The sequence below is a fragment of the Stegostoma tigrinum genome, chromosome 13 (genome assembly GCF_030684315.1).
Source record: "Stegostoma tigrinum isolate sSteTig4 chromosome 13, sSteTig4.hap1, whole genome shotgun sequence".
NCBI classification, from domain to species: Eukaryota; Metazoa; Chordata; class Chondrichthyes; order Orectolobiformes; family Stegostomatidae; genus Stegostoma; species Stegostoma tigrinum.
In genome coordinates, this window is record NC_081366.1 from 73,928,449 (window position 1) to 75,081,881 (window position 1,153,433).

The 1,153,433-nt window shown below is 43.7% G+C and overlaps 4 protein-coding genes, 1 long non-coding RNA gene and 1 pseudogene across 5 annotated transcripts; 1 reads left to right on the plus strand and 5 right to left on the minus strand.

Moving 5' to 3' along the window:
* Window positions 1-58,331: 58,331 nt before the first annotated feature.
* On the minus strand, window positions 58,332-58,400 carry LOC125458585 (U6atac minor spliceosomal RNA; annotated as a pseudogene).
* A 4,571-nt stretch (window positions 58,401-62,971) lies between these two features.
* LOC125458111 (alpha-2Db adrenergic receptor-like) lies at window positions 62,972-69,415 on the minus strand. The gene has a single exon (XM_048543009.2). It carries the CDS (start codon window positions 69,229-69,231, stop codon window positions 67,867-67,869), a length of 1,365 nt encoding a protein of 454 aa, XP_048398966.1. The 5' UTR covers window positions 69,232-69,415; the 3' UTR covers window positions 62,972-67,866.
* Window positions 69,416-253,892: 184,477 nt separating this feature from the next.
* On the minus strand, window positions 253,893-274,540 carry hspa9 (heat shock protein 9). Its single transcript, XM_048543506.2, has 17 exons — window positions 274,243-274,540; window positions 272,757-272,815; window positions 268,078-268,165; window positions 265,735-265,916; window positions 265,507-265,631; window positions 265,119-265,192; window positions 264,614-264,720; window positions 261,915-262,077; window positions 259,285-259,377; window positions 257,989-258,198; window positions 257,483-257,710; window positions 257,174-257,278; window positions 256,300-256,417; window positions 255,894-255,988; window positions 255,478-255,570; window positions 255,212-255,352; window positions 253,893-255,011 (listed from the first exon to the last, which is right to left on the minus strand). The coding sequence occupies exons 1-17, from the start codon at window positions 274,297-274,299 to the stop codon at window positions 254,937-254,939; spliced, it is 2,013 nt and encodes a 670-aa protein (XP_048399463.1). The 5' UTR covers window positions 274,300-274,540; the 3' UTR covers window positions 253,893-254,936.
* Window positions 274,541-275,114: 574 nt separating this feature from the next.
* On the plus strand, window positions 275,115-279,673 carry LOC132210480 (uncharacterized). Its single transcript, XR_009446626.1, has 2 exons — window positions 275,115-275,409; window positions 279,408-279,673. It is a non-coding gene; the product is annotated as an uncharacterized LOC132210480 (long non-coding RNA).
* sil1 (SIL1 nucleotide exchange factor) lies at window positions 279,136-291,786 on the minus strand. Its single transcript, XM_048543507.2, has 10 exons — window positions 291,675-291,786; window positions 289,755-289,859; window positions 288,410-288,548; window positions 286,250-286,370; window positions 285,803-285,902; window positions 284,161-284,352; window positions 283,959-284,080; window positions 282,083-282,179; window positions 280,712-280,876; window positions 279,136-280,254 (listed from the first exon to the last, which is right to left on the minus strand). Exons 2-10 carry the CDS (start codon window positions 289,839-289,841, stop codon window positions 279,901-279,903), a joined length of 1,377 nt encoding a protein of 458 aa, XP_048399464.1. The 5' UTR covers window positions 289,842-289,859; window positions 291,675-291,786; the 3' UTR covers window positions 279,136-279,900.
* A 34,622-nt stretch (window positions 291,787-326,408) lies between these two features.
* Window positions 326,409-949,677, minus strand: LOC125458334 (slit homolog 3 protein-like). The gene is made up of 36 exons (XM_048543536.2): window positions 949,419-949,677; window positions 904,334-904,405; window positions 899,144-899,215; window positions 847,478-847,549; window positions 575,288-575,359; window positions 549,212-549,283; window positions 525,460-525,531; window positions 515,188-515,351; window positions 499,958-500,102; window positions 479,451-479,522; window positions 469,928-469,999; window positions 462,696-462,767; window positions 459,185-459,328; window positions 456,848-457,011; window positions 430,806-430,956; window positions 429,200-429,274; window positions 418,254-418,397; window positions 415,784-415,927; window positions 414,115-414,278; window positions 409,183-409,318; window positions 404,302-404,370; window positions 399,450-399,521; window positions 398,651-398,722; window positions 397,554-397,625; window positions 390,725-390,888; window positions 387,882-388,006; window positions 385,226-385,323; window positions 379,301-379,440; window positions 371,711-371,804; window positions 368,035-368,172; window positions 363,533-363,773; window positions 360,091-360,221; window positions 348,787-348,941; window positions 343,289-343,574; window positions 338,970-339,175; window positions 326,409-331,161 (listed from the first exon to the last, which is right to left on the minus strand). The coding sequence occupies exons 1-36, from the start codon at window positions 949,589-949,591 to the stop codon at window positions 330,920-330,922; spliced, it is 4,557 nt and encodes a 1,518-aa protein (XP_048399493.1). The 5' UTR covers window positions 949,592-949,677; the 3' UTR covers window positions 326,409-330,919.
* Window positions 949,678-1,153,433: the final 203,756 nt, after the last annotated feature.

Consider the following 1,153,433-nt stretch of genomic DNA (forward strand, 5'->3'; position numbering starts at 1 on the left):
CCCACGTGGCTGAAATGAGAGTTACCCTCCACTTCTCTGCTGTCAAGCAGGGTAAGGAAACAGCACTTCAGTAGCAACATTGACAACCTGGAGCTTGTGGCTGAAGGCATGGCATGGCAAGGCATGGATGCTGTGAGCATGCAGGTTGGCACTAAAAGTGTCTGACTGCCAAGGCAGTAGCCCTGAGAAACAGCCCGGCACAGTGAGCTGGGCGTCTGCCCCTGTTCACAAAGTTGCAGCCTTTCAAGGCCAGTTGCTGGTTCTGTCTGCAATGCAGGGGATGTGGTTCCTAAATGGGCAGCCTGTGGATTGGAGAGGTGCCATAAATGAGTATCAGAGGTGGGCAGTTGATAGACCTGCTGGCACTGGGTGTGTGCCGCTACAGGGCTTGGCTCGGATTAATGTGGAGGCTCGAATCATCTAGCAGCGAGCTGAAATCACTGGGCACCAGGTGTGATTGCCATGCCAGGTTTTCTCGATGCCTAGCTTGTTCAGGGCATTTCATATTAACCTAAATGAGGTGAGCTGTCAGTTGGTAGGAATTATAGGCTGTTAAATGCCTTACTAACACTGCAACTCACCACTGCTTAGTGAGAACCACACCCCACTGCATGGCAGACATACGCAAATTACACAAGACTCAAGATGGAACTCTCATGCAATTTTGTCAACCAACTCATCAAAACTCACATTGTTCAAACCCTTAATTTTCTTTCCAAGATTTTTCTTGCATGAAAGGAGGAATGATTTTATTATCTGCTAAACACAAAGAAAATGATAAAGATGTGACAAAATGAAAAGGGATAGCATCTCACATGAAAGGATAGTGAAAGTGCAGTTTAAATCCTATGAGCGTCTGTGATGTATAGATTTTTAAGAGGGGCTGTGGTTGTTTAATTATGTATCTTCAGCTATGGTGAATATATTTGATGCCTTTTGATTTCTCAGCATTCTAAATTCTTTTTTTAAACTTTTCTGTCAACAGGCACTTAATCTCTCTTGAGAGGCTGATAGAGCACCTTTTTCTCCAGACTGGTTCCAGTCACAAATCCATCGCTACAGCTCAGCCAAAAAGCAGCTCCTTGAAAGACAAGCAGATGCATGTGTTTCTCCATCTGAGTTCAACTCTTCTAAGTCTTTCATCTCTCCGATGTGAAACTTACAAAAGAAATCGATTAAGCGAGTCAACAGATGGAATATAAAGTGGGAAAATGAGAGCTGGTGCTCTTTTCCAGGAAGACTAAAAGAGCTGAATATTATTTAAATTGAAACAGACTACAGAAAGCTGTAACACAGGGTGATTTGGGTGCCTTCCTGCATGAATCTTAAAAAGCTAGCACCTGAGCTCAGTACGTGATGGGGAAGGCAAATTAACCATTAGCCTTTATTTCAAAGGAAATAAAAATAGAGATGGCTTACTAAAACTATACAAGATACTAGTCAGACCACAGCTGGAATACCGTAAACAGTTTCGACCTCTTATTGACGGAAAGATATATTACCATTGGAGGCAGTCCAGACAAGGTTCATGAAGACCCTGAGCTTCCAGTTGCCTGCCACATCAACACACCACACTGTTCCCTGGTCGTTATCTCTGTCTCAGGCTCGCTCCAGTGCTCCAGTGAAGCTCAGTGCAAGCTGGAAGAACAGTAGCTCATTTTCCGCTTGGGGACTCCACAACCTTCTGGACTCAATATTGAGGTCAACAACTTTAGGACCTGAGCTTCTCCAACATCCTTGCCCCAAACCCCACACCCTAGGCTTTGTGATCACTTGGCCTGCTATTACACACAGCCCATTGTTAGCCACGAATCATCCCCATTAATTGCTTTCACCCTCCTAGCCTGGGCGTTGTCACTTCTTCATCTGTTCTCCTCCCTTTGGGTTCTGTCCCCGTCTATCATTTACTGCTTAACCTCCTTCACCCACCCGATCTGCTGCAGATAAACTGACATTTTCCCAGCTACCATCAGTTCTGAGGAGACGTCTCTCCGCAGATGCTTTCAAACCTGCTGGCTTTTCCAGCAATTTCTGTTTTTGTTTTACAAAGTTGATCCCAGGTTATGGAGGAATTTTCCTCAGAATCCTTAGAACTGGCCATTCAGCCAAATATGTTCATACTGACTTTCTGAAGAGCTTTCTTCAGAGAAATTAAGAATGCTGGGCCTGTACTCGTGAGAGTTCAGGAGATAGAGAGGCAACCTTACAGAAACATGTAAGATTCTTCACAAGCTTAACAGCGTGGACGTAAAGAGATTGTTAGCCCTTGTGGACCAGAGGAATCATTTCAGAGTAAGGAGGCCTCTCTTTTAAGATAGAAATGAGGTTTTGTTTTCCTTTGATGGTAGTGGAATTCTTCCATCTACCTGCAGAGATGGAAGGTAGATCCTTCCATCTACCTTCTGGATGATGGTAGATCATCATCTCCTGTGAGCGAGTACGAAGTGCAGACAGTAGGAAGGATTTGTTGTTTGGGAGGATGAGACGGGCGAGGGCTGGTGAGTTGACATGATGCATGGAACGTGCGAGGTAAGGACAGAGCTCACCTTGGATGAAAGCCCAGGAAAGCAAGTGATCAGCTGCTGCCATCAGTTTGCCACTCTATCATGTCAGGAATTGGTACTGTCTCATTTCTCAGGAAAAGAGAAATTGGAAGCTGCATAGAAGTGAAGCAAGTTTGGCTAATAAGGGCATGCAAATGCAATTATGTTATTCATGTTCATTAGCGAGATTCTGAACTCACCATTCAAGCCTTAAGGGGAAAATTGGCACTTACTTTCTTGGCATCAAGATGTTGATTTTCTTCTCATTTTTGTCACATCTTATCACATTGTTCACCATTGCCCACATTATTCAAGGAAGTGAAAAAATCCATCTTGCAGCTCTTAAACATTTAGTCAAGGCTTCTTTTCCTGAATTCTTTGGAAAAAGCAACATAATCGTGGGGTAATTGCAGACGATAGGGCACAGCATCTCATCTCGATGTGCAGATTGTATGTGTAACATTCTGCAAGCTATTCTTGCACAAAGGTTCACAGATGTGATTAAAAAACTCACACCCCTCAACTGTCATGAAGTATCATTATCCAACAAAAGCCTAATGTTTAAGACAAGTTGAGTCTTTCAAGCAAAAGCATCAAATACAGAAAAGGCAAATCATTGGGAAAGTTTAGTCATATTGTAATGAAATATTTATTTCTTTGAGTATTGGACATTATAAATTTTAATTATTGTGACTTTATTTCAAACAATTTTTGAAAAAAAACGGTTGAGGGATATATTATTCATCCAAGTTATAGCAACTTGTTATTTTTTAAGAGATTCAACTGTGATTTTTTTTGTGCATTGAACTTTTGATTAAGTTTGCAATTTTGGAAAATGTTACTCAGAACAGGAAGTGAAATTTGTGAACAAGAATTGTGGGATTTACATTTTTAACCAGTGACTCCTCAATGTCCCAAGGAGGGTCAAGACTATATTTACAGATGCAGGGTTAGAGAAGCAGGGATTAACTGCACAGTCATAGTTAAATCCTCCTTTTATATTGTTACATGAGATCATACTATTAATGGTGGTTAAGCGGCAACATTTACAGTAATTTGGAAATAAAAATTAGGTGGTTTCTCTGCTGTGCACACTGCAGATCTAATAGATAGAAAGCTGAGGCATGCTAGAGCTACAACTGAAAAACCAGAAAGAACCGCGGATGCTGTAAATCAGGAACAAAAACAGAAGTTGCTGGAAAAGCTCAGCAGGTCTGGCAGCATCTGGGAAGAAAAAGCAGAGTTAACATTTTGGGCCTGGCGACCCTTCCTCAGAACCTCCTCTAAGGGAGGGTCACTGGACCCAAAATGTTAGCTCTGATTACACTTCACAGATGCTGCCAGGCCTGCTGAGCTTTTCCAGCAACTTCTGTTTTTGCCCGGAGTTATCACGGTTGGATGGTGGACAGTTTAGATGGACATTTTCCATTAATAATCGGGAAATTGATGCAGGAGAGTGACAACGTGGAATAGCAAGAGCTATGCTTGGAAGACAGGCATTTTCATTTATATAGACAGATATGCTTTTGACAAACAATTTTCTTTTAATCAGTAATAACCATGTAACAGCTCAGAATGACAGTTCCAGATTGAATAACTGGTTCTTGGCATCATTTTCCATTATCATTATCATTTCTGTCCACCCACTTCACTGAGATAAGCTTTGACAAATTTTGCTGAGAATATTCAATACATGCTCCCCTGACATCTAGAATCCCCACAGTGCGTGAAAGCAAGCCATCCAGCCCATCAAGTCCAAACTGCCCCACCGAAGAGCACCCCACCAGACCCATCCCTCGCCTATCCCTGTAACCCTGCATTTCCCATGGCTTACCCACCTAACCTGCACATCTTTGGATACTATAGGGCAATTTAGCATGGCCAATCCACCCTAATCTGCACACCTTTGGACTGTGGGATGAAACCGGAGCACCTGGAGGAAACCCACGCAGACATGGGGAGAATGTGCAAACACCAGACAGACAGTCACTTGAGGGTGGGATCAAACCCGGGTCCCTGGTGCTGTGAGGCAGCAGTGCTAACCACAGAGCCACCGTGCAGCCCCAGTGTAGATGTTGTGTCGGGAGTCAACTTCCTTTGATGACTATAGGAATTGAGACAGAAGCATAAAATACCAAAAATGTGCAGTCAACGTCTGGGAGAGGGAAGACAGTGCAGATGCTAGACATCTGAAATCAAAGCAGAAAGGGCTGGAGAAACTCAGCAAGTCTGCGAGCATCTGCCATAGGTGAGACCTGTCCGACTTGCAGCTTTAACTCGCTTTCTCTCTTTGCAAATTGTGCCTGAAGTGCTGAGGTTCTCCAACACGTTCTTCTTTAGTTCTGAAGGTGAAGGTTTGACTTGTTGTGGGGAACTTTCATGTGCTAAGTTGCTTATGTCTCACTTTTCCAGCAATTCTATCCCGATGTGAAGAGTCACCAAATAGCCTATCCTTTCCCTTTCGCTCATAGCCTGGCATAGCTTGGTGCTGATAGCTCTTTTATTGCTACTGTTTCTTCAGTGTTGCATCATCGATTAAGTAGAAGTATGGCTGTGGCCGAGTATGAAGTCTTGTGCAGTGAGGGAAGAGCTCGTCATCATACCGAATGCAAGTTCCTTAAAAGAACCACAGCTTAGCCCATACCCCTCCTCCCACCCTCTTAACACTGATTTGATAGTGTCAATATTCCACTCCGTTATGAAGGGCAACATTCCTCCAATGAATAAGTAGAGCCATACCAGTTGCCGAAATAAGCATTAACTGGTCTAAGTCATTCAGTAATCATTGCAGCATATGAAATGATTTTTCAATGAGGTCATTGAGTTAAGTTGCAAATTAACTATGTATCAATCTATACAGAAATACAACTTTCTGCATCCATGATGATTTCACACTGCTGCCTCGGTTCTTTACTTCCTCACCCCGCCACCACCTGTGACATATCAGTAGCAAAAGTTCCATTTGCATGTGAAATGGTGCACAGTCAGACAATTATTTACACCCTGACAGTTAGCAATTGGACTAAATCTGCTTAAAGCCCTAGAAATGTCGTTCAGAAATGTGTGCCTTCTGCATTTAAAGGAATGCTGAAAAGAATCGATGTTTCAGGCTGAACCTGCTTACAAAAGTCCACAAGATATAGGAGCAGAATGAGCTCATTCAGCCCATCAAGTCTGCTCCACCATTCGATCATGGCTGATATGCTCTCAACACTATTCTCTTGCCTTCTCCCCATAACACTTAGTCCCCTTGTAGGTACATACAAATTGCACTAACTCTGCTCCACCAACATCTAACCACCTTAATGCTTTTCTTTAACAAGAGCAGTTTCTAGAAATGAAGAATTGACCGAGTCTGTGCAGATCCTGCTCCTAGTGCCATTGAAGCTCTATTAAGTTATTTTTATTGAAATGTTATTCTTACTTGGGTTGTGGACTCAGAGATTGCTGTTGTCCAAAAAGTTGGAATATCCAGGGACTGCTGTTTTAATATTTACATGTCATGTAGGAAATCTCAATGTTGAACTTTACAACCAGATTCAATTATATTGAATCCTCAGTCGGGCGTACTTACATTGATGCATTTGTAACCTTGGCTTTCTTATGACAGGTCCCACCGGAGCTATCGGCTTCACTTTTGGCAACAAGCACTCGGCAAAAATCATTTTCTCAGGCAGCTTGCAATTAAATGAGAGCTATTGATTTGGGACCACTTTATCTGTGATCTGGAGAAGACTCAGTGCTCATGAGTAATTTAAAATGGTTTGCAGCCATTATTACCACCACAAATGGAATTTGCAATAGATTCATGAATTACAGCATTTTGCTGTTGGCGGAGGAGTTGGGATTTTCTGTAAATTATGGGAAACAGTACTTACAGCAAGAAGCTTTTTTCAATGAGCAAGTCATGGGAGTTTGATTTTTGTACGGCCTCCGCATTAACCCTACTGTTTTAGCAATCTTATGTGAAATTCGTTGGGATGTTGCTTCTACGTTAAGTGATGCATATAAGTGAATTTAGGCAAACACATGAGGGACTTGGTAATGAAAGCATCTGTTGATCTGATAGGTTTGTTCTATGCAGCTCCTAGGCAGCTTTAACCCAATATGACATGGCTCATTATTAAATTATGCACTGAAAAGGAAATGTCATTGTAGCGACCTGCAATCCTTTATGTGATAACCATGTCTGCCTCCTGACTCCCCAAAGACTGTCCATCAGCTACAAGGCACAAGTCGGGAGTGTGACGGATTACTCCACACTTGCCTGGATGATTGGAGCCCCACAACTCTCAACTAGCCATGACAAAGCAGCCCACTTGATTGGCATTACATCCATAAATGTCCACTCCCTCCAGCACCAATACTAAGTAGCAGCAGTGTGTACCACCTACAAGATGCACTGCAGAAATTCACCAAAGATCCTCAGACAGCACCTTCCAAACCCACAACCACTTCCATCCAGAAGGACAAGGGCAGCAGATATATGGGAACACCACCACTATCCCATTCCCCTCCAAGCCACTCATGATCTTGACATGGAAATATATCGCCGCTCCTTCACTGCTGTTGGGTCAAAATCCTGAACTTCCCTCCCTAACAGCACAGTGGGTCAATCCACAGGAGGTGGACTGCAGAGGTTCAAGAAGGCAGTTCACCCACACCTTCTCAAGGAGCAATTATGGACGGGCAAAAAGTGCTGGCCACCCAGTGACATTCACATTCCACAAATGAACTTTAAAAACTTCCAGAGCAAGGGCAGCTCCCCATCATAAAAACAGCAAACCCCCTTCCTCACCTATTCATCTTACTGGCAGCCCCTTGGAAGTAGTGCTAATGAATCATCAATGATCTAAAGCATTAACTTTGATTTTGTCTACAGATGCTGCCTGACTGTTTCCAGTTTCTTTTTGTTTCCATTTTAACAATAAACAATAGAATCTGCACCAGACAGCTCTTGCCAGTGCTTGAAATATTTAATCAGTTTAGACCAGTATTATGTCTCTTTTCCATATTTGTGGAAGTCAAAATCCTGCACGTTAAATTCTTTCAATCTTTAAATATCTAAGACACTTGGCTTCCCAATGCCATGTTCAGGTGGAAACTATTGATCTTTGTATTTAATTTTCTCCGTTGTATGGAAGTGTACACCAGAAAAATGTAAAAGTGAAATCTAACCCTTTGTGAAACCACAAGTGATTCCATATGTATTCCCCAAGTATTATCATTTATTCAAATATAAAAGGGTTAAGTTAAAATCTGTTAGCGAGTGGATATGCAACAAAAAAACAAACAGGAACATGATATGATGGCACTTTGAAACACACTGCTTGAGAATAATCTCAATAAACACAAATAAGAAGGAAAGGTCAGGTCAGTTGTTTGGAAACTGGAAGGGCATTTCCTTCTCTATCATGAGAAAACCAATTTCTCTCACAACAAAGTCAAAGAATTGCAGATGCTGGAGATCAGAAATAAAAATACAGAAAGTGCTGCAGAAATTCAGCAAGTCCGGCAGCATCTGTGGAGAGAGCAGTAGAGGTGACATTTTGAGTCTGCTTCCCCCTTCCTCATAATATCTAGGAATTCATGTCTCCACATTTAGTGTTTCCTGCTTTCTGGGTGGGACGGTGGCTCAGCGGTTACCAATGCTGCCTCACAGCACCAGGGACCTGTGTTTTATTCCAACTTCAGGCTGTGTGGAGTTTGCACATTCTCCCCATGTCTGCGTGGGTTTCCTCCAGGTGCTCTGGTTTCCTCCCACAGTCCAAAGATATGCAGGTTAGGGTGAAATGGCCATGGGAAATTGTCCCATGGTGTCCAGGGAGCGATGTGCAAGCTAGGCAGATTAGCCATGGGGAAATGCAGGGTGACAGGGTTTGTGTGGGATGCTCTATGGAGCCATGGTGTGGCCTCGATGGGCCAAATGGCCTGTTTCCACACCATAACATTCCCATGCTTTACAGAAGAATTTTCAAAGTCAGATGCTGTCAATCATTAAATGTTGCACTATTTTGTTCCCTGGAATCATGCATTTTTTGACAGTAATTTAAAGACATTCATTTGGTATATTTTCCACTTCTGCTTCCCTACTGTTCTTCAGTCATCAGAGTGGGGAAGTGTGCATTTTGCACAACTGGTCCATTCAGTTAGCTGGAGATCTGCTTTATTTGTTTCTAAGTTCTCTTCTTCATTTCTTAATCACTATAAAACGCATGCCTCTCCTTTCACGCCCATACACACCCACATCATTGCCACTAACCGCTGGCCACCTCTGAGTTAGGCACAGCTCCATCATCACTGCAGAGTGCCCCTTCCAAAGTTGGAAGGGTTGACCACAGGCCCATCAAACAACAACATACACTCAGAACAAATTCTTAGGGATAATGTTCAAGACATCATTATTACCATCCCCCGGGTATGTGCTGTCCCACCAACAGGACAGACCCAACAGGGGCGATGGTCAGTTGTATCCTGTCAGGATGGAGCTGCCGTGAGAGCCTTCAATATTGATTCTGAATTCCATGGAATGTCGCAGCATCAGGTCAAACGGGGCAAGGAAACCCCCTACTGTTTGTCATGTACCATCTCACTCAGCTGATACTGCCCCATGCAAAACACTACTTGGAGGAAGTACTGTGGGCGGAAAGCACACAGAATGTGCTCTGGGTAGGGTATATCAAAGTCCATCACCACAACTTGCTCGGCAGTGCCTCTACTGACCACATTGGGTGAGTTCTGAAGGACTTCTCACCTGGGTTTGCAGCAGATGGTGAGGGAACCATCAAGAGGGAAATCCATACTTGGCCTTTTCCCCACCTATCTGCCTACTGCAGATGCATCTGTCTATGATCTTATCAATAAGAGTGCCCACTACACTGTCCTCGTGGAGACAAAGTCTCATCTTTGCATTGCATATATGTTGCATTGCATTGTGTAGCACTATTACCATGCTAAATGGAATAGATTTTGAGTATTTGTAAACCTCGGGCATCCAGGAGATGCAATGAGCTCTAACCATCACTGAGCCCTGAAGGCTGTAAAATGCCCAGGCGGAAATGAATTGTTATTCCTCCGGCTTCCACTCAGCTTTGTTGGAATACCATAGCAGACCCAGGACAGAAATGTTAGCGGGGGAGTCAGGTGGTTTCCTGAAATGACAAGCAACCGGAAGATCAGGATCATTCTTGCAGACAGAGTGAACAGATCTGCAAAGCAATCGCCCAGTCTGCATATCGATCACCCAGTCTGCATATCACCCTGTGTAAAGGAGACAATGAAGTAATCAGCGATTTGTGTAGGGGCATGGGAACAAACAGAGCAATAGAGTGAGCATGAAAGTGTGCTACAATGGGAATATGAGGTCTAAGGACAGGCAGGAATTAATGCAATTGTGAGGCATATTGTTCTGAGGGGTATTGTACAAATCAGAAGCTATTAGTCTTATTTTTATCTTGACCTATCTTTTAAGGCACATGGGAGAACAGAAGGTTAGTGCCTTTAAAGGATGAGTGTTCAAGGTCCTAATTGCTTTCAGAACATGGGATCTGCTGGTGATATGCAACACACTATTTATGTCCCCCTGTAGCCATGGATACTCTTTATACACACTCTCCATGTTGACCCCTGCAGCTGATTTCCTTGGCCAATTCCATCCATGCCTGTTTGTACAAAACAATACAATGCAATTCGATACAGCACAGAAAAAGGCCTTTCAGCCCACCAAGGCTGAACTGATTCTATTCCTGGCTCAGACCCGTTTCTTATTGCCCACATGCAGTTTCTATACCTCTGTTCGCTCCCCGTTCGTGTGTATAACAAGATACACTTTAAATGTTGCAAACATGCCTGCTTCCAATGCCTCAATTGGCAGTGTGTTCCAGGCAAACACTATTCCCAGTGTGAAAAATATTCCTTACACTTCCCTCTGACACTTTCTCCTATCGCACCTTGAAATTGGGCCCTCTTGGAGTTGACCTTTCCTCCCTAGGAAAAAAGCCTCTGACCATCCACCTTACCTAAGCCTCTCTTAATTTTGTAGACTCTACCAGGTTGCCCCTCAGCCTCTTCAGTGGAAACAATCTGAGTTTATCCAACTACTTCTCACACCTCAGATCCTCCTGAGTGGGCAACAGTCTGGTTAACCTTCATTGAATCCCTACAACATGGAAACAGGCCCTTCAGCCCAACAAGTCTACACTAACCCACAGAGCATCCCACCCAGACCCATCCCCCTATAACCCACCTAATCCACACATCCTTGGATACTATGGGCAATTTAGCATGGCCAATCCACCTAACCTGCAGATCTTCAGGCTGTGGGAGGAAACTGGAGCACCTGGAGGAAACCCACGCAGAAGCGGAGAGAATGTGCAAACTCCATGCCGACAGTTGCCCGAGGGTCGAATTGAACTCGGGACGCTGGCACTATGAGACAGCAGTGCTAACTACTGAGCTACCAAGCTGCTCCCCTCTCTGCACCCTCTCCAAAACATCACATCTTTCTGGTATTGTGACAACCAGAACTGCATGCAATATTCCAAATGTGGGCTAAAAAAATGCTTATAACATTGAGACATGACCTTCGCCCACCTTTGGGAAGGATTGCCTTAATGCTGACCCTTTGAATTCTCAGCAGCCAGCTAAGGTAATAGGGCATAGAGTCTCCTCTCCATTTCCCAAAAATCCATGTTCAACTAAGTTTTTAGCCCTTGCTGTATCCCTCTAGTTAGAAGTTCTTCCTTTCACAAATCCTGCATGTTCCCACCTTCACAGGATATTGGGTAGGCCACTTTTGGAACACTGCATTCTTTTCTGGTTTCCCTCCTATAGGAAGGGTGTTGTGAAACTTGAAAGTGTTCAGAAAAGATGTACAAGGATGTTGCCAGGGTTGGAGGATTTGAGCTACAGGAAGATGCTGAATAGGCTGGGACTATTTTCCCTGGAGCATCATAGGCTGAGGGGAGAACTTATAGAGGTTTGTGTAGTCATGAAAGGCATGGAGAAGGGTGAATAGAAAAGTCTTTTCCTCAGGGTAGGGGAGTCCAAAACTAGAGGGCATAGGTTTAAGGTGAGAGAGGTAAGATTTAGAAGAGACCTAAGGGACAACTTTTTTACACAGAGTGGTACATGTGTGGAATGAGCTGCCAGAGGAGGTGGTGGAGGCTGGTACAATTACAACATTTTACAAACATCAGGTGGGTACTTGAATAGGAAGGGTTTAGAGAGATTTGGGCCAAATGCTGGAAAGTGGGACTATATTAATTTAGGGTAACTGGTCAGCATGTATGCCTTAGACTGAAGAGTCTGCTTCTGTTCTGCACAGCTGTATGAGTCTATGACTCTTTGTTTGTTTAAGAAGCCTAAACACGGAATGTGAACATTATGACTGTGTTAATGAACTACAGGGAACAAAATCAATAGATTCTTGACCCATTAATAATCCTTCCATATTGGCAGGGACTAGCTGGCTAAAAGAAAAACACTTCTTGTGAGCAGTTTGAAAAACTTGAGAATGAATCATTAATTCATCCAATTCTCATTTTGGATACTTGCAAAAACAAATCCATGCAAATTTCACATCTTCAGTCCTTTAGGAGCCTTTAGGTTTCATTCTGGATGGTCTCTGTAAATGACCTGAATATTTTGCATTTGAATGAATTGATTTCTTATGATCAAGAAGAGATTTTGTGAATTTTGATGAAGCATTCCTCCAAATTTTCAAAAATTAGCTGAAGCATTTTGAGAGACAAGGTCAGAAGTCAACAATTAAGCTGCCTTATTTCACAGCCAGCAAGTTGAACATGGTGCATACTAATCAAAGTTAAAAACCTTATTAATTTAATCTCTCTTCCTTTGTAAAATGGTAGAATCTTACAACAGCATACCCTGTCCCTTTCCCAGGCTGACCTGTTCGTTTTTGGGATATCTTTCATTCTAAGCGAATTCTAAACCTGAATATCTTTTCCATTTGATTTCTGTACCATTACTGTCTTTCTTCTTCTTTTCCATCGCATTTCTTCCTTCCGCTCAAGTGTTTCACTTTTCTTCTCTGAATGCTTTCCTCCAGGTTCAGGTAGGCCCATCAATAAAAGTGGCTAACTCGCTTATTTTCAGAGAATCCCTCACGTGGCACCGAACCGACCCAGACCCTCAACCTATCCCGTAACCATGGATTTACTGTGGCAAATCCACCTAGACTTCCCTGAACACTATGGGCAATTTAGCATGGCCAATCCACCTAACCTGCACAGTCTTTGGACTGTGGGAGGAAACCAGACCACCCAGAGGAAACCCACGCAGACATGGGGAGCATGTGCAAACTCCACACAGACAGTCTCCCAAGGGTGGAATCAAGCCTAGATTCCTGGTTCTGTGAGACAACAGTGCTAACCGCTGTGCCACCTGTAATTTTAATGCTTAATGGTTTAATATTACGTTATTATACAATGTAACCCAATCAAGAATCTAGTCTTTCAAGAAAAAGGATGACCAAATTGCAAAACAGGATGAGTCTCAATCTCATCTACAGCTGAAACCTCACAAGATGATAATGACCAAAAGTGTTGTCTCTCTCATGTTAGCATTTACAAACAGCTGGTAATGACAGAACACTGCCTGAGGTAGAGAGGAAATTAACATACATCATGCTCATTCTGCATTCTGTCATGCATCATGATCATTTTATATCAAATACAGAAATTTTACGGTAATGTTTTATAAAGGTTTATTGAAGAGAAGGGAATTCTGCCCAGAGGTAAAATCAGCAATGAGTATGGATTGGTAGCTAAAACGAAAGGTTCCATTGATTAATGTGGGAAAGTTCTCCCAGTAATTTCCTTGATTAAATTCTCTTATTTCCGCCTCCAGTTGGGACCATTAGACATTATTTCCTAGCATTTTTTAGACACTTTAGCATTAGGCTGTCTCTGGTGATGTTTGAACTTCCATCTACAATCAATGTACAGCAAATGTTTCAGAATACAATTAAGTTGCAACATTTTTATAGTATTTCTTGGGCCGTACTTGACTGTCTCTAACTTTTAGCACTTACTAAAGTGAGCCTAATGTTTGAGACTAAACAAATCGCAAAATGAGTTTAGCATCTAGGATGAGTTGTACCTTTAGCCCTGCTGGGTATCAAGCATTGAATCTCACATTGCCTCAATCAGAAGAGCTGTCGCTGTCCATTGTGATAACTGTTTCATTTGTTCGTAGGATATGTAGCAATTGTTGGCACGACCAGCATTTATTGCTCATCCCTAATTGCCCTTGAGATGGTGGTCATATTCCCAAGACAGTATATTTGGCATGCTTTATGAACCTTGATCACGTTCTAAAATAGAGATTGACAGGATTTCCACCCAGCAACAGTGAAAGAGCAGCAATACAGCTCCAAAATGTTACACTACTTTGGAAGGATGCTCTTGGCTGGTTTCACGCTCTTGGGTGGGCTGTTCCTCGGCCAGCGAGATGGTAGATTTGAAGGGTGCTATCAAAGGATCCTTGCTAAGTTCCTAAAACAGTCAACCTTGATTAAGATACACACTGGAAATGCTGTGATTTATGGTGAAGAGGGTGAATATTTGTGGTCGTGGATGGTGTACTGATCGAGTTGGCTGTTTTTTCCTGGATGGCAGTGACCTTTTTGAAAGTTGTTAGAAAGGCCCTCATGCAGGCAAATGCCTGCTTCTTCCCCAAACTCCATTCAATTCCTAATGATATCATAGTCACCTCCCTTCTCAGCCATTCCAATATTTTCTTGCCCATCCAACATCAATATCTATTGACCAAAATCTCTGTTGCTGAAAACCCAACACTACCCAGCTGACATTCATTGGTTCCAGTCAACCTGTGCCTCAAATTTAACATTCTCATCTACATGTTTAAATCTCTTCATCAACGGACTCATTCATTCATTTCCCTACCTCCATCATCTCCACTTTCTGTGCAAACCTTCAAGAATTATTCTTATTTCTGTTCTGTTTTGCAACTTTCACTTCCTTTATTAGCGCCTACTGACACATTGGCATCAAGCTCCAGAATTATGTTCCAGGTCTAATGCCTTCTACTCTTCATAGTCTCTTCCAATTTAGGATTCTCCTAGAAATCTGATGAGGAATAAGGAAATATTCAACAGGACTGGCAGCACCAGAGACAGAGAGAGTGAGAGAGAGAGAGAGAAACAGAGTTAGCATTCCGGGTTGAAGACTCCTCAATGAGCTCAAAGTATGTCATGGTTTTACCCAATAAAAATTGTGCTAAATTCATAGAATTGTAGAATAGTACAGTCAAGAAAGAGGCCATTCAACCTATCATGTCAGTGTTAGCTCTCTGATGGAACTAACATTAAAAGCTGCTCTGGTCTCTTCCATAGCCCTGCACATAGTTTCCCTTCAAGTATTTATCTTACACCTTTTTGAATGTTACTCATGAATCTGCTCTCAACAATGTTTAAAGCAGTGCATTCCAGATTACAACTCCATCAGCTTCATAATACCACTGAAGTGCCCATTGACTTGATTGCAAAGTGAGAGATATGAGTTTATTCTTTCTCAGACATCCTCAGAAGTAAAGGTAATCTTATCAAACATCTAGGGCTTTGATAGGGTTCTCGTGATTATCCAACTGAGTGTTAATGTCTTTCTGTGTCCCTAAGGTTCTGCTGTACAGTAGGCAGGAGGCAGATAACTGTATTTTGGGTGAGATGCTGACATTTCACGATAAAGCTGTGTTTCAATTTTTAAGAAGATGAGTTGACTCTGATTAGAACAAGGTGAAATAAATCCTCGAAGGATGGTATCCCATCCGTAAACTCACCCTTTTCTCACATGTGCATAGTACATGGCACTGACCCAGCTAACTCAGAGCTGGATCTTAGAGTGAGCAGAACCCCTGACAGTCCTGTTTATATCTATCAACCAGAGCTCACTGATTGGACCAGGCTAACAGCCCTAATCAGGATCTCGTCTTTTATGATGTCCCTCTGGCCTTGTTCCAATCACCATACAGGGCTCAAAAATGAGTTATAGGATGGGTACAGGTTTGCTGCCTCTCTGAAAGGGAATCCCACCTTTATAAATAACTCTGGTAATTTCCGATCTTCTACCAGGTCAAAAGTACACATGCTATGTTTTGAACACCACATTCATGAAAATCATAATACCTTCATGAGCTAGTAAAGGTGCCTCTGTAAAGCACAAATTTACAAGGTAGAAACTGGCAACATTCCCCCTACCACAAGCAGGAATCCTGGATTTGGGCATTTATCGCAAAAATTGGGAGGCTCACCCTGCGCTCAAACATTTGTGCTCTTGTGGTGTGACATTTTAGTGAACTCCTCCTAACAATTCCACATTTGCTCACATTTGTTTCCCAGATTCAGACATTGCATGGAGATGTCATCTCATTACTTTGTTTGCAATTATGGTTCATTGACCGCTCTTTCACTAAGATTATGTACTTTTAAGGTCCAGATATAATATTTAAAAATAGGCTGACAGTTATCAGTGCAGAAAATGCAGTGTCCTCGATCAGTATGTGAAGTTAGCATTGTAAAAGAAGTAAGGATACAAAAAAATCTATTTACTTCACACTTAATAATTTTCAATTGTTTTCCAAATTTCTATTAATGTCAGCTTTCTGCATTTGTTACCTTCATGTCCATTTTGCTTTGATATGTTTTGCCCATGGCTAAATATGATCCTTGATTCAGTGTGGTAAACTCTGACATCATTGCTAGTGTGTTTTATGAGTCATAGAGTCCCTTAGAGTCCCTTAGAGTCATAGAGTTATACAGCACAGTCCAAAGCATCCATGCCAACTAGATATTCTACATTAACGCAGTCCTATTATGAGCATTTAGCCCAAATCCTTCTAAACCATTCCTATTCGTGTCTCCATCCAGATGCCTTTGAAATGTTGTAATTGCACCAGCCTCCACCACCTCCCCTGGCAGCTCAATCCATAAGTGCACCACAATCTGTATGAAAATGTTACCCTTAGATCCCTTTTAAATCTTTCACCTCTCACCTTCAACCTATGTCCTCTAATTTTGAACTCCCCTACGCTGCGGAAAAGACCTTGACTATTCACCCTACCCATGCCCCTTCAGATTTTATAAACCTTAACAACGTCACCCCCCTCAATCTCCAGTTCAGGGAAAATAGGCCCAGCTTTTTCAGCCCCTCCTTACAGCTCAAACCCTCCAGTCCTGGTAACATCCTTGTCATTTCTTTTCTCAGAACACTTTCAAATTTGTCTTGGCATTGGGAATTCACAAATACACTCCTGGAGATGTTTCCCTTTTTGTTAGCCTGCCACTCCTAGTCTTCAGAATTTTTCATCAGTCCTTATCCCAGCACAGGCCTCTCTCACTCTCTTCGGTATTGTAACACTCTTTACTTGACATTGTTGATCTACAGATTATCAAACACGAGTCTTCACTACAATGTATTAGCCTTGTTCCATCATCCCTCTTTGCCTCTGGCCTGTTTTGCCATAGTACTCTTCTGTTCTCAGAATAACTTCATGAGCTACATAGCCATCAGCATATTCTATCATTCTGCACCTTTGATACATTTTTATTGCACTACCCTGTTCTGCATACAGACTCCATCAATGCGTATCTTGCTCCAGTTATTCAAGAAATCCTATTTGGGCATTCGGCTGTTAGTTCTGTCATTTATCCCTTCTCGCTTCATTGCTCCATTGCGATAATTGATTCATAGAGTTATACAGCATGGAAATAGACCTTTTGGTCCAACTCACCCATGCCCATCAGATATCCAAAATTAACCTAGTCCCATTTGCCAGCACTTGGCCTATATCCCTTTAAATACTTACTATTGATGTACCAAACCATATGCCTTTTAAATGTTGTAATTTTAGCCTCTACCACCTCCTCTGGCAGCCCATTCCATACACAAACTACCCTCTGTGTGAAAACATTGCCCCTCAGATCCCTTTTAAAACATTGCTCTCTCACCTTAAACCAGGGCACTCTGGTTTTTGATTCCCCTGTGCTCAGTAAAAGATATTGGCTGACGCCCTATCCACGCCCCTCATGATTTTATAAACCCCCAAAAGGCCACTGATTCGCCAGGGAAAATATCCGCAGCCTATTCAGCCTTTTCCCAGAGCTCAAACCCTCCAGCCCTGGAACCATTCTTGTAAATCTTTTCTGAACCCTTTCAAGTTGAACATCTTCCCGACATCAGGGAGACCAGAATCAAACGCTGTACTCCAAAAGAGGCCTAGCCAATGTCCTGTACAGCTGCAACATGACCCTCCCAGCTCGTGTACTCAATGCTCTGACCAATTAGCTGGCTTCTTTTTCTTCTTTTCAGTTCTGAAGAAGAAAATATACTAGAAATATTAATTCATGTATTGTTTTTGTTTAAATATATTGCTGCTGAAAGACTTGCTGCGAAATCCCAACATTTTCAATTTTTTGGGCAAAAGAAATTTTAAAAAATCATAATATTGGTTTGGGTATATTGGAAAGAGTTAACAACTGATATAAGGTAATCCTCCAAGCTTTCCTGACAAGCATATGATCAAGGTAGAGTACAAAGTGAACAGGATGACAAGTGTATCCTCTCGCAATGAAATTTGAGACATGTTCCAAAAGGAGAGCAAAAGACAAATCATTCCGTTAGACAAAATCATTGTGACATTTCTGGACAGCTTTGCTTCACGTAATAGTACTGTCATCAGTCTCTGTGCCTCGAGCTTCAATTTATTACTTTCTTTCTGGGCATATGTCAATTTTAGTAGTACATTTAAGCGCTCCAATGAATCTTTAATAATGTAAAACCTTCCTTGGATGAGATGGCGTGACCTAATCCTTTGAAATCGGCAGCATTCATCTTAGAATGATACCCGGTGCAAAACTTTCCAAAGCCTCTTGTTACTGGTGGGGCCTGCATTGGGCAAGGTCATTGATTGACACACCTTGGATTGCGGTCCTACCAACATCATTGGGTAGGAAACTGCAGACAAATACTGTTTATGAATCAATACTTGCAATATGCTACTTCAGAAAGTACTGCCTGTGATTCCTATCAAATTCACACCCACCAAAATTAATAGAATCACAATCTCAATTACAGACCAACTATGCACTATGTGACATTTTGTGAAGTTCATTTTAATGTTCTCCACAGAATTATTCAGGAGATCAGCATGGTACCTTTATGGTTAGCACTGTGACCTCACAGTGCCATAGACCCCAGTTCGATTCCAGACACAGGCAACTGTCTGTGTGGAGTTTACACATTCTCCCCGTGTCTGCGTGAGTTCCCTCTGGTCATGCTGGTTTCCTCCCACAATCCAAAGATATATGGGTTAGGGTGAACTAGCCATGCTATATTGCCCATAGTGTCCAGGGATGTGCAGGCTAAGTGGTTTCGCCATAGGAAATGCAAGGTTACAGGGATAGGATAGGTCTAGGTGGGATGCTCTTCTGAGTGTCAGTGTGGACTTGGTGGGCAAAATGGCCTTCTTCCACACTGCAGAGATTCAATAATCAAACTCTGTAAAGATAGACCAGATGCATAATGTATACATTTGCAGATTCCAAGGATTCAATCATATTTTAGTGGGATTGCTCAAAGTCAGTTTACACTCCCATAGATGTGGCCAAAGGTGTCTGGCGGTACAGTTGTAGCATTCCCGCCTCTGAGCTAGAACCTCCATGTTCAAGACTTATGACAAAACACGATAGACAAGAATGGTTGCTACGGAACGCAGCCAAAAGTGTTGAGTGTCAATTTGGAAATTCTTCCAACAAATGCAGCTGGTAAGAATGGAAGAGGTTTCTGGTCAACTATCACAGGAAAAGAAATTGCAGTCTCCACGATCACTGTGACTCCAGGCTAGAACACGTTATATCGCATGTTGTCACAGCAATTCTAACTCGTCCGGAGGCTTTGCTGACTGATTGACTCAACAGATGATGTGGCTCAGATCGGTGCCACAAGCGCAGGATTCACTCCACCCCCAAGGATTTGTAGCCCGGTTCCTTTTCCTACATGTCAGGGAAATCACTTTGCGGTGGGCAAAAACAGTCTCAGAGCAGAGACCTCAGGAAGAAAATGAAGATTTCAACAAAACAACTAACAAAATATACTCGTGAAAGAACATAACAAACCATCTTAAAACATACAGAAACAAAAGCAGAATTTCACTTGTGGAGAGAAAGCAGAGTTACTGCTTCGAGCCCAGTGACCCTTCCTCAGCATTGGATCATGGACTCCAGATGTTGACTCTGTTTTCTCTCCACTGGCCTGCTTGGTTTCTCCAGCAATTTCTGTTTTTATTTCGGACTTCCAGCATCTGCAGCCCTTTACATCATAAAAATATAGAGCCTGGGGAATGTGCCACAGTTATGCAGTGCTAATACTCACAGCTTTGCTAGGAGATCAGGTGCGCTACGGTATCAGGGGCTGTGTGTAAAATTTCAGGTCGCCATGTATAATAATAATCTAATATATCCATGGCAGCAAGCTCATTTAGAGGTGGTCTAAGGCGTCTTAATGCAATTCCCTGTTTCACTTGGATTGGTAATTCCTTTTTCATATCAGTTTCTAAGTTCTAATCATGCCAGTATGACGCGCATCTGAAACATGGGCAAAGCAAAATTTGCAGAGTTTTTTTTTGCTCAGCGTTCTGAATATTATGTGACTCTACACTTGGAATCAGAAAATAATAAAGTTCAGGGCCCAACACATTCCACACAGAGGCATGTAGAGGAGTGTGTGGGTTTCAATTCGGTTGGAAATAGTATGGTTAAACCAAAAACATGGCAATGTTGGCTCCAGCCTGCCAACTTTACTCAGGTATGTTGATCTGGAAGCACACAGTCCTCCTGGCAGAAGTGTGTTCCCCATGAACATATGCTAGTCAGTCACTTAGACCTATTTTAATGTACTGCTACGACCTCTGTGGAGACCCACAACTCAGAAGAACAGAAATTACTAAGCAAGCCAACCACAGGAGCAAGAATTTACTTTAACTTCAAAATTCAAACCAAAAGCTAGTGTAAATTGCATATGAATTAGCAGATAAAATTGTGGTCAACATAAGCCGTCAATTACAGATTAAAAAGACATGTAAAAAAAAGATGCATCTCATAGATTTACTGAGCAACCCATTTAGCATTTTTGTACTAATTTCAAATACAATGTCTTGAAAGCTGAAATTTGTCTGATAGAACTCTAGCTCCTCTTCTTCCAAAATTTGGTCTTTAATCCCCAACCAGCAACAGCACCCAACCCAACATACATTCCAAGGCCATTGACTCGTCGTGGTGGCTCAGTGGGTTAGCACTGCTGCCTCATAGCACCAGGGGCCCAGGTTCGATTCCATACTCGGGTGACTGTCTGTGTGGAGTTTGCACGTTATCCCCGTGTCTGTGTCGGTTTCCACTGGGTGCTCCGGTTTCCTCCCACAGTCCAAAATGTGCAGGTTAGGTGGATTAACCATGGGAAAGTGCAGAGATAAGGTAAGGGTGGGTGTAGGTGAGAGGTTTTAGGAGGGTCAGTGTGGACCTGATGGGTCAAATGGCCTGTGTCCATACTGTAGGGGCTCCATGACTTCACCGACATAGTTGTATCATCAGATTCCTCTTAGCTTGTCTTAAAGACATGGATCCCCAAGATTTATCTGAACCCTAAATAATTCTCCTGTGAACCATAAGGCTGGTTCTGATCAATCATTTCTTTAGCATAACTAAAGCAGCAACTGTAATTATTTTCCTTTACGCCCAGATCCAGCTTTTATGTTCCTTCGGCCTCTCTGATATGTACCATTGAGTTATCTAAGTTTCAGACATCTCTTTACTTTTTATCTGGTTTCAACCAGTGTCATTTTCTCTAGTCCCCAGGCCGTTCTGGCATAATCACAATCTGCCTAGAAAACTGGACATTCAATTTGCCTTTCAGCTACAGTCTGAGTCCAAAAAAATACATTCTTTCAAAGCGCAGATTCCATCACAACACTTTTATAGTTAAAGTCATAGCTGCAAATTCCTGGTTTTCTGAAACTCAGCATCGAACTCAATTAAAGAAAAACTACAGCTCCAACAAGGCCAACATATCAGCTACGCAAATGTTCTAACATGCACTCAGTAATATAGCAGTTTCCAGCCCGTTCCTAGGAAACAATTTGCTTATTGCTTTTTTTTAACGAAGGGATTACTTTCTAAATGGTGGACATTTTCTGAGGAGTGATCCCTTGGCTACCTTAGACTGGACAACAGAAGTAAAGAAAGATGACCATCAACAACAGTAACAAGTTCCTCTGAAGAAAATTACAACTGAACATCATGGACAGAAAGCTCAAGAGTTGGGAAGCCATGTTGAGGTTGTACAGGACATTGGCAAGGTGTCTTCTGCAATACTGTGTCCAGTTCTTGTCTTACGATTACAGGAAGAATTTTATTAATCTGGAGAGGGTTCAGAAGAGATTTACCAGTCGCTGGTTATGGAGGGTTTGAGTTACAGAGAAAAGCTGGATAAGCTGGGACTTCTGCCATTGGAGCACAGGAGGTTGAGAGGAGACCTGATAGATGTTTTTAAAATAATAAGGTGTATAGATGGAGTTGATGGTAGTTGTCTTTTTCCTAGAATGGGGAATTTCAAGACTAGGGGATACATTTTTAAGGTGAGAGGAGAGAATTTTAAGGAAGACATGAGGGGCAAATTTTTTATGTAGAGGGTGGTTTGCATGTGGGAAAACTTCCAGAGGAAGTGTTGATGTAGGTACAGTTACAACATTTGGATAAGCACATGGATAAGAAAGATTTGGAAGAATATAAGCCAGGAGTAGGCAGGTGGGACTAGTTTAGTTTGGGATTATGGTTGCATGGACTGGTGGTTGAGATTGGTTGGCTCGCTGAGCTGGTTTGTTGTTCCACACACATTTCGTTACCGTGCTTGGTAACATCCTCAGTGCAGCCTCTGATGAAGCCTGGGCATGTTTTCCTGCCTGGTTTTTAAACTCTGGGGTCCGTTGCGATGGATTGCCTCACTTCCAGATCAGGAGGTGCCTACAGGAACAGCATCAGAAAGATTCCACACTCCTCAACACACTCATCACACAACCCTAAATCAGGGACATGACAGAACTCAACACAAGACTCCTACAACCGCTGGGCATCAGAGTGGCACGCAAGCCCAAATCAACCCTACGACAAGTGCTCACCCGAACTAAAGACCCACTCCCCACCATGGACCGGTCCAATGTCATCTACAAGACCCCCTGTAGAGACTGTGAGTAATATTACATCGGACAAAGAGGAAGGAAACTAGCAAGAGTATATGAACACCATCTGGTTACAAAAGACATGACCAATACTCACTCGTCTCAGTCCACATGGACAAGGAGAACCATGACTTTGACTGGGACAACACCAAGATCCTGGGACAAGCTAGGCAGAGACAAGCACAAGAATTCCTGGAAGCATGGCACTCCACGAAGCATGCTATTAATAAACACATTGAACTCGACCCCATATACATTCCACAATGGAGGAAACCCGGAAGTAAGGCAATCCATCGCAACGGACCCCAGATTTTAAAAACCAGGCAGGAAAACACACTGATGCTTCATCGGAGGCTGCACTGAGGATATTACCAAGCACAGTAATGAAACATCTGCGGAACAACAAACCAGCTCAGCGAGGATATCAACCTTAACATCCACAACCCGAGCTACAGATCTACTCCAAAACCTTATGGGCTGGTTGGACTGAAAAGTCTGTTTCCATGCTGTATGACTATGTCTATGCCTCTATGACTATGATCTGTGACCTAAAATATAGGATGCAATAACAGAGAATGAACAACATTAACAATTTGGACCAAGAGGGCTTACAGAGGCTTAGGCTATCACATCAAGTGTTGGCAGAGATCTGCAACGTCTTTAAAAATGTCTGGTCTCCAGTGGAACTGAGAATCAGAAGCTCTGAATTACTGTCACTGCCCCCAGTTCCTTTGCCTTCGAATTCCTCAAGGGTCTGCCAGAGATATAACAATGATCTTTCCATTGACAGGACATAAATGCACAAGGCAGGTGACAGCTGGCATGCTTGCCAGGGTTGGCAATTAGTTAAACCTCCATTGTGCAGGAACAAGTTAGAATTAATTGCACATGCCTGCTATTGCCATATGTATACGCAACGTAGGAAGGAAAACAGTATGTCTTTCTGTGATATTGGACTTCTGTCACTAGGCAACAGCAATTTTCTTCCCTTCTACATTTTTTTTTCCCAATGCACCAAGCTGTTCACCTCAAGCTCTACTCCAAGGTCAGAAACTCTGAATGCAATTAAACCTATCCACAAACTTCAGATATGTTTCACGGAACAAATCTAAACTAAAACTAAAAGCTATAACCTCCCTTCATTAACAATGTTATAGATCAGGCCGAATCCCCTTCAAATATATCAAGAAGATGGTCTGGACCCTAACTTTTTCTTATCTAAAGGCGAGCATAAGGTGCTATTTTCCACATGTACTTCCAAACCACTTGGCTATAAGCAAAACGCACTTTATTCTTATTCTAAAGTTAAAATACAAACGAAAAAAAAGAATTGGTCCAAATTTAACTCTCTTGGAAACCTTAACAGAATAATAGATTGTTTAACTTCTAAACAGCAACGATTACAAAATAGTAACAGCCCATATATGCACCCTTGGCAAAGACAAATTCAATATAATGGATTGTCTCAAATGCAGTGCTTCTCCAGCCCAGGAGGAAAGAACACCAAGAGTCAATTCTGTCAGAGAGAGATGCATGCCAGTTTCAAGTTCCCAACACTTACTGAAAGTTAAACTAAAACCCTGGTTCTATAGGAGCCTGAATCTACCCATTCATGCTGCTTCTGTTGTTCCAACTTTAATTAAAAAACCAAGGCCCCAGAGGCTTTTGATTTCATTGGCTTAGAACAGACCACTTGGTACATCTGTCTCAAGCTCTCCACAAAAAAGGACAAAATATCGCTGTTAAAGCCATAGCATTGTGACAACGCACAATGTAAAAATACATGACAAACCTTTGTTCTTCAACTTTAAAGTCCATATTTTCAGATAATCACAACATTATATCATGAATATTTACCACAAAATGCACAATTCAGCAAAAGTGCCGTGCAAGCCAAGTGGCTTCCTGATTTATGATTTAGAAAAAGCCTTAAGGTACACTTCAGGAGGGTAGGCAGGCCTGAAGATAGCCTTGAGAACTCACTAACGAAGGTATCAACAATGGTTATCATCTACTGCAGCCTATACAATATTGTGTAGCAGCATGTTTTAAAACTATAGAGGAAACAAGCAGCAGGTTAGAAAACACTTGCAAATGAACCCAAGGTGGGGGAATAGGATGAGGATGACAGGAAGTAGGGAGATAATGATAGTATTTAACTGCCTAGAATGTTTTTAAAATGCAAGATTCACATAGATACCATCAGTGGGCCAGTATTGAATAATATGCATTGGTCACCCATCTCACCTCCTCAAACTCCTCCATTACAATGCACAAAGCAATTCTGGAAACAACAAATCACTCATAGCCAAACCCACTTCACATCTTGTCCAGCTACCGTTCCAACTGTAAGGATTTACAATGAAGAGGAATTCACTGATGCATCTTGCTGAGCATTCCTTTCGTGACTGATCTTGTCAGAATCAGAATCACAGCCTCATGTATCCTTCCAGGTCTTTAACCTACATTTCAAATTGAAAGTTTAAATAATTTGTGTTTGTGTTCTGTGCAGGTTGAGTTGAGAAAAAACCTTTATCATGGACCATATGTGTTCCAGCTAATGCTAAAGATGGTTTAGCTGTGGGAATGTGCAGTTGGAATTTAAAGTGATTGACAAACATCCAGAGTAAAACAGCTCTTCAAACACATTAGAACAAGTTTGTTAATGTTTATGGGGACTGAGATAATTTGTGAAGAGGTTATTTAGAGAATGTGTACAGTCTCATGCTGTTCAATTTGTACATTGACACCCAGTGCACCGTTCATGCTAATTAATATCAAGGATCCTTGATGATTCAGTTGCACTTCTAAAAAAAATGATTTAGGATGTTTGTTTTTAAATTAGTAAGGTAGATCAGTGTTTGCTCTACTGCCAGATGTTTGCAGTTATGATTCTCATTATGCTCATTTCTTGCAAGAATATCATAATTAAACAAACGTGACAGCAAGTGAGGCAGTGTAAACTGAAGAAGATAAAGTTGTCATCCTGCATTGTGCAACAATTCCTCCAATAATACAGTGGTCCCTGATCTTGTCAAGAATAACTGAAATTCATTGAGTGTGATGCTAAAAGGTTTGATTGACACTTCATCCTCAGAACTGAACCTGTAACTTCTCTGCAGTAAGTTGCAAACCAGATGGATGACTTGGTTACCAAATTCAGAAATCCAAATAACTTGCAGATTACGTAGGTGTGGTATTGGGTGGAGAAAATTATTTCATACTGTGTGGAAAATTTAACTCTTGAGAACATTTCAAGCTCACAAATGGTTGAATACTCCATCCCCTGAAAGTCTATTCCTTGCAGAAAAAGGACGTCAACTTCCTTTGATTATACTCCCAGTTCGATGACAGAAGTCAGTTGCATTGGGCATATAAGCCAGTCAAAGCTCAATCGGTGCCCAGGTCTAATGAATGAGAGCTGGGAGAAGCAGATCATAGTCATAGAGTCATGGAGTCATACAGCATGGAAGCAGGCCCTTTGGCCCAACTCATCCATGCTGAATATAGTAGCAAACTAAACACCTGCCTACTCCCAGCCAGTATCTCTCCATACATTTCCTACTCATGTACTTGTTCAAATGTCTTTTAAATATTGTAATTGTACCCAATCGGCCACTTCCTCTGGAACTTCTTTCCATACACGAACCACCCTCTGTGCCCCTCATGTCTTTTTCAAATCTCTCTTTTCTCACCGTATAAATGTTCCCCCTAGTCTTGAAATTCCCCATCCATGGGAAAGGACACCTCCCATTAATTGTATCTATTCCCGTCATGATTTTATAAACTTCTCTAAGGTTGCCTCTCAACCTTCTATGCTCCAGTGGAAAAAGTCCAGCCTTTCTTTATAACTCAAACCTTCCATACCCAGAAACATCCTGGTAAATCGCCTCTGAACCATCTCCAGCTTAATAATACCCTTCCAAGAACAGGGTGACCAGAACTGGACACAGTGTTCCAGAAGAGGCCTCACCAATGTTCTGTGCAAACTCAACATGACTTCCCAACTCCTGTACCCAAAGGACTGAGCAATGAAGTCAAGTGTGCTAAATGACTTTTTAATCACCTTCTCTAAATGTGAAGCAAACTTCAAAAAATTCTGAACCTGAAGTCCTATGTTGTACAACACTGACGTTTTAAATCTCTCTTTTCTCACCTTTAAATGTGCCCCCTCGTCTTGAAATCCCCTGTGTTTGGGAAAGGACATCTGCCATGAATAGTATACATTCCATCCCTGTTTGCCGTACTAAAATGCAACACTTCACATTTATCTCGTTCCCACTTTCTCATCATATCTCTTGATCTCTTTAGCTCCCTTTGCAATATATCTAACAAACTGGCTCCAACAGCTTTCTGTGGTAAAGTGTAAAAAACAACAAAAGGCTATGTTCAATTGAGACATAAATTGTTACAGAAAACTATTTGAACACAACAAGAAGGAATAAAGAAAGAAACATTCAAACAACTGAACAAGGAAAACAAATGGATAGGAGAGAAAGGGAACAAAAAAGACATAGAACAAGGGAGAGGCAGATTTATAATTTAAATTTGATTTGATTTATTATTGTCACATGTACCTAAGTGCAATGAAAAGTTTTGTTTCACGTGCATTCCAGGGAGGTCATACCATACAAAGCGTGTGAGGGTAACAGAATAGAGCAAGGACTACAATGTTACAGCTGAGAGAAGATATACAAAGAGTGAGGTCAACATTCAACCTAAAATTTGAGAGGTCCATTCACTAATCTAACAACGGTGGGGAAGAAACTGTTCTTGACTCCATTGATGCCGTGTTTAAGCTTTTGTATCTTCTGCCTACTGGAAGAGGTTGGAAGAGAATAAAACGGCGGTGGGGGGGGGGGGAGGGGGGACAGGTGGTGAGAGGGGTCTTTGTCGATGTTAGCTGTCTTGCCAAAGCAGTGAAAAGTACAAATGGAGTCAATGGATAGAAGGTTGGCTGCATTGTCGAGCTCAACGCTGATTTCATAAAGCTGTAGCAGTGTCGAAAGATAAGTGTTGATCCTCAAGCTTGGCTTGAATTTTACTGCAAACAGGAGCAGAATGGTCCAAGAAAGGGTAAAGTGAGGAATTAAACTTATGAGCACCCAGAAGTGTGAAGTCACATTTACTGACAGAACAGAGGTATTCTACAAAATAGAGACTACGTCTGTGTCTATCTTCACCATTGTGGAGAAGACCTCATCATGAGCAGCAAATACTGTTCTTTAAGTTGGAGGTGAGGCAGTGCTTCAATGGTGTTGGGCTGTTTGACAGTGCCGTGGGGCAAAGTGAAATGTCAGATGTTTAGCGTACAAGGAAAGGTAGTGTAGGGAAGGTATTAGCCTGCCTGAGGATTAGACCAAGATGCCCCAGAGAAAACAATCCCTACAGGGAAGCTGAAAGAAGTGGACAGGGGAAGTTCTGTTTGGTGGTTGTGCCATGGTGGAAATAATGGTTGATGATCCATGGGCTCATGAGGTGGAAGGAGAGGGGCAAGGAAAACCCTATCATGGCTCTGGGAGATAAGTGAAAGGGGGAAGTTAGTGAAGCCCCTTCTTGCTAATGGCAAGCAAGAGTTTCAGTGCTCCCTTCTTGGGATTATCTTTTGCTTGATCAATAAAATAGAACTGCACACATTATTTGCATAGTTGTAATGCAGTAAAGGTATCATTAGCTACCCAGTCTACAAACGTGAGCGTTTGCCTTCCATATCCACTTAAAAGCCTTGATTTTGTTCTAGATACAAAGTGTAGTGTCAGTTCTGTTTATTTCTTTCCTTGGTTTTAACGAAAGAGGAGAAAAATTTAAATGTGACCTGAGGGGCAACTTTTTTCACACAGAGCGTAATTCATATGTCGATGAAGTAGCAGGTACATTTACAAAATTTAAAAGCCATTTGGACAGCTACATGAATAGGAACGGGTTGGAGGGATATGGTCAGAAGTCACATGACACCAGATTTTAGTCCAACAGGTTTATTTGAAACCACAAGCTTTCAAAGTGCTGCTCCTTCGTCAGGTGAAGTCCCTCCCAGACTTCACCTAACGAAGGAAAAGCACTCTAAAAGCTTCTGATTTGAAATAAACCTATTGGACTAAAATCTAGTGTCATGTGATTTCTGACTTTGTCCACCCCAGTCCAACACCAGCACCTCAACATCATACAGGGATATGAGCTAAACACAGGCAAATGGGACTGGTTTAGTTTGGGAAATCTGGTAGACATGGCCAAGTTGGACTGAAGAGTCTGTTTCCATACTGTACGATGCTGTGACTTTATAATTCTCCTACTATATTCTCTCTATTCTGCTCTGTTTCCCTTTATCTTGTTCTGCGACATTACACAACAGAAGTAGGCAAATGACCACTGTTCACTGCAAAGCAACAGATCCTCATAACTAATTCAGCTATATTTCATATAACTTGTTTAACCAGGCCAGTCCAATATATTTTAAAGCGCCTCTGTTTTCATCCTTTGCACTCTGTCCCAGAACAATGATAGGATTTTAATTATCCTTGCCCTTACACCATCACCCTCTGTCATTTCTGCCACGTCCTACATGATGCAACCACAAAGCACCTCTTCCCCTGTTCTCACTTACCAGCATCTCCCAATCACCATGCCCTCTGCAAGACCATGGTCCTATCATCAGTCACACTTAACACACCCCCTGTTTTATTCAACAGCCTTTTGTACAAGCATAAGGGATGGATCACATGCCATTTCGCCTCTTCTTTTTTCATGGCTCAAATGCTCAAACATTCCTTCCAAGTGATACAATGATATACTTCTTCCAAAAAAAAGTACGCAATATTCATTTGTCATGTACAGGCTCCTCTACATTAAGAAGTTTAAAATGTAGACCAGGAAACCACTTTGACCAATAACTCCATCCTAAGCACAAGCCCAACCCTACCTTTTGGTAGTTGTTATTTTAATTGTTCCATTTCATTCTATTTGACTTTTCTGCCCATTGCTTTCTGCAGTGTTCCAGTGCAAGCTCAGCAAACAACACCATATCATTTCGATTGGCACTCTGCAGAATTTTGGATTCAACAATTGAGGACACCAATTTTAGATTGTAACTTCTGCCTCCATCCAACACTCAAAATATATAGGGGCAGTGGGTGAATTCCCACACAAGATAGCCAAAATGGCTGGAAAAAATTTAATAACCAGAGGAATGGTGGCGAGCCAAGCAGAGAAAAGTAGGTAGAAGCGGTAGGATTTCTCAGCTGCTACTCCCCCAGTCATGAGCTGTGGCTCTCTCACCTTGCCAATGATTGACCCCCAGACAGGCTTATCAACAGCAAACATAGGAGGGAACAATTTCATAATTGGAGAAAGGGCAAGCTGTTTGGATCTGGTGGCAGTGAGTGGTTTGCCAAAATATTCCTCTTCATGAAGCTGCTGGCCTTTGGATGGAGCCCTGATCTGTGCTGGTTGCTGAAGCTTGAAAGCTCACCTTTTGTTTGTTCTGTTTTGAAGTTTAAGGGAAGATTGATCATTATTGAGGATAAATTATTCTAATACTGTCTCTGTCCAAATCCCCCAGCCACCTACACAAATACAGACAGTATTGTTATTATACGACAGCTTCACCTAATGAATGAGATAATGAGAATGAGAAAGGAGCATGGAAAAGCCAAAGAGTATACCCCAAAATCAAAAAGTAGTCTTCAACGAAAGCCCTCAAAATATAAAATATTTTGACCCATGCCTCCAAAATATTCTACTGTATTTGTTATTTCTCCCCTTCTTTTCTTCCCTTTTATTTTGCTGAGTTGGTCTTTATATTATTTATTTATGCTTTTATGTTGTGTTCAGATCGTTTTTATATTGCAATTCACATGGCATATGGGCATAACCTTTGTCTGCCTGACCATTCACTTTGTCTCTTGCACCACAGACCCATTTGTTGTTTAACTTTCCTGCATGGCACAGTGGTTAGCAATGCTGTCTCTTGTGCCAGGGACCTGGATTTGGTTCTAGCCTTGGGTGACTATCCACGTGGTATTTGCATGTTCTCCCTGTGTCTTTGTTTGTTTCTGCTGGGTGCTTTGGTTTCTTCCAACAGCCCTAAGGTGTGTAAGCTTCTGGGTTAGCCACACTAAATGTGGGGTTGTGAGGATAAGGTGGGAGGCAGCGTTTGAATGGGATACCCTTCGAAGGCTGATGCAGCCTCGATGGGTTAAATGGCCTCTTTCTGCACTGTATAATTCTACAACACCCTGTCACAGATATTTCTGTTTGTGCTCATCCTCCTTCCACTGGTATTGGAAAGTTGTATGTTTCAGTTCTAACGAAGGATCATTGATCTGAAGCATTACTCTTCTTTATCTCAGGAAATGCTGCATGACCTGTCGTGTCTTTACAACTACTTTTGTTCTCATTTCACAATATCCACAGTGCTTTACTTGAGTAGTCACAATATTACCACACAATCAATGCAATAATGTAGAGTGATTGAAGTAACAGAAAGGTTTAACTATAAATCCAGTAGCGTCTACGGCCTTAGGCAATAAAGGCACAGAGCACAAAGAAGTAATGATGAATATAGGCTTGCCATGGTTACTCTACTGTACAGATCTGACCATCTCTTCATTGGATGGTCACAAAAGTCAGGGAGAAGAGATTCTAGATTCATAAGCAGGAATGTGGAACTACAGCAAAGAGGAGCAACACAGGGCATTAGAAAGCTAAGAGCAGACCTAATCGGTGGTTTTAGAATGATGAAGTGCTATAATACAATATACAGGGAAAGACTAATTTCTCTGATTAGAATATCGAAGGGTTAGTTTAACATTTTCTCCGAAGGTCAAAGAGTCATAGAGATGTACAACACGGAAGTAAATCTTTCAGTCCAACTCAACCATGTTGACCAAGTATCCTCAATAAATCTAGTCCCATTTTCCAGTATCCCTCTAAACCCTTCCTATTCATGTACCCATCCAATGCCTTTTAAATATTGTAATTGTACCAGCCTCCACCACTTCCTCTGGCAGCTCATTCCATACTTGCACTACACTTTGTGTGAAAACGTTGGCCCTTAGACCCCTTTTAAATCTTTCCCCCCTCACCTTAAACCTATGCCCTCTAGTTTTTGACTCTCTCACCCCGAGAAAATTTCTTATCTATTTACCCTATCCATGCCCCTCATGATTTTATAAACCAAAACTACATTTGGACTTTCTAAAGTACATAAACCAGACTTCTCACTCAGACCTATTGAATCCCTACCAGGCACACATTCACACAAATTAGCCAAGGACCTACAACAGAGACTGAAATAACTAGTAGATGGATCACCCCATTCCATCCACTCAACCCAAGATTTCCATGATACCCCGAAGAACATAAAAATCATCAATGATGAGGTTATGGTAGCTTTTAGAGCCACAGTTTTATTCACATCAATCAGTATCCCACTAGTCAAAGAAACAGTAGCCACTTTACTAGAAGAAACAGCAATGCAGACCAGCAACTCAATCAGCAATGATAACATACTCAAACTACTAGACCTCTGCATCACCACACACTTCATCTTAGTGGTCAAATATACATACAGATCAATGGTACACCAATGGGATCATCTGTCTCAAGACTCATTGCAGAAGCATGCAAACACTAGGGCACACCACCCTCCCCCATATTCAACCCAAACTGTTGATCTAGTACATAGACAACACTTCTGTCATTCTTAAATGCAACAAATTAGAGGAGACCCACCATCTTGTCAACAGCATATTTGCAAGGAGTAAATTCACAAGGGAAGAACAAAACAATAATCAACTTCCATTTCTGGATGTTAAAGTTGACCAACGGGCAGTTCTAAACCTCAGTATACAAAAAAGCAAATCCTACTGATCAAATCCTCAACTTCCGCAGCAATCCCCATCCCAATGCCCACAAACAAAGCTGCATTAGGACACTGTTTAAATGGGCCAGGACACACTGCAACATTCCAGAATTATGCAGGAAAGAGGAAGAGCACCTTTACAAAATCCTCGCTATGGACAGATGTCCCCGCAACTTCATTCGCAGATGCCTACTAAACAGACATTGACAAAAGGACCCAGCCAGCCCTAACACACTGGCCACACTGTCCTGCATCAAGAACATATTGGAACTGACAATAAGACCACTAGGAATCGTAGTAGCCCACAAGCCCACTGCCACTCTACGACAAACACTCACAAGGATTAAAGACTCCATTCCCACAATGTGCAGAACAAACATGGTTTACAAAATACCATGCAACAACTGCCACAAACATTACATTGGACAGACAGGAAGGAACATAGCCATCAGAATACATGAGCATCAGCTAGTGGCAAAATGGCACAATGAACTCTGCTTAATATTGGTACATTCAGACAATGAAGGTTATCATTTTAACTGGGATAAGGTAACCATAGTAGCCTAAGCCAACACAGACACGCACAAGGATTCCTAGAGGCACAATTCTCAACCCATACTTCAATCAACAAACATATAGAACTGGACACCATATACAAACCCATACAGACCAGAACCAGAAGTGACAGTACTCATCATAACAGACGAGACAGTATAAGTTCCAAGTGGCGTAGAATAACATCGCTTCATCTGAGGCTCCACTGATGATGTCACCTAGCATGGTAACAAAATATCTGAATGAGAGCAAGCCAGCTCAGCGAGCAAGTCTACAACCTCACCCACAACCCAAGCTACAGCTCTACGCCAAAATTTTGAATTTTATACACCTCTATAAGGTCACCCCTCAGCCTCCAACGCGCCAGGGAAAATAGCCCCAGTCCATTCAGCCTCTTCTTACAGCTCAATAATATCCTTGTAAATCTTTTCTGAATCCTTTCATGTTTCACAACATTCTTTCTATCGCAGGTGTGGACAACATTTGGAAAATAACATGCTTTTCAGACCATTGGGATTGTTGAGGGAGTGATTATTAGAACATATATATGGAAGATGGATAAATATTTGAAACACGAGTCAATAAAAAAGTTTTGGAGTGAAGATGCAACAATAGGATTAGTTTGTGTTTGCTCTGATAAAGAACAGACATAAACAAAATGAGCTCAATGTTTTCTTGAAGAGATAGTAGAAACTGCCGATGCTGGAGAATCTGAGATAACAAGATGTGAAGCTGGATGAATACAGCAGGCCAAGCAGCATCAGAGGAGCAGCACAGCTGACGTTTTGGGTCGAGACCCTTCTTCAGAAATGGGGGAGGGGAAGAGGATTCTGAAATAAATAGGGAGAGACAGATAGAAGATGGATAAAGGAGAAGATAGGTGGAAAGAAGACAGGCAGGTCAAAGAGACGGGGTTGGAGCCAGTAAAGGTGCATGTAGGTGGGGAGTTAGGGAGGGGATAGGTCAATCCAGGGAGGACAGACAGGTCAAGGAGGGGGGAATGAGGTTCGTGTGTAGGAGATGGAGGTCTTGAGGTAGGAGGAATGGTTAGGCAGGCGGGGATGAGTTGGGCTGGTTTTGGGATGCGGTCAGGGGAGGGGAGATTTTGAAGCTTGTGAGTCCACATCAATACCATTGGGCTGCAGGGTTCCCAAGCGAAATATGAGATGCTGTTCTTGCATCTTTGAGGTGGCATCATTGTGGCACTGCAGGTGGCCCAGGATGGATATGTCATCCGAGGAATGGTGGGGGGAGTTGAAATGGCTCACGACTGGGAGGTGTAGTTGTTTGTTGCAGACCAAATGTAGGTGTTCCACAAAGCAGTCCCCAAGTCTCCGCTTGATTTCCCCGATGTAGAAGATAGTGATAATGATGTGGCCTGCTTTATAACAGTTAACAGTAAGAAGCGGATTAGCCTCTCTTGTAATTGATAAATGCACTGGAGCTAATTTGGTAGGTACCAAAAACATGCTTGATTAACCTGCACTCATTCGGTGAATTACAGGCAGAAGAGCAATTTTGTATTCCCTGTTGTTTAATTTAATTGCAACATGCAGTTGGCATTAATGTTGGTGTGCACTGGCTATACCTAACAGCGGAGAGTCAGTAACCATGGGAGGGCAGCACCCATTAGAACTAGTCTGCATCACTTAGTACCAGGCTGCACTTAGTAAAGAAGGGATGTGTTGTGGCTCGGACAGTTTCAGTTTCTAGAATGAGTTCTACAATTAGCTTCAGTCTTGAAAGAAGAAGAAAGACATAACAGGACAGAAAGCATGCTCCAAAATTCTCAGATGCTGTGCTGGCAGGATTACATATTCATAGATGCATACAATGTAGAAATGGCCCCTCACCCATCAAGTCTGTACCACTCTAATCCCACTTTCATGCAGCTGTCCCACTTCCTTAAAGGTTGTAATGTTTCCTGCCTCCACTACCTTCCCAGACAGAGCATTCCTGATCCCCACGACTCTTTGTGGGAAAATCCTTTTTCCCAAATCCCCACTGAATGTCCTGTCTCTTGCCCTAAAACTATGTCTCCTTGTCATTGACCCTTCAACAAAGTAAGTTCCCTCCTTACCTTCATTATTGTATACACCTTAATCACATACCTCTCAGTTATCCCTCATTGAAGGAAAACAATCCAAGCCTACCTAGTCTTTCCTCATAGCCCAATTGCTCCATCCCAGGCAAATTCCTGGAAAACCTCCTCTGTACCTCCTGCAGCGCAATCAGATCCTTCCTGAGGTGAGGTGACCAGAACTATACATTGTACTTCAGCTGTGGCCTGACCAACGTTCTGGACAATGCCAACATTATCTCCTTGCTCTTATTTTCAATGCCACATCTGATGAAAACAAGTGTTCAGTATGCCTTCATAACTACCCTACTCATGTGTCCTGCCGACTTCAGGGATCAATGAATAATTATTCCAAGATCCATCTATTCTTCTAAATTACCCAGAGTCTTGACATTCATTAAATATTCCATCATCCTGTTGTTTTTTCCAAATTGTATTACCTTGCACATATCAGAGTCACAAACCTTCTGTCACTGTTCTGCCCATCTGACCAAGCCATCCTGTAACCTGTAGCCATCTTCTTCACTATTAACAACTCTACCAATCTTGGTGTCATCTGCAAAATTGCTTGACACACTCCTATTTTTTTTCTATATCATTTATGTATCTAGCAAACAATGAGGGTCCCAGTACTGTTCCATGTGGTACACCGCTGAACCCCAGCCTCAAGTCATTTGAACAGTCGTCTACCATTAACCTTTGTGTTGAATTACTAAGCCAGTTTTGGTTCTGAATCACCTGGTTTCCCTCAGTTTGCTGTGTTTTAACCTTCTCAATCAGTCTCCAATGTGGGAGCTTGTCAAAAGCTTTGCTAAAGTCCACATAAACCCCAACAACTGAAATTTCATCACATTTTCAAAAATTTCTAAAAGATTTGTGAGGCATGATCTCCCTCTGACAAAACCATGCTGACTATCTCTCATTAGGCCGTGCCTTTTCAAGTGTGTATTAATTCGCTCCTTCAGAATTTTCTCCAATAGTTTCCTTACCATTGATTTGTTGGAGGAAATCCACACAGGGAGGGAATTTCAATATCTGCAGGTGTTGAAGAGGCCCTTGAGACACTTAGAGGCCAGAGGAGCAGATTGAAATTAATGCCAGAGCAAAGGCCAAGACTATTGATGTAGTCCTCCGAAAGATTTAATGACATCACATGAGTGGTCAAGACCAGCGAATGCATTTTCAAATTTTCTACTAATTGCAACACAACACTCACACACTGCTCAATTCATCATTTCCAGTCAATCACTGACCAACAAGTTCTGTCAACTGAAATGATTGCCTGGCAGTCATATGTCACACAGCATCCTCAAACACTGTTGAAGAATGAAAGCATCATAATTGTCACTGAGAGCCTGAACACTGACCTGTGTAATTGTCTGAGGATGTTCAGACATTGAAAAAGTGAAGCTCTTTGGATAGTAGTTTACAGCAGCAAAATTTGCTGTGCTCTCAAGTCAACATGGGTATTAAGATGATCCCAGTTGATATTAAGATCGGACAAGTCAGATCCTTAAATAAAACTTGGTTTGATCGATCACATATTTAATTTTCGCAATTGGCTAATGTAGTGATTAGTCACTAAAACATGTTCACATAAGGTTACAAATGTTCATTTACAACAAATTATAACGTTATTACAGAAAAGAATTAAAAACATAGCTATATATAGGACACTAAGAAAGATCTAAACACAAACAATAAAATAAATTTTATCAGCGAGAGTATGAACTACAGTTGCTGGAGAATCTGAGATAACATGGTGTGAAGCTGGATGAACACAGCAGGCCAAGCAGCAACATAGGAGCAGGAAAGCTGACATTTCGGGCCTAAACCCTTCTTCAGGAAAAAAGGGTCTTTCTGATGAAGGGTCTAGGCCCGAAACATCAGCCTTCCTGCTCCTATGTTGCTGCTTGGCCTGCTGTGTTCATCCAGCTCCATACCTTGTTAAAACAAATTTTAACCTATTTCACAACACCATCTTTTTGCAGGTATTCAACTTTCAAGAGGTATCAACTCTAAATTCTTCAATCAACTCCAATCCTTTTTTGAAATGCACCAGGCTCTCAGGGTATGGACTCCAGTGAACTGCCACAGGAAGGGGTGGAGGCTGGTATAATTACAACATTTAAAAGGCATCTGGATGGGTACATGAATAGGAAGGGTCTAGAGGAATGTGGGCCAAATGCCAGCAAATGGCTCTGGATTAATTTAGGCTATCTGGTCGGCATGGACAAGTTAGACTGAAGACTCTGTTTCTATGCTGGGTAGCTGTATGACTCTGACTTGTTATATAAACTTGTTCTTTCTTATGTCACAATTGGTTCGTTTCCAACTCCCTTAATTTGGTGATCTCTGATTCTCAACACTTAGGCTAATGGGAACAGTTTATTTCAACGTATGCTTTCTACCTGTCTCATGACTTTGAACATCTCTACTCTTCTCTAAAGAATGCAACCCCAGCTTCTATTAAAAAAAAATTCCTCATCTCCACAACAATTCTTAAGACTTTTTTGCTGCATCCCCTCTAAGGCCTTCAAATCCTTTCTAAAGTATGGTGTCCAGAATTGGAAACAATGTTCCAATTGAAGCCAAATCAGAGTTTAACAAAAACTCATCAAAAACATCTTCTTCTTGTCTTCCATGCCTCTATTTATTCTGTCCACAATCAAATCTGCCTTTCTAACCACTTTGTCTAGTTGACCTGCCACCCTCAACTACTTGTGCATGCATACCATCATTGAATCCCTACAGTGTGGGAGCAGGCCATTCAGCCCATCAAGTCCACACTGACCCTCCAAACTGCATCCCACCCAGACCCACACTCGTCCCATCCCTTAAACCTGCATCTCCCATGGCTAATTCATCTAACCTGCACATCCCTGGACTCTATGGGCAATTTAGCATGGCCGATCCACCTGCCCTGCCCATCTTTACGCTGTGGAAAGAAATGGGAGCACCCAGGGGAAACCCAAGCAGACTTGGAGAGAATGTACAATTCCACACAGGTATTGCAATCAAGACCAGGTCCCTGGCATTGTGAGGCAGCAATGTTAACCACTGAGCCATCGTGCCACCCTCGCTCCAGGTCTTACTGTTCCTGTGCCCCTTTTAGAATTGCGTCTTTACTTTAGATTGACTTTCTTCATTTTTTCTTTAGAATACATCACTTCACTGTGTAATTTCATTTTCCACATGTCTACTGTATTTATTAGCCTATATCCTCTTGATGTCAATCATTTTGCTCCTCTCGGTGCAGAGTACTTCCACTTAGTGTGTCAACTTATATTTGGACTAACTGAATTTCTCTTGCCAGGAACTGGCACAAACCCTAAGGAATTGCATGTTTTCCTTCCAGTCTCTAACCATTCTAAGATTCAATGATCTTCAGGCAGATTCTTCAGCCAGAGGGTGGTGAATCTGTGGGATTTATTGCCACAAAGGGCTGTGGAAGCAAACTTATTGAGTGCATTTAAGGCAAAGACAGTTTGGAACCAACTGGGTCTTGTTGACTACGAAGTCATTGATTGGGGCTATTAACTTGGACCAATTAGGACAGCCCAGGCTGACCAATATAACTGGGGGATTTAGAATCTCCTCTGTTCAAGGACTGACTCTGAGCTGGCTGGGTTACAGTTAATGTACTGTGCAGAAGTAAATAAAGCGTCACTTAATGATGAGGTGCCAGCCTCTGTGCAGTTTTTTCCAGATAAGTTCTTGATTAAGGCATCAAAGTTTATGGGAAGAAGGCAGGAGATTAGGATTGAGAAACAAATCAGCTATAATCAGATGGCAGAGCAGACTTGAGAGGGAGAATGGCCTAATTCTGCCCCTATATCTCATGGTCTTATGAACATCTGATTCCACTGTTACACCATTCTGATATGTGTTTTCATTGCAAGGCATTGAGCAGTTTCCTGAATGTAATGTGTCTAATCTGATATTGAAAGCGCCTAACTTTAAAGGGCATGAGAGAATATGTCTAGCAAAGCCCTATGCAAATAAAGTGGACAATATTGATTTTTTAAAATATTTTCACATCTATGTATTAATCTGTTGGTTAGATTTTGGCATATTTGTATTTACTGCATTTTGTGTATGTGTCTTGCAGTTTCATTCCTAGCGTTATTGCAAGATGCATGTATTTATTTGGTTTTAAATTATTGGTGTACTAAAATGTTGTGTTTATGTATTGATATAACTGTGTAATGTTATTCTGTTTAATATTTGCTGTTTTTACGCTTTGCTAACTTTAATTTTCTAACAACATCCTTGAACCATTGAATTGTTTAATTTTATAAATACTTGCTATTTTCAGTTGAGGAAACTCTTTCATGCTTTGTCAATGTTGCGTTATGCTGAAGAACCTAGGTGTTGTTTTGACACCAGATCTTTGGTATATGTTAACAACATTTAAATTTAATTTAATGCAAAATATTCCAGTATTGTACATGTTTAGGCAACATCAAGTTACTGTCACTTTTATCAGGGGTCTGTGCTCATCTCTTTTGTTACTAGCAATACTTATTTTCAGTAAGTACAAAAATAAGGAAATTGTCACTAATGATGAAAAATTTCAGCCCACCATTCTGGGAGAACTAATGAGTGAAAGGATCTTGATGGTGCCTGCCAAATATTGATGTTTTACAATGAACTGTAACATGTGCTTGCTGCATGAGAAATTTATAATGGAGAATAAATCATCCAGGAACAAAATGCACATAATCACAGCACAAACGACATCCTGGCAGGGAAAAACAAACATTGTGTAAGCAAGGATATTGTAGAATTACACACCGTCTCTATTGTTGGGAGTGAAAGAATTATGAAATCCCTGCAGAGTGGAAGCAGGCCATTCAGCCCTGTCATGTCCATACTGACTCTCCGAAGAGCATCCAATCCAGGCCCACCCAACCCACTCTACACGAAAACTCTGCGTTTTGTATGGCTAACCTACTTGATCTGCACGTTCTTGGACACTATGGGCAATGTAGCATGCAGATCTTTGGACTGTTTGGGAGGAAACCAGAGCACCTGGCAAGATCCGGTGCAGACATGGAGAGAATGTTCAGACTCCAAACAGACATGAGATGTAGGCGCTAGTGTTGGACTGGGGTGGACAAAGGAAGAAGTCACACGACACCAGGTTATAGTCCAAACAGGTTTATTTACAAATCATCGTGCTTACCTGGAATTTTCTCACCATTATCTATAAATTCTGTGTCTGTGCGCTTCTCTCCACTTCACCTGGCGAAGGAGCAGCACTCTGAAAGCTTGTAATTTTAAATAAACCTCTTGGACTATAACTTGGTGTTGTGTGACTTCTGACTTCACACAGGCAGTCGCCCAAGGGTGGAATCAAACTTGGATCCCTGGCAGTGTGAGGTAGCAGTGCTAACCACTGTGCCACCACGCCTCACCAGAGATAGAAGCCTATCATTGAACTTCCATTTGGAATTTAAAGTCTACACACTGATTACCCTTTTTATTTGATGAATTCATCCTGCATGGAATTGAAGAGTTCTGCTTCTATGAAGATCTCTCCACTGGATTTTTCTTTTCCTGACATCTATCACTACATTGCTGTTCAAAATAGTTCTTCATTCATAGTGTACATTCAGCCTTTATGTGAAAGAAGTCATTATCTGTGACAAGTGTTTTCTTTAGTATACAAAATAATTTTAGATTTCTTAGTAATCAAGAAGGATCTACTTTAACTTCTCAGGTTGGAGAATTCCAGCTTTCTCCACCTTTACATATGGTTACAAGTTGTTGGAGAGGCTCAGCAGGTCTGGCTGCTGTGTTTATCTGTGAAGAGAAAATCAGAGTTAACGTTTTGGGTCTGGTGAGCCTTCCTCAGAGCGTACAATGTGGTTACTCTGCTAGGTATGAGCCATGTAAGCTAAGAGCTTTCTCAGACCTGTTCTTCTGTATAAAGCTCAATCATAATCCTTAGTGTAAGTTACCAGACTGTAATTGTCTCACAATAACAAACCCTTCCTCTTGTTCTTTCTCAGGCTCCTGCATTTCCCACAAGGGATCACTGAATAAAGATCGACAATGGGAACATAGTCAAATTTCCCCTTCCCTTCCCCAAGGTCTTCCTTTTAAGAATACTAGGATCAAAGGAGTAATGTGCTTGATGCTTGTTTTCCTTTGTATCAATGTCAGAATGTTAAAATCTAACTTGTTACAATAAATGGAGTTTCCAGATAGTCCACTGGTTAAAAGCAATATTTTTTCAAGCACGCTGTGTCAGCTTCATGTTAAATATTAACTTCAGAAAATGTCAATGTGCAATGTTAGAAATTTAATATAAAAATAAAATATTGAAATTCGTTACAGATGTGTTCCATATCTTCTTATGTCAGTGGCAGTTAAATCTGACAGGAACTCCCTGATAGCTTACCAGATAGGGAGTTGAATGCTGTTGGCCTTCATACACGTGCATGTTTTCTGTCTTTGGTCCTGTTCTGGTCAGTAGCTGTACCTGTCCCACCATCCATGCTGAAAATTGTTTGTATCAGCCCACTCCAATGGGACATTGTCTCCTGCCAAAGCAACACAGGCTCAATGGACCAAATGGTCTCTTTCTGCATTAAAGTAACACCAAACGTACTGCAGATGCTGGAAAACTGAAAAGAAAACAGCACAGGGCACAGTCAAAAGATCGAACAGCTTTTGTGGAGAGAGACAGAAAGAAAAACAAAGTTAACATTTCAAGTTGAACACAACTTCCTCAGAACTGTGTGTGTGTGTGTGGTGTGTGTGCGTGTGTGTCTGTATGTGTATATCAGTATCTGTGTGTGTATATCTGTGTGTGCATGCGTGTGCACACGTGTGTGTGTGTGTGTGCATCTGTGTGTGTGAGATTGTGTGTGTATCAGTATCTGTGTGTGTGTGTTTGTGTGTATGTGTGTGTGTGTGTATATCAGTATCTGTGTGTATCTGTGTGTGCATGCATGTGTGTATGTATCTGTGTGTGTGAGATTGTGTGTGTATCAGTGTGTGTGTGTGTGTGTATGAGTATCTGTGTGTGTGTATCTGTGTGTGCATGCGTGTGCGAGTGTGTGTGTGTATCTGTGTGTGCGAGATTGTGTGTGTATCAGTATCTGTGTGTGTGTGTGTATCAGTATCTGTGTGTGTATGCGTGTGCGCGCGTGTGTGAGTATCTGTGTGTGTATCAGTATCTGTGTGTGTGTGTGTGTGTGTGTGTGTGTATCAGTATCTGTATGTGTGTGTCTGTGTGTGCATGCGTGTGCGCGTGTGTGTGTATCTGTGTGTGTGAGATTGTGTGTGTATCAGTATCTGTGTGTGTGTGTGTGTGTATGAGTATCTGTATGTGTGTAACTGTGTGTGCATGCGTGTGTGCGTGTGTGTGTGTATCTGTGTGTGTATCAGTATCTGTGTGTGTGTGTTTGTGTGTATGTGTGTGTGTATATCAGTATCTGTGTGTGTGTATCTGTGTGTGTGAGATTGTGTGTGTATCAGTATCTGTGTGTGTGTGTGTGTGTGTGTGTATATCAGCATCTGTGTGTGTGTATCTGTATGTGCATGCATGTGCGCGTGTGTGTGTGTATCTGTGTGTGTGAGATTGTGTGTGTATCAGTATCTGTGTGTGTGTGTGTGTGTGTGTATCAGTATCTGTATGTGTGTATCTATGTGTGCATGCGTGTGCACGTGCGTGTGTGTATCTGTGTGTGTGAGATTGTGTGTGTATCAGTATCTGTGTGTGTGTGCGTTTGTGTGTATGTGTGTGTATATCAGTATCTGTGTGTATCTGTGTGTGCATGCATGTGCGCGTGTGTGTATGTATCTGTGTGTGTGAGATTGTGTGTGTATCTGTGTGTGTGTGTGTGTGTGTGTGTGTGTGTGTATATCAGTATCTGAGTGTGTGTATCTGTGTGTGCATGCGTGTGCGCGTGTGTGTGTATCTGTGTGTGTGAGATTGTGTGTGTATCAGTATCTGTGTGTGTGTATGAGTGTGTGTGTGTATCTGTGTGTGCATGCATGTGCGCGCGTGTGTGTGTATCTTTGTGTGTGAGATTGTGTGTGTATCAGTATCTGTGTGTGTGTGTGTGTGTGTGTGTGTGTGTGTATGAGTATCTGTGTGTGTGTATCTGTGTGTGCATGCGTGTGCGCGTGTGTGTATATCTGTGTGTGTGAGATTGTGTGTGTATCAGTATCTGTCTGTGTGTTTGTGAGTGTGTGTGCGTGTGTTTCAGTATCTGTGTGTGTGTATATCAGTATCTGTGTGTATCTGTTTGTGCATGCGTGTGCACGTGTGTGTATGTATCTGTGTGTAAGATTGTGTGTGTATCAGTATCTGTGTGTGTGTGTGTGTGTGTATGAGTATCTGTGTGTGTGTATCTGTGTGTGCATGCGTGTGTGCGTGTGTGTGTGTATCTGTGTGTGTGAGATTGTGTGTGTATCAGTATCAGTGTGTGTGTGTTTGTGTGTGTGTGTGTGTGTGAGTGTGTGTGCATCAGTATCTGTGTGTGTGTGTGTGTGTGTGTGTATATCAGTATCTGTGTGTGCATGCGTGTGCACGTGTGTGTGTATCTGTGTGTGTGAGATTGTGTGTGCATCAGTATCTGTGTGTGTGTGTGTGTGTGTGTGTGCATATGCGTGTGTGTGTGGAAAAAAACCAAAGGGAAGACCTGGGATATAGCAGGGTGAGAAAAATTAAATGATAAAAAAGTCAATAAACAAAAGACAAAGAGATTGGTGATAATGGGAACTGCAGATGCTGGAGAATCCAAGATAATAAAATGTGAGGCTGGATGAACACAGCTGGCCCAGCAGCATCTCAGGAGCACAAAAGCTGACATTTCGGGCCTAGACCCTTCATCAGAGAGCTTGGTGATGGTTGTAGTGAAAAAAGCCAGGAATTTTCCATTTTTAAACCAGAGTAGCATTAATTGTGGTGGAGATCATTATTGTGAAGGGGTATCAGGAACCTGGAGAAACTTTTTTTTAATTTATTCGCAAGGTGTGGGCATCTCTGGCTAGACTAGCATTTAATGCCCATCCCTAATGACCCAGAGTCGGTCACATCGTTGTGGGTCTGGAGGCATGTGTAGTCACATGATGTTCTGGCAAAGGCTCACTGGGCCCAAAACGTTAACTCTGATTTCTTTCCACTGATACTGCCAGACCTGCTGAGCTTTTCCAGCAATCTCTGTTTTTGCTGCACTGTCGTGTCTGGCCTCTCCAACTCAGTGGGCCACTCCCCTGTCTTCTTCCTCTTTTTCACAGTTATCCTGGTCTGTCCCAGAATCCTCACCATCACGGCTTGCTCAAAGCATTCCTCTTGCTTCTGCATTCTTTCTCTGGCAACACTTCCTCACATTTGGATGATGCAGATTATGTGGGGCTCAGCACACACTGCTGTGTTGTAGACATTCTGTCCAGTGCGCACTACAATGTACTGCCTAATGAGTCCAGGCATTCGACCCTCCTTTTGAGGACGCCTGGGTCTGCTTTACATTGCACGTTGTGGAAACATGTGCAAAGTTGTACCTTTCTGCTTCTTATTTCTGAGAAATATCACTAGCCTTATTGGGCATCGACCATCTCTGTATGCACTGAGAGGTATTGAAAGGTGTTGGTGCCTGTGAGTGGTCCAGGACAACAAATCATGGCAGTTCCTTGGCTATCTTGTGCCGAGCTGCATTATCTGATTAATGCGGTCGCAGACAGTCTGTCCATCGAGGGAATCGAACCCTTTACTGTTGATGAATGCTGCCAGTTGATGCCAGGGTGTTCTAACTACCTTGTGGGTGCAATCATTTGCACCCTGCATCTGAAGGAACCCAACAAAGGCAAATGGGCCAATTGCCCTGGACAGTTATTTCTCAGCACCCTGGGAAAAACTAATAAATCAATGCGCACTTATGCAGAGACCATCAGTAACTTCTAATCGAAAAAGTTTGCGCCAACCTCGGTGAATTTATCTCAACCAATTTCATTCCACCAAGTTCTGGCCTGAGCATTTTACTATTATCAATGGTAGATGCACCACCTGTTTCTCATAGGAGACTGGAACTGAAGCCTTGACCTACAATGGTTCCCCGGTAAACATTCTCAATCAGGCCAAGGTTTTGAGCAAGCATAAGGTTGGGAGTCCAAATTGAATCTTGTTAATGACTGCATCTGCAATCACTGATACAGATGCTCAGGTACCGACCTCCATTGGAACCAGGTGACCGTTCAACCAGATATTTATGTTGATTAATTGTGATTTGTATGTTGCTAAGCAATTTAACTGTGCCAACCTGGATGTAGGTGGAGTTTACAAGGTGCCCGCTCTCCTGGATACCGGCCTATGTGTTCTCTTACTCAAATCAGGCCTTGCAGGACTCTTTTGTTGTCTTGAGTCCATTCAACTTGCCAGCCCAGGTCCTGAAAAACATTTTAGCCATGTGGTCAAGTCTCGGTTTTGTTTTGAGGTTTTGCTATGGGCCGACCTAGAATGCCTCTCCTCTCGATATTTCCTGCTTGAGGGTCTGTGATTGCCTACACTCAAATTATGTTCCCCAAGTTCAGTCAGACAGGTGAGGACTCCCACTTCCATTGGGATACCCTGTAGCTCACACGGTCCACTTGCCACAGCTTCTAATGACAGAGGCAGTTGTAGTGTCTGTTTGAAATTCAGTTGGGCTTCAGCTAGTAGGCGCTTGTGCACAATTACATCATTAATCCTAAATATCAAACAGTTTCTCAGCATCTCATCACAGTTAACCCAAAATCACATGCCTGCCAGCCTTCTTAATGTCATCGAAAATCCTGATACAAATTCCCCTGCCGAGCTGCCAAATAAAAGCAATAGCATCTTGGAATTAAAGGGGGCTTGGGGTTGTAAAATTCCTTCATTAAATCCAATAACTCCTTAAAGGTGTTGGTATCTGGTGCCACAGAGAAAGTCAGGTTCCTAATAACCAAAACTGCTGCAGGTCCACAAGGAATCAGAAGAATTACATGATGCTTTCTATCTACCACAAATGTCATTTTCCCAGAGTAAAACAACACACTTCTTCCTAATACTGGGACTAGTCTTCGACAGCAGGAACAAACGCATCAAGATTCCCGAATAAAGGCATGGTACCAGAAATACTTACCAGGACTCAAAAGATGAGTTTTCTGAGTGAAGCGTACTGTTTTCTCTCATCGCTCCTGAAATAACTCCATTGAGGCCAGTATCCAATATCAAGTCACCCTTTATTTACAAGTACACTGTACATGGACTTTGATCAGTTAGCTCAGAGCCAGTCCCCAGAATGAGGAGAATCCTTGAAACTTCTGTTTAGATTCCTGATTGACCCCAGGTTAACATCCCCATACTCACACTGAAAGAGATCCATCTGGTCAACATTGCTCTAAGCACTACAGCTGCCTTGATCATTTTTAACACTGGCTCCTTTAGAGCCTCAGGAGGACCAGAAGAATAGCAGAATGGAGCTGTGCTGTTGTTCTTTTGCTTTCAGGTGATCGATGAAAACATTAAGTGAAAGCACACAATTATATTACTGGTACTTTTCACTTCTACTGGTCTTTCCCATGAAGCCTGATGTCATTCCTCCACAGTCTCACATTTGGCCACATCCCCAACCAGCATGCGCTCCAGAGAAATTGGCATTGCTGTGTGACTTCAGGGGCCAGATCCAGGGCAGCATCAGAAATGTACAGAGGTGCTGAATATTGCTGGGTTTCTTTCATGCATCCCAGTACCACACCCCCACCCTTCCCCCCAAGCCCGGCACAACAACTTGACTTCACCCATGATGCACAAAAGCATAGAAAATAGGAACAGGAGTAGGCCATTCAGCCCTTTGAGCTGATCATTCAACTCAGTACCCCGTTCCTGCTTTCTCCCTTTGATTCCTTGGTGGCTAACTCCTGCTTGAAACAGTCACTTTCCATGGCAGGCTTACCACTGTCTGGGTGAAGAAATTCCTCCTTGCCTCAGTCCCAAATGCCTAATTCCTTAAACTATGACTCCTGATGCTGAACTTCCCAGTCATTGGGAACATCCTTCCTGCATTTACCCTGTCTAGTCCTATTAGAGCTTTAAAGGTTTCTAAGAGATCATCCCTCAGTCCTCTAAGCCCCAGTGAATAGAGTCCTAACCAATCTAGCATCTCTTCATACATAAATCCTGCTGTCTCAGGAACCAGTCTGGTAAATTGTAATTGCACTCCCTCCATAGCCAGAACATCGCTCCTCACACATGAGTGGGATGGTCTTCAGAAAGTCGGTGTGCACTTGTTGGGCCAAATGGCCTGTTTCCACTCTGTAGGGATTCTATGATATGGAGACCTGAGAACTGCATACAACATCCAGGTGTGATCTCATCAAGGGCCTATAAAAATGCTGCCAGACATTCTTCTGCCTATGAAGGCCAACATACCATTTGTCATCTTCCCCACCTGCTGCTCCTAAATACTTACTATCAGCGATTGGTGAACAAGGGAGCATTTTGCACCTCATCTTTCTAAATCACTCACCAGCCAAATAATCAACTGCATTCCTGTTTTGCAACCACATTGGATGACCTCACATTTATCCCCATGATGCTGCTTCTGCCATGCATTTGCCTACTTACTCAAGGTGACCAAATCACACTGAAGCATCTTTGCATCCTTCTCACAATTGACCGTAATGGTTGAAACCATAGGTCTCTTCAGGAAATACTCTTCAATCCATAGTCAGACACATTGACTTTCTCATATTATTGTTCTTAGAGTAAGCCTACAACCAACAGGAAGCCAAAAGATCTAAAACTTAGTTTATTCTTTTCTGTGTTCTTGGAGAAGTGTGAAACATTGGCTATTCTCCAATTCCCTAACACAATCTGCATATCTAAGGATGATTGTAAATTCATGTTTATAAAATCACTGCTTACTCCTCTCTGGCTTTCTTGAGCAGCCGCTTTCCCCTCCTCCTCATGCTACATTTTTCACAATTGTTACTTCAGCTACATTTTCTATTCAAATACCTTTAATTCTTGTAGCAATTGTGTCCCCTGGTCCTCAACTAACATCCCACCAGCATTCATATCCAGAAGATCATTAGCCACCATTTCTGCCACTACCAGACACATATTCCCCTCTCTTCCCTTGTCAGCTTTCCACAAGGATTGTTCCCTCTGGGAAATCCTGGTCCAATCCTCCACCAGTCCCGCACAGACCCGCGGCACATTCCCTTGCAATCGCAGAAGGTGTAACCGCTGCCTATTTGCTTCCTCCCTGCTCACTATTCAAGGGCCCAACTCTCATCTTCAAGGTGAAGCAGTGCTTTATCTGCAATTCCCTCAATCTCGTCTCCTGCATTCGCTGCTCACAATGTGGTCTCCTCTACATCGGGGAAATGAAGCGTAAACTGGGTGACCGCTTCACAGAACATTTATGTTTTGACTGCAAAAATTGCCCTCAGCTTCTGGTTGCCTGCAACTTCAACATCCTACGCATTCTCTGGCCAACATCTCTGATCTCATCTATAGACCCTCAAACATCCCACCCAAACCTATCCCTCTATAACCCACCTAGTCGACACATCCCTGAACACTATGGGCAATTTAACATGGCCAATACACCTAGCTGCACATCTGTGGACTGTGGGAGGATAACGGAGCACCTGGAGGAAACCCACACAGACATGGCGAGAATGTGCAAATTCCACACAGTTGCTCAAAGCCAGATTCCTGGCACTGTGAGGCAACAGTGTTAATCACTGAGCTACTATGCCCCCTAGCAGAATAAGACTTCATTTTTCCAGGTTTGGAACCCTGTAACTTTCTAGATTCAATATCCAGTTCAATAAGTTTGGGGCCTGAGCACCTTCTCCTATGACCTTATCCCAACACCCACACCACAGGCCTTGTTATCACATGGGCTGTTACTACAATCAACCCATTGTCAGCCACTAATGGTCCCTGTTGGCAGCAATATTCCACATATTGTTTGCTCTCCCCCCACCATCTCAGTCTTACCCCCAACACCATCACACTCTTCAGTGTAAATAGTGACCCTTCCCTAGCTAAAAGCAGCTCTGAAGAAGGGTCACTGGACCCACAATGTTCACTTTGATTTCTCGCCATGGATTGCTGAGCTTTACCAACAATCTCTGTTTTTGTTTTAAGTTTTGAGCAACCTTTAGATTTTCCCAATTTCTCTGCCAGCCTGCATTGCAACTAGTTGTTCTAATTTTCCTCATTCCATGGAAGTTAGTGTTACTTTGGTGCCAGCAAGGGCTGTTACGTGGGAATGCCCTTTCCATTTATTAGAGCTCTCCAACTCACCTTAAAATCTGAACCCATCCCTCTTGTATAGCAATGCAGCTGCAAGTTCATTTACTTAATGCTCTCCGTAATCTGTCCAATGTGAGACCAAGAGAACAATCCAGAGGTGACCATGTCTTTGCTGTAATTTCTTAGCTGGGTATCGACAAAGGCATTCCGTTTGTCTTATACAGCCTGGCCTCTGTCTTCCTGCAAATAATGTTGGATTGTGAAAAATGCATAGCTATCGAATCGGTCAGGGGTAAAAACAAAAACTCCACAGCCAAACATTGCAGCCCAGTACTTTGGAATCCCAGATTCAAAAGATGGGGGTAAAATGCAGCTTCTCAAACCCCAAATCGTCATGTAATATATTTTCATGTTGCTGCCTTGAAATACTGGACACCTAATTTCTTCACCATTCCCAGCACGAGGCCGGAACAAATGGAATTTGGAAAACGTTCACACTGAGGTTGCATTGTAATTTGTGCATCCTCACAGGTTGCCTGCTCCTCCGTGGGGTGGGGGGGTGTTGGGGGTGGTGGCGCTCCTGCCTTTGCCATCACAAGTGTGCCTTCACAGACAGAACTGTGTTCCCAAAACACTCTGTGAGTTCAGCACAAATCCGAAAAACTAGGTCGTTGGATCAACGGCATTTTTCAATCATCACTCCAACTCTTGCTGCGCTCGGTAGGTTTGCATGGGGAACACATGCCAATTATTACAGAAAATTGATTTCATGAATTGCTCAGCTATAATTTCACAGGCAATGGCCACATGCACTGAAATACAGCCAGCACTGTATCAGGGCCACATTATCAATGCAGAGCCTTATATGCTAGGTATCCCTCAGCCAGCACTTGTTTCGCCTTCTCAAGAATTCCTGCAGATTCATGAGGCCTGGCTTATTACTTCTGAAGCCACATTTCTTTTCCTTTGCGGTCTCTGGCAATTTCACATTAACATTGATACTCTTGAGGGCATTTTATAGCCACAAATTCAGTTCTGGGTTCACATTTGGATAATTTGTCTGATTTTAGGATCACTTAACTTGACTGTCGCTAACCCCCCCCCCAGTAATTTTCGGGCACTGGAGTTTTATGTGTGGGACTCTTGAAAATGTTAATTGCAATGTGTGTAATATGTTTGTGCTGTTATTCCCACACAATCTGAATAGTTTATGATAGTAATCTGCGCATTAGAGTGTGCCTTGAGGAGGAGTCATGCAATGTTGTAATTAAGACCAGACTTCTATCAATGTGTGTGACCTCCAATTTAAGCAAGTACTCTAAATGTCATAAAATTCAAAATTAAAATAAGGTGACAGACAGTAAGAAAATGTGATGATTTACTGAAGGTGAAGTTGAAACAGTTGTGTTTGACACCTCAAAAAAACAGCCATCTGTTTCTGCATTGTTTATACAAATAAGGAGCAAGGGTAGGCCAATCAGACTTTGTGTCTGCTCCACTGTTTAATAAAATCACAAACGATCTGATTTTCACCTCAAAGATATATTCACACCTACCCTTGCTAGCTGTTTACCCCTTTACACTCCCGCCCTAAACATATTCAAGAACTCTGTTCATCACCTTTTCAGGGAGAGATCCAAAGATGAAACAATCTGTGAGGGAATATGCTTGCCTCATCTTTGTTTTAACTCCGCTTACATTTAAACCATGGCCCCCATTCTAAATCCTCACCCACAAGATGAAGAATCCTCTTGACATCAGTGGAGCAGGGATGGCCAGCATACCAGGAATGGGGACAGTTGTTAGGCTGGGCACTGGCGTAGGTACTCAGCAGCTTACAAGCTCAGTCAAACCACATATGGAAGGCCCCTGCACTGATCTACTGCAGGCCCTTTATAAAATCACTGAATAATTGTAAGATATTGTAACTTTTATCCATTTATTTCTCTATTTTGTATCTAAACTTTGTACCTGGGTGTTTTGTACCTAAGACGGTGCCATGTGGGACAACATTGTAAACTTTTCACTGTACTTCTACATTTGAGTGCACATGACAATAAACCTAATTCTTGGTCTAATTCATATCAAGAGCCCTAAGCATTTTATGTGAATCAATCAAGTCACTTCTTACTAATCTAAAATCCAGCAAATAAAGGCATAGGTTATCTGAGCGTTCCACATTAGATATGCTGCCCTTTCCAGGTATTAGAGAAACCAATACTGTGCAAAGTACTCCCAATGGGGTCTCACCAGTGCCCTATATCAGTGAAGTGTAATTTCGTGCTTTTAATTGTGGTGAATTGTGAAGATGACATGAGAAAGTCACTCTAAGCTAAGGCAAGTGGAGTATCATAAATTTCACTCGACAAAAACGCTTGAACAGAGCATGAAAAAGAAATCCTCCCATTATTTCCTTCTAGCCAATTTTTCACTCTCAGATCTTAAAGCCATTGTAATATTAAATTAACTCAAAAACTAAGCTTGCTTGTCTGTGTGTCTCAAAGCATTATGAATTCAAAAAGTATCAACTTTACTGCACATGGATTATTGGATAAGAACAATTCCTATGTTGTGTTTAACAAACTCACTGCATTTCAGAATTCACATCAAAGATACTTTTGATGTGCAGTCACTGTTGCTTTGAGATGAATTGGTCAGTTTTTCCTGTTTGGAGATGTTCATTCAAGGATGAATGTTGTTCAGCATACTGGAGATATCACTGCTGTTTGAAAAGGGGTAAGAAAATTATACTTCAGTAAGATACTGCTAAAACATGAACTTAATTGCGTATGATGGAAAGTAATTTGGAATGGGGAGTACAGTGAAGGTTCATCCATTCCCAGCAGTCTGGTGGTAGAGAATTCCATAAGTTCACAGCTCTCTGAGTGAAGAAGTTCTTCCTCATCTCAGTCCTGAATAATGGGTAAGCCATCCAGTACTGAGATGAGGAAGAATTTCTTCACTCAGAGAGTTGTGCACTTGTGGAAATTCTTTACCACATAAAGCTGCTGGGGCCATTTCATTAGATATGCTCAAGAGGGAGCTGGATGTGGCTCTTTCAGCTAAAGGGAATAATGGGTATGGAGGCAAAGCAGGAGTAGGCCACAGAAATTGCATGATCTGTCATGGTTGTTCTGAATGGTGGTGTAGACTCTAAGGGCTGAATGGCCTACTCCTGCCCTTATTTTCTATGTTTCTATACTTAGAAGTTAAAGCCTGCACAGAGTCTTAGAGTCATAAAGTCATACAACACAGAAACAGATCCTTCGGTCCAGCCAGTCCATTCCAAACATAATCCCAAACTAAACTAGTCCCACCTTCCTACTCCTGGCCCATATCCCTCCAAACCTTTCCTATTCATGTGATTACCCAAATGTCTTTTAGACATTCTAATTGTACCCACATCCACCACTTCCTCAGGAAGTTCATTCCACAAGTGAACCACCCTCTGTGTAAAAAATTACCCCTCGTATTTTCTTTAATTTCTCTCCTCTTACTTTAAAAATGTGCCCCCTAGTCTTAAAATCCCCCATCCCAGGGAAAAGACAACTACCATTAATTCCATCTATACCCCTCATAATTTTATGAACTTCTATAAAGACACCTCTCAACAGAACTTAGTCACAGTTATGGTCATTTAAGCCCTTGAGTCTGTTTTGCCATTCAGTGAGATCATAGCTGATTTGCAACTTTAAAAAGATGCACATATTATCTATAGCCATTTGCCAGGCCACAACTTTAGTCAACTCTTCAAAAAATTTAATCAGACTCATCAGGCTTGACCTACCATCAGCAAATCCAATGTCAGATGTCTGATTCTATGCTGTATGACAATTGCTCTCTCCAATCAAATGAATTTTTTAAGTTGCTCAGTCAACTTTTCCTTATTGAAGGAGTCCATTCATTTCTTGATGAGTTATTTGACTAACTGTTCTATAATTCTCTCATTTCCATCCATCACCTTTCTTAAATAGCTAACTTTAAAAAAAACGAAAGAACTGCGTATGCTGAAAATCAGAAACAAAAACATAGGTTGCTGGAAAAGCTCAACGGGTCTGGCAGCATCTGTGGAGAGAAATCAGAGTTAACGTTTCAGGTCCAGAACGGTTCTGAGGAAGGGTCACTGAACCCAAAAAGTTAACTCTAAGTTCTCTTCACAGATTCTGCCAGGCCTGCTGAGCTTTTCCAGCAATTTCATATTTTGTTTCTGATATAGTTGGTTGACATAGGCATGAGATCAAGAGAATTTGATTGATTGTGGAACACCTTTCATGTTCTCTCTGATTTCCTTTAAAGTCCTGTGATAGTAACCATCTCAGTTTGAGTGTTTGTTGCTTTTTAGCATCACTACTTTCTTCAGCACTGATAGTTTGCATGTATTAATTTCATGAGTGTCCACGTCCGATTCAATATAGTTGCCTTGGAATGTTAACACTGCCTTCTACTATAAGTACTGATCCAAAGATTCAACATGTTTAATTGCCCATTATTTTGTTATTTTCATTGAAATTTTCAACCTTGTCTATTTTCAAGGGACCCATGTTACTCCCAACTGGTAAACACTTCCAAAAATAATTATAAAAACAAAGAGTTCATTTTGACTTCCTTTTGAAAAGACAATGTTGTTGAGGCGGATACTGAGATACAGGCTATTAGACTAGATAGGATTGAAGTTCACAAGGAGGAGATGTTAGCCATTCTGGAAGGTGTGAAAATAGATAAGTCCCCTGGGCCAGATGGGATGTACCCTAGGATTCTCTGGGAAGCTAGGCAGGAGATTGCAGAGCCTTTGGCTTTGATCTTTATGTTGTCATTGTCTACAGGAATAGTGCTAGAAGACTGGAGGATAGCAAATGTTGTCCCCTTGTTCAAGAAGAAGAGGAGGGACAATCCTGGTAATTACAGACCAGTGAGTCTTAATTCGTTTGTGGGTAAAGTGTTGGAAAGAATTATAAGAGATAGGATTTATAATCATCTAGAAAGGAATAATTTGATTATGGAGAGTCAACACGGTTTTGTGAAGGGTAGGTTGTGCCTCACATCCCTATTGAGTTCTTTGAGAAGGTGAAAAACAGGTGGATGAGGGTAAAGTGGTTGATGTGGTGTATATGAATTTCAGTAAAGCGTCTGATAAGGTTCCCCACAGTAGGCTAGTGCAGAAAATACGGAGGCGTGGAATTGAGGGTGATTTAGCGGTTTGGATCAAAAATTGGCTAATTGGAAGAAGACTGAGGGTGGTGGTTGATGGGAAATGTTCATCCTGGAGTTCAGTTACTAGTGGTGTACCACAAGGATCTGTTTTGGGGCCACTGCTGTTTGTCATTTTTGTAAATGATGAGGGCGTAGAGGAATAGGTTAGTAAATTTGCAGATGACACTAAAGTCAGTGGAGCTGAGGATAGTGCAGAAGGATGTTGCAGGTTACAGGGGGACATAGCTAAGCTGCAGAGCTAGGTTGAGAGGTGGAAAATGGAGTTTAATGCAAAAACGTGTGAGGTGATTCACTTTGGAAGGAGTAACAGGAATACAGAGTACTGGGCTAATAGTGAGATTCTTGGTAGTGTGGATGAGCAGAGAGATCTTGGTGTCCACGTGCATAGATCCCTGGAAGCTGCCAACCAGGTTGATGGGGTTGTTAAGAAGGCATGCAGTGTGTTAGGTTTTATTGGCAGAGGGATTGAGTTTTGGAGCCATGAGATCATGTTGCAACTGTACAAAACTCTGGTGCGGCCGCACTTGGAGTATTGTGTACAGTTCTGGTCGCCGCATTATAGGAAGGATGTGGAAGCATTGGAAAGGGTGCAGAAGAGATTTACTAGGATGTTGCCTGGTATGAAGGGAAGGTCTTGTGAGGAAAGGCTGAGGGACTTGAGGCTGTTTTTGTTAGAGAGAAGAAAGTTAAGAGGTGGCCTAATAGAGACATACAAGATGATCAGAGGATTAGATAGGGTGGACAGTGAGAATCTTTTCCCTCAGATGGAGATGGCTAGCTCAAGGGGACATAGCTTTAAATTGAAGGGTGATAGATAATGGACAGAGTCAGAGGGAGGTTCTTTACTCAGAGAGTAGTAAGGGTGTGGAATGACCTGCCTGCAACAGCAATAGACTCGCCAAGTTTAAGGGCATTTAAATGGTCATTGGATAAACATATGGATAATATTGCAATAGTGTAGTTTAGATGGGCTTCAGATTGGTTCCACAGGTTGGCACAACATCGAAGGCCGAAGGGCCTGTACTGTGCTGTAGTATTCTATGTTCTATATTCTTGAAGTTTCTTTTCCAACTCACTTCTTGCAGCCTTTTTTGAATTCATTCATGGAATGGGGTTGTCATATTTATTGTCCATCCCTAATTGCCCAGAGGGCAGTTCAAAGTCAATCACATTGCTGTGGGCTTGGAGTCACATGTAGGCCCTACCAGGTAAGGATGGCAGTTTTCTTCCCTTAAGGGCTTTAGTGAACCAGATGGGTTTTTCCTAACAATCAACAATGGATTCATGGTCATCATTGGACTCTTAATCCCAGATATTTATTGAGTTCAAACTCTACCATCTGCCATGGCAGGATTCAGGTCCCCAGATCATTGCCTGTGTCTCTGGATTAACAGTCCAGTGATAATTTCACTAGGACATTGCCTCCCACTATCACTCTTTACTGCTCTGTGCATCTCTCTTAATCATCAGGTTCTTTGTGATGACATGCAATTGAGTTACTGACTTCTCAATTTGTGCAACTATTCAAGGATAAAAGCCAACATTTCTGGGAGTAATCAGGTAACCTTTGATTGAATCAGGGGCAGCTTCCATAGTAACTGAGTGAAGTCAAACTGTTTGTTTCTGGAAATAATTTGCAGTCTGGCGGTAACCATATGATGAACTCCAGCGAGCTAGCAGTGAGACATCTCAGTTCTGATGACGAAACAATCTGGACAGTGATAACATTCATACTGCATATCACTTTAAAAAGTGAAAGTTACATGTACACTTAAGAAAAAAGCATGTTTTGTTCTCTGTACAACTTGTTGCTTTGTTAGCTGGGTAGAATGCTAAATTGTCTGCCAATCTACAGAAAGCATGCTTCAAACTCACACAAAGTAAAAACCAATAGAACTACAAAAGTTGTAACTCAGAAACCGCAACAGAAATTGCTGGAAAATCTCATCAGGTCTGGCAGCATGTGTGAAGAGAAATCAGAGGAAATGTTTTGGGTCTGGTGACAATGCTCACAATGTTCGGAGGAAGGGTCACCAGATCAGAAACGTTTACTCTGACTTCTCCTCACAGATTCTGCCAGACCTACTGAGCTTTTCCAACAATATCTGTTTTTGCTTCTAACTCATGCACATGAAAACAGTTAGAAGATAGCAGTACAGTTCTTTTTCATCAGTGATCAGTAAGATTCAGGATTCGGGGCTTTTAACATTCTGAGTGGAAGTATTTTCTTTACAGAGAGAAAAGATTTGCTACATTGTTATTTCTGAAATGGAATCATCGTCATTCCTTTGTAAATTCTACTGACAAAAACTTTGAAGGATTTGCCAAAGAGTTGACACCAAGTTAAAAAAGTTGTATCTCCTAAATGTTTTCAAAAGAATAAGGAAAACAAGTTTGTCTGTCAGGATATTATAGGTTTGAGTCCATTTAAATTAGTAGCAGGAAAGTGCACAGGTTCTACAACAGTAGCCAAACCTCCCTAAGAAATATCCTCAAAGTGCTCTACCTATGCATTGCTTAATGCCTGGGCACTAAAGACGTAAATGTATGCTGATGGCTTGCCGTATTGATGAATAGTCATTCCAGAGCAGCTGGGACAGGTCTCTGGTTACAGTGGGAAACCAGCAAATCCAGACAGGAGTTTGGCACTGTGAGCAATGGGATCACTGTTGCATTGGCTTAAAACCAAGGGATTTCAATATTGGGAAGGGAGGCCAGTTACATGGCAAACTGTCAATCTCAGTGTGGCTGACAGAGTCAAACCTTTTCCATGTTTCTGGCTTTTTTTTCCCATTGTAGATTGTGAATTAATATATAGTATGTTGTCAGATGCCCCGTCAGGTTAATGACAGTTAAAGATGTTCGACATCCTCAACATTTAAACTAAACAAAATCATTTGCTATGTGGTGTGTCTTTAAGAAATACTTTATTCTGTAAAATTTCAAAGCACCCTCCCTTGTCATCTAATCTTTTGAGGTTATGGGTTCATCGTGTAGACAACAAGGCTGACTTGTGACTGGGCATGGAATCTATTTCTGGATAGCTACCAACTCTGCTCCGTTACCCATCACTGTCCATGGAAAAGGGAGTTGTCATTTGTGCTCAGCGCCTCTTCATATGAGGGTAACTGGAACTAGAAATTAATTCTATGAAGAATTGTGGGCACAAACCTTGTTTGTACTGTTAATGTTACATATTTGCAAATTGTGTATATTATATATATTTATCAATTCAACTTCAGTATTTTTCATAGAAAGAATCAGTTTTTATAGAATCCCTACAGTGTCACAGGCTATTCAACCCAACAAGTTCACACTGGTGAGTATCCCACCCAGATCTGCCCCCTAACCTATAACCTTCCATTTTTCCATTGCTAACCCACATAGCCTGTACACTATGGGACAATTTAGCATGGCCAATCCACGTAACCTGCTGGCAAAAACTCAAAGCAAACCCATGTAGACACAGGGAAGAACATACAAACCCTACACAGGCAATTGCCTGAGGCTGGAATTGAACCCAGGTCCCCAGCACTGTGAAGTAACAGTGCTGACCACTGTGTTACCCTGAAAAGGACACTAGGACACCTTCCATCTTTATCAAGAGGGGTGCTAACCTTCTTTCCTTTCATACAACACTTCATGAGTATTACAGGTATCGAATCACTTGTCCAGTTTCATTCTATATTTAGCCACTGAACGTCTGAACATTTTGATTTAAATAAATAGTTGCATTTATTTGGGCTGATCATAACCTCGGGACACCACAGAAATTATACCTGTACCTCCAATGAAGTGACAATGGATGGGATCATCCATTCCTGAAAAGCATCGGGGAAGATAATTAGGTGATAGCAAGAACTGCAGCTGCTGGAGTCAGAGACAACACAGTGTGGAGCTGGAAGTTGACAGCAGGCCAGGCAGCATCAGAGGGGGAGGAAAGTTGATGTTTCGTGTCGGGACCCTTCTTTAGAAAAATTGAGCTGGTTGGCATCAGGACAAAACTTGCCACAAGTTCTAGGCAGGATAAGCAGCTGGCCTTCCTGACCCACTGTCAATCTGAACCCCTTAAGTCTTCAATCAATGACTGCTTAAGGGCATCACTCAGCGTGGGCGACAAAAGCTTCTGTTCAGGGTGGTATTAGAAAGAGGAATCCTTTTCCAACTGAGTCAACCAAGTGTGGGCAAACTGTCAGTCTTAGGAAGAGGGTGGTTGTTGTATAGACACCAAATGGACTACTGCACGCAGTTTTGGGAACCACATTACTGGGAGGATGGAAACACACTGGCCGGGGGAGTCCAGAAACGAGTTATAAGAATGGTGCCAGGGTTGAGGACCTTTGGTTATGAAGGCAGATTGAAGAGGGTGGGACTGCTTTTCTTGCATAGAAGGGGAGGAGGAAATCTGGAAGAGGCTTTCAAAATCATGAGCAGGCTGGGTTGAGCAGGTACAGATGAACTATTCCTGGTTCATGAAAGGAACAAGAGGGAACAGATTTAAGAGACCTAAGGAGCAACTTTTTCCCACAGAGTGTTGTGCATGTATGGAATGAGCTGCCAGAGGGGGTGGTGGAGGCTGGTACAATTGCAACATTTAAAAGGCACCTGGATGGGGACATGAACAGGAAGGATTTAGAGGGATGTGGGACAAAAGCTGGCAAATAGGACCAGAATAATTTGGGGTATCTGGTCAGCATGGACCAAAGATGTGTGTTTCTGTGCTGGACAGCCCGATGGCTCTAAGTTGGCATAGATTTAAAGTGAATAACTAAAGAAGCAAGGGGTTTGTGAGAAAAAAATCATTTTCACACGGAGATTAATGAGTGTACGGCCTGGGAGTGTGGTGAAGGAAGGTTTAATTGATGCATTCAAGAGGATGTTTATTTGAATAAAAAATGTACAAAGGTACGGGGGGAGAAAACCTCTAGGTAATAATACTCACTTGATAAGCCAGTGTAAGTAGGATGGGCTGAATGGGCTCTTTCTGTGCCTTGGGACTTCTGTAATTTTATCCCTCATCTGCACTAATTCCTACAAGACTTGCAAGGTGAATCTAAGGCAAGGGTGTGTCCATTGAGAGCAATTCGCCCAGCAAACAACATCGAGCTTGGGGATTGGAAGCTATGTGTTTCGCAACAGTGAAACAACAAGGAAATGTTGACTGGCTTTGAAATGTCCATTGGCTCCACTTTTACTGTTAGGAGTAAGTGTGAGTTAGTAGCTCAGGGATTGGAGCAGCCAGAAAGGACAGTGCACCTTCCCACAGCAGGAGCACATTAACTCAGTCTTGGTTACTCTAGAACCACATTTCAAACTTTGTATATCTTGCTACCAAACAAAGCTCGGGATGCAATCATCATTCACACGACATAGTGAATGCAGAGCGGGAACCAATAAGTTTCAGGTTAGAGGTCACATTGGCACCACAAGAGAAAGACCACTCCTCACAGACAATGATGCTGGGATGGCATAATGCAGTCGAACTGTGTGGTGAAACAGAATAAACATTTATAGATCTTAACCATCAATTAAATCTATCGAGCTCTCATACCTTTCACTGGGGTGGTAGAAACTGCCAATGCTGTAGAATCTGAGATAACAAGGTGTGAAGCTGGAGGAACACAGCAGGCCAAGCAGCATCAGAGAAACAGGAAAGCTTGATGTTTTGGGTCGGGACCTTTCTTCAGAAATGGGGAGGGGAAGGGGGCTCTGAAATGAATAGAGAGAGAGGGGGAGATGGTTGGAAGATGGATAGTGGAGCAGATAGGTGGGAGAGAAGATGGACAGGTCAAAGAGGCGGGGATGAGGCCAGTAAAGGTGAGTGTAGGTAGGGAGTTGGGACGGGGTTTGGTCAGTGAGGAGGGAGGAGCGGATCGGTGGGAGAGAAGACGGGCAGGTCAAAGAGGCGGGGGTGAGGCCAGTAAAGGTGAGTGTAGGTAGGGAGTTGGGATGGGGGTTGGTCAGTGAGGAGGGAGGAGCAGATTGGTGGGAGAGAAGACGGACAAATCAAAGAGGCGGGGGTGAGGCCAGTAAAGGTGAGTGTAAGCAGGGAGTTGGGATGGGGGTTGGTCAGTGAGGAGGGCGGAGTGGATAGGTGGGAGAGAAGACAGACAGGTCAAGGAGGCCTTTCATTAGGGTATTGTGATCCCTCACATTTTGCACAGCGGTTTACAAAATGCCTTGGGAAATACATGTTGCTTTTCATAAGTGGATACCACCAGCTGGCGAGGGCATACGTGTACTACTCTTACGGAGGTACTAGCTATGGCATTTGGGCCATGAGTAACATGAAAGATTGTCTCCAGGCATTCAAATTTTGATTGCAATCAAATCACAGTTGATTTAATATTTCCAATGGATTTTCTTTCTTCCAAAATAGAGAACACTCAAGCTGGCTGAATTTTCAGGAGTTGGATAAGGCAGTGAAAATAAACATAATTCTCAATGCAGCTACTGAGCTGTGACATCAAACATTCTGAGAGGAAGTCTGCCTTTGACTTCAAGTCAAACAAGGGCACTTAGAGTGAATATTCTAAGTGTTTAATATTGATGCTGGAGTTGGCAGGAAGCTTGCATTTCGGACTGTAATCCTGTGCGCTTGAAGTTAGTGATAACTGAAGACGTCCATAAGAATGCTTACCAATTGTTAGAGATGCACTACAAGAAGCATTCTATCTGGATGTGTCATGGCTTGGCACAGCAACTGCTCTGCCCAGGACCTAAGAAACTACAGAAAGTTTTGAGCACAGCCCAGTCCATCACACAAGTGAACCTGCCATTCATTGACTCCATGTATACTTTTCGCTGCCTTAGAAAAGGAGCCAACATAATCAAAAACCCTTCCCACCTTGGTTACAATCTCTTCCAACCTCTTCCATTAGGCAGAAGATACAAAAACTTGAATACACAGACTAACAGATTCAAGAACAGCCTCTTCCCCACTGTTATCGTTAAGTTTCTGGATGGGCCTCTCAAATTTTAAGTTTAATGTTGATCTTGCTCTCTGTGCACCTTCTCTGCAGCTGCAACGTTGTATTCTTCAGACTGTTCTATTAGTCAAATGCATTTGGTGTGTTCTGATCTATCCGCATTGCATGCAAAACAAGACTTTTCACTGTACCTAGGTACATTTGGCAATAATAAGTTAAGTCAATTCAAAGGTGTTCCTCAAGGAACCACATGAGCAGTGATGATACAACAAATCTGGATTAAAGTACAGGCAGGTTTGTCAATCAGTAAATTTAAGTGAAGCCTTTAATGTGAGGCAATAGCCCAAATATTTTGCTGACTTGTTAGAAGTTCCACATTTTGGATTTGTAAATCTTAATACCCACTATTTTAACCATAGTCCTAAAAGATCTTCCAGTCCTATATTAGAGGACACAATGCTGTGCTATCAAAAGTGAACCATCAAGCAGACTATAAATACTGTGGAAAGCTTAATGCACATAGCGGTGATCTGGAGTTCCATTTGGAATGCAATATAATTCTTCGGTCTTTATCTTTTGTGCATTTGGCATTACTTCTCTCACACAAGCGACAACGTGTTCGATATTCATTGAAAATCTGAGCTCACTTTGATGGAAAGTATATCCTGTTGATGTATTCCATAATACAACAGTTTTATTAAGGGAGCTATCTTTGCACTTCCTGTTGCCTTTAATTTTCCTTTTGATTCTGTGTTGAATTGCTGTTGTAAAGCAGTCAACTTAGAGGGACCTCTCGCCTCATGTGACATTACGACTCTCTATTGCTGTCTCAGCTCACAGTTTACACTCATAAATCACTAAATAGATACATAAATATTTGCTCTCAGTCTGCTTCTAATGTGCCATTCTAAATTATGATAAGGAATAACTAAGGTATACCATTAGCACTACAGATGTCTTTACAATGTGGACAAAGTAGTTCTGCTTGGAAGATTTGAAATATGCAGCAGATATATGAAAGGAATGGTGATGTTACACATCCAACTCAGTGGCAGAGGTGAAAGCGTGAAATTAAGGTAGTCATTTTCACAGCATATTGTCCAATGCACATTGCATGCTGATGACTCACAATTACATAACTAGGAACCATTCTTAGTTAAATGATGTCATTAATTAGGAACAACTTCTTAGAACTACTCTTTCAGTTAGCACAGCTTACCTAAATATCATGATGACTATTTCTGCACAAGGACATAATCAAATCTCAAAATGTTCGATGAAGCTAATGCAAACTTGCTAAGAAAGATGTGGGTCATGATTTAGGCTCACCACGTTTAACACTGAATCATTAATTTGTACAAATATATTGTGGAAACTAATAGTTATATTTTCAAGTTTCTCTCGTGTGATTGAATGCACCAGGTACCAAGGTTTTAAAATTAGAAAGAGTTTTGTACTGGGGTCAGAATTTTGATTCTCGTTACTTGTTCACTTCTGAAATATGCTGAAATCAGATCTACCATTAAACATACAGATAGCAAGGCTACTGATAGATGAAATGAACTGACATCCAGATAAATAGAGACTTGAAAATTTGAGAGACACAGATCTATATGCATTGATCGACAGACAAAGAGGTAAGAAATGAGAAAGCAAAAGACAGTGAGGCAAATGCAGATGGACACATTGACGGACAAAATGATAAATAATTAGACAGATATGAATAGATACACTAAAAATGTGCTCATAACTTTTATAAAATGTTGGCTAACTGTGTACTGAGGTAATTCACCTATTCTATGATAACTGGCAGAAAACTTAATCCTTTTCAATAGGAGGGGAGAGGCGACTGGGAAATGGAAGTCGTTACACATTTCAATCCTGTGCAGTGAGAATTAGATGATGTTTCCACAATGATTTCCTTTTAGAGAATGTTCAACTCCATTACACTGTCAACGATTATTCCTTCACTGTTGATTCATAAGCCCACTTTAAATGTACTGTTGTAATTGTATTTTCACTGCAACGTCAGACTGCTTCAAAAATTCCAAAACTGGTCAACTGTCCAAAACAAATTAAATCTCATTTCGTGGTTCTTTGATCTCTTCCGTTTCAATGATGAATCAAAATTATATCCACTCCCACATTAGCAATATTAGACATACACTTAAACACAAAAATACAGTTTATATAAATTATTCATAACAAATAAGTAGTGAGTTATCACCGATGGTTTTACTTCATTAATTTCCAGAGGATATTCTACTCTAATACAAAACAAAGAACAGTGGATGCTGGAAATCTGAAGGAAAAAACAGAAAATGCTGGAGAAACTCGACAGGTCTGACGGTATCTGCAGACAGAAAGTAGAGTTAACACTTCGGATCCGGTGACCTCTCTTTAGAACTTGTTAACTTTGCTTTCTCTCCAAAGACGCTGCCAGATGTTGCTAGAGACTCTCAAGCAGTTTCTATTTTTTGTACTCTATATTAGTTCCTGATTTCACTTCATTACATTGGTTTTGACGCAAAAATGCTCAGTATTTTACTGTAACTTAATCCAAAGTTAATATTTTTGACCCTCTTTTTTTTCTTGACTCTGGTAATTCAAATATTCAAAAATGGTAAATTTAGGGATTTGAGACTGAGCAGTCAGGTCTTTGTGTAGATAATGTTTTTCGCTGTCAAATTGCTGCTTGATGTCAGTGACATTTGGAGCTAAAACACATTTGTAGATAGCATGACATATTAACAATAATTTGTGCAGAATATCGTTATATGAAAACCTTCACCACTGCGCAGATTTCACTAAATAATTTCACTAATGTTCTCAAAGAAAACAACAAACAAATGAAGTGAAATTAGACCATTGGTTTTCTTATACTTAATCATATCTTTTCTCCCTTTGGTGAGTCACATGGCCAAACATTTGCTGACTCTCAACACTACCAATTATCACTTCCTTTCTTGTTCTCCCTCACACCCCATTGCCACAGCACATTCACCTTCTAACCCCTTGTCCCAACTACCGTACCTCATTTCACATTTCCCCATGCTCCAACACCACACTGATCTCCCTATCCACTACCATTCTGTGACAATGTGACATTTGTGCAGCAAATGTACACAGTCAGCACATGGGCAAAAAATCCTTGCCCACACTTTGAAGTTAATCCTCTTTGAAGTTGATGGCGAAGAGAAAAGTGTTTTATTTCTGCAGGATTAACAGGAGTTTTGGCATATTGTTGATGAGCTCCTCAGAGAAATTCTAGGAGTGGTTTTAAATTCTGTTGGATATTTATGTATGTACATTTACATTATATTTTACAGCACAGCAATATGCCCTTTGGTCAAACAGGTCTACTCTGGTGTTTATACATGAGCCTCCTCCCATTTAACCCCATCAGCATATCCTTCTATTCCTTTCCATATTGTACTTAGCTAGCTTCCCTTTCAATACATTGACACTATTTACCTACACCATTTCCCATAACAGGAAGTTTCACTGTCTAATCACTGACAAAATCATCGCTGGATGTTCCAGCGCATAGTTCTCACACCATCACTGGATGTTCCAGTGCATATGCCTCTAATCATCACTGGATGTTCTAGTGCATAGTTCTCACACCATCACTGGATGTTCCAGTGCATAGTTCTCACACCATCACTGGATGTTCCAGTGCATATGCCTCTAATCATCACTGGATGTTCCAGTGCATTGTTCACACACCATCACTGGATGTTCCAGTGCATATGCCTCTAATCATCACTGGATGTTCCAGTGCATTGTTCACACACCATCACTGGATGTTCCAGTGCATATGGCTCTAATCATCACTGGATGTTCCAGTGCATAGTTCTCACACCATCACTGGATGTTCCAGTGCATAGTTCTCACACCATCACCAAATTATTACATAAACAGGAGGAGACCATCTTGCCCGTCAGGTTCCAAATGAGCAGTGTACCTGATGCCACTCTCTTGCCCTCTCCACATGACCCTGCACATTGTTCTTTTGCAGATAATAATCAAATCTCCTCTTCAATGCCTCAACTGAGCCTGCTTCCGGCACATTCTCTGGGAGAACATTCCATATCTTCAACACTCACTATACAGTAGAGTCCTTTGGCTGCCATTTCTACCTCTGTCAATGATCTACATTCTGCGCCTTCTCAATTGTGATCCACCAATTGGAACACATTATCCATACCTGCTCTCTATAGATCCCTCATGGTTTTAAACACCTTGAAATCGCAGCACAATCTTCTCTCCTCCAGAGAAAAACAGTCTCAACTTCACCAATCCATTTATGTAACAGAAGTTGTTCATTTGTGCAACCATTCTTATAAATATTCTCTGTCTAATGCCTTCAACATCTTCCTATGATAAAGCTACCAGATCCAACTGCAATGCTTCACATGAGGCTGAATACAACATAATCTCCTTACTCTGGTACTCTATGACCCTGTTAATAAGATCTAGTTTGATGGATACACTTTATTAACTGCTAAATCCATCTGACTTACCATCCACTTTCAATGCCTTATGTATACATGAAACTGAACAATAATTTGCTCATCCAAATCAATTCCATGCCAGCCTTGTGCAAGGTATTGTATCTATTTCAAAAGAATTGTGCTGATGGATAGGTGAAGGGGATTGCAAAATGGCAGTTGCTTTATATGGTCAGGCAGCATTCCGGTAACATGAGAAACACAACACTTTTGAAGGTTGAATGTGCTTACACAGTTCAAGCATACTGCACACCAGAAATATGACTGGCCTTGATCAACAAAAGTTTTTTTTTCTCATTACAGTTGCAGACCATTTAAGCTGATGGAGAACAGGTGCTGGAAGAGATATAATAAGTGACCATTGCTGCTCATGTCTGTTAGAGTCAAGCAAATGATTTCACTATGGGAACATTTTGAAAAAGCCTGCAATCCAAGACACTTCTGAATGCCAACACTGTGTGCATTTTAACTGGATAACATTAGGACATATTCACTTTTATAACCCATGGAAAGCTGCTTTGCTCATAGTATCAAGAGATGTGCAGGCTAGGTGGGTTAGCCATGGGAATCATAGGGTTACAAGAATAGGGTAAGGTGGGATGCTCTTCGAAGGGTCAGTGTGGACTCAATGGGCCAAACAGCCTACTTCCAAACTGCAGGGATTCTATGATTCTATTTTCACATTACTTTTATGGGTTAATGGCTGGTGACGAGCTGTTCTTCAGCAAGAAAATATAATTTAAGTCATAGATTGAAAATGATGAATGCTCAGGAAAGAAACAGTCAACTGATCTGTAAGTAAAGTAAGATGTGAATTTATGATCTGGAGGCTAGAAATTATGCAGTGCAGTCGTACTGTATGAGAGCGGTGTATATTTGTATAAATTATCCTAATTGCATTTAAAGAAACAAACCTTGTTCCAAGGGAATATACTCAGCATTTGCATAATATAATACAGCATAATTAGATTTTCAACTTTGATGGCCTCACAGTGAAATTATTTATTATATTTTTCTTTAACTGTCCTGCGGAAACTCACTCTAGTTCATGTACTTTTCCTGACACAAGCATGGAATCAAATGGCTGATACAGATTCAAACCCCTGAGGTTAAATAGGTTGTTGGATCTGTATGACAGACCCGCAAACATCTGCAAATCCACTTCATCACAAATTAATGTTGACATTAACTGCTACTAATCTGAATTATCTACTAAAAGATACCATAGACAGTATGTTGATGAACCAATGTTGAAAGGTACTATTAATTAGCATGGTTGTCAGCCACGTTCAGTATTACACAGGACCTCAACTTGTTTGCTCTTCATACATGTGAAACATGGTACAATCCTTCACCAGCCTGTAACCAGCACTTCAGAAGCAATGCAGAAGAGTGGCTCTCATTCACAACAACCAAACAGTGGGTTAAATCCAGCTGAAATGTACTGCCCCTGTGAGTTTCCACCGGGCTGTCATACAAAACCGTCTTTTCAAAAAAACACAACTTGTTCAGCTGACTGCCTTTGCAGAGAAGAGAAATCCGACTGAAGTATATTTTTGTTCTGTCACCGTCAGCTAATTCATTAACTGTTTACAGACGGATAGAAAACACACCACGATTAATAGACACTCCGGATGAGGCATCCAGTACACTGGGGCCTTGTTACAAAGTACGTTTGTGAGTTCTGAAGATGATCTTTTTGAAGGCCTTTCGAAAGTCCCGGTTAAAGATGGTGTAGATGATGGGGTTGAGAGAGCTGTTGCAGTAACCGATCCAGAAGAAGAAGTTGAAGAGAGGCTCGGGGATGGTGCAGCTCTGCCTACACACCGCCCTCAGGCTGTAGGTGAAGAAGAACGGGAACCAGCAAAGCACGAAGACACCGATGACCACGGCCAGCACAAAGGTGAAGCGCTTCTCTCGCAGCTGGGCGACCCGGCTCTTGCTGAGCTTGGACTTGGGCTTAGTCCCCCTCCTCTTCCTCCTCTGCTCCAGGAAGAGCTGCGAGGCCCTGTGGCTGGCCCAGGACAGGCGGCTGCAACCTGTGCCATGGAGTGGAGGCAAGGTCGAGGACGACGGAGGAGGAAGGGCCAAGGGAAGGGGAAGGGAGACCTCCTGGCTCCTCCTGAGCTCCACTGCCTGGCTCTGAGCCTCTGAAGAGCAACTCTCCTCCAAGTCAATATCTTCCAACTCTTCCTCCTCATCGTCCTCCTGGTGTTGGTTGCTCAGGGAGCTCGGTGGGCTGTTACCTGGGATTCCTGCCTGGTTGGCACGGTGCCGCTGGCGGCGCCGGGAGAAGGCAGTCTCCAAGGGAAGAGGAGGAGCCAGGGCAACTGGCTGCCCGTTTCCGGCCACAGAAACCACCGAGGTCCTCTGCTTGGCCACCTGGTAGATGCGGAAGTAGACCAACATCATGATGAGACAGGGGGCGAAGAAAGAGACGGCACAGGATGATAGGATGTACCAGGTCTCATCATTGAGTTGGCAGCAGCCTTGCCTGGCATGGTCAACGCTGATCAAGGGCGGGAAGGAGATGACTGCCGAGATGAGCCATACCACCGCGATCATGGCCTTGATACGGCGTGGGGTCCGCTTCAAGTTGTACTCAACAGCCCTAGTCACGGCCCAGTAGCGGTCCAAGCTGATGGCGCAGAGGTGGACAATGGAAGAGGTGCAGAAGAGCACGTCCAGTGCCAGGTAGATACCACACCAGACACTGCCGAAGTGCCAGTAGCCCATCAGCTCATTGGCCAGCGAGAAAGGGATGACCAGAGCAGCCACCAGGATGTCTGCCGATGCCAGCGACACAAGGAACAGGTTCTGCGGAGGCCGGAGCGCCCGGCTGGTCAGCACTGCCACCACCACCAGCGCATTGCCCACCATGGTCAGCACGATGACCGCCACCACTGCCAGGCTGACTGCGGCCGCAGCTGCCGTGCTGTAAGGTGCCAAGGTCAGCGGACCACTAGCCGCCGCCGTGCCGTTCACCTCCTGTGAGCGGTTGGGGACAGGCTGCCCACACATCTCCATCTGGTGGGGTGTCCCTCAAACGCTTCCTCCTCACTCCCTCCAGCTCTATCCTCCCTCAACTGCCTCCTCCTCACTTCCTCCACCTCTACCCTCTCTCTACTGCCTCCTCGTCATTCCCTCCAGCTCTACTCTCCCCTACTGCCTTCTCACTCCCTCCTCGCTCCAGCTGTACCTCCCTCTACCACCTACTCCTCACTCCCTCCACCTTTACCCTCCCTCTACTGCCTCCTCCTTACTCCCTCCACCTTTACCCTCCCTCTACTGCCTCCTCCTCAGTCCCTCCACCTTTACCCTCCCTCTACTGCCTCCTCCTCACTCCCTCCACCTTTACCCTCCCTCTACTAGCTCCTCCTCACTCCCTCCACCTCTACCCTCCCTCTACCACCTCCTCCTCACTCCCTCCACCTCTACCACCTCCTCCTCACTCCCTCCACCTCTACCCTCCCTCTACTAGCTCCTCCTCACTTCCTCTACCCTCTCTCTACCACCTCCTCCTCACTCCCTCCACCTCTACCCTCCCTCCAGTGCCTTCCCCTCACTCCCTCCACCTCTACCCTCCCTCCAGTGCCTTCTCCTCACTCCCTCCACCTCTACCCTCCCTTTGATAGCTCCTCCTCACTCCCTCCACCTCTACCCTCCCTCCAGTGCCTTCCCCTCACTCCCTCCAGCTCCACCCTCCTTCCTGTTGCAAACCCTCCGCTGCCTCGCTGTCCTCTCTCAGTCCTACCGTCTGTCCGGGGATAGTCACCGCTTCCTCTCCAGCCTGCATGCCTCTCTCCTCAGGGCTCCTGAAGCATCCTCCGAAACTGGGATGCAGGATAGCAGCTGGCTGTGCTCTCTCTCTCTCTGAATGTCTGTCTCGTTGCCAATCCCTTCTCTTTCTCTCTCTCTCTGTGTGTGGAAGGAGGAAGCTACGAGAGCTTGAGGGATTTTTTCTTCCTCAAATCCTCCAGGATAACTCTCCTGGCAGTTTGGATTTCTACCCGTACCCGCTCAACGTTTACAAAGCTCCCTGAGTCCTGACGTCAGGCCAATCGCAGTGTTTAGGATAGGGTCTCTCTGAATGACTGCAACATATTAATATCCTCCCAGAGACAGAGAGAGGAGGGCGGGGGATGCGACACACAGAGAGAGAGAGAGACGGGGGTAATTACTCCTGGCTCCGTCCAACAGCTGCCCAGTTCATTTGGCTAATGATACCCTCAAGATGTCTTTCATTTTACCTCATTTGCGTCAGGAGCAAATACTTTGTCACAACTTGTGCCCGACACACGAGTTAAATAACTTCACAGTGTCCAGTTGAAAGATGCGCTTCCCCGTCTCACTTTTGAAGTTACTGTCGGTGTTTTTTTTCTCTCTCTCTTACCGAGAATCTGCTTTTCAGTCACTCTCTCTTGTGTGCAATCTGCTTTTCTCTCTTACCGACAATCTGCTTTTTTCTCTCTCTTATGTACAATCTGCATTTCTCTCTCTCATGTACAATCTGCTTTTCTCTCTCTTATCGACAATCTGTAAATTTGTTTGAAGTGCTTTCATCTCTTCCATACTAGCGAGAGGGCAGGCAGGGGGGCTGGGGATCCAGTCACCGGATAATGCAATAATTAGGCTCAGATTTCTTGGAAGACGCTTTTTTGTTGGTTTTTTTGGTTAATTTTTAATGTGAGACTAAAAAACAAAAAAAATGCTGCATCCAGGCTGCCCGTAAGAAAGGGTCTAAGAAGCGCAGGAGGAATAATTCTCGCCAACGTGACTTACTGGAGGCAGTCGCTTATCGCATTGACCTGCTCTTCCAGCGCGACATGGAATGTTTCTGACCCATTTCCGTACATTTTCTAAACTGGACCTTTGAGGATCAGAGAGGTCGCAATTTCCTGATGAGATTTTCAAAAAAAAACACCATTCGACTCTGTCCGGTACAAAAGTCTTTGTCTGAGGCAGGTACGGTGGGGGAAGGGGGGGGATGGTGGGTTTGGGGTTTGGAAACACAAGGGTCCGGATTTCCGCAGTGATGCGTTCTGCTCGGTGACATCTGGGAACGTTGTTTGTAAATAATCAGGAGCAAAGTTTGGTGGTGGTTGGGGAAGATGGTAGGCTGTAGCTTTCATTTGTCTTGAGATGGGCTTCGACGCAGGGAATTAGCCGAATGGTATTCACCTCGATAGACCCAGCGAAGAGAGAAACGGGGGGGCGCTCATCCAAACCTCACACTCCACACACCGAGTTGCAGTTCTCCTGGATATGCCCTGAAGGTGGAAATGGTAAATGGCAAGAAAAATGTTTAGATAAGGATGTGCAGGCTAGGGTGGATTGGCCAGGCTAAACTGCCCATAGTGCCCAGGGATGTGCAGGCTAGAGTGGATTGGCCATGCTAAATTGTCGATAGTGCGCAGGGATGGGCAGGTTAGGGTGGATTAGCCGTGCTAAATTGCCCATAGTGCCCCAGAGATGTGCAGGTTAGGCTGGATCAGCCATGCTAAATTGACCATCGTGCCCAGGGATGTGCTGGTTAAGGTGGATTAGCCATGTAAAATTGCCCATTGTGACCAGGGATGTGCAGGTTAGCGTGGATTGGCCATAGGAAATGGGGAGTTACAGGGATATAGTAGGGTGGTGGGCCTGGGTGGGATGCTTTTGGGTTGGAGGGTTTTAATGTGGACTCAATGGGCCGAATGCTCTGTTTCCCCAATATATGGGATTCTTTGAGTAAGCCTCAGTGATTGAGGGTGAGACTCATTGTTTCCATTTGGGAAATTCGCCAAAACAAAACAGAAGGGAAGGTCTGCATTTATGTGGAGCCCTTCATTTTATCAGAAAACCAGAGCTTTTATTTAGAAGCACAGCTCACTGTTGTAATGAAAATCAATCTCCACTCAGCAAACAACAGCTGTGAGAATGAGTGAAATGTCTAATATTTTAACTGTGTGTGAGGGATCCCGTTGGCCAATGCACTTCCTTGAACCACCACCCCCACGTTCCCTTCTAATTAGTGCCAGCGGCGCGCTTACATCCATCAAGTAGCAGTGATTAAACTTCGACACAGTCTGAAGCTGGAGGGACACAGCAGGTCAGGCAGCATCAGAGAAGCAGCAAAGTCGACATTTCGGGTTCATCTGACTCCAGCATTTGCATTCCTTCTGTCTCCGAGTGATTAAAGTTTCTGAGACACAACCCTCCAAACCTACACCCACTTCCATCTACCAGGAGAAGGCAGGAGATCCAGGACTGAGGGTCATTCAACCAGAAGCGTTAACTGATTTTCTCTTCACAGATGCTGCCAGACCTGCTGAGCTCTCCCAGAAACTCCTGTCCTTTTGTTTCTGATCTCCAGCATCCGCAGTTCTTTCGGTTTTTATTCCTTCACTGTTGTTGGGCTAGGAGTCTGGAAATCCCTTCTGAACAACGCTGTGAGTGCCCCTACACCCGAAAGACTAGCGTGGTTCAAGACGCCAGCTCACTATCCCCTTCTCAACAACATTTAGGGATGTTCAATAAATGCTGCCTCCCGACAGCTCCGCCTCACCCCACCCAGCAGCAACACTCATTCCCCATAAATAAAGATGGGGACACAGTGTAAAACAAAATCAGCAACCCCTCCCCTCCACCAGTAAGACAACTTTGATTATTACAGAACAGTTTAAGGAGTACAAAGAGTGGGGAGGTGGATCTTGGTCATTGGTGAAGACACAAAGTGTTTAGTGGAAGGTGTATTTGAACTCATTACGTTTAGTGAAGAACTCCGCGGACAAAGGGAGGAGAGTTAGGACAAGAATTTTTTTTTCTTCTACAGCAGCATGAGAAGCCCATCAGTCTAACTTGTAATAATACATGTGACACCATCAGAAAACTCTTGAGTGCAGCTCTGAAGAGGTTTTCTACAGCAACCAGACTGAGGCAGAGGTGGCTCGACCATGTTGAGGAGTTAGTGACTCAGATGTAAGGATGGAGCTGAGCTCAAGTCAAGCACTGCCCACCCCAACCCCAGTCCGCACCCACAGACTATGTGGAATTAGAACACAGAGAGGAGGATCCAGCACTTTCTGTGTTAGAATGAAGAGACACTGCCCCTCCAGTTCCATATGCTAATTCCTGTTCACCCACTAAATTACTAAACCTGAGCATGTGGCCGAGCCCAAAACCAAGGGCAGGAAGGTTCCAGAGTGCTCGAGCCAAGCAGTTAAAATGACAGCTCAAGGCTAAGATCAGCAGTAACTCCCATTCACAATCAAAAAGCAGAAATTGCTGGAAAAGCTCAGCAGGTCTGGCATCATCTGTGGAGAGAAATCAGAGTTAACGTTTCAGCCCTTCTTCAGAACTGAGATGAACTGAGTCCTAAGAAAGGGTCACCATACCCGAAATGTTAACTCTGATTTCTCTCACAGATGCTGCCAGATGTAGAACATAGAACAATACAGCACAGTACAGGCCCTTGGGCCCACGATGTTATGCTGACCTATGATCCTACTACAATCAATCTACCCTGCATACCCTACATTTTGCTATCCTCCATGTGCCTATCCAAGAGTCGTTTGAGAGCTTCTCCAGCACCTTCTGTTTTTGTTCCTGATTTCCAGTATCCGCAGGTCTTTCAGTTAATTTTTAGTAACTCCCAATATCACTGTTCAATAAAGGTATCAGTTATTCCGACTAATGCGAAAAAAAATCTGCACTTTTATTATGTTTAAACATTCAGATCCTGAATGGAAGTAGTTGAATGACCTTTGGAATAAATAATAGGGTGAGCCTAATGGACCCTATGAGCGCTGGGCCCTCTTATACACATGATGCGGAGGTGCTAATGTTGGACTGGGGTGGGCAAAGTAAGAATTCACCTGACACCAGGATATAGCTTTCGGAGACTCAGCCTTTGTGTTATCAAATAAACCTGCTGGCCTATAACCTGGTGTCATGTGAATTCTGACCTTTTATACATAAAATGGGGTTCCTGTGCTGCAGTTGCGTCGGTCCGCAGTGCATTTCTCTCTCTTTCTGTCACCATGCAGAGCCGATTCCCCAATTCACCAAAGTCTTCCTTGTCAGAATTCCCCACAACTTTTCTCCCCACCAGGAGGGGGTGGAGGTGAGGAGATCTATCGTTTACAGTGCCCACATTCTACTCCCCTACACGCTTCCTGAGCCCACACTGTCGACTCAATGCAATTATCGAGTGGAAAATTGGCAACCAGCAAGGCCCACCTCATCCGCTGAGATTTTGCGTCATTGCCGCCCATTCAGTTTAGAATCAGAAAGTCAATATCAAAAGTCTAAAATAAGATTTTTTTTCAAGTTTCCATGGTAAACTTTATTTTCAATATCCTCAAAAATCCAGAATATTTATTAACGCGGTCTGACTTTATTCATAATGATTACTGATTATTCAGACCGTATCATCAAGTTAGTAAATTTCAATACAATGCACTCAGTTTTTCTTAATTTTCTCATCCAACCTTGGAGAGGCTTCTCGTTTATCCCAATCTGATTCACCACCTCACTTTTTTTAAAGCAACATGACATTTTGCCAAACAATCCTGGGAACCATCTCTCTTCCTGATCCTGAGTTTGTCCGACTCTTCCTCCTTGATTTCAATACAACAGAGACAGTGAGCGTGCATGTTTCTCCCTGATCAACAAACCTGAACGAAATGGTTAGTAGGGAGAATGGCCAAGGACAATTAGAGTAGTGACTGGAAATCCCATGAAATCCCAGGAAGCATGAAATCCCAACCTCAGTGATGTTGGAGTCCGATACATTATATAAAAGATAAGGCTGAAGTGTTTACATCCAACATCAAATCCAGAAGATGATAGACCTGAGTTCTCCTCCAGTCATGAACAAACAGACTAAGATACTTCTACACACCACCCTGTTCCCTGGCCAACATCTCTGTCTCAGGCTTCCTGCAGTGTTCCAGTGAAGCTCAGCACAAACTGGAAGAACAATTCCTCATTTTCTGGTTGGAACACTGACAATGTAGAAAGCTCCTCACAAATATCATGCCCCACCAAAAAAATACACAAATCCAACGCGGAAAATGACTGCTTGATCTGTCTACTCTCAGTCATCAGCAAAGGGATGGAAAGCAATCGTGAGTTGTGCTACCAAATAGCATTTACTGAACAATAACCCTCTAATCAGTAGTCAGTCTGGGTTCTGTAGAAACCAGTAGCTTCAAACCTCATTTCAGCCTTGGCTGAAACATGGGCAACACAACTGAATCAAAACAAGTGAGACGAGAGTAGCTGATCTTAAAGGCAACTTTTGACCATGAGGGGTATATCGAAATGAATTAACTTGATGACACAGTGTCAGTGATCAGCAGTCCTTATGGATCACTTAAGGTGAAGTTAAGGGTGAACCCATGATTGTGGGTTTGAAGTCAAAGCCAGGTGAGAGCAGGTTAAAAGCAGCAGATTTACTTGGCTACAGGACATTAGGAAACCAGAAAGATTTTTATGACAACTGTTCCATGGTTGCTATAAGACTAGGTGGAGAGAGCAGCGCCAGAGGCCCATGGGTATTTTTGAGTTGGTGCATCTTGTGGGCCTTGATGCCTGAAAGGAAAAGAAAAAGTTTCTTGTTAGCACAATGAATGAGCCGGAGGATGAAGTGGGACTGCAGAGTGGTGCAGCCCTGAGCCAGTGTGTTACGATGTTGTTGGAGAGAGAGGTTGAGAGTGTGCATGTGGCGCTTCTGAGGAAGGGTCACCGGACCCGAAATGTTAACTCTGTTTTCTCCTCCACAGATGCTGCCAGACCTGCTGAGCTTTTCCAGCAACTTTGTTTTTGTGCTATAAGACTAGTTTTGATTCCAGAATTTAATTGAATTTAAGTATTACTTGCCATTCACAGGTAGTTCTGCAATTACACAACGCAAACTGGCCGTAAAGCAATTGATGAATAGTGGAGACAGTAGGAACTGCAAATTCTGGAGAATCTGAGATAACAAGGTATTGAGCTGGATGAACACAGCAGGCCAAGCAGCATCAGAGGAGCAGGAAAACTGACATTTCGGGTCTGGACCCTTCTATAGAAACAAATTCATTTCTGAAGAAGGGTCCAGATTCAAAACATCTGTTTTCCTGCTCCTCTGATACTGCTTGGCCTGTTGTGTTCATCCAGCTCTGTGCCTTGTTATCTGATGAATAGTGGATGCTGTTTGGATAATGCAGAATTTCTGCTGTACAGGCACTGTGATTTTCTACAGCGATTTCCCTATATCGTGATTTTCTACAGCACAAGGCCTCACAAGAACACAACCGTCGCATTGCAGGAGAACCACCTGTAACAGCTAAACAGGATTGCCCAGATCTTGCTGGACAGAGACTGTACCAGAATCAATAGAGCTGACAATGAAACTGTCCATGTCCCATTTTAAGATGAAGGAAGAGATGAATGTAACAATTGAAGATGATAATCTTAACAGACTTGCTTAGTGATGGCTGGGTACTGAGATGACCAGAATCCAACAACTTCTTCCCAGCAGTCCACCTTGTCATCGTTGACATCAATTTTACTGGGGCTTTTTCATGTCACACTTAGAATCATATAATTCCTACAGGCCATTCAGCCCATTGAATCCGCACCTCCAAAAAACATCCCACCTCCTTAAACTGCATTTCCTATGGTTAAACCACCCATCCTTGGACACTATGGGAAAATTAGCATGGCTAATCCATCCAACCTTCACATTTTTGGACTGTGGACAGAACCAGAGCACCCAGAGGAAACACACACAGACAGGGGAAGAAATGCAAATTCCATACAGACAGTCGCCCAGTTAGAGGCTGGCATCTAACCCAGTTCCCTGAAATGGCCGAGAGAGCTAAACAGTTCAATGGCAAGTGGGAGGGGATATAAATTCTGGCCTTACCCATATTCCCTTCAAGAATAAAGGAAAAAAAACTCAATTCATTGTTTTTGAATATTGCTTATGTAGCACACATTTATTGTTCTCTGGTATACACCTATTCTAAAACCCATTCCAGTTAATGGCTTTCAATGAAATTTTTATTCTGTTGGAGTTCATTTTCTTGGAAACCCCTATTTCAGACCAAATTCCTGCAGTAATATGCCATAAATTTATCTCAACTTCTACTGTATTATGATTGACTAATGCCAGATATCATATTGCTTTTGAATTTGGGAGAAAATGGCCTTGTGATATTAATCCAGACGCCCAGATAATATTCTAGCAATCTGATAGATGGTGGAATTTACACTCAATAAAATTTCTTCAATTACAACCCTAATGATGACCATGAATACATTGTCAATTGTTAGAAAAACCCATCTGGTTTGCTGATGTCCTTCAGGGAAGGGAACTGCCATCCTTACCTGATTTGGTCTGGTCTACCTGGGACTCCAGACCCACAGCAAAGTGGTTATCTCTGAACTGCCCTCTGGGCAATTAGGAATGGGCAATAAATGCTGCCTAGCCAGTGACTCCCTCATCCTGTGAATGAATAAAAAACATTGTGGAGTCCAAACCTCCTGTTAGCCCATTGCTGGAGATGTTTGTGGTGAGCTTCTTGAAGATTAGCAAAGATTTCCCAACACAGATACAGCTTACATCTGAAAGGTTAGAAATGAGTTCTGTGCTGAGGCAGTTGAGGCATTATTCCAAGATCCGTTTGTTATCTTTGCTGTGAATTTCTCCAAACCTTTGCTCTTATTTTTAGCTCCAGTGTGATGGCTTCATTTCCCTTGAAATCCTAATCAATTCTATCCAAGCGTATTGAATTCTCTCTCCTGCATTGAACCGTTTTCAGAGTACCTTTGAGACTCCCTCCCACCACCTCACCCTGTCCCTGCTATATTTGCATTCAACTCCAGCACTTCATTTGAAATGCTTCCAGCTTTTAGTTGAAAGCATTTATTCAGCTTGTACCTATTCTACAATCTCCTGTTAACATACTTCCCAACATGCCAGTATTTCCTTAGATTTCTATCTCAATATCTTAACGACACATGCTCATGTACAGCTAAGTATGTGAAGGGGCTGCCATTTATCCACATTTTGGACATGAACCTAGATCACAAATATGAAAAGACATTGCAGTTAATCCACTCCACTCATTTTGTTTTTCCTGATGCATTACTTTTAATAAGAGCTTGCTTCTTATGTAGCATTATGACCACAGGATTTCTCAAAGTGATTTATAAGCAAATGATTACTTTCTGAATTACAGTCACTATTATTATGGACTCAAATGCAGCAGTTAATTTGTTTTTGGCAAAGTGCCACCAACAAAGAAATGATCATACACTCTGTTTGTGATGGTATTATTTGAAGGAGAAATATTGACCAAGGCAGCAAAACATACTGCTTTAAACAGAATTATGGGATTTTTTTTTACAGTCACTTAAGCAGATCCTTTAGTTTAAATCTGAGTCAATGTTAAAACCTGAGTACTGCACACAAGTGATAGCCTGGATAAGGCACTCACGTTTTGATTAGGGTGTGAAACCGTAAACTGAAATTTAACACAGAGAAATGTGAAGGGATGCCTTTTGGAACTAAGAATACAGATTTGCAATTTAAATAATGTAATTCAGCTTTAAGTGGAATGTCATAACAGAGTGATGTCTTCATGCTAGAATCATAAAGCCTTTGGGCTAAAAGGTTCACTAACGAATATAACATGCCCAGTGGTAGAAAGCAGAGGGCTGTGGTGAATGGTAATTTTTCAGACAGAGTATACAGTGAAGTTCCCCAAAGTTCAGCACTGGACAAATGTACCTGTAAAGTTATGCAGTGAACAACAAGCAAACCAGCAGCCTGGAACTTATGTGTAGGTCTTGTTCTGTGTTACATACAGGGTATGCTTGGCAGCACAAGGCAATTTGGAGGCACTGTGGTTTTCTTTTATTAGTTCATGGGATGTGGGTAACATTGACTCAGCAAGAACTTATTGCACATTCCTAATATCCATGGCAGTGAGCTGCTTTCTTGGACTCTAACAGTCCTTAGGTGTAGATGCACCACTGTTACGGCAAGGAAGGGAGTTCCACATTTTTGTCCTGGTGACAGAGAAAGAATAGTTATATATTTCTATTCTAGAACAGTGTGTGACTTGGAGGAGCATTTATAAGTGATCCTATGCATCTGCTGATCGGAGATAATGGGAACTGCAGATTTTCTGATGAAAGGTCTAGGCCCGAAACGTCAGCTTTTGTGCTCCTGAGATGCTGCTTGGCCTGCTGTGCTCATCCAGCTTCACACTTTGTTACCTATGCATCTGCAGTCCTTATTCTCTGAAACACTGTGTCATCGCCACAGATCAGAACTCTGAAGTATGATGGATTTTTTTCACTTGTAATTCCAAAACTTGATTTTTGAAAGAAGACTTATACAGCCAAAAACAGCAGCGGATGTACATTTAGTTGCTGTCTGGGCAGGTGGAGGCAACCTCGTCCACAGGTAGACAGGTTGGTTTCAGCATGCTAGCTGTCATCAGTCAGAGCATTGAGTATAGGAGTTGGGACATCTCGTTGCAGCTGTACAAGACATTGGTGAGACCACACTTGGAGCACTGCATGTACTTCTGGTCACCCTACTGCAGAAAGGATATTAGTAAACTAGAAAGGGAGCAGAAAGGATTTTCTAGGATTCTACCTGAACTGGAAGGTATGAGTTATAAGGAGAGGTTAGATAGGCTGGGACTTTTTTTTTCCTCTGGAGCGTAGGAGACTGAGGGGTGGGCTCGTAGAGGTTTATAAAATTATCAGAGGCTTTTCCCCAGGGCAGAGGAGTGTAAAATTAGAGGCTACAGGCTTAAGTGACACGGTAGAAATCCAAAAGACTTCATGGGGGCAGTTTCTTCACATGGAGGGTGGTGAGTGTCTGGAACAAGCTGCTAGAGGTAGTGGTGAAAACGAGTACACTTTCGTCATTTAAGAAACATTCACACAGGTACATGGATGAAGTAGGTACAGGGGTATATGGACCAAATGCAGGCAAATGGGGCTAGTTTAAATTGTGCATGGGTTAGTACCTGGGACTTCGATGTTGTGGCCATTTCAGAGATATGGATAGAGCAGGGACAGGAATGGTTGTTGCAGGTTCCGGGATTTAGATGTTTCAGTAAGAGCAGAGAAGATGGTAAAAGCGGGGGAGGTGTGGCATTGTTGGTCAAGGATAGTATTACAGTTGCAAAAAGGATGTTTGGGGACTCGTCAACTGAGGTAGTATGGGCTGAGGTTAGAAACAGGAAAGGAGAGGTCACCCTGTTGGGAGTTTTCTATAGGCCTCCAAATAGTTCCAGAGATGTAGAGGAAAGGATAGCAAAGATGATTCTCGATAGGAGTGAGAGAGACAGGGTAGTTGTCATGGGGGATTTCAACTTTCCAAATATTGACTGGGAACACTATAGTTGGAGTACTATAGATGGGTCAGTTTTTGTCCAGTGTGTGCAGGAGGGCTTCCTGACACAGTATGTAGATAGGCCAACAAGGGGCAAAGTCACATTAGATTTGGTACTGGGTAATGAGCCTGGCCAGGCGTTAGATTTGGAAGTAGGTGAGCACTTTGGTGATAGCGATCACAATTCTCTTATGTTTACTTTAATGATGGAAAGGGATAGGTGTATACCACTGGGCAAGAGTTATAGCTGGGGGAAAGGCAATTACGATGAGATTAGGCAAGATTTAGGGAGCATAGGATGGGGAAGGAAACTGCAGGGGATGGGCACATTAGAAATGTGGATCTTATTCAAGGAAAAGCTCCTGTGTGTCCTAGATAAGTATGTACGTGTCAGGCAGGGAGGAAGCTGTAGAGCATGGGAGCTGTGGTTTACGAAGGAGGTGGAATCTGTGGTCAAGAGGAAGAAGAAGGCTTATGTTAGGATGAGATGTGAAGGCTCAGTTAGGGTGCTTGAGGGCTACGAGGTAGCCAGGAAAGACCTAAAGAGAGAGCTCAGAAGAGCCAGGAGGAGACATGAGAAGTTGTTGGCGGATAGGATCAGGGTAAACCCTAAGGCTTTCTATAGGTATTTAAGGAATAAAAGAATGACGAAAGTAAGATTAGGGCCAATCAAGGATAGTAGTGGTAAGTTGTGTGTGGAGTCAGAGGAGATGGGGAAGCACTAAATGAATATTTTTCAACAGTATTCACTCTAGAAAACGACAATGTTGTCGAGGAGAATACTGAGATACAGGCTACTAGACGAGCTGGGATTGAGGTTCACAAGGAAGAGGTATTAGAAATCCTACAGGGGGTGAAGATAGATAAGTCCCCTGGGCCGGATGGGATTTATCCTAGGATCCTCTAGGAAGCCAGGGAGGAGATTGCCAAGCCTTTGGCATTGATCTTTAACTCGTCATTGTCTACAGGAATAGTGCCAGATGACTGGAGGATAGAAAATGTGGTTCCCCTGTTCAAGAAGGGAGTAGAAACAACCCTGGTAATTATAGACCAGTGAGCCTTACCTCAGTTGTTGGTAAAGTGTTGGAAAAGGTTATAAGGGATAGGATTTATAATCAACTCGAAAAGAATAAATTGATTAGGGATAGTCAGCACAGTTTTGTGAAGGGAAGGTCGTGCCTCACAAACCTTATTGAGTTCTTTGACAAGGTGACCAAACAGGTAGATGAGAGTAAACCAGTTGATGTAGTGTATATGGATTTCAGCAAGGCATTCGATAAGGTTCCCCACTGTAGGCTATTGTACAAAATGCGGAGGAATGGAATTGTGGGAGATATAGCAGTTTGGATCGGAAATTGGCTTGCTGAAAGAAGACAGAGGGTGGTAGTTGATGGGAAATGTTCATCCTGGAGACCAGTTACTAGTGGTGTACCACAAGGGTCGGTGTTGGGTCCACTGCTGTTTGTCATTTTTATAAATGACCTGGATGAGGGCGTAAAAGGATGGGTTAGTAAATTTGCAGACGACACTAAGGTCGGTGGAGTTGTGGATAGTGACGAAGGATGCTGTAGGTTGCAGAGAGACATAGACAAGCTGCAGAGCTGGGCTGAGAGGTGGCAAATGGAGTTTAATGCAGACAAGTGTGAGGTGATGCACTTTGGCAGGAGTAACTGGAAGGCAAAGTACTGGGCTCATGGTAAGATTCTTAGTAGTGTAGATGAGCAGAGAGATCTCAGTGTCCATGTACACAGATCATTGAAAGTTCCCACCCAGGTTGACAGGGCTGTTAAGAAGGCATACAGTGTTTTAGCTTTTATTAAAAAAGGGATCGAGTTCCGGAACCAAGAGGTTATGCTGCAGCTGTACAAAACTCTGGTGAGGCCGCACTTGGAGTATTGCGTACAGTTCTGGTCACCGCATTATAAGAAGGATGTGGAAGCTTTGGAAAGGGTGCAGAGGAGATTTACTAGGATGTTGCCTGGTATGGAGGGAAGGTCTTATGAGGAAACGCTGAGGGCCTTGAGGCTGTTTTCATTAGAGAGAAGAAGGTTGAGAGGTGACTTAATTGAAACATATAAAATAATCAGAGGGTTAGATATGGTGGAAAGGGAGAGCCTTTTTCCTGGGATGGTGATGGCAAGCACGAGGGGGCATAGCTTCAAACTGAGGGGTGAAAGATATAGGACAGATGTCAGAGGTAGTTTCTTTACTCAGAGAGTAGTAAGGGAATGGAACGCTTTGCCTGCAAAAGTCGTAGATTCGCCAACTTTAGGTACATTTAAGTCGTCATTGGATAAGCATATGGACGTACATGGAATAGTGTAGGTTAGATGGGCTTCAGATCGGTATGACAGGTCGGCACAACGTCGAGGGCTGAAGGGTCTGTACTGTGTGTAATGTTCTATGTTCTATGTTCTATGTGTAAGCTGGATGGCATGGGTAAGTTGGGCTGAAGGGCCTGTTTCCATGCTGTAGACCTTGGTGACTTTAGTTTCAGAAGACATAGATCTATTCTTTCATTAAAGAGAGACAACTGGTGATGTGATTAACCTGAGAGTCACATCTCAGGCAAGGGGCAACATTGAGATTATATGGTCTTCGCAGTAACCTCAGCTCGTATAGGATTTAAACCTACATTATTGGTGTCACTCTGCATCACAAACTCTGCATCACATGCAGTTAACTGAGCTAAACAACTTCACAAAATATCTGCTTAATTGACACCACGTCCTCAAACATCCACTCTCTCCACCACCACTCTCAATAGCAGCAGTGTGCACTATCTACAAGATGCACTGCACAAAAGATCTTTAGACAGCACCTTCCAAACCCACAACCATTACCATTTAGAAAGACAAGGGCAGCAGATATTAGATTAGATTAGATTCCCTACAGTGTGGAAACAGGCCCTTCGGCCCAATAAGTCCACACTGCCCCTTGGTATACCACACCCAGACCCATCCCCCTATAACCCACACACCCCTGAAAACTGTAGGCAATTTAGCATGGCCAATCCACCCGAACCTGCACACTTTTGGACTGTGGGAGGAAACCGGAGCATCCGGAGGAAACCCACACAGACACAGGGAGAACGTGCAAACTCCGCACAGACAGTCGCCCGAGGCCGGAATCGAACCCGGGTCCTTGGTGCTGTGAGGCTGCAGTGCTAACCACTGAGCCACCGTGCTGATATATGGGAACATCACCAGCTGCAAGTTCCCCTCCAGGTCACTCACCATTCTGACTTGGAAATAGAATTAGAATTAGGTTTATAGTCACATGCACTCAAGTACGGGGAAACATAGGTACAGCAAAAAGTGTACAGAGCCACCATTTGTGGCACCACCATAGGCACAAAGATACCTAGGTACAAAATCTTGGAAATATATTGCCATTTCTTCAATGGCTTTGGATGCAATTGTTGGAATTCCCTCTCTTATGGTGCATGTACTGCAGCGGTTCAAGAAGGCAGCTCATCACCACCTTCTCAAGGGCAAGCGGCCCAAGGCAATAAATAATGACTGAGCCAGTGACGCCCAAGTCCCATGAGAGAATAGAAACAAATCCCACGTTTTAGCGCTGTTGACAACCTCTTCCGTAACTTTGCAGATGATTAAGAATGTATTAATCAGGAGGTCATTGGAAGGGTTGAATTTATCCTGCTTTTTGTGGACTGAAATATCTGGCTGTATTTACAGCCATCTCAGAAAAATGTTGACTTCGGACGTAACTAGATCTGGAGCGCACATCTTCAGTTCTGTTACCAGAATTTTTGTCAGGGCTCCTAGACTTTTTCGTATCCAGTGTCCTCAACAGTTTAATCTCATTATCAGAGATAAGAAGGGTCCCAACTCGAAACATCAACTTTTCTGCTCCTCTGATGCTGCCTGGCCTCCTGTGTTCTTCCAGCCAAATACTGTGCAATCTCATTATCAGTTGCCTCTCTAATAAGAAAGCAGCCCTATGCCCTCAGGGACTGCGATATAAAGTGAAGTGAATTGAATTTGAATGCTTCAGCCTTGTTTTTTATGTTGATGTGCTGGTCCCCCATCGTGGAAGGTGGGGATGTTTGTGGAGCAAGTTGTCTGATACCTCCCCAAGTCTGGAGACCCTCAGCTATATCTCCACCTCTGAGATAGAGCCACTCAACCATTCCAAAATGCACCAACCATGCTTTCACTCACACCTTTCAACCAGCTCAGAGGCTTTCATCTCGAGAGACACTCGGTCCAGATTCAGAAGCACATGTCCTATGCACAGGAAGGAACATTCCAGGGTCTCTGGCTCTCCAAGCACTGCTGGAGGCGAGGTGCCTGTGTGGCTTTAGGCAGGAGACAATCTCAGCCATTTAAAACGTCTTCAAAATATGCAGAGGGACTCGGGAACATCACAGGCAGCTGGCAAACTGGATTGAAGGATGGAGAGCAGCTGCACGGTATGCCTGTGCCTGGCTGCCACCATGGACACCCAGGCCTGGCAAATTCAGTGCCTGGCAGATATGTGCCTTCAGGCAAGCTGCTCAGCATCAATGGCAAGGCAAGACTGGGGTGGTATAGCTTCAACTTCACTCAGTGTTCCCCTTCCTTTTCAGGAGTCAGGATAGTTCCAGCATCCACCCATACATAGGCAGAGCCATTCACCATACACATTTCAGAATTTACTGGGATCCTCAGCTTCTCCACCTCCCACATTTCACCTGCCTGAAGCCAAGAAGGGTGAGGCTGTTCCTGGCCAGCCAAGACCTCCAGACGAACAGGGCTAGGTGCGAGTGGGTTCCCTTCACCCTAACTGTGGATCCCAGGACTACAGGTAGAGGAGAGAAAGGAAGAAAATTACCTCCTGAGTGCTCCTTTATACGTCTATCGTCCCTTACTGTCACTAAATGTCAGCGCTGGTACCTTTGCCGCTGGTGAAGTTACACCAAATTGATATACGAACTGCCTCATCACACGCCCAAAGGGTTAGAAAATTTGCAATGGCTAAGCATTGCTCACCTCTCACAAGCAGCCACCTCCTTGACTCTAGATAGCATCAAACATTAGGGATCCTTGAACCATTGATGCATACACCCGAGGTGTGGTGTTGTGTTTTAGGCAATGATCAGGGATTGTCTTAGGGCCTGATTTTGGCACAACTGATCCAGGCCTGCACCCATCCTGTTAGTGAGAAGATGGGTGATGTGTGCAATTCCCTCTGCAGCTAACTTTTCATTCTGTCTTTTAGTTTCTCAAGGGAAGTCCCAGCCATTAAGGCCGGGAGGTGGACAGTAGGAAGTTCTGATCTCCACTGTCCACCATAGCCCAGTGCCCTTAAGGACATGCTGCACTGAGTACTGCCTCTCTCAGGTTAAACAGTGTCCTAAGGGATGATCAACCGTTCCAGGCCAGTTTAGCAGTCTACATGATGCCTGAAACATCGAGGACAATTGAAATTGCCTTCAGAGCAGAGATAGTTGCAATTATAAAGCATTTTGAAAGACTGGATAAGAGGAAGCTGCTCCCAGTCGCAGAATGGTTGATCACTAAAGAAGGTAGACTTAAGATTGCGAGAAAAGAACCAGAGTGAAATAAAAGACCAAATTGCTGTAGATTCTGGAATCTGCGCTGAAAACAAAACTTGTTGTGGGTCAGGAGCATCCATGGAGAGAAAGCAAGCTAATGTCACATATGGAGTGTTGAATTAAACCTGCTTTGAATGCTGGATTCTAAGTTATTGATGCTCAGTATGAGTGATATTACACATTACTTATGGATATCAATGAAACATATTTTTCAGAGTTCGCTCTCATAATTTCCACATCTTGATTCTAAACCTAGCAAGAGTGGAGTTGAAAATGGTGAAATGATGAAAATGATGAAAAGAAAACAAAGACTGCTGAAATATAAAGGAACAGTTCAATATTTAAGTCTGTAATCCCTACAAAATCAAAGTAAAATTAGAATGACAGTCTTTGTAAAGAAATGGTATTAATCTCTCACTTTCACAATGACTGACCTGAATCGATTCCTGGTTGAACAAGGGCATCAAGCAAACTGCATGCCCTTTCTTGAAGATAGATCATCCATTTGCTATTCTCAAACTGAAACATCAATGGAGTTGAGTTTGAGGCTGAGGTTAAGGTTGAGAAATAACTCAAGCAAAAGCAAGGATGTTGAGATCTGAAATAAAAGCAAGAAATGCTGAAAACACCCAGCAGGCCACAGGGAGCAACAAACAAGAGTAGGAGAAGACCCTTTGGGCACTTGGTCCTACCCCACCACTCAATATGATATAACTGATTTGATTCAATTTGATTTTTTATTGTCACATGTACCTCAGTAGAGTGAAGTGTTGTGTTTTGTGTGCAGTACAGGTAGATCATACGATACAAAGAAAGATTAACATTAGATTTGAAATTTGAGAAGTCCATTCAGAAGTCTAATAACAACAGGGAACACAGTGCCCTTGAACCTGGGTTATAGAGCCATACAGTACGGAAATGGATCCTTCAATCCAAAACATCCCTGCCAATCAGATATCCTAAATTAGTCTAGTCCCATTTGCCAGCATTTGGCCCAGATCCCTCTAAACCCTTCCTATTCATATACCCATCCAGATGCCTTCTAAATGTTATAATTGTACATGCCTCTACCATTTCCTCTGGCAACTCACTCCATACACACACCACCCTCTGCGTGAAAGAGTTGCTGCCTAGATGCCCTTTAAATCTTCCCCCTCTCACCTGAACCTATGCCCCTCTAGTTTTGGACTTCCCTACCAAAACTACCAAAACTGACCTTGGCAGATCTTGGGCTTTAACTCCACTTTCCCAACCACGTGCCATCTCCCTTTGTTGACAGCCCATTAATCTCTCTGGCCCATCTTAATTGATGGAGCATCCGCAACATTTAGGTAGAGAATTCTAAAGACACACAGTCTCATCTCAGCCCTAACATTTAATGTCTGTGACCTCTCACGTTTTGAAATATTTACTCTGTTTCTCTTACAGACCTGCTGAGTGTTTGCAACTTTTTCTATTTTCATTGAGGAAAAATTTACCCTGTGCATGATATTTGTTGAGAACGTTGTTTTACACCAGGAACAAATGAGAAATGTAAAAGAAGAGTAAGATGAAAGAATAATAAAGAGCACAAATTTTGAGCTTTATGTCTGAGGTAATTTGGGGCACTCCCCTTACTGTCTTCCCTTGACTTCTTTCTTTTGTTGGTCATATTTTGATAAATAAATCCATATTAACCTTCAGAATAAATTAGAAATAGACAAGTGTTGATGTTTTTCCATTCTAAACCATTTTGCACTTTTCAGGACATTAAAATTATCAGAATTGATTCAAAGATCACTGATTTGTGAGCATGTGCAGTTTACTTACAATGAAACTTACTTTCTGGATCGAGTCCTAGACGGTAGAATGAGATTTATCTCCCCAAAATTAATCTGTTATTCTTGTGCAACATCTTGCACAGATTGAATTCTGAATGTTTTGTTTCCTACGTTTATCTTCAAATGGTCTCTTAACAATAGGAGCAATTGTAATGTACCTCTATTCTGTTCCAACAATATCCTTCCATACAGTGGGAAGTCTGTCACATTTTGCTTAACTTAACAGCATCATGATTCATCGTAGCCTATAATAACAATAGTGCTCCTAACAAATTAACTGCTAATTCACCCAGTGAGGTTTTGCTTTAAGCGAATATGTCAAACTGAAGAGATGTATCCATTTCTGAGATTGTGAGTAGGCCAATGATGGTACACAGCATCAAATGGAAGCTGTCTAACTTCTGAGTCAAAAGTTTGTGAGTCCATATCACTATGGCTTGGAGAGAGGTGCCTTAGTGGTGGAACAGAGGCTCGGTGTTTAGCCCTCCTACTTGACAGCATCAGGGACCCGGGCGCAATCCCAGCCTTGGGCGACTGTCTGTGTGGAGTTTGTATGTATCATCCTCATGTCTGTGTGGGTTTCCTCCCACAATCAAGGGTGTGCAGGTTAGGTGGGATTGGCTGTGTTAAATTACCGCAGTTGTCCAGGGATATTCAAGTTAGATGGAGGGTTCACGTACAGTACTCTTTGAAGGATCAATGTGTACTTGATGGGCCAAATAGCCTGGCCCCGCACTTTTGGGGTTCTATGACTTGACTTTCCTCTTCGTAACCCTATTCATTTGGCTACAACAAAAAATTTCAATTATTTTCCTCAAATTTCATTTAAAATGTAGTTCTGGTCCAAAATTAAGGAACCCTTTCCAAGGTTTATTCATGTTAAAGAAAAAATTACTTATTAACTCCAAGAGAAATAGCAAAACATTGTATCAAAAACACTCATAATCACATTTAGAAGGTTTAAAAAGGAGAGAGTGTCTTTTTCAAAAAGGAATACCAAGAACGGGGACTTTAGAAAACCCATACACTTCTTCAAGTGTTTGGTTTCAACATGAGACCACAATTGATTAACTGATGTATCCTCAGCTGTGGAAAACTTTGCAAATAACTTTGCATTTCCAGTGAATAGATGTTTCTCAAATTTGCTTTGTCATCAGGAGCTGCTTTTCAACAGGCTAAGAGAAACAGAGGGAAAGAGACAGAGAGAGAGAGAGAAAACTTTCAGTTCTGCTGTGACAAATCCATATTCTTCTCCATCCGCGCTGCTTCAAAAAACTGTTGACTGAAATAGAGTTTGTTTGTGTATTTTTGAGTCTGGCTTAATTATTTTTCCCAAACTAGGAAATCTGTAGTCAATTTTCATCCCAATATGCGAAACTTCCAGAAAGGTTTAAATCAGACAGGGCATACAAATGAGAGTAACTGGTTTCAGTCATTTTAAAAACATGATAACTTCACTTTTTGGATGGTTTTGTGAACTGGCTTAACTTTGTCAGGTGAATCCATGTTTTTCCTTCATTGCAAATCATTTTACACCATCAAAACTGTTTCTGGTATTAAAATCAGATGATGAAAGTCAAAAAATTAATTGCTCTATTTTTACACTAAGTTAACAACTTGCAATTTATGGCCTTGAATATATCATCTAATCTGACGTTCCAGTGCAACACTGAGGCAATGTTGCCCCATTGGAGGTCCATGTTCAAATGAGTCTTTAAACTAAGGCCCTCTCAGGTGAACACAAAAGATTCCATGGCACTATGTTGTAGAAAAGCAGGAAAGTTTTCCCCACTGCCCTAGCTGAAACTTGTTTCTCTACAAACTATGCCAGAATGGATGAGATACACATTGCAGTTTGTCGAAGCTTTCTGTACGCAAATTGGCTGCCATACTTCCTACATTACAGCAATGATGGTATTTTAAAAAGTGTTGCAAAGTACTGTGACCATTCTGACTTGTGAATGGTGCTATATAAGTGCAAGACTTTGTGAATACTGTGAGGAAAAGAAAATTTGCAACTGAAGACTACAGGCAGAAGTGGTGCCACATTTCCTCATGACATGAATGGAGTCATGCAATATAGAGCAGTACTTCCGAAACCTGTCCCACCAAGACCCCATTTAGAGGCTTGAAAATTTCCACAACCCATCCAAACCTGTCTCACCAAGACCCCATTTAGAGGCTTGAAAATTTCCACAACCCATCAGTAAGAACAATGTGGAGTGGGTGCTTGGCTGAGAGAGTGGGGACCTGTTAGTGTTTGAGCACAGTTATTATAAGTTGGTTGGCCCACATCAGCAGGGGTCATGCATTCAAAATTTCAGCTTACTTGGTGTCCTGGTTCCAACTTTGAGAAGCCCTAATATAAAACTAAGAGAGGGTCATTGTGTCTAGCTGATACAGTCATAGAGTAATAGAGCTGAACATCATACAAACAGATCCTTCAGTCCAACTCATCCCTGCCAACCAGATATCCTAAATTAATCTAGTCCCATTTTCCAGTATTTGGCCCATATCCCTCTAATCCCTTCCTATTCAGATGCTCTTTAAATGTTATAATTGCACCAGCCTCTACCACTTCCTCTGGTAGCTCGTTCCATACATGCACCATCCTCTGTGTGAAAAAGTTCCAAATCTTTCCCCTCTTACCTTAAACCCATTCCCTCTAGTTTTTGACTCCCCTACCATGGGGAAAAGACCTTGGCTATTCACTCTATCCATGCCCCTCATGATTTTGTAAACCTCTATAACGTCATCCCTCGGCCTCCAATCCTCCAGGAAAAATAGCTCCTTATATCTCAAACCCGCCAACCCCACGAACATCTTTGCAAATTTTTTCTGAACCCTTTCACGTTTAACATCCATCCAATACCGGGGAGACCAGAATTGAATGGAATATTCCAAAAATGGCCTAACCAACGTCCTGTGCAGCCACAACATGACCCTCCCAACTCCTATACTCAATGCACTTACCAATAAAGTTCATAAATGAGAAGAAGCTGAAAGTGCTTTATGGGGAATTTACTGAGGAGAATCTGGCTGAGGTATTTCAGAACGGGGAAAGGCAAGGAGTGGCAGTATGAATTAAGAGGCCGGACAAGGGGTTCTGTGATTGTTCGAATGTATTAAGTACTCGCACCATCAAAAAGACTATGAGGGGTATTATTACAATTACAACAACAAGACGTTGCCTTCAATCATAAATTATTCAGCAGTTTTAATTCTTTTCTTTAAGTCATTTCCATGAAGCTATTTAATTTCCCTTCCCCTTGGAGCTACAAAGAACCTGGTTTTGTAATAATATGAGGTATCTCAATTCAAAACCTCATTGTACCTAAAACTCAGTAATTGCATGCATCTAATTAGAGAGGGGGCACGTCAGAAACCAAAAACTTCTTACAGATTTGGTCTTAACAACTGTTGTGAGCTTAACAGTGACAAAAATGGAAAAATATCAGTACTGCGAATTTAATCCGAAACAAAAGGTATGCCAATCTCATTTAAGAGACATGAATGTGTTAATGAGCACAGTGGAGACCTGACCACAGTTCAATATAAACAGATACTACTTGTTCACTCAATCCAAATGTTAAATGAACTCAACTCACATTTTCTCCCTAGGCAGAGTCACCCTGGGAGTGGTAGACAAATCGGCCCACATTAGGAATTCAGCTTGTTTCTAGGTTGAAAATCTCACTGACCATCAAATTAATTGCCAGTCTACGAGCACTAAATTTTCCATCACACAGCAACATAAGGCTGAATACAGCCAGAAACTGGCTAAACGGCACTTCTGTCAAGTTTCAGGGAAGGTTTCATGCCTCCAGGTGTTTTTCATACTATTGATCAACAGTTGCCTCATTAATAACCTAGCACACCCCTGTGGGGTCCTGCTTGTCCAATGCTAGCCTGAATATCCAACACACTGTGGGTACTCAGCACTCCCGGGACATCATGATTCCCGGTACCCGTACCATCTTTAAAATGCCTCTGTGCACCTAGTCAAGTGCAGTCAGTCCACAGATGCCCTGCACTGGTTGTGACATTTTTCTCTAGGCATGATAGACAGAGCAAGTTGGCACTCAGCTTTGCAGACAGGATACTGAAGGTGCTACAAAGGCAGTGTGCCCCCTTCCCTCCAGGACTGGTAGCAGAGGCCACATGACCAGACCAAGGGCAGTATTAGCTGAGGTTACCATCCCGGTCAATGTGGGATTAACCTCCAGGAGAATGCCAATCAGAACTGCAAGTATGTCAATGATCTTCTCCACTCCTTTATTTTCTCTCTGTTACCTCACACTCACTCTCTCTCTGATACGGCTCCCACCTCCCTCCAAGCTTCATGCTCTACCACTCGCACTATTGCATGCAACAATTTGCCCCTGACTCTTTTATCAATCACAACATGCCCCTGCACAACACTAATAGCAGTGCATGCCCACTAACCTGCCTACTCACTCCTTCACTGTACCTAAGCATCTTTTTCTCACCCAGACCAGCACTACCATCTGTGCCAGCCACCTTCATCTCATCCAATCCCTCCCTTTCAATGCAGGAGTAAATGGCCCATAACTGTTCAAGACAGAAGTCTGTAAATATTTACATATTAAAAAATCTGAAGAGATAGGGCCTGAATTAGACCATTCAGCTATCAATCCTGGTCCATTATTCGATCATGACTGAGAGTCATCCTTGCCTGTGAGGGACCGACAGTGATTATGTTGTGTTAATGAGCTCTAGTTCTATTCTTACATAAGTGAAAATATGTTCTGTGTATACTGTCTAAACCTTTCATAATTTTGTGCCTTCCGTTAGAAAATCCATTAGCCTTCAATTCTCTGTAGAAAAGAGACCCAGCTTGTTATTCCTACCTGATAGACATAATTTCACAGTTCTGGTATTACTCTTCCCCAATATCTCTGTGTGTATTTTTTGATACAGAGAGCAAAACTATATACAGTGCAGGAGAAATTAAGATTTCTTCCAGGTTCCAATTGTTTGGTTTGCTTCCATTGTGGCTTTATTGGACTATATTATAACCTTTAATCACATTTTGTGTTTCCATTCCCAGATCCCTTTGGCCTGCCATCCCTTTTAAAGTCACATTTTCTCTCACTATTGCATGCCACAATTTGCCCCTGACTCTTTTATCAATCACAACATGCCCCTGCACAACACTAATAGCAGTGCATGCCCACTAACCTGCCTACTCACTCCTTCACTGTACCTTAGAGAAAATCTGTGACTCCCTTATTTTTGAAACAAAATGTAATACAGCACACATCTATGTTGAAACATTGATGTCAATTTTATGCTTATTCTCAAAGTCTCGTCAGTCATGACTCTTCCTTGACCCCATCACACCTCCCCTCAATTGGCTATCGCTTAAAAAGTTAGAATTTTTGCTTTTCATTCCAATGTTTAAATGATTAATATGAATCTTATGGGATGCATCTTCTAAATAATTATCCTCTACAATATTCTCTGCCTTCTGTCTTGAAGCCAGCTAGCTCTCCCTCTTGCTATTTGCCCCTTGGTTACACATGCATTATCCATCAGTTTGTTTTGTGGTTTCTTACCAAATGCCTCATAGAAATGTAGCTTTATTCATAAATGCAACATATCACAACTACGTTAACTTTCGCATCTGCTTGTTCATTTTTACCTTTCCTTCCTCTCTCTTTTCGTCTATGAAGTTAAAGTGTTTTTTTTTAAAGAAAGAAAACTTATCTTGCAGCAGCTGAGGGCTGGAGCAGAGTGGGCTGCGGGGTGGGGGCGCGGTACTGAAGTGGAGTGGAACGGCTAAGAGCCTGGAGAGAGATGGAGATGTTTGTCGAACTGGTGCAGGCAGTCAGCGGGTTGCAAACCTGGTCAAACCTCATGTGGAAGCCCCCTACGTCAACCTCCTGCAATGCAATGTTTATCAGTGACCTGTTTATCCGACTGTCATGTTTATCCATTTAAAAACCGAGAGAACTGCGGATGCTATAAATCAGAAACAAAAACAGAAATTGCTGGAAAAGCTCAGCAGGTCTGGCAGCATCTGTGGAGAAAAATCAGAATTAACATATCAGTCAAATGACCCTTCCTCAGAATTTATCCTTTTAACTTTATTTCTAACTTTCTAACTTACACTATGAATCACTGTAAGGTAATGTAACTTTGTAAAATTCTTTATTTCTGTGTTTTGTAACTAACATTAATACCTAGGTACTTTTTACTTAAGATGCCACTGCGAGGGCAACATTGCCGACTTTTCACTGTACTCCTGTACTTGGATACATGCGACAATAAAACTAATTATAGTTGTATTAACTCTGAAATTTCAACATGTTTACTCAGGTAATTATTTTCCTTTATAAATCCATTTTGATTTTAAGAGTATAATTCACGGTTCTTCGATATCTTTCCACTTTCTCCTGTCATAGAGAAATCAATATTTCCAACTCCCAACATTAAGCCAGTTGGTCTATACTTCTCATAAATATCACATTTTTCTTCATAATTATAGATAACATGAGAGCTATTCACCTTTACCCTCTGGCTCTACACTTTTCAATGAATTATTAAATACATCATTTGGTCATGCAGATCTAAATATTGCTGAAGAAAAGAAACAGGCTGTCATATCTTTTCACTCTTGTACTGAGCAGGATAGACACATGAACGCCAAATTTCTGAGGTACCTGGCTGCACGAATCAAAGGTGCTGATTTGTTGGCAAGTTCATTTTGATTACAATACCATGGAGAATGTACCACATGACTGTTGCGTCCTGGCATTGTAGCTATTTTTAAAGAAATGGGATGTATGGGGTCAGGAATATCCCGGTCCATTTTCCATGGCAACAACATGAACAATCAGAGCCCACTTGCCAACCAACCACCATCTTTTTCTCTTTAATGAGAAGACAATGGCCCAGTGTTATTATCAATGGAATGGGGACTCAGGTTTAAATCCCACCATTGCTGATGGTAGAACTTGAATTCAAACTGCCATCTTTACCTGCTCTGGCCTACATGTGACTCTAGTCCTGCAGCAATGTGGTTTACTCTTAGCCACACTCTGGATAATTGAGGATGGGCAATAAATGCTGGCCTAACCAGCAACACCCTCACCCTTGAATTAATTAAAAAGGATGCAAATTACTTCTCCCTTTGAAATTTGGCATTCTTGCATCTGTCCTGATGAGTATGTGACAAGATGCTACAATAGTGTGCCATTTTTAAGCAATATTAATTTGTAATATTATCTGAGATAATGGGAACTACAGATGCTGGAGAATCTGAGATAACAAAGTGTGGAGCTGGATGAACACAGCAGGCCAAGCAGCATCTTAGGAGCTCCTGCTTGGAGTGCTATGTTCATCCAGCTCCACACTTTGTTATCTTGTAATATTATCTATTCTTTCTCTTCCCTGGATATTATGAAAATGCATAGTTGCAATCTTCTCAGACTGTAAATTTCATGACATTTGAGTTTGATTGGTTTATTTAATATCAGCTCTGTTTTTTGTATTTAATTTTAATTTTATTTTGAAAGCAGTCATAAAATTTATAATCTCATTTTCCAAAGTCATGCCCAGCTGATAAGTCTGAAACAATATAATTATTTAATCTTTCTGCTATTTCATTGTTCCTTCCTGTGATTTTATCCTGAGTGCTTCTTCATGACCTTATTTCAATTTTGACACTGTTTTTTTTAGTTGAATGTTTGCACAATATCTTACTCATGTACAATGTGAAGAAAATCCAGCAGTGGAGAGCTTTGGTTCCAAGAAATCTGATTCTTCGTCAATATATGCTGTGTCTCATATTTCAAATTATTAATCAAGTGAATCCCAAAATACTACTTTCTGAAAGAAATCTATTTAATTTGAATTTGGATTAATCAGTGTTAATTGCTTCCATAATTTCCCTTGAGAACCTGTTTCATAGGCTGACTACTCTTTTTCAGAAATTAGTTTTGAATTTACCTGCATTCCAATGCAGGCAATATCCTTTGAGTTGACTGTTCTGGACAAGGTGAAACAGTTTATTGCGATCTACATTACTTGGCCTGTTAAGAAACCTAAAGTCAACAATTATATTTCCTGTTAACCCTCTCTGCCAGTGAGAACATGTTTAATCTACATTTATTGTCCTGTTGGCCAAAGCAGCTATTGATGAAGAGATCCAGCACCTCCTCTCGTGTGCTAGCACAGCCTTCGGCCGCCTGAAGAAAAGAATGCTCAAGTATGACAACATCAGATCCAACACCAAACTCCTGGTTCACAGAGCTGCGGTGGTTCCTGCCTTCCTATATGGCTCTGAGACATGGACTGTCTACAGCAAACACCTCAAGGCAGTGGAGCAGTACCACCAATGCTGCCTGCAAGATCCTGTGAATCCACTGGGAAGAAAGATGCACCAACACCAGCCAGGCCAACATCCCCAGCACTGAGGCACTGACCACACCTTGATGCTATGAGCTGGGTGTATCATCCACGTGACCGACACGAGACTTCCCGAGCAACTTCGAAATGGCTGGTGAGCCCCAGGTGGACAGAGGAAGTGCTTCAGAGATACCCTCAAGGTGGGGAAGTGCGGCATTCCCATGTGCACCTGGGAATCACTGGCCCAAGCCCGTCCAAAGAACAGGAAGAGCATCCAAGAAGGTGTCAAACACCGTGAGACTTACTGCTGGGAGAAAGCATAAACCAGGTGAAAGCATTGCAAGGAGTGTGCTGTCACACTAATGCCCCATCCACCCCTACACGTGACTACCATCTCCCCATGTGTAACAAAGCCTGTGGTAGCTGTATCTATCTGTCCAGTCACCTGCAGGCTCACCTTAAGAGTGGAATAGAGTGATCCTCATCTGCAAGGGACCGTCGATGATGATGAATCTACAATATCATTCTTCATAATCCAGCCCTTTCAACCTCTCAATCGTTTGCTTGCTCTCCTCTGCGATCTTTCAATGGCTGCTTTGTGACACGCCTGGTTCAAAACACAATTGTCATTTCTCAGGAGATCACTCCTGCTATTGCTGTTCACAATATCACACAAGCAGCAATAATGTTGGCTCCTATTGGAATTGGGGAAATTTATGGTGGCTTAGGAGGATTCGATCTTCAAATCATATTAGTCATACACATTGAAAGATGTCTCAATGTTATTGTCTGCAATGAAACCACAAAAGAAAAAGCTTGTCTTCCACTTGAGTTGAGACAGACTTATCTCCATTGTTTGAATATAAAATACCGCCAGCTTTTGTATTCCACCTGAGAATGCTTGGTGAGAATTCAAGAATGCACAACTCAAAATTTCATTGGTTGTTGTATTCTTAGTAATGTCATCACTCGCTTGCTGGGCACAAAAACTAACAAGATCAAATTATAAAAGGACCTTGCACCATGCTGTAGTTCCTTTCCAATAACAGAACTTCTGAGACTATGGCCCTCTGGAGAACAGCATACTGATAATTCCTCTTGACTCACATTTGTTCCCTCCCTGTCACTTGGATCTTGGCAGAATCAGCAACTTCCCCATTGCATTCATGTACCTCACTCAGTTGGCCATTGCATGTATGTGGGAGCTGGGAGAGATTGCAGAGAAATCTAAGGCTGTTGTTATATAATGCCCACAGATACATTTTTCCAACATATCTTATTGGATTAGGTGGTAATTTCCTCAGCCTCTTTACAAAACAAAATGTTGAAGACATTTAGCCCTTGTCATTGCAGTAGCTGAGATCATCCACAGTCTACAAACTTTTCTGGAAACTTTCAACTTCCTTTATTTTCATACTAAAATTGATTGGGCTATCTGAAAACTAATTTAGAGGTCCTGTTTTAAGTCCAAAAACAAAGTCTTTAATGAGGGATACTGTAGTGATTGTAACGAGGTCAGCCAGGTGACCTCATAAAATATCAGTTCCTTGATTGGGGTTGTTAACCTGGTCCGATCAGGGAGCCCTGTCTCTCAGATATAAACCAGAGTGTTAGATGTTCTGAGATAATGGGAACTGCAGATGCTGGAGAATCCAAGATAATAAAATGTGAGGCTGGATGAACACAGCAGGCCAAGCAGCATCTCAGGAGCACAAAAGCTGACGTTTCGGGCCTAGACCTTTCATCAGAGAGGGGGATGGGGTGAGGGTTCTGGAATAAATAGGGAGAGAGGGGGAGGCGGACCAAAGATGGAGAGAAAAGAAGATAGGTGGAGAGGAGAGTACAGGTGGGGAGATAGGGAGGGGATAGGTTAGTCCAGGGAAGACGGACAGGTCAAGGAGGTGGGATGAGGTTAGTAGGTAGATGGGGGTGCGGCTTGGGGTGGGAGGAAGGGATGGGTGAGAGGAAGAACAGGTTAGGGAGGCAGAGACAGGTTGGACTGGTTTTGGGGTGCAGTGGGTGGAGGGGAAGAGCTGGGCTGGTTGTGTGGTGCAGTGGGGGAGGGGACGAACTGGGCTGGTTTAGGGATGCGGTGGGGGAAGGGGAGACTTTGAAACTGGTGAAGTCCACATTGATACCATTAGGCTGCAGGGTTCCCAGGCGGAATATGAGTTGCTGTTCCCCAAGGTTGCAGGAACAGCAAGTCATATTCCGCCTGGGAACCCTGCAGCCTATTGGTATCAATGTGGACTTCACCAGCTTCAAAATCTCCCCGTCCCCCACCGCATCCCTAAACTAGCCCAGTTCATCCCCTCCCCCCACTGCACCACACAACCAGCCCAGCTCTTCCCCTCCACCCACTGCATCCCAAAACCAGTCCAACCTGTCTCTGCCTCCCTAACCTGTTCTTCCTCTCACCCATCCCTTCCTCCCACCCCAAGCCGCACCCCCATCTACCTCCTAACCTCATCCCACCTCCTTGACCTGTCCGTCTTCCCTGGACTAACCTATCCCCTCCCTACCTCCCCACCTGTACTCTCCTCTCCACCTATCTTCTTTTCTCTCCATCTTTGGTCCGCCTCCCCCTCTCTCCCTATTTATTCCAGAACCCTCACCCCATCCCCCTCTCTGATGAAGGGTCTAGGCCCGAAACGTCAGCTTTTGTGCTCCTGAGATGCTGCTTGGCCTGCTGTGTTCATCCAGCCTCACATTTTATTATCTTGTGTTAGATGTTCTGTTTACCGTGACAGTCTGAGGAAGCTGGAGCAGTGTCATGTGGTTTGTACGTGTAACTAATGGGGGACTTGGTAGTGGGATATCAGCCTATGTGAAGTTATTTCAGACACACTGCCTTTTAAATTGACCAACATCAAACTTGCTTTCTGTCAAAGTGAACTTTCCTGTCAACAGGCAATTTTAGAACAATTGTCTGATCTTTTGTGTGGTTGATTACAGAGCTTTCTGAGGCTTGAATCAGTAATGATCAATAGGTAATAACCAGCAAGTTGCTAATAAAATTGGGCTTAGTTGTAGGTTGGAAATATGTTCAGGCATTATTGGATTTGCTCCATGGAATGAAATAAAACTTACATTCAAATATGCTAGCAAACTTTATCACTGACCCCACGTGAACTGCTTGTATTAATCAAAAAAACTGGGTGGGGGCAAAATATTTATCAACAGCCGCAAGGCTTGATCAGAATATCTAAAACCAGCAAAGAGACTGCCTATTGATAATGGAACAGTGATCAAAACCATTTGAACCTGCAAAATCATTGCTGGATATGTTGCAGTCTGAAATTGTTTACAGTGCAGAGGTGTATTACTGAGGATATAAAGGGCTCTGGTCAGACTGCATTTGGAAAATTGTGAGCAGTTTTGGGCCCTGTATCAAAGGAAGGATGTGCTATGTTGGAGCAGGTCCAAGGTAAGTTTACAAGAATGATCCTGGGGACAAAGGGCTTGCCATACGGGGAGCAATTGAGGACCCTGGGAGTGTACTCGATGGAGTTTAGAAGGACGTGGGAGGGATATCATTGAAACTCACAGTATACCAAGAGGTCTGGAGAGACTGGATGTGGAGAAGAAGTTTCCACTAGTAGGAGAGACTTGGACCCAAGGCCATAACCTCAGAATGAAGGGACAGCCCTTAAGAAATGAGATGAGGAGAAATCTCTTCAGCTAGAGGGTGGTGAATCTATGGAACGCGTTGCCAAAGAAGGCTATGGAGGCCAAGTCATTGAACATATTTAAGACAGAGATAGATAGGTCTTTGGTTAGTAAGGGGATGAAGAGTTACGGGGAGAAGGCAGGAGAATAGGGTTGAAGAGCATATCAGCCATAATTGAATGATGGAGCAGGCTATGTGGGTCTAATGATCTAATTCTGCACCTATTGGGGTGGCATGGTGGCTCAGTGGTTAGCACTGCAGACTCACAACACCAGGGACCCGGGTTCAATTCCAGCCTCGAGTGACTGTCTGTGCAGAGTTTGCACATTCTCCCTGTGGCTGCGTGGGTTTCGTCTGGGTGCTCTGGTTTCCTCCCACAGTCCAAAGATGTGCAGGCTAGTTGGATTGGCCATGCTAAATTGCCCGTAATGTTCAGAGGTATGTGGGTTATATGGGGATGGGTCTAGGTGGGATGCTTCAAAGGGTGGTGTGGGCTTGTTGGGCTGAAAGGCCTGTTTCCACACTGTAGGGGATCTAATCTAATATCTTACGGCCTTGTATTGCCACAAGATAGTTTAACACTGTGCTCCAGCTGCCATCAACATCCTCCTTAGCTGGAAAGGGGCCAACTTAGGGATCAATCACGGTGTCAAGAATTTGAAACCAAATTTCATTCTGAGGAATTCTAATTGAGGTCAGGTGAACGACTCTCCAGCTGTTTCACACATGCTTAGGCAATGCCTCCCCAGGGAAACCTACGGGTCATAGGACCTGTAAAAGTCACTTTCTTTTGACAACAGGTATATTAGGCCTCTGGGTGTTAAAATAAGGATTGTTTAACTCAGAATAGAACATTATTTCCTTTGGTGAAGAGATTGTCTTTAAAACTTTGATCTTTGGCCCCTTATGAATTTTGTGACATCCCCCTTCAAAACAATGCAATGCTCTTCCAAACGTCTGTCGTACCTTTCCAGATTGAGCCTTTGCATCAACTCTGTAAGAATTCAGATGATTCCTTACCTGCTATTCGGAATGTGATCCCTGTCTTTTGAAACAGATGGATTTAAATCTGTACACTATTCCAAACACTAAAATTTCTGGGTCATGGGGACTTTTTTTGCAGAACCCAGACCCTAATTATGAATGATATTTAATATAATTAAAATGATTAGATTGCACATCCAGAAGGGTAGCTACATTGTGTAACCTATTATTAGTTAGTACACCATTTAGAATATTCCCTACGGTTTTGATCACTATTATAAGGCACTGGGCTGGGTGCAGAGAAGATCTGCAAAGATGATGTCAGAAATGTATGAGTACCTTAACAGGAAAGGATTGACAAGCAGAATCTCTTTTTTTTCATGGAAAATGCAGGATAAGATATAGCCTGAAGCTGATATTTAAAATTATGAAAGGTTGTGATACAGTATCCCAGAGGAATTGTTACACGGAAGAACATAACTAGAGCCCAACAATATAAGACAGTCACCAAGAAATTGGATAAGGAATTCAACAGGAACTTAATTACTCAAAGGCTGTGAGAATGTGGAACTCAATACTGAAGGGAGCGGTCGAAATGAATTGTATTGGTGTATTTAAAGGGAAGGATGTATTTAAAGGGAGAAAGCAATACAGAGTAATTTGGTAGGTTATATAAGTAAAGATGGTAGGAAATTTAAGTAGAGCATTAAAGCTGTCTGGACTTTTTGGGGTGAGTGCCTTGCTTCTGTGCTGCATATCCTATGTCTTCTCATTTCTTAAAAAAAACTTTGTTTTGTTACTGAAAAGATCAGGACTTGATTTCTTTAATTGCAACACTATTGCAAACTCTGTGAATTGAAAACATGATTTTTCATTTAGGAATACAGAAGCGACCTTCTTTCTCTCTTCAATGACAGACCAAGAGTGAATAGGTAAAAATTGGTACAAACAGAAAAGTGATGAATTGATGTCCCTCATGACTACCAAAATCTAAGTTGACTTCAGAAAATTAGAGCAAGGTGATGAACAGGTTAATGTTATTTGATACAAATCAATCATACACAGACAGGCAAAGTTATGTAGTTGTGGAAAATGGAAAAGTATTTATATCAAAGGTCTAGTAACTACAGCTCAAACATTAAAAATATTTAATGGCAGGATTGTTTGACAGAGTACCAGATCCCCAAACTCCATTTCACTGTGAAAAAGCCAGTTGTACATGAAAGGATTGACTCCCTCCCCCATTTGGACAAATGGATAGCAGCTCTTTGGTCCCAGCACTGCCATCAGAGCATGGTCTGCATCCAGCTCTCAGTGGCAAGGGCACATGGGACTGAGGGCAAAGGTGGACGGCAAGACAATGCCTTTTGTGCTGTGAGGCTCGGAGACAATGGTGAGGATGGTGTGGAGTTTTGGGGGATTTAGTGGGCAGGCCAGGGCTTAGGGAACTAAGTGAATGAGGGAACTAGAAGCTTGGGGTGGTAGGGTAACAAGGTGCCTCATTGGTTACCACTGCTGCCTCACAGCACCGGGGATCTGGGTTCGATTCCAGCTTCAGGTGACTGTCTTCATGGAATTGGCACATTCTCCCCATGTTTGCATGGATTTCCAAAACAAATGTGCAGTTTGGATGGATTGGCCATGCTAAATTGCCAATAGCATCCAGGGATGTGCAGACGAGGTGGGTTAGCCATGGGAAATGCGGGATTACAGGGATAGGGTAGGTGGGATACTCTTGGGAGTATTGATGTGGCCAAACGGCCAGCTTCCATACTGTGGGGATTCTAGGATTCTAGGTGAAGGAAGACTTAGGAGCTTCCCCAAAATAGCCCATTAAGGACCTTCGCCCTTCCCACCATTAACTTATGCAATAAGCACTCAGTGTCAGCATCTCCAGTGACTAGTTAGATCCCAGGGGTAGCTGGATGAGACCCAAAGCAGACCACCATGCTGAGGAATCATGGGTCTGGATGAGAAAGTCAGTAGTGAGGTTTCCTCTGGGGGCAGATTGGCCGACCCAGTGAGTGGAGTGAGGCAACGGGTTAAGGAGGGCAGGGGGTAACACATAAGGGCATGCTAGAGTACCATAGTGTGTGGGGGCGATTGTTCTTGTAAGGGATGCCTACTCCCAACACTTGGCTCTGACAGGATCTTCTTTGAGGGCTTACGCGTTGGAAGTGGTGACCACGAAAGTCATCTGCAGAAAAGGCATATACTGGAGTAGCAAGAAGCAGTTTGCTGCATAACAATAAGATAACAGTTTACTTTAGATTAAGACTGGTTAACTACGTTAACGTTAAGTAAGAGATTTTAACCCCTCTGAGATAGTAACTAGATTTAAGCTGCATGACTGTAGAACAAACTAACAACAAACCAGTCCTAGATAATAAAATGTGAGGCTGGATGAACACAACAGGCCCAGCAGCATCTCAGGAGCACAAAAGCTGACGTTTCGGGCCTAGACCCTTCATCAGAGAACAAACCAGTCCTGACAAGTTTCTCCCAAAGTAGGCAGAACTAATGCAAAATTTTGGAGTTTAGACGTTCAGGCGAACTGCTTTGCACAAATACAACAGTCTCAATTTTGCACAAGCTGCCCCTGAACAGGAGGGACTCCTTCAGGCTGTAATCGATGGAGCCTGTGCGCTGTGTTATGGACCAGACTGGACCCCCTCAAAATATTTTAAGAAGGTGACATAGACCCTGACATTTTCTTATTTTAAAGGCAAATGTATAAGTCAGTTTCCAATGCAATGTGACTACTCAGACTACTCAATATTTAGCAAAACATAATTTATGTAAACACGGCAGTTAAAATACAGCCAAAGAAGGAAGATTTTAGAATCAGTTAACTCTATTGGAAACTTAACAGAATTGTAATAACTATTACTAATTCATTCTTCCAATGTAGTAACATCCCATAAACACATCATTTGGCAAAAAGGAAAGTTCAGACACTGATTCTCACATGCAGTTTTCCAATCCAGGAGCGGGTAGAGAAAAAAAGGCATCAAGAGAAAAATGCAGAGAGAGTAACAGCCAGCTAACATTCACTGAAGTTTCTAACTCTTTGGAGACCCCAGAAGCTTCTGCTTCCAGCTAAACCTAAAAACTAAAATAACTGGAAAGCTTGGTCTATGAGAACTGGCCGCACATAGGCTCCTTCCATTGTTCACCTGAAGAAGGCCTAAGGCCTCACAAGTTCTTTATTCAAGTGGTCTTCATTGTCGCTGCCTTACAACCTCACTTCAAAAGAACCAGGATGAAATAACACTTAAAGGGACAGCATCATCACAACTGCCAACATGATAAACATCAGCAACAACAAGAGAAGTGACCATTTAAAAGCCCCTCATTTGGGTGGGTAGGAGTGATCCATCTAGCCCTCCATGGCTGGTAACAGAGCAATGGGGCTAAGCCTGGAGCATTTTACACAGCATCTCCCTGACAGACTGTCCAAGGGTGGAATTGGCCTTAAATTTAGCCCATAGCATCGTTATGACACCTCTTGGATGAACAACTCAGTTACTTTCCCATCCTTTATCCATAGCCCTGTAGGCATTCTCTCTTCAGGTAATTTTCCAATTTCTTTTTGAAAGCTATGATTGAACCTATCTTCACCCCCGCCCCCTCGGGGGTGGGGGGAGTGTTTAATCCCTCACCCTAACCACTTACAGCATAAGACAGCTTTTCCTTCAGTCAGTGGTGCTTCTTTTGGCAGACATAGAATCCCTACAGTGTGGAAGCAGGCCATTCAGCCCATCGCATCCACATCAATCCTCAAAAGAGCATCCCACACCCCAACCCCATTTCTGCATTTCCCATGGCTAACCCACCTATCCCTGGACACTATAGGCAATTTAGCATGGTTAATCTACCTAACCTGCACATCTCTGGACTGTAGGAGGAAGCCCACATTGACAGCCATCTGCTGGCGGAATTGAACACAGGCTCCTGGCACTGTGAAGCAGCAGTGGTAACCACTGGGCCACCAGTCATTGGCATCCTCTGATTCTTGACATTTGTATCAATGGAAGCAGTTTTTCGCTCTTGGTCCACTCTGTCTAGACCCCTCATGATTTCAAACAGTTCTGTCAAATCTTCATTGAAATTTCTCTAAAAATAACAACACCAGCTTGCGATCCATGCCCAAATAGGATGTTCCCTATCTTTTCTGTACAGGCTGTAAAGTTTCACATTCTTCCTAAAGTGTGATCTAGATTTGGATGCATTTGACTGATGCTGTCACAGTGTTTCATATAGGTTCATCACAAGTTCCCTCTATGCTGCTATTTATAAAGCCCAAAATCTCACATACCATTATAATCACTCTCTTAACCTGCCCTGCCACCTTCAATGATCTGTGTGTATACACCCCAGGTTCTTCTGGTTCATGCACCCTTCCTTTTTTTTTACTTTGCACTTCCCCTTCTTCATTCTCAGTTCTAAACGTTGCATTTATCTCTGTGTTATGCTTCATTATCCAGTGTCACCCATTCTAACAACCCATTCTAACAACCTGCCCATATTCTTTATAACATATCATTAACCTCCTCACAGTCCACAAATTTTGTCTCACTGTCAAATTTGGAATTATGCCCTGAACACCCAAATCAAATTTATTAATATTGGCAACAGATAACTTCTTCCATTCCTAAAGATAACCAATCAACTTGACACTGCTTCCTGTCACTCCCCAGACTCAGTATCCATGCTTCCACAATTCTTTTAATTACCCCTTTCTAAACTTTGCGACCAAACCTGTCCTGTAACGATTTACCAGATACCAGGTGGAAGATCACGTACACCACACCAACCACATTACTCTCATTAACCTTCTCTGTTACTTCATCAAAAACCTCAATTATGTCAGTTTTACATGGTTCGACTTATACACGTTTTATTTTGTTTTTTCTTAATCAATGAGCAATTATGCAAGTCGCAGTCACCTTTTCCTGGATCAATCTTTCTGAGCATTTTTCTCCTTATACCCATATGGGAACGCAGGTGTGACAATATTGCTGAGAAGCATTACTGCAGAAATTTAATTTGTGTTTGTACGGAGGCTTGGAATTCGGCTGGTGTAAACCATTCAATTCAGATGAAAACCAGCGCAAAGGTTTGTGCAATTTCAACTGCAGACAGAGGTTCTGCTACTGTCACGATTATTTAAAAATAGTTTTGTACTTGAACCGCTATAGAGAGGCAATCTCACGATACTTGCAGTAGCAATACCTTCGACACCTCCAATGCCTGCAGATTGCTGCCTACATCGAATTACAGTAAAATTAACTAACTGTTGTACAGAATTTAAAACATGACAGAAAACATGACCCATTTAAAATTAAATATACCTTTGAGACACAAGTTTTGTTTCTCGAAGTGTTCCGATCCTCTGGGCAGGGACGAGAGAGGCAGCAAGGGTTTGGTGTGCAGAGCAGTGAGGGGAGCTTTGAGTGAAACAGCAAGAGGGGTGCTGAGTGGAGGGATGGTGGTGGGGTCAATTGGCAAGGTCAGCTGTGCTGCATACGGACGGACTGGGTGCCAATTTCCTGTTCCAGGCACACGATAGCAACAAAAGAGGTGCAAATTACTGCAGGTGTTGGAATCTGTACTGAAAACAACAAACGGGTGAGGAAGCATCCATAGAGAGAGACTAAGCTAACATTTCGAGTTTAGATGACACCTCATCAGAACTGCTCCAACGAAGAGTCTTATAGGCTCAGTGATAATAATGATACCGATGACCTGTTCCAATGCACTGGTAGGGCATATCATGTTAAATAGCTACAATATGGAAGCCAGGTATGCACACAGACCTGGCCACACTCACAATTGAACTAATTACCTTGAAGATTTTTCCCCCAGTTGCTAGCCTACAACAAGGGCCTTGAAACCAGAGCTCCTGGAGGAAATCCATACAGATAGAACCTGTAAACTCCAGGAAGCCAATCACCTGATGATGGAATAGAACCCTGGTCCTTGGTGCTGCAAGGCAGCAGTGCTAACCTCTGTGCAACCATGCCACCCAAAATGTTGGCTGCTTTCTCTCCACAGATGCTTCCAGACCTGCTGAGCTTCTCCAAAATTTTCTGTGTTTGTGCTATTTTAATTTAACTTGGTCTGAAATTCCAGGATTCGAAACTGCTGCCTGATTCATTGGAAGTCCTGCAGTCAGTGATATGCAAATAATTTTGGACGCAAACGAGAATGAAAATTCAACTTTGCAAAGCTAATGCAGCTATGAACGCAATATGTACCAGATGGTTGATGACATCCAAAACAGAAACTCTTGGCCATAAATTGCAATTAGCCCCTCCTTAATCTTTCCTTACGTCAGTCCTGTTTTGGAGAAGTATCACTGTGCACAGGCGTTCCATTATATTTGCAGTATCACATTGTCACTATATCGGTCTGCCTTCAAAGTTATCCTGTAAATATACTTAAATTTATACTGAGATAACAAGGTGTAGAGCTGGATGAACACAGCAGGCCAAGCTTCATTTCTGAAGAAGAGTCTAGGCCCAAAACTGTGTTCATCCAGCTCTACACCTTACTATCTCAGGTTCTCCAGCATCTGCATTTCCTGCTATCTCTTAAATTTATACTGTCTGTTTAATGAAATATATTAAAATGACCTATTTGGAAAGGTGTACTTTTGTCCTGACTGATGGTGTGTCGGAAGAGGGTGGTCAGCCTGGTATCTACCACGCGCAGAAATCATCACATGCCTCAGAGTCGCAAACTAATAAAAAATATATCTACCTGCAGTATTTTCCCTCTCCATTGAAGTGTACATCATTCCAACTTAGATTTGAGGCTAATATTGATCTTTTATCTTTGCCAGCAGTAAAGTTGCTTTAAAATAGAAGCTTGGGCAAAGAGCAAACTTTACTATATCATATAAAGGAATAAAAGGCAATAATGCATGTTACATTGATTTTTATTACTTTCTTTGTCTCTTCAGTGTTTTATCTTCGAGATTCTGCCTGTAATGCACTCACAGGATCAGGAGTGAGCCATTCAAGTCTTCTCAGACTGCTCTGCCATTTCATATGATCTTGGATGATTGCAGAGTTCAGTGCCTTTCATCCACACTGTCTGTACAACACTTTATCTCATGAATCATTAAAACTTTATTAACCTAAACCACTAAATGTTCTCTGTGACTACACTTCCACAACCTCCTGGGCTACATAATACCGAAGATTCGCCACCATCTGCAAAAAAAAAATCATCTCAGTCCAAAATGGTATCCCCCTAATTTTTTAAGTTGTTCCCCCTGGCTTTAGATTCACCTACAAGGGGAAATATCTTACCTGTGCCTACCCGGGCTACCCCATTAACAGGTTTCAGTAAGATGACCTCTCATTCTTCGAAATTCTAGAGAAAAGAAGACAAATGTGCTCAGTATCTCTCCAGCAGACAGACTCACCATCCCAGAAACAAGTCTGACCACGAAAGATTTAAAAGGGACCTGAGAGGCAATTTTTTTTCACATAGAGAGTGCTGTGTATATAGAGCAAGCTGCCAGAAGTAGAGGCAGGTACAATTAAAACATTTTAAAAATATTTGGTCAGGTACGTGAATGGGAAAGGTTTAGAGGGACACAGGCCAAATGAAGGGACTTGTTTAGTTAAGGATTTTGACTACAGTTTGGGTTTTGATGCGGCACATTGGCACAGTGGTTAGCACTGCCGCCTCACGGCATCCAGGGGCTTATGTTTGATTCCACCCTCAGGACTGTCTGTGTGAAGTTTGCACATTCTCCCAGTGTCAGCATGGGATTCCTCTGGGTGCTCCGGTTTCTTCCCACAGTCCAAAGGCATGCAGGTTATGTGGATTTGCCACTCTGAGTTGCCCATAGCATCCAGTGATGTGCAGGCTAGTTGGGTTAGCCATGCGAAATGTGGGTTGATGGACATAGGGTGGGATGTTCATTCAGAGGATTGGTGTGGACTCGAAGGGCCAAATGGCCTGCTTCCATGCTGTTAGGATTCAATGATTCTATGAAACGTACTTAGCACAGGCAAGTTGGATCGAACAGCCTGTTTTTGTTCTGTATAACTCTATAATATTATCTTTCCTGAGTTAAGAAGACAAAATTGTGCAAATTTGGAAATATTACATTTGGTCCCCATGACTAAATAAATGTTGCAAACTACTGGGATAGAAGTACTAATGCTTAGGTAACTCAGTAGTCACAGTCTGCAGATTATTTAGCTATTTCAGCACACTCATTAAGTCTTGGCAATACAACTTGAGCCTGGTGGAAGAAATGGATAAATAAGCTAAGAAAAGACTTTGCATGTTTTTATTCATTCACAGGATGAGGGCATCGCTTGCGAGGCAGCATTTATTGCCCATCCCCAATTGCCCAGAGGGCAGTTGAGAGTCAACCACATTGCTGTGGATCTGGAATCTCATGTAGGCCAGACCAGGTAAGGATTTCTTCCCTCAAGGACAATAGTGAACCAGATGGGTTTTTCCAACAATTGACAATGGACTCATGGCCATCATTAGACTCTTAATTCCAGATATTTATTAAATTCAAGTTCCACCATCTACCATGGAAGGAGTTGAACCCAAGTCCCCAGAATATTACTGGGTCTCTGGATAAACAGCCCAGCAATAATACCACTAGCCCATTACCTCCCTGACTTAATTTACATGAAGTTTGTATTCAAGGACATATCATGAGCTTACCTGATACACCAGCTTATAAAATTGTTTTACCACTTATGTTATTTGTTTAATGCTCACTTTTGAACAATTGCTCAGTGTAAGCTGAAATGTAACGTTAGGTTTATTGATCATTTATACAGTTAGAAAGCATCACATCTGAACCACTTGATAGTCACTTGCCTCCAGCATTGAAGTAGCTGATTAGACTTCATGTATTTTAAAATGATGCTGCAGAAGACAGCAACTTGCTAGTTTCTTGTCTGGAATTGATTTAATTCCCTTGTCTTATTCCATCTACCCTTATATTTATTCCCTCTAATTACCTTTATAGATTGCATTGTAGGAGTACAAAATATTTCTTAATTCCCAGCAGTCTTAGAACATAGAACATAGAACAGTACAGCACAGAACAGGCCCTTCAGCCCACAATGTTGTGCCGACCATTGATCCTCATGTATGCACCCTCAAATTTCTGTGACCATATACATGTCCAGCAGTCTCTTAAATGACCCCAATGACCTTGCTTCCACAACTGCTGCTGGCAACGCATTCCATGCTCTCACAACTCTCTGCGTAAAGAACCTGCCTCTGACATCCCCTCTATACTTTCCACCAACCAGCTTAAAACTATGACCCCTCGTGCTAGCCATTTCTGCCCTGGGAAATAGTCTCTGGCTATCAACTCTATCTATGCCTCTCATTATCTTGTATACCTCAATTAGGTCCCCTCTCCTCCTCCTTTTCTCCAATGAAAAGAGACCGAGCTCAGTCAACCTCTCTTCATAAGATAAGCCCTCCAGTCCAGGCAGCATCCTGGTAAACCTCCTCTGAACCCTCTCCAAAGCATCCACATCTTTCCTATAATAGGGCGACCAGAACTGGACGCAGTATTCCAAGTGCGGTCTAACCAAAGTTTTATAGAGCTGCAACAAGATCTCACGACTCTTAAACTCAATCCCCCTGTTAATGAAAGCCAAAACACCATATGCTTTCTTAACAACCCTGTCCACTTGGGTGGCCATTTTAAGGGATCTATGTATCTGCACACCAAGATCCCTCTGTTCCTCCACGCTGCCAAGAATCCTATCCTTAATCCTGTACTCAGCTTTCAAATTCGACCTTCCAAAATGCATCACCTCGCATTTATCCAGGTTGAACTCCATCTGCCACCTCTCAGCCCATCTCTGCATCCTGTCAATGTCCCACTGCAGCCTACAACAGCCCTCTACACTGTCAACGACACCTCCGACCTTTGTGTCGTCTGCAAACTTGCTGACCCATCCTTCAATCCCCTCATCCAAGTCATTAATAAAAGTCTTGTTATCCATTGGCCCAATAGAAGTTCTTACATCTCTGCCAGAGACTGCCAAACTTTCCTTCCGATGATGATATAAGATGAAACTCCAGAAATTTATGTTACAAGCATGTAAATGCTATGACTTTAAGAGGTTATTTTATTCCAGTTTGTTTTTTGATGAGAGGTTTTAAGGCAGAGGTATCAATCGGTCTTCCCAAACCTGTAGAGTAAACAGCTTGGGAGGCCTTGGTTAAAATTTTTTGATTAGATGTTCAACCTTTTCGGAATTACAGTTCTAAATGATGTGCTCCATCCCAATCAGGATTTAATTCCACAATCCTCTCACTCGAGGGAAGAATTCCTACAACGAAGGCTCAAAAAGTTAGATTTTGAGAAGGTTTCAAAAGATGAAAAGGGAGACAATTCCAAGGAATTGGGACAGCACAGTCGCTCAGGGGCTAGCACTGCTGCCTTACAACACCAGGGACCTGGGCTTGATTTGTCCTCGGGTGACTGTGCAGAGTTCGCACATTCTCCCCATGTCTGTGTGGATTTCCTCTGGGTGCTCCAATTTCCTCCCATAGTCCAAAGATGAGCAGGCTAGGTGGATTGGCCATGCTAAATTGCCCAGAGTGTCTAGAAATGTGCCAGCTAAGTGGGTTAGCCATGGAAAATGCAGGGTTACAGGGACAGAGTTGCGGGGCGGGGGTGGTTGATGTGGATGGAAAGCTGTTTGGAGGGTTAGTGTGGACCTGATGGGCTGAATGGCCTGCTTCCACACTGAAGGGATTCTATGAAATTAATAGAGTAAACTTTGAAACTGAAGATGTATGGTCAAAACTATACATTTATACACTATGACCTAGTATTTAACACACAAAGAAGGCATCTATAAATTTAGCTCAACTCTGCAAAATACAGCAAGGCTAGTCGGCAGTGTCAGAAGACTGAGTTAGGAAAAGCAGCTAGAAAATTCAAACTCTTTAGCCTCCGTCCAACTAGGGTGAGGTGAGGCAGCGAGTCTCATGGAGATACAACATGTAAAATGCTCAGCACTGAATGAAGTAGAACATAGAAGAATGCAGCTTAGGAAAGGGCCCTTAGGCCCACAGTTGTGCCGAGCCTCCTGTCAAAGTCAACTAATCATTTCTCCCTGCCCTTGGTCCATATCCCTCCATTCATTGCATTTTCAGGTGCTTTTCTAAAACCTCCTTAACTGCCCCTATTGTATTTGCTTCCACCAACCCTAGCAGCATGTTCCAGGCTCGTCTCATTCACTATCACTTGCCCCTCACTTCATCTTTGAACTCTCTCCCTCTCACCTTAAATTCACGCCCCCTAGTATTTGACATTGTGACTCTAGGAAAGGATTGTCACCGTCAAACCTATCTGTGCATCTCGTAATTTTATAGACTTCTATCAAGTGTTCCCTCAGCTGCTGCCTAGAGAAAACAACCGCCGTTTTTCTAGAGATAATGGGAACTGCAGATGCTGGAGAATTCCAAGATAATAAAATGTGAGGCTGGATGAACACAGCAGGCCAAGCAGCATCTCAGGAGCACAAAAGCTGACGTTTCGGGCCTAGACCCTTCATCAGAGAGGGGGATGGGGAGAGGGAACTGGAATAAATAGGGAGAGAGGGGGAGGCGGACCGAAGATGGAGAGTAAAGAAGCTAGGTGGAGAGAGTGTAGGTGGGGAGGTAGGGAGGGGATAGGTCAGTCCAGGGAAGACGGACAGGTCAAGGAGGTGGGATGAGGTTAGTAGGTAGCTGGGGGTGCGGCTTGGGGTGGGAGGAAGGGATGGGTGAGAGGAAGAACCGGTTAGGGAGGCAGAGACAGGTTGGACTGGTTTTGGGATGCAGTGGGTGGGGGGGAGAAAAGAGCTGGGCTGGTTGTGTGGTGCAGTGGGGGGAGGGGACAAACTGGGCTGGTTTAGGGATGCAGTAGGGGAAGGGGAGATTTTGAAACTGGTGAAGTCCACATTGATACCATATGGCTGCAGGGTTCCCAGGCGGAATATGAGTTGCTGTTCCTGCAACCTTCGGGTGGCATCATTGTGGCACTGCAGGAGGCCCATGATGGACATGTCATCTAGAGAATGGGAGGGGGAGTGGAAATGGTTTGCGACTGGGAGGTGCAGTTGTTTGTTGCGAACTGAGCGGAGGTGTTCTGCAAAGCGGTCCCCAAGCCTCCGCTTGGTTTCCCCAATGTAGAGGAAGCCGCACCGGGTACGGTGGATGCAGTATACCACATTGGCAGATGTGCAGGTGAACCTCTGCTTAATGTGGAATGTCATCTTGGGGCCTGGGATGGGGGTGAGGGAGGAGGTGTGGGGGCAAGTGTAGCATTTCCTGCGGTTGCAGGGGAAGGTGCCGGGTGTGGTGGGGTTGGAGGGCAGTGTGGAGCGAACAAGGGAGTCACGGAGAGAGTGGTCTCTCCGGAAAGCTGACAGGGGAGGGGATGGAAAAATGTCTTGGGTGGTGGGGTCGGATTGTAAATGGCGGAAGTGTCGGAGGATAATGCGTTGTATCCGGAGGTTGGTAGGGTGGTGTGTGAGAACGAGGGGGATCCTCTTGGGGCGGTTGTGGCGGGGGCGGGGTGTGAGGGATGTGTTGCGGGAAATACGGGAGACGCGGTCAAGGGCGTTCTCGATCACCGTGGGGGGAAAGTTGCGGTCCTTAAAGAACTTGGACATCTGGGATGTGCGGGAGTGGAATGTCTTATCGTGGGAGCAGATGCGGCGGAGGCGGAGGAATTGGGAATAGGGGATGGAATTTTTGCAGGAGGGTGGGTGGGAGGAGGTGTATTCTAGGTAGCTGTGGGAGTCGGTGGGCTTGAAATGGACATCAGTTACAAGCTGGTTGCCTGAGATGGAGACTGAGAGGTCCAGGAAGGTGAGGGATGTGCTGGAGATGGCCCAGGTGAACTGAAGGTTGGGGTGGAAGGTGTTGGTGAAGTGGATGAACTGTTCGAGCTCCTCTGGGGAGCAAGAGGCGGCGCCGATACAGTCATCAATGTACCGGAGGAAGAGGTGGGGTTTGGGGCCTGTGTAGGTGCGGAAGAGGGACTGTTCCACGTAACCTACAAAGAGGCAGGCATAGCTGGGGCCCATGCGGGTGCCCATGGCCACTTTTTCTAGTTTCTCTTTATAGCTTATATCCTCTAATCCAGGCAGCATCCTGGTAAACCTCTGCTGCACCCTCTCCAAAACCTCCACATCCTTCCTGTAACATAGTGACGAGAATTAAAAGCAGAGCACTAAGAGTGGCCTAACCAAAGCCTTATAAAGCTGCAATTAGAGAGATTAGTGAAGCGGAATGTTTGGAACTAGATTCAGAAAGGACATTTGCTCGCGGAGAGAGGTTCGCAAGTGCAAGCCCAAACAGGCTAACAAAGACGTAAACTCCAAAATCATTCAATAGAAGGTCGGATGTTGCAATAGTGGCACCACAGGAGTCGATGGAAGGTCACTTGTGTGAGCGACTCCCATCAGTGTGCTTATCTTTCTGATTTTACCCTTTCTGAAGACCTACTGTGATCCACAAGATTCCCACTTAATGTTGTGGCAATGCTCTCTTCAGCCTGCTATTCTGATATTGGTAATTAGTGAAATATGCAGCAACTTTTCAGGATGATTTGCTTACTGTTTGCCTGTATTTATTACTTCGGGGGTCTAGGAATTACATCTGCAAATTAAGCTTAGCAACAGTATGCACCAGCAAGATGGCGGCAGAGTAGGACACCCCACTCGGAGCTCCTCTTCACCTTTTGTCTCTTTGCTTTTATTCTCTCTCTTTTTAGCAGTCCAGGGGCAGCGTGCAAGGAAGTAGTCTCTGAGCAGCACGAGGGGAAACCCAAGTCCCGGATGGAGGCGATGGAGTCTTGGAGCAGCGCAACTTACCACGGTGCAGCAGAGTATCGGTGCGCAGCGGGCTGGAGGCTTGGCATGGAGTGGAACAGATTTTGGACTGGGGCCTAGCGCGGGCAGTTAGACCACACGCTGACCTATTGCTACTTGAAATTCTCTACTGGACTGGAATGTCAATCCTTTAGCTATGTTATCTCCATCTTATTTCGAACTTATTTTTTTGATGTTACGACATTTCCTTTTATTCCTCCTATGCATCCACGATTTGTGCCTAAGGCAACACCATTAAAGGCAGCCATTGTAAGAACCTTTCACTGTGCTCCTGTCCTGGAGTTACACATGACAACAAAGGCTAATCTGTTCTCTTCTATTTTGAAGGATAATATGGTGAGGATTCAAATTCATGCGCATTATGTGTTTTGAGCCCCACCAATCCACTGGGTTAGCTTCATATACATTAAAGATCACAAGGAATTACTCATAACACAGACCAACTTACCCTTTTGAAGAAAAGTCTTAGGTAAGCGTTCTATCTCTGCTTCCCAGTAATGAATGCAACAAATGTTATACAACTGGTGAAATTTCAGGCATGCCAAATTCCAAGTAGAAACTCCTACAAAATACTCACGAGATTACATCAGTTTCAATGTTAGAAACATGGTTTGTGCGTGCATATGCCACACTCTTTTATTTAACATCAGATAATGGTGAAATGATGGCACCATTAGCATTCTGAAAATAACACAAAACAATCTCACTCCACGTTGTGCATGTCACAGCCCAGGTATTACCCCAAGCCATCCACTTGTATTGGCGTTTGGTTTGCTCAGAATGACAATATGGTTTCTTTATAAATAGAGTGATGTTTCTTTGATATAACAATTTGATGCTCTGCTTGTCAGTTGTCTCTCAGATGCAGAGCCATCTGGAACAGTTTGGCAGATATGAGTTTAACACTGTGTCACTTTGTATTCTATTTATCCTTTCCCAATGAGCCCGCAAAAGAGTGTAATAACAACTGCATCAATATAATAAATGGAGACACTAAACTGTGGGGCACATGTCTGCTTGTATTGCAACTCTAACTTCAATATCTCTTGAGTCAGGTTACATCAAGTCTATTTAAGCAGCTTTCTCTTCATAAAGCATGAAGCTCTCCAAATCTTTTATTATTTGAGGTAGAAGAGTCATCAAACACTATCACAATTCCATCGCCAACTGTGAAGTGACAAAATGAGTGATGAACCTTCTAAAATGTGAGCCTGTATGTTCTGTGTTCAGCGAGATATCATTAACGATCTGCTGAGATCATAGTGTTCTTTTAAACAAACTGATTGTGAAGTCAATTCCACGTATCAACACTCGCATTCTTTGATTAAATCAAAGAGCACGTTAAAACGACTGTTTCATTTAGACAACCAATCTCTTAACCTCTCCTTCACAAAGTCAGAGGAGAATGCATTCAAATCCCATGCCACCTTTGTAGGGTGAAGTAGATAATTACAAAGGGCAATAGAAGTCTCACTTCACTGCAGAGGGAGCCAGCTGCTCACTCACCTACTTAAATTTTCTCCATTGTTAATTTTTAGATCAGTTAGGTTTTAACTATATTTAGATATCAACACAGTGTGAAGCTGGAGGAACACAGCAGGCCAGGCAGCATCAGAACAGCAGGAGTGTCGACGTTCCAGGCCAAGACCCGTCACTAGGGCTGGGGAGGGGAAAGGGAGCTGGAAAAGAAATAGGGAGAGGAGGGGTGGAGCTGGGGGAAGTGAGACGGGATGGTGATATGTGGATGCAGGTAGGAGTTAGTGAGGATTGGTCGGCAGGAAGGGTAGGGTGGATAGGTGGGAGAAAGATGGACAGGTTGTGTCAGGTCAAGGAGGTGGGGATGGGAGTGAGGGTTAAACATGAGATGAGGCCGGGCATGGGGAGAATTTGAAACTGGTGAATTCTATGCTCAGGCCATCAGGCTGTAGGGTCCCCAGGAAGAATATGAGGTGCTGCCCCTTCAGTTTCCGGGTGGCGTCGTTGTGATGCTGGAAGAGGCCCAGGATGGACGTGTCACCCAGGGACTGGGGGGGGGGAGTTAAGGTGATTAACAATCCGAAGGTGTTATCAATTAAAGCGTATGGAGTGCAGGGGCCTCATGAATTGACCACTGAATCTACACGTGGGCTCACCAAAATGGGGGGGGGGCCACATTGGGAGCAACAAATACAGTTGACAAGGTTGGAGGGTGTACAGGTGAACCCCTGCTGGATATGGAAAGTCCGTCTTTGGCCTTGGATGGATGTGAAAGGGGGTTGTAGGGGCTGGTGTAGCACCTTCTGCGGTTATAGGGAATGGTTCTGGGTGTGGTGGGGCTCATGGGGAGTGTGGAGTGGATGGGGAGACTAGGAGTGAGCGGTCCCTATGAAAGGCAGGTAGGGGTAGGGAGGGAAATATCTCTTTGGTGGTGGAGTTGGATTGTAGGTGGCAGAAGTGGCAGTGGATGAAACACTGGACAAGGAGGTTGGCAAGGTGGTATGTGAGGACCAAGGGGATTCTGTCTTTATTTTTGCTGGGGTGGCGGGGTGTTTTAAGGGCAAAAGTGAGGAAAATGTAAGAGATGCGGTTGAGGGCATTTTCAGTCAACAGAGGGGGATGTTGTGGCCCTTGAAGTAGGAGAACATCTGGGATATGCAGGAGTGGAACACGTCATCTCAGGAGAGGCAGACAAATTGGGAATAATGGATCGCATTCTAGCAGGAAGGTGGGTGAAAGGAGGCGTAATCCAGGTAACTCTGGGAGTCGGTGCTGAGGCGGTTATCAGATATGGAGACAGAGAGATCCAGCAAGGGAAGGGAGGAATCGGAGATTGTCCAGGTGAATTCAGGTTGGGGTGAAAGGTGTTAGTAAAGTTGATGAACTGTTCAAGCTTCTCGTGGGAGCACGAAGCAGCACCAATACAGTCTTAGATGTAGCAGAGGAAGAGGTGAGGGATGGTGCCGGTGTAACAGCAGAGGAAGGGTTGTACCATGTAACAATAAGAGGCAGGCATAGCTCGGACCCACACGGGTGCCCATGGCCATCCCCTTAGTTTGTAGGAAGTGAGAGGAGTTAAAGGAAAAGTTTTTGGGGGCAAGGACAAGTTCCATTAAGAGAATGAGGGTGTTCATGGAGGGAGCTGGTTGGCACCCTCATGCTCCCCACCAAGCCCACCACAGCCAGCACCTTTCCCTGCAACCCCAGGAAGTGCTACACCTGACCCTATACCTCCCGTATCACCTCTGCCTGAGGCTCAAGACAGACTTTGCATATCTGACAAGGGTTTACCTGTGTGCCCTCCAGCCTGGTCTACTCTATCTGTTGCTCCCGATGTGGCCTTCAAGTGTAGACTCGGAGAGCCATTCGTGGAGCACCTGCACTCCATACACTACAATCGACAACACCTTCTGGTTGCTAATCATTTTAACTCCCCCCTCCTACTCCCTTGATGACATGTCCATCCATGACCTCCTCCAGTGTCACAGTGATGCCACAAGCAAACTCGAGGAAAAACATCTCATATTCCTCCTCAGAAGCCTACAGCCCGATGGCCTGAACAGTGAGTTCACCAGTTTTAAAATCTCCCCATCCCCAGTCTCATCCCATGTCCAACGCCCACTCTCATCCCCACCTCCTTGACTTGACACAACCTGTCCATTTTCTTCACTACCGATCAGCCCTACCCTTCCCACCAACCAATTCCCACTACCCCTACCTGCATCCACATATTGCCTTCCCACCTACCTTTCCCCAACCCCACCCTTCCTCCCTCTATTTATTTCCCAGCTTCCTTCCGCCTCCTCAGTCTAAATCGTTGACTCTGCTGATGCTGCCTGGCCTGCTTTGTTCCTCCAGCTCCACCCTGCATCAACTCTCACTCCAGAGCCTGCTGTCCTTGCTATCTGTTCATTTAGGCATCAATTAGCACTCATTTCTATCAGGGGAAAGTGTGGTTGTTGTTTGGAGATGCACACAACATAATGAATCTCCATAAACAAAAGCTTGCGTGTGTATGAGGAATGGCCCTCAGGCCCATCCTTCACAACCAGCTATCAGAGCTATACCATCCATTAACTCAGACCTTGCTGTTACTCCAAATAATATAGAAGGAGAAAGGGGTTTACAGGTGTTGATGCAATCACTTCCTGACCCCAAAATACTCAAAATAGTTGGTATTGGAAGGTAGCAAGGATACTGGTCCATTCATTTTAACTGGAGGTAAGGCAGGGGAATTGAAATACTCATGCACCAGTCATGTAAATTGATGTGATGCACATGCTCACCAGAGTTTTGAAAACTAAATGAGCCTTTAGAAAATGTCTTATTCCATTAAGATAACATTCATTTTTGGAGCATTGCATGATAGGATGTAACAGGCTCACCAGAGTTTTGAAAACTAAATGAGCCTTTAGAAAATGTCTTATTCCATTAAGATAACATTCATTTTTGGAGCATTGCATGATAGGATGTAACAGGGAGTGAGATGAGAAAGTTTCAGCATATCGTTATATGAATCAATAGTAGGCCATTTGACTAACTCCTTGAGTCTATCCCACTCTTCGGTAGGTTCATAGCTGATTTGATTGCGACTTGAACTCTATTTTCATACCTATTCTTTGACTTCCTTGTTAGTAAAGAATCTATCTAACTCTGCTGTGAATAGATTGAGTGTCCCTGCTTGTACTATTCGCTGGGGAACGGACTTCCACAGATTCATGACCTTTTAAAAAAAATTCTCCTGTATCCAACTTAAATGGGATCTCTTAGTGTTAAAATCCGTCCCATAGTGCCTCTCTCTCAACCTGCATGCTGTTAACTCCCGTCAGGATTATATCTATTTCCCTGTAATCCTCTCATCTGCCAAACTCTAATCACAACCAGCCCTTTTGTTCCCTTTCTGAGTGTCTGATTTGTTTGACAGGCTCATATAGAGTAATAGCGATCTAAGCTTCAGCCCAATTCATCCGTGCCAGTCAAAAACAACCAACTAACTGTTATAAGATAACAAAGTGTGAAGCTGGATGAACACAGCAGGCCAAGCAGCATCTTAGGAGCAAGAAAGCTGACGTTTCGGACCTAGATCCTTCCTGGTCCTCTGATGCAGCTTGGCCTTGTGTGTTCATTCAGCTCTACACCTTGTTATCCCAGATTCTCCAGCATCTGCAGTTCCTGTTATCTCTTACACCTAACTATTATAACCCTATTTTCCGGCACTTGACCTATATCCATGTAAGCCTTGGCAACTGTACATCAAAATACTTCTTAAATGTTATTAAGGTTTCTGCCTTCTCACAACCTTGCAGGCAGTGAGCTCCAGATTCCCACCATCTCTTGGATGAAAAAGTTTTTCCTCACATCGTCTCCAAACCTTCTGCTCCTTACTTTAAATTTATGTCACCTGGCCAATGATCCCTCCGTCAAGGAGAGATATTTCGTTCTGTCTACCCTATCCATGCCCCTCATCACTTTATACAATTCAATCATGTTGCCTCACAACCTCCTCTGCTCCAAGGAAAACAACCAAAGTCTGTCCAATCTTTATTCATAACTATAACTCTCCAGCCCAGGCAACATCCTGGTAAATCTCCTCTGCACCCTCTCCAATGCTATCACATCCCTGCTATAATGTGGACCCCAGAACTGTTCACAACATTCCTGAACGGCACATCTGACTTTTATTGTTCTGAGTTCAGCTTATCCATCTCAGTTGCTAATTTAGATGGCTGTTTAATCCTCTCTAATATTTCCTCGTGTCTCGACTGCTTTATGTTAACAATTATTCCTGAAGCATTGTTGTGCACTCCACTGCAAATATGCCATTTTGTAGTTTGTTTATCCTAGATCACACAGATCTCTGAATGAATTCTGATGTGTTCATTAGAAAGTTTCAGCACAACATCCACAGAACTAAACTTCTTGTTGCGTGTCCTACCGATCCAGTACTTTTGATTACTTCTTGATGTCATATAAAGTAAGACATCAAAAAGGGCTAATGTTGGAGATTATATTAGGCCCCACCAAATCTAATCACGTCACATAGTCATTGAGTTACAGAGCATGAAGCACCGAAACAGGCCCTTCAGTCATATCAGTCCATGCTGAACATAATTCCAAACTAAACCAGTCTCGCCTGCCAGCTCCTGGCCCATATCCCTCCAAACCTTTCCTACTCATGTACTTATCCGAATGTCTTTTAAACATTCTAATTGTACCCACATCCAACACTTCTCTGGAAGTTCATTCCACATGTCAACCACCCTCTGTGTAAAACATTTGCCTCTCGTGTCTTTTTTAAATCTCTCTCCTCTCACTTTAAAATTGTGCCCCCTAGTCTTGAACTCACCCATCCTAAGGAAAAGACAACTACCATTAACCCTATCTATACTCCTCATTATTTTATAAATGTCTATAAGGTCACCTCTCATCCTCCTAAACTCCAGTGAAAAAACGTCCCAGCCTATCTTTATAACTCAAACCTTCCATACTGGGCAACATCCTTGCAAATTAATAAAGCGTGAAGCTGGATGAACACAACAGGCCAAGCAGCATCTCAGGAGCACAAAAGCTGACGTTTCGGGCCTAGACCCTTCATCAGAGAGGGGGATGGGGAGAGGGAACTGGAATAAATAGGGAGAGAGGGGGAGGCGGACCGAAGATGGAGAGAAAAGAAGATAGGTGGAGAGGAGAGTATCGATGGGGAGGTAGGGAGGGGATAGGTCAGTCCAGGGAAGACGGACAGGTCAAGGAGGTGGGATGAGGTTAGTAGGTAGGAAATGGAGGTGCGGCTTGAGGTGGGAGGAAGGGATTGGTGGGAGGAAGAACAGGTTAGGGAGGGACAGGCTGGGCTGGTTGCGTGATGCAGTGGGGGGAGGGGACGAACTAGGCTGGTTTTGGGATGCAGTGGGGGAAGGGGAGATTTTGAAGCTGGTGAAGCCCACATCGATACCATTGGGCTGCAGGGTTCCCAAGCGGAATATGAGTTGCTGTTCCTGCAACCTTCGGGTGGCATCATTGTGGCACTGCAGGAGGCCCATGATGGACATGTCGTCTAAAGAATGGGAGGGGGAGTTAAAATGGTTCGCGACTGGGAGGTGCAGTTGTTTATTGCAAACTGAGCGGAGGTGTTCTGTAAAGCGGTCCTCAAGCCTCTGCTTGGTTTCCCCAATGTCGAGGAAGCCACGCCGGGTACAATGGATACAGTATACCACCCATCCCTTCCTCCCACCTCAAGCTGCACCTCCATTTCCTACCTACTAACCTCATCCCACCTCCTTGACCTGTCCATCTTCCCTGGACTGACCTATCCCCTCCCTACCTCCCCACCTGTACTCTCCTCTCCACCTATCTTCTTTTCTCTCCATGTTCGGTCCGCCTCCCCCTCTCTCCCTATTTATTCCAGAACCCTCACCCCATCCCCCTCTCTGATGAAGGGTCTAGGCCCAAAACATCAGCTTTTGTGCTCCTGAGATGCTGCTTGGCCTGCTGTGCCCATCCAGCTTCACACTTTATTATCTTGGATTCTCCAGCATCTGCAGTTCCCATTATCTCTGAAACATCCTTGCAAATCTCTTCTGAACCCTCCCCTTAACACAATCCTTCCTAACCAGCCAGTTAAAATGACGTCCTCATTTGTGTCATCTCTGGCTCCTGATATTCTTCATAATTTTACCCATTAATGTAACTTGTACCTATTACTCGCATGCTGTAAACTATATCTTGCAAAGTGCCTCTTCTCATTCAACTCAATAGTGGTTTATCCTCTACTGCTGATATCGTATAGGTCCTTAGACCCAGCAGAGAAAGGAGAAAGGTAAAGAGCTGAAAGGAGTCTCGCAGTCTACCGCATCCAAAAGCCACTTGTGTTTGGTACCTCAACATACAACATTCTGCATTGGCCTATCAAGGAAGAATACAAGTCTGTTGTCCTGGAATCACATCCATCTCGACCTCTGCCCAACCTGTCCCCATCATTTAGGATCTATATTAGTCATCCAGTCTATGCTTTATAGTTATCAATATTAAAATCCATTTTGTAGTAGTCTTCTCAATTGTGCAGCAATTATATAACAGGTATAAATCCTACTGAATCTTTGTCTCCTCTGAGGTAACAGTGGTCAGCGATGCTCTCTCTTAGTGTTATTGACCCGGTTCATTTCCAGCCTCAGCTGACTGTCTGTGTGAGATTTGTACATTCTCCCCCTATCTGCATGGGTTTCCTCCCATGGTCCAAAGATGTGCAGGCTAGGTGGTTTGGCCATGCTAAATTGCCCATTGTGCCCAGGGGTGTGTAGATTAGGTAGATTAGCTATTTGGAAAATGCAGCCTGATAGAGTTGGATTGGGTTTGGGTGGTATACTCTTTTAGGAGTTGGTGTGGACTTGTTGGGCTGAATGACCTCTTTCTGCAATGTCGGGATTCTCTGCACTAAACTACTAAATTAATGATGCCAGCTGTAAAGCAATGCCAAGTATATTCTCCTGACTTGCTAATGTGGTGAGATGTATTTCTGCGTTTCACATGTTTCATTGTTGCAAACACAACAAAAACATTGTTTCTGACAACGTGATCTTCTGTGCACTCTTGTTGGCTTTACTCTGAAATGTTGTGGATCTAATGCTTAGAAAATGCTTGCTTTGCCAATATATATATGCAAATTTCAATTAGCTTTGAGATAGGCTATTGTATCACATTCCAAGTACCTTTCTCTTGACAATAGCAACCTGTTCAGAGATGTTACTGCATACCACAGGAGCAGGTAGGATTATGAAATTCTAGCCTAGAGGTAAAGACACTATGACTGAGCCACAGGGGACTTCCACCTATCTTTGATACAAGATGGAAATGTCAGAAAAGAAGATGGACAGCCCTTAATGAGTTACATGCACTGAGGAATAGCAATAATGCTGTTTAGGCAGATGAATTAGCTGTCAAAACACTGAGCTGTTGTCACACAGTCTGCCAATTAACAAGATGTTTGGCCAAGCTCATTATACTGGCTTTTAATTAGTCATTTTGTCTGTCAAAACTGATATTTTACACAGTGAGCTATCTATTGGGGAAACAACAATCTAACTAATAAGATAGCAATTTGCATCAAAGAGAGTTGTGTCTCAGAATCAAATGCAGGATAATTAACAAAATTGCTGGAAAAGCTCAGCAGATCCGGCAGCATCTGTGAAGAAAAAATTGGAGTTAATATTTCGGGTCCGGTGACCCTTCCTCAGAACAGTTGCTGCCAGGCCTGTGGAGCTTTTCCAGCAACTTTGCTTTTGTTCCTGATTTACAGCATCCACAATTCCTTCGGTTTTTATTTATGCAGGATAATTATTGCCACTCCACTTTTAACTTCACCAAAATCTCATCTCACCTTTAAGCTTCCTGTGTGTCGAGTTGCTTCATTGTCGCATTAATGGTCCATTAAACACAATGTAGAAAACTCAGTCTAGTAATTATCCGCATAAGGACCGTATAATGATGTGGTCATTGTTAATGACTGCTGATTAGCATCTCACATGCATGTACATTATGGGCACTGTGATGGTGCCCCTAACCTTTAAGCCAGGATGCTTGGGTTCAGGTCCTGTCTGCTCCAAACGTGTGTAATAACAGCTCTGAGCAGGCTGATTTTACAGAAAAGACATACAAGTCGTGTTTGTGTGGTGTCATGGCTATTGTGTTCGCCTCATGCTCAAAACGTCCCCAGTTCAAAACCGGGCAGGAACAACAGTGATGCTTCTTTGTTAAGGTGGCATGGTAACTCAGTGGTTAACACTGCTGCCTCATAGCGCCAAGGATCTGGGTTCGATTCCACCCTCAGGTGACTGTCTGTGTGGAGTTTGCACATTCTCCCCATGTCTGCGTGGGTTTCCTCATACAGGCCAAAGATGTGCAGGCTATTTGGATTGACCATGCTAAATTGCCTGTAGAGTTCTGGGATGTGTAGATTGGGTGGGACGCTTTGAGGTTTGGTGTGGACTTGTTGGGCCAAAGGGCCAGTTTCCACACTTGTAGAGATTCTTTGAAGCTGGAGGGAGTATCTCTTTTGGCACAATGAGAGTGTCCCTATCTCCCAGGCAACAAGCCTGCGCTCAAAACCACACTGCTCCAGAGACTTGTAATAATACCTCTAACAAGTTGATTAGAAAATATGTACATACTGTTAAGGAGCAGGAGTAGGTAATTTGACCCCTTAAGCTTTTCCCAGGATTTTACAAGATCATGTCTGATCTAATTGCTACCACAGCTCCAAATGGCTGCCTGCTCCTGATAGTGTTTCACCCCATTTCTTAACAGAAACCTATCCATCACTGCCTTGAAAGTATCCAAAAGTTCCACTTCCACTGTTTGTGAAAGAGAATTCCAGAGACTTACAATCTTTTGAGGGAAAAACATTTTGTGCATTTCTCCCTTAAATGGGCAACTTTGTATTTTTAAACAGTGACCCCTTATTACAGATTTTCCAATGGGAAAGTCATGCCCATATCCACTCTGACAAGCCCCCCACCCCCCTTCAACACATTGCACTTCAATCAAGTTGCCTCTTACTCTTCCAAGTTCCAGTGAAACAGCAGACATTTCCCTCTACGTAAACAAAATCTCACTTTTCTCTTTTCACATTTTACCGACTGAGTTGCCATTATCTACATTGGTCAGGAGCTGGGAAAGTTTCACTGAATGTCACCCATTGACTCTCTTTCATCTCTAGATTTGTTTAATTTAAATTCAAATTTCACAATCTTCATGTTGTCCCAAGACCAGTAGCCAAGGATTCTTGCTTATTGGCCTAATAAGATTGCACCTACACTACTACCTCCTTCCCAATGCTTGTAAGCAATTTCACTCACAACAAGCTGTAGCATTTGATTAATTTTCCTGTCTATTAACTTTTTCCAGTAGGATACTCACCTCCTGCTTCATCTTGAAGCTCTGCGATGTATCACTATTTATTAACTCCACTTCTTTTTTATTCTTCTGACCAAAGTGGAAAATGTTTCATTTTCCCACATTAAAATCCATTTTCTAGATCTTTGCCCACTCACATTAGGACACAATTTGTACTCTAGTAACTCACTAAAATTCCTTTGACAGCACCTTTAGAACCTGCGACCGTTATCCCTAAAAGGGCAAAAAGAACAGATACATGGGAACATCACAAGCTCCCCCCAAGTTAATATAATCATATCCTGGAATATCTGAATGAATGGATGAATGATTAAATGATTGAATGAGCTTTATTGTCGCAATGATCAAAAGAAGACAGTGAAAAGTTTATAACTTGCCACTTACAGCACCATCTTATGTATAAAGGTATCTATGTACAGTTTCTTCAATTACAGATTAGTAACAATATCACCAACACTCAGTGCCATCTTAGTTAAAGAGTATCTAGCTACAATCCTTACTTACAGAATAGAGAAGTGAAGAAAACGAAGTTACATTACAGTTACACACAGTAGAGCCATAGGTCAGAAAAACAAGAAGCAAAGTTAAAAAGACAAATGTCACAGGTCCTCTCCAAGGGCTGTCTGCAGCAGACCAGTGCAGGAAGTCTCCATGTGGGCTGATTGCAGTCTGCCGCCATGCTCCACTCTGGGCCACTGCCACCGCTTCGCACTGGGCTACTGCTTGCTGGCACCCCCGCTTCGGGCCTCTGGTCGCCATTGCTTCAGTGTTTAGGGGTCAATATCTTCATCCTTAACAGTCTTGTGAGTGATTCCGTATTCCCAAGGAATGCATTAGTTCAAGAGAGCAGCTCGTTGCCACCTTCGCAAGTATAATAAGGGACAAGCAATTGATGATGGTTCAGACAGTGGCACCCGTATCCTATGAATGAAGTTTCTAGTAGTTAATCCTATTCCAGAACGTGTTTTTTCTAACCTTTTCTTTCTACCTTTTCTGAAAACTTTCCTCCACTCTTTTTATTTCTCTTTTTAACTGATTTCCATTGTCTAACCTTTCCAATCTTGCTCTCCTTATTTTCTTTTGAATCTGAGTATTAGTGTAATCTTCTAAATCACTTATTGTTCGATAGCTATTTTGTACTCACTGCACTATTCTGAGTGTAAAATGCAAGCAACTTGGTCTGCAAATCTTTTAACCATAAATAGACAGAAACAAGACTAGAGTCATACGGCACGGAACCAGCCCATGCCGACCATAAACCAAGCTAAACTTGTCCCACCCACCTGCACTTGGTCCATATCTAACATACAGGGTTTGCCAGAAGATAGTGCATTCCAACAAAACCGGGCTCATTGCGGTAAATTGTAAACTGGGCTTTGGGACACCAGTTTAAAAAGGAGGTCAGCAATGTTGCACTTGCTTACAATGAGGCCATCTCAGAGACTCTGTTACATACCATTCCCGAATTCACACACCCTTCATGCAATTAAAGATCACATGTGGGACCTCATGTACTAGGCCAGTCAAAGGGAAGGCATGTTGGAAACTCCACAGAACAATGATGAGGTATGAAGGAGACCTTCATTCAGACTAAAAACATCTGGGACCGAGGGCCATAGTATAAACCTCTCCTGGGGTCTGAGAGGCAATAATGGCACCCCTTGCTGATTGCTGAGCTCTCTTTGGGCATTGGAGCTTCAGGCTTTGCTGGCCTCTGGGCTTCAACAGAAGGCTACCTCCATAAAGCAGCTGTCTCTCGACATTTCAGGAAGCCAATTCACCACTGACAAAGTGCTAAAAGCTCTTTAAAATGGTGTTTAAAAGGGACTGTTGATTGTGTAAATCCAGTCGCCACTTCCTTGGAAAGTGCAGCCAAGTCTGTCAAATCACAGAGAAGGTTCCTAGCATCAGGGCCGCACTAAACAGATGCCCAAAGTAGCTGTCCACTACTTTACTGCTCTCCTCTCTTCTCCACTACCCATCTCCTTAGAGGTTGGTAAAAATTTGTCAATTCCATCGCAAATTCCTCCAGGAATCTGCTAGCATTGCCAGCAAGTGTCTTATAGGACTGGAGTATATGAATTTTCTCAATATTCAAAGGATTTAGAATTTCAAAGCAAATACGAGTAAGCTTTGTGCCGAGGCCGGACAAAACAATCAAGGTTTGATTTTTGCAAATACAGCATTAACTGGACTTTGTAATCTACAAACAAAAAACTTTCCCTTTCATGCATGGATTCCACGCCTCAACTGTAAACCTGTTCTCACCCTACACTGTCTTTCATCTTGTAACAAAGTTGACTTGTTGACCACAGAGATGGCACTAAGTACTTGCATGGATATGTACATCCAAAATTAAGTCCCACAGCAAGGAGGAGACAAAACGTTGCTTCAGATTGGTCTTACCAGAGGACCTCCTGGCTGGATACATGGTTACTTCAGTAAAAATCCAACGGGCATAATCCCAAATGCAAAAGAATCCAAATTAGGAAACTACTGACATTACCCAGGTAAATGCTGCAGACGTGAATTTCCTCAGGACTGTTTACAACCCAGTTGCTGCAGATTTCAAAGTATCTAATCATCCTTACAGCCTGTCAGATGTTCACCAAGTATGTTCATGAAACAGGGTACAAATACAGACAGCACCTTGCAAATCAAACTTCCATCTGACAGGGGCATTCCAAAGCCTGGATGCAAAATGCAAAGTTCATTCTTAATGCACATAGTGGATTGCATGGCAGCCTCTTGCTTGTCACTTTAAGATGTTCTTGCAGCATCTTGAAATTTACTTGGAGAAGATAAAGGCCTGCAACAAAAGAGATCAACACCAAATTCCAAGAAATTTCAAACACTTTGCTACCTTTGAAGAACTCCTTCGAAGGTTGCTCCTTTGATCACAAATGAAAAGGAGGAATCTGAGACTGTAATAGAGTAGAAAGGTTCTATGGCACTTTTATATCCCTGCTGTATTACCATAGCAAAGCTATTTGGAATGGTATACTCTTAGCCCAGGAATGTTTTCTCTGAAATCAAGTGCCCAACTTGTCTTAAGCTGCTTAGATCGATTGTAGACTGACAGCCGGTGGTTCCCTGCCCTGTAAAGTTCTTATTCCTCCTGACCAACTCTTCTTTGTATTCCTGGAATCCTCAACCTTATATATACAACTTTCTTCCACATTGCTGGATCTCCTGACTTACTTCTCTTCATATTTCCGGGAACATATTGCATTCTGAGTTATCACTTTGCTAAGATCATCAAAAGCCACAGACTCAACAAGGATCAACAAAAAGCACATCACTGTGCAAGTGAAAGCTTGAAAGTATCTTCTAAATGTAAAAATTAATAGGTGAGCAGCATTTGAAATCTGAAATGAAAATCAACAAGCTAGAAGTGAACACACCTCAACACAGGCAACTTGATGCATGTCAATTTCCAACATTCACAGTTGTAACTGCTGTACTCATTTATTAAACTGTGTAATTATTTGCTTGATTCAGCAGCAATAAACTAGTTAGACAGATAATGCAAATCAGTGAAGAATAGTACATGATGTTATGGTAAAGTAGGCTCTTCACTGTTTGACGGCACCTGCAAAATCTAGTGAAATATTTCTATTTGCTTGGAAGAGTGATTTTAGAAACTTACTTCCCATCCTCATTTTGCTCCTGATCATGGTGACTTATCATCATCAGCATAATTAGTAGGGTCTCTTTAAAAAGTACAGTTGTGAAGCACAATGCACTTTGCAAGATCTTATAAGATCTGGTCTCCAACAATGCTCTAATAGATCTGGATAACTCCAGGCAGCAAATGTGCATGCATCTACATGGAGTCTTCTAAATATTCCACCTGTTTCCAGAGAGTGAAAAGGATTTCAACTTTCAGTGCCTATGATAAATATATTGTTACATGTGGTCCTAGTATGGCATAAACATGCCCTCAACAGGGAGTTAGGCTCTCTCCAGTGCACAAAGAAGTAAGACAATGCAGAGCAGGAGGTTTTAGCTTGTCTTATGCTGGAAGCTCATCAGATATCCAGTGTTACACCTTGTACAGGAGAATGCAAAGCTGAATCAACTTTATGCTATCCTGGAATAGCAGTGTGAATGCACAATTAAATTCTCCATTTATTTTGCTTTGTTATCCAAATCTGTTATTGTGCAAACCTATTTTGCAATCTAGTGACATGCCATGTCATGTCTTTTTTATGGCAGCTGAACTTTCTCATGTCCTTCTCTAACTGGAACTGTGAACACAGCCTCTCATGCCTTGTTAAGGCTAGATCGCTCAGGAAATTGGCAATCATCACAAATCACAGCATTAAGAAACTGTGTTTTGGATGGCTGGCTATTTAGTTTGAAAAGGCTGTTGAATAAAATCCTCCAACTCAATCTTTGACTTTGCTCGCTGTCAAAAGTGTTTAGTTATTTAGCACAGTGGCTGGTAGAGAGGCCAGGTATGTGACTGACTCTCCTCAATCCTTATTAGTCTAATGACTGCAACTTACACCATTTGGTTCCTTGGATATTTTTTCCAAGAAAATGTGGTCAGAAGTAAGTGTAAGAAATCAATCTCTTGCTTACTACAGGGAAGAAATCTTATCCAATTAAAGACTGCATTACACATTATACCCTTTTGAAATGTCAATATTGCACAACAAACAACAATTTATCAATGGATTGCTGAAAGGTTTGGGGCACAGTGAGAACCAAGAACTTTGGGTTTAAGAGAGCTGAGCCAATTATGTAGAGATCTGGGCTAATGACTGAGAGAGATAGCGTAAGCATTCTAGCCAGTCTGCCCAGCACCCACTCTGTCCCAGCACTGCCTCAAGCCTGCCTGGAACGAAGGCAAATAAACTTTGCCCATTCATATATCTAGGGGATGAAAAAATGGTAGGATTAGAGTAAGTGACAGGCCTGAATTAGCGAAATCAGATACTTCCCAGACTTGTGCTACCTGAACCTGAAATTAAAACCTGCTCATTAACTCCAGTAGATGCCACTAGATGGCAATAGCAATCAAGAATTCTGGCTGCTTGATAGGTTTCAGTGTTGAGCACAAATGTCAGCTGAGATCAGGTGATTCCTCAGTTCACATTCGAGATCTGGGATCTTTCTACCCGCACACCTCCATTACTCAGTGTCTTTGCCAACTGGTGCTTTGGCAGAGCAGATCCTGTTCACATCTGGAATCGAGGAATGAATTCTTCAATTGGACATCGCCAGTAAGGGGGAGGGGTTTAGTAGCCAATATTGGTTGTTTTTGTCTTTTATTTTAAATTCATTCTTGGCAAGGGGGCAAAAATGGCAAGGTCAATATTCTCTATCCATTTCTCTTTGCCGTGAGGAGCTGATGGTATGACTTTTTTCAGAATCACTGCAATCCCTAACAGTAGTTAAATAAAACTGAGTGATGGTTAGCTTCAGCGACCAGTTAATAGTCAACAACTTTGGTGTGAAACTATGGGCACAATAGTTGGACCACAAAAGGACAGCAGATTTCCCTCCCCTAAAGAGCATTGGGTTTTAACGGTGATCCAACAACTTCAAGTCCACTTTTGCTGCTAACACTGTTTTATTGCCAAAGATTCAAAATTGAACTCTAAGTGTAGGATGTGAACTCAAACTTACAGGATCACCAATGCAGTGACCACAACCGCTATGCCACTCTACTTTAAATAAACAAAGAATAATGCTCTCTCGCCTCTCTGTTAAGTGAGGACATGATTGAGAATTCAGCCTTTTTATGTTAAACACTTTCCTGAACCCTCTGCCAGTTTCGTTATAGACTCTTATACATGAGCGCTTGTTATCAATTTTAATAATGGACTTGGTGAGACTACAGATGCAAAATGAGGAACGCAGAAAAATAGGCAGATTAGGGGCAGAATACACAGTGCTATTTAAACAAGTTATGAAGTTATCACCTCAGCAGTTAAAATTAACATCTTTTTCAAGCCATACTTAGTCTCTGGAGCAATTTCTTGAAGTCAGAATCGCAAGGATTGCCATGGAGGAGCATGTTCTCAGACAGCAGTCAATAGGAACAAGCCTGTATGGTTTGGTGTTTGGTTTGGAGAACCTGTGAATAGTTTGCATACCAATCCTTTTCAGGCCCTGCCAGGGCATCTATGTCATTGGATCTATTCTCAGGGAATGAGAGGTCTGGGAACCAAGATGTAACTGGAACTTATGACTGATGAATTTCCATCCAAATGCACAGTTTCTTGGACAGATCGCATTTAATCCAAACATTAGTGCAAGAGAAAGTTACGGACTCCCTGGACTCAAAGCAATTAGAAATGATTCACGGTGAAATAGAACCAGAGTGAATTAGCTCTGTGCAGTTATCCTGGAATTCCAAAATTCCAAACCACCTTCCAAGCCCAGCCCATCAAGTTCATGCCAACCCTATTTCAAGTGATTTCTATCTCCATCAATCCCACAAAGATTACTTCTTAGTTGAATTAATGAGACCTTTTTTCTACTGAACCTTTTCTTTCCATATGTACTAATACATGTCTTAGTCAAGTGTTAGGGGCTATGCATTTTCCAGCTGCAGTCATTGTTATTCAAAAGTCAACAGAACAGGTAACCTGAAAGGCAAGGTTGAAAGTAAGGTTTGTGAAGAATGAAGCCATTGTTTTGTATCCCAGCTCCAAATTCCTTAAGTTTGAAATGTTGGTTAGGCCTCTTCTGGAATACTGCGTTCTATTCTGGTCTCCCTGCTATTGGAAAGATGTTATGAAACTTGAAAAGACTCAGAAAAGATTTACAAGGATATTGCCAGGGTTGGAGGGTTTGAGCTACAGGGAGAGGCTGAATAGACTAGGGCTATTTTCCCTGGAGCATCGGAGGCTGAGGGGGTGGCCTTATAGAGATTTATAAAATCATGAGGGGCATGGATAGGGTGAATAGTCAAGGTCTTTTCCCCAGAGCAGGGGAGTCCAAAATTAAAGGGACCTACGGGGAAACGTTTTCACACAGAGTCTGTGGAATGAACTGCCAGAGGAAGTGGTAGAGGCTGGTACAATTCCAACATTTAAAAGGCATCTGGATGGGTGTATGAATAGGAAGGGTTCACAGGGATATGGGCCAAATGCTGGCAAATGGGACTAGATTACTTTGGAATATCTGGTCGGCATGGATGAGTTGGAATGAAAGGTCTGTCTCAGTGCCGTAAAGCTCAATAACTTCATCACATTATGAGTCACATCAACCCTCTCCTGTCAAGATTCTGAGGTTAAGGCTGCCTGGCTGCTCAATACCTTGATGAGACCAGCTTTCATTCTCATTTTTGTGTCACCTCTAGTACCACCTTTTGCCACTTCTGTAACACTGTGCAATATCACTCTTGCTTTAGTTTCATGCCTTTATTAACTCTAGAGTTGATTACTCTAATCAATTTCTAGTTGATCTCCAATTCTGTATTGTCGCCCCGTGGCTGCTTCCTCTGGGTGCTCCAGTTTCCTTTCTCAGTCCAAAGATGCGCAGGTTAGGTGGATTGGCCATGCTAAGTTGCCATGTAGTGTCCATGGATTTGCAGGCTGGGTGGGTTAGCCATGGGAAATGCAAAGTTACAGGGATTGGGTGAGAGGTTGGGTTTGGGTGGGATCCTCTTCAGAGGGTTGGTGCAGGCTCAATGGGCCAAATGGCCTCTGTCCACACCATAGGGATTCTATGATTCAAGTCGTTGCAGGTTTAACAGGATAGATGCTGAGAAAGTGCTTCCCTTTGACTGGAGAATCTTTTCAAACAAAGGAGTTGTTCATTTAATGTAGAGATGAGGGAGCATGTCTTCATTCAGAATGTAGTGAACCTTTGGAATTCTCTGTCCTAGATTCATAGGTTCAGATAAATCATACAGTGCAGAAAAGGTACTTTAGCCCACTAAGTCTGCACCTACATAACTACCACTAAAAGCACACTAATCACAATTTCCTGCACTGGTCCCTTGAATGTTATGATATTTGAACTATTCGTCCGAGTATCCTTTAAAAGTTGTAAGATTTCCACCAACCACCGCCTGCTCCATCATGGAGTATATTCATGAACTCTAATTGTACATCAGTGCTGACCAACAAACTCCGCACTGCACTAAATCCCATTTACCTGCTCTTGGTTCATAGCCTTCTATGACCTGGCATTTTAAATTCAGGTGTCTCTTAAATGTTGTGAGAGTACCTGCCTCCACCACCTTCTCAAACAGCACACTCCACGTTATCATCACCCTTCAGGTGGAAAAATCACAGAATCCATACAGTGTCAATGCAGGCTATTCAGCCCATCAAATTCATACCAACCCCCTGAGACCTGCCTGTCCCATACTTGTAACCCTGCATTTCCCCTGGCTAATCGAGTTAGCCTACATATCCCTGGACACAAGCGGCAATTTAGCAAGGCCAATCTACCTAACCTTGTGCATTGTTGGACCGTAGGAGGAAACCAGAGCACCCACGCAAACATAGGGAGAATATGCAAACTCCACGCAGACTACAAGGGTAGAATCACACCTAGGCCCCTGATGCTGGGGGGCAGCAGTGTTAACCACTGAGTCACTGTGCTAACCATTATCTGAGGCTATCCTTTTGTCATATCCTCCCTGAACCAGTTATCCCTCACCTTACAGTTATGCCCTCTGGCCTTAGAAACATCTGCCATGGGGAAAAGACGCTCACAAAACTTCTCATAATATCTACCGAATATATTTGGTTTCCTGAACCAAGACAAGAAAATCATCCTCTCATATTCCATTCTCTGTTACAGTCATAGTTATCTGCTAGAATTGGAAGTCACAGTTTGAACATAAGGTTTAAGAAGGAGACGAGGAAAATTTCTGTCTCTCTGGGAATTGTGAATCTGAGGATGTTGGAGGCAGATCATTGGATATTTATAAAGCAAATAAATAGACTTTTGACTAGCCAGGGAGGCAATTGTCAGTGGGGCTAGGTAGGAATTTGGATTTGATGCCATAATCAGATTAACCATGATTTCATTCGAATGTGCTTTATGCTCAACGGGACAAAATCATGCAGCTAATTCCTATGCTCATGTGTTCACTTGTATAGTCACCGTTCTGGGTTCCCAATAGAATTGACCAATCTGTGAAAATTTCTGACCTAATTCCATTTAAGCTGTTCAAAAGGGCAATGGCAATAAAAAAACGATTCAACAAATATTTTTTTCTCAATTTGTTTACAAGGGTAGTGAAATGATAATTGATTTTCATTCGGAATATAATTTGATCAGGACTGGAAGAAGTCAATGAGGCACGTTCAACTCAGTCAAATTTTGTTATTAATCATTTGTTTGGACAAAAACCACTCAGCCACTTGCCTGTGAATGTTCGTTGACTTTGTTAGTCTTTATGTTAACAGTTTCCCTGTCCCGAGTGACCTTGACTCATTCTGTATAAAGTCATAGAGGTCTACAGCATGGAAAAAAGCCCTTCAGCCCAACTTGTCCATGCTGCCCAGATTTCACAACTAAATTAGTCCCATTTGCCTGCATTTGATCTTTATCCCTCCATCCCTATCCCATCTATGTACCTGCCCAAATGCTTCTTAAATGACAAAATTGCACTCACTTCCACCACTAGCCCAGTCCAGACGATCACCACCCTCTGTGTGAAAACAAAATTCCCCTGGACCCTTTTGTATTTCCCCCCTCTCATCTTAAACCTATGCTGTGTAGAATAACAGTCGTCAGGAAGGATTCACTCCATATGGTATAACCTGGCAGAATGCCTGGTAATTTTCTTGGTCCAGCTATGGTCAAGAATCTGAAAAATTCCCCATCTCTGTGCTCCCCTCATACAGGGGAAATCAGGACTGCATTTCCCTGACCAGTTTTCACTTCTCATCCGTTTATTATATTAGTCCGTTGCCTATTTTTCTCTCCTGTATGTAGCACTTGTTTTTGTTTTATCAACTCCTCTCATTATTTTCAAGTCATTATGTACAATCCAAATTGCTTTATGGATGCCAGGTTACCCTTAGATTAATAACATTCACAAATTTGACAACATCAAATCCAGGTACGTTATGTAAACTGAAATACAAGCCGTTCCAGGCATCAATACTGACGGAGCACATTAATACTACCACCCACTCTGATGAGATTCTCCTTGATGAGACATGAGACACAACCTGTACTCACTCGCCTCCATTCACACTGATAAGGAGAAGCACCAGTTCAATTGGGACAACATTGGGATATCCTCGGGCAGGCCAAACAGAGACAAGTACAGGAATTCTTAGAGGTCTGGTTCTCCTCCAAGAAGGCCATCAATAAACACAGAAAAATTAGACCCTATATATGCACCACTGTGAAGGAAAACTGGACATGAGGTAACCAACTCCAATGGACATCAGGGTTTAAACACCAGGCAGAAAAACACAACAGCGCTTCTTCAGAGGCTGCACTGATGATGTTACCGAGCAGTGGCAGGGGGTAATGAAATGTCTGTGATCTGATGAAGCAGCTCAGTGAGCAAACCAACCACTGCATTCACAGCCCAAGCTACAAATCTGCTCAAGAACCTTAAGCGTTTTGTCAAACACGTTGCTGAGAGTCTGGGCTCAGGTGCAGGCCAAACTTTTTAACAATGGCAGATTTTCTTCTCTAAAAGACATTAGTGAACTAGATGGGTCTTTAAACACTGCTCCTTAGATGAGCATTGTGTAACAGATGTATTATTTAATTGGTTTAATTGAGCGCAATAGAGCAACTTACCTGCACAAATAGTTAATTAGATATAGATAGAGATTAAAAAAAACTGTAAATGCCAGAATCTAAGGTAGACAAACAGGAGGCTGGAAGAACTCAGCAGGCCAAGCAGCATCTGGAGGAAAGGAGCAGTCAATGTTTCAGATATTACCCTTGGGGGGGGGGGGGGGCTGCAGATAAAGGCAGCGGGGGTTCCCACCATGTCCATCAGTATAAAGGTAGCAGAATGGTTGTGATTGGTGGAGTTGAACTGCTTCACAGCAAAAACATCTTGTATAACTTTATACTGCATTTACATATTTCCTGTGACTTATCTGAACTGTCCAAAGTGCTTCACAATAGATTTGTAAGACAGTGACTTGATACTGGTCTGAAGAAGGAGATATTATAATGGATGACAAAATGTTCAATCTGGAAAGTAAATTTTAAGCTACATTTAAAGGAGGGGGAAAGGGTGGGGAGTCAAATGGATAGTTGGATCAAATTCAAGATTTTTCATACAGTTGAAAACATAATCCCTAAAGAGGGAAGGCAGGAACACAAGAGACCAGACTAGATAGATGCATGGTCCCCAGAGATGGTGCATGATGTAATGGTAGAGAGAGGCTAATCTTAGAAGTGAGAATTGCAAAATGGGATTTTGAAGAATTCGCAATGTATTCAGGTCAATGATTACAGGATTGATGGGTAGTGTGAGCTTGCAATCAGTCAGACATGGAAAACATTGTTACGTGTAACTGTTTTCATGGAATATTCAGATTGACAGGATTATTACCAATGTTAAGACTCTTCCTCACTGGAGAGAATCTGCAACAATGGCAATTGAGAAAACATTCTGAACAGCGACGACTATGAAGAAAAGTCCAACAGCGTTACTAGAAAGATTCAAGGAGGTCCTAATGCACTTTCCTCTTCCATTACCTGGGAGCTGCCATTCCTCCCTTTATCCAAGTTTGGCAGCTCATTACAATGTTTCTGAAACTCAAGTTGCAGGAGCTGGAATCTCATACTCAGCTTCCACTGTTTTGAATTACAAAGAGTTCTCACCAACAATGTCAGAAAAAAAAACGTCAGAGTCAAGTTTAACAATTTTCCTGAGATACAAAAGTCACCATCATTTATTACAGTTCCTTCCAGGGCCAGTGAAAGTGCCAGAAGTGAAAGTTTGTTCTCATTATACTGACAGCCTGGGTTCATTATGTGGTATTATTATGAGTGCAGAAAACCGCATAGTTTTCAGCACAGTTTTGGAGTCGTGCATTCAGGTGGAGAGACTGTGCACCTGACAGAAACCTGCCAACAAAGAAACATTTGTCAGAAATTGTCCTTTACCATTCAACCCTTTACTCAGCTTCCTTTGTCAAATACCAGACTCCCTATTTTTATTTGCTACCATCTGTGTATTACTGAGATCCAATCCGAAAATGAGTCACATTAATGAAAGCTAATGATACCTCAGTGGGGGGCTCTGAATATCCTGCCACTGTAATGCTGTATCCCCTTCCATGACGTGGAGAAGTGAACTCATGCTTGGAGAGTCCTTGATTCTGGCTCGTTATTTTGGTTCCTTACAAGTCAAATTGGAAATTCTCGGAGACCCATTACAACCAGGCCTTTGTGGGGAGACGGCTGTTTCTCATTTTAATTGCTGGGCGTCAATGCCACATAATCTCAGCCTTGATATCAGTGACAGGACACTGACAGGAATGAATTACTCTGCCCACATGCATTAATCAGCAGCAGGGACGCCAGCAAAGAGACAATGAGCAGCCCAGTGAAATGATTGAAAAAAGACATGGGAGAGATGGTCTGATAATAAGCACCCAGATACTTGTCGTCATTGCATGGAAGTGACGCAGCAGGAATATATTCCTGACGAATGAAAGAAAGTTTGCAATTTTAAAACAACTGTGTAATTGTTTTCATGTTCATGCTTCATTAACTCCTTCCCTCAATCGTCAAGTGTCATAGGAATAAATTCAATTTATTTCGAGTTAGAATTATGTATTATTGTCACATGTATTCATTAGAGGGCTACATGAGTGCAGTGAAAAGTGTACAATATCACCGTTTCCAGGCCCATCTCAGCTGCAAAGGTGTCTAAGTACAAAATCCTGGGTACAAATTAGAAAAATAAAGGAATAAAGTTACAAATTCAGCATTATAGCCCAAAAGCAGAGAAAGGCAGGGAAGAAAAATATAAGAGCAGACTGTAGTGATCGGAACAAGGTTGACAAGGTGGATCTCATTGTGTATGAGTTTCCTGATTGGGGCTGTTATCCTGGGTCAATCAGGGAGCCCTGACTGACAGATATAAACATGAGCCTCAGGGATTATACTCACTCTAAGCACTGGCTCTGGGTGAGCTGCTCAGGGACCACGTATTGTGCCCATGTAAATAAAGGGTGACTTGGTGATGGGATATCAGCTTTTGTGCAGTTATTTCACAGGTTAGATTAGATTCCCTACAGTGTGGAAACAGGCTCTTTGGCCTAACAGGTCCACACCACCCCTTGGAGCATCCCACCCAGACCCATCCCCCTATAACCCCCACACCCCTGAACACTACAGGCAATTTACCATGGCCAATCCATCTAGCCTGCACATCTTTGTGCTGTAGGAGGAAACCCGAGCGCCCAGAGAAAACCCACACAGACATGGGGAGAATGTCCAAACTCCGCACAGACAGGTACCCGAGGCTAGAATCAAACCTGGGTCCCTGGTCCTGTGAGGCTGCAGTGCTAACCACTGAACCACCACTAAGCAGACAGGTCCAAGCTGGGTTTCACCTCAGGTCTGGGAGTCACTCGAAGTTAGGAGTCTCACAAGTCTGCGTTGGGCTCCAGTTTGAGTCTGCACTGGCTCAACTTGCCACCACTGTTGTAGTGTCCTTACCCCTGAGCCAGGATATTTCGGTTCAAGTCTCATCTCTTCCAGAAGTGTGTAATAACTAATTGGGAAAGTATGAAATAAGCTATCAGCAATGTTCTTACACCCATTGAAAAAAAACTGTATAATTCTGAGCAACAACAGAATGTCATAGACGGAGTATTCCTCACAAACACAAAAGAAGATTATTTAATCTGAACACTGACATTTGCTGGAGTGGTAATAACACTCATTGAAAGTCTGTTTTGTTAAAAGAACTTTCTCCCCTGTTTAAATTGTGGGAACTAGACAGACACACAGAACCATTGACTAAAATGATTTTGTTTTCATCAACTATAGTTATGGTTGGTCTAAAATGACGTCTAATTTTATATCAGGATAAAAATAAGACAAACATTAAATATAATAGGAGATGAAAACTGCAATTGAAATGATTCGGGAAGCTAAACAAATCTGGTCAGGAAGCCAAAGGATTTGGAACAGATGTTGGAAACTGAAACAGCTTAAACCCTCGTTAATCATTCATCTCCAGCCTAGCTTTTCCTCAATAGCTCTCTGATACAGTTGTGTGACATCAAAGAAGAAGCTCTTTTGAAAAACCTTTAAAACAAATTCTGAGAAGATTCAAACAACACAAAAAAGAAATTTAGACAACAAATTTTTGGCTGCGATTGTTGATGCAGAGATTGTAATGAAGTGAGCCAAGTGACCTCACAGAATATGAACTCCCGGATTGGGGGCTGTTAACTTGGCCAATCAGGGAGCCCTGGCCGACAGATATAAACAGAATTGTTAGATGTTCTAAGATAACGAAATGTGAAGCTGGATGAACACAGCAGGCCCAGCAGCATCTCAGGAGCACAAAAGCTGACGTTTCGGGCCTAGACCCTTCATCAGACAGGGGGATGGGTTGAGGGTTCTGGAATAAATAGAGAGAGAGGGGGAGGCGGGCCGAAGATGGAGAGAAAAGAAGATAGGTGGAGAGGAGAGTATAGGTGGGGAGGTAGGGAGGGGATAGGTCAGTCCAGGGAAGATGGACAGGTCAAGGAGGTGGGATGAGGTTAGTAGGCAGGAGATGGAGGTGCGGCTTGAGGTGGGAGGAAGGGATGGGGGAGAGGAAGAACAGGTTAGGGAGGCAGAGACACGTTGGACTGGTTTTGGGGTGCAGTGGGTGGGGGGGAAAGGCTGGGCTGGTTGTGTGGTGCAGTGGGGGGAGGGGACGAACTGGGCTGGTTTTGGGATGCGGTGGGGGAAGGGGAGATTTTGAAGCCGGTGAAGTCCACATTGATACCATTGGGCTGCAGGGTTCCCAAGCGGAATATGAGTTGCTGTTCCTGCAACCTTCGGGTGGCATCATTGTGGCACTGCAGGAGGCCCATGATGGACATGTCACCTACAGAATGGGAGGGGGAGTGGAAATGGTTTGCGACTGTTGGCACCCGAAGGTATAAAAAACACCCCTCAGTGAAACATAGATGGCAAAGTCTTGGACCTAATATTGCCCATCCATTAATTAATTAGAGTTCAAGGGTAGCATTAACAGAAGGTGGCTCAGTGAAACAGACATATACAGCAGTATGTGCCCAGGAGAATCAAATGGGAGTATTGCATTAGATCTCCAGCATTGGGAAAACCATACTCAATGAACTTGGAGGTAGAAAGGGCCTGAGGTAGAAATTCCACTCCTGTCAGAGTGATAGAATTGGGCTTATTCATGACCACTTCTGTGCAATTATTTCTGAACCCGCTAGAACTTAGTAATGGTTCAGCGATTCAACGAAATTCACACGGCTCACCTGCACTTCCCAAAGGGCAAATCCTATTAAGGTTATACAAGCGTGTGTAATGAGTATTAGTTAAGAGCCTAGAGTCTCATAAAAAATATTTACCTTGTTGACACCCACGCGCAAAAAGGTTGTTTAATTGTTTCAGAGATAGTAGGAACTGCAGATGCTGCAGAATCTGAGATAACAAGGTGTAGAGCTGGATGAACGCAGCAGGCCAGGCAGCTTCAGAGTACCAGGAAAGCAGACGTTTCAGGCCGGAACCATTCTTCAGAAACCAGCTCTGAAGAAGGGTTTCGGGCTCAAAATGTCAGTTTTCCTGCTCCTCTGATGCTGCTTGGCCTGCTAATTTCATCCAGCTCTACATCTTGTTACCTTAGATTGTTTAATTGACAGCTTTACAATTTTTATTTTCTCTCTTTGAGATCAGTTTTGTCAATGGTTTCATGTTTCTTACACAGTGATATGGACCAGACCAAACACCCTTAAAATATGTTCAGTAAGTAGTCCAGACCCTAACTCTTTCTTATTTAGAAGATGAGTGTTGAATTCCATATACAATTTGATTGATCAAACTACTCAATGTTAAACAAACAAACACTTTATTCATACAGTACAGTAAAAATGCAACAAAGGAAAGAAGAAACTGGAATAACTTAAGTCTCTTGGAAAACTTAACAGACTACGAGATTAACTACGAAACAGTAACTGTTCCATTATAGAAATGTCCCAGAAGCAGACCCTTGGCAAAAGACAAAATAGGTAAAACAGATTGTCTCAAATACAATTCCAGCAGCAGGAAGAGGACCGCCCAGCTTTTAGCTGTGTGCAAGAGAGGAAAAATACCTTCCACATCCATCTTCAAGCCACCAACAACTGCAACGAACAAACTAAAGCTCAAAATTCTGGTTCTGTGGGAGCTTGTTCCACCTGTTCAGGCTGTTTCTGTTGTTCCAAACATAAAAAATACAAAGTCTCAAAAGCAATTGACTACGTGAGCTTTCCTTAACAGCTCAATACCTCTGTCTTAAAACCTCTTTTCAAAATAAAACCGTAATATAAAAAACACCGCTTAAAACCACAGTCCCATCCATGCATTCATAGATAGTGCTATGCAAGTGGCAGCCGGTGCAAGATTACTGAGTTTGGATGGGGTTTGGGGGAACATAACAGGATTGTCTTGAGCAGCTCCTGGCCTAGAAAGACTAGCTTCCATTTGCACGAACGAGGTAGGGTGGCAGCAGCTCGGCTCAGTAATCCAGAGAAAGGGAAGTTCCAGTGGAGACTTTGCTGTTGCTACAGCCATTCAAAAACACTGAGAGCCCACTGTGCAGTGGGAGGTCTGGAAGCAGCAGTTTCAACATCACTGAACTCCATCAGGTTTGCTTATGCAGGAGCAACTATGCCAGGTCAGCACAATTTTATACACTGCAGGCCCAAAAGCTGATGATGTTCTGGTGAGACAAGGTGTAAAGGAAGGAGTGCAGGATATCCTATATTGATTAAAATGTATGACGCTTACGTTAGCCCCAAGAGAAATTTGTCACTGAAAAGTCGAAATTAAACAATCTCAGAGACAAACAGAATCAATTGACCTCTGAAGAAGGGTCTCAACCCAAAACGTCAGCTTTCCTGCTCCTCTGATGCTGCTTGACCTGCTGTGTTCATCCAGCTTCACACCGTGTTATCTCAGATTCTCCAGCATCAGCAGTTCCTACTATCTCAGAATCAATTGAGTGTTTTTCACGGACTTGTGGGATGTTGCAGGTACTGAGCTTCAAAGCATGAATTAATAAGGGACTGTATTTGTAGTTAATGTGAGGGGTGTGAAAAAGTTGGATTTTATTCAAACCGAGTCAGACCTAACACAGGAACAACATGAGAGATCATGGCTCAAAATTGGTTAGTTTTTGAAGGAAATAGTTGATTGTATAGGCCACAGTGTTGTCATCTTCCCAAAAGCCCACAAAAATGGCCAAGAATTAGAATCAAAGTCATTAAAAATATTGGGCTGCACCTTACTATTTTTTTTGACAAGTTGCATTGTGTTTTTAGAACAGATTCACTCTCAAGGACCCACCGAGATTCCTCACTATGTCTTAACAAATCTCATTATCTTATTAACTGTATGGAGTCACAGAGTTACACAGCACTGAAACAGAGCCTTCGGTACAACTACTCCATGCAGATCAGATATCCTAAATTAAACGAATCCCATTTGCCAGCATTTGGCCCATATCCCTCCAAACCCTTCCCATTCACGTCCCCATCCAGATGCCTTTTAAATGTTGTAATTGTACCAGCCTCCACCACTTCCTCTGACCGATAAAGGCAAGTTTACCAAATGCCTTCTTCACTGCCCCGTTCACCTCTAACCCCACCTACAAGGAAATGTAAACTTACCCCAAGGTTTCTTTGTTCGGCAGCACTCCCCGGGATCCTACCCTGAAGCGTATAAGCCCTGCCCTGATTTGCCTAACCAAAGTGAAACACCGTAAATTTATCTGAATTAAACTCCATCTGCCAGCCCATCTGATCAAGGTCCCGTTGTACTCTGAGATAACCCTTTTCTCCGTCCACAACATGACCAATATTGGTGTCATCAGCAAAGTTATGATGCTTCCTATATTTACATTCAAATCAGTTACATAAATGACAAAAAGCAGTGGCCCCAGCACTGAATCTCATGGCACACCTTTGGTCTCAGGCCTCCAGTCTGAAAGGCAGCCCTCCACCACCACCCTCTGTCTCCTACCTTCAAGCCAATTTTATATCCAAACGGCTAGCTCTCCCTAGATTCCACATGATCGAGCCTTGCTAACCAGTCTATCATGCACTCTCCACCCTCTGCCCCCACGTCATTTGTCACATCTAATTCTAACCCCGTCTTACCACATGCTGTACCCACAAACCACTACTCTGTGGATAGCCACTGAAAGGCCAGGTGCTGAGCACCTGCATTGTCTTTCAAGGGATGCTGTGCGCCCAGACAATCACTGGTACTCCGAAGCTGCCTTGCTTGGTAAAGGACAGAACTTCAGAGAAAGGGCAGGTGGCATCAGGATTCTCCAGGATGCATGTCCAGGTTGAAGGGCTGGTGCTAAGTAGAGGAGTCCTCTTTCCAGAGGACCGGCAACAAAGAACATGCCTGCAGCATCAAGGTGGACCAAGGAAGTGAAAACAAATGAAGGGAATTCCAGCAATGTAGACAATGTACCATAATTCTCTGTGCCAATTAATTCCTAACACAGCCCATGTGCAAGTTTATGTGAAAGTCCAGCAATTGTCTTGGAATAAGGAACAGACTGCAGCTTTTCAGAAAATTAAAGCTTCTTTCCACTGATATTAGAGCACATACAATCATTGAGACATAGAACATGGAAACCAACCTGGTATCCCAAAGATAACTAGTCCCAGTTGCCTGCATTTGGTCCATATCCATCTAAGCCTATCCAATTCATGAACCTGTCCAAATATCTTTTAAATGTTGTACTTGTACCATCTCTACCATTTCCTCTGGCAGCTCATTCCATACATGTACCACCCTCTGCGTGACAAAGTTGCTCCTCGTGTCCTTTTTAAATCTTTCATCTCTCACCCTAAACCAATGCCCCTCTTGTTTAATGTAGTAGTTGTAGATGGATCGTTCATTGGAATAGGAGCAAATCGAATGGAATAAGCAAGTCTGTAAATTTCACGTTGACAGCTTTAACAGAAACTGAACAAATGTACACTATTGTAGGAGAGGAAGCATTGGCTTTTACGTAGGATGTGAAATATTTAAAGACTGTCCAATATTACTGAAATTCCAGGTCAAGATAAATCATCAGCAATGCTCTTAGGATCAAAGGAGATCAGAAAAATGCCATTGTGTACACAAAGATTCAGACTTAGACTGAGGAGGTCCTACTAAGTAATGGTCTATGTTGGGGATCAAAACTAGAAGGCAGAGGTTTAAGGTCAGAGGGGAAGGATCTAAAAGGGATCTAAGGAGCTACTTTGCAGACACAGGATGGTTTGTCCATGAAATGACCTGCCAGAGGAGGTGGTGGAGGCTGGTACAATTACAACATTTCAGAGGCATCTGGATGGATGTATGAATGGGAAGGGTTTAGAGGATTTTGGTCAAATGCTGGGCAAATAGGGTTCGATTAATTTAGGATATCTGGTCAGCACGGGCTAGTTGGAGGAAGGGTCTGTTTCCATGCTGTACATCTCTGTGGCTCCATGTTACCAGGCAATGCACAAATAACAACTGCTAAACTCTCAAAGGCAGCAAGGGATCAAGCAAAAAAAAGTCTTTTTCTCCGGAAATATTCAGTATTATATCAGCAACTGACAGAAATCTCAAAGGAACTTGTGCAGCTTACAAATCTGAGGAAAAGCGCACAGCGGTCAAACAATTCTGGCTGCAAGGCTTTAGGGAAATCTAATTCAGCAGTTCAAATGGTAAGCAGGTATCACAAACAAAAGAAAAGTGAACAATGAAGGAAGAAATATTGTTGTACCACCAGAAAATAACTGTACTAAAGTTGATGAGATGGAATAATTTGAGACTCTCGGGGTGTACGTTTAATGTCACAAAATGCAGACCAAGACTTCACCAAAAATTGTGGTGTCAGAACTTTTAGAAAAATAGAGGATTACATTTCATCATTCATTGCATAAACAGTCAAGTGCCTACAGGAACAAAAACAAAGTTGCTGGAAAAGCTCAGCAGGTCTGGCAGCATCTGTGAAGGAGAAAACAGAGTTAACATTTCGGGTCTGATGACCCTTCCTCAGAACACAGTGCCTACAGGGTTGTTAATTTCCTCAAAATGTTCAAAAGGCCTTGGAAAGACTAGCAACGGATTTATTTGATTACAAAGGGAATCATATTTACTCTAAGTTGACTACGATTCAAGACAGATTGCAGTGACAAGACTTCATTCTTTCTCAAGCTAAGAAGTGAGGCTAAGCAAGATTATCATTGGATATGGGACAGAACAGTACAATGATTCTAAACATGGGACAAACCCTTCGCCCAAGTGCTGAGATCAAGTGAAGCAGATCGCTAAGCTCAGTCTGTCTTCCAGATTGTCTATGGTAGGTGTGGGGAACCTGTGATAATGATGCCAAATGGTACATTGGCTATGCAAAGAAATGAAAGTAAATTGGAATTATGTACACCATGTAATAGAGAAACTTAGAATTTGATGTAGTCCCACGGAATATATAACTGCTGATGGGACCTTGGCATCAAGATTGAGAAAAGGCATCAAACCAGAAGCAACAGTTAAAAAGAGTAGTCATAAGCACCGAACTATAGAATTGTATTTAATAGCCTCTAACGTATAGGTATGAATAGAAGAGTGCTATAATACAGTGGAAGGATATTATTTAAGGATAAGGAGCCAACAGAGTATATGAATAGACACTCACAGCCCAGAAATATTCAGGAGAAATATCTAACTTTGCATGTGTTAACATAGAATGAAGCAGGACGAACTAATTTCAACTGACAGGAGATCAATAATAGGAGGACAGAAGTTTAAGATTATTGGCATAATTACTAAAAAGAGATGGGGAGAGTATTTTTACACATCAAGTAGTTGTGACAGCATTTTATCTGAAGAGGTGATGGAAGCCAATTCAGAGAAAACTTTCAAACAGAATCACATATATACTAGGAGAGGGTATAGTTGCTATGGGCTATGGGGAAAGAACAGTGGGTTAATTGATCATTTAAAAAGCTGGCACTGAAATATGGAGCAGAATGGTCTCCTCCTGTGCCATAAAGATTTCTATATTTATAAACAATGTAGCTTCTCACTTTTCATTTTAAATTGTGGGGAATTTCTTTGATAATCATACTTATTTTTAAACCCTAAGATTGGGCTTTGTTTGCTTTTTTTAGAAAGGAATATTCAAGGCTGTTGTATTTTCTGCTTTAATATACTAGAAGTGAAAGATGCATTGAAAGGCAGGGTGGAAATTGCAAATCGAGAAGAATTCCTAACGCTAAATCAAACACCTCTCCGATCTATTGGCAATTGTTACCCTCATTATTTTCAGTCTCCTTCCTCCTTGTGCTGTGTATTAGCCCAAGACAATTCAAGGCTGTTGTATTTTCTGCTTTAATATACTAGAAGTGAAAGCTGCATTGAAAGGCAGGGTGGAAATTGCAAATCGAGAAGAATTCCTAACGCTAAATCAAACACCTCTCCGATCTATTGGCAATTGTTACCCTCATTATTTTCAGTCTCCTTCCTCCTTGTGCTGTGTATTAGCCCAAGACAATGAGATGCTGCTTGGCCTGCTGTGTTCATCCAGCCTCACATTTTATTATCTTGAATGCTTTGTCTTCTGTGTCTTCTACACCTTGCAAGGACGGCTCAGCAGTTAGCACTGCTGCCTCACAGTGGTAGGAGCACGGGCTCGATTCCACCCTCAGGCCACTGTCTGTGTGGAGTTTGCACATGCTCCCTGTGTCTGCGTGGGTTTCTTCTGGGTGCTCTAGTTTCCTCCCACAGTCCAAGGATGCACAGGTTATGTAGATTAGCTGTGCTAAATTGCCCCATAGTGCCCATGGATGTGCAGGCTAAGTGGGATAGTTGTAAATACAGGGTTACAAGGTAGGGGTTGGGGGTCTGAGTAGGATACTCGTCAGAGGATTCGCATGGACTTGATGGGCCAAATGGCCTGTGTCCACACTGTAGAGATTCTACTTTTAGCACTTGAGAAAGACTTTATATTGCTATTGGTCTGATTTACTCTTCTCAACTTGAGTGCCCCTGTCTTTCAAATCATTTGCCATGCAGTGTGAGACTTGGGAGCAGAAACCATGGAACTTCCTTTGGTGGAGAAGAATTCCAAAGGTTTCCAGGAACAGTGATCAAACCACTGTGCCAGACCTTCCCTAATGTGCTCATCATCGGATTTTCGTAATGCATAAACAAAAAGCCTATCCCGACGTGGCTCACACAATACATTAATACTTACCTCATCCAGCACCAGATTCTACAATTCTGAGGAATCACAGAGGCATGGATGCTGTCTCCAATACAGCCTTCTGCCCGATGAGTCATCTACATGAGTACAAGATCTACGTGACCTGCACCAATAATTGGCAGTACGAAGATGCATCCTTTAATGCCATGCCGCTCACATTACAGACATGAAGGCTAACAAATGGTTGTTGTAGGCTCCTTCTGGGAAAGGCTACTGCAACTGTCCTTGTGAAGTGCACATCGTGGGCAGCACCAGTCCTGCCTTTACCTACAACTCCTTGACACAAGAAGTGTCGTGAAGTGAAAGTAACTCCGTTTGGTCCCAAATGGAATCTATCCGATTAATTCTGGCTTCTACACAAACGAACGTCTCTGAAAGAATGATGCATAATCAGTGGCGGATGTTGAGAAAGCTTAGGGGCAAATACAGGAACAGATTTTCCCAAACATAAAAATGCTTTTGAAGACATGCTTCCTTCCTCACAAATAGCCCAATGTAAATACTCATTTGTTGGAAATTGATTTTAATATAACCTGTAAGTTGAAGAAATAAGCTAATGAAGCCAGCATTCACATTCATCCCTCTCTCTCTCATTGCTTGTTACTTCTCTTTCCCTCGCTATTCTAACTCATGAAACTGAAAGAAGCAAACTGCAGCAAACACCAACAATTTCCAATACTTCAAACTATGAGCAATTAACTCAGACACCTTGCTTTTGAACCCAAATGGAACCATTTCATTCTATTAATGATTTGCCGGTGACGTAAAATATGTCGGATTAAGAGTACTCTTTGTCTTCAATGACAAAAGGAAGAATAATTAGAATTATCTTTTGCCTGTATGAGGGTCTATTTGCAGTGATTAGACATAATGAGATTTAAAGCATTACAGCTGAATGCATGGTTCAAAGATGTGCCAAGGATAGTTATGTATTGATCTAGAGTTCACATAATAAGGTGAAAAGAAAGGTAGTTTAAAAAGCTTCTACTATCTGGTAAAGTGTATATATTGATGGTTGGCTGAGTGGGAGAATTAGGCTACTTCGTTTCTGGGATTTGGACATATTCCAGTCCGGATTGACGACATTTTAGTGACTGCTCTGTAGTGATAAATTGGAGCACAAAGGAAACCTTACCTGACATCACACCTCTATCATTCCTCACTCTGTATTCAGGCATTCTCATGTTTTCAAATTTAAAACTCAATAGTTTTTCTTTACAGCACAGTTTCAAATAAAATTTCAGAATTTACTGGCAGACCAATGTGTTATTTCAAACAGCCAACACATTTAATAAAATAACAAGTACAGGAAAAGCATTAGACCGTAATCTACTGTTAGTGGAAACCATAAACACGAGCTTTAAGTGTATCTTGGCATTGTGTTATAATCGTCGGATAAGGTAATGGTTCTGAAGGCGTTAATGTTCATGTTAGATTGGCTCCACCCATTCTACTGATGCCAGCCAGGGTCAGTGGGTGGAAGCAATGCATTCTACTGTCGATTTCAGAGGGAGCAGGTATAACTGTACCAGCTCGATAAGGCCCGAGTCATTATGCTTGACCAAATTTAGTTGTGGGCTTGTTGGTAACATGTTAAAAACCATACTGTGGTGCATAATAGTTTCCCCACCTGTGGCCTAGAAGGTCTGGGTTCAAGTCCCACCTGCCCTCGATGTCTCACAATGTATCCAATCAAGTTGACTGAAAGTATCTACACTGAACTTTCTTGTTATCTAAGAGCAGTTCTTTTTCTGTAAATATTCTACAGAGAGGCATCCTTCATCATTAATCACTAGATGGACCCAAGACAAAGCAAAGATAGCAGAGGATTGGTGGGATTAAACTAGAATGAACAAGCCTTACCCCAATACTACATACTGGTAGAGGTTGAAAATTCTGTAAGGTACCAGGAGTGGTCATCTGGGGAAATACTGCAATAATTTGTATCAAACAGTGTCCTGATTATGTCATGACTTAGATACACTAAAAACAACACATTAATTTGCTCCATTAATCAGTCTAATGTAAACATGCCATGAGCCATGCTAAAACATTGCCAAGGGGTGGCAAAGTGGTTGACACTGCTGCCTCACTGTGCCAGGGACTTGGGTTTGATACCAGCCTTGGGTGACTGTCTGTGAAGAATTTGAACATTTTGCCTTGGTTTACATGGATTTCCTCTGGAAGTTTCCTCTCACAGTCCAAAGATGGGTAGGTTAAGATGCAGTGGCCATGGGAAATTGTCTGTAGTGTACTGGGATGTGCATGTTATGTGGATTAGTCATGGAAAATGCAAAGTTACAAGGATAGGGACTGGGTCTATGTGACATGATCTTCAGAGGGTCGGCGTGGACATATGGGCTAAAAGGCCTGCTTCCACACTGTAGGGGTTCTTATCATTCTGACATCATGAGCACCACCAAGAAAGATCTGTGACCGTGGTAACCACAGGGGAATTTCCTTGCTGTTTGCATCAGGGAAAGTTATCATGAGAATCATTCTCTGACTGAAGAGCACCTTCCAGAGTTGCCATGAGGATTCGGCCTTCTAAGGAGCACAACCCACATGATTTTCATCGGCAACCACATGGGAAAGACAAGGATCAGTACCAAACCTTGTACATGGTCTTCTTTGACCTTACAAAGGCCTTTGACACTGTCAACCATGACAGATTATGGAGAATCCTCTTCCAGTTTGGCTGCCACCATCCTCCGCCTCTTCATTGACGCACACTCTGAGATTCTAAGCAATGAATCCACCTCAGGTCCAGTTCATGATTCAGACCTAGGTCAAGCAAGGCTCTGTCACCACACCAATGCCTTTCTCAATCTTTCTTGCTGCACTACCTCACCCGCAGCAGTGTCCTACTGAAACGGAGCTAACCTTCAGTACAAACAGAAACATCTTCAGTAGTTAGCATTCCTGCCACACCGCGCCAGCAACCCAGGTTCGATTCCACCTGCGGGAGGCTGTCTGCATGGAGTTTGCACATTCTCCCCGTGTCTGCATGGGTTTCCTCCGGGTGCTCCGGTTTCCTGCCACAGTCCAAAGATGTGCAGGCTAGGTGGATTGACCATGCTAAATTGCCGCTTGGTGTCCAGGGGTGTTTAGGTTAGGTGGGTTAGACATGGGAAGTTAGGGGAATGGGTCTGTGTTGTATGCTGTTCAGAGGAGCAGTGTAGCCTTGTTGGGCCAAGTGGCCTGTTTCCACACTGTAGGTATTCTATGATTGATAGGCCAGCTCCAAAGTTGTCTCAACCTCTTTTATTGAACAACAGAATACAGATTCTGTTCCACACACATATATATACTGGGAGTTCAAGCTCCAAACCATCGGAAACACATTCAGCGAGACAGTCCAGAATATGGGACTTACACTAAACGTTTGTAAGACAGCCTTCTCCACCACATCACATTACTGCCTGATATCAATATCCATGATTCTGTCTTGGAAAATATGCACTATTTCCACAACTTGGGAATCAATTGTCAACGACAGGCATCAATGATGAAGCACAATATTGCCTTCAATGTGCTAGGCAGCACGCAGGCAACTCGAGAAACTGAGTATTTGAAGAGCAGGAGCTCAAACACTGCATAAAATCAACAGCCTACAGAGCAGTAATGACAGACAGCCTCCTACATGGCTCATGGGCATGGACTATGTATAGCAGACACCTCAAAACACTGGAACGTCACCAGAAGCACAGCATGTGAAAGCCTGCCATAAAGCTCCTAAATGAAACATTCTACTCCGACATGGTGAGGAAGCCCAAGGAGGGCAGATAAAACACATTGAGAAGCTGCAATATCCCCATCGATTCCTGAGATATCCTGATCCAAGACCACCCAAGCTAAAGGGAAATCAACTGGCAAGCAGTACACCCCAAGTCTCTTTGCTGATGACAAGGTGCGGGATGAACATTTATTCATTCTCAGGATGAGGCTGCCTCTGGTTGGCTTATTGCCTATCTCTAATCGCCCCAGAGGGGCAGTTAAGGGTCAGCCACATTGCTGTGAGTCTGGAGTCACATGTAAGCCAGACCAGGCAAGGATGGTAGTTTCCTTCCCTAAAGGGCATCAGTGAGCCCAGATGGGGCTTTCCTGAAAATTGACGCTGGATTCATGATCATCATTAGACTCTGAATTCCAGATGTTAAAAAAAAATTGAATTCAAATTCCCCATCTGCCATGGCAGGATTTGAATGTGGGCCTCCAGAAAATTAGCTGGGCTGCTGGATTAACAGTCCCAGAGATAATACCACTAGTCTGCTGCCTCCCCGTTGTACCTACAATCCAGTAAAATAGCATTAATCTGTAACAACCATTCCATTCAGACTTAGTTTCAGGCATAATTCAGAACAGATCTCACCACCTTCTTAATTCATCCTAAATGAAAGAGATAGCCCCAAAGCATACCAATCTTACATAATCTCATAGTTATAACAGTGTGTAAGTTTTGAAATCAAGCCCCCCGTCTTTCTTTTTTGTGGTAGTGGTCTTAACCAGATGGGTTTATTTGCCTGTTACAAATGCTCTACTACAATGTGTACTTGTGGAATATGAACAGTCTGTCAGGCATCGGCCATTATTGTACAATGGCAGCTTTAATTGAATCATCAAATAACCAATTTTCTTTCACAAAGTATGCCTGGCTGACTCAATAAATTTGCACTCCATTAGGAGCTGTAAAATTGACCAGTTGCTGGTTAGTGAGCAAACAAAATGAGTTCCTGCCTTATTTATTGGTGTTATAATGCACCTGCACTCTGAATGTTTGCTGTCAATGAGGTCCATACGGCAGAGAATTGCAGCAAAAAACTACTCCTAACATTTGAGCTCTGAGGTGAAGTCTTCTCTGTTTTCTGTTTATTGCTCAGAATTAATCTGGGGCCACGTTTTCATTTTCAGCACTCCTGTCCCAGCATAGGTGCACTTAACAGCAACTGTGGCAATTCACTTACCCGATCGTGGGCTTGTGATTTTCCATCCATTCACAGTGATAAATGTGGGATGTCAGTCAGGAGCAGTCTGTGAAGTACTGGCCACAATGCTTATCCTTTAACCATCATGCGAATCCAGGTTAATTGCACCATCTCTATATTGCAGTAAGAGGCCAGTTGGCCCATTGAGTGAGAGATAGACCTCCAAATAGCAACCTGCCCAAACACAGTCCCCTATTCCATCTCCAGAACCCCACATTTGCCATGGCTAATCCCTGAAAGCTGCACATCCCTGGACATTACAAGTTAGCGTGGCCAATCCACCTAATCTGCCCATCTTTGGACTGTGGGAGGAAACCCACACAGGCATAGGGAGAACGTGCAAACTCCATGTAGACAGTCACTGGAAGGTAGAATCAAACCCAGGTCCCTGGCACTGTGAGGCAGCAGTGCTAACCACTGAGCCATTGTGCTGCCCTAAAGACTCAGCGTCTCTGAAATCTTCTGACATACTCTCCTCTTTCTAGAGGAGGGAAATGAGGCCTTGCAATCATGTTAGTAGCACTTCTCACCATGTTTGATAGCTTCAGTGGGGTTTACATCTGTCCCTTGTTGTCCTTCAAGTGTCATATGGCCTTTCTATGTCACACTGGATTGTGTTTAGAGCTGATGGTTGACAAGTTGAAGACATTCACATTGAAATAGAGTTGCTGTTAAGGAAACCTTTGAAATGCTCCTTCCATCAGGCGTCACTGCCTCTCAGCCCTTCATGAACATCTCTCCATTTTTGGCCAGTAGTTGAGCCTAAGAGATTGGTGCGCAAGACCTATGGGTGGTCTTAACTGCCCCAAAGAAACCATGGACATTATGGCTATCTGTTAATTGCTGCATCTCCTGCACTTTCTCCACCTACCATCTGTCCCTTAGGCCGTAGTACTTTTTCTTCTTTTCCCTGGTCTTCAGCCTTTGGTCATCAACAGAGCTCCTTTGTAGTTCTCAATTTGGGTTGCTGTTTGTGAGCTCGGAAATGCCTTGCACTTGTAGCTTACCAGCTCCTGGATCTCCTGGTCATTCTCATCGAAACGGTCTGTCAGCTTCTGTCACAGTGTGGGTGATAGGCACATCCTTGCAGGTCCCGTCACTTGGCAATGAAAGACATTCACAATAGGATGGAGAGAAATGAAGGAAAATCTTGCACAAGAACAAAGTTTCTGGAAAAGCTCCTCAGGTCCGGCAGCATCTATGAATGAGAAAACAGAGCTAACGTTTCGGGTCCGGTGACCCTCCCTCAGAACCGAAATGTTAACTCTGTTTTCTGCTCCACTGATGCTGCCCGACCTGCTGAGCTTTTCCAGCAACTTTGTTTTTGCACCTGATTTACAGCATCTGCAGTTCTTTTGTTTTTTATTAAGGAAAACCTTGCATTTATCATATATAAGCTGCTAAATATCTTCCAAAATCTTTTGATTATCTGTTAATCAAATGTATTTTCTTATCACCACACACCACCACGCAGATCCAGAACCTCTGCATATTTTGAATTTGAACCATTTATTGTCACGTGTTTAATGTAAAATACAGAGAAAAGTTTAAACAGGTGCCATGCATCGCCGCCATTTTGAGTAACTTAATTATTTTTTAAATGATTAAAATAAGTCTTTAAAAAGATAATTTAAAGTGTGTCCAACTCTCTACCACCATCGATAGCTGCCTCCTCAACGCTGTCACCATCAGCCCCCTTCCAGCTCACTAGCGGCCAATGGTGCAGCCCCTTTGGCTCCAGGGCTCGGGCCCACAGAGCTGCCACCACTAAAGCTGCCTCTGAAAGATGCCTTCCTACCCTCTGGCCTCTCCTCAGAAGGCAGGAAAATTAAAAAGAAAGACAAAAAAACAGAAGGAAGAAAGCAAAGCAGACGGAGTGGACAAGCCTGAGGTTCAGGAACCTGGACACTGCCTAGTCCACAACCGCCATCTTGAATATTACGCCTTCATGGAGGAATGGCTGTGCACCAGTCAACTACAGCAATACACATCACACCTGTACTCAAGGGAGACCCGTTGGAGATGGACATCTGGTATTTAGCTATGCTGGAGAGGGTGATAACACAGTGTGGAGCTGGAGGAACACAGCAGGCCAGGCAGCATCAGAAGAGCAGGAAAGCTGACCTTTCAGGTCGGGACACTGTGTTATCTCTGACTCCAGCATCGGCAGTTTTTACTGTCTCTGGCTGGAGAGGGAGAGTCTGGGCTTCACTTCTCTTTTGTAACTCTGGACACTGGTAGCAGTAGGGTCAGTGCTGGACTTTGACACAGTGAGATAATGACCCCGAGTTTGAGAATGCTGCTGCAAGCATTTAAGCAGAAGAGGTAAACAGCATTTCCTGCTGAACTAATACTGAGTCTTTTCTGTAAAAGCTTCTTAATGCCAATATTGTGACTTCTATTGCTTTGCTTTTGATTGTGAACCATAATCACACTGAAAAGCAATGGCCAATGTATACAGGGATTACAGAATAAAGGCTTTGCTCGAAATTGCAAATTGTTTTAAGCTGAATTTCTTGGGCAATTTAAATTTGAAGGAAGGACCATTTGGTTGTGTGTGGTTGAGTCACAGGACTGAAGCTCAAAATGTTCAGAAAGCAGAATCTGTGGATTCTGAAATTTTGCAGTAAAAGCAGAAACTGCTGAGAATTTTTAACCAATTTATGACTGTGAAGAGAGAAACAGTGGTAATGTTACAGATCAATGAAATGTAACAACCTTCTTCATTTCTGCTCTTCTCATCATCCAAAATCCCTAGTTACAATTGATTATATTCCTGACTCACATTAATGTGGTTTTCTCTGTATCGGGGCATCAAATGCAGATTGGGTCACCATTTTGTGAGACGCTTCCATTCACTGCGCAAATGTGATCCTGAGCGTCCAGTAATTCTATAGCTCGCTCTCACACTGACATTCTGTCCTTGGTCTGCAAAATGATTCCAAGGAATCAACATAAACTTAAAGACCAGCATATCATCTTTGTATTGGGTACTTTACCACCAGCTAGAATCAACACTGAGTCCAGCAATTTCAGATTGTAACCCATTGTATAAACTTTTCATTGCATGTTTGTTTTCCCTCCGATTCTCCTTTGCAAACATAGTACACCCTTTGGTCCTGAGAAAATGGGGACTGCAGATGCTGGAGAATCCGAGATAACAAAGTGTGGAGCTGGATGAACACAGCAGGCCAAGCAGCTTCTTAGGAGCACAAAAGCTGACGTTTCGGGCTTAGACTCTACGCTCTTTGACCCTGTAGGATTAAGTCATCAGTTATTTAATCTCACCCTGTCACAGACCTTGTTTTCATCCCAGTCCAACTCTTCCCATGCTCAAAACCTCTTAAATCTCCAAGTTTTCTCAGCTCTGATGAAGAGTCAATGACCTTAAATACCACCTCTGTCTCCACAGAGAGAAACAAAACCAACATGCTCAAATGTGCTATGACACCTTCAGAGTTGGTGGGACTTGGACCCAGAGCTTGTGGATTTGAGGTAAAGTACTACCATTACATCATAAGAGCTTTCCTTTTGCTACGGCTACTGCCTCATCACATTCTTAAACCCGCTACCAGGCATCATTCCTCCCTTTAGCGTGCGTCTTATCCAGAAAAGTATTTAACTATGCTTCCCAGAGGCAAATGAAAACAGGCTTGATCTATGTAGTGGTATGTGTGTTATCATAGACCTGCAGCTATTACAGCTCACATTATGCAAGGAAATAACAGCATGCATTCTATATTAAGCTGTGAGGAAGAATTAGTCCGGAAAACCGCAGCTCTGTACTTTCCACACCCTCCCATTCAAGAACTAAGTTACTTACTGAGAAAGCACTTTAACCTCAGGGGATTGTGAGTTGAATCCAGTCCAGGTTAACGTAAAGAAAACTTCTCTCTGATTGATAAACTAAGTTTGTAATCTATTCACTTCTGATTCAAAACCACAAGTGCAAATGACTCGCATCGTGATCACTAAATTATCTCCCTCAACCAACTGGTCTTGATGTAATCCCTGATGTAATATTCCTCCTGCCGGAGAAGATTTCCATTTCAGACACAATGAGAAATGGCGAGAAAGTTAAAAGGGAAGGCACAATTCGAGAGAGACCATTTTTTTCAAAGTTTAAAGTGTGGTGGGAACTGAAATAAGATTTTATAAAAAGAAGTTACAATAGGAGGATAATAATTTCTTACAAGTTAACTCTATAAGGTACATTGTAGAAGTATAGACTTTGAGCATCATAATGGTCAGTACAAGGAGTCATGAGGAACGCTTTACACCCTAGGGCTGGATGGAGCATCCAACAGAATTATTAGCCAGTCTATGACAGGCCATCTCACTGACGTAGGTTAAATAAATACAAAGTTAACCTGTGTACCTGAGTCCTCCTGTATTCTGTGTGAGACATTAACCACAACTTTCTCAAACATAACATTTTTAAAGCTCAGAAGTGCGCTGATTGAAGAACCAGGCTCCAGTGATGGGATAGAATGGAAAACGGATGGTAAGTTGACATCTGGGGAACAAAGGGTAGGAGCCATGTCTCAGATACAGTGAATCAAGGTGGTGGAGATATTCAAAAACAAGGCTAGTAACTGTGGCAAGTATAAGGATGATGGTGGGTGACAAGCCACTCGAGAAATCCAAGTGATAACATGATACTTTTATATACATGTTGTCAACTGTAGCTGTGGGTAGCGATGATAGAGGCTCCAGCTTTCTATCCATCACAAGGCTGACCAGAAATCTGTCCCACTTTTACTGCTGACCATTAGTTGAAAAGGTGTGCAGGTTGGAAGTCAACTTATTTTGGCAGTATTATGAACATACCTTTCTTCATGAATTATTGAACCCCTATAGTGTGGAAACAGGCCATTCAGCCCAACAAGCCCACACCGTCCCTCTGAACAGCATCCCATCCAGAACCATTCCCCTACCCCTGCATTTTCCCATGTCAAACCCACCCAACCTAAACATCCCTGGGAACTATGGGAAATTTAGCATGGCCAATCCACCTGCCCAGCCACAGGATCTCCTACAGCAGTAATAGGTGCACAGTAATCATGCAACAGAAGGCTCGAGCTGATCAATGTTTAAAGGCAGTGGAGTGGGTGAAGGCACGAGCTCTTCAGGCTTACAGAACCTTTGTTTGAGTTTGAGTTTGATTTGTTGTTGTCTCAGGTATCGAGATACAATGAAAAGTGCTGTTTTGCATTCTATGCAGGTAGGTTATTGCCATACAAAGTGCAGCAGGGTAGCAGAACAAAGTGTAGAATACAGGGTTACACACACAGAAAAGGTGCAGAGAGCGAGATCGGAATTAACATTTGAAACGTTCATTCAAAAGTCTGAAAACAGCAGGGAAGATGCTGTTATCGAATCGGTTTGTGCACATATTCAAATTTTAATATCTTTTGCCGTGTTGAGAGTATAGCTGGGGTGGGGGGGATCTTTGATGATGTTGGTTGCTTTCCCAAGTCAGCAGCAAGTATAGATGGAGCCAATGGGTGGAAGGCTGTCTTGTATGATGGACTGAGCTGTGTTCATGACTGTCTGTAGTTTCTTGTCGTCATGGGAAGAGTAGTTGTCAAAACACGCAACGATAGGATGCGTTCGGTGGCGCATGTATAAAAATTGGTAAGAGCTCTTGTGGGCATGCTGAATTGCCTTAACCTCCTGAGGAAGGAGAGACGTTGGTGAGATTTCTTGAACATTGCATCAACATGGGTGGACAGGACAGCTTATTGGTAATTGTCACTCACAGCAACTTAACGCTCTCAACCATCTCCACCTCAGCATCATTGATGCAGACAGAACAGGGAATAGAGTTTTAGCATCATCACAGTGAAGACAGGTACAAGTGGACAATGTGCCAAAGATGGAAAAGGTGCAGGTCAGCACAACATCGAGGGCCAAAGGGCCTGTACTGTGCTGTAATGTTCTGTGTTCTATTTAACACTTTGTTGGTCCCTGCATGTGTGGTAAACACATCAGGGCAGGTTTAAAGAGAACCCTGAGATTGTGTATTATCCTATTCAGCCTGAATGCATGTCCAGGACTCACTTATGGAAGCGGAGCAGGATATAGTAATTGCAGCAACGTTACAAAACTTTGCTGTCAGTTTGCCAAAATGACAGACACTATCAATAGAAAATACAATAATATTCCTCTGAAATACATGACATAAGTTTGAAATGCAGTCTATCAAATATAACAGTGTTTCCATTGCAACTCATGTTACAAAGGCAAAGTATCACAGATTTAAGGCGTGCGCAGGAAAAGGAATATGAGAAAGACATCATTTACACAGTGACTGACAAAGAACCCAAAATGTTTGAATTCTGAATCTACCACTGTGATCTCGGCATTTTGGCTCTCACCTGATTAACTCACCCCACTTGCCATGTTTCACATGGAGTCTTCATCAACTTGCACCTTTGCATCTACTGACTGAACTTTCTTCTTCATTTGGAGGCAGTCTGCGAGGTGAGAGGTTTGAAAATAATGCCAAGGTACGCCTTTGGAGATGGGCTACTATCTGCCCCCATGGGCCTTTTGTCCAAGTTGCCAGGACTCATCGGAACATGGGAAGGCCCTTTGGGTTTCCTTCATGGTCACTATATTGGACTAAAGTCGGCCCTACCGGCTGATAACAGCACCACGAGCCCCGTCCATCCCTTTCATCATTCTCGAGCCACAGAGTCAGGAATTACTACTGCTAGTGGTGGCACTGCTGAGGCTAATAACCGTCTGTTTGAGCTGACTGCACTTAGGAGAGGTAGGCTACCATCTCATTGGGAACCCCTGCCCTTTCTGGGGCTTCTTAATTGGCTGCTCTGGGCAAAATATAACTCCAAAGTCCATGGCCCACAGAAGCCCAGATGCCCAGATGCTTCGTGCTTTTGGTTTATTAATTTCTGGAGTGTGGCCATCACTGATGGGAGCAACACTCATTGCTCAGCTGTAAATGCCCAGAAGGCAGTTAAGAGTCAACCAACTTGCTCTGGAGGTCTGGCAGCATCTGTGAAGGAGAAAACAGAATTAACATTTCGGGTCCAGTGACCCTTCCTCAGAACTGATGGTGGCTGGGAAAACATCGGTTTATATGAAGAAAATAGGGAGTTGGGTGGGAGAGGGAGTAAACGATAGGATAGAGCCCAAAGAGAGAGAAAGACAGCTGGACAGACAAAGGAGTTGCTGACGATTAGGCTGGGAGGATACATAGTTGATAATGGGGACTGTTAGTGACTAACAACAGGGGGTGTGTAGTGGCAGGCTATGTGATAACAAGGCCTGGTGTGTGGGGTGGGGGGCTGGGACATGGGAGAGTTTAGGCCCTAAAATTATTGAACTCAGTATTGAGTCCAGAGGGCTGCAAGGTCCGCAAGCAGAAAATGAAGTGGTGTTCCTCCAGCTTGCGCTGAGGTTCACTGGAACACTGTAGCAAGCCAGAGACAGAGATATTGGCCAGGGAGCAGGGTGGTGCATTGAAGAGGCAGGCAACAGGTAGTTCAGGGTCTTTTTTGCAAGCAGAATGGAGATGTTCTGCGAAGCAATTGCCAAGTCTACACTTTGTTTCCCCAGCGTAGACGAGACCACATTGTGAGCAGCGAATGTAGTAGACTAGATTCTTGGAAGCGCAGGTGAAGTGTTGCTTCACCTGGAAGGTATATTTGTGCCCTTGGATACTGGGGAGGGAGGAGGTAAATGGGAAGGTGTTGCACCTTCACCGGTTGCAACGGAAGGTGCCGTAGGGCTGTGGGAAGGTGTTGGGGTGAAGGAAGTGTGGACCAGGGTGTCCCGGAGGGAACGGTCCCTGCAGAAAGCGGACAAGGGAGCGGAGGGGAATATGTGTCTGGTGGTGGTATCTTGCTGGAGGTGGCAGAAATGATGTCTGATGATCTTCTGGATGTGGATCCTGGTGGGATGCTAGGTGAGGATAAGGGGAACCTTATCGCTGTTGCGACTGGGAAGAGAAGGGGTGAGAGTGGAAGTGCAGGACCCTGTCAACAATGGAGCTGAGGAATCATCGGTTGAGGAAGAATGTGGACATTTTGGAGGCTCCCTTGTCGAAGTTGGGCTCATCTGAATATATGCGACGGAGACGGAGGAACTGAGAGAATGGGATGGAGTCTTTACAGGAAGTGGGGTGTGAGGATGTATAGTCCAGGTAGCTGTGGGAGTCGTTGGGTTTGTAATGGATATTAGTGGCCAGTCTATCCCCAGAAATGGAAACAGAAATGTCAAGGAAGGGACGGGAGGAGTCAGAGATAGACCAGGTGAAAGTGAGGGCAGGGTGGAAACAGGACGCAAAATTGATGAAGTTTTCCGATCCTCAACGAGAGAGGGAAGCAGCACCGATGATATCATCGATGTATTGGAGAAAGAATTGTGGGTGGAGGCCAGAACAGGACAGGAACAAGAAATGTTTAATTTTGGGGAAACGAAGCATAGACTTGGTGTCAGCTTCGCAGAACATCAACGTTCTGCTCGCAAAAAAGACCCTGAACCACCTGTTGCCTGCCTCTTCAATGCACCACCCTGCTCCCTGGCCAACATCTCCGTCTCCGGCTTGCTACAGTGTTTCAGCAAAGCCCAATGCAAGCTGGAGAAGCAACACCTTATTTTCGGCTTGGGGACCCTACAGCCCTCCGGACGCAATATTGAGTTCAATAATTTTAGGGCCTAAACTCTCCCATGTCCCAGCGCCCCACCCCACACACCAGGCCTTGTTACCACAAGCCTGCCACTACATACCCCCTGTTGCTAGTCACTGACAGTCCCGATTAACAACTATTCACCCTCCCAGCCTAATCATTAGCAACTCCTTTGTCTGTCCAACTGTCTTTCTCTCTCTTTGGGCTCTATCCTATTGTTTGCTCTCTACTCCACCCACCTCCCTATTTTCTGCATATAAACTGATGTTTTCCCAGCCACCATCAGTTCTGAGGAAGGGCCACTGGACCCGAAAAGTATAACTCTGTTTTCTCCTTCACAGAAGCTGCCAGACCCAGTGAGCTTTTCCAGCAACTTTGTTTTTGTTCCTGATTTACGGCATCCGCAGTTCTTTTGGTTTTTACCTTGCTGTGGATCTGGAGTCGCTGAGCCCAGATCTACTAACAAGGGTGGATTTCCATCCCGAAAGGATATCAGAGAAGAGGCTTTTCTCTGCGGGAATCAACATTGTCATCATTGAGCTAGCTTTTTACTTCCTATATGTTTTAATAAATTAAGAGTTGATCCCCTGCAATAATGAGATTCAAACTGCCAGCCCCAGAATATTAATCTGTGGTTGCGGGTTACACGTCCAGTGACATTAAAACTGTTCCACTGTTTGCCCTTTCAGAGCCAGAAGCAGATTTTCAATATTAGGAAAGGGCAGCCCTCTGATTCCGCCTCAATATTAGGCATCAAACCTACCTGAGTGTAACATCCTCTGCCTGTACCAGCATGTTATTTTCTATTTCCCATTCGAACTACCTCTGGCCCTTCGAAATGAGATTGTCAATTTAGTGTCAATTAAGAAAATTAGAGGCAGTTTTATGTTGTGAGCCCATACCACAAGGAAATGATTAAGGCTGCATGAGCTCATAAATTTTGCCATTTATATTTAATTTGATTTCTATGTGTCACAGTAACATTTTATTCATTGTGAACTTATGCCTCTTCTGCTGGTCTTTCCTAATATTGTCCCCAAACATCAAATCCCATCAATTGCATGTATGCATCAACTCAACTTTTTCCTTTTGAATATAATTTGTGATGAAAGATAATAAATACTTGAAATTCATTTACAAGGGAGTGATGTAATGGGGAGGTGATGGCCTCGTGGTATTATTGCTGGACTGTTAATCCGGAGACCCAGATGATGTTCTGGGGATCTGGGTTTGAATGCTGCCTCGGCAGATAGTGGAATTTGAAATCGATAACATATCTTGAATTAAGAATCTAGTCCTGATCATGAATCCATTGCTGATTGTTAGGAATAAAAATCCCATTTGCTTCACGAATAGCCTTTAAGGAAGGAAGCTGCCATCCTCACATGGTCTGACCGACATGTGACTCCTGACCCACAGCAATGTGGTTGACCCCTAACTGTCCTCTGGGCAATTAGGGATGGGCAATAAATGCTGGCCCAGGTGGTGATGTCCTCATCCTGTAAATGAATAAAGGAAAAAAAAATCGTCTGTGACAGATTTAGTAAGGTATCTCTCACCGTATATTAGGTAAAGTGATTAAATGTTAGTAGCATATACTACAATGAAAGCTGGTGCTACAGAGGATTTACATTCATTTTTGCAATTTTTTTCCCTACATCTCTAAATTAAATAAAATGTGTCTGCATTTTAAACAAACCCCAAGTGCAAGTAACAATGCAATTCTTTCAAGTACTCTTTGGAGTTCTTATGATTCCTATAAATTAGAATCACAATTTCCCAATTTTTCTATAGTCTGTACGATTGTTCATGCTAACCTGGACTTAATCTTGTGTAAAATCAGAACAATGTAAGTGGGTAGCTTGGTTTGACTTTACAGATGGTGAGTTCTTGATCCAGCAGACTAATTGGGCATTGTCGATGAGGGAGCAAATATTTGTTGGAATTTTCTGTCTATGCAGCACTGCTATTGGACTTTAAGCCAGAATACTAGAGAAACACAATATTTCACGTCAGGAGATCCCTGAGACACATAGTTGAGGGTTCAGAACCTATATATTGATAAGGCTGGGAGCTTCTCATGGAAGCCATTGGGATTCAGGCACCAGCTAGAAAATCAGGAGAGTCAAGGATTTGGTCACAACATTATTACAAGGCAGGGCTTTGCTCCGCAGATCTGTGGATTGCTCTGGAGATCAGAGAAAGCCAGGAAATTGGTCCAGAGATCAGTGAGAGTCAGGGGGGTTGGTCTGGAGATCAGTGGGAGTGAGGGGATTGATCTAGAGATCACTAGAAGTCAAAGATTCAACTGAAGATCAGTGGGAGTCAGGGCGTTGATCTCAAGATCATTGAGAGCCAGACGATTTATCTGGAAATGAGTGGAAGACAAAGGATTGATTTTGAGATCAGTAGGCGTCAGGGGATTGATCAGGAGGTCAACAGGTGTTTGGGGATTTATCTGGAGATCAGTGTGAACACAGTTACTTGTTGGGAGTCCAGTGGGTTCAAAATGGAATGGAAACTGGAATTTTCCCTTCGAATCCCTACAGTGTGGAAACACGCTCCTTGATTCAACCGGTCCAGACCATCATCCGAACAGCATCCCACCCAGACCCATCCCTTGTAAGTCTGCATTCTCCAGGGCCAAGCCACCTAACCTGCTCATCTTTGGGGAAAACCGGAGCACCCGGGGGAACCACACACAGGCAGAGGGAAGAATGCGCAAACTCCACACACCCGAGCATGGAAGTAGAGCCCATGCTCCTGGCGCTGTGAAGCTGCAGGGCTAACAATTGGGCCACCATGCTGCTGAGCTTCGTGAGCCGAATCTACTGAAAATCAGGAATTTGTTCAGGAAACTTAAATTAGGCTGCCAATGGTTAAGAACGGAATGTATCAATATTTTTCAAAAATAGAAAAGACTTAAACTTTATTTGCATACTTTGAAAGCTTGATTAGATGAAATAAATAACTCATTGAGAGCTACAGAAACATTCTATCAGGCCAAGTATGTGGAGATTGTATTATCAATGATCTACCAGAGCACAGCCTAACCTTAAAGGTCTGAATGATCTTTGATCAGAGACCTTCTGTGCTGCTGTGACATTTCTCTATTGTCAAGTCTAAAAATATTGATGGAAATTTTGAGGACAACATTGCATATAAAATGACTTGCCCCTTCCACAGCATCCATTTCAGAGCTCAAATTGAGGGAGGGGGAATTAGAGCTAAATTACATGGTAATTAACAATGGTATTACTATTGATCAGAGGTTGATTTTCATGCAAGTCAGATGAGGCGGTACTCCTGGCATTACAGACTTAGAACTGCCTTAAGATGTGTTCCTTTTCTAACCCGCCAGTGCATTGATCCTGGGATGCCCTGCACCAGAGCAGCAGCATCTCCCAGTTGTCATTTCAGTTGTAAACACTGGGGGCAGTGCTTTGTGCCAAAACAGTTCTTTATTACCCATGCTTTGGAATCCAAGCCCGCTCCTCTTGCAAGGTCAAACTTATATCTATGGCATCCAAGATGAATCCGTAACCATATTGAAGCGCACGGATTGAAAGGTAACAGATTTGCTTTCTCTGTGGATGCTGACTGACCCACCAAGTGTTTGCAACAATTTTACTGGGATGGCATAGTGGCTCAGTAGTTAGGGACCCTGGTTTGATCCTATCGTTGGGTGACTGTGTGAAGTTTTGACATTTCCCTGTACCTGTGTGGGTTTCCTACCACAGTCCAAAGCTTTGTGGGTTTGGTTAATTGACCATGCAAAATTACCTGTAATGCCCAGGGATGTGTAGGTGGATTACCTGTGGTAATTTTGGTGATAGAAAGAGAGTGGGGTGGGACTGGATGGGGTGCTGTTCAGTGCAGACACAAGAGGCCACATGGCCTGTTTCTGCACTACAGGGATTCAATGAAATGCAAGCCTCATGTTACAGATAAATCCAAAGCTGTGCAGGTTAGATGGATTGACCATGTCCAAATGCAAGGTTACAGAGATAGGGTAGGTGGATGGATCTGGGAGGGATGCTTTTGGAGGGTTGGTGTCAATTCAATGAACCAATTGGCTTACCTCTACACTGTAGGGATTCTATGACAATTGCAACACCTGAGAAACTTACATTTGAACTTGCTCTGACTTGAACGTCCCTGTGGTTAATGATTAGAAAGGGGACTTTGTGGAGTTGGAGAGAGAGCTAGTGGTTCTCAGAACACTGACTGTTCAGGGAGTAAAGGAGCCTCACAAGGCTGTCCCTAAGAGCCAGTCAGACAACTATGCAAACATAGAGGAAAGTGGTGATGACACACACATTAAGTGTGTTATTTTGACTAATGAAGCAATGGCTTGGCAGAAGCTTTGCATTTAATTGGATTTGATGTTCACAGTAGTGGAGTTTGTACTATTTTTAAATTAATGAACTTTTATTGTTCATACATCACATGCGAAAATTAAATGCAGAGAAATTACCAAGACTGTTGCTAAGTAACTCATAGATACCTTCTTTGCATTGTTAGCAATAATACTGCTTTGATTTCTGGGTAGCTAGTGAGGATGATTTGTTATTTTTAATTTGGCTTTCAGTCACTGGATGAGAGAAGTACGCACACAAGAAGAGAAATTTGCAATGATTCATGAATGTGCCTCAACATTGACATTCAATTGCCCCAAACTATACAATTTTCCACATTTAATTGAAAAGTTTTGTCCCTCTTTTTGCATTCTTTCACAGCATATGGATAACACTGACAAGGCCAGTATTTGTGTCCCTTGAACTAAGTGTGTTGCTGAGCTATCTCAGATGCAGTTAAGAATTCACCACATTGGTGCTAGTCTGGAGTCACATGTCAGCCAGTCCAGGGAAGCACAGCAGACTTTCTTCCCGAAAATTCATCTTAGAATCCTTACAGGGCAGATAGAGGCCATTAGGCCCATTGAGCCTGCACTGACCCACCTAAGAGCATCCCACCCAGACTTAAACCCAACCTTGTGACCCCACATTCAAACATTTACCTAGCCTGCACAACCCAGGTTCATTTTGCATGGCCAAGCTACCTAACCTGAACTGTGGGAGGAAATTGGAGTAAATCCACACAGGCACATGGAGAAAGTGCAAATTCCACACAAACAGTTGCCCAAGAGGGCAGGTCCCTGGCTGTATGAGGCAGCAGTGTTAAACTCTGAGCCACTGCACTGAGCAGACATTCATTTTAGAAATAATGATTGTTCTTAGGGTCATTGTTACCGAGAACAGCTTTACATTTAGGATGCATTAATTAAATTTAATTTCCCCTGATTGCTGTGGTGGAAGTGTGAACCCATGACTCCAGGATTAACCAGCATAGTGTTATCACCACAATCCCTCCAGCAGTGTGGGAGAGCAAATTTTAATTGACGTGTCTTAAATTGGCAGCCTGCTGTGGGATCCTATAATTTGTGTCATATGTAAAAAAGCCTGGGGAATGTCTCATCGAATATAAAACCAAGCTTTTGATAAAGATCATCAAATTATCTTTTATATTACAGCAAATGGAGATTGACATAATGCCTCTCAACAGAGTATGTGATTGATTTCACTGGTTTGCGAAATACTACATTTTTTCCAACGTTCTTCAAAAAGGAATATTTTATCACGATTGGTTCTTGGGATAGAGGATACAATTTTTTTCTTTCAGTAGCAGGCTGAGAATATAGTCATAGAGATTTTGGAGCACCAGGAAAGGCCCTCGAGCCCATCATGACTGGGCCAGTCTTAAAACATCTATTTGTTCCAGTTCATTTTCCAGCACTTAGCCTGTAACCTTGTACATTAACATTTTAAGTGTTCCTTAAATGACTCGATGGTCCCTGCCCCTACCACCCTTTTACACAGTGAGTTCCAGATGTACACCGCTGTCTGGATGAAAAAAAATTTCCTCAAGTTCCCTCTAAACTTTCTGCACCTTACCTTAAAACTCTGCCTGCCAGTCTTCACTCCTCTGCTAAGATGAAAAGTTACTCCCTATATCTACCCTGTGTACTCCCCTCATGACTTTGTACTTGTCAATCAGATCTACCCCTCAGCTTTTCCTGGTTGAAGGAGGACAATCCCTGCTTATCTAGTCTCTCTTCATCGTTGAATCACTTCAATCACCTAGCCAATATCATGGTGAACCTCCTCTGCACCTTTCCAATGCAATCACATCTTTCCTACAATGTGACGACCAGAACTGCACACCATACACTAGCAGTGGCCTAACTCAACTTACATATACACAGCTCCTGGGTCTTCTACTCAATGCCTTGACTAATGAACGCCAGTATCCCATTTGCCTTCTCAACTACTTTATCTACTTCTCGTGCTACATTGAACAGATCAATGTATACAACAAGCACCAAGGGACCCAGCTCTGAACTCTATGGTGTATCACTGGCACTGGGCACAAGCTGTCAGACACAAAAACACTCTTCATCTTTCACCCTCTGTCCCTTGCCATGAAGCCAACTTTGGATCTAATTTTCCAAATTGCCCTCAAACCCAGGGGATCCTCGCTCTTAGCTTCACAAACAGTTTGCCATGCGGACCTCATCAAAAACCTCACCGACATCCATGTAGACTACAGCATCAGCACTACTCCCATCTCACCCAGTCACCTCCTCAAAAAAAATCAATGAAATTTATTAGAAATGATACCCCTGCCAAAGCCACCCTGATGAGCCTTGATTAATCCTTTCCTGTCTGAGTGGAGACTAATTCTGTCAATTTGCCAATAGTTTCCTGAGTATTGATGTTAAACTCACTGGCCTTTGGTTTCCTGGTTTGTCCCTACCACTCTTCTTGAATAATGGTACTACTTAAGCTGTCCTCCAGTACTCCAACAGCTCTCCTGCAGTCAAAGAGTGTCAGAGCCCCTGGAACGTCCTCCCTCTCATCTCATTTCACCCCATCTGGGTCTGGGGGTGTATTCAGTTTCAAGCCCTCGAAAACCCCTCGTGTCTCATCCCTCTTACTGCCAATTCAATATTCAAGCACAGTATATTACAGCCCCTTTCCCTGATTTCTATAACCTACGTTATCCTTCTCTGTTGTGAATTCGGGTACAAAGTAATCATTTATAACCTCAGACATGTCTCCTACCTCTATTTGTTGAGTGCCACTTTGGTGCCTAATGGGTCCTACTCGTTCCTATATTCTCTTACCATTCATGTATTTATAAAATGCCTTTAGATTTTCCAAAGCGTTACTCACCAGTGTTTTATCGTCTCCCTCCTTCACTCACCCGCTTTCATTTTTAAATATCCCATTGCACTTTCTGTCTTCCTCTAGGGTAACTGCTGTTTTGAGCCTTTAGTATCTATCATAATCTTCCTTTTCTTTCTTTATACGATCCTGTGCAACTCTTAATGTCAAGGGGTCCACGGCCTTGTCAGTCCTACCCTTCATCATTGTGAGAACATTTTGATCCTGCACTGTCACTTTTACTATTTTGAATGTTTCCCACTGATCTGAAGTGGATATTCTCACTAGTAACTGTTTCAAGTCCACTTTGGGCTACATGTCATTGGTCAGATCAAAGTTTGGAGTATTGTGTTCAGTTCTAGGCATCTTATTTCACAAAAGATGTTAAAGCCCTGGAGAGAGTTCAAAGGAGACTCACCAGAATGAAATCAGGAATGAAGTATTTTAGATACAAAGAAAGATTAGAGAGATTAGGATTGTTGTCTTTGGAGCAGAGAGGATTAAGAAGTGACCTTATAGGGGAATTCAAAATTATGAACAATTTTGACAGGATAATGAAGGGTATTCTATTTCCACTAGACAGCATGTCAGTAATTAGAGGTCACAGCTTCACGACTATCAGCATTATAGCTAGGAGAGAGATGAGGAGAATCATCTTTACTTAGAGAGTTGTTAGGATTTGGGATGCACTGCCTGGGAGAGCAGTGGAGGCACATTCCTGAGGAGGTTTCAGAAGTAAGCTGGATATATATTTGAAAGGAATGAAATCAGACGGTGATGGAGATGGGTTTGGAGAGTGTGGCTAGCTAGGTAGCTCTTTCGTAGGCTAGTACAGAAATGATGAGTCAAATGGTCTCCTTCTGTACTGTAAAATTATATGATTCTGTGCTGCAGTGTTTTATTACAATCAGTCTTCCCCCAATTCAGAACACTTATTTATTTACTGAATACTGAAAGGCCTGGATAGAGTGCACATTGGGAAGATGTAACCGTTAGCAGAAATGATGATGATCCAAGGACACAGCCTTAGAATAAAGAAAGGAAATGAGGAGGCACTTTTTCAGCCAAAGAGTGGTAAATCTGTGGAATTCATTGCCACAGAAGGTGATGGAGAGCAGGCCGTTGACGATTTTTAAGGCAGGGACAAATAGATTCTTGATTATTAAGGGGATAAAAAGGTTACAGGGAGAAGGCAGGAGAATGGGTTTGAGAAGCTTATCAGCCATAATTGAATGACGGAGCAGTTTTGATGGTCTAAATGGCCTAATTTCTTCTCATGCGTCTTATGGTCATATCGCTTTATTTCTGGTCCATTATTATCCATCCATAATCAATCTTATATCTTACTAAATTATGGTCACCATCACTAAAATGCTCCCCAACTGCCACATTTACCATTTGCCCAGCTTTGTTCTCTAAAATTAGACTCAGAATCAGCTGCATCTATTGTAGGACTTTCTACGTGTTGGCTTGAAAACCTCTCATTGACACAGTACATCATTATGGGCATGGTAGAAAGGCTAAAAGAGAGTAGACCATCCACAGCCAGCAACCAATAACCCTCATTGCCATTTTGCACATTGAACTACTTGCTGGCCATCTGATCAAAGAGAGGTGTAAGCACGGAGGGCCTCCTTGAGGAAGTGAGGAACTGAGGAGTTTGATTTCCTTCCTAGAGGATGGCAGGAGGAAGCTTCCCTCCCTGAGCCAGCAGGACGTTGCTGATACAATTAATCAGTCAATGGATCGCAGTCCTGAGAAAATGTAATTCTTGTCAGCCCTTCAAAATGAGGACGACAGCTACCCACATTCACAATTTGTGTACCCCCAGATAAGTTAACAGGTAAATCCTGTAATCACTGGTTGTTTGGACATGAAAGAATGATGCAGAGGAAGAATTACTGCTCTCTCTCTCCTTGTACCTCTGTTGCTTCTCCACAGCAGAGCTTTAGTGGTCAGTTTCTGATGACACTCCAGCTTATTGGATGACTGATGTCATTTTGTCCCTTTTCAACAAAGCAGCATGCAGGCTTGGGCTAGGAGTGGTAAAGTCCACTCCCTTTGCATGTGGTGCTACATCTCAGGTGTTTGTTCAGAGGGGATGCCAGTTTGCATCCAACTGTTCCGGCACTCCAGCTCCTTGGAGTGGAGAGCAAGCCAGGGGCTGGGGCATTTACACCAACTAGCTCAAATGTCCTCCCTTTCACAGGGTGTCATTGTCATCTCTTGACCTCTGATAATAAATGCAGAAGGGTCAGTTGACAGAAAGGATCCCTTCATTCTTGCTGGTGCAACAGTGTCTGGAAGTACCCCTCCTGATATCGCCACAGTGAGGATGATCATTTGGGTGACACAGTGGCTCCGTGGTTAGCACAGGTATCTCACAGGCCCAGGGACCCAGGTCCAATTTCACCCTCGAGCGTCTGCCTGTGTGCAGTTTGCATATTCTCCCCGTGTCTGCATGGGTTTTCTCCAGGTGCTCCAGTTTCCTCACACTGTCCAAAGATACGCAGGTTAGGGTGGATTGGCCAGGCTACATTGCCTTGCAGTGCCCAGGGATCTCCAGGCGAGTTACAGAGATAGGGTGGGTCTGGATGGGATGGTCTTCAGAGGATAGGTTGGACTGAATGGCCTGCTTACACACTGTAGAGGGGCTCTGTGATTTCAGTCAAAGAGATAAATGAATAGGCTGCTAATTCCACATCCTCAGCAGTGGGGAACAATACATAGATGGTGTCAACAGTGGAGGTGACTGCATCATACAGAGTGCAGAGTGGGTCACTGGGGTGCCTTCTGCCTCTAACTGTGCACTGTTTGCCTTTCCAAGCACTATTGACATACGGGGTTGGATTTCCAACATGGCTGAGGAACCCTGCACCCAGATGAATTCAAGGTCCTACCCTCACGTATCAACAGGGTGTCATTCTGAAAGTTCTATTTTTAAGTCTGAAAGGCCTTATTGGTCAGGAGGCAAGTTTATCAACAAATTAAAGGTGTCAAGAACTTCCTAGCCACAGCAGCATACAGAGGTGGGAGCCATGTTGAAATCAGGCGGCTCATCAGACAAATGGAGGCCATGAAGGGTCAACAGTTGCGTGGGTATATATCCTCCTGGGAAAAAAAGGGAGGAAGAAAAACTTTAAGAAGTCAAAATAACTTCAACTGACTTCTCGATGAGCCCAACATTCCTGTTGCAGTTCTGTCAAATAATGTTTATTTACTTCTCCACTGGGCTGGTGGCTTAACAATGTACCGGAGGAGCTCAACCGATCATTAATTGGTGATTCGGAGATTTCCCACTCTTGCATGCACCCTCTGGGAAATTCCAAACTGTCCTGGAAGCAATCAAGATTCCCGACATGACACCCAGGACAGTGAGTTTCAAATCCCAGCCAACAAGTTGTGAAAACCCGGTCATATATAGGTTGGTCTGTGAGCATAGTTTTGTTATTGACAGGATGTGGAAAGGCTGATAAAGAGTTGAAGGTAAGCATGGGTCCATGCAGAGTGAGGGTGAAAGATTTACATCCAGGTTGTTTGCCTCTGGAATGAACTGCCTAAGGAAGTGGTGGACATGGTCACATTTACAACATTAAAAGGTATTTGGATAAGCACATGAATAGGATAGGTTTGGTGGGATATAAGCCAGGAGTAGGCATAAGGGACTAGTTTAATTTGAGATAATGTTTGGCATGGGCTGGTTAGACAAAAGGCTCTGGTTCCATGTTGACTGACTCTATCACTTTCACACAAGCAGTTCAGAGTGAGTTCCAGACCAGACTGTTCCTCCAGGTTCTGTCAAAAATATCCTGAATTTGATGTTAATGCCATTCTGACAAGATCCTCGAGCCTGCATCAGATTTTTCTTTTCATTCTATCACAGCATGTGGGAACCACTGGCAATACCATTGTGTTTTTACCCATACCTTAATGCCCTTGAAATGAGTGGCTTGCTGGGCCATTTCAGAGCGTAGTTAAGAGTCAACTAATTTGCTGTGAGCCACATGTAAGCCAGACTAAGTAAGGAGGAAAGATTTCCTTCCCTGATGGATTTTAGTGAACCAGATGAGTTTTCATGACAATCAACAAGTATTATCATGCTGACTATCACTGAAACAAGCTTTTTGCTCTTGCGTTATTAATTGAATACAAGTTCCACCATCTTCCGTGATGAACATTGGCCTGGATCTCTGGATTGCTAGCCCAGAGTTATTACCACTTCTCTACCATTTCTCTATGGCCAGTGCCCTACGCAACTGAGGAACCTCAATCTTCAGTATCCTTCCAGTTCCTATTAGACTATAAGGCCATAAGGTATAAGAGAAGGCGACCATTCAGCCCATAGAGCCTGTTCTATCATTCAATGATATCATGGCTGATCTGATCATCCTCATCTCTGCTGTATCCCCCAAGCTCTTGACTCCTTTACCAATTAAAAATCATGAGCCCCCCCCCCCCCCCCCACCACCCACCCCCCGCCTTCTGTTGATGAGCTGTGTCCTTCTAGAGTCACCCTCTCAAAGAAATCACATCTTTTTGGACAGGCTCACTGAGAAGAGTACAAAAAACTTGCTCTGTATTTAATTAGCTGGAGATGTGAAATATGTACTGGATGTACCTAAAGCAGATCTAAAGCAGAAACATGATATTTATGATATAAAAAACCAGCCCTGATCCCTACTCTGTTTCATTCTTCTGCAAGGTATCAACCTATACAATTCTTCATCTTTGTCAGTTTTTGCAACTATTGAGATCTTGATGCAGCTCTAGTCCCTTTAAGGTTCAGGTCCTCATTGAAGCACTTAAGTTATGACACTCACAAGTACCTCAGCACCCGTAATGCAAGAATGGTGTATTTGTTTGTAATTTTAAATGAATATGGCCCTTCCTTTAGTGTTTCATCTACCACTGCCATGTTACCTGTGAAATACGTTACTTTGGTTACTATATGATCATTACATGTTTTCATGTTCTTAACCTAATTGGTGAGCCTACCCTCAGATTGTGAATTTAATTATGGAATAAAATACCAGTAATATTTGAGCTAAATGCTTCCAAACTAAACTGGATGGATTTGCAATTTTGTGAAAGACTTGCTTTCATTTTTTTCGATCTTGACCTTCCAGATTAGTTTTTGAATGGTAAAGAAACAAAATGCATTTATAATTGAAGCCCAACCTACCATCATATTGATGAGGGGATATTTCATGGTGTTGTGTTCCATTACAAAGGCTTCCCCTTTAAAAATATTGGGTAGGTGCTGATCAAGGCATTAGAGAAGATGCAGTGAGGTTAAGCAGAGAAAGAAAAGCTAATTGGATCTGGATTCTAATACCTGAAAATTGCAGTTATCAAAACACAGTTCCAGCCAACCACATCTGCTGTGACCATAGAGATAATTTTGGTTTATTACGGATCCTACCCTCAATTGAAAAGGAATTTAAGATTGTAGGGTCATTACTAACCTCTATTGTATAGTGTTCAAAGGGTGTAAGTGACTTCAGTTTCTTTTTTATTAGCCTTTTTTTTCTAATCAACCTGTTCTGAGGTGTTATTGTACACCTCTGGAGCAGGTTGGACTTGTACCCAGGCCTCCTCTTCTGGAGATAGGGACACTGCCACTGTGCCAGTAGGGGACTCTTGTAAGTGACTTCAAAATAGGCATTAGGATGCTTGCCAACTGGTGAGCATGGATGAAGATGTCTGCAACATCTTGAATGAGATCTATCATTGGTTCCCGTTTTATACGTCCTGAGATCCTGGGTGCAAATATAGCTCAGAACTGGTGGGAGTGTATGTACATTCTACAAGGCATTCAAAAATAACCAGGGCAAATCACTGGCTTCCTTTCTGCAGATATAGACAAAAGGACAAAGGTTAAAGCTGACCCAAAATATATACTGAACCACCTATCATAAATGTACAAAATTTTCTCTAAGAACTAAGCTTATATATTGTTGAGGTTTGTGGGACTTTCACATCAGTAACAATATTAATGTAACTGAGCAGCACTATTTGAGATGCACAATTGTTTTAGTCATCTTTTCTACATTAGGAATTGCATTCATGGATACAGTTTGTAATTCAGTCCTACATTCCTCTCCATTTAAAGCTTACAAACCAGTGAATGAATTAAATCACCCTTTCATTGTATCTTCTTTCCTTCTGTTTGGAAGCAGTAACTCATTCTGTGATATTATTCCATTGGAAAGGTAGACCTTTAGTATTTCACTCAAGTTCTCCTCCAGTCATCTGCTAATTAATGATTTTGAGTGTCACTGTATTAAAGATACATTTTGATAAAGGTTTTCATCTTGCGCTCATCAGGACAATTCACAAGAATACTGTTGTGAAGGGCAGCTATCTTTTCAAGCTATTTTAGAAATAAATAACTAACTGATTGGCAATTGGACCTTGCTCGTTAGAGGGATTGCCCTATGAAATGAACCAAGGAATGGTCTGTCACCTATTTTGTTGAGTTGAAACAGGCACAACGAGTTTACATGTGATTTTTTTTTCATACTGCAAAGAACAGGATGCTTTGTAACAATGCCTTGGTGACAATACCTGTGCCAGTGCATCACACTAAACGTGACTGACAACTGGTTGTCATTATATTGGGACACTCAGAATTATTTAGTATTGTCCAATTCACAGAACCACTTAACGTTGGAGTTTTCTGGGCATGGGCTGGTTAGATGTGGTCAGTATTTTGTTTGTTGTCAATAGTTGAAGGATATGCTACAATCCACCAATCTTTCAGAAATTTGCGCACCACATTTCTCATTTTTGTGTTTGGCAGAATATATTTTTGGCTTGATGACAGCATCCTGTTAATGGCTATGCATAATGGCAACTTGAAACAGCTAGCATCATTTGTTGTCAGTCAGGCTCACATTGAGCCACACTGAAAGTCCTGAAAGCTACACATTTTTATGCAATGGCCCTGCTTTTTTGCAGACAGAAAGAGCATGTATATATGTTGCACATGTTTCAACACAACAACATAGGCGGCCAACCAGAGTTAACTTGCTTGGTCCATTTTTAAACAAAGTTTTCAGTTAACTGTCAGTCATCACCTAACTGGGACATTCTCCTTGGCAATGCTTCTGTCAATCAGAGGCATTGGGCAAACCAATAAGCTCTCTTCTTCCTCATATTTTATCCACGCAGACAATATACAAATTCTTCACAGGCAGTTGCCCAAGGGTGGAATCGAACCCAGGTCCTTGCGGCAGCAGTGCTAACTGCTAAACCACGATGCCACCAACACATCATGGTGAATAGGACTGAAATTCTTGATGAGTCTTCTGCTATTCAGTCCAAGAATATTGAGTCAAAGAACATCTGCTCAAGAACATTCCTTGAACACAACACTTAATTTGTGGCCCTTTCATATAAGCTCAGTTAATTCCGTAACTCAGTACAATGTTGGGACCTTCTTGTCACCAATGTTCATTATCTTAGCACATGCATATATCCAATTAATGACTAAACGGAGCTACCCCAAGTTGCAAGCATAATTTAAAAGAACATGTGCACTCAGGGTGAAAATTATCTCATTCTGTATCGTTTCCTTTTGACTGGATTGATGTTTTTTACATCACAAGCAATGTTTCTGTCTCTGAGAAATGTTAAGACATGTTCTGTAAATAGAGGACAAGTCTTATGGAGCAATTTGTCGCTAATGGGCCGTTGTCAGGGAATGAGACCTCTGTAGCCTTGTTACAATTTTCATAATGTGTTTTTTTTATCATCATTTTTTGATAATAAGCAATGAATTTATGTCTCAGGAAGATTGACATTAATCACTAAGCATTCAATCCCACGTACTGCTGAATGCTTTTCTTTTGCTGCACATTCACAGAATGGTCACAACTCAGAAGGAAGAAGTTGGGTACATCATGTCTTGTCAGGGAGAAATCCACTGGGAGCCACTCTCCAGTTTTATCCCTCTCCTCCTTGAATGAACCTGCCTCCATCACATTCTCAGGCAGTGCATCACAGACAATAGGCACTGCTGGGGGAAGAAGCTTTTCCACATGGTGCCATTTCTTCTTTTGCCAGATGCTTTCAATCCGTGCCCTCTTACAGCTGATCCTTCCATCAATACAATCCTTCCATCCCAGAAACTCAACATGTAAACACAGTGGCTACAAGAGCAGGTCAGAGATTGGAATACTGTGGCAAATAACATACCTCCTAACTACCTGCACGAGATACAATACTCTTGTTGAATCCAAAGCATTGTTTCAAACAAACTTAACATAACTTCTTTGCTTTTATACTTTATTCACACATTGATAAAGCCTGGAATGTTTTACTAACCACACTCAACCTGCCTTGCCACCTTTGATGATTTAGGTGCATTTAAAACTGATCTCACTATTCCTGCGTTCTTGCTTGGAATTGCAATCTCTATTCGATATTTCATTTTATTTTACTTTTTATGCCACAATGAATCACTTCATAAGTCTTTTCATTAAATTTCATCAATCATTTTGTCCATCTATTTCATTAACCCTTCCATGTCCTTTTACATTTCTACACTAATCTCTGCACAATTCACAATACTTCCACATTTCATACCTTCTGTAAATTTTAAAATTGTCCCCTGTGCACCAATCTCACATTCACTATTATATATCTGGAAAGGCTGGGATCCTGGGGAAGCCTAGCATGAATTTTCTTCCAGTCTGAAAAATATCCATTAATCTGTAGTCTATGTTTCCTGTCAGTCAGTCACTTTTATGTCAATATTGCTACAGTTCCTATCAATCCATGAGCACCAGCCTATCCTGGTGTGTGGTTCTTTGTCAATTGCCTTCTGGAAATCCATATACATGTCACCATAAGTATTACCATTGACATCCTCTTCTGTTGCCTCATCAAATCTCAAGCAAGTCAGGTAGAATCATAGAATTTTACAGTACAGAGGAGACCGTTCATCCTACCATGTTGGTATTGGCTCCCAAAAGAGTTATACAGATAGCCTGGCTCTCCAGCCCCATTTCCAAGCACTCTAAATTAATCTTTTTCAAATATATACCTATCTCTCTTTCGAAACTTCCTATGGAATCCACCTCTCCCACTGTCCCAGACTGCAACTTCCAAATCTTAGCAACTCTCTGATCAAAGAAGGCTTCTCCTCACAATCTTGAAATTGCAACCCCAAGTTACTGACTGGGTGAAATGAAATATTCTTCTTTACCCTGTCAAAATTGTTCATAATTCTGAACACCTCACTGAGGTCACCTCATAATCTTCTCTGCTCCAAGAACGATCCCAGTTTCTTTAATCTTTCCTTGTATCTGAAATCTGTCATTCCTGGTATCATTCCAGTAAATCTCCTTTGCACTCCCTCCAGGGCTTTAAAATCCACCGTTAAGTAAGGAATTAATAGCTCAGAAGGCATTTGAATGATAATATGAATAGGAAGTGTGAAGAGCGATATGGGCCAAATGCTGGGAAATGGGACTAGATTCATTTAGGGTATCTGGTTGGCATGGATGAGTTGGGCCGAAGGGTCTGTTTCTGTGCTGTATATCTCTGTGACTCCATGACTCCAACTGTTTCAGCTAGCTTGGCCACCTTCAGAGAATCATGCACATGAGCCTGGAAATCTTTCTGTTACTGTGCTCCACTCAAAGTTGTACCATTGAGCCTATATTGCTTCTCCGTGTTTCTTTAACTAAAGTGCATTACCTCACATTTCTCTGCATTGAAATTCATCCACCAGGTGCCTGCCCATTTGGCCAACTTGTCAATGTCCCTCTGAAGTCACGCAGCATCACCTTCGCAATTCACTATTCTCCCTAGCTTAGTATCATCTGCAAGTTTAGAGATTTTTCCACCAACGCCCACCTCCAAATCATTTGTATGAATCAGAAAAAAAACACCAATCCCTGGGAAACACCACTTTCAACTCATTTCCAATCTGAGAAATGCCCATCTGTACTAATCCTCAGTTTCCTCTCTTTCTAATCCATGCTGCCGAGGACCCACCCATCCTGAACATTTCAAATTTGCTAACCAACCTGCCTTGTGGCACTGAATCAAATGCTTTCTAAAAGTCCAAGTGTACAACACCCATAGCAGTACCCTCATCCACTGACTGGGTCACCTTGTCAAAAAACTGTTATATTTGTCAGACATGACCTCCCATTGACCAAGCCACATTGACTGTCTAGTATTAATTTGTGGTTCTCTGAGTATTTTTTTTACCTTATCCTGTGTTATGGCTTCCATCAGTGGATGTCAAGCTGACAGATCTGCAGTCTCTTGGATTATCCTTTGCTCTTTCTTAAACAACCGTATTACATTTGCAATCCCCCATTTCCCTGGGACTAATCCCTTATTTAGAGAAAAAGTTCTGACAATGGGTCCATGATTTGCTCCGTGAACTCTCTCAGCAATTTGGGGTGCATCCCATCTGGGCCTGGTGACTTCTCTACCAGTGCTGCCAGCCTTTTTATCAGCTCTTCATTGTACTGCTCAGTTGCTCAACACCCACATTTTCAATGGGTCATTCTCACCACTTTCTAATTTGTTAAATACTGAAGCAAATTATTCATTTCATACCTCAGCTGTACCCTTTGCTTCAGTGAGCAGCTTACCCTGCTTGTTCCTTACATTCCCCACTCTGTCCTTCTCTAATCTTTTATTATATTATATTTTTGTCTCAGCATGGCCTGCGATCCTCTTGGCCTTCCTTATTCCAGCCTTAGCCTCTCTTGTGTATTTGAGACACTCTTCCTGATTTCCATTGCTGTTAATATGTTATTATATTATTTAAACCATATTATTATTCAGTTTATATTATTACAAACCATATTATTCCAGTATTCATCACATGCCTCCTTTGTCTTCCTTATTTTCTCTTCACTACCCTTAGTTATCCAAGGTACTCTTGCTTTGGGTGTCCCATATTTATTTCACACATGTATGCACTTAGCTGAGCCTTCTTTGACACCAGGTCCTCCATGATCCCCTTTTCTGTCATAGCGACTGAGCTGACCTTTCCCAGAATCCTCCTCAGTTGCTTCTCACCAGCACACTCTATTGATCACGACTTACCATTAATGAAATCCAGCTTGGTATTCCTTAATTAACATGTATTTGTTCAGCCCCATTCATTATTTTTTCTTAATTTTGTCCCATGTTGCTATATTTATATGATCACCCCCACACCGTGAAGGTAAAACTCACAGGTTTGTAGCATTGAGTTTGCTTTCTGTGTCTAGTTTTGGACCAAGGTATAACATTTGCAGACCTCCAGTTCTCTGGCATCATCCTAAGTCTAAGGAAGACCGGAAAATTACGGCCAGTGCCTATGGAATTTCGACTATCACTTCCCTCAATACTCTTCGGTGCATCACATCCAGTTCTGGTGCCTTACCAATTTTAATTCCATTCAGCCTGTCCAATGCTATTTCTTTGGCAATCTTAACACCTTCAAGTGCCCTGAACTGCCTTGTTTTTCACCCTGACTGTGGAGAATCTTCTTCCTTGGTAAAGACAGACGCAAATTATCAGGCACGCAGCTTGACTCCATTCTTAAATCTACCTTTCGGATCCTAACCTGCCCCACTACTCCTTTGACCACCTTTGTTCTACTTATATGCCTATATAAGACACTTCAATTCCTTTCCATTGTAGCTGTTAGTCACATGCATATTCTTCCCTTTGCTGCCCATATACCTTCTTTCACTTCTCCATTAAACTGGTCTGACAATGTGCGACAAACACAGACAGCAATGCAGCATTATTGGTTTATTAGAGATAATAATCCACTCGAAGATGGTGCTCTGAATAATCATGCCCACAATGATACAGAAAGAGTTGAGTAGGGTATTATTATAGAAGGTAAATAAGATTAAATTGGATAAAAGGTTTAAGGCAGGCTTGGGCGCATAGAGATTATTTACATAAAAACTGATTTTTCTGGAATTTGTGTTCGTGCCTCACAAGTTCATATACTTCATGACACCGTAGGTGGATTAACAGATTACTTAGCTTTGAACTTTGATTCAATGTCCTCATCATATTCAAAAACTTAAAAGTAGAAGATTTGAAATGAAGAAAAACTACTGCGCAAGGATATACATGGGTACATCCATTGATCCCACACTTGCAGCAAACAGCAGTATCTGAAAGGTGCTTATAACTGGAAAACCTTTGATTCTCCCACTAAATGTGTATGATACGTTGCTTTCGTATACAATGGCCTTGTTTTAAATATGGTGGCAGACTAGTGGGTTCAATGAAGCATGCATATTGTTACAACCAATTTAGGACAGGTAAACTGTGTCCTATCCATCTCGCTCTCCTCCACTGGCCACAAAGGAGCATCAGGGTACAGAGTAGGTGTGGCCCATTCACCCATTCACACAAACAAGGCTGATTATCCATATCAATGCCTTCTTTTCCAATCTGTCCCCATATTCGTTACACCACTGGCAGTGAGAAATCTTTCAACCTACACTTCACGTGTGCTCAATAGCAGAGCTTCTACATTCCTCTGGGACAGTGCATTCTGAAGATTCACCATTCTCTGATTAAAAAGAATTCTCCTTATCTCAAGTCTTAAGTGGAATCCTCATTATTTTAAAATTTTACCCTGGTTCTAGACTCCCTGACCAGGGGATATGTGAAGACGCATCTACTATGACTATCCCTTTGATTATTCATAGAGTCATAAATTCCTTGCAGTGTGGATGCAGGTCATTCAGCCCATCGAGTCCACACCAACCCTCTGAAGAACATCCCAACACCTATTCAATCCTGCAATTTTGCAATTCCCATGGCTAATCCATCTAGCCTGTATATCCAAGGACACCATGAGGGGAAACCGGAGCACCCAGAGGGAACCCTCGCAGACATGAGGAGAATGTGCAAACTCCATTTGCATGCTCACCCAAGACTGAAATCAAACCCGGGTCCCTGGCACAGCAAAGCAGCAGTGCTAACCACTGAGTCACTGTTCTGTAGGTTGCAATGAGAGCTCATCTAATTTCTTGGAACTCTAAAGAATATAGGCTGATGCTGCTCAGTAAGATCATTATTACCCAAGTGTCCATTTATCACATCCTTATTAATGATAAGCAGCCATAGTTCACAAAGACCTTAGACATCTTCTTCCATTAGACAGAGACACTTCATTATCTATAAATTGTGGGAAGGAAAAGATTTCACATAATCTTCTGAATGAAGATAACAAAACAATCATTTAACATCTCTGCTATTCTCGATTCCTCGTTATAGATTCTGCTTGAATCTGCCAACAATGGACCCACATTTAGAATAGCCAGTTTTTTCTATTTTTACCTACCGATAGCTTTTACAATCTGTTTATATTTTCTGCTAGATTTGATTCATATCCTGGTTGTCCTTTCTTTATCAGTCTCTTGTTCTTCTTTTAGTCTTCTATTCTAAAATACTCCCGATCATCAAGTTTATTACTATTTCTGGCAACTTTATTAGTCTTTTCTTACAACTTTGCACAATTTTAACTTCCTCTCAACAAAGTTAGAAGTTGAAAAGGAAGGTAACATCATCAAATATATCACTCAGTATCAGAATAGAATCACCAAGATTCCCAAAGTAATGAGTGAAAAAACACAGCTCATTGCAAACAAAAATTACAGAGCCAAAGATCTGAAAGTTCTTTTAAAAGGTTTTTAAATTTGCTTGGCAAATGTATTCACTACCCATGTGAACGGAATAAAATACATATACACGTCAAGTCTAGGACCTAAAAGTAACTGTTAAAACTCTGTGAAGTATTGTCTTAAATATAAGAAGATAAAAAATTGGAGCAGGAGTAGGCCATTTGGCCCATCGGACCTGCTCCTCCATCCTATGACGTCATGGCTGATCTTTTCGTGGGCTTAACCATAGCCCTTAATTTCTTCACTGTTCAAAATGATCTGACTTTGCCTTAAAAACTTTCAATGAGGAAGCTTCAGCTGCTTTACTGGGCAGGGAATTCCACAGACTCACAACCCTTTGAGTGAAGAAGTTCCTCCTGCAGTCAGTACAAAATTTGTTGCCCCTTATTTTGAGGCCATGCTCCATAGTTCTAGTAAAAGTGCATTGGCCAGGTAACAGTTAAGTTAGGGAATTGTTTAAGGAATATTTACAAACTGTCCCAAATGTTGGTCTGCAGCCAATGCCACTTTGTGTTCAAGCTGTTGGAACTGTAAGCTCTCCAGTTACAGTATAGCTGAGCTCATCTCTGAAAGCAGATAATGCTGAATTCGCCCTATCCACCGGGAGGTCTTTCAGTTAGCTTACAATTCAAAAATTTAAATGACGTGGGTTTTCAAAGAGAAAAAAGAGCAGGAGAGGAACAGGTTGAAACAATGGGTCTGCCCGGTCAGTCCTGTTTGTAGGTTTTTTGAAGGAGGTAGATGTGAGCACTGTGGGGCTGGGGGATTATCAGCTTGGAGGCAGTTGGGGGGAGGTCACTAGATGAGGTGGGATGAGTTACATGATCGATACAATGGCCTGATGTTCCTTGTGGGGTCATGGTTCAGGGGAAGATAGGAGGCGGTATCTGACAGCTGGCGCTCAGCCTCTGCAATGTATAGGTCAGTGTGCCAGGTTACAACAGCACCACCCTTGTTGGCAGGCCTAACAACAATGTCAGGGTTAGATCTAAGCGCATGGAGTGCGTTCAGCTTGGAGGGAGATAGGTTGGATTTGGTGAGGGGAGGTCAGAGAAATTGAGGAAACAAATATCACAATTCTCGATGAACAGATCAAGTGCAGGCAAAAGGCCAGAGGGAGGAGTCTAGGTGGAGGGAGAGTGTTGGAGCTACCCTATCCCCCTCCTTATCTTCTGCACATAAACTGACCTTTTGCTGTCTACCATCAGCTCTGAGGAAAGGTCACCAGACCTGAAACATTGACTGTTTTTTTCCTTCACAGATGCTGCCAGACCTGCTGAGCTTTTCCAGCAGCTTCTGAAAAGTGACGAGTTGTTGGGTAGATGACCACAACTGAGGAAAGTGTAACAGAACGGAATCCAACTGATATTGTTCAGCAGCCATTATTTGGTTTAACTGGTAGTTTCATAGACGGGTCAAGCCAGGTATCACCATATAAAAACAGGGGTAAGCCATCCAGACTTTCCAATCTTTTCTGCCATTCTGTGAGATCATAGCTGATCTGTGGCCTTACTCCATATACATGCCTTTGGTCCATTTCCCTTGATACCTTTGTTCAACAAAAGCGTATGCCTCTCTTTGTTAAAATTAACAACCGACGCAGCATCCAGTTCTAAAGATTTTTCCCTCTGTCCTCTCTAACCAATTAATTTTAATGCTTGCAAAACCTTGCACTAACGAGCACAGAGGTGGAAACTCCTAGCTCAGGTTTGAACAGTTATCTGACGGCAGGGAAAGGCTTGATGAAGTTGAGCTCAGTACCAGATGGATAAATAATTTCAACAGTCTGTCACACTGGTGTCCATTCAAGGAGATCGTTCAAATCTCAGTCAGGACACAGTATAAAGAACATTACTAGACAGTGACTGCACTTCAATAAATCTTACATTTTTTGTACAGCACTTTCAGAGACACTGAGTTTATAAACTACTTAATCATATAAAAATTAAGATGGTTTAATATTTCCTTATTTAGGGTGTTACTTATTGACAATGTTATCCAAAACTGGAAGCATTTTATTTGCTAAAGCTAACAGATATTAGCTGGGTGAGCACAAAATTTCTTTAGAAAGAAAGGTAATTTATTTAGTACATAGCCTCATGAGAGCATAAAAGATAAATAACATCATTGCTAAACCACGGCTGGAGTGAGATTTTTAGAAGCCTTCATTAAGCAAGCACTAACTAATTCGAGGGTTAATGTGAAGCCGTTTTGGATGAAGGATTTTATGATGGCATCTTTCAAATGTTCAAGAATTAATAAGTGCTCCTTTAAATTATTAATCTCATTAGTATTCAACAGACAGCACAGTCAATCTATCCATAAGAATTAAGGGAAGTTCCAAGGTTAATTAGTTTCTTGTGTTCTAAGCATTTATTAAAATGAATGCAAGCACATGACAGTCTCTGCAGAGTTCTTGGGCATTCGTGGGTCTACACAAATAGGTCAGAGGTTCTGCAATATCAGTTAGTACCTCTGCAAAATGAAGGAAGCTTTGCAAAGCTTGATTACTACAAGAGTAGGTAACGCCTTTGTTTTACTATCCTTGAGCCACATAGCACCATCCACAACAGGAGGCACAAGATACCCGACTCTATGCATCTGCCTGTATCTGATTTGACTTGATTTAAGCATTATTGTCATGTTTACTCAAGTACAGGAGTACAGTGAAATGTGTGCAGTGTCATTACTCACAGCACCATCTTAGCTATGAAGATGCCTAGGTACAAAACTTAGATACAAGTAGTAAAACAGAGAAACAAAGTTAAAAGTAAAGCACTAGTGTTGTTCTGAGCATAAGTAGCAAAATAAAGAAATGAACTTAAGGGTTAACATTACAGCCCTTCCTAGGATGAAGTGGAACATAAAGGAATAAAGGTAAAAGTTCAACAGTCCTTCTTAAATGTACTCCCTGTAAGGGCTCGGCCTCCTTCATTTTGGCCCGGTCTCTGGGACACCTCGAGCTTCCTGCTCTTGATGCTACAAATACTGGGGGACCTCCCTCACTGACACTTTGGGTTCGACCTGTCCATGTTGGGCTCAGTCCCACAGTCTGGGTGCTCCGTGCACCCAGACCTCCAGCCAACACCAGACCGGGCCTACAGCAGCTGCCACGCTCCCTGCGATGTCATCACTGCTGCTGCCTTCCTCTCCAGAAGGCCCAAGACTGATCACTATGTGGTAGTCAGTATTAGCCTGGGATGATTTCCACCACTCTCTGTGGGTCCATGGGAATTTAACGTATGTATAAAAGAGGGGATGGAATCTGGTAGCCAAGCTGCGCTCTGGGTCTCAATTTCAGGTACAACATGACGATATCAGCAATGACTGAGAACCCAATATTCAGACATTCTAACAAATGCAAAGCTTTGCTCCATTTAAGTGCAGAGATCAGAGTATTTTTAAGGAAGGATCATAGTCCAATGTATTTCTTGCCTGTCACTGAACTATTAGTGGCTTCAAGATTGATTTTGATCTTCTGGTGTTGCCTGGATTAAAATTTGGACTTGATGAACTAGAGCTGACATTGGCCAAAACCATGAATTCGGCTCTGAACTTCCTCTTCAATCTTCAGCTCACTATCTCAGACATGCAACAGGCACACACGTGGGTGGATATTGAGAGCAGGCGAGCAAAGTTGAGGAAGCCCAAACTTATCTCAATTCTTAGTGGCAGTAAGAGTATGAAAGCAGTGGATAGAGCAACAAGATAGATTTGAGCACATTTCAATTTTAGAGAGGAGATTTTGCTTGTGTCAAATAATCGCAAAAAACTTTGCTTTAAATCCCTTTGCACTAGCCAAATTTTTGAACGTGTGCCTGCACTATTCCTGTTTACATTAGTGCATTTTCCCCAGACACTGCGAATGTGTTGGAATATTGGAAGCAGGAGATGCTGTAAGCCCCAATAAGAGTGGATACTCCACCGAAAGTATGAGATCACTCACACACAAACACAACATCAACGCACATTGCAGTAAATCGGTTTTGTGGAGTATTATTATGATATTTGCATTGCAAGGCAACTTAATTTTTACAAACGTTCGTTGTTGGATTAAGAGTATCATAGGCAAAGTCAGTACACCTGGCCAACCCTAAGTAGTTGATGATGGGCTGGAGACTTTAACATAGTACTGACACAGGAATAGTAATCTAGCACACTCAGGGCAGTGCTCTGGAAGACGTGGGCTCAAATCCAACCACAGCAGCAATCAATTAAATGAATAAAGTCTAGTATCAAAAGCTACTCATAACAATTTTACTTCTGAGCATAGGATGTGGGCTTCACTGCAGCACTGAGTTTCAGTAGAAACCAAATAAGCAACATTTTGGGGACTCACATCATGTGAAATCTTTAAATATGCAAAATAGGAACATAATTGGCAGAAAAATAGAGGAGATCATGAAAAAAAAGACACTTTAAAATTGACATTTTTGTTCTGATGCAACAATCAATACTAATATGGTGACACAATTATTATATAAATGATTATATCCTGCTTAGATATTAAATGCAATTAGAAAACTTTGATTTACCCCCAGCCCTGATTCAAGAAATACAGTATTCAAACACCAAGGCTTTTATGTCTCACACTGATGAATAGCAATGCAACAAAACAACACATTGTCAAGTTTCACTATTTCTTGCCAATCATATGGAACATTATTGAGCAATGTCAGAAGTCACATGACACCAGGTCATAGTCCAACAGGTTTATTCGAGATCACAAGCTTTTGGAGAGCTGCTCCTTCGTCGTGTGAAGACTTAACCCAATGAAGCAGCAGAGCTCCGAGTGCTTGTGTTCTCAAATAAACCTGTTGAACTAGAACCTGGTGTCGTGTAACTACTGACTTCGTCCACCCCAGACCAACACCGGCAGCTCCACATCATTATTGAGCAGTGGATGTGGAAAGCCTTCACACTGAAACAATACATGAGGAATATGTCAGCGCACTGCCTCAATGGTCAGAGGACCGTTTCTGGATGACTTGAGGAACGCTGGAGATTTCAGTTTGTCGGCTGACTCCACTGTTGGTGATCATCAACTAACTCTGATTGTATGCATCAACCAATGATGATTTTTCACCTTGAATGCTGTCTAAATTCTCTTGAGTTAGAAGGGCACAGTGGTGAAAGCATGGCTGATATGATGCGGGATTATCCAGGCAATGACTGAAAAGTTGACTTCAGTAGGGGCAGAGTAGTCATTTGATAATGCAGCTCATTTAACATGGCATGGAGCAGAAATATCGAGAGAAATATAAGTTCGCTAATTGTATTCCTTGTGCCGGATCTTCACTGGATGTTGTGCTGGATTAGCTGCCTGGATGCAATTGTTTTGCTGTTGTGCAACAAATATACACATCCTTTTCTGCCTACATATAGCCCTGGATAGCATTCACATCATTTTTGGGTCCAGACGCCACTGTAGCAGTTCATCTTTCTGATACTAGGTGGGAGACACATGTAAAGTCCACTGTATCCATAGCTGACAATTACAGTTCAATTGTAGATAATTTTTTTTCATCTTGAGAAGGTGTGGGAAGTGTGATAGAAGGAGGGAAATTGGCATTCTGCAGGAGAAAATGTAGGAATTTGAGTTTGCATTCACGTTAGAGCTTTGGAATGATTTCTTGGATGAGTTCCACAAAATCATGAAGGCCCTATCGTATGCATAGTTGGCCCTTCGAACATACACAGATTAATAGGTCAGTTTCACACTGGCAGAGTCATAGAGTCATACAGCACACAAATAGACGCTTCGGTCTAACTAGTCCATGCCGAACATAATCCCAAACTAAGCTAGGCCCACCTGCCTGCCCTTGGCCCATTTCCTTCAAACATTTCTTATTCATGTACTTATCCAAATTCCGTTTAAACATTGTAATTGTACCCACATCCACCACTTCCTCTGGAAGTTTATTCTACATACAAAACACCCTCTGTAAAAAAAAACTGCCCCTCACTTTTTGTTTAAACCTTCCTCCTCTCACCTTAAAAATATGTGCCCTGGTCTTGAAACCTCCCACCCTCGGGAAGAGAGACCTGCCATTCATTCATGTGTACGCCTCATTATTTTGTAAACTTTTATAAGGTCAACTTCTTGACAGAAAACTGTTAAATATTTGATGAAATTGAACTCAAGCCGAAGGAAAATCTGATGTGCACCACAAGGATGCGAATAAATAAAAAGCATGGGAAGAAAGAAGTCAAAGGTGGTGCATTTACTGCTGATGAGGCAGTTTCTGCAAGAGTCAAGTTTCAAATTAAATCCTTTATTCCTACAATGGGTGTGTTTGAAACCAACCTAAAGTAAAAACCAATCAAATGTTGCAAACAATTTACAATTTTCAATTGATTTAGATAGAACATAGAATAATACAGCACAGAACAGGCCCTTTGTCCCTCGATGTTGCGCCGACCTGTGAACTAATCTAAGCCCCTCCCCCTACACTACCCCATCATTATCCACATGCTTATCCAAGGACTGTTTAAATGTCCTTAATGTGGCTGAATTAATTACATTGGCAGGCAGGGTGTTCCACGCCCTTACCACTCCCTGAGTAAAGAACATGCCTCTGGCATCTGTCTTAAATTTATCACCCCTTCAATTTGTAGCTATGGCCCCTTGTACAAGCTGAAGTCATCATCCTCGGAAAAAGACTCTCACTGTCCACCCTATCTAATCCTCTGATCATCTTGTATGTCTCTATTAAATCCTCTCTTAGCCTCCTTCTCTCCAATAAGAACAGACCCAAGTCCCTCAGCCTTTCTTCGTAGAGCCTTCGCTCCAAGAATCTTTCCATTGACCCAGTATTCTGCCTTCCTATTATTCTTCCCAAAGTGAATCACCTCACATTTATCTGCATTGAACTCTATTTGCCACCTTTCAGCCCAATTCCGCAGTTTATCCAAGTCTCCCTGCAGCCTGCAACATTCTTCCACACTGTCCACCACTCTACCGACTTCAGTGTCATCTGCAAACTTACTAACCCATTCACCTATGCCTGCGTCCAAGTCATTTATAAAAATGACAAACAGCAGTGGTCCCAAAACTGATCCTTGAGGCACACCACTAGTAACCAAACTCCAGGCTGAATATTTTCCATCAACCACCACTCGTTGCCTTCTTGCAGAAAGCCAGTTTCTAATCCAAACTGCTAAATCTCCCTCAATCCCGAACTTCTGTATTTTCTCCAATAGCCTACCATGTGGAACTTTATCAAAAGCTTTTCTGAAGTCCATGTACACCACGTCAACTGCCCTAACCTCATCCACGTTCTTGGTCACTTTCTCAAAAAACTCGATGAGGTTTGTGAGACACGATCTGCCCTTGACAAATCCATGCTGACTATCTCCAATCAAATTGTTGCTTGCTAGATGATTATAAATCCTATCTCTTATAACCCTTTCCAAAATTTTTCCTACAACAGACGTAAGGCTCACAGGTCTATAATTACCTAGGTCATCCCTACTGCCCTTCTTGAACAAGGGCACAACAGTTGCAATTCTCCGCTCCTCTGGTGTTAAACCTCTAGACAATGAGGACTCAAAGACCAAGGGCAAAGGCTCCACCACCTCCTCCCTAGCTTCCCAGACAAGCCTCGGAAAAATCCCATCTGGCCCAGGGGATTTATCTACCTTCACACCTTCTGGAATTGATAACACCTCCTCCTTACTAACCTTAATCCTTTCAATTCTAGTAGCCCGTAACTCAGTCATCTCCTCTACAATATTCTCCTGTTCCTGAGTGAAAACAGGTGAAAAATAATCATTTAGCACCTCTCCAACCTCCACAGGGTCCACACACAACTTCCCACTTCTATCTTTGACTGGCCCTATTCCTACCCTAGTCATCCTCTTATTCCTCACAAACCTATAGAAAGCTTTAGGGTTCTCCTTTATTCTACCTGCCAATGTCTGCTCATGACCCCTCCTTGCTCTTCTTAACTCTCTCTATAAATCCTTCCTAGCTAATCTGTAACTCTCCATCGCCTCATCTGAGCCATCTCATCTCATCGTCACATAAGCCTCCCTCTTCCGCTTAACAAGAGATACAATTTCTTTAGTAAACCACGGTTCCCTTACCTTATCGCTTCCTCCCTGCCTGACAGGGACATACCTATCAAGGACACACAATTTCTGTTGCTTAAACCAGCTCCACATTTCGATTGTCCCCATCCCCTGCATTTTGCTAATCCATTCTATGCTTCCTAAGTCTTGCCTAATCGCATTATAATTGCCCTGTGGCATGTTCCTATCCCTTTCCATCGCTAAAGTAAACATAACCGAATTATGGTCACTCTCTCCAAAGTGCTCACCTCCCACTAAATCAAACACCTGGCCTCGTTCATTACCAAGTACCAGATCCAATGTGGCCTCCCCTCTTGTCAGCCCTTCGACATACTGTGTCAGGAAACCCTCCTGCACACATTGGACAAAAACTGATCCATCCGACGTACTAGAGTTATAGCATTTCTAGCCAATGTTAGGGAAGTTAAAGTCTCCCATAATGACCAGCCTGTTCCTTTCACTCCTGCCCGGAATAGTTTTGCCAATCCTCTCCTCCACATCCCTGGAACTTTGTGGGGTCCTATAAAAAACTCCCAGCAATGTTATCTCTCCTCTCCTGTTTCTGACTTCAGCCCATAGAACCTACTCCCAATTAAGATATACCCTGTACATAAGAATTATGAATTGCAAGATTTTTGACATGCACTGATGATATATATCAGATTTTCAGCTTCATGGAACTTGGTCTGCCATCTCTCATGGTAACAGAACATTTAGTAGATGTTTTTTCCCTTTCTTCACAGGATCTGGGGCCTTACTACTAGGCTGGCTATGCATCCCAGGCTTTATTGATTTCAAATGTCACTGCCTGCCAATGTTATCTGACCATGGATAGTGGTGTTTGAGCCCTTGCCCCTGGAACATTAACCTCCTATTAAGGATTGCTCGCACAGTGACATTGCCATTATGCCATCACCTCCCCAGGGTTGCAGCTAGCTCCTAAACTGGGACAGTTATCTCACAAGATCTAAAGTCTTCAATTGGAGATTAAGGTAAATGTTAACCTCATTGTTTGATGAATATCTTATTTAAAATAATGTATTGCAACTATTATTGAATTTAAAAACTGAATTCTCTACCAGAAATTAAACAGAATTTCTTTGTCGTTTCTTTTCAGTGAAATATATCACATTGTGATTTTGCCTTGGGATCCTCCAACCCAATGGTCTCAATGTGGACTTTACTAGTTTCAAAATCTCCCCACCCCCCAGCCTCATCCCATGACCAACCCTTCTTCTCATCCCCACCTCTTTGACCGGGCACAACTTGTCCATCTTCTCTCCCACCTATCCACTCCTCCCACCTGCCTTCCCCGCTGCATACCTGCACTCACTTATCACCTTCCCACCTACCTTCCCCAGTCCCAACCCTCCTCTCTCTGTATATTTCCCAGCTCCCTTCCCCCTTCCCCATTTCTGGAGAATGGTCCCGACCTGAAATGTCAGCTTTCCTGCTCGTCTGATGCTGCCCAGCCTGCTGTGTTCCTCCAGCTCTACACTGTGTTATCTCTGACTCCAGCATCTACAGTTCTTACTATCTCTGAGTGTGTTATCACATTGTGCTTGCCTACTTACACGACACTATTAATTGAATGTTCAGTTTTTTCAATAAACATGTATCTATTTTAGAATTTATATAATTTCACATAGTGTTCTAGATATCAAACTCAAGAACCCAACTCTGGACTGTCTTTGATGGGGGAGTATATCAATGTGGAGTTATTCCACTTACTAACTAACCAAAATATGGGAAGGTGGTGGGAATGGATTAATAACCTAGCGACCCAAGCTAATGTTCTGAGACATGTGATTGAATAGCAGATAGACAAGTTTGAATTCAGTAAAAGTCTGGAATGAAACGGATGCTAAACTAACAGCAATCCTGTAATAACAAAGCGTAGAGCTGGATGAACACATCAGGCCAAGCAGCATCAGGGAAACAGGAAGGCTGACGTTTCAAGCCTAGACCCTTCTTCATCTCCCAAACCATCTATAACTTAATCATCCTAAGTGACCTCCCACCCACAAACTCCTCCCTCATTGTTCCCCAACGCCGCACCGCCCGCTTCTATCTCCTTCCCAAAATCCACAAACCTGACTGCCCTTTCTCCCAGCAATCCTGTAACCAAGGCAGATTAAAGTAATGACCCAAAGGTTCACTGATTACCTGTAAGGAAGGAAATCTATTATCCTTACCTGGTCTGGCTTACCCACACCAATGTGGTTGACTTCTAACTGCCCGCTGGGCAATTAGGGATGGCATTATATGATGTCCATCCAGAGAGACCCAGATTCCATACACAAATATTCTGGCTGAAATATGTTAATGAAAGACTACCCAGTGAATGGTAATACACTTGGCAGAATTCATTCCTTTGAAGAAGAGGTACATCAGACTCAATAGCATCTTTAGGGTCTGTCTTTCTAAAATTGAGAGGAACAGCCCAAGTAATTCTGATCTGAGATTGTCCCAAAAAAGGGGCTAGGAGTATAATTCAACTCAGTGGAGGTCTGTGCTTACCTGAGTTTCCCATTAAAGGGGTGGGAAAGTCCATCACTCTGGCCATGGCGTGATCCAAAATCTACCTTTCTTGGCTAGGGCTTATTTTTGTTGGGCACATGTGCTGCTTCCAGCTTCCACAGAAATAACCTGGGTCACTTTCCACCAGGTTTCTACTGTCAAAACAGGAGACAGATTACAGAGATAGTATGAACTGCAGATGCTGGAGAACCTGAGATAACAAGGTGTGGAGCTGGATGAGCACAGCAGGCCAAGCAGCATCAGAGGAGAATTCTGAAGAAGGGTCTAGGCCCGAGACATCAGCCTTCCTGCTCCTCTGATGCTGCTTGGCCTGCTGTGTTCAGACAGATTCCAGAGCTTACTTTCCACTAAAATAATTGTTTTCCTCTGGACTGATCGCATGAGATCACAGGTTTTCAGTTTTCGAAACTTGTCGTGAGAAACATGCCTGGGATTTTGAAACAAACACAGTTCCAGTTACTCCCTGAGCTAGCGAACACTAGCTCCTGATGTCCATAGGGAGGACATCTACCAGTGGCCAATTGATAGCTGTTTCCATCATGGCCTCCTCTACATCGGGGAAACCAAGCGGAGGCTTGGGGACTGCTTTGCGGAACACCTATGCTTGATTCGCACTAAGCAACTGCACCTCCCAGTTGCGAACCATTTCAACTCCCCCCTCCCATTCCTCAGACGAATGTCCATCCTGGGGCTCCTGCAGTGCCACAATGATGCCACCTGAAGATTGCAGGAACAGCATCTCATATTCTGCTTGGGAACCCTGCAGCCCAATGGCATCAATGTGGACTTCACAAGCTTCAAAATCTCCCCTTCCCCCACCGCATCCCAAAACCAGCCCAGTTCGTCCCCGCCTCCCTAACATGTCCTTCCTCCCACCTATCCCCTCCTCCCACCTCAAGCCCCACCCCCATCTCCAACCTACTAACCTCATCCCACCCACTTGACCTATCCCCTAACTAACTCCCCACCTACACTCACCTTTACTGGCTCCAAACCCGCCTCTTTGACCTGCCTGTCTCCTCTCCACCTCTCTTCTCCTTTATCCATCTTTTATCCACCTCCCCCTCTCTCCCTATTTATTACAGAGTCCCCTTCCCCTCCACCATTTCTGAAGAAGGGTCTAGACCCGAAACATCAGCTTTCCTGCTCCTCTGATGCTTGCCTGGCCTGCTGTGTTCATCCAGCTCGACACCTTGGTACCTCAGATAGCCAAGCACTGCCATTGACAGAGGACCTCAAAATAACACCATTGGTCTGACTGGTACGCACACTGAAACAAACTGACAACTGGCCCATCTCTCTGTAACCAGCTAACCCAGCGAAGAAGTGAAGTCCAGTTTCTAAATGATGGAAACATAGTAACTTGGAGCATGATTAGACCACCTAGCCCTTCTCTACCATTTAATACGATCTTGGCTTTCCCATCACAGAAAATCTTGAGGGCGGCCCAGAGAAAATGCTGCTAGTGGTCCCCCAAGTGGAACATGAGGGATAGCCGTTCTTGGGGCTGCATCCACAGTAAGAGTGAAAGCAAGTTATGCTGCTCCAACCCTACTCCACTAGCACAACTACCAGCCCCTTACCACCCCATACAAAGTACCTTATAGACCAGTGGCCTGCAAAACCAGTAATTTAGCATTGGTTCAGTCCAAGTGCGATACTCTATTAATGTAGTTTAAGATGCTCAGAGAATCAAACAAAAACTTACGATTGACAAAGTGGGAGAATATCAGAGTCTAAAGGATAAAGCAATCATCCAACTAGGTCCAGCCCACAGGGTTGGCCATGCCTTCTGTTAGATCACTGCCAACTGTTTTAACACTCCTGTGACCAAGCAATAATTTAAGCACTTGTTATTCATACATATGATCTTGCATGGTGTTATCCCAAATGTACTGAAAGCAAAAACCAATAGAACTTGCGGATGCTGGAAAGCAGAAACGAAACCAGAAATTGCTGGGAAATCTCAGCAGGTCTGGCAGTTTCTGTGCAGAGAAATCAGAGTTAACATTTCTGTTCCGATGAACTGTGTTGTGAGGAACAGTCACTCGACCCAAAACCTTAACTCAGATTCTTTCCACAGGTGCCGCCAGAACTGCTGAGCTTCTCCAGCAATTCATCCATGTCCTGGAAACAGCTGACTTGCCAATTTGTCTGATTAGTTTCACATCTAATAAAAACAAGATCATTGCTTGTTTTTATTAGCTCAGTATGTTGCTGCTGGAAATAGTTGCCCAGTTTCTATTTTTCACTCTTGGATTATGGGCATCACTGACACAATGTTCCTAAGATGCTGCTTGGCCTGCTGTGTTCATCCAGCTCCACACTTTGTTATCTCGGATTCTCCAGCATCTGCAGTTCCCACTATCACTGATACAATGCTTTTTTTTTTGCTCTTTGAGTTGCTCATCAATTCATCCAATCTTGCAGTATCCATGACAAACTACATTTAATGTAGAAATTCAACAAGAATATTAATGCATTTCGTATCAGTCCTGAAAATATTCATAAATGAATGAACACCAAAGCCTTGGTTCTGATCTCAGTCCTCCCACATTTTGAAAATATTAAGACATTGGTGAGGTTGCAGAAAATGGACACAAGTTTAATTCTCGGTTTAAAACAGCATCGTTACCCAGATGAGCTTAAAGAGCTGCGTCTGCATACCTCAGCAAAATTTCAATACACAAAGACTTTTGAAATGAAATAGAAGTAATAGATAACTTACTATGTCCAAATTATTCAAGCTGAATAAGATAGGGAGACCCAGAGCGTGTATTTATGAGTTACGCGACAGTAGAACTAGGTTGGAGAACCAGATTAGGATCTGGTTTCTTTTCCCAGAGAGTAGTCAATGCATGGTGGAGTTCAGACGGTGAACACTGTTTCACTGCGTGCAGTTCTGGTCTCCCTGCTATAGGAAGGATGATGTGAAACTTGAAAGGGCTCAGAAAAGATTTACAAGAATGTTAGATAACAAGGTGTAGAGCTGGATGAACACAACGGGCCAAGCAGCATCAGGAGCAGGAAGGCTGATGTTTCGGGCCTACACGCTTCTTCAGAAAATGGATCCAGAGGTTGGTGGGGTGGTACATGAGGATGAGGGGGATTCTGTTTTGGTTGTTATTGCGGGGAGGGTATGTGAGGGATGAGTTGTGAGAACTGCAGGAGACACGGTCAAGGGTGTTCTCAACCACTGAGGAGGGAAAGTTGCGGTCCTTGAAAAACGAGGACATCTGAGATGTAGGGAAGTGGAATGCCTCACCCTGGGAGTGGATGCAACAGAGGCGAAAGAATTGGGAACAAAGGATGGCATTTTTTCAGGAAGGTGGCTGGCAGGAGGTGTATTCTAGGTAGCTGTGGAAGTCGGTGAGCTTGAAATGGATATTGGTTTCTAGGTGGTTGCCAGAGATGGAGACAGAGAGGTCCAGGAAGGAGAGAGAGGTATTAGAGATGGTCCAGGTGAAATTAAGTTTGGGGTGGAAGGTGTTGGTGAAGTGGATGAACTGTTCGAGCTCCTCGTGGGTGCACAAGGCAGCTCCGATACAGTCATCAATGTAATGGAGGAAGAGGTGGGGTTTAGGGCCAGTGTCGGTATGGAAGAGGGATTGTTCCACGTAACCTACAAAGAGGCAAGCATAGCTTGGGCCCATGTGGGTACCCATGGCCACCCCCTTGGAATTGAAAGAGAAGTTGTTGAGGGTGAGGACAAGTTCGGCTGGGCAGATGAGGGTGTCAGTGGAGGGGGACCAGTCGGGCCTGCGGGACAGGACGAAGCAGAGGGTCTTTAGTACATCTGCCTGGGGAATGCAGGTGTATAGGGACTGAACGTCCGTGGTGAAAATGAGGTGTTGGGTGCTGGGGAATTTGAAGTTCTGGAGGAGGTGGAGGGCATGGGTGGTGTCACGGACATAGGTAGGAGTTCCTGGAGAAAATGAAGTCAAGGTTATCAGAGGTAAGTTCGGTGGGGCAGGAGCAGGTGGAGACAATGGGTTGACAATTGGTCAGGTTTGTGGATTTTGGGAAGGAGATAGAAGCGGGTCGTGCGGGGTTGGGTAACAATGAGGTTGGAGGCTGTGGCTGGGAGTTCACCTGAAGTGATGAGGTTGTGGATGATTTGGGAGATGATGGTTTGGTGGTCAGGGGTGGGGTCATGATCAATGGGGCGGTAACAGGAGGTGTCGGAGAGTTGGCGTCTGGCCTCGGGGATGTAGATGTCAGTGCGCCATACTACAACTGCACCTCCCTTGTCCGAGGGTTTTATGGTGAGGCTGGGATTGGAGCGGAGGAAGCGGATGGCTGCACGGTCTGCGGGGGAGAGGTTGGAGTGGGTGAGAGGGGTGGAGAAGTTGAGGCGATCGATGTCTCGATGGCAGTTGGAGATGAAGAGGCCGAGGGAGGGTAGGAGGCCATGGGGTGGTGTCCAGGAGGAGGGGGCGTGCTGGAGGCGGGTGAAGGGGTCAGTAGAGAGTGGGTTAGGCTCACGGTTGAAGAAGTGAGCGGAGACAGCGGAAAAACTGCTCAATGTCCAAACATGACTGGTATTCTTTGATGTGTGGGTGGACGGGTCAAAGGTGAGCCCTTTACTGAGGACTAACCGTTCGTCCTCAGTCAGGGGGAGGCCTGGGGGGATGGTGAAGACTCGGCAGGGCTCAGTGTTGCTGTTACCTCTGGAGCTGCTGGCTGTGTTCATCCAGCTCTGCACCTTGTTATCTCAGATTCTCCAGTATCTGCAGTTCCTACTGTCTCTTAAACAATTTTAACCCCACTGCAAAGCCTCTTCTAAGGATGCCTACCCTGAAGGAGTAACCATCTTTAACAAAGACGTTGCCAGGGTTGGAACATTTGAGCTATCAGAAGAGGCTGAATAGGCTGGGGCTATGTTCCCTGGAGGATTGGAGGTTAAGGGGCGACCTTATAGAGATTTGTAAAAACATGAGGGGAATGGATGGGGTGAATGGCCAAGGTCTTTTCCTGAGGGTAGGGGAGTCCCAAACTAGAGAGCACAGGTTTAAGGTGAGAGGGGAAAGATTTAAAAGGGACCTTAGGGGCATCTTTTTAATGCAGAGGCTGGTGTGTGTGTGGAATGTGCTGCCAGAGGAAGTGGTGGATGCTGGTACAATTACAACATTTAAAAGGCATCTGGATGGGTATATGAACAGGACAGGGTTAGTGGGATATGGGCCAAATGATTACAAATGGGACTAGATTTATACAGGATATCTGGTCGGCAAGGACAAGTTGGACCGAAGGGTCTGTTTCTGTGCTGTACAGCTCTATGACTCTAAACTGTATGACTTTTTTCACAAAAGAGGTAGAACGATTGAAGAGGTTGAAAAGCAATTTTATGGATTCCCTTTCCCTAAATGACATGAGTTTCTAAACTTAGCTTTGACTTATCATCATGACTCATCTGGATGGTGCATTTGCCACTGGCAAGATTCTGAGGAGAGCTTCAAAAATGCTTCTTAAATCTGATTACATTTTTCACGCCTGCCCCCACTACAGAATCTATTATTAGCCTTAGATCCATCAAAAAATAGCTTGTATGATTCAAAACATTGGATGAGCCAGGAAAATCCACGCCCTGCCGAAGACCAGACGTGCAACATTCAAGTCAGGTGACCCAGACCCATACAAGAAATCTAGATACGACCTCCACGAAGCCATCAGGGAGGCCAAGAGGCAAGACTGGACCAAGATGGAGACCCAGGCCTACCAAACAGACTCCCACTGTCTGCGGCAAGGCCGAAATGACATTACAGGATTCAAATTAACAGTCCAGCGATAACGCCACTAGCGATACTATCACTGGACTGTTAATCCAGAGATGCAGATAATGTTCTGGGGACCCAGGGTCAAATTCAGCCACGGCAGATGGTGGGGGGAGAGAGTGAAGATTCTGAAGAGGGGTCTAGATCCGAAACGTCAGCTTTCCTGCTCCTCTGATGCTGTTTGGCCTGCTGTGTTTATCCAGCTCTACATCTTGTTATCACTGCAGATGGTGGAATTTGAATTCACAAAATATCTGGAATTAAGAGTCTAATGATGACTGTGAATCCATTGTCAATTGTTGGGAAAACCCATCTGGTTCACTAATGTCCTTTAGGGAAGGAAACCGCCATCCTTACCTGGTCTGGCCTACATGTGACTCCAAACCGGCAGCAATGTGGTTGACTCTGAACTGCCCTCTGGGCAATTTGGGATGGGCAATAAATGCTGCCAGGTCAGTGACGCCCTTATCCGTGAGTGAATAAAAAAAACAAAGCAGAGCAAGATAATGGGCAAAGACACATCCCTCCCTGATGTGTTCAATGCTTGCTATGCTCAGTTTGAGCAGAATGCCAGCAGCATGCTGATGCCTTTCCTGACAGCCCTGGATACACCTGTTCCCTCCGTCACCACTGCAAATGTCAGGGCAGTTTTCCTGGGAGTCAACCCAAGGAAAGTGACGAGTCCCTGGCCAAGCAATCAGATCCTGTGTGGACCAACTGGGGGAGGTATTCACCGACATCTTCAGCCTCTTCCTCCTACAAGCCGAAATTCCTGCCTGCTTCAGGAAGACCACCATCATCCCCACACCTAAGAAAACACATGCAAAGTGCCTTAATGACTTCAGTCCAGTGGCTGACCTGAAGTGCTTTAAGAGGCTAGTCATGGCCCACATCAGCTCCAGTCTCCCATTCTGCCTCGATCCCCTACAGTTTGCCTACTGACATAACAGGCCCACAGAGGGTGCCATCTCCCTAGCCCTGCACTCATTCCTGAAATATCTGGAAAACAAAGACACCTACGTCAGGCTCCTTCTCATTGAGTACAGCTCCACCTTCAACACCACTATGCCCTCCAGACTGATCCCAAAACTCTGAGGCTTAGGTCTTCGTGCTCCCCTCTCCAACTGCATCCAGAGTTTTCTGACCCACAGGCCACAATCAGTGAGGATAGGTAATTGCACTCCCTCCACAGTAACACTCGACACTGGAGCCCCCATGCCCAGGGATGGGTTGTCAGCCCCACTACTGTACTCCCTGTATACCTACAACTGTGTCGCCAAATTCCAAATGAGCGCCATCTACAGGTTCACTGACGACACCACCATAATAGGACAGATATCAAACAATGACAAGTCAAAATACAGAAGGGAGACGGAGGGCTTGGTGGTGTGGTACAATGGAAGCAACCTCTCTCTCAATGTCGGCAAAACTAAAGAACTGATCACCGACTTCAGAAAGAAAAGAGGAGAACACACCTCCATTTATATCATTGAAACTGAGCTTGACAGAGTGGGGAGAGTCAGGTACCTCAGAGCGGTGATTACTGACAACCCGTCCTGGACTTCCCACGTAGATGTGACAGACACCAAGGCATGACAATGCCTCGTCTTCCTCCTCTCACCCATCCCTTCCTCCCACCTCAAGCCGCACCTCCATTTCCTACCTACTACCTCATCCCGCCTCCCTGACCTGTCCGTCTTCCCTGGACCGACCTATCCCCTCCCTACCTCCCCACCTATACTCTCCTCTCCACCTATCTTCTTTTCTCTCCATCTTCGGTCCACCTCTCCCTCTCTCCCTATTTATTCCTGTTCCCTCTCCCCATCCCCCTCTCTGATGAAGGGTCTAGGCCCAAAATGTCAGCTTTTGTGCTCCTGAGATGCTGCTTGGCCTGCTGTGTTCATCCAGCTTCACACTTTGTTATCTTGGATTCTCCAGCATCTGCAGGTCCCATTATCTCTGGCTCAGGAAATTCGTTGTGTTCATAAGGCCCCTCACCAAATTCTATGGATGCACAATTGAAAGCATAATGTCTGGCTACTTAATAGCCTGGGATGGCAACTGCTATTCCCAGGATCATGAGAAACTACAGAAGGTGGTGTGCGCAGCCCACACCATCACAGAAACAAACCTTCCACCCATGGATTCCATTTACACTGCTGCAAGAAGGCTGCCAACATCATCAAAGGCCCTTCGCACCCAGTAATGATCTCCTACAACCTCTTCCGGCAGGCAGAAGATACAGAAGCCTGAACACACACACCAACAAGTTCAGGAAGAGCTTCTTCCTGGCCATTATTAGGCTGTGGAATGTACTTTCTCACCTCAAATAACACTGATCCTGCTAACGTTGATCTCATCTAGCGGACTCCCTGTGCAATGTAACCTGTATGCCTGTATCATGTCTATTTAATCCGTACTTCCTTGCTTATTATGACCTGCCTGCACTGCTCGTAAACAAAGCTTTTCACCATACTTCAGTACACTAGACTATAAATCAATCAATGAATCAAATCAATCATTCAATCAATTCTGAATTAGACTGCAATGAAATAAATTACATTAAATGCAAGCCCCATATTTTATAAAGGGTTTCTTCGGCAACTGGACGAAACAAGTCAGAATGCATTATTAATAGCAAATTTCCATATTCCCCAGTGAACTCAAATACATAATGAGAGGGTTATAGCAACTTTCAGTCATTTTCAATCTGAACTATTAAAACAGAATCAGAGATAATAGGAACTGCAGATGCTGGAGAATCCAAAATAACAAAGTGTGTAGCTGGATGAACATAGAGGGCCAAGCAGCATCTTAGGAGCAGGAAAGCTGACATTTCAGGCCAGACCCTTCATATGGAATAATGATAAATTGTAGTTTGCAGAGATATCTTTTTCTATCAACTTCCAGCTATCAGCTGTACCTTTGCTTTATTTTACATCAGATATTTGTGCCGACATCTTACATATGCTCTTTCTCTGATTAAGCTTAGATTTTCTCTACGGTGACTTTCTGTCCTGGAAAATGCAGACTTTGGGAGAAATGTTCAAAGAAGCCATTTAGACATCCCAAAGTAAAACCAGTAACTGATGAAGAAACTCACTGGGACAATGCAGCAGACCTTGGGTAGATATGTGCTCATGAGAGTAAGATGGTATGTTGAAATGACAAGCAATTGGAAGGTCTTTACTGTAGTTTAAATGGGGTGTTCCGCAAAATGGTCACCAGTCTGTGATGCTCCTGCCAGCATTGAGGAGAAAACGTTGCGACGAGCAACCAAACTAGATTGTAAGTACAAGTGAATCACTGCTTTAGCTGGAAGCAGTGTTTGAGGTCATGGAGAGTATGGAGACAGGAGGTAAAAGCGTAAATGGCTCCCTCCTGTAATCTCATGGGAAGGTGCCACGCCAGAGAATGATGAGGTGTTGAGGGTGACAGTGGACCAGGATATCACGTAGGAAACAGTTCCTTTGCAATTCCCACATGTCAGGTGGAGCTGGGAGGAAGTTCTGGAACTGGCAGCAATAGCAAAGGATGAATCTTTGAATACAGACTCTGGTGGAAAGTGAGGACAAGGGAGGTACCTAATCATGGTTCTGGGAGGGTGAGGAAGAGGGCAGGGAAGAGCTGAAGAAAGTGGCTTAGATGTGGATGGAGGGCCCTGCTCACGAACACGAGGGGAGTCCTTCATAGCGGGAGTAGGAATTGACGTCAGAAGTGCCATCGTAGAAGGTAACATCTTTGGAACAGATGTCCGGGAGGTGAAGAAATGGAACATGGAATGGAATCCTTACAGGAAGCAGGGTTTGAGGAAGTGCTGTTGAGGCAGTTATGTGCATCGGAAGTTTTGCACAGAATACAGTCGATAGGGCATTATTGGAAATGGAGGCAGAGAATAGGGAAAAGGCAGGAAATTGGAGTTGAGGATTATCTGATCAGACATTGTCTTATTCAAAGTGGGGTAAACTTGATGGGCTAAACATTTTACATCTGCTCTTCTGGTCTTAATCAAAGGATGAAAAGGGAAGAGTCAGAGCTGAAGCAGGTCAAGGTGAGGGAAGGGAGGAAACTTCCTATTCCAGGCCAAAGCAGGAAATGATGCCAACACAATCATCAAAGTACCAGAGCAAGGGTTGTCGGATATTGGTGAGTCTTCTTTTGGAATTGGAGACACCAGGGACTGCAAATGCTGGAAGCGGGAATCAGTAAATGTGATGTTGGAAAAGCACAGCAGGTCAGACAGCATCCGAAGAGCAGGAGAGTCAATGTTTTGGGCCTAAAGCTTTCGTCAGGACTGACCATGTCCAGTTCTGGTCCCCATATTATAGAAAGGATATCATTAAGCTGGAGAGGATTCAGAAAAGGATTACCAGGATGTTGCCAGGAATTGTAGATATGGTTTATAAGGAGAGGCTGGGACATTTTCACTGGAGCTTTGGAGGTTGAGGGGTGACATCATAGAGGTTTATAAAATAATGAGGCACATGGATAAGGGTATTTTCCCTAGAGTGGGGGAGTTCAAAACTAGGAGGCATATTTTTAAGGTGAGGGGGGGAAAGTGTAATATGGACGTGCTAGTCAACTTTTTTACACTTTTTTTCTGTGTAGAATGAATTTCCAGAGGGAATGGTGGATGTGGGTACAGATATAATACTTAAAAGACATTTGGATAAGTACATGAATAAGAAATGTTTGGAGGATATGAGCCAAGTACATGCTGGTGGGACTGGTTTAGTTTGGGATTATGGTCAGCATGACTGATTGGATGGAAGGATCTGTTTCTGTACTCTATGACTCGATAACTGGGATGAATAGCAAACTGTCTACAGAACTAAGAACCAAGGTAAGGGCTCAAGGTACTTAACTGGACTGACAAAAGAATTGATGACCAGACCATTGTTCTTTTTGACTTGAAAACACAATTTCAGAATTTACTCCATAACACCAGCACGGTAGTGTGCTTATGACAGATAAGGAATGTGGAAAAATTCAGGAAAGCATTAATAAACTTACAGAATGGCTGTGCAATTCTGAAATTAATTTCCAGTTGGATAAGTCTCTCCCATTTGTTGGAAAATATGCCATTAAATGGTATGGAGGAGCAGATGGCTGTGGAAGTACAGAGAGACAGATCAATCACAGCAGCAATGCAGGCTTGTAAGGCCATAAAAAATAAACAAGCACCTTGATATACTTACAGAGGAATAGAGTTGAGAAAAACATATTGTTTAACTTGTGAAGAAGCTTTGATTTAAGGATAGTTCTGGTCACAATATTATGACGACAATATAAAGACCTTAGGAAATTGCAGAAACATGGAAAAAACTTCACAGAGGCTAGTATCCCATAACCAAATCAACATTTATTTACAAATAAACCGTCTTTAATTGTGGTATTGCCTCATACAGAGTCAGGTATTAAAATATCGATGTCCTTGACACTCGCCCTTTTCATCTGTCAGCCAGGGCTCCCTGATCGGCCCAGATTAACAGCCCGAATCAGGGAATTCATACTTTATGAGGTCAATCTCATCTGGCTAATCTCATTACAATCACTACATCAAAACTGATGGCCTTATCTATCAGGAAACATTGAGAATGTAATACAATAAACACCTATTAAATTATGGAAAGGCCTGGTATTTTGAATGTGGACAGACCAAAACTACAGTCACATATGTGTGTGTGATAGTTATTCAGAAATCCAATAACAAAGTTGGGAAAACTTTTGCTTTTAACTGAGAGAGTCCTTAACCTGTTACCATTCGAAGCAATTGAGGCAAATAATACAGAGATATATTTCAAGGCAAGTTAGACAAAAAATACATGAGGGAGAAATGTAGAGAAGACTATATTAATGGAATTTGAAGAACAGAGGAGGGTTGTTTGAATCATACATAAAAACATAATCTTGTTGAGCTGAATGGCCTCTGCCTATCCTTGATATAATTCGCTGTCATAATACTTCACAGTGCCTACTATGATCTCGGGAAGCCCCAAAATGTTTTGCAACAACAGAAGGCTTTGAAATGTAAACATTGTTGTCATGTAAACCAATTTTTTTCCACAGCATTTAAGAGGTATTAATTAATCCCATCTGTTTAAACTTAATAGCAATGTACCAGATCACCAACATGAAAGTTTTCATAGAATCGCTGCAGTGCAGAAACAGGTTCTTCAGCCCACCAAGTACACACTGCTCCTCGAAACAGCATCCCACCCAAACACACACCCTATAGCCCTCTATTTCCCATAGCTAATTACCTACCTCTGGACACTATAGACACTTTCTCATGGCCAGTCCACTTAACCCACTCATCTTTGGACCGTAGCAGGGAGCCCACACAGACAAGTGCCTGAGGATGGAATTGAACCCAGGTCCCTATCACTGGGAGGTGCTGCCCTGTCTTGAGTGTTTGTAAATATTTACCTTTATGCAGAACATTCAGATAATTCTTGCAACATCTCAGAAAAATTGCTGCAACAGAGCAGCAGTTACGACCTTTCTTATTTCTCATCATGGGGCTGCAATACAGTTTTAAGTAAGATATTAGATCGCCACTTAAGGAGGACAAGGGGATGTGTTTAGCTCAGTTAACTGGTCGCAGGCTTGCAAAGGAGAGTGATGCTAACGGCATGGGTTCAATTCCCATCACAAGCTGAGGTTTCTATGGAGGACTCTCCTTTTCAAACTCCCCCTTTTGCTGAGGTATGGGGGCTGTTAGGTTGAACCACCACCAGTTGCCTCTCTCTAATGACAACAGCCCTATGGTCTGGTAAGACAAGAGCAGTACAATGTATTCTCAATAACAGACAGTAGGAACTGCCAATGCTGGAGAATCTGAGATAACAAGGTGTAGAACTGGATGAACACAGCAGGCCAAGCGGCATCAGAGGAGCAGGAAAGCTGGCGTTTCGGGTCCTGCTCCTCTGATGCTGCTTGGCCTGCTGTGTTCATCCAGCTCTACACTTTGTTATCTCGTACTCTCAATAAGATGTGCTTTGTCTCCCTCTGCTGAATGTCCCTGAGTCCTGCACTGTGAAAAGGTGCTTGGGAACTTCTCAGTGAGATATCTTAACAGTCGTATTTCCATATTTAATGGCCACATCTAATAATCCCTGTTCAGGGTGTAGTGCAGGTGAACGATGGCACAACCTCCCGAAAATATCTGCCACTGCAGTTTTTCCAGCTGGATTAAAGAGTTACAAACTGCTCCTACGCAATGCTCAAATGTAACATAGGATCTGAAGTCAATACAACATCATCATGCCAGTTTCAGAAATCATAGAGTGTGAGTGGGCACATGAATCAGCTGCTCACCTACCAACAACTCTCAAGAAGCTTGATACCATCCAGGACAAAGCAGCCCGCTGCATTCACACCACATCCACAAGCATTCACTCCCTCCACCACCGATGCTCAGCAGTAGCAGTGTGCACTATCTACAAGATGCACTGCAGAAATTCACCAAAAATCCTCAGACAGCACCTTCCAAACCCACGACTGCCTCCATCCAGAAGGCCAAAGGCAGCAGATACATGGGAACCTCCAAGTTCCCCTCCAAGCCACTCACCATCCTGCCTTGGAAATATATCGCAGTTCCTTCACTGTGGCTGAGTCCAAATCCTGGAATTTCCTCCCTAAGGGAATTGTAGGCCAACCCACAGCAGAAGGGCTGCAGCAGTTCAAGAAGGCAGCTTTTGAATTCATTTATTCCCATTTTTTGTGCCTTCTGTAAGAAATGAAGGCAGATTCAGTGAGCGAGAAGCTTTTAAATTGATAGTCAAGGCCGATTTCCTGCTTGCAGTATGACTCCGCTCTGACCTGAGTTCTGGCTGAGATTCTGATTGGGCACAAACCATGACCACACCATTAATTGCCCAATTTTCCACATGGCAGCTGCTAATCGTCCATTTATTTGGTGATCCCCGATGGTGAAGCTGAACCATGAGCAAGTGGAAGGTTCATTTTCTCATCCGCCTCCCTCACTCTGCCTCAAATCACAAACCCTACCCATTGTGTGAGCTCCCACTTCCCGAGTCTCAAACACATTTTACTAATGATACCACTTCCTTCACTTCTATGGCCTCAGGAAAATGGAAATGAAAGGGCAAAAAAAAACAGCAGGCAGCAGTGGAATTTCCCATGTTGCATAATATAAATGGGAATTTTCCTTTTCATGTCATTGTGAAGTCAGTTTGATAATCAGAACTTCATGCACTCCAGGATATAAAGTGAAACACGGTCACGTTGAGTTCACAAAAGATTTATAGTAAACAACAAAATGAGGCCATTCCCCCCCATCGCCAGGATTTGGACCTAGAGCCTCGTAGATTCTAATAGGACCAATGCCCAAAAACTTGAGCACTGCTTTACCATCTCAAATCCAACAATGTCGAACAGATTTATGAGAATGTAGTCGAATGGTGCAGAAATTATCTACCACAATCTTAGCTGCAATCTGAGTAAAGAAACATAAAGGTGTAGTGTGTAATGTCTATGAGTCTGAGAAGCATTCATTGTCACCACTTTCAGCTCAGTGTATAACAGGGGTGTGATAGATTCACAGTGTCATATAGTAATACAGCATGGAAACAGGCTGTTCAACCCAATTGCTGACAACCAATGCTGACCATGGTGCCCACACAGCTGGTTCTACTTGCTCACATTTGGTCCATATCGCTCCAAACCCTTCCCATCCATCTACCCAAGTGTTCCTGAATGTTGCTGTTGTGCCTGCCCTAACCACTTTCTCTGCCAGCCCAGTCCATACACATCACTGTCCGTGTGAAGAAGTTGCTCCTCAAAGGTCCTACTTATATCTTTCCCCTCTCACATTAAACCGAAGCCTTCTAGTTTTCAGTTCCTGATCTCTGGGGAAGACTGTATACATTCATACTATCCATGCCCCTCTTGATTTTATACACTTCAATAAGGTTACCCCTCAGTCTCCTACATTCCAAGGAATAAAGTCCTATCCTGGCCAACGAGAACTGCTTGACCAATGTTATTGTTTCAAAACCCCAAAAACCCCTTCTCCACTGTTCCTCAATGCCACAGAATTGCCTCAAATCTGCTGCATGAAAGTTACCAACTTACTGGGCTTCAAAAAGGCTTGAAAATGTACAGATAAAGAAACATGTAATGTTAATTAATTTCCTGCTGTCACTGAGAACTAGACATTTGCAGATTCTGATACCCAGATTTTCTAACTATAGAAATATATGAACATTGTTAATTGGTGAACCCAATAATGTATCTTATGCTATAGTTACCATGGGTCTGCATCCCCTGTCATCCTTCATAATACCAAGGTAGATATCTGTCAGTCACAGCCCTGGCCTTAAATAGGTGAATTCTGTATTAAACTTATTAGAGAGAACAAGTGAGACAAAGAGTAATCTCCCCTGGATTATTCTGTTCATATGATGAAAGTCTATGAAAAAGAAGGTTTATTTAGCAACTCTGGGGAGAAAAAGGTTCATTAGCAAGCTAAAAACAGTTGGTGCATAACTGGTCTGCCCGTACATGTTCTTTCTTGAATGGCACAGTTATGCAAAGCACAACTAGATATAACTATCAGGATTACATTGTCAAGATTTCCTTTCATAGCAAAAGAAACCTTTTAAAATATCTTTGGTTCCCTTTGCCACACCAATGTGAAGGCACCCATCACAGCTGTGATCTTGCCCATTCATTGAGGGGAAAGAGGAACTTAGTAATAGTGAACATACTTTGTCGTGCCCAAGCATTCTAGCCACATGACTTTGTCTCCTTCATTGATACATCTGCTCTGCCTGAGCCATTCAAGGAGTAAACTGCAGCATTTCTAGAGTGAACATGGCACATTCTTTATATCTGCTCAGACATAGCCTTGACAGTCAATGAATGGTCAAGCTTTGCATTCAGGAAGTTAAACCGATTAACAGTCAGCACTTGCAATGCTAACCACCATACAATGTACTTTCGATACCCAGTCACATGATTAATCTGGACGGCCCTTTTATGCTATTGTCTTTCTGTCCTGTCAAATTGAATCAATTTCCAAGCTCTATTAAAAGCTATATCAATTAACTTATAAACACGAAATAAGACAGCACTTGGTGTGCAAGTGGACTCAGATCAAAATGCTTGGCTTAAGCTGTTGCCATAAAACTTGACTGTTGTCAACACTTTTACTAGCCGGAGATAGAAATTACATAATTCTTTGAACTTTGCATCACGAGTAGACAGGGTGGTTAAGAGGGTGTTTAGCACACTTGCCTCCATTGCTCTGACCTTTGAGTGTAGGTGTTGAGACATCATGTTGAGGTTATACAGGACATTGGTGAGGCCTCTTCTGGAGTATTGTGTCCCATTCTAGTCAAACCAATATAGAGAGGATATCATTAAACTGGAGTGGGTTCGGACAAGATTTATTAGGTTGTTGCTGGGAACAAAAGGTTTGAGGTATAAAAATAGTTTGGATAGGCTGGGATATTTTTCATTTGTACATAAGAGGTTGAGAGGGGGCATTCATGAGATTTACACAATCATGAGGCACATAGATAAGTTGAATGACAAAAGTCTTTTCCCCAGGGTGGGGATGTTCAAAACTAGTGGGCTTATTTTTAAGGTGAAAGGAAAAGATTTACAAAGGACATGAGTAGCATTGTTTTTTTACACAGAGAGTGGTTCATGTGTGGAATGAACTGCCAGAGGAAGTGATGGATGTGGGTACCATGGCAATGCTTAAAAGGCATTTGCCTAAATTCATGAATAGGAAAGGTTTGGAGGGATATGGGCCAGGAGCAGGCAGGTGGGACTAGTTTAGTTTGGGATTACGGTCGGAATGGGCTGGTTTGATTGAAGGGTCTACTTCCATGCTGTGTAACTCTTTCAATCTGTGTAAATTAACTTGGCTGCCAGTTTCCTTGCAGTAGGGGTCCTGGTCTCATACAACCACTTTGATGAATCACATTCTCCATATCCAGCGCTCTTCACATAGAGCTTGATGAGATCTACATGACTTGGGATTTAGGGTCTAATCTTGGATGGCACATTTGCCTTAACAATGAACTGAAAATGATGTGTAAATGTATAGTCACAACACCTCTCTACTAGTCTCCACATAAGACAACGATAGCACCTGGCTTCAGATACCGTAGTCTTTTAATGTGGTATGTAAATAGCTTTGGTTCTCTTTGTTGAAAACTAACAATAGTGCAACATTGGTATATTAAATACTGAGCATCCCCATACTACAAGAGACATCAAATTTTACAATTATCATGTTAACTGCAACTATAAATATGAAAACAAAATAATGCAGTCAGTCCGTCAAAGAAAAATTAGGCGAACATCCTGTGTGAACATTCTGCACAATAATGATTACAGGATAAATGTGCAATACTCAACTATCACATTTGGTTTATCACATTGTTATTTGGAACTATTATTGTAACATTGACCTGAAAAGAGCGAGTAATTATAATCGCTCCTTTCAAAACCTCCTGACATCTCAGAGCATTTGACAGCAATTAAGTGCTTTTGAGGTGTAGTCATGGTTGTGATTTGGGGAATCTTATGCAATCAATCAGCAAGGTTCCACATATAGCAAGGAGCTAAGTGATGTTAGTTGAAGGATAAATCTTGGTCAGAATATCTGTCTTTCCTCCCATGGGATCATTGGCCACTCACATAAGAAGCTGATGGGTTATCAGTTTAACCTTTCATTTGAAACACAGAGCTCTGGCAGAACTATACTGAAATGTCAGCCTAAGGTACTCAGGCCTCTGGAGTGGAGCCTAAAGTCCAAACATCAAATTCTTGATTTCCTTCTATACTATATATGTGACAAACCCATCCTGTCAAGCTACACAGTCATCAAAACCAGCAAGTTTTCTAAACGTTGCAGCAAGGAGAGACAAATTGTAATTTCAATGGAATGACAGTGATTGAAGGAGGTGTTTGAATTCTCCTCGAGCAGAACTATCTGAGCAAGATGATGAGGCAAATGGAAACAGGAACTATTCAATCCTAGACTTAAAAATCTTTTCTCTGCACCTGAAAAATAACAGCAAAATGCTCCTTTTATAAGCAATGAAAGCATTTCCTGAACAAATATTGCCTGCCACAGCATTGGAAAATTCTGATGACACTTCATTATTTAAGTAGGATGTGACAGAGACACTGGGAACTGTAGGGTAACATTTTGCAATTCTGATAAAGGATGACTGACATTACACATTGACCCAAGTCATTTTTTTTTGCCATAATGGAGGGCATCTTTGAATAGTCAAAATGACATTGGTGAACCGAAATCAGCTGATCCTTCCCTGAGTTAAACACCATTCATTGCCAAAGGGCTGGGAATGGAATCAGCTGTCCATTTCTGGGGGCTACTCTTTGAGAAAGATGTGGATTTTGTCAAGAGGGTGCTGAAAAGATTTCTAAGAATAATTCCAGGAATGAGGGTCTTCAGTTTCTTGGATAGACTGTCTCCTTGGATACAGGAATTGACCTCTCAGCGTCTCCCCCACTGATTGGCTTCAGAATCTTGCAATTTTCAACGTGATGAAGTGTCGTTTCTCTAAGGAGCAGAGACTGGGTTTCATCTTTCTGCATGGTCAAGAAGCCACTTACGTAGTCAGTTAAGGGTCTTCCCGTCTCATTGGCTCTCTCACTACATTGGAAAGGTCTATAACCATGTGAGGGAAACATATCAGGAATGTCAATGAGTGCTTCCCAGCAGTCCTGGGGTAGTGGGGAAGGGGGTGGGGACAGAATCTTGATGCACACGATACAAAATAGCCCATGATGTAAGCCAGCAATTTCAGTCACCTTGCACTTTTCCATTGCCTACAGCACAAAGTGATGGAGGAAGTCACTATAAGTTGAGTGTTTCAAATGATTATTATAATTATCAATGTTTTGAATAATTACTGTTGTCAAGAGAGGGCGGAGAACTGCTATTGATGGTTTTCTATTTGCAGTCTGTGCCACAAGCATGTTTAGGTAGAATATGACATTCTGTGAAAGCTAGCAACATTTCCAATAAGCTCCACAGGTAGGAAACAACGTGGAGTAGTAGATGCCAGGTATATATGTAACGCAGAGACAATGCAATGGACATATTTAGCCTGATCTTGGTAAAGCATAGCTCCCACTGTTGGAGTTTTCTCCTTCAGATTCAAGGTTTTTTTTAAAAATCGCTTAACTTTCTGTCATTGATAATGGTGCAGTGTGGACAGCAACATATCTGGAATTTTAATGAACAGCAGCATCATCAGCGTGTCTCCTGAACAAAGAAGACATCACATTTTGGGCAAAAACGAAACTAGAAGTGACAGTACAGCAGGATGAATTAAAGGCAGATCAGGTGCGGAAAAATAAATAAAGGAGAAAAAAAGGATTGACTGACAAGATTGAGAAAATACAGAAAAGAAAATGAAAAAATCATGTCTTTTTTTTAAAATATTTGTAAGGTCACCTTAACATATGGATGAAATTTAAGCAAAATTATTTCACATTGCAGATGAGAGAGTATGATGGCATTGTACTAACAATAATGAAAAAGGAATTATCTGATTTAATTTTTTGGCGAGTTATGCAGAATTGAGTTTTAAATCAGGCGTTCATTCAGCCCATCATGTCTGTGCAGGTCTTTGCAAGAACTAGTCAGCTTAAACTGTACGCTGACAAGTATTTTCTCCTCAGCTACAATCCAACTAGGTTTTGAGGCTGTGATTGAATTTGCTTTAGCCGTAATGCCTAGCCTTAGTATTGTGAACACCTCCACTAAATCTTTAAGTCTCCACTTCTCCAAAAAGAACAGAATGGGGTGGCACAGTGGTTAGCACTGGTGCTCACAGCGCCTTGGACCTGGGTTTGATTCCACCCTCGGGCAACAGTCCGTGTGGAATTTGTAAGTTCTCTCCTTGTTTGCGTGGGTTTGGTCCTGGTGCTCTGGTTTCCTCCCACAATCCAAACCTGCGTAGGTTAGGTGGATTGGCCACGCTAAATTGCCCTGCGATGTGCAGGCTTGGTGGGTTAGCCATGGAAAATGCAGATTAATGCGGTGGGTCTGAGTGGGATGCACTTTGGAGGGTCAGTGCAGACTTGAGATGCCAAATGGCCTGCTTCTGCGCTGTAGGGATTCTATGATTCCAGGTTCACCAATCTATCCACGTTACCAAAGTTACTTACTCATGCAACTATGCTTCTAAATTTTGCCTGCACACCCTTTACTGTTTACAATCCTTCCTCATCAGTAGGCTTCTGAATCTGCACTGTCACTTTTAGCAATTTATACACATGCATTGCTATAATCCCCTCTGCCTGCATGCCTTTTAGAATGGTATCCTATCTTACATATTGCCTCTCCTTATTCAAATGTTCATCATAAACCTTTCAAACCTGATGTAAAATTCAATTATCTTGGTCACTGCTGATTGAGTTTGCCTTTACTCTGAAGTCATTCATTAATCCTGTCACATTATGCACCATCAAGTCTTCTGTTACACCCTCTCTTGGTTGGTTCTAGAATGTGCTACTCTTTAAAGAACTATCTTTAATTTTTTTAAGGACTTTTATGAACAGACTACCTTTGCCAGTCTGATTTTTCCAGTTTATCTATTAATTAAAATCCTCCTTTAACACATGTACCTATGCCTCATCTCCATTTTAATCACTTCTACATCCTGATCTCCTTAACCAAGGCTATCTCTATTGCGACAATATTATCCTTTTTTAATAGAGCTAACCTTCAATCTTTACCTAGCTTTTTGTCCTTCCCAAGTGTCATATAGATCTCGAGACCCTTCAGTCACGACCCAATGTTTGTACTTCAGCAGCCACATCTCCTTAAATTACAATGGTACTGTGCCTTTAAGAGGGATTTGTTCTGTGGTGTTGCCAATGATGTTGGAATGTCTACTTCAGAAGCAGTGGGTGAACAGCCATGAGCTCCCTGGAGTAATCATAACCCCTTCAAGCTTTTGAAAAAAAAGGATAAAAATATCAGACTGTTTAGATAGAGTTTATTGTTACAGCCATTCAATTAGAAAATTGTACACCTAGCAGAACGAGAGAACGTAATTGCCAATGCATTGCCAGGACTTTGATGAAGGAAGACAAAGGTGTTCGATGGCAGAAGAACAGACTGAGAAGGACTGTTGCATTGAATGTTTGCATGCTTAGGTTCAATGTAATATGGTTTAATAAGGTTTAATAATGATGCTGAAAATTTTGGAACTTAAGCCATTTTGATATATTGATGGTTCATTTCTTTTTAAGGAGGGAAATATGATGTTGCTATGCCTTTAAGAGGTGTTCTGTTCTGCTTCTCCTGAAGAAGGGCGTTCACCAGCTTTGATGCTGACATGTCGGCTTTGACTGTCCGAAGTATGTTTTTTTTAATTAGACAAAAGAAGCATGAGTGGGTGGAGCCAGGTTTATACAGACCTGGGTTTTAGTTTTGCTTTTGGTTGGGGTTTAGAGCTGGCTGTTGAAGCTGTTAGATAAAGCTCTCTCTCTCTGCTGTAGCAAAAAGCTGGAGATCTCTCTGTGCAGCTGGATTGTTTCTTTCAGTGTTCCTTTCTCCTGGATGGAGAAAGCCCATGAGAAAATCTGTTTTGCTGAATTTGCCTTTGTCTAGGGTGCATTAATGGGATGTTGCTATATTGTTGGCGATACGTCGTTAAATGACATATTATTTTATTAAGTATTTCAATGCTATTAAAGTTATGCGAATATTTTTGTTTGTATTTTAACTGTGTTGTAAGAATAAAGTGTGCTTTGATTAATGCCTAGTAATCAAATCACATCTGGAACACACAGCACCTTACACTTGCCTTTAAATATGATAAAAGTTAGGGTTTAGGCTATACCCTTGATATATTTTGAGGGGAGCTGTGAAATGATATTTATTTATTTCAATGTTTGCTTTCAATTGACTAAATTTGATATGAATGCTATTTGTAGTGAGATACAGAGCCTTCAGTTTGTCATTAGTTAACTCTGCAGTATTTAGTCTTATCTGATGATGTATTAGGCTTATTCTCTATGTCTCATTCTGCCATTGCATTGGCACGAGACAGGCAACACAGGACTAGCAGCAGAGGGTCATGATATTCCCCTTTGTTACACTGTCCACGATGACCACTATATTCCTCCTTACTACCTCTCTTGGTGGCACCTCGTGTCATAGCCAGTTAGTGCATACACCTTTGTAAACCCATTCTCATTCACACAAGCATGCAGAACGTCAAATCCCGTTGGATGACAGTAAAGGCTGAAGCTTTGAAATCCACCAGCTCTGTTCCCTTACCTACCTCACTCGCAGTCACAGTCTCCAGTCTCCGAATACTAAGCAAATCAGAAGACCCAACACCAAAAGGTGCGACTACCTTCTGGTACAAGCAATCCAGGTAACTTTCTCCATCCCTGATGCATTGTAGTGGCTGCAGCTCTGAACCAAAGCTGCATAAACTTCAAACATTTGCCTCTGAAATGTTTCGACTCTGGTGTGACAATACTCTAGTATTAAGGGATGTGTTTTATCCTGGTTTCTTTTAGAGACAGGGTTGGGGAACAGGTGATGAACAGTCTATGAGAATATAAGCAACTTGTGAGGCCTTGGGTTTTCTTTTAAAGCTGGAACAGTAGAAGCAGCCTGAGTGAGTGGGGGTCAAGCTCCCAACAATCCAAGAGTTTTTTAGTTCACTTTCAGCAGTTGTTACTGGGCCCTCAGCAGATTGGAAGGCAGCGAATCTCTCCCAGCTGCTCCACTCACTCTCTAAATTGTCTTTTGATGCTCTTTTCTTCTGGATTGGAAAACTACATGTGAGATAATCTGTTTTCTGAATTTTCCTTTTACCAGGGGTGCATTAATAGAAATATTGGAACTGCTGATTAGTAATAGTTTCTGTATCTATTATTCTGTTAAGTTTTTCAATGAATTAAGTTATTCCAATTCCTTCTTTATTTTGTTGTATTTGCACTAAAGTGGATGAATAAAGCATGTTTTCCTTTAAATCCGATAGTTTGACCAATCAAATTGTATCTGCGACACAATATCTACATTTACCTTGAAAACAAGAAAACATTAGGGTCCAGACTATCTTCTGAATAGTTTGAAGGGGTTTGCTTTGGTCCATAATACCAGGAACTCCCACATGCTTCAACTTGATCCAACACCTCTCTTGCCATCCTTAAATCATTCCAATAATTAATTTAGTCAAATTTACACCTTGTTACATTTTGATACACTCTACCAACTAGGTTCAACACTACGTTGACTCTTAGGAATAGAATGGATCTTAAATCCTTACCAGGTACTCAGCAAAATAACTGACTTCTTTTTAGTCAATAACCAAAAGTCCAATTGTGATAAAATGAGTGTCATGTGCGAGTCTTGGTATAGTCACATCTCATGAGATTGAAGCTACCTTCATCGACAGATCAGATCACACATGATGCAATCATTTCAGTCAGCAATCTGCAAAGATAGGACACTCAACTGAAGTTATGGCAGATTCCAGGGTGATCAAGCCTGAAACATTGAACAGATTAAACAACCCAAGCAAAGACTTAAGATATTCCTCTTATATTCTGTCCAGTGATCCTCTAGACTGTGGAGTTAAAGTCATTCTGAAGGTGGATTTGTCACGCTTTAGCTTGTGTGGCTAGTTGAAATCAGCAACTGCTGAAAATGAGTGAGGACCAGAGTTTGCAAAAGGACTTTATCCAGGGATGGACAGAGAGAATTAAAGAAGGTTTGTCTGTAGACACAAACGTGGTATTTCTTGACAAGTTATGTTCAAGCAAGTCCTGATACCAGAAGTCTTACACCTTGAATGTAAGTTTAATGTAAGTTGGCCTTTAACTTAAGTAATTGTCAGGTGATGCACCTTTGTCGGAAGATTGTAAAGGTGCACTGTTGTTCAAATAGGGAAACACTTAAAAAAAATTCAGCACAGTGGCATTTGGATGTTCTTGTGCATGAAACACAAAAGGTTAGCAAGCAGGTGCAGCAAGTAATTGAGAAGGCAAATGGAATTTTGGTCTTCATTGCCAGGGGGCTAAAGTTTAAATCTAGCACAGCCTTGTTATGACTGGACTCTGTTGTTAGTGAAGCCATACCTAGGGAATTGATTACAGTTTTGGTCTCTGTATTTAATAAAGATATATTACAGACAGTACAAAACAGTTTCGTCAGACTGATTCTTAGGATGTAGTGACTGACTTAACAAGCGCAGCTGAACAGGTTAGTCCTTTATGCATTAAACGTTAGAAGATTGAGAGGGCGATCCTATTGCAACATAGAAAATCATGAAGGGACTTGGCAGAGTAGATTTGAGCAACAGATATAGTTACGGGGCATGGGAGTATTGAATTAAAAGTGGGATATGAAGGAAATTCTTCTCTTAGAGGATATTGAATGTCTGATAATCTCTATCACAGGGATTTGTAGTTTCTTGATCATTAAAAATATCCTGCCAGGTGTTGTTATAGCTAGACTATTAATCCAGAGACCCAGGTAATATTTTGAGGATCTGGATTCAAATAATCCCAAACCAGGTGGTAGAATTTGGTTTCAATAAAAATTGGAATTAAGAGCCTAATGATGACAACAAAACCATTGTCAATTGTCAGAAAAAGCCATCTAGCTCACTAATGTCCTTTAAGGAAGAAAACTGCGATCCTTACCCGGTCTAGCCTACATGTGACTCCAGACCTAGAGCAATGAGGTTTACTCTTAAGTGCCCTTTGATCAATTAGGGATGGCCTGGTCAGTGGCACCCACATTCTATCAATGAAGAAAAAGAAAGTGATCCTATTGTTTCAATGATCTTGAGGGGACCTGGCAGGATGGATGAAATTCATGGGGGAATCCAGAATTACAGTACAGAGCACTGTTTCAGATTAAAAGGTTAACCATTTGAACTAGAGATGAACAAGATGATTTTGCTCTCAGAAGGTTGTGCATCTTTGAGATTCCCTACCTCAGAGGCCTGAGGAGGCTAAGTCATTGAATACATACAAAATTAAAATTGTCATGTTCATGAATGAAACTGGATGCAAGGGTTTTGAGGAATAGGCTGGAAAGTTGAGTTGAAGCCAACATCAGACCAATAATAGTGTCATCAGTTGCCTGAGGATGCTTGATTCCGCTTGTAATTTATCTGTTCACATGCTCACACCCAAGCTCTGTGTGTTACTGGGAACCCACTGGAAGGGATGCATTCAAAAGCAAAGATTGCAGTGTGGTCCCAATATGGCAAAGAACTTTGAGCAGAGTTTGGAGCCCAGCCTTTGTCCAAGCTGAAAAGGATGTTATCTTGGGCACTGCTTTAGATTCAAGATGGTGGCAAAGTGCTGTGTGTGGGCTCTTGCCCAGGGCTCATCCACTCAGTCATGCTTTCTTTCTTTTTATTTTCTTCCTTTTCACTTCTGCACTTTCTCATTTTTTTTTTCCTTTGGAGCCTTTTGCAGCAGGTTAGTCAACAAAATCATTGTGGGTGTTCGAGCAGGCCACGTGCGGATTGGCGATTCCTTGCCATGATCGGAGGCAGTGGGTTTTTCAAGATGGCGTCACCGAGAAGGCAACCTCTCAGAGGAGGTCAGCCGGAGCAGGGCTCCTGACGAGACAGTGGCGGAGGCCTGGTCTGGCAGCAGAGATAGGGATTCCGGGTGTCGGTGAAGTGGTGGCTGTGGCGTGGTAGGCCCGGAGCGGGGAGAGCTCATATTGTCGAAGTGACAGAAGAGCTGGAATTCCTGGATGATGGCGAGTGTGGACTGAGCTCAGGGCCCAGCTGCGGCGAGGTGGGCCCAAAGGCAGAGATGGTGCTGAAAAAGTGGCAACTACATTGATGTATCTGGCTCAAATGGCAGCAACGCAGTGGAGAACAGTTGGCCCCACAGGTGTCGTCGAGCAGTTCAGGGCTCTCGTGTCCATTTTAACTCTTAAGCTATTCAAAATGGCGCTGGAATGCAGCAACTATTGAAGCTTTTCACTACATTTTCCTGCATTGTTCACCATAAAGAGGAGGCCTAGTGGTATTATCGCTGTGCTGTTAATCCAAAGGTCCTGGTAATGTTCTGGGGTCCAGGGTTCGAATCCTGCTGTGGCAGATGGTGGAATTTGAATTCAATAAAACATCTGGAATTAAGAATCTAATGATGACTGTGAATCCATTGTCGATTGCCAGGAAAAAAAATTGCTTCACTAGGGAAGGAAAATGCCATCCTTACCTGGTCTGGCCTCCATGTGACTCCAGATCCACAGCAATGTGGTTGAGTCTTAACTGCCCTCTGGGCAATTAGGGATCGGAGACACCCTCATCCTGTGAATGAATGAAGGAAAAAAAAGCAAGTAACAATAAATAAGTAAATCGTGATTTTATGGAACCAAATCTGTGGCAGCCAATGTCACATTTTAGCAATCGCAAGTAGAGAAAGTGATGTGTGCTCAGGACTTTAAATCCCTAGATGAAATATCTGCTACATAATCCCATGCATACTATTAAAACCAAACACGTAAGACTACCAAAATCTCTGAGAATTGCAGCAGTGACCAGAATACAGAAACCAGCCATTAAAGGTTTGCTGATTCTGTGCATGGATTAACATTGTATTGAGCAGTGTGAAATTAGGGAAGATTATAGGATAAAAGGTGCAGCTCAAAAGTGACAGTATTGGTGACAGTTCAGTGTAGCTGACTGATTGTCATCATAATCCACTTCTCTGCATGTTGCTGGCAGATAGCTGGTGCTGGGCTGTCAATGATTCCCGCCGTCAACATGTCAACTGGCCCCACGTCACATCAGAATTGCGAATGGGTGTCACAGGGGTGGCTGAAGAGAAAGGGTTTAATTTCCACCTCCCAACCTGTGGCCTTTTGTCATGATGCAGACTTTTGCATCTTGGGAAAATTTGGAAACTGAGTTACTTCTAGTGTCATGCTCCAAAAGCATGACACACAACTGCATGTTGAGGTGAAAGACCATTTGAAACTCTGATTACATATTCACCAACAATTGGTGAAAAACATATTCCAAGTGAAAAAAAAAGCTGCATTTCTTGACTCAGAAACTCATTGGGACCTGGAATACACCATCTGAGTGGGTGGTGACAGTAGATGAATAGGCCCGAAGAAATTTTATTTGATTTTGATTTTATTGTCATGTGCATTTTACACTAATACAATGCAGTGAAAAGCTGTCACTTGTTGCCACGATGCAGTGCATTTTTTTTATAACTTAAGAATTAAGGCACGCAAAAAAGATATAGCTTGAAGGGAGTCCATTAGTCCTGAGCCAGCTCATCACCATCAATAATTCCTGTTTTGCCACCAGTTTGCTGCCATCTACTCTGGACCCAAACCATTATTGAAGTCGCCGACCCTCAGGTGCAATCTTTGCCACTGGGTCGATTCTCCTCCGCCACTGCCTCACTGCCTTCTGTGCCATTCAGAATCAGGCCTTTTGCTGCTGGGCCCACCTCATCGATGCTGCCACAATGCCCATCTGCCACTGTCTCAGTGCCACCGGTGCCGGACCCGACCAATAATGCAGCTCAGGCGCAATCTTTTGCTGCCGGGCCTTCCCCGCCGGCTTCACCTCTGCCGATTCCTGGTCCTGCGCTTGTTCCGGAAAAGTAAATAGGGGCCCACTCTCCTCTGCGCCGGGCCTACTCTCCCCCGCACCGGGCCCACTGTACTCCACGCTGGATCCACTCTTCTCCATGCCTGGCCCACTCCCCCCCGCCCTGGGCCCACTGCCCTCGTTCCGGGCCCACTCTCATCCGCTCCGGGCCCACTCTCGACCGTGCCCGGCCCACTCAAGATCCACACATAGTGCCAGCTCAAAGTCCACGTCTTTTCACTGCTGCCACTGCCAACCAAGTTTAGGACAAGGTAAGTAATCGAAACAAAAAGAAAACAGACGTAATAAGAAGAAAAAGAAAGAGGAAAGTGGTTGGAGTGGATGAGCTCTGGCACAGGAGCCCTACAGCACTGCCATCTTGAACTAGACGATGTTTATTTTTCTCCCCTTTGAAGGTATTGAAGGTACAGCCACGGAAAACGCAAGCAGAGCAACCGGGTAGACTGAGTATGAAGATGATCGTTGTCCATTATGGAGAAAAACCCTTTCTGGTTCACTCATGTCCTTTAGGGAAGGAAACTGCCATCCTTACCTGGTCTGGGCCTACATTGGAATCCGAGACCCACAGCAATGTGGTTGACTCCTAACTGCCCTCTGGGTAATTAGGGATGGGCGATAATTGCTGACCTGGCCAGAGATGCCACACCCTGTGAATGAATAAACAAATATCTAGACCCTGAGCTTCTACACTTTGTACGTGGTTGATAGCATGAACGTTATGGCTGTGGAGAAGTGAGGGACCATCTGCTAGAGGGACAGACTGACGACCAGAATTGTGGATTGGGGGATACTGCAAAGGCAAGTCTTGCGGGTTAATCAGTTTGTTTATGGAGGCTGGTGAACGTTGGAAATGGCAGGGGCAGATATAAGCCTTGGAAGCATTTCTTCTCCCTGGCTTACAAATAGTGCTAGGTGGGTAATAACCATTTGTTTCCGACTGCACTCTTCAAGCCCCGGAAGACTTGACCTGCAAACTCCGAAATGCAGCCAAAATCTGTGAAGCACCACCTCATTTAAACATTTAAGTTAGGGTCCAAGATCAAAGGGGGGAAAGTGTCCCACCAGCCCACTCCCACCAAACCACAGCCCCAACCCAAGCACATCCATCAGAAACACAAGTCATTTTTGCAATACCAACCCCACAATCCCCCTAACCACCATTCCACAATCTATCCCAGATTAGGGTGGGCTGGGAAGGGATTAGATTAGATTCCCTGCAGTGTGGAAACAGGCCCTTCAGCCCAACAAGTCCACACTGCCCCTTGGAGCATCCCACCCAGACCCATTCCCCTACAACCCACACACCCCTGAACACTACGGGCAATTTAGCATGGCCAATCCACCTAGCCTGCACATCTTTGGACTGTGGGAGGAAACCAGAGCACCTGGAGGAAACCCACACAGACACGGGGAGAATGTGCAAACTCCACACAGACAGTCACCCAAGGGTGGAATCGAAGCCGGGTCCGTGGTGTTGTGAGGCTGCAGTGCTAACCACTGAGCCACCGTGCCGCCCTACAAATACTCCCATTTTTCAGTGAGAGAGTGGCCAATCTATGGCACATGTCCCCTTGGTTTATGCTGAAAGCAAATGTTTCATTCAAATTGCAGGTTTCTTTCAGACGAGAACATTTTGAGATGTCACATATGAATAATTGGAGACATGACAACTCTAGCCATGGCCTAAAAATATGAACAATTGTCCCAGGTATGTCCCGTTCATAAAAAGCAGGAGAAACCCAACCTGGCCAAATACCGCCCCTTCAGTCTCCTCTCGATCATCAGTAAACTGATGGAAGGTGTCAGTAACAGTGCTATCAAGCAGCACCTACTCAGCATGGGGACCGCTTTGCAGAACACCTCCGCTCAGTTCGCAACAAACAACTGCACCTCCCAGTCGCAAACCATTTCCACTCCCCCTCCCATTCTCTTGATGACATGTCCATCATGGGCCTCCTGCACTGCCACAATGATGCCACCCGAAGGTTGCAGGAACAGCAACTCATATTCCGCCTGGGAACCCTGCAGCCATATGGTATCAATGTGGACTTCACCAGTTTCAAAATCTCCCCTTCCCCCACTGCATCCCTCAACCAGCCCAGTTCATCCCCTCCCCCCACTGCACCACACAACCAGCCCAGCTCTTCCCCTCTACCCACTGCATCCCAAAACCAGTCCAACCTGTCTCTGCCTCCCTAACCGGTTCTTCCTCTCACCCATCCCTTCCTCCCACCCCAAGCCGCACCCCCAGCTACCTACTAACCTCATCCCACCTCCTTGACCTGTCCGTCTTCCCTGGACTGACCTATCCCCTCCCTACCTCCCCACCTACACCCTCTCCACCTATCTTCTTTACTCTCCATCTTCGGTCCGCCTCCCCCTCTCTCCCTATTTATTCCAGTTCCCTCCCCCCATCCCCCTCTCTGATGAAGGGTCTAGGCCCGAAACGTCAGCTTTTGTGCTCCTGAGATGCTGCTTGGCCTGCTGTGTTCATCCAGCCTCACATTTTATTATCTTGGAATCTCCAGCATCTGCAGTTCCCATTATCTCTCTCCCCCTACTCAGCAATAGCCTGCTCAGTGACGCCCAGTTTGGGTTCCACCAGGGCCACTCAGCTCCTGGCCTCATTACAGCCTTGGTTCAAACATGCGCAAAAGAGTTTAATTCCAGAGGTGAGCTGAGAGTGACAGCCCTCAACATCAAGGCTGCTTTCAACTGAGTGTGGCATTAGGGAGACTTTGCAAAACTGGAATCAATGGGCATCAGGAGGCAAACTCTCCCCTGGTTGGTATCAGACCTGGCACATTGGAAGGTGGTTGTTGGAGATCAGTCATCTCAGCTCCAGGGCATCTCTGCAGGAGTTCCTCAGGGTAGTGTCCTAGGCCCAACCATCTTCAGCTGCTTCATCAATGACCTTCCCTCCACAACATTTTGAGTGCGAGCAGCAGTGGAGGTAAGACAAACTCGGAAGACTGCAGCTAAGGTATGGCAGTTTTTTTTAAAAATTACTTACCGGTAACGGGCAGCGGTGTTTTCTCTTTCACAGAAGGAGCGGGAGCAGCGGAGGAAGTGACAAGGACCAGAGGGGCAGCCGGGAAGGAAAGCAGTGACCATGTATATCAGCAAGGCGGCTAAACCCGAGACTCTACAACTGCAGTGTCTCCCACCCGCCCTCCTCCTCTAACCTAGTTAATAAGGTAAGGTTCATTCTAAACTTTCTCTATTGAATATAAGTGTGTTATTAATTTTATAGCAACTTGAACTAAGCTTTTTACTTTAGTACTGAGTGGGTGTTCAGATAAGTGGGGTATGGATGCTAGGGCAGTTGCTTGCTCCTCCTGCAGAATGTGGCAGGTGGGAGACCTGGCACACGTCTCCGCTGGCTACATCTGCGGGAAGTGCACCCAACTCCAGCTCCTTGAAAACCGTGTTAGGGAAATGGAGCTGGAGCTGGATGAACTACGGATCATTCGGGAGGCAGAGGGGGTAATTGAGAGGAGTTACCGGGAGTTGGTCACTCCCAAGGCTCAGGACAAGGATAGATGGGTTACAGTTAGGGGAAGGAAAGGGGACAGCCAGACAGTGCAGAGAGCCCCTGTGGGCATTCCCCTCAGCAATAAGTATACCGTTTTGAATACTGCTGGGGGGGGATGACCTACCAGAGGAAAGCCATAGTAGTCAGTTCTCTGGCACTGAGCCTGACACTGTGGCAAAGAAGGGAAGGGGGCTGAATAGAAAAGTACTCGTGGTAGGAGACTCGATAGTTAGGGGATTCGACAGGAGATTTTGTGGTCAGGATTGGGATTCCTGGAAGGTATGTTGCCTCGCTGGTGCCAGGGTCCGGGACATCTCCGATCGGGTGTATAAGGTTCTAAAAGGGGAGGGCAAACAGCCAGAAATCGTGTTACATATTGGCACTAATGATATAGCCAGAAAAAGGATTGAGGATATAAAAAGTGATTTCAGGGAGTTAGGATGGAAGCTGCAAAGCAGGACGAACAGAGTAGTGTTCTCTGGTTTACTACCAGTGCCACGAGATAGCGAGGCGAGGAACAGGGAGCGGGCGCAGCTGAACACATGGCTGCACAGCTGGTGTAGGAGGGAGGGCTTCAGATATGTCGATAATTGGGATGCCTTCTGGGGAAGGTGGGACCTGTATAAGAAGGACGGGTTGCATCTGAACTAAAGGGGACCAATGTCCTGGGTGGAAGGTTTGCTCGAGTAGTTCGAGAGGGTTTAAACTAGTATGGCAGGGGGGTGGGAACCTGAGCTGTATACCAGAGGTGAGAGTTGATGCAGGTGAGGCAGTAGCAAGAGGTAGGCCAGCTAGTGGGAAGGAACCAAGGGATCAGTTAAAGTGTGTTTGCTTTAATGCAAGGAGTATCAGGAATAAAAGTGATGAACTTAGAGCATGAATCAGTACCTGGTGCTATGATGTTGTGGCCATAACAGAGACATGGGTTTCTCAGGGGCAGGAACGGTTGCTGGATGTTCCAGGGTTTAGAGCATTTAAAAAGAATAGGGAGGGGGGAAAAAGAGGAGGGGGTGTAGCACTATTAATCAGAGGGTATCACGGCTACAGAAGCTTCCATTGTCGAGGAAGATCTGCCTACTGAGTCAGTATGGGTGGAAATTAGGAACAGCAAGGGAGCAGTCACCTCGTTAGAGGTTTACTACAGGCCCCCCAATAGCAGCAGGGAGATTGAAGAAAGCATAGGTCGACAGATTTTGGAAAAGTGCGGACGTAGTAGGGTTGTTGTAATGGGTGACTTTAACTTTCCTAATATTGATTGGAACCTCCTTCGAGCAGAAGATTTGAATGGAGCTGTTTTTGTAAGGTGTGTTCAGGAGGGTTTCCTAACTCAGTACGCTGACAGGCCAACGAGGGGGGAGGCCATTCTAGACTTGGTGCTCGGAAACGAGCCGGGGCAGTTATCAGATCTTGTGGTGGGAGAGCATTTTGGTGATAGTGACCATAACTGCCTCACATTCTACATAGCTATGGAGAAGGAGAGGATTAGGCAAAATGGGAGGATATTTAATTGGGGAAGAGGAAACTATGATGCAATTAGACATGAGTTAGGAAGCATGGACTGGGAGCAATTGTTCCATGGTAAAGGCACTATAGACATGTGGAGACTGTTTAAGGAACTGTTGTTGCGAGTGATGAATAAATATGTCCCTCTGAGACAGGCAAGAAGGGGTAAGATAAAGGAACCTTGGATGACGAGAGCTGTGGAGCTTCTCGTCAAAAGGAAGAAAGTAGCTTACATAAGGTGGAGGAAGCTAGGGTCATGCTCAGCTCTAGAGGGTTACAGGCAGGCGAGGAAGGAGCTCAAAAATGGTCTGAGGAGAGCCAGGAGGGGGCACAAGAAAGGCTTGGCAGAACGGATCAGGGAGAACACAAAGGCATTTTACACTTATGTGAGGAATAAGAGAATGGTCAAAGAAACAGTAGGGCCGATCAGGGATAGCACAGGGAACTTGTGTGTGGAGTCTGAGGAGGTAGGGAAAGCCCTAAATGAGTTTTTTGCTTCTGTCTTTACAAAAGAAACAAACTTTGTAGTGAATGAAACCTTTGAACAGCAGGTGTGCATGCTGGAATGGATAGAGATAGAGGAAGCTGATGTGTTGAAAATTTTGTCAAACATTAAGATTGACAAGTCGCCAGGCCCGGACCAGATTTGTCCTCGGCTGCTTTGGGAAGCGAGAAATGCAATTGCTTCGCCACTTGCGAAGATCTTTGCATCCTCGCTCTCCACTGGAGTCGTACCTGAGGACTGGAGAGAGGCAAATGTAATTCCTCTCTTCAAGAAAGGAAATAGGGAAATCCCCAGCAATTACAGACCAGTAAGTCTCACTTCTGTCGTCTGCAAGGTGTTAGGAAGGATTCTGAGGGATAGGATTTATGACCATCTGGACGAGCATGGCTTGATCAAATACAGTCAACACGGCTTTGTGAGGGGCAGGTCATGCCTCACAAACCTTATCGAGTTCTTTGAGGATGTGACTAGAAAAGTTGATGAGGGTCGAGCTGTGGATAAGTGTATATGGACTTCAGCAAGGCATTTGATAAGGCTCCCCATGGTAGGTTCATTCAGAAGGTCAGGAGGAATGGGATACAGGGGAACTTAACCCAGTCCCGAAACACCTGCATTCCGCATGCAGATGGCCTCAAGGCCCTCCGCTTCTTCCTGTCCCGCAGGCCCGACCAGTCCCCCTCCACCGACACCCTCATCCGCCTAGCCGAACTCGTCCTCACCCTCAAAACTTCTCTTTCGACTCCTCCCACTTCCGACAGACTAAGGGGGTGGCCATGGGCACCCGCATGGGCCCCAGCTATGCCTGCCTCTTTATAGGTTACGTGGAACAGTCCCTCTTCCGCACCTACACAGGCCCCAAACCCCACCTCTTCCTCCATTACATTGATGACTGTATTGGCGCCGCCTCTTGCTCCCCAGAGGAGCTCGAACAGTTCATCCACTTCACCAACACCTTCCACCCCAACCTTCAGTTCACCTGGGCCATCTCCAGCACATCCCTCACCTTCCTGGATGTCTCAGTCTCCATCTCAGGCAACCAGCTTGTAACTGATGTCCATTTCAAGCCCACCGACTCCCACAGCTACCTAGAACACACCTCCTCCCACCCACCCTCCTGCAAAAATTCCAACCCCTATTCACAATTCCTCCGCCTCCGCCGCATCTGCTCCCACGATGAGGCATTCCACTCCCGCACATCCCAGATGTCCAAGATCTTCAAGGACCGCAACTTTCCCCCCACAGTGGTCGAGAACGCCCTTGACCGCATCTCCCGCATTTCCCACAACACATCCCTCACACCCCGCCCCCGCCACAACCGCCCAAAGAGGATCCCCCTCATTCTCACACACCACCCCACCAACGTCCGGATACAACGCATCATCCTCCGACACTTCCGCCGTCTACAATCCGACCCCACCATCCAAGACATTTTTCCATCCCCACCCCTGTCTGCCTTCCGGAGAGACCACTCTCTCCGTGACTCCCTTGTTCGCTCCACACTGCCCTCCAACCCCACCACACCCGGCACCTTCCCCTGCAACCGCAGGAAATGCTACACTTGCCCCCACACCTCCTCCCTCACCCCTATCCCAGGCCCCAAGATGACTTTCCACATTAAGCAGAGGTTCACCTGCACATCTGCCAATGTGGTATACTGCATCCACTGTGGCCGGTGTGGCTTCCTCTACATTGGGGAAACCAAGCGGAGGTTTGGGAACCACTTTGCAGAACACCTCCGCTCGGTTCGCAATAAACAACTGCACCTCCCAGTTGCAAAACATTTCCACTCCCCTTCTCATTCCTCAGACGACATGTCCATCATGGGCCTTCTGCAGTGCCACAATGATGCCACCTGAAGGTTGCAGGAACAGCAACTCATATTCCGCTTGGGAGCCTGCAGCCCAATGGTATCAATGTGGACTTCACCAGTTTCAAAATCTCCCCTTCCCCCACCGCATCCCAAAACCAGCCCAGTTCGTCCCCTCCCCCCACTGCACCACACAACCAGCCCAGCTCTTCCCCTCCACCCACTGCATCGCAAAACCAGTCCAACCTGTCTCTGCCTCCCTAACCTGTTCTTCCTCTCACCCATCCCTTCCTCCCACCCCAAGCCGCACCTCCATCTCCTACCTACTAACCTCATCCCACCTCCTTGACCTGCCCGTCTTCCCTGGACTGACCTATCCCCTCTCTACCTCCCCACCTATACTCTCTCCACCTCTCTTCCTTTCTCTCCATCTTCGGTCCGCCTCCCCCTCTCTCCCTATTTATTCCAGTTCCCTCTCTCCATCCCCCTCTCTGATGAAGGGTCTAGGCCCGAAACGTCAGCTTTTGTGCTCCTGAGATGCTGCTGGGCCTGTTGTGTTCATCCAGCCTCACATTTTATTATCTTGGATTCTCCAGCATTATCACTGTCTGGATACAGAATTGGCTGGCCAACAGAAGACAGCGAGTGGTAGTAGAAGGAAAATATTCTGCCTGGAAGTCAGTGGTGAGTGGGGTTCCACAGGGCTCTGTCCTTGGGCCTCTACTGTTTGTAATTTTTATTAATGACTTGGATGAGGGGATTGAAGGATGGGTCAGCAAGTTTGCAGACGACACGAAGGTTGGAGGTGTCCTTGACAGTATAGAGGGCTGTTGTAGGCTGCAGCGGGACATTGACAGGATGCAGAGATGGGCTGAGAGGTGGCAGATGGAGCTCAACCTGGATAAATGCGAGGTGATGCATTTTGGAAGGTCGAATTTGAAAGCTGAGTACAGGATTAAGGATAGGATTCTTGGCAGCGTGGAGGAACAGAGGGATCTTGGTGTGCAGATGCATAGATCCCTTAAAATGGCCACCCAAGTGGACAGGGTTGTTAAGAAAGCATATGGTGTTTTGGCTTTCATTAACAGGGGGATTGAGTTTAAGAGTCGTGAGATCTTGTTGCAGCTCTATAAAACTTTGGTTAGACCGCACTTGGAATACTGCGTCCAGTTCTGGTCGCCCTTTTATAGGAAAGATGTGGATGCTTTGGAGAGGGTTCAGAGGAGGTTTACCAGGATGCTGCCTGGACTGGAGGGCTTATCTTATGAAGAGAGGTTGACTGAGCACGGACTTTTTTCATTGGCGAAAAGGAGGAGGAGAGGGGACCTAATTGAGGTATACAAGATAATGAGAGGCATAGATAGAGTTGATAGCCAGAGACTATTTCCCAGGGCAGAAATGGCTAACACAAGGGGCCATGGTTTTAAGCTGGAAAGTATAGAGGGGATGTCAGAGGCGGGTTCTTTACGCAGAGAGTTGTGAGAGCATGGAATGCGTTGCCAGCAGCAGTTGTGGAAGCAAGGTCATTGGGGTCATTTAAGAGACTGCTGGACATGCATATGGTCACAGAGATTTGAGGGTGCATACATGAGGATCAATGGTCGGCACAACATCGTGGGCTGAAGGGCCTGTTCGGTGCTGTACTGTTCTATGTCCTATGTTCTATATTCTAACAAGGTCAGAACTGGGGACATTTGCTGATCACTGCACAACATTTAGCACCATTTGTGCCTCCTCAGATATTAAAGTCCATGGCAATTTACAGCAAAATTTGGCCAACATCTAATGCTGATAGATGGCAAGTAACATTGATGCCCCATAAGTGCCAGGCAATGACTATCTCCAATAATGACACAAACAAACCACCACCCTTGACATTCAATCGCATTACCATGAATATCCAGAGGTAGCCAGAAACTGAATTGGATCTTCCACGTAAAGGCTACAGGAGCAGGTCAGAGGCTAGGAATCTTGCAGCGAGTAGCTCTACTCCTGTTAACTCCTAAATTCTTGTCCACTATCCAAAAGACACAAGTCAGGAATGTGACAGAATACCCCCCACTCACCTGGATGGTGCAGCTCCAACAATACTCAAAAAAATTGACAGCATCAAGGTCAAAGCAGCCCACTTGACTGGCATCCCTTCCAACACCTTTAGCGTTCATTCCTTCAAATACCAATGCACAGTGGCAGCAATGTGCACTGTCCCCAAGATGCACTGGAGTAACTGACCCAAGCTCCTTGCTAAACCCTCAACCACTTCCATCTACAAGGACAAGGGCAGAACATACATGGGAACACCGCCATCTGCAAGTTCCCTGCCAAGCCGCTCACCATCCTGACTTTGAGATATAGCATTAGTCCTTCACTGTATCAAAATCCTAGACCTCCCTTCTTAATAACATTGTGGACGTCCCTATAGCCGAAGGATTGCAGCAGTTCAAGAAGGCAACTGACCATCACCTTTTTAAGGGCTTTTACAGATGGACAATAATTCAGGCCTGAGCACAACGTGTTTTTTTTAAGAAAGGGCATGTAGCAAGTGTAGAATTTTGTGACGAACGGCTGACTTTAGACCTGCCTTTCCCAAAATTCTCTAAAAATAGAACTTCTCTCATGTCATGTGGGCTATCAATTTGAAAAAAAGTGATTTCCAAAATTTATCTAAAACTCCTTGTCTTGTATCATGCAGCCAACAGGTTAGAACAAGGTGAACTCAATGGACCTTGGACATTTGACAATGAACAACTCCAATTTTGCTAAATGCGGGTCACTGGATCTGAATGGTTAACTCTGTTTATTTATTCACAGATGCTGCCAGACCTGCTGAACTTTTCCAGCCACTTCTGTTTTTGTTCCTGATTTACAGCATCGACAGTTCTTCCAGTTTTTATTTGCTAAATGCAAGTTGTCATTGAAATGGACAAAATCCCATGTTTCTTAACTCCATGCTTTAAGAGTAATATTCATATAATTCATGAGGACTGGGGCAGCCTCGAATATACCAGAAATGTGGGGTTTACATCAGTATAACTTGCCAAATCGTACCTTTGGCAGATATGTTTTAATGAAATGTAACTCACCTTGAACTTTGAACTTCTTGCCATTGCTATTGGATTAATGCAGGGTTTTTTTTAGAACCATAGAAACAGTTACTTCCTACATATGACTTAATATATTGAGAATAGAGAGAAAGATTAATACTTGTCCTGACCTGAAAAGTCAACTTTCCTACTCCTCTGATGTTGCCTGGCCTGCTGTGTTCATCCAGCTCTACACTGTGTTGCCAAGGACTCGAGCATCGGCAGTTCTTACTATCTCTTAATATTAGTTTTGTTTTTTTTTAATTTCTGTTCCTTCTTCTCTCCCAGCTATTAAAGATCCAAATCAGTCCATTGGGACCAGAGTCAGAGTGAAGCAAAGGAGGCAACAAGAGATGTGGAACAGCACCCTCAAGTGGGCAATGATGAAACTACTGCTTGTACTGAGCAGAGAGTCACCAGGATTTTTAGCACATGGTGTACTGTGGTTAGTTTAGCATTTCCAAGCCGGTTAATTGTGGTAATATTCGATCCAGACACACTCTGGAGTGATCAGAAGCAGACTGTATTGAGGATAGCTATAAAAAGAGATGGAGAGGGATGCCACGTCCTGCAGCGACAATGGATCGAGTGGGGGCTGGAGTGACGATGGCAGATCAAGAGTGGGTGACTTCAGCAGCGAAGGGTGCCAGTCAGCTGGCAGCAGTCGGCAACAAGAATGGGCCTTTTGCATGGCAACAGGGATAGTGGCAGGCTTCTGGTTGCCTAGCAATTGGAGTGATGCCTGAGATCTGGATTTTTCTTTTTCTCTTATTTACCTTTTGACTCTGTTAAAATCTTTTAATTCTGGTTTTTGTGACAGAGTGGGCATCAGCGAATGGTGATTTTGTGCGTTATACGCTGTGCTTATGTATTCCTCTATTTAGTACATGTGGCAAATAAATAAATCTAATCTAAATCTAAATCCTTGGTTCTTAGAGATCCACACATCAAATCTGAAAGATCTAGTGTTATTGCCATGACATCTTTTTCATATCTTCAGTTGCTACACTTGGAAGAAATGTCCAATTCCTACCCCACTCTGCTGTAATCAGGTTTACGCTATCGCTTACTTTAAATTTCAGCAAACTTGTTCACAAGCAACTGCTTCAAATGGGCCTTATTTGTAAATGTGAGCAGCAGCTGCAGAAAGAAACATCTTTTTAGTATATTTATCCATGTAAACCTTCTGAGATCTACATTGGGATGATGTTATTTTCAGGATGTATTTTATCATCTAAGTTTGAAGTGCATGATCCTGGGTGTAATATGTATTTTCAAAAATATGTTCACAGAGTTTCAGTCTACTAAGCCAACCACTTGACTCTGCTAGCACATTGGTAAGCACTGCTGCTTCGCAGTGCCAGGGACCTGGGTTTGATTCCACTGTTGAGTGACTGTGTAGAGTCTGCATGTTCTCCCTGTGGAAACTCCCACAGCCGAAAAATGTGCAGGCTAGGTGAATTGGCCATGCTAACTTTCCCTGTAGTGTCCAGGAATGTGCAGGCTTATGTAGATTAGCCAGTGTAAACCCTATGCAAGCTTAGGAGGACAGGTTGGGGAAAGTTCTTCAGAGAATCAGTGTGGACTGAATGGCCTCTTTCTGCACTATAGGGATTATATGATTTAATTTTTTTTGCATCCACAGCTGACTTTACCTTACATAGAAGTTTTTCAATTTCTGATATTGATTTAAAAATCTAGGAGTTAATTTATAGTTTTATCATATTCCTTGACAAGCCCCTAGGCTGTATCGGATTGAACAACAGTGGTCAGATGCAGTAGAGTAGATGCTCAACTTGATTTCATTTGCAATCATAGTGAGATTTTGGGGTTTACTTTGTCTTTAATTGTAGACCTCATGATTAAAACCTAATTACTATTGCCTCCTCAATTTCCGACATCACCCCTGTGACAATGCTATGGCTTTAAGAGGTATATTTATTCCTGGGTCTTTTCTTTGAAGAGAGGTTTTGAGCCAGAGGTGCCAAGCTGTCTGATGCAATCCAATAAAGTAAACAGCTTCTGAGGTCCTTTTTTTTAAGTTAGAACAATAGAAGCAGCCTGAATGGGTGGAGTCAGGCCCTCACTGAACCAAGGTTTTAGTTTAGCCTTCAATAGTTGTTGGAGTTTTGAAGTTGGTTCGGAAGCTGCTATAATTCTCTCACTGCAAGAATTTTCTCCTAGTGTTCTTTCCTCCTGGACTGGAGAAACATAGCATGCAAGGCAATCCGTTCTACCGTGCCTTTACCAAGGGTGTGTTTATGGGATGTTACTATATTGGAACAGCTGTTGTTTAGTAGTTAAATAATCTAGTATTCTGTTAGGTTCCAATAGAGTTAAAGTTATATCAATTCTTCATTCTTTTGTTTGTATTTTAACTGGGGGCAAGAATAAAATGTGTTTTGCTTAAAGCCAACTGATCAAATTATATGTGGAGCACAGCACCTTACAATTGTCTTTAAGTAAGATTAATGTCAGGGCCTAGGCTGTGTCCTCGATATATTTGAAGGGAGTTTGGTCTGATCTATAATACTTCCTACAAGATGTTTGGATCCATCTCATCCAGACTCAGTACCTGGTTGATGAGTACCAACAATTCATCCAACACCTCCTCTTTATCAGTTGTAATCCCTTCTATTAACTGAGTTTCCACCTCTATTATTGAGGCCCAGACATCATCTACCTGGAAGGTAAAGACAGGTGCAAAATATTCATTTCAAGCCTCAGCCATGTCTCTTGCTTCTACTTAAATCCATTTCTTATCCCAAATCCGTCCGAGACTTCCTTGAACAATACTTTTACTGTTGATGTGCTCTTAGGAGACTTTGGAATTTCTGCTAATTTTAGCCGTTAGTCTTTTTGCATAATCTCTTGTTGCTTCATATATTTGCTTCTTCTTTTCCCCTCTGAATCTTCTGTTTTCAGTTTGCTTATCAATTGTATTTATAACCGAACACCCATCGTAACAACCATTTTTTTGTCTTTAACTTAAAATCAATTGGCTTTGCCATCCAGTGAATTCTGAATTGGTTTGTCCCACCTTTCTCATTTGAGAAACCATATCTGGACTGTACCTAAACCATCTCCTCTTGGAAAAGAACCCATTGTTCAGGTTTTCCTGCAAATGTTTGATTCTAGTCTATCCAGCCCAGATATTCCTGACCCACTGAAGTCTAGTCTGTAAAAATTACCTATTCTTATTCTAGATTGACCGATGTCATTTTACACCATCATCCTGAATCTTCTTTTTATTACTTATTCACAGGATGAGGGCATCTCTGTCTAGGCAGCATTTATTGCCCTTCCCAGAGGGCAGTTAAGAGTCAGCCACATTGCTGTGGGTCTGGAGTAATAGGTAGGCCAGGCAAGGATAGCCATTTCCTTCCCTCAAGAACATTTAGTGAACCAGGTGGGTTCATGGTCATCATTACACTCTTAATCGCAGAGCTTCTCATTGAATTCAAATTCCACCATTTTTAAGGTGGGATTCAAACCCGGGCCCACCAAAACATTATCTCGGTCTCTAGATTAACTGTTCAGCAATAAGAGTGGACTTGTTGGGCTGAAGGGTCTGTTTCCATGCTGTAGGGATTCAATGAAATGCTATTAGGCTATCACATCTCCTTATTATACACTGAGCATTGCTCCTTAAGTGTTACCAAACTGACATTTGGTCTGTTTGACCCACCTCATTGCCAAGAACCAGGTGTAGCAGGGCTTCCTTTCAGGTTGGACTGAGTAGATAGTGCTGTAGGAAAAATTCCACCAAACACAGTCCAGGAACACTTGACCATTATTCCTCCTTACATTCTCTTTCCCAGTCAATTTATAAATAATTAAATTCTTCCATTATCACCACTCTATAATGTCTACACTTTTCAATAATTTTGTTGCAGATTTGATCCTTTATATCCTTCCCACCATGTGGTGGCCTACACAGAGGAATGTAACTGTATTTGTCTCATTCTGTAGCTCAAACTAAATCAATTCAGCCTGAGAGCTCACTGTGCCTAGGAATTCTTATTTACCCTGTGCTGGTTTAGAAATTTACACTTTTCAAAATGACTGAAATTGAAACTTGCTACCCTACGTTTGTAACACAGCAACAGAATGTTCTCCCTTGCAAATCTCACTCTTCTCCACATAAAGTGAGTGAAAGGCCTTGACTTCTCTTCATTTGCAGCCCAAGAACATGCACTCCCTCAGATCCTAATCTTCTTCCCCCTCTTTCTTTTGATTGCTTAACTTCAAGTAGTTTGACCGGTCACGTCACGTGTGGAAAATGCACTTCACGACTATCTTTAAAATTAGAAAAGTTAGGGTCTAAGCTACCTTCTCGAAATATTTTGAGGCTGCCTGGTCTGGTCCATAACACTAGTCACCCAGTCATAGGAAGGATGTTACTAAGCTGGAGAGGGCAGTGCAGAGATTTACCAGGATGTTGCCAGGTATGGAAGGTTTGAATTACAAATAAAAACTGGATACGCTGAAATATTTTCACCTAGGATGTTGAGAGGCGACCTTATAGAAGTTTATAAAATAATGAGGAGTCTAGGTTGAGTTAATGGTAGTTGTCTCTTTCCTAGGATGGGGAATTTCAGTACTGGAGGTACATTTTAAGGTGAGAGGAGCTGGGTTTTATAAAAAAAAATGAGGGGCTTTTTTTTTACACAGAAGTTGGTTCATGTGTGGAATGAACTTCATGCAGAAGTGACGGATGTGGGTACAATTACAATGTTTAAAAGATATTCGGATAAGTACATGAGTAGGAAAGCTCTGGAGGCATATGGGCCAGGAACATGGGATTAGTTTAGTTTGGGATTATGTTTGCACATTCTCCCTGCATCTGTGTGGGTTTTCTCCTGCAGCCCAAAGATGTGCAGGCGAGGTGGATTGGCCATGTAAACTGCCTGCAGTGTTCAGGGATTTGTAGATTAGTGGGTTGGGTGTTCTGAGGGTCAGTGTGCACTTGTTGGGCAAATGGGCCTGTTTCAACACTGTAAGGATTCTATAATCCATGAAAGCCCAAGGACACTGCACATGTCAATCATTAGGAGACCTGCACGCTTTCAAGATCACGGATATAATGCATGTGCAAAGACTGACAAAGCAAGGACAGATTGGACCGAAGGGTCTGTTTCCATGCTGTATAGCTCTCTGAATCTATGACTAGACTATAAATACACATCTTATACTGCTGCACCCTTATAAACCATAGTTAGATTCCACTTGGAAAATTATAAGCAGATCTGGGCACCAGAACTTAGGAGGGATATTTTGGTCTTAGAGGGAATAGAACTTAGGTTAACAAGACTGATACCCAGATTTGAGGAGAGGAGAGAGATTATATAAATTAGGCCTGTTTTCTCTAGAATTAAGAAGGTTAAGTGATGATCTGATTGAGGCGTCCAAGATATTAACAGGTAAAGGCAGGGTAGATAAAGATACATGGTTTCCAATGGTTGGAGATTCTAGATCCTGCGGCATAGTCTAAATATTAGGGGAAGACCATTTGGGAGATGTTAGAAAGCACTTTTATGCAAAAGGCGGAAATCTCTTACACAAATGGCAATTGATGCTAGATCAGTTATTAATATTAAGTATGAGGTGGATTTTTTGTTTTGTTAAGCAAAGATAGTAAGGGATATGGGCCAAAGGCAGGTATGTGGAGTTAGGCCACAAATCAGCCATGATCTCATTGAATGTTGAAACAGGCTCAAGGGGCTGAATGGTCTCCTCCTGCTCAAATGTTCTAATGCCTACTTATAACATCCTTCCTGGTAACATGGCACCAGAAGAACAATTTGTACATCTGCTTAGGGTATATAATGTCACATTGTAATGATTAACTATATCCCAAAAGACCCAAGTGATGGATCTACGTATCCTATCCTCTAACTCATGGGAGTATGTGTAGCTCCACAATAACAGATAATGCCTGAAACTCAAAATGACCAGGCAAGACTAATATGCATAGGAATATTACATACTTTCTGTTACATATCTAACCATTACATAATGTAGCTGTGCCTTTCAGACAAAGGCTTTAACTCAAAGCATTTTTACATTTGTTATTCTAAGTTTACATTAGCCTGAGCTGGCAAACTGTAAACCCATAACTTTAACCTTCGTCACAGCCATATGGCTATTCTTTCAGAATAAAAGTATTTTCCATCTGACCCCAGTTAAACAGAATATAAATTAATTCTGCACTTGCTTGATCGGGTCAAAATTAATAGCTCTCAAGAAAGACCTGAGTCCTACATCATCAGTCAGAAGTCACGCAACACCAGGTTATAGTCCAGGTTGATTTGAAATCACAAGCTTTAGCAGCGTTAACCCATCATGAAGTGAAGTGATAAAGGATCAGTCAGTGCTTGAAAGCTTGTGATTTCAGATAAACCTGTTGGACTGTAACCTGATTTCGAGTGACTTCTACCTTTGCTCACCACTGTCCAACACCGGCACCTCCATATCACGGCTACATCATCAGAACAGTTACAGTGCCAACAGCACTCACCATGGGAACTACAGTCATGGAGAAGGAATATCACTCGCAGAAAGAGGAGACACCAAAAGAAACGGGTGGCACAGTGGCTCAGTGGTTAGCACTGCAGCCTCACAGCACCAGGGTTTGATTCCACCCTCGGGCGACTGCCTGCGTGGAGTTTGCACACTCTCCCTGCATCTGTGTGGGTTTTCTCCTGCAGTCCAAAGATGTGCAGGCCAGGTGGCTTGGCCACACTAAGTTGCCTGTCGTGTTCAGAGATCTGTAGATTAGCGGGGTGGGTGTTCTGAGGGCCAGTGTGGACTTGTTGGGCAAATGGGCCTGTTTCAACACTGTAGGGATTCTATAATCCATGAAAGCCCAAGGACGATGCACGTGTCTATCATTAGGAGACCTGCATGATTTCAAGATCACGGATATAATGCATGTGCAAAGACTGGCAAAAATAGAACTGACTGGAGTCGATGCACTATCTTCTTAACAAAAGATTTTGTGATTATTTTAATAATTGTGATCAATTATTTTGTGACCATGTACATTAGATAACTTATCAACTTCAAATAATAGTGCATGCGTTTTCTCAATGTAAAGGGGAATGTTTGAAGAAATGCGAATGTACCCTGACGTGCTAACTGTGTTACCACAGTCACATCTCTTCTACCTGCCGCAAGTGTGTTTGTGTGCAGTGACTGGGAGCCAGTAGCTCCCATCACTTGAGACACTCTGAAAGCAGTTTGCAGTAAATATTTCACAAGGTGAGGAAACTGACCTTCCCTACACCATGGCTGACACCACTGACCTTCCCTATATCGTGTGCAACTGCTCTTATTCGCTAGGAATGTCTCAGAGCACAGTTAGGAACAGCTAGGTGTGAGTTAAAATACACCTATTTACATGACACTTTTTCATTGGGCCAGAGCCAGTCTTTCCTATCAGTGTAACACAGAACATGGAATGCTGTAATGCAGCCTATCCATTTGTTATTCAACCCAGCACTTGGTATTTCTTCTTTGACCATTATGGTCTGCAAATACTACATTTGCTGTGGCAGCACTGACCAAATCAATACTAGCTGAGCAAAAGTCTCATTGTCGGTGTAATCTCATTATCTTTAAATGCCCGACCACCACAAAGTTTAGCTTTGCTCAGTTCTGAATCGAGGTTTCATTTAAAACCACTCGGGGAATGGAGCACAAGACCTCAGCTGCCATTTAGGTACCACGCCGGATAAGTGACAGATTTTTCAAACACCATTGTGGATCATAATTTTTTTTTGAGGGGCATTCCTGAGATGCATAGATAGGTTTGACGGTCAGAATCTTTTTCCCCAGAGTTGAAATGTCTAATCCTATGGAACCTGTATTTAAGGTGAATGGGAGAAAGTTCAAAGGAGATGTGAGGGGCACGTTTTTTACACAGAGTGTAGTAGGAGTCTGGAGCGCGCTGCCAGGGTAGTCATGGTGGAGGCAGATACAAAAGGGGTGTTTAAGGGACTTTCAGGTCAGCACATGAATATACAAGGAATGGAAGAGTAGGAGCCAGGGCAGGTGGAAGGGATCAGTAACATTTGGAGCCATGTTCATCACAATGCCATAGGCCGAATGGCCCATTCCTGAGCTGTACCGTTCTATGAGATTATCTCAGGGACTGCTTTCTCAGCTTCAGGGTCGTGTTTTGAGGTTGCTTTTTCTGACATTGTTGTGAAGCATACCATGCTTTCTCAGTTCTTGGTGACTGCTCTCAAAATTGACAGACTAAATTATACAAGTAATCTAAGATCAGATTAATCTCAAACTACAATAATTTCATCTGGTGAGACAAAAATTGCAGGGCTATAAAGAAAGATAAGTGTTACCGGTACCACCCAATGCAATGTTTGTAATTTCTCACTGTTCATTCTTCATGAAACTCAACAACAAATCCATTCGCCTCTTCAAACATTTTTGTGGCCTCTTCTTATTTCTAATCTGTGTGTATGTGAGTTAAGTTACTGATGCTTCTCAAATTTAGTAACTATTAAACTTAGTATTTTGTTAACTCAAGGAAAGCCTAAATTCCTTTGGTCTGAAAGAATGATATCCACAGGGGAAAGGGTCATTTTTAAATTAACCTTGTTAGAACCAACTGAGGGGGCAGGTGAATCACAGAGGGGAGCCGATTGGAAATTTGCGATATCCTGTTTGAAACCAGGGAACCTCACCTGGGAACCTGGTCAAAACAAGATGCATGGTCTGTGTTTATGTAGGGTGTTGCTGGAGCTTTCCTAAACAAACGGCAATATCTAGTTTATCTGCTTCTCAGTGAGAATATCTTCATTCCTTAGTTCTTAGCATTTTCTGGGAAAAATATATTACAAGTAAACGAAGATCGGATTAATCTGAAATTGCAATAATTACATTCAATGAAATAGAAACTCCAGGGTCACAAAGAAATCTTGTGTGAAACTTCAAAACCTGAGAAAAAAAAAGAAGTTTAGCCTAAATAAAAAGATTTAGCTTTGTAATCCATTGAACTGTAAATCAATCGAAAATAAATGACAACTTCAATGAGTTGTTTCTCCAGTGTAAAATAAATATCATTATCGCAACTCAATTCAGGTTTAAGGGGCATTGTTAGAAATAGCAATTCAAAGTACCAACTTTTTGAACAGAATTTAATATGACGGAATCATTAGGTAATGCTCTGAAACATACTCAGCTATCCAATTGTCAAATTGCAAACCTGTCCCAATTGAACATGTCCAGGCCTTGGTACAAGTTAGGTTGACCTCCACCCAAGGCTGAACAAGTCGGGAGAACTAGTACAGGGTGGAGAATATGGTGCTTGCAGTAACTCTTTCCCAACAAGCAGCAGTGCTAGTGATTGATACTTAATCAGTACCTGTTTAGTTCCATCCACTGACTAGAGTTCTGACCGAACTGAGCACTGCTGAGACACCCTGACGTGGACAGCAATACAACCCAGGATAAGGCGAGGACCTGCATCAACCCCACCACATCCAGCTCACCATCTGCGACAAGAAGCTTAACAAACTTTTGGGAGGACTCACCAGGGCCCAGGGCAAGGTCCTCTTCAATGTCCACACAGTGCTGCTGCCCACGAAAGACAGAAAAAGGTGAAAGGATAGGATTAGGAAGGAGAGAGTGGGGACGAGAAGACCTGCATTTGGAGGAGCTTTACGAGTAACATGACATAGGCAGGACTGGAATAAAAGTATCTCCCCAGATTCTATTTCTTGCATTTGTTGCTCCTCCAAGTAGAATGTGTAGGGACAATCTTCCTTGCGACCATTATACTTATAATTAGTTTTAAGGGGCTATTTTTAACATTTCCAAGGCAACTTCATCCACCATTCTTATGTATTTTGAATCGTTTGAGCCATGTCTTAGGTGGTATCTTACCCTGTAGATATATTCTAAGGATACCAGGGCTGCTTTCGAAGGATAAGGAGCTCTCTGTGGTCTGGAGAAATTTTCTCCTTCAGCAAACTCACTGATTTCCCTATCCTCCTGAGATGTTAATGTGATGACATCCCATTGATTTATATACTTCTATAAATTAAAGTCTTTTATCTGCATTTGATTCCTATACAGAGACTTTAATTTATAGAAGTAAACTCTTATCTACTTACACATCGGTATGCAGACACTGCCCTGAAGCTTCCTGCCCAGCTAGGAATTCAGTGTAAAGCTTTTGTAACTCCTTATCTTCTCACACATCGGTATGCAGACACTGTCTTAAGCTTCCTGACTGAATTAAAATTAGAATCAAACTGTTTCAAATGGGGTTAGGTGGGGAGATTTTGTAAAGGTGTGAAACGTCTAAAGCATGTAACTTCTGTCGCTGACAAAGGGCCAGGGCACTGACTTTGTTCTAGCCAGACAACCTGTCAACTTGAAATCAGAATCTGTCCTGGACAACAACTCGAATTCGCCTCCTACCACTAGCAGCTACTTCACTAGCAATCGATACTATATCCTGGTCTTTTATGTTCTTGATGCAATACTTGTTTGGTATCCTGTCTTTGTCTGCTGTCGTAATTGTTTTATGTGTCATGTCTTTTGTAAATTGTGAAATTGTTTTTTGTATCATGTCTTCTGTAAAGTATAAAAAGCGGGGACAGTCCGCTGCTCGGGGAGAATTACTTGCGAGACTCTGCACTCTGTGCCGGGTTGAGTACAGTGATTCTCCACGGCTTGTACTTGCTTGGTAATAAAAGGGTTTGTGTTTTTCTAAACAGGTCAGCGTCTTGTTATTGCAGCAAGTCTGTGAGGGTCTCCGAAAACAAACCTGACACTCCCAAACATGGAATATTTCCACCATCTCTCACCAAAGCCTGACATTTATGTGGAGATTAAACATTGCATCCAATCTGTGGGCATTCATTTATTTGCATAAGGATGAGAATTTTCAATGTCTGTGACATCTGTACTGATACACCTTGCCTCCCAATTTTTACCTCCGCACTCAGTGATTTGCATGCTGATCTGAGGAAGAGACCTTCAGGCATTCCCAGTATCCATTCTTTACCTTGGCTACTTGCCTTCCTTACACTTTTTCATTTATTGTTCTTTTTGAATTTATGACGGTCATGGAAAAACTGTTTAATCCTATGGATTAACTCATAATCATCAACAATTATGATCCTCAGACCTGACCATGTCTCAGGAAAGAAGTACAGACCCTGGAGCAGGTTCACGGGAATGGTCCCAGGAATGAGAAGCTTAACTTATGAGGAGCGTTTGAGGACTCTGGGACTATGTGCATATGATTGAATGGTGCAGCAGACTCAATGGGCCAAATGGCCTAATTTCCGCCCCCATGTCTTACGGATATCAAGATCCTTGCATATAATGTAGTCCTTCTTCTGAATCTTCTATATGGATCTGAACCTTGGACCACACCACCTCAGGCTCTTGAGGAGAACCATCAATGCTGTTTGAGATGGATTTCCCATGAGGTTGTATTGCTTGCCAAGCCGGTGTGTCCGTCAGGGCACCTCCGGTGAAGCGTTGATGAGACCAAGAGTCACGACTAATTCTCACCGGTCTCAATACACGCGGACAAAGGAGGACACAAATTCGACTGAGACAACACACCCATAATAGCACGAGCCAAACAGAGACATGCCAGGGAATTCGTGGGGGCCGGGCATTCCAACTGGAACTCCATCAACGGGCACATTGAACTGGACCCGATATACAAACCATGGAAAAACAGAACCGGAAGTGATGCTAACCACCCTAGCAAACTGAGGCAGATAAATAACAAACAGGACTTTTAAGATTTTTAAGCGACTCTTGGATAGGCACATGGAGGATAGTAAAATGTAGGGTATGGAGGAAGATTGATCTTTGTAGGATAATAGGTCAGCACAACATCGTGGGCTGAAGGGCCTGTACTGAGCTGTACTGTTTTTTGTTCTATGGGACAGAACACCGACAATTCACCGGCGTTGCACTGACAATGTGACCTAGCCGGGTTACAAAATGTCTGCAATCAACCACACTGGCTCAGTAAGCAAGTCTACAACCTCATCCACAACCTGAACTACAAATCCTCTCAAAAACTTTACATGGATTTTCCACATCAGATGGAAGGGCAGACATATTAACATCAGCATCCTTGAAGCAGCCAATAGCAGCAACATCAAGGCCATGATCATCTGAAACCAACTCCCCTAGGCCAGCCATGTGCAAATCTTTTTGATTCAGTTCAAGGAAGGCACTCAAACCAGAGAGGAATATAGAGGAAACACTTCAAAGACTCCCTGAAGGCTTCACTCAAGAAATGTAACATAGATGTCAACGCATGGGAGACCCTCATTCAGATGGAATTGATTTGGATGAACATCCTGAAAGAAGGGCACAATTTGAGAACACCCACCTGACAAGAGCAAGTGTGGAAAACGGACCAGAGAAAGAAATGCCAATGATCTCAAGGCCAAGGGCCAACTCCACCTCCTGGATGCGCCCGCTAAATGCGTGGTTGGAGATGTGGCTCTAGGATCGAGCTCATCAGCCGCACAAAGACCCTCGGAACCCATGACCAGTGACAAGGAAATTCCTAGGTGGACAATTGTACTCGTTTTTGAGTAACTGCCAATGGCAACAACACCAATATTTTCTTCTGACTTATTTTCATTATTGTCACACGTGCCTAGGTATAGTGAAAAGTTTTGTTTTACTTGCAGTACAGGCAGATCGCAGCATTCAAAGATCGTGATGCATCAGAGCGAGGAATACAAAGTTACAGCTGCAATGAAGGTGCATGAAAAACAAGATCAACATTAGATTTGAAATGTGAGAGGTCCATTTAGAAGCTTAGTTGTAGAGTGGTGGAAGCTGTTCTGGAACTTGTTGGTACATGTGTTTAAGCTTTTGTATCCTCTGCCTGAAAGAAGTTGAAAGAGATTATAACCAGGGTCAGAGGGTCTTTGATGTTGGCTACCTTCCCGAGGAAGCGAGAAACATAGATGGAGTCAATGGATGGAAGATCAGCTTGTGTGATGGGCTGGGCAGTGTTCACAATTCTCTGCAGGTTCTTGTGGCTCTGAGCAGGCCAACTGATGTACCAAGCTATGATGCATCCAGATAGAATGCTTTCGATGTTGCATCTGTAAAGGTTGGTGAGAGTCCTTATGGACGTGCCAAATTCCTTTAGCCTCCTGAGGAAGAAGAGACGTTGTTGTGCCTTCTTGATGATCACATCAACATAGTGGTCAGGACAGATTATTGGTTATCATCACTCAAGTTTTGAGCTGTTTCCATGCCATATAGAATACAGTTCCTTTCATATAGGTTTTCAGAGTTTGCACATGAATAAATAGAAAAGAACAGCTTTTGATCATGCTATAAAATGTCCAAGAGACATAACTTAAAGGAATGGAATGAAATTGTCTCAAGAGATATCTGGCATGTTGTGCTGCCCATCAAGACAACTCCAAGGAAACTCTTGGCAATATATTTTAACTGAATGGAAGTTAGTTAAAAGGGAATAGAGAGACCTAGGATGGTTAACAATCACACGAAAGATTTAAACAGTGTCAGGCCATTGTAAGCAAACTGAAAAAATTTCTGGTTTTATTGTCCAGCTATCAAATATAACCTTGACATGAGGCTTTGGTGAACCTTCATTTGGAAAATGTGCAGAATTCTCAATCCATCCCTCCTGAAGTCCATGTCAGTAAATATTCAGTTCATCCATTTCTGGTTGCAACAGCAGCACGAGCGGGAGCTTGGACCAGGGGCCTGTCGGGAAGCCAGTGAGTCAGTGATTTGAAATCTTTAAAAGCTTACTTCGAGCGTCGGAGCCTTCCGTTTCTGGTTGCAGCAGCAGCGCCTTGGAGCTGAGGTTTCTGGGAAGGGAGGGACCTTTTTTTTCATCCCTCAGCTATATAAGTGATCGTTGTCTCTGGAACAGAGTCTGTCCCTCTTGCACAGAAGGGAAGGTTGGATAGGAAGAGAGTGTTAGTCATTGTGGACTCCATAGTTAGAGGGGCTGATAGAAGGTTTGCCGGGAACGAAAGAGACTTACGGTTGGTGTGTTGCCTCCCAGGTGCCAGGGTCCGTGATGTCTCGGATCGTGTCTTTGGGGTCCTGAAGGGAGATGGTGACCAGCCCCAAGTTGTGTTTCACATAGGCACCAATGACTTAGGTAGAAAGAGGGATAGGGATGTCAGGCAGGATTTCAGGGAGCTAGGGTGGAAGCTGAGAGCTAGAACAAATAGAGTGGTTATCTCTGGTTTGTTACCCGTGCCACGTGTTAGCGAGGCAAAGAACAAGGAGAGATTTCAGCTGAACACGTGGCTGCAGGGATGCTGCAGGTGGCAGGGCTTCAGGTACATGGACAATTGGGGCTCATTCTGGGGAAGGTGGGACCTGTACAAACAGGACGGTCTCCACTTGAACCAGAGGGGCACTAATATCCTGGGTGGGAAATTTGCTAGTGCTGTTCGGGTGGGTTTAAACTAGCTTAGCAAGGGGATGGGAAACTGTGGTGTAGTTCCAGTACACAGGAGGATGAGAGTAGGGAGGACATGGACAGGACATCACTGTCTCAGGAGTGTGCTGGCAGACAGCAAGCAGGAATTAAGTGTGTCTACTTTAACGCTAGGAGTATTCGGAATAAGTTAGGTGAGCTTGCAGCATGGATAGGCACCTGGGACTTCGATGTTGTGGCCATTTCAGAGACATGGATAGAACAGGGTCAGGAATGGATGTTGCAGGTTCCAGGGTTTAGATCTTTCATTAAGGTCAGGTAAGGTGGTAAAAGAGGGGGAGATGTGGCTTTGTTAGTCAAGGACAGTGTAACGGTGGCCGAAAGAAGTTTTGATAAGGACTCGTCAACTGAAGTGGTATGGGCTGAGGTCAGAAACAGGACAGGAGAGGTAACATTGCTGGGAGTTTTTTATAGGCCTCCGCAAAGTTCCAGGGATGTGGAGGAGAGGATCGGCAAAACTATTCTGAGCAGGAGTGAAAGGAACAGGGTGGTGGTCATTATGGGAGACTTCAACTTCCCTGACATTGGCTGGAAATGCTATAACTCTAGTACGTCGTATGGATCAGTTTTTGTCCAATGTGTGCAGGAGGGTTTCCTGACACAGTATGTTGAAGGGCCAACAAGAGGGGAGGCCACACTGGATCTGGAACTTAGTAATGAACGAGGCCAGGTGTTTGATTTAGTGGTAGGTGAGCACTTTGGAGAGAGTGACCCTAATTCGGTTATGTTTACGTTAGCGATGGAAAGGGATAGGAACATGCCACAGGGCAAGAGTTTTAGATGGGGGAAGGGCAATTATAATGTGATTAGGCAAGACTTAGGAAGCATAGAATGGATTAGCAAAATGCAGGGGATGGGGACAATCGAAATGTGGAGCTGGTTTAAGGAACAGATATTGTGTGTCCTTGATAGGTATGTCCCTGTCAGGCAGGGAGGAAGCGATAAGGCAAGGGAACCATGGTTTACTAAAGAAATTGTATCTCTTGTTCAGAGGAAGAGGGAGGCTTATGTGATGATGAGACAAGATGGTTCAGATGAGGCGATGGAGAGTCACAGTTTAGCTAGGAAGGATTTAAAGAGAGAGTTAAGAAGAGCAAGGAGGGGACATGAGCAGACATTGGCAGCTAGAAAAAAGGAGAACCCTAAAGCTTTCTATAGTTACGTGAGGAATAAGAGGATGACTAGGGTAGGAATAGGGCCAGTCAAAGACAGAAGTGGAAAGTTGTGTGTGGACCCTGTGGAGGTTGGAGAGGATCTAAATGATTATTTTTCACCTGTTTTCACTCAGGAACAGGAGAATATTGTAGAGGAGATGACTGAGTTACGGGCTGCTAGAATTGAAAGGATTAAGGTTAGTAAGTAGGAGGTGTTATCAATTCTAGAAGGTGTGAAGGTAAATAAATCCCCTGGGCCGGGTGGGATTTTTCCAAGGATTGTCTGGGAAGCTAGGGAGGAGGTGGTGGAGCCTTTGGCCTTGATCTTTGAGTCCTCATTGCCTACAGTTTTAGTACCAGAGGACTGGAGGACTGCAAATGTTGTGCCCTGTTCAAGAAGGGCAGTAGGGATGACCCAGGTAATTATATACCTGTGAGCCTTATGTCTGTTGTAGGAAAAGTTTTGGAAAGGATTATAAGAGATAGGATTTATAATCATCCAGCAAGCAACAATTTGATTGGAGATAGTCAGCATGGATTTGTCAAGGGCAGGTCATGACTCACAAACCTCATTGAGTTTTTTGAGAAAGTGACCAAGCATGTGGATGAGGGAAGGGCAGTTGACGTGGTGTACATGGACTTCAGTAAAGCCTTTGATGAGGTTCCACATGGTAGGCTATTGGAGAAAATACAGAGGCACGGGATTGAGGGAGATTTAGCAGTTTGGATTAGAAACTGGCTTTCTGCAAGAAGGCAACGATTGGTGGTTGATGGAAAATATTCAGCCTGGAGTCAGGTCACTAGTGGTGTGCCTCAAGGATCTGTTTTGGGACTACTGCTGTTTGTCATTTTTATAAATGACTTGGACGCAGGCATAGGTGGATGGCTTAGCAAGTTTGCAGATGACACTAAAGTCGGTAGAGTGGTGGACAGTGTGGAAGAATGTTGCAGGTTGCAGGGAGACTTGGATAAACTGTAGAATTGGGCCGAAGGGTGGCAAATGGAGTTTAATATGGATAAATGTGAGGTGATTCACTTTGGGAAGAATAATAGGAAGGCAGAATACTGGGTCAATGGAAAGATTCTTGGTAGTGTAGATGTGCAGAGAGATCTTGGTGTCCATGTACATAGATCCCTGAAAGTTGCCACCCAGATTGATAGAGCTGTTAAGAAGGCTTATGGTGTGTTAGGTTTTATTGGTGGAGGGATTGAGTTCCAGAGCCATGATGTCATGCTGCAACTGTATAAAATGTTAGTGCGGTCTCATTTGGAATATTGCGTGCAGTTCTGGTCGCCCTGTTACAGGAAGGATGTGGAAGCATTGGAAAAGGTGCAGAGGAGATTTACCAGGATGTTGCCTGGTCTGAGCGCAGGCCCTATGAAGAACGGCTGAGGGGCTTGGGTCTGTTCTCCTTGGAGAGAAGGAGGCTAAGAGGGGATTTAATAGATGATTACTTCAGCTTGTACGAGGGGGCACAGCTACAAATTGAGGGGTGATAGATTTAAGACAGATGTCAGAGGCAGGTTCTTTACTCAGAGAGTGGTAAGGGTGCAGAATGCCCTGCCTGCCAATGTAGTTAACTCAGCCACATTAAATGTCCCTAATCAGTCCTTGGATAAGCATATGCATGATGATGGGATAGTGTAGGGGGAGGGAACTAGATTAGTTCACAGGTCGGCGCAACATTGAGGGGCGAAGGGCCTGTTTTGCACTGTATTGTTCTATGTTCTATATGGTTTTCCCCTTATATTTTGAGTAAATATACCAGATTTTAAAATTCCATTATTTGTCCTACCACCAGCTGGTTTTGGAATAGCAATATGTTTTTTTCAGTCTTCTTGCATTATGTGCATTTTCAATGATTTTTTTAATAAACACATCCACAATTCTTATGGGGGTTTGTGTGGGTGGTACCTCTAGCTCTGGCTCAGTTTCATGTGCCACTTGTTCCAGAGGTGCGTCTGAACATAATGCATAAAAATATCTACAACTCTTCCTTAGCTTCCTTTACAACAATGCAAGGGAATAAAATTGGAGGAGATAGCCTACAGGTATTATTGCTAGACTATTACTACAGAGACCCTGGGAGGTTCAAATCCTGGCATGGCAGATGCTGAAATTTGAATTGAATAAATATCTGGAATTAGGAATCTAATGATGATCATTAAACCATTGCTGATTTCCAGGAAAAACCCATCTGGTTCACTAATATTCACTGGAGAAGGAAACTGCCATCCTTACCTGGTCCGGCCTGCATGTAACACCAGGCCTACAAAAAAGCAGTTGTCTCTTAACTGCCCTCTGAGCAACTGGGATGGACAATACATGCTGGCCTGGCCAATGACACCCACATCCTGTTAATGATTTTTGTTTTAAAAAATGAGGAGTTGGAATTTTATCCCATCTATTGCAGTATCTCCTTGTGCAACATTTAACAGTCAGAATTACAACCAACACAATCACACTGCAAAGCCAACAGCAAAAAAACTTGTTACAAAATTTATAAAATATAGCCAGCCAATCTTGGTTGATTTCAGAGCAGTTAGTTTGACCAGAGTAGAACCAGTTCTTCAGAAGTATTCTTCAAATAACTTTCCAATAGAGTTATTATTCAAAGCTCTTCCTTGTTTTAAAAAGCAATCATTCATGCAATAAGGGTGTTGCTGGCTAGGTCAGCATGCATGCCCAGAGGGCAGTTAGGAGTCACCCACATTGCTGTAGGTCTGGATCATATATGGGCCAGACCAGATAAAGTCAGCAATTTCCTTCCCTAAAAGGACATTAGTGAACCAGGTGGGTTTTTCTGATGATCAGCATTGGTTTCATGGTTTATCACAGGGCTCACAATTCAAGATTTTTAATTCGTAGAACATAGAACATTACAGCACAGTACAGGCCCTTCGGCCCTTGATGTGCCGACCTGTAATACCGTTCTGAAGCCCATCTAACCTACACTATTCCATGTACGTCCATATGCTCATCCAATGACGACTTAAATGTACCTAAAGTTGGCAAATCTACAACCATTGCAGGCAAAGTGTTCCATACCCTTACTACTCTGAGTAAAGAAACTACCTCTGACATCTGTCCTATATCTTTCACCCCTCAATTTAAAGCTATGCCCCCTCGTGCTCGCCGTCACCACCCTCGGAAAAAGGCTCTCCCTATCCATCCTATCTAACCCTCTGATTATTTTATACGTTTCAATTAAGTCACCTCTCAACCTTCTTCTCTCTACCGAAAACAGCCTCAAGTCCCTCAGCCTTTGCTCGTCACACCTTCCCTCCATACCAGGCAACATTCTAGTAAATCTCCTCTGCACCCTTTCCAAAGCTTCCACATCCTTCTTATAATGCAGTGACCAGAACTGTACGCAATACTCCAAGTGCGGCCGCACCAGAGCTTTTCAGCTTCACCATAATTTATTGGTTCCGGAACCCGATCCCTCTATTAATAAAAGCTAAAACGCTGTATGCCTTCTTAACAGCCCTGTCAATCTGGGTGGCAACTTTCAAGGATCTGTGTACACGGACACCGAGATCTCTCTGCTCATCTACACTACCAAGAATCTTACCATGAGCCCAGTACTTTGCCATCCGGTTACTCCTACCAAAGTGCATCACCTCACACTTGTCTGCATTAAACTCCATTTGCCACCTCTCAGCGCAGCTCTGCTGCTTATTTATGTCTCTCTGCAACCTACAGCATCCTTTGTCGCTATCCACAACTCCACCGACATTAGTGTTGTCTACAAATTTACTAACCCATCCTTCTACGCCCTCATCCAGGTCATTTATAAAAATGACAAACAGCAGTGGACCCAACACCGACCCTTGTGGTACACCACTAGTAACTGGTCTCCAGGATGAACATTTCCCATCAACTACCACCCTCTGTCTTCTTTCAGCAAGCCAATTTCCGATCCAAACTGCTGTATCTCCCACAATTCCATTCCTCCGCAATCCAATTTCCACCAGCTGCCTTGGTGGGATTTGATCCCAGCTCCCTAGATTAGAACTGGATAAAATAATCTGGAGATGAAACATCTAGGCCATTACCTCACCAGTTCTTTTTTTTGCATGTTAAACAAATTGGTCAAACTACTTAATGTTAAGCACAATCACAGTTGCAAAGCCTCTGGAACAAAGCACTTTATTTTTGCTTATTTTTTAGGCAAACGTATGTTCGGGTCTAGGCTACCTCGTTAAAATATTTTGAGGGGAGCTGGCCTGGGCAGGTCCATAACAGTAATGTAATGTAACAAGCATTTCAGGTGCTAATGGTCTATCTTAGCTTGTCTACCTTCTCCTATTGGAGAGAATCATTATGAACGAGTCAAATGTAAAAACATTAGTGCTCATTTGAGCACAATGGGTTTTAAGGCTTTCCTTTGTCCAGTTAAAGTTGACAAAACATAGGGGGAGTTAAGAAGCTTCTAGAAATGCAAGCACAACTTGTCTTAGCCATTTTATGAGACTAGTAAGATTGTGTATTTTTAAGAGAAACAGGATTTAAACCCAAAACTGGAGACAAAAAAAAATACATCTGGGATTTTTTTTAAATACTCACTGGTCCTGACCAGGTTATCTCACTCTTGAACCATGCCCTGCCATTAAGAATTCTTAGGTTTCTGTTTAGCCTTTGGCTGAAAAATAAACACCCTTCTGAACCCTTTGATCAGGCTTTGGGGATGCCCGATCAGTTTTTCATTATTGCATGATTTGAATTTTTGTTCAAAATGCCACACAGTCTTTATATCCGTGTTTTAATTTTCCACCATGTTCAACCGCACAATATCTGGTGAGCTCACCTCTAGTTGCTCTCAAACCTTAAACTGTCTCAGTCTGATGCTTATAACTTGGAAGGTTTCATCTGTGGATGGTCAACGAAAGAGTGAGAGACAAGCCGCACCATTAAACATCGTAAGAATTGTTAGCTTGTTTTTGTGACTGCACAACAATTTTAAACATTTGCAATATTCTTTTAATTCCACTCTCATTATCTCAAAATCCCTCAGAATTCTTCAGAGGAAGGAATCATCCAATATTTTGGGGTTTTGCTGCTTAAACCCTTCAAAGAATTAAACAGTTTCCAGTAATAGTACAAGGAATACAGATGGAAAATTACACATCAGTTACTGACTACAATATCTTGAAACTTAGCTCATGATGCAACATTTCAGCAAGAACAATTTTACAAGTATCTTCACCTGTTTATAAAATTAATGTGTTCTAAATGTTAGAAATATACATTTATTAGTTAAAAACAAACACCAGTAGCATCTTAAATTGGGCAAAAAAAAAATCAGTTCCTACTTATTAGTTCAGGACAACAAGTTAAACAAAAGATAAAATTTGATTACTGAATATTGATTCTTCATTATATACCAATTGGATGGATTCGAGATACAAAATACTGGAAACTTAAGTCTAGTATCCATAAAGAGAAAAACAGAGTTAACGTGAGTCTGATAGGACTTATTCAGAACTTAAAAGGGTCAGAAAATAGTGGATTTGAAACTTTTGACTGAAGTAGATGGTTGGAGTTCCAGTGCAAAACAAAGGAACTCTTAATCGTGGTTAAAGAGAAATACAAATGTAAGAAAAGTGTAAAAAGGTATGAAAATGAATTCTCTCTACTCAGAGAACAATTAACAAATCAAGCAAGACAAAGCCACAGGGGTAAGACAGGGTAGGGGGAAGAGAGAATCTGACATAAATGAAGGACATTGTAGGAGCAGGCTCAGGTTGTGGAATTTATAGTTTCTAGGACTTGATATCAAAGCACCTAAGCTAAAAAAGTATTCATCATAGAATCCCTACAGTGCAGAAGTCAGCCACTCGGCCCATCAGGCTCAGAGAACCTCCAAAGCCCATCCCATCCCAGTCCTGTAACCACTGTTTCCACGGCTAATCCAGCTGGCCTGCATATTTTTGGACTGGGAGGAAATTAAAGCATTCAGAGGAAACCCACATAAACAAAGGGAGAAAGACACAGGCAGACAACAGAGACTGAAATCAAACCCAGGGCCTGACACTGTGGGGCAGCAGTGCTAACCGCTAAGCCACCATGTTGTTCCTCGAACTCACGTTGTACTTTGTTGGAACAGTGCAGCCAGATAGAAACATCAGCATAAGCTTTGATTAGATTACATTCCCTACAGCATGGAAACAGGACCTTCAGCCCAACAAGTCCACACTGCCCCTTGAAGTATCCCACCCAGACCCATTCCCCTATAACCCACACACCCCTGAACACTACGGGCAATTTAGCATGGCTGATCCACCTAAACTGCACATCTTTGGGCTGTGCGAGGAAACCCACACAGACACAGGGAGAATGCGCAAAGTCCAGACAGTTGCCCAAGGCTGGAATCGAACCCGGGTCCCTGGTGCTGTGAGGCTGCAGTGCTAACCACTGAGTCACCATGCTGCCCCTCACAATCTTTTAACTGGATAGATTATATTTGCTCAAATTTAGTCAAACAGCTATTTGGCTACCAGTGCTCATTTCAGTGAGATGCCACCTTCTGTCCCATTGAATTACAATTCACACATTTTTACCACAATATAACATGCACTAAATGCTTCCCATACTTTTCCATCAAAAAAAGCTGTTGGACATTCAATCTGAAAATAATTCGTAGGTTGTATGTCCTCATATGGCACACCTTCAATGATGGCTGATGAAGTAGATTTTACCCCATGCTGCACATGGAGGTGCAAATTCTACAAAAAGTTGCTGCTTTGTTTTGGCATTGGTTGCTAAGCTGCTGTCACCATTTGTCTTCATGGTTACACACCTCAGCACAATAATATGTTGCCCTTTCCCTCATCAGCTAGAGACTCCATGTGGAGTAAGTGACAAAAAATCTCAATGTATGGACTGCAACACAGCTTTGACTTCCTACTGGTCTACTGAAAAATATCAAGGTGATTTGGCTTGGAACATGGAAATATTGACTTTATAGAAATCAGTTAAGTATCTCCATTTCAATCAGAAAGTCACATGACTCAGAATATAAAAAAGGTCACAAAAGACAGGTTGGACATTTCACCTTAAGTTTTATTTAAAAAAGAAAATCACAAGGCTGATAATCGCCAGTGCTATTCACAGTGGGAAATTTGGTTTAAATTTCTCAACTCAATTCACTGGCAGGTGAACTAGCAGGTGCTCCTTTTCCCTCCAATCTTCAACATAATTTACATAAATCAGAATAAAAATCAAGTAAAATCTGAGATTCTTTACTGCCAGAATGCGTCAAGAATTAGGCATTTATGCAGCTTACTATAGGATCCATAAACTCAACTAATTGAATGCATCTGCGCCTTCATCATTTCAGTGCTGCAGCTTGGCAAAGTTTCAGATCAAGATCCTAATCCCATTAAATGACAGTGGTGTCCCACCAACACCCTTCCTTCAATCTGATCACCAGTAACAAACTGAAAAAAGATGTTCAACCATGATGATATTTTCACGTGATTATAGTTGCAGTTTCATTCCATTTATTTTTCCTGTGCCTGCCAAAATCTTTGTCAGTTTAGCATGAAGCGGCAAAATAAGTGCTGGCAGCCATTTTAGAATTGCAACTGCAATCAAAGTATCTCAATCACCACAATGTCAGCTTTACACAGGAAATTACCTAGCGCAGAAAAAGTTCACATCTGCAGGTGCCTTTTGTGAATTCTCTCAAAGCTGAACAGAGAATTTATGGCGAGAACTCAGTGGTAAGTGAGCTTCAATATCCTGTTTAGGATCAAATACTCAATTCAAAACTTATATATTGGAAATTACAATCAAACTTGGCTACAACCAAAAGTTTATTTAATCCACCATAAAGTCTAGCTCTTATTGTATATCAGCAATTACACAAGGTGAATTACATTAGATGAAAGACAACAACATAAGAGACTCAAATGCTGATACTTCTACTTTTTATAAAGAGTAACTATGTATAGAATACTGCAAAAATACAGTATTAGAACGACTATCGTGCAAATCCGCTCAGGAGAAAAACATCTCTTCTTGCTCTGCCACTCCCAAGCTTGTTATGTCCCTCCCAGTTCATTAATCAATTATTGAGGCTTTTTATTGTTTCTCCTCTTTCTTGTCTCCACTTTCTCCACTGTCCGTGCTGCCTGAACTCTCCCGCTCAGATGCCATCTGAAAATCAGCAAAAAGCAGTTCATCAGTGTATGTTTTTCAAGGTTAGGCTCAAAGTTATGAATACAATTAAACTTGACCAGCTATATTAATTCAGTCGGTTTCTTAAGATGAAAGCGTTACTGAACTACTGCTGAATAGTACACTTTCCTAGTTTGTTTGGCTGACGGTCATCTTAATTCTATATACTGATACTTCACCTTCTTATATGCCATCTCAAAAAGTTTCAGTGATGCCTGCTGTAGGTTGGATGCTGCTGCTTTGATGGTTTCACCAGTTTCAGAATCCTTTCGAGCCAACAGTTCCTTCACTTTTGTAACTTCCTCCCTCAATTTGTCACACTGGTGGAACAAAATAAACTCATGTTGACGTAAAAGCATTAGTTGTCAATACTGAAGCTGACTCTTTCAACCCCTAAAAATCAATCATCCATTCATTTATCCAGCAGTTAACATTAAAATCATACCTCCTCTTTTGGAAGCTGATCCTTGAACTCCTCCATTTTGGACTCTGTGTCATGAATAATTCCTTCAGCACTGTTCACTGCTTCAACAGTTTCCTGTGGGGACAGGGAAGAATTCTTAAATCTGGTTTCAGTGAACAAACTTAAAATTTTAAGTAGCGGAAAGTGCTTTAAAAACAGTCATTGCTTTAGTTACCAAAAATATTCACAATATTAAACTATAATTTTAAAAATACAGTAATTAACTTCAACATCATAAGTTTAAGTAGAGCTATTGCCTAGATTCTGAAATTTAAAGTGATCTATAGAATGGAAATTAAACACAAAGAACTCACTTTATAAAAACACAAAAGCCTTGACTTTGTCACATTTTTCAAACCTTTCTTTCCATCCACCCACTAATCCTACAGTTGTCATACCTTCTTCCTCCTGTCTGCTTCAGCATACTTCTCTGCATTTTTAATCATATTCTCAATGTCATCCTTGCTCAGCCCTCCAGAAGACTGGATGACAACTGGAATTGAAAAGAGTTTGACATTTCAAAAAAGAAAAAATTGCAATCAGAAACCACCATTTAGCCAATCAAAATTTGCTTACACAACCTAGCAGGCAATTCAAGTCAACATTCCAATGTATATAGGATCCCCCTTTCTAATATTCTACACTTCACAGAAGTGAGCGAGACAAGATTTAAAATGTTTCACCTCTACATTCCTTGTTAAAGGTTTTTTATAAATTCAAACAACTTAGTAAATGAGTAGAAGCTGAAGTGCTGCTGACTATGTAGTGACTGCATGCACAAATAATGTTTGAGTCAGTACTTACTCTGTTGTTCACGGCCTGTGCCTTTATCCCTTGCAGAAACGTGAACAATGCCATTGGCATCAATATCAAATGTAACTTCAATCTGTGGAACTCCACGTGGAGCTGGGGGCACTCCAACCTAGCAAAAGACATCAATTACCGATCTCACATTCACTGAGTCAAGTTATCTTCTCAATAGCCCTAAAAGCATTTAAAAACTTTTCATATATTTTGGGCAACACAAACAATTCCAATTCCAGGAAGGAAAATTTCAATTGCTCATTTTTTTTTCCTGCAGTTCTGTACAAAACCTCAGTGCAGAAAATTACATCATACATGTCTGACCTTTGTAATTCTAAAACAACACTGGACAATGCTGGAGAAATTTATGTCTGGCAGTATCTTTCAAGATAGGAACTGAGTTAATGTTTCAAGTTAGGTATGACTTCTTCAGAACTGTTCTAAAGAAAAGGCACACTAGACTCAAAACATCAATTTTCTCCCTCCACAAATAGACGATGTCAAACTGCTGAGATTCTCTAGCATTGCTGTGTTTGTTTCAGATTTCCAGCATCCATTGGAATTTCCTTTTATGATTCTAAGATAGGCAGACTTCTGGTAACACTACAATTACAATGAGGGTCACTATACAGTACTTCTTGCAATAAACCCATACCAATTCTTACATGAAAATAAATTTAGAGTCAGCCATAAATCTGCCCCACATTTCAGAGTTTTCAAGAAATATTTTCAAAATACTATGCAAATTGGTGTGAGCCACATGTTCTGACTACAAAGTCGGTACATTTTCATTTAATCATGATATTAAGATATAGATCAACTTCCCAATTAAAAAAGACAATTATGCAGTCTGATGAATTCCAGCAGGACTCACCAGTGTGAACTGTCCTAGAAGCTTGTTGTCAGCTGCCATCTCCCGTTCTCCCTGAAACACTTTGATCTCAACTTGTGTCTGTCCATCTGCAGCCGTAGAAAAGACCTAACATTCATATGAACCAATATATAATTCACCATGTATTTAAACTGGGAGTTTAACATATTAAAGCCGGAGTTTTAAAATATACCTGGCACCAAGTCATGATGTTAGTATAATTATCAAGAATGCCAACTTCAAAAGATATTCAACATTGATGAGTGAACATTCTTCATGTGAAAACCTTGGTAAAATTACTGAACTTTATACCTGGCCTTTCTTTGTTGGAATTGTCGTATTTCTGCTAATAAGTTTGGTGAAAACACCACCCAGGGTCTCGATCCCTAGTGACAGGGGTGTAACATCAAGCAGCAGCACATCTGTGACATCACCAGCAAGCACACCACCTTGAATAGCAGCACCAACAGCTACAGCTTCATCTGGATTCACTGATTTACTCGGGGAACGGCCAAATAGCTCCTGAACAGTTGCCTGGACCTACAGAGGAAGGCAACATCGAACAAGATAAAATCACTGAAAGTAAATTCTTTTACTTAATTCACATGAGACACCAGTTAAAATGTTTGTACAAATTGAGGCAACTATTCCAAGGCCTGCTCCTAAAGTAAAATCTAGAGAAATCATCTAACAGAAGACATTTTAATATTATGGGCTTCACTTGCTTGCAAACCGTTTTTGTTCTGCCAAAACGAAAAGAGACCAAAGCTGCACCGGAACACCCTTAAACCAACCCGAATACCTTAAAAGTCACTTACCTTTGGCATTCTAGTCATTCCACCCACCAGGATGACCTCGCCAATATCACTTTTGCTGACCTCTGCATCCTGCATGGCTTTCTGGCAGGGACTAATGGTCCTCTTAATGAGATCAGCAACTATGTTCTCGAACTGAGAACGAGTGATTTTCATATTCAGATGTTTTGGTCCGGAAGCATCCATTGTTAAGTAAGGAAGGTTGATGTCAGTCTGTTAAAACGTCAAGGAAATAATCAGCATTAGAATAGAGGATACTGCGTTCTCTCAGACTTTCTCCTTGTCGATTACAAGATAGTCAAGTCTATGGGAAGACATGACATACTGGATGCAAGCTTAGCACTGTTACATTTTATTTCAAGGTGTCAAATACAGCAAAGTAGATGTTAGACTACAAGTTACAAATGGAGCCAGTTCAAAGTATTAAGTGATAAAGTAACGGTGAAAAATGGGATACACAAACTGCAAGTATAATCGTTGAAACAGCAATGAACATACTTTCTTAGTTTGCTCTACCCGAGTGGAAAAAAATCCCCCAGCCCCATTTGGGTGGCATTTTACCTTTGCCACAGCAATCAGAGCAAACAATGTTTCTCTAAGACTAATGCACAAGTTTGTGTTATGTAGTTACGTCCACAAGAAACTAACTTGGATACTGTGTAAAACTTAACGTGGGAAAAGCACGCTGAACAGCATCAAATAAATCCAGTTTGAGATTTAAAAATTAATTCAAGCCTTTGGAACTAAACTTCACCCAATTGTTGAGTAAACATTTCCCAAGGGCACAGAAAAAGGATTGAACAAAACCAAAAGAAGCATTTGATGATGCTGCTCTCTGTTAGAAAACTGCATTGATGTAGTTCACTGTTTCCAAGCTAATTCAATCCTTAACACAAGGAAGGTGTGCGCTGTATTCAAATTCTGGTATTGTCCACTCAAAAGTTCTAGCCTCTGCTCTATTTTGCATATAAAGCCCTGTGAATGTGCTCCTAAAATTAGCATTTCACACAATTCACACATGCAAGGGTGAATAATTATCACTCAAATGTATTAAGCCTATAGGTATAAAATTATCCACTTGAGCAACTTCGCATCCTTTAATTTGTCAATTCAAGTCTAACTGTTCAGCAGGCATCTTCAAAGACTTCAACGTGTCATCACACTGAACCACCAACGGCCAACTCATCCTTTATACAGCATATTCTTTGAAAAACAGAATCAAAACAAAAAGAAGAAAAAAGACAACAGCTTTTGTGATGGATGTGTGTGCATAATTATTCCACTAGAAAGTGTTCTGACCTGAAGGGATGAAGACAGCTCACACTTGGCTTTTTCTGCAGCTTCTCTCACTCGCTGGAGCGCCATATTGTCCTTGGTGAGGTCTACTCCAGACTAAAAATTAAACAAAACTTTGAAGAAAGCAGTATTGTGGATAACAAGCCAAATATGAGATTTACCACATCTGAATACTAAACTTTACAAACCTATGAGAAAACTAATCAGCCCAAAAGTACTAACGATAAACAATATTACTAAGCCTTTGTTTACAGGGAGGATGACACACACTTGGGACACCTGCAAAGCAGCAAAAGAGACCAAATGCAAAAGCCTGGCCAGCATTTTTCACACATCGTCAGGCTATGTATCTCGGGCCTGGGGAAGGTGCTGCCAATTTGTTTTGTTTATTCACTCATGGGAAATGGGCACCACAATTTTTTTAACCTATGTGGATATAAGAAAAGAGTGTGATTGAGCCAATGTCATAACAGCTAAATTTGAATCTGCTGCTAATAGAGTTATGGTTAACTGATGGAATGTCGTGTTGTAATTGGCTTATTGTGTTGCTAAGGCTTGAAAACGAAATGTAATTGCATAAAGCTATCAGCAGCTTAATGTTTAAAAATATAAGCCAAACTTAGAATCAATGCAGTTAAACACTTATTCTTGGCAACCAGAATGTAACTGTCATTGCTTCTTAATAAAACTCCTCAAATTTCTTAAATAACCAGTCATCAATAGGTAAAAATAAGACAGTATGCAATACCTAGCTTTAACTGCTTTTGAGGTGGTGAGCTACCTTTTCAAACTGCGGCAGTCCATCTGGCATCAGCACACCCATAAGATTTTAGGGAGTGAGTTCCAGGATTTTGACCCAACCACAGTGAAGTAACAGGAATATATTTTCAAGTCACACTAGCTTGGAGGTCAACTTGTTTGTTGGTAGTGGTCCCACGTATCTGCTGACTTTGTTCCAGGAGATGGTAGTGGTCCGGTGTTTGGAAGCTATAGTCTAAGGAGTCTTATGAATATCTGCAGCACATCTTGTAGATGATATACACTGCTGCTACTGAGGGATGTGAAGGAGAGAATTAATGTTTGTGAATGCGGTACCTATCAAGTGGGCTGCTTTGAGATCATGTTAAGGTGTAAGTGTTTTTGGAACTGCATTCATCCAAACAACTGCAAAGCATTCCATCACAGTGACTTGCGTCTTGTAGACTGTTGTTAGGCTTTGGGGAATCAAGTGGTGCTGCAGGATGCCTAGGCTCAGGCCTGTTTTTGCAGCATCAGTATTTATTTGATTAGTCCAGTTCAGTTATTGGTCAAATGGTAACCCTCAGGACAGTCATAATAAAGTTATTAAAGTAGGCCATTCCCTACTTTGAGACTGCTTTGTCATTCAATACAAACAGGGCTAATCTGACATACCACTTTCCTGCATTTTCCCCATAAACCTCGATTCGCCTAAAATAACTCCAATAAAATAATATCTTTCCTTAAATAAGGGGATTAAAACTGCTCACAGTACTCCAGATGTGGTATTGGGTCCACATATATACCTTGTACAATTGCAATCAGACTTCTCTATTCTTATACTCCAGCCTCCTTGAATTAAGGACCAACAATTCCATTAGCGTTCCTGGTTACCCGCTGCACCTTTGTGCTGGCTTTCTATGTTTCACATGTAAATCCCCCACATCCCTATGTGTTATACACTTAATGGTAAGTGTTGCTGTTGAGTGTTGCTGAACAGAGACCTTGCAGTGCAGGTTCATAGTTCCTTGAAAGTGGTGTCCCAGGTCAACAGTAAAATGAAGGTGGCATTTGGTATGTTTGCCTTTATTGGTCAAGTACTGAGTACAGGAGTTGGGGGGACATGTTGTAGCTGTACAGGACGCTGGTTAGGTCAGTTTTTGGAATACTTCTGGTCTCCCTGCTATAGGAATGATGTTGTGAAACTTGAAATAGCTGAGAAAAGATTTACAAGGATGTTGCCAGGGTTGGAAATTTGAGCTATAGGGACAGGCTGAAGATGCTGGGTTATCTTCCCTGGAGACTGTGGGGTGACCTCATAGATGTTAATAAAATTATGAAGGGCATTGTTAGGGTGAATAGTCAACGTCTTATCCCCAGTGTGGGATAGTCTTAAACTAGAGGGATAGGTTTAAGGCAAGAAGGGAAAGATTTAAATGGGACCTAAGGAACAACTTTATTGCACAGCGGATGGTGCATGTACGGAATAAGTTGCCATTGACAGTGGTGGAGGCTGCTAAATAACATTTAAAAGGAGGGGTAGATGAATAGGAAGGGTTTAAGAGGGATATGGGCCAAATGCTAGCAAATGGGACTAGATTAATTTAGGATATCTGGTTGGCATGGATGGGTCAGACTGAAGAGTCTGTTTCCAGGCTGTACAGCTCCATGACTGTTTAAATACTGTGTATTAGTGTAAAATTCAGCGACATTAATGCTATTGAATGTCAAGAGACAGTAGCTACAGACAATAACATGTACTGCTGTGGTATCAGTAAGATTATTATAACAGCTGTGATACTAATTTTTAGTGAGAAACCAGTCCAAATTATACATCTAAAGACCTAGCTCAATCAATTTATTTTTTTAAATACCAAGGAAATGTCAATACGAACCTCTCTCTTGAATTCCTTAATGATGTACTTGAGTAAGGCCTGGTCAAAGTCCTCTCCTCCCAAGAAGGTATCTCCATTTGTGGATTTTACTTCAAAAACTCCTTTCTGAATTTCCAGTACAGAAATATCAAAGGTACCACCACCCAGATCATAGACAGCAATGCTGTAAGATATCAAACAAGTTCAATGAAACAGAAACTTCAACACTACATTCAGTTCTTATGAGTTTATTATAAGCAAATCAACAGGTAATTTGAGAGCTTCACTTTAGCTATTATATTTTTAAACAAGGACTTACTTTAACTTACAATACTTCAGTCATTGATTATAAAACAGGATCAGCGGTTCTAACACAAATTGTCTGACCTGTATCTGAATGCCAATTACCCAAACATTGTGTGTACCTGGATATTCTTACCTAGCAAAAGAATATCCAGCCAAGTTTAGAAAGTTTAATTGACAGGACATCTACAGCTTTTTGAATGAGTTGCAAATTTCCAATATTCTGTGTAGAAAAAGAAATTTCCTATTTTACTCCTGTAAGTTCTAAAACATCCCTATTTGCATAGAATCAGAAGAGTTAGCGCAATAAATCAATGGACGACCACACAAGCTGGCACCTACTCCAATAAATATATCCTGCTTATCTTTTCTCCTTCATATACATATTTAGTTTCTCTTCAAATGCACTGGTACCATTTACTTTAACAAATATTCCCCCTAGATTGTGTATGGCTGTGCAGTCACACATGTGCATGTGTGCGCACACGCGCATCAATGCATGGCCACACAAAGAAATCCCCAGGTACCAGACACTGACACAGTCTGTTTTGATCATTAGCATATGAAAGTCAGGCCAATAGCAGTGTAAAGAAGTTTCCTGTAACGTTTTATTCCATTAGTAGACAACTGATATTTATGGCCCATTATTTCAGACCAACATAAAGTCAAATTATCTTTTCTTCATTTACAAGTTCATCATTTTTATGAAGACCCATCAGCTGACATGTCAGCTCTTCTCCTTTGACAGTAAAGTATCCTATCCTGACAGTTATACAGGTGAAGTTAAAGCAAATGTCTCATTTGGGATACCCCACCACAGGAAATGATTCTGTATTTAGCTTCATCATTTTGAAGACTTCAGACCATCTCTCAACCTTCAAAATGCAAGGCAACATCACCAAAACTTAATGCTTCAAGCCCTGGTAGCAATCTGGCTAAGCCGCACTGCACCCCTTTCCAAAGCCATTCGCTTTTCCAGAAACTAAATGCCCAATCCGACTGGAGTGCCATGCAACTGAAATAAAGTGCCCCGCTATCAAATCTGAATCTCCCATACTAAAAAGGTAGAGCTGTATTTACTTCAAGTATCATCATTAGTTTTTGAATGGTGTACAAGGACATCTACATCCTGTTCCTCCACAACTCTAGGCACGTAGCATTCAGAAAATATACAGTTCCAACTCTCATTCAGAGAGAGCCTTTATTCACAATGAACTCCAATGGTTATCCACTCAGGCTATATTTCTCTGCAATTTAACGTTACCTTCAATCTTCGGTTTTATGACTTTCTGCAGCTAAACCTTTAATCTGTATTGATAAACAGAAACCCCACAGAAATCAGGGAAGACATCCCATTTGTCATTTCGACCAATTACCATCTTCTATAAAGGTTACCTCCAATTCCACATATTCTCAATTTTGCCAGTTAATCAGAGGATTACTGCAGTATTTTGTACAAATTTTGACAAATAACAGACCTTCCTCTAATGCTTTTAACTTCATGTAACAACAACAGATTAGCCAGAAACTACCTGACCTTCATAAATCTGTAATGACCCATTTGCTGAAATTTATATTATACCAAACCACGTACCATCTACATGGTACATCCACCCCTTAAATTATAGATAACACTAAATTTATCTATCCAAAAACACAAGGAGCTTGAAGGCTCATGTTGTACAAGCAGAGAAGCTACTGGTCCATAAATTAAAATTTAAAACACGTTACGATTTTTCTAAAAATTAGGGTGTAGATTTATTCCTTTTAATTGGTGAGGATCACAAAGACCACATAATCACAAACAGGCTAACATTTTGCCTGCTGTTTAATCCACTGCATCACCACTGGTCACTGGGACTATCCTTCAGACGTGCAAAATCACTACAAAATGGCATTCAGAAATGGCTTAATCACAGGGTTTCAAAGCTCTCTGGTGACCCATGTTCTATCACTCTACACAGGACAGGCAAACATTCTGCATGATATACAGAACATACAAAGCCTCTTCTCCATAAGCTTTCTTATCACAGTACCATGTTGTGGGAAATCAAGGGAGTGGCTATAGCAGTACAACAGTGCAAGCTAATTTCCTACTTTGAAAGTGATAGCAAAGGGAAGAAAAAGTAATGCTTCTGAACAAAGCCTAACTGCGACTTGTTATTGTTTTCTACTGATAGTGAAGTCTGCACTAGTAACCAGCAGTTTGGACATGACGTTGATATGTGCAACTGGATACCATGATGGACTAATAGACAGCAAGAAATGAATGCTGTGCAGTCAACATATAGCTCACCCCGAAAGACTCCAGTACAACTGCAGGAGACAAATGGCAATGAAAAGAAAAATGGCAGTCCTTTTCCCTTCAAAAAGGAGACAAATTTGTTTACAAATTACAAGTTTTACTCTTTACGTACACTTTGTCTTCGGATTTATCTAATCCATAAGCAAGAGCAGCTGCTGTGGGCTCATTGATGACTCGCAGAACGTTTAACCCAGAGATCTGTCCGGCATCTTTCGTAGCCTAGATAAGACACAGTGTCATAATTATCGAAGGCGTAAATAAATGTATCCATTTTTGTCTCAGCAAGTAAAACACTATGGTATAAATTGGAATATTGTGAACATACAGCTACCAGCATTTTCTACCACAATTAAAGCACATGACCTTGAAACTTGGAAATTTCAATCTCCTTTCATCTTTGTATAAGATCTCCATTGTTTAACCGTCAACATTTGGTGTAATACTGAGGACATGTAGAACTAAAATGCATTTACGATGTAATAAAGCAGAGCACAGTCTCAAAAGACAGCTTATTTCACTTATGAAGCCAAAGTGCTATGTGATTTCTTAGCAACGATGAACGTGCAAACAGTAAATTCAAAAACAATTAAACTAACTTAAAAATCTTTTGTTTTTACCTGTCTTTGCGAGTCATTGAAATATGCAGGCACTGTAATAACAGCATTCTTTGCCGTCTGTCCCAAGTAACTCTCTATAAGCAGAAAGTTAACATCAGAATCTTTCAATGTAACTTAATCCATATTTGTTTAAATGATATTGTAAAGCAAAAATGCTACCTCAGGACAGATTTCTACTGTTGTCCAAGAATGCCTGAGGAAACTGATCCAAGATTAGTCGGTATTCAGTAGATAACATCGTTGTTTACACAAACTACTCAAATCTATTGACCATACTGAAATGTGAAAACCTTAACTAAGTTGAAACAGACACAAAACTTCTGACTCTTTACCAAATGCAAGGTTTTAAACTTGAACAGGTTCAAAGCTTGGCCTTTATTGTTCCCACCTGCTGTTTCCTTCATCTTCATCAGGACAAAAGCCCCCACTTGGCTCGGAGAGTACATCTTCCCATGAGCTTCCACCCAAGCATCACCGTTAGAGGCACGCACAATTTTATACGGCACATTTTTTCTACAAATAATTTGTAAATAGAAATTATTTACTGTTGTCACAGAATCAAAATATTAACCTTAAGGTTATAAGAAAGAATTTTGTCAAAAAAAGTTAAACTTACATATCTTTCTGCACTTCACGGTCATCAAAACGTCGCCCAATCAATCGTTTTGTGGCATATAATGTGTTCTTAGGGTTGGTTACAGATTGTCTTTTGGCCGGCATCCCAACCAAACGTTCACCATCAGCTGTAAAAGCAACTACTGAGGGAGTTGTTCTGGCACCTTCTGAATTTTCAAGAACCTGGAACATAGCACAAAATATCTCAGCATTTAAACAACAGGAACACACAGTAATTGGGTCCTATAAGGAAAGCTGTGCACAAAAATAAAACTATTCCTATTCAGACTGGACTCTCAAAATGCCACGACAATACATCAGTGACTTGTGCCAATGAGCATAAGCATTCAGAATTTTCTGTGTGGTGCAGTCTTAACTAACTGATTAAGCTTAGGTCAGGATATTTAACAGAAAAACCATCAAGACAAATTCTAGTCCAATAATGGATACAAAAGTTTATCACACTCCCGAGACATCCACTCAAGAACCAATTACAATTCATTAGCTGACGGAACTTTTCATAGTCGTAGCCTTAATACAAGACTTATTTATCAGCAATACAAAGGATTACTGCTTCTCTGAGCATCAATTTTTCAACCAATGGTTCAATTTCTGGAGTTAAAGAGCTTAAACTATCCCAAAGAGTATAATGGGGTATTCAAAATTAAACATGAAATGCAAGATTCAGAGAAATGAAGTGTAGATCAAAGAGAAGGTATTACATTATCACATTATATTTGATGTCAGTGATGAATGCATTGGTAGCAGAATTTTACAGTTGTGCAGTATTAGAGTTGGGGAATAGCCTGCAAATTGCTCAAACGTTTCAGGATCACGCCAAATGTCAGAACAATCTTCACTAGAGCAGAGAGGACTGAAGTAAGATTTAATAACTTAAAAGTAATGGATATTTTTGAACTGCATAAATAAGGCAAGATGCCCCCGTAGGAAGAATTGATGACAACAGATTATTGATTTATACCATCAGCATGGATATTTCTGCAGTGCTTATGAAGGATGCAATGTTTTGATGTCTGGAATTGCAGAGGCTATTACCACCAACTTCCCTAAATGATGCATTCTGGAAATTAAAGGGCATTTCTACCACATCCTTCACTCCAGATTCCAACCTCTTGCTTCTTATTCAATCTATAGCATTTGACAAGGTATCTCACAAAAGGGTAAGTTATAAGAGCCCGTGGTGTTGGTGTAGATAGAGAATTGGTTTATGAGCAGGAAACAGTGGGGATAAGGCGGTTCTTTCTCAGAACGGAGATCTGTCTTTACCAGTGGAGTTCTATGGGCATCAGTACCAAGACTGCAACTGTTTACAAAATATATTTAATGACTTGGAGGAAGGAGTGAATCTACCATAGCCAAATTGCCAGACAACAAAGACAGGCAGAAAGATAGACTGTGGGAAGGATACAAAAAAATTTAAGGATTTTGATAATTTAAGTGGCAAATGCAGTACAATGTGGTAAAACACAAAACTATCCATTTTGGAAGGGAGAACAAAACAACAGTATTATTTAGAATGGAGAAGAACTCCTAAAATTTGCAAATTAAAGAGATGTGGGGGTATTTGTGCATGAAACACAAAAGTAGTACACAGGCACAACAGTAATCAGGAGTGCTGATGGAATGTTGGCCCTTATGTTATAGATTTGGGGTGTAACAGTAGGATGTCTTACTGCAACTGTACAACATGGTGGTGAGACCACATCTTAAGTACCGTGGACAGTTTGGATCCCCTTTCTTAAGGAAAGATATAATTTGATCGGAGGCAGTTGAGAGAATGCTCAGGAGGATGATCACTAGTTATGGACTCATGAACAAAGGCAAAACTGGTTGAAACTACACTCATATGAAACTATACTTGATGATGGGACAGTGTAGGGGGAGGGGCTTAGATTAGTTCACAGGTCGGCACAACATCGAGGGCTGAAGGGCCTGTTCTGTGCTGTATTATTCTATGTTCTATGTTCATTGAAATCAAGCCTTAAAGGGAAAACACAGGAAACTAGAAGTGAGGAATGTTGAATCAATCATGAGTCTGCTAAATGGCAAAGCAGTCTCAAGTGGCCGTACAACCTACTATTGATCCTATTTCTTTGAGTCTTATAGCTCAATGACACAATTGATTCCGATTTCGTCAACACTCAGTTCCGCTTCACCAACTCATCCTGTCTATGAAACCTCCAACATACTGTATTGGAAAAGATTCAGAAATGCTCAGCTGGTACATCAGAATCTGTACAGACAGAACCTGTCAATATTTTCAGAATGCTGAAGAGTATTTCAGTACTTCACCGCTGAAGACCGATGAGTTGCGATAACCTACCTTTGCTTGTTTGCCCTCCATTACTGCAACACAGGAATTGGTTGTCCCCAGATCAATTCCAATAACAGCACCTTTAATAGCTTCAGACCTGAAAAACATCAAGGTACAAATATGGACCCACACTTTCAGTTCTTTCATGGTTATAACCCTCAAGCAAAATGTAACATTTATTCTAAACAAGAGCTTGAAAGAGTCAGCACACTGATATTTAGTTATGAATGAGAACTGACCCTGCATAATTCCATCCTGACATCATCTGCTGTCACATAACATTGTTATGTGTCTTATTTTGGCAAAGCTCTAGGTCATATAGTCATCATGCTACTGAACAGATGATTCAAAGAATGAAAATTCAAATTCCAGTACTGCTTTTGACTACACCTGCACTTACTGGAATCTATATGCAATAAACAGATCCCTTTTTTTTGTAAAAAGGAAATGAACACACATTACAGATAATGGGAACTGCAGATGCTGGAGAATCTGAGATAACAAAGTGTGCAGCTGGATGAACTCAGCAGGCCTGGGCTCCTAAGATGCTGCTTGGCCTGCTGTGTTCATCCAGCTCCACAAATTGTTATCATGAGCACACATTACACCTGATTCTACACAATAAAACATGCGAAAGCCATTTGGTTCACTGCACTTGCCAAATATTTAGTACATGTTCTAAATATGGTGCTCCTCTAATTGGCATTGTTGCATACTGTCCTGAAAAGCACAAAACAAAATGCTTTGGTAAAATGTATCTTTTTAAAGCAAACCTCAAGCTGTGAAAGTGTTAACTGACTTTTGTTTTTAAAAAAGGTATGAAAATTACAAGTTGGTTATCATTAAAATGACCACGAAGCTATAACGTTGCTGAAAACTCGCACGGGCTCAAATATGCAGCTGGGAAGAACCTAGGATAGATTTCTAGTGAAGGAAAAAAGATTTAAAGTGGACTTGGTGGGCAAATTTTCCCATACAAAAGGTACTGCATGATACGGAATGAGCTGCCAGTGGAAATGGTGGCGTCTCAGAGGCAGATGTTCAACACTGAAACAAATCCTTCGATCCAACTCCTCCATGACAACCAGATGTCCAAATTTAATCTGGTCCCACATCCCACCAAGCTCCTCCAATTCATGTACCCATCCTTTTAATTGTTATAACTGTACCAGTTTCCACCACTTCCTCAGGCAACTCATTCCATTCATGCACCACTGTGTGGAAAAAGTTGTTTCTTAGGTCCCATTTAAATCTTTCCTTTCTCATCTTCAACTTATCTCCTCTAGTTTTGGACTCCTCAAACTGAGGAAAAGACCTGACTATTCACCATAACAATGCCCGTTATGATTTTACAAACTTCTATGAGGCCACCTCACAGCCTCTGACGCTCCAGGGAAAATAGCCCCAGCCTCTTCAGCCTCTCCCTATAGCTCAAATCCTCTAACCCAGCCAACATCCTACCATGCGGAACCTTGTCAAATGCCTTTTTGAAGCTAGTAAACACAATGTTCATACCTCGACCTTCAATCTTCCTTGTCACTTCTTCAAAAAGCTCAATCAAGTTAGTGAGACACGATTTCCCATGCAGTTATGTTGACATCCCTAATCAGTCCATGCCTTTCTAAATACTCGTAAATCCTGTCCTTCAGAATCTGCTTAAACAACTTACCCACCACTGGCATCACGCTAACTGGTCTATTGTTCCTTAGCTTTTCCTTACCACCACCTGAAATAATGGCACCACATTAGTCAACTTCCAGTCTTCTGGACCACACTGGTGGGTTCTGATGCTGAGATATTTGTATCAACAGTCCCAGCAATCACTTCCCTAGCTTCCCACAAAGTTCTAGGGTACATCTGATCACATGCCAGAGTTTTATCCATTTTCATGTGTTTTAAGATGTCCAGCACCACCATCTTCACTGTAATATGGGCATTTTTCAAGATATCATTATTTATTTCCCCAAGTTCTCTGGCTTCCAAAGTACATACTAATATGAAATACTCAAGTGTATCTCAACCTTCCCCTGCAGTTCCACACCTGGTGGCCTTACTGATCTTTAAGGGGCCCTATTCTCTCCCTAGTTACTTTCTTCCCCTTAACGTATTTGCAGAATCTCTTTGGATTCTCCTTAACTACATTTTTCAAAGCTATCTCATGCCCCCTTTTCGCTCTCCAGATTTCCCTCAAGTATACACAAACTGCCCTTATATTCTTGTGGGAATACTCCTCCAGTGACACCCAAGTCACTTGCCCTGCCTCACTTCCCAAGAGATCAAATTTTGCTCCTTCTCCTGTAGGTACATGACCATATTGAATAAAAATATTTTCTTGTGCACACAAATTCCACCATCCAAGTCCTTAACACTGTGGCAGCCCCAGTCTAAAATCCTCTACCATTACAACCTTATTATTCTTAGAGATAATTGAGGTCTCCTTACAAATTTGCTTCTCAACTTCCTGCTGACTATTAGATTGTCTATAATACAATGTCAATAAGGTGATCATCACTTTCTTATTTCTCAGTTCCACCCAAATAAATTCACCGGACATACTCCCTGGAATTGTAAGTGCATCTATAATGTTAGCTCTAACAAAAAACACCACTCCCCTTCCTGTCATGTCCACTCTTTCTTACCTTACTATAGCATCAATACCCTGGAACATTAAGCTGGCAGAACTGCTCATCCCTGCAAAAGCTCTGATATCCAAGTCCCATGTTCCAAACCTGAGCTGATCTGCCTCTTGCATTGAAATAAGTGGTTTAATTTATCAGTCCTGCCTCGTTCTCTACCTTGTTCCTGCCTGCCTTGACTGTTTGTTTGATTTACTCCTGCTTTCATGTGCACTAGCCTCAGACAGGGTACTATCTGAACATTTAAAAAGCATCTGGATGGGTATATGAATATGAAAAGCTTGAAGAGATATGGGCCAAATGGGACTTTTTTTTTTAAAAGTTCATTCATGGGATGAGGACATCACTGGATAGACAGCATTTATTCCCCAGAGGGCGTTAAAAGCCAACCACATTGCTGTAGATGTGGAGTCACATGTAGGCCAGACCAGGTCAGGATGGCAGTTTCCTTCTCTAAAAGGAGAACAGTGAAACAGATGGTTTCCCCCCCCAAACAATCGACAATGGATTCACAGTCATCATTAGATTCTTCATTTCACATATTTACTGAATTCAAATTCCACCAGCTGCCGTGGCGGTATTCTAACCCGGATCCCCAGAACATAATCTGGGTCTCTGGATGAACAGTCCAGCAATAATACCACTAGGCCATCGCCTACCCCAAATAAGGATATCTGGTTGATGTGGACATATTGGACCAAACGTGTTTGCTTCCGTGCTATATGGCTATCTCGAAGAGTGATTAAAACCAGTAAGATTTTTTTAAAAATATAATGCTGCAAAAATTCAATGACGACACACCCATGGTCACACAAAGGCAGATCGCAAAGTCATAAACACAAGGCACTGGCACCAAACACCAGAATGGGAGACACATTACTCTCCTCGCAGTAATCCAAAAATTTGACAGGTTCAGCTCTTCAGAAGCTTTATCAATCTAAAGTGGGCTTTAAGCATCCTTTCCATGTCTTCCACACCTACAAAACATTTAAAATTTCCAACTCACTTAGAACACAAATCAGAGTCATTACAACATGGAAACACATCCATCAGTCCGAGTAGTCCACGTCAACCATATTCCCAAACTAAACTAGTCCCACCGCAGGCAGTTAACCCATATCCCTCCAAACATTTCCTTTTCATGAATTTATCCAAATGTCTTTTAAATGTTGTAACTGTACTTGTATCAAGCACTTCCTCTGGAAAGTCATTCTGCACAAAAACCACTCTGTAACCAAGTTGCCCTTCATGCCCTTTTCAAATCTTTCAACTCTCACCTTAAAAATACTCCCGTGGCCTAGTTTTGAATGCCCCCATCCTAGAGAAAAGACCATCGTCATTCACCTTATATGCTCCACACAATAAGGTCACTCTACAACCTCCTACAGTCCAGTGAAAAAGTCAGTCTTTCTTGTCTATTTCAAACACTCCATTTTCGGCTATATCCTGGTAAACCTTTTCTGAACCCTCTGCAATTTAATAACATCTTCCAAATAGGCATATAGTACTCCTGAAGAGGCCTGCCAACATCCTGTACAGCAACAACCTGACGGCCCAACTCTTAAAGTCAGAGGTCTGAACGATGAAGGCAAGCATGCTAAATACCTTCTTAACCACACTGTCTATCTGACACAAATGTCAAAGAATTATGTACCTGAACCCAGAGGGTCTCTGTTCTGCAAAACTACCCATTAATTGTACAAATTCTGTCCTTGTTTACATTGCAAAACTGCAATCCCTCATATTTACCAAAATAAAACTCCATCTGCTACTCCTCAGTCCTTGAAGGAGACATCAGCATTTTGAAACCAACAAACAGATGACTATGATTCAAGGCTACAAGTCTTTAAGCAAAGAAGCTGAACCATGAGAGGGATACTGTGCATTTATGACTGCTAACCTCAGAATCTTGACGTGACAGATTTGATTCACTGATTATGTACAACATAAAATTATGTGTTATTATAATAATAAGCTCATACTAATATTGATAGTTACTGGCAGGCAGGAACAAGATAAATTACATTACTGAGTACCCAATTAAAAACTCACGCATAATTGCGCCTTGCCAATGATCGAAGTACATCCTGGCTCAATCCGTTCCAATGGCCCTAAAAAAGAAATTTTAGCATTAACACTTCTTAATAATTTGCCCTTTCACTTCTGACTGCAGAGACCAATTAAGCCTTTCCTATAAGGAAGGGCTGTTGAGCAACACCAAACTGCACCATAGTTGCAAAAGAAATGCTAAGGTGAAACTAATAAATTCCCCCACGATATTTGCTAATGACAAAAACTTAAGTCTGCAGTTTATCCCAATTCTAACATCTCCCTCTAAGAATCAAGTCACTCTTCAAAAAACACAAGCGGCAGAAAGGTATGGTGTGGCTCACTATGTCATAGAGAAGAGGTTGAGAGAGTGCAACAGTCACAAGTGATGGCACTTGTCACTTTAAGGCTGTTTAAGGATAACTAACGTTAAATGTATATTCCTGAGATTCTGTATTTGAATAGTTAGTTGAGAGTCATCACTTCAAATCAGATTAAACTTAATCCTAGCTTTCAGAAGTGAATGGACACCATTCTAATGCATCAAGGTCATTGCATCAGATACAAAAACAGATTGCTGGAAAAGCTCAACAGGTCTGACAGCATCCATGGGGAGAAACCAGAGTCAACATTTCAGATCAAATGATCCTTCCTCAAGAGTGCGGCATCAGATTATGGCCGATTCCCACTCTCCTGCTTGGAGTATCTTCATGATTTCAAACACACACGCATTGCCTAAAACTAATACTTTTTGCGTGTTCTGGATCTCCTGTCAAATTACCAATCTTCTACATTCAAGTGAACAAACACCAAATTTGTCCAATCTCTGCTCACAACGTGACCCTCGTGGTTTGAATGATTTTCTTTCGGGTCGGGGTTGGGGGGAGGTGCGGTGGTGAAGGAGGGGGATCGCTCGGACCTAAGCCAGGCGCCAGGACCCATGGAGCCGAGGAAGGGTCACCGGACCCGGAACGTTAACTCTTGACGCTTTCTTCACAGACGCTGCCGAGCTTTTCCAGCAATTTCTGATTTTTTTTCGTCCACGGAGCTGAAATCTCGCTCTTGTTGGGGCTCCGTGTGCGAAAGTGAAACCGTCGGGAAACGAGGAGCTGGACCCAGAAAGGCCGGGGGGGGGGGGGGGGGGGGGGGGGGGGGGGGGGGAGATGGGAAAGAGAGGAGCTGTGTCGCGTCTCCGGGATTCAGAAAACGGCCAGGGCGGGAGGAGCGTGTTGAAGGTCAGGGCCGTATCCGGGAGAAGGGGAGAAAAAAGAGAGAGAGAGACACAGAGAGAAAAGGAGATAGAAAGAGCGGAGTGGGGCTGGGAACGGGGCGCCTGGGAGCGAGAGGCCTAGGCCCGGCTTCAGACCCGAGGCCTCGGCATCCTCCTCCCTGCCCGCCCCACGCCGCGCCCCAACATGCCTCCTCCAGCGAGTCCCACACTCCCCTCCCCCGGCACCTTTCCCTTTCGCCCAATTCCCCTTTCGCTTACCGCGCCAGCGGCGACGGCCGCCAGGCGCCGAGAGGCCGAGCGCACCAGGTACAACATGGCGGTGGTTGCTAGGGTTGTCCGTGCGGAATGAGGGTCCGGGCGGCTCCGGAGTGGGCAAGAGGAGAAGAAGAAGCAGAAGCAGCAGCAGCGACGCGAAGGCGGGTCCGCTCGGGAATCGGCTCCGGGGTGTCCGCGGGCTCGCGCTGCAAGCAAGGCTCTGGGCAGGCGCGACCGCTCGAGCAGCTTCTGGAAGATTCCGGCGGCCCCACGTGCTCACTTGCTGCCGTCAGGGGCGGTGAGAGGAAGGACCGGCCTCCCGTCCCCGCCCCCTCCCATCAGGCTCTCACCGGCACCGTGCCTGAGCAGGGAGCGTGATACCTCAAGGCTTCACCTCGTCCCCTCTCGGGATCGCACACGAAGCGGGCCTCGGGCGGACGCAGCGGTTCGGGACTGGAGGGAAGCGAGCCTCGTGCTCGATGTGTTCGTTTCTTTTAAAAAAATTAACAAACAGGCGTCAGATGGGCGGCTCTGGGTCCTCGCGCCTGAAGGTGACAGGAGGTCAGAGGATTGCAGGGAGTTTCATCAGGCAGCGCCGCAGGCTCATGGGTCAGCCAAGCGTCATGGGTCAGCATCAGGCAGTGCCACAGGGTCAGGGGTTAGCACCAGGCAGCGCTGCAGGGTCAGGGGTCAGCATCAGGAGGTCAGAGGATTGCAGGGCGTTTCATCAGGCAGCATCAAAGGGTCAGGGGTCAGCATCAGGCAGCACCACGGGGTCAGAGGTCAGCAGCCGGCAGCAAGGATCAGGGGTCAGCATTCAGGAGGTCAGAGGATTGCAGAGAGTTTGATCAGCACCACCACAGGTTCGGGGTTAGCATCAGGAGGTCAGAGGATTGCAGGGTGTTTCATCAGGCAGCACCAAAGGGTCAGGGGTCAGCATCAGGCAGCACCACTGGGTCAGAGGTCAGCTTCAGGCAGCATCAAAGGGTCAGGGGTCAGCATCAGGAGGCCCGAGGATTGCAGAGTTTGATCAGGCCCGAAACGTCAGCTTTTGTGCTCCTAAGATGCTGCTTAGCCTGCCGTGTTCATCCAGCTTCACACTTTGTTATCATAGACAGGATGGTCAGATGAGCGGATGTCCAAATGGAATTTAATCCTGAAAAGTATGAGGTAATGCATCTTGAGAAGACTGCCTAGGAGAGAAGCACAAATTGAATGGTAGGAACCTTGGAAATAGAGAATGAGGCAGACTTTGGTGCGCACGTCCTTAGATATCTCAAGGCAGTAGAATAATAAAAATCAATGTGGGATACTTGCTTTTATTAGTCACGGCACTGACTAAAGAACAAGGAGGTTATGATGGGGGAAGATAGTAGAAACTGCAGATGCTGGAGAATCGGAGATAACAAGGTGCAGAGCTCGAACACAGCAGGCCAAGCAGCATCAGAAGAGCAGGAAGGCTGACGTTTCAGGCCTAGACCCCTTAATGTCAGCTTTCCTGCTCCTCTGATGCTGCTTGGCCTGCTGTGTTCACTGAGCTCTACACCTTGTTATGAGGTTATGATGAAGTTGTATATAACATCAAGTTAGTACTGCATGCAATGACCCAATTGTCACACTGTAGAAAAAGGATGTGGTTGCACTTGACAGAAGGTTCACAGGAGATCCACCAGGATGTCACCAGAATTGAAGCTAGACACATTTTCCTTAGAGCAGAGAAGGGGAAACTGATTGAGGTGTATACAGACAGGTAGATGGAGAGAAATCGTCCCCCTTAGAGAGGCCACATTTTTAGGGTAAGTAGGGGGAAAATTGGAGGAAAACATTGTTCACTCAGTGGTAAGTATTTGGAAGTCATTGTCTAAAAAATGGTGGTAGAGGCCAAAACCCTCAAAATCTGTTTAGGTGAACATTTGAAAGACCTCGTCATACAAGAATACAAGCCATGTGTTAGAAAATAGGATTAGAATAGATGGATGTTTGATGACTGGATGGACACAATGGACTGAAGGACCTATTCAACTGCTGTAGGAATTCTGACTGATTCTGCTTCTTGATGAACTGAAATTCTTTGAGGAAAACAGTTTAAATATAGTTGCAAAAATCTTTTACTTAATTGAAATCAAAATGTGTGGTAATCAAGACCATAAATAGATGGACTTTTAAAAGGCCATTCAATAATTTAAAATTAGGAAGCAATATTTCAGCTATCGTTGACAAAAGCAAAATAACATGCTATAAATCAAATAATGGAAAATGCTGGAACTTAACTGCAGGTCTGGCAGCATCTAACTCAACAGACAGATCAACAATTTTACCTTGATTTGCTAAGAATCCCTCTATCTGTTATTTATATTCCACTTCTATCATCACTATCTCACTGCCAGGAATGGAGGGTTTGAGATATTAAAAAAATAGAATGGAAGGGCTGTTGGCACTTTGTTCACTGGAGCTGAGAAGGTTGAGGGGTGACCTTATTGAGGTTTATGAAATCATGAGGGGCATAGAAAAGGTGAATGACAAAAGTCTTTTCCCTAGGGTAGGGGGGTGTTCAAAACTAGGGGGCATGTTTTAAAGGCAAGAGGAGGAAAAACAAAAATTTTAAAGTCAGAAGGGGCAACTTTTTAAAAAAAAAAGTAAAAGGAAAGCAGACAAAAGACATCTGGATAAGTTCACGTGTAGGAAAGGATGAGGGATGGGCCAAGCACAGGCAGCTGGGACAAGTTCAGTTTAGGTCCATGGTCAGCATGGACTGGTTAGACTGAAGTGTCTGTTTCCATGCTGTGACACTACCTGGATACACAGGAATACTTAATTCTAAAAATAAGTATATTACAAAGCACGAATTACTAACCCTGTCTTAAGTGGTTTATGAATTCAGTCACATGTACCCAAGGCCCAAAAATCAGACTAACAATCTCGACTGTTTAAAACCAAACTGATAAGACAGTGCTGCACTGCCCATCCGCAGAAGTGATGGATACAACCTCCAGGTTGTATCATTCCCAATGCACTTTTGAAGCAATTGGATTACTGGGCCAGTTTTTTTTTAAAAAAAGAGAAAGTATAGTATTGAACTACTTCTAAAATATTAACTCAACCAAAAAGTTGTTGGTTTCAATCAGAACAAAAAAAGGTTTATGTACAGTGTATTTGGAGATGCAGACAAAAAGAGAAAAATGTTTAAGATTGGAAATGATATTCAACCTTAATTGAATCAAATGCAATTCTCTTCTTGCCCAATTTTTGCCAAAATAAAAGAATACTTTTCTCCCACATGAAAATCGATTTCTTTCTGTACCTGGAATTTAACAAAAAAAAATGCTCCTGCAAGCTTGAGGAACAGTGGATCAGATTAGATATACCAATTGGAACTAAGAATGGGAAAATGATCTTATTCAAACATACAAGACCTGGAGGGGACTTGAGAGGTTGCATACAAGAGTTTTCCTAGATAATAAAATGTGAGGCTGGATGAACACAGCAGGCCAAGCAGCATCTCAGGAGCACAAAACCTGACGTTTCGGGCCTAGACCCTTCATCAGAGAGAGGGATGGAGAGAGGGAACTGGAATAAATAGGGAGAGAGGGGGAGGTGGACCGAAGATGGAGAGTAAAGTAGATAGGTGGAGAGAGTATAGGTGGGGAGGGGACAGGTCAAGGAGGTGGGATGAGGTTAGTAGGTAGATGGGGGTGCGGCTTGGGGTGGGAGGAAGGGATGGATGAGAGGAAGAACCGGTTAGGGAGGCAGAGACAGGTTGGACTGGTTTTGGGATGCAGTGGGTGGGGGGGGAAAAAAAGAGCTGGGCTGGTTGTGTGGTGCAGTGGGGGGGAAGGGGATGAACTGGGCTGGTTTAGGGATGCAGTTGGGGAAGGGGAGATTTTGAAACTGGTGAAGTCCACATTGATACCATTAGGCTGCAGGGTTCCCAGGCGGAATATGAGTTGCTGTTCCTGCAACCTTCGGGTGGCATCATTGTGGCACTGCAGGAGGCCCATGATGGACATGTCATCTGAAGAATGGGAGGGGGAGTGGAAATGGTTTGCGACTGGGAGGTGCAGTTGTTTGTTGCGAACTGAGCGGAGGTGTTCTGCAAAGCGGTCTCCAAGCCTCCACTTGGTTTCCCCAATGTAGAGGAAGCCACACCGGGTACAGTGGATGCAGTATACCACATTGGCAGATGTGCAGGTGAACCTCTGCTTAATGTGGAATGTCATCTTGGGGCCTGGGATAGGGGTGAGGGAGGAGGTGTGGGGGCAAGTGTAGCATTTCCTGCGGTTGCAGGGGAAGGTGCCGGGTGTGGTGGGGTTGGAGGGCAGTGTGGAGCGAACAAGGGAGTCATGGAGAGAGTGGTCTCTCCGGAAAGCAGACAGGGGTGTGGATGGAAAAATGTCTTGGGTGGTGGGGTCGGATTGTAAATGGCGGAAGTGTCGGAGGATGATGCGTTGTATCCGGAGGTTGGTAGGGTGGTGTGTGAGAACGAGGGGGATCCTCTTTGGGCGGTTGTCCTGTCCTCCCTCAAGAGTTTTCCTGTTGTCTTTTAGTTTTTAGGTATGCCCTTAAGTTTAAAAGATGGAGGAGGGAAAAAAAAATGCTGTGAAGGTCATTAGTTTGTGGAATTCTCTTCTTAATGATGTAGTGTCTGCTGTTTTATGGAATTTGTTCAAGGCAAAAGGTTATATTGATTTTGACAGACAGTAAGTCAAGCATTATGGAGAACAGGGAGGAAAGTAGAGAGATAAGACTTTAACCAGATCATGGATGATCTGCTGAATGGCTAGTGCTGTTCCCAAATTCATACATGCCATTTTTCTGACAGTCAGCACTAAGCAGAAGTTCTATCAAATCTGATCTCAGCAGAAATAAGAAACAATTCATTGAGAACAACTCATTTATTCTGGGTACAGAAAACTTTAAAGATGTACCCTAAACATTTTCACCACCAAAAGGTCATTGTGGAATTTTAGTAGACTGGCATTTTTAACACAAATACTCGTGGAAACAAATTTAAATAAAAACTTCCATATGTTTTTAAAACACATCTATTAAACAATTCATAACAATTTAATATTTTACAGTTGAAATAACTAGACATGAAGTTTTAATTTTAAAGTTGTCAGCCATTAGCATTTAATTAATTATTATCTCTGCTCTTGATCCAAAATCAGGAGCAATATTTACAGAGCAGCAATGGTGAGCAAGATCAACAGGAAGACTCCTGAACAAACAGTGATATCTATGGCATGCCTGGTGCTCGTCATATTTGCTGACCCGACCAAAAAACAACTCAAATCTTCGTGAATTGAAGGTTCAAAACCAAGTGCAGAAGGGAAGCTTCAGAAGTCTATTAATGCCAAACCACTTTGTTAAACACCAAATTTACTCAACATTTCAGAAAAATAAATATATGCATAAAGTGCAGCAACTTCTCAAAGCCAGAAGTGAGCACAGCAACTTGGATAACAAAGGGCTTTACTAAGCCAAACATTATTTTCACACTTTATCAAGGCATTGCAATATATTCCAAAAGGGAACAGGTGAATTTCCCTGTAGTTTGAATTTACAGCAGACTGCAAATTCTTTTGCAGTAATGTACTGTCACAGGTTCAAAGTTTAAAAAAAGTTCACATTGAAACTAGTTCCACATATTTCTTGCACCAATCATTCCAGCTTCTTAATGATGTCTTTAGCAGAGTTTAAGAGTCCCAGGAAGTAACCATCTGTCTCACCCTCTTTCTGCTCTTCAGCAGCCAGCTCCTCATATTCTAATCGGAGCATGTCCAGCAAGGAACTCAGGCCCTGTATAGCCTGGTACTCGCTTCTACAGGAAGAAATCATAAGATTCATGGTCCGTAAAACTTTTTCCCTTGTGTCATGTTCTGTGGATATCAAGAGTTTGGGAACCAGGGTGCACCAGTCCTGTTCCAGCATAGGCGATAGCAAATTAACCTCATCGTATTGACGGCATTTCTCCTTGTGTTGAACACTATTGTCTTCAGTCTCTTGGATAAGTTTCTGCAAAATAATTCAAACTAAATTGAATATTCACTCAGTTGAAGTTAAAGTTAGTAAGCAAACTATAATGAATTGCTTGCCTTGTGCTTCAGCTCAAAGGTTTGACTACCCCATTAGAAAAAAAAGTGGGAGATTACAGTTTGCATTGGAACAAAAAAAATTTGCAATGGCAAACAACTGTCCTCAACTATTTCATTATGCATAACAGCATCAACCTGCATCTATAGTAGCATATTTTAAGACAACAATCTGAAAGATTACATTTAAGAACACTAACAAAATGAAGCAAACTGAATGCAACTTTAATGTAGTTAAACTGGGGAAAAAAGTGACTTAAAACAAAAGTAATAGAAGATGGTAGTTGTGATTGTAGGAATAGTACACTCAACTAAAATGTCAGCATAATGCAAATTCCAGATTTTTAAACTGTTAACAGTCTATTAGTCGGTTTCCTCACCTTCTCCATGACCATGTCATAGAGACAAGTCATGATTCGAATACGCAGGGACTCCATTCCCTTTGCCTGAAACAGCTGCCCAAGTACCTGCAGGCCTCCAAGTTTCAAAAACTGTTGCTGGGCAAATGGAAAGTGGCGCAGCAGTGATGAGAGCGCAAAGAGAGCCTGAAGAAAATAAAAGCACAGATAAGGGAGGCATTTTACCCATGAACACTCTTGGAAAAATCTACAGTTCCTCTCCCTTGTTATTTTTCCAAATTACAACAACATCCCCACTACCTTGGGGTTTTGGCTTCTTGTTAAGGTTTGATGAAGGTTTCTTAATAGTCTAAGAACTTCTTACAAGTTTGTGCCAATCATCCTGGAAATTAGCTCAACTTAGTGTTCCACTAGAAGGGATATTATACACTACTGTAAGATATAATTGAGTGAATATGTAAAACTGGAATCCAATGTGGGAGGCTAACCGGATATCACCTTCTGCCTAAAGCAATAGGAGTAGGAATGAGGAAATGACGCTTCATTCTGTCAGTCTTGAGTAATGTCTTAAGTTTCTGCACAGAAAGGCTTTTCGGATCTAGGAATACAGCACATATTAATGAATTATACCAGAGCTTTACATTAAGTTGGGAGGGTAGACGGTGAATCATTTTAGGTAGATATAGGAAAATTAATCAAATCTTTAAATCCAAAATGTCAGCAGCATTAAAATTTTAGACAGGGCAACCAAGAAACAGCTGTATACAAATAGTGAAAATGTAGAATCCTGCAAGCCAAAATCTTGATGTTGGGAGGATTTAACATTTTAAAATGCTGTGCTCAGTGATTTGGTTGCCAAGAGATGTGGACCAAAGACAACTAAATGCAGTTGGAGGTATAAATTAACCATAATCTAACTGAATGTAAGAACAGGCACAAGGGGTTGAACAGCCCACTTCTCCACCACTCATCTCCAAAGACTGAGTAATGAAAGTTTTTGGGCCCCCCAACTAAGTTGATAACCCAACAGTGGGAATTAGCCTTTCATTCTGAATGCAAGATCAAAAAGCGATATTTAAACGATGCTGTCTGACTAGTGCACATACAACTTCAAAGTAACAGGAATCAAGAGTAATATTTGCTTAGGTAAATGTACCAGATTTTGAGCATTCTTTCTCCCCTTCCCACAACATTAAAAACACTTAAGCTTCTCAGAAACAGGCTTGTGTGCGCATTTTAATATTATGCCATTTCTTAGGATCCAGTTTTTATTGACATTTGTTTTTGAGCAAGTAGTCCAGACACAAGAAACCCTTTATAATAAACAAGACACAACCTTGGTGTTGCTATTAGTGATTCACCTTCATCTGAAAAGGAATTTTTTATCCATACCTTCTTCTTCATAACAACTGGCTGATCAGTTGCCAACAATATCAATAATTTCTGTAAAGCCCCAGCCTCTATCGCCTCAATCTGAACCTTTGGGTTGCTAACAGGAAAATAAAAAACAAAAAGAAAAAAAAAGTTAACAAAAAGATGAATTCTCAAATCTTGTTGCATACCAAAAAGGGGGAAATATTTGCATGATCAGTGTTGAAAAATTGACCAGAGAGATCATTGATACAAATCACATTTAGAAATTCTTGAAAAGCATGGATTTAGTAGCTGGCAAACATGAAATGGTTTCAGAAAACAGGCTTGTAAGAAATCCAGGGTTTCACACTCAGTCTCCATTGGTACACTGGAGGCCTTACATTACCATTGATTACCACAGGAGCTAGAATACAATCACCTCCAGCAACATATTTTAAAAGGAAACACCAATTAGAGTTGATTTATATTACACATTTCCCCTCTTAACTAATAAAGAGCTGCTTTTTCTTTGTTCATTAATTTTTGGTTTAATTCAAAAGGCGTGCACAAATAGTGCACTCTTGGTCTCAGCAGGCTTTGCAGCTCAAAGGTAAATTCAAAAAAGCAGAGAAATGCAGCAAATGTGTGCACTGCAAGATTCCAGAAACTATATTAAGAATAATGATTACATTACTTATTTTAGTGATGTAGGTTCAAGGATAAATAAAGGACCAGAATATCAGGGAGGACCCATCCATCCTTCCCCAAATAGTGCACAAGATATTTTACATTCATCTGATAACAGGCAGGCCTCAAGCTGACTTTACATCCTAAAAAACAGTATTGAAGGAATTATGCAATGCGGAGCTAATCAGGCTGGATTATTTGATCAAGCCTCAAGCGTGAGTCTCAAACCTTCTGATGCAAGTGGCAAGAATGCTACAACTGAACCAAGGCTGACAATTTACTAGCAAAATAACAGCATTTCAGTACATATATCTTATTGGTGAGGATTAAATTTATTTGTGGCAAGGCTAACACAGTGAATTGGGATTCAGTATAATTTGGTAGATGCATAGCACCTTAGAGCTTGTTCTCAGCAAGTTTAAGAAATTGGCATTTATGTTGTTAAAACCAAAAACAAAAAAAAAAACTGCTGTTGGTTAGGCCTGCTACTTAACAGCACAAGGTGTTTTCCAAAAATGAAAAACACCAGAGGAAAAACAAACGAGTTTAGAATTTTGAGGGGAACATTACAGAACTTTTATTAATCCCTCAAATTTGGAAGTTTTGTTTTATTCTTCCTGTTTTTCTCCATTTTTGAAATCATGAGTCAAAGGAGAAACTGCTCGCTATGTCAATGTTCCCAAAAATCCAGCAACACTGGCTCAAAAAAAATTGGAGCAGCATAGTAAAGATTTATTTCTTACACTACAACCAGTCCAACCACATTATTTGCCAATATTGTTAAGCAGGAAATACTCAGGTCAGACAGCATCTGAGGAGAAGAAAACAATTAACGTTCAAGGATTAGCCAAGTTCCTTTCTCTACAGATGCTGCAACACCTGCCAAATATTTCACTTATGCTATTTTTAAGCTGAAGTCTACTTATAGTCAGAGTGCTCCCCAAAAACATTCTGCTCCCTTGTTTCTCCTGGTGACACCACTGCAATGCTCAAAGATTGTCGAGAGTTTTGGGGTTAGGTTATCCATGGAGAGGACAAGGGGAGGGATGCAGAGTTACACGACAGCCGTTGCTACCTGTTGCTTCAGCTTGCAACCCCAGCTAGGATCCTGACCAACTCCCCTTCCCGACTTGAGAAGATGATCAACCCTGGTGCTTGATCAGTTAAATTTTACATGAAGTTGCATTCTGTAAACATCAAATCCCACTAAGACTTCAACAGACATTACCCAGAAAGTGCAGATCCTAGCACAAAGGCAGCGTGCTCCTGAATACGGGGTTCAGTTGCATTTAGTGCCTTGATCACAAGTTGCAACCCCCCGATGGACATCAGATGCTGGGCATTGTCCACCTAGGAATAACCACAAAGTAAAGTGTCAAACTTCACTTCCAATTTCTCAATAGTTATGTAATACAAAGCTTTGCCAGTACCTGATGGACATAGTATTCCAGGTCATATAGAGCAGCAACTTTGTCCTCCAGTGTCACATTGGAGCTGTTGAATTTGCTGATAAGTTTATTGATTATTTCCATATCAGTTTCCATCACCACATGCATTGCTTCAAAATCTTCCATCAGTTCTTTGATTGGGCGGAATGTCTCACGAAGCTTCTCCTGACGATCCTCATAAAAGAAAACACAGCATAAAATGTGGACTTCTGCAGATCTAAGCACAAATTCCTCCTCCAACACTACCGCTAAAAAAAAAGGCCTCTTGTTCAACTAAATTTTCAGTCAGCTGTTTCAAAGGATACTTTGAGACTAAAATTTACAGTGAACCAGACTAACAATATGTTAATGTCAGTGCAATATTCAATGGTCACTATGTTTATGGGATTGGAACACCACACACACAGGTCTCATCCATTTCATGATGACAAAGTGTGGAGCTGGATGAACACAGCAGGCCATCTTAGATGCTGCTTGGCCTGCTGTGTTCATCTAGCTCCACACTTTGTAGCTTTCAACCAAATGACAGTCAGTATGAAATGGACTAGAGATAATAGGAACTGCAGATGCTGGAGAATCTGAGATAACGAAGTGTGGAGCTAGATGATCACAGCAGGCCAAGCAGCATATAAGATGGCCTGCTGTGTTCATCTAGCTCCACACTTCGTTATCTCAGAATCTGCAGTTCCTATTATCTCTAGTCCATTTCATACTGACTGTAGCTTTCAACCAATGACAATGTAAACCTCAAAATATCCATATTTCCTAGCACAGGTCACTGCATTGTGGGGAATCACGTCCTCCTACCATTTGTCAGTGACACAGCCACTACAGTGCCTAATTAAAGGCCACTTCCCATATATTCAAGCATTTTGTCCTAGTTGGGAACACCAAGCATAGCATGGGGTAAACCAGCAGAAACACTGCTGGCCTCTCAACAGGTTCCCAGGCAGACAGGAAAGGATCTTTCTGCATGGTTGATCTAGGGCAGGCACCCAGCTGGAACACAAGCTTCTTTCCATACACCTCCTCAGCAGTGGCACCACTAAGTATCCAGTTCAGATTGGGTTCACGCTCTGGTTGGCTTGTCCTCCTTTGGATGGTGACCCCAGTAACAAATGCCACGCTTGCTTCCTGGTCGGGAGGAGGTTCACACCTGCTTTCAATCCCAGCAACAAGGGCTCTTGACTGGAGTCAAACTTAGCCTATAGCATTTTTCCTTCCACCAATCACGAAAACAATAATAAAACTTATTTCTGGTTCAACTGCAGTAGTAAAATGATTAAGCTTAAACTTCTGCTTACGTTTATATAGTGATCAAGCACACAAAACAAAAAAGTGATGGTTGAATTTCAACTTTGGGATGGTATTTAAATATCAGTTAAGCTGAACGCAAACATTTGGTTTCTGCAGGCAGTTTAAATAAGGACAAAAAATGTATTCATAAGTTTAAAGTTCAATTTTAAAAGAGGTAGAAGTTGTAAGCAGAGCAACTTGTAGAATTACATTTCATAAAACAAAGGTGTATGAAATTTTCCATGATATATTAAAGTAAATTTTTTTTACACATACGTAGATCCTTTGCTGGAATACTGTGGTTCATTCCATTCTAAATGTGCCTTACCTCCTCAGTTGGTGGGTTGCTTTCTGTTTTCATTAACTTTAAAGCCCTTTTCAACTCCTCAGCTGTGAAAGATTTAGAATCCACATTCACCATTCCATGTCTGAAAACAGCAAAACTAGAATGACCAACAGTCTAACGTTCTGTCACACTAGCTGCAAAGTAAAATGAGACCAAGCAATGTTTCCCCACACAACTCCAAGTGATTTGAGAGGGTCCTGCTAAATTCAAGTGAGTTACAGAAATGAGGCTTCATGTTCAACTCACTGTGAAGAGGAATGGGGGAAAATAACAGGATTTCCTGCTGGACTGTCTGTCCCAACTGCAGCCAGAGGAGGAGGAGATAGAGAAATAAAGAAAGTGCGATTTCCCCTCAGATTGCAAGTTAAAGATTCCAATTTTTTTTTGGTTACCATAAAGCAAGACTTTTATCTAAAGTTTCTACAGTACCTATTTCCTTGCTTCCAGTACTTCAATCCAGTCTTCCCAGTCTCACCATCTGGTATCTTTGCCTCATTCTTTCCAGTTTCCAAGTTTAATCGAACATGTAGCCCTGCAGGAATTGCCTGACCTGGAAAGAAGGAAGAATACTGACAACACCAGAGAGAGAGAGAGAGAGAGAGAAGAGCACACAGCTGGAATCATGCACTTTCCCTACACTTATAGTTCAGATAGCACCTTGTTGTGTGGTACTGCATAGTTCTAGTTCCCAGAAGTTCATTACTACAAAAGAAGTGTAACAGTGTGCTGGAAATTAAGCTGCACTATTCTGCAAGTCATCGCTAAAGTTACAGATTTCAAATATGAACGAAATCCCATATTTGACCATCTTTTAAACCAGGTTGACAATAAACATGTTGTGAACAGAAACCCAAATTACTATTGTAAGGGTAGTCTCTAGCTACAATTGAACAATTCTGAATAGTTGAAACTCTAATCCTTTAAACTTGACCACACACACACACACGGTGTGTTATGGACAGAGGGAAAACTGCAAAAGTAGTTCAGCGGTCTGCTCACAGGAGCTGCTGAGATGATTTTTGTTCTGTTCAGAATGCATCTGTCGTCCCTCCTGCAAACCAAGAAAGGCATCTGGAGAAGGGGTGGCTGGATCACATTTACATGGAAAGGTCTCTGACTTGTTGTCAAGTCATTGTTTGCAACAACTGCTAAGAGAAAAAAGAAACTGCTTTTTTTTTTGTTAAGCCTTAAAGTGACTTTTACAGCAGAGAGCAAAAAAAATTTCCTGAGCTGGCAGAGACCTGTTGGATTCTCCCTATCCTGTTCATAGTCAGGAGTTGTTCAGCTGAGAATCACACTTATTGACAGGCAGAACACCTCTGACATCAATAACTGATGAGTAATTCAGAGACCAGTTACTTGTTGCTAGCTGAATCGTCATTTGTCAACAGCCCTTCAGCTCCAGCTCACAGATTACACTTCACCTCGTGCTTAAACCAGCAGCTGTGCAAACAATGTTTACAACGGTGTCACAGATTACTTGCTTTGAAAGATGGCAATAATTGTTCAACCAAACTGGTTTAAGAGGGATTCTTTTCCCCTCTTCAACCCACAATTGGAAACATGTAATTACACTAGTCTATCGTTAATACATCACCTCTTAAAGAGTTAAGAAATTAATCCCACTCACCTCATTTCCCATAGATACTCCAATTTTTCCTTTAAATATACCTAGCCAGTTCCCTTTGCAAGTTATAAATTATTCTACTTTGTTATTTCAGTCCCTTCTGTTATCTAGTATAGCGAAATAAATGTAGACAACCAAACATGACAAAAAATTAGAGCTTGACTGTGACAATCTGGAGTTTTACAAGGCAGTGAATTTTGGAACAAAAGCAAGATCCTGTCAAACACTGAGCAATTTCATGACCCTTCTATATCCTGGAGCAATGTTTCAACTGAAGCAAACACATGGCACTGCTAATGGATGATGGAAAAATCATGGACAGCATTTTGGTTTCTGACATACACAGTCAGCAGGATTCTCCTTGGTAGTCCAGGTAACGTCTCAGAGGGGAGGTATGCCAAAACATTCCCATATATACCTCAGGTGCTTTATTAAACAATCCCAACAAGTATATTTTCTCAACTGGGAAGACTTGGCAGATCCTATTTGGTAACAAAGATGATGCAAGCTTATTTTGGCTTGATTCGATTTCTGTATAAAATTAAAGTTCATGGTGCTTCCTTAGTTTGAGGGGCTCTGTTGCAATTCCTGTTACTGGCAGCAAATAATCCAGCTATAGGTTTATTCAGAGCTCATTTACCAAGGTAATAACACCACCATAAAGGAATAATCCATTTAGCTGTATGATACTGTACAATAATGAGCTGTCCAAAGCAGTTGAATGTTACCCAAATGGCAAAAAAATTGTTCATAATTCTTATGGAGGCAAGCAAAGCAAAAGGAAGTTGTTTTTAATTTTTTTTGTTCCCAAATTGCTGGAAAAGCTCAGCAGGTCTGGCAGCATCTGTGAAGAAATAATCAGAGTTAACATTTCCAGTCTGGTGACTGTTCCTCAGAACACAAAGATTGGACATGAAGGGGAAAGCGACAAAGTGATCAAAACGATTAGTCAGGAGGGTTACCTGGTTTAACTATTTGCCAATCATGAGTTGGGTAAAAGACTTCCATGTCCTCAGGGTCCAGATCATCCTCCACTGTTGCTTCCTCCTTCCTCTCACCAAGATTTTCTTCAGACTGTTCCAGCACAGCAAGAGCAACTTGCTAGGAGATAGACACAGATAGTTTGAAGTATCATACAAGTCAGTCTTTCCTCAATTCTCCAAAGATGCCACAAGAGGATTTGTTGGCAGGTGCCAAGTTAGTATGCATTGAAATTAAGGAAATCAAACTGGCATTCTGCTCTTTCAAAACTGGAAGGCCTCAGTGGCCATCAAGCTTAGCAAGCCTACCTTCCTTAACTGGATACAAACCCACTCTCTAATGAGCCAATTCAAGGGGGTGAAAGAAACAAACGAAGATTTTCCAAATATGCTGGAAATATTCCAAATAGTATATCCACACATCTTTTTACAAACTACCAGAAAAATTTGAACATCTTTCCTGGTATAATTTTTGCTTTAAGTTCCCAAACAAAACTGGGAACTACGAGGTTATAGTGCAGAACTACAGCATCAAAAACAACAAAACTGTCACCACACTAAGTGATGTTCACTTTCAACAAGCTCTACTCCATCTCTGCCAGTGATCATATTTCCAGTAGTCCTTAGTTTGAGAGAAATATGGGTTTACCCCTTTCTGTAGGCTAGCAGTTTACTGCAAACTCACTCAACCCTTAATCAGAAAGCACAGATTGAAATTGCATGCCAGGATGTGAATCTCTATTTAGGCTAATAGGTTGGTGGAATTTTGATCACGTTTTGCATTGTAGATGTCGGCCTTTAGACAAAACTTGAAACTGCCTGTTCCAAAGGATACTAAAAAAAATCCCAAGGGATTATTTGAAGAGGTGGTCTTGTCAAACCATTCACCAGATTAATTTACCATTGTTCTTCTGCATCACCCTCCATTATTGTGGTACTAGTCACTGCACAAGTAGTAATTAGCTGGATATGCAGCACAGATGATGTTTGAAACAAAAGGCACAAGAAATGTATCACACGTATATAAAGCTATTTGGCATCAGTTGACTAGATAGCTAGCATGGGTTCTGAAAAAGACTAACAGTATAGGTTTAATTCCTGTTAAAAATTTTGGATGTGTCTCAGAGTGGAAACTATCAAGACAATGAGCCAAAAAGGCACCTTCAGGCAGAAGATTCATAATTGAATGAATACACTACAATCGATTTGTCTACAACTTTCAAAGGCTTACATTTTTCTACACAGAGGAGAACCTCATTCAGAAAAAGCTCCACTCCAATCTACCCTTATTCTCAGAAACCAGTTAAGTCTTCATGATCTTTCTTACCTGCTGTTGCCCATTCTCACTCCGACAGTAATTCAAACAGTGCCCAGAAATCAGGAGCAAGACCAGGTTGAAACAACCAAGCTTCATTGTGAGAACTTCTGGAATCTACGATGCAATAATGCAGGGTTGTGAAAACATGCAAGCTTAAAGTTATATTAACCCAGTTATCAAACTACGAACTCAATACCACCCCTTTTCACTTAGCTGCTTTTTTCCTCACCACCACACCCCCCCCCCCCCCCACCCCATCCATGTCACTATCACTCTCGCTGGCAATGCCAGCATTTGTTCATCTCTAGTTACCTCAAAACAGGATCTACAAGCATTTGGACACACAAGGACTTATTATTTGGGATAGTCAGCACTGTTTTGTTCATGGGAAATGGTGTCTCACTGATTTGATTGTGGTTTTTGAAGGGGTAGCCAAGAAAGTAGATGAGAGCAGTGTGGTAGACATTGTCTACATGGACTTTAGCAAGGTAATGCATGGTGGGCTGTTGAGCAAGGTTAAATCTCATGGGATCCTGGGAGATCTGGCCAATTGGATAAAAAAATTGGCTTGAAGGTAGAAGGCAGAGGGTAGTTTTTCCAAACCGGAGACCTGTGGCCAGCAGTCTGCCACAGGGATTGGTGTTGGGTCCACTATTGTTTATCATTTATAAGAAATGATTTGACTGAGAATTTAGGAGGCATTGCCAGTAATTTTGCAAAGGACACCAAGATTGGTGGTATCGTGGACAGTGAATGAGTTATCTGGGAATACAGCAAAATCTTGATCATCTGGGATGAGAAATGGCAGATGGAGTTTAATTTAGATAAGTGCAAGGTGTTGTGTTTTGTAGATCAAACCAAGCTAGGACTGGCACAGTCGATGGTAGGGCTCTGGACTGTGCTACAGAACAAAAAGATCTGGGGTAGAGACTCATATCTCCTTGAAAATGCTGTCACAGACAGACAGAGTGATCAAAGTGGCTTTCAACATGCGTCACAGCATCAAGTATAGGAGTTGGGACATCTTGCCGTAACTGTTAAGGCCACATTTGGAGTACTGCATGCAGTCACCCTACCCTAGAAAGGCTATTATTAAACTAGAATGAGTAAATAAGATTTACACAGATACTACCTGGGCTGGCAAATTTGAGTTATAAAGGAGAGGCTGGATAGGCTGAGATGTTTTCCCCCCAGAGCGGTTGACCTTATGGAGGTCTATAATAAAATCATGAGAGGGGTACAGATAAAAGTAGCTGACCAACAGTTTGTCTCCATGGTAGGGGAGATTAAAACTAAGAAAGCTTACATTTACAGAGAGAGGGGACAGATACAAAAAAAAAACAGAAGGTCCAAGAGGGGAAAATGTTTTCATACAGAGCATGGAGAGTGTCTGCAACAGGCTGCCAGAGGTAGTGGTGGAGACAAATACAATTTTATGATTTAAGGAACATTTGGACAGGTACAGGCATATGGATGATGGAGAGGCATGGACCAAATGCAGGGGCTAGAGTCATTGTAAAAACTAACCAGCATGGGCAAGTTGGGCCAAGGGGCCTGTTTCCACACCATAAGCCTGTGAATCTAACCCCACAATTTTATATCATTCCAATAGTTTCATGTTCACAAAAACAACTGGGAACAGCAAATTCCTTCAAAAAATTATATTTATGTTCCATTTATGCATTTGACCAGAAATCTGAATTATCTATCTAGTCATTGTACTCCTGGACACTTTTGTGGCGTGAATGACCAAACGATGAGTTGAGACACCTGAAAAGAGATCGAGTTGTTCATCAGCAGGACAAGATTTCATACAACATTAGAGTGTGGCTCACTCATGCACACGTAATTTCGAGTAGAACTCATTCGCCTTTAGCTAGGGATAAACAAACACTCGTTGAAAACAACAAAAATGAAACTTTCACTTACCAACTGGGGAAAGATGGTCAGAAGTGGGATCAGCGTCTTTACAGAAAGATCGCAGGCTCCGTTCAGCAAGCCTGCCGTATTTATTCACCTCCTTACCCTCCCCCCCCCCCCCCCCCCCAGCTTCTACCGCTATCTCCTCGCTTTCCCAACACTTCACCTTACCCCGTCCCCGTGCACTCAGCTCTTTCTCTCTCTCTCTCTCCCCTTGCTTTCTCTTTCACTTCCGAGCCTGTTTTCCAAGCACCAGCAGGAAGGAGGTGAGTGCAATCTCTTTGGCTGGTTCCCCCGGTTCGCTTTACCCTCTGTCACTCACGCCCCTGCCTGCTTGCTTCCCCTAACCCTATGCATTCACCTTCCTCTCGCTGCTGCTTCTGCCTCTGCCTCCTTATTCACATCCACCTCCACCTCCACCTCTCCCTCTCCCTATCCCTATCCCTATCCCTATCCCTATCCCTATCCCTATGTGCTGACTTCTGTCTCACCTCACCTTGATCCTGTTCTATCAACTCAGCTCTCCTTCAGTTACTTTCTCTCAATTCCTCACCACCACCAGTTCCTCCTGATGACTTGGTTTCCTCTGGAAGGGCCACGTCCTTTGGCATAGTTACCAGGCAGCCAATCACAGCATTTGCATGCTTGCTGATGCAATAATTTAAAGGGACAACGCCTTAAAGGGACCCTGCCCCGTATGCAAAACACATGAGAGCAGATTTCCTCGGTGACCCTTCCAGACAGCACTGAGAGAGCCTCTCTCCTTCAACGTGGATTTTTTTTTCCATCTAAAATTACCTTCTTTTGAATGAACATCATCTGGATTATTTCAGGAGGCATATTAGAAAGAACTGGGAAATGCAATTTCAGAAAAAGTGACATTGTGGGATTAAAATCCTGAAAGAACTGCTAATACTGTAAATCAGGGACGCAACCAAAATTTGCTGGAAGAGATCAGCAGATCTGGCAGCACCAGTGAAGAAAAAATCAGAGTTAACGTTTTCGGGTCAGGCGACCCTTCCTTAGAACTTATTTTGGGATCCAATTCAGAATTTACTTCAGTCACCAGAAAATCTGGCCTCCATTTCAGTAGTTTTGTGCTGGAAAATTCTGCTTAGGGAGGAGAATATAAAACCATGGATGAAAAAATATATCAGTGATAATGGGAACTGCAGATGCTGGAGAATCCGAGATAACAAAGTGTGGGGCTGGATGAACACAGCAGGCCAAGCAGCATCTCAGGAGCACAAAAGCTGACGTTTCGGGCCTAGACCAATATATTCTGGTGATGCTGGAAATCAGAAACAAAAAAAATGTGAGGGAAAAACTCAGCAAGTCTGGCTGCATCTGTGGAGGCAAAGCGGAATTAGCATTTTGGATTCAGTGACACTTCTTTAGAATTTAATAAGTGTCACTGGGCCTGAAATGTTAACTCTGATTTCTCTCAATAGATCGTAGAATCCCTACAGTGTGGGAAGAGGTCTGTCAGCCCAACAAGTCCACACTGACCCTCAGTACCCCATCCCTCTATAACCCACCTAACCCACACATCCCTGGACACTATGGGCAATTTACCATGGCCAATCCACTTATCCTAGACACCTTTGGACTGTGGGAGGAAACTGGAGCACCCAGAGTAAACCCACACAGACACAAGGAGAATGTACAAACTCTACACAGACAGTCACCTGAGGGTGGAATTAAACCGAGGTCCCTGATGCTGCGAGGCAGCTATACTAACCACTGAGCCACCCCCACGTGGCCAGATGAGCTGGGGTCTCCTGGCAATTTCTGTTTTATGTTTCTGATACAACCACAGACTTCAATTTCTCCTGGTGTTGCACTCATTATACGGTTTTCATGGTGTCTTCTGTACTCCTTTAAAATATTAAAGTAAACTGTAACTTCAAAACAATAGACAGTAAACACACACAGACAAGCTCAATTTCTGAAACAATAAGTATGCAAATAGCACCGTGAAAGTAATGAGCTATCCCAAGGTGTTTCAAGGGAGTACTATAAAATGAGGTGATACAATCCAAGCTGGGAGAGATTAATTCAGATGACGGCAATTTTGGTGAAAGAGGGAAGATTTAATCACTAATGGAGAAAAAGCAAAGCAGAGAGCTGGGAAGGTCTAGGGAGGGTATTTTAGAACTCAAGGCCAAGTAATTGTAAGTATGAACATCAGTTGACATCACTGATGGTTGGAGTCAGAATTAGAGAAATGCAGATATCTCAGAGGGTTGTGAATCTGGGAAGTGAGACATGGTCACAAGGATACAATTAGCTGGAACTTAATTAGCAGACATAAAAGACCTTAAGCCTATTTGAACGAGACACTCATGTTGCATGGGTAAGACGGGTGAATTAGTCATTTTCTGATAGCCTTTGGAGTGACATTTTGAGTTCATGTTAATGAAACACGAGGAAGGACTGTAATGCTTACTGGAAGAAATTGAGACTTCTAGTCAGGTAAAAATAATTTCTGATGAATAAATATAACAAATGGTTTTATTAGGATAGGAGCTAGTGGCTTAAGCTGCAGGCAAATTGTGGAATGTGATTTAATGAAGAGGGATGGAATGAGCTTCTGTTAGAGCAGTGGAGGCAAAATTTCTGAACTAGTTTAAGATTATTTTGAAAGAACGTGAATTGAGTGGCATGGTGGCTCAGTGGCAAGCAATACTACCTCTCAGTACCCAGGGAACTAAGTTCAATCCAGCCTTGGGTGACTGCTGGGTTTGCGTTTTCTCCACATGTCTGTGCAAGTTTCATCAGGTACTCTGGTTTCTTCCAACAGCTTAAAGATGTGCAGCTTAGGTGGATAACCATGGGGAAATTTAGGGTTTTCATGGGATGCTTTTCTGAGGATCAGTGTTAACTTAATGGGCTGAGTGGCCTGCTCCCACACTGTAGGGATCCTATGATCAAGGGAAAGTTTATCTAACAATTGCACTCAGGAATCCTTAAAAGCACTGAAGATAATGGGGATGAAAGTGAAGATGATCTAGTGCTTAGAGTCAACAAATGGAATTGTTGTCAATATACAATGCCTCATCAATACCATTTTAAAACACAATATCAGGTTCTACATATGTCCTGACCTCACCCAGCTTTCTGCAACCTCTCTTGCTTCCCCCTGGCTATTATCTCTGTGGTGTCAAGCATGCCGCTGATGTGTAGTACTGGATGAGGCACAATTTTCTCGAATTAAGCTTCAAAAGATCATGCCATTCTCTACTGGTCCTGTCTCAAAGTACACTCCCTGACCACCGATTCCAACCCTTCCCCATAGTCAATGTCCCTTGCTAAACCAAAACATTCACTGTAGAGGCATTTTACTTGACTCAAAGATCAGGTCTGAATTTTTGCTTCTTGTAGCACATTTCCTAGACCCATAAATTCAACCAGTGCTTTGGAATTTCTGCTCTGAAGTGCTGGGATTTGTGGGGAATTAAGCTGGGCAGATACCGAACAAGGGATGAGGATGCTGGGTTCATAGCTAGAGTCAGGGGGATAATCACAGGGAGTGGAGACTGCTGCTGTTTCTCCATGGGAAACTGCCATTGTGAAAGTAAGTCACGCAGAGTCAGGAAGGAGAGATTCAATCCAGAGTGAGACACGGCCTGAGTGAATATAACTTTTGGAGAATTTGGAGACAAAATGGGAGTGGAGCTGATAAAGCTTTCTTTTGTTTCTCAATCTTAGAAGTTTCAAAATTCTGTAGTCTGGATAAAAGGTTACTATGGTAGCTGACTGAGAGACTGAGTCAATCACTGGATGCCTGAATGAGGCCTCAATAGGTGTTGATCACTGAGGAAGCTTTCAGAAGTGAGATAATGAGAATTCAGAAGCAGCATGCTTTCGTTAGAGAAAAAGGTAAGGCCAGTAAGAGTAGGGAACAATGCATAAACATCTTGTCAAGAATAAGAAGGAGGCATATGAAAGGTACAGATAACAGAGTTCAAGTGTATCTCTTGAAAATACAAGGGGTGTAGGGGAAAATTTAAAGGGGGGGTAAGAGGAGGGCAAAAAGAGGATATGAGATAACCTCATCTGCTAAGGCTAAGGATAATTCAAAGAGATTCTATAAGTACATTAGCAGCAAAAGAGCAACTTGTGAGAGAATAAACCTCCTCAGAGATCCACAAGGTAGTCTACATGCGGTGCCCCAGGTGAGATACAAAACAAATATTTCACATCAGTTTTTATTGTGGAGAAATCAGAAACTCGGGGAATAAATATTGATGCTTTGAAAAAATTCCACATTCCAGTAAAGGAGATGCTGGAGGCCTTAAGAAGCATAAGGTAGATAAATCTCTGGGACCTGATCAAATCTATCCCAGAAAATTGTGGGAAGCTAGTGAAGAAATTGGTGGGCCCCTTAACAGAGATGTTTATTATCATCTACAACCACAGGTGAGGTGTGGGAGAAGTGGAGGGTGGCTAATGTTGTGCCTTTATTTAAGAAAAGCTGTAAGGAGAAGGGCCCCGACCCAAAATGTCTGCATTCCGGCTCCTCTGATGCTGCCTGGCCTGCTGTTTTCCTCCAGCTCCACACTGTGTTGCCTCTGAGGAGAAGCCTGGTACCTGTAGGCCAGTGAGCCTGATGTCAGTGGTGCGTTGGTGGGTATCCTGAGAAATAGGATTTACACACATTTGGAGAGGCAAGGACTGAGTGGGGATGGTCAGCATAGCTTTGTGCATGGGAAATTGTGTCTCAGAAACTTGATTGAGTGTTTTCAGACTGTGACCAAGAAGACACATAAGAGCAGAGCAGTAGACATTCTCAATATGGACTTTAGCAAGGCCTTTAACAATATTCCGCACAATAGGCTGGTTAGTAAAGTTAGATCACACGAGATTCAGGGAGACCTTGCCAATTTTAAAGCAAAATTGGCTTGAGGGTAGGAGACAGAGGTTTGGGAGGGTTGTTTTATGCCCTGGAGGCGTGTGACCTGTGGTGTTCCACAAGGATCAGTGTTGGGTCCACTGTTGTTTGCCATTTATATGAACAATTTGGATAAGAATTTAGGAAGCATTGTTGATAAGTGTGCAGATGACTCCAAAATTGGTGGTATTGTCGACAGTGAAGAAGGTTATCCACAATTACAAAGGTATGCTGATCAATTGGGACAATGTGCAAAGGAGTGGCAGACGGAGTTCAGTTTAGATAAATGTGAGGTGTTGATTGCGGTTAGATGAACAGTTAGATTAACTTACACAGTCAATGGAGAGTGCTATCAAAAGAGCGACTTAGGGGTGCAAGTACTTTTTTTTGAAAGCTGCATCACAGGTAGACAGGGCGGTTAAGAAAAACATTTGGCATGCTTGCCTTCATTGGTCAGCATAGGAGTTGGGGAGGGTCATGTTACGGAAGTGCAGGATGTTGGCGAGGCCTAATTTGAAGGACTCTAAACAGTGCTGGTGACCCTGCTACAGGAAGGATATTATTAAATTGGAGAGGGTGCAGAAAAGATTTACAAGAATGTTGCCAGACATGGAGGTTTGAGTTATATTGAGAGTCTAGATAGGCTGGGACTTCTATCCCTGGAGTGTAGGACATTGAGGAGTGGCCTTATTGAGATTTATACCATCATGAAGGACACAGACGAGGACAGTAGCAGAGGTCTTTTCCATAGGGTAGGGGAGTTCAAAACTCGACAGCCTAATTTTAAGGTGAGAGAAGAAAGACTTAAAAGGGACCTGAGGGGTAACATTTTCCACACAGATGGTGGTGTGTATGTAGAATAAACTGCCAGAGGAAGTATTTGATGCAGGTACAGTTGCAACTTTTAGACAGGTACTTGAATAGGAAATGTTCTCAGGGACGTGAGCCAAATGCGGGCAAATAGGACTACTTTAGTTTGGGAAACTTGGTCGGCATGGATGATTTGGAATGAAGGGCCTGTTTCTGTGCTGTATGACTGTATGGTGTGAGCCACCTGAGCCTGGTGAAAGTAAATGACCAGTAAGCTGCACGTGGTCAGGAAGGAGAGATCATATCTGGAGTGAGACTCAGACCGAGAGGGTATATAGTTCATGCAATTTAGATGCAACTTGGGAAGCCAGGGCAGAGGGAGAAGGTGCTTTCTTGGCTGACAGTTTGTAAGGTTTTTTACAACAGGATAATTTAAAGCGCAGGATCGGGGATCCCAGCACAAAAGGAAATCACAAAACAAAACTAAGTTCATTGGTTGGCAATAGCTGGTAATTTGACTATCTATTAGAGATTACATTCACGTTGAAGGTTAAAAGGGGAAATATTTACAGGTTACAAGTTTAGAGACCAGTAAGAAATTTTAAAAAATGAACAATGAAGAACTTTGTAAATAAAACAAATGTCAGGCCAAGTGGTGTTGTACATGGAGGATGTGAGAGCTGGTGGACCTCATTGTGGTTCATTGTGACCGTATCTGCAGGAGGTCAGAGATAGCAAGAACTGCCGATGCTGGAGTCAGAGATAACAGTGTGGCGGAGGAACACAACAGATATTTCAGATCTGAAGAAGGGTCTCAATCCAAAATGTCAACTTTCCTGCTCATCTAATGCTGCCTGGCCTCACCGGTAGGAAGTATTCCAAGATAATAAAATGTGAGGCTGGATGAACACAGCAGGCCAAGCAGCATCTCAGGAGCACAAAAGCTGACGTTTCGGGCCTAGACCCTTCATCAGAGAGGGGGATGGGGAGAGGGAACTGGAATAAATAGGGAGAGAGGGGGAGGCGGACCGAAGATGGAGAGTAAAGAAGATAGGTGGAGAGAGTATGGGTGGGGAGGTAGGGAGGGGATAGGTCAGTCTAGGGAAGACGGACAGGTCAAGGAGGTGGGATGAGGTTGGTAGGTAGCTGGGGGTGCGGCTTGGGGTGGGAGGAAGGGATGGGTGAGAGGAAGAACCGGTTAGGGAGGCCAAGACAGGTTGGACTGGTTTTGGGATGCAGTGGGTGGGGGGGAAGAGCTGGACTGGTTGTGTGGTGCAGTGGGGGGAGGGGACAAACTGGGCTGGTTTAGGGATGCAGTAGGGGAAGGGGAGATTTTGAAACTGGTGAAGTCCACATTGATACCATGTGGCTGCAGGGTTCCCAGGCGGAATATGAGTTGCTGTTCCTGCAACCTTCGGGTGGCATCATTGTGGCAGTGCAGGAGGCCCATGATGGACATGTCATCTAGAGAATGGGAGGGGTAGTGGAAATGGTTTGCGACTGGGAGGTGCAGTTGTTTGTTGCGAACTGAGCGGAGGTGTTCTGCAAAGCGGTCCCCAAGCCTCCACTTGGTTTCCCCAATGTACAGGAAGCCGCACCGGGTACAGTGGATGCAGTATACAACATTGGCAGATGTGCAGGTGAACATCTGCTTAATGTGGAATATCATCTTGGGGCCTGGGATAGGGGTGAGGGAGGAGGTGTGGGGACAAGTGTAGCATTTCCTGCGGTTGCAGGGGAAGGTGCCGGGTGTGGTGGGGTTGGAGGGCAGTGTGGAGCGAACCAGGGAGTCACGGAGAGAGTGGTTTCTCCGGAAAGCAGGCAGGGGAGGGGATGGAAAAATGTCTTGGGTGGTGGGGTCGGATTGTAAATGGCGGAAGTGTCGGAGGATGATGTGTTATATCCGGAGGTTGGTAGGGTGGTGTGTGAGAACGAGGGGGATCCTCTTAGGGCGGTTGTGGCGGGGGCGGGGTGTGAGGGATGTGTTGTGGGAAATGCGGGAGATGCGGTCAAGGGCGTTCTCGACCACTGTGGGGGGAAAGTTGCGGTCCTTGAAGATCTTGGACATCTGGGATGTGCGGGAGTGGAATGCCTCATCGTGGGAGTAGATGCGGCGGAGGCGGAGGAATTGGGAATAGGGGTTGGAATTTTTGCAGGAGGGTGGGTGGGAGGAGGTGTATTCTAGGTAGCTGTGGGAGTCGGTGGGCTTGAAATGGACATCAGTTACAAGCTGGTTGCCTGAGATGGAGACTGAGAGGTCCAGGAAGGTGAGGGATGTGCTGGAGATGGCCCAGGTGAACTGAAGGTTGGGGTGGAAGGTGTTGAAGTGGATGAACTGTTCGAGCTCCTCTGGGGAGCAAGAGGCGGCGCCGATACAGTCATCAATGTACCGGAGGAAGAGGTGGGGTTTGGGGCCTGTGTAGGTGCGGAAGAGGGACTGTTCCACGTAACCTACAAAGAGGCAGGCATAGCTGGGGCCCATGCGGGTGCCCGTGGCCACCCCCTTAGTCTGTAGGAAGTGGGAGGAGTCAAAAGAGAAGTTGTTGAGTGTGAGGACGAGTATCCTGTAGGAAGTATTGTTTGCTTGAGGAACTCTGGCTCAGAATCAGTGAGCTGGAGTCTGAGCTTTGGACACATCAGGAGGGGGAGAGTTACCTGGACGCTGTGTTTCAGGAGGCAGTCACACCCTTTAAATTAACCACCTCAGATTCAGCCAGTGATCGGTGATCAGGAGGGTGTGACTGTGAGAGAGGCAGGTAGAGAGAGAACCTGAAGGTAGTGCTGAAGGAGCCTTAGCCCTTGAGTGTGTCTAACATGTTTGAGGTGCTAGTTCCCTTTGTGGATGACAATGGGGCCTGTAGCAAGGATAGACAAACTGACCAGGGAACATGACACAGGAGTCATGGAAGGGGGATAGAAAGGAGAAATTCAGTTGTAATTGGTTAAAGTGTAGACAGGGGTATAGACACCGTTCTCTGTGGCCAGGATCGAGAGTCTCGAAGGCTGTGTTTTGTGCCTCGTGCCCCAATTCATTATATCTCATCTGGGCTACAGTGGAACTTGGTGCAAGAGAGGGAATGATCCAGATGTCCTGGTCCACGTAGGTGTCAATGATACCATTAGAAAGATGGAAGAAGTTCTGCTGAAGGTATATGAGCAGCTAGGGGCTAAGTAAGAGGCAGAATGATAAAGGTAATACAATATTGATTTGCTTTGTTGCAGTCACATACTGAAATACAGTGAAGAGCTTCACATAATCATGAGGTCAAAAAGAACTGCGGATGTGGGCTGAAGGGCCTGTTCTGTGCTGTACTGTTCTATGTTCTATGTTCTATGATGGAAATCCGAAACTAAAACAGAAATTGCTGGAGAAATTCAGCAGACCTGGCAGCATCTGTGGAGAGAGAAAGCAGGGTTAATGTTACAGGTACAGTGACCCTTCTGCAGAACTGATTGTGGCTATGAAAAGAGTGATGCATTTACTGAAGACGGGGTGGGGGAAGGAGGTGGAAACAGACCCCAGAAAGCAAAGGAACAGAAGTTGAGCAGGCAAAGGGTTGGGTAGCGGTCAGCCTAAGGGACTCAATAGCTGCTAATGGGGACCATTAGTAGCTGACACTGGGCTGGTTGTGGGAGCAGGCTATGTTTAATGCAAAGTCAGAAGCTACAGAACACCAGGTTATAGTGCAACAAGTTTATTTGAAATCTCACAAGCTTTTGGAGCACAGCCCCTTCAGATGCACTGATGAAGGTGCATCACTCCAAAAGTTTGTATGATTTCAAATAAACCCATTGTGCTATAACCTGGCATCATGTGACTTCTGATTTTGCCCTCTGCGGTCCAACACCGGCACCTCCACATTACGTAATGACAAGGCCTGGCATGTGGGATTTTGGAGAAGAACACGGGAGAAAGTGCTTCGGCCCCAAAGTTATTGAACTCGATATTGAGCCCAGAAAATTGCAGAGTTCCCAAGTGGAAAATGAAGTGTTGTTCTTCCAGTTTGCACTGAGCTTCACTGGAGCACTGCAGCAAGTCAGAGACAATGATGTCGGCCAGGGAACACACTGGGTGTGTTGAGGTGGCAGGTAACTGGGAGCTCAGGGTCATTTTGTTATCAGGCCCTAAATGTTCTGCAAAGCGGTCACCCAGTCTGCGATTTGTCTCCCCAGTGTGGAGGAGGCCACATTGTGAACAGCGAATACTGTAGGCCAATTTGATTGAAGTGCAGGAAAAGTGCTGCTTCACCTGGTAGATGTGTCTGGGGGCCTTAGATACTGAGGAGGGAGGAACTATATAGGCACATTCAGAAATTTCCAGGAAAGATGCCATGGGGCTGTAGGAGACTGTTGGGAGTGGAGGAACAGTGGTCCAGGGTGATCAGAGGGAACGGTCACCGTGGAAGGCTGACAAGGGAGGGGAGAATATTGAGTGTCTGATCGTGGTGTCCCACCGAAGATGGTGGAAATGGAGGGTAATGATCCTCTAGATGTGAGGTGGTAGGTAAGGACATGCGGGGCCCTATCAATGTTGTGGAAGGGAAGGCAGGGACTGAAGGCTGAAGTGTAGGAGATGGGTTGGACACAGCTGAGGTCCCTGTCAACTACAGTGCTGGGAATCCTCAGTTGAGGAACAGGGTGGATGTTTTGGAAGTCACCCGCAGAAGCTGGCATCATCAGGACAGATTCGACGGAGACAGAGAAACTGAGAAGGCCTGTTTACGTGGAGTTAAGTGTGAGCATAGTCATGATAACAGTGGGAGTCGCTGGATTTGTAGTGGATTTTGGTGGCCAACCTATTCCCCAGAAATGGAAACAGAGATATTCAGGAAGGTAAGGCAGGATTCAGAGACAGAACAGATGAAGGTGGAAGCAGGGTTGAAATTTCAAGCAAAATAGATAAATTTTTCCAATTTTCTCAGGAGTGGGAAGCGACATTGATGATGTCATCAAAATACCAGAGCAAGAGTTGTGGGTGGGGCCCTGAATAGGACAGGATCAAGGAGTGTTCCATGTACCCTGCAAAGAGACAGAGGTACCTGGGGCCCATGCAGGTACCCATGGCCTCCCCTTGGAAGTAAATGAGAGGAGTTGATGGGGAAGTTGTTCAAAGTGAGGATGAGCTCGGCCAGGTGAAGGAGGATGGTAATAGATGGGGACGGTTCAGGCCCTTTATTCAGCAGGTCCCTGAGACCATCCTGATGGCGGAATGGATGTCCATGTAAAGAGGAGGTGAATGGAGCCCACAAACTGGAAACTCTGAAAACTGACACAAGGCTGCAGAAGAATTGTGGATGTTAAGTGGAAAGGGACTGGACAAACGGAGGGAAAAAAAAAACACGAGTCTAGGCAGGAAGAGGAGCAGGAGCAGGCAACAAATATGGGTCTGCCCAGACAGTCCTGTTTGTGGATTTTAGGAAGGAGGAGGTAGCAGGAATTGCAGGGTTGGGGGACTGTAAGCTGGGAGGCGGTAGCTCTGCTTTGAATAAGAAATAGAAAATGATCACGTCCATGATTTTTAAACAATTCCTGACTGTAGCCATTGTGTAACATTTGCTAACGCTGCAACCATCTTTTTGATAGTATAGGGTCAGAATTAGAAATGCTCTTCGATTGCACAGTGTTGAGTTTGATTCCACAGCAGCAAGGCCCAGACAATATTCCTGCTTTAAGGAAGAAATGGGAATCAATTGCCTCAACTTCTCTACACCTCTCAACCACTCCAAACTCACCCCCGCAGAATGTACAGCCCTCCGCTCCCTCCACTCCAATCGCAACCTCACCATAAAACCCGCGGACGGGGTCGGGGGGGGTGGGGGGGGCGCAGTGGTAGTATGGCACACTGACCTCTACATCACCGAGGCCAAACGCCAACTCTCTGACACCTCCTCCTACCGCACCCTTGATCATGACCCCACCCCCAAGTACCAAAACATCATCTCCCAAACCATCCACAACCTCACCCACTTAGTGAAAACATTCTCTATTTTGTCTCCTGCAGGTTACCAGACAGATGTCTAATGACCGCCGTTAGAAAACCCAGAGTCAAAATCCCTGCCTGAACATCTTCGCTGTATCATTAAAAATAATGATCTGTAGTCGCGAGAACTTTGTCCGGTACTGGGTGGACAGCATGGATGCCTCAGAGAAAGTGTTGGGAAGGCTGTTTCCTGGACCTTTCAACAGCTCAGACACTGGCATTTCAGTGGCTATTTCAGAGTCACGTGCACTCAGTGGTGAGCATTTCGCTGTACGATCTCTGCGGCTGGTTGAGTAAGAAATACCCCAATTCTTTAACACTCAGGGCTTCCGGGGTCCCAGGTGGGAGAGCAGCCCGTGGTGTCAGAAATTGGGGACTTTGTGCACCTACGTTTGCAGACACAGGAGTAGCAGGCAAGTTTGGGAAACTTAATGCAAAGGTTTGCAGCAATAGGATTGACCCTGATGTCTCTGGCATGCAACTGCCTGGCTGCTTCAATGGACAGGTTGGCAGCTCAAGTGAAGGATCAGAGCCAACAGTCAAGAATCCACTGGATATATGCTTAGACTGGAATCTCTCAGGCACTTAATCCTGAAGGTAAGTTAACAGGGAGACAAAGGACCCTGAGCTCTCCCCAGTAAGTACCCAGCCAGAGGAGGAGCCATATACAGGCTTCCCAGCCATCTCATAGAATTCCTGCAGTGTGGATTCAGACCATTCAGCCCATCAGGTCCACATCAATCCTCCAAACAACATCCCACCCAGACCCACCCCATTACCCTATCCCTGCCAGTCCACGAAGCCTCTGGGTGGAAACGCAGGCAGATGCAGGGAGAATGTGCAAATTCCACTCAGACAGTCGCCCGAGGGTGGAATCGAACCGGGTCCCTGGTGTTGTGGGGCAGAGGTGCTAACCGCTGAGCCACCACACTGACTCAGGGCACTCCAGAGGTGACAGTGTCTTTTACGTCGCCCTGTTTTCCCTCAGCCCTCTGGACAGGGCATGTCTGAGCTGTCCAGTCAATCCTCTAAGGCCCACAGGGTCCACTGTGGGGCAGGCTCTCTCCAACCCAGCTGTGGAAACCAGGAATGCACTTGGACGTTGTGGGCGGTGACGGGGAAAGGAATTGGAGCACATAAGGGGCACGGGTGGTGTCTCTGCAAATACGTTATCATATTTGCATTCTTGTTTTCATCAACATCTGTCAGCGTGAGTCTCTGTCCTGCCACAACTGCGAGGTTGGAGGTATCACTGCAGATAACCATGGCAAGCTGCCCAGCTCTGTGTCTGGGTTGAATTGCAGAGCAAGACAGAATTGCTGTCAACCTTTTAAGGCGTGGCTCAGGGTCAAAGTGCAAATGGACGAGGCAGGAGTACTGTGAGTACTGTGAGTACAGGTAGGCACTGAGTAAATGAGTGCTATGAGAGCACATAGTGTTGGATAAAGCTGATGATACAGGGACTGATAAAGAGATTTACAATGTGACTGGAATTAAACTGAGTCCTTCAGGCCCTAAGAGCTAAGATTTCAGGAAATCAGCTGTCTCTGCCAAATAAGGACAAAACATTCGGGATTGCCATGTGTGCAGATAATTTCAAATAAGACACACACTTGGCACAGTGACCTGTGTATAAAGCAGCCCAGGCTTTTGAAGCCTTTCCTGAAGCTTTTGGAAGCCCAGGCCCCTGAAGAATGATCCTGACTCAAAATGTCAACTTTCCTGCTCCTCTGTTGCTGCCTGGCTGACTGTGCTCCTCCAGCTCCACACTGCACTATCCCAGGCGATCCGTGACTTTTTCAGCAGAATTCTGGAGAAAAACTCTGCAGGAGGTACCCTACATCAGGCATAGTAGGAACTGCAGATGCTGGAGAATCTGAGATAACAAGGTGCGGAGCTGAATGAATACAACCCACTCCTCTGACGCTGCTTGGCCTGCTGTGTTCATCCCGTTCTATACCTTGTTACCCTCTATCAGGAGTTGTGCAGAAGACTTCTAGCCTGTCCAGTTGCCAACTATTCTGGGTAATAATGTTTGTGGTTAGTTACAGAACCCAGGGTAGTGAAAGACAATGATTGAAACATCTCTAGTTGCTAAAAGTGTGTGCTGTTCATTTTAAGTACTTAATAAATTAATTGGGTTTTATAGTGCTCTAAGGGTCTCCACTGTATCTTCGTCCATGTGTATTGTTTTCTCACAGAGATGTGCAATAATGGGTAGCTCTGAGATGCAGCCGAGGCTAATCCACGAGATGGATCCCCTGTCACTGAACACAAAATGTCCTTGCAGGAGTCTGATGATAGCTGCCACCAAGCCTCAAAATACAAACCTTGAAGAAGTTACCCTTCTCCCTCTGGAAAGACCTCAGTGGATCTCTCTCCCACGGCAATCCACCTTCCATCTGCCTCCCCCCCCCCCACCTTCTCTATTTATTTCAGAGTCCCCTACACCCCCACCCCCATTTCCGAAGATGGGTCCAGACCCAAAATGTCAGCCTTCCTGCTCCTCTGATGCTACTTGGCCTGTTGTGTTCATCCAGCTCTATACCTTGTTATCTCAGATTCACCAGCGTCAGCAGTTCCTACTATCTCTATATGAGAGTGTAGCAGCCTTCTGGCTGCTAAAACTCAGATTTCCAACTTGGCCAAACAGCTAGGGATGCTGGTTAACAAAGTGTGGAGCTGGATAAACACAGCAGGCCAAGCAGCGTCTTAGGAGCACCAAAGCTGACATTTCGGGCCTAGACCCTTCATCAGAAAATGGGGTTGGGGTCAGAGTTCTGAAATAAATAGGGAGAGAGGGGGAGGTGGATCGAAGATGGATAGAGGAGAAGATAGGTGGAGAGCAGACAGACAAGTTAAAGGGGAAGGCCTCCTGCAGTGCCACCCGAAGGTTGCAGGAACAGCAACTCATATTCCGCTTGGGCACCCTGCAGCCCAATGGTATCAATGTGGATTTCACAAGCTTCAAAATCTCCCCTCCCCCCACTGCATCCCAACACCAGCCCAGCTCGTCCCCACCTCCCTAACCTGTTCTTCCTCTCACGTATCCCCTCCTCCCACCTCAACCCGGACCTCCATTTCCTACCTACTAACCTCATCCCGCCCCCTTGACTTGCACGTCCTCCCTGGACTGGCCTATTCCCTCCCTACCTCCCTACCGACACTCACCTTTACTGGCTCTATCCCCGCCTCTTTAACTTGTCTGTCTCCTCTCCACCTTGGACAGTGAGAGTCTTTTTCCGAGGATGATGATGTCGGCTTGTACGACGGGGCATAGCTGCAAATTGAGGGGTGATAGATTTAAGACAGATGTCAGAGGCATGTTCTTTACTCAGAGAGTGGTAAGGGCGTGGAATGCCCTGCCTGCCAGTGTAGTTAATTCAGCCACATTAGGGGCATTTAAACAGTCCTTGGATAAGCATATGGATGATGATGATGGAATAGTGTGGGGGGATGGGCTTAGATTAGTTCACAGGTCAGCACGACATCAAGGGCTGAAGGGCCTGTTCTGCGCTGTATTGTTCTATGTTCTATGTTCTATGTTCTATCTTCTCCTCTATTCAGTTTCGATCCACCTCCCCCTCTCTCCCTGTTTATTTCAGAACCCTCTCCCCTTCCCCCTTTTCTGATGAAGGGTCCAGGTCCGAAACGTCAGCCTTTGTGTTCCTAAGATGCTGCTTGGCCTGCTGTGTTCATCCAGCCCCACACGTTGTTATCACGGATTCTCCAGCATCTGCAGTTCCAATTATCTCTAGTGATGCTAGTTACATTGGCTAAATGAAACTCTGAAATCACAAAACCCAAGGACATGCAGCAAAGAGGTGCTAATGGTATTAGCATAATGTAAAAGGTCACATTTATTTGGCACAAACACCTCCAACAACATATCCACTACATAAAGAAGGGCCTGGACAGGATGGCAGCAGGTCTTGCTACACAAAGACACTAACATTAGCATGCCATCTAAATGACTGACTCGTGTTTAAACCTATTAAGTGTGTCTCCCCGATTGGCCAGAGTTACAGAAAGTTTCAGAAAACCATCTAAAAGGTATGAAAACAGAGTTTAGCTGCGGACCCCTCTCCTGGAACCGCTCTTGGAATCATCTGAGGCCTTCTGAGGAGACCAGCGACCATCCAGAGAAACAGATAGAGAAGGAAAGCAGATTCGCAGAGCCAGAGAGAGAGAGGGCAAGTGACAGTGTAAATCTACAAGAGACCTTAAAGTGCCAAATTGGATTAGAGACAGTATGTTTACTATTAAAGGTTATTGTAATTTATTAGGGGGAATATTTTACTTTAGTACTGGCTTCTGCTCATATTGATTTCACCACTTCGATATGGGGGGGTACATCTGGGCAAATTCATTCGTACCACTCCGGTCAAAGTCATCGGGAACTCGTTTAAAGGGGAACCAGACAACAGGAAACACATGCAAAAATGAACTATAAGTGGAGATGTACTGTGAAGACAGGGAGAGATATGTCCTAAATGCCAGAGTCCATTGCTTTGGGCGCTGTGGACGGTGCCATGGGAATGTTGTAGCTCCTCAGAGGTTGATATGGTGTGCCTAGGTTGGAGGCTCAGAGGAGAAAGCACTGAGCTGGAGCTACTATGAATCCACTCTGAATTTCATATTTTTTAGATTAGATTAGATTCGATTCCCTAAGGTGTGGAAACAGGCCTTTCAGCCCAACAAGTCCACACCGCCCCTTGCAGCATCCCAGCCAGACCCATCCCCCATATTGTAAAGCCCCAGCATCTAATTTCTATCCAGTGGGTGGTGGAATAAGACGGTGTATATTAATAAAGCAAGATTTAAGTCATAATGAGCATTAACATTGAACAATAATCTCTCTGTTAATCAGCCTCCTGCCACTCACGGTTGAGAATCTGATTTTGATATCTGCACCTTAGTTGGAAAATACAACCTTGTTGCTCCCAGCACTGGGAAAGACCTCCTCAACTTCTGACAGGATTCTAACAAATTTGACAACTGTCCTCATTACTCAGGGCCTGGGAAGATTCAGCATAGGCTTTCTGACCCTGATCCGATTCTGTGCACTATAGTCTCTTAAGTGACTCTGCAATAGCCTCTGTGCATTTTAACAATAACCTTTTACTTATATACAGTCAATGATCTACACAAGTTTACGGTATCTCATCCGCGAGATCCTGCACCAGCTCTCTCTTAATCAAGTGATGTTTCATGTTTGAGACAGCAAGAACTGTAGATGCTGGAGTCAGAGACAACACAGTGTGGAGCTGGAGGAACACAGCAGGCCAGGCAGCATCAGAGAAGCAGGAAAGGAGACATTTTGGGTTGGGACCCTTCTTCAGAAAACATGCCTGGCCTTCTGCGTTCCTCGAGCTCCACACTGTAATGTTTCAGGTTTAGTGCTTTCACATAATTGATCACATCATTGCCTGCAAGTTTCTCCACTGTCGTCCACGTTGGTCCCATCCTTCAGTTCCTACACAGATCCTGATCACCACCTAATTGTTCCTAGTGACACTATACATCTTTAGATTCATCATCAGTGCTGACAACACCTCACCCCCTGCCTTGCTCAAATTCTCCTTTCTGGCTAAATTCTCAGACTGTTGATTTGCTATCCAGTATAAGATGGGTGAAAACTTCCTCTAATTAAGGGAAGACGGAAGCCAATGATCTTGATTCTAGCGACAAACTCTGTTCCTGAAATTTGACTCCATTCCTCTTCTTGGGAACTGTACGGCTCTAATCCAGACTGTTTTTAACCTCAAGAATGTAAGAAATAGGAGCCAGACTCAGCAATTTTTCCCTTGAGGCCAGTCCTGACATTCAATGAGATCGTAGCTGATCTACTTCAACATTATTTTCCAGCACTAGCACTATAACCCAGATGTTTTTGAGATGGGCAAATCTTTTGACTTTAATCTTGATTATATTTGAGCAAACAGCCTCCAGACCCCTTTTGGGCAGGGATTCTGAAGATTTTCCTTCATCAGTGTCATATTTAACCCGGAGATGAGATTCCATCCACAAAACAGCACCATCATGTAGATCCACCCATTTCCACATGAGGCAGCCAGTTAGAAAGCTGTCTCTGGGAGCACTATCCAATCAGGGACAGTGGACCAACAAAGCATGCAATACCCTCACAAGGAATGATGTTTGGTTTCTCAGGTGAGTGCTGAGCTAGAAGGGGGCATAAGATGGGGCCGTGCACCAAGATTTCAACCAGAACTATCAGGTACATCCATCCACAGGGGAAACCTTTACACACCAGGCGGATGGCATCTGCCATGGACCTGTTGCAACGGTAGGCCCTGCACTCCTCCCTGGTGCATCTGGATAACAAGGGCGCCTACATCAGCCTCCTCTTTATAACATTAGCTCTGCAACACCATAATTCCAACTAAACTCATTTCTCAACTCAAAGAACTAGGATTCTGCTTACTCTCTCTGCAAAAGGATACGCAAATTCCCAAACCACAGACCGCAATCAGTAAGGACAAGCGATGACACCTGCTCCATGATAATCTTCAACAGCAGTGCCCCACACGGCAGCTTACTCAGCCCCTTATTATACTCCTTATAGACTCACAACTATGTGGCCAAGTTCAGTTCCAACCCTGTTTACGACTTTGCTGATGACACTGCCATAGTGGGTCGATTCTCGAACAATTACGAGACAAAGCACAGGAAGGAGCTTTGTGGCCTGGTGTAAAGACAACAATCTCCTCCTCAATATCAGCACAATGAAGAAGCTGGTCGGAAGGGGAGTGGAGGACGCGCTCCTGTTTATATCAATGGTGTTGAGGCAGAGATGGTTGAGAGCTCCAAGTTCCCAGGACTAAGTATCATCAACACCCTGTCCCCATCTATCAATGTCAACTCCAGTCAAGAAAGCACACCAAATGCTTCTACGTCCTCAGGAGGCTAGGAAAATATGGCATGTCCACAATGACTCTTATCAATGTTAATAGATACACCATAGAAGCATTCTATCCAGATGCATCAGAGATAATAGGAACTGCAGATGCTGGAGAATCCGATACAACAAGGTGTGGAGCTGGATGAACACAGCAGGCCATGCAGCACCTTAGGAGCAGGAAAGCTGATGTTTTGGGCCGAGACCCTTCATCATCTGCAGTTCCCATTATCTCTGATACAATGTCAACCCCACTGCGAAGCCTCTTCTAAGGATGCCTAACCTGAAGAAGTTACCCTCCTCCCTCTGGACAAATCTCAGGGGATCTCTCTCCCACTGCAACTTTCTTGTAATCTCTTTGGCCTTGAAACTGCTCGACCACGTCCTGAAGCAAACCAGGTACCACAGCCACATCACCTTTCTTAGTACCTGCCCACAGAACGAGATCATCCCCAAAGGGCTACAGTCCACATTCAGGCCTTCCCAATTTGGCCCCAACCGTGACAATGTCTACATTCAGAACATTGAGACTCGTCAGAAGCGCTTCTCCCTGCGACTCCTGAAACACACACTTGCAGCAATGTGCTGGCATCTCCTGGCACTGCAATCCAGCCTACCCCAGCTCACTGCCTTCCTCTCCCAGACCTGCAAAGGACCTCTCCTGTTTTTTATTCTTCGTAGGATCCACAACCTGAACTCACAATTCTACTCAGCTTTATTGGACACCAAAAACAGTAAGTACAGTAAACTTACTGGTGCCTGCCACCCAAAATGGGATTCCTCCACCTACCAAATCCTCAGCTGTACCTAGGACCTTCCCCACAACGTACCCACCGCCATTGGCCATGAGGCTACTGTCGGAGAACCCACAGAAGCATTTCTGATGAAGGTTCTAGGCCTGAAACATCAGCTTTCCTGCTCCTAAGACGCTGCTTGTCCTGCTGTGTTCATCCAGCTCCACACCTTGTTATATCCAGATGCATCACTGCTCTGCCTAAGGCCACAGAGTTGTGAACACAGCCCAGCCCATCGCCAAAAATCAGCCTTCCTTCCATTGACTCCATCTACACTTCCTGCTGCCTCGAGGAAACAGCCAGCATGAACAGAGACCACTCCATCTCTAGTTATACTCTCTTACAACCCCTTCTGTTGCACAGAAGTGACAAGCGTTTGAAAATACACACCAATATACTGCCGTTTCAAGAACATCTTCCTCCCCACTGTCATCACATTTTTGAATGGACCTCTCACATATTAAAGTTGATCCTTCTCTGTGGCTGTGACATTCTGCATTCTGTTCTACTACCCCATGTAAGGTACAATTTACCTGGAAAGCGTGAAAAAAGATACTTTTTGCTGTATCTTGTGACAATAATAAATCAAATCAACTCAAATAAAGGATGTAAGCTGCAGATGCGCTGACTGCAACATACACGCTTAATTCAAGATAACTCATGGTACTCCATGCTCCCTGTGTTCTTGCCTCCTGTGGCAGAATAAGTTGCACACATATAGAACATAGAACATAGAACATTACAGCACAGTACAGGCCCTTCGGCCCTCGATGTTGTGCCGACCTGTCATACCGATCTCAAGCCCATCTAACCTACACTATTCCATGTACGTCCATATGCTTGTCCAATGACGACTTAAATGTACCTAAAGTTGGCGAATCTACTACCGTTACAGGCAAAGTGTTCCATTCCCTTACTACTCTCTGAGTAAAGAAACCACCTCTGACATCTGTCCTATATCTTTCACCCCTCAATTTAAAGCTATGCCCCCCCGTGCTCGCCGTCACCATCCTCGGAAAAAGGCTCTCCCTATCCATCCTATCTAACCCTCTGATTATTTTATATGTTTCAATTAAGTCACCTCTCAACCTTCTTCTCTCTAATGAAAACAGCCTCAAGTCCCTCAGCCTTTCCTCGTAAGACCTTCCCTCCATACCAGGCAACATCCTAGTAAATCTCCTCTGCACCCTTTCCAAAGCTTCCACATCCGTCTTATAATGCGGTGACCAGAACTGTACGCAATACTCCAAGTGCGGCCGCACCAGAGCTTTGCACAGCTTCACCATAATTTATTGGTTCCGGAACCCGATCCCTCTATTAATAAAAACTAAAACACTGTATGCCTTCTTAACAGCCCTGTCAATCTGGGTGGCAACTTTCAAGGATCTGTGTACATGGACACCGAGATCTCTCTGCTCATCTACACTACCAAGAATCTTACCATTAGCCCAGTACTTTGCCTTCCGGTTACTCCTACCAAAGTGCATCACCTCACACTTGTCTGCATTAAACTACATTTGCCACCTCTCAGCGCAGCTCTGCAGCTTATTTATGTCTCTCTGCAACCTACAGCATCCTTCATCACTGTCCACAACTCCACCAACCTTAGTGTCGTCTGCAAATTTACTAACCCATCCTTCTACGCCCTCATCAGGGTCATTTATAAAAATGACAAACAGCAGCGGACCCAACACCGACCCTTGCGGTACACCACTAGTAACTGGTCTCCAGGATGAACATTTCCCATCAACTACCACCCTCTGTCTTCTTTCAGCAAGCTGATTTCCAATCCAAACTGTTATATCTCCCACAATTCCATTCCTCCGCATTTTGTACAATAGCCTACAGTGGGGAACCTTATCGAACGCCTTGCTGAAATCCATATACACCACATCAACCGGTTTACTCTCATCTACCTGTTTGGTCACCTTCTCAAAGAACTTGCACTGTTGTGATCCTGCTTGCCCCTGGCAATTCCTACCATTGCCCCAGGAAAATGCTGATTGGTGCTGGCATTAATTGGCCCTAACTGGCTTACTGCCCAGGAAGAACAAATAGCGGGTAATTAAGATGATAAGATATGGGAGCAAAATGAGACCAATCTGCCCAGTGACTCTACTCCACCCTTCGATCATGGCTGACGTGTTTCTCAATCCTATTCTCTTGCCTTCTTCCCATAACCCTTGATCCCCTGAGCAATCAAGAAACTATCTCTTAGACCACAAGATGTAAGGCCATCAGACACAGGAGCAGAAATGAGGCCATTCGGCCCATTGAGGCTGTTCCGCCAATCAATCATTGCTGATAAGTTTCTCTACCCCATTCTCCTGCTTTCTCCCCATAACCTTTGATCCTCTTGATAATCAAGAACTTATCTATCTCCATCTTAAATCTACTCAATGACCTGGCCTTCACAGCCTTCTGTGACAGTGAATTCCATAGATTCACCACTCTGGCTGAAGAAGTTTCTCCTTTACTCTGTTCTAAAGGAGATTACATCCCTTTACTCTAAGGCTGTGCCCTCATGTCCCAGTCTCTCCTAACAATGGAAGCATCTTCCCAACATCCACTTTGTCCAGGCCATTCAATATTCTGTGAGTTATAGTTAGATCCCCCCTCATCCTTCCAAACTCCATCGAGGATTGACCCAAGGACTTCAGACATTCCTCATATATTAAGTCTTTCATTCCTGGAATCATTCTTGTGAGCTTCCTCTGGACCCGCTGCAGAGTTAGGACATCCTTCCCGAAGTATGGGACCTGAAATTGCCCACAATACTCAAAATGTGTTATGACCAGAGCTTTATAAAGCCTCATTAGCACATCCCTACTTTTGTGTTCTAGTCCTCTCGAAATAAATGCCAACATTGTGTTTGCCTTCCTAACTATTGACTCAATCTGCATGTTTTCCTAAAGAGAATCCTGGACTAGTACTCCCAAGTCCCTTTGCACTTCAGATTTCTGAATTTTGTCCCCATTTAGAAAATAGTCCATGCCTTTATACTTCCTACCAAAGTACATGACCTCACACTTGCCTACGCTGTATTCCATCTGCCAGTTCTTTGCCCACTCTCCTAACCTGTCCAAATCCTTCTGCAGCCTCCCTAACTGCTCAATACTACCTGTCCCTCCACCTAGCTGTCATCTGCAAACTTAGCCAGAATGTGCTCAGTTCCTTTATCTATGCCATTAATGTATGAAGTGCATAGTTGTGGTCCCAACACCATTAGTCACCAGCTGCCCATCGTGGGAAAGTTCCTTTTATCCCCACTCTCTGCTTTCTGCCAGACAGCCAATCTTCTATCAATGCTAGCCACTTGCCTCTAACACCATGGGCCCTTATCTTGCTCAGAAGCCTCCTGTGCAGTACTTTGTCAAAGGCCTTCTGGAAATCCAGGTCGATAACAACCATTGGCTCTCTTTGGCCTGCCCTGCTCATTACCTCCTCAAAGAATTCCAACAGATTTGTCAGGCATGGCCTCCCCTTGATGAAGCCATGCTGACTTCGCCCTATTTTACCACGCACTTCCAAGTATTCAGAAATCTCATTCTTCACAATGGACTCCAAAATCTTACTAACAATCGAGGTCAGGCTAATCGAACTGCAATTTCCCATCTTTTGCCTTGCTCACTTCTTAAACAGGGGGTTACATTAACGATTTTCCAGTCCTCTGTGATTCTCCCTGACTCCAGTGATTCCTGAAAGATCACCACTACCACCTCCACTATCTCTTCTGCTATCTCATTTAGAACTCTGGGGTATATTCCATCTGGTCCCGGTGATTTATCCACCTTCGGACCTTTCAGCTTTTCTCGCACCTTCTCCTTAGTGATGGTCACCAGACTCACCTCTGCCCCCTAACTCTCTTGAATTTTTGGAATGTTACATCGTGTCTTCTACCATGAAAACTGGTACAAAGTATATATTCAATTCCTCTGCCATTTCTTTGCTCCCCATTATTACTTCTCCAGCATCATTTTCCAGCAGCTCAATGTCTACTTCTGCGTCTTTTGCCCTTTATATATCTAAAGAAACGCTTGCAATTTTCTTTTATATTACTGGTTAACTTACCCTCAATTTTAAACAAATTCTCTCCTTATTTCTTTTCTCGTTGCCCTCTGTTGGACTTTGTAGGCGTCACAAACCTCTGGCTTCGCACTGCCATTCGCCACATTATATACTTCCTCTTTTGCTTTTGTGCTCTCTCTGGCTTCCCTTGTCAGCCACGGTTGCTTCATCCTCCCTTTAGTATACTTCTTTTTCCAAGGGACGAACTTTTATTGTGTCTCCCAAATCACTCCCAGAAATTACTGCCATTGCTGTTCCACTGTCTTCCCTGCTTGGCTCCTCGCTCAGTCAATTCTGGTCGGCTCCTCCCTCATGCCGCTATAGTTGCCTTTATTCAATTGAAATGCTGTTACAGCTGATTCTACCTTATTCCCCTCAAACTGCAGAGTAAATTCTATCATGTCATGATCACTACCTCCTAAGGGTTCCTTCACCTTAAGCTCCCTTGTCAAGTCTATCTCATTGCACATCACTAAATCCAGTATTTTCATCTCCCGCACAGGCTGTGCAACAAGCTGCTCCAAAAAGCCATCTCATTGAGATCACACAAATTCCTTGTCCTGTGATTCACAACTAACCTGATGTTCCCAGTCCACCTGCATATTGAAATCCCCATGGTCCCTGTAACCCAGCCTTTCTCACACACCTGTTCTACCTTGTGCCCCATATCCTGACTACCGTTTGGAGGTCTGTACATAACTCCCATTATGGTTTTGTGGTTCCTCAACTCTACCCACACCACTCTACAAGATCTGACCCTATGTCGTTTTTTGCTATTGATTTAATTTCATTTCTTACTAACAAGGCAACTCCACTCCCTCTGACCATCTGCCTGTCTTTTTGATAGGATGCATATCCTTGGATATTTAGCTCCCAGTCCTGCTCCCCTTAAAGCCACGCCTCTGTGATGCCCATCACATCTTACCAACCAATTTTGAACTGTGCCACAGCTCTGTAACCTTATTTCGCACACGACGTACATTCAGATATAGCACCTTCAGTCCTGCATTGACTGTCCCTCTTCTCATTGTCATTTGCATATCCAGTGTGCTTGAAGTTTGATTCCTAACCCTTTCCAAACAGCCTGTCCTGTTTTGTGTTCTGGAGACTTTAATAACCTCTCCTGCATTCTCCTTTCTTTTCATTCTTTTCACTTCCACCCCTCACAGATGTTAACCTGCTGCTTTGTTTCCCATTGGCCATGACACCTTTCGGAGTTTTACTCTTCTTTTTCCCCACAAATTTCTAGTTTAAAGTCCTGATGACCAGCCTATTTACCCTGTTCGCTAGAACATCGGTCCCTGCTCAATTCAGGTGGGGACCGTCTCGATGGGACAGATCCATCTTAAAGACACTCAATGACTTACAGGAAGCTGGGCCAACAGCTTTGTTCTTTCCAGTTCTGAGGAAAGATAACCGGGCCCGAAACGTTAACTCTGTTTTTTCGTCCCTCACTGTTGCTGCCAGACCTGCTGAGCTTTTCCTGTTTCTGTTCCTGATTTGCAGCATCCGCAGTTCTTTCGGTTTTTACTTTTATTCTTCAAATTTTCACGTCCCACTCCATGTCAGACCTCCAAAACTGAAACCTGCCTCCAATGGATGGTGAGATATCCAGCTCGAGCATTATAGCGAATCAGCTTTTTGTTACTTTTCCTTATCCATAGTGAGGTACCAAAAAGTTGTCAGCAAGCAGGATTAAGGAGGATCCAAAGGCTCTTTATACATAAATAAAAGGCAAGTGAGGAGGATTGTCAGAGGATACAGCAGCAGATAGATCCGTTGGAGACATGGGCAGAAAAATGGCAGATGGAGTTGAATCTGCACAAATGTGAGGTGATGTATTTTGGAAGGTCAAGTACAAGTGGAAATTATACAGTGAATGGCAGAACCCTTAGGAATATTGATATGCAGATCTGGGTGCGCAGGTCCACAGCTCATGATGGTGGCAGAGCAGGTAGGTAAGGTAGTAAAATAGGCCTGTGGCATGCTTGTCTTCACCGGAGGGGGCATTGAGGAAAAAGGATTGACAAGCTATGCTGCAGCTTTCTAGAACTTTAGTTAGGCCAGACTTGGATAATTGCGCATAGTTCTGGTCATCGCACCACCAGAAGGATGTTCCGGGCCTTGACCCTTCTTCAGAAATGAAGAAGGCCTCCACATCAGAATGAGAGCCCCATGCCAAGAATAGAACGCCACTCCAGGCCGGGACCACCCCTCCTGGATAAGACCATCTTCAGCACTTCATGAGCTCTGAATCCAAAATAATGCTTCAGCTCCAAATAGAGACAGTCACACAGTGTCAAAACAGGACCTTCAGCCCGCCATTTTGATGCTGTTAACAAACACCAAGCAATACCAATGCTAATGACCTGTACTTGGTCCATAGCACACTATCCCCTGGCATTTTAAGTCGTCAAGCTTCTTAAATGTTGTGAGTTTCTTCAGCATTTCTGAAGAAGGGTCTAGGCCCGAAATGTCAGCCTTCCTGCTCCTCTGATGCTGCTTGGCCTGCTGTGTTCATCCAGCTCCACACCTTGTTAACTCATATTCTCCAGCCACTGCAGTTCTTGCAATCTCTCACCAGAAGGATGTGGATGTTTTGGAGAGGTTGGAGAAAAGGTTTACCAGGATGTTGCCTAGTATTGGGAATTTTAGCGAAGAGGAAATGTTGGATAAACTGGATTTGTTTTCACTGGATCACAGGAGGTTGAGGGGTGACCTGGTAGAAGTTTACAAGATTGTGAATAGCATGGAATAGAAGGAAAAGTGTGTGGCTTATTCCCAGGGTGGAAGGCTCAATTATGAGGGGGCACAGGATCAAGGTTCAAGGGGGAAGATTAAAAGAGATTTCCAAGACAAGTTTTTCACACAAGTGCCTAGAGCGCACTGCCAGAGGAGGTGATGGCAACAGACACATTAGCAGCATTCAAGAAGCACCTGGATGAATACACGAATAGGAACGGAATACAGCGATATAGATCCTGTGAGTGAAGGCAGTTTTAATATGAAAGGGCAAAGTTTGGAAGGTCAAAAGGCCTGCTTCTGTGCTGTATTGTTCTTTGTCTTTTGTTCTACCCAATTTGGAAAGAAAATGCAACTTTATACGCTAATTTTTTTTCTGTCAAGTCCTGAAGATTAGCCATTGATACTTGAAAACTCCAGGCTCCTTACTCATGAGCTTTTATATGCTGGGTTTGTTTTCCCTGGAGCAGAGGAGGCCGGTGGGTGGGTGGGATCTGACTGAGGGGCAAAAATAGAGTAGATCAAGCCAATCTTTTCCCCATGACGGATGAGTCCAAGACCAGAGAGCCTACGGTTTAAGGTGAGGAGACAGTGGTTTCGAGGGAATCTGAGCAAAGATTTTTTTCTTTGCACTCAGAGGGTGGGTAGAAATGTGGAATGTGCTATCTGAGAGAGTGATGGAGGCAGGTACTCTCAAAACGTTTAAGAAGCATCCAGACGATGACTTAAAATGCCAGGGGATAGTGCGCCATGGACCAAGTACAGGTCAATAGCATTCGTGTTGCTTGGTGTTTGTTGACAGCATAGAAATGGTGGGCTGAAGGCCCTGCTTCTACGCTGCGTGACTGTCTCTATTTGGAGCTGAAGCATTATTTTGGATTCAGAGCTCAAGAAGCGCTGAAGATGGTCTTGTCCAGGAGGGGTGGTCCCGGCCTGGAATGGCGCTCCTATCTCGGTGTGGGAGTCTCATCCGGACGTGGACGCCTTCTTCGGTGGCTTCCGGGTTTTCCAAAAGCCCAGCATGAAGGTCTAGTCCTAGTGGGCTAGTCTTGGCCTGGTTTTCCAGTGAACCCCATGCTCAGGAATTCTTAATTGAACTGTGGCGAGTTTTTACTTCTTTTTCTCTCTCTTCTTGCGTATGTGACTCCTGTCATTGATTTAGGAGCCACAGTATGGTAACCTTTAACAGTTTTCACTGTTTTTTTGGTAAAAAAATGCCCATGGCAATAATTTGCCATTCCACTTTATTCTGGGTTATTTCCAGTGCCATCTAGTGGCTATGAATTGAATTGTTGCTCCCCCCACCGAAAATCTGGAATGTCATTTGATTTCACTGAGACCCTGCAGGGGAGCAGCTTTAGTGCTCTTTCTTTTGCTTGAACTTACTTCAGTTGGTCAGAATCAGCCCGAGTATATACACAAAAGGATTGTTTTTGGAGCGGTTGTGTTACCAGCCCTCCAGGATTGCCCTGGGCTCTGTAGGAATTGAAAATTAATCTTCAAGGCACACTGAGAGCACAAGTGCCGAGGAAATAATGATTGTAACAGTGTTATAACGATTTTGCATGTTCTTTTTTAAAAAGAAAATTCCTTTCACTGCATTAGAGCTTTTTTAAGCATTGGTAATGTTGGAGGTGGCAAGAAAAGGCCATGTCACTTGATAGAAAAGCATCTTTGAATCAACCACATTCCCATAGCTGTTGAGAGGACTATGGTGATGGATATCCTGGGGAACAACAGGCAGCAGTATGGGGGAGAAAAGAGCTTGTGATGGAACTTTTAAAGATGGGCCACCGGACCTGAAATGTTAACTCTGCTTTCTCTCTCCATGGATGCTGCCCGACCTGCTGAGTTTCTCCAGCAAATTCTGTTTCTGATTTCCAGCAGTTGTTTGTTTGTTGTTGTTTTGTGTGATGGAAGAGCCAGGGATGCATTTAAGCAGAACTGGAAACTCTCGCGGTAAATCTACATGAAGAATGGCCTCAGCGATGTGGCCTGTAATTTCGAGACCTGGAGCTTGGGGGAGTTTCCCCTTTCACAATGCATCATCTCGCCAACTTAATATTTTAACTTTCAAGGCCTGGTGATTCAACTGTTTTTTTTTAATTCATTCATTCATAGGATGTGGGCATCGCTAGCTGGTCAGGCAGCATTTACTGCCAAGATGGTAGGAACTGCAGATGCTGGAGAATCTGAGATAACAAAGTGTGAAGCTGGATGAACACAGCAGGCCAAGCAGCATCAGAGAAGCAGGAAGGCTGACGTTTTGGGTTGAGACCCTTCTTCAGAAGAAGGGTCTCGACCTGAAACGTCAGCATTTACTGCCCATTTATTCCCCAGAGGGGAGCTAAGAGTCAACCACATTGCTGTGGGTCTGTAGTCACATGTAGGCCAGACCAGGAAAGGATGGCAGATTTCCTTCCCTAAAGTTGCATTAGTGAAACAGATGGGCTTTTCCAGAAACCAGCAATGGTTTCATGGTCATCATTAGACTCTTCATTCCAGATTATTATGGAATTCATATTCCACCATCTGCCATGGCGAGATTTGAGCCCAGGTCCCCAGAACATTATCCGGGTCCCTTGATGAATAGTCTTGTGATTATACCACTAGGTTATCACCTACCCTGTGGTACAACGGTGGTTTTGATCAGTTTAGTCAATCCAGCAGATAAGTGGCGATGTGGCTCAGTGGTTAGCACTGCTGCCTCTCAGAGCCAGAGACCTGGGTTTGATTCCACCCTCAGGTGACTGTCTGTGTGGAGTTTGCACGTTCTCGCTGCATCTGTGTAGGTTTCCCCAGGGTGCTGCGGTTTCCTACCACAGTCCAAAGATGTTCGGATCAGGGCAGATTAGTCATGCTAAATTGCCCATGGCATCCAGGGATAACAAGAGCTGGATGAACACAGCAAGCTAAGCAGCATCAGAGGAGCAGGAAGGCTGATGTTTTGGATCTGGACCCTTCTTCAGGGATGTCCAGGGATGTGTAGGCTAGGTGGGTTAGCCATGGAAGGTACAGGGTTGCACGGATGGTCTGGGTCTGGGTGAGATGCTCTTTCGAGGGTTGGTGTGGACGTGTTGGGTCAAATGGCCTGTTTCCACATTGTGGGGATTCTATACCTTCCATAAATACATCAGAGTAGTTGAACAGAATGTAGAATACAGTATTACAGCTGCAGAGGATGATCAACTCTGATGTATGAGAAGTCCATTCATAAGACTGATAACAGCTTGGAAGAAGGACTTTATGAATCTGTTTTGGACGTGTTTTCAAAATTTTGCATCTTCTGCCTGATGGAAGAGGGTGAAAGAGAATATAACCCAGTGGGAGAGGTCTCGGTGGTTATTTTGGTTGCTTTCCCAAGGCAGCAGGAAGTACAGATGGAAGGCTGGTTTGCATGATGGACTGAGTGAGCTGTGTTCATGTCGCTCTGTAATTTCTTGCCCTCTTGGGAAGGGCAGTTGTTGTACCACGCTGTAATGCATCCAGCGTTCTATGATGCATGGTAACATTTGGTAAGGGTCATTGTGGACACGTTGAATTTCCTTAGCCTCGTTGCCCTTCTCAACTCTCCACTTTGCTCTGTGACAAATGAGCAGCCTACAGAATGTGTGGTCATGACACTCTTTACTTCTCACTGCACAGTCATATAGACTGAAATCTTCAGTGTCCTGTCAAGTAGCAGGAACGAATTCAGAAGGCACTGCATAGACCCTGACCTCTCTGAAGCCTCTCTCCCTCTTACAGCTGATGTTGGGTGAGTGAAGTACACCTCTGCAAGATGGACCCAAGCGGCTCAAATTTTGGGGGATAAGGATCTCATCAGACGCTGGGGTTGTGATGTCAGAAAGCGCCAACTTCCAGCAGTGCCTGTTCAAGCCAGGGTGGTGAACATCACCAGAAACACCCACACTGGCACAGTGCAGACCTTCCAGGCAGATTTCAGGTACAGGCGGTGCTATGGAAATGAAATTTATGCCTATTCGTCTTAACATTTGGAACCTTTTTGGTCATCCCCCCCCACAGCTCTTTGTGTTTTGCAGGTAAAATGGACGCAGCATTTACGGATTTCTAGCTCAGTGCTTACTGTCATGCTGCATTTTTAAGTCCATCAATTGTCGTCGAGTGGAAACACAATGGTATGTTACAGTTAAGACTGAATGCAATCATGGAATAATATTTCAGGCAAAACCGTGGAGACTAAACAATTACATTGCTTCAAATGTTGTTAGATAAAAGAGTGGAGAAGAAAGAGTTCAAGATTGATGAGCTTTGACGTCAATTATCTTTTTCTCATCCTCGACCCTTTTGTTTCTCATTGCTCTAATGCTTTTACAGCAGTATTCTGGTACCCTAGTGCATTCACAAGAATTGTGGTCGATCATTTTTCAACTTGTAATCATTCATTTAGAATAACTGCATTCTGACTTTAGACCTCAGCTATATTGAGTTGTACCAGTTGGAAAAGCACAGATTTAGCTTCAGTTGGACACTGTTAGTCCAAAGCCAAGAATAAACTCCCAACTCAAGTATCCCAAACATGATGCTTCTTTTAAAAACCGAAAGAACTGCGAATGTTGTAAATCAGGAACAAAAACAGAGGTTGCTGGAAAAGCTCAGTAGGTCCGGCAGCATCCGTGAAGAAAAAAACCGGGTTAACATTTCTAGTATCATTAATATTGATCCTGTGCTGACAGTGGTTAGTGTGTGGTCATTAATACAGATCCAGCCCTTTCAGTCAATAACCTGTTGCTACCGATCCTCCTCTGACCTCAGTTAGCCTGCAGTCATTAAGACCGAGCCATTCGTTCCTGCTACTTGACAGGACACTGAAGATTTCAGTCTATATAACTGTGCAGTGAGAAGTAAAGAGTGTCATGACCACACATTCTGTAGGCTGCTCATTTGTCATTCTGGGGAAGGGTCACCTGACCCAAAACATTAACTCTGATTTTTTTCTTCACAGATGCTGCCAGACCTGATGACATTTCTTTTGTCAGACTACATTCTCCTTTATAATTTATCTCCTTCATTGTATTCATTGTCGACATTATACCTTTCTCTTCTTAGACTCAGATATATGTACAGCACGGAAACAGACTCTTTGGTCTAACTTCTCCATGCCGACCAGATATCCTAAATTAATCTAGTCTCATTGCCAGCATTTGGCCCATATTCTTCCAAATCCTTCCTATTCATGTACCCATCCAGATGCCTTTTAAATGTTGTAATTGTACCAGCCTCCACCACTTCCTCTGGCAGCTCATTCCATACACGCACCACCCTCTGTGTGAAAAAAAGTTGCCCCTCAGGTCCCTTTTAAATTTTCCCCTCTCACCTTAAACCTATGCCCCTCTCGTTTTGGACTCCCCCACCCTAGGTAAGAGATTTCGGCTATTTACCATATCCATGCCCATCATGATTTTATAAACCTCTGTAAGGTCAAGGGGGCGTAGATTCACAGTTTGTTGAAGCTGAAGCGGCATGATAGTGTATTTGGTATGCTTGCCTTTATTGGTCAGTGCACTGAGAATGGGAAGTGGAAGGGTCATGTTGCGGCTGCTCAGGACGTTGGTTAGGCCACTTCTGGAATAAATACTGTGTTCAATTCTGGTCTCCCTGCCTCAGAAAGATGTTGTGATTCTTGTTGGTGTTTTCTATTAAACAGGCATCATCTCTTCAACCCCAAGAGTTACTGTTTCAGTATTAATCACTGTCAGTCATTTACTTTGTGCTATAAAGGGGCCCCCTCACCTTTCTTCACCACTTTAACAAATCCAGTTAATACTGCACAATAAAAAATAACAAAGTTCAATCAGTTCTTGAACAAATTATATCAAAAACCAATACTGATTTGGTATGTCATTTAAATGTCTGATGTTGGAAGATATTTTAAACCTTTGCGGTATCTGAAGCTTCAATGATATGGTGGAGAGCTGCTACTTGCACTGACCAGTTCAGCAGGAGCTGAGCTTGTTTCCACACTCTACAGGGTTGTCCCATGTGTATTCGCTGAAACAGTTGGGAGGTTTCAGCTAATCAATGCCAATCACGGCTCAGTCTTAATGACTGCAGGCTAACTGAGGTCAGAGTAGGATCGGTAGCAACAGGTTATTGACTGAAAGGGCTGGATCTGTATTAATGACTACAGGCTAACCACTGTAAGCACAGGATCAATATTAATGATACTAGGCTGATCACTGTTGGTGTAGGACCAGGGGCAGCACAGTGGCACAATGGTTAGCATTGCTGCCTCAGAGTGCCAGGGAGTTGGGTTTGGTTCGAGCCTCAGGTGACTGCCCGTGTGGCATTTGCACGTTCTCCCTAGTTTAGACCCAATATTGAACCAAAGCAGGTTCAAAGCTAAAGCTAAAACAGAACTAGCATGCAAGAAACAGCCTGGTAAAAGAGGAACATCATTTTATATAGCACAGAAGAGGATGCTGATTGGTTGGGCTGTTAGCATGGAGATGCTGCAAAAAAGTTATCTGTCAATATTACTCCTAAGACTGGGGATATAGTTTACGACTGGACAAGGCTTTGCCACAGGGATCCAGCAGAGATTGGTTGTAACCATTACCCCTGAAATAACTGCACAGAGGCCGGTATCCTTTCACCAACTCACCCTATATATACATGTACACACAGTACGTGGGCTCTGACCAGCCAGCTCAAAGCCAGTCCCTAGAGTGAGGAGACTCTCTGAGACTCCCGTTTTTAACTGTCAGCCAGGGCTCCCTGATTGGACCAGATTAACATCCCCAATCAGGGATCTCATACTCAATGGGATCCACCTAGATCTTGTTCCAGTCACTACAACCCCTTTTTTTTGTGAAAAGGGTACAGTAGGAATCTTGTGGCGCTAGTGTCTTCCACTGCTGAACCAGAAGACCTGGATTCAAGTCCCACCTTTCCAAAAGTACACGGTAACATCTCAGAACTGGTTGATTAGGAAAATATCCGAGAAAGACAGCAATATACACAATTTTTTTTTGCTGCGTAAAACGCGGTCCTGTGCGTAGCTTCTTGCACTCGCAACTGCATCACAATGGCACAGTAGTTTATTCTGCAGCATATGGACTGCAGCAGTTCAAGAAAACAACTCACCAACACCACCTTCTGAAGGGCAATTAGGGACGTGCAATAAACACTGGCCATCAGTGATGCCCAGGTTCCACAAATGAATGAAAGATAACTGCAGGCCAGCTGATGATTTTAAATTTAGTTCCAGCATAACTCTTACCCAAATCCAGATAAGTAATACGTGCTTTCCAACAAGAGAATGACAACCATTCCTGGATATATTGTTTCAGAGGTTTGCCAGCACAATTGGCATGCTCTCCAGTGGGAATGGTCAATAGGATGTATTAAATAAAGCATTCATAAAAACACTGGGCCCTGTTTTATGTAGGCAAAATGAGCTTGTCCATACATTACACTCTTGTCCCAGAAGGAGGACATAGAGTCAGCCAATTGCTGTTACCTCTATCTCCACAGCAGCGCCTTGACCAATCAATTGAAATTTATCTACATGGTCTTCAAAGATAACAGCATCTCTAGACCCAGTCAATCATCATGCTCATCTCAAGCTGTATAAAATGATGTTTCCTTTGTTGAAGTTTATTTCCTGTATCCTTGCTCAAAGTTAAAAGCTTTAACTTTGTGTCCCCTTAATGTTTAAACCCCATAACATCAAGCAAGAGGTATAATTTTAAACCAGCATGAATTATCTGCAAACTTCAACTGCTCAGCGAAAGTAAATAAAATGATCATCTGTCCATTTTATTTTGGTGCAAACAGTTTCATTTATTGTTTTGTACAAGACATAGTTTTTCACAAAATATATAACATTAAAATGTACATATTTTTGTAAAACAAAGAATAAAGGGTTAAACACCTCTAAGTTGTAAACTGCTCAAGGGGTTTATTTCCTTGTATACATGATCAGGGAGATCAAGTTGGAGTCAGGCTTGCTGTAGCATTTCCACTGTCACAGGCTTTCTCACTGTTGACAGAATAAATGGGCACACACTTAAGTTGTTTGTATCCATTACAGATGTGCTCTCACGTTTTGCCTCTCTCCTTCTGACCATGCTTCCACACAGAATGGAAGCTGTTCTGTCTGGAGCCTGTTAACACACTGGTGCTAGCTTTCATTGCTAAAGGTGTTAAATCTCACCTTATTTCCCTATAGTGTATAAGCCATAAAGGAACCCTCACTGCTGGCAGAAGCAACATCAAGGTGTGCATTTATCCCGTACCATTGAATGTATTAAATCCAAACATACCAGTTTGGCAATTTCGATGAGCGGTCGCAAATACTGGATTGATATGTAAAGGATTAATTGCTAAAGGAAATGGCAATCAGATGTGCGTAATATTGATTCAGAGATAGTAGGAACTGTCGATGCTGGAGAATCTGAGATAACAAGGTGTAGAGCTGGATGAACACAGCAGGCCAAGCAGCATCAGAGGAGCAGGAAGGCTGATATTTCGGGGCCTAAGAAGGGTCTAGGCCCAAAATGTCATCCTTCCTGTTCCTCTTATGCTGCTTGGCCTGCTGTGTTCATCCAGCTCTACACCTTGTTATCTCTGTCTATAATATTGAGTTCACAGGGAGTAACATATCACAGTCCATTGGCTTCAGTACTGTAGAGTGAGATAGCCGTGAGCATCAGATACCCTTCAGTGTATTTGGGATGTTCTGAAGGAAAATACTCAATATGTAAGGCATCCTCTTGAGTTTACAGCTCTTGGGTTAATGTTTAAGGCACAAGGTTGACTGTAAGTCCTCATTTTAATGCATAAGGCATTGGGTGGATTGTAGGGTCCATATGTTAGGGCATAAGGCATTGTGACACTTTCAGGTTAATGTGTAAGGCATGGGGTTGACTGTAAGATCTCTCAGGTTAATTAGGCATCAGGTTGATGCTAAGACTTTCCCTCAGGTTAAGGTATAAGGCACTTAGATCAATGCAGCAAAAATTGACACACATTGCACTTAGGTAAATACTTAAGCTAATGGGCTAAATGTAAGGCACTAGGTTAAGTGCAGTTGCTACTGATTGGATTTTTATGTCAATACAAGTCATTTGCCTTCTCTCTCAGATTTCTCTACACTTTTTAATGAAGTGGGTACAGAAATCTCTGTAAATCTACTGCCCCACTCATGCAAATCTCTGACAGATTGAGCGCTGCCTGAGCAATATTTGGACATAGAGAGGTTGTGGTGTGTTATGTCAATGGAAATTATCTGATAGACAGCGCTACATCCCAAAAACCCTAATCTCCTTGTTGACTGATCATTGTCTTGTCACTGCAACCAAAGTGGTGCACAGGTATAGTTTGTTCTTCCATCTATTGGAATGCTAAATCGGAAATTTAATAAGAATGGGGCACCAGCAAAGAAATTCCTCGCAGTTTAACTTTTCTTTGGACCAACCAGTGATTTATTTCCACGTCAGACTCTCAAAAGAAAGTTCAATGCCTGCTGTCATCCATCACTTGCATCAAAACCATATTGTGATTCTCAGTGTGTGGCTCTTCCTCTTAGATATTTATGCTCAATGCTCTGTAAATCAGTTGGTGCAAACGGCTGAATTACACTCGACAAATAATAAACCTTCTTCTGCTGGAAGCTTAAATGTCAGATACCCAAATCCTCAAGAGCAGATAATAGGAACAAGGGTTGGCATGTGAGACATCTGAGATAGCAGATATCTTGGGGGCAGCAATATGAGACAGAATATCAATAAGATGCTCAGGCATCACACAACACCGTGCAGTTTTATACAGCTCTGGGGTGTCACAGTAAAGAATCAACCCAACATCTGTTCAGATGTATAATTTTCTTCTGTACTGCATGTACTATGGTTATCAGAGTTAAATTTTATACGCATTTCCTCAACAGTATGATCTAATGTCTGGTAACATTGTCTAATGGATAAAGGAACGTTACTTTCTGCTTGAGGACCATTTAGCAATGACAGGAGCCTTGAGGTCTAGACATTTAATTATGTTTGTTTGAGATGAAAAGCTCTTGATTAAATGTTATTGGGCAATGGGCCAAATGCTGGCAAATGGGATTAGATTAATTTAGGATATCTGGTCGGCACGGATGAGTTGGGCCAAAGGGTCTGTTTCTGTGCTCTGTAACTATAATGAGTAAATGTCTCTCAGGTGATGTTTGTGCAGGGTCAGCTCCCGATGTGGGAATGTGCAGATGGTGACCTATGGGCTACGTGCAGGGCTCATGCAGCCCTATCAGTTTGTATGTTTATTTCCTGATCAATTTTGAATTTCTGGAGATTTTCATTATAAACTCTAGTGTTCTGCAACCAACTGAGATACTGCATGCAGTAGTCTGACCATGAATTTCATCGATCTTCATAGGGTGGCATGGTGCTCGGTGGTGAGTACTGCTACCTCATGGCGCGGTTTGGTACTACCACAGACAGGGGGAGCATGTGCAATGTCTGCACAGACAGGGCGACTGTCTGTATGGAGTTTGCACATGCTCCCCCTGTCTGTGTGGGTTTCCTCCCACAGTCCAAAGATGTGCAGGCTATAGGTGGATAGGCCACGCTAAATTGCCTGCAGTGTTCAGGGATGCGTAGGCCAGGTGGATTAGCCATAAGACATGCAGGGTTATAGGGATGGGGTGGGTCTGGGTGGGATACTCTTCAGACAGTTGGTGTGGACTTGATGGGCCGAATGACCTGCTATCACACTTTAGGAATTCTATAATCTGGTATTGGATATCTGCATGGTACTCATGGCTAGGTAACAAAAGGGTATTCCACATTATATTAATAGAGTATTGGGTATCTTCAATATATTGCTCGGTGTTTAGGCCACTTGTGTAAATTGAGTACATATATTTTTCACTTGGTTATTGGGAATCTGTGATAAACTATATCCTGTTATCTAGGATACTGGGCACGTACTATGGTCTACATGTTGTTTTGTTTCTTTACCAAATGCTCGACACGTTTTCTCATTTTTGGATATCTGCAGTATGGTTCACACCATATGCGTGTTGTTGGGTATCTGTAATGGATTTTGTATTGTATTCATGTTATTGAGTTTCTACTGTATGTTTCACATTGTTATTGTGAACAATGGCCTGTGCTTTCCGATCTGCAAAGAGACACTGCGTAACACTGACCTCAAAGAAAGCTGTCAACAACGATCTAGTTATCCCAACCTCACCGATTCCATTGTCTCCAGCATTAACTTAATTGCAGTGCCCAGTGTCACGATGCTGTGGCTTTAAGGGGTGTATTTTGTCCTTGTTTCCTCTACAGAGAAACAGAGACTTGGGGGGGTGGGGCACAGGTGCCGAGCAGTCCTGGAGAAGATAAACAACTTGTGAAGCCGTGGGTGTTTTTTTCAAAGTTGGAACAATAGAAGCAGCCTGACTAGGTGTGGACAAGCACTCACCCACAGAACCAGGGATTTTTACCGTTTAGTCTTCACCAGCAGTTGTCATTGTGGGCTTGAAGAAATGGAAACTTTTCTTTTCTCTCTCCTCTCTCAATCACAGCCAAAAGCTATGGGTTCTGTTCCTGGGCTGCTGGATTGCGTGTAGCAAAATTCCGTTTTCTGAATTTGCCTTTTGCCAAGGGTGTGTTTATGGGATGTTACTATATTGGAACAGTTAATTAGTAATAGTTACTGTATCTATCATTCTGTTAAGTTTTCAAGCAAAGTTAAGTAATCCCACTTCTTTTTTCTTTTATCAGAGATAGCGAGATGTACAGCTGGATGAACACAGCAGGCCAGGCAGCATCAGAGGAGTAGGAAAGCTGATGTTTCACGCCTTCTTCTTTCTTTTGTTGTGTTTTAACTATAGGGTTTGAATAAATTGTGTTTTGCTTAATGTCATGCAGTTGGCCAGTTGCATTGCATCTGGCATGCAATGCCTGACACTTACCTTTAAAGTAAGAACAAGTTAGGGTCTATACATATTGAGGGGGTCTGGTCTGGCCTACAACATCAAGTTAAGACAATCTCCAAGTGTTCTGCAATTAACCAGGACAAGTGATGAATTGCTTTGGAGAATTCCCACAGACGTTAAGTCAGGAAGGTAAAAGCACCAATTATCTGTGATTGTCAAATGTAGCTTCATGAAGAGTGAAATAAAGTTTGAGACAGACACTTGGGATCAAGTCAAAATGTCACAGTTTTCCAAACATCATAAAATTTTGATATTGACAAATAGGAAATGTGTTTCAGGACCATAGTTGTTCAGTAATAATTTCGAAATGTTAAGAGCAGTTAAAAATGGCAACATTTTCAGCAAGGAAAGTGGTGTAAAAGTGGAGGTCCTGATCAGCCCAATATTTTTCCTGTTGGTCAATAATAAACTTGGTCCATAGCAACTTTGATGGTGCTACCCATAGAGAAGCACAAGAACCACTGATGACAATTTCTGGATTTCTGTTTAACTGTGCAAGTGTGGATGCTAGAAGCTGCTATCAGTTACACAGGAGCACTGGCGGTCTCAGATTCACCTGCATTATGATTGCTAAATCCAAGACTGCAAGTTATTGGGGGTCTGGAGAGTATTGACTACACTGTATTGACGGTCATGCGAAAGGTCTTTTGACACAGAGGTCTGCAAAGATGATGGAGGCTACAGTAAAATGAAGAGCCAGTTGGTGTTCAGCGATGTTCCTTTCTTCAAAAGCTTTGAACTTCTTATTTACCTTTGTCAGTCAGGTGGACAGCAATACAACAGGTCTTTCAAACACTTTCACATCAACCAAACGAGCAAGCTTTTCCCAGAACATCTCTGTCAGGTTAATAAAACAGAAAATAAAAATCTTGCAAAGGTATCAAAGTATGATATACATACCCAGGTGATGTGATATATTTTAGTAATACCTGAAGAAAATAGTCCTTTTCTTAATAATAAAAATAGGTTCTATTTGTTATCTTACAATATATTTCCATTTCTTTTGGTCCACTACGAGAGTTAAAGGGTTCAATACTTGTCACAGGCACATGCTGTTGGTTAAGCCTCCGCTTCCCATTTTGGGACCCCTACGATGAACAACTCCCACAGCCGCAGTCAACAACCCGCTCCACGTCTTCCACAAATGAGGAGCCATCTGTACACTGGAAGACATATTTCCGTCGCTTGCTACGTAGGGGCACACAGCACTCTCCATTGGCACAGCTCCCCTTGCATTCCAGTCGAGGGACTTTGACTGTGGTCTGGCATGAGGCATAGCCTTGCTGCTTGCGATAGACATCCCGGATCATTTCCTTTTGACAAAGGAGCTCTGCGAAATGGAAGAGGAGAGGTAACCATCAGGATTGCGTTTCCCGAGGTAGCTAGCTTCAAACGCCTTTACCTGAGGGGACCAGGGATCATACTTCCAAGACAGCAAGTAGGTTACATGTTAGGATGCTATCCATTTCCCAGGGAATTCTGCTTCTATGGAAAAGACTTGGGCTGACTTCACAAACTTGTTCAAGTGAAGTTCAGACATTGGCTGGCTCAAAGGTACTAGAGTTGGAGTGTTCCAGTGGTCAGCAGAAGAAATGGCTACAAGATTGGTTAACAGCACACTGGGAATTTTGGTCAAGCTAGTTTAAACTCTGTTAAACTGCAGTCATGACTTATTCTGTAAGCTGTGACCTGCAGTTTCCTGTGGTAATAGAATCCCTACAGTGTGGGGGCAGGCCATTCAGCCCATCAAATCCATGCCACACCTCTGAAGGGCATCCCATCCAGGGTCCTACCCCATCCCTGCACTTTTCCCCATGCCTAATGCACTTAGCTTCACCTCCCTGGGCACTATAGCATGGCCAACCCACCTAACCAGCACATCTTTGGACTGAGGGAGGAAACTCACACAGACACGGGGAGAATGTGCAAACTCCATGCAGGCAGTCGCTCGAGGTTGGACTCAAACCAAGATCCCTGGTGCTGTGAGGCTGCAGTGCTAACTGCGTCTGTGTCACCGTGCTGCCTCCTTGACATACTGGCACCATGTCACCTTATATGAGCATGGGTTGCGGATGTTTACAACTTGGCTGAAATGTTTTGGGAGCTGTTAACCAGTGAACTCCATTGGCTGAAACTGAACAATATTACCAGGTTTGGTCAATTCATTGGTTGAGTGCGAGGGAAGTTTCTGGAAAGTGGGCACACTTTGGGATCAAAGTTGCCAGCACAAAGGATTTAACAAGAGGAGCCCTTGAGACCAACACCTGAAAAATGTGTGCCCTTAAGTTATCTTCAGAGCAGACAAAGAACCACGAGGCAGGGCCTCCATTGAGAGCAAATGTTGACCACTTCACTCGAATTGGGGTAATAGTTGTTTCAAACAAAACTAGTCGAGTTAGAGTTAGAGTTAGGGTTACATGTGATTTAGGTTATAGTACAGTGAAGCTAAATGAAGTGTGTTAAAGTTGAATTTAAGATAGACAAATCATAGAATCCCTACAAGTGTGACAGCAGGTCCATCGAGACCACTGCGAACCTCTGAACAGCATCCCACCCCCACACAACGCCCCTGCCCTGTCCCTGAAACCCTGCATTTCCTATGGCTAAATTAAAACTAAACGAACTGCCGATGCTGTAAAAACAGAAGTCGCTGGAGTAGCTCAGCAGGTCTGGCAGCATTGGTGCAGAGAGGTCAAGATTTAACATTTCGGGTCTGGTGACCCTTCCTCAGAACTGTTAATACATTTTCCCCGTGTCTGCGTGGGTTTCCTCCCACAGCCCAAAGATGTGCAGGCTAGGTGGATTGGCCGTGTTAAATTGCCCGCAGTGTTCAGGGATGTGTAGGTTAGGGGGATGGGTCTGGGTGAGATGTTTGGAGAGTCGGTGTGGACTTGTTGGGCCAAAGGGCTTGTTTCCACACTGTAGGGATTCTATGATTCTACTCAGTGCTGAGGACATTCACCATTAAGTGGCTGCCTGCATTCAAAGAGAAAGGATTTCAGAAATTAACTGCCTGGATTTTATCTTCCAGCTCTTTGAACATTCCAGGGCTGAGAGGTGCGAGACAGGAGTTGCAATATTTGTCACTCACTCTCTCTGTATCCCACTCCCCTCAGCCCTATCCTTGCAGTCCATTTAATTCCACTGAACTGAATGAGTAAATGCACAGCAGATTCACTGGAACCTTTCTGGCTGCAATGTATCAAAGTGGTAAATGCTTTATAGAGGCAGCGTTATGAATTTTGCCCAATAGTCTCACCACACGCAACAGACTGGACTCTTTCTAATGGGTATGCACTAGCCCTTTCAACTCTAATGTCATTTTGTTTATAGGCAGTTCACAAAACAATATTTGCTTGCATACCAGGAGAAAAAAGATTTTCTCTCCAACTAAAAAGGTAGATATTGTGCAACACTGCTCGGAATTTAATTAAATATTTTTCAAAAAAATTCATTGTTTTGTGGCAAGGCCAGTATTTGATGCCCTACTCACCCTTAAACTGAATGATGTGTTTGGCCGTTTCAGAGGACAGGGACAGGTCAACCATGTTGCTGCAGGCATGGAGTCAAATGCAGGCTTGACCAGGTAAGGACAACAGATATCTTTCTCTGAACAGCACTGGTGAATCAGACAGCCCTCGTTTCATAAATGCCATGGTCAAGATTCGCTTTCATTTCAAGAATTTATTAGTTGGATTGTACTTGAAAAGGAAATCAGGAGGGCAAAATGGGGACTTGAGATAGCTTTAACATATAGAGTTAAGGAGAATCCAAAGGGATTCTACAAATACATTAAGGAGAAAAGAGTAACTAGGGAGAGAATAGGGCCCTTTAAACGTCAGCGAGGCTGCCTATGTGTGGAACTGCAGGAGATGGGGGGAGATACTAAAGAAGTGTTTTGCATCAGTGTTTACTGTGGGGAAGGATATGGAAATGTAGAACAAGGGGAAATAAATAGCAACTTTTACAAGATAATGCATGGGTTAGAAGGGGTGGACGCTAGGAAGTTGTTTCCATTAGGCGGGGAGACTAGGACCCGTGGGCACAGCCTTAAAATTAGAGGGGGTCAATTTAAAACGGAAATGAGATGACATTTCTTCAGCCAGAGAGTGGTGGGCTTGTGGAATTCATTGCCGCGGAGTGCAGTGGAGGCTGGGACGTTGGATGCCTTCAAGGCAGAGATCGACAAATTCTTGATCTCAGAAGGAATCAAAGGCTACGGGGAGAGTGCAGGGAAGTGGAGTTGAAATGCCCATCAGCCATGATTTAAATGGCAGAGTGGACTTGATGGGCCGAATGGCCTTACTTCCACTCCTATGTCTTATGGTTTAACATCTTGAAAAGTGTCCATATTACAGAGAATGAGGTACTGGATGTCTTAATTTGCATAAAGGTGGATAAATCTCTGGGATCTGATCAGGTGTCCCTAGAAGTTTGTGGGAAGCTAGGGAAGTGTTTGCTGGGCCCCTTGCTGAGATATTTGTATCATCGATAGCCACAGGTGAGATGCCGGAAGACTGGAGGGTGGGAAATTGTGTCTCACTAACTCGCTTCAGTTTTTTGTAGAAGTAACAAAGAAGACTGATGAGGGCAGAGCAGTGAGCATGATATATATGAAAGAGATAACAGGAACTGCAGATGCTGGAGAATCCGAGATAACAAGGTGTGGAGCTGGATGAACACAGCAGGCCAAGCAGCATCATAGGAGCAGGAAGGCTGACGTTTCGGGCCTAGATCCTTCATCTAGGCCCGAAACGTCAGCATTCCTGCTCCTATGATGCTACTTGGCCTGCTGTGATGTATATGAACTTCAGTAAGGTGTTCTACAAGGTTTCACATGGTGGACAGGTTAGCAAGAGTTGATCACACTGAATACAGGGAGAACTAGCCATTTGGATACAGAACTGGCATGAAGGAAGAAGAAAGAGGGCGGTGGTGCTTTTCAGACTGGAGACCTGCAGCTAGCAGTATGCCACAAGGATCAGTGCTGGGTCCACTGCTTTTCATCATTTATATAAACAATTATGATGTGAACATAGGAGCTTTAGTTAGTAAGTTTGCTGATGACACCAAACTTGGAGGCGTAGTAGGCATCAAAGATGGTTGCGTCAGAGTACAATGGGATCTTGCTCAGATGAGCCAATGGGCTGAGGAGTGGCAGATGGAGTTTACTTTACAGAAATGTAAGGTGCCGCATTTTGGAAAGACAAATCTGGGTGGGCCTTATACACTTAATGGCAAGGTCCTGGACAGTGTGACAAAACAAAGAGACCTTGGAATGCAGGTTCATAGTTCCTTGAAAGTACAGTCACAGGTAGACAGGATAGTGAAGATAGATTTTGGTACGCTTGCCTTTATTGGTCAGTGCTTTGCGTATAGGAGTTGGGAGGTCATGTTGTGGCTGGTTAGGCCACTTTTAGAATACTGTGTGCAATTTTGGTCTCCCTGCTACAGGAAGGATGTTGTGAAACTTGAAAGGGTTCAGAAAAGATTTACAAGAACGTTGCCAGGTTTGGAGTGTTTGGGCTATAGGGAAAGGCTGATTAGCATGGGGCTATTTTCCCTGGTGCTTTGGATGTAGAGGGGTGACATTATAGAGGCTTATAAATTATCATGAGGGGCATGGATAGACTGAAGAGCCCAGGTCTTTTCCCTGGGGTTGGGGAGTCCAAAACTAGAGGGCACAGGTTTAGGGTGAGAGGGGAAAGATATAAAAGGGACCCAGGGGTAACTCTTTCATGCAGAGGGTGGTGCGTGGATGGAATGAATGGCCAGAGGAAGTGGTGGAGGCTGGTACAATTACAGCATGTAAAAGGGATCAGGATGAGTATATGAATAGGAAGGATTTAGACAGATATGGGTCACATGGTAGCAAATGGGACTAGAATAATTTAGGATATCTGGTCAGCATGAATGAGTTGGTCTGAAGAGTCTGTTTCCATGCTGTACATCTCTCTGACTGTGAATTTAATTTGTACCAATTACTGTGGCAGGATTTGAACCCATGTCTCTGGGTTAACAGACCAGAGGCATTATCAGCAAGTCACCATCTCCCCTAAATGCTCGGCATTTCCTGACAAAATCCTGAGAAAAGGTCTGTCGGAATTCCCAACCTGTAGCCTAAACCTGCTGCCGATCATTGAGTCTTAAACACACACATGGAAAAAAAAATAAGGTGCTCAACAGAGATGAGACAATGGGAGGTAGACAGGAGTACTGTTGTTTGTCAGTTTTAAAAGCAATGGTCATAGACCTAATGTATTGCATCTGTCAAGTTAAGCTTTCAATCTGTGCGTCGCTCTGTAAGAAAAGGTGAGCTATGTGGGTCATTTTGCTGAAATACTGAGGAAAGAGGAGAAAGCTGTTTATACAGGGTTGCCAACTCTGGTTGGAAGTATTCTCAGAGATGCTATCACATGACTGCCTACTTCATTTGCCCCGCTCTCAGGCCCCTGCCACTCGTCAGTGACATGTCAATCATCCCGTTTTCCCAAAGCTTTTGAAGCGCCAGTTCCAAGATGGCTGCTGCCCATGTGTGTTTAGTTGGCACTGCTGACTTCTCTGACAGAGTACGTATTTGCACATGGACAGAGGATGTCACTGCACTGATCCTCACTCTGTTGCCAGCTGAGATATCCTGGGCTATCTGTCACCCCACACCTCTCCCTCTCGACTTGCATCCTCTACCTTTTTCTTTTCTCCGCACCGAAACCCCACTCCCAGCTCTGCCCAGCAGTGGCAGTGAGCATGCTCTCTGCAGTTGTGCTGGTAATTTCAATGTGACCTTGGAAAATTTGGTCATCCTTGTGGGTGGAGCTGTTGCCCATTAGTGGGAATTCTGCCAGTGCGCAAGATTCCAGCTATTTCTCATCACCGGCTCATAGAGTCATACAACACGGAAACTGGTCCAACCAGTCCATGCCAAACATAATTCCAAGCCCATATCCCTCCAAACCATTCCTATTCATGTACTTATCACAATGTGTTTTAAACGCTATAACTATGCCCACATCCAACACTTCTTCAGGAAGTTCATTCCACACGCGAACCACTCTGTGCGTAAAAAAAATGTGTCCATGTCTTTTTAAAATCTCTTTCCTCTCACCTGAAAAATGTGCCCCCTAGTCTTGAAATTCCCCATCCATGGGAGAAGATACCTACTATTAACCCTATCTAAACCCCTCATGATTTTATAAACCTCTGTAAGGTCACCTTTCAAACCCCTACACTCCAGTGAAAATACACCCAGCGTACCCAGCCTCATTTTTAAGGTTTGAAAAGTTCCTTTAAATGCAGCTTGCAAGGCTTCCTGGGTCTAAACTAAAGGAATGAGTTTACACCTCGATAAGCCTGCAACCATCCAATGCTAACCGAGCACAACAGGAGTCTGGGATGAATAAGCTGATGAGGTAAGGTCAATAGATACATGATAACATCTTTTCCTGAAGTGAAAAGGCGAGGGGCATTCAAACAGAATCAGCTGGGGAGGAAGAATCAGGACAGGAAGATAAAACAATGGGCTTCATGAGTGAGACTGCTCAGATTTAAGGGCAAACATTTAAACACTCCTCATTTCTACTTATAGTATTACCACACAGAATGCACAGCACATACTGTGGTCAGTTTAATGCTGGTGCTAATGCATTACAATTCCTTCCATTCTCATATGCTAATTGAACTTTCTGTTATGTTACTCACCTGCAAAGAATCCATGTGTTAGTGTGCTTCACGTTAAAATATTCTTTGGTGAAGAAATTCTCCTGAATTCCTCATTGGAGTTTTCAGATATCCCTATTTCTGGAAGTATCCTCTCCACATTATCCTAACGGACCCATTCACATAATTTAAAAGCTCTGCATTAAGTCACCCCTCAGCCTTCTCTTTCCTACAGAAAAGATACCCAGATCGTTCAGCCCTTCTGAAAGTTACAATCTCTGCTTTGGTAAATATTTTAGCTGTGTCTACAAGGTCCTGGAGAAATGAAGATGAGTGGCAGGTGAATTTTTATATGGATACAAACAAGATAAAGTTGGTAGAATGACAGCTGTTAGCAAAGCCAGTGAAGTCATAAGCAAGTGGGGAGTGCAGAATGGTGTGAAACCGAGGATTGCTCACTCTTAGTCTTCCCGAGAAACGGGGTGGATTATGGGCTCGCTGTAGGAGTGTGTGAGGTCCTTATAAATACTACACTCTACCTCCCTTAATTACTGATCTGGTTCAAGGTCCAGTCAGTTATGGTTAGTGGCACGAAATATTGGGATAAATGTTGACGGCTTTGCAATTACCAACAGTAAAAATGCGACGTTGACATTGGGTGAAGTGTTGGTCAATTCACCAGAAAAGAGATGGAATTATGTGCCTTGCCCCACCATGACTGTGAGTTAACAATTAATGGGCCAGACAAAACAGGATGGGATCTCTGCCTCTTTCCAGCCTTTACCCCTGAGTCAGTCCATCACAGGAAGGCCCTGCAACCAACACAGGCCATTAAGTGTGAAAATGAAGTCTACTCAGGGGATTCATTGGAACTGAACCCATGAGGACAAACAAACCTTGGTATGTTTGCCCTCTGAACCTAGGAAGGACCTGGGATAGGGGGAAAAGGCTCAGGTCCCTCATTGTCAGGCACTTGGTTGTCCAACCAAGGCATGTACCATTGTAATGTCTCGGGGTGGGGTGACTGCGAGTGACAGCCAGCACCACCCCCCACTTCCTACTCACCAGAATCATCTACCTGCCCAACTCCCTCTCCCACTCCACCACACCCCCCCCCCGACTCCAAAACCCCTTCCCGCTATTTCTCCCAAATGGGCAGAGGCCCCTGAAGCCTTGGGTGGGCGATGTACTGACAGTAACCACTAATCCTCCAGTGGCACCACTGAGTATAGAATAGCTGCCTCTTTTTGATTGGCTGTTTAATTGGCTGGTAGGTCTCAGTGGGCTGGGTCCTTGTCCCTGTCATCCTTGACTCTAGGGAAAGGCCCACTGCTAGCCTGTCATGTGCTCAATTGGCAGGAAACATGGTGGGCCTTCTCAAACCGAGGCAGCAGACGAGCCTCATCGGGTGGTCAAGGCCATCCAGAGATCTCTGAGCATGTTGTGAAGCTTGAAGAGTCAACGCCCTTTCTCTTTCCTTACCTGTTTGGCACGTTTCTCCAGTAAAGTTGGTGTTACACTCACAATATGGCTCCCCTTGCCCGGAGATCTTACAGTGGCCGTGGCCACACTTCAGGTTCTGACAGTTGTCCATCAGTTGACCTTTGTCGCAGAGTCTGCCAACATAGCCTTCCTTGCACAGACAGCGGTATGCAAAGTCAGACACTACACAGGTCCCGTGAACACACCTGGAAGGTGAGATAAGTGAAGTTACCAATGAACTTAACTTGGTCCCCCGCAAATAAATCTGGCAGCATTCAACATCTAAACAAATCTGATATCGCTAGGGAATGATGAGACCCAAAATATTACGGAGCAGTGTATAAGACACAAATAGTGGAGATTTTCAATGACAAACTGTGTTGAATCATTGCAGTGATCACTGGGACACTTAGTTTCATGTGGATCATGTGTCAGAATATTTGCCAGAAGATGCAGAAACTCCATGTTTAGAGTCAGAATTAGGCAAAAAGGTAGGTCACGTGAATCTTGTTGCATGCTTTGGTGGAAAATGGACAAGGTCAGTGCAGTGGATGCAGTATCTGACTTGTTTTAAACTTTATTATCACGTGTACTCAAATACAGACATACAGGAGTGCAGTGAAAAGTGAACAATTTCGCCACACATCGTACCATCTTAGGCACCCAGACACAAAACCTAGGAACAAGCAGTAACATAGACAAAGTTAAAAATAAAGCATTGCCATTGTTCTTAGTTTAAGAAGAAATAAAGTTAAAATTTCAACATTACAGTCCTTCCTCGTTTTGGGTGGAAAGAGTTCAGTCTTTGGCCTGCTCTCTGGGGAATCTCGGGAAGACTATAAAATATATTGATGGGTTAAAAGATGAGGTGCGGTGGTGAAGATTGGAAGCGATCGTGTGGAGGACTGTACTGAAATGTATCTGCGAGAAGTCTTTTGATAATGTGCCAACGAAAGGTCTCAAAGGTCATAGCATAGACAATCAGGGGAAGGGAGCAGAGCGAACTGAAAAGTAGCTACAAAACAGAAAACTGGGACGAAATGTGACAGAATTAGAAATGGGATGTCATGTCTCACAACAATGGATGTGAGTTTGCTCACTGAGCTGAAAGGTTAGTTTTCAGACGTTTCGTCACCATTCTAGGTAACATCCATCAGTGAGCCTCCGACGAAGCGCTGGTGTTAAGTCCCGCTTTCTATTTATCTGTTTAGATGTCCTTGGGTTGGTGATGTCATTTCTTGTTCTTTTTCTCAGGGGACGGTAGATTGATTTGGAGCCAATGTGTTTGTTGATGGAGTTCCGGTTGGCATTCCAACCGGAACTCCATCAACAAACACATTGATTTGGAGCCAATCTACCGTCCCCTGAGAAAAAGAACCGGAAATAACATCACCAACCCAAGGAAACCTAACCAGTTAAATAGAAAGCGGGAGATAACACCAGCGCTTCGTCGGAGGCTCACTGAATGGTGACGAAACGTCTGAAAACTAACCTTCCAGCTCAGCGAGCAAACTCACATCCAGAACCTCAACCTGAGCTACAAATCTTCTCGAAACTCGCTCTCACAACAATCTTTGTTGAGACTGCTGCTGTTCACAATTTACTTAACTCAGAGACTGGAGTATTCGTTGTAAATCATAGTGTCACTAGGTGGTGCCGGTTGGAGGTAATAATGTGGAGGAATGTACTGAAGTACAAGTGAGAAAGATTTCGAAGTCAGTAGACGACTGGAAAATGACGTTCAATGTGTTGCAGCTTGGAGGTAGTTTACCCTGATATCAGAAATAAGGAGGTTATTCATTTTTAGGAAGAAACAAAATGGAAGGGATGACGAAGGTGTTTCAGGAATCCAGACATAAACATCTCTGAAGGTGACTTTAAAAGTCCACACGGCCATGAAAAATTCAAAGTTCTTTATATTCTAAGAGCACAGAACGCAGAACAGTAATGCTAAACTGATGGACTCAGAACACTGTGGGCAGTGTTACTATTTATTTCTGCGTTCCCTCTCCCTATAACCCTCAGTCCTCTGCACACCTCCCAGGTTTGGCCTCTCCTGTATCCTCAATAATCATCACCCCACCAATCACAACATTCACTTCTGGGATTCCAACCACTCGCACACTTTTTGGTATCTCTACTTTAAAGGCACGTCTTAAACCTTTCACCCACGAGCAGGCTCTGAGTTCACAGTCCTTGTGTCATCTTACATGCTCAAATTATTCAAGAATTCTGCTGTATGCGCTTTAATTTGTTGAAGGTGCCACATAAATAAATTATTTATGCCACCACAAACAAACAACGTTGAAGCATTGTAGAAAAGACATTGGTTCGGCCATTTTTAGAATATTGTGTTCACTTTCGGTCTCCCTGCAGTAGGAAAGATGTTGCAAAATTCGAAAGGGTTCAGAAAAGTTTTTCAAGGATGTTGGCAGGGTTGGAGGGTTTGAGCTACAGGGAGAGACTGAATAACCTGGGGCTAATTTCCCTGGAGCATCATAGGCTCAGGGCTGACCTTACAGATGTTTATAAAGTCATGAGGGGTAGGTTGAATAGCCAAGGTCTTTTCCCCAGGGTAGCGGGGTCCAAACTAGAGGGCATAAGTTTAAGGTGAGAGAGGAAAGATATAAAAGGGACCTAAGGAGTAACTTTTTCACACAGAGGGTGGTGTGTGTGTGGAATGAGCTGCCAGAGGAAATGGTGGAGACTGGTACAATTACAACATTGAAAAGGCATCTGGGTGGGTATATGAATAGGAAGGGTTTAGAGGGAAATGGGCCAAATACTGGCAAATGGGACTAGATTAATTTAGGATATTTGGTCAGCATGGACAAGTTGGACCGAAGAGTCTGTTTCTGTGCTGTACAGCACGATTACTCGATGGACTAGATTGTACCAGACCTGGGGCAAAAGGATTCAACTACCATAGAATATAATACTTTTCTCTGGAAAAGACAAGATGCCTGTATGATTTATGAAAGGGGAAACAGGTGGCCAGGGCACTGTGTCATTTTTCTCTTGAATGAGGACAGGCATCATTCAACAGCAGATGGTGCTGTTGGCTGTCGACTTGCTTACGAATGGTGATGTACATCCCAATGTGTTGTACAAAAACAGGACTGCGGCATTTTTAAAAAGATAGCTGAAAGGAAACAAGGGACTCTAAGCTCACTCACATTAAGACAAGGGAAAGCAAGATGCAAGTTCACTTCATTCCTATTTTAGAATCATTGAGTCATACAGCATGGAAATAGACCCCTCGGTCCAATCTGTCCATGCTGACCATAATCCCAAACTAAACTAGTCCCACCTGCCTGCTCCTGGCCCATATTCCTCCAAACCTTTCCCATTCATATACTTACCCAAATGTCTTTTAAACATTCTAATTGTACCCACATCTGCCATTTCCTTTGGAAGTTCCTTCCACACACGAACCACTCCCGATGTGAAAAAGTTTACCCCTCTTGACCTATTAAAGTATTTCTCCTCTCACCTTAAAAACATGCCCCCTAGTCTTGAAATCCCCCACCCTAGGAAAAAGACACCTGCCTTTTACCTTACCTGTACCCTTTCATGGGGCATAAACTTTTACAAGGTCGCCCCTCAACCTCTCATGCTCCAGTGAAAAATGTCCCAGTCTAGCCAACCTCTCCTTATAACTCAAATGCTCTGTTCACAGCAACTTCCTGATAAATCTTTTCTGAACCCTCTCCAGCTTAATAACATCCTTGTAATAACAGGGAGAGCAGAACTGGACACAGCTTTAACCAGAGATAATGGGAACTGCAGATGCTGGAGAATCCGAGATAACAAAGTGTGGAGCTGGATGAATACAGCAGGCCAAGCAGCATCTCAGGAGCACAAAAGCTGAAGTTTCGGGCCTAGACTTTTCATCAGAGAGGAGGATGGGGTGAGGGTTCTGGAATAAATAGGGAGAGAGGGGGAGGCGGACCGAAGATGGATACAGGAGAAGATAGGTGGAGAGGAGAGTACAGGTGGGGAGGTAGGGAGGGGATAGGTCGGTCCGGGGAGGACGGACAGGTCAAGGAGGCGGGATGAGGTTAGAAGGGAGGAAATGGGGGTGTGGCTTGAGGTGGGACGATGGTATAGGTGAGAGGAAGAAGAGGTTAGGGAGGTGGGGACGAGCTAGACTGGTTTGGGATGCAGTGGGGAGAGGGGAGATTTTGAAGCTTATGGAATCCACATTGATACCATTGTTTTTAGCCAACAGTTTAATCAAAACAAAGCAACACGTTAGTATCCCTCGCCACAACGGAGAAGTCACCTTCTGTGGTGGGTCAGTGAGATCCATTACTTACTTGTTGTTAGCACAGAGATCCTGGGCTTCCTGGTCGCACAATGGCCCCATCCAGCCAGGATGGCAATCGCAGGTGATGCTGGACTGATCGAGCGAGCGGCACACACCGTTTTTGCAGATGTTGCAGGACCTGCAACCTGGAGAGACGCCCAGGGGCATCTGGGCCAAGCTCCTGAAATCCTGCAGCTCGTTGTTGATGCGCACATCGTGAATGCAGCCATGGAAACCGTTGAGATTGCGGTCAGGTCCTTGGCGGAGCGCTGCTACCCCTGAGACGGGGGGGATGCCTTTAATGACAAGCAATGGGTGCAATGTTTAAGAGAGGCAGGTGGGGTTTCATTGATTTCTCAAAATGAACCCAAGTCAACGTCACAACCCTGAGTAACATTCTCAACTTTGAAGTGCCAGCCTAAGATTTCAGTTTTAAGATCTGTAGCTCGGGTTGTGAGTGACTTGCTCACTGAGCTGGCTTGTTCTCATTCAGATGTTTCATCACCATGGTAGGTAACATCAGCCAGGCCTCTGATGAAGCGATGTTATTCTACACTGCTTGGAATTTATACTGTCCGGTCCGTTATGGTGAATAGTGTTATTTCCAGCTTTGTTCTGTATGGGTTTGTATGTGGGGTCCAAGTCTTTGTGTTTGTTGACCAGCTTATGATTTCAAATTTCAGTGCCGTACTGAGGCAGTACAGTGCAGCCAGAGGTGCATCTTACAGGTGAAATTATGTAGAGAGACCTAGCCTTATAAGCAGGTTTATCCACAATAAAATGCATAAGACCATAAGACATAGGAGTGGGAGTAAGGCCATTCGGCCCATCAAGTCCACTCCGCCATTTAAATCATGGCTGGTGGGCATTTCAATGCCACTTCCCTGCACTCTCCCCGCAGCCCTTGATTCCTTTTGAGATATAAGACCATAAGACATAGGAGTGGGAGTAAGGCCATTCGGCCCATCAAGTCCACTCCGCCATTTAAATCATGGCTGGTGGGCATTTCAATGCCACTTCCCTGCACTCTCCCCGCAGCCCTTGATTCCTTTTGAGATATAAGACCATAAGACATAGGAGTGGGAGTAAGGCCATTCGGCCCATCAAGTCCACTCCGCCATAAAATACATGCTCTCTCAGATACCTAGCCGATATGCAGCAATAAATGCACGTTCGGGATTGGGCATGTGCCAGCTTGTGAAATATTCCAGTCAATCAAGGGATACACACAACTGCAGTAAACACTCAGAGCTAGTAGAAACTGCCGATGTTGGAGTCTGAGATAACAAAGGTGTAGAGCTGGAGGAACACAACAGGCCAGGCGGCATCAGAGGAGCGGGAAAGCTGACGTTTCGGGTCTGGATTCTTCTTCAGAAATGTGGGAGGAGAAGGGGGCTCTGAAATAAATAGAGACAGGGGGAGGCGATGGTGGAAGGTGGATAGTGGAGCAGATAGGTGGGAGAGAAGACGCACAGGTCAGGACGGTAGAGATGGAGTGTAAAGGTGAGTGTACGTGGGGAGTTGGTCAGTGAGGAGGGAGGGCTGGGTAGGTGGGAGGGAAGACAGACAAGTCAAGGTGGTGGGGATGAGGCTAGTGGGAGGGGGAGTTAAAACGGTTCACGACTGGGAGGTGCAGTCGTTTATCGTGAAGCAAGCGTAGGTGTTCTGCAAAGCAGTCTCCAAGCCTCCACTTGGTTTCCGCGATGTAGAGCAGGGCACATCTGGAACAGCAGACACAACATACCACATTAGCAGATGTGCAAGTTAACATCTGCTTGATGTAGAAGGTTTTCTTGCGGCCTGGGATGAGGGTGAAGGGGGAGGTGTGGGGGCAGGTGTAGCACTTCCTGCAGGTGCAGGGCAAGGTGCCGGGTGAGGTGGGGCTGGAGAGGAGTGTGGAGCAGATGAGACAGTCATGGAGAGAGCGGCCCTCCAGAAAGCACATAGGGGTGGTGAGGGAAATATATTCTTGGTAGTGGGTTCAGATTGCAGCTGGCAGAAGTGGCGGAGAATGATGCGTCAAATCCAGAGGTAGATGGGGTGATAGGCGAGGACAAGGGGAATTCTGTCTTTGTTGTTATTGTGGGGAGGGGGTGTGGGTGCTGAGGTGTTGGAAAAGCATAAGATGTGATCAAAGGAGTTTTTAACTACTGTGGGGGAAGTTGTGGTCCTTGAAAAGTGTTTCCCATGGCTAATCCACCTAACCTGCACATCTTTGGACTGTGGCGGGGTGGGGGAACCCATGCAGACACAGTTAGAATGTGCAAACTCCACACAGACAGTTGCCCGAGGGGGAACTGAACCTGGGTCCCTAGTGCTGTGAAGCTGCAGAGCTAACCACTGAGCCATCATGTCCCCAGTGAGGGTGGGCAGTTTTTATGCTATAGATTGTGTGAAAAGGCTGACAGAAGCAGCTGAATGTCACATTTAGAAACAGCACATTTTACATACAAACATTTAAATCAGGAGGAGAAAGCCAGTCAATCCCTTCGGTCTGTTCCACCATTCAACAGGACCAGGGCTGATCTGATTGTAAACTCAGATCCTGCTTATCCTTGATAACCTCTCAACTCTGCATTTGACAAAGATCCACCACCACTGTCTTAAAAATACTCCATGACTCTACTTTCATCACTTTTCAAAGTGTTCCAAATGTAACTCACCTAATCCAGGCTTTAAATGGGCAATCCCCATATTCTTAATCACTCATCCTTCACTCGAGCCTTTCCCAGATGAAGAAACACCTCTCCAATCTACTTTGTCAAGACCTTTTCAGGATTTTGTGTGCTTCAATCAAATCACCTCTTTTTCCTCTCAATCTCAGCAGATACAAATCTAGCACAAGTCTAACACAATCTACCCATTCCATGTATTAGTCTAGCAAACTTTCGCTATGATGCATCATCCTGAAATAAGGTGACCAACATTGTGCTTGTGCTGCATTTCAGAGACAGTCTCACCTGTGCGCTGTATCATTGAGGCAATCCCTCCACATTCTGTCCCTCGAAAAAGGACCCTGAGCTTCCAGTTGCCTGCCGCTATAACACATCACCTTGTTCCCTGGCCAACATACCTGCTTCAGGCTCACTGCAGTGCTCCAGTGAAGCTCAGCATAAGCTGGAACAACAGCACCTCATTTTCCACTTGGGAACCTTGCTGCACTCCAAACTCAATATCAAGTTCAACAACTTTAGGGTTTGAGGGACCTTACACCAACCACCATGCCCCAGGACCAGTTATCACATGGTCTCATTGTTAGCAACTACCAGTCCCCATTAACAGCTATTCATCCTCCTAGCCTGATTGTTATCCACTCCTTTGTCTGTCCAATTGCTCTTCTCTCTCTTTGGGCTTCAATTCCGCCTATCATTTACTCCGTAACCCCTCCTCCCACACTATCTTCTGCATGAAAACCAATATTTCCTCAGCTGCCGTCAATTCTGAGGAAGGGTCACTAGACCCAACACATTAACTCTGATTTCTCTCCACAGATGCTGCCAGACTTGCTGAACTTTTCTAGCAATATCTATTTCTGTTTCTCTCTACTTTTGTATTCCGTACCCCCAATCCCGCACCCAGCAAAAATGATAACATTTCATTACTTTCCCTGAAATGTTACAGCTTCATACTCCTGGTTTGCAAAGGCTGGCACAAGGGCCCCCCAGGACACACTGCATTCTCAGGGCTCTCCTGTCACACCATCACCTGGACACCTCGGCCAAAACCACCTCAGGACAGAACGGCGCGGGAACTAATGAGCATTGAAGGAGAGCAGCCTGTGTGGTGAATAGAACTCAGGGAGTAGCGAATCAGATTCAAGGAACAGCTGATGGGATCACACTGATAGGCTGATGGGATCTCGCTGAGAGGCTGATGGAATCATCCTGAGTAACTGATGGTATCACACTGAGTGACTGATGGGATCTCACTGAGCAACTGATGGGATCTCACTGAGTGACTGATGGGATCTCACTGAGAGACTGATGGAAAAGCAAGATCCTCATTTTTAGGAAACACATCGCACACTGCACTTCGGCTGTGATGAATGGTCATCTAGACTTGAAACGTTAGCTTGCTCTCTCTCCATGGATGCTGCCTGATCTGCTGTGATCTCTAGTGTTTGTTTTTTTTTCAGTACAGATTCCAGCATCTGCAGTTATTCACTCATAGTTGCCTGTATTGTCCAAAGTGAAACTGGGACTTTTTACCGTCTGGAGTCCAGTGGCTAACTATGGCAAGTGTATGCACCAAAGTTTACCTGAGGCGGCAATGCACTTGCTTGTAGGATGGAGAGAAGAGGGAGATCTACATTCCATTGGATCCAGGAGCATGACGATAAGCCATACAAACACATAGGTGCAGAAGGGAAGGACAGGTCCAAAGATCCAACCACCATTTTGTTTTTAATCCATTCATGGGATGAGTGTTAGGCCAGCATGCATCGCACAGAGAGCGGTTCAGTGTCACCCACATTGCTGCGCGTCTGGAGTCACACGTAGGCCACACCACGTAAGGGTGGCAGCTTGCTTCACCAGAAGACATCACTGAACCAGATTGGTTTTTCCTGACAATCAACAATGGTGTCACGATCATCGTTGGTCTCACAATTCTAGATTTTTGATTGAATCCAAATTCCACCAGCCGCCTTGGTGGGATTTGATTCCAGCTCCCCAGCTTATTACTGGATAAAATAGCCCAATGATAATACCACTAGGCCATGGCCTCTCCACTTCAATGGAGTGTTAAAGCACTCAACGACCTCACAGAAATGGTCAGGCTTGGGAAGTATGTCTTCAAAGATCATCTCCTCCTTTCTTCTACACCAGGCACTGCATCCACCCCCAGCAACAATTTACAAAGAATTTGTAGAATTTTGGACTCAAATTCACATTCTTTATCCCACAATGATGCACCTGGCAAGTTCACCCTCACACAGTTTGCAGACACCAAACATTCCCACATCATAGGTAAATGTGCAAAACTTTACACGTGTCTCAACGCAGTGCGGAGCTGGAGGGACATAGCAGGTCAGTCAGCATCAGAGGACCAGGAGAGTCGACGCTTCGGGTCAGGACCCTTCTTCAAGAAGAGTCCCGACCTGAAACGTTGACTTTCCTACTCCTGTAATGCTGCCTGGCCTGCTGTGTTTCTCCAGCTCCACGCTGTGTTATCTCAGACCCTGGTGTCTGCAGTTCTTGCTATCTCCGAGAAACTCTACGCCTGCTCTGTTTACGCATCTCCAGCAAGATGGAGCAAAATGCAGGGGGAAATGCCGGGGGGAAGCGTGCGGCTTCTCACTTTTTGAACGGTGAGCTTTGGTGAGCCCTGAAATGACTGACCTTCAAGCTGCGCGCAACTTTATCAACGTACGTATGCAAAGCGAAATGGACTGCAGCCCGGCAGCAAGAAGTTATTCACAACCAAAGCTCACTTTGAGAGCAAACAGAATGACTGGCATCTGCTGGCCCTTTCCCTGTGGCTAATGGAGAAAGTGACGAAGAAACCCACCTCCAATATACAGCGGGGAGTTCAGGCTCAGAGTTGGTTGCTTGAGCAGCTTCCCCAGGCTCCTGGGCGTTCCTTTATCAACGACTAGGCTCAGTGACTGATTCATCATCATCAACTCAACAGTGTGAAATTGTCCATCGTTGATCGTCTCCACACTGAAGGGGAATAAGAAAAAAAATTATTTTGGTTTTTATTCAGTATTTAACTCACTCTTTCAGCTTTTACGTAGAATGAAAAAAAGGCATCAGCCACAGGAAGACTGTCAGAGCAATGAATGAGGAATATACAGTGGGGTGGCTGTGCACACACGACAAACACATATTTATTGTGTTGTTGTTCGTGTGAACTGTTGTGCACATGGGCTGCCCCGTTTTTCACAGTGACTGAGACAGTAGGAACTGCAGTTGCTGGAGAATCTCAGATAACAAGGTGTGGAGCTGGATGAACACAGCAGGCCAAGCAGCATCAGAAGAGCAGGAAGGCTGATGTTTTGGGCATAGACCCTTCTCCAGAAAATTTTCTGAAGAAGAGTCAAGGCCCAAAACGCAGCTTTCCTGCTCCTATGATGCTGCTTGGCCTGCTGTGTTCATCCAGCTCTACACCTTGTTTACACAGTGACTGCATGTCTAAAATAATTCCAGTTCTGAGGAAGGGTTACCCGACCTGAAACATTAACTCTGATGTCTCTCCACAGATGCTGCCAGACCAGCAGTTTCTGTTTTTGCTTCTGGCTTATCAATCAGGATGGATCAGTGCGAGAAGAACTGATGACAGCAATATTCTTATTCCCCTTCAGTGTGGAGACGATCAACGATGGACAATTTGATGTCTGATTTCATTCTTCCCCCATGGCAACTACATCACACCAAATTGCTCCATGTGACTGTCAAGGAGCCTCAATGACTGCCTGGTGTGGTCTCAGAGAGAATTAATCCTGCCTGTTGGAGGGAGCAGACAGGTTGAAAGGATTAAATCCCAGAGCTGGGAGAAGTACTGTGAATGATGAGAGGTAGGGGTACAGATGCCTGGTTCAGGATACTTCATTACTGCAAATGGCAGAGATTTCTCTCTTTGAAGTTAAGAGTGAGTTCAACAGCAGAGGTGCGCACAAACTTACGAAAGGTCAGGGAACTCTTATGAACCTTTCCGTAAACAATTTTACATGACAGCAGGACCAGAAAGTACAAATTACAGTTCACATTCCATGGCAACAACAGTGAGAAATGTGAGGCAGAAATAACACTCTCTGAACTGAAAAATTCTGCACCAGGGCACTGTCATTTTTTTTCCTGGCAGGCTTCTCACAATACTCTGTATAATGGTCTGACGCAGATAAAATAGTCACTTCCAAGGATCTTGGCAAGTTATAAAAGCCACTTCATGACCGAGTGTTGGTGGTGATTTGATGGCAATTAATGTGACAACACAAAGGCATGAATGGCAGCCAAGTTTTTGATAACATCTTACATGTGACATTTGGTTGTACGTTTTGGAATACAAACCATTACCCGTTCAGGGTTGGGTTAGTTTGTTGCCACCAAGTCAGGAAAGGTTCCTGCCTGAAGCAAGATGCATGATGGCAATCATGTGTGAGTTCCACGAGTAAGATAGACACTGTTCCTTAAACAGTGAGGAGACCGAAGTCTTTACTCTGTAAATTGGCACAGCGGCTCAGTGGTTAGCTGCTGCCTCACTGCACCAAGGAATCGGGTTCGATTCCACCCTTGGGGCGACTGTCTGTGCGGAGTTTGCACATTCTCCCCGTGTCTGCGTGGGTTTCCTCCGGGAAATTGTGGCAGTTCTCACACACCACCCCACCAACCTCCGGATACAACGCATCATCCTCCGACACTTCCGCCATTTACAATCCGACCCCACCACCCAAGACATTTTTCCATCCCCTCCCCTGTCTCCTTTCCGGAGAGACCACTCTCTCCGTGACTCCCGTGTTCGCTCCACACTGCCCTCCAACCCCACCACACCCGGCACCTTCCCCTGCAACCGCAGGAAATGCTACCCTTGTCCCCACACCTCCTCCCTCACCCCTATCCCAGGCCCCAAGATGACATTCCACATTAAGCAGAGGTTCACCTGCACATCTGCCAATGTGGTATACTGCATCCACTGTACCCGGTGCGGCTTCCTCTACATTGGGGAAACCAAGCGGAGGCTTGGGGACCGCTTTACACAACACCTCCGCTCAGTTCGCAACAAACAACTGCACCTCCCAGTCGCAAACCATTTCCACTCCCCCTCCCATTCTCTAGATGACATGTCCATCATGGGCCTCTTGCACTGCCACAATGATGCCACCCGAAGGTTGCAGGAACAGCAACTCATATTCCGCCTGGGAACCCTGCAGCCATATGGTATCAATGTGGACTTCACCAGTTTCAAAATCTCCCCTTCCCCTACTGCATCCCTAAACCAGCCTAGTTCGTCCCCTCCCCCCACTGCACCACACAACCAGCCCAGCTCTTCCCCCCCCACCCACTGCATCCCAAAACCAGTCCAACCTGTCTCTGCCTCCCTAACCGGTTCTTCCTCTCACCCATCCCTTCCTCCCACCCCAAGCCGCACTCCCCGCTACCTACTAACCTCATCCCACCTCCTTGACCTGTCCGTCTTCCCTGGGCTGACCTATCCCCTCCCTACCTCCCCACCTATACTCTCTCCACCTATCTTCTTTACTCTCCATCTTCGGTCCGCCTCCCCCTCTCTCCCTATTTATTCCAGTTCCCTCTCCCCATCCCCCTCTCTGATGAAGGGTCTAGGCCCGAAACGTCAGCTTTTGTGCTCCTGAGATGCTGCTTGGCCTGCTGTGTTCATCCAGCCTCACATTTTATTTTCCTAGCTACCATCAGTTCTGAGGAAGGGTCACTTGACCTTAAATATTAACCCTGATTTCTCTCCACGTATGCTGCCAGATCTGCTGACCTTTTCCAGCAACTTCTGTTCTTGTTCCTGAGAACATACGGGCTAATCTGTGCTCTATCCTCCCAAGCTATTTCAAAAACATTGACTCTGAGAGAGAACACCAGAGGAGCAAGGTGAAATGGTGAAGTTACAGGACCTGAACTTCGTTCATGGGCTCCAGTTTGATGTTTTATGATTTTAGAAAAACCATTTGAACGCAGAACAGTACAGCACAATACAGGCCCTTTGGCCCAAGAAGTAAGTTTTATCTTACTCTAAGATCAAACTACCCTGCATGCTCTGTATTTTACAATCATCCATGTGCCTATCCAACAGTCACTTTAATATCCCTAATGTATCTGACTCCACCACCACTGCCAGCAGGGTATTCCATACATCCACCACTCTATGTGTGAAGAACCTATCTCTGACATCTCCCCTACAGCTTCCGCCAATCATCTTAAAATTATGCCCCCTCGAAAAAGTCATTTCCACCCCGGGAAAAAGTCTCCGGCTATCCACTCTATCTATGCCTCATCATCTTGTACACAGTACCTTTCCAGTAAAGAATTCAGGGATTAAGGCTGCGTAATAAAAAATGAATTCTTATTGGTTTAAAAGGGGCTATCAATGATACATTTGTGTAACAAAACCAGAGACCAATTTGTTTATTTTACAACTGATACAGTGAGAGGCAATTATCTCAACTCTCAGCCTGGTCCAACAGCCAGGGTAGGGGCGGTTCCTTGAAAACAGCACTGATGTCCTTGATTTATTTATTCGTGGGATGTGGTCGTCGCTGACCCAGCATTTATTGCCCATCCCTAGTTGCCCCTTGAGAAGATAGTGGTGAGCTGCCTTCTTGCACCACTGCACTCCACCTCCTGTGGATTGACGCACAATACCATGAAGGAGGGAAATCCAGGATTTTGACCCCCCGGCAGTCAAGGAACGGTGATATTCTTCCAAGTCAGCATGGTGAGTGGCTTGAAGGGGAACTTGGAGGTGGTGGTGTCCCCATGTATCTGCTGCCCTTGTCCTTCTAGATGGACATGATCATGGGTTTGGAAGGTGCTGTCTGAGGATCTTTGGTGAATTTCTGCAGTGCATCTTGTAGATAGTACACACTGCTACTGCTGAGCATCGGTGATGGAGAGCGTAGATGCTTGTGGATGAAGGGCCAATCAAATGAGCCGCTTTGTCTTGATTAGCTATGTCCTTGTTAGCTGTGAGGACAGACTGGATAAACGTGGCTTGCTTTCAATTGAACGTCGAAGGATGAGGGAGAATCCTGATGAATGGACACAAAATTTTGAGAGGCATGGATAGAATGGATGGTCAGAGTCTTTTTCCCAGGGTAGAAATGTCAATAGGTTTAAGGTAAAAGCGGGTAAGTTGAAAGGAGATGTGAGACAGGTTTATTTACACACAGGGTGGTAAGTGCCTGGAATTCATTGCCAGAGTGGAGGCAGATATAATAGCTAGAGGCATCTTGACTGATATAAATAGGCAGGGAATTGAGGGATGTGGAGAACATTCAGGCAAAAGGTTTTTAATTTAGAAAGGCATGTGTTGGCACAATCCTGGTGGGCCAAAGGGCCTGTTCCTGTGCTGCACTGTTATTTGTTCCTTAAGCACAAGCCTACATGTACGTTCTTCTATCTCACTGAAATGAGGCCATTGGGTAAGCTACATGCGAAGGACACCTGAAACGTCAGCTTTTGTGCTCCTAAGATGCTGCTTGGCCTGCTGTATTCATCCAGCTCCACACTTTGTTATCTCGGATTCTCCAGCATCTGCAGTTCCCATTATCTCTGAGAAAGACATCATCTCCAGTTCAGATTATGGGGTGGGGGCTGGCCCTATTACTGTGCCATTGGGTTAAGCTCTGGGAGGCCAGTAGGTCTGATGCACCCATTAATGCAAGGTGCACGGAGCCCTTTATGGCAGGCACCAGTGCTGGAGATGAGAGACTTCCGAAAGCAGACCCAAAACTTGCGACACCCAATAAAAGCATCTGCTAGAGTTTTCCAGTTTCACTGCAGCTTTGTGCCTCTTGGCTGTGCATTGTAATCTTTGTTTGGAGAGCTTACGCAGATGTGGCAGGAGGAATGACAGGAAAGTTGGCAGCGTTTGCCAAGAAAACACAGACCAACGTCAGTACCTCTGTCGAAACCATCTGGTGAAAAATGTTGATCGTGAATCAAGTCAAACCGACATGACAAGGGCACGGTTGGGTGTAGGGGAGTGAGACATGGTAACCTCACACTGTTTTGTGAATGATTCGTCAACATCACAGTGCACAGAATAAACAATGGGGAGATGCATTTTAAATCAAAGGAGTGAGCGCGTAGGGTTGGTCCTGCAGTTAAAGTAGCAACTGCTGGTGAACTGATTGCAGCTTTTTAGATAAACAAGCGGGTCGCGGAAAATCGCAGAATCCCTGCAGTGCTAAAGCAGACCATTCGGCCCACTGAACTGACACTGAGCCCCCGAACATCACCCACCCTATCCCCACATTTCCCACCAGAACTGAAGCAACCGCAGGCGCTGTAAATCAGAGACAGAAACAGAAATTGCTGGAAAAAGCTCAGCAGGTCCGCCAGCATCTGCGGAGAGGAATCAGAGTTCATGTTTCGGGTCGAGTGACCCTTGCTCAGAGCTGAGCGCAGCACATCAGCTGAGTTTTCCCCAGCAATCTCTATTTTTAAACTGCATTTTCCGTGACTAATTCACCTAACCTGCACATCTGTGGGAGGAAACCAGTGCACCCAGAGGGAACCTGTACAGAACGTGCAAACTCCACAAAGACAGTCATCTGAAGGTGGAATCAAACCAGGTCCCTGGCGCTGTACGGCAGCAGCGTTAGCTACTGAGTGACAGTGTGCTGCTCTGCTGAATGGGTGCTCAATTATTTTTCCACGTCATGGTGAGAAATGAGGCTGGGGTTTGGAAGCACAGTCTTTTCCTGGCTTTTCTCTCTGCATGATCATTGAAGCAAAGTTTATTTCTGGATCTGGGCAACAAATGTTACCATTTACCGCACATTGCTGGATGCTCGAGGAATATTTCTGCAGGCAATGTACAGGGCGATGCTGTGCAAGTGCCAGGAGTGTGTCCCGGCCACAGTGGAAGAATGGTAATCTCTGCTCCGAGTGAGGGTTGCGGGCGTGGCAGCGAGGGAGACTTAGAGGTGCTGGGGTGGAGGTTACTAGTTTGGGGAGTGCTGTCGACAAGTCCTGAGGAGCAGCAACCGCGCAGCTGCATGTGAAACAAAGCAGTTAACCCCACCTCACGACTGGCATCACCTCACCAAATATCTGCTTCAAGATAACGCGAGAACATGCACAAAGCCACCGCATCCCGTTCTGATCACCACAGGGGATTCTTTTGTAATTCCATTGGGTTGTGAACTTTCAGCGACCATGCGGAGCTGCCAGATTCCCAACCACATGAGACAATCCATGTCCATGGACGGCACTGCCGGAGACTAGAGCCTATCGGAAGCAGACCTGAAACTTGTCATGCCCTATGAGATGTGACACCCTGGAGGAGCTGCGGTATTCCGACTTAACTGCAGAGGTCTGCCATTTGACTGCAGTGATATTTATCAGCAGCGCACAGATATGGGAGGCAGATCACGAGGAAAGGCAGCCAAGTTAACTACTATATTAAAAGGAAAACACAGGAGGCCCCAGAGAAGTCGCCATCTCCCTGTCAAAATGATCCGTAAAAAAGCAACGCCTAGGGAAAGGCTGGTGGAGAAATGCAAGGATTGCTTTAAATATAGCCTCTCTTTTCTCAAAAACACATGAGAATTCTGACTGAAGTTCCTCTTAAGGCACTTTAGCACAGACAGCTTAAAGGTTCCACTGCCTTGTTTGGATTGGGTGTATGAGCTGAGGGTAAACCTCTACGTTCTCAGACAGACAGACAGAGACAGTGGCTTGGCACTGGATGAAGGGAGCCGACCAATATTTTGTGTCTCTATTTCATGGCATTCACCTTGACATAATGACAGCTACAGGCGCCAAACTGTGTAGCCTGCGCAGTAGAGCAGCTAGACCTGCTGTTTAAACCTTTTGAGCCACTGACTTTTCACAGAACGCCCAGCTAAATTCAATCCAACAGCCCACAAACCCACCAGGGTTTTGGATTACATGAAAATGATTGTTTCCTTTAAAGCTGTGGGCTTGTGTTTGCATCTTCCTGCTTTTCGGAAGCAACACACTGTCGTAGAGTTAGGTGAGTATTCCAATATTAAATGATAATATCAAAATTAATATTAGGATATCAAATGAAGCCTTGGCCTATGGCAACGGTAATTTACAGATGAGCACCTGACTTCATGGCACAGCAGCTCAGTGGTTAGCACTGCTGCCTCACAGCGCCAGGGAACTGGGTTCGATCCCACCCTCGGGACGACCGTCTGTGTGGAGTTTGCACATTCTCCCCGAGTCTGTGGGGGTTTATTCCAGGTGCTCTGGTTTCCGCCCACAGTCCAAAGATGTGCAGGTTAGGGTAGGTTGGCTGTGCTAAATTGCCCCATAGTGTTCAGGGATGTGTAGATTAGGTAGATAAGCCATGGTGGGTGCAGGGGTGGGAGGGGGGGTGCGGGGTGGGGTGCCCTTTGGAGGGTCAGTGTGGACTTGTTGGTCTGAATGGCCTGTTTCCGCACTGTAGGGATTCGATAAAAAGTATTGGATAACAGAGATGGGCCTTTGAACCAGCTTCGGCACTCACCCACTGAAATGATCATTGAGGATTTGGTTCAAGGATCGAGGGCCCCACCTTCAGCTCACCATGGCAAGAAATGAGTGTCACCAGAGGGTTGGAATATAAAAGCAGTGATGTGCTTCTGAGGCTTTATAAAGCTCTAGTTAGGCCCCATTTAGAATACTGTGTCCAATTTTGAGCCCCACACCTCAGGGAGGACATACTAGCCCTGGGGCGTGTCCAGCGGAGATTCACACGGATGATCCCTGGAGTGGTAGGCCTAACATATGGTGAATGGCTGAGGATCCTGGGATTGTATTCATTAGAGTGTTGAAGGTTGAGGGGAGATCTAATAGAAACTTACAGGATAATGCATGGCTTAGAAAGGGTGGACGCTGGGGAGTTGTTTCTGTTAGGCGGGGAGACTAGAACCCGTGGGCACAGCCTTAGAATTAGAGGGGGTCAATTCAGAACGGAAATGAGGAGACATTTCTTCAGCCAGAGAGTGGTGGGACTGTGGAATTCATTGCCACGGAGCGCATTGGAGGCCGGGATGTTAAATGTCTTCAAGGCAGAGATTGATAAATTCTTGATCTCGGAAGGAGTCAAGGGCTACAGGGAGAAGTGGAGTTGAAATGCCCCATCAGACATGATTAAATGGTGGAGGGGACTCGATGGGCCTAATGGCCTTACTTCCACTCCTACGTCTTATGGTGTTATGGATCCTCAAACCCGAGGTGAGGCTGTTGAGATTGCAAAATTTCGCCACTCAAGCAAACCACCTTGCCAGTATAAGTCTGACCCCAGAGACTCCAAACCCAGGTCACCTCTCAGTCCTTTGTCTTAGCCATTATGATTGAGTTCTGTTGCTCCCCCCTTGAAAGTTCCTCTGGAATTGAACAGTCTTTTATTTCCAACAAAATGTTTGTTTTCTAATATAAGGATAGAACTGGTGCAGCCCATTTTGGATTTGACGGTATAGCTCATTTCCAAAGCCTGCCCACCGTCTACAAGGCACAAGTCAGCAGTGTGGCGGAATATTCCCCTCTTGCCCTGGATGAGTGCAGCTCCCACAACACGTGGCCATCCACAACAAAGCAGCCCACTTGACTGGCACCACATCCACAAGCACCCACTCCCCCCACCACAGCAACGGCAGTGTATTCTGTCCACAAGTGCACGACAGAAATTCATCGAGGCTACTCAGGCAGCCATTTCCATACTAAACACTACAACAGCCCAGAATGGCAAGGGTAGCACACACATGGGAAAGCCACAGACTGATAAGCTCCCCTCCAAACGCACATCCTGACTTGGAAATACATCGCCGTTCCTTCAGTGTCGCTGAACCAAAATCCTGGGGATCTGTCTCCCTAATTTCCCAAGTGGAACAGATCAAATCAAATCAGTCAAATCACTTCTTCCATAGCAACTGCGGATGGGCAATGTGTGCTGGGCCTTTCCAGTGAAGCCCATATCCTCTGAATAAATTAACAGAAAATAACGTTTAATGAGAGCCAGGTTCTGAATGGATAAGAACTGACATGAAGCAAACAAAAATGATGGCAGAGGGAAGGTACTATCCTTTTAAGATGCTACCTGAGAGAAGGGGACATTGGTTTAGAATGCAACATGGGCGACAATGAAACACTGACTACTATCTGAGACTATGGGAAAGCCGAGGTGATGCTAAATAAAGGTAGAGAACACCATCTGATCCTGTGCAAGAAATGATTTACTATCTATCATGCACAGTTCTTCAAGAATGTACGAAACCTTTACTGAATTTCAGAATAACTTTTTTGTTTCTCTTAGGAGACTGGGCACCCTAATTTAATGAGAAGCTTTCCTCGATTAGCTGTCTGGGTGTTGTGTTTTCAAGACTTATTTTCAAGCTTAAGGGGATCCAAAGTCTGATTGCTTTTCTTACTAGCTCTGATTTAATTTGATGCAGATAGTTAAATCTTGCACCATCTCTCTTGCTGAGCTAACAAGATAACAGTGACATTTAATGAAAGGGTAGCGCATTAGCCAATGGAATTAATTTCAGCGGCAAGGGTTCAACACAGGTAGGACAGTATTAATCTTATGTTAATGAGATGTCACTGTGAGTGACGGCCTCCTTCTTTATCAATATAATGTAATTAGAACTCTTGCTACTTTTGTTCTGCGCTGAGCTTTTATAGATGTGGACAATCTTTGAAAGCCATCTGATCAGGGACCAGATTGCTGTCATCATGACATTTACAAATTGACAGATGAGGGCAGGGTTCCGCAAAAACTGTCACCTTTGAGGCAGCTTTTGTATAATGAGATGAAACCTATGGTAATTCCTATTAATGGCATGCCTGCACAGTGTTGCAAATGCCATTTTTACTCAAATAGTTCATTCACTATATGTCTCAATTCTTTCCCCTTAACAGCTAGAAAGTTGAACGTATTTTTGAAAGACAAAGTGTACTTTATGCAATTGGTGCATAATCTCAAAATCCGCACAATTATTTGCTGCAGTTTTAACCTCGTCAGGCCTTTTCTTCTGCCTGTCAGAACCCAGTGATACTTTCAACAGGCTGCTTTCATCTGTGTTCTAAGCTCCACTGTGTAAAATGGAGAGCCCAGAGTACAGGAATCCTGCAGCGAGTAACTCACCTCCTCCCTCCCCAAAGCCTGTCAATCACTGTCAAGGCACAAGTTAGGAGTGTGATGGAATACCCCCCACTTGCCTGGATGGGTGCAACCCCAACAACACTCAAGAAGCTTGATACCATCCAGGACAAAGCAGCCCGCTTAACTGGCACCACATCCACAAGCATCCACCAGCGACACTCAGTGGGAGCAGCATGTGCCAGCAATAATTCACCGAAGATCCTTAGACACCATCTTGCAAAACCACCACTATTATCTAAAAGGACAAGGGCAGCAGATACATGGAACACCTCTACCTGCAAGTTCCCCTCCATGTTGCTCACCAAACTGACTTGGAAATACATCACCGTTCCATCAGTGTTGCTGGGTCAAAATCCTAGAGCCCCCTCACCATTGGCATTGCGGGCCTATGGTCTACAGTGGTTCAAGAAAGCAGTTAACCCCCACCTTCTCTGGGCAATGAGGGATGAGCAATAACTGCTAGTACAGCCAGCGACGCCCACAACACCACTAATTAATTTTAAAAGAAGAGTGAGACCAGCTCCCTGCATTTATCCTCATGGCAGCTCGCCCTCTGTTGTATGAAGAGATCTACATTCTCTATGAGTGAACATCGACAGGATTTATTTAATCTAACTATATGCAAGGCATTGGGAGCGAGAACATCTTTCGTAACCCTACAGACTGAGGCTCCAGTTCCAGGTGAACTGATATCACCATGGCATAGTTACTTATGCACACGCTCAGTAAAGCAATAACCAACATTTCACTCCACACGTTCAATGACACATTCATAGATCCATGACCTAGTCGCTTGAATATGTCTTCAACCCTCAGCGCACTTGGCCATTTGTGCTCAGGGGCTGAGGTGATGGGAGAACAGTGGCATTATTTCACCACTTTCTAAGCCAATTGTTATTTTGCGACCTAACCTTCCCAACCAGAAGCGTCTTGAGAATTATTCTGTCCTCTCTAGACCAACTGAGACTGGTCACTCGGTCACACAACGAGTACAAAGTGACTCACCTGTACACAGTGGTAGGGGGATAGCTTGAAGCATCATATATCAGCCGAACATGTCCTTGGTAGAGTTCTAGAGCCAGAGGGTCATTGTCACCTTTGTACAGCAGTAAACCATTGTCCTTGTCAGTGGCAACCTAGGAGGAAGGTATGTTAGACAACATTTAATTAGATCTCCTGGAATTTACACTTTATTTTGGATCTCTGTCCCATTTGTAGCCTGTATATTGTTCCTATTATTTGTGCTCTGATCCTGTCCTTCCCAGGATAGAATTTCATAGAATCCCTACAGTATAGAAGCAGGCCATTCAGCCTATCTGACCCTCCAAAGAACACCCCACATCGACCCCCCCACACCCTATCCCTCCATTTGCCATGGCTAACCCACCTAGCCTGCACATCCCTGCACACAATGGGCAATTTAGCACGGCCAATCTACCTAACCCACACATCTGTGGAATGTGGAGGAAAGTGGAGCACCTGGGGTAAACACACATAGACACGGGGAGAATGTACAAACACCACACAGACTGTCACTCGAGGCTGGAAACAAACCCAGATCCCTGGCGCTGTGAGGCAGCAGTGCTAACCACTGAGCTACCACGCCATCCACATCACGTCACAGGTAATAACTCTGGTTGTTGGGAATCCCTATAATCCACCTAAACTGGGAAAGTTCGAGGAAGCCTAATTTAATATCAAACTCATATTGCAACTGGCCTAGGGGTGATTGCTGGGATATTATAGTGGGAATTATTCTGCATTTATCCCATGGTGAGGGTCATCATAGAGGGAGTCCTGGCTTACACTGAGACTATAATATAATACCTTGTTCTCATTGTTGCAAATATCTAGTTTGTGATTCATGCATTTTAGTGCATTAATGTTTGCTTTCAGGAATTAAATTTTAACAATAGAAACTGAGATAAATGCATCTGAATATCTTTGAAGTCAAGTGAGTTAAAAAATAGTTTGAATCGTTTACAAAGGTTAAGTGCGAGAAAGGTGGGATCAGAATCAGCCTTGTGAAATGGTATCTACATGGCTTTCAGTAATGTCCAGACAATTAAAACTAAACATCCAGTGAGCTCTGGAAGGCTGTAAGACCCAATTACTTCAATAGATAAAAGAAAAAGTTATAAATGATGATACTTAAACCATGCGTCAGGCTAAGGATAGTTCAGAGCAGGTCATGTCTTTATAGAGATGGATGGAGCTGTATAAGGCTCAGTGGTTTCAATGTGTTTGCTGGGAGAGGAGTTAGTTCTAATTTGGAACTGGGAATTTGCTTACACAGAACAAATAGATGCAGGCAGCATATGTGCTGATATTAATTGATTTCAGCAGGCTAGAGCTCACGAGAAGCCCTGGCATCATTGACATTGCAGTGCAGTTGACAGGAAGCCCATAAACTGTATTTTCTTGATGCAGCGTAGAAAAATTGGAGCTTAGAGAAATTCTGTGGCCCCTTGATAAAGCTGGATACATGATAAATGCTGAAATTGTGCCAGTCTGCTTGGTCCTGGAGAACTTTGTCTCAGAAGAAGTGATTAAATGACCAAGATGTTAGGGGTTCTTGAAGCAATCCATGTTGGGGAAGAATTCTGAGGGATTTTCAAGGTTGTATCTCCTAAAGAGTTGTAATCCCTTATAAAGAAGAGAATGTTTTAATGAAATCAGTGACAGGCAATGTTATTAATATTTGGGGTTTAAAGATCACAGAGGCATCTTGATCATATGTACTATTTGCTGTGTTTTGTGCAGTGTTCTACCATTGGTTTTGTTTTAACTCATTATTATCCCCATGTTAATTCTGGATGTTATTGTAGTTTGGTTCACATTTCTAACTTTGCACAGTAAAGCTCAATTTGTTCCGTCAAATCCTTAGCATTTTGTGGCTTTATATGGTATTCAAACCTTGTCTACTTTAAACAGGAAAAGGTGACTGGTGTCTTCCTGCCTTGTAACATATATTTGGCAGTCACATTTGGGGCGGTAACACAATCTCTTGATGAGCAAAACATGTGAAGAAAATCCCAGAATGAATTCTAAAGTGTTTACAAATGGACACCATTTATTTTTGCATCAATCCTCTTTTGTTATCTTGTTCATTGTCCAAACAGTCTGCAGGTTTTTATTCCCAATGCTAAAGTCATTGTGGCCATTCAGTTGGTGTTTAATATTCCTTGTGCTGAATCTCAAAAAGGTATAGCATCTGTATTGTTGGGTACAGCTAGGCCTGATACATATGTCACAAACTACACCCCAGTACGTGCCTTGTGGCCATTCAGTTTGCAAAACCACGTGAGACTTAATGACCCATAAGTTATTTCAATCAGAGGGCGAGCCGATAATGCAAAGTTAAATAAATTTGGAATGGATGTTTCCAGAGAAGCTTGGGGACAGGGAACAAACCTGGCTAATGTTCTCCTCAGCATAAAATCACTTTTGTGTTGTAGCTGTCCACAGGCTTTGAATGGTCAATGTTTTTAACTTTGAACCACATCAACGGCCAAAATGATAGCACTCATTCAGTAGAATCATTGAGTCATAGAGTGTTACAGCACAGAAAGAACCCCTTTGGTCCAACTTGTCCATGCTGACCAGATATCCTAAAGTGATCTAGTCCCATTTGCCAGCATTTGGCCCATATGCCTCTAAAACCTTCTTATTCTTGTACCTATCGAGATGTCTTTTAAAATGTGATTGTACCAGCCCCCACCACTTACTCTGGCAGCTCATTCCACACACGTACCATCCTCTGCATGAAAAAAATCGCCCATTGAGTCCCTTTTAAATCTTTCCTCTCTCAACTTAAACCTTTGCCCTTTAGTTTTAGACTCTGCTACCCCAGGGGAAAAGTCCTTGGCTGTTCACCCTATTCATGCCCCTCATGATTTTATAAACTTCTATAAGGTCACCCCTCAGTCTCAATGGTCCAGGGAAAATAACCCCACCTATTCAGCCTCTCCCCCGGCTCAAACCTTCCAACCCTGGCAACCTCCTTGAAAATCCTGCAGGGAGCCAAAAGAAAGACATATTGGAGACCTAAAATAAGACCAGAAAGTGCTGGAGAAACTCGGCAGGTCTGGCACCATCTACAGGGAGAAAAACATTCTGAATCCTGTGACCCTTTGGCAGGGGTTCTGAAGAAGGGCTTTCAGACTTGAAACACTGACTGTGTTTCTCCCTCCACACATGTGGACAGACCTGCTGAGTTTCTCCAGCATTTTGTGTTTTTTTGTTGCTTTTTTGCAGGAGCCTAACATTCCCGTCCAATGATTCCACGTGGAATATGACTTGCCAGGAATGCTGTTAAATCCTGCAAGTTATTACGGTGTGTGGTCTGCTCAGAAGAATGCAAACACAGTCATCAAATCTGAATTCAGGTAGAGCATCGGTAATTCTCAGTGACCTGGCTCTTCCATCTCTCCGCTGAAGTTCCTACCTGGAGAGAGATATTTGCCTGCGGCCGAACCTGGGAGGCTGGAAGCACCACATAAGAATCCTTCCCGATAAAGTTGACGGTGACAAGTTTCTCACACTGCTGCCCGGCAAAGCCAGCGAGACACTGGCAGACAGGCTCGTTGTGTACCTCGATGCACTGAGCCCCATTCTGGCAGCTGTAATTGTCGCAGGGGCTGGTACGGGGTAGGACCATGGGTGGGTGGATCTCACAGAACAGTCCACTGGAGAGACAAAAGTTGGGACAGAAATTCTTGAGCTTGAGTCAACGTTTACTTGTGATTATGTCTCTACCTTAATTAGTCTGTACAGTTTTCGATTATTTGTTATTTCGGTTAAACCCTTGTCATGCGACTCCAATACCTATCCTGTTATTCCAGCCATCTGATTTGTCTCTGACACTGTCTTATTTTTGATTATTTGCAATTAATCTTTCTGCCTTAATTAATCAGTTCCTAGGTCATCTCTTCACTTGTTATTCAGCTGTTGACACTTTACTCTCACCATTTGACACTTGATCACCCACAAAGATTTGTTATTCAGCCTGTTGATACTCTTCTTAGACTATTTGTACTGACCTATTGATACTCTTTATTACCTGGAACTATCTTTCCATTATCTCTCCGCCTGTATATTCCATACCTGTGCACCTCCCTCCACTTCACCTGATGAAGGAACAGCACTCTGAAAGCTTGTGATTTTAAATAAACCTGTTGGTCTATAAGCTGGTATGGTGTGACTTCTGAGTGAGTTGAATTAGCAATGTGACAGCAAACAAAAGCAGTAAGTTGGAGAAAGATTTGATCAATAAATGAAGATGAAGTCTTCCATATCCCATTCGAAACAGTGGATAAATGCACATATGTGCTGAGTAATAAATTGCTTATTATTCCGAGAGTCAGGAAGGTAGCCCAGGCAGTGACATGGTCACTGAAGATAACTATTGGGGTTCCTAGGCATCAATGGTGTTCGGAGGAAGGATTACTTGAACCAAAATGTTAACACTGATTTGTCTCCGCAGATGCTGCCAGTCCTGTCGAGTTTTTCCAGCAATTTCTGTTTTAGTTGCAAGTGACAGCTACTGTTGACAATGTCTAGCTGATAGTTCTGGTGGTTCACAAGTTTGTTTCTTACAACTGTTGTGCCAGTATTTATGAAGCTGAACAATGTTTTTGCGTGAGGTGATGAGATGTAAATCACTTGTCATGTGCCTGCTATCTTTCAAGTGCTTAGCACTCATGTAAAACAGTGTCTGTTTGATGAATCTGTTCTTCCCAGCTGTTATAGATCATTGTGAAGGGCATTTTCCAGTAACACGGTCTATGGGTTCAGACTGTGGCCATGTAACTTGGCATTTTGGCTCCTCACCACATACTCATATAGGGCAATATGTCAGCAAATCAATTAATTTTCAAGTAAATCAGAAATCCCATAGCTTGCAAATAGCTCTTGATTCAGCTCTTGATCCGTTCACTCATGTTGAGCTCCTGCACAGACGATAACATCTGGGCTGATTTTCAGGTCCAGCAAGAAGGCAAATGGAATACGTCCATCATTGCGAGGCGGATGGAGCTTAAAAAACAGGGAGGTTATGCTGCAGCTCTATAGGATGCTGGTGAGGCCACACCTGGAGTACTGTGTGCAGTTTTGGTCTCCTTACTTGAGAAAGGATGTCCTGGCATGAGAAGGGAGTGCAGTGGAGTTTCACTAGGTTGATTCCAAAATTGAGAGGGGTGGATGCTGAGGAGAGATGGAGTGGACTGGGCGTATACTCATTGGAATTTAGTAGAATGAGGGGTGGATCTTACAGAATCAGATAAAATTATGAATGGAATAGACAAGATAGAAGCAAGGAGTTTATTCCCTCTGTAGGACAAAACTAGAACTAGGGGGCATTGCCTCAAAATATGGGGGAGCAGATTTGGAGCTGAACTGAGGAGGAACGTCTTCACCCAAAGGGTTGTGAATGTGTGGAATTCCCCGCCCAATGAGGCAGTTGAGGCTATCTGGTTGAATGTGTTTAAGGCAAAGATAGATAGACTTTCGAATTGTAAGGGAATTAAGGGTTATGGTGAGCGGATGGGTAAATGGAGCTGAGTCCACAAAAAGATCAGTCAAGATCTTATTGAATGGTGCAGCAAGATCAAAGGGCCAGATGGCCTCCAGCTCCTGTTTCTTATGTTCCAGTCCTCCCTGGCATTTCGAAATGGGTTTGTTGGGATTGGTGGGGGTGGGGACTGAATGGCACTGTTGGATTATTCTCTATTACATTAATATGAACCAACGTAGGCATTGCCAAATCAGATAAACACCCAGCTGGAGGCAGATTCACCCCAGGCACTGAAAGAGAGCGCCCTGGGAGGTCCCACATATAACTCCAAATACATACTGATCAAATGATGGACCAATTAAAGTGTCCTTGTTCGGTCTGGTTTTGACACCCCCCCTTTAGGATGTGGAAGCATTGGAAAAGGTGCAGAGGAGATTTACCAGGATGTTGCCTGGTCTGGAGCACAGGCCCTATGAAGAAAGGCTGAGGGACTTGGGTCTGTTCGCATTGGAGAGAAGGAGGCTAAGAGGGGATCTAATAGGGACATACAAGATGATCAGAGGATTAGATAGGGTGGACAGTGAGAGTCTTTTTCCGAGGATGATGACTTCAGCTTGTACAAGGGGGCATAGCTACAAATTGAGGGGTGATAGATTTAAGACAGATGTCAGAAGCAGGTTCTTTACTCAGAGATTGGTAAGGACGTGAAACACTCTGCCTGTCAATGTAGTGGACTCAGCCACATTAGGGGCATTTAAACAATCCTTGGATAAGCATATGGATGATGATGGGATAGTGTAGGGGGAGGGGCTTAGATTAGTTCACAGGTCGGTGCAACATCGAGGGCCTGTTCTGTGCTGTAATGTTCTATGTTCTATCTCTTGCCAATGGTTACTGTCCGAGCTCCTGGCCTCATGAAAAACGATCTTCTCATAGGAGGTCCTGAAAGAAGCAACTTTTGGTAAACAATAGAAACATCCATATACACACAAACACGGTGAAACAGATGTATAAATGCATTATATAGATTATATATGCCTACAGAGACAAATAACAAACCTATGCAGAAACGCATGTAAAAATACGCACACATACATCAAAAGCAGACGAATAAAACATCGGATGGTGTGGTTAAGATTGCAAAAGACAGAGATCTGACCAGTATCATTTATCCAACAATGCCCAAAAGCACGTTCCAGGTATTCAGGTAGTCTTCATTGCAGGCTGTAAATATCTCTGCTACTTCTAAGATTTCATCACGGGTGCAAGCCCCTTTTACTCTGCGGATCAGATATAACTGATATTGAATGCATGAGGCTTTGTATGCTTGGTGGCATAGATTGATGGTGGATGGTGATTCAGCTCTTGATCCGTTCACTCATGTTGAGCTCCTGCACAGACGATAACATCTGGGCTGATTTTCAGGTCCAGCAAGAAGGCAAATGGAATACTGTCCATCATTGCGAGGCGGATGGAGTTTAAAAAACAGGGAGGTTATACTGCAGCTCTGTAGGATGCTGGTGAGGCCACACCTGGAGTACTGTGTGCAGTTTTGGTCACCTTACTGAAGAAAGGATGTCCTGGCACTGGAGGGGGTGCAGTGGAGTTTCACTAGGTTGATTCCAAAATTGAGAGGGGTGGATGCTGAGGAGAGATGGAGTGGACTGGGAGTTGTCTCATTGGAATTTAGAAGAATGAGGGGTGGATCTTACAGAATCAGATAAGATTACGAATGGAATAGACAAAATAGAAGCAAGGAGTTTATTCCCTCTGTAGGTCAAAACTAGATTGGTTGATCTTGACTTCAATAGGAATGAGGACATCAGAAAAAGAAAGCAACCCAACAGAGTGGCTCAGTGGTTAGCACTGCAGCCTCACAGCGCCAGGGACCCAGGTTCGATTCCACTGTTGGGTGACTGTCTGTGTGGAGTTTGCACATTCTCCCCGTGTCTGCGTGGGTTTCCTCCGGGTGCTCCGGTTTTCTCCCACAGTCCAAAGATGTGCAGGTTAGGTGGATTGGCCATGCTAAATTGCCTGTAGTGTTCAGGGGTGTGTGGGTTATAGGGGGATGCATCTGGGTGGGATGTTTCAAGGGGTGGTGTGGACTTGTTGGGCCGAAGGGCCTGTTTCCACACTGTAGGGAATCTAATCTAATCTAATCCAAAGATGTGCAGGTTAGATTAGATTGGCCATAGTAAATTGGGTTAGTGTCCAGGGATGCCCAGGCTAGGTGGATTAGCTCGGGGGAATGCAGGGTTACAGGGATTGGACGAGGTGCCTTTCAGAGGGTTGATATGGGCTGAGTGGCCTGTTTTCACGCTGCAGGGATTCTATGAATTTCCACGCTGTAGGGATTCTATGAAAACAGGAGTTAATACAAATCTGACACAGCTTGAAGTCTAGTTTCTCTCTCAATAGAAAACCTCATCACTGACCTGAAGCCAGTGGGACAGACACATGTGTAGCCATTAATGGCATCAACACACCGTGCACCGTGCCGACACTTGTTCTCCACACAGTCGTCATAATCAGTTTGGCAGTTTTCACCAGTGTATCCAGGCAAGCATTCGCACCTGTTGGAAATAGGAAAGATTGGGAAAAATTTCACTGCTGACTAAAGGCAACTCCACAGCACACCGCACTGCGTTGTAATGAAGTGCTCCCCGTATGGAAAATCTCTGTATTAACATCGAGGTCAACGAGAAATCCAGATCTGTTCATCGTAAATGACCTCCTCTTACTCCCCGTTCAGGCACATACAAGAAGAATGGTCTGTTAGATTTGGTGTTGGAAGGTTGGTAGTGTCTGCGGAACTACAGTCCAGGAAGATGTTCTCATGGAGAGAGAAGGTGGATTGGGAGGGAAAGTCAGTCTGAGTTGCTCTGTCATGCTCATAAGAGATTCAAAGCAGCATTGTCTGCGACCTGTAAGGGAGACCTACCGAAGGACAGAAATTGGAGGGCCATACTATTGAGAAGTCGGGAATCAGCTTGTTTACTCACTGTTCTGACTTCCCATTCTCAATCAATCCCAGAGGAATTGTCTTCTCTGTGGTAGAGGAGGGGCAAAACCTGAAAGGAAGTCTGTTTGAACTCCTTGAATGTTCCTCTTGACAAATGGCTATTTTCTGACTACACTGCTTACAATGTGACACCTCAGTTGGGAAAATACATAACATTAGGGAGGTTGGATAGAAGGACATGCAAGATCAAGAGATTGGATAGTTGGGAATTGGTGTGTACCGTTCATTTGAAAAATATTGGAGAGAAATTGGAAAAATCTGGTGGCGGTGTAAATTATATTTTGCCATATTCAATATCAGAGTGAACAGCTGATCACAGATGCAATTGTCGACGTTTTATCCCCTTACACATTCAATTTCGCCTCTACTGATCTGATAACATTCAGTGGTCATGCTGGAGTCTCAGAAAGATGATGTGCTGGAACTCGATAGCTGTGTAACGTCCTGATCTCAGTCATGGCAAAATGCAGAGTAAAAGAAAAATACTTTCTTAGGGACAGAAAAGGACATTGGTGAGGCCTCTTCTGGAATATTGTGTCCAGTTCTGGTCACCGAGTTATAGAAAGGATATTATTAAGCTGGAGAGACTTCAGAAGATAATTACCAGGATATTGTGGGTATGGAGGGTTTGGCTAATAAAGACAGGCTGAATGGGCTGGGACTTTTTTCACTGGAGCATAGGAGGTTCAGAGACGACCTGATATAATAGTATAAAATAATGTGTAGTATTGATATAGTTAATGGTAGTTGTCCTTTCCTGAGAATGGGGGATTACAAGACTAGGGGGCCACGGTTTTAAGTAAGAGGAGAAAGTTTTAACAAAAGACACAAGGGGCAACTTTTTTTTATACAGAGGTTGGTTTGTGTGTGGAATGAACTTCCAGAGAAAGTAGTGGATGTGGGTACAATTAGAATGTTTAAAAGACATTTGGATAAGTATATGAATGGGAAAGGTTTGGAGGGATATGGGCCAGGAGCAGGCAGATGGGGCTAGTTTAGTTTGGGATTATGTTCAGCACAGATTGGTCGGACTGAAGGGTCCGTTTCTGTGCTGCATGACTCCAAGTCAGGGCGAAAGCTATCCTTGGCAACTGTGTACTGTGTATTGAGTGATATATCAGGTAACAAGGTGTGGAGCCGGATGAACACAGCAGGCCAAGCAGCATCAGAGGAGCAGGAAGGCTGACGTTTCGGGCCTAGACCCTTCTTCAAAAAAAAAACAGGGACCTCTTTTGTTGGCAAGATTAATTTGAGGTCTGCTAGTTCCCATGGCATTCCACAGGACAGGGGGTTTTTAAATGGAGCCCTGGCCAACATTATTCTCTCAATCACTGGCAATGTGAAAACAGATTCTTTAGATATACACCTCGTAATGGGCCAGACCAGACCCCCTCAGATAATATTAAGAATGTAGCCTAGACACGAGCCATTTATTCTTTCAAAGGCAAATGCAAGGTGTTATATTCCACATGTAATTTGAGTGGTCAAACTACTCAACATTCAGCAAAACACAATTTATTCAAACACACTAGTTAAATGATAACACAAGAAACTACAGAGGGTTGCGTGCACAACCCTGACCATCACTGAAGTCAACCTTCCATCCATAGACTCCATTTACATTTCTCATTGCCACAGAAAATCTCCCAACATTGTCAACCCGGTAATGTTCTCCGACAACCTCTTCCATCAGGCAGAAGATAAAGAAGCCTGAACACACGCTCAAAAATAGCCTCTTCTCGGGCTTATCAGAGTGATGAACGGACTCTCCAACTTCGAACAATGTTGATCTTGCTTTGTGCATCTCCTGTGCAGTGTAACCTCGCTCTGTCTAAGCAACCTTCGATCTACCTGTCCTTACGTGGTACGATCTGCCTGTACAGCTTCACTGTATTTAGGTACACGTGACTAGGATAAATCAAATCAAAACAAATTAAAGAAAGAGGAACTTGGAATAACTTAACTCAACTAAAAAACTTAATAGAATAATAGATACAGTTACTATTACTGCAATTCTTTAAGTGAGCGATCCAATTTGTCACAATCCCTGATTCTTTCCTTATTTTTTCCCCAAATATTGATCCCCTTCCTTTTGCACAGTTATCATTGAGACTGCTTCCACCATCCTTTGCATTCCATATATAACATCTGAAAATAAAAATCCTCATTTCACCTCTGGCTCTTCGGACAGTCATCTTAAATCTATGTCATTTGTGTAACGGACCAGACCAGAGCCCAAAATATATTAAGGAGGTAGTCTAGATCCCATTTTTTTTCTTATTTTAAGGGTAAATGTCAAATGTTCTGTTCCAGATGCAATTTGATTGGTCAAACTCTCGATGTTAAGCAAAACACAATTTATTCAAACCTACAGTAAAAATACAACATAACAAAGAAGTTGGAAACCTTAACTCAATTGGAAAAAACTTAACAGAATAACAGATACAGTGACTATTTCACTGTTCCAATAGAGTAACATCCCATAAACACACCTCTTGGCAGAAAGGCAACTTCAGAAAACTGATTGTCTTACATGCAGTTCTCCAATCCAGGAGGAAAGAGCATCAAAAGACAATTCAGATGGAGAGTGTGGCAGTGGGAGAGATTCACTGCCTTCCAATCCTGCAACAGCGATTGAAAGAACACCACAAGTCCTGGATCTGAGAGAGCATAACCACACCACTCAGGCTGCTTCTATTGCTCTGACTTACTTAAAAAAAACACAATGCCTCACAAGTTGTTTATTTTCTCCTAGACTGCTCTTCACCACTACTGAATCTCTGTATAATCAAAACCAGGACAAAACACACCCCTTACAGCCACAACATCATCACAACTTCTTATTTGTGCATCTTTTAGTTGATCAATTTTACTGTTGTTTGCTCAAAGCTCAAGAATATTTCACTGACAGAGAAGGACATTGGCATGTCTTGCCAATAAGTGTTATGTAAGTACAAGTTCTTTTTTCTCAGGTTGGAAAATTAGTGGATAGTGAAAAAAATGAGTGAAGTCATTTAACTTTTTGTTAATGTTTAGGAAATTGATAGATTGAGTCATCTGATGGTTGAATGATAACACATTATACTCACTTGTACTTCCTGTCCCTTGAGATACATTTGGAGCCATGCTGGCAAGGATTGTGGCTTGGAACACAGTAGTTCACAACCTCTTCACACAGTTCACCTATAGAGAAGGAGCAGGTCACTTCGATGTTAAACCAGGAAATGCTGGGAAATATACAGCAAAGTTTAAGTATGTAAGCTATTATTAATATATACATTTCTGGTTACGGAGAGATATACCGTGAATTGGGGAAACACCAAAAATTTCTGAAAGATTTGCACCATTCTGCCGTTTTTTTGCATGCACGACTTTTCTTACAACTTTCAAGGAATTGATTTGGGTTGAGTTGAGGTAAATACTTCCTTGAAATTTGCATCACAGGTTTTTCAAGATGATTAAGAAGGCATTTAGCGCACCTGGCTTCAACTTGGCTTCATTGCTAAGGCCATTGAATATAGGCTTTGGGTCATTATGTTGTGGTTGTACAGGATAGTGGTGAGGCCACTTTTGGAGTACTGGGTACAGTTCTGGTTGTCTTGTTACAGGAAGGCTACGATTAAATTGGAAAATGTTCAGAAAAGATTTTCCAGGATGTTGTTGATCCTAGAGGGTTTCAGTTATAAGGATAGGACATAGAACATAGAACATTACAGCACAATACAGGCCCTTTGGCCCTTGATGTTGTGCCGACCTGTCATACCGATCTCAAGCCCATCTAACCTACACTATTCCATGTACGTCCATATGCTTATCCAATGATGACTTAAATGTACCTAAAGTTGACAAATCTACTACCGTTGCAGGCAAAGCATTCCATTCCCTTACTACTCTCTGAGTAAAGAAACTACCTCTGACATCTGTCTTATATCTTTCACCCCTCAATTTAAAGCTATGCCCCCTCGTGCTCGCCGTCACCATCCGAGGAAAAAGGCTCTCCCTATCCACCCTATCTAACCCTCTGATTATTTTATATGTTTCAATTAAGTCACCTCTCAACCTTCTTCTCTCTAATGAAAACAGCCTCAAGTCCCTCAGCCTTTCCTCGTAAGACCTTCCCTCCATACCAGGCAACATCCTAGTAAATCTCCTCTGCACCCTTTCCATAGCTTCCACATCCTTCTTATAATGCGGTGACCAGAACTGTACGCAATACTCCAAGTGCGGCCGCACCAGAGTTTTGTACAGCTGCAGCATAACCTCTTGGCTATGGAACTCGATCCCTCTATGAATAAAAACTAAAACACTGTATGCCTTCTTAACAGCCCTGTCAACCTGGGTGGGAACTTTCAAGGATCTGTGTACATGGACACCAAGATCTCTCTGCTCATCTACACTACTAAGAATCTTACCATTAGCCCAGTACTTTGCCTTCCGGTTACTCCTACCAAAGTACATCACCTCACACTTGTCTGCATTAAACTCCATTTGCTACCTCTCAGCCCAGCTCTGCAGCTTATCTATGTCTCTCTGCAACCTACAGCATCCTTCATCACTATCCACAACTCCACCAACCTTAGTGTCATCTGCAAAATTACTAACCCATCCTTCTGCGCCCTCATCCAGGTCATTCATAAAAATGACAAACAGCAGTGGACCCAACACCGACCCTTGCGGTACACCACTAGTAACTGGTCTCCAGGATGAACATTTCCTATCAACTACCACCCTCTGTCTTCTTTCAGCAAGCCAATTTCCGATCCAAACTGCTATATCTCCCACAATTCCATTCCTCCGCATTTTGTACAATAGCCTATTGTGGGGAACCTTATCGAACGCCTTGCTGAAATCCATATACACTGCATCAACTGGTTTACTCTCATCTACCTGTTTGGTCACCTTCTCAAAGAACTCAATAAGGTTTGTGAGGCACGACCTTCTCTTCACAAAACCGTGCTGATATCCCTAATCAATTTATTCTTTTCTAGATGCTTATAAATCCTATCCCTTATAACCTTTTCCAACACTTTACCAACAACTGGTCGATAATTATCAGGGTTATCTCTACTCCCCTTCTTGAACAGGGGAACCACATTTGCTATCCTCCAGTCATCTGGCACTATTCCTGTAGACAATGACGAGTTAAAGATCAATGCCAAAGGCTTGGCAATCTCCTCCCTGGCTTCCCAGATGATCCAAGGATGAATCCCATCCGGCCCAGGGGACTTATCTAAATTCACCTTCTGAAGGATTTCTAATACCTCTTCCTTGTGAACCTCAATCCCACCTTGTCTAGTAGCCTGTATCTCAGTATTCTCCTCGACAACATTGCCATTTTCTAGAGTCAATACTGTTGAAAAATATTCATTTCGCGCTTCCCCTATCTCATCTGACTCCACACACAACTTACCACTACTATCCTTGATTGGGCCTAATCTTACTTTCGTCATTCTTTTATTCCTTAAATACCTATAGAAAGCCTTAGGGTTTACCCTGATCCTATCCGCCAACAACTTCTCATGTCTCCTCCTGGCTCTTCTGAGCCCTCTCTTTAGGTCTTTCCTGGCTACCTCGTAGCCCTCAAGTGCCCTAACTGAGCCTTCACATCTCATCCTGACATAAGCCTTCTTCTTCCTCTTGACCAGAGATTCCACCTCCTTTGTAAACCATGGCTCCCGCACTCTACAGCCTCCTCCCTGCCTGACAGGTACATATTTATCTCGGACACACAGGAGCTTTTCCTTGAATAAGCTCCACATTTCTAATGTGCCCATCCACTGCAGTTTCCTTCCCCATCCTATGCTCCCTAAATCTTGCCGAATCTCATCGTAATTGCCTTTCCCCCAGCTATAACTCTTGCCCAGTGGTATACACCAATCCCTTTCCATCACTAAAGTAAACATAGCAGAGTTGTGATCGCTATCACCAAAGTGCTCACCTACTTCCAAATCTAACCCCTGGCCAGGCTCATTATGCAGTACCAAATCTAATGTGGCTTCGCCCCTTGTTGGCCTATCTACATACTGTGTCAGGAAGCCCTCCTGCACACTCTGGACAAAAACTGACCCATCTATAGTACTCCAACTATAGTGTTCCCAGTCAATATTTGGAAAGTTGAAGTCCCCCATGACAACTACCCTGTCTCTCTCACTCCTATCGAGAACCATCTTTGCTATCCTTTCCTCTACATCTCTGGAACTATTCGGAGGCCTACAGAAAACTCCCAACAGGGTGACCTCTCCTTTCCTGTTTCTAACCTCAGCCCATACTACCTCAGTTGACGAGTCCCCAAACATCCTTTCTGCAACTGTAATACTGTCCTTTACCAACAACGCCATACCTCCGCCCCTTTTACCATCTTCTCTGTTCTTACTGAAAGGCTGAAACATTTTCCACTGGAGCGTTGGAAGTTGAGGGGTGATCCTATAGAAGTTTGCAAAATCATGAGGGGCATAGATAAGATGAAAAGGTCTTTTCCCTAGACGGCATATTTTTAAGGTGAGTGGAGAAAGATTTAAAAGCAAGCCGACAGACAACCATTTCACACAGAGGGTATTTATATGTAGAATGAACTGCCAGGAGAAGTGGTGAATGCATTTGAAAGACACTGGACCAATGCATGAATAGGAAAGGTTTAGAGGGACATGGGCTAAAAGCAGGCAAGTGGGTCTAGTTTAGTTTGGGAAACTTGGTCAGCACAGGCAAGTTTGACCGAAGGGTCTGTTTCTGTGCTGTAGGACTCTATTCTATTTGATTCTATTTGATTGTGGTTTCAAAATCATGAGCGGGCTGGGCAGAGTAGAATGGGGGATGCTGTTCCTGCTCGCTAAAGGAACAAGAACGCGAGGGTGTAATGTAATTAAAGTAACATACAAAAGAAGCAAGGGTGATGTGAGAACAAATGTGAGTAGGTCAGGGATGGAATGCATTGCCTGGAGATGTGAAGGAGGGAGGTTCTGTTGAGGCATTCAAGAGGGCATCGGCTAATTCTTTGGATAGAAATAGAGTTGATGGGTATGGGGAAATTGTAAGAGCTCAGTACCGGATGAAACTTGTTTGAGCAGTTGGTGCAGACATGATGGGCCAAATGGCCTCCACCCTTATTGCAATAATCTTGTGATTAATATTTTAGAAACTGCCAGAGAAGCTTTGAAAAAAAAACTTGATTGCCTGACAGAAAACAACAGAGACACTGGTCACTCATCCCTTGCAAATCAACTTGATCTTCTCACTCACCCCCTACCTCTAAGTGCATTCTGGAGAGCATCGCTTCATGGTTTGCGACAATAGAGATGCAAATCATTCACGGAATGGAAAGACATCTCAGGCAGCTCCATTAGGGGTGAGCTTCGATCAGTAGGGCTGCACTCTTAGCTAGACCCACTGAGGCTTCAAATACCAATCCAGGACTTGAACCTGTTTTCCACCCTGACACTCCAGTGGTCAACTTGGGGAGGGCTGCACTGTCTGAGCCCCAGAACCAATACCCCTCCAAGCCTTCACACAAAAATAGGTGGTACCTCATCAACCACCCATTAAATGCCCACTCGACATCCAGTTTAGTTGACTTCCAATATTGAGGTGTAGCACATAATCTTTGCATCTGTCCAAGCCAAATTTCTACTTGGCTGTTGAACAGGTGAGATGTTAATCCAAGGCTCCATCTGCACATTAAGGCGATTGCAAATTATTTGATGACTTTATTTGAAGAAGAATGGCTTTCCTCCCACAATCAACACTTCCTAAAAACTAATTAACTGTTCCTTTATCTCATTTTTTGCATGAGACACTTCCCAATGAGCTCATCAACTGCTGCTTGCCTGCATGATAACAGTGCTTGCACTTCAAGAAATAATTCATGCATGTAAAGCGATTTGAGAAGCCCCAACAGATATAAAGTTAAAGCAGTGCATATACGGGATCTTAATGTTCTCAGTCTACATCAGAAATGGCAAGGGTTACAGCAAATGCACATTATAGAATCCAGTGCTCAACTTCAGGTGGTCTGCCTAAAAGATTTGCTCTTTGTACATTGTTGCAGGCTTTACCATAGTATACTTCCATCTTCAGTTATAGCTGGGAGCTTCCGATTTTCAATTCAACCAGCAATTCAACTGAGAAACAGTGCATAAGCTAGTTTCCTGAAAACACAGTGTGGAGCTGGAGGAACACAGCAGGCCAGGCAGCATCAGAGGAGCAGGAAACTTGACATTTCGGGTCAGGACCCTTCTTCAGAAATGGGGAGGGGGAAGGGAGCTGGGAAATAAATAGAGACAGAAGGGTGGGGCTGGGGAAGGTAGGTGGGATGGTGATAGGTATGTGCAAGTAGGGAATGGTGGAGATTGGTCAGTGAGGTGGGAGGAGGGGATTGGTGGGAGAGAAGATGGACAGGTTGTGTCAAGTCAAGGAGGCAGGGATGAGAGGGAGGGCTGGACTTGGGATGAGGCCAGGGGTGGGGAGATTTTGAAACAGGTAAAGTTCACATTGAGACCATTGGACTGTAGGGTCCCAAGGCGGAATATGAGATGTTGCTCCTCTAATTTCCGAGTGGCGTCATTGTGACACTGCAGGAGGCCCAGGACGGACATGTTGTCCAGGGAGTGGGAGGGGGTGTTGAAATGGTTGGCAACTGGAAGCTGTCGATGTTTGTTGCAAACAGAACACAGGTGCTCTATAAAGCGGTCTTCAAGCCACCGCTTGGTCTCACTGATGTAGAGGTGGGCACTTCGGAACAGCGGATACAATGGACCACATTGGCGGATGTGCAGGTGAACCTGCTAGTTTCCTGTTGCCTTCATCTTGTGTGTTCTTCTTCAGGGATCCTTCACTTGCAAGAGGCCATTGCCCATTACTGTTCCAGCTCTTCTACCACCATCAACAACGTTTCCACTGACACTCATGGCTCATAACCCTAAGTATGACACCCCTCCACTTAGCTGTGGGATGCCTCAAAAAGGGGCAAGCCTGAGCACTTGTTGAGATCCCAAATCACCCTGCTCCACCAACTCCCAGCATCCCATTTGAAGTTTACATTATTTACATTGAGATAGGTGCATACATGGAGCACAGTAGTGTGAATCAGGGGCAATATTCAGTCCGAACAACTAATAGCAGTATGGCTTTCCAGCGAGAACAGCAAAGCATTGGGGGAACTGAAGGCATCTCTGGAAGACCATGGCGAGGTTACACAGACAGGATTGCAAAGTAATTAGTTTAATATCCATTTCACCAAGGAAAGAGGTAATATTTGAAGGTTTCGGGCTGTTTATCATGGAGTCTATGTCAGCTTACCGGGAAGGGCTCTTGTGTGTGTTCTTCAGCTGAAGTGAGAGGATTGTTCACGGAGTTGGGTTGCCTCAGATCTGGTTAGAATTAGGAAAATCCTCATTATTTGACCTCTGTTTTTAATCCTCTTTATAGACTCCATCCTTTGTGTTTTAGATGGGAGTTAATCCTTGCCTGGGAACTACACGCCATCTCTCAAGGATGAAAAGCATATGCACATGTGGGACACATTGTGAAAGCTTAGAAATCGCAGAACGCTCTGGAGAGAATTTTTTAATGAGCCACATAGAAACGCCCTGTGTTTTCTTTGAATGTGCATTTTATTACAGATTCTTCTCAATTTTCTCAAAGATTTTTCTCTACAAAGGTCGCGGGATTAATTTCGGGGTGTATTAGAAAGTTTGATTGATTGGCAGCTCTCGAGGGAGGGATTTTTCCCATCCTGGGGACTTAATCAACTGTGTGTACTGATGCCGTCCACAGAAGTGCCTGAGTGGATTGTAATAGTATTGGAGTCTCCCAGAGAAAAGTGATGCTGGGATCCCACTGTAGTTTGTCAAGCAGTGGGCAAGACATCCGCTGTCCACATGAACACCTGTCTCCAGAACCTGTTAGGCTGATGGTCCAGGATGCCATGCCTACTCTAGAACCTTTCCTAAATGGTTGCTTCCCAATGTAAGGTCATGTTCTGGGCTTATTTAAGGAGATTAAAATGGAGACTGTTCAAACTTGGTGGCCACACATGTGCACTTTTTTCATGGTGCTGTTTTAAGCTCGCATCCATGAATTTGGGTTCAAGATGAACTGATTGAGGAGAAGGCAAAGTCAAGAACTTTGTGCAGGCTTGGTCTTCCCTATAACACTGTTTATTGTATTATTAAGGTGAAATCTTTATTCAGAGACCTCGTCTCTCCAGGTTCTAATCATAGAGCATTGCAAAACTATTCCACAAACTGAACCACCCCATGCTGATCAATCTACTCCACAGCCTACTTTGCAAAAGTTTCTAACATTCCCAAGATTCGGCTTTTCCAAGCTCTGTCTAATTCTCTGTGTTGTTCCCCTTCTCTATCTTCTGAGCTTTGCACACACTCTGCTGTTTGTGCCCAGTGAGGGGCAACTCTGTGACCTCTTTGCAAGGCTGCTCCAGGGTCCTAAGCCTTGACACACACTTTCAAACAGGACATTTGATTGGAACACAGAACTCGCAATATGACTCCTACTCCCCTTCCTAAACTCAGGATTGCTGAGGTTAGCCTACATGAATAGTTTCTGTTTTGTGTGGCTTTGCACTGCTGGCTGAGCCCTGAAAGAGAAGTGACTTTAAATGTTTTTAAACAGGTAGTAATTCCATGGCTGGAAATCCTGTTCCTGAGATGCTACACCATCCATACCTGTGTAATTGGGTGGGCAAAGACAGGCGTAGTTATTGATTCCATCTACACACGTAGAATTATTTTCACAGTCATTATCCTCGCAGTCATCAGGATTTATTTCGCACAACTGCCCTTCAAAACCTGCGGGACAAAGGCATCTGGAACAAAATGAGTGAAAGGAACTTAAAAACACACTGGAAATTACTGAATAAGTGCTGAATAGCAATGAGAAATGGGTTGATGAACATAGGACAGGAGTAAGCCATTCAGTTTCCTAAGTCAGCCTTGCCATTCTAGATCAGGGCGCATTGATTATCTCAATGCTATTTCCTTTCCTTTCCCCATACCCCTTCAGTCTATAAGACCAGAAGACATAAGAGCAGAAATTAGGCCATTCAGCCCATTGAATCCCTTCTGCCATTCAATCATGGCTGACAGGTTTCTCAACCCCATTCTCCCGCTTTCTCCCCGTAAGCCTCGATCCCCTTGACAATCAAAAACCTATCTGTCTCCGTCTTAAATATACGCAATGACCTGGCCGCCACAGCCTTCTGTGGCACTGAATTCCATAGATTCACCACTCTCTGGCTGAAAAAGTTTCTCCTTATCTCCAATCTAAAAGGGCTTCCCTCTACTCTAAGGCTGTGCCCTCAGGTCCTAGTCTCTCCCACCAAAGGAAACATCTTCGCAACATCCACTCTGTCCAGGCCATTCAGTATTCTCTAAGTTTCAATTTCAAGTCAGAGAGTCATTGAGTCGTACAGCTCAGAAACAGATCCTTTGATGAGAACATAATCTCAAACTAAACTCGTTTTGGGCTCTTCTTGAATTTAGTTAATGAGTGAGCTTCCACAGCCCAATGGGAGAAAAAATTCAAAAGTTTCACCATTCTCAGTCCAAAAGGGGCTTTCTTTTATTCTGAAACTCTGACCCTTGGCTCTAGAACTGAGAGTAGGGGGAAACATTCCTTTTTGTATCTTCAACATCTATCCCATTAAGAATTTTGTAACTTTCCAAGAGGCCACTTTTCATTCCTTGAGGTTAGAAATGCTGTGATGAGTAACTCATCTCCTGACCACCCCGTCCCCCCAAAAAAAGCTTGTCCAAGACACAAGCCAGGAGTCTGATGGGATACTTCCCACCTGCCTGGATGCGAGTACAACCCCAACAACATTCAAGAAGCTGGACACCGTCCAGGACGAAGCAGCCCGTTTGATTGGCACCACATCCTCAAGCATCCACCCCCTCCATCACCGACGCTCAGTAGCCGCAGTGTGTACTATCTACAAGATGCACCACAGAAATTCACCAAAGATCCGCAGACAGCACCTTCTAAACCCACAACCACTTTCATCTAGAAGAACAAGGGCAGCAGACATATGGGAACACCACCACCTCCAATCTCTCCTCCAAGCCACTCAACATCCTGACCTACAAATATATCTCTGTTCTCTCTCTGTCTCTGGATCAAAATTCTCGAACTCTCTCACCAATGGCACTGTAGGTCAACGCAAGTGTTTTAAGAAGGCTGCTCACCACTACCTTCTCCAGGGCAACTAGCGATGGCAAATAAATGCTGGCCCAGTCAGCAATGCCCACTTTCCACAAATGAGTTAAAAAAAAATTCTTAGGAGCAGTCTGGTCAACTTCTGTTCAATTTCACCTACCTCAAGCATGTCCCTTTACTCACAAGGAAACCCCCCACCGCGTTCTATACAACTGACTCCAGGTTTCATTTCTTCTGTACTCAGTTCCTCTTGCGATAAAGATAATTATACCATCTGCTTTCCAAATTGTTTGCTGCACCTGCAGGGGAGCTTCCAATGGAATCCGAACAAGGACTCTAGGTCCCTTTGGAAACTTTCCAATCTGTCACCATTTGAGGAATGTGGGGATCTGATTACAAATAATTTCCCCTTCGTCTCAGTTTACAAACAGCACATTCCTTCTTTGCCTCAGCCCCATCGGCCAAATGAACTAAATCCTGTTGCCAGATCAAATAATTGTCAGAGTTATTCTCTTCATAAATTTGGATTCGAGTTACTAAACTAGACTACTAAGAGACGGAAGAACAAAAAACTCCCTCCTGAAGATTTCAGGACTAGTCTATGCAGATATTTCAGATACTGCCTCATTGGTGAAGCAACATCAAGATGTCTGTTGCTCAGGGTTGAATCATGACATCAGGCTTTTAATAATTGAACTTCCTCATATTATGAGGTGGTTGACTATAAACCCAGAAGGCCAGCTCTCTCTTCTGAAGATACTCTGCCTCCAAGAACTTGACTGTCCCTCTCAATAGATCTACCTAAATAACCCAGAAACTGTGTCATCCTGCTTCTTGCTGGGTAAGAAGCTGAGGACTTCTCAACCTGCCACTCTCTTTGATCTGTGGAGACATCTCGACCACCCGACTCCTCAGTGTAAGTAGGGTCAGCCCAACTCACTGAGAATGGTTTGACCAAGCTTTCATTCTCTCCATTCTGACATAATGACTGCAATCTTTAAGCAGTGATCTGAACGGCAAAGAAAAATCTCTTCTAACAATCATTTCTCAGCTCCCACGAAATGAAAATTAACTTCAGAGATACACAGAGCAGGATTTTCCTTTTAAAAGAATGTAGGCAGTATCTGAATGTGGGTACTTCTGGCAGATCTCACTTTCTCACATCATCAATCTCCCACTGCATCTGAATTCTGGATCTGTTTCTCCAAATGGTGGGCCTGACTCCATTTTGTACCTACCCAGATAGCTTTGTGGCGCGATCTGAGGTGGTTGGAAAATTGTTCTGTCTTGAGCTACCTGCTTCAGTAATGACAATCCAATAACAACAGTCCAAAGCTACATTTTATGCAAATACTCTTGAGAATTGACTGTAAAATTCTGTACTAATGTCACGAAGACACATCTCAATGCACACAATGCTGCACCTGATACTTCTACAATGAATATTCAAGAACTAAAGTCATGAATTTTTATTGACTTTGACCAAGATAATGGCGATGTCGGCAAATTGTGACTTCATTCCCCACACACTTTTAATTTCAACTTTCGAACTACACCAGAGATTTGTGGGAAGAAAGGCTAAACTAATGCAGACTCACAAAGGTCAAAAATGTGAATTTTATTGGGCATTTACAGATTATATTTATTCCTGCACTCGATTATTGGACCCTATCCAGAGTAAACAAAGCTGTCTTGGGCTTTGGTTATTGATGCAGTAGGCCAGACAAGAGCATGACATTATTATTTCTGAGCCTAGTATACGAGACTGCAGAAAGTTCATGGGAGCTTAGTCATAGTCTCTGCCCAGAAATAACACTTCAAAAGACACAATCATTCAACCATCAACCCCCAATAAAATCAAATTAATTTCCTGGGAGATTTTCAGATACTATCATCTTTCAGAGCATGAGAGTTTCATTTTCCGCTCCAGGCAATGAAGAAAGCATTTTTAAAAGATAATGGATCCGTAAAATCTAACGCGGCAGCCAAAGACATGAATCTGCCACCATCTCTCTGATGAAGGCTCCACACTGGGGTATTTTTGAAGTTGAAATTCTGAGCACTGCGTAACCTTTTTTAGGTTAACACAATACAATTTTAACATCCTCCTAATGAATTATTATGAGTGATCACAAAGGCTTCACTTTGTCATTATATTAGAGCTGACAACCAATTGTTTGGTTTGCAAATAAAAACTCTCCCATTTGCTGAACGTTCCTTTCTGTGAAACAAGAAGGGCAATTTTCAATTTACATTTTCCTTCACACAAAAAATATCGTGGGCTCTCAATCATTCTATAATTCTTGATAGAAATGCAAAACAGGACTGACTGATCAATCAGTGAATTCTCGTGCCATGGACCAGTTGCATTATAAAACCCAGGAAGCTTCCAGGCAGTTTGTGGTCACTTTCTCTAGCAAATACCTCACCACGGAACATAGAACATAGAACATTACAGCACAGTTCAGGCCCTTCGGCCTTCGATGTTGCACCGACCGGTGAAACCAATCTGAAGCCCATCTAACCTACACTATTCCATTATCATCCATACGTTTATCCAATGACCACTTAAATGCCCTTAAAGTCGATGAGTCTACTACTGTTGCAGGCAGGGCACTCCATGCCCTTATTACTCTCTGGGTAAAGAACCTACCTCTGACATCTGTCCTATATCTATCACCCCTCAATTTAAAGCTATGTCCCCTTGTGCTAGCCATCACCATCCAAGGAAAAAGGATCTCACTGTCCACCCTATCTAATCCTCTGATCATCTTATTATGTCTCTATTAAGTCGCTTCTTAACCTCTTCTCTCTAATGAAAACAGCCTCAAGTCCCTCAGCCTTTCCTCATAAGACCTTCCCTCCATTCCAGGCAACATCCTGATAAATCTCCTCTGCACCCTTACCAATGTTTCCACATCCGTCCTTGTACTCCAAGTGTGATGCGGGCGTGCCGGAGTTGAACTGGATGGACAAAGGCAGAAGTCATACAACACTGGGTTATAGTCCGACAGGTTTATTTGAAATCACAAGCTTTTGGAACGCTGCTCTTGCATCAGGTGAAGTCACGAATCCTGACAATGGGGCAGGGCTCCCAAAGCTTGTGATTTCAAATAATCTGTCAGACAAATATCTCACTAGTTACCTCTTGAATGTGCCAACATGTTTACTGCCTAGCTTAGTATCTGGTTCAATAAATCCCACCCCTCTCAAAGTAAATTGAAACATTTCACCTTTGCACTCAAAATGAGTTCAATCATGGTGGAGTTTGTCTTTACCTCAAAGGTATCATTAGAGGTCAAAGTAATCTTGAAAACTTCAACGAGAACCAGTTCAGATTCTTCTCTGTTCTGAGGAAGGGTCACCGGACCCGAAATGTTAACTCTGTTTTCTCCTCCACAGATGCTGCCAGACCTGCTGAGCTTATCCAGCAACATTGTTTTTGTTCCAGATTCTTCTCTTCCCTACTGTACCAGTACTCTCAAATTCTACATCAACACCCAGACCAAACTCAAATAGCTAATGTGCCTTTAAGTTAATCAAGTTAATATTGCACCCTCTGTCCACACTGTATTCACTGTACCATGTCCCCTGGTAACTTCTTCAACACTTTAATCCTTCAGATCCGGACTTGCCCAGCAAATCTGCAATAAGGTACCCAAGCAAATCCCATCACTGGAAGTCATGAACGGAATTATACAGGGTGCCATGCTCTCCATCTCCTTGAGTAAACTTTCAAGGGAGCCAACCCCCTACTTCCACCTCCCCCAACAGCAGGGGATAAAATGGCTGCCCGGCAAGAATGCAATGGCCATTTGCCTGTTCACTGACAGTGTGGAAGTAGGCCACTCAGCCCATCGAGTCCACACCAACTCTCCAAAGAGCATCCCACTCAGACCCACAGATTAACCCGCCTAACCTACTCATCCCTGGACAGTACGGGGAAATTTACCATGGTCTAATCCACCCAAACCTGCACCTGTACTGTGGAAGGAAACCGGAGCACCCATAGGGAACCCATGCAGACACAGAGAGAATGTGCAAACTCCAGACTGACAGTCGTCCGAGGGTGGAATTGAACCCGGGTCCCTGGCGCTGTGAGGCTGCAGTGCTAACCACTGAGCCACCGTGCCACCTGCATGGTGGCTCAATGGTTGGTGTTGATGGGCTGGATATTGGATGCCCAGGGACTGGAAGTCCCACTTCCTCTTGGAGAGTTTCTGCTCTTCATAGGCTGCGAGTATTTGATGTATCAATAACACCAGCAGGGCTCTGGGTACTGGATGTGTCTGCTGGGAATCACAATGGGGTCATGAACTTGTCTTTGCAAGTGAACGGGAAACTAGGTTATCCTTTAAATTCCAAGCTACAAAGCACGACTTGACGGTCAGTAGGCCTAAAATCTGTCTTTGTCATTCGATTATTTAAATGTGCACCTGAATCCACGCTTCTCTCCCTCACTGAGGCGACAGGTCCCTCGGTTTTGGCATGGGCTGTTGATGCAGGCGTTGATGGGAACATTACAATCCTGGCCCTGTGAGAACAGAAGGATCAAGGAAATTACTGTCGTCCCCTGAAAAGGAGCATAATTCCCCAGCCGGCAGATTAATGTATGTGCAGCCTTCCAGAGCTGCACAGTGCCGCACAACCTCTCCAATTTCTTCCAATCCCATGGTGAACGTGGTGATATACATAGGATTTGGTCCGATAAGTAGCTACAAGACTTCGGTACAAAAGCCAAGTGCTCTGTTTCCAGTTCTGAGTGTGGACAGAATTGGTAAGCGACCCAGGTGCACTGGCCATCAAACATAAGTTTAATTTGCATTTACAACAAGGGGTTTGCTAAAAGCAATGTTAAACGGGACACACACACACACACACACACACACACACACACACACACACAGCCACACACACACACACACACACACACAGAGCAGATGGGAGCGAACTGCTTTCTTAGAGTCAACCAGAGTCAGGAGGTTACGCTGCCACAAGGAACTCCAATCATATTCTCAACCAAAGTGCATGTGTATGCGATTTTTTAATATCCTTGCAAATGCAGCACAGCAGTCAGGGCCAACTGGAAAATCAGCAGAGAACATATGGCTGAAGTTTCACATCCACTTCCCTGCAGAGTTCACAGAATCCCTACAATGTAGACAGAGGACATTCAGCCCATAAGTACCACTAACCATCCAAAGAGCATCACGCCCAGACACATGCCCCTATCCTGCATTTTTCATGGCCAATCCACTTAGCCTGGACACTACAGGACAATTTGACACGGCCAATCCACCTAGCCAGCACATCTTTGTGATGTGAGAGGAAACTGAAGCTCCCGAGGGAACCTATGCAGACACAGGGAGAATGAGCGAACCCCACACAGACGGTCACTTGAGGGTGGAATCGAACCCAGGTCCTGAGCGCTGTGAGGCAGCAATGCTAACCACTGTGCCACTGTGCCGCCCTAGTCTGATATCCTACCGAAACTACTGAAGCTCATACAAAAAGGACACTCTCTGGTTGAAATGGCTAGGCCTAGGGACTGAAGTATACCCAGCATGAGCCAACATCTTCTGCAGAGGAAGGACACCTTTAGAAGAACAAAAGGTCTTACTATCACCATTCAGCACCATGTGCTAGCAGAGAAAGCCAATGGAACACAGATCAAAGAGTGGTGGAGAAAGATGTACCATCTCCTCAGAAGGGAAATCCACCTGATAAAGGACAGAGATCTTCTCTCTCAGATGGCCCTTCAGGATTCTGTTAGCTGGGATTAGAATCACCCCCCAGCCCAGTTCCCAGCAGATGGGAAATTGATAATTCAGTTCAAACAATGAGCTGCAGATGCTGAAGATCTGAATCCAAAATAGAAATTGCTCCAGGAACTCAGCAAGTCTGAGTGACCTTGAAGTTCTGAAGAAGGGTCACTGGACTTGAAAAGACCAAGTCTCCTTTCTCTCCACAGATGCTGCCAGCCTTGCTGAATTTCTGCATGACTTTATCAGAGCTCATTTAGACTCGAAACATGAGCTTGCTCTCTCTCCACGGGTGCAGCTGGACCCACTGTGATCTCCAGCAATTTTTTGTTTTCAATAAAGAATCCAGCACCTGCAGTAATTTGCTCCTACAGGAACATTTCAAAATTGGATACAAACTTTAACTGGGAGTGCAGGTAGTATAAATGAACAGGTGTTGGTGCGCCAAGAGCAGAAGAGTTTGGAATGACCTCGGATTTAGAGAGGGCATAAAGCTAAATGCAGGCTCACAGTGAACTGGGATAGTTTAATCTAGAGGTAACAAAACGTGTGGATGAGGGTCTCAGCAGCAGAGGATCTGACGCAAGAATGGAGTCTGACAAGTTTATTGACGTGGAAATAGACTTGTCGAGAACCTGGATAACTCAAGTTAGGGTCAAATATGTTGCTACTTGTGAACTTTCTCCCCTGTTATTAAATGATCTGCTGACAGTCTCTGTTGTGTGTGTTACTGCGATAGCAGACAGTGACTATGTTCATGCGATCACTCTCTCAGGGTAATTCACCGGAGACTCAGCATGCAATTCCCTCAGGAAGGATACAAAACTGACGGAAATAGAAACATCAAGGGGAACTTTGAGGTTATAAACGAGCAAATGAAATCACTCTTGCCCAGCCAAGTGACAAAGCATATAGTAATCCAACAACGTGTAACGTGCCCATACAGAACATAATTTCTTTCAATTACGTTGCATTCCCAAACAAGAAAGTCTCCATTAAACCAGAGAAAACAAAAGCTGTCAGGGCCAAATTGAACCAAATCATAAAAGCTGAGGAAATGGATAGCAGATGTAGAAGGATTGTTTTTAACAAGTGCAGCAGTAGAATTGTGGTATTATTGTTAACTTTGGGTCTGGGAGGTAGGGACGCGGTAAACAATTTTACATTCCACATGGGGCAAATGTCTGAGCCGATAGAAGAGATTTTTTAGGGTGAAAACCCTCCAATCCAGGAATTAAACTCCATTTTGTGCCCAAGGCAATGTTTTTCGTAAAGATAGCTAAGAGGTCAATCTGATCATCTTTATCGATCTTCCCACTTGCATTCTTACCTTAAAACCATAGGGACAGGTACATCTGTAGAACTCAACTGGGTCACTGTTACAGGTCCCATTGTTTTTGCAAGGGCTGGACAAGCAGGGATTGCACTTGGATAAGATAGCAATGTTCAGTGGACCTGAAAGGATAGAAGGAACAGATCTTATTGGAGCCCAAGATCACTTGATTACTCCTGCTATCCAGGAATTCCAAAGTACAATGATTCTGTATTCCCCACGCAGCATGAAGCCTGCACTTGTTGCAGGGGAGTGTTCAAGAGATTTGAGGAGTAAAGAATATAAGCAAAGGATACTGGAGCAGCATAGTGGCTCATGGTTAGAGCTGCTGCCTCACAGCCTCCAGGAACCTGAGTTTGATTCCACCCTCAGGTAACCGTCTGCGTGGAGTTTGCACATTCCCCCTGTGAATGTGTGGGTTTCCTCTGGTGCTCTGGTTTCCTCCCACAGTCCAAAGATGTGCAGGTTAGGTGGGTTGGCCACGCTAAGTTGCCCCATAGTGTCTAGGGATTATGCAGGCTATGTGGGTTAGTTGTGGAAAATGCAGGGTTACGGGGCAGGGATAGGGACAGGGTGCATCTAGATGGTATGCTCTTTGGAGGGCCATTGTGGACTCAATAGGACAAATAGCCTGTTTCCACATTGTAGAGATTCTACGGCACCAAATTAATATTGAGACAGGTGTGTGGTAGAGGGTTGTCGTTCAGACTGGAGGCCTGTGACCAGTGGTGTGCCACAGGGATCAGTGCTGGGTCCACTGTTGTTCCTTATTTTTTCAATTCATCAGGAGGACATCACCAATCATTTATTGCTCATTCCTAATTTCCCAGAGGGCAGTTTAAGAATAAAATGCATTGTTGTGGAGCTGGAGTCACATGTAGACCAGACTTTTCTGCCGTAAAGGACTTTAGTGTTTTTCTGACAATTGAAATTCCCAACAACCGATTCACGGTCATTGTTAGACTCTTTCTTACAGTTTTTTTTTGTTGAATTCAAATTTCAAATCTGCCGTGGTGTAATTTGAACCCGATTTGAATCCCTGGACATTATCTGGGTCTCTGGATTAATTGTCCAGTTATAATACCAATGAGGTGTCACCTCCTCCTTATTTGTCATTTATATAAACGATTTGGATGAGAATATAGGAGGCATGGTTAGTATTTTTGCAGCTGACACCAAAATTGATGGCATAGTAGACAGTGAAGAAGATTATCTAAGAGGACAATGAGATCTGATCAACTGGGCCGGGGGCTGAGGAATGACAGATGATAATTGCAAGTTATTTCATTTTGGAAAGACAACCCGCTGCAGATCTTAGACAGTTAATGGAGAGTATGTTGAACAGAGAGACCTAGGGGTGCAGGTACATAGTTCATTAAAAGTGGCATCATAAGTAGACAGGGTGATGTTGAATGTGTGTGGCATGCTTGCCTTCATTGGTTGGAGCATTGAGTACAGGATGGGCTGGATGGGCGGGGACTTTGTCACCTGGGGAAAAGGAGGCTGATGGGGTGATCTTGCAGAGGTTTATAAAATTATGAGGGGTACAGATAAGGTGAGTTGCCACAATCATTTCACCAGGGTAGCGGAGTCTAAAAACTGGAGAGCAGAGGTTTAAGGTGAGAGATTTAAAAGGGACCTAAGGGGCAAACTTTTCACACAGAGGGTGGTGCATATACAGAATGAGCTGCCAGAGGAAGTGGTAGAGGCGGGTACAGTTACAACATTTAAAAGATATTTGGACAGGTACATGAATAGGAAAGGTTTAGGGTGATATGGGCCAAACATGGGCAAATGGGACTAGTTCAGTTCAGGTCGTCTGGTTGGCATGGACTGGTTGGGCCGAAGGGTCTGTTTCCGTGTGGTATGACTCTCTGACTCTAAGACAGTTTTCAGTACAAGCCAGTCAGTTTGTGGCAACAGATAAGAACATCTTGATTTCTTTAGGGACAGTAGCTATGAAATACCTTTGATCCCCTTCATTGTGGAGGGATGTAGTTCCATTGGATGCAGTTCAGAGAAGGTTCACTGGATTGACTACAGAGATGAGGGGTTTGTCTTATGAAGAGAAACTGCATAGTTTAGGTCTATACTGTCTGGAGTTTAGAAGGCTGAGAGGAGATTTAATGTATGATGCTAAAGGGAAAGGATAAAGTAGGCACAGAGAGGACACTTCCTCATGTGGGGCAATCTACAACAAGAGGTTATAACTTTAAGTTAAGAGGCAGCAGACTTAAAACAGAAATGAGGAGAAATTACTTCTCTCCGATCTGTAAGGTGCACTACCCCAGAGTGTAGTGGATGCTGGGAAATTGAGTAAATGTAAGGGGGAGACAGACAGATTTTTGACAAGTATTGGGTCATGAAAATTGGGCAGCGAAGTGAAGGTGAAGCCAAGATCCGATTAGCCATGATCATATCAAATGGTGCAGCAGGGCCTGAAGGGTTGAGTGGCTGAGTCCTGTTTGTAGTTTTCATATTCATCTCTGTGTCAGTAGGTCCCATACACAATAGCCCTTCCAGCTGACACAGTTCCGAAATCTATTCGATTGGCAAAACACATTGGGTAGACTACTCCAAGTGCAGAGCTTTATTAATTCTGGAGAATTAAGCACAGAGGTGATTGATAATTCACACTTCTGACGTTCTGATCATTAAGTTTCCTGAGTCAGGAATGGTACAAGTCGGACTGACTGATTCTCCAATCGATACTGGAGCCTGAGAAATGGACTCCTGGACGTGGCTTAGGTACTTTCTCTCCGTAATGTTCCTCCTCGATTAGTGATTCCAACATGTTGGTGCACCAGTCTACTTTGAGTCACTTTTCTGACACAACATACCTTTGCAGTGGAACTTGTTTGTGGGTGTCGTGAGGAGGAGTTTCTCGTTCATGTCTTCTGGCCCTGTGCAGCGAGCAATGCCTGGCTCCTTGTAGCCTGTCTTCACCCATTCAGACAGCCAATGCAGGTTACAATCACAGTACAGGGGATTAGCCCCGAGGGCACTGGAAGCAGACAGAAAGAGGGGAATGAAAGCTTTTGGTGGGTGCCCAATGGGTCATTTTAACCTCTCTTGCTAGATCACCCCTTCCCCCAGGAAGAACTGCACCCAACCAGTCCCTTAACTTTAAAGGAGAACTACAGTGGTTGGGGTGGAAGTTTTATCGCACCCGATGCTAACAGTGTCCTCACAGGTGGGTGTTTTAAAACAAGCCCCACGAAATTACAGGTCACGGCCACTCTGGTATTAAAGGTCAGATTTCACTTAAAGTCAGCACAGGCAGCACGTGCTAATGAATAGAAAGTGCAACTCATGTAAGGAATTTAAACATGAATTCTGATGCATTTAAATTTCCTGATGAACTGCAAGGATTTTTAAAATACCTGTGTAAGTGCTGGCAGAGCAAAATTAATACGCTCATTTCCAATAATTATACGCTAAGCATAGATGCATTTCATTTTTAAACAGTCTACTTTCCTGACAGGTTAAACATACCAGTGCCAATAACCAATCCCACCTTCTCACAACTGTATCACTTAGTGAGCTGAAAATGTGCAAGGCCAGAAGGGTTACAGTTAATGATAACTATACTGGTGGCACAGTGGCTGAGTGGTTGGCACTGCTGCCTCACAGTGCCAGGAACCTGGGTTCAATTCTGCCCTTGAGTGACTGTCTGTGCAGAGTTTGCACATTCTCCCTGTGTCTATGTGGTGCTCCAGTTTTCTCCTACAGCCCACAGATGTACAGGTTAGATGGATCAGCCATGCTAACTTGCTCTGTATTGTTCAGGGATGTGCAGGCTGGTTGGGTTAGCCATGGGAAATGCACCGGAGCTAGGGTGGGGCGCTTTTCAGAGGTTTGGTGCGGGCTTGACGGGCCAAATGCCTGCTTCCACACTGTAGGGATTGTGGTTTTGATACTGGGCTAGCAATGTGGAGACCTGGAATATGATCTGGAGGCATGACTTTGCATTCGATCACAACAGCTTGAGAATTTATGTGAACTCTTGAATAAAAAGCTGGTATGAGTAATAATGGCCATGAAACAATGGGACTGCCAGAAAAAAAGAATCCGTCTGATAATTGATATCCTTCAGGGGAGGAAATCCTTATCTGTTTCAGTCCCCCGATGCATAGCCAAGTGAAATGTAACAGCAATTCTTAACAGCTCTTTGAATTGGGTTCATAGTCCCTCAGGTGCTATGGTGGTGACGCACTGCCACTTTTAGGGCAATTAGGAAGGGGCAATAAATGATGGCCTTATCAGCTACATTTACATGCTGAGAGTGAATTTTAACAAATCATTGCAGCCCGTCTGCCAAATGGGCAATAATTCCAAATGTGTGGATTAACACTCAGGGGCAGATTCAGAAATAAGTGCCCTTGGGAGGTATGCTCAGGAATTTGGAAACGGTGATCAAATAGAATTATCCCACAAGAAATGCCATTTGGGCGATCCTACCCAGGCATGGTACTTAGTACAGCCATTCAACCAATCCCACTTCCTTGCTTACTCCTCATTGGCCTGTAATATGCTTTACCCTTATTCCTCCTGATTTTCCATCCGTTAAAAGTCAGAGACACTTTCATTTTGGATTTGAACTCAATTGGATTAGCCTCACCTACCAGAAATTAATATTCCACTCAGCTCTTCACCACAATGCGCAGTTCACCTTCTGTATGCAGCGACCCTGACTTATTCAAGGGTTGCAAGCTACACTTTAAGCCATGACTTCAGTAAAGGGCCACTCGAGAAACGAAACTCCAGCCTGCCTCAGCCAGAACCGGGGCTTAAACCCCGTGCTGTTCTCACAGTTATCAACCACACACTTGTCATGTAGCCAATGAGCCCCCCTGCCCTTACAGTGCATCCTTAACCATGGATACATTTAGACAACTCCCCAGCCACGACAATGTGCGACGAAATTGGAAGCAGGGACAAAAATGAAGGAACTCAGAGTCGAACTGCATTGACAATTATGCTCACTGGGGACCTCACATCGGAACATGGAAGACAGAAGAGAATCATTGTCTAAGTTTGAGCTTGATTTAAAACAAATGGGGGTCAGAGGTGAAACAGCAGTATCCCACTGCACCCATCAGTTTCATAAAATGGTCTCTCAGAAGAATACAGAAAGCAGATAAGGGAAAGTGCAAGTTTAAAAAATGTGCAATTTGGCATCTTCATTACTGACAGTGCTATGAACTATGCATGAAATAACTCAACAGAGACTCTTGTTTAATAAGCAAATGATAATGCAAAGCATGCATTGTAAATCGTCTTAACTATAACTGCTAAACCAGCAAATGGAGAACATTGGTGCAATAATTCCTGACAAATATATTAGTTTCAACCAGTCCCTACATCCCTTAATCCTTTTTATGCCTACATACCTGACCAGCTGCACATAAAAGTTTAGTTTTACTCATAACCAACTTGAAAGTCATGCATGATTGTTTCTGATTCTGTTTATCAAAGCCCATTTGCTTTGGTTTATTACATGGTGGTTAAGTTAATGTCGAAATGGCATTGTCCTTTTAATGGAGCCCAGGTGTCTGCAAAGCGCTTCATCATCACCATGACAGATCGAACAGCAATACTTTACACTGCTGCCACACTTTGTTATTCTTAAGGAAGCAAGAGGTTGAGTGAAATCTCCCAAATGGCTTGGCAGCCAAGAGGTTCAGCTCATTAATAAAAAGCCCCTTTCCAGCTAAGTCGTTCAGTCATCCAGAGGAAATTAATAGCTCAATCACTTAGCAGATTGAGGTCCATTCTGTCTTATGGAAAGTTAAAGAAAATTTACTTTAATTAACTATCATTATACACTTGTGAGAGTTTAGTAAAATAATATTTGTTTAACTGTTAACCGACAGAGAAAACCATGTCCAACTGACTCTCCCAATGTGGGGCTAGGGTTGGCTGCTAGCTCAGGCTAATGAAATGAAAATCTTCCCTCTCTAGTAGTGATCAGGCACTTTAGTCAAGATAGCTGTATTGTCACTAAGCTAGTAATTCAGACACCCGGTAATATTCTTGAGTCTTAGGTTCAAATTCTACCATGACACATGAATGAAATATAACTTCCATAAATATTTGGAATACAAGAGTAGTGCTGACCATGAAACCATTGTCAATTGTTGTACAATCCCATCTGGTTCACATATGTCCTGGAGGGAAGGAAATCTGCTGTCCTAACCTGGTCTGGCCTACATGGGACTTCAGGCTCACTCACTGTAAAATACCCTCTGATATGCCCCTAGCAAGCCTCAAAAAGCACTCAAACTGGACAGTCATCCTGGCATTGACTAAGGGATGGCAAACAATAGCAAACTAGCCTGTCAACCCTGCAAAGTCCTTCTATCAAGATTTAGGGGTGAGTGGCAAAACTGGGGCAACTGGCTCACAGATTAGTCAAGCAACAGCCTGACAGAATAATACTCGAGGGCTCATATATTACTACATCCCAGGCACCATCGTCATCCTCCTTGGGTAGGTCCTGTCCCACCGCCTGGACACAGACTTAAAACGAAGGCCATGATCATGGTTAGTGATGGGTAGGGGGCTGCAATAGACAATAGTACATTATATCAACAAGCTCTTTGACCCACCACATCTGTGACCATGATACTATTCTCAGCTAATTTCATCTGCTTGCAGATGGTCTGTGTCCCTTTATTCCCCACCTGTTCATGTGTCTATTTAAATGCATGTTAAATGTTGATATTGTATCTGCTTCTACCACTTCACCTGGAAGCGCGTTCCAGGCATCTACCACCCTCTCGGTAAAACGGTTTCCTCACAGATCTCCCTTAAACTTTTCTCCTTTCATCTTAAACCTATGGCCTCTAGTATTGGACATTTCCAGCCTGGGAAAAATACTCCAACTGTTCATCCTATCCATGACTCTCATAATTTTATAAACTTCTTTCAGGTTACCCCTCAGCCTCTGATGCTCTCATGAAAACAACCCAAGTTTGTCCAATCTCTCGTTACAGGATACACTCCAATCCACCCAACATCTTCATAAACCTCTTCCGCTCCCTCTCCAAAAGCTGTCACATCTTTCCTTTGTGTAGCAACTGGACCTGCATACAATACTGCAAATGTGGCCTAACTGAAGTTTTATACAGATGCAACAGGGCTTGTCAACTTGTACTCAGTGTCCCAACCAATGAAGGTAAGCATGCTGTATGCCTTCTTTACCACCTTACACACTTGTGTTGCTACTTTCATGGATCTATGGACTTGGAACCCAAGTTCCCTCTGTGAATCGATGCTCCTAAGGATCCTGCCACTGCATTCTTCCATCCTGCATTTGGTCCCCAAAATACATAACCTCACACTTGGCGAGGTTAAACTCCATCTGCCATTTCTCCACCCAACTTTCCAACTGATCTCTGCCCTGCTGTATCCTTTGACAACCTTCCTAACTATCCACCACTCCACCAATTTTTACTGTCGCCTGCAAACTTACGAATCAGACCGCTTACGTTTTCATCCAAGCCAATTTTGTATCCATGTTACCAACTCACTGTGAATTCTGTGTAATTTAATCTTCTGGACCAGCCAACATGATGGACCTTGTCAAATGCTTGAGTAAGGTGAATGTAGACAACATTCACTGGCCTAACCTTATCAATCATTCTTGTCACTTCCTCAGAAAAAAACTCAATAAACTATCTGGCACTTCAATGCACCACCTTGCTCCCTGGCCAACATCTCTGTCTCTGGCTTGTTACAGTGTTCCAGAGAAGCCCAGCACAAGCTGGAGGAACAACACCTCATTTTCCACTTGGGGACCTGCAGCCTTCCGGACTCAACATTGAGTTCAATAATTTTAGGGCCTAAACTCCCCCCTGTCCGAGCTCCCCACCCCACACACCAGGCCTTGCTACCACGTAGTCTACCACTACACACCCCTGTTGTTAGTCACTAACAGCCTCCATTAACAACTATTCACCCTCCCAGCCTGATCGTTAGCAACTCCTTTGTCTATCCAACTGTCTTTCTCCCTCATTGGGCTCTATCCTACAATTTACTCCCTACCCCACCCACCTCCCTATTTTCTGCGTTTTCCCAGGCACCATCAGTTCTGAGGAAGGGTCACTGGGCCTGAAACATTAACTCTGTCTTCTCCTCCATAGATGCTGCCAGGCTTTCTGAGCTTTCCAAGAAACTTTGTTTTTGTACTTGAATAATCTCATTGCCAAAGTACAACAGAAAAGATGAGGAAAATATTCAGGTGTGCAGCACCACAGTATTTCCATGTACCATGGCTGATCCACTTAGCCTGCACATGCCTGGACAATTTTGCACAGCCAATTCGCCTGGCCTGCACATCTTTGACTATGGGAGGAAACCAGAGCAAACTCACACAGGCACAGGAGTACATACAAGCTCCACAAAGACAGTCACCCAAGGCTGGAATCAAACCCAGGTCCCTGGTGCTGTGAGGTAAGAGTGCCAACCACTATATCACCATACCAACCTACTACATAGAGGTGGACTGAAAAAGGGTGTGTACTGAATATAAAAGTTCCAACAATAACAAATTGTGCCTCTGCAACAAATCATAAGAAGAATAAAGCAATAAATGGTGAGAAGGTGAAATCTGCTATCTCCAAAACACCAACAACACTCAAGGAAAACATCAGCACAAGAAATTAATTCAGAAAGAATTTAAATTTACAATGTCACTTTTGCAGCTCATTATTGGAGGAAGTCACTCTTTCTGCAGGATGGACAGTTTCAGCAGCTATAGTAATGGAGTTTAGTAAAGTCTGCTGCTAAAATCTGCCCAGAACGGCTGAGAAGTGAGTCTCAAATTCATCATCTTATTTCAGTTGAGGCTGCAGCAAAACACAAACAACATTATAATGTTTCAGAGATAGCGGGAACTGCAGATGCTGGAGAATCTGAGAAAACAAGGTGTGGAGCTGGATGAACACAGCAGGCAAAGCAGCATCAGAGGACCAGGAAGGCTGACATTTCAGCCTAGACCCTTCTTCAGAAATGATTATAATGTAATGCTCAAGGAAGGCTCCTTTCAAAAACGAAAGCAATGTTAAAATCAACCAGGAACACACACTGCAGACAGATTGTAAAAAATTCTGCTCCTAGTTTACTCATAACAGTGTCACAGACTAATTTTCATATTCTGCCAACTTTAATGCCATTAGTTTGAGAGAAACCAGACCTGCAATGGTAGTCCGGATAATAAAAACTCATAAACGGAAATAACCTAGTGATAAGTCTTGAAGACTACAAGGGATGAGGCTGGGAATATTTCCTTTAGCAGCTTGTTCCACTGTTGGAAGAAAGATTGTTGATATTTTCTCATCAATATAATTTATCTTTGTAGCTTGTGTGGCTATCCACATTGTGTCTTGTTGTTGCTGGACGGCATTAGGTGCTTGTTCTCATCAATTCCAACCAGCCCATTCCATGTTATATTCAACATGGTCAGGCGATCTGTCCTCTCCTCTGCTGTGGTGATTCGTTCTCCATATTATTTATCATTGTAACACAAGTGTATCTCAAATATTGTGCAGCACATCTTTGGAGTGTTTCAATCTTACTTATATTGCTTGCCATTTAGGGATAGTATACTCAGTTTTCTTTATATGGGTTACATCTTTGAAGAAGAAAAGTCCCTTATTTACTTACAGGTGAGATAGTGACGATAAACCACTGAATGCTCCATGAGGAATGGTGGAGATGTCATTACCGTGTAGGGTCCTGTGTTTAAAAAAAATCTTTTAAAATTGCAACAATGGCTTTGTATAAAATCGAACAGAACAATGTTACACGTTGGAAGTATTATTTTTTAAAGTTAAAAATACCTATTACATCATTTGAAAAGATGAAGGAAGAACTTCCTATGTTGTCTTTAACTGCTTTGAAGTGCAAGCGATCTTTGAAAATGGGAAGAGTAACTCTGGCTATGTTTACATGACCAATGTGAATCATACACAGGATCAAATGTAACTTGGGTTGTAGCAGACACAGGATAATGCACACGCCATGTTATGGCACACATCAAACAGCACAGGAGTGTAACGCAGGGAATAGCCGAAGGCACCTGTATGGGAGCTATTGCCTTGGGTCCAGGGTAGTACACAAGGAGTAACACACATCCCTATCGATCCATCAGATGTGGTCACAGTCAGGCTAAAGCCTGCTACGAGGCACAAACACATCATGAAGCTAAAATTACTTTGTACTAAGGAAGCAAACATGCCTTAGACAGAGAGAATGTTAGGCAGTGATATCAAAAGTAAATGCTGCTCCATCACACTTCCCTTCTCCTAGGTTAAAACCTTGTTTATCCTGTGTGAAAAATTGTTTTAATTATTTTTATTGTGCATTTTTCAAGTCTCATCACTTTGTGAACTGAATTCAGTAATATCCCAACCTAATGCTGGTTCACTGATGTTCTTTGGGGATTACATTTCAGACCTACTCCGGAGTAACCTAATCCATGCAGGTCAAGCAGGAATATAAAATAATTTCCAGAAACAATGTGGAACAAAATTAAAATGGTTACTCAGGTTTGTGAGATGGAAATGGCATGTGGAAAGTGAGTGAATTGGAAGGGGTGGGCAGAGGTAGAGAATCGGAGTAAGGGAAGCAAGGTCTGAGGGCCTTCCAGAGTTTGGGACTTTCAGCAATGGCGCTCCACATTGTGAAGCCAGGGTAAAGTCCACACTGGCCATTCCTCACACACAACGTTTGTTTCAAGTAACACTTTGCTAAATACTTACAACAACCTCAGAGATTTCAGACCGTCGAAAGCATGAACGGGAATGCACCTCAATCGGTTGTAGCTCAGAATTCTGACAAAATATACATTAAAAATGAGTTAAGTTATGACCTGGGGGGGGGGGGGGGCACAGCTTCTAAAAATTTTAAGTAGAACCAGACACTTCTATGATCTGACGTAATATTCTCCATTTTTCACTAATAATTAATAAGATTCTTATTTGCTGTCTGAAATACCTTTGTTTTCGTCTAGTGGGCTGGTTCAAGAAAAAGGCACTGCAATTGCATTCTGGTAATGTTAACCCCTGGATAACATGTGCCTTCCTCCTAATCTCACAGAGGTTCAAGCTCACGTTGCATACAGCCAACGCCACCCTCACCCTGAACCAGACTCTGAGGGTGCGGCTCACAAACAGAAAGCTGGTGTATCAATCCAGTGTACCAGGTGCGATCTTGAGAAACAATTTGAGAGGCAAACTATTTACCTCGCACAGCTCTAAAGTTCCAGTAATTCCATGTATTCATCGCCACCGATGAGCAGTACCTCCGATGTGTATAAATTTGTGGTAACGATAGTAAAATATCATAGCATTAATATCAATGTAGCCCCCACGCACATTAATGCTGTCAGTAATGGTGCAACTAGCAAAATCAGGAGACACATTAATTATAACAAAAACATACACAGTAGCAACAATGAATCACACCACTGGGAACAACTGGGTCGCATGCACACACCAACAAACAAAGTCAGAATATTCAGATATTTGAAGTAACAAAGTGGCTGGATCATATACTCACAGCGTTGAGAGCTGGGACATGTTGCTGAAGCTAGAATTGCTCAGCACGCTGATACTGTTATTGCTTAAATCTCTGCAAAAACACAACAAAAAACAGCATCATCTATTGTATCCAATTAAATCAAATCTGGGACAGTAAGGCAATGATTCACTCTCAAACAATAGCACTGTGGATTTATCAGAAACAAGGTACAAGTAGCTGTAGTGAACATCATTTGGGCATTATCGGCTGGGGGAAAATAGAAAGTGATTGTACAGACAAGGCAACGTTAATGTGCAGATGAGCGACGATCAAGCAAGGAAGTAATACGCTATCAGTTACCAATTGCCACAATTTCCCAGTGGTGACACCACCTTTCTGCACCACACGTTTGTAAGGTATTAGGAACTAATTGTTACATTAATATAGATCTTAGGATGCCACATTCATCACTTTGCAACGGCTGCGAGTAACTATTCATCTGTCAGCCAGCCACATGGAGAAAGACAAGAAATACGCTTGATCAAGGTCATGATCTGAAATGCAATTGTTTCAAACTTTGAACCGGAAACTATAAAAACACATAAAACGGCAGCATGACCTCAACATGCCCATTATGTCCAAAACCTCATGGGATGATTACAAACATTCTGCAGAAGGTTAGAGTTTGGATGTGACAAAGCAGATATTTCTAAACAATATGATAATTAACAGTGCAAAATCCACTTATCCAACCTATAAAGGGTGCATTCTAAGCTGCCATGTCTCTCTCTTGCGCTTGTAAACTTCCTCAAGATTTTAATTTAATTTCTATTTTTCCTTCTGTCTTTCTTCTTTCTCACTCTCACGCTTAATCTAGTTTTTCCATTCCTTGTGTAATTTGATGAATTCAACTGGAGAGGGTTCAGAAAAGATTTACCAGGATGTTGCCAGGAATGGAAGGTTTGAGGTATAAGGAATGTTTGATAGGCTGGGACCTTTCTTTCGCTGGAGTATAGGGGGTTGGGGGTTGGCCTTATAGACGTTTATAAAATCATAAAGGGTATAGATAAGGTGAATGACAAGGGTCTTTTCCCTCAAGACAAGGGTGTACACTTTTCAGATGAGAGGAAAAAGATTTATAAAAGACAAAAGGGGCAAGGGGATGGTTCATGTGGGAATGAACTGCCAGAGGAAGTGGTGGATGTAGGTACAGTTACAAAGTTTAAAAGACATTTAGATAAGTTCACGGAAAAAAGCAAGATTTGGAGGGATGTGGGTAAATTGCACGCAGGTGGGACTAGTTTAGTTTGGGATTATGGTCAGCATGGACTGGTTGGGCCGAAGGGTCTGTTTTCATGCTGTATGACTTCAATCTACTTCAGTTACTTGCCCCTTGGTGCTCAACAGTGTTATCATCACTGAATCCCCCACTATTCATATCCTGGGAGTTATCATTGATCAGAAACTCAACGTGGACTCACCACATAAACGCAGTGGCTACAAGAGCAGGTCAGAGACTAGGAATCCTGCACCACCTGACTCCCCAAAGCCTGTCCACCATCTACAAGGCACGACTCAGGAGTGTGATGGAATACTCCCCACTTGCCTGGATGAGTGCAGCCCCCATAACACTTAAGAAGCTTGACACTGTCCAGAACAAAGCAACTCACTGATTGGCACTACATCCACAAATATCCACTCTCTCCACCACCGACGCTCAGCTACCGCAGTGTGTACTACCTACAAGAGGCACTGCAGACATTCACCAAAGATCCTCAGACAGCACCTTCCAAATCCATGACCACTGCCATCCAGAAGGACAAGGGCAGCAGATACATGGGGAACACCACTACCTTCAAATTCCCCTCCAAGTCACTCACCATCCTGACTTGGAAACATATTGCCATTCTTTCACTGTTGCTAGGTCAAAATTCTGGAATTCCCTCCCTCAGGGCATTGTGGGTTAACCGACAGCACATGGACTGCAGCGGTTCAAGAAGGCAGCTCACCACCACCTTCTCAAGGGGCACCTGGGGACGGGCATTAAATGCTGGGCCCAGCCAGCGACGCCTACATCCCACAGAATGAATAAAAGGAATTACTTCTTTGCTCATCCTGTCTCTTTCTCAAACGTTAATCTCTTTGCTGTTGAAGAGATCGACTGTTGGTCTTACCATTCACTAAAGGTCCCAGATGAGATCTTCTTAGCCCATTTATTACAGAAATGTTACAGTGTAAAAAAAAGGCTTTGAAGCTGGAAACATGCAGAAAAATGTTTGACTAATGGCGCACGATTCAGGATACACTGCTCCAGCAAGATTTGGGCCATTTCTTTTCCAGCTACTGATTCTGAAACCAAAGTTTCTTTCAAATTATGAAGCAGTTATTGGGTAATAAAGCCCATAAGAGCAGTATATATTCCAGTGTGCCAGACCTGTGAAGTGCACTCACCTTAAACATTGCTCAAGTGGGGGACAAAAAAAAAGCGGAAAATCTTACTTCTTTTCCAGGTAATGACTGAGAAATTAAGGTTAGACCAGAAGTAAATGAGGAAAACCACAGGGGATAGGAGCTAAGGAGGTTCAACCAGGGCTAATATCCACCTGCTACCCACTAATTACAGAGGCTGGCGGAGAACAATCTCATGGGTAATATGAACCAACTTATTCCCTCCGTCACACAGCCAAGCACTGCTGAACATTAGGCCAACAAAAATGATCACCCCTCACTACATATTCCCCATTACATCACTAGGGTAGGAGTGTTCCCAAGCACCATGTAACAAAATCATGGACGGGTCTGTTTCCATGCTGTAAGACTCTATGGAGCTGGTTCTTTAAAACTGCATTTATCATTCTGTCCTACGTAGTCCACAGATGAAAATCTCCTCTCGTCTATCAGCTGGAAAATGTTTCTGACTGCAACATGAATAATTCATTGCAACAACTGTAAATAAGACAAACTCTGTAATCTTGGATTACAATTTTAAGTAAAGGAACTAACAGGGGAATAATCAAAGCATTACATAGACAACAGATTTTATAATTCATAATGCATAAATTGCTCTCCAACTTTCTGCTTGGGAATGATGCTGTTCTTTGGTTGGGATGTAATTTATTTAAAGGCTTTCAGGTGTTGTGGATTGCAACACATCTCCTTTTCTCTATCCACATTTTAAAAAGTTCATTCGCAGGATGAGGGCGTCATTGACCACCCCAGCATTCACTGCTCATCCCTAACTGCCCAGAGGGCAGTTAAGAGTCAACAACATGGGAGTGGGTCTGCAGTCACATGTAGGCCAGACCAGGTAAGGGCAGCAGCAGCCTTCCGTGCAGGACATTAGTGGCCCAGATGTTTTTTTTTTGACAATTGACAATGGTTGTCATTGGGCTCTTAATTCCAGATTTTAACTGAATTCAAATTTCCACTATCTGCTAATTTGCGATTCGAGCCAACATCCTCAGCATGTTACTGTGGTTTATGGATTAATAGTGCAGTGATAAAGGGCTGGATTTTTCCATCGGAGGAGAGCTTCAGGGGGGCGGAATTGATCCCTATCTCAATCCGGCCTCCATTGACAACCAGCTTGGAAGAGGGATTTTCAATGGGATTGGGGTTTTAATGGCCCTGGAGGCAGGTTTGCCACCAAATTTGTGCCCCTGCAGGTGGAAACGGAGGCAGGACTCCCCAATCTGGCCCGAACCAGAAGCCAATACGTTGGCTGCTGCTTGAGCATGATCTTAAAAACATGGAGAACATCTTCAACTTTAAAGAGTCCAGAGTGAATGCAGATCTCTAACTGAGGTAGGACAAGGCTAAAAGCAAGAACTGAAACATCATTGCTACTCTCCAGTACTTGGGCCCAAGTTCTTACTTTCTGTATCGATTGAAATGGTTCAGGCTGATGCTTCCCTTGGGCTGGAACTGGTCAGCTTCACAGAGCTCCTACCTGCTCTGACGTCTGAAGGAAAGCTTGTATTAAGCTTCCGAATCACCTCAATATGCCACAGTCACAAGGAGAGGCCTTCATTTCCTCATACACCAGCCCCACCCACTCCTGTCCATCTGCCCATCCTCAGGAAGGTTGGTGGAGTCAGGATTGTAGGACACAGACTGGCACGTGGGCTGTTGGCTCCTTTTTTGTTGCCACCTTGATCTGGGATGGGATAAGGTAAGCTAACAGCCAGCACCCCGTGTAGTTCTAGATAGCTGCATTGTATAATTGCCCTGACGTTGCCTTGTCGAGCGAACCCAAGTGTCTCGGGCGTGACAGGGTGGATTTAGATGAGGTGTCCCTAATTTCTTGCCACAACCGTGATGGAGATCGTGAGTCAGATATGTCATTGGGCAAAGAAAGGGGAGTAGGAGGAACCTCCTTCGCAGTCTTGAGAGAATTTAATCTAAAGAGTTGTTTCATTCTGGTACATCGTTGATCAGATTAGAAACGGTAATGATGGTCCCCATCCATTGCCTGCCAAAGAGGAGTGAAGGCAGACATAGGCTGAGTGTTGGCTGGTTTGAAACAAGGTGACAGAGAGCAGATAGTGCCGAGATACTGTGACACTGCTGCCATCGATTTCTCTTTATGTAACATGTCACTAAAGCAGTGTAACAGCTGATCCTCACATCTGAACCACTGAGCCCCTTGAGTTATCGCAGCATCATTGTATTTCTCTACTTCGCTAAACTACATGGGCAGTATTGATTACACATCCTCGAACAGAATTAGAAACCAATCAACATTCATGGCATCAGGTCATAATAAAATGGAATTAGTGTAATGCAACTTACTTCCTGTCATACATGACTTTCCCAGTCATTAGATAAAGAATAATTCATTTATTATGGTGTTACCATCATTTTGCAGCAATAACAATAGAGAGTCACCTACATGAGTGATAAATGTTTGAAATTAGACAGCTCTTTGGGGACTGAAGTCAGCTGATTTCCTTCCAAGTATCTGCAAGGCAAGACAAAGGCATCAATGTTGACGGGAACATGCAAAATTGAGATAAGCTTTCCTAAAAAGAACAGTCATTACCTTCAGTGAGAAAGATGTTTACTGCTTTTGTAACAAGAACCAGCAAACAGGCAGAAAGACAGGTCATGGTCTGTGTATGGAATACTCCATAAAAGATTCAGAACATTTGCCACCTTGCTTAGTAATAGGCAGTGGCCCTAAATAAGTTTAAACTGGTTTTTAAGAAGAATTGCTGTTCAGAGGTAAATGAGGAACAAGTCAATTGGAGGACCATGCCAGCATTCCAGATCAAGTTCGGACTAAGATAAGGAAGATTTTCTTCCATCAAAGGACTATAGGTCTTTGGAATTCTCTACCTCAGATAATTGTGGATACTCTGTCTTTGAATATATTTCAGGCTGGGAGAGACTGATTTTTGGTCTCTCAGAGAAATCAAGGAATATGGGGAGCAGTGGGAAAGTGGATCTGAGGGAGAAGATCAGCCATGATCATATTAAATAGTGGAGCAGCCTGGAGGAAGCCTATGATCTGCTCGTTGTTTTTAGATATTCTTGTTTACTCCCAATTCCGACCCTTCACAATCTACAGGCGATTGACAGGGAGCCTTACAAATGTGCCAAATGTTGCCTTTAGGAAATAGCAACCGATATAATTCCACAGAGGCTGATATCTCAACCCCAAGACAGCCTTGATTTACGCATGCACTGTACATGGATTCTGACCAGCTAGTTCAGAGCTGGTCTCCACAGTGTGAAGAATCCTGTTTGTATCTGTCAGCCAGGGATCCCTGATTGGCCCCTGACAGCCCCAATCAGGGAACTCATACTCACTGAGATCCACTTGGCCAATCATTACATCAATCATTTGTGGAAAGGATATCCATTGGCTCTTAAGTAGGGTTGGTACGGGAATGACGAAATACGAATAAAAAAGCAAAAAAAAGCACATTATGCCAATGCAGTCATTACAATGATCCTCCTGCACAGTAATTTTTGACAGCCATTATAGAACATGCCATATTTGTGTAGCGACTCAAACGAAAATCATTGACTGGTTGCTTATCTAAGGCCCATTGCCTTTGGAAACTACACCATGACAAATTTAAGCTTCTCACTGTTTCTCACGCAGTGCATGAGGATCCAAGTGCAGACATCTCTTTACGTCTAATCTGGCTCTAACTGTTCATCATCGAAACAGTTGGCAATCCTGGAAGATCAGTTGTCAGAATGATTCCACAATTCCTGTGAAGTTATGTGATGAGCTAATACTGCCACTTTGAGATTTAGAAACAGAAAACTGGGCACCTTTCTTTCATTACTCCAAAGGGGTTCAAACCCAATTCTCAGAGGCCGAAAGGCAAAGATGTAATTATTGTGGCCCTTATCAGTAATCTGAATACAGTCTTCATTAGCACACAACTTACATAGCTCAAACCAGAGGCTATTAATCAAGGAATAAATGGTATTGTGGTAATGTCATCAAACTCTACAGACATGGGTTCAGATTCAATAAATTAACTAGCAGATCAAAAGCTTGGTTTGGTAACAACAGAACTATCCATTTATTTGTTGCAAAAGTCATCTGTTTCTCTAGTTTCCTTGAGATGAGGACATTTGTGACTTATCTGTAGCTTCATGTCCTGTAATACGCTTGACACTTAACTGCCCTCTGAAAGGTATCCACCTCAAAGGCAATTAGGAATGGATAAAACGGCAAGTTCACATTGAATGTTGTAATGTACCAACATCTGTTTTAAGTTAACAATCTGAAGGAAGTTGTGTAAGATGGGGGAGGGGTGCATGTTTCAGTTTTATCGGTGATTCAGGGGGTTGTGGGAAGGGAAAACAGAAGTGGTGCAGAGTTCATGGCAGCGAAGGAAAGCAGATTTCAAGTGAGAATCATAGAATCCCGATGGAGTAGTAGAAGGCCATTCAGCCCATAGAGTCTGCACCGACCCTCCAAAGAGCATCCCACACTGTCTCAACCCCCTACCTTGTGGATGTGAGCTTGCTCGCTGAGCTGGAAGGTTAGTTTTCAGACTTTTCGTCACCATTCTAGGTAACATCATCAGTGAGCCTCCGACGAAGCGCTGGTGTCATGTCCCGCTTTCTATTTAACTGGTTAAGTTTCCTTGGGTTGGTGATGTCATTTCCTGTTCTTTTTCTCAGGGGATGGTAGATTGGCTCCAAGTCAATGTGTTTGTTGATGAAATTCCGGTTGGAATGCCATGCTTCTAGGAATTCTCGTGCATGTCTCTGTTTGGCTTGTCCTAGGATGGATGTGTTGTCCCAATCAAAGTGGTGTCCTTCCTTATCTGTATGTAAGGATACGAGTGATAGTGGGTCATGTCATTTTGTGGCTAGTTGATGTTCATGTATCCTGGTGGCTAGCTTCCTGCCATCAACTAGCCACAAAACGACATGACCCACTATCACTCGTATCCTTACATACAGATAAGGAAGGACACCACTTTAATTGGGACAACACATCCATCCTAGGACAAGCCAAACAGAGACATGCACGAGAATTCCTAGAAGCATGGCATTCCAACCGGAACTCCATCAACAAACACATTGACTTGGAGCCAATCTACCATCCTCTGAGAAAAAGAACAGGAAATGACATCACCAACCCAAGGAAACCTAACCAGATAAATAGAAAGTGGGACATAACACCAGCGCTTCGTCGGAGGCTCACTGATGATGTTACCTAGAATGGTGACGAAACATCTGAAAACTAACCTTCCAGCTCAGCGAGCAAACTCACATCCAGAACCTCAACCTGAGCTACAAATCTTCTCAAAACTCGCTAGCCCCTACCTTGTCCCTAGAGCCCTGCATTTTCCATGGCTAAACTACCCAACCTGTACATCCCTAGACTCTATGGACAATTTAGCATGGCCAATCTACCTAACTGGCACATCTTTGGAAAGTGGGGGGAAATTGGAGCACCCAGGGGAAACCCATGCAGGCACAGGGAGAATGTGCAAACTCTGCAGAGACAGTCGTCCAAGTTTGTAATTGAGCCCAGGTTCCTGGTGCCATGCAGCAGCAGTGCTAACCACTGAGCTACCATGCCACCTTAAATGATACACTTCATACATTTCTTTGATGAATTACAATGGCACAGTATCTAACCATGGGGGCAGTGTAGGTGATCCTAACCATGGCCACGCACTTGAGCATTCCAGTATGGTCCATTGGATAGTCATCAAGGTCAGGAAGCTTAGACTATTGATTCATTCTGTCTGACCCAGGCCAGCCTTCCGTAACTCAGCATAGATTGGAAACTGAATTTGGTTTTGCATGACTGAGTACTGTCTGGTCTCCCATTCAACTGAGAAAAGAAGGTGAAAGCAGCTTAAACTTGCGCTGAACCTGAGGAGTCTATGGTATTTTTCCAGTAACTATTGCAGGCTCTTATAGTATTTGCTATTTATACCACAAAATGGTACTGGAATAGGGTTGTTTAAGGCAGGTAACAGTTACCAATCCTCCTACACTTTTGCTTTGTCTTAGGCCTACCTAGTGATTAGTAATAGGCACTGAAACCTGGTCTGGAAAGAAAGAAAAGGAAGACTTGCATTTACATAACCTCAAGTCTTTCCAAGCATTTATAATTCAAAGTAATTAATTTGCTTGTACTCACGCTCACTCTATTGAAAGTGTGACAGCCTATTTGTATACAGTAATAGATCTCAGCGATTAAATTATCTGCTTTTGCACTGTTGATTGAGACATCGATATTGACCAGAACATCGCTTCTTCGAATACTGGCATTCGATCTCTTATGATTACCTCAGAGGACAGATTGGTTTATGGACTCATGCCAAAGACCTTGCGGCACAGGTTCATAGTTCCTTGAAAGTGAAGTCACAGGCAAACAGGGTAGTGAAGAAGACATTTGGTACACTTGCCCTTATTGGTCGGTGCATTGAATACGGGAGTTGATAGGTCATGTTGTGGCTGTACAAGACAATGGCTCGGCCACTTTTTGGAATTCGGGCATTCAGTTCTGGCCTCCCTGCTGTAGGAAAGATGTTGTGAAACTTGAAATGGTTCAGAAAAGGTTTACAAGGATGTAGGCAGGGTCGGAGGGTTTGAGCTATAGGGAGAGGCTGAATAGGCTGGGGCTATTTTCCCTGGAGTGTCGGAGGCTGAGGGGTGACCTCATAGAGGCTTATAAAATCATGAGGGGCATGGATAGAGTGAGTAGTCAAAGTCTTTTCTCTTGTGGTGGGGGAGTCCAAAACTGTAGGGCGTAGGTGAGAGGGGAAAGATTTAAAAGGGACCTAGGAAGTAACTTTTCCATGCAGAGGGTGGTGCGTGTATGGAATGAGCTGCCAGATGAGGTGGTGGGGGCTGGTATGATTACAACATTTAAAAGGCATCTAGATGGGTATATGAACAGGAAGTGTTCAGGGAGATATGGGCCAAATGCTGGCAATGGCTGTGCGTGGATTAATGTCCGAAAGCTGGTCAGCATGGACAAGTTGGACTGCAGGGTCTGTTTCTGCGCTGCAAAACTCTATGACACCATCACACCTCTGACACTACAGCACTCTCTTGGTACTGCTTGTTGTGTGAAGCCTTTGGGGATGGGTCCTCAAGCTACAACCTTCCTACTCAGAGTGAGAGTCTGACCAGTGTGCCATGGCTCATGGAAGGTATAAAGAGGCAACACAGATAAAAAAAAAGTGTTCTGTTCTCTAGCAAAACTTAAGGTTAGGAAATTTGGTTGAAAAAAAACACTACAAAGAAAGGAAAAACACCACGTGAAGCTCGGACTCACAGCTCAGTTGCATCTTTGGGAATGCCTTTTGGCAAGGTGCGAAATCCTTTGTTACTACATCGAACCACTGTGTCGACACAGCTGCAGAGTTCGGGACAGTGGGCGCCTGGCAGGCAGCTGCTCTCGTTGTTATCCACTGAAAGGGAAAAAGAAACAGTGGGTTATAAGTACCCATCAGCGGGGTCCCAGTTCAACATCTTGCATCGGTCCATGCTCCCACTTATTCCTTACGGCGAACGCTGAGCCGTAGCATTCTGCTGAGCTATATCCACAATTCCGCTGAGACATAGGGCTGAATTTTACACCCCCCCTACACCCCCTGACTCCAACCTGATGGGTCAATGGGGAAACACCAGGCTGCGAGAGGGGTCTGAAATGCCACACGAGGGTGTGCGATCAATTTGCAAAATGTAAGGGCCTAGTAAAGACAAGTTTGCGGCATTTCACAGCTGCGAAGCCCCACTTCCCCTGGAATAGGCAGGAGAGGAATTCTCCTGAGGCCCCAGGGTCTCCCTGGAAAGGTTTCCCCTCTGACCCCCTGATTTCCTGTTTGTACTTACCCGCACAATCTAGCCCCTGGGCTCTCCCCTCAGCCCCAGCAGTCACCACCTCTCCTGAAGGTGTTCCTGAGGCTCCAGAACATCCAAATTTGCAGTTAAGGACACTGGGGCCTACAGGCAGCTCATTCGGAGATTGACTATTGCTGAACAGCTCCGGCTGCCGGCAAATAGAGGTTCAAGATTTGCCTTTTGCCTTTCTGACAGGGTTTCTGACCACAGCAGCAAAACGCAGGCCATGTGCTCAAAGCAAAAGTGTGACAGCATCCTACCCAATTGTTACAATATTCTTGGATACTGTCAATGAAGATACCACTGGTGGTATCACAAAGTGAATGCATTGGAAGCTCGGAAAATGCACCTTGCAATATTTCGTCGCGAATGTTGCTCGTTCCCATTTAATTTCCACAGTCCTGAGATATTAGCACCGCTCCCTCACTGCGCCAGTGGCCTGGGTTTGATTCCAGCCTCAGGTGACTGGCTGTGTGGAGTTTCGACATTCTCCCCGCGTTTGCGTGGTGTTTCCTCCGGGCGCTCCGGTTTCCTCCCGCAGCCCAAAAATGTGCAGGTTACAGGTGGAGTGGCCCTGCTAAATTGCCCATTGTATCCAGGAGTGTGCAGGCTAGATGGATTAGCTAGGGGAAATGCAGGGTTACAGGAATAGGGTAATGGCCTGGGTCAGGGATGCTGTTCAGAGGGTCAGTGTTGACCTTTTGGGCTAAAAGGCTTGCTTCCACACTGTAGGGATTCTATGATAATTCTACATGGGTCTTCAATGGGTTACTGCCTCCGCTAGAAAGTACTCGAGTTTTGCAAGACACTACACTGGATTAGAAACACGAACCATAAGGACATGTATTTTGTTCAACTGGATCATTGTTTACAATGATGTCCTCGTAATAAAGACAAAAGGAAATTTCTTCATACAGTGCAGACCAATTCCCTGGCAGCAGATAGAGCTGAGGGTCATGACCTGTGTACCATTCTTCAATTTCATTAATGAAGAAAGCCATGCCTGTGACACTGTTTAACCTCAGGGAAATCAATGCAAGGCTGCGCCACTTTGCAAATTAATTTATTTCACCTCCCCCAACTTACTTTTATACAGCAGTTTCAACATAAAGAAAAAATGTCTCAAAGGACTTATACAGGAATCAAATCTGCCAGCATCAGTTAGGAAGAAAACTCAGGATCTAGTCTCGTCTGATGCATGGTAGCCATCAAAAATTTTTATTTCTTTTCCTATTTCAGAATTGCAACTTTATCTCCGGCTCAAACAGTCAAACGAGGGACAGGAGAAAAATGAATTGAACTGTTTGTCAAACACATGAAGGTGAGTACAACTTGCAGGCCTCCATGGAAGGACTGTGCAGATTCTTTTACATTGCTGATTTATAAATGTCGCAGTAAGACATAATCTGCTAAATCAACACGGCAAGAGAATTGCACAGAAATGTGGGGCAGAAATGATCAAACACATTTCAACATCTAACAACTCCTTCAGATACAAAGGAAAAAAAGAAATCAAAGTGCGGCAACTTTTAACCTCTCAATAATAACCAGAAAAACGTGTCAAAGGATATAATTTAAACAAATAAGTGAACACACAGAGGTGAAAGTGCTGATAACATGCTTTTATAGTTCGCCCTAATCTCTGAAAACAATTGGGAGATACAAATCTGGTGGCTCATATAGCGTTGGGAATCAAGATGAAAGAATCTATTGGAGACATGAGTGTTTTAACTAAAATTTCAAAGAAAAATACCATTTGCAATCTGTTAAGGTATAACATAACACAATTATACCAAATATTTTTCCTGATGATAAAATCTTCCATTTCTCTTTCATAAAATAATGAATCATAAATGAGCACAAATGCTGATTGGAGCAGAAAGGAGCTGGAAAACTGCAACCATCATTTCTTCCTCACTTTTCCATTGTTAGGTTTGTCAGTGCTCTCCCTTCCCATTTTATTTTCTCTTGCTGCCTTAATGAGCTCACCACTCTGCAGATATTCTAAGCACCTTACCAAAATTTCCCAGACAGTTGCTCCCAATACAAAACAGAGAGTTGGGTCGAGAGGGTTCTTTTCAGAATGTAATTTGTGGAGTGCAGAAAAGGACCAGTGCTGTTATCACCGCTATTGAAAATACATATTAACGACTTGGATGAGCAAAGTGAAGGCATTATAGCCAAGTCTGCAGATGACAGAAATAGGTGGGAAGGTGAGCAGTGATGATGCATAGAGTCTGCAGATGAATACAGACAGGTTAAAGGAGTAGGCAAAAATTGGAAGGTAAAGTGGGAAAACATGAGGCCATGCATTTTGGTAGTGTGATACTGTAAACTTCAGAGCTTTAAAAACTGTTCACTGATGGAAAGCATCAGCAATAACTCTTACTGTTTCACTATTAAAAGGGCAAACTGTGAGAAGTGACTTAAAAACAATATGCCAATGAACTATGAGAGATAATGGGAACTGCAGATGCTGGAGAATCCAAGATAATAAAGTGTGAAGCTGGATGAACACAGCAGGCCAAGCAGCATCTCAATGAACTATCCCCAGGAAAAGGAGTCAAAACTACATCGGCAGAGTGTTTTAACAACTGCTCAGCAACTGGCTGCCTTTATGCCAGAAGGACAAATGACTGCCCTGTAGAAGCATTAACAGCAGGGCAAGGCTGTGTTCCAAACAGACTGCTAACTCTGAACGTGACGAGGAACTGAGGAGCTCCACCACATTCCCAGGATGGACTTGGGTGGATAAGGTCATAAGTCACACGACATCAGGTTATCATCCAACAGGTAAATATAAAGTCTCAAGCTTTCGGAGTGCTGCTCCTTTGTCAGGTGAACAGACTTCAATTGACAGAGGAGAAGTGCTCCAAAAGCTTGTGATTTCAAGTAAACCTATTGGACGATAAAAACCGAAAGAACTGCGGATGCTGTAAATTAGGAACAAAAACAAAGTTGCTGGAAAAGCTCAGTAGGTCTGGCAGCATCTGTGAAGGGGAAAACACAGTTAACGTTTCGGGTTCGGTGACCCTTCTTCAGAACAGACCCTGGACGATGATGGGATAGTGTAGGGGGATGGGCTTAGATTAGTTCACAGGTCAGTGCAACATCGAGGGCCAAAGGGCCTGTTCTGCGCTGTACTGTTCTATGTTCTGTTTCTGTCTATCTACGTTAACCAACCTTCTTATAGCCTTTCCTTCTCCTCTCCTCTCTAAGAAGTTACAACCTCTCAAACTTGTCATAATAACTGAGATCTCCCATCCCTGGAACCATTCCTCTAAATCTCTTCTGCACTCTTTCCAGTATGCTGACATCCAAGGACTAAATGCTATATTCCAGCTAACAGCATATACAACTTCAACACCACCTCCTTACTCTTCTGTCACATATCCTTGTTAATAATGCTGAAGACACTGTATGTTTGCTAACTGCTCTCTCTGCTTGTCCTGCCATCTCCATTGATTTGTGCACATATACACACAGGTCCCATTGCTCAGTCCTTTGAATATAGAAGTTGGGAAGTCATGTAGAGTTCGTACAGGATACTGGTGAGGCCTGTGCTGCAGTACTGTATACAGTTCTGGTCACTCAGTTACAGGAAGGATATTATTAAGTTGGAGAGGGTTCAGAAGCAATTTACCAGGACGTTGCCAGGTTTGGAATGCCTGAGTTATAAAGAAAAGCTGGATAGGCTTGGACTTTTTTCACAGAAGTATGGGAGGGTGACCTTGTATAAGTTTGTAAAATAATGAGGGGTACAAATAGGATTAATGATAGTTGTCTTTTCCCTAGGTAAGTTAAGGAGTCATCCAGCACGGAAACAGACCCTTCGGTCCAACTAGTCCATGCTGACCGTAGTCGCAAATTAAACTAGTCCCACCTGCTTTTAAGGTGAGAGGAGAAAAATTTGAAAAAAGACATTGGGGGGCAACTTGTTGTACGCAGCAGGTGGTTCGTGTGTAGAAGTAACTTCCTGAGGAAGTGGTGGATGTGGGTACAATTACAACATTTAAACATACATGAATAGGAAAGGTTTGGAAGGATATTGGCCAGGAACAGGCAGGTGGGCCTAACTGAGTTTGGGACTATGGTTGGCATGGGGTGGCTGGGCCAAAAGGTCTGTTTCTGTGCTGCGTACCCTATGACTCCATGTGCTTTCTACAGAAATCTATCACCTCAAGCCTCTCTGCATTGAACTTCATCTGCCACCTGTCTTCCCACTGCACAACTCGCCTTTTTGAAAGTCTACATCACTCTCTTCACAATGCTTCCAATTCACAAGCTTTCAAACTGTCCGCTACCTGGCAAGATCCAGGCTAATGATTTTCAGTTCGAATTGTGTTTCTTTTTCTTTGCTTACCGTCACAGGTGAAATCCTGAACTGCCACATCCTGGATCGGGATCTCCTTGAGGAAGAACGGCTTCTGACAGCGTGGGTTCCCACTGACGACCCTTCTCTTCCTCAGCCACCGCCCCAACCAGGCCAGGTGACAGTTACAGTTGAAGGGATTGGCCAGAAGGTTGCTATGGAGATTGGAGAAAGCATTCATACGACCTTATCAATTATAATGCCTTCAAGCGGTCAATCTGCCTTTCATATAAAAATGAGCAAGGACCCTGTATAAAGAACTTTGAAGTAACTGAATCTTCTCACTGATAATTTTGGCTTTGAGCCATTGAATGCATCATGGCTCCACTTTTTGGGTTTGTTTTTAGAACTAAGGGATGCAGGTTAAAAATAAAGGTATTTCATTTAAGACTGAGATGAAGAGATATCTTTTGCTCAGAGGATTCGTTAGTCTGTGGTGTTCTCTACCCTAGAAAGCCGTGGGGTCGGGACGTTGAATATTTTTAAGGCTATGCTCGAAAGATCAACAAGTTGAAGACGAGCCAGTGGAGTTCAAACCACATTCAGATCCATAATGATCTTACGGGATGGTGAACCTGGCTCGAAAGGGCATAAACCGAAACACCTACTGCTAATTCACATATTCTTGTGAGATATATCTTTGTACTCGTTACTCAAGTGAAGAATGCATTTCCAAAGCTGTCTCTGACTGAACCTTTCAAACATGGAAACTCTGCCAATGAAAGGATAAGGGCACAGAGGCTTGGAAGAGGCATCACGTCCCAAGTTCTCTCCAGGATATTTTACAGTCAATCTCTTCAGAGATATCAATACACACCTCTGGAGCAGGTGGGACTTGAACCCAGGCTTCCAGGCCTTGGAAGTAGGGATATTACCACTGCACTGCCAGAACTCCTTTGCATGTGCCCTTCTAAGGCATACGCCATTCTGACTTTTCCAACTACAGCTCAGTTTCTTCACTGTCACCTGGGTGGAAATCAAAGAACTCCCTCCCTAACAGCACAGAATGTCACTACACCTCACGAACTGCAATGGTTCAAGAAAGCACCTTGTCCGGGTAATTAGAGACAGGCAACACTGTCATAACACAAATGAATAGAATGAAAAGATCCTTCCGCAGAGAAATAAATTTGCAACGTGCACATGGAAAGAATTTTCTCTGCTGATCCAGAAATGTAAAACCATGCAAGTTATTATAAGTACATCAATTACCTTTCTATGTCTTTTTCACAGTGGAAACCTTAGCATGTGAGAGTAATAATTTGGGTACCTGGATATCAATACAAGCACTACACGGGCACGTTCCATCTTATGTTGATGGTTCCTGGTTCGGGGCTCTCCCGCAATTGGAAAGATCTTCCTTAAATCTACCCTACCAAACTTTTAACAAAGAGAGCCTCATGCTAAGAGTTAGCCTTAACTTAGGGCTTGCTAATTATGCATTCAAGTCCTGTAGCCCACAGTTAAAATTGAATGACTTGTACAGGTACGGCTGGAAGTGATTGACTGGAAGGGAGGTAGATTCATGACGCAAGCAAAGGTTAAGCTCAACAGTGAGCGATAGAACTGGGGGTGATCGAATTGACCCAGATTTCAGCCCATGGGTGTAAATCTTCAATGAAATGCTGAGGTAAAAGCAGGTAATTCTCTGTCTACTTACATGGTTGAGAGAGAATGGAGAGTATTGAAAGCTCCGGGGGTGATAGTGGTGACCTGGTTATCATACAGCGACAGCAGCCGGACAGAGCTAAGGCCAGTGAACGTGTCATTGTTGATGCAGCTGATCAGGTTGTTCCGCAGCATCCTACAACACAGTCAGGAGGGGAAAAACAAGGGAACATTTCAGCTCCTGATAATCACACCAACATCATTTCTCTTTCAAAGATTTGGGACAAAAAAAATTCATAAAATCACCACGGTGTGGAAGCAGGCCATTCGGCCCACACTGACCCTCCAGAGACCATCCCACCCAAACTCCCCTAACCCTAACCCTATCCCTTGATTTCCCACAGCTAATCCACTCGGCCAACATATCCCTTGATACCATGGCGCACTTTACCACGGCCAACCCACCTAACCTGCTGATCTTTGGACTGTGGGAGGAAACCCACGCAGACACGGGGAGAATGTGCAAACTCCGCACAGACAGTCGCCCGAGGCTGGAATCGAACCCAGATCCCTGGTGCAGTGAGGCAGCAGTTTTTTGTTTATTTTAGAAATATACTTTATTCATAAAAAGTATCCATGTAGTTGTACAGAGTCACAAATGCAGGTGGATTCTCTACAGTAGAAACTAACAAACATTGGAGTTTGACTCTCTCCAAACAAACCGCAGGCATCTCTTGCACATACAAGACTGTGTTTACGTGCATTTGAAGCACAAGGAGGGTCCAATGACTAAACGGACCCCCATTTAACTTTGGCAGAGAGACCTCAGGCAGTGGTCTTTCTCTCCATTGTGCAATGGCAGCACCTGCCCCAAGATTTAGGGTGTCCCTCAGCTTGTAGTCGTGGACCTTGCTAACCATTGAGTCACTGTGTGCTGCCCCATTACTGGAAAAGAGTTAGTGAGATCATTGCAGCATATATCTCGTCAAACACTGATACTCAAAACGATAAAAAAAATGTCGTCAACCACTGAAATAAGTCTGGTTCTTCCCTTGGTCAAAATTGAGAGATTCCAACTGATTCAGAAATCCTCTTTAAACTGTGTCCCGTTTCTTAGGAACACAGACACAATTTTTAAAACTCTTTAGTTTACAAGCTATTTACTAAGAATCCAATGGTGCACAACCGAGGACACTATTAAAGAGAGTTGCGCTTTTTTAAATATAAAATAGTTTTCAGTGATCTTAGATTTCTCACAGGCAGGCGACCGCAAACTTATTTAAGAATACTTTTGTGTTGATGATAAACATATTAACAGCTGTATGAATGAAACCACATAGGGTGAACACTCTTAAAACATAAGCAGGCTGATTTTTGAATGGAAAAAGAAATGAACAGTTCTACACTCTCTGATTGCATTGGCCCATTAAATATATAATATTAAATAAAAACCAAAAGAACTGCGGATGCTGAAACAAAAACAGAAATTGCTGGAAAAACTCAGCAGGTCTAGCAATCAGAGTTAACATTTCAGGTCTGGTAACACTTCCTCAGAACTGCTGGTAGCCAGGAAGACTAATTTAGACTTGAAATGTTAGCTTGTTCTCTCTCCACTGATGCTGCCTGGCCCACTGTGATCTCCAGCATTTGTTGTTTTCAGTACAGATTCCAGCATCTGCAGTAATTTATTTTTAGTTATGAAAACATTGGTTTTAATGTAGAAGAAAGGGCAGGGGCAGGGATAAAGAGTAAATGATAGGTGGAGATAGAGAGAAAGAGAGAACCAACAGAAACTGAAACAACTGCAGATGCTGTAAGCCAGAAACAAAAAACAAAAAAACAGAAATTGATGGAAAAGCTCAGCAAGTTTGGCAGCATCTGTGGAGAGAAATCAGAGTTAAAGTTTCGTGTCGAGTGACCCTTCCTCAGAACCTCGCCACAGATGCTGCCAGAACTGCTGAGTGTTTCCAGCATTTTCTGCTTTTGCTTGTGAGAGAACAGTCGGATAAACAAAGGAGTGGATGATGATCAGCCTGGGAGCTCAAATAATAATCAGCAATGGGGATTATTAATGGCTAACAATGGGTTGTATGTAATAGCAGGCTATGATAACAAGGTCTGGTGTGTGGGGGTTGGGGAAAGGACAGAGGAGAAGGTGCCCTAAGCCCTAAAATTGTTGGAATCAATGTAAATATTTTATGTTTTTTATGATGCAAATGATTTAATCAGAATTTTGAGTAAAGACCTATCTAGCACACTTTCCATAATATTTTGGGTGGAATATTCCATCCGAAGTTGTAACTATATCTGGCTACTTTCCATCAGTAACACCATCTGTGATCCACTGGTATAGTTTATGTTGATGTACACTAAAAATCAAAAGTAAGCAGTTTGAGGAACAGCTTAAAATTAGAAATCTGACAAACTGCAGGCTTTTGGTATATAAAACAGATTTGCTCTGACAGATGTCCTGATACCAAGCATTCTCCAGATACTGCAGATTATCAATGCTCCGTACTTACAGCGTCTTAAGTCCAGAGAGACCAGCAAACATTCGGCTATGGACCATTTCCAGTTCATTTCCAGTCAGCAATAATTCCAAGACTCCTGAAGCCCCTTCGAATGCTCCCTCCCGGATATCTCTGATCTTGTTGTTGCTCAAGTTTCTAACGAGAGGCAGTGAAAAATATTAATTCCTGAAGGAAGTATGACAAATATTAATGTAGGCATATTATACTCCATTCCTCTTTCCAAATGCGCTTTCAATGTAGGTGTCCAACATAAATAGGTTTTATGATTCGCCTTGCATGCAATTGGAAAATAAAAATGTTCCATGGAAACAGTCGCAAGTGAGATGCTGATGACAAATGGACATGTCTAAAACCCATTTCCTAAACTCTCCACACCATTAAAATACATTTTTGATCAAAATTCAGGCCTTTTTGATATTCTAATTTAATGTATGTCTTTAACGGGGTCGGTGGCACTGAAATTTAACACTGTCTGTGCACACTGTTTTATTAGGTATGCAGTCTGGCTTCCAATTCAGTTCATGCAGATGGAATGAAGCTTTCCCATCAGATGACTATTAAGGTTCAATGGTGAAATGAATTTAGGCAGTCTCTTTGTGCAGTTTCCAGAGGAAGCCAGTCCAGAACACAAGTCTGACTACAATTCAGAACTAATTGGGCAACACACCTTGGGATATGTACAAGGATAGATGGTGTAGGAAATAGAAATGTCACATTGATGCAAGTTGGGAATGTTTGTCAAGCATGTTACTGGACAATGTAAAGGGAACTGTGAACTCTATCTAACCTTGGCTATGCTGGAAGGGAAAGTGGTTAACATAGACTAAGATATTTCATTTCTAAGCTGATGACTCCTCACACAAGCACATAAACACAACGTCAGTGGATCTACACAAGAACAGAGGTGGACATAATGATGTGCATCCACACAAAGACAAACACGAGGTTAATACAAAAGGTAAAAGTATCAGTATTGTGTAGAAAGATATTACTTAGAGAAGCTCAGCTGGTGCAATCATGATGTTTAGCTTTTATTGCATTAGGGAATTTACCAATGGATCAGACGAGTTAAGATTCGATTAGAAAGTAAGTTTTGAAATGAGATGCCTGCTATTATAGAGCCAGGAACCCACAGGCTTTCCAAATTGAATCTCAGTAATTGGAAAATCCACTTATCATCTACAAAACAAGACTGCAAAGCTTCATCACATTTCTCTGCGCCCTTTCATTGATAAGACTTGCACTTGTGGGGAATGATACACAGCGTTACTCTGATTGTACCTACATAATACAAACTGCAGCGATTGAGGGAGGTAGCTCACTCGTCACTTAGACATGGGCAACAAATATTTTCCATGCCCACATTTTTGGAAAGTGTAAATAAAGCTATAACCACACTCATGACAATTGAGACATAATGCACATATGATGGAATGGGTCCTTCTCAAATATCTTCCAAATCTTTCCTGACTCGCACTGGTACAGCTCTGATGGGCTAAAGAATCTCACATTTAAGCCCAGGCTTCACGCTACTGGGTGATGACAAATGGATGGCAAGATGAGAACTTGCAGTTTGTGAAGCAACAAAGTTTGTTCAAAGCAAAGATTCCACAACAGTTTCCCCAAACAGCCTCTTGCTTATTCTGCGATAAAAGCAGACTTAGTAATTGCAATAAATCCACAAAAGACCAGTATCCCATCACCAAATCACTCACCTGGACAGTCCTTGACACTGATCCAGCTCCCTCAAGGCCAGCTGTCGGAGTGAACAGAAACCCCTTACACAGTGTGAAGCTGGAGGAACACAGCAGGTGGGACAGCATGAGAGGAGCAGTTAAGTAAATGCTTCAGGTCGGGACCCATCTTCAGGACTCTGATGCTGCCTGGCCTGCTGTGTTCCTCCAGCTCCACCTTGTGTTAACTCTGACTCCAGCAGTTCTTGCTATCTCCAAGAACGCCTGACACTCCTGTTTGTATCTGTCAGCCAGGACTCCCTGATAGGACCAGGTTAACCACCCCAATCAGGGAACCCAGATTCAATGGGGTCCACCTGGCTGACCTCGGCATAATCATTACAATATTCGTCCATGATGCAGGCAGACAGCACTCTTGGAAACTTGGCCTCTTGCCGCGTAACACACGTGGACTGTGGGAGTGTGAAGGAATCTAACTTGCCCAGAAACCCAATGGTTAGATCTTGCCCACCATTGCATTAGTGTCGCAAATGAAGCGGTCAAGTCAGAATATTGGCTCAGTCTGAACTTGAAAATCTTTTCCTCCCTGCCTCTAAACAATCCATCAGGCTCCTCAAACACCTGCTTTTTGATTGCATCTTTAGTTCCTCCAGGTGCAGGTTATGAAGTTGGTGAAAGAAAGGAACCCCATCTCTGAACTTCACAAATTTCATCTGGAAGAAATAAACAGGCAACTAAGTGAGGCTGCGCTGAAACACCACGGTGCACTTCCCTGTATTTTCTGCTGGCATTAATGCAAGGACTAATAATGCTGTTGTTTTGATGGCGATCACTGAATGTCCACTTGTACTGGAAACCTGTTGGCGCCAGCACAGATAAGGCCCAGGGTACAGGAAATTGAGCAGGGAGGTGGGTTAAGAAACACACTGTGCGGGCACAACATGGGCAAGATGGGGTCAAGGCATGCTGAGCCAAGGCAGCAGAAGGAATCAAACTGTGCCAGAGTAGGAGGGGAAAAAAGTAGAGCAGCATGCTGATTAAATGGCTAAAATGCCAAAAATAACAAAGCAGCTCAGGAGCTGCAGAATTGCTCCAGCAGTCAGGGTAATGTACTGTCAGAAGTCACATGGCACAAGGTTATAGTCCAACAGATTTATCTGAAATCACAAGCTTTCGGAGCCCTGATCCTTTGCCACCTGATGGTATTGTAGTTGTACACACTTCCACCAGCAGCTCGGTCCATACCACACCATCCTCTGTGCGAAAAGGGTGCCTCTCGATCAGTCTTAAATCCTTTCTCTCTCACCTTAAAGCCTTATAATTTTGGAATCCTCTGCCACGGGAAAAAGCGATAGCTCCTCGTGACTTTTTAAACCTCTACGGGGTCATCCCTCAGCCTCCCAAGCCCCAGGGCAACAAAGCCTGTTCAGTGTCTCTGTAACTCAAAAGCACCACTCCATGTCATTCATTGAGAGGCTGGCCATAGATTAATCATCTCTGACTTATTTTCTTGCAATAATTACAAAACAAAAGTCAATCTACTTTTCCTCAGAATCCTGGGAACAAATAAAGAGATGGTGCATTCTGAAGCCTTGACAATAAGTGACTGGCAACAGTGAAGGGTGGAGGTTTTGGGATATAGTGGGCAGCATCTCAGTTTCTGTGTCCGAAACTCTGGGTTCAGGTCCCACTTCTGTACTTGATGGTGAAGGAAGGAGCTCTCATAACACAACCAAACAGGACGAATGTCAACTTACAAAATGTGGCGAACACGCACCAATGGCAGAAAGTAAGACTATTGCCAAAGAAATTCCTGGTCAGTCACGCAGAACATAACAGCGAACGACCGCAGCATCTTGCTAAACAGAACCATGGACCAATGCAGAAGGCTATGGTGGGTAATGTTCTTTTAGGGAGCGGTATTTCAAGTGACAGAAAAATGAACATCCACTTCGGGGTTGAAGATTCATTAATTTGGATCTGCCACACGAGTGGCCCATTGCCCGTTTGTGTCGGAGAGGTCAATGCTTCTGAAGGACCATCAATCTCAAACTATTCCAAGGGTTTCTGTTTTTATTGCACTCCGTTCTGTAGTTTCTCAAACTCTTCCTCCAATAGTGAAAGAACCAGAGTGAAACTCACTGGTTTCTCAGGTACCTGGAACACATTGTCGTACAATCATTACATCGCATGTGCACTGTCTGCTAATTTCCAATTTGTGTGGTTGATGGGCAGCACGGTGGCTCCACCAGGGATCTGGGTCCAATTCTACCGTCAGGCAACTGTCTGTGTGGAGTCTGCACGTTCTCCCCGTGTCTGTGTGGGTTTCCTCTGGGTGTTCTGTTTTCCTCCCACATATGAACAGGTCAGGGTGGACTGGCCATGCTAAATTGCTCATAGTGCCCAGGGATGTACAAGTTAGGGTGGACTGGCCATGCTAAATTGCCTACAGTGTCCAGGGACATGCAGACTAGGTGGATTGGTGATGGGAAATGCAGGGATACGGGGACTGAGTAGGGATGTGAGTCTAAGTAGGATGCTCTTCGGGGAGTCAGTGTTGACTCAATGGACCAAATAGCCTGCTTTCACACAGTGGCGATTCTATGATTCAATGGGGAAGAGAAGAACCCAATCTGTGCCCTGCTACTTGTGGCGCAGCAGACACTGACGCTGATACGCTTTAGCCTATGCTTGAGATACACAGAGCATTGTAAGTGTGAAGCAACTTTGTTCTAGCAAGTGAAGTGTTTGACTCTTTTGGGAACTTCTGGAACTGCTCCATGGAGAAAGAGTTCTGGCAGGTCCTAGAAACAGGAACTGAAGAAAAATGAGATGAAAAAATCCCTATGGATCACCCCTATTTTACAGGTTGACTGGGTGTGTTCCCATTTGGAGAGTGTCTGAAGGAATAGGCAGTAGTCCTTGCTCCTGGGACCTTTAAGATGGGAGCGTTTGAGAGACGTAGTCAATAAGGACAGGAATGTGATGGATGTTCTTTGCTGCAGGTTGGCAAGATAAGTCTGGAGCAATAACTGAAGAAATTGGAGGCGGAGGCTCCTAGCCTTCTCAGTGCCCTTATCCATGTGGATTACAGGCTCCAGTTCTACTGTGAGGGACCTGTCAAAGAGAAGGGTTGACCTTGGAGTGACGTTAAACCAGTGCCAATGACCTGAGCTCAGAAATTCAGGCAGTATTGTGTCATTTCTCTGTCAGGCAGAGTAGACTTTGGGTGCCCTCCATTGAAAGGTCTTAATGCAGAGTAAAAAGTGGCGTTCAGGAAAATTCACTTGAGTTCTTCTCAGGTCTATCTGGCTCAAAGAATCATTGACCAATGGTACGATTCGGGTACTAATCTCATCATCCTGCAGATATCTGGCATCCTCAGTCCACAGTCATAGCTGACATCCTCCAGGTTACACACCAGTATTCTCGGGTAGAATCCGTGCGCAAATCAACATCAATGGGAGAGCTGCAATAAGCAGACAGATGAAAAGAGATGGGGCCCGTAGTTCTCATGGTGTTCCAAGTGAGGTCTTCAAACAGGCCGCCCTTCGCTTACATCAAGACTTGATGCAGATCTGGGAGCAAAGTAAACTCTCATCTACTTGAAGAATGTGAGTATTGTAACCATCTTCAAGAAGGGAGATAAAACATTATGTGGAATCTCTCGAGGTGTTTCCCTGTTGTGCACAGCAGGGGCAGTCCTGACATGCATTCTGCTGGATCACCTACTTCCTGGGGCTTAGGGAACCTGCCCAGAGACACAATGCATGGCTTTAGATTTCCAGAAGAACATCCAACATGGTCTTTGTCACCGGGCAAACTCCAAGAAAAACTTAACACCAGGGATTCTTCATCAACTTGACCACAGGATCTGATTCAGCGAATCGTAAGGATCTGTGCATTGTCCAGCAAAGATTTCAATGGCCAAGGAACTTCATCACAATCCTATGAGTGCCTCGCAATGATAGGACTGTAACTGTCTTCAGAGGGTGATTTGAAACAGATGTTTTCATAAGTTAGACCCGTATCAAGCAACGCTGTGTGAGAGTTCCCATGTTACTTACGATCTACATGACAGTGGGTACTCACCTCATCAAAGATCGACTGTCTCTGGGGTAAGGATGAGTGCTGACTAGAGTGATAATTCTTTAAGCCCTCAGTCTCTTTTGTATTATAACAAGACTGACCACCAGAAATATACATGACCAGAGGATGACTGCGGTGTTATTGTTATGCTGTACCAGGCTTCTCAGCCATTTTCCATCAACGGGTCAACCAAATGATCTACCTCTCGTATTGTTGGAGGAACGACTATGGAAATGATGAAAACTTTGCAAACTTTGGAGGCAATATCGTTCAAAAGGCCATGACACCAACAGCTGACACCAGCCCAGCCTTCTTCAATCTATGGTGGGAGTGTCTGACAAAAAGGACCTCCTGTGGTCAACAAAAATTCTAGTATACCAGTCAACACCATCATACCCCTGTAGTGCAGTGAGACTGGGCTGTCTGTCAGTGACACATAACAGTCCAAGAGAAACTACATCGACATCCAATTCTCCAGATTCAGTAGGAGGACCATGAAATAAATTCTGGTATCCTTTCTGAAGCCAGTTCCTCAAGTATTCAGGGAGGTTCCATGAAATCACTCTAGATGAACTGGATGGTGCACCCAGATAGCCAAAATCCATATTCCCTGCCAAGTGATGCTTCCAGGAGCCAACACCCCAGGTGAGGACAAAGAAATACTACAAAGACACAGTGAATGTCTGCTGGAAGCATTTACAAAATGACACAGAGGAGCTCACTGCCAATTGTTCAAAGCAACAGCAGAGAAGGAAAGAAAACTATTCCTGCGTTCCAGATTTCACATCCTGTCCGTGTTCGGAAAGATTTGATGGTTGGGCATGCAGACCAATGGCAGACATTCACCAACCCTGAACAAACACCACACTCGATTCAAGGCACAGCTATTGACAAACCCATCAATTCAGTGACTCAACAGACACTAATCCTCAGAATTAGTAATTTGGCTCTGTTTCAAAAGTATCAGATTGAATCTTAAACTCAAAGGAAACTGGTACATTGATTCAATCATCTGTCTTCCTTTGAACAAATTTAACTGGCTTCTTTTATTGGGAAGATTTGCATGTTGGACATGATTTGCATGATGTACAAACCCAGATGGCCAGATTGCATTTGTAACATCTGTTTATTGTAGCTAATTGTATGTATATATGCTGAACTTGTTTGGTACATGGGAACAAAAACAGGGAGCTTAACAACAGAGGAATTTTTCAGATGAGGTTTGATCTAAAAATCAAAGCCTGGTTGAGTACAAAGAGAAACTGAGCTCCCTGCACTGTAAGACAGTGTTACAATTTATTTATCTAATGAATAATTGAATAGAGTTGGAAGCCAATTTTCCAAGCAATAACTGATCTATGACCGATATTCTGACAATTTTTTAAAAAAATGTTCTCCTACTTGTCGTTGGTTAGGTTTTCTGGTGTGGTTTATTTGTAAATAAACATGAGGGTAAACTAGTATCAGAGATAATGGGAACTGCAGATGCTGGAGAATTCCAAGATAATAAAATGTGAGGCTGGATGAACACAGCAGGCCAAGCAGCATCTCAGGAGCCCTGATGAAGGGTCTAGGCCCGAAACGTCAGCTTTTGTGCTCCTGAGATGCTGCTTGGCCTGCTGTGTTCATCCAGCCTCACATTTTATTATCTTGGATTCTCCAGCATCTGCAGTTCCCATTATCTCTGATACTATTTTAACCTCACTGCGAAGCCTCTTCCAGGGATGCCTAACCTGAAGAAGTTACCCTCCTCCCTCCGGACCAACCTCAGGGAATCTCTCTCCCATTGCAACTACTCTCCATCTTCGGTCTGCCTCCCCCTCTCTCCCTATTTATTCCAGTTCCCTCTCCCCATCCCCCTCTCTGATGAAGGGTCTAGGCCCGAAACGTCAGCTGTTGTGCTCCTGAGAAGCTGCTTGGCCTGCTGTGTTCATCCAGCCTCACATTTTATTATTATGAGGGTAAACTACATGGGATTATGAGGATATGCAAGGATTCCTTGGAGTTTTCTTTGCTCTTCTCTCAAAGTTAACGTGAATTTAGCAGGGGAAAACCCCCATCCTTCATCTGAACATCACCGTTACATTTTTCAGAGATAACAAGAACTGCCGATGCTGGAGAATCTGAGATAACAGGGTGTAGAGCTGGATGAACACAGCAGGCCAAGCAGCATCCAAGGAGCAGGAAAGATGATGTTTTGAGTCTGGACCCTTTTTCAGAAATTGGAGAAGGAGAGGAGGCTATGAAATAAATAGAGAGTGAGGCAGTGACAGAAGGTGGATAGAGGAGCAGATAGGTGGACAGAAGTCGGGCATGTCAAGCAGGTGGGGTGGAGCCAGTAAAGGTGAGTGTAGGCAGGGAGTTGGGATGGGGATTGGTCAGTGAGGAGGGAGGGACAGTTAGGTGGCAGAGAAGACGGGCAGGTCAAAGAAGTGGAGATGGGGCTAGCAGGTAGGAAGTGGGGGTGGGGGTTGGTCAGTGAGGTGGGATGAGTGGATAGGTGGGAGAAAAGTCAGACAGGTCAAGGAGGCAGGGACGAGATGGGTTGGTCTTGGGATGAGGTCGGACGTGGGGAGATTTTGAAGTTTGTAAAGTCCACATTGAGACCATTGGGCTGTAGGGTTCCCCGGCATAATATGAGGTGCTGTTCCTCCAGCCTTCCCATGGCATCGTTGTGGCACTGGAGGGGGCTTGGGATGGACATGTCGTCCAAGGAGTGGGAGGGGGAATTGAAGTGGTTTCCGACTGGAAGGTATTGGCTTTTGTCTTAGGTCATATATCAACGTCTAGGGTTTCAAAGGGGACCAGGCAGGAGGTGCGGACAATTCATTTTTTAATCCTAGTGGTAGGGATATAATTGGATAATTGTGAGGTTCTGAGACATTTCTGCAGAGATGGACTGTCAGAGTTTCCAGGTTATTGAGAGGTATAGCTCCCACACGAACTAGTCATAGACAGCTCAGAAAAAAGCCAAGACCACAACAGTGTCACTGAGAACACAGAAGACTGTTAAGTATGCTCCCATCTGCCTACTCATTGAACAGTGCAGCTTCAGTGTGTTCCTCTATCTTCTTCAGAGGGCTTTTGTCTTCACTGAACTTTATACTGTTTGAGGTGAGTGCAGATCGGTGAAATTGAATGATGGGTCATGTTCAAAGACCAAATTGGACTGCTAAAGAACCGTGGGGGGCCAGATCACTTACACGGTCATAGGCAGGAGACTGAGAGAAGTGAATAAACAGACACAAGTCAACCACTCCCAAGCAAATAAAACAGACTGCCCTCCTTGATATTGTTCCACCTGAGCAATTAATCCGAAAAAAACTTAATTGGGCAGGAGTCAAAATAAAGTCAGTTTCTTCTTGGTAGGGGTTAAGCTTTTGCTGTTAAGTTCTCAGAACTTTGTAGGCAGGTTGGGCTTCCAAATCTTTACTTGTTCTGCATTTATTAGCAGGTCATGAATACTGATTAATACTGTCGCCCAGCGGAATTATGCTGACAAGGACAGTTTTGCTAGCCCAAACCAAAGAAACACATCCGTTCGCAAATCTGGCCAAATGTAAGAGGGATGAACATGGGATGGTAGATTGATCCCTTCACAACCAAACCATTTCTTTGTGCATCTGATAGAGATGCCTGGCACTGAACTTCTTGAGTTGTAGTGCTGTGCTGTGGCAACTTTCCAACACTAACGACCAGTCATAGGAGTGTGAAGCATTCAGTAGACAGTGGTTATTACCTTGGTAGACTACAGCAGATCTTTCATCCTCTTGTGACAATGGAGCTTCATTCTTTTGTGCTACACCTGGGCACTGAACTCTGCAGCCACCTTTATTCTGGCAGCAGTCATCAGCACCTCTAAGGAATCACAGAATCCCTGCAGTGTGGAAAGAGGCCATTTGGGCCATTGAGTCTGCACAGACCCTCCAAAGAACATCCACGTGAGACCCAGCTCCCCCACCCTATCTATGTAACCCTGTATTTCCCACGGCTAACCCACCCAACCTGTACATCCTGGACGCTATGGGGACAATTTAGCATGGCCAGTCCACCCAACCTGCACATCTTTGGACCGTGGGAGGATCCCGCAGGAAACTCACGAAGACACGGGAAGAACGTCCACACAGAGAGTTGCCCTGAGGGTGGAATCGAACCTGGGTTCCTGGTGCTGTGAGGCAACCGTGCTAACCGCTGTGCCACTATGCTGCACCTCCCTTCTCTCCAGGGCAGGTTTCAGGAGAACCTGTAAGCTGGCATCACTGAGGCATGGCATGTTTCTTCACCCAGTCTCTGATATCTCCAGGGGTGGGTGTGGCTGATGAGCAGGGGTCGAGTGATTGAAGAGAGTGATGTGGAGTCCAGGTGCCTTTTAAAGATGGTGCCCAGAAGGTTTTTGCTGGGTCTGTACCCACTGCGTACAAAATTTGGCAGTTTCTACACTCATGATGAGTAGGGAAGGATGTAATTGCGCAGGGAAACTCTGCACTGCACTTGAGCACAGGAAACTTTCCACTTTTCACTAACGTCCTGACATACAGGCACACAAGAGAAAATTCTGCTCACAGTAACCGGGCACAGACTATATCAGCACTTCCTTCCTTCTCATACTGCCACTTTGAGAACTTCTCTGACAGGCAAACCATGCATTCAAAACCAAAATGTTGTAGACGCTGGACATCTGAAGCAAAAATAAAAGGTGCTGGAAATAATCAGTACTGACTGAGTGAAGCAGGGGAGGTAATGGCCTAATGGTGTTATTGCTGGACTGCTAATCTAGAGGCTGAGATAATGTTATGGGGACCTGGGCTGAAATCCTGCCATGGCAGATGGTGGAATCTGAATTCAATAAATGCCTGGAATTAACAATCTAATGATGACCATGAATCCACTGCCACTTGTCGGGAGAAAAACCCATCTGGTTCACTGATGCCCTTGAGGGAAGGAAAATGCCATCCTTCCCTGGCCTGGCCTACATGTGACTCCAGTCCCACAACAATATGGTTGACTCTTAACTGCCCTCAGGGCAATTAGGGATGGGCAATAAAATGTTGCTGTAGTCAGAAATGCCCTCAGCCTGTGAATGAATAAAGGGGGAAACAAAACATTTTGGATGGATGAACTCTCGCAGTAATGACTAATGTTTGCTGAACTCACATTTTACGCAGGTTCGGTAGCTTCTTAAAGATACCTGTTGCCTCCAAGACAGTTAATTCGTTGTCATTCAATCGCCTGAATCACAAAAAAAAAGAGATTATTGAAAGGCGGGGGGGAGGGGGGGGGGGAGGAGGAGGTTAACATTTGATATACTAGAATTGTGAAGAAAACTCCAACAGAGAAAAATACGTTTTATTTTTAATTAAAAGGCCTTCTGATCAAGCACATTCAAGTCACAGTCTAAAATAAAATCTCTAAATTTCAGCCCTTGCACAGCCCACCCAGTGAAAGATACAAGTGTATCACTTGACTCAGTCAGCCATGTTTCGGTCCTATTGATGGTTTTGTTCCGTTTCCAACATGCAGTCAGACTTGTAGCCCTGTTGAATCTGGAGTTAGCCTCACTTATTTCTCAAGTAAACCTGCACTCGCTGCCTCTTGTATCATAATTCTCTCAAATAAATCCGCTTGTCACACCACAAGTTCCTTTCAGCTTGAACAAGTGTGCACAGGGCACAGCATGGCTAATCCTATCTCTCTCATGCTGTCAGTAAACCCAACCTCTACTCTCACCCATCATTTCCTTCAGTTTTTGCCTATTTGCCCGTAGTGTTCCAGGATGTGTCGATTAGGCGGGTTAGACGGGGAGGTGTCTGGGTGGGATGCTCTAAGGATCGGTGTGGACTTGTTGGGTAGAAGGGCCTAGTTCTACACTGTAGGGATTCCATGACGATCTATGATGATGAAGGTTTGGACATGGTTTGTAGGTGTTTGTGGCTCAAGACACTTTATAGAATTGTATAATCCCTACAGCGCAGAAAGAGATCATTCAGCACATCGAGTCTGCAGCAGCCCTCTGAAGAGCATTCCACCCAGACCCAATACCTGCAACCCCTCACTTCCCATAGCTAACCCACCCAGCCTGCACGTCCCTGGACACCATGGGGCAATTTAGCATGGCCAATCCATCTAACCTGCACATCCCTGGATACGATGGGCTAATTTAGCATGGCCAATGCACCTAACCTGCACATCTTTGGACTGTGGGAGGAAACTGGAGCACCCAGGGGAACCCCACGCACACACGGGGAGAATGTACAAACTTCACAGAGGCAGTGACCCGAGGCTGGGAACAAACACAGGCCCCTGGCGCTGTGAGGGTGCAGTGCTAACCACTGAGCCACCGTGCTGCCAAATGTAAATACTAGTTAAAAAGTTTTTGACAGGGCATGTTTCAAAAGGAGTGATATCACATCAAACAGCCTTATGCATGACTCATTCAGATCCAACTAAATATAAAAATAGCTATATTTTCTCTCTGCCTGATCTAATAGTGCAAGAATTTCAGATTGTCATCCTGGTGCGATAGACTGGTTGTGATTCTCAGGTTCTCTCAAGCTCTCTTTTGTTGAATCAAAATGTTCTCCAGTAAATTCAGTGATATTATTGTCAATTCAATCTTGTCTGTTAATCTGTTAATATTTCAACAGTTTTCATTCCTTTCTTTCCTCAAAGCATCCCTCAGCAGAGGTGACACTTTATACTCCACAGTTGTGCTTGCTTGGGAGAGCAATACTCTTAAATTGGCTTCACACTCAAGACTCACAGTTCAGTGGCGTATTCTGGGACATGGCTGGGTATCCTGGTGAGCTTCTGGTTGGAGCAGTCCACGACAGTGCCCTCACAGCGGCATTTCTCAGGGCAAACCAGGTCCATGAAGCAGTCATTACTTAGCTTAGTCCGGTAGTCATCTGATCCTGTGCATAACATCGAGCACAACCAATTAGACGCATTCATGAGCATTCCTCTTTCTGCTCTTGATTTGGTATGACCTTCATCTCTGCTGACACACAAGCCTTACAGCTAACAAGCAATACCCTGGGCTGACTTGGGGACACATTGTGTCAGAGCACCAAATATGTAGTGACCAAACGTGCCCGAGTGTAGAATGAGGCCATTCAGCCCATTGTATCTGCTCTGACTTGTTAAATCAGCATTGTTACCTTGTGACAATTTCCTGCTCTTACCCCATACCCTTACATGTTGTTTTTATCCAAAATATCATCCAATACCCTCTTGAATGCCTCACTCATGAATGGCATCCCTGATCGGCCAGAGAACGAGCTCCTGTTCATCTACAAATATACCAAAACAATGTGCCTCCTGGTGTTGTTGCCAGGCTATTAATCAGAGACCCAGGTAATGTCCTGAGGACCTGGGTTCAAAGCCCATCGTGGCAGATGGTAGAATTTGAATTCAGTAAAAATCTGGAATTAAGAGTCTAATGATGACCATGAATCCATTGTCAATTGTCGGAAAAAACCCATCTGGGTCATTAGTGCCCTTTAGGGAAAGAAACCGCCATCCTTACCTGGTCTGGCCTACATGTGACTCCAGACCCGCAGCAAAGTGGTTGACTCTCAACTGCCCTCTGGGCAATTAGGGATGGGCAATAAATGCTGCCCAGCCAGCGATGTCCTCATCCCATTAATGAATTTAAAAAACATGCATCTCTCCTGTATACTGTTATACAGGGCTGACTGTGATTCTATTGTTCAACCCACAGTGGCAACGATCAAACGACAGCCTCTTGGCCAATCATTCGTTTGTTGTGATTTCGACTTAGTACAGGCCTTCCCAAATTTTCACCCTTCAGCGGGGCCATGGGATTTCAGGGTCGTGAGCTCTCTGGCAGCAACAGCAGCCATGGAGCTCGGAGTCAATGCTGTGAGACCCCTTTAAATCCTCGCCGTTTGATTCCATAGGTGGATGTATGTGGTCTCATGCAAAGATCTTTCAGGTCTCACTGCTGCTGCAAAACATAAAAGCCAGTTAAAAAGGTCACATGAAGCCTCATACATTATGCCAGGGAACAGCTTGGGCATTTTCAGAAGTGTCCAGTGGACAACCTTCTGTCCAGTAACAGCATCAGAGGCTGAGGGTGTGGCCTTATGGAGGTTTATAAAATCATGAGGGGGCATGGATAGAGTGAAGAGACTCAGTTTTTTCCCCAGGGTCCAAAACTAGAGGGGCACAGGTTGAAGGTGAGAGGGCAGAGATTTTAAAGGGACTTGAGGGGCAACTTTTTCATACAAAGGATGGTGCCTGTATGGAATGAGCTGCCAGATGAAGTAATAGAGGCTGGTACAATTAAAGGCATCTGGATGAATATACTAATAGGAAGGGATATGGGCCAAATGCTGGCAAATGGGACTAGATTAATTTAGGATATCTGGTTGGCATGGATGAGTTGGACAGAAGGGTCTGTTTCCATGGTGTACAGCTCTATGGCTCTATAACTCTAAGAATAATTTCGCAAGAAGGAATCACAATAGACCCCCACCCTTCTCTGCTCAAAGCATGGACCCTGCATTAGTAATCCAGAAGCTGAAAGTTCAAATTGCAAAACAGCGACAGAATGTGTTGGAGCGAGTCAACAGCATCTATGCAGAGGGAAAACAGGGTCGTGCTTCGAGTCCAATACGATTCTTCATCAGATCAGAATGGGGCTGGATAAATGACAATTTTTATGTCATTGAGCAAGGGAAAGGAAGAGTAAGTGGAACAGTTGGGAATGGTGCCGAGAGCAGAAAGGGGTGTTCATGGTACTAACTGCAGTGGTTCAAATCTCACACTAGGAAATTAAAGTGGAATATCACAGCAGAAGCTTAACACTAGTCAGAGCATAAACAGGAATTGCTGGAAAATCTCAGCAGGTCTGGCAGCAAATGGGGAACCTAGTCAGAACATATTGACTTGATTTGATTTATTACTGTCACATCTACAAAGGTACAGTGAAAAGTGTTGTGTCTTACGAGCTTTACAAGTAGATCGTACTGTACATATCAGTTTGTTTAATCAGTCTACCAACCACATCAAGCCACTCCATCGACGGTACACAGTATGTTACGACTGCAGTATCAACTAGGCGTGCTGCAGGGAGTTCACAATTTTATTTCATTGCACCTCACAAACGTGGCTCCCGCCACTAAAAGTTAGCCAGTTCTACTTAGGTTCATTTAAAAGCAACAGCAGTGATTTCATAAGGATACCAAAAGTAACCTTTGCGTTTACAACCGCAGTTGACGCTGATCGCTGTTCCTTCGTGTTTGCTGAGCCACAGCCCAACCAGGATTGTATCAGCACACTGCGCAGCAGCTCAAGGAGGAGGGCACCCAGCTGTTTTTCTGGCCGAGTAGGAATGAGCAATAAAAGGGGTAGGCCAGCGAGTCCCATGGCATGGAAATAAAATTGAATTGCACTCAATTGAACACAATAATTTTGACATGTTGTGGACTGACAGACGGACAAAAATAAACTTGAGGACGACTGATATCATTCAGGGAAGGGCGCTTGCTCTCCTGATCTGTGTTGCCTCCATGTGGCATTTAGATGCGGCTGGCTGACACATAGAATGCCCTCTGAATCAGACTTACAAGCAAGTCAGGCACGAATGTTCCCTCCGAGTCAGGGAAAGGACATTCAACCTCTGACCTTCAGGTAAGCGTCTGCGCCGGTGGTCTTCAAGATGCACAACAAATGAGAATGGCTGGGCAGGTAGCAAAGTTCCATACCCATGAGGATAGCCTCAACCATGCTCTTGGGTTCATGTTGCACTTCATGTAACCCCACCAGATTGTTCTATGCAATAATCTTCCTTATTGTCCTGTTTTGACACCATCGCCTTGATAACCTGCAAGTACCTTTCTACCTTAATTAATTTGTACAGTTTTGGATTACTTGCTACATTGGCTAGTGGCTCTCATGCCCTTCGTGTTATTCCAGCCATGTGGCTTGTCACAGCACCACCTTATTTTTGATTTTTCGTTAATATTAATCAGATCCTGGGTCATCCTTTCACTTGTCATTCAGCTGTTGACACTGACACCATTTGACACTTTTACCATCTGCGGACTTGTTATTCAACCTGTCGACACTCAACTCACTATTTGTACTTATCTTTTGACACTCTTAATTAGCTGGAATTACCTTAGCATTATCTCCCTGCATTAAAAAAGATGTACCTGTGTGCTTCCCTCTCCACTTTGCCTGATGAAGGAGCAACACTCGAAGAGCTTGTGATTTCAAATAAACCTGTTGGACTATAACCTGGTGTCATGCGGCTTCTTCCTTTCAGGAAATTGAAGACAATGGCAGCAATAGACTACTCAAAGCAGTAAGGAAAGGCTAACTGAAAGCAGTGGGAATCAGAGGAAATACTCTCAATATGCAGCATTCATGTCTATCACAAAGAAAGGTGGACACAGTTGCTGGACATCAGTCATCTCAGCTCGAGGACATCTATTCCAGGAGTTTCTCAGGTTAGTGTCCAAGACTGAACCATCTTCATCAATGATAACGGGAACTGCAGATGCTGGAGAATCCGAGATAACAAAGTGTGGAGCTGGATGAACACAGCAGGCCAAGCAGCATCTGAGGAGCACAAAAGCTGACGTTTCGGGCCTAGACCCTACATCAGAAAAGGAGAATGGGGAGAGGGTTCTGGAATCAATAGGGAGAGGGGGGAGGCTGATCAAAGGTGGATAGAGGAGAAGATAGGTGGAGAGGAGACAGACAAGTTAAAGGGGCAGGGATGGAGCTTGTAGAGGTGAGTGTAGGTGGGGAGGTAGGGAGGAGATAGGTCAAGGGGGCGGGATGAGGTTAGTAGGTCGGAAATGGAGGTGCGGCTTGAGGTGGGAGGAGGGGGTAGGAGAGAGGAAGAACAGGTTAGGGAGGCAGGGACGAGCTGGGCTGGTTTTGGGATGCAGTAGGGGGAGGGGAGATTTTGAAGCTTGTGAAATCCACATTGATACCATTGGGCTGCAGGGTGCCCAAGCGGAATATGAGTTGCTGTTCCTGCACCCTTCGGGTGGCATCATTGTGGCACTGCAGGAGGCCCAGGATGGACATGCCATCTGAGGAATGGGAAGGGGAGTTGAGATTGTTCGCGACTGGGAGGTGCAGTTGTTTGTTGTGAACCGAGTGTAGGTGTTCTGCAAAGCGGTCCCCAAGTCTCCGCTTGGTTTCCCCAATGTAGAGGAAGCCACAACGGGTACAGAGGGTCTTCATCAATGACCTGTTTCACATCATCAGGTCAGAGGTGAGGATGCTCGCTCATGATCAGTTCTATTCGTCATTCCTGAGACAATGAAGGACTCCACAACCTGGCTTGATCTGACAGGAACAAGAGTTGGCCATTCAGCCAACAGAATCCACTCCCACCATTCAATACAGTCATGGGTAGTCGAACACTTTAATATCTTTTACTCACACCATCCCAGTAACCCTGCACATCAATAAATCAGAAATCTATAAATCTCTACCTGAAGCACAGTCAAACACTCATCCCCCACAGTCTTCTGTGGTACAGAGGTCCAAAGGTTCACAATCATCTGAGTAAAATAAAGATTCTCATTTTTTAATGGCATGACCTTTATTTTTAAATTGTGGCCTCTGGCTTTAGACATCATGATGGTTGAGTGACGTTATCGCTGGACTGTTAATCCAGGGACCCAGATAACGTTCTGGGAACCCGGGTTCAAATCCCACCATGGCAGATGGTGGAATTAAAATTCGATAAAATATCTGGAATTAAGGATCTAATGACGACCATGAATCCATTGTTGCTTGTCAGGAAAAAGATCCGCTTCTGTAATGTCAAAGATCCGCTTCTGTAATGTCCTTCAGGGAAGGAAACTGCCATCCTTACCTGGTCTGTCCTACATGTGACTCCAGACCCAGAGCAAAAGTGGTTGACTCTTACCTGTCCTCTGGGCAATAAATGCTGGCTGGCCAGTGATACCTTCATCCCGTGAATGAATAAAAGTAAAAAAGCCTCTCTAAGCAGGGGAACATACACTCTCCTGGCAGTCCCTTTTGAGTATTTCAAATGTTTCAATGAGATCATTTCTCATTCTTCAAAACTCAAGAGATTATAAATCCAATTTGCCAAATATCTCTCCATAAGGCAGAACTACCATCCCAAGAACAGGTCTGGTGAACCTTCAGTGTAATCTCCCGAAGGCAAAAATACTTTTCTTGAGATAAAGGACACTGCAACCGAACACAGTACTCCAGATGAAGTCTACCCAAGCTCCTATACCACTGAAGCGAGACCTCACTACCACTGCATGCAAATCGTCTTGCAATATAGGTTGCATTAGCCTCCCTCATAGCTTGTTGAATCTACAAATTAGCCTTCAGTAACTCATTGTTAAGGACACCTAGATCCTTTGTACATTTACGCTTTCCAATTTATTACCATTAAAGAAATACTCTGCATAGCTATTTCTCTGACCAAAGTGGACACCGGGTCTTTATCCATTTTCTATTCTTTCTCCACTGTTCTTGCTCATTTTCTAGGGTTGTCCAAATTCTCCTGGAACTGTTTTACATCTTCCTTACAACACACATTCCTGCTTAGCTTTGTATCATCCCCAAATTTCAAAATATTACATTTGGTCCATGAGTCCAAAACATTGATATAAATTGTGACCAGCTGGGGACCAATTACTGGGCCTTGTGATGCCTCACTAGACACAGTTTGCCGAAATGAGAAGGGGCCATTTGTCCCTCTTCTCTATTTTCTGTCTGTTAACCCAATCACTAATCCATGCCAATACATTATCCCCTACCCAATGTGCTTTAATTTTTGTAGCCAACTTCCTGTGCAGAGCTTTATGAAAAGGCTTCTACAAATCCACATTTACTATGTTCATTGTCTATTCTTACCAACTCCACTGATAATATCTTCAAAAGACTCCAACAAGTTTGTCAAATGTCATTTCCAGTTTACAAGTCCATACCGTGTCCAATCAGATTATTATCAACCAGGTGTCTAATATTCAACTTTTGCAACAGACTCTAGCCTATATAAGGCTAACAGGTATGTGGTTGACTATTTTTGTTTCTCTTGAACAGGGGAGTGTTATTTACTACCTTCTGATCCAAGAATTATTTCGGAATCCACAGACTTTTGGAAGATAATCATCCATGTATCAACTATCTCCAAAGACACCTCTTTCAAACCCTGGGATGAAGGCTATCATGTCCTGGAGATTTATCAATTTTCAGCTCATTAATATCTCCAGTACAATCTCCTCATTCTGTGTAGCCAGTTGGATTTCTGCTTCTGGGAGATTTCTTCCAACTTCCTTACTTACACAGGCACAAAGTAATCATTTAGCTTCTCTGATAATAAAATGTGAGGCTGGATGAACACAGCAGGCCAAGCAGCATCTCAGGAGCACAAAAGCTGACGTTTCGGGCCTAGACCCTTCATCAGAGAGGGGGATGGGGAGAGGGACCTGGAATAAATAGGGAGAGAGGGGGAGGCGGACCGAAGATGGAGAGTAAAGAAGATAGGTGGAGAGAGTATAGGTGGGGAGGTAGGGAGGGGATAGGTCAGTCCAGGGAAGACGGACAGGTCAAGGAGGTGGGATGAGGTTAGTAGGTAGCTGGGGGTGCGGCTTGGTGTGGGAGGAAGGGATGGGTGAGAGGAAGAACCGGTTAGGGAGGCAGAGACAGGTTGGACTGGTTTTGGGATGCAGTGGGTGGGGGGGAAGAGCTGGGCTGGTTGTGTGGTGCAGTGGGGGGAGGGGACGAACTAGGCTGGTTTAGGGATGCAGTAGGGGAAGGAGAGATTTTGAAACTGGTGAAGTCCACATTGATACCATATGGCTGCAGGGTTCCCAGGCGGAATATGAGTTGCTGTTCCTGCAGCCTTCGGGTGGCATCATTGTGGCAGTGCAGGAGGCCCATGATGGACATGTCATCTAGAGAATGGGAGGGGGAGTGGAAATGGTTTGCGACTGGGAGGTGCAGTTGTTTATTGCGAACTGAGCGGAGGTGTTCTGCAAAGCGGTCCCCAAGCCTCCGCTTGGTTTCCCCAATGTAGAGGAAGCCGCACCGGGTACAGTGGATGCAATATACCACATTGGCAGATGTGCAGGTGAACCTCTGCTTAATGTGGAATGTCATCTTGGGGCCTGCGATAGGGGTGAGGGAGGAGGTGTGGGGACAAGTGTAGCATTTCCTGCGGTTGCAGGGGAAGGTGCCGGGTGTGGTGGGGTTGGAGGGCAGTGTGGAGCGAACAAGGGAGTCACGGAGAGAGTGGTCTCTCCGGAAAGCAGACAAGGGAGGGGATGGAAAAATGTCTTGGGTGGTGGGGTCGGATTGTAAATGACGGAAGTGTCGGAGGATGATGCGTTGTATCCGGAGGTTGGTAGGGTGGTGTGTGAGAACGACGGGGATCCTCTTTGGGCGGTTGTGGCGGGGGCGGGGTGTGAGGGATGTGTTGCGGGAAATACGGGAGACGCGGTCAAGGGCGTTCTCGATCACTGTGGGGGGAAAGTTGCGGTCCTTAAAGAACTTGGACATCTGGGATGTGCGGGAGTCTCTGCCTCCCTAACCGGTTCTTCCTCTCACCTATCCCTTCCTCCCACACCAAGCCGCACCCCCAGCTACCTACTAACCTCATCCCACCTCCTTGATCTGTCCGACTTCCCTGGACTGACCTATCCCCTCCTATACTCTCTCCACCTATCTTCTTTACTCTCCATCTTCGGTCCGCCTCCCCCTCTCTCCCTATTTATTCCAGCTCCCTCTCCCCAGCCCCCTCTCTGATGAAGGGTCTAGGCCCGAAACGTCAGCTTTTGTGCTCCTGAGATGCTGCTTGGCCTGCTGTGTTCATCCAGCCTCACATTTTATTATCTTGGATTTCTCCAGCATCTGCAGTTCCCATTATCTCTGATACCATTTAGCTTCTCTGCCATTTCGTTGTTCACCATTAAAAACTCCCCAGACTCCATTTGTAATGGACCCACTTTTGTTTCAGCCAGATGTTTCATTTTTGTGTACCTATAGAATCTTTTACAGTTTATTTATGATTTTTTTTGCTAGATTGCATTCATATTTCTCATATTCTCTTTCTTTATCAGTTTTTTTATCCTTCTTTGTTATAAACCTTCCAAGCTTCAGGATTACTGTAATTTCTGGCATCTTTATAGGCCTTTTCTTTGCATCTCATACAATTTAGAATTTCCTTTGTTGACCACAAGTGAGTGACTTTCCTGGAGTTACTGCACCTCGAAGGAATGTATTGTTGCTTTAAGTCATGCAATCGTTCCTTTAAGACTATCCATTGTCTATGTACAGTCATGTCTTAATGTATTTTCCGAATCCACCTCAGCCAATTCATGTCTTGTGCCCTCACGATTTTGCTTATTCCAATTTAACTCCCTTGTGTCAGAATTAGCGACGTTGTTTTCAAACATAATGTGGAATTCTATTTTGTGGTGATCCATTGCAGTCACTCATCTCCTCCCTCATGTTTCCTTTGCAAGATTGTTAATTAGCCCTTTCTCAATACAAGTATGTTGCAACAGTTACGTTCTTGTGTGACCTCAAAACTATTGAAAATCGTGTTATTGGGAAATTGCTATACCTGCGCTGCAGGTAGTTTGTATTATCCAAACAGCGTCCACTGTTCATCAATTGCATTGCAGCCAATTCGGATTAATGACATAGATGTTATGGCAGAACTACCTGTACAATACACAAGATCTAAATTGCACATTCTCCAGTTGGCTCCTAAAACTACTGCGCTAGTAAAACATCTTGAAGACATTCCACAAACTCGTCCATTGCAGCTTTAGTCTACATGAAGGTTGAAGTTCTCATGATAAGTGTGCTGATCTCACGCCCTGATTTATATCATGCATGCTACCACTACCATTTGGTGGCTTATAAATAACTCTAACGATGTCTGCTGCCCCTTGCTATATCTTAGCTCCGCTCTAACAAAATTCACGTTGTTCTTCTTCTGATCGGAGATAATCTCATACTTCTATACTGATCCTATCACTTAAGATTGCAAAATGCCAAAACTTTTCTCCTTCCCATTTGTTCTTGACCCTCAAATAGCCTAGTGGTACTACCGGGGGATTGTTAATCCAGAGATCCAGGCAATGTTCTGTGGGCCTGGGTTCAAATCCCGCCACAGCAGACAGCAGAATTTGAATGCAATAAATATCTGGAATTAAGAGTCTAATGATGACCGTGAATCCACTGTCGATTGTCAGGAAAAAAAAACCCATCTGCTTCAGTAATGTCCTTTAGGGAAGGAAACGACCATCCTTACCTAGCCTGGCCTACATGTGACTTCTGACTCACAGCGATGTCGTTGATGTTTAACTGCCCTCTGGGCAATAAATGTTGGCTTAACCAGCGATGTCCTCATCACGTGAATGAAAAAATAAATTCAGTTCTCAATCTCGGTCACCTTGCAGGTATGTTCCTGAACAGCAAGTAGACCATTTCGATGCATCTCCTTAGTGCGTTTTTATGGTCAACGTTTGGTTGTGAGTGCTGTGTGTGGGCATGTAGGATGATAAATGACAAGTAACATTTGTATCACACAAATGTCAAGCAATGGCAATCCCCAAAGACAGAAAATTCAATCATTTCAGCAAAACATTCTACTGAATCATAGAATCCCTACAGTGTGGAAGCAGGCCAGAGGGCCGATTGAGTCTACACCAACTCTCCAAACAGCATTCCTCCCAGACCCACCTCATTCCTGCAACTTCCACATTTCCAAGGCTAACTCAACTAGCCTGCACTTCTCTGGGCAGAATGGGCAATTTGTCATGGCCAATCCAACAAGCCTGCACATCTTTGGACTGTGGGAGGAAAGCGAAGCACCCGCAGGAAACCCGCACAGACATGGGGACAACATGCAAACTGCACACTGACAGTCGCCTGAGTGTGGAATCGATGCTGGGTCCCTGGCTCTGTCAGACAGCCGTGCTAACAGCCTCACAGCGCCAGGGACCAGGTTTGATTCCAGCCTCAGGTGACTGTCTGTGTGGAGTTGGCACACTCTCCCCATGTCTGCGTGGGTTTCCTCCGGGTGCTCCGGTTTCCTCCCACACTCCAAAGATGTGCAGGCTAGGTGGATTGGCCATGCTAAATTGTCCATAGTGTTCAGGGGTGTGTGGGTTATAGGGGGATGGGTCTGGGAGGAATGCTTCAAGGGGCAGTGTGTGCTTGTTGGGCCGAAGGGAGGCTTCCACACTGTAGGGAATCTAATCTAATCTAATCTAACCACTGAGCCACCATGCTACCTCTGGTAACAGCGTTCCCATCTCCAAACCTCCCCCCACAAATAATTAACACAGAAGTTGAGGGGGGGGGGGCGCATTATTACTAACCAGAAAGTGAACTGTCATGCTTTGCGTGAGTAGGTTGGAGCCTGGGCATTTTGTGGCCATTAGTTCTAGCATGTTTTTTTCCAAATTTAAAAGTAAATTAAGAGTCAGGTGCTGACAGAGAACTAACAGCTTTCAAGTAGGTAGTAGGAAAGATTGTACTGTTCGACAGTAAACTGTTCGATAGTGGCAGTTATTTGTCAATAAGCTTAAAGTAGTTAATTCAACTGGTGTTAATTACTGTAAAAGGAAGCTAAATTAGCTTCTGACTCATCGGGAGAGGTCTTAGACATTGCGTCAGGGAGCTGCATTTAATCGCCTATTATGCAGAGTTGTATATAAAAGGATGTTAAATTGCATCATAAGCTGATGGGCCTGATTGAGAGATGAGGGGTAAACAGGCATGTGACTGAATACTCCCCCTTTGCCCCGATGAGTGCAACTCCAACAACATTCGAGAAACCTAACCGCACTCACTTGTTCCGTTCTAATGACTTTTCAAGGCAGGCAATTAGAGTACAGTAGGAACCCCAGCCACGGGCTGGTCAGCGACTCGACACATCAAAACCAAAACGCTGACTTTATCTCTGCATTGCCAAAATCAAAATTTCACATCTCAACTAATTAAGCCACTGAATGATTGTGTTTCAAACTCGTGAAGATTCCATAAAATCCACCTCCCTCTCGGCAACCTCGTCCAAATTACCCAACTTGAACTTATCTGGATGCAGCACAGCTTGGCATGGGCAACTGCTGTGCCTAAGGCGACAAGAAATTATGGAGAGTTGTGAATGCAGCCCAGTCCATCACGAAAACCAGCCTTCCAGCCATCGCAGGCCGTCTACACTTCCCACTGCCTTGGGTAAAACAGCCAACATAATCAAAGACCCTACACCCCAGAAGTACTCACTTGCAACCTGTTCCATCGGGCAGAAGATACAAAAGTTTGAAAGCATGTATCCACAGATTCATGAACAGCTTCTTCCCCGTTGTGTTCCAACTTATGAATATAGACCTCTCATATATTGGAGTTGTCTTTTTTTGCACCTTCTCTGTGACTGTAACACTATACTCTGCATTCTGTTCTATTGCCCTGATATATTTATGTGAGGTATGATTTGTCTGGTTAGTGCACAAAACAGTACTTTTCACTGTATCTCGGTACATGGGACAATAACTAATCAAATCAAATCACGTCAGTGAACAAAGAGCTGCCAGATAAATCTGACATGTTAAGAATCACTGGCATAGCACGTACAAAGGATATCAAAACGTTTTGCTATTTCCCGAAGGATGAGATTAAGAATCATTAGATGGGGTGAGACAATTATATGTTGGGAACTTGTGGCACAAGCCCAAGGAGCAGAAGCTGAACTTTTGTCCATCCAGATTTCTAATGTGTCAGAATATTGCCAACCAATTCCATGCATAGCATGGATTTATAGTAATGCCAGGTTGAGCGGTATAGGTGCATGTGAACTCTTAGATAGATTGAATTTAAGTCAGTACGCTGAAATTTTGGGCCCTCTGGAAATCATGAACCGAGATGAGTTGGGGGGTCCAGCTAAAATGACCAATACTGGATGGGCATCTGATTCTTGGAGGTGGTATTTCCAGTGTTGACAATTCTAGGGGTGGCAGTTTTGGGAAACTCCATGAGCTAACCAAACAATCAAGCCCATTAAGTCTCTTTTTAAAAGTAGCCTTCCTAAAGCAACTGAGAGCTCATCAGTTGTCCAGAGATGGGCACTCTTCCCAGGGGCAGGCTGTGTCCCCCTCCTTCTTTTGGCAGCCTCTGGACCCTCCCTATTTGCCGAATAAGGGCAAAAGCAAAAGACCTTCCAGCAAAGGAGACCCCCAGTTTCAAGGGCTCCCTTTTCAACTTTAATTGAAGAGATATCCAAGTTAATTATGAGCTCACCCAAGTGAAAATCTTAACTTGATCAGGTTGTCCCCATCCCAGACTTTGGCATCTTATCCACAAAACAAACACAACTCTTGTTCAATGAGAAAGATTCACCGCATTACATGTTACACTCTAGTGCTGAGGAATTTCAGCTTCTCAGAGTGAGCAGCTAAGTGACATGCAGAAGAAATCTCCCTTTGCTGAGCCTCACTCCTGGCTTGTCATGATTTGAGGACCAAGCGGATCTCACTGATTATAAATGCCTTGACTGTGGTTGTTAACCTGGGTCAATCATGGAGCCCAGGAGATTGAAGTGGGCTTCTCAGTCTAGGGACTGACTCTGAACTGGCTGGTCACAGCCCATGTACTGTGCACATTTAAATACTTGGTGACACGATACCAGCTTTTGTGCAGTTATTTTACAACTACAGAAGATTTGTAAGATTTTATTATCAACTTATTCCAAGTTAGGCCTAGGCTTTTGGTTGTTTTATTGTTTTTATTTCCCTAATCACCCTTGGGTTGAATCAGATGTTTTGTGGCAGGGATGGGAGATGGATCCACGTCCCTGAGGATTCGTCTGAGGCTCTGGGTCACTAGTGTAGGGTCATTCCCACATCACTATCTCATTGGCCATGGACACATTGGGACAAAAATGTCTCATTAGCTGGATTGAGACCGTCCAAACAGATACCAAACAGCTATGAAATAAGGCTTTTGTTTCATCAGTCTGCACCCAAGCTGAAGGATCCAATCCAACTTTTTTGAACAGGATTGCAGCCCCTAAAGTTCTAAATGTTTGAAACAATTTATGAAGTCACACAGAAGCAATGATGTAGAGTCCAGCAAAGTAAAAGCATCCCTGATCTAGTGCAGAAACAACCATTTCTCACCTGGACAGGTATAAGCAACTCTGATTAAATGAGAACAACATACATTCTGTGTGTTTGCATAGATGCTAGACCAGGCAGGCAGTGTATCTTTAAGACAGTTAGTGGACACCACAATCCGTGATGGGAGGCGATGGCCCAGTGGTATTATCGCTGGGCTGTTAATCCACAGATCCAGCCAATGGTCTGTGCGCCTGGGTTTGAATCCTGCCACAGCAGAGGGTGCAGTTTTAATTCAATTAACATCTGGAATTAAGAGTCTAACGATGACTGCGAATCCACTGTCGATTGTCGGGGTGGGGGGGTCTCCATCTGCTTCACTAATGTCCTTCAGGGAAGGAAACAGCCATCCTTACCTGGTCTGGCCTACATGTGACTGCAGACCCACAGCAATGTGGTTGATGCTTAACTGCCCTCTGGGCAATTAGGGATGCCCTCATCCAGTGAATGAATAAAAGGAAAGCAAATATTGTGACATAAAGTTCCTTTCTTTCAGTCACTTCCCACTCAATGCAATGGAGTCAGCGCGGTGCATAATGTCAGTTATACATATATAATTAACAGCAATAGTCAGTTAAAGTAGAATCCAGGCTGTATGATAGTTGGGTTATAATAAAGCATTGCAATACTAATAAACTTCAGGATATCTGTCTCAGAAGAATCCACGCTTTGTTATGAGAGCTACCACATGGGGAAGCACTCAGACTCTATCATACTGACAGTGATGTTTGACGCAAGAAATCCTGTCAATACTCATATCTGGTATAGATTACATCAGCTTTGATCGGGTGCACAGGCATCTGATCCACCACACACAATCAGCTTTAATCCAGTAGGTGCATGACCCAGATCTAATTTAGTGCAGGAACTGCCGAGAGACTTATGTGAAAGAGCTGCGGATGCTGTGAATCAGAAACAAAAATAGAATTTGCAGAAAATGCTCAGCATGTCCGTGTAGATCTGTAAAGAAAAATGATCAGAGTTAACGTTTTGGGTCCAGTGACCCTTACAGAAAGGGACCACAAAGACTAGCATAGTTTGAGAAACGCAGTTGGCATGGACAAATTCTATAGAAGGTTCTATTTCTGTGTCGCGTGTCTCTATGAGAGCGGCTCAATTCATTCCACTCCAACCACTGTTGCTGGGTTTGCTAATTCCTAATGCCTGCCATCCTTACTTGTTCTGGCCAATCATTACCCCAGAACTACAGCAACATTGGAGAATGTTAACTACTCTTGGGCAATGAGGGATGGGCATTAAATGCTGGCTTGTATTCAGAGACACCGAAATCCTATCAATGAGTAAATCAAAATGGAGACAAAATCTCAGCTTTACCACGTAACCTTGGTCCTCTATCCTTGGAAAGATTCAGAGCTCCCTTTCCAACATCATGACAAACTTCCCGATGCACTGTTACCAAAAGTGGATAAAGTGCTGAAAAGTTTTTAGATGTAAAAAATGCAGGCTTATTGAATACCTAAGCAAAGCCAGAGACGGCTTCCATGTAGGAAATTATTTTTCTCTGACAAGTGGAATTCATCGCCACCTGGAGGTGGGCTACTATTCCAACAGCCCTTTAATAGAAAACTGGGCAAGAGGCTAAGAGATAACATTTCCAGTTACAGAAAGATTCTTTGTCAAATAGCTGTCAATGAGGAAAACCTTACGAGTTAGTTACCAAAGCTATCTTGTTTCCTTCAAGGAAAGGAGTTTCCCAGAACTTTGTCCTTCCCAAATTGACCTATCCTAACATAGCTCGCAGAACGAGAAGTTGGTCAATGGTCTCACTATCTGGATAGACCAGACTATCCTTCCCCATTTCTTTTTTGGGCATTCTTTCAAGTTATCCAAGGTTGACTGAGACAGAATTTTGACAGGCTAGACGGTCAGGGGCATCAAAACCAGAAGCTGCTGAGAAAGCTCAACAGGTTTGGCAGCGAATGTAGCTCTGAGGAAGGGTCACCCGAGCCTGAAACGTTAACTCTTATTTTGTCTCTGCCAGGCCTGCTGAGCTTTGTCAGCAACTTCTGTTTCTGTTCCTGATTTACAGCATCTGCAGTTCTTTTGGTTTTTATTGAGAGAGTCATGGGGTTACGGTGGGAAGGAAAGAGGAATTGACACCACAGCCAGATCAGCCAAGATTTGATCGCGTAGTTAGGACAAGTTAACATCTCCAAACTCTCTTCCTCCATGTTCTGCCTCCTTCAGGCCATCCCTTAAATGGCAACAATAAATACCATTGCAACTGACAGATGCATTGTGATTGCAACATAAGAAAACAGACACAGCCAGCACAAGGAGAAAACAAGAAAAAAAAGCTATTCAAAAATGTTCCACAAAACTTTTCTTTTATTTTTTTACATCACTTACAGCAAACTGTTTGGGTTCTGCCCACCTCAGACATTAATACCAGCATTGATTGTGCTTGCAAAGCATAGCAACGGTTGCTATGTTGCAAAGGAGTTGGAGAAAAGACATGCACCTAGTGGTTTCAAATCGCGTGTGAGGCCTTGTTATTTTTACCCTTGTCTCAGCCATCATCATTTGCACCCCTCGGCTTGTTGGAGTGAGGTAGGAAGGGCTTGGCATGCTGCAGAAAGACACAAAGCGTACCATGGTGCTTGACGAAACCATGTTTTACTCATAGCTTGGAACCACATGGTTAGATCAAGCACAACAGAACACCTCATTTAGAATCAGAGCCAGTGTTAGGCAACGCCAAGGACAGCAGAAAGACAAGAGAGAGTAAAGAAGGCTGGTGAGGGCAGTCTGGAGGTTGGATTGGCAGTCAAGGATTTAATCCATGCAAAGACATAAAGGAGCCAAATCATTCAATTAGAACAAGCTTCAGTTAACTCGCAATGCCAGGCAGGAAGGCATCCATTATCAATGTGGAGATTACAGGTTTCCCGATTCAGCGATGGATTTCATAACTAGTTAGTTGGTAGAAAAGACCGAGCAAACGAGCAAACAATATTAATTCTAACACACAGCGGAAACTGGACTGCTGTGCCTGGATATTTTACACAATCACCTGAAGTGAATTAATCCTGCTCTGTTGATGTGTAAAACAATCACTGAACAGCCCTTTATCGCTGCATACTATCTGACCCCCAGCGACTCCATCAGCTCGCCCCCACCTGGCCATATGAAAGGGGATTTAGCACAAGTTTCCAAGGTGTCATCAATCGAAACAAATCTGGTACAAGGGCAAATATCAACTTGCATTTACATAGCACCTTTATAAGGCCTTTCACTGGAGCATTATTATGCAGAATATGTAACAGAGCCAAAGAAGACATTCGAACAAGTGAGGAAATGCTTAGTTGCATTCTGTCTGTCCTCATCATCTACCAATATTTTCATTACTGGCTTTCAAGATGGCAGTGGCAGTGTAGGCCGACAAGGGCTCTTGTCTGTTGTCATCCGTTCCAGCAAATTTTCTTTACTTTCTTCTTTTCTTGGTTTTTTTCTCTCTTCTTTCCTGATTTTAGTCCCTCTTCTTTTCTTCTTTCGAGTGCTTTTTAATGTACCTTCTGGAGACCAGTCAGTCAGGGAGGCAGTGGCAGCGATGAAGTGTGCCCGTGACTGGGGCACAGCCTGAGCCCAGATGGCAGCAGTGGTGGCAAAGTGGCTGGTGAATCCAGGTGGGATTTAGCCCAGCGCAGGAGAGAGATCCAGCCCTCTTGGGGAAAGCCCAGTGTGGAACAACTGCAGGCCCATGGTTGAGGAAAGGACTGTAATGTTGAACTTCCATCTTTATTTCTTTACTTTTCTCCCTTACACTAACGAGAATTGTCGTGATGAACGTTTTAACTTTTTTTTATCTTTCCGTTCCTGTACCTAGGTACGTTTGTACATAAGATGGCCCGGGAATAGTGACATTCTACACTCTTCACTGTGCTCGAGTACACATGACAATAAAATCTAAATATAAATTTAGTAGGCTGTCTAATTACTCTCTCTTTTCAACATACCAAATAAGAACCCACATTGTTCCCAATGGATTACTAGTGAAATCTATTGAATTAACAGAGCCCCATGTTCTTCTGCAAAGTTCCTAGCGCACAACATTTTATATCCGACCATCTCTCATTGATAAGAGGCTTTCCCTTTCACTCCCAACCTTTTCAGGCACTTTCTAATTGCGTTGTTCAGTGGTTCTATTATACACCGCTGGAGCAGGTGGGATTTGAATGTGCGTCTCCTGGCTCAGAGGCTGGGACCCTACTACCGCATCACATGAGCTCCTTAAGAAGGTCACCGCAATCCCAGTGGACCGTTGGACTGCTCTCTCATTTGAGAGAGATGCCTAGTGGCGAGTTACCCTGAGGCTCACCATGCCTCGGGTGGTGGGTGCCTTGAGAAATCAGGGCCATCACAGTGACCTTGGTCAGTTGCAGGAATTGAACCCGCGCGGTTGGCGCTCCTCTGCACCGCCAAGCAGCTGAATCAATGGACCCAAGCCCCAATCTTTCCTTGCCGTTGGATGATCTCATATGCCACCTTCCCTTTAATGTGTGCCCGTCACCTTGTGCAGCATTAACCCTGAAAAGCAATGGCCATCCTCAACAAGACAATGAGAGTACCGAAAAACTCAAAGCTGCCGGAGAGCTTAGCACACACCAAAATACTAAAGCTGCAGTTTTGTGTCCTCCTGTAACCTTCAAATTATGAAGACCACCTGCTGTTCACCCACAGGCAAGTGCCAACTAGCTTGTGCAAGACAATCAAAATATATTGGGATTTGATAAAGAGAAGTCACTGCGTATGGGTATATACTGAAACTTTCATGCGACTTGTGCTGTGTTGAGAATACTGAGCAGCAGCTAACAAAAATATCTGATTTTCACCCTATTTTCTTGGCTGATTTCGTGAGTCTGAATGCATCATTGGTCTGTGATCATGCCCCAGGCCTTGTCAAAAAACCCCCATTCACAGTTTGGCTTTCAACCCTCTGAGATTGTTCCAGAGTCCAGAGAAATTTTGGTTTGATTTGATTTTATTAATTACTGTCACAGGTGCCGAAGTACAGTGAGAAGTTTTGCTTTGTGTGCAATACAGGCAGCTCACACTGCACAAAAGGCGATAGAACGGAGGGCAGAATTCAAAGTTACAGCTGCAGAGAAGGTGCACAGAAAGCAGGATCGACGTTAGGTTTGCAATCTGAGAGGTCCATTCAGAAGTCTGAAAATAGCAGGGAAGAAGCTGTGTGTTTAAGTGTGTTTTAAGTTTTTGTATCTTCTGCCTGAAGGAAGAGGTTGGGTGAGATTGTAACCGGGGCAGGAGGGGTCTTTGATAATGTTGGCTCCTTTCCCGAGGCATTGAGAACAGTAGATGGTGTCAATGGATGGTAGGTTGGCTTGTGTGATGGGCTTGGCTGTGTTCAAAACTCTGTTGTTTCTCATGGTCCTAGGCACAGTAGTTGCTGTACCAAGCCATGATGCATTCAGAGAGAATGTTTGATCTCTTGGCCAGTGTTGTGGCCAACCCTGTGTTATAATCCCCAGCTGACTGCAGTACTGGGCATATCAGAACCCAGAATTAAACCTATCTCAATTTTTTTTTAAGTTGTTTGCTTAGTTAATGTGGTGGTTAGTTAAATGAAGCTTCTTCACACAAGGTTGCAGATTGTCTTTAGCAACAGGCAAGTTGTTCATTACACAAAATGAAAACAAAACTGAGCAATTTAATTAACGAAGATAGTGAGCTACATGTAAAACACACAGGAAAACAAAGTTTCAAATTATTTCCTGACACAATCTATGGCAGTGACTCAATCTGATTGAAATCATGTCTCATTCTCAATTCTTTCAGGCTCTATTTGATCAACTCCTGGTATGGCTCTGGACCGAGAAGCCAGTTGGACGAGCCTTTTCCAGATCTGTCAATATGAACTCTTCCATGATTCCAAGCCTAAATGTCCTCTGCACTAACAACCTGCAGATTTCTGACCAAACTCTCCGCATTTGGAAGTTTTATATACTAAGCCCTTCTATCCAGGCAACTGGCTCCCTGAATAGCCCCAAAAAATTCCCTGGAGATAAACTAAACTTGCTTCTAAACTCAACACTTGTGTCTTCTGACAAAATTTTTTTTAAAAAGGCCTAGATCCTACCAAACTGAAAACTAAAATATTAAATGTTTACCACACCTGTTGTAAATCCAACAGTATAAATATCTTTCTGTTAGCAATACAGGAACCTCCTTTCTGAAAATGTACTGGATTTGCAAGAGTTGAATAGATTGAAAAGGACAGGAGCAATTACGAAGGAAAGGAACACTGAATGGGAGGCATTAATTGTGAGAGTTCAGAAAGAACACGGGGTCTTTAGATTTATTGAGATTATCATCAAAGGCAGTGAGGAAATGAGGAGGTGAACAATGCTGGGGGTGAGAAAGAGTGAAGAATGTTTAAGGGTGAGGCTGCGCAGTTGGAGAGTAGTGTAGATCAATTTACTGAAGACACCATATGAGGAGCATGTTTTTAGTTCATGATGGAAAAAGGACACAGCTTTGCCATAATTATGACCACAAATTTGTTTTCTGACACTGTCCATCCCGGGATTCAAACTGGAGCCAGGACCTGAAGGAGCAAAGGCTCCAGCACAAAATGGTAAATGGGTCCTTTGTTTTGGCCAGTGGTGGAATGGCTACATTTGATCTTGGCTGTGATTTAAAGGACTATGATGCATTCAGAGAGAATGTTTGATCTCTTGGCCAGTGTTGTGGCCAAATTTGTGTTATAATCCCCAGCTGACTGCAGTACTGAACATATCAGAACCCATGTTCTTTCTGAACTCTCACAATTAATGCCTCCCATTCAGTGTTCCTTTCCTTCGTAATTGCTCCTGTCCTTTTCAATCTATTCAACTCTTGCAAATCCAGTACATTTTCAGAAAGGAGGTTCCTGTATTGCTAACAGAAAGATATATATACTGTTGGATTTACAACAGGTGTAGTAAACATTTAAGATTTTAAGATTTAAGGCTTTGTTTTCAGTTCATTTCTCTGAATGCATCATAGTCCTTTAAATCATAGCCAAGATCAAATGTAGCCATTCCACCACTGGCCAAAACATCTAGGCCAAAACACAAGCTCCCCTCTCTGACAATGTCATACTCTGATCCCAAGTTATGCCTCTGACCAAATATCCATGTCAACATGAAGGGTCTAGGCCCGAAACATCAGCTTTTATGCTCCTGAGATGCTGCTTGTCCTGCTGTCTTCATCCAGCTCCACATTTTGTTATCTTGGATTCTCCGGCATCTGCAGTTCTCATTATCTCTGCTCTCAGCAAAACAACTGTCTATCTCCTCCTCTGAAACACAGGCCAATTCTACTGCTGTTTCATCCCATGTGTCGTCGAAACCCTGATCCATTAGATGTTGCCTCCAAATCCGACTATGTCAATGTGCTCCTGGCTAGCCTCCCCTTTTCCACCCTCTGTGAACTTGAGATCATCCAAACATTCTGCTGCCCTGATCCAATTTGTACTAAGTCCTGTTTACTGTTTGCTTCCAGCTGAGCAACACCTCAAAGTTAATATTCTCAACTTTGCATTCAAACACTTCCATGGTGGCCTCACTGCTCTCTATTTCTGCCACTGCTTCCAGCCTCACAGTCCTCTGAGGTTCCAGATTTGTCCTCTCTTGCCCTGCTGATTTTAATGCTTCATAAGCAGTGGTTTCCATTCACAAACAATTTCGGTATCTTTATCCTTTATTCATCCTTTAATAGGCTTCTTTAAACTTACCTTGTTGACCTACCTTTTAGCCAACTGCCTTAATATCTTTATATCTGCCACATTACTGAATTTTGTTCTGTGAAATGCCTCGGAATGTTTTGTTACACGGAAGGAACTCCATAAATACAGACTGCTGTTGTTGACATAACATACCTGCTTGCTCTAACACCAACTACCCCTCTCACTAACACCTGAAGAAGTAAGATTCTGAAAGCTTGTGTTTTCAAATGAACCTGTTGGACTATAACCTGGTGTTGTGTGATTTCTGACCTTTATCCATCCCAGTCCCACACTGGCTCCTCCACATCAGATTGAAATAAATGGAAAAGTGCGACAAGTGCTAACCACATTAAGTGAGCTTCTTGCAACAGGCTTTGGCTAATGATACAGGGTTAACACAATGTGTAACTCAATGAGAAATGCAAACCCAAATAACAATCGCTCAATTAGTTCTGTACTCATTAGCAATAAACAGTGTCTTAAAACACCCTGCATCGTCATACATTCATTGTCACCATGCTCCAGAGATATTGAGTTTGACGCTACACAAAGTTGTCACATTATAGGAAAAGGAACAATACTGTAATTAGATTGAGCCAAGATGCCCTTGGAGGTTTATAAATGGCATATTGTCTTTAAACACAGAACGTGGGAGTACAATCTGTTCAGGAGCAAAGCTTTGGGGACTGTTTAATTAGGCAAACGTTGAAAATTAATGCGACGAAACAGCTGGGATCCTCATGTGATTGGTCGCTGGACATTCGCCACTGGAAATAATTTTATCCCAAGTTCCAAACCTAAGCCACCATGCCCTGACCATTTGTTTGTACTTCGAGCACTGTCTCTAGTGAAGACCTGTAGGCAATGCTGAGAACAACATGCATAGAGGGGCCGGTAAAATCAACAATATACAAAAGTGCCAATTTTTTTCAGAGGAAATTGGATTCAGCCAGAAATACAGATACAGATTCAGATTAAATCCCTGTTTAAGGTCGCATTAGTTGTTAGGAAACACAGGATTCTCTTCCAAATCCTTGCAAATTTTGGAACCCTCATAACGGTGAAACACCATTCCCATGGTCCCAGGTACTGAGTTTTGAGCTTAAAGTGGTGATTGGTGAACATTCATTTCGAATAAACCGCACCACCCCTGGCCTCTCCAGCTCCAGGTTTGACAGCATGAATTATAAAAGTGCTGGTCCCCCATTCAAAGAGGCCCAACTGAATTGCACTTAGATTTGTGCATTTTCCTTCATCTTGAGCCTGAATTCAACTTTTAGGCCTGACTTATGTTTCAACTCAACTGCTCTCAGTGGACAGGTTTCACCAATATTCATTCTGGCTGTTCGAACCGAAGCATATTGAACAAATGAAATATCCCGGAAACCCCTTGCCATGGGCCACCAAACATCAGCTATTTACTACGTATTTCAAGGCTGTGAAAATAACGACATTACCTTATACATGCATTATTTTAGCGTGTCCAAGGGACAATTGTGGTTTGCTTAAATTGGGCCAAAGTTGAGTTCTTCATAATAAACTCCACATGGTTCAGTTTTAGTCACTGTGGCTTTGCAATTTACACCACTGTGGAGAACAATCCTAGCTTTTCCAGGGTCTCCAGATAGTACTGATAAGGGATTTCCGTTATCATTCTCATAAATTACACTGGCAGTCTGTCCTCACTTTTCACTCCTTCGTGGGGCATCGGTGTCTCTGGTTGGGTCAGCATTTATTACCTGTCCCTAGCTGTCCTTTGAAAAGGTGGCAGTGAGTTGTCTTCTTGCAGTCCATGTGCTGTAGGGTGACTCACATTGCCCTTTGAGAGGGAATTCCAGGATTTTGACCCAGCGACAAAGAAGGAACACCGATGCATTTCCAAGTCAGGATAGTGAGTGGCTTTGAGGGGAACTTGCAGGTGATGGTGCTCCCATGTATCTGCTGCCCTTGTCCTTCTAGATGGAAGTGGTCGTGGGTTTGGAAGGTGATGTCTAAGGATCACTACAGCAAGGCATAACAATTCTAAGGAACTGGATCATCCTGGATTTTTTTTAGTAGGACAGCAGAACTCGAAGCAGTAGCATTACGACTAGTAAACACTCATCTACAACAGTGTTATGGTGGTTGAGTTACCACCTGTAAGAATATTAATACGCCAGAAACTAACAGCTCGACACCTTCAGCTACAAGGGAAAGTGGGAGCCAACTATTATGTCTCCTGGTTTTCTTTTGGCTCACAGATGTTAGAAACAAGTTTGGAAAGGTTTGAACAGATTGTTCTTGGCATTGTCTACTATTTAGCATACAGCTGTATGTTGCAGTCTTCTCGCACATAACCCAACTCTCTCTTGCAACCATGAATCTGGGTCTCTGGAACACTTACATGTACAAATGATTCCTGTATAAACAGTTCCTAGTCATTTACAGACAAGAGAACAGTCAGCAGGATCCGGGATATGGCGTTCAAAACAAAAAGAGGAAAATCAACTGTGTTTGCAAAATTGTTTTTATGGGGGAAAGGAGTTGAACAGGAAATCTAGGAAGTGATGCCTATTTAGTTGGATGTAGATACCAATAATGAAGCAAAGATGAGAGAATCAGAAAAAACACAGTATGCACAGCGGAACACTGTAAGACAGAGGATGTTTCAGAGGATTTAAGAATGGCCTGGAGGATTTTAAAGAAACTGGAAATGTCTAAAATCAACATGAAACATACCTCTGTGTGAATAGCTCAGTGATTAACTTCATTGTGCAACATACTACCGAACGCTAAATATCAGAGGGATCCCTGTTCCCTAATAATTTAATCAATGTTGTTTGGGGGTGTCAAATATTTTTGAATGAGGGAATTAAAAATATTTGGTATGATTTCAGATTGAGATTGTTCTCCACTGAGTCCCCGACAGAAGAGTATGTCTTTTGATTCAAATTTGGAGGAAGCACAGAGGATGGCAGGTAATATACTCTGGGTGGGAGATGTCTACCACCAACAGTAGCTCAGCAGCAGTATGACTGATCAAGCTGCTTGGGTCCTAAAGGTCATAGCTGGGAGACGGGGTCTGCAGCAGGTGGCGAATGAACCAACAAGAGGGAAAAACATAACTGACCTCATCCTCACCATTCTGCTGGCTGCAAATGCATCTGTCCATGACAGGATCGTTAAGCGTGACCACTGCACAGTCCTCGTGGAGTCTGACCTTTAAACTGAGAATGCCCTCTGTCATGTTCAGTGGCACTATGACTGGCAAATGGGCCAGACTTTAAACTGATCTAACAGCTCAAGACCAGGCATCCATGAGGTGCTCTGGGCCATCAACAGCAGCTGAACTGTACTCCAGCACAATCTGTAACCTCATGGCCCGGCTTATTCCCCACTTGAACATTACCATCATGCCAGGGGATCAACTGTGGTACAATGGAGAGTGCAGGAGGACACGCCAGGATGAGCAACAAGAATATCTAAAAGTGAGGTGTCAACCTCATGAAGGACTACTTGCATGCTAGACAGCGAGGGCAGCAAGTGATAGACAGAGCTAAGCAATCCCACCACCAATGGATCAGATCTAAGCTCTGCAGTCCTGCCACATCCAGTTGTGAATGCTGGTGGACAATTAAACAACTCACTGGAGGAGAAGGCTCCATGAATAACCCCATCCTCAATGATGGAAGAGCCCATCACATCAGGGCAGAAGATAAGACTGAAGCATTCGCAGCAATCTTCAGCCAGAAGCGTTGAGTGGATGATCCACCTTGGCCTCCTCAAGTGGTCCCTAACATTACAGTTACCAGTGAATTTGATTCTTTCCACTTCATATCAAGAAGTGGCTGGAGACACTGGATACTGCAAATGCTATGGGTCCTGACAATGGTACAGAAGACTTGATGCTCCAGAACTTGCCGCTCCCCTAGCCAGGCTGTTCCAGTACAGTTAAAGCACTGGCATCTTCCCAACAATGTGGAAAACTGCAGAGGTATGTCCTGTACACAAAAAGCAGGATAAATGCAACCTGGCTAATTACTGCCCCATCAGTCTCCTCTCGATCATTGGTCACTTGATGGAAGGTGTCATTGTGAAAGGCGTCCTTTAAGAATCAATCTGTCATATAGCAAGTCAAGCTAGTACAGCACTCTCATGAATTGTCCTTTTAATGGGTGAGCTAATCAGGCATATTCATCCAAACTAAGAGTATTTCTGTTTCCCATGAAGGTTACGAGGCATTTTATTGCTTTGTTGTTTAGTAAGGGACAGTGGGATGAATCTGCCTGCTGTTGTTTGATGAGCTCCAGCTAATTTCATTTCTCCGTGATATCAATACCGTTCACTATTTAATCAACCCAATTTCTAACAGTGGTCAAAACAGAGAATCAACAGAAGGTTTTCATATTAATCATCACTGTTTAATACAGTTTCCTTTACCAAAAGCGTACTGATTATAAAGATGAAAAAAGCAAAGATGACATTTTAAGATTGGTTTCTTACAATAAAACAGTTAACCTCATTTATCAGTGTCTACCCATCCTGCCTTTCCTTTTTCTAATGCAATAACATTTTCAGGATTTAATTTACAAAGATGGTCCTGTTTCCTAATTACTGCTGTCCCAGACAGTAAAATTTAATTTCGACGGCCCTTATTTTCTAATAAATATGTTTTTTCGAATCACGTGATCTCAGTGAAGGTGATGTCATGGGATGGAAAAGGTGAGCTGCACAAAAGTCGCTTTTACCTTATCTTGCAACAAGTCTCGCTGATCATTGTTCGCTGTCGGTATGAAGGGACAAATGCACAGTCCACAGTCACCCGGTAATCCAAACATTTTTCTGAGCAAGAGCCACTTCTCCCCTCCTCCCCCAATTCAATTGGATGTACCGCGCATACTGCAGAATTGGACATACCTGAGCATCGGAATTTTTTAGCCTTGATCTGGTTGATGCGTTTATTAGCCAGTCGACGTGGGCTAGTACAGCGGGCACCGCTAGTTTCAATGGGGTTGTTGTGGAGATAGTCAGCCAACCACCTGAGATGGCAGTCACACACGAAAGGATTCTGGGCCAGGTGGCTGAGTTTTGCAAGAGAGAGAGAGAAATAATTTCACAACCAAAGAATTAAGATATTGCAAAGTTCCACACATAAGCTTTCAATTGTCAACCACATTGCAAGGCAAGTTTTAGAGTAGGCTGCACTATCGCAGATCAGCTTCGGAAGTATATTCTCCCTGCAGCATCAGAGGCTGAGGGGTGACATCATGGTGGTTTATGCAATCATGAGGGGCGTGCAAACAATGAATAGTCAAGGTCTTTTCCCCAGGGTGGGGAAGTCCAAACTAGAGGGGCATAGGTTTAAGGGGAGAGGGGAATGATTTAAAGGGACCCAAGGGGCAACGTTTTCACACAGAGGGTGGTGTGTGTGTGGAATGTGCTGCCAGAGGAAATGGTGGAGGCTGGTACAATTACAACATTTGACAGACATCTGGATGGGTACATGAATTGAAAGGGTTTAGAGGGATATGGACCAAATGCTGGCAAGCGGGACTAGATTAATTTAGGACGGGTTGGACCAAAGGGTCTGTTTCTGTGCTGGATACCTCTACAACTACGTTCTATCTTCTTTTTGGTTAATTTTCAAGTTTTTTTAAGCAGTCTTAGGAAAATGGCTGACCATCAGGAGAAATATATTCATTATCTGTAACTCAGGATATCCCCAGGGAGGGCTGACAGAGTTTGTCAGGAGCTGAGCTAACATCATATAGAAAAAATAGAAAAAAAAGAACTGGTCTAATGATGGCCATGTAAGCATTGTTGATTGTCAGAAAAACCTATCCGCTTCATTAGTATTTGGTGTAGGAGGAAATCTGCTGCCCTCACCCAGTCTGACCCACATATGACTCCTGAACGAAAGCAGTGCAGTTGAATCTTAATTGTCTCTGGGAAATTATTGATGGACATAAACTGGTGGGCCCAGATATGCATACCATAAAGGGGGTGACAGAAAAGACAGGTACAGTCATTAATACTGCATTCTGTTGAGGACAAGTTATCTCAGCTGGAGCCAGTTAAAAAATAAACATGAATTTTCTACTTATTAAAGGTTTTAAGTATGTTGTACTGAGATCAAAGGCTAAAGAAAAGTATGCAGGTAGTAAATAAAAATAAAACACTTGAATGATCAGATACTTAAAAATTGATTTGTAGATTAATTAAAGCTTATTTTCATTTTAATAAATTATAGACAAAATCTGATTATTACATAATGATGCTCTGAATTAAAAGTCGGTTCAATTTTGTATTCTATTCTATGAAGGATAATCTATTCTAAAAGTTAGTTTCATAGAATCCCTACAGTGGAGAGGCAGGCCATTCAGCCCATCGAGTCCACATTAACCACTCCCAAACAGTGTCCCACCCAGACTCACCTCTTACCCTCTTCCTGTAACCCTGTATTTCCCATGGCTAATCCACCTAGCCTGCACATCCCTGGACACTATAGGGCAATTTAGCATGGCCAATCCTCCTCTAACCTTCACATCTTCGGACCGTGGGAAGAAATCACAGAGACACAGCAAGAATGTGCAAATTCCACACAGTCACCTGAGGCTGGAATTGAACCCAAGTCTCTGGAGCCATGAGACACCATGCCACCCACCGTGTCTCCATTTTACTTCAGCATTTTAGCCAATGGAAGAAAGTGAACTAAGGATTTGAAAGGGCTGATTGTATAATAGATGATAAATGTATAGTAAAGCCAGTGTAACTGTCTGAGGGACAAGATTGTGATGATATTCACAATGCTGGTGAGCTTAACTCCAAAACCATTGCTCAGCCGTCTTGAGGGTTGATTAGCCAAGCATTCTCAGAGTCAAAAGGCAAAATGTATTGGGGCTCAGGGCTTCCCAAAACTGAGGTGCACTCAATTTAAAACTTCCATGCTGAGATTGAAAGATTTTTATTAGCACGGGTACTTGGGGTTAGAGTACCAACTTAACTAAATGGAGAAAAACTGCAAGCCAACTCATATCTAATTGAATGGCAGAAGAAATTCAAGGGGCTGAATGGCCTACTATACCATTGCCTGTTTCTAGTTGAAGCCATTGGGCTGGAGTCAGGGCTGTGATAATTCAGAGATTATTAGCAGCAAGTTTGTTTGCAGATAACAGACAATAAACTCAGCTGAGCTCCTCTTTAACAAAGTCTCTAAAATTAGTAATGGAGTTACCAGTAAAAGAGAACACATACAGCGTTTGAATGGAGTGGAGTGGTGTAAACAGTCCCTTTGTGATGGTCTGGAGCTTGTTGTCGTACAGTGAAAGGAGATTGAGGTTCTGCAAGTCCTGGAAGGTGTTTACACGCAAGCAGTTAATCTTGTTGGCATTCAGCAATCTGTAGAATGTGAAGAGAAATGGTCCAGTTAGATTCGGTTCATTTCAGCGTGGAGTTCCCCAGACTGGCGTCAGTATCAGATCAGTGCTGTCTGATACGTTATCAGATCTCTGCTGTCCAGTCACATGCGCAGTAGCTAGCATGCCAACTAGTGTTGGACCTGGACTGTCCAGTCGCATGTACACAGGCTTTAAGTAAACCACACTGTACTTGTGGCTTTCAATAACCTGCACAGTTATTTGCAGTATCAGTGCTGAGCCTGTACAGTCTGATTACCAGCACAGATACTCTCCCTTAACCAGTAATTGACCCGTGCTGCCTGACCATCTGTGCAAGTATACACTCTGCAGAGCCTTCAGCGTAATATCAAGCTACAGAATCACAGAAGAATTATTAGCGAAGGACAACACTGAGCCACAAAGTGCGATATTAGGTCAGGCGATTGTGCAAACAGAGGTTTTTTTGCAATGTGTCTTTGAGGAGGAAGCTAGGGGAAAGGCAGAGAGGTGTAGGAAGGGCACTCTTGAGCTTAGAATCCAGACAAAAGCTCTGTCAAAAACAGTAGTGCAAGTAAAATTGGGGATGTGCAACGGGACAGAACTGGATGGGATTGGGGCCAGAAAAAGTAGGGAGTGATGAGGCTTTGCAGGGATTTGAAAGCAAGCATAAGACTTTAAAAATCAAAACATTGCTTGTCCTGCAGACAATGCAGATCACAGAGTGCAGAAATTCTAGTGGAATAGGACTCAGTGCAAATAGGTTCCTGTTTCTCAAGTGCTGGGCTTCTCCACTGTTGGAAAGGAATTAAAAAAAAGTAAGAGATGAATTTGTCAGATGTAGCGGAACACTGGGGACACATGGGAATGTTGGCTCACAAAATGTAGCAATTTTACCTTAAAGTAAATTGTGGTCAACCAATCAACACCACATTTGCAAACGTTTATGAATGAAATTCAAATTGTCTCCTTCAGGCAGTTCACACACCCTGGTGCCAAGTGAGAATTTGTGGGATGACATTCCAACAGAAGAAGACCTTTTAGAACGGAGATAAGGAGAAACTTCTTCAGGCAGCGAGTGGTAAATCTATGGAATTCACTGCCACAGAAGGCTGTGGAGGCCAAGTCATTGGGTACTTTTCAGACTGAGATAGACAGACTCTTGATTATCAAGGGGATCAAGGGTTACAGGGAGAAAGCAAGAGAACGAGGTTGAGGAACTTATCAGCCATGATTGAATGGCAGAGCAGACTCGACGGGCCCAATGGCCTAATTTCTGCTCATCTGTCTCACGGTCTTAAATTCATTCCTCCTCTCAAATATCATGGTGTTAAGTTTGAAACTTGTTTTGCTCAAAACGCATCTAATAGCCTCACATGATATCTCCTCCTCAAATAAAAACTAACGAGGTCTTCAACAAGGACTGAAAGATCCCCTGATTGAGAAGGACTTTGATGCTATTGAACAACACCTCATGCTGGATTGCAATGTCTTCCTTACAGATTCGACAGCTGACAGTGATCGCTTTTGCAAAACTAAAGATTTTACCAACGGTTGGAGGAATGTAAATTACATTGCTCCTCTTCCACACTGAATGAAAAGAACAAAGAACTGCCGATTTGACACAAAAGTTGAAGCTTTTATAGAATTACACCTTTGCTGGATCTAGAACACTGGATTTCAGTTTTTCGTGGAAACCACTTGTCCAGCCATTCTCTTCCCAGCCGCCTTTCCCCTGAATGCATTCGGCTGCATTGGTTGAAGTGTTAGTTTCACAGGTTAAATAAAATTTGCCACTGATCACTGAGTTTTTGAGGCACAATTTAGACTGTCAACTGATTGCATAAACTTTGGATTGTCTCTGCTTCAGAACGGAACAGGAGAATGTTCTTATAGAGTTACATGGGTGGATGCTGACATGAAGAATAAACCTCAACATAGACCTATGTGGTCTGAGGGTTTGTTTCTGCATATTAAATTCTTATTCAATTCAATATTAACCATTCACAATTCAACAAGATTTTACCTGGAAAGCTTCCTGTCTTTACCCTATCCTGCACCACTCATAGGTCTCCAGCTACGATCATGGATTTAATGCCTCTTAATGAAGAATCAAAGTATGCCGCACACGGCCTCAAGTCCCAATTCTCTCCCTCCCAGGAAGGATTGTCCCACCTGCTCATGGGTCTGTCACCAAACAGCTCTGTGTACATCTCCAACATTTTGTTACAGTGATGGTAGGAACTGCCGATGCTGCAGAATCTGAGATGACACGGTGTGGAGCTGGATGAACACAGCAAGCCGAGCAGCATCAGAGGAGCAAGAAGGCTGGTGTGTTGGGTCTGGACCCTTCTTCAGAAATTCCAACATTTTGTAATTGGTTTGCTAAAACACCTTTGAGAAATCGTCATCATTCTTGGCAGTCCCTCACAGATGTTCCCCTCGTCTGTCTTCCCGGCGGTTTCACAGGTTCTTGCGCACAGGCAACGTTGGTGCTACTGCTCCAGCACCTGCCGTAGATGGTCCACATCTCAGAGCCATATAGGAGGGCAGGAACCAGCGCAGCTCTGTAAACCATGAGCTTGGTGTTGGATCTGATGTTGTTGTCCTCCAGCAGCCTTTGCCTCGGGCAGCCGGGAGGGGGTGCTGCACCTCTTTCATCGATAGCTATTTTGGCAGACAGGACACTCTCGAGGTAATGGAAATGGTGAACGTTCTCTAAGGCCTCCCTATGGTTCTCACTGATCGGGGGGGTTTGCTCCACAACGCTGGGCCAGGTTGGTAAAGGACCTTCACCTTGCAGATGTTCAGGGTGAGTCGCGTGCTCTTATATACATCTGACGATGGCCTGCAGTTTGTCCTCTGAGATTGCAAACACGCAAGCCTTGTCTCATTTTTGAGAAATACTTCATCAGTGGTGCCATCCCTTTTAACAGTCAGGCTGTCTTCCACTTTGAAGTGCATAAATGCTAAATTCTTATTCAATCATAACTTTTGATATGTATTTGGGAGACAAATGTTAAGTTAAAACGATGTGTGTTATAAAAAATACAAAAATGCTTCATTTCCTTTGCAAATCTTCAGTCAGACTATTCGACAATAATGCATTTTGATTTTATGCTCTTTAAGAAGCTTCAGTCTAGAATATATTAAATTTTCTTCCTTTCGTATGACTCAAATGGGTTCAACTAACACTGTTTGTTCCAAATGCAAGGCTAATCTGGAGCCAGAAATTGACAAGCTGCATTTTAAAAGGAGCAGAACATTTTTGATTAAATAAATCATTTTGAACATGCAGCTATTTTCAGTAACCCTGACATTACACTGACTGCTGTAGGTCATTTTAATTTTATGAATGGATTGCTACTCACAGCAGCTGAATCGATATTAGCCCATCAAACAGGCCCTTGGGGAGTTCAGTAATCTTGTTTCCATAGAGGACACTAAAAAACATAAGGAAGAAAACATCTTTTGTTAGGCATCAAAACTTCACCTCAGAATTGAGCTCCATGAGCATTCCCGACTCGGCACCAAAAATCATGGGTTACACAGTTTGTAGAATACCCACAGCATAGAAAATGGCCATTCAGCCCATCAAGTTCTCACCAACCATTTGAGAGCAGCACACCCAAACACATTCCCTACCCTAACTTCGTAACCCTGCATTTACCATGGCTAACCCACCTAGACTGCACATCCCTGAACACTACGGGCAACTTAGCATGGCCAATCCACCTACCCTGCACATCTTTGGACTGTGGGAGGAAATCCACGCAGACGTGGGGAGAATGTGCAAACTCCACACAGACAGTCACAATACCTGGCACTATGAGGGCAGCTGTGCTAACTAGTGAGCCACAATGATTCCTTTGGTCCTGGTCATGTCATTTCTTGGTAGATCAATTTGCAGCTACAAATCAAGGAAGTTGTCTCTGGCTTGGAGTTGGAAGAGCTCATTAAATGCTGACTCACTGAAATCTAAGTCATAACCATGCCCATCTTCAGTGTTTATTACTATCAAGCAGATCTTAAGTTTAACCAGAAGCTATTATTTTCCAATTTCCAAAACTGGACTCAGGACAATTCCAAGAAAATTGTTTTCAAAATTCAAAAGCCACAGTGTCACCAGTGTGGGATAGATCAATAATAAGTAAAAGCAAAGTTAAAGTAATAAAAGAAGGAAAAATAATTATTAGTACTCCTGGTCAGTGAGCTGGATTAAATGACTCCAATCTCAGTTTTGGAGTTATCATGTTACAATGTTATTTACTGCATATTAATTAGGCTCTGTTTCAGCATTGCTGCAGTCTGAGAAACAAAGTCAGTAAAAGCTGTGAGCAAAAAACACCAGCTTGGCGGCTTGTTGGTACACCTGTCCTATAACCAGAGCTTACAGATGCTTACACTGAGGAACAGAAGCATCAGGGATGTTATTGAAAATACTCAAGGGAATAGTTTGCCACAAACTGTGAATCTAAGGTATACAAGCCCTCACTGGGGAAAGGAGATGCGTAGACAGACAGGATTTTTCTACTTAACATAAAGGCTACAAGTGACTGGAGACTGGAGAAACTGAGTAAAGTGAATTGGCATCTGGAGGGATCGTGTGATTGAGAGACGTCATTTTTTCAGTCAGGCTGATTGGCCTGTACAGTAATTTTCTTGCTGTAATTTTCTATGACGTGAGGAGCCTGTACGCTATCTCCATTAGAACGTAAATGATTAGTGGGTAGCTTGGCAGGTTATGTTTTTCCATTTAAGGCAACAGCAGTGATAGCAGCAGCTCTGCCAACACTGTGTCAGTTTGGTTCTTCACCGCTAGTTAAAGTTTTAATTCCATATGCCGTGTGAAAATATGCCTGTGATAAACTGAGGAGTGTCACTGTTCATTCGGTGATGCTGGGGTAGCATGCATTTTTACAGGCTGACCATGAATCATTCCCCTTCTCATTATATGCTATTGGTTTTTGTTGAGAAGACTTGCATACTGCTACTCAATCCAAGCAAACACACGATCCTCAGCCATATGTGGGAGGACCTGAACTAACAGCTTCAAAATCACAGACAGGGTTACCAGCATCATTTGTCTGTTGAAGGTCCCAACATAAATTATAACTCAGTCATAAACAAGCTAGCCAGTGGATCACAGACTAAACTCTGATTCACTAGTCACAAGTTTGAAAAGACTATACCATGCTAGTATGAGCTGAACACAATATCTGTTTAAAGTAAAGTTTGTTATGAGTATGGCTGCTACTTCAAGGCACTTTATCAGTTCTTACACAGCAAGGTTCTGAACTGACCTCACATCTCTCAGTAACATATTAAGTCTGGACACATCTAGTCCAACACTCTACAGTTTCGTCACATTCTCATCCAATGTTCAACTGTTGCATAATGTTCCAGTCCAATGATCTACAGTCTCAGCACATCTCAGTCTAAAGATCTACAGTCTCAGCACACCTCAGTGCAAAGATCTACAGTGTCATCACATCACAGACATTCATTGCTCTGCAGTCTCAGCACATCCCAGTCCAAAGTTCTACAATCTCAGCATATTCCAGTCCAAAGATCTACAGTCTCCCCGCATCGCAGACAATACTTTACAGTCTCAGCACATCCCAGTCAATGCTTCAGAGTCTCGCCAGATCCCAGACAATGCACCACAGTTTTACCACGTCCTAGTCCAATGATCAACAGTCTACCACATTCCAGTCCAATGCTCTGAACTCTCAAAACACTGCAAACTACGCTCTACAGTCTCAATACATTCTAGTCCAAAGGTCTATAGTCTTAGTATAACCTAGTCCAATGCTCTAGAGTCTCACTGCATCCCAGACCAAGAGTCTACAGTCTCAGCACATCTCACTGTCATTGTTTGATTTATTTCTGTACGTCCCACTGAACACCATAGTGCAATGGGCAGAGCTCTTGTTTGTAATTGCACTTCATGCTAAACAACTCTCCATACAATGTGCTTTTCATTCAAAAGAACTCTCCTGACTATTACACTGCTTGATCTCCGAAACCCTACTATACGGTGTATGATTTCTTCCATAGATATCCTCTATTGTCTATTCTATAGAACGCTCTGATCTATTGTACTCTCCACTCTGCAGACCTTTACTGTCCCAGGCACTGTATCAAGCTGTTCACTTGCTGTTGATCAATATTTTGCTCAGTTGGCTGAGAATGTCAACATTCAGGCGTTGAAAGAAGAGAGAAAGCTGACTCCTTGGTAATCCTATCAGCTATCCTTGAATCTGGAAGCCGTGCACCAGTTACGGAACTCAACAGGGCTTTTCTTGCTTCGCAGGGGTTATCACCAAAGCAGTGTATAAACTGTGAAGCAGATCTTCACAATTAGCTGCAACATAAGCGCAGAATCTATTATTTTCAGAAAGAGACACAAACTTCTAATAATGCGGGTACCTGCATTGTGCAAGGTGATGCCTGTATAAATCGACTGGCTGAGAGACCCATAGCAGGTCAGTGTCAATCCAGGAGCGCCCCCCAGTTCACAAAAATGCTATTTTGATTGAATGAGAGTAAGGAGGATTTAGCAGGGGGGGGGTGTATGAGATGGGGGAGGGATGGGAGTATGGTGGTGTGTAGGGATTTGATAGCACACAGAATCTTGGTGATGATTTATGAAAGGGGATGGAAAAAATGGTGTGTGCTAACGGTCCTCAAAAGGGGAAAGGCAGATACCGAAACATTATAACTTGCAGAACAATGGAGCAGAGTTAACCCTCACCTTTAATTTCAAAGCCAGATTTTGGTTTGATACATAAAGTTGATTTGATTGGGTTCACTAGGCTTTCTGCCCGAGTGGCCTTTCTATGCAATAATACTGGAGGCATACTATAAGAGTTTTATTCGCACCCCGTAATGCACATTATAAGCTTTGATGCCATGGGCACATTACTCATTTCCCCCCCCTCAAACTCGAACTTCACACTGTTTTCGCTAATCCATTGATTTAGAAACCAGAATCTTGCTATGTAAGGTGCAAACTCAACGCTTCTGCAACTTAACCATTTGAGGTCTCAGTAAACTGCCAATATTAAAGGAAATGCTGCCACTCTTTCCTTGTAGAATCAAGCAACTAAAATGAGAAACTTAAGGCCAGATCTCCAATCCATGGGTAAGACCTTTGTCACACTTTAAAAGTATTCCCTCATCTTTTTCGAAAAGACCCAGTCAGCAACTCAGGTGCGGTCTGGGAGACTAGAATTGAGAGGAAAATTGATTAATATTAGTTGTTGTGGTCCCTATAATTTTTAACATCAGTATTATGTATTACTTGAAACTGATAATCCAATGGAATACACCCAGTTATGACACAAAAATGTGTGCAATCAAAATTGCTTTTAAAAGCACTTCTGTTTTTATAGTCCATTTCACATCAGAAAACAAAGCTCTTCACAGAAACATTATAAACCTACATGAGGTAATATTAGGACAGATGACCAAACATTTTATTAAAGGGATTTGATTTTAAGGAGGTGTCTCACAAGGAAAAACAGGCCAAAACAGCAAGGTGATTTACAGAAGAGTTTGGGGACAATGCAATTAAAGGCACTATTCCCAACTGTCGAGCAATTAAGAGCATGAGAAGAACACAAATGCTAGAAACTTAACAAAAGCTTAACACTCCATTAATACTCAATCAGGGACCACCTGCAGAGAGAGGAACAAGAGTTGGCATTTCAGGAATGTCACCTTTCATTAGAACAGTGTGGAAGCACCTCAGCCAGACCTGCTGTATCCCTGTAACTTCCCACGGCTAATCTACCTCAGCTACACATCCCTGGACACTGTGGGCAACTTCCCATGGCCAATCCACCCTAACCTGCACATCTTTGGACTGTGGGAGGAAAACACAGCACCCGGAGCAAACCTGCACAAACACAGGGAGAATGTGCAAACTGCACACAGACAGTCGCCCAGGCTGGAATTGAGCCCAGGCCTCTGGCGCTATGAAGCAGCTGCGCTAGCCATTGAGCCACCGTGCCTTCCCAGTGAGAGGTTTCGAGCCAGTGAAACGGTGTTGGGAGGAAGAAGGAACTAGAAGGCCTGTGATAAAGCAGAGCTAGGGGAGGAGAAATGAAATGACAAAGGACTCTACTGTTGATGGTAGTAGCAATGGGTTGTTTAAGTAAACAAAGCTATGTTACAGGAGGCATGACGGGCTGGATCTTGATTAGCTTTCCAAAGGTGAAAAAGGAAACAAGGGAAACAAGAGAGACCAGAAACCAAACCAGTAAAGAAAAATAAATTGAGGGCAGAAGTTACAATCGAAAGTTTTTGAGCAATGTTGAATCTGGCAGGCTGCAAAGTGCTGAGTCCAAAAGGTGGAATACTGTTCCTTAAGCTTGCAACAAGCTTCGTTTGAGCAGGACGAAGACAGAGAGGTTGAACTGGGCTCAGACTTGTAGACCAAGTGGAGGTGTTCTACAAATCAGTCACCCAGCCTGTGCTTCATCTCTCACATATATGGATGCATCACACCTTGGTTTGGCATCTGCTCTGCTCAAGGCTGCAAGAAACTACAGATAGTCATGAACACAGCAAACCAACCTTCCATCCACTGACTCCATCTATATTTCCCCCCATCTCGGAAAGCAACCAACATAATCAAAGACCTCTCTCAGCCTGCTTATACTCACTTCCACCCTCTTCTGTTGGGCAGAAGTTTTAAACGTTTGAGTACATGTACAAACAGATTGAAGATCAGCTTCCTCCCTGCTGTCACCAGACTTCTGAAGGAACCTCTCAAATGTTAATTCTGATCCCTCCCTCTCTGCAGCTGTAACTGTGTTCTGCACTCTGTTTTGCTATCCTGATGCACTATGAATGGTATGATGTGCCTGTATAGCATGCAGAACAACACTTTTCACTGTATCTCAGTACATGTGGCAACAATAAATCAATCAATCAATTAATCAATAAAATATATAATGTAAGCAACAAGACTGATAGTGTTTCTGCAACACGCCTTGAGGCTTTTGTTAAATTCAAGTTGCTACCACATAAATAGTTGTTGTTTTTTGTTAATCTAGTAACATTACAGTAATATAATTTGATAGAAGTACAAAGAAACTTGGAAGGAGTTGTTAGGCAGCTAGGTAAATGAGAGGGAGGAGTGGCCCATGTGGTAGTCGAAAAGCTGGCAATGAATTTCTTGCTCTTGCATGGATGGGTACCTGAGGAAAGGGAGAGGTGATTGAGGACTGCACCAGGGTGTTGGGGGAAGGACAGTCCATTCAAAATGCTGAAAGGAGATGGGAGGAGAAAGGTGGGTGTGTTCTGTGGTGGTATAGTGCTGGAAATGGTGGAGGATGACTCATTGAATGCAAAGGCTGATGATGTGCAAGGTGAGAACAGAGAGCTCCCCCATCATGGCTCTAGGAGAATGCTTAAAGGGCTATTTCTGAGAGGATGGCATAAGATAAAAGCAGAACATTGGAACAATAGTAGGCCATTCAGCCCTTTGAGCCTGTTCTGCTATTCTCCGAGATCATGGGTGATCTGTGACGTAACTCCTTGTCACCTGCCTTTGGCCCATATTCCTTAATACATTTGCTTCGCAAAAATTTATCAATCTCAGATTTAGAATAAACTGATTCAGCATCCAATGCCGTTTGTGGGAAAGAGTTCCAAAGTTCTCCCCCTCTATGTAGACGTGCTTCCTAACATGTCTCCTGAATGGTATGGGCCTAATTCCTGGATCTAGAATCCCCAACCAGTAGAAATAGTTTATCTTTATCTACTTGGTCCATATCTTGAAGATTCTGATCATATCACCCCTTATTCTTCTAAATTCTGGAGAAAACAAGTCTAATTTATGTACAAACAACTTCAGAGGAGCAGGAAGGCTGAGGTTTTGGGCCTAGACCCTTTTTCAGAAATGGAAGAAGGGTCTAGGCCCAAAACCTCAGCCTTCCTGCTCCTCTGATGCTGCTTGGCCTGCTGTGTTCATCCAGCTCCACACCTTGTTATCTCAGATTCTCCAGCATCTGCAGTTCCTACTATCTCTAATTTATGCACTCTCTATTCAGTACTTAACCCCCCAAAATCCAGGTATCATTTTTGTAAGCTCACTTTGTAATTCTCTCCAAGGATAATCCATCCTTCCTGAGGTGTGGTGTCCATATTTGCTGACAGTACTCCAAGTAGGGTCTGACCAGGATTTTGCACACCTGCAGCGTAACTTATGCATTCTTATACGCCAGTCTGCTCATGCATGAAATACAGTAAACAATCAGAATCAGGGAGGGAGGCTCAAGAGGCTAGGACTGGAGGAGTGCAGATATTTTGCGGTTCATTGTGCTGGACTATGGAGAAAACTAAGGGCAAACAAAGAGGAAGTTGAAAACAAAAACTGAAGTGTCAAATTTGAGATGTTGCTTAAACAGGGGCCAACACAACCTCATGAGCACGGAGAATGATGAGTGAACAGGACTCATCGAGGTACATATTGAGGTAACAGAGGAACAGAAAAAAAGGGAACAAAAGAGAGAGAGAAAGAAAATCTGCCCCTGTATACATTACAACCAGAAGAAAAATGAAGAATCTCCCAATGATACTTGAGACTTACAGTGAGGTGAGTGATCGCAGTCCTTGGAATGCATCTGCTGCAATCTCCGAAATTTGGTTCTTACTCAAGTCTCTGTAGGGAAGGGAAAAAAGGTAATAATAAGAGATTATTAATTGTTTGTAAAAAAGACATGGCTTGAAAATGGCCCACGAACAGCATCTCCTGGTGACTGCTACTGAATCCATCTTTCCTCACCATTCAAGTTGTACTCATTTCATGCTAAAATGCAACTCAGTCATCCAATGTGTCAGGACTTCATGAATATCAAGTCTCATGGTCCATCTCCTTAAACAGTTCCATTTAAAAAGATTAGTGGAGAGATTGGTACTTAATAAAGGAACAAACACAAATGAATAAAGAATGTATACCCGTTATTAATTTGGAAAATATGAGTTCAAATCCCATCTTGCATGGAGATCTTAAATTCAGTATATCAATAAAAGTGATCATGTAGTAGCCAGCATTGTTTTTTATAAATGTGACTGATTGATGTCCATTAGGAAGGGAATCCATGTCTTTAGGCGACATGTGGCACCAAGTTCTTAATTGCCCTCTGAAACGCCCCAGTACCTCACTCAGTTGTAGCTGGTCCAATTGAATTTCAGGTCAGTGGGGATGACCAGGTGATTGTCCAGCTATATCTTAATCATAATGTGCATGGCAAATCTGATCTGGCCAATTACCATTTCACCAATCTCCTTTTGGCCCTCAGTAAAGCAATGCATCACAGAATCTCTGCAGTGTGGAAACAGGTCATTCGGCCTACCAAGTCCATCTGACTCTCCGAAGAGCATCCCATGCAGATCTACTCTAACCCCATAGCACTGCATTTCCCATGGCCAACACACCTAGCCTGTATATCACCAGGGAATACAGGAAATTTAGTACAGCCAGTCTACCCAACCTGCTCATCTTTCGACCATGGGAGGAAACACATGCTGATGTCCAGGGTAGGGGACGAATGTGCAAACTCCACACAGAGTTACCCAAGGGTGGAATCGGGTGCTGTGAGGCAGCCGTGCTAACCACTGAGCCATAGATCACTGAAAGGTAGGTTCTGATTAAGTCACATATCTGGAGGTTTATTAGCAACTAACTGCACAGCACCATGGCATCGCTGACTTACGTTTACAATCTGGCTTTCTGCTTACTTAGATTACTGTTGTAATATATAGACTGGCAAATAGAGTGATGGGTTAACTGCCTGTTTAATGCTGTCTGAATGAGCACCGAGTAAGTTGGGTAGATCTTGCACTACAGCATCAAATGCCAGAGGACATTTGGCTCTCTTAAAGATATAGTTCCTTTCTGCAGTCAACTGAGAGGGTCATGGGCAGTGTTATCAAACACTTACTCAATAACCTTCTCACCAATGTTCAGTTTGGATTCCTTCAGCAGCACTTGGCATCAAACCTCATTATGATCTTGATCCAAACATGGGTGAAAGAGCTACACTTCAGGATTGAGTTGAGAATGACCGTCATTGACATCAAAGCAGCCTTTGACCAAATGCAGGATTGAGGTGTTGTAGTAGGGATGGGGTTGATAATCAGTTACAGAGAAGGCTTTCTGCTGCCTGGGAGTCATGTTCAGCACAAGGAACAATGGTTTTTAATTGTTGAACATCAATCATCTCAGTTGTAGGACATCAATGCAGAGATTTTTTAGGGCAGGTTTGGGGTCAACCACCTTGAACTAACATTAATGGCTTTCCTTCCATCCTAAGGTCAGAAGTAGGGGATGTTCTCTGATGATTGCATGATGTTCAGCATCACTCAGGACCCCTTGGAAGTAACAAGTGATCTAATACAGCAAGGCCTATACCTAATCGGGCTCGGTTTTATAAACACTAGGAAATATTTGTGCCACAGATGCGTCAGGAGATGGCAATTTCCAACAAAAGAAAGCCTAATCACTAATTCTTTATTTTCAATGAACATTAACATTGCTTAAAAATGCACTGTTAAGACCTAGGGCTCTCCACTGACCAAATACGCAACTGGACCAGTCAACTAAATACAATGGCTACAAGACCAGGTGTGAGGCTGGGAATTTTGTGTTGAATGACTCAGCCCATGACTCTCCGAAGCCTCTTAACCATTAACACTGCACGTCAGGAGCTGCGATGGACTCGTATTTGACAGGATGAGCACAGTTCCAGCAATGCTGCAGGACCTTGACATGTTTCACCATAAAACAGCTTGTTGATCTGTATCCCTGCCACTGGCTCACAGTAGTATAGCGAGTCAGCAGTCCAGTCTGTACATCCCATTTCCATTCCCATTCCCATTCGCTTGGACCCATTTTTGAGCGTGCACCAAGTCAAAATATACTCCAAGGTCTTAAGGAGAGGAGGAAATTAAAAATTAACCCCAGGAAATCTCCACTGTATGATCGTAAGCTGGTGGAGAATCACCCATCCACTACAAAACCCTGTAGACATTCATCATGGGACACAAAGTAAACAATGCAGTGATGCCCATTCTGCCAAATCATCACACTGGGCACTCTGCAAGCCAGGAGAGCTAGAGGCTTTCCTGCCACCAACAATCTGCCATCTTTGGTCATATCTCAAGCACAATTAAGGAAAAGACTGGGCACAGTCAGAGTTGTAGAGACATACACCACAGAAACAGGCCATTCGGTCTGACTCATCCATGCTATCCAGATTTCCTAAATTAATCTAGTTCCATTTGCCAGCATTTCACCCAAATTCCTCTGAACCCTTCCTATTCATACAGCCATCCAAATGCCTTCTAAATGTTGTAACTGTACCAGCCTCCACCCCTTCCTCTGGCAGCTCATTCCATACACGCACCACCCTCTGCCTGAGCAAATTGCTGCTTAGGTCCCTTTTATATCTTTCCCTTCTCATCTTAACTCTATACTCTCTAGTTTTGGACTCTCCTACACTGGAGGGGGAAAGACCTTAGTCATTCACCCTATCATTACCCACATGATTTTATAAACTTCTATAAGGACATCCCTCAGCTTTTGATGCTTATGATGAGAATATCATTGAAAACAGTCAGATGCTGTGGCTGTGTGCCCACTGGGAGCAACATGCCAGTTGGTTAATTATATATAGGACCTTAATTAATATTATTGCTATTTTCTCAAATGTATTAAGTTGACACTTAATTAAGAAATTACTCCAAGGGTGTGAAAGATGCGATCATTAGTGCCTGCTGAAGCCATGGGAGCCCTATTATAAAGGAAGCATTAGCAGAATAAATGCAGCATTTCACAACGGCTTGATTATATTCTCTTCCCAGTGCCCCAAACTCCTCCTTCTCAACTGTTCATTGACATTCTGAATGAAATGTTGAACAACTGATGCCAATTACTGACAGTGTGATCACAGCCTCTTTTTAAACTTGCGTTTTATAACTTCATACTTCAGGTACAAAATGCCATGTCAAGTATATCAGTTGGGTTCATTTATTCCGAATCAGCGCAATTCTAAAGACTACGGTGGCCTCAAACTTTTTCTGCGAGATATTACCATCTAATGGTTCATATGAAACGCACCAGGGTGCTGCTTTACCAGAGTTGATGGCGTTTTTAAACAAAAGCCAGTTTCCATTTGTTATAAAGCAAAGGAATTTCATAAGTGCATTCCTTTAAGAATGAAATGATTAAATAATAGAGTCAGAGAGTCATACAGCACAGAAACAGACCCTTCAGTCTAACCAGTCCACGCCAACCATGTTCCCAAACTAAACCAGTCCCACTTTGGCCCATATCCCTCCAAACCTTTCCTATTCATGAGCTTATCCAAATGTCTTTGAAACATTGTAACTGTACTTGCATCCACCACTTCCTCTGGAAGTTTATTCCAAACACAAACCACACCTTGTACAAAAAAGTTGCGCCTCATGTCCTTTTCAAATCTTTTTCCTCTCACCTTAAAAAATGGCCCCTCGCTCTGAGCTTCCCCACCTGAGAGAAAAACCCTTCTCATTCACCTTATCTTTGCCCCTCACGATGTTATGAACATCAATAAAGTAACCTCACAACCTTGTACACTCCAGTGAAAAATGTCCCAGTCTTTCCAGTCTATTTTGATATCTCAAACGCTCCATTCCTGGCAACATTCTGGTAAATCTCAATAATATCCTTCCTATAAAAAGGCGACCAGAACAGCAAACAGTACTCCAGAAGAGGCCTTACCAACATCCTGTACAACCTCAACATGATGTTCCAACTTCTAACTAATGAAGGCAAGTGTGCTAAATACCTTCTCAAGTGGCCTGACTACCTGTGAGGCAAATTTCAACAAATTATGTACCTGAACTCCAAGGTATCTCTGTTCTACAACAGTACCCAGGACGCGACCATTAACTGTGTATGTACTGCCCTTGTTTATATTACCAAAATGCAACACTTCACATTTATCCAAATTAAACTCCACATGCTACACCTCAGCCCATTGATCCAACTGATCAAGATCTCTTTGTCGCCTTAGGTAACCTTCTTCACTGTCCATTATACCAGCAAGTTTCGCCTCATCTGCAAACTTACTAACTGTGCCATCAGAAAAGGTTTACTACCAAGGTTTGGAGGGTTTGAGCTGTAAAAGTTCATAAAATCATCAGGGGCATGGATAGGGTGAATAGCCAAGATCTTTTCCCCAGGGTAGGGGAGTCCAAAACTAGAGAGGCATAGGTTTAAGTTGAAAGGGGAAAGATTTAAGAAGGGTGTCAGGGGCAACTGTTTCACACAGAGGGTGGTGTGTGTATGGAATAAGCTGCCAGAGGAAGCGGTGGAGGCGGTACAATTATAACATTTAAAAGGCATCTGGGTGGGTACATGAATAGGAAGGGTTTAGAGGGATATGGGCCAAATGCTGGCAAATGGGAATAGATTAATTTAGGATATCTGGTCGGCATGGATGAGTTGGACCGAAGAGTCTGTGTCCATGCTGTACAGCTCTATGAGTCTGTGACTAGAAGTGGCTAAGCCTTGTTTTAATTGAGGTTGCAGAGTTTATTTGCCAGTGAACCAATTCCCTGAGATGAACGGAACTTGACACGGTCACTGAGGTGCGCAAACTGCTTTCCAAGCTCCATTAGTCAATCAATCACTGCCCCTCCTCCCCCCAACTCCTGGCAGGGAAGACTTTGAACAACGAACCTGAGATGCTAAAGCTATGGCCGGTTCCGAGGGATCTGTCTGCTCTCGGCAAGCCCTCTCCATGCTTGTCTTGTGATGGCAGGGTTCTTTGAAGCCCTCATCAGGCCTGCAGCTTGCCCACTTTCCAGCTGCAATTCCCCGCTGCCAGTCTTCTGCTATGGCACATAGTGGCTGTTAATGCAGCTAGAGTCTGTGTCCTCTGGCAAACAGGAAGAACAGCAACAAGACCAGCGGAAGCACCGGCTGCCTGCCACTCTACAGGGCACAAGTGATGGCTACACTTCATTGGGTAGCTCACTGGAAATCAATCCCTCCTATCCCCGGAGTCATCACAAATGTTAAAGTGTTTATAAATGCATGCAGAATTCTCCAATCTATATAGGGTGACAAACAGCATGGACCAGGGTTCTATATTTAACAGCGATCACGATTTATTGTAAATAGTTTGATTCTATCTGCAGCTAATCAATTATGAAGCATCAACCTATAACTCTGAGTTACAACTCTAAACCCCAGAGCAAACTCACCTCACACACAAAGGCAGACAACAAGAAAACATGGATATTATAGATGGAGGGAAAGACTGATAATATAGTTCGATAATGCTTCTCTTCAGCATTCTACTGAGATGATGCTTCTGGTTTTCAGCACTTGGCTGCTCCTCGATCTTCCTTCTCCCGATACTTCCACTTGCCTGCAGGAGGCACAGTGTGACTGGTACAGACGCATAACGTCCCTGAATTATTGGTTAAAGGTCTTGGATTATAATTATTGATGAGGAGGAATAAAGTGATTTTATTCAGCCTCTAAACTTTGTTTTAACTGCAAAGAAAAGGATATCACCTTCCTTTCAAGAGGTTTAATGACTTTTGACCAAATATTCACACGCACAATTTATTTAGCTAGCTGGCAGCCAGTGGCATAGTTATTGGCAGGCAGAAGGCCTGTGTCATTGATATCAGGTCACCATTCCACAGACCAATCAGTTAACTATTGCCAGCCAAATCTAATTTCTTACACATTTACCGGTTCGAGCTCATGTGCCACTAAATCACCCCAATTGCTCAAACAAACTACAGTGTAAACATCACTTACAATGAGCAGCAGTAACCTGCTTTTAAGAAGATATAGCTATCCTTTCCACAATACTTGGGTTCTAAAACAGCCATTTACCCTATTGGTTCACAATCAAAAACACAAAAAAGTGTAAAGATTCAGTTTTGACAGGAGAGACACAGAGATCCATCTTCAGGAACTGAGCTCCTCAAATGACCAGCTTTCTCAACATGTCTGGATGTGATGCCTCAGGAAGCTCAGGTTTTCACAGCAGATACTTTCTGGTATCGGCAGCCTTTATTCACTGGAGCATCGGAGTCTTAGGGGGTAACCTTATAGAAGTTTACAAACTCGTGAGGGGCTTGAACAGGGGGACCAGACAAGGTGGGGGTAGGGGAGTCCAAAACTAAAGGGCATAGGTTTAAGGTGAGAGGGGCAAGATTTAAAGGGGGCCTAAGGGTCAACATTTTCTATGCAGAGGGTGGTGCGTGTGTGGATTGAGCTCCCAGAGGAGGTGGGTACAATAACATTTAAAAGGTGTCTGTATGGGTACACAAAAAGGAAGTGTTTAGAGGGATATGGGCCAAATAGTGGCAAATGGGACAAGATTAATTTAGGATATCTGGTTGGCGTGGACAAGTTGGACTGAAGAGTTTGTTTCTGCACTGTATGACCCTGCAACAGGACCGACTGCACTGTGGACCAGTTGGGCACACAGTGCCAGTGGTTATTAAGGTTGCCTCTCATCAGAGAGCTGACTTGGGCAATCTCCTCTCTGAGTCTGAATGGCTCCTGCAAGGACATAAAGTTGAGATATGAATGTTAGAAAAGGCTGAGGTGGACAACAATTGTAGAGGGTGACTCTGGGGTGGGGGGGGGGGTGAGAGGGCGATGAGATGTTGGGAAGATGCTATGGCTGTGTGATCACTGGGAGCAAAGTGCCAGCTGCTTAATTATACTGAGGTCCCTCATTAATATTCTTGCTTTTTTATCAGATACGTTAAGCAGAGAATTAATTACGAAACTGTCCAGGAGTGTGAAAGATGTGATCGTTACTGCTGCTGAAGCCATGGGAGAGTTATTATACAGAAAGCATTATCAGAATAAATTCACCATTTCACAGCTACTCAATTATACACGCTTCCCAGCGCCTCACGCTCCTCCTTCTTAATCTATTCATTGACATTTTAGATTGCTAGAAATTTGCTCAGCTACAAGGTATGTTGTTCTATGCAGAGCTGTGCAAGGCAGGTGGGCAAGTTGGACTGTACAGCTCAGTTGGTGACCACACAGAAATACCTGCAAGCTAACCAGTGGGAGCAGCGTGCAATGGATGGGGCTAAGCAATCCCACAACCAACACATCAGATCTAAGGCCCTGCCGTCCTTCTACATCCAATTGTGAATGGTAATGGATGATTAAACGACTCACGAATGAATGAACAAGTTAATAGTGGTAGAAATCTTTAGAATAATTTCTGGGAGCATCTAGAATGCTGGCTGGGTGAGCTAAACTCCCTTCACAACTATTTCTTGTGATTGTAAACAGGAGTGTCTTGTTAATATTTCTTTCAATTTGATCACCATTTATGACAAGCCATCAGCAAGAGCAGTGGTAACTATTCTCACAGCAGTGACCCATACTGCTCTTTATTCTATTGGCTTCTGGTGACGGTGAACCTTATTTTGATTGTGACATGAGGAAAATGAGGTATTTAGCCTATTAAGACACCCCTAAATGTGATGAATATTATTCTAAAGAAACGGGCTGGCCATGCCAAATTGCCCATCGTGTCCAGGGGTGTGCAATGGGTTAGCCATGGTAAATGCAGGGTTACAAGGATGGGGTGGGGAGTGAGCTCTGGTTCTGGGTGGGACGGTCTTCAGAAATGGTGTGGGCGCGATGGACCAAATAACTTGCTCCTACACTGCAGGGATGCTGTGATTCTAACCCACTGGAGGGGGAGGGTCCATAAATATCCTCATTCCCAATGATGGGGCAAGGCCAGCACACATCAGTGCAAAAACCTGAAGCATTTGTGATTATCTTCAGCCAGAAATACTGATTCACCCTGGCCCCCTCCTAACATCCTAAGGTCACAAGTGCCAGCCTTGAGCCAATTCGATTCACTCTATGGGATATCAAGCAATAGCTGAAAGCCCTCAAAGCTACAAAGGTTATGCCCTGAAGAACATTCTGGCAACAGAGCCGTGCTTCAGAAGTGGTTGGACCCCTATACATCCTGTTCCTGAACAGCTACAACACTGGCATCCAAGGAACAATGTTGAAAATTGTCCATCAATTCACAAACAGTTAACACATTCTTTTGCTCTTCATTTTTAATATTTTATAAACAACAGGGGAGGCGATGACCCGGTGGTATTATTGCTGGACGGTTGATCCAGAGACCCAGATAATCCTTCTGGGGCCTGGATTCAAATCCCGCCATGGCAGATGGTGGAATTTGATTTCAACAGGGAAAAAAAATCTGAAATTAAGAGTCTAACGATGACCAGTATTGGGGAAAGGCCCATTGGGTTCACTAATGTCCTTTAGGGAAGGAAACTGCTGTCCTTACTTGGTCTGGCCTGTGTGTGACTCCAGACCCACAGCAACATAGCTGACTCCGGACTACTCTCTGGGCAATAAACGTTGGGCTAGCTAGTGATGCCCTCATCCTGTGAGTGAATGAAGGAGTCAACATCATTTTTTAGAGCCAATCATCATCGGTGCGGCCCAATATTTTTATTCTCACTTGATAGTTGAAAAGCAGAACTAATCTAACCCAGTCAATTCCCATCACCAGTCCCCTCTCAAACATCAGCAAAGTGACATCACACTCTGTAGTGATGGATACATTGGGGAGACGAAGACCAAGTGGCATTATCGCTGGACTGTTAATCCAGAGTCCCAGTCAATGTTCTGGAGACCTGGGTTCGAATCCTGCCATGGCAGATAGTGGAATTTGAATTCGATGAATATATGGAATTAAGAGTCTGATGATGACTGAGAATCGACATTATCGATTATCAGGAAAAACCCATCTGGTTCACTACTGTCCTTTCAGGAAGGAAACTGCCATCCTTACCTGGTCTGGCCTACGTGTGACTCCAGACCCACAGCAATGTGGTTAACTCTCAACAGACTTCAGGGCAATTAGGGATGGGCACTAAATGCTGCTTAGCCAGTGAGGCCCTCATCCCATGAATGAATAAAGGAAAAAAAAACCTGAAAGGCTAAAGATTGATGTTAGTAACGTTATGCCATCAGTTGCGCAGTTACCAAGTCACTGGATTTGACCTGATTTGGACAAAACGCCAGATTTACTTACAAGCGTTTGAGCTTCTTGTACTGGCTAAACGCACCAGCTCCCACGGTCTTGATCAAATTTTGTTCCAAACGTCTGCAAAACAAAGAAAAGGACATTGTTACATTTCAGCCGCACAGATTGCAAGTTGCATCGATAATTACCTGGCAGCATCTACAGTAAACACAGAATTAAAAACTCCGGTTAACACAGGTCTGACAATAGCACCGTGGTGGCAAAACGACAGCAAGTCAGCAGGGGCTGTGGGAAGGGAGAGGAACAGGCAAGTCCAAACAAAGAGCCCCCACCTCAGGATTCCATTCACATGGACCTCAACATTCAGTTCACAACAACCTCATCACTCAGTACATGTCTAGCTGCTCATTCCAGACAGACCCACCCTTATTTGTTATGCGCCTGCACCCATACTTCCTAAACACCCCACCCCTCACTGCGTATGCACCCACTCCTCTCCTCACTGCGTATTCACCCCCTCCCCTCACTGTGTATGTGCTCCCTCCCCTCGTTGTGTATGTGCTCCCTCCCCTCATTGTGTATGTGCCCCCTCCCCTCACTGTGTATGTGCTCCCTCCCCTCATTGTGTATGTGCCCCCTCCCCTCACTGTGTATGTGCTCCCTCCCCTCATTGTGTATGTGCTCCCTCCCCTCACTGTGTATGTGCTCCCTCCCCTCACTGTGTATGTGCTCCCTCCCCTCATTGTGTATGTGCCCCGTCCCCTCACTGTGTATGTGCTCCCTCCCCTCATTGTGTATGTGCCCCCTCCCCTCACTGTGTATGTGCTCCCTCCCCTCATTGTGTATGTGCCCCCTCCCCTCACTGTGTATGTGCTCCCTCCCCTCACTGTGTATGTGCTCCCTCCCCTCATTGTGTATGTGCCCCCTCCCCTCACTGTGTATGTGCTCCCTCCCCTCATTGTGTATGTGCCCCCTCCCCTCACTGTGTATGTGCCCCCTCCCCTCACTGTGTATGTGCTCCCTCCCCTCATTGTGTATGTGCCCCCTCCCCTCACTGTGTATGTGCTCCCTCCCCTCATTGTGTATGTGCCCCCTCCCCTCACTGTGTATGTGCCCCCTCCCCTCACTGTGTATGTGCTCCCTCCCCTCATTGTGTATGTGCCCTCTCCCCTCACTGTGTATGTGCCCCCTCCCCTCACTGTGTATTCGCCCCCTCCCCTCACTGTGTATGTGCTCCCTCCCCTCATTGTGTATGTGCCCCCTCCCCTCACTGTGTATGTGCTCCCTCCCCTCATTGTGTATGTGCCCCCTCCCCTCACTGTGTATGTGCTCCCTCCCCTCATTGTGTATGTGCCCTCTCCCCTCACTGTGTATTCGCCCCCTCCCCTCACTGTGTATGTGCTCCCTCCCCTCATTGTGTATGTGCCCTCTCCCCTCACTGTGTATTCGCCCCCTCCCCTCACTGTGTATGTGCTCCCTCCCCTCACTGTGTATGTGCCCCCTCCCCTCATTGTGTATGTGCCCCCTCCCCTCACTGTGTATGTACCCCCTCCCCTCACTGTGTATTCGCCCCCTCCCCTCACTGTGTATTCGCCTCCTCCCCTCACTGTGTATGCGCCCCCTCTCCTCACTGTGTATGCGCCCCCTTCCCTCACTGTGTATGTGTCCCCTCCCCTCACTGTGTATGCACCGACCCCCTCACTGTGTGTCCACCCCGTCCTCTCACTGTGTATTCACCCCCTCCCAACACTGCACACGCACCCACCCGCTCACAGCATACACACCGACTCTATCACTCTTGATCCAGGGACTCTAGGTGTTCACAATGATTTACAGGCTGCATTTAGGTGCAGCAATTCATTCAGGGTCACTGGTAAACCCTGTGTTGTAAATCTCATTCACACCCGTACACCTTCATATTCATCCCAAAGCAGGATAGACTTCAGCCATCACATTAACAGCATGCTTTAGCCTCAGTCATTGAAAACTGCTGCTCTCACTAAAATAACTATAATTCTGATTTAAAAAGTTTTACAGACCTGCTCCAATAAATAAAATATTTAGTCTGTGCTTTGCCCTTTACTGGCAAAATACGATGACTTTACATGTGATGAATGTAACATTTTGTTAAGACCTCCTATCTTCCCTACCTCCTCTCCCTACCTCTCTCTGTTTTAAACAATCTTTGACACTGATTGGAACAGTTCAGGATTGATTTTCACTGTCGTTAGCTTCCATTCACTCTTATTAAACTCTTCTGAAGTTCTGTTTTGGGATACTTTCCAGATATTTCTCCTGTAAAATTACAACCTTACAGTTAGAAGGTTAAGTACACACATTAGCATCCCTCTGGGTTTCTGTCACAGTGGCTGACTGATTACCCAGAGGCAGTCAGGTGGGAACACAGAAATTATTATTTGCTGTTTGCCTTGTTAAAACACAACTAAATCGTGATTTTTTAAGGCTAATTAGAAAACACAAACTGAGGAAGGGCCACTGAACCTGAAACGTTAACTCTGACTTCTCTCCGCAGATGCTCTCAAGCCTGCTGAGCTTTTCAATCAATTTCTGTTTTTGTTTCTGATTTATAACATTCGCAGTTCTTTCAGCTTTCTGGAAACACATGCTGTTATTTTCCTCTTTGTTTTCACTATAGTCAATTCATAAGCATGTATTAAGAACAACTTTCGTTTATATAGAACAAAAACAAAGCTGCTGGAAAAGCTCAGCGGGTCTGGCAGCATCTGTGTAAGAGAAAACAGAGTTAACATTTCGGGTCCGGTGACCCTTCCTCAGAACCGGACCCAAAACGTTAACTCTGTTTTCTCCTCCACAGGTGCTGCCAGACCTGCTGAGCTTTTCCAGCAACTCTGTTTTTGTTGATGATTTACAGCATCCACAGTTCTTTTGTTTTTCATTTTATACACAGCTTCTCATGGCCACTGTCTCTTTATTTTTCCAATATTCACTTGCCGGACGTGGATGTCACTAGGTGGGCCAACATTTATTGCCTGTCCCTAGTTGCCCCTTGGGAGGTGGCAGTGAGCTGCTTTCTTGAACTGCATACTTTAAGTCTCAAAGTGCTTTACAGACAGTAACACTGTAATGCCAGAGTCACTGCAGCAAATATTGCATGCAACAGACAACAAGCTGATAGCGACCAGGCTATTTTACTTTGTGATACTGACTGAGGTGTACATATTCACCAGGGCACACTGGACAAACGCCCTCGTCTTCTCTGAAATAGCGCCAAGAATCCTTTATATTAACTACAGGAGGCAGGCAGGTCTTGGTTTAACGCTTCCTTTGAGAAAGTGACATCTTCACCGATCCACTTGAGCATCGCTCTTGATTTTTGCTTAAAGCCCTGGAGTGAATTTGATCCCAGAGCCTTGTGGCTCAGAAACCAATTTAGATACGGCTGACCTGCTGACTGGATCATGCAGATGAATTGATTGAAGTGGCTACACCAGACTGCACACAACAGCTTTGTGAATATGCGCTATGGGTCTGCAGTGATTGATACCAGGTTGGCCGGGTGGATCTCATTGAGTATGAGATCCCTGACTGGGCCTGTTAAAGTGTGACTCGGTGGCAGGATATCAGCTTCCATGGAGTAATTTCAGAGCCCATTTCAGACCAGGCTCTTGAGTGTCCCCAGCCACATGGAAGATACTGGTTTGCTGTAAAGTGCTGACGAAGCAGCTCAAAGATTAGACATTAACACAGGGCTATTGGTGAAATGAACCCTTTGGGATGGAGATGCAAGGATCTGGGTGGAAGAGTGAACTGTGAGCAGGATGCACAGATGTAGCAGTGGTATTGGAACAGACTACGTAAGTGGATAAATAATTTGGCAGATGTTGGTAAAAGTGAGGTTATCCACTTTGGTCGCAGAAGTAGGCAGATTATTATTTGAATACTGGTAGAGGGGAATGTTCAACAAGAGCTGGAGAGGACACATTTAGAATATTGTGTGCAGTTTTGGTCTCCTTATCTGCGGAAGGGTGTTCTTGCCATGGGGGGGAGTGCAGCAAAGATTTACCAAATTGATTCCTGGAAGTTAGAATAATGAGGGGGAACCTCATTGAAACCTACAAAATTCTAACAGGGCTATTCAGGTTAGATGCAGGAAGGGTGAAGTCGAAGGTGGGGGTGTTGAGGATGAGGGGTCACAGTTTAAAGACTAAGGGTAAACCACTCAGGGCTGTGAGAGGAGAAATTTCTTCACCCAGGGAGTGTGAGCCTGTGGAATTCACTGCCACGGAATGTGATTGAGACCAAGCGATTATGTGTTTTTAAGAAGCTCACTATAGCTTTTGTGGCTAAAGGGATCAAGGGATGGAGGGAGAGGGTGGGATTAGGATCTTGAGCTCGATGATCAGCCTTGATCATATTGAACCGTGGAGCAGAATGGGCCGAATGGCCTGCTCCTATTTTCTGTTTCTATGCTTGCAAAAAAAAAACGCATTACTAGCCACCGCCTATGTGCCTGTTGTTCTGTTTTAAAAGGGCTGGGTTTTGACGTGCAGTGTAGTCCCTTTGGAGAGGCAGAACACACAGTTCACGTACTGAAATAAACCGCCCACAGTGCAAATGGGTCACATACACAAACATATTTGACAGGCTTGTGTCTGCTGTACACTTCCCCAATGCTGAACTGTCATATCCAGACTGCCCATGTTTTCTTACCCCTCGAGGATTTTGCCTTTCGGGAGGATATTGACCAATTGAAATGATTTGCCCCAGCTAATGAAGCACTCCATGTCCATATGCAGCAAGAACTGGACAGCATCTCAGCTTGGACTCACAGGTGACAAGTGACATCTGTGGGACGCAAGTACCAGCAATGTCCATCTCCAGCAAGATTGAATCTAGCAAACGCTCCACAGCATTCAATTGCAATAGCGTCATGGAATTTCTCACTATCAACATCTTGGGGGTTACTATAGAACAGAAATTGAACTGTACCAATTGCATAAACAGTGGCTACGACAGCAGGTCAAAGGCTAGGCCCTCTGCACCTGTAACTCACCACCTGACTCCCAAAAGCTTCTCCACTATCTACAAGGCACAAGACACGAATGTGAAGGAATGCTCCCCACTTGCCTGGATGACTGCAGCTCCGACAACACTCAAGAAGCTCAACACCATCCAGGATAAAGCATTCTGTTTGACTGGCACCCCATCTACCACCTTCAACATTCACTCCCCTCGCCAACAACATGTGTACCATCTCCAAGATGCACTGCTGTAACTCACCGAGCCTTCAATGGCAACACCTCCCAGCTAGAATGACAAATGAGGCACAGATACTGAGACAAGTTGCTGTCCAAGCCACACACCATCCTGTCTTGGAAATATAACACCGTTCCTTAAATGTCATTGGGTCAAAATCCCAGAACTCCGTCCTGAATGGCATTTGTAGGGGTGTCTATAACCCAAGGGACTGCAGCGAATCAAGAAAACACGACCACATTTTCCAGGATGATTAGTGGGTGGGCAATAAATGCTGGCCTAGCCAACAAATTCCACGTCTCATGAAATCATAAGAAAACCCTCTTGAGGACCATTTCCGACGCTAATTTCGGACAGTAACGTGAGTCTTCAAATAAGTCTGGTAGCCAGCTAGGAGGCTGAATGTCACTTCGAGCCCTCCCAAGTTTGGTGCTCTAGGGGCTGAAAGGAAGCAAGTAAGAACAACATATTTTTAAATCAGGAGGGGTATTGATAAAGTGAATGACGGGTATTTTTTCCCCCAGGGCGGGTGATGTAAAGACTAGGGGGCATACTTTTAAGGTGAGAGGAGAGAGATTTCAAAAAGGCACGAGGGGCAAGTTTTTACAAAGCAAGTGGATCGTTTGTAGAATAAACTTCCAGAGGAAGTGACGGATGCAGGTATAACATTGCAAAGACATTTGGATAAGTACGTGAATAAGAAATGTTTGGAGGGATATGGGCCATGTGCAGGCAGGTGGGACTAGTTCAGTATGTGATTATGGTTGGTATAGACTGGCTGGGCTGAAGGGCCTGTTTTCGTGCTGTATGACTCTATGCCTAAAATCCACTTGACAATGGTATTGGGTAAGGCCTGTAATTGGGCCTGCTGGAGTTTTGGAGTTGATGGAATTTGCGTTAATTTGCAGCCGAGTTAGATGTCACCAACAAAAACAAAAACAAGCTTCAATTATAAACAAATTAACCCGAAAAGAGTTCAACCTCTTGTGAATCTTGGTCAGAGTTGTACATAGTTTGTAAAAATCCTGGACACTTTTTACATCAACATTTCATTTGCAGACCCTCATTGAAGTAAGCTGGAATTTGGAGTTCAAATTTGCATTCAATTATCATTTTACTTCCCTGTTCACTGCATATGACAGCAGCTTGTGGACACCAGGAGATGATAAACAACTATGTTTTCCTTAACAGGAGCAACAACGGTTACAAATGTTCATTAGTTTTCCATCGGCCAGCATTGCTCCGTCTATTCCCATGATGTGTGTTCAGGCTGTTTGTTGATTAGAAGCCCAGTTGGAAGGGTTATCCAGTGGGAGTAGATAACATACAATTTGGAAGCAGGCCATTTGACCCATCAGGTTCGCACTGACTATCCAAAGAGCATCCCACCCAGACCCACTCCCCTACCCTGTCCCTGTACCTTCACGTCTCCCATGGCTAATCCATCTAACCTGAACATCTCTGGACTGTGGGAGGAAACTGAAGCACCCAGAGCAAACCCACTGAGACATAGGCAGAACACGCAAACTCCACGCAGCTGGCTGTCCGAGGCGAGAATCGAGCCCAGGCCCCTGATGCTGTGAGGCAGCAGTACTAACCACTAAGCCACCGAGCCTTCCCAATGAGAGGCTTTGAGTGAGTGAAAGGGCATTGGGAGGAAGAGGGAACTAGAAGGCCTGTGATAAAGCAGGGGGAGGCGAGGAGAAATGAAATGACAAAGGACTCTACTGTTGATGTTAGTAGCAATGGGTTGTATAAGCAAACAAAAGCTATGTTACAGGAGGCATGACTGGCTGGATCCTGAACTGTTAGTCCTTCTTGGTGTCAGCAATTTTTGATGTTAGCAAATTATTGTCACGGTGAATGCAGATTTTATCCCCCAAAGAGCACTTGAGAGCCCGATGAAATTTCATAAACACCTGGTAGTTTCATGATCATTATTAATGTGATAGAAATTTTACTCCTGACTCCTTAATTTTCTACAATAATGGAAAAATATCAACAGTTTTTAAACTCAATCATCCCTATTTTAATATCTAAGAATTCATATGGATTAAACTTATTTTTAAAAAGAACAAATACCAGCTTAAAATTTGATGCAGCGATCAGCTAGCTATGGATTGAGGCAAGTTCAGGAACACAATGTGGAATGAACAATACTGTACGTACTGAAATTAACATCAAAAGGACACCAAAACTAGTCATTGAGACTGGCATCAAAAAACTCTCATCTCCTGTTTGTTTGCACATGCCTGATATAATGGGCATGAAAGATAGCCAGTCGGTTATCTACCTGAGGGAAGGCAATGGGGCCAGGCTTGGGAATACATAAACAAAGCCTTTTTTTGTCATTACTGAAGAGAGAAATGGATTGGTGACAGAAAGGATTGGCACTCTTTCTCCCTCTCTCCCAGTTTTCCCTTCACCATCTCAAAAACAGCAGCCTTTCAAAATGTAAATAGGAGAAATATTCTTTTACCACAAACTCAGTAATCTACAAATTTAGCACCCGGCATTAATTAAGCAACTTAGGTCAAAATCTAACACCTCCCAGACTCTAAGGACTTTTAAGCTTTTAGTATTACTGCCTGTCCCAGATATTCCACTTCTAAAGCTTGTACTTTTTCTCACTGTTCAGAAAACCTCATATTCAGCTCTTCAATATTGACCGGCACCAAGTCTTAATTGAAATGTAACATGGCTGTGTACTAAAGAAATATTTGTTGCGATGGATTGGGAAGCAGTGAGAAATTTAGGAGGTGATTCACCTCCTTTGCCTGGGACTTTCAATTCAATTTGCCATGACATCAGCCAGAAGGATATGAACTCATGTTGACCCCTTGATGAGTGGCCAGCAACATTTCTGCTCCATTAACAACTCCCTCAAATTGCAGGCTGGCACAGACTAAACAATATTTGGGTACAACTGCACAATCAGGACAAGTTTGAGCTCTCGGGAGAGGCTGAGTTATTTTCCCTGGAATGCTGGAAACTGAGGGGTAGCCCTACAGATGTTTCGAAAAGCATGAGGGTCATGGTTAGGACGAAAAGTCAAGGTCTTTTCTCCAGAGTAGGGGAGTACAAAACTAGAGGGGCACAGGTTTAAGGTGAGAGGAGCAAGATTTAAAAAGGACATGGGGGCAACTTTTTCAGGCAGAGGGTGGTGCGTGTATGGAATGAGCGCTAGAGGAAGTTATGGAGGCTGGTACAATTACAACATTTAAAAGGCATTTGGATGGGTAAGTGGATAGGAAGGGTTTAGAGGGATATGGGACTAATTTAGGATATCTGGTCAGCATGGACGAGTTGGACCAATGGGTCTGTTTCCATGCTGTACAGCTCTGTGACTCTATCTTGAGCTGGGAATCTGCCTGCTTCCTTGCACCTATGTTTGCTTTCCATTGCTATTGCCAACATTTAACCCCGAACCAGAATCCTATTAAAGTAAATTATCTGGTTATTTACCATATTGTTGTCCATGCCACTGAAATAGCTGCTTAAGCAAAGACAAAAATTTAAACAATAATTGACTTGCCCTTAAGCCCCCCCAGCTCATTCTGAGTGTAGGACAGCACTATAACATACAGGTTCAATCTTTCCATGTGCACAGAATACACACAACACTCTTAATGTGTATCAAACCGGCAAGAAACACAGATGTTTCTGTTTCCTCTATTTCCTCAATTTTCTCCACTGACTGCATGTTTTTTTTTTCCTGAAAGCAGCATCTCCACTTGAAAGCATTTTTCCACATATTTATCACTTTGAAGTCTAGATGGCACACATCCAGGAAATTCAACCGTTCGAGTCCCTTCCTGCTTTCATCTGATACCCAGGAATTTCAATTTATGTGAATGCAGCGCAGAGTAAAGATCTCACCAACATCTTCCTGATATTCATTGCATGGCAGCAAAGTAAGAGCTGCACTGACTCTTCGGTCTGATCTCATTATATTTTCCACCTGCAATCACTTGCAATTCATAGGAGCTTGCAGACAAAAGTGTTTGAAGACTTTTGAGACCAAATTGTTTGACTAAACAGCTATAATTGGTATCTGTGCGCTCGGCATACTTGTAATATCAATATCTCATTCTATTACCCCAACCAATTTCTTAACTAGATCAATTATGAGATTTGTAGCTTGTAAATCTGATAACTGTGAGTTACAGCCTGTTGATAGACAGCAAAAGTGACAACTGACAGCAATAGCTGATTGCTATAAATCCACTGTCACTTTACGTCCTGACATTAAATGACAGTGGGAATTAAGCAAACAAGAAACCAACAGCCACTCCAATATTGAATTGAGTTGAATTGAATTAGCTTTTCTTGTCACATGCGCTCATCATGCATACAGCTGCAACTTATGGTGCCTTCTTGGATACAAAGGTACCTAGGTACAGCTTCTTGAGTACAAAATAGATAGAAGAATAATGAAAATAAAAGCCCAAAATGCATAAAATCATTGCAATAGAGAAGTGAAGAAATGCGAAGTTCAGAATAACAGTCCTTCCACGATCCTATTGAAAGAGAAAGAAATGTTGAAAAAAAAAGAGCATTTAAGACAAAATCCATCTTAGTCCATTTCAGGGCTCTGGGAGCCAACACCCACCATTGGAATCCCAGGCCAGAATGTAATGTAAAAAAATAGCTGCAATGAGTCACAGACTGGTGCTGAAACCACCAAGGACAGACCCCAGACCGATGCCGCCAAAATCCACCACCGAAGCCACCGAAAGGAGATGTTCGTGAGGGACTAGTCAAAAATTCAAGATGGCGGCGGTAGGAAGTGTTTGGGCTCTGTGCCCGTACGCTCCCGCTCACCTGGGCAGCCACATCCTTCTTTGTTCGTTTTGTTTTTGTTTCTTCACTTCTCTTTTGTGTCAATGAGCACCTTTTCTTCTTTTCTCCAGCTGTGGTAGAGGAAGGCCATTTTTGAGGGTCTGTTAGCCATGGTGGCGGTGTTCAGGGTCAGGTCCGGGGTAGCTTCAGCAACTCTTCAGTAGCCACTCCAGAAACCCAGGAGCAGTGGAGGGAACAAAAGATAAACTTTGTCCCAATTACTTCTTTTTGTAATTCTTGTAATTAAAATGGCATGGGATTATGGCAATTGAGACAGGTCTCACTGTATTTTCAGCAATACCAGTGACGGTAAATTGCATTCCATGCTGGAGCTATATTACTTCTTCATAGTGGGCAGGCAGATTAGGGATCTATTGAAATCTGCATGAGAGGGCCATGTTAAACAGTGGGACCTCATCTATTTGGTCCTTAGTAAGCTGCACATTCAATACTAGTGTTAGTGCCACGGGACTGAAGGGCAAGGGGATGAGCAGAAGGTGGCTGCACAAACAGAAGGAACAGTCTCTACCATTCAGTTAATTCATAAGGAGGATATTATACAGTCCTGCAGCATAGAAACAGGCCCTTCGGCCCACAATTTCTATGCCAACTAACAAACACAAAACTACACTAATCCCATTTACCTGCACTCGGTATATCGTCTGTTATGCCCTGGTATTTTAACTGCTCATCCAGATGCTTCTTAAATATTACAAGAGTACCTGCCTCCAACATCCTCTCAGGGAGCACTTTCAATAAAGCTGCTCCTCTCAGAAGGCAGATCTCTGATTTCAGGCCTCCTCACCTTCACCTGATGCCCTCTGGTCTGAGGCATTTCTGACGTGGGGAAGAGGTTCTCACAATACCATCAGTGCCACTCATAATTTTGAATACCTCAATGAGATCCCGCCTCAGCCTTCTCTGCTCCACGGAAAACATAACTAGCCCATGCGGTGTCACCTCATAGCTGAGACTTTTCAACCCAGGTAACATGCTTGTGAATCTCCTCTGCACTCTCTCCAGTACAATCATATTCTTCAAACAGTGTCCAAACAATGTTTGGACATTCTTGTAAATAGGGTTGAAGAATGGTGTTGGGGGTGTGAGAGAGGAGGGTCAAACCCTTCCATGTGTTTAAGTGCAGGAACAGTAAAATGTCATTTCTCCCATTGGCTTTGCAACACCATTTACCACAATCTGGGCTAATGAAACACTTCAATGCCTTTTACTCACACTATCCACATAACCCTTAGACTTATAGAATCCCTAAAGCGTGGGAAGAGGCCACTTAGTCCATGGAGTCTGAAATGACCCTCCAAACAGCATCCCATCTGTACCCTTGCATTTCCTCACACTTAGCCTATACATCCCTGTTCACTGCAGAGTAATTTAAGCATGGCCAATCCACCTAACCTGCACATCTTCAGTCTGTGGGAGGAAACCCCATGGAGACATGGGGAAGAACATGCAAACTCCACACAGACACCTGAGATCAGAATCGAACCCAGGTCCCTGGAGGTAGTGAGACAGCAGTGCTAACCACCGAGCCACCATGCTGCTTATTACACCATTGATAATGAGAAATCTATCGACCTCTACTTTAAACCTATTCAAAGAATGAGTTTGCACAATCTACAGGGTTAGAGAATCTCAGATTCACCACCATGTGAGTAAAGAAGTTTCAGTCTGAAATAGCATCTGTCTAATTTTAAAATGGGGAGAGCATTTTACCTGCATCTACCCTATCCATTGCTTTATGTATTTTGTTAAGTTTCATTGAGTTCACTTCTAATTCTTCAAAGCACTCAACAATGGAAGCCCAGAGACTTGTCATGGGATACCCCAAGTCTGGCAAACCTTTGTCGCACACTCTCTGTGTGGCAATATCATCTTTCTTAAAACGGACGCAGTACTCCAGGTGTGGTCTAACCAAGCCTCTATACTACAGAAGCAGGACTTCACTATGCCTGCACTCAAATCCTCTTGCAACATTTCAACAGCCTTCCAAATAGCTTGCTGTGCTTGTGGATTAGCCATAAGTGAGTTACCATCAAAGACCACAAGGTCCCTCTGCGCATCTACAGTTTCCAACCCGTCCCCATTTAAGGAATTCTCTGCACATCCATTTCCCCTACCAAAGTGGAAAACGTCACACTTGTCCATATCATATTCCACCCGCCACGTCCAGACCATTCACGAAACCTGTTCAGATCCTCATAAAACCATTTTACACCTTCCTGCACACTGGTGCACATTTCTTCCCAGCTTTGTCTGCTAATATATAAATATTACAATTGGTCCCATGCCCAAATCATTGATATAAAAATTGTGAATGGCTGGGAACATGAGAACTGATCCTTGTGGTACCTTCCTAATCATAGCGTGACAAGGCGCGAATGCCCCATTTATTCTTAGTCTCCAGTTTCTGTCTGTGAACTATTCCTTAATCTATGCCAGGGCATGACCTCCAATCCATGGGATTTAATTTTGCTAATCAAACTCTTGAGGGAGTGGGGGAATTTATCAAAAGCCTTTGGAGAATCCATGTGTACCACGTCCATTGGTTCAATTCTGTTATTCTGTCCATTTTGTCAATTTTGTCAGTAACATCCTCAGAAAATTCCAACAAGTTCATCAAACATGGCTTTTCATTTGCAAATCCATGCTAACTATACCCAATCGGATCACTTTAATCTAAAGATTCACTTATCAGGTCCTTTACGATAGCTTCTAGCACTTTCCTTATTACTGATGTAAAGCTGACAGGTCTTTAGTTCCTTATTTTCTCTCATGATCCTTTCTTAAACACGTGGACAAGACTTTGCTATATGTCGATCTTTAGGAATCATTCCAGAATCTCAAAGACTTTGGAAGATGATTATCACTGTATTGACTTTCTGTACAGCCAGCACCTTCAACATTCTGGAATATAGACTACCAGGCTGTGGGCAATTATCAACTTTGGGCACCAGCCATTAATTCCTTCAGTACAATCACCTAATAGCGATTTCCTTCAATTTCTCACTTTCCCTCATTTGCATTTCTAATTCTGAGGCATTTCTTGCACCTTTCCCCTCCCATCTCAAGGTATTCTGTACAAAATTGTTACTGCAGGTCACACACTTACAATAACTACTCACTGTCTTTGGTGCTTGAAGAAACATTTACACTTCAAAGCTGTTACATTTTTCCAGAAACAAATTCAAGCTCAACGCTATTACATTTCTTACATAAAATCACCAAGGGAGGCTGAACAATATGACCAATGTACTTTAAATCCCGACTTTTTAGAAATCCTTGCCTAATATAAGGTGAAGACTAAACCAACCACCGGAAATTAAAGTACAATCTTCCAGGTTCCTTTCTTTTTGTACTCAACATCAGTTTGAAATTAAAAGGCGAACACATCTCTCCATTTCTGGAACAGAAGTGTTTCCTTTATCCTGCTGGTGTGTTTTAACTGTCTTGGTTAATCAAAGCTGATTTGAACCTGACAGGTAGTGTAATTCGAATACTAGAACAGAGAAGGGTAGGTAAGACATGGAAAAAAAGCAAATGGAGGCAGTCAGTCCTACACCAAAGTTTTGATGGAGCTAAATCTTCATATGTCATGGGCCCATTGTGAATCTATTCAGAATTGATGCCTCTGCTGCACCTTTAAGTAAAAACTTACTACTGACAGCTAACAGATAGGCACAAAACAACACTTTTCACTGTATCTCCGTACACACAGTCATAGAATCATACAGCACGAAATTGACCCTTCAGTCCAGCTAGTCCATGCTGATCATAATACCAAACAGGGAACAAAAACAGAAGTTGCTGGAAAACCCCAGGAGGCCTGGCAGCATCTGTGAAGAAAAATGTCACGGTTAGCCTTTCCATTCCAGTGACCCTTTCTCAGAGGTTTTTGTTTCTGATTTACAGCATCCGCGATTCTTTTGGTTTTTAAGAGGTATTGGAGGAGATTGATGTATTTTGTAAGAGTTTCATTCGAGATCACCATAAATTTTATGTCCTTATTTCCTGTTAATCAAATCTAAAGTGAGGGCAGAGTGACCAACTCCAACTCACTGCAGAGCAACCAATGTTTTGGACATTGTTCCTCTTCAAGTTTCTTTTTATTCCCACTTCTATGAGAAAGATAGCATTTTAAATCGTGATGTGGAGATGCTGACGTTGGACTGCAGTGGACAAAATCAGACGCCACATGGCAGCAGGTTATAGTCCAACAGGTTTATTTAAAATCACAGGCTTTCAGAGAGCTGCTCGCTTCACCTGACAAAGGGGCAGCACTTTGAAAGCTTGTGATTTCAAATAAACCTATCGGACTATGACCTGGTGTCATGTGACTTCTGATTTTATTTTAAACTGAGCTGTGTTTCTTGTGGGCCCAGTGGGTAATATCTCGACTTCTGCTTTGGGAAGCTCCAAGTTCAAGCCCCATTCTAGGATCTGATGACCAAGGAAGGTGGGTGTTTATATTATAGATAAACAACTTGAGTAAGTATCTACAAAATCTTCCAATTCAAGCCATCTGTGGTTGTAACTGCACCTGCACACGATTCTGCTACCCTAATTTAAATCTGGATGGTTCAATCCGCCTGTACAGCACACAAAACAACACTTTTCACTGTATCTCCGTACACACAGTCATAGAATCATACAGCACGAAATTGACCCTTCAGTCCAGCTAGTCCATGCTGATCATAATACCAAACTAAACTAGTCCCACCAGCCTGTTCCTGGCCCGTATCCCTCCAGACATTTCTTACTGATGTACGTATCGAAATATCTTTTAAATGCTGTAACTGTACCCACATCCGCTACTTCCCCTGGAAGTTCATTCCACACATAACCGCCCTCTATGTAAAAAAAAAAATCCCCCCGTGTCTTTTTAAAATATTTCTCCTCTTCCCTTAAAGATATGCCCCTTAGACTTCAGATCCTCCCACCCAAGGGAAAACACACCTGCCATTTCCCTAACTGATACCTCTCATGAGTTTATAAACCTTTATAAGGTCAACCTCCTAAGCTCCAGTGAAAAAAGTTCCAGTCTATCCAGTCCCTCCCTATAACTCAAACCTACCATATCCAGGCACATCTCTTCATAAAGCCTTCCAATATCCTTCCTACAACGAGGCAACCAGAGCTGGACACAGTACTCCAGGACAATCCTCATCAATGGAGGCAGTACGGTGGCTCAGTGGTTAGCACTGCTGCCTCACAGCACCAGGGTCCCGGGTTCAATCCCACCCTCGGGCAGCTGTCTGTGTGGAGTTTGCACATTCTCCCCATGTCTGCGTGGGTTTCCTCTGGGTGCTCTGGTTTCCTCCCACAGTCCAACAATGTGCAGGTTAAGGTGGATTGGCCAGGCTAAATTGCCCGTAGTGTTCAGGGATGTGTAGATTAGGTGGGTTATAAGAGAATGGGTCTGGGTGGGATGCTATGAGGGTCAGTGTGAACTTGCTGGGCCGAAGGGCCTGTTTCCACACTGTAGGGATTCTGAGAACCTCCTGTACAGGGCAAACTCTCCCCAAATCCCATGTGACCTAAGTTTACTAATAAGGTGACGGCAATAAATCAAACCCAAACTCAGTAAGAGTGAGAGAGATTCCTAACAGGCTATGTGATGTAAAGCATGTTGGAGCTTCTATCATCACGACTGAGATCACAACATGCTTTTTAAAATGCATGTTGCCTCAATAACTTGGACTTACTGGGTGCACTGCAATACAGTATCGCCATGGTTTCAGAGAGATTTGTCCGAATGGCATCTCCTCATGAGGTAACACGGTGGAGAGTGTTCACTGTTTAGGCCCACCAAGGTACCCCAGCCAATGCCAATTTTATTCTCTGGACATGTGTGTGTGCTTCCGCTTTGAGTCACAGTGACTTGAGGTCAGTAGCTTGTCTTTTTGATCCACCTCTCTTGCTCAGAAACCTTGCACCAATTTGGGCCCCTGCAGTTCTGTGCACATTTGCAGCTGAGTCAGATTTTCCCAGCCAGCGCTTCTGGGCTGGTTAGAGTGGGTAGGCATTTCGATGCGTGGAGTTCGTCTGCTGTTGCTAACTCATCAAATTACTTAACAGGCATCTGCCAGGGAGATGTGGCATTTTCACCTGAGAGATATTGGGAAGACAGAAGGTGTGGATCTCAATCTTACTCCAAACTTTGTTCCCTGGCTACTGACTCCGTGCCTCTCCAAGGCAGCAGTCTGAGATTGATACAGCCTGTCTGCTAGCTTGATAAGTTGTGGACTCTTGTTTGTGCCTCACTAAGACTGCCTATGTCCATCTCTTGGCATGCCAGTCCTCAGTGGATTGCACATGCGCCATGAGTGAGGCCATTAGCATTGTTACTGTGGACTCAAGAGCTTGCATACAGGTGATTTACTCTTGAGACCATTACTCACAGAAGGCAGACAGAGTCATGAGCTATGCTCAGGCACATGTCACCCCAGTTTTAACCTGCAGTGGGAACTAGGTGAGCAAGAATTCCCAATCATTTTATGTCCAGATTACTGTAACCTGCAGTCATGCTTTAAAGATGGTCAGAGTTAGGCAGCTTGCTCACACGGCCAGCTCCAATTCTCAAAGTCTATGCATTTCCAAAGATACTGAAGTAACGGCAAGCAATTACCATCAGTTAGTGAAGGTTCTTTCTTTGATTTTACCCATCCTGACCTGACGCAAAATGTTCTGGTAACTCTCCAATGCTTTTGGCTTTACAGAGATGAATTTTACATCTCGAGAGACGTTGCCTTTAAAGGTAGATAAGCACTTACGCCCAAAGCTCTCTGCCATATTGTCAGAACTATGCAAGGACATTGGGGACAGAGCAGATGAGATGATGGATACAGTCTACTGGCCAGGGGTTCAGGGCGACATTGATGTGTTAGAGAGGATGAGTCTGTGCCACCAGTCAGAGTGAAATAGACCCTCAGGAGATTCTAGTAGCCCATTGGTTAAAAATCACCACTGATGCAGATGTCTTGATCCTAGCCACCGCATATTTCTCCTAATTTTCGATGCATAAAGTACACTTCAAGCACATCCACGGCAAACACACTGAGTGCTATGCTCAGTGCACCTGAAGAAGTCATTTCCTACAATGGGCTGTCATTTCATGGATGAATGTACCAAACGGGGTGTGAAAGACGTGACATCCTCACCACACCACCCCAGATCTCACTGTCCCACGGAGCAAATGGGTGGCACCGTTAAATCACTTATCCTGAAGCACAGGGTAATGGAGCAAGATTTCGGAGCTGCTATATTCCTCCTCAGACCTGCATCTCTGGAGACAGGGGTTACCATCACCAGCAGAGATTGTATATAGTTGGCAAGTGAGAACAATCATCCTAAGCCACCACTGATCCAAGTTTTCGGAGATTCAGGGAGCATTGCTCTACAGGAAGGGAGAATGAAGGTGGCGACATGACTTGCATGCAGGTGTGGAGCTATCTCAATTACATAACAGGTCAGTCACCCAGTCCACGATGGCATTGTGGTTACCTGCAGAGGTTTCCAAAGAGAGCATATTCTGCGATGGCACAACATCTATGGAACGACATTAAGGAGGAACAGAAGCCAGCTAAAAGAACAATATGACAACTGGACGTATTGAATATGAAAGAACACAGCAAGACGATGGCAGTGGAACACCAAAACAATCAATATATTTGTAAGGTGCTGCAGAAGAACCGCATGTGTTAAGCTGACATGTTAATACCTGGAAGAGTTGCGGAACTACTGAATGTAGCTGCTAGTGCAAACACATAGGCCAGCCCCCGAGTTCTGCCAGGTAGTTATACTGCGTGGACCATGGTGCAAATGGCTGGCAGCTAGATGGCCGACAATTTTGCTGTTCAAATGTTCTATGCACCAACATGGTGCAGAGCCCAATTCTGTGGCCCACATTCATAAGCCTGTGACACACTGGGCAGCACTTGCATAGACAGTTTTGTTTTTACAGTCCACTTTACTGAATTCAAATTCCACCACCTGCCCTGGCAGGATTTGAGCCTGGGGCCCCAGAACATCCCTAGGTTAACAGTCCAGCATTAGGCTGTGGACCCTAAGGTTTGGAATGTCCTCCTCTGTCTCTCTCTCTCTTTCTGTGAGCCATTCTCTAAAGCCTACTTGTTTGACAAAGGTTTAGGGGTAAGATGTCCCAATGTGTTTTAATGTGGCTTGCTGTCGGTACCTTTGAAGCACCCTGGCATGTCTGTGATGTTCCCTGCTCCACAAGTGGTGGTTGCTGTGGTAACGGGTTTGTTTTTCTTTTGTTTTCCAACTAAGTGGGTGGTGGGCAAGAATGCCGTCTGGAACAGCTGAAGCTCCTCCTGCAAGCCAACTGCATCTCCGGATACAACTGGGCATGAGCATGCGGACTGGGCAAATCCGGCTCGAAGTTGTAAAGGAGACACACGATATTTGCTGTTTAAGAGCTTCTTCATGTGGTTCCTGGAAACATTTAACTCAAATTGATTCCACCATCCTCTTCCCTACCCTATTTTGCACACACCGAATTCCTTCCATATTGCAAAGTTTTAGTGAATAACAGGTCCACGTTTATGCAGTGTCAACAGTGCCTTTCTTCTCATTTTGATGGAGACTATAGCGATGCTATTGTCATGGTGATGTTACGAGTGACTAGTGACTGGTACAAACCTAATCCAGAGGACAGCAATAATACTCTGAAAAAGTGAGATCAAGTCACAGCAACTGGAGGAATATAAATGCAACTGATTAAGAAATCAGAAATCAATTGCCACTTAGCGATAATAATGTTGAAACTACATAAAAGTGCAGTGATAATGGGAACTGCAGATGCTGGAGAATCCAAGATAACAAAGCGTGGAGCTGGATGAACACAGCAGGCCAAGCAGCATCTCAGGAGCACAAAAGCTGACGTTTCGGGCCTAGACCCTGTGCTCCTGAGATGCTGCTTGGCCTGCTGTGTTCATCCAGCTCCACACTTTGGTATCTTACATAAAAGTGCATCTTGTTTGTCTCTCAGGAAGACGAAAGGTGTCTTCTGTATCTGGATTGGCTTAACCCACAAGTGATTTCAGGTTGCCAGTCATGCGCTAAATCCTTAACTGCCCTCTGAAATGCCATTGCAGTGTTCAGTATTGTGATGAGGGTTTGCAATATTTGTTCTTATTTGGAAACTTGGATTTCAAAGTGGAGGATAAAATGGATTTTGGTTTTCAATCTGTGAACGCCCTTTTATCATCTAAGGACAGAAAGTCATTTTGAGCAGGGAAGTAAACAGATTTTTCAAGGAAGCATTTGACTCAAATGATTCGATCAGCTAACCTAGGGAGTTACTTGCTGTTCTGGTCCATGTGACTTCAGACCCACAGCAACATGGTTGACTCTCAACTGGCCTCTGAAAGAGTATATCTGTTGCGACAAAGTTTCTGCCCTAAGGGCATTGTGGGTTAACCTACAGCACATGGGCTGCAGCGGTTCAAGAAGGCAGCTCACCCCCACCTTCTCAAGGGGCAGCTAGGGACAGGCAATAGGTGATGGCCCAGTCTATAATTTAAAAACAAAACGCTTTCAGAGCCACATTTCTTCATTCACTGAAACCGATGTTCAATCACGCACAGCAAAACCAGACTTTGTTTTCAAAAGTTAGTTAGTTGTGTGTCCGAACAAGCCAAAGTCATCAAAAATACTGCTATAATGAGATATTGTCTTAATTGCAGTACAAAGTTCAAGTCATTATAAAATGACTTCACTCGGGTTTGCTCAACCCTATTTCTGTATTTCCTTTTAGAATGGATTGCTTCCAATTCTGAGCTTTAAGATAAAAAAAAAGCATGTGCTTCTGACCTGATAGAATTGACCCAACTCAGTGTTAGTTGAGAATCACTCAGAGGTAGTAGGAACAGCAGACGCTGGAGAATCTGAGATAATGAGGAGTAGAGCTGGATGAACGCAGCAGGCCAAGCAGCATCAGAGGAGCAGGAAAGCTGACGTTTTGGGTCTGGGCCCTTCTTTAGAAAAAGGTTCCGAAACGTCAGCGTTCTTGCTGCTTTGATACTGCGTAGCCTGCTGTGTTCATCCAGCTCTACACTTTGTTATCTCAGTGTTAGGTGAAGTTGTTTTCTTTTTCAGGCTAAGTTTCATGCAGGTTCATTGCGATCACTCCATATGCTTCACCACAGCAACTAATGGCTGTTCATCCTGTATTTCGAAAATGCAGTTGTCTCTGGATTTAAGCAAACCATCCATCAATATAGCCTAAACCATCTTGACTTTACACCCTGCCCTTAATTAGTGCTGCGTTTGGTTCTAGCAACTGTGATTTTGATTAATATGATCAGACGCCGAAGCAGGGCGGTGTCAAATGATGACTTCAGCAGCTACAAGATCAGTTTCGAAGCTCAGATGTTTCGATGCCACCCTCCCCATCCCACAGCCCCTTGAAAATGCCGATGAAGGAAATTATTACTCACATTTCCACAATGTTTTCCGGAAGGTTGACTGGAATTTCGGTCAGGCCTTTCCCTCGGCAGTCGACGATGCTGTTACTGCACACGCACGCTGGTGGACATGATGTAGCATGGGCGCTACACGACTGAGTCTCGGGGGACTGAGGACCTGGGAACACACAAAGAACACATTGCCTCAGAACAGCCAGATACACCCAGCACTGACAGAGCAGCTGAGAAGGGTTCTCCTCTGTGTGAAAAAGTTGCCCTTTAGGCCCCTTTTTAATCTTTCCCCTCTCACCTTAAACCTATGCCCTCTAGTTGTGGACTGAATTACCCCAGGGAAAAGAACTTGACTAGCTAACGTATCTATGCCCCTCATGATTTTATTAGCTTCTACAAGGTCACCCTTCAGGCTCCAAAGTTCCAGGGAAAATAGCCCAGCCTCAAACTCAAACCCTCCAACTTGGCAAATCCTTGTAAATCTTTTCTGAACCATTTTAAGTTTCACATCACCTTTGCTATAGCAGGGAGGCCAGAATTGAATGCAGTGTTCCAAAAGTGGCTGGATGAATGTCCTGCATGGCCGCAACATGACACATCAACTCCTATACAAGTGAGAAGTTCTTCTTATTAACATCTAGAGGCTTGTGCCAAAACTGGGGGAGTTGACTCACAAGCTAATGAAGGAACAGTGTGATGGTGCCACATTCACTCAACTGCTTCTGACAGAATGTGTCCCAGGTACTGACACCAGCATTCCTATGATTGACCTTTCACAACGGCATGTCATATCCACAGTGCTAGTGGTATTACAATGAAGAGTCAGAAAGGACTGGCCACAGAATGCTCAAACATTGTATCCGGATGTCTCATGGTATCAGATGAAACCTGGTCATGGATGCCTTTGGGCAATTCTCTTGTTGATCATTCACGGAACGCTGTTGTTGCTGGCTGGGCCAGTATGTTTTCCGAATGGCTTACTGCCCATGAGGGAAAGAGGTGGGGAGCTCTCGAACCGTTCAGTTCATCTCATCACAACGGCATTAGGAAGAGAGATTCAGAATTCTGAGCCAGCAACACTGGAGGGACAGCAGTTCATTTCCAAATCATGATGGTGAATGGCTTGGAGGGAACTTGAAAGTGGTGGTTTTCCCTATGTCTTTACTGCCCTAGTCCTGTCTGTGGTTGTGAGTTTGGAAGGTGTTGTCTGAGCAGCTTTGGTGAATGTCAGCAATGAAAATGAAGATATGGAGGTGCCGGTAATTACCTGGGTCATCCCTACTGCCCTTCTTGAACAAGGGCACAACATTTGCAATTCCCCAGTCCTCTGGTACTAAACCTGTAGACAATGACGACTCAAAGAGCAAGGCCAGAGGTGCTGCCATCCCTTCCCTAGCTTCCCAGAGAAACTGCCATCCTTACCTGGTCTGGCCTATACGTGACTCCAGACCTGGAGCAACGTGGCTGACTCCTAACATCCCTCTGGGCAATTAGGGATGAGCAATAAATGCTGTCTAGCTGGCAAAACTTTCATCCCATAAATGAATTAAAAAATAACCTCTCTCTCTTGGCTGAACATTTCCATTCCTTGTTTGGCAAAGTCGCTCTAGGATACTGTGTAATCCACATTCAATAAATCTGTAAGTTGTTAACACAAAACAAATCAAAACAAAACTCCTGCAAAGGCAAATCGAGGAAGGGAAATTCAAATTTAATGTGATATTTCTGCAGCTGTCTCTGAAAGAAAATGAAGGCACACCACTTATTTGAGGCTGGGGAAAAAAAGGAGTATCTTCAAATGAACATTTCCATTTAGCTTCTCCACCATCCGAAACAAGATTCTACTCAGCCTAAGCTTGGAGATACCAGCCAACATTTTAGCAGCAGGTTTCTACCTTGCAAAAAAGGAAAGGCAAACAAGTCAAACACATTTTATGGCCACCCCTAAGTAAGAACTTAGGCCAAACGTTGGAACAGTAGGGGCTGTAACTTTAAAAGAGTAGAACACACACATTAGTAAGCGAGGCTACATCCCTTAAATGCATTGCAGCTATCCACTTCCACATTCCTCCTGTGTGACTTTCCTCCTACTTATATGTTATTGAGAGGAGGGGGATCGAGGGGAACCAACACTAGTTTTTCTGCACCATCTGTCACAGCGGCTACAAGTTTACAAATGCACACCTTGTAATTCTCTGGTGTTTTGTTGACATTTCATTAACAGCGGACATGACTCCCCGCTGAAATGTTTGACTATGACTTGTCCTTTTCAGCGGATATCAATAAATCACCAACATCTGTTCCTTTGGGCTTCTGGGATCATTCTTGTGGGATTAACAAAACCCCATAAAGTCACTGATGGATTATCCGATTTTTGCCCTTGATTCTTCCATATTTTTCTCTATCCTCTCTCTCTGCCTGCCCCCTCCAAACTGTATTCTTTAGTTTGGGAAAGATGAGAAATGCTTTAGTTTAACTGGGATCAGACATTGTTTCTTCACCTGATAAAGGAGCAGCGCTACAAAAGCTTGTGATTTCACATAAACCTGTTGGACTGTACCCTGGTGCTGTGTGACTTCTGACTTTGTCCCCATTATATGCAATTCTCAGCGAGCATGGAACAATACTTGTTAAGAGGCCTTTTTTTTTAAACACATTACCGTGTGAAATTGACAAGCTATCACAATCAACAACTCCATCAGAAACCAATGAGCTGTACCCGGTGTGGCCTCCTCTACCTCGGGGAAACCAAGCGGAGGCTTGGGGACAGCTCTGCAGAACACCCACACTCGGTTCGCAATAAACAACTGCACCTCCCAGTCACGGACCATTTCAACTCCCCCGCCCATTCCTTAGACGACATGTTCATCCTGGGACTCCTGCAGTGCCACAATGATGCCACCTGAAGGGTGCAGAAACAGCAACTCATATTCCGCTTGGGAACCCTACAGCCCAATGGTATCAATGTGGATTTCACAAGCTTCAAAATCTCCCCTCCCCCTACTGCATCTCAAAACCAGCCCAGCTCGTCTCCGCCTCCCTAACCTCTTCTTCCTTTCACCTATCCCCTCCTCCCACCTCAAGCAGCACCTCCATTTCCTTCCTACTAACCTCATCTTGCCCCCTTGACCTGTCCGTCCTCCCCAGACTGATCTATCCCCCCTCTGCCTCCCCACCTGCACTCACCTCTACTGGGTCCATCCCTGCCTCTTTAACTTGTCTGTCTCCTCTCCACCTATTTTCGCCTCTAACCATCTATCCCTCTCTTCCCATTTATTTTGGAACCCTCTCCCCATCCCCCTTTTCTGATGATGGGTCTAGGCGCGAAACGTCAGCTTTTGTGCTCTAAAATGCTGTTTGGCCTGCTGTGTTCATCCGGCTCTGCACTTTGTTATCTCAGACTTATCACCATATTCATCTGATAAGTGGATTTTTCTTTCATTTGTTTAAAAATGGCAATGAATGGACTAAACTCATAAGCCAGGGTGATTAATCATTTGTATGAGGCCCTGTAAATTACTTCAGTGTTCTCTCAACAACTAACCTTCAGCGGTTTGTTTATGATATTTGGCCCATTCCAAAGCAATGGTCAATTTCAGTGCATCAGCAATTCATTCGTCTTTTGGCTTCCGGTACTTTACATGTTCCTGCCCAAAGACAGAGAGCCTCTCCCCCAACCCCTGACTGACCCTTCATGTGTACTTTACCAGCTGTGACAGAATTCCCTCCAGGCTTCTCCTGATGTCCGGCTGTAACCTCGGGGGATGCACAGTGAAACTCCAGTGAGATAAGTTCAATGATCACGTACTGTTTCTGTGAGTGTTTTACACATTGTCATAGAGTCATACAGCACTGAAACTGATCCTTTAGTCCAACTGGTCCATGCCAAATATAATATCAAACTAAACCAATCCCAACTGCCTGCTCTTGGCCCATATCCCTCAAAACCTTTCCTACTCGTACAGATCCGAATGTCTTTTTAATGCTGTAATTGTATCCCATCCAATCCTTCTTCAGGAAGTTCATTCCACACGCGAACCACTGTGTAAAAAAATAGCCTCTCATGTATTTTTTAAATATCGTCCCTGGGACCTTAAAAATGTGCCCCTCTTGTATTAAATCCACCACCCTATGGAAAAGATACCCCCCATTAACCCCAACTATACCCTTCATGATTTATAGACATCTATAAGGTCACCTCTCAACCTCCTACGCTCCAGTAGTAAAGTCCCAGTCTATCCAGCCTTTCTTTATAACTCAAACCTTCCATACTCGGCAACATCATGGTAAATCTCTTCTGAATCCTCACCAGCTTCATAATGTCCTTCTTAATCTTCCACTATAAATGTGAACAGCGGTTGCAGCTGATTTGCACAAAGGCCAATAAACTGAAATGGAACAAATAATCTATTTTCGCAATGATGCTTGAGATTGGCCAGAACACCAAGAATATATCAGTCTCGAAACATTAATTCTCTCCACATTTGTTGCCAGACCTGCTGAGTTTCTCTAGCATTTCCTGTTTTTATTTCATAATCTTCTGATGCCAAAGCAACTGCATTACAACTGAGTCAAAGCTCACATTTAATAGACCTGCGGCCTGGTCAACAATGCCTTAGTGCTGGGGGAAGGGAATGAATCAGCCCATTTCTCTTGATGAAAGTGTGTTTTAATGGGCAAGGAATGGGTTGCAACTTTGATGCCCCCTTTAATCTCACTCAAATGAAAAACAGATACTCTATTGAGATAGCAGTAGTTACCTCAGCCTCAGGAAAGGGTGAATTTAGGATGTGTTGGTTTCACTTTTAGAACTGGAGTGAACCTCTTTCAGAATATTATTCGCATCTACTAATCATTATGTTTTGCTTTGATAACTGCACGTTGACTCGTTGTCATGAAATATTACATCTGTGATGTGATTCCATTGATCTAAAGAAGAGTTGACATTTGAAAGTTGGCAAGATGGCAGAGTGTTTGTAAGAACTTAAGAAATAGGAGCAGGAATAGGCCATCTGGCACCTTCGAGCCCACTCTGACAATCAATAAGATTTTGTGGACTCAGCTCCACTTACCCGCCCTGCTCACCATAACCCCTTAATTCCTTTACTGTTCACAAATCTATCTATCTTTGCCTTAAAAGCATTCAATGAGGTAGCCTTAACTGCTTCACTGGGCAGGGAATCCCACAGACTCACAACCCTTTGGGTGAAGAAGTTCCTCCTCGGCTCAGTCCTAAATCTGTTCCCTTTCACTTTGAGGCTATGCTCCCTTCATTCCTCTATACATTTCTTACTGGAGCTGCACTGCATCCATCTGAAGCTACAGTCAGTTCAAGACAATTAGCCAGATGTCTCCCTTACTCCATGACAATGACATACCCACTTCTGTTCTCTCACATGTACATAAGTCTAAGAGCTGAAAGGTTCCTGAACTTGCCGGCGAGATGTGGAAGATGAGGCCAAAAAATTGGTCGTGCAACTCACTGGCTTACTAACTCTGTCAGATGCCAAGATTTTCCTGGTTATGCTTGTGGTTTTGTGTAGGATACCCTGTCTGAGGCAGTCAAGGACTGGCTATAATCAGATTGCAGATTCATTCATTGTTCCATTAGAACATCTCTTACATTTTCACCAGGAATATTAATATAAGGCAGCTGAGGACTGATTAGAATCAGGTCCCTTGACAATGGACCATCCATAGTCTCATTACCCGTGAATTTTAGTTAAATGCAAGGCAGCCGTAGCCTATTTACTGCTTTATTGTCTGGGGAAAGACCTCTTTGTCAGTGGTATTGGGTAGTGGGAATTGAAGGAACTAGAAAAAGAACATCATTAGATATAATTCGCCATCAAACAACAGCCCCCCCCGGACCTGATTGAGGCATTTCCTATTTGTTGCTGTATTTATTTCAGGCTACTGAATTAAAGGACGCATATCATTTTTGTTTTGGGCTCTTGTGCAGGCTGTGCTTTCCCTCCTTTCTCTGACTCCTGCTTCTGTCCTTCATCACCAAATGGCAACTGCTCTTCCCAAGACTGCAAGAAACTATAGAGAGCTGTGAACACAGCCCAGTCTAGTATGCAAACCAACCTTCCACCCATTGACTCCATCTATATTTCCCCTTGCCTCAGGAAAGCAACCAACATCATCAAAGACCCCTCCCCCATCCCGGTTATACTCTCTTGGGTAGAAGATATAAAACTTTGAAAACACGTGCAAACAGATTCAAGAGCAGCTTTTTCCCCGCTGTTCCCAGACTTTTGAACAGACCTCTGAAATGCTAATTCCGGCCTCTCTCTCTGCCACTACTCTGCAGCTGTAACACTGTACTCTGCACTCTGTTCTGTAACCCTGGTACACTTTGCATGGTACGATCGGCCCGTACAGCATGCGAAACAACACTTTTCGCTGTATCTCAGTGCGTGTGACAACAATAAATCAAATCAAATAAAAATCCATTTCCACTGAGTCCTCTTGGCTCCTCCCTCCCAAACCTTCCCCAAGCCCCAGCACTGCTGTTCATGACAGGAACAGACTTCTTGCACTTCAACACTGTTCCTCATTTCCTCGGCATGATCAGAAGGGTCTTGCAATTCTGCTTTCTGTCAGCAGGAGCTCAGGCATAAGGCGCTGCTGCAATGTATGGAGCTGCCAATCTCTTCCACAGTCAGCAGCACCCAGAGAACAGTGCTGGTGAAACAAGCCTATGCCACTATTTTCAATTATATTCGATGCATATTTGCATTTAGCTTCCTCTCCACCGCAAACTTGAATTCCATCTCCATACCTTATTCTCATAACCTTTTCTGAATAATTAGTCTCTTCACGTGAACAATTCCAGCGCAATATGCGGCAGCCATGAGGTGGTGCTGGGGGTGAAATGAAGATTAGACCCTCCCTGACCACTGACATTGGTCACACTCACCAGTTCTACGAGAGGTTGGCATTTATGTGGTGGCTGGCCCTCAACTGCTTTAACTGAGGAACAACTTTGCCCAAAGACAATACAACAAAACAATGCCACCCTCGATATGCCATGTCGGTTACCATTCTCCAGCTAACAGCCAGCTATCCTGTTGGCAAATTGTCTTTGGTAGTCAAATAATTTCCCTTCTTTCCTTCTGAAGTGAGGGTTGTTACTGATTGATGCTACAGGGATAGCTACTCACACTTTCCTATTAGCATAAGATGCACAGGCCACTCATCCTCAACCTCCTATTTGAGCAGACTCCTAGCTTTATCCATCTAAAGCTCTCCTGGTAATTCTATTCCCTTCTCTGCCAAAAATCCTGGTTCGACACATCAATATAACTCACTTCCAGGGATAGCAGGTTGCACATTCTTTGGCAAAGAAATTTCTTCTGAATATCCTTGATAATGGGAACTGCAGATGCTGGAGAATTCCAAGATAATAAAATGTGAGGCTGGATGAACACAGCAGGCCAAGCAGCACCTCAGGGGCTCCTGAGATGCTGCTTGGCCTGCTGTGTTCATCCAGCCTCACATTTTATTATCTTCTGAATATCCTGTTGGATTTCATGAAACTTACATTACATTGACGACTTCCTCACATCAGCTCTCTCCATCCACAACTTCCAGAAAGTCTCATCAACTTAAAGGCCACTATTAAAATAACATCTGTCTTTTCTCGTTCTGCGTAAAGGAAACCTCACACCCCACAATATTGATGCCAAGTGATAAGTAGAGGAAATTATGTCAACGTGTTGCTCTCACATTGAACAGGAGGAACTGGAATCCCACGACAGCGGCACAACACAGTGATGTGTTCAAACAATAGGGTCAACTTGCCCACCAGAAGATGCTCAAGCTGATTGAATAACTAACAGTCTTCATGGCCAGCTGGTGTGCAGCATGCAGAACTGTGCGAAATGTGATCCTCAGTCTACAGGTTACCACAGAAACCAGTAAATAATGTAATGCCACAGCTATACTTTATCTTGTTTACAGCGAGCAGACCAAAACCAGATTGAAAGAATACAAATGAATGGCCTTGCCTTGTCTGCACTTTAAACACCGTTTCAAAAAGAAACAGTCGAAAGTAGGACAGAAAACAGACAGCAATTAAAAATCCAATTACTTCCTCAATAATTGAAGCAAGGCAAATCCAACATCATCCTGGGAATCTGTAATTGTTTATCCTAATTGAAAGCACGCTGCAGATATCCGACACAGACACAGCTCCAGTGAATTAACTGCTATTTTGGTATGAGTTTCGCCAGTTTCAACTTGTGACTGAGTTTTGAGATGCACAGGGTGTATGGAGATAAATTTACAGGCAGAGCTCCTATTTAATTACATGCTTTCTGTCACTAGATTTACTTCAGAAAAATGCCGGCACAGATTCCCTGTGATGTACGGATGCAAAATGTTTTTCGATGAGACATTTATCACGATTGCCACAGATTTATTCCTGGAGATATTATGGACAATGATATTCTCCATTAAGGATTTCGGGAGGGGTGTGGAGTTGGTGGGAAGACCCATATCAGGTCACATGACTCTCTTTCTCCTCTCGGGGGCCATAAAAGCTTGTGATCCATCTCAGTCAATGATTGGGTTTACGAGGGAACACCACATTCTATTTTCTGAACAGCTGAAGATTCTTTTCTCCAGCTAGTTTCATCTTCAAAAATCTAACTTTTTTTGGCTTTGTAAATGAAAAGCATCACTCAGACCCCAACAGTAATTGCCATACTCTTTCTGGACTATCGAGTGCTCTCTTCCTAGGTAGAGACACCTGGTGGTGATTTAACCTGAGGGTCACCATGCCTCAGGTGAGGGGACAGGTTGAGAAGGACAGTCCTTCATGGTAACTTTAGCCAGTGAATGGGAGTTGAACCCACACAGCATCACAAACTAGCCAGCTAGCCAGGTACCGCAGCACGCGCTGCAGCTTTCAGACTGAAATGCAGAAGTGGACAGCATTGAGTTAAACCAAAAGGGTCACAAAGCAACTCAATGGCGTGTACTCAAAATCAACACTGTCACAGGGGCACTGCAGCATTGCATTCCAACCTTGTTGGTTTGGACTCACAACACACGACGTCTGGTGTCAAACAAACCGACAAGATCCAAGATAAACCCCAAGGCATCCAGTCCAAACCTGAAACACACCTAGTTCATACGGACAGTACCACAGCAGTACTCTACAGTGCATCACCCAAACCACAGGATCACAGTTAAACCTGGAAGTCTTGCGAGCAAACCACAGGCTATGCAATGAAATGCTGCAGTATTTGGTCTTAGCTAACAATGTCACAGTAAAAGAGAACAGCGGCATGTTCAATTCACCCGTAACGTGTTGAAACCTTAGAATCAGGGTAAGAGCAGAAGCATCAACAGTGTAACTCTAAGGTATCTTGTACAATGCAGCAGTATCAAAGTGATATCCCACAGAGCTAAGGTTACACAATTCAACCTTACAGTGTCTAATCCAAAACAGAAGTGTTTCAGTGGGACAGCAGCAGGGGACGGTGATGGTGTCGTGGTACTGTTGCGGGACTCATTATCTTAAAACCCAAGGAATGTTCTGGGGTCCTAGGTTCAAATCCTATCAAAGTGTAGGATGGAATCAATTTTTTCTTAAGATGTTGGCACTCACAGAGGTTTTCAGTCGGGAGGGTATGCCATGGAAGAATTCAACATTGGCCCCTGACCATATGTCTCATTGCATCAACCCAACAGCATCACAGTGAACCTTCTCAGCATCTGTTACAAATAAAGAGTACCGCACTGACAGTGAACAGGCTCAGGCTCACACCAAAAATATCATCGTGAAACACTAGGGCTTTCAGTCAGCAGTATCACTTTAAAACTCCTCAATACCCCGTTCCGAATTTTCCAGCCGTGACACTCCTCAGCATTCGTTCCAAACCAAATGTCACAGGGACACCCGGTAGAATCCAGTCCAATCGAACAGTGAGGCCCACAGCATCTGGTTGAACCAAACAGGATCACGATGAAACTCAACACTGTTCCTTCCAAAACAACAGTACGACAGTGAAATCCCACAGCGCCTGGTATCAAGTACAAAATAACAATATCACATCAACACTCCGCAGTGTTCTGTTCAAACTGACAGCATCACAGTAACACTCTTTAGGTCTACTCCATATCAGAGTGCAGCTCTACACCCTATTGTCTGTAACCAACAGTCTAACAGTGAACCTGCAGCGTCTAGTCTGAACCTACATCATTAGAATGAAATCTTGCAGCAGCTATTACAAACCAAGAATGCCACAGTGATAACTTACAGCATCCCATGCAAACCAACAGCACTATAGAGAGAACCTACAGGGTGTAATGAAAACAAGCTGAATCATAGTGGAAGCCATCAGCATCTTTTGTAAAAGGATATAATCACAGTGCAACTCTACTGTCTAATCTGAGCCAACATTATCATACTAAAACTGCACAATGCCTTGTGAAAGCCAATGTTATCACAGTAAAATACTACAGTGTATAGACCAAACAACATCACAGTATAACACTACAGTATACAGAACGAACCAACAGTATCACAGTAAAACCCATACAGCTCCTACTTGCAAACCAATCACATCACAGTAAAGCACTAGCGTCGGGCCCAAAGCAACAATATCACAATAAAATTCTATATCATCTGGTGCAAACCATTGCTGCTGCAATGATATCTGATTGCATTTAATTCAGATGTACAGTAACAGAGTTAAACTACACAAATTTGAGGTCAGACCCACAGCACCACAGTGGAATTCCAAAGTACCTGGCCCAAGCTAACAGCAACACAGTGAAATACTACAACGCCTCATGCAAGTCCATATTGTCAGAATGTAATCCTATGTCTAGTCCAAACCAAGAACATCATAGTGAGAGCCTGCAATGTCTAGCCCAAACCATATCACTCTGAAATTCTATTGTGCCCAGTTTAACCTATAATAGCACAGTGAAAGTCTAGTGCCTGGTCCAAATCTATAACATCACAGTGACACTCTCCAGCTTTGAATGCAAAACCAGGGCAGGACAGTAAAACTTGACAGTGCCTAGACCATCCCATGGGTATCAGAACATCTAGCTTAAACTGACAGCATCATACTGAAATTGTACAGCATCAAATAGAAATTAAGAGTATCACAGTGACAATTAGAAACATCTCATCCAAACCTAAGTGTCACCGCGAAATCTTACAGTGCCTGGTTCAAACCAACAGTATCTCCTTGCCACTCTGGAGTGTTTAGTCCAACCAACACCATTGAAACTCAACATTGCCTGCTCCATACCAACAGTGTCACAGTGGCAGCATCAGCACCTGGACCAACCCAACAGCATGAAATTCTGCATCTAGTCCAACCCAACAGCATGACAGTGAAACTCGACTGTGTCTGGTCAAAATGAACAGTATCACTGTGAAACTGTACAGCTTCTAGCCTGAACAAACAGTGCCTCAGTGAGGTCTTTCAACATCTGGACTTTGTCATCATAAAACAGACATACAGACACTCTTCAGATCTGACACCATCTTTGGAGAGAGACACAAAGTTATCATTTAGAATCTGGTATGTCAGTTCTTCTGTTTGGAAGAACAGCCACATTGGGCTCAAAGTATTAACTCCATTTCTCCCTCCACAGATCAGGTCAGACCCCCTGAGTATCTCCATTGTTCTCGATGTTTGTTTCAGATTTCTACCATCTACACTATTTTGCCTTTTCTCGAATGTCATCATGAAAATCTACTGCATCTAACTGAACCAACAGTGACACAGCGTTGCATCGAACCAACACCGTCACAGTGACACTCTCCAACTTCAAGTCCAAACCAAAAGTCGCAGAAAGAAAGTTGATATAGCCTAGACTGAATCAATGGTATCAAAATCAGACTTGATTAAGCCAGCCACATTACAATGAAATTCTACAACATCCCATCTAAAACAAAAGTACAACAGTGACAATCCATAGCGTCTCAGCCGACAACATTGTAGTGAAACACAAGGCCACCTATTCACAGCTACACCCCTGTTGTGTGTCCAAACCAACATTATCACTGTAAGAGATAGTAGGAACTGCCGATGCTGGAGAATCTGAGATAACATGGTGTAGGAGCTGGATGAGCACAGGCAGGCCAAGCAGCATCAGAGGAGCTGGAAAGCTGACCTTTCAGGTCGGACCCTTCTTCAGAAAACGCCAGACCCGAAACGTCAGCTTTGCTGCTCCTCTGTTGCCTGGCCTGCTGTGTTCATCCAGCTCCCCACATTGTAATATCACTGAAAGGCTGTGCAGCATCTAGTTAAAATCTACAGCATCGCTGTGAAATCCTATTATGGTCTCAACATCTCAGTGATGTTCTATTGTATCGTACCTAAGTCAGTGGCATCATAGTAACACTCCACACTGTCTGGTCTGAACCTACAGTATCACAGAGAAAGCCCTTATCATTTAGGCTGAATCAAGTGTATTACAGTAAACCTGATCCTGTCTTTTCCATCAGTATTAGAGTGAAGCTCTGATGTATCCTCCCCCCTCGGTGCATACAGCCCCAAGCATGCCTCGCAGATGAAGCAGCATGTTATTTTTACTTCTTTTAATTTAGTCTACTCTATTCGCTGGTCATAGTGTAGTTTTCTCTACATCAACAGGACCAAAGGTTTGGCAACTGCTTTGTGGGATATACCTCAGCTCTCTCTGCAAGACTGGCCCCCATCTTCTAGCTGTTTGCCTCTTCCATACATCAACTTTCTCGCATGCTAACATTCCTGTCTGAGGCCTGCCACAGTATTCCTGCAAAAAGGCAATTCAAGCCGGACGAACAGCGCCTCATTTTTGGCGCAGACATTACAGCCTTTCGGATTCAACCATGAATTCAACAAATTGAAAGCATGAACACAGTCCTCCATTATGACCCCCACCCCGACCAGTGTCTTGGTTGCATAGATCTACTCTCAGCAGAGGTGACCTACTTTCGACTATTCACGCTTACTTTGCACTTCAATCTCTCCTTTACTCCATCAGCACTCCAGTTGACTCTTGCTCTGGGCATCCTCAACATTAGTTCCACTTGATCGTTTTTTGGCAACAGCGCAAAAACCATTATTTTACATTTTGTGTTTCTCTCACCACAGACTCTGTGAGATCTGCTGAATTTCTTCAGTTTTTACGAATCTCAGTGAAACTCCAAGTGCATTTAGTTCAGAACAGCAATGAAACCAGCCGTATCACAGAGAAATTCTACAATGCTGAGTCTAATGCAATTCTATCACAGTAAATTAACAGCAAGCTCCAGAGTTATCAATAACTGCTCCTTAATTGGTATAGCAGGCTCACCAAAACCCTTTCAGGACCTTCCTCGGTATGTATCACTTGTATGACTTTACATGAATGATTCTTAAATTCCTCAGGACAGACAGGGATGGACAACAGTTGTGCAGTTTCTTGCATTGCCTGCAATAATTAGCTCAGTTGGCTAGTTTGCAATGCAGAGTCATACCAACAGTATGGGTTCAATTCCTGTACTGGGTGTGGTTTCTATGAAGAACCCTCTTTCTCGAACTCTCCCTTCACTTGAGCCATGGTGGTCCTCAGCATCAGGTCCCTCACAAACGTGGCAGTGGGACTACGGCAACTTTACCTTTAGCTTACAGTCTAGAAGCAAGGCAAATGTTGGACCTGTGCGCTCACTTTGAGCACGTTGGTATGGGCATGGCTTATCTGTAGTACCTCCTGCCTCCCCACTCCACATCTTGCCAATTTGTCCATTTCGCTATTTCGTATGAAGCCTTCGTGTAAAAGTAATCGATTTACTGACTCAGCATGGTCACCCTTTTCACACAAACCATTCTTAGGGTCTACACATCACCAGAGAGGCCAGCATTTATTACCCATTCCCCTTTACACTCATCACAGCGATGACGCCTTTGCGAGCCACTGCAGTCTGTAGTTGGTAAGCAGCATTTTCAGTGTTGCTGGGTCGGGCATACAATACGGGAATTAGGATCAGAAACAAAGGCTGTACTGTCCAACTGAGGCTGTCCATGGTTTGGACAGAAATGTGACTGCTGCCTTTCTGACCCACATAAATTAAGATCCAGACGGAGCTAGCTCAAAATCATTTCACAACGGTTGGCTCTGGGCACAGAGTGCAGAACAGAAAACAGCATGGAGCTGGATTCAGATTGGGGACAGTCAAGTCCTCTCAGGGAACAGCTAAAACAACATCAGAAATCAGCTTTGGGTTCTTTCCTTGGAACCGGTAATGTTGCAGCAGGTTTATACACTGGAATTTACCTTGTGATCTGGGTTTGCATGCAGCCTGGACTGACAAAGTGTGACCCTCTGCGAGCTGCAAATATCTGTCAAGTCAAATTTGTATGTCCTTGACCAAGATCCCAGTGGCCATGATTGAGGAAGCACCAAACCACACCTTACCTGGCACTAGGGAAACTTTTTAAGAGGGTTCAGGGATGGGCAATAATGCTGACATTCCAAGAATAAATAAAAAGATGAGGAGCGCTCTTCTGTGGTTACAGACTGTGGTGCATTTTTACAGCACTGATGTTTGCCGTAACAAAAATTCTCCATCCTCTTGACGGGTGGCTCAGTGGTCAGCGCTGCTGCCTCACAGCACAAGGGACGCAGGTTCGATCCCATCCTTGGGTAACTGTCTGTGAGGAGATTGCACATTCTCCCCGTGTCTGCGTGGGTTTCCTCCAGGTGCTCCAGTTTCCTCCCACAGTCCAAAGATGTGTCAGCTAGGTGGGTTAGCAGTGCTAAATTGCACATAGTGTCCAAGGACGTGCAGGGTAGGTGGATAGTCCATGGGAAATGCAGATGTATAGGGTAGTCGGGGGAGTGGGATGCTCTTCAGGTCAGTGTACTCTTGATGGGCTGAATGGCCTGCTTCTATGTTGTCAGGATTCTATGATTGTAAATATCTCTGACCAGTTTAATTGAAACTCTGCAACATTTAGGTTGAAATGAAATCCATCTTTACAGCCAACGTTACTTTTCGATAAAGTAGATTTGATTAAATTAAATGTCCAAATTATGTTTTCCTGAGTTATCCACCAGCAAATGTGGAGTCCAAGTGCAGAAAAAGGCCTTTCAGCCCATTGAGTCTGTGCTGGTCAGAAACAAAACCTAAAATTCGAAACCCATTTTGCAGCAACTGGCCTCCTACCTTGTCTGCCGCTGTATCGCAAATGCACGTCTTAAGTCAGGAGAAGAATGTTACTGCTCAGGATAAGGTTACAATTACTTACCGCTGCAGGTAAATTCTTTCTTTGGGACGTCGGCAACATAGAGGCCCCTCAGGTGAATGGGGCCAGTGCACTGTGCGTATTGGCCAATGGGACGACGTTGCCGTAGCCAATCAGAAAGCCAGGCCAAGTGGCAGTTACAGATCAGGTTGTTGGAGTGAAGCCGCCTGTAGAGAAAGGTGAGGAGACCAGGTAAGGGAAAGGGAACAAACTGGTGAAGTGCCATCCTGTTCTTTCATATACTCCTACACACACACATGCACGCACACACACAAGCATACACACACACACACACACTCACACAGGCGCGCACGCACACACACACACACACACACACACAAGCAACACACACACACACTCACACAGGCGCGCACACACACACACAAGCAACACACACACTTACACATACACACACAAACACACATGCACACACACCACACACCCACCCATGCTCTCTCTCTCACACACACACACACACACACACACACTGTCTCTCACACACACACTCATACACACACACACACACATATATATATATGTATATATACACACTTACAAATACAACAGCCACTTCAGCTGTAATCCTTTGATAGTTCGAAGAATATTTGTAGTACACAGTCACGTTGTTGCTTTTAATGCACACTCCCACAAATAAAATCAACTAAGTAGACATTCCCCAAACTGTCGTGCAGCATATCAGAATATGCAGAGCAACAGATCAGACCTTTCTTCTTCATGGTGCACTCTGCAGAACAGACAAAACCCCTCACTCGTTACTGAAAGGGGCAACTAAATTTCACCACTTTTGAGTCCGACAGAAAAATATTCGACGGAAACATCCTCTGGCAACCAGAAAATCCTTTTCCTTTTCACTTTCACTGGGCTTGTGAGTGTTAAACACTCCACTCAAATGTTTCAACCTTCCTGTTCTCCCGTCAGATGCGTTTTACTGGACAGTGGTTGGATGGCGGGAGGGGGAGAGGTTGATGATAATGACTGAAGTCAAGTGGCTGTTGCCATGCCAACCTATAAACAGACGCATTTCCTTTGTAAAAACTGTCATTTTTCATTTACCTCTGCAGTCGCTCTCATTCACGTAAATGGTACTCTCTTCCCATCTCCCCCCACCCACCCTGCCTCACTTCTTTGTACTGCAGGCATTTTCGATATGCAGTCAGATAAAATGTATTTCTCATCTTTGCAGCTCTTTACTATAGAGGCCAAATTAGTAATAAATTGATTACCTGGGGGCCGAGCCTCAAAGAAAATAACATTGGATTTAAATAACCTATTCAGAAAATCGGTAGGTTCAGAAAGGACAAAACAATCCAAGTTTGGAGCTCCCCCCTAAGACACTGCCGAATTTTATTTCTTGTACATCTTCCTGAATGTTAGTTTATTATGGCTTACCCGACTCCATCAGCCTGCCTGCCACTATGCTTCCTGCTGGCATGCAGCTCTCTAAAGCATGGATTTTTCACAGCTCTTCTTCACACCAGAAGAAGTAAAAAAAATCAAAACAATTTTGGTTTTCAGTCACATCTTTACTTTGCTAACTGCAATGAGAACTTTTTTCCCTGCCCAATTTGTCCGTAGGATGTCGTGTTCCCTTGAATGCGCTTGGCTGGATACACCTCGCTAAGTGGGCAATACTCAAACAAGAGGGTGGGAGCAATCACAGCGAGCCACATTTTCCCTACTCACCTTCTGAAGGCCAGAAAGTTCTGCACAAGGCTGCAGACTCTGTGTCCTGCAGGCTGTGATGGACATATTTGCAAACAGTGAGGGGATGAGGAAAAGGCAGAAAAGTGGAGTTCCGGATCAGCTGTGAAGTCATTGAATGGCACAGCAATCTTGATGGGCTGAATGGCTATTTCTGCTCCTACATCTTATGAATGGCATTCACTGCAACGGTTAAGAGCTAGGGCTTTGGGCTTCTTCCTTTTTCTTCTTAATTCAGGGAACTGAGGCTGGTTTGTCGCGATCCTACTACAAATCCAACTGAAAGCAGTTCAGTTCTGTACAACACTGACTCAGTTTTCAATTAAAAGTTCACATCAGTAACACTTTTGTCAATCATCCGTATTCTGAGTGGACCTGTGCTGACCAAATTTTGGGTTTCAGTCTCAATGTGTCTATATGTGGCTCAATCCTAAGCTTTTGCTTGATAGTTCTTCCCAAAGAGGTTCTTCAGACATTTTACTTAGTGCTATACACATGTTTATTGCTGTTGTTATGTGTGTTTGAAGTTGGAAGTCGGCTGTCGTCAACCTTCCTGCTTTCTGCTTGTGCCCTGCTCTGGCTGTTCCACGATGCCTCAGTGGGCCAGTGGAGCACCATGGGAGAGATGTAGGCATGATGGGACCTTTTGGTCATGACAGACACATTTTGATGTTGGCATGAACTGCATCTGCTGACCTGCCTTTAACTCCGAGTTAAAAATACAGCAAGCTACTGAGTAAAACTCACTCATAGGATTTGCTGCATGTAATTTTAAACTTATGATGAGAACAGATTAGAAGCGCGGTGTATGAAGTCCACTAAACTCACAAATCATCGGCAATGTGGAGTCGTCGAGTCATACGGCATGGAAACAGACCCTTCGGTCCAAGCAGTCCATGCTGACCATAATCTCAAATTAAACGAGGCCTCCCTGCCTGCGCTTGGCCCTTATGCCTCCAAACATTATTATTACTCGTGCTTATCCGAACATCTTTTAAACGCTGTAACTGTATCGGCATCCACCACTTCCTCAGAAAGTTCATTCCACACACGAACCACCCTCTGTGTAAAAAAAAAACTGGCCTTCATGTCCTTTTAAAATCTTTTTCCTCTCACCTTAAAGACATGTCCCTTAGTTTTGAAGTTGCTCCACCCGAGGGAAAAGACACCAGCCATTCACCTTATCTATAACCCTCCTGATTTTATAAACCTCTATAAGGTCATCCGTCAACCTCCTGCACTCCAGCGAAAAATGTCCCAGCCTATCTAGCCTCTGCTCCTAAGTTAAATCCTCCTTTCCTGGTAACATCTTGGTTAATCAGTTTTGAGCCCTCTCCAGTTTATAATGTCCTTCCTGCAGCAGGATGATCAGAACTGCACACAGTACTCCAGAAAAGGCCCCACTCTACATTCTGTACAACCTCAACATAACATCCCAATTCTGATACTTAAAGGTGTGAGCAATGAAGGCAAGCGTGCTAAACGCCTTCTTAACCACCCTGTCTCCATGTGACACAAGCTTCAAAGAATTACGTACCTGAACTCCTCAGTCTCTCTTTTCTACAACACTACCAAAGGCCCTACTTTTAATTGTATACAATTAATAGGAGACTTCAGATTAGACGGGATATCAGCAGAGCAAAGTGAGATCTCTATCCTATCATCTCAAGTGTTAACAAACACATTGAATTATCGAAGTCACAGCATCATTTTTTTTGTGGGGCATAAATTCGTCGCATCATGCTAACCTGGAGTATCTTTAATTGTTTTTCTATCAGCTGTTCTTTAGCTAATCTCGTAATTATTTTTAATCATTCTGCTCAGAGACATTATGACACACTTCCATGACAGGTGGGGCTTGAAGTCAACAAATTGTTTGTAATTCCATAAGCTTCAAGGTTAACTCCACGAGAGACTTTGTAAACCCCACAGACATTTTCCACAATTCACAAAATTCAAACAGGTTCATCGGCCTTTTACAAATTTATCCTGGCTTTCTCTGGTCAGCTGAAAAATTTCAAGGTGCTCAGTCACTCCATCCTGATAGATCTTTGCAATTTCTCAACAATAGACATTAGTCTATCAAATTTATAAGTCCCTGGGTTCTCTCTCTCACCTTTCTTAAGTGGCAAAAGAAAGAAATGAGTCCTGAAGATGATAATTTTGGGAGATTATCTCTAGGACATCAGAAATGTTTTTTAGCTCTTCTCTTTATCATCATGGGACAGAAGCCATTTCACTGTAAGAACTTGTCACATTACCTTTACTCTTGGTGAGATCCTGTCCCTGATTTAATACTGGGTTCGGTGGGATGTCATCACTGCTATCCTATTCCATTTGCAATAAATTTTCTATCTTGCAAAAGCAGACAGATCCAGCAGTGGCAAGAGTGAGGCTTTGAGTCAGTGGGTTCTAAGCTTTGTTGAACTTATACATACAGTCACTGAGTCATATAGCATGGAAACAGACCCTTCAGTCCAACAAGTCCATGTCAAACATAATCCCAAACTAAACTAGTTCCATCTGCCTGCTCTGGCTCATTTCCCTCCAAACCTTTCCTATTCATGTACTTATTCAAATGTCTTTTAAATGTTGTAATCGTGCCCACATCCACCACTTTCTCAGGAAGTTCATTCCGCATGAAAATCACCCTCTGCCTAAAAAAAATTGCCCTCATGCTTTTTTTAAATCTCTCTCCTCTCACTTTGGAAATGTGCCCTCTAGTCTTGAAACCCCCATCCTAGGGGAAAAGTCTATGATCATTAACCCTATCTATACCCCTCATGATTTATAAGCTTCTTATCTAGTGAAACTTAGAGTAGCATGTACTGGCCAAAGATTTTGGTTCAGAAGTCAACATTTTTAAATCAGTTTCCATGATAAAATGCTGCATTTTCTAAATTACTTTCAGTATTGTGGATGCCCCAGACAAAGACAACAATAATTATCCATGATAAGAGATAATGGGAACTGCAGATGCTGGAGATTCCAAGATAATAAAATGTGAGGCTGGATGAACACAGCAGGCCAAGCAGCATCTCAGGAGCACAAAAGCTGACGTTTCGGGCCTAGACCCTTCATCAGAGAGGGGGTTGGGGGGAGGGAACTGGAATAAATAGGGAGAGAGGGGGAGGCGGACCGAAGATGGAGAGTAAAGAAGATAGGTGGAGAAGGTGTGGGTGGGGAGGTAGGGAGGGGATAGGTCAGTCCAGGGAAGACGGACAGGTCAAGGAGGTGGGATGAGGTTAGTAGGTAGCTGGGGGTGCGGCTTGGGGTGGGAGGAAGGGATGGGTGAGAGGAAGAACCGGTTAGGGAGGCAGAGACAGGTTGGACTGGTTTTGGGATGCAGTGGGTGGGGGGGAAGAGCTGGGCTGGTTGTGTGGTGCAGTGGGGGGAGGGGATGAACTGGGCTGGTTTAGGGATGCAGTGGGGGAAGGGGAGATTTTGAAACTGGTGAAGTCCACATTGATACCATATGGCTGCAGGGTTCCCAGGCGGAATATGAGTTGCTGTTCCTGCAACCTTCGGGTGGCATCATTGTGGCAGTGCAGGAGGCCCATGATGGACATGTCATCAAGAGAATGGGAGGGGGAGTGGAAATGGTTTGCGACTGGGAGGTGCAGTTGTTTGTTGCGAACTGAGCGGAGGTGTTCTGCAAAGCGGTCCCCAAGCCTCCGCTTGGTTTCCCCAATGTAGAGAAAGCCGCACCGGGTACAGTGGATGCAGTATACCACATTGGCAGATGTGCAGGTGAACCTCTGCTTAATGTGGAATGTCATCTTGGGGCCTGGGATGGGGGTGAGGGAGGAGGTGTGGGGACAAGTGTAATTATCCATTCCTAGTTTCCCTTAATACGATGATAGTGAAACTTCTCCAGGACCTGATGAAGTCACGTTGTAAATGGTACTCCTATAGTTGTGTGTTTCCTGGTTCATGCTTCATGTGTGGCGGTATGACGTTGAGTTTTAGGAGCTAACATTTGACAATAGAAAATGGAATAAATACATTTAGAGCATTTTGAGGTCTCATTTCACATAAATGGTTGGAGTCATAAAGCTTTAAGAGGTTCACAACTGGTTTGATAAAGTAATTAAATTGCTGGTTTTTACTGACTATCAGAACAGTTCAGAAGCTTACACCTGGGAACTGCAGATGCTGGAGAATCCGAGATAACAAAATGTGGAGCCGGATGAACACAGCAGGCCAAGCAGCAACAGAGGAACAGGAAAAGGGTCCCGACCCAAAACATCAGCTTTCCTGCTCCTCTGATGCTGCCTGGCCCGCTGTGTTCCTCCAGCTCCACACTGTGTTATCTCTGACCCCGTTTTCTGATGAAAGGTCTAGGCCCAAAACGTCAGCTTTTGTGCTCCTAAGATGCTGCTTGGCCTGCTGTGTTCATCCAGCTCCACACTTTGCTATCTTAGAAGGTTACACCTGTTTGTTTAGTAGAATCAGAATGGACTAAACTTTAAAGAAATAGCAGGTGGGCTTATTTAGTTGGACACATGGTATCTGCAAGGCTTGCAGCATTGGAAGTCCAGAGGAATTCAGGGCTAAGTCAGCTTAAAGGCATTAGTAAAGGACAGTGTGCACTCAGGACAGTGTGTCTGCTGGAAGACTTTTGTTGCAGTTCGAGGGTGAGAGGATGTTGATGCAGTCAAAGTGGTGCCAGGCCTCTTGTGCTGCTGCCAGCAAACATCAGTGAAGGTTTAGCAGCAGTGACAGGGAAAGATGGCTCCATGCTGTGTCAAAAGGGCTCACCACAGCTGAGAGTGAGGTGAAAGAAGCAGATCTGTCATTAAAATGTCTGTAAGGTGACCAATTGCAATTTATCTGTGCACTCATATTTTCCTGAGATCGTAAGTTCTGCTGATGCTGGGGTCAGAGGTAACACAGTGTGGAGCTGGAGGAACACAGCAGGCCAGGCAGCATCAGAGGAGCAGGAAAGCTGATGTTTTGGGTTGGGACCCTTTTCCTGTTCCTGCTATGCTACCTGGCCTGCTTTGTTCCTCCAGCTCCACACCGTGTTATCTCAAATTTACCTGATATATCTCCTGAAAATTGTACATACAGTAGTGTATATAGTTCAGAATCATTACCTGGTCTGTTCAGAATACTTCATACTCATTACTGCTTATATTGTATAATGAAGTTTTTTTTGGGAATTTGATTCAACCCTGGAAACCTGCCAATTAATATTATATCCTTGGGCTGGCCACGCATTCTATTCTTTAAATTAGAACAAAAATCCATTTATCTAGTAATCTCATCATTGGATCATGACAGAGTGCTGGAACGCAGTCATTTCCAGGATTTCATTCCAGTGACTATGAAGGAACAGTCATGTTTGTCTCAGTCAGGTGGTGCGTCCACGCAGTTGCCAGTTTTCGCATCCAGCCTCTGAGCCTGATGTTCTGCATGTTAGAGGTAAAGGTTTACCGCAGGAGCTTTGGCAAGTTTCTGCAGTGCTTCCTGATGTGCAGCCGTGATATGCTGGCGATAGAAAGCGGGCGTGTTTAAATCGGTAGATGGGATGTCAATCATGTGGTCTGCCTCAAAAAGCAAAGCGCTGGAGAAACTCAGCAAGTTTGGCAGCATTGTGGAGACAGAAACAGAGTTAAAGTTTCGAGTCTGAAGCAACTTCTTCAGAACAAACTGCTTTGTGCTGGACATATTTAAAACAAATTGATTTTCATATTTAAAATATCTACAATGCCTATAGTAATTTTATTACTTTTTATGGGCAAACTATGCCAGAGCTAAAAAAATTGCAAAGATATATTTCAAATAAGGTACAATATATTATAAAGATTTTTCCAGCACATCATATCCTGGATTATCTAGGAAGAAAGTCATTCTTGTTTGCTCATGCGAGCCTTCTTTACAAACGTTTTTTTTAAACGTGTCACTGTGAACCATGCTTTCATGTACACTGCCTGCAATACAGCTAACAGAAAGTTAGTTATACTACAAATTAAGAGAAACGTTTAGTTTCACTCCACTTTCAGCCCAGCTGGTTATTTTCATACATTATGAGGTCTTTTTGAAGGTTGGGCAAAGAGAAAATGTTGCACCCATATGAATGTTGTCGCCTCTTTGGAACTATGAAATGTACTTTGGTTTCTGGTATCTTGGTGAAGTTGGGTTAACCTTAACCCATAGAGTTGTCGAAATACAATACTGGTTGAGTGCAATAAAACAAAACCTGGAGCTAACCCGGACATTTTCCACATGAATCGAACTAGAAAGCTCTATTAGCTCCTCTGACTAATTTATCAATTAAACAACAGAATTCAAAATGCAAAAAAAAGGACAAAATTACAGGGATGGTTTTGCACGCGAGTAAATGCTCCTGTACCTTGTACATCTAATTGCATACGGTCCCACCATACCAGTGGGATCTTAAACTAAAAGTCAGTTGTTTTTTCAGCTGAAGAGAAGCAATCTTAAGGAGAATGACTGTCATTGCCAACCCCACTGTAAAAAAGCAACATAACTCAGTAATGTCACAGGTAAATAGTGGGTGGCCAGGTGGCTTAGTGGTTAGCTCTGCTGCCTCACAGCACCAGGGAGGCAGGTTCAATTCCACCCTCAGGTGACTGCCTGTGTAGGGTTTTGCACGTTCTCCGTGTGTCTGCATGCATTTCCTCCCACAGTCCAAAGGTGTGCAGGCTAGGCAGATTGACCATGCTAAATTGCCCCATAGTGTCCAGGGATGTGTAGACTAGGTGGGTTATTGGGGGATGGGTCTGGGTGGGATGCTCTGAGGGTCAGTGTGGACTTGTTGGGCTAAAGGGTCTGTTTCCACGCTGTAGGGATTCTCTGAATCCAAAGTGTTAAAGGAGTGAATAGAAGCGTGTTCCCTGGGTGGTTATTGATAACTTTTCTTTTCCATCACAAACTCTGCGCTGCCCAACAGACTGCTCGGTCACAATGAATCAGTGAGACAAGTGAAGTAGGGAAAACAGAAGCACTAAAGATCATACAAAGTCAAGTCATTCAGCAGAGGGCAGAGAGTGGTGACTTTACTGAGAGAGCCGTTACCAGCTGGCATTGAATTAAATCTCCAACAAGCTCCTTTCCAGACAGAGGTCACCACTTTCTACTGAACATGTTCGGAGAATTCAATCTGAAATGGCCCACTGTAATCCCCTTATACGATTTCCTTCCTATCCACATTTAATTACAGAAAGGAGATTAGTCAGCTCCATTCCCTCGAGAGTGCAGACATTAAACAACCTCTGAAATTTAAAAAAAACACAGGGAAGAAAGGGTTTTTGTTGACCTGACCAGAGGCGATCAATAGCAGGCAGGACCAGATCGATTGCAAACAGCCAGCAGACTGTAGAGCAGCAATAAAATTTCTATCTAATCAGGTAAATTAGGCTGCACTAACATTAATGTTTTCAAATCCAAGGACGAAGCTGAGCAGCCTGCAAATCGTCATTGTTCCTTCATCTCGCATGACATTTCTATCTTATTTATTGCCGATGCACATTTTCTTTTTGTTAAATGCAATACATTCAAATCCCACATCTTTCAGCCAGGAAGGCTCTTGTCCCATAACTGTCTGTTGATCTGCCAATTAATGTAGCAATAGGGAAACAGGCAACGGGCGATTCAGTTCCTTGAATCTATCCGTAGAATCAACCGTGTGGAAGCAGGCCATTTGACCCACTGAGTCCACACTAACCCTCTGTACAGCATCGCACCCAGACTCACCCCTGACTCTATCCCTGCACCTCCCACCCCAGGCATTATGAGGCAATTTAGCACGGCCAAACCTGCACATCTTTAGGCTGTGGGAGGGAACCGGAGCACCCAGAGGGCAAAAGGAGAACGTGCAAACTCTGCACAGGTATTTACCTGAGGCTAGAATCAAACCCGGGTCCCTGTGAAGCAGCAGTGCTAACCAAAGAGCCCCGGTGCCACCCAGAGACGAACCCAAACCATAACAGTAAACATTGAGCATTCAGCTTACAGAGGCACTCCTGCACATACACATTACTGACTATAATTAGATTAAAGAACTTTACAGCACAGACAGGCATTCAGCTCTTACCACATGTGCTGTCTCCCTGAAATGGGTATTTATTTCCTCCAATTCTTTTGCTTCTTACACTTGAACAGGATGTATACTTATCATTGAAAACTCTTTTAGATTCTGTCGTTACTCATATTTCTGCTTGAGCAACAGAAGAAGTTCTATTTTCATACCAAATATGTTATAATAGCCAGCCAGCATTGGAGGGCCCTGAGCCAGAATATTGCACACAAAAACACACACTATCCTAGCTTGGAACTCTGTTGTTGTTCCTTCAGCATCGCTGGGCCAAAGTATCAGCACTCCCTCCCTCTAACAGCACTGTGGATGTACCTAGACCTCCTGGACAGCAGTGTTTCTAGAAGGTGTCCCCCCAAACCTTATTCCAAGTGAAAACAAGGAGCGAGTAATTAACATACAGTAGCCTGCGATGCTCACATCTTATGAATGAATAGGAAGAGCATAAGGGCAATTTTGTAATTGAAAAGTTGCTAAATGCAAATACTCACAAAGTCCTTAGCTTTGGCATGTGGTTGAAACTGGTCAATGGGATGAGGCTGATGTTGTTATTGTTGAGGGTGCTGAAAGACAAAGGAACACATTCAGATTGAATTTGAGTCACTCTTTCTGAATAGAAGGAGAAAAAAAGAAAGTGCAGTTAAAACAGAGATAATAGGAACTGCAGATGCTGGAGAATCCAAGATAGCAAGGTGGAGAGCTGGATGAACACAGCAGGCCAAGCAGCATCAGAGGAGCAGGAAGGCTGACGTTTTGGGTCAAGACCCTTCTTCAGAAATACTGAAGAAACTCACAACTTTTAAGAAGCATCTGGACGACGACTTAAAATGCCAGGGGATAAAAGAAGGGTCTAGACCCGAAACGTCAGCTTTCCTGCTCCTCTGATGCTGCTTGGCCTCTGTGTTCATCCAGCTCTACACCTTGTTATCACAGTTAAAACAGATATCTGGGCAAAGGGTGATCCTCGCTTTATTAAAGGTTGCTATCACCATTCACCTACTTTCCTTTGCCATGTTATGTCAAGAAACCCAAAAATTGCCAAGTTATTGAGCACCAGTCTTTGTGTTTCCACATAAGTGAAACAGCATGCCCACCCATTACTGTATCACTGGAAAGAAGTGAGTATTCCCTGTGCCGCGCCTTAACTTCACATTTCTGCTGATAAAGTTTGATTCCTTTGTTGGTCAAGAATGTATCTAGCTCTGCCTTAAGAATACTAAATAACCCCACCTCCACCTGGGGAATAGAGTTCCGAAGACTCATGTCCTCCTGGAGAAATAATCTGTTAATTTTCATCTTAAATAGGATGCTCCTCACTTTTAAGATGTGTCTTTGATGTCTCAACTCTCCCATAAGGGGAAAACACTTTTTCAGAACCCACCTTGTCAATTCCCTCAGATCTTGACCATTTCACTAAAATTGCCTCTCAATCTTCCAAACTTCCAAACCCATCCAGCCTTCCCTTATGAAGCAACAACCACTCTGTCCCAAATCACAGCAAAGTGAATTTTCTCTGAACTGCTACTGATACTCTTTCTTAAAGAAGCAAATCGAAACTGTACACAGGGTTCCAGATGTGTTCAAAAATAATTATCACAGACCTTTCCTACTTCCATTCCTATTATTCTTGCAATAAAGAACATTCTATTTACCTTCCTAACCATTGATGTACCTGATACTAACTTACTACGATTCATGAACCAGGGCACCCAGATCCCTCTGCACAGCAGTGTTCTGCAGCTGAAATAATATACTGCTTTTCCATTCTTTGTACAAGTTCACAATGCCTACATTATATTCCATTGGCCAATTCTTCATTCCCCGTCCTTTAACCTATCCATTTTTGAGATTTCTTGTGTCTTTTAAAGAACTCATTGTATATCTATCTTCGTGTCATCGTCGAACCTTAACCAGTCATTTGGTCCTTCCAGTTATACATATACTGTAAATATTTGAGGCCTGAACACTGATCCCCATGGCATACCACTCAACAGAGAGAGTGATAAACTCATACAGCACGGAACCAGGCACTTTGGTCCAACCAGTCCATGCCGACCATAATCCCAAACTAAAGTAGTCCCTCCTGCCTGCTCCTGGTCCATATACCTCCAAACCTTTCCTATTCATGTACTTTTCCAAATGTCTTTTAAATATTGTAACTATACCCACATCAACCACTTCCTCAGGAAGTTCATTCCACACATGAACTACTCTCTGTGCAAAATATTTGTCCCTCATGTCTTTTTTAAGTTTTTCTCCTCTCATCTTGCAAAAATGTGTCCCCGATCTTGAAATGCCCGAACCTGCGGAAAGACACCTTACCATTCACTCTACCTGTACTCCTCATTATTTTATAAACTTCTATAAGGTCACCTTTCAACCACCTACGCTCCAGTCCCAGCCTTTCTTTACAACTCAAACCTTCAATACCCAGTAACGTCCTGGAGAATCTCTCCTGAGCCCTCTCCAGCACCTTGCCAACTTGATTCATTAGTACCTACTCTACTTTCTGTTAGCTAACCAATTGTCTACCCATGCCGAGATGTTATCCTTTACACCATCAGCTCTTATTTTGCATTGCAAACTTTGATGCAGCATCTTGTCTAATGAGTTTTCAAAATCTAACTGCAACACAGTCACACGATTCCTCTTATCAGAGTTCCATGACTAAGCAAAAACATGTATAAGTAAGTAAAATGTGATTTCCTTCCGCAGAGCCAGCTTGACTCCGACTGCATTGAGATTTTCTAAGTGTCCCACCATAACCTCCTTAATGTTTTTCTCATTCATTTATGGGATGTGGGTGTCGCTGGCTGGCCAGCAGTTATTGCCCCTCCCTAGCTGTCCTTGAGAAGGTGGTGATGAGCTGCCTTTGTGAACTGCTGCAGTCCATGTGCTGTGGGTTGACCCACAATGCCGTGAGGGACGGAATTCCAGGATTTTGACCTAGTGCTAGGGAAGGAATGGTGAAACATTTCCAAATCAGGATGGTGAGTGTCTTGGAGGGCAACTTGTAGGTGGTGGTGTTCATATGTATCTGCTGCCATTGACCTTCTAGATGGAAGTGGTTGTGAGTTTGGAAAGTGCTGTCTGAGGATCTTTGGTGAATTTCTGCAGTGCATCTTGTAGATAGCACACACTGCTGCTACTGAGTATCGGTGGTGGAGGGAATTTATGTTTGTGGATGTGGTGCCAATCAAGAGGGCTGCTTTGTCCTGGATGGTGTCGAGCTTCTTGAGTGTTGTTGAAGCTGCACTCGTCCAGGAGAGTGGGGGGTATTCCATCACACTCCTAACTTGTGCCTTGTCGATGGTGGACAGGCTTTGAAGAGTCAGGAAGTGAGTTACTCGCCACAGTTAGCTTCTGGCCTGCTCTTGTAGCCACTGTGTAAATGTGGTGGGTCAAGTTGAGTTTCTGGTCACTAATAACCCCATGATGTTGATAATGGGAGATTCAGTGGTAACATGTCAAGGGACAGTGGTTAGATTGTCTCTTATTGGTGATGGTCATAGCCTAGCATTTGTGTGGCGTGAATGTCACTTGCCACTTATCAGCTCAAGCTGATAATAATAGAATCCTGAGGTTTCCTTTGATGATCTTCACATAAATAGCCAGCACATTCCTGTTTTCTGCCTCCTTCCTTTGTGGAATAGAGGAGTTGCATTTGTTGTTTTTTCAATTGGATCGGGCAATTTCAGGACTTAAGCAATTCTGTAAAATTAAAATCAATGTATCTTCTATGTCAGCGACCAGTTCTTTCCAGACCCTGGATTCAAGTCCACCAGGACCAGGGGATCTGTCAACCTTTAGCTCCTATTGTGTTGGGTCCAATCTGATTTGCAAAAGCTATGTCTTTGTTGGATCAAATCCAGACTCACTAGCTGCAACATATGGAGTAGCTTAATTTTTACTAAATGCAATGCCTCCTTCTAAAACAAATAATGCACTTTTTACTGCCTCAAATACAGCATCGCCAACTCCACCAAATTAAGAACTTCCTACACCACGAAATGCAGTGTGCCCAGCCACATCAAAGGCTGTGTCACCTGTTACGCTATAGGATGCATCTCCTAATGCATCAACTTTGGCAAAGACTGCTCTGAAGGCAGTAACTTGTACAGAAACAATTAAAACACCTCCCACCAAATACAGCCCCCTTCTGCACCAGTTGCTCTTCCGATTGCACCAAATAGAACACGCAATACAGTACCTTCTCCAGCATCAAATTTAACATGTTCCACTGCTCCGCGCACTGCATCATTTTCAGGTTAAAAGCACCCGCTATTGCAACAGTCGCAGGAATGTGTACTGCAATAAACAGCACATCTCATTCTGCCCAAAATGCAGAATCTCCTGCTGTACCAAACATATGTATATTTCTGCACAAAATGCAGTGTCTCCCTCTGCACAAAATGCAGTCTACCACACCGCAGAAAATACAGCCCCTCCGATTGCACCAAACAGAAAAACCCACAATGTTGCAACCCATATTACACTGTATGCAGAAATACACAGTGCAACCAACACAGCATTTCCTGCTGCACTGAAGGCAGCCTCTCCTTCAGAATCAAACAAAACATCCTTTAATGGCACTAATGCAGCATCTCCTATTGTACCTTTGTCATAGGATGTGCATGCTTCTGGTAACTCTGTGACGTTTTAGGCTACTTCTGGGGGCATCCAGAATGTCGTGGCACATGACCAAGCAAGGACAGCAGAATTTCTTCTCTGATGTTGCTGAGAAATTTTTCTACAACAATCATTGATGAAATTCATGGTCACTATTACTGAGATGAGCTTTCGACCGCTGATTTATTTACCAGGAACATCACCAACCAGGGAAACATCTCACCTGTCCCTCCCCTGTCAGTATTGTTTAGGTTGCAATGTAATTCAGTTTAAGTGCACCAGCTATTTTGATGGGATTTGACTCAGTGCCACAGAGCACTGGCTGGGACCTGCACAGGGATATTACCACAGTGTCACCATCTACTACTGCACCTGGTGTATAAACTGCTGCGACACCAAATGCAACATCTCCTCTTGCACTATTACACCAGGTGCAGAGTCTCTTCCGGCACCAAATGAAATTTAAAAACACCAGCAGGCATGGTGGAATTCAAACCTGTGTCTCGTTTTTTCCCTTAATTCATTCGCGGGATGAGGGCGTCACTGGCCAGGGCAGCATTTATTGCCCGTCGCTAATTGCTCAGAGGGCAGTTAAGAGCCAACCACATTGCTTTGTATCTGGAGACAAATGCAGGCCAGACCAGGTAAGGATGGCAGTGTCCTTCCCTAAGGGGCATAAGTGAATCAGATGGGTTTTTCCTGACGACTGACAATGGATTCACGGTCATCACTATATGCGTAATTCCAGATACTTATTGAATTCACATTCCACCATCTGCCATGGCAGGATTTGAAGCTGGGTCCCCAGAACATTATCTGGGTCTCTGGATTAACAGTCCAGCAATGACACCACTAGGCCACCGCTGTCTCAGAAGCAATAGCCAATGACATGAAGATTTCTAGACCAGTGACATTACCACCAGCTCACCATTTCCTCATAATGCACCTAATGCAGCACCAGTGCACCCAATATAGTATCTCCAAATGTATCAAATAAAGCACCTGTCATTAACTCCTCCAACACCCATAATGAATACATCTTTTTATGTTTCTGTGTTTGATACCGGACAGTACGATATTTTGGGAAGCAGCTGATGCTGCATTTAAGCAACAGGAGAAGCAGTAAGGGCTGTACTTTGTGCAGGAGAAGTTCCTCAATTTATTCCTGCGGGATGCACTGTATTTGGTGCAGGAGATGGTACACCATTTGATGATTCTCTTGCAGATCGGAATACTGCTGAGTCCTTACTGTACCACATACATCACCTTCTACTGCACAAAACGCTGCTTCTCCAATAGCACCATTTGAAACATCTTCAATTGCAACAATATATTAATTCAGATTGTATCAAATGCAGCGTCTCCTACTGCACCAAATAGATGAACCCTGACTGCCACAAATGCAGTCTCCTATTTACCAAATACAGCACCTGCTATTTCATCATGTGCAGCTACTGCACAATGTGTGACATCTGCTACTGTACCCAATGCAGCTTTACCCACTGCACCCAACGCAACATTACCCACTGCACCCAATGCAGCATTCCCCACTGCGCCCAATGCAGCATTCCCCACTGTGCCCAATGCAGCATTCCCCACCACATCCAATGCAGCATTACCCACTGCATCCAATGCAGCATTACACACTGCACCCAATACAGCATTACACACTGCACCCAATGCAGTACTGCCCACTGCACCCAATGCAGCATTCCTCAGTGCACCCAATGCAGCATTCCTCAGTGCACCCAATGCAGCATTACACACTGCATCCAATGCAGCCTTCCCCACTGCACCCAATGCAGCATTACACTCTTCACCCAATGCAGCCTTCCCCACTGCACCCAATGCAGCATTACACTCTTCACCCAATGCAGCATTACCCACTGCACCCAATGCAGCATTACACACTGCACCCAATGCAGCATTCCCCACTGCATCCAATGCAGCATTACACACTGCACCCAATGCAGCATTCCCCACTGCATCCAATGCAGCATTACCCACTGCACCCAATGCAGCATTACACACTGCATCCAATGCAGCATTACCCACTGCACCCAATACAGCATTACACACTGCATCCAATGCAGCATTACACACTGCGCCCAATGCAGCATTCCTCACTGCACCCAATGCAGTATTCCCCACTGCATCCAATGCAGTATTCCCCACTGCATCCAATGCAGCATTCCTCAGTGCACCCAATGCAGCATTCCTCACTGCACCCAATGCAGTATTCCCCACTGCATCCAATGCAGCATTCCTCAGTGCACCCAATGCAGCATTCCTCAGTGCACCCAATGCAGCAATACACACTGCATCCAATGCAGCCTTCCCCACTGCACCTAATGCAGCATTACACTCTTCACCCAATGCAGCATTACCCACTGCACCCAATGCAGCATTACACACTGCACCCAATGCAGCATTCCCCACTGTGCCCACTGCAGCATTCCCCACTGCATCCAATGCAGCATTCCCCACTGTGCCCAATGCAGCATTACACACTGCACCCAATGCAGCATGACCCACTGTGCCCAATGCAGCATTCCCCACTGCATCCAATGCAGCACTACACACTGCACCCAATGCAGCATTCCCCACTGTGCCCAATGCAGCATTCCCCACTGCATCCAATGCAGCATTACCCACTGCACCCAATGCAGCATTACACACTGCATCCAATGCAGCCTTCCCCACTGCACCCAATGCAGCATTACACTCTTCACCCAATGCAGCCTTCCACACTGCGCCCAATGTAGCATTACACTCTTCACCCAATGCAGTACTGCCCACTGCACCCAATGCAGCATTCCTCAGTGCACACAATGCAGCATTCCTCAGTGCACCCAATGCAGCAGTACACACTGCATCCAATGCAGCTTTCCCCACTGCACCTAATGCAGCATTACACTCTTCACCCAATGCAGCATTACCCACTGCACCCAATGCAGCATTGCACACTGCACCCAATGCAGCATTCCCCACTGCATCCAATGCAGCATTACACACTGCACCCAATGCCGCATTCCCCACTGTGCCCAATGCAGCATTGCACACTGCACCCAATGCAGCATTCCCCACTGCATCCAATGCAGCATTACACACTGCACCCAATGCCGCATTCCCTACTGTGCCCAATGTAGCATTCCCCACTGCATCCAATGCAGCATTCCCCACTGCGCCCAATGCAGCATTACACACTGCACCCAATGCAGCATGACCCACTGTGCCCAATGCAGCATTCCCCACTGCATCCAATGCAGCATTACCCACTGCACGCAATGCAGCATTCCCCACTGTGCCCAATGCAGCATTACACACTGCACCCAATGCAGTATTCCCCACTGCATCCAATGCAGCATTCCCCACTGCACCCAATGCGGCATTCCCCACTGCATCCACACTTGCTGATCAAAATGCTTCATATCCTCTTGGTCCAATTGCAGTGACTCTACTGCACTAAATGCTCAGTGATATAGATAGAGTGGACGGCCAGAGACTTTTTCCCAGGGTGGAGGTAGCTTTTATGAGGGAACGTAGTTTTAAAGTGAGTGAAGTTAGATATAGGGGAGACATCAGAGGTAGGTTCCTTATTCAGAGTGTGGTTGGGCCATGGAATGCATTTCCGGAGAGGGTAGTGAAGTCGGCCTCATTAGGGGCGTTTAGGCAGCTATTAGATAGGCATACGGATGATAGTGTAAGATGGGGTGGAAGTTAGATAGACCTTAGTTTCTAGGATAAAAGTTCAGCACATCATCGTGGGCCAAAGGGCCTGTACTGTGCTGTACAGTTCTACGTTTGAAGTTCTAAATACAGTACCTCGTGCTGCTTCAAACACAAGGCTCACCCTTCACTGAGTGGAACAATTCCTTCTCCTGGACAGACTGCAATTTCGACTTAAACAAATGTAACACTCTCAGACGTAATGGCTCCAACTGCAAAAATAAAGACCCACCTCTTGCACCAAACAGTATTTCTTTCTGCACCCCATACTGTATGCACCACTGCACCGAATGCAGTATCCACCAACGCAGCAACTGCCTTTGCATCAAATGCACAATCACCTACTCCAAGCTCAATAATGCCCACACAACAAATGTAGCACCATACAATGCTGCAAGAACAGTATCTCCCGCTGCACCAAATGCAGTGCCTCCTTTCACACCCAACACAGCATCTGCTGCTGGGCTCAATGCAATGCCTCCCATTGCAGCAAATGCTGCATTAGACGTAGCTTCTGTTACTGTACAAAATCTTTCTACAGTTCCAAATTCTATGCCTACTAATGAACCAAACACCTTATACTGCACCATATGCAGCATTTCCCAAAGCAGTTTGTCTGCCATTGCACCAAATGCAGCTCCAACTGTGTCAAATGCAGGGTGTCCTACATCAATACTTGCATCAATTTCGATTGCATAAGGAATTTGTCCTACTGCATCCAACACAGTATCTTCCACTGCATCCAATGCAGTGTCTATTACTGCACACAATACATGACCTCAGACTGTACCAAAGGCAGCATTTCCTACTGCACTGAATGCAGACCTCCTTCTGCACCTAATGTAGTTTCTCTCACTGCATCATATACAAGATTTCTCGCTGGAATTAATACAACTCCACCTTCTAATACATTAATTACAGTGTCTCTTCATATATTAAGTACAAGACCTCCTATTGCAACTTCCTAGCCATTATTAGACTGATGAATGGACTCTAACTTCATATAATGCTGATCTTGCTAATGTTGAACTTGTCTAGCGCATGCGATGTGCAATGTAACTTGTATGTTTCTCTAAAATTTTTTGTTCACCCCATGATCTGTAAATCATTACTTACTGTGATCTGCCTGAGCTGCTCTTAAACAAAGCTTTGCGCTGTACTCATGTACACATGACAATAAACAAATCAAATAAATACAGTACATGCCACAGCAGCATGTACTATATCTCCTCTCACACCAAATGTAGCATCTCCTAATGAATTAAATGCAGCATTTCATTGAATCTTAGAGTAGAGATGAGACTCTTCAGCCCATCCGGTCTGTATCACCAAATATATACACATACACTGACCTACACTCATTCCAAACAACATTGCTTCTCCTACTGAACCCAATGTATTAAACACAAGGCCACCTACTGCACGATGAATATTCTCATCTAATGCAGCAAACACAAACATCTTTACTGCACCAAACAAAGCAATTCCTACTGCAGTTAATATTGTATCACCTGCTGTATTAAAATATAAATACATTGCAAGCCATGCAACTGTGCCAAATGCAGCATTACTTGCTGTGCCACATGCATTAATTCCTAATGCAAAAATACAATGCACCATAATGCACCAATAAACATGGCTTTTACTAGACCAAATCTGCACCTCATACTCACCTAATATAGCATTTCTTATTGAATTATCTACATTTCCCATTGCAGCAAATACAGTACTGTCTAATGGACAAAATAGAGGGCCTGCTTTTAGTACAGACGCTGTTTCTAATTCTGTACCAAATGCTGTGTCTCTCACTGCAGCAGATGCCCTGTCCCCCACTGCAAAAATGCCACATCATCCACCGTAGCATGTACCGCATCTCCTCTGCACAAAATCCTGCGTTCCCCACTGCACCAAATGCAGCGCCTCCTACTGCCCTGCATAGAATGTCATCCTGCACCAAATGTGGTGTTTCCTACTCCAGCGAGTACAGTCACCCCTAAAACACCAATTGCCTTATTCTTTACTGCATCCAGATACAGGATCTCCCATTGCATCAAATGCTGCATTTCATGTAGCACCAAATGCCATGCTGCCTGCTGCACCATCTGAGCACCTCTGACTGCACCAAAAGCCATGGTCCCCACTGCATCAAATACAGCGATGCCCACTGCACCAAATACAACACCTCCTAATGCATCAGCCATTGTAGTAACCACTAAAATCCAAAACCTGCAGTTGGACCTGGTGGTACAGAATGCAATTTGCAATTGCTTTCTTACAGCAACGTGCAGTGTAAGATCAAATGCATCAAATTGGCCCAAAGATCAATGACTTCATTCCTCAACATTTTGCCAACATTAAATGACTCATTTCACATGTAAATAACAGATACTTGAACAATGTTCCAGAGCACATCTGCTCTGAGCAGAACTGGAAGTGCGAACACAATCACAGGGAATTGAAAAAGGTAGCTGGTGTTCAGAGTCACACAATTTCATCTGAAATTGGCTGGCGATGATGCTCAGGGTAATGTTTCTTCTTGCCTCCCACAGTCAACTGACTGATTCATCAAATATCGGCGCAGGTCGATGCATGTAATCTCCATTGTGTCCGTGGAGGCATGTAATTGCTTTAACACAATGATATTACAGTTGGCATGCAAAAACGAATTACAGACATTAGGAATCTCCTGACTACATACCCACTTCGAATAATCTGCAGGAAGATTACCACAGTTCAGGGTTAACAGACTATTTAATGCAATCCTGTCTCCCTGTACATTCGAAGACAATTTTACAATTTTAATCATTCCTCTGTTTCTGACTGCTGATGTGCTTGAAATGCAATATACTTGTTATATGTGAAACTGCTCTCTGAATTCAAGAGGCCAATACTGAAAGGTGAGGCACCTCTTCAATAGATGCTTTCAAAGCAATCCATTCAAAGATTCAATTACACACCTCTGGAGTAGGTGGGTAGTGAACGCTGGACTCAAGAGACAGGGACAGTACCATTTTACCACAAGAGCCCTTCTTGTCAGAATGCTGTCTTAGAAGAGGTCACTAACTTATACATTCAAGAGATTTTAAGAGTTTCCTTCACGCTGGGCCTCATCAAACCTAGTTTAAGATTCAGTGCAGGATCTAGCACTGGACAGAGGTCTTCTCCTCCATTGCATGAACCCCAACACAAAAAAGACCATCACAAGATAGTTTCAAAATCACTACTTCAACATGCACTTCAAATGTTGTGCTCTCCTAGATCTTTATATGAGAAGGCCAGATGGGTTTATCCAATGATTTGTCACTCTGAGAAACTTCCTCTGAGCAACAAAATATTTACTTGTCCTCTTCAGAACCAAAGAGGAAAAATGCAAAGAAATTAGTGTCGAAAGAGTATGAGGAACAGTCATGACCTGTGAGAGGCCACAACACACTATTTTATCTTTCCCAGATGCTGAATAGATGCAATGTAAGAGCAGACATTTGTACTGAATATCCCTCCATGTGCCACCACGAAGAAGCAGCATTCCTGCACCATGTGTTGTTATGAGAGAAACTCCACACAAAATAATTGGATCTAACCCAATCTAAGAAAAGATGCTGTGTTTTTTCCATTCACTTGCGGGATGTGGGTGTCACTGGCTGAGCCAAAATTTGTTGCCCCTCCCTAAATGCACCGAGCGTAATTAAGAGTCAACCACATGCTATGGGTCTGGAGTCACATATAGGCCAGGCTGGGTGAGGATGGCAATTTCCATCCCGAAAGGACATTGGTAATTCAGGCTTTCTTTGTTAACGCAATTAAAATTCTACCACCTGCCATAATGCAGTATGAACCCGGTTCCTCAGAATATTACTCAATCTCAGAGTTAATGCATTAGCAATAATACACCCGGGCCATCATCTCCGCAGGTGCAGTGCTGAGTTCGCTGGGCTGGTATTCAAGAGGTCCAGTGGGGGTAATCCTTGGTACAGGGGTTATGCATCGTGGCTTGGTGCGGCTCTACCCCGGGCCATAACCAACTAGAGAGATGTGAACGCAGCCCAGACAATCACAGCAAGCCAGTCTTCCATCCATTGACTCTACCTACACTTCTTGCTGCCTTGGGAAGGCAGCCAACATCATCAAAGACCCCTCCCACCCTGGTTATAATCTCTTTTAACTTCCTCTGTAAGGCAGAACATACAAAAGCTTAAATATACATTCCAACCGGTTCAGAACAGCTTCTTCCCTGATGTAATCAGACTTCTGCGTAGACCTCTCAAATGTTAAATTTAATGTTGATCTCACTCACTGCGCACCTTCTCTGCAACTGTAACATTGTATTCCTCACTCTGTTCTATTACCCCAATACACCTCGTATGATATGATCTGCCGGTACTGCACGCAAAACAAAACTTGTCATTGTACCTAGGTACACGTGGCAACAAAAACTCAAATCAAATTAAAGCCTACCATGGTCGAATTTAAATCTAGAGAATTCTGAACTAGAAACGGCCTTCAATTATTAGAAAAACTGGTCTTGTTTAGTCAGACGCCTTTGGAGGAGGGAAATTAGCTATCCTTAGTTTGGCCTATACGTGACTCCAGGCCCATAGTGAAGTGGTTGTCTCTAAAATGGCCTAGAAAGCTCAAGCAGACTCAGGGGTGAGCGACAAATGCTGCGGCCGATGAAAGAATGAAGCTTCGGACACGTTCTAAAGTCATATGAGAAAGATACACTGAGAGGTCGAAATGTTTTTCTGATGCACCAACTGAGGTTAGGGCTAGGGTTCATCCAGACCGAATCACAACAGCTGTGGCTGTCTGTGGTCAACAACCACAGGCACAGACCCTCCACATTGTCCAAAGGGCCACAGTTAACCAGAAGCCTCCTGGATCAGGCTTGTCTTCATTGTGGCTATTGGAACAGGGAGGACGCTAGTGATTCTGCGAGGTGCAAAGAGTTTCCTGATGTCTCAAAGGCTCTTCACTGCATTCAAATTGAAAGTGCAATGTCTGTTGGAATATGCATGATGTGTCTCAATGGGTCTGGCTGCGCCAACACACGACAGGCTCAACATCATCCAGGTCAACGCAATCCCCTCAACTCTTGCCTACGTGACTTGAATTGTACTGTGCGATTCCAATTAAAAGAAAACGATTTTGAGACAGGTGAATGTAGAAAATATTTTACGTCGTCATTGTGCATTTTGATTGCTCAGTAAGAATTACAGTGATACATTATGGTCTGCTTGTGGTAGGAACAGTGCGATTTAAGAAGACAATGCAATTTATTCAGTGAAAATATGATGGACAATTAAAGAACACAGTGTCTTGCTCAATACAGATCTTGGTAGATAGGATCACTGTATTTTCTTGCTTTAAAGTGGATACGTAGTGCTGGTCTAATCCCACTCCTTCAATTTGGAGGGAGGCTGAGTGATAGCAAGGGCGTTGAACAAGAACAGAAGTCGTGATGGGGAAATTTGTTGTTCTGGTGCCCTAACCCTAACCCTATCGCAGACTTACATGCGTGTCCTCCTGGCAAAGAAAGTGCTACAGGTTTCTTGCTGCCCTGGCGCCAGTGAAGAACAGCTCGTGGGAAGCACCAGACTTAGCCACAGAGCTCTCTTTCCCAGGGAAATTGGCAACGTTTCACCAGCATCTCTAAAAGACGAGTTAGACAAACAGGTCTCCTCCTTGTGTTTTCACCGTCTGAGAATGCTCCAAAAATAGTTTTCAGCCAATCGAGTGAATCTTGAAAATGTACAGTCGCTGCTGCAATGTAGGAAATTTACGAATGTACGCGCGGCATCTCCCAACAGACAGAAATGCCACAACAACGGGGCTGAGGAATGCAAGGGTGGCGCCACTATCTCTCAGCTTGAACTTTGGGTTCAAGTCCCAGCTCCGGGAGCTGATGGCCATGAGAGGCCTGTCAAACAGCTTCATTACCAATCTGTACATTTTTCCCATATCCCTATTGAAAGCAGTGGCCAGTAGGAAAAAGCGAATGGGTGTGAATGGGTCTTTTTCAGGTTGGCAAAATGTAATGAGTAGTATTCCACAGGGATCAGTGCTAATACATCAACTGTTTACAATTTCGACAAATGCCTGAATTGAAGGGGCATCAGGTGTGTGCCAAATTTGCTGATGCTGCAGATAGGCAGGAGGACAATTTATGAGAGGACATAAGGAGGTTACAATAAAAATACTGACAGCTTAAGTGATTGGTCAAAGATGTGGCAAATGGAGTAACAATTTGGGAAAACAATATGCATTTGACCATTTTAGAAAGCTGGGAACAGTAGGGGGGCCAATCAGCACCTTGAGCCTACTCCACCATTTAATAAAATCATGGCTAATCTGTGACCTGACTCCATATGTCTGCCTTAGCTCATATCCCTTGATAACCTCACTTAATAATAATTTGTCCATCTCAGATTTAAATTTAACAACTGAATCAGCATTGACTGCTGTTTGAATTAGGACCCCTAAAGTGTGGAAACAGGCCCTTTGGCCCGACAAGTCCACACTGACCCTTGGTGCATCCCACCCAAACCCATTCCCCCTTTTACCCACCTAATCTACAGACCCCTGAACACTGCGGCAATTTAGCACGGCCCAAGTCACCTAGCCTGCACATCTTTGGACTATGGGAGGAAACCAGAGCACACGGAGGAAACCCGCACAGAGAACATGTAAACTCTACACAAAAGACAGTTGCCTGAGGGTGGAATCGAACCCAGGTCCCTAGCACTGTGAGGTAGCTGTGCTAACCACTGAGCCACTATGTCGCACTAAAGAGAGATTAAGAAGAGAGCTCGGGAAGAGAGTTCCAAACCTCCACCACGCTTTGTGCATAGAATTACTTTCTAACATCTCTCCTGAATGGTCTGTGCCCACTGATTCTAGAACCTTTAACCAGTAGAAATAGTTTATCTTTATCTGCTCCATCATTTCCTGTTAACATCTGAAGATTTTGATTAAATCACACCTTAATCTTCTAAATTCAGAGGAAGAAAGGCCTAATTTGCATAATCTCTCTTCATAACTTAATCCCTGAAGTGCAGGTATCATCCTTGTAAACCTGTGTCGAACTCTTTCCAGGGCCAAAACATCCTTCCTAAGGTAAGCAGCCCAGATCTGCTCATTAGGCTCTAAGTGGAGTCTCACTCAGGTTTTGTGTGACTACAGCAATACATCTGCATTCCTTTACTCCAACATTTTATCAGCTTTCTTGATTATTTTCTGCACTTGTTCAGGTCTGCACATCAGATGCTGTCTCACCAGCGTCCTGTTTACTACTACAGCATTTAAAAAGCATCCTGATGGTATATAAATAGGAAGGGTTTGGAGGGATTTGGGCCAAATGCTGGCAAATTGGAACTAGTCTAATTTAGGATATCTGGTCAGCATGGGCAAGCTGGACTGAAGAGTCTGTTTCCATGTTGTACATCTCTACGATTCTGAAGAAGTTGTGCAGGACACTGGTGAGGCTTCTTCTGAAATACTGTGTGCAGTTCTGGTCTCCCTGTTTTAGGAAGGATGTTACTAAGCTGGAGAGGCTTCAGAAGAGATTTACCGAGGTGTTGCCGGGAATGGAAGACTTGAGTTCTATAGAAAGGCTGAATAGGCTGGGACTTTTTTCACTGATGCATAAGAGGTCGAGAAGTGACCTTATTGAGGTTTATAAAATCATGAGGGGCATGGATAAGGTAAATGGCAGGTATCTTTTCAATTCTAGGGGGCATACTTTTAAGGTGAGAGGAGAAAGATTTTAAAAAAGACATGAGCGGCGATTTTTTACACAGAGAGTGGTTTGTGTGTGGAATGAGCTTCCAGAGGAAGTGGTGGATGTGGGGACAGTTATAAGATTTAAAAGACTTTTAGATAAGTATTATGAATAGGAAAGGCTGGGAAGAATATGGGCCAAATGCAAACAGGAGGGACAAGGTTAATTGGGGATTATGGTCACATGAACTGGTTGGACTGAAGGGTCTGCTTCCATGCTGCATGACTCGAAAGGTAAATATGTGGGCCTGTGCAGTGAATTCGAACACAAGAGAGTTTACACGTGCCAGAATGGATGAGGCATCACAAATAGTATTAATGTGAGAACATGCTGGTGATACACGGGCATGTACTTGTACACTTAAGTGATAGTAACGGTCAGAGAGGGAAAGCCTGTGTCAGAGAAAGCGTTTCTGTGAGAAAGGAGTGGCAGTGTTAGCTCTAGGTATACAGAATAACAGCGTGAACTCTGAGCATGTCAGCACCAGAAGTTAACAGAGTAAACAGGGTGCTTTAAAATTAAACAGAAAATGTACTTCAATTTTCCATAAAAAATAAACAGATAAGATCAAACAGAATTTCAGTTTGAAATGATAAAGGAACATCCTTGAACCAAAGGGGAATGTTTCCATTCCCAGCTACCACCCCTCTTTACATCAGATGTCAAGACTCACATTCAAAGAAGGACTTACCAAGGCTTCAGAATATCAAAATCAAATCAAACTGACGCGCTGTTTTAGTCATAGAGCTGCACAGCATGGAAACAGATCCTTCAGTCCAACTTGTCCATGCCGATCAGATATTCTAAATTAATCTAGTCCCATTTACCAGTATTTGGCCCGTATCGCTCTCAACCCTTCCTATTCATATATCCAGTGATAATGGGAACTGCAGATGCTAGAGAATCCAAGATAATAAAGTGTGAAGCTGGATGAACACAGCAGGCCAAGCAGCATCTCAGGAGCACAAAAGCTGACATTTCGGGCCTAGACCCTTCATCAGAGAGCAGGGTCGAGGCCCGAAATGTCAGCTTTTGTGCTCCTGAGATGCTGCTTGGCCTGCTGTGTTCATCCAGCTTCACACTTTATTACCTCTATTCATACACCCATCCAGGTAGCTTATAATTGTTGTGAATGTACCGGCCTCTACCACTTCCTCTGGCAACTCATTCCATACACACACCACCCTCTGCGTGAAAAAAATGGCCCCTCAGGTCCCTTTTAAAACCTTCCCCTCTCACCTTAAACCCACGCCCCTCTAGTTTTGGATTCCCCCACCCTGGGGAAAAGACCTTGGCTATTCACCCTATCTATGCCCCTCATGATTTTATCAACTTTTATAAGGTACCGTTCAACCCAATTAAAAATTTCTAAATATGATCCAACAGCCCCTAACACTCCCTGGTAATTGATTTTGCAGTTAGGACTGATAATGTTGATTATAAACATACACTGTCTGCCCTAACTTTCTGTTCTTATTTTTACTGATGTTAAATTTTAAGGGCGTTGGTTGGAACAGCAAGAAAACACATATGGATTCACAGTGGCATCACTCTGGGCCGGAATGTGTGAATTCATTACCACAAATATTAGGGCATCAGACAGAAGATGCAAAGCACAAATAAACTACTTAGCTCCATTATTCTGCTGTGAGACTCCGACTGTATCACTCACTTGGATTTCCAGAGGATATCAGCTCTGAAAGCAGGAATGGTTCCTTAGAAGAGGATAAGAGGTTCCAAAAATTCATAGAAGTTGACCCTACCCTCAGCTTTGATGTTTCTCAGTTAGTTGCAGAGTTGAAGCACATTTTGGAAAAGGGAGTTGAAAATGGAATTGATTTGCAACCAATCACCACTGTTTCTCTAAGCGATGTTCAAACACTCCTCCTGTCCAAAGGTAAATTCTACAGGTTAAAGATTTAGGAAGTGACCTAAGGGGCAACTTTTTCATGCAGAGTGTGTTGCATGAATGGAACGAGCTGCCAGAGGAAGTGGTGGAGTCTGGTATGATTACAACATTTAAAAGGCATCTGGATGATTAGATGAATAGGAAGGGTTTTGGAGGGATAATTTGGCTAAATGCTGGCAAACGGGACCAGATTAATTTAGGGTATCTGGTCAGCATAGATGAATTGGGCCGAAGAATCTGTTTCAATGTTGTACAGCTCTATGACTCTCTTACCGTTCATCGGTCAGCGGTAAATTAACTTATCGCAGTGACATGCCCGTAAGAGTTTTAATTTTGGATTGCAATGCGCTTTGGCTTCTGTTGAAATAAAGTGAGCAGCACAGGGTGCCGGCTGAGAGGAATTGCTGAGTCTGACCTGTGTGTGAGAGAGATGCACTAACATCAGCACAGAGATACTTGTCAATTTCGGGGTGTGTCATTGCAGATTATATTCGTGCCTCTGCAGTAGTGGGCTCAAAAACTACTCCCAGTTCTTTCCACCAACTACATCATGAGTGCTCGTTGCTTATTCTGAGTACTACATCACTACCCATGTGCTTGAAAACAGTAACATGCTGTTGGTAGAGGTGAATTATAAACTCTGGATATACTTAATCAGTGCGATCTTAGGCCAGATTGGCATCTGGTTTGGAAATGTGAAAAGATTTACATGCTTTTAGCGAGTATTGTATTTTTATGAAGGGGATCTGCAAGTGCAGAGCAGGTGCATGCACCCAAATCTAGTGACTTGGAAAAGGTCGTTTTTGGATAAGCTTTCAGATTTTTCTCCCCTCCCATTCTGTCTTTAATCACGCTGGGGTAGAGAGAAGATACTGACAGCCCACTGGCATCTCAACCCAACCACTCCACTGCCTCTTCTCCACGAGGAAGCCTGGGCCATGAGCAGAACCATCTGTCTAACTGCGGAAAGACAGGGATGATTCACTTCATGGCTGATAATTCCATCCGGGTATTTCCACTGGCCGTCAATGGATAACACACGAGTGGCATAGAACAAAATCCTTACCCTGGTTACATTGAGGCTTAACACAGCACCCGCTCCCTTGCTCCCACTGCGATCAACTCCCTTGGCAAGGTGTGAGTTTTGAGGGATGCCAAAACTCATAAAAATCTCACCGCATTCAATGCAGACAAAAGGGAAGTTAATTTCAAATTAAACACGACTCATTTATCCTGATGTTCAAAGTCATGCTAATGGAAGGACAGCAGGATCATTAAGGTACCAGGCAATGCAAAAATTGCTCCTGCCACCCAATGAACATAAAACAAGACGCAGCCCCTCAATATCAGAATTGATAAGATTCTGAAAACCATTGAACAAATGTTCTCAGCAAAAATGAAATACATAGGAAAGGTCCTTTCTTTTAACCATCATATTATGTAACATGTATGACTAATGTCAATATCTTAGTGTCATTCACTAGTGTATGCCGATTTTAGCTCAATTCAAACAGCTAAGCTGACTACCAAATTGAAACACAACGAGGAAAGGAACAAGATTTAAAACAAGAAGGGGATATAACCAAAATAGAATCATATAATTTGGAGACCACAGTCAGGTAAGTACATCTCTTGCCTAATGATCTCTAACTTTACAAAGATGATAGAATAAGTAAGCAATCCCTCAGTTAATTCCTCGCTTTCGCTCAACTGCGGAATAGATGAAATGTGCACCGACAAAATCCTGCAAATAAGAACTGGCCTAGAATTCACGAAGAAACTCACCTCTCCTGGTCAAATGCTTCTTGTTGAAAGTGCATCGCCAATATGTGAGCAGATACAGATGATGTGGTACACTTAAACATCTCGGTTCTTTTTTCTGGTTGCATCAGCGCACTGCACCCCAAGTCGGCGCTTTCCCTTTGGTCAGTTTCGCACTTTCTCCTCCCATCTCCTGATTGCGGCGTGCGGAGATTTATGCTCGTTCAAGTGTGCTGACATCAGGGGGACTGTTACTGATTTATCACTGCGGTCAAAAAAAAAAGCCCGAGTCTTTTTTTTTGAACTGCAGCAATTCTTTGGGTGGGGAGGCACAGCTGAGGAGTTACGCAGAACGCACCTGGATCGTGATGGTAGCAGCGCTTTAGTGGGCTCAACAGAACACGGACAAGATGAGGAAGTGATGGTGCAGCTATGCGGGTAATGTAATGTCTGGGCCTGATTCCAAAGCTTCAGCCACACACCTTTCCCAGATTGCGGGCAGCACTGGGAAACAGCATTGGCTCAGTGGGACAGTGAGATCATGGAGACTGGCGTTGAGTTATGTGGTACATTGCGGATTGAGGTGCGGAGGGGGCCTGTGATGCATCTGTACTGAGTTAACATGCTCAGAAACAGCTAGCGTTACCGCATCTGATACTCGGGTCACCACACTTCAAAGGTTGCTCCGGTAGTTTTTCATGTTGCCAAGGAAACATCTTACCATTTTTATTTCTGTCAGATGGGGCTACCAGTAAAACTTCATAAAGTCATCAGGAAGAATGATAAAGGCATTTACGAATCCATTGCAACAGGGAGAAAAAAAAGCCAAGAATGAAAATTTCTGCTCTGGCAGAGAGACACAAGAGCTAAAAGAGAGCACTTTGCAACATCAAAATTTGGTCAATCTCTTAAAGTAATAAATCAGTACCCAAAGGCATTGCACACAGTTAATGGGATTACTGTTACTTAGCTGACTCACTGAGATAAACAATGTGGGGTTTAAGGAGAGCTTGTTGATGGATCTGCAGCTGACTCATTTAAGCGAGCATCCATCTCGACTGAATCCACAGCAGACGTTCATCGGCAATTATCGCCGAAAAAATCAGACTCAGAATGCCCATCTTGCATTCTTGGCACTTTCTCCTGAAGCCCATCGCAACATTCTTTCATCCTTTGCTAACCCGGTGAGGGTGGACAGGAAGGCGAACATTTTGGAATTTGTGCACCTGTCATATTTGCCTTGCTGCCCAACCTTCATTCCCGCAGGATTGACATGCGGGGCAACCGGAGGTTTCCAAAAGCACGCAGTAGAGTCACAGAAATGTACAGCATGGAAACAGAACCTTCGGCGCAGCTCATCTATTAAATTAATCTAGTCCCATTTGCCAGCATTTGGCCCACATCCCTGTAAATCCTTCCTGGTCATGTACCCATCCAGAGACCTTTTATGTGCACATATAATGGTCATCATCTTGAAGAAACTTCAAAATACCGCAGAAAGCTTCAGGCAAGTTTCTTTTTAAACTGACACAGGATTTCAACATTTGAAATGATCGGGGAAGCTTATTCAGCAACAACGAAGAGCACAGCAATCTCTCCATGGGCTACATTCCCTAAGGAGATCCTCGAATAATGGTATCAGTTAGCCCTCTTTCGGGGATCCATGTGCACCCCGCAATGGTTTTGTATATCTACAAAAATAAACCACCATTGAGGCAAAATATGTGTGCAACAGTTCCCTGTTTGCAGTCCCAAGATGAATTTGGACTAAACCACACTGAATTGTATCAGTGTTGCATCTATCAGTATCAAAAAAGTTGAGATTGAAGCGGTGCTCAGTTTTCTGATCGCCTTTTTCTTTTGTAGAATTTGTAGCATGGAAATAAGCCAAACTGGTCTATGTGAGTGACAACACTCTGCATGACATTCCTCCTGCCTGACTTCATCAGGATGTTCCTTCCTCTTTTTCTCATTCACATACTTATTTAGCTTAAATGAGTCCTCACTGTTCCCCACAAATCCCCCATGTGACAGCCAGATCCCTCAGCAAAGACCTTTCTGCTGAATTCCTCTCTAAGTCTAGTGCCATCAGAAGTGTAAAACACCTTCCTTGAATCTATCTTATCAAACACTTTCATCATTCGAAAGACTATTAGGTCACCTTGCAGCCTTTGCTTTTCCCTGGAAATTGCAGTTCATTCTTTCTTCTAAACTGTAACCTTTTAAATCAAGGGGCTGTAAGGGTTTTACCAAATGCCATCCATGGAGGATGGTACCTGTTTCGGAGACTCAAAGTTTTGAGTTAGTGATAATGGGAACTGCAGATGCTGGAGAATCCAAGATAATAAATTGTGGAGCTGGATGAACACAGCAAGCCCAGCAGCATCTTACATCAGCTTTTGTGCTCCTGAGATGCTGCTGGGCCTGCTGTGTTCATCCAGCCTCACAATTTATTATCAAAGTTTTGAGCTGATGGTTTTGGGCGAATTTGAGCAGAAAGATAGTCACTAAGTCATTAAAGCAAAACCATCACTGTGTCAGAGAATAGCACAGGAGAGTGCACAGGGATCAGAAATTCTGGGCTAGCCCCCACAAACAAATGGGCAGGGGGATGATGTGAGCCATAGCTCAAAGATTTGTCACTGCTGAAAATGAAACTTGGATGACTCTACTGCTGGCCTTTCTAGCTTCCTTGGCTATCCAGGGATTTCTGGCTCATGAGAAAGCACACAACATTGAAGGGCATTAAGGAATTGGCATGAAGATCAGAAGTATTTTGCTTGTTAAAATGCATGTGGAATGCTGGAAGACATCATTTACAAGGCATTTGCACGGTTCGTCAGACACTTTCCGATCGTCTTCCTTTATTGCACTGAAGGCTAAGTGCCTTAGTGGTCAGTGGGTGAGAAATACTTATAGAAGCCCTACATTGGAGAGGCAGACTATTTGGCTCATTTGGTCCACACCAACCACCACGCCCTCTGAAGAGCATCCCACTTAGACTCACGCCCACTCCCTATCACCCTGCATTTACCATCACTAATCCACTTAACCTCCATGTCCCTGCACACTGTGGGGCAATTTCCCTTGGCCAGTCCACCCAAGCTGCACACTCTTGGGCTGTGGGTGGAAACTCAGGCGGAGGATGTGCAAACTCCACACAGACAATGCCTCAAGTTTGGAACCGAACCCGGGTCCCTGGACACTGCGAGGCAGCAGTTCTAACCACACAGCCACCATCAAAGAAATCCAAAAATAACCTGCCACCTGACTGAGAAAATATTCACTGCTCATGACATCGTTGCGCTTCCTGTCAAGAGGACAAACAAGCGTAAATTACATTTCTTCAAATGTAGCAATTCCATTCACCATACAAATGTCCCAAACTTTGCCACACTAGTCCGTACAGTCATACAGCATGGAAACAGGCCCTTCAGTCCAACCAGTCCATGCCGACCAAATTCCCAAACTAAGCTAGTTCCACCTGCCTGCTCCTCGATCATATCCCTCTAAATCTTTTCTTCTCATGTACTTTTCCGAATGTCTTTTAAATATTGTAACTGTACCCAGATCCAACACTTCCTCAGGAAGTTCATTCCACAAGTGAGCCATTGTGTTTAAAAAAAAGCCCCCGGGTCTTTTTGTTTTTAAATTTCTTTCATCTTAAAAATGTGACCCCCTAGTGTTGAAATCTCCCCAGTCCCAGGAAAAGCCACCTATGAAAACCCCCAGTCAGCTCCCAGAGTCCGCACCAAACCTTCCTGTAAATGGGATGGGAGAGAGATGTCTGTTTGAAATCTGAGCAACGAGCACTGACACACGCAATGAACAATAAATCGTTCATTCGTGGCTCATGACAAAAAGTGTTCATAATTTTGAGCACACAGTTTGCTTCATTTGCATGCACGAAAAGATCAAAAGGCGATCGACACTCTCCCCAATACAAAAAAAGACACGAGTACGCGCAGCAGATATATCATTCCAAGTGCGAGGATCTGATCAGAACAGGAGAGTTGATGGACAGACACCATATAATTACAGCTAAAATGACATTTGGTGATAATCTCTGAACTCTCCCAAGCTCCATTCTCACCCTTTTCATTTTGGGGCTGATTTCCGCCCTTTTTCTCTCTCTGCTTGCTTGCAACTTAAGTTCCTGTGAATTTGCATACAGCTGCCTCAAGACATATTCTTGAATCTTATATTTTGCTGCCTCACACACGCCTCTCTCTCTACCACATGCTACAAAAGGCATGTGAAAAGCAGTCCCAGAGAGGCGCCTCTGCCCGGTAAGCATGTGTTCAGCTCCCAGTTTACATACGATGCAGCTATCTCCAAAGCAGGAATGGGTTAAAGCTTACAAACAACAGGAATGGAGGAGGAGGAGAGAGAAAGACAGAGAGAGAGAGAGAGAGACAGAGAGTAGACCCATACTTACAGAATCTCCAGGTCACGCAGGGCTCGGAACGTTCCATCCTCTATGCAACTTATGTGGTTATTGTCCAGTTGCCTGAGATAAAACAAAATAACAAATACATCAGAAGGAGTGGGGACAGCCAGGAAAATAAAAGACCCTTTTTTCCCCTCTCTTTCCATTCTCAGCCAAGCAGGAGTCCCGAAAAGCCTAGCCACAAAGATTACCCGCCTCACGAGTAAAACTCAGGCTTGGCACCTTGTAATACCGGGATCCCTCTTGTCTCCCTCAGCCACAGAGCTATTTTCCCCCCCTTAACCTTCACCGAATGAAAAGCATCCCACCGAGCGCAGAAGCCTATCAGCTCTCTGTAAATATTAATTGCGCAGTTTTTTAAAGGCAGAGTGAGTAATTTCATTACATTAGGTGGCCTAATCCATTACAGGCTTTTACTGTCCTGTCACTGAAACCATTTCATTAAAAGTAGAGGCTTCTAAATCATTTGAGGTCGTGCAAGTTGCCCTCCAAGACCTACCAGCATTTCTTTCCCCCTGTACGTGCGTATGATTCAATTCCCCTTTTGTTATCTCTCCTTGGTCATTCAAAATGTGGCTAACAAGTCCCTGACACAATGTTCAGTCAATAATCCACCGGGGTGCACACTGCATTCCCCAAAATTGAAATACAGCGAAGTCTGCTCATTGTAGCGTGTGCCCCACAACGATTAACCATGTTGCCCTGACAATGAGCCACCATCTCCAACAACACCCCCCCCGCAACACCCCAGTGAGGCGGTTGTCCAAAAGAAAGATAGAGGTAAAAAACCTCACAAAGCAAGCATTTTGGGGGCAGGTTTTAAACGGGCCTTGTCGTGGATATGAAATAAAAAGCCCTTTGCAAATGGAAGAGAAAAGCTTGCTGGCACAAGGCACAGTGATGCGTGAAAATGCACTTGTATAGAGAGGGGAGAGTGTGCTTTGGTCAGGTGCACGGGTGAGTCGGGCAGAGACAGCAATTCACAGAGCTTGTTACAAACAGCCACAGAAGTTGTCGGAAAATCGCAGCAAGTCAAGCAGCATCTGTGGAAAGAAATTATTTCACGTTTCGGGTCCAGTGACCTTTCTTCAGAAGTCACTGGACCTGGAACATTAACTCTAATACCTCTCCATTGATGCTGACCGACCTGCTGTTGTTTCTGGTTTACGGCATCCGCAGTTCTTCAGATTTTTATTTCACATTTGCTTTTTTTTTCAGAAATGGGTTTGCAATGCTGCACTGTACGGAGCGGTTCACTCTTTCTGAGAAGGATGACTCCCTCCTTTATAGGGAAAAAGTGCACCCTGCAATTGAATCTTGCAGGGGGGTCACTGTGTGCTGTGAGGCATCAGTAGCCTCCGCAACTGTCACTGACTTGGTCACTACTATAAAACAAAGACCCCACTCCCCACGAGTCCTACACCTTGCTTTCATGCTGGATTTCGGAGTTCAGTGTCCCAGAAAACAAAAAAATCATCCCACAACAATTACTGAGAAGTACCACTGGAGAGTGTGAGGGTCTGCTAGTTTTAATAGCTGGACAGACAGGGAGTACAAATTCTCCATTAAAGCCTCAGAATCTGTCCCTATGCAAAGTTTTTATCATCCAGAACAAAGAAACAGCACAGGAACAGGACCTTCAGCCCTCCAAACCTGTACCAACACATTTTGCCCTTCCATGCTGAAACTGTCTTCACTTACAGGGTCTTTATCTCTCTGTTCCCTTCATATTCATGAAAATTTAGAAATTATTAAACAACACATGCTCTTTTCAGCTGATCTAATGAAAGAAAATCTAACTAGCAGTTCAGGCTTTTAAGACAGGCTGGGAATTTGAAATAGAATTGCAATTAAGCTATTTACAGATACAAAACATAATTTAACGCACAGATTTAGACAAGCTGCCATGAAAAGTGTAACTTTTTAATCTTTTCATTCTATTGATATCCTTATCGTGGATAATAGATATGCCAAATATTAAGAAAAAATGTTGCCAAAGTTTCTTTTCCTACCAGAAGGCTCACAGAACTTAGAACAGTACAGTACAGGAACAGGCCTTTCGGCCCATGATGTTGAGCTGAATGTGATGCTAAACTAAATTAATCTCTTCCGCCTGCTTTTGCTCCATATCCGTCCATTCCCTTCATATTCAGGTGCTTATCTAAAACTCCCTTAAATGCCCTTATTGTACCGGCATCCACCACCACCCCTGGCAGCGCGGTCCAAACTCCTACCACTGATTTTTCCAAAATTTGCATGATTTATCAATATACTAGAAGATGAGTGTCAGCAGAGCTTGTATAATAAAGATCAGTCCTGATTCGTGGTGGTGGTGGGAGCTAAGGGGAAGGGAACAATGATGCAGGATACTGGAAGCAAAATACAGAGGCAAACATTTTATTCTCAGGATCATTAGTCTCAGGATTCTCCTCCACGGAAAGCAAGGGTTACTGGCTCCCTGAAAAAAAATCAAGTGCACAAGCAACTGGAATTCATAGTCCCACATCAAAAAATAGTCCAAAAGTACTTTTAGCTTTCAATCAAATGATGGAATAGACGGGACTCCACTCTAATAGAAACCCTGTGAAGTCAGTCATGCACATTATAATCTTGTAATGGTAGCTTTCCTGAAGGTATGCACCACTCATTCCACTCATAACTCATATAGAAATGTTGAATAGGTTAGGCCTATACCTGCTGGAATTTAGAACAATGAATGGTGACCTTATTGAAACAAACAAGACATTGAAGGGGAAGATATTCATAAGGGAAGAGGTCCCCTGTTATGGCAGGAGTAAGACTTCCTTTTTCTTGCTATCTCAGAGGGTTAACATAGAACATAGCACAGTACAGGCCCTTCGGCCCACGATGTTGTGCCGAACTTTTACCCTCATCCTAAGGTCAGTCTAACCTCCACCCCTACCTTATACTATCATCCATATGCCTACCTAATAGCCGCTTAAATGCCTCTAATGAGGCTGATTCCACTACCCTCTCCGGAATGCATTCCACGCCCCTACCACTCTCTGAGTAAAGAACCTACCTCTGACATCTCCCCTATATCTACCTCCACTCTCTTTAAAACTATGCCCCCTCATAATAGCTACCTCCACCCTAGGAAAAAGTCTCCGGCTGTCTATTCTATCTATACATCTGATCATTTTGTACAACTCTATCAAGTTACTTCTCATCTTTCGTCATTCTAAAGAGAAAAGCTGCAGCTCTCTAAATCTTTCCTCGTAAGACCTTCCCTCCATTCCAGGCAACATCCTGGTAGATCTCCTCTGTACCTTTTCTAACGCATCCACATCTTTCCTGTAATGAGGTGACCTGAACTGGACACAATACTCCAGATGTGGCCGAGCCAGGCTTTTGTGTAGCTGCTATGTGGAATTGAAGGTGGTGTAGATTGTATGACTAAATGTATTCAAAGTTCAATGAGATGTTTTATAGTCAAACGAATGAAGGCATACTGGCAACAAATAGGAAAATGGTCATAAGACCACAATCAGATCTGCAGTGATTATATTGAATGGTCGGCCAGGTTTAAATGGTCAAATGACCCTACTCCCACATCAAATGTTCATGTCAACCAATAGAGAAAAATAGAAAGCAATCCTTTTCTTATAACAGAGATAACATGGTGTGAAGCTGGGTGACCCTTCTCAACCCGAAATGTCAAACTTTCCTGCTCCTGTGATGCTGCTTGGCCTGCTGTGTTCATCCAGCTTCACACCATGTTATGTCAGGTTCTCCAGCATCTGCAGTTCCCGCTATCACTGTAATAACCTTTTCTCATAACTCTTTTATTTGCAAAAAATTAAAGGACTTGGAGCTTTAAATGTCTTCACTGGTCACTTTGACAACCTTGGAGGTCCCTTAACAAGGTTGACAGTCCCAGTGCGGTGTCACGGTCCAGACCAAACTCCCTTAAAACATATCAGAGAAATAGCCTAGACCCTTACTTTTATCTTATTTAAAGGCAAGTGGAAGATGTTCTGTCCCAGATGTGACTCAATTGGTCAGCCTACAAGGTGCTAAGCAAAACATTCTTTATTCTTATGCCACAGTTAATATGCAAACAAAGAACTTTAACTCTATCAAAATATTTAATAAAATAATATATTATTTAGCTACTATTCATTAACTGTTCCGTTCCCATAAACACACCGTCAACAAAAGTAAAGACAACAAAAAAGATTTCCATCACTTGTGATCTTCTCCAGTCATAGAGAAAGGTAAAAATGAAAGAATGAATCGAGCAGCAGAGACAAAACTTGAGCTTTGGTCACCAGCAGAGAGAGAGCTGTATCTAGCAGCTTCAACTCCAAATTCCCAACTTCAACAACTGAAGGCAAAAGCTAAAATTCTGGGTCTGTGTGAGATTGACTCCACCCACTCATGCTTCTTTTGCCTACTTGAAAACAAAGCCCAAAGCTATTTACTCTGCTTTTCATGGGGCAGACACCTTGGTACCAGATTTACAACACTGCCCTTCAAGAGAAGGAGGACAGAACAAATCCCGCTTAAAGGCACATGTTGTCAGAGTTTGCACATTTTCTTACAGTGAAGCGTGTCGAATTTTAACAATCCCACAGAGTCCCTGATCTCTCCTAAAAAAGATGCCTTGCCTTTTTACCCAAAGATTGCTAAACCTCTCTCAAAGGACAGTGTGCCTGCAACGGTAATAGATTCGCCAACTTTAGGTACATTTAAGTCGTCATTGGACAAGCGTATGGACGTACATGGAATAGTGTAGGTTAGATAGGCTTAAGATCGGTATGACAGGTCGGCGCAACATCGAGGGCCGAAGGCCTGTACTGTGTTGTAATGTTCTATGTTCTATGTTTACCTCCTCCGCCAAATGTGCTCCGTGACCAAATTCAAAGGAGAGCCATACTTCTTCAGGATGGTATCTCAGCTACCAGAGTGAATCTGTAGGGTTCATGGCTTCTCTAATCTGCACTGTCTGGGGTTTCCAACACTTACCACACCATAGCACACAGGAGTTGGAGTGACTGATGAGCTAAGTGGCCATCTGCCTCTGAGAGTGATGCATACAAGACTCCCAACCTTACATCATTCCCGCTCTATGAAAATGGGAAGTTTGGAAATGGTTATAGTGGTTTCTGGCTACTTTCACCATTTACATCACAGATGAGACACTATCTGTCCTCTATTTCCTTATGGAGGCTGAGGTGGAAGTATCGCTAGCTGAATACTTTGGCCCCAGAGTCCTTCTCCTCCTTCCAGCAGCTTATGCTTGTCTGTTTCACCTCTGTATTGTTCACCCTGTCATGCTACAATTCAATGCAGCTCCCATGACTTGCAGCATAGTGGTCTGAGCACAAACCTACAATCCTGAGTCTTTTTCATATGCCGCAGTAACTGGTATGCACTCACCAGATGTCCAAACCAACACAGATTTGAACTAACTCCGCAAGTGTCAGGAGACATCGATCAGCTACATATACAGCAGCACTGGGAACAAATTCATCCCATGCACTGCTTGACATCATGAATACTACGTTCTGAGTGTAATTCTTACATGTGCACCCTGAGCTGTTGCTGCCTCCACATTCATTATTACAACAAGCACAAGATGGATCGAGCACGACGTACCCAGAAACGTGCATGCACACTGCAGATGCTGTTTTGAAACCAAAAAAAGCCTCTGTAGGTGCTAAATCGTAGGCACAAAGTGGCTTTTATCTTAGCTACAAAGTTCAGTAGATGCAGTTGGCATACAATCCCGGCTGGCAGGTGAAGTCCTCATCAGAGTTAATGACAATTGCAGATGCTGGAGAATCCGAGATAACAAAGTATGGAGCTGGATGAACACACCAGGCCAAGCAAAATCTCAGGAGCATAAAAGCTGACGCTTCGGGCTTCGACTCTTCTAGGCCTGAAACGTCAGCTTTTGTGCTCCTAAGGTGAAGTTCTCATGTTTGAATTCAGAACTACAGTTGCATCTTTCCATACCAGCTGTTCAAATGGACTGCAGAGATAAGCGCTTTCTTCCTATAGAGTTATTGAGTCATGGAATTTTGCAGCATGGAGACAAGCCCTTCAGTCCAAACTGGTCCATTCCAACGAAAGTGCCCATCCATACTAACCCCATTTCCCTACACTTGGTCCATATCCTTCTAAACCTTTCCTATCCATCTACTCATCCAAATGCCTTTTAAATGCTGTTAATGTGCCCGCCTCAAGCACTTCCTCATTCCATATGTGTACCAACCTCTGTGTGAAAAAAGTTGCCCCTCAGGTTCCCATGTATTTGCCACTTAGTATGCCGATCCTCGAGTACTTCTAGTTATCGAGCAGCAAGAGTTCCATGAGGGTGAGGGTTTGCACTGAGATGGCTGTTGCAAGATCAGTTGTGTATCTACATTTGGATTCATAGAGGTCTACAGCATGGAAACAGGCCCTTTGACCCAACTTGCCCATGCTGCCCAGTTTTCACAATTAAACCATACGCACTTGCCTCTAATTGGTCCATATCCGTCCACACCCATCCCATCCATGTTTCTGTCCAAATGTTTCTTAAATGACAAAACTCTACTCATTTCCACCACAACCCCTGGCAGCATGGTCCAGACTCTCACCACCCTCTGCTTGAAAAGCATTGTCCCTCCAGATCTTATTGTATCTCTCCCTTTTCACCTTAAATCTTTAGTTTCAGACTCCACTACAATGGGGAAAAGCCATTGGCTATCTACTTTATCTATGTGTTGGCATAGCACAGTGGCTCAGTGGTTAGCACTGCTGCTGCACAGTGCCAGAGGCCTGGGTTTGATTCCGCCCTCGGGCGATTGTCTGTGTGGAGCTTGCACATTCTATGCGTATCTACATGGGGTTCCTCTGGGTGCTCCGGTTTCCTCCCACAGGCAAGGTAGATTGGTCAAGCTAAATTTCCCCCTCGACTCCAGGGGTGTGTAAGTCAGGTGGATTAGCCATGGGAAACATAAGGTTTCAGGGAAGAGGGTAAGGGGATAGGCCTGGGTGGAAGGCTCTTCAGAGGGGTGTTCTGGACTTGTTGGGCCGAATGGCCTGTTTCCACAGTGCAGGGATCCTATGACTGTCTATGGTATTACAGACCACTATGAGGTCACCTCTCAATCCCCTAAGCTCCGGGGAGAAAAATCCCAGCCCATTCAGTATTTCCTCATAATTCAAACCTTCCAGTAGTATCCAAGTAAATTTTTTATGCACCCTTTCTAGTTTAATCATATCCTTTTTTTTCGACTCGGCAGATGGGATGGAAATATTAAAAAGAAATGATGGGGTCAAGAATAAACTGCGTTGTGAGCCCAGTGTTCAGCTGTTAAGGTTGGTCCTCTGTGGTATGAGATGCACATGGGACTAAGGTAAGTGTGGCTGCTGATAGTGTAATTTTGGCTTGAAGTATACTATTCTAGTTTTCAACAGCAGTGTTTCCCTCCACACCAATTTGTGTACTTCGATCATGTTTGTACAAACTGGTGTTGTTTTTAAACCTATGTTGCTACCCAGATATGATATGCACATTGCGTGGAATTATCGGGTTATAGCTGTTCCATCTATTTCAACAATAAAAGCCACCCTGCAATGACTGCGCAGAGGCCAGCATCCTGTCACCAAGTCACCCTTTACTTACTCGTGCACAGTATACTAGCTGTGACTAGTCAGCTCAGAGTCAGTCCCCTGAACTAAGGAGATTCTAGTCCCTTGGTTATATATATATTTTTATCGCAGTGGCACAGAGGATGTGTCCTGCTACCAAATCATCTATTCACTTCACCAATACCAGTGAGCTCAGAAATCATTAGTATCACTGGCTCGGAAACAGTCCCCTTAACTCAGGAGATTTTAAATCTCCTGGTTATACTTTTTGTTTCCTTTCTCTCTCCTGGTTATACTGGGCAGCCAAGGCTTTCCTGATTGGCCCAGATTAACAACCCCAGTCAAGGATCTCGTAGTCAGTGAGGTCCACCTGCTTCCAATCACGGAAAACCCGTAAGGATGAATAGCTAGGCTCTTTGGAATAACATCTGTCCCAGCAGCAACTCTCCCACTCCCTGTGCAGAGCCTTGATGATCAGCTGGTAAAATATTTGAATCAGTAATTGTCTCCCCTAGTTTCAGGATGATAGTTGCATACCCCATGGACCTGGTCACAGTATGCATGTTGGTCAAGAGGCATGCTGTTCAGTTCCACATGTATTCAGCACATTTCCTGGGAGCTGTCACCTGGGCCTGTAGTGTTGCCTGACATGCTAAGTGCAAGATCCAAGTGCAGAGTCTTCTGTATGTGTGACACTGGCAGTTGGTCAAAAGATGGAGCAAAGCCCTTCATTTGTTTTAACTCCTTTTTGCGTGGAAGTTGGGGACAGTTTGTGTGGCAATGGTGTCAGCTGTGATGTGCACGGCGCTATACTGTAATGGAGAAATCTCCAGACTCGCCCACTTGAGTGAGCGAGGGCCACACACGGCCATTGCATGTGGCTCCCATTCTACAGGAACCAGCCATTCCAAGTGTGCGGTAACAGCAGTGGAGTTACCGGCTATCAGCTGACATTAGCTCACATCTGGGGTAGTAAAGCACAAGGCAACATCGCACTAATGTTGTACTCACGCTGCACCTCAAACGATCAGCCAGTGGTGTGGGACCTCCAGCGTTCAGCAGAAATGTTCTTTACCCTGAGCACTGCATGAAGGTGACAAACTCAGAGCTTGTTGCATCAGGGTAGATACACTGAAACGCATTTTCATGCCAGCATTTCAGTAATCTCCACAGTTTTGGTGGCGATGTGTTGAGGAGGATTTAGAGACCAATATTAACTGGCTGCACAAAATAAAACTGAGGAAGGCGGCAGAATTGATACAATATTGTCTTGTTAAATGCTTCCGCATGGTCAACAAAAACAACACATCAACAACAGCTGATGTGTTCCTAAGTGGCACATTTGGGGTTTATAAACAGTAATGACTTTGTTGTCCACTGGCTCAGCACGTTTAAAGATTGCAGGAATCTGAGAGTTAACCATGCCTATGACTGTTAAACAACATTTTTATCTGAGCCGTGTCTCTCTGGCCTGTAATTGAAAGGTGTCTCTGTGATTTGTCCATTTGCTGCCCACTTTACAACTTGTGTTCGAATGTAGCCGGTGATCCTGGCCAACGGATCGTGCTAATGTTTCACAGCAAGGTGGACTACAGCAACTACGCTGTATTTTACAATAAAAATCATTCATCCAAAACCCCTGGCCAACTGTGTCAGTGAGATTGGTGTTGCCACATTATGTACAGTGGAATTGTGATGAACATATTCGGATTTGCGTAAGATTTCTTCGATTGAACAAAGCTGTGAAAAGTGTATTCAGGGGGATCATTCTGACCCTAGGTTTGAGCTCGATGTGAAAGCCCTTCGCTTAATGTGTCCTAGTTACTAAACATTAAAATGACCGTGTGATCATAACTGTAAGCAGATGTACGAATAATCACCCAAGAGTCCCTTGTACCACACACTGTACATCTCTCCTCATTCTCCAGCACACCCTGAGCAAATGTCGAGGTAAGATGATGACTGACTGGTTGAGTAAGTTAAAAGAAGGCAGAACACTAGGGTCAAATGAGTTTCGTCATGAGAAAGGGTTGCCAAATTGCCATGTCCTTAACACTCTGATGTGCTTATCGCCATCGTTAGAGAGAGATAGGAAATGTTAACAGTGAATGGAGATTCAGAAAAGAATTAATACAAAATTAAACTTGAGAGTGATCCAACGAAATAATCTAGAGAGCTACAGGTCTCAAAGCCTCACCCTGCTGCCAGTAACACACTGTCAGTTGCATACTAATGCATCCTGAAAGCAGCGGTAAGGTACTTATGATGAAATGAATAAAGGAAATGAAATGCTGGAAATCTGAAACAAACACAGAGAATGCTGGTGAAACTCAGCAAGTCTAGCAGTATTGGTGGCGAGGGCAAGACTTTTTGACTCCAGTATGAGTTTTCTTCAGAACTGTACATGCTACTAGATCTGCTGAGTTTCTCTGGCATTCCAAGTCATAGACACAAAGGGTCAGAGGGGGATAGAGCACAGAAACAGCCCATTCCGTTTGACCTGTCCATACCAACCAGATATTGTAAATTAATCTAATCCCAAGTGCCAGCATTTGGCCCATATCCTTCTCAAACTCTCCCTATTTACGTACCCATCCAGATGTCTATTAAATGTTGTAATAGTACCCACCTCCAAAACTTCCTCTGGCAACATGTTCCACACACGTACCACTCTCCACATGAAAAAGTTGCCCCTTAGATCCATTTTACATGTTTCCCTCTCACCTTAAATCTATGCCCCTCTAGTTTTGGACTCCCCTGCACTGGGAACAAGACTTTGGCTATTCACCCTATCCATGCCCCTCATGATTTTATAGACCTCGATAAGGTCACCCCTCAGCATCTGACACTATAGGGGAAATAGCCCAGTCCATTCAGCCTCTCCTTACAGCATGTGTTTGTTTACGATATAATGGAATCCATTTGGATTTATCGTAGCTCCACCTGAACTTGTAATCTAGGCTCTTATCCAAAGCAGTGCTCAGATTGTATTTCATACAGATTGCTGATCCAGTCTAAGTGACTGTAAGATATCTTGTGAGACCATCAGAAGGACTCTTAGGAAGTTAATGAATTGGTCATGCATGCAACAGAAAGTCAGCAGGGGCTTAGGACAAGGTGCCACACTGGACTCCTGGGTCGATTGCTCATGGAGGAAAGGCAACTTAGCCAATTTGTATTTCATTTTCGGGTTTGTTCAGCACAAACTTCTCAGGTTTAGATATGGTTGCCTTCACCGCTGTCTCCAGGTATGGATGAGAGAAGTCACCTCGTTTTTCTTTTTAGCTGAATAGACTGCTGATCAGTTGCTGCAGCTGGTGTCTTCAGGAAGCAGTCAATGGCAAAGCAAAAAGAGAGCTCAAAGTTACTAACGGCAGCAATGGCCAGTAAACTGGATCAGAAGGCCAGTGCTTTGGGTGAGTGTTTCTTTCTGATGCCCTGTCCTATAAGGAGCATTCCTATTCCCTCTCGTCCCGCTCTTAGAGTGAGAGAGTCATACATCACAGAAGACGCACTTTGGCTTATTGAGTCTGCGCTGACCATTCCACTTTCCGGCCCTTGACCCATAGCCTTGAATGTTATGACATTACAATTGCTCACCACAGACGTTCTAACCGTTATGAGGTGCCCTGCCTCTACTGTGCTCCCAGGCAGTGCATTCCAGACCGTACTACCTTCTAGGTGAAAATAAAACTTTTCCTTCAAATTCCCTCCAAACCTCCTGCCCTTCACCTTAAAATTACAGTCTCTCATTAATAACCCTTTAAATGAGGGGAACAGCTGCTTTCTCTCCATCCTATCCATGCCCTGCTACAATCAAGTCCCCTCAGGTCCAGAATCCTGGACTTTGTGAGCAAAGCCCATGGAATTTACTGGGGTTCAGAGGAAGGCAATCTCTATTGACACTCTGGAGAAAGCACAGTAGCAGCAAAATTTCCTTACTAAATCTTGGCACAGTGGTTAGCACTGCTGCCTGACTGCACCAGGGTCCCGTGTCTGATTCCAGCCTCGGGTGACTGGCTGTGTGGAGTTTGCACATTCTCCTCGTGTCTGCATGGGTCTACTCCAGGTGCTCTGGTTTCTGCCCATAGTCCATAGATGAGCAGCTGAGGTAGAATGGCCAGGCTAAATTGCCTTAGTGTTCAGGGATGTGTAGATTAGGTGGGTTATAGGGGGGTGGGTCTGGGTGGGATGCTCTGAGGGTTGATGTGGACTCGTTGGGCCGAAGTGCCTGTTTGCACACTCTAGGGGTTCTATGAAATTTAATTAAAGCATGTTGAAATCTAATACAGACATGAAAATGTAAAAAACACACCTGAAAAGTATATTGTTAATGATCGCAAAAACTATTTCTCAAACAAGATTTTTTAAAAAAATATGTATACTTTTGTATTGTGGATGGGGCTTGAGGTGGGAGGAGGGGATAGGTGCGATAGGGAGCTTCAGGACATGGTCGAGCAGTTTCAGGGCCGAAGGGATTACGAGAGAGTTGCATTGGGAGAGAAATCCACCGAGGATGTTTCGGAGGGAGAAGGGTAACTTCTTCAGCGTAGGCATCCTTAGAAGAGTCTTCACAGTGGGGTTAGTCTGAAGTTATCACTGTATTGCCAGTGTCATCAGCCACAACATCAGAGGAATGAGTTCTAAAAGGGATTTCAAAACGAAAGTACCCTGCATCAAATTGCCGCTTTCAATACAACGAGGGAGCCACAGGTTAAAGCAGCAGCGAATGCAGGCGTAGATGGAGAGATACAAAGGATTTTCTGAAAAGGCAAGATTACTCCAATTTGATCAAATGATGCACCTACACCCATAATTATATCAGGAGGCAAAGGAGCTACTTTTGCTGCAGTCAGATCTAATATTTCCTCCAGAGTGTTCAATGATAGCCAAAGTATGAACAAGTAACATGAGTGGCTAGCATATCCCCATTCCACTGTTCGAAGCATTTGACTTGTGATCTGAACTAGTGGCAGGAAATTACGCATAAATGGAGCTGATTTACCACTGACTATTGAATTGGATGGAGCGAAGCGTATAGCCCCTCCCACAATTACAGAACGCCTGGGGGATGTTAAAGAGACACAGAAGTTACATTAAAAGATCCAGAAGTTGCTGGAAAAGCTCAGCAGCCGTGGCACTGTCAGTGAAAAAAAATTCAGAGTTAACGTTTCGGGTCCAAATGCAGGCATGTTTCTATCATTTGTAGTGAACAGAACAATGGCTAACCAAAGTTGATCACCAGAGATCAAAATCATTTCACAGGCAGATTCTAGAGTAGTTAATGATGAGGAGAATCCGATGGATATGTTTGGCACGTCTTCATTAATTGAGGCTCGGGAAACAAATCTCGAGTTAAATAAGTTAGCACAGACTCACACTAAAACTGAGGCTGAAGGAGCAGAGCAGTGTGATTGTGTTCAGAATGGAGATCTGTTGAGGAAATGTGGACATCCTGACAGGCCTGGAGATGGGCAATGGATTGTGATACCCACTCCATGTAGCTACTATAGCAGGTCATGTAAGAATATGTAAAGTTCAAATATTCGTAAGCAGGCATGCTTCCTATCTCAGAATTCATCAGGATGTAGTGCAATTCTAAAATATGTCATGCATGCCTGGCAGTTGAGAAACCTCGACATGTGATCAAACTGCCATCTTTAATACCCATACCATTGCTGGAGAATCATTTAGTCAATTGTTAATAGATTGTATAGTACCAGGACATTGGTGTGGAGTTTACACATTCTCCCGCGTCTGAGAGAGTTTCCTCCGGGTGCTCTGGTTTCTTCCCACCATCCAAAGATGTGCAGATTAGGTGGAGTGGCCGGGCAAAATTGCTCACAGTGTCCAGGGATGTGCAGGCTTTGTGGATTAGTCATGAGAAATGCAGGGTTATGGGGACTGGATGGATCTGCGTGGGATGCTCTTCAGAGGCTCGGTATGGACACAATGGGCCAAATGGCCCGCTTCCACACTGTAGGGATTCTTTGATTGGTATATCATCATAATTATATGATAAGGGTTTTCCAAAGACTCTTCTTATAATACCAGTTAGATCGAAGGAAATCTTGGAAAACTTAACTTCTTTAATTCATCTGCTATGATCAACTAATTGAAATGCAATGCGCTTGCAGTTCAAATGCTAGGTCTAAGGATTAACAGGACATGATCAGAAATTCGGGTACCAAACAATTAAAATTAGCTGTGTATTATCCACAACCACCCAGAGGCTTGGAGAGTTACTATCAGTGTCTAAAGTCATAATTGCGGCATAGTGTCAAAAACACCCATGAGATTGAAGTAAAGGGTCAGACTTCATACTATCTGCTACCAGACATTCCCCAAATGAATCAGCTGGGTTCAGTCGATTCAAGTTAAACTATGGTACTGAATTAAAATTGATTAAGGATAGATTCTTTCCGCAGAAAGATTAATCCGCAATTTTGGATCCCGTCTCCATGTTTGCAGAGAAACATAAGGAAGCGTGGAAAATAGCATAGAGGTATTTAAAAACCTCGCAATCAGAAAAGGAAGGGTGGGCAGTCAAACATACTACAACTAGATCATTTTGTGCAGGAGATGAAGGGTTTACTATTGCATGGTGAACCTCTGAAACCAAAATTCATACAAAGTTGTTGGGAGGGTTAATAAAGTGACTTTTCTGATAGATACTCATGTGGATAGAAGAATTGATTATGTCAAGTAAACAGGCTGGAGCAATACTATCAGCGGGAAATGAATCACAGAATAAAACCGTAGAAAACCTCCAGTGTGGAAGCAGGCCATTTGGCCCACTGAGTCCACATCAAACCTCCAAAGAGCATCCCGCCGAGAGATAACCCATACCCTCTCCCTGTAACCCTGCATTTTCCACGGCTAACCCACCTCGCCTGCACATCCCTGGATACTATGGGGCAATTTCCCAAGGCCAATCCACCTAACCTGTACATCTTTGGACTGTGGGAGGACATCTGGAGGAGACCCACACAGACACGTGGAGAATGCGAAAACTCCACACAGGCAGTCACCCGAGGGTGGAATCAAACCTGGCTCTATAAGGCAGGAGTGCCAACCACTGAGCCACTGTATCACTGAACAGGACAAAAAGGAGCAATTGTGTCAGGTGCCCCAAAGAACAGTGGAGAATAACTGAGATGGTAAGAGTGAGGTAGAAAGAGAGGTTTACAACGTGAACCTCCTACGATTCAGCAAGCCACTGTGGAATAAGTGTATACTCAGGTGCTGAGCTCTCATATTTTGAGGAAGATATTTTGGACGGCACGATGGCTCAGTAGTTAGCACTGCAGGCTCACAGCGCCAGGGACCCAGGTTCGATTCCAGCCTCAGGTGTCTGTCTGTGTGGAGTTTGCACATTCTCCCCGTGTCTGCGTGGGTTTCCTCCAGGGGCTCCAGTTTCCTCCCACAGTCCCAAGATGTGCAGGCTAGGTGGATCAGCCATGCTAAACCACCCACAGTGTTCAGGGTGTGTGGGTTATAGGGGGATGGGTCTGGGTGGGATGCTCCAAGGGGCAGTGTGGACTTGTTGGGCCGAAAGGCCTGTTTCCACACTGTAGGGAATCTAATCTAATCTAAAGATATGGAAAGGTACATTAAAGTTACTTTGGGAGTATGACAAAATCTGTAAAGATACATCTGGATGTACAATGCTCAAAATGCTGGAACTTGCTCTCAAACATCGCTGTTGGTTTACCAAAATCAAATGGATTTCAGCAGTTCAAGTAAGCAGCTTATGAACACTTTTTCAAGAGCAATTAGGTATAGTCCATAAACGCTAGCCCAGCCATCAATGCCCACATGAATGAATTAAAAAGTAGCGACTTAGTACTGGCAGTATAACATGCATATTGGCTGGGCTGAGAGGAACAAGCTTATGTGGAAACACAAATACAATACATGCTGGAAAGCAACTTCGTTGAACCTAGCTCCAAGCACCTGGAGATTATTGCACTGTTCACTCCTAATGGAGTAGCTAGATTTTACATAGATTACAGAATGGTAAATCCTGACACAAAAACTCATCTCTACCCAGTTCCTTGGTTAGAGAATTCTAACAAAAAGTTTGAGAGTGCCTCATTCCTTTCCAAAATTGACCAGCTGAAGGGGTACTGGCAAGTACCAATAACATCAAGGTTTAAAGAAAAATCTGCCTTTGTCATATCAAAAAGATTATATCAACACCAAGTCATGCCACTTAGGTTTAACAATGTCACAACTACATTTCAAAGACTTGTGAACTGAGTTGCAGTTGAAGAACCTAACTGTGTAGTTTATTTAGACAATGCTGTAATACACAGTAACACATGGAATGAGCATGTAAAACAACTACAAGACCTCTTAAAGGCATCCTGAAACATTTGCAGTCCACTGGATTACTGATTAATCCAACAAAAGGTGAATTTCCAAAAGCACAAATAACTGATCTGGGACATATTGTAGGGCAGGGCAAGAATAAATTATGTAGGATATGTTGTGCTGCTAAGAACGGAAAAAACTGATAGTTCTGATAGAATTCCCTGTTCCTAAAACTGAACGCATAACATGACATTTTTAGGAAGTTACGTACTGTAGAAAATTTGTGCCTAACTTCAGCTTGACAAATAATTTGCTACGGAAACGGACAGAAGTGGTGTAGTGATAGCGGGAACTGCAGATGCTGGAGAATCTGAGAAAACAAGGTGAAAAACTGGATGAACACAGCAGGCCAAGCAGCATTAGAGGTGGTATAGTCACAGAGTGCCAAGCAGCTTTTGATAAGCTGAAGGCAATCTGCGAGGCAAACCAGCATTGTCGGTCCTTGAATTTATAGTCTGTGTCATATTCTTAGTGATGAATGCATTTTTGAAATGGTGTTTCATCTTTCCCAAGGGTGAAGGTATATAAAGTTCACATTTTTTACTTCTTCTATTTTCAGGCTGTGGTCTGTAAGAAATGAAGTTGCTGCTCTAAACCAAGAACACTATGCAAAGCAATGACAGCATTTATAAACATCATGTTCACTGGGGGACATTGTGAAGTGTGCGTCATGTTGCATTTTTCTTGGAACAGTGAGAGCAAATGCAAACACCACGGAGCTGATGGGTTTTGAAATAACCAAAACATTTTGACAACAGCGTTCTGATTGACTCCTAACCTCATGACTACCGGTCTGTTCTGCAGAACAGGACACAAGCAACTAACCTGCAAAGAAACAGCACTAGAAAAAAAACTTGTCTCTCTCATGTGGTGGGAACAACAGCTCAATGTCTTTCACTTACTTACTTTGCAAATCCCCTGTTGAAAGAGGAAGAAAACACCTTCAAAAATGATGAAAGAATGGATTCTCAACCAGTGAATAAAAGTGAGCATTGGTGTTCAAACAACCTACTGGCAAAAGCAAAGAACTAAAAGGAAATTTAAAGGAAAAGAAAGAAAATAACTCTCAATTTTGCGGTCCACACTGCTGCTATCAAGCTGCATTTCACTGATTGTTTTATTTTTCTTTTTCCAGACTTAATATCCATGTTTTTGTGCATTTGCCTCCTTGAGAAGACAGGAGAGATTTTAAATTGTGAAGTTTTAAGTTGACAATTCATAATTCCCAATTGCCAATGGTTAAAGGCAATTTGCTCATAACAAACAGTTAATTTCTTGGTAAGTACCTCGAGGGTATTGGTTTAAGGTGAGAGGGGAAAGACGAAAATGGGATCTAAAGGGCAACTTTAGAGGGTGGTGTGTGTATGGAATGAGCTGCCAGAGGAAGTGGTGGAGGCTGGTACAATCACAACATTTAAAAGGCATCTGGATGGGGACATGAACGGGAAGGGTGCACAGGAATATGGGTCAAATGCTGGCAAATCGGATGAGATTAATTTTGAAAACCTGGTCAGCATGGATGAGTTGGGCTGAAGGGTCTGTTTGGTGATGCACTTCTCTATGACTCTAACTTCAGAAATCTGATGAGTCAGTTTGACTAAATGATTTCATATTTGTTCGGGCACAGGGAATAATGAGGCTTGATTTCTGGTGTACTGCCCAGTGAATTATGATGCAAGTGGGCCTTTTGATCCTGAAAATATGTTTCAGAGATTCCTTGCCTATCCCTGTTGGTGGGGCAACCACTGACTAATGATAAAATATCTACACTTTGTAAATAACTCATGTCCACTTTTAGAGTTTGGATTTTAAATACAGTTGCAAAGGGAATTGATTAATTTTCTGAAATGTTTTAAAAATAACAAGGTCAGCTATTCTTTCTGGAACAGTGACTGAAGGCAGTATGTGTGAGAGGCAAGAAATGCCCCAGGACTGATAAGGGCAAATTGTTTCTCTTGGCTAGTTTGCACAAAACAAGGCAAACATTAGCTTCTTACCTCCAGTACACAATTATGAAGGATTGATTGAGGACATTAAAATTTTTTTAGCTCAATTTAGAGAAATTGGAAGAATTCTCTCCTGGAAAGCAGTTTTGGCCAGCTCAGGGAAAGCACAGATACTTCAGTAAAAAGGATCAGTTGTAAAATTTCCAAACTAGGAACATTTGGTTAGAGTTTTGCATATTATTGAAAGATTAGAATATTTAAGGTCTCAGTTTTGTGAATTTAAAAAGACTTCATAGATCACAGGAACATTTCACAGGAGAGAATCAGTTAGGTTGAATTTAAAGGTTTAATGTAGAAGAATAATTTCTCCAGCTTTGAGTCAAAGTAATGGACAGTATCAGGAAATGGGATGAGATTCTGTTTTGCTGTGTGTGCCTTATTAAGACCTCTCAAACCGTGTTCTATATTTTGATTTATTCTATCCACCTCCCCCATCTCCCTATTTATTTCAGAATCCCCTTCCCCTCCCCCATTTCTGAAGAAGGGTCCCAACCCGAAATGTCTAGCTTTCCTGCTCTACCAGCTTCACAACGTGTTATCTCAGATTCTCCAGCATCGGCAGTTCCTACTATCTCCATATTTTGATAGCTTGCTTTGCTTTATTTTTCTTCTATGCAATAAGTTTCTGTTCTGGATTTCAAGGCTTTGTGTTGAACCCCAGGAGATGGGAGAGACACTGAATGAATATTTCATGTCAGTTTTTACTGTGGAGAAATGAATGGAGGCTAGGGAATGCAGAGAAATAAATGTTGATGTTTTAAAGGAAGTTCACATGACAGAAGTGGAATTTCTGGAGTTGTTAGAGAATATAAAGGTGAATAAATCTCCAGGACCTAATCTAATGTATCCCAAAATGATTTCGGAAATAAGGGAGGAAATTGCGAGCCCCTTTGCAGAAATATTTGCATCATCTATAACTATGGGTGAGGTGCTTGATGACTGGAGGTGGCCGAAATTAAGAAAGGCCGTAAGGAGTAACAGCGGAACGTCAGACCTGTGAGTCTGACTTCGGTTGTGGGTAAATTGTTGGAGGTGATTTTAAGTGATAGTGTTTGTGGACTTTCAGAGAGGCAAAAATTGACTAGGAATAGTCATCAGAGTTTTGAGCGAGGAAAATCACATCTCACAGACCTGATTTAGTTTTTTGGAGGAATTACTAAAAAGATTGATGAGGGCAGAGTAGTAGATGTTGTTTATGTGGACTTTAGTAAAGCCTTTGAACAGGGTCCCACACAGTAGACTAATTCGTAAAGTGAGGTCGAATGGGATTCAGGGTGAGCTTGCCAACTGAATATATAATTGGCTTAATGCAGGAAACAGAGTGTTGGTAAAGGCTTGTCACCATCGGTGTCCCACAGGGATCGGATCTAGGTCCTTTTTTGTCTGTTATTTATATAAATGATTCAGATGGGAATGCAGAAGGCATGGTAAGGGATCTTCATCAAATGGGTCAATAGGCTGAAAAATGGCAGATGGAGTTCAATCTGGATATATAAAGTTATTGCATTTTGGAACAACAAACAAGGGTAGGCCTTACATAATTAGTGGTGGGGCCTTGGGTAGTGTTGTAGAGCAAAGGAACCTAGGGGTTCAGATACACAATTCTTTGTGTTACACATAGACAAGACAGCTAAAAAGGTGTTTAGCAAGCTTGGCTTCATTGTTCAGTCCTTGGAGTTGGGAAGACAGTTGAGTTGAGGTTGTGCAGGATAATGGTGAGGTCTTCCCTGGAGAACTGTGTCCAGTTCTGGTCATCCAGGTATAGGAAGGGCATTATTAAACTGGAAAGAGTTCATAAGAGATTTACCAGGATGCTGCCAGGTATGGGAGGTTTGAATTCTAAAGGAAGGCAGGATATGCCAGGGCATTTTTTCTCTGGAGTGCAGGAAGTTTAGAGGTGACCTTACAGAAGTTTATAAAATTATGAGGGGTATTGATATGGTTAATGGTAGGTATCTTTTCCCTAGGGTAGGGGATTTCAAGACTAGGGGGCACATTTTTAAGGTGAAAGGAGAGAGATTTAAAAAAGACATGATGGGTAAATTTTTTACACAGAGCACGGCTCGTGTGTGGAAGGAACTTCCTGAGGAAGTGGTGGATGTGGGTACAGTTACAACATTTAATAGACATTTAGATAAGTACATGAGTAGGAAAGGTTTAAATGGATAAGGGCCAAGGACAGGCAGGGGACATTAGTTTAGTTTGGGATTATGACTCTTGACTCTAAACTCTGCAGTCTATGTTTCAGTGATGGACCATCACTTTGTGTAAAATGAAATCAAACATATGATCTATCAAGTCAGATTTCACTTGGGGGCCTGACTTGCCGATAATAGTCATCTGTCAGCTCTTGGCCTCTGCACATTCCCAATGTCCATTGCAGTAGCGTTGATCACTGTACCTTCAGTTATCCCAGGCCTAAATTCTGCATTATATCCCCTGATCCTCTCCACTTGTAGCTATTCCCCTTGTTTCAATCTCTCTTTAAAACTAACTCTTTAGCCAGGCTTGTGATGATTTGCCCCAAGGTGTCTTCAACAAAAACAAGTTGCTGGAAAAACTCAGCAGGTTTGGCACTACCTATGGGCAGAAAGTGGACATTTCGGGTCCGGTAATCTTACCTCAGAATCCTTCATCAGATAGCTCAATGCGGCTTGGTGTCAAAATTTGACTTATAATGTTCCTGTGAAGCACAACAATGTATGCTATTTTGTTAAAACCCCATAGAAATGCAAAGCTTCCCGTTGTTTAGTGAAAGTTGAATCTTGCAGGAAGTAAAAGAGACACTTGGAGGAGAAAGCTAAACAGCAAAAAAAAACTTAAGAGGTCCTTTGGAGCAGGAAGATAAAAAAACTATATGGAGGTTCAAAGGGGAAACAAGAGGTTCTATAAGGTAGAATCTTAATAGGCTGAAGGAGCGACACTGGAGTGAATAAGATGAAACGAGTAGACAGGCATTGGAGGACCAGAGGGTGATAGCAGGGTCCAGCTGCTTGCAGCAATTTTCAGGGCAAAGAATTCTGCGATGATGTGGCGTGTCCAATAGTCTGAGAGGCCACAGGGAGTCAATTGCTTTTGGCAAGCAAAGATGTGAGCCTGCATGCAGGCATGGAAACGTCAGGGTGACCTGCAACTTCTGGAAAGTTGAGGTCACAACAAAATATTCACCATCCCGAGCTGTGAGTTGCTTAAAATATGAACTAGGACTTATCAGGGGAAAAAAAAGATAGTTTGTAATTCAGTAGCTATAGGAAAGATGTTGTGAAACTGAAAGGGTCCAGAAAACATTTACAAGGATGCTGCCAGGGTTAGAAGATTTGAGCTATAGAGGGAGGCTGAATTGGCTGGGGCTACTTTCCCTGGACTGTCAGACATTGAGGGGGTGATCTTATAGAGGTTTATGAAATCATAAAGGGCGCAGATAGCGTGAATAGTCAAGGTCTTTTTTCTCCAGGGTTGAGAGAGTCCAAAACTGGACAGCACAGGTTTAAGGGAAGAGAGCTGCAAGAGGAAATGTTGGAAGCAGGTAAAATTACAACATTTAAAAGGCATCTGGAGGGGTGTATGAACAGGAAGGGTTTAGAGGGATATGGGCCAACTGTTGGCAAATGGAACTCGACTAATTTAGGATATCAGGTCAGCATGGACGAGTTGGGCCAAAGGATTGTTTCCATGCTCTACACCTCTATGACTCTATAACTGCATCTTTCAGAGTGCTCATGGTCAATGGATGAATTGCATTTCTGTCACTGTGGGTTCTCGGAGCCTGTTTCACATGGCACATGCAAAAACAAAATGAGAAACACGGCCAATTAATCTCTGTTGGGCAACGCCCGTTTGCGTGAAGACAGCTGGGCATCAAACTGAGAGCTCGCAAACCGTCTCCAGGAGAAATGAACCCTTCTTGCTTGCAGCGTGTTCGTTCGCAAAAAACCCGCCTCACGGCAGTCTGCAGATCTCAACGCTCTCTCTGGAATTTATTCAGTGAGTTCAGAATCATCATTTCAAACCACACTCAGACATCTCATGGCACCACGTGGGTCCCAGGAAAGTTCTACTTTAAATCTTTTTGTTATGGAAAGCAATGCAAATGAAAAGCTGGAAAAAAAGGAGGCAGTTTTGAAGGAACTGAATGTTAAAATGGATGTGAAAGGGGGATGTTGTCAGAATGACACATTCTGGGTTCACGGCTCTAATAAAGCTGTTTGAAAGACCAATTAAGTATTACGGTGCAATTTATGATAAATTACCCTTCTCTTGTATCGAACAGAGTGGGCACAGTGAAACACTTACTCAAGGAATATAAATCATTGCAAATGTTTTACTTAGCTCCACATCAGAAAAACAGCAATTGAACTCACCACCATGTCGGGCTTTTAGCTTCTTTTTATGAGCCTTCATGACTGAGTTTGATTCATCGCAAGAATCTGTGAGTGACCTCGGGTTTTTGCAGTCGAATTACTTTTTAAGGAAAGAAGCCAGGGATTGGATCCATAGCACAAATTCCGACACATTGATTAAAAAAGGTTAACTTGGACAGGCCCAACTTTACATACTGCAGGAAAATCACTCAGATTAATGGATTTAGTTCAGTCCATTGCTCCCTTGAGTCTTAAATGCCCTCTTGTTAAATTGAAGAATAAAAGGAAAGGCATCTCACCTCTTGGACATAGCGATGTCACCCACTTCTCTCAACTGTTGTGGGACAATTCAACGGAAAGCCAAAAGGTAAGAGCGGGATATCTGCCTTCATTTCACTTTGCGTTACAGTATCATTTGACTATTTAATTTTTCACCATCAACTGTCGTGGGTGACAAGGAAACAGCAGCACTAAGACTCCTGGATGTTGGCAGGAATGGAGGGTTTGAGTTATAAGGAGGGGCTGGATAGGCTGGGATTTTTTTCACTGGACTGTAGGAAGGAGTTTGAGGGAGTGATCTTAAAGTGGTTTGTAAAATCAGGAGAGGCATGGACAAGGTGAATGGCCAGCATCTTTTCTCTAAGGTGGGCGAGTTCAAAACGAGGAGGCATATTTTTAAGGTGAGAGGAGAAAGATTTAAAAAGGACTTGAGGGGCAACTTTTTTTTAACGCAGAGACCTGTTTGCATGTGGACGGAACTGCCAGAGAAAGTGATAGATGCCGGTACAGTTACAACAGTTAAAATACATTTGGACAAGTTCGTGAAGAGGAATGGTTTGGGGGGACACGGGCCAAGCACAGGTAGGTGGGACTGGTTTAGTTCGGGAGCACGGTCGCTGTGGACTCGTTGGGCCGAAGGGTCTGTTTCCACGCTGTGTGTCTCTATGACAGGCAATGGAATAGGAATTCCATTGGGTACACAGGAGCTGAGCAGTGACACTGTGATGGAGAGGCAGGGCAATGCAGAACCCTGCGAGATACAAGCGACAAAACATCAGAGCTTGCAAGGGGGAACAACATTGGAGTTGGGTCGTAAAACATCAATAAACACAGGAACAGGGAAGAGGAGGGTGGAGATGAGCCAAGTAGCCTTAGGAATGAGGTTGGGTGGGGGGTTACCTATTACTACAGTTATAGGGCTAGCATTTGGATGCCTGTAAGTACAGTTCTAACACTGGGATTCAGCAGACTGTAGATACTGCTTGTGTGTTGATATAGTGTACCTGCTAATATAGGTTGGGACTCAGGTGCCTGTAAGTACATTTACAGAGCTGGATCTCAGATACTTGTAAGCACAGCTACACAACTGGGTCATGGTTGCCCTCAGTACAGTAATAAGACTGGGTGCTACATGCCAGTAAATATGGGGCTGGCATTTGGGTGCTTATATGCAACACTTTCTTTACTTTCAGTGAACATTTATATCTGTCAAAACAGCAGTTAAGAAGCTAGATAAGAGAAATAGCAGTCTTCATTTTGCACAAACCATTTGATGAGTGAGGTTGGTATTTTGCAGCCTATGTTAATGGTTTTAATTTATGTGTCCTAATTTACTGATTCAGATCAGGAATATTTTCACAGGCCATTCACATAGTGTTCAGGGGTACAATATCAGTCATCCAAGTGATACAACAGATTCCAACTGATCCAGAGAGATATGGTTTGGATCAATCGTTACAAGTGGGCATGGTTAAATTGATTCAGCTCTTATTTCTGAGCCAGAAAATCATGGGTTCAAATCTCACGACATCCACTCAAACCCAAAGATCGAAGCTTACCATCTAGTGCAGTACTGAGAGAATGCAGCACCATTCGAGATGCTTCTCTCAGATGAAACATTAAATTGAAGCATCATCAGCTCTCTCAGACAGACATGAAATATTTCATGGCTTCATTTCTAAGAAGAGCAGGGAGTTACTTCCAGCTTCCTGACAAGTTATTTATGGCCCAAGTACAGATCATCTGGCTATTATCAGATTATTATCTGTGGTTATTCACTGTGTGTAAATTAGCTGCAGCATTTCCAACAGTGTATACACCTTTAAAGTACTGCATTGACTGTAAAATGTTTTATGGCATCCTTTGATAATGAAAAGTGCCACATAAACGCAACTCTCTCCTCATTGCCCACTTCAGGCAATAGTGACCATATCTAGTCGAATGTGGCACGGGTAAAGAATTCAAATTCTACAAAGTGATACCCAGATGTGCTTGCGTCAAATTATTTAAATATTTCTGCTCTCGTTTCCAGTCGATGATAGTCAAGGGGACTGCATTGGCCTTTAATTTCACACCAAAAGTCAATATCAAAAAAGCTGTGAAAACAACACACACTGGAGATCACAGCAGCTCAGGCAGCATCCATGCAGAGAGAACAGGCTAACGTTTCAAGTCTAGATGACTCTACAATCAGAGCTGAAGTGAAGTGTGGAGGTGGCAACATTGATGTTACAATGGGGGGTGGGGATTGTGGGGAAGAAAGGGTATTGATAGTTCAGATTAACTCACGTCTTTGAGCTCGCTACGGCAAGTGGGTTGCATGGTGGCTCAGTGGTTAGCACTGCTGCCTCACTGCGCCAGGGGCCTGGGTTCGATTCCACCCTCGGGTGACTGTCTGTGTGAAGTCTGCACATTCTCCCCGTGTCTGCGTGGGTTTGCTCCAGTTTCCACGTAAAGAAGAGCAGGTTAGGGTGGATTGGCTTTACTAAATTGCCTGCGACGTTCAGGGATGTGTAGATTAGGTGGGTTATAGGGGGATGGGTCTGGGTGCAATGTTCTGAGGGTCGGTGTGGACTTGTTGGGCCTGTTTCTACACTGTAGGGATTCTAAATGATGCTCTCTCTTCCCTTCCACCTACTCCAATGGGCCTGTCCGACAGTTAGACACACCATTGTTCTGCCATTCTCACTTTCTGATCACATAATCTGAACTATCAACATCTTTTCTCCCCCCAGCACTGCACATACACCCCAAAGCCCATGCTGTACCCTCCGCTCTGATGAAGAGTCATCTGGACTCGAAACGTTAGCTTGCTCTCTCTCCACGGATGCTGCCGGACCCACTGTGATCTCCGGTGTTTGTTGCAATCATTGCAGTTTCCAGCGTCTGCAGTAATTTGTTCCTGAAACAAATATAGCCCTGGCCAGTTTCCCCAGTTTAGATGTGGTGTTAACTCTTTTGAGTTCACCGAGTATAAGCAGACGATGGGTTAACAGAAGGGATAAAGGACTCTCCACACAACGAACCCAAAATCAGGAGACCTCAATTTGCAATGGTGAGATTTTCATGTCAGGTCCTCTCATGGTGAACGTGGAGTAAATTGGTTCATCATGAAATAGGCTAAAGGTTTCATTGTACATGTTACATTGTCATAAAGTCAGGAATCACACAACACCAGGTTATAGTCCAACAGGTTTATTTGCGCCCACTTCACCTGACAAAGCTGCACCGCTCCAAAAGCTTGTGATTTCAAATAAACCTGTTGGATTATAACCTGGAGTCTTCTGAACTTGTCCACCCCAGATCAACGCCGGCACCTCCACATTGCCACAAAGGAAATCTATCATGGTTGAGGGTTACCTGGCTGACAGATTTCAGGGATATTGCAATGGAAATTGAGAGGACAAAGTATGAACAAAAAACACAGGTTTACTCACAGGTTTTTGATGTCAACAATACCGCGGAATGCTTTTCGGGGAAGAGCTTGAATCCGGTTCTCACTTAAGTCCCTGCAATAAGAAAGATTGGATTTACAATTGGGCAATTTGAATCAGCCAACACTTCACCTGCACAAGAGAGACAGTATCTGCTAAATCAAAGACGCCCTTCACATCTATGAGTGGTTTAAAACAAGGTATGATTATTTCAAACACAAATGGAGATTTCCAGAAAAGCTCAGCAGGTCCAGCAGCATCTGTGGAAAGCAATCAGAGTTAACGCTTTTGGGTCCAGTGACCCTTCCTTAGAACGGATGGTAGCTAGGAACAGTGATATAATGGGAACTGCAGATGCTGGAGAATCTGAGATAACAAAGTGTGGAGCTGGATGAACACAGCAGGCCAAGCAGCATCAGAGGAGCACAAAAGCTGACGTTTCGGGCCTAGACCCTACATCAGAGCTCAGATGAAGAGTCTAGGCCCGAAACGTCAGCTTTTGTGCTCCTGAGATGCTGCTTGGCCTGCTGTGTTCATCCAGCTCCACACTTTGTTATCTTGGTAGCTAGGAACAGGTTGGTTTTTATGCAGAAGGTGTGTGTTTGTGTGTGTGTGTGTGTGTGTGTGTGTGTGTGTGTGTGTGTGTTTAGAATGACTGGCAGCGAATGGGGGCATTTAGGGCTAACAATGGAATGTGTTTAATACCAGACCATGGGATAGCAAATAAAAACCAATAGAACTGCAGATGCTGTAAATCAGGAACAAAAATAAAGTCGCTGGTAAAGCTCAGCAGGTCTGGTAGCATCTGTGAAGGAAAAAAACAAAGTTCACGCCCTTAAGGTCACCAGAACCGAAACATTAACTCCGGGATAATGAGGCCTGGGGTGTGGGCTTTGGGTTGAGGATGCGGGTGAAGGTGCCTCAAACCTTAATATTATCAAGCTCAATATTGAGTCCGGAAGCTGTAGAGTTCCCGAGTGGAAAATGAGGCGCTGTTTGTCCAGTTTGCACTGAGCTTCTCTGGAACACTGCAGCAAACCTTAGACAGGGATGTTGGCCAGGGAGCAGGGTGGTGTGTTCAAGTGGCAGGCAGGTGGAAGCTCAGGGTATTTTTGGCGGCGAAATGTAGATGTTCTGCAAAGCGGTCGCCAAGTCTATGGTTCTTTTCCCCAGTGTTGAGGAGACCACATTGTGAGCAGCGAATGCAGAAGACTAGATTGTGGGAAGTGCAGGTGAAGTGTTGCTTCACCTGGAAGTTATGTTTGGGCCCTTGGATAGTGGGGAGGGAGGAGGCAAATGGGCAGATGTGGCACCTTTTCCGGTTACAGGGGAAGGTGCCGAAGGGCTGTGGGGGTTGTTGGGGTGATGGAAGTGTGGACTAGGGTGGTCCAGTGGGGGAAGGTCCCTGCGGAAGGTGTACAAGGGAGGGGAGGGGAATGTGTGTCTGGTGCTGGGAGGTGGTGGAAATGGCCACTAATGATCTTCTGGATGTGGATGTTGGTGGGACGGTAGGTAAGGATGATGTGGGAGGCAAGAGACGGGGTGAGGGCGGAAGTGCGAGAGATGGGTCGGACCCAGTTGAGGACCCTGTCGACAACGCTGCTGGGCAATCCTTAGTTGAGGAAGAAGGTGGACATTTCAGAGACCCCCTTGTCAAAGTTGGCATCATCAGAACAGATGTGACAGAAACAGAGAAATTGGGAGAAGGGAATAGATTCTTGACGGGAAACAGGAAGTGATGATGTGTAATAAAGGTTATTGTGGGAGTCGATGGATTGTAGTGGATATTGGTGGCCAGCCTATCCCTGGAGATGGAAACAGAGATGTCGAGGAGTCAGTGATGGACCAGGTGAAGGTGAGAACGGGGCAAACACTGGAAGCGAAATTGATGAACTCTTCCAATTCCCAACAAGAGAGGGAAGCAGCAGCAATGATATCATTCATGTACCGCTGTCAGATATATGGGTGGAGGCCAGAACAGGACTGGAATAAAGCGTGTTCCACATACCCCACAAAGGGGCAGGCATAACTGGGGCCCATGTGGTGGCCCCCTGCTGACCTGAAGAAAGTGAGCGGAGTTAGAACAGAAGTTGTTCAGGGTGAGGATGGGCTGGGCCGGGGAAGGAGGGTGGTGGTGGGTTCACGCCTTTGCTCCACGAAGCAGCAGAGAGCCTTAAGACCATCCCGACGGGGGTGGACCTGTGAAGAGATTACATGTCCACGGCATTTTATGCAAAGCCAGGGCATTCCCATTTACACACACAACTCAGTAATTAATCTAGTTTAAATATATTAGCAAAAGTGCCCTATTATTTAAAAAAATTGCGAGCAATATATATGTATTTCAGCAAATTAAAATTAAATGATTTTCACTTTCCAAACTTTTAAATTAAGTTTTGGCAACATTCTTCCAAGTAAAGTAACAAGCTAATCAATGGTAACAATATTGCATCTACTATCTATCAAGCAATACAGTGATGGAAGCCATGAAAGGAGAGAAAAGAGAGACTAAAATAGAAACACAGGCATATTGCATTTATAAAGTGTGCTTCACAAGGCAGAGAGAGGGAGGCAAAGACAGAGATAAGCAGAAAGGGGGAGACAAATACAGAGAAAAAAAACAGAAACAGATGCAAGCAAGCTGAAGAGTAAAGGAGAGACAGCCAAAGGTGTGGAGATGTTGTTAACTCTACATAATTTCGTTATTCCATCAACAGAAAGAGAAAGTACAAGACGGAGAAGGAGGCAGAGTGAGTGAGATAAAAGAAAAAAAAGACTAAGCCAACAGAGAGTGAGAAAGCAAAGCAGGTGATTGTAATGAGAGAGATAGGTCAGAAAACAAAACAGGTTGGAACAGAAAGTGACCAAAACAGTAGGAGGGAAAGAGAGATGGACAGATGGGTCATAGTAAATGAGGCAGTGAGCAAGAAGTGAAAATTAAGGAGTAAGGGAGTTAGAAAGAGGCTGAGAGAATGCGATGCAGATATGGGCAGGAGACAGGCAGACAGTTAATGGGGAAAGCACAAAATAAAAGAGATCTCTACAAAATAATTTAACTGCATTTTTGCAGACACAGCAAATATATGTTTCTGATCCTTCCAATCCTGATCATATCTATACAAATGACTGAATTAAAAGTGATAGGTCTCATTTTTCTTCCAATGGTCACTGTTGCCGATCAACTGTTTTGTGCATGTGTGAGACAGAGACAGAGCAAGGAAGAGAGAAAGGGGGAGAGAGAAAGAGAATAGAACTGCTTTGTGTGTGTGACAGAGGTATAGAGATGGAAGGAGAGAGAGGGAGAAAGAGAGAATGGAACTGTTCTGTGTTTGAGGGATAGAGAGAAAGAAAGCGAGAGAGAAACAGCAAGACTGAAAGAGAGAAAGAGAATTGTGTGTGTGTGTGTGTGTGTGTATTTTCATGTGCGTGAGAGAGAGAGACAGAAAGACAGAGAGAGGAAGAAAGAGAGAGCAAAAGTATTCTGAGTGTGAGGGATAGTTTGTGGAATTAGCAGAAAGTTCACCACTTGCGTTAAAGTTGCACAGTTACCAGAGTTCCTACTTCTACTTTACAAACTTTTGACCTCAGCTCTTTAACAGCTCCAGCTGCAGCAGTCCTCCAACAGGGAAATGCTAAATCTTTAATATGACAGGCGCCTGGTGTGAACTCAACAAAAAAAATTCCAAAAACAAAAATCATGGCCATATATTTAGATCATCCCAGCTTAAGACAGCTAATGTCTGATGTTGGGGCAGTGTTAACATCCACAAGGTCATAGGTTCAAACCCCACTGACAGCTCCAAATGTTAATCTCAAGTTAATCTATCTCAATCACATTTCAAAATGAGTTCAGACTCGGTCTCTCTGGCAAAGGAAGGTGTGAAGGACATATGTGTCAGAATGCAATATGAATAAAAATAATCTGACATGTAAACCAATTGCTTGGATGCCAAAATACCAATTATCATCTGAAAATATATGGGGTTGGCAGTGGTTCTGGTTAACATTTGTCTGTCTGTTGATCTGCTCATCTTGACAAAGGCAGTAAGATGGGTTGGGATTGTAGGTCTATAGCAAGCCTTTGAACAGTTACTGAGGCCAGGGCGCCCCAACAGATAGTTGTGAAGGGATAGGTGTAGCTCCTCGAAAAGTAGGTCAGAAAGTTGGATTGCTTGCTTTGGAACGCATGGTGCCACCCCCCCCAACACTCTCAGTCCATCCACTGTTGACGTTTTCATCCATGCTTTTGTCACGTCCAGAACTGACTCGTCCCACTGGCTCCCTAGATGGCCTGCCACTCTTCACAGCCTGTGAGCTCGGTGTCTCCACCGACTTCCTGGTGTTTTCTGGCCCATACCAACTTCCAAGTGCGGTATATTGTTTCTGTCTGACAGCACGTAAACCCACAACGAGTTCAATTTAAAATTCCGGTCGTTCAGTTAAGCTGCGTTGTCACTTTGTCCCATCCTATCCCTGTGGCCACCTTCAACCCACAAGGATTGCCACCAAGTGACTTATTGTTTCTCCACTTGCTGGCCTCCTCTCAAACCTGGGAAGGTTTTCTATGTTAAAGTTATGAATAGCCAATTTGTTGCTGAAGTGAAATGAATTAGCCTTATTGTCACATGTACTCAAGCCAGTACAGTGAGCAGTTTGAAAGTCACCACTTACAGCACCATCTTATGTACGAAGGTACAATCCTGAGGTGTAGGAGAGAAATGAATAAAAAAGTTCGATCACAGTGATAGAAAGAATAACCACAGGTCGGAAAAACAAGAAGCAAAGTTAAGAAAACAAACATTTTCTCTGCAAAGGCTCTCTGAAGCAGACCAGTACAGGGGGGCTCTATGTGGTCTAACTGCTGCCTCTCTCCACACCAGGCTGCTGTCCACCCCTCTCCACACCAGGTCCCCGTCCACCCCTCTCCACACCAGGCACCTATCCGCCCCTATCCACCCCTCTCCACACTGGGTCGCCGTCACCCCTCTCCACACCAGGCACCTATCCGCCCCTATCCACCCCTCTCCACACCAGGTCCCCGTCCACCCCTCTCCACACCAGGTCCCCGTCCACGCCTCTCCACACCAGGCCGCTGCCACCCCTCTCCACACCAGGCCGCTGCCACCTTTCGCCACACCAGGCCCCTGTCACCCCTCTCTACACCAGGCCGCTGCCACCCCTCTCCACACCGGGCCACTGTCAACCATCTCCACACCGGGCCGCCGTCACCCCTCTCCACACCGGGCCGCTGCCACCCATCTCCACACCAGGCCCCAGTCCACCCCTCTCCACACCAGGCCCCCGTCCACCCCGGTCCACATCAGGCCGCTGTCACCCCTCTCCACACCAGGCCGCTGTCACCTCCAAAGGGGCCATCACAGTTAGTTCTGATTTTGTGCTCATGTCATGTCCATTGGCCAGAAACCCGAGTGTAGGAAGCGAGTGATTCTGCTCTTCCTTTCTCTGGTTTCAGTAAATTCGCTGCTGACTGGAACATCTTTGGCTAAGTCAGTGCTGATTCAGAGTCTACCCTTGGAACTTCAATCCACATGGAATTAGCGCCATGCCAGCAGGTGCCTTCACCTGTCATGGCGTAAGGACTTTCAGTAAAGCGTTGAATAGTGATCCCTGCGGTCTGCTGTCCCCATTTGTTCGCCATTACCTTTATATCTCTTCATGTGTCTTCGCCCGTGGGTCGTGTGTCACCAAAGCGTATAGAATTTTCTGCAAATATTTTCATGTCTCACTCGATGTTGCCATCCAGTTCCTCAAGGTTAAAGGATGCAAGGATGCATTTAGACGCATGATGCAATCATCTTCAGAGCTAGTCGGCCAACTGTTACTGAGGCAATGCGATGTTGCATATAGAACGCAACAGGATCTGGCTGAGTAATGCATGTTTTATTGATACAGGCATCCTGGAGGGTGCTGGGCCATCAAAGAGACATTTCGCAGAATTTATCTGCATGCTAGCTTGACTTGAAGTTATTTACCTTTCTGAGGGGATTAAAGAATTAAATATTATTTAACTAAGTTAAATATGACATGGCTTGTTGGTTGCAATGGGCTTACATGTCACCCAGAACATCTTTGCCTCAGCAGTGCAGCCCCTTCATCCTAAATATTGTCAGAATAGTGAAAGGCTGGAATATGACAGTAGGGTGTATGAGGCAATTTGAGTCTAATCTGTACAGGACAGGAGACATGGTAGATGGACCAAGCAGCCTTTTCAGTAACCCAGAGGTAATGTAAATGCTACAGAGATAGAAATGTACAATGGGGAATGTAGCACAATGGTATGGTGACTGAAGTAGTAATCCAGGACAATTTTTCAGTGACGCAGTCATCGAGTCACAGAGCCATATACCAAGCAAACAGACTGTTTGGTCCAACTTGTCCATGCCGACCAAACATCCTAAACTAATCTAGTCCTATTTGCCAGCATTTGGCCTAAATGCCTGTAAACCCTTCCGATTCATGCACCCGTCCAGATGCCTTTTAAATGTTGTAACTGTACCAGCCTCCACCACTTCCTCTGGCAGTTCATTCCATACACACACCACGCTCTGTGTGAAACAGTTGCCCCTTAGGTCCCTTTTAAATCCTTCCCCTCTCCCCTTAAACTTATGCCCTCTAGTTTCAGACTCCCCTACCCTGGGGAAAAGACCTTAGTTATTCACCCTATCATTGCCCCTCATGATTTTATAAAGCTCCATCAGGTCACCCCTTAGATTCATGAGTTCAAATCTCATCTTGGCAGCTTGTGAGTATAAATTCAATTTCTTAAAACAAATTGAAATTAAAAGCTAGTTCTGATAATGGTGATCACAGAACTTCTGGACTGTTAGTAAACACTTATCCAGTTTGTGTATGGAAGGAAAGCTGTTGTCCTTAGCTGTGGTTTCAGGGCCTGATCAAAGCAGTACCTTCTCTGGCAATGACCAGCTGAGCAAGACACTCTCGTGTAAATCCATTGTAAATATGTCATCTGTGATCCCCTGCTGACCTCGAACAAAGACGCAGATAAAGATCAACTGATGTTGGAGGTGTGGTCTCATCTTTCCCAACATCCGTTTGAATGTGGTTGCAAACCATGATGTGAAATCACAGATTGCCCTTACTGTGAATCTTTTCAGTTTTACAGAAAATAAAATGTACAAATCGGATACGCGCATGGGATTAATGCAGGAAGCTCAATCCGCCAAATTTACTGAACACTAACAATCCGAGGCAGCCAACATCATTTCAGACCCCTTCCACCCCGAACAGAATCTCTTCCAAACTCTTCCATTGGGTAGAAGATACAAAAGCTTAAACACACGTCCTAACAGATTCAAGAACAGCTTCTTCCCTGCTGTTATCAGGCTGATGAGTGGACCTCTCAAACTTCAAATCTAATGTTGATCTTACTTTCGTGTACCTCCTGTACAGCAGTAACATTGTATCACTTGCTCTGTTTTATCACTGTAAGAATTTCATATGGTATACATGCAAAACAAAACATTTCACTTTATCTAGGTACATGTAGCAATAATAAATCAAATCAAAACACTTCACCCTTTCCCTTTAATGAATGGATGGAGCTGTGCACCTCTGAGAGGAGATTCTGCTCAGGGCTGCTCATGAAATGCAGAGCCATACTTCCACTCTGATATTTCAGATATGGTCAGAGAAAGGTTGACCATTGCCCCGTTCTCACAGCAATATTCGGGCACTTAAAGTTCCAGTATCACGGACAGACGCTCGGACAGTTGCAGTCACACTGGAAGCACATGATCATCACAGAATCTGTACAGTGTGGAAACAGGCCCTTCGGCCCAACAAGTCAGCACTGACCCTTGGAGGATCACACGCAGACCCATCCCCCTGTAATCCACCCAATCTACACATCCATGAACATTTAGCATGGCCAATCCACCTGATCTGCACATCTTTGGACTGTGCGAGGAAACTAGAGTACCCGGAGGAAACCCACACAGGCACGAGGAGAATGTGCAAACTCCACACAGACAGTCGCCCCGAGGGTGGAATTGAACCCGGGTCCCTGGCGCTGTGAGGCTGTATTGCTAACCACTGGCCATGAGCTCCACGTGAGGCGAGGATACCAGGTAAATAAGGTGCCAGCTGGGTAGATTGCCAACGAGGTGGACAGTAAGGTGTTAGGTGCAGACTGCCAGTTGTTTCAGATGCTAAGTGGGTAGCAGGTAGTTTCCCAATGGTAGAATTCCCAGTTGATGGGATGCAGAGTGGATGGGGGTGGGTATATGGTCCCGGGTGGGTAGAATACCTGGGTCCAAGATAGCAAGGAGACCAATTAAGGGATGCAATGTTTAGGGTAGGTTGGAGGGGCTGGAAAAAGGTTTGGTGGGGCTGGGAAGATGGGAGAATTCAGGTCTGAAGGGTACAATGGGAGGCAAATGTGAGGGCCAGTGATGAGAAGGGGTAGGATGCTCTGTGTTTAGTTTTTTTAAAAATTCACTCATAGGGCAAGGATGTTGCTGGATGGCCAGCATTTACTGCCCGGCTCTAGCTGCCCATGAACTGAGTGGCTTGGTGGGCCATTGTAGAGGGCAGTTGAGAGTCAACCGTTTTGCTTTGGGTCTAGAGGAGCCACATGTGGGCTAGACCAGGTGAGGATGGCAGATTTCCTCCCCTGAAGGACATTAGTGAACCAAACAACTTCTTCTGGACAATCAGCAAAGGTTTCATAGTCATCTGTTGATGCTTCACTTCAAATCTGTTTGGGAAATTTGATTCAAATTCCACCATCTGCCATGGCAAGATTTGAACACAGGGGCCCTGGAACATTAGCTGACTTTCTGGCTTGGAAGTTTAGCATTAGTGCCATTAGGCTATCATCTCTGCTATCTTAGCTAATTGTTTTAACTTTTCCTGCGTAATTATCTACCTAATTTTACAGAGCCCTCAAAAATCTCCAATTTAAGTGGAGACGCTTAGAGGGTACCAGGTCTAGGGAGACTGCCCTGTGGTATCTTCAATTTCCCTGGCTAGACCCCTCGCACAGCTCCCATCTACTTTTGACTAATGGCAGTCTGGACATTGAAAAATCTGGGTCATTATCTTGACAAACATTTTTAGATAATTATCATTTTAGAAGTGTGAGCGATTTCTTATCACGGAGAAATTTACCATTCCACAATTGTAAAATTCTTTTATTCTCAAGGTCAGAGAGAATACCGAGCCATACTTAAATGTAGTGTGCCATTAAATACAGAGTCGCACTTCATTCCATTAATTGAACTTCTTTGCAGGATTTTATACTGAGACAAAATTATTGTCAGCTCGGTGATTTCTAATTGATTGGGCATGGGGATTACTGCAACACGGTCCTCATTGGAGAAATGTCGCAGCGCCTTCTGGATTTTCAGGTTGAACTTGATGTTAAATGAAGGTTCATGGAGTCACACAGCACAGAAACAGACCATTCGGTCCAACCAGTCCATGCTGACCATAATCCCAAACTGAAGATTATCCACCTGCCTGCTCCTGGCCCATATCCCTCCAAGCCTTCCCTATTCATGTACCTATCCAAATGCCCTTTAAGCGTTGTACCCACATCCACCACTTCCTCAGGAAGTTCACTCCACACGCAAACCAGCCTCTGTGTAAAACTTTTACCCCTCATGTCTTTTTAAATTCTCTCTCCTGTGCCCCATAGTCTTGACATCTGCCAGCCCTGGGAAAAAAAAGACAACTACCATTAGCTCTATCTATTCCCCTCAAAATTGTACAAACTTATATCTGGTCGTCTCTCAAACTCCTATGCCCCAGTGAAAAAAGTCCCAGCCTATCCTGCTTTTCTCTATGACTCAAACCTTTCACACCCGATAACATCCTGGTTAACCAAACTGCTGTCATTTGCACAGGAACCAGCGAACGTCAACAGTTTTGCGATCATTAATGCTACAATAAACAGGCCATTGCTTAGTTTCTCATTGAGCCACCTTTTGAGCTACCTTTCTTCACCTTAAATAAAACAAAGAACTGCGGATGTTGGCAATCTGAAGCAAAACAGAAACAGAAATTGCTAGTGAAACTCAGCACATCTGGCCACCTCTGAGGGAAGAAAGCAGAGTTAACGTTCAGAGTCTGGTGACTCTTCATCGGAGCACCTTTACTTGCTGCTGTGGTACATTCAGGAGCGATACTCCCGGCGAGCTACTTTAGGAATGCATACTTTGCAACCTGCCTGTGTGTACTAGTTTGTGTGGATAGGAGTGGGTGCGGCATGGAGTGATCCAATTACACACAAGATGGCGGTAGTGAGTCAGGAAAACGAAGGCATTTCGCCATTACACCTCATCTTGTTGAGCTACAGTTGTGATGAATGGATGCCCAAGAGCAGCTTGCTGTTTGGGGTTCGATCTTTTGGGTGGGGAGGGGTTGCATGTCAGTGTGAGCCTGACCATCCTATATCTTTGTGAAGCCAAGAGCAAGAGTTGGAATTTAAATACAGAGGGGGGCGTGGGAGGGGGCAGTTAAAATTGGATGTCAAGTTAGAGAAGGAACAAATAAGAAGTGGTCAAACATTTGGTTGAAGAAATGGGTTTGGAGAGGATATAATGGAGTGGAAGGCAGAGGAGTTGAGGGAAGAAATTCAAGAGTGAGGCAGACAGGATGACAACCAACAGTTGAGTGTGCAGAGATGTACAAAAGGCTGGAAGTGGAGGAACAAAAAGTTATTTAATGGCAAAGCTTTCGGTTGAAGGTGGCTACAGAGATAGGATGGGACAAGGCAGCTTAAACTGAATGACCAGAGTGTTAAATTGAGTGTATTGTGGGATCAGGCACGGTCGGACTGAAATAATGTGCAGCGTTTGGAGGTTGGTACGGGACAGGAAACACCAGGAAGTGTCTGTAGAGGCTGAGTTCGCAGACTGCAAGGGATGAGAGGCCAACTGAAGAACTCGAGGAAGAGTCAACACTGGAGGTGACAAAAGCATGGGTGAAACGCCAGTGTTGGATGGACTGAGATAGAGCACAAGCAGAGACTGGTAGAGCCGCGAAAGGAAGCCATATGTGCCGTACGGGCATTAGTATGCAGCCCACATCCTGGTTCTGGGAAGTTTTCCCAATGTAGGGCTCCCACAGGAATTGGCAGGCCAATCATTGTTCCAGGGAGGTGCTCGAAAAAGGGCCACTGTCCCACCATGATAGAACTTTCCTGGTGCTTGATGAGTATCACTGGTGTATGTGGAGCATGGAAATGATATGAAAGATGCTTGTTGGAGTCTGCAGTCAAATCCCCAATAAGGGAGCCCCCAAAGACCCATTCCTAAGAATTCCCCCTCCACAATAATGGCTTTAACAGCTCCTTAACAGTTTTCTGATCCAAATGCAATCACAGTTTTGGTGAAGAGCTGTAGCTCAGGTTGTGGGCGAGGTTGTTGGCTTGTTCACCGAGCTGGCTTGTTCCCATTCAGATGTTCTGTCACTGTGCTGGGTGGCATCATCAGTGGAGCCTCCGATGAAGCGATGTTATTCTACTCCATTTGGAATTTATACTGTCTGGTCCGTTATGGTGAGTACGGTCATTTCTGGTTTTGATCTGTGTGGCTTTGTAATTGGTGTCCAGTTCTATATGTTTGCTGATTGAAGTATGGATGGAGTACCATGCTTCTAGGAATTCCCATGTTTGGCTTGGGCAGTGATAGCTACTCTGTCCCAGTTAAATTGATAGACTTCATTGTCTGAATGTACCAATATGAAGGAGAGTTTATCGTGCCGTTTTGCCACTAGCTGATGTATTCTGATGGCTAGTTTCCTTCCTGTCTGTCCAATGTAATGTTTTTGGCAGTTGTAGCATGGTATTTTGTAAACCACGTTGGTCCCGCATGTTGTGGGAATGGAGTCTTTAATCCTTGTGAGTGTTTGACATGGCATGGCTGTGAACGTGTGGGCTACCACGATTCCTAGTGGTCCTTGAAGTCTTGTTCTTAGGAGCATGGTGACGAGACATCTGGACAAAAACAAGCCAGTTTGGCGAGCAAGTCAACAACCTCGAATGGAATTACAGCTAACCCAGAGGATTCTGGTTTGATAACAAAGTGTGAAGCTGGATGAACACAGCAGGCCAAGCAGCATCTCAGGAGCACAAAAGCTGACGTTTCAGGCGGCTCTCTGATGAAGTGTCTAGGCCCAAAACGTCAGCTTTTGTGCTCCTGAGATGCTGCTTGACCTGCTGTGTTCATCCAGCTCCACACTTTGTTATTTTGGATTCTCCAGCATTTGCAGTTGCCATTATTTCGGATTCTGGTTTGAGGTGACCTCAGCAGTGCCCACTTCTTTCAGCAGAGTTGCCAAACTCTTGCATCACTGTCGCTTAATTGGACCGTGAGAATGGATGGGCTCTGTTAATTGGCTAACTCCCATCAGAGCCTCAAATATTTCCAACATCGAAGATTTCAGCCTGAAGCTGAAAACTGCTGTAGGATTGGACGAGGCTACAGAGTTTTTTTTTAATTCATTCATGGGTTGAGATTGCTGAGGTGAACAAAATGCTCAGAGGTATAGATAGAGTGGACAGCCAGAGACTTTTTCCAAGGGTGGAGAAAGCTGTTACGAGGGGGCATAGTTTTAAAGTGAGTGGAGGTAGATGTAGTGGAGACATCAGAGGTAGGTTCTTTACTCAGAGAGTGGTCGGGGTGTGGAATGCATTTCCGGAGAGGATAGTGGAGTCGGCCTCATTAGGGGCATTTAAGTGGCTATTAGGTAAGCATATGATAGTATAAGGTAGGGGTGGAGGTTAGATAGACTTTAGGATGAGGGTAAACGTTTGGCACAACATCGTGGGCCGCAGGATATGTACTATTCTATGTTCTATTTATTGCTGATCCTATTTATTGACACAATTAAGTGTCAACCACATTGCTGTGGGTCTGGAGTCACATATAGGCCAGACCAGGTGCAAATGACTGTTACCTTCCCAAAAGGGCAGATGGGTTTTTCCTTAACAATTGATCGTTGGTCATCATTGGACTCTTCATTTCAATTTTTTTACTGAATTCAAATTCCACCATCTGCTGTGGTGGGATTTGAACCCAGGTGCCCAGAACATTACCTAGGGCACTGGAGTAAGAATCCAGTGACAACATCACTAGGCCATCACCTCCTCTGACCAGCTTGGAGACACAATCGACAGATTTGAATATGATGAAGAGAATTTTAAATCTATATCAGCGAATGCGGAGGTGAAGGATGAATGATACAAGAGGGGATATGGGTAACAGCACTCTAAATGCACAGAGGTGATGGTGGTGGGAGCAAGAGGGGTGGTACTGGGCACTGAGTCAGTTGCTACAACACAAGCTCATGAAATGCCACTTGCTTAGGTACTAAAGGTGTCAAAATATCCATGGAGGTCTGCTCCAAAACGAGTCCAGGATATCAGGAGAAGAAAAATAAAAACATGCAAAAGAAAAACTAGCAATTTCACTGATATACATAATCCAATGCTTCCCAACCTTTCCCACGGTGACCCCATGCTGAGGCTGGACAATTACCATGATCTCTCAAACAGGAATTGTCAAGAGAGAATTGTGGGCTTGTGAGAATGGGCATGTCAAACTTCTATATAGCAGGACCGCAGTTGTAGTAAATTAAAACACCACAGAGCCTTCTGTCTCAGAGTTCAGAATCATGGCATTTCACCTCGTGACCCTGTTTGGGGTCTGAACCCCACATGGGGAAGAACTGATCTGAAGTAAACAACTGACATCCAAAGTTTCAAGCAAATTACATCTGAGATATGTTTGTGGAAATGTGGCAATTTCTTTCCAAGGATCTTATTGACAACCATTTGAGTTGAATGGAAGTACAGCCAAATTAAATTCATAAGTGGCTTTGATTCCAATATATTGCACGCTACTCTCTCACAAACTTGAATCAGACAAGAAACCGGCCTCAGCAGTGTTATTCTGCACCAGATAGAAAGTGCAGGCTGCGATTGGTATAATTAAATATCCTTTAAATATTTACATAGCACTTAAAACTTGTGTCATAAGTGATATTTTGGCACACCTTCCAGAAATTTGGTTTGGGAAAGAGCAAGATTGATTGCAGAATTTTAAGTGTGCTATAACTTACAGAAGAATTAGATCTTTGACCGCCTAATAAACACTTTCCAAATAAGTTGCCCTTTTGAAATCCTCCAGATGAAATGGCACTGGACTTACATTTCCACCACTCTCCTTAATTGTTTGACTCCAAAGGACTGTTGTCATGGTAACCCCTGATGGTTAACCTGAACTGTTCCCATAATAATTTCTCTGAAGGTTGACAAGAGATTTTATAGATTGGGAATTAATTAAGTGGCGCAACACAGCTTCCAAAACTCAACATCTGGATAATTCCCCAATGAGCTCCGCAGATGCAAGATTTCACTGGCTCATTTGATTCCAAAAGTTAGTGTCATTTTGCTTCAGTGAACAGGTAACTGCTGTCATTTATAAACTCAGTTATAAACTGTTCATTATGACCTGACTTACTTATTGATATCACTCTACAACCCTTAACCTTTCAGTGTTATTGATTATTTCACATAATCAATAGGCAGCGCATATATGGTCATCGTCTACAATGACACTGTCAGATCACAAAATGGTTTATTACGTAAAGCCCATGTCAAACAAACACTGACAGTAATTGTTATCACATAAACTTAACAGAACAGGAATGCATTTTGTTCTGATGTTTTATTCTGTGCTATCAATATTTGAAGAGTTTTCTATCATGCATCTCCATCTTTTTCATTATCACTCCAGGATTTGCTTCTCTCAATAGACATTGGAGTAAAAACTGAACAAATGTTCACATATCTGCAGCGACTTTGCAAAGAGGGTGACAAGAAAATGGGCAGTTTTCTCTTTCCCCAACAAAGCACTGTGCCCCTGATCCTATCTCCCAATAGGCAATGGCCTAGTGGTATTATGGCTGGGCTGCTAATCTAGAGACCCAGTCAATGCTCTGGGGACCCCAGGTTCAAATCCCACTGTGGCAGATGGTGGAATTTGGATTCAATAAATATCTGGAAATAAGAATCTGATGATGACCATGAATCCATTGTTGATTGTCAGGAAAAAAAAACCCACCTGGTTCACTAATGCCCTTTAGGGAAGAAAACTGCCATCCTTCCCTGGTCTGGCCTACATGTGACTCCAGACCCACAGCAATGTGGTTGACTCTCAACTGCCCTCTGGGCAATTAGGGGTTGACAATAAATGCTGCCCTGGCCAGTGACACCCTCATCCCATTCATAAATAAAGAAGAAGAACCTTCATCCAGTCTCACTGGGATGACGACATCACTTTTCAGGAATGCTGTGCCTCTTCCAACACCCCCACCCGGAATGCTAACAGCCCAATAATGATCCACCATTCCCCTTCCTTCAGAAGATGCAATGCTGGATGGAATTTCCTGCTCAGGAATCTTGTCAACCCTGTCAGATTGGCTGTCTTGTACGTGGACAAAATAGTGAAGAAGGTGTTTGGTATGCTTCCTTTCTTGGCTAGTGCATTGAGTATAGGAGTTGGGAGGTCATACCGCAGCTGAGCAGGACATTGATTAGGCCACTTTTGGATTCAATTCAATTCTGGTCTCCCTGCAATAGGAGAGATGTTGTGAAATTTGAAAGGGTTCAGAAAAGATTTACGAGGATGTTGCCAGGGTTGGAGGGTTTGAGCTACAGGGAGAGGCTGAATAGGCTGGGGCTATTTTCCCTGGAGTGTCGGAGGCTGAGGGGTGAGCTTATAGAGGTTTATAAAATCATGAGGGGCATGGATAGGGTCAATAGCCAGGGTCTTTTTCTCAAAAACTGAAACAACTGCAGATGCTGTAAATCAGGAACAAAAACAAAGTTGCTGGAAAATCTCAGTTCTGACGGATGGTTACTGGACTCAAAACGAGAACTCTGTTTTTTCCTTCACAGATGCTGCCAGGCCTGCTGAGCTTTTCCAGCAACTTTATTTTTGTTCAAGGTCTTTTTCTTGGTGTCCAAAGCCAGAGGGCGTAGGTTTAAGGTGAGAGGGGAAAGAATTAAAAGGGACCTAAGGGGCAACTTTTTCACACAGAGGGTGGTGCGTGTATGGAATGAGCTGCTGGAGGAATGGGTGGTAGCTGGTATAATTACAACATTTAAAAGGCATCTGGATGGGTAAGTGAATAGGAAGGGTTCAGAGGGAAATGGGCCAAATGCTGGCAAGTGGGACTCGATTAAGGTAGGACATCTGGTTGGCATGGACAAGTTGGATCGAAGGATCTGTTCCCATTGCTGTACATCTCTATGGCTCGACAGAACTGCTCAGTGCAAAATGCATTCCACAGAACTGCACACCGATATCTTAGGGCCAGTTAGCGTCAATGTAACACTGTTATCTGTTATAAATAATGGCAGCAGCAGAGCGCTGGCCTGTGGACTGATTAATCCTTCCTCAGATGTGGGAGCTAAGAGAGACCAATTACTTTCATTCTAAACAGAGTAACAAAATCCAAAAGCAATCTAGTCCTGCGCTAATACCTCAGCCGGTTAGCAGCATGTACTTATCCACACATTGCCACATTGTCATGACTTAATTCTCCACCCATTTTTGGAAGGGCTCATTCTGCACTTTACCCTTCCTCAATGGTACGGAGGAGTGAGCGTGTGAGCGATGTGTGGATACACAATCCACATCCTATCACTCTCTGGTGGAATGCATTCCTGCACCAATGTGCTGCAGCATCAAAGCAACTCATTATAATTACAATAACACGGTGTAGAGCTGGATGAGCACAGCAGGCCAAGCAGCATCAGAGGAGCAGGAAAGCTGATGTTTCAGGCCTAGACCCTTCTTCAGAAAATTTTTTGAAGAAGGGTCTAGGCCCGAAACGTCAGTCTTCCTGTTCCTCTGATGCTGCTTGGCCTGCTGTGTTCATCCAGCTCTACACCTTGTTATCTCAGATTCCAGCATCGGCAGTTCCTACTGTCTCATTACAATTACAATTTGATATCATTTGAACTCGATGCCTTTGCCAACTGAGGAAGAGAATGAATTTCTCCCGAGATGATCTGGGTACAAGAGGTGAGCTGCTGTGTGTTATACACGGCCTGTAACAGAGACACCATTGGAGCAGCCTGACTCAGTACCAAAATGCACCAGGAGGAGCTACAAGACAAAGAGCTGGTCTATGTCCTTGAACTCAGAGGGACAGGGATGCAGCCATTGTAATGCAGTCAGGCCATGTCTGTTGACATCTCTTGACAATAATGACAGCCAGCGAGCTGATACTATGTACTCAAAACTGTTTGTCTATTTTTGCCCAAATATTTTCTCTTCTCTCCTCTGAATGGTGATCCAACAGGCAAGTGATCTTCCTCATTCCCACTCAGTGAACATACCTCTTATGCACATGTTCTTCCAGCAATGTTCACAGATTGTGATAGCTTTGAATTAAGTACTGAGTCGATTCATTCAAAACTCCAACCATTGAGCAGTGCTAAATGTCCAGCCAGAATGGAATAAATTAATAATCTTCCCTTCAAGTTTTCAAGGTTAATGAAAGCTGCTGAGGCTTCTAATCCCATGTATGAACAATGGCACAATTTCAGTTCCGATTTCCGTAAGTGTCCACTCCCATCTGCCATCCAAAAAAACAGACCGCAAACTTCCCAAAGCAGTTTCCAATCAAGCAGACAAACTGAAGAAACGAAGGCTGTGGGACTCTCTCGGCATGACCAAGTGTTTGAATCGATCTTTCAATTAATGTTGAGACTGCAGGAATTTTAGTCAAGCAGGACAGTTTTTGTAACTAAGCTAGATTTGTACCCCATCCAGCAAGCCTTCACTGAAGCAGAGGAATCAGCCTGTGTCAATCATTTTACTCTCTCCTTCTGTCTAGGTATCTAAAATGAAATGGATTCAGTAGGTCTTATGCCATATCCCGAAGGACGCAGAGCCACAATTTAATTAATATGCTGTCAAAACCGATAATAATTTGGATTCATTAAGCATCTTCGCATATTGAACTATATTCAGAATATGCAGAAACGGTATAGTTCCCCTAGGGCTCTAGACCGTTTCTCTGTCTGAAACACTGCTGTGGTGACAATATTCATATCCACTGTTACCACAGTCAGAACAGTTGTTGTTCAAGGCAAGAGATGCTTTAATATGCATGAACTTTCCTCAGACTGAGAAGCAGATAAAAACAAAATCTATGAGCAACACTTTATGAGGATAACATGACGCTTAAAATAGGAATGCGAAACACCGTCTCCATTTAACAGATCACAAAGGCGCAATTAGTCTAAAACGGGATAAGATTTGATTGCCAGATCCTGTCTGAGCTATCATTTTTTTAAAAGAAATCCTACCCAGTATGCCAACTTGTTTGCAAAATTGCCGTGTTGAACTCTGCACCACATTTATTTCTGTTCCAATGTTCTCCCCTCAGTCCCTCATTCCCTGAAGGCAGTAACTCACGTCAGATACGGCTCTATGGGCATGGTGGGTTCCCCAAAACATGGCCGTACTGTAGACATCAGGATCAACAAGCCATCACAGTAATCACCAATCGTGTCCATAGGAATGTGGTTCCAATCAGCTACTGTATGATAAGTGCGTGGCCATCCACAAGAACAGCATGTTTGAAATCACTGCACAGTTCATAAACTGCTTTGTGCATCATTTTGCCTCATCAGAAACACTGTTACTTCTGAGTCAAAAGACTGAACAAGCCCCAAACCAAAATCTCTTGGCAGTACTGGGAGAGCACAGCACAGTTAAAGGTGGATCTCTGAGATGGGAACATAAGCTGGAAACATTGTCTGTCTATCTAGTGGATGTAAAGGCCACATTGTTTTATCACTAAGAAAAGGCAGAAAGCTCTCTGGTGTTATGCTGAATATTTATTGCTCAATCAACGTCATTGAGACAGATTATTTGGTAATTATTACTTTGATGCTTGTCGGACCTAGCTGCACAGAAATTCTCAGTAATGTACTTGTGACTACACTCAAGAGGTTTCTCATGAGCTGAGACACACACTGAAAGGAGTCATATGAATGCCGGCATCTCTTTTAAAAGTGGGATGGTTCTGTTGAAATGAGCAGGAAGACAAAGAGATGCTCAAAAGCAATTCAGTGTTTTTGAGGACAGTTAGAGCTTAAAGCTCTAATTCATTGTAAAATATTTGAGTGCAATCTGAATAATCAGAGCAAAGCACAGTATAAAATATTTCCCAAAGCATACCAATACTTCAGATGTCATTGAATTAGATCGAGGTCATTGAGTAAAACCTTTTGTTTGTTTCTTGCCCCACAAATGCTGCCTGACTTATTGAGTATTTTCAGCATTTTGTGTTCTTATTTCAGACACTCATAGGATCTCACTTCTGCATAATTACATTGAGGTCTCTGTTATTCTCAAACCAGCAATGCCCTTCCCCAATTTATTATTGACATTACAAGATATGAAACAGACCCCTGCCTATTTACATTCTGTTGTCCATGCAAGCTCTGTCAATTGAAATGTGCCTGGTTCCTTGACAGCCTTCCCAAATGTTCCAAAACTGATGGGTTCTCCCTCTCTGTCAAGCGCCGAAGATACCTCAGAATCTAAGATGGATATGGCACTTGAAGAAGAGAATGAGTTTCTCCCGAGATGATCTGGGTACAAGAGGCAAGCTACTGTGCGCTATACGTTGCGCGTATCAGAGGGAGAGTTGGAGGAACCTGACCCGGTGCTAAAACTGTCCAGGAGGAGCTGCCAGAGAAAACTGGCCTATGCCCTTGGGCTCAGAGGGAGACGGATGTAGCTATTGTAATGAGGTCAGGCCATGTCTATTGACATCTCTTGACAATAATGGCAGTCAACGTGCTGATACTCTGTAGAAAGACAAAACTATTTGTCTATTTTTACCTCAATATTTTCTCTTCTCTCCTCTGAATGGTGATCCAACAGGCAAGTGATCTTCCTCATTCCCACTCAGTGAACATAACTTTTATGCACATGTGCTTTGTGATTGGGAGCAAGAACCTTGGTATGTTTTTCTCATACCAAAGGTGCAGTACTGCCTTCAAGAAGATTATCCTTATCCAGTACCTTAGCTTAAGATGGTTGACTCAGAACAGGTTGGATATTGAATCTGGAGTTGTCAAGCCTATATATTTTGGAAGTCTTCTGCAGCCACATCTGCACAATGTTGTGTACCAGGATAACACATCACAGACATCTTTAAATTCAGGATTTGCAGTCTCAAGCTTGCAACAACAGTGTCACAATGTCCTCGATGTATAAATGCTGTCTCCTCTAGTGCTTCAATGAGCTGGAGAAACCACAAAAGGTCAATGATGTAAAAGAGACCTAAGGGGCAACTTTTTCTCGCAGAGTGGAATGAACTGCCAGAGGACTGATGCCTTTCACATTTAAATACCTTGCTGGCACCTCTTCAGCTTTACATGGGAAGTATGATAACTTGGGTGAGCTTTTTGCACAGTGGCTGGTGCCCGAGAAAACCATGTTTCCATGCGATACAGCCTCATTAGGCTGAAACGCAGAGGAGGAGGGAAGAAAACTTGTGAGAAACAAACCTGGAGCACAGTTCATGTCCTCGGCTCAATTGTTTCCTTCTTTTTTGAGGACATTTCTGTCATAAGGTGAATGTTAACAGCAATGCAACACAGTCCAACCTTCGCCCGTGCATGCAAAATGTGACTTTTGCACAGTTGTACTGTCAAGGATGTGGATTTGAGCCTGAGGTAATGTGGACATTTTTAACTTGCAATTCGAGGATGTGCTCTTTGAAAAGAAGGATGATGTAAATTAAGTGTCTATCTGGAGAGAGAGAGAGAGAGAGAGAGAGAGAGAGAGAGAGAGAGAGAGAGAGAACGACAGGCTGACACAGCTACAGATGTGGAGGGAGCTTCAAACAAGCTTTGAAATCTGGTAGTGGGAAGTAAGAGGCAAGTTATATATACTGTAATGTGATCTCTTGTGATGGCAGACATAACTCCACACAGGCTGGTATCCTATCCCCAAATTATCCTTCATTTACACACGAACAGCCCAAATCTCTCGTAGCAAAAACAGAAATTGCTGGAAAAGCTCAGCAGGTCCAGCAGCATCCATGGTGAGAAATCAGAGTTAGTGTTTCAGGTCAATGGCCCTTCCTAAGAACTCCACTTGATTTTAGTATCGCCTCTTCAGAGTCAGGTCTCAGAGAAGCAGTATCACTGACACGGTCCTTTTTCTTGAAGCTATCAGCCAGGGCCCCCTGATTAGACCAGATTTACAGCTCTAATCAGGGAACTCCACTTGACTGGCTCCATTATAATCACTATAAAGGCAGAGATAATGAGTGGCTGTTGACCCCTCCTCAATATCAAACAACCCCCTGAAAATTATGTCCCAACGGTAGTAGATTCGCCAACTTTGGGTACATTTAAGTCATCATTGGATAAGCATATGGACATACATGGAATAGTGTAGGTTAAATGGGCTTGAGATCGGTATGACAGGTCGGCACAACATCGAGGGCCGAAGGGCCTGTACTGTGCTGTAATGTTCTATGTTCTAAGATGCAGACAGGCTGAATCAAATAGAATCATGAACATTTCTAACCCAGATGGAGACTGTTCAGCTCATCACGATCTGATCATACCTCTCCCATTTTCCAACTTTTAGCCCAGAAGGCAATGCTAATTGAATTGAATATGTAAATACTGATTAAGTGTTATAGAAGTTACTGACTAAACCCGTTTTTCAGGCATTGTATTCTAGGCTCCCACCACACTCAGTGAATAACAATTCTCTTCAACTCCTCTCTTAGCTTCCTATCTCACATCTTCAATCAATGCCTCTTGGTTACTGGCCCCTCACCTAATAGAAAAAAGTGCCTTCTTTCAAATCCCTATGCACCTCCATCAAGTCCCCACCCAATCTTCCAGCCCTCTGGCATCTCACCCATGTCCAGAAAGGGTTTGAAAATTTATGCTGGAGTCTCTTACATCTTTTGCTTTGCCTCCTTCTTCAGTCCGAAGTAGCCTTCCTATGGTACACAGACAATAGCGTCCTTGCCAGTTTTGGGTTTTCACTTCTTCGTCCTTAGATGGCCTTATCTAGGCCCCTGCTGGACTACTGTGTGGTGTTTGCTCACCATACTATCAGAAGGACATATTTACTCTGGCAGAGAAGATTCATCAGGGTGTTGCCTGCGATAAAAAGTCTCAGTTATGTAGACAGAGACTGGATAGAGTGGGTTTGTTTCCGCTGGAGCAGAAGACAGTGAGGGGAATCTGACTGAGGCACACAAAATTATGAGAAGCATGGACAGGATAGATTGTGAGAATCATTTTTCCATGGCAGACATGTCTAGGACCAGCAGGCATAAGTTGATGGTGAGGAGTAGGTGGCTTAGAGGAGATATGAGAGAAAAGAAAATCACCCGCAGGATGGTAGAAATATGGGGTGCATTGCCTGAGGCAGTGGTGAGGTCAATTACTTTTATAACATTGAGCAGTATTTGGATGAGCGCTTAAAATGCCAGGGCACAGAAGACTACAGACCAAGTACAGGGCAATAGGATTAATGTAGTCTGGTGTGTGTTGCATGTCATAGACATGATGGATTGAAGACCGTCTGTCTGTGCTGTATGATACCGTGACTCTACAACCCAAAACCAGGAAGGTTGAGTTGCCAATCCTGCCCAACCTACAGAGATAACAAGGTGTAAAGCTGGATGGATGCAGCAGGCCAAGCAGCATCAGAGGTGCAGGAAGGCTGACGTTTCGGGCCTAGACCCTTCTTCAGAAATTTATGAAAAAGGGTCTAAGACCGAAACATCAGCCTTCCTGCTCCTCTGATGCTGCTTGGCCTGCTGCGTTCATCCAGCTCTACACCTTGTTATCTCAGATTCTCCAGCATCTGCAGTTCCTACTATCTCTGCCCAACCTACGGCCAAGTCTCCATACAAGGACAGAGGTCAAAAAGCCAGGTTCAACTCTTTTGGTGTGTGTTCTCAACCAATCTCCAAACCTAAGGATCATGAAACGAACTCTTTCAACTACGAATATCAACACTACCATTAACCTACACAGCAACAGCTTAACATTCAACCATCTACCCCTTGTAAATCATTCAGAGACTGTTGATTTGGCAGAGTCTCAGTGGTTAGCCCCGCTGCCACACAGTGTCAGGGACCCAGATTCGATTCCACTCTTGGGCAACCATGTGGAGTTTGTGCGTTCTTCCTGGGTTTGCATGGGCTTCCTCTGGGTACTCTGGTTTTCTCCCACAGTCTAAAAATATGTAGGTTAGTTGGCTCGGCCATGCTAAATTGTCTGCAGTGTCCAGAGATGTGCAGGTTAGGTGGATTAGCCATGGGAAACACAGGGTTATGGGGATGGGGCGGGGGGTGGTTCTGGGTGTGAGGCTTTTCAGAGGGTTGGTATGGGCTGAATGGCATGCTTCTGCACTGTAGGGATTCTATGTTAAGTCTATCAGTGTTTTTAAAAGCTTATATCTTTTTTAACACTTATTTCTAATCTGTATGTGTGTTTTGTTAGTATTTCCTCTAGCTTATTATAATTCATTAACGTAGTCCTTTTATTAATTCAAGAACGCCTGGTTAAATTGGCTGATTCAATTTTCTTGATTTAATATTTTTATTTGGTCTGTGAGGAAGGTATCCATTGGGGAAGGGATTCTTTTAACATTAGCCTTGTTGCAATCAACAGGAGGGGAGCAGTGAGTAAAGAAGGGGAGCCAGTTTAATCCCTCCTTACCCAGGGGCTTAACTGTTTGGGTATACTATTGGATCAGTAACAAATTGATGATGCTTGCTAATGGACTGGCCACAGAATCTATAAGACGTTGTTAAGTATTTGTTGGATAGCCTTATAAATCCAACCCTCAATTATTAAAAACAATATCTGTTCCTTAATTCTGGACTTCACAATGGCAAACAGGACTGCTAATGCCCATTTTTACCCATGCCACTTTAGTGTCTATCTCAGTGAGAAATGCACTCCTGGACAAGAGCTAAAGCAGTTCATGGAGATCAAGGGCATAAGATCATCATGAAAGCACTCCATAGCAGCATGCCTCATTGTCTAACAATAAGGTACCATTGATCCTGCTTTGGTTTCCCAGCGCAGTGTGACAAATGTATCTTTCTAAGGAACTCATCCATATCATTAGCAATATAGTTGCTCGTTTGAAACAATGGAAGCTTGTGGAAATTGATTTATCTGGTGCTCATGGATAAAGAAGTAAAACCGATTTGTTATTCAGTGTTATGAATTGCATGACAAAAAAGTCATCTATAATGTTTGCTTATCATTTCGCTATGGCATACAGCTCTTCTCCTTTTTGTCATGTTGTCAATTTGCTGATGGATACAACACAAATTCCCCCATTCCATGTAACTACAATCCAAATCGGTACTATTCTAAATACCTGATTTTGTTTAAGACCACTGGGCCGTGTGATCTGTAACTGAGGCATCCAGACTGTGGATAGACCCAGGCTGTGTTCAGTCAACTCATCTCTCTTCAATTCTGCAATTGCTCTAGGCTAGCTTCAAAGAGGGTGGAGTTTGCAGTCCTATACTGTGCTGTTGCTAATCCGCCCGCAGCAAAGTATGTGCTGGCATACTTCAAGAGACAACACAGTCAGATTCAAATTTGACTTTCCCCATGCTAAATGTCCTGATATACTAGTCAGATAGACAATGCTTTGTATCTCATTTAATCAATGAATTGCAACAGAATTGTGAAGAATACAAATAATTATTTGGTCGTTCATCAGCTTCATCATAAAATCCCCATTGTGTGGAAGCAGGCCATTCAGCCCATCAAGCCCTTCAAAGAGCATCCTACCCAATCCCACAACCTATAACCCAGCATTTCCCATGGCTAATCCACCTAGCCTGCACATCTTTGGGCAGTCGGAAGAAACTGGAGAACCCAGAAGAAGACCACGCAGACACGGGGAGAGTGTGCAAACTCCGCACAGACATTCGCGTATGGGTAGAACTGAACCCGCTGTGAGACAGCAGTGCTAACCACTAAGCCAACACACCACCCTTGCTTTGCAGGGTTTCTTTAAAGAAAGTTGCATATGACAAACTTGATCAAACTTGATCAAACATTTTGAGGAGGTTTTCAGGATTGTTGATGAAGGCAAGTCATTCGATGTGGACTACATGGACTTCAGCAAGGCTTTTGACAAGGTCCCTTATGACAGGCTGCTTAAACTGGCCCATGGGACATTAAATGGCACATTGTAGCCAAAATTGGCTGGGAGACTGGAAGCAGAGGGTGTTGATAGAGCAATGTTTCTGTGAATGGAAGTCTGGTTCCAATGGGGTTCTGCACTGCTGAGACACTTCCTCTTTGTGGTGTACATTAGTGATCTGAACTTAAATGTAGAGGTTGTGATCAAGAAATTTGCAGATGACATCAACATTGATACAGTGGTAAAAGTGAGGGCAACAGCCAAAAACTGCAGGAGGATATCAATGGACTGGTCAGGTGCACAGAGCAATGGCAAATAGAACTCAACTCAGAAAAGTTCAATAAAATATACTTGGGAAGGGCTAGCAAGGCAATGGATTATACTGTGAATTGTAAGAACCTGGGAAGTACTGAAGATCAGAGGGACCTTAGACTGCATATCCACAGATCTCTAAGGTAGGGCGATAAGGTGGTTAAGAAAGCATAGAGGATGCTTGCCTTCACCAGCTGAGGCAGAGAATGTAATAGCAAAGAAGTTTATGCAGGATAAAATGCTGGTGAGGCAACAACTAGAGTACTGTGTGCAGTTCTGGTCACCCAAATTATAGGAAAATGTTATTGCAGTAGAGATCGTGTAAAGGAGATTTATCAAGATGCTGTCTGGACTAGAGGGTTTGAGCTCTAAGGAAAGACTGGATAGGCTAAGGGTGTTTTCCGTAGGCCAGCGAAGGTTGAGAGGAGATCTGACAGAGGTGAATAAATCCATGGGAGGCATTGATAGGTTGGGGATAGGGAGGGGAATTATTTTCATTGAGGGGCTGGTTGAAGTCTGAAACTCACTGCCTGAAACGGTGGTTCAGCCAACAACTTCCTGAACATTTAAGCAGTATTCACACATTCATTTATGTTGACTTAGCCTCCAAGGCAATGGGCCAAAAACTGGAAAATGTTATCAGGCTATTGTTGAATTGTTGAAACGGACACAATAGGCCAAATGACCTCCTTCTGTATTGTAAATGTCTACGCGTCTAGCCACTGTGTTTCTGGAAAAGGCACAGTTTATTGAAGCTCTTCATCTTGCAATCACCAGGACATTTTTCAAGGATAAAATTCAAAGTGAAATCCAACATTAATGCTGCAAGAGGGAAAGTGCTGATTGGTCAGCAGTTGGCTCACAGTGTTCGAGGTATTGCAATGGGAACATAACCATAAATGACGATTGAAGGTTAACAATCGGGCTTTGTGGAAATTTTAAACCAGGAATGTTGACTCTGATTCTTCAGGGCATTGTCCTGAGAATTGAACCATTGAATTGCTATCATTTATCTTATTTAGGTGAAACTGGTGCACAGTGTGTACATGTTCCTGCTGTGTGCAAAGACAGTGCATTAAACTGTATCTAGAAGTTACATATATGTGTGCTGACGCTGTCAACCTCGCTCTTTATTCTATTAGTTGCCAACATAATGCCTTGCACCTTGAGAATTATTCGGCAAATGTAGAATCACCTCTAATGTTAGATACTGCGTTTTTCATCTATGGTCTGATTGGCTTAGGTCAGTACCTTCTTTGTTGCAAACAGGGAGAGGGTCGTACTGTTTGGTACATTCCACCTGTACTTGGAACATATAGCCAAACATGTTGGAATCATACTCGCACTAAAATTTAGACAAGACCTGGATGTCAACTGTCAGTCATCTTTCTTGGGTGCATTCACCTTAGCAATGTCTCAACCAGATTCCAACTGACAACCAGACAGCATTCACCTCTCAGACAGTAAAAACAGTGGTTTTTCCCTCGAATTGGTACTCCTGCCAAATATCCTCATGACTGCAAGACAAAAACCTTCAACAAAATTCAACTTGTATCAGTACGACTCAAAATTGTAAAAAATAGGGAATGCACCCTGGGGTGACACGATGGCTGTGGTTAGCACAGCTGCCTCACTCACCAGAGGCTCGGGTCCAGTTCCACCCACAGGTGACTGAATGTGTGGAGTTTGCACACTCTCCATGTGTCTCAGTGGATTTGCTCCTACAGTCAGATTGTGCAGATTGGCCATGGGAAACACAGGGTTACAGGGATAGGCTGGGTATGGCTCTGGCTTGGATGCTCTTTAGAGGGTCAGAGAGGACTCATGGGTGGAATTGTCTACTTCCACATCATAGGAATGCTATAAAAATGTATCATGCATCAGAATTGCAAAGACCAGGGAGAAAACAACTTAAATGGATGTTCAGTTACAGATGTTCCTCACTTTATATTCTTAACCATTCTTTCATGCTCTGGGAGGTTCATCCTGCATTGAACACTGGCTAGCAGCACTTGCTAATGAATAACAATGTGCTAAGCGCATTTTCACAGGTTTGCAGGTGTCAGTGAATTGGAAGGCCTCAGTATTTACGTTTGTATTGACTTTTCTCACAGAATCACCGTACACAGGAAAGATAGCTCCAGAGGGATTCTCACTCCCTGTCAATGCTGTCCAGAAGGTGCCCGATTGTGATGTTGCTCAAATCAATTGTGAAGTGTCTTATGCTGTAGTGATACGCTTCACCTTTCCCAGAGAGATACATGTCCTCTGACCACCACTGCTTGTAAACCAATGTCTTTAGAACACAGATAGAAATGGTGAGCTCTGGATATCTCAGTGCAGCTTTGAAATTACTGTTGCCAAGGGAATGTCTCATGGCCAGAACTTTCCAACAAGCATCAAGACATCACTTGGCTGGTGGTGAGAACCTTGAGATCCTTCATGTACGCCTGGACTCTGCATGCCACCGCATGCTGCCCTTGAAGTGACTGTGGGAGGTGGGGGGGGCGGTGTCAGAGACTCTCGCACATCTCCTGCTGGAAATGTGCCTTTGCAAAGGAACGCGCCCGGAGAAAGATGCAGTGGTTTTTGTCGAGTTCATCCCTCAGCAACTCCATGATGCAGAAGTGCATGTGCTCTCCAGTCAGTTCCACCAAGATGCACACCGAGACAAACGGCGACTGTCCGAGAGAACCATCAACGCAGTGAAAGACGCTATTTGTTCTTCCTGAAACTTGGTCTTCCAGAGCAAGAGTTGACCTTCACCATGTGTTGCGGATTGGCACATTCCAAGGTCAGGACTATGCACTGAGGAAGCACGAAAGCCTGGGGCAGCTGCTGCCAAAACGCAGTGGGGAAAGACCACCAACAAAGATCTGTCTGTCAAAGTTAAATGGGGGTCTGTTCAGTTTTCAGACTCCCGATGCCTCAAATATATATCAATATAATCTTGGAAAAGTAGCAAATACCTTGGGTTTGATTGCAAATAGAGTCAAACTCCATTGTTTGTTTGTGTCTTCGTTTGCTACCGTACAAAACTGAACTGCTTTAGTGACTATGTATGTGTGTAAAGATATTTTTATGAACAAAATACATTTTTGGAATAAAAAACATAAACACTGGGCACATTCCTTTGTTCAATATGGAACTGCATTTTGAAAATATCCATGAACTCTTCCTCAGCAATGGTTTTCTGTAGAGAATTCTATATTCCAGTTGTGTTCTGTATGCCAATAGATTCTCTAACCCACAGGTTAATAGCTGTGTTAAACAGATTAATGTCAATGGCAGGATACAAACTGCAGTTATGATCAAAGACAGGTTAGAAAAATACTCTTGTATTCACCAGGGTCAAATTGCAGAATTCTCTGCCACAAATCGATGTTTAAAAAACAGGATAGTCATGGATGTGGATAGCTACATGCTTCCCATTTCCCCCCAACATCCCCACCTTAGTTCAACCGTTGAGAAACATCTTAATATTTTCCTCCTTGATTGCTTCCTCAAAGATCTCAAGGACTACATTCACACCAAGCTCCCCTGTTTCTACTTTGCTTGGTGATCACTGTTTATGAAAAGCGTAAGAAGCAAATACATGAATAGGAAGGGTATAGAGGGGTATATAGGGCCTGTTCCTGCGCTGTATTGTTCTTTGTTGATAATTCCCTGATTTGTCACATTGCTTCAGTCAGACGGTCCAGCATCAATTCCCACTTGAGCATCACTGTGGGAACTGGCAGGCTGGTGCATGGCTGTGGGAGTGCTGCATTGTCAGAGGCACCCTCAGTCAGGCAAGCCATTAAGATGAGCTCCAGTCTGCTCTATCAGGTGGCCATCAATGATTCTCCTGCACTTTTTGAAAAGAACGGGGAGCACGTATTTTTCTGCACCCGTGGCTATTCTCTTCTTTTAAACTTTGGTTTGTTGCAGAGAATTCCACATCCTAAGCCATGGTGCGTTGCTGCCTGTGGGAACTGTTGCATCAAAATTATGAAGGCAGCTCATCACCACCTTCTCCAGGGCAACTAAGGTTGGTCAATAAACGCTGGCCCAGTCAGTGCTGTCCATCTTAATAAGCTGGTACTTTTCTTACATTGCAACAGTGACTGCACAATGGATATTCCAAGACTTAGGGGCAAATCACTGCAGATGCTGGAATCTGTATTGAAAACAAAAAAATGCTGGAAGTCAGAAATGAATCCGTGGAGAGAAACAAGCTAATGTTTCGAGCCCAGGCCAGCGCACGGTACAGCTTGGTCACAACGTAAAATTTTTTGATGACTCAGCTCTATTAGTTCTCTGTTTGTTGCTCTACATTGGTTAAGCTTCCAGTTTAGTTAGACTCTGCATTCTCTTTCAACTTCAGCCTTGACAAGTGTCATGCCACCAATGGGGAACATGTAACTAGTACTCTTGTTTACCTGGGCATGATTTAAAACATACCTGAAGAAGAGTCTACAGGTCTCTGAGCAACAACTTGGAAAGTTGGGGATATTACAGAATATTACAGTTTGGATTTGAGGTGTAAGAATAGTGGTTTGACTGTCAGAAAAACAGTCTGACAGTGGCTTGTCAGAAGCTAGGTACAAAGGTTAACTGTAGGGATGTCGCGAAGAGTTACAACAGCTTAACTAAGTGGGCAATAACATGGCAATTTAATTATAATTTAGGGCATTGTGTAGTGATCCATTTTGGTTGTAGCAGTTGAATAACTAAATATTTCTTAAAAGTTGTGAAATGTCGATATTCAAGGAGACTTGGGTGTGTTTATGCAAGGAATGCAAAAAGTTAATGTGCAGTTACAGCAAACAAATAGGAGGCAAATGGCATGTTGGGTTTTATTGCAATGGAACTGTAGCACAAGTCTTCTTTACCAATTCACTCATGGGATGTGGGCTTCAACGGGTGACCCAACATTTATTGTCTGCCCTAGTGGCCCTGAGTAGGTCGTGATGAACTGTCTTCTTGAACCGCTGTAGGTAGTCCCACAATGCCTTTCGTGAGGGGATTCCAGGATTTTGACCCAGCAGCACTGAATGGATGGCAATATATCTTCAAGTCAGGATGGTGAGAGGCTTGGAGGGTTAATCTGCAGTGGTGGCATTCCCATGTATCTGCTGCCCTTGTCCTTCTAATTGGTGAAAGCCATTGGTTTGCAAGATGAAAGTACACTTAGAAGAAAAATTATGGAAGTATTCTTACAATTGAGCAAGACATTGATGAGACCCTAACTGAAGTACTGTTTGCCGTTTTCTCCCACACTTAAGAAAGGATATAGATTCATTCAAGGAGGCACAACATAGGTTCAGGATATTGCACTCTGGAATGAGGGGTTGTCTTAGGTGCTTCATAGGTTGGGCCTACATTCTCTGTATTTTAAAAGAATGAGAAGGGATCTCTGGTTAAAACATACAAGATTCTGAAGGGGCTTGACAAGGTAGGCTTTGAGAGATTACTACCTCTGGTCAGGGAATCTAAACTGAAGGGCATGGTCTCAAGATAAGCTGCCAAAGCTGAGAAAGTACTGTACTCAAAAGTGTGGCAGAACTTTGGAATTCTTTATGCCAAAGAGTTGTGGATGATCCACTGTTGAAAACATTTTAAGCTGCTATAGACGGATTTTTGGTCTGTCAGAATCAAGGGATTAGGGGAATGAAGTCAAAAGCAAAGATCAGCGATGATTATATCGAATGGCAGAGGAGGGTCAGTGGATCAGATGGTCTAACTTGCACCCCTCTTCTGTTTGTACACTTGTGTTGTGAAATGATTGCTTTCTTTGTGGTTCCAATGCTGTGTGACTCTGAATGTATTCAGCAATCTTTCACAATGTTGCCAACAGCAATTTCTGGCTGTATGATGTCACTGATAATTCCCCGAAATTAAAAGGAATAGGGGGAACCAAAAACACAATAGAACTCTAATCTCCAATTTAAAAAACATTGCAAAATGCTGCACAGAGATAGTAGCCTGAGGGAGTTTAAGCTACCATCCCAAAACGATCTTAATCAACAAAAGATGTTCAGGTCTCTGATCAATACAATACTAGCCAAGACGGAAACTCTCACCATTGAGGCTCTGCAAGCTTCCAAATTTCACAGAAGCTCTCATTCAAAGGACAACATTTCTGTTTACTTGATTTCAACATTGGCATGGACTAGGAGAGTGGATTTTAATAGCGGCGCTATTTCTTCATGACTCAAGATGACTCATCCTTTGAAAGTGAAGACCACACAGCATCAAGAAACCAGAGGACCTTGCAGACAATTTGAGAATGGAGTCTTTGCTGTTTTGCACAGCCAGGGAGTTGACTGAGAGAGAACTATGAGGTTGGAAAAACCTTCACACTACAAACAAATTCTTCCCAAACACCAATCTTTGTACACTGACATGCCTTGACATGAAAAGTTGTGCTTTCCAACCCAATCTGACAAAGTCAACTTTTGTGCCATGAATTGCGGTTGGGTGGAGTTCTAACAATGCGCGTGATCATTCAGATTGGCTGCTGTTCTGTTTCGAAGTTACGCCATGCACGCTTGCAATGCCTGGCAACATCAGATCTTCTTAATACAGCACCTTAAAGAAAAGTAACAATAAGACAGGCATGGGAAGATAGGACAGAAAACAAAAGGAAAATGTTGTGTTTCACTTCAGCCATATTTTACCTGAATAATACAGCAAGTACAAGAGACTAAATGGTCTCCACCCGGTCCTGTGTATTTCATGGCATTGTGATTCATAAAGTCATAGAGCACAGAAACAGACCCTTCGGTCCAACAAGTCCATTCCAAACATAATCCCAAATGAAACCAGTGCCACCTGCCCCCTCCTGGCCCATATTACTCCAAACCTTTCCTATTCATGTATGTCTTTTCAACATTGTAACCATGCCCACATTCACCATTGAGTCATAGAGAAGTACAGCATGGGAACAGACCCTTTGATTTAACTGGTCCATGCCGACCAGATATCCTAAAAATCTAGTCCAATTTTCGAGCATTTGGCCCATTTTCCTCTAAACCATCCTATTCATATACCCATCCAGATGCCTTTCATATGTTGGAGTTGTACCAGCCCCCACCACTTCCTCTGGCAGCTCCTTCCACACGCACACCACCCTCTGTGTGAAAAAGTTGCCCCTTAGATCCCTTCTAAATCTTTTCTCTGTCACCTTAAACCTGCGCCCTCTAGTTTTAGACTCCCCCAACCCAGAGGAAAAGACCTTCGCTATTTACCCTATCCATGCCTTCATGTTTTTATAAACTTCTGTAAGGCCAATGCTCAGCCTTCATCGCTCCAGGGAAAACAGCCCCAGTCTATTCAGCCGCTCCCTAGAGCTCAAACCCTCCGACGCTGGAAACATCCTTGTCAATCTTTTCTGAACCCTTTTAAGTTTCACAGCATCCTTCCTACAGCAGGGAGACCAGAATCAATGTCCTGTACAGCCACAATGTGACTTCCCAGCTCTTATACTCAATGCACTGTCCAACAAAGGCAAGCATACCAAACACCTTCTTCAACATCTTACCTACCTGCAACTCTACTTTCAAGAAAGTATGAACCTTCACTCCAAGGTCTCTTTGTTCAGCAACACTCCCCAGGAGCTGACCATTAAGTGTATAGGTCCTGCCCTGATTTGCCTTCTCAAAAGGTAGCACCTCGCATCTATCTAAATTAAACTCCCAGCAGCCACTCCTCGGCCAATCGGCCCATCTGATCAAGATCTGAGGCAACCTTCTTCCACTTCTTCAGGAATACCCTGAAATAACTTCTGTGCAAAAAAAATTGCCCCTCATATCTTTTGAAAATCTTTCACCTCTCACCTTAGAAATATGGTTCCTAGTCTTGAAATCCCCCATCCTATGGAAAAGAGAGTTATCATTAACCCTGTCTATACTCCTCATGGTTTTATAAACCTCTAAAAGGTCACTGTTCAATCTCCTCTGCTCCATTGCAAAAATGTCCCAGCCTATCCAACCTTAATTTATTACTCAAAGCTTCCACACTCAGCAAATCGTCTCAGAACCCTCTCCAGCTTCATAATATCCTTCTTGTAACAGGGCAACTGGAACTGGGCACTAACAAGGGAAATGTAGACTTTTCACAACTGAAAGAGATACGCTTAAGTGTGGACAAGGCATAATTACTCACAGCAGCTCGATAAAAAAAACAAAAGAACTGCCAATGCTGAAAATCAGAAATAGAAACAGAAGTTGCTGGAAAAGCTCAGTAGGTCTGGCAGCTACTGTGGAGCGAAATCAGAGTTAACATTTCAGATCCAGTTCTGAAGATGCTGCCAGAGCCACTGAGATTTTCTATGAATTTCTATTAGTGTTATTCACGGCAGCTGTGCTTTTAGTGGTGAATAGGGCTGTAAACTTTATGAGGACTCAAGACTTATCAATGTGCGAACAATCTGCAAAACCTGCAGTTGAATTAGAAATTACAACAAGGACTACGGACTGTATTAGATAAGAGATAATGGGAACAGCAGATGCTGGCGAATCCAAGATAACAAAGTGTGGAGCTGGATGAACACAGCAGGCCAAGCAGCATCTTAGGAGCACAAAAGCTGATGTTTCAGGCCTAGACCCTTCATCAGAGAGCATCTTAGGAGCACATGCTGCTTGGCCTGCTGAGTTCATCCAGCTCCACACTTTGTTATCTTAGACTGTATAGGATTTTCATTTTACTGTTTCATGTCTCGAAGTTCTACCAACTTTGTTCTGAAGTCATTTATTGACAATCATCCTCACAATCATCCCTCAATGATATTTCTTTCCTCCTGACTTTCTCTCTTCTTCTGCCTCCTGCTCTTTAACTGCAGCACCTGGGTGCTGCCTCTCACCCCTCAAAGTTAATGTTCCTCTGATCCCCTACACAACCAGAGATGTGTCTTCACTGCAATCCAGTGAATTTTTCTGAAGAAGGGTCCCTACCCGAAACGTCAGCTTTCCTGCTCCTCTGATGCTGCCTGGCCTGCTGTGTTCCTCCAGTTTCACGCTGTCTTACCAGTGAATAAGTTGCTTTTTATCGTTTTTATTCATTCATGGGATGAGGGTGCCACTAGCTAGGCAGCATTTATTGCCTGTCCCTAATTGTTAAGAGTCAGCCGCATTGCTGTGGGTCTGGAGTCACACGTGGGCCAGACCACGTAAGGATGGCAGTTTCCTTCCCGAAAGGACATTAGTGAACCAGATGGGTTTTTCTGACATTCGACAATGGATTCATGGTTATCATGAGACTCTTATCTTAAATGATGAGCAGGAATCCATCGTTGATGGTTCTGGTGTTGGATATCTCCATATCAGCTCTCAGCCTAGTTCACAGTTGCTCCATTTTTAAACCTGTTTTTCTAAGCTTTTGTTTGCAATGAGAGAACAATTTGGTACAACTGCCAAACATCATTGTCTCTGGACATTCTCTTCCCTTCAAGGTTTAATGCTTTCTAACAGAAAAGCTCACCTTTGAAAGTGAATGCAAGTAGCCCTCAGGATTGGACCTGGTTGTCTTTTGAAGTAAAACACATTTACAGCTACCATGAAGGATCAGGCATTAAAAATGGCCCCGTCACTTATTGATTCTGTACTTTCCTTTATAAACAGCTTTACTACCTTTAGTAAAGGAACAGCACTTCATATTCTGCTTGGGAACCCTGCAGGCCAATGGTATCAATGTGGACTTCACAAGCTTCAAAATCTCCCCCCAACTGCATCCCAAAACCAGCCCAGCTCGTCCCTGCCTCCCTAACACGTCCTTCCTCCTGCCTATCCCCTCCTCCCACCTCAAGCCCCACCCCCATCTCCTCTTGACCCACTAACCTCTTGACCTGTCCATCCTCCCTGGACTGACCTACCCTCTCCCTAACTCCCTACCTACACTCACCTTTACCGGAGCCAACACCGCCTCCATGACCTGTCTGTCCCCTCTCCACCTATCTTCTCCTTTATCTATCTTCTTTCTGCCTCCCCCTCTCTCCCTATTTATTTCAGAACCCCACTTCCCGTCCTCCATTTCTGAAGAAGAGTCTAGGCCTGAAACGTCAGCTTTCCTGCTCCTGTGATGCTGCTTGGCCTGCTGTGTTCATCCAGCTCCACACCTTGTTATCTCAGATTGTCCAGCATCGGCAGTTCCTACTATCTTAGTACCTTTAGTGATTAGTTGTGACTTGGCACTTCTGTCCACAACAGAAGGTGGCCTGTTCAAATCCCACCCCGATCACGAAGTTAGGTCACGCTCCAAAACTGCACTGTTGGAGGGGCTGTATATTTGCAGTTGAGGCATTTAAGCTAAGACCTGACCTGCCCCGAGAGAACCTAGGGCACTACTTTGAAGAGGACGGGTAAAGTCCCCTTGCTGTCCAGGCTTACCATCACATCACATCACTAAAACACATCATCTGGTCATTTATTTCATTCAGTCAGAAGTCACATGACACCAGGTTATAGTCCAACAGGTTTATTTGAAATCACAATCACTTTTGGAGCACTTCACCTGATGAAGGAGCAGTGCTGTGAAAGCTTGTGTTTTCAAATAAACTTGTTGGGCTATATCCTGGTGTCGTGGGCTTCTGGCTTTGTCCCCCACCCAATCCAACACTGGCCCTCCGTATCATGTACTTATTTTTATTGCTGTCTGTGGGAGCTTGACGTGCACAAAGTTGCTGCCCATTTCCTCTATCAAAACAGTGCCCCCACACCGAAATTACCTGGCTGACTGTAAAAGCACTTTCGGGTATCCTGTAATTGAGAGAGGTGCGGCATAAGCGCATGTGTTTCTTTCTTCAGGAGACCAGGGAGGGAAGGCAACGAGCAGGGAGTATGGAAAGGAACAGGTAAGATGAAAGATTATGTTAGCGACTGCATTTTGGAAACTTCCACAGGAATGATATCATTTAATTTTTCGACAGATACATGTACAGTGCCGCTGTGAAAACTCTTAAAAAGAATTGACAGCAAAAAGATAGCTAAGCTAACGTGCTTTGTAACAAACAGTTTTGGGAATGCTATTCCTATTCCATCTTGCCTGATTTAGCCAACAAGTCAATCTGATTTCATTAACCAAGAGCTTTATTAATACAAATATTCCTATATTGATTGCTGGAGATGATGTATTTAGGGCTTAGTCATAAATCAGAGGCACTTAACTCGGCTGCATTTGCTCTTCCCTATTAAATCAATTTTAAAGATAAAATATTACCTGCTGGGATGACAGGCACAAATCTCCAACCATTCGCCAGCCCTTAGGAAGGTTACAATCTCAGTTATCGGGCATGCAAACCCATTCTTCAGCTCAAAATCAATGCACTTAGGCAGAAGTGCAACAGATATAAAAGGCCTGTGAGGACTTAAGGGGAACTTGGAAGATGTGAATTGTCAAGCCCTCCATGTTTGGCCTGCCTTGAGCATTCATCTTGCAGACCCTCCTGCAAGCAAACCAGTGAGGTGAACAGCCAAGGGGAGCAAAGATAAGGGAGTGCTTTCTCCCCATATCTGCCGATACTCACAAAAATGTTGCTGACGGGAGAGGGAAAGATCATTTTGGCTAATCAGGGTATCGTAGGTTGCGTGACCTTTTGACGATTGTTCCAAGAATGTTTGTAACAAGAGCGCTTCACTCTAGGTGACAGAAGAATTAATACTGAAACAAAAACAGACATTCCTGGAAAGGCTCAGCAGGTCTGGCAGCATCTGTGCAGAGAGTTCAGAGTTAATGTTTCAGGTCCAATGACCCTTCCTGAGAACCCGACCCGAAATTAATACTGGCAACTGGATGACCATCTTCACCCGGCCTTCTGCTGCCTCCTTCCAGTTTTCAGTTTATATAATATGCTCCATTGTTCAATGGATCTGGTCCAAATGAATTGGAATCAAAACTTGGCTAGCACAACTGTAACTAAACAATGGTCTTTAAAGACGAGATAGAACAGACACGGTCAAGATATATTCCTGTGAAGGGAAACAAAGTACAGCAAACTAATCCAGAGTTCGCTGGGTGAGAAAAAAAGAGATTGATAACGATGCAAAAGAAAAAGTGTGCTTAAAACTGATGTTAAGTAGATAGTACAACTGGCAAATATGCAGCACACAGTAAGTTCAAAAGAAAATTGAAAAAAATACAAAAAGCAAAAAGAGAGAATGAGATGAGACTGGCAGCTAATATAGAATAAGGAATTCAAAGGTCGTCTCTGGTAAGAGTATGATAAATGGGGCCAATTAGAGACCAAACTAAGAGATTTATGCATGATGGCAGTAGGGACAGCTGACGTATTCATCAACAATTTGAATCTGTCTTTACCATGGACGATGGCCACGGTAAAAAAAAACGGAGCTAGTTCAGACACCTGAAGGGCAACATTGGATAAAGCTGTCTGGCAGTAAGTGTTGATAGGCACTAGAAGAGGTACATCGAAAATACCAAGGAAAGCAAGAGTAGAAATTGTGGACATACTGATCACGACCTTCTGAACTTCCTGAGACTCTGGAGCAGTTCTGGAGGACCAGAGAACTGTAAATGTCACACCTTTGGTGAAAGAAAGGCTATAAAGGTAGGTAAGCCAACCATATGCCAATCATTTTATCCTCAGTGCTGGGGAAAATTCTAGAAACTATAATCTGTTGTAAAAGTAATGGTCACATGGGCAAATGTAGGTTAAGAAAGGAAAGCCAGCATAAATCTATTCAGAGCAAATTTTGCTTAATTCGCTTGCTGGGGTGTTTTTTAAGGTAACAGAGAGGGTTGATTGAGGTAATGGTATTGACGTGATGTACATGGACTTCCAAGGGACACTTAACACAATGTGAACAAACCTACAGCTTGTGGATTAAAAGGGACAACAGCAACATGGATACGATGATCGGCCATGATCGTGAAGAATGGCAGAACAGACTTCAAGGGCCGAACAGCCTCCTCCTGTTCCTATCCTCTATGTTTCTATATTTCTGTGATTGATTAAGTGACAGGAAATGGCTTAATGATTGATGGTTGTTTTGTGGGGTACAGAAATGTTGAAGTGGAGTTGGAGTAATCAGTTTTAGAAGCTCTGCTCTGACCTATGTATAGTGATCAACAAAGCCTTGGTAAACAAAACACAATTTTAAAATTTGTGGACAATACAGATGTTGGAAGCATTGTAAGGTATGAAGAAGGCAGTGTAGAAATTAAAAAGGACACAGGCGCATTGGTGGACAGCAGGTAAGTGACAGAGGAAAGGCAGAGAAGAACGAAGCAATTTATTTTGGTAGGAAGAATGCAGAGAAGCAATTTAAAGCAAATGGTTAAATTCCAAAAGGGGTGCACATATTGAAGAACCTAAGTGTCTATGTACACGAACCACTTAATATGGTAATACAGTGAGTCTGCCTGTACACCACTCCCTTGTGCTACCAAGGGAGCTGTACCTACATTGAAATCCATCAGGTAATGAAAATGCATGCTTTGTTTAATGCCTTCAGTCACATCAATCAAACTTGCTTCCTTGTAATCCCATTCTCATTAAAGATCTCTGGTTTCAATACTCAGCAGTGTAAATAACAAACACTGGCTGTAGCCATTCCAGGATGACTGAGTAATGACCACATCCTACCGATCAATAAATAAAAGTCAAAAAGTCAACCAAGCATGTGCCACCTGAAATGGGAGCATGGTAACACTGAATGAAGGCCAGTGTTTACTCTGTCTCATGGTCTTCCCACATTCACTCTGCTAGGCTAACCTTTGGTTATCAATGACTTGATTTCCAGGCCACACAGCGGGAGCCTGCAGCATTGACAGCATGGCGGCTCAGTGGTTAGCACTGCTAACTCACAGCGCTAGGGAGCTGGGTTCAATTTTACTCTCAGGCATCAGTCTGTACGGAGGTTGCACATTCTCTCTGCGGCTATATGGGCTTCTTCCGGGTGCTCAGTGCAACGATATGTAGCTTTTGGTGGACTGGCCATAGGTTAATTGCACACAGTGTCCAGGAATGTGCAGGCTAGGGTGCATCAGCCATAGGAAACGCAGGGTTACAGGGATGGGTAGGGGGAGTGGTTTTGGGTGGGATCTGTTCCTCAGAAGTGTTGGTATGGACTCGATGGAACAAATAGCCTGCTTCCACACTGTAGAGATTCTATGATTTATGAAGATTGATGCTAGAGATGGTGCAGTATTTACATAAAGGGATGTTGGCTTTCCTGGAGCTTTTGCAAGAGCAGAATGAAGCAACTCAGACAATTAGTTAGTGAACTCACCTACTGTATAAGTATGTTTGTAACTTAAACTTTCAAACTTGGATTTTAGAGGCCAATGATCCCAGGCAGTCCCTCTTAGCTTGCCAAGATGTGGCTGCCTTTTACTGGAACAATTCATTTTAACTGAAGTGCTCTCCAACAAATCCCCAGGATCGGAGGGTTTGCGTTATAGGGAGAGGCTAAATAGGCTGGGACTATTTTCCCTGGAGCGTTGGAGGCTGAGGGGTGACTTATAGAAGTTGATAAAATCATGAGGGGCATAGACAGAATGAATAGTCAAGGGCTTTCCCTTTGGGGGAGGCCAAAACTAGAGGAGATAGGTTTAAGGTGAGAGCGGAATGATTTGAAAGGGACCTAAGGGACCACTTTTTCACACAGAGGGTGCTGCATGTATTGAATGAATTGCCAGTGGAAGTGGTGGGGGTTGGTACAATGACAACAGTTAAAAGTTTTCTGGATGGGTATATGGATGGGATGGGTTTCGAGGGATAATGAGCCAAATGCTGGAAAATGGAACTGGATTAATTTAGGATATCAGGTCGACATGGACAAGATGGACTGAACGGTCTGCTTCTACGCTGTACAGTTTATAACTTGATAGTGCCCCATTCAACACAGGCAGGGGAGGCTGTGACAGTTTTAACCTACAGGTCTACGATAAATGGTGCCAGTGCTCCCCGGCAGCTGGAGATGCCAAGGAGAGGTGAAGGTAGAGCCAGGTGCTGACATTGTGGTGTTATCTCCCGCAGTACGCCTTTCAGGGGCATGCTGGTAACATCATCACTGCATGTGACCTGAGGGTCACCTTCACTGGAAACAGGACATGCTGAGGGAAATTGTTTGCGGCCAAATAGCTGAGTATTAGCCTGGGTACCGAAGTGACTGTGAACGTAATATATATCTGTCAAATCTTTCAATACCACATTACCTATGTCTGGTTGCTATGTTACCAACACACAGCAGCAGGGACAGTCCACACCATGACCTTTTGATTTTTTTCTGTTTATTCATTTGCAGGATGTGGGTGTCGCTGGATGAGTCCTGTCCATCCCTAGCTGCCCCTTGAGAAGGTGGTGGTGAGCTGCCTTCTCGAACCGCTGCAGTGCACCTGCTGTGGGTTGACCCAAAGTGCCAGCTTCTGGCTCAGCAGTGGGCGGCAAGAGCACAAGGGGAGGAAGACTGTGACTGTTATCTTTACTGTAGGTGGAACAGCCTTCTGGCACCACAAAGGGCAAACTCCTGTTGATGTGAAGTGTCCATTCTGCCTACAGACCTACTCCAAAAACTGTACTTCGCTCTGGCGGCAAAATCACAGAGTTCCGCACTCAGGCCCTGGGTTAGTTAGGGAATTGATTTATCTATAGCATCAGGTTACCACTGCCTTCATTTTATCTACAAAACCCCCAAGGTCAACATTAGAAACGGTCAGATTTTGAGTGGGTAGGTAACCAACTTAATTTTAGCAGCCCACCTGGGCAGATAGGGTTAAGAATGACCTCCTTGTTTCTGTTAATGAGAAAACGATGAGAAAATAAATATGTTTTCCGGCAATATTCTTCCTCTGGGTGAATGACGATTTGCAGGGGATCTCTGGGAATGTGACAATATTTACCAGAAAGCCCACATATTGAAATGCTTAGAAACCACATGAATGAAATGAACCCCATGCTTTCCAACTTCAGTAAAATGGAGGGGGGGGGGGGGAGGGCGGTGGTGAAAAAAGGCTGAGAGCCTTTGTTTGGGATAATCAGTGCCATCTTCCAGCTGGCATATGATGTCAGTGAGGAACAGCAGCAGACCAATGCAGAACAGAAGGGGGCCAAGAATTGATCAGAGTGAGGTCCTCAGAGGGGAGTGTGTGGGAGACAGGAGGGAAACTGGTACTGGAGATGAATGATTAATAGCATTGAATTGCAGAAGATCAATCATATCCAATATTGTCAAAAGAATTAGGAGGACAAATTTTGACAAACCATCATACTTACGGGAGCACAAGACATTCATATTGTACTTAAGCATATTTGTACCTAACTTTATGAAGATTTTAATGCTGCCTTTTCAACTTGTTATTTTTTTCATTTTTTCAATTTATACCTCAGATTTTGATTTGATCTGTTATTGTCACTTGTATCTAAGTACAGTGGAAATTTTTTTTGTGTTCAATACAGGTAGATCATAACATACAAATATCAGAGGGTGATCGACAAGAGCGTGGAATACAAAGTTGCGGTTGCAGAAGAAGATGCACAAAGAGAAAGAGCAACATGAGATTTGAAATTAGAGAGGTCCATTCAGCAGTCTAGTAACAGCGGGGAAGAAGCTGTTCTTGAACCTGTTGGTGCGTGTGTTTAAACTTTGGTATCTTCTGAAGGAAGAGGTTGGAAGAGATTATAACCAAAGTACGAGGGGTCTTTGATGATGTTGGCTGCCTTCCCGAGGCAGTGAGAAGTGTAGATGGAGTCAATGGACAGGAGGTTGGTTTGCGATTTGGACTCGGCTGTGTTCACAACTCTCTCTAGTTTCTCATGGTCCTGGGCAGAGCAGTTGCTGTGCCAAGCTGTGATGCATCCAGGCAGAATGCTTTCTATGGTACATCGATAAAAGTTGGTCAGAGTATCTTTGCATCTAAGATGGCACTAGAAGTGGTGATGTTATACACTTTTCGCTGTACACTGTATCCATGTACTTGAGTACATGTGACAATAAACACAATTCTAAATTCCACAATTCTAATCAAAATAAACATTCTCAGAGCTCCTGGTGATTTTACTCAGAAATCCAACCGGTATTGGATACACTATGGACGACACAAAAGGCCAAGGTGTGTGTCATTCAAACAGGGTGTCCAAACTCCCTAACTTCTTAGAGTACCACTACTACACAAATTTGATAAATGCAATTCCTGCACTGCCCCACTCTTACGAACTCCACAGTAATATCATTAATGAAGACAAATTTACATTGATTTACAAGACATTTTCGTGCCACAGGACACGAGAATGAGAAGTCCCACAAGCCATAGATAAGCTGCAGAGCTGGGCTGAGAGGTGGCAAATGGAGTTTAATGCAGACAAGTGTGAGGTGATGCACTTTGGTAGGAGTAACTGGAAGGCAAAGTACTGGGCTAATGGTAAGGTTCTTAGTAGTGTAGATGAGCAGACAGATCTCGGTGTCCATGTACATAGATCCTTGAAAGTTGCCACCCAGGTTGACAGGGCTGTTAAGAAGGCATACAGTGTTTTAGCTTTTATTAATAGAGGGATCGAGTTCCGTAACCAAGAGGTTATGCTGCAGCTGTACAAAACTCTGGTGTGGCCGCACTTGGAGTATTGTGTACAGTTCTGGTCACCGCATTAGAAGAAGGATGTGGAAGTTTTGGAAAGGGTGCAGAGGAGATATACTAGGATGTTGCCTGGTGTGGAGGGAAGGTCTTACAAGGAAAGGCTGAGGGACTTGAGGCTGTTTTCGGTAGAGAGAAGAAGGTTTAGAGGTGACTTAATTGAAACATATAAAATAAGCAGAGGGTTAGATAGGGTGGATAGGGAGAGCCTTTTTCCTAGGATGGTGATGGCGAGCACGAGGGGGCATAGCTTTAAATTGAGGGGTGAAAGATATAGGACAGATGTCAGAGGTAGTTTCTTTACTCAGAGAGTAGTAAGGGAATGGAACGCTTTGCTTGCTTTACTTTAGGTACATTTAAGTCGTCATTGGACAAGCATATGGACGTACATGGAATAGTGTAGGTTAGATGGGCTTGAGATCGGTATGACAGGTCGGCACAACATTGAGGGCCGAAGTGTCTGTACTGTGCTGTAATGTTCTATGTTCTATGTTAACCCATTGACCTCAGAATCCTTGGAAGTCAACAAAATTGCAGCTGATCCTCAAGGCCACTTTCAAATTCAAGCCTTGAAGATCAAAGAGCAACAAATTGAGGACCTCTCAGTCATTAGTTTGTGAAAGTAGTCAAAAACTCAGCATCCAAGAGGAGAATTTGACCTGTCTTGAAGTTACACCCAGCAATATTAGCACTGATCTGCTTGGTGCACTTTGGTCATGAACCTTTTTGAAGGAAGACTATTATTTGAAAAAGAAAAATGCCGAGCTAAAAATAAGCGGTTTTTCACTTCCCTTATAAAACTGAATTTTACAACGTTGGCACAGACCATAATGAGCAATTGGAGAGGCTCGATCCTTTCCTTTCAGTTGGCCTGTGGCTATTTCACAGGCATGTTCCTTTAATTGGCTTGCAGGCATTTTTTATTCATTCACTCACGGAATGTGGGCAACTCTGGCCAGGCAGCATTTATTGCCCATCCCTAATTGCCCAGAGGGCAGTTAAGAGCCAACCACATTGTTGTGGGTCTGGAGTCACATGTAGGCCAGACCAGATAAGGATGGGCGTTTCCTTCCCTAAGGGACATTAGTGAACCAGAACTTGGCAATTTTTTCACAGTCATCAGCACACATTTAATTCCAGATTCATTTTTCATGTTGGAACTTTACCATTTACCATGGCAGGATTTGAACCTGGGTTCTCAGGACATTAGCTGAGTTTCTGGAATCATGGGACCCTAGCAATAATACCACTAGGCCACCACCTCCTCAAGGATTTTGTTTTCTAGGTTAGGAGTGTTGGGCAGACTCTCAAAACTGGATTGTTCACGGTTTTTTGGGTTTTGAGAGAAAACACTCTGAAGTACGGGATAAGTAACTGAGATAGTGCTTCAACACGGGGCACCCTCTTGTTAACATTCTTAAATCATTAATTTAAAAGAAACAGCAGACCACCACTATGAGGCAGGGATAGGTGGCATGGACAATGAGGGCAAGGCCTTCCACAAGTTGGCTTTTGATTGGACATGCAGCTAGGGAGGGAGGGAGGCAGGGTCTGGGCCTGGGCTTGCCACTGTGCACACATTTCTGAGCAGTTAAACCTACACATTACAGAAAGATATCGGAGGCTGTAATCGGTTAACTGAGCCAGGCACAAGCCTTCCACAGATGGCTGGCATTGAGAATGGAGTCCAGAAAGCTTTCCTGTACAAAAACAGAAGTTGCTGGAAAAGGTCAGCAGGTCCAGCAGCGTCTGTGAAGGAAAAAACAATCAGAGTTAACGTTTCGGGCCCGGTGACCCTTCCTCAGAGCTGGCTCTCCTGCAGTCACCCTGCAATTTTTCTTCCTCAGGAAGGTCCTCACTTCCACCTAACTAAGGCCACCGCTATACCTTCGGTGTGATGGCACTCTCTCTACCTTGGAGCTCTTCATACAACATGCCAGCCAAAGGTCAGTAATGACAGAGAAGCTCGTTTCTCCAAGACAATGAGGGTCTCAGCATTCGGAAAATGTCACTGAAGGCAATAGTTGCAGTCCACCCATAACATTACCACATTAGACTAATGGAGGCGTATAGGTCTGGATGAGGTTTTGAACATGGAGGGAATCATAAAGGAATTTAGACACGTGGATCATGTCTAATCCAGAGGTGACAGAGGGCCACTTGTCAGCTAATGGTTGAGCAGATCAGAATATGGCTGGCAGAACTGTGTCCCAATGAGTGGTTACAAGGGTTTGAGGTGACTAGGAAGGTGCTGGAACAGGAAAAACTATTGCAGGACTAAATTGTGTCACCCTCCCCCAGCCGCATCACTTTCAAACTTCCACCTGCCTCCAATTATTTTGCAACCAGAAACCTGCACGCAACACTAAGCTTGGCACAGGTCGAAGGGAATGGATCTCCACCAAAGTTCCCACTCCATTACACCCTGTAAATTGGTACACGTGGGACACAACGGAAATAAGAAGCAGTCCCTGGTGTTTTTATGGCCGCTGATAAAATTTTGTCAAGTCCTTAATGGCTATAACCTCAGTATGCAGCAACAAGAAGCGTCAACTCTCTGTCTGAAAAACTGGACCTTGCATAACCAGTTTGCATTTTAATAACATCTGCACAGCCCACTCAAAAATCTATATTATTATAATCCGTCCAAGACAGATGGTGTTCATAATTCCCACTTTCTACTGCCAAAGTAACTCGACCTCTTATTGCCTGTATCCTATGTCCCAGTTAGGTCCTTGCTACACCTGCAAATTACCACTCCATTTTCCTGGCTTCTTCACTCTCCTCAAATATGTCGCTGTCTCCCAAATTGTTGCTTGGAAGTATTTTAGATCAGTCCCTGTCAGGTGAATACCACACTGATGCAGCACTGCAACAGCTTCAGGTAAGGTCCCACTTCAATTGTCACTGCCTCTCCACGCTCTTTGACACACAGTCCCCTCCATCACTGGCTGAGTGAGAGTGTCCTAACTTGTTTCTTCACTTACTGATCCAATGACAATGAGAAGATTTTCAGTAGTTGTACATTAAACAGGAGGGCAGACATCAAATGATTAGTTGAGCACATATAAAGAGACGCTGTGGTTGGTTGGCTCGCTGAGCTGGTTCATTGTGCCGCAAACGTTTCATTACCCTACTGGGTAACATCTTCAGTGCTGCACCCGATGAAGTGTTGGCACATTTTCCCACCTGGCATTTAAACCCTGCTGTCCGTTGAGCTGGATTATCTCACTTCCGGTTCTCCTTCGCATTGGAGTGTAAACACAAGCTCTTTGTGTTCGTTGATGTCTTTCTTCGCAGAGTACCAGGCTTCTAGGAATCCCCGTGTTTGTCTTTACATTGCTTGTCCCAGGATCCTGGTGTTGTCCCAAGCGAATTGGTGGCTCTCCTTATCCATGTGGATGGAGGTGAGTGATTATTGATCATGTCTTTTTGTTGCCAACTGGTGTTTGTGTATAGAGATAACGAGGTGTGAATGTGGATGAACACAGCAGGCCAAGCAGCGTCAGAGGAGCAGGAAAGTTTGACGTTTCGGGTCAAGACCCTTCCCCAGAAATGGGGGAGGGAAAGAGGCTTCTGAAATAAATAGGGAGAGAGGGGGAGGAGGATAGAAGATGGGTAGGGGAGAAGTTAGGTGGGGAGAAGGCAGACAGGTCAAAGAGGTGGGGATGGAGACCTTTGTTGTTCATTTCCTTCCTGTTTGTCCCATGTAATGTTTGTCACAGTCTCTGCAGGGAATCTTAGATGCGACATTAGTACTGTCTATAGCGGGCAGTGGGTCTTTGGTTCGGGAGCGCAGTTGGTGTAGGGTTGATGTGGGTTTGTGTGTAACACTGATGCCCAGTGGTCGTAGGAGTCTTGTGGTCAGTTCAGATGAGTCCGTGATGTAAGGGAGCATGATGAGTGTGTCAGGGCGTGTAGTATCTTCCTGGTGTTGTCTGTGTAATAGGCATCTTCTGACCCAGTTTTTCAGGTATCTTTGAATACTTGGAAGAGGTATTCTTTTGCTTGGCGTAGCTCTGTGTTGCTACAGTGTGTTGCTGCCCATTTAAACAATGTTCTCATGCAACTTCATTTGTGTGCGTGAGGGTGGTTATTTGGTAAATTCAGTATTTTGTCGGTGTGGGTGGCTTTCCTGTGTACCTTTGTTCGGAATTCTGCATTGGTCCTGTGTTCCACCATGACGTCCAGCAATGGGAGCTGTTTGCTCTTCTCCTTTTCTCTGGTAAATCTGATCCCAGCGAGAGTGTTGTTTATTAGTTTGTGAGTCTCCTCTAGCTTGATCTGATTAATAATGATGAAGGTGCCATCCACGTAGCGTATCTATGGTTTCGCTTGGATTAGTGGAAGGGCTGTACTTTCAAGTCTCTGCTTCACTACTTCAGCTCTTAGTCGAAGATTGGTGATCTCATGTGTGTCCCATTGACCTGTTCGTATATTTGGTCATTAAAGGTGAAGTGGGTGGTGAGGCATAGTTCCAGTACCTTCAGCATGTTGTGGAGATGATGTCATTGTGGTTTTGTTCTTGCTTTAGTAGTGCTGCCTTTGTTTCTCTTACTAGTGGTACGTCTATCGATGTAAACAGGGCAGTAACGTCAAACGATAGCATGGTCTCATCGTCATCTATACTTATGTCTTGATGGAAATGAGGAACTCTTGGACTGAGTGGATTGAGTGGGGTGTCGCCACTCCATTGTGAAGGAAAACCAGAAGTGAGGTAATCCAGCTCAAAGAACATCAGGGTTTAAATACCAGGTGGGAAAACTCAACAGCGCTTCATTGGAAGCTGCACTGATGTTATCCAGCAGGGTAATGAAACATTCGTGGAACAACAAACCAGCTCGGTGAGACAACCAACCACAACCCGAGCTACAAATCTACTCTAAAACCTTAGACATATAAAGAGACACCTGGAGGGAGGGTGAGGAGCTTCTCTGGACTGGAGTCCTCCTTTTCTCCATGGGAGATTTTGAATAAGTTTTTATTGCACACAGCAGTCTTCTGCAACCATTGGTTGAGTCAGCTCACAGACTCCCAGGACACCTACAATTTCTGCGACCTCAGAAAGTCCATTTATGTTGGGTGTGGGAGGGGGGTTGGGATTGTTACTCCTTCTTGAATGTGCCAATGCAAAGAAAGATGGATGCAGCAGATTTTTGGTGAGGTAATCCTGAGCAGCTCTGTGACACAGGGACTCTTGTTCCCTGGGACATACACAAACATTGACTGCTCTTGGAGGACCACAAACTCAGTGAATGACACTCTCTGGGGTTTGCCCAAAGCCTGTTGGCCTTCCAGATCAAGGAGTTGATCCTGACTGAGTGTTGCAGACTGGCACACTCCAAGGTCTGGCACTACATGCTGAGGGAGGCACTAAAGCTTGGGGCACCTGCTGCAAAGGCACCATGGGGAAAGGCCACTGCCTGAGGTCTTTGCGCTGAAGTTAAATGGGGTGGGGACCAGATATCGGATCCTCCTAGTGTCTCAATGCATGTAAACATAGTCTTGTATGTGTAAGAGATATCTTTGGTTTGTTTGGTTTGTTTGTTTCCTCAACATACAACTGCACTGTGTTCGTGACTATGTTTTTATATGTAAAGATATGTTTTATGAATAAAGTGTGTTTCTAAAATTAAAATAAAAGTTGCAAACCCTTTCGTTACTATTGGAGGGGGCTATTCCTCTCAAGTTTTGTTTTCACTTCATTCTAAGGTGCTGGTCTTTTGCATCCCTCTGTATTGGGTGGCAGGTGGATCAGAGCACTGCGTGCTGGGTTTGCTCCTGGGCTTGGCCGAGGTGGCTGTCAACCAGCCCAGGGAGCAAGCTTTTGAGGTGGCTGATCAACCCCAGCATCTCGCTCTGGTCCGCGGTTACACCCTCAGCCTGGTAGCCTGGGACAGGGGGCACGCTTAGTTGGCCAATGCGCTCCTGACCTTCCACAACTTATGGGCACCACTGGGGCTTAGAGTGTATCATTTTTACCCTCAACAGGTTACCTTTATTGAACGAGTTTGCTGTTTTCTAGAAGGGTTGCTTCTTTCATTAGTTGGTTCATTTGACATGATTCACAGAGACACCTTGGCCTGTAAATTTCACCAAGTGATTAAGGTGATGGATTTGAAACCTATCATCCAACTTTGAATCCTGCCAATTATACCCTTCATCATTCTTAATTTTATTCTGTTAAAGCTTTTGTTACAGTATTCCATCAAGCAGCTGTTCTGTGGTTAATTGGTTCATTTATTTATTATACTTTCTGAAAGGTACAAAGTACTCATCCCTTTAAGGGGCTATTGATTAGTTCATTCGTTCACTTGTTTTTAGTTTGCTTAAAGTGTACAAGAAGAGATATTTATTTTCACTGAGGCTGGTTTATAGAGTTAAGACTTATATTGTAATGTTTCACTTTGTGGATAAATTGCAAACAAAGTAAAGACTGACTTCTGATTTCTTCTTTCCACCACCTCTGGAGTTCAAAAAAAATGGCTTCTCTTCCTGCCCCTGCACTGCTCCTGTAAAGTCTCCCAATGGATTTACCCCCAGTTACCTCACAGCGGCTCAGTGGTTAGCACTGCAGCCTCACAGCACCAGGGACCCGGGTTCAATTCCACCCTCGGGCGACTGTCTGTGTGGAGTTTGCACATTCACCCCGTGTCTGCGTGGGTTTTCTCCGGGTGCTCTGGTTTCCTCCCACAGTCCAACGATGTGCAGGCTATAGTTGGATTGACCGTGCTAAATTGCCCATAGTGTTCAGGGATGTGTAGATTAGGTGGGCTATAGGGGAATGGATCTGGGTGGGATGCTCCAAGGGTCGGTGTGGACTTGTTGGGCCAAAGGGCCTGTTTCCACACTGTAGGGATTCTATGATTCTTCATCTCAGACATACCCGTTCGTGAATAGTCTGAAGTCAGGCAGGTCAGGTTCTTCAGGTCTGCTGGCAAAGCCAGTTGTCACTCTCCATCACCTCTTGTGATTCCGATAGGGACCATGTAGTTAGTTTGCTTTGCTGTCACCCAACACAAGCTAAGCCATCCATTCAGTGAGTTCAGCATTGGGAAGAGTGAAGACTGAAGACTGAAGACTCTCGCCAGTGAATGTTTCTGGGTGAATCAGCTCACTTGCAACCCTGGGATCTGAACTGATATCAGAATATTCTTTCGGCCACGATGACTATTTATTTCCAGCTCTGAAAAGTCATCCATATCCACCTTCATGCTTTTTTGACTTCCACAGTTCAAAGAATTTCTCTCAACATTTGACCTCCTTAATCATTCAGCTGATGTAGAACTCAGAACACTGCAGGCAGACTACAGAAGTTCAAGAAGGTGGCTTGAACTATCTTCTCAAGACCAACTAGGATGGGCAGGTTGGCTTGACCAATGATGCTTACATCTCAAGAAAGAAAGAAAAAAAAAACAACACAAACACTTTGCACCCTTCATTCTCTTATCAACCTGTTTGATAATGCCATGACTCAGTTCTGGAGCAGGTAGGACTTGAACATAGGCCTCCTGGTCCAGAGATATGCTTGCTACTACTGCACAACAACAGCCCAATGTTGCAGCCTTTATTTAAATCCCGAAGTGCTCTTACACACAACTGAACATTTTACTCTCCATCACTAAACCACACCTGGTGCTTTTCTTGCATCCATCAGTAAATCACCCATGCTTTCTAACAGATTCATTCACATACATAAAGCCCAATACAGAGCATCAAAGGTGAGGAAGAGGTGGGGAGACAGGGAGTGGGTACTGCACACCCTTCATCATTTACAACTGGTTAAATTTGCGGTTTAGACTTTACTTTGAAGTCTGGTGTCATGTCCTAATCAAAAGTGTGAGGTGGACTCTCTTGGAAAGGCCCCCTTAAGTTGATGCTCATTTTGACTCGCATTTGTATGTGCAACGTACAAGATTTTACATAACAAAAGATATTTAACTCACTGAGAAGGGACTTTTGTATGCATCTGAAACTAATTAAATTATTCAGTCCATATTTTAAATGCATTTTTAACAATTTTGCTCCATCCCTCAGATGGGATACCATTGTTAGAAGACCTATTTTCAGTGATAAACCCATTTTCAGTTACATTAATAGAACTGCACCAGGTTACTTAAATATATCAAACAATACGTTTTAATAGAATGCAAAGAAATAACTACTTTCTTCAATGGTGGGTGTTCTGATTAAATTGTATCACTGAAGGTTTTACATTTCGGAAAATGCACATTAATTTAATCAGCATTTTAATATAACCAACACAACTTTGATCACATTTTAGTTACAACTCCCTCATTGAGGGAGAACCGCTGTTTTTGATACATTCATCTTTTGGCATCTTGCGAGGGTGGGATGAGTGAGATTGAGAAGCCAGGATATTGAGTGGGAGTGGGGATGGAATTCTATTGAATAAATTCCAATCCCCCATCGTACTGCCTGCTGATCCTTCGATGCACTATCCTGCTGTAAGCATCAAACAAAAGTAGCAAGCATTTCCCAGTGAGACTGTCCTGCCGATCAACCCCCAACCAACAGAGTAAATTGGATGCGGAATTTCTGTTGTCACTTTATTGAAAGGCTGCAGGATTCAGACAAGTTCCTCTTAAAAGTTACAAGGGCTCCAAGCCATAATAGGTAATGATGTAATTGTGGTGGCATTCGATAATTAAAACATGTCGTTACCACTAAAACTATAAGCAAGGACATTCTCTTCTGTGTCAGAAAACAAGCAGCTCATTTTTTTGCAGCTAATCTATCTCTTTTGCATCTATTCATTGCCATGGCTACCTCAGGCCCCTTAGAACCAGACCTAATTAGCACAGTGGACCTAATTGGTTACACGATACTTGTTGCCAGAGCAGGGAGCATTTATTTAGTACATGCCAGCACCCAAGGCAGGGATTATCAGTGATCTGTCTCCTTTGCTCTCGTTCTGAAATCATTCCAGGAGGAAAATGAGGAGCGGCTCGATTGTGACACCTTCCAACATCCGAAACAGTTACTATGGCAATATTTACGATGTCTCCAAATCTGAGTTTGATTCAATTTTTTTTGTGTCAGATTAGATAAAGGAAGTCTTCAATGTTGCCAACTGTTAGTTGTGTCTCTCTCATTCAGTCCTTTCTGTTACTCAAGTGAATCAGACATTAAGCGGAAATCAGTTTTCTGGTTTGCTGAAAAATAGCAGTTGAATACTGTAGCCATATGGTGCTAGGGCACAGTTTCTTGCCAGTGATTTCCAGTACAGCAAGGTTCCAACCTGCATGTCTTGGAGAAAGAAATGGTCAAAGCCACCAGCCACTTCCTATGGGCCAGGAATTAAGGGTGTGGTATTCATCTACACGGCCATCCTTGATACCTTGTGGCATTCTCCACCCCATTCATAATATGTTGCACACTGGGTTAGGTTTGTTTTTGAGATAACTTGCTTGGAACAATGTTCCTTTATCTTGGGTCGATCTACTGATTAGTGGGTTTTTCTTAATTCATTCGCAGGGTGAGGATGATGCTGGCTAGGCGAGCATTCAATGCCCATCCCTAATTGCCCAGAGGGCAGTTAAGAGTCAGTCTTTTTAATCAGATTCCCTACAGGGTGGAAACAGGCTCTTCGGCCCAACAAGTCCACACTGCCACTTTGCAGCATCCCACCCAGACCCATCCCCCTATAACCCACACACCCCTGAACACAATGGGCAATTTAGCATGGCCAATCCACCTAACCTGCACATCTTATGACTGTGGGAGGAAATTGGAGCACCCAGAGGAAACCCACTCAGACACCAGGAGAATGTACAAACTCCATAGAAACAGTCGCCCGAGGCTGGAATTGAACCCGGGTCCCTGGCGCTGTGAGCTGCAGTGCTCACCCACGGTGCCACCAAGCCGCCCAAAAACAAGGTCAACCACATTGCTGTGAGTTTGGAGTCACATGTAGGCCAGACCGGGTAAGGATGACAGTTTCCTTTCCTAAAGGACATTATTGAATCGGATGAGTTTTTCTGACAATCAACAATGAGTTCATCATCATAAGACTCTTAATTCCAGATTTGTTCTCCACATTGAATTCAAATTCCATCATTTGCCTTGGTGCGATTCAAACCCACTTCCCCAAAATGTTACCTGCGTCTCAGGATTAACAGTCCAGTGTTAATAACACTCGGCCACTGCCATCCCTGAGTTAGGGTATACCTCACCATGCAAAATAGGCATTGCTCCCAGACGGCAATGAAGTGTGTTGCATGATAATCATAAGTATATTTACTAGGTCATTAGGGATTTGGTACAGATACCTCTACTCCCTCTGAAAACCAAGGTAGAGCTGCTAGACCCCAGGCAGCATCAGAGGAGCAGGAAAGTTGACTTTTCAGACCAGGACCTGAAATGTTAACTTTCCCTGCTCCTCTGATGCTGACTGACCTGCCTGTTCCTCTGGCTCCACGCTGTGTTATTTCTGACTCCAGCACTGGCAATTCTTACAATCTCTAGGCGAATAGAAAGAACCATAGGCCCCCTACAGTGTGGAAACAGGCCCTTTGGCCCAGCAAGTCCACACCAAACCTCAGAGCATCCCACCCAGACACGTCCCACATAACCTACACGTTCCTGAACACTACAGGCATTTTAGCACGGCCAATCCACTTAACCTGCACATCTTTGGACTGTGGGAGGAAACCGGAGCAAACCCATGCAGACAATTTGCAAACTCCACACAGACGGTCGCCCGAGGCTGGGATCAAACCCGGAACCCTGGCGCTGTGAGCCAGCAGTGCTAACCACTGAGCTACCGTGCCACCCTACTGCTAGAACTGCTAGCCTCTGTGCTCAGGTTGCGTCAGGAGATTGGCTGGAGACAATGTAACATAAACACTAATCCCCTCAAATCCATCACCTTATAGAACAATTTCCGTGTCTTGACTATGCTCTGAATCCATGGATGTTGGTTTAGACCCATTGGCTTCACATGCAGCTTAACCCTCTCGGCTGATTGAGCCAGCTGGAGATCTTCAGCCCATGCTTTGTCGTGGTTTCTCTGGTGAAGTAAAACTCCCTGCACTAATTCCATCACTGGCATTGAGTGTTCTGTTGTAGCAACTTATCTCCAGGACGTCCCATCACCTGAGCATCATCACTGAAGGATTCCTGAATGATTGTCAAGTGGATTGTGTTGTCCATTCTCATTCAGTATTGCATCTTCTCACCAAATTTTGCTGAGTTTTAGCTTCTGATTTGATTTCAGTCAGGACAGGGCTGGAGGTATAGTGAGATATATGGAAAGACTGGGTTGAGAGAGCTTGTACTCGCTGGAATTTGGAATTTGGTTGGGGTGGGTGTGGAGATCTCACAGAAACATATAAAATGCTGATGGAACTGGATAGGCTAAATGCGGGAAGAATTTTCCTGATGTTGGGGAAGTCCAGAACAAGGGGTCACTGTCTAAGATTAAGGGGTAAGCCATTCAGGAATGAGATGAGGAAGAATTTCTTCACTCAGGGAGTTGCGAACCTGAGGAATTCTCTCCCACAGGAAGCTGCTGGGGTCAGTTCATTGTAAAAATTCAAAAGAGAGCTGCATGTGGCCCCTGAGGCTGAAGGGATCAAGAGGTGTGGGGAGAGGCAGGAGTGGGATATTGAGATTGTGTGATCGGCCGTGATGTTATTGAATCGTGCTGCTGGTTTGATGGGCTGAGTGGCTGCCCCCTGCACCTATTTTCTACATTTCTAATGAGACAGCAGCCCTATGATTTGGTAGGTCTATCATGACTTTATGTTTTACTTATTATGACATGCAATAAACATTTTTGTTATCTAAGAACTGCACCGTTTCAAAGCAAGAATGGCAGTAGCAAACTATGAGAAGCAATCCTTGCCCAATACCACAAATGCTAGAGGTAGCAAATAGAAAACGCAATAACCATGTGGGTGAGCGATTTGAATTCTGGATTCAGTGTCCTTTTATTCTGCCCAGTTGGTGCATCTTTGAAGCACAGTCATAATTCACTTATCAATTTCATCCAAATAGCTAAAAAAGCCCCTCTGAAATGCACAATGAAAACCCGTCATTTACACAAAACTGATCAGAGCTCAAAAACATACTCCTCCCTCCAGCGACATTTGGCACTGTTCTCAGTCGACATAATACCCTTGGGAATAAAACCTGAATGCTGAGGAATAATTACTGCCTTGGCCCAGGCATTCCATAGGAAGCGTTAGACTTGGCTCATGCATTTTCTATATTGCAGCAAAACCGGAATGGATTTCGCAAACGGGGATTCTGTACTTGGACCCAAGACGCCTTCACTTGGAGTCACTTTGTAACTCTGATACTCACCATAGGTCTTTGCTTTCCTCTTTTAGCAGTTGCCTGCAGTGACAATAAAAGAGAAATCGGCCCGTTTCAATGCCATTTGACACACACAGTTAGCCTTTGAAATTGTGCGCACTTCATTCATTATTTACAAATGACATTAGACAGTTGTTGACTTAGCTTTTGAATGGAGATCATCAATGCAGCAAGAGCAATGAGACATGTGTTGGCAAGAATCACTGAGAATCCCGACAGAGTGGAATGTGGCCAGTCGGCCTTGGGCCGCTACTCTGACAAGCATCCCAACAAGACCCAGCACCATTCCCCCTCACCCCACCTTACTCTGGCTAATCTGCCTAAACTTGTTTGGACTGTGGGATGAAACTCCCCACAGACACTCGGCCAAAGCTGGAATCAAACTCAGATCCCTAGCACTGTGACACAGCAGTGCTAGCCACTGTGCCACGAATGTAGCTGCATACCACAATGTAGGTAGAGGTGCTACATCTTCTGCCCTCTAACTTGATTCCAGCTGGCTTGAAAGGAGTTCTGAAGAAGAATCACTGGATCCGAAAAGCTAACCTTGCTTTCTCTTCACAGATGCTGCCAGGCTTGCTGAACTTCCCCCAGCAACTTCTGCCTTTGTTTGTGAAATTTCACAGCCACAGTTACAAAACCTGAAAACCTGTAATTTCACTGTCTTCATTGTGGGGAATGAACAGCCTGGATATCTCTCGGTGTTCATTCATCCATCTTCTCTCAACAAAGTCATTGCCTGTCTTTATCCAGTTCACCCAATTCCCAAAATCTCAGTAAAACTGAAACAAAAAGGATTTAATCCAGCGCATGTACAGTCTACAGGCTACTGTGAAAGAACAACGGTACTCTGTCCTATTATGACAGTACGTACATCAAAGGAATAGAATTAAACACACCTCTGTGGTTCTATAATTCACTCCTCACAAAAAGAATCTAAAAACAAATTACTGCAGACGCTGGAATCTGTACTTAAAACAAAAAAAAAGCTGGTGATCACAGCGGGTCAGACAGCATCCATGGAGAGACAGCAAGCTAACGTTTCGAGTCTAGATGAGCTCTGATGAAGCGTCATTGGGACTCGAAACGTTAGCTTGCTCTCTCTCCATGGATGCTGTCCGACCCGCTGTGATCTCCTGCACTTTTTGTTTTCACGAAAAGAATTAAATTTACGTTTCTCTTAGAATAAGGGGTAAGCCATTCAGGACTGGGATGAGGAAGAATTTCTTCACTCAGGGAGCTGTGAACCTGTGGAATTCTGTCCCACGGGAAGCTGCTGGGGGCCAGATCATTAGATATATTCCAGAGGCTGCTGGAAGTGGCCCTTGTGGCTGAAGGGATGAAGGAGCACGGGGAGAGGCGGGAGCGGGATACTGAGCTTGCATGATCAGATATGGTCATGTTGAATGATGGTACAGGCTCAAAGAGCTGAATGGCCTATTCCTGCTCCTGGTTTTGAATGGCAAAAACTTTTCTTACTGCGTCCAACACAGGGCTGCAGGGCAGTGCTGAAAAGAATCATTTCCGTCTCCATAAAGGACTATAAGTCGCAATCCGTAAATCAGCGACTGATTGTGTGTTCCAAGGCTTCAGTGAGAGTTCCTGTCAGTCGAGAACGCTTGATAGATAAACACAATTCCTTTGCTAACGAGGTACAGCATTCACACAGGGGTGCAGGAGCCTGGAAAACAGAATGCTTCTCATGTCATGGCTAATAAGCCAATATTACTGCAGGAGAGGCAATCAGAATGAATGTGCAGTGTTTAAGTTTGACATTATACAGCGCATGAAGCTAATAGCATAATCAATGAGTCACCTACAGAAACAGAATGGGTACTGCTTCACAATGATTTATTCTCTTGCTGTTTGAGGCACTGGGCCAGCACTGAAGCACTTTCCATCTCTGTAATAACCTTAATGGAATGTGATTGCAGATGGCTGCTTCATAAATAAATAAATAAAGCAAAACACAGGCCCGCTGGCAAAGATACAGCACTCTTCACATCTTGTCAATAAACTATTCCCAAATATTTAAAAGCTAAAAGCAGCAGAGAGACCAGCGTGCACAAATCACTGAAGGTGACAGGCCGAGTTATTGATTACAATTGTGGGTCACTTGGCACCATATTTCAGAAAGAGTATATGAAGATGTTACTCAGGATACAGAAACAATCCATGCGAACGATTCCAGGAATCAGGAATTTTGGTTACAAGGATAGACTGGATAAGCTTGGGCTCTTCTCCTTGGGTAAGGGAAGATCCGGAAGAGATTGGACGGCAGTGTTCAAAGCCACTTGGGTCTGGACAGAGCGGACAAGGAGGATCAGAATGGGTGCCGCCAGCCTGAGGTGACTGGCAAAAGAAGCTAAGCTGGCATGGTGGGAGAAATGGTCGTTTAAGTGAGTGGCTCACAGCTCAAATGCAATGCCTGGAACTATAGTGGAGGCAGATTCAATTATGGCTTTCAAAAGAGTACTGGTCTGCTACCTTAAGAAAACAAATTTGTGCAAAAGGCAGTGAAATGCCACGAGCAAGTTCTTTTTTGCCGAGTGCTATAACAAATCTGACGGACCGAATGGCCTCTTTCTTTGGTGGCATTATTCTACGATCCCTCCACCCCACCACGGCTCTTTCTCCTGTTAAATTAAAGACAGTATCATTATCTATGATAATAGAGATAACAAGGTATAGAGCTGAATGAACACAGCAGGCCAAGCAGCATCGGAGGAGCAGGAAAGCTGACGTTTCGAGCCTAGACCCTTCTTCAGAAATCAAGGGTCTAGGCCCGAAACATCAGCTTTCCTGCTCCTCCGATGCTGCTTGGCCTGCTGCGTTCATCCATCTCTACACCTTGTTATCTCAGATTTTCCAGTATCGGCAGTTCCCACTATCTCTGAACCATTTTCTGTTGGCCTGCAGTCGAAGGTGTTGTAGTCCCAGGACAAGTGGTACTAAATGCTCAATCTGGTCTGAATAGATTTATGGAGTCATACAGCACAGAAACAGGCCCTTCAGTCCAATCTCCCCATGCCAACCATAATCCCAAACCAGACTAGTCCCACCTGCCTGTTCCTGGCCCTTATCCCTGTAAACCATTCCTGTTCATGTACCTATTCAAATGTCTTTTAAACACTGAATTGTATCCACATCCACCACTTCCACAGGAAGTTCATTCCCTATATGGGCTACTATTTGTGAAAGAGTTGCCCCCCCCCCGCCGTGTCTTTCTTAAATTCATCTGCTCTCACATTAAAAAATGCCCCTAGTCTTGAAATCCCCACCTGAGGAAAAAATTGCCAGCCATTCGCCTTATCTATACTGCTCCTGATTTTATAAACCTCTATAGGGTCATCCCTCAACCTCCTACACTCCAGTAAAAAAAAGTCCCTGCCTATCCAGCCTCTCCTTATAGCTCAAACCCTCCATTCCCAGCAACATCCCAGTAAATCTTTCCTGAACCCTCTCTAGCTTGATGATATCCTTCCTGCGACAGGGCGAGCAGAGCTGGACACAGTACTCCAGAAGGGGCCTCACCAGTGTCCTGTACAATCTCAGCATGACGTCCCAACTCCTTTCCACAAAGAGCTGAGCAATGAGTGTAAGAATGTGAAATGCCTGCTCAGCGACCGTGTCTACATGTGTTGCAATCCTTGAAGAAATATATACCTGAACCCCTAGGTCTCTGTATTGTTCCAAATGACAGACTCGAGATCCCTGCATTTTCTTGGTCACACACTCATCCGCAGGTGGCAAAGCTTTTGGCAGAAAGATCGAGACACCACCATTGGGACCATGTGGGCAAGTATTGAAGGGGTGGCCAATTAAATGGCAGCTTCCACAAGCCCCATCCAGTTCAGGGTGGTGGGCCTTCTCCTGACGCTGAAGACCCAACAGGGGACCACCACCGCGGAGAGACTGGCAGGGGTAAAGCCAGCCAAATTAGGTAGGCAACAGACAGTGCACCTCCACATGGATGCTCTGCTGTCTACGGAGAGAGAAACCCTACCTGCCTTCAACAGCTAGCCCATGGCCACGACTATGGCCCTATGATGGCAGTATCTTAGAACTGCTGAAGGCAGGAGTTTACCGACACATTATAATGCGGATCTACCGCCGAGAGACTGCCATGACTTGGTTCATGTGTCACGCTCAGGGGCTTCTGGAAAATCCTGACTGGCTTATGCAAAGTGCCATTATTAGGGGTTTCCATGTTTGGCGTGATGAGCTACATGACGCTTCCAGTCATTTGTCTCATTTTGCACCTGCCCGTGTATTTAAATGTGCTCTGGGCCCCTTGTCCAGTTTTGTGAGCATTAAGGCTGCTGGTCCTCTGATCAGCTTCCTCTCTCCTTCAAGGCAATGGCACACCTCAAGATGGCTGCCATCTGCCATTGCTCCTTGTTCTTGCAGGCTCCTGCCACCAGTTTACACTCGGCATCTGTTACTGGATCCCCAGCCCGTCTCCAGCCCAACAAGAGCATTTTTCACGATGGTGTTGTGTGAATGACGCAGGTACAACACAGTGACACGATCCAGGACACGCAGGAGGAAAATCAAACGCAACCAAGAGTGACACCTTGGATCAGTGGCTAGCACTGCTGCCTCACAGCGCCAGAGACCAGCGTTCGATTCCAGCCTTGGGTGACTGTCTGTGTGGAGTTTGCACATTCTCCCCGTGTCTTTTAGAATCTCTACAGGGTGGTAGCAGGTCATTTGGCCCATCGAGTCCACTCTGACCCTCCACAGAGCATGTTACCCACCCCACCGACACATTCCCCTACCCTAACGTTGTAATCCTGCTTTTTCCATGGCCACCTCACCCAACGTAGACATATTTGGACTGTGGGAGGAAATCAGAGCACCCAGGGGAAATCCACAAGGAGAACGTGCAAACTCCGCACAGACAGTCAACCGAGAGAGGAATCACCTCCTCCCACAGTCGAAAGATGTGAAGGGTAAGTGGATAGGCCATGGGAAACGCAGGGTTACAGGGATGAGGTGGGTCTGGGGAGGATGATCTTTAGAGGGGCGGTGTTGATGTGATGGGCTGATTGGCCTGGTTCCACACTACAGGGATTCTATGATTCAAACCAGATTGCGGAATCAAACTTCCTATTCTCCATCCTCCCACAATACTATAGATCTCACGATAATAGGGTCCTCCATTCATGTATAATCAATGGTAATCTGAAAACATCATTAACCGAGCCAACAGAGAAAAGGCACAATGTAAATTTATATCACATCAGCTTAGACTATTCCAGAAATAGCTGCATTATGGTTCATCTACTTTTAGGGAAACTTTTATACAATGTGGAGAAGCTTCATCTCCTGCCCCCAACAGTATGACCAATGCCACCATCAACACAGCAAACAACTGTTGCATCATAATTAGATCAATTCCCCACTCGAAGCTCGGGGTGTGACTGTTAGCTTTGTGGAATAGAGGCATGCGTTGTGCTGTCTCCCATTTGGAACAGGATTGTGACAATCATAAGTACAGGCCCGGGAGCGATGGCAAGACAGCTGGATGTAAAGGGCTGGACTCCAAATCGGGGACAGGGTGCTTAGATGCCGACAGGGTGGGCAACAATTGGGATGGGCATGGAAATTCGCCCCACCGACTGGCATGTTGGATTCATCCCGCCCCTGGGCTGTTCTCGCAGGGTTGGGTGGGGAACTGGCGCAGCTGTTCACCCACATGATGGGAAGCCAATTAGGAGCATTCAATGTCTCTTTTCTGAGGCAGAATATGTTGCAGAAGGCAATAGTGGTGAAAGGGTTAATGTTGGAGATGATATTAAGCTCCACCTAATTGGATCACGGTCATGGATGTGGAAGAAGCAGATGATATGTGGTGAAGTCTTATACCCACGGGTCTCTGCATAGTCTCAGTAACAATGTCTAAATACTGTTAATTTGCACCTGTGCTTTCAAGCAATGATTCTCCACCTTGTCTGAGGCAGGAGTCTCTCTTTGAAGCTGACTCACGATTTTCTTCTGACATTCTGAACTAAGCAAGTTCTTCGAGCCAGTCAATGGAAGGAGATTTTTGGTGGCCTATGCCTCCAGCCACAAGCCAGGGATCTTTCACACAGCAGCATGTCCAGGGTCCTGGGTTTGTCAGTGAGGAACAGGGGGCAAGTACTCCAGGCAGGCTGTTGGGCCCTCTCTGCCCGCTTAACTCTGCAGTGGCTCTGCGGTTTGAAGGGGTTTTATTAACTTTCACTTCTTCAAAAGAAATATTGGAGACAGGGTTCCATTAATGGAGATGCCCAAACAGGAAGCCTCCAGCTTCCTTATAGCTCTAGGCCCTCCTGTTATTCTAAATTCTTAATGGCCTCTGGGCAGGCTCTGCCAATGATCTGACCTTGACTGAAGAGCGTTGGGGTACATTCTGTCCTACGTCTCAGAGGCTGGAAGTCAGGAATAAATTTTCAACCTGCGTGCAGCCTGGATGTAAAATAACCTTGTGAACTGGCCAATGGCTGAAAAATAATGTGCCACTGATTTTAAGCTCATTGCAGCTTTTAAAATAAAACTTCCCTCCTCATCCACTATCCCTGCCTCTGGAGAGGCTGATCGCTAATTTTCTATCGCTGGCAAAAATCTATTGGCTGTCACACTATCATAACATTGCAAAGAAACAGGCTGCGGTGTCTTCTATCCATGGAAAATATTTTAAGAGCAGAGAGAGGAAATCATAATTGCTGTGCTGTCATTCTGCTCAGAGTTCTCATTTCAAACAATTAGGAAATTGAAAGTCATTTCAATGGGATTTCCTTTTAACAGCAAGTGAGATCCGAGAAGAGGGGGTGGGGTTTGTATAAACTGTAAAGCAGATGATTATATCTTTTTACAATGGCTCCTGGGGCATCTTAAACTGCATGTCACTGCAATATGAGTTAAAGTCACTGTTCGATTTAATTAACGGAGGCCACATACCGAGCACTACAAATATAATGAGATGCAGGCTGTGAGTGAAAATGCAGATTAAAGTTGTAATATATCAGATTAAAACATCAATGCTGGCCCAGCGGTTGAACAGCCTTTAACCCTTTCAGGACTAGCCAGGGACAGCTTATCCCAAGCATAAGCAAATGGAATAAACTAGAGTAGAATTGAATGCAATGGAACAGCAATTTATTGGCACTTGTCTTGATGAAAATACAGTGAGATGTGAACACGTCCCCACAACTCAGTGCAATTTTAATAACTAAATATAAAAATAACTGAGACAGAGTTAGGATAAAGTTCCTGTTTTGCTCCCATCACAGCCCCTGGGTTTCTGGAGCAGCGATGGGACACTGTTGCCAAAGGAAGGATTTCTGGATCGGACCCATCACACGGCCACTGCCGCAGCTGACACCGAAGTCACTGCATCGTCGTAGGAGGGACACAATGGACCCACCAAGTCACCATTGTTCAAGCCATCACCACCCTAAGCTGCCATTTTGCCACCATAGCCCTGAGGAACGGACTGGAACCACTATAGCCACCGCCGCAACGGCTGCACCGTCACCAGGAGGAAACGGCCAGACCGAACAACGACGGAACCTTCCAGAAAGCCGTGCCCACCACGGCCACGAGGGAACGGACGTCTGCCACGCTGCCACTGCCTCAGCAGGTCCCTCGTAACCGCCTTCCTCCCCCACAGCCTCAGGGAAAGGTCAACTTCAACACAAAAGAGAAATGAAGAAACTGAAACAAAGACAAAAGAACAAAGAAGGACGCAGCCATACAGGTGAGGGGGAGCGCGCAGGACAGAGCCCCAAACCCTTCCTACCCTACCATCACTACCATCTTGTGACACGTGCCAAATCACCCTTCCCAAAAAACCAAAATCCATGCTTAATTTACAGCTTTGTGCGTCGCAAGGTTTCCCATCATCCTGCACTTTGTTGACTGTTTGACAATGTTTTCGACAGCCTCAAGTGGTCAGAGCTGAAAACCACCCCCACCCCACCGTCTTGCTGACATTGCTGCTTTTGAGATGATGTAAATTGTATCGTACTGACCTTTGAACCCTGCTTCTGTCACGACCTGGTATTGCCCCTTGCTCTCCTCATCTCATCGACTCCACCACACTCCCCACAACCTTGTTCCATCTCTTTTGTCCCTGTTTCTTTCTACTTTGTCATACTGCTCTGGCACATACTAGGTAGCTATATTGCACTGGTTGTGAGGAGAGTGGACACAGCTGTATACAAGGCCAACAAAAAAGATCATTCTAGCATTTAAGGCACCTGAAGAGGTCTAGTGTAAGCAGGACGGGCTGGTATTTTTACCGCAGAGACAGTAGAAACTGCAGATGCTGGAGAATCTGAGGTAACAAGGTGTAGAGCTGGATGGACACAGCAGGCCAAGCAGCATCAAAGGAGCAGGAAGGCTGATGTTTCGGGAAGAATCCAGACCTGATGCTGCCTGGCCTGTTGCGTTCATCCAGCTCTACACCTTGTTATCTCTAGTATCTTTCCCTGCTTTTTTATTCTTTTTTTTTCACAAGGCAACCTCAAGCATTCTGAGGAACAGGCTGCATCAGAGGGCCATTTGGATTGGAAGCTATAAACAGATTTAAGAGGCAGCCACTTGTTGCGTGAGAATGTTCCAGCAATTAATGATGACCAATTTGATGAGAAGGAGAGGGTTTCCATGCTCATCGCGACTGCTCGTCTCCAATAATTCCCTATTTCCTATCCGTGACAGGTTGGGAAGACTGAGGGCAGGATTTCCCAGCTGGCATCCCGCTGACAAATGGGCATCAGAAAATGTGGAGGAAAAATCCAAGCTGTGATTTTCTGTGAATCAGGCAATTAATGGCCATGCACAGAGGGCCTTCTCAGTTGCAGGGTCAATGGGTAACTGAAGCAGTGCTCTTTCAGATAAAGGGAGAAAGGCTAACCCCCGGTGGGCACATCTGCTGCCTGGCCTCCTTGTCACAGGGTGGCCTGAGGCTGTGGCTAAAGCCAAGGGGACATTTCCAGCCTGGCTGGAGCACCACAAATGTTCCCTGCCTGATGGCCCTCAGTGCCAGCAGGAAAATTCCAGGCAGCCTCTGAAGAGTAGGCCCCAACGGACCACACTCCACACTCTGGGAAAGTGACCTGGTAATGCGATAGATTTTGGAGAAGAGCACACTGGCTGGATTCATGTCCCTCTCACCCAATGGTCTCAACACCATCCAACCCCCCAACACACCATCCCATCCCCTAACCAAAATATGGCTTAAACTTTCAGCTCCAAGGGAGAGAAAGATCTTCCGTTTTCTTTTTTGCGTCTTTATTCATTCGTGGGATGAAGACATCATTGGGGAGGCAGCATTTACTATCCATCCCTAATTCATCAGCATTGGCAGAGAATGAGATCGAGAACAAAGAAAATTACAGCACAAGAACAGGTCCTTCGGCTCTCCAAGCCTGCACCGAAATGCCACTTGTCACAGCTAAAACACCCTACCCTTCTGGGGACCATATCCCTCTATTCACATCCTATTCATATAATTTAAAAGCCACAATAACATCTGCTTCCACTACCTCCCCCAGCAGCGAGATCCAGGCAGTTGAGTTCAAGCAGGAAACAGTGAGTCTCCATTTCAACTCAAAGGATGGAGGATGGAAGAAAAATATGTTGCGGGGCACGTTTGACATTTGGGAAGAGCAAAGGAAGAGAAGTTAAATGCAACAGGATCAATCTCGTTTGAAATTTGCTTCAGAGTGAGGAGATGGAGAGCTACCTTTGTCTGCCATTGTAATCAGTGGGGTGTGTGAGAGTGGGAACAGAGCTTCCCAAATTTTGAAGCAAACATTCCAATATTTAGGTTTCGAAGGATTTCAGCTTTAAAAACGCACCTGTCAAGTGTCTCTTATTTTGACTTATTTTGGTACATCTCAGTTTGAGAAATGAACTCAACTCCAGATGGTAGCTTCATGTGTTTAAATAAACAATCTTCCAGTCTAACCTTTTGAATATCAACACTTACTTACTTCTCAAATCCCTTGTGGCAATGATTCTGTTTGTGAAAAATTAAGAATTGCTAAGGGGTACGGAAGCATTTGAAGGCAATTTTATCACTCCAACTAATTTGGTACGAGTGCTACTCAACAAATACTCTCTGACTGTGGTCTCCCTTTTTTTTCAGAGGCCAGCTCACTGGATAATGCATCGGAAGCAAAAACACTGAACATTCAAACACCACAATAAGGCAAGTGTGACTGCCTGACCTCCCTGTCGTACAAGGTCCCCGTCTTCCAACTGTCATTCAATGTCAAGAAATTCCAGTACTTGTTAAAACCCCAACATCACAGATCTACGCGATAGGACTCAGAACTATAGACTGGGAATGGGCACATAGATATAGGCCATTTGGCCTGCTTTGTCTGTACTTGCTCTCTGTGAGAGCAACTCACCCAGTGCCAATCCCCTCCTTTCCCCTGCAGATTTTGTCCATTCAGATAGTTAACAACTCTTTTGAATGGCTTGGAACCACCTCTACCACTCTCTCACGCAGTGCAATAGAAATCCACTCAATTGGCTTGTCTTCGAGAGCCACATCTATCGGTCGAATACGCTTACTGCAACATTATTGGTATCATTGAAGATTCTCCTTGGCCCACATGCCCATGTGTCTTTTGTAACTTGACCCAAGAGTCGAAGGCAGTACGGGTTGAGACCAGACCATTGCCGAGCTCTCCCGGCAACAGTTGCTAGGAGCAGAGTAGGAAATGTTTATCCGCCAAACCACCCCACAGCTTCCAGTGTGACTCCCTTCCATATTGGGAAGTGTCTTTTGGCTGTCAACAACATGGCTGACTTTGCATCATGGATGCACAGAATTTTCAAGTATCCTGTGCATGCACTTTTCTCTGAGTTGCACCGTGTAAAATTCAGCTGCACCAAAACTATCGCTATATTACAACGGTCGTCTTGTTGAACCCAAAGTGCCCGTGCTGGAAAATTCAGCAGATGTTGCCAAAGTTCACCAAGCAGTTCCTGTGCAGTCAACAGCAAAATTCATGTTCCAGACAGTATGTGGCACAGTGATTCTTCATGCATCAGGATGCTGCCGGCTTGAATCCAACTGCTGCTTTCCATTCACACCGCTCCCCTGCACTGCAGCTTGCGATGGCGTGTTGGAGGAAGGGGGCTTCTCCAGTCTCTCACTTCCACCCACCACCGATTCGACTCTCATCTGCGCAGTGCTAGAGTCGTAACTCCTGCCCAAGGTCTGTTCTGGAGGCTCTGCTTTGTGTCACCTGCCCTGTGCTGCACATTGGTCAGGGGGCCCACTGAGACTTTCTGACATTCTCTCACCCCCAACCCCAATCATCCTGGGAGACCCTTCTGAGTAACGGTAATGACTGAATACAGCACGTGTCAACCATCTTGTGAACAGAAAGATAATACCGGCCCTTTCCAGTCACAGGCAAAGGCTTGGTTGGAGGGCTGGAGACAATGGTGGGGACACTTGACAGTGAATTGACTCCTGAGATGAGATGTTAATTGGGTCTTTCACCTCGAGTGTCAATGGGTGTGAAGCATTAAGCTGGAACCAGACCTCTGGCAGCTTTTCTTCTTACCAGATGTTAAATAAAGTGATTTGTATATTGCACAGGGGTTTGGGGGCTGAGTAGAACCCTACCGTATTGCTGATTAGACAGCTATCAAACCTTGAACAAAAACAGAGTTGCTGGAAAAGCTCAGCAGGTCTGGCAGCATCTGTGAAGGAGAAAACAGAGTTAACGGAGTAACTCTCACAGAATTCACTGAGTTCTGAGGAAGGGTCACTGGACCCGAAATGTTAACTCTGTTTTCTGCTGAACAGATGCTGCCAGACCTGCTAAGCTTTTCCAGCAACTGTTTTGTTCCTACTTTACAGCATCCGCAGTTCTTTCAGTTTTTGTTTTTCGCTATCAAACGTTGTTCCTTTCTACTGTAGCCTAATCTTCTTCCCACTTCACCCAAACGTGACCGCTGTTCCTAGAATGTGTTCCCACTGAAAATAAATGTTGGCTCAGCTGCCTCACACCACCAGGGACCTGGGTTCGATTCCACCCTCGGGCGACTCAACCCTCTTTGCACATTCTCCCCGTGTCTATGTGGGTTTCCTCCTGGTGCTCCAGTTTCCTCTCACAGTCCAAAGATGTGGATTGGCCATGCTAAATTTCCCCATAGTGTCCTGGAGCGTGCAGGCTAGGTGGATTAGCCATGAAAAATGCAGGGTTACTGGGTTAGGGCAGTAGGGGGATGGGTCCGGGTGGGATGCTCTTTGAGGGTTGGTGTGGACTTGATGGGCCGAATGGCCTGCTTCCACTCTGTAGGGATTCTAAGAATAACTCACCCAAGTGTCCACTGGAACCCAGACATCAGAATCCTACAGACTATTCATCTGCAGATGGCATTACAATCTGTCCTCAACTGAGTGCAGTATGAGCTGCTAGCCAGCAGTTAGCTCCTTGCCACCAGCCGGAAACGTTTCCCTCCCTCACACATGTCCTGCAGACTGAGAGTGCAAAGCACATCGAATCCCAGAGGTAGCAGGAACTGCTGATGCCGGAGAATCTGGGATAACAAGGCGTGGAGCTGGATGAACGCAGCAGGCCAGGCAGCATCAGAGGGGCAGGAAAGCTGACAGTTCGGGTCTGGGCCCTTCTTCAGAAAAAGGGTCTGAAGAAGGGTCCAGAACCCGAAACGTCAGCCTTCCTGCTCCTCTGATGCTGCCTGGCCTGCTGCATTCATTTAGCTCCACACCTTATTACATCGAATCCCATGCATTCTGCTCATCCGTCAGCGATTCTTTTCTTTTATGCAGCAACTTTATGAGGCAACCTGACCCTAAATATTCCGCCAACCAGTCAACTCAGAGTCTGACATATAACAAATTGCATTCATCCTTTTTTCTTTATTTATTTTTAAAGACCATGTGGATCAAATTGCACCAAATCACATTGTCCTACCAGGGGCTGGTAGACAAAGAGACCAAAATGCCAGGCAGGGAGAATGTGCTCAATTCTGTCCTGAAATTCATGTCCCCCATCTTGACACAGGACAAATGAGATGTGTTCTTTATTTGGACCTGAAGAAACCAGTAGCTCTTTTGTGACGAGAACAGAAGTCGCTGGAAATAGTCAGCAGAGGAAGGGTCACTCAACCCAAAACACCAACTCCAATTCCTCTCCACAGACGCTGCCAGGCCTGCCAAGCCTTTCCAGCAATTTCTATTCTTGTTTCTGATTTACAACGTTCGCAGTTCTTTTGAATTTTAATGAGCTCCGTAATGTCTGATTATGACTCGAGCAAGCCATCCGATCTCCACCCCGACACAAATGATCACAAGTTATGTAGATGGATGTCACGATGCCATCGACATGGTTACGATGCCTGAGGCCTAAACTCCAGGTCTCCTTGGATTTGCAGCGATGCCGGGCCAAAAAGTAATCAATCCCCGTGCTCGCTGGTGGGAAACTCAAAGGGTCAGGTCTTGTCCAAGGATAATTTATATTCACACAGTTTGGTAAATGCCCTCTGTTGCTTAATATCTGGCAGTCTCGTCATCTTGCTCTCTTTCAGAAAAGACGATTCCCTGGCAGCCTGTAGTTGCTGGCTATGCCCGAGTCAGATACTGTAACTCCTGCCGTTTTACCCACCAAAACTGGCTCTGGGAATTGAAATACACACTATCCAACATCCAGGATAACAAAGTGTAGAGCTGGATGAACACAGCAGGCCAAGCAGCATCTTAGGAGCACAAAAGCTGACGTTTCGGGCCTAGAATATCCACCTTAACATCTACGAGATCGAATGATATAAAAGCGAAGCAAGATCCCGTGGTGGGGAGAGTGAAGGTCTCAGGAATGGGCTTTTCCCAGAAACACACTCGCTCCTCTCCCTCAGAAATAGCTCCAATTTTCTAAACTCACCTCAGCTGCCATAAATTACAGATCCCAATCATCACATTTATCTTTTTTCCAGGGTTGAAACATTCTTGATTCCAATTTACAAGCGAGATATGGAAGCCAACACATCTTTAATGCAAATGAAATGAACACAATTTTGCAATCCTACAGAATGTGGCCTTGATTTTGCAAGACTTAAAGTCTCCTTACATAACAGCTTGCTGTGCGGGTTTACTTTTGTTGCTTGTTAAAACAGATCGGAACAAAGTTGTTGTCTTGTTAATCTGCCCAGCAAGGGTTCGGTCAGCCCACAGAGAGATTCTGCTTATCCTCCGGTCTGGCCCAACGTCCGTACGTTCAGAATGAGGTACATTAAAGAGATTTTTCCAAATGCTAACCTGTCCTTTGGCCTTTTATCAGAGCTCTGTCGGAGTCAAGATGCCTGATTAGGAGAGCTAATCTATTCTGTAATGATTTTAATCCAGTTGGTGAGGGAAAATGGGTGAATGGCATCTCAGTGCATAAAGTGGTTGATCTGGTGTCATTAGCTTCCCACGTGGCCTACTTTCTGAACCAGACCTTCATTAGCAAGCAAGCTCCTCCTGGCTTACCCTCGCTCACAGTAAGCCAGGATCCTGAAGATAATGAATGACTGAAACGTGTCTCTACCCTCACGCTCTGGCTTCTGAAATTCACATCTTCTCACTTGATAAATTTCCACACATGAAATATTAAAGCTGGACGCAGCCAACTTAACTCAAAAGCATGCCTTCAAGCCATTCAGGAACCAAACCTGAACAGATATCCCTCAACGTAACACGAGAGATGTTAAACAGCTGGTTGACTATGGCATTATCAAATTGATCCATCTGTATTTATTAGTTATGAGCTCGGTTAACAGTGCAGTGAGTTCATGCTCCAAACCCACACCTGAAGCAATAATACAAAGGCGTCATGGTGGCTCAGTGGTTAGCACTGCTGCCTGGGACAATGCCAGGGGCCCAGGTTCGATCCCAGCCTCGGGTGACTGTCTGTGTGGAGTTTGCACGTTGTCCCTGTCTCTGCATGGGTTTCCTCCAAAAAAAAACATTCAGGTTAGGTGGATTGGCCATGCTGTGGTATCCAGGGGATGTGAAGGCCAGCTGGATTAGGTGGGGTGCTCTCCAAAGGTTTGGCGTAGACTTGTTGGGCTGAACGGCCTCTTTCTGCAGTGCAGGGATTCAATGAATCCCCATCCCTGACTGCCATGTTAATGAATTTACAGTGGGGTGTAATTCAAAAGGCAGCTTAAATGCATGTATCATTACACCATCAGGTGAAGTGATGGAACGATTACAGTAAATTATTGTGGATTAAATCATTATGATAGATCAGATGAGTGGATTTACAGTAGAAGATAGCACACCTTCCCAAATGTATTTGACTTAATTTTACGTGGAAATACATGCAGAATTGTTAGCCTCCTTGTTAAAACTCTCAGTCCGCCCATCCCCACACGGCTAACCTCCATCGCACAGACCTGCTGCATTATTGGACATGGAAGTATGAAACATGCTATAATGAACTGGCAAAAGAGGTGATGAAAGCGATACTTTGGAAAGGTAGGAATGCCAGCATCAACTAGGAAAAGGAAAAATAATGTGCCAGTTTGAATTGGGGAACCTGTAGGGAAAGAATGCTGTAGGTAGTCCTTGGTCTGCAAATGGGTTCCATTCAGTAGCCCGTTCATAAGTTATAGAGTTATATAGTCACAGAGTCACACAGCATGGAAACAGGCCCTTCGGACCAACCTGCCTATAATCCCAAACTAAACTAGTCCCACTTGTCTACACTTAGTCCATATCCCTCCAAACCTTTCCTATTCATATACTTATACAATTGTCTTTTACACATTGTAACTGTACCTGCATCCACCACTTCCCCTGGAAGTTCATTCCACACATGAACCATTGTCTGTGTACTAAAATTGCCGCTCATGTCTTTTTTTAATGTCTCTCCTCACTTTAAAAATGTTCCTCTTTGTCTTGAAGTCCCCCACTCTAGGGAAAAGAAACATGCCATTTATAATATCTAAATCTGTCATGATATTATAAACTTCTACAAAGTCACCTCTCAACCTCCTGCACTGCAGTGAAAGAATTTCCAGTGTATCCAGCCTCTCCTTATAACTCAAAGTTTCCGGTCGCAGCAACATCCTGGTGAATCTTTTCTGAACCCTCTCCAATTTAATAGTATCCTTTCTATAACAGGGAGACCGGGACTGGCTACAGTGCACCAGAAGAGGCCTCACCAGTGTCCCATCCAACCTCAACGTTATGTCCCAACTCCCAAACTCAAAGGTCTGAACAACGAAGGCAAGCGTGCTAAACATCTTCTTAACCCAATATCTATCTGTGATGCAAACTTGAAAGAATTATGTACCTGATTTATATGCAAGTTGGAACATAATGCGGAACAATATAAAATAGACATTCGTTATGTGAGAAAACGTCTGCATGTTGGATCTCTGTACGGGATCGCACTCGTAGGTATGAGTGTTTAAAAGTTGGAAGTCCTTAAATCGGGAACCCCCTATTATTTTAAATGGGTTGGAGGTGTGGTTGTGTAGAAAGTGAGGAGATGAGGTATTAGCTTTGTTTGGCTCACTGCACCCAGCTGCGGTGGAGAGAACTTAGTTGAGGGTTGACCGTTCAAAAATCTAATTCCAGCTTGTTTTCTCATTCTTACGGATAAAAACACATCACACTGCAGATTCACAGAAGTGATACAGCACAGAAGAGGCCATTTGGGCCACATTTTCCATGCCAACCCAGATGCTCTTCCTAATCCTATCTTTGTGCATAAGGCACATTGCCCTGCTTTTAACATACAGATGCAGGTTACTTTTTAAAGTCTCTCCGCCTCCACCAGCAACTCAGGCGGTGAATTACAAAGCGCAAAAATATTCCAAATGAGCAATAATGCATTCTTGTAACGTTGCAACTAAAAAACTAACAAGGGAAGACATTCGGTTGACTATTTAGAAACACAAAAGTAGTTTGTACCTTCAACATTTTGATCTCCCTTTCATCTTGTGTGATCAGTCCTGAAGGATTGTTGGATAACAATATACATGGACATGACAAAGGGCAATTTTGGCTGAGGTACTGCAGGAATCTTATCAATTGGCTGTCGCTGGTAAGAGACCCCGACTTTGCTCCTTGGAGGAAAGGCTCTCCAAACATGTGCCGATCAAGCAGGGTTGAGGTCCCTGGCATAACTGCCCTTGGAATACAAAAACTGGGGGGCAGAGCTCAGCTCTTGCATTCAGGACCAACTGTAGAAGAACCCGCGGCGAAGACAGAAAATTGCTGGAGAAACTCAGCAGGTCCGTCAGCCTCTGCAGAGAGAGAGAGAAAGCCAAGTTAATGTTTCAGGTCCAGCGACCCTTCCTATCTCTGAATCCAAAACGTTAACTCTGCTTTCTCTCCTGGCAAATGATGCCAGCAATTTCTGATTTGCAGCATCTGCTGTTCTTTTGGGATTATCTTTGATTGAAGAGGAGCCGGTAGCTATTTTGGGAAGGGCAGCTTAACAGACCCAGGTCTGCAGAGGACCTAAGGACCATGATATCTGAAATGCCATCCTCCACAATTCAGTTTGACGGGGGTGAGGGAGGAAGAAGATTAGAAGTGAATGTGCTGGCGAGATCTGTGACCAGCTCATATTGACCAATGAACAGCTTCAATTGTTTGGCAGGAGATCGGATGGGTAGACCATAGGCTATCACCCCTTGGAAATTAATTCTGGCAGAGGTACAAAGCTGATGGGATCTGGAAAAGCCACTAGCTCACCTAATGAAGAGCCCCTCCTTCCCACCTTCTGGGGCAGAAAATTCTGTTTTTCGTCAACATTGGCCTTAAACTGACTGATGTTGGTGGCCCTTGTGTGATCTTTAACCTTGCCAGGACAGCCCTGAAACTTCTGAAGAGAGAACTGCCTAAAACCATTCCTCATCACGACCTAGAGACACAGAGCTGTACAGCACGGAAACAGACCCTTCGGTCCAACATGTCCGTGTTGACCACATATGATACATTCATCTCGTCCCATTTGCCAGCATTTGGTCCCTATCTCTCCAAAACCTTTCCATTCCACATTCCTATTAAATGTTGTAATTGTACCAGCCTCCACTATTTTCTCTGGCAGCTCATTCCATGCACGTGCCACCCTCTGCATGAAAAAGTTGCCCCTCAGGTCCCTTTTAAATCTTTTCCCTCTCACCTTAAACCCATGCCCCTCTAGTCTTGGACTCCCTCACCCTGGGGAAAAGACCTTGCCTATTCGCCCTATCCGTGCCCCTCATGATTTTATAAATTTCTGATCAGAAAGTGGCCACGAGACGGTACCTTTGAAAAAGGAGGGTGGGGGGAGGGAGGTGCGAAATCGAAGGAAATAAGGGCAGGAGACAGAAAGGAATGATGGCCATAACATCATTGTTATCACCCTGCATCAGGCAAAATGCGATGGGGCAGTGGCAGGGAGGGATGGGACGTGTCTCCAAATCCAGCCAAACTCTTACTCTGTGCAATCACAAATTTCTGCAGAAATTTACAATCCTGAACGCGATTACATCATTGTACAGTCTTCACAAGTCACGTTGCCATAACGATGCTGCCTTTTTAAGTATATGTCCTGCTAGGTTAAAAAAAAAATCAATTTTAATTAGCTGTACCATCAAGATTAGGGCGGACTTTATTGCAGCCAAGAAAAAAAAATGATGTTTCCTCTTTTCTTACCCCCTCCATCTCTGAGGCACATACATGTGGGAAGAAAATAACAGCTGCCAATCCACTGGATGTCAATTTTGCTAGCAAAGCGGCACTCGCAGCACAATGCATGAGGCTGGGAGACAATCTATCATATTGCAAACTCAATCTCTTAACTAAATAAACCCACTGTCTAGTCTCATACTCAAAACACACGCAAAGCTGCAGAAGGCCTGGCCTCAACAGAACTCATACAGACTTAACCCCTTCAGTGCCAAGTTGAAGTGTACAAATTTAGGAGAGGATGGATAGTCAGAGTCCTTTTTTTCCCCCAGGGTGGAAATTTCAACGACCGGGGCATTGGTTTAAGGCAAGAGGGGGAAAGCTTTAAAGAAGATGTGCAAGGCAAGTCTTTTCCACAGAGGGTGGTAGGTGCCTGCAACACACTTTCGGGAGAGGTATCAGAAGCAGATACAACAGCAACTTTCAGGAGGTTTTCAGACAAACACATAAATAGGCAGGGAACAGAGGGAGACAGACCATGTGCCGGCAAATGGGATTAGTTTAGAATGGCATCGTGGAAGGTGCATACATAGTTGGCCATAGGGCTCGTTCTATATTCTAACAGACCCTTCCTGTTAACTAGTGCTAATCCCTGCATTACCAGTCATATGACAAACCCAGTTCTTAAGAAAATAAACGCACTGCCTAACATAATGCTCAAAACACATGCAAACAGATCCTCTTCAATGCTATTCCTTCATTAATCAATGGGACTACCCACTTCAGTACAAAATGGGACCAAGTGCGACAGTACCAAGTAAGATATTAACCCCTCCCCAGTATACTTTTGGATGAAATGCCCTCAATAGCAACCTCTCCATTTCCAAGTGGAACAAAATCTCCACCACACTCAGATGGATCTAAATTTTCTTTATATGGAAAAGTTGCCAAAATTGATGGTCACCGACAAAGCTGGCAATGGGTTGACATAGACTCGGGCTAAATCTCTGCATTCCTTGGTTTTTGGCCTCATGTCCTTTCACTAATTCCTTTACCCTAGCCTTCAGCTGACTAGCTCCTAAACTGTAGAGTTCCCTTCCCATGTTTCCCTCTCCTCCTGAAATGTGTGCCTTCCTAAGTCAAAAGTTGCTTGATAATGCTCCTGTGAAACTGGCTGGAGCTTAACTATGTTAAGGAAGCTACATAAATGCAACTTTGTTGTCTTTGTTTGCGATTACTAACAGCCTTTGAAAGGTTAGACTGATGGCACCAGTTCATTAGGTTGAATCATCTTAACTTTCTCCCCTACATAAACATGCAGCAGCCCCCTGTTTTCAATGATCTTCTGACATCCACAAGGAATAACAGAATTAAAGGAACAATTGCCAGTGGTAGCTGTGTTACTTCAATGTGGCAGGGAGAGCAGAGTGAAGTCAGAGAGATAATGAGATCTGACCCCTGGGGAAAGTGCAATGCAATCTCTTGTTAGCATTCATTTGTCTCCCACCACAGCAGCAGCTGCTAGCAGGCTCTGAGCTGAATGAGAGAAGAAATTGAGTTGTGTACAACTTGGGAGATCAGCAGGATTTGGACCGCTGCTGGTTTAACCTATTTCATTGTACATTCTGTGATGAATTACACAGCAACAGCCCTCTGTGAATCCGAAGGGCACTAATACAGGAAAGTATTAGTTACAGATTAACACTCAGTGGGATGGCTGTGTGCTCTAGCACTTTGAGTCAATGAGAGAAATTCTGTGTAATCCTTTTTGGGATCACAACCTCATGTTTATTTATCAGGCCAATGGCAAGCTAATCTTCTTCATTCTCAGCATTGCTGCGTGTATCCGGAGTGTGTCATCCAGGGAATAGATGTCGTACAGTGTTTGACTTCCTCGCCCAGCACTTGACTTCACCAAAACAATTAATTTGCATAAATGATCCCCGCATAACGTCCATTTGTCTACAGTGTTCCCAGAATGCAGTCTCATAAATGCATGAATTACAGTGCAGCACATTCCCAGTGAATCTGGTCCAGTGCACCGCCTCCCCAGTGAATGCATTTCCAGTGTTTCACAGTCCCAGTGAATTCAGTCCAGTGCATTGTTTTCCCAGTCAATTTGTGCCAGTGCAATTCACCCCCACTGAAGGTATTTCAGTGCACCATAACCCCAGTGAATCTGTTTCAGTGCACTGCAGCTCCAGTGAATGCATTTCCAGTTGCACTGTATCCCCAGTAAATGCAATTCCAGTGCACTGTATTCCCAGTGAATGCATTTCCAGTGCACTGTATCCCCACTAAATGCATTTCCAGAGCACTGCATCCCCAGTGAATGCATTTCCAGTTGCACTGTATCCCCAGTGAATGCGATTCCAGTTACGCTGTATCCCCAGTGAATGCACTTCCAGAGCACTGTATCCCCAATGAATGCATATCCAGTTGCACCGTATCCCCAGTGAATGCATTTCCAGTTGTGCTGTATCCCCAGTGAATGCATTTGCAGAGCACTGTATCCCCACTGAAATCATTTCCAGTTGCACCAATTCCCCAGTGAATGCATTTCCAGTTGCACTGTATCCCCAGCAAATGCATTTGCAGAGCACTGTATCCCCAGTGAACGCATTTCCAGTTGCACTGTATCCCCAGTGAATACATTTCCAGTTGTGCTGTATCTCCAGTGAATGCATTTCAGTGTTTTGCATCCCCAGTGAATGCATTTCCAGTTGTGCTTTATCCCCAGTGAATGCATTTCCAGTGCACTGCACCCCCAGTGAATGCATTTCCAGTTGCACTGTATCCCCACTGAATGCATTTCAGTGTTTTGCATCCCGAGCGAATGCATTCTGACACTTGAATAAGTGCCTGTATGCTGTCTCTTCCTCCACAAAGTAAAATTTTCCTCTGTGACATAAGGTCACCTTCCCGCTGGAAATAAAGATAATCTAACCTTAGTCCGAGAAACGTTTGCTGAAACAGATTCACCGTCAGACGCTACCAAGCAGGTCAGGACTAGTTTTCACAGCCAATTTCAGGGAGGTCAGTTTCGCTGCTGGTCATGAATAATTTAACTTACAGCATATCCCAAATTCATAACCTCTGCAAAATAAAAGGAGAAGGGATCCAGTTCTAAAGGAATGGAGGAGCACAGGGATCACGGTGTATATGCACAAAAGTCATTAAAGGCACTGAGATAGGTTGAGGGATACTTAATAAATCATGCAGCATCCTTGACTTTATTATTAGGGGCACAGAATACAAGAGCAAAGAGGTTACATTACACTTGTATAAGACACTGTTCCAGCATCAGAGAAGAATGTCCACTTGTAGGCATTGTACAGGACATTTGTTTGGCTGCTTCTGGAGTATTGCATGCAATTCTGTTCATCCTCCTATAAGAAGGATGTTGTGAAATTAGAAAAGGTTCAGAAAAGACTTACAGAGATGTTGCCGGGGTCGGAGGGTTTGAGCTACAGGGAAATGCTGAATGGGCTGGGGCTATTTTCCCTGGAGTGTCAGAGGCTGAGGGGTGACCTTATAGAGGTTCATAAATCATGAGGGGCATGGATAGGGTGAATAACTAAGGTATTTTCCCCAGGGTAGGGAAGTACAAACTAGAGGGCATAGGTGTAAGGTGAGAAAGAGGTGAAAGATTTAAAAGGGACCCAAGGGGCAACTTTTTCACACTGAGTTGGGGTTGGGGGGGTGGGGTCTGTGTATGGAATGAGCTGCCAGTGGAAGTGTTTGATGCTGGTAACATTGAAAAGGCACTGGATGGGTATTTGAATAGGAAGGGCTTAGAGGGATGTGGGATGCTGGCAAGTGGGACAAGATTTATATAGAGCATCTGGTTGGCATGGACAAGTTGGGCCAGAGGGTCTGTTTCCATGCTGTACAACTGTATAACTCTATCTTTGGGAAGAATGTAGAGATGTTGAGAGTGCAGAAGGACCGCTATGAAGCTAGACTGGAGATGTTAGGACTGATTTCTTGGGACAAGTGAAGTTTGGAAATATTTGAAAATGATGAGTGAGCCTGACAGAATAAATAGAGTAAAATGTTCTCACTAGTACGCACATTGAGAACCAGATGGCACACATTTAAAGTATTAGCAAAAGAAGCAAAAGTGCTTTGCAGAATTCATCTCTTGCATGTGTGGTCGAGGCAGATTCTCAACTGAGGAATCCAAGAGGAATTGAGCTGATTATTGGAAAAGGAACAATGTCTGGTGTTGCAGGGAGAAGGCAGGAGAATGGCACTAAATGAGATACGCATTTGGAGGGCACTTGCAGCCATCAATTGGCTGAAAGACTTCCTTTGAACAACCCCAGTTCAACACCAGCACCTCCACATCATTCCTTTCAGAAGTAACATTGCTGTGATTGTGTGACAGAGGACTATTCAGATCACCCTCCCAGCCACACACCCATGTCTGCTGCTCTCTCACGGGACCCAAGTCAAATTTCTCAAACTCCCAATCTGACAGCATAATGGGATAACTCAATGCAGAGATTCAAGGAGCTAGCTCACCTTCTCCAGGCTGACCACTGATAGGCATTTTTGATGACAGCCATTTCTAAACCTTGACGTTTTAAAAGAATAGTTATGTCTCTGGCTTAAACTCACAAAAAATATTTCAGAAAGAGCTACCTTTTATAGTATTGTACTTGCTGAGTGAATACCTAAAACTTAGAAATCACACGACACCAGGCTATACTCCAACAGGGCTATTTGAAAACACAAGCTACTGAAGCTTCACTCCTTCTTCAGGTGTTAGAGTGAGAGAGTTGGCATCAGACACGGAATTTATCACTAAAAGATCAAAGGGTCACACCACTGATGAGGATGTATTAAACCAACCTAAGATGTCATTAAATCTTTAATCAGTTCGGAGATTTTAATTGATTATAACGTATATGTAAATCCCCGAATTTCTTTAAAGTCACTGCCCTGAGAGAACTAAGGACTTTGTCAGTGTAAGGAAGAGGTGACATTTTCAGTCACACAATGCATGTTAGGTGTGAGGCCTTGTTTAGAATCTGTTAGTATTTTATTTTGCAGTCAGGCTGGTTTTATTTCTAAAGTAGGAACATGCAAAATGCCACATTGACTGACTGTCTATAAATTGTGTGCTTTTTGAACAAAATAGAATGTATCTGCAAATACAAATTCATCCCATAGACTTGTGTGTGTGTGTGTGTGTGCGAGACACAGTGAGTGCATGTATGTCTGTGAGTGAAAGAGACAGTGAGAATGTGTGCATGTGTCTGTGTGAGACAGGGATACTGAATGTGTGTGACAGAGACAGTGAATATGTGTGTGTGTGTGCACGCGTGTGTGTGTGTATGTTTGAGAGAGAGACAGTGTGCGTGTGTCTGTGTGTGAGAGAGACACTGAGTGTGTGTTTGTGTGCATGTGTATTTGTGTGTGTGTATGTGTGAGAAAGAGACAGTGAGTATGTGTGTCTGTGTGTGAGAGACAGTGAGTGTGCATGTGTGTGTGTGTCTGTGTGTGAGAGAGAGACACTGAGTGTGTGTGTGTGTGTGCATGTGTCTGTGCATGAAGGAGACAATGAGTGTGTGTTTGTGTGTGTGTGTGTGTGAGAGAGAGACTGTGTGTGTGTCTGTGTGTATGTGTGTGTGTCTGTACATGTGTGGCTGTGTGTGTGAGAGATTCTGAATGTGTGTGTGTATGTCTGTGAGTGAGAGAGACTGAGTGTGTGTGTGTGTGTGGGTGTGGGCGCATGTGTATGTGCGTGTCTCTATGTGAGAGAGACAGTGAATGTGAGTCTGTGTTTGTATGTGTGTGTGGGAGAGACTCTGTGTGCGTGTGTGTGTGTGTGTGTGTGTGTGTGTGTTTGTGTGTGTGAGTTTGTGTGTGTGTGTGTGTGTGTGGCAGACATGAGTGTGTATGTCACGGCAGCCTCTGCAATACGTGTCAGATCATTGAGATGGACATGATCATCACACGTGGGAACATCACACGTGGGAACATCACCCACCATGCACACAGCAGGTGCTCATGTGACTCGGCCAATGTTGTCTACCTCATACGCTGCAGGCAAGGATGCCTCGAGGCATGGGATATTGATGAAACCATGCAGATGCTACGACAACGGATGAATGGACACTGTGCAACAACCACCAGGCAGGGATGTTCCCTCCCGGTGGGGGATCACTTCAGTGCAACAAGGGCATTCAGCTTCAGATGTTCAGGTAAACGTCCTCCAAGATCGAGTTCAGGAGTCGCCGAGCAGAGGCTGATAGCCAAGTTCCAAACCCGTGAGGAAACACACACACATATTCTCTCTCTCTCTCTCTCTCTTGCTTCACCTCTCACACACACTGACACAGACACACATGCGCACACGCACTCTCTCTCTCACTCTCCTTCACACACACACACAGACACACACAGACACACACACTCTCTCTCTGACACACACACACACAGACACACACACACACTCTCTCTCTCTGACACACACAGACACACACACGCACTCTCTCTCACAAACACACACACACACACACACACACACACACACACACACACACACACACACACACAGAAGTCTATGGTATGAATTTGTATTTGCAGACACATTCTATTTTGTTCAAAAAGCACATAGACAATCAGTCAATGAGGCATTTTATAAATCCCTACTGTAGAAATAAAACCAGCCTGGCTCCAAAACAAAATACTAACAGATTCTAAACAAGGCCTCACACCTAAATGCATTATGTGACCGAAAATGTGACCTCTTCCTTACACTGACAAAATCTTTAGTTCTGGATAATGATGCATATGGGTAATGTTGGGATAGTGCAGGGGGAGGGTCTTAGGTTAGTTCACAGGTCGGCGCAACATCGAGGGCCGAAGGGCCTGTTCTGCGCTGTATTGTTCTATGTTCTCTCAGGGCAGTGACTTTAAAGAAATTCGGGGATTTACATACACATTATAATCAATTAAAATCTCCGAACTGATTAAAGATTTAATGGCATCTTAAGTTGGTTGAATACATCCTCATCAGTGGTGTGACCCTTTGATCTTTTAGTGATAAATTCCGTGTCTGATGCCAGCTCTCTCACTCTACCACCAGAAGAAGGAGTGAAGCTCCAGAAGCTTGTGTTTTCAAATAAACCTGTTGAACTATAGCCTGGTGTCATATGATTTGTGACCTTGTCCACCCCAGTCCAAACCCGACACCTCCACACCTTTAGTTTAAATCAAACTCCATGTATTCTGATTTTTGAAGGCACGACCATGAAGCTAACTTCTCCAGAGACCGGTTTAAACCTAAGGCTGCAACTCAGCAAAGCTGCAGACTATATCCCATCACTTGGTAATGAAGCCAACAGATTGCTCAGAAGAGATAACATCAGCTTTTGTGCTCCTGAGATGCTGCTTGGCCTACTGTGTTCATCCAGCTTCACACTTTTCTATCTCTGATTGCTCAGAAGCACTGGAGAGTTTCCTCCACCAGTATCTATTTGAGCCTTTGGCCTGTACCTTACCTGATCTTTTGGGCACTTTCTTTGCCAGTTTATGGTCAGTGGGCACAGCCTGATGGAAGTCCCATTGCCAACACCACATTTTAAGAGCAAATTACTCCAGATGCTGGAATCTGTACTGAAAACAACACAAGCTGGAGATCACAACAAATCAGACAGAATCTGTGGAGAGACAGCAAGGTGACATTTCGAGTCCAGATAACTCCTCACCAGAGCCACGTTTAACTGTCTGCAGTCAGCTCTTGATCCCAGATAAAACCCCATACTTCTCCAACACCTTCAGATGGTTGTGAATGGCATGAGAAAAGGTAACTTCTAGAAATTAAAAGGCATTACAAAAAGTTTGCCTCAGAAAGTTTTCCAGGACCATCGACCAGAAAAACAAGCATAATAATGTTTAGACAAAGTGCCCCGACAAGCCAAAGATTCCTCAGGAAAACCATACGGGGTTTCTGTGGACGACATAAGGACTGGCACTTAAACAGAACCTTCAACAAAAAATAATGTTCTAGGGCAATTAACAGATGCAATCCAGCAAAAATGGACACTATTATTGACTTCCAAGTGAGATCAACAGCCTCAGCAGCACTGCTAAATCAAGAACCATTGTGCTGTGCTAGGCATCATTCTAATATGTGAGAATGAACACATCTACTTTCACAAATATTTATTATAATAATATACCATTGTAATTAAAAATTGTCTGAATTTTATAATCTCTGTTGGTGTTTTATGGAATAGTTTGGAAACTGTTCCAGCTATTAACGTTGGACAAGTTCTGCTTTGGGTAGCCAAGGTAAACATTGTGGAAAACTAATCTCAATTCTGAAAAAGCAGTGGATGATAATCCCGTGACAAGCAAGAACTGTGCAGAGGACCTCCCCTGGTAATCAAGAATGATTCCGTCAAAGTGTTGATCCGTGACCACTTCCTCCAGGCACTATCATCATGACTTCTTCTGCTGCTGAAGCGAGACATTTAAGTGAAATGTCAAACAATGTAGCAAAGGGAGAAATACCGTGAGGTTCAAGCTGTAAAATCTGCTTGGCAGAAAGCCATTCAAGCCCACAGGTTCCATGGTCTGATCTATCTTGGCTTCTAGCCAGGTAATATAGTCTCTGAGGTCACTCTGCATTATGGAGACATAAGGGCACACTACTGAAGGTGCACCTTGGCTCAGTGAGTCTACGCTGACCTAACCACACTCATCCCACCTTCCAACTTTTATCCAATTACATTTGAATGTTATGACATTTTCAGTGCTTATCCATATGCATTTTAGATTGATTGATTTGATTTATTGTAGTCACATGTACCTGAGTACAGTGAAAAGCTCTGTTTTACGTGCAGTACAGGCAGATCATAGCAGTCTAATATCGGCAGGGAAGAAGCTATCCTTGAACCTGCTGGTGCATGTGTTCAAGTTTCTGTATCTTCTACCTAATGGAAGAGGCAGGTAGAAACGTGAGATTTCCTGTCTGTATCATCCTCCCAGTATCTGCATTCCAGATTCCCACCACTTTCTGGGTGAAAATATATTTTGCTCAAGTCATCTCTAAACCTTCTGCCCTTCGCTCTAAAATAAAAATTACTGACTAAAAAATTATTTCCTATTCACACTGCCCTTCATAATGTTATCCACCTCGAACAAGCTTCCCCTCATCCTTCTCTGCTTCATTGTCCTACCAGTTACTCACTATTATATTCTGAGAAATAATTCTTACTTTAGCTTTAATTGCTGATCTAGCTCTGATGTATAAGTCTTTGGTTTAAATTTCAATCCCTTTTCCTCTTTCCCAACAGATCACACTTCTAGTCTGTAAAAACACAATCTGTGCTTTCCAATTTCTGTTCTCATCTGTGTATGAAAGGATCATTTGGTTGAAAAATCATGTTGAAAAAATTCAGTCATCTTATTCCTTTCAAGGCAATGTTGAGCAATAACGAATTGGGGGTTGGAAGATAATCATCCAAATTCATTTCCAAACTTTGTTTGAATCAATTGTGAGGCAGTGCTTACTGTCAAATTAGCCTTCGAAATCATCTTTGTTAAAGATTGGGCAACTTATTCATGTCTTTTTCTTTCATTCTCATGTCAAAAATAAAGCCTAGTCCCAACAGGGCTACTGGGTAACATATCACAGAATCCCTACAGTGTGGAAGTAGGCCATTTGGCCCAACAAGCTGATACCACCTCTCTGAAGAGCTTGCCACTCAGACCCTGTACTCATGCATTTCCCTTGTCTAAAACACCCTAGGCACTATGGGCAATTTAGCATGGCCAATCCACCTAACCTGCACATCTTTAGACTGTGGAAGGAAACTGGCAGAACTGGAGGCAACTCACACAGACATGGGGAGAATGTGCAAATTCCATGAAGGCAGTCCACCCAAGGAACTGAGCCCAGGTCCTCAACACTGTGAGGCAGTAGTGCTCACCACTGAGCCACCATACCACCCAACCACTGAGCCACCGTGACTCCCAAATATGTGCAGAGACAGTAAGATTGCAGTTTTTGTCAACAAGCGAAAACAATCTGCATTTATATAATGCCTTCGGTATAATGTAAAATCCTAATGCATTGTGCAGATGATCATGGTTTTATCATTACTCTTCTGACAAGCTAAAGTTACCGAGTTTAACTTTGCTGTCAGCTTAAGAAACCTCAACTGAAAGAAATTTTGGATCATTAAAGAGAACGTAGTCAGCTTTGCGATACATAGACTGATCCTGCAATTAACCGTCTTTTACCCCAGAAGTTTGCAAAACAATATCTCAGGTTAGAGTATATCGAGAGTTTACATCAACGCTATGTTGTGGCTGTACAGGACGTTGATGAGGCCTTTTTTGGAGTACTGTGTCCAGATCTGCTTGCTTTGATGTAGGAAGGATATAACTAAATTGGAGAGGGTCCTGCAAAGATTTACCAGGATATTGGCGGGAATTGAGCTTTTGGGTTATGGGGAGAGACTGGGACCTTTTCCACTGGAGCTCGGAGGTTGAGGGTGACCTTACAGAGGTTTATAAAATCATGAAGGGTATAGATAACGTGAATGGCAGGTGTCTTTTCCTTAGGGTGGGGGATTTCAAGACCATGGGGCATATTTTTAAGGAGAGAGGAGAAAGATTTAAAATAGACCTGAGGGGCAATTTTCTATACACAGAGAGTGGTTCGTGTGTGGAATGAATTTCCTGAGGAAGTGGTGGATATGGGTCCTATTACAACATGTAAAAGACATTTAGATTAGTATGTGAATGAGAGATGTTTGGAGGAATATGGGCCAAGTGCGAGTATGTAGGACTAGTTTAATTTAGTTTAGGATTATGGTCAGCATGGATTGGTTGGACTGAAGGGTCTGTTTCTGTCCTGTATGACTGTATGACTAACACTCGACAACAGAAAAAACTTTCGCCCAAGTTTACCAGTATCAGTACTTAGAATCTTGATTAGCTATGGATTGTGTGGCTTTAACTATGAGACTCCAGTTCTCAGTGAGAGATAATGCCGGGTTGCCAGCTTATCCTGGCACACAGTGGCCCTTCAAAGATGGCACAGGCGCAAGGGATGCTGATATTTTGATGGATATCCATTGAGCAGTGAGTGTTATTAGAATGGCAAGGTACAGTGATGGAGATAGCAGGAACTGACGATGCTGGAGTCAGACATAACACAGTGTGGAGCTGGATGAACACTGCAGGCCAGGCAGCATGACAGGAGCAGGAAAGCTGCCGTTTCGGGTTGGGACCCTTCTTCTGAAGATTTCTGAAGAAGGGTCCAGACCCGAAACATCAGTTTTCCTACTCCTTTGATGCTGCCTGGCCTGCTGTGTTCATCCAGCTCCACACCTCATGATCTAAGGTACAATGATAGGATGGGGCAGAAAGTGGACCTGGGAGATGCCATAGGAGTAGGGTAGGTAATTAATGAAGTGTGATTGGTAAGGTACAGTGATAAAATACACTAGGCCTCTCAGCAAAAATTCCCCTCAAAGCAACTTGACTTAACTGGGATTTCACTGAAAATAAACTACAAGGTTCAGCTCCAACTGAATAAAGAACTGAATGTTTGGTTAGATATGAAGAAAACTATTCTTACAACACAGTACAAGTTTATTTACAGTCTTTGTTTCAATCTCTGAGGCATGTTTAATTGGTAAACTCAACCTGGTTGTGTCCTTAAAATGGCTGCCTCTGTCCCATTGTAATGTACATGTGTTACCTTATAATTTGTTTCTGGGGCAGAAAAGGGTTAGCTGTCTTTGCTCATTGACAGTCCACATAAATAAGTCTCATCTATGACTCTGCTTTGTTTGTGCCGTTTCTTTTGTGAGTTCTTACAGCTTGAATCATTCCCCTGTCTGGTTTCTGTCATACATGTTTGGTTAATCTCCAAGGTCCCTAATAGCCCTGCATTTCTCTGTACACTGCTCCTTGGCATTTTATTTAAAGCCATTCCTATTAATGTAATAACCAGTGCAAGGGCACTTAGGGGTGTGTGGCAAATGGAGACCATACCAGTGACATGCACATCCCATGGAAGAAATTTAGAAAAAGGAACTGGCCACTGTACGTAGTATATCTAAAGTAGCTTAGTTCTACCCAATTCCACCACAGAGCCGCGACAGTGTGGAAGTAGGCCATTTGGCCAATTGAGACCCTCTGAAAAACATCTCACCCAGACCCAACCTCCTACCCAATCCCCGTAACCCTGCATTTTCCATGGCTAATACACCTCGCTTGTACATCCCTGGACAGCATGGGCAATTTAGCGCAGGCAATCCACCTAACGTGCCCATCTTTGGGAGGAAACCAGAGCACCCGCACATAAACATGGGGAGAATGTGCAAACTCCACACAGACAGTCACTTCAGGCTGGAACTGAACCCGAGTCCCTGGCGCCATGAGGCTAACCACTGAGCCACCCCATCTTAGTGACCTGCTGAACAGTTTGAAAACTATCAGTTGTTCTGGTTAGTTCAATGGTGACTGTGTCCTCTTAAGGCATACACATCCCATCTCTTGCTGCTTTTAGCTCGCAAGGGTTAGGGGTAACCAGTGGCCTTGGACATGTGCTCGCAGTTAAAAGCTGGATTGATTGAATGCTTACTGAGCACACAGTTACATTCCCTGCAGGAAAGTTGAGAAAACAGCGGGCATCAACATTTCTCGAAAAGTTCATTTCACTCAGGCTTCAGCTCAAGGGACTCTACCATCAAAGCAGAAACAAGGACTAAAACTCTGCTTTTTAGATGAGATTACCATCTACTGTTATTTGCTTCTGCGAAGGGGCAGGCAGGAGCCACAAAGCTAGTGGGAAAGCTCCCATCTTATCTATTGAGGAAACAAACTTGCTGCCGTGGGCCAAGCGAGAGAAGTACTCATTCACTCCAGCCCCAGGTGAGAAGACAATTGTTTTCTCTTTCATTCGTGTCTCCCACAGGCTGTTCGCTTGTCACATCTGCTTCTGGTCGAGTCAAAAAAAAGGAGCCTCATAAAGCAAAGGGGCAGAGGGTACCCATCAGGTGCTGACCCTGAAATGAATTGCAAATCTTGGCTTTATCTCCGTGCACATTCACTTTCATTCTAGCCACGTCTTCTAATACATCCTAAGACTCCAACTCAGCTAGATCAAAGCAAATTCAAGGTGTGTCTCTGTTCAAAACAGTGCAGCATCCCTTTAGGTAAAGCAGCTTATCATGTGCAAAGTGCTTGGAATTATTTTTCCAAATAAAGCAGTCAGTGTGCTCATGGGCAGCAAACAACAACAACCTTCAGCTTTCAATGGTACCGGTTAAAGAGTTATACAGCGTGGAAACAGGCCCTTTGGTTCAACTTGTCCATGCCGACCAGATGTCCTAAACTAATCCAGTCCCATTTGCCAGCATTTGGTCCGTGTCCTTCTAAATCCTTCCCACTCACGTTCCCATCCAAATGCCTTTTAAATGTAATTGTACCAGCCTCCACCACTTTGAATGGAATGCTCATTCTATATACGCACCACCTTCTGCGTAAATAAAGTTGACTGTTGGATCCCCTTTAAATCTTTCCGCTCTCACCTTAAACCCTCTGGTTTTGGGCTCCCCTACCCTGAGGAAAAGGCTATGACTATTCACTCTATCCACGCCTTTTGTGATTTTATAAGCCTCTATAAGAACGAAATGCCACCTACAGCCCTGACGGGGCTGCTAATTTTTCTTTCAGCACTATCATAGCATTTTTTCTATCCACCTGTACAGACACTGGCTTAATGTTTCTTGTGAAAGGCAGCCTTCCCTTCAAACTGTACTGGAGGCTCTGACAGAATTCCATGCTGTAGTCCTGTGGCTTGAATCCACACGCGCCCAATAAAGAGGTAGAATGGCAACGTACTGTGCTGAACCAATTGATGGAAGTCCATCTTGGAGTGGCACGGCGGCTCAGTGGTTAGCACTGCAGCCTCACAGCACCAGGGACCCAGGTTCGATTCCAGCCTCGGGTAACTGCCTGTGCGGAGTTTGCACATTCTCCCTGAGGCTGTGTGGGTTTCCTCTGGGTGCTCTGGTTTCCTCCCACAGTCCAGAGATGTGTAGGCTAGGTGGATTGGCCACGCTAAATTGCCCGTAGTGTTCAGGGGTGTGTGGGTTGTAGGGGAATGGGTCTGGGTGGGATGCTCCAAGAGGCAGTGTGGGCTCGTTGGGCCAAAGGGCCTGTTTCCACACTGTAGGGAATCTAATCTAATCTTTTATCAAGTAATTTTATGCCCAGATCCAAGTGATTGGGTTCAAAACAAACTACTGAATGAGGAAATGAGACAACAAAGTGTGGAGCTGGATGAACACAGCAGGCCAAACAGCATCTTAGGAGCACTTGGCCTGCTGTGTTCATCCAGCTCCACACTTTGTTATCTCAGATTCTCCAGCATCTGCAGTTCCCATTATCTTTGCTCAATGCGGAAGCATGGTTAAGAACAGTCTTCAGCTTTAAGCTTCCTTAGAACTCTGTTTATTGCAATATCAACTCTAAGTGTTACCATATGTTGTAATCCAGGCACTAATTTAACTGTAATGTTACTAAGAATATTCTTTACATTTGCTTCTCTCTTCAAATCCACTTCCTACCTCGCATGTAATTATCTATCCAAATCCACCCAGGTTGTGCTATTTCTATCCAGTGGGCCATGACATCATCTCATGATTGCTTGCTGGGCCTCGAGCCCTTTGGCCACCAGTGGATACCAACTTGCTAGCGACAATATTATGAAATATGGAGGAAAGTGGGAATATGGAGAAATGTAAGCACCATATAAAAGGTAAAGGAGGGGAGAGTCCATTCCAACAGACTCAATGCATTGTATATCTGCAGCCAGTGACTTGCTGTCTTAATGGATAGAAAATGATGAATTGGAAGTTTGCTAGATCTGCACTCAACCTCAACACTGGTAAACAGGAGGTTTGATGGGTTTAAATAATGTAAGTTTAAAAGATTTTGCAAAGATAAAAAATAGCAACAAGAAGCTCTTGTCAAAATATGGAACATTATATTACAGAAATCACTTTTGGGTCTGGTGTATTTAAATCCAATCCCCAACAAGGAAACTCATATCTGCTCTATTCTGCCTGTTGAAAGTTTGTAATTGTTTCAGTCCCGTTCCAAGCAGAGAGGTGTTCTGTGGACAAAAGGCTAATGTTAAACAAATTCAGAAGCTTAAGCAGTGTGCTTGGAAAATTAAAAAAAAAGCCAAGGTATATTTCTATGCAAGTTATCTTTTTTCAGATTAAAGTAATAGTGAGAAAACATTTAAAGAATGAACAGTTTCCACTGCTGTTCAAATCTCAACAGTATAAAAGTAACCAGAGCTAATCTGAATCTTAACTCATGCTTAGTATAAAACTTCCCAGCTAATCAAACTTTTTTCTTTGAGCTCATTGATTTGATTCTAGTCTGTAACTCACTTCCAATATTCATTTTCCTATGTACTGTATAAACCATCTGCATCAAGCAATTAGATTCCAAAATGTAATCTTCTCTTGTGTTGGCCATTTTTTTTATTGGGAGGCAATGGCCCAGTGGCATTATCTCTAGATTATTAATCCAGAGACCCACACAATGTTCTGGGGACCCAGGCTCGAATCCCAACATTGTGAAATATGAGTTCAATAAAAAATCTGGAATTAAGAGGCTCATGGTGGCCATGAATCCACTGCTGATTATCAGAAAGACCCATCTGGTTCACTGATGCCAAACAGGGAATGAAACTGCCATCCTCACCAGGTTGGGCCTACATGTCACTCCAGACCCACAGCAATGTGGTTGACTCTTAATTTCCCTCTGGGCAATTAGGGATGGGCAATAAATGCTGGCCTGGCCAGTGATGCCCATTTCCTGTGAACAAATTAAAAAAAAAGATATCCTGGAGTCCCAAATAGTGAGTGTTAAGTGCTTTCATTAGTTTGTTCATGAGATATGTATATGATGTGTTTCCAGATAAACATGGATACATCTTATTCACATTTTTGCTCTTAATAAAGTGGGTCTATTCATGAACAAGCACCGATAAAACTTAGCTCATCCTAATCTACAAACTTTTGAGCAAATCAGCACTTGCACCCTGAAGATGACATTTAAGTCCTTTTATCGTTAAACAATATGACATGGAATGAGGGATCTGAGCGGAGTACATGGTGTTATGAAGATTTTGAGAAGACTAATGGTATTTTTTCATTTCGCTCCTTGTAAATATGGGATCAATTACATTGGTACGAAATATTGTGGTGAACGCAGGGTTAAACTGAAGCAAGGCTCAGAATTAGCATAGTCATTTATTCTTGTCCATTATTGTTGACATGTCATTCATTACACAGTATAAATCCTGTGACAGCATGGAATGAACAATCCTTAAAACGCCTTCAGTTGATTTCAGAATGGTCCCTTCCTTTACCTCCCTTTTGACAGTCAATTTAATGCCTGACAGATTAATAAATGAAACGGGAGCGCATCATAATTGAGCACCATGTAGCTCTTTTCAGAAGGAAGCTCTCAGGAAATGTGGTGAAACTTTCAATTTGGAGCACTTATGCAGATGGTCGCACGGATGGTTCTTTTTCTTCTTAAAACAAAAGCTGCAGATCGAAACTTCATATTGGTTAAATCAAGATTAATACTGGTTGTTGAGGTTCCTGGCAGATTATCATTTGAACTGCAGCCCTCGAAGTCAGAAGCGACGACAGTTCCAGGACTGGGCAAGGCCAACTAAGCCAACTGTAGTTGAGAACTCTCATTGTCATGCCTAAGAGTTAAGGCCCCAGCAGAGTGTTGTCGAGATATAGAAATGAAACAGAAATATGGCTGAGAAGTACAGATCTAGGTCTCCTCTGTTATCACACCATTCCACTTGTCACAGCATATACTTAAATATTTTACCTAGTTTCCAAACACATGCCTTATCTATGATAATGGGAACTGCAGATGCTGGAGATTCCAAGATAATAAAATGTGAGGCTGGATGAACACAGCAGGCCAAGCAGCATCTCAGGAGCACAAAAGCTGACGTTTCGGGCCTAGACCGTTCGGGTCTAGGCCCGAAACGTCAGCTTTTGTGCTCCTGAGATGCTGCTTGGCCTGCTGTGTTCATCCAGCCTCACATTTTATTAACATGCCTTATCTATATTAGGTTCAGAATAAAAGAACCACCAACTGGGTTTCTTTAATAAACAACAAAATGCTTGGCTTGTTGTGAAAACAGACTTATTCAGCCAAAAGGTGAAGCTGATTAACAGTTTTAGATATGAACCTATAAATACCCACCCTGCCAAACCCAGATCCTCCACATGAGCACAGATCCCATTAAAAGGGGAAGAGGAGAGAAGGAAAACTTTCTGTGTAGGGATCAATTTTAAGGAAAACACTTTGGCCAATAATTATTAGTTCTTGTAAGAAAAATAATAAAGTATGCGATGTTCAAGATAGTTTTCAGTGTCTGCATGCTGGCAATCCAACACCAGACACTGGGACCTCTGCAGATGTATTTTATTTGAGAAGGACGCTTTCAGCAACTTTTCAGTAGATCAGCTAGATCAAGGTTTCGGTCCTAACATTGGATCCTCAAAAGGGTCCTCTCAGAAAGGCAGGAGAGGAACTGAGCGGCATTCCTTTCAGCAGGCTTTACACAACTGACTTCGAGGCAATGTGCAAAACCAATAATAGCCCCCGGCAGCCTTAAGCCCAGGCATATGGATTCCTATAAGTACATCAAGTGATTAGATCAAACCTTGTGACTTCCAACAAATGTCATCAAAATAATGTCCCAGTGACCCTTGTTTTTTTTTATAAAACCAGCCTCAGGTATCTATCCAGTGTCTTCGAATGAACTTGATCCATTATCCGTTAAACACAAATGCTCAAAAAAAATTAATAAAGAAGTATCTCCCTGATGTAGGTTTGAAACTGCTGTCATGGGGAAATTTTTAACCTGCTTTTTCAAGTTAAACAAAAGTTCATCTTTTTATTATAATGTCTTGAAGTGTTAGATTTCAGTGTCGGTTACAACTCAGCGGTAACACTCATGCTCTGAGATTATAGATCAAGCCTGGCCTTGAGATTTCACTTAGGCTGATATTTCCAGTACAATACTGAGGAATGAGATGCTAAACACATGCTTGTATTCCCATTTCAAGCATTCTTTGAAGAACTCATTAGTTTTGTGTTGGTACATGAACAAGAATTGAGCTGAATAGCATTCACTCTCAGTGTTCAGTTTGTGTTTGTCACCACAAAATAGCTTACAAAAATCATGAAACGTTTCCATTGGCATGGTGCCACCTTTTAGATTCAGACAGTCACACAGTACAGAAACAGACCAATAATCCCGAACATATTCCCAAACTAAACTGGTCTCACCTGCTTGCACTTGGCCCACATCCCTCCAAACCCTTCCTATCCACGAGCTTATTCCAATGTCTTTTAAAAGTTGTAATTGTGCCCACATCCACTACTTCCTCAGGAAGTTCATTCCACACATGAACAACCGTCTGTATAATAATTCTCCTCTCACCTTAAAAACGTGTCCCCTGGTCTTGAAATCCTTCGCATCCAAGGAAAATTACCATTCACTGCTTTGCTTTGCATTTTTGGAGGACTTAAACCAAATACATATGGCTATATGGTCGAAATCACAACAGTGTTTTATTGGACAAGTCCCAAGTTCTGTTCCTACCCCGAGGTCAAAGGAAGTCAAGACCCACATAAAGGACAGGTAGCTTAATGAAGCATCTGACAGCACTGAACTCAGGTCAATAGATAGGTTTGGTCAATCTGAATTCAGAGTAGGCACACTGTTCGAGAAGAGTGGAAGAAGGGCGCAGCTGGCAGTATCTGGTGTGACAGTGTGTGCACAGCACCAAGAAAGGAAAAGGCAGCTTTACTCAGCTTTATACATTTGGAGGGATATGGGCTGAGCACAGGCAGGGGGGAACAGTTTAGGTTGGGATTATGGTCGGCATGGACCAGCTGGACTGAAGGCTCTGTTTCCATGCTGCATACTGTGTGATTCTAAAAATAAAATTGCATTCTGGCCTTAAAGCAGCTTTGGTTCATGTTTTGATTCATCTGTGCTTCAAACAAATAGTCATGTACAAAATTTCCATAGCAGTGGTCAAGAGGAAAGCACTGTTAAAGTCAGCCATGGCGCTCATTTGATTACAATCCAGGGATTGGCCATGGTCAACCCTTTGGGCCAAGTACAGCTAGCCTGGGGGTTACAGCATGTTGGTGTGGGTGCTGTAGAGACACCAGTCTGGAGAGACGGCATGCTAACTTTTCCTGCAATGAGGCAATGGGTGGGACTGGCTGATGAAGGGTGGCACGGTGGCTCAGTGGTCAGCACAGCTGCCTCACAGCACCAGGGATCTGGGTTCGATTCCACCCTCAGGCACCTGGCTGTGTGGAGTTTGCACACTTTCCCCGTGTCTGTGTGGGTTTCCTCCAGTTTCCTCCCACAGTCCAAAGATATGCCGTTTGGAGTGCATTGGCCATGATAAACTGCCCCATAGTGTCTAGGGATGTGTATGCTTGATGGATTAGGTGTGGGGATGGGCGAGATACTCTTTGGAGGGTGGGCACACACTTGATGGGCCCAACTGCCTACTTCCACTTCCATTCTATGACTATTCCTCCAGGCGCTCTGTGGTTTCATTCTACAGTCCAAAGATGTGCAAGGCTGGGTAGATTAGTTATGGGGAAAGGGTGGGGGCATAGGTCTGGGTGGGATACTCTTCCAAGGGTTTAGTGCAGACTCGATGCGCCAAAAGGCCTCTTAAGCATGGTAGGGATTCTGTGTTGACAGTGGACAGAAGAGCAGTTAATGGTGATGCTGCAATTAGCGAGGTAGTGTGGGATCTCCAGTGGGTGAGTAGGGAGGATCAGTAGGTTGGAATGAATGAGGTGAGCTTGAGCTGTTGAGTGAACATGAAGCGTTGGGAATAGAGAGGTGCAGTCACTGAGCTTCAGTGTTAGGTTTTGTGCTGGAACAGAATGAGAGTGAGTAGTGGCCCTGTGTCAAGGTGCTGAATGGTGGCACTCTCTCAATATCACAAACAAAAACTGTAAACTTGGGATGTGTACAGCAAAAAAAATTGGTTTTAAATTTTAAATAAAAGTATTGCAGCATTCACTGCACAATTCCCAGCTCTTAAATCATCACCGAGTTGATCTATTGTCTTTGTTAAAGAGCCATTGTATTCACAAAGATGCGATAGAGCCATTTTTTAACTTGTTTATGCATTGTCATTATGGTCAATCGCTTCAAATGTGCCAGTTTTTTTTTGTAATTATCTCTCTGCCTCAATTAATCGAATTATGGGTCATCCCTTCACTCGCTATTCAGCTGTGGACACTTTACTCACAGCGTCTGACAATTTTGATCTCTTGCAGAGACTTACTATTCAGCTTGTGGACACTCCACACACACCAATTGTATTCAGTGATAATGGGAACTGTAGATGCTGGAGAATCCGAGATAACAAAGTGTGAAGCTGGATGAACACAGCAGGCCAAGCAGCATCTCAGGAGCACAAAAGCTGACGTTTCGGGCGGTTCTCTGATGAAGGGTCTAGGCCCGAAACATCAGCTTTTGTGCTCCTAAGATGCTGCTTGGCCTGCTGTGTTCATCCAGCTCCACACTTTGTTATCACAGCAGTTGTATGATCTTTTGATCTCCCTGCATCTGTGTGCTTTTCTACACCTGACGAAGCATCAGCACTTCGAAAGTTTGTGATTTCAGATAAACCTGTTGAGACAATAACCTAGTGTTTTTGTGATTTCTGACCAGATTTCAAAATACGGCATGCCCTCGGGCAATTTTATCAATCCATCCAGTCCTGGAGCCACAACTGGACAGAGAGGACCTGATTTCTCAAAAAAGAGAGCACAGGATTTCACAAGGAAGAGCTCCACTCCTCTCTCTCTTTGGGCTCTATCTTATCACTTATTCCCTACCCCTCCCACCTCCCTATTTTCTGCAAATAAAGTAACGTTTTCCCAGCTACCATCAGTTCTGAAGAAGGGACACCGGACCCGAAACGTTAATTCTGTTTTCTCCTCCACAGATGGAGTCGGACCTGCTGAGCTTTTCCAGCAACTTTGTTTTTGTTTTAAGTCCACACCGAACCTCAAAGCTTCCCACCCAGCCCTATCAAGGAAAATCCTAAAGCATTTTATAGGTACGTCAGGAATAAAAGAATGACTAGAGTAAGATTACGGCCAGTTAAGGACAGTCATGGAAAGTTGTGCATGGATTCCGAAGAGATAGGAGAGGCGCTAACTGAATATTTTTCGTCAGTATTCACACAGGAAAGAGACAATGCTGTCGAGGAGAATACTGGGATACAGGCTATTAAACTAGATGGGATTGAGGTTCATAAGGAGGAGGTGTTAGCAATTCTGCAAGAGAGATATCTCTTCATCACTTTCATCACTCATCCTCAGTTGAGCTGATGTGGTCAGTTTCTGACTGCATTGTGGCAGATTGTATGAAGCCCTGTCACATGGAGTAGTTTACAAATAGGCAGGTACTGAAGTAAACCGTTACAGCGCTCACAAATAACATTGTTGTGCAGTGCAGCTCCTTTCATTCTGAAATCAGGTAAGTTTCACCAAACCTTTTTCTTTCATTTGATGGAACAAAAACACAAGTTGCTGGAAGCTGTTTCTGTTTCTGTTCCTGATTTACAGCATCTGCAGTTCCTTCGAATTTTATCCCTTAAGCTGACTGCTTTGACTTGTCCAAAGCAGACCAGACCACAAGGAGGGGCTATTCAGCAGTTATTGCTATCCACCTCTATCTGAAGTGCTCATATGCTAAACCTTTTCACTCTGTAGCATATGAGATCAAGTTTCCTCCTGGACCTCAATGTTATCTCTTTCTTTTTAAACGCCTGTCACACTAACTCTAATGTTTTCCCAACATTTGTATAACTTTGTTTGAAAGAAAACTTGTGATTGTTTGAAAACAAGCTTTCAATATCTTCAGAGTCAGGATTATGAATGGGGTTTGGGAACAGGTAAGTTGTAGTATTCGTTTTGCATTCACATACAGCATGGAAACAGACCCTTCGGTCCGACCAGTCCATGCCAAATGTAACCCCAAACTAAATTGTCCCATGTGCTTGCTCCTGATTCATATCCATTCCAAACGCATGTTGCATAATGTATTTTCAAAGACAGAAATTGAAATTAGCCAGCAATCTTGAAGGAATGGAACAGGAAGATGAATCTGAAATTTAGGTATGTCTATTTTAAATTACAGTCCTGTGACAAAACTGAAGGTTAATACACTCACTTGTGAGCTTACAGTTGATATATATGGATGGGTGCATGACTCTGAAGGGTTGAGAGGGATATGGGCCAAATGCTGACAAATGGGACAAGATTAATTTTGCATATCTGGTTGGAACAGATGAGTTGGGCCGAAGGATCTGTTTCCATAAAAACCAAAAGAGCTGCGGATGCTGTGAATCAGGAACAAAAACAGAAGTTGCTGGAAAAGCTCAGCAGGCCTAGCAGCATCTGTGGAGAGAAATCAGCGTTAAGGTTTCAGATCGAGTGATCCTTCCTCAGAAGTTTTGAGTTTGTTTCTGTGCTGTATAACTCAATGACGCTATGAATATATTCTGAATTGCCTTGTCATGTGACAGCAGACAGTGTTAATGAGACAGCTTTTTAGCACCGTGGGTGTTCAGCTCAGAATTCCAACTCCTGAGGGTGGGGGAGGTGGCTGGATGGGTGATCAGGCCCTTGAGCCCAGAGCTGTGAAATGGTCTACTTTTTCTCTATTTAAGTTCTTATTTTGTTATACTATTGTAGAAACACTGTTGTTCTGAACTAATTTTCCTTTAGTTTTATGATTTATGACTGCAATTTTGTACTTTTGAAGGTCTCTGATGCTGGGCTTTTTATTTCTTTTTTTTACGTTTTTCCCCAAGAATTTGTACTCAACTCAAGAAGCTGTATCCGGGAAGCTTTGTACCGAAAATGGTGCTGTAAGTGGCAACATATAAGCTTTTCACTGTTCTCATGTGACATTAAAGTTAATTCAATCCCTTCAATTCATTTATGTTCATAGAATCCCTATAGTGTGGAAAGAGGCCCGAGAGCCCAACAAGTCCACACTGATAAAAACCAAAAGAACTGCAGTGGCTGTAAATTTAGATTAGATTAGATTCCCTACAGTGTGGGAACAGGCCCTTTGGCCCAACAGGTCCACACCACTCCATGGAGCATCCCACAGACCCTATAACTCACACACCCCTGAACACTACAAGCAATTTAGCAAAGCTGATCCACCTAGCCTGCACATCTTTGGGCTGAGGGAGGAAACTGGAGCAAACCCACACAGACATGGGGAGAATGTGCAAAATCTGCGCAGACGGTTGTCTGAGGCTGGAACTGAACCTGGGTCCCTGGCGCTGTGAAGCTGCAGTGCTAACCACTGAGCCACCATGCCACCCCATGCTGTGTAAATCAGGAACAAAAACAAAGTTGCTGCAAAAGCTCAGCAGGTCTGGCAGCATCTGTGGAGGAGAAAACAAGAGTTAACGTTTTGGGTCCGATGACCCTTCCTGAGAACTGATATTGGCTGGGAAAGCATCAGTTTTTATGTAGAAAACAGGGAGGTGGGTGCGGTAGGGAGTAAATTATAAGATAGAGCCCAAAGATGGAGAATGACAGTTGAACAGGCAAAGAAGTTGCAAAAGGTCAGGCTGGGAGGATGAATAGTTGTTAATGGGGGCTGTTAGTGACTACCAACAGGGAGTGTGTAAAGGCAGGCTATGTGGTAACGGTGTGGTCTGTCTTCCACAGGGACCATTCCTGCCGCGACACCCTGGTCCACACTTCCTTCACTCCCAACACCTCCCCACAGTCCTTTGGCACCTTCCCCTGTAACCGACGAAGGTGCAACACCTGCCCATTTACCTCCTCCCTCCCCACAATCCAAGGGCCCAAACATACCTTCCAGGTGAAGCATCACATCACCTGCACTTCCCACAATCTAACCTCCTGCATTCGCTGCTCACAATGTGGTTTCCTCTACATTGGGGAAACGAAGCGTAGACTTGGCGACCGCTTCATAGAACATATATGCTCTGCTTGCAACCTGAACTACCCGTTGCCTGCCTCTTCAATGCACCAACCTGCTCCCTGGCCAACATCTCTGTCTCTGGCTTGCTACAGTGTTCCAGTGAAGCCCAGCACAAGCTGGAGGAACAACACCTCATTTTCCACTTGGTGCCCTGATAGCCCTCCGGATTCAATATTGAGTTCAATAATTTTAAGGCCTAAACTCTCCCATGTCCCAGCACCCCCCACCCCATACACCAGGTCTTGTTACCACATGCCTGCCACAACACACACCTGTTGTTAGTCACTAATAATCCCATTAACAACTATTCACCCTCCCAGCCTGACCATTAGCAACTCCTTTGTCTGTCCAACTGTCTTTCTCTCTCTTTGGACTCTATCTTATTATCTACTCCCTACCCCTCCCACCTCCCTATTTTCTGCAAATAAACTGATGTTTTCCCAGCCACCATCAGTTCTGAGGAAGGGTCACCGGACCTGAAACGTTAATTCTGTTTTCTCCTCCACAGATGGAGTCAGACCTGCTGAGCTTTTCCAGCAACTTTGTTTTTGTTTTAAGTCCACACTGATCCTCAAAGCTTCCCACCCAGCCCTATCAAGGAAAGCCCTGAAGCATTCTATAGGTATGTCAGGAATAAAAGAATGACGAGAGTAAGATTAGAGCCAGCCAAGGACAGTAGTGGGAAGTTGTGCGTGGAGTCCGAAGAGACAGGAGAGGCGCTAACTGAATATTTTTCGTCAGTATTCACACAGGAAAGAGACAATGTTGTCGAGGAGAATACTGAGATACAGGCTATTAGACTAGACCGGATTGAGGTTCATAAGGAGGAGGTGTTATTAATTCTGGAAAGTGAGAAAATAGATCAGTCCCCTGGGCCAGATGGGATGTATCCTAGGATTCTCTGGGAAGCTAGGGAGGAGATTGCAGAGCCTTTGGCTTTGATCTTTATGTTGTCATTGTTTACAGGAATAGTGCCAGAAGACTGGAGGATAGCACATGCTGTCCCCTTATTCAAGAAGGGGAGTAGAGACGATCCTGGTAATTATAGACCAGTGAGCCTTACTTTGGTTGTGGGCAAAGTATTGGAGAGCATTATAAGAGATAGGATTTATCATAATCTAGAAAGGAATAATTTGATTAGGGATAGTCAACACAGTTTTGTGAAGGTTGTACCTTATTGAGTTCTTTGAGAAGGTAACCAAACAGGTGGATGAGGGTAAAGCAGTTGATGTGGTGTATATGGATTTCAGTAAAGCGTTTGATAAGGTTCCCCACAGTAGGCTATTACAGAAAATTTGGAGGCATGGGATTGAGGGTGATTTAGTTGCTTGGATCAAAAATTGGCTAGATGGAAGAAGACAGAGAGGGGTGGTTGATGGGAAATGTTCATCCTGGAGTTCAGTTACAAATGGTGTACTGCAAGGATCTGTTTTGGGGCCACTGCTGTTTGTCAATTTTATAAATGACCTGGATGAGGGCATAGAAGGATGGGTTAGTAAATTTGCGGATGACACGAAAGTCGGTAGAGCTGTGGATACTGCAGAAGGATGTTGCAAGTTACAGAGGGACATAGATAAGCTGCAGAGCTGGGCTGAGAGGTGGAAAATGGAGTTTAATGCGGAAAAGTGTGAGGTGATTCACTTTGGAACGAGTAACAGGAATACAGAGTATTGGGCTAATGGTAAGACACTTGGTAGTGTGGATGAGTAGAGAGATCTTGGTGTCCACGTGCATAGATCCCTGAAAGTTGCCACCCAGGTTGATAGGGTAGTTAAGAAAGCATACAGTGTGTTAGGTTTTATTGGTAGAGGGATTGAGTTTCGGAGCCATGAGGTCATGTTGCAGCTATACAAAACTCTGGTGCGGCCACACTTGGAGTATTGCGTACAGTTGTGGTCACCGCATTATAGGAAGGATGTGGAAGCACTGGAAAGGGTGCAGAACAGATTTATCAGGATGTTGCCTGGTATGGAGGGAAGGTCTTGTGAGGAAAGGCTGACGGACTTGAGGCTGTTTTCGTTAGAGAGTAGAAGGTTAAGAGGCGATTTAATAGAGACTTACAAGATGATCAGAGGATTAGATAGGGTGGACAGTGAGAGCCTTTTTCCTTGGATAGTGATGGCTAGCATGATGGGACATAACTTTAAACTGGGGGGTGATAGACATAGGACAGATGTCAGAGGTAGGTTCTTTACTCAGAGAGTAATAAGGGCATGGAATGCCCTGCCTGCAACAGTAGTAGACTCACTGACTTTAAGGGCATTTAAATGGTCATTGGATAAACATATGGACGATAATGGAATAGTGTAGGTTAGATGGGCTTCAGATTAGTTTCACAGGTCGGTGCAACATCGAGGGCCGAAGGGCCTGTACTGCGCTGTAGTGTTCTATGTTCTATTCACCATTATGGCTAACCCACCCTAACCTGCACATTGTTGGACTGTGGAAGAAAACCACAGCACCCAGAGGAAACCCATACAGACATGGGGAGAATGCGCAAACTCCACGCAGCCAGCTGCCCGAGGGTGAAATCGAACCTGCGTTCCTGCTGCTGTGACGCAGCAGTGCTAAGCACTAAGCCACCATGCCACTGTCAGATCAGCCATTTTTATCCTCTTCCCTACTTGGATTAAAGTCTCAACCCTCTTTTACAGGTCAAAAATGTACATTGACCATTACTTTATTTCTTATTTTTTAACTATACTATGAATAACTATAAGGTAATGTAACTTATTTTAATGTTTATTTCTCCGTGTTGTATCTAAGATCTGTACCTAAGTGCTGTGTGCCTAAGATAGTACCTTGCGGGGTGACATTCTAAACTTTTCACTATACTCCTGTACTTCTGTACTTGAGTACACATATAAATAAACCCAATTCTAATTCTATTGCTAGCCTGTATAATCCTTTTCCTTCTACTCTGACTTCCAAAACAAAAAGAAAATAGGCTGTAGATATCATCTAGAGCGAGAATACACAGAATTGAGCCTCATACAAGCAATCAATTGTTACGTGTGGTCCAGCTTCCACCTCAAGGTGGTAACAGCCAAATACAATGTCATCAGTGCCATCAGAAATTACAGAGCCACATTTCAAATCTTTTACTGCCAGAAGTAGTTAGGTGAGCTGTGGGGAGAGCTCAGGATGATACACTCTGTGAAGCCACAAGACCTGCTCCATTGACACGTGACTTAAAAATCATAGAGTCCCGACAGTGTGGAAGCATGCCATTCAGCCCATCGACTCCATACCGCCACCTCCAAAGAGCATCCTGCCCAGACCTTCCTCCCCACAGCATCCCTGTAACTCTACATTTCCCATGGTTAACTTGCACATCCCTGGACACTACGGGCAATTTAGCATGGCCGATCCACCCTAATCTGTACACCTTTGGACTGTGGGAGGAAACCAGAGCACCCGGAGGAAACCGACACAGACCCAGGGAGAACGTGCAATATCCACACAAACAACACGTCAGCCCTAACTGCTCAAAGTTTTCTAAGGTATTCCAAAGTGCAGAGAGAGCGCCATTTAAAACTCTCTTTGTCTTCTGTATATGGGAAAGGAACAGCGTAGGTCGGCATGAGCAAACTCTTTTGCATATGGGATGGCACGGACATTGCTTCGTAAACCGGAATTGTTTCTTTCCTACTTGTAACAATTCGTCCCGCTCAATCAGTGTCCTGTTAATGAGGATGTAAAACACAAACCCGTTTCAGGAAATCATCAGATAAGGCTCCACATGAGAGCGGACGAGTGCACATTCAACAAGCAAACATTCTCTCATAAATTCCAACCATTCAAGGCTCACTCGAAGATTCAAATACATTTGCAAATACTTGACATGCTTTCAGTGTTTGTGCTCAAATGCTGCACCTTTTCATTTGCTGACTGTGCTCAGACTGCAACCAGCCTCCTCATCCTCATCTCCTTCCACTCCAACCCCCAAATACAAACCTCCGCTACAGATATTAAAATGTGAGGCTGGATGAACACAGCAGGCCAAGCAGCATCTCAGGTGCACAAAAGCTGACGTTTCGGGCCTCGACCCTTCATCAGAGAGGGGGATGGGGTGAGGGTTCTGGAATAAATAGGGAGAGAGGGGGAGGCGGACCGAAGATGAAGAGAAAAGAAGATAGGTGGAGAGGAGAGTATAGGTGGGGAGGTAGGGAGGGGATAGGTCAGTCCAGGGAAGACGGACAGGTCAAGGAGGTGGAATGAGGTTAGTAGGTAGGAGATGGAGGTGCGGCTTGGGGTGGGAGGAAGGGATGGGTGAGAGGAAGAACAGGTTAGGGAGGCAGAGACAGGTTGGACTGGTTTGGGATGCAGTGGGTGGAGGGGAAGAGCTGGGCTGGTTGTGTGGTGCAGTGGGGGAAGGGGATGAACTGGGCTGGTTTTGGGATGCAGTGGGGGAAGAGGAGATTTTGAAGCTGGTGAAGTCCACATTGATACCATTGGGCTGCAGGGTTCCCAAGCGGAATATGAGTTGCTGTTCCTGCAACCTTCGGGTGGCATCATTGTGGCACTGCAGGAGGCCCATGATGGACATGTCATCTAAAGAATGGGAGGGGGAGTGGAAATGGTTTGCGACTGGGAGGTGCAGTTGTTTATTGCGAACCGAGCGGAGGTGTTCTGCAAAGCGGTCCCCTCCCCCCACTGCACCACACAACCAGCCCAGCTCTTCCCCTTCACCCACTGCATCCCAAAACCAGTCCAACCAGTCTCTGCCTCCCTAACCTGTTCTTCCTCTCACCCATCCCTTCCTCCCACCCCAAGCCGCACCTCCATCTCCTACCTACTAACCTCATCCCACCTCCTTGACCTGTCCGTCTTCCCTGGACTGACCTATCACCTCCCCACCTCCCCACCTATACTCTCCTCTCCACCTATCTTCTTTTCTCTCCATCTTCGGTCCGCCTCCCCCCTCTCCCTATTTATTCCAGAACCCTCACCCCATCCCCCTCTCTGATGAAGGGTCTAGGCCTGAAACGTCAGCTTTTGTGCTCCTGAGATGCTGCTGGGCCTGCTGTGTTCATCCAGCCTCACATTTTATTATCTTGGATTCTCCAGCATCTGCAGTTCCCGTTATCACTCCGCTACAGATATGGCTGGACTTGGTCTGAAGAGGCATTTTTAAAACAAAATGTGTTCATGGATGTTCTTAGCCAAGTCAACATTTATTGCCCGTCAGTGTCTAAAATTAGCCACATTGCTATGGGTCTGGTGTCACATGTAGGCCAGATTACATAAGGCTGGTAGATTTCTTTTCCTGAAGAACATCAGTGAGCCAGATGGATTAACAGCAATAATTGACAGTCTAGCTTTTTAATTCCACAATTTTACTGAATTCAAATTTCACCATCTGTAGGGGTGCATCATGGAATCCCTATGGAACTTAAAGAGGTCATTCAGCCCATAGAGTCTTTGTAGATCCTCCAAAGGACACCCTACCCAGACTCACTTGCCCACCCTATCATATCCTATCCCCATCACCTTGCAATTACCAGGCATCCCTGAATGCTCTGGGACAATTTAGCATGGCCAATCCACCTAGCCTGCACATCTTTGGGAGGAAACCAGAGCATCTGGAGGAAGCTCATGCAGACACAGGGAGAACGTGCAAACTCCACACAGTCACCCCAATAGTGGAATGGAACCTGGGTCTCTGGTGCTGTGAGGCAGCAGTGCTAACCACTGAGACACTGTGCCGCCCCTTAGACAAGCTGAGAACAAACAGAAATGAGATTTGAGCCCATGTCCTTCAGCCTGGATTGCAAATCCACTGACCTTAACCTTACCCACCATTTCCCTCAGCACTGACCATTTGTTAAAAATCAAAGACATGCTCAGCCTGTATGAAGTTACAATGGCCTTGGTCTAATGTAAGAATGCCTCCGGGCAGTCAGATGTTATAACCCTCCCTCTCCATGTGGGATATCACAGACCTGATTGAGGCAATCAGGCCTTGTGGACAGTCAATGGAGTTAAAAAAGAACTCCCTCTAAAATGTTCTTTCTCTGTGCATCTAAGATTTATCACATCATTTGGAAATTACAGACGGCGCTCAATATCTGCTGGAGGAGGGTGGGAACAGGTAATGGAGAGAGGAGTTTAAAATAAACACAAACAAGTGGGAGCCGCTCAACCAGGAAATGTTGATGGAGTATGTAATTCACCTTCTATCATTCTGCTTGTAACGTGATACATGGTAATCGCGGCTAATCATGGCAACCAATCTCTATAACACGAGACAGCTGGAAACACGGAAATGTCTCTGTGAAACATAATTATAAACAAACTAAACTAAGTAAGCTAAATGGCAAGGTGTGGACCTGGATGAACACAGCAGGCCAAGCAGCAGCTTAGGAGCAGGGCGCTGCTTGGCCTGCTGTATTCGCCCAGCTCTACACCTTGCTATCGCGGATTCTCCAGCATCTGCAGTTCCTGCCATCTCTGAAGCTAAATGTCAAGTTAGCCTAATTGGTTGCAATTTTACCTCTGAATTAGAAATTTGTGGGGGGGTTCAAGGCCAGCAACAATATTCATTGTCATCATCACTGGCGGCTCATTATGGATGATCTTCCACTCTCAGGGTGACTCCGAAGGTCGCTGTGCAGATTGATGAGGCTACCGCAGGCTCTGTTACACTTGGAGCAGAAGGTGGTTGTGGGAAGAGGTGGGTGGGGTGGTTGGCATGACAACAAGATCCTTTACCTTGAGATAACACGGTGTGAAGCTGGATGAACACAGCAGGCCAAGCAGCATCAGAGCAGCAGGAAAGCTTGACGTTTCGGGTCGGGACGAAATTTTCTGAAGAAAGGTCCCGACCCGAAACGTCAAGCTTTACTGCTCCTCTGATGCTGCTTGGCCTGCTGTGTTCATCCAGCTTCACACCGTGTTATCGCAGATTCTCCAGCATCGGCAGTTCCTATTATCTCTGTAACAAGCTCCTTTACTCTGTTTTTCACCTGCCTTCTGATTTTTCCTGATGGCCAGTCTCAAGATACTCGAAACCTTCCTGTATGCTCCTCCTCCTCCGCTTTCCGGTCTCGGGGCGGTAATTCCCAGGTGTCTGTGGGAATGCCGCACTTCCCCAGTGAGGCCTTGAAGCTTTCACTGAAGCATTTTCTCTGTCAGCCTGGGACTCACCTGCTGTTTCAGAGCTGGGACTGGAGCATGTGCTCAGGGAGTCGCGTGTTGGTCATGCAGACAAAATGCCTAGACAATAGCAGCTGATCAAGGCAGTCAGTGCCTCGGTGCTGGGGATGTTGGCCTGGTTGAGGACGCTGGTGTTGGTCCATCTGTCTTCCCAGGGGATTTGCGGAATCTTGTGCAAGGCAGCATTGGTGGTCCTGCTCCAGTACCTTGCGGTGTCTGCTGTGGACAATCCACGTCTCAGAGCCAAATAGGAGGGCAGAAACCACCGCAGCTCCGTAAACTATGAGTATCAGATCTGATGTTATTGCCCTCCAGCAGCCTTTTCCTCAGGTGGCCGAAGGCTGTGCTAGCACACTGCTCTAGCACCAATATTAAGTGCATTACCCACCCTGTATGAAGAGCTTCCTGAATTGTCAGAGGTGTTGTCTTTCAGACAAGAAGTGGATCTAAAGACCTGTCTCTTTGCTGAAGAACAGAGTTCAGGGTTCTCTCCACGACACAAAAATGGGCCCCATGTGTTATCCTGCTTGGTCCTCTCTGCAGTCTTCATCGAACTGAAGATCTCCCTCTGATTTCAAAAGCCTCACTTGGTTCCATTCCTACTCAGCTATTATAGCCACAGCGCCCCTAACAATGGCTTCTCTCTCACTGACTGCCCCATTGAGTCTGCATTCTGCACAATGTCAATATTGGGCCCTGTGCTACTCTTCACTTCTGTATGGTACTTTACCAAAGTCAGCTTCCAGCTGTCTACACCTGATATCCATCACTTCCTCTCTGCTGCTTCAGTTTTGATAGACCCATTTTTCAGCTTTTATCATGCACTGCAACCATATAGGGCTACAGAATCCCAACAGTACAGAAACTGGCCTTTTGGCCTATCGTGTTTCCTCAGAACAGCAACCCAGTCGCCACCCTAACCCAGTAACCTTGCTTTTACCATGGCCAATCCACATCTTTGGACTATGGGGGGGAAAGCCCGTGCAAAAACAGGGAGAACATGCAAACTGTCACCCGAAGGTGGAATTGAATCCAGGTTCCTGATGTTGCGAGACAGCGGCACTAACCGCTGGGCGACCACGTGAGCAGGGGGAATTAGATCCCATTGATTTATTCCTCCTACGTGGACTCTCACGGCAAATGGTTTTATTTTGGCACACAGCTACCCCCTCGTACTGAGGGGTCGGTTTAGCTCAGTTAGCTGGATGATTGGATTGTGAGGCAGTATGACGCTTACACTGTGGGTTCACTTCCCACACCAGCTGAGGTTACTATAATGAGCTCTCATTCTCAATATCTCCTCTCGTCTGAGGCTTGGAGGCCCTCAGGTTAAATCACCACCAGTCATTTCTCTCTGTAACAAGTGAGTGGCCCTTCAGTCTGGTAGGACTAGGGCAACTTGATCACCACTTATAAACAAAACTAACTTGACCAAAGTGCAGAATCCAATTACAAGGTTTACTTGAATGTAAAAATGGGACTTTATGACTCACAAATCCCAGGTGAAAATAACAAAGAGATAATATCAAACACACAGAAACCCAGGTTAAATGTTTAAGTAGGAGACAAAGTTGAAAACTGGCAGGAGAACAAAGGCAGTAACATTTAATAGTCCTTACAGGTTCTTGAAGCTTTTTTTTAACCTGAGTCCCACAGTTGTTTAATTGTGGGATTTGCCTTGTTAGCAGAGGCAAATTTTGGAGAGATCCTCAAGTTCTCAATGAATGGTATTTCTGAGATGATGAGAGATCCAGGAAGACCGAATATTCCACTCCCTGCTGCTACGAATCTACACTCTTTCTTGTCACTTCACTGCTTAAAAATTTAAACGCAGCTCTGTGTGCTCTCCTGAATCTAACACCATGGGGTCTCCAAGCTGACTAACTGGCAAGTGAGACATATTAAATATGTTAAATTCTCATACAAATGCGGACTAAAACAGGAAATGCACATTTCTTGATGTTGAATTTGTTGCCTCGTGTTGATGCTTTTCGATATAAATGCTAATTTCAGTGCAGGCTGTTCTGTTTATCTCTCACGGGTCTCCAGAAGCTTGCAATCAATCTCCAAACATGTGACCACAGCAACCGATTTTGCCTCCATGTTTTTTTGTTTCGCTGAATTCAACTTCATTTCAGTTCATGAAATGTTGCAGGCACATCGACAAAATGATGTGAGGAATTTGTTGGTCCATGGTTACCATTATCAAAACATTTTGGATAAAGGGACAATTTCTTGCAGTTGGGTCACTATCCTGGAATGCCCTCCCTAAGGGCATGTGGGTAACTCACAGCAAGAGGACTGCAGTGGTGGTAGAAGGTAGCTCATACTCACCTTCTCGAGGGGCAACTAGGGACGGGCAATAAATGTTGGGGTCAGCCAGCGATGCCCACATCCCACAAATGAATGAATAAAAAAAGTTGGGAAATTGGAAAAAACTAGGATCACTGAATTTGGCCAGTCCATTAAATTCTAACCCAGGTCACTCACTCCAATGTCCTTTTTCTGCCACACTGCTGTTGACACTGACCTATATTTAATAGCAAGCTGAGCTGAGCCTCTAACCTTATTGTACCTCGATCACAAAGACAGACCTCAACAGTTTGACCCACATATGCTCCCATCTCAGCTCATTTCCAGCTGAACTTTACCGGCACGCCTTTGAAGCCTTTATAGACTTGATGAGTACAGTGCCATGCTTGCTGCTCTTTATTGTCTCCATTTTCCATGAACTTCAATCTATTCAAAACCTTACACCATGACCCACCCCTGGATTCTCCGTTCTTCTGGTTCTGAACCACTTTACATCTCCCCCCTTTTGTCCTGTCCTATCACAAGCGGCTTTGCCTTCAGTTGCTTTGACTTCACATTCTGAAATTTACTTCAAACTATATCCCATTTTATATTCTTATGACCAAAGTGAGCAATCTCCCACTTCCTTACAATATGCTCCATCTCACATCCTGATCCACTCTGATAATTGGTCTGCATTTCCTCATAGCCTATCAGAGTCTTGCCGAAAAATTCATGTCTCCACCCAGTTTCATATTAGATACATTTCTCTCAGTCTCGTCATTGAAGTCAGGAATGTAGGTTTAAAGCGCTGAGTCCAGCCCTGATCCATGTGGCACTTCACCACTTAAAACCTGCTGACTTGAAAAATGCTTGATTAATAACTGTTTTCTGCTTCCTGTGCATTAACCGATCTTTCAGCCATGTTCGCTCAAACACCACGTGTTCCTATTTGACCAATCAACTCTTTGTGTGACAACTTTCTAAAAGTTAAACTGTTCAAATCATACAATGAGCTTCTATGTGTAATGCTAAGAGGTCCTCAGTACCTTAACACAGAAATACACTGTGGAGACATGATACGGCCCTCCTGAAGTTATAAAGTTAATGTTTCGCTTCCCGTGTCTAGCGCCAAAAATGATCTGCCAATATTCTCTAAAAAGCATTCCATACTAGTAATATGGAAATTGGTTTCTTATTGTGTCACCTATAGAGTTGTTTGAAGCACTGGGTAAAAGAATTTTTTACTGAATCCTAATTGAGCAATGTTGCATTGATGCCAAGGCAAGATGAGATGAAAATGATCCAAGAGAGTCCCATGTATGCACCTAAATAAGTTGTAAGAACTGAACGGTTTTCTAAGCAGTGCACTAGAATGAACCTCCGAACTGATGTTAGCAAATTAAATTGTCCTCGCTGAAATTTTGTGTGCACCCAGCATGGAATTTTTAAATTAGAAAAAAGAAAAAAGCAAAAGATGAATGAAAGGACAGAGCAGCAAGTCCAAAAGGCAATAGAATCTGTTGATGTTTTCCTTCCACTATTTAATTTCAGGAATTTATTCAATGCCTATATTCTGCACCAATTCTGGGCTGCAGCCCTGCATGCCAACCTCATGCCAGCCCTGTTCCCTCAAGTCCACACCCAATCCAAATTTGGGATCAAAAGAACTAGTCACTCTTGTGATAAAATATGCCAGAAGATTATAATTGCCAATTATTTAATCTCCTTCTCAATGAGTCATTCCGTACAGAGTGAACTGAACTCTTTCCCAATCGTTCAAACACAGAGACCCTGGGGTGCATGTATGGCATTCCTTGAAAGTGGTGTCATGGGTAGACAAGGTGGTGAAGAAGGTGTTTGGCACGCTTGCCTTCATGGATCAAAGCAGTGAGCACAGGAGTTGGGATGCCATGCTACAACTGTACAAGACATTGCTCAGGCCACATTTGGAGTACCGTGTGCAATTCCGGTCACCCTGCAAAAGGACGGATGATACCAAATTGGATAGGGTGCAAAAAAACATTTGCATGAATGTTACCAAGACTGGAAGGTTTGAACTGTAAACATAGGCTGGGACTTTGTTTTTCTCTAGAACTTGGGAGGGTGAAGGATGACCTTATAGAGGTTTATAAAATCATGAGGGGTACAGGTAAGATGAAGAGCCAGTTTGTTTTCCCCCCACGGCAGCAAAGTCCAAAACTAGAGGGTGCAATTTTAAGGAGAGAGGAGGGTGGTGCCTATGTGGAATGAGCAGCTAGAAGAAGTTTCTTTTTCATTTATTCATTCACAGGACAAGGCTAGGTCAACATTTATTGCCCATACCTAATTGCCCAGAGGTAGGTAAAAATGGTAGAGGCAGATTCAATTACAACATGTCAAAGAAATTTGGACAGGTACATAGACAGGAGAGGCTTAAAGGGATATGGGCCAAAAGGAGACAAATGGGACCAGTTCCGTTCAGGATATCTGTTTGGCATGAATAAGTTGGGCCGAAGGGTCTGTTTCTGGGCTATACAACTCTAGTGCATTGTGCCAATGGATTGAAATTCACCAAAAGACAGGCAAGGTGGTGTGCAATTTAGAAGTTCGGTCACACGTGTGTCAAATAAGTGAGGTTGTTCCGGGAGGATTGACAAATTTGAACAGATCGAAAATGAGCTGCTGCCACAGCATGCAATCTGGCTGTGGCCATTGATAGTAACCCTAACACAGAGTGAATGCAGGTTTTTCATTCCCTGACACAACAGACAGATCAATGAAAGCAACATGAAGGAGCAACCGAAGAAGTGGGATTCAGTCCAAGCAGAACAGAACCAAAAACCAGAGACGTTATGTTAAACTTGAATCGATCCTTGTTCAGTCTTGGAAAATACATACACAAACTAAGTAGGATATAGAGGCACGAGAGAAGATGCAAAAATCAGTCCTTAGAGCACACCCAGAAGCAAGATTTTATACCCATCAGAAAGCTGTACTTTCCGGAAAAGGGAAGACTGAGAGATGACCAGATTTATGATTATAGAGGGGCCGATGAAAAGAGGTTTACACTTGAGAGCACAACTAGGGGGCATAAATACATGATAGACTTGAATTAAAATCACTAAGGGGTTCAGAAATAATTGGAACTGCAGATGCTGGAGAATCTGAGATAACAAGGTGTAGAGCTGGATGAACACAGCAGGCCAAGCAGCATCACAGGAGCAGGAAGGGTACCAGAAAGACATCTTTGCCCACAGGAGTTAGAATGTGTAACTCAAAAATAACAGAAGTGATTAAGTTGAACAGTGTAGATGCACTTAAGTTGAAGCAAGATAAATACAAGGGAGAAAGGAATAAAAGAATTATCTAGATTAGGTAAGGAGGGACGGGAATGGGCATGTGTGTGTGACATAATCAGTGGCAAAAATTGTAAATGGATTACCCACGAGCTGTGAATGCTTTGCAGAGTTATAAGAATACTAACACACATTTATTAGAATTTAACCAATTTACTTGCTCAATTCCTTTGGCTGTGCATTGTGTGGAATTGTTTGCAGTGCCACAGGCAAAGTCTCATTTCCTCACAGAGTAAGTGTGCAGCAACTGAACTGTGCCACAAGTTACGGAGTCAGCAGTATAATTTTTGCTCCTCCTGCAGTCACAGCTCCAGTAATTACCAAACTGTCTGGAGGTCTCGGAATTAATTTTTCATAACCCTACTGTTTAACCTGACATTAACAGAGTTCTCTTGTTACTTTGCTGGTCAGGTAGATGAAAGCTGTGGTAAATGATACTGTTGGCCAAGCAAACAATTTAACAGCAATCACTCTGTGCCTACAAAGGGACAGGAGTTGAGGGGGTGGGGAGAGACAGTCAGATTATAATTTATTGCACTTTCTGGCAGTTGCAAATGGAAGCAGCATTCACAGCGATCTCGTGGTAATTAACTTAAAGCCACTTAATATAACACTGGGACATTTATAATAGCTAATAATGTAATGTAGTTACCTAAAGCATTTGGACACTTCCCTCTGTCCCCATTCTCCCAAAGTCACCTTCATTCCCTGCTCGCATTACCCTCCTAACATGAGCAAACAAGTTAAGAGTGCCTTTCCAAACAGGTCAGAATTATTTTATACAGTCATATGGCACAGGAACAGACCCTTCGCTCCAACTTGTCTATGCCTACCATGTTCCCAAACAAGTCCCACTGGCTTGTGTTTGGAGCATATCCCATATCCTTATTCATGAACTTGTCCAAATGTCTTCTGAATGCTGTAACTGTACATGCATCCACCACTTTCTCTGGATGTTCATTGCACACATGAACCACACGCTGCATAAAAAAAATTACCCCTCCTGTCCTTTTCGAAACTTTCTCCTCTCACCTTGAAAATATGCCCCCTAGTCCTGAACTCCCCCACCCTAGGGAAAACAGCCTTGCTATTCACCTTATCTATGCCCCCTTGTAAAAAAGAAACCTGTTTCTAATTTACCTTCACAGTTTTGATACTTGATTTGGTTGAGAGGAAATTTGAAACATACGACTGCTTTGCCACCGAGCTATTTTTCATTTTTTTTAATTCTCTGTTGTTGAATACTTCTGAGAATTGAAGAATGTATTTTATTATTAAAATAGAAAGAGCTTGCAGTTGTCAGACCTGCTGATCATCTGTTCAGCTCATAAAATTTCAGCCTATCGTGGACTGATGAACAATCAAGCTTTAAAATATATGTGTACTGCTCCAGATTCAAAACTTCGCTGAATCTGCGGGATGCAAACTGATGCAACTTCTGACGGTAGCAGAATATCTCCCGCTGCAATGACGGAGCAAAATCAGTGGAGGAAAATTTGGATGGGAGTGCATCCTTACTCATTCTAGTCTACAAAGGTATCTTTTGATGACATATATTACTCGGCATTTTGCCACAATACATTAACCCTCAATATCAGGAATGATGCATTTAAGGCACTGAGCAGCCAATACAGAAGTTGTGAGTTCAAATCATTGTTGTGTTAGAAGATGAAAATTAATTCATCAGTCCATCAGAATTTCACTAAAGATCCTCAGACAGCACCTTCCAAACCCACGACCACTTCCATCTAAAAGGACAAGGGCAGCAGATTCTTGGGAGCACCACCACCTTCATGTTGCCCTCCAAGCTACTCACCATCCTGTCTTGGAAATATATCACCATTCCCACACTGTCGCTGGGTCAAAATCCTGGAATTCCTTCTCTAATGGCATTGTGGGTCAACTCACAGCAGGTGGACTGCATTGGTTCAAGAAGGCAGCTCACCACCACCTTCTCAAGGGGCAACTAGAGATGGACAATAAATGCTGGGCCCTGCCAGCGATGCCCACATCTGACAGAAATTAGTAAAAGGTAATTCTGATCATTTGTGATGTGAAAATGATCATGAAAAAATAGATTGTTGAAAAATTCCAACTGATTCATTCACCTCTTTCTGGGCAATTCTGCAGTCTGGCCTAAATCCAACTCTACCGCGACGTTAAATGGTTGATCATTAATGGCCTTTGAGTTGGCTGAGCAAGTCGGTCAATTGTAAAAATGGTGTTCCAGTGCATAACTGGTCAGTAAAAATGATTTTGCCATTATTTTCTGTGTCACAAAAATAAAAAGAGGCACTTTTAGTGTAGAAAATGTCAGCCTCACATACTTGACAACCGAACTGCAACTTGTGCTCTCACATTCCTTCCATTTCTGGGACATCATGAGCAAGAAATTCCTATCGGGGTGGTGGGCTATGCAGGAAAATCTCATTGGGAATAACCAATGCCACTCCTCAAGGCAGCAGGGACTGTGTCTCAATCACTAGACTCAGTTTGCCAGCATCTACAGTGAAGTATACAATGCAGCTGATGCTCTCCGTCATCCAAAAATACATGCACAATTTATCAGGTACACATCAGAAATCTGACTTTTATTCTCCCTCATTCCTCTGTAGCAGTGTACTCCTATCCTGTTGGCCTGATCAATCCAAAGTTCAACAAGGAATCTCTTGCTTTGTTGGCTCATTCCCACTTTGGACAGTATTTATCCACTAAACCATTAGGAGAATCTTGGTGAAGCAACCTTTGACCCAAGCCTCATGTTTGCCTACTTGGTTGTATGTATAAACAGTGAAAGAAGGCGATATAAGGTGCCGCTGAAGTAAAGTATGGGATTGCAGAGACTGAGAGTGAGTTACGATCTGCCATAGTCATGGAAACAGACCTTTCGGTCCAACCAGTCCATGCTGACCATGTTCCCACACCAAACTAGTCTCACCTGCCTGTATTTGGCCCATATTTCGCCAAACCTTTCCTAGTCATGTGTTTGTCCAAATGTCTTTTGAATATTCTAACTATTCCTACATCTACCCCTTCCTAAGGCAGTTCAGTCCATAGATGATCAAGCATTTAACGTAGCAGTAGAGTTGCACTTAGGCCAGCTTTTGTAGAATTGCCCCGAAAGAGGTGAACTAATCAGTTGGAACTTTGCAACAATGTGTGAAAAGGTTGCCTCTCGTGTCCTTTCAAAACTTATACATCTCACGTTAAAAACATGCCCCCTCGTTTTGAACTCCCTCACCCTAGGGAAAAGACGCTTCCCAGTCTATGCCTCTCATGATTTCACAAATCTCCGTAGGGTCACCCTTCAACCTCCTAGGCTCCAGTGAAATATTTCCCAGTCTATCCAGCCTCTCCTTATAATTCAAATCCTCTAGCCCTGGCAACATTCTGATAAATGTTTTCTGAGCCCTCTCAAATTTCATAATATCCTTCCTAAAGTAGGAGGGCCAGAGCTGTACACAGTACTCCAGAACAGGATTTATCAACATCCTGCAAAACTTCAACGTAACATCCCAACTCTTGTACGCACGGGTCAGAGCAATGAAGTCAGTTGTGCTAAGTGCCTGCTTAACTATCCTGTCTATATGTGATTGGATTGGAGAGATTTGGATAATTATTACAATGAGTTTCATGTTACAATCCAAATCAGGATGGTGAGTGATGAAACTGACAACCACAGTTTGAAATGCAATGTGTGTCTAATGTATATTGTCAGCAGGGCCCTGGACAGTGAGGTCTATCAAGGTCGAATAACCACTCAGTGCGGATATATTGCACAGGCCATGGGAGAGATAGAGGCCTATGCAGGTACAGCACCATACTTTCTGACCCTGCTCCTGATTGTGAGGACAGAGAATGGAAAGCATTGCTCATCAGTCTGTACAACTATAAAACATGTGCTGTAAATAATTTAGGAACTCGTCTACATGGTGATTTTTCACCAGATTTTCAGCTGTCCCAGATTCTGACACTCTTGTCTACTTATAGCATCCACAGTCCCAAAGGCATGTTGCAATTCGAACTGAAGTGGTCTAATTTACTCAATAAAGAAAACTCAAAACACTTCCCTGACTTTGACACATTACTCTTACTGACTTTATAAATGGGATGGTATGTACGGATACAAGGCTTCTGAGAAAGCCTGATAACTGCAGTGAAGCAGTGTCCAAGACATGATCTATCTGTCTCCACTGTATTTATGTGACCTGTTGGTGTTGATGATGCCCAGTTAATATATTGGATAAGAAACTCAACATTGTGCATTCCACTGACATTCAAATAGTGGGTGCAATGCCGACGAACTCAAGCAGCATTGACATGATATTTCATAAATCCATCAAAATGTCATTATCTCCTTCAGAGAATGGGGTGAGTGTGTGGCTACCTGCAGGTCACAATTGCACAGGAAACAGTTCTTGTTACAACAATCAGAAGAAAGGTGTTCTTCAGTGGGTGAAGAGATTTCCCATAAGCCATGTCTTTAAGACACCTCAATGTCTACAATTGTTAGCATGGTCTCTGCACTGAGTTAGTCTCCAAGGGTAGGGGAACCTGACCATGCATTAGGACTACTTTAACTGCTACCCTGTAGGCTACAGCATTGACATTATGAAGGAGACAAAGTTCAGAGGTAGTCAAACTGATGACGAACTAAACTGGATGCACTCACTCTCAACTCTCTTGCTTTTTTCAGCATTTGGCCAACAGGCTCTTACACAAGGAGTGGTGAAATCGAAGCAGGAATTATGCCCATATGACGCAGCTCTGCAAAATATACATTCCACAAATAACCACACAGCAGTTCCTTTCCAGCCAGATTCACACAACGATGCAACTATAAGAATATCTTCAGGCCTCTAAACATGAGAATTGGAACATTCAGAGGGGCAGGGTGAAAAGACAGGTTAGATTGAAAACAGCTCAGCAGACAAGGCTGCCAAGCAGAACACAACACTACCTAGTTATTGCTCCTGTGCTCCAAGCTTATTGCATTTCAAGCATACAGGGCATTCATTCATTTCCTCTTAGCTCTGCTGTACAGAGCAGTCAAAAAATATCAAGTTACAGGTTTATCACAGTTACAAAGAACAATATTAAGGCATTGTCGAAGGCAAAATCTCTGGAAATCTCTGGGAATCCTGGTGTTATCACTCCTTCTTTATTGAAAAACGCAGCAGCATTGAACAGTCAGGAAGGTTTCAAGGATGAAGAGAAGGATGAAAGTAGCTTGAACAAAGACACAAAGTATTGAAGGACTAGGGGGGATATGATGGAAAGAACATTTGCTCTTACCAAAAGCAACATGAAACAACCTGAGCAAGTTAATGCGCTGGGCAGACCTACACTTGGCAGTAATGTGGGGTTTGGCTTCCAGACAGAGGTTGCTAATCCCTCCTTGACAGCAAAAATAAGACATGCACACAAAAGAAATCAAACATTATAATATAAACCACAGTGAGAGAGTGATCTTGAGACTGTGACAGATCATGATAAACAGTGCTTCTGTAATTCCCTAACATCCAGCCATCTCTACGCACGAGTCAACTTAACAGAGTACGAGAAACTCCATCTCACAAGTTTATGTCTTTTTCTAAAAGAAAACAGAGAACTAGGGGAAGGAATTTTGAAGTGGAGGAACCGATGTCTGTGATAGATAATCAAACGAAGGTCCCGAATATAGAAGGGTTTGTAAGGCAAACAGCCCTATCTCATTCCATTTCTGTACAAACCCTCAAGGAATGGCCTTGGCTCAAACTTTGCTGGAAAAAAAATGGCAAATTCAGAAATTCATTGTTGGCATGCAAGGAGATGGTCGTGGCTGTTGGGGTCAACCAGCTCAGCTGCAGGACATCTCTGCAAGGGTTCGTCAGGGTAATGTCACAGTCCTAACCATGTTCACCTGCTTCATCAATGACCTTCCTTCCATTAGAGGGTCAGAAGTGAGGTTGTTTGCTGATGATAGCACGACGTTTAGCACCATTCACAACTCCTTAGATGCTGGCACAGTCCATGCCTGACTGTAGCAAGATCTTGGGAATACCCAGGTTTGGGCGGGCAAGTAACATTCTCGCCACACAAGTGCCAGGCAGTGACCATTCTGAAAAGGAGAGAAACTGATCACTGCGCCTTGGCATTCAAAGGCATTACCATCACTGAATCCCCCAACTATCAACATTCTGGGGATTATCATTGACTATAAACGGAACTGAACTAGCCATATGAATACTGTGGTTACAAAAGCAGGTTGGGGGCTAGGAAGCAGCAGTTAACTCACCTCCTGTTCCCGAAAATTTATTCACCATTTGCAAGGCAGGAGTGGGATGGAATACTCCCCACTTTCCTGCTTCAATGACACTGAAGAGGTCTGACACCATCCAGAAGCAAACAGCTGCTGGATTGGCACCATATCCACAAACATCCGATCCCTCTGCCACCGACGCTCAATAGCAGCAGTGTGTACTATCTACAAGATGTACTGCAGAAATTCACCAAAATTCCTCATACACCACCTTCCAAACCCTCGATTATCCATCCAGAAGGGTAAGGACAGCAGATTGTTTTATTAGTTCATAGGGTGTGGCCACTGCTGGCCAGGCAGCATTTATTGCCCTTCCCTAATTGCCCAGAGGGTAGTTGAGAGTCAGCCACGTTGCTGTGGGTCTGGAGTCACATGTAGGCCAGATCAGGTAAGGATGGCGGTTTTGCTTCCCTAAAGGACACTAGTGAGCCAAATAGGTTTTTTTCCTGACAATTGACGATGGATGCATGATCATCACTATATTCTTAATTCCAGAAAGTCAGTGAAGTCAAATTCCACCATCTGCTGCGGGCCAGATTTGAACCCAAGTCCCCAGAAGGTTATCTGATTCTCTGAATTAACAGTTCAGCAATAATACTACTAGACCATTGCTTCCCCTTGATTCATGGGAACAGCATTACCTGCAAAGTCCCCTCCAATCCACTCACCATCCCGACTCGGAAAAATATCGCCGTTCCTTCTCCGTCGCTGGGTCAAAATCCTGGAATTCCCTCCCTAAGGGCATTGAGGTATTCTTGGACGAAATGGATGGCAGCAGTTCAATCAGGACGTTGACAGCCTTCTCAAGGGGCAACCAGGGATGGGCAATAAATGCTGGCCCAGCTAGTGACCCCTACATCCCATGAATGAATAAAAATGGTTTAAAATATAAAGACAAGCTGTCGTAAATGTGCAGGTCCTGATGAAGAGAAGGGTTATCATGATTGCCTATGACTTGTTCATCTGCTACCATTTCCTCTGCACAAATGCAACTTCAACATTCCCAGTAATTTTATGAGTTTTCTGGATTTAAGCTGATCACTTTATAAACTCTGACAGCAAGTTAGAGGGTGTGTAATCTTTCCACAACATGATAATTTTAATTGCAATGCCAATAGGATACAGGGAGAAGGCAAGGGAATAGAATTAGGTGTCACATTGATTTAGAGTGTTTCCACAGAGTTGAATGGCCTCCCTCAGTTGGATCACAATTCTGTGATTTTCCCTCTCCAACCAAAAATTCCAATACTTTTTCGCAGTAAATTCTTACAGAATTAATACATTGTAAATATTAAATGTTAAGTTTAGAGGTCCTTTCATTTTTATTTTCACTTTCATCCCCTACAAATGATGTGAATGTAGAAGGTATGTTGGTGGCGAAGAAGGTTACCTCATGGTACAACATGACCTTGATCAGATGGGCCAATGGGCCGAGGAGTGGCAGATGGAGTTTAATATAAATAAATGTGAGGTGCTGCATCTTCGAAAGGCAAATCATGGCAGGATTTACACACTTAATGGTAAGGCTCTGGGGAGTGTTGCCAAACAAAGGGACCTTGGGATGCAGGTTCACAGTTCCTTGTAGGGGAAGTCACAGGTAGACAGGGTGGTGAGGAAAGCGTTTGGTATGCTTGCCTTTATTGGTTAGTGCATGAGTATAGGAGCTGGGAGGGTCATGTTGCAGCTGTAAGGGACATTGGTTAGGCCACTTTTGGAACACTGTGTGCAATTCTGGTCTCTCTGCTATAGGAAAAATATTGTTAAACTTGAAATATTTCAAAAAAGATTTACAAGGATGTTGCCAGGCTTGGAGGATTCAGGCTACAGGGAGAGGCTGAATAGGCTGGGGCTATTTTTTCTGGAGAGTCAAAGGCTGAGGGGTGACCTTACAGAACTTTATAAAACCGTGAGGGGCATGGATAGGGTGAGTAGCCAAGGTCTTTTCCCCAGGGTTGGGGAGTCCAAAACTGGAGGGCATAGGTTTACGGTGAGAGAGGGGAAAGATTTAAAAGGGCTGTAAGGGACAACTTTTTTCACGTAGAGTGTGGTGCATTTATGGAACGAGCTGCCAGAGGAAGTGGTGGAGGCTGGTACAATTATAACATTTAAAAGGCATCTGGATGGGTATATGAATAGGAAGGGTTTAGAGGGATACGGGGCAAAAGCAGGCAAACTAGACTAGATTAATTTAGGATATCTGGTCAGCATGGACAAGTTGGAAGCAAGGGTCTGTTTCTGCGCTGTAAAGATCTTTTTCTTTTTCTCTCGCTTTATTTTTCTTTTTGACCTGACTCTATTCTCCCTCTAGTTGATCTTATGCTTCTTTGTCAATATTTAAACCTCATTGGGTATGGAGATACTCCGTTGCACTTGTTCACAGGGGAGACAATGCTGCCACAGCCAGAATTTGAATTCAATAAAAATCTGGAATTATGAGTCTAATGATGACCACAAATCCATTGTCGATTGTCAGGAAAAACCCATCTGGCTCACTAATGTCCTTTAGGGAAGGAAACTGCCATCCTTACCTGGTCTGGCCTACATGTGACTCCAGACCCACAGCAATGTGGTTGACTCTCAACTGCCCTCTGGGCAAATAGGGATGGGCAATAAATGCTGTCTAGTCAGCGATGCCCACATCCTGTGATCGAATAATAAAGAAAATGAGGCCTTTACACTCTCACTGCACTGTTCTTAATTTCTTTTTCCAGAAAGTCTGTAGGATGCCTCACTCAAGCATAATTTCAGCCACTTCCTTGTTTAAAACTGCTCCAACACTAATGCTGCAAGAGTCAAGGGTTATGTTTGCAATGTGATCCAATAGTCAACCAGAAGGTCCCAGTTTCAATGTCTGAATAGAGCTGAGTTAAGTAATCTGTCAGTACTGAAGAAGGAGTTGAAATATTAACTCTGTTCTCTCTCCACAGATGCTACCTGGCCTGCTGAGTTTCTTCAGCAATTTCTGTTTTTACTTGCTTCAGTCCTCCAGAATTCACACCTTGTCTGATTAAGGTCAATACTGGAGTTGTTCTCACTTCTAGATCTTTATCTGAGATACACTTCCAGAGCTTTTATTTTGGCTGAAGCTCACTCTAGGACATCCTTTGGATGTGCTACAAAAATACAAGTTTTTTGTTTTAAGTGTGGTCTCATTGTATCTCCATATACATGCAACAAGATTCTCTTAACCTGAAACTCCAAACACCACAGTCGTAAAGATTGACGCATTATTACAGGTATATGGGGAGGGAAGATTTAGAGGGATGTGGGCCAAATGCAGACAAATAGGACCAGTTCAGTTTAGCAATCCTGGTCAGCATGGATGAGTTGGGATGAAGGGTCTGATTCCATGCTGTATGACTCTATTACTAAGGCTAGAAGTTGTGAGTAGAGGAGAAAATTGCTTTCTGGTATGGTTGCTAGTTTTGAATCCTATTTAGATGATTGTTTGGGTAACTTAACCACAACACCTCAGCTACTATCGGGTACAAGAGGACTGGAATCCTGCAGCAACTACTCCCTCCAACCAGTCATGATCCTATTGAATGATGGGGCTGGCTTGATTGGTTGAATAGTGTACTGTTGTTCAGATGCTCCAAAACCCCTGTCACCCTCTATCCAAACAGAACCCACATCTCTCAATGTGAGGCTGGATGAACACAGCAGGCCAAGCAGCATCTCAGGAGCACAAAAGCTGACGTTTCGGGCCTAGACCCTTCATCCATGAAGGGTCTAGGCCCGAAACGTCAGCTTTTGTGCTCCTGAGATGCTGCTTGGCCTGCTGTGTTCATCCAGCCTCACATTTTATTATCTTGGAATCTCCAGCATCTGCAGTTCCCATTATCTCTCTCTCCACATCTCTCAATGTCCAGTTTATTCCTTTCCCTCAACAAGGCATATTCAGTATCTGCCAAATCAACCATTTCAAAGCTAGGTCTCAAAACGGCTGCATTTTTTGGTGTCAAACAGAGATGATGTTAGAAAAGTAGATTTTTCAAGAACTGTAGTAAGTAAAAAGCAATGCTGCAAACATAGATGATGTTATGGACCAGGCCAAACCCCTGCAAAACAGAAAGTAGTGTAGCCCCTAACTTTTTCTTAATTTAAAGGCTAATGCAATATGCTGTGTTCCAGATGCAATTTGATTGGTCAAACTACTCGACGTTGAGTAAAATACAACTTACTCAAACATTCTTGTTAAAATACTACAAAAGAAAGAAGAATTTGGAATAACAACTCTATTGGGAAATTTAGAACAATACACATGGTAATTCTTACTTCTTAACTGTTCCAAGATAGTAATACCCCATAAACACATCCCTGGCCAAAAAAGGCAAATTCAGAAAACAGATTTTGTCTCATATACAGTCCTGCAGCCCAGGAACAGAGTGTCCAGCTTTTGGCTGTAATTGAGAGAGGGAGAAGTAATTTCCATTTCTTCAAGACCCCAAAAGCAACTGCTGCTGAAAGCTAAACAAAAATCCCTGGTTCTGTGGGTGAGAGCTTGACCACACCCATTCAAGCTGTTTCTATTGTACCAACTTTCCAAAAAAAAGTATGCAAGGCTTTACAAGTTGTTTATCTTCTCACAGACTGCTTGGCATCGGCCCCCCAGTCGCTCTCTCTAGAAGAAACCAGGACAAAATACACCTCTTAAAGTTACAGCGCTTTCACAATAAAAACAGAAGCGTTGGTGAAATGCAGCAGATAGGCAGCATCCACATAGAGACATTTGGTATCCAATGAGTCACCCTCAGACCTCTGCTTTAAACATCTATTACATCGGCAGGTGTGGTCAGCCACCCATCTTTTTTTAATCAATATAAGTACAGTAGGCAAACACAGAAATTACTGGGGAAACTCAGAAGGTCTTGCAGCATCTGTGGAGTGAGAGAAAAACAAAGTTCACATTTCAAGACTAGATCTATTCAGTTTCTCCAGCAATCTCTGTGCTTGTTTTACATTTCCAGTACCCCAGATAGTGCGGATCCCATACAAAATCGGGGATTTTGTCCAGAAGTTTGAAAACTTCTAATAATCAATGCTGAAGGTCTGGAGGCTGCATGAACACTAAAAGGAAAATAACATATTAACTTTTGCCTTGGGCTATTTTTGTTTTCTCTAACTTGCATCTCTCTGTTTCTAAATCCTCCGGCTAAACGACCCCACAATGTGTACAAAATCTGGAGTCATAAGTTTCGAATCTCAGGATTGACGTAAGTGTTGTTCATATCTAAGATTATCTTGACAAGGCAGAGTATATCTTCCTGATATAAAAAGCATAATTGAATGCAGGAGCCCTGCAAGTCCCAAGAATTCACTGCCATAGGATGTTCTCCACTCGATGGATCTCATGAAAACAAACTCAATCTTCTTTCAGGCTTGGCTATGTTAATAGTGTTTCCAATCTCAATTACACTGTGCAGATTGAAACATCCAGCTTGTGTCCTATTGTGATTCTGTTTTCAATTAAGTGTCACTCACTTGACTGCTTTGGGAATCTCTCTGGTTTTATTAATAGAAGCAAACTTTAAATGTGTAATTTAAGGTCATGAGTAGTCCATTCCCTTTTTCCTTGCACCATTATCCTTGCTGCCAGTTAATCATCCCTACCTCCTTGCACCCTATCATTGACCTTTCTATCAGTTTTTCCCTCCTGTGGTTCTACCCTTAAGTAAAATTTCTAAATTCGTCCAGTTCAGGTAAAATGCTGACTTTTCTCCACAAAAGCTGCTTGACCTGTGGTGTGTTTTCTGGATCTTTTTCTGTGTTTATTGTAAATGCTACAAAACCTTGCAACCGAATCAGGACACAGTTTCTAGTTCCTTGGTCTGCCTGTACTTGCATTCAGTTGCAGTGAAGACAGCTGAACTGAAACAAGTTTCAAGTTGCATGGTTTGGTTACTCCACCTCTCCCTCCCATTGTGTGCACACAAATTTGGCTCATCCGAACCTCTGCTGCCAGAATTCAAACTCACGTGTTCACCATCACAACAGCTCACAATGTTGGCTCTCAATTCAGCAAAGCTGCAATCTTAAAATTTGCATCCTTGTGTTCAAATCCATTTCTGGCCTCATCCCACCCAGAACCATCTCATCCCTGTAATTCCCATGGGTAATACAACTGGGCTGCACATCCCTGGACACTATGGGCAATTTCACATGACCAATTCACCTTAGCCTGCTCATCTCTCCTACGTACGTACAATATTTTTGCACTTCTCAATTCTGGCATCTTCTGTAACTCCAATTTTCTTCACTCCACCACAAGGAGCTATAACGTCCTTTGCTTAAGTCTGGAGCTCTCCCTGAACATCACTGCATTCTTTGCTCTCTTCTTTCCAATAAGGATATCCTTAAAATCTACCTCTACGACCAAGGTTTTGGTCGGAAGTTCTGATGTCTTTTTGTGTCAAGTTTTGTTTGATAACTGCTGTTGTGAAGTGCCTTGGGATATGTTAAAGGTGCTACCTAAATATAGGTCGTTGTTGCAATTGTTCTTGATCCCAATAATGTGTAAGCAGGTCATTCAGCCCAATGAGTCCACACCAACCCGCTGAACAGCATCCTACCCAGATCCACCTCATCCCTGTAATTCCCATGGGTAATACAACGAGGCTGTACATCCCTGGGCAGTATGGGCAATTTCGCATGGCCAATCCATCCTAATCTGCTCGTCTTTGTTCTGCGTGAGGAACCCGGAATGCCGTAAGGAAACCCACGCAAACACTGGGAGAATGGGCAAACTCCACACAGGCAGTCAGCTGAGGCTGGAATCGAATGCATGCCCCTGGTGCTGTGAGTCAGCAGTGCTAACCACTGAGCTACCCGAGGTGAAAGGAATATTAACAGACAGGGACCAAGGATATATGGAAGAGTTAAAGTGATCTCTCCAGATACCCGAGTGTGAAAGGATTTTTATAGAAATCTCTCCAGAACAGGACTGACTAGGGTTATCCTGATCAGGTGGCATGCCCATAAACAAGCAAATTCTGTCAATCTACAAATTTTAATGCTATACTTGGAAGAATGATCACTAAAAGCTATTAAAGTAGTTTCAGAATATCATGTGACTGTTGGCAGGATCAGCCCTGCACCGTTCTGAAATTGAAGCAAATAGCAGAAGAAATAGAGGCAATCTCAGTCAGTTGTGAAAACCAAACTCCTTTGTTAAAAGGGTCTAGTCCCAAAACATCAGCTTTATGCTCCTAAGATGCTGCTTGGCCTGCTTTGTTCATCCAGCTCCACACTTTGTTATCTGCTTTATTAAAGATAAACAGGACTATAACACACCAATTGGCTCATCTTTCTGCTTCACCATGAATAACAGACATTAAAACTCAATTGGTTTTAATAATATGGATGGATCTCATTGACTTTTCATTCTATTGTGATGGCTCCTCATGCTAAAAACAAACCACGGGCTATCTCAAACTTTAAAAATGTGGTAGTTCACAACACAAAATGTTTATAACTCTAATATACCACCTTTGAACTTGTAACAATTCACATCAGTAAGACAGCCATGTTTGCTGAGAGATACAGAGACACCATTCCAAAGCTATTAAAGTAACTATAGAACAATTACACAGCCGAAGTAACAAACATATAAACTTTGCAAGTGTGGAAAGACTCTCCCCAAACTTGGTCCAACTTAAATTTCATTTGGGAGCCAACCACCAGGCAACGCCACTGTTTGGTTTGGAGCTTACTGAAAATCTTCTCTTTTTACAAGACACTTGCCCACTTAATGCATCAAGTTGTCAAAGAAACAACAGGTCTGCTACAATGAGACTTAAATATTTTCAAATTGAAATCACATATTTTGTTCTCCATCTGCGTCTAACTTTTGTGCATATGATGATGTGGTTGAGTCAAATGGGTGAGGTGTTATACTTTTTTAAACCTTTGAAACAAATATCTGACAATAAATGGCCGTTGTTACTTTTAAATCTACAAAAGGCCGTACATGGCACTGACAGAAGAAGGAGAAATAAAGATCTGGGGAAATGCTACTGTTTATGTTGCAAACAGAGATGTAGAGGTACCAGTTTAGGACTGGGGTCCTGATGAAGGAGTGGGGTTTTGAAAGCTAGCAGGCTGCAGACTGCTTAGAGAGTCCTCACAAATTACACTTGTTCATTCTATTGAGTGGCACCTTGCTCTCTGAAGGTGACCTCGCATACTCCCATTCCAGCTTGGCTCAAAAAGAACTGAGGAAGTGCCGTCTGAGAATGGGCAAAGGCCTGGTAGCCAATTTGTTACTGCATGGTGGCTCAAACTGTTAGCTCCAACAAAATGGGCAGCGCAGTGGCTCAGTGGTTAGCACTGCTCCCCATGCAGCACCAGGGAACCGGGTTCGATTCTGGCCTCGGGTGACTCTCTGTGTGGAGTTTGCACATTCTCCCTGTATCTGCGTGGGTTTCCTCTGGGTGCTCCGGTTTCCTCCCACAGTCCAAAGATGTGCAAATTAGGGTGGATTGGTCAGATTAAATTGTCCATAGTGCCCAGGGATAGGCAAGCTGGTGGACTGGCCATGGGAAATGCAGGGTTACAGGGAAAAGGGGGAATGGATCTCAGTGGGATGCTCTTTGGATTGTCGGTGTTGATTCGATGGGCTGAATGGTGTGGTTCCAGGCTGTAGGGATTCAATGAAAATGGACTGACCAGAGCCATCCCAATTTTCTCCTTACATCATTACAGTTAGGGCAAGGCTCCATCAGGAAGCTCTGTGGCTCAACATTAAGAAGAAGACTAATTTGAGAACCACAATCCAGCGCTAAGGAGAAGCAAGGATTAGAACACTCTTCCTTTTTAAAAAAAAAATCATTTTTGGAATCTCATTGCTCATGGATGGAGTGGTGAAATGGCCAGGACAGGGCTGGGGGGCCATGTTTCAAGGTGAGGGGAACATGCTGTTTCTAGACTGTTTGACATATCACAAATACCATCTCGATGCACAAACTAAAGCACATCAGCCTTGCAAAATCTATCACCAGCTGTCTGCTTGAAATTGGCCACATTTTGATCCAGCCATCCTGATTTAAAACAGGCATGTCAGCTATTAATGTAATCAAAGGGGCTTCACTTTCACTTCACCTGCTCTTTAAGACTGGCATTCTAACGATAGCCATATACGTGTGTTCCTAAGCGGCAAGCTTCACTGAACAACGTTGAACACTGAAAGACAATATAAAACAGGAGGAACAATTCTAAAGGGAGTGCAGGAACAGAGGGACCTGGGTGTTCATGTGTACAGATCACTGAAGGTGGTAGGTCATGTGGACAGATCAGTAAATAAAGTGTGTAGTGCTCTCAGCTTTATGAATGGGGCACTGAGTAAAGAGGTCATGTTGAACTTGTCTAAGACATTAGCTTGACCACAGCTGGTGTATTGTGTACAGTTGTGGGTGTCACATAACAAGAAAGATGTGAATGCATTGGAGAGTGTGAAGAAGTGATTTCTGAGAACAATTCCAGGAATTAGAAACTTCAGTGATGAGGATAGACGGACGAAGTTGGGTTTATTCTCCCTGGAGATAAGGAGGCTGAGAGGTGACCTGATAGAGGTTTTCAGAATCATGAGTGGGCTAGGCAGTGTGGATTGGATGAAGTTATTTCTGATTGTAAGAGAACATGATGTCACGTAAAGTGATGTATGAATGAAGCAAGAATAATGTGGGAGAAAAAACCTTTATGTACAGTTACTAGTTAAGGCATGGAAGCCATTGAATAGTAACGTCCTGGAAGCAGGTTCAATTGAGGCATTCAAGAGGGGCAAATGGATAATTTTTTGGATACAAATGGTGCGTAGGGATATAGAAAAAAGGCAGTGGGTTGGCACTAGATATAAGAGTCGGTGCAGGCACAGTGGGCTGAACGGCTTCTTCTTGCGCTGTAATAATTCTGTGATTCTGTGACGTATTTTTATCTAACCTACTTTTCTAATCATGGCACAGTGGTTCAGTGGGTAGCACTGCGGCCTCACAGTGCCAAGGACCCTCAGGCGACTGTCTGTGTGGAGTTTGCACATTCTCCCTGTGTCTGTCTGGGTTTCATCTGGGTGCTGTGGTTTCCTCCTACAGTCCAAAGATGTGCAGGTTAGGTGGACTGGCCATGCTAAATTGCCTGTAGTGTTCAAGGATGTGTAGTTTAGGTGGGTTACGGGGATGGGGTCTGGGCGGGATGCTCTGAGGGTTGGTGTAGATTTGTTGGGCCAAAGGACCTGTTTCCATACTGTGGGGATTTTATGAAAACATGTTCAGAGATGTTATTACACACCTCTGGAGCAGGTGGGAGATCAGTAAATAAAGCGTACAATATTCTCAGCTTCCGGGGGTACAATGGTCGCAGTGACGTTGTCGCTGCACTGTTAATCCAGGGACCCAGATAATGTTCTGGGGACCTAGTTTTGCTGGTGGAACTGGAATGCAATAAAATCTGGAATTGTGAGTTTGACGATGAACAGGATTCCATTATTGAGGAAAAGCCCATATGGCTCACCAATGCCCTTTAGGGGAGAAGCTACCGTCCTTACCTGGTCTGGCCTATATGTGACCCTGAACTCACAGCAATGTGGTTTACTCTTAAAATGCCTTCTGGACAATAAATGCTGGCCTAGCCACTGACACCCACATTCCATGAATGAATTTCAACAAAAATAAGGGGGCACAGAATAAGGGTGTGATGTTGAACTTGTACAAGGCACCTCCTTGACCTCAGCTGGAATGTTATGAACCGTTGTGGGTGACACACTGTTGGAAAGAAGCTTTGGAGAGAGTGAAGAAGGGATTTAAGAGAACAGTTCCAGGGATGAGAAACTTCACAGATTAGGGCAGATTGAAGAAGTTGAGGTTTTTATCACTGGAGGTGATCTGGAAGAGTGGACTGGGACAGAGAAGATAGGATGAAGCTGTTTCTGACTGTAAATGAACAAGAGGACAGATGTAAAGTGATACACAAACAAAGCAAGGATTACAGGGGGGAGAAAATAAAACTTTTCATACAGACGTAGTTTAGGTATGAAAGACCTCCAGCTACCACTGTGCCACAAGAGGGCCTCTTGAATTTCATGCAGTGAAATGTATTTGATTCTAAGTTTGTTGGAAGGGTGAAAGTGTTACTGGCTGACCTCGCCTTTGTTGCTATGCAGAAAGTGGGCTTGCCTTCTTGAACCGTTGCAGTTCTTGGGTGCCATTTAGGAGGCAAAACAACGGTGTGCTCGCATGTAGTGAATGACAAATGTCAAAAGGAATATTTTTAAAAGCAATTTCGAAGGTAAATTTAAATTAGAAAATGATTCCTATTGAGGAATTGTACATTGGACAGGGAAAGGTGGGGAATGTGGAAATGAATAAAAGAAGAATCTGAGGGTCACAAGAAATTAAAAGGAGCTGTAGATAATGGAATTAAACATGAAATATGTAGGTCAAGGAGCTGCGTGGAAAAGGAGAAACGCTACTGATGATGATAGGAGCCACATGCGTTTCTTCATCAATGTCAATGGAGAAATCCAATTAGGTCGTCTGTTCTTCCAGAATATACAGCCTGTAAAATTCTGCTTTGATGCTGTGCAATATGAACGAGGATTTCCAGCACAGGACAAAGAGGCTTCAAAATTCACTATATAGGTCAGTGATTGAAGTGAAGACCAGGTTAATATTTAAAACTAAGTCTGAACATGTGGCAGAAGGCAAGGGATAAAAGGGAATCTTGAAACTGAGCAGACGCTGAGAAAAGGAATTCTCCTCAATTGGAAGGTAAACACCAACCAGGCATGCTTTTGCGCTAACATCCACAGAGTAATTAATGATTGCTATTTAATTGGATTGAAGGATTTTTTTTCTACATTTGTGTATGGGATGAGCGCATTACTGGCCAGGGCAGCATTTATTGCCCATCCCTAATTGCCCAGAGGGCAGTCAAGAGTCAACCACATTGCTGTGGGTCTGGAATCACATTTTAGGCCAGGCCAGGTAAGGATGGCAGCTTCCTTCCCTAAAAGACATTAGTGAACCAGATGGGTTTTTTTTCCAACAATTGACAATGGATTCACAATCATCATTAGATTATTAATCCCGAACAGTTATTGAATGCCACGGTGGGATTTGAACCCAGGTCACCAGATTATTGTCTGGGTCTCTGGATTAACAGTCCAGCAATAATACAACTGGACCACAGCCTCCCCCATCTTTAGGAGTGTTAAAGGTTATGCAAGAGCCGATGAAGTTGTTTGAAATCTTGAGGATAGATGAGAAGCTGAATATTACGGAGGCCAGGTGGGCCATTAACAAGGCAATTAACAAGCTGATTGGTGGTTCCCCAGTGAAAAACTCACCATGCCAGTCAACAAAAGCACAAAATGTGCTATGGGATGGCCCCAATATTGAAATGGACCTCACCAAATTTCTGGTTCACTTCTGCCACGAATCTCACCATTGCTCAAGTAGTTCAGGCCCCTATAAGATTTTATTATGGCTGAATTTGCTTTATTGCCATGAGTGCAGTGAAAAGTTCACAAGTTGCCATCTTGGATACAATGCACCCAGATACAGATTCTTGAGTGCAAGTTCTGAGGGAAAACAAAAATTTTCAAAATAAAGAAATAAAAAGTCCAGCATTACAAGCCTTCCAAAGTTCAAAATTATGGTAATAAATCAGAAAAATAAGGAAATAAAATTTCAGCATAACAGTCCTTCCACAACATAAACAAAGGAAAAAGAAAGTTTTTTTAAAAAAGAGAGAATTTAAGACAAAGATAACAAAGTATGAAGCTGGATGAACACAGCAGGCCAAGCAGCATCTTAGGAGCACAAAAGCTGACGTTTCGGGCCTAGACCCTTCATCAGAGAGGGCGATGGGGAGTGGGTTTTAAAATTTATTCCAGAACCCTCTCCCCATCCCCCTCTCTGATGAAAGGTCTAGGCCCGAAACGTCAGCTTTTGTGCTCCTGAGATGCTGCTTGGCCTGCTGTGTTCATCCAGCTTCATACTTTGTTATCTCGGATTCTCCAGCATCTGCAGTTCCCATTGTCTCTGATCACATATTTAAGATAAAGTTCACTTAGTCCATTTCAAGGTCCTGGGCTCAACGACTCAACCAGATCTCCGTTGGAAACCCAGACCATACCCAACACGATGCCAAAGAAAACACTGCGCAGAGTCACAGGCCGACTGAAGATTCCACCCTCAGTGTCGATTCCAACCTGTATCTCGAGAAGCAAAGGTGCTAATCCCTGATTTCTAAAGCCTCACCACCATGTGTGTGTGTGTGTATGCGCGCGTGTGTGTGTGTACGCGCGCGAGTGAATGCACGTCTGTGTGTGTAGATGTAAGGGTGTATGTGTGTGTGTGTGTGTGTGTGTGTGTGTGTGTGTGTGTGTGTGTGTGTGAGAGCGTTGGAGAAAGACTTGTACCCATAAACCCTCAACTCGGGAGAGTAAAAGTACAGCACTCATAAACAGAGGTTGGATCACTTACAGCAACAAAGGGAGAATTGATATCTTCAAGAATCTGGGCTACTTTTGCCAAGGCAAATAAGCTAATTTAAAAAGCCTGCAGTAAACAAGGTGCTGCGTAAATCTTGCATGATGAACTTTCTGTTGCATGAATTTTTTTTCTGTAGGAACCAGCGCTTGATGCACACTGTAACATGCAGTTCCGAGGGGGTTGCTAGATTCAACTGCTCTAAACTATTAGTTGCGTTTAATTAATACAATCCCAAGGGTGGAGCTTGGTATAAGATTTTCAATGGGTCATGCAAAATGTCTGAGCGGTCACTGTAGAACGGTTCCAGGGTTACAGTTATTTGGAGAAGAGAGTACAGATAGAAACAGCCGCCATGCAGGAAAGAACTTTTACACTGGTGCTGAGGAAGTGATACAGTAGTCAACGGTTCTGTGGAGTCAGAAGTCAGGAAGAAGTTCTAGGAGTCAGTAGATATCGCTAGGTGTTGGAATGTGGGTTCCGGAAAAGTCCTGGGAGCTCGGGGAACTCAGAATAAACCGTGTGCCATTAATTAGCTCATTTTATCTGCAAGAGAGGGTGAACAGATCTCATGAGTGAAACTTACCTTGTGCAGCTGAGTAATATTGGAGCTCAGGAGAAGCAATCAGATGCAGTACTAGCTTGGTGAAGGTAACTGTCCATGAAAGGTAGAGTTCTACTTATGGTTAAGTGCTGGAGTGCAGTTTCCAGAACCCAGAGACACTTCATTCCAGGAAAATGCAGGCAGTCATTATTTGAAAAGAAACTGAGTTATTCTTTGTTGACACTGGAAACTTGGCTGATACGTTTTTAATATAAACCTAAACATGAGATCTCTATTCAATGGCTGGATCACCAACCTGGTTCACTTCTAAAAGATGTTGATTGATGTAGAGGTGTGGGACTAGGCAAGAGTTGGCATACCCAGGCAATTGTGGTCATAACTTTGGCTAGTTATGCCACAGGAAAGAAAAAGCAAAATGGCTTGTTTCATACCGGACAAAAAGGAAATACCAAAACTCAATTCAATGTTTTTCTCAAAGGCCATTATCAGTTTCACCCTGATTCATAATGCTCACCCCATCCAAACTAGACCGTGTGGGATGCAGAAATCTCATGTGACCATGTAATCCATGCTAGTTCCTGTTCCAAAGTTCACCTGAGAACCAATCATATTGATACACCAATTCAAGTAACTTCACAAAAAGTGATCCCACTGCTTCACAAAGCCCATGTTTCAAATTTAAACCATCAAATCCAAGGAATTATATACCTGCCATCCAGGAGGCCAGAAATCAAAAAAAATAGATACAACTAACTGTAATCTATAAAAATGTAGTACTTTTATCAGTTTTCAATCTGTTTGTGTGGGTGAAGGCATGTGTGTATGCACACGAGTTTATGTTTGTGTGTGAGGGACAGTCTCTGCGTGTGTCTGTGTGTGTATGTATGTGTGGGAGAGTGAGAGAGAGAGAGAGTGACACGGTGTCAGTTCAGATTACATCTGGGAGAACAAATGGGCTTCTTCATTTTAAACTCATGAAAGCCTACTTCTAAATGAACTGTCATACACATTTCAAGAGTAAGAAAAGGCAAATCTCTTTTCACACAAAGCATATCCAATGCAATTCACCCTTTTGATGAAAGTTTTTGGTAACTGCTCTAATCTCCCTTTCTTCATGTTGTCAAATTTTTTTGTCTGTTTATATCCATTCATAAAGTCAGGAGGTATGGGATACAGGGTGATTTGGCTGTCTGGATTCAGAATTGGTTGGCTGACAGGAGGCAGAGAGTGGCTGCAGATGCTAAGTATTCTGCCTGGAGGTCAGTGCTGAGTGGTGTCCCGCAGGGCTCTGTTCTTTGGCCTCTGCTCTTCGTAGTTTTTATAAGTGACTTGGATGAGGAGGTTGAGGGGTGGGTTAGTATGTTTGCTGATGACACAAAGGTTGGAGGTGCCGTTGATAGTATCGAGGGCTATTGCAGGCTTCAGCGGGACATTGACAGGATGCAGAGCTGGGCTGAGAAATGGCAGATGGAGTTCAACCTGGTTAAATGCGAAGTGATGCATTTTGGAAGGTTGAACTTAAATGCTGAATATAGGATTAAAGGCAGGATTCTCGGCAGTGTGCAGGAACAGCGGGATCTTGGTGTTCAAGTGCATAGCTCCCTCAAAGTTGCCACCCAGGTGGATAAGGTTGTTAAGAAAGCATATGGTGTTTTGGCTTTCATTAACAGGGGGATCGTGTTTAAGAGCTGCGAGGTTATGCTGCAGCTCTACAAAACCCTGGTGAGACCACACTTGGAATATTGTGTCCAGTTCTGGTCACCCTCTTATAGGAAAGATGTGGAGGCTTTGGAGAGGGTGCAAAGGAGGTTTACCAGGATGCTGCCTGGACTGGAGGGCTTGTCTTACGAGGAGAGGTTGACTGAGCTCGGACTTTTCTCTCTGGAGAGAAGGAGGAAGAGAGGTGACCTGATCAAGGTGTACAACGTAATGAGAGGCATTGATAGAGTTGATAGCCAGAGACTTTTCCCCAGGGCAGGATTGACTGCCACGAGGGGTCATAGTTTTAAGGTGTTAGGCGGAAGGTATAGAGGAGACGTCAGAGGGAGGTTCTTCACCCAGAGAGTTGTGAGTGCATGGAATAGCTTACCAGTGGTAGTCGTGGAAGCGGAGTCATTAGTGACATTTAGGAGACTGCTGGACATGCACATGGACAGCAGTGAATTGAGGGGAATGTAGGTTAGGTTATTTTATTTTTGGATTAGGATTATTCCATGGCACAACATCGTGGGCTGAAGGGCCTGTACGGTGATGTACATTTCCATGTTCTATGTTCTATGTCCTAAATATCTTGAGTCATCTTACTATCTTAAAGGTACTATTTGCCAAATCTTTGGTGTCAAGGCATGTGCAACATATTTGCTTATAAGTAAATATAAAACTTTTATAAACAATTCAATTACGAGATGAGGTTCCACATTACAGAGGATCTTTTTCACTTTCTTGTTTGCGTTGAGAACACATTTACACATGTTCTTCCATCAAGATGCCCCTCTCTCCACAGCTATTTAAACTCTCATAGAATTCCTGCAGTGTGGAAGCAGACCATTTGGCCCATTGAGTCTTCAATCAGTCTCTGAACAGCTTCCCACCCAGACCTACCATCCTACACTATCGCTATAACAAATACATCTCCCACGGCCAATCTACCAAACTTGCACATCCCTGGGCACTATGGGCAATTTAGCATGGCCAATCTACCCTAGCCTGCACATCTCTGGGCACTATGGGCAATTTAGCATGGCCAATCTACCCTAGCCTGCACATCCCTGGGCACTATGGGCAATTTAGCATGGCCAATTCACCTAGCCTGCACATCCCTGGGCACTATGGGCAATTTAGCATGGCCAATTCACCTAGCCTGCTCATCTTTGGACTGTGGGAGGAAACTGGAGCACCTGGAGGAGACACACGCAGATATGGGGAGAACGTTCAAACTCCACACAGTCAGTCGCCTGAGGGTGGAATCAAACCGGGTCCCTGGCGCTGTGAGGCAGCAGTGCATTGAGCCGCCATGCTACCCCTTCTCTTCTTCTCATTCCAGTTTCCACTGATATTTTCCGATCACTGTGTCTCTGTATCTAGCTGAATGCGGTATTTCTAATCTAAGTCTTAAAGCAGGAAGCGGCATTGGTGTGTCAGAGAGGTAAGATTAGGATTAGGCATCAGTGTTGGGGTACAGACAGGTCAGAATGGTGATGCTGGATTATGAACTGTGCAGAAATCTCTCAGCAATGAAGGAAATCTGAAAGTACATCACGTGGATAAGATGGCTTCCTGTCTATCTCCATCTGTCAGTATCTCGCCCATCCCCCCCACCAAGCGAGCATTAATAATCACTCATTGGCATCTATATGGAAGCTTCAACTTTAATTCCATTTTTTGCCAAAAAGGGTTGAAGAGTGTCAAGCCAGCACACTTCATTTTAAATAATATTCAACTCTGCAGGCTTGTTTCCCAGTCTTCTATCTAGTTCCAAATTCATTCCAATTCTTCAATGTCAAGCTGAACTTAAACTGACTTGAGTAAACAGAAATCAAACCCTGACTTGTACCAGCGTCCATGGCCATGTATGCAGAATTTTAACATCACAGCTACAGGTTCTAAGAACACACGTTTATATAAATATTATCGAAATGTAATTACACTGCAACCACAGATATACGCAAAGCCCACTGCACTGCAAGCTGAACTCTGTTGCGAGAGCCCGTGACCCATTTCAATCTCTGTTGTGGATTTTTCTGCAGGAATGCCTTCAATTTCTACATTAGAAAGAAATACACATATGCAGAACAGGGTAGGAAAGCTAACACATATTGCTATTCAGATCACACAACGTAGCATTTATAATTAATTGCAGCCCTTCTCCACATGTTAGCACTTTGTGACATACATTTAAGTGTAGCCATCCCCAAGCTGTGCTTAAACCTTGGTGTGACCCTTTCGCACTCTGTTTCACCCCATGTATTGCCCCTGCCTGACAATATGAAACTCCTCTCCTGTTTGTCTCACGTTTGTGGGCACCCACTTTCAAATGATAGTGTGGCAACGAAATGCATTGGCAGGTATGGAGAAATAAACTAAAGCTTGCATTTACCGATCACCTTTCAGCACGTTGGATTGCATGGAGCTTCCTTCACACTGCACTGAGGGTTGAGTAGAGATGGTGGAGCATAGGTAACATGACTGAACATGCGATTCAGAAGTCAACGTTATTGAAGAGGGTTGAAAACGTCAAGTTCCTAGGAGTGACCAAAACCAACCTGTCCTGGAACTGCCACGTTGATGTGATGATCCAGAAGGAAGAACAACACCTCTTCTTCTTCAAAGTGGCTTAGGAAATTCAGCATATGCACAAGGACGCTCACCAACTTTTACAGATGCACCTTAGAAAGCATTCTATCTGGGTGTATAATGGCCTGGTAAGGCAACTGCCCTGCCCAGGACTGTAAGAAACTAAAGAAAGTTGTGTGTACTATTCCTCTTACAGAGACATGTTGCCACAGTAGTACTGGAATGCCTGTTTCAGAGAGCAGTAGGTAACCAGCTTTGAGCTCCCTGAGTGTTTGCTTTTTAATTAGACAAAAGCAGCATGAATGCGTGGAGTAAGGCTCACATAAACCAAGGGTTTCAGTTGTGCTTTCTGTTGGAGTTTGGAGTTGGCTGTTGAAGCTGATAGACACAGCTCTCTCTCAGCTGCAGTAAAGAGCTTCAGCTCTCTCTCAGTGTTACTAGATTGTTTCTTTCAGTGATTCTTTCTCTCAGGCTGGGGAAAACACGTAAGGGAAACCTGTTTTGCTGAATCTGCTTTTGCCAGGCGTGGCTAAATGGGATGCTGCTATATTGGATGATTAGTAGTTAAATAATTTATCATTTTATTAAGTATTTCAATGAAGTTAAAGTTGCACCAATTCTATTTCCTTTGTTTGTATTTTAGCTGTGTTGTCAAATAAAGTGTGTTTTGCTTAAAGCCTAGTAGTTTGACCAATCAAATCATATCTGGCGCATCGCGCCTTATGTTTGCCATTGAATAAAATAAAAGTTAGGGTTGAGGCTATCTTCTTGATATATTTTGAGGGGTTTGGTCTGGAGCACAACATGTCATTCAGGGAAGGATATTGATCATCCTCACCTTGTTTGACTTATATGTGACTCCAGACCAACAGCAATATGGATGTTACTTCTTATGTTCCTTCTCTGAAATAGCCAAGCAAGTCACTCAGTTTGAGGACTATTAGGGTTAGGTAGCACACACTGGCCGCGTCTCATGACAAGATAAGGTAAAAACAAGGAGTGTCAGTACTAGATCTGTGCTCAGAATTCTGTTTGGGTCTTGAACCCACCACTTTCTGCTCAGAGATTATACAGTTAATACAGTCTTGCCAGACCGGTGGGGCTGCTCTCTCATCAGAGAGTGATGACTAGTGGGTATCTGACTAAAGGTAACCCCACCTCAGGCAAGGGAAGAGAGAGAATCTTTCAGGGAGTTGAGCCAACACTCTTGGAGTTACTCTGCGCAAGACACAGAAATTCAGCCAACTGAGCTAACAGATTCTCACCCAACGCCCAAAAATCCCTATATTCAGCCCACAGAATTCACACTGACCCCACAAAGGGCATCCCACCCAATTCAACCCTCTACCCTTTTCCTGCATGTCCCATGACTAACCCATGACTGGCCTGCACATCCTTGGACACTATGGGGCAATTTAGCACGGCCAATCCAACCTAACTTGCGCATCTTTGGGCTGCGGGAGGAAACACACACAGACACGGGGAGAACATGCAAACTCCAGACAGACAGTTACCCGAGACTGGAAATGAACCCAGGTCCCTGGCTTTGTGAGGCAGCAGTGCTACCCACTGAGCCACCGTGCCACCCTGTACCAAACTCCAAGATTATATAATGTGACCAGAAATTCAGAATAAAGCAGCGGCGAGGTTTGGTTGCATACCACATCTGATAGAGGACCAGAAGCCTTGAGCAAGCTGTGCCAGAGGAGAGGTTGATGGGATTTCAGGCAGTAGATTAAGACGGGAGGGGGTTGTCGATGAGAGAGTCAAACACATTGTTGGAGGCTGGGAGAATTCAGAGCATTACACTGAGGGGCGAGTTTTCCCATCTTAACAAACACTGTCAGTGTCCTGTTGAGCACTGATTGATCATGTGATTGTCAGTGAAAGCAATGGGCCAAGGTCCCTCTGACTGATGGTTAGGTTAATGTTGAATCACTACAGACTCTAATAACAAAAAAGACAAACAAAGGCATGCTGATGGATTGAATTAGTTTGAGGAGAAACTCTCCGTGTATCTTCACCCGCTGACATGCTTTGAGAGAAAATCATGAAGAAAAATAAAAGAAATCAAAGCAGCTGTAAAAACAGGGTTTCGACCTCGGTTTTTTTTTGAAAAATAAAGAGAAGCGCAGGAAACAGTCCACTGCTCTGCCAACATAAGTCTCTGCTGACCCTCTGAATCCTGATCAGGTCGAGAACATAGACCACAGTGGCCCAGGTAGCAGGAGGGTCTTCTGGTCACATCTTTGTGTCAGGTGGCTCAAGACTCAGTCAACAAATGGCAAGAAGTCATAGAATCACAACAGTGTGGCAGCAGGCCATTCGGCTCATCAAGTCCACACTGACCCTCTGAAGTGCATCCCAAGCAGACCCCAACCCCCACCTTGCATGTCCCATGGCTAACCCACCTAGCCTGCAAAGCCCTGGGCGCTACTGGGCAATTTAGCTAACCTGCGCATAAGAACATAAGAACTAGGAGCAGGATAGGGCCATCTGTGTCCTCAAGCCTGCCCCTCCATTCGATACGATCATGGCTGATCTTTTTGTGGACTCAGCTCCACTTACCCACCCACTCATCGTAACCCTTGATTCTTTTACTGTTCAAAACTCTACCTATCTTAGCCTTGGAAGCATTCAACAATGTGGCATCGACTTAACCTTGCTTATGTTGCAAGTGCTGAATTAATCTCAATGTCCCCATAATTTCCCAGCTATGTTTAAGTAAACAATGCTCCAAGAATATGTTATTCACTAGGCGGGGAATCACAACCCTTTAGGTAAAGAAGTTCCCCCTATTTTGAGGCTATGCCCCCTGGTTCTAGATTCACCTGCTAGTAGAAGCATCCTCCCTGCTTCTACCTATCTATTCCCTTCATAATTTTATGTTTCTACAAGATCTCCCGCTTCATCCTTTTAAATTTTTGGACTGTGGGAGGAAAACGGAGCACCTGGAGGAAACCCACGCAAACGGAGGGGGAGAAGATGCAAACTGCACACAGACAGTCACTCAAGGCTGGAATCGAACCTGGATCCGGAATCAAAGTCAGACACGGTTTCTGATTGGCTCACTCGATTGCTCAGCTCAGTGGCAGTAAACATGGAACATGAGCCATCTGCATTTGCACCTAAAGTTCCGAGCGTGTCACAGCCCAGATCGGAGACCAATCCAAAAGACAGTCTTACAACAGGTACAGAACAAGCCAGATGGAGACCAACACACTATTATCTCTGTCATGAGCGATGTGCAAAGCAAAGCTAGCTCTACCTTTTCTTGCCGTACCTCTTTAGGAAGTGAAAGACTGAGCAGTGCACAGTCTACAGCGAAGGGCTCCATGGAACACTGCTGAAAGTGGTGAGTGGGTTAATGCTGCATCTAATCAGTGCAGGACCTGTCCTGGATGTGTTGGCTAGGCAGTGCTGAAGAGTCTGCATCTGAGGCTTGCTGTAGCTGATGAGGGAATGGTCGATGTTGAGCCTGGGCAGAGCAGGTGGCTGTTTCTGGACAGCTTCACGCTGGAGTGGGCAAATTGAGTATCGGGGTGTGACAAATCAATGGAGTAAGGTTTCATGTGAAAACAGTCCTCAACTTTTGACACCTACAAAATGTGGCCATGACTTCCTTTCGGATTTTCATTTTATTGCAAAAATATACCTTATTCAAAAAAAATGCTTTGTACTTTGACAATTCCTGAGGAAGTTCTGTACGGTCTTTGCACATGAAGAACAAACAAACATGAGAATCTGGCATTCCCTGCAGTTACAAACAAATCAGATAGCATTTCTTACTTATATAGAACAGTATTTACATACATTTGAGGCACTGAATGGGTCTGATAACTGAATGTAACCCTCATTGTAGTTTGGCAGAAAGGCCTGAAATGGTGGGTTTTTCTTCCCCACTGAGTGTAGGATGTTAAAAATCTGGAATGACTAAGCAACACTGTGCCTTCTGCTGACTCAACACAGGCACTCATCATCATCACTTCTCATTGCAGAGAACCACTAATTATTGTTAATTTGCACTTGAGAAAATGGAAGTTTATACACTAGAGACAGACTAATGTGGAAAACACATTCTTGCAGCGTTGTTTACTTAAACATATGACACAGCTGGGAAATTATGTGGACATTGGGATTAACTCAGCAGTTGCAACATAAGCAAAAGTGACTACGAAATTTCCCAACCCAACAGCTCCCCCAGTGCCTGCACCCCCAGCCCCTGTACTGGATAGTTTTCACTCAGGTACCTCTGATGGAGCAAACAGAGATTATACTTGCTGGTCCATATCTGTTTGCTGCTCTCCAATTCATACAGATATACAGTCATAACAGAACCTTCGATCCAACCAGTCCACACCAACCATGTTCCCAAACTGAACAAGTCCCGACTACCTGCACTTGGCCCATATCTCTCCAAACCTTTCCTATGCAATTACTGATCCAGACGTCTTTTAAGTGTTGTAACTCTACATGCATCTGCCACTTTCTCCAGCAGTTCATTCCACACACACACACACATGAAAAAGACTCCCCCCCCATACCCTTTTTAAACCTTTCTCCTCTCACCTTAAATATCTGCCCCACAGTTTTGAACTCCCCTCCCCCACCCTAGGGAAAATATCCTTGTCATTCACCATACCTACTCACCTCATGATTTTATAAACCTCAATACGGTCATTCCTCATCTCCTACACTCCAGGGAAAGATGTCCCAGACTTTCAGGTGTGTTTTGAATCTGAGTCTTCAAGCCAGTTTATTTCATTGGCTGCATGCAAGAACCCCCAATATCCTCCCAAAAATTGCATTCACGAATGCAATCCTATTCATGTAATGGTTGCCTACAGGGGAAAGAGAACTTAAGCCCCTGTCAGATCATTCCACACCTGCCAATCTCAGACACTTTCTCCTCGGTACTACCCTCACATTAGTCAACATTTTTGATAACAAAGTGTGGAGCTGGATGAACACAGCAGGCCAAGCAGCATCTTAGGAGCGTAAAAGCTGACGTCTCGGGCCTGGAAGCTCCACACTTTTTTATCTCGGATTCTCCAGCATCTGCAGTTCCCATTATCCCCAGTCAACATTTGGGCTTTGGTTTCATTATTGCTGTTGTGGTGCGTCTCGTGGTCAATATACCTTTAAGAGACATACTCATGATATCATCACTGCATCATAGCATGTGACTTAAGAGAATAAAGTTCTCAGACTTCATTTCACCCCAGAGATAATTTTAAACATGATACTTCATGAAGAGGTATGTTCCTCTGTTGTAAGCTAATAATTGAATCATAGAATCCCTACAGTGTGGGAACAGGCCACAAGCCCACGCCACCCCTCTGAAGAGCAGTCCACCCAGACTCATCCCCCTATAACCCACCTAAGCTACACCTCCCTGGACACTACAAGCAACTTAGCATGACCAAGCCATGCACATCTTTGGACTGTGGGAGGAAACCGGAGCACCCAGAGGAAACCTATGCAGACACAGGAAGAACATGCAAACTCCACACAGACAGTCACCCGAGGCTGGAATCGAACCCGGGTCCCTGGCGCTGTGAGGCTGCAGTGCTAACCACTGAGCCACCGTGCCACCTGAAATTAATATTAGCCCAGAAATGTCTGTGCAGGACTATAACATTTGTCCACAATAGATAGTTGTAAGAAATGCCTTTTCGAACATTAGCCCATGTCATTGTGAGTTTCAATGGATAGAACAGTGTTTACTGCTCATCCCTAATTGCCCAGTGGGGTAAGAGTCAACCATGTTGCTGTGGATCTGGAGTCACATGTAGACCAAACCAGATCAGGATGGCGGATTTCTTTTCCTTAAAGGATGTACAATAACCAGATTGGTGTCTACAACAATCAAGAATGGTTACATTGTCGTCATTAGGCCTTCCGCTGTATTCTTGATTTTTACTGAGTTCAAAGTTCACCTTGGTGTAATTTAAACATCTTTACCCAGAACATTGAAAACAAAAAATGCTGAAAATCATGGCGGGTCTAGCAGCATCCATGGGGAGGGAGCAAACTAACCTTTCAAGTCGAGATTACACTTTCCCACAGCACTACTACTCCAGTGGCATTACCATTATGTTACCACCTTGCTATTGGATTAATCAATGATACCTATGATCCCTTTTTTTGATACTACTACGAGATAACATAAGCATTGCTGCTCACAATAATCTCCTCTCCCAGGCTGATGGTACTGAGGCCAATCCTGCCATTCCATCTGTAATTGTACCCTTCCTCCTCCTCATAACATCTACCTGAGTATGGTTTGCAAATTGAACCTGGTATCCACAAGTCTATGCCATAAAATAGTCATTGACATGGAAAGGGAGTCTACACAGCTTGGTCCCTTTACTTGAAATCCAAAGCAAAAATCTGTTAGGAGTGAAAACTGAACACATTTTGTTGCAATTACATTGCAGTAACAGAGAAACTGGGTTATTTCCAACTGGGTTCTTTACTCAGCATATATCTGATTGTCAAGTTCAGATCAGCTTGAAAGCTCTCAGTCAGCAAACTACAACCTTTGCTCCAATTATAACTATTTATCTCTGCCCAGAAATTGGCTGTTTTATCTTAATAGTACATGTAGGCATTTATTTTCCACACAAGTAGCAGTCCTGATCGCACAGGGCTACTCAGCTCATATCATTTCACTTCAAACACCTATCTAACCAACTCTTAAATGTCAACGTGGCCTCTGCTTCAATCTCTGAGCCGAGATTGTGTTTGGCGTAAGTTCTGTTCACCCGAGAGTGTTGTCATTAATTCCTGCAGACCACAGGAGCAAGTCCTAGGCTGGGAGCTATCGAAGTGATTAGCAGGTGGGAGTCTGTGATACCTCATGTGTGTTTTCCATACTTACTGTGTAACAAGGGTCTTCCTGCACCATGGCCTGAACCTCTGAGATTTAAACTTCTACCAAAGTCCTATTGGGAGTGAGCTTAGGGAGTCAGAATGGTCAGACCCAAAGGGAAGTGGAAACCATAGTGCAGGCCCAGGAGACTAGATTGCTACCCAGAATCTGACAGCGGCCAAGTGAGATCACACACACACATCATTAGCACATTGAGCTTGAACCTGTACCTTCTGGCCCAGTGATAGAGGCAAGGCCAATGCAGAAAAAGTGTCCTTTTTTTAAAAATCATTCATTCACAGGCTAGGCTAGCATTTATTGACCAGAGGGCAGTCAACAGTCACCTGCATTGCGGTTGGGTCTGGAGTCACATGTAGGCCAAATCAGGTAAGGATGGCAGTTTCCTTTCCTAAAGGAAGTCAGTGAAACAGGTGGGTTTTTTTTTCAAAATAATAATTGACACCATTAGAACCTTAATTTCAGATTTTGAATTCCGCCATCTGCCTTGGCAGGATTTAAACCCAGGTCCCCAGAACATTATTGGATTTCTGGATCAACAGGCCAGGAGGTCATTGCCTTGTCCTAGTAATGTATTGAAACGAATTGAGCCAGGAACCTTCATATCTTCAGTCTCACTCTCCCAACTGAGGTCTTTCAGCTGAAAATGAAAGAAAACAGCAAGAAAAAGTTCGCAAGCGCAGTAAGAGGACATTACCTCGACTACTCTTCTTGGGTATTAATGGCTCAGCAGTGAATATGTCTTTTCATTTCCTGGAAATGGTCAGACCTTATCAACTCTACCCCATCCTTTCGTACAGCTAACACTCTCCACCAAATCACCACACTCAAGTTATGCTCAGAGGTCCATATGTTCAATGTCATTGGATTAGTAATCTTGAGTCCTGGCATAACATTCTGGGGATATGGGTTCTGATGCCACCTTAGCAAATGGTGAAATTTGAATTCAATTAATACATCTGTAGTTAAAAGCTAGTCCAGTTAAGAAGATATAGCCATTAACCTGGGGCAGTTTGGTGGCTCAGTAGTTAGCACTGTTCCGTCACAGCACCAAGGGCCGAGGTTTGATCCCAGCCTTGGGAGATTGCCTGTGTGGGTTTCCTCCCACAGTCCAAAGATGTGCAGGATACTTAGACTGGCCATGCTAAACTCCCCATAGAGTCAGGAGATGTACAGGCTAAATCAGTTAGCCATGGTTTTGCAGGGTTACAGGAACAGGGTAGGGGTGTGGGTCTGGGTGGGATGCCCTTCAGAGGGTTGGTGTGGACTCAACAGGCATGTTTCCATACTGTAGGGATTGTATGATTATTGAGAGTAACAAAAACCCATGTGATTCACTGCTTTAGGGGAGGAAGTCTGCTGTCCTTACCTGGTCTGGTCTACATGTGACTCCATATCCACAGTGATGTGATTGACTATTAACTGTCCTCTGAAAAGGTCAAGATAGGCACTCAGTTCAAGACAAATATCGGACAGGGAATAACAACACCCACATTTTGTGACTGAATCTAAAACAAATCCCTCACACATTGGCACCCACACCATAGGCTGTATATGAGCACTGGTATATCACTGACACTGGAAAAGACTGTCACTTACTGTGATCAGATCGTTTCACCTTGCCCCGAATGCCACGGCACAAACTTTGGTTACAGACTTGAACACCTTGCTGTCCAAACTGCCTTAAGAGCACTCAGTAGTTGCAGGCTACTGAGGGTAACTAAAACACAAACGTCAGCCTCATTCACAACAACTGCAGCAAGGTCAATTACCACTGTCGCAAAACCGACTTGGAAATGCATTAGCCGCCACATGGTCTGGCCCCTATTTCAACAACCCATGTTGGCTCCTATTTAGAATAATCAGCACCTTGTCACACAAACATAGCGTTCATTGTCTGTCAAAATTCTTACCAGCTAACCGTGAGGAAATTGCAAATTAAACCATAACACCAGGCGTGGAAGAATGACAGCTACAGCCAGAACAAAAGAACTCTATTTAGATAGCACCTGGACATGTGTCTCAGAAACACTCCAAAGTGTTTCACATTTAATGAGTCTAATGCAAGTTCTCCAGGAGCTTTCTAAGAAATACTGCACTAACGCAGTCAGGGGCACATTGAAGGTCTGTTTATTGACTGCGCGGTAGTGTCCTCAGCAAAACTGAATGCCTGAAGGCACTTTACAGGTCACTTATCCAAGTCACAACAAGGACAGGAGAGCAAAAGCTTAGTCAAAGGTCGAGGTTTTGACAAGTGCCCAAAGGAGGAGACGAAGTGCTGGAGAGATGAAGATGCTTAGGTCACGAATTCTAAAGCTCAGGAAGCAAAAGGTCGGTGGGGTGACTGAAACAAGAGGCAAAAATGAGTTGAAATGTTGGGGGTTGTCGGGGTCACAGAGCTGGGGAAAGCTCTGAGGAAGGGTCATTTGACTGGAAACGTTAACTCTAGTTTCTCTCCAGAGATGCTGCCAGACCTGGTGAGCTTTTTCAAAAGTTTCGGTTTTTGGCTCTGATACCATGGAGGGGTTCGTGGAGAAGGGTGAGAATTTGAAACACAGCCATGGCATGACAGAATGCCAATGCATGTCAGTGAGTTCGGGGGTGTGCTGGTTTAAGCAAGATTCAGTGCCGATTAGGATACGGGCAGCAGACTCTGCAATGAGGTCAAATGCTATTACTGGCTGGGAAATTCCTGGGATCTGCTCTTCATCTCAACCGTAATGGGTTCACCAGAAATGTGATGGTAGGTCAGGGAATTTTCCAGCCAATTAGGGTGGAAGTTGAGGAGCTTTATTCTGAAACTAATTGGAGCTATGGGAGGGCGCTTGATGGGGCAAAGCAGGGGGTCTGTGAGCTCCCCACCACCTGACTTAACACTCTGCCCATTTGATGCCAAATAGATTTTGTTGCAAAAAAACCCAGAAAGCAAAGTTATTCTATGTAACAGTTTGCTAGAGTTGTCTGAAAATGGACACTTAACATATGTGTGAACCCTACAAATAGCAATAACCTGCTGTTGTTATAAACTTGACTTGCACTCAGCGCTACGGACACAGAGACAAACAAAAGCTGCACCATACCAGGAACAGACTGACACTTTTTACTGGCAACCCCAATGCTTTTTAGTTTTATCTGTAGACCAATAAATCTTGCACAGTACTGAACAGCACACAGACGATAATATAAACAGTCTAAAGTGACAAATTCTATCGAAGGATTTAGCATCGTTAATGTCTCAAGAGTGTTACTCTGGTCCAGCATTTCTGATTGTTACCATTTCAGCTTTCTTACAAATCGCCTTGCTCTCTGGTTACAATGCATTGTCTTGTATTGAGCTCTACCATTAATAATGTGCACAAAAAGCTCAGCATATCTGTCACAATGTCAGAGTAAACAAGGTCTATAACATTCCCGAAGGAAGTTCTCCAGGGTGAAGGGGCAACATGTTGCTGTTAGGGCATGCAATGGATGCATTGACTGGTAGCTTTGGAAATGAGCTGTGGCCTTTGTCAGCAACAGATACCAGGTAGCAATCACATTTATTTTCAGTTCTCCTAATTCAACTACAGGTAGGACACAGGATGTTTTTAACTGTAAGACTAAGAGCTATTTTCAATGGTATGGACTGCAGCAATTAATTTACACTGTGCCCTGTAACAAAAAGCTTGAAATGAAATCTTAGAACACCTATGTTTCAAATGAATCTTGATTTGCATCCACGTTGTAACTCCATCATAACACTTTCTACATGTAGAGTCATAGAGAGGTACCGCTCAGAAACAGACCCTTCAGTCCAACTCATCCATGCCAACCAGCTTATCTACATTCATCTAGTCCCATTTAGTGAAAAGCTTTGGAGAGAGTGGAGAGTTCAAGAGGTTAATAGCAAAGGGACATACATTCAGGATTGGCACTAGAAGCATAACGGAGGAGACCATGCAGATTATTTTTCACATCAAGGATCATGAAGATAAAAAAAATGCATGAGCGGGCAAGTAGTTATTCAAACCAAGTTAATCACAACATACAAAAGGAAACCAGATAAGAAATAGCAGAGAAAGGGGATGAACAGCTCAAGTTGGATAACAAGGACAAACATCAGTACTGACTTAGGTTAATGTTGCTAACGCCATGGAATGTGCTACTTCAAGGACTCAAGCTGACCTTCTGTTACCTTCATGTACTCTGCCAACCATGGGGTCTGGGTGTTGGGTATCTGAACTCCTGAGGGTGCTCTACTTAGTTAAACTGTCCCTACTCAGGGTCTGCTGTATCTCTATTTCCACCTTACACAAGAGTAACCATTGTTTCACTTTCCAGTTGTTCCTGCAAACTCTGTACTTACGTGGTCATACACAGAAGGCTGATCACAGCTCTCTTAGACAGTTCTTTCATTCCCCTCTTGTTAGGGTCTCGAGCAGGTGACTGTTGATGTCAGAGTTCTATCACCATCCACATTATACCGCAAGTACAAAAGATTTGTGTTGACTTATTTTTGAGGGACATGTTTTGCCCAAGAGACTTGGGCAATACCCCTAGTCTTCAAAGCAGTAACATGGAACCTTTTTAGAAAATGTGTTTGCTTTAGTTATGACAGTCACAGATGAGGGGATTGTAATTTCAGTTCTATTTTGGTAATCAAGTGTTGTCGTGATGTTGTTTCCTGCAGCTCAATGGCCAAGTATCTTCTGAGAAGTGGGTAATGGATGGATTTTGCAAAACAATTGAGAAGAACGGGAGGTCAGTCATCTCCTCCAGACCGGAAGGAGAGGGGAGCCAGTCTCACACATTCTCACTGCTGACGAAGTATTTTTGGAAGCAGCAGAAGCATTTAAGATGGTAGAATCAGCAACTTTTGAGATCGGCAATACTGCAAACAATTTATTGCCACTTATCCCATGAAAGCAACTGCTCACGTTCGATATCAGCAACAGCAACAGAAGAAAATGGTTTCTAAACCTGGGCTTACCCCAAGAATGAAATTGCAAGGAAAGGTGATACAATGTAATAGACCAGTGTTGGCACTTGCTCCCTCAACAGAACTTTGTGAAATTGAGTTGAGCTTCCAATCTAGTTCCTTTCTTTTACCAAGGTTGTCTACTCCAGCCTCTGGAATATCACCTATCTCTGCTCAATTACAATCTTTTCTCCTGTTTTTCTTACATCAAGGCTGGCCTCTGGCTCATCTCCCTCTATAAAGTGGAGCTTGTTAACTTCTCTGCTGCTCAAATTCTAACCTGGTCACGCATCACCCATGTGCTTGCTGATCAATATTCACTCCTAGTCCAGCATCACCTCAATCTGACAATCCTCATACTTGGGTTAATATTCTTCTATAGCCTTAGTCCTCTCTTTAACCTCCTTCAATCCTGCAGCTGTCTGAGATTTATGTGCTTTTCAGGTTCAGGCTTCTTCTGTATTCTTAACTGTCACTGCTCCATAATTGGCAACCACGTTTTCAGTTGTAACATGGACATATTGAGTTTTTTGATACAATATCACTGCTTACGCTCATCACCTGCCCATAACCAAGTTTTTAGAATCACAGAATCCCGACAACATGGAAGCAGGCCATTCAACCCATCAGGTCCGCGCCGACTCTCCGAAGAGCACCCATTCAGACCTACACTATTCCTGTAAACCAGCATTGTCTGCGGCCTATCCACCTAACCTGCACGTCTTTGGACTGTGGGAGGAAACTGGAGCACCTGAAGGAAACTCACACAGACACGGGGAGAATGTGCAAACTCCACACAGACAGTTACCTGAGGGTGGGTTCAAACCCAGGTCCCTGGTGCTGTGAGGCAGCAGTGCTAACCACAGAGCCACTGTGTAACCCCATTACTTCATTTTTAAACAGTGGAGGTATAGTTCCCCTGCTCTTGGGCTTTGACTTGTAAGGGCCACAATAATGCTCTGGTCAAATCAAACAAAACATCAACTCACTTTCACACAAGGGAACTCTCAAACATAAGCATACTTATTTAAACCTACAAGAAGACACAGAATCAGAATTGATGAAGAGATTATGTAATTAGCAGCAACTTAAATCCAAAACGATAGCAGATACCTGTTTATCAATATCCTCGTTTTTAAAAACGGAATGCAAAGTTGGAGCAATGTGTAACTCGTTTTATCTAGGTGAGTAGCTTGGTTAAGTCAGGTTTGAGGAGTTTTCACCAGATTTTGCTCTTTGAAAATCCCTTTAGAAGTCTTGATTTGATTTATTATTGTCATGTGTGCCGAGGTACAGTGAAAAGTTTTGTTTTGTGTTAAGTACGAGCAGATCATAAAACGCAAAGTGCATTGGGGTAACAGAACACAGCCAGGAATACAATGTTATGGTTGCAGAGAAGATACACAGAGATCGAGATCAACATTTAAATTTAAAATTTGACTTGTCTTTGGAGAAGTTTTGCTGAAACGTGACTTCTGCCTTGCTGCTTTGACAAACAGAAGGTTTTTCCACAAAAACTTTTATGGGTAAGAGGCATTTTTTTATCCCCTTGTAGCTCAGAGGTAGGGGTGTTAATTCTTGTTAATCGATGTCGCATGGAGCAGCGCTGAGCCCTGAAATGTCAATATATTAATAATATACTTTAGGTACATTTAAGTCGTCATTGGACAAGCATATGGACGTACATGGAATAGTGTAGGTTAGATGGGCTTGAGATCGGTATGACAGGTTGGCACAACATCGAGGGCCGAAGAGCCTGTACTGTGCTGTAATGTTCTATGTTCTAATATTACAGGTTAAAAAAGGATAAAAGCAAAATATTGCAGACGCTGGAAATCTGAAACAAACATGGAGAATGCTGGAGATACTCAGAAGGTGTGCCTGCAGCTGTGAAGAAGAAAAACGGAGTTAATGTTTCAAGACCAGTTCTGTTCCAAAGTAGAGTCCTGCCAGACATGAAACATTCACTCTGTTTCTCTCTGAACAGATGCTGCCAGGCCTGCTGAGTTTCTCCAGTATTCTGTGTATGAGTTAAAAAGGCAGTTGGGTTCAATATTGCAGGAAGCATATGATCTAGTCTCCTGGGAAGGGAGAAGCAGTAACCAGAGACAAAGTTTGACTGCAGGAACCGTTGTTTTGATATTAAAGTTAATTTTATGGCGCTTCTTTGAAGCAGCTTAGCATTTTATATAAATTGTGTATCGTTATTGATAGGGATTGTACTGGCTTTCATTTCAAGATAGGTTAGAGCAATGGTCATTAAGGGATAAGGGACCACTAAGTAGTGTGTCTGACCATGACAGAAAAACTGATCAGACACTCTGCGCCAGCAACATTATTTAGTAAATCAAAGGTCAGCACAGTGCCTTATCCAGGTCAACACCAGACACTAGAATTCCATCCGAGGGCAGGATGGATGACTAGCATTCATACAACTTTAAGGTCAGCAAACAATAAAATGTAACAAGTTGCTGGGTCATGCCTCAATCTCAGGAATCAGTTGCAACACACTTGAGCATTGTTTTATTGCGATAGGCAGTTGCTTTTCGCTCTAGCTCCACGTCACAAGATTAAACAGCGCACATGACAGGTCTGTTAGCCCAGTTTGTGAGATTGATGGGATTTCTGTACGGAGCACCATCTTGAGCAGCAATAATCGATACACAGGGAATCTGCTGCCAGGTCACGGAAGTTGGACTGCTACTTTCATTCTTTGCTTCTGAATCTGCAATGAATCTGTACGAATTAAAATGTCACCTCTTATGGCAATCGTTAACTTTTTTTCCCTTGCAAGAGCTTACGTTGCAGGAGGCCACATAGACTTTGTACATTGAACTGGATCTTAACTACAGCAAGCAAAGATGAATCTCCCGAATCTCTTATAGTGACATAGAGTCATACAGCATCAAAACTGACCCTTTGGTTCAATCAGGCCATGCCGAACATAATCCCAAACTAAACTAGTTCCACCTGCCTGCTCCTGGCCCATATCCCTCCAAACTTTTCCTATCCATGCACTTATTCAAATGTCTTTTAAACACTGTAATTGTACCCACATCCACCACTTCCTCAGCAAGTTCATTCTGTTTCAAACACTCCATTCCTGGCAACATGCTGGTAAATCTTTACGGAACCCTCCCATTTTAATAACACCATTTGCCCAATTGAAATCAAATTCCTAAAAAATCTCGAAAAAAGATCCAAGTCTTATCTATTTGATGGCAAATTGTTCCAATTTCTCACATTTCCTGTCATTAGGTTTCTCACATAGTTTTGCTAAATTATGTCAAATGGTGCAATTATACCAGCCAATCACACCCATCCTATTCCATTCCAGTTCCTTGCCTTCTTGTCAATCACACCTCAATATTTAGAAACAAGTTTCGCTCTTCTTGCTCAAAGTTCAAATGACGATAAATTTTGAATGTCGTATATGGGGGGAGAATTGTAGAAAGAGTACATCTTGCTGAATTTTAAGCTGGGAGACAAACCAAAGCAAACACAGACCCAAAACTGTAAAACACAAATGATTCCATTTGCTCCTGTTGTAAGGACATGGATCCTGTACACTTATATTAAATTCTGTACAATGATTTACCTTTTAATGCTTGAAGTATTTCAAAGCTGTCCAAAGTTAAGATGTCTTTGCTTTGGAATACAGAAACTCCAAGCTTCATCAAACTAGTGTCAAACAATTTTGAGGATGTTTCACATTTAGACTTTTCCTCCCAGCTCCCCTCAAAATAAATACCTCTGCATCTGCTTTGGAAATTTCTTTCTCCACAGTGATTCTAAACCTACCAGTGCATAAATTCCTGAATTTTTTTTAATCTGAATGGTGTAAGCAAAGTGGGTTGAGAGAAGCTCTGAACAGCGCATAAGTACCAGTAATTGAGCTGAATGGCCTGTTGTAAGAAATTCCAAAGAGCATCCCACCGAGACCCACCCAATCCCAGTAGCCCTGCATTTCCCATGGCAAATCTATTTATCCTGTGCACTAGGGGCAATTTCCCAATGCTAATCCAACTAACCTGCACAACTTTGGACTCTGGGAGGAAACCAGAGCACCCAGAGGAAACCCACATAGACACTGGGAGAATGTGCAAACTCCACACAGACAGTCACCCAAGGCTGGAATCAAACCTGGATCCCCAGCATTGTGAGGCAGCAGTGCTAATCACAGAGCCACCGTCCCACGCCCGTGAAATTTAATGGATCTTTCAAGTGTAAAAACACCAGAAACCTTAAACTCGCGACCATATCAAACTACAACAAAGAGTGACTGGAAACAACAAGTCGTAAAGAACATTCTTGATTTCTTTTTAAACTCACAAGAAGCTTTCTGCTGGTATTTTTTGTCTGAGGCACTTTTCTGGTTTATTTGAGGCACTCACTTTGCCGAGGTGGACATGGTCAAGGGTGCCAAGTGGCTGGCAGTGACGATTACCAAAAATCTGTCCTGGTTCACCCAAATCGATACGATCATCAAGAAAGTGCGACAACATCTCGACTTCCGCATGAGGCGAAGGAAGGACAAGGACCTTGACCAATTTTTACAGATGCACCATAGAAGGCATTCTATTTGGATGCATCACTGTGTGATCTGGCAACTGCTCTTCCCATGACCACAAGAAACTACAGTGAGTTGTCAACACAGCTCAGTCCATCACACAAACCAGCCTCCCATCCACTGGCTCCATCTATATTTCCCATTTCCTTAGAAAAGCAACCAACATCATTAATGACTCCTCCCACCCCGGTTATACTCTATTCCACCCTCTTCCGTTGGGCAGCAGATATAAAAGTTTGAAGACAGATTCGAGAGACAGATCGGCTGTTATCAGACTTCAAAACAGATCTCTCAAACATTATTGTTGATCTTTCTCCCTCTGCACCTTCTCTGCAGGCAGCAACAAAGTATTCTGCACCCTATCCTGCTATCCTGATGCACTTTATGTGGTATGAACTGCCTGAATAGCACAAAACAACACGTTTCACTGTATCTCGGTACATGTGACAACAATAAATCAAACTCAAATTCAAAAAACTTTTTACATATTTACATTTTGATCACAGACAGAAAAAAATGGGACCTTCCTGGCATCAATGTATTAACAAGCTTAATAATCTGATTATTTGAATAGGGTTGACGCTAAAAGGAATAAACTGCAATACAAACAACTGAAGAAAGCCTTTTTTTGTTTAATTTATGAACGTACTTTCATTTCATGGAAAAATGGATGGAATCTTGGAATACAATTCTGAAAAACAAACAGTATTAGTGCTGGAATCTCATAAGAATAACAAATTATATTTACCACAGGCACCTCCCCTGAGCAGCGGGAAGCCATCAGAATTGCCAAGTGTTTGGAAACTTCAAGTGGGCTTTCACTCTATTTACAAGAAGGCGTGTCTGCTCACATAACTCTCTGAAATACACAGCAGGATTCCAGACCGTCTGTGGGACAGAGGGGAATAAGTTGCAAGCTGTGAGATTCCCAGTTCCAGAGGCAGAAAGCACAAATGTAAATTTATGACGAATCTTTATGCACCAAAGCTAATGAAGTGCTTCTTTTCGAGTCTAATTGCTGTTTCACTAAGGAGATACAGCAGCCAATTCATGCACAGTAAGGTCCCGCGAGCAACATGAGATAACGTCCAGTTGGGGGCACCCCTTTCGGTTCCAGCTCCTATCTTTGCGATGAGTTTTTTACGGTGAGATTTTTCAGGCCTTCAAAGTGTTTGTTTGCAATTTTACTTCCTCTCCTGGGACTGCAGACGCTACTTAATTTAATTAACACAGGATGAACATGTGTAGGGGCTAACTCTGGAGTAGAACGAAGTAATACAGCATGACCTGACCTCCTGTGGCCATGACCTGCAGATTCGGCTTTCAAAGGCTTTTCCATGGCTATGGAGTAAACTACAGGCAGCTTTGAGGATTGAGTTACACATGCAGAAACCTTTTTCCCTGACGGTCTGTGTGGACAGTGTGTGAGCAGTGAGCTGTGAACTCCCAAGAACAAGGAACCTCTGTCACTAACAGCCTGGCAAGTGACAGAGAGACATGGAGAAAATTAACCTCAGTGGGCATCGTCAAAGCATGCTGAGCGAAGATTTTACCCCAAGTAGGCACTGCCCATTTGCTGAAGCACACCTTCCTTAACACCGAAAATCTCAAAGCTTGCTTAAGATGAGTTTCGGCATTTTGATTTTGTGACTTCATGAGAATTAAATATCGACGCCTAATGGCAATGTATACTTTTATATCCATGTTGTGGCCTAAAGCTAAGAACAATATTGTAGTGCCTCCAAATTTATTCCACCACATCGCTGACCTCTTATTGTCTTTTGGAGTGATTTGCAAGCTGTTTTTCAACCTATTTGAGAGACAGTAGGAACTGCCGATGCTGAAGAATCAGAGATAACAAGGTGTAGAGCTGGATGAACTCAGCAGGCCAAGCAGCATCAGAGGAGCAGGAAGGCTGACGTTTCGGGCCTGGAACCTTCTTCAGAAATGGGGGAGGGGAACGGGGCTCTGAAATAAATAGGGAGAGACGGGGAGGTGGATAGAAGATGGATAGAGGAGAAGATAGGTGGAGAGGAGACAGACAGGTCAAAGAGGCGGGGATGGAGCCAGTAAAGGTGAGTGTAGATGGGGAGGTAGAGAGGGGATTGGTCAGTTCGGGGAGGACAGACAGGTCAAGGGGGCAGGATGAGGCTAGTAGGTAGGAGATGGGGGTGTGGCTTGATGTGGGAGAAGGGGACAGGTGGGAGGATGGACAGGTTAGGGAGGCGGGGATGAGTTGGGCTGGTTTTGGGATGCGGTGGGGCAAGGGGAAATTTTGAAGCTTGTGAAGTCCACAATGATACCATTGGGCTGCAGGGTTCCCAAGCAGAATATGAGCTGCTGTTCCTACAGCCTTCAGGTTGCATCAATGTGGCACTACAGGAGGCCCAGGATGGACATGTCGTCTAAGGAATGGGAGGGGGAGTTCAAATGGTTCACAACTGGGAGGTGTAGTTGTTTAGTGCGAACTGAGTGTAGGTGTTCTGCAAAGTGGTCCCCAAGCGAATACTGTACCTGCTGTGCCCGCTGTGGCCTCCTCTACACTGGGGAAACCAAGCGGAGACTTGGGGACCATTTTGCTTTGTTAAAATAAAACCTTATCACTGGAAAATTTTGGACTTTTAGAAATTGTCAATAAGTTGTTGATCAACTGAAATATGCTCAGAACTTGTGTTATCTTCTGCCCAACCTTTTCTACTACTCCATTAAAGGGTACATAGTCTTGCAGAGACATACAGGTTCTTAAATGTTGGACAGCCTCCAGTAACTGCCCAAAAGTCATGAGTAGCCAGAGTTGGATGCATGTGTGCACTTTTGCAATAGATTAGATAATAAGGCAAGAAAGATTGATCTTGCAACCCTTGGTACAAATGCAGTCTGGGTCTGAACTTGGGAACATTTTTGTTCTGTGCTCCAAGCACCTCCAATAAAACTGGAGGAATTGATGCTGTAGTGTTTAACTGTGCAAAGCAACCCCGGAACGCTGTATTAGGAAGGATATTGTGAAACTTGAAAGGGGGCAGAAAAGTTTTACTAGGAAGTTACCGGGATTGGAGGGTTTGAGCTACAGGGAGACTCTAAATAGGCTGGGGCTATTTTCCCTGGAGGGTCAGAGGCTGAGGGGTGATGTTATGGAGGTTAATAAAATCATGAGGGGCATGGATAGGGTGGATAAACAAGATCTTTTTCCCCAGGGTAGGGGAGTCCAAACTAGACGGCATAGGTTTAAGGTTGAATCATAGAATCCCTACAGTGTGGAAACAGGCCATTCGGCCCAACAAATCCATACTGAACCTTACAGCATCCCACCCAGGCACATCCCCCAATAACCCACCTAATCCACGCCTCCCTGAACACTACGGGCAATTTAGCATGGCTAATCCACCCTAACCTGCACACCTTTGGACTGTGGGAGGAAACCCTCGCAGACACGGGGAGAATGTGCAAACTCCACACAGACAGACACCAGAGGCTGGAATCAAACCCCGGTCCCTGGTACTGTGAGGCAGCAGAGCTAACCACTGTGACACCGTGCCGCCCCGGGGGGATGGGAGGAGATTTAAAACGGACTTAATGGCCAACCTTTTCACAGAGAGAGTGGCGTGTGTGTAGATGAGCTGCCGAAGGAAGTTCTTGAGGTTGGTACAATGACAACATTTAGAAGGCATCTGGGTGGGTACGTGAGTACGAAGGGTTTAGAGGGATATGGGCCAAATGCAGGCAAATGAGACTAAATTAATGTGGGATATCTGGTCGGCATGGACGAATTGGTCCGAAGGGTCGGTTTCGGAGCTGTACATCTGCATGACTCTCAGGAGGGCAATGGAAATCATAAAGATAGGTACGGTAGTGGTGTTTGACAGAAAACAGGGATCAGAGCATATAAAACGGAGACAAATCAGAAAATCGCTTCCTGACCAGTGAGTGTTAATACTGCCACGTAGACAGTTGACATGGTTAAAGAAATTCCCTTTTTTTTCCAGATGGAATGGCACACCATGAAGTCACATGTGAAACTCCTCAGTGGTGCTTTCATTTGGAAAGCTTTAAGTTTTGAACTGCAGCACATCAACCAGTGTCCATGGTAAAATCCCAATCCCCCAGAGGCCCACAAATCTTTCACAGTCATGACAACAGATATCTTCCCCGATTTAAAATACGTCAAACTTCAAAATCACCTAAATATGAGAAAGCTGGAGACAGTGGAAACTAGGGAAAAGGATATTCTCCCACTGATAGCCAGCAAAAAGATGGGATCATCATCAATCTTACAAAATGCTTGAATACTGCTACGTTAATGTGTTAAAGGCTCAAGGCCATTTTCCAGCTTTAGAAGTGATTATTTATATGGTGAAAGAGATTTTGGGATGGCATTCAGATGATGACTTTGCTATAAAGTTAAATTCTCAGAAATATGAATGGTTAAGTTCTCGAGCTGGATTACTAAGCAAGGCAATGAGTAGAAAGAGAAGACCCTTATGGCAGTCTGGTGAGACAGTGGTTATCACTGCTACCTCACAGTGCGAGCCTCGAGAGTCTGGCTACGTGGAGTTTGCACATTCTCCCCGTGGGTTTTTTTCTGGGGGCTCCAGTGTCCTCCCACAGCCCAAAGATGTGCAGCCTGCGTGGACTGGCCTTGCTAAATTGCCCCATAGTGTCAAGGCTGGGTACGTTAGCCATAGGAAATGCAGGGTTACAGGGATAGGGTAGTAATGAGGGTCCGGGCAGGGTGCTGTTTAGAGGGTCAGTGTGGACTTGATGGGCTGAAGGGCCTGCTTCCATACTGTAGGAATTGTATGAAACTCACAAAAACCTATTAATCTGAGGCAGAATGCGGGATGGTTAAATTAGCACTTTGTATGTATGCCAATAAACTGGTCACTCAGCCCTCCTTTGACCAAATTGGCAGGGCCTGGCTTGAAACAGGAAACTCACTATTGAGTCATTGGCTCACAATGACATGAACATTAACATGCATTTTACTTTTGCATTTGGCTAACTGGGATACTCCTGTTTAATAATGAGATGCTTGTGAAGGTGTGCCTATGAGTGAAACCTTTTCTTGGATACAATCACAAAAATGTCGAATGTGAATGCATTATCACTTTCTTCGTGCCTACTGGCTTAAGTCCACTTTCACTCACACTGTATCTATAGCATCCACAAGTAAAACTAAAACACTGACACCTAAATATTGGAATCTCTACTAACTTTACATTAGCCTCCCCACTCAGAAATCACTTGCACGATTGCATACTGTGGGGAGAGAGGGAAAGACACTGTCCAATATTACAAAGGACGTGTTATAACAGATTATCTGTTCAGAGTAATCCTTTACTGCTGGCTACATGAGCCTCAAAGTAAGAGACCTACATTCCTTCAAAAACCCGAGTCAGTTAAATGTGTTGCAATTGGTGACAGGAATGGCTGTGAAATTCCTCAGAAATTAGTCCTGGGCCCCGAAATCTTTCATGCTCGCCTGTCAGAGGTCAAGCATGTCTGACCTCTTGTGACCCTTAACCTTCAATGTGCTACAGCCCTGTTTATAGGTGCACATGAGATTTGGACTGACAGATTCATTTCCGTACACATTCATTCTCTCTCGACACAGGATGGGCAAGATGTTGCGAGCAAAACACGAGTACGATTCTGCCGCTGTTTTACAGGCCCCGCTACATCTGGCTCCCAGCTGCCGCTCAATCAAATTTCCCCTCAATTCCCCAATGGGACAGCTTTTATTGATGTACACAGGGAAACATGACAGTGTCGTTCTAAAAACCTCAAAGGACAAGGCACTGCCTGACCTGAGCCGTACTTCTATCGTCAAGGAGAGAAAACAGAAGTTCCTCAGCAATGTGGAAACCATCATGCAGGTTTCTGAAATGTGCTGCTGCATTCTCTAACCTCTTTGGCTCTCTTTAGATTGTATACTGTGCTTCCAAGCTTCAGTGTTGAAGGGGCAGGACTTCTGGCCCCACTTTCTATGCCCAGGGTCAGAATTGCAGAAATCCTGACATCATGAAGGCGACCTTTACAAATTGGCGGCACAGGTTCCAGTCTGAGGAAGCTTGCGGGGGTGGGGGTGGGGGGGATGGGGGTGTGGGTAGGGGGTCAGGGACGCCAGGGGATTGTGATCAACATTGAAGTAAATAAAGATGAAAACGTAAGCCATTCCTCCTGCTCACTTCCAATCATTTCCTCATATCCCCAAGACACCGCATGCCAAGCTACACATTTATGTGGTCCCTTCAAAGCCCTACGCAAACCCAGCAACCACTTCTACAACAATCCCCTTCCCCTATCATGTCAACTCTTCATGTAACCATAAATACTCAAGATTATTTTTTATTCGAATTATCCAAAGTCATTGAATGTAACAATATATGAATCAGAAAAATGAATGGATAGAGCATGGGGGGAAATTCTCCCTGTTTACTGAAGGTGCTTCCCAGGTCTTCAGCAAGAATGGTAGTTTCACCAGATGGTGAGATTTGAACTTAATAAAAAAAAAGTCTGGTAATAAAGATCTAAAGATGACCATGAATCCATTGTAAATTGTCAGGAAAAACCCATCTGGTTCATCAATGTCCTTCAAGGAAGGAAACTGCCATCCTTACCTGGTCTGGCCTACATGTGACTCCAGACCCACAGCAATGTGTTTGACTCTGAACGCCCTCTAGGCAATTAGGGATGGGCAATAAATGCTGCCTGGCCAGTGACATCCTCATTCTGTAACAGGCTCAAAACTTGTAATGGAACTTGGGGATGGGGCCTGGAGGATTGCCAAGAAGTTGATTACTATTTAATTTCTGAGGAAGATTCGAAACGTAAACTCTGTTTTTTTTCTCTCTGCCAGATCTCATGAGCTTTTCCAGTAACTTCTGATTTTGTTTCTGATTGCCAGCATCCGCAGTTCTTTCGGTTTTGGGCAGTTAACTTGCTTGGTCGTTTTCATTCGGGAGGCTACATGGCAAATTGGTGGCTAGCATTTGATGTTCTGCTCTCTGTGAATAAAGACCAGCTGATGGGGCAATAGGCTAGCAGAGAATTTTGATTGTTACTTAGAAGGTGCATAACTTCAGCTGCCATTCCCCTCGAATACTCTCTGTAAGGTCGAGAAGATCATGACTCATCTTTCCAACCCAATTCCCACACCTCCTCAACTCTCTCATAGGCCAACCACTCATCAGACCTCAACCGAGCAAATCTTCACAGCATCATCTATAAAGGTATCCCTCCTTCTGTACAGAGATCAAAAGTACTCCAGCTGTGTTTTCATCAAAGTCCTGTATAATTGGAAAAGCTTTCCTTAGTCTTAGCCTACTCATACATCCAAAGATATCATTTGCCTTCAAAATGGCTTGCACATTAACTTTCCATGTGTATATGGTCATGACGGTGTGCTACATTGAATATTACACTGTATTTCAAATGTTGAACTTCTTTAAAAGGCCATTTTTCACCAGAATGAAGAACATTAAGACACCCAAAATGAATCTGCACGTGCGAACCTGCATTCCATCCACAAAGACTCAAAGTTTACAGAGAGCCTAACAGAGGTAACAGCACCCTGGAGATGTAGACAGCCCTTTCTCATCTTATCAAGATGTAGGATGGGCCATTCAGCTCAGCCAGACCTGCTGAGCTTTTCCTGCAATTTCTCGTTTCATTTCTGATTTCCAGCATCCACTTTTATCTTGAACCTTGCGTCTAATGGAGACAGCAAGGTAGAAAAACAATGATACAACAAAAAAAACCTTTATTGTGAAAAAGTAATTGACAAAACCTCGTGAACTTCATTGTGCTCAAATTATGTGTGGTGTTGATTTTTTTTATGAGCAGCAAGCCTGTGGTTTCACTGAGTCATGAACTTTTGACAAAACTAAACTCACATATCCCGACTCATTTTGGCTGTCATCTGTGTTTGTGCTAATGAAGAACAGACCGACGAACCCAAGACAGCTCTGCAAATGTTGGGTTCCTCCAGACAAACTGATGAGGACACATTTCTCAACAACCCAAGATGTTTCCATTGGTTTCTCTATTGGAAGGCCAGGCAATCCTGCATGGTTCTCAAGTCTTTTACTCCCAGCTCAAAGGGTCTCCCAAGCATTTGCCAACTATTACTACGAGGGCAGACTGAAGTCTGAAGGCAATTTGTAAGCTTTGCCAAAGCTGCCATTGAGCAGTCAACCTTGAGATGAACATGTTTGCCTATTTGCCTTCCTCCAATCTTCATTTTAAATAAAACAGAGACATTTGCTGCCTACATCCAATGAATATCACAGAGCTGTTAAAGAGCAAAAGGAAGCTATTCGGCCCATTGTATCTGCGCCTGCTCACTGGATTATGCCGAAGACTTGTGCTCCAGACCTTGTTGTTCCCTTAGCCAAGCTGTTCCCGTACAGTTACAATGCTGGCATCTACTCAACAATGTAGAAAATTTCCGAGGCATGTCCTGTGCACAAAAATCAGGACAAATCCAATCCGGCCAATCACCTTCCCATCAGTCTCCTCTTGATCATCAGTAAAGTGATGGAAAGTGTCACCAACAGGGCTAACACGCAGCACCTGCTCAGCAATAACCTGCTCAGTGACGCCCAGTTTGGGTTCCGCCAGGGCCACTCAGCTCCTGGCCTCATTACAGCCTTGGTTCAAACATGGACAAAAGAGCTGAATTGCAGAGGTGAGGGGAGAGTGACAGCCCTTGACCTCAAGGCTACATTTGACTGGGTGTGGCATCAAGGAGCCCGAACAAAGCTGGAATCAATGGGTATCAGGGGGCAAACTCTCCGCTGGTTGGAGTCATACCTGACACATAGGAAGATGGTTGTGGTTATTGGAGATCAGTCATCTCAGCTCCAGGGCATCTCTGCAGGAGTTCCTCAGGGTAGTGTCCCAGGCCCGACCATCTTCAGCTGCTTCATCAATGACCTTCCCTCTGTCATAAGGTCGGAAGTGGGGATGTTCACTGATGATTGCGCAATGTTCAGCACCATTCGCAACTCTTCAGGTACTGAAGCGGTCCGTGTTCAAATGCAGCAAGATCTGGGCAATATCCAGACTTGAGCTGACAAGTGGCAAGTGACATTCGCGCCACACAAATGCCAGGCAATGACCATCAACAATAAGAGACAATTGAACCACTGTCCCTGGACATTCAATGGTGTAAACATCACTGAATTGTCACTGTCAACATCCTGGGGGTTATCAATGACGTCAAACTCAACTAGACTCACCACATTAACAGAGTGGCTACAAGAGCAGGACAGAAGTTGTGAATAGTGCAGTGAGTAACTCACCTCCTGACTCCCCAAAGCCTGTCCACCATCGACAAGGCCAAAGTCAGGAATGTGATTGAATACTCCCCACTTGCCTGAATGGGTGCGGCCCAACAACACTCAAGAAGCTTGACACCATCCAGGACAAAGTATTCCTCTTGATTGGCCCTACATCTACAAACACTTACTCCCTCCACCACTGACGCTCAGTAGCAGCAGTGTGTACTATTTACAAGATGCACTGCAGAAATTCACTAAAAATCCTCAGACAGCACCTTCCAAACCCACGACCACTTCCATCTAGAAGGACAAGGGCAGCAAATACATGGGGACACCTCCACCTCCAAGTTCCCCTCCAAGTCATTCACCATCCTGACTTGGAAACATAGTGCCGTTCCTTCACTGTTGCAGGGTCAAAATCCTGGAATTCCCTCCCCCTCAGAGCATTGTGGGTCAATCCACTGCACATGGACTGCAGTAGTCCAAGAAGGGAGATAACCAGTTCCTGCTCAAGGGACAGCCAGGGATGGGCAATAAATCCTGGCCAGCCGCTGACGCCCACTTTCCATCAGTGAATAAAAAATAGACTTGGTGCCATTCTCCTGCCTTTGGCAAGCTGTTTCTATTCAAATAATCCTCTAATGTAATATCGAAACAGCAATTATACTCTCATAGTGAGGGCACAATAAAAAAAATGAGGAATTCAGTGAATGTGCAAGCGGAACTTTGCTGTCTGCCACAATATCCTATGCCCTGAGGTCACACACTCTTGGTAGACCTACCTCCACCTCAGTACCACCCATTCATCCACTTCCAAAGAATGGCTTTCCAACATTTAAGAAATCTGTCAAATGCAAGTGACTATTTGGATAAGCCGTTTATTTGTTTTGCCTTTGGTTGTTTCACCAGAGGAGACAGACGTGCTGCAAGCTGGTAGGACAACCATTAGGCAGCTTTGTCCACTCAGTCCCCCACTGCCAGTTTTCTCCCCACTGCCAGTGTTTTAAACTCAGTACAAAGCACATATTAACACAGTGGTACGGCGAGGCGGAGCATTCCAGAAATGATGGGGGGATTCCAGCCTGGAATATGTCAATACTCCTCACATCACGATTTGTGAAGGGACAATGGGTCAAGGTATGGTGTATGCAGAAGAAACAACTCTACTCAATTCATCCAAATCCCTCCCTAGTCCCTCCAGCCTTGATGTATCGAGTGATCTTCAGATCAATTGTTTACCTGAGGCACTATTTGCATACTCCAGTGAAAGCATAAAGGTCCGTGGCCCAATGGCAACTGCAGCAGAGAATTCTCTCCATGTCCTGGTCAACAGCCCTCATATAACTGACACAACCAACACATAACCAGCACGATGATCATATACTGTTCATCTTATTCACTCTTTCTGGAATCTAGTTCTGCACCAGTTGTGTACGCGCACACAACAACAAATGGCACGGTGGCTCAGTGGTTAGCAGAGCTGCCTTACATCACCAGGAACCTGGATTTGATTCTACTCTTGGGTGACTGTCTGTGAAGTTTGCAATATTCTCCCCGTGTTTGTATGGGTTTCCTTCCAGTGCTCTTTTTTCCTCCCACAGTCCCATGATGTGTGGGTTAGGTGGACTAGCCATGTTAAATTGTGCATGGCGTCCAGGGATGTGCAGGCTGAGTGGATTAGCCATAGGAAATGCAGGGTTATGGGGTAGGGGGCTGGGGCTGGGGCTGGGTGGGATGCACTTCAGAGGGTCAGTGGGTTGAATGGCCTGTTTCCATGCTGTGGAGATACTGTTATTTTTTAAAGCGTGCATTTAAGCTGTAGATTGACTTTGAATGAAAAATGCTTTAGAAAGAAAACATACGAGTATAGGAGCAAGCATGCATGTTATCTTGAAGACTGTGGGTGTCAAAAGGCTATACTGTAAAGCATGGACACAACAGAGCATTGCTGTTAGAATATGTATTATAAACTGGATAAGACTTGCCAAATCAAACAGCATTTTCATAATCTGGATAAGTGCAATTGAAATGACTGATTCATGAAGGGGGAAATTGTTTTGATAGAGAATAGTGACATTTCTAAAGAATCCAGTGGAGGAGCTAAAGGATGACAGATGGTTTCTAATGGTGGCGATGTCAGGCAATGTGTATTGAAACAGGAAACATGAAACACATGCATGGGGTGAAGAACAGCCTCTCAGCAAAGGTAGGGAAGGAATCGATTCAGGTTTGAAAAATGAGCTCTCGCTGAAAGTTTACTTTCAAAGCCTGACAGTAGTTTGTATAGCTGCAGTGAACCAGTGATGGAATCTATCCTGAGGGTACTTGGCTCCAAGTCAAAAAATTACTCTCAGTGTACAGCTCATCAGAGAGGCATTGTTTAGAATATGTTTGTGGTTCTGGCCTTCACAAGAAGGACATTGATCCATTTGGGATGCTTCATGAAGTTACAAGCAGGAATTTTGGCTTGAACCAAAGGAGACTCTCATTACGGGTCAATTTGTCCTTGAAGGAAGGGAAATGAGGATGGCCATGAATCAATGCTCTGCAATGGTTAAAAGTCTGTACAAAGCCAACGTAAGCAGGCTGTAACTTGCACTGAGTGAAGAGCTAAGCGACATGTGTGAAATTAACAAGAATTGCAGAATTCCCCTTCCAAGCACATCTGAAGCAGCCTCCCAGAAAATAATCAATGATGAGCAGATTAACTCTGTGTTAGACACTTGAATAAGTATCTGGTTACAAATAAGATTAAAGGCTGCATGGATAAATCTGGACAAAAATTAATCTTGCTTTTATCCAATACTTACATCATCAGAAACCCTATGCAGCTAAGTCACAGATGTCTATATATATAGACATTGAAAACCATCTGAACGCCCTGCTAATGTATATGCAGTATGTTGAGGCTGTGCTGAAACTCTCTATGCCAAAAGTAGACTCATGCAGAATTTAGTTATCTAAATTTCAGCAAAATTCCGAATACATGACTTCAGGTCCAGAGAAGAAAGTCTGTCATGCATGGTAAGTACCTGTTAGCGACTTCTCATACATAAGAATACTTGGATAAACCCTCAGCTTTCTCCTGATTTTGCACCCGTGCACAACAAGGTAAAGAGCACTTTAAATGCTTTGTGAGTCTTGTGATTTTCAGTAATAAAAAAGGAAGCAAGCTTTTAGTTGAGGTTAAATCAGAAAAGAAGGTTATTGTTTATACACACAATGGCCCAAAATGCGGATGACATAATTCACCCATTCTCACATTCTCTGTCTGTGTCTTTCTTTCTCTTTCTCTCACTCTCTTTCTCACACACACACACACACACACTCTCTCTCTCACACAGACAGACAGACAGACACACACACACACAAACCCAGAGATCGCGGAGGCACAAATAGTTTCTAGAAAACAAGCAAGAACAAAATTATCAAAAGAAATACAAGAAGCAAATCACATTAATATCAAATCCTTTAAGCTGCACACGTTAGGTAGGTTCCCTCTTCTTTGGAAAAGAAAGCAAAATTGGGAATTACAGGATTTCTCTTTCGGATGGAGCAATTATCTCTCTTGCCCTGCTGACCTCCAGAATGACTGGCTCTACCTGGTTATTTGGTAGCATGATTAATGATCTGTTGCCAATTTTGGTCATGTGGTTAACATTCTCATTGCTCATGCACAATGATTTAAGTAGAAGTCTCCAGTGCTATATAATGGTGAATGTCTGTATTTCGTATTGATTTATAATCTGACTAGTTTTTTAAATCTTTTGTTAACTCTCAAATCCAGATACTGTAAATCCAGGACTCCACAGATGTTGAGTTTTGGTCAGTTCACCAACAACAGCTGTGAACAGCACAGATGGTTTTCACCTTGCTACATCAGTTCACCAACTATAGCTGAGAACAGCGCAGATGGTTTTCACCTTGCCACATCCAGTTGAGGGAAGGGACACCAACCACCTACATCCTTCTGGGTCTAGGCCCGAAACGTCAGCTTTCCTGCTCCTCTGATGCTGCTTGGCCTGCTGTGTTCATCCAGCTCCACACCTTGTTATCTCAAGATTCTCTAGCATCTGCAGTTCCTGCCACCTCTAACCATCTACATCTGTTTACATCTTTTGGCAGTAACTTCAACCATGCAGAAATTTCTGACCCTCTGCTTTCTTTGGCCAATGAAAATTGTCCAAACACTACACAGTCCTTTTAACTTTGATGTAAATATCAGAACTTGTCTCCATTTAATCAAGGGCAAGTGTCACAAGTATGACACTTAAAAACAGTGGTATTCTCAAAGCATAGAGATTGATTGTATGCAATTCTTACAGAAACAATCTATAGGAGACTTGTTTATAATGAAAGGTTCTGGGAATGGAGGCAAGGCAATAGAGATTGCCTCCATGGTCTACAAATAAGCCCTACAAAACCGAAGATGGCTCAATGTATTTGTACAGTCTAACACAAATGGCATAAATTTTCGCTAACATACACAGAAGTAAATTTATTCATCCTTTGTCCTAAAGGAGGAAAGAAAAGGAAGGGAAAGGCCAAGAGTCAAACAATGAGTTCAAGCAAAATCTTTAATCTTCCTGTTTGATCATCAGTATGTTTAACCCACCCACAGCCTATCCAGTGATGCTGCCTCAGGGGTCACAGAGTGAGCCTGTCAAGCTGTTTTAGACACAGCTCTGCTTTGGTGGCGTTGGAGTTGGTGGATGTGTTCTAGGCTGGTTCCCTGTTAGCCATCGGTTTAGACACAGTTGAATCGTCAGTGATGTCCTCTGAGAGTGAAAATTTCTGTCACACATCCTGCTGCGTAGTGTTAACCCCATCCATGAACAGAAGCACAGTCTTGCTGTGTCCCCTACACTTCCAACATCCTCACTGATGGCTGACAGGCAACCAGCCTAGAACACATCCACCAACCCCAACGCCACCAAAGCAGAGCTGTGTCTCTAACAAGATGTTACATACAGTTCTATTCAAAACCTCAGACGTTTCCAAGCAAGGGTTCCACCCTCGTAGCTCCATTGCTGGCATTTGTAGAAATTGCACCCACAACACAAAATTACAGCATGTATGATAGAGAAGATTTCTCTGTTAGTACATCATTATGCCGGACATTCAACTCAGATATATATTGCAATGTGTGACGGTTTCCACTGTCCAGTAAAATCCTTCACAACAGCTGTGCTAGATTTCCAGAAATATAGAGAAAAGGAGTGCTTTTTTTTCAAATCTTGTTTCAGAAAACTTTTCTTCTTATTTAAATTTTTGCAGCTGCCGTTGAGCAGATTTTAGTCGGGACTTTGCAACTTCAGCGGTGGGTCAGAAAAATGAAACATCTGGTTCACCAGCTCGGTATGGGCCAAAAGCATAGATCATAGAACATTACAGCACAGTACAGGCCCTTCGGCCCTCGATGTTGTGCCGACCTGTCGTACCGATCTCAAGCCCATCTAACCTACACTATTCCATGTATGTCCATATGCTTATCCAATGACGACTTAAATGTACCTAAAGTTGGCGAATCTACTACCGTTGCAGGCAAAATGTTCCATTCCCTTACTACTCTCTGAGTAAAGAAACCACCTCTGACATCTGTCCTACATCTTTCACCCCTCAATTTAAAGCTATGCCCCCTCGTGCTCGTCGTCACCATCCTAGGAAAAAGGCTCTCCCTATCCACCCTGATTATTTTATATGTTTCAACTACGTCACCTCTCAACCTTCTTCTCTCTAACGAAAACAGCCTCAAGTCCGTCAGCCTTTCCTCGTAAGACCTTCCCTCCATACCAGGCAACATCCTAGTAAATCTCCTCTGCACCCTTTCCAAAGCTTCCACATCCGTCTTATAATGCGGTGACCAGAACTGTACGCAATACTCCAAGTGCGGCCGCACCAGAGTTTTGTACAGCTGCAGCATAACCTCTTGGTTCCGGAACTCGATCCCTCTATTAATAAAAGCTAAAACACTGTATGCCTCCTTAACAGCCCTGTCAACCTGGGTGGCAACTTTCAAGGATCTGTGTACATGGACACCGAGATCTCTCTGCTCATCTACACTGCTAAGAATCTTACCATTAGCCCAGTACTTTGCCTTCCGGTTACTCCTACCAAAGTGCATCACCTCACACTTGTCTGCAATAAACTCCATTTTCCACCTCTCAGCCCAGCTCTGCAGCTTATCTATGTCTCTCTGCAACCTACAGCATCCTTCATCACTGTCCACAACTCCACCGACCTTAGTGTCGTCTGCAAATTTACTAACCCATCCTTCTACGCCCTCATCCAGGTCATTTATAAAAATGACAAACAGCAGTGGACCCAACGCCGACCCTTGTGGTACACCACTAGTAACTGGTCTCCAGGATGAAGCAATTAGATTTCAGTTGCCTTTCAATTATTGTAACATCACTCCACTAGGTCCCACATTATTTGAGACACAAGACTCCACGGTAAATTTCTTCTGACTCTTCACTAACTGTCAGTGTTTTGGGATTGACCAGTGATCATCAAAGGGCTTCGATCACTTCCTGTATCAGAGGATTATATCCATTTTTGTTTATTCACTCATAGGATGTGGGCATGTCTGTTTGGACAAGCATTTATTGGCCATTCCTAATTGCCCTTGAGGCAGTTAAGGAGCAACCTCATTGATGTGGGTCTGGAGTCACATGGAGGTCAGACGACTTAAGGACAGCTGATTTCCTTCCCTAAAGAACATTGATGAGCTAGATGGGGTTTTCTGACAATCAGCAATGGTTTCATGGTAATAATTGGACCCTTACTTCCATATTTGTATATTGAATTCAAACTCGACCACCTGCCACATCAGGATTCTTCCATCGATACAGAAGCTTGAAGCAAGAACAGTTACTTCCCTGCTGTTATTAGACTGCTGAATGGATCGCTCTAATTTCAATTCTAATGTTGATCTTGCCTTGTGCACCTTCTGTGCAGCCGTAACCCTGTATGCCTTGGTCTGTCTAGCACCCTATGATCAGTATGTCCTTGTTTGCTATGGTCTGCCTGTACTGCTTGCGGAGCACAACTTTTCACTGTACTTAGGTACATATGACAACAATAAATCAAATCAAATGAACTTAGGTTCCCAGATCATGAGCTGAGTTTCTGTATTAATAGTCTAACAATAATACGACTAGGCTAGTGCCTATAGCTGTAGCCTTACTAGATATAAGCCATTACCATGTAGAACAACTCACTAATGCTCCTTAACAGTGTCTTCCGCTCCCACACCCTGAATCACCTATAAGGACCAAGGCAGAAAACACATGGGAACACCACCAGCTAAAAGACCATCCTGACTTGGAACTATATCTTCACTGTTGCCTAAATCCCGAAACGTTGGAACAGCACAGTGTGGGACTACAGGCACTGCACCATCATCTCCTACAGGGTAAAGTCAGAAGACACACACGACACCAGGTTATAGTCCAACAGGTTTATTGGAAATCACAAGTTTTCATAGCGCTGCTCCTTCATTAAGTTCCACAGGCCAATTAGGGATGGGCAATAAATGTTAACCTCAACTTGGATGTTCAGATCTCAGGAATGAATTAAAACAATTCAGTGGTATAAAGCACTAAATAAGACTGATGAGACATTATTGGCAATTTTCAAAATGATGTAATTGAATAAAAAGTTCATGATTCATCAATATAACTGCTTAAAGCACCTTATTGCAAAGGGGTAAGTGTCCTTACAAGTTATTCCCTTCTACAACACATTAAAAGGCAAAGTGAAGACTTCCTCCAGGAGATGTTTGCTATCATGAATTTTTCTGCAATGGATTTTGCATCTCGTGGAACGATGGGGTTCCTTGGGAATCGCTTTCCCTAGGTAGACCTGTGGAAATCTGTCAGGGCACCAACTCAACAAGTAACGCATGAGTCTACCCCAAGAGATGTGATGGTTTGAGCTGTAAGGACAGGCTGGATAGGCTGGGACCTTTTCTTTTTCCCTGGAGCGTAGGAGGATGAGGGGCGACCTTGTTGAGGGGTACAAAATCATGAGGGGCACGGTAAGGTGAATAGCCAAGGTCTTTCCCCCAGGATAGGGGACTCCAAAACCTCTTCAGTGTGAGTTTCAGGTGAGAGGTGAAAGATTAAAAGGGACCTGAGAAGCAACTTTTTCACACAGAGGGTGGCCTGTGTATTATGCCAAAGGAAGTGGTAGAGCTGGGTATAATAACATTCAACAGACATTTGGAGGGGTACACAAATAGGAAAGGTTTTGAGGGATATGGGACAATTTTGGGCAACTGGGACACGTCCAGTTTAGGAAACTTAGTTGGATGAGTTGGGCCGGTGGGTCTGTTTCTGCGCTGTATGACTCCATGGCACTCTGATTGTATGGTGTTCTACACATTATCCTACATTAAACTCATTCCATAGATAATTCAATGCATTTGTCCATATATCAGTGAGTGCAGTTTCTTCAGTGAACAATTAGATTTTGCCTGTTGCCTTCTGCAAAGGAACGTAGAGGAAACAAAATATGAGTTGAAAATGGGGCAAGTGTGGCTATGATGAAATGGACATCGAAACTGGAAAACAAAACAAAAACAGCAAGAAGAATAGAAAATATATGTGGAATGGAATGAAAAGCAACAAAACGACACAAAAATAGCAGTAGAAAATCAGCCACCCTGTACACAAATACAGATGCTTAGCAAGTAAACACATGGTATGAAACAGCATTCCAGGCGCAGCTCCTTCAAATCCAGCATCCGTGAGAGAGATAAGTAACAAAGGATGAAACAGTGAAGGTTTATGAAGAATGTTTGCTGGCCCTTGCAAAAGGCAATCAGTAAAATTCTACAAATCTAATTCAGCACTGCGTTATTAAACCTTGTCCAGTTGCAATCTGGAGATGACAATTCCTTCAGCCCAGCTGCACATTCAGCAGTATTTGATCATCTGTGATTTCACATTGCCGGACCTTTCAATTCCATTCCTATCCAAATATATAGAATGAGCTGCAATAATCAACAGACCATTACATTTCATAGCAGTCTCTTCCACACATCCACTTCCCTGTGGGAGTTAATAAACAGAACAACTTCTAATCCCTTGACTCATTTGAGTCTCATTAGCATTATACTCATGCCCTTTAATTCTGTTGCTTCAGTCCAAGTTAAATAGCTTGTTTATATCGGCATTAACTGTATCTCTCAAAACCTGAAAGTTCTGGATCATCTCCCCTCTCAGTCATCGAGCCTCCAATGAAAACAAATTATTTTCTGTGAGGGTCAGTTCATAATCTGAAAGCTTGAGATCTGAATATTTCTAGTTGCTCTTTCCTGAAACCTATAACGCATCTAGAAACTACCAAGCATAAATTCACCAATGTTACATTCTCAGTATATGATATAGCCAGGTTATGATATAACCCTACCTCTAAACCCCTGCTCAATGATTCGTTGTGGCCTCCTCTACATCGAGGAGACCAAGCGGAGGCTTGGGGACCGCTTTGTAGAACACCTACGCTCGGTTCGCAACAAACAACTGCACCTCCCAGTCGCGAACCATTTCAACTCCGCCTCCCATTCCTTAGACGACATGTCCATTCTGGGCCTCCTGCAGTACCACAACGATGCCACCCAAAAGTTGCAGGAACAGCAACTTATATTCCGCCTGGGAGTCCTGCAGCCCAATTGTATCAATGTGGATTTCACAAGCTTCAAAATCCCCTCAGTGCATCCAAAAACCAGCCCAGCTTGTCCCCGCCTCCCTAATCTCTTCTTCCTTTCGCCTATCCCCTCCTCCCACCTCAAGCCACACCTCCATTCTCTACCTACTAACCTCATCCCGTCCCCTTGACCTGTCCACTCTCTCCGGGCTGACCTATCCCCTCCCTACCTCCCCACCTACACTCACCTTTACTGGCTCCATCCCCCCTCTTTAACTTGTCTGTCTCCTCTCCATCTATCTTCTCCTCTATCCATCTTCGATCCGCCTTCCCCTCTCTCCCTATTTATTTCAGAACCCTTTCCCTCTCCCCCTTTTCTGAAGAAGGGTCTAGGCCCGAAACATCAGCTTTTGTGCTCCTGAGATGCTGTTTGGCCTGCTGTGTTCATCCAGCTCCACACTTTGTAATCTGAATGAGCCGGCTCCCTTGTTGAGTGTGCACGTTTGGTGAATACACTCTCAATTTCCATCACCCAGATCTGAAGGTCATCGAAATCACAAATCAATAACTCCTTTCATTCTCCCACAAGGCAGTCAGCCCACTCTCCAGGACCTAAACAAACGAACAATTGTGTGAATAATAGCTAAAACACGTGTACCAACAGGTTGTAGAACAGTTTCTTCCCAGCTCACATCACCTGATGAAGGAGCAGTGCTATGAAAGCCTGCGTTTTCAAATAAATCTGTTGGACTATAACCCGGTGTCATGTAACTTCTGATTTTGTCCAACCACACCTCCACATCATGGCTGTTATTCTGAATGGACGTCTCAAATTTCAAATCTAACGCTGATCTTGCTTTCCATGCTCCTCCTTTGCAGCCCTAACGCTGTACTTCTCAATCTATTCAATCACCCTATGATTTCTGCAGGGAAATGCTGCCAATATGATCAAAGACTCATTCCACACCTGTAATGCCCTCCTACAGCCTCTCCCATTGGGCAGAAGTTCCAGAAGCTTAACCACATGCACCAACAAGTTCAAGAACAGTTTCTTCCTTGCGATTATTATACTGATGAATGGACTCTCTAACTTCAAATCATGCTGTTCTATTATGCTGATCTTGCCAAGAGCAGGTCCCGCGTGTTGTAACCTGTATGCCTTGCTCTGTCCAAATTCCTTATTCACCCTATGATCTGTATGTCCTTGCTTACTGTGATCTGCCTATACTGCTCGCAAACAAAACTTGTCACTGTAATTAGGTACACGTGACAATAATAGATAAAATCAAATCAAAATATTTTCTTAGCAATAACCGCACAGGAGGAGAATATTGAATGTATTTCTTCTATGTTGTGGGCTGCTCATCAACTGGAATATTTTATTAGATCTATTCTCTCTGTTTTAACTAGTTTTTCTATACTTTCATAGCTGGAACTTTCTGTGTCATGCTGCAGCCTTATCATGGCTCATTTCTGTTGCATAACTGGGATACCCATAAGTGCAGGTAATACTCTAAATATAGTCTCACTAGTATGATACAAATACAACATGACTTTTTTGGTTTTATATCCATTGTGCCAGTAGATAAACAAAACATCATGTTCGTTTTAATTTTCTTTGCTAATTATAAAGTTCTATAAATCTACACCATTAATCGTTTTACTCGTGAGTTGTGTAACGTTTCACTTTCAATTCTTTTACCAAAAACATACAGCTTCATATTCTTCTGCATTCAACTGTACACAGAGAGAAGCCAGGCCATTCTGGACTTTTCATGGCACATGTACCACTGGCCTCACCAGAATGCTCGAGATGGAATTTCCTGGAACATCCATAAGGACAGGGAGTGGTTAATGTGTGGAATGAACTGCCAGAGAAAGCGGTGCTGGCAGATGCAGTTATATTCAAAATACATTTGGATGAGGAATGCTTTGGAGGGAAATGGGCCAAATGCAGGCAAGAGGGATTAGTTTAGTTTGGGACCATGGTTGTTGTGAACTGGTCGGACTGAAGAGGTCGGACTGTCTGCATGCTGTGTGACTCTATGAAACAGTCCTTCAGCATTTAGTGGGGCATTGTAGGAGGAACTAAAACTTCTGCTCCCTCTAGTATTAACAGTGTTGACTTCAGGTCAGTGTGCAACACCCTGAAGAACCTAGATTTGACCCCAAATTTTGCCTCAAAACCCATCCAGCTCCACCACCATTCCTTAATCACAGAAACGTCTGCATCTTCTTTTGAACTTAATTTTCCAAGAGAAGCAAAATAATCGCTGCTTAAAATAAAACTAATTAAATATTGTGCAATTTGCCTCAAAGTCAAACATCAATGTCCTTTTCCACTTCAATTTATACAAGTAATATTTATAAACTGTAAATCATCACTTTGCACAACGAGTTAGCTTTCCTGCTCCTCTGATGCTGCTTGGCCTGCTGTGTTCATCCAGCTCTACACCTCGTTATCTTGCCCCCATTAACTGAGGGAATGGGTACATGTTGTGAAGTGGGATATGGCTTAATCAAAGAATCACTACAGTGTGGAAGCAGGCTATTCAGCCTTTCGAGCCCACACCATCCCTCTGAAGAGCATCCCACCCAGCCCCAACCCATTACCCTTATATTTCCCATAGCCAATCCACCTAACCTACACGTCTTTGGATTGTGGATGGAAACCACAGCACCCGGAGGAAATCCACACAAACTCAGGGAGAATGTGCAGATTCTACACAGACAGTCACCCAAGGGTGGGGGTGAACCCATGTCCTTGGCGCTGTGAGGCAGCAGTGTTAACCACTGAGCCACTGTGCCATTCCAGTGAGGAAGGGAGAGAGGGAGCAGTAGTTTGAAAGACATTTCTGGTTAATAGTTCCCAGGGAAATGAATTCCTTTTAGTGACAGTAAAGCAGAGATGTCCTCACTTATCATCACCAGATTGTTGAACAGTGAATGAGCAATGGATTGTTAAAATCAAGAAATGGCCTCACATTCAAGCAACCGAATCACAAACAAAACACTTGGGCCACATTCATGACTTCTCGGGGTGAAATTGTTAGAGTGTCAACATTTTAAGATGGCTATTTAGTCTGGGTGGTGTGTAGCCAAAGTGGTTTCATTTCCAAGCGCCAGTGGCCAGTTGGGATGGAAGACTTCCAACCCATCAGTCTGAGTTAGATTTGAATCCACAAAAGGTAAATCTGCTCAACAGCCAATTCTGTTGCAAAAGTTTAGGGATGTTGATTGGGATGTGAGGGGTAACTATTTAGGTGTGAAGTGAGGGGAAATTTATTCATTCTAAAGGTCTCTGATGTTCTCAAACCAGGAAGAGTCTGGATGCTCAATATTTGTGTTTAAACAAGACTGAGATCAATAGGTCATTGGGTTCTAAGAGAATTGAGTGATTTCAGAATAGGGCAGGGAAGTGGTACCCATTTGGGAAATCAGAATCACTACAGTACAGAAAGAGGCCTTTCGGACCACTGAGTCCGCAGTGGCCTTCCAAACAGCATCCCACCCAGACCAATTTCCCCACCCTCTCCCTGTAACGCCACATTTCTCCTCGATAATCCCTCAGAACCTGCACATCCCTGGGTGCTATCGGCAATTTAGCATGGCCAATCCACCCGACCTACACAATCTTTGGACTGTGGGAGGGAACTGCAGCACCAAGAGGTGACCCACACAGACATAGGGAGAGCACACAAACTCCACACAGACCCCCACCCGAGACTAGAATCAAAATTGGGTCACTGGTGCTGTTAGGTAGCAGTGCTAACCAATGAGCCACCATGAGTCCACTAAATGGCCATGGGACAGAAGTCCCAAAATATCCACAATTTAACAATCTCATTCCAAGAAGTCGCAAACCTGGCCAAAGTGATGTATGGTTTTTACTTAAGTGCCGGGACTTCGGCCCATCTTATTGATTCTTGACTTTGTTCATTAGTGAATGAGCAACACATGGCTAATCTGGGTGATGATAAGTGAGAACAGCTCTGCATTAATGCGACTAAAATTTAGTCATTTCGTTGGATCTCTTAGCCAGAAATCAGCTGTGATTGTATTCGATGACCTTCTCAGTTTGTTTGTCTCTCATTCTTGCCATAACTGTTGCAGGCACATAAACAAAAAGAAAGTTGGACACATGACTAATGGGTGGTCAGTCTGTTCCTTTTTATTTCATACATTATCAAAGACGCGTTGTACCACTCTCTCTCCTCCAGTAACCTCAACCAAACGCACTCACTAATGACACAGAGGAGCCCAAGTCAACGTTGACTCTCTGTACAGCATTCCAGTCAGTCCCATTCCCTTCTTCATTTTCTGAAGAAGGGTCGAGGCCCGAAACATCAGCCTTCCTGCTCCTCTGATGCTGCTTGGCCTGCTGTGTTCATCCAGCTCTACACCTCGTTGTCTCTTATCCTAGTCCCATTCCCTACCTCCCTTTCCCACCTTATCCCATACCACTGCATACCACTTGCTTCCCTCAAAAGTCCTTCTATTATCCTTTTTAAGCCACTTATCATGTCCAGCTCTGCTGGACCTGCAGACAGCAACTTTTCCAAAATCACTATGTGTCTCTCCTTTAAGCTTTGCTTAATTCTACCTTCATCTGTGATTGTGAAAATGGCAAATATTTTGAACTTGCTTCAGAAGTTGAGATTTGGAAACCCATAACGTTTTCCAGTACTCAAATGGTTAAAAAGAACATCTTGCAGCTGTGTAGCTGAAGTCCAATTTCTTACAGAAGTTAAAGCCCATGCACTACTTCTAAGGGATTTGTGTCAGTTAAAAAGACCATTTTTCTCCCCCTAAACCCAGGAAAAGGGAACTTAATGAGGCTTTTTGCATTTCATCCAATTTTATTCCTAATCCACGCCCACTCTCACATGGAGCTGACTGCAGTGCTGATAAATCCCAGCATCTTCAGCATGAAGCACCAGTCAAAACACTGAATTGAAGAGACAGCAAAAGTCACTGAGCTGGTCTGTGATCAGGCCCATCATTTTTCTGATAAATCAAGGCACTGCTTCAAACGAAACACATTTGTGCATCTGTCACTCATAAAAAAATTAATACCAAAGTTCACATTTTTATCACTTACAGATACATAGAGGCACATTACTGATGAGTTTCAGATTTTGTGCATTTGAAGATAAAACTGCAGCCAAAATAAATCTGAGTGAAGAAAAATGTCACAAAATTGTTACGCAATTAATGGGTGTTGAACAAACTTTGTTTTGGAAGTATTATTCGTACAGAGCACAATAAAGTAAATCCTGGTGACTTGCAAGCTTTAGTATTGCTGTCAAAGTGATATGAACTCTGATGGTTCTTAGCTTTCCAAAGGAATTTGGCAATAAAGCTAGTTAATTCATTCAATTCAACTTTCCATCTTTACCCATTGCAAATGTTATTTTAAAAACCGAAAGAACCATGGATGTTGTAAATTAGCAAAAAAAACTGAAATTGCTGGAAAAGCTCAGCAGGTCTGAAGAAGGGTCACCGGACCCGAAACTTTAACTCTGATTTCTCTCCACAGGTGCTGCCAGACCAGCTGAGCTTTTCCAGCAACTTCTGTTTTCCTTGCAAATGTCACAATATATACCTGATGAAACGTTCGACCGAAAGAATATTTTGTGAAAGAAATGCTCAGCAAACACTTGAATGGGATTCATCATCAAGGCTCAACATCATTTCATTCACAGCGAAAGTATACCCAGTTATACAAGAGATGTGTTTTGACAATAATGGTATGTATTTACATTGTGCCTTTACAAATCCATAAAACAAACTCTGCCAAATCTTCGACATAAAGAAGGTTCCCTTTAATATGCAATTCATGCAACTGAGGAAGGGTCACCCGACCCGAAATGTTAACTCTGATTTCTTTCCACAGATGCTGCCAGACCTGCTGAGCTTTTCCAGCAATTTTTGTTTTTGATACAAAAGTACTTTTAGATGTACAAATCAAATTATAACACATGTAGACACCAGTTTTTTTCTTACCCATGTATTCCTATTAGCCATACTAAAGATGTAGAACTTCCTTTCTGATTGTGCAAACTGGAAAAACCCAAAGTCTGAGCAGCTCAAATCCATTTAACTGAAGTGCAGGCTCATTCCTCCTGCCTTCAGTTGCACCGATTTCATCTGTTACCAGACAGCAGTTTAGAAAGCAGTCAAAAGTTCACATACTAAGGCTTTCTCTAATGCGATACTGAACATAATGCGTCAAGAGTCCAAAAGCAAACAGAAAAATGTGATGACAATGCCGCCAATTTGTGAAAAATTGGGAATCTATGAGGCACTCTGTAAATCTGACACTTTTTGGTCAATTGCATTGGGCGAAAACACCTACAAACAGAGAAAAAAGATATGTTACTAATCCCTGTTAGCAATCAAGTATCAGTACTTACGCAGAAAAAACAAAAATTGCTGGAAAAGCTCAGCAGATCTGGCAGCATCTGTGGAAAGAAATCAGAGTTAACGTTTCGGGTCGGATGACCCTTCCTCAGAAGCTGGTTCTTCAGAACCAAGAACCTGATTCTGAGGAAGGGTCACTGGTCCCGAAACGTTAACTCTTGAGTTATCTCCACAGATGGTGCCAGTCCTGCCGAGTTTCTTTCCAGATTAAAAATCACACAACATCAGGTTATAGTCCAACAGGTTTATTTGAAGACACAACCTTCTAGAGTCTTGTTCCTTCTTTAGGTGTCAGTCAATTTCTGTTTTTATCTCTGAATTCCAGCATTTGTAGTTCTTTTCGTTTTTATCAGTAGTTGATCAAGACTGGAAATTCTCATGTCTGTTCTGACATCTGCGCCTAAAATAGCCCATCGGTGTTCACTAACTGAACTTGCAAGTGGCAACTCCCGATCGAGAGAACAGATGGTTTATAAAATTAGAAAAGAAATGATATAGAATGGGCTGAGGCTGGAAGAACTGGAAAAGAAACAGATGCAAAAAGGCATGCACATCACCACATGGTCCTTGAATATACCATGAAACTGGATTCCGCTGTTAAAAATCAACAGGTCATATAGACTAATCACAACAGAACGTTAACATTTGCTCTATCCTGCTGAGGGAAACGTAAAGCTTTCAAGTCAGTTAATAACTTTCTCCATGGGAACATGAACTCTCCTGGTGTGGGTAAACATTTGTTTTTCAATCTTATTGATGCCCCTCAGTGGGGTTACTGGCTCAGTCCATTCAACAGCAGAGCTAGTGTTCATAGATTAAACTATCTTTATTTTTGAACTATATGAGAAAACAGAGTCACAAAAGGCAAAATTTGGATGTAGGAAAGAAACACACATACACACATCAAGTTAAAAGTTAAAAGCTAGAGGAACAAAGGAATGACCAAAATATCACCCAACAGTGACATAAAACAGCAAACAGCATAAAGTGTTACAGGAAGAGTGATAACTTTCTCCTCATAAGCCTGCCAGACACAAAAGTGGTCAGGGGAGTTGAGAATATTGATACACATTTTGCCAATCAGCTGATCTCCCAGGTGGAATCTATCTAAGACAACAGCAAATGAGAGAGAATTGGCATCCAGTTGTACATCCTGGGCAGAGTGCAATACAAGCTGCTGCTGCATTCCAAGACAATATTCAACGTTAAAAATTCAGTCAGCTGTGAGGTGAAACGTGATGAATTTGATCTTACATACTGGGATTTTCACCTCACAACTTGGTGTTCTGCTGGAAGGTATTTAAGATAATAGACACTGCAGAATGCATAGCTAAATTCACATAACATTATTACTGCAGCTATGTTGAAGAGTCATCTTGACTCAAAACGTTAGCTTGCTCTCTCTCCATGCCTGGCCCGCTGTGACCCCCAACATTTTTTGTTTTCAGTCATTATTAATGCAATAGTCAAATGAGAGGTGGGAGGACTCAGAAACAGACTTGGAAGCGGAAGCAGGGAAGAACCTCCCTATCTTGCCACCTCTTAAAATCTTCCATCACCCGTTCTCATTTTTGTACAGTGTTACCTCCTCACTAGGAATGGCTTTAGGTTCAGCAGTTCCACATTTCAGTAGGAACTGCCTGATTTCAGAAACAAGTGCATTGGGACTGGTTTAGAAGCTCACCTAAGAGACTGTTAACATTCATCAGCCTTTCAGTGATTAATAAACAGCATCATTGTATTTTTAAAGTGGAATATTTTACAAGTACTTTTCTTTCAACAGAATTGAAGCATGTAAAAAACAGAACAGTGAATAGTTCCTTTAATAAACGCTACAAAAAATGGTGAAATGATCATTTGTCTCAATGTTATTTACATATCAGGCTGCCACATGTTCCTACATGAATCAATGCTGAGATTTCAAAGGTAGCTGAAGTTGCATATGGTGAGAGTTCTGAAGAGGTTAATATTAATGGTATCTTGGCTTCACCCATTCCATTTCTGTGACAGACAGCCTGTGGGTACACACATGAAGATCTATCCCAACATGTGGGGGGACCAAACATACTTTGTACTTATTGCTATCAAACAATAAACCCCTTGGTCTTGCAGAACAGTTTGTCTTCTATTAAGAGATAGCAGGAACTGCCGATGCTGGAGTCTGAGATAACAAGGTGCAGAGCTGGATAACACAGCAGGCCAGGCAGCATCAGAGGAGCAGAAAAGCTGACATTTCGGGTCTGGACCATTTTTCTGAAGAAGGGTCCAGTCCCAAAACATCAGTCTTCCTGCTCCTTTGATGCTGCCTGGCCTGCTGCGTTCAGCCAGCTCTACACCTTGTCATCTTGTCTTCTATTAATACTTTTTGATGGTATATACCGTCCTCAACTAATCAGTCCATTGCTTTCACTTTGTCTCAGCCCTAAGGAAGATTGGTGGGAGCAAGCTATCTCAAAACCAGCCCTCACCCAGTACCACCTACTGGTACAGGTGGCAAACAGTGCAAGCATCAGGAGTGGTCATCTGGGAAAATACTTATAAAGGATTTTGGGATGCCCTAAGAATGCAAAAGTTGCAAAATAAATAAAAATGGGCATCAAATGCTGGCCTTGCCTGCAGCACCCTCAGCCCATGAATGAATGAAGGAACATTGGGTTGAATAGCCTGTCTCTGTTCTGTAGCGACTGCAATGAGGTCAGCCGGGTGGGCCTCACAGAATACAAGCCCCTCGATTGGAGCTGTTAATCTGGTTCAATCAGGGAGCCCTGGCTGACAGATATAAACAGGAGTGTCAAAGGTTCTGCTCACTCTGAGAGCTGACGCTGAGGGAGCTGGATCAGTGTCAATTACCATGCATGTGTAAATAAAAGGTGAACTGGTGGTGAGATACCAGCCTCTGTGGAGTTATTTTCTGTTCTCTGTAGTTTTATGCAACAGTTTGGACATGGTCATTTTTTCACTGGGGATTTGTGGTATAAGATTGCCATTATAACAACGCATTTGTTCAAAGGTTTATCTTTAGACACTGGGTCATGGCTCAGACACATGATCTGAAAACGTTACCACAGCCAATAGTCAAGCTGATAGTCATTGATGCATTTTAGGGGAAGTAAATCAGGCAGAAGGAAATGGTAGATACTACTGATAGATAAGGAATAATGGAATGAGGCTAGAGTGGAGTCTAAAGGCTGGTATGGACCAGTTGGGCTGAATGGCCTTCTTCAGTGCTGTTTATTCAGTGTAATTCTAGGCAGCAATCAGGACATGGTCACTTTTTCCTCTTTGCTCCAAACAAGAAAGCATTTCATTGAAAAAATTCGATTCCCTTCTATGAATTAAAACAAGTGTCAGTTACTTCATGGTCTGTATTAAATAACACATTACAAACTACCGAAGCATACAGGTAAAATGTATCCAGTTGGTTGAGCTGTGAGAATTAATTCCCTGTGCTGCTGTAAAACCTCTGTAAATTCATGTTTTTTTTCTCCCTTTTTCACTGAATTGAGAATTGCAATCATCACCGTTGGGTTGTAGAGCAACCAAGTCTCATTCAAGTGAGAAAACTAATTTTGTGGAAGATAAAATCATCACTTTAACATTTACTTCCAGGCCTAAAGTATCTTTTTTTTCAGGTTCACTTGCCCTCCAGACTATCATTTTGGTCCGAGTGGATTTTATAGCAGCAACAATGAACTTAGAATCTGATGAATGTGCCAGGCATAACAGAAGACTACAGAAGATCATTTTAAACTGAAGTGTATATTTAACCATTAGGAGTGCTGGCACCGTAATGACACAAAAATGCAATTTGTGAATGATTGCTTAGCCATGCATGACTTCATAGTTACAGCCCTTTAAGGATATCTTTGCCAATGAACAAATCTCCTCGCAGCATGGGAGACTGATCCAGCAGAGAATGAAAATAAAAATGAAGGAACAGTCGTTGCTTTGAATTTCTGTCGATTTTCAATTTGGTAGAGTTTTTGCCTTTACGCCTTCGTTTGACAGCTTAAAGAGATTTGCGACAAGGCATTGTTGTAATTAGATTCCCACACCATGAATCCCAGGCAGAATGAGTTTGACAGTTCTAGGTAAATTCTATCTATATTCAGCCAAACAAAATAACATCCATTAGGAGTAAAAACCAGGAAGAGTGCTACAGCACCACAAATAGAAACGCAAGGCTTGTAACTCCCGAGAGAAAAAACAAGCTCATACCAGGAAACCACGAGGTAAAGACAAAATTAAAAGCTTGCACTAATGGTCTGCTAGTCGCCTGAGGACACAATGTTATGGACTTGACTTGCTGCCAAGATTTGTAGCTCATGCTGTAAAATCTTGTTGGATCCAATTGTCACACTAGAGAGGGAGGTGTTGGGTAGATGTATTAACTAATCCTGGCAGTAGATTGTAAATGGTCACAACAGTGGCCACATGCCTGAGGTGGGCAGGTTAGAAGACCTGCCACAGGTACCTGAGGCTCATTCCTAGCCATTTCAGAATCTATCATGCAACATCAAACTGGGTCAGGACTCATACACTTGATGGTAAGGACCGACAGCGTCTTCCCAAACAAAGAGATCTCGGAGTGCAGGTTCATTGTTCTGTGAAAGTGGAATTGCAGGTAGCCAGGACAGTGAGGAAGGCATTTGGTACGCTTGCCTCCATCGGTCAGTATAGGAGCTGGGAGGGTCATGCTGCGGCTGTACAGGGCATTGGTTAGACCACGCTTGGAATGCTGCGTTCATCCCTGGTCTGAGATAATGGGAACTGCAGATGCTGGAGATTCCAAGATAATAAAATGTGAGGCTGGATGAACACAGCAGGCCAAGCAGCATCTCAGGGGCACAAAAGCTGACGTTTCGGGCCTAGACCCTTCATCAGAGAGGGGAATGGGGGGAGGGAACTGGAATAAATAGGGAGAGAGGGGGAGGCGGACCGAAGATGGAGAGTAAAGAAGATAGGTGGAGAGAGTGTAGGTGGGGAGGTAGGGAGGGGATAGGTCAGTCCAGGTCATCCCTGGTCTCTCTGCTTTAGGGAGGATGTTGATTTTACAGCATAAGCTACAAATCTTGGCAGCAGGTCAAGTACATGGCACTGTATTCTTAGGTGATTAGCAGACCATTAGTAAGCATAAGCTTTTAATTTTGTCTTTACCAACTGCTTTCCTGGTGTGAACTGTACGTAACATTACAGTTTGGCAAATTCTTTACCCAAAGATGAGTTCGTGGTTGCTAAGCATGTCAAGTGGAACTTGAAACAATGCAAAAATTATTTTCACAGGAGCGACTACTGGTATGCTTCTCATGTGGGGAGAACACTCAGAAGTGGGTGTGTTGAGCTCTAATAAGTTGAACTGACTGGAAATAGGAGAGGTTCGTACACTTGGATCAGGAGATTGTATTTGAGTATTATCTTTGGAGCAAGCACTCTGCAGCAAAGCAGATGAATGGAAAGTGCTTTGATGCACTGGAGGAGCATACTTGAATCAAATACATATCTATACAGAAGCAATTAGAAGGAGGGCTTAAAGCTCCAAAAGGTGAAAGAAACCAAGTATAATAGATCCATTATCTAAGATTCAATGATAGAAACAACTAGTTTATATTAATAACCTGAGAGGGGCAAGAATTATAAAGTTACAGACTATTAGTGAGTGACATGCTATTTGCTGTGCTGCACATGCATTATTGAAAATACCTAAAACAGATAGTGACATGGCCCTCCACAGGGAAAATCACTACCTGAGAGGATAAGCTATTCATCCAACAATTGAGATGCAACCATTACACTTAAAGCATTCTCTAAATAAGTCTGTGTATCAGGCTGTTCCAATATTATAACCTTTCAGTCAATACCATTTTTGAATTCATTCATCATTCCAAGCAAACTGAATTACTATCGCTTACACATCAAGTCAGGGTAGAGTACAAGTGACGATGCTTGCTCTATAATGGCAGTGGAACACCACAGGGATAAAACTTGTGTTTAATATTGTGAGAGTGAGGAGGGCAGTTAGTGTGTGTAACTTTCAGGGCAAAAGTGCATCTGAGTGTGTGTGTGTGTGTGTGTCTGTGTGTGTGTGTGTGTGTGTGTGTGTGTGTGTGTGTGTGTGTGTAGTGAAAGAGCATGTGAGTGTGTGTTTATGTGTGGTGTTTGGGTGTGTGTGTGTGCGCATGTGTGTGAGTGTGTGTGTGAGAAGAGAATGCGAATTGATGTGCGTCTGTGTGTTGGTGTATGTGTGTGTGCAAGAGTGTGTGTGTGTGGAGAGAAAGAGCATGTGTGATTGTGTGTATTTATGTGTGTGTGCGCGCGCGCGCACGTGCATGTGTGTGAGAAGAGAATGCGAACTGACATGTGTGTGTTGGTGTGTGTGTGTCTGCGTACATGCACAAGCACGTGTGTGTGTGTGTGTGTGTGTGTGTGTGTGTGTGTGTGTGTGTGTGTGTGTGTGTGTGTGTGTGCGCTTTTTCTACTTCCTGACTTACTTTCTCTTCTCAAGCTGAAATGCCTCATGCTGAAATGGAATTTAGTCACTTTTGTCCACACTCCAACAGCACTCCAAATTAGTCATTCCTCTGATGTATGAGCCCAGTCAGTTATTGCTGGAAGGACGTTCAACAGGGAGCAATGGGCTAACCGTATTATCACTGCTCTGTTAATCCAGAGACCCAGATTCAAATCCTCCCACAGCAAATGGCAGAATTTGAACTCAATAGATATAGCTGGAATTAAGAGTTTAATGATGACTGTGAATCTGTTATTGATTGTCAGGAAAGATCCACCTGGATCACTGATGCCCTTTAGGGGCAGAAACTGTCATCCTTACCTGGTCTGGCCTACACGTGACTCCAGATCCACAGCAATGTGGTTAACTCTTAACTGCCCTCTGAGCAATAAATGCTGCCTAGCCTCTAATGCCCCTCACCCATGAGTGAATTTAAAAAATAAACAGAACATCAGGGAAGGTTGAGGCAAAATCGTAATTACTCAATCTTTTATGTCCTTCTCAAGGCCCAGAGGAGTGAACATTCCCCAAAGGATCATGCTCACCAGCTGACACTGACGAGATCCAAAATCCCTCAATGCTGCCCTAACAGTGAACTTTTAACTCTCAGTCCCAAAGGTTGAAGCTGGGATTATCATGGCTTTATCTGCTTAAAAATTAATCTGTGGAATGTGGGCTGGCCAGCAGTTATTGCCAGTCCCTAGGTATCCTTGAGAAGGTGGTGAGTGAGCTACGTCCTTGAGCTGTCTTGCAGCACCTTGAACTTGGCTCCAATCTCATTAATATGGTACACTTACCCACTCAGATGACTCGCCAAGAGGAAAATTTAAACAAGTCAGGGAAGAACAAAACCCCTATCCACAGCACTGAGTGGCCAAAATGCTTTCCCTGCTGGGGCGCAGTGGGAAGGAGAGCTGTCTGCTCAATCCTGGAGGAGTAAAGGCCGTATTGACCAAAGCATTTAATGACTAACCAAACCTTCCTGAACTAAATGTTTCTTTCACATTGGTCAGCTCAGATTCACCACAGACTGTGGCTTACATATCTATTGTGTGATCCATGACCAGTTCAAACAGTCCCTCAAAGAAGCCAGTGGAAGTTTTCCCATGTCCATGTCTGGCTCCACGAAACAGCTGCTGATTTATTTTTGACTTCCTAATCACAATCTGTAAGAATTTGTTTTGTTTGTCTTGGCCAACACAAAGACTTTTGAAAAGTCTGAGCTGGACGACTGATCATGAAAAGAGAGAGAAAAATCAAAAGAGGGAAGAGAAAAAGGCACAGGGTAAAGAAGAAAAGCCGACATAAAAATCAAAAAAAAGGAAATCGAGGAAAGAAAAATAAATTAATATTGGAAAACACTGTACATCAATTTAGATTTTTAAGACTAAAGTTCTGAGAGTTAAAAACAGCAGCATTTCACAATTTTAAAGCAATACTATCATCACTGTGTGTTTTGGAAACTTTCATTCGCTACAGTTATTAACACAATGAACAGGAAGAATAGAAACAGCTGCCTTCATTTTAAACTGCATACCTTGTTATGTTTTTCTTTCATCAAATGCTTATCCATTTCAGTTTTTAGTTAAGACAGAATCTTTAGCTCCTATCAAAGCTGCAAATGGAGATGGGTGCCAATTTAATTAATGTCATTTAAAGTCAATTGAAGGGGCAGCCCGGTGGCTCAGCGGTTAGCACTGCCACCTCACGATGCCAGGAACCCAAGTTCAATTCCAGCCTCAGACAACTTTCTGTGTGGAGTTTGCACATTCTCCCCATGTCTGCGTGGGTTTCCCCTGGGTGCTCTGGTTTCCTCCCACAGTCCAAATATGTGCAGGTTATGTAGACTGGCAATGCATTGTTCAGGGATGTACAGGTTAGATGAATTAGCAATAGGGAAATGCAGAGTTATAGGGGTAGGGTAGGGGGTGGGTCTGGATAGGAAACCTCATGCCTCACTTTCCTTCAATGACATCCTGCTCTTCCTTTCAACCCTAACTGGCAACTTTTGGCAAGCCTTTCAGAATGCCAATAACTAAAGCATTCTGACATTCCTGTCATTCCTCCTTTGCTAATCCTGAATCTATTGTTGTTTGTTGCTTTCTTTGCCAACATGTACAATCAATCACCCTACATTTAATATTGCAAAACCTTTAGTCATTTTTGAAACCTTTATGAATTACCCCATATGTGTTCTAGTGGGAAAGGCATGGCCGTCCAAAGCTGCCTTTACCACCATTGCCTTTCAAGATGAACCAGTGAAGGATGATTGTCCGAGCATCTCATTGGAGGAACTGCAGTAAAAATGCCCTGAAATGACCCAGTTATCTACACATAGTCACAACAGTTGATCTAAAGTTACCTTGACACTGAGACGAGTCATTGTCATCTGTGCTCTGGGACTTAATCTCTTGCTTTCATTTACGGATCAGCACTGAGACATCATCTGAAGCCACGTGGCTCCAACCAGTTGAGTGTTGGCAAAAGACACCACCGGCAGTAACCAACGCATTTTGAGTCTGACCCAACGATACCAGACCATGGGGACTGTACAATACTGAAACTTGTTCAATTGGAAACAATCAACTGCTCAGACTCAGACTGGCTCCAATTACAGTCATTCAAACACAAACACAACATTTATACATCTTTGGATATGAAATATTGAAATCACTCACATCAGAATGTCTAGGTGGAAACAAGGTTATAAAAATCAAAATGATTTATCCAGTGTTTAAAATGACAGTACACCTTGTATATTAAATTTTTATGAGTCAGACAATTATATACCCCTTTTTATTAGTGCATCAATTACACCATCCATGCAAAATACTTTTGTCAAAACATTCCAGTTTCCAGGAAGGGGCACCAGGCCTGAAACGTTAACTCTGGTTTTTCTCCTCAGATACTGCCAGACCTGCCGAGCTTTTTCAGCAATTTCTGATTTTCTTTCTGGTTTCCAGCACCCACAGTTCTTTTGTGTCGTTTTTTTTTGTAATGGGCCAAAAGATTACTTTGAATCCTCAATCCAACAATAACGAGTAATCTCACAAATCAGGAGAAAGAAGGATTTTGTCTATAGGCTGTTAATCAATGAGCGACATATTTATAATAGAGGCCCAAAGGCTTCAGACAGGGTTAGCGGGCCTAGAGTGAGTCCACATGCCCTGTAACATAGATGCATTTCGTTTAAATTTCAATTCCACAGAATGTTCAAGCCGTGTCTCTTAAAAAATGTGCAATCTAAACATCTTCCAATCAATGGCGTGTCAGCCAAATGTTCAATTCATCATGTTGGGGCTGAGAGGCCATGGGAGTCACTTCGATCTATCTTGTCCAATAACAAGATGTCAGGTCTGCCACTCACTTTCTTTGAAGTGAAAGGATGGGGGGTAAAATAGGCAGCTTGTTTGACGAATGTCTGTTTGTCTCATGAAGGGTCTAGGCCCGAAACGTCAGCTTTTGTGCTCCTGAGATGCTGCTGGGCCTGCTGTGTTCATCCAGCCTCACATTTTATTAGCTTGTTTGACCTGGTCAGTTGTGTGGTGGGCAGGTTAGGTTAATATTAACCCTGCACGTTTGTACTGCGCTAGCAGCTTTCATCCCAAGGCGACTCAAACCCAATGTCATACTTTTGCAGTGCCATGTTTTAATGTAGAAAATTGCAGCAGGCAATTTTTGCGCAGCAATCTCCCACAGAGAAAAATACAACAATGAAACAGAGCTGCAAAAGAAAACACACAAGCACAGCACCTATACAAGGATTTTCTTTGACTGTAGGAACTCGTGTTTCGAACACTGATGCAAACTTCTGTAACACTGCAAGCTTAATTTGTCTCCACGTTAGAGAGTCATAGCATCATACCACATGGGCCCGTCAGTCCAACCAGTCCATAATCCTAAACTAAACTAGTCTCACCTGCCTGCTCCTGGCCCATATCCCTCCAAACCTTTCCTATTCATGTACTTATCCAAATACCTTTTAAACATTGTAACTGTACCGGCATCCACCACTTCCTCGGGAAGTTCATTCCACACATGAACAACTCTCTGTGTAAAAAATTGCCCCTCGTGTCTTTTTAAAATCTTTCTCTCTCACTTTAAAAGTGGTCCCCTAGTCTTGAACTCCCCCACCCAACAAAAGGACACCCAGCATTCACCTTATCTATGTTCCTCATGATTTCATAAACCTCTGTAAGGTCATCCCTCAACCACCTACACTCCAATGAAAAAAAAGTCACCTATCTCACTCAAGCTCCCTTTCCTGAATAATATTCTATGACTGAATAACTTCAGATAATAGAGGTTGGCATTCTCTTCCCAATAGCATCATGCTGCAATTCAGGAAGGTAGCTCGCCATCATCAACTCCTGGGCAATTCATAGAACATAGAATTGTACAGCACAGGATACGAGACATTGTAAAGGGATAGTCGCCATATCTCCAGAAGACCAATGCTTTCTCGTTAGCAAGAGACGGCTAGCAGTGATTTAACCTGAGGGTCACTACACCTCAGATGAGGGGAGGGGTTGAGAAGGAGGGTCTTTCATGGTAACCTCAACCAGAGCAGAAGCTGAACCCACACTGTTAGCTATACTTTACTTTGGAAACCAGCCACCCAGCCAACTGAGCTAACAGACTAATCCCTCACACATACCCCCAACCCAATTGTGTGTGATTTACCACAATGAAGACCAGTGTTAGATAGGGATTGTGCTGACTCAAGTCATACTGCATAAGACCCTTAATCTCAGAGCTGTGATGTCATATGCCATGGTGGCTACCATTATTAGAGGTAAGAGTCACAATGGAACACTTTGGACGGAGGAGAAATTGAATTCCTGAAAGGCTGGTCAGGGAATCCATTTCTAAACCTGAGCAGGTGAAAAGAAGACAACTAACTTGCTTGATTTTTCAGAGCAATCTGTTGCTGGAGGATTGTTCATATCTAATTCAGTGAAGAACAAACAACTCAGAGATCACGCCACCTTTCAAATACACTAGCTGCTGTATTCCAGAAAGTAAACTCTCAAAGCATAGAATATCTGTGCTCCCACCATACTGCTCGAAGGGGCAGGACGGAAGCTGTAAAACTGCATGAGGTGGATAATTGGTACAAAATGCGTTTATTTTAAGATTCATTCAGAGGATGACGGCATTTCTGGCTAGGCCAGCATTTATTGCCCCTCCCTAGTTCCACTTTAGCGTCGACTACATTGCTATGGGTTTGTAGGCCAGACCAGGTAAGCATGGCAGTTTCCTTCCCCCAAGGACATTAGTGAACCAGATGGGTTTCCTTATGACAATTGACAATGGTTTCATGGTCATCAATAGACTCATAATTCCAGCCTATTTTTTAATTGAACTTACTCAGTGGATTCAAACCCAGCTTCCCAGAGCATTACCCAGTTCTCTCGATTAACGGCCCACCTAAAATACCACTAGGTCATCGCCATCCCTGAATATTGTGATTGTAACTTGTAATTTCAAGAGGCAACGAGGCACCTCCAACTGTATGTAAAAGAGCTGACCTGATTTTCCATCTTGTGTAACATTAAACTACGTGCTGTGCTTTTTAAATTTTTAATAAATTTTTAGAAAGAGGTCATTAATATACGTGACTTGGATTTTAGCAGCAAACTGTAATTGAGAAACTTTACTTGGCAATCATCTATCAAATTAGTATAAATGGTTTGCTGAATATATTCTCTACTTGCTTGATGCAAACTGTATGTCATCAGTAGTGCTGTGACCAATTTCCATGTTTATAGGTCAATTAAATAAAATCAAATAAAACCTGATTGATCATACTCATAATGCAAAAAGCAAAGGGAAAAGGTTCTCGTCATGAGTATATGTAGACAGGCTTTATTCCTCTATTCCCCTATTGTTGGATTGGATCTGGGCAAAATAAAATTAATGGAAAATATTGTAAAGGACTTATATTAAATGATTCAAAGAAATTGGAAAAGATGCTATGTGGACTGAATACCTTTGAAGTACTGTGACAGAATCATAGAATCCCTACAGCATGGAAGCAGGCTATTTCGTCCATCAAGTTCATACTGAACCTCTGAAGTGCATCTCAACCAGCCCCCATCCCCATAACCCTGCATTTCCCATGGCTAATTTATCCAGTGTGCACATCCCTGTAAACTATGGGCAATCTGCCTAACCTGCACATGTTTGGACTGTGGGAGGAAACTAGAGCACCCAGAGAGAGCCCATGCACGCATGGGGACAATGTGCAAAAGCCACACAGGCCTGAGGGTGGAATTGAACCCAGGTCCCTGGCGCTATGAGGCAGCAGTGCTAACCACTGAGCAAGCGCGCCACCTCTTCTATGCTCGCAAACACAGCATAAAGTGTGCATAAATTTCTACAACCAACAATAAACTTTCAGTGGGAGAAAGCAAGCATTTCTTGCAGCAGTGTAAGGGAGTATAATTCTTCCCATTCCTGACTGACACCTAAATGGAACATTATGTGAGATCCCGGCATGGATAAAGGCAAGCATTAAAAAGCAGTGATGTTCAGTAGTGGATTGTTTGAAATGGGAGTGTCGAAGCAACTCTGTGACAGACTCAAGTTCATTGTTCAAAAGATATCACGGAGTAGAGTCTTCAGAGATCTGTCTGTTAAATTTTAAAAGCAAAATTAGCAAAATTAGCACTCCATACATCCCCATTTAGCCTTTTGAACATAATTTGCCCACAGCACATTTCAACTACACACAGGTCCCTGAAAAGTTGCTTTTCTTAAAAAAAAACAAGCTTTGAGGTGAACTGAGCCATACATTCCCCTTAGGACTGGAAAAATCCCTTTTTCCGCATTGTATTCATATTACAACTCAAACTCAACACACACACACACAAAGCAGAAAGGCTCATCATCGATTCTCCGCAGTAGCATGGCTCGCAGACTGTTTTATTAAAGGGGCAAACAATGTCATGTTGGTCAATTTTTCAGAAGTCTACACTGATATAAACACAGTCAGTTAGTATACCCCATGAGAATAAAAATATCAAAGTTCTTCTCCCTGAAAGAGAAAAGGTGTGTTCACTTCTTTTCCTTTTGAACACAGTGCTCTTGAGAGAAAAATTGGCTTTATTTCAACAGAAGTGACAAGTTTTTGCAGGCATAAAGTGTAACTAAACCACAACGATTTCATCATATTACAGTATAAACATGAAGATGAAAGTCTGGGGTCACTTTTAGAGCCCAATGGTGCTTCAAGGACCAAGGCAATGCAAAAGACAGCCCTACAGCATCATGAGGAATCTGCCAGATAATGGCCTGGTGGTTTTATCACTGGACCTGTTAATCTCAGAGACCTAGGTAATGCTCTGGGAGAATGAAATGTGAGGCTGGATGAACACAGCAGGCCCAGCAGCATCTCAGGAATACAAAAGCTGACGTTTCGGGCCTAGACCCTTCATCAGAGAGGGGGATGGGGTGAGGGTTCTGGAATAAAAAGGGAGAGAGGGGGAGGCAGACCGAAGATGGAGAGAAAAGAAGATAGGTGGAGAGGATAGTATAGGTGGGGAGGTAGGGAGGGGATAGGTCAGTCCAAGGAAGACGGACAGGTCAAGGAGGTGGGATGAGGTTAGTAGGTAGGAGATGGAGGTGCGGCTTGGGGTGGGAGGAAGGGATGGGTGAGAGGAAGAACAGGTTAGGGAGGCAGAGACAGGTTGGGGATGCAGTGGGTGGAGGGGAAGAACTGGGCTGCTTGTCAGGTGCAGTGGGGGGAGGGGACAAACTGGGCTGGTTTTGGGATGCGGTGGGGGAAGGGGAGATTTTGAAGCTGGTGAAGTCCACATTGATACCATTGGGCTGCAGGGTTCCCAAGTGGGATATGAGTTGCTATTCCTGCAACCTTCGGGTGGCATCATTGTGGCACTGCAGGAGGCCCATGATGGACATGTCATCTAAAGAATGGGAGGGGGAGTGGAAATGGTTTGTGACTGGGAGGTGCAGTTGTTTATTGCGAACCGAGCGGAGGTGTTCTGCAAAGCGGTCCGCAAGCCTCTGCTTGGTTTCCCCAATGTAGAGGAAGCCACACTGGGTACAGTGGATGCAGTATACCACATTGGCAGATGTGCAGGTGAACCTCTGCTTAATGTGGAAAGTCGTCTTGGGGCCTGGGATAGGGGTGAGGGAGGAGGTGTGGGGGCAAGTGTAGCATTTCCTGCGGTTGCAGGGGAAGGTGCGGGTGTGGCGGGGTTGGAGGGCAGTGTGGAGCAAACAAGGGAGTCACGGAGAGAGTGGTCTCTCCGGAAAGCAGACAGGGGTGGGGATGGAAAAATGTCTTGGGTGGTGGGGTCGGATTGTCCATCATGGGCCTCCTGCAGTGCCACAATGATGCCACTCGAAGGTTGCAGGAACAGCAACTCATATTCCACTTGGGAACCCTGCAGCCATATGGTATCAATGTGGACTTCACCAGCTTCAAAATCTCCCCTTCCCCCACCGCATCCCAAAACCAGCCCAGTTCGTCCCCTCCCCCCACTGCACCACACAACCAGCCCAGCTCTTCCCCTCCCCCCACTGCATTCCAAAACCAGTCCAGCCTGTCTCTGCCTCCCTAACCTGTTCTTCCTCTCACCCATCCCTTCCTCCCACCCCAAGCCGCACCTCACTTTCCTACCTACTAACCTCATCCCACCTCCTTGACCTGTCCGTCTTCCCTGGACTGACCTATCCCCTCCCTCCCTCCCCACCTATACTCTCCTCTCCACCTATCTTCTTTTCTCTCCATCTTTGGTCCGCCTCCCCCTCTCTCCCTATTTATTCCAGAACCCTCACCCCATCCCTTTTTCTGATGAAGGGTCTAGGCCCGAAACATCAGCTTTTGTGCTCCTGAGATGCTGCTGGGCCTGCTGTGTTCATCCAGCCTCACATTTCATTATCTTGGATTCTCCAGCATCTGCAGTTCCCATTATCACTAATGCTCTGGGAGCTTGAGTTTGAATCCTGCCATGGCATTTGGTGGAATTTGAATTCGTAAATATCTGTAATTAACGAATCTAATGATGTCCATGAATTCATTGTCAATTGTTGGGGAAAACCGATCTGGTTTAGTAGTGCCCTTTAGGGAAGGAAATTACTGTCTTTACCTAGCCTGGTTTATACGTGATTTGGTTCACTCTTACCTGCCCTCTGGACACTTAAGAATGGGCAATAAATGCTGGCCTAGCCACCAAACCCCCAATCCTTTGAATGAATTTTTAAATAGCTGGTCACAAATCAAAACCTCTTGCTTAAACATAAGTTGGTACACTGTAAAGCCTACCCTTTCCGTTATAACTGATTGCAATAAGCTATTAATATTTGCTTTAGCTGTTGAATTTACATTAGAGTCTATGCCTTGAGACGCCAAACAAACCGAGGCATTCTCCTGCTAATAGTTTGATGATGTGAAGATGATTTCCCAGTAAAATGTCATCGCCACTATGGGAGCCCTGTTCCCTACTGTGTTGCATGTTGTCACCTCACAGATATTGTCAAAGTTCATTGAGGTAAAATGGTGACAAACGCCAGCACCTCCCTTCTAAAAACGGATAGCTGTGCAATTGGTGCATTTATTAGTCCATAAAGTCTGGAGGCAGACGGTCTAATTCAATGAAAAATGGATTTTTAGAGGCTTTCTTGCCCTCATTGTTTATTTACACAAATCCAGTGGGAATCCAATGCCGCATTCACAATCTATTGGGAAGCCACATAAAGGGAACTCAGGGGCAAAGAAGCTAAATGATGACTTCTGGCTTTCTTTTACTACACGTATCTTTGAGACTGCCGAGGGCAACCAGGCTGTGGGAAGCCCAAACGTTTACTACAGGCTGGTCAGAGACTATAGCAGACAAAATAAAACGTGTTTGTTTACATCTCAATGAAGTACTCCATCTGAGGTGTCTGATCTCTCAAGCTGCCTGCTCTACTGCTCTACCATCAGGATTAACGGGGCTGGGGAGAGGAGGTTAATGCACAGAGAGCTCTCTAGAGATCATTCCCTGATCCATTTCAAGTTATTTTCATTCTTGTATGTGAAGTTACTTATAAATAACCAGTCTCTAGAAACATGAGGCAGCAATTGTAAGCCGTCTCAAACAAGCTATAAGTTCATTTCGCACAGAATGTTTTTGAAGGCTGAACTGGCAGCCTTGTGTCCTTCAGATTGTTAACATTTCACAAATGTTGACTCTAATTTCAGAAGTGAAACCAGCAAAGAGTGAACCCAGTAGATACATACTGTATTAACTCTTATTGCAGAGACACATCTAATTCCTGCAGCTCTTCCACACTCCGCCTAGTTATTGTTCTGTAACTGTAAAGAAAGTAAATATTTCTACAAAGTCCTTCTGAATTACAACCTGCTCCAAAAACTCTGCTCACATTTTGACAACTGTTAATAATTCTACCATACCGGGGATGAAATAACACATTTGATTCAAAAAAATACCCTTACTGTGCAAAAATAAATGACCTTGTCCTATCTCCCAAATTCAATGGATTATAAATAAAAAAAATCTGGATCTTCCCCAGAGAGGAATGGGTTCCTGTTTGGGACATACCCTATCTTATGTATCAGGTATCACTGGAATCTGTCCATTGCTTTTTTCAATTTATTACAGACAAATAGACCAAAAGGAATTAAGAGATTACCTTCACAGATCTTCAATGGCACAAGTTATTAGTGAGTCCACAACAATAAGGTTCTTCTAAGCAATATTAGGTGGGGGATTTTCCCATTTGAAATTTAATCACCGTTGCCTCAAAATTACTCTGTGATTTGTGAACAGCTGCTCAATATGTATGTAGGATACACCTCCTGGCATTATTGTGAGAGGTATCATTGACCTGCTTGTTTTGCTCAATTTAATGTTGCTGTTAAATCAGGAGGCAGAGGAATTGCACAGGAATGCATTTTGTACTTGTACGCTAACATTGGCAACAATCATGCAGAACTCCTATTGTCTACATATGCCATCTCTAACTTCCCATGTCTTGAACTTAGAGATCTCCTCCCAAATACTAATTTCTGAAGTCTACACATAATATACCAGAACATAATTTGCTTTTGGTCGGGCTCTGATTTGATTTAGATTTAGATTTAGACTTTATCATCAGGTATACTCAAGTAGAGGAGTACAGTGAAAATATTTCAAAGTCAACACACAGGGCACCATTTCGGGTACAAATACCCAGGTACAAAAATGTAAGGACAAGGTGGAAGTAAATAGGGAACAAAGTTAAAGGTTGATCATTACAGCCCTTCTTTCTATTAAGTAAAATAAATAAATAAATTATAAATAGAGGTAAAAGTTCACCCATTGAAGTCTTTCTTAATTGAAAACCACAAATGCTGGAGATCAGAGCAGGTGAGATAGCATCCACAGAGAGAGATAACACAGTGTGGAGCTGGAGGAACACAGCAGGCCAGGCTGCATCAGAGGAGCGGGAAAACTGATGTTTCGAGTCAGGACCCTTCATTTTCTGAAGAAGGGTCCCGAACCAAAACGTCAGCTTTCCTGCTCCTCTGATGCCCGGCCTGCAGTGTTCCTCCAGCTCCACACTGTGCTTGACTCCAGCATCTTCATCACATGAAGAGTCATCTAGACTCGAAACAATAGCTTGCTCTCTCTCCACGGATGCTGTCTGACCCACTGTGATCTCCACATTTGTTGCTTTCAGTACAAATTCCAGCGTCTGCAGTAATTCGCCCCTGCGTAATGTTTCTTAAGCGATTAGCCATGCTGAGACCATGCTTCCGACAAACGTTCGACCTCCACTGCACTGGCAGGCTTCTCCTGCACTGGCTCGATCTCCGCCCCCACCCTTGATATAACTGTAGATGTCAGGGGTGGGGGGGGTGTGGAATTTCATCACTATGTTGGATCTCAGGCCCCAAATCCAGGCTGTGCCAAACCTCGGTTTCACACTCAGTCCACGCACCGGGTCTTGGGAATTCCCCGAGCGTCCTGGAGCAGGCCCCTAGCCGCTGCCTCACAATGGGTGTCCCGCTGACGGCCTGACTCAACGAGCCTGATACAACCACCGTCGCTCACCTGAAGGTGAGTTAGCAGAAAGGAAAAAAACCAAAATGAGAAAGAGGAAAAAGATACAAGAGAGAAGAAGAAAAGAGAAGATCACGAAGAAGAGCGAGTGAGTGGGAAAGCCTACTCTTGTCGCCATCTTGCCAAGGTCTTGCAGCTCAGGGTTCTCTCGTCAGGGACAGCAGTTTCTTGAGTGAGAATGCACTGCTGTACGTTTTATGTTGCTGAATGATGGCAACTGGAAATGACGACGACCCAGATGCGTCAGGTTAGTGCAACACAGGGCAGCACAGACAGAAACAAAAGCTAGCACGGGTATAGGGGTGGTGACAAACCAGCTGTGTTTGACCCTTCCCAGTGCCATTCCGCCTCTTACCCCTCGTTCTCTCGTTTCACTCTCTGTTATCTCTCGTTGTCCTTTTTTTCCCTTCCCCTGCATGCGCTGGGTTTCTTGACCTCTGCTGTTCGCACCATCATTAATACGGCATGTCAGGCAGAAATCAATACTCTCAGCGAAGTCACAGGATTATAGCCTCAAAACAGACCAAGGCTTCATGCAAGGAACTTGCTTGATGCGGATCTCCCCTCGACGGCAGAACTTCAGTCCGGCAAAGAGGCAGGAAAGTGGCACACCCTCATCACTATGCTCCCTCCCACCAGGGTCCAGGGTCAGGTACAGTGCCTGGAAACCATGAATTTAAGATCAGGAATGTGCAACCGGCTGTGCTTTCTTTCCTATCTGAAAGCGCAAACCAGTGGTGAAGGTGGGAACTTAGGAAGAAAAGTGGGGATTTGATGGTCTAAAGCCACACATGTGCACTTTCTCACATCTGCGTGCGAGGGTGACAGTAAGTTTGCAACACAAGGCAGCATGCTGATGGAGGATTCATGGTCATTCCACAGTCTTGAAGTCAGAAGTCACACAACAGCTGGTTATAGTCCAACAGGTTTATTTGAAATCACAAGTTTTTGGAGCGCTGTTCATTCATCAACAGAAGCGTATCAAATTTAAAGTAAAATATAATTTCTGAGGGTGCTGATGCTAATCATGAGTGGCAGAGGACAGACCATTGTTGAATCTGAACAAGGAGATACTTATCATATAAAGGTAGTTTATTGCATTACAGCAATAGATATAAGCTACACTGGATAGTCAGGTAAAGATACTCAACAATCGCCGACTTACGAAAAAAAGGAAGAGGACATGCCCCCCTCTACATCAATGGAGATGAGGTGGAGAGAGATGAGAGTGTCAAGTTCCGCGCAGTGACAATAACCATAAGTCTGTCTTGGAGCTCCCACATCGATGCAACAGTCAAGAAGGCACAACAAAGCCTCTTCTTCCACAGGCAGCTTAGGAAATTCAGCTTGTCTCCATAAGGACCCTAACCAATGTTTACAGATGCACCACAGGAAGCATTCTATCTGGGTACATAATGGCCTGGTACAGCAACCGCTCTGCTCAGGACCGTAAGAAACTACAGAAGGTCGTGTGAGCAGCCCAGACCATCTCAGAAGCCAAACTCCCATCCACGGACTCCTTTTACAATTCTTGATGCTGCGGCAATGCTGGTAACATCATCAAAGACCCCTCTCACCCCAGTAATACTCTAATGTTGATCTTGCTTTATGCACTTTCTGTGCAGCAGTAACCTTGTATCCTTCATTTCTGTCTAAGCACCCTATGATCTTAATGTCCTTGCTGCTACGATCTGCCTGTCCTGCTCGCAAAAGAAAACTTTTCACTGTACCTAGGTACACGTGAAAACAAAAAATCAAAGCAAATCAAATCAAAGCAGCCAGTATATCACTTTTGACCCCTTTGGGATCTCATGCAAGACCAACTGCGTTCTCACCCAAAGATGGTATCACCATCTGATTGGGTAGAATTTAAGTATTAACTCTTCTAGAAACTTTATCTCATACATTTCCTCAAAAGCTTCTATTTCCAACCATCAACATGTATATATTCATACATAATGACTACTTCTTTATTTGCTGCTACCTTATCAACCCCAGGTCTCCATCTTCACAAACACAGATTACTGGAGGCTACATATTCTTTTAGACCATGTTCCCTTTGGATCTAGAAGGAAGGTAGGGTCTTTGGGTTGAGGTCTGTTGACTTCCGTTCAGTTCTGATTTTGGTCTCAATTTGTCCCTCAGTTAATCTAGAGGACCTTACTCTCCCAAATTATCTTCACAGAAGAAATCTTCTTCACTAACTCAGTAGTTATCCCATTACACCATCCAGGGAACCTTTCATCTCATAAATACTCATTATTGAAGGCTCTTGAAATTTTCTGAAGAAGGGTCTAGGCCTGAAAAGTCAGCCTTCCTGCTCCTCTGATGCTGCTTGGCCTGCTGTGTTCATCCAGCTCGACACCTTGTTGTCTCAGATTCTCCAGCATCTGCGGCTCCTACTATCTCTGAAATAAATATCTTCTCTTTTGCAGTATGCGGGTTTCTTGGACCAGACAATTACTTGCTGACTTGAATAGGTATTCTCTTCTTTTGAGTATCCTGGAGACTCAGACCATTCAATTTCTTTTCTTTGACATCCTTTGAAATCCTTGGGATTTCATTGGATATCTTTTCCAATGGAAGTATATCATCTAATCTAATCTAACCTTTCCGAAAGGAATTTTACTCTCCATTGAACAGATAAGCATTTGACTTTGTAGTGCACTCCTGATCCTGCTCTGCAGATTGAATTCTGATAAAAATGTTACCCTCAAATACCAACTGGCAAAACCTCAGGTTGATTATTTAAATCTGACATTCTCCGTTATACACTTCAATTCATTAGCCTCCTTGGTACTGAGGAGATGCCCCAGAGCTCAAAGTCCACAAAGTACCTAAACATTTCTATCCTCATACCAGTTTCCAAATATTCAACCCATTCTTTAAAAATGATGTTAAATGACAAAATTAACTGCTTACTTGATAGTCTGCTCCACAACTAATTATTCTCTGGACAAAATAATTCCATTTAGTCTTAATATTGCTCAAGGTTCATTAATTTTAGATGAATGTGTTCTATCTAGCAGATTGCTTACAGCTGAGGGAAGCGAGATTAAATAAATTTCCATTAGCCATTCCTCTTAGTCTTCTGAAGGTAACAGCCTGAATCATATGCACACCATGATGTTTCTGCTCACATGGGCTCTGATAGCACTGGTAATTGGCAAATGAAATACACAAGCTTCTTGCTGAAGCCGCTGAGAGCAGGTTAAAAAAAACTTCCAAACTTTTTGGAATGAAAATATATCGTAGACTCAATAGAGATGTACAGCACACAAACTGGAACCTTTGGTCCAACCTGTCCATGCCCACTAGATATCCGAAATTAATCTAGTCGCATTTGTCAGCATTTGGCCCACATCCCTCTAAACTCTTCCTATTCATATTCCCATCCAGATGCCTTTTAACTGTGGTTACTGAACCCACTTCCACCACTTCCTCTGGCAGCTCATTCCATACACGCACCACCCTCTGTGTGAAAACACTGCCCCTTATGTCCCTTTTAAACCTTTCCCCTCTCCCCTTAAACTGATGCCCCTGTAGTTTTGGACTCCCCTGCCCTGGGGAAAAGGCCTTAATAATTCACCCTATCCATGCCCCTTATGATTTTATAAACCTCCGTAAGATCACCCCTCAGCTTCCAACGCTCCAGGGAAAACAGCCCCAGCCTATTCAGCCCTTCTCTCTCGTTCAAAGTCTCAAACCCTGGCAAAATCCCTGTAAATCTTTTCTGAATCCTTTCGAGTTTAACAACATCTTTCCTATGGCAGGGAGACCAGAATTGCATGCAGTATTCCAAAATGGCCGAAGCAATGTCCTGTATAGCCACAGCATGCCCTCCCAACTCCTACACTCAAAGCATTGACACTAATAAAGGCAGGAATAACAAATAATAAAATGTGAGGCTGGATGAACACAGCAGGCCAAGCAGCATCTCAGGAGCACAAAAGCTGACGTTTCGGGCCTAGACCCTTCATCAGAGAGGGGGATGGGGGGAGGGAACTGGAATAAATAGGGAGAGAGGGGGAGGCGGACCGAAGATGGAGAGTAAAGAAGATAGGTGGAGAGGGTGTAAGTGGGGAGGTAGGGAGGGGATAGGTCAGTCCAGGGAAGACGGACAGGTCAAGGAGGTGGGATGAGGTTAGTAGGTAGCTGGGGGTGCGGCTTGGGGTGGGAGGAAGGGATGGGTGAGAGGAAGAACCGGTTAGGGAGGCAGAGACAGGTTGGACTGGTTTTGGGATGCAGTGGGTGGGGGGGAAGAGCTGGGCTGGTTGTGTGGTGCAGTGGGGGGAGGGGATGAACTGGGCTGGTTTAGGGATGCAGTAGGGGGAGGGGAGATTTTGAAACTGGTGAAGTCCACATTGATACCATATGGCTGCAGGGTTCCCAGGCGGAATATGAGTTGCTGTTCCTGCAACCTTCGGGTGGAATAACAAATGCTATCTTTACTACCGATGACCACTTTCAAGGAACTATGAACCTGCACTCCAAGGTCCCTTTGTGCAGCAAATACTCCCCAGGACCCTACCATTAAGTAAAAACGGAGTTTTGCCTTACCAAAGTGAAACACCTCACATGTATCTAAATTAAGCTTTTTCTGCTGCTCCTTGGCCCATCAGCCCATCTAATCAAGGTCCCAAAGTACTCTGAGGTAACCTTCTTCACTGTCCACTACACCTCCAGTTTTAATGCCATCTGCAAACGTACTAACCACACCTCAGTTATTTAATGACAAAAGGCAGCGAACCCTGCACCAATCCTTGTGGCACAGCCAGAGGCCTCCAGTATGAGAAGCAACCCTCCACTAACATCACAGCTATGTTAGGCTCAAGCCCAAACTGCTCTCTTGCTGCCTTGAAAAGGGAATGAACAATTTCAGCCCAGAAACCGTCACCGTTTCTGTTTTCTTGAAGGGATGCCAACAGTCCCACATTACTGGGCACGTTTGCCAGAGTTGCCAATTTGCTGCCATGAACAATAGCTAAAATGGCAAAGCAATCATTCAAGTTTCAAAACAACAATTAACATGGCTTCAAAAATTTTTTTTTCCTTTCGTGAGGTGCAATTAGTTAGAAGGGTTTTCAAAAAAATCAATGTGGCTAACTCAGTTTGATGCAGACGTGAAAAGGTTTCAGAAGCAACATAATTGAATGTCCATTGTTGCAACGCAATACATTGAAGTTTATGTCCTACATGAATGCATTAGACTGAAATGTCACCGCACTTAATTTATCAGCAGGTTTTTGCTGACTGGGCTCCTGTATTTAACACATTGCTCTCCGTATCTTCTGTCAGGAAGCAGGAACACATCACATAGATTTTGTGAAAATTTACAGGGTGATTCAGTGGCACCACAGTGACTTGGGGAAGTAAATTTGACACTGCTTGTGTGTCATGGCTCATCAAACCATCACAGAATTGCAGAATTGTCACATTGTTACTACAGAATTGCCAATCTCTGCTCTCTCCCTATACTCTTACACATTTTTATCAGCAAATAATCATCCAGGGACCTTAACTGAACCTGCCTCCACCACACTTCCAGGCTGTGTATTCTCATCCTAACCGCAAGTTGCTTGAAAATGATTTTTCTCACGTCAACCTTGCTGCTTTTGCACATCACTTTAAATCTACATCTTCTGGGTCTGGTACATTTTACAAGCAGGAGCTGCTTCTCCCTGTCTATTCTATACAGCCGGCTGATGATGTTGAAAACTTCTATCAAGTCTCCTCCACATCTTCTTCACTTGAAGAAAACAGTCCCAGCTTCTTCTGTTCATCCTCATCCCTGGAACCATTCTTGTTGATCACTTTTGCGCTCTGTCCAGCGTGTTCACATCTTTCATATAATGTGGCACCCACAACTGTACACAATATTCCAGCTAAGGTCTAACAAATGTCTTATACAAGTTCTACATTACTTCCTTGCTTTTGTGCACTATGCTTCTGTTGATAAAGCTCAGGACACTGTATGTTTTATTAACTGCTCACATGACTTGTCCTGTCATCTTTAATGACCTGTGCACATGTACACCCAGGTCCCTCTGCTCCTGCATGTATACCACATCCACAGCATTACCTTCATTGACATTTTCTGTTGCCTCTTCGAAGAACTCCAGTAAGTTGGTGAAACATGATCTGCCCTTTAGAAATCCACGCTGCCTCTTCCTACCCAACGCACCTTTTCCCATGTGATTATTAATTCTATACCAGCACCAAATTTAATCTAACTGCCCTGTAAATCCTGGGATTATCCTTATGACATTTCTTGAACAAAGCCGTAATGTTTGCAACACCCTAGTCTGCTGTCATCCACTCTGTACCCAGGGAAGATTGAAAGATAATGGTCAGTCCCCTCAAGGTTTCTACCCACACCTCCTTTAAAATCCTTGGCTACATTTGATCCAGTCTCGATGCCGAGTCACATTCGTTCTCAATTTTGATTCCTTCTAGTGACAGAGTTTCCTCCTACGTCATCACTTGTGGGCAACATTCCCCCTTTTTGTAAATGCAGATGCAAAACATTCATTTAACACATCTGCTATGGACCAGGAGCATGCAGGTAGGGCTAGTTTAGTTTGGGATAATGTTCAGCATTGACTGCTTGGACCAATTGGTCTGCTTCTGTGCTGTATGGCTGTGACTCTATGTGTAAGTCCCCTTTTAAGTCTCTAATTGGTCCTACTCCTCCTTTACCAACACTTGTACTATTTATTTAATCGGTTACTCAGTTGGATTGTTGGTCTGTGATGCAGAGTGATACTAGTAGAGTGGGCTCAATTCCAATACCAACTGATGCTACCATGAAGATCCCACTTTCTCAACCTTGACTCTCATCTGAGGGGTACTGACCCTCAGGTTAAACCACCACTGTTCGTCTCTCTAATGAGAGCCTCCAGTCCTCTGAGAGCAGTGTGACTTTATTAACTATATGTATATGCCTGTCAAAGACTTTGGGATTCCCCTTTATGTTAGCTGCTAGTCTTTTCTCATAATTTCTCTCTGCTTCTCTTATTTGCTTTTTCACCTCCCCTCTCAACCTTTGGCATTCATCTTTGATCTCAACTGTATTTTCTACTTGTTATAAACACATTTTTCATTCTAATGTTAAACTCTGCCTCCATCATCCTGAGAACTCTGAATTTGTTTGTCTTACCTTTCCCAATTGAGGGAATATACCTCAACTCTACCCAATCATCTGCTCTTTGAAGATGACGGTGGTTTGTTGAGTCATAGAGATGTACAGCATGGAAACAGACCCTTCAGTCCAACTCATCCTAAATTAATCTAGTCCCATTTGCCAGCATTTGGCCCATATCCCTCTAAACCCTTCCTACTCATGTACCCATCCGGACCCTTTTTCAATGTTGTAATTGTACCTTCCCCCACCACTTCCTCTGGCAACTCATTTCACCCTCTGCATGAAAAAATTGTCCCTTAAATCCTTCTACATCTTTCCCCTCTCACCTTAAAGCTATGCCCTCTAGTTCTGGATTCCCCTACCCTGGGAAGATGACCTCGGCCATTCACCATATCCATGCCCCTCATGATTTCATAAGCCTCTATAAGGTCACCCCCAGCAGCCTCCACTGCTCCACGGAAAATAGCCCCAGCCTATTTAGCCTCTCCTTATAGCTCAAACCCTCCAACCCCGACAACATCCTTGCAAATCCCTTCTGCAACCTCTCACTTCTAACAACATCCTTCCTACAGAGGGAGACCTAAACTGAACACAGTATTTAGAAAGTGGTCTAACCAATGTGCTGTACAGCCGCAACATGACCTCCTAACTCCTATACTCAATGCACTGGCAATAAAGTCAGAAATCACAAGAAACCAAGTTATAGTCCAACAGGTTCATTTGAAAACACAAGCTTTCGGGGCCTTAGTTTATCTTCAGTGTTAGAAGGGCTGAGGCTCTGAAAACTTGTGTTTTCGAATAAACCTGTAGGGCTATAACCTGGTGTCTTGTGATTTCTGACCTTGTCCAACCCCGTCCAACACCGATAGCTCCACTTCGTGACTAATAAAGGCAAGCTTAGCAAATGCCTTCTTCACCCACCCTGTTTGCCTGTTTCCTTCAAGGAACTATGAACCTGCACTCCATGATCTCTTTGTTCAGTTGTTTTTCCTGCCAACCTCGTGTTCTGGGTAATCCTGTCCAGCTTTGTTCATGGCCATTGAAGTCTTTAGGTTTGCACTTATCTGAAATGAGCCTCATTCCTTTCTGTTTCATCAATATCCCTCCAACTGCAATGGTAAGTATACGAAGACTCGTCATTAAAGATGAACAGAAAACTAAAATTAGTATGTTAATCAGAAAAAAGTTTCAGTAGTATATACTGAGACCTGGGACCCTAAAACACAAGGGTCATAGAATCATACAGCGTGGAAACAGACCCTTCGGCCCGACTAGTCCACACTGACCATGTTCCCAAACTAAACTAGTCCCACCTGCCTGCGTTTGGCCCATGTTCCTCCAAACCTTTCCTATTCATGTACTTATCCAAATGTCTTTTAGATGTTGTAACTGTACCCACGTCCACCACTTCCTCAGGAAGTTCGTTCCCCACATGGGCCACTCCCTGTGTAATAAAAAGTAGCCCCTCACGTCGTTTCCAAACTTTCTCCTCTCACCTTAAAAAATATCTGCCCTCACTTTGTACTCCCCCACGCTAGAGAAAGGACTCTTGTCGTTCACCTTATCGAAGTTCTTCATCATTTTATAATGGCAACCCTCAACCTCCTGTGCTCCAGTGGAAAAAGTTACAGCCTTCCCACTCAGTCTGAGGCCCAGTGACACAAATACACACAATTTGACAACGCCACACCGGTGTTATTTTTCCACTGTACCAACAAGATTATCAGAGTCAAAACTGGAAACTGCCGGAAAAATTAAGGAGATCCGGCAGCATCTGTGGAGAGAAACTGCAGCTCATGATTTGGTTCGAGCGGCCTTTCCTCAGAACTTATTGTGATCGCAGACACAACTGCAACCAACAGGCGGAAATCGAGTGAGAACAGAAGGTGTCTCCATCATAGCAAGTTCACAGATTTAAATATTTCCCGTTGGAAACAAAAGCAATTTCTATCCTGAGATAACTCTCCTTGAAGAGGGCAAGATGAGAATGGCTCGAGCCATCATCCTCCAGCTTCCTATGAGTACATGTTAAAGGAGACAACATGCTCCCTGCGTCACTTTGAATGAAATTAAAGACTCTGTTGGATTAAATAGCTCATTAGTGGTTTTGCTTTGTTTGCAGCACTGGAACATGTCATTAGCAGAGCTTCACAATAACTTCCAGCTATTTCTCTGCAACATTCAGAAGTGGAAGCCTGTTCAGCTCTTGGAAAGAATGAGACATTTGGCAGCAATGTCTTGCTGACCAAGCAATTCTCCATCTCCTGGAGAGCAAACACATTAACCATTTCCTGCACACACTGTCCTGAAGGCAACTGATTCATCATTTTGGCAGCGAGGTAGTTTCAATATCACTTAACAAGTTCAATATAGAAAGAAGACCTAGAGGCTATAATCATTTTACAAATTTCTGGCTGGCTCCATAGGCAGAAATTCTTGTACACTCTATCTGAACTTGGATCAATCCCTGACCTAATTGTGAGTCACTCTAAGTGAGGAGCTTTTACAAACACTGTATCAGATTCATGTGGTTCAGTAAACGCAGCAGGGGTCATTTACTTCAAAATAATGGCCCTTTTTCTGCTAAAGCAAATGACCACTTATCTCATCCCAATTTAGTCTCGATACGGTCTACAGTCAACAGTTGGATATATTATCCAATATGGTGATGCCCTATGGTGATGTGAGCTCATTACACTACGAAGCTAGGAAAGATGGCATCCCACACATCTGATTGTAGAAACTTGAATGGACTAACATCCAAAATTCAATGAGAGTGCCTCTTATGCGAAATTGCTCGTCATAAGACAATGCGTGCATCTGGTTTCTCTATGGCGTCTGTTAGAGCTCCTCATTCACTCTACTTTTCAGATTGTGAGAAAAATAAATCTAACCTGTTTGGCTTGGTTTCAGCCAAGCTCATTTACATTCTGTCCCACATTCCTCTCCAATGAATTCCTGTGCAGGTAACTCATGCATGGAGTAAAATCAACAGACAGCTTGATCTCATCAGTTTCTTGCCAGATGGCTTAAAACTACTCCCTGTGTCAATTATCTTTCTTCTCCCTTTTTTTTGGTTTTCACTCTCTATTCCTCTGGTCTTTGAATCATACAAAGGAGTTGGAGCATATGTGAACATTCTCAGAGAGAGTAGGAACTGTCGATGCTGGAGAATCTGAGATAACAAGGTGTACAGCTGGATGAACACAGCAGGCCAAGCAGCATCAGAGGAGCAGGCAAGCTGACGTTTCAGGTTGAAACCCTTCTGGAGAAATGGGGTGGGGAAGGGGATTCTGAAATAAATAGGGAGTGAGGGGTAGGCAGATAGAAGATGGATAAAGGAGAATATAGGTGGAGAGGCGACAGACAGGTCAAGGAGGTGGGGTGGACCCAGTAAAGGTGAGCATAGGTGGGGAGTTAGGAAGGGGATAGGTCAATCCAGGGAGGACAAACAGGTCAAAGAGGCGGGATGAGGCTACTGAGTAGGAGATGGGAGTGAGGTGGGAGGAATGGTTCGGGAGGTAGGGACGAGCTGGGCTGGTTTTTGGATGCAGTCTGTTGAGCGGAGATTTTGAAGCTTGTGAAGTCCACATCGATACCTTTGGGTTGCTGGGTTCCCAAGCAAAACATGAGATGCTGCTCCTGCAGCCTTCGGGTGGCATCACTGTGGCAATGCAGGAGGCCCAGGATGGGCACGTCCTCCGAGGAGTTGGAGGGGGAGTTGAAATGGGAGTTGAAATTCAAGACCAGGGGGCACATTTTCAAAGTGAAAGGAGAAAGATTTGAAAAAGGTATTGAGGTAACTTTTTGACACAGAGGGTGTTTGATGTATGGAATGAACTTCCAGAGGAAGTGGTGGATGTGGGTACAGTTACAGTGTTTAAAATATATTTAGATAAGTTGAATGGTTTGGAGGGACATGGGCCAGAAGCAGGCAGGTGGGAATGATTTAGTTTGGGATTTTGTTCGAAATGGACTGGTTGGACCAAAGGGTCTGTTTCCTTGATGTATGACACAGTGACTATATCATCTGTTGAAAATGTTCTGTTATTCAGTGCAACATTGGCTGATGTTTGGCTTTAACACTTCTCCACTAATGAACGCTCAGCCGATGATAATGTGATGACACTGCCCGACAAACTAGTATACACTGAGCGTTTCTCCACCAGCGAGTAGACCAGAAAGCCATCATATTGTTGCTTGTCACAATCTCTGCATCTGCTTCAGATAACATGTTACTTAAGTAAATAAAGATACATTTTGAAAGTGGCAGGCTCTATTAATGATTATCCATTGAGCATTCCTGTCATACGTCAGACAGCTACAATATGCATCCTCTGGTGTAATGCGGTTTGCAAAACACATAAATTATTTTCCTTCTGTCTGAGTTTTCACATTAATCCTGGGCCGTACTGAGGGAACGTTTTCTAGGGGAGACAAGGTGGAACTGCAAAAGGGATGAATGAGTACTTTAGGAACACGAAAAGAAATATTTCCTCGTGACCTGTCAAGAATGACAATTATTAATTAAATGCTACACAGCACTCCTGACAGAGCGGGGTCTATAAAAGGCACTGTGTGGACATCTGGGCTTTTAGTTAATGAAAAAGATTCAGTGAGCAGACAAATTTACTGTTTTATTAGATTGTTATTTAGCCTGATATAAAAGATGATGATTTACATCATACTTTAGGCAAGCTGCCTCTGACTCTGCTCTAAAGATGGCTCATCAGTGTGAAAAGAAACTCTCATTCTTGCACTATTGCAAATGTTCGCGCTCTTATCCATTGATTGTTGATGTGATTTGATTTGATTTATTACTGTCACATGTAGAGTGAAAAGTTTTGTTCTGAGTGCAGTACAGGCAGATCACACTGTACAAAGATCATCAGGTGACTGAACAGAGCAAAGAATACAAAGCTAGAGCCGAAAAGAAGGTGCGCAAACAGCAAGATCGATATTAGTTTTGAAAATTGACAGGTCTATTCAGAAGTTTAATCACAGCTGCTGTGAATCTGCTGGAAGAAGCTGCTCGTGAATCTGTTGGTGTGTGTCGTTAAGCTTCTGCCCAACAGAAGAGGTTGGAAGAGATTATCACCGGGGCGGGAGGGGTCGTTGATGTTGGTTGCTTTTCCGAGGCAGCGAGAAGTGTAGATGGAGTCAAAGGACAGAAGGCTGGCTGATGTGATGGACTGGGCTGCGTTCATAACTCTTTATAGTTTTTCTGGGGAGAGCAGTTGCTGTATCAATCCATGATGCAGCCAGATAGAATGCTTTCTATGGCGCATCTACAAAAGTTGATGACAGTCTTCATAGACATGCTGAATTTCCTTAGCCTTCTGAGGAAGAAGAGGTTTTGTTGTGCCTTCTTGACTATCGCATCAATGTGCGTGGTCCAGGACAGGCTGTTGGTTATCATCTCTCCTAGAAACCTGATGCTCTCAGCAATTTCCACCTCAGCTCCCATGGCGTAGATGGGGGTGTGTCCTCCACTCTGCTGGGCTCTTGCTGTGCATATACATTGAGCAGGGGTCTGCTGAAGTAGCTGCCCTACTGCCTTTGTTGCATGCTCCAACTCACGCTAAGCAAATCTATCGTCCCGGGAGACAACAAGCTTTCTCCTCAGAAACTGCCATCTATCACCAGGCTGAGCAATCTCTCACTTGATTTTCCTTCCATCTCTTCGGGGAATGACATTGAACCAATGACCCTCCTTAGCACCGTTGATAAAATGAATGGCTTTTAATGAGGGGATGGTGTGGGGTGATGTGTCCATGGGACTGAACCACTTTCCTGCACTTGGGCCTTTCAGAAATGTAAATACCTGACTTTTCGCATCCAAAATTACAGCTGTGGTTCAGTGGGTCACAGTCGCACCTCTGAGTTACAATGCTTTGGGTTCAAGTCCTACTCCAGAATTTGAGCACAGATATGGAGGCTGACACTCCAGTGTATTACTGAGAGAGTGCTAGACTACTGCAGGTGTTGTCTTTTGGAAGAAATATTTAAACATGGCCCTTTCAGCCTGTTGGGCATATGTGCAATTGTCCATTCAGCACTCTTTTGAAGGAGAGCTGGTAAATTATCCCTGGTCAAAATTTATTTCTCAACATCACAGAAAACATAGCTTACTTGATCATTATCACATTTCTGTTAGTGGGCTCTTGCTGTGCATATACATGTGTCCCATATTCCAACGCTGACCACACTTCAAAAGTGCTTCATTGGTGTAAAGTAATTGAGACTTCCAGCGATTATGAAAAGTAGAACAGAAATGTAAGACTTTCTCTTTTTTATTTAAAACTGCAAGCTTTCCCTTCTTTTATCTGTATTCATTCACAAAGGAATGCCGATTTAGTACAGTCTGAAACAGATTCCGAAGGCATTCGGGCCTTTCAAAGGGACGTATCTCTACGTTAGTTAAATGGACAGGAGTAATCAGGATTAAATCCAATGACAATTTGCTGGTGAGAGGAAGCAGGTTTGAGATTCACACCTCTGTATTCAGAGAGACAAAAAGAGAATTCTCCCGCTTCTTCAGCTGTTTGCAAATCAGAGCAGGAGGAAAGGGAGAATCTCTTTGATCTGAATACCGACAGCGCATATCTTAATAATTTCTGTGCAGCACTTCCTCAAAGTCTACACCCAAAGGCACAGTGGCTCAGTTCGCTGGGAGGCTGCTCTTATTGTAGGTCTACATGTCTGCGGATTAGGTCTGCAGCCAATTGCTGATTCAGCGCAACTTTGCTCGGAATTGGCAGGATGGTAATGTAAATTGAGTGACATCAGTTCATTGACTGGCACCATTCCTAACAAATTGACTTCTCACTATAACCGCGATGAGTGGAACGAGGAAGCTTTATGCAGACGCCAAAGTGGGATTAGTGGTTAAAATACAACAGTATCACTAACAACAGCAAGAAATATTATCGTGTCCTTGAGTCAAAATGCTCAATCTTTGGCTGTCCATGATGGACAATTAGTCAACCTTGGCATTAATGGGCAAATTTTCTTTGACTTAAAATAGCAAGAGTTGCTGAAGAGGCACATTCACTGTCCATATCAGATCCTAGCTCAGGAGGCAGGCAAACTCATCTGAAACCTTACACACAGTCAACTAGGATTCACTTAGTGCCCAGTTGTTGTTAACATCTTTAAGAGGTAAAGAACCTGAACTGAAATTTGCCGACCCAAAGTTGCTCAGATTGGAAGAGGTTGAGAGCAGTCGTGGTATTGACCTACAAGACAGCAAAAGAGCATTGTTATACAGTGGAAAGACACTTTTTTCCTCCACATGACATACCTAGCAGCATGACTGGATACTGGCAGTGGAGTCGCTGCCTAATTATATCTGGATTCTGAAAACTAAGACGTGTACCTGACCTGCGTTAACTCTTGGTGTCCCAGGACCTCAAACTTAAAATTCTCAGCCCTGAAATTCTGATCAAGAGACAAGCCACGTCCCACTTCTCTCAGCTCCATGTTACATGTGACTGAAAACACTAAACTAGGCTAGCTGAATGTCCTTTTGGGCAATTTAAAAAAACGTGATTATCAGGCAGTAACGCTGTCAAACTCTGCTTACCGTCAAGATCTGGCTGCTTACCATATAGATCAGTTTTGTCCAAAAGACTGATTGTAAACACCTCCAACTGGGAGAAGCAGTTCATGTCTCTTTTTATCTGTCTCCCATGAGTTAAATGGACTGAATCTCGTGTGAGATGTTCAGTTCCTAAGCAAACACCCAGCTGCTGCCTCACAAGCCTGCAGAGATAGTTTTCTTCAATTCTAGACACCATTAACTAATGGATTTGAGGATTAACAGCTCAGGCCTTTGAAGCATCACTGCTCCTGGGAGTTGCTGAAGGGCCAAGATACTTGGCGTGATTGACAGGGCAAACGAGCTTGCTGATTGGGAGGCATCCAAAGGCCTGCGGTGCACAGACAGCTGATGAAACAATTAAATACAAAGGATAATCCCCATGCTTCGTCCCGTCAATCAATAAACTTTATTATTGTCCTTTCAACTTCTTTCAGGGTTATGAATGTCAAAGACTCTACCTCGTTAAATTAAACAGGAGCTTTGCGGTGAAATATGGGGGATCGAGGGGGGGGTTAGGAATGGCCAGATTGAAGATGGTTATAAATGGTCAACTTCATTCTTATTCTCTGCCAGCATAACTGTCTTGCAATGCGCTATACAAATGCATTATTACTGCATGGTCCAACACAGTAAGAGCTATAAACATTTTCAGCACACAAAGGATCCTACCTAAGTCCGTTCACTGTTCTCATCCAATGTATTGCAAACAAATCTTAGAAAGTACAAGTGCTGATTGTGTCAGCCTGGCCTGTTGCAACCAGTTGTACAAAGAGCCCAGCTCAAACCAAAGGCTGGTTTGCAGCGTATGGATCAGTTCAGCATCAATGAAGCCTCGTGTGTTTATAGTTTCACACCTAAGGTATTGGAGACAAGTTGGGGTGGCACATGGCTTAGTGTTTAGCACCGCTGCCTCACAGCACCAGGAACCTGGATTTGATTGCAGCCTCGGGCGACTGTCTGTGTGGGGTTCCAATGTTCTCCCTGTGTCTGCATGGGTTTCCTCCGGCCACTCCAGTTTCTTCCCACAGTCCAGGCAGGGTGGTTAAAAAGGGTATTTAGCACGTTTGCCTTCATGACTCTGTCCTTTGAGTATAGCGGTTTGGAAGTCATGTTGAGGTTGTACAAGACATTGGTGAGGCCTCTTCAGGAGTACTGTGTCCAGTTTTGGTTACCCAGGAATAGGAAGGGCATTATTAGGCTGGAGAGCGTTCAGAAGAGATTTACTAGAATGTTGCTGGGTTTGGAGAGTTTGAGTTATAAAGAAAGGCTGGACAGGCTGGGAAATAGTAGGAACCGCAGATGCTGCAGAATCTGAGATACCAAGGTGTAGATTTGGATGAACACAGCAGGCCAAGCTGCATCAGAGGAGCAGGAAATCTGACGTTTCGGGTCCAGACCTCTGATGCTGTTTGCCCTCCTGTGTTCATCCAGCTCTACACGCTGGTAACCCTGAATAGGCTTGGGCATTTTTCACTGAAGATTAAGTGGTACCCTTATGGGGATTATTAAATCCTGAGGGATATAGATAGGGTTAATGGTAGGTGTCTTTTCCCTAAACTGGGGTCATTTGAAGACTAGGGGACACGTTCTTAAGGTGATAGGAAAGAGATTTAAAAAAGAGATGGGGTCAAATTATTTACACAGAGGGTAGTTCTCATGTGGAATGAACCTCCTGAGGAAGTGGTGGATGTGGGTACAATTAGAATGTTTAGAAGACATTTGGATAAGTACATGAAAGGAAAGGTTTGGAGGGATATGAACCAGAGCAGGTAGGTGGGATTAGTTTACTTTGGGATTATGCACGGCATGGTCTGATTGGACCAAAGGGTCCACTTCTGTGCTGTATAACTCTATATGCAGGTTAGGTGGATTAGCCATGATAAATTGTCCCATAGTGTCCAGGGATGTGCAGGCTAAGTGGGTTAGCTATTGGAAATTTCGGGTTACAGGGATGGTGGTGGTGGTGGTGGGGGGGGGGGGGGTGTGGCGGGGGGAGTTGGATCTGGGTGAGATGCCCTTCAGAAGGTTGATGTGAATCCTATGGGACGAATGGCCTGCTTCCACCCTGCAGGGATCCTATCATTTTAAATTATAAATGTCCTTTCACAACTTTCTGAAGAGTGGAACAGCACTTTCACAGAGAGAATTATCTTTTATTTCTCCAGAATTCATCCTCAGACAGAAAGAGGTCCTGTACGAACACTTCTCACTGATAATGCTCATGAAAAACAAACATCAGGGAGAAGCTCCTGGGGATAAAAAGCACAAACATCAAAGCCCGCAGTAAATTATTCCTCCCTAACCAAAGCCTCGAGCAACAACTGGGAATCATTGCAGGAAACAGATATTAAAATAAACACATTCACATTGCAAAATTGGGATAAAGGAAATCTTTCAAATGCTTCTGGCATGCAGCAACTTCATTCTTGAATTTTATGGTTGTGGCTCGCTGTGTCTGTCGTCATCTGTTGGGATGAAATCTCAACACAGGAACAGACGATAAGAGTTGAGGGTTCCGCTCCAGACATGCGACAGAGTCACACTGCTGTGTACTTACTTAAACAGCTACAAGACTCTGATTGAACATGGCATTCTGAATCTCAAAGTCCCACAACGGCCCCAGGATAACATGTACAATCTTACATTTTTAAAAAACTGCCTGTTGTTGTTCAGGCTATTTGGTGTGATGCTCCAAAATTCAGAGAAACTTGTCATTGAAGAACAAACACAAATACATCCAGGAGGTATTTCTGCATGTCTATGTTGTTATGGACCAGACCAGACACCCTCAAAATATTTTAAGGTAGCCTAATATTTTCTTATTTTTAAAAGCAAATATTAAGTGTCTGTTCCAGGTGCAATGCGACTGGTCAAAGTACAAAACACAATTTATTTAGACACAGCAGTTAAAATACAACTAAAGAAAGAGAATAATAACTTTATTGGAAATCTTAACAGAATAATAGAACTGCTAATTAGCTACTCCAATGTAGTAACATCCCTTGAACACAACCCTTGGTAAAAAGGAAAACTCAGACACAGATCCTCACATGCAGTTCTCCAATCCAGGAGGAAACAAAAATCACAAGAAAATTCAGAGAGACAAGCAGCTAAGTGACATTCACTGAAGCTTTCAAATCCGTTGAGACCCCAGTAGCTTCTGATGCTACTGAAAAGTTCAAAACCCAGAAATCTGGATCTCTGATAGCTGGCTACACACATTCAGGCTGTTAAACAAAAAAAAGGTTACACAAGCTGTTTACTCAAATGGTCTTAACTGGCCAGCTTGACACTGCTTGTTCAATCTCTCTCTTTAAAGAAACCAGGACAAAATGACCTCTTAAAGCTATAGCATTATCCCAGTGTGCATTTGCCCATAGGCATATTGCAATATTTATATTTTGTACATGCCTCTCTGAATGTACATCCATAAATTTAAGTGTTAGCATTCAATCAGAATCTGTGGCCTCATGGCCTGGTATATCAATGCCGTAAAGTCACGAGAATGATCTCAGTTCAATGTGTCAGCAGCAGCAACAGGCAGACCAACAAAAACAGATGTCAGCCTGAATCAAGCGACAACACAGGGCTATACGCATACCAATCAACACAAACTGTATGCTCGAAAAATGAGCTAAGCAACGGATCAGTTATAAGCTCTGCAGTCCTGCCACATCCAGTCAAAAACAGTGCTGCACAATTAAGCAAGAAACAGGAAGGGAAGGCTTCAGGAAGTCCCCTCCTCAGAACGGGGAGACCCGCACATCAGCACAAAAGGCAAGGCTGAAGCATTTGCATCCACCTTCAGCCAGAGGTGTTGAGCGGATGATCTGTCTTGGCCTCACCCTGAGGTCCTCAGCATTATCGACGTTATTCTCTGTCAATCCATGTGGTATTAAAACATAGCTGCATTGTACTGTCATTGCAGTGGGACATTCACTGTGCCTGCTGTCATAGTGCCTGTAGGATCATTGCCAGGAACACTGCATGTAACAGGTGGGTCAAAGATTAGGGCCGAATAAAAAAATTTATTTAAATGCTTTGAATCAATCTGCTCCACATTCTGGAATCACTAACAATACTGAAAGGAGTAGGAAGCAGGTTCAGCTGAAAGGTTTTGCACAGTTAGGAACTACATTGAAAAGCAGAACCTACAGCATCATAATCTTGGGCTTATTTGAATCACAGGCAACCTGGCATGGAATAAATAAAATCAAGGAGTTACATTCATGACAGTTATTTGGCATTTGGGAAGAAATGAGGGCAGATTTGGTCAGAGTTGACTGGCAAAGGCGTTCAGCAGAAAGGATGATTGATGCACAATGGCAAATGTTTTAAGAAAATATATCATGACCTGCAACTAGCAAGTAAAATGAAAATGGACAGTAAGAGCTTCCTTAAATATGTGCAAAGGAAGCAGATGGCCAAAGTGAACATTGAGCATCGTAGAGAACAAAGGAAGCAGATGGCCAAAGTGAACATTGAGCATCGTAGAGAACAAAGCTGAGGGAATAATAACGGAAATGCGAAATGGTAGAGGAGTTAAAGAAGTACTTTAAATCAGTATTCATAGTATAGGACGCTAACACATTGCAAATATAATAAATAATCAATTGCCAAGGAAGAGAGGCAACAATTACAAATGCTATCAGCAGAGAAAAAGTGCTTGGGAAACTAGTAAGAGTAAAGACTGATAAGTTCCCTGGACTTTGAATATTAGTAGGAATAGAGATAATGTATGTATTAGCAGAAGTTTTTCAAGAATCCTCAGATTCTGGTAAAGACCAGTGGAAAACTGCCAATGTAGATCTTTGTTCTAATGAATGGGGAGATAATAGACGGAAGAGAGAAAACAGAGGTAGCCTCAGGCCAGTTGTCTTAATATCGGTCATGTTGCAGCTGTACAGGACATTGGCAAGGCCGCTTTTGGGATACTGTGCACAGTTCTGGTCTCCCTGCTGTGGGAAGGATGTCGCTAAACTTGAAACGATGCAGAGAAGATTTACACATATCTTGCCCAGAGTGGATGGTTTAAGTTATAATGAAAGGCTGGATAGGCTGCAACTTTTTTTCCCTGGAGGCTAAGGGGTGACATTATAGAGGTTTATAAAATCATGAGGGTCATTGATAAGGTGAATAGCCAAATACTTTGTCCAACGATAGAGGGGTCCAAAACTAGAGGGCATTGGTCTGAGGTGAGAGGGGGAAGATTTAAAATGGTGCTGAGGGGCAGCTTTTTCACAGATGGTGATGCATGCGTGGAACAAGCTGCCAGAGGAAGTGATTGAGGTGAGTGCAATGTTTAAGACATTTGAACAGGTGCGTGAACATGAAAGATTCAGAGGGATATGGATCAAATGCAGGCAAGTGGGACGAGTTAAGTTTGGGATGGTTGGCATGTACGAGTTGGACCAAAGGGTCTGTTTCCATGCTGCATAGCTCTCTGTCTCTATCTACCCTACAACATGGCATATTGCTGAGGCATGGTCTGCCCTAAAAAAGCTGGGAAAACTCAAAATCGGCCAATGACTGCCACAATCAGTCAACACTTGATCATCAGTTTTGGCCTCTGGTAGGGCCATGTAACACCTGGCCTCACTACTTGGCTCAAGTGCTGGACTCAAGACAGGAGGTGAGAGAGACTGCCCTGTGACTTCAATGCAGACAGATGTCAAAAATATCCCAGGCAAAACTGGACGCAATGGGAATCAGGAGGAAACGTTCCACTGTTAGCAAGTACAACGGAAGATGACTGCCAGTGCTAGAGGTCACCATCTCAGAACGTTTCTGCAGGCGTTCCTCAGGGTGGTGTCCTAGGCCAAAGCATTTCAGCACCTTCCTCAATAACTCTTCCTCCATCATCAGGTTAAAATGGATAATGTTCATTAATGATTGCACAATAGGTAAATTTCATATTCATATTCACAACTTTCATAGGCAACAGGACCTAGCCAACATTCAGGCTCGGGCAGATAAATGCCAACGAATATTCATGCCACACAAATGCCAAGTAATGACCTGACAAGATAGGATCAAACCAGTTCACTTTTCAATGGAATGCAGGAGGTTGATAGTTTATACGTTGTGAATGGCATGGGCAGAGTGGAAAAGTATGAGGCTTTTTCCTACAGTGGAGGGGTGAATTACTGGGGGACACAGGTGTGAGGGGAGAAGCTTAAAAGAGATGTGCAAAGCAAACTTTTCACACAAAGGGTGGTGAGTGCCTGGGACGTGCTGCCAGCGGAGGTGGTGGAAGCAGAGACAATAGCAGTTTTCAAGGAGCACCTGGATGAGTACACGAATAGGAAGGGAATAGAGGGAAACAGATCCTGTAAGTGATGACGGTTTGAATACGGCAGGGCAAAATGTGTCAGTGCAGGATTGGAGGGCCAAAGGACCTGTTACAGTGTTCTGTTGTTCTTTGTTCTAATAATCAATGGTAGTACCACTGCTGAATCCTCCTATTACCAACATCAAATGGTCTCTGGAAAGTCAACTATTTATGTTTGTTTATCTGGTTTTACTTTGTTTTCTCATACACCAGTAATGTATGGGGTGTTTATATGTAATGTTTAAATGCTTGATTAAGCTCTGAAAGCGAAAGGTCAGTCTGTGCACATTAGTCAGTAAACAAGCCTAAACAAAAACTTCTGCAATTCTGAGGAGTAAATACTTAAGATATTCGTGTGACATGTATTCAACTCTACTTTAATGCAGACACTAACCCACTTAAAACAAACATGTTAAAATAATGTCCAGAGAAGCAGTAAGCATCATCCACTGTGGTCAAACATAATCTTTAGGTGTTTACAGTAACGTCAAACGTCAAAGTTCACTCACTCTTCCATGACTGCAGCTACAAAAAATAAATTTAAACTAAACAATGGCGGGGTGAGGAGGGGGGCATCAGTTGCATTGAAAATTATCTTACAAGTTAAAGAGGGGGAGGGCTCAGTAGTGGTTAAAGTTTCTAGAACAAATAATAGGACTGAGAATATGGGAAAGGGTCAAGAATCTAACTTCAAGCATGGCAGATAAGTGGGCAGCTGCAAGAAGAGGGGAATTCAGTGCAAGACTGAAGGTGTGGGACTTAACTCAACACACTGTATGAAGCAAGGTGAATGAGCTGGTACTGCAGATCGAAATTGGCAGCTACGATGTTTTGTCAGTATCACAGAGATGTGGCTGCAAGTGCTAGGAACAAAATATCAAAGGATAGAGGTCCTGTTGAAAGGACAGGCAGAGGGAGCAGGGTTACCCTGTTTGCAAGAAATGAAATTAAAATCGATACGAAGTAGTGATGTCAACCCAGAAGGCAGAGAATCGGTGTGGGTAGAGCTGAAGAGCCACGAGGGAAAATTGACCACGATGGGCATGGTGTACAGGCCTCCTAGCAGTAGTCAGGATGTGGGGAAGAAACTAAATCAGGAGAGAGGAAAAAATAAGTGAGGCACTATTACAGTAATAATGGGGGTCTTCAATATGCAGGTGGACGGGGAAAATCAGGTTGGTGCTGGATCTCAAGAAATGGAATTTGTGGAATGTCGACAAGATGCGTTTTTTTCTTAAAGAGCTCATGATGAGACAGGAAATTCTGGATTTGGTGATGTGTAATGAAGCAGATTTGATTTGGACACTGAAGGTGAAAGAAACCTTGGGGGCATTGGCCACAATATAAAAGAATCTACACTGCAGTTTGAGAGGGAGAAGTTGCAGTCGGATATAATGGTATTACAATTGACTGAAGGCGACAACAAAGACATGAGGGAGGAGGTGGCCAGAGCTGATTGGAAGGGGAGCCGAGCAGGGAAGACAGTGGAGTGGCAATGGCAGGAGTTTTTGGGGTTGATTCAGCAGGCACAGCAGAAATTCAACCCGAGGAAGAAGGAGAAGGGAGAAAGAGGCAACCATAGATGACAAAGGAAGTCAGAGACAGCACAAAAGCAAAAGAGAAAGCATATAATGCAGTGTAGGCTATTGGGAAGCCTTTAAAAACCAGCAGAGGGTAACTAAGAAATCAATAAAGAGAACAAAGGTGAAATATGAGTGTGAGCTAGTTACCAATATAAGAGAAGATTGCAAGAACTTCTTTAGATTCATAAAAGGTAAGAGAGAGGCAAGAGTAGAAAATGAGATGAGGGAAGTAGTAATTGGGAACAAAGGAATGGTGGAGGAGCTCAATAGATACTTTGCATCAGTTTTCACGGCGGGCGATACCAGTAACAGACTGGAACTTCAAAAAAGCCAAGGGAGAGAATTGACTGTAGTTACCATTATTAAGGAGCTGTGCTTGAGAAGCTGTAAGGTCTGAAGATGGATAAAGCACCTATACCAGATGGACTACACCCGAGAGTTCTAAAGGAGATAACACAGGAGATTGTAGAAGCTTTGGTGGTGATCTTTCAGGAACTACTGGATTCAAGGAGGACTCCTGGAAAGTGGCTGATGTAACATCCCTGGTTGAAGGAGGGAAGGAGGCCGGAGGGAAGGAGAAGACTATAGGTCGGTTAACCTGACCTCAGCTGTTGGCAAAATTTTAGAGTCCGTTATAAAGAATGATATTAAGGACAAGGATGAGAGTACTCAGAAGTGCACAGTAAGGTAAGGTCGGGGGGTGGGGGGGTCATGCCTGACAAATCTGTTAGAATTCTTTGAGGAAATAATGAGCAAGTTAGACAAAGGAGGGCCAGTGGACGTGAGCTATTCAGATCTACAGAGGGCTTTTGATAAGGTGCCCCACAGGAGGCTGCTAAATAAGACAAGGGCCCATGGTGTTAGGGGCAAGCTACCGGCATTGCTAGAGGATTGGCTGGCTGGCAGAAGGCGGTGAGCGGGATAAAGGGAGTCTTTTCCAGGATGGCAGCCGGTGACTAATGGAGGTCCACAATGGCCAGTGTTGGGACCATAACTGTTCATGTTATACATTAAGAATCTGGATGAAGGAACTGAGGGCTTTGTTGCTAAGCTTGCAGATGACACAAGGATAGGTGGAGGGGAATGTTGCATCGAGAAAGTGGGGAGGCTGCCAAAGGAGTAGAACAGGCTAGGAGAGTGGCCAAAGAAGATGGAATGCAATTTGCGAAAGTGTGAGGTCATGCTGTTTGGTCAGAAGAGAGATGTGGATTATTTTCTAAACAGGGAATGGCTTTGGAAATCTGAAGCACAAAGTGGCTTGGGAATCTGAGTTCAGGATTCTCTCAAGGTTAACATGCAGGTTCAGTTGGTAGTTAGGAAGGCAAATACAATGTTAGCACTCATTTCAACAGGTCCGGAACACAAGAGCAGGGATGCACTGCTGAGGCTGTATAAGGCTCGGGTCAGATCACATTTGGAATATTGTAAACATCTTTGGGCCCTGTATCTAAGGAAAGATGTACTGTCCTGAGAGGAGTCCAGAGGAGGTTTACAAGAATGGTCCCATAGTTGAAGGGCTCATGATACAGGGAATGGTTTGATGACGCTGGCTCTGGAGTCAGGGAGTTTAGAAGGATGAGGGGGTACCCGATCGAAACTTACAGAATACTAAGAGGTTTGGATAGAGTGAATGTGGGGTCAGATACTTCCACTCATAGGAGCGACTGGGATGGGGACACAGCCAGGCATCTCAGGGATGGCCCTTCAGAACGGAGATCAGGAAAAATTTATTCAGCCAGAGGATGGAGCCTCTGTGGAACCCAATGCTGTAGATGGCTGTAAGTCATTGAGTGCCATTGAGTGTATTTAAGACAGAGATTCATGATCAGTAAGGGGATCAAGGGCTACTGGGAGAAAGCAGGAGAAACTTATCAGCCATGAGCGAAAGGCAGCCAGACTCAATGGGCTGAATGGTCACATTATGCTCCTTTATGCGTGGTCTGATCCCTTGTTTTGACCAATTAGTACATGAACAGCACTATATAAATATATATCGTAAAAATGATGCTAGTGTCCCTACACACACGCACAAACACACAGACACACATACACACGTACGCACACACATACATACACACAGGCACATGCAAGCACACATATAGGTGCATACACAAACACGCTCAGGCAGACACACACACAAACACATGTGCGCATACACACACAGCTGCACGCATACATACATATTTCATACGAGCACACACACACACACACACACACACACACACACACACACACACACACACACACACACACACACACAGGCAGACACACATGCGTGCGCACACACCCAAATGTACACACACAGTCCAGTTTAATCCTTCTGTTTTTGTAACAAGGGAGTGTGCCCAAAGGTTTGGTGTGTTCAAAAATGTTACATCAACTCCACGCCATCCCATTGTACTCCAGAGAAACTATGCAAGAGATGTCAGATATACAGAATGGGATCAATTACTAAAAATTCAAAAAGCAATTGACAATCTATGTTCATTGGCAATTTTAATATTAATCAGAAAATGAAACAGTTCATCCAGGCAGCCGTCCAGGACACAAACTTTACATTTCTCCATACAATTCACGTAACTGGAAAAACAGTCCAGTCAGTTGTAGAATACACGTGTGTATATGTAAGACACAGCGCAGTAGGAAATGAAATGGCTCTGAAAGTGGACCCAACAGCTGTCAATCATCTCATGGATAAAGGAAAAGCTGTTTACAGCAGTAGACGTTAGGGCAGGGAAGGGAGTTGCAAAAATAAATGAAGCATGCTCCGGAGAAAGTCTATAAACAAACTACAGGGGCTGACAAGATTACCAGAGAGCAGCCCTCTGTGTTTTATTTCACCCCAGAACTAATTATCTGCCATCTGGGGAAGCCCTGTGAGTTTCAACTTACCATCCAGCTACCAACACAAAGAAGCTTGAGTTTTAAGGGGAGGATCTGCTTATAAACACAACGTTACCCTTTCTGAATGAACTGAAAGATTGCATTCTGCTTCGAGCAGTCACCTCTAATGAGCAACATTATTCATGCAAGATTTCGCAGCGCATGCATTCTCAGCTGGGCTGCCAGGTCAAGACCCACGTGCAATTTTTCTTGAGGAGATGATTTACTAATGAACAGGAAGCTCCTATAGAAACTCCTCTAAAATAGTCAACTAACCAATTACTGTGGAATGTTTCACTTGATTGCATTTTGCACATGAAGTCTGTTGTTCAACAGATTTAGACGATTTTTACGAGGATGTTGCCAGGACCAGGAGACCTGAGTTATAGGGAGAGAACGTAGGAGAATGAGGGGTGACCTTACTGAGGTGTATAAAATCATGACCGTCACAGGCAGGTTAAATGCATACACTCTTTCTCCCAAGGATGGGGAATTGAAAACTAGAGGGTATAGGTTTAAGGTGAGAGGGGAAAGATTTAAGTAGGGCCTAAGGGGCAACTTCTTGACACAGGGAGTGGTTGGTACATGGAGTGGGCTGCCAGAGAAAGTTGTTGAGGCAGGCACAGTAGCAACATTTAAAAAATACATTTGAATAGGTACATGGATGGTAAGGATTTAGAGGGATATGGGCCGAATGTGGGCAATAGCTGAGTGTGCACCATGAACCAGTTTGGGATGAAGGGCCTGTTTCCATTCTGCGTTACTTTATGACTGAGAGACCATTTGTCACATTGTGCAATAGGAACTTTAAGGATATGTCTTCCATTATATCAAGCGGTGGCAAAGAACCCATTTGGTTTTGGATGGTAATCCACATGGTCCCAAATACTTATCTTGAGTGGTTACATCTCCAGCAGAATGGTTACATTTCAGGAAAGGCTGACCTTTCTTCTCTTAAGTGGGAACCTTACTCAACAAAATGCTGAGTAGATACATACAGATTACAGGGGACACAATGGCCTAGTGGTATTGTCGCTAGACTGTTCATCCAGAGACCCAGCTAATGTTGTGGGGGCCTGTGCTTGAATCCCACTTGCACCTGACTCCAGACCCGCAGCAATGTGGTTGACTCATAACTTCCCTCTGGGCAATTAGGGATAAGTAATAAATGATGGCCTGGTCAGCGATGCCCTTGTCCCATGAATGAGTAAAACAAATTAGTGTTATGGATTCCACATCAAATTCCTAAGTGTTAAGGAAGTAAGAACCCAATTCACTTCTGTGGATGCTGACCTGGAAGTGTTATCAATGAGACACTGCAAATGACTGGATGTAACATCTGGGTGATTATAACTGGGCATCTAGAAAATCTCAAGTTATTCCTGCATTGTCTGAATGGTTTCTGAAAAAGAAATCATATTTAACCAATTTACTGGATTTCCTGAAGCAGTAGATATCCTGGATCTGGGTTTTCAGATTGTATTTGCCACATAAAAGGTTTAGTGCGCAATTTTAGATATCATGCTGTAAGGGGATGATATTTTATCGTGGATAGAACATTGGCTTGCTAGTAGAAAACAGAGGGGATACAGGAATGTGTCTTTTCCTGACGGGCAGGAGCCCTGTGAGGGTCTGTATTGGGCCTCAGCCTTTTACAATTTATACCAATGGATTAGATAAGGGGAGCAAAGTCACGCTAGGTAAATTTTCAGAGACACCAACATTGGTGGGAAAGTATTGTTGTAAAGGGACATAAAATGTGGACAGAAAGATACCTGAGTGGACAAAAAGCTGACAAATAGAATACAAATCAGGTATACTGTGTGAAAATGTGAAGTTGTTCACTTTGGCAAGGAGAATTTTTTAAAAAAGCAAAGTATTGTTTAAACTGAGGGTAACTGCAGATGTTCCCGTGCATGAGGCAAAACAAAGTTAGTAAGAAAGTACAGCAATTAATGAAGAAGGTTCAAGAAATGTTACTCTTTGTCAGAAGAAGAATTGAACATAAAACTAAGGATGTTATGCTTTGGTTATACAGGGCAAGACCACATCTTGAACCCTGTGTGCAGTTTCAGTCTTCTTAATGGAAATGCAATGAAAGTGATGCAAAGGTGGTTTTCCCTTGGAATAATACTTGAAAAGAGTGGGTTGTCCTATGAGGAAAATTTGGGCTTGTTTGCACTTGGGAAGTGTGAAAGGGGACTTGACTGAAGTGATTCCTGGGTGGCCTAAGCAAGGTGGGTATGGAGAGGTTGCTTCCTCTTGTGCGAGAGTTTAGAACAAGGGGACAGCAGGGAACAAGGGAAACTGCAGTTGAGTGTTCATTTGGGGCCACGCAGCTCCAAGCGCTGACATCACCACGTCGACTTTACACGTGATGTCGTATCAAAATGCACAGGGCCAGGGAAGTGTATAATGTTGGACTAGGCTTCAGTGGTAAGGAGAGGGGTGCCGTTTGTTATATGGCCCCAGAGCGAGAATGGGAAGAGGGCCCAAAAGCCAGGGTATGGGGTGACGAAGAGTGAAACTGCACCCCCCCCGCCATCCTGATCTCTCCCCCTACCCCCGGGTCACAATCCCCATCCCACCCTGAAAAATCTGCACATGCACGATCTAAAGCAGCACATGGGTTGGCGTCAGAAAACACAGCCTATTTTGTAAGGTAGAAGTTAGGCAACGAGATGAAAGTTTATTGGGAGCAGATAGGAACATAGAATTCAAAACACAAATGATCATTTGTGAAGTCCATGTTGATACCATTGGGCTGCAGGGTTCCCAAGCGGAATATGAGTTGCTGTTTCTGCAACATTCGGGTGGCATCATTGTGGCACTACAGGAGGCCCGGTATGGATACGTCGTCCAAGGTGTGGGAGGGGGAGTTGAAATGGATTCCATCCTGGGCCTCCTGCATTGTCACAATGACACCACTCGAAAGATGCAGGAACAGCATCTCACATGTCGCTTGGGAACCCTGCATCCTCAGGGTATCAATGCGGACTTCATGAGCTTCAAAATCTCCCCGACCCCCACTGCATCCCGAAGCCAGCCCAGCTAGTCCCCGCCTACTTAACCATTCCTCCCACCTCAAGCCCCGCCCCCATCCCCTACCCACCAACCTCATCCCTCCGACTGTCCGTCCTCCCTGGATTGACCTATCCCCTCCCTAACTCCCCACCTATATTCACCTTTACTGGCTCCATCCCCAACTCTTTGACCTGTCCGTCTCCTCTCCACCTATCTTCTCCTCTATCCAGCTTCTATCAGCCTCCCACTCTCTCCCTATTTATTTCAGAATTCCCTACCCCTCCCTCATTTATGAAGAAGGGGCTCGACCTGAAATGTCAGCTTTCCTGCTCCTCTGATTCTGCTTGGCCTGCGTGTGTTCATCCAGCCCTATACTATATTGAAAGGCAGGACAGGTTGAAGGGTCCAAACGGCCGACTTCAGCGCCAAATGTGAATATGAGTTATAACCTCCCCCATACACAAGTTAATAACAGTGCCTCTCCTGATATAAAATCAACAGTCTCTCATTATGGAGTCAAACGGCGTAGAAACAGACCCGACTCGTCCGCACCAACCAGATATCCTAACCTGACTGTATTTGCCACCATTTGGCTCATTTCCTTATGAACCCTTCTTATTCATATGCCCATCCAGATGCCCTTTAAATGTTGTAACCTCCACCACTTTCTCTGGCAGCTCGTTCCATACACGCACCACCCCTCTGCGTGAAAAAGTTACCCCTCAGATTGTTTCTAAATTTTTCCCCTCTCACCTTAAAACTATCCCCTCTCGTCCTGGACTTCCCCAACCTGGGAAAAATAATTTGGCTGTCCATCGTGATTTTATAAACCTCTATACAGTCGCCCCTCAGCCTCTGACGCTCGAGGAAACGAAGCCTTAGCCTAGTCAGCTTTTCCCGATACCTCAAACCTTCCAGTCCTGGCAAGATCCTTGTAAATCCGTTCTGCATCCTCTCAAGTTTACCACCACCAGTGCTCCTCCGCAGCACGGGGCATGCCAAAATGATCCATTTATTCAGTCAGCCACGCAGCAATAGAGCTGAGATCAACACTTCACTGACATACAAAGATTCATGCACATTACCTACAGTTGCCATGCTCTCCTGTCCCCTCACAAAGTCACCATTGACAGATGTCAATGTAGATTATCAGACACCATACAAAGTACTTATTTTTTCAGGATGTCGCTAGAAACTGTTTTTTTTACCTTTAGATTCCAATGTAGATTCCAATATTTTAGAGTACACTGCTAAATGGATGCAAATTGTCTTTGATTTGTTGAATGACAAAACCATTTGGGTATATTGAAAACTTCAATAGTCGAATCAAGTAAGCTGGGCCATCCGTTGTTAACAAGGTAATCCTTTTGTAAGTTGACTGTGACATTTTCATGTTACTTTTTGAGCCTAGAATTACCTTGGCAATAATGATCATTTGGTATTCCTTGAGCTCCTGTTACAACACAGATGTTATCCGTCCCCCAACCCCGTTTAAAATGGGGGAAGACCTCAGTTACAGTAAACAAGCAAAGTCTAGGAATGAACACAGCAGGTCAAGTAACATCAGAGGACCAGGAAGGCCTAGACCCTTCTTCATTTTCTGAAGAAGGGTCGAGGCCTGAAACATCAGCTTTCCTGCTCCTCTGATGCTGCTTGGCCTGCTGTGTTCATCTAGGTCTACTATCTCAGATTCTCCAGCATCTGCAGTTCCTACTATCTCTCAAAGTCGACAAATGCATCAGATTTGGGAATTACTGACTGCTGTCTCAAGAAAACTTGGCATGATCCAAGGTGCTACCCTTGGCTCAGTGATAGCACAATCACCTCTGAGTTAGAAGGTTATGGGTTCAAATGATTGTGCCTGATCTCATAGTTAGTAAGTCTTTGAAGAAAGGTGCTCATGAAATAATCACTACATCCCAACATGCAATTCAGGGACATAAAGGTCTCAAATTCCATCTTAACTGAGAAGACTTGAAGCATGACATGCTGATAGAGGCATACTACTCTTTGTAACCAAATAGCCTCATGCCAGCACAGGCAAGTCTGTGCCTGTGAATTCAATGCTGGCAAATACCAATAAGTTATAATAAAAATTCCTTGGATCTTTGAAGGCCAGGTTACCCTTGTATTAATTTCTTATGTCATGAGGGATAATAAACATTGCAGCAAAGATCTCTGCTTCAGATTAAACAGACATCACACATCCTACTCTAAACAGTTAAGCATGTAACCCAGGGAAGGCAATGGTCTACTGGTATTATCACTGGATTATTAATCCAGAGACACAGATAATGTTCTGTGAACCTGTGTTCAAAGCCTGCCACAGCAGATGGGATTCAATTTTTAGAAAAACTGAATTAAGGGTCTCATGATGACCATGAAGCCATTGCTGATTGTTGGGGAAAATCCCATCTGGTTCACTAATGTCCTTTAGGGAAACAGACTGCCATCCTTACCTGGTCTGGCCTACGTGTGACTCCTGACCCACCGCAATGTGGTTGAAACTTAACTGTTCCATAGACAATGATTGCTTCTTCGTCAGCAATGCCCTCATCCCATGGATGAATAAAGAAAAGGAAAAGGAGTGTAGGATTTTTGGGAGTACCATATTTTCAAAGAGATTTTAAATCTGGTAATATGAAAGATTCAATCCCACCTCCGGCTGAAGAGCCAGTGGTTTCTCTTGATGCTGCCAATCATCAATACTGAAGTAAGATTTGCTCAATGTGGTTTGATGCGCACTGAGTTAGCTGCTGCTGCGTTTGCCTACATTATATTTTCCTCTCTATTTTCTTCACTGCGTTACTGCATCTCATCTCCAATAGATTCCCCATGGCCATGGAAACACTCTACAAAATAGATTAACTTTTCAACCAAAACTTCCTTCAATGCAGAGCCAAATTCATTCCAACCTCAGGCTTTGAGTTTCGGTATCCAGTTGATGTTTTCTGCAAGTTTTTTTCTGTTCATTTGTGAGATGTGGGTGTCGCTGGATGGCCCAGCATTTATTACCCATCCCTTATTGCCCTTGAGAAGGTGGTTGTGAGCTGCCTTCTTGAACTGCTGCAGTCCTCCTGCTGTGGGTTGACCCACAATGCTATCATGGAGGGAATTCCAGGATCTTGACCCAATGACAGTCAAGGAACAGCAATACATTTCCAAGTCAGGATGGTGAGTGGCTTGGAGGGGAACTTGGAGGTGGTGTTGTTCCCATGTATCTGGTGCCCTTGTCCTTCTAGATGGAAGTGGTCGTGGGTTTAGAAGGTGCTGTCTGAGGATCTTTGGTGAATTTCTCCAATGCATCTTGTAGATAGTACACACTGCTACTGCTGAGCATCGGTGGTGGACAGAGTGAATGCTTGTGGATGTAGTACCAATCAAGCCGATCCATGCTTTGTGCTAGAATGTGTCAAGCTTCTTGAATGTTGTTGGGGCTGCACTCATCCAAGATAGGAGTGAGAGAGACAGGGTAGTTGTCATGGGGGACTTCAACTTTCCAAATATTGACTGGGAACACCATAGTTCGAGTATGATAGATGGGTCAGTTTTTGTCCAGAGTGTGCAGGAGGGCTTCTTGACACAGTATGTAGACAGGCCAACAAGGGGCAAAGTCACATTAGATTTGGTACTGCATAATGAGCCTGGCCAGGTGTTAGATTTGGAAGTAGGTGAGCACTTTGGTGATAGCGATCACAATTCTGTTATGTTTACTTTAGTGATGGAAAGGGATAGGTGTATACCACTGGGCAAGAGTTATAGCTGGGGGAAAGGCAATTACGATGAGATTAGGCAAGATTTAGGGAGCATAGGATGGGGAAAGAAACTGCAGGGGATGGGCACCTTAGAAATGTGGAGCTTATTCAAGGAAAAGCTCCTGTGAGTCATAGTTAAGTATGTACCCGTCAGGCAGGGAGGAAGCTGTAGAGTGCGGGAGCCGTGGTTTACGAAGGAGGTGGAATCTCTGGTCAAGAGGAAGAAGAAGGCTTATGTTAGGATGAGATGTGAAGGCTCAGTTAGGGCACTTGAGGGCTACGAGGTAGCCAGGAAAGACCTAAAGAGAGAGCTCAGAAGAGCCAGGAGGAGACATGAGAAGTTGTTGGCGGATAGGATCAGGGTAAACCCTAAGGCTTTCTATAGGTAATTAAGGAATAAAAGAATGACGAAAGTAAGATTAGGCCAAAACAAGGATAGTAGTGGTAAGTTGTGTGTGGAGTCAGATGAGATTGGGGAAGTGCTAAATGAATATTTTTCAACAGTATTCACTCTAGAAAACGACAATATTTTCGAGGAAAATACTGAGATACAGGCTACTAGACTAGGTAGGACTTAGCTTCACAAGGAAGAGGTATTAGAAATCCTACAGAGGGTGAAGATAGATAAGTCCCCTGGGCCGGATGGGATTTATCCTCAGGTCCTCTGGGAAGCCAGGAAGGAGATTGCCGAGGCTTTGGCATTGATCTTTAACTCACCATTGTCTACAGGAATAGTGCCAGATGACTGGAGGATAGCAAATGTGGTTCCCCTGTTCAAGAAGGGGAGTAGAGACAACGCTGGTAATTATAGACCAGTGAGCCTTACCTCAGTTGTTGGTAAAGTGTTGGAAAAGGTTATAAGGGATAGGATTTATAATCATCTAGAAAAGAATAAATTGATTAGGGATAGTCAGCACGGTTTTGTGAAGGGAAGGTCGTGCCTCACAAACCTTATTGAGTTCTTTGACAAGGTGACCAAACAGGCAGATGAGAGTAAACTGGTTGATGTGGTGTATATGGATTTCAGCAAGGCATTTGATAAGGTTCCCCACAATAGGCTATTGTACAAAATGCGGAGGAATGGAATTGTGGGAGATATTAACAGTTTGGATCAGAAATTGGCTTGCTGAAAAAAGACAGAGGGTGGTAGTTGATGGGAAATGTTCATCCTGGAGACCAGTTACTAGTGGTGTACTGCAAGGGTCGGTGTTGGGTCCACTGCTGTTTGTCATTTTTATAAATGACCTGGATGAGGGCGTAGAAGGATGGGTTAGTAAATTTGCAGACGACACTAAGGTCGGTGGAGTTGTGGATAGTGACGAAGGATGCTGTAGGTTGCAGAGAGACATAGATAAGCTGCAGAGCTGCGCTGAGAGGTGGCAAATGGAGTTTAATGCAGACAAGTGTGAGGTGATGTAGGAGTAACCAGAAGGCAAAGTACAGGGCTAATGGTAAGATTCTTAGTAGTGTAGATGAGCAGAGAGATCTCGGTGTCCATGTACACAGATCCTTGAAAGTTGCCACCCAGGTTGACAGGGCTGTTAAGAAGGCATACAGTGTTTTAGCTTTTATTAATAGAGGGATCGAGTTCTATGGTGAAGCTGTACAAAACTCTGATGCGGCCGCACTTGTGTACAGTTCTAGTCACCGCATTATAAGAAGGATGTGGAAGCTTTGGAAAGGGTGCAGAGGAGATTTACTAGGATGTTGCCTGGTATGGAGGGAAGGTCTTACGAGGAAAGGCTGAGGGACTTGAGGCTGTTTTCATTAGAGAGAACAAGGTTGAGAGGTGACTTAATTGAAACATATGAAATAATCTGAGGGTTAGATAGGGTGGATAGGGAGAGCCTTTTTCCCAGGATGGTGACGGCGAGCACGAGGGGGCATAGCTTTAAATTGAGGGGTGAAAGATATAGGACAGATGTCAGAGGTGGTTTCTTTACGCAGAGAGGAGTAAGGGAATGGAACGCTTTGCTTGCAACGGTAGTAGATTCGCCAATTTTAGGTACATTTAAGTCATCATTGGATAAGCATATGGACATACATGGAATAGTGTAGGTTAGATGGGCTTGAGATCGGTATGACAGGTCTGCACAACATCGAAGGCCGAAGGGCCTGTACTGTGCTGTAATGTTCTATGTTCTATGTCCATCGCATCCCTGAAATGTGCCCTGTAGATGGTGGGCAGGCTTTGAGGAGTCAGGAGGCGAGTTACTCACTGCACTCTTCTCAGCTTCTGTCCTGCTTTTGTAGCCACTCTGTTAATGTGGTGAGTCCAGTTGAGTTTCTGGTCAATGGTAAACTCCAGGATATTGACAATGGAGGATTCAGTGATGTTAACACCATTGACAGTGGTTAGATTGTCTCTTATTGGTGATGGTTATTGTCTGGCATTTGTGTGGCGTGAATGTCACTTGCCACTTGTCAGTTCAAGCCTGGATATTGTCCAGATCTTGTGGCATCTGAACATGGACTGCTTCAGTACCTGAGGAGTCACGAATGATGCTGAACATTGTGTAATCATCGGCGAACATCTCTACTTCTGACTTTATGGTGGAGCGAAGGTCATTGAAGAAGCAGCTGAAGATGGTCGGGCCGAGGATACTACCCTGAGGAACTCCTGCAGAGATGTCCTGGAGCTGAGATGACTGACCTCGCACAATCACAGCCATCTTCTTATGTGCCAGGTGTGATTCCAACCAGCAGAGAGATTCCCCCCCTCCTCCCCGATACCCATTGATTCTAGGTTTGCGAGGGCTCCTTGATGCCACACCTGGTCAAATGCAGCCTTGATGTCAAGGGATGTCACTCTTACCTCACCTCTAGAATTCAGCTCTTTTGTCCATGTTTGAACCAAGGCTGTAATGGCGTCAGGAGCTGAGTGGTCCTGGCGGAACCCAAACTGGGCGTCACTGAGCAGGCTCTGAATCCTCACTCAGAAACCATATCTCAAGTCAATGTTGACTTCTTTTCTGAAGCTCACAAAGAAATGGGCCTTCCATTAATCCCCAGAGAACTAAGGCCCTCTTCCAACCAGCTCCTAGATCAAACTACCACATTCGCATCAATTATTATCAAAGGCTGGATCCTAGAATTGTGTGGGCTATTTTCTGCATCTTGGCAGCGTCCTCCTAATGAAGGCAGAAGTAGATGATGACTTTCATCATTCATAGGCTTATACAGCACAAAAACAGACCCTTCGGCCCAACTAGTTCATGACAACCATAATCCCTTCCAATGTTTCAGCTCATAGTTCGGCCAATTCAGGAAAACAGTACCTGAGGACCAGAATCTCAAAGCCAAAACCAAAGTCCCTGTTTACTGGTCAGCAGTGATTCCTGCAATCCTATACGTTCTGGAGACTTGGGCAATCTACTGGGAGGCACCTCAAAGAATTGAAGAGCTATAACCAATGGTGCATTCAGGAGATCTTCCAGATCTGCTGGCAAGAAATGCAGTCTGACTCCAGCACCTGCTCCCAAGTTAATCACTTAAAACAGGCCCAGTGGATAGGGCTTGTCATTCATCTGCCTGAAACCAGGCTCCTAAAGCAATTGCTCTGCATAGACCTCAGTCACAGAGGGAGAACGATGAAAACATGATAGGGAAGACCTCAAAGTATCCCTGAAGAGGTCAACTGTATTTAGCCACTCATGGGAGGCTTGTGACTGGTCTAGATAGAGAAGGTTTGCTCAGGAAACTTCGAGAGACGTTGTTTAGAATACACAGAAAACAAAACGGAGACATTACTGAGAGCACACAAGCTTCTACACTGCCCATTTCAGAACCAGTCACACTCGACAGGAAGTAAGTCATTCTCAAACCTGACAAACAGCTTAAGAAGAGGATATGTCAACACTTGGAAAGTAAACGGCTGCAAAAGTACTTCAGGAAATTCTAAGGTTGTGGGGGATGGTGCTACATAAATACACATTTTCTACATATGGTAAAAATGCTGCTTCTAGGTTCAATAGAACTCCCAAGCATCTGAACTCACATCACAGCAGTGCTGGATGGCTGAGATTAGATTTCAGACGGTATTTAAAATGTCATGCTTCATTCCATTTCAGTTAATTTTACCATTTTACCCCCCCTCCTATATTAAGGAAAATCAGTCGCTTGAGTTTAGCATGGGTAAATAGCAACGGTGACGAGATTCCAATCTCAACTGAAAAGAGAAAAGCACACCTTGGGCATCAAGGCAAGTATGAGACTGGAAGGCGAGAGGACTTAGTCTGTGATGGTCGGGGTTGAATTCTCCAGCTAAAAACAGAAGGAGCACAGATGGAGGCCATTCGGCCCACTGTGCCTGCACAGGCTCTAATTACTTGCTGCCAATATCCTGCCTTTTCCCCATATCTCTGCACACTGTTGCTATCAAACATGAACATCCGATACTCCTCTCGAATGCATCAATTGAACCTGCCTCCATTACATTTCCAGGCTGTGTTTTCTCTTGTTGACCTGAACTGCGAACTATGTGAGGTTGTCTTTGTCTCTCCATACTCTCACTTTGGTCACACCTCACTCTTATCATTGCCCCTCATTCTTGTTTCTTTGAAAAGTGGGAAACAGCTTCACTCTATCTTGTATGCCCATCCTGCACGATTTTGAAAATCTCAATCAGAACTCCTCTCGGCTGTCTCCTCTCCAGGAAAAGCAAATCCACTTCTCAAACCTGTTCTCATTAGTGAAGCTTCTCACACCTGGAACCACTGTAGAAAATGGCTTCTGCATTCTTCCCAACACAGCTCAGGTGAGAATGATGTCAAGGAGCCCTAGCAAAACTGGAATCAATGGGTATCAGGGGACAAATCTCTGCTGATTGGAGTCATACTTTGTACATAGGAAGATGGTTGTGGTGGTTGGAGGTCAGTCATCCCAGCTCCAGGACATCCCTGCAAGAGTTCCTCAGGGTAGTGCTCTAGGCTCAACCATCTTCAGCTGCTTCATCAATGCTTTTCCGTCCAACATAAGCTCAGAGGTGAGGAAGTTCATTGATGATTGCACAATGTTCAGCACTGTTCACAACTGCACCGATACTGAAGCAGTCCATGTTCAAAGGCAACAGAATCTGGACAGTATCCAAGCTTGGCCCGACAAGTAGCAAGGAACGTCCATAACACACAAATGCCAGGCAAAGGCCCTCTCCAATAAGGGACAATCTAACCACCGCTGCTTAGCATTCGATGTCATCATAATTGAACACCACACTGTCAAATGCTGGGCAGGGTTACCTTTGATCAAAAACTCAACTGGTCTCACAGTGGCCACACGAGCAGGTCAAAGGCTAGGAATCCTGCAGTGAGTGATTCACCTCCTGTCTCCCCAAAGCCTGTCCACCATCTACACGGCACAAGTTAGGAGTGTGCTGGAATACTCCCCACTTGCCTGGATGATTGCAGCCCCAACAACGCTCAAGATGCTCAACACCATCAGCGCAAAGCAGCCCATCTGACCAGCATTACATCCACTAATGTCCATTCCCTCCACCACCGACGCTCTGTAGCAGCAGTGTACTATCTACAAGATGCACTGCAAAAATTCAATGAGGATCCTTAGACAGATCCTTCTAGACCCACATCCACATCCATCTAGACGGACAAGAGCAGCAGATACATGGAAACACGACTGCCTGCAGGTTTCCCTCTAAATGACTCACTGTTGTAACTTGGAAATATATTACCTTCGATATTCCTTCAGTATCACTGGGTCAAAACCAAGGAATTCTCTTCCTTAAGGGCATTGTGGGTCTACTTACTGCAGGAGCACTGCAGCAGTTCAAGAGGGCAGCTCACCACCACCTTCTCAAGGGGCAACAAAGGATGGGCAATAAATGCTGGCCAGCCCAAGATGCCCACATCCCGCAAGTGAATAAAAAAATTAACATCTTTCCTATCCTGCAGCACCCACAACTATACACAATATTTCAGCTGAGGTCAAAAAAATGCCTTGTACAAGTTCAATATTACATCCTTGCTCATGTTCTATGCCTCCACTGATAACGCCAACAACACCCTCTGTTTTATTAACGGCTCAAGCCAATGGTCTGTGCTCATAAACTCCCAGGTCCCTCTGCACCTGCACCTCCTTTAAAACTGTACTTTATATTTTATTTTTCAATATCCTTCTGACCAAAGTGGCCAAAGGGTTTATTTTTATAACGCGAACATCTGTGACAACGTAATGAGCCTTTACATTGTAGAGGAAATCAAGAGCTTTTTACAAGTCTGAAATTGCTACTTTCATTCAGTCAAATATATCCAAACCAGGGCTTTGTTTTGCCATTTACCTCAGCTCAGCTTAGCATGCTGTCTATCAATTCCACCCATCAAAGAAGTTGAGAAATGTGTGTGAAGGAAGATTAAGTCAGATTTCATGTTATTGTCCAACAGGTTTATTTGAAATCAGAAGCTTTAGAAGTGCTGCTCCTTCGTGAGGTGAAGTGGAAGGAAGTTCACTGGCACAGAATACATAGGTGGATAGATAATGGCAAGATAATTCCAAGTAATTAAGAGTGTCAACAGGTAAGTACAAATAGTGTGCACAAACCACATGGCTGGGATATGATAGGTATCAGAGTCAACAAAGGTGACTATCGTGTTATTCCAGCTATTTGCCTCTCGCACATCTTATTTTTGATTTTATTTGTCATTATTTCTCTGCCTTGATTAATCGGTTCAGGTCATCCCTTCACTTGTTATTCTGCCCGTCGACACTCCCCTCACACTATTTGTACTTAACTGTTGTCACTCTTAATCACCTGGAATTATCTTGCCATTATTTCTCCACCTACAAATTCTGTGCCTGTGCGCTTCACCCGCCTGTGCGATTTCAAATAAACCTGTTGGGTAATAATCTGGTGTTGTGTGACTTCAAACTTTGTCACCCCAGACCAACACCAGCCCCTCCACATCAAGGAATATTAAGGTCTACTGTTCAAGGGGGTATATTGTGATAATTCTGGGATTATACAATCTAAGGGTATTGGCACCCAATGAGATAATAATTACGCTAGTTCGTATTAAAACGGGACAGAGTCATGTGGTACTGAGAGATTGAACAGACATTTATTACAGCTCCTGGTATCTACATAAAATTACAATCACAGGTATGGCTGTGCCAATTCCTTATAGTTCAGTTACAAACTGTGGTAGGCTTTGGTAGTGATTGGAACCAGGTGGATCTTCTTTACTGCGAGATCATTGATTGGGGTCATTAACCTGGGCCAATCCATAAAGTCCTGGCAGACCAATATAACCAGGAGATTTAAATCATAGAACATAGAACATAGAACAGTACAGCACAGAACAGGCCCTTCAGCCCACAATGTTGTGCCGACCATTGATCCTCATGTATGCACCCTCAAATTTCTGTGACCATATACATGTCCAGCAGTCTCTTAAATGACCCCAATGACCTTGCTTCCACAACTGCTGCTGGCAACGCATTCCATGCTCTCACAACTCTCTGCGTAAAGAACCTGCCTCTGACATCCCCTCTATACTTTCCTCCAACCAGCTTAAAACTATGACCCCTCGTGCTAGCCATTTCTGCCCTGGGAAATAGTCTCTCGCTATCAACTCTATCTATGCCTCTCATTATCTTGTATACCTCAATTAGGTCCCCTCTCCTCCTCCTTTTCTCCAATGAAAAGAGACCGAGCTCAGTCAACCTCTCTTCATAAGATAAGCCCTCCAGTCCAGGCAGCATCCTGGTAAACCTCCTCTGAACCCTCTCCAAAGCATCCACATCTTTCCTATAATAGGGCGCCCAGAACTGGACGCAGTATTCCAAGTGCGGTCTAACCAAAGTTTTATAGAGCTGCAACAAGATCTCACGACTCTTAAACTCAATCCCCCTGTTAATGAAAGCCAAAACACCATATGCTTTCTTAACAACCCTGTCCACTTGGGTGGCCATTTTAAGGGATCTATGTATCTGCACACCAAGATCCCTCTGTTCCTCCACGCTGCCAAGAATCCTGTCCTTAATCCTGTACTCAGCTTTCAAATTCGACCTTCCAAAATGCATCACCTCGCATTTATCCAGGTTGAACTCCATCTGCCACCTCTCAGCCCATCTCTGCATCCTGTCAATGTCCCGCTGCAGCCTACAACAGCCCTCTACACTGTCAACGACACCTCCGACCTTTGTGTTGTCTGCAAACTTGCTGACCCATCCTTCAATCCCCTCATCCAAGTCATTAATAAAAATTACAAACAGTAGAGGCCCAAGGACAGAGCCCTGTGAAACCCCACTCACCACTGACTTCCAGGCAGAATATTTTCCTTCTACTACCACTCGCTGTCTTCTGTTGGCCAGCCAATTCTGTATCCAGACAGCTAAGTTCCCCTGTATCCCATTCCTCCTGACCTTCTGAATGAGCCTACCATGGGGAACCTTATCAAATGCCTTACTGAAGTCCATATACACCACATCCACAGCTCGACCCTCATCAACTTTTCTAGTCACATCCTCAAAAAACTCGATAAGGTTTGTAAGGCATGGCCTACCCCTCACAAAGCCGTGTTGACTGTATTTGATTAAGCCATGCTCTTCCAGATGGTCATAAATCTTATCCCTCAGAATCCTTTCTAACACCTTGCAGACGACAGACGTGAGGCTTACTGGTCTATAATTGCTGGGGATTTCCCTATTTCCTTTCTTGAAGAGAGGAATTACATTTGCCTCTCTCCAGTCCTCAGGTACGACTCCAGTGGAGAGCGAGGATGCAAAGATCTTCGCAAGTGGCGAAGCAATTGCATTTCTCGCTTCCCAAAGCAGCCGAGGACAAATCTGGTCCGGGCCTGGCGACTTGTCAATCTTAATGTTTGACAAAATTTTCAGCACATCAGCTTCCTCTATCTCTATCCATTCCAGCATGCACACCTGCTCTTCAAAGGTTTCATTCACTACAAAGTTTGTTTCTTTCGTAAAGACAGAAGCAAAAAACTCATTTAGGGCTTCCCCTACCTCCTGAGGCTCCACACACAGGGGACTGACTCTAAGCTGGCTGGTCATGGGCAGTGTACTGTGCACATGTAAATAAAGGGTGAGTTGGTGACAGGGTGCCTGCCTCAATGCAATCATTTCAGTGAGGTAGAGAAGATACAGACTAAGAGATGGAGAGACAGAGAATTAGAAATGGAGAGCTAGGGAGATAGTAATGTAAAGATGGGGAATTAAGGATTCTGAGATTGGGATTATAGAATGGAAGATCAGGAAAATGTGATGGAGGTGGGGATTGAGAGATATGAGACAAGAGGAAAAAGTGCTGGAGAAGGTTGGCATGTATAACATCTGTGGAGAGAAAAGCAGAGTTAGTGGTTCAGGTTGATAACATTTCATCTGATCTTCTGATAAGGATTCTGAGGAAAGATGATTGAACTAGAATGTTGACTCCATTTCTCTCTTTACAAATATTGCCAGGCTTGTTGAGTCTGTTCTGCACTTTCCATCTTTATTGCAAACTATCAGCATCTGCCATATTTTATCTCTGATTATGGTGGAGAGATGGGGGTTTGGGAGATGGGAATATGGGTTCAGGAGATATGATTGGAGTTGGGGAGACGGGGAAGAATTTTGGGAAATAGGATTGTGAATTGGGACATGGGGTTGGGGTGACAGGGACAGGGAAGGGGAGTTAAGGATTTGGGCTGGGAGATGGCAATTTGAGTGATGAGAAGCTGAAAGTGGGATCTTTAGGGGGACTGAAAATTGGATGGGGCATGGAGTAACATCAAAGGTACTTTGTGAATGCAAGATGTTGTGTTTGGTAACACTCTTGATGTCTCCACAATAAACATAGCAGTTCTGGAAAATTTCTGTTTAAATAAAAGAACATATCAATATTCACCTGATCAGGAATGGAAAATAAGGGACATTAATTAGACTTGTGAGGTAACATCTTAAACCAGCATTTCCCATGTTATCCCCTGCTAGGTTCATACATCAAGGTTTTAATGAAATCTATGAAATACGTAGAACCTGGAGATTTAGAATCTCTTCAGTTCAGGGGACTGACTCCAAGCTGGCTGGGTCACAGCCAGTGTACTGTGCTCAAGCTGCTTGGCCTGCTATGTTCATCCAGCCTCACATTTTATTATCTTGGAATTCTCCAGCATCTGCAGTTCCCATTATCTCTAAATAAAGGGTGAGTTGGTGACAGGATACTAGCCTCTGTGCAGTTATTTCAGCTACTGTTAGCATGCCATGCTGTAAGGGGCTGCAAAAAGATGGAGTATGAGATGTTTACAACAAGTACACGTTATGATATGATGGTGATACGAAAATGTGTCTTAAAGAAATATTGCACAGTAGCTAGGAGGCATTACATAATATAGCCCAAGTGGGAGTAGGTCTTTAATTGGTCACTTGGCTTAAATTGACAGGAGAGCAGCAGGTCAAACTTGGGACCTACTGCCCTGAGCTTCATCTGAGCAGACATGGGAAGTTAATGGGCTTGAGGGATACCACTAATTTACTCAATTAAGTTAGCTTCCTGCCCTTAGATGCATTGCCGCTGGGACTAGAATTTCAGTGCAACGACCTATTGTAAGAACTCTCAATGATAGCTTTACCTCTGTTACTCTCTCCAGAGATACCAAGTACACTCGGCATTTTCTGTTGATCATAGTATCCTTACTGTGCACAAGCAGGTCATTCGGCCCATCAAGTCCACGCTGACCCTCCAAAAAGCATCCCACCCAGGACCACCCTATCCCTGTAGCCGTGCATTCCCCATGGCTAACCCACCTAATCTGCACATTCCTGGACACTACGGGCAATTTAGCACGGCCAATCGCATATCTTTGGGCTGTAGGAGGAAAACCCCACGCAGATATGGGGAGAAAGTTGCCCAAGAATGGAATCAAACCCAGGTCCCTAGTGCTTTGAGGCAGCAGTGATGACCACTGAGCCACCGTGCTGCCCATTGATAGTGGGTAATGTTTGGTAATGCAGAATATAAACACAGAAACAACCAAACAACACGACAATAACTTCTCATTTCTGTCTCGGTATCATCAGGAGGCTAAGCCTAGTCTAAACAGATAGACTTACTTAACCCTCCACTGTCAATGTTACAAAATAACAGAAAATCACTTTAGGCATTTTGAGAAAGTTTACAATTAAACCTATACAAACGAAGTTCAGAAATGTATGTTATATGAAGTTTGTTCGAACAAAGACAGATTTTTGACTGGTGGGCTTAGTGTGTTTAAACAAAATCGCAGCTTTTTGTCTGAAGGTTGTAATTAGCACATTACTAAGAAAGAATTGCAAAATGAATTGCTACTCTGTGAAGGAGTACAATAATTAGAACAGCTACAATTATAGGCAATGGAAAGAGCCCTATGATTTACAACCCATCTGAAATGCAAATCAATAGAAGTCTAAACAGTATTCAATGGTTCGAAACACTTCATTAACTTATTGTTATTGAAACATGCCTGTAGTTATTCATTTCACATTCAAAGCCCCCTTTTGATATTGTCTGTTTGCCTCTGGATCCCAGATGGAAAGAGCAATCAATTGCTTTACGATCAAGGCAGGCCGATGAAATTACTGGGAACAGTTAAGGTTCTTCCATGGTGTGTTTCTCGTTGCAGGAGAGAGTTACCACATGGCTATCTGTGTGCTGTCTTCTAACACTTGCATCACTCTCTGCTTCCATTATGCAGTGAATATTAACACACTAATTCAGGAAACCCAAACTTCATCTCAACGAGATGCCAGCAATCCTCCAGCGAGGTGGGTCAGAATGGCTTCTTGGCTTGAGTTGAGTCGTTACTGTCACATGTTCCTAGGTACAGTGAAAAGTTTTGTTTTGCATCAAGATCATACCATACAAAGTGCATTAAGGTAAGAGAACAGAGCAAGGAATACAATAGTGTGGCTGCAGAGAAGAGAGAGATCAACGTTAAATTTAAAATTTGAGAGGTCCATTCCAGAGTTAACAACAGCGAGGAAGAAGCTGTACTGCTGGTACAGAATGACAGATATATCCTCAATTTGTTGTGACACACGACGAAGAGAAAATTTATGTAGCACCTTCCAGGCTATTTTAAAGCTCTTCACAGCCAATCGAGTACTTTTGAATTATGGTCACACAGAAAGGCAGCAGCTAATTCTCACACAGTGAGGCCTGATAATGACAGCAATGAGAGAAAAGTTGTAATCAGATGTTCAGCGGCATCAAAAGCCAGGACATGACAAAGAGTCCTTTATACACATGCCAACTTTGAGTAACTGCAGCATTTATGCTTTGGCGTGAGGGTCGAATGCACAATGTTAAACTTAGAGACTAGACTCCTACCACTGGCCCAAAACTGACACCTGAGGACAGATGTTCTTCATCCATCTGAATAGAGACAAAATCACAGTCAAATTTAGTAGATTATGTGCATTTGGACAGCAATAATTGGGTTATTTCTCATACACATACAAAGATGCACTTGGGGTGATGTCTTGGATGTGTTCCTCCATTGCTTCGGACCACAGGGGCTGGAGTGAATCTTCTGACCTTGCAACCATATTGAAGGTTCAATTTGAAATTCCCTTTGTGAACTTGATGTTTTGCAGTGCCCCTTTAAGGTGCTTTTACTCATTAATTTTGCACAATTTTAGTTTTGCTCTCAAATCAATCTGTACTCAAGTACAGATTTGGTCTCCTTACTTGAGAAAGGATGTACTGGCACTGAAGGGGATGCAGAGAAGGTTCACGAGGTTGATTCCAGAGTCCAGAGGGGTTGGCTTACAAGGAGAGATTATGTAAGCTGGGACTATACTCATTGGAATTTAAAAGAATGGGGTTGGGGGGGGGGGGGGTGGGGGGGGGATCTTATAGAAACATATAAAATTATGAAGGGAATAGATAGGATGAGAGCAGGGAGGCTGTTTCCCCTGGCAGGTGAAACGAGAACTTGGGGGCATAGACACAAAATAAGGGGGAGTAGATTTAGGACTGAATTGAGGAAGAACGTCTTCACCCAAAGGGTAGTGAATGTGTGGAATTCCCTGCTCACAGAAGCTGTTGAGGTTCAAAAACAAAAGCAGAAGTTGCTGGAGAAGCTCAGGAGGTCTGGCAGTGAAGAGAAATCAGAGTTAATGTTTCAGGTCCTGTGACCCTTAGAAATACTTCATTGAATGTTTTTAAGGCAAAGATAGATTTTTGAACAGTGAGGGAATTAAGGGTTATAGTGAGCGGGCAGGTAAGTGGAGCTGAGTCCATGAAAAGGTCAGCCATGATCTTATTGAATGGTGGAGCAGGCTCGAAGGTGCTCGATGGCCTACTCCTGCTGCTCGTTCTTATGTTCTTGTGATTTACTCTTATGGTTTCTCATAACAGCATAATCAAACATCCTGACATTGGGGAGAAGATCGAGTTAAAAGGTACATACTTTTAACATGCAATTCTGCGAATAAATCTTAGCAGAGTTAAGCTTGCCTCTGGTTCCATCCTCACAACTGACAATCAGAAACATTAGCAGCAATATACTCATCCTCCAAAATACATTTCTCATTGTACCATTCCTGGGACTGGATGCACAGTCCACCACTAGCAGTAAAATGGACCTTAAAATTCCCAGCAATGAGGCAGTCACCAGCACAATTCTACAGGGGATTTAGATTTTGGTTCCTCCAGGTTAACAACAAAGTTCATCGCTTGGAATTTACTGTCTTTAACAATATTTCCAAGTCTGTAATAGCGGCCGTGATATTTACTGACTGGAAAGTGTTCACATCACCAAAAAGACACTGCAGAAGATTACAAGACAAAGTTAACTGGCCCTTGAAATGTCAGCACAACTACAGGGTTTGGAGCTGGGCCATCTCTGTCTTAATCCCAGATGTTCCTTCAGTAATGAGGATTGAGCCTCATACAAAATGATCGCTCGAACAGAAGGGTTATTAAAATGGCTGCTCAGACTACCACATCTTTGGATGTGGCTAGCCACAGATTAATGCCAGCAGTATTGAGAATCTGAGTGAAGTAATCCAGAAAGAAACTGTTAATTCTGCTTGCTGAATTGCAAATGTCCCGAGGCCCATATTGCATACAGACTCCCTCCATCTTAAACGAGGCCCCCAACTTGCTCACATTAGGAATATCGCATGCAACGGATCACGGCGACAGTATGTAATAGAGATAATTATCTGTCAGTTAGGGATTGGCGAGAATAAGTGTCACCTCTTTTCAGGGATTTCCACCAAATTCAGTGCTAATCAGGCGCTTCACTCGACGACAGTCAGCACGGTCTGCCTGGTTTCGAGGGCCTTAGGGCAGGGATCCCAACATGCCTGGGCCACGAAGAGCTGGCAGCCAATCAGAGCTGTGCATTGCTAGGCAGTGCCAGCCAATAAGCAGCAGTCAGCAATGAAGCTAACTGTAACTCAGGATCACTGAGGGGCGCAGGCCACAGGTGAACGATGGTGGGCTAGGCCTAGAAGCAGGGAGGAGGAGCACTCATCCTCACATCCTTCCCAATGCCGGTCCCTGGATCAGGAAAGAGGGATGCTGAAGCATCAATTACTTGTTTAAAGGCTTCCAGTGACAATGAGGCAGAAGTGGCATGGATGGAGGTTCCAAACTCGATTCCCTTCTAGTTGATTTAAAGTTATCCGAACCTTCACCACTGGGGAGGGCATTAAGTTCCGTCCAGGAATATTCCAACAGAATACCGCAACATTCCACGCCTCCCCTCACACTTACGTGAAGTCTGTCAACATCAGATTTGAGCAACAGTTTATGTTAAGGAAGGTGGTGTTAGATTCATCGAATACCCCAGCACAATAAGAATACCCTGTGTGATGCAAACAGGACACTGAATGCACAATGGCACACGACCAGCCTCCTCTTGGGTTCTTCAAGAAGAGGGAACCATCATAAGAGAAACGGATAATTGCAAGGCAAGAATAATTCCTCACATGTTGGACGCGAAAGAATGGAATTAAAACAAGCAACGACCTTGCAGGTAAGTAAAGGGGCTTGACGATGTGAAGCAGACACAGGCCAAAATTACTGGAGCCAGCTGAAAGTCTTTTATTCAAACAAAAGCAAATAACTTCATTTCTCTGCAACCTTTGTTCTGCGGAGGAGTTTAAAACTGCTTTCTCTTCTTCATTTCCTGTCTTTCTGTCCAGTTGCTTTTCCCTCTTTCTTTCAATGATTACGCTCCATCCTTCTCCTTCGCTCCACAAGGCAGTATTTCTTCCCCCTCTCACACTGCTTAGTTATCGTGGAAAAACATTACAAAAAGGTGCAGGACTAGGCCCTTCGAGCCTGCACCACCATTCAATGTGAACGTGGAGTTTCAGTATCCCACTCCTGCTTTCTCTCCCCCGTATCCCTTGATCCCTTCAGCCACAAGGGCCATATCCAGCTTTCTCGTGAATCTACCTAACGAATTGGCCCCCAACAGCTTCCAGCAGGAGGCGATTCCACAGGTTCACAACTCTCTGAGTGAAGAAATTCTTCCTCATCTCAGTCCTGAATGGCGTACTCTTATTCTAAGACTGTGTGCCCCTGTTCTGGATTTCCCCAACATCGGGGAAAATTCTTCCCGCATCTAGCCTCGTCCAGTCCCATCAGGATTTGGTATGTTTCTGAGGCATCACCCCCTCATTCTTCTAAATTCGAGCGAGTACAAGCCCAGTCTATCCGGTCTTTCTTCGGATGTGGTGACTCGCTGCAATTCTTTCTCTGGTTGTGTAAGGCAGAAGCTGCCTGAGACGGGGAGTCTTCAGATGGCGGGATTGGAAATGAGTGGAATTTCTGCTCGGTGACGGGACAGTCAGCAATATACAGCGGATTGACAATTACCTCTGCAGAAGTGAGGCCAAGTATACGCTGAGGACAGACCGGAAATTGCTGGCTGGAATGTCTGACCACCTCATTTAAACAGCACCCAGACTGGCATCCATCCCCTGCATGGAGCTCCTGTCTCAAAGATTTCTCTACTCAAACTGCCGTCATCCCGCTCACGTGTCCCATTTGGGATCCTAGCGGCTGTGAGCCAATCACCCTGCATTCTCCCTCTGATGCGACCTTTGACTTCACTCCATTCCGCTCTCCATGACCTCAGTCTGGAGCACCCCAACACTACACATGAATAATGATCAACCTTGAGCTGCCTCCCCATCTCCAGACCTGCTCTCACCATCAACCTTGAGCTACGAACTGTCACCCTTGACCCTTCAGCTATCACCTTTGACCTGCCCTGAGTTATCCTTGACTCTCCAACCATGCAGCTACATAGTGCCTTGCAAGTGGCATCACAGGTTGATAAGGTGACGAAGTAAGAGCTTGGCACGCTGATTTCTGAAGAAGGGTCCCGACCCGAAATGTCAACTTTCCTGCTCCTCTGGTGCTGCCTGTGTTCCTCCAGCTCTACACTGTGTTATTGCTTGGCGCACTTGAATTATTGGTCAGAGCACTGAGTATGGGCAATGGGACTTCATGCTGTGGTTGTTCAAGACATTGTTAAGGCCCCATTTGGACTACTGCATAGAACTCTGGTCGCCCTGTGTAGGAAGGGTGTTATTCTATTGGAAAGGGTTTAAAAAATACTTCCAAGGATGATATCAAAACTGGACAGTTCAAGTCACAAGGAGAGGCTAGATAGGCTGGGGCATTTTCCCCCTGGTGCATGGGAGGTTGAGGGGGTGACCTTATAGGGGTTTATAAGTCAGGAGAGGCACGGATAATGTGGATAGCCAAGATCTTTTCCCCAGTGTAGGGGAGTACAAAACTAGAGGGCACAGGTGAGAGGGTAAAGGTTTAAAAGGGACTTGGGGCAACATTCTCACACAGAGGGTGTGTGTATATGCAATGAGTTACCAGAGGAAGTGGCAGAGGTGGGTACGATTACAACATGTAAAAGACATATGGATGGGTAAATGAATAGGAAAGGTTTCGAGAGATGTGGGCCAAACACAAGCAAATGGGACTAGTTCAGTTTAGGTATGGATGTGTTGGGGTAAAGGGCCTGTATCCATGCTGTATGACTCGAGGAGTCACCACTGTGCTGCTCTCAGCCTCTCTTGCTCTCCCATCTATCATGCTTGAGCTGTCTTTGGTAACGTCTGGCCTTCCTGTTTGTTGTCTAGCTCCATCCCTCTGTCTCGCACGTCTCTTCGGGGAACTGGCACAACTTCACCTCTTACACACCAACCTCCCCGTACACCCAGCAACGGGTCAGCCTCCTCTCCCCTGGTCCCGACACCAGAAAAGCAGCTCCTACTCACATAAAATCCACCAGGAGTCTACTGCAAGATATCATCTGGAAACCAGTCGTGAATCTGAAGGCGGAGATAATGGGAACCGCAGATGCTGGAGAATCCGAGATAACAAAGTGTGGGGCTGGATGAACACAGCAGGCCAAGCAGCATCTCAGGAGCACAAAAGCTGACGTTTTGGGCCTAGACCTCTTCTGATGAAGGGTCTAGGCCGGAAATGTCAGCTTTTGTGCTCCTGAGATGCTGATTGGCCTGCTGTGTTCATCCAGCTTCACACTTTGTTATCAGGAATCTGAAGGCATATGTTTCTTATTTCCTGCAAGTTAATTAGGCAGGTACTGGGTTTTACTGAGTGTGGATAACATGCTGATGCATTTCATGTAGCTTCCTGCTGCTTAGCTGTGTTAGGTTCTGTATCAAATCAATCAAAGTTCATATAAAAAGGAAAATGGAAACACATTTTGTCTTATGTCCTCATGAGAGTTACATAGGTCTTTAGCCACACTGTATTTTGCCCATTACAATGGAGTATATGAGTTCATTGATTGTAGAATCCCTACAGTGTGGAAACAGGCCCTTCAGCCCAACAAGTCCACATCAAGCCTTGGAGCATCCCACCCAGACCCATTCCCCCTATAACCCACCTAATCTACACATCCCTGGACACGATGGGCCAATCCACCCAGCCTGCATATCTTTGGACAGTTGAAGGAAACCAGAGCACCCAAACATAGCCCATACAGACACAGGGAGAACGTGCAAACTCCACACAGACAGTCGCCCGAGGGTGGAATCAAACCTCGGTCCCTGGTGCCGAGGGGCAGCAGTGTTAGCCACTGAAGGGAAGTATATGGGGTGTCACGGTGGCTCAGTGGTTAGCACTGCAGCCTCACAGCACCAGGGGCCCGGGTTCGATTCCACCCTCGGGAAACTGTCTGTGTGGAGTTTGCACATTCTCCCCGTGTCTGTGTGGGTTTCCACTGGGTGCTCCGGTTTCCTCCCACAGTCCAAAGATGTGCAGGGTAGGAGGATCGGCCATGCTAAATTGCCCGTAGCGTTCGGGGTGTGAGGGTTATGGGTGGAGTGCCCCAACAGGCGGTGTGGACTTGCTGGGCCAAAGGGCCTGTTTCCACACTGTAGGGAATCTAATCTATTTGGACTTTGTTTGCTAACAGTGTGGCTGTCTTCTCCCCATGCTCAATGGGGAGCTGCTGGATAATTTCCCCAGTTTTGTACACCCCTTTTCTTTCACTCCTCCTTCGGCTGAGGTTGTGAGGGAATGAAAGGTATCCGTCACTGGGGTCCACAACCAAGCATAGAGGAATAGAACAGACCCACTATCCTCATCAAATCAATGTAAATAAGCCATCCAGGCTACAAGTGACTTCAAGACAGCTAGGTTATTAAAAGGTTGAAATGAAAGTCAGTGCACTACGCACTCAGTCCTCAGCAGATGGCTGGAGTGATTGAATGCTCTTTCCTCTCTGCCGTGTCTAAGAAAAATATATTTACTCAATCTCATAGCCGGAACCAGATCCCAAAGCCCACTGCCTTTTCAATTAGCTCCACAGGCCTGACTGACACTGTTCAGAAAAGCTAGCTTTCTTAAATTGAGATGCCTTCATCTTATCAAGAAATATACCAGCCTTGGGCAGCATCTTCAGGACAAGAGACGGTGGGCAAGCAAAAGTGCTGAAGAGAAATTACCAGAAAATCTTCAAAAGCAGAAAGAGCCTACTGCATTGATCTGGGTGGTGGAATTTCCCAGATTTTACCAGCATCATTTAGTGTTAACAAGTTTTCCTTTGCGTTTAAACATAACTCGGTTTTCTCTACTGGGATACTATCTGAATAAATCTTAATGGCACCAAATTGGCACAGAATTTCTTTTCAAAGCTTCAACTGGGGTCAGGTCTGATTCAACTAGAGCACAGCCAAGGTCAGAGCAAGCTGGCACAAGAGGAAATGAGTCTTTAGTCATGAAATACTGCCAACGCTGCTGATAATCTTGTGTTCCCTTGAACTTTGGCACTGAACCCAGTCTCCTTTTAATCAGCCTCACTGGTTTGACCAGTTCCCATGACACTGCTGAAATCAAATCCCAATCTTTCTGATTCCAGTTACTAGGCCAGACTGAAGCCATTTTCTGCCTCCTGGGCCTCACTGCCTACACCACACTTTCTTGCTGTGAATACCACTGCGGAGAAAGGCTGTCATGAGATTGGACGAGAGCGAGGACCAAATAAACCATCACAAATTGGATGGGTGGAAGAGGCAAAGAACAGAATTTTTGTGTAACATTCCACACACAATGTTACGCTTTCGCGGGATGTTGACTGACAATGGGAGGTATGGTTAGTAAGTTTGCAGATGACACTAAAATTGTTGGTGTAGTAGATAGTGAAGAAGGTTACCTCAGAGTATAACAGAACTTTGATCAGCTGGGTTGATGGATTTTAATTTAGATAAATGTGAGTTGCTGCATTTTGGAAAGACAAATCAGGGCAAGATTTATACACTTAATGGTAAGTTACTGGAGAGTGTTGCTGAACAAAGAGAGCTTGGGGTCATAGTTCCTTGAAAGTGGACTCCAGGGTAGACAGGATAGTGAAGGAGGTGTTTGGTATGCTTGCCTCTATTGGTCAGAGCATTGAGTATAGGAGTTGGGAGGTCATGTTGCAGCTGTACAGGACATTGGTTAGGCCACTTTTGGAATACTGCAATCAGTTCTGGTCTCCCTGCTATAGGAAAGACATTGTGAGACTTGAATGGGTTCAGAAAAGATTGACAAGGAGGTTGCCAGGATGGGAGGATTTGAGCTATAGGGAGAGGCTGTGTAGGCTGGGGCTATTTTCCTTTGAGCATCACTTACTGAGGGATGAGCTTATGGATGTTTCTAAAATCATGAGGGGCATGGACGCGGTGAGTAGCCCAGGTCTTTTCCCTGGGGTGGGGGAGTGCAAAACTAGAGGGCATAGGTTTAAGGTGAGAGGGGGAAAGATTTAAGAGGGACCTGTGAGGCAACATTTTCACACAGAGGATGGTGCGTGTGTAGAATGAACTGCCAGAAGTAATGGTGGAGACCGGTACAGTTACAACATTTAAAAGGCATCTGGATGGGTCCATGAATAGGAAGGGTTTGGAAGGATATGGGCCAAATGCTGACAAATAGGACTGGATTAATTTTGGATATCTGGTCAGCATGGACGGGTTGAACTGACGGGTCTGTTTCCATGTTACGTTGCTCCATGCCTCTGTCAAATAGGTTTCCAGTTACCTCAACAAAATGGGTGGACATTAGCATTCCATAAAACTGGTTTAAAAGAAATGGTAGAATCACATGTAAAATGGGAATGTGGACATTGGATCTGTGTTTAGAAGATTAGCAGTCTCATTCTATTAAGTATACCTGTTCACTTGCTTTCAAGCTGGCATTGTGTGGATGATATTTCAAAATGTGACTTCGAAAACACTGTTGAAATATTGATTCAGAGATAATAGGAACTGCAGATGCTGGAGAATCTGTGATAACAAGGTGGAGAGCTGAATGAACACATCAGGCCAAGCAGCATCAGAGGAGCAGGAAAGCTGATGTTTTGGGTCTGGAAGAAGGGTCCAGACCCGAAACATCAGCTTTCGTGACCCTCTGATGGTGCTTGGCCTGTTTTGTTCATCCAGCTCTACACTTTGTTATCTGATGAAATATTGGCAGTCTTAGTAATAAAAATGAGTATAGATTCACTCAGTTATTGTCAGTCAGTATCCCGCTTAAAAGTTGCTGGAAAAGCTCAACAGGTCTGCCAGCATCTGTGAAGAGAAATCAAAGTTAACATTTCGGGTTGAGTGACCCGTCCTCAGAACACATCTCAACCAACTTGTAAACTTCAGTGTAGGAATCACTACCCTTCTAAAGCAAAAAAAGGATGGACAGTAAATGCCAGTCTAGCCTGCAATATGCACATCTTTTACTATTTTAATAATCAGTTTTTTTTTCTAATTGGAGTAGGAATCCTGTTCAATTTTTACTGCCCTCTGACATGGAAAGTCGGAACAGATATCACTAATATCAGTTCAAACCAAGAATTAAAGAGCTGGCATCTCCTGGAGATGGTACAATGTGTAGCTGGGTGCCAACAAAGTATCATGCTCTGAAATGTGTATCACTTCAGTCCTGCAATTACTCAGCGCCCACAATCACAGAGCACCAGAACATGCAATGGAACTGCACACAATTCACAAGTCTGCATACTCCTGTGAAAGAGGGAAAAAGTTACACTTGGCTAGTAGAGGATTGGGATAGATGAAGAGGTAGGGATGGAGTTAAATAGGCTCAGATATAAAATTAATCATCAATTAGGTGCGGAATTCAGAATCCAGCACTAAAGAATCACAAAATAACAATAAGACTAGCTAACAAGCTGTTCTATTATTTTAAATTCATTTAGAAGATTGGGTGTTGAACAAAACCAATATTTATTCTACATCTCTTAAGCTCTCGAGGAGGTGTGATGACAACGATGCCACTTGCTGGGCCTTGTCAGAGAATACTAACTCTGCGTCTACAGTCACATCAAGCTTGTTAAAGGAAAGGTTTCCTTCCTTAAAAACGTAAACAGATTCTAAACAAGGTCTCACAGCTAACGTGCATTGTCTGACCAAAAATGTCACTTCTTCTTTACAATAATAAAACCTTCGGTTTTCACAGGACCGTGACTTGAAAGGAATCTGGAGATTTACATATACATATTAACTAATTCAAACTTTCTGACTGATTAAAGATTTAACAGCATCTTAGGTTTGTTTAGTACATCTTCATCAATGGTGTCAACCTTTCACCTCTTACTTATAAACTCTGTGCCTGATACTACATCTCTCACTAACACCTGAAGAAGGAGCGAGACTCCAAAAGCTTGTGTTTTCAAATAAGCCTGTTGGACTTTAACCTGGTGTCGTGGATTTCTGACCTTGTCCACCCCAGTCCAACCCCGGCACCTCCACATCATCCTTAAAAGCTGTTAGTGGGGCTGAAAGCTCCTGCTCACGCTGGCTCATACCTCCTCTCGGGAGTTCTGCATTTGGACAATGATCTAAATCTTACAATTATCAGGGCAGGCTGGAAATACGATGAGTTGAAGAACTGATTTTAAAAAAACTCGCAGTTCGAAAAGAAAATCACAAAATTTAAGTACAATCTTCAGAGCAAATTCTGTTGTAATCTCAGATAACAAGGTGTAAAGCTGGATGAATGCAGCAGGCCAAGCAGCATCATAGGAGCAGGAAAGCTGATGTTTCGGGCCTAGACCCTTTTCTGATAAATGGTCTAGGCCCGAAACGTCAGCTTTCCTGCTCCTACGATGCTGCTTGGCCTGCTGTGTTCATCCAGTTCCATACCTAGTCATCCCAGATTTCCAACATATGCAGTTCCTACTGTCTCTGTTGCAACCTCACCTCAGTTTTGCGGGCTTTTGTCAAAACCTCCAAGAACTCTGTGTCAATTATTTTCACCATTAATGAAGCTACTAGTTATTACTGTGTTTTGTCATACGTGCTTGGACAAGTTGCTATCATCTCAAGCTGACCTCACCTGATGAATGAGCAGTGCTATGTCAGCTTGTGACTTCAAACAAACAAGCTGGACTATAACCTGGTGTCATGTGACCCCTGACTTTCTCTCAAACTTAGAGACAACATTGGCCATTTCCCACGGATGAATTGAAGAAAACTTGAACAAAAGTCACTCCTTAAAGTATAGCTTTCCTTCATTTATAAAGTGAACTAATTATTGAAAAAGTTAAAGATAACAATGTGAGGAAAACGATTTAGGTTAAATTTAAGAGCTATTACTGCGGTGGTGTACCAAATGACCTATGTTGTCCTACAGTTGCTTCCTAATTTTCAAAAATGTAATTATATAACAGTTTAAACAGGAAAAAGTTGACTCGAAAGTTTTACAGTTTACTTTAATATCCATAAGAATTGTGCAAATGTTTCAATTTAGTCAAGCTCTTCAAGCTAACTGCAGTGGCTAGCCTGAAGGATAAAATCTGTAAAATAACAGCTCCGAGACACGAATTTACTGAATGAGAAAGAACGGGAAAAGAAGTAGCAGGGGAAAGAAAACTCCATTTGTCTAATGTCCTGTTTCACTTCTTAGAAATTTCTCGAAGTTATGAATTTCTCAGAAATTCCTCAAAGTTAATATGAAGCCAAATCCTCAGGTTTCTTGCAATGAACTTCCTGAGAATTGTACAGGAAATGTGGACTTTTGATGACAATTTCCCCCTACCCTTGGGCACTTTGAGCTGCATCAGAGATTTAAGACTGTCTGCCCACTCTGTTTTCAGGAAATGTTGATAAACCTTAGCAAATTCCAAGAGAAATACAGATCCCCCAATCACTCCCACTGATTGTCAACCCCAGCTCCAGACCTGGCTAACTCAATTCCCCCAGCTACCCAGGTGAACCACCCCTGCCGGTCGCAACTACTCTTCAACCTCTGATCAGGCTACCCCTCCCAACAATGCTAGCCCCTGGAATGGCCATCTCTCTCGACTTGACTACCCCTCTCAGCCCAATCACACTAACCCCTGCTGACCCGACCACTCTACCCTGACCATTTAACCTCCTCCATCACTCCCATCGCACATGCCTATTACCCCTGACCCAACTACCCATTCCAGTAACACTACCTTCTGACCACATGACAGGACTAGCCCCCTCAACCTGGCCAGGCCAGACCATGTTATCCCTCCCAACTATATATACCCACCCCTCAAAACAACCAACTTATCCCCGAACCAAACATTATTATCTCAGTTGATCTGACTGCCTCTCCTGACCTACCACACCCTATTCTCTGACCATGGGGCTACTGATGCAACTGGATCTGACTATATCTCCCACTCTCTTTGTAGACCTGACGGATCATTTCCCCTCACTTGATCACACTAACTCTTCCATGCTCCTAACCTACCGAGTCACTTCTACCACCTCACCACACCATACCCATTCATGCAGTCATCCAGTTTTCAAGTCGCACTCTGCATCCCTGGAAGAGCTGGATAAGGAAGTTTCTGGAAGGAAGGTGGAGCCGTGTCAAGTCGCAGGGGTTAACTTTGTAGAGAAATGGTAATCTAATGATGAACGCCACTCCCCGAAAGATCCGGGCTGTGATGAGTCATTCCAAAGTGTAGTGACCATTGCAGGGTTACAAGGGTAGGGTAGGGGGGTGGGTCTGGGTGGGATGCTCTTTGGTGGGTTGGTATGGACCCGATGGGCCGAACAGCCTGCTTCCACACTGCAGGCATTCTGCGATTCTGTTGTGCTGTGTGTAAACGCAGGGGACGTGGTCCCACAAGCAGCAAGGGATTGAGTGTCGAGTTAATCAGCCCATGGGCAATGCCGCAATACTGGATGCTGGATTGAACCACTCCGCCCAGCATGTCAAAATAATTCTGACGGTTTACTTCAATCGCCAGGCAAAGGGTGGAAGAACTTTATAAACTGGAATGACACACGTGGCTTGTTGACTCTCTCATCTCGTCCTCAGGAAAATGAAACAGTAAATAAAGCTGATTGCAAATGATTACACAAGTAACTGGACATTTGCCAGCCTTGACTGGATCTATTTATATAGACAAAAGTCAAATACTGAATTGCTGTAATTAATATACTGGAACTCACTCGGCACAACACAACAGAATAGATCCAGGTATTTAAACAAAATATTAAACTGTCAGCGAAATAGCCAGACAGTGTGCATTCCTTTTACACTCGCTCTTGTGATTGCTGTCCTATGTGACCCAACCTCATTCATTACATTCCTCACAGCACTGCTCTGCAGACTATCCTTTTTCCGTTTCATCTCCCACCCTGTCCTGTGCTGCTCTGTTACCAATCTCTCCCCCATTCCCCATGCACAGTGAATGATTCACTGGCATATCTCCCGTTCCCTCATACTTCCCCTCCTTTCTCCGTATGCCTCCCAACACACTCTGCTGCCCGCACCTCTCCTTTCACCCAGAGCCATGCCCACTCCTAGCTGGTACTCCGCTGACAGACCTTTTGCTCACTCAGAAATAGCACATGCCAGTCCGTCTCTAGACTCATTCTAAAGCACTACAAAGCTTGTTGAGAGGACCAAGAATTAGAGTCATAGAGCTGTACTGCACACAAACAGGCCCTTTGATCCAACATGCCCACGTCCACCAGATATCCTAAATTAATCTAGTTCCATTTGCCAGCATTTGGCCCACATCTCGCTAAACCCTTCCAATTCATATTTCCATCCAAATTCCCTTTAAATGTTATAATTGTACCAGTCTCCTCCACTTCCCCTGGCAGTTCATCCTATACAGGCACCACCCTTTGTGTGAAAATATTTTTTCTAAGGTCCCTTTTCAATCATTCCCCTCTCCCCTTGAACCCATGCCCTCTAGTTTTGGACTCCCCTACCCTGGGGAAAAGACCTCAACTATTCAGAAGCAAAACTGGAAATTGCCGGAAAAGCTCAGCAGGTCTGGTAGCATTTGTGAAGAAAAATCAGAGTTAACATTTCAAGTCCGGGGACCCTTCCTCAGAACTGAGGCTCAGAAAGAAGGGTCACTGGGCCCGAAACGTTAACTCTGTTCTTCACAAATGCTGAGCTTTCCTGGCAATTTCTGCTTTTATTTCCGATATACAGCATACGCAGTTCTTTCAGTTTTCTGCCTTGGCTGTCACTTTATTCATGTCCCTCATGATTTCATAAACGTCTATAAACGTCACCCCCCTCAGCCTCGGACACTTCAGGGGAAAATAGGCCCAGCCTATTCAGACTCTCCCTCTTGCTCAAACCCTCTGATCTTGGCATGCTCAGACCAAGAAGGAGATAGCTAACCCAAATTTTCTCGCTGACTGGAGAAAGCTACAGAGACAACACAGCAAAGTGGGGCGAAAAGTGCCCAGTCACAGAAAGAACAGGCACTAGCTCCTCCTAAAGCTGTGCATCCATTGACCAGTTGCCATAGTAACAGGCTGGCTGTGGGATCCAATGATACCTTGAGCTCATGTAGCACCTTCAACATTGCAGAGCTTCGACCTAATATTTTGCATGGAAAGAAAGAGCGAAATACTATATGGAACAAGAATTGCTCGGTTTGTAAAGGAGAGGAAACTGGAGATGGAAAGGGTTTACTGCATGAATTCCAGAACGTGAGGCATAGTTTCCAATCATCATATATACTCCCAAAGGATGGAGGCTCTATTGATACATCCTGGTTACCTTCTGTCAACATTCCAGTTTGGATCTGGGGATGCATATTAATTTAAAGGTACATTCTCCTCATCAACACAGGCATGCAGTAATAAACAAACTCACCAGATGTGATGAGGCAGCAATCCTGGAGAGAGACCTCATCAGTTGAACTTCTTAAAAACAAAAGATCTGAGAATTTGCCCTCAGTAGATTAGTGGGTAAACATACCATGTGCTGAAGAACTGAGGCATGAAGAGCAAATGAACCCAGGTTTGTTTCTTTAGGCCTGTGCCAAGTTTGCCAGTTTTCGCTCTGGCAATAGTTATAATTATCTTTGAGCTCAATGCATTCGGGCTAAATAGGGGGCAGGAGGATTAAAGTTGGCAGAGGCCTCCATCCCTGATTGAAGTGTTGAAGGACATGAAGGGCTTCGATAGAGGAAATAACGAGAAGCAGTTTTTGTCAGGGAAGGTCTCAGTACCCAAAGGCGATACATTTAAACTAACGAGAAAATGAATAATGAAGGAGATTGAGAATATTGAGCAGCTCATCATTATTATACGAAAGCTGCTGCCCCAAAGGGTGATGGGATGGAGATCCAATATGAACAGAACTGGATAACTGGAAAAGTGAGGTGTTAGCAAGGCTACGAGGATAGGAGCGGGGAAGAAGATCATCCTGGAAAGCTCCTCCGAAGAACTAGCACAGCCAAGATGTGTTGAATGGCCTCTTTCTCTGCTTTGAATTGCTTTTGTATTTTTCTATGCAGCCTCCTCCCCCAATTGGGAAAGATACATGCGGACAGCTTGTGAAGATGGAAGTGGGTTTGACAGTTTGCTGTAGGTCACTGTGCAGAGAACAGCTCCTTGACTGAGTTACCATCAGCGTGCCAGCGCTTACAGACCGGTACACAGTGCTGTGAGGATACAGAACAGCAAAAACTAAGGCTGGATCAACACATAGGAACAAGATGATGGCCCATTTGTAGGGGGACATCTTGCACGAGAGTCACTGGTGACCGGTTCAATGAGAGATCTGTCTCCCATTCAGGCTTCAAAAGCACATGGAACCTTTCAGCACTGCCGCTAATACATTAAAGCTGTCACACAAGCTGGTAAATTCGAATTCTCAAATTGTTTTCTAGAAAAGGTTTGCCTGAGCCATACAAAGAAAAGGAGTAAATTGTTCCAAACTAAACCACAGAAGTTGAATTCCAACAGACAATTACAAAAGGCGTGCCATTCACAGAATAGGATCTGGGCAAATCTATCACCCCATATGGACTATTGCCTCCACACTGTAACATACAATATGTATGGCTGCATCAAGATGCATATTGTCACAAAGATTAGACTTAAATTCCTTCCTCCCTACAGCCTGATTGGAGGATTTGCACGACTGTTTGGGTTGTTGTGACAGCCCCATCTCCATCGTACTCTTTAGCTTCTCTTCACTGGCCAGTGAGAGGACATTAGAACACAACCTGGATCAACACATAGGAACAAGATGATGGCCCATTTGTAGGGGGACATCTTGCACGAGAGTCACTGGTGACCGGTTCAATGAGAGATCTGTCTCCCATTCAGGCTTCAAAAGCACATGGAACCTGGCTCCAATCAGAGGCAATTATCAAACAATTTCCTTCCTGTCAAAAGAACTAATCTGCTTCCTCCAGAATCATTCCAATATTGAGATACTATTTTTACCAGAATTTGCAATGCAAAAGCAAGTTGTTTCGAGCTCTGGGATATGGGATGGTTATTTGAAGGTATGAGGCCCTTCCCCAAACATTATGGTTAAATGTCTGGCTCAATATGGAATTCTACTTTCTTGCACTGAAGCCTTGGTGCAATTCTCTGTGCTCACTTTACACTTTTCCATCTGCAGAAAGAAATCTCTTGAAAGGGGAAGTGCTAGGTAAGAGGGAAAGGTGGGGGTGGAGAATCAGAAGCTCAAGATGGAGGGGTTTTCTGAGTTTTTACTTGATCCATACCCAGTGCTGTGAGGATACAGAGCAGCAAAAACTAAAGTCCTTTCAGCGCTTATACTATTATGTTAAGATTGTCACACATGCAGGTAAACTCGAATTCTCAAGCAGTTTTCCAGAAAAGATTTGCCATTGAGATACAAAGAAAAGGAACTAGAATTAAGGGGCATAGCCTCAAAATAAAGGGCGAGCAGATTTAGGTCTGAGTTGAGGAGTAACTTCTTCATCCAAAGGATTTTGAATTTGTGCAACTCCCTGCCCAGTGAAGCTGTTGAGGCTTCCTCATTGAATGTTTTTAAGGCAAAGATAGATAGATTTTTAAACAGTAATGGAATTAAGGGTTGTGGTGAATGGGTGGGTAAGTGGAGCTGAGTCCATGAAAACGCCAGACATGATCTTATGGAATGGCAGAGCAGGCTCGATGAGAGAGATGGCCTGCTCCTGCTCCTATTTCTTACATTTTTGTGTGATGTTCTTGGCAGGCAGCAGAAAGATGGCTAGATTTTCACGACTTTTGGCAGCAGCTCTAAAGAACAACAGCTGATGGTGGAGTTGAGGATGTAGATGAGGATTTAGCAGCACAGTGAAACTCAGCATCAGCTTAATGACGGCAGACACAAGGCAACGATATGACTGTGCGATATCTCTTTGCACGAGGGGAACAGTGCCAGCTCATGCCTGTGCGGGAAGAATGGGCACTAAAGAGGCACAGACCTCACAAAAATTTTTAAATTAATAATGGGCACGACAGAACTGGGAAAGCATAGGGGACAACGGGCAATGAAAATTCTCCACAAGCCAACACAAAACCTACTCTTGCTTTCAATAGCTCACTGTGCCAGAAAGGTTGAAATGTGACCTCAAGAAAAGCAGAAGGGTCTTAATATGGGATGTTAAAATTTAGACAATGGAAAGTTCAGTGGGAGAGCAAAATAATACCTAAATAAAGTGTAACGTTTTACAATGGGAAGGTGATAAATCTGTGGAATGTATTACCAGTGGGGTTGATGACAAGATACAGAAAATCATAGCAAACCTTGCCTGCAATGAAAGATTTCCAGTTTAATACAAGGCTATTAGTTTGAGAGTCATAGAATCCCTACAGTATGGAAATAGGCCACTTCGCCCAACATGCCCACACTGGCCCTCTGAAGACCATCCCACCCAGACCCATTCCCTACATTTCCAATGTCTAACCTACTCAACCTAAACATCCCTGAACACTATGGGGCAATTTCCCTGAGCCAATCCACCCTAACCTGCACATCTTTGGGACCGTGGGAGGAAACCCACACAGACAGGGGGAGAATGTGCAAACTCCACACAGTCGCCTGATGGTGGAATCGAACCCGGGTCCCTAGTGCTGTGAGGCAGCAGTGCTAACCGCTGGGCCACCATGCAAAGAGGAAGGGAAGCCTTTGGAAGGACTGGATGGCTGGACCAATGGTTTCCTCTTGTTCAATGCTGTTAAGGCAGAAAATGTGATGCTTCAACTGAAAATGGCTACGTTTGGTTGCATCTCAATTATCTGTGATCAGGATCCTCTTAAAGTGCTGCATGATTTATAATAAATTTACAGTAACCCAGTGCATAGCACCTTGCTGTATAAAAGAAGAGAAAAGTAAGCAAGGTTATTTCAACAATTCTACCACAATTAGAGTAGAACACCTTTCATCAGTCCAGTAAAAGACTATGCATTTTGGATGCTCAGTGCTGAGTAAGTCATTTCAGTTACCAGACAATTGTGTGAATGGAGCTGTCTGAGCAATTGCTCTGCAGCACACGTTCAGTAATGAGTCAGGAATTCAGTCCAGGCTTCAACAGGAGGCAACACAGCCAAAGAGAGAATTGTTTTACTCCTTCCTCTCCCTCCCTCCCTCGTTTATCTCTGCACCACTAGACGCAAGGCAGCACAAATCTGATAACGGGCTTCCGCTGACAAACCACTGAGAAGCTGGGCCAAGCAATTTGCTGCTCAGTTTTCTGTCTTGCTCCAGAATTTTGTCAGAAATGCCACAACTGGAAGAATTGCAAACTGGGAAGGAAGTCTGTAAGGCTGCTTGCACTTAATATTCAGGCAGGGCTTAAGTTTCCCTTGCTTCACTTAAAAATGTACACATCTACTTTTCTCTGCCTTTAGTACAATCTCAGCAATGCTCTCTATGTGTATGAATACCGTGTTAGGATATTGACACAGTCTTGGCTGATAAGGGGAAAGGCTGGATCCGACACAAAAACGGAAGTTGCCGGAAAAGCTCAGCAGGTCTGGCAGCATCTGCAAAGAAAAATATCAGAGTTAGTCTTTTGGATCCAGTGATCCTTCCTCAGAACTATGGTGTGAAAGCAGGCCATTCAGATCCTCTGAAAAGCATCCCACCCAGAGCCACCCATTACCTGATAACTCTGTGTTTCCCATGCCTAACCTACCTAGCTTGCACACTGTGGGCAATTTAGCATGGCCAATCCACCATCACCTGCACATCTCTGGGGTGTGGGAGGAAATCGGAGCACCTGGAGGAATCCCATGCAAACACGGGGGGGGAATGTGCAAACTCCACACAGACAGTTGTTTGAGGATGGAATCGAGCCTGCGCCCCTGGCACCGAGAGGGAGCAGTGATAACCACTGAGCCACTGTGCCACCCCCACACAGGAACAGATTTTACTCAGAGTCAAGATGGCCAAAACATGAGAAAATTGACAATAACTTGGCTGAAAGGTAGGTAAGCTTCACCTCAAAACATTTGATGTGATTCCTGATGAGTCAATAAATTGGCTGTGGCTTATTTTCATTGTCTTTGTGTTAATCATCGCCCAGTCAATGATCAGAAACACCTCGATAAACAATATCCCTGAGGTACCACATATGTGACACTGAATGCAGCCTTCTGGGAAAAGCAAACAGTAATAAAAACTCAAGATAACAAAGTGTGGCTTCTCTGATGAAGGGTCTAGGCCCGAAACATTATCTTTTGTGCTCCTAAGATGCTGCTTGGCCTGCTGTGTTCATCCAGCCCCACACTTTGTTATCTCGGATTCTCCAGCATCTGCAGTTCCCATTATCTCTGATCACAGTAATAAAAACTCTGAGTTTGACTGGCCATTGCTGGATAATCGAACAAACCATTAATAAATAAAGAAGGCAGGTCCTAGCTGGGTTTTTGAAAGTAGAATAACTGCTCTCATCTCCTGAGCCACACAGAAAAAAAAGACGTTGGGAAAGGAAATAGATGTCAGAATGTAAAACAAAAGCTGCCCCGTCATCAAACTGGTAAGTATTCCAGGTTTCTGAACAAACACTGCACTCAGTTTTTAGGTAATTAATCAAATGAAGGCCTAGAGGCCTGGTTAGAGTAAATTATCCAGAAAAAGGGGTAATGGTATCCAGGGATTCAATACCCAGGAGGTGAAGATTTCCAGGGCAGCCTATCAAGCGAATTTATTCTGACACAAAGATATAGATGGGGCTCGGCAATCTCTTAATTTTTAACAGATCCAGATGGTAAAGGATGATTGGACCATTTGATCCTTTGGAGGTTTTGTTTTCTTTCCTCAAAAGAAAAAGGTGGAATAAAGGCTCTGAAAGCGAGCAAAGTGATGCCTGAGTTCAGATTAGAAGCAGATTGCTACCGACAACCATGCATGCTTTGCTTTCAAACACCACGCTGACAGGCAAGGCTCAGGATGAAAGATGATGTCTCAACATGAGGTTATTGTGGCCTCCTTTTGGGAGTTGTTTTCTCGAATCTATCAACTTTGTAAAACCCTTTTGAAGTTCATTCCTGAAGAATGTTCAACAAAATAAAAACATACCCAGGGTGGTATGCGAGGTAGGGAGGTGGGAGGCTTGAAGATCAATAACCATCAACCCGCCATGCAATGAAACCCATCGTAATTTCATCTGACTGGTATGCAGATGCACATGACAAGAGGTGCTGGACTTGCTTTGTTCATTTGAGAACACCTCTCCCCCCTTTGCAAACAGTGCTCTGACGAGCTTTGGAAATATTAGCAACAGTTGATGTTCAATAAATGGCGAAAAAGATATGACACATTTTAAAACTACATTTTTGAAAAGGAACGCAAAACCTTTCGGGATGTCTGACAGTAAGCAAATAGCTAATGGAATATGGATAAACAACCACGTAGCAAATTTAGATGTCACATGACACCAGGGTTAGAGTCCAACAGCTTTCCTTGAAATCATAACCTTATGGTAAAGATTTCACCCGATGAAGGAGCAGCGCTCCCAAAGCTTGTGATTTCAAACAAACCTGTTGGATTATAACCCAGTGTCATGCGACTTCTGGCTTTGTCCACCCCAACACTGGTCCCGACACAACTTGTTAAATTCACACATCTCACGCTAAGGATGGACTATCATCAAATATGACAACAGTCTACCAGCTGACTCTTCTTTTTGCTTCTCCGTGGAAAGTAAAGACATCAATGCGCAATCAGTTTTGATGAATAGGAAATGGATCTCATTGACCTCTCGTTGGGTTTGATAGTTCCTCATTCCAAACACAAAGACTTCGATGGTGTCAAACACTCAAAAGTGTGAAAATCCGTAACACAAGATTTGAGTCAGCCTCAAACCTCAGTTTATTTTGAAAAGGCAGTTTGGACTTGAAACAGATCACATTGCTAAGGGAGCCATGTTTATAATTGCTTTTGAAAAAATAACAGCAGAAGCTGTTTGGAGAAGAAATACTGTGAGAGGTACCATCTGAAACCTCATCTGAAAATCATCAAACAGGGCACAACATCTGAGCAACCAACTAAAAGTATTTTGAAAGCTGCAGCAAAACTCCACCTATTCTCCCGCAACCTTCAAGTTCACCTTAGGGCAGACCTCCGTGCTATTTGACTATAAGTGGTCTCTTAACTCACTGAAAATCCTCTGCTTTTATACAACCTCCACTCCAGCTAAAGAATCAATTCATCCAAGAAACTTTAGACCTGCCACAAAGGAGACTGAAATACTTCCAGGTCATAATCATATTCTTTTCCCTTCACTTAATCTTTGTGTCAGTGGTACTGTGCGTGAAGTATAGTGTTTTATAACATCAGGTTATCGACAAATAGTATTTGTTATTTTGAATCCACAAAAACTAGCTGCTGAAGCATCAAAATTAGGACAAATCACTCTGAAGGTATGAAAACACATGAGGCTCACACATACAAATACTTGGATCATGGTCACAAATAAAATTCATAAGCTCTGACCGTGACAGCAATTATAACCCTCAAATCTTTTGATTATTATTTCAAGATGAAGTATGAGTGTGATTTGTACAACCAGGTGTACATATTCTGCTTAGCAAAGTGCCCCATAAAAGTGCTCGATGTATTCTTGATCCAAGAGTACACTGAAGGGAAATGGGGAGGAGGATGCTAAATGTGAATTTGACCAATTAGAAAATATGCCCCAAATTTCATTATCAAGCATTTGGGTGGTGTGGTGGCTCAGTGGTTAGGACTGTTGCCTCACAATGCCAAAGACCTGGGTTTTATTCCAGCCTTAGGTGACTGTCTTGTTGGAGTTTGCATGCTCTCCCTGTTTCTACATGGGTTTGCTCCTTTTTCCTCGAACAGTCCAAAGACGTACAGGTTAGCGGACTGGCCATGTTAAATTGCCCTGTAAGTGTCCAGGAAGGCTGCGTAAATGCAGATCTGAGTGGGATGCTCTTCAGAGGCTTGGTGCAGATTTGATGGACCAAATGGCTTGTATCCACACTGTAGGCATTCTAAGATTTACCCCACTTTAATACTTGGATTGAGGATAGCTCCAGCACCCTTGTGAAACCATCTGGTTTCTGAAGAACATTGGCAATTTTTGCCAAGTCCTTGGTGTTTGCTTGTGGTTCTTGCCGGCTGATATTAACAACAGCCCAAGAATCAGCATTTGACCACACTGCAATATCTTAAAGGGAGGGGACTTAGCAAATTTCACCAAATCAATGTGAGCTCAAGCTTGCCCTTCAGGTAATCTAACAAGGTATGTCATGCATGACTGTAAAAGGACAGCAGTTTTTAAAAAAACGAGGGAGACCCTGTGACAATCGATCAGAACATTGATAGAAATGCACACCTGGTATTTCTATATTAACAGGCAGCCTTATCCCACATGTTCAAACTGGAAATAAGTGCCCAGTTTCAGCAAAACAGCCTTAGTATTCTTAAACTTTTCATTAAACAATTGCAGCACTGAATATGATGCTGTGTTTAACGACTGATCTTTCATCATATTCCTTTTCCATGCACAAGTTATTTTAACCAAAGTTTTATCATTATTCATAATCTGAGTATTGCTGAAAAAGTACACACTTTGTTAAAGCTTTGTCATTCGAGCAAAGCTGGTTGGTTAACTGTCAACCATAATTACCTGGTGCATTCTCCGTAGCAACACGTCGGCCAATCACAGTCCACTTGCCAACCAATCAGCACTCTTGTCTCATGCAGTATCAACATTGTTTTTTCCTTTACCTTGGCATTTTCTGTGAACGGCCTGGATGAGTGCAGGGTGATGAGCTTCAACAAAAATGTGTCTTTATTCAGTTATACTCAAGCTCTGTACCAACAGAGGAATATTTCTAGCCCTGTTAGAAAGTGACACATCAATTTCTGGGTTTCAATGTTTATCCTTTCCTCATCTCAAATCAGAGTCTGGTACAGACTAGTTGATTAAGATTGATTACTCATTAACAAATCCATTAACAACACAATCAACTTCCAGAATAATAGAAAGCAAAATACATTGAGCTTTGTCTTTAATCGTTAAACAAATACCGAAGAATTGATGTCCACGTACAACAGGACGTGGGAACATGCACACAAGTAAAGCGAAGAAACATTTATTTTAGCAATGATCATGTCCAATATGAAAGAACCAGGCCATTTCCCATTCCACATATTATCATTGTCGAATTCCATACCATCGACACGTTGGGGGTTCTCATGAATAGAAACTGAAAAAACCAGCCATGTAAATACTGTGACTACAAGTGCCAGTCAGAGACAAGGAATTCTGTGGTAGGCATCTGGTGTCTTGTCTCCTTGATCCCAGTGCACCATCAGCAAAACCTGAGTCAGGAGTATGATGCCAGGCTCCTCACCCGCCTGCAAGTGTGACACTCCAACAACAATTGTGAAGCTTAGGACAACCTAATTGCCTGGGGAGGCAATGGTCCAGTGGTATTATTGGAGGATGCAGAAGATAGAATTGTATTGCTCAGAAACAGACCCTTCAGCCCATGATTTTGTGCTGAACATGGTGCCAAATTAAACTAATCCCTTCTGCCAGCCTTTGGTCCATATCCCTCCATTCCTTCATCAATGGACTGTTAATCTAGAAACCCAGGTAATAACCTTCCACCTCACTGACCAATCCCCACCACTGCCTACCTGCACTCACTTATTACCATCCCACCTACCTACCCCAGCTTCACCCCTTCTCTCTCTACTTATTTTAGAGCCCCATGCCCCTCTCCCATTTCTCAAGACGTGTCTAGGCCCGAAACGTCAGCTTTCCTGCTCCTCTGATGCTGCCTGGCCTCCTGTGTTCCTCCAGCTCCACACTGTGGATGTAATGTTCTGAAGACCTGGGTTTGAATCCTGCCATTTCAGATGGTGGGAGCTGAATGCATTAAAAGTCACATGAAAAGCACAGAAACCTTTGTCAATTTTTGGGAAAAAACCCATCTGGTTTACTGATATCCTTTAGGGATGGAAAATGCCTTCCTTAACTGGCCTACATGTGACTCCAGACCCACCGCAATGTGGCTGACTCTTAGCTGCTCTCTGGGCAATTAGGGGTGGGCAATAAATGCTGCCTAGCCAACAACACCCTCATCCCGTGAATGAATAAAACAAAATAATCATCCCACTAGGATGCCTCCCCATTCATTCCTGCATCACCACTTCTCTGCCACACCAACATCAACATCTACAAACCTATATTGGGGGTAACATTTAAAAACCTAAAATGCTAGAGAAACTCTGGCATCTGTTGTGGAGTAAGAAAGACTGTTAACCTTTTGAGTCCCATTACTTACCTTTGGACTCATTTCATGTAAGATGGGCAGGATTCACAGTAATCATGGAATCCCTACCGTGTGGAAACAGGCCCTTCAGGCCAGCAAGTCCACATTGAATCTTGGAGCTTCCAAACCCATTCCCCTATAACCCACCTAAACTCTACGGACAATTCCTCATGGCCAAGCCACCTAACCTGCACATCTTTGGACTGAGGGAGGAAACCGGAGCACCTGGAGGAAACCCACGGAGACACGGGGAGAACATGCAAACTCCACACAGACAGAAATTGAACCCGGGTCCCTGGTGCCATGAGGCAGCAGCACTAACCACTGAGCCACCGTGCCACCATTTTGTGCTCTTGGAATATGCTCTGAGAAGGAGCACTAAGTCAACACACTGGGATCCTTTCAGGGTACCTTCCCAGCCCAGAACCTCGACATCTCGAAGGACAAGGACAGCAGATGCGTGGGCACACCACCAATTGCAAGTGCGCCTCCAGCTCACTCACTGTCCTGACTTCAATCTTCACTGGTATTCCTTCACCGTCGCTGGGTGAAGATCAGGCACTGCCTCCTTATCAGGTACTGTGGGTGTGCCCTCAACACATGGCAGCTGACTACCACCTTCTCAAGGAGAAATTATAGATGACAACAAACGACAGCATTTCGTGAAATATTCGGAAAAAAAAAATCACTACCTATGATCTGACAAAATGCAACTGTATGATCAGATAGGCCCAGATAGAGTCCAAGTGTCACAAATCAAAACTAAATAAAACTAATACCTTTGGGATTTTTTGGCTTTTTCAAGCTTGTACCCCCTGACAGTACGAATCACTTTTACAAATCCATGTTTTCAGCGACGGGAACCTACATCAGGAATGCATAAGCAGTGGTTCCAACATGAATTTCCACCCAGTAAAATTAAATGCCCCTCAAGTCATGTTTTGGGTATTATCTCCCGTTTCAGAATGCCCAATTTTTACTTCCAATGTGTGAAGCCTTGGCCTCATTTATAAAATGTTTTCGGTCTGGGCAATGTACAGTGTTATTCGAAAATAAAAGGGGACTGACAGCTAGACATTTGTGATTCATAGAACATAGAACATAGAACAATACAGCGCAGATCAGGCCCTTCTGCCCTTGATGTTGCGCCGACCTGTGAACTAATCTAAGCCCCTGCCCCTACACTATCCCATCGTTATCCACATGCTTATCCAAGGGCTGTTTAAATGCCCTGAATGTGGCTGAGTTAACTACATTGGCAGGCAGAGCGTTCCATGTCTTTACCACTCTCTGAGTAAAGAACCTGCCTCTGATATCTGTCTTAAATCTATCACCCCTCAATTTGTAGCTATGCCCCCTTGTACAAGCTGAAATCATCATCCTCGGAAAAAGACTCTCACTGTCCACCCTATCTAATCCTCTGATCATCTTGTATGTCTCTATTAAATCCCCTCTTAGCCTCCGTCTCTCCAATGAGAACAGACCCAAGTCCCTCAGCCTTTCTTCATAGGGCCTGCTCTCCAGACCAGGCAACATCCTGGTAAACCTACTCCACACCTTTTCCAATGCTTCCACATCCTTCCTGTAATGGGGCGACCAGAACTGCACACAATATTCCAAATGAGGCCGCACTAGCGTTTTGTACAGTTGCAGCATGACATCACGGCTCCGGAACTCAATCCCTCTACCAATAAAACCTAACATACTGTAAGCCTTCTTAACAGCTCTATCAACCTGGATGGCAACTTTCAGGGATCTATGTACATGGACACCAAGATCCCTCTGCACATCTACACTACCAAGAATCTTTCCATTGACCCAGTATTCTGCCTTCCTATTATTCTTCCCAAAGTGAATCACCTCACATTTATCTGTATTAAACTCCATTTGCCACCTTGCGGCCCAATTGTGCAGTTTATCCAAGTCTCCCTGCAATCTGCAACATTCTTCCACACTGTCCACCACTCCACCGACTTTAGTGTCATCTGAAAACTTACTAACCAATCCACCAATACCTGCGTCCAAGTCATTTATAAAAATGACAAACAGCAGTGGTCCCAAAACAGATCCTTGAGGCACACCACTAGTGACCGGACTCCAGGCTGGATATTTTCCATCAACCACCACTCGTTGCCTTCTTACAGAAAGCCAGTTTCTAATCCAAACTGCTAAATCTCCCTCAATCCCATGCCTCTGTATTTTCTCCAATAGCCTCCCATGTGGAACTTTATCAAAGGCTTTACTGAAGTCCATGTACACGTCAACTGCCCTTCCCTCATCCACATGCTCGGTCACTTTCTCAAAAAACTCAATGAGGCTTGTGAGACATGACCTGCCCTTGACAAATCCTTGCTGACTATCTCCAATCAAATTGTTGCTTGCTAGATGATTATAAATTCTATCTCTTATAATCCTTTCCAAAATTTTTCCTACAACAGAAGTAAGGCTCACAGGTCTATAATTACCTGGGTCATCCCTACTGCCCTTCTTGAACAAGGGCACAACAGTTGCAATCCTCCAGTCCTCTGGTACTAAACCTGTAGACAATGAGGGCTCAAAAATCAAGGCCAAAGGCTCCGCCACCTCCTCCCTCGCTTCCCAGACAATCCTCAGAAAAATTCCATCTGGCCCAGGGGATTTATCTACCTTCACACCTTATGGAATTGATAACACCTCCTCCTTACTGACCTTAATCCTTTCAATTCTAATAGCCCGTAACTCAGTCATCTCTTCTACAATATCCTCCTGTTCCTCAGTGAAAACAGATGAGAAATAATCATTTAGCACCTCTCCAACCTCCACAGGGTCCACTCACAACTTCCCACTTCTATCTTTGACTGGCCCTATTCCTACCCTTGTCATCCTCTTATTCCTCACATACCTATAGAAAGCTTTAGGGGTTCTCCTTTATTCTACCTGCCAATTTCTGCTCATGACCCCTCCTTGCTCTTCTTAACTCTCTCTTTAAATCCTTCCTAGCTAATCTGTAACTCTCCATCGCCTCATCTGAACCATCTCGTCTCATCGTCACATAAGCCTCCCTCTTCCGCTTAACAAGAGATACAATTTCTTTAGTAAACCACGGTTCCTTTACCTTATCGCTTCCTCCCTGCCTGACAGGGACATACCTATCAAAGACACGTAATTTCTGTTCCTTAAACCAGCTCCACATTTCGATTGTCCCCATCCCCTGCATTTTGCTAATCCATTCTATGCTTCCTAAGTCTTGCCTAATCGCATTATAATTGCCCTTCCCCCATCTAAAACTCTTGCCCTGTGGCATGTTCCTATCCCTTTCCATTGCTAAAGTAAACATAACCGAATTACGGTCACTCTCTCCAAAGTGCTCACCTACCACTAAATCAAACACCTGGCCTGGTTCATTACCAAGTACCAGATTGGGGCAACCTGTAACCAAATTTAAAGTTGAGACCACAGGATGACCATCCCCACCATTTGGTATGATAAACAATGAGATATGAAAGACAGAGAAAGTAGGAACTGTCGATTCTGGAGAATCAGAGGTAACAAGGTCTCGAGCTGGATGAACACATCAGGCCAAGCAGCATTAGAGGAGCAGGAAAGCTGACGTTTCGGGTCTGGAATCTTGGGCCCTGGACCCTGGAAGAAGGGTCTGGACCCGAAACGTCAGCTTTCCTGCTCCTCTGATGCTGCCTGACTTGCTGCGTTCATCCAGCTCCACACCGTGTTATCTCAGAGATGGAAGACAGCAAGCTAACTCCTGATGCTGTGAGATATCATCCAGGTGCAACGAAGGATTCTGCACATCCTACTCCAACAGTAAAACTGCAGCTCGCTCGACTACATAGCAAGGCCAAAAGGGATTTCTGCATCTCTGCAGATATCCATGACTGCTACCTTTCCAAAATACTTCACCTCGTAATTAACCATAAAGATCAGATGGCAAAACAGTTAAGTAGTTATCTACAAAATTTGATGGTAAGAACATCTTTCTTGATTGCCAGAATCTGCCAAAACCAGGGGCAAAGCTGGCTGCAGCAGAGTTTGTTTTCAATTGTAAAAACTTAATAGCTCAGAAATATACGTTTAATACTCCACATTACAAGTTGCAAGAGAAAATGGGAACAAATTGGCCAGTTTTATTGTCTTGATGGTCTATGTAAATTTTTGAAAGTCAGAGTAAAACACCCTCAATAATTGACAAGTCACAACCCATAAAAGGATCTTGGGTCACTGAACTATCTTTATCCCCACTAATTTGCTCACATATCCAGCCACAGGGAATTAGGATCACAGCTCAGAGGGACTGAATGTGGTCCTCTCCCTCTCAGACAGCCTCTGTTCAATATTTCCAACTGAACAATCATTACTATTTGTTGATCTTAACCATTAATAGTCCTCATTAGTAGCTATTTGCCCTCCCAGCCAGATCGTTATCCACTCCTTTGTCTGTCCAACTGTTCTTCTCTCTCTTTGGGCTCTATCCCCACCTATCATTTATTCCTAATCCCTTCCCCCCTCCCTATCTGCTACATGTACACTGACATTTTCCTAGCTACCATCAGTTCTGAGCAGGGTCACGAAAACCAAAATGTTAACTCTGATTTCTCTCCGCAGATGCTACCAGAACTGCTGAGCTTTTCCTGAAACTTCTATACTTGTTGTTCTTGCTTTTTGTACACTTTCTTTGCAAATGTAACTTTGTATTCCTCGCTCTGTTCAATCACCATATGGCGTTTGTATGCTATGATCTGCCTGTACTCCACATAAAACTGAACTTGTCACTGTAGTTGGGTACATGGGACAAAATTAAGTAAATCACATCAAATCCAAACTATCTGGATGTAGGCCTGGAGTATTTCTGAATGCACATGGTCTCCATTTTCTCAATTCTTTTTAAAAGCTTGAACAGCATCAATAGGAAAAAATACCCGCACCCATAGATACATAGAGCCATACAGCATGGAAACAGAACCTTCGGCCCAACCAGGCCATGTTAAACATAATCCCAAACTAAACTAGTCCCACCTGCCTGCTCCTGGCCCATATCCCTCCAAACCTTTCCTATTTATGTCCACTTACAATGTCTTTTAAATGCTCTAACAGTACCCACATCCACCACTTCCTCCGGAAGTTCATCCTACACGTGAACCACCCTCTGTGTAAAAATGTAGCGCTCACATCTTTTTTAAAAATCTCCTCTCACCTTAAAAAAGATATGCCCCCTAGTCTTTAAATGCCCTATCCAAGAAAAAGACAATTACCTTTAACTCTACCTATATCTCTCAACATTTTATAAACTTCTATAAGGTCAACTCTCAAACTTTTACACTCCAGTGGAAAGAGACCCAGCCCACCCAGCCTTTCTTTAAAACGTAAAACTTCCGTCTCCAGCAATATGCTGGTAAATCTCTTCTCAACCCACTGCAGCTTGATAATAACCTGACCTAAGTTACATCTTGCTTTAAACAGATTCGGAATGAATTGTTAGACCAAAGGTTTACAGTATATGAAAGTGCCAGAAACTTTATGAATCATTGCGTCGCAAAATGGACTTGTTGGAAGTTTGTGAATTCACACCTTTATGAATTACTGGCTCCTCTTATTTCAACCCAGAATTGAACAGTAACTTCAGCCAAGTTGATGCATGGGTGGCCTGACATGCTTCTTCACAGCAGCTTCCAGAAGTCTTGCAAGAGGAGCAAGGTAGCAGCTCACACTCTTGGTTTTATTTCCTTGCTTTTTGCCACCAATATGAGGAAGTATTAGGGTGGGGTTTGTGACAGTTGTAGCCACTGAGCTGTACATAGATTTTCCAGCGTCCTACTCCAATAAGGCAATCAAAACATTAACAACAGCGACACTGGTAAAGCCTCCCTCTGCAAAGTATTTCTTTTCAATCGCATTTGCGCAGTTTCATTCATGCCAGGAAACATCCCATGCACTTCGCTGGAGTGTAACCATAAATAAAAGGGCCCAAACCAGAACTGAAGATGTTAAGACGATGATACACAAGGTCTGAAAGAGTTTGCTGCTTTGCAGAAATTCTGAGCTTGCACAATGCATTCACCGTGCTCACAGACAGGCTAAACCTTTGTGAAGCGCTCCGTCTTTCTCTCAGTTAACCTGTTGATAAAATGCCCACACAATAACATGATCAGTGTTGAAATGGCTACAACTCCTTTTCTGCACCAGCAGGGTGAAAACATTCAGGACTGATGGCTTGACAGAGCTGTAATAACCAGGGAAAAAATATACATAAACCGAGCGAATGGGTAACAAATGCAACTTATTTTTACTTTTCTTTTACATTCTACTATGATTGTAACATGACAGCCTGTAAAAATCAAATTTGCCTTAATGTTGCTGATCTCATAAACTTCTTAGCACCTCCACGATATAAAAGGTCATTGTGCTGTAAAGGTGGTTATGGAAAACAGGAACCAAAATAATCCCAGTAGCACACACTCTCCATCAAACTAGGTTCACCTTTGCCAGTAAGTGTAACAAATGACAGTTTGCCAACTTGTAAAAGTTCACTCCACAAACAGCCGTTATAATCTACACCAGTATATAAATCAGTGTAACAAAACCTAAATTCAACCAAAAGCCATCTTCAAGCTCTCCCTGAGGCCTTAAACACATACATTTTCTTCTCAGAAAGTTTTTCAAATCAAGAACATCTGAATCAAGTGATTGTCACTTTCGTAAATGATAACCCTAAAATAGGTATTTGTCTTTATTGTAGCCTCGAGCTAAAAGCTGGTGACGAGCGAAAGGAGAAAATGACTATGTGTGAAATGTGGGTGTACTCAGAAGTGAAAGATAAAACTTTGCACGCTTAGTTCAGAAACTGCCAACACTCAATGCAAACACTCATTAATTAGATCATAATATATTCACTCCCAACTATGTAGCAGGGTATAGTTTGAGAGGACACTTAAATTTCCTCATAAGAGATTTAATCACCTTTACAAACAGTGTAGCAACATCTGCAATGAACTTGTGTTGAAAAAATGGAATTCACCATCCTAGGCTTTCTGAAACATTCCGACAGGCACAAAAATGGAATTTATCATCCTAATATTTCCGAAACATACTGATGGGCACAAGAGCACCATGATTTATGGATGGCAAAGAATTTAAACCACGAGAATGAATACGTTCCTGAGGAGATAGCAGTCCAACCAACTCACACAAGCAATGCACTGTCTGATCAATTAAGCAAACACTTTGCAAACATTATTTTCTTCCACCGCACTGCACAATTTTGTAAATTAGATTGTTTCAACCAGTGCTTCAAAAGGTGTGATTTTGAAAAAGTAAAAGTTGAGTGAAGAATACTTAAATTAAAAAAAATTTTTGTTACTCACAGTCGGGAGAGCTTGGGGGTGCCCTGGAAGAGAAGCTCAGGAAGTATTTGCAGTTTATTCTTGTTGAGTCGCCTGTAAGAAAGCACAAAACAAATACCATCAAACAATCTATATGTTGTATTTAGAAGTGGGGCTGGGTCAGTGGCAACTACTGTTCACTCTTTGTTCAAAACATCAAAATTATCTGCCCATTGAGATAGACATGGATCAGTCCAGTGCTGCAAGGCATCCTCACTGTAATAAGGTCACAGTTCAATCTGTTGTACATACAACACACTACAGGAAGTCCACACAAGCTTATAGCTTTTCTTCTTATTTATTCACAGGATGAGAGCATCGCAGGCTAGGCCAACGTTTATTGCCCACCCCAGACGGCAGACAAGAGTCAACCACATTGAAGTCACTTGTAGACCAGACCAAGAAGGGTCTGTACAGGACATAAGTGAACCAGATGTCTTTTTTCCAATAATCAACATGGTTATCATTAGACTTTTGTAGTGATTGGAATGAGGTTGGCCAGATAGATCCATTGAGTGTGAGATCCCCGATTGGGGTTGTTAACTTGGGCCAATCAGGGAGCTCTGGTTGACAGAAGTAAACAGGAGTCTCGGAGAGTGTCCTCACCCTAGGGACTGGCTGTGGGCTTGTCAGAGTCTGTGTACCGTGCATCTGTAAATAAAGATTGACTTGGTGACTAGATGCCAGCCTCTGTAGAGTTATTTCAATTTTAACCGTTGAATTGTTTTTTTTTATTGAATCCAAATTCCACTATCTGCCATGGCAGGATTCAAACCCAGGTCCCAACAGCATGGTCCAGAAATAACACCATTAGGCCATTGCTTTCCCTTGTTGAACACAAAGGAATTAGCAGTAATATCAGCCAAAGAGCCATGCTAATGCCTTGGCAATATGGCTCCAACACCATCACAGCAGTTTCTGGAATTTAAGCTCGATTAACTTTTTCAGAAAATCTAGTCTCAGAAATAGTTAAACTATAGGTTATCATTTTAAAAAATCCCTCTGTTTCATCCACTTCCTTTAGGGAAGGGAATCTGCCAACCTCACCTGGTCTGCCGTACATGTGGCGAGAGACCAACAGCAATGTGGTTGACTCTTAGCTGCCCTCTGGAAAATAGCCAGTAATGGTCACGTCTGTGAAAGATCATTGCATTCAGATGTGAGGTGTTCTGGTACGAGAGTAGCTGCCTTGCTTTCAGGCTCTTACTCTGTTCAATGCAGTCAGTTTGTTCTGTGTATTGTAACATCGCTACGTAGAATCCCTACAGTGTGGGAACAGGCCCTTTGGTCCAACAAGTCCACACCGAAACTTGCAGCAGCCCACCCAGACCCATCCCCCTATAACCCAGCTCAGCTACACATTCCTGAACACAATGGGCAATTTTGCATGGCCAATCCACCTAACCTGTACATCTTCGGACTGTGGGAGGAAACCAGAGCACCCGCAGGAACCCCACGCAGACACAGGGAGAATGTGCAAACTCCACACAGACAGTCACCCAAGGGTAGAATTGAGCCCAGGTCCCTGGTGTTGTGAGGCTGCAGTGCTTACCACTAAGCCACTGTGCCATGTTCACTCCATCATCAATATGGTCAGTCAGAAACATACGGTGTTAGGAAGGTGTTGCAGAGCATGGCTAGGTGAGGCAATTGGATTAGCAGAGACAGAGCCTTGTTTCTGACTGTCTCCACTGAGGTTCATACATCTCCCGCATACTGTTCAGCGACAAACTTCACACTCTACCCAATAATGTTGATGTATTTAACCTGCTGCAGCATTCCACACATGGACAGAAAAGCTGAAAGCTGCAGAATTGATACTTTGCAACTGTTAAAAGGTGTACTGTGAGAGAGATCCCTGTAAATCAACTACTGCGCGCTATGCTTCAGAGGTCGAAGTCTGCACTGATGGAAATCACACATTTCACTTCAGTCTGATTAGAAATTCTAATTGAGTTCCTCCAATTCCCAGCAGTTTGCTATTACTCATGTCTTAAAAGGTTGAAAATGGTTGGGTTTGGTTTTATTTTTGTATTTTCTAATCCATAATCTGACTTATGGCAGGGTTCACGGTGCCTCAGTGGTTAGCACTGCTGCCTCACAGTGCCAGGGACTTCGGTATGATTCTGCTCTTGGTCAACTTTCTACATGGAACAGATTGGTCATGATAAATTGTCCATAGAGTCCAGGGATGTACAGGTTATGTGGATCAGCCACGAGAAATGCTGGGTTACAGGGATAAGGGGATGAGGGAGGGGGTCCAGGTGGGATGCTCTTTGGAGGGTCAATGATGGGCTGAATGGTCAGTTCCCACACTGTAGGGATTCTCCAATTCTATGATAATGGCATCAAAATCACTTCCAGTGAGCTGGTGCTTCCTTTTGGAGATTAAATTGGTAAATGGGCACCTGGAGGAATCACAATGTGTGGTTCGCATGTGTCTTGTGTCTTGATCCCTGCCATGAACTGGCTGCTTATTGTGGTAGGTTCTTGTTATAGGCAGAGTGACCCACTTTGTTCATCAGCTACTCAGGCAGTCAAATTCTTAAACAGCCGAGCTGCATCTCTCAAAGCAAGGTTGGCTTGTGCCCGACAGAGTGCGTTGTTGAAAAGTCAGCGATGGCTGCCCAAGAGAGAGTGCAGAAGCTGTGGCTTTCAGATGCACTGAATGCCTTGGTGGAGATAAGATACAAAATCAAAGGGTTGCTGAGGCCTTCCCTGACAACTACTTAGCAGCAAGTAAGAGATAACGGTCAATGCCAGAGGTATCATCATTCTACACAGATACCAGGTATTGACCATCCCCAACAACATGGAGGCTAGCAAGTTCCATTAACATTGAATCCCATTCACATTCCTGAACATCCCATCACGCATTTTGAAGGGTTTCCCATTGAAAGGAAACATGCCTGGTGTAGCTACATAAATACTGAGGCGATAAGGTCAGAGATTGAGAGTTCTGTGGTGAGTAACTCTCAATGACTCCCCAGAGCCTGTCTGCAACTGCACAGTGAAAGGCAGGAGTGTAAGAAACTCAACAGGTCCAGGGCGAAGCGACCTGCTTGAATGTGTTAAGTTTCTCAGAGCGATACACCAGTTTCTAATGTGCAAGAGATCTACTTAGAAGAATTCTAAAGTTTCCCTGCAATTAAAAAAATGTTTGATACGTTCATGTTTATCCCATTACCAGCACCTACCCTATTTACTTTCGACTGAGTCCCCATGACAAGTTTAACCAATCAAGAGAGCAAAATGAGCAGAGATCAGTTACAAGACTCACATAATCAAACACAGATAAAGTGAACACTACTATTGGCACCTCCTCTACCACCTCAAACATTAATTCCCTGCATTGTGCGGCGGTGATGTTTTCATGCTGCTGAGCATATGTTCAGCTTTTTTTTAAAAGTTTTAGAGGATGTTTGCTAGCAAAGAGCTCCAAAATTACAATTCCTTCCTCCCCCCAAAAACGTACTTTATTCATAGCATTTGTGAGGATACAATACCTAAGATTTGACATTACATGGATTGCAATATATAACAGTTTCTTCCAATCAGTAAATGAAATGCCTCACTGTAACAGCTGCAATGGTTTCCTTTTACAACGTACACATTTCATGTAAAATATTCTGTGCTACATACAGCCAGAGGCATTTTACTTGGTTGCCAATTCCTCAATATGCTCTGGCAGGGGTGCTACATTTATCTTACCCCATTGAGCCTACTATCAAATCAGCATTGCACACTGAATGGCACCATGATCTGCTCAGTCTGCACACCTCGAGTGGATGTTAGGGTGAGGGTTTGCTGAGCACCCTATCAATACAACAAATGAGGCACTTTGGGGCAGAATGGACAGCATTTTGGTGCCTTTGTCGCGTCCAACTTTGTTCCCATTCTCTGTTACTGGAAACAAAACTGCAACTAAATTCTCTGCTGTGTCCCTTATAAATCTTTTGTAATGTACTCTCCTTAAAGGTAACATTAAAAAATTTTCTTAATTTCAACACATGGCCTCTGGAAAATCTTTTTCTCTCTTACGACACTACATACTGCTTTGGGCTCACAGGGCAACATTGTGCACGCCTCCCATCATTATAAAAGGTCACTGAGTATATTTACACAAGAGACAGAACCCCTTTGAGACCTAGGCAGGGAGTAGATTTGTTCTTGCTGCAGGCTTCCGTACGCTAATGAGGTGACACACAATTACACAGAAATGAAAATTGTATGCTTGCCTGCATTTGCAGGTGACCAAACCAGCAATCCTGACGTCAGCCAAAAGAACAGTTCCCGTTAATTAAAAGAATGGTAATGTTACAGCGCATTGATGTGTCATTGGGATTGGCAGCTTTTTATTCTCATTGATAAGGTTGCAGTCACCTCTGTAGGTTGCGAAATATCTAGTTCCTCTCTCTTTGCTCGCATCTTACTAGAAAGCATGTCAACAGTGTGCACGGGAATGAGCTAACTGTTGATACAACATCTAGGCTTGTCACTGATGTTTTCCTTGCGTCAGCTGCTACAAAGATGGATAAAAGATGCTGCGCATAACTGGCTCCCCAAATTTCCAATTCCCCTCTTCTTGGACACCAGCTTTCAACTCAGGGTGGTGAGTGTCTGGAACGGGCTGCCATAGGTAGTGATGGAAGTGAGTACAATTTCGTCATTTCAGAAAAATTTATACAGGTGCAAGGATGGAATAGATATGGCGGGATTACAGACCAAACACAGGCAAATGTGGCCAGTTTAAATTGTGAAGACTGGGCAGCATGGACAAGTTGGGCCGAAGGGCCTGTTTCCATTCTGTCAACCTCTGTGACTCTAACTCTGTGCTGAAGGCCCAGTACAGCTTATACTCTGTGGCATATCTTGATACTTCGACATTGATCTATCACTGTGCCTCCACCCAGACATTACCCACTCATTCCCTCTGCAATCCTGCTCCGCAGCTTCACAACCTCCATACAAAGTCCAGGGTGTCCCTTCAAAACTAGTGCATAACCTTTGGGACTTCCAGTACTGAGGAACCTTCACATATACTTATCTCCCTCACACAGCACAATTGGTAGCATGAAAAGCAAGTATTCAGTTGAATACGTTCCTATTACTACTTGCCAAAAAGTACTAAACATTTCATTACAAAATATTAATTAATAATTGTCCAACTATGAGTTGCCACCAAAAGATATTTTCCACATTTGAAAGCAAATGTGACAAACAACATGGCAATCAGTTCAGTCAGATGATGGAGGCAGAAAAAGGAAGCTAGTCACTGTCTCAAGTTCACTCATTAATCCTCATGATGAATGGAAGAATGAAGGCTGGCGCCATTCGGAATTGATGGCATAGGGGGTGAATGTGCCAAGTGGAAGTGAGGAGCAAGGGCTAAGGGAGAACGGATGTGCCAGGTAGAACTCAGAGGGTCCCACAGCATAAATACAGTCAGAGGCCAAAGGCAATGACAGGAGATTAGTGCCAGCTCCAAAAGGACAGGGGACAGAGGACTTGGTTGACGTGACCTGAAGGAGTTGACAGATAAGAAATAGGAACAGGGGTAAGGCTGTGGCCTCCCGAGTCCATTCCATACAACCACAACTGATCTGATATTCCTCATGTGCACCTTCCCACCTTTTCCCCATGACCCACGATTCCCAGACTGATTAAGAATCAGTCTATCTCAGCCTTACATATCCACAATGACTCTAGCTCTCTGTGGCAAGATGTTCCAAAGACTCACAACCCTCAAAGAGAAGAAATTCTTCTTCATTTCAGTGTTAAATTGGTGCCCCTTAACTCTCAGACTATGCCTTTCAGTCTTAGTCTCCCCATGAGGACAAATATCGTCTGAGTATTTATCGTGTTAAAGCCCTTAAGAATCCGATATGTGTAGTAGGATTATCTCTCTGTCTTCTAAATTCTAATGAATAGAATCCAGCCTGCTTAATCTTTGTTCATAAAACAATCCCATATCAGAAAAGAAATGGATAATAAACTTGCTAATGGAATGGAGAGGGTTGGGGTTCAAATTTGGCAGAAGTCATAGAGTCATACAGATGTATATCAAGTGAAGAGATCCTTCAGTCTGACCCATCAATGCCAACCAGATATCCCAAACTAATCTAGCCCACCTGTCAGTATTTAGCTCATATCCCTCCAAATACTTCCTATTCAAGTACCCATCCAGATACATTTTAGTTTTTTAATTATAGCCACTCCTCCACTTCATCTGACAGCGCATGCCATACACATTCCACCATCTGCATAAAAAATTTGCCCCTTAAGTCGCTTTTAAATCTTCCCCCCTCACCTAAAACCTATGCCCCTCTAGTTTTGGACTGCCCTACCCTGGGGAAAAGACCTTGACTATTCACTCTATCCATGTCCTTCGTGATTTTATAAACTTCTGTAAGATCACTCCTCAGCCTCCGACGTTCCAGGGAAAATAGCCCCGGCCTGTTCAGACTCCTCCTGTAGCTCAAGCCCTCCAATCTTGGCTATATCCCTGTAAGTCTCTTCTGAACCCTTTCAAGTTTCATAACATCTTTCACAGAACAGGGTGCTGTTATTAATTTGCTCCCTACATCTCTAATTTTCATTTTCAACTGGATGGGAATGTTGTCTGTGATCTTGTTCACCATGCCAGTAGAAATCTGGGAAATTGGAATCTGCGGGAAATAATGTCCATTTTGTGCTTTTTTCAGTCGAGCAATTAACAGCTCAGAATGTCAACTCAGCTCCACAGAGTTGGAAACTATCGGAAATTAGGGAAAGCAGCTAAACTCTTGCAGGCTAGCTCAATGAGACAGCCAGAGACTGATCTGTAAATTGATGGCGTCTGAACTAAACCATTTGTCCTTGTGCGTTTAATTACAAAGCAAGTTGCAAAAATTGTCTGCATCTGGAGCCTGTATTGAAAAGCATAGCTCAATCTATTAATGGCACCGTACCAGTTAGTTTAACACAATGGTTAAACAGATAATCTGCAAAACAGTTCAGCAGCTCTCTTGCTGAGTTAGCTCAAGGTCAACATTTGAGCTAATTTCTATCTGATCTTTTTAACTGCCCCCAGTGGATAGCTGTCTCTTTATCTTTTTTTCCCCTGAAAGCTGATGAACAAGTCTCGATCGAAGACCCAACAGTCCACTGCGGGTCTTAGAATTCAGCTCCTCAATAAAAAGAATCAACACAAATTCTAAAGTTGCATCTTTGCATCAACTGTATTTGTGAAACTCAGTCACAACCGTTAGCAACACGATCCAGAGCCTATAGCGGATGTGGTTTTGAAAGGTTGCAGGGATAGTCCACAGCTGATTTATCAGACCCCCACCAACAGAGATACTGCAGAAATTTAAAGCAAGATCCCATCTCCTGATTGCAATCCAGGGACCACGACTACAAAACGCAGTGTTTTCAAGGTGAGGGCTGGGATCAGGCTCAAGTGTGAAACATTCCCTTGATCTATTCCACCCCCAATGACCGGATAACTGTCTACAGTCGCAGGAAAGACACTGACAGAAGTTAAGGTATTGGGGAACTGCCAATGGGATTCGACCAGGTTCCCATTGACTGTATTCAGCGCTCTTCAGAGCCTTCTTCCGCGCAGTTGGGTTTTCAACTTGGGTACCATCACAGCTCAGCCTAACCCTGTGTTCACAAAGCATTTGAGGCAGCAAACTGACTGATTGTTTTCAGCCCTCAATGGAATCCTCATGTCTGACTGCCATCACCTCACTGTGGCATCCCCGCGTCTACCCAACCCAACGTTCTGTTGCGTGACAACCATAAACATAGCTGAGGGACAAGGCGAATGGAAAGATATGTTTTATAATTCTTATAATGTTTCCACTAGATTCTTCAGTTCTGGGTGGAGGCAGCATGATATACTGAGTGACTGGAAGATCACATTCCACTCACCTCCCCGTCACACATCTATAACTAAATACTGCACTCTAACTTCGTAGAATACCTACTGGATGGGAAACAGGCCATTCAGCCCATCAAGTCCAAAGAGAATCTTACCCAGACCCATTCCCCTACGCTATCCCTAGAGCCCTGCATTTCCCATGGCTAATCCACCCAGCCTGCAAATCCCTGAGTACTACGGGACAATTTAGCATGGCCAATCCACCTATAACCTGCACATCTTTGAACTACGGGAAGAAACCGGAGCATCCAGAGGAAACCCACACAGACACAGGATGTGCAAACTCCACACAGACAGTCGCCCGTGGGTGGAATCGAACCCAGGTCACTGGTGCTGTGAGGCAGCACAGCTAACGACTGAGCCACAGAACAGGTTTATAGGCATTACAAAGAGGATCAGCACAGGGGTGGGGAGAGGTGATAGGCCACCCATACTGTTTGACCACAACAAATGCAACACATGGACCAATCCCAATGGCAGGTTTCAACCCTTAAGAGGTCCTTAGCTTGGCTACATGTGTCCCAGGCATGATTCTGGTGGATCTGTTTAAGTGAACCACCACCTAAATACAGCGACCAACTTCAAATGAAAGCCAGAAGAACTGCGGATGCTGTAAATCTAAGCAAGGGTCACTTGAACTGAAACGTTAACTCTTATTTGTCTCCACAGATGCTGAGGTTTTCCAGCAATTTCTGTTTCAGTGTGCCCAATTCTCAGGTTGTCACCTCCTGGTGCAGAGGATTTGACCCATAGAACAAGTGTGAGCGTCGCGATCACAAACCTGAAATGAAAAGAAATACAATAATCTCAGTTAATGCTCGTGTGGCTGAGTTTTGCTGCCATGGACTGAATGCAATTTTTTTTAAAAAAAGCATTCATAAACCTTTGTTGAAGATATGAATTTGGATCTGTTCGATTTCAGACAGCACCAAATTCACAACCTCAGCTTTAGTGGTCTCATCAAAAATGCTGGTGGATCATTGAAAGTGCCAGGAATAAAGTCTCATTTATTCGTGGAAGTGTGATGTAGTGAGAACAACCTCTCTCTCTCAATGTCGGCAAAACAAAAGAACTGATCATTGACTTCAGAAAGAAAGGAGAAGAACACGCCCCATCAATGTCTACCGAGTGGAGGCTAAGAGGGTGGAGAGAGTCAAATTCCTGAGAGTGATGATAACCAAAGGACTGTCCTGGATTTCCCTCGTAGATGCGACAGTCAAAAAGGCACAACAATGCATCTTCTTCCTCAGGTAACTCAGGAAGTTTGTCATGTCCATAAGGTCCTTCACCAACTCCTACAGATGCACCATTGAAAGCATACTATCCAGGAGCATAATGGCCTGGTAGAGCAACTGCTTGCCCAGGACTGTAAGAAACTACATGGACTCCATTTGCATGGCTTGTTACTGTGGAAAGGTTGCTAATATCATCAAAGACCCTCGCATCCCTGTAACTGTCTCCTATAATGCCTTCTGTCGCACAGAAGATACAGAAGCTTGAACACACGCACCAACAGGTTCAAGAACAGCTTCCTCCCTGCTATTAGTACACTGATGAATGGGCTCTCTAACTTCGTATCATGTTGATCTTGTTAATGTTATCTTGCCTGGCGCACATCAAATTGAACAGATCCAAATTCATATGTTCAACGATGGGTTTTTGAATGATTTTTTAAATGCATTAGGACCATGGGGTCAAGGGTCAGCTACACTTCCATTGACTGAGATTATAGTTCTCCTTTCATTTCAGGTTTGTGATCGCGGCGCTCACACTTGTTCTGTGCTCTGCTCCGTGTAACCTGTATGCCCACAGTCCAAGTTTTGTTTTTCTTGATTCTCCAGTGTCTCATGACGAATTACTGCTGCCTACCTCCAGCGCTTGAGTTTCTTTCCTCTCCCCAACATTGCACAAATTGTTGACACTGTGGGCCAAATTTGTTATCCTACAATGGTGGTTTCTGGATTGAATCTCCTTTACCGACTTATTTATAAACTCGCTTTTCTGTTTAGTAAAACGAAGCATGATCACTGTGTTCTATCACTCTTTCTGTCATCACTTGACAATGGGGCTTACCAAGTGAGACAGCAACATTATTTCAATGGATGTTAAAGTTAGAAACCTGAATATAGCCCACACATCATGAATAGTTATTGCGAAGCATTGTGGTCACCTGTATCAACCTCATTAGGGTTTTAAGTAGTTGATGCAGATTGTGATGCTAAAATGCATAAGGCAACAGAAACTGTTGATCTGATCATGAGGAACAAAAGATCAAAGATGAACTGAATAGCATCCAGGCCTAGCCACACATCAACACAGCTGCAGAGCAGTGGACCCTGTGTACCCATCAAAGAATTCGCTCTCATTCTGCGAACATTAACCTAAGGTCATTAATCAGTCGAAATCACGGTGTCCAAATTCCGAGCTCCCCCCTCCACCCTTATCAACACCCAACCCCCAATACATGCACTGAAGTGTTAGTGTTTACTTGAAGAATTACCCATCAGAATGTTGCTTTCCCTGCTGCACTTTCGGTAATTACAGGCAATGCATTTCAAAGCCCTTTCATTCACAGAGTAGTGTGCACCACAGCGGCTAACATACATCCACAGTAGGTTGTGAGGCTGCAGCTGTTCAGTGTTAAGGATCCATAGATCACCTCAATGTGATGACAGGCATTTGACACAATGATTTTATCAGGATTACACCAGACTAAAGCTGCCTTGCACAGATGGACTTGTGTGGGGAAGAAGATGTATTGAAAAAACGTGGAAGCATCGTTATTATCCTGCAGTATTTTGGAATGAGATTCTAATCACTCTCCAAGATAAATATTAAGGATTGTGCACCCCAGCGCTGTGTCACTGCGTTTATTACATCCTGTTTTCTCCTCTTGTTTAATTGCTCCACTTTGAGTATTGTCATGGGGGTGGTTAACCCTTTTTGCCAACTCTCACAGGTAGCCGTTCCACATATGTGAATCTTCAGGATGGTCCTATCACCAACTAAATTCTTGCTTCAACCACCAGTAGCCTCAAGGCATAATATTTGCAAAGAGGGCAGAAGTAGGAACATTCCTAACTTATGTGGTGATGCTGTCACTTTAAGAGGTTATTTCATCTTTATTTTTTGGACAGAGGTTGTAAGGTGAAGGTGTCGAGCTGGCTACTGTTTGCCACTTGAGTAAACAACTTGGGAGGCCTTGTTTTTATTTAATACTGCCTGAATGGGTGTGGCCAGCTCTCACATATCCAGATTTCTGGGAGTTGGTTTTTCAATAGCATCAGATGCTTTTGGGGTCTCAACAGAGTTGAGAATTCTTCAGCGAATGTCTCCTGGTTGCTATTCTCTGGGTAATTTTCCTTGAACTGCTGTAGAGCAAAGTCCAGGTGAGCGATGGTAGTAGGTGACTGGATAGTCAGGGGCACAGATAGGTGTTTCTGTGGCCAGGATTGAGATTCTAGGATGGTGGGTTACCTCCCTACTGCCAGGATCCTGGATGTCTCTAAGTGGATACTGGACATCCTGAAACAGGAGGGAAAACAGACAGAAATCATTGTTCACATTGGCATGATATAGGTAGGAAGAAGGAAGAGATCCTGTGAAGATATTAGGAAGTTAGGTAGCGAGATAAAACACAGGACTACCAGGGCAGTAATTTCAGAATTACTACATGTGCCATGGGCTAGTGAGGCTAGGAACAGAGAGAGAGAGAGAAAACAGTTCAACACTTGGCTACAGAGCTGGTGTAGGAGGGAGGGCTTTAGATATATGGGTCATTGGGATGATTTCTGGGGAAGGTGGGACCTGTACAAGAAGGATGGGTTGCGCCTGAACTGGAGGAGCACCAATCTCCTGGGCGGGAGGTTTGCTAGAGCGTTTCGGGAGGGTTTAAACTAGTTTAGTTGGTGGCGGGGGGGGGCGGGGAGGTGGCAGCAGGAACAACAGGCCAGTAGGTGCAGGGAATCAAGATAAAAGAGAGACTGAGATATGCACAGTGCAGAGTAAGAGCATGCAGACAGAAGTCATGGGGTTCAGACGGACTAGAGGTCTGGAGTGCATTTACTTCAATGCAAGAAGTATAACAGTAAGACTGATGGGAACAAGTAAAATTCAGGCCACGGGAATTACTGCATGGAATTATGATGTTGTTGCCATTATGGGGGCATGGTTAAAGGAAAGTCAGGACTGGCAGGTTAGCATTCCAGGATATCGCAGTTGTAGATGGACAGAAAGGGAACCAAAAGAGTGGGGGAGTTGCACTGCTGATTAGAGATCACATCACAGCTGCATTGAGGGAGGATACATTTGAGGGATCTAGCAGTGAGGCATTACGGGTGGAGCTCAGGAATAGGAAGGGGTTAAATCACATTGTTGGCAGTTTTCTATCGACCCCCCCCTCCCCAACAGCCCAAGGGCGACAGAGGAGCAGATATGTAGTCAGAGACGAGGAAGGTGTGAAAAGAGCAGGGTAGTTGCGGTGGGTGACTTCAACTTTCCTCTTATTGGCTGGGACTCCCTGAGAGCCAAGGGTATGGATGGAGAACAATTTGTTAAATGTGTCCAGGAGGGCTTTTTGAGACAGTGTGTTCATACTCCAGCCAGACCAGAGGACGTACTAGACCTGGTACGAGAGAATGAGCCAGGACTGGTGATCGATGTTTCAATAGGAGAGCATTTTGAGCTTAGTGACCGTAAATCAATAAGATTTTGAGTAGTCAAGGACAAGAAAAAGAGAGGCCCTCAGGTGAGGGTGTTTAACTGGACAAGGGCCAATTACATCCAAATTAAACAGGACCTGGGGAATATGGGTTAGGAGCAATTATTTGAAGGCAAATGTATGTAAGGCAGGTGGGAGGCTTTTAAAGACCAGTTGATTAAAGTGCATGACATGCATGTCCCTGCAAAACTGAAAGATAAGGATGGTAGGATTCAGGAACTACTAGCTTAATCAAAAGGAAAAAGAAAGCGTGCAATAGATCTAGGCAGCTACAAACTGATAAAGCCCTTGAGGAGTATGGAGAAATTAGGAAAGAGATTAAATGCAGAATTCAGAAGGCTAAAGGGGCCAAGAAATATCTTTAGCAAACACGTTAAGGAGAATCCCAAGGATTTTTATGCATATATTAGAAAAAAGAGGATAGCAAGGGGAAGAGTAGGCCCACTAAGGAACAAAGGGGGAAAGTTACATGTGGGGCCACAGGAAGTGGGAGAGATCCCTAAACAGCACTTTCTATCAGTATTCACCAAGGTGAAGGAGATGACTGATGTTGAGGTCAGGGATGAGTGCGTGAATACTCTCGAGAACGTCAATATATTGAAAGAGGGCTCAGGTCTTGGATATCCTAAATCACATTAAGGTAGAGAAGTCCCCAGAGCCAGAAGGGGTCTATTCCAGGTTCTTGTGAGAGGCAAGGGAAGAAACAGCTGGGACATAAGCAGATATCTTCACATCCTCTTTGACCACAGGTGAGGTTCCAGAGACTGGAGGTTAGCCAATGTCGTTCCCTTGTTTAAGAAAGGAAGCAGGGATAATCCAGGAAATTATAGGCCATGGCATTTGCGGTGGGTAAGCCGTTGGAGACGATACTGAGATGATATATGCATATTCGGAAGAAAATGGACCAGTTAGTGACAGGCAGCATGTTGTTTTTTACTGGGAAGGTCATGTCTCACCAAATTGATTGATTTTTATTTAAGAAGTGACAAAAACAATTGTTGAGAGAAAGGTAACAAAGTGTGGAGCTGGATGAACACAGTAGGCCAAGCAGTCTCTTGGTTGCTGACATTTCGGGACTAGACCCTTCATCAGGAAAGGGGGATGGGGACTACATTCCTAAACCAGCCCAGCTCGTCCCCACCTCCCTAACCTGTTCTTCCTCTCACCTCTCCCCTCCTCCCACCTCAAGCCGCACCTCCATTTCCTACCTACTCCCTTGACCTGTCCGTCCTCCCCGGACTGACCTATCCCCTCCCTACCTCCCCACCTATACGCTCCTCTCCACCTATCTTCTCCTCTATCCATCTTCGGTCCACCTCCCCCTCTCTCCCTATTTATTCCAGAACACTCTCCCCATCCCTCTTTTCTGATGAAGGGTCTAGACCCGAAATATCAGCTTTTGCGCTCCTAAGATGCTGCTTGGCCTGCTGTGTTCATCCAGCTCCACACTTTGTTATCTCAGATTCTCCAGCATCTGCAGTTCCCATTATCACTGATGAGGGAAGGGTTATTGGGTGTAGTTTATATGGACTTTAGTAAGACAACTGACAAAGTCCCACATGGCAGATTGATACAATAAAATAACATCACATGGGACTCTGGGTGGGCTAGCAGGATGGATAAAAACTGGCTTGGTGATATAAGACAAAGGGTCATGTGGACGGGTGTTTTTTCAGAATGGAGACTGGTAAATGGCGGTGTTCCATAGGGATCAGTCTTAAGTCCTCTGTTCTTAGTAATATATAAATGATCTGGAGGACAATGTAGCTGGTCTGATTAGTAGGTTTGCTGGTAACACAAGGATTGGTGGAGTTGCTGATAGTGCCGATGATTGTGAAAGGATACAACAGGATATAGATAGATTGGTGACTTGGGCACAGAAATAGCAGCTGGAGTTTAATTCAGAAAAATGCAAGGTGGTGCAATTTGGAGGATCAACTTTAGGTGTGAATTGTACTATAAAAGGCAGAACCCTTAGGGAGAGTAACATACAGATGGATCTGGGTGTGCAGGCGCACTGTTCCCTAAAAGTGGCAACACAGGTTGCCAAGGTGATTAAGAAGGCATATGGCGTGTTTGCTTTCATCAGCCGGGCCATGGAGTACAAGAGTTGGCAAAACCTGTTGCGCCTATATAAGACCCTGGTTAGGCTGCATTTGGAGCATTGTTTGCAGTTTAGTTTGTCATCCTACCAGAAGAATGTGGAAGTTTTAGACAGAGGGCAGTTCACTTGGATGTTGCCCAGTCTCAAGGCCATTGACTAAGAGAAAAGGTTAAAAAGACTGGGATTGTTTTCACTGGAAAGATGGCAGCTGAGAGGAAACCTGATAGGGGTCTACAAGACTATGAGAGGCATAGATAGGGTGGATAGTCAGAGGTTATTCCCAGGATTGAAGTTTAACTTTCAAGGGATCACAGGTTCAAGATGAGAGGGGGAAAGTTTAAGAGAGATGTGCGAGGGAAGCTTTTCATGCAGAGAGTGGTAGAAATCTGGGCCACACTGCCAAATGAGGTGGTGGAAGCAGACATGTTGGTGACGTTTAAGAGGCATCCAGACAGTTACAAGCGAATAGAGGGATATTAACCAAATAAAGGCAGAAGGTTTTGTTTTTAGTTAAGTTAGGCATGATGAATGGCACAGGCTTGGAGGGCCAAAGGGCCTGTTCCTGTGCTGTACTCCTCTTCTGTCCTTTGTTCTTTTGTTCTTTAATGGTTTCTTCCTCCTGGATTGGAGAACTGCATGTGAGAATCTGCATCTGAATTTGCCTTTATGCCAACGGGTGTGTTTTTTGGGATGTTACTATATTGGAACAATTAATTAGTGATAGGTGCTGTATCTATCATTCAATTAAGTTTTCCAGTAGAATTAAGCTATTCCAAATGCTTCTTTCTTTGCTTGGATTTTAACTACAGTGTTTGATTAAACTTAGTTTTGCTGAACATTGAGTAGTTTGCATTGCATCTGGAACACAGCGCTTCACAATTGCCTTTAAGATAAGAAAATGTTAAGATCTAGGCTACCTTCTTAAAATATTTTGAGGGGGACTGGTCTGGTCCATAATGATTAAAGCAACCCAATCATTGTACTGAGCCTGGCTGTGAGTAGCAGTCAGATAATCGTGTCTAGAATATCGGCTAATACCTTTCAGGCAAGTCAAAAATAATGACACAGGCAGTCTGACATGACTGCTCAAAACCTGCACACACTTATCTGGTTATAGATTTTCAAGCAGCTTGGACAATAAGAACTACAGCCAAATTCTCAAATCAGGTATGATCCGACCTAAGGCGGAGCTCAAGTTATATGCATCCAACATTCCAAGCACTAATTCAATTAGAGTCTTGGAATTCCACAGTACAACGAAATGAAAACAACATCATCCAGTCACAAACTAGAACTGTAAAATGAAACAACTAATTATGTAGATGGGAAGAGCTGGCTAAGGTTGGATGGGTAAATAGACTAAAAGGTACGGCAGTAGATGAACAGCAGGAAACATTTAAACTAACGTGTTTGGCAAAAGTGCATTGTGCCAACAGGGTGACCTTATAGAGGTTTGTAAAACATGAGGGACATGGATAGGGTAAGTAGACAAGGCCTATTCCCCAGGGCAGGGGAATAAAAATGAGACGGCGTAGGTTTCAGGTGCGAGGGGGGAGATTTGAAAGGGACCTAACGGACAACATTTTCATGCAGAGGGTGGTGCGTGTTTGGAAATGAGCTGCCAGAGGGAGTGCTGGAGGCTGGTACAATTACAAATTGAGATATATCAAGCTTTATGAGCAATAATCTATATAACATCTTTACAAAAGGAAAACGCAGAATCATCAGAAAAAGGGTCTGCTTGTGTGTTGTACATGTCTATGATTCGATGTTTCTACTGCAAAACAGAAAACGAGTGAGAAAGATCTATCTGTGGCTTTCTAAGCAGGCTAGGGACAGTATCAGATGAAAAGAAATGCCTAGAATGAGAAGGGCATCCAATGATGAGGAGCTGAGTAAATTGGGTCTGTATTCCCCAGAGTTTAGAAGAATGAAAGGTGATTTCATTGAAATGTGTAGATTATAAAGGTTCTTTTTAAGTTAATAATTCAAAGGATGTGGGTGTTACTGGCTGGGCATCATTTACTGACATTCCCTAATTGCCCAGAGGGCAGTTCAGAGTCAATCAGGTTGCTGTGGGTCTGGGCTCAATCAGGGTGGCTATTCTCTTGCTTTTAAGGGTATTCGTGAGCCAGATGGGTTTTTACAACAACCAGCTGGGTTACGTGGTCACCATTAGGCCATATTTATTTCGATAACAGAGTCTAATTGAGTGTTATCATGGTGGGATTTGAACCCATATTCTCAAACTCCTCTGCCCCGTAGTATTTGAAATAAAAATACAAACAGCCTGTAGTGCCTCTCAGTTGCCAAATATTAAGTGCTTGTAATTTCAATAAATGTTTGTTGATATAAGCCTGTTGGGGACCATGAAGTCAAATGTTTGCTTTTATAATGGATTAAGTAGGTGAAGAATATGTTTGTTTGTTTGCAATCTGAAAGGGAGTTATATGCATTGCATGGACTTTTATTAGTGTGTGCCTTTTTTAATATTGGGGATACGGTGTGAGTTGGCAGACAGTGTAAGGGAAAAGAGTAGTGGGCGTAGGGTCATAAGTTAACCTCAGTTTGTATGAAGTTGGCATGGCACTAGAACAGACTATCAGGATAAGAAGTGAGTCATACTTTGCCATCCAATGGCAATAAAGTGGTATGGAAAGTACAGGGATCATGGAGTAGACAGGCACAAATTGGCACATGAACCAGAACAGGGTTGGGTGGGTCATAAGCTGGCATAGGCATGGTATGGGGAAGCTGAGGAGAGAGCAGATGTAAGAGGTGACCACTGTTTTAATTTTTTTTGCGATTGCTTTTCTCCAATGGGATAAAGTCCTTGGACAACCTTTAAAACAGCATGTTTCGCCACCCCGCTGCCCCACAGCTGCCTCTGAACCACATCCAGGGGCAGTGGACCTAAGCCCAGTTAGCGCTGCCCAATACAGAAATCCAAAGACTCGAGGTGTTTCTCTGGAGTTTGCTTTGCAGAGTTGGGTGTTATCCTGAATCTTCTGTACACCTGACCTAGGAGCAAAACCTCAACCGTTAGGGTCAACCAAACTAGACCCTCCGATAAAATGCAGCACCTTGCCAGCAATTCCATAGAAAATGAAAAGTGGAAGCACAGGTACTGTACAAAAGAGGTAGCGGGGAAGACCAATGTTCCTCGTCCAGAGAACAACAAGGAGAGCAACATCTGCCCCTTCAGCTCCTCACTGCTCACCATCCAAGGTGAAGCAGCATTTCACCTGTACCTCCTCCAATCTTGTGTACTGCATTTGCTGCACCCAAAGTGGCCTACTCCACATTGGAGAACGCGAACACAGACTGGATGACCACTTTGCAGAACACCCCTGGTCCGTGCACAAGCATGATCCTGACCTTCCGGTAGCTGGTCACTTTGACACAGTGTCCAGTTCTCACGCCCACTTGTCTGTCCTTGGCGTGCTACAGTGGTCCAATGAATCTCAGCACAAACTAGAGAGACAAGATCTCATCTTCATATTAGGTACTTTTCAGCCTTCTGGGCTTAAAACTAAATTTAACACCTTCAAATTGTAAACTCACCCCCATTCCTTCCCTTTGTTTTAGTTTTACTTGTTACATTGTCTGTCACTGGGTCCTACCACCCTCCAACTCCAGTGAGATTGTCTGTTCTTTCCAGTTAGACACACTATTATTCTGCCCTCCTCGCATTCTGATCACTTAATCTGAAATATCAACGTTATTTCTCCCCCAGCACTCTACACCCACCCGACTATAGCATAAATGCTGCTCTCTCCACGCTTCACATCAGCTCTGATGAAGAGTCAACTAGACTCAAAACGTTAGATTGCTCTCTCCATGGATGCTGCTGACCTTCTGTGGTCTCCAGCATTTTTTGTTTACAGTACAGATTCCAGCATCTACAGTAATTTGCTCTTATTAAAAATGGAATCAAGAGATGTGGCCACTTCTGTCTTCATAGGCTGTCAATCCCATCTGGATGAGCAAAGGAGGTTGAGTTGCAACAGCAGCAGAAGTAAAGGTGCACAATGATGGCACATGGAGAATTGTTAATACATCTTAATTTATCCAATTAATACCTGCCCTTCCAAATGAAGGGATCAAACCCACCCACCCATCCTGAACACCTTTTGAGGTTAATCAATGCCAGCTTCACAGACTAATTCCAGTCTAGCCCCGCCGTCTCTGCTCTGCACTGAATTATTATGTGGGAGATCCTTGCTAAAACATTCTGTTTGCAGTACACTGGAATCTCTGTGTAACCTCCAGCCACAGCAGGGTTTAAAAGGTCAGAGCTGACAACTCTGAGGTGTTCAGGAAGCAGAGATTCTGTGCCAGCTTTGTACCGAGTTGGAAAAGGTGATGACAGGTCCATTGTTTCTGGATGATACAGGTATAGAAACTTGCTTCGAGTTTCAGAAAAAGCTTATCAGCAAAGTTATGAAATGCCGTGTCTCAGGTGAAACTTTGGATGAAACGGGAGGAAATTACCAGTATTTTAAAACAATCCGAGCTTTCATTCAGCCTGGTCCTGAGATAGTTTTGGCTCCAGTGCTCAAAATGTGAATAACCGATTCTGCACTGTGCAGGTCTGTCGATTTAGTTCAGACCAGAAGAATATCCTTCAGCATTAATGGACTTTGTAATCGTCATTTTCCTCGCCCAATCCTACAAAACTTCACAACTGCTAAATACATCTCATTTCACCTCACAAAAGAACAGAAGTGCAAAGAATATATTTCTTTTATCAACTTTCCGTCGCAACGAGGTTCAATTTACAATATTCTGCCTCAGCGCCTCAGAGTAGGGGACTCCCAGGCCAATTCTGAAGAAGCCCTGCATTTTTGAACGTGCCTTACTGTAAACTCGGTTCAAATGCACTTTATAGATCTGTTGGTCATTGCTTTGAAGAGTTGAGAAATGTACCCAGTTTCCAAGTCTGCACAAGTCCCTGTCCGCATCACAACAGATTTTGCTCTTTTTAATCCAATGTGCTGCCTGTGCAGTGTTTTGCACTGTTTTTTAGAGAGGTGGTCAGGTAAGGTTTTATTTAACTATGGTGAAAGTTCGAAGGCGTTAATTATGTAAACAGTTAAATTGAATGTACCATGCAGTAATGTGGCTGCCAGGTCAGAAAAAGAGCTGGGGCAGATAGAAATGTATCCCTTCTCGCACACAAAGCCCCTCCCACGGATCTGCAAAGGTATTAATTGCAATAGAGGCCAGATTTGCTTCACGAGAAATAACATGAAAAGAGAATAAATAGCAAAGGAACAAGGGCAAGTAATAAGAAGATCAACGTTTGTGGCTGTCCAAGGCATCTGAGTTTGTATTTTGCACTCCATAGACTCCAGAGAGTCTAAAGAGCAAGCCACAAGTATGCTTCGTAAGGAACTTGTAATTCTTTGAGTGAAAGTGTTAGGTTTTGTAGATTGTACCCTGAGCAGACTCCAGGACGTCTGCCCCACATAGATCCAAACGAACAGGCTCATGTGACTGCAATGTGAATTATACGGGTAGGGACACACATTCCAGATCAATGCCACTGCAACACACGCAAGACACCACACATGCACTGAAGCAGCTTTGAACAGAATCAGAAGATAAAGCCTACACGAAACAACACTAGTGAGGTCTATTGAACCTCCCCGCATGATGTGAGCAGAATGGAGAAACAGAGTCAATCCAAGGCAAAGGCAGCAAACCAATATCAATTAGGGCTGATCTTTGATGCTCTTAATTGCGGGAAGGGAGAGGGAAAGCCGAAGGGCTGTCAAAATGACTGTGAAACTGAGATAAATCAAGCATCACGAGCAGTAATCTATACAACATCTTTACACAAGGAAAACACAGAATCATCAGAAAAAGGACACAGAAAGAGTCAATTAATGGTCATGTTGCTTTCAAAGGAAACAGGAACTGACCTTTCAACCTCCTTGCTGAATTATTAGAAATTTTCTGAATAACATTTCCAGCATTTTTCTACTGCCTCATAGGTCATATTTCAAATGCTCCTGTGTTCTATCTGGCAAATATGTATCACTTACAAAGGCTTGAACTGAAAAATCAAGAATTCTAACTTCATTTCCAAAAAAAAGTGAAGCATTTCAATGAACTTTATTTGGAACAACGATCACAGTCTATTGCAGCCAGTGCTGGCGACAAATAAACTGATTACAGTCCATGACAAAAAATGGATTAACACTAATAGAATTATAGTCAACAACACTTACTGCTCAGCGAGATGGAGCGTTTGAATTGAGGCACAGATGTCGCATGACACCAGGTTATAGTTCAACATGAAGGAGCAGCATTCTGAAAGCTTGTGATTTCAAATAAACCTGTTGCATTATAACCTGGCATCGTGTGACTCCTGACTTTGTCCATCCCAGTCCAATACATCCGCATCATGAATTGAGAGTGTGGGGGCATTGTGTTGCTATAGTCTTACCAGGCCACAGGGTCGCTCTTTCATTACAGAGAGACGACTGGAGGTGACTTAACCTGAGTGACACCATACCTCAGGAGAGGGGAGAGATTGACAAGGGGAAGTCCCTTAGAGTAACCCCAGTTGGTGATGGGAATTGAACCCATACTGTTGGCATCACACTGCTTTGCAAATCAGGCATGCAACCAAATGACATTACAATTATGCCAACTGTGATACAGGCAGGACCACACAATACTAGACCAGGTAGAGTTAGTCAATCTGAATTTGAGAAAGAGCTGGATTAGCAACAGCATGGAAAGTAGCACTGAATCTTGCTTGGGAGAGCCTACTGACTAACGTCATGTTTTACCCAAGCATCCAGCAGGAACCAATCATACTGAAGGGCTGTTCCTCTCACATGTTTCTGTTACCCCAACCCCTAATTTTTGCCTCCCTTAAATTCAGGAAGACATGATCACTCATTCCAGAGGCAATGTCTTCATCCCAGTTGTGCGCCAATTATCACTCTGTGTTCAAACCCAGAAACAGCAAAACTGCTGAATGAGGCAGAGTGGTCAGTTTAGTTCAAACTGGAAGCCCAACATGACCAGCATGTTCATTTCTAAGTGCTACTGAGTAATTTCTTTTCTCGCTGTGAGTGTTTTTTTTTAATATTGGTTCATTCCCTCAAAGCTACTCATGGAAGTAGGAAACAGTGGTGACAGAAGGCCTAGGCAAGAAGCTGGATCTGTAATTTAAATTTTCCCCAACTTTCCAGTTGTCTCCGAAGGGTTTAAGCCTCTCAAACAACCGTTCTCTCCCACATGCCCCTGATCAAAATCTCACACCAAATCATGATGGCAAGTTTCTAGACTGGCATCAACGTGCCACCCTGCCTTTCCTTCCAGCAGTCGCTGTCACAGATTTTAATGCCTGCCTCAGCCTGACCATTATCAGGCAGGATACGCAAAATGTCAGATAAAGAAAATGTGCAGATAGACTCACGGTCATCCAGCATTGAAACAGAGGCTTCAGACCTGCCAAACATAATCCCACACTAAACTAGTCATGCCTGCCTGCTCCTGGCCCATATCCCTCGAACCTTTCCTATTTATGTACCTATCCAAATGTCTTTTAAAGGCTGTAACTGGACCCACATCCACCATTTCCTCAGGAAGTTCATTCCACGAACCACTGTCTGCGTAAAAAAAACACCCTCATGTCTTTGTTCAGTCTTTCTCCTCTCACCTTAAAAGTATGCCCCCCACCCCACCCCCGGTCATGAAATCCCCACCCAAGGGAAAAGACACCTGCCACTCATTTTTCTGAAGAAGGGTCTAGGCCCGAAACATCAGCCTTCCTGCTCCTCGGATGCTCCCTGGCCTGCTGTGTTCATCCAGCTCCACACCTTGCTATCTCTGCCACTCACTTGGCTCCTTACCTGCTCTCCAGTACATGCCCAAGAAAGCAGGGAGACCCAGCTGCATCCTCAGAGAACATTTAGCCGTAATTCAAATTCTTATCACATTTAATAGAACAGAAATGGCAAGATATCAATTGTCCCAAGGGAACGATGATGCCTTTGAGAAGGTTAGTGCTGTACAGTCCACATTTATAATGCTTAATGTGATTGACAGAAATTGCACAATGGAAAAAATACAAACTGATTTCACTCCATTTAAGCCCTGTCCTTGGCACGTGTGAGATACAACTTATTTCTCATTAGTGAAGCACACAGCGTATCCACCCTGTCTCCCACTATCAGGTCTTGGTTTAGCTCCGCTGTACCATTTCAGACCCCAAAGGCACGTTTGCCAGGCAGCTGATTAAAGGAGAGGTACAGACAGGCACGATTGGACACAGACACAGTGCAGTAATGTGATCAGACACGCTTTCATTCGCACACATTCCCAAGGCACTGGCACTAAATGCATCAATCCGCACACAGCACAGGGAATTTACAATGACAGCTACCACAGGCTGGATGGAACAGGTACCACTTACTGGGAAGTAATAAAGGAATGGATAAAAATTCAGATCCAACTTAGGGTAGCGAAGAAGGCATTTGGTATGCCTGCCTTTACTGGTCAGAACATTGAGTATAGGAGTTGGGACATCATGCTGTGGCTATACAGGACATTGGTTAAGCTACTTCTGGAATATTGCATTCACTTCTGCTATAGGAAAGATGCTTTGAAACTTGAAAGGGTGCAGAAAAGATTCACAAGGATGTTGCCAGGATTGGAGGGGTTGAGCTACAGGGAGAGGCTAATTAGACTGGAGCTATTTTCCCCGGAGCATTGGAGGCTGAGGGATGACCTTTTATAGAGGTTTATAAAATCATGAGGGGGCATGGTTAGGGTGATTAGCCAAGGTAGGGGAGTCCAAAACTAGAGGGGCATAGGTTTAAGGTGAGAGGGGATAGATTTAAAAGGGTCCTGAGGGGTAACTTTTTCACGCAGATGGTGGTGCGGGTGTGGAATGAGCTGCCAGAGAAAGTGGTGGAGGCTGGTACAATTACAGCATTTAAAAGGTACATGAAGGGTTTAGAGGGATATGGACAAAATGCCGGCAAATGGAACTAGATTAATGTAGGATACCTGCTCGGCATGGATAAGTTAGACCAAAGGGTCTGTTTCCATGCTGTACAGCTGTATGACTCTAATGTGCTGTCTGCCAAAAATAGAGAGCATAGTCCTGGGACCTGGGATGCGCTTTCAGATTAAGATATCAGCTTTGAGTTTGACGAATTGAATATTTTTAATGTCCAGATTTTAGTCTCCTCAAAAAACTTGCTCCTTCTCCCATACCCTGGCCTATAATCATATAAGCTGGAGGCTGATGAACCAGGTATGTAGCTCCTTTTGAGTATTTTGCTGTCACAGAATGGCTGCTTGCATCGGAAGCACTGCAACCTTTTGAGGCAAGTGTACTGCGTAATACAAACATAAGTTCATAGCCTGCTAGCCATTCACATCTCTGCCTTGCCCACAACTCTCAGCAGGACATTTGTAACAGGGCCTTCAGCAGCAGGGGGCGATAGTGATGGAGACCAGTTCCCCAGGTCATCCTCATGCAGTGAGCAATGGCTTTGGCACACTTTGGGATGCGGTGAGACAGAGCACGTGGGTTCAGGGCGTGGGGTGGAGGAGAAGAAGGCCAGGAATTGTGAGGCGGAAGTGTCCGAGAGAACCGGAAAAGTAAACTGGAATGGGCATGCAACTTCTGGATACGTTGCCAGATTGATTGGCAACATTCACAAGCTAGCGAAGCATCATGGGAGGGCAGAGACACAGACAATGTTGGGGGAGCCAGCCAGATACAGCAACCAGGAGTTGATGCAGAGTTCCAAACAGACTGATTAGCTTTGAGGAGCCATGGTAACAAATAACAAATCCACAATCGTTGACTGCAGCCCAGAGAAGCTGGGAGGTAGCAGTGGAGCAAGCTAACAGCTGTAGGAATCTAGCTGGACCACCCAGGAAAAGAATCTCTGCGTTTAGGAGCCCACGAGGACAGAAAGATCCCTGTCGAGTCTATGGTGGAGGGTAATCAGTATTACATGGTCACGGCAAGTTAGCATTTGGAACTCCTCCAACTGAATTTGTCATGCTGCTGAATTGAGATTGAGAATATATTTCCACAACAACATCCCAACAGATCTCCAACATCTGGGAAAACATCCATTGCAAATAGTTCATCCCTTGAAGATTCATTTTTCCATCAATGTTTATAAGGGTTTCTCACCAATGGAACAGAGAATCCCTCTTTTGTAATCTTTGCACAGTGCATATGTTTAAATTGCCTGTTACATGTTAGAGCACGAAGCGCATCTCTGCAGCTGCACACTTGGAGCAGATTTACTTGTTAGTAAGCATGGGTCAAATGTTCAAGAGGGCAGGAGTAAGAGGAACACCAACCTGGGCCAGTGAAAACCAATTGTATTCTTGCCACATTACAGGGAGGTCAACTGGGATGTTCTGGTTAATCTCCGGTTTCCTTATTTCATGGGCAACTGGTTAACTGTTAGTGGTTGGCACCCAAGAGCAGGCAGGAAGGTTAGGTGGGGCTTGTACTGGGATTGCCTCTAGGCCTACATTGCCTGGATGTCGGTGCAGCCAGAGATCCTCTAGAAAGGCCCTCTTCCTTTGCCTGTCCCAACCTTCACCAGTGCCCCAGTCACAGTCCTTGACCTAAAACTTGACACAGAGGGATTACAATCAGTCAGTGTTCACATGGAAGACTTTAGTGAATGATGGGATCATTTAGTCTAGTTGCCTGGACAGTGCAGAGTGATGCCAACAGTGCGGGTTCAATTCCCACACAGGCTGAGGGTACCACAAAGGACCCTCCTTCTCAACCTTTCCCCTTGCCTGAGGCGTGGTGACCCTCAGGTTAAATCCCCAACAACCATCTCTCTCTAATGATGTGGAGGGGCTAATGTTGGACTGGGGCGGACCAGGTCAGAAGTCACATGGCACAGGGTTATAGTTTAAATGAACCTGTTGGACTACAACCTGGTGTCATGTGACTTCTGACCCGCTCTCTGATGAGAGAACAGTCTTTTGGTCAATAGGACCATGGTGACTTTAATTAACTTTCTTTCGTTGAATACTGAGTTGAGGAACATGAAAAGTTACATTTTTTTGGCTAAACGTCTAGTGTTGACTTTTCAGTAAGATCAATTATAACTGAGTACAGGTATTACATTTTGAGAAAGCTTGGGGAGAGGGTGTCTCCATAATGAAGTGCAGATGACTGTATGAATTAGGTGCAAACATAGGCTATTTGGCCCATCAAATTATCATCTGTCATTCAATAAGATTATGACTGATCTGTTTCTGCTTCAAATTCCACTAAGCCTTTGATTCTCCTGCCTATCTACCTCCGCCTCAAACATTCAGAGACTTCACCTCCAACACTTCTGCGTTCTAAAGTCACACAACCTTCACAATTACTTACCACCTAATTCAAACCTTTCATTGCTCCTTTCCAGCTAGTAGACTTCTAACTGGCCTTCTAGTTAGACCAATCACTGCCCTGAATTTGGGCAGTGAGACCATCACCATGCTGATCAAGAGGGTGAAAACTCCAAAGAAGAGCTGTTTTCCTCTGGGGACAGGTTACAGGTTCAGAAAGAGAGTTAACCATCCAGGCCCCTTTCCCCATCCAGGAGAAGGGGTATCTAGAGAGGATCTGCAGGGTGTAAGGTTTCTGCAGGGGGTTGACTTGGGAACTTAAGAGGTCAGAACAAGGTCTGTTGAACAGTTATCCAGGAGCAAGACTCTGCACCTAATACTACAACTTTTCCTGAGTAACTCTTCTCCTTAATTCTCAAGTGCCCCAAGGATACAGGAATTGTCCAGCTTCAGTTCCCGAGGCAATTCCTTCAGGGATGTTATGATGGGGGTATTTTGTAAGATCCCCATGCGTGATTCCCATCAACACTGGGATTTTCATTGGATCATCGGAAAACTCAGGGCAATATTCTACTGGGTTTGCACTGTCCAGCAACAAGACTCAGGTCCTGGCGTTTCTGTCTATCCAGTGCCTGATAAAGGAAGACCCAGACAGAATGTGAAATGAGAAAAAAAAGTTTTTGTGAAAAATAGCATCCAATTCAATGAACGATAAGGGAAGACCAGGAAAAGAGTGTAAAATGAAAAAAAAAGGTTTTTTTCTGTTAAAAATAGCATCAAATTCAATTAATAGCTTTGGAAACTTTTCTGGCAGGGTAAGCCCGTGGTCATGTGTCGTTCATCTACAATACAATCGAAAGATTCATTTGACTTTTAAGAAAAGCAGCAAGCGTGACTTTCATAGTTTCCAAAGCCGTCAAAATCATTTGACTTTCTCACAGCTTTGTCAGCTTTCCAGTAAATCAGCTCCCCTCCCTTAAAAGGCTGCCTTCCATCTTCGATTTGTTTGAATTTGATTGTAAATCTCTCTCAGGCAGCTGAGGTGAACTGTGACGTTTCAGTCAATGCTGTGTAAAGGTGTTTTCAATACCCTCCGCAAGAATGAGAGGCCAAGCTGTGAACCAGCAAGCCTTGCTCATTTTATTCTGGACTGCGACCGGTGTTGAAAGATGCATTTTACTTCCATCAGTATCAGCACTATTTCATCCAATCCTTCCTTCTATTTTCTCCACATGCCCATCCTCTGGATATGGGCGACAACAGCTATCTGGAATCTCTTTGCATTTAATATTCAAGAGCAGGCAGGAACCCATGTACCCATCCAAAACTCAACTATACTGCAAAGAGGTTCTGAGGCAGGGTCACTGGACTCAAGACTCTTGCTTTCTTTCCACAGGAGTTGCCAGGCCTGCTGAGTTTCTCCAGCAATTTCTGGCTTTATTATGCTCCAATCAAACGTTACTGAATTACAAATAAGAGCAGAAGCCCTCATAAGTGATAATGGGAACTGCAGATGCTGGAGAATCCAAGATAATAAAATGTGAGGCTGGATGAACACAGCAGGCCCAGTAGCATCTCAGGAGCACAAAATCTGACGTTTCGGGCCTAGACCCTTCATCAGAGATTGTCACTACAATCATAGAATCCCTACAGAGTGGGGGCAGGCGCTTCAGCCCAACGAGTTCACACTGATCCTCACAGCATCCCACCCAGACCCATCCCCTGTGACCCTCCTAATCTACACATCCCCGAACACTACAAGGCAATTTAGCATGGCCAATCTACCCAAACCTGTGCATCTTTGGACTGTGGGAGGAAACCGGAGCACCCGGAGGAAACCCACACAGACACAGGGAGAATGTGCAAACTCCACACAGACAGTCGCCTGAGGCTGGAATCGAACCTGGGTCTCTGGCGCTGTGAAGCAGCGGTGCTAACCACTGAGCCACCGTGCCACACCTAATGAACCACAGGGCTGCTCTCTCATTAGACACAGAGTGACAACTGATAGCAGCTCAACCCCGAGGGTCACCCTACCTCATACAAGGCGAGAATCCTTCATGGTAACCCCAGCTGGTGTGGGAATTGAACCCACATTGCATAGCAAACCAGCCAACTGGCCCATTTCTGGAGCTATTCAGATGTTGCACTACTGAATCAGGACAAGCCACGATATATCTTGGAGGCTGTTCATTCATTCACGGGATGAGGGCATCGCTGTCTGGGCAGCATTTATTGCCCATCCCTAATTGTCAACCACATTGCCGTGGGTCTGGAGTCACATGTAGGCCAGACCAGGTAAGTATGGCAGTTTCCATCCCTAAAGGACATGAGTGAACCAGATGGGTTTTACATGGATTCACGGTAATCATTAGGTTCTTAATTCCAGATATTTATTGAATTCACCAGCTGCTGTGACAGGATTCAAACCCAGGCCCCCAGAACATTACTCGGGTTTCAGATTTACAATCCACCGATAATACCACTCGGCCATTGCTTCCCCCTGTTTTTGCAGGGAGCAGTTGCTGTTAGAGTGGTCTGTTGACTGACCAGCTACGGTTGGATAAGGTGGAAGATCACAGGAGCTGAGAAGGGGCTTTACAATGGACTGCGATGTGAGTGGAACTCTGCAGAGTCACTCAGACCTGCTGAGAACTGAGACTGCAGGAAGTCAGCGACTGCGAAACAAGGACGAAGCAGTCAGCAGCGGTCACATGCACAGACTATTTCCAAATAAGGCATGCACTTGACACATAAACCTATGTATAAGGCACACAGAAAACCTTTGATTTTCACCAGAACGTCAAAGAATAACTCTGCATGAGGTACCCTATGTCAGGAGGTGTGGGTCACGATGTAGAGAAGACTTTCAGTTTGGCCAGGTGTCAACTCTCCTGGGTAACAATGTTTGGGATTCGTTACAGAACCCAGGGTAGTGAAAGAAAATGATTGAGGTGCCTTGAGTGGTTAAAGTATGTGTTTTTCATTTAAGTACTTAATAAATTAATTGGGTCTTGTGGAACTCGAAATATCTCTGCGGCATCTTTGTTGATGCACATACTGTCGTCTCACCTCACACTTCCAACTGATTGCCTGTTAATTACATGTGAATAGCATGGATAGGGTCAAGGTCTATTCCCCAGGGTAGGGGTGTGCAAAACTAGAGGGCATAGGTTTAAGGTAAGGGGGAAAAATTTAAAAGGGACCCGAGGGGCAATTTATTCACACAGAGGATGGTGCGTGTGTGGAATGAGCTGCCAGAGCAAGTGGTGGAGGATGGTACAATTACAGCATTTAAAAGGCATCTGGACGGGTACATGGATAGGAAGGGTTTAAAAGGGATATGGGCCAAATGCTGGCAAACGAGACTAGATTAATTTAGGATGTCTGGTCAGCATGGATGGGTTGGACTCTACTGGGCCGCACAGGAGACAGGCTGAGATTTTTGAAGCTGAGAGTGGGACGAGCAAACTTTCTGGGGTGGATTGGCACTCGGCTTTCGGGGAGCACAGTTCTGTGTATTGCTGCTGATGTGAAAAGGAAAGGTCATTCTAGCTGATGTTCTCAAATGGTGGCAGACAGTTGCCATTGCTTGCACAGAGCAGATCAGACGTATTTCCTACCAGACACATACTTGGACTCTGATGCTGCTGCTTTTTCTCTATTTCTTACCATAACAACAAGTCAAGCCAATCATGGATTAGAAAATTATCCTCCAGAGCCAATTCCCATCTCCAAGCCTGCATTTGGTCCAATTAGAGGTGCCGTATTACAAAATATTAAAATAGGTTGAATATTTTCCAGGTTTCTTTATTAACTTATGTCTTTTGTTACTATCAAAACTATCCATAAAACATTGCAAAGAAATAACGACATCCTTGGAAAATTCAGTAACTTCAGTTCTCCCGCAAGTTTCTGTTGAACTGAACTGAGCAGGGCTTTGCGAACCTGATGTACCATCACCAAAAAGCTCTGATTTTGTTAAAAACCAGACTATCTCCACTTGAATTCTTGCCAAAGTCATTTAGCTGCGCACACAATGTACTACTTTAAAATCTTCCACACTCCTTCTTTGCTCTATGGTTTAATTAAATCAGACTGCATCTCAAAAGTATTCTCAACCACTTTCCCTCGCCAATTCTACAGAATAAAATACTTCTTCTCCTATTGGTCAAGGCAATCAAACCTGCAATTAAGTGTGCCATTTAATTTCTGAAGGGTATTGAGCAGACAAACTGAGTAGATATTTTTCTTTCTTCTCCACTTTCAGCAGTAAAGAAATGGAAATAAAAAGTGGGAACATAGAGAGGTAGAAGCAAATTACTGCAGATGTTGGAACATGTACTGAAAACAACAAACGCTGGAGATCACAGCGGGTCAGACAGCATCCAAGAAGAGAGAGCAAGCTAACGTTTCAAGGCTGGATGACTCTGATGCTACGAACATCAACTAGCAACAAAACGACACGACCAATACTCACTCGTCTCCATTCACATGGATAAGAGGAACCACCAATTCGATTGGGATAACACCAGAATCCTAGGACAGGCTAGAGAAAAGCACCGGAATTCCTAGAAGCCTGGTTCTCCACAAAGAAGGCCATCAATAAACACATAGAACTAGGCCTTATATATACACCACTGCAAAGGAAAGTCGGAAATGAGGCAATCAAATCCAACGGACCCCAGGGTTTAAATACCAGGCGGGAAAACGCAACTTCGTCGGAGGCTGCATTGATGATGTTACCCAGCAGGGTAATAAAAACGTCTGCGAACCAATGAACCAGCTCAGCGAGACAACCAATCACAGCATCCACAACCCGAGCTACAGATCTACCCGAGAACTTCAGAGACTTACAGGCGAAGTACGCTCAACATGGCCTGGAAATGGGAGAGCCAAACCAAATGACAGAGTGCTACCCGCGAACAACTCGACTTCCTACATGGATGACTCAGGAACCAGGTATTACTGCTCAGTGTGAGATACAAACCCCCATCAACGACCCACAAGCTCAGAGGACTGCATAACACAATGGCTGCAGGATGGTGAAGGTAATGATCAACAAAGCACACAACTAGCTCAACAGATATGACAGAGAAATTACGTGCCAAAAATCCCTATTCCTAGATGCTACCAACCCAGACTGGACAACAGACTTAGAATGAGCCATTAAGGTCAACCAACAGATAACAAGAACCAAGAAAAGACAGAAAAACTAGCCAAACTAACCCATCAAAAGGACAACCACAGGTCAGACACAGGAACCTTTCAGACAGGAAACTGATAGACACAGGGAAAGGTGCTCTAATTCACAGACTCAACTCCAACCATAGAGATGTGAACAGGACAGAATTTCGAGCCACACTGAAGACCAACAGCGTCAATGAGGAAACACACAAAGCCATAAGACAGGCAGTGGTCCCAACACTGACCAGAATGTGTGAACTTGACACTCTCAACACATCAGAGAGAAAGGCCCTGGAAGGACTGAAAAAAGACGGAAACATTACTACCAGCAGACAGAGGGTATATGACAGTAATACTAAACAAACAGGGCTACCTCACTGAAGCACAGATGCACAAACACATACCCACAAGTGTAAATAGACCCCCACACTGCAACTGGGTAACGAAATTGTCTACACACTAAACAGATAAATCAACAAAGCAGACTACCTAAAAACTAAACCACTCTCAACACGATCAAATTCACCAGGGAAGCGGAAAAGAGCAAACATCATGGACATTATGGTAGAACACAAGGCCAACTGGGAATTCCTGGCAAAGGGACACAGAAAGGCCACACACACTGACCAAGTGCTGAATTTCAACAGTGACCACCCCAACATCCAAAACTAAGTTGCGGGAATACACTATTTAAATGAGCGACAACACACTGTAGCAACCTGGAACCATGCCAGAAAGAAGAAGAGTTTTTACCAAGTATTTCAGGACAACAGATACCCGAACAATTGGGTCCAATGATGCCTATCATACAAACAACAGAAAGATACAGTACGCCCGAACATACTTATCATGCAACAATACATCAAGAACATATCCGAACTGATCATTAGGCTCCTACCACGACTGGGCATCAGACTAGCACACAGACCCACGTTAACCTGCTTACCTGAGCCATAGACCCCTGACCCACTGTGGACAGAACCAGCGTGACATTCAAGGTCCCATGCAAAGACAGAAAGAAACATTCCATTGGACAGACAGGAAGGAAACTGGCCGTAAGAATACATGAACACCAGCCAGCAACAGAAAGGGACAACCAGTGCTCACTCATCTCCATTCACATGGATAAGGAGAACCACCAATTCGACTGGGACAACACCAGGATCCTTGGGACAGGCCCAACAGAGACAAGCATGGGAAGTTTTGGAGGCCTGGTTCTCCACTAAGAAGGTCATCAACAAACACTTAGAGCTAGACCCTGTATGTACACACCATATATACTGCGAAGGAAAACTGGAAATGAGGTAATCAAATCCAACGGATCCGAGAGTTTAAAAACCAGGTGGAAAACGCACCAACGCTTCATTGGAGGTTGCACTGATGATGTTACCCAGCAGGGTAATGAAATATAGAACATAGAACGTAGAACATTGAAAAGTACAGCACAATACAGGCCCTTCGGCCCACAATGTTGTGCCGTGGAATAATCCTAATCCAAAAATAAAATAACCTAACCTACATTCTCCTCAATTCACTGCTGTCCATGTGTATGTCCAGCAGTCGCTTAAATATCACTAATGACTCTGCTTCCACGACTACCACTGGCAAACTATTCCATGCACTCACAACCCTCTCGGTGAAGAGCCTCCCTCTGACGTCTCCTTTATACCTGCCTCCTAATACCTTAAAACTATGACCCCTCGTGGCAGTCAATCCTGCCCTGGGGAAAAATCTCTGGCTATCGACTCTATCCATGCATCTCATTACCTTGTACACCTCGATCAGGTCACCTCTCTTCCTCCTTCTCTCCAGACAGAAAAGTCCGAGCTCAGTCAACCTCTCCTCGTAAGACAAGCCCTCCAGTCCAGGCAGCATCCTGGTAAACCTCCTTTGCACCCGCTCCAAAGCCTCCACATCTTTCCTATAATAGGGTGACCAGAACTGGACACAATATTCCAAGTATGGTCTTACTAGGGTTTTGTAGAGCTGCAGCATAACCTCGCGGCTCTTAAACTCGATCCCCCTGTTAATGAAAGCCAAAAAACCATATGCTTTCGTAACAACCTTATCCACCTGGGTGGCAACTTTGAGGGAGCTATGCACTTGAACACCAAGATCCCGCTGTTCCTCCACACTACTGAGAATCCTGACTTTAATCCTATATTCAGCATTTAAGTTCGACCTTCCAAAATGCATCACTTCGCATTTATCCAGGTTGAACTCCATCTGCCATTTCTCAGCCCAGCTCTGCATTCTGTCAATGTCTCGCTGAAGCCTGCAATAGCCCTCGATACTATAAACGGCACCTCCAAGCTTTGTGTCATCAGCAGACATACTAACCCACCCCTCAACCTCCTCATCCAAGTCATTTATAAAAAATACAAAGAGCAGAGGCCCAAGAACAGAGCCCTGCGGGACACCACTCAGCACTGACCTCCAGGCAGAATACTTACCATCTACAACCACTCTCTGCCTCCTGTCAGCCAACCAATTCTGAATCCAGACAGCCAAATCACCCTGTATCCCATACCTCCTGACTTTATGAATGAGCCTGCCATGGGGAACCTTATCAAATGCCTTGCTGAAGTCCATGTACACCATATCCACTGCTCGACCCTCGTCAACCTGTCTCGTGACTTCCTCAAAGAACTCAAAAAGATTTGTAAGGCATGGCCTGCCCCTCACAAAGCCATGCTGACTCCCTTTAATCACGCTATGCTTTTCCAAATAGTCATATATCCTATTCCTCAGAATTCTTTCCCAAACCTTGCTGACCACAGACGTAAGACTGACTGATCTATAATTTCCAGGGATTTCCGTATTCCCTTTCTTGAAAAGAGGAACAGCATTTTCTGTGGAACAATGAACCAGCTCAGCGAGACAACCAACCTCAACATCCACAACCCGAGCTACAAATCTACTCAAGAGCCTTAAATTAATCATACATTTTGAACTGTGGTCTTGTTTCTCCTTTGAGTGGAAGATGAACAAGTCTGCAACCCAGGGTGCAGGTGTGTGCGGAGGACAATCTGCAACCAAATGTTCTGCTGCAACTAGAATAGGATTCTATGGACAATTGAGATTTGAACAAGCCAGTTTAGGGCGGCTCAGTGATTAGCACTGCTGAATCACAGTGCCAGGGTCACGGGTTCGATTCTGGCCTCGGGTGGCTGTCTGCTTGTTATCTTTGTGTCCGCGTGGGTTTCCTTTGGGGGCTCTGGTCTCCTCCCACAATCCAAGGACGTGTAGGTTAGGTGGACTGGCCATGCTAAGTTGGCCTTTAGTGTGCAGCCTAGGTGGATTAGCCATGTGAAATGCAGGATTATAGGGATGGAGTGGATCTGGATGGGATGATCTTTGGATGGTCGTTGCAGACTCAATGGGCCAATGATCTCTCTCTGCCCTGTAGGGATTCTATCAGCAAAGCTCCTGGTTCAGGAATTAATTTTTGCCATTGATAAACCAAGCCAAAAATCGATGTGGCAGGTGCAACATTCCTGAGGGAGCTTCCCAATGATGTGATATCAATATAAAAATGTTGTACATTGGACTTGCTTTGGTAGTCAGAGGAGCTCACCTCTTCATAGAAGGTGCACTCTGGTCAGTGAATGTCCAGCGTTCTGGCCACAACGCCACACACACACATACCACCTGATGTAACAGTCTTGTTTGTTGCCCTGTGCATGGCATGCCTGCCCAGGTTCTGCCAGCTCATTTCAGAAGCTTCAAAAGATAGCTCCAGTGACGGAGTGTGCGCATGGCAAGGCACATCTCTGCAGGACAGAGTGTGTAGGACCATTGCCCCGCAGCCTTTCAGTGTGCATGCTGTTAAATTGTTCAGTGAGGAGTCTGACATTGTCCCATCGCATAAAGTTGTACTAACAACAGAATGCAACGTGCTGAATGAGCTGCATCAAAGTTTCAGTGGATTAAGCAAAGCAGTAGTCATGATCTGCTCTGACAAGTTAAACTCACAAATTAGCAGCGTGGTGCAAAATCTGATGAAAGGTTTTTGACTCAAGAACATTAATTTCACCCAGAATCTGAGTGATGTGAGCTTTGGCGAGTTTTGTGGTAGAATCGGGCAAGATGCTCGGTGAGGGCTATCTTGATGAGGTCATGTCGACGCATCTTTCACGGTTTTCCCAAGTAGTGTGGTGACGTTCTCACCAGGTGGCAATGCCTCCCAACTGACACTCATCCTTGACTGTAACGCAACCCAACAGGCTAATATACTGGCTGTTGCCTTACCAATCCAGCCCACACCACATCACCATTGGAAAAATGGAAACCCGGGAGGTTTTTATTTTGGCGGTTTCAGCTCGCCACTTGCTCCAGAAAACATCCATTTTGAACGCCAACATTTCAGGGCGCACCCCATGGGCACCAGCCTTACACAGCCCACATCCATGGGCACTGGCATCTGACATGTGCCAGCCTCCATGGCACATCTCCAATCCACCTCCAGGAGCCTTCTGCGCCTCAGGACACCTCGGGCTGCCCTGGCAACTGTTACCGTAATGTGCCACTAGAGCAGGGCCACAGAAGCAGCTCATGGACTGAACCAGGCCTCATCTGTGGGCTCTTCCCATGCTGTCATAGCGCTCATTGTCTCTGAGCCTACCTGCATGCTCATAGCATCCCTGCCTTGCCTTGCCTTTTCAAAATTTGCCCCCTCGTCCAGAGTTACCAGGCTCTGTTGTATCTTATCACTGCCTTATCCAGCCATTAAGCACAGACACAAAGCCAGGAAGTTTGCCCATGTTGTCACAAGGACTCAGTCCAGTCAAGCAGTAAACAGCCTTCTCTCAAGCACAGTGAGTCAATGCCAACCTCCAATACCAGGGTCAGGGTAGTCAGAATCCGCACCCTCCTTCAATAAGCTGATTAAGACACACACCTCTCTTGATCCTTCCTAATCTGGTATGGGCTGCTTTGCTCCTGGGAAGAGAGACAGAGAGTGGGACGGCATCTTAGAACCGAAAGTGGATGGCACAGATATTCCTGTTGGTGCAGGCAGGGAGGTCACCAGCGTAAAGTGTGTTGGCAGCGCAGAGGGCACGCAGGGTTAGTGGTGTCGGGGCTAGGGTGGGTAACGGCAGGCAAGGGGAAATGTTGCAGGAATACCGAGTGTGGCAGTCGCGCGAGCCTCGGTGGGAGATGGGCACAGCAGCTGGAGATACAGTGAGTGTGAGGTATCGGAACTGACACTGGCAGAGTGGGGAAGAAAATTGGCCTTTCTCATACTGCACGTGGCATTCCTAGAGGTGTCAATTCAGATGGCATCCTGAAATTAGGCTTGGCGAGATCTGCTGGTGTGGCATCGACTGAGACAAGAGCAAGTATTGCCTGTGTTCCACTTCTTCCAACAGGACATCCCAAACAATGCCCACAGAGCACACCAATTTCCCCCTGTGTACCACATTGGTGGTAACCGTCAGGAACTGTGCAGGGCAGCAGCTCTGCACTGGATCACTCTTGTCCTGGTGCACATTCGCTTGATCTTCAGGCAAAAAGTGCCCCACAAAACTTGACTTAACCAAATAAAAAGTGTAACATTCAGCCCTTTCTCCTCTCCACATATACTACCCAGGCCTGACTGAATATTTCCAGCATCTTCTATCATCTTTTTAAGAATTCTAGTAAAAATCCACAGTTTTAAATATGTTTTTTGCAAATCTGTAAACTCATCATTTTTCTAAATTAATTGCTAATTTTCTTGACAAATTCTTTGGAAGACTTTGATGGTAAATTACTCTTCATCATGTTCATTTTGGTTACGTTGAGCATTAAGATGACTGCAGATCCTGAATTGCGGATTTCTGCATTATAGAGCTGACCCTCATGCCTTGACAAGATGATAATGGATTCAAATTTTTGCCATCCTTCTCACATATTCCTGGGGACTGGCTCGTTCACTTAATCATGAATGGAAATTATAACTTCATTTGCATGGTTGATCAGAGAATTAACATATAAATTACCTTTGGTAATTGGATTGATACCAAACAAAGTTTACTGATGTCTCTTGGAAATTGTCTCCCATCAGCATTGACAATTTTCCAAGTAAACATTCGGACTCTGTTTTGTGTATTGTACATCATTCTCACAGCGAAAAAGTTTATTATTGACAGAGCCTGGATCAGTTTATCAAATCTTTTAAAAATCTTAGATCACATCTAAGTCCTTTTCTTCTCTCAAAGAAAGCAGATCTAACCTCCTTAACCTTCCTTCACAAATTATTTTTTATTCCAAGTGCATCTTGCTCTGGACCATCTCAAAGTGAACAGTGCTTGGTGATACAGAAATAAAAACTTCTGGAAATACTCAGGTGGACTCGCAGTATCTAAGAAACAAGAGTCAATAATACAAGTCCACTGTGAATCATTGTCAAACTCTGATCCTCTCTCTGCTGATGCTGCCGGACCCCTGTTGCATGTGTCTCAGCACTTCGAATCATACAGCACGAAAACAGACCCTTCGGCCCAACTCATCATGCCGACAAAGTTTCCCAAACTAGACTAGTCCCATATCACTCTAAACCATTCCTATCCAGATGCCTTATAAATGTTGAGATGGAGTAGGATCTGCAAATGCTGGAGAATTTGAGATAACAAGGTGTAGAGCTGGATGAACACCGCAGGCCAAGCAGCATCAGAGGAGCAGGAAAGCTAACATTTTGGGTCTGGACCTTTCTTCAAAAGAAGGGTCTGAAGAAGGGTCCAGACCTGAAACGTCAGCTTTCCTGCTCCTCTGGTGCTGCTTGGCCTGCGGTGTTCATCCAGCTCTACAGCTTGTTACCTTATAAATGGTGTAATTGTACCAGCCTCCAACACTTCCTCTGGAAACTCATTCCATACACACACCACCTTCTGTGTGAAAAACTTGCCCCTCAAGGTCCCTTTTAAATCTTTCTCCTCTCACCTTAACCCTATGCCCTCCGGTTTTGAACTCCCCTCCCCTCGGCTATTCACCTTATCCATGCTCCTCGTGATTTTATAAGCCTCCATAAGGTGATTCCTCAGCCTCCTATACTCCAGGGATTGGAAATCCCAACCTCTCCAGCCTCTCCTTAACACTCAAACCCTTCAGGCCCGGTAACATCCTGGTAATCCTTTTCTGTGTCCTTTCCAATTGAATAATATCCTTCCTCTAAAAGGGCAGGGAACTGACCTTGTTCCTCCATTTCACATGATTAATGGGCTGAAGCTCTCTGTCATGCCATACTTCCACTCCCTCACTCCATGCCCCCTTGACTGCTGTGCCTCCCAGAAAGCTACCTATTTCTTCCGGTTCACCCACCTCTCATTTCTCCTCAGCTCAGACTGAAATGCACAAAGTATGCTGAGATTGGGATCACATGTTCGGGCTGAGGAAGCATCATCTCTGCACCCAGTTAGCCCAGCTCTGTCAAAACTGCGTACATTTTAATGAGTCCACCTCTCATTTTTCTAAACTTCAGTGAATACATGCCCAGGCTCTCCAGACATGACAAAGCTGCTAACCCATGGGTCAGATTGCTCAGCCTTTCTGGCACTCCACAGCAAATATTAAATCCTTACCATTCCTTATCAATCACCTTTGGGTTGTGGGAATCGCTGGCTGGCCAACATTTATTGCCCGTCCCTAGTTGCCCCTTGAGGAGGCGGGGATGAGCTGCTTTCTTGAACCGCTGCAGTCCATGTGCTTTGGGTGGACCCATAATGCCCTTAGGGAGGGAACTGGAACAAGGCTGAATTTTGGTTTTCCCTCCATTCCATGCAAAGGATGAGATCGGGCTCAGCAGGAATTAAATTTTTATTTTGATTTGCTTTATTATTGTCACGTGTACCTAGGTACAGTGAAAAGTTTTTTTTTTGTTCTGCTCGCAGTACAGACACATCATACAAAGCGCATTAGTGTGATAGAACAGAGCGAGGAATACTATGTTATGGGTGCAGAGAAGGTGCACAGCGAGCAAGAGCAGGTCACTTCAAAAGCCCTCTGTGTATTAAGTCAGCCAGCATCCCTCAATAGCATGGGCACCATGTTTAAGGTCCATTGTTTTCCTAAAATAATTGTTGGCCCCACCCAACTCCCAGGACTCCAGGCTCTTTGCCTGTTACTCTTTTAAGCCCCCAACCCTACACCTCACTCTCCTCTTCCCCCCCACCCCCCCGCGACTGACCGACCCTTGACGATCCTGACACTGCATGTGTCCCCATGCCACAAAACACAAGACTGCTGACCTGAGACATAACTGTCTGTGTGGCGTTTGCACATTCTCCCCGTGTCTGCGTGGGTTTCCTCCGGGTGCTCCAGTTTCCCCCCACAGTCCAGCCACGTGCAGGTTAGGATGGATTGGCCGTGCTAAATTGCCTCAGTGTCTCCAGGGATGTGTAGGTTAGGTGTCTTAGCCATGGGAAATGCAGGGATAGGATGTGGGCCTGGGTGGGATGCTCTTCAGAGGATCAGAGATAACTGGTTGGGGCAAACGGCCTGTTTCCGCATGGTAGGAAGTCTATCGATTCTACGTGCAAAGTTTTCTGCTGCCTGCAAATATTCAAACAGTCATGGGATAGGTGGTTTGTATGCATCGCTGACTTTACCTTGACTAGTAATTGTGAAAAGTTTAATGTCGTGTGGATGCAGGCCATTCAGCCCATCGAGGCTGCACCAACCCTCCAAACAGCATCTCATCTAGGCACCACCCCCCACCCTTTCCCAGTAACCCTGCATTTCCCATGGTTAATCCACCTGACCTGCAGATCCCTGGACACTGTGAGGCAATTTAGCATAGCCTATCCACCTAACCCACACACTTTTGGACTCTGGGAGGAAACCGGAGCACCCAGAGGAAAGCTACACAGATACAGGGAAAACGTGCAAACTCCACAGAGACAGACACCCAATGGCAGAATTGAACTCAGGTTCCTAGTACTGGGGGACAGCATTGCTGACCGCTGAGCCACCATGCCAGCACTGAGTAGTCAGGGCGTGCACACCTGTTACAAATCGAAAACTCACCGATGGCTAGCCTGAGTCTTGGCCTATCAGCGATGTTCCATTGACTTTATCCCTGTGTTTCAAATCTCATTCACAAAATCAAAACGTCTTCCCATCTATCATACCTCTGCTTTTGCAGGTCTCATAAATTCCAAACACCCTCACCAACTAACTTTGATTTTGCAAAACACACGATGATTTATCTCATTAATGGATGTGATTACCCTTTCTCCAGACTCTCTAAGCCCTCTAAAGGAAGAAATAAAACCATAGTTGCGAAGCTTCTTTCATCACAAAACCACATGCATTATTTAAATCTCTGGCTGCAATAACTGTAGATGTCTCTACAAAGCTTCAAAGATGGGTCATTCGTTGAAGAAGCTTTTACAACTCTCTCTGTGACCCTGGAAGATAAACATAGGTTCACTTTTAAAGCTAATTAACTTCAAGCTTGTTTGCATCGTACTAAAATCAGAACTGTGCTCTCAAACCAGCCAGCAGCTTTTATCGACAGTAAAGCCTCCGATTCCTAAAATCAGAATTGTGTTCGAAAACATATGAATTAGGTTTTCAGAGCACATTGGTAAGTGTGCGCACATCAATGTATGTTTGATTTCAATTCACAAACCTCTCACCTGTATTTCTCAGTGAGAAAAAAGACATCAAAAGCCGCACCCAATGGCATAAACATAAATGAGGCAGAAAGGGAAGTCTGGAAATTATACCAGCTTGGAGTTGGAGGCGCAGAAACAGAGAGTAATCCAAAAATCAAAAGGAGAAATAGCAAATCACCATTGGAGGAATTGTCCTGAATCAAGGTTAATAGACTTCATAAGATCCCTACAGTGTGGAAGCAAGCCATTCAGCCCATCGAATGCACACCAACCCTCTGAACAGCATCCCACCCTCCCCAGACTGATCCCTGTAATCGTGTATTTCTAATGGTTAATCCACCCAATTTACATGTCCCTGTACACTAACAGCAATTTAGCACAGCCAATCTACACATCTTTGGACTACGGGAGGAAAGCAGAGCACCCGGAGAAAAGCCGCACAGACATGGGGAGAATGCGCAAAACCCCACACAGACAGTCGCCTGAAGCTGGAATCGAACCTGGGCCCCTTGTGCTGTGAGGCTGCAGCACTGACCACCAAGCTGCCCAACTGCAATGAAATGGGGGAAAGGAAATGTTTGCAAGCCTGTGAGAGAACTGAAGGGGGAAGTGAACACATTGAGGTAGGTTTTTCAAACAGCTTTTGACATTATGGGCTGGAATAGATTCTTCTGGGAGTCAGGATTGTAGGAAAACTCGACATTGCTCACATTAGCCTTCGTCCCACGGACTCTCAGAGATCTTGGTGATCTCAAGATGTCTCTCCGATCAACATCTCTCATGATCACCGTCCCCCCCACCAATGACTAACATTCTGACACAGAGATTCAGTCCATGCTGCCAAGGAAGAAAAATCCCACTTTATGTTTCTTCAAAAATTAATTCATGCTTTAAAAGAAAATCAAGTAAAATAAACAAAACAGAAATGCTCTCCAGTCGAGGTACTGGAACCAGAGAGATTAATCCCAAATCCAGAGACACTGTCCATCATGCCCTGAGCTACCCCATTGAGAATCAGGATTTGGTCTTTTCATTTTAATATTTAGCGTGTGGCAGGGGTGGGCCAACAATAAATGGGTTTAATTTAAATAAGTCTGTGTGTTGTTCCCCGAAATGAGGCAAGATTTTGAACACTTTTAATGACCAACACACAACTGCAAGAAAGCTCTTTTCACTCTTGAGCAGCTCTTAAGCCTGTGAACAACGTTCCAAGCATAGGCGCCATGTTGCCGCTTAACTAATTCACTATTTAACACAGCCAGGCAGTTCTGTCACCCCAGATGGCTCCTTGCAGCATAACAGAGGGTCCACGTTGACAGCTTGCACTTCCAGGCCAATCTGCTCAAAGCTTCTTGTAAACAATGTGCCGACTGAATGAGCGCACGAGGTAGACTGGATGCGACTTCAAACCCGTGAAGACAGACAGAGAGAGTGTGAGCATCATTAAATAAACAGAACCTCAGAGCAGTTCTGTGAGAAATATGCACTTTGTAAGTTTCCAGCGCAGTTTCAAAGTAGGCTAACCAGCTTCATGGTGGGGGTGGGGGCGTCAAACTTAATCAGTGAAAAAGGGAGAGAAGGACTAGGTTTCTTAGTGCCTGCTGCACTATAAAGTCTTTACAATAACCTGAGCTAGCTACCATGAAGTGCACCACTGCCAGGATCGGTTTGGGCTAGATGCACTGGAGTTTAGAAGGATGAAATGAGGAGAAGGATCTCTCAAAAACCTGTAAAATTCTATCAGGATTAGATAGGGTGAAAACCATGATTTTCCTGATGATCAAGGAGTCTAGAACACAATCTAAGCGCATAACTTAAGCCATTTAGGACTGAGATGAGAAGAAATTTCTTCATCTAGAGAATGGAGAGCCTGTGGAATTCCCAGCCACAGAAAGCAGTTGAAGAGAAAACACTGAATGCTTTCCAGAAGGAACTAGATAAAATTCTTATGGCACACAGGATCAAAGAGAGAAAGCAGGAACAGGATAGCGAGTTGTATGAGAGATAATGGGAACTGCAGATGCTGGAGAATCCAAGACAACAAAATGTGAGGCTGGATGAACACAGCAGGCCAAGCAGCTTCTCAGGAGCACAAAAGCTGACGTTTCGGGCCTAGACCCTTCATCTCTGATGAAGGGTCTAGGCCCGAAACGTCAGCTTTTGTGCTCCTGAGATGCTGCTTGGCCTGCTGTGTTCATCCAGCCTCACATTTTGTTGTCTAGCGAGTTGTATGATCAGGTAGGATCACATTGAATTGTTGAAGAAGGCTCAAAGACCCAGAGGATCTACTGCAGCTCCTACTCTCTAAGCTTCTGCAAAGTTCCTTTTAAGCCTTGCTGCTCTCATATGCCTTAGCTGTTGAATCATTTTCAGTTTAGGTAAATACCTTTTCACTCTTTTTATAACAAATGATGATTACTGATCACATTCTCATTATTACAATTATTGTTTTATGAATATGATATTTCAGTCAATCAGGAGGGTGTGCAATGGATATACAAGGTGCAGATAACATATGTATACACACACTCACACACACCCATACATAGGGAGGCGATGATCTTCGTGAAGGACTGAATAGGCTCGAGAGCTGAAAGGAGCTCCTACCTTTTCTGCATAACTGTTGCTGTTATGATGCTACTCATGACTGGGGGCCCGGTGGCTCAGTGGCTAGCATTGCTGCCTCACAGCACCAGGGACCAAGGTTCAATTCTGCCCTCGGGTGACTATCTGTGTGGAGTTTGCACATTCTCCCTGTTCCTGTGTGGGTTTGCTCTGGTTTCCTCCCCCACTCAAAAGATGTGCAGGCTCAGTGGGTTGGCTTTGCTAAATTGCCTGCAGTGTTCAGAGATGTGTAGCTTAGGTGGGTTATAGGGGGATAGGTCTGGGGGGGATGCTGGCGTGGGCTTGTTGGGCCGAACTGTAGGGGTTCTATGATTGGTCTGAGGTTTATGGTATATATTGGTATAGAACATCATGATTGTTTAGGACATTCATTTAGCACCTGCTCTTAATGCCACTGTTGAGTTTTATGTGTGGATATGTGGTTTAGATAAATAATTTCAGACAATTGTATCGCTTGTAAATTATTGGAATTGCTAAAAGGCTAATTGTATGCACTGTAAACTGTAGGCTCCAAGATAAAAAGCTACAAAGTTTTTTTTTAATTGTTCTTGCATCTGTAGCAAACTGTGGCAATTTGGAGTGTGACGTCAGTGTTATAACATTTGGAGAGAGATGGAAATGCATTAGGAGCAAGGTTGTTATACCTAGCAAGAATGTACCTCCCATCAAGTAGCTCATACTGATTTGAAGGGCGTGGACAAATGTCCACTTGATCACTCGCCCAATATGTTAGTTTTTCATCCAATGAAGTGAAAATCAGCTGGGTTCTATAAGCTACAATGAGCTATGCTCTGAGCGTTCAGCCACAGCCCAGTATAAAGTCCAGATAAACTATACTTCAGAATACCGAATCAATTATTCTAAAGCTAAATCTATGTGAAAGTTCATCTGTCCTTCTAAAGAAACAAAAACTAATTATAGCAAATAATATCACATAGAATCCTGGCAGTGTGAAAGTAAACCAATTGGCTCTTGACTTTACACTGACCCTTTGAAGGGAGTCCCAGCCAGATCTCCTCTATCCCTACGGCTCTAGATTTCCCCAGGGCTAATCCACCAAGCCTTCACATCCCTGAATACTACGGGCAACTTAGCACACGCAGTCTGCCGAACCTGCAGCTCTTTGGCCTGTGCGAGGAAACCTGCACAGACACAGAGAGAACATGAAAATCCCACACAGACAGTTGCCTGAGGGTGGAGTTGAAGCCTGGTCCATGGAGCTGTGAGGCAGCGATGCTAACCACTGAGCCACACTGTCTCTCCTCCCACCAGCCACTGCACCACCCCCCCCCCCCCCACAACATTGAGGGTCATCCAATGCTAACTGACTACATTATTTTGAATAACATGAATATTAAGTAAATAAATAAATGAAAAATAGTTTAAACAGCTGCGGTAACTTTACAGATATTTAGTAAATTCATACTGTTTGCAATGCACACTCCAATAATTCAGTTTAAATCTGGGAGCCGTAGGCTGGGATATACTGTGGCATGTGCATTGTATGTTCAAACGCGGCTGTGTAGCATAGATTATGTGTCCATAGTAAATTAACATGTATCAATTATAATACATTGTGTGCATTATGCAGCATTTAACAACATAATTTTGATGATAATCTTGACGCTATTGACAGAATGTTTGTGTTGCTTGCCATCTGTATTCCCTATGTGTATCCAGTGCTTGTGGAATTTATTATACACAATTAATTTCCCTGTTAATATTAACATTTATTATCCTTACCTTACAATGCCTGTCACATAGAAGGAAGGAAAGCAGCGCAATGTAATTGTGAATATTAGAGAATTAAGTGCAGAGAAGCCTCAATCATCCGCACTACTATTATCTACATTTTCAATTATCTGTAAGGGTTTCAGAGCGAGTTGCTAGGACAGTCAAAGTGCAAGCTTAGTTTTGAATTGATTTTCACAGGCTCTGGGTTATTGATCCCATGGGATACAAAGCTGTTACTTGAATGTCCAGTACCTGATCCAACTTATTAACCCTGCACCCCTGATATCTGGTGTTAAATTAAATGACCGATGGGAATTCAACACTGAGGTCTGGAAGACCGAGGTAACTTAGATTGCTCGTACTTTTGCTTTTCAAGAATTTCTAAAATAGAAAATGGTAAGGCGAACACAATTAAGGAGTCGGAATAGAAGTCAGAAATTACAATTAACTCACTATGCCAGCCTATGTATAGGGGATTCAGTTATCTGCCAATTTGCATGATCTATCAAGAGGAGATCTGTTCCATTATGGTAGATAATTGAGGCTCCCCTGTTAAATAGACATTGTATATTAGAACTGATAACAAAATAGCTGGGAGTGATTCTGCTGTAACACTGAATTATTGCCACATAATCTCCTACCAGCTCTCTGTGGTCTGACATTTAATTTTGGTCAGTAGCATTGGGAGACACAGGCAACATTATTTATTAAGATTGTAAACCTGCTCACTCAACCCCTTCCAAATATGTTAACTCATTAGAATTACAGAGATGTACAACAATGGGAACAGACCCTTCGGTCCAACTCGTCCATGACAACCAAATAGCCTAAATTAATCTAGTCCCATTTGCCAGCATTTAGCTCTAACCCTTTCCTGTTCATACACCCATCCAGATGCCTTTTAAATATTGTAATTGTACCAGCCTCCACCACTTCCTCTGGCAGCTCATTCCATACACGCACCACCCTCTGCGTGAAAAAGTTGCCCTTAGGTCCCTTTTAAAACCTTCCCCTCTCACCTTAAACCTATGCTCCCTAGTTTAGAACTCCCATACCCTGGGGGAAGGACCTTGGCTGTTCACCCTATCCATGCCCCTCATGATTTTCTCACCTTCTATTAGGGCACATCTCCCCCCCTCAGCCTCTGACGCTCCAGGGAAAATAGCCCCAGCCTATTCAGCCTCTCCCTGTAGCTCAAACCCTCCAACCCTGGCAACATCCTTGTAAATCTTTTCTGAACCCTCTCAAGTTTCACAACATCATTCCTAGAGCAAAGAGACCAGAACTGACGGCAGTATTCTTGAAATAATCAGGAAATCTTCACAAGGCTGTCAGGCTTAGGACCAAGCTTGGAAAAATGTGATCAATTTTGAGAAGGAATACTTCCAAAAACTCCAACCATGCAATCATATGCCACGGGAGGAGGTCATTTTACCAACGAGAGAAAGAATCATAGAATCAGAGAGCGAAACAGGAGACCAATCAGTCCATCATACCAATACTGGCTCTTTGAGAAGTCTATTACCAATTAGCCCTACTCCATGACATTTTTTATTGTAATCCTGCAATGTTTTGGCTTCGAATATTTACCCAATTTGTTCTGAAAGATAGTTGATCCTCCTTCCACCCCATCTCAGGTAGCAGACATCGAATCATAACAGCTCACTGTGTGAAATTATCGTTTTCTCTTGTTACTTATGGTTTCTTTGCAAAATACTTTAAATCTGCATCTTCTGCTCATGATACGCCAGCCAGTGAGGGGTTCAGGTGGCACAGTTGTAGCATGCACACCTCGGAGCCAAAAGGATGAGGCTCAACTCCCACTCGCTCTAAAGGTGTGCAATAGCACATCTGAACAGTTTGATAAAAATATCTCCTCCAGTCAGCAGAAGCAGGATCTGCTGACACAAACATATGAGACAGAAAATAACAGAAGCAAATGTGGTCTGTGGTGGAGGAAGTAGGTAAAGATTTGTTGGAAATGTAAATACTAGCATGGACCTATTGGTCGGAATGCTCAGTTTCTGTACTCTATGTGCTGTACATTATTTTGCCTTTATTGCCATTGTAAACTACAGTGTAAGAATCAAAAACAAAGTTGCTGGAAAAGCTCAGCAGGTCTGGCAGAATCTGTGAAGGAGAAAACATGTTTTGGGTTGGGTGACCCTCCCATATGAATGTCTACTATTACCAATGCCAGATCATAACAGTGCATCTACTAAAGAGAATGGTTGGAAGATCTTGGAGTGGTGGGAGATATAAGACATATCATTGTTCCACCATCCAACATCAGCATCCCTCACCACAATCCAATATTGCTCATGTAAAGTGCAACTTTTTCAAGCAGCGAGTCGTGTGTGTGTATGGAATAAGTTGTCACAGGAAGCGGTGGAGGCTGGTACAATTCCAACACTTAAAAGGCATCTCGATGGGCACATGAGCAGGAAGGATTGAGAGGGATAAGGGACAAATGCTGGCAAATGGGACTAGATTAATGTGGGATATCTGGTCAGCATGGGCAAGCTGGACCGAAGGGTCTGCTTCCATGCTACACAGCTCTATGATTACGTGTGCGAAATATGCACCATTTATTTATCTGACAACCCTTAGTAACTCATAAGAGATGGTGATAAAAGAAGGACTGTTCTGCTTGTCATCAGTACAGGTCCCAATTACGACAGAGCTCTGCTATGACAGACATATGGTTCGTTCGATTTTATCGCAGACTGGGGATACGCAACTCTTGACAAAGCAACATGATCAAGCTGTTCCCAATAAAACTTGTGTGAGGTCTTCATCTAATGTGTGCTCTAATTACAATGGACACTCCAGCTTGTTTGGTTTTGGTTAGAAGAATAGACATGGAAGTATTTTAAGCAGGCAAAGGTTTTGTATTCCAGCAAAAACAAGCCACTGCAGTGCTTATTATCATTGCAGAGTAATTGCAGTGTAACAATTCTAACTGTCAAATTTTCTCTTTCCCCTCTACTGGCTGTTTTGGCATTGGGATATGGTCACTGTTCGAGAGACTGGGTATCAAAACTCCGTTTGTGAAAGATGTGGCTCACATCCAGGTAGAAATGCGAGAGCTTATTGCTTCACAGGACAAGACGTGCCAAGAATCGATTAGCTGTACAATCTCAGGCACGAATAGCAACCCAGCTTCATTCAATTTGTGAACTTTTCACTTTCACTTTTGAAACAACTTTGACTTACATTTGTTTAGTGCATTTAACGTAGCCCAACATCCCAATGTAATTTCAATAACAACAGTGATACCAAATACCAAGACCACAGAAATAGATGTTGCAACAGATGACTAAAAATAATCATAGGGATGTATAAGGAGCATCTTTAAGTGTTTGAGACTGGAAAAGAGATGGAACTGTTTCAGGAGAGGATTTCAAGCCGAGAGCTCAGGGAACAATAAGTGGAGTAATTAAATCTGGGAATGTGCTACAGGCCAGAATTGGAACACTACATAAATCTCAAAAGCATACAGGGATGGTGGCAACTTCACAGTTAAAGAGGGCTTAGGCAACAGACAAGTTCTGAAGTAAGGATATGATCTTAACATAAATATGCTTTAAAATGGTTGGCCAATGCAGATCAGTGAGCTACAGAGTGAGAGGTGACTAAGATTTGGAGCACGTTGACATGCAGCAACAGAGCTTTGGAGACAGCACAAGTTTATGTAGGGTAAAAAAAATAGGAGGCTAACCACTAGAAGCATCAAGTCTATTAGTACGTAAATTGTGGATGACTTGATGAGCTGAGATAGGGAAGAGTTAAATGGTATGGTGTAAAAGAATACAGGTGACCAACCTATCAGTCAAGTACGTCAGCCAATTGGACAGCCAGCTAACCATTTCTTCAGTCTGCTTGAAAGGCTTCAATGTGTCCATTTTTAGAGTCTGTAATGGCACACCTGAGCAATGACATCTCGTTATGAATGCTTGGCTGAACTTCAAACCTACGAATGGATCCCATTCAGTGAGGGTGTTTAAAAAGCTGTGAAGAGCCAAATAGCTACGTTGCATTTACAGTTTTATGAAATTAAAATAAGTTTATATTTCCTTGAATTAATTTTTCAATGCATATGTATTTATTTAGGCAAGGTTACGTGCTATTGAGAACATTAATGCATGCATTCAACTGCAGTACATATGCTTGTCATGGCTAGAGGCTTTATGAGCATTTCAGAGGCTTGCCAGTGTTACAGTGGGATTCACTGGTTCTCTATTTAGCGAATACCATAAGAGTGGTTCTGGATGAGGCACTGGTGCTTTAAATGCAGCAAGGGTGGGATTGGCTGGTATGGGTGTGTATGGGTGAGGGCTAGGAGAACTCCAAAGCAATAAAGACAAATGTGAAGGGGATTGTGGGAAATCTGGCCCGAAAGTGGAGTTATCGAAGAGCAGACATCAGCTCAACGCATGGCAGAGTAGAGGTGACTGAGTCTATTTCCACACTTATCTAGGAATAAACAGCACATCAGTACAATGGTTAATGGAAGCACTGAGCTATTTTGTAAGGGAGTAAAAAGACAAGGAATCATATCAAGATAATAAAATGTGAGGCTGGATGAACACAGCAGGTCAAGCAGCATCTCAGGAGCACAAAAGCTGACGTTTTGGGCCTAGACCCTTCATCAGAGAGGGGGATGGGGAGAGGGAGCTGGAATAAATAGGGAGAGAGGGGGAGGCGGACCGAAGATGGAGAGTAAAGAAGATAGGTGGAGAGAGTATAGGTGGGGAGGTAGGGAGGGGATAGGTCAGTCCAAGGAAGACGGACAGGTCAAGGAGGTGGGATGAGGTTAGTAGGTAGCTGGGGGTGCGGCTTGGTGTGGGAGGAAGGGATGGGTGAGAGGAAGAACCGGTTAGGGAGGCAGAGACAGGTTGGACTGGTTTTGGGATGCAGTGGGTGGGGGGGAAGAGCTGGGCTGGTTGTGTGGTGCAGTGGGGGGAGGGGACGAACTAGGCTGGTTTAGGGATGCAGTAGGGGAAGGGGAGATTTTGAAACTGGTGAAGTCCACATTGATACCATATGGCTGCAGGGTTCCCAGGCGGAATATGAGTTGCTGTTCCTGCAACCTTCGGGTGGCATCATTGTGGCACTGCAGGAGGCCCATGATGGACATGTCATCTAGAGAATGGGAGGGGGTGTGGAAATGGTTTGCGACTGGGAGGTGCAGTTGTTTGTTGCGAACTGAGCGGAGGTGTTCTGCAAAGCGGTCCCCAAGCCTCCGCTTGGTTTCCCCAATGCAGAGGAAGCCACACCGGGTACAGTGGATACAGTATACCACATTGGCAGATGTGCAGGTGAACCTCTGCTTAATGTGGAATGTCATCTTGGGGCCTGGGATAGGGGTGAGGGAGGAGGTGTGGGGACAAGTGTAGCATTTCCTGCGGTTGCAGGGGAAGGTGCCGGGTGTGGTGGGGTTGGAGGGCAGTGTGGAGCGAACAAGGGAGTCACGGAAAGAGTGGTCTCTCCGGAAAGCTGACAGGGGAGGGGATGGAAAAATGTCTTGGGTGGTGGGGTCAGATTGTAAATGGCGGAAGTGTCGGAGGATGATGCGTTGTATCCGGAGGTTGGTAGGGTGGTGTGTGAGAACGAGGGGGATCCTCTTAGGGCGGTTGTGGCGGGGGCGGGGTGTGAGGGATGTGTTGCGGGAAATACGAGAGACGCGGTCAAGGGCGTTCTCGATCACTGTGGGGGGAAAGTTGCGGTCCTTAAAGAACTTGGACATCTGGGATGTGCGGGAGTGGAATGTCTTATCGTGGGAGCAGATGCGGCGGAGGCGGAGGAATTGGGAATAGGGGATGGAATTTTTGCAGGAGGGTGGGTGGGAGGAGGTGTATTCTAGGTAGCTGTGGGAGTCGGTGGGCTTGAAATGGACATCAGTTACAAGCTGGTTGCCTGAGATGGAGACTGAGAGGTCCAGGAAGGTGAGGGATGTGCTGGAGATGGCCCAGGTGAACTGAAGGTTTGGGTGGAAGGTGTTGGTGAAGTGGATATCGATGGGTCCAGATCACAGGGCCGATTATAATCAGGCAGTGAAGAATAAGAGAGATGATTCCCACTGTCCTGTCGAGCATACAGTGAAAATGCTGTCAATAACACAAGGCGAATGAAATTTCGAGCACAAGTAGCAGAGAATGGGACGGATTATTGTTGGTCCAAGCATGCCATGACAATTTTCATTTTAAGTTACAGTCTCTTGCTCACACTTCATAACAGCTTCTGATGGCACCTTCCCTTTGCAAGAAATTAATGCTTTATGATATACAAGAGGTTGAAAAGTTTGATCCAACTCAGAAAACAGAGACAGGAGAGAGAAACAATCCTTAAAATAGATTGTAATAGTGGTTCATCAATGAGAGTGTGTAAAGTAACTCACAGTCTTTCTAACTGCTTCAGATCCTGGAAGGCTCCTCTTTCGATCACGTTGATCTGGTTCTCCTCAAGATGTCTGCAACGGAATAAAGGAAATGGTCAGACACTGGACCTCCTCTCTCTTTTCACTCTTCTCCCCAAAGTCAGGATAAAGTTTTCACTGAAAACAAAATTTCCTGGAGATCACAGTGCGACAGGCAACATCCATGGAATGAAAACAAGCTAACATTTCGAGTCTAGATGACTCTTCACCTAGACTCAAGATGTTAGACTGCTCCCTCTCCACGGATGCTGCTGACCCACTGTGATCTCCAATGTTTTTTGTTTCCAACACAGATTCTAGCTTCTACAAAAATTTGTTCTGACAAAATTTTCACACTTTAAGTAGCATATGTTTTGGACCAGACCCTTTCAACATATTCAAACATTAGTCTAGACCCAACTATTTCTTATTTTAAAGGTAAATATAAGGTGTTGTGTTTTAGACACAATTCCATTGGTCAAACTACCAGATTTAGAGAAAAACACGTTTATTCATTCACTGTAGTTAAAATACAACAACAAAAGAAAGAATTGGAATAACTTAACTCTATTGGAAACATAACCCCATAATGGATACAGTGACTATTACGAATTAACTGTTCCAATATGGTAACATCCCATAAACACATCCCTCGGCAAAAGGTAAATTCAGAAAACAGATGTTGTCTCGTATGCATCTGCAGTAGCAGGAAGAGAGCCCCCAGCTTTTGGCTATAACCAAGAGAGGGGAAAAATAGCTATCACTTTTGCAAGACCACAACAGCAACTGCAGACAACTAAAACTAAAAATCCTGGCACTGTGGGAGCTTGACCACGCCCATTCAGGCTGCTTCTCTTGTTTCAACTTTAAAACAAAATGCAAGTCTCACAAGTTGTTTACTTGAGTGGCTCTGGTAGACTGCTCTGTAGCCCTCACTTAAAACCTTTCTTCAAAGAAAAACAGGACAAAGTACACCTCTTAAAGCTGCAGTATGGTCACATCAATGAATATATGTTATGGCAGGGCAATGCTCCTAATGTAAGGGACTGATCATCAGTTTAGACATTATACACAGTTTGTTCCAACAGCAAGATACCCATGCCCACAACTCTTGCAACGCAAAATCATTTTTGAAATTTAACCTTTTCATACTCTCTGGGCATTTTCTTACCAAACCTGACACTTCCATCTGAAAACAACACAAGCTTTCATCACCAAAAGGGTATCTGCTGATGACAGGGTAAATTCCAGTGATCACAGACTTTTGAATGTGGAGGACTGGGTGATATCTTGATGGAAACAATGAGAGATTATGTTTGCGTGTTGAGAAGGGTAGTTTGTATTCTGATGCACAGGACTCTGGGGAGGAAAGCATTTTTCACTTTCTGCTCCTGGCATCCAACATTCAGTGTTGCTATGTCACTAACAGTCAGAGAAGAGATGCTTCCAACAGGGAACACCATTGGAAAGCCAATGCAAATAATGGGACAGTGGTCACTGGGAGCTTTATGAAGAGTGAGTTGTTAGTGCCCAAGATTTCATCAGGAATTTATTCAGTTTGCAGTATTATGTTAATGACTGTGATTCAAGGGCTCAGAGAAGAGAGACAGAAATGACCTCCCTCTCTACTTTCTCTCCCTGTGACAATGTATTATAGTGCACAATAAAACAATAGTACAAAAGCAATAAATTGATTTGGATATTGCTGAGACAGTCATTTTCATTCCCTATGGGCCAGGAGATGTTCATCCTATTATTATGAGCTGCATGCAACCGTCAGAATTAAAGATACAGTATCTAAACCATTGTACCAACCCATCCTCTCAGGATAATGTCAACATCCCCAACTTTACTGGTTATTTTAAAAGGGTAATAGCTTTACAGTATGTGTCACACAATGCCAGAAGGATAGGTTCCGCAGCATCAAGTAAATGTGGTTTTAATTCTTTTCACAATGATAACCATTACTAACACATATGATTTTGACTTATGTTGTACAACATTCATTTTAAAACCCTTGACAATATTCCCTTGATAGTATCACACAAAGATCCCACACAGAAGAGTTCACAGGCACACAGTCAACAAGATTATTAGTTTCAGAAATAGCAAGAACTGCAGATGCTGGAGTTAGAGCTGGAGAACACAGCAGGCCAGGCAGCATCAAAGGAGCATGTAAGTTGATGTTTCGGGTTGGGACCCTTCTTCAGAAAAACATTTCCTGCTCCTCTGATGCTGCCTGGCCTTCTGTGTTCGTTCAGCTCCACACAGTGCTATCTCAAGATTGGAAATTTGCATTCTACCCTGGACTAAATTGGGGTGGACGCTAGGAGGTTGTTTCCGTTAGGCAGGGAGACTAGGACCCGTGGGCACAGCCTTAAAATTAGAGGGGGTAAATTTAAAACTGAAATGAGACAACATTTCTTCAGCCAGAGAGCGGTGGGCTTGAGGAATTCATTGCCGCAGAGTGCAGTGGAGGCCGGGACGTTGGATGCCTTCAAGGCAGAGATCGACAAATTCTTGATCTCAGAAGGAACCAAGGGCTACGGGGAGAGTGCAGGGAAGTGGAGTTGAAATGCCCATCAGCCAGGATTTAAACGGCAGGGTGGACTTGATGGGCCGAATGGCCTTACTTCCACTCCTATGTCTTATGGTCTTATGGTCTTATGGTTCACCTCAATAGATTTTAGACGATTCGAGAAATAGTGCCATCTGATGTAGAGGCAGAACTACTACCAGCATTCATCGATATTACAGGAACCATCATAGAGCATTTGGTCATAGCAAATGATACTGTACATAAAGAACTGGTGTTTAACTAATGGGATTGCAGGGGGCATGTTTTTAAGGAGAGAAGAGAGAGGTTTTAAAAAGGCATGAGGGCAAATGTTTTACACAAAGGGTGATTTGCATGTGGAATGAACTTCCAGAGGAAGTGATAGATGTGGGTACAGTTAAAATGTTTAAAAGACATTTGGATGTGTACATGATTAGGAAAGGTTTGGAGGTAAAAGGGCTAGGAGCAGGCAGGTGGGATTAATTTAGTTTGGCGATATGTTCAGGACGGACTGGCTGGACTGAAGGGTCTGTTTCCATGCTGTATGACTCCGTGACCCTACAAACTTTCATGAGAGTCAGGACACACCCAAATGCTTCTGTATCTAAAACTAGCTGAATTTCTATGCACTATCCTTTGTTAGAAATTCTGTTAGGCATGATCAAAACAACAGCTCTAATGTGATGTAGTAATCCAAAGGTGCCCACAGAATCTAATCATAAAATATGGTTTAAGACTGGGGACAAGACAATTGAAAATTTATTTTAAACAGTGTGTGACAATTTCCATTTGTTGTTTTGGAAAGATTGAATTCAGAGCTACCATATCCATGACATCTCTTGCATCATTATCTCCTCTTCATTTTTGTTATACAATTTTAATCTTTTAAATGAAGCCTCCGACAACATTCAGCCTCAATACGCTGTGAAAAAGACAGCAATATATGCAGTATAAATGTGCACAGTTAAGTGTGGAAAATGAAAATTGTTGTCAGTGATGTCCTGTAGCTCCAGTCCTTGGAGCTACACTTTTTATGCTCTGTTCTTGAAAGAAAGAGCACTGTAAATGTCATAAAAGCCAAAAGAACTGCAGACGCTGTAAATCAGGAACAAAAACAAAGTTGCTGGAAAAGTTCAGCAGGTCTGGCAGCATCTGTGAAGGAGAAAACAGAGTTAACATTTTGGGTCCGGTGGCCCTTCCTCAGAACACAATGCCATGTTCAATGAAGTGCAACTGAGCTTTTACTGGATTACTAAGTCGTAATTAGAGCTGAATAACCACCTTGGCTTTGAAAGAGTCCTTTAAGAAATAATTTATAGTATTAAAAAAAATGGATCTTCTGAAAAATTATAATAAAGTTCAATGATATTTCAGCTTCGGCTTTAATCTCATAGTCAAGTACAAATCTTTACTTCACTCTCTGTAAAATGTTTAAAACAAGATTGAACAAAAAATATTTTTATCAGTCCGTCCAGAGCTTCTATCATACGCCTCTAGAACAGGTGTGACTTGAAGCTCGGCATCCCAGTTCAGAGATAGGGATGCTACCACTGCACCACAAGATTAAAAAGTTACAGTGTTGTTTTACTTTTGCGTTTTTTTGACTCTGAGAATCTCTCAGCATGATTGTCTGCTAAGATTGCTTGGCGATCTTCTGTTGCTGAACAGCAGAAATTTCCTTATACCAGATACAGAATGTTTTTTATCACATATTCGGGGAAATTGTCATCTCAGAGTTTGCGACATCTTTGTGAACAATTTTCTTCAAGTTCAACAGCAAGAACTGTTGCCTTCCCTTCGATGCAAAATCTGAGCCAAAAAAAACTGCAGAATCAAATGCACTGTGAAGCTGTTGCAACCTTACTTTGTAAGGTATTGATCTTAGTGTGTAAATACAAACTAAACACAACAGCTTTAATCCACACTACTTGGGAATTGCAGTTTGTACTAAGTGGAAAAAAATAGCTTGTTTATACAAGTTATAAATAAAGTCTTTAATTCAAACTATTTGGGAATTGCAGTTTGTAATAAGTAGTGAAATTAGATAACATAATACATGTGATTTCCAAAAATGATGCTACATTAAATAAGAGAAATTCAGTAAGCGAACTGGTACACAATATGATGAAATAATGAAATACAGAAGGAGGGTGCAGCTGGTCTGGATAACCAGTCAATTTGAATACACTGAAAAATAGCATTTGATAAAAGTCAACATTCCTCCAGGAGTCATAATAGGTTGCTCATAAGTTGTTATCTTTCCTTTGCATTTAAAGTGCAAATACTATTGGCATTTCTCCGATGAGATTACATGATATTTTAAGTTACTAGACTTCCATGCATTTCTGGGGCTCTGATTCATATTCAGACACAACAGAATTTGCAAAGGCCTCCCACTGATGACTGATGAAGATATTGGGCACCACGTGTTTCAGCTATGGGAGCACAGCCCCTGCAAGTGCTGTGGGCTCAGCAAACAAATCTCAGGTCCCCTAACTCATAATGGCACAAAGAAGGTGGGATGAAGCAAACTGAATAAAAGCAGGCTTTCGTCTTTTGTTTGGTCATTTACGAATTTCACAGGGGGACTCACACATGGGCTGAAATGTACTTACAAAACCCGAAGATTCTTCAGTCCAACAAAGTCCATCTTTGAAATCCGTGTAATGTTGTTCTTGTCCAGATCACTGTGAAATAAAGAAGACCAATTGATAGGATGCTTTGGTATTGGGTTACTATTGGCGTCAGTGATTCTAAACAATAAAAGTTCACCAAATGCAGAACTGCATCAAAATGCATTACTGAGCCTCATAAGCATGCTGTTACTTCTTCATTTAACAAAGAAATATGTTATACACAGACACAAAAGCATTTTCCCATTAAATTGTCTTCTAAACAGTTTCGAGATAGTGGGAACTGTCAATGTTGGAGAATCCGTGATAACAAAGTGTAGAGCTGGATGAGCACAGCAGGCCAGGCAGCATCTTAGGAGCACAAAAGCTGACGTTTCGGGCCTAGAAGGGTCTTTGTTAAATACACTTTGTTAACACCGTGTGAAGCTGGATGAACACAGCAGACCAAGCAGCATCAGAGGAGCAGGAAAGCTTGACGTTTCGGGTCGAGACCTGTCTGTCTCCTCTCACCCTATCTTCTCCTTTACCCATCTTCTGTCCACCTCCCCCGTCTCCCTATTTATTCCAGAATCCCCTTCCCCTCCCCCCATTTCTGAAGAAGGATCTCAACCCGAAATGTCAAACTTTCCTGCTGCTCTGATGCTGCTTGGCCTGCTGTGTTCATCCAGCTTCACACCGTGTTATTCTAAATAGTTTAGCTCGAGTTTATGACATGAACTACAATTACCTCTGGATCTTCATTCAGCTCAACCAAATGCATTGCAATAGTTAAAAAAAATCAAAGGGGCAAACAGGCTGGCAATATATTGGTCCTTCATATTTTTAACCCCATCCAATATTTTTTATACTGATGTTCACGGAGAATTGTAGTTCGATCCTTTTCGAGACATTCATTCAGCTCACTGCTGTCTGCATTTGGTTTGAAATTATGTTATTTGGCAGTATTTCCACATTAATAGAAAGTAATAAAAAACTGACCCTATGAAAAATTGGCTATAGATTTGCCAAGAGTCAATTTCACATGCTGGCATTAACCAGTTTCATCCTCCAGAGTTTAATGTACGGCATATTACAAAGAGCAAACATCTGCAAAATATGCTTACAGCAGCATAATCAATGCTGAAGCTTAGCTGATGTCCATCCAAGCTTTGCTCTCGGATTATGAATCATTCAACCAAAATTCTACCTAGCGACTCACTGCCAACCATCTATTATTCTGCAACTAATAGGAGGAGTATGGGCTCAGCCAGGAATGAAGAGGATTAATTTGATTATAGTGTGCGGCTATTGCTCTGTGATTATATTCAACACTTAAGCCCATGTTTTATCTACAGCTCCATTGTGTTAGCACTTCTTGATTCCTCATAATACGGATAGTCCCTTGTGTCTTGCATTTATCTGCCATACCCAGTCCATTGCACAGTGATGCTTGTATTTCCTCACCTTTGCAAGGTAAGGGCCAGGAACTCCACATACCAGAAAGCAAACCCAATGTCAAAGACGAAGGATTTTGTTGGTGATTCTTATCATTTAACAGACCTCACCTCTTGTCCCAGTCAAAGCATTCAGTCAGAAGACTGTTGGTTCAAGTCCAACTCCAGAGGGAGATAACTTAAGCTGGAACTTTACTGCATTGCATTGTTGGAGGTACTACCATTTGGGTGAGGCTCTATCTTGTTCCTTCACATGGATGGAAAAGGTTCCATTCCACTATTCAAAGAAGAGTTAGGAAGTCTTGCTCATGTCTTGGGCAATAAGTTTTTCCCTCAGCCAATATAACTGACAATCAAGCTGCTGTTACTTTACTGCTTATCAAATTTTGCCTTGTACAACATGGCCGCTGGGTTTCATTCATCCCTACAGTGTGGAAGCAGGCCATCGAGTCGACACCGATCCGACATGGGGCGACTGCACTCCAGAAAGTGTGGGGCATCCTGAAGAGACGATTGGTTTCTTGAAACACAGCTTCTTTCCTTGTTGCTGTTTTTCCCTAAACAGATATAATTCTTCATTTTAACACGTATTTTCTGCACTTTGCAGAGCACCAGAGTATCAGTGAAGTAAATCCCAAGGCACTGCCTCATACAAACACAACTCCATCCGCACCAATATCTGAGAAGAGTGTTTAACCAGATGGGCACGCCGCGCTATGAAACTTTAGCCACGTAGAATAAACTGTTTGAAATCTGACATTCCTGATTTGCCACAGTGATCAATTTAATGGCATGAGTTGCTCCTGTTTCTGCATATAGGTCAGCCCACTCTTGAGCAAACACGCTCGATGGACTACAAAGGATTTTAAACGCTCTCAGAAAGCACATTACAAATTCACCACCGGTTTGGTTCCTCATTAATGGGAACAAAGTTGTCATTCCGCAGTTCAATCTGGATGCCTCACACCTCAAGTATTCATCACACTTCACTTATCTGTGTCTGAGATCTCTCAGTGACATGTTCTTGCTGTTAAACATTTCTTTTGAACTGCTCTTTCCAATATCACAGGCCAAGAAAAGCGGATGGACATAGAACACAGAACAATACAGCACAGTACAGGCCCTTCAGTCCATGATGTTGTGCTGACCTATTATCCTACTAAAATCAAATTACCCTGCATACCTTACATTTTACTATCATCCATGTGCCTACCCAAGAGTTGCTTAAAACTCTCTAAAAGTATCTGACTTCACTACCACTGCCGGCAGTGCATTCCACATGCTCACCACTCTCTGTGTCAAGAACCTACCTCTGACATCTCCCCATACCTTCCTCCAATCACCTTAAAATTATGACCCCTCATAGTAGTCATTTCTGCCCTGGGAAAAACTCTCTGAATATCCACTCTATCAGTGCCTCTCATCATCTTGTACACCTCTATCAAGTCACCCCTCATCCTTCTTCGCTCCAAAGAGAAAAGCCCTAGCTCCCTCAGACTTTCTCCATAAGGCCTGCCCTCCAGTCCAGGCAGCATCCTGGTAAATCTCCTCCGCACTCTCTCCAAAGCTTCCACATCTTTCCTATAATGAGGTGACCAGAACTGAACAGCCATGATCAGCCTAGAATGATTCTGGATTGACTGCAGCTACAGCTGGTATAGTTAAAGAGCTCAAAACAGTCAGAACCTGAGAAGATTGAGGTTTCACTAGCACTTTGTAGCTGGAACTGTGGTTCATGGATTATTTTTCCAAATTAATCAATGTTTGGACCTTGGCTGGTTCTTACCCATTCCACACTTGACCCAGGAATTGTGGCTGAACGTACGAAGTAGGAATCAAGTCCCCTCCCAAGCTCAACTCCTTCACATTAGTGAATACCGAAAACGCTCAAACTCAAAAAACACATTTTCCCCCGCATTTCCCGCAACACATCCCTCACACCCCGCCCCTGCCACAACCGCCCAAGAGGATCCCCCTCATTCTCACATACCACCCCACCAACCTCCAGATACAATGTATCATCCTCCGACACTTCCGCCATCTACAATCCGACCCCACCACCCAAGACATTTTTCCATCCCCACCCTTGTCTGCCTTCCGGAGAGACCACTCTCTCCGCAACTCCCTTGTCCGCTCCACACTGCCCTCCAACCCCACCACACCCGGCACCTTCCCCTGCAACCGCAGGAAATGCTACACTTGCCCCCACACCTCCTCCCTCACCCCCATCCCAGGCCCCAAGTTCACTTTCCATATTAAGCAGAGGTTCACCTGCACATCTGCCAATGTGGTATACTGTATCCATTGTACCCAGTGTGGCTCCCTCTACATTGGGTAAACCAAGCGGAGGCCTGGGGTCCGCTTTGCATGACACCTCCGCTCGGTTCGCAATAAACAACTGCACCTCCCATTCGCGAACCATTGCCACTCCCCCTCCCATTCCTCAGACGACATGTCCATCATGGGCCTCCCGCAGTGTCACAATGATGCCACCCGCAGGTTGCAGGAACAGCAACTCATATTCCGCTTGGGAACCCTGCAGCCCAATGGTATCAATGTCGACTTCACCAGCTTCAAAATCTTCCCTTCCCCCACTGCATCCCAAAACCAGCCCAGCTCGTCCCCTCCCCCCACTGCATCCCAAAACCAGTCCAGCCTGTCTCTGCTTCCCTAACCTGTTCTTCCACTCACCCACCCCTTCCTCCCACCTCAAGCCGCACCTCCATTTCCCACCTACTAACCTCATCCCGCCCCCTTGACCTGTCCGTCCTACCCAGACTGACCTACCACTCCCCACCTCCCCACCTATACTCTCCTCTCCACCTATCTTCTCCTCTATCCATCTTCGGTCCTCCTCCCCCTGTCTCCCTATTTATTCCAGTTCCCTCTCCCCATACCCCTCTCTGATGAAAGTTCTAGGCCCGAAACGTTAGCTTTTGTGCTCCTGAGATGCTGCTTGGACTGCTGTGTTCATCCAGCCCCACACTTTGTTATCATGATATTCCTGTTATTTTTAAAACACTTTCATTGTCATCTTGTGTGGTTGCCACTTAACTGATTCTCTGTAGCTCAGAAAATTGCACACAGAATGTGTGGTGTAACAGAGAATTAGGTCTATTTTGGGGATAAAAGCAACAAGAAAGAAAGAACTTATATTTCTATAACTTTAGTCATGACTTCATGCCACAGTCGGTTAACTTCTTTTTTTGTAATCACTGTTGTATTTAAGGAAGTGAAAGAGTCAAGTTTTGCACAGCAAAACGCCTTACCAATCCAGTGTTACAAACTTAGTCGGAAGGCGTTGTTTGGGACATCATTTTTAAACCTACACAACAACCTCTGCTCTAAGTCTGGGCATCTAAGCAGAGAGATCACACTTATCTGACATGACTCAACACTGAGACATGCTCAAAGTCACAAGCCCATACAGCTTGGAAACAGATCCTTTGGTCCAACCAGTCCATGCCGACTGTAATCTCAAACTAAACTGGTCCCAACTGCTTGCCCTGGCCCATTTCTATCCAAACATTTTCTCTTTGTCTACTGGTCCAAGTGTCTTTTAAACATTGTAGTTGCACCCAAATCCACCACCTCCTCAGTAAGTTCTTTCCATGCGTGAACCACCTTCTGTGTAAATAAGTTGCCCCTCATGTCATTTTTAAATCTCTCTCTTCTCACCTTAAAAATGTTTTGAAATCTCCCATTCCAGGGAAAGGACAACTACCATTAACCATATCTATACCCCTCATGATTTTCTATAGGGTCACCTCTCAACCTCCTACGCTCCAGTAAAAAAATCGTCTCAGCCGATCCAGCCTTTCTTTACAACTCAAATATTCCACTCCTGACAACATCCTGGTGAACCTCTTCTGAAGCTTCTCCAGCTGAATTATATCCTTCCTAGAACTCCTCCTACGTAAAACCAGAACTTGGCCAATGTACCGATGTTATGGCAGGAGATGCTATCCCCTTTGAAATGTGTCCTGGCAAGAGTCTCAATCTTCGAAAGATTGGGAATTAGATGTGTGCAGCAATCCAAAATACAGGGAGAAAGGAATAATGCTGAATTATGCTCAATCATTTGCAACTTCTAAAATGGGAACTGAAAAAGTTAACCCGGTCTGGTGTTTGTCACCCTGTAATTTAATTTAAGAGATACAGGGAGACAGGAATAATGCTGAATTATGCTCAATCATTTGCAACTTCTAAAATGGGAACTGAAAAAGTTAACCCGGTCTGGTGTTTGTCACCCTGTAATTTAATTTAAGAGACACTCCACCCTGCTTCAACAGACCACAGTAATAACAATCTTAACATCAGTGTTTGAACCATAAGCGCAACGCTTTGCCAATTTTTCTGAACTGTGCAGTGGTGTGTTGTAGAGTTAATCATGATTGTAGGGACTCAGACACTGTCCTAATCATTTTCCCCTATCCACAACAATTTGTGTTCCCTAAGTCTTTTTGTTAATGGCTCAGTTTTTATGCCAAAAACTATCTAGGATTCCATCTCTTGCAATTCTTTTTAAAACCTCCTGGTACTTCTGTAACTACAGTGAAAACTGTCACACATCCTCCAAAGTTTGCCTTCATTGTTAATGTTAAAAACACTAATTTAAATGATTGTGTGCCTTTGACATAGAATAAAGTCCAAAAAGTGCTCTGAACCTCAATTAGATGTTAAAACTGGACACTGAATCAAAGAAGAACATCAAGAAAAGTGATGAAAAGTAAGGTCAAAGAGGTATTTAAAGAAGGAAGGAGATGTGCAGAGACAGAGAAGATTAAAGAGGGAATGGGACGAAGACAGCTGAAGACATTGCCAACAATAGCTGTTGAGGAGGGTGTACTAGGGATTACGGCTGGGACACAAAGAATTACTGGGGGTTAGAGAGGTAGGACAGGCCATTGAAGGATTGAAACATGAGGATTATCACTTTAAACTGGAAGCATTGAGGAGCTAGGTGTCAATGGTGGATCAATGAGATAGGAATAATAAGTGTGGCTTTGGTTGGGACAGAATGTAGGCAGTAGAGTTTGGATAAGCTGAAGTTTATAAAATATAGGGACAGGGAGACTGATGAGCAGGACATTGTCATTTCCAGGTGTAACTACTCCAATGACATTGATGAAATAACAAGGTGTAGAGCTGGATGAACACAGCAGGCCAAGCAGCATCACAGGAGCAGGAAGGCTGACGTTTCGGGCCTGGACTCTTCTTCAGGTGAGATGTTCTGCAGCAGAAGTGAACAATACTGGGAGCATGCAAGATCCCAGTTAGATACCTTGTTTATTTTGAGAGCCTTCTGTGAGTTTCTTCTCGGAAGAGAGCCATTCTGTAGAATGAACTTGCCGGGGAAGTGGTATTTGTGGGTACAATTACAATGTTTAAAAGACATTTAGATAAGAATATGAATGAGAAAGGTTTGGAGGGATATGGGCCAAGAGCAGGCAAGTGGACGTTGTTTGGTTTGGGTCTCTGGTTGCCATGGGCTGGTTGGACCAAAGGCTCTGTTTCCGTGCTGTACGAGTCTACTCACAAGTTCAATAGCAAACAGTCTTGAAACAGAAAACCTCAATGTGCATTACGTGGTCCACACCAACTCACGTGTAATATTGGGAAGTTCTAAACCATCCTACGCAGAGTGTCCCCAGCGGCCTCCCACCAATCCTCTCACTTTGCCTCTGATTCTCTACCCTTCCCCATCCACTGTCGCAGGCTGGACCACATTGTTTCCAATTTCAGCAGTCTATTTACCTCGAAATTGACCTCCCAACACCACTTCACAGTGATGGCCTATTTACCACATGCAAACTCGGTTACTCTGCTGTCAATAAAATGCAACCCATTTAAAACTCTGCCATTCATAATCAGTGCCTTACCAGCAACACGTCACATTTAGCCTTCACTCCCAAGTTACAATGACATCCGAGATCCCAACTCTAGGAATGTAAAATTCTTGCCTTTATGCTTAAATCCCTCCAGATTTTGTCTCACAAACTTCGTAACCTCCTTTAGCAAGGCACCATGCTCGATTTGTAAAGAGCCCTGTGTTGCTCTTGACACCCATCATGCAAATTGTGAACAAATCACTATGACCACCATCCCAGCTGTTTCCATGTCCTCCGAATGTAACAGGAATAAACCATACAACTTGGCAGTGGCTTCAAAACATTTTCAGACATGATTCCTGGTTCTACTAGCACTCTGACTCACCCTAAAAAGCAGCACTTGCAGGAAGATCACAGTCAATTAAAAATGGTGTTTAATACAGAAATATTTCTAGTTTTCCTTCCAATTTCATTGCTGCAAAGTATTTTCAGCATAAAAGCCAAACATATAGCCTAGCAGTTCCATATGCCAGGATGTGCTGCTTAGAAGCATCTCCTCCCATCTGTCCATTGAACTTCATCAACATATCCTTCTGATTTTTTCTTCCTCATGGGCTTAGCTAACTCCCCCTCAGGTGCAACTTTCTCTCAACAAATCCTGTGCAACAAAGTTCCACATTCTAATCTCTCTCCGGCAGTGAAGTTTCTCCTGAATTGCCTTAGGATTTGTTCCTGATTGTCTTATATTTGAGGTCTATGGTACTGGTTCTGCTTTTCTTATCTATCTATCCTATCAAACTCTTCATTCCTGTAAACTTCTATTAGATTGCCATCCAATTATTTCATTCAGAGAAAAGTGTTCCAGTTTCTTCAATCATCACCGTGAAGAAAAGGTTCTCAGTTTTGCTCTCATTCTTGTAATCATTTTGCATTTTTTACATTGTCTCTATCTTATAGAGTCATCGAGTCACACAGCATGGAAACAGACCCTTCGGTCCAACCAGTCCATGCTGACCACAATCCCAAGCTAAACTAGTTCCCACCAGTCTGCTCCTGGCCCAGATCCCTCCAAACATTTCATATTTATGTACTTACCCAAATGTCTTTTACACACTGCAACTATACTCACATCCGGGGAGGTGATGGCTAGAGGTATTATCACGGGACTGTTAATCCAGAGACCCAGATAACATTCTGGGGACCGGGTCCAAATCCCACCACAGCAGGTGGTGGAATTTGATTTCAAAAAAATATCTGGAATTAAGGATCTAAAAATGACCATGAATCCATTGTCGGATAAATCCGTCTGGTTCACTAATGTCCTTTAGGGAAGGAAACTGCCATCCTTACCTGGTCTGGCCTGCATGCGACTCCAGGCCCACAGCAATGTGGTTGACTCTGAACTGCCCTCTGGGCCGTTAGGGATGGATAATAAATGCTGCCTAGTCAGTGATGCCCACATCCCATTAAAACATAAAGGACACCCGTCACTTCCTCTGGTAGTTCATTCCACACACAAACCACTCTCTGTAAGAAACACTGCCCTTCATGTCTTTTTGAAATCTTTCTCCAATGCCCCCAGTCGTTAAATCTCCCATCCGAGTGAGAAGACATCTGTCCTTCACATTATCTATGCCGTCATGATTTTATAAACTCTTGTAAGGTCACACCTCAACCTCCTACACTCCAGGACAAAAGTCCCAGCCTCTCCGCATGACTCCAACCCTCCATTCCTGGCAACATCCCAGTAAATCTTTTCTGAACCCTGGTCCAGTTTAATAATATCCTTCCTATAGCAGGGTGACCAAATCTGCAAGCAGTATTCCAGAAGTGGTCTTACCAATGTCCTCCATGACCTCAACATGACTTCCCAACTCCTATACTCAAATGCCTGAGCAATGGCAAGCATGCATCCTAAACACCTGCTTAACCACCTCATCTACCTGTGATGCACACTTCAAGGAATCTCTCTGTTCCACAACATTACCCCAGGTCTAAGGTAAGAGGCTTCAAGGTCAATGAAGTGGGGAGGATGATACTGGACACATCCAATATGCTCATCACCAGCCCATGCAGCTAAAGTTGCTGGGCATCCAATACAATATGGGCCTTCCTCTACACAGTTAAACAACAGTCAGTATACAGGTTGAAGCCATAATACAGCATAGTTGAGCATGAGGAGCGGACCATCCAACAGCATACCGTTCCCCAAACAATTTCAGACGTGGTCAGGGGCTGGTCAGTCAGTAGCAGGAAGGTCATCTCCTGGTCACTCTCTTCTCTCATGCCCACCCCTTGCCAGCCCTCAAAACTCCCTCAGCAGGTGAGGGTGAAATCCAGCCAGCTAGATGTAGAATCATAGTATCACAACAGTACAGATTAAGGCCATTCAGCCCATCAAACCTGGATCACCCTCTGAAGAGCATCCCATCCAGACCCATCCCCTGATCCCATGCATGTAACCCACATTTATGATAGCTACTATCCTGAGACTCTATGCACAATTTAGTATGACAAATGCACCTAATGTGCACATCTTTGGACTGTGGGAGGAAACCCACACAGACTTGGGGAGAATGTGCAAACTCCACGCAGATAGTGGCCCGAAGGTGGATTCAAACCTGAGTCCCTGGTGCTGAGAGGCGACAGTGTTGTGAGACACCATGCTGCCCACTACAGATATTGTATGCATCTCTAGCCGACACGTTCAGGCTTTAGTCTTCAGTGTACAGTGTACATCAGCTGTTCCGATGCCATGATTCCTGAAAGGTGTCTGGGAAGAAGGAGCTTAAAGATGTTCAGAAGACCTGACAATATCAAGGATTAGGCTGACAAGTGACAGGGAACATTACCACCGCTATACAAATGCCATACAATGAATATCTTCAACAAGACAGAATCTAGCCATTGTCTTTCACAAGCCATCACTGAATTCTCCACTATGAAAATCTTGGGGTCTACACTGACCAGAAACTGAACTGGGCTAGCTACATAGCGGCTACAAGTGCAGGTCAGAGGCTATGAATCCTGCAGCAAGTACTGTCCCACTGAACGTATCTCTACTGATCTTCCCCTTGGTCCAGCAACTCCCCACCTACATCCGTGACACCACCCACGCCCTCCACCTCCTCCAAAACTTCCAATTCCCTGGTGCCCAACACCTCATCTTTACCATGGACGTCCAGTCACTTTACACCTGTATTCCCCATGCAGATGGCCGAAAGGTCCTCAACTTCTTCCCGTCCCGCATGCCTGACCAGTCCCCTTCCACTCACACCCTCATCCACTCAGCCGAACTCATCCTCAGCCTCAACATCTCTTTCAATTCCTCCCACTTCCTACAGACAAAGGGGGTGGCCATGGGCACCTGCATGGGCCCCAGCTATGCCTGCCTCTTTGTAGGTTACGTGGAACAGTCCCTCTTCCGCACCTACACTGGCCCTAAACCCCACCTCTTCCTCCATTACACTGATGACGGCATCAGTGCCACCTCGTGCTTCCACAAGGAGCTCGAACAATTCATCCACTTCGCCAACACCGTTCACCCCAAACTTAAGTTCACCTGGATCATCTCTAATACCTCTCTTTCCCTCCTATGCCTCTCTATTTCCATCTCCCGCAACCACCTAGAAACCGAGATCCATTTCAAGCCCACCGACACCCAGAGCTACACCTCCTCCCACCCACCTTCCTGCAAAAATGCCATCGCCTATTCCCAATTCCTTCACCTCTGCCGCATCTGCTCCCAGGATAAGGCATTCCACTCCACACATCTCAGATGTCCTCGTTTTTCAAGGACCGCAACATCCCCCCCTCAGCGGTAGAGAACGCCCTCGACCGTGTCTCTCACATTTCCCGAAACTCGTCCCTCATACACGCTCCCCGCAATAACAACCAAAACAGAATCCACCCCATCCTCACAAATCACCCCACCAACCTTCAAATCCAACGCATCATCCTACGACATTTCTGCCACCTAAAATCCGATCCCACCACCAAAGAGATTTTTCCCTCCCCACTTTATCTGCCTTCCGGAGGGACCGCTCTCTCCGTGACTCCCTTGTCCACTCCACATTCACCTCCAGCCCCACCACACCCGGCACTTTTCCCTGCAACCGCAGGAAGCGCTACACCTGCCCCTACACCTCCCCCTTCACCCCCACCCCAGGCCCCAAGAAAGACCTTCCACATCAAGCAGATGTTCACCTGCACACCTGCTAATGTGATATATTGTGTCCGCTGTACCTGTCGTGGCCTCCTCTACACCAGGGAAACCAAGCGGAGGCTTGGGAACCGCTTTGCAGAACACCTACGCTCGGTTCGCACTAAACAACTGCACCTCCCATTTACGAACCATTTCAACTCCCCCCCCACCACTCCTTGGAAAACATGTCGATCCTGGGCCTCCTGCAGTGCCACAAACGATGCCACCCGAAGGTTGCAGGAACAGCACCTCATATTCCGCTTGGGAACCCTGCAGCCCAATGGTATCAATGTGGACTTCACAAGCTTCAAAATCTCCCCTTCCCCCACTGCATCCCAAAACCAGCCCAGCTCGTCCTCACCTCCCTAGCCTGTCCTTTCTCCCACCTGTCCGCTAACCTCCCACCTGAAGACCGCTCCCCATCTCCTACCTACTAGACTTATCCTGCCCCTTGACCTGTCCATCCTCCCTTGACTAACCTTTCCGCTCCCTAACGTTAGACCAACACTCACTACTACCGGCTCCATCCCACCTCTTTGACCTGTCTGTCTCCCCTCCACCTATCTTCCCCTTTATCCATCTTACATCCACCTGTTCCTCTCTCCCTATTTATTTCACAATCCCCTTCCCCTCCCCTATTTATGAAGAGGGGGTCAGACCCAAAACAAGCTTTCCTGCTCCACTGATGCTGCCTGGCGTGCTGTGTTCATGCAGCTCTACACCTTGTTATCTCAAGTACTGTACCTCCCGACTCCCCAAAGCCTGTCCACCACCTACAAGGCACAAGTCAGGAATGCAACGGAATACTCCCCACTTGCCTGGATGAGTGCAGCTCCCACAGGACTCAAAGCATCCCACTTGAATGGCATCACATCCACAAGCATCCAATCCCTCTACCACCATTACTCAGTAGCAGCAGTGTGTACTATCTACAAGATGCTCTGCAGAAATTCACCAAAGATCCTTAAAAGAGATCCTTCCAAAGCCATGACCACTTCCATCTAGAAGGACAAGGGCAACAGATACATGGGAACATCTTCTATCTGCAAGTTCCCCTCCAAGCTACTCACCATCCTGACTTGGAAATGTATCGCTGTTACTTCAGTGTCACTGGGTCAAAATCTGGAACTCCCTCCCAAACAGCAGAGTGAGCGTACTTACACTAAATGGATCAGAATAGTCCAAGACAGCAGTAAACCACTACACTATTGAGGACAAGTAGGGTTGGGTTAATAAATGCTGGGCCAGTCGGTCATAGCCACAGCCCATGAATGTATCAAAACAAAGTGAGGCAGTATTTGAACCTTAAGATCTGAGTCAATATATTACTTAAAAATGATCAGAATACCAAGATGCTAAATTTTTATAAAAATTCATTCATAGGATGAGGGTGTTGGTGGCTAGACCAGCATTTATCGTCCATCCCTAATTGTTAAGGGTCAACCACAATGCCATGTGTCTGCAGTCACATGCAGGCCAGGCCAGGCCAGGAAAGGATGGCAGTTTCCTTCCCAAAAGGACATGAGCGAGCCAGATAGGTTTTCACTGAGAGATGACAAGAGATTCATGGTTTCCGTTAGATTCCGAATTCGAGACTTTCATTGAATTCAAATTCCGCCATCACATGTGGGGGGTTCAAACATGGGTCTCCAGGAAAGTTACCTGTTCAGTACAACCAAATGTTAACTCAACAAGGCCACTGTCTGCCCTTATTACAATCGAGACAAAAGCATCGTTAAAAACTAACACTAAAAGTCAGAATGGTTTCAAGTTCATGCCTAACATGGAGAACTAATTCTGCAGTTTTTCTCATCTTTAAAGTCAGATGTGAGGTACCTTTAGAGTGCAATTCTATGTCTATTGTCTATGACTGTACAGGAAATATGTCCATGCAGTGTACGACATCTGTTAGAGAAAATTAATAGGTATACATTCAAGTGATGTGACATGAAACTCAAAAAAGATAATGGGATTTGATAACTCATTGCAGAAAGCAAATATTTTGTCAAGTGTAGGGTAATTGGTGGAAGGAACTTGCCTATAAACATTATGCCTTGATAGCAAAGTGAGGAGCTGGTTGACCACAGCAGGCCAAGCAACATAATAAGATGCTGCTTGGCCTGCTGTGTTCATCCAGCTCCACACTTTGTTAGCTTGCATTCTCCAGCATCAGCAGTTCCCGTTATGTCTGATACAACATTATGCCTTGCCATGTCTGGGTATGAAACCCACGGAAGTTAATGAGAAGTTCGGAAGATCACTAACCCACAAAATCCCAACCCACAAAATCCCAACCCACAAAATCCCAACGCACAGCATCACAACTCACAACATCACAACCCACAACATCACAACCCACAACATCACAGCCCACAAAATCCCAACCCACAGCATCACAACCCACAGTATCATAACCCACAACATCCCAACACACAACATCCCAACACACAGCACCACACCCTACAGCATCACAACCCACAACATCCCAAACCACAACATCCCAAACCACAACATCACAACCCACAGCATCCCAAACCACAGCTTCACAACCCACAGCATCACAACCCACAGCATCCCAAACCACAACATCCCAAACCACAACATCCCAAACCACAACATCCCAAACCACAACATCCCAAACCACAGCATCACAACCCACAACATCACAACCCACAGCGTCACAACCCACAGCATCAAAACTGAACAACATCTGAACGCTCTCAATAAGCAAGCAATGATACAAAACAACCTGTCCCGCATTACTGAATTTTGTTTCTGTTTTTATTAACAGTATTTGTGTCGTGAATAGAGGGACAAATAATCAAACACCAGCTTGCTGTTTCAATATAGCTCAAAGCATAAGAACAATGAGGATGATTTGTATCCATTTTGTTTCTTTAATGTCATGCATTGTCTCATGGTGCTTCCAAAGGGCATTATAGAACAAAACCTGGCACTAGCCACAAAGACAGAAATTACAGCAGACTTAATTGAAGGCAATCATAAAATCCCTACAGTGTCGGCACAGGCCAATTAGAACTTAAGTTCACGTCGATCCTCTGAAAAGCATCCACCCAGACTCATCCACCCAGACTGCAGATGGAGTCAAAGGAAGGTCTGGGCCACAGTCATAACTCTGTGTAGTTTCTTACATTCCTGGGCAGGGCAGTTGCCAATTGCATGGCATTGGGAAATAATAAACCTTGTGCAACCTACCCTAAAATAAGCAAGGCTTGTCTGCAGCTAATTCTGATGCTTGGACCTCCATGAGATACAGCATGAAATACTGGAATACTGGGGGAGGTATTTTCACTGGACTGTTAATCCAGAGACCCAGATAACATTCTAAAGACCTGAGTTTGATTCTCACCACGGCAGATGGTGGAATTTGAATTCAATTTAAAGTATCTGGAATTAAGGGTCTAATGATGACTATGAACCCATTTGACAATTGTCAGGGAAAACCCATCTGGTTCACTAATGCCGTTTAAGAAAGGAAACTGCCATCCCTACACGTGACCCCAGGCCCACAGCAATGTGGACGACTCTGAACTGCCCTTTGGGTAATTAGGGATGGACAATAGATGCAGGTCAGTCAGCGATGCCCTCATCCCTAAACCAACAAATGTGTCCTGGTGCCTGGGCACTAATGATGACCACCCTCTCCACAGCCACCACAGTACAGGAACAGGAACAGTTGCATTCCAAACTAGGTTCTTGTGATTTTCCCTGCTAATCCAGAACATCCTAATATGGTGATAATGGGAACTGCAGATGCTGGAGAATCCAAGATAATAAAATGTGAGGCTGGATAAACACAGCAGGCCCAGCAGCATCTCAGGAGCACAAAAGCTCCAAGATAATAAAATGTGAGGCTCCTGAGATGCTGCTGGACCTGCTGTGTTCATCCAGCCTCACATTTTATCATCCTAATATGGTATTCACTTTGTTCTTTTGTGAGACCTTTGACATGACATCAATCGCTTTTTTAATCACATAACTTAGTCAGAAACAATTCTTTTGCTTGTTGTTTGCTTGCATCTCTACCATGGGAGATGCAAAGATAGCAGTTTTGGATCTACTAATGTGTGTGTGGATATCGGCGAGGACAGCACTAAATGGGTCATGCAATGTCTGGCAATAAAATACCTAGGCAGAGAGTAGGGATCCTTCAGCCGGTTCACGTGCTACAGTCTTGGTGCAAGTAGTGCAGAAACCCTGGGCAAATTGGATGAAGTTACAAGGGGCGAACTGGATAGGCTGCACAGAAATCCACCTCGCTGTCACAATGTCCGCTATGGCACAGTTGTTGCTACTCTTGCTGCTCTGTCACAATCAAGTCCCACCCCCCTGCACTTCAGCACACTAACTAAGACTTATGTTCCAGCGCAGTGCTGAGAGGGAGCTACACTCGTGGAGGTGCTACCTTTCATTTAAGATGCTGAATTAATGCCATGACTGCCTGTTCAGAGAGCTGTAAAAAAAATCCTAAGGCTACATTTGCAGTTTTCCCTGGTGTCTTGGCTGATATTTATCCTTTAATCAACATCACAAAAGCACATTGTCTGTTCGTTCTTGCATTGCTGTTTGAGGAGTCAGCTTTGTATCATCTGAAGTGTTTTCCTGTTTAAAACAATGACTATATTCCAAAGTGAGCAAAGAGACACGGGGCGGGGGGCGGGTGCAGGTTCATAGTTCCTTGAAAGTGGAGTTGCAGACAGACAGGGCAGTGAAGAGGGCATTTGGTAAACTTGCCCTTATTGGTCAGTGCACTGAGTATGGGAATTGGGAGGTCATGCACAGGGCATTGGTTAGGCCACTATTGGAATACTGTGTTCAATTCTGCTCACCCTGCCATAGAAAAGCTGTCGTTAAACTTGAAAGGGTTGAGAAAAGATTGACAAGGATATTGCCTTGGTTGGAGGGTTTGAGCTATAGGGAGAGGCTGAAGAGGCAAGGGGTATTTTCCTCAGTACATCAGAGGCTGAGGGGTGAATTCATAGAAGTTTATAAAATCATGAGGGGCATTGGATAGGGTCAATAGCCAACGGTCTTTTCCCCAGGGTAGGGAATAGGTTTAAGGTGAGAGGGGATAGATTTAAAAGGGATCTCAGGGGTGACTTCTTCACACAGAGGGTGGTGCATGTACAGAATGAGCCGCCAGACCAAGTGTTGGAGACTGGTAATTGCAACATGCAAAAGGCATCTGGATGGGCATATGAATAGGAAGGGTTTAGAGGTCCATGAGCCAAATCCTGGCAAATGGGACTAGACTAATTTAGGATATCTGATTGGCATGAGCAAGTTGGACCGTAGGGTTTGTTTCCATGCTGAATATCTCTACGATTCTATGCTGTCGAGAGATTTGAACTGACTGGTGATGATAAAAAGTACAATGTAAATGCAAGTCTTTGTAAATGCTTCACTAGTTATGTAACTTAAGCACACGGTTCAAGAAGGTCTTGACTTTGAATCTTGGCCTGGGGCTGTGGGCTAGGCAGGGACTATGTTCATTTGAGTTTACCAGTCAAAATAAAAACTACTTCAAAAGGCCTATTTTCTATATAGAAATTTCACGATTGGGTTCAGTTAGAAATATTATTACTTCTGTGAAATTAACACATAAAAAGAAACAAAAATAGTTTTGTCAGGTGAAACATCACAAGCTCAAAGTCAAGGTGCCGCTTAGATATTGCCAATCTATTAATATCTGCTACAATTACACACAAACATCCCATCTAACTTTTCAGAAAGCAAACCCAACTAATTATTTCTCACAGTCCAATTGTAGAACTGACTAGATCTGAAAGAACACCCTTGTCTCAAGTGATCTCAAGCGCATTATTTGGATTGAAGATGTGGTCCAGTCAAATATTGTGAAAACCTCCAGGGGCTTTGAAATGTCTTGAACACTACGCCACCAACACAACTATCACCACCTTGAGCTTAGGTTGAAATAAATGATCTCCAAAAAGGGTGACCAAATTTACACAATTTGCCTCAGTACCCTTGGACGAGAGATGGAATGAAAACCAAAATCTAATAGATTCCTGGTTCCAATACCTATTCATGGTGTGGAGGTGCTGGCGTTGGACTGGGGTGCATAAAGTCAGAAGTCACCAGATTATAGTCCAACAGGTTTATTTGAAATAACAAGCTTTCGGAGTGCTGCCCCTTTGTTAGGGGAAGTCACTACACCTGACAAAGGAGCAGGGCTCAGAAAGCTTGCAATTTCAAATAAACTTGTTGGGCTATAACCTGGTATCAGAGACAATAGGAACTGCAGATGCTGGAGAATCCGAGATAACAAGGTGTAGAGCTGGATGAACACAGCAGGCCAAGCAGCATCAGAGGAGCAGGAAGGCTGACCCTAAGGTCTAGGCCCAAATCGTCAGCCTTCCTGCTCCTCTGATGTTGCTTGGGCCTGCTGTGTTCATCCAGCTCTACACCTTGTTATCTTGGACTACAACCTGGTGTTGTGTGACTTCTGACAATATCTATCCTTATATCCTTCCTGGAAAGCTATAAATATGTAGAGATCTTTCACAAACTAGACGAACTGATCTAACAGTATCAAAGTCCCACTGCAGTGTCAAACACGTGTTAATGTTCACTCTCCAAGCACACAAGGTGTGACGGGACCTCTAACAAGCATGGATGCAGACCCAAGAAGAATTAACCGCTCTGAGGAATGGATAAGAGAAAATTGCATGAGAACATTTGTCGTGTTGCCATTAACTGCTACTGCATTGTATGCAGCATATTAAACTTGGAAACCAAAGCAGAAACTACTGGAAGGGCTCAGCAGGCCCGGCAGACTCTATGACGAGAGATCAGAGTCAACATTTTGGGTCCCGTGACCCTTCCTCAGAACTGGTGGTAACTGGGAAAATGTTGGTTTTATGCAGAAGACAGGGTGGGTGCAGTGGGGTAAGGAGGAAACGGGAGTTGGGATAGAGCTCAAAGACAGAGAAGAACAGTTGGACAGATGAAGGAGTGGACAATGGTCAGGGTGGAAAGGTGAACAGCTATTAATAAGGGCTGTTTATGGCGAACAATGGGATGTGCCAAATAACATTAGTAGCTATTCACCTTGCAAGCAAGATTGTAATCCAGTCCTTTGTCTATCCAACTGTTTTTCTCTCCCTTTAGGCTCCATCCCCACCTATCATTTATTCCTTATCCCTCCCCATGCCCTATCTTCTGTGTACTAACCAACATTTTCCGAGCTACCATCAGTTCTAAGGACTGGTCACCCCTGACCCGAAATGTTAACTCTGATTTCTCTCCACAGAGGTTGCCTGACCTGCAGAGATTTTCTAGCAATTCCTGTTCTGTTTCTGACTTACAGTATCCGCAGTTCTTTTGGTTTTTACATTAAACTTGGAGATGGTTTGGGGGTAGCCTTCAACTTCATCAGTGGGACTGGTTGCCATACACAATTTCCATTCCACAGTATTTGATCACAATAAAACATGGGCAGCCCTTACAATGGTTGGAAAAAAGCAAATGTGTGTTGTTGCCAAAAAGAGACAGAACAATATCCTTCAAGATAGTGAGAACTGCTGATGCTGGAGTCAGAGACAACAGTGTATGGAGCTGGAGGAACACAGCAGGCCAGGCAGCATCAGAGGAGCAAGAAAGCTGCCGTTTCCCTGGAATGTCAGCTTTCCTGCCCCTCTGGTGCTGCCTGGCCTGCTGTGTCCCTCCAGCTCCACACAGTGTTACAACAATATCCTTGTCTAACTAAAAACTGAACATGACGATTCTGGTTCTCTTTGCTGACTGGATGATCGATGAATCCCTCTGAAAAATTCACCAGTTAGAATTGCATTGCAGAATCAATTTCAGCAGTTTGCGCACAACGGAATCTTATAAAGCTTGACTCACACCACAGGATGAAACAGGTTAGACAGCAACTTTGTGTAAAGATTTTGGATGTGGTGGTCTCATTGGCTCACTCTAGCCTTTTTCTGGCTCTATGCAGTATTTTCTTAAGTGCATATAGTAGCAATGCAGACAGTTGCTACTACTGAGCACAAACGCGTTTCTGAAGATGAAATTGGCAACAGGATTTCTTGAGGAATGGTTCTCATTAAGATGGGCAAACAACTGTGCTGTTCTCTGGCATCGTTCTAAAGGAAAAACTAAGGTCAAATGAGCTTCGTCTTCATTTCCCGATCTGGCACAAGGCATCACCCTCATGGAAAGCTGGTTTTAACTTGGCAAACGCCCCCCACCCCCAGCGTTTAATCTTCAAGAAGAACCAAAGACTGGCTAATCATCACAAGGGCTGAATAATAATAAAAAGTTGAGCAAACCCTTGTGAAACACACTCACTCTCTCCCCGTTAGTCCAGATCAAAGGACATGTCAGACATTGTTTCGGTAATAGCTCTCATGCTTCATTGTATCTGTGAACTACAGGAACTTATGAACTGCATCATAGAATCATCACCTCTGGCTTAATGTCACATCCATCGTCTCCCACAAGCCAAGTGGAAAATTTGTTCCCGCCTTCAACTTTGCTGGGCAAAGCCAGCACTGCTAATCTTGGCCTGTGACCATTTATCTCTAATCACAACAGATATCGGCATACAGATCACTGGAATATTCACGGCATTTCCCCTTCACCTGGAAACATTCTGAACAGACGATCCTGCACCCTGTTAATTTCAAAGCGCAATTTCGCTGAATCTTTTGACAGGAGGTTTCCTGTTCCATCTCAATATTGAGGCCTGTGTGAATTTAGCATGACTCTCATGCCAACTTATACTTATGTGTACAAATATATCTCAACACGGACAGATAATTTGATAGTAAAACAGCGAATAACACTAAAAATACAAAGCGTTATTCTTCTTGCAATTTTCTCAGACCTACTGGATGCAATTGATTTGTGTAATACTCATTAGTGCCCTCGAGCTGGGTACAAGCCTGTGAAGCAGAAATTCAGCACTATAATGACTTTCACAGCTATAGGTAATGCAGCATTAGTAACATATTTAATTGCACATTACTGAGTGCTGCACTCTTTTGTAAGTAAAAGCAATGCAAACGCTAGGAAGTAGTTGGTCCTTTGCCTGTAAATTCTTCCAAAAGAAACATAGCTCATTCTACAAACTCTTGCTTCTTCCTTGGTTTATCAGTGCTCCAGGCGAAAGGAAACACTATACAAACACAAGATGATAAAATGTGAGGCTGGATGAGCACAGCAGACCCAGCAGCATCTCAGGAGCACAAAAGCTGATGTTTCGGGCCTAGACCCTTCATCAGAGAGGGGGATGGGATGAGGGTTCTGGAATAAATAGGGAGAGAGGGCGAGGCGGACCGAAGATGGAGAGAAAAGATAGGTGGAGAGGAGAGTATAGGTGGGGAGGTAGGGAGGGGATAGATCAGTCTAGGGAAGACGGACAGGTCAAGGAGGTGGGATGAGGTTAGTAGGTAGGAAAGTGAGGTGCGGCTTGGGGTGGGAGGAAGGGATGGGTGAGAGGAAGAACAGGTTAGGGAGGCAGAGACAGGTTGGACTGGTTTTGGAATGCAGTGGGGGGAGGGGAAGAGCTGGGCTGGTTGTGTGGTGCAGTGCGGGGAGGGGACGAACTGGGCTGGTTTTGGGATGCGGTGGGGGAAGGGGAGATTTTGAAGCTTGTGAAGTCCACATTGATACCATTGGGCTGCAGGTTCCCAAGCGGAATATGAGTTGCTGTTCCTGCAACCTTCGGGTGGCATCATTGTGGCACTGCAGGAGGCTCATGATGGACATGTCATCTAAAGAATGTGAGGGGGAGTGGAAATGGTTCGCGACTGGGAGGTGCAGTTGTTTATTGTGAACCGAGCGGAGGTGTCCTGCAAAGCGGTCCCCAAGCCTCCGCTTGGTTTCCCCAATGTAGAGGAAGCCACACTGGGTACAATGGATACAGTATACCACATTGGCAGATGTGCAGGTGAACCTCTGCTTAATATGGAAAGTGAACTTGGGGCCTGGGATAGGGGTGAGGGAGGAGGTGTGGGGGCAAGTGTAGCATTTCCTGCGGTTGCAGGGGAAGGTGCCGGGTGTGGTGGGGTTGGAGGGCAGTGTGGAGCGAACAAGGGAGTCACAGAGAGAGTGGTCTCTCCGGAAAGCAGACAAGGGTGGGGATGGAAAAATGTCTTGGGTGGTGGGGTCGGATTGTAGATGGCGGAAGTGTCGGAGGATGATGCGTTGTATCCGGAGGTTGGTGGGGTGGTGTGTGAGAATGAGGGGGATCCTCTTTGGGCGTTTGTGGCGGGGGCGGGGTGTGAGGGATGTGTTGCGGGAAATGCGGGAGACGCGGTCAAGGGCATTCTCGACCACTGTGGGGGTAAAGTTGCGGTCCTTGAAGAACTTGGACATCTGGGATGTGCAGGAGTGGAATGCCTCATTCTGGGAGCAGATGCGGCGGAGGCGGAGGAATTGGGAATAGGGGATGGAATTTTTGCAGGAGGGTGGGTGGGAGAAGGTGTATTCCAGGTAGCTGTGGGAGTCGGTGGGCTTGAAATGGACATCAGTTACAAGCTGGTTGCCTGAGATGGAGACTGAGAGTTCCAGGAAGGTGAGGGATGTGCTGGAGATGGCCCAGGTGAACTGAAGGTTGGGGTGGAAGGTGTTGGTGAAGTGGATGAACTGTTTGAGCTCCTTTGGGGAGCAAGAGGCGGCGCCGATACAGTCATCAATGTAACGGAGGAAGAGGTGGGGTTTGGGGCCTGTGTAGGTGCGGAAAAGGGACTGTTCCACGTAGCCTACAAAGAGGTAGGCATAGCTGGGGCCCATGCGGGTGCCCATGGCCACTCCCTTTGTCTGTAGGAAGGGGGAGGAATCGAAAGAGAAGTTGTTGAGGGTGAGGACGAGTTCGGCTAGGCGGATGAGGGTGTCGGTGGAGGGGGACTGGTCGGGCCTGCGGGACAGGAAGAAGCGGAGGACCTTGAGGCCATCTGCATGCGGAATACAGGTGTATAGGGACTGGACAGTCATTCCACTCCCGCACATCCCAGATGTCCAAGTTCTTCAAGGACCGCAACGTTCCCCCCACAGTGCTCAAGAACGCCCTTGACCGCGTCTCCCGCATTTCCCGCAACACATCCCTCACACCCCGCCCCCGCCACAACTGCCCAAAGAGGATCCCCCTCATTCTCACACACCACCCCACCAACCTTCGGATACAACGCATCATCCTCCGACACTTCTGCCATCTACAATCCGACCCCACCACCCAAGACATTTTTCCATCCCCACCCTTGTCTGCTTTCTGGAGAGACCACTCTCTCCGTGACTCCCTTGTTTGCTCCACACTGCCCTCCAACCCCACCACACCCGGCACCTTCCCCTGCAACCGCAGGAAATGCTACACTTGCCCCCACACCTCCTCCCTCACCCCTATCCCAGGCCCCAAGTTCACTTTCCACATTAAGCAGAGGTTCACCTGCACATCTGCCAATGTGGTATACTGTATCCATTGTACCCGGTGTGGCTTCCTCTACATTGGGGAAACCAAGCGGAGGCTTGGGGACCGCTTTGCAGAACACCTCTGCTCAGTTCGCAATAAACAACTGCACCTCCCAGTCGCGAACCATTTCCACTCCCCCTCACATTCTTTAGATGACATGTCCATCATGAGCCTCCTGCAGTGCCACAATGATGCCACCCGAAGGTTGCAGGAACAGCAACTCATATTCCGCTTGGGAACCTGCAGCCCAATGGTATCAATATGGACTTCACCAGCTTCAAAATCTCCCCTTCCTCTACTGCATCCCAAAACCAGCCCAGTTCGTCCCCTCCCCGCACTGCACCACACAACCAGCCTAGCTCTTCCCCTCCACCCACTGCATCCCAAAACCAGCCCAGCCTGTCTCTGCATCCCTAACCTGTTCTTCCTCTCACCCATTCCTTCCGCCCACCCCAAGCCGCACCTCCATCTCCTACCTACTAACCTCATCCCACCTCCTTGACCTGTCTGTCTTCCCTGGACTGACCTATCCCCTCCCTACCTCCCCACCTATACTCTCCTCTCCACCTATCTTCTTTTCTCTCCATCTTCAGTCCGACTCGCCCTCTCTCCCTATTTATTCCAGAACCCTCACCCCATCCCCCTCTCTGATGAAGGATCTAGGCCCGAAACATCAGCTTTTGTGCTCCTGAGATGCTGCTGGGCCTGCTGTGTTCATCCAGCCTCACATTTTATTATCTTGGATTCTCCAGCATCTGCCGTTCCCATTATCACTATATAAACACAGTTTGTATCACTACATACTCATAAAACTGATGGAATTGTTCAACATGCAATATTCATTTTACATCAATGTTGACTGACATGTCGAAGCTAACACAATCACCAGACATAACTTCGGGAATGTTCCACAACAAACATGCAGCTCAGTGCTGGAGTGGCGTGGGGGCTCAGTGGCTAGCGGCTAGCACTACTGTTTCATTAGCCTCCAGAACCTGGGTTCAATCCCAGTCTGGGGTGACTGACTGTGTGGAGTTTGCACATCTGCCCTGTGCCTGTGTGAGTTTCCTCCTATAGTCCACAGATGTGCATGTTAAGTGATATGGCCATGGTGTGTGGGTCAGCAATGGGCAATGTGGGTAGAACTGTATGTGTCTGGGTGGACTGCTTGTCAGAAGGCTGAGGTGGGTTAAATGCTTTTTTCCATGCGATTTTATGACTCTCTGTAAAATAAAAGTCTTAACCTGGAGCTTCCCAAACTGCAGGTTGTGAATCCTCTCCCCACACTCCCCAGTTGGGTCTCTAAGTACGAGTTTTTCCAGCGGTGTGAGCTCTAAAGTAGCAACGGCTACTGTGGAGCTCAATCTGGTCGCTCAGTGCACCCTTTCAAAATGCTCACAGTTTTCTTTCTTGGCTGGACAGCGTGGTCGAATCAAGTCAGCTCACTGAGAGGCAAGCCTTGCTGTGTGGGAGACCACATTCATTTCGCCCATTTTTTTAATCAAATACTCAATGGGGTAGGTGGGGCACGGCTGAGGCTGGGGCAAGACTGAAAGTCGTGTCTGGGGAGGGAGGGGGGCATTGGGGAAGGACGCTCAGTTCCTACCACCCTCACCCTATCCAGAATTTCCCCAACCCCTTCCACTGGAATGATGTTGATAAACTTGAGAGGGCGCAGAAACAATTTACAAAGATTTTGCCAGAATCATGGGCCTAAGATGTAGGGAGAGGTTGGATAGCCTGAGACTTCTTTCCCCAGAGTGTAGGAGGTCAAAGGGTGACCTTATAGAGGTTTATAAATCATGAAGGGCATAGATAGGGTGAATGGCCAAGATCTTTCTCCCCAGGGTAGAAGGACCAGAACTAGAGGGGCATTGGTTTAAGGTGAGAGGGGAAAGATTTAAAAACGACCTGAGGGGCAACATTTTCATGCAGAGGGCAGTGTGTGTATGGAATGAGCTGCTACAGGGATTAGCAGAGGCTGGTACAATTACAACATTTAAAAGATGTTTGGATAGGTATGTGAATAGGAATGGGTTAGAGGGATATGGGTCAAATGCTGGCAAATGGGGTCTCAGTCAGTTTGGGATGTCTGGTCAGCACAGACAAGTTGTACTGAAGGATGTGATTTGATTTAATTTTATTTGATTTATTGTCGTCACATGTTATCTATGTACAGGGAAAAATTTTGTTTTGTGAACAGTACAGCCAGACCATAACAAACAATCATAGGGTGATTGAACAGAGTGAGGCATACAGAGTTACAGCTGCACAGGAGGTGCACAAAAGCCAGATCAATATCAGTTTTGAAATTAAATATGCCTATTCAGCAGTCCAGTACCAGCGGGGAAGAAGCTGTTCTTGAATCTGTTGGTGCATGTGTTTAAGCTTTTGTATCATCTGCCCAATAGAAGAAATTGGAAGAGATTCTCACTGAGGTGGGAGGGGTCTTTGATGATGTTGGCTGCCTTTCCACAGCAACGAGAAGTGTAGATGGAGTCAATGGATGGGAGGTTGGCTTGTGTGATGGGCCTGGCTGTGTTTACAACGCTCTGCAGTTTCTTAGAATCCTGGGCAGAGCAGTTGAAATACCAAGCCACGACGCAGCCAGACAGAATGCATGTGTAAAAGTTGGTGAGGGGCCTCATGGATATGTCAAATTTCCTTAGCTGACTGAGGAAGTGGAGATGTTGTTGTGTCTTTTTGACCATTGCATCTACCTGGGTGGTCAGGGCAGATTATTGGTTATCGTCACTCCTAGGAAATTGACGCTGCTGGCCCTTTCCACCTCAGCTGCATTTATGTAGATAGGGGCATGGTGTTTCCATGCTGTATGACTGTATGACTCTCAATAGCTTTTGTACTCTCCCCCACTGATAAAGTCTGAGGCACGAAAGTGAAGTGCCACTGACAACAAGATTGGGAAGTACTATTCTACCCCCATTCCAGACAAAGGTCAATACTGCCCACAGAGCCTGGCCTCTGCCAACACACACTGCAGGAAAGTGGCACTCAATCAAGCCACAATATGGGAATCACAAAACCCAAAAGAGAGAAGCTGGCTGTTAACTTGACCACCGCTCTGCACAGAAAGGGAAAGAGCAGTCAATACAATATAAAGGAAAATAAAGCGGCCATCAAAATGGTAAGCAAAAGACCAAGCAGCATGATGACTGAGGGAATGGAGCAGTGTGATTCAGCGGGATCATTTACGGAGACATCAATGACTCCTACTTTAAGGGCTTTAAAGACAGTGGGTAATGTAAATCATGACACATAAACAAAAAGTGTTGGAGAATCTCAGCAGATCCAGCAGTATCTATAGCGTCAGAAACACAGTTAATGTTTCAAAACCAGTGAGTCTTCACTAGAACCATTACGCACTCTTCACCTTGCAGAGGACCAGGCGGCAGAGACAATTGGACATGATTATCATCTAGTAACATGTCCCTTTAACTTGTAGTTAAAGTTTCAAAGTGGGGATGGTGAATTTCTCATAAACACCTTGCGTTTGGAAGAGTGCCCCATGTGATCTCAGGTTGCCATGCGCAGAGAAACTCAAAACAGAAATTCGCTGCGGTGTGGAGGTGGGGTTTTTGGCAGCGGTCACAGCATCCAGCAGAGCAAAACAGAAAACAAAGCTGCAGTTTTGTCAGGAGAACTACAACAGTTAATGACCAAACAGGGAACCTTCAAATTCAGAAAAAGGGAGGAGAACGGATGAGGCTTTTGAAGATTTAAGGAATGTGAGGTCTTTGAGATGATAACTGCATCTGGAAAGTTCAGATGAGTGGAACTGTTGTTGAGCAACTGTGGGAGTTTTGACACAAAAACAGAAACTGCTGGAAAGGCTCAGCAAGTCTGGCGTCACCAGTGCAGAGAAATCAGCGTTAACATTTCAGGTCGAGCGACCCTTCCTCAGAGGGGTCTGGAAGATCTGATGAAGGGTCATTCAGCCCGAATTATTAACTCAGATGCTGCCAGACCTACTGAGCTTTTCCAGCAAACTTCTGTTTATGTTCCTGTTTGTGAGGAGCAGGGGACTTGGAATTTGCGGTTGCAACCTAGCTCTGGGTCTGCTGTAATTTTTCAGGATTGATTAGGATGATTCATCACAGATACTATTTCTTTGTATCATGTTGCTACTAAGCGGGGGAAGCGATTGACCTCATAGTATTATTGCTGGACTACTGACACAGATAATATCATGGGACCCAAGTTCAAATTCACCTAGCAGGTGGTAGAATTTGAATTCAATTTTAAAAAAATCTATAATTGTCTAATGATGACCATGAATCCAGTGTTGATGATTGGTGAGAAACCTCTCTGGTTCATTGAAGCCCTTGAGGGAAGGAAATCTACCATCCTTACCTGGTCTGGCCTCTATGTGACTCCAGACCCACTGCCAACTGAGCAACTAAGGATAAGCAAGAAATGCTGGCCTAGCCAGTGATGCCCTCATCGTGTGAATGAATAAAGATAAAGATATAAGATGGTAGAAGACAAACTGGACAGATGTCAAAATGATTGCTCATTTAGTAATTCTGATGTTGCTATATAATTGTCACTTGTACACAATGGCACAAAGGAGGTCACTTTGGTAGCTTGTAATGTAGCACTGAACTAACTTGCTCTACTATGGAAAGACCCAAACATCAGTCCAAACTTATCACTTTACAGTCAGTAGTGCAACACAGGCTCCAACTTTTCCAAGTCCTCTTGCAACATGACATGCCGAGGGAAACTTGCTACAATTCAGGATCAAATTGTTCTGCTTAAGCCCAGACAAGCAAGTGCCTGTACCTGTAAAATGTTTAGGTACCAGGATGTGTGCATTAAAAATCCATTGAATTCTTCAGTGCTACGTGACTCAAGTCTCGATCATATGACGGAGGAGTTAACATAAATGTCATTTCATCATTATGAATACCCTACTGAAGGTAACAAAACACCACTACACACATGGGAGATCATGAGGGCAGAACAGATCAAGTTAATGGGTAGATTCTTATGAAGATATGACTCAGAGATCCCAGACACCACATCAGTCACTGATAGATCGAGGTGGTTGAGGCCCAATGTGTTTGCCAAGGCAAGTAGATTTGGACCATAAATGCTGTCTCCCCAGTATAGCCCACAACCCAAGAACAAATATAAAACACAGACTGGGAATAGAACACAAGCCGTGAGTCAATGTTCTGCTCTCTCACTGAATGGTACTCCACACATTTGGTTAATTAAGAAAGACGTCTTGATGTTTGATCTGATCTTAACTGTCCCGAAGCAAAGTTTGCTACCATTAATTTGGAAATCCTCAAAAAAAGTCCCTTCTTTCACTCAGTAATGTTACAGCATGTTCTGTAATGATTAGTGTGGGTCTCAGCTTGTACTTCAAGTGTTGAAAGACACAAAGTGGCTTATGGAAATCTTTGAAGAATCCTAATCACCCCAAAGCATGCCAATAAGCAATAAGCATGAAGAAAAACTGCTCCTCCTGCTCTTCTTGCGGATGTATAACATAATAAGCAAAAACGAAGGAAGGGTCAAAGAAGAAAGTATGCAGTCATCTGTTTTAGATTTTATCGTGTATGGTAGGTTTTGCATAATCCATTCTATTCTGGCTATTAACCTTTCACTGATGTGACAGGCATTGTATCCAACATCTAATACACATGTTCTGGGGCACTGGTGTGGGTTTAGCTTTTAGATGTTGTATTAGTGACAACAAAGATGAAAAACTATTGCAAAGGTATTATTTTCAACTGTGAAACACAACCGTTGCCAGTAATTTCATCCCTTAACAAAAAGCTTCAGCATGCAAGAGCTCAGCATTTATGACAATTTTATGCATAAGAAATAAACTCCCAATTTTTTTTCTATTTGCTTCAGGCTTTTAATTTATATGCAAATGCTCGTGCCAACTCTGTCAAAAAATGGGAAATGCTGCCATACTTGCAATGTAATTGCATAAGGCTTTGAGGAGTTAATTCACCTCCCTCTCAGGGAAGTTAAAATCATGCGTAATAACTCCGACTGATGTAAAAGTTAAGGTAAAGTCACAGGTAAACCTCTCCACAGATGCTGCCAGGCCTGCTGAGTGTCTCCAGCGATTTCTGTTATAGTTTCTGATTTCTCGCATCCGCAGGTCTTTGGGGGTGTTTTTATTTCTGTCTTTGTTCTTGCACTGGCTAACTATTTCATGAAGAAGTCTTCGTATGGACTCATTCTGACACCCAATCCAATTCTTTCAAGTCGGTCATATCCTGGAAACTTGCAATAAACATATTGGTAAAACTTGACCGAATTTGAGACAAAGAAAGTCACATTTCCTTTCCATTTTGAAGTCTTACCAAGACTATTTTGGTGGATGTCATCCACAATGAACTCAGCCATAACCCATCTATGAAACCATTGCTTAATGGGCTTTTGTATTTATCTGAGAGTCGGGTCAGCCTGTAAACTCTGGCATGTGAGAACACATGTCCCTTTTAAATCTCAAAGTAATCACATTGGCTCTTTCCCACGATGTAGCGATACAGACACTAGACTGCTTGGTGATGTCCTCAAACAGCTATTTCACTGGCTACATGTCAAAAATGAAATTAAGCGGCTCACTGCTTTGTAACACTTGAATTAGCCAACTTTGATTTGTATGATCAGAATCAAAAGCTGCCCGTATGAAAAGGTTATGTTCCATTTAATCTTTCTGACATTGGTGATCAGTACATCAGAAGGACAAGTCAACCTTACAGTGCATTTTGTCCAGGAAAGAAGAGAGTCTGAGGAAGAACTAGCTTAAGGTGAGAACTCATGATGCCTGTTGTTCCCATCTTGAGATATTTTCTGAAAGACTTGCTTAGGGATGTTATGATAAACCTCTTGAGCAGGTGTGACCTGAAATTGGGCCTCCTGGCTCAGAGGTAGGGATACTACCACGGCGCAGTAAGTGACCCTTTTTCTGTATTTCACTTGGCACGTCTTCTTTCTTTGTGTCTCACTTCCCCATGAGCTTTTAGACAGAACTCTTAGATGAGGCTGGTTAATCAGTATGTCCTGTAACCCTGTCTCTGTGTCCAAAATTAACCCATCTCCGCCATCCATGGCCACTCAGCTTTTGAAGTATGCGACGACGTCAGAACATCAGAAATAGGACGAGATGTAGACTATTTTGCCCCTTGAATTTACACTGACATTTAATAACATTATTAAAGATCCTTGCTTGTAATTCCACTTTCCTGCCTAATCCCCTTATCGACCACCTCTTACTCAGCCCAACAATTTCTCCAAGCCTTAGACAAACTCAACTACTGCGCATCTGTAACCTGGTAACAGAAACTTTCAAAGATTCACAAATCTTAGAGTGAAGAAATTTCTTAGTGACTGTGACCCAGATGTTTGACCTGTTGCCCTGACAGCACATCCTCTTGTTCCAGATTCACTATCCAAGGGAAATGGAACACGTCAAATAGCCAACAATTACACAGTTTCACTGCCCTTTCATTAGATGTCCCAGTCTTTTAATTGTCTCAATGTCAATTTTTCTCCCCATTTCCCTCTCAGATTGAGGGAATTATACAATCTGAATTAGTTCAACTCTCCAAGGGAAACGGTCTCTCAGCATCCATCATGTCAAGCCATCTCCGAATTTTCAATATTTCCCGTCGATCATCTCCATAATTCTACTCAATCTCTCTCCATAGAACAACACCCGATCCAGGACTCAATCTAGAGAACATTTATTGTACTCAGATTCAGATATGAAAACTGTGCAGAGTACTTCAGAATATATCTGACCAAAGTCTGGTACAACGGTATCAAAATACACAAATATACTAACAGACTCATTGCATCATTGCCCATTCCTGTGAAGCCCCATTGCATCATTGCCCATTCCTGTGAAGCCCCTTCTCAGTGAAAAGTATCATATAACATGGCACGTAAACCAGCATACCCTTGACAAAATTTCTTCTTTCATTAACACCATCAAAAATAGGCTAACTGTTCACTCAACTCGTTATAAATGCAATCTAGCCACACAGAAAATGGCTCCTCATTTGGTTATCTCAATCAGTTCTTTCCGTAAGATACGTTCTATGGAAATACTGACGACTTCCTGGTGCGCCCTACTTCTCACAGTTACCTCAAGGAAAAGGCGTTGTCATTGCAGACCTGTTTTTTCCTTCAATTAGCAAACCGCATCAAAAAGGACACCTTAAGCCAACAAATGTAGAAAAATAAAGCCGCTAACAGCTTGTTGGACCCAATGAGACAATTGCATTAAGACTCCGATGTCAGGCGTACAAATGACATATCATGCCCACCGTAGTTGATGTTGAAAGATTGGCACCTCAACGCTGGGCATGTTGGCTTAGGATTTGGTGGTGGATCCACTTGGGCACTGGGTTTGAAGCATCTGGCACACCCCGGTGGTGGTACTTCTCTGTGGGTGTCCGAAACAAGTAGCAGCACTGGGATCACTAGTGAACCATTACAAGAGGCTCGGGTTTGAAGGCTCTGAGTATCCCAGATATCATTTCCCACATTCAATCTAAGGTTGAGTTCTGGGAAATGATGAATGTTATAAAATATGTCTGTTTTCATTGAGCAGAGGCGCCCAAGGTGTGGAAACTGATCCACATTTTCCTGGATCTCACAGCCGAGCTTGATTGACTGGCGTGGATGCCGGTTGGAAGAGGACCACATTCAGTGTGCTTAGTGAAAGGCCCATCCTCATCGCGTGCTTCAGGTAAGGAACTGACAATGATGTGGAGCTCAGTTTCTGCACCATCTGAAGGTCAATGACTGAGATTTGAGTTAGTTTTGGTTTTAGACTGAAAGTGGGGGGGGGGGGGGGTAGGTTGAGCTGTTTCTCACTTGCCCCTGTAGATTATTTCCACACCTGGAGGCGAGGTGCAGTACTGCAGTGAGGAAAATGGAGAAGAGGTTACAATGATGCAACCTCATTTGGCCCTAGTTTTCGGTGAGATAGGTTTAGTGGTAGCTCCATTGGTGAGGATCAAAGCTTGTACGTCATCGCAGAGTAGCCAGAGGATGGAGAGCCATGGCAGCCAAATTTGAGAAGGAAATTCCATTAATATTCCTGTTCGACAAAGTCACGAGAGTTGTAAACAGTCACAGGCATCAGTTGGCACTGTTTTGTGCACTTTTCTTGAATTTATCAGACATTGAACAGTATGTCTGGGGTGCCCCTCAATGGGTAAAAATTGCACTACGTCTAGACAGAGCACTTTAACCACTGGGAGGAGGCAGTGCAGAGATTCCTGTCAATGATCTTCCCTGTGGCAGACAGTAACAAGACCTTGCTGCAATTAGCGCAATCAGACTCACCTCTCTTTTTGCATAGGTTCGTGATCACAGTGCGATCTCCAATGGCATGAACTCATCTTCAAAGTGTTGTACAGCCATGGCACAGTGTGTATGATATTGTGAAGCATATGTGAGATGCCATGTATGTTATAGTGAATCATGAGAGAAACATCAGAGGAATTGAACTTGAGTCAGGTGATAAGTATCGGGGGATGGAAAGTTCTATTAACACAGATTAAACAGCAAAGTAGTTGGATGGCAGGCTGAGTATGTCATAGCATGGTATACATTAATCATTGTGGAGTCATAGAGCTGTACAGCATGGAAACAGACTCTTTGGTCCAACTCATCCATGCCAACCAGATATCCAAAATTAATCTAGTCCCATTTGCCAGCATTTGGCCCATATCCCTGTAAACCCTTTCTATTCATGTACCCATCCAGATGCCTTTTAAATGTTGTAACTGTACCAGCCTCCACCAGTTCCTCTGGCAGCTCATTCCATACACGCACCACATTCTGTATGAAAAAGATACCCCTTAGGTCCCTTTTAAATTTTTCCCCTCTCACCTTAAACCTATGCCCTGTAATTCTGGACTTCCCCTCCCCAGAGTAAAGATCTTGACTATTCACCCTATCTGTGCCCTTCATGATTTTATAAACCTCTATAACGTCATCCCTCGGCCAAACCAATGATCTGTACAGCCACAAAATAATGTCCCAACTCCTATTCTCAATGCACTGACCAATAAAGGCAAGCATACCAAATGCCTTCTTCACTATCTTATCTATCGGGGACTCCACTTTGAGAGAACAATGAACCTGCACTCCAGCATCTCTTTGTTCAGCAACATTCACCAGGGCCTTACCATTAAGTGTATAAGTCCTGCCCTGATTTGTATTTGGACATGTGTTAAGCATCAGAGAAGGAGAATAGCATTTTGAGATGTGTATTTTAAATGTTAAAATGTGTGAATGTTAAACTAGGACACATGCTAACTACTGGTGAAGGTGAGTGGGAAATCGAGACATGTTTAAACGCCAGAGGAAGGAAAAATTGCACAAAATTATGTTAAACATTGGAGTGCTGTAATTACATACATTAACAAGGAAGTTTAAAAAATGATATATAAATGCAGTGTCAAAATCAAAAAAGGCTAATAAATATTAGGATAACATCTGGTCGGATATAAATCGAAACAAACTGGATCAAACTAAATTTAGAATATAAGGATTGTGACGGCAATTTGAAAATCAGTTTGCACTGGAAGACCCTAAGCAGTGTGACATTGGTTAATACATAATTTACCACTAGTCTATTGGAGAGTACAGTGAACAGTGACAAAGTAGTTATCCTAGCTTGCAATCTAACAATCAGACTCATTATTCAAGTGATTCACTACTGATTTAACTGGTGAGACAGCAAAGGCTCCCTCAGCTTATTCCTTTATTTATTTGGCACTTAGATTTGAGCCACAAAAACATTGGTAGGTCTGAAGCTGAATCACATTGAAGGCATGACCAAACTTGGAAAGCTTGTCTCCGGAGTATGTTATTTAATAATGTTCACTAATATGAAAGCCATAAGCAATGTTTGCTACATCAGATGTAATGCCCTATCAAGTTAGCTTATAAAAGAAACGCTAGTGCATTCACAAACTCAAGTTGTGATGTATCTAACATATGCAGTTACGCATTTGAAATATGTACTGCTCTGAACTTGGGTCTTGGCCAAACCCACAGATTGGATCTGCTTAAATCTCACAGATATAGGCTCCAAAAATGATTGAGTACGCCTCTACTAACAAAGAAGGGACTTTGCAGTCTGGCTGACTGAAAGGCTGAGTTGACAAAGTTTGGATATTTGGCTCTGATGGACCAAAGCTGCTCCTTGGGCCAGTGAATTTCAACAGGTATAAATAAATGTTGGCTTGAACCCAGGAGTTTTCTGTCAGATTAAACCAGGATGAAAAAAATCTGATTTCATTGGCACCGTGAACCCTGAAACTGGGCCAGTTTCGAGCAACAGCATCTGAACTTGTTTGAATTTAGTTTTAACTCACTATTTTCCAATCATTACTTTAGATGTTCAGTCGTTCTCAGCCGCCCTGTATCCTCGCCAGGGAAACTTCAGCATTTCACCCATGTCATTCTTTGTGAAAAAGCTTGAACTATGATTATTGGGAGGCCATTCAATAGTGAGAGGAAACATACACAGGTCCAGGCCTATCTTTACCTGATGTCCATATCTACTCCATTGTGAACAGAAATCACACAAGATGACAATAAAAAGCAACAGAAGCATTTCTTCCTATAATGCTCCAAACAGAAGCATGCTGCTAACTCAACAGAGGCAGAAGATCAAAACTAAATTCAGATAAGAACTATCACAAAGACATTAGATATCTGGTTTGCACTCTTGTAAGAAAATACCTGTTATTTTCCTAACATCCGCTCTAGATTTCACAGCTGAGCCTGCAAATATCCAAGTCCAAATAGACAGAGGCCTAGATCTCAGGAGTAAGAGTAGACTCTTTGGACCTTCAAGCATGGTCTACCATTCAACAATTCATGGCTGATCTGATTATGCTCTTATCTCCCCCAGCCTGGCTACATCCATTGCCTGTCACTCCCTTGTGTGTCAAAAACCTACCTAACTAAGCCTTAATACACTCAAAGATCCCACCTCCGCTATTCTCTAGAGAACAGCTTCTTTCCTGCTGTTCTGAATGGACCTCTCAAATTTTAAATGTAATGTTGATCTCGCTCTCTGTGCACATTCTCTGCAGCCGTAACATTGTATTCCTCGCTCTGTTCTATTACCCAAATGCACCGTGTATGGTATGATCTGCCTGTACCACACACAAAACAAAACTTTTCACTGTACCTGCAATACTAAGTCAAATCTAGCCAAAAAAAAACAGAATTAAACCTGCAGATAATCCTCTGACAGAAATGGTTTCTCTTCTGTCCTCTGATAAAAGAGAAACTTCTTATACTTCAAAGGTGCTCTCTAGGTTAGTCTCTTCTGCAAGAGGAAAAACCTCTTGGTGTTTATGCTTTCAATTCCCTTCAAGATCGTGTATGCTCCAATAAGGTGCCATCTCATTTTCTAAACTCCAATTGACACAGACCCAACTTGTTCAACCTTTCCTCATAAGATAAGCCCTTGATGTCGTGAATGAACCAAGGAAACCTCTCTCAACAGCTTCTGATGTAATTATACCATTTTTCAAATAAGCAGGCCAAAACTGTGCACTCCAGGTGCAGTCTGAACAAGGTATACAGCTGCAATATAGTTGCCCTGCTTTCCCGTTCCATTTCCCTTGCAATAAGCAAGGACATCCCATTCAAATAACTCTCACTTGCTGTAACCGGATGCCCAGATCCCTCTGCACCTCAGATCCATCCGTACCTCAGATCTGTCCGAACCTCAGATCTGTCCGTACCTCAGATCCATCAGTACCTTCAAGTTCTGCAATCTCTGTTTATTAAATAGTGTGTTCAATATAAATTCATCTCTGATCATTCTGTTCCATAAGTCATGAGTGCACTATTGTGTTCAGAGATAATGGGAACTACAGATGCTGGAGAATCCAAGATAACAAAGTGTGCAGCTGGATGAACACAGCAGGTCAAGCAGCATCTTAGGAGCACAAAAGCTGACGTTTTGGGTCTAGACCCTAATTCCTTTGCTAACAGCCTCAATTTTTCTCTGGGTTTTGGAACTTTTGAATATGGGCTTGATCACCAGAATAATTTATTCCACTTGAAATGTCAGAAAGTTGCTTACTTTTTGCATATGTCTCATTTTATTATTGTCTTTAAAAACACACTGGTTTGGTAGCTTTTCGTAAGTAATATTAAGCATGTCCCCAGCGACTCCATTGATATACGTGCTACCCAATGCAATACTGGAATTCCCCACGCTTAATCCCTGGCTCAGGCCGAATTAACATTGGATTGGGACCCTGTCACAGAATTTTCCATTACAGCCTGAGGACTGGCTTCTGGCCAGTCCAAACCTCAGCCCCTGCCAAGGGACTCAATCCACCTGCATTTCTCAGCTTCTCCTTACCATCTCAACCCTGGAATGATTTCAACGCTGCATCTCAGACATTTTAGCTTGGCTAATTCCATGCTTGATGGATGATACTGCTGAGGAACGGAAGCCAGCGCTTTATTTTTTCTTCAACTTTTGGCAATGACCACTTTCAGGTCAGGTATTCCAATGGTAAACTGGCCCCCTACGTTCTACTGGGAGTTCATTTGGAAATACTCTTCTACTTTTTTCAACCCCGAGCAAAAAAAACACATACTGGGGCTGTTTTGATTCAAATAGAGGAGGTTTAAGGGACTATTTATCTGTGACGTTTAAGATTATGATGGAGTGGAACCACCCAGGTGAAACCCGACTGTTTCAGGTATTCTACGAAAAATAAACCATCACCATCTCAGAATGTGAAATTCAACATGCAAACAAGAGAACGAAATATCTGCTGCTGCTTGTACTTTGAAATAAGCCAAATATCTGTCCATTTATGACTGCAAAGATCTCGGGCATTTGTTGGACATCTATTGCATGAATAATTGTCACAATAGACATCACATTAACTGTAGAAATTGAAAAGAAGTTAGTCATTTCTTCTGAGTTGGAGTCTTAAATTTAACAAACAATTGTCTAAACTATAAGCAACCTCAGCATTTTTTTTTAAAAGGGCAGCTCTAATTCCATTGCCTTGCACAGCAAGTGCAGAAAGGGTTATGTCAAATTGATAGATAGAATACTGCTGACATGTTACACTGGCACGGTAGCTCAGTGGTCAGCACTGCTGCGTCACAGCACCAGAGACCTGGATTCGATCCCACTCTCGGCTGACTGTCTGTGTGGAGTTTGCACGTCCTCCCCGTGTCTGCATGGTTTCAGCCAGGTACACTGGTATCATTCCAAAGATGTGCAGGTGAGGTGGATTGGCCATGGAGAATGCAGGGTTACAGGAAGAGGGTAGGGGGCTGACTCTGGGTGGGGTGCTTCTTAGAGGATCAGTGTGGGCTCTGTGAGCCTGCTTCCATACTGCAAGGACTCCATGAGGTCATAATGTGTTGAGGGAGAACATTTAAAGACTCCAGACATCACATTGCAGGGCCTAAAGTAAAGGCATGATGGCCATCAGCTAGGAATGTACAAGCGCTTAGCAAATGGCAAATATCCCTCACCCAACAGCAAATAAACTTTGATTAATCTCCAATCTATATATAGATCACACAGGCTACTTGAGTGGGGCCTTTAAATAGGCATTTGCGCGCTAACTATGGCTCAGATCTCAGGCTGTACAAGAACCACTCTGCAGGTATTTGGTGAATTACCGTTTGAGATAGACGAACAGGAGGCTGGAAGAACACAGCAGGCCAGACAGCATCTGGAGGGAAGGAGCAGCCAAAGTTTTGGGCTGAAGAAGGGTAATACCTGAAACGTTGACTGCTCCCTTCCTCCAGATGCTGCCTGGCCTGCTGTGTTCTTCCAGCCTCCTGTCTGTCTACCTTAGATTCCTGCCTTTGCAGTCATTTCTTTTTGTCTCTAATTATCACATGAAATCTCTTTCATTGCTTTTTTTAAAAAGTACTAATGTTGGAGCTAGAGTAAACTAAAATTGTACATTTCAAGATAGTCTCCGCGTGTGTATATTGGTATTTAATATATGCTATGTGTTAATTAATTCTATCAAATGAGGGGGTGATAGCCCAGTGGTATTATCCCTGGACTATTTAATCCAGGTAATGTTCTGGGGCGTCCATTCAAATCCTGCCATGGCAGATGGTATAGCTTGAATGCAATAAAAATCTGGAATTAAGAGCCTAATGATGATTTTGAATTCATTGTCAATTGTTGGAACAAACCCATCTGGTTCACTACTGCCCTTTAGGGAAGGAAACTGCCATCCTTACCTGGTCTGACCTACATGTGATCCCAGACCTTACAGCAATGTGGTTGACTCTCAACTGCCCTCTGGGCAATTAAGGATGGGCAATAAATGCTGCCTAGCCAGTGGTGCACTCATCCTGTTAACGAATTTGTAAAAATTTCCTTCGATTCAATGTGATAAGCTACTTTGAAAATCAACTTCACATCTCCCATGACCAGGAGTATGTATTCACTGACCTAATATTTGAATAAAAACAGGAATACCTAGAGGTCAAATGGAGAACATGAACCATCAGAGGCCATCTTACAGCACACGCTATCACACAATCTCCTTCAATTTAGAAAAGTATCAATTCTATCAGACTCATGGCTGCCCACTCCAATTCTCAGCTTCTTCCCAATGCCAGCTCCTGATATCACCTCCTGTATTTGCTCTTCCTCCCTCACTGATATTCACTTGTTTCTGGTGCATTATGAAGTCCCAGCTGACTGCAGCACCAGGCAGTGCCATCACTAACACTTGCGTGGCAGAGGGTCGACCACATTGCTCTGGGCCTGGAGTCACATGTAGGCACAGGGTGCCATCATACATTGGGGCAGGGTGGAAGGCATTATCATAACAGGTATAGTACCCAACCATGGCAGGCTCCAGGAAAGCCAATAATCTTAATCAAATTCTGGTTTGATTAACTGATTGTGGGCACTCATGCGCCTTTTGCAATTGTGAACACATTTAATATGATTGAAAGCACCTTTGGGCACAAGCAACTCTGAGTGACCCAGAACCCAACAGCATGAATGACTCGGGACAGACTGTGTAGCTATTCCACAGCACTTATGTTTATAACATATCCAAGGTAGAAAGGACTTCCACATTCATAGAATCGCCTAGGCGTGGAAGCAGGCCGTTCGGCCCATTGAGTTCACACCAACCCTCCAAAGAGCATACCACCCAGACCCAACCCCCTAATCTATCCCTGCATGGCTAACCCACGCCCTGGGCACTCTGTGCAATTTAGCATGGCCAATCTACCCCAACCTGCACAACCTTGCACTGGGGAGGAAACCCATGCAGGCACAGGGAGAACGTGCAAACTCCACACAGACAGTCACCCAACGCTCGACGCAAACCTGGGTCCCCGGTGCTGTGAGGCAGTAGTGCTAACCATCAAGCCACAGAAGTTGCTTCACAGAATCATGCACTGGTCAAAATGATACACCATCGTGAATGGCACATGCCTTCTTTGTCACCATGAACACATTAAAATCTTCCAAGCCACCGCTCTGGAATGTTACTTAGTAAAATTTGACACCAACCAGCCCAAGGACATAAGAGCTTAGAACATCAAGAGATTACTCAAAGAGGTCAGCTTTAAAGCATAACTTAAAGGAAGAAAAAAAGGTGGAGAGCTGAAAAGGATTAGGTAGGGAATCCCAGTGCTGTGTCCAAGACAGCTGATGTAACACCAGAATAACTAAGATCAAGGATTTATAAGGTGCCAGAGTCAAAGGAGTCCAGATAGCACAGTGAGTAGTGGGCTCTGGGAGAAGACATGGAGAGGGTGGAATGAATCTATGGGTGAATTTGAGAACAAGGTTGAAAATTTACACATCAAGGTAGGTTGCCAGTGCTGGCCAGTCGGCATGTGGATGATAGATGATCGAGACTTGGGAAGTGAAAGGCCATGTCCAGCAGCATTCTGGATGCACCCCTCCCCCCCACTCATCAGAGCTCAGCAGATTCTCCAGTCACAGTCACAACAGCATCACCGGGAGTGGTGGTCACTGCCGAGACTCTAGAGGGGCCAACAGAAGCACTGCATCTTGCAAGGCAAGCGTGTTGGTTAAAGGGGGCAAGCTGAGGATGGGGTCACATGCTGGATGAGGAAAGGGAAGTCAAACGCTGCACAGAGTGGCGTTTTGGGGTCACACCTTGGCAAGGCTCTGCAGTGGATCTAGTGCAGCAGGTTAAGGAGGTTAACAGCCATAATCTACCACCAGCTCACGCTGAGGTAACTGCAAGGATGAGATTTTTGGCAAGGACCTCTCCCACTGCTGGTCAAATCCTGCTGGTGGAAGAGGGAAGAGGGCCTTGACTGGGAATGATCTGCCAATTTAATGGCCTCGGACAGACCATGAGGAGATCAAGACTTCCAATGTTACCCCAATGGGTGTTAAAATTGTGGCCATGCTGCCCACAGAATTTTATGTGCCCCCCTTTGAACCAGGCAGTGAGGGTGAGTGAAATCTAGTCTGATGTTTCTCACAACTGGTCCCCCAGCTCCACAAAATGAAAAGTCACAAAAATTCTTTAAAACCCTGTTGCTTTGCTGTGTTTTCCTGTCGATTTCATGCCTTTGAAGCTTTTGAGGAGTTTTATACCATAGATTTGGAACTTATAAATAAAGCATGCTCACAGTGAGAGGTTTACTTTTAGATATACTTTCTTAACACACATTGCAAGAAAGAACATTAAGTTTTGCATGTCGTACAGGTATCATTGGATTGTGCAGTGATTCACCAGTATCAATTATGCAAACATTCACTTATCTCTCAATGGGAGCACTCAGAGCTCAGAGATGAAAGGCTGTCTAAACTATATCTGTCCTGTGCGTCATCCTGAGGGACAATACCAGCCAGGCTGTAACGCTTAATGACCAAAACTTGCGGAAACTGCTAGAGAAAACGCACTTCCTCTAACGCTGTATTTGCTGAGACCAGCTACAAGCGGCCAACAAATAATCAATAACAGGCAAACAGAAAGGCTCACACTGAGATATGACCCAGAAGCTGATAAAGATGGCTTCCATTTGAATACTGATTCACCTGTTTCTACTCAGTTGCTGCGGTCATTCAATCCTCCTTATTTAAATTCCGTGGTGTAGAAATTCTACTTAGCAAACGTCATGAACAGATGTTTCATGTAGTTGTACTACTTTCCTGAAAGTGCTATTTCTATGCAGGTAATAACCTGCTGAGAATAAATGGTTTAATTTTCACGGTAAAATAGCACACTAGGAATGCAATGCAAGTGCATTAAAATTTTGTCTGTGAAATATGCCAATTGCAATTCCTCGATTTCAGTTCCAATCTCACACACAAGAGTCTAGAATTCCAGTTCTGTTATTCCTGCTGTCTTTTGCAAGCAATCATCCTCGACTGCAAAATGGGATTTCTTTAGTGCAATGCTGCACTAAACAGTCACAATATTTTCATGCTGAAATCAGAGTTAGAATAGAGAGCTGGTGAGTTTCTGAGTTTTGGTGTGAGGACGTTCAGTCTCCATCTGACACAAGCACAGGTACCGAAACTGGCAAGGTCCTGGGAAAGGTAACTGTAGGCTCACACCTGAACTGCCCTTCCTGGGGCGAGGCTGTGCTTCAATTAATACAGGTCTGGAGAAAGATGCAGTGGTTTTTGTCAACGTTTGTCCCAAGCAAGCACCTCCGCGACACAGGGCTCTGTGCTCTGTGGTCTGTTCCCTGGGATACATACAGAGGCAAACGTTGACTGTGCCCTGAGGACCATCAATTAAGTGAAAGATGCTCTTGTGGGTCTTCCAAAGCAAGGAGTTGGCCTCAACTGAGTGCTGCAGACTGATACAATCCAAGGTCCAGGACTACATGCTGAGGGACACACTAAAGCTTGGGACAGCTGCCACCAAGGTACAGTGGGGAAGGACCACTGCCTGAGGTCCTGCTCCTCTGATGCTGCTTGGCCTGCTGTGTTCCTCCAGCTCCACACTGTGTTATCTCTGACTCCAGCATCTGCAGTTCTTACTATTTCTGCCTGAGGCCTTCCTGCTGAAGTACAATGGGGTCTGTTCAGTTACTGCACTCTCCTAGTACCTCTTACTACTTACTTGTGCAAGTAAGAGATGTCTTTGATTTGTTTGGATAGAGTCAAACTCCAATATTTTTTTGTTTCCTTGATATGCTGCTGTACAGAACCAAACTGTGTTTGTGACTATGTATGTCTAAGATACCTTTTATGACTGAAGTATATTTTTGAAATAAAGACACTCTGCCTCTGTATGCAGTCATCCAACCCGCCCAATACCTCAGATGTAAATAAATCCCAGTATCTAGCATCATTGAGAAATGCCTTTTGGTCATTGTAACTATCGGGAAAGTTTTCTTCTCTGTATGCAAAAACTGCATAGATCTGAACTGCTTTAGTAACTGTGTACATATGCAAGGATTTCCTTTTTCATGAATAAAGTATAAAAAAACACTCCACCTCTGTATCCATAGAGTTTTGAGCCACTAGCCTTAGGCTAGCATGGGAGTGTTGTGGTGAGGAATTGATTCAGTCAGAATTGCTGTCTTTTAAATGAAGTGTTAAACCAAGCCTCTGTCTGCCCTCTAATGTTAAAGATCCCATGTCACTATTGTGAAAATGAGCAGGGTAGGTGTCACCCTGGTGGCCTGACCAATAAGCGCATCACCGAACTGGAAGATCTGGTCATTATCTCCACATGTTTGTGGAACCTCACTGAGCACAAATTAGCTACCAACAGCGAAACAGTGGCTACACCTCCGAGCACTTTATTTAATACTTATATGAAGACTGCAGCACAAGCTAACAGTTGACAATAATGTAAAATAACCAATGCTAATAGTGTGAAATAAAGTGAGAAATCTCATTTCTGCAGCCTTCTGCGTAGGTGGTATGAGTTTCTAAACCTAATAAAACCACCCTAGTGCTGCAATGATCCATTAATAATATGGAATCTCCATTGTGTGGGTACATTGCATCTGGAATGTATAGAGTTTAGGATTGAAAATGCGGATTGGGATAAATTAGCTGAGCAGTGACTGGGTTCATACAATTGTTGCTCATTAGTATTCACTGACCCCTGCTGGAAGGTCAATGTATGATGGAGATAGTGTAGTTCTGGCAGAATTGGGTTAAGTGATTAAAGACATTCTAAAGATGCAACGAGCCTGCTTATAGCACTGACAGTCGAGTCTTATCCCTGAATAACTGCTACCGACACTCACAGAATTGTCATTAGAATTTTCAACACAGGGCACAAGAAAGCCAGTAGTGATTTCTTCCATAGGAGCTCAGATAGCTCGCTGCAGCATGCTCAACAGTGAGCTGGAAAGGCAATGGCCCTGTGGTATCATTGCTAAATTGTTAATCCAGAGATCCATGTAATGCTTTGGCAAACCAAAACAAAAATTGCTGGAAAAGCTCAGCAGGTCTGGCAGTGGAAGGAAATCAGAAGCGTCACCAAATGCAAAATGTTAACTACGATTTCTCTCCACCGATGGTGCCAGACCTGCTGAGCTTTTCCAGCAATTTCTGCTTTTGCTTCTGATTTACAGCACCCCCAGTCCTCTTGGTCTTTATGATGCTCTTGGGACCCGGGTTCAAATCCCACCATGGCAGATGGTGGAATTTGAACTCAGTATCGATACAGTCTGGAATTAAGAGTCTCATGATGATTGCTGATTATTAAAAAAAATCCATCAAGTTCACTCCTTTAGGGAAGGAAGCTGCCATCCTTACCTGGTCTGGTGATTCCAGACTCATAGCAGTGTGCTTGTCTCTCAACTGCCCTCTGGGTAATTAGAGGTGGGCAATAAATGCTGGCACAGCCAGCGACGCCCACACCCCACAAGTGAATGAAAAAAACAGTCTTGATGCACAAATCCCTAACAACATCAAACAAAGCGCAAAGATGGATGCAGTATTAGAGTAGCGCATGGCATTTATCGGTCACAGCAATGATGATACATATGTGATAGTTCCCTTCCCCCACCAAACCTGCCCCTGTCATTAGTTACAGGTATCACTCAATGACCTGGCTCCCATTACACCATCAATTCTGTTCAGATGTCATCAGGGCATTTACTCAACAGAGTGCACTCACACAGCAGCGGGATTCAAACTATCACCAGAACTAACCACAATATGGGCACAGTATTAAAGTGTTTGTTCTAGGGATGGGATTTCAAGAGGCTGGGGGATCGAGTGCCACAAATAGACTGCTCATGCTTCAGACTCAATCTTTAACTCAAACCCCCTTTGATGTTGCTTGTGCCCTCAAATCCATCCCCAGATATTGTTACAACCAACAATGCCGAAACTACATTGTGTGTGTATATGCGTGTATGTTTAGGGAATAAAAAAAATCAGGGTACAGTGTTCTGTACTTGTCAAATGGATGATCTTGATATGTCAGGGGATCTCTTACAACACATTGTCATATGTGTTTTCTGACCTTCAGTCTGCCTTAGACCTCGGTGATATTAGGGGTCACATTTTACTGGGACATGCAGCTTCAGAGCCCAATCCAAATGGACAGGGTGAACAGACAAGGTCTTCTCCCCAGGATAGGGGAGTCCAAAACGAGAGGGTGTAGGTGAGAGGGGAATGAGTGAAAAGGGGCCCAAGGGGCAACTTTTTCACACAGAGGGTGGCGCATGTATGGAACGAGCTGCCAGAGGAAGTGGGGGAGGCTGGTACAGTTACAACATTTAAAAGGCATCTGGGTGGGTACATGAATAGGAAGGGTTTAGAGGGATATGGGCCAAATGCTGGTAAATGCGACCACATTAGTGTGGGAGATCTGGTCGGCATGGACGATTTGGACCGAAGGGTCTGTTTCTGTGCTGTGCAGCTCTATGGCTCTAATCAGATGTGTTGCTGTTTGTAACCACTTAGATGGCGGTAGTTGGAACGACATGAATTCACCTTAATCTGTTCCCTGAAAGAAAAAGCTAACCAAACTGCCACTTTAAAACACAGGCTGTTGCCTGCTTTTGTACTTGGTAATAGAATAAAAAAACATACAAACACAGACTTGTTGAAGGGCATGTAAGTTTCACTTCTGAATTTAACTGAATCCAATGTTAACGAAAACATAATTTTACTCACAGTCTCTCCGTATTCCTTGGTATTCCTCTCGGGACAGCCTTTAATCCCAAATGATGGCAATCCACGTTGGATCCAGAGCAAATGCAGCGGTTGGGACACGCTTGAGTGCAAATTCCACAAAAGAGAAGGGTGAGCAGGACAGATCCTGGAAAACTGTCTTTAAATCTCGCCATTCGAGAGGATGCAAAAAAGAATGAGAGAGAGAGAGAGAGTTCAAAGACTGGGAGGTGGAACAGGAACAACTTGGACTAAGTTTCAGCTTCCTCTTCACTTATCAGTTTGAGAAGTTGGGGCGGGGGGGGGGGGGGGTTGGGGGAGTGGGGGGGAGGTAGCTTTGCAAAAGCAGGCGTTCGGAGCTCACAGCCCCTGGCAGTGCCGAGCCCCGGTGAGATGGGACTCCAATCCTCCAGCACCTAATTTGCAGCGAGAGTTTCTAGTTAAAACCACAGGGCTGCCAGTCCCTCGCTGTGAGCAGCAGCCCTGCAAAAGTGAAGTCACCCTACAGGTTCCAACCTTCCCTCCTTCTCAGCCTTTCCCTCCAACTTTCCTCCACTCCAGAGAGAGACAGGAGCTCCAAAACAGTTTCCACTTAAGAGATTCTTCAGAACAGTTTCCACTTAAGAGATTCTTCAGCAGACGGAGAGGTGGGGGAGGAGGATATGAAGCCAGCAGACTTTCTCCCCCCACTTACTGAACAGTATTCCTGATCTCTCTCTCTGTCCTCAGTTATTCTCTTCAAAAAAAAATCTCTAGTCTGTAAGGGGGAAATCAAACAAACGGCTAAAAACTCCAAGCAAATTAACAGCACTCTCTCGAAATTTAAATATCCATCAAAACTTTCAGTCCAAATCCACACTCCTGTCATCAAATTGCAATGTGATCAATATCTTTGACTTGCACAGATTTCTGCACAAATTCTTTGTGCATTCGTGTCAGGGGGGATACCTTCCTTTGCTTGGAATTATTCGTTGTATTTTTTTCTCTTGCCTGTTCTAAAGCCCCTGGCAATGTTTCTTCATTCCTTGCGCTGGTGATGAGATTGTTGTAAAGTTCTGGAATTGCCTCTCACACTGGTCAGCTCTGCACACTGGAGTGCATGTGTGTGTTTTGGTGTATTCTTAGTTGTGATAAAACTTATCCTCGCCCCAAACTCCCAGCTGAACTTGTTACTGGTTCACTCTTAGCTGTTGTCAGCTACCATGTCAGAATAAAAGTTTTTTTTTGTCTCTGTCTCACACACGGGTGCACACAGACTTAATTGGCACTCTCTCCCCTCACGGTCTTTTCAGTGCACACTTGTACACTGTCGCACATTTGTTGTGGTGTAAACCGAGAGCATTTGGGCCATCTTGGCTGTACTGGCTCTCCAAAGGGACCTAAGGGGCATTTTTTTTCACACAGAGGGTGGTATGTGGACGGAATGAGCTGCCAGAGGAAGTGGTGGAGACAACATTTAGACATTACAACACTTAAAAGGCATCTGGATGGGTACCTGAATAGAAAGGATTGAGAGGGATATGGGCCAAATGTTGGCAAATGGAGCTAGATTAATTTGAGATGTCTGGACAGCATGGATGAGTGGGACCGAAGGGTCTGTTTCTGTGCTGTACATCTCTATGACTGTAAATGAATGTACACAGAAATATTGTCCTCTCACATGCACTCAATGACTCCCTGTTGTGCACATATGCACACTACCACTCAGAAACATAAACAGAAATTGCAGAAAGAACTCAGCGGGTCTGGCAGCATCTGCAGAGAAAACGCAGAGGCCCGGAGACCCTTCTTCAGAACTCATATACATTCATTGCTCATTGACATATTGACCAGATTTTCTTGGAATCAAGAGGACATGGCAGACCCTGGAAAAGACGGTCAGTGCTCACATGTGGATCCCCCCCCCCACCCCACCACGATCCCATTATTCCTGGTTGGGATAAGGGTCACACTGGGATTCACACAGGGGGACAACCTGAACTGAGCACATCTGTTGGTACTTAGGGTTAAACCTTGGCTACCGATTGGGGTTGGCCGAGTCAGGAAATTTCCTGAACCCGCCTCAACCAAAGAGACCGCGAAATGTGAGAACTTTTCTCCAGGAGGGTGCAGGAGGAGAGATGAGCTTGTGCCCACCAACCTCGTAAGCAGATTCTAGGATGGCACAGGGGCTGATTAGTACCTAGCTGGAAGGCTTGACTGTGGTTCCCCATGACTTGCTCCCTGTTGTTTTCAAAGATTTCAAAGAGGCCCTCTTAAAACTAGTTTTGCGGGTTCTCTCATCCTCCCAATCAGCCCCTTCTGCCCCCCATGCCAACCCCATGCCAACTCATCCAGAATCCACCAATGGGACCAACCTGCAAAACTCTCCATCTAGGGACTGGCAGGCACTGGAATTTTGTGCACATTGTGTTAACGAGAGCTTGCCTTGTAGGATCCCAAGAGATGTGTGTGTATAATGTTCAGACTCTGCCCCAAAGTTAGCCTGCCATGGGTTTTCAGGCTGCACAGAGAGAAATAAATGTAATGTTTGGCTCATTGCTTATAATGTGTTTCATTGTTTTCAAGCTAATAAAACCCAGGTGAGTGATTGCTACTTAGATTATTTTTCAAAAGTGCCACTTAAAGCATGCATTGTTGAGTATCTGTCTCATGATCAGGAGATGTCCTTCCACTGGCAGTTCAACGCTAGCAGGACTGAAGCTGGAATCCACAAGTTGGCCAGATCCTAGTGTAACTGCCAGGTTTCTCTATTCTCCTGATGTGTTTTTTTACAAACAGAGGTATGGAGTACAAAAGTAAGGAGGCTATGGGGGGATCTTCAATGTGGCACCGGTCCAACTCAATTTGAAGTATTGTGTCCAGTTCCAGGCACCGTATTTGAGGGCGCGTAAATAAAATAATCACAAGGATGTTCACCAGGATGAGGTAAATACTTCATCCTGATCCCTGGATGGAATGGAGAAGCGAGAGTTGTAAGCCATGGTGAAGAGAAGATGATTACAGTTGATCAAAGTCGTGAGGGTATGTGGATAGGGTAGATAGGGAGAAGCAGTTCACATTGGCAGAAGTGTAGAGACTCCCATCTAAAGTGATTGACAAAAGAAGCAGAGGTGGCAAGAGGATATTTTTTGTGCAGCAAGGAGCTATTGTGTGGAAAGCATGTGTTGTGGGAGCAGATTCAGTTGTGGCCTTTCAATTTGATTTGATTTATTGAGAGACACCCTCAAGTGACAAGCTGCCCACCCAAGTCATATTAATGCTTGTAACTGATTTGAACCCAACGGCAGTGGGCTGAGGCCCTTACATCGTCATTAATTGGCCTCAAGGGTTTCAGTTTGTGACGGGGCAGGTAGATTGACCATTGGGCTTCCCACCCGAAGTTAAATCTGGTAGCGGCGAGTTGGCTGCTTCACCTTTGGGAACACCTTTGTCCAATGTAGTGAATGACCCTCGTGCCTCCAAACCCTCTAACTTTGGGAGCAAAAGTTTCCAACCCTGGTCTTCTGGGCAGTTTTCATCACTTGGTCTCATGGGAGGTCTGGGCTGCTTCCCTATTCAGATAGATAGCTAGCAGAAGAGTAAGATTTTTGTGGGGCTCCATGGGAAAAGTGGAGGGGGGGTGCGGGCGTGGGAGAAGGGGCGTGTGTGAGCTAATTTGCAAATCTGCACAGCTCCAGTTTAGGCAAGATGAACCAAATGGCCTCTTTCTGTGCAGTAAACATTCGCAGATTCTATGATACTGCTCATTACCCTCTCAAGCAGTAAACACAAAGGGCATACTTAATCATCTCATGCTTTCTCACAGCTTTTTGAGTTGCATTTCCATAATACAAACAATGCTCCGGGCCCTTTGTGAACCTTCTGTCAGTTTAAGGTGTACAGTGAGCAGAATTCCTGATATTCAATTCCATAATTGCCAACATTCCCTGTAATTGTCTTTAACATGTGCTCTCCACTACTCCCACGTATTTTTCAGCCCTCTTTGCTTCTTCTCCCACGTTATCCAATTTATACATTGCATATGGAAAGAAACAGAAGTCTACTTCTTACATGAAATTACAAGTTTGCCTGGAGAAGTAAAACCTTCAATACGAATTCTGAAGAAGGCCCACTCGATCCAAAACATTCACTCTGAATTTTCTCCATAGGTTCTGCCAGACCTGTTGAGCTTTTCCAAGAATTTCTGCTTTTGTTTCTGATTTTGGGCATTCACTGTACTTTCAGCTCGTATTAAGGATTCATATGATGTGACAACAATCTGTTGAATTTCTTTATGGGGAATGTTTGGAGGATAAATGTTGTCCAGGTGACTGGGAGAATTCCTTTCATGTTCTTCGACCTGTAAAATGAATTTTTAATCTCCACTTAAACAAGAAAGAAGAAAACTCGACTTACAGCCAGCAGCCCCCAAATGGAAATGGTTGTGATGCAGGGAGACATTAATGTGATTCTTTTAAAGGGAATTTCCTTCCTTTTCCATGGGATAGAATTTTGATGGGCTCAGCGCAGATGGCTGAAGAGTTGATGAGACACCCATACTATTGCTTTTGATGGGGGCAAGCCAAATAACCCAACCAGTCGGGCATTGGCAAAGCCATCATTAGGCCTTTGCCTGGAATTAGGACCCCAGTGTCGGAATGGTCAGCCAATCAGAGGCTCTGGCATTGAGCAGCACCACCCAGGAAGCCATGGTTGCTTCTGAACATGACACCCCCACAATTTCAGGATCCAGGACTAAGGTAAGGGTTTTGTGGCCAGGTGGGGAAGAAGCATCAGGGATGCATCTAGGTTTGGGGTCTCACAGGAGGTGGAGGGCATTTGGGTCAGAATCAAAGGCTGATGGGTGGCTACCAGTGACTAACATCTCTGGCTGACCTCCAGTCCCTTGACCACGGATCAAGTGCCTTTGGGTGAGGGACAATTCCAAGTGACAAGCGGCCTATGCAAGTAATGCACATGTTCACAACAAGTTTAGACCCAACAGCAGTGGACTGAGGTCTTCGTGTAATCATTAACTGGCGGAGCAGGTAGAATCATCATTGGCCTTTCTGCTGTGGACTTAAATGTGGTAGATGTGAGATAGCAGCTTGGGCTTTTGAAACACTTTAATCTAATAAAGACCCTCCAGCCACCAAACCCACTACCTCTGGCAGCAGCTGATTTCATCGATAGTATTGATCACTTGGTCGCATGGGAGGGTATTTGGGCTGCTCTCTCATTCCTCTCCTAATCTCATTCTGCCTTCTTTAGGGACATCAATTCCGATTTGCTCCTTGCAGCTGGTGAAGAGCATTTAGCTCTCACTTCGGTGAAAAATGTGATTTGGATATGAGGGACTTTGAAATTAGGGTGGGAAGACACATCCCCATAACTCCAAGAATTGAGTACAGGTAGCTCTCCAATAAAGCGACAGTTACATGACCTACCGTTATAGAAACTCACCCTATCAAAGATCGCCATAGAAAATTGCATTATAGGGTGGTCGCGATAGAAAATTGCTGCAGCTGTGCAGCAAAAGGTTTGCATTCTCCAAACCACATCTACAACTTGTCAAACACATCAGAGCCGATTCGCATTAATAAAGCACGCATTAAAGCAAAACGACCTGTACAAGTGTTTCTGAAAAACGACCCATTTTATTCATTCTGAGCTCATTCAGGACAATTTGCAGGAATATCTATTTTGGAAAAAGAACATTTATACTGTATAATGTGCAAATGGTTTTCCTCTTAAATTAGTATTCTTGTAATTTGTCCTGATAAGTACGAGGCAAAAAGCTACCACAAAATGGGCCTTCTTTCCTCAAGATCTGTACTACAAAGCGACGGATTGAATTTAATGATATTTATATGCAAGGTTGGTAAGTAACTAATTTAATAACAAAAAGAATCCGTATTAAAGGTTGATGTCAGCAATTGTCCTGCTTGTCTAATCCTGACGGTCCAAATTTGAAGGATTAAAGTACTGAAGCCTGTTGGGCCCTAAACTTCACTAAATATAGTGACAGATAACATAATTTCTGCCATAATTCTTGACTTGGAACCAACACTGTGCAGCATCTGATGCCACCACAAATAAAATGCCACTCATCCTAATGCTGTTGTTCTCTATTGCCAGCAACTGGCTGCTTTAAATATATCAGTGAGAAAGAAATTGAAGAACCAATGCTACAATTGAGGAAAGTAATTCTGGAGGTGTCTATCGTGAACAGAATGGGAGGATTTCACCAAAACCTTGCTCCCCGTTCAGAGTACAAACCCAATCTTCGACTCATGTAGTTTTTTTTTGTTCATTGCCAGGATATAGGCTAGCAAGGCCCAACATTTATTGTCCATTTCCAGTTTCTTTTTTTAACTCCCAAGATGTTGGTGGTGATAAGATTTCTTTAAGCAGTGCAGCATTTTTGGTAGAACTTGTGACGATGCTGGCTTTAAGGGGTTGCATTTTGAGGGGGAGTGGAGGGGTCTGGCGGCTGGACTGACCCATAAAAAACTGACTGACATAAGGAGGCACTCGTGATTAAAATCGCCTTGCATTGGGGTCGTCAGTGACATACGGACCTAGATGGAGCGAAGGGCGGATACCCTTCCCGAAACTCGAAAACATCCCACTCGTTCATCACCACTTTTGCTGTCAAGAGCTTTTTAACTGTTGGTAGTATTTGAGTGGAATTGGATTGAATTAGATTTATTGTTGTGTGTGAAAAATTTGCAATGTCTCTGCTTTTCGCGGCATCTCAGCTAGAAGGTACCTCAGCAGAGATCCCTAAGTGTTTGGAATGAGGTTGAAAGAATGATAAATGTCTAGCATAAAGTGGAAAAAAAATTACAATCCTTTTTACTCAAGTCTGTGTCATCACCCAGCCTCCTGTCTGCAAGGATTTGAAGGATTAAAGTACTGAAGCCTGTTGGGCCCTTAACTTCCTCCCCTTCCCGCACCAGGCTTTCGTCTGGGACTCCCCTCCCCAAACCAGGCTCTGGTCTGGGAATCTCCTCCCTCCCCGCGTCAGCCTCCGATCTGAGACTCATCTCCCCCCGCGCTGGGCTCTGGTCTGTGATTTCCTTCCCCACACTGGGCTCTGGTCTGAGACTCCCCTCCCCCAGCCCTGCCTCCAGTCTGGGACACCCCTCCCCCGCCCTGCCTGGCTACGCTCTGGGACTCTCCTCCCTCCCTGTGTCAGCCTCCAGTCTGAGACTCCACTCCGTCTGCCTGGCTCCAGACTGGGGCTCCCCTCACCCTGCGCCAGGCTCCAGTCTGGGACTCACCTCCCTCCCCACTCCGGCCTCCAGTCTGGGACTCCCCTCCCCCTGCCTGGGTCTAGTCTGGGATTCCCCTCCCCATGCCTGGCTTCAGTCCGGGACTCATCTCCCCAATGCCTGGCTCCAGTCCGGGACGCCCCTCCCCCTGTGCCTGGCTCCAGTCCGGGACTCGCCCCACCTGCCTGGCTCCAGTCCGGGAGACTCACCTCCCCCTGCCTGGCTCCTGTCCGGGACTCGCCCCACCTGCCTGGCTCCAGTCCGGGACTCCCTTCCCCCTGCCTGGCTCCAGTCCAGGACTCCCCTACCCCTGCCTGGCTCGAGTCTGGGCCTCCCCTCCCCAATGCCTAGCTTCAGTCTGGGACTCCCCTCCCCCTGTGCCTGGTTTCAGTCTGGGACTCCCCTCCCCCTGTGCCTGGTTTCAGTCTGGGATTCCCCTCCCCAATGCCTGGCTTCAGTCTAGAACTGAAATTCTTATGGTTCTGCAATAGGATTGTGAGCTAATTTTCTTGGATGATGCTCCGGACTGTTTAATTGCTGGTCATAGATTAACTTTGCAAAGAATACAGAACATTAAAAATAGATCTTTATGCTGAGTTTCTGATGGCGTTAATATATAGAGGCCTGGGAGAATTTTTTTTACCCCCCTTGTTCATTAACGAGGTGAGGGTATCACTGGCTAGGCAGCATTTATTGCCATGTGTCAACCACATTGCTGTGGGTCTGGAGTCACATATCAGCCAGGCCAAGTAAGGATGGCAGATTTCCTTCCTTAAAGGGCATTAGTGAACCAGATTGGCTTTTCTCCCAACAATTGCTTCAAGGTTATCATTGGATTCTTAATTCTAGATATTTTTATTGAATTCAAATTCCACTATATGCCCTCGAAGGATTTGAACCTGGGTCCCCAGAATGTTATTTGGATCTTTGCATTAACAGGTCAGCGATAATACGAGTAGCCCTTGCCTCCCCATCCTGGCTTTCGTTCGACTGTAATTTACTCTTTCTAGCAAATAAACTGTTGGGTTATTCAGTATATGCAATGGAAAATAAAGTCCAAGTAAACAAGGTAGGATATCCTTCCTCTTTAAACAGCCTGTAACTAGCGGTTTTCTGATGAATCCTTGAAGTTCTTACATGATTCCAAACCGCACAAAAAAAACCCCACGCTGACCACAGCGTGAGGAACTATCAATAAGAGGTCCCACATGATAGGAATAACGTAGGAAATGCTCATTAACCGGAAAGATCAACTTTAAAAATAAAAAAAATACTTGAATTGTGAGCAGCTATGTTGTACTGAGTAGAAGACCCCAGGAAAGGTGCAGTGTGTTGACTCAAGGGCCTCAAGAGTCTAATTAGCCAGGATTCCTACTCCTCACACACAGATCTTTTCAGCTGTCCCTGCAGAAAATACCTGGACAACAATCCCACAAGGTAGCAGGAAAGAATGGCGATATTATTATGAGGAAAATCAGGAACGGTAGATAGGAGATCAGGAAATAAAGAAACCCAACAGATTTTCCAATCAGTTTAATAAATCTCAGGTTACTCTAATCTGTTCGGAAGTCTAATTCTGTGCAGAGCAAAGCTCTCCTTTTATTACAAGAATTCAGTGATGAACATGGATTCTCACAATGACTGCTGCACTAATTCAATTTAATTTGACATGGATTAAAGACCAAAACTATATCTGTGAGTAACAGACAAGACGACTGCCTGGATTCTGACAAATATCCTGCAGGTTGGGAGAGTCAGAAAACATCCAAACATCTCCTTCTGGTTGGAATTTGCTGCCTGGGATGTTATTTTTTCAAACTCTTCCACAACTCCACCGCCCCCTGCTGGGATCAACCTGACACACTCATCCAACAGGCAACATCTTTTCTGTCCACTTTGTTTTCACGCAGATGAGGACCTTAGTTCTTCAGGAGAAGTATTGGCCGTCGTTGAGCTTCGTGTCCGCCTGAAATAATTGTGTCTTCACTGTCCGAGGCTGAAGCATTTAAATCCAATCGAGTAATCTAACTGAACGCTGATGAGTATTTGGTTCACTTTGCATTTATCTCACTGATCCATAGACTAGACATCAGTGTAAAAAAAACTGCCCAACCTTCCCCTCGTAATGATTTCCCAGTTTAATGTTTCAACCCATGACCAGTTGCCCTTAGGAAGAAGGTGGTAAACTGCCTTCTGGATATGCCACCATGCATGCGGTCATCTATGATGTGGTTAGAGAGGATACTGGTGCAGTAACAGTGAAGGTACAGTTCAAGACTGGTCAGCGTGTGTCCTGGAGGACAACTTGATCCCAAACATCTGCTGCCCTTGTCCTTGGGGATGATGGCATCGAAGGATCTTTATCGAGTTGGCACAGTGCATCTTGTACGTTGGCTTTTATTCACTTGTGGGATGTGGGACATCACCGTCTGGCTAGGATTTATTGCCGGTCCCTCGCTGCCCTTGAACTGAATGGCTTGCTCACTCACTTGAGAGGGCAATTGAGATCCATCAAGTCATACAGCGTGGAAACAGACCATTCGGCTCAACCAGTCCATGCCAACATTAAGAAATGGATGGAGTACCAATCAGGAGGACTGCTTTGCCCTCAGCACCATGAGGCTTTTTGAGTGTCTTTGGAGCTGTGTTCTTCAAGGCACGTGGAGAGTGTATAACCACATGGAAGCCAGTGAAAGATAGAATGTGGCTTGGAAGTAACTTCCCTTGCTGTCTTTTGCTATCTAACTAACCAACGCAATGTACATATGCAAAAACGGTGTTGCTACTTGGAAAAATAAGTGCTCACCCCAATAGATATAAATCGCAGCAAAAAGCAACGCTCCCAGGAGAAAAGAGATAAGGGAAAACAAATGTGAAAAGAAAAATGAATGAGCACCGGGGATCCAGGTTCGCTTCCACCCTCGGGTGACTGTCTGTGTGGAGTTTGCATGTTCTCCAGAAGGTTTGTCAGTGATACCCTTGTGAAAGGTGGTCTCATCAGCACAGATGCACTGGAGATAGTGAAACTGGGAGAATGGAAAGCAATATTGCAAGAAGTGAGCTGTCAGGAAGTGTAAACGAGATAAAGTTATAGAAGTCAAGGAAAGAAAGGGATGAATCAGAAATGAGCCACAAGAAGGTGAGAGAAGGATGCAATTCTAGACGAGAGCTGGAAGCAGCAGGAATGATGTTGCCGATGTATTGAAGAAGGATTTGTGCAAGGATCCCGAGCGGAAGTGGGATAAGAAATGTACCATGTACCACACAAAGAGATATGCAGAGCTGAAACCCATGAGGATAGACTTTGATATGGAGAAAATGAGATGAGTTAAAGAATTGTTCGAAATAAGAACAAGCTGAGCCAAGCCAAGGATGGAGACTGTGCAGACTTCTATTCAAGGTAGCTGTGAAAAGCCTTCAGCCTTTGGCAGAGTGATGACCTAGCGGTATTATCTGCGGGCTGTTAATCCAGGACCCCCATTCAAATCCTGCCGCAGCAGATTGTGGAATTTCAGTTCAATGAAAATTTGGAATTAAGAGTCTAATGATAACCTTGAAACTATTGTCAGGAAAAATACATCTGGTTCACCCATGTCCTTCAGGGAAGGAAATTGTAACCTTTACTTGGTTGTGGTTACATGTGACTCCAGGCCCACAGCAATGTGATTGACTCTTAACTGTCCTCTGGGCAATTAGGGATGGCAATGAATTCTGACCCAGCCCATGATGCCTTCATCCTGAAAATGTAAGCAAACAAACCACCCTGATGGTTGGTGCTCTGTGTGGGGGGGATTACACAAGCATGGACTATTATTTTATCAAAATGTAAATGAATACATCAAATTAGAAATGAATCTGGTGCAATTATCCAGGTGGTTAATTTCTTCATTACACCAGCCATATTTCTTTTTTAGCATCTTTGTGGTTCCCTCTGAGAGACAGTGTTTACCAAAGTCTGAAGAGCAGGTAGACAAATTGTTTTGCTCAGACAGCTGCCGGGAATGTCAGAGGAGCACGTGTAAACTGACCATCCGTTTTTCCCATCCTCCTTGCTCCCGAAGCGTGACCTCCTTCCTGTCAATCAAGCACTCAGCACAAGTGGGAATAAATCAATGGCTTCAGCAAATGTCCCATCAGTCACTGGAAAAAATCAGTGCACGGTGCCACTTGGCCAATCGACTTCGCGTATCAGGAGTCATTGTCGAGAATAATTCAGGAGTGTTGGTTAAATCATGAGGAAGGCTTTGCTCGTTGTGAATCTATATTAAATCAATACCATTGACCCAAGGGAGTTCACCAAAAATATCTATTTGAATAATTCTAATGGGAGGAGAAGTGGATAAATGTTTGAACAAGAAAGTTTATTGAGAAAGAACTGTAAAATTCAACAAGTCTATGATGGAATAGAATATTTTGCTAAATGTAGGACACTGCAATGGATAGATGAAAAATTTAATGAATTGGACTATGATTAATGACTGTGTACAAATCCATGTGCAGCCTAGATCAATGACACAATGGAATCTTGTACAACAGGCAGGGATTATTGAGTCGGTTACTTAGTTTGTGTCTTCTGTGTCCAGTGATAATAATCATTGACTGCCCATGTTTGATTCCAACCAGTGTATCAGCTTGGTTCTCATTCAGCTAATTGTGGTCATCCACATTTGAAAGCCACTGATTGATTTGCTCCGTTTAGTTTGTTTCCTTAAATAAATCCAATTTTATGTAGACAGCTCGATAGTCTACTTCACACAACTCGTACCTGAAGGGGCAGTGTACTAGCCTTTAAGTGGGCTACTGCCTTCCTAATGTTCTGGATGGCCCGACAGCCATTAGCCACCATGTTACCAGGAAGAAGAGGAAAAAGGCATTTCAAGGCACAATCCCTATGTAGTGTAATAAAAGGCAGCATCTACACAACAACCTGAAGTCACGTAGTTCTTCATTAGGTGATCACCTGAGGTGTCAGTTGTTATAGGTTACAACAGTATGGACAATGGGAATAATACTCCACATGGTTCTGTGGAGAGCAACTAATATATTTTAGGAGCCTCCAACTGATGAAATTGAAACCTTGGGAATTTTCTCGCAGTCATCTTCAGGCAGCTTTCTCCATAGCTATTGTTAAAGCTTTTCTGTACTGTTGGCAACAGCAACTATTTTGTGAAAGGTTTCTTAAAAAGTACATTACTGGCTAAACTAATTTCCTGTAATGTTGCTTCTACGAATTGTTCAACGCGAGACAATAGCAGGCCTGTCTCTTTCACTTTCTGGAATGCATTGTGGAATTCTGGCAGAAATATCAATTAACTTGGATTGACTGCACCAGACTGTTGAGACTAATCCTATGTGTAGCCTACTCAGAATAAAAGGCATTAAGATTTGGAGTCATCTGCTCTAAAACAGGGACAAAACCTTGGACTTTGTTCTGGACTGAATTCAGACTTCCTTTTGACTTCAGTGGTCTAACTTTGAGTCAGAAGCCAAGGGAAAACAGAACTTCTGGCTAATGATGAGAAGTGGAAAACTAGTGATTCCTTATGCCTCAATCAATGATGGCAATCAGTAAAATTAGTTTGCCAGAGAAAAAGTCGCCCCGCAATAATTATTTGTCAAAATTGAGAATGCTTTCTCTGTTCATTTTAGTGGCAAAGTCAGATTCATTTTCTAAAGGTCTGAGGAAGAATTTCACATATTAACTTATGCCGTTGAGTGAAATATATATTTTGCATAGCCCTTTGTTGCCCAAGGTAATGGTTCTGAAAGAATGAATGTTGAAGCTGCACATAGCTTCACCTAATCTGATGGTATCGCAGAGCCTTGGATGGAGAATCAGGCAGACTAGCACAAGATGGACCACACCAAACCCCCTCAAATTATATCAAGGAGAAAGCCTAGATCATAACTTTCATCTAATATAAAGGCAAGTGTAAGGTGCTGTGTTCAGCTGTGATTCGATTTGTCAAACTATCAAGCTTTAAGGCAAACATACTATATTCATACAACATATTTAAAACACAAACAAAATAAGAAGTATTGACACAACTTTAGCACTGCTAAAAGATTTAATAAAAAAGCGCATCATTTGACTACTACTCATGAACTATTCCAATACAGCAGCATCCCATAAACACACGCTTGGCAAAGGCAAATTCAGCAAAACAGATTTCCTGCACTTGCTATCTCCTCCGGTCCAGGAGAAGGAACACCAGCAGAATGAACCTAACAGCAGAGAGAGAAGTCAAGCATTTTTTTTCAGCAGCAAAGAGAGAACTGCATCTAGCAGCTTCAACTTCAAAACCCCAACTTCAACAACTGAAAGCTAAAGACCTTTAGCCTGTGTGAGGCTGACTCCAAACACTCATGCTTCTTTTGTCTAACATTTTTAAAAAAACAGAGCCATTTGCTCTGCTTTCCATGGAGCAGACACCTTGGTGCCAGATTTACAAGCCCCCTCTTCATGAGAAGCAGGACAGAACAAATTGCTCTTCAAAGCACAGTTTATCCACAACATGATGTCTGATACATCACTTCTGCCTCAACTAATCCTAAGTAATGATGCCTCATAATTAATGTAATTTATACCTACTAATGTAAGAAAATAAGACCTTTTTGATAAAGTTAATTGGTTTACTCTCATTTGTCTTCAAATATTAGACAGACCCTGAGACTCAATGCAGAAAGGAGAATCAATGGCAGCACTATACACAAATGACAAGCTGACTAGTTGCCTGTAACCGAAATCCCAATACCACATCTTTAACATTTTAAGTACTATGTTTTGCAAATCATAATTTGTTTAATTTTTTAAAATAACTCACTGGATGAGGGCATCTCTTGTTAGGCCAACATTTATTGTCCATCCCTAATTGCCCAGAGGGCAATTAACTGTCAACCACATTGTCATGGATCAGGAGTCACATGTAGGCCGGACCATCTAAAGGCGGCAATTTCCTTCCCTCAGGGACACGTTAGTGACATAGATGGATTTTTCCTGACATTCAGCAACAGTTTCATGGTCATTAATAGACTCTTAATTCCAAGTTTTTTTTTCATTGAATTGAAATTCCATCTTCTGCTGTGGGGGAATACATGGGTCTCTAGATTAACAGTCTAGTGCCAATACCACTTGGGCTATCACCTCCCCTGTTGAAACGGCAACATTTTTCTTGTAAAATACACAGTGAAAGTACTTTATCCACTCACAGTATTCAGAATAGCCTGCAGCATACAGAAAAAATAGGTTATTCTTCAAACTGACTGGAACTTTTTGAACAATGGATGAGGAGTGTCCAATGATTCTAATTTATTTGGATTTTTGGGAGAAGTAAAAGTTTCATAGAATTGATAGCAAATTTGCTTGTTGGCAGAGAGCAGAAGGTGATGAAATTTGGACCAGATTGTGTCTGGGGAGTTGTAAGAATTGCAGTCTCATGGGGTTTTGAATCAAGCCCTTTGCTGCCTATGCTATTCACAAGCAATTGAGAAAATTCAAAGAAATTCAGACAGATTAAGTGCATGGGTTAAGGAGTGGCAGATGGAACTTAATGTAGATATAAATGTAATGTAATACACATTGGTACAGGAAACATGAAACATATGTACATTGAAGGGCTTTGTTGTACTTATTCCAATGGGACTGTAGATCCAAGCAAAGTGCAACTCTACTGTGATTCATCAGATACCATCCCTAAGGGGGCAAAGCACAGAATCACTGGGAATAGTGGCTCAGTTGCAAGACCACTATTCTGTGAGTGTGCCGTCTAAACGTAAGAATAGGTAAGAGTTTAATCCCACATGGGGCATTATTAAATTGCACCTATTAAACGACTAACGCTACTGAAATTACAGGGAAGGATGGCATTTACTGTATTTGGCCAGTTTAAGACTAAGGACACCAAAACCAACTCAACAGGGACAATCAAGTTTCCATCCTAACCCTTTTAATTATTACATTAACTGTTAGAATATTGGAAGGTGGGTCTTAAATAGGATTCAAGCACGATTAATAAATGTTTCATCAATTGCACAGAAACCCCTCCCACGGATAATTGCAACTCCAAAGCAAAGTGACGAATTAAGGTAGCGAAAATTATTCCACAAGAAATGTACAGAAAATAGTGTGGGTCACAAATGGTGATACATTGAGCTATAAGCTGGAGTTCTCTTGGTTCAATCAGCTCTGTGCTGGCAGTGCTAAGTCAGAAAGGTTACCCCTTTAAGGTGCTAAAACCAAAAGGCATTAACACACAGCAGCTGAACAAATGGCTGAGGAATATTTTTGCAGGTACAATATAATTGACTATTTGTAGAGTCATAGAGCTGTACAGTTTGGAAACAAGCCTTTTGGTCCAACTCGTGGCATTTGGCCCATATCCCTCTAAACCCTTACTATTCATACACCCATCTAGATGCCTTTTAAATGTTGTAACTGTGCCAGCCTCTGCCACCTCCTCTGGCAGCTTATTCCATACACACATCACCCTCTGTGTGAAAAAGTTGCCCCTAAGGTCCCTTTTAAGTCTTTCCTTTCTCACCTCAAATCTATTCCCTTTAGTTTTGGACTCCCCTACCTTCAGGAAAAATACCTTGACTATTCACCCTATCCATGCCCTTCATGATTTTATAAACTTCTATAAGATAACCCCCTCAGCCTCCAATGCGCCAGGGAAAATAGCCCCAGCCTAGAGGTATACATTTTTATTGATGGATGTGTTGCACCATGAAGCAACTTCAGGCTAGTGAGGTAGAACCGAGTTTCACCTTGCCTCTCCCTTTAAGGTCATAAGGCCTCATCACTACAAGCATCCCACAGCACTTTTGGATTTATTGGTTGTAATGAGATAAATCATAATGAAGTAATGATGTAAATCAATACGGGCTTACACATTTCTGGCTCTAAATTGGAACAAACAAGCACAAATTGGTTGACTTTTGGAAAAAAAGACTTGTCATGTTTTGAAATGTGAAGTCTAAATTTTAAGGGATGGCCTAAACATTGCACTTATGTAGATGTAGGAGAGAAATGAGAATCAAAAAAATACAATTGACAGCATTATTTAACTGTGTCCTAACAGAATTTAGTTTGGGTTGAATTGTGCTGTTTTAACTTCATTTAATTTACTTTTTATTGCCACATTTGACCCTGCATCTCAGCTGCCGCATCGCCAAAGGGAAATTAATACTTTGGCAACAAAGTCTAAACAAAAGCTTTTCAGAAGTGGACTTGATTTCACTGAATTCTAAACAAATTCCAGGGTGCACAATTCTGGTCCATAACTGATGATGCGGACAAGTTATTTAACTTAAACTGTAAACCCAGAGCTGAAAAACTCAAGCCAGGTTACAAAGAAAGCTATAGGGTGACCCCATACAAATCCTTAAAGTTATGAAAGGTTTCAAGAAACTGGACACAGAAAGTGTATTTCCTATTGTGAGGAACAATATAACAAGAAATCATCAACATAGGATCATCACCAAAAGTTCCAATAGGGAATTCAGGAGAAAGAACTTTACCCAAAGAGAGGTAATGTTCAAGGAATGGCTAAAGGAAACAGTATTTTATGAGGGAAAGGGAATAGATCACAAGGAAAGTGTAACATTAAATAAAGAAATTCTGCGCATTAAAAGGTGAATGAAGTAAACAGCAAAGGGAAAGAAAAACAATATAATGAGCAGAAAAACAAAATAAGCAGCAATGTCGCATGATACTAACTCTAAAGTGATTGAATATACAATATGCTCAAAATTTCAAATGTCACGTAGATGACCTCACTTCAAAATACTTGATAACGTTGACTTGTACAAAATATATTGATATAAACATTAATATAAGTGTTTTTATTAAGAAGAACAAGAAATGTTTGGAGAATATTGAGTAGAGCATTTGGGTAGAAAAGGACAGTTGAGTGAAAATAACAAATGCTGGAGATCACAGCGTGTCAGACAGCATCCATGGAGGCAGAGCAAGCTAATGTATCGTGTCTAGATGACTCTTCATCAGAGCTCTGAGGAAGAGTCATCTAGACTCAAAACATTAGCTTGCTCTCTCTCTATGAGTGCTGTCTGACCCACTGTGATCTCCAGCATTTGTTATTTTCAGTACAGATTCCCGCACCGGGAATAATTTGCTCCTACCAGGACAATAGAGCGATTTGGGTGAACAGGCATTGGTGGGAAGGTTGGAAGGGTGCTACAGAGGTTGTTAAGCTGTGGGTCAGTCAGATCCAAGACATTAATTAAATAGAAGATCAAAAGAGCATAAATCACCAAATGGAAAACTTAGACATCACTTCAGAGGCTTTTGCTCAGAATGGCTAAAATAGTGAAGATACATGGACGATTGTCTCCACTAAATGCCAATTTATAAGGAGGTCACATATGGGGAGGAATATAGGATTGTTCCTCTGAACAGATTAACTGTCTATTTAATACATGTAAAATATTCCATGCGTTGTTCAGATAATCACTGTACTTAGCCAGTGACTGTTTGATCATAACGTGTAAGCACCAAACAATTCCTTCCTCAGATTTAACAGACTGCCAACTGTGAGCCAATCCTATTTGTGTGATTTTCATGTATGAGTCAGCATTGTGCTTTAGGCACTGCAGCTCAGCCAAAGCAAACATCGCTAAAAGCAGCAAGCTGGATCCACTAAACAGCTTGTGACAGTCAATCATCCTTTCATCTGAGTCCACTTTCATTACAGAGTAGAAGTTCTTCCAGCGATATTAGCATTTGATCAGCCTTAATTCCAGACAGAAATATCAGAAGCCGAGATTCCATGCTGGGGATGTTAGGCCCTGGTGGTATATAAAAGTCGCCAATGTTCGTTGTTAGGTGAAGAAAAGGCAAGCTTTTAAAACTAAAGCAAACATGTGAAGCCTGCCCGAAATCATTAAAGCCATAAAGAATGTATTGACTGCTCGCTTTAATTCATATCGTCTTTGTAAATGGAACATGTGAGGAGATTCTGACCTGTGTTCGAGTGTCATGCACCCTACAAAGATGCCTCACAAGCTCAAGTTGAGAGCAGGCTATTAAAAATACGTTTCCTTATCCCACTAGGAAATCGAAACAAAATATTCTGACTGAATTAAACAGCACAAGGTAAAAAAGACCATTTGACCCGGGGTGCCTGTTCTAGCTGCCTGAAAGATCTATTCATTAATTTCACTCAACGTGCCCATTTATATTTTTCCTCTTCATGTATTTTTACATTCCCATACTAAAAACAACTCAAATTCCACCCATATTTCTGATTAAGCATTCCATACCTGGACATCCTTCTTCTTCAGATACGTTCCTAATTTATTTTTGTCTTTGTGGTAGTCTTAGATTCATTGTCTCAAGTCCCAATTCATCGAACAGTGGAAAATGTTGATGATTATACTGTCAAAACCCTTCATCATCGTGAACAGCAAGACAATATTTCCTTTTAACCTCCCACATCCCTAAGGAACAAAAGTCAGCTCATCCACTCGTAGAATCCCTACAGTGTCAAAGCAGGCTAATCAGCTCATCGAGTCCATACCAACCCTCTGAAGAGCATCCCACCTTGACTCACAAACTGCCCCATCCCTGAACACCTGTACTTCCCTTGGCTAACCCACCTAGTCTGCACATCCCTGCATGCTATGGGAGATTTGGCATGGCCAAACCACACAACATGCACATCTTTGGAATGTGGGGGGAAATCAGACCACCCAGAGGAAATTCCCCACACAATGTGCAAACTCCACACAGACACCTGAAGGTGGAGTTGAACTGAGGTCCCTGATGCTGTCAGGCAGCAGTGCTAACCACACGGGTCATTGATTTCTTGTACCAAATCATCCTAAAAATAAAAACCTACAGAACTGTGGAAGGGTCACCTGCCCTAAAGCTTTACCTCTGATGTCTCTCCACTGATGCTGCCAAACTGGCTGAGGTTTTCCACAAGTTCTGTTTTTGTGTCTGATTTACAGCATCTGCAGTTCTTTCGTCTATTATTTAATCCTAACATTAAACTATTCATTCTCTCGTTGGCCTTATCATCCTTCATAAATTGAGATGCCCAAACACTGCTCACATTCTGGAAAGTCAGTGCAATATTGTCATGGAATTGGTATTTTGTTTTAACCCTCACCTCTCTCATATCCTCTTTTCCTTCATGTCTTCTTTTCCGAAATGGATCAATGAATGAGGATGTGGAAAGCAGCCATAGCCATGGAACCAGCAAGAGTTATCCCCTTCAGAGAGATGAGGGGAGTGAGCAAGATGTGTAACATTGCTTTAAAGAGATCTTAACTTTAAGGATTTCAAGAGGGAAAGAGACGGTCTGCACTAACTTAGTGTCACGTTTCAGTGAATTTCAACCTCTGTAGGTTTGAGTTACAAGCACATGGACAGTTACCCTGACGGACCCAGCAACTCACTAAAAAAACTCATGAAATCTTTTAAAGTGCCGTTAAAGCAAGTAAGCTTTAGTCCCTTGGAAGAAAAAATGTAGACATGTTGAATTAAAAATATTTAACTTAGCATTTATCCTTCCGTTCTGAGATTATTATTGCGCATTTACCTGTTTGCTTGCGAGTGAAATGCACCATATAGGTTCAGCCTGAAGGCCTTGCTGTGATTGCTTCCATTTTATGTCTGGTACACATTAAAATCTTCCTTTTAAATTAGGAGCAGATTTCCCAAAATTGCAACATCTGCGATGCGAAAAGGAAAGAAAACAAAAATGTCGGTTGGCCGGTTATTTTTCATTGGGGCTCTGGCTAATTATTGTTATTGCCCTAGACACTGAAACCACAGGGAGGGGAAAAATAAGGCACCGTTGTTAAGATTTAAGGCACTTTGTCTCTTGTTGATGGAATGCCTTACTTTTAAAAATAGCTAGCTTTATAGTGTTCCAAGAAGCAAATGTACATCCCCTATAATGTGCCCAAGCATCCCAAATACATTCCTTGAATTTCTTTTTTCTGAATGAAATGGCCCCTCTAATTATTTCCTGATCAGTTGTAAACTTGTTGCAGAGAAATGTGTGGAAAGGAACCAGCTGTCTTACTGCAGCCCTTCCATTATGCACCAGTTGGTCTCTCTCCCCAGCTTGGAAGCATACCTTTTTCCCTTGTCTTATTCATTGAAAATCCTGGCGATTGATGCTTGATCCCCGCTGGGGGCCAGAATCCTCTGGAAGCCAATGATGTTGTGACACAGAAAAGATGTATGACGAGCCAACATGACACACTGAGCTTTGGCAGGTTCTGCATCGCCTGGGCAGTGACATTGAGCATCTGATGAGCAATGCCATTTGTAACACACAGGGGAGGTAGTGTGTCAGTGGCATTGTTGCTGGACTGTTAATCCAGATATCGAGCAAATGTTCTGGGGACCCAGGTTTGAAAGCTGCCATGGCAGATGATATAATTTTAATTCAATACAAAGAAAATATCTGGAATTAAAAGTGTAATGATGACAATGGGTGTAGGAGTTGGGAAGTCATGTTGAGGTTTATAGGACATTGGTGAGGCTTCTTCTGGAATACAGTGTCTGGTTCTGGTTGCCCAGTTATAGGAGGGATATGATTAAGCTGGAGAGGGTTCAGAAGCGATTTACCAGGTTGTTTCTGGATATGGAAGATTTGAGTTATAAAGAAAGACTAGATAGGCTTGGACTGTTTGCACTGGAGCGTAGGAGGTTGAGAGGTGACATTATAGGAGTTTATATAGCAATGGGGGTTTTAGAAAGGGTTAGTGGTAGGTTTCTTTTCCCCAGGATGGGGTATTTCAAGACCAAGGGGCGCAATTTGAAGGTGAGAGGAGAGAGATTTCAAAAAGACGCATGGGGCAATTTTTTTACACAGAGGGTGGTTCGCAAGTGGAATGCACTTCCTGAGGAAGTGGTGGATGTGGGTACAATTAAAACTTTGAAAAGGCATTCGGATAAAGGCATGAATAGGAAAGGATTGGAGAGATATGGGCCAGGAGCAGGCCGGTGGGACTGATTTATTTTGGGATTAGGTTTGGCATGGACTGGTTGGACCAAAGGGTCTGTTTCCATGTTGTATGGCTCTATGACTCAATAACTCGATTGTTGGAAAAACTGATCTGGTTCACTAATATCCTTTAGGAAGGGAATCTAGCCAACATGTGACTCCAGACTCACAGCAATGTGGCTGACCCCTAACTGCCCTCTGGGTAATTAGAAACAAGCAATAAGTCAGGCCTAATCAGTGATGTCACCATCCTGTGAATGATTTCCAAGGTTGGTTCAACAATTATATAACCAGAGGGGGAAAAAGAAGTCAACAAATTAGGCTTCTGGTTTTTTTAAAGACTTTATTTTAGAAAATTTATAGGAGAATGGAGGCCTGCTTTTGTAAAAACGCATAATTGTAGGCCTCAACGAGGCAAGAGATTAAATTAATTTCTTTTTCCCTTTGAAAGTGCTCTGCCCCTCATAACCCTCTGCTGTGATATAGGATTGGAACCATCTCATGCAGCCAAGACTTTGCTCAGTCTGCATAATTCTTAGATATTTTCTCTCCTTAAGTAGGTGATGCAGCATGAGATCTGCCATTTTTATCTGGTCTGGCCATCATGCGATGCCCCATTTGGCCGATCCATAACCAGCCTCTGAAGTGACCGAGCTAGCAATTTTCAGCATTTCACCCAGAGGTCGTGGAATTTGTCAGCATCCCATGTGCCCATGCCACCAAACAGGGTGATGCCCAGGTGGCAATTACTGCATTTCCGAATATGCATTGATGTAAACAATGTCAGACCAGATTGGGACAGTACGGTGACTCAGAGTTTAGCACTGCCGCCTCACAGCACCAGGGACCCAGCTTCAATTCCACTCTCGGGTGACCATGTGGAGTTTGCGCATTCTCCCTGTATGTGCATTGTTTCCCTCTGGGTGCTCTGGTTTCCTCCTGTAACTTAGGTGGGCTAGCCATGGGAAATAGAGGGATAGGGTAGGGGGTGGGTCTGGTGGGGGATGCTCTTTAGAGGGTCACTGTGGACTTGATGGGCCGAATGGCCTGTTTCCATGCTGTGGGGATTCTCTGAGAAAGCGCTGCGCAATGGCAGAGGTGGAGGAGATCCCACTGTGGTTGACCACAATGGGTTTTACCTCCTTTCCTGAAGGTGTTCACATTCACAACTATGGTGCTGCAGAGCTCCCCATTGCATAGTCTCTCCTTTCTAGGTGAGGGAGAGGATGTGAGATATAAGAGCCAAGAGTGCTTCTCCTGCATATGTTAGTATTTCAGACTGTGGATTGGCTCATTGATGAAATCGCCTCTAAATTGCCATCTGTAGAACAAACTGTTTGACGACAAATTGCTCAAACTGGGCACCAAGTTCACAAGAACACATCAGAGACATGGACAACACAGGGCAGAAATCTCAAATTCCAAGAGGAGTATCACCGGCGTTGCCCAGGCAAAACCCTGCAAATCAACTGGCCGGATCGCCTTCTTGTTTCAAATCCTTTCTCTGACTCTCACCCTACCCTACCTTCTCTGGTTTCATATCCAAGATCATACTCTTCACTCCTCAAGCTCTGGGTCAATATTTTGTCTAATCTCCCCTCACCTTCCCACCCCAGTCACGTGACTCCAACTTAAAAGGACTTATTTTAACTTCCTTCAGACTTACTCTCGTCTAAACTTCTCTCTTCCTTTCATCAAATGTTTCTTAACAATCTACTACTTTAACTGGACTCTCAGTGCCCTTGAGATCATCACTGCTTCCAGCTCTGTGTCACCCTATATCCATTAGAGAGTTCTCAGAAATTTCACTAAAATGACATGAAATAACAGAAGGTGCAGAAAATCAAATGCCTTTTTGAGTGGGAACAGGGTCGAACTCACAGAATTCATTATTGTCTTCAATTCCTATCAGAGTACGGGCATATTCTCTAATTACCATTCAATGCAGATGACCTTCCATATTAAGCAGATGTTCACCTGCACATCTGCCAATGTGGTATACTGTATCCATTGTACCCAGTGTGGCTTCCTCTACATTGGGGAAACCAAGCGGAGGCTTGGGGACTGCTTTGCAGAACACCTCTGTTTGGTCCGCAATAAACAACTGCACCTCCCACTCGCGATCCATTTTAACTCCCCCTCCCATTTGTCAGACGGCATGTCCATCATGGGCCTCCTGCAGTGCCACAATGATGTCACCCGCAGGTTGCAGGAACAGCAACTCATATTCCGCTTGGGAACTCTACAGCCCAATGGTATCAATGTGGACTTCACAAGCTTCAAAATCTCCCCTTCCCCCACTGCATCCCAAAACCAGCCGAGCCTGTCTCTGCCTCCCTAACCTGTTCTTCCTTTCACCTATCCCTTCCTCCCACCTCAAGCCATACCTCCATTTCCTACCTACTAACCTCATCCCACCTCCTTGACCTGTCCGTCCTGCCTGGATTGACCTATCCCCTCCCTACCTCCTCACCTATACTCTACTCTCCACCTATCTTCTTTTCTCTCCATCTTCGGTCCGCCTCCCCCTCTCTCCCTATTTATTCCAGAACCCTGTCCCCATCCCCCTCTCTGATGAAGGGTCTAGGCCCGAAACGTCAGCTTTTGTGCTCCTGAGATGCTGCTTGGCCTGCTGTGTTCATCCAGCTCCACACTTTGTTATCTTGGATTCTCCAGCATCTGCAGTTCCCATTTTCTCTGAAAAATGTCCTTATTTGTTTTAAGTACAGGGTTTTGTTTTGCCAGACTAACACTCAACAGAGGGCATTTAGTTAGTTTGGATTATCAAATGCATTAGCCCACTCTTTAACCCACGTATGGATAGGCAAGCATTAGGCCATATAAATATACATTACATCAATAAGTGCCGACATCAGAGTGATGTGCCTTAACACTTTTAACAAGACAATCGTGCTGAATAATGTATGAGAAAAGAATGCTGTGACAGCAACTAGTCATCCCTGCAGAGATAGTAGGAATTGCCGATGCTGGAGTCTGAGATAACAAGGTGTAGAGCTGGATGAACACAACGGGCCAGGCAGCATCAGAGGAGCAGGAAGGCTGATCTTTCAGGTCTGGACCCTCCTTCTGCTCCTCTGATGCTGCCTGGCCTGCTGTGTTCATTCAGCTCCACACCTCAACAACCATCCCTATAGCGAAGCTCTTTCAATATGCAGTCACACTGATATCAACCTGACAATGTGGAATATTGCCCAGAGATACCCCTTCCACAAAACATTAATGAAATGCAGCCTGACCAATTCCCATCACATGGCCGAGTTGTATTATTGCTGGCCTGTAAATCAATGTCCCAGGTAATGTTCTGAGGATCTGGGTTGGAATCCTGCCACAGGAGATGTGGAATTTAATTTCAATAAATATCGGGAATTAAGAATCTAATGATGACCGTGAATCCATTGTCGATTGTTGGAAAAACCCATCTGATTCACTGATATCCTTTAGAGAAGAAAACTGCCATCCTTGCCTGGGCTGGCCTACATGTGACTCCAGACTCACAGCAAAGTGGTTGACTCTTAACTGCCCTCTGGGCAATTAGGGACGGACAATGAATGCTGCCTGCCCATTGATGCCCACATTCTGTAAATGAGTAAAGAAAAAGAATCTGCCCACTCAATCATCAACAAACTAATGGGAGGAGTACTCATCCAATAAAAACTGAAAGGGTTACGGATGCTGTCAATCAGAAACAAAAGCAGAAGTTGCTGGAAAAGCTCAGCAGGTCTGGCAGCATCAGTGGAGAGAAACCAGAGTTAATGCTTCAGGTTGAGTGACCCTCCCTGAGATATTCATTCACCTGAACCGATCATAATCCATTCCTAAATCTGTCCAACTTCTCTCTCTTTGGCATCTATCCACACCTAACATTTACTCCTCACCCCCTTCCATATCCTCTGTTCTGAGTAAAAACCAATGTTTTCCTAGGTAACATCAGTTCTGAGGAAGTGACCCAAAATGTTAACTCTGATTTCTCTCAACAGATGCTGCCAGACCTGCTGAGATTTTCCAACAACTTCTGTTTTCGCACTCATTCAACGTTCAGTTTAGATTCCACTCTGATGACTCAGTTCAAGATGCTACTGTCCAAACATTGACATAGAGGCTGAATTCTCTTGATATCATGGCAGCATTCAACGGTGTGTGACAAGAGGATCCACAGTAAACTGAAGTTACTGGGGATTGGGTGTCAACTCTCCAGTTGCTAATCATACCTGACAGAAAGGGAAATGTTTGCGGTCGTTAGAAGCCAATCATTTCAGCTCCAGGCTGTTGCTTCAGAAAATCCTCAAGCTAATGTCCAAGTCTAAGCATCTGCCGATGTTTGATTGATGATGTTTGCTGTATCACAAGTAAGGCTGTTAAATAATGACTGCAGTATTTAACCACAGACCCTGACAAAACACAGCGAGGTCTGGAAAGCATATGGACATAGGCTAAGCAAGCAACAGCCACACTCCACAAAACCCAGTGATGACCACCTCAAACAAAGAAAGAGCTAACCACATTTCTTGACATTTAATGAGCACATATTCATCCATGTGCCTCTTTACTGTGATTCACTATTGACCCGTAATACAACTTGACCAGCCACATAACTGTCTGAATAGTAGAATCCCTGCAGGGTGGAAGCAGGCCATTGAGTCCACACAAACCCTCTAAAGAATATTGCACATGGATCCTGCCTATAAACCCACATTTCTCATTGCTAACCCATCTAGCCTGCACATCTCTGCACACAATGGACAATTTAGCACGGCCAATCCACCTAATCTGCACATCTTTGGACTGTGGGAGGAAACCACAACACCAGAAGGAAGCCCACATGGACACAGGAAGAATGCGCAAACTCTCACACAGGCAGTTGCCTGAAAGTGGAAATGAACCCGGGTCCCTGCCACTGTGAGGCAGCAGTTCTAACCACTGAGCCCCTGGTCAGAGAGGCCGAAGACTGAATATTCCAGGGTAAAAAGATCACTTTTTGACTCACCTACAAAGAAGATGAGCTGATACCAAGAAATAGCTAAAGGCACTGAATACCACAAAGGCAACGAGGCCTGACAACATTCTGGCAATAGGACTGGGAATTTCTCCTTGAGAACTCAAAATGTACAGGTAAACCTCCAGTGCAGCTATAACACTGGCATCTACCCAGCGATGTGCAAAATTGCCCAGGTATGTCTAATGCATGTGAAGTGGGACAAACCTAACTTAGACCCAATTAGTGCTCCATCAATCTACTCTTAGCCATTTAAATTAGTCTATTGAGCTGAGCAAGACTGCTTCATGATTCAATGAAATTATGGCTGATCTAATTGTGGCTTCAACTCCAAATTCCTGCACACGCCCAAAATCTCTCTATCTCTGTATTCAGTGACCAAGCTTCCAACAATCTGGGGAAGGGAGTTCCAATGATTTGAAGTACTCAGAGCCAAAAATATCCTTCTCCTAGTCCCCTAATACTAGTTTCTTCCACAACAGAAAACATTCTTTCTGCATCCATCTTGCCAAGTCTCCCATGGATCTTACAAATTTTAATAAGCCCACCTCTTATTGTCCTAAATTCTACTGGACACAGGTCCAGCCTGGCCAAATTTGCACAAAAAGATATCCTACCCACTCCAGAGATCAATCAAAGTAATTTTCTCTGAGCTCCTTCGAAACAAATACATTCTTTCTAAATAAGAAGACAAAAGCAGTCCACCAGATGTGGTCTTACCAATGCCCTGCACAACTATATCAAACCATCTCAACATTTTCTTCCACTTCCCTTGAAATAAACAACATTCCATTTCCTTGCCCATTCATTTACACAACCACACCTCTTTACAGACTCTTTATGTCCTCTTCATGACTTATGTTCTTAGCTTTGCTTTGGTCATCAGCATATTCAGCAGCCCGACATTTGTTCCCTTCATTCAAGTCAATGATATAATGTTTAACTAACTGAGGACCCGACACTAATCGTCAGCAAAGTGAGGGAAGGGGGTCATTGACAATGCTACCAAATGTGGTTAAAATGTATGGTATATTTTATTATCACTTGGAAATTTGGATTTTTAAAATAGTATCCAATGGATTTTAGTTTCAGTTCTGTGAAGGTACACTTTTTTAAGACAAGTAAATGAATTAGAACAGTGACCTAAATACATTATTTCCAAACTACAATTGATTCAATGAAGTGCCTTGCAGGACATATGTAGCGGTAATTGGTGAAATATTCATACTGCTGTGTTTACACAAAAAGAAACAGATAAAGCAGACCAGGGAGGATGAGTTTAGCCTGACTTCAGTTCAGTGGAATCAAAAATTCAGTTCAAGTCAGCTGAACCTGTTGACTTGTGGTGTATCAGCACAGAATCGCAAGATTACCAAATCCAAAATTTATACTGTATGAGAAGAGGATGCTATTTTGTTGGCAAGTGGACTTGGATTGGCTGAAGCAAGAACATGGAACTGTGACAGAGAAGAGTTAACTGCCAAGATTTTGTTTACATTCCAACGAGGAGAGGTGACTGTTGTTTTTCAAAGCATTGCCATAGTGAATGTACCAGGGAAAGGCTGTTTCTGAGCTTCTGCCCAGCGCAATGCATAGAAATGTTCATATTGTTCGCAGAGAACAGCATGTTCTGTGTGACATTGTGCAAGTTTTAGTATGTGTGAACAGTATGCCCTTTAATGTTCTTACTGGCTGCACGGGTCAGTGCAGGAGAGGCTTCCTGAGCAGAGGTGAATAACATGATTGGTGATCTGGCACCAATTTCCAGGCGCAGAATGTCAGAGTGCACACATAAGCATCTGTGCCATTTCGATGGAATGGTATGTGTGAGTGAACTACACTGCAATCTTTACTGTTAATCCTGAATTGGCTGCTCATTGAATTCTTAGCACAGTCAGAACTATTTAGAGTCATAGACTTGTACAGCATGTAAACAGACCTTTCATGTGACTTGCCCATGCCAAACAGGTATCCAAAACCAATCTAGTCCCATTTGCCAGCATTTGGCACATATCCCTCTAAACCTTTTCTAATCATGTAATCGTCCAGATGCCCTTTAAATGTTATAATTGCACCAGCCTCCACCACTCCCTCTGGCAGCTCATTCCACACACACACCACCCTCTGCATGATAAAATTGCCCCTGAGATCCCTTTCAAATCTTTGCCCTCTTACCTTAAACCAGTGACCCTCTAGTTTCAGACTCCCCTAACCTGGGGGAAATACTTCAATTATTCATCCTATCCATGTCCCTCATGATTTTATAAGCCTCTACAGGGTCACTCCTCTGTCTCCGACACTCCGGGGAAAATAGCCCCAGCCTATTCAGCCTCTTGCTGTAGCTCAAACCCTCCAACTCTGGCAACATTCTTGTAAATCCTTTATGATCTCTTTCAAGTTTAACAACATCTTTCCAACAGCAGGAAGGCCAGAACTGAACACAATATCCCAAAAATGGCCTCACCAATATTCTGTACAGCTGCAGCATGACCTCCCAACTCCTATACCCAGTGCGCTGACCAATAAAGGCAAGCATACTAAATGCCTTCTTCACTATCCTGTCTACCTGTGAGTTCACTTTCAAGGAACTGTGAACCTGCACCACAAAGTCATTGACCAGTTGAGGAATCATATCTGATGTTAGACTGTACATTCTAAGATTTGCAATGAGCTGGTTGAGTACAGTGAGTACTTTGCCTGTTGTGAGAAGCCAAATGGATATTGTTCACTGATGTGAAGCATCTATTGTTGTGATGAACAGCCTATATCTCTAGCATCACAGTAGTATTGAAATTCATGTACCATATTACTCAATAATGTGTGGTAGGCAGAATGCCTTGACCTGTTTGCAGAGCATGCTTCTCATATGATGCACACATATTTGATAAACCTTACTTTTCCAGAATTTTAGGAGATAAACTGGAAACTTTTCAAGACTGAAATTTGCAGCATTCAGGAAATTGTACAGCAAGCAGTGACTTGATTGGGGTAGCTGTTGCCGTGTAGAATGGCATTGATGTATGCTTGATCGGTGAGCAAATAGCTTGAACCCTAGTTTATGAGATTGCCAAAAAGGTCAATCTTCTAATGGGTGGAAATAAATGAATCTCAACACGTATATCGACCAGCGAAGAACCCATTCATGCATTTCTAAATCAACATTCAATGACAAGCAGTCTTCTGGACTGCTCCATTTGATTAACAAAACAGCCGAAACTTGGCTAAGGACAAATTAGTGAAGCTCAAGAGAAACAAACAGAGTAGAAAGATATGTTGATAGGATAAGATGAAGGAGAGTGGAGGAGCTTCATATGGGACAGTACTGTGGCTCAGTGGTTAGCACTGCTGCCTCACACCTCCAGGGACCTGGGTTTGATCCCACCCTTGGGCGACTGAGTGCGATTTGCATGTTCTCCCCGTGTCTGAGTGGGTTTCCTCCAGGTGCTCTGTTTTCCTCCCACACTCCAAAGATGTGCAGGTTAGGGTGGATTTGTCATGCTAAATTGCCCCATAGTGTCCAAGGATGTGCAGGCTGTGTCGGTCAGCCACGGAAAATGCGGGGTTATGATGCTCGGGTGGGATTCTGGGTTGGGATGCTCTTCAGAGAGTCAGTGCAGACTTGATGGGCCAAATGGCCTCTTTCTGCATTGTAGAGATTCTATGATGTAAATGCTGTCATGAACAGCCTACAGGTCAGTGTGGACAAAACTCAAACAAACATGTAAAAGTGTCAGAAACACAGCAGCTGTGCAGAAATGACCATTTGTGCTTTAATGCAGGTATGATCCCTTGATAAGATTAAAATGGACAGCTAAAGAAAACTCTTGCAACCTATTACAGTGAGATTTGCAGGTTATAACAATCATTTGAATTAGGCTAATAAAGCATGCTTCTTTCGATAAACAATGTTATCCCCAGGCTATTTAGGGCACCAATTGGGCAAACTTACACTATACTCCTGGCCCCATTCTTCATCAGGATGAATCTGTGTAAGGTTGTTAAATTGGTGAAGACCTTTCTGCTTTTAATGGCCAGGGGGATACTCAGCAAAGTTCTGTATCGTGTAGAAGCTGCTGAAGGGCATCCTGGCTCTTCTTTCAATGTATTGACTAAAATTAAAAGGAATTCAGCATAATTGAATTTAATTTGCAATTTATAATGCACGAACAACGATTGAAATCATTTCCTAAATGCTCAATAAATGACGAGACATAGTCTGAACGAAAATATTGGAGCAGACATTAGCAATTAATAATGATTGTAAAAGCATTTCTGCAATCAGAAAGCTATTGATTTTTTTTAAATGCTGAGTTTGGAAATGCCAACTGTTTCACAATATTCAATGAATCTTCACAATGTCAATATTTTAATCACTTCTGGCAATTATGATTTCCAAAGATAGTTTTCTGCTGTATCCATACATCTTCCATGCGTTCATTACTTACCATTAACATTTACAATGGGCTTTAAGTGACAGAACCTTTTTTGAAAAATAACCTGGTTGTAATATTTCTAATGCTGCCCAAAATTTCACTGTTATTCTGAATCACTAAGGCTTTCAACCAAGTGTAATCATTGTTGGCCTGAATGTTATTCAAGGGGATCTTTTGTATATTGTTCTCTAGTGCATTTAATGATGTTAAACTCATGTTTCTCTTTCAACTGGTGTCTCTCTCTCCCTCTTTCCATAAAAATACATGCACACCCTTGTTACATTATAATACTGTTTTCTCCGTTGTGTATCTCCCACCCCATTCACAAACTTGCACACAGAAGTTACTTCATCTGAGATGAACTCTTAATTTAAACGATCAATAAAATGATCTCTTTAGCAATGCTAAATTCAGATTGTGTTATTTTCAGGACATGATTCAACTAAATCAAAAAAATTGCCAAAAACAAAATCCGATTTGTAAAACCAAACGAAGATTTGACTATATCTCATCACTCTGTGCCTCTCTTAACCTGATCTTCACCTTTTTGTGGTGTCTGGTTTCTTTCTTGCTGTCTAATAGTAAGCTCTATAAGCTTCCTTTGTCTCTGTTTGTCAATCCTCCCGTGCTCTATGTACTTTCTGTCTCTCCAGCAAAACTCTGTCACAGTTATGTGCAATACTGAGGAACTGCTGCATTAATGTAAGGAACAACTCCATACAATTCCCTAAGATGGAGATCCACTAGCTCCTTCCGGATTTTAAGTCTAGCAAGTGGATGTTAATTATTAGGGTTGAATTAGTATTGCCAACTCTGTCCTGATATATTCCCAGAAGTTTTGTCAGTGATCTCCTACATCCAAAAGGTCTAATCAATCAAAAAGCCTTTGATTCATAGACAGAAATTGCTGGGGAAAGAAAACAAAAGAACTGCAGACGCACTAAATCAGAAACGAAAACATGAAAGGCTGGAAAAGCCATCAGGCCAGGTAGCATCTGTGGAGAGAAATCAGAGTGAATATTTCAGGTTAAGTGACCCTCACTCGACCTAAATCCTTAACTTGGCTTTCTCTCCACAAATGCTGCCAGATCTGCTAAGCTTTCCCAGCCATTTCTGTTTTACTTTCTGATTTCTAACCTCCGCAGTTCTTTGGAATTCTTTTTTGTTACACAGTTGATTCTCTTCTGTTACAATACCTTAATAGCTGGTGGACAGAGGTGCTGAAAGATAATGAAACAAATTAGCTTTTAATGCATGTGTAACTTTGCTCCCTCATTGCTCACAGTATGCTATGGATGAACAATCAATGCCTAGAGATTATTGGACAAACCTGAGAGTTGGTATCCCTATGAGTAGGTCAATCGCTCATCTACTCCACAGACTACTTGAACCTTGAGTTGTGAATCCATTTAAAAATGATGGAAGTTTTGGCTTTTGTTTGGATTCAGTGCCTTGGTCTCTCTCATTAGTGTAACCCTGCACTGATCTAACTAGGATTTCCTCCTCAATACCTTGCCTTACAGCAATAGACAATGGAGATAAATGCCACTCATTGTGAACACATAATTCTACAGGCTCCTCATTCCCAGAAGCAGCCCTCCTATCTTCCAGAAAACAGGCTGATATATTTTGTAGTCAGAAAAAGCAAAATATAAATTGCCGTATAAATTTGCTTGTTTTATTCTACAATGCGGGAACTATAAGATTAGAATTTACAGTGAAGTTTGAGCTTATTCATATCCTTATCGGTTATGAAGTAACAATGCACAATCACATTATGCCTTCTAATAGGCTAAATTTGACTGCTTTTTGTGTCAAAAATATTCTTTATTCATAAAAAAACTTTCCATATAATATGTAGTCACAAACACAGGTCAGTTCTGTACAGTAGCATATCAAGGAAACAAACAAACATTGGAGTTTGACTCTATCCAAACAAATCAAAAGCATCCCTTGTTTGAACCAGACTATGTTTACCTGCTTTTGAGGTACTAGGAGGGTCCAATAACTGAATGGACCCCATTGAATATCGGCAGTAAGACCTCAGGCAGAGATAGTAAGAACTGCAGATGCTGGAGTCAGAGAGAACTCAGTGTGGAGCTGGAGGAACACAGCAGGCCAAGCAGCATCAGAGGTGCAGGACCTCAGGCAGTGGTCCTTCCCCACTGTACCTTGGTGGCAGCTGTCCCAAGCTTTAGTGTGTCCCTCAGCATGTAGTCCTGGACCTTGGAGTGTATCAGTCTGCAGCACTCAGTTGAGGTCAACTCCTTGCTTTGGAATACCCACAAGAGCATCTTTCACTAAATTGATGGTCCTCAGGGCACAGTCAACATTTGCCTCTGAATGTATCCCAGGGAACAGACCGCAGAGCACAGAGCCCTGTGTCGCGGAGGTGCTTGCTTGGGACAAACGTTGACAAAAACCACTGCATCTTTCTCCAGACCTGTATTAATTGAAGCACAGCCTCGCCCCAGGAAGGGAAGTTCAGGTGTGAGCCTACAGTTACCTTTCCCAGGACCTTGCCAGTTTCGGTACCTGTGCTTGTGTCAGATGGAGACTGAACGTCCTCACACCAAAACTCAGAAACTCACTAGCTCTCTATTCTAACTCTGATTTCAGCATGAAAATATTGTGACTGTTTAGTGCAGCATTGCACTAAAGAAATCCCATTTTGCAGTCGAGGATGATTGCTTGCAAAAGACAGCAGGAATAACAGAACTGGAATTCTAGACTCTTATGTTTGAGATTGGAACTGAAATCGAGGAATTGCAATTGGCATATTTCACAGACAAAATTTTAATGCACTTGCATTGCATTCCTAGTGTGCTATTCTACCGTGAAAATTAAACCATTTATTCTCAGCAGGTTATTACCTGCATAGAAATAACACTTTCAGGAAAGTAGTACAACTACATGAAACATCTGTTCATGAGGTTTGCCAATTGGAATTTCTACTCTACGGAATTTAAATATGGAACGCTGAATGATAACTGAACGGACCCCCATTTAACTTCAACAGAAAGACCTTCGATAGTAGTTTGCCCCACTTCATCTTGGCAGCAGCTGCCTCAAACTTTAGTGCATCCCTCAGCACATAGTCCTGGGCTTGGAAATGTGCCAGTATGCAACATTTAGTTGAGGTTGCTCTGGAAGACCAACGAGTTTCACACAGAGCAAAACTCTACTGACTAACAAATCACGAAACGTGCCACTGCTAAACATAGGAAGAATCTTTGCTCTTTGTCCCTAACTTCCAGGCCAGGTTGCATCACAAATGATTATTTTCCAACAAGGACGAAAGCTAAAGCATTGATTCTGACCCTTCCTCAATATTCTGGAAGCAATCGTAATGTGGTACAGCTGTTGGTAAACAGTTCAGATTGCTGGCAACATTAATTTTATGATCTTGGGTAAAATCAGGCGGGATGCAAATCTGTTGTTCACAAAATCTAGTCAGTCTATGATCTGGCGTAATTGTAGCCCAAATTGTAACTTTGGGCTCGAGATTCCAGAATCAAATCTCACCAGGACACATTGGCCACAGAAGGTGCATTTCCAATAAAGCTTAATTGGTCAGTGAATCATTCTACTATATCCTGAAAAGGAAGGAAGGCATGTGAAAAGAAGGCATTTACTGAATGTGTGGGGTTAAAATTGTTACAGAGGTAGTATGAACTGCCGATGCTGGAGAATCTGAGATAGCAAGGTGTAGAGCTGGATGAACACAGCAGGCCAAGCAGCATCAGAGGAGCAGGAGAGCTGATGTTTTGGGTCTAGACCCTTCTTCAGAGATGGTGGAGGGGAAGAGGTCTCTGAAATAAGTAGAGAGAGGAGGGGAGGTGATAGCAGGCATATAGTGGAGTGGGTAGGTGATAGAAGAGTCAGACGGGTCAAGGAGGTGAGGCCAGTAAAGGTGATGTAGGGAGGAAGTGGGGGTGGGGATTGGTCAGTGAGGAGGGAGGGGTGGATAGGTGGGAGGGAAGACAGACAGGTCAAGGAGGTGGGGGTGAGAAGCCTACAACCTAATGGTCTCAATGTGGGCTTTACTCGTTTCAAAATCCCCCCACCCCTGACCTCATCCCAAGACCAGACCCCTCTTACCCTAGAAGTCCAAAAGCAAAAGGGTTGCATAATTGGCAATTTCTCCCAAAAGATAACAATGAAATAAGGTAAGGGTAGGGACTACAACTTAGGGAAATGTTGAGTCTCATATCTATAAAACAAAATATGAACTTTAGATGACAAATACTACACAAGGCAATGTCCAGACAATGTGTGCAAAATGTTTGCCTTGTTCAACAGTAATAGAAAATGTATTTGTGACATTTTTGAAGCAATGACGCTAACAGATGATAACTTTTAGTGTAAAAATGTATTTTATTTTAAGCCATAATTTTTAAGAGGGGCTTTTGGGAGAGAATTAGGTCAAGGATGAAAATGAAGCTAAAGGGTCATCAGCTGCTCTCTCAACATCACTGACCCCACTATCCTTCTGGAACCACTGTCTCTGTAGTGGACATAGGCACAGCAATTTTCATTACAGGAGCACCAGAAGGTGCAGCTTGAGTTTCAACTGAGCAATCAGCATTTCTTTTTAAAGATAGAATGTAGGGCTCTCTGCTTTTCTACTTGCAGTTTTACTTCTTAATACTTCACCGTAGTTTGCTGAAGAATCTCCAACATTCCATGCTGTCAATGTTTTTGATTTGTTGATTTGATTTATTATTGTCACATGTACCTAGGTACTGTGAAAAGTTTTGTTCCGCTTGCAGTACCGGCAGATCATACCATACAAAGTGCCTTAGAGGGATTGAACAGAGCGAGGAATACATTGCTACAGCTGAAGAGAAGGTGCAGTAAAATCGAAGTCAAATTAGATTTGAAATTTGAGAGGCCCATTCAGAAGCCTAACAACAGCAGGGAAGAAGCTGTTCTTGAATCTGTTGGTACATGTGCTTAACCTTTTGTACATTCTGCCCAACAGAAGAGGTTGGAAGAGATTCTAACCGTGTGAAAGGGGTCTTTGATGATGTTGGCTGCCTTCCTAAGGCTGCAAGAAGTATCGACAGAGTCAATGGATGGAAGGTTGGCTTGCGTGAAGGATTGGACTGTGCTCTCTGTAATTTCCTACGATTCTGTGCCGAGCAGTTAAGATACCAAGCTGTGACACATCCTGTAGAGAATGCTTCTTGTAGCACATCTATAAAAATTGGTAAGAGCCTTTCTGGACATGCCAAATATCCTCAGCCTTCTGAGGAAGTAGATGCTTTGTTGTGCTTTCTTGTGTCATGTTTTTGGATAATGTCAATTGTTATGCTCCAAAATATTTCTTTGCACTGGAACCGCGAAGCTTCTTTGTTGAAAAGTTTCGAGCTATCCATCATCGTCATCTATAGTTTCATCTTCAAACTTATGCCACTAAGTTAGCAAGACTTCCATTCTACACAATTCCAACAGCTCGTCAATTTTATGTTCTCTTACTTTATGGAAGCTCCCTTCCTTTACCAGTTGCCCTATTTCACCATGTGACATGCCATTCAACCCTCTCAAAGCAATGTACTGCATCAGGGTATGTTTTCTTCCATCAACCATTCTCAAACAAGTTTCAAAATTTTGTTCCAGGAAGGACCCGACTATAACGTTGAGTCCAAAAGATTCAATTTTTCCAGAATTCTTGCACGATGGGTTCGTCGTCGCTCTCAGTCTCATGGATCCATTTATGGAATGTCTTTCTCAAATAATAAGCTATGAAACATGGAATGGCATTCTGTTCCACAGGGTGCATAAGCCATGTTGCTCTCAGCAGCGTGAGGAGAGCTTTGATGCTTGGGCACAACTGTTTGAAATCCAGGTTATGGAGACTGGCAATGATCTAACACAAGAGGAATCTTGGAAGTAAGATTATTTTCCTCACAGTACCTTTTCAATTATGGCACAAGATAATCCACCAGCCACTTAGGGATGATTTGCCTCATTGCCCAGGCCTTGTACTAGGAGTTCCAGGAAGCTGGGATCTTACAATGCTTTTCAGTGCTTGTGGGTTTTCACACCGATACACGAGCAGTGGCTTAAGTTTCATAGCTACTGGTGTTGCCTCCTGCAAAGAGAGTTAGCTGATCCTTTGGGACTTTGAAACCAGCAGCAGTCTTCTTACTTACAGAAGTTTATGTCCTCAAAGCATGCTTTCTCAGTACAACTTGACTTCAGCCCCATTAAACTCCTGTCCAGGATTATATACACCTTCTTCAATGATTTTCTTACGTTTTTGCAGAAATGCGTCTGCAGAATCTAGGCTGGAACTGGCTAACCCTGTCTGAATTAAAATATTCTTGACTTTACATCGTGTCTGAAAAACCCAACTGTGGCAACTTTGAATGGTTTCTCTTTTGCTGCTTTCTCCTCTCCTAACTCCTTTTTCAGGCCCTGATACAAACTTAAGGCCCTCTCTTGATAGAGAGCTAAGCTGGTCGGAGAGTTCCTGGATCGAAACTGCCAGCAATTATTCCATTTTTTGCCACGATATCATTTTATTTGGCCTTGTTATTTTAACCTTTGAATGCTTTAAAGCATGCTTAGCTTTCCATGTCATCCAAATTCATTAGAATCATATGTATGCTCATTAAAGGAAGATTCAAACATCACTCAATGTCAACCACACATTCAACACTTTATCACTCCTAATTGAACATCCAGTGTTATACGGATGTGTTTTCCGTTAGCAATACACTTGGTAACATGTACGCAACATTGAAGTCAGGAGTTATGTGACACCAGGTCGTCGTCCAACAGATTCATTTAAAATCACAAGCTTTCTTAGCACTGCTCCTTCATTAGGTGAAGTGGAGGGAAGTGGACAGGCACAGGATGCATTGGCAGAGGGATAATGGCTCGATAATGCCAGGCAATTAAGAGTGTCAGCAGGTAAGTACAGTTTGTAATTTTCTCTCCACCTCAATTAATCAGTTCCTAGGTCATCCCTTCACTTGTTATTCAGCTGTTGACACTTTACTCTCAACATTTGACACTCTTGATTACCTGCAAAGACTTGTCATTCAGCCTGTTGACATTCCCCTCACACTATTTGCAATGATCTATTGATACTCTTAATTACCTAGAATTATCTTGCCATTATCTCTCCGCCGATACATTCCATGCCTGTGCGCCTCCCTCCACTTCGCTCCGGTCTGAAAGCTTGTGATTCCAACTAAACCTGTTGGACTATGACGTGGTGTTGTGTGATTTCTGGCTTTGTTCCCACCCCAGTCCAACACCAGCACCGCCACATCATTGTTGAAGGATTCCACCAACGGAATATGACGAATGCTCACTCTGAGCAACACGAGAGAACACAATGTGACTCAAAACTAGCAAACAGGATACTGGCAGTAAATGCTAACACACCTGGCAACTCAGGTGTAAATTATGAGTTGCATGCTTCTGGAAACTGAGTGAGTGCAGGGAATGTTTACATTTAGTTCCCCCGAAGGCCAGTCGTCAGTGTAGTGGGTGCACTGCAGCATATATTGCGATAATATATCTCACTGACAAAGATTACAGTAGGTCAGAAATTTCAGAATGCGGTACTTGACTCATATTGTTTTGATGCATTTGTTAAAACAACAACTCACAATGCGGCACACATTGATAAATTCTGATTTCATGCATTACTCCATATCTGCTTCTCACAGCCCACTTTTGGAATCATTGCGTTTTGTTCTTGAACAGTCGTGATAGAGTGATATAACAGGGAGGCTTGTGAGGATGCTGCTGTAAGGGCTGTAGACTCAGAAACCGTCATAACATCTAAGAAGTATTTAGATGTGTGCTAGTGATTTCAAGGCAAACAAGGCTATGAACCCAGTGCTGGTTTATGGGATTGAAATAGTTAAGTCGTTGTTTCTGACAAGTGCAGATTTGATGGGCCGAAGGGCCTTGTCTTGTGCAGTTAACCTCTGTGACTCTCTGGCAATTCAGAGTTAAATGTGTTGGTTTGGTACAAAAGTCACATACGATGACAATGACAACAGGTTTCCCGCCATAAAGAGTATCAATTGATATTTTGTGTAATGACAATACAGGTGCTTTATTGTCACTTTCACTGATGACAATTTTGAAAACTGAATTTAAGCTCTTAAGTTCCCCTGGAAAACTTTGAACCATTCTGTTTGAATTTAGTATCCAATTGTCTGCAGTTCCCATTATGTCTGGATTACGTCTCTGGCCAACATCTCAGTCTTGGGCTTGCAGCAGTGGTCCAGCGAAGGCCAGCGCAAGCTGGAAGATCAGCATCTCAATTTCTGCTTGGGGTTCAACACTTTTAAGACTTTAGCTCACTCATGTCGTTATCGCAACCCCCACACCCCAGGCCATGTTATCACATAGTCTGCTATTGCACACAAACTGTTGTTAAATGCTACCAGTCCCTATTAACATCTATTCACCTTCCTAGCCTAATTCTCCACTCCTTTGTCTTCCAAATGTTCTTCTCTCTCTCATTGGGCTCAATCCCCATCTATCATTTACTCCTAACCCTGTTCTGCTCCCTCACCTTATCTTCTGTGTAAAAGCTGGGATTTTCCTAGTTGCCATCAGGTCTGAGGAAGGGTCACTCAACCTGAAGCATTAACTCTGATTTTTCTCCACAGATGCTAACAGGCCTGTTGAGCTTTCCCAGCAATTCCTGTTTTTGTTCCGAAATATTGGCCCAGTAAAGAATCACTGCGTCCATCTGTAACCGAATGGAAATCTTTGACATAATGGAAATTGATTTTTCTCGCAAGATTGCAGTTGATCCATTGACCTCTAAGCTTCAAAAAGTGGAGATATTAATTATCATGATTTCTAAAATAAAACAGAAGTAAACCAAACCACAAACCCTCAACTCCCTTGGTCCTATTCTCCAAGCACTCCTTCATCGGGTTTGGTAGAAAGTTGAAATCGTAAGTCATTGGTCTACCAGACACTTACTGAGATTAAGGGAGCTTCTTAAAGCCTCAAATAATAACTCTGGAAAGAATAGGGAGAGCGAAGATCAATAAAATTGATTTTCTTCCAAAAATACCCTCAGAATACCATTGTTTCAATGCAACAGCATTTAAATTTTCTGAAGAAGGGTCTAGGCCTGAAACATCAGCCTTCCTGCTCCTCTGATGCTGCTTGGCCTGCTGTATTCATCCAGCTCTACACCGTGTTATCCTAGATTCTCCAGCATCTGCAGTTCCTGCAACTCTGCTGCTGGCATACAAATGGCTGATTCTAAAGCTAACTTAAGGGATCAACAAAACCCTGGATAAAGAAATTGGAACAGAAGTCCACGGGTTGTATCTCGCAGTTTAGCTACAATTGAAATTTCAACTTGTTGTAACATAGCAGAATTCTAAGCAAAACCCAGAATGAAACAAAGTGGGAGGAAAATAAGTTTCTTGATGAGGGCTGACCTGCCTTATCAATCTGGATCACAATTCTAAGACATTTAAGTCTGTTATAGTGGCATGTGCATTCCAATTTAGCTCAGTAACCCGGCATATATCTGGAGCCACAGAGTCATACAGCACAGAAACAGACCCTTCGGTCCAATCAGCCCATGCTGTATATAATCCCAAATTGAACTCGTACCACTTTTTGCCTGCATTTCTGGTTTACTGCATACAGTTCTGGTCATTGTCTGCAGTTCCCTTATTGTTTGCAATTTTGATCACCACGCTACCAGAAGGATGTGGATGCTTTGGAGAGGGTACAGAAGAGGTTTACCAGGATCGTGCCTGCTATGGGGGATTTTAGTGATGAAGAAAGGTTGGATAGACCGGGTTTGTTTTCACTGGAATGTAGGAAGCTGAGGGGATGACCCGATAGAAGTTTATAAGGTTGTGAATGTCATGGATAGAGTGGAAAGTATGAGGCTTGTTGTCAGTGTGGAAGTGTCAATTACTAGGGGACGCAGGCTCGAGGTGCAAAGGGGGGAATGTTTAAAAGAGGCGTGTGGGGCACATTTTTCATACAAAGGGTGGCGAGTGCCTGGAACGTGCCGCCAGAGGAGGTGGTGGAAGCAGAGACAATCACAACTTTCAAGAAATACCATGACAAATACATGAAAAGGAAGAGAAAAGAGGGAATTGGATCCTGTAAGCAAAGACAGTATTCGTACAGAAGGGCCAAATGTGTTGGTGCAGGCTTGGAGGGCTGAAGGGCCTGTTCCTGCGCTGCATTGTTCTTTGTTTTTCGTTCACCCTTCCGCTCTTGGCCCATATTCCTCCAAACCTTTCCTATTCATGTCCTTATCTAAGCATCTCTTAAACATTGTAATTGTAGCCACATCCAATGCTTCTTCAGGAAGTTCATTCCACTCTGTGTAAAAAACTCACACCCTCATGTCTTTTTTAAATCTCTCTCTTCCTTAAAAATATGCCCCCATTCTAAAAAATACCCCATCCTGGGGAAGAGACACTTACCCAATAACCCTATGTGTACCATTCATGATTTTACAAACCTCTATAAGATCATATCTCGCCTTCTTAAGTCCCAGCTTATCCAGCTTTTCCTTACAACTCTTAGTATAGGGACTAATTTATTCCTATGTGTTTAAGAGAATATCTGTTGCCTCAGGACATCCTCCCAAAATGCCTTACAGCCAATGGCCAGCTTTCACATCTGGTCACTGTTGCCACTTAAGAATTACAGTGGTTCACGTGGCCCCTCAAGATGTTGGTCTTTAACTCAGCAGCATTCAGACTTTGTAACTGCCCCACACTGAAATATACAGAATAAATTGGACATAGATAAAGTGGGGAGAAGATGAAAATCCTATTTAACTTAAAACACCTGCCGTGTAATTTCTGGAATGTCACGTTTCGCCAGCATCAGAACAAGATAGTGTCTGGTTGCTTTGTGGAGCAATATTAAATCTGTGCGAGGCAATCTGTCTTATCATAGACAATGGGAACTGCAGATGCTGGAGAATCCAAGATAATAAAGTGTGGAGCTGGATGAACACAGCAGGCCAAGCAGCATCTCAGGAGCACAAAAGCTGACATTTCGGGCCTGGACCCTTCATCAGAGAGGATGGAGGGTCTAGGCCCAAAACGTCAGCTTTTGTGCTCCTGAGATGCTGCTTGGCCTGCTGTCTTCATCCAGCTTCACACTCTACTGTCTTATCATAGCTCTGCTTCAGTGGTGAACATTTTGCAAGAAAATGTGGTATTTGTGGGTAAAATGATACTGCTGCCTTCCTCTTCCCTGGGCTGGGTCTAAAGGCCAGTTTCATTTACAGTGATAGAGGAACAGCCCCAAGTCAATCTTAAGAAGAAGTGCTTTAACAAGATGCATTTTGTGACATGCTAACAATTATGTACAAGTTACATTTGCAAGTTAGATATCAGTGCGCAGACAATCGGAAGATGTAGATGACACTTCTGTCCCTTTCGAGAGCCAAAACTTTGCTCATGACTTTCACACCCAAGACCATAAGATATCATCAGATTAGGTGGAAGTCAATGCAGTCTCCGACATTAATCCTTTCAGAACCAGAAAACACATTTGTGATTCTCCTAGAAACACAGACCTAAGGAAACCTTTACAAGTTAATGTCCCATGATTTTACAGTCTGATCAGAACAATTCCTGCCCTGTAATTCATTGATGCTAAGAGCTCAATGAAGATCGGAATATTTTAGAGTCTACTACTAACGTATAATTACAAACCTTGGGCCACTGTCCGTGTGGAGTTTGCACGTATTCCCTGGGTCTGCATGGATTTCCTCCAGGTGGTCCAGTTTCTTCCAACAGATCAATGATGTGCAGGTTAGGGTGGACTGGCCGTGCTAAATTATCCATAATATCCAGAGATGTGCAGGCTAGGTAGGTTACAGGGATAAAGTGGGGGAGGGGTGATGGGTCTGGGTGGGATGCGGTTCGATGAGTTGCTGGACAGAATGGCCTCTATCTGCACTGTAGGGATTCTATGAAAACAATTTTCTGATGTACAGTGGGTATTGAAAACTATACATGAAATATATTTTAGTACATAAAACGGGCAGCTATTATTACAGAGGCCGGAACTGTTGAATGATGGGACATGAAGGTATTAATGATGATGTGAGTCTGACAACAACAGGGCAGAGAGGGGGAAACATGTAACGGTGGCTTGGAGAGATAAACATTCTACCAGAGAGATATACATATTGTGATGTATATCATGGCATAGGTAAAGAGTTTACAGGATTATAGAGAGTGGGACATCCTTACTCTTAATTAAGAATAAACTAGAGATGCAAGGTAATAAAACAAAGAACCGTGGATGCTGGAGATCTGAAACAAATAGCTGGAGAAGCTCAGCAGGTCTTGGCAGCGTCTGTGGAGCGAGAAACAGAGTTAATGTTTTGGGTGCATTGACCAGGCTGGTGAAGATGCTGCATGATCTGCTGAGTGTCTCCAGCAATTTCTGTTTTTATCAGAGATGCAAGGGACTTGGAACTGTTGTAGCCAAGTAAAACAGTGCAGTCTCTCACAAGAATAGGCACTGAACTCTTTGAAGATCAAAGAGAACCTAGAATTCATGAAAAGGTATTCAGGATGCTGTCGTCTGTACGATAAGCAAAATTCTCAAACCTAACTAAAAAAGGAAAGAAGAACTGTAGATGTTGGAAATCAGAAGTTGCTGGAAAAGCTCAGCAGGTCTGGCAGCCTCTGTGGAGAGAAATTAGAGTTCACGTTTCGGGTCCGGTGACCCTTCCTCAGAGCTGATGGCAGCTAGGAAAATGTTGTTGTTTTTAATGCAGAAGATAGGGTGGGGGAAGGAGGCAAAGAGAAAATGATAGGTGGGGTTAGAGCCCAAAGTGAGAGAAGATCAGTTGGACAGGAAAAAAGGAATGGACAACGATCTGGCTAGAAGGGTGAATAGCTAGTAACTGTGACAATGAGTGGTCAACAACGGAATTTAGATTAGAGACAGAAAGGAAGATTGAGTGAAATGGGAGAGGATTAAAAAGTATGAATGGAACCACGGAGAAACAGAAAAAGTGAGGGCTGGGGAAGCGAGATACAGTGCACGTAGGAATACAGAATGCTGATGGAGAAAGTGCGATCAGAGAAAGACAACAGTGGAAGTGAGAAGACAGGGAGCAAAGCCTTTAAGAAGATCAAGAGAATAAAAGAAATCATAGCGATAAGTCATAAGAATGAGAGTTTACATTGCTTTGTTTTCTCCTCATGCTCCAAAAAAAAGTCTTTTTCAGATTAAGTACATGCACTGCAAGTCTGCTGTAGGTCATACTCTATCAGATAGTTTGGTTCCAGTTTCCAGGACAAAGGAGAATCTGCTAGATGGAACATATGTTTGATTCCGCTCCTTATACAAGAAAACTCTAATACTAACCATACATTTCAACTTTTCCTCACAGGTATGGACAGAATTAAAAACAAAAATGAGATCCATGCCAGAAGGAATTAGAAGATGTAAGGTATACAAAAGGAAAATGTAACAGGTTAACAAAATAAGTTGCCCTCAGGATAGTATTATGATAATTTTGATTATCCCATTGTTCATTTTGAATGACACATGACAAGAAATAAACCTAAATCACAAACTGTTTTCTGCTGGGAATTAAGATTTTGACTCTCCTCTTCTGTCGTCCTATCTCTTTCAGCTAAGCATTAGAGACAGAGAGAAATTTTTCCATCCCCACCCCTGTCTGCTTTCCAGAGAGACCACTCTCTCTGTGACTCCCTTGTTCGCTCCACACTGCCCTCCAACCCCACCACACCCGGCACCTTCCCCTGCAACCGCAGGAAATGCTACACTTGCCCCCACACCTCCTCCCTCACCCCATCCCAGGCCCCAAGATGACTTTCCATATGAAGCAGAGGTTCACCTGCACATCTACCAATGTGGTATACTGCATCCACTGTACCTGGTGTGGCTTCCTCTACATTGGGGAAACCAAGCGGAGGCTTGGGGACCTCTTTGCAGAACACTTCCGCTCGGTTCGCAATAAACAACTGCACCTCCCAGTCGCAAACCATTTCCACTCCCCCTCCCATTCTTTAGATGACATGTCAATCATGGGCCTCCTGCAGTGCCACAATGATGCCACCCGAAGGTTGCAGGAACAGCAACTCATATTCCGCTTGGGAACCCTGCAGCCTAATGGTATCAATGTGGACTTCACCAGCTTCAAAATCTCCCCTTCCCCTACCGCATCCCTAAACCAGCCCAGTTCGTCCCCTCCCCCCACTGCACGATGCAACCAGCCCAGCTCTTCCCCTCCACCCACTGCATCCCAAAACCAGTCCAACCTGTCTCTGCCTCCCAAACCTGCTCTTCCTCTCACCCATCCCTTCCTCCCACCCCAAGCCGCACCTCCATCTCCTACCTACTAACCTCATCCCACCTCCTTGACCTGCCCGTCTTCCCTGGACTGACCTATCCCCTCCCTACCTCCCCACCTATACTCTCTCCACCTATCTTCTTTTCTCTCCATCTTCGGTCCGCCTCCCCCTCTCTCCCTATTTATTCCAGAACCCTCATCCCATCCCCCTCTCTGATGAAGGGTCTAGGCCCGAAACGTCTGCTCCTGAGATGCTGCTTGGCCTGCTGTGTTCATCCAGCCTCACAGTTTATTATCTGAGAAATTCAAGGATATTATTTTAACTCATTCTGTACCGTATTCTGGCAGAGAGTGCATGAGGCACTAGAGAAAATCTCCTTCACTTTTCATAAAAGATACATGGACATAGGACAAGGGAAGATAATTTAGCCCATCAAATCCATTCTCCCTGAAAATGTGCAATGTTGTGAATCCAGCTCTACTTCTGCCCCTTAACCTCTGCTCAAATTTTCCAAGTCCCAAAAGCACTGTGCAAAACTGTACAGTGTTCATATCTTCACTCATCACTGTTAACTGTCAACCTCGAGACAGCCCAGATTCACAACTGAACAAAGACCTTTTACCTTCTCCCTAGTCATAAGCACTAGGTTGACTGATCTCTACATAACTGTGGTTACACCCTAGTTACCAACAAATAGCACCACATGATTGGGAAGACTTTTGTTAAGTAAGTAAAACACAAATGCTGTCATTTCTTTTTCTTCTCTGTGTAATCTCCACGTACATCTGTTGTTTTCTTTTGTGTCTATGTTGGAGACAAGAGAGATTTACTTTTAGATGCTAATTTTGTGTGCGTGTGCGTGCGTGCGTGCGTGTGTGTGCGTGCGTGTGTGCGTGCGTGGGGTTGAGATTTATATTGTGGCCTTGGTCCAAAACCTTTGAAGATTGTGCAAGAATTAATACGTTCTGCTCCGTCAGGACTGATCTGTGGCATGTTTGCGCACATTGCTTTTGTTTCTACTAGTTAGAATATGTAGGAAACAATCATTCAGTTATGCTGTGTAAATAAAGAGATCACAGCAAAGGCACCATAACTGAGAGCTGACTTGCATTGAAATCAATCAGATACTGTCGCTAGTCAAGGAACTTTCCAAAAAGGTTTTCCACTCTCCGCAGCCTGAGAGCACCTGATGGACAAGGTTCGTACAATTTTCTGAGCCCCTGTATCACATTGAATATTTTAATTTGTTTTTTTTTATCCAACCCCCACACTGTGGAAGCAGGCCGTTTAACTCATCGAGTCCACACAAACCCTCCGATGAGCATCCCACCTAGAAACTCAACATTCCCCACAAGACATGAAGGGCAATTTTTGTTTTACACAGAGAATAGTCTGCGTGTGTGGAATGAACTTCCTGAGGAAGTGGTTGATGTGGGCACAATTGTGTTTCAAAGATATTTAGATGTAACTACTTGAATAGGAATGGATTGGAGGGATGTGGGCAGGACCAGGTAGGTGGGACTGATTTAGTTTCAGATAATGTTTAACATGGGTTTGTGTTAGGGTTAGGGTTAGAGCCAGAGTTAGAATTAAGGTTAGGGTTAGGGTTAGGGTTAGAGCCAGGGTTAGAGTTAGGGTTAGGGTTAGAGCCAGGGTGAGAGTTAAGGTTAGGGTTAGGGTTAGAGCCAGGATTAGAGTTAAGGTTAGGGTTAGGGTTAGGGTTAGAGCCAGGGTTAGAGTTAAGGTTAGGGTTAGGTTTACAGCCAAGGTTAGAGTTAAGGTTAGGGTTAGGGTTAGGGTTAAGGTTAGGGTTAGGGTTAGAGTTAAGGTTAGGGTTAGGGTTCGGGTTAGAGTTAGGGTTAGGGTTAGAGTCAGGGTTAGAGTTAAGGTTAGGGTTAGGGTTAGAGTCAGGGTTAGAGTTAAGGTTAGGGTTAGGCTTAGGGTTAGGGTTAGAGTTAAGGTTAGGGTTAGGGTTTGGGTTAGAGTAAGGATTAGAGTTAAGGTTAGGGTTAGGGTTAAGGTTAGGGTTAGGGTTAGAGTTAAGGTCAGGGTTAGGGTTACAGTTAGGGTTAGGGTTAAGGTTAGGGTTAGGTTTAGGGTTAGGGTTAGGGTTAAGGTTAGGGTTAGGGTTAGGGTTAGAGTTAAGGTTAGGGTTAGGGTTAGAGCCAGGGTTAGAGTTAAGGTTAGGGTTAGGGTTAGAGCCAAGTTTAGAGTTAAGGTTAGGGTTAGGGTTAGGGTTTGAGCCAGGGTTAGAGTTAAGGTTAGGGTTAGGGTTAGGGTTAGAGCCAGGGTTAGAGTTAAGGTTAGGGTTAGCGTTAGGGTTAAGGTTAGGGTTAGGGTTAGAGTTAAGGTTAGGGTTAGGGTTCGGGTTAGAGTTAGGGTTAGGGTTAGAGTCAGGGTTAGAGTTAAGGTTAGGGTTAGGGTTAGAGTCAGGGTTAGAGTTAAGGTTAGGGTTAGGTTTAGGGTTAGGGTTAGAGTTAAGGTTAGGGTTAGGGTTTGGGTTAGAGTAAGGATTAGAGTTAAGGTTAGGGTTAGGGTTAGGGTTAAGGTTAGGTTTAGGGTTAGAGTTAAGGTCAGGGTTAGGGTTACAGTTAGGGTTAGGGTTAAGGTTAGGGTTAGGTTTAGGGTTAGGGTTAGGGTTACGGTTAGGGTTAGGGTTAGGATTAGGGTTAGGGTTAGAGTTAAGGTTAGGGTTAGGGTTTGGGTTAGAGTCAGGGTTAGAGTTAAGGTTAGGGTTGGGGTCAGGGTTAGGTTAGGGTTTGGGTTAGGGTTGGACCCAAGGGGCAGTTTGAATGCTCTCTGACTCTGTGAAGTGCAGCCTAGACCTGCCAAGCTTTTCCAGCATATTCTGGTTTTATTAGGGAATGGGAATACTGCTGGGCTAGTACAAAGACATCCAGACCAGAAAGATTAGGCAGAATAAGTGATCTCAGACCAGCACCATGTACTGTGTTCGACTCATTGTTCACGGTGAGGCAGAGGAGCGAAGATTGCTGCTGTTTGTTCACCAGTGATAGAAACATCCATAGCATTTCTGAAGAGGAGGAACTAGACTCAAAATGTTGACCCTGTAGCTCTTTCCACAGATGCTGCCAGATCTGCTGAGTTTCTCCAGCAATTTATTTTTGTATTTCAAACATCCGGTAGCCTCAGTTCTTTATTTGATGTTTGGGATGGGCTAGAATTTTTCCACATTCCTGAGAATGCAGAAATGAACATGTCCAAACCCTTCACTGCTGGAGCTGCCTGCTGATCAGTTCAGCGCTTACAACATTAACAGCAGACTTTAGAACTTCTGCTGCTAAATATATAGTTGCCATCACAAAGTGAATAAGATTGTATTCAATCCTTTTACCGTATTCCTTTGGATGTTGATGAGCAGGAACCCCTCACCGAAACACTCAATGGCCACTGAAGAAAGTTACTCTTGAGCCACAGATTCTATCTCTATGAAAAAGCAAGAATTGACCTTCCCCCATCTATTTACTTTATCCCAGATTGAAGTGAAGAGAGAAATCAATTGTTTTTCCTGTTTCTCTGTGTCATGTTTGGCACAATCTGGTACATTAAGGGGCTTTTAGATAAGAACATGAATATGCAAGAAATGTTGGGATATGGATCAAGGGCAGGCAGAAAGGATTAGTTTGATAGCCTCAATGGACACAATGGACTGAAAGAACGCTTCCCATGCTTAAAATCTCTACGACCCTTTGAACTTTGTCACGGGAAGGTGAATTGCTAACAAAGCAGCCGTTATTTATGGGTAGATGATATATTTAACATGAACTGCAGTAGGAAGATCAGTCCCATGACTGGATCATCAAAATAAATTGAGTCTAGTAGAGATAGTTAAAATGAGAAAATTACAATGTTAGATTAGTATTGGAAAAAAATAGAAACTTTTTAATAAAACAGAAGTCACATGTCACCAGGTTATAGTCCAACAGGTTTAATTGAAATCACAAGCTTTCGAAGCACTGACCCTTTGTTAGGTGGAGGGAAGCACACAGGCACACAATGTCTGCAATGAAACTCATCATAATTTCATCACGCGGGTATGCAGAGGCATTTGACAAGAGGTGCTAGACTTGCTTTGTTCATTTGAGACCATCTAGACTCCCTTTCCAAGCAGTGCTCTGACAAGCTTTAGAAATATTAAGCTACATTTGATGTTCAATATATGGCAAAAAAAGTGACAAATTTTAAAATTACATGTTTGAAAATGAACACAAAACCTTTTGGGATTGTCCGGCACTAAGCAAATAGCTAATAGCTAACAACACAGTAAATGACATCCCCAACCCAAGGAAACATAAACACATAAATAGAAAGTGGGACATAACACCAGTGCTTCACCGGAGGCTCACTGATGATGTTACCTAGAATGGTGATGAAACGTCTGAAAACGAACCTTCCAGCTCAGCGAGCAAACTCACATCCAGAACCTCAACCTGAGCTACAAATCTTCTCAAAACTCGGTAGCTAATTAAATATGGATAAACAGCCACTTGTTAAATTCAGAAGTCACACAACACCGGGCTATAGTCCAACAGGTTTTTTTGAAAACACAGGCTTTCGTTGCTCTGCTCCTTCTTCCAACACTAGCACCATCACATCATTAATGAAACCGAGATAGTAGGAACTGCCCATGCTGGAGTCTGAGATGACAAGGTGTAGAGCTGGATGAACGCAGCAGGCCCAGCAGCATCAGAAGAACAGAAAGGCTGATGTCTTGGATCTGGACCCTTCTTCAGAAACAAAAAACTAATGAAACAGAGTTGCTTGAAATGAACTAGCAAGTAAATTAGTTGAGGCAGCTACATTTAAAGTGTTCAAATTGCTTTGGAACACATGCATGGTGGGGGGTGTTAATACAGCAGATGAATGGGGACTCAGGGGCTGAATGGCCTTTCTTCCTGTCAACTATTCCCATGTTTTTTATGAACAGAAGAAGCCACAGAATATCCCAGGAACAAGCTGACCTTTTAACTCATTTCCAGCATAGCTTACCACGAGCAAAGATTTGTTTTACAATTCAGCATGGTTTGGGAAAAAAAACATACGGCCTGACTGAGAATCTATGTCACTTGTCATTAAACTGTCACTGCTTCATTTAGAACTGCATGGGCTAAAGCATTAAAAAGAGGGCTGTGTTTGGTTATGAGTAATTGCTGACTACTGTATGTGTTTGTCTCTGCATATTTAATGGTCCATGCTCCCCTGTTTGTATGTTTAATGGCCTGTGATCTTCTGTTTGTACACTCAATGCTGAATGTTCTCCTGTTTATATATTTAATGGTCCATGTTCCGCAGTTTCACTGAAAATTTTAACTGTACATAAATGTTCCCAAGGGGAATTGTAACACTGGAAAAAGTGAAAGTTTTTGAACTGATGACCCTCAGCATACGTTTTGTTCTATTGAAATTGAGTTCTTTGACACTCTGACCCATAATACACGAGACAAAGCTGAAAGCACAGAGCAGTTGATTGGACAAACATGTTTTCTTCAGCTAATTGATCATCTTCTGTGCCTTCTTCAAGATAATGAGTTTATTTCCAGAAGTTTGCAATGATGACACCTCAGTTCTACCAAACAGTATGACGTTGTTCATTCTTGGAACATGTTTCTCTCAATAATATTTCCCTTTCAAATTTTCAGGAAAGGTTGTCTATTATCTGAGTAAAACAGTGTGGCTCTGTGGCCCAGCTTCAAATTTATAGTTTTATATTCATAAAATCCCTAAAGTGCGGAAACAGGCCATTTGGCTCATCAAGTCCCTCTGAAGAGCATCCCACCCAAACCCATACCTCCATCCTATCCGTGTAACCCTGCATTTCCCATGGCTAACCCACCTGGCCTGCATATTGTGGGACAATTTAGCATGGCCATTCCATCTAATCCAAACATCTTTGGACTGCGGGTGAAAAGCTACACATCCATGGGGAGAATATTCAAACTTCACGCAGACAGTTATCCAAACGGGGAATCAAGACCAGTTCCCTGGTGCTGTGATGCAACAGCGCTAAGCACTGAGCCACTGATTCCCAATCTGCTTTGTGATCTGACTGATTGCAACTGTTTCTTATGTACAGCCCTTTGAAACAACCGTACGGTTCCCATGATTATTGTGTTCTTGTATACATTTTCATCTTTCAGGGTAAGGAAGTTTATTTGCTTTTCTTTCTCATTCACCGTTTTACTCTGTTCTTGGCAATGCACTTGCAATCTTCTGTTTTTGTCATAAACATCTTTCACTAGCGACTGGACTTCCCACAAGTTCTGAGGCTCGAACCTTGTGCTCGATATTTCTTTCTGTCTGTGAACTCAGTCACCCAGAGCTCTTTCACAAATCTCTCATTGTCTGGCATGTGTGTTTATCACACTGTTGCCGTTGTACGATGTAAAATTCTGCCTTTTACTTAGCATAATTGAAATTTAACCGTTCCAGCGGCTAGTTTTTATTCATCTACCTACTCATGGCTTTGTGTACTATAGGAGTGATTACGGCCCGTGATGTTGTGAACTTGTCTTTTCCAATCAGAGCCTTTGGCACATTATCTCGTCAGAACCGCGAAAAGGGTCGCTTCTGCCTCGATTTTCTCCCCTGCTATGCTGATGATACTAATATACTGTGTTTCAATTGCGTGGGAACACATTGCCTGCAGCGCCTCATCAAGTGCCATTTCCCCTATTTGGGAAAAATGCTTCCTTACCTCCACAAACCCCCTCCCCACTCCACTCAACAGCCCGGCTGTAATTATATGGGCATGTCTGTTTGTGATGAGTGTCACCCCTGGAGGAAATGGTTTCTCAATATCGATTGTATCCTTTCCTTTCCTGTCAATAGGATTATCTCTTGATCTCCCAGGTTCGAGGGAAACTGGCACAATTCTATGGATTCTGCTCTTATGATTGAAGCCTTCAGTGTTTGGTCTCATTCCAGCAAACATTGAATGCACCCCCGACTCCCCCCACACTTCTCCCAAAGCTGACATACCCATCCTGAGGTGCTGTACCTAAAATTGGATACAGTGCTCCAGATGGGCTATGTCCAAACCTCTGTAATTACCTCTCCTTTGTAGTTCAGCCCCTTTGAGACAAAGACAAACATTCCATTAACCTTTTTGATCACTCCTTGCACCTGTTTTTAGTGATCTATTTAAATGAATACAGATGACCAAACTTGTTGCAAATGCTTGCTATCGTTCCTCACATTCACCGTGCATGAAATACTCAGATTTATCTTCCTTAGGTCCAATGTGGATGAACTCAGATTTGCACACATTAAAAACAAACATATGGCAAAGATTTACCCATTCCCCAAGTCAGTTTGAGCCTCTGTATATTCCTTTTCCTTCCATTTTTGTTGCTCACAGCTCTTCCGAAACTTAGCGACAGCCTCGTCATCAATGGAACCACGCAGGCACAGCAGGTAAACATTGAAACACACAGAAAACTGGCAGAATGGCATCAAATCCCTGAGAGATAAATGGATCTCCCAAGGAAATATCGAGTGACTGGTCAGAATTTCCAAAGAATTGCTGGAAGAATGATCAGACATCCAGAAAACCCAGGGTTGGGGGATAGTCTTTCAAAGTTCATCCGCTGATTTCCTATCGCCAATTTTACACAGGCACAGGAGAACACAAAAGAGGTAAATTCTTGAAGGGATAATTTGCAGGGCTATGTGGAAAGAGCAGTGAGATGATGTGGATGACACTTTTAGAGAGACGACACTAGCCGAATGGTTGACATGCTCCAGCCTTGTTCAATATAATTACCTGGCTTTATGATTAACGTTCACTACCTGTAGTGTTTTGAAATTGCAATTATGTACATATTGTTCCGTTGAAGACACCGTGCAAAATTGTGCTGGCAGGGGAAGTCTGCGAGGAGCAACAGGAGAAGCTGTTATTTTAAAGGGGCCAATTTACTCATATGCTGGTAATTGTGGTTTGGCTCTCAACTGAAGAAATTCACAAGGACAGCTGGGGTACCCCATATTGAGGAGAGGAAAAAACATAAAACAGAAATTGCTGTAAAAACTCAGCAGATCTGGCAGCATCTATGGAGAGGAAACAGAGTTAACATTTCAGCTCCAGTGAGCCTTCCTCAGAAACACGTTAAGAAGGTATGAATCATTTTGGATGGTCTTGCCTACTCACTGAGGAAAGTGAAAACAAAGCAGGCTTTTAAGTTACAGACCTAGAGGAAACACTCTGGCTGTTTTAAAGTTACGCAAAACTAAACTGAACAAGCTAAGTTTCATTACTGTTCCTGATGAAAATGGCATTGCTAATGCCAGACCTCCCACATTTTAAACTAAGTTTGGGCCAATCTAAGTATTTACAAGTCAGCAAATGGGTCTTCACCTTTTTAAAGGGGCCATCGGCAGATAATACCATCATACTGTATGAAAGGGAAAAGGCTTTGCTGTTCTCTTATAACAGGGACAAAACTGAACACATTCCTGAAACTTCTATTACTGAGCACAATGACTATGACACCGTTCCAAAGGCACTAACATCCTACATTAGGCTCATGCAAAATATAATATCCAGAACAATCATTTGCTGACGCGTGAAGCAAGAAGGCAACTGACCAGGATCACGTGTGTTTGAGGCAACTAGCAGACAAAGGTGACTGTGTGGGAGTGAAACAGGGGTTTGAAAGGGAAATAAAAGACAAGTCAGCAAAAGTTACCTATGCCGCCACCAACACTGCAAGGCACTTGAGAAAGACAGAAAGCTGTTAGAGTCAGGAAGGCCTGATACAACAGGAATGACACTTGATACCTCATAGAGGAAGTACATGGCGCTACTTTTAATATGGGCTGCCACCAAATCAAGCTTACAGAAGACTTGAGGTACTTTAAAGTGCTCTACACTTATGTAGGACCATTTCAACACAAGAGACTCAACCCCCAGTGATAGCCAAAGGCAGAGATGTTTCGGCACTTGATTCTGATCAGCATACAAGCACAAGATCTAGGAGCAGCAATCAGCAACTATTCCCCTTGAATCTGCTCCACCATTCAATACGATTATGGCTGATCTCGTCTCAATCTTAACTCCACTTACAGCATCAGCAAATGCCTACAGTGCGGAAGCTGGCGATTCGGCCCATCAAGTCCACAAAGAAAGGCTGGATGGGCTGGGACTCTTTGCACTAGAGCAGAAAAAGGTTGAGAGGCAACCTGATAGAAGGTTACAAAATAATGAGAAGAATAGATAAGGCTGATGGCAGTTGTCTTTTCCCTAGGATTGGGCGGATTTCAAGACCAGGGGGCACATTTTTAAGGTGACGGGAGAGAGAATAACAGGCAAATTTTTTTACACAAAGGGTGACTCTCGTGTGGAGTGACCTTCCTGAGGAAGTGGTGGATGTGGGTACAATTAAAATGTTTAAAAGGCATTTGTATAAGTTCAAGAATAGGAAAAGTTTAAAAGAATATGGGCCAGGAGAAGAGAGGATTAGTTTAGTTTGGAGTTATGTCTGGCATGAACTGGTCGGACCAAGGGGTCTGCTTCTGTGTCGTATGATTCTAAATCCACGCCAACTCTCTGAAACGCATCGCACCCAGATCCACTCTCCTACCTTACCCCTGTAATCCTGCATTTCCCATGGTTAATCCATGAGCCTATGGGCAATTTAGCATGGCCAATCCACATAACTTGAACATCTTTGGACTGTGGGAGGAAACTAGCACAGACTAAACTGGAACATGCAGCATCCACACAGACAGATTGGAGGGAGGCAAATGTGTTTCCTCTTTTCAAGAAAGGGAATAGAGAAATCCCTGGAAATTATAGACCAGTCAGTCTTACGTCTGTGGTCAGCAAGGTTTTGGAAAGAATTCTGAGGGATAGGATTTATGACTATTTGGAAAAGCATAGCGTGATTAAAGGGAGTCAGCATGGCTTTGTGAGGGGCAGGTCATGCCTTACAAATCTTATTGAGTTCTTTGAGGAAGACACGAGACAGGTTGACGAGGGTTGAGCAGTGGATGTGGTGTACATGGACTTCAGCCAGTCATTTGGTAAGGTTCCCCACGGCAGGCTCATTCATACAGTCAGGAGGTATGGGATACAGGGTGATTTGGCTGTCTGGATTCAGAATTGGTTGGCTGACAGGAGGCAGAGAGTGGTTGTAGATGCTAAGTATTCTGCCTGGAGGTCAGTGCTGAGTGGTGTCCCACAGGGCTCTGTTCTTGGGCCTCTGCTCTTTGTATTTTTTATAAATGACTTGGATGAGGAGGTTGAGGGGTGGGTTAGTATGTTTGCTGATGACACAAAGTTTGGAGGTGCCGTTGATAGTATCGAGGGCTATTGCAGGCTTCAGCGAGACATTGACAGAATGCAGAGCTGGGCTGAGAAATGGCAGATGGAGTTCAACCCGGATAAATGCGAAGTGATGCATTTTGGAAGGTCGAACTTAAATGCTGAATATAGGATTAAAGGCAGGATTCTCGGCAGTGTGGAGGAACAGCAGGATCTTGGTGTTCAAGTGCACAGCTCCCTCAAAGTTGCCACCCAGGTGGATAAGGTTGTTACGAAAGCAGATGGTGTTTTGGCTTTCATTAACAGGGGGATCAAGTTTAAGAGCCGCGAGGTTATGCTGCAGCTCTACAAAACCCTGGTGAGACCACACTTGGAATATTGTGTCCAGTTCTGGTCACCCTATTATAGGAAAGATGTGGAGGCTTTGGAGAGGGTGCAAAGGAGGTTTACCAGGATGTTGCCTGGACTGGAGGGCTTGTCTTACGAGGAGAGGTTAACTGAGCTCGGACTTTTCTGTCTGGAGAGAAGGAGGAAGAGAGGTGACCTGATCGAGGTGTACAAGGTAATGAGATGCATGGATAGAGTCGATAGCCAGAGAATTTTCCCCAGGGCAGGATTGACTGCCACAAGGGGTCATAGTTTTAAGGTGCTAGGAGGAAGGTATAGAGGAGACGTCAGAGGGAGGTTCTCACCCAGAGAGTTGTGAGCGTGTGGAATAGTTTACCAGTGGTAGTCGTGGAAGCGGAGTCATTAGTGACATTTAAGAGACTGCTGGACATGCACATGGACAGCAGTGAATTGAGGGGAATGTAGGTTAGGTTAATTTACTTTTGCATTAGGATTATTCCACGGCACAACATCGTGGGCTGAAGGGCCTGTACTGTGCTGTACTTTTCTATGTTCTATGTCTCAGGCTGGAATCAAACCTGAGTCCCTGGCAATGTGAGGCAGCCATGCTAACCATTGAGTGACCACGTCACCCTTATCTTCCCACTGTCCATAACTCTTGTTGCTAATTAAAATCTATCTCCTCATTAAATTTATTCAATGTCCCAGAATCCACTGCACTCTGCGGTAGTGAAATTCATGCATTTGTTGCCCTTTAAAAGAAATAATCACTCCTCATCTCTGTTCTAAATCTGTAACTCTTAGCCTAAAACTATAGCCTCTTGTTCTAGGATGCCCCAAAAGGGGAAACATCTGCTCCACGTCTACTTTGCCAATCCCCTTTAGCATCTTATACACTTCAATCAGATGAGGTTGTTGACTTAAGATAACAAGGTGTAGAGCTGGATGAATGCAGCAGACCAAGCAGCATCAGAGGAGCTGGAAGGCTGATGTTTCAGGCCTAGACCCTTCTTCAGAAATGCTTGTTGCTGACTTGCTCACCGAGCTGGCTTGTTTTTGTCAGATGTTTCATCACCATGCTAGGTAACGTCATCAGTGGAGCCTCCGATGAAGCGATGTTATTCTACTCTGCTTGGAATTTATACTGTGTGGTCCATCATGGTGAGTAGTGTCATTTCCGGTTTTGCTCTGCAAGGGTTTATACATGGTGTCCAATTCGATATGATTGTTGACTGTGTTATCGGTTGAGAACCACGCCTCTAGGAATTCCCATGCGTACTTAAGTTTGTCTTGGGCCACTATAGTTACGTTGTCCCAGTTAAACTGATGGCTATCTTTGTTTGACTGGACTGATATTAAGGAATGTTCGTCATGTTTTGCTGCTAGCTGATGATTGTGTGTTCTAAATCCACACCAACCTCTGAGGAGCATCACACCCAGGCCCACTCTTTTCCTTCCTGTCTGTCCACAATGCATTCAACACACTTATAGAATATACAAGCCCACACAGATCAAAACCAGAAATGACACGAGTCACCATGATGGACCAGACAGTATAAATTCCAAGCAGAGTAGAATAACATTGCTTCATCGGAGGCCTCACTGATGATGTTACCTGGAATGGTGATGAGATGTCTGAACGAGAACAAGCCAGCTCGGTGAGCAATTCGACAACCTGATCCACAACTGTGGTGGGTCTGGGTGAAATGCTCTTTGGAAGGTTACTGTGGACTTGTTGGGTTGAATGGCTTGCTTACACACTGTAGGTGTTCTATACTAGCTATATCATCTTCTTCCCATTTATGGGACAAACCCCACTCAGCCACTGGAAATCTTTAAATGTCTGATATGCATACATCTTCCTGAAGCTACCCTAAAGAGCTAGTGGTCAAATATACATGAATGCGATTGAGAACAGAAGGATTGACCAAATGTAAATACAAAGTAAAACATGACATCTGGAGTTATCACTTGCCAGGAGTAACGTTCTTGCGGAACGTGATGGTTTTATTGGAATTCAAATGGCCTTTTATGGCACACACTTAATTAATCCCAACAGTGTGGAAGCAGGCCATTTGGCCCATCGAGCCCACACTGCTCCTCCAAAGAGCATCCCATTCCACAACCTGTACCAAACCCTCAACTCTATTCCTGTAACCCTGCAGTTCCCCTGGCTAACCCACCTTGCCTGCGCATTTCTGGACACTATGGGGCAGTTTAGCATGGCAAAATTGATTTAACATCTTCCAAGGACAGCATTCCTGATTGTTCAACACTCCATTCGTTTTGCACTCCAGCACCTGCCGGTCACCAGGGTCTGTGGACTGCAATTTAAATCTTCAACTTTAATTCCGTTCATTTTCTACTTGTTTTTTTAAAGTTGAGGCTCAGACAAATACGTGGCAGACAAAGTCGCACCTGATGTGCGAGGGGTGAGTTTTGTTTTTCGAAGGGCTGATTGATTGTTTGGCCTCTGTGTGTGCTCCTGAAAGGAAGGCCATGCATGGGTTTCTATTTGATTTGTAGCACTCTTAAGTTACAGCCAATGTAGTTCACGGACCCTAACTCTTTACAATGCCTTGAGGACTTATGTACATTTTTGCCACGTAAAGCTAACAGGACACATGAAGATATGGAAACTGGTTGTTATGCTGCTTCTGGCTATCATTATTGAATTAGGAGACTGTTAGATCATCTAATTCTTGCTGAATCAGTACATCTTTTGTATTGGCTGGATGATTATTGGCATGCTTAAGTGCCAGTTACTTCTGAAAAGTACAGTGTAATCATCTTTGTTTAATCCATCTCAACATCCTTCCCAGACATTACGAGATATAATAAATCCTTTCTATGTTTCATCTGAGAGCACTGGGATTGAAGCTCAGCTATGCTCTTCCTTTGTGTCAACAACTTTAGCTCAACTGAACTGCCATTTATCATAAAGCTTTGTCATGTTTTGCAATATTTTACCTTGTGATTGAATTCTATTTCAACACTTTTGAACAGTTTCTCTGTTCATTTGTGGTCTCAGGCAATTATTTTATCCTATTCCTGAATGGTGTAAAAGCCTTTTCAAGCTTGAACTAGTGCTCTCTCCTCTGTCACAAACATATAGATTTATATATGCCTTAAGGACTCACTGGTGAGTGCAATAATTTTAGGGCCTTAGCACCTTCCTCCCCCAGTGCCCAACACAACAGGCCATGTCATCACATGTTCTACCACCACCACCATCCTATTTGTCAGCCACGATTGGACTCCATTAGCAGCAATTGATTCTCTCAGGCTGACCTTTATGCATTCTTTTGTCTGTCCAACTGTTATTCTCTCTCTGGGCTTCATCTCCACCTATTGTTTACTCCTCCACCCCATCCTCAGCATATTTTTCAACCTTTTCCTCGCGACATTCACCTGATGAAAGTGCAATGCTAAGAAAGCTTGTGATTTCAAATAAACCTGCTGGACTATAACCTGGTGTGACATGTGACCTCTGAATTTGTCCACCCTAATCCTACAGTAGCACCTCCATGTCTTAGCTACATTCAGTTCTGAAGAAGGGCCACTGAACCTGAAGCGTTAATTCTGCTTTCTCTCCACAGATGCTGCGAGAACTGCAAAGTTTCCCCAGCAATTTGCATTTCCGTTTCCGATTTCCAGCATCTGCACTTCTTTGATTTTATTTTTCGCTTGTGTAAATTCAAACTTTACTGAAGCCTATAATCAGAATCTATACTGCAGCCCATCACTGAGGGTGTACTGAACAATTAGAGGTGTCACCCTTGACATAAAATGTTAAACTGCTGCACTGTTCAGGGAAGGCATTAAATTTCTTGGATTGCCTTAATTGGAGCCTTTCAGCTCAGACTTAAGGATGAGTTCAAATGCCATGCAGGACTTGAGCACGAAACTTAAGCAGACAGAGAAGTCCCATGTTGATGAAATGCTGTACTGTTGGGGTACCATCTTCTGGGCTTTAATCTGTTTGGCCAATTAGATATGTTTACATGGCATCATTCAAAACAAGGGTACAGGGTGCCCCTCAATCAGTTCCACCAAAATGACAATTGATCCCATTTGTCATTGTAGGAAACTGTCATATTTCAATGCAATGGGCCAGAGACCTGTAGTGTTGGGGAAACTTTCAACTTGTCGTTTAAAAATGTGCATTTCAAAGGAGGCTGATTCAGCCAAAAATGGCTGTCGATGTAAATTCAAAATATTGTTGTCTATCTGGAGAGAAAGAGACTTGGAAAGTCACGCCTAAAGATATAGACGGGATTTCAAACAACCTTGCAATGGGGAAGAGGTATGGCCAGATAAAAACCAAAAGAACTGCGGATGCTATAAATCAGAACAAAAATAAAGTTGCCGGAAAAGCTCTGCAGGTCTGGCAGCATGTGGAGGAGAAAACAGAGTTAACGTTTCGGGTCCGGTGACCCTTCCTCGGAACAAAATAAACTGGACCGACATCTCTTGTGACTACAGAGATAACAACAGGATGGTGACCCCCCCGTTGAATATCAAATCACGCCCTGTGTATGATGTTCCAAACTTCAGAAGTGCTATTTGTTTTTTTTTCCTTTCAAATAATACGCAAACATTGGGGTTAAAAACATCAGTTTTAACTGTACTGGAGAGTAGTAATGGGACTGAGAAGACGATGGTACCCAGGGGCACTATCCTGGGTTTGAACATTAGCATGTTGCAGAGATCTTAGTTGAGGACTTTTCAACTGAGTGTAAGAAGCCAGCTAGCTCCCCAGCCTGACAAAGGAAACAGGACAATCAAAAGGACTTCTGTCACCCAGAACTCTGGAATTCAGTCATGGCCAAAAGGAATCAGAACAACAGAATTTCAAACAACTTGCAAATCAACAAATCTCGATGCTGATGCTTCAACTCTCAACATCAGCACTACTGGTTACCATCCACTAGAATGGTCAAAATATTAACTCTCCGCTCTCCACTCCTTGCAAATACTTAGAATTACAGAATCACCGCAGCACCGAAAGAAGCCATGTGGCTCACCAAGTCTGCACTAATTCTTTGAACAGCATCACATCAAAACCCAGTCCCTACCCCATCCCCATAACCTCACATTTGTCATCACCCACTCAACCTGCACATCTTCTGGACACCACAAGGCAATTTACCATGGCCCCTCCAGCAGCCTTTTGGACTGTCGGTGGAAACTGGACCATCCGGTAAAACCCCATGCCGACACAAGAGAAAATGTGCAAACTCCACACAGACAGTTGCCTGATGCTGGAATCGAGCTTGGCTCCCTGGTGCTATAAGGCAACAGTGCTAACCACTTCATATGTTTGAGATTTCATATATTCTTCCTATACATTCCTGTGTGTTTTAGATACATTTTACTTATTGAAATAGAATTGAATTCGTTAGGATGATCAAAACAGGTGAACTTTCAATATTTACCCTGTTTATATAACAAATGAGAAAAGGATACTAATAATGATACCTATATGAATTACAGAAAGAATAGAGGCTAATGGAAAACATTTCCTTTCTCATAATCGCGCTCCAGTACCTGATCCATTTTTAGAAACTTTTCTTTGGGTTTATAGACTCATAGATGCTTAAGCAGGGAAGGAGGCCATTGTGTTTGCACCAGTCCACACAGATCTGACTACACTCAGCCCTTTTGCCAGCTCTAGGCGTCTCACTGAGCGCTCCCGGACCTAACACCCAAAGGTAACACAAAGCATGCCTCAATTATTTGTTGGATCCCTTGGGCCATTACTGTAATTGTGAGACAGGTCACCCTAATCAATATCTACATCAACGGGGCCTTGCCAGCCAAAGGCCTGCCCTCTCACCCACCACCATGCCACATACAAATCCGCACATTGTCCTCAAACGAAATGCCATGGTGTTCTGGTCAAGGAAAGGCACGGCATCTACAATCTGCTGATCCAAGTGCTTCTTCTCCTTTCCTAGGTCTGAGGTAAATTGCCTGGAGCCCAGGGAGGGAGCTGCATGAAGCTTCTTCAAACACAACTTGGCAACTCTGATACAGGAAAATGCCTTGTTCCCACTCATCCCTCAGAGGACCGCCAAGACTTTGATTTGTTTTATTACTGCCATATGTACCGAGTTACTGTGAAAAGTATTGTTTTGCGTGCTCACCAGACAAATCATACCTTACATAAGTTTATCAGGGTAATAGAACAGGATGCAGAATGTAGTGTCGCAGCTGGAGAGAAGATGCAGAAAAAGATCAACTCTGATATATGAAAGGTGCATTTATAAGTCTGATAACGGAGGGGAAGAAGCTATTGGAGAGAGAGATTATGGGAACTGCAGATCCTGGAGAATCCAAGATAACAAAGTGTGGGGCTGGATGAACACAGCAGGCCAAGCAGCATCTTAGGACCACAAAAGCTGACGTTTCAGACCTAGACCCTTCATCAGAAAAGGTGTTGGTATGTGTTTTAAAACACTTGTATCTTCTGCCCAATGGAAGAACATGGGAGAGATAGCCCAAGGCAGCTAACATCATCACGACAGCATGATCCAGTGTTTCAAATGTCTAATGGATCCTCTGCACTATAGTGAGGTGAGTGAGGTTTTCCTATTATATGTGCAGTCTGCCTTTACCATATGCCTTGTTGTATAGAACATAGAACAATACAGCGCATCAGGATGTGGAGGGGGTACAAGACGCTCGGAGTCTATCGTCCACTGATTCACGGTGTGAGTCCACTCTGAGGACATCCACGAACAATGTCACTGAACTGTGACACCTGCTAGGACCTGGGACCTGAAGGGATGGGTGGTCATCCTGTGCCAGAGCCTGGCAAGGTTACAGCCACACTAAATGTTCACACAACTGGCTGCTCCCCAAGGATCCGCTGGAAATGTGCCTGTGATCTTGCAGCCTCCAGTTGTATTAAGTGTTTCAAAGCTTTTGTTGATGCCATTTGTTCCAGGTTACACTCCTTGGTCTCATTTCCCCAGGACAAGATCAGTATTGAAGCCCAGGAAAACATCACTGACATGCCCCAGGTGCAGGGCACTGCAGACGGTACCAGTATTATATCATTACAGAACTGACTTTATGTCCATCAGTGTGCAAATCATCTGTAACAATCTTAGAGGCCTGCACCAGAGACTGTGGGAGCTGTCATGCTGCCAGTACCATTGAGTGGACTCATGTTCTTGCTGTAGTTCAAGGTCAGATGCCCTATGAGGATGGTTGCTAGGAATCTTGGGCTACTTTGTGCACCCATGGCCAAAGATTCTCCCAAACTGATGCCGAACGTGCTTGTAATGCAGCTCATTCTAACCTTGGAGGGCCATGGTGGAACAGACGGTAGACCTGAGGTGCTGATCACTGAGTCAGTTTTGGCAGGCCTCGCAGTATACCCCAGATACCGGGTGCTGCAGAATCCCAGCACCCTGCACAAGTGGAGCAAGTAAATCAGGAATGTGACAGAGGTGATGGGAACTGCAGATGCTGGAGAATCCAAGATAACAAAGTGTGGAGCTGGATGAACACAGCAGGCCCAGCAGCATCTCAGGAGCACAAAAGCTGACGTTTCGGGCCTAGACCCTTCATCAGAGAGGGGGATGGGGAGAGGGTTCTGGAATAAATAGGGAGAGAGGGGGAGGCGGACCGAAGATGGAGAGAAAACAAGATAGGTAGAGAGGACAGTATAGGTGAGGAGGTAGGGAGGGGATAGGTCAGTCCAGGGAAGATGGACAGGTCAAGGAGGCGGAATGAGGTTAGTGGGTAGGAAATGGAAGTGAGGCTTGAGGTGGGAGGAAGGAATGGGTGAGAGGAAGAACATGTTAGGGAAGCAGAGACAGGCTGGGCTGGTTTTGGGATGCAGTGGGGGAAGGGGAGATTTTGAAGCTTGTGAGGTCCACACTGATACCATAGGGCTGCAGGGTTCCCAAGCAGAATATGAGTTGCTGTTCTTGCCCCAAGCAGAATATGAGTTGCTGTTCTTGCAAGTTCTTCCCCTCCCCCCACTGCATCCCAAAACCAGCCCAGCCTGTCTCTGCTTCCCTAACCTGTTCTTCCTCTCACCCATCTCTTCCTCCCACCTCAAGCCGCACCTCTATTTCCTACCTACCACCTCATCCCGCCTCCTTACCTTGTCCGTCTTCCCTGGACTGACCTATCCCCTTCCTACCTCCCCACCTATACTCTCCTCTCTACCTATCTACTTTTCTCTCCATCTTCAGTCCACCTCCCCTTCTCTCCCTGTTTATTCCAGTTCCCTCTCCTCATCCCCCTCTCTGATGAAGGGTCTAGGCTCAAAACGTCAGCTTTTGTGCTCCTGAGATGCTGCTTGGACTGCTGTGTTCATCCAGGAATGTGACAGAGATGGGTGACCTGAGAAAGTAGCAGTAGTCTTCTGCAGATGTGGACATTGAGCAACAGAAGCATCACTTTCTGCAAGGCAGAGGACAACACAGGATTTCATAGATTCATACAGCATCAAACCAGACCCTACTAATTGGAACCCGCTTCCAGTGGGTGTGAGCTGACTGCAACTTTCATACATTGACTGTAAAATTGTTAGACTTCAAGTTAACTTTACTTTTAGTACATTAACAGTAAATACTGCTGTATGCAGCACTCATCGTTAGAATGGCCTCTGATCTTATAGCTACATTCGGTAAGGACTAATCTAAAGTTAAAGAAAGAACTTGAGATGCTGGAAATCTAAAAAAAGAAAATTGCTGGAGAAATCCAGATCTAATCCATCTTCTTTTTATTTTTTACCCTGAATTTAATGTACTCTGGTCTGTAGTGTAACTCTGCCCACTTTGCACTATTTACACTCAGTGATATGCTGATTCCTGACATCGTCACAAAGTTGCTCCAGGGTCCTGAAGACCTTACACAACAGTAACCTTTAGAGTTATGTCAACCAGTTACTACTGAAGTGGCAAGCAACATTTTGTTTTCAACTCAGAGATGCTTCGTTTTTCAAAGCTTAAAGGACCAGGGAGTATCTTCAGCTGTACAGTTAAGTTCTATAGAACCTATTCACTGTTTATGGCCATTTTAATCTACTGTAAAAAAAATTGCAAGTCACACGCAGCAGAATACGGCCATCAGTCCATTGAAGATGGGATCTTTCTGAATGCGGAAGTAAGTTGAAATGCTCCTGCATTTCCCCTATAGGTTTCCCCTATGTGAGTCATATCCCAGCCTCATTCCTCTCCCAATAAAAATAGGATCTGTCAGAAATGAGGGTGGGATGTCTGTATTCAGGGTCATTTGCAATAAGGCATGGGATCTCTATGACTCTGTAAAAGCTTAAGCCACAATTCTGAATCTCACCAGCCAATGCCCACATCCACAAAAAGAAGCAAACCCAGTTCACGGTGTTGATATTGTCACAGTTATGTTATCCTGGTCCATTAGCTCTGACTGCTGAGAATATTCAAATCTTTGAGAAAATTGTAACAACAGCAAATGTGCCAGATCTTTGTCTTCCTTCAGGCTGGGCCCAAGCTTCACCAAAACACTGCACGTTACATCCCATCCTCCTCTAATATTCCCTCGACGAAACATTTAGTTAGTTCCATCTTCAAGTTGCCAGACTATCTACTTTCCTAGTCACTTTTGAGCTAGCTTAATGTTAAATAAGCTCCAAGATAACATTTGTTTACAACCTTAAACAGAAGAGCCCACAACCATTTAGTTTTGTGGGCTTTGCTTTCACCTTTGCTATCAAAAACAGATTTTTCATGGTCATCCAGAATGAACTCAGATTGGATGTGATCTACTGCCTGGTGCCAACTGCAGACTGACAATAATGTGCAGACAGCATTCTGAATTCAATTTGATTTGATTTATTGTAGTCACATCTACCTACGAACTGTGAAAAGTTTTGTTTTCCGAGTGGGACTGGCTGATCATAACAAACAAGAACATGCAGATCATAGGGTGCTGAGACAGAACGAGGCAAACAGGTTACAACTGCACAGGAGGTGCACAAAGCAAGATCAACATTATTTGAAGTTAGAGAGGCCCATTCATCAGTCTAATAACAGCAGGGAAGAGCTGTTCTTGAACCTGTTGGTCCATGTGTTTAAGCTTCTGTGTCTTCTGCCTGACAGAAGAGGTTGTAAAAGATTAGGAGGGGTCTTTGATGATGTTGGCAGCTTTTCTGCGGCAAGAAGAACTGTAAAGGAGTCGTGGATGGGAGGTTTGAGTGAACACATTGGTAATTAGTGACTTCATCAGTGAATTCCAAGGGCCAGTTTATTTACCGAGGGCAAATGGACATAGAAGCTGTCCATCCCCAACAGTTCCCTTTCGAATCATTCAAACCAAAGTCTTAATCTGCTTGGTTAATAAAATGTGAGGCTGGATGAACACAGCAGGCCAAGCAGCATCTCAGGAGCACAAAAGCTGACGTTTCGGGCCTAGACCCTTCATCAGGGCTCTCTGATGAAGGGTCTAGGCCCGAAACGTCAGCTTTTGTGCTCCTGAGATGCTGCTTGGCCTGCTGTGTTCATCCAGCCTCACATTTTATTATCTTGGAATCTCCAGCATCTGCAGTTCCCATTATCTCTTAATCTGCTTGGCATTGTTTCAGTAAACTTGATGCACTTTGAAATCTTTAAAGGGAAAAAAAAACAAAATCTATTTAATGTATGAAGATTGGAGGTCAATTTTTCAAATATCTCCAATCTCATGAAGTCCTTCCAAAAGTTACAGGACAAGTATGAAAAACAGATTGTTTTGGAAAGTAAAATATTTGATTCGACCGCACAGGATGTATATAACTCCATTAGGATTAAATATTGTAGCCATCAAGAATGTCATCAATGTGATGCTTATATAGTAGTGTGTGTTTGGTTGGAGGGGTACCAAGTTGGCATAGCGGACTGTAAAGCCAAGGGGAAGAAAAAAAACAAATAATTGAACAGAAATCAAAATAAAATGTTAATTTTGGCAATTCTAAATTCATACCAGGAAATGGTAGGTATGGCAATAAATTTCAAAAGGCATTTAACAAATGCACCGCCAGGCCATCATTTATAAGTTCAATATGGCCCTGTATAGTGCCAGGCTTTCCTAGAAACCCTACAGCACGGAAGCAGGCCATTCAATCCATCAAGTCCCCTCTGATCCTCTGAAGGCCATCACACCCAGACCCATTTCCCTATCCTATGCCTGTAACCCTTACATTTCTCATGGCTAATCCACCTAGCCGGCACACCCCGAGACACTATGGGCAGTTTAGCATGGCCAATCCACTTCACCTGCACATCTGTTTTGGGTGAATCCGGAGCACCTGGAGGAAAGCCATGCGGACACAACTATAATGCACAAACTCCACACAGACAGTCACCTGAGGCTGGAATCGAGCCCGGGTCCCTGGTGCTGTGAGGCAGCAGTGCTAACCTCTGAACCACTGTGCCACCCATAATACGGGGCTATCAGACTATGGAGGACATCACAACTGAGCTCGATTGCAATCTTTCTTCAATCACCACAAAGGGTCAGTTCTAACACCTGTCAGCGCATAATGATCAGGAGCAATTTTCTTTATCATCTGGGAATGTTGATATCAACAGAGATGTTCCAAGTGTCAATTGGCTCGCAAAATCAAACAGTGCGGGCTTGATGTCGACGCGACGCTCAATGGTTAAGGCCACAGCTGTTGTTAACATGAAGTATGTCACTGCAACTGGTTACATGATGAGGAAGCATAGTTTCTGATAGGTTTAGATGGTATGGAAAAGCACATTTAAACGGATGTGATCTGATACACATAGTATGACACCACAATGGCAGGACAGTAGGAAGCTCAGAGAGACAGAAGGATCTTGGGGTACTTGTCCACAAATCAGTGAAGCTGGCAGCACAGGTTAATAAGCTGATTAAAAAGTAATATGGGACACCTGCTTTTAAGCCATGGCATAGATTATAAGAGCAGGGGACTTAGATCAGAGTTGCACAGCACGTTGTCAGGCCACAGTTGGAGTACTGTGTGCAGTTCTGGTTGCCAGACTATAGGAAGGATGTGATTACACTAGAGGGAGATTCACCGGGATGCTGTCAGGAATGGAGCATTTTAACTGGGAAGAGAAGCTGGATAAGCTCGTTTTTTTTTACTTTGGAGCAGAGAAGTCTGAGAGGGAGCCTAACTGTGGTGTTTAAGATTATGAGAGGCATGGAGAGGGTGGATAGAAAGCAGCTGACTCCTTTAGCTGAATGGGCAATATTGAGGTGCCATCATTTTGATGTGAAGGGCTGAAGGTTTAGAGGGGATTTGAGGAAAAACATTTTCACCCAGAGGCTGGTGAGAACCCGGAATGCACTATCATTGGGAAACCACATAACCTTTCAAAAGTAAGAGGATCAATGCTTGAAATATCATAATATTCAAAGCTATGGGCCAAGAGCTGGAACACCAGACTGGTGCAGATTGGTTGACACAGTTCTAATGGACTAAAGAGCCTCTCCAGTGCTGTATAACTTTATAACTCTATAATACTTTGCCCAATCCATTCAAAAATTATAGAGTCGTAGAGCCATAGAGAAGTACAGCATGGAAACTGACCCTTTGATCCAGCTCATACTGACCATATATTCCCCATTAATCGAGTCCCAATTGCCAGTATTTGGCCCATCTCCCTCTAAACCCCTTCTGCTCATGTACCCATCCAGATGTCCCTTAAATGTTGTAATTGTACCAGCCTCCCCACTTCCTCTGGCAGCTCATTTTATACACACACCACACTCTGCAGGAAAGGGTTACCCCTCAGGCCCCTTTTAAATCTTTCCCCTCTCACCTTAAACCCATGCCCCTCAGTTTTGGACTCTCCCATCCTGGGATAAAGACCTTGACTATTCACCCTATCCATGCCCCTCATGATTTTATGAACCTGTTTTAGGTCACTCCTCAGCCTCGGACACTCCAGGGAAAATAGCCCCAGCCCATTCAGCCTCTCCCTGTAGCTCAAAGCCTCCGAACCCGATCCTTTGTTGCTCCTCAGTACAATCCGCAGGAGATTTGTGAACAGTCAGTTTACATTTGTTCATGAGAAACGTGTATATGAATTAATGAAGCAGAAAAAAGTCACCGTGGAGTTGTTCAGATTTTGGGATGAGGCAACTAGGTGTGTTAGAATGCTTGAACAACATAATGCACCCTGTTCTGATTTTTCCAACCCAATACAGCTGCAGATGACACAAAGGGGAATGATTTCATCTGTGCCTTGCATCACCAAATCATCAACAGATTGCTCATAAGTAATTCTTTACATTTCACAGAATTAAATTGCACAGAGGAAATATCCTCTCCCACCTCCCCACTCACCAATAAGATTTATGGGAAGACATTCACACTGAACCTTATCACATGTTTCAAGAGGGCAAAAATGCAGCAATAAATTGATTTTGCAACGTGATAAAATGCCTGAGATAGATTGCATCTGAGGTCTTAGGAGGACCAGAGAAGAGGATGCCCAATTCATGTGTCATTTGAAAGAGGAATATTGGCAAGGATACTACTAGACTTCACATCATGTCACATAATCTTCACAATCCACTTAACCCCATGCGCAGCAGGCAGGCTGGTTTATCATCAGGGAGAGAGTGGCATTCAGCCAAGGAGCCCTCCCCGAGCTCTGCTTGGGAGTGTTGGCTTGGATTATGTGCTTATGTCCTGGAGTGAGGCCTGGTCCCTTAACCTTGTGAAAGTGCTACCAACTGTGCCAGACTGATGAGAGCTGCACACAGCTGTGATCCAGGGGGAGTAGGATTGCGTTTTCCGAAGCCCTAAACAGGATGCTCATAAAAATTCACGCTTAAGCAGTAATAGTTTATATTTTGGAAATAAAATCAGAGGTAGCAGCAAGTGAACATTTTGCAGTTTCTCTGCTTCCTGCTCTGAGAGGAATGTTTTAAGTCATTTGTTTGATGATTGAACTTTTCTGAAAACACCCAAAGTTTGACTAAGAGCAATTAATTACTTCTAAATTTGCAGATTATGGTCCACAGGCAGAAGGGTGATATGGTGGCTCAGTGGTGAGCACTGCTGTCTTACAACACCAGGAGCCCAGGTTCAATCCCACCCTCAGGTGACTGTCTGTGTGGAGTTTGCACATTCTCCCTGTGTCTGCGTGGGTTTCCTTACACAGCCCAAAGAAGTGCAGGCTATGTGGATTGGCCATGATAAATTGCCTGTAGTGTTCTGGGATGTGTAGATTGGGTGGGTTATCAGGGGATAGGTCTGGGTGGGATGCTCCAAGAGTCAGTGTGGACTTAATGAGCCATGGGCTTTCTTCCACACTGTAACGATTCCAAGATATGGCGCCCAGCTAATCCAAGGGAAAAGGAATGAAAGATTAATAAGGAGACAGTAGCAGCATGTGCAGATGAAACAATTGTCGTTTTTATTTTTCTTCAAAATGAAAGGCAAAATCAACATGTATAACAAGGTGTAGAGGTGAATGAACACAGCAGGCCAAGCAGCATCAGAGGGGCAGGAAAGCTGATGTTTCGGGTCTAGGCCTGAGACATCAACTTTCCTGCTCCTCTAATGCTGCTTGGCCTGCTGTGTTCATCCAGCTCTACATCTTGTTGTCTGAGATTCTCCAGCATCTGCAGTTCCTATTATCTCTGGCAAAATCCACTGTTTTGTACATGACATGATCACTCAATCTGGTTATGAAGTCATAGAGCTGTACAGCACAGAAACTGACCCTTCAATCCATGTGTCCATGCCAACCAGATATCCTAAATTAATCTAGACCCATTTGCCAGTATTTGGCCCAGGGTCCCCCACCCCATGAAAAGATCCTGCCTAATCACCCTATCCATGCCCCTACTGGTTTTATAAACCTCTATAAGGTCACTCCTCAGCCTCTGATGCTGCAGGGGAAAATAGCCCCAGCCTATTCAGCCTCTCCCTATAGCTCCGACCCTGGCAACATCTTTGTAAACCTTTTCTGAACCCTTTCAAGATTAACAACAACTTTCCAATAGCAGGGAGACCAGAATTGAACACAATTCCAAAAGTGGGCGAACCGGTGTCCTGTACAGCTGCAACATGACCCCCAGCTCCTGTACTCCTGATAGAACAACACATCTTCTTACTTAACAGAAGCCAAATTCTTGCTCTATTGTAAGAACCTATTTTGTATTGTTAAGCTAAGGTTCCGTCCTTAGTTTGTTTCCTCTGTTAGACGTGAGCTGCTAAAACACAAGTCAGCAGAGAGTAATGTTTTCCAAATTATATTTAACATTTTTCGCAAAGCAATTGTTTTGTTTCTATCTGCCTAGTAGTTGAGCTGTATTGATCTTGTGTTTTGGACAAATTATAAGACACTGTGGAGTCACCAGACAGCTGATGTGACAGCACCCTCCATCAATATTTTTAACCATTGTGTAATGCTGAGCTTTCACAGAAATAGCTGACCCATTAAAACAATTTGATCTCAGTTAAAGGTGCCCTTCATGAGAGAGAAAGAAAACACAGTGAAATGTTTCAGCTCTACAGAATCCAATTTGTGACGAGTGCGGAGTGTGACTCATACAGGCTAAACTAGCGAGTGCTGCGATCAAACAGACCCCATTTTAGCTGTAGCATGGGGGTCGGAATGTCATCAGGAGGTAACTTCAATCCTCACCCTCAATCTTACAAACATGAAAAATCAGAGAGACCCCAGAGTCAAGTATTGAATCCATAATACATTTTGCGCCCTTCATATTGAACTTTTATGATTTTTATAATGATAATTATCATTCCCCAAATAAAAGACATGGATGATGGGATTGCTCGAGTGGGTCTCAATTACCTATTAATACCAAAAGCAAGTGGCCATTATTTGTGCAAAACCTTTTAACTAGTTCACCCCTATTTCTACAGGCCATGCTAAATTGCCTATAGTGTCCAGGGATGTGCAGGCTGGATGGGTTAACCACGGGAAAATGCAGGGATGAGGTAGGGGAATGTGTCTGGGTGGGATGCTCTTTGGAGGGCCAGTGTGGACTAAAAGGGCTGAATGGCCTGCTTCCACACAGTAGGGATTCTATGATTCTGTGGTTCCTGACAGATCCAGTTGTATTAGCATTTGGAAGAGTGCAGAGTATGATTTACACAAGCAAGAAATCCACACACAGCCACTGAGCTATTTGAGCCTTGTGCTGAGTTGAAATAACCCCTACTTTCAACTTAGCATGGGCCTCATAATGCAATGTGGGAACCATGTATTATTGCAGCAGATGTAAATATTCTTAAAGAAGACACAAGGTTTGTTTAAATGTTGCAGTTTAGTTTTTTCAGTTAAATTCAATGCTCTTTAAAGATAAGGAATCAGGCTTAATCGGCTGGTAAGAATTACAACAAAACTCTACTTGTCTTCAATAGACATTGACAATTTGAAGAATGGGTGTTTTATTCCCTATCAGGTGTGGATGAGGGACAGCTGTAAGTGATGGTGAGCATTTTATTTTTCATCTCCATGTGGCTCTTGAGATCTGCCCATTTGGACAAAAGTTAAGTGGGTAGTGCGTACAAGGCCAGAGTTGTTATGGAGAAGGCTTGGGTTCGACACAGTCACGTAGGGGTGGTTGGTGGGGGAACGTGAGCCATTAGGAGGTGGCATGGTGGATATGAGGGATGAGTGCTGTAAGGCTTAACAGTATCTAAAAGAATTAGGACAAAATCCCAGAAATCAAAGGCAGCTTTTTGACTCGGGGGGTTTTGCAATTTCTTGCTCCTATGGTCACTTAGGATCTACCTTCAGTGTCAGTGGCCTGATTATATCTTGGTCCTATTTTCCTGATGTGCAAACTGGGCCTAATGTGGCCCTTTAAACTGAGGTCGGGCAACCAATTCAGACCACCAATTTTAACAGTGAAATCTGCTTTTAACAATAAAACATGGTTCTCTCCTGACCTTTTCACTTTTTGGATAGGCTGACTAAGCCATTGCAAAGCATTTTTCTTCTGCGTCTGCTTTGACTATACCAGCATCTCACCACACATCCATTGTCCAGCAACATCTATGAATGTGGTTAGTGGTCAACTGAACTAGAGATCGAGTCATAGAGTCATACAGCACAGAAACAGACCCTTCGGCCCAACCAGTCCCTGCCGATCATAATCCCAAACTAAACTAGTTCCATCTGCCTGCTCCTGGCCTACATCCCTCCAAACTTTTCCTATTCATGTACTTATCCAAAAGTCTTTTAAGCATCGTAACTGTGCCCACATTCACCACTTCCACTGGAAGTTCATTCCACACATGAACCACTCTCTGTGTAAAAGATGTGTCCAGTGTCTTTTTTAAATCTCTCTCCTCTCACCTTCAACATGTGCCATCAAGTCTTGAAATCCTCCATCCGAGGGAAAATATACCTACCATCAACTCTATCTATACCTCTCATTATTTTATAAACTTCTATCAGGTCACATCTCAACCATCTCCTCTCCAGTGAAAATAGCCCCAGTCTATCCAGCTTTTCTTTATAACTCAAACCTTCCATACCCAGTGATATCCTGGTCAATCTCTTCTGAACCCTCTCCAGCTTCATAATATCCTCCCTATAACTAGATGACCTAATGCGATATTCTTGATCATGAGAAACTTAAAAAAAATGACGATAAGTTGGATCTTGAGGATTTCAAGTAGACTATTTGATGTATTACAAATCCTTCACTGTTTAAGCAATGTCCACATGTAAATAGGGAAGAAAGATCATTGATTATGAAATATCAATGTCTTAAGCAAATTGCTGTCTATTGACCCAAATTAGAAAGTATTAACTTCAGGAATGAGTCCTTTCGTGTGCATTGGCTGATCATTTACTTTTCACATTACTGTAAAATCTGTCCTGAATCAATCATGGTGATGTTTCAATTTACATGAAGTTACAATAACACAAGCATATGTTGGTGATTAGTGTAGATTGCAGTTCCTGATAGCTCTAATATACGGTTTGAATACATGCACTAAAGAACGGGGCTGGGGGAAACCATTGTGTGAGGAGGCGAAGAGAGCAGGGCTTTCCAGCCTTGATATTCCCATCTTTGCATTAATCTGGAAATGATTTGTCTGCATAAACAGGTTAATTTGTAGCTAGTCTCTGATTGCCAGTAAGATATCACACTGACCGCAAGGACTGGATTGGAACACAAAAGGAACTGCCAAGTGTCAGATATGAAAGCTATTCAGGGCAAGATACAGGATATGGGAGACGGGCAGGCAGAAAATACTGGAAACAATTACTAAAAGCAACTCTTTGAGAGAATAATATTCCACTACAAGCTTGTTTTTTATTTAATGGACCTGATTTTTCTTATGTTAATCCTTTAAGTCAGAGGCCCATCAGATGGAAGGAATTTTGTCCCCTTCTCTCAGCGGTTTTTAGTCTGCAGGTTCAGTAAGGAAATTATTTGGAATTATAGGTTTTTGGAGCAATTACAGGCTGCAATCAAATTGAAAAGTTCAGATGGTTTATATATAGATCAGTAGACACATAAGAGTAAGTTATGGAAAGCAAAATAATCTAGGGGTCCAGAGATAAAGGAAAATAAAAGCTCTTGATATACTTTAATCATTACAAGACATTGAGTGGATTTTGGGTTGATAAAAAAAAGAACAATTTCAGAGATCAGTATCAGGGTGACATTTCAATTTCTCACAACAGGTGGTCCCACAGCCTCCTAAAAGTGAGCTCACTAATTCAGGTTGAATAGATAGAGTCAAAGAGCTATACAGCACAGAAACAGACCCTTCGGTCCAACCCATCTATACCGACCAGCTATCCAAAAGTAATCTAGTCCCATTTGCCAGTATTTGGCCCATATCCCTCTAAGCCCTTTCTATTCATGTGTCCATCCAAACACCTTCTAAATGTTACAATTGTACCGGCTTGCACCACTTCCTCTGGGAACTTATTCCATACACGCAACCGGACTGTTTCATGCATTGGGTTTACGCACATTTGAATCTATGTTAGAATAATCAAAACTCCGTCCTCAGATGCTATTAAAGCCAAGAGTGAGAGCAATGTCTGGATAGGATTCTGTCAATTGTCTTCAACGGTAAGAAGGAACTGCGTAAACCCACTGCACCACCCATTCTTCAAACAATCCATTCCTTAAGGCAACATTAGAATTTTTTCTGAAACCTTTGCTAATTTGTTCAGCACTTGGTAACTTACCTAATTGTGAAGTGAAAGACATAGAGGTAATATTGGAGGGAGGAATACAGAATCATAAGTCATCATGTTTATGATATCTTGTAGCGCAACATATTGTATTCATCAGTCATGAAAGTTTGTGCAATAGTAATACAATCTGCCAAAATCTAAATGATTTATCTCACATGGGTTTAAGTTTTGCAGATATCTTTTGAATGAATGTTGGTCTTAAACTTAGACCATTTCACGTATATCCCAAATTTCAAGGCAAGTCTCGGAAGAAAATCATATTTTGAAATGTAGAATGGGTTTTTTAAAAAAAATCAGAGACCTAAGGAGACAAGTAGTTAATGCTGTTTATTTAAACACACTATTGAAGTTGTCTGCAGGCAATGTGGGAGATAAAATTGAACAGCATTTATTAGAATTACAGAAGTCTTCATCAAATGTTATCCTAAAAGAGAGTTAAGCATAAAAAAAGTCATGTATTCCATTTATTACTAAATTTATCATGACTTTTCACAATTTTGTAGAATTACTTTCAACACTTTTGCCTCTTTTACTTGATATTTCTTCCTCATGGACAACTATCTATGTAATCACCGAATCTCTAAGGTGTGGAAGCAGGCCATTCAGCCCATTAAATCCACACCGACCCTCCAAAGAGCATTTCATCCAGATCCAACCTGTCCCGGTAACCCCACATTCCCCCTGGCTAATCCACCTGGTCTGCACATCCCTGAACACTGTGGGCAATTTAGCATGGCCAATCCACCTACCCTGCACATCTTTGCTCTGTGGAAGGAAACTGGAGCCCCAAGAGGAAACCCACACAGGCACAGGGAGAATGTGCAAACACTGCACAGATAGTTTCCTGGGACTGGAACTGAACCCGCACCCCTGGTGCTCTGATGCAGAGGAACTAAACATTGAGCCACCATGCTGCAATAAATACACCAAATGTATTTTTTAATCATACTTTTTGTATTCTTTTCTACATTCCTACAAACAAACTTGTTGTTAGTGATGGACTCAAATTTTAGATTGACATAGAAGTGACAAATCAGAATTCCCCATCCAAGGCAAAAAATGCATGTACATAATAGAGAAAAAAGCCCAAACAGATTCATTTAAACTCTTTCTGCAAGTTATCTCTCTTTTTCTTTTTTGTGAAGTATGCCATTTGCCTCTTCACTCTTCACGCAAAATGAAATATTCAAAGTGTGTCATAAAAAGTGGAAGAACTGTGGATGCTTTAAATCAGAAACAAAAAAAGAACTTGCTGGAAAGGTTCAGCAGGCCTGGCAGCATTTGTGGTGAGAAATCAGAGTTAACATTTAGGGTTGAGTGACCCTTCCTCAGAACTGATGGTAGTTAGGAGAAGCTGGTTTTCATGTAGAAGGTGGTCAAAATATGTCTCCTGATTGAAAACATGAAACAAATATTTAAAATGTAACCAATAGAATCAAGTTTATTTATAAAAGTCTTTTTGCGTCTATCTATGTGTGCAGTAATTCAGAGACCTGAGCTGCAATCAAAGGACTAACTTTGCAGTTAATATTTTTTACATGATGTTAAGGTGCTGGTGTTGGACTGGGATGGACAAAGTCAGAAGTCACATGACACCAGGTTATAGTCCAACAGGTTTATTTGAAATCACAAGCTTTTGGAGCACTGCTCTTTCATCGGATGAAATCACTTCATCTTCGAAAGCTTGCGACTTCAAATTAACCTGTTGAATTATAACCTGGTGTTGTGTGACCTCTGAATATTTTTCCAAATATATTGCCCAATGAAGTAAGCTACCAACTTAGATTAAATTTTTCCTTATTATTAATAAATTTTTATTGTTTTTTTGCTAAATTACTTGAAAACATCTTGTTAATGCATTTACAATGTTCTGTGAGGTAATGATTGACATCTATGCTGTTTTCGTATTCCAAATTTTGATCCTGGTGGGGGAGGGAGAGGGAGAGTAGAGTTCATTTTTGTTTAAAATGATAAGTGGAGAAGAGTAATTGCACTTAGACGCTATTTCTCACAGATCCCATTGTTGTCAGCACAGGAAGTGAGGTGGGGCTTGATGTGCACAGTGATTTACCATCCAGTATAGCCATAATAAATATGGAATCATTCAATCCCCACATTGTGGGAGCAGGCCATTCAGCCCATCAAGTCCAAACTAACCCTCCAGAGAGTATCTTACCCAGACCCTATCCCTGTAACTCTGCATTTCCCGTGGCCAATCCACCCAACCTACATATCTTCGGACGGTGGGAGGAAACTAGAGCACCCAGAGAAAGCTCATGTAGACACAGGAAGAAAGTGCCAACACCACACAGGCAGTCGTCTGAGGCTGGAATCGATCCTGGGTCCCTGGCGCAGATGCAGTGGTGCTAACCACTGAGCTGCACCATAGAACCATAGAATCCCTACAGTGTGGAAACAGGCCCTTCGGCCCAACAAGTCCACACCGAGTCTCAGAGCATCCTAATGCCCTAATCAGGGCATCACTGAGCATTACGGGGAATTTAGCACGGCCAATCCACCTAGCCTGCATGTTTTTGGATTACGGGAGGAAATCAGAGCACACAGAGGAAACCCTCAAAGATAGCTGGAGAATGTGCAAACTCCACAAAAGACAGCTGCCTAAGGGTGGCATTGAACCTGAGCCCCTGCCACTGCGAGGCAGCCATGCTAGCCAATAAGCTGCCATGCCGTCCCACTTCTGGGATAAATGCAGGTCTCAAAGTAAATGCAACCCAAACACAGAAGAAACATTTGAAATTAGCGCTGAGTTCAAAAAGACCAAAGTTTGGTTGTTTTAAGGGACTTAATCTGCATAAATACTTGTGAAGGATGGATAAGTTCTCCTTAACTTCATGGTTTCATTTAGGGAAAAACATCCTCTGTCTTTAAATTTGAAAGAAAACAGGATTAATCCATCAGTGTGAGTTAAAAACCATCATTTACTGTACTACTTTGATTGATAGGACATCGTTTGAAAATTAGAAAACAATACCATGACTGTACTTTCCACAGTTTCAAGGATTGTTATTATTGCTGAGGTTACTCTGAATGCTTAGTTGAGTTTTAAAGCCTAAAAAAGCACTATCTTAGCTAAGAAGTTGCATTCACATGTTTTCCTTAGCAGCTAAAGATGTCATTAAAGGATTAACTGTCTTTGATATGGGAAGTAAAAAGAAGTTTGTTTTTATTCGACGAGATTTAATGGCTTCGGTTGGGTTTCAGAAATGAGAGCTCATTGGCGTAAAAAGATGACAATGTGTGAGAACTGAATTTGATTTTGAGGGCATCTTTTTCATCTTCCCCCATCTTCTGAGGTCCATCCAAAGTGGATTTGGAGTGAATGGCAATGGAGGTGACTTGGGAATATGGTCCTCTTTCAGGGTCATAAGACAGATTGAGCGGTGGGTAAGAGACATGGGCTGGTGTGGAGAGGCTATGCCAGAGGGTTGAGGAGGCATGGGCCGGGATGGAGGGACAATGGCAGTATGAAGTGTGAGTGGCAACTAGACAGGGTAGCGAAGAAGGCATTTGGTATGCTTGCCTTTATTGGTCAGTGCATTGAGTATAGGAGTTGGGGGAATCATGTTTCGGCTGTACAGGACATTGATTAGGTCGCTTTTGGAATACTGCATTCAATTCTGCTACAGGAAAGATGTTGTGAAACTTGAAAGTGTTAAGAAACAATTTACAAGGATGTTGAGAGAATTCGTGGGTTTGAACTATAGGGAGAGGTTAAAAGGCAGAGACTATATTCCCTGTAGCATTGGAGACTGAGGGGTAACCTTACAGAGGTTTATAAAACTATGAGGGGCATGGATAGGGTGAATAGCCGAGGTCTTTTCTCCAGGGTAGGGGAGTCCAAAGCCAAAACTAAAACTAAAGAGTGGGTTTAAGGTGAGAGGGGAAAGATTTAAAAGGGCCGTAAGGGGCAACGTTTTCACACAGAGGGTGGTGCATGTGTGGAATGGGCTGCCAGGAAAAGTGGTGGAGGTTGGTACAATTATAACATTTAAAAGGCAAGTGGATGGCTATGTATCCTCTCTGATGTAGGGTCTAGGCCCGAAACGTCAGCTTTTGTGCTCCTGAGATGCTGCTTGGCCTGCTGTGTTCATCCAGCTCCACACTTTGTTATCTTGGATGGCTGTATAAATAGGAGGGGCTTAGAGGGATATGGCCTAAATGGTACTATATTAATGTAGGATATCTGATCAGCATAGATGAGTTGGACTGTCTCTGTCCTGTACACCTCCATGACTCTAAGGGATGGGTGGTTGATGAGGGGAGCCTGAGTTGATGTGGGCTGATGGTTAGAGAACCTAACAACTTCCAAAACAACTGGGAAAATGTCTTGGAGATCTAAGAGATCTTTCTAACCAGTCCACATTGGCAATGACTCATCCCTGTCATCTCCTATGAACAGCTTCCAGGGTCTGTAGGAATGACTTAATCCTGCTCCTGATTCCAAGGGGTGAATAGAGCATGTAATTGCCCTTGAACTGATTTGGGGTATTTCCTGATCGATCGACTGCCAGCCCCCACCCAGCAGCAAATATCTGACCCAGTCTCTACCTTCCCCTGTTAAAAACACGTGAAAATAGTCTCTTGAGTTTGTTTTTCCTCAATATTTGTGCAAACTGGAGGATGAGTTACAAAAAGAGACACTGAGTGAGAATTCACTTTGAAATTGATCGCATACTTTTCTAACAAAACAAAAACAGGAGCTGCTAAAATAAAGCTCAGCAGGTCCGAAGGAAGGGTCACCAGGCCTGAAGCGTTAACTCTGATTTTTTTTCTTCACAGATGCTGCCAGACCTGCTGATCTTTTCCTACAACTTCTGTTTTCATTCCTAATTTACAGCATCCGCAATTCTTTCGGTTTTCACTTACTTGTCTAAGTCAGACAGTGTAGCTCAGAGGAAATAAGAGAGAGGCCTGGTTATGAAACCTACTTTCCCCCCCTGTTTATACTGAATTGTAAGAATCATTATTCATGGAAAACTGTACAAACTGAATCGGACAACAGGGAAGTAAATTATGAGTATGTTTCCAGCAACCAGTCATACAGCAATTGCATTAGCAGTTTGATGATGGAAACGCTCCAAGGACATGCTCAATATTTCCCTCAAAGAAATGCAATAATCTCACTGACAGGCAGCGATCCGTTGTTCGGAACCCTCCAGACTGCACAAGAAGCATCTGTGAAAGTGCCAACCATTTCAAGTGCCTCCGAAAGGCCCAGGTGAGCGCCAAGTGTGAAGGAGCGTGGAAAATTCCAATCACAGGGGCTGTATTTCATGAGTTTGGGGGTGGGTTGGGTAGTTCAGTATAGATCTTGGAATCAGGAATAAGACAGAGAGGGTTTTGAGCGACTTCGGGTTGAGTTTGGGCAACCACCTGAGAGACTGCCTGAAAACAGTACCCACATCTTTCCTGCCCTTGTAACAATGTAATCAGCTCATCCCAACCCATTTCCCACTTCATTACATTATGCCATGCGCTGAGTAATACTGGAGTGCATTAAGCTTTAAACAATCTCAGTTGAGACTTAATTATTTACTTACAAACAGTAGGCGGGCTGCCTAGTTCAGTAGGGTGCTCAACCTCTGTGTTACGGAGCTAAGCTCTCCTGAAAGCATGAAGAATATCTTAACATTACTCCCAGAGCTTAATGCAGACACTCCCACCATTTCATGGATGCCACTAACCACTGACGCTGCCACCACCTTCGCTCTCGTTGTTGCTGGAAACTATTGAGAAGAAATAATAATTGTCTCGATATCAGGTCAAAATGATACCATGCGCTCCTGCATTTACTGAAAACCCTCAGCAGCGTTCTCATGATGTGACATTTGGATGGCCAAAACAATCCAGTTGGTTATCTGATGGGATCAGACTGCTTGCCACATTTTACCTGTCATTTGGGCACTTTGTGAATTTAAATATCACTACAACAGCATTAAATATATGTTTACAGCAATAAGTAACTTAAATGTTTTGAGAGTGTCCCTGAAGACCTCCTTCTGGCAAACAATTTTTTACTGCATTGAAAATAAACCTGTCAAAATGAGTTTAAATTTTTTCCATACTGCTGTCAGTTCCAGTTAAGTGCCCTGTTCAGAACTGTGCTAAAAAGCAGTTCTTTATCCTTCCCACTAATTGATATTCCCAGGCACAACAGTACAAGCAAATCCCCGTAGCCATTCTGAATGACAGCTCCCTTCCTCCTGCATCAGGAATGTGTACTCCCATCAGGAAAAGGAAAGGAGGGAGGATCTCCATAAAATTTCATTCATGAAGGAAGTGATACTGAGAAAAACCCCTGCGCCCTGCCATACCTAACCCCGGGATCAAGATTATTGTTTTGAGTAAAGGAGTTGGGACGTCATGTTGAGATTGTACAGGACGTTAGTGAGGCCTCTTCTGGAGTATTGTCCCAGCTCTGCTCACCCTGTCACAGGAAGGGTATTGTTAAACTGGAGAGGGTTTGGAAGAGATTTACCAGGATGTTGCTGAGTATGGAACGTTCAAGTTATAAAGAAAGACTGGATAGGATGGGACTTCTGTCACTGGAGCGTAGGAGGTTGAGGGGTGACTTTACAGGTGGTTATAAAATCATGAGGGGTATAGATAAGGTGAATGGCAGGTATCTTTTCCCTGAGATGGGGCATTTCAAGACTAAGGGGCAATTTTTTTAAGCTAAGAGGAGAAACATTGTAACTGTACCTGGATTCACCACTTCTTCTGGAAGTTCATTCCACACATGAACCATTCTCTGTGTAAAAATATTGCCATTCATGTGTTTTTCAAACCTACTGTCTAAAACACATTTGAATAACTATGTGAATAAGAGAGATATATACAGGCAGGTGGGACTAATTTAGTTTGGGATTATGGATGGCATAGACTGGCTGGATCAAAGCATCTGTTTCTGTCCTATATGCCTCTTTGACTTTGTAAGAATTTAGTGAGATAATTGATGCATTGGCTTTAGTTTTCCAAAGTTCCCTCAATTCAGAGAAGCCTCTACTAGTTTGAAAAATAGTGAATGTAACATGCCTTTTTAAAAAATGGTGGAGACAGGAAATTGCAGATGAGTTAGCTTCACAGAATCACAGAAGCATTACAGAAGGGGACCTGTTAGCTCACAATCGTGCATTGGGCTCTTCAAATGAGCATTGCAACTTTAGTGCCATTCTCCTCGCTTTTCCACACATCCTTGCATAATGTTTCTATTTAAATAACCATCTAATATCTTCTTGAGTGCCTCAATTGACCCAGCTTGTACCAAGTTACCAGGCTGTGCAATCTAAACCTGAATCTCTTGTTGTGTTACAAAGATTTTCCTCATGATGCGTTTGCCTGTCATTTCAAATCACTTGGCAGATCGCTTTCAATCTGCCCCTTCTCATTCTCAATCCTTATACAAGCAGGAACATCATCTAACCTACTCTATCCAGCCCGATCTTGATTTTGAAAACTTTTATCAGATCTCCTCTTGGCTTTTTTTTTACCTCCATTGAAACAGGGCCACCTTCTCCAATCTGTCCCTATAGCTGAAGTTTCTCATCCCTGGAATGATTCTTATTAATCTCTTTTTCACTGTCTCAGTGCATTCACATTCTTCCTGTTATGTAGAGCCCAGAACTGTGCACAATACTCCAGTTGTTGTCTAACGAGTGTCTTATACATGTTCAGTATCATGCCTTCCCCTTGTTCTCTATGATCACATTAATAACACCTAGAATACTGTGTGCTTTATAAACTATTCACTTCTACAGTCCTTCTGGGTTCAATGATCTGTGTGCATGTAAACACAGCTCCCTCTGCTACTGCAACCATTTGAGAATTGTACTGCTCTCTTATATTGTCTTTCAGTGTTCTTCCTGCCAAACATACCACCCCACACTTCTCTGCTTTGACCCCACCATCGATCCACCCAGTTCACCAACTTGTCGATGTCATTTTGATGATCCACACTGGTCTCCACATTGTTGACAATGCATCCAAGTTTCTTATCATGCACAAAAATTGAAACCCCTGGCACAGTGAGATCTGGATCATTAGGATACAAGGATCCCAATATTGACCCCTGCAGAACCACAAATCTTCCTCCAAACTGAAAATCATCCATTAGCCATTATTCTCTGTTTCGTATCATTCAGCCAATTTTATATCCATGTTGTTGCTGTCCCTTTTAATGAGTGAGCAATGATGATTCCTATCAGTATGTTGTGTGGTACTGTGTCAAAACACTTTTGGAAGTCCATGTCTACCACAATCACAGTCTACCTTCATCAACCCTTTCTGTTACCTCTACAAAGAACTCCAGCAAGTCATGTAACATGATTTTCCCTTTTGAAATTCAGGCTGGCTCTTCCTAAACACCTCCTCTCTTCATGTCATTCCTAATTCTACCTTAGACAATTCCTTTGAGAAGCTTACCCTTCACTAAAGTTGGACTGCCTCTTCTGTAAATGGTTTCATAGAATCCCTACAGTATGGAAGCAGGCCATTCTGGCCCATCAAGTCCACACCAACCTTACAAAGACCATCCCACGCAGATTCACACCCCTACCCTATTGTATTTCAGTAACCCTGCATTTCTTTTGGCTAACCCACCTAGCCTACACCTCCCTGAACACTACGGGCAATTTAGCATGGCCAATCCACCTATTGTGCCCATGTATGGACTCAGGGAGGAAACTGGAACACCTGGAGGAAATCGCACACAAACAAGGATAGCATACAAATAGCACACGGACAGTTGCCCGAGAATGGGATCAAGCCCAATTTCCTGGTGCGGTGAGGCAGCAGTGCTAGCTGCTGAGCAACGGTGGTAGGCTTATCCTTGCAATGTTTGTTCTTTGTACAGGGGGTGTGATATTAACAACCCCCCAGTCCTCTGGCATTTCCCTTGAGTATATGGATGGCTGAAAGTTTATGGCCAGTGTCCCCGTAATTCTGCTGTCAATTCCTTCAACATCATTGGGTGCATCTCATCCTGTCCTGGTGCCTTGTCTAGTTGAAATACCAACACTTTCTTCTGATCAATTTTGAACATTTCTAGTGGCAGAGTATTCTCCATTGTCACCATGGCCTGGTGATCATCTGTCTCCTTGTCAAAGACAGATGTAAAATATTAACTTAATATTGTAGCCAGGCCATTTGCCTCCTTGTGTAAACCCACTTTTTTTGCTCTTAATCAGCTCAAAACCCTTTCTTTGCCACCTTGTATATTTACAAGGTATTAGAGAAGTTTAGGATTCCCCATTATGCTGGCTGCCAGTCTTTTCTCTTAGATGCTCTTTGCTTCTGTAATATATTTTCTCATCTCCCCGCTGAACCTGTTATATTCCTTTAGGTTCTCAATTGTATTTTCTACCTGACACCAGACATAAACACACTTTTACTTCTTCACCTTACAATTATCAATCTTACAATTGGTGATACCATTGTCACCTAAAAATTTCTCCAATAATACTAGATCGGCGTGGCCCACCTCATCTTCAAGAACCAGGTTCAACAGTACATCCTTTCTTGTTGGATTGGACGCACTGCACAACCTAAAAACACTTTCCCTCTACAACCCCTTACAATGCCAGCATCCCAGTCTATATCTGGGGAATTAATATCCCTCAATTAAAACTACTCCATCATGTTGGCAACTTTGCCTGTAAATTTGTCCCTCTCCATACCTCCAACCAGTTCTTGGCCCGTAGACCACTCCAAACCCCTTTAATCTTGCATAGACAAATTGATTCTGTCCTTGAACATTCTGAGATGTTTTCCTTCTTCAGCTCTCCTAAACCAGCTTTGATACTCCTCGGCCTTTCCCTCATTTTATATCTTTCCTGAACATGTTGTCCCCAGGAATATTTAACATTAAATATTTAATATTTAAAGGTAGGGTAGCCTTCCCCTACCTTGTGCCAGAACACCAATATTGCCATTATACCATATTTCCACCTAGTGTGTGGTCCTGTAACTCCCCAACGTCATTTACATGACTTGCTCATTAACATACACAGACAAAAAATAATTTAAACACCATTACCTTCCCTTCTCTCTGACTTCACCCACTAACTTAACATTCTGTCTGCTCGTGCTATCTGTCTCTCTGAGCATTTTGCGAACGCTGTCAATCTTTGCTGATATTTTCCGCTGATCGCGATACCCTTGCCAAAAGTTCTCCCAGTAACACTGGGATGCTTACCTCTGTGCAGTTAGTTCACACTCTCTCTGGGATAAATAAAACATTTCCTCAGATTCCCTTCTGAACCACTTACTCCGTACCTTAACTTCCGTCTGCTGCTTGGAAAAGGATTCTTAAGGTCTCATAGAATCCCTACACTGTGGAAACAGGCCATTTGGACCAGCAAGCCTCTGTGTAGTTATTTCAGTGGCGATGGGAGTGGGATGATGTTAGGTGCCAGAACCATGGAAATGGCCCTGTTTGGGTAGGAGATGAGGTTAGCGTGAGGTCAGGTCCCCTCACTGACAAAGTTCGAGGAGGTGAGGCTATCCTGAACAAACAAGTGGATCACCTGAAACCTGTTACCTAGCAAACGGGGAAGGAACAAAACATACCTGGCCCCTCTGAACAACCAGAAGCCTTGGCAGGAACCATAGGCTCTCTTCCCAATGATAAATATCGAGGAAACCACAGAGTCTGAGAAGGATACAGCTTCGATAATGTTACTGCTAGAAGAAAAGGAGGAAGTTCTCCTTAGATACTCTGGGTCGCAAGAGATGGGCTATGGCCTGGTATACACCACCTGTGTCAGTGTCCCAGTCAGAGGACTGGGCCTAGGGCAAGGACATCACAAGAAAAGCCGCAAGAGGAAGACCAGCCCTAGATCCCCTGACTCAGGGATTAGGGATTTAGGGATTGGAACCAGGTGGATCTGTTGATCACGAGATCCCTGATTGGGGTTATTAACTTGGGCCAATCCAGGAAAGCACAGGCTGGCCAATATAACCAGGGATTTAGAATCTCTTCAGTTCAGGGGTCTGACGCTGAGCTGGCTGGCCAGTGTACTAATAAATGAAGAGTGACTTGGTGATGGAATACCAGCCTCTGTGCAGTTATTTCATTTGTAGTCTGAAAAAACTGATGGCTTTCTCAAGAAATAGAGGACAAAAGCAACGAGGCACTATCAAATTTACATAGGACCTCAGTTAGTCTATATTTGGATGACTGTGTGCTATTTTGGTTTTTGCGTCAAGATCATGAACTTTAAAGGGAGAAGGGGCAGAAAATATTTTAGGAATGTTCCGAAAATTGACGCAAACCAGCAATTGGAACAAAACTCGCAGCATGTTGCTTTTGAAAAATAGAGTCTTAAGAAGACAACTGGTGGAAATCTTTAAACAAATGATGTGTTTCAATAAGTTGTGAAAGTGGAGAAAATGGTTCTGTCTGTGGGGAGTATCGAAGAGAGTCATAGATATTAAATAGCCACAAGAGGTCCGAGAAAGGATTTAGGTGGAATTTGAAACTCTCTCCCACACAAGGAGACAGGTATCATTGATGCGTCTAGGGGCATGCATACATGAGGGACAAGGGAAGACAAATAGGTTGGTGGAAAGGGTGGGATTGGTGGCAGGAAGGGAGGCAAGAGGTATTTGAAGAGGCAGAATTTTTCCAGGCGAGGGCAGGCACATGTTTTGGGGAAGTGTTCTACTGTGTAAAATCAGGAGTCCCACCGTCATCCTGCTCTCTGTCTGAGTTCACTGTGCAGATTTGGCAAGGGAAACCAATGTACAGCCATTGGGTAAGGTATTATAGTATCATTAAGATGTGCTTTAGCAAAACTTCTGGTTTTAACAGCCAGCAGATGTATTCCCTAAGTTGCATAGAACTGGCCAGGGTCACCAACGTTCCAGTTTCAGTGAAATTGACAGACTGCAGCCCTGGCCAGTTTAGAAGTAACTCACAGTACTCCTTTTGAGAGGGTGCTTTCGATCCTTGACAGTTGTCAATTTCAGAGATAGTAAGAACAGCTGATGCTGGCATCAGAGATAACACACTGTAGAGCTGGAGAAACACAACAGGCCAGGCAGCATCAGTTGGCGTTTCGGGCCAGGACCCTTTTTCAGAAATGGAAGTGGGGAGGGTCTCTGAAATAAATAGAGAGAGAAGGGTTTGGGCTGGGGAAGGCAGGTGGGATGGCAATAGGTGAGTGCAGATAGGCAGTGGTGGGGCTGGTCAATGAGGTGGAAGGAGTGGATAGGTGGGAGAGAAGACGGACAGGCGAAGGAGGTGGGGTTGGTCATGGGATGAGGTCGGGGACGGGGTGGGGTGGAGAGATTTTTAAGCTGGTTGCCAACTTCTTGTCAGCCACATCAACTGTCTTGCACCTCGTGCACTTTCATCTGCATTTCCCTCACTCTCAGCGTGCCCCAAGGTGTTGGAACAGCAGACAAAGATCTATGTTGCACTTCTGATGAGAGGCAAGAGAAGCCACCCCAGCAACATCACCATCTGCCTCGTCATCATCTGCGTGCTGCCCCCCATAGGACAGAGAGAATAGTGTTAACTAATCCCTTCGTAGACAACTACAACCAGAATGTTATGAATGAGTTTGCCCAAGTGTCCCACAATATCCAAGTGATCAAGTCACTGTGAATACAAGCCAATATTAATGCAAAGCAAGTCCCAACTCAATTAGGAAACGAGATAATATAACCTTTAACACTAAACGTACAATCTCTTGTCCTATTTGGCCCCTTGTGGTTATAATACTTCCTGATCATCTTGCAGATTTACACCGTTGCTCTCTCTCTGTGGCTGTGCCTCTGGGCCTGCGAAACTGCTTTCTTCCCCTCTCCCTCTGGATGGTCAGCGTTTCTCTGCCTCTTGCTATGCTGGTCTCCTTGGAAAGCCTCAGAAGATTCCATGACATGGTCTACAGGTGAACCCTGTTTTTATATGTTTTAGCTGGTTTTCTGGGACTTCTATAGTTCTGGCCAATCAGGGAGATACACTCAATAGTTTGAAATTGAGTCAATCACTTAGATGCCAAGCTGCTGTTAGTTTCTTTGTGTAGGGCAGGACTCTGTGCCTTACTGTCTGGGCCTTTCTTTGTTTGGTGGATAAGTTGTTGGGGGTATGTCTGACAAGGATAACGGTTGTCTCTTACATTATGTAAAGTCATTAGCACCTGGTTGCTGTGTTTGTACTATGTCTGCTTTGTGGATTTTGTGTTCTAGAGTTTTACTTGGCCACTGTACCCAGCATCCTTCGCTGTTTGGGCAAGTTAGCAATTTGTGTTTTGCAATAAGCCACTGAGATCCAGCTGGAAGCAGGCAAGACTCCCTACACAGGCATCCTTACATGGGATGAGCTCTCGTGACATGACTGACAATGTGTTGGATGGTATCAATGGCCTGCGACATGACCACGACTAGTGAGTAGAATAGGTTGGCAAGTGATAGAATGGAATTTTGTATTGAGAAGTGAGAAGTGATGCATTTTGACAGAAGGGATAGGGAGAGACAATGTATGTAATCGTATAGAGGTCTGAGTGATGTAAACTATGGGGAAATGTGTGGCAGAATTGGGTGATAAGTTCACTGAGATGCATCTCAGTTTCGAGTGAAACTTGTACCATCCCTTATGGGTGAGATTCAACAGTGGCTTGCTAGTTGATGGTCATTATTGACCATTAAAACACCTTGTTACCAGCCTAAAGTCATCAATATTCAACCTTCTACCTTGCTCAGTCCACTAAAGAAGCTCAGCCATGAAGAAATTACAGTGAGCACCTGGTGATTTGCTGACATCTCAGGGCACGCTCCACGGGCACTGGCCCCATGCACCCAACTTTTATCGACATTGGAATCCAACATGTGCCGGGCTCGATGGATCCTGATGGCATACCTTTGCCCTTCAATGCTGCCCTTCGAGATACATCAGCAACTATCATTGCAATAAAACAACAAACTGCAAACGCTGAAGATCTGAAACCAAAGTGCAGGAGAAACTCAGCGGGTCTGGCAGCAAAAGGGAGCTAAAACAGAGTTAACATTTCTGTGATAATAGTATCAGAGATAATGGGAACTGCAGATGCTGGAGATTCCAAGATAATAAAATGTGAGGCTGGATGAACACAGCAGACCAAGCAGCATCTCAGGAGCACAAAAGCTGACGTTTCGGGCCTAGACCCTTCATCAGAGAGGGGGATGGGGGGAGGGAACTGGAATAAATAGGGAGAGAGGGGGAGGCGGACCGAAGATGGAGAGTAAAGAAGATAGGTGGAGAGGGTGTAGGTAGGGAGGTAGGGAGGGGATAGGTCAGTCCAGGGAAGACGGACAGGTCAAGGAGGTGGGATGAGGTTAGTAGGTAGCTGGGGGTGCGGCTTGGGGTGGGAGGAAGGGATGGGTGAGAGGAAGAACCGGTTAGGGAGGCAGAGACAGGTTGGACTGGTTTTGGGATGCAGTGGGTGGGGGGGAAGAGCTGGGCTGGTTGTGTGGTGCAGTGGGGGGAGGGGATGAACTGGACTGGTTTAGGGATGCAGTAGGGGAAGGGGAGATTTTGAAACTGGTGAAGTCCACATTGATACCATATGGCTGCAGGGTTCCCAGGCGGAATATGAGTTGCTGCAACCGCAGGAAATGCTACACTTGTCCCCACACCTCCTCCCTCACCCCCATCCCAGGCCCCAAGATGACATTCCACATTAAGCAGAGGTTCACCTGCACATCTGCCAATGTGGTATACTGCATCCACTGTACCCGGTGCGGCTTCCTCTACATTGGGGAAACCAAGCGGAGGCTTGGGGACCGCTTTGCAGAACACCTCCGCTCAGTTCGCAACAAACAACTGCACCTCCCAGTCGCAAACCATTTCCACTCCCCCTCCCATTCTCTTTATGACATGTCCATCATGGGCCTCCTGCACTGCCACAATGATGCCACCCGAAGGTTGCAGGAACAGCAACTCATATTCCGCCTGGGAACCCTGCAGCCATATGGTATCAATGTGGACTTCACCAGTTTCAAAATCTCCCCTTCCCCTACTGCATCCCTAAACCAGCCCAGTTCATCCCCTCCCCCCACTGCACCACACAACCAGCCCAGCTCTTCCCCCCCACCCACTGCATCCCAAAACCAGTCCAACCTGTCTCTGCCTCCCTAACCGGTTCTTCCTCTCACCCATCCCTTCCTCCCACCCCAAGCCGCACCCCCAGCTACCTACTAACCTCATCCCACCCCCTTGACCTGTCCGTCTTCCCTGGACTGACCTATCCCCTCCCTACCTCCCCACCTACACCCCCTCCACCTATCTTCTTTACTCTCCATCTTCGGTCCGCCTCCCCCTCTCTCCCTATTTATTCCAGTTCCCTCCCCCCATCCCCCTCTCTGATGAAGGGTCTAGGCCCGAAACGTCAGCTTTTGTGCTCCTGAGATGCTGCTTGGCCTGCTGTGTTCATCCAGCCTCACATTTTATTATCTTAACATTTCTGTGCTGACCTGGATGCTTCTGGCATTGCTGTCGCACAAAATCTCCCCTTTCACCCTTCTCCCGCTCAGGCAAAAATACCAGGCTTTTATTACGACTGGCTGTTTTCTTTTAGCACAGACAAAAAAGCCAGGAAGTGTGGCATGAGTGTCAACAGCTGTCAGTCAAGTCAAGGAGAATAGCCTTTGCTCAGTTGGTCTCCACCAGTGTTCCCTCAAAACCAAGTAGCAACACTCTCTGAGAGCGCCTGGGCACTGTGACAATAAAAATGACATTTTCTTGTTGGTGCCAACACAGTATAGAGCTGGATGAACACAGCAGGCCAGGCAGCATCACAGAAGCAGGAAGGTTGATGTTTCGGGTCAGGACCCTTCTACAGAACCAACCCAAAATGTCAACTTTCCTGCCCTGCTGTGTTCCTCCAGCTCCGCACTGTATTATCTCTGACTCCAACATCGGCAGTTCTTGATATTTTCTAGTTGGCCTCTAGATGGTCCCGTGTGTCACTCAGATGTCCAGCTACCACATGACACTTATGGCTACCCGCTCCAAATAGCTTTCTTTTTGGTACAGAACGAGGCTGTTGGACTCCAAGTACCTCATTAAAGCCAACTTCAATGCTTGAGTTGCTGCAAGTTCAGCTGTTCCAATCCTCTGGGGGGAAATGCCTGAGCATCACCATGTCACCTGCTTCATCCTCTGCCTTGCACCCCATAACCGAGGATTCACCAGATATTAAAATGTTTATTGTACATTAATTGAGTTAAATTGTATCCAGTATTTGGGCATTAACTGAGGGATTCACTAGTGCCTCAGTGGAGATAGAATATGAAATTAGTTGCATAGTGGTGATATTACTGGACTATAAATCCAAAGCTGTGAGTAAATAATGTTTAGACATGAATTCACATCCTACTGTTTCAATTCAATTAAATAAATCTGGAAATTAAAAGCTATCATCAGTGAGAGTTATCATGAAGCTATCAGGTTGCCCCTCAAAAGAAGTGTAAGGAGGAATAGAATCATACAGCTTGGAAACAGACCCTTTGGTCCAACCAGTCCACACCGACCATGTTCCCAAATTAAACTAGTCCCACCTGCCTGCGCGTGGCCCACATCCCTCCTAACGTTGCTTATTCGTGAACTTATCCAAATGCCTTTTGTTATGACTATACTTGCATCTAACACTTCCTCTGGCACAAGATTCCACATTCCTCTGTGGAAAATAAAAGTTGCCCCTCGCGCCCTTTTGAAATCTTTCACCTCTCACCTTAAAAAATATGTCCCCTAGTCCTAAGCTCCCCCACAGTTGGAAAAGGGCCTTTGTTATTCACCTTATCCGTGCTCCTCATGATGTTATAAACCTCAACAGCGTCACCCCTCAACCTCCCACCCTCCAGTGAAAAAAAATCCCAGCTTTTTCATTGTATTTTTATATCTCAAACCCTCAATTCCCGGCAAGTCCTTGCAACTCGTTTCCTAACACTTTCAAGTTTCACATCATTACTGGTAAATAGACTAGATTTGAGGTGGTTGGATTAGGAAATGAATGTTTTTAATGTATATTTCTGCAAATAAAGGTTTACTCGCAGTTTTTTGCGGTACCTACCTTGCTCCAATGATGTGGCAAGACTGGCTGATAATTCTTTCGCTTGCAAATGGTGATCTGAAAGCAACAAACAGCTCCTGCAAATTCGCATTCTCCTCCCATCACAAAAGTTTGTAAGTACTTTTTTTAATGAAACCCATGGAGACCTCACAGAAAAAAAAATATGGAATGCTGCAAGCCAAAGATTGTAAATGGAGCAACATGTCACTGTCTATTGAGATGTGAAAAATTTAATTTCATGCATCTTCCTCCCCACCCTAACAAGAGCATCCTCTCTCTCACGTCACCCACCCACCCACAGCCTTCACCAGAAATGCTAAATAGGAAAAAGAAGTCACCGTGAGAACAGAGAGTGGTGGACCAACCCAGCTCGCCTGGCAGCATCCCTGGAGAGAGAAATGGTGTTAATGTTTCAAGTCCAGGTATAATGCATCTTCAGAGCTGTGCTTCTTTCTAGTGTTCTGAAGAAGAATCACAGGAGTTTTCGGAAAGTTAACTCTGCTAATCTCTTTAAATGTGCTGCCAGACCTGCTGAGTTTCTCCAAAGTTTTCTGTTTTTACTTTGGATCTCAGCATCGGCAGTATTTCATTTTTCCAGTAAAAATTCCGTGGTCGGAAAAAGACTTGAACCGCAATATTAGACTCAAATGGGAAAGGAAAATCAAACTTCAGTCTGATTTGGACCCTCTGGATTTGGATGAATCCAACCCATGTGTTTATAAAACAAAACAGCCATATAAATCAACTGTCTTTAGCTAAATGTTACTTTTCAGTTAGATTTAGATGGTGATCCAAGAAGCATTCCACTTCATCATGTTAATCATAGTGTGTGGAAGCAGACCATTCGATCCATCTAGTCAATGCCGATCCTTTGAATAGCATCGCACCAGTCCCACCCCATCCCTGTATATCCCCATGGCCAACCCACATCGTCTACACATTTCTGGACAGTAGCATGGACAATCCAACTAACCTGCAGGCCTTTGGATGGTGGGAGGAAACGGGAGGCCCCAAGGAAACCCACGTGGACACAGGGAAAGCGTGCAAACATGTCACAGTCGCCTGAGAGTGGACCTGAATCCAGGTCCTCAGCACTGTCAGACAGCAGACCAATCCACTTGTGCTGTCTTTGTCAGGCATATTTATTAATTGAGGAAGAATAATGGGCTATTTTTATGTAGCTGACTTTCGTGGTCAATCAACATGGAATACTTTGCGAATCTGACAAAGAAATGAGGAGGTAGTATTCTTCAGGGCTCAACCTGGATGTGTAACTGGCTTTGAAAAATTGTAACAAGCAGCAAACAAGTGGTGAAGTACATGCATTAGCTATAAAATGCTAGAAAGCACAGACTGGGGAACCCATTTATTGAAAGCTAAACCATTCGCCCTTCCCACTCACCATGGCAGCTTGGAATAAATGTGTCAAGCATTCTGATACCACCACAAAGACCATGATCTCCCTGAGCGTCCAGAGTCAAACTGAATTGATCTAACAGCACATGTCCTCCGTGATGTTTAGTGAGGAGGAGGGAGCAAAGGGATCGAGAAATCAACTCAAGTGCTTTCCAGCAACACCTGTTGGGATAACACTTTCACACGGACATTAATCAGAAAAAGATAGCCTTGATCATGATGGTTGAAAATCCTTAAATCTTAAGGGTGGCCGCTAGGGTAAGGAACCAGAGTTTGTCTAGTCGTCTGTGCGCGTCAGCATCTCCAGAAGAGAAGAACAATTGGCAACAAGATTATATGCAGGACAGCAGGACCAGGTAGCTGGGGAATTACACAGCAAAATTATTGAAATTCCTCTCTTGATATTGAAACCATGAGAAATCAGCATCAAGAGTTCTGGGAGCTCAAGGTCCAGTTTGTTATGACTGCTTTATGTTGAAACTAACCCAATTTGGCAACTTTGAGTCTGCCTCTGAAATCAGTTGAGATGAGGCTATGAATTGCCAGGAGCTTCTCTGCATGAGGAGCCCAGAGGTGCTTTCAGGCTGTTCCAGTTGGCAGAAAGAATGCAATGCCTTCCAGTAATATATCCAGACATTTTCACAATGAAGAGATGAGAAAGGGAATGGAGAAACCAAGTTAAAAAAAAATTCACAGTTTTCATGTGCTTGATATGGATCGACACACCACCAAATCGATCCTTTGTTCGTTTAAAAATACTTAGTTTATATCAAATATTGCTAGGGCCAGAGCAAAGACTCATGTTGTTCAGTAAATTATTGAATGCAAAAGTCTCTGTATCATCACATGGCATTGTCATATTGAGCCAGCGAGCTCGACATTTTGTAACCACAACAGTCCTTAATGTGCACAGAATTACTGGAGAAATATTAAACAAAGCAAGCTGGCAATTTTAACAGTTAAACTGAGACTGAATGCCTCATATTTATCCAACATTGCAAATTGAACCCTGAATGGTTGGGGGTGAAAGAAGGCAAGGACTGAGGGATCCAGGAGGTAAGCCCATTTGCTATATCACTTTACCTCCCCTCCCTGCCAAACCCCAGACTTCCCAAATTTCCCCTCATTTAAGCCCCTAGCCAATAATCTAGCCCCAAATCCAGGTCTCTGTCAACAACAGACCATTGATCATCGAATCCCTACAGTGTGGGAGTAGGCCATTCAGCCCATCGCATCCATACCAACTCCCCCACCCATTCCTACACCCTCCGCAACCCTGCGTTTCCCATAGCCAATCCAACTAACCTATGATTCTTTGAACTCTGGGAAGAAACCTGGGCAGAATGTGCTGCCTTTAAATACACGGCTGCCCGAGGCTGGAATCGAACCCAGGCCCTGGGCGCTGTGAAGCAGCAGTGCTAACCGCTGAGCCACCAGGCTGCCCTACCGCAACCACTGTCCTTCTGCCCTTCGTGCCTGCAATATCAGCCCCATTCTTGATTCCCTCGCCCTCTCAGCATCAATCACCTCGGTGCAATCATATTAGGCCCCCACCAACTCATGCAGCAAACTCACTGACAAATAAAATGTGCTGAAAGAATTCTACTTCCAGATTTTTCGCTCATTATTGTTCACCTCCAGCCTCCCTAACTTGGCAGGTCAAGAAACCACACTGTTAAACTGCTCACCATCAGACCCCGGCAGCCCTTTACACTACTCAGTGACTGGACATCAAATCATGTTTTTGTTGCAGATATTTACTGGAACTTTAAATATTAATTCTGATTCTTCATATATGTGAAAACTGCAAATGAGTACCAATCATATTTGAAATACAAGGATGTATTCTTGTAATGATTTGACGTTCAGTCACTGAGTAGTATAACGGGGCCCTGGGTGTCTGGTGGTGATATATTCTTGTAATCTATGTATTTAGCTTCTCGACCTAACCATTTTAAAATCAGATAGTATACTGTGGTATCACTGGGAGATTTCTCTGACCCAAAATTTATGATTTAGTTGTGTCAGAAAAGCAGTGGTCAAGTTTTTTCAGAGTCACAGTGGAGGTTTACAGCACCGAAATAGACCCTTCAGCCCAACTTCCCCATGCTGCTCCGTTTTCCCAATTAAACTTGCCCCATTTACCAGTGTGTTGGTCCATATCCCTCTATGCCTATCCCATTAATGTAACAGTCTAAATATTTGTTAAATGATGAGATTGTACTCACCTCCACCAGGCCCTCTGGCAACCCATTCTAGACTCTCACCACCCTGTGTGTGAAACAATTGCCCCTCTAGGACTCTCTTATATCTGTTCCCTCTCATCTTAGACCTATTCCATCTAGTTTTACACTCCTTTACCCATTTTTCTGGGAGAACAGGAACTTACTCACTCTGAGAAGCATTTTATCTTTACATCTGTTTCTGCCACAATAATAATGTGAGAGAAGGATCTTCAGTTCTTGTTTGAGAGAAAGAGAGAGATCTGATACACACACACACACACACACGCAGACATACACACACAAATGCACACACATGCTCACACACACAGACACAAACACACACACACCACACAGACACATACACGCCACATTGACACACACACAGAGACACATACACACACACACACACACACACACACTCGCACACATACGCACACACACACATGCATACACAGTCACACACACACACTCCCACACCCAGACATACACACGCACACTAACACACACATGCACGTACACAGACACTGAGACACACACAGGCAAACTCACGCACGTGCACATGAACGTGCGCAGATGCACACAGACACACACGTGTGCACACACAGACACACAAAAGCACGCACATATATTTGTGCACATGTATACACAGACACACGCACGCACACACACATACAGACACGTGTACACACACACACAGACACTTAAACACATGCACAGTCTCACACACACACAATTCATGGTGAGAACGAGATTGTCACATTTGCCTATTCTTGAAAATAACCAAGGATTCTATGGCAAACTGAAACTTTGTAGTTAACTGAAACTCAGTGGCAATAAACGTTGTATTCATGTTCACATTGGTGTGTTGAAGTGCAATAAGCACTCAAAAGTGAGCTATTGGAAATTCAAAAGATAATTATTCTTGCAGATTTAGCAGCACAAACAGTGTGGGTTTTAAATTGCTACCAACTGTATCCCTCCAACCTTTATTCTGTAGTATTGCAAATTAATAAAACCTGCGTAGGCTGAGTGAATTCAGTTTAATATAAATCCACAGGCCTACAGGATATGCAAGCTTCTGTTTTTTAAAAGCCAGGCTTTCATGAGCTGTTTAGGTGCAAAGGCCATGTACTGCCCTGCAGGATATTAGAACTGTTTAAACTGACTGCGCTCTCTGATTGAGGTTTAGCATTGCCTTTCTTTTCCTAGACACAATCATTTTTCCAAAGAAATTTTTCTTTTTTTATGAGTGGTCCCCATTGAAGAAGGCTGACTGGTTTATTTTCCCCAAGGGCTTTCCCTCTTGGTTTTCTCTGAAATCGCTGGTGATTCCAAAATGGATTTTGATCTTTACTTTCCACCCATTTTGCCGGATGACTGTGGTATAAAGGCAGAAGGTCGGGGTGGGCCCAGGCTATTCAGTGAATTGTTCTCAGCAGTTGCAGTGGAGCACTCATTCAATGTTCAGCACACAGCCTTCGATGTGAACTGCACATTAACATTGCAATTTTCATCGGAGGCAGCTGGGGTTGATCCTTGTACAATTCTGCTGGGTCCACATGCTCAGACACAAGGTTGTCATTATCCAATAATATCTCACATTTTATAAGAAGCAGATTTTGCATCCATAGTTAAGTGGCATCCATTCTTTCCTGACAATTTTAAAATAAATAGATCAGGCTCTTTCTGACATATACGCTTTATCCAATGAACAGATTGTCAAACAGCTCACATATCCAAAGGAGAGAGTTCACTTTGATAACTGTTCACTCATTTTGATGAATTTCCTGTGCCCCAGTCTCTGACTTGTGTTTATGTCACGGTGTGTGTGATGGAAATCAGTTTTTGTTGTGCGGGGGTGGACATTTTGAGCTAAAGCTTCATGCGATGGGAATGCATGCTTAGAGAGCACAGTAGGGATTCAAAATGATTTGTGCCTGAATTTCCATTAAGTGTCCATTGTTATTCAAGCACGACTGGGATCACAGAGTGAGGACATCTCTTTCATAGTGTTCTGAAGAATTTTTGGAGTTTTTGGTTGTCCTTGGCATCAAGGATGACAGAGTAAACTCATAGATACCACACATGTCTCTGGGAAATTTGTTTACAATGGGGCCTGTTAGTTGGATGGATGCCTGGTTTGTGGTACAGAGTGAGCTCAATTCCTACACCAGCAGAAGCTACCCATGAAGAACTCTCTTTCTCAACCTCACTTCTAGCCCATGGTAAAACCATTGCCAGTTGTCTCTAGTGAGAGAGCAGCTCTTAGGTGACTTTACCGTTCTACTTGATGGGTTCAATGCTACAGCTGAGGCCCATCTCTGATCCACAGTCCCTTTGAGCCCAGCTTTCCCCTGGTGTGGCTACATTGTACGGTAGAACGGTACTGTACAAACAATCTAACATGGCAATTATTTCCCGTAGTACAGGCTGGTGACAACTCTCCCCCGATAATGAAAGGGAAATAAGATGTTGCTGCTGCCTCTAACCACACTAAAGGTCAGTTTCCTCTTGCTTGCAGGAGAAATAAAATGGCCATTTATCCGACCTCAGTATCAGAATAAAATCACAGAAACCCTCTGAAGAACATGCCACCCACACCCGCCTCCTGAACCTATCCCTGTAACCATACATTTCCCATGACTAACCCATCTAGCCTGCACATCCCTGGACACTATGGGACAATTTAGCACGGCCGATCCACCTAAGCTGCACATCTTTGGGCTGTGGGAGGAAACCCATCCAGACATGGGGAGAATGTGCAAACTCCACACAGACAGTCGCCTGAGGCTGGAATCGAACCTGGTTCCCTGGTGCTGTGAGGGAGCAGTGCTAATCACTGAGCCACCGTGCCGCCCTGAATTGCTTGGAACTTAAACAGCACAGGGATAGGCTATTCAGCTCATTGGTCTGCCTGTCTCTTCACAAGCATCATCCTACCCTTTCTCCCCCAAAAACATATCTAGAGCTCTTGTTTGAATGTGTTAATATGAAGCTCTTCAATCAGCCTTTTGACTGGTAAAGACAACATTTCACAACTTTTTGCTTACTCTGAATTCAATAGTGGATTTTGTTGCCACTGACTGTTAGACAGATAAATGGAGCTGGGTCCACAAAGAGGTCAGCCACGATCTTATTGAGTGGTGGAGCAAATTCGAAGAGCCAGATGGCCTACTCCTGCTCCTATTTCTTATGTTCTTGTGTTAAAGGCTCCCAAGTTTTTGAGTCACCCCATCAAGGTGGAAACATACTCTCTTAGTCAGTCCTATCAAACCCCTCGTAAATCCCTGTCAGACCACCTTTATCTTCCTTGTGTGTTCAATCTGTCTAGATAACTGTACCTCCTCGATTCTGATTATTTTTAAATTCGAGACATTTGGAACATTTAATATACCACCATTGTAGCTTCTAACTGTTTATTAAATTATTCCAAGGTTTTTGCTTGTTAACCTCCCTGTAGGTCTATTTTCATATGTTGAACACTTGTGTGTACAATAACGTCATGACACCTGAACTGCATTTGATTTTTTTTCCCAGTTTGAACCTGAATTCGTTGTCCTTTGGTCTATAATTCAAGTGTTGCTTTATATTGGACTGGTGCTTCAGCATATACACCCATATGAAGTGATTCTTGGTTGCATTTTAAGATATTTCACACAAATTAAGATACTTTTTGGTGGCAACCTCTGTTGCAATTCAAAACTTGGGGCAATGTGACACCAAAGAATCGAGATTAGAAATGAGCAATCCAATGTGACCCTCCAGTTTGCTTTCCTTTACATAAGCATTCACAATATCTTTTAAATTGGACACTCAATGTATTGATGTTGGGGTCAGGGACCAATGTTCCTTTGCAATATATGTTTGAGCAGGCACTTATTGACCACCCCTAATTGCCCTTGACAACACAATAGCAAGCTGCCTTCTTGAACTTTGGCAATCTGTGATGTGTAGGTAGACCCACAGTCCTATGAGGAAGGAGTTTTGGGATTTACTCCAACAGCAGTGGAGGAATGGTGACATAGATCCAAGCCATGGTGGTGTGTTTTGGAGGGGAAGTTGCACCTGGTGATATTCCCATATTTCTCTTGCTCTTGCCTTTCCAGGTGTTTGTCGTCATGGATTTGGAAGATGCTGTTGAAAGAGCCTTAGTAAGTTGTTGCTGTTTCTCTCATAGATGGCGTACACCGCTGTACCATTGAATGCTGGTGGAGAAAGGAGTGAATGATGGAGGTGATGGACATGGAATCAGTCATGAGGTCTGCTTTGTCCTGGGTAGTGTCAAATTTCTTGAGCTTTTGGTGCTGCACCCATCCAGGCAAGTAGGGAGTATTCCATCACACTCCTGGCTTGTACCTTGTAGATGGTGGACAGGCTTTGCGGAGTCTACAAGCTGCAGTTTCCAGGTTCGGAACAGCTGTTTTGGTCACAGTATTTATGTCGCTAGTCCAGTTCAATTTCTGAGCAGTAGTGACTGACATGGTATCTGGCATCTCAGGGTAGTTTCTTTATCAATTACCATTGCTTTAACTCAGATCCCACAGTCCTAAGATGTGCAGGTCAGGGTGGATTAGCCATGCTAAATTTCCCATATTGTCTAGAGATGTGCTGGCTAGGTGGGTTAGCTGTGGAAATAAAGAATTACAGGGATAAGGTGGTAGGGGGTGGCTCTAGATGGATGCTGTTCAGAGGGTTAGTGGTGAACTTGATGGACCAAATGGCCTGCTTCCACACGGTAGAGATTCTATGATTCTTTCTCTTCTGGCCTCAAGACCCTTGACAAGTGGTGTGATGTGGCTATTACCTTCAGCAGGATATCGATACCAGCTGAGATGATAGTTGCATGAACTTCCAAAACATAAGATGGGTAACATAATATTGAAGAATTCAGTCGACTTTTATTACATGTCCTGGTACCTCCATATATTACAATCACAGGTCTCCGAATATGTGGGCTAAAATTTGGCAATATTTGTGCACTCGGTTGCATACTTTCCTTGGCATGTTATGCTGCAAAAGCATTCAGTAAGGTGGAGACTGAGATCATCATATCATCAGGTCTCATGTAATGATACAGTGACAATATCATGATCAAGGCCCTTAAGAGTATATTGCATAATAGCTGTGAGGCATAATGTAACAGCAAGACTCAGAGTTGATGATACTGCTAAATTCAGCAATGGCAATAGTATTGAACATCAAAGATTAGATTATCTCTTGTTTGAGGTGGCCATTGACTCACACTGTATTATGAATGTTACTTTCCGTTTATGGCCCCAATCCTGGGTATTGCCCAGGTCTTGCTGTATTTGGACATGGACTGCATCAGTATCTGAGGAGTCATGAACTGTGCTGCACAATGTGCAGTCATCAGTGAACATCCCCACTTCTGACATCATGATGAAGGGTAGGTCATTGGTGAAGCAGTAGGAGATGTTTGGGCTTTGGTCACTACCCTGAAGAAGTCCTACAGAAGCGCCCTGGAGCCGAGATGATTGATTTCCCACATTGTGTCTTTTGCTAAGTATGTGCTAGGCAGTGGAGAAGTATTATGAACATCATTTATCCACTAAATTTCTATACGTATTGCTAAAATTTGAGTTATTCTGTTAATGAAAATAGATGTGGATGCTGTCTTTGTTTCAGGTAATGCTTGTTCAACATTAATGGACAAATGTTGTTCATCCCCTAATTAACTTATAGTCATCACTTGTTACTTAGTTCCATTTGGCCTTGGGTTCCAAGGTAGACAGAACGGGCTAGATTCCAGCAGTGAAATATGAACGAACTGCAGATGCTGTAAGTCAGAAACAAAAGCAGAAATTGCAGCACTTGTGAAGAGAAATCAGAGTTAATGTTTCGGGTCTGGTGACCCTTCTGCAGATTCTAACAGTGCTGGCCAGTTAGAGTGATGCATTCTTTGATCAAATTGATTTAGTGGAGGCAAACGAAAATTACACTCTCCCACCCAAATCTTTCAGTTGTAATAATGGTAAAACAAGCGGCATGCCCTACCTGTTTCTTACCCTTTGAAAATCAGCTTTAAACTGGGCCTACACATATGCATCTGCATCTTAAAAAATGAGGGTGAGCGTGTGCAGTTGAATTTTAATTTTGGATGGTTGGTGTTAGCAGACACTCTCAAAACAATTAATGTTTGCCATCAAGGTAACTGTGAAACTGACTGCATTTTTTGCCATCTGCACAGGCATAGTCAAATGAATCTGAAAGTTGGAGACAGTAAGGACTGCAGATGCTGGAAGTTAGAGTTAATAAATGTGCAGCTGGAAAAGCACAGCAGGTCAGACAGCATCCGAGGAACAGGGATGTCAACATTTAGGGCTGAAACATTGACTTCCCCGGTCCTCAGATGTTGCCTGACCCTGTTGTGCTTTTCTACCTCCACATTAATTGAATCCAGAAGCTGTCTGTGATTCTTGGGTCTTCAGCAAGAATCACAGTTAAGTCTCATGAGCTAGAAGTTTTAAAAAATCATCTCAGTTAAAGTACACTGTGTTCTGTTCAGTTATCAGACCATCCCGGTGCCTCAAGTGCATGTGAATATAGTCTGGTTCAAGGAAGAGATAACAAGGTGTCGAGCTGGATGAACACAGCAGGTGAAGCAGCATCAGAGGAGCAGGAAGGCTGACGTTTCGGGCCTAGACCCTTCTTTAGAAATGGGGGGAGGGGAAAGTGTTTCTGAAATAAATCGGGAGAGGGGGGATGTGGATAGAAGATAGGTAGAGGAGAAGATAGGTGGAGAGCAGACAGGCAGGTCAAAGAGGCGGGGATGGAGCCAGTAAAGCTGAGTGTAGGTGGGGAGTTAGGGAGGGCATAGGTCAGACCAGGGAGGGCGGACATGTCAAGGGGGTGGGATGAGTCTATTATGTAGGGGATGGGGGTGGGGTTTGAGGTGGGAGGAGGGGATAGGTGGGAGGAAGGACTGGTGAGGGAGGCAGGGACAAGCTGGGCTGGTTTTGGGATGCGGTGGGGGGAGGGGAGATTTTGAAGCTTGTGAAATCCACATTGATACCATTGGGCTGCAGGGTTCCCAAGTGAAATATGAGATGCTGTTCCTGCAACCTTCAGGTTGCATACATGTGGCACTGTAGGAGGCCCAGGATGGTCATGTCATCTAAGGAATGAGAGGGGGGAGTTGAAATAGATGCTTTTGGTTAGGTTGCGTAGAGTCAAGCTATAATGTTTGTTTGTTTTCTTGATATGCTACTGAACAGAACTGAACTATGTTTGTGACTAAGTGTAGATATATATATAGACTTTTTTATGAATAAAGTATTTTTTTGACATAAAAAGACCTTCAATTCTTTTGCTGCTAATCTTATTGTAGCCACTACCCTTAAAAAAAAGTTGCATCTGTTGAATAAGATGCAATGATGCATTAGTTCTTCAAGAAGTGGCACTCCTGTCTCTAAGCCAGCAGCTCTGGGCTCAAGTCCTATTCTCAGATGTGTTGACCGTGGGTGGAGCATTCAAGATGCGGTCAAATAATTTGATAATCAAACTACTAATCTTCAAACAGAAATACAGTAGGTGCTGAGAGCAGAAGAGATTCTTGTTACTCATACTTGATATGGACTGCATTACAAGCTACACAAGACTCTTTTTTAAAAATTCATTCACAGGACATAGGCATTAGCATTTATTGCCCATCCCTAATTGCCCAGAGGGCCATTAAGGGTCAGTCACATTGTTGCGGGTCTGCAGTCACATGTAGGCCCAGACGGCAGTTTCCATCCCTAAAGCAACCCTGCTGGGTTTTTGTGACAACTGACAGTGGTTTCATGGTCACCATTAGCCTGTTAATTCCAGATTTTTTGGGGGTGTTTAAATTGCACCATCTGCTATAGCAGGGAGACCAGAACTACTGTGCACAATACTCCAAAAGTGGCCTCACCAATGCGAGTGCAAGGTAGGGGATGGGTCTGGATGGGATACTATTCGAACCCAGGTCACCAGAACATTACTTGGGTCACTGTGTTAATAGTCTAGTGATAATACCATCGGGCCATCAAACAGAAAGAGGCGTCCACTTCTTATGTTCTATGGTTAAATATGTCATAATTACTTACAAACAGCTTTTCTGACTCTGAAATGTTACTCTTGTATTTGCAGAATGTCAGATTTCTGTATAATGAGAGAAATTTCATAGAATTTAAATATAACACTTTTTCAACTTTGTTTACACACTTTGGCCTTTACATTTGTTCTGCAAGTATCGTTAATTAAAATGTAGAAAACGGAGAGATAATGGAAGAGAAGCTTACTAAGAGTGCCAAGATAATAAAATGTGAGGCTGGATGAACACAGCAGGCCAAGCAGCATCTCAGGAGCACAAAAGCTGACGTTTCGGGCCTAGACCCTTCATCAGAGAGGGGGATGGGGAGAGGGAACTGGAATAAATAGGGAGAGAGGGGGAGGCGGACCGAAGATGGAGAGTAAAGAAGATAGGTGGAGAGAGTATAGGTGGGGAGGTAGGGAGGGGATAGGTCAGTCCAGGGAAGACGGACAGGTCAAGGGGGTGGGATGAGGTTAGTAGGTAGCTGGGGGTGCGGCTTGGGGTGGGAGGAAGGGATGGGTGAGAGGAAGAACCGGTTAGGGAGGCAGAGACAGGTTGGACTGGTTTTGAGATGCAGTGGGTGGGGCTGAAGAGCTGGGCTGGTTGTGTGGTACAGTGGGGGGAGGGGACGAACTAGGCTAGTTTAGGGATGCAGTAGGGGAAGGGGAGATTTTGAAACTGGTGAAGTCCACATTGATACCATATGGCTGCAGGGTTCCCAAGCGGAATATGAGTTGCTGTTCCTGCAACCTTCGGGTGGCATCATTGTGGCACTGCAGGAGGCCCATGATGGACATGTCATCTAGAGAATGGGAGGGGGAGTGGAAATGGTTTGCGACTGGGAGGTGCAGTTGTTTGTTGCGAACTGAGCGGAGGTGTTCTGCAAAGCGGTCCCCAAGCCTCCGCTTGGTTTCCCCAATGTAGAGGAAGCCGCACCGTGTACAGTGGATGCAGTATACCACATTGGCAGATGTGCAGGTGAACCTCTGCTTAATGTGGAATGTCGGTGAACCTCTGCTTAATGTGGAATGTCTTGGGGACCGCTTTGCAGAACACCTCCGCTCAGTTCGCAACAAACAACTGCACCTCCCAGTCACAAACCATTTCCACTCCCCCTCCCATTCTCTAGATGACATATCCATCATGGGCCTCCTGCAGTGCCACAATGATGCCACCCGAAGGTTGCAGGAACAGCAACTCATATTCCGCCTGGGAACCCTGCAGCCATATGGTATCAATGTGGACTTCACCAGTTTCAAAATCTCCCCTTCCCCTACTGCATCCCTAAACCAGCCTAGTTCGTCCCCTCCCCCCACTGCACCACACAACCAGCCCAGCTCTTCAGCCCCACCCACTGCATCTCAAAACCAGTCCAACCTGTCTCTGCCTCCCTAACCGGTTCTTCCTCTCACCCATCCCTTCCTCCCACCCCAAGCCGCACCCCCAGCTACCTACTAACCTCATCCCACCCCCTTGACCTGTCCGTCTTCCCTGGACTGACCTATCCCCTCCCTACCTCCCCACCTATACTCTCTCCACCTATCTTCTTTACTCTCCATCTTCGGTCCGCCTCCCCCTCTCTCCCTATTTATTCCAGTTCCCTCTCCCCATCCCCCTCTCTGATGAAGGGTCTAGGCCCGAAACGTCAGCTTTTGTGCTCCTGAGATGCTGCTTGGCCTGCTGTGTTCATCCAGCCTCACATTTTATTATCTTGGAATTCTCCAGCATCTGCAGTTCCCATTATCTCTCTTACTAAGAGTGCATTGGTTCTTAGTTAGCAGTCTGAGGGATTTCTTCACTGTGAATGGACCTCTTGCTTTGTTTGATCTCATCATCATAGCTGGTCGGTGGGGTCCTCTATGGGTGGAACCAGAATCAAATTAACACCAAAAAACATGAAATCTATGTAATTTGCAGATATTTGTAACCAATCTTTCAACGCCGGATGTATGCATTGCACTTCACCAGCAATCTCAAAATGACGCACATTTAGGATAGGAAAGGAAGAGATCATTTTTAATTAATCAGACTTAGAGGATAAAATCAGACCGTTGTATCTCAGAGTTGGGATGTCATATTACAGCTGCACGGGATGTTTTAGAATCACAGAATCCCAACAGTGTGAAAGCAGGCCCACCTAATCCAAACCGACCACCTGAGCAGCATCCCACCCAGACCCACCCCGCACCCTATCCTTTCCTCAGGTTGGTGAGGCCACTTTTGGAGTACTGTGTGTGGTCCTTGTCTCCCTGCTGCAGGAAGGATATTATTAAGCTGAAGAGGGCTCAGAAGAGATTTACCAGGACGTTGCCAAGACTGGAGGTTGGTTTGGCTGAGTTCGACCGAAGGGTCTGTTTCCATGCTGTATGACTCTGTCACTCTATAAGTGCAGATGTGTTACACACATATTAGTAAAGGAAATTAATACAGTGATAGTAAGGTAATAACACACATGTTTGGAGGAGAAACCATGGCTCACCAATTCCTACATTTCAAAAAGACGTGAGAATGGCATGGTGAAACAGTGGTTCGCACTGCTGCCTCACAGTTCCAGCAACCTGGGTTAAATTCCACCTTCGGGCGTCTGTCTGTGTCTCTCTCTGTTGCTGTGCAGATTTCCTCTGGGTGCACCGGTTTCCTCCAAAGATGTGCAGGTTCGGTGGATTGGTTGCGTTAAATTGCCTATAGTGAGCAGGCATGTGCAGGCTAGGTGGGTTAGTCATGGGAAATGCAGGGTTACAGGGATAGGGTAGGGGTGGGTCTGGTTGGGATGCTATTCATAGGATTGTGTGGACTCAATGGGCCGAATGGCCGGCTTCCATACTGTTGTGATTCTGTGAATTCAGGAGAACCTTAGAAGCAATTTGCTTAATGTTGGTGGTTAAATAAAAGATAGTGGGATCCTTACCCATAGATGCAATAGAAAAGCGTCTAGAAGCCAAAAAGATAACAATGAATACTCAGTGCAGAATTTAGAAGGGATCATGCTTGACCTAATTTATTGAATTCCTCAAGATGTAACAGATAGAATAGGAACAGATAATGTGGCAGACGCAACAGGGCATACCTTTTGGGCACACTCGAAGCTTTTAGAAAGGCGGGTGGGCAGTGGAAGGGAATAGAATTTGACAGGAGTCAAGGGTTCATTTTCCTGGTGATAAGGGGCTTTAACGTTTTGCTATTAAATTTTCAAACTGTTCAAGCAGGTTGTCTTTCCCAATTCCAATGGGTGGGAATCTCTTTTGCATTTATTAGCATTCCAATGACATGACTGTAAAACTGATCATTCCAATATAGCAATAGAGCCAGGATTGCTTGAGCCACGCTTGGGTACTGACCTCTGCAGTGAATAAATGATACTTATCTCTGCTGAACTGAACTGCATTCATGACTATGCATATATACAAAGGTGTTTTTCTGTGAACAGTTTTGAAATAAAGCAAAGAATGCCCCTTATCTCTTGGAAAGACTTCAGGAAAGCCTCTAGAGAGCCAACACTGAAGCATGGCGCCACTTTTTGCCTGACCTCCGATATCTCCAGAGGTGAGTGTGGGCTGATGAGCTGATGTGGAGTAATGCCCCTGTTTTTGCAGCGAGAAAAGTTGTGTCCAGGTGACTTACAAGTGTAGTGCTTGGATGTTACAGTCCAGTAGGCAGAACTGCCTGCCAATAGAATGTGCTGGTTTATACTTGTATGGGTATGCAATGAATTAAGAAACAAGTAATCATGAGGGAAAGCTCGACCTGCCCCCGAACAGAAGAACTTCCCAAATTTTAGCTGACGTACACATTTAGTCTCAAGAAAGCCCCAAACACTTTGGATTTTCATAAGGCTTGCAATTAGGTGTCATGCACCAGACTTTTGACAGAGCTCATATGGCTTTGGGAAGCAATAGCAGAGTGAATAATAGAATGGCTAAAACATGGAATGCAGCCAGTAGGGGTTGTACAAAAGCAGAAATTTCCGTAAATGCTTAGCAAGTCAGGCTGCATCGACAGAGAGAAACTAGACTTACATGATTCAAAGCAATAACCTTTTATCAGAGATAATAAAATGTGAGGGAGGATGAACACAGCAGGCCCAGCAGCATCTCAGAGTTGGGAGACTTTCCACACATAACATGTTTCAAAACAGCACAAGAAAGGCAAAGGGTTGTGTGTGAGGGGAAAGATAGAGTGTGAAACAGCAGAAACTAAATAACAAAAAGAATTGGTAGTGCAATGCAAAAGGAGAAAGTGCAAAGCCTGCCATTTTAACTCACGCTTTGCTGTTTATGATGTCTCCCCTCTACAGTACAGGACCAAATGCAGATTGGGTGATCATGTTATGGGATCACCTCTGTTCCGTTCACAAGCATAACCCTGAAGCTGTAGTTGGCAATCATCTAAGTTCTCTCTTATCCCTGTCCTTGGCCTCATACGTTGTTACAACAAAATTTCATCAGTTTGAGGAACTGCACCTTTCATCAGGGGCTTCACAGCCTTCTGCACTGACTTTGACAATTTCAAATAACAACCGTAGCCCCATTTATCAAATGACAGCTATTGTCAGCTACTATTTCTCACTTACAGCTTGATAGTAGGGGTTAAAGGTAGTTTGGGGTAGGAGTTAAAAGTTGTTACTATGTTGAAGTTCAGTACCAAGCAATGTGAGCTGTTACTAGGAAGAATCAGAAAGCCATGTACTGCTTGGAAAATAGGCACCTGAATAGGGTGGATGAATAGAGAGGTGCAGATACACAGATCGTCAAAAGTAGCAGAGGTTTAATAGGTTCCTTAAAAAAATGCCTAAAAACAGCAAAGGAGTATATTATAGAGAAATATAATTGGAAAGCAGAAATAATATGCTAAGTTTCGTTAGACCACATTTGGACAACTGTCAACAGTTCTGGTCTTGATTTTGTAAAAACAATGTCTAAGGGAAATGCAAAAAAAAACACACTCAAATGACACTAAAACAGAGAGGTGATGTTAATCAGGAATCCATTGTACAGACATTTCTCTACAAAAGAGGTGATTGAAAGATAATTGGACAGAGAGAGATCCCTAAGATTATGAAAGGATGTAATATGGTAGACAAAGAGATGTTTCTATTTGTGAGAGAGATCTGAACCAGGGGCCATAAATAAAGGCCAGCTTGAAATCTCTTTACCAAAGAGTGGTGAGAATGTGAGGTCTGCTAACGGAGGAGTATTTAAGATAATGGGGACAAGCTGCACCTCATCATAGAATCCTGACCGTGGAGAAGCAGGTCACTCAGCCCACCAGGTCTACTCTGAAAAACATCCCACTCAGAACACCACCTCCCTAGCCCCCCTATCCCTGTAACCCTGCGTTGCCCATGGCTAATCCACCTAGCCTGCACTCTGTGGACAATACAGTATGGTCAACACACCTAGGCAGCACACTTTTGGACTGGGGGAGGAAGCCAGAGCACCTGGATGAAACCTATACAGACATGGGAGAACATGGAAACTCCACACAGAGAGTGACCTGATGGTGGGATTGAACCCAGGTTCCTGGTGCCATGAGGCAGTAATGCTAGCCACTGTGCTGCCCCTTTTGATTTGATTCCACTCAAAGAGAAGCTAGATAACATGAGGTAGATAGAAATAGGAAGTTAAATTGATGGGGTTAGATGGACAAAGTCAGATGAGTTCATTTGGAATTTAGACATTGAATTGTTGAGCTGAATATTCTGTTTCTGTTCTATGTGATACACAAAGCAGTTAATAGTTCTAAACATACTAAGGGAAGATTTGCCCTGTGCTGGGTTACAAGTCATGAACCTGTGCTTGATTAATGCACTCACATTTTGTTTCACATGGTCCCAAAGGAAATCTTGCCCTTTTCTGTCCTCTGAGGTTATATGCAAACTTAAATGCTTCATTTTCTTTCGGGTGAACCAAATGATCCACTGCCATTATAAAATGCAGTTCTCAATACTTCCAGGGAAATGACCAAATAATATTTCCGGCTCTCTTTATTTTCCTTCTTTCTTCCATCTGTTCTGTTTCCAAACGCTGAACTCTTTTGTAAACACAAAATGGAACTGAAGTGTTCAGAGAAATATCTGAGGGACCTTGCTTAGCCTGACTGAAAACAATGTATTCTATCCAAAACCTATTTGGTAGCAGCTTTCAGAGCCTACTTGAAAGGCAGCTAGTTTGTCTGTTTTGCACCTGGGGACTATTGCACAGTCTGTGAACCATCCGAAGCAGCCCAGTAGGAGAAAAGAAACTGAGATTAACATTATTCCCCAGACTTGCATAGGCAATGGGATTAACACCAGTTGCCAGCAGACACCCTGGATGGCGAAAAGACATCTTAATCAATATGATGTGCTATTGTGGAATAAAAATGGATACCTTTGTACAGAAAACATGCGCTGTTCAACCCAATTTCCGGGCTGATGTGTTTAAATCTCCCTTTTATTAAGAGTCTGCGAAACATACAGCATGTAAAAGTTGGAAATTGCCTCTTTTCTAGCTCATTGTCGATGAGAATAATTGTGTTTGACGGTTCCCTTGTAGCTCTCTGCAGTGATATAATCCAGTTATTCTGTACAGCCGTCACTTCTGCATTCATCAGGCTGCAGATATTTGTTTTCTGTGTTATTAGGCTCTGTTTATTCTAGGAAACCAGAAGACTTCACAGGCAAGTAAATATTCATGCATTGGGATATAAAATGGCACTAACCCCACACATGTGCTTATTCCATTATATCACTATTTTAAACTTTAATCCGCATATTGATGCAGTTTGGAGCCAGCTCTTGAGTGCATGGCAAATCTCACTTCAGCGCTTCCTGGTTATGTTGAATGTATTTGAATTTGGCATTTAGTAATTTAATTGACACTGATTTCTGAGAGACGCAGGCTATGTTCGTGAGAGACGTGTTATATTGGAAAGCGATGCAGTGGACATTTGTAGCAAATCAAGTTATAGGTAGAATCAGCTTCAGTTCTGGGTTACACTGAATATTATAGTTAATGATATGGGCATTATATTGAGAGTAAAGTATGCAAGCAGTTGCAAAAATTTACAATTGTTTGGATTTTGAAATGATTCTTCTACAAAATTGACTTAGAAAATGTTGTGATTTTAATGAGGTCAGCCAGGTGGACACATAGAATATGAGTTCCCTGATTGGGGCTGTTAATCTAGTCCAATTAGGGAGCCTGGGATGGGAGGTAAGGAGTGCCAGCCATCTTGGCATTCTGGGAGTTGACTCTGCCAAAGCTGTGCCAGTGTCAAGAATTTTCCATGTGCAGATAAAAGGTGACTTAGTGTTTGGATACTGGCCTCTGTGGAGTTATTTCAGAAAAAAAAAGTATAACAAGGAACTCATGTCTCAGAGAGTTAGATTGAGACAGCTATTTCAGAGAATTATATCTGGGCTAGTGAACAGAAAGAGGTGAAGTTAGTTAGATTTGTGAAGCTTCAAATGTATGAACGGTGCCTTCAAGGGCAGAAATAGTACATCTCTAAATGTTCTCATAGTCTATGTGCATCATGGTAAAGTTCGCAATGAAAGTTCTCTGCAGGTGAAATGAAAGTGAAAGCATGTTGTAGAGGAGGCAATGGCCCAGTGGTATCGTCATCAATTGTTAATCTGGAGATCCAGCTAATGTTATGGGGCCACAGATTCAAATTTGAACTCAATGAAAATCCAGAATTGAGAATCCAATGATGACCATGAAACTGTTGTCAATTGTTGGAAATACTCATCCGGTTCACTCACATCTGTTAAGGAATGAAACTGCCATCCTTACCTGAGCGTTAAGACACACAGGAATGTGATTGACTCTGAACTGCTCTCTGGGCAATTAGGGATGGGCAATAAATGCTGGCCAGCGATGCCCATATCCCATGAATGAATTTTTAAAAATTAAATTCATTTATTGTCGAAGAAATAAATTTACACTTCTGAGCAAAACCAGAAGGTATGGAAAATTACAGTTTGCTAAGAATTATGCAACTTGTGCATTCCCATCAGCATTTTCTGATACAATGAACATAAGCCCAGGGATTACAGTATTACCAGGAGCTCATTGGCATTGGAAGCAATCCTACGAATGTGATCTCAACTACAGCCAGGGGAAATTGTCCAAAATCTGACCTTCATTAGCTCTCGCAGAGTATAGGTTTGGTACAGTAGCGAGGCTGCATTTTAATTCAATTTTAACAAGGTGAAAGTTTTTTTCCTCTGGCTAACCCAATCCCGGTGTGTTTAGGTTTTGAAACCAAACAAATGCTTTCAAAAAATGGCTCACCTTTGCAGTCTGTTAAGATAATGCCTTCGTAATCTCAAGGAATTTGCCCCTCAAGCTGTGAGCCTTCCTGTCACTCAAACACACTCATTATCCATCTAATATAAGCTGTCAGTCTTAATTGAACCAATGGGTGGAAATACCTGCCAGTAATGAAGCTTCTCTTGGGGACTAACAAAGAGCTGCATTCCCCTAGTCAATCATCTCAAAGAGAGAGTAGTAGATTTTAAAAAAGACTGGAACTAGTGCCAAGAAACAGAGGCATAAGATGAGAAATTCTTTTTATTATTTATTCATTCAGAGGCTGCGGGCATTGCTAGCCAGGCAGCATTTATTGCCCATCCCTAATTGCCAGAGGGCAGTTAAGAGTCGACTATGTTGTTGTTAGTCTGGAAACACACATAGGCGAGACCAGGTAAGGATAGCAGAGATAACAAAGTGTGGAGCTGGATGAACACGGCAGGCCAAGCAGTATCTTAGGAGCACAAAAGCTGATGTTTTGGGCCTGATGAAGGGTCTAGGCCTGAAACGTCAGCTTTTATACTCCTGAGATGCTGCTTGGCCTGCTGTGTTCATCTAGCTCCACATGATGTGATCTCGGATTCTCTAGCATCTGCGGTTCCCATTGTCTCTGATCACAGGTAAGGATAGCATTTTCTTCCCTCGAGGGATTTAGTGAACCATAGATTCATAAGATCAGAGGAGCATAGCAGGCCAGGCAGCATCGGAGGAGCAGGAAAGCTGATGAAAGGAACGCAGAAGAAGGGTCCCAACCTGAAACATCAGCTTTCCTGCTTGTCTGCTGCTGCCTGACCTGCTGCATTCATCCAGCTCCATGCTGTGTTATCTTTGACTCTCACATCGGCAATTCTTGCTATCTCTGAAATAGTGAACCAGATGGGTTTTCCCGACAATCAACAACGGACTTATTTTTTAAAAATTGAATTCAAATTCCACCATCTGCTTTGGCGGGATTCAAATCCAGGTCCCAGAATGCTACTGGGTCTCTGGAGTAACAGTCCAGCGATAATACCTCGAGGCCATTGCCTCCCCTCTAGCCCAACACCCCCCTTGCAATCTTCTATAGATACAGATAAGACTCATACCATGTATTTTTCTTTCAATTGTCATGCTCCTGGTTTTTTCCATTCAATAATGCTACATCTGTTAGTCCCTGTTTGTCTTAAACGTCTGCTTCGTGGCTGTATGTAACCGGTAATTTCATTGGTATGTTTGATTAATTGCACACACATATGCTGATGAGTATTTCTGATGAGTATATTATTTTCATAGCTGTCATTGCTAAGCGGCCTGTGATTAATGGCCTAGTTACGGGAATGAGTGGCCATTTTTCATAATCCTGCTCAAAGATCACTAACACATGATTACAATACCCCGGGCTTCCTTCGGTGCTGAATGCACACTCTTGATAAAGTCAATGCTTCCTTTCTTCATTGAATACACGTGCTTTTCATAATGTGAACTTCCTCTCCCTTTTGATATTTTAGGCGAATAAATTGTCAACTTGAGACCCGGGGATTACTCTCTGCATGTGAAAATGACTGTGTACCTGTTTCTGCCAACACTAGTCCATGTGTTGGATCCAGCAAAGGGAATGTTTGAGAATGGGACTAGGATTCTCATGTTTGGAATTGTTTCATTCCTTTCTCTCGGTTTCAGCCATGCTTTCTATCTGTCTGGCCTTTCCTAATGAGGTAAGTGTCAAAAAGCCATAGGCCGCATTCTTTAGGCAAATATTTCGACACCTGATCCATCTCGCCGCAGTGACCAGGAGGGTATAAGGAATGCAAACAGGGCGATGTAACACAAATAACAATTCACCGAGTCATAACATGGGAATCAAAGGTGGAGGAAAAAAAAATTGAAGGCAAGAACTGAATGAAAATGAATAGGCAGGATGCTGTACTTGTAGAATCCTCACAATGTGGAAAAAGGCCATTCAGCCCAACCAGTTCACACTGACCTTCTGAAGACCATCCCACCTAGACTCGTCTCCTCATCCTGTGTTTTCTGTAGCTAATGCACTTAACCTACAGCATTCAGAGAGGTGTAGATTAGGTGGGTTATAGGGGGATGGGTCTGGGTGGGATACTCTGAGGGTTGCTGTGGGTTGAAGGGCCTGTTTCCATGCTGTAGGGGTTCTATGATGATCCCTGAACACTATGGGGCAATTTGGAATAGCCAATCCATGTAACCTGCACATCTTTAGACTATGGGAGTAAACTGGACCACCCTGAGGAAACCCATGCAGATATAGGGAGAATGTGCAAATTCCACACCGACAGTTGCCTGAGGGTGGGATCAAACCTGGGTCCCTGGCGCAGTGAGCCTCCACACCACCACAATTCATGCATTTGTATGTGAATTATTCAGTGAAAAAAAGAAGGGTCTAGGCCCGAAACGTCAGCTTTTGCGCTTCTGAGATGCTGCTTGCTCTGCTGTGTTCATCCAGCTCCACACTTTGTTATCTCAGATTCTCCAGCATCTGCTGTCCCCATTATCTCTGAGTGCCAATGAAAGTTAATAATGCAGTAATTTTCACATCATTAACCCTTGGGCCAAATGCAAAAATTTCATGTGTACAACTCCACAGAGGCTGGCGTTCCATCACCAAGTCACCCTTTATTTACATGTGCATATCACTTGACACTGGCCCAGCTTTGTCTGAGCCAGCTCTCAGAGTGAGCCGGACCCCTGATGCTCCTGTTTATGTCTGTCAGCCAGGGCTCCCTGATCGAACCAGACTAACAGCCCCAACCAGGAAACTCATATTCTGTGATGCTGACCTCATTACAAGCACTACACAACTCAGATAAATTAACCCTTCCACTTATTGTGAGTTTACCAATGATGCCCAACATATACGTTTAAGCTAGGTACTTGTAAATTGATGGAAATCAAAATGAATGGAAACATGGAATCCAAACAGTGTGCTCTGAAAAATATTCTGGCTGAGCTGATTTTTAAAAATAAAGACAAATTTCTAAACAAAAATGATAATATTTCCAGTCATTTAAATCCATAGTCTGGTTTTAACATCTGCACTGGAAAATGGGATCGGAATAGTTAGACAGTTCAAGGAGGTTGTTTTTGACCAGAATAGACTCAATGGGCCGAAGGGCCTTTTCCTGTGCTGAGGATCTCTATGATGCTATGACCTTTTATCTTCTCTTCCCTCACTTCTTTCAAGTAAAAAAAAAATCAAGAATAAAACAGACATCAGCTGTACGCTCGAGATACTTTCATAACCAGACACTTAGCTCCCAGATTAATTTCTTGAAAAAGACAAAAAGAATGGAAAACTAAAATGGAATTAAGTATATACTTCCCAATGCCCAGACGTGATCAAGCTGAGTCCAAGATATTTTATTTACCACTGGTGCATTCTTGGTTAATCTCCTCATACACTTTCTTGTTTGATGTACTCTGTCTTCCAGCCAAGAGACAGTCCAACTTCCTTTCAAATAAGTACAGAGAGAGTCAGCACACACCTGAACATTTCAAGATGATATTCTTTCTTTTATACAATTTTAACTACAGTTGTGGAAGGGAAAAAAGACATGGCAGTAACCTTTTAAGATATGTTTTTATAGTGACCCTTGCCTGGGGTTTAGTGCCCATGGTTTACAAGACACACGTGGCACAAGAACTGTTTTATAAGGTGCATACCTTATCCCCAGCTTCTGTGTGCATTGACAGCTCCTTATTTCTTTCGAGCTGCAGGTTCTATATTTCACAAGTTTTCTTTCAGGTATGGATGACTGTTTTCATAGTGATCTCTCCTTTTTACAGCACTAATTGGTATCGATTGACTTTCATTTTGGTTTGCCTTTACAGGGATGTTCAAGTTGTCGTCACAGATTATATCACTTTCTCATCATCCCGACTTCAACAGTATCAACTTATTACTCAAAATGGAATGTCATAAAAATATAGATCATCAAAGACTAAAGCTCAAAATGAAAGCTCATGATATATAGTCTTGTCATAGCACATAAGGAAATCACTAGCGGGTTGTCTCAATGTTGCTGCTTTTAATATGTAAGTATCTTTTGGAAATGGAAGAATAAGGTTCCACATGGTAGGCTCATTCAGAAAGTAAGGAGGCTTGGGATTCAGGGAAATTTGGCTTTTTAGATACAAAGGCCAGGCCCGGACCAGATTTGTCCTCGGCTGCTTTGGGAAGCGAGAAATGCAATTGCTTCGCCACTCGCAAAGATCTTTGCATCCTCGCTCTCCACTGGAGTTGTACCTGAGGACTGGAGAGAGGCAAATGTAATTCCTCTCTTCAAGAAAGGAAATAGGGAAATCCCCAGCAATTACAGACCAGTAAGTCTCACGTCTGTTGTCTGCAAGGTGTTAGAAAGGATTCTGAGGGATAGGATTTATGACCATCTGGAAGAGCATGGCTTGATTAAATGCAGTCAACACGGCTTTGTGAGGGGTAGGTCATGCCTCACAAACCTTATCGAGTTTTTTGAGGATGTGGCTAGAAAGGTTGATGAGGGTCGAGCTGTGGATGTGGTGTATATGGACTTCAGTAAGGCATTCGATAAGGTTCCCCATGGTAGGCTCATTCAGAAGGTCAGGAGGAATGGGATACTGGGGAACTTAGCTGCTTGGATACAGAATTGGCTGGCCAACAGAAGACAGCGAGTGGTAGTAGAAGGAAAATATTCTGCCTGGAAGTCAGTGGTGAGTGGGGTTCCACAGGGCTCTGTCGTTGGGCCTCTACTGTTCGTAATTTTTATTAATGACTTGAATGAGGGGATTGAAGGATGGGTCAGCAAGTTTGCAGACGACACAAAGGTCGGAGGTGTCGTTGACAGTATAGAGGGCTGTTGTAGGCTGCAGCGGGACATTGACAGGATGCAGAGATGGGCTGAGAGGTGGCAGATGGAGTTCAACCTGGATAAATGCGAGGTGATGCATTTTGGAAGGTCGAATTTGAAAGCTGAGTACAGGATTAAGGACAGGATTCTTGGCAGCGTGGAGGAACAGAGGGATCTTGGTGTGCAGATACATAGATCCCTTAAAATGGCCACCCAAGTGGACAGGGTTGTTAAGAAAACATATGGTGTTTTGGCTTTCATTAACAGGGGGATTGAGTTTAAGAGTCATGAGATCTTGTTGCAGCTCTATAAAACTTTGGTTAGACCGCACTTGGAATACTGCGTCCAGTTCTGGTCGCCCTATTATAGGAAAGATGTGGATGCTTTGGAGAGGGTTCAGAGGAGGTTTACCAGGATGCTGCCTGGACTGGAGGGCTTATCTTATGAAGAGAGGTTGACTGAGCTCGGTCTCTTTTCATTGGCGAAAAGGAGGAGGAGAGGGGACCTAATTGAGGTATACAAGATAATGAGAGGCATAGATAGAGTTGATAGCCAGAGACTATTTCCCAGGGCAGAAATGGCTAGCACGAGGGGTCATAGTTTTAAGCTGGTTGGTGGACAGTATAGAGGGGATGTCAGAGGCGGGTTCTTTACACAGAGAGTTGTGAGAGCATGGAATGCGTTGCCAGCAGCAGTTGTGGAAGCAAGGTCATTGGGGTCATTTAAGAGACTGCTGGACATGCATATGGTCACAGAAATTTGAGGGTGCATACATGAGGATCAATGGTCGGCACAACATTGTGGGCTGAAGGGCCTGTTCTGTGCTGTACTGTTCTATGTTCTATGTTCTATGTTCTAAAACTGGCTGTCCAACAGAAGACAGAGGGTGGTAGTAGATGGAAAGTATTCAGCCTGGAGCTCGGTGACTAGTGGTGTGCCACAGGGATCTGTTCTGGGACCTCTGTTCTTTGTGATCTTTATAAATGACTTGGATGCAGTAATGGAAGGGTGGGTTAGTAAGTTTGACACAAAGTTTGGTGGAGTTGTGGACAGTGTGGAGGTTGCAACAGGACATTGACAGGATGCAGAACTGGACAAAGAAATGGCAGATGGAATTCAACTGAGAAATATGTAAAATGATTCATTTTGGAAGGTCAAATTTGTATTCAGAATTCAGGGTTAATGGCAGGATTCTCGGCAGTCTGGAGGAACAGAAGGATCTTGGGGTCCACGTCCATAAATCCCTCAAGGTTGCCACACATGTTGATAAGGTTGTAAAGAAGGCGTATGGTATGTTGGCTTTCATTGGCAGGGGAATTGAGTTTAAGAGCCATGAGGTTATGCTGCAGCTCTATAAAATCCTGGATAGGCCACACTTGGGATATTGTGTTTGGTTCTGGTCACCTCATAATAGGAAAGGTGTGGAAGCTGTAGAGAGAGTGCAGAGGAGATTTACCAGGATGCTGCCTGGACTGGAGGGCAGGTCTTATGAGGAAAGATTGAGGGAGTTAGGGGTCTTTTCATTGGAGCGAAGAAGGACGAGACGTGACTTGGTAGAGATGTACAAGATCTTGAGAGACACAGATAGAGTGGATAGTCAGAGACTTTTTCCCAGGGTGGAAATGACTATGATGAGGGGATATAGTTTTAAGGTGATTGGAGGAAGGTACAGGGGAGATGTCAGAGGTAGGTTCTTCACACAGAGAGTGATGAATGTGTGGAATGTGCTGCCGCTGGTGGTAGTGATGTCAGATACATTAGGGACATTTTAGGGTCATAAGGTCATAGAGATCCTCAGCACAGAAAAAGGCCCTTCATCCCATTGAGTCTATACTGGTCAAAAACAACTTCCTACAGCCTTCTAAGTGTGGAGCTGGATGATCACAGCAGGCCAAGCAGCATCTTAGGAGCACAAAGGCTGACGTTTCGGGCCTAGACCCTTCATCAAAGAAGGGGAAGAGGAGAGGGTCCTGAAATAAATAGGGAGAGTGGGGGAGGCGGACCAAAGATGGAGAGAAAAGAAGATAGGTGGAGAGGAGAGTATAGGTGGGGAGGGGATACGTCAGTCCAGGGAAGATGGACAGGTCAAGGAGGTGGGATGAGGTGGTAGGTAGGAAATGGAGGTGCGGCTTGAGGTGGGAGGAAGGGATAGGTGAGAGGAAGAACAAGTGAGGGAGGCGGGGACAGGCTGGGCTGGTTTTGTGATGCAGTGGGGGGAAGGGACGAGCTGGGCTGGTTTTGGGATGCGGTGGGGGAAGGGGAGATTTTGAAGCTTGTGAAGTCCACATTGATACCATTGGGCTGCAGGGTTCCCAGGCAGAATATGAGTTGCTGTTCCTGCAACCTTCGGGTGGCATCGTTGTGGCACTGCAGGAGGCCCATGATGGACATGTCGTCCAAGGAATAGGAGGGGGAGTTAAAATGGTTCGCGGCTGGGAGGTGCAGTTGTTTATTGCGAACCGAGCAGAGGTGTTCTGCAAAGTGGTCCCTGCTTGATTTCCCCAATGTAGAGGAAGCCACACCGGGTACAGTGGATGCAGAATACCACATTGGCAGATAGGCAGGTGAACATGATGTGGAAAGTCATCTTGGGGCCTGGGATGGAGGTGAGGGGGAGGTGTGGGGGCAAGTGTAGCACTTCCTGCGGTTGCAGGGGAAGGTGCCGGGTGTGGTGGGGTTGGAGGGGAGTGTGGAGCGGACAAGGGAGTCACGAAGAGAATGGTCTCTCCAGAAGGCAGTCAAGGGTGGGGATGGAAAAAGTCTTGGGTGGTGGGGTTGGATTGTAGATGGTGGAAGTGTCGGAGGATGAGGCGTTGTATCTGGATGTTGGTGGGGTGGTATGTGAGAACGAGGGGGATCCTCTTAGGGCGGTTATTGTGGGGGCGGGGTGTGAGGGATGTGTTGCGGGAAATGCAGGAGACGCAGTCAAGAGTGTTCTCGACCACTGCCGGGGAAAGTTGTGATCCTTGAAGAACGTGGACAACTGGGATGTGCGGGAGTGGAATGCCTCATCCAGGGAGCAGATGCGGCGGAGGCGGAGGAATTGGGAATAGGGTATCCCACCCCACCAACCTCCGGACATCCCCTATTCCCAAGGCGGAACCACCAACCTCCGGACATCGCCTATTCCCAATTCCTCCGCCTCCGCCGAGGCATTCCACTCCCGCACATCCCAGATGTCTATGCATCATCCTCCAGCCCATCCCAAAACCAGCCCAGCGTGTCCCCTCCCCCCACTGCATCCCAAAACCAGCCCAGCCTGTCCCCGCCTCTCTCACCTGTTCGTTCTCTCACCTATTCCTTCCCCCCACCTCAAGCCGTACCTCTATTTCCTACCAACTAACCTCAACCTGCCTCCTTGGCCTGTCCGTCTTCCCTGGACTGACCTATCCCCTCCCTACCTCCCCACCTACACTTTCCTCTCCACCTATCTTCTTTTCTCTCCATCTTCGGTCTGCGTCCCCCTCTCTCCCTATTTATTCCAGTTCCCTCTCCCCATCCCCCTCTCTGATGAAGGGTCTAGGCCTGAAACGTCAGCTTTTGTGATCCTGAGATGCTGCTTGTCCTGCTGTGTTCGTCCAGCTTCACACTTTGTTATCTTGGATTCTCCAGCATCTGCAGTTCCCATTATCTCCTATGGCCTTCTAACAGTTCTCATCCCATTTTCCAGCATTTGGCCTCTCGGCATAGCTAGTGAGCCTCTAAGTACTTCTTCAAAGTTATGAGGGTTCCTGCCTCATCCACCCTTACAGCAGTGGGCTCTAGATTCTCACCATCCTCTGGGTGAAAACATTTTCCTCACATCCTTTCCAAACCCACCACCTCTCCCCTCCACTCCTTATCTTAAATCTATGCTCCTGATCATTGATCCCTCCACCAAGGGGAAAGATTGCTTCAGTTTACCTTACCTGTACCCCTCTTAATTTTATACACCTCTATCATGTCCCTCAACAGTCTCCCCTGTTCCAAGGAGAACACCCCTGCTTGTCTGCCCAATCTGTCTTCATCAGTGAAATTCTTCCAGACAGGCGACATCCTAGTTAACAAAAACAACTGGATAAACAACTCAGCAGGTCTGGCAGTATCTGTGGAGGGAAAAACAGAGTTAACGTTTCGGGTCTGGTGACTCTTCCTCAAAATGGCTCTGAGGAAGGGTCACTGGACCCAAATCTTTAACTCTGTCTTTCCCATCACAGATGCTGCCAGAACTGCTGAGATTTATTTTTCCGGCAACTTTATTTTTGTTCCTGGCCTACAGCATCCGCAGTTCGTTTGGCTTTTAACGTCGTGGTAAATCTCCTCTGCACCCTCTCCAGTGCAATTACGTCCCTCCTATAATGCAGATTCCAGAAGTGCACATGGTATTGTATTAATATAGCGCCTTACACAGCCTCATGATTGTTATACAAGGGGATGTTTTTAAAGTAGTTGTTGTTTGTTTCATTTCGACTCCATTCATTCTGTTGATATTACGCACACTTTGTGGGTTGAGGCAAGGAGGTTTATGCTAGTTTTTAGATGTATCTGTCCCAGATCCCATAGTAACTATCCCTGAAAAAATGTAATTTTACTTACTGTTGTCATGTAATGTTCTTGTTATCGAAGAACGGCACCTATTCTGTAGAAAATCTACAATGAGCGTGCTCCTACTATCAATCTCTAGATACACCCAACGTAAAACAAGGGCAATGGAGGATGGGTGGCATTAAACTTCTGTTATTATGTTGATGGTAGCCATGGTATGGAGGTGCAGGTGTTGGACTGGGGTGGTCACAGTGAGAAGTCACATGTCACCAGGTTATAGTCCAACAGGTTTATTTGAAATCACAAGCTTTCACAGCGCTGCCCCTTCATCGCTTGAGAAAGGATCAGCGCTCTGAAAGCTGGTGATTTCAAATAAACCTGTCAGATTATAACCTGGTGTCGTGTGACTTCTGACTTTGTCTTTATTACATATTGGCAAATGTCACAAGGTACCAGGAATGCTTCAGGAATACACAACAGCTGAAAAATGATTATTGACAGTGCAAAATGGCAGTAAGGTTAGGGTTAGAGCAAGGTTTAAGGTTAGTTTTAGGGTTAGGTTATGTTTAGGATTACTATTAGGGGTAGAGTTGGGGTTAAATTTAGGATTAGGATTAGGGTTAGAGTTAGGGTTAGGGTTAGGTTTAGGATTAGGGTTAGAGTTAGAGTTAGGGTTAGGATTAGGGTCAGGGTTACGGTTAGAGTTAGAATTAGGGTTAGGTTTAAGATTAGGATTAGGATTACCTTTACGTTTAGGTTAGAGTTAGGATTAGGGTGAGAGTTAGGATTAGGATTTGGTTCGGATTAGGATTAAGATTAGCGTTAGGATTAGGATTAGGGTTAGGGATCCATGGAAGAAACAATGAAGCAAGTTAAACACATTCGAGGGAAAAGAAATCACTCTGAAGCTGCTAAGAAGCACTGAAGATCATGAGTTGAGAAAAGCAAGCCACACTTAAAAATCATGAAAGCCTGAATGTAGGTGGCTCTGTGAGTGCCACAGAAGTTCCATGTGTTAAATGTAGAAGCCCCCAAGGGAGAATCAAACAAACTTATGAAAAATGCTGTTAAAAACCAGTAAAGAAAAGCAAGGGAACATGAAGGAGAGTACTAATCTCTCACAACTAGCATGAGGGTCCATAACGCACAGCTGCAAGGAACAGTGAACGAGCTAGATAATAAATTTAGACTGAGACAATAGAATCAGGAAGGCCTCAGAATTTATTTGAGTTGAAAATTGATCAAGTTTAAACAAAGCTGCTGAAAGAATGCTCCTATCACCCCTAAGCGTATGTTAACTGTAACCAGCAAATGGCTAGGATTATCGCACAGAGTAAGCAGAGGCAGCATCACTTTGATGGGCAGGAACACAAGGTCCGTGTCTGTTGGATGCCAGGATATTGAGGGGGAAAGTAGTGAAGTATTGTTTGAAAGCTGCAGCTACATTTAATTTGCAATTAGCTCATTTGCAATGCCTGCTGCGTGAATGCGTGTGGAGCGGTGCGGTGGCTCAGTGGCTAGCACTGCTGCCTCACGGCGCCAGGGACCTGGGTTTGATTCCATCCTTGGGTGACTGTCTGTGCGGAGTTTGCACATTCTCCTTGTGTTGCCCTGGTTTCCTCGTACAGTCCAAAGATGTGCAAGTTAGGGAGATTTGCCATGCTAAATTGCCCCATAGTGTCCAGGCATGTGCAAGCTCAGTGGATTTGCCAAGGAAAATGTGGGAATAGAGTGGGATGCTCTTCAGATGGTCAATGGGGAGAGATTGAGTTGACTGGGGCTATACTCATTGGAATTTAAAAGAATGGGGGTGGGGAACTTATAGAAACATAGAAAATTATGGAAGGACTAGATAGGATAGAAGCAGGGAGTATGTTTCCACTGGCAGGTGAAACTAGAAGTAGGGGGATATAGTCTCAAAATAAGGGGGAGCAGATTTCGGCCTGAGCTGAGGAAGAACTTCTTTATCCAAAGGGTTGTGAATGCGGGATTCCTGGCCCAGTAAAGCACTTGAGGCTACCTCGTTGAATGTTTTTAAGGCAAAAATAGATTTTTGAACAGTAAAGGAGTTAAGAGTTGTGGTGAATGGGTGGATAAGTGGAGCTGAGTCCACGAAAAGATCAGCCATGATCTTATTGAATGGCGGTGCAAGATCGATGGGCCAGATGGCCTACTCCTGCTCGTATTTCCTATGTTCTTCTTCTTGCACTGCAGGGATTCTATGATTCTTGCGCTAAAATGTTGGACAAGGGTAAGATGCACCATACCATTGGTGCTTGATCATTGGCATCTCAATGATGAGGACATTATAACTCACAAATAAGGGAGTTCTGATAAAACACCCCATAACTTGTGAAACTTCCCAGGGATGTTATGGTGGTGGCTTCATTATTGACCACCGAAGGAATGGATTTCCAATAGGTATTGGGTCACAGCAGCAGCGACTTGAAAAGGTGAAGTAAATTGCATGGGCCAGTGATCAAACAGACTTTAAACTGAGAGAATGAAGTTGCACATGTGAGAGAATGCTGACCATTCTCTCTGTGTGCCACAAGTACAGCTTTGCGGCTGTTGTGCCATTAAAATGCCAATGAAGGTGAATTGCCAGGGCTGCATGGCAGTCTTTTAAAATTGGTGCAGATGGCTGGAATGCTGGCCTTTTGGTCTTCTGGTGGTTGGTGAGTTCGTCTGGGGATGGCGTGTGATAAGATGGGGCTGTGATTAGGTAAGAGAGAGTAGCATTGTGACTGGATAGCTAGTTAATGAGGTGAGTTTGGTAAGCACAGGGAGAGATCTTGTGGAGAGGACTACTCCAAAAACTGACCAAACTAACACTTAGACAAAAACATTGTAAGATTTGGTCTCCCTGCTATAGGGCAGATGTTGCAAAGCTTGAAAGATTTCAGAAAAGATGTACAGGAGTGTTGCTGGGGCTGGACGGTTTGAGCTATTGGAGGAGGCTGGATAGGCTGGGATGATTTTCCCTGGAGTATCGGAGGCTGAGGGGTGACCTTATAGATGTTTATAAAATCATGAGGGGCATAGATAGGGTGAATAACCAAAACATTTTTCCCAGGGTGCTGGAGTCCAAAACTAGAGGGCATAGATTTAAGTTGAGAGGGGAGAGATTTAAAAGAGACCTCAAGGGTGACTTTTTCACACAGGAAGTCATGCATGTGTAAATTAAGCTACCAGAGAAATGGCAGAGGTGCGTACGGTTACAACATTTAAAAGACAACTGGATGGATATATGAATAGGAAGGGTTCAAAGGATATGGGCCAAATGGGTCTGGGTCTGATCAGGATGCCTGGTTTGTGGGGGATAGTTGGACCGAAGGGTCAGTTTCCGTTCTGTATGACTCTCCAGCTCTATTTCTGGCCTACACTCTTATGGAAATCAATGGAAAATAAAAAAAAATTCAAAATCTGAACTAACTGAACCAAAGGAAATTTAACCAGTTTGCCTGAAAAAAACCCATTTAATTGTGAAAATCACTGAAAATCTGCCATTTAAATACGAACTATTTAAACACAATTGTCTTGCCCATCATTTTTCTTTCTCACAACATATAGTTCAAAATACAGGTTCCAATGTAATGAAAGTATGCAGAGTTAAAAATTTCACAAGGAGAAGGTTGAATCTATCATTAAAACTTTAAGTCATTTGCTATTTTCATTCGCATTATCACTCAGAGGCCTGAATCCTTCTTCAATATAGCAGGCTGTCACAAGCTGAGCAGATGCAGTGTGAGGAATGTCCCAGCAAGCATCATTAAGATTCTTCTCTCCATCAATTGGAAGCAGAAAGTCATTCCTCAGACTATTTGTGTTTGTGCGCAATGATTTCTAAGTAAGATGGACTGCGGCTCTTTGAGCAATTTTTAAGGTCAGGCAGCAGGGAAGCTGTTTACCAGAATGGATATTTCTTTCAGAGAGAAATGCTGCTCATTAATAGGCATAGGCACAGACTGTGATGATTGAGACTACTTGAGCTCAACCATGTTTATACTGACAATTCCAAAGCAATCAATGCCCATATGCAGCAATTTTTTTTCAGTACTAAACTTGAATTGTGACCATTTCTTTAGGCAGTCTGTTTGCTGTGTATCATATAGGACTTTGAAAGACATAAGAAATACAAAAAATGAGTATATAGCTACATAAACATATTTATACTAAAACTTCTGATTAATGGTCCAACAGGTAATATGCGGAACTAATATCCAAATCCCTGTTATTGATCTCAAAATGCCATGTTATAAAAATACATTAACCTATGAACTCATCAGATGAGCTAACGGCCCATTTTAAGTACCATTACCCTGAAATATTAGGCTGAATTTTTAGCCCCATGAGAGATAGGAGTGTGGAATTTCACACCGTTGGCCTGAGTGTAGGGTTCTTAGCTTTAGAATATACTTGAGCATTTTCCCGGAGACAGGATGAGGGCTTTTAATATTACTTTTTATTTATTCATTCATTCGTAGGATGAAGGTGTCATTGGCTAGGCACAGGATTTATTACCCATCCCTAAATGCCAGAGGGCCTTGAAGACAAAACCACATTGCTGTTGGGTCTGGAGTCACTTGTAGGCCAGATCAGGTAAGGATGACAGTTGCCTTCCCTAAAGCGAACCAGATGGATTTTTCCTGACAATCAGTAATAGATTTAGCATCATCATTAGACTCTTAATTCCTGATATTTATTGATTTCACATTCTACCATCTGCCAGGCAGGGTTTAAAACCAGGGTCCCCAGAATATTAGAGATAACACCGTGTGGAGCTGGAGGAGCACAGCAGGCCAGGTGGCATCAGAGGAGCAGGAAAGCTGATGTTTTGATATCCTGGCCCAAAACATCTACTTTCCTGCTCCTCTGATGCTACCTGGCCTGCTGTGTTCGTCCAGCTCCACACTGTGTTATCTCTGACTCCAACATCGGCAGTTCTTGCTATCTCCCCAGAACACTATCTGAGTCTCTGGATGAACAGTCCAGTGATAACACCACAAGGCATTGCCTCCCCCATTGTTGAGAAAATCGTCATAACTGGGTAATAACCTCCTTATTGGCTGAGTCTGAGCTGCTCAGTCTACATGTATTCTGTCAAGGGGACAGGTTTTCAGTCATATGCAGCATTGTTTATTGTCTCTTCACAAATGCTGAAGGATTTTGAGCTGACGTCCCACTGCTGGAGTTTGGCATGTTCTGAAGTTCCTTACCAAGGACCATTGCCTCTACGGTAGGCCATTCATTCAACAAATGAGGTTTATCACAAAGATGACTTCATGTTTCCCATTCCTTGAACAAAAAGGTGCCAGTTAGTGGATCAGGAAGGTTGCTCCACATTGGATGCATCGTCCCCATGCCAACCGACCACCTTTTATTAACCAGCAAGCATCAGCGTTCAGTCTGCCAGACAGTACATTGGCACAGGCCTCACCCATGACCCTTTATACTTGAACAGCTGTGGGAAAATGCCATTAGTGCCTACTTAAGAACCTCACTTTGAGCTACAGGTGAAGTGAGCTATTCATATTCTGCATTACTGCCTCTCCACTGGAGCGTAAGAGAACCAGGACCATTTCCTTCCTATTGCTGTCAGCTTTAAAGTTCGAGCATGCTTGACAGAATTCAGCTCATCTGGCACTTGTTGCAGTCCCTTCAAATCAAAGCTCTTCTTTTGATAGATACCGGTCAGCTGCATACCCATGCTCTGCAATTGTTTGAGAGTCCCACAAGGGAACATCATTCAACTCAAGAGTAAGTAGGTCTTTTGTAGCAAAATTCTGCCGTTTGTGCATGTGTCTGCTGTTTGGTCTGACATTGCAAAGCTTAATCCTACTGCCCTGCTCACTATCTCGCCCATGACCATTCCTTGCATCAGATCCTGTATTTATTTTTCGTTCACGGAATGTGGGTGTCATTAGCTAGGCCAGCATTTATTGCCCATCGCTAAGAATCAACCACATTGCTGTGGGTCTGGAGTCACATGTCGGCCAGACCAGGTAAGGATAGCAGTTTCCTTCCCTGAAGGGCATTGATGAACCAGATCAGCTTTTCCTGACAGTCGGCAATGGATGTATGGTCATAATTTGATTCTTAATTCCAGATTTCTGTTAGATTCAAACTCCACCATCTGTTGTGGCGGGCTTCAAACCCAGGTCCCTGGAGCATTGTCTGGGTCTCTGGATTAACAATACTGCTGGGCCATTGCCTTGCAAATATTTCTCCAAATATCCTGCAAAGTTGTCCTCAAACATTCCAATGGCAAAACATTCAATAGTTTTATAGCCATCAGTGTAAAAAAAAACTTCTTATAAACTCTCATTTAAAAACAATTTAAAATAGACAGCCCACATCATTGAGAGCAAGATCTATCAAGAAGATCAACGCATCTTTCATTATTATCCACCATCAGAAACTCTTCAGAAAGGTCTATTAATCTTTCCTTAGCTTTTTCTGCTCTTGTGGAAATAGCTGCAAGATCTCAAGTCTTTCCCTGTATGGCTTCAAATCTCACTTCAAGTGGAACTGTGAGTCTCTTTGTATTGAAAATGAACGTTGAGTTTTGCAAATGGTTTGGGTAAAAATGTGTATTTTTGTTGCTGTTAATTTCAAATTAAAATTGTTGCAGAAAACTCTATTCAGGTATAAATTGCACGTTTGTTATCTGCTGATAAACTTGGCTTAATGGCAACACTGTTGCCTCTGAGTCAGAAGATTCACTCTTTAGACTGCACTCCAGATTGTTATTATGTGATGATGCTGTAACTTTAAAAGTTTATTTTGGCCTGTTTTCTCTTAAGAGAAAGTTAGAGGTTGCACAACACCAGGTTATAGTCCTCTCTGATGAAGGGTCTAGGCCCGAAACATCAGCTTTTGTGCTCCTGAGATGCTGCTTGGCCTGCTGTGTTCATCCAGCCTCACATTTTATTAACCACGTTATAGTCCAATGGGTTTATTTAAAAGCGTAAGCTATTACAGCACTGCCCCTTCATCAGATAAAGTCAAGAGAGAATGAATGAAAAGTGACGAGCTGGCTAGCTTATACCACTTGAGTAAGCAATTTGGGAAGCCATGCTTTTTTTAAATAGCCTAAATGTGTGTGGCCAGCTGTCACAGATTAAGCTCTCTGGGTTTTGTGTTTTTCAGTAGCATCAGAAGGTATTGGGGTCTTAACAGAGTTGGAAGTTTCAGTGAATGTCTCCTGGCTGCTAGTCTCTCTGAACTTTCTCTTGATGTTTCTTTCCTCCTCAGTTGGAGAACTGCATGTGAGAAACTGCCAAGGGGTGTGTTTAAGGGATGTTATGATAATTAGTCTGTTAAGTTTCTAGTGGAGTTAAGTTATTCTAAATTCCTCTTTCTTTGGTTGTATATAAACTACATGTTTGAACAAATTGTGTTTTACTTGACGTTGAACAGTTTAACCAGTTGCAATGCATCTGGAACAGGATTTTCATGTTTGCCGTTTTAAAAAAAAGCTAAAAGTTAGTGCCTGGGCTACCTTCTTAAAGTATTTTGAGGGAGTCTAGACTGGCTCATAACAGTAATTGTGGAGTGGACTCGATAGGCTGAATGGCCTTACTTCCACTCCTATGTCTTATGGTCTTATGGTCTTAATAATCTAGGATAACAATCCAATAAAATACTGAATGAGGCCTGCCCTTTTGGACACGCTGACAATATGTTACACCAATTTCCTAGGGTGGATATGAAAAGTTTATTTGGCATTTCTGAATAAAATGCAGGGAAATTCTTTAGGAATCATGGTATCATTTATCCCTTAAGTATTATGGCTAAAACCTGGTTAGGTTGGATCTGGTTAGGTATCTCCTTACTGTTTATCAGGTCCGACTGTATAATGGTCAAAGCTGTGTTTCCTGACATCATATTTATGCTTGCATTTCAATAGTACTTCATTGGCTATGAAGAGCATTGGGTATCCTGAGGTCATGAAAAGGGCTAAGTAAATGCAGATACTTTTTCACTGTTTCATTTTAATTCAGAAATAATAAACAGGCTAATCACTAGCTGTGTTCTATAATACTAGAGTTGAGAAATTATCGACCATTGCAGACAGAAATTTTGAATCTGGGTACAGAGACGATAGAATAGTTTGATTACTAGAACATTTCATTCTGCTTTTGTCAATGTATCATAGAATCACAGTCACACAGCATAGGAACAGACCTTTGGTCCAACCAGTCCATGCCGAACAAAATTCCAAACTAAACTGGTCCCACCTGCCTCCTCCTGGCCCAAATAAACACTCCCTATTCATGTATATATCCAAATGTCTTTTAAATGTTGTAATTGTATTCCACATCCACCACTTTCTGAGGAGGTTCATTCCACACTTCTCTGGAAAAAAATTGCCTCTCAAGTCATTTTTTAAATCTCTCTCCTCTCACCTTAAAAATAGAATCGGGGTTCTATGTTGTTATCTTTTAACAAGAGGTACATAAGATGGGCTGGCTTCATCATCTTCATGCCAGCTCCTGAGCTGACCCTGAAAACTACAAGGTGAGTGGGCACTGAAATCAACAGCCTGCACTGATGTGTTGTATCTCAGGGTCAGTCCAGCTTTAGGGATATGTACGGAATTTCACAAGTGCAACATAATAGGTGACCTCAGGAATAAAGACCACATGCTCCATCTTTCCTTGAATCACCTGAAAAATGGTGCTGTGCTAGAAACATGCTCCTTCTTTGTAAATTCATAGCTTAATATTAGCCTAGATACTTATGCACTCAGTAAAGCTTGTGTATAAGTGTCAGATGTAATAAATGTCTCAGTGATTCTTCAGTATCACAGTATTGTCATGACAACAGGCTTTATTGCCACACATGGACATATTGAACTACTCATTACAATGTTCGTTTTTTAAAAAATGAAGATATGCAGCCAAAACGTGACTATGGATGTAAATTCAGATGATATCCTCGGGCGACTGTCTGTGTGGAGCTTGCACATTCTCCCAGTCTCTGCGTGGGTTTGCTCCAGTTTCCTCCAACAGTCCAAAGATGGGGTGGCACGGTGGCTCAGTGGTTAGCGCTGCAACCTCACAGCGCCAGAGACCCGGGTTCAATTCCAGCCTCGGGCGACTGTCTGTGTGGAGTTTACACATTCTCCCCGTGTCTGCGTGGGTTTCCTCCGGGTGCTCCAGCTTCCTCCCACAGTCCAAAGATGTGCAGGCTAGGTGGGTCGGCCGTGCTAAATTGTCCATAGTGTTCAGGGATGTGTGGGTTATAGGGGGATGGGTCTGGGTGGGATGTTTTAAGGGAGTGTGTGGACTTGTTGGGCCGAAGGGCCTGTTTTCACACTGTAGGGAATCTAATCTAAATTGCCTGTAGTGTTCAGGAATGTGCAGGTCAGGTGGGTTAGCCATGGGCAATGATGGGATGGGGTGGCCACAAAAACATAAGTTGCTGGAAAAGCTCAGCAGGTCTGAGTACTGAGGAAGGGTCTCCGGACCCAAAATGTTAACTCTGATTTCTCTTCACAGATATGCTGCCAGACCTGCTGAGCTTTTCCAACAATTTATGATCGACAGCATTTGCAGTTCCTTTGGTTTTTACAAGAATGGGGTGGGCCTGGGTGAGATGTTCTTGGAAGGTCAGTCTGGACTGAATGGGCCAAATGGTCTGCTTCCACACTGCTGGGATTCCATGAACTGGGTCAGATACAGCTCAGGTACCTCTCAATAATTATACATATACCAACACTTGATTTGCAGTTACAGCAGGTAAAATGTTGCTCTACATGTGATTCTCTTTTTTAATTTATCAATATTTTCAATCCTTTACATGGCAAGATTTCAACCAACAATCAAGTAACTAATTCTTCCCATGCTGTGCTATTTAGGTGCAGTGAGGTGCAGCTCTATGATATCATTGCAAGATTAATCCAGCATTTGAAAACTCTTGCATTCTGATCGTATTCTCATAAAAAACTGATTATCAGTTATACCCATTCTCAAATGTGTCACTTAGATGACCTTTTTTATAACATTTATTTTGTCCTTTACATCTCCCCTTTCTTTGACTTGATTTATCTGTGTCAGGAAGATTTTTGACAAGGTATAGAATCACTTGAAGTGAAGTTTGTGAACCACATTTTTCTCTGATAGTTTCCATGAGATCAGATTTAATCAATCTGGTTAACCTATAGAGGTTTAACTGCAGCAGGGTATAAAAATTATACACAGTTATGCAATTATACATGAAATTACAGGTGGCTATGCGACTTCTGTTTCATTATTAGAGTTGAACATCATTGCTAGATCTTCTAGGAAGAAATAAGTTATTGCATTCATGCATTGTTGGCCTTCACATAAAAATCAGCATTCAACAATTCTTCAAAGTTTTGTTCCAAGACATGAACATATATTTTCAGTTGGGAATGATTCAATTTGGCGTTTAGTATGTTTTTCAGATTAGCTTCCTTTGAATAAGAAATATTTGGAAGGATATGGCCAAGTGCAGGCAGGTGGGACTGGTTTAATTTGGGATTATGGTCAACATGGATTTGTTGCACTGAAGGGGCTGCTTCCATGCTGTCTGACTCTGTGGCTTTAAGTGACTTCTTTTGTTACAATGAATATATTTTTGGTGGAAAACTGTCAGCTTTGTTATTACTGATGTGGGAATTTGGAACCACACAAAATGTCATTGCTTTAGCCCAGCAGACTGTCAATTTTCCCACCCAATTCAATTTCATTTGAGATAATGGGAACTGCAGATGCTGGATAATCCAAGATAACAAAGTGTGGAGCTGGATGAACACAGCAGGCCAAGCAGCATCTTAGGAGCACAAAAGCTGACGTTTCGGGCCTAGGCCCTTCATCAGAAGCTTTTCATCCAGCTCCACACTTTGTTATCTCAATATTGTTTGAGTTAGTTTAAAAACTTGCCTTTGGTCATCCTGACATCTGGTCACTTCCAAAGAAAACAAGTTATGCTTATCCCTTACTTACGTGAGGAATTTGTCAGGTACTTTCTCAAGGAGAACATGAGAGTTATTGTATAAGGGCCAATGGGGTTTAAGTTGATTTAATAAAATTATATATAGTGAAGAGACCATGGTGACCGTGCTGGAAGTAACTGAGAGAAATTGAGTAGATCCAGTCATGAAAATGATAATATGTTACCTGTTACCAAGGAAATGCAAGAAAGTTGTGAAATTATCTGGTAAAGTGAAAGGGATATATGAAAAAGACAAAAACTACAGGACATAAAAAGTCCAGTTGATCTATCAGAAAGAACATTTCCTGTTTCCAAAGAAAATATAGCCTTAGAATAAAATGTGGAAGCCTGGCATTAGCCTATGAGGAAACTTGAGAGAGGTTGATTAGAATTGATCAGCTTATATTCGCAAACACTGAAAGTGATATTTTTTCTACTTTGTTATAGAAGTGGGAGCTGGCAGTGTGCAAAGCTTATTCTGAAATATAGGTTGTGTTTTCAAATGCATTGTTTTGGTATTAGTGACAATCCAAGGCATTATTTTGTAAATATCAGAGAAGATTGGTCATGCGTTTCATTGAAAATTGCAAGAGGTCCCATCAGAACTAGAAATATTTGTCAACTTACTTTAATCTTCACTGTTTTTACTTTGTGAAATATCCCTTCACATTCAAAGGCACTTTGAAACTTACTTTACCCATCACCATTTACAATATATTTTTAAATTTGTGAAATATCCCTTCATATTTGGCACAGTGGCTCGCTGGTTAGCACTACTGCCTCACAGTGCCAGGAAACCTGGGTTCGATCCCAGCCTCGAGCGACTGTCTGTGTGGAGTTTGCATATTCTCCCTATGTCCGCGTAGGCTTCCTCTGGATGCTCTGGTTTCCTTCCACAGTCCGAAGATGTGCAACTTAGGAGATTTGGCTGTGATAAATTACCCATAGTGTTTGGGGGTGTGTAGGTTGGGTGTATTGACATGGGAAATACAGGGTTACAGACATAGGTTAGGGGTATGGGTCTGGGTGGAATGCTGTTAGGAGGGTTTGTGTGGACTTGCTGGGCCAAATGGCCCGTTTCCACACTGTGGGGATTCTATTGTCTTCTACATTCAAAGCTGTTGCTGAATACGTCACAGTGAGTATCTAACCATCAGTCAAATTCTCAACTAGACCAAGCACATCAATGCTGTGGCTACAAGACCAACTTAAAGGCTCTACCTCAAATCCTGACTCCCCAGAATCTGTCCACTATGTACAAGGCGAGCCAAGAGGTGCAGTGTAATAAAGCACTCTTGCCTGGATGAGTGCAGCTCCAACAACATGCAAGAAGCTTGACACCGTCCAGGACAAATTAGCCCATTTCTTTGTAACCACATTCACGACCTTAAGAACCTACACTCTCTATCAGTCATGCAGTGATGGCAGTGCATCCCCTCAAGATGTATTGCAGCAATTCAACAAAGCTCCTTCCATTGCACCTTTCATATCCTTGACCTCTAGCACCCAGAAGGAGAAGGTACATAGGAGCACCACCTCTTGAAAACTCCCCTGCAAGGCATATGCCGTTCTGACTTGGACCAATGCCATTGTTCCTTCACTATTCCTGAGTCAAAATCCTGGAAACCTTTTCCAGCTGACACTGTAGGAATACTGAGGACTGACATAAGACAGCTCATCACCTTGACCAGAGAACTTAGAGAGGAGAAATGAATGCTAGCACAGCCAGAAACACGGATAACTAAAGGGAAAAGCTGCTTGCCTTTAGGTAGACCTTTCGACATGAGGCCATTCTCCTGTCCTAGTCCATAAGCATCACTGATCTTTGACGATACAAATTTTCCTAAGTTTTCTCCACTTTTATCTTCAGTTGGCACATTGAAATAAGGAGCATGCCCATGCTTCTCCCATCCTTCAGTTACTGACACACCAGGAAGCTGCACAGCAAGAATTTCATTATTCTGGAGAAAACCTTGTTTTATAGCAAAAAGGTTGTAACTATGTAGTAAAGTACTTTGGATTTGAGTTTGGTAATGAAAGTAACAGTGATTGGTGCTTGTATTGCAGTAAGGTGAACATTTCACATTTGCAACAATCTCTACTCAATTCAATCGAATTTCTGGAATAATTTGTTTCAAAAAGTCAATAAATTAATTACCAATGAAACACTCTTCATTGAATTTAAAGAGGTTTTGTAAGGAAGAGCTTTGTAGCTAAACATGATTTAGATATTGTGCTGCGCAGTTTGTACATTTCTGCAGTTCAGCTGAACTAACAGGTTTATCTGTATCAGATTTTGTATTAATGAGGACTTACACAGTATTTTGAATAATGCTTGCGGCATTGAGATTTGGACTTACACTTGTCATTGCCCCAAACCTTGACTCCTGTTCCCGGCTATAGTTAATTTGTTCAATGCCCAGGTTTGGGCGAACAAGCAGCTAATACTTTCATACTACTCAAGTGCCAAGCAATGACCGTTTCCAACAAGAACCAACTCCCCTTGACATTCAATGGCATTACCATCACTGAATCCCCCACCATCAACATTCTGGAGGTTTCTATTGACCACAAACAGAACTATACCAGCCTTGTTAACATTGTGCAGCTACAGTAGGCCTTAGGCATGTTATTGTGTGATAAGTAACTGATCTCCTGGATCTGAACAGTGTAGGTTAGAAGTGTGAATTTTCTCCATTTGCCTGGATGGGTACAAATCTAATTACTTTCAAGAAGAAAAAATGTCACACATTTAATTGGCATCCCATCCATGACAGTACTTTGCACACTATGTGTAATATCCACTCTGGCAACATGCCAAAGCTCAAAGAACAAAGAACAGTATTGCATATAAACAGGCCCTATGGCCCTTCAAGTCTGTACTGACACATTTTGCCCTTCCATGCTAAAACTGTCTTCACTTACAGGATCCATATCCCTCTATTCCCTTCGTATTCATGTATTTGTCCTGGTGCTTCTGGAATGCTGCTACTGTGTCTGTTTCCAACACCTCCTCTGGCAGTGTTTTCCAGCCGCTCACCACCCTTTGTGTGAAAAATGTGCCTCTCACATCTCTTTTAAACCTTCCCCTCCCACCTTGCACATTGAAACTGTGTCCCCTAGTAATTGACCTCTCCATCCTGGGAAAAAAAGCCTCACACTTTCCACTATATCCATGCCATTCACAATCTTATAAACCTCTGTCAAATTGCTCCCCAACCTCCTGCGTTCCAGTGGAAACAAACCCAGTCTACACAAGCTTTCTTCATCACTATAAACCCCCTCACCAGGCAACATCCTGGTAAACCTTTCCAAGACATCCACATCCTTCTGATAGCGTGGTGACCAGAACTGGTCCTTTAACAGCAAACTCATGACCTCTCCTGCCTGGGTCAGTAACAGCAACAAGCATACCAAGTCATTCCCAGCTCTGGCTTCCTCTCCAAATTGAACACCACCTTGGCTTCTACATAACACAGTGTGAAGCTGAAGGAACACAGCAGGCCAGGTAGCGTCAGAGGAGCAAGAAAGCTGGCGTTCCGAGTCAGCGGTTCTCACTATCTCTGTTTTGGACATATTACTTTATCCCATCCGAATTGCACTTTAGCAATGTCTATACCACACAGAACGTAATGGATAATGAAGGAAGCGCAGCAAAACCTTTTCAAGGGCAGCTGTGGACTAAAATAAGTGCTCACCTTACAGTGACACCCACATCCCATAACAAGCATGTCGATCCACAATGCAGTTTTATTAAACCTTATCATGAGGCAAGGCTCAGTGAGGAAATCATGGTCTTCTGGGATCTCACACAATTTGGAGCAGCCAGACTGGACATCTGCTAGGTGAGGTACATTAGTTTTCTGCCAGTTACAACATCTCTGTGGCTCAGGGAAGCAAGAAAGTGGATGTTTTTAATCATTTAGCCCTAAGTTCTACTGAAGTGTGGGAGCCTGTGCTATCTTCAGCCTCAGTTACCAAGTACCGAGGGGGCGTCAGCCAAAATTTCTGTTTTTGATTGCTTTAACACATTGTTTTGAACATCAGGTGGGCAGGTCCAGTCACTTTTGAACCCTTACCCTTCAATAGTCTCCACTGACCTTCCACACCCTCAACCCTCACACTTCTTCGCAAGTCCTCTTAGCATACTTCATGCTCCAAAATGCATCTCGGACATTCAGAGAGCCCATTTCGAGGGCAGCTATTACCAATGGAACGGTACCTTAGCTTGGCTCGTTCACTATCAAAGAAAAGAAAAAGAAAGTAATGGACTGAAAGGAAATATCAGTGGGAGTATTGGTCACATTCACGGAAGGCTAAGGAGTCCCACGCTGTCTCTCTTTCCCTTTAAATTGACTAGATCTTGAGGCCTGTCAAACCACACATTGGCTATTGAGTGCTTAACAAAATACTGCTGCTCGGAGAACCCATTCCTGTCTATCTTGGTGGACTCCAGCCCCAGGAAATAGCATGTGGCACGGAGCTTCTGAGAAAGATGGGTTGTCAAGGTCACTGCAACAGAGCAAGGTCAAAGCTAATGTTTTCTCTTTTCAATTTCTAGTTTTTTGGGCTTCAAAAAACTTGAGATTGCTTCGGTTGTTTCCCCAAACTTGAGCACAGGTTTAAAGGGAAACAGAATATTTTAAGACAGTTGTTTACAGAGATTTAACAGGACACAGATGAGTGCATTGACCATGCTGAGAGACTGACACCACAGAGTTGTTAAACACAGGTAAGTAACTCCATACCTCAGATTCTGCTAGCAATTTTCTCCACTTCAAATAATAAAGCCCAGGTTTTTTTTCTCTGAATTATTTTAATTTATTTATACAAAGACCATATTTTGGAAATGTCTTGTAGGAATTAAACATTCCCTGTAGATCCATCGAAAACCTTAAGGGATCTTTGTGCTTTCTCAGTAGCCTATTGATTCTTACATGTTAAAATGAAGAGGTTCTCTCATGTTTAGTTTGTCAAATGGGCATACGAGGGATGTTTTTATTCCAGACTTATTTATATGCTTGTCTCTGCAGTGTAGTGCTTAGTTTTACTCATTTTCCCCAATAACAGGGACACATAGGTTAATTTTCATGAATATCACAATTTAGAGAGCTAACATTCAAGTTCCACTGCTCTGTTTCCTCTCAGTGTAAGTACTGACCTCTTCTTTAAAAAGTTCCAAATATTGTGTTCCACGGATGTCATTACAATTGATTAGTAACATGGACTAAAAGGGACAGTAGCAAATAATGTATGGCTGAGTGATTGGAAATGGGGAGTGATGGGTCAATTGATATTTTTCAGGTTGGATGAAAATTTGTTTGGAGTTCCCCAAACATGGTACCCCTTATTTTATAATTCCTGTTGCCGTCCTTCTAACCAAAATACATTAACTCACACCTCGTGGCTTTGATGTCATGTGCCACCTACTTGCCCACTCCATCAACATGTCTATGCAGTTTTGAAGCTCCGCACTCTCCTTTTTCTAGTTAACAGTGTCCTGAACACCAAGATCTTGATCATGATGTATCAGGAAAAGCAAGAAGCCCAATATGGATCCCTGGAGAACTCCAAGCTCCAACACCCAAGCTGACAAATGTCAATTGACCCATCACTCCCCATTTCCAATCACTCGGCCATACGTTTGTTGCTACTGTCCCTTTTAGTCCATGAGTTATAATTTTCCCACAAGTCTGTTATGGGGCAGTGTACCAAATGTTACGTAGAGATCATGCACACCATATCAACAGCATTGGCTTTTGCTGATACTTCTTCAAAAATTTCCAGCAATTAGCCAAACGTGGCTTTCCCTTTAGGAATCCCAGCTGGTTCTTCCTAATCAACCTACTTTTATCCATCTGACTACAAATTCTTTTCCAAACAATTGTTTCTGGAAGCTTCCCCAGCACAGATGTGAAACTGACTGTTCAGATACTGTGCATATTTATCTGTGCAGGGCTATGTTACTTTTGGAGATGGCAGTTTGTTATACAGTTGAGTCAGATGGCACCAGAAGTTTTAAGTGAAGGAGAAACAGCCTGATGACAGCCATGTGTGCGTGTGTAAGTGTGTGTGTGCGCGCGCGCGTGTGGGGGTGCGTGTGTGTGCGTGAGTGCGTGTGTGTGTGTGTATGTGTGTGTGTGAGTGTATGCATATGAGTGAGTGTGTCTGTGTGTGTATTTGTGTGTGTGTGTGTGTGCCTGTAGGTGTTTGTGTGTCTGTGTGTGTCCGTGTATATTTATGTGTGTGCGTGTTTGTGTGTTTCTGTGTATATGTGTGTGTATTTCTGTGCATGTTGCGTGTGCCTTTGTGCATGTTGTGTGTATTTGTGTGTGTGTCTGTATATATTTGTTTTAGTGTGTGTGTTTGTGTGTTTCTGTGTATATGAGTGTGTTTCTATGTGCGTGCGTGTGTGTGTGGGTGCATGTGTGTATATGTGTATGTGTGTGTATCTGTGTATGTGTGTGTGTGTGAGTGTGTGCATATGAGTGAGCGTGTCTATGTGTGTATTTGTGTGTGTGTGCCTGTAGGTGTTTGTGTGTCTATGTGTGTCTGTGTATATTTGTTTTTGTGTGTGCGTGTTTGTGTGTTTCTGGGTATATGTGTGTGTTTCTGTGCATGTTGTGTGTGTTTTTGTGTGTGTTGTGTGTACTTGTGTGTGTTTGTGTGCATATGAGTGTGTTTCTGTGTGTGCGTGTGCGCACGTGTGTGTGCCTGTGTGTGTGTGTGGGTGTGTGTGTGTGTGTGTGTGTATCTGTGACTGTGTGTATTTGTGTGTGTGTGCCTGTAGGTGTTTGTGTGTCTGTGTATATTTGTTTTTGTGTGTGCGTGTTTGTGTTTTTCTGTGTATATGTGTGTGTTTGTGTGCATGTTGTGTGTGTACTTGTGTGTGTGTTTGTGTGTCTGTGTGTGTGTCTGTATATATTTGTTTTAGTGTGTGTGTTTGTGTATATATGTGTGTTTCTGTGTGTGTGTGTGTGTGTGTGTGTGTGTGTCTCTGTGTGTGTGTCTGTGTGTGTGTGTGTGTGTGTGTGTGTGTGTGAGTGTGTGCATGTGAGTGAGTGTATCTGTGTGTGTGGGTGGGTGCGTGTGTGTGTCTGTGTGTGTCTGTGTATATTTGTTTTTGTGTGTGTGTGTGTTTGTGTTTTTCTGTGTATATGTGTGTGTTTGTGTGCATGTTGTGTGTGTTTTTGTGTGTGTGTTTGTGCGTCTGTATATATTTGTTTTAGTGTGTGTGTTTGTATGTTTCTGTGTATATGAGTGTGTTTCTGTGTGTGTGTGTGTGTGTGTATGTGTGTGTGTGTGTGTGTGTGTGTGTGTGTGTGTGTCTATGTGTGTAATTATTAAAATACAACTATCCTCATTTGTGCCAATGACGACATCAAACAACAAAGGCTTTTCCCCAAATACCATTGACTTCAATTTTGCTCAGCTGTAAAGGGAAGCTGTTCTCATCTCATATCTTTAATTCAGATCACAAGACATTGAAGAAGTAGTGTATTTGGCCCATCGAGTCAGATCTGCCATTTAATGAGGTCATGCCGAATTTGATAATCCTCAACTCCATTTTTCTGCAATTTCCCAATTTCCCTTGACTTATTAACTAACCAGAATTCAGCCCACCTGAGCCATGAACATTCTTAAAGATCCAGCCTTGACAATGCTCTTTGGTAAATGATTCCACAGATTCACTACCCTCTGAGACAAGGAATTCCTCCTCATCTCTGCCTTACATCTGTGGGCCTTTGCTATGTGATTATGCTGTCTAGTCTTAGTCTCTCCTACAAATCTTTCAACATCCTATTAAGGCCTTGAAGAATCTTGTATGTTTCAATAATGTCATCTCTCATGTTTCTAAGCCCAAAAAAGTACAAGCTCAGATTCAGCCTATTTGTCCACAGTTACACCAAGGATGGGGTGAGGTCAGGAGCTGAGTGACCCTGGCAGAACTTAAAAGGTTCAGCAGTAGGCACATTGATTCTAAGTTGCGCCTTCAATGATATTTTTCATTAAAGTTCTGAAGAAGAGTCATATTGAAGCATCAATACTGTTTATCTCTGCACAAATGCATCCAGACCTGCTGAGCATTTCCACCACTTCCTGTTTTAATTACACATTCAACGACAGTAGGCTGTTGGAGCGCTCGCTGAAGAGTTGCAATTTATCTTTCCTTTTTGTGAATCGGAAACATTGTTGAGTAGATAGCGGAGTTGTAGTTGTATTGGAACAGGTCAGCTAGGATCAAAGTTATTCTGGATCGCAAGTCTCCAGGACCATCTCCAGAATGCTGTTAGGACGACATCAAAAGCATCCTGCTCATTGGCCTTTGCTGGCACTTCTTTCAAAATCTCCAGCAAGTTCGTTAAACATGACTTTTCTTTTCAGGAATCCAGTGTGTTCAGCCATTTCTTTGTACCATGTGGAATGAACCAATTGGCTGAAGGTTGGCATCTGGATGCTGGGGACCTCAAGTTGGGCAAATCTTTGCCTTGGCACTTTTAATTGAAAGAATATAGGAAAGTGCTGTCTGTGGCATCCAGCGTACTTAATAATGAGGCAGTGAAGACGCAACAAAGGATCATATGCAGGCTGAACAGTACAAGTAGCATGTGATATAAAGAGCCAAGTCATTCCACAGTCAATGCATAAAACTAAACTGCATGTGTGGGTTTTCATTGAGGATGGAAACGCTGAGCTTTCTCCTCCAGTTACTTGTTTGATTGTCCACCATGATTCACCGCACATTGTGCAGTGTTGAGTCTGACTTTGATTAACTGGAAATAATTGCGTCCAATTAATATCATGATATTAATTTGCACCCATCGTTTGTGGTTTGACTTCAGAACAATTCCGTATAAACTAAGAAATGACCCCTCTTGTATGGCATATTTCATGTGTGAGAAGGTTTTGTCAACAGGATGAAGGAGGCCAGCAATGATTTATGTTCTTGTTTTGAAATAACAAATAAAGACATCTCAGGCAAGTGAAGCAAAACATTTATTTAACTGGGATTGACACAATAGGAAACAAGCTAATGATATTTAATAGTCACTGACACATTAGTTACAGTGTAAAGTATATACTATTTGTAATTTATTACAATGCCTATAATTAATGTAAGTGGTTTTCAGATGCTTTAGAAACCAGGCAGCCGAATGAAATGTCAAGGCAATGTTGATAGCATGCCCCTCTTGTGATGCAAGGGTAGTGTCTCTGTCCCCGGACTAAGAGGGGCCCAGGTTCAAGGCCCACCCGCCCCAGAGACGCGTAATAACATCACTGAACAGGTTGCTTACTAGAATAGGTTAAAGTAAAAATAGGGGAGGCAAGGGCCCGGTGGGATATTTATTCCAATATTTCTGGAATGCTAATCTAGAGACCAAGGTAATGTTCTGGAGACCCAAGCTTGAATCCCACCATGGCAGACGGCAGAATTCGAATTCCATAAAAATCTGGCATTAATGACGACCATGCATCCATTGTCGATTGTCAGAAAACCCCACCTGATTCACCAATGCCCTTTAGGGGAAGAAAATGCCACCTTTACCTGTTCTGGATTACTTGTGACTCCAAACCCACAGCAATGTGATTCTCTCTTTATAGCCCTCTGGGCAATTAGGGATGGGCAACAAACTTAGCCAGTGACGGCCATATCTTGTTAACAAATTTTTTTTTTAAATGTCCAAATGGTGACAAGCGCACTTTAAATATGTGGTCCATTCAATAAATTCATTGCAACTCCTGCAGACTCTTAGTAACAAAACCCAACATGATGGTTTGTCGGTATTTTATGGAATGATAGTGTCCAGCACAAGAGGAATAAATCATTTTAGCCCATAGTGTTTGTGGCAGGATTTTGTCAGATTAATTGGAGCTCTGCTTTACTCGCTAGTTGTAGTTCTGCATTTTTGTCTTTGCATAATCATCACGGATTTTCTCTGAGATAGTAGGAACATTTCAGAAGAAGGGTCCAGGCCCAAAACGTCAACTTTCCTGCTCCTCTGATTCTGCTTGGCCTGCTGTGCTCATCCAGCTCTCCAGAGTGTTATCATGGATTTTCTCTTAATGGTTTCTCTTTCCACCATTCCCCATGGCAAAGACTTGCATGTTCTCCAGAGGGATTCTCCTCAACCCTACCCTTTAAAATGAATGGCTACTCATCAATGCCTCCGAATTCAGATGTAAGTTTGATTGCTGTTCTTTTCAGCCTGGGTAATTAAGTTGATTGACATAGAACACAAACAGTTTTCGTAACCTTAGACCAGGATTAGTATTGCCGGCTTTGAAAAGGAGTTGTTGAAACTAAGTGTAACCAATGATTGCTGATGGCTTGCCATTCGGGGTTTTGAAGCAAGTGGCATGATTTATATTGCAGCTCGGCTTCAAAGGATAAGCAAGATCACCAAAGACATAAAATCCAGCGATCTGCTGGGACTGGAAAGAGAGGAGAATGCTGAGTCAACAACTGAAGCCATTACCTGCCCATATGAAATGCAATGGGTAGTGCTGGAGGCATTGGGAGTAGGGGGAAATGGAAGATTTTTCTGCTTTCATAATACAAGATTAACTCTGAAAGCAGGAAGAGTTTGCTGACATGATGGGCCAAGTGGCCGCCTTCTGTCCTGTCAAATTCATTGACTTACTTGTCAGGGAATATCCATCTTAGACAGCGAGAGCTGGTGTTAATTGGTATTTTTGCTGACCAGCATTTCTTAAACAGTTTGATCAAGGCTATAAGGGGGAGGTCTCATGTTCAAAGAATAGATATATTCATGTTGAAAGTCAGAACAAAGGAAGACACTGAGTAAAATAATCATGCACAAGCCAGCTTAACGAGGTTCCTCAATGTTACATGGGACACTGTAATGTACCATCATAGGATCATAGAGCCATACAACATGGAAACAGATCTTTTGGTCCAACGAATCCATTAGACCATAAGACATAGGAGTGGAAGTAAGGCCATTTGGCCCATCAAACCCACTCCGCCATTTAAATCCTGGCTGATGGGCATTTCAACTCCACTTCGCTGCACTCTCCCTGTAGCCCTTGATTCCTTGTGAGATCAAGAATTTATCGATCTCTGCCTTGAAGGCATTTAATGTCCCGGCCTCCACTGCACTCCGTGGCAATGAATTCCACAGGCCCACCACTCTCTGGCTGAAGAAATGTCGTCTCATTTCCGTTTTAAATTGACCCCCTCTAATTCTAAGGCTGTGCCCAGGGGTCCTAGTCTCCCCGACTAACAGAAACAACTTCCCAGTGTCCACCCTTTCTAAGCCATACATTATCTTGTAAGTTTCTATTAGATCTCCCCTCAACCTTCTAAACTCTAATGAATACAATCCCAGGATCCTTAGCTGTAAACCTACCATCCGTGTGAATCTCTGCTGGACACGCTCCAGTGCTAGTATGTCCTTCCTGAGGTGTGGGGCCCAAAATTGGACACAGTATTCTAAATGGGGCCTAACTAGAGCTTTATAACGTGTCAGAAGCACATCACTGCTTTTATATTCCAACCCTCGAGATAAAAGACAACATTACATTCGCTTTCTTAATCACGGACTCTACCTGCAAGTTAACCTTTAGAGAATCCTGGACCAACACTCCCAGATCCCTTTGTACTTCTGCTTTACGAATTTTCTCACCATTTAGAAAATAGTCCATGCCTGTATTCTTTTTTCCAAAGTGCAAAACCTCTCATTTGCTCACATCAGTCCATGCCAACCATAATCCCAAACGAAACCAGTCCACCTTCCCGCGCTTGGCCCGTATCAGTCTAAATGTTTCCTATTCATGTACTTATCCAAATGCCTTTTACATGCTGTAACTGTACCCGTATGCATCATGCTTTTCATTCTAACAGGAAACACAATGAAAGATGTTTGTCACATTGGGATTTCCTACCCCGTCCTATTTTGTGCAGCTGGTGAAATAAAGTTTCAATTTTGCATCAGGTTATTTGCACCAGAGTTCACATCAGTGACATCTGCCAGAAGGTTTTGAGAAGTTCAAGAGGCAAAGAACATGGGGCTGTATTTTGATATGGGTGGCAGGATTTTATTCTTTTAAGTAACCCTGTGCACTTTCTGTACCCTTCAACAGCATCTGCTGCTTTTAGCCTTTGGTATTTGCGCATTTTTTTTCCTTATCTGATCCTGTACGTCTGTTGATATCCAGAGGTTTTTCAGTCCCAGCCTTTCCCTTTTTGAGAATGTGTTGGCCCTGCACTCCCACTGTTACCCTTTTGAATGTCTCCCATTGCTTTGATGTGGATATTCCTGCAACCAGTTGTTCTCAGTTCACTTTGGCCAGATCCTGTCTTATCTTATTACAGTTGGCCTTCCTGCAATTTTGATCCTTTATTCCTATCTCTGATCTGACCTATAATGACCCTAAGTCTTTCTGATTTGATTTATTATTGTCACATTTACCTAGGTACGGCAAAAAAACTTTGTTTTGCAAGCAGTACAGGCAAATCATACTGTACAAAGTGTATTAGGGTGATCGAACAGAATGAGGAATGCAATGTCATGGCGGCAGAGAAGGTGCACAAAGAGTGAGAGCAACATTAAAGTTTAAAATTTGAGAAGTACATTCTGAAGTCTAATAAGAGTGGGGGGATGCTCTTGAAGTTTGTTGCTATGTGTGTTTAAACTTTCACGTCTACTTCCGATGGAGGAGCTTATAACTAGGGTGGGAGGGTCTTTGATGATCCTTCCCAAGGCAGCAAGAACTGTAGACAAAGTCAATGGCTGGGAGGTTGGTTTGTGTAATGAAGTGGGCTGTATTCACAACTCTCTGTAGTTTCTTATAGTCCTGGGCACAGCAGTAGTTGTGCCAAGCTGGATGCTTTCTATGGTACATCTATAAAAATTGGTAAAAGCCATTGTGGACATGCCAAGTTCCTAAGGAAGAAGAGCCATTGCTGTGCTTTCTTGACTATAGCATCATTGTGGGTGGACAGGACAGACTGTTGGTGATCATAATTCCCAGGAAACTTGGCACTCTTGACATTCTCCACCTCTGCACCATTGATGTGAACAGGGGCGTGACCTCCACTCCACTTCCTGAAGTCAATGACTAGCTCATTCATTTTACTGAGGTAGACATTACGACCTTTACAACTTGTCACCACACTCTCTTTCTCTTCCCTGTGCTCTGTCTCATCATTGTTTGAGATCCAGCCTACAACAGGTGGTTTCTTGGGCAAACTTGTAGATGTAGTAGGGACAAAATTACTGAATTATGACCACATAATGAGGATGCGACCGTCCTAAAAGTCAATGTCAAAAAGTGTCATTCAGCTGAAGGAACATCCACAGCGAGCAAATGATAGTATTCAATCTAGTCCAAAACTTGAATGATATAGTTCAACTGATGTGTCAATAGATTGACATCATTGCCCAGCATAAAGGAAATGGAGATGAGCTGCATGTGACTCCATGGGAGCCAGGCCACTGTCCACTCATTTAGGGCTCAGTCGAAAAGCAGAAATTGCATGAACACCCAGGAATTGCAAAAAAGGAGAATAAGTATTCCATCAGATTGCCCGATACAGGGACCTGGAATTGCTCACAAAAGGAATTGTTTTAACATCGCAGTCATCTTCCATGACGAACGTTCATGGGATTAAAAGTCCCCCAGACTCCTTTATGAAGCAACTTTCTGAATTAACAGGGGAGAGTTCACTTAAAATGAAGCCCAAGTGATCGGGGGGCTTCTAAGGGGTTAAGAATAGGCAATGGATCAGAGAAAGGAGTCTCCAGCGGAGAAATGGTTCTGAGACCGATCAAGTTCCAGGCCACAATCCACATCAACAGCCTTCAAAAACAAGTCCTACTGATCATACAAGTCAGAGGTGAAGGTGTCCTGGAAGAATTCTGTAAATTGTAGACCATCTGCATTTGTGAAGTAAAAGACTTGGGGAGAGATGGGTTGTGGTAAAAGTATACAGACCTATCCAAATGTTTACTAGGGCGTTAAAAGTTGCTGTATAAGATAATGATTCTGAAAGAGTTAGTGTTAAAGTTGCTTTAACTCTATGCAGTGTGCCACCGCATCAACTGTTTTTCAGAGCAGAATCGGGCAGTCCTGCATTAGATCCCAATGGAGATAGACATTCTCTCTCTGGCACTTCATAGTTCTAATTGCGTCAAACTAGCTAGTGCGAGGATACCAGGCCATGTGCAAATTTTGTGGCCTGGACGGTATAGTTTTATAAGTTTGGAATGATTTTGTTTTTGGCCCCCGGTTGGCTATTTCAAGGGGCTGCTTTTCAATTCTGATTTCACTGCTAGCCCAAGCACTTGACCAGGCCAACTCACTCAGGGAGAATCTTAGAATCCCTACGGTGCAGAAAGAGAGCATCCAGACCATTGGGTGTGCACCTACCCCTCCTGAGAACATGCCCATAGCCCTACATGGGATGTTTATCGTGGCTAACTCAGTTAGCCTGCACAATACTGGACACTATTGGGCAATGTTTTTTTTAAGCATTGCCAATCCACTTAACCTGCAAATCTTTGGACTGTGGGATGAAACCAGAGCTCCCGGAGGGATCCCCACACAGACACGGGGAGACAGTCTGCCCAGGCAGTCGCCCAAGTCTGGAATCGAACCTGGGTCATGGTGCTTGTGAGGCAGCAGTGCTAACCACTGAGCCACCGTACCATCTGGAAGGCTGGGCACGTCAAGGGACCTTATTGTGGGTCCAGTCATAGTCACCATTAGCAGGTCAAAGTAGCAGATTGTTCAGGGGTCACAGCACCAATATGTCTGCCTCCTCTCTTCTGTGATTATGCCTGTGCTTGGGTGTCCATGATGAAGCAGCCTGCAGACTCCATGTTAGGGGAGGACAAAATTTTGCACTAAAATGTATCCAAAGAAACCACTTCTCACCAAATGTCTGAACCTGCGCTTTCTCTCATACTGAGCAGGATTACTATTGCAACGATACATCATCAATAGGGTAAAACGACGGTCTGCACTCAGCTCACATGCCCTATTAGTGGGTGAACAATCCAACTTCTCACTTCTCACTCTGCACTTTACAATTGCTCCCGTGTATTAATTAAGGGTTATCATATAATTAGCAACCAGATCAGAACAGATGATTAACCAAATCACATACCTCAATTAAAATGTAAATGAAAAATTAATAATTCATTCATCTGTCATGATTAAGTCTGGTTTTAACAGTTTAGAATTTTAAGAGCGCTAATTTGCTGCTGTAAGATCCTACTTTTAGACAAGCATCAAATTTAATTATTGGCCTGGGTATTGCAAGGAGAGGTGCCACCGTCTGGCTGCCTCTCCTCTAATTTTCCATTCATTTCAGTGGGGAGTTACTGCTTCGGAAATGCAGAGTGTAACTGAAAGCAAGCTGTTCTTTTTCACTTCAGGGAGATCGGGATAATTCAACTCATCCCCAGACTCCTCCACCCCAACCACCAGCTCCCTTTTACATCAATCTGTCTTTCAAAAAATTAAATATCCTACAGAAGAGCCAGTCATTTTGACTTGATTGGGAAAGGGTAAGCATTTAAGGTAACTGTCTGGGGTTCAGAGTGCCAGGTTCCAAATGGGTAGAGTGTCAGATAGGTAGAATGCCAGGTAGGTAGAGTGTCAGGTGGGTAGAGTGTCAGGTAAGTAGAGTGTCGGGTAAATGATAGATTGCTTAAGGTAGTTGTGGGTCTGGGTAGTGGAGCTGGATGTACTGGATCCAGCAGTTTGAGTGGTGGGGAGGCACTGGGCCTGCTGGTTGGTGCGGGGGTGTTGGAGTCAGAAGGGATGGGAGGGTTGCCGTGTCAGAGCCAGCAGAGATGGGATTTGGTGGGGCCGGGTCAAGCAGGTCCTTTGGCAGGATTTTGTCAGTGCCAGTGTGGGGTCGGAGTGAGGGGGAAGGAAGGGATGTCATTTCCTGTGAGGCTGTTGTCTAGCCTGGTGTCAGGGGATGGTCGTTGGGGCTGGTGTTGTGCTTAGGGCATTTAAACCCACAAGATGTGTGCCAGGGCTGGTGAGCCTTTGGTCTGGTAGCAGACAGAAGCGTTGGGTAGGTGTGTAGTGCATCAGGGAGTCAGTCTGATAGATATCTAGAAATGGGACAAGGATTTTCATCGTCTAATTTTCCCTTGGTCATGATAAACTTAATGGAAGCAGGGTATTCAAAATTCTCCACCTTTAATGGATTCTTCCAGATGGTTCCAGACCAGGAGAGTTGCCGATTGGAATGGTCAATTTCCCTGGCCATTTCAGTCACAGAGGATTACAGCATGGAAACAGGCCCCTTGACCCAACTTGTCCATGCCACATTTCCTGCAGAGTTTGCTGAAGTTGGGAGCCTGCAGGGTCCTGATGATTAACTCCAGTCCGTGCTATCATCTGCCCATTGGAGCGTTGAGACTATCACACGCTAGGCTGTACATTTCTCTCGGATTGATCACCTGAAAGGCCAGAATGGACAACTGCACAAAGTCAGGAAAGCCCCTGTCAAAGAAGTATTGTTCCTTCATCGGAACAATGCAGTCAGGCAGTCAATCTCCATTAAACCAGTTCAGCCAGTAACTCGACCCATTCGGGAAATTACACCGATCTGGTCTGAGATGAAATGATCAAAATTGAGGGGATAAAAGCACTGAAAAATATCATTCTGAATTGGTCACATCGAGGTCACTTCCAATGATGGCCAAATGTGAAAGAATTACTGCCAAGCAACCAATCGAAGGTCACACTTTTGACCTTGTATGGTCTGAATACACGATCAGAGCTGTAAAAGACTCACCCAGACATTTTGCCACCAACCCATTGCACCCGGAAATCTTGGTCAATCGAAAAATGTACCTTGTTTCTGATTTTCACTGGGACGGGTTTGGGGATCGCCAAGCTTCATGTGGATCCACGGCAATTATTTAAAATCCATTTTGGGGTTCTGGCTGTCTGGAGGCTGATGTGTGTGGACTGTACCAGGTCAATGTCGATCTGTTTCAGTTAGAGTGAGGTACCTCTGTGAATCCAGTCCCATGGTGCCCTTGGTGGACAGGAGGGGTGAGGCGACCTCGGGAGGTACACTCTGGGATTGTAAAAGTAGACAAGGGTGTGCATATCAGGTCCATCAACCCTTTTGCAATTTTACGCTGTCATAGAACTGCCAAAGGATTGTCAATGCAGTCAAAGACATATCAGTGCTGTCAAAGAATGTATAATATAAATTTTTGTTTTCATAAGGAATTAGCGGAAGGAAGGTCAACATCATAATTTTTAAATCAGCAATTTTTTTTATATATTAGCAATACCACCATTGGGGTGCATAACTTTATTATACACCAGCTTGGCTCCTGAGATTTACATATGGTGGATACTAAATGAGTTAACATTGAGAGCAAACGGTGGTTGCTGATCACAGGATAGCATTTGAAAATAAATGGATTATAAATGGCAATGGGAATCAACAGATCACATGGGTGCTACAGAGGAACATTTAGTGCTAGGTAAAGACGCATATGCTGGCATGGACAGTGTGAGAATTTTTGGCGTGGGTATAGGGCATGGGAATATGGGAGATGATCGGCAAGGCGATTAAGGCGCATAGCTTGGCGTTGAGGATGTTTAGGGCTATGGGTTAGGTGGAGAGTGTTTGGTGATATATTTTGACATTGATGGCTCTCGGAGGGTATATCGGAGGATGGGTATATGAAGAGTTTTGTCTGGAGGTTGTTTTAGTTTTGTTTTCAATTAATTTTTATGCAATATCCATGCACGGCAATAGACCTCGTACCCAACTTAAACGTTGTTCAGCAGTTTCTGCTCTCATTCCTTGGTCATCCAGCATGAGGACCTCATCAGCTCAGTATGAAACTCTGACTTCGCAGGCCAGCTCTCCTGGGTCAAGTTTGTGAGACTGGGAAATTTCCCTCCTCTGCACATTTGTCCATGTTATGCGAAGGCTTTAGGACCCTGATGATGTCAAAGATCTGCTCTTCGCTGGGTGTAAATAGCACTGAGTGGGTGGAGTTCGAAAGGAAGGGGGGAGCATGTAAATAGAATGCTTAGCTTTCTATGGCAGAGGTAATGGAATAGCCTTCCAATAATGTAACACTAAGATTAGAGCTTGTTTTTCACTGACTACCATGTATTGTTATGTAAAAGAACAGCCTCATATGAAACTTGTCTAATGGCATTTGTTGTCCTTGCCTTCGCATTGACCAATCCACCGTGAACCCAAACTCATGCATGTAAACGTAAAACTAACAACAAAAACACACAGGAATAATCATTGGGGCAGTTTTCTTTATCTGAAAAGTACACATTCCTTTTAAACGATAAACCTTTCTCTGTAAACTTGCTATTCAATACATAGCTTTGCCTTTTGGCTTTATTTTGTCCAAACTAAACATTTTATTGTGTGTTTACTGGGATATTTTGGAGTCATGTAATGAAGTACTAAATTGAAGTAATTAAAAATTAAATAAAACTAAAGCACTCATCAACAACTTACAGTAATACAAGAGAAGAGGTTTCATTTTGAGTAACAGCAAAATTAAAAGGCAGAACCACAAGGACACTAAATTCCAAATTACTAGCTGTACCATGAATGAATTAACAGAGGGTTAGTTCTAGGATTGGTGTGTAGGAAGTGGTTTTAATTCATGGGTCCCTGGTACCAATATGGGGAAACTGTACCACTGGACTATTTTTAACCTGAACTGAGCTTGGACCAGAGTCTTGGCAAATTGCCAAACAGGGATTGTAGGGAGGGATGTTTACTGAAATAGTGAAGGTGACATTTTACATGAAGGGAGATTTGGAAAATTCAGGAAAAAAACACAAACAGCTGTAGTAATACATATAATGATAACCAGAGTGAGAAGAAGAGACAGAGCACACAGGCTTTAGAGTGCACCAGTAAATAAGGTCACAAGGGGGAAAGGTATTCACATACTTATCTAAGTGTCTCTTAAATGTTGTATTTGTGCCCATATCCCTCACTTCCTCAGGAAGTTCATTCCGCACATGAACCACGCGCTGTGTAAAAAAATTGCCTCTCGTGTCCTTTCCTATTTGGGGCAGCACAGTGGCTCAGTGGTTAGCACTGCAGCCTCACAGGGACCCAGGTTCGATTCCAGCCTCGGGTAACTGTCTGTGTGGAGTTTGCACATTCTCCCCGTGTCTGCGTGGGTTTCCTCCGGGTGCTCCGGTTTCCTCCCACAGTCCAAAGATGGACAAGCTGGGTGGATCGGCCATGCTAAATTGTCCGTAGTGTTCAGGGGTGTGTGGGTTATAGGGGGGTGGGTCTGGGTGGGATGCTTCAAGCAGTAGTGTGGACTTGTTGGGCCGAAGGTCCTGTTTCCACACTGTAGGGAATCTAATCCATACCCCTCATGATTTTATAAACTCTATAAGGTACCCCTCCTACACTCCAGTGAGAAAAGTCTCAGCCTATCCAACCTTTCACTGCAAGTCAAATATAGTTGCAACTTTTAAAAGACATTTAGATAAGCACATGATTGGGGAATGTTTGGAGGGATATGGGGCAGGAGCAGGCAAGTGGGACTAGTGGGATTATGTTCAGCATGGACTAGCTGGACCGAAGGGCCTGTATCAGTGCTGTCAGACTTTATGGCTGTATAAGACAGAATTAAATCTCTTCAGCTGAATGCTTGCAGGATTCAGAGGAAGATGAATTAATTGATACCACGTATAGAACATGAATGTGATGTTGTAGCTATTGAGTGAACTGACTAAAAGGTCCACATGTACAAAATGCTCAGCGATATAGATAGAGTGGGTAGCCAGGGACTTTTTCCTACGGTGGAGGTAGCTTTTACGAGGGAACATAATTTTAAAGTGAGTGAAGGTAGATGTAGGGGAGATGTCAGAGGTAGGTTCTTTACTCAGAGAGTGGTCAGGGTGTGGAATGCATTGCCGGAGAGGATAGTGGAGTCGGCCTCATTAAGCGCATTTAAAAGGCTATTAGATAGGCATATGAATGATAGTATATAGTAGGGGTGGAGGTTAGATACGCCTTAAGTTTAGGGTAAAATTTTGGCACAACATCGTGGACCTGTGCTTTGCTGTACTGTCCTATGTTTTCTACGTTCTGTGTAAGCAAAACTGGGACCGGAATATTCAAGCATATTTGACTTTTTTGAAAGGAAAGGTTGCAAGGAACAAATTTTTGTTTTCAAACAGTGAGATCAGAATGGCAAAAATAAATGATCTTTATTTGGAAGATCAATACACAGGGCTAGATTTTTATCATGTTTTCAGCATTATTTTTATCGGGATTCATGGAGTGTTTCTATCCTTGTGTCTGAATGAGTTTTCTTGTATAATCTTTTCAAACTCATAACGACAGACGATGCCACCATACCGTACTCCTCTCATCCCACGCCAGGCCGATTTTCACTGAGGTATTCAATACTGACGAGGCATCTTTGGATCACTAGCACCGGTTTGAAAGGACTGCTATGCACGCAGCCAAGCACTGTTAGTCTGGAGCTCCTCTGCACAATTTGTGACATTTAGCCTGGACATGGCAGATAAGAGGAAATTGAATATCCGATTTGCTTACTGGGATCTGGGTAGGATGGTACAGGCTGCCGGAGGAAGCTATGGCATCAGGTTCCCAGTCTGCTCAAGGGTGGCCATCCAGGTTAGTGCAGTCTCAACCATCTGGAGAAATGCTCAGCAGAATAGGATAGGGCTCTGGGACTATACTCAATGGAATTTAGAAGGATGACTGGGGGGATCTAATTGAAACTTACAGAACACTGAATGGCCTGGACAGAGTGGATGTTGGGAAGATATTTCCATTGGTAGGAGAGGGTGGGACCCGAGGGCACAGACTTAGAGTAAAGGGAAGACCTCTTAGAATGGAGAAAGGAAATTATCAGCTATGGTGGAGTAGACTCGATGGGAGGTAGACCATTTAGCCCACAGGTTCTGCTCCACCAATCAAGGAGAATATGATGATCTGATAATCCTCAACTCCACTTTCCTGTCTCTTACCCAAGTCCCAAAATTCTCAAACTCATTTCAAATCTATCTCAACCCTGAATATAATTAATGACACAGCCTGAACAGCTGTCCGTGGTAAACAATTCCACGGATTTAGAACCCTCTGATGGAAGCAGTTGCTCTTCACTTCCACTTCAAATGTGAGGGGAAACCCGGGTCCCAGTGCAGTGTGAGGGGAAACCCGGGTCCCAGTGCAGTGTGAGGGCAAACTTGGGTTCTAGTGCAGTGCGAGGGGATACCCGTGTCCCAGTACATTGTGAGGGGATATCCGGGTCCCAGTGCAGTGTGAGGGGAAACCCGGGTCCTAGTGCAGAGTGAGGGGAAACCCGGGTGCCAGTCCAGGGAGAGGGGAAACCCGGGTACCAGTGCAGAGTGAGGGGAAACCCGGGTCCCAGTGCAGAGTGAGGGGAAACCCGGGTCCCAGTGCCGTGTGAGGGCAAACTTGGGTTCTAGTGCAGTGCGAGGGGATAGCCGTGTCCCAGTACATTGTGAGGGGATATCCGGGTCCCAGTGCAGTGTGAGGGGAAACCCGGGTCCTAGTGCAGAGTGAGGGGAAACCCGGGTACCAGTCCAGGGAGAGGGGAAACCCGGGTACCAGTGCAGAGTGAGGGGAAACCCAGGTCCCAGTGCAATGTGAGGGGAATCCCGGGTCCCAGTGCAGGGAGAGGGGAAATCTGAGTCCCAGTGCAATGTGAGAGGGGAAACCCGGGTGCAAGTGCAGTGTGAGGGGATACCCGGGTCCCAGTGCAGTGTGAGGGGAATCCTGGGTCCCAGCGCAGTGTAAGGCGATACCCGGGTCCCAGTGCAATATGAAGGGAAACCCGGGTCCCAGTGCAGTGTGAGGGGAAACCCAGGTCCCAGTGCAGTGTGAGGGGAAGCCCGGGTCCCAGTACAGTGTGAGGGGAATCCCGGGCCCCAGTGCAGTGTGAGGGGAAACCCGGGTCCCAGTCCAGGGAGAGGGGAAACCTGAGTCCCAGTGCAATGTGAGAGGGGAAACCCAGGTCCCAGTGCAGTGTGAGGGGAAACCTGGGTCCCAGTGCGGTGTGAGGGGAAACCCGGGTACCAGTCCAGGGATAGGGGAAACCTGGGTCCCAGTGCAGTGTGAGAGAGGAAACCCGGGTCCCAGTGCAGGGAGAGGAGAAACCGGGGTCCAAGTGCAGAGAGTGGGGAAACCTGGTCCCAGTGCAATGTGAGGGGAAATGTGTGTCCCAGTGCAGGGAGAGGGGAAACCCGGGTCCCCGTCAAGGTGAGGGGAAACCCGTGTCCCAGTGCAGTGTGAGAGGAAACCCGTGTCCCAGTGCAGTATGAGGGGAAACCCGCATCCCAGTGCAGAGTGAGGGGAAACCCGTGTCCCAGTGCAGTGTGAGAGGATACCCCTGTCCCAGTGCAGAGTGAGGGGAAACCCGGGTCCTAGTGCAGAGTGAGGGGAAACCCGGGTCCTAGTGCCGTGTGAGGGCAAACTTGGGTCCCAGTGCAGTGCGAGGGGATACCCGTGTCCCAGTGCGTTGTGAGGGGCTACCCGGGTCCCAGTGCAGTGTGAGGGAAAACCTGGGTTCCAGTGCAGTGTGAGGGGAAACCTGGGTCCCAGTGCGGTGTGAGGGGAAACCCGGGTACCAGTCGAGGGAGAGGGGAAACCTGGGTCCCAGTGCAGAGTGAGGGGAAACCCGGGTCCTAGTGCAGAGTGAGGGGAAACCTGGGTCGCAGTGCAGTGTGAGGGGAAACCCGGGTACCAGTCCAGGGAGAGGGGAAACCTGGGTCCCAGTGCAGTGTGAGAGAGGAAACCCGGGTCCCAGTGCAGAGTGAGGGGAAACCCGGGTCCTAGTGCAGTGTGAGGGGAGACCCGGGTCCCAGTACAGGGAGTGGGGAAGCCCGGGTCCCAGTGCAGGGAGAGGGGAAACCTGGATCCCAGTGCAGAGAGAGGGGAAACCTGGGTCCCAGTGCAATGTGAGTGGAAACCCGCGTCCCAGTGCAGAGTGAGGGGAAACGCGGGTCCCAGTGCAATGTGAGTGGAAACCCGCGTCCCAGTGCAGAGTGAGGGGAAACGCGGGTCCCAGTGCAGTTTAAGCAGAAATCCGGGTCCCAGTGCAGTGTGAGGGGAAACCCGGGTCCCAGTGCAGGGAGAGGGGAAACCCGGGTCCCAGTGCAGTGTGAGAGGGGAAACCCGGGTCCCAGTGCAGGGAGAGGGGAAACCCGGGTACCAGTGCAGTGTGAGAGGGGAAACCCGGGTCCCAGTGCATTGTGAGGGGATACCCGGGCCCCAGTGCAGTGTGAGGGGAAACCCGGGTCCTAGTGCAGATAGAGGGGAAACATGGGTCCCAGTGCAGAGTGAGGGGAAACCTGGTTCCCAGTGCAATGTGAGGGGAAACCCGGGTCCTAGTGCAGAGTGAGGGGAAACCTGGGTCGCAGTGCGGTGTGAGGGGAAACCCGGGTACCAGTCCAGGGAGAGGGGAAACCTGGGTCCCAGTGCAGTGTGAGAGAGGAAACCCGGGTCCCTGTGCAGAGTGAGGGGAAACCCGGGTCCTAGTGCAGTGTGAGGGGAGACCCGGGTCCCAGTACAGGGAGTGGGGAAACCCGGGTCCCAGTGCAGGGAGAGGGGAAACCTGGATCCCAGTGCAGAGAGAGGGGAAACCTGGGTCCCAGTGCAATGTGAGTGGAAACCCGCGTCCCAGTGCAGAGTGAGGGGAAACGCGGGTCCCAGTGCTGTTTAAGCAGAAATCCGGGTCCCAGTGCAGTGTGAGGGGAAACCCGGGTCCCAGTGCAGGGAGAGGGGAAACCCGGGTCCCAGTGCAGTGTGAGAGGGGAAACCCGGGTCCCAGTGCAGGGAGAGGGGAAACCCGGGTACCAGTGCAGTGTGAGAGGGGAAACCCGGGTCCCAGTGCATTGTGAGGGGATACCCGGGCCCCAGTGCAGTGTGAGGGGAAACCCGGGTCCTAGTGCAGATAGAGGGGAAACATGGGTCCCAGTGCAGAGTGAGGGGAAACCTGGTTCCCAGTGCAATGTGAGGGGAAACCCGGGTCCCAGTGCAGATAGAGGGGAAACATGGGTCCCAGTGCAGAGTGAGGGGAAACCTGGTTCCCAGTGCAATGTGAGGGGAATCCCGGGTCCCAGTGCAGGGAGAGGGGAAATCTGAGTCCCAGTGCAATGTGAGAGGGGAAACCCGGGTCCCAGTGCAGTGTGAGGGGAAACCTGGGTCCCAGTGCAGTGTGAGGGGAAACCCGGGTCCCAGTGCAGTGTGAGGGAATACCCGTGTCCCAGTGCATTGTGAGGGGATACCCGGGTCCCAGTGCAGTGTGAGGGGAATCCTGGGCCCCAGTGCAGTGTGAGGGGAAACCCGGGTCCCAGTGCAGTGTGAGGGGATACCCGTGTCCCAGTGCAGTGTGAGGGAAACCCGGGTCCTAGTGCAGAGTGAGGGGAAACCCAGGTCCCAGTCCAGGGAGAGGGGATACCTGGGTCCCAGTGCAGTGTGAGGGGAAACCCGGGTCCCAGTGCAGTGTGAGGGGAAACCCGGGCCCCAGTGCAGGATGAGGGGAAACCCAGGTCCCAGTGCAGTGTGAGGGGAAGCCCGGGTCCCAGTGCAGTGTGAGAGGGGAAACCCAGGTCCCAAAGCAGGGAGAGGGGAAACCCGGGTCTCAGTGCAGTGTGAGGGGATACCCGTGTCCCAGTGCATTGTGAGGGGATACTCGGGTCCCAGTGCATTGTGAGGGGAAACCCGGGCCCCAGTGCAGTGTGAGGGGAAACCCGGGTCCCAGTGCAGATAGAGGGGAAACATGGGTCCCAGTGCAGAGTGAGGGGAAACCTGGTTCCCAGTGCAATGTGAGGGGAAACATGGGTCCCAGTGCAGAGTGAGGGGAAACCTGGTTCCCAGTGCAATGTGAGGGGAATCCCAGGTCCTAGTGCAGGGAGATGGGAAATCTGAGTCCCAGTGCAATGTGAGAGGGGAAACCCGGGTGCCAGTGCAGTGTGAGGGGAAACCCGGGTCCCAGTGCAGTGTGAGGGGAATCCTGGGTCCCAGTGCAGGGAGAGGGGAAATCTGAGTCCCAGTGCAATGTGAGAGGGGAAACCTGGGTCCCAGTGCCGTGTGAGGGGAATCCTGGGCCCCAGTGCAGTGTGAGGGGAAACCTGGGTCCCAGCGCAGTGTGAGGGGATACCCGGGTCCCAGTGCAATGTGAAGGGAAACCCGGGTCCCAGCGCAGTGTGAGGGGATACCCGGGTCCCAGTGCAATGTGAAGGGAAACCCGGGTCCCAGTGCAGTGTGAGGGGAAACCTGGGTCCCAGTGCAGTGTGAGGGGTAGCCCGGGTCCCAGTACAGTGTGAGGGGATTCCCGGGCCCCAGTGCAGTGTGAGGGGAAACCTGGGTCCCAGTGCAGTGTGAGGGGTAGCCCGGGTCCCAGTACAGTGTGAGGGGATTCCCGGGCCCCAGTGCAGTGTGAGGGGAAACCAGGGTACCAGTCCAGGGAGAGGGGAAACCTGGGTCCCAGTGCAGTGTGAGGGGAAACCCGGGTCCCAGTGCAGGGAGAGGGGAGACCTGAGTCCCAGTGCAATGTGAGAGGGGAAACCCAGGACCCAGTGCAGTGTGAGGGGAAACCCGGGTCCCAGTGCAGCGTGATGGGAAATCTGGGTCCCAGTGCAGTGTGAGGGGAATCCCGGGCCCCAGTGCAGTGTGAGGAGAAACCTGGGTCCCAGTGCAGTGTGAGGGGAAACCCGGGTCCCAGTGCAATGTGAGAGGGGAAACCCAGGTCCCAGTGCAGTGTGAGAGGCGGAACCCGGGTCCCAGTGCAGAGAGAGGGGAAACATGGGTCCCAGTGCAGAGTGAGGGGAAACCCGGGTCCCAGTGTAGAGTGAGGGGAAACCCGGGTCCCAGTGCAGTGTGAGGGGAAACCCGGGTCCCAGTGCAGAGAGAGGGGAAACATGGGTCCCAGTGCAGAGTGAGGGGAAACCCGGGTCCCAGTGCAGAGTGAGGGGAAACCCGGGTCCCAGTGCAGGGAGAGGGGAAACCCGGGTCCCAGTGCAGTGTGAGGGGAATCCCGGGCCCCCGTGCAGTGTGAGGGGAAACCCGGGTCCTAGTGCAGAGTGAGGGGGGAAACCCAGGTCCCAGTCAGGGAGAGGGGATACCCGGGTCCTAGTGCATTGTGAGGGGAAACCCGGGCCCCAATGTAGGGTGAGGGGAAACCCGGGTCCCAGTGCAGTGTGAGGGGAAACCCGGGTCCCAGTGCAGAGTGAGGGGAAACCTGGTTGCCAGTGCAATGTGAGGGGAATCCCGGGTCCTAGTGCAGGGAGATGGGAAATCTGAGTCCCAGTGCAATGTGAGAGGGGAATCCCGGGTGCCAGTGCAGTGTGAGGGGAAACCCGGGTCCCAGTGCAGTGTGAGGGGAATCCTGGGCCCCAGTGCAGTGTGAGGGGAAACCTGGGTCCCAGCGCAGTGTGAGGGGATACCCGGGTCCCAGTGCAGTGTGAGGGGATACCCGGGTCCCAGTGCAATGTGAAGGGAAACCCGGGTCCCAGTGCAGTGTGAGGGGAAACCTGGGTCCCAGTGCAGTGTGAGGGGTAGCCCGGGTCCCAGTACAGTGTGAGGGGATTCCCGGGCCCCAGTGCAGTGTGAGGGGAAACCTGGGTACCAGTGCAGTGTGAGGGGAAACCCGGGTCCCAGTGCAGTGTGAGGGGAAACCCGGGTCCCAGTGCAGTGTGAGGGCAAACTTGGGTTCTAGTGCAGTGCGAGGGGATACCCGTGTCCCAGTACATTGTGAGGGGATATCCGGGTCCCAGTGCAGCGTGAGGGGAAACCCGGGTCCTAGTGCAGAGTGAGGGGAAACCCGGGTACCAGTCCAGGGAGAGGGGAAACCCGGGTACCAGTGCAGAGTGAGGGGAAACCCGGGCCCCAGTGCAATGTGAGAGGGGAAACCCGGGTCCCAGTGCAGAGAGAGGGGAAACATGGGTCCCAGTGCAGAGTGAGGGGAAACCCGGGTCCCAGTGCAGAGTGAGGGGAATCCCGGGTCCCAGTGTAGAGTGAGGGGAAACCCGGGTCCCAGTGCAGTGTGAGGGGAAACCCGGGTCCCAGTGCAGAGAGAGTGGAAACATGGGTCCCAGTGCAGAGTGAGGGGAAACCCGGGTCCCAGTGTAGAGTGAGGGGAAACCCGGCTCCCAGTGCAGTGTGAGGGGAAACCCGGGCCCCAGTGCAGAGAGAGGGGAAACATGGGTCCCAGTGCAGAGTGAGGGGAAACCCGGGTCCCAGTGCAGGGAGAGGGGAAACCTGGGTCCCAGTCCAGGGAGAGGGGAAACCTGGGTCCCAGTGCAGGGAGAGGGGAAACCCGGGTCCCAGTGCAATGTGAGAGGGGAAACCCGGGTCCCAGTGTAGTGTGAGGGGAAACCCGGGTCCCAGTGCAGTGTGAGGGGAAACCTGGGTCCCAGTGCAATGTGAGAGGGGAAACCTGGGTCCCAGTGTAGTGTGATGTGAAATCCGGGTCCCAGTGCAGTGTGAGGGGACACCTGGGTCCCAGTGCAATGTGAGAGGGGAAACCTGGGTCCCAGTGTAGTGTGATGGGAAACCCGGGTCCCAGTGCAGTGTGATGTGAAATCCGGGTCCCAGTGCAGTGTGAGGGGACACCCGGGTCCCAGTGCAGTGTGAGGGGAAACCTGGGTCCCAGTGCAGGGAGAGGGGATACATTCGTCCCAGCGTCGCGCGAGGTATAGCAAGCCCGAGCTCAGCGTGACTTGCCTTGTTGCAGCTCAGCGCCGGTTGGGAGCAACCTTGAGACTGTGGAGCAGCCGGACTGTCCTTGGACTTGGGCCTGGTGCGGGTGGCCAGACCAAATGCTGAGCTGCTGCTGTTTGGAGTTCTTTACCAGACTGTAATGAATATCCTTTTAACTCTGTTACAACTGTCTTATATCTAACGTATTTTTTAACACACTGTAAGTAATGTTACTATTTTTCCTAATCTTCCCCTTTTGTATCGAAGATTTGGAGCTTCGGTACCTGGACGGAAGATGGTACCATTAAATGCAGCCACTGTATAACATTGCACTGCACTCCTGTACTTCTGTACCAGGGTACCCATAAAAAAGTAGTATATTCTCTTCTACTCTAATCCATTCGATTCTATTCTATTCCCCTATTTTGAGCTTATGCCGTCTGGTCCAAGACTCCCTCACAATGGGAAAGAACCTTCTGCATCTATCAAATCCCCTAAGAATCTTTTATGTTTCAAGACGTTTGCCTCTAACTTGTCTCGATTCCAATGTGCACAAGCGCAATCTCCTCAAACTCTCCTCACAAGACAATTCCTTCCTACCTGGTTTGAGCCGAGCAAACTGTCCCTGAGCTACCTTCAATGCAAATATATCTTTCCTTCGTTCACAGACCGAAGACTACTCACAGTATTTCAGCTATGGTCTGACCATTACCTTGTGTAGGAATGGCAGCAAATACAGGAGATGTCTAGGGGACGACCTTTAAAAATCCCTTACATTCAGTAAAGACCCCAATAGATTAGAAAACTGCATATTTCACACCGTTATTTCCGAAAAAAAGGGGAGACAGAAAGCTAAAAGCTGGCTGTTTAGTCCAGCACCTGCATGAGAAGATGTTCGAATTGATTATTAAGACAATACAGCAGGGCATTTAGAAAATCATAACACAATCAGGAAGTATTGTCATGGGCTTATGAAAGGGAAATTGTGTTTGGCAAATCTAGTCGAGTTCTTTGAGGAATAATCATGCAGGGTGGATAAAGTTGACACTGCCAATGTCAGGGATTGGGATTTGTAAAAGGGAATTAATAATGTGCCACATTAAAGGTTCCATCAAAACATTTTTAGAAAATCAATGCATTGGCATTGGTGTATTATCAGGGAGACAGGACTGGCTAACTAATTGGAAACAGAGTCTAGATAACAGATATGATTCGACTTGGCAAAACGTACCTAATGGAGTGTCACAGCCATCAGTACTAGAGGCTCAATTATTTATGATTCATATTAATGACTTTCATGAAATTATTCTGGTGGTTCTGCACAATTTTGGATTCATGCATCTCTACAATTAATGTATCTGTGGAAGCTAGACAGAAATGAAAATTCATTTGTACTGTTGCTTGCATGGGAGATCCTTAAAAATTAAATTGGAAGTCGGAGAAAATTTGACAATCTGAGAGATCGCTGTGAGAGGAAGAGAGATACATAAGTTGTTCTGAAAGTTCCAAGATGTGGCTTAGATTAGCACATGTTCCCACAGTGGAGAAAAAAATCAGCATAATGCTAAATTATTCATAAGATTAACTGTGGTTTCACTTTGCTGTGTTTTCACTGGAAGAGTTAAGTGGAAGGCTTTACTCTGGAAGATATTTCAGTAATATCTGAGGTATTTGATTGTGCATCATTTGTGAGGTGAACCTAATTAAGAGTTTTAGACTTAAAAACAGATTTGATTTGTGATTCTCTATTTGTTCACTGAAGGTGACAGAGATGCTAACGAAATAACAGAAGAATTCATAGAGTCATCAATCTGTCCAATATGGAGACAGAACCTTTGGTCTAACTTGTCCACGCCGTCAAGATAACCTAAATTAATCCGGACCCATTTGCCAGCACTTGGCCTATATTTTTTTGATGACGGGTCTAGGCCCGAAACGTCAGCTTTTGTGCTCCTAAGATGCTGCTTGGCCTGCTGTGTTCATCCAGCTCCATACTTTGTTATCCCTCTAAACCCTTCCTATTTATATACCCATCCAGATGCCTTTTAAATGTTGTAATTGTACCAGCCTCCACCCTTCCTCTGGCATACCATACACGCACCACCCTCTGTGTGAAAAAATTGCCCCTTGGGTACCTTTTAAATCTTTCTCCTCTCACCTTAAGCCTATGCCCTTCTAGCTTTGGACTCTGCTACTTCGGGGAAAAGGCCTTGTCTACAAATCACTGAGAAGTCAGGCTTTCTTTTTCATTGTCTCAGCTTGTAAATAAACCCAGGTCTCAGTTTGAGAGTAGATGCTCTGGAATGTATGATTAAGTTGGGGCTTGCACATTTGGCAATAAAGGGGCTAGAATTAATCTAGAAAAGACAAGTAGAGAAGGCCATTGTCACACCCTTCATTTTTCCACTTGAATCCTTGTCCGAAATATCAAGAACTATTGAATCAACAATATACTTCTATTAGTCACAAAGACAAAAATCAATAAAAGCAGGTGTCAGAAGCATGCTGTTTCCACTGTTAAAATTTGGAATTGTCTGACTCATAGCACGACAGGACCTATTGGTTGATAGATGTGTGAGTGAAAAAGGATTATGTTTAACTGAGTTCTATCAAAAATTGTCTGGATTCTAATACTTTGCTGGAAGTATGCAATTTGAGTTATGCAGAACTGTCTCATTGTAGACTGCATGTAATATCTGCACTCTGCAGTTATCCTGTGAATCTTCACTCATTTCAGAGGCCTCATTTATCTGCTTTCCAATAAAATGTCTGTATTAATGACCTTCATCTCTCTTGATGATGAAAAGGAAGACAAACTGTGGAGGATTTTGAGCTGAGAAAATCTGAAGCTCAGGCTGGGTCATTTAATGGAATCAAGAAATCTTAGTATAATCGCACCTTAGCACTTTTCACAGCATCATCTAAACATGCATCCTCAAAGATCATTTGGCTTCAATTTACCGGATATATGACCTCATTGCCCATCTGATTTGCAATTTCATGAACACAATTGGATGTTATTGCAAATCCATTTTCTCTACAAGCTGAAATTGAAGTCCTTCAGGGCATCCATCCCTATGTTAGGACTTTGAAGTTATTTACTAGTGTAATTAATTTGAAATGAAAGATTATGCCGTGGAACATAGACATTGGAAGGGGACTGAAAGCAATATCTTCAGTAGGAACTCTTTACCTCTGAAGCAGTCACATGTTCCTCCTCTTATCGCATCACACACTGATGGTTTAAGATAATGTTTGAGAGCTGAAGGATGCCCAGGAGGTGTTGAATAAGGCTATTCTCCTTCTCATTGGGTGTAATTCCAAACTGATGTTGGTGAGGGTATTTTGACCACTTTTTGGTTCTGCTTTGTGCTTCCTTAATGATATACTTTGGTTGTACCAACAATTGTTTATAACATTATAGGATTTCCAAAGTAAGGCCACTTTACAAGGGAGACTGAGACGTAAAGCATGTGATCAGGACTTCTTTATTTTTTCTTTTCTCTCCACTTGTTTGCTGGATGCTGTAAAGGTATTGAGTCACTTGGGCTCAGAAGAAGACCATTCAGCCTATTGAATGCATGCCGAAGAAATTTTGTCAATCTCTTGCCAAACACGAAGGAAACAGATAGAGTGCTTAGTGTCTTGGTGCAAACATAATAATGTCTTCCTCAACGCCAGCAAAAATAAAGAGATGATCATCAAACTCAGGAAACAAGGAGGAAGACACGTGCCTATCTACATCAGTGGAACTGAGGTGGAGATGGTTGAGAGCGTCAAGTTTCTGGACAATTTATCCTGCGCCACCCATGTCGATGCGATGGTTAAGCGGACTCAACAATGCCCCTTCTTCCTCAGGAGGCCCAGGAAATTCAGTTTGTGCATAAGGACCCTCACCTTACAGACTCACCATAGAAAGCATTCTATCTGAATGCCTTGGTATGGCAACTGTTGCACCCAGGCATGTAAGAAACCACAGAGAGTTATATATACAGCCCAGACCATTACGCAAGTCAACCTTCCATCCGTTGACTCACTCCACAATTCTCGTTGCTGTGGAAAGGCAGCCAATATCATCAAAAACCTGTCCCACCCCAGTTCTAATCTCTTCTAACCTCATCTGTCAGGCCAAAGGTACAAAAGCTTAAACACATGGTCTGACAAGTTCAAGAGCACCTTCTTCCCCACTATTATTAGATTTCTGAATGGACTTCTCTAATTTGAAATCTAATGTTGATCTTGTGCTTCGTGCACCTTCTTTGCGGTGGTAACTCTGTAATCCTTGTTCTGTTCAATCACCCAACGGCCTTTGTGTCTTCGTATGATACGATCTGCAAAACAAAACTTTTCACGGCACTTATGTACATGTACATGACAACGATAAGCCGAATTGAATCCTTCCTCTGATTTAACCTGCAAATCTGCAGGTTTATTTCCCTCAAGTATGCGTTCAATTTTCTCGGAAAATTATCGAAGACTCCTTCTTCAACCACTGTTGTAGACATTGAGTTCAAGGTCATTAACCACTTGCTGTGTAAAAATGTTCCCCCTCACCTCCCCACTGTATAAATCATCATGGAACGTTGCCACTATTATGCTCAAATCCAACAGTCATTATTTGATTTGGGATGATTTACAACTCTGTTTCTTTTTCTCCTTCTTGCAAAGGCAATGTATAATCGGAGATCACCTGATCAATCCTTTTGGGGCTCCCCCTGTAAACCAGTCTTGCTAATCTATTGACACCTTTTCTCCAAGGCCAAGTGCCTTACATTTAAGTGAAAAAAGCATCTTGTCTTTAAAAATATGGCTCATTTAGGTTACGTTGCTAAGCAGTTGGGTTTACTCGTGACATCCTTTGCTTTTGATTTGACGCGTTTTCCACAATTACTCCAGCATGATGTAGCGTCATTACATTCCCAAAGAAAAAGACACACGATACAAAGATAGTAAATATTTGGCTAAGTGTTCGAGAATTTTAGGTGCGAAGTTAAACAAAAACAACAGATGCACACTCAAAAATAAAAATTATCTTCTTGTTTAATGTTACAGAGATGCCTGAGGGCAATATATTCCACTGCCATTAAAAACTGGAGATTTAAAAATAGTTAATTACAAACAAAATAATTGTGAGGCTAATTTTTAAAATTTCTGCTGTTATAAAACAGCATAGCTAGCTTTTAATAATTGTGGAGGTATTAGAGAATCTGAAATTGTTTTCCTTCAAACAGTGGAAAATAAGGGGAGACAAACTAAAAATGTTGAAAAGTATTGTGAGAGGGATTAATAAAATAAATAAGATGAAACTGTTTCAGATGACAAAATGGTCAGTAACCAAGCACAAATATGGAATGATTAAAAGAACTGGAGGGCAGATGAGGATACATTGTTTTATAAAAGAAATTCTTAGGAGCTGGAATGGAAGTAAATTTAATTTCTAAATTATAGCCAGAAGGTTTGAGAAATGGAATAATAATATCTTGCTGAAATTGTCTACAGCTTTGGTGCGACTGTATTTGGAGTATTGCGTACAGTTTTGGTCTCCTTATGTATGGGAAGATATGCTTCTCACAGAGTGAGTACAGTGATTCCTGGGGTTACAGGACTGCCGATGATGAATGATCAAGGCGATTGGAGGGGTGTGCATGCTGTTGTATTACTGCACAGGTCTCAGAAAGGCACCAGAGATAGTGGGAACTGCAGACGCTGGAGAAACCGAGATAACAAAGTGTGGAGCTGAATGAACACAGCAGGCCAAGCAGCATCTCCGAAGCGCAAAAGCTGACGTTTTGGGACTAGACCCTTCATCAGAGGTATGATGGAGATGGCCCAGATCCTAACCTTTATATCTTTTAAAAAAGCAATTGCAAGGCTCTTGTGTTCAAGATACGATTTGTCAAAGCTTCAAGCAACACAAGCTTTATTCTTACACTGTAGTTAAAATACAACAAAAAGAAGAATTGTCATAACTTTGAGACAGTAAGGACTGCAGATGCTTTACTGTTGAAATACTGAACAAGATAATATACTATTTAACTATTAGACATTCGCAATTCCAAAATAGGCAGCATCCCATAGAAACACCCTTGGAAGAGGCAATTTGGCAACACAGGTTTGGTTCTCATGTGCTGTCTCTCTCCAGTCCATTAAAAAAAACAAAATAAACAAGCTACCCCTTTTAATTTTTAAGAGGAAGTCTCTCTGTCTATGAGCCCACTCTCGCAGCAGAGAACTCAAGCTTTGAGCTCTGGTAGCCAGGAAAAACCACCCAGTAACTGAAACTAAAACTGAAATTCGCTGTGTCTCTATGTGAGCCTGAGCTTGCCCATTCATGATTCTTTTGTCTTATTTTTAAGAAAAGAAACCACCAGGGAGAACTCAAAATCAGTTTACCAACCGCCTGTCTGAAGGAGACATTTCAGTATCGCTGTGATAAAGTCCCTCTGCTACAGAACGGGAGAGAACTCATCTCTTAAAAATACATAGAACATAGAACATTACAGCACAGTACAGGCCCTTCGGCCGTCGATGTTGTGCCGACCTGTCGTACTGATCTCAAGCCCATCTAACCTACACTATTCCATGTACATCCATATGCTTATTCAATGACGACTTAAATGTACCTAAAGTTGGCGAATCTACTACCATTGCAGGCAAAGCGTTCCATTCCCTTACTACTCTCTGAGTAAAGAAACTACCTCTGACATCTGTCCTATATCGTTCACCCCTCAATTTAAAGCTATGCCCCCTCGCACTCGCCGTCACCATCCTAGGAAAAAGGCTCTCCCTATCCACCCTATCTAACCCTCTGATTATTTTATATGTTTCTATTAAGTCACCTTTCAACCTTCTTCTCTCTAATGAAAACAGCCTCAAGTCCCTCAGCCTTTCCTCGTAAGACCTTCCCTCCGTACCAGGCAACATCCTAATAAATCTCCTCTGCACCCTTTCCAAAGCTTCCACATCTTTCTTATAATGCGGTGACCAGAACTGTACACAATACTCCAAGTGTGGCCGCACCAGAGTTTTGTAAAGCTTCACCATAACCTCTTGGTTCCGGAACTCGATCCCTCTATTAATAAAAGCTAAAACACTGTATGCCTTCTTTACAACCCTGTCAACCTGGGTGGCAACTTTCAAGGATCTGTGTACATGGGCACCATGATCTCCCTGCTCATCTACACTACTAAGAATCTTACCATTAGCCCAGTACTTTGCCTTCTGTTTACTCTTGCCAAAGTGCATCACCTCACACTTGTCTGCATTAAACTCCATTTGCCACCTCTCAGCCCAGCTCTGCAGCTTATCTATGTCTCTCTGCAACCTACAGCATCCTTCGTCAATATCCACAACTCCACTGACCTTAGTGTCATCTGCAAATTTACTAACCCATCCTTCTACGCCCTCATCCAGGTCATTCATAAAAATGACAAACAGCAGTGGACCCAACACCGACCCTTGCGGTACACCACTAGTAACTGGTCTCCAGGATGAACATTTCCCATCAACTACCACCCTCTGTCTTCTTTCAGCAAGCCAATTTCTGATCCAAACTGCTATATCTCCCACAATTCCATTCCTCCGCATTTTGTACAATAGCCTACTGTGGGGAACGTTATCAAATGCCTTGCTGAAATCCATATACACCACATCAACCGGTTTACTCTCATCTACCTGTTTGGTCACCTTCTCAAAGAACTTACAGTATCATCTTGGCCTGCGAGTCAGTCAGCTCTTCAAACATGCATTAAATATATAAGCGATTTAAGTAAGTGTAATGTGCAAATTTAGGACATTAAAGCTGTGTACATCGGTTATTGATGATGAGCTCTCACATTCCAGATACAATGAGGTGGTAATACTCTGTTGTATATGTTATATGGCCTAGCATACTGAAAACCACAAACAAGATTTGATCCAGAAGCCTGCAATATCTAAGCTCCAGAAGAATGTCAGGTGATCTCATTGAAACAAGTATCAATAATGTAGATGCAGGAAGGGTAACCCTTCAGCAGGTGGATCTTGAATCATTAGATAATGTTCCAGAATAAGGACAGGTCATTTAAGACTGAGGTGAGATGGAATTTCTTCACTCACAAGGTGGTGAATCTCAGTCTTAGAGTATGTCCAAGACAGATTAATAGTTTCCAAAGACCCTGAGCTTCCAGGTACCTGCCACTTCAACAAACTGCCCTGTTCCCTGGCTGACATCTCTAACTCAAGCTTTCTGCAGCGTTCTAGCACAGCTCAGCACAAGCTGGAAGAACAGCAACTCATTTTCCACGTGAGGACCCAGCTGGTTTCTGGAGCCAATATCGAGTTCAGGACCTTTAGGCCTTGAGCTCTCCCATATTCATCGCCCAACCCCACAAACCAGGCCTTGTTTTCACACAGTCTGCTATCACACACAACCCATTGTTCGACAGTAACAATCCCCATTAACAGCTATTCACCCTCCGAGTCAGATCCTATCCACTTGTTTTCCTGCCCAATTGTTCTTCTCACTCTTTGAGTTCCACCTTCGCCTGTCATTTACTCCTTACCCCAACTCCTCCACCCTATCTTCATCACTTATACCTAAATTTCCTGAGCTACCATCAGTTCTGAGGAAGGGTCATTCGACCCTAAACTTTAACTCTGGTTTCTCTCCGTAAGTGCTGCCAGACATGCTGAGTTTTTCCAGCCATCTTTGATTTAATCTCCAATTTACAGCATCCATGGTCCTTTCAGTTTCATTGTTGTTAGATTCCTAGGTACTTTAAGCTTTCTTCTTACATTGGACATGAGCAATGCCAGCACTTATTGTCTGTTCTTAGGTGTTCTTGAACTCTACTCGCTCTGCCATTGTGGCAGTAATAAAAATTCAACCACATTGTTGTTGGACTGGAGTCACTTGACGGCGAAGCTGGGTAAAGGTAGGGGATTTCCTCCCCAGCAGGACTTCAGTGAAGCAAATGCGTTTTCCATGACAGAGATAGTATTATAGTTAACATTACGGAGATTGGTTTTCACTTGCAGATTTATTCAGTGAATTTAAGTCCCTCTAGCTGCAGAGTGAGCTGGACACTGGGGCTAACTTGATGACTGTTTCAAGTAACTGGTAGAGATGCTGTGAGCGAAGAGGCTCCTGGTTCAGTTTGAACCCTCCCTGGATGACAACACTTTTCAAGATGATGGATGCAGCCAGTGATGTTTCAGAAGGTCAAGTCTCCATCTCTGATTCCCGAAATGCATTCCGGTGACATCAGTTGCCCCACAGCCACTTAAGAACAGGTGTGGCATCAATTGGCTAAAGATGAGAGATTTCTGGACCCATCTGGAAGGAAGTCTCACTGAAGATAGCTAGCAGTCAATTGGATGCTCCTGGCAGCTCTGAGGCCTGGTGAATAAAGTCAGGTGCTGAGGAAAGGCGAGGTTTGGAAAAAGGTAATAGTGTGGACTGAGCATGCTGGAAGTGAGAGTCAATAAAATGTGCATCTTGAGGAACGCAGCCGGTCTGGCAGCATCTGAGGGGCAGCAAAGTCGATGTTTTCGGTCTGGGCCCTTCATCAGGCCTGAAAAGTCAACATTCCTGCCCCCCAGATGCTGTCTGACCTGCTGTGCTCCTCCAGATCCACATTTTTTAGACTCAAAACTAGTTAAGTCTGGATATTGGAGAATTGAAGGGATTGAGAGGGAAGGGGGAGAATGGCTTTTGAGAAGCCTGTGGGGCAGGGTGGGAAGGGAAGAATTATAGAGGGATATGCACTTGAAGCTGGTTCAATAGTGACAGGGCATTTCTAAAGAGGCACTTTCCTCTCCTTACCCATGGAGCTAAAGCTATCAAGTACAACTGATTGGAGTAGATCTTGCCTGCGCTCCAGGTAAAATTTCAGACAAGGAAACAGGTGGTATGGGCTATGTATTATGTTTGTAGGAGCCTCGCCTGCTTTTAAAACCCACTGAAGGGGGCGGTGAGGAGAAGATATAAAATTCAGCCCTATGCTCTTTTAGTGGTTCTACTGGAGACTCAACATTGACCTGGAACATGGACGTGTGATCTGCTTGCTTTCCCTCAAAAACTGGTACCATCTGCATTTGTTGCAGTCCCACTGGAATCCCGAACCCATCAGAGCTATGTATGTTCGGCATTAACGTTTGTGGAGAAGGGATCCTCTGCGTACCTTGGGTCTAATTCTTTGCGTCAAAAGCAACCTGATGGGTGAAATTGACAGTCTTTTGGCACCAACTCATGTCACACTAAAGACAAGGGGCCCCTTAAACATTACTGCACCACCTCTTACAGACTGTCACCTGTTGCCACCTTGACTTTCCCCGCCACTTCTCCACTCTTTCCTCCCATTCTTTGTTCTCAGTTTCCTTCGATACCAGGATTTCTTTCTTGTATTTGATCAATTTCATGCTGAACTGCCATTTGCTGTAAAATTGATCTTCAAACTGTGTTAGCTCGGCTTAAAAGTCGCAAAGTTGACTGGTAGATTTTGTGCTCAGTTAGCCACAACTGAATTGGCAATAGCGCTGTTTAAAGGCAGTTGTCAAGCTGGAGAAAAACAGGATCTCAATCTCTCCATAAGTGAATAAGAACAGCCCTCTTTATCAGCGGATATGAAGGCTGATATGTACAGCCCTGAAAGTCCCAGCCAGCAACCAATTATCAGCAATCCCTCTGCTCCTGTCTCGGCAAGTTTAACTAGAGATACTGGCACAATTCTTATTTTTAATTCTTTAGAGCTGAGAGGTTGTAAAAGTTATAAGCGAGAGATAAATATCAACATTCGCACCTGCATTTCAGCCTAGTTTAGGTTTGCAGGGCCAAGCAGATAACTCAGGGTGTGATATTAAAATGTGAATGCCTTTGAAGAGATCAGGTGATCCAATGAACTGACAGATCCACTAACTCACGGTGGCTCAGTAGTTAGCACTACTGCCTCACAGTGCACCAGGGACCCGGGTTTGATCCCACCCGCGGGCGACTGTGTGCGTGGAGCTTGTGCCTTGTCCCTGTGTCTGCGTGGGTTTCCTCCCCCAGTGTGAAGGTTAGGGTGGATGGGCCATGCCATATTGCCCCGTGGTGTCTAGGATGGGAACTGCAGAGATTAGGTCAGGATTGGAGCTGGGTGAGATGTTTTTTGAAGGATTGGTATCGATTCGATGGGCCGAAAGGCCTGCTTCCGGTCTGTAGGGATTATATCATTGTACCCAATAGAAGAGGGTGGAAGAGAGTATAACTGGGGTGGGGAGTGGGTCTTTGATGATGCTTGTTGCTTTCCTGAGGCAGCAGGAAGTATAGATGGAGTCAATGGATAGAAGGTTGGTTTGCATAATAGACTGAGCTGTGTTCTCAACTCTCTGCTGGCGAATAATGACGAGAGCAGCAACCGGAAGCATTTAAAACAGTGTTTCAATAAAGTCCCTGAAATATATTCCACTAAAAGATAAGGAAAAGTTCTAATGAGACATCAAGGGTGAGTAAAGGTGTAATGGAATAAATGAGGATAAGGAAAGGAACTTATAATATGTGATAACAAAGATTGAAGCTGGATGAACACAGCAGGCCAGGCAGCATCTTAGGAGCACAAAAGCTGATGTTTCAGGCTTAGACCCCTCATCAGAGAGCTTACAATATGTGTGTGCACAGCAGAAGGGCAAGGGGGAATAAGAGATAAGGAAAGAGAGAAGTAAAAATACAACTAGAAAGGCAAAGAGGTGCTTCAAAATTAAATTAACAAGAAACATAATGCAAAATAACATTCTAGTGACACGCAAGTTAAAAAGAAGGTCAGTCTGGATGGCTGTAGGATAAAATCAAAGAGACCACTCATGAAATGTGAAAATATTAAATAATCACTTTGCTTCATTACTTACCAGAGATATAGATCTGGTGGGCATGACATCGATAGATGAAAAAGTTATATAACCACATATATAAATTAAAGAAGAAAAATATCAAATAAACTAATCTAATTGAAAGAGGGTGAAGCCTGTATTCTGGATAGATTGCATCCACAACTTCTAGAAGAATCTAGGGTAAAGACAGCAGAAGCATTACTATGTGTATTTAATAATCCATTAGAAAACGGTGTTGCATTAGAGGACCGATGGCTGGATCATGCAAACGTATTTTTCAGAAAGAGGACAGAGGGGATTAAAGACCAGTCAACTTTGCAAAAATAACAGAGAAAATTGAAATTGAAATTGGCTAGAAATCAAAAATATAAGACCAGGCAGCATAGATTTCTGAAAGGCAAGTTTTACTTAACCAATCATATTTAATTCTTTGAATAGGCAGTGGATAGATAAGAGAGGGGTAATGTTGATTTCCAGTGGGGTTAAATCATTGCCTTTAGCAAGTAGATTCATTATTTTTGGTTATCCAAAAATCTTGGCAAATAACTTTGCACTTAATGAGTATATGCTTTACTGGATGAACAGTGCATTCTGTGAGACTGGCAGACTGAGTATAATGGAGAGATTACATGATATGTTGAAAACTGTGCTTCTGGCACATGCCTTGGAAGAGTGTGCAAGGTACTGCGGACACGAAGCCTTCTGAATACAATGGTTAATGCATCAACAGCTGTTTACACTAATGGTATCCTTGATTACATTCACAAAGGAGAATTTAATGAAATGGATGGTAACCAGGATTCATTTGTACTCTTGGACCTGGAAAATATCGCTGCCTACATCGCATTAGAAAGAATGTCATGTGGAAGGAGAGCGTTTCCTGATCTTTGAGGTTGATAGATTTAACAGGTTTCGTGCAACTTGCTAAGGTGATCAATGTCCTTATAGATGCAAGGCCAATCCTCATGGATTTTTTTCAGTGCTCATGTGACTTTTGTGTACATGGTCAAACATGTCTCAATGTAAAGCTCATGGAATAATCACTTATTTTCCTTTGAAAATTAAAATCATGGAGTTTCCTAGTTCATTCATGTCCAAAGATGCAGACTGGCCATGCTAAATTGCCCATAGCGTCCAGGCTAGTGGATTGGCCATGAGAAATGCAATGTTACTGGGATTGGTTAGGAGAATAGGTCTGGCTGGGATGCTGTTTGAAAGTTCGGTGTGGACTCGATGGGCTGAATAGCCTGCTTCCACACTGTAGGGAATCCATGATTCTAACCAGAAGCAAAGTGCTTGCTCAGGGACCTGCTGCGTGTGTTGGGCCCACTCACTGATGATCTTCTTGTCTTGCTTTATTTGGATATCATCAGACATAACTTGCCGAGCCCTCTCTGCCTGTCTGCAACCAAAGTTAATGAGATCAGCATGGATTCAGATTCAATAATATTCACTTGTGGGTCCAAGGTATATCTCTTCTTTCTTAAGGCTTTGTGGAAGTTGGTCAAGAGTGTTGTGAACTGTCATCTGTCAGCCTGGTTTGTATTACCCTTTGAAACCATATCCTCAGATCTTCTCGAGTAGATTTTGTGACTATGAAGTTGTACTGTTGAGAGGTTCTCAGCATGTTGCCTCCAATGGTTTGTAGACAGTATGATCAATGAAATTGGTATGTGTGAAACATTTAGAAACTGATAACTAATACGAGAGCTTCTCTTTGTATGCTGGAGAAGTTAGCCTGAGCTGTCATAAGGACTTTAGAACCAAACACATTTGGTTTGTCATCCTGTAATAGGTATGTTCTGAGGCCTTTCAGGAAAGCACCCACTTTCAAAATCATAAACTAAGAGGGATCAAAAGATAGAGGTTACTTAGGGAATGGATAGACTTGATGGTGCATTCTGAAATCTCTAATGTTGTAATTTCCGTATTGATTACCTTATAGATTTTAATCATATGTAGATTTGTGGAGGCTGGTAGACCAATGACAAAATAATCCCACTGCCTCAATGATGTAAAAGGTTTCAGGTGTCCATCCAAAGCAGTTGTATTGATATTTAAGATGGATAATGCTAATGCATAGAAAGTCAGATCCATTGTAAGTCATTAACTTATGACATGTATACAGCACCACATTATAGACAGTTTCCTAAGTACACCGCATGTAAGATGCATGTAAGTGGCACTTGCATCAGTGTCAATCTTTGCATATTGTGGATTCCTAGGAGCACAAAAGCTGACATTTTGGTCCTAGACCCTTCCTGAAAGGTCAGCTTTTGTGCTCCTGAGATGCTGCTGGGCCTGCTGTGTTCATCCAGCTCCACACTTTGTTGTCTCGGATTCTCCAGCATCTGCAGTTCCCATTATCTCTATTGTCCATTCCTATTGGATTACTCATCTGTTTGGGGTGAAAGGTGTTCAGCTTTTCTGACAACATCCATGTGGCAAATCAAATGAGCTAAAGGTATTATCTGACTGCAGTCTGTAATCTGTAATGTTGCAGTTACCCCTGGGGCTTCGTTGACATGCTTGTGCCATGAATGGGCATTTAGAAACATCTGACATTACCGCTTACTTCATGCTACTGTGGAGAATTGTATTGCACTTTGAGTTTGTCCAAGCATTTGGACTTCTTGGATATTTTTGTCCAATGTCCTGTTGTGGATACCGGCTTTTGTGTGTTTTGAAATTCTGGATGCTGTTTTGGTGAATGAGGTAGTTCACATTTCCCACACGATTTGGATGCTGTTTGTTGCAATAATTGTTTCAGAGGCAAGCCACTTTCGGATGCTGCCATTGTGCGATAGTTGCTTTAGACTTCTGTCTTTCTAACAGTGCATTCATAACTTAATCATCAGCTTTGTCCAGAGTGTCTTACATGTCGACTTGATCGGTGTAGAGGCAATGATAAATTCGATCAGCCACTCGACTAACTCAGCTTCAGTGACATCACGTTCTATAGTTTTGTATTGATAGCTGCCCAAAATTTGTCGATATTTTTAGCCAGATTTTGATGACGTGGCATCAGTCCAAACCTATGAATCCTGAAGTTAACTAGGATCTTAAGCCGATCATTTAAGAACTTGGAAATCCCGAGGAGATCTTTACGGTTATTACTAGAAACATGGAGATTTGATTCTTTATGGTCCTTTGCTTCTGAAAGGAACTCTATCTCAAATGGCATTGTGGGTCTACCTACAACGTATGGACTGCAGCAGCTTAAGAACACTCATGGTCAACTTCTCAAAGGCAACTAGGGACGGATAATAATGCTTACCCATCCAGCGATACCTAAATCCAATGTGTGAATTTTTTTTAAAAATGGAAGGTAGACTGGACAATTGAGCATACCTACATTCCTCAAAACTTGGAGTGTCGGAGTTGGGACATTATCTTGAGATTATTGTTGGTGAGGCCTCTTCTGGAGAGGGTTAGAAGAGATTTACCAGGGAATGAAGGGATGAGTTATAAGGAGAGGCTGGATAGGCTGACACCTTTAGAGGTTGAAAGTTTACGTTACAGAGGCTCATAAAATAATGCGGATTGTAGATAAGAAGAATAGCAGGTCTCTTTTCCCTAGGGTGGAGGGGGTTCAAGACCATGGGGCATATTTTTAAGGCGAGCGAAGAAAGATTTCAAAAAGACATGAGAGGTGGTTTTTTTTGCACACAGGAAATGTTTCGTTTGTGGAATGAACTTCCAGAGGAAGTGGTGAATTTGTGTACAGTTACAATGTTTCGAAGACATTTGGGTAAGTACATGAATAGGAAATGTTTGGAGGGATATTGGCCAAATATAGGCAGGTGGGACTGGTTTAGTGTGGGATTATGGTCTGCGTGGACTGGTGAGATCCCAGGGTCTGTTTCTGTGCTATATGACTTTATGACTATGACTCTATAAAAGTTATCATAGAGTCATTAGGCTAAATGAACTGTTTTTACATTGTATGTTGTACATTATAATTCTCATCTAAACTCATCTAATAACAGTGAAACAACACAGTGTTCACAAAAGCTTCTCTAAGAATACCTAGACACTTCAATCATTATACCCAACCTATCAGCAACAAAGATGTAAGTGTACAAGAATGGGCTGGGTAAGTGTGGTCTTGGGAGCCCAGTCCTCAACACGAACTCCAGACCCCACAAAGTCTCAGCTTTAGACCATTCAAAGGGAAAAGAAAACCTCTTGCTAACACTTAGATAAGTGCATGAACAGGAAAGGTTTGGAGGGATATGGGCCAGGAGCAGTTTAGTTTGGGATTATGTTTGGCATGGACTGGTTGGACCAAAGGGTTCATTTCCCCGCTGTATGACTCCTTCAGTCAATGTTTCCCCAACAAATGAATCAGCTCCCACCGTGTTTAATGTCCCTTGGAGGAATAGTGGATGTTAACAAGGGATAGAATGTGTTCCGGACATGGAATTCAATGTTAGTTACAACGCATTGCTTGAATGCCACTCTGGATGGTTGCTCTGAGAGCTGGAGCACAGCAATTACGGATAGTGAGTAACCAACATGTTTAGCTTCATCCTTTCTAATCAAACTGTCACAGACACATCTACACAGTTTAACATTAGCAATCATGATCTGAAATGGAACATGTCACGGACAACTTAGGAAATCCAATAAAAACCGAAAGAAGGGCAGATGCTGTAAATCAGGAGCAAAAACAAAGTTGCCGGAAAAGCTCACTCGGTCTGACAGCATCTGTGAAGGAGAAAGCAGAGTTAACGTTTCGGGTCTGGTGACTCTTCCTGAGAAACTGATGGTGGCTGGAAAAACATCAGTTCATACACAGAAAATAGGGAGGTGGGTGGGTTAGGGAGTAAACGATAGGATAGAGCTCAAAGAGAGAGAAAGACAGTTGGACAGACAAAGGAGTTGCTAATGATCAGGCTGGGAGAGTGAATAGTTGTTAATGGGGACTGTAAGTGACTTACAACAGGGTGTGTATAATTGAAGGGTGCATATATATATTATATGTAATATACAATATATCTAATTATGTATACTATATATATAACATATATATATATATAAAATCAAGCCTTCCTCGGGGTCAATATCCTGGAATATCTGACCTAACATTGATGGTGGGGGTTATCATCATTATGACAGTCTGTAGCCGCTCAAACAGAAAACTTCCACTTTCTCAGCACAACAAGGAATGGGGAACAAATGCTACCCCCACCCCGAGAGCAGATTCAAACATAAACGGATGGTTATGAATGAGCTCTCAGCTAGAAGATAAGGGGTTGAGATGACTTCTGAAGTTAGGAGTGCAAATTACAGTCTCCAAACCACTGGCTAGCATCTGGAATTAATTTTAATGCAAACTGTTTCAATTTCATATGGACGGGTTAATTCACCTTCAGTTAATTTTTATCACTGAGCCAGTTCTTTGCCAGCATGCTAAATGTCCAGTGTGCTCTCTGTTCGTTGAAATGCACATTGAATAGATATAAACCATGACACCATTACCTCAATAAACTGCAATCGATTACTGGAAAACCCGAGCTGGGAATTACACTAGAAATATTTATCTGAGACACATTGCAAGGCCATTCAGCTGGGATAGTGTTGGTTTCCTCCTTTAGTCCTCAGGCTGAGCAACTGAGCTGGAAGCAATGTGTTCATCTGAGAATCATTTTCACGCCATATGGGATTAACGCAGTGAAACCTCTTCGTTCTCCTTGTTGTAAATTTTGTCACATTTGACTGGAGTTTTTTTGAAAAGCCAAGCAGTGATGTGTCAGAGTTCTGGCCTGGAAGGGTGTCAGAAGAAAGAAATTCGAGAAGCAGGAAACATCAATCTTATTTCTCAATTTCCCAGCGGAGCCAGGGAGGCAACCTGAAGCACTCGTTGTTAGAACTCAACCCAAACAGGAGCAAAATTCAGATTAGACACAGCAAGTGTTGTAGTTTGATGTAACTGTATTGCACAAAGGAGAAATACATGGAAAAATGGTGAAGTGTCCTTCTGGGACCCAAAGTGTCATGTAACTTGAGAAGCTAACCAAAGTGGATTGGTTTATGATGTGCAGTCAAAACACAACCCTTCTGCTGTTTTGCCAGCTTTAACAAATAACATTGACACACAGGTGGAAGGTAACAGGAACTTAACAGCTTCAGCAAATAAGTAATAGTTCCGCTTATTACTTCTTTAGCCCTCCCATGTCCTCCTTGTTCTTTCAATGCAGCTCACAGTCAAAACAATTCTTGCCAGGTATTCCAGTTGGGTCCAACAGGAGACCCACTAATTGCCTGATACTGTGGGTGGGGAGAGACAAATTCTTCTTATGCAAACTTATAGCACTGTAAGTGCTACTCGAATGGAATCTGTGTGATCAAAACCACCTTGGAGACTGCTGCTTTGTTATTTTCAGCGTCACACAGTGTTCCTGGCATCTACTGAGTCTTATGCTTTTTTTAATGTTCAGATTGAAAGGGCCTTGTGCTCCTTTCAAAATGCGAGAGGCTAATATTTTGGGATAGATCTATGGCTTCACGCAACGGTGCAAAGCAGGCCCAGCAGGACCAGCCCCTTCCCCCTTACGCTCCAAGGCATTTTTTTTCTTCAAAATACAGCACAAAACTCTAACAAAGTTCTCAGGACCAGCACAAAAGTGTTGCATGAGCACTTTGAAGTGCAATGCCAGCCATTCTGTGGGTAGCAAGATCTCAGTAACTAGGGCAAATGACCAGTTAATCTGTTTCATTTGAGAGGTGACTTTTTAATGAGGCAACAGACCCATTCCCCATTTCTCCCAGAATCATGCAAGACGATTCTGACCTGTCGGCAATGCCTTCTGTGTGGTATCTCATCCAGAGAATATCATCTCCATTACGACTGCAGCAGACTGATAATTCCAAGATACCCCCAGCAGGTACTCTTACAAAATTTAAGAAGCGTCCCAATGAGCACTTAAAATGTCAGGGCATAGTAGGCTATGAACCAAGTGCTGCTTGCTGGTCAGCATAGACATGGTGGGCCAAAGGGCCTGTTTCTATCCTCTGAAAGAAAGATTATCTGCTGGCAATCATTGTGAGGTTTGAATCCACATGCTTCTAATTCTGAAGAAAGCATGTAACAAAAGCAAGCTTAGCTAATGTTGATTGATCTGACTTCAATCCAACTACAGTGTGGTGTAAAATGTCCCTGCTGATTCACATTCCTGGATTGGGTTATTGAACAAAATAACTTGCGTCATGGAATTGATGGACAACAGTTTCGGTCAACGTGTCCTTGAAACAAAACTTTGGAGGCGTGTTGTAATCCGATGGAAATTTGAAACAGGGAGCTTCTCATTAGCCTGGGCTTCAGACTGTTAGAAATTTGTTGGATCCTACTGTTTCTGTGTCCCTATTCTTAAAGGCAGAAGGATTGGTAGCAGCATTGTCCCCTGCATCTGGTCTGGAGTTGATTAGGAGCAGTGCAAAGGGTGAATTCCTGACATAGCCAAACTTTCTTATTTATCTGAGCAAATTGGCCAGGCTTTTAACAAAAGATGACTGTACTTCTTCCAGGATAACAAAGTGTGAAGCTGGATGTACACAGCTGGCCAAGCAGCATCTCAGGAGCACAAAAGCTGATATTTCGGGCCTAGACCCTTTTCATTTGCCTTGTGAAAGGTACAGCATTGGCTCTACTTCAGTGGATGTCACACTTGGAATGCTTGTGACTTTGAGAATCCTCCGACCTTTGTTCGACATTCCTTCCGTTGGAACATCTGACTTCTGACGAGGAGGTTTTGTATTCAGACAAACTGGTCTTTCGACATCTCCCTCATCATTTTCAACAACTTGCCAACAAGAGAGCAGGTTGAGGAAGGAATGTGCTTTAATTGTTGGGATAAAAAAACACACAGACAGTGTGATAATTAAGAAAAAGGCTGAAAACGTGGAGGTGGGCAACGTTGCTTTCATTTCAGTAGATTTTCCCAATAACCTATAGAAGCAACTTACTGCAGATGCAGGAGCAACTTACAGCAGATACAGGAGAAACTTACAGCAGATACAGGGGAAACTTACTGCAGATACAGGAACAACTTACTGCAGATACAGGAACAACTTACTGCAGATGTAGAAACAATTTACTGCAGATGTAGGAACAATTTACTGTAGATGTAGGAGAACTTATTGCAGATACAGGAGAAACTTACTGCAGATACAGGAACAACTTACTGCAGATACAGGAACAAATTACTGCAGATGTAGGAACAACTTACTGCAGATGGAGGAGAAACTTAATGCAGATGTAGGAGAAACTTACTGCAAATACAGGAGCAACTTACTGCAGATACTGGAGCAACTTACTGCAGATACAGCAACAATTTACGTAGATGCAGGAGCAACTTACTGCAGATATAGGACCAACTTACTGCAGATACAGGAGCAACTTACTGCAGATGCAGAAGAAACTTATGGCAGATGTAGGAACAACTTACTGCAGATATAAGAGCAGAAAAGAGAGAAACTTACTGCAGATATAGGAGCAACTTACTGCAGATACAGGACCAACTTACTGCAGATACAGGAGCAATTTACTGTAGATATAGGAGCAAATTACTGCAGATACAGCAACAACTTACTGCAGATACAGGACCAAATTACTGCAGATACAGGAGCAACTTACAGTCGATGTAGGAGCAACTTACTACAGATAAAGGAGCAACTTACTGCAGATACAGCAACAATTTACGGTAGATGTAGGAGCAGCTTACTGCAGATACAGCAACAATTTACGATAGATGTAGGAGCAACTTACTGCAGATACAGGAGAAACTTACTGCAGATACAGGAGCAACTTATTGCAGATACTGGAACAACTTACAGCAGATACAGGAGCATCTTACTGCAGATGCAGCAACAACTTACTGCAGATACAGCAACAATTTACAGTAGATGTCGGAGCAATTTACTGCAGATACAGGAGCAACTTACTGCAGATACAGGAGCAACTTACTGCAGATACAGGATCAACTTCCTGCAAGTACAAGAGCAACTTACCGTAGATACAGCAACAATTTACGGTAGATGTAGGAGTAAGTTACTGTAGATACAGGAGCAATTTACTGCAGATACAGGAGCAACTTACTATAGATGTAGGAGCAACTTACCGCAGATACAGCAACAATTTACTGTAGATGTAGGAGCAATGTACTGCAGATACAGGAGCAACTTACTGCAGATACAGGAGCAACGTATTGCAGATACAGGAGCAATTTACTGCAGATACAGGAGCAACTTACCGCAGATACAGGAGCAATTTACTGCAGATACAGCAACAGTTTATTGTAGATGTAGGAACAACTTACTGCAGATACAGCAACAATTTACGATAGATGTAGGGGCAACATACTGCAGATACACGAGAAACTTACTGCAGATACACGAGAAACTTACTGCAGATACAGGAGCAACTTACTGTAGATGTAGGAGCAACTTACCGCAGATACAGCAACAATTTACTGTAGATGTAGGAGCAATGTACTGCAGATACAGGAGCAACTTACTGCAGATACAGGAGCAACGTATTGCAGATACAGGAGCAATTTACTGCAGATACAGGAGCAACTTACCGCAGATACAGGAGCAATTTACTGCAGATACAGCAACAGTTTATTGTAGATGTAGGAACAACTTACTGCAGATACAGCAACAATTTACGATAGATGTAGGGGCAACATACTGCAGATACACGAGAAACTTACTGCAGATACAGGAGCAACTTATTGCAGATACAGGAGCAACTTACTGCAGATACAGCAACAACTTACTGCAGATGCAGGAGCAACTTACTGCAGATACAGCAGCAATGTACTGCAGAGACAGGAGAAACTTTCTGCAGATACAGGAGCGACTTACTGTAGATGTAGGAGCATCTTACCGCAGATACAGCAACAATTTACTGTAGATGTAGGGGCAACGTACTGCAGATACTGGAGCAACTTACTGCAGATACAGGAACAACTTACTGCAGATACAGGAGCAAATTACCACAGATACAGGAGCAATGTACTGCAGATACAGGAGCAACTTACAGTCGATGTAGGAGCAACTTACTGCAGATACAGGAGAAACTTACTGCAGATACAGGAGCAACTTATTGCAGATACTGGAAAAACTTACAGCAGATACAGGAGCATCTTACTGCAGATGCAGCAACAACTTACTGCAGAGACAGGAGCAACTTTCTGCAGATACAGGAGCGACTTACTGTAGATGTAGGAGCAACTTACCGCAGATACAGCAACAATTTACTGTAGATGTAGGGGCAACGTACTACAGATACAGGAGCAACTTACTGCAGATACAGGAGCAACTTACCACAGATACTGGAGCAATGTACTGCAGATACAGGAGCAACGTACTGCAGATACAGCAACAACTTACTGCAGATACAGGAGCAATGTACTGCAGATACAGGAGCAACTTACTGCAGAGACAGGAGCAACTTACTGCAGATACAGGAGCAACTTACTGCAGAGACAGGAGCAACTTACTGCAGATACAGGAGCAACTTACTGCAGAGACAGGAGCAACTTACTGCAGACACTGGAATCTGTCCTGAAAAGTACAAATGCTGGAGATCAAAGCGGGTCAGGCAGCATCAATGGAGAGAGAGCAAGTTAACGTTTTATATCTCGGTGACTCTTCATCAGGGTCCAAATCCTTTCCTGATACCTTTTCACTTTCAGTGGTGAACTTGGCGACAAAGTGGAAACCAGCCCCACCCTTTCGACTAAAGACTTCAGATTTGTTCAGGGGTGTGATTAGAAGAGAGGCAAGTGTAAGGCTCCAGGAGCTGTTGCCCATTATTGCACTTGTCCAACAGTTTTAATTTACTTGCAGGTTGTGCAGAACAAAGACAGGAGGAAAGGTCTACATCAGTCAGATTCTCAGGGCCATTCAAGTAGCTCGGGGAAAGAACTTATATGTGCCAGCGATTGTGTGGTCAAGTGGATTTGAGTTTCAGGGAGAAGCTGGATAGGTTGGGGCTATTTTCGCTGGAGCATCGGAGGCTAAGGATGACCTTATGGGGAAGTATAAAATCATGAGGGGCATGGATAGGGTGAATAGACAAAGACTTTTCCTCACGGTAGGGAAGTACAAAGGTACAGGGCATAGGTTTAAGGTGAGAGGGGAAAGATTTAAAAAGGACCCAAGGGGCAACTTTTTCACACAGAGGGTGGTGTGTGTATGGAATGAGCTGCCAGAGGAAGTGGTGGAGGCTGGTACAGTTACAGCATTTAAAAGGCATTTGGATGGGTACATGATTAGGAAGGATTGAGACGGATTTGGAGATATAGAGTCATCAGCATGGAAACAGACCCTTCAGTCCAACATAATTGCTAAACTAAACTCGTCCAACCTGCCTGCTCCAGTCCCATAACCCTCCAAACCTTTCCTATACAAATATTTATCCAAGCATCTTTTGAACGTTGTAACTGTGCCCACATCCACTACTTCTTCAGGACGTTCATTCCACACACAAACAACCCTCTGTGTACAAATATTGTCCTTCATGTCTTTTTTAAAGCTCTCTCATCTCACCTCAAAAATGTGTCCATTGTTCTTGAAATCCTCCATCCTAGCACCTACCATTAATCCTATCGATACACCTCATGACTTTATAAACCTCCATAACATCGTCTCTCAACCTCCTACAGTCCAGTGAAAAAAACTCCAGCCTGTCCAGAATTACTTTATAACATTGACCTTCCAAACCTGGCAACATCCTGGTAAACCTCTCCAGCTTAATACTATCCTCCTTACAACTGGGCAACCAGAACTGGACGCAGTACTCCAGAACAGGCTTCACCAATGTCCTGTGGAATGCAAACCTCTCAACTCCTGCACACAAAGGGCTGGGCAATGAAGGCAAGTGTGCTAAATGCCTTTGTAACCGCCCTGTCTACATGTGACACAAACTTCAAAGAATTACATACCTGAACCCTGAGGTCCCTCGGTTCACAACATTACCTAAGACCCCACCATTAATCATATAAGTCTTGTCCTCAATTGTTGTACCAAAATGCAGTACCTCATATTTATCCACATTGAGCTCCATCTGCAGTTTACAGCCTGTTGGCCCATTTGATCAAGATCCCTTTGTAATCTTAGAAAATGTTCCTCATGGCCTTCACTGATACATGCCAAATGTTGGCCAATGGGATTGGATTAAATTGGGATATCTGGGCAGCATGGACGAGTTGGACCAAAGGGTCTGTTCCCACGATATTCACCTCTATAGCTCTACAAGTGGATGCATATCCTTCCCTACAACTGTGCCAGTGAGAATGAATTTCCACAGGACTGGAGAGGATCCTGCAGTCTGATCCACTTGAGTATCTCCAGCATAGATAAGACTAAGAAAGATGTTCGACTGAGCAAGTAAGAACAACAAGGGACAAACTCAAAAATCAGAGCTTCAAATACTCACTAGATGACAGCTTGAGTCTTGATCAAGCTGGCAGTGGGCAGATAAGATCAAAGAATTGAATGCGTGACTTAAAGATAGTGGGAGGGAAATGGGTTTTGAGATGTGGGCTGCTGACACCAGCACTGGGTAAAGGGGGAGTTGTTCTGCTGGGTAGCTATGGGCTTGCACTTGAGTACGAGCTACAATAGAGATCCTGAGTTAAACACTTCAGGTAGTTCAGGGGAGGAAGGGAGAGAGTTGTTCTGTCACACTTGTTTTTGCCTGATCCTTTTCAGCCTTCTTGAGTCTTGCTGTGCTGCAGGAGAATCGACTTGGTGAAGTGGTGAATTATTAGTCATGCTTATTCCACTCCTAAGGCTCAAAATAACATAGCGAACAGTGGGAAGGTTAATAAAGCATATAAAAGACATAGCAAATATAAAGTTAAATACAGTAATGAAGTAATTCCTCAGAAACGAGAATAGAAATTGCTGGAAAAGCTCAGCAGGTCTGGCAGAGTCTGTGGATAGAAGTCAGAGTTAACGTTTCAGGTCATGTGACCTTCCCTCTCTTGGGTCACTTGGCCTGAAACGTTAACTCTGACTTCTATCCACAGATGCTGCCAGACCTGCTGAGCTTTTACAACAATTTACATTTTTGTTTCTGATTTGCATCATCAGAAGTTCCTTCAGTTTTTATTAAGTAATGCCTCAGAACGCATTAAGAATAGCAGGGTATTTGTTCGGTCACATTGACCACATTGCAAGTAGCGAATATGGTAGACCAGGCAAAATGAAGTGTTTTCGCTTCTGGGGATTCATCTCTACCTATCATTTACTCCTCCGACCACCCCATTTTCAGCATATATACCAACCTTTTCTTAGTTACGGTGAATTCTGAAGAAGTGTCACTGGACAGAAATGTTAACTTTGCTTTCCTCTCTCCACAGATTAGATTAGATTCCCTACAGTGTGGAGACAGGCCCTTTGGCCCAATAAGTCCACACCGCCCCTTGAAGCATCCCACCCAGGCCCATCCCCCTATAACCCACACGCCCCTGAGCACTATGGGCAATTTAGCATGGCCGATCCACCTACCCTGCACATCTTTGGACTGTGGGAGGCAACCACAGCATCCGGAGGAAACCTGCGCAGATTCGGGGAGAATGTGCAAGCTCCGCACAGACAGTCACCCAAAGCTGGGATCAAACCCGGGTCCCTGGTGCTGTGAGGCTGCAGTGCTAACCGATGAGCTATGGTGCCATCCCAAATGCTGCCAAACCTGACAGAGTAAATTGAAAGTTAGTGGAAAACTGGGACTGCAGGAGCGCACAGAGTCATACATCACAGAAACAGCCCCTTCGGTCCAACTCATCCACCTCCCAAACTAAACTATCCCACTTGCTTACATTTGGCCCATGCCTCTCTAAATCTTTCCTATTCATGCACCTGCCCAAATGTCTTTTAAAAGCTTTTTGATCTGAGAAAGAATTGATCTGCAAACCTTGTTCTACTGACAAGTATTGACTCTCTTCAGTCATAAGCTTGTTTCGTCATGTTTCAACAAAAAAAAAGTGAACACCATTGCTTGGTCATTCATCGAAGCTATCAGCAGATCTTAATTTAACTCAATGGCCCCCTGTATTTAAAACGTTTGCATGTTTCCAAATCAAGCGGTGATGCCTTATTTTAATTTGGTAATTAATTTTCACGAGCTTTAATTTACATTAGGTTTAAGTTGTTTAAGGTGAAACACAGAATTTCCTTGTCTTTGTACAATTTTTCACAGCTCTCATGGCACATAGGTGCTGTCAGACATTGGTTGAAACCCACAACTAAAGAGGATGCAAGTAACTTCCCAGGAGGAGCAAAAAATCAAGAAATGAAAACTAGAGAGGATTGTGAGGAAAAATCACAATCACGAGAGAAGAGGTACAAAGTCAATTGTTGGAATTGCAGGCTGACAAATGCTTGGGTTCTGACAGACTTCCTCCTAGGGTCTTAGAAGAAGTGGCTCTTGAGATAGCTGATGCATTAGTGTTAATTTTTCTAGACTTTCCTGGTTCTGTGATGATCAAATTTGATGGGCACATAACAAATGTTTTTTCTTTATTCAAAATGGACGGAGATTGGAATCTGGAAACTACAGGCTGATTCATTGAACATCTATCTTAGAGGAAAATATCTGGAGCTGTTATTAAGTAAGTTATGGCAGGGCATTTGGATAAGTTCAAGGTGATCAGGCAGAGTCAACATAGCTTTCTGAAAAGGAAATCATGTTTGAGCAATCTGTTAGAGTTCTTTGAGGAGATAACGCATGCTATGGATATCGGGGAACTGGGGGCTGCATTTTAGTTGGATTTCCACAGGTATTTGATAAGATTATTACAGATGATAAAAATACATGGTGTGGGGGTTGGTATGTTAACATCTGTAGAAGACTGGCTTGCTGACAAGCAGCACAGAGTAGGTATTTGAGATTGGCAAGCTGTACTGAGAGGTGTACTACAGTAATTGGGTCTCAACTGTTCACTATTTCAGTAAATGACGGATGAAAGAACAGAAGATATGGTTGTCAAATTTGTTGACAGCAAAAAAGTAAATTAATAAGTCAGCCTGAAGAGGACACAAAGGAGGCTGTAAAAAAGATATCAACGTTTAAGATGTGACGGCTGGAGTACAAATGTGGAACATGTGAAGATTTGCGTTTTGGAAAGTAGAAGCAAAGATAACTAAATGGGGAGCCATTGCAGGACTGCGAACCACAGAAGGATCTGGGTGTCAAAATTCACAAATTGGAAAGTGTTAACACATGGGTTCATTAAGTAATTAGGACAATTAATAGCATATTCTAATTTGTTGGGAGGGACATAGAACGCAAATTAGGATATTATGCTTCAGTTATTCAAGGCATTGATAAGTCTACAGCCAGAGTACTGTGCACAGTATTGGTTACCTGATTTAGGGAAGGGGTGTAAATGTATTGCAGGAAGTTCAGAGAAGGCATTCCAGTCTAATCCCTGGAGCTGACACCTTATTTTATGAGGAAAGGTTGGGCAGACTAGTCTTGTATCTGCAGAAGTTTAAAAATGGAAGAGATGGTTTGACCGAAACACATAATATCCTGAAGGGTGTTAATGTGGAGACAATGGTTTGTCTTATTGAGAATCTAGAAATAGGGGATGCTGTTTAAAAAGATGGGATTGCACATTAAATATAGAGATTAGGTGTCTTTAATCTTTTAGGATGAGTCTGGAAAAGGTGATCTAAAGATGTCCTTGATTATTTGTTCGGCAAATATAGGTAGATATTTGTGAAGCAAGAGGTTGAAAGATTATCGGGTAAGCGGGGGTGTGGATTTGAGGTGCAAACAATTCTTATTGAACAGCAGAGCAGGTTCAAAGGACTGAATGGTCAATTCCAACCCCTGGTTCCTGATAAACGTTGTACTGGGACCAATCTCACAGTGAAATTTACAATCAGTGAAGTCAATGGTGGGAGAAGGAGGAAAGTTCACATGAAAGGATGTTGGGAAGGTAGAGAGAAAGGACAAGGCAATTGAGTGGGGTAATGACATGGGTATTCTTAACCAGTGTATAATAGGAAGATCAGACATTCAACATGAGAATGCACACTGGAGCAGGGAAAAATGGTGAAGAGACAGAATTATTTGTAACAATACGGATGGGTTTTCTCTTCAAATATAAATAGATGAGTGTGATGCCTTCACACAGCTAGGATGTGGTCTCAGCTGGAAGCTGAATGTTCAAGAGCATTTGACACTTCCGAAGAACAGGAAACAAGGCAAAGAAGGTGTAGCAGTTAAGATGATCAGTACAGCATTGAAAAAATTATCATTGATGCAGAAGATCAAGATGTAGAATCAGTTTGGATGGTAATACGAAATAGCAAAATGAAGAAATCACTAGAGCAGAGATAATGGGAACTGCAGATGCTGGAGAACCCAAGATGACAAGGTGTAGAGCTGGATGAACACAGCAGGCCCAGCAGCATCATAGGAGCAGGAAAGCTGACGCTTCGGGCCTAGACCCTTCATCAGAAATCACTTGTGCAACTGGTTCATAGACTCACTGATAGTAACTACACAATAATACGGAAAATACATTTTTTAAAAATGCGTGTTAGTAAAAAACATACTGCAATAATTGTGGGTGATCACAATTTTCATATGTATTGGATGAATCAAATTACTGAGGTAACTGGAAGAATAGGCTTATGGAGTATATTTGGAACAGTTCCTTAGAACTCTGCATTCTTAAACCAATTAGAGTTTGACAGCCAGAATCTTTTTACCAGAGTTGAAATGTCTAATACTAGGGGGCATGACTTTCAGCTGATAGGGGTAGAGTTCAAAGGAGATGTAGGAGCAGGTTTTTTTTACACAGTGAGTGGTAGGAGTCTGGAACAAGCTGCCCGGGGTGATAGTGGAGGCAGATACAATAGGGGTGTTTAAGGAACTTTTAGATCGGCACATGAATAAGCAAGGAATGGAGGGGCATGGACCAAGGACATGTTGAAGGGATTGGTTTAATTTGGAGTAATGTTAGGCACAGCATCGTGGGCCGAAGGGCTCGTTCCTGTTCTGTACTGTTCTATGTTCTATGTTTTAATTAGGAAACAGGCAATTTTGTCTTCGCTAATGTGCAATGGCAAAGGATTCATTTGTTAATTTCAGATAAAGAATCCTCAGGGTAAGAGAGATCACAATGTTGTTGAATGTCATGTTCAGTTTGAGGGTGAGATATTTGGAATGGTATCTCGTGTCTCAATCCTAAGTAAAGTAATTACAACGGTATGATAGCAGAGTGGCCCTAGTGAAAAGTAAAATAGGTTTAAAGATAAAATGGTAGAGAAGGAATGTTAGGCATTTAAAGAGATATTTCCTAACTCTCTCTGAAGTTTAAATTCAATTGAAAAAGACTATATGAGAAGAATGCATCAACTGTGGCTATTTAAGGAAGTGAAACAGAAAGAAAGGATATAAAATGCTGTAAAGATTAGTGGCTGGGTAGAAGATTGGGAAATGCTTGGAATCTATCAAAGGATGACAAAAAGAAAATCTGAGAGAATTTGAAGTATGAGAGAAAATTAGCAAGAAATTTAAAACCATTCTGTAAAATCTTCTAGAAGTGTATACAAAGAAAAAGACTAGTGAAGATGGTTCCTTAGAGGGCAAGACTGCAGAATTAATAATGGGAAAACAAGGAAATTGCAGGCTATTTGAGCAACTATTTTGCGATTGCCTTCATAACGTCAGGGCTCACGCGACAACAGGTAATAGTCCAACACGTTCATTTGAAAACACAAGCTTTCAGAGCCTCACTCCTTGACCAACACCTGAAGAAAGAGTGAGGCTCAGAAAGCTTGTGTTTTCAAATAAACCTGTTGGACTATAACCTGGTGTCATGCGGTTTCTGACCCTGTCCATTCCAGTCCATCACTGGCACCTCCACATCATGCCATTCATAAAGGATGACACAAAATGCATTCGACAGTAGTGACAGCCAAAAGGCAAAAGGACAGACTGGAAAAGTTATGGGATTCCTACTGGATCTAAAAGTTCAAACGTCTTTGGATCTTTTGACCTGCATCCTAAGATCTTCAGAGAAGTGGCTGCAGTGATAGTGAATGCATTTGTTGCAATTTTCCAAAATTTCCGAGGTTGTGGGAAGGCCCCATCTTGTAGGAAAACTGCAAATGTGAGATTGATTCCAAGAACAGAGAGATTCAGAAACCAGGAAACTACAAGCTAGTCAACGCAATATCTGTAATTGGTAAAATGCGAGCCACAAGAAATGTATAACTTCATAATACAATCAAGCGGAGTTAATACATTTTTTTTGTGAAAGGGAAATAATGTTTTGTAATGGGTAAATAAAAGGAAAAACAGTATAGTGGCGCATTTGAATTTCTGAAAGGTAATCAATAAGCAGCCAAATAAGATGTTATACCACACAAGGGAACAGCTCATGGCGTTGAGCTTGTCCATTTGTATGCACAGAGAATTGGTTTACTTACACGAAATAGGAAGATGCAATATTTTTTATTCCTTCATGGGATGGGGGTGTCACGGGCTAGGCAGTATTTATTGCCCATCCCTAATTGCTCAGAGGGCAGTTCAGAGTTGATCACATTGCTGTGTGCCTGGAGTCACGTGTTGGCCAGACCAGGTAAGGACGGCAGTTTCCATCCCTAAAGGATATTAGTGAACCAGATGTGTTTTTTTCCCAACAATGTGTTCATGATCGTCATTAGATTGTCAGATATTTATTGAAGTCAAGCTCCACCATTTGCCGTTGCAGGGTTTGAACCCAGGTCCCCAGAACGTTATCTGGGTCTCTGGGCTTACAATCCAGTGATAATACCATGAAGCCACCACCTCCCCATTTTCAGACAACTAACCATCTAGTGGAAGGCCACATTGTAGAGTGCTGGGGTCAGAACTCTGTATTATTGATTTGAATTAAAGATCAGATGGTAACTAAACTTGATAATATAAAGACAGTTAGGAAAGCAACTTGTATCAGAGATGATAGGAACAGCAGATGCTGGAGAATCTGAGATAACAAGGTGGAGAGCTGGATGAACACAGCAGGCCAAGCAGCATCACAGGAGCAGGAAAGCTAATGTTCCGGGCCTAGACCCTTCATCAGAAATTCTGAAGAAGGGTCCAGACCTGAAATGCCAGCCTTCCTGCTCCTAAGATTCTCCTTGGCCTGCTGTGTTCATCCAGCTCTACACCTTGTTATCTCGGAAGGCAAGTTGTTAGGAGGATACTGAGAGTCTGAAAAAGGAAATATAGAGATTACATTAAAGGACAAAAGTAAGTGTGGAATATAGTGTGGGAGAGTTTGAGCTTATCCATTCTGATGGGAAGAACAGAAATTGATGATGTTATTGAAATGGAGAGAGGTTGCACAGGCTGCTCTTCAGAGGGGTCTGGGTACATTGGAATATGAATTACACATGTTGTTATGCAGGCACATCAGCAATTAGGAAGGCAAAGCAAGTTTGACCTTGATTGCAAGAGAGATGGAATATAAATGTTGGAGATTCTTGTGAAGACAGTACAGAAGAGTGGTATGTCTGCACCTGGGATGGGTAACAAATGGTATCTTTTCCGGCATTAACCATATTGCATGACACAATACATCTTTTTAAATTATAGCCTTGGTACAGATATTTGCTCTCGTTGAGTGCAGAAGCACATTGGAGTCCTTGGGCTGACTACAGCGTAACACAAACAGCCCTGGCTCATGACAGGACATTCTGATGGGAACATACCCCCGTTGATTGACTGCAGCTCTCTATGTCTGACTAAGTGCAGCACAGCTCTGCCCCGGGCCGAAGAAAATCTCGCCTTACTTAACTGTCCTCCTCTTCAGCCCTTTTGCTATCCCATGTGATATAAGCAGCTCCTCTGCCCCCAACCAACCCTTCGCAGTGAGGACAAAAGTCTATTCTTCAGCCAGAAGCTGGACCCCTGTTGGCCCTGCGGCTCCTTGGCTTGGTGTTGGGAGAAGAGTTCAGCCCAGCCTCTTCGGACTTGTGTGAGTTGACCATCCTTGGAGAAGTGAGAGAGTAATTGACATTGAGCAAATCACTATCTCACTATATGGACAAAGAAGCAAATAGCTACACCAAGGTAGGTGAAGCAATGCAACTTGTCTGCTCTTTGATGTTGTGGTTCTTAAAGCTCTGAGCTTTTCAACTGATAAACATTGATTGGGAAAACAAAGTTAATTGCCTCAAGAGATAGTGGGAACTGCCGATGCTGGAGAATCTGAGATAACAAGGAGTGGAGCTGGATGAACACAGCAGGCCAAGCAGCATCAGAGGAGCAGGAAGGCTGATGTTTCGGGTCTTGACCATTCTCCAGGAATGGCGGAGGGGAAGGGGATTGTGAAACAAATAGAGAGAGGGGGAGATGGATAAAAGATGGATAAAGGGTCTGAACACTTCTTCAGAAATGGGGGAAGGGAAGAGGATTGTGAAATAAACAGAGAGAGAAGGGAGATGGATGAAAGATGGATAAAGGGTCTGAATACTTCTTCAGAAATGGGGGAGGGGGAGGAGATTGTGAAATAAATAGACAGAGAGGGAGAGATGGATGGAAGGTGGATAAAGGAGCAGATAGGTGGAGAGGAGACAGACAGGTCAAAGAGGCAGGGATGGAGCCAGTAAAGGTGAGTGTAGGTGGGGAGTTAGGGAGGGAATAGGTCAGTCCGGGGAGGACGGTCAAGATGTGTTTTTTAATGAATTGCAAAAATATAGGCAGATGCAGTCAGCTGCAGGTTTCTCATCACCTCTTGGTGAGGTTATATGACCTGTCACCTACCGGGGGAGAACTCAATCACTGAAGTTTATTGCGATGAAAAAAATCTGAGATGTTGCCTCTTTATATATTTACAATTCTCCTTTGCTGCTGATCCAAAATTCTGGAATTCCTTTCCTAACATTGTTGTGGGAACCACATCAGCACCAGGACCACGTTGGTCACAAAAATGTGGCTGATCATCTTCTCTGAAGGGCTGAGGTTGAGCAACAGATGTGACCTTGTTGTGGTTGGCCATATCCTGAGAACAAATGTAAGCAGAATTCACAGAGGAATCTTGCCCCATATTTGAGTCAGATCCAATCACAGAAACTCAATATTAGTGAACACCGTCCACAAAAGTAAGTTGTAAATTTGATGCTTCCAATTTTTAAATCCTAAATGGAATTTGTTGTGTTAGGTCGAACAGTCCAAATGCCACAGTCATAGAGTTATACAGCATGACAATAGTCTCTTCGTCCCAACTCGTCCATGCCAATGAGATATCCTAAACTGATCCAGTCCCATTTGCCAGCATTTGGCCCCTACCCCTCGAAACCCTTCTTATTCATATACCCATCGAGCTGCCTTTTAAATGTTGTCATTGTACCAGCCTCCACCACTTCCTCTGGCAGCTCATTCCATACACGCACCACTCTCTGCGTGAAAAAGTTAGTCCTCAAGCCCCTTGTAAATCTTTCCCCTCTCACCTTCCTGGGTAAAATCCCTTGCCCCTCATGATTCTATAAACCTCTATAAGGTCACCCTCAGCTTCTGACGCTCCAGGGAAAAAAAAATATACATGCCAGTCTAGCTTTACGAAACATGATCATGATAACATCATTTCCTAGCCTATGACCTGAGGATACAAATACATCAGACTCTATCCTAGCCTGGATCACTGGAAGCATGACACACTATTGAAAGCATATTCCTGTACATTACCCAATAAGCTAATATAAGCCTGGATACTGTTATGCCCATGAATTTGAAAATTAAGTAATTGCTGGCCCAGAAGTTAAGGTATTTCTCCCATCACAATGATATTGAACTAATGCAATTAGAGGTGTAAAGCAGAGATTTGGATGAGCTAAAATTTATGAGGAGTGCAACGTAGAAATGAGAGTTGACGAGCCACGGAATCATCGCACCTAAAGATAATAAAAGCCTGAATGATGGTGTCAGCAGTGGATAGATAAGCAGGAGTGAGACCGGCAATTCTATGGTGCTGGAAACAAGCAATCTTGATGATGGAGAGGCTAGAATATCAGATGTTTGTCTTGAATAGGAAGTTGATCTGATTAGTTCAGAGAGTCGGGGAATGGGGTGGTTTCTGTGGCTAGGGGACAGAGTTGATGATGGGAGCTGCTGTCAATATTTTTGATTTTGCCAGTCCTTAATTGGTGGAAGTTTTTGTTTATCTAGTGCTACATGTTAGACAAGCAACTCAATAATGGCACGCAGGGGATTAATCGAGGGAGATAACGGTGAGGTATTGTGTGTCTGTCATCATTGTATATGGTGGTGTTGATATTGGAACTCCCATTATATATGCTGAAGGTCAGCATGTAGATGAACTCAGCTGAGTGGCCTGCTTTAGTCATATGCAGTAAAGTAATATCTAATTTAAAGCAAGGTTTCCTTCCATGTTGTTTAGATATAAATATCTTGGTGAACATTGAAGTGAATGGATATTGAACACGAGGAAGCAGAGGCACAGGCAAGGGCAGAAGGTAATGAAAAGCAGAGATTTGGTGCATGGTGTGTTACGTGCAAAGTGTCTGCAGGAGTGTTAATCATGAACAATAACTGCCAGGTTCTGACTGTTGATATGGAATAACATTGCTATGAGTTAGCAACCATCAAACTCATTCGTCATGTGACAAAAGAGCATTACTGTGAAATTAATAGATTATTCTTCAGATCAAGAACTTTGCTCACAAACTATCTACAGGCGGAGTTCAAAGGGTGGACCCTGATAAGAATTACTGCTAAAGCATGATAAATTGTAGCTGTCATTCTGTTTCGCTGTTGTATGGTTATGCCCCCTCACCAGTATTTTATTTCATGGGTACTATTGCTTATTGAATTCTGTTATTGGACAGGGCTTCATAGGTTAAAGGACCACAAACAAACCCTCTTTCAGAAACTTCATGATGTTACAACACATCCCTAATTGCCCAGAGGGCAGTTGAGAATCGACCATATTGCTGTGGGTCTAGAGAAACACGTAGGCCAGACCCAGTCCAAAGATGTGCAGGGTAGGCTGGATTGGCCATGCGAAATTTCCTGTCGTGTCCAAGGAAGTGTAGATTAGGTGGGTCATAGGGGGATGGGTCTGGGTGGGATGCTCTGAGGGTCAGGGCAAACTTGTTGGACCGAAGGGCCTGTTTCCACACTGTAGGGATTCTATGATTCTATGATTAGTTATATGTATGTTTCCACGTTCCAAGCTAATAACTGCTTACTGACTGTAGAAAATGATTATAGCTCATCACTTGTTCCAGTTGCATCTTAAGGAAATGCAATCGGACGGAAGGAGATATAATGATCATAGCAAGGGCAAACGGAACAGAAATTAGAGGTGAACAAGAGATGGTGAGAAAATGGAGAGAACAAGGAACAATGAGGGAAAACAGATGGGGGAGGGTGACAGGAGAAGAAAAAAATAGAAAATAAACATCCCCCTATTCCCAATTCTTTCACCTCTGCCGCATCTGCTTCCAGGATGAGGCATTCCACTCCCATACATCCCAGATGTCCTCATTCTTCAAGGACCACAACATCACCCCACAGCAGTGGTCGAGAACACCCTTGACCGTGTCTCCCGCATTTCCAGCAATTTATCCCTCATACCCCGCCCCTGCAATAGCCGCCAAAAGCAAATACCCCTCGTTCTCACACACCACCCCACCAACCTCCGGATACAACGCATCATCCTCCGACACTTCTGCCATCTACAATCTGACACCACCACCCAAGACATTTTTCCATCCCCACCCTTATCTGCCTTCTGGAGTGACCACTATATCCGCTCCACACTCCCCTCCAACCCCACCACCCCCGGCACCTTCCCCTGCAACCGCAGGAAGTGCTACATGCCCCCACACCCCCTCCCTCACCCCTATCCCAGGCCCCAAGATGACTTTCCACATCAAGCAGACGTTCACTTGCACATCTGCCAATGTGTTATACTGCATCCGCTGTACCCGTTGTGGCTTCCTCTACATTGGGGAAACCAAGCGGAGGTTTGGGGACCGCTTTGCAGAACACCTCCGCTCGGTTCGCACTAAACAACTGCACCTCCCAGTCGCGAACCATTTTAACACCCCCTCCCATTCCTTAGATGACATGTCCATCCTGGGCCTCCTGCAGTGTCATAATGATGCCACCCGTAGGTTGCAGGAACAGCAACTCATGTTCCTTTCGGGAACCCTGCAGCCCAATGGTATCAATGTGGATTTCACAAGCTTCAAAATCTCCCCCTCACCCACTGCATTCCAAAACCAGCCCAGCTCATTCCTGCCTCCCTAACCTGTTCTTCCTCTCACCCATTCCCTCCTCCCACCTCGAGCCGCAACCCCATTTCCTACCTACTAACTTCATCCCACCGCCTTGACCTGTCCGTCCTCCCCGGACTGACTTATCCACTCCCTACCTCACAACCTATACTCTCCTCTTCACCTATCTTCTCTTCTATCCATCTTCGGTCCGCCTCCCCCTCTCCCCCTATTTAATTCAGAATCCTCTCCTCATGCCCCTCTCTGATGAAGGGTCTAGGCCTGAAATGTCAGCTTTTGTGCTCCTGAGATGCTGCTTGGCCTGCTGTGTTCATCCAGCTCCACACTTTGTTAGCACCATTCAAAATTAGTGAGTTCATGGAGAAGGTGAGATGTCGTTGGGGGAAAAATTGAAAACTGCTGTGATAATGGAGCCAATTTAAGAAGAAAGCTAATGAAAGGCAAGGAGGATATGAAAAGAAAGGAATTGGAACGAAAGGGAATGAATGCAGGAAGTAAAGGGTTAGAAGGAAGTTAGATCAATGAGGAAAAGGAAAGGATGTGAGGGGTTGAAAAATATTGACCGAGGCAAAGAAGGAATGCTCGTCTTTTCTCTCCTTTAACTGTATTGCTTCAAGGAAATATTGTGCATGCAGATTTTTATTCATTAAAGGGAAGTGGACATCACTGGGCTCAGTCACCTTGGGAAGGTGTTGTCCAGCTATCTTCCTTGAACCTTGCAGTAAGTACGTCCACATTGTTGTTAGGAATAGTGCCTTGGATGTTGACACAGTGAAAAAAGGCAATGAGTTTGTTTCAGAATGCTATGTCACTTGGAGGGGAAGTTGCAGCTGGTCTCACGTGCAGCATGCCAGTATACCTTTAGGGACATGTTCATGATATCATCACCATAGAGTTTAAAGGTCTCAGGTGCCATTGTAACTCAGGCCACTTGGAACATGAGATGCTGAGAGAAGCATGCCATTGTCTGTAACCAAATAGCTGAGTACTATTCATAGTGTGCCTGTGGCTATATACATGGGTCAGCAGTGGTTAGCACTGCTGCCTCACAGTGCCAGGGACCTGGTTTGATTCTAGCTTCGAGCAACTGTCTGTGTGGAGTTTGCACATTCTCCCTGTGTCTGCTTGGGTTTCCTCTGGGTGCTTCGGTTTCCTCCCACAGTCCAAAGATGTGCCGGTTAGGTGGATTGGCCATGCTAAATTACCCTTAATGTCCAGGGTTGGACGAGGTGGGTTAGCTATGGGGAATGCAGAGCTACAGGAATGAGATAAGGTGGCTGGATCTGGGTGGGATACTCTTCAGACGGTCAGTGTGGACTCAATGGGCCAAATGGCTTGCTTCCACACAGTAGGGATGCTATGATCTGTCTGGTCCATAAATGATTATCCATTGAATTTGTTCATAATAAGTTACCCACATCATGTGCTTATAGTATGGAACTTACCAAACATTGCCCATCTGGTACAAATACCCTGCTGGAGGCAAAATCCCACAATATGGGGCAGATCAGTGGTATTCCTGTGAGTCAGCTGCCCTTATCATCGAAATTGCAGGTTCAGAAGGGACTATCAAAGGAGCCTTGTAGAATGGCTGCAGTGCTTTCATGTACCTCCTGCTTCCATTGTGTAGTTGGTGGTGGAGCAAGTGAATACTGAAGGCATTGGATGAGATTCTGATCTCAAGTGTTTTGAAGCATTTTGAATGTCATTGGAATTGCATTCATCCAGACAAGTGGGGAGTGGTCCACCTGACTTGAGCCTGGCAGAAGGTTGAGAGGCTTTGAGGAGTCAGGAGGTGAGTACCCAGCCTCACAGTATTTTCATGGCTGGTTTAGTAGTTTCTCTTTAATCCTAGCTCCCAGTGCGTTGATAATAAGAAGATTGGAGATGAAAATGCCAGTGAAAGTAGATTGGAAATGAACAGGTTTGTTCTTGTTGGAGATGTGCATTTTCCAATATCTGTGTGGTAACAAGCCATTTGTCTGCGTAGGTCTGAGTGTTGGCTGAGTCTTGTTGCATGCGTGCGAACTGCTTTAAAATCTGATAAACTGGGAGCGGAACTAAACGCTGTGTAAATTGTCAGTGAACATCCCTACCTGTTATGCAATGATATGGAGATGCACATTGATGAACCAACTAAAGACAATTGGCTTCATGTACTACCCTGAGAAGTGAGGTCTTGTGGCTGGGGTAATTAGCTCCAATAACTACAACTATCTCTTTACAATGGGTATGATTCTAGATTGGAAATATTCCCATTGACTTCAATTAGGGCAGCACTCAACCAAAAGCTTTTTGATATTAAGGACACAGTCCTTCTCTGGGACTGATTGCTAGACCAAGGCTAGGCTCAGGCCTTGGGCTGAGTGGTGGAACTCAAACTGATGATGAATAAGCATGGCTCGGTAGCACTGCAAATGACACCGACCTTCCATGACTTTATTAATGGATGACAAGAGACTGAATGAGACAGTTATTTGCCTGATTGCATTCGCTTCTTGCGGACAAAGCTTAGCCTGGCTGGGTTTTTCACAGCGCCTTAGTAAATGCAAGTATTGTACTCAAACAGTCTAGCTTGAGGCCACAGCGGCTCCTGGAACGCAAGCCTTCAGTAGAATGGATTTTATTGCTCTTGTGGGATGTGGGTTTGCTGTGGAGGTCATGACTATTTACGCATTCCTGCCCCCTGCAGCAGTTTTAACTGCAGTGGTTTGAGGGCGAGGTGGAGAAATTGAGTGCTGTCTTGCTGTGATCCATTGAATTGCATTCCCTCTCATTTTGTCTGCCAATGCACAGACTCTCTAAATGGTTGAAAGAGAGAAGATGAAGTCCTTAATTGGCCAATTAAGTTCCATTTACAAGTCTTCTTGTGTGACACAAGATTTTAATCAGTGGCAGGAGAACCCCATGTCAATAGTCCAGCCCAGCTGCCTCTACTGTGCAGGCAAGCTAGGAGGCACCTCCTTATCAGGACACAGACACCTTCTGAAGGGGCCATTCCTTCTTCCGCCCACCTCACAGATATATTTGACTGAGAATGGAGTCAAGGACCCCGAATAAAACTGGAGCCAACAGTAATCTGCAGGAAGGGTCTAGGCCCGAAACATCAGCTTTTGTGCTCCTGAGATGCTGCTTGGCCTGCTGTGTTCATCCAGCCTCACATTTTAGTAATCTGCAGGAAAACTGGTTGGAGTCACACTCAGTACAAAGGAAGATGGAAAGATAGTTCTGATTGCTGGAAATCAATCATCACAACCCCCAAGACATCTGTGCAGGACTCTGACCATTGTGCAATATTTCTGTTGTTTGGCATGCGTCCTGTGTTGTAGCCTCACCAGGTTGACTCCACATATTTCAATATGCCTGGTACTGCCCCTGGCATATCCTCTTTAGTCATTCATGGGATGAGAGCATTGCTGACTGGACCAGCGTTTATTATCCATCCCTAATTGTCCAGAGGGCAGATCAGAGTCAACCTGACAGCTGTGGGTCTGGAATCACATGTTGGCCAGACCAGGTAAGGATGGTAGTTTCGTTTCCTAAAGGGCATAAGTGAACCAGATGGGTTTTTCCTTGACAATTGGCAATGGATTTATCATCATCATTAGACTCTTAATTCCAGATATTTTTATTGAATTCAAATTCTACCATCTGCCGTGGCAGGATTCGAATCCAGAACTTTACCTGGGTCTCTGGATTAACAGTCCAGCAATAATACCACGAGGTCATCACCTCCCCTCTTGCATTGGACAAGGGTTAGCTCCCCCATGTTGATGGTAAGTGGGGGATGCACTGGGCTATATAGTTTCAGATATAATTCTGCTGCTGCTAATGGCCCACACTGTCTCATTTGGCCAGTTCTGAGGGATTGAATCTATTCTGAAATTATTCCATTTTATACGGTGGCTGAGTCCTTAGTTTGAAGAAGGAATTTTGACTCCACAAAGATCGTGCAATAATCACTCTTACAGTATTAACATGTATCTGTTGATTGATGCGGATGAAGTCAAGATGATTTCTCATCTTGTTGCCCTTCTTGCTGCAAGCCCAGTCTGATAGGTATATGTCCTTGAGGCAGATTAGTCAGTAATGTTGCGATCAAACCATTCTCGGTGATAGATACCAAAGTTCCCTACCCAGCTTACAGACCGTGTCCTTGCTACTTCTTCCAAGTGGTAGCCATCAAGGAATTACTGCTCACCACATGGTCAGCAATCGAGGCAACCAGCATTGGGTTCCCTTATCTATGGAGTGATACCATGGATTTGATAGGGCCTGGCGATAACATTGACTCCCCAAGACGTTCCCTCGCAACCTTATAAGAATGTCCCAGCCAACAGCTGGACAATTCCAAGTGTCATGATGGAGGAGTTCGGCTAGAAGGTTAAGGGGTGACTTGATCGAAGTTTACAGGATGTTAATAGCAAAGCACATGGTAGATAAAGATAAACCATCTCCGCTGGATTTGGACTCTAAAAGTAACTTGGCTTAGTGACAGGAGAGAAAGGGTGATGGTCAATGGCTGCTCTTGCGAATGGAAAGCTGTTCCACATCGCTCAGTGCTAGGTGTTGGGACCCCTGCTGTTTATTTTGTACATTAACGATTTGTGTTTGAATGTGGGAGACACAATTGTGAAATTTGCAGGCAACAAAAATTGGCTGTTCTGTGGGTAGCGTAGATGATAGCTATAATCAACGTTATCTGCGGCCCCTATCAAACCATGATAGATGGGCTGGTAGAGTGGGTAGGAAAATGGCTGATGGAGTTCAACTCCGAGTGTGAGGTAATGCATTAAGGGAGATGAAACAGTAAATGGGAATGTACAATAAGTGTGAATATACTGAGAGGTGTAGATGAAGTGAGATCTTGGCATGCAAGTGCACAGATCCCTAATGGTAGCAGTACAGAATGCTAAGACACATGGAAGGAAAGCAGGGATACAATGATGAAACTGTGCAAGACTCTGATGTGCCACAACTGGAGTATTGTGTGCAGTTTTGGTCCTCACATTACAGGAAGGAGGTAATTGCTTTGGAAAAGTTTGTAAAGAAAATCTGCTGGAATGTTGCCAGGGCTGGGGATGTTTTCCTTGGAACGGAGCAGGCTGAGGTGTGACATGATTGGGATATTGAAAATTGTGAACAGGAGAGATAGAGTTGACAGGAGGAACCTGCTTCCCTTGGCAAAAAGTGCAAAAACTGAGGGTCATAGATTCGAGCCAAGTGCCAATAGAATTAAAGGGGACATGAGGAAAACCATTTTCATGCAGAGGGTGGTGAGCGTCTGGATGGGTACCCTGCTTGAGTACCTGGATCTGTGTCTTAAGTTCTGTAAGCTGCAGGGTTATGGGCTGTGTGTAGGAAGATGGCTTTAGAAAGAGCATCTGGGTGGGCATGGACAAGATGGGCTAAATGGCTCCCTTCTGTGCTGTATCATTTCTGTGGTTTGACGGTTCTAAGTAAGGGGCATAGTCTAAAAATTAGGACCAGAATGTGCAGCCATGATCTCATTGATTGTTGGAACAGGTTTGAGGGGCTGAATGGTTCACTCCTGTTCCTCAGTGTTGTCGCTGATTCCACATTTGGAATGGATGGAACTCACTCAGCTGCCTGCTGGTCCTGGAGGTTTGGTTAGATGAACCTTGGGGTGGTATTGTTTGTGTCTGGATGGCCCACACATTCACAGTGCATTCTTGCCAGAGGTGAGTGGGCCCCTCCAAGGTTCAGGGTGGGGGCAAACCTGAGAGGAGACTCCTGAGGGACTTGTGTCTTACCCCTTCCTCCAGCTGCGAGCCTCTTGGCACAGCCCTGTCTCATTGGTGGTGAATGATTTATCAACATTAGGCACTGCCAACCTTTTTACTATTCCTCCTTTATCTCTTTTCTTTGCATCGCTTCAGTTATTATGTTTTTTTAGCAATATTGATGGTGACACAGTGGTGGGGTAGCAGGGGAATAGTTCCGATGTAAGGAAATCCAGAAGGAAGGGTTTCAGGCTGCTCTTTTGGGGCGCAATGGTAGTATCCCTACCCCTGGACCAGAAGGTCCACCTGCTCCAGACGTGTGTAATAACATCTCTGAACAGGGTATTTAAGAAAATAGGTCAAATTCTGTTGAATTGAATGGCAGGAGTTGAGGTACAAGTCTGGGATCCATTTCAGAATCATGGCTATCTGAATAAGTAGGCCGCTGCTACTTAGATGAGGGTCAGGATTGGACAAGTAGACGTTTGACACCAGACCTGTACCTGGGAGCAACTTTGGGCAGATCGGGCTGTGATGCCAGGTCCCAGAGACCATAGTAAAAGACGGCAATGTCTTGTGAGGGGTTAAGGAAGAGATTACATGGTGGAAGGGAGGCTGGAGGATACAGAGACTAGAGAAAGAAGTTAAGTCCTGAAGAAAAAATTGGGAGGGCATCGGATGTGTGCAAATGTTAACAAGGTAGTTTTGTGAGCTGGGAATGGGGATGAAAATGTATAGCTGTTCACCATAACTCCATAATACAGTGTTGCTTGGAAAGGGTTTATCCTGCTAACCCAGCATGACTTACTATGCTTCAGCTGCTGGGCAACTTGAAAACCATGGAGTCCAGATAAAGTTGGAACAAAGGAAGAAAACATTTAAAACATTAGAATATTTAAATGACAGAAAAAGCCCCTCATTCTGAGTTGGTCAACAAGCCTCCTCACCTCAGTTCCACCATTAGTACAGAGGGGGTGGTGAGGGAGCCTCTGAAATGGTTTGGGTAAGGGTTTAAAATGATTTATGGAGTCATAGGATCATACAGCACGGAAACTGACTCTTCGGCTTAGCTTGTCTGCACCGACCAAACATCCCAATCTAATCCAGCCCCATTTGCCGGCATTTGGCCCATATCCCTCTAAACTCTTCCTATTCATGTACCCATCCAGATGCCTTTTAAATGTTGTAACTGTACCAGCCTCCACCACTTCCTCTGGCATTTCGTTCCATACACACACCACTCTCTGCGTGAAAAAGCTACACTTCAGGTCCTTTCCTGTCACCTTAAAAATATGCCCTCCAGTTTTGGATTCCCCTCCTACCCCCTGGAAAAAAAGACCTTGTCTATTCACCCTCTCCCTGCCCCTCATAATTTTATAAACCTCTATAAGGTCACCCCGCAGCCTCTGACACCCCAGGGAAAATAGCCCCAGTCCACTTAGCCTTTCCCTGTAGCCCAAACCCTTTAGTCTTGGCAACATCCCTGTAAATTTCTTCTGAACCTTTTCAAGTTAATTTTCCTTTCCACTGGAACTCATCCGATTTTTTGCTAAAATGATGTCAAACCTGAGCTTCCAAATTTAGTTCTGAGCCTTAGGCTTTAGTACTTTGGGTGGTGAAGGAGATTGGAAGTGATTTAGAAGGAGTTCTTGTTAAGATCTTTTCTTTTGAACATTGTTTCCTGTTTACAAAGAAATAAAGAAGAAGGAGCGTATTAGAAACCAAATCTAAGAATGCTAACTTTGATAACAACACTCCTTTCGATAGGGGCTCTCACATCAAACCCTTTATCTGTCGATCTCTGTGAGGCCAAAAGAGATAAATCTTTTTCTACCTAAAGAAATGATATCTGAGCAGTATGGTTATCTGAGAATATCACAGGATGTTTTCATTCCTCTCTCTTAGTAGCCCAAGACAAATGACAAATGTTTACTGTAAAGCGAGGACATGGTTATAAAGAGTGGTGTGTACATGATCTGAGAGATAATGATTGTTTCAAAGTGGGCTTTACCTTTTGTGGAATTCATAAAAAAACCTTTGATCCACAATACTGTGCATAGGATCAATGGCATTATTCAGCCTTGCTATTGAATGATCTAAATCATGTCGGTGGAATCCACAAGACTGAAACATTTAACATCGCTGTCTTATACTTCAGGGCATCCCACAGCTCATTACAACAAATTAATTGATTTTAAAAGGCAGTCACAAGCA

Bases quoted from the DNA above. Each gene is read 5' to 3' on its own strand.
- LOC125458111 (XM_048543009.2), bottom strand. From the start codon at position 69,231: ATGGAGATGTGTGGGCAGCCTGTCCCCAACCGCTCACAGGAGGTGAAC.
- sil1 (XM_048543507.2), bottom strand. From the start codon at position 289,841: ATGAAGCTTGGTTGTTTCAACCTGGTCTTGCTCCTGATTTCTGGGCAC. The intron at 285,903-286,249 runs GTACTGTAGAAA...TGCTGTTTTCAG, and splicing joins TACTGGAAGCAAGGAAATAG to ACATGGAATGGTGAATGTGG. The intron at 280,877-282,082 runs GTATGGATAAAA...TATTTTCTTCAG, and splicing joins CAGTTGTTATGAAGAAGAAG to GCTCTCTTTGCGCTCTCATC.
- LOC125458334 (XM_048543536.2), bottom strand. From the start codon at position 949,591: ATGGCGAGATTTAAAGACAGTTTTCCAGGATCTGTCCTGCTCACCCTT. The intron at 525,532-549,211 runs GTAAGTATGGGT...TTTGTCTTTCAG, and splicing joins CTGCGTGACCTGGAGATTCT to CACCCTCAACAATAACAACA. The intron at 397,626-398,650 runs GTAAGTATTTAG...TTTTAAACACAG, and splicing joins CTGAAATCTCTGAGGTTGTT to GACCCTACACGGTAATGACA.
- hspa9 (XM_048543506.2), bottom strand. From the start codon at position 274,299: ATGTTGTACCTGGTGCGCTCGGCCTCTCGGCGCCTGGCGGCCGTCGCC. The intron at 257,279-257,482 runs GTATAAAGTTCA...TATGAATGTTAG, and splicing joins TTCCAACAAAGAAAGGCCAG to GTCTTTTCTACGGCTGCAGA. The intron at 255,353-255,477 runs GTATGATTTTAA...TTGTTCCACCAG, and splicing joins ATCAGCTTCCAAAAGAGGAG to TGTGACAAATTGAGGGAGGA.